The sequence below is a fragment of the Bos javanicus genome, chromosome 17 (assembly GCF_032452875.1).
Source record: "Bos javanicus breed banteng chromosome 17, ARS-OSU_banteng_1.0, whole genome shotgun sequence".
Lineage (NCBI taxonomy): Eukaryota > Metazoa > Chordata > Mammalia > Artiodactyla > Bovidae > Bos > Bos javanicus.
Genome location: NC_083884.1, coordinates 17,885,951 through 19,031,683, shown reverse-complemented (window position 1 = coordinate 19,031,683; position 1,145,733 = coordinate 17,885,951). Strand labels below are relative to the sequence as shown.

At 42.4% G+C, this 1,145,733-nt stretch overlaps 8 protein-coding genes, 4 long non-coding RNA genes and 2 pseudogenes across 24 annotated transcripts; 5 read left to right on the top strand and 9 right to left on the bottom strand.

The window, feature by feature from the left end:
• Window positions 1-53,881: 53,881 nt before the first annotated feature.
• Window positions 53,882-69,568, bottom strand: MGARP (mitochondria localized glutamic acid rich protein). Its single transcript, XM_061384175.1, has 4 exons — window positions 65,164-69,568; window positions 61,186-61,289; window positions 56,148-56,241; window positions 53,882-54,734 (listed from the first exon to the last, which is right to left on the bottom strand). The coding sequence occupies exons 1-4, from the start codon at window positions 65,594-65,596 to the stop codon at window positions 54,292-54,294; spliced, it is 1,074 nt and encodes a 357-aa protein (XP_061240159.1). The 5' UTR covers window positions 65,597-69,568; the 3' UTR covers window positions 53,882-54,291.
• A 2,965-nt stretch (window positions 69,569-72,533) lies between these two features.
• On the bottom strand, window positions 72,534-86,863 carry NDUFC1 (NADH:ubiquinone oxidoreductase subunit C1). Its single transcript, XM_061384176.1, has 5 exons — window positions 86,783-86,863; window positions 76,428-76,709; window positions 75,817-75,920; window positions 73,656-73,735; window positions 72,534-72,753 (listed from the first exon to the last, which is right to left on the bottom strand). Exons 2-4 carry the CDS (start codon window positions 76,612-76,614, stop codon window positions 73,676-73,678), a joined length of 351 nt encoding a protein of 116 aa, XP_061240160.1. The 5' UTR covers window positions 76,615-76,709; window positions 86,783-86,863; the 3' UTR covers window positions 72,534-72,753; window positions 73,656-73,675.
• A 663-nt stretch (window positions 86,864-87,526) lies between these two features.
• Window positions 87,527-160,056, top strand: NAA15 (N-alpha-acetyltransferase 15, NatA auxiliary subunit). 3 transcript variants are annotated; one of them, XM_061384157.1, is made up of 20 exons: window positions 87,527-87,894; window positions 116,142-116,226; window positions 118,305-118,409; window positions 121,840-121,997; window positions 123,397-123,531; window positions 124,751-124,904; window positions 128,243-128,362; window positions 129,687-129,782; window positions 129,942-130,048; window positions 132,039-132,111; window positions 134,672-134,841; window positions 135,987-136,139; window positions 136,869-136,997; window positions 138,207-138,420; window positions 143,118-143,311; window positions 148,299-148,407; window positions 150,323-150,421; window positions 155,112-155,255; window positions 156,163-156,260; window positions 157,279-160,056. In XM_061384157.1, the coding sequence occupies exons 1-20, from the start codon at window positions 87,841-87,843 to the stop codon at window positions 157,477-157,479; spliced, it is 2,598 nt and encodes an 865-aa protein (XP_061240141.1). In that variant the 5' UTR covers window positions 87,527-87,840; the 3' UTR covers window positions 157,480-160,056. The 3 variants fall into 3 exon arrangements, 2 of the variants coding, with proteins under 2 accessions (XP_061240141.1, XP_061240140.1); XM_061384156.1 differs by having other exon boundaries at window positions 155,109-155,255; XR_009730276.1 differs by lacking the exons at window positions 136,869-136,997; window positions 138,207-138,420; window positions 143,118-143,311; ... (3 more) ...; window positions 156,163-156,260; window positions 157,279-160,056 and adding an exon at window positions 133,770-133,864 and having other exon boundaries at window positions 87,561-87,894; window positions 135,987-136,075.
• A 22,355-nt stretch (window positions 160,057-182,411) lies between these two features.
• On the bottom strand, window positions 182,412-192,640 carry LOC133228592 (uncharacterized). The gene is made up of 2 exons (XR_009730279.1): window positions 183,480-192,640; window positions 182,412-182,603 (listed from the first exon to the last, which is right to left on the bottom strand). It is a non-coding gene; the product is annotated as an uncharacterized LOC133228592 (long non-coding RNA).
• A 2,293-nt stretch (window positions 192,641-194,933) lies between these two features.
• On the bottom strand, window positions 194,934-198,373 carry LOC133228590 (uncharacterized). Its single transcript, XR_009730278.1, has 3 exons — window positions 198,283-198,373; window positions 198,055-198,187; window positions 194,934-197,503 (listed from the first exon to the last, which is right to left on the bottom strand). It is a non-coding gene; the product is annotated as an uncharacterized LOC133228590 (long non-coding RNA).
• A 644-nt stretch (window positions 198,374-199,017) lies between these two features.
• Window positions 199,018-219,597, top strand: RAB33B (RAB33B, member RAS oncogene family). Its single transcript, XM_061384174.1, has 3 exons — window positions 199,018-199,712; window positions 199,845-200,112; window positions 216,815-219,597. The coding sequence occupies exons 1-3, from the start codon at window positions 199,018-199,020 to the stop codon at window positions 217,253-217,255; spliced, it is 1,404 nt and encodes a 467-aa protein (XP_061240158.1). The 3' UTR covers window positions 217,256-219,597.
• LOC133228588 (large ribosomal subunit protein eL33-like) lies at window positions 200,119-215,338 on the top strand (annotated as a pseudogene).
• A 32,286-nt stretch (window positions 219,598-251,883) lies between the features above and the next one.
• On the bottom strand, window positions 251,884-309,579 carry SETD7 (SET domain containing 7, histone lysine methyltransferase). The gene is made up of 9 exons (XM_061384154.1): window positions 308,989-309,579; window positions 308,151-308,283; window positions 298,710-298,839; window positions 279,555-279,756; window positions 274,512-274,701; window positions 268,255-268,336; window positions 265,481-265,598; window positions 263,840-263,997; window positions 251,884-257,514 (listed from the first exon to the last, which is right to left on the bottom strand). The coding sequence occupies exons 1-9, from the start codon at window positions 309,016-309,018 to the stop codon at window positions 257,334-257,336; spliced, it is 1,224 nt and encodes a 407-aa protein (XP_061240138.1). The 5' UTR covers window positions 309,019-309,579; the 3' UTR covers window positions 251,884-257,333.
• Window positions 309,580-407,969: 98,390 nt separating this feature from the next.
• MGST2 (microsomal glutathione S-transferase 2) lies at window positions 407,970-445,420 on the top strand. 3 transcript variants are annotated; one of them, XR_009730274.1, is made up of 6 exons: window positions 407,981-408,179; window positions 413,904-414,003; window positions 439,607-439,677; window positions 443,413-443,494; window positions 443,970-444,151; window positions 444,470-445,420. XR_009730274.1 is itself a non-coding variant. In XM_061384152.1 (5 exons), exons 1-5 carry the CDS (start codon window positions 408,122-408,124, stop codon window positions 444,097-444,099), a joined length of 441 nt encoding a protein of 146 aa, XP_061240136.1. In that variant the 5' UTR covers window positions 407,970-408,121; the 3' UTR covers window positions 444,100-445,420. The 3 variants fall into 3 exon arrangements, 2 of the variants coding, with proteins under 2 accessions (XP_061240136.1, XP_061240137.1); XM_061384152.1 differs by having other exon boundaries at window positions 407,970-408,179; window positions 443,970-445,420; XM_061384153.1 differs by lacking the exons at window positions 439,607-439,677; window positions 443,970-444,151; window positions 444,470-445,420 and having other exon boundaries at window positions 407,974-408,179; window positions 443,413-443,488.
• Window positions 412,046-413,510, bottom strand: LOC133229245 (ribosomal biogenesis factor-like; annotated as a pseudogene).
• Window positions 445,421-448,946: 3,526 nt separating the features above from the next.
• MAML3 (mastermind like transcriptional coactivator 3) lies at window positions 448,947-908,758 on the bottom strand. 5 transcript variants are annotated; one of them, XM_061384148.1, is made up of 5 exons: window positions 906,579-908,758; window positions 629,379-630,908; window positions 462,490-462,747; window positions 457,719-457,803; window positions 448,947-452,438 (listed from the first exon to the last, which is right to left on the bottom strand). In XM_061384148.1, the coding sequence occupies exons 1-5, from the start codon at window positions 907,047-907,049 to the stop codon at window positions 451,447-451,449; spliced, it is 3,336 nt and encodes a 1,111-aa protein (XP_061240132.1). In that variant the 5' UTR covers window positions 907,050-908,758; the 3' UTR covers window positions 448,947-451,446. The 5 variants fall into 5 exon arrangements, with proteins under 5 accessions (XP_061240132.1, XP_061240131.1, XP_061240134.1 ...); XM_061384147.1 differs by having other exon boundaries at window positions 457,719-457,806; window positions 906,579-908,756; XM_061384150.1 differs by lacking the exon at window positions 906,579-908,758 and adding an exon at window positions 868,173-906,514 and having other exon boundaries at window positions 457,719-457,806.
• On the bottom strand, window positions 814,565-838,436 carry LOC133228580 (uncharacterized). Its single transcript, XR_009730275.1, has 2 exons — window positions 836,495-838,436; window positions 814,565-835,723 (listed from the first exon to the last, which is right to left on the bottom strand). It is a non-coding gene; the product is annotated as an uncharacterized LOC133228580 (long non-coding RNA).
• An 86,835-nt stretch (window positions 908,759-995,593) lies between the features above and the next one.
• On the bottom strand, window positions 995,594-1,132,871 carry LOC133228577 (uncharacterized). Of its 2 annotated transcripts, none has more exons than XR_009730272.1 (6): window positions 1,132,793-1,132,871; window positions 1,124,806-1,124,846; window positions 1,047,319-1,047,378; window positions 1,045,548-1,045,757; window positions 1,016,665-1,016,804; window positions 995,594-996,131 (listed from the first exon to the last, which is right to left on the bottom strand). It is a non-coding gene; the product is annotated as an uncharacterized LOC133228577 (long non-coding RNA). The 2 variants fall into 2 exon arrangements; XR_009730273.1 differs by lacking the exon at window positions 1,132,793-1,132,871 and adding an exon at window positions 1,132,684-1,132,785.
• Window positions 1,105,364-1,145,126, top strand: SCOC (short coiled-coil protein). 4 transcript variants are annotated; one of them, XM_061384144.1, is made up of 4 exons: window positions 1,105,364-1,105,488; window positions 1,141,317-1,141,388; window positions 1,141,754-1,141,837; window positions 1,143,555-1,145,126. In XM_061384144.1, exons 1-4 carry the CDS (start codon window positions 1,105,413-1,105,415, stop codon window positions 1,143,695-1,143,697), a joined length of 375 nt encoding a protein of 124 aa, XP_061240128.1. In that variant the 5' UTR covers window positions 1,105,364-1,105,412; the 3' UTR covers window positions 1,143,698-1,145,126. The 4 variants fall into 4 exon arrangements, with proteins under 4 accessions (XP_061240128.1, XP_061240127.1, XP_061240125.1 ...); XM_061384143.1 differs by lacking the exon at window positions 1,105,364-1,105,488 and adding an exon at window positions 1,132,929-1,133,124 and having other exon boundaries at window positions 1,141,757-1,141,837; XM_061384141.1 differs by lacking the exon at window positions 1,105,364-1,105,488 and adding an exon at window positions 1,132,929-1,133,124.
• Window positions 1,145,127-1,145,733: the final 607 nt, after the last annotated feature.

The following is a 1,145,733-nucleotide window of genomic DNA, read 5'->3' as shown; positions in this document are numbered from 1 at the left end:
TTTCTGTTAGCCTTATAACTTATTATTGATAATATATACATTTTAGGAAAGTTTTCAATTTGCAGGAATTTCTATCATATTTCTTTCATATAGAAGTAAGATTTTAGTTTATTCCAGTTTTCTTACGCTGTTACTAATCTTAGATATTCTTTGACTTTGAAAACAGTAGTAGAAAGCTGGTATGTTAAGGATGGATAAACAGAAAGGTCTTACTGTATAGCACAAGAAACTATATTCAATATCCTGTATTCATAATGGAAAAGAATATGAAAAATAATATATATGTGTACAAGTTAGTCACTTTGCTGTACAGCAGAAATTAGTTCAACATTTTAAATCAAATATAGTTAAGTAAAATTTTTTTTAAATGCCTCTTAGACAGAAAAAAATTCGTTGCTATTTGATGTTCAGAGAGTAGTGATGATAAACCGTGTTATCTCTATGGATGTCACTTTTTAATGTCAAATCAGCCATGTACTTACATATTTTACCAATTTATTCCTATGAGTCATTCCTGTCAACTCTGGTATGATCCAAAACTTCCTCATTACTTATTTTCAAATTTATCTTTTCCTTTGAATGTTTGCTTTGATATGTTTTGAAATTATGATCTCGAATTTCTATTTTTGATGTAACCGTCATCTTTATCACTTTCTTCTCATAGTCCTTTAATTTTTATCTAAATAAATATATTTATCTAAAATAGACAAATTCAATAATTTTCAAATTTAAATTTTAAAATGATAAGAAGGTACTCTTCATATCTATTCAAATCAGGAATCTAGTTCTTATTTATTCTCTTGAAATATTTCAAAATGCCTTTTCAAATTATAGTAAAATGCACATTCAAACCTTATTAATCTTTTGAATAAATGTTTTACCACTCGTTTGTATATGAGTTTCTCTTCTGAATCTTCATAATACATATTTTTAGAATCCTCAGCTTATCATTGTACCTATGTTGCAAGGCTTGAACAGTTTGACAGTGGAGAAAGTATCCTATTATATGGAGAGTCTAAAGTGAAATAAGTTGGCATGTGTGTTTAAATGTTCCATCTAAGGATTAGTGATGGTTCATCTGACACATGAACCTGAAAAAAGAACATATAACTGTAGCAAAATACCGAAGTAGTCCGCAGCTTCAGGTAAGGTGTGGAGGCAGATTTCCAATGCTCTCCCAAGAGAAAAAACAGCCAGAAATGGCTGGCGCAGACTACAGGAATGAGTGAGTAGAGAAGGAAGACAGATCTGAACCAACTTTGGTTGAAAAGTCTTACTTTAACAAATTTTACAAAACACTCGACCATGTGAGATGTTGGTGGGACTCATTCCAGGTTCTCCTTAGGAGTCAATTAAGAAGCACTGAACTTAAAGTTTATTAACCTTGGGCCCAGCTGTCCACCTGCCCCAAAGTTCTCCAAAAGTGCCAGTTCCCTTATAACACTCTCCTTTTCAGCTTAGGCTACATCAAGTTGGTTTCCATTTTTGCAAACCAAAATATTTCCTACAAGACTCTATTCTGTTTTTCCCAGATTATTGCATTAAACCTGTAACTAGTATGCTTAGTACTATTCCCAATTCCAATTGATTTTATACATCCCTGCCAGATAAATCTCCCTATAGCATAGTCCTGATGATGTCGTTGCTCAGAACCTCTGAGTACAAACTCCTCAACTTGGCATTGAGGGTGGTGAGGTTCAGAACACACTGTCCCAAAATATGGCACCTTGGTGTACTGAATATTTTAAACTGAAGGAGTTTGATTAAATAGGAGAAGCAAGGTCACTCTGACTCTTCTTCCCCCACCCCTTCTTTCCTGAAACAGACCCTAAAACTCTCCTGTGAAATGTGGCCTCTCTGTCCCCAGGAAGGGAGCATCCTTATCTCCAAAGACAAAGGGACGCCAAGAGGAATGGTAACCAGAGGCCTTGCTAACTTCCCCCTAGTTTCTCACAGTCACCTCCCACTCCTTAACTGAACATACTCCTCAACTGTCCACTCTTCATCCGAAAGTGAAAGTGTTAGTCACTCAGTCCTGTCCAGTTCTTTGTGACCCCATGAATTGCAGCCTGCCAGGCTCCTCTGTCCATGGGATTTCCCAGGCAAGAATACTGGAGTGGGTAGCTCTTCCCTTCTCTGGGGGATCTTCCCAACCCAGGGATCAAACCCAAGTCCCCTGCCTTGCAGGTAGTTTTTTTACTGTCTGAGCCACCAGGGAACATAGCCTAAAAGGCCACTGGTCTGTTTCTTTGGGTCTTCATTTCTGTATGAAAACTCTCATGTCCTGTAAAATTTATATTAAATAAGTGTGTATGATTTTCCCCTGTCAATCTTGCTTTGTCGGTTTACTTCTCAGACCCAGCCAGGTACCCTAAGAGGGTAGAGGAAAACTTCCCTCCCCTACAGGGGCCTCTGTATAAGAACCTATGGCATGTCTCCAGGCCAACTTCCCACCACCTCCCTTGGTGGAGGCATGGCCCAGGCAGCATCAGGCCGCTCAGGAACCCACCCTGAACTTTCCCACCCCTCTGCCTTCACTCAGGATCCTCCTCTACACTTTACTTCTCTCCTGCTCTGGCTGCCAGAGCTACAGATCCTTCAGGGTCTGCCTCAAATATCCTCTCAATTTATGAAGTTTTTCATGAGTTCACAACAAATCTCTATTCCCCTAGGTAAATAGGATTTTTGCCCCACTTTGACTCACTGTAGCTTTTGTCGGTTCTTAACTCCTCAATTATGCAGTATTTGTCCTTAGTTTATTGTCACTGTATACAGCAGTCTTACATCTTGTATGCATGCTCAGCCACTTCAGTACTGTCCGACTCTGTGACTCTATGGATGGCAGCCCACCAGGATCCTCTGTCCATGGGGGGATTCTCCAGGCAAGAATACTGAAGTGGGTTGCCATACCCTCCTCCAGGGGATCTTCCAGACCTAGAGACTGAGCTTGGGTCTCCTGCATTGCAGGCAGATTCTTTATCTCTGAGCCACTGAGGAAGCCCACCTTACATCTTACTCAGGAGAGTTAGGCTCCAAAGTCAGTGAGCAAGGACAAAAAAAGTTAGAGTGCCAAAAATCTCTCAAAATTTCCTAAGAAGGTGATAATTTAAGATTAATAACTATTCTCCTGAGATCAACAGCACTCTCTTTCAGCATAATTGAAAGACATCCACGGCTGCACCCCAGCCGAGATGAGTTGCCCTGAAAGGAAGAACCCTGCTACACGCGCTGTGGGTGTTAGTCACTCAGTCGTGTCCAACTCTTTGCGACCCCATGAACTGTAGCCCGTCAGGCTTCTCTGTCCATGGGATTCTCCAGGCAAGAATACTGGAGTGGGTAGCCATTCTCTTCTCAGGGTATCTTCCTGACCCAGGGATGGAACCTGGGGCTTCTGCACTGCAGACAGATTCTGTCTGAGCCACCAGGGATCACCTTTGGCTTGGCGAAATGTCCATGCTGTGAGAGTCACAGAAGCCCAGCAGGACAATTCTTCATCTTCCATAACGCACTCCCTCCAAAGCGAGTGACAACTGAGTAGAAGAAGAGAGACTACCCTTCCCATTTAAATTCCGTTAGCCTCAGTTGCTATGGTTGAATTCATGTAAATTTAATGCACCCGTGATAGATTTTGATTCCTGGCTCCACCCCTTTCTAATATGTAACTGTTGTAGGAAAGGGGACCCCTTCCAGGGCCCGAAACTGGACTCTTGTCTAACACTCGGAAATGAATTGTCCGAGGAGACACATGTGCTGATAAAGCAAGAGATTTTATTGGGAAAGGGCACCCGAGTGGAGAGCAGGAGGGTAAGGGAACCCAGGAGAACTGCTCTGTCACATGGCTTGCAGTCTCAGGTTTTATGGTGATGGGATTAGTTCCCCGGTTGTCCTTAGCCAATCATTCTGACTCAAGTCCTTCCTGGTGGTGCACGCCTTGTTCATCCAAGATGGATGCCAGAGAGAAGGATTCTGGGAGGTGGTCGGACAGGTGGTGTCTCCTTTTGACCTTTCCCGAACTCTTCTGGTTGGTGGAGGCGTATTAGTTCCCTGTTCCTTACCAGGACCTCCTATTGTAAAACAACTCATGCAAATGGTAACTGTGGTGCCTGGCCAGGGTGAGTGGTTTCAATCAGTGTGCTTCCCCTAACATAACCATGGCCATGTTATTTAATCACTTTCTCTACACCTCTGTTTACACCTGCAAAAAGGGACAGTATTAAGGCCTAATTAAATTAATGAACTTGTAATGGTTAAATTAGTTAACTTGTAAAATAATACTATTTACCTTCTAGGCTGTAAATGAAAATTAGATGAGCTAATATATGTAAAGCACTTAGGAAAGTCTTGGCATGTGTTAGTGCTCAATAAATATTACCTATTTTTAAAATTTTTTAAAAATTTTACTGAATGTTGGCTTAGGATGTTGTGTTTAATTTCTGCTGTACAACAGAGTGACTCAGTTATACATATATATTCTTTTTCATATTCTTTCCCAATATGGTTCATCAGAGGTCACTGCCTATAGTTCCCTGTGCTATACAGTAGGACCTTGGTGCTTATCCATCCTATATATACTAGTTTGCATCTGCTAATCCCTATCTCCCCATCCTCCTCTCCTCTCCTCACCTCCCCCTGGCAACCACAAGTCTATTCTCTGAAATATTACCTATTATTATTATTTATCTCTCTTTCTTTTCCTACTTGTAAAAGTTTTAGATGAGAAGCACTTAGAAGGGTGCCTATGATAGAACAAATACTCCATAAAGATTAGCTATTATTATTATTATCATTTCACTACTATGGCCTCCCTATTGAAAGTTTCCTAGGAACAGGAACATTATCTTACACAACTTTATGTCCTTGCAGTGACTCAAAATAGTGCCTGGTACTTATGAGTCACTCAAAAAATAGTTGAAAATCAGATAATGTTGCCCCCTTCCAAATTACTGAGTTAACATTGATTTGATTTTTACAGGTTCATAAAGAAATAAAATAAATGTATATTCATGAATGCCCGAATAACTTTTCTACACTCTTAAACTGTCTTTACCATTTTCGGCAAAGTTCTTCATTGTAAGAACTCCCCCAGGTGGCGCTGAATAACTTCCTGAATAAGGAGTTATTCAAGTACCAGAGTTGGAATGTGAATTACTTGGGGGTAAATGTTGACTTTGGCTTCTCTGAGTTTTACTAAGGACATTTGTACTGTAAAAGCTGATCTTTAAAGCTCATAATTCACCATCTGTGGTTTGAAACCACCTTGGAAATGATGCCAGGACATCAAGAAATATATAATCATGTGTTTGTAACTGATTACAAATCTTTTTGTATCTTAGATCTCCTGTCTTTTAAATAAAGATAATAATATCAACTGACTTCAAAAACGTGACAAATAATAAACATGAAATTTGGAAGTTAACATTATTAGAAGACTTAGTTAAAAGACGTCATAGTCTATTAGTTAAAAGTCTCCATTGTCGATATACGTATGTGTATAACTGATTCACTTTGCTGTACAGCAGAAACTAACACAACATTGTAAATCAACTAAATTCCAATAAAAATTAATTTTAAAAATAAAATACTCCACTGTCAGTGATACATTTTTCTACACATGTACTTGTTTAGGAAGGTTTTCACTTTTTACAGCTCACATCTTTCAGAGCGACCACATGGAGAGAAAGAATGGGAGACTGTCAGACAGCAGCATCTTGAAATAACCTTTCCCATCAATGAGATGCAGAGGTGTCAGCCAGATAGAGCTCTGTTGACCCAGGTAGGTGTCAAATACTCCTCTTAGTTTAACAAATGGGAAAATGTTCTTTTCCTAGCAACTGGTGTGATCTTTTACTGAATGAGACTCTCCTCTGTTGGGAAAATTCCACGGTTAGCCTGCTTGGAAGCTGAGACCTCGGTGCGAGGAATCACTGCCCAGCCTAGAACAAGGAAGGGAAAGGGATTGCACTGGAGAGGGAGGGGGAGGAGGGGGGAGGTGGAGCTGTTGAGGGAAGATGGAAAGCTAGCCCTGCCCTCTGAGATTCATCCTTCCAGCAGTCTCACAAATCCTGGGGAAAGTTATTAACATCACAAAATACTTGTCAGATAAGGAACTGAGTGGAAACTAATGGCCATCTTTGCCTAAGGAAACCCAAGGAACCCTGAGGAAGCAAGAGCTTCCTGGGATTCACAGGACTCTCAAGGCAGGATCTAGACTCTCACAGTCTATAAATTACGAGGGTACTAGCACCAGGGTGGGGAGGCCCCAATCCCACTTGGTTTACATTAGTAGCAGTAGTAAGATAAAGGTAGCTTATTTACAAAATTAACAATCTTTAAACAAAATTTTAAGCAAAGGGAAAATAAGAGCTAAACATTTTCAAGTACTTTTAAGTAAAACAGTAGAGCATTTTGCCTACAAAATCAGGCAGACCACCTTCACTATGAGAGCCGAAATAAATGATAAGGGAACTTCCTTTCTGTTAACAATTTTGAGCAAAATCTGGGAAAATACTTTAAAATGGAGATTGCTTTACTGTAACGCTTATCCAGAAGTTAGGGGTCCTCAAACAAATACTGATTTTATCCTTTCTTATCTGAAGATTTAATTTTTTAGAACAAAGTTAACCGTTTTTCTTATTATAAAAATAACACATGACCATTTTAAAAATTTTAAAACACTAAGAGGATAAATCCATGCCTTTTAAAACTATAAAGTAAATTGACTTCTGCTGCTGCTGCTGCTAAGTCACTTCAGCCGTGTTCGACTGTGTGACCCCATAGACGGCAGCCCACCAGGCTCCCCGTCCCTGGGATTCTCCAGGCAAGAACACTGGAGTGGGTTGCCATTTCCTTCTCCAATGCATGAAAGTGAAAAGGGAAAGTGAAGTTGCTCAGTTGTGTCCGACCTTCAGTGACCCCATGGACTGCAGCCTCCATGAAATGTGAAGATCATTCTCAATATGGTATGAATAGCCTGTGCTGAGAGTGAAGTAGAGGTGAAGGTTGTAGAACTATCATTGTAACTTTGGGAAAAAAAGATAAAAGAAGAAAGAATTTTTCATTTCACCCATTGAATTAGCTAGGCTCCCAGTGACACATGACAGAAACTAACTTGAACCAGCTTAGCCAAATATGGCAATGAATTTATTGGCTCACATATCCTAACCGTAGGACAGGGAAGGACAACAGGAACAAAACCTCTCACTTTCAGGATGCTCCCTCTCCATCTTTCTTCTCTACTTCTCTTGTCTGGGTTTATTCTCTCAAGTCATCTGCTACATGAGAAATACTATGGGCTTCAGGCTCACATCCTCACATATCCATGGGCCTCATAGATAGAAAGTGGACCAATGAATAACTTGAGTGCTATTTCCAGAAGAATAAAAAAAAGTTGAAAGAAAAAAATTGTTCGCTATATTCTTTGACTGTTGCCTCTCCCACCGCTAATACACATAGTCTTCTTCCCATACATACAATTCCAAAAATGCCCTTGTCTAGCCACTAATAATCAACCAGGATCTTCATTGGAAGGACTGTTGCAGAAGCTGAAGCCCCAGTACTTTGGCCACCCGAAGTGAAGAGTTGACACATTGGAAAAGACTCTGATGCTTGCTGGGAAATACTGAAGACAAAAGGAGAAGGGGCAGCAGAGGATGAGATGGTTAGATAGCATCACCGACTCAATGGACATGAGTTTGAGCAAACTCTGGGAGATAGTGGAGGACAGGGAAACCTGGTGTGGTGCAGTCCATGGGGTTGTAGAGAGTTGGACACGACTTAATGACTGAACAGCAAAGCACTATGTAGCTGCCCATATCCTTGTCCCAGCTCCAGGATCTTTATGTCAATTCATGATCAGGATGGATGAGGGTGCCTTGTTACCTTATGACTTAAACAATAAATCTAAATATCCTCAATGCACCTAAATATACAATGGTGGAGTAAAAATAAGGTAAACATCCATTCAAAAGGAATGTTCAAAAGAAGAAAAACAGAGAAAGCAACACTCAGAGCATACACTACTTCTTCCTAGAGAGAGAGGCAAGTTTGAAGACTCAGATCATTGACTCTTGGAGGGCACAGCAAGGCTATGTGTGTATACAAATATGCTAGTTGAATGGGCAGAATTGTAAATGTATAGATAGGTTATAACTGCTGCTGTTTCCTTGTGGTAACTTTTTGAGCCCAAACTTTTGCCAGGGCTGCTTGGATATTATTGGATCCAGTGGCATTTAGCTTGAATGGAGACTAGAAAAAGAAAGATGCACTGTATCAGTTCAGTTCAGTTCAGTTGCTCAGTCGTGTCCGACTCTTTGCGACCCCATGAATCACAGCACGTCAGGCCTTTCTGTCCATCACGAACTCCCAGAATTCACTCAAACTCATGTCCATTGAGTCGGTGATGCCATCCAGCCATCTCATCCTGTGTTGTCCCCTTCTCCTCCTGCCCTCAATCCCTCCCAGCATCAGGGTCTTTTCCAATGGTCTAGTTGCCACCTATGCGATCTAATTTCCTGACCAGAGATGGAATCTGGGCCCCCTGGGCCTGGAATCTTAGCCACTGGACCACCAGGGAAGTCCCTAACATTGTATAATTTTAAGATGTACTAAATAACTATTTGATATATGTATACATGGTTATTTAGTACATCTTAAAATTATACAATGTTAGGGACTTCCCTGGTGGTCCAGTGGCTAAGATTCCAGGCCCAGGGGGCCCAGATTCCATCTCTGGTCAGGAAACTAGATCGCATAGGTGGCAACTAGAAATTCGGGGTGCCACAATGAGGACTGAAGATCCTGCATGCCACAACAAAGACCCAGCACAGCCAAATAGATACATACATAAATAAATAAAATTATACAGGATTATATGTGTGCTGCAGTCAGTGGGGTCCCCAAGAGTTGGACACGACTGGGCAACTGAACAGCAACAATATATGTCAATGATATTTCAGTAAAACTGGGAAAAAATAAAGAACAAATTTTTAAAAAGAAAAGGGAGGGAGGGAGGGAGGGAGGGAAGAAAGACCTGCAAAAGGAAAAGAAGCATTTGCTATCTTTTGTGATAGACATTTACACCTTATTGTTTCACTGAATGTGGGATTTAAGCAAATAGATCTGAGTGGAAGGTAAAGAAACTCCTAAAGGGAGAGTAGGATGTCCTTCTTTTTTTTTTTTTTGAGGGGAATTTTTAGCGAAAATAAAAAATCTTTAACTCTGTGAAGTAACAAATGTAAGAATGAATAGTGAGAAAGAAAGTAAATCCATGAACTAGCCAGTATCTAAAGAACATCCTTTTTTTTAAAAAAAAAAAAAAGGAGCCATGTTAAAATGGCAGCAAAGACAAACAGATGAACATTTGGTTTTTTAGTTAACCTTTTTGGTATTTAGATGCTGGTTATTTTAAGCCAACTGAGACAGTAGGAGACCATATTTAACCCAGGGATCCCACCTGTGGAATAACTATGGGAGAAGAATCTGATGCTGACCTGAGTTTGTATCCAAAATAAAGGATTGGGGTTGGGGTGGAGGAAGCAGTTACCAAAGTGTCCTCAGTAAACAAGCATGCTAAATAATTTCTTATTTTACTTCACTATTATAAGTTCTGCTGTCTATGGGGTCGCACAGAGTCGGACACGACTGAAGTGACTTAGCATTATAAGTTCAAAGAATTCATTAAAAACATAGTCATCTGCACAGAGCAACATGAGGCAGCAAAAATTATTCCATATGCCACAGAGCAGCTAAGCCCATGCACCACAACTATAGAGAGGGTTCAGACATATTAAAGTTTTAGAAAAGTTAAGTTAAAAAGTTTTTCCAATCAGAATCAATACCACATTCATATACAATTCTGAATGTAAAATTGTAGATGAAATGAAAAATAGAATTTAAAAGATATGTATTTCCTGGATTGTTTGAGTTATTTTATTGTGAATATCCTTTCCATTTGTATTTCATTACTTAAGAATAATAGAGGAAACCATCTCAATGAAAGAAAATTTGCAGCATTCTGTTGATCTTTATGGAGAAATGTAAGATCCATAATAACATCATCAATATAATGAAAATATTATTATAATATTTACAAAACTAATATAAATTGCTTATAAATTTTCCCCTTGACTTCTGTGTTTAGGCTACAAAGCAGCTACTGTTCCTCACATGCCAGTCTCTTAGACTTTGCCTTTAGTGTTTTTGAGTTTTGTGTCTATGAGATTCTTAGCTGGTGGAGAAATGGCTCCTCAAGTTTGTGTTTCAAAATTGGTTTCAGGGACTTCCCTGGTGGTCCAGTGGCTAAGACTCCATGCTCCCAATGCAGAAGACCTGGGTTACATTCCTGGTCAGGGAACTAGATCCCACATGCTACAACTAAAGATCCTGCATGCCAAGACTGAGACTCAGCACAGCCAAACAAATAAAAATAAATAAGACTTCCCTGGTGGTACAATGGATAAGAATTTGCTTGCCAATGCAGAGGACACAGGTTCTATCCCTGGTCTGGGAATATCCCACGTGCTGTGGAGCTGCTAAGCCTGTGTGCCGCTACTGAGCCCATGCTCTGGAGTCCAGGAGCTGCAGCTACTGAGGCCAGTAAGCCCTAGAGCTTTTGCTCCATAACAAGAGACCCCACTATAGTGAGAAACCTGTGCACTGCAAGGAAGAGCAGCCCCTGCTTGCAGCAACTGGCGAAAGCCCGCAGCCACAAGGGAAACCCAGCTCAGCCAAAAATTAATTAATTAATTAAAAATAATAAATATATTTTAAGTAGTTTAATAATTTTGTTGAAAATGAAAAAAAAGATGACTTTCACAGTGAAACTTTCCTTTCTTGTTCTTAATACCCACAGGAGGGGAAACATTATGTAAACATTCTGAGTGAAAAGGATATTTGGTATTTTAAAACTGTTCAAATTATTTTAATAGTTAAGTGGTACATTTAAAAAACATTAAATTTTAAATTATGTTTAAAATTATAGATGGCAGTGTATCTTTTAGATACATTATTAGAATTGCCACTTCACTGATCCGTAGCTTTTTTTTTCATGACCAAAAAATAATATGTTCCAGATCTGCACTATTCGGTCTAGTAGCCACTAGCCACATGAGGCCTTTGAGCACTTTCGTTGTGGCTTGTCAAAATTGACACATGCTGTAAGTGTAAACCACTCTGGATTTCAAAGACATACCAAAAAAGTAAAATAGCTCAATAATAGGTTTTTTAATTGACAACATATTGACTTGATAATATTTTGGATATATTGAGTGAAATATACTAAGACAGTTTCACCTGTTTCTTTTTTGCTTTTTTCCCATGGCTTCTGAGACACTGAAAATTGTACTCATAACTGGCATGTGTTTTTGATGGACAGTGCTGCTCTGAACAGATTTTCTTACAGCAGGTGGAGCTTGGTTAACCCTTGTCTGCACATCCTGGAAAGAGGGAGGGGAGGGACAGTGTGGGCAGTTCTCCCAGGAAGGGAAAGCTTCCAACCTAAAAAATAAGAAATTATTCTTATGATGGGATACCGGAATATTTGTCTTGAACTGTATTACTCCCAAATCTGTTCCAAAGCCATCATTTTATGAAGTTTTTCTTTTTAGGTTCAACCAGAAGGCAATGGCACCCCACTCCAGTACTCTTGCCTGGAAAATCCCATGGACCAAGGAGCCTGGTGGGCTGCAGTCCATGGGGTCGCGAAGAGTCGGACACAACTGAGCGACTTCCCTTTCACTCTTTACTTTCATGCATTGGAGAAGGAAATGGAGACCCACTCCAGTGTTCTTGCCTGGAGAATCCCAGGGACGGTGGAGCCTGGTGGGCTGCCGCCTGTGGGGTCCTGCAGAGTCGGACACCACTGAAGCGACTTAGCAGCAGCAGCAGCAGAGAAGTGAAATCCTTCCGTCAATAATTTACCCAAAATATTTGAAAAGGAATGTTCCAGTGTGGACAAAAAAACAGTATAGTACTTTTCCTTCTAGGATAGAACTTAATAAAATTTACAGAAATACCTCCTTGTTAATTTTTTTTTTTTAAATACTGGCAGTAAGACCAAAACTATGTGTTTCATCATCACCTGGCCTTTTTCCATGTAAACACAGGGAATACACAGACAGAATCTTTTCGATGACTTATTTCCTTTGTTCACACACAGCATTTAGATGGAGCACACTAACTCTTCTCAGTCCTCTCAAGCCACACTCTTCTCTTCAGAGTGCTACACACAAAATCTCAAGCTGCATGCCTTGCACCAAATCCCAGTTGCTTCCCAGCATGAGAGAGAAATCACATGAATATTTACTTCCTTCCTGACTTGCAGTTGCAATTGGGTTTGATTCTGCATCCTCATTAGTCCATCGTGCCTCTCTTCTTCTGCTTCAATTTTCTCCTCCTCCCTCCTCCACGTGTTTGCCTCTGGCCAGTGCTGCCCTCTCCTCCCTCTCGCTCTCTCTTTCTCTCACATTTCTGGTGAGCGTGGTGTTGGAAGCTGTCTGACTTGGTGCCCTCTTCTGTTTAAAACTTTCAGTGCGCATCCAGACAGTTTACCTCAGTCTCAAACAAAACCAGTCCTGAAAGAACTTGAAATTATTGGGAGCAAAACTAGCAGGTTTGTGGGGCAGGTTGAAAATTTGTAGGCAGGTTGTAAATGGAAGCTTCTGAGAAATGTGGAAGTCAACAAACAAATTCAAAAGGACTTTGTTTTCATTACCTCAACAGCAGTGAGTCTGAAAATTAGTTTTGTCTCACTTTCTTTATCCAAAACTATGCCTAATAACTTTTAAATTCCCATGTTTCTGATTCAGAGAACATCAACAGCTTTAAAAGTCACACAAAACGAAGGTTGCTTGCTTTCTCATTAGACAGGGTATATCTATCTCGCTACATTAATGCTGACATTTTTAATACTGTTTTAACAGAAGGGAATGTATGTTTAAAGCATCACCATAATGATGACTGTTCCATTGCCATCTTCTTTACCTGCTGAAGGGGCAGAGAAGGACAGAGGATGACATTCTCTATTCTAATCAGTTTACAACTGGTGGGAGTGGGGAAAATGCTAGTTCAGAAGCATTTGGGTGAATTTAGAGATCATTATACAAAGAGAAGTAACTCAGATTGAGAAGGACAAATATCATCTGACATCACTCCTATGTGAAATCTAATTGGAAAAAATGACACAAATGAACTTGTTTACAAAACAGAAACAGACTTATAGTTATCAAAACAAATGTATGGTTACCAAAGGGAAATGGGGTGGGGGTGGGAGGGAGGGATAAACCAGGAGCTTGGGATTAATACACACACACTACTGTATATAAGGTGAATTATCTACAAGGACCTACAGAGCACAGGGAACCCTACTCAGTCTTCTGTGATAACTTATATGAGAAAAGAATCTGAAAATGAATATATGTATAACAGAATCACTTTGCTGTACTCCTAAAACTAACACAACATTGTAAATCAACTATAATAAATTAAAAAAAAAAAAAAAGCATTTGAGATAAAGACACTCAGCATAGAGAATGAGGGTAGCATCAAGCCCACACTGTGGATGGCCACTCAGGTTTCTTTCCCCATCAGGACCTTCAATTTCACTCCTGTCCGCTGCGACCCAGACTCAAAAGGACAAAGCCCAGATCCAGACTCCCAGATCTGACCTTCTATACTGTGAGCAGTGAAGATAAATTAGCCATCACTTTACTAAAGTTTGTTTGTGAAGTGTCCTTGACCTTGACCAGATTAAATTATACTGCTACCAGTGGAATCCAGTGTTTTGGTTATTTCTCATGGTCCCCAAACTGATAATTCCAAGAGACGTGATTCTCATGGTTAAGAGATAAATTTGCTTCCTCGTGAAATTGTGATTTTCACCAAAATATAAACTTTGAAGTTGCTAAAATGAATGTGAAATGGTGCCTACTATATTCATTACTTTCACAGCATAGAGCTCTCTTCTGGGAGTTTGGGGATCTAGGTTACCATTCTCGTATTTGCTAACTGGATTTCTGACTCATGACAAGTCATGTATACTCTCTAAGCCTCAATTTTCTCATCTGTGAAATGAAAATAGCAAATCTACCTCATCTTCCCCAAAGTTTGTTGTTATGAGGATCAAATGAGATAACATGTAAAAATGATTTTAAACTATAAACCCAAAGATGTCACTAACAAAATATAAAATTAAACAGTCTCTTTTGTGTTTGAAAATGAAACCAATTTGGAACCCAATTTGATGTGTAGAAGAGTTCTGTTTTATATAAAAGTTTAGCAGCAGTGTAACTGATAAAACAGGCTTCCCAGCTGGCCATAGTAGTAAAGAACCTGTCTGCCAATGCAGGAGACATAAGGGTTAAAAGCCCTGGGTTGGGAAGATCTCCTGGAGAAGGGAATGGCTACCCACTCCAGTAGTCTTGCCTGGAGAATTCCATGGACAGAGGAGCCTAGTGGGCTACAGTCTGTGGGGTTGCAAAGAATCAGACATGAGTGAAGCGACTTAGCGCGCGCGCACACACACACACACACAACTGCTAAAACTGTCTCCAAGGACTTAGAGACAGACACCTTATAAACCATCATGATCACGATGTGTAAGGAGAAAAGTTTCAGCTGCAGTGGAATCCAATGGTCCCCAAATCTGAATGGCCTATGAAGATTTTTCAATAATGTTTAAAGTTTTAAATTGTGGTAATAAACACGTAATATACAATTTACCATCTTAACTGTTTTTAAGTGCACAGTCCAGTAGTGTTAAGTTTATTCACATTGTTATACACAGATGTCCAGAACTTTTTCAACAAGTAAAACTGAAATTCTATACTCATTCAACACCTTCGCAGTTCCCCTCATCTAGTCAAATGGCACCCCGATCCAGTACTCTTGCCTGGAAAATCCCAAGGATGGAGGAGCCTCGTGGGCTGCAGTCCATGGGGTTACTAAGAGTTGGGCACGACTGAGCGACTTCATTTTCACTTTTCACTTTCATGCATTGGAGAAGGAAATGGCAACCCACTCCAGTGTTCTTGCCTGGAGATTCCCAGGGATGGGGGAGCCTGGTGGGCTGCTGTCTATGCGGTGGCACAGAGTTGGACACAACTGAAGTGACTTAGCAGCAGCAGCAGCAGCATCTCACTTGGCATAATGTTTTCATGGTTCATCTGTGTTGTAGCATGTGACAAAGTTTCCTTCATTTTTAATGATATTCCACTCTATGTATATACAAATTTAGTTTTTCCTAAATGTTTATCCAGCTGGTGAACCAACTAATGGACATTTGGTTGCTTCCAACTGGTCTAGGTAAAATCATTGTTATAATAGTAGTGTCGTGCTCATGGTTAGTCTGCTCAGTCGTGTCTGACTCTTTGCAACCAAATGGACTGTAGCCCACCAGGTTCCTCTGTCCATGGGATTTCCCAGGCAAGAATACTGAAGTGGGTTGCCATTTCCTTCTCCAGGAGATTTTCCCAACCCAGGGATCGAACAAGGCTCTTCTGCATTGGCAGACAGGTTCTTTACTGCTGAGTTACCAGGGAAGCCATTATTTAGATATAAGAATACTGAAATAGAGAGCAGAAAGGAGTCTGGAGGGTTTTTTCAGTCTCACACTTTTGCATTATTTAAGCTGTTTACAGTGAGCATATATATTGCTTTTAAATCATTTTTGTAAAGATATTTCTCTGGGGTGGGGGGAGGAGGCAGGGAAGGGAACAAATACATGAGAAACAAGCATGACAGGAGTGAGGAAGAGCCTGAAGTCGCAGCTCTCAGGCTGCCTGACTGGCCTTGTTGAGCGCTGAGATATGTTTCCTTATTACGAGCACAGAGTTCAGCAGTATGCTCTGAAAATATCCTGGAACCCTGTGTATAGAATGGACCTGACTGGTTACCTGGTCTAATTTCCACCTGGATACCCAACTTTCTACATCTCCTTTATCTCAACCCTTACTCAACAGCTTCCCACCTATCCTATTGCTATAGGCTGATTGTTAGAAAGTTCTTTCTTATAGTTAATACAAAAACTGCCTCCCTATAAGCAATAATGATTCACTCTAGTTCTTCTCTCAAGGGCACAATAGAAAACAAAATCAGTTCTGTCTTTCATACGCTAGCCCTCTGTTGTCAGCTTCCATGTCTATCCTTCTTCTTAACTTTTATGAGCCCAATAAGCCTCCTCATTTGACCTCCATGTGAGCCTACATTGTCTCAGTTATTTTCCTATGAACTCAGTTTATCTGTTTTTAAATGTGGCATTCTTTTTATTTAAATGTGGTAGTATTACGTTTTGCATGCGTGTGTGCTAATTCGCTTCAGGGTGTCCAACTCTGTGTGACCCTATGGACTGTAGCCCGCCAGGCTCCTTTGTCCACAGGATTCTGCAGGCAAGAATACTGGAGTGGGTTGCTGTGCCCTCCTTCAGGGGATCTTCCAGATCCAGGGATCGAACCCACATCTCCTGCATCTCCTGCATTGCAGTTGGAGTCTTTACCGCTGAGCCATCGGTGAAGCCCTAGTGTGGGCTAAACAAATTATCATAAGCTGTACTTCTGCTATGCAACCTAATATTATATTAACTTTTTTAGCAGTCATATTGTACTGTTGGCTCTAGGTGAGTTTATCATCACCTGAAACCCAAGGATTGATATTCATAGTTTGTTTCCTTACTGAAAAATTACAGTTTGACTCTGAATGCACGCCTATTTTTCCAGCTGGATGTTTTGGTCTGTCAAGCTCATAACTATAAGAAGGTAACAAACTTTGTAGTGTTTTTTTCTTATTCCAAAAATTATTAACACATATTCACTGTGATTTTTTAAAAAAAACTTGTATATAAACAAAAAAAGAAACTAAAAATTGCTAGTTAATCCATCATCCTGACGTTATTATTCTCAATGTTTTGGTATAAAAATAAATATTAAAAAAAATAAGTGTTTATATAAGTAAATCCATCCCCACTTCTTTCTTTTTAAATAAATTATTCATAAACTTGCATTTACATACAAATCTTTTAAAAAATATTTATGTGTTTATTATTTATTTGGCTGTGCTGGGTCTTAGTTGGAGCAAGCAGGATCCTTAATTGCAGCTGGTGGTATCTAGTTCCCTGACCAGGGATTGCACCCAGGCCCCTTGCTTTCGGAGTTGAGTCTTAGTCACTGGACCACCGGGAAAGTCCCCCCACTTCTTTCTGTGCAGAACAATATTTTTTCCTAATAAATAGACTGTATTCACTATTTCATAACCTTGTTTTTTCACCTAATAATATGTTTATGACTCCTTTCCCATGTTAACTATCCTTCCACAGCATATTAAAAGACAGAATTTCATCGTTTATTTACTTGTTCAGTCTACCTTTATTCAGGGCTTCCCAGGTGGTGTAGTGGTAAAGAACCCTCCTGCCAATGCAGAAACTGCAGGAGACCTGGATCGGGAAGATCCCCTGGAGGAGGGCATGGCAACCCACTCCAGTATTCTGCCCTGGAGAATCCCAGGGACAGAGGAGCCTGGTGGGCTACAGTCTATAGGGTGACAAAGGGTCAGACACGACTGAAGCAACTGAGCATACACTCACCTTTATTCAATCATATGGACCTAGATATTTGTTTCTAATTTTTTTCATATTATTAATAAGACTGCAAAAACTGCCTTTGAACTTACATTTTTGTGTAAATTCATGATGATTTCTTTAGAGATTATTCCTAGAGTAGAGCTGTGTAAAACGTTAAGCATTGTTTAAAGTTTTGGTATCTGTATTAGTTTTCTCAGGCTACCATAACGAAATACCACTGACTGAATGGTTTAAGCAACAGAAGATTCTGGAGGTTAGAGGCCCAGCAAATAACTTTCTGATGAGGGCTCCTTCTGGCCTGTAGATGCTACTTTCTCCCTGTGTCTCCACAGGGCCTTTTGCTGTGCACGTGCAGAGACACAAAGAGAGTTCTGGTGTCTCATCCTCTTCATATAGAGACACCAGTTGCATTGGATTAGGGCCCCACCCTTAAGACCTCCTTTTTACAGGGGGCAGTGATCAAAACCATCCCCAAGGAAAAGAAACGCAAAGAGGCAAAATGGTTGTCTGAGGAGGCCTTACAAATAGCTGAGAAAAGAAGAGAAGAGAAAAGCAAAGGAGAAAGGAAAGATATGCCCATCTGAAAGATACACTCATCTGGCATCACTGAGTTGATGGACATGAGTTTGAGCAAGCTCCGGGAGTTGGTGATGGACAGAGAAGCCTGGCATGCTGCAGCCCATGGGGTCACAAAGAGTCAGACACGACTGAGAGACTGAACTGACCTTATGACCTCATTTAACCTGAATTACTTCCCTACAGGGCCTATCCCCAAATACAGGCACATTGTTGGGGCAGGGTTAGTGCTTCAGTGTACAAATCTGGGGGGACATAGTTTAGTCCATAGCAAAAAAATGTATACTCCCACCGGTAGTGCTCGAGAGTGCCTACCCTGCACTCCCACCAGGAGTTGAACATTTAGAAACCTATAGTACTTTGAAAATAGACTTTGCAGGCTCAGATGATAAAGGATCCACATGCACTGCGGGAGACCAGAGTTCGATCCCTGGTTTGGAAAAATCCCCTGGAGAAGGGAATGGCAACCCACTCCAGTATTCTTGCCTGGAGAATCCCACGGACGGAGGAACCTGATGAGCTACAGTCCATAGGGTCACAAAAAATCGGACACGACTGAGTGACTAACACTTAAAAGCTGGACAGATGTTCATAACTGTACAAACAGGAGGCTCAGCGAAGGCACTGAGGTCAGGAGACATGGTCTGATATTAAATGCTTTTTAAATTCTCGGATACATTTCTTTTTCTGTGATGCTAATAGTTACAAACCTGGGTGCACCTTTGGTCCCCAAGAGGCACCCAGATCGGAAAAAAGCTTGCTGGTGCACCGGCATACTGTGTTAAATCCCTGATGGAAGCAGTGCCTTACTGCAAAGTTTAGAAAAGACAGGAATGAATTGCTGAGAAGGAACTGGAAAGTATTCTGGTAGATGAATTAGGTGGACTATTGAAAGAATGTGAAGGGAGGGGTCATCTTGAATGCTGGAATGGAAAAGGATTCTTTGATATTGAGTTCCTTAGCCTTAGGGCACTTACTTGATCACAGCTGCTTTTCTAATCCCTGGTGGCAGCTGAGCCTTGAGCAACCCTGTTTTCACTGGCCTGGGGAAACGATGACCCCTTTCTCTGCACGGATGTCCTAGCCAGACAGGAATGGGCCATGTATTCCTGACTTTCAGATAAGAAGAATACAATACTCACTGTTATGAAAGTTGAAGTCCTATTGCAAAGTGCACACTCAACTGCTTACAAAAGAGGAGCTGTGCTCTAGTCTCTGCTTTCTCTTCATTTCTATGTGCAATGGTTTCAGACAACTTTGCTAACAGAGCCCAGGTGGAAATGAAAGAGCAGAAAGTACTTGGAATTTTTTTAATAATTAAATTCATCTATTTTTAATAGAAGGATAATTGCTTTACAATATTGTGTTGGTTTCTGCCAAACATCTACATGAATCAGCCATAGGTATACATATGTCCCCTCCCTCTTGAATTTCCCTCCCGCCTCCCTCCCCATCCCACCTCTCTAGGTTGTTATAGAGCCCCAGTTTGAGTTCCCTGAGTCATGAAGCAAATTCCCATTGGCTTTCTATTTTACATATAATAATGTACATGTTTCCACATTGAGCAGAATGTACTTGTAATTTCTTTTATCATTTACCTTTAAGAACATCTTTACTTTTTTTATTTCTTTATGCACATTTTAACAAATTCAAATGCAGAAGTGTAATGCACAAAGTCAAACCATCTAGTCACTTGTCATGAGACAACTATTGTCATAATCATAGATGTATAAAAGCAATTTTATGTAAATGTGTTGCTGCATGTATTCTGTGACCTATTTTGCTCAGTCGTAAGCCTGAAATCTTTTCAAGTCAATACATATGGGCGATCGTCATTATTATTTATGATTGCACAGTATTACCCTAAAGTAGGCTGTTTACAATTTGTGAAGCTACTGTAAGCAATGTTGCGATAAATGTCATTGTGCATATTTTTCACTGCTTTTAGAAATATTTAAATGAGGCTGTGTAATATCTTTGGGATTAATACACATTAAAAATTAATATACATTAATATATACAAAAAATATACCTATCAGAAATGGGAAAATACATATAGCTTCTTTTTTCTCTAGTTACAAAAGTTATCTCTACTTTCCTGTAGAACACAAGGACCTTGAAATGCTATAATTTTGATCACCCCTTCCCCCCAACGTCTCTCCTGCTTCACCTGATATTCTGTTAATTTGGGGCCTATCTTGTTTGTATTGTGTTACTTTATTTTAATCTGAAAAATTTCAAGCACATAGAAGAGTAAAAAAAATAATAATAATAATTCAAAGAATACCCATACACACCCATAATTTTATCAGTTATTAGTATCTTCTCTCTCTTTCTGTCTCTCCCTCTCTCTCTTTCTCTTGGAGATATCTCTCAGCTATGCATTGAAAGGAATATTTATAATGTTTTTATCTACAATTTCTAGATATTATATGGCAAGGATTTTTCCAGTTGTCTGGTTGCCTGAACTGCTAGAAATGAAAGTCTTATATTTATCAATTTGTATTTCACTTTTTTCAAAGGACACTGCATAATTTTTTCATGGTTCCACAGAAATAATTGGCTGTGAATATATTCTTTATAGTGATCTGAAAGATAATTTTAAAATAATGAATAAATAATTTCTTAAAAACAACATTGTATTCAAATTTTTGTACAAGTGACTTGGGTGGTAATATTGTCCTTCAATATCTTACATGTCTATTTATACTTTTATTTTTATAAAAAATGTTGCCCTCTGATCTACATTTTGTTTAATTTTAAAAAAGAAATTTGGAGTATGTTCAATAGGGAGAAAAGAAACTCCAGCCGCTTCATGCTGTATTTCTCAGACATGGAAAGAATGCCAGAAACATCCCAGACAGAGAAACCTGCACATGTAAAAGCCCAGTGAAAGAAAGAAGCAAAGCACGTTTCTTAGGATTAGAAAGATGGCTACTGTATTAGCGCATAGCCAATGAAGGGTATGAGATTAGGCTGAAGAGGTAGTTGGCAGCAACCCTTAGGACTTTGAAAAAGATGATAGGAATTTAATGTGTGTTTTAAGAGAAATGCCAAGCTACCAGGGGTTTTAATTAGACTTAGATTTGAAAAGATGGCTCTGAATGCAGTGGGAAGAACAGAATGGAGGGTGCAACAGCGGGCATAGGAAGACCAGTAGAGACAACTACAATAGTTCTAGCAAGAAATAAAGGCTCAAAGTGGAGCCTGGCAGTAGTGATGGAAAGAAGTAAATGAGAAAGAGAATAGTTAGGACATGGATCTTGCTAAAGTGATGAGCAAGACACTTTGTAAAGTTTCACTTGGTCCTCTCCCTGATGGAAAGTCAGCTGACAGAAATTTCCCTGCTGTGAAAGCCAAGGAGTGTCCATGTTTGGATCTCTTTTCAGGGAAGAACTTGCTGTTCAGCTGCAAGGAATTATCCATCTTGGCTTTCAGGCTGCTCCTCCAGGGCAACCCCAGCCAATGACTGTGCACAGCGAGGTTACTAGGTCTGGTCATTTCTACCCAAATAGAAATCTGCTCTAACAGGCAATCTGCTCCGGACAGTTGGCTGAGCCTTTATCAGATCTATGTTTGCCCGAGGTTCTCTCTGCCCCGTCCTACTTGCTCCTCCATGTCAGATCTACATCAAGATCTGAAGGCTATCTTTGGCCCATCCTGTATCCTTTCCCTTTATCTTTCATAGCCTTAATTCCAATAAATCTCCTAACTCTGTCTCATTATCTGCTTTCCTTAGGCCCTACTGACACATATGAAAACTAATGAGGTTGGAGATAGCTGATGAAGGGTATCTGATCAACTGTGACATTATCTTCACAAAGCCTGTAACTGCTAGGCAGTAATTCACTGTCTGCTAAAGTTTTTTAGAGTGTTAGGCAACCAGACTTGCCCATGCTTTCAATGAGTCCTGCATTGTTTTGGAGTAGCTGTTTGGAGGGGCAGAATTCAGAGAGGAAACATAAAGGAGAAATGTACAGGCTTAGTCTTCTCTTCAGGCAGAAGGAAAGGCTCTGGGCTTGATATTTTTGTTGTTGATCAGTCGTGTCCAACTCTTTGTAACGCCATGTGCTGCAGCACACCAGACCTCCTTATCCTTCGCCCTCTGCCAGAGTTTGCTCAAATTCATGTCTATTGAGTCTGGATGCTATCTAACCATCTCATCCTCTGCTGCCCTCCTATCCTTTTGCCTGGAATCTTTCCCAGAATCAGGGTCTTTTCCAATGAGCTCTTAGCATCAGGTGGCCAAAGGATTGGAGCTTCAGCATCAGTCCTAGTGAATATTCAGGGTTGTTTTCCCTTAGGATTGAGATGAAAGGTTGTTGCTGAACCATGCAAAGATGCCAGGATTCTTGGCCTCCTGAGGAGAAGAATTCAATCCGGGGCCAGAGACTGATCACTTAGAGCTTTTGTGTAATAAAGTTTTATTAAAGTATAAAGGAGATAGAGAAAGCTTCTGACATGGACATCAGAAAGGGGTAAAAAGAGTTCCCCCTTGCTAGTGTTAGCAATGGAGTTATATACTCTCCAGTGAATCCAAAGAATGTCTGGAAGTTGCAAAGACCTCACCAGACCTACTCCCATAATTTACATTTTAAGATAACAGAATTATCCAGAAGGTTTAATCCAAAGACTGTCTGCAGGCAGGATACATTGTTTATAATCCTTGTAAAGACCAGACCTACTCCCATAATTTACATTTTAAGATAACAGGATTAGCCAGAAGGTTTAATCCAGAGACTGACCTCAGGGAGGATACATTATTGTTATATAATCCTAAGGAATGTAGAGGGAAAACATGTTTGTCCTTTCTTCCTCCTTGAGAATTCCAGATCCCTCTCTCCTTGGGGACCCCTAGACTTCTTATCAACCTGCCTAGGAAATGACTCTCTCAGACTGGTTTAATCTCCTTGCAATCCAAACGACTCTTAAAAGTATTCTCCAGCACCACAGTTCAAAAATATTAATTCTTCAGGGCTCAGCCTTGTTTGTGGTCCAACTCTCACATCATACATGACTACTGGAAAAACCAAGTTCAGTTCAGTCACTCAGTCGTGTCCAACTCTCTGTGACCCCATGAATTGCAGCACGCCAGGCCTCCCTGTCCATCACCAACTCCCGGAGTTTACTCAAACTCATGTCCATCGAGTCGGTGATGCCATCCAGGCATCTCATCCTCTGTTGTCCTCTTCTCCTCCTTCCCCCAATCCCTCCCAGCACCAGAGTCTTTTCCAATGAGTCAACTCTTCGAATGAGGTGGCCAAAGTACTGGAGTTTCAGCTTTAGCATCAGTCCTTCCAAGAACATCCAGGACTGATCTCCTTTAGAATGGACTGGTTGGATCTCCTTGCAGTCCAAGGGACTCTCAAGAGTCTTCTCCAGCACCACAGTTCAAAACCATCAATTCTTCAGCGCTCAGCCTTCTTCACAGTCCAACTCTCACATCTATACGTGACCACTGGAAAAACCATAGCCTTGACTAGACGGACCTTTGTTGGCAAAGTAATGTCTCTGCTTTTGAATATGCTATCTAGGTTGGTCATAACTTTCCTTCCAAGGAGTAAGCGTCTTTTAATTTCATGGCTGCAATCACCATCTGCAGTGATTTTGGAGCCCAAAAAAGAAAGTCTGACACTGTTTCCCCATCTATTTCCCCTGAAACGATGGGACCAGATGTCATGATCTTCGTTTTCTGAATGTTGAGCTTTAAGCCAACTTTTTCACTCTCCTCTTTCACTTTCATCAAGAGGCTTTTTAGTTCCTCTTCACTTTCTGCCATAAGGGTGGTGTCATCTGCATATCTGAGGTTACTGATATTTCTCCAGGCAATCTTGATTCCAGCTTGTGCTTCTTCCAACCCAGCATTTCTCATGATGTACTCTGCACATAAGTTAAATAAGCAGGGTGACAGTATACAGCCTTGACGTATTCCTTTCCTGATTTGGAACCAGTCTGTTCATGTCCAGTTCTAACTGTTGTTTCCTGACCTGCATATAAGTTTCTCAAGAGGCAGGTCAGGTGGTCTGGTATTCCCATCTCTTTCAGAATTTTCCACAGTTTATTGTGATCCACACAGTCAAAGGCTTTGGCATAGTCAATAAAGCTTTGACTATATATGGAACTTTGTAGGCAAAGTGATATCTCTGGCTTTTAATACACTGTCTAGGTTTATCACAGCTTTCCTTTCAAATAGCAAACGTCTTTAAAATTTTTATGGCTGCAGTCACTGCCCACAATGATTTTGGAGCCCAAGCAGATAAAATCTGTCACTAGTTTCACTTTTCCCCGTTCTGTTTGCCATGAAGTGATGGGACCAGATGCCATGATCTTAGGGCTTGATATAGCTCACTGTGAATTGTGTAACCGATTGGTTTACGGCTACCCATAATACTACTTAACACTATATAACTAAAACTTTGGAAAATATACTTTTGAACTGCTCTGTAAGAACCAGAGGGCCAAAATTCACACCTATTTGTGGAGGTGACCTTTTCTCTGACAAACTATGTTCCCATTATTGCTCAACTTGAGGAAAAGTTGGTTCAGGCACAGAAGAAGCTGAGGACTTAAGAAAAGTGGACTGTGACTCGGGACAGAAGTCTTCCTATTCTCTGAGACTCTGCAGGGACTGGGTGGTTGTGGTGTCTGGCTTCTGAGACGGAAGGGCAAGATTAGAGTAATGAACCAGATATTTAGGTGAAAGAGCAAGCTCTCTGAGATCAATAACAATAGTGCCTGAGCCAAGCAGGGCACTAACTTGGACCAAGACTCCAGGATAGATTTAGGATTGAGCTGTAGTTTTAAGTTATTTTCTGTGTTGAAATCCTGCTTGATAAAACAATGGTTTAAATTGTGTTATGGAGAATTAGCTAAAAGTTGGGCCACACTGGTGAGTTCCCTGGTGGCCTAGTGGTAAGGATTCCAGGCTTTCACTGCCATGGCTCAGTTTCAATCTCTGGTCAGGGAACTCTGATTCTGAAAAAAAAAAAAAAAAAAAACAACCCACGTTTGGGCAAATCAATGAAAGAAGCACAATGTCCAGGCTATGTGCTCATGTGAACCTCATCCACCACGTGTGTTAGAGTTGATAGGACCCAATGGATGATAGCTCTGTTTCCTGCCGAAACATGGAACGTACTGAGAGAGAAATGAAAGAGTAAAGCAGCAAGAGAGCAAGAATACTACCTTTGTTACCATTAAAAGTATTGAAGGATGTAGATTAGGTAGGTTAGCCCATTTATTGTGTCATCTCTAAACTGAACTTACCTACCTCCTCATAGGCAGTGCTGGATAATCATCTGGAAAAGCAGAGAAGACTGTGCACCCCGAGGGCAGACAAAACTCAAAGGAAAAAGGAGAATGAACTCGATAATTTCAGTTTCATCTCTCAAACTTTCCATTCAAATACATCACTCCTCCCCTAGGGACCAGACCGTGAATGGCGCAGAGAAAGGCCAGGAATGTTAGATGTGAAGCCAGAGCAAAGGAGGTTTGCCATTCCCCAAAATAGTACTGAAACAGCACGTGTCAAGGCCAATCATTGTAAAAATCTTGATTATAACATCATAATTAATGATTTGCTAAGATGATGACCAGAAAAATACATAAAAATTTATGAATTATGATTACCTTTATTTTATTCTCATCAATAGAATGCCCAGACATGCAGTAATAATTAAAACCATTCATCTTGAATATTTTGCCAATTTTTTGGTCATATTAAAAGACATAGCTTTAACACATATTTCAATTTTATTACTTTGAAGATATATTTCTCAAGGTTGGAGGATGGAATAGATTTTTTTGAATAAGTTGTCCATTTGACTGATGATCTATACATATGTAGACATTTAATATGTGGGCTTCCATGTGAATTCTTGTCCTACTTTCTAGGGGCTTCCCTTGTGGCTCAGCTGATAAAGAATCTGCCTGCAGTGCAGGAGACCTGGGTTCGTTCCCTGGGTTGGGAAGATCCCCCGAAGAAGGGAAAGGCTACTCACTCCAGCTTAGCCTCAATAACTTGTAGTCCTGTTGCAGCAAGAAATGGAGGGAGGGAGCCTGTCCTGGTGAATTTATCATATGGGAGTGCTTTGGGAATTACAGGGCTAAGAGAGGAGCAGACCTATTCCCTACTCTTGGGGCAAAATAAACATAAGGTGCTATATGGAACTTGGCCAATCGCATATGTTAGAACTGAGGGAAAATAGGCATCCCCACAGGCTTATCCCCTCGTGGCTCAGACGTTAAAGAATCTGCCTGCACTGCAGGAAACCCAGGTTCGATCTCAGGGTCTGGAAGATCTTCTGGAAGAGGGCGTGGAAACCCACTCCAGTATTCTTGCCTGGAGAATCCCATGGACAGAGGAGCCTGATGGGCTATTGTCCATGGGGACTATGGTCCATGGGGTTGTAAGGAATCAGAGGCAAGGTGACTGAGTGACTGACATTTTCACTTTCACTTTTCAAGCATCCCCACACCTCATGATATCCAAGGAGTTGTCATCTAGCAGGCAGGACATGTCAACAGGCTCTCCTAGGGAAGGATGTTATTCAGAGTGAGGTGAATGGCAGTGTTGGGTGGTACACCTAGCCTCCAAGCAAGACCTTAACCCCTTGGAAAGAAAAATGACAAAGCCTAAGCATTTTACAAGCCCAGTGTTTGTAGTCAGGAAAGATTCTATTTCCCACAAATGGTCCTGGGGTCTAAAGCAGACATACCCTAAGCAAACACAACAGGTGTTTGGGGAGGGTGTGCAGCTTACAGGATAGTAGTGTTAGGGTACCCTGGCTCACCCCACGAGTTTGTAGGGCTAATACCAGTAAGATTAATCTCAGACACCATCTGTGGGTGAAAATGGGCTCTCTATATATTGCTTGCCTTTGTCAGGACTGTCTCCAAAACTGAGAAGTCCATGGTTACAGTGCCGGACCCAGAAAACAGAAAAGCAAGGACTTTCAGGCATCGGGAGTTGGCCCTGGAGGAGCTATTTTTGACAAGAAACCCTTTCAGCATCCATCACACACAACATGCCAATTACTCAGCCCCACAAAACATTAATTCTGAGCAGAAGAAAGTAAATTTTGTTTTTGTTTTTGTTTTTTTGAAAGTAAATTTTTGTTAATATTTTTTAAATACTCAGGGTGTTGAGTGGCAGCACACTGTAGGGATAGAAGCAGGGGACTGATCACAAGACTGCAGGGATCGTCTTTGGCATGAACTGGTGATGGAAGGAAGCAGGATGATCAGGTGAAGAGGAGGAAATCACAGAACGGAAAAAGATAAGAAAATTACCAGAGCAAAGTCACTGGGAAGAAGGGTGGGGATAATAGGAGAGCACAGGGAAGGGCTGGCATGGGCATTTACTGTAGCAGGAATGAAGGCAGAAAAAATGGAACCCAGGACGCTCTGCTGTGCTGTGCTTCGTTGCTCAGCCATGTCCAACTCTTAGCAACCCCATAGACTGTAGCCCGCCAGGCTCCTCTGTCCAGGGGATTTTCCAGGCAAGAATACTGGCGTGGGCAGCCTACCCTTCTCCAGGAGATCTTCCCAATCCAAGAATCAAACAGAGGTCTCCTGCATCACAGATAGATTATTTATCAGCTGAGCTACCAGGGAAGCCCGGAATGAAGGATATGTACGATTTATTCAACTCCCACCATGTGCCAGGACATTTTAAGGAGTTACACACATTTTAATCCATTGGGTCCTCACAATAACACCATGAGGTAGGTATTACTATATCCTCATTTTACAGAGGAAACTCAGCCACTAACTTGCAGGTAACTCTCCCCAGGTCCCATAACTAGGAAGTGGCAGAGCTGAAATTTGAACTTGGGAAATTGGATACCACATTTTGAGTTCTTAATACTAGTACTAAATCCCTCCACATGGGGAGGCTAGTAAATTTGATGGTGGGAAGAACTGCAGAGAATGACAAATTATGCCTCTCAGGAAACCTGCTTTATAAAAGGCCTCTAATAAACAAAAAGGAAATCTCTCTTACATGAAATTCCCAAATGTAATGTCTATCATCCAGGAGCATTTGAAGACTCTAGAATGTGTTTGGACTAGCAACGAACACAATATGCTTTTTTCATCTTGGCCACTAGAGGGAAGAGTGGAATGTCAAAAAATTTGGATATCTTGCACTGGATCTCAACAGCTGAAAATTACTGTTAGTTCTTGCCTTAACATTGACAGTAATAAAACTTCTTTGTATTTACCTGTGAGAGATAATTTTCAAATAAAACTTATTAAGTATTCATAAACATTTTTCTCCACTTTCTGAAAATGTATTATGCTAAGTGAAAGAATGTAGGTACAAGAAACTACATTTTGTATGATTCCATTTATATAAAATGCCCAGAAAATGCAAAGCTATAAACAGAAAGTTAGTATATGCCTGGGCTGAGGTTCAGATGAACAGAGGTTGACAGTAAATGTGTGTGAAGAATCTTGAGTGATGGAAGTATTTTAAAACATGGGAATATATGGGGATAGTTGCACATGTAAAACAGTAAAATAATTGTATTAAAAATCAGAGGGAATTCCCTCATGGTCCAGTGGTTAGGACTTCATGTTCTCATCATGGAAGGCCCAGGATCAATCCCTGGTTGGGGAACTAAGACCTCACAAGCCACATGGTGTGGCCAAAAAAAAAAAAAATCACTGAATTCCACACTTGAGTGAAATACGTGATACGTAAAATATGCCGCAACATAATTACTGAAAAAAAAAGAAAGATAACGTTTTGTAAACCAGCCTCCCCCCAAAACCCTATGTTTTCAAAAAGACTGAAATTATGTTTAAGTACACATAGGAATTTCTAGGAGGACAGCCACAACTTAGTGGTTAAACAATGCTATTGGGGGGAAAACTGGGAACTTTTTAATACACTATGTTTTTCTATATGGGGGACCATAATTTATTTAAAAATTATTTTAAAATATTTTTGCGAGATAGGAATATATAAAATGTAATGGAATTATAAGTATCATTTCCTTTGGTTAGTAAAACATTGCTTATATTCTTGTCTCTCTACATTTTTTTTAATTAAAAATGATTATAGATTATTTTTACAATAAAAATTGGGAAGAGCTTACTTTTAGTATATGTGCTCCTGAAGCAAGCACATGGGAATAACTTAATTTAAAATAAAAAACCAGGAAATATTCAAATAGCTTTTTAAAAAGTCACCTTTAGTAGAAATGTTTATTATATATGTGTGTGTGTATATATATATATTATACTTAAATCCTAAAGGAAATCAACCTTGAATATTCATTGGAAGGACTGATTCTGAAGCTGAAGCTCCAATCCTTTAGCCACCTGATGCAAAGAGTAGACTCATTGGAAAAGATCCTGATGCTGGGAAACATTGAGAACAGAAGAAGGGGGCGACAGAAGATGAGATTGCTGGATGGTATTATTGATTCAATGGACATGAGTTTGAGCAAACTCCAGGAAACTGTTAAGGACAGGGAAGCCTGGCATGCTGCAATCCATGGGGTCACAAAGAGTTGGACACAACTGAGCAAATGAACAACAGAAATATTTCATATATAATGGGAGATTATTTTAGCTTAACAAAGGAGCTTAGACACTTAGATAAAAAGAGGCAACAACAATTGGACTTTGAGCTTGGATGCTGTCCAGTGAAGCTGGAAAGTATTCTATTCTCATTTTTATTTACATCTACAAAATTACATAGAGGTGGGAGGAAAAAAAAGCACAAACCTTTGTGAGATTAGAGTTTTGGATGTGGATCTTCCCTTCTAAGATCACATTTGTAGCACATGTCTGATGGCAAAGAAGGCTGTGTGAAGCCTGATAAGAGTTGTACAGTTAAAGTGACGGTGGGAGATACGGGCCATATACAGAGAAAAACATAATTCAAAAAGACACACGCAAAAAAAAAAAAAAAGACACATGCACCTCAGGGGTCATTGCAGCATTATTTACAACAGCCGGGGCATGGAAGCAACTTAAATGTTCATCAACAGAGGAAAGGAGGAAGAAGATGTGGTACATATATTTAGTGGGATATTCCTCAGCTATAAGAAGAAACAAAACTGGGTCATTTATAGAGATGTGGACGGACCTAGAGACTATCATACAGAGTGAAATGCATCTGAAAGAGAAAATCAAGTATTGTGTATTAACACATATATGTGAAATCTAGAAAAAATGAGACAAAAAAACTTATTTGCAAAGCGGAAATAAGGACACAGACATACAGAACAAACATATGAATACCAATGGGGAAAAGAGCGGGTGGGAGGGATTGGGAGATTGGGATTGACATATATACACTTTTGATACTATATATAAAATAGATAATTAATGAGAATGTACTGTATAGCACAGGGAACTCTACTCAATACTCTTTGGTGACCTAAATGGGAAATAAATCCAAAACAGAAAAGATAAGCATATGCTATATATATATGAATCATTTTGCTGTACAGTGACTAACACAACATTGTAAAGCAATTATCCTCCAATTTAAAAAATTACCCCTTACTACACAATCGGAGAAGGCAATGGCAAGCCACTCCAGTACTCTTGCCTAGAATATCCCATGGATGGAGGAGCCTGGTGAGCTACAGTCCTTGGGGTTGCTACGAGTCGGTCACGACTGAGCGACTTCACTTTCACTTTTCACTTTCACGCAATGGAGAAGGAAATGGCAACCCACTCCAGTGTTCTTGCCTGGAGTATCCCAGGGATGGCAGAGCCTGGTGGGCTGCTGTCTATGGGGTTGCACAGAGTCAGACACGACTGAAGCAACTTAGCAGCAGTAGCAACGCAATATTGTTGCTACTTTAGTCACTAAGTTGTGTCTGACTCTTTAGTGACCCCATGGACTTTAGCCCACCAGGCTTCTCTGTCCATGGGATTTCCCAGGCAAGAATACTAGAGTGGTAGCCATTTACTTATCCAGGGGATCTTTCTGACCAGAGGACTGAAACCATGTCTCCTGTTTGGCAGGTAGATTCTTTACCACTGAGCCATCTGTGAAGCCCAAAGCAGCTATACTCCAATAAAAATTAATTTTTATTAATTTTTATTTTTTTAAATTAATTTTTAAAAAGTGGCAGTGGGAGAGGAAAATCCTTGGGGAAAATTTACTGTAGGGAAGGGACAATGTAGCTGATGATCCAGACCTTTCCAAAGTACTTGAATCATTGGAGGTACATTGAATCATTGTACATTGGAGTACATTGAATCATTGGCTGGGGCACAGTGTAAGCTGAGGCATGAATTTCTCCCTCCCTAAATACTATGAAATGCCTTGCAGAGGGGAAAGTGTCTGCAAGTAATCAATCAGAAGCACCACATTGAGAAGATCACTTCTAAAAGTTCAGTTCAGTTCAGTCATTCAGTCGTGTCTGACTCTTTGTGACCCCCTGAACTGCAGCACACCAGGCTTCCCTGTCCATTACCAACATACTGAGCTTGCTCAAACTCGTGTCCATTGAGTCGGTGATGGCATCCAACCATCTCATCCTCTGTCGCCCTCTTCTCCTCCTACCTTCAATCTTTCCCAGCATCAGAGTCAGCTGGTGAGTCAGCTCTTCGCATCAGGTGGCCAAAGTATTGGAGCTTAGCCTCAGCATCGGTCATTCCAATGAATATTCAGAACTGATTTCCTTTAGGATGGACAGGTTGGATCTCCTTGCTGCCCAAGGAACTCTCAAGAGTCTTCTCCAATACCATGGTTCAAAGCATCAATTCTTCAGTGCTCAGTTTCTTTATGGTCCAATTCTCACATCCATATTTAACTACTGGAAAAACGATAGCTTTGATTAGACGGACCTTTATCAGCAAAGTAATGTCTCTGCTTTTTAATATGCTATCTAGGTTTGTCATAGCTTTTCTTTCAAGGAAAAAGCATTTTTTAATTTCATGGCTGCAGTCACCATCTGCTGTGATTTTGAAACCCAAGAAAACAAAGTCTGTCACTGTTTCCATTGTTTCCCCATCTATTTGCCATGAAGTGATGGGACCGGATGCCATGGTCTTAGTTTTTTGAATGTTTTGTTTTAAGTCAACTTTTTCTATCTCTTCTTTCACTTTCATCAAGAGGCTCTTCAGTTCCTCTTCACTTTCTCCCGTAAGGGTGTTGTCATCTGCATATCTGAGGTTATTGATATTTCTCCCAGCAATCTTGATTCCAGCTTGTGGTTCATCCAGCTCAGCATTTCACATAACGTAATACTATGCATATAAGTTAAATAAGCAGGGTGACAATATACAGCCTTGGCGTACTCCTTTCCCAATTTGGAATCAGTCTGTTGTTCCACATCCGGTTCTAACTGTTGCTTCTTGACTTGCAAACAGATGTCTCAGAAGGCAGGTAAGGTGGTCTGGTATTCCCATCTCTTTAAGAATTTTCCAGTTTGTTGGGATCCACACAGTCAAAGGTTTTGGTATAGTCAATAAGGCAGATGTTTTTCTGGAACTCTTTTGCTTTTTCTGTGATCTAGCAGATGTTGGCAATTTGATCTCTGGTTCCTCTGCCTTTTCTAAATCCAGCTTGAACATCTGGAAGTTCATGGTTCATGTATTTTGAAGCCTGGCTTGGAGAGTTTTGAGCATTACTTTGCTAGTGTGTAGCAAAGTGCCTGGAAGAAACACCAAACCCCAGCCATACTTGCAGACACCTATATCGGTAGTCATGGAAACGGAAAGCAGGGCACCAGAGCTAATAGAAACGTACCTTTGAATAGAAGTCTGTTGATTTTTGTCTGTTTTGATGTCTGTTTAGAACACTTCCTGCCATGCAGCAGGTACTCAACAATGACTTATGTAAAGATGACTGAATGAAAGAAGGAATGTATGAGTGAGCACCCAGCCAGGCCCTTGACTTGTGATTCTATCTGAGTTTCAGCACAATAGCTGTCCTGGCAGGGAGGCAAGGACCCTGGAGGCCAGTGAAGGGCAGGCAAGTTCTGGAATCAGCGATCTTTGAGAGAAGCATGATTTCATCTAAAGGAAAGCTTTTTACTAGCTCATTCTAGCAAGTCAAGAGTGAGGGTGCCTTGTCATCCCACTGGTGCTCAGGAGTGGTTTAACTCCCTCCTTGCTCCTATGTGCCCTCCAAAAACCTTGACTCTTTCCCAAGAGAGGGACTTTTGACTTGGTTCTAGACAGAAGTAACCAGATTTAAGAAACAGAAATCATCTTTTGCATGGTCCAGTTGTAACCTTGCTTAGGGTTTTGGGGTTTTTTAACAGGGGAGTGGGGAGAGATGGAAAGAATATTAGAAAATACCTTTCAAATAATGATATCTCTTAAATGGGTCATAAGTTCAGCTCAGTTTAGTCCTTCAGTCCTGTCCGACTCTTTGCGACCCCATGAATTGCAGCACGCCAGGCCCCCTGTCCATCACCAACTCCCGGAGTCTACTCAAACTCATGGCCATCAAGTCGGTGATGCCATTCAGCCATCTCATCCTCTGTCGTCCCCTTCTCCTCCTGCCCCCAATCCCTCCCAGCATCAGAGTCTTTTCCAATGAGTCAACTCTCTGAATGAGGTGGCCAAAGTACTGGAGTTTCAGCTTTAGCATCATTCCTTCCAAAGAAATCCCAGGGCTGATCTCCTTCAGAATGGACTGGTTGGATCTCCTTGCAGTCCAAGGGACTCTCAACAGTCTTCTCCAAAACCACAGTTCAAAAGCATCAATTCTTCGTCGCTCAGCTTTCTTCATAGTCCAACTATCACATTCATACATGATTACTAGAAAAACCATAGCCTTGACTAGACAGACCTTTGTTGGCAAAGTATGTCTCTGCTTTTGAATATGCTATCTAGGTTAGTCATAACTTTCCTTCCAAGGAGTAAGCGTCTTTTAATTTCATAGCTGCAGTCACCATCTACAGTGATTTTGGAGCCCAGAAAAATAAAGTCTGACACTATTTCCACTGTTTCCCCATCTATTTCCCATGAAGTGATGGGACCAGATGCCATGACCTTCGTTTTCTGAATGTTGAGCTTTAAGCCAACTTTTTCACTCTCCACTTTCACTTTCATCAAAAGGCTTTTTAGTTCCTCTTCACTTTCTGCCATAAGAGTGGTGTCATCTGTATATCTGAGGTTATTGATATTTCTCCCGGCAATCTTGATTCCAGCTTGTGCTTCTTCCAGCCCAGCGTTTCTCATGATGTGCTCTGTACATAAGTTAAATAAGCAGGGTGACAATATACAGCCTTGATGTACTCCTTTTCCTATTTGGAACCAGTCTACAATTTAATGGTTAGGCTGTAGATGTATGTATTATTCTCCTTGAAAAATTAAAATTAAATTCAAATCATCTAATAAAATGCCTTATTTTGTATTTCTCACTTCTGAACAAGGAAATGCCCAAGAATATCATAATTGTCTTATGTTCTATTGCCTTAAAATAAAGTGAAACTTTATGTGGTTGAAAAATAGTACAAAGCAGTCCAGATGGGTTAACTGAGACAAATAAAATATTTGAATTGTGGCAAAAAGCATTGCCTGTAGGTACTAGTGTTCTGATTATGTAATTCCTACGTTAATTTTTTCTTTTTTTTTTTTTGGTTCATGTGAAAGCATGGGAATGCTTTAGTCCTGAAGACAGCATTAACTGTGGAAAAAGACCAGAAAAGCAATGGTCCTGTCCAAATAAGTCCCTGCTCTGTGATGTCTAAGGTATATAACCTTATATCCACCTGGTTAGCACTCTAGGTAGCACTGAAACTCATCTAGCCTACTGGGGCATACACCCTAATTAGAACAGTAGCAGTGCCCCCTACAGGAATAACCTGCATATCCCAAACATTTTATTTAATTAATTAAATAAAATTTATATACATATATGTAAATATATATATATATATAGGACTTCCCAGACGGTAGAATAGTAAAGAATCTGCCTGCCAAATGCAGGAGATGCAGGAGACTCAAACCCTGGGTTGAGATTGAATCCCTGGGATTCAATCCCTGGGTCGGGAAGATCCCCTGCTGAAGGAAACCCATGGACAGAGGAGACTGGTGGTCTATATTGTCCATGGGGTCGCCAAGAGTTGGACACGACTTAGCAAACTAAACAACTGCTCTGGACAATCTGGACCATTTCTTTCTCTTCCAAGCTCAGGATGGCCCATTCCCAATTTCCTGTTTACAACAAAAAATGAGAATCTAGCCTTTAATCTGCAACACCTATGGCTAAAGAGAAAAACTGTTCTTAAATTTCCAGTTGAGAGATTATGCAGAGGGGCATAATCACAGGTCTTTGATCACTCAGCAAATCACAGAACCTGTAACAGATTTCAGAAAGGAATCATAAGAAAGCACTCAGTCCTATAACTTGGGCAGGCTCAAAATGAAACTGGAATCATTTTCCATATTTATTATAGGGCAAACAAGTAACAGACTTTTTTTTTTAACTTTTTCAACCAATTATGAAAGATGGTAAGCATGCAGTTTTCTTGGGATACTTTGGATAAGGCCTTAAATAAGCATGATTTGTTCTAAAGTCAGGTAGATCATTTGTTATCCCCATTCCACATTTTACATTTTTTAAAAAATAAAGCAGGAAATTGCTTCAATAAAATGCCTGGAAGAAAATCAAATATTTTCAAACCATTTCGAGGAAAGGAATTTTTGTAAAATTAAAACTTGCCAAGGGAGAAAAAAGCAAGTAATAGGTAATCCTTAAAATCTCAAAGAGGAAAACAAACAAAAAAAAACCCCGCTATAATGCCTTTATCCATACCATCATGCACCATGATTCAACTCTCCTTCCACTGGGTCATTTATCATTCGTACCTGGACCCACACCAGGATTCTCTCTCACCTCCTACATGACAGGAATCCAAAGGAGGAGAGAAGACAACCTCTTGTCCGCCTCCTTTGGCTGAGGAGAGCATTTTGGCTGTCACTTGCAGCTCTGCTTCCAAGCCAAAAGGGACTGGGGAAGTGCCTAACTGGTTTTATCTTTTTAAAAAAAAAATTTATTGTTATTTTTTGGCTATGCAGGGTGGCATGTGGGATCTTAGTTTCCTAACCAAGGATCAAACTTGTTCCCACCCCTCCACCTGGCATGGGAAGCATGGAGTCCTAGACACTGAAGTCCCTGGTTTTATCTTATCTGAGAGTGCAGAATGTGATAGGGAAATGCAATTTATTCAGTTTTCTGTGTCTCCTACAGAGTTCCCTGGGACTCGTGTAGGGAGGCAGAAAAGGATTCCCTCTGTGACTTTTCCTAAGTTCTAAGATGTTTTAAGTAGGTGTCAATTACATTATAATTGAACGAATTCTCATTACTATACTTCTTTACCCTGTTAAAGAAATATAATATTCATTCTCCTTTAAAATGACAGCTGACTGAAGTCATTGTAGTGAATGATTAACTTTGAGTGGATGGTTTAAAATACTAGAAGGGTTTATATTCAATAAACTTACTGATAAATCTGTAAATATTCCCTCTTTCTTCTATCTGCTTCTACTTTCTTTGTATTAATTCTCACATCTTCCCTGATGGCACAGTGGTAAAGATTCCACCTGTCAATGCAGGAGACATGGGTTAGATCCCTGGGTGGGAAAGATTCCCTGGAGAAGGAAATGGCAACCCACTGCAGTATTCTTGCCTGGGAAATCCCATGGGCAGAGAAGCCTTGCGGGGGGCTATAGTCCATGGGGTTGCAAAGAGTCAGACACAACTAAGGAACTTAAACAACAATTATACATTACAGACAACTTGCATTTTCCATTCAACATTGTATTTTTGAGATTTATCCATGTTGATACATGTCATTTTATTTCTTTCACTTTCATTGCTATATTCTATTCACATTCTTCCCACCCACCTCAGTGCTTTTCTGCTTATACAAATGTATAATTCTCCATTTTTAAAATTCATTATTGATTAGAAGTTGAAATAATAGATCATAAATTTCAATGGCACTTAGTAGAAAATATTAAGAAGCCAGTGAAAGGAGATTTTGAGAACTTCAAGAACCACATTACAATGTATTCTTTCTTTGGAAAGAAATGTAAGGATTAATACTGTATTTGCATCAGATCAGATCAGTGGCTTAGTCATGTCCGACTCTTTGCAACCCCATGAATTGCAGCACACCAGGCCTCCCTGTCCATCACCAACTCCCAGAGTTCACTCAGACTCACGTCCATCAAGTCAGTGATGCCATCCAGCCATCTCATCCTCTGTCGTCCCCTTCTCCTCTTGCCCCCAATCCCTCCCAGCATCAGACTCTTTTCCAATGAGTCATCTCTTTGCATGAGGTGGCCAAAGTACTGGAGTTTCAGCTTTAGCATCATTCCTTCCAAAGAAATCCCAGGGCTGATCTTCTTCAGAATGGACTAGTTGGATCTCCTTGCAGTCCAAGGCACTCTGAAGAGTCTTCCCCAACACCAGAGTTCAAAAGCATCAATTCTTCGGCGCTCAGCCTTCTTCACAGTCCAACCCTCACATCCATACATGACCACAGGAAAAACCATAGCCTTGACTAGACGAACCTTTGTTGGCAAAGTAATGTCTCTGCTTTTGAATATGCTACCTAGGTTGGTCATAACTTTCCTTCCAAGGAGTAAGCGTCTTTTAATTTCATGGCTACAGTCACCATCTACAGTGATTTTGGAGCCCTCAAAAATAAAGTCTGACACTGTTTCCACTGTTTCCCCATCTATTTCCCATGAAGTGATGGGACCAGATGCCATGATCTTCGTTTTCTGAATGTTGAGCTTTAAGCCAACTTTTTCACTCTCCACTTTCACTTTCATCAAGAGGCTTTTTAGTTCCTCTTCACTTTCTGCCATAAGGGTGGTGTCATCTCCATATCTGAAGTTATTGATATTTCTCCCGGCAATCTTGATTCCAGCTTGTGTTCCTTCCAGTCCAGCGTTTCTCATACTAGTTACCAAAAATTTAAGTGAAATCTATATGCATATTTTTTTCTATCCTATCAACAGAAAATAGCTTTTCTAAGTTTGTTTACTAAAAATGGCCAAAAAAATTGTTAAAGGTTTACTTGAGTAAGTAATTGTGTTTGCTAAAATGTTTGCTGTAGAAAATTGTTTACTTTATAAATTAGGTTTGCATAGGAGGTTGATTTTGCTCAATAACTTTTTCATATTTAATCATTGTCACCTCACTGCTAATGTAAAACACTGAACTTTTTTTTCCCTGCTAAGCCACATGGCTTGTGGGATCTCAGTTCCCCAACCAAGGACTGAACCTGGGCTACCACGGTGAAATCCTAACCACTGGGCAACCAGGGAACTCCCTAAACTTTTTCTTATTAATGTGGGATATATAATTGATTATAAAGTATAATTAATAGATAAGGGTATTCCTCCTTGTAACCAAGTAAAAAAAAATGAATAAAGAGCTCAAACAGATTGAAATCCACCCAAAATCTCAATTTTCCAGAAAACAATTATACCAATGAACAAAATCATTTTTCCATTTTCTATTAAGATTAATTTAGGCTATTTTTATTTTATTCACTATTACAGTGTTTCTCTGACCATTCTAGTACATATTACCAAGAGCACATGTGAGAGTTTCCATTTCTAGAATATATTCCTAAAAATGGAATTGTTGGGTCACAGGGTATCTTCATCTTTACTAGAATTTGCCAAATTCCTTTTCAAATTGGATCTACCAATAAACATTGAATATTTAAACACATCCCTTGGTACCCAGATAATCACAATGGTGTGATCACTCACCTAGAGCCAGACATCCTGGAATGCGAAGTCAAGTGCACCTTAGGAAGCATCACTACGAACAAAGCTAGTGGAGGTGATGGAATTCCAGTTGAGCTATTTCAAATCGTAAAAGATGATGCTGTGAAAGTGCTGCTCTCAACATGCCAGCAAATTTGGAAAACTCAGCAATGGCCACAGGACTGGAAAAGGTCAGTTTTCATTCCAATCCCAAAGAAAGGCAATGCCAAAGAATGCTCAAACTACCACATTATTGCACTCATCTCACACGCTAGCAAAGTAATGCTCAAAATTCTCCAAGCCAGGCTTCAACAGTACATGAACTGTGAACTTCCAGAAGTTCAAACTGGATTTAGAAAAGGCAGAGGAACCAGAGATCAAATTGCCAACATTTGCTGGATCATTGAAAAAGCAATAGAGTTCCATAAAAACATATATTTCTGCTATAATGACTATGCCAAAGCCTTTGACTGTGTGGATCACAACAAACTGTGGAAAATTCTGAAAGAGATGGGAATACCAGACCACCTGACCTGCCTCTTGAGAAACCTATATGCAGATCAGGAAGCAACAGTTAGAACTGGCCATGGAACAACAGACTGGTTCCAAATAGGAAAAGGAGTACGTCAAGGCTGTATATTGTCACCCTGCCTATTTAACTTATATGCAGAGTACATTATGAGAAATGCGGGACTGGATGAAGCATAAGCTGAAATCAAGATTGCCGGGAGAAATATCAATAACTTCAGATATGCAGATGACATCACCTTTATAGCAGAAAGCAAAGAAGAACTAAAAAGCCTCTTGATGAAAGTGAAAGAGAAGAGTGAAAATGTTGGCTTAAAATTCAGCATTCAGAAATTTAAGATCATGGCATCTGGTCTCATCACTTCATGGCAAATAGATGGGGAAACAGTAGCTGACTTTATTTTTTGGGGCTCCAAAATCACTGCAGATGGTGACTGCAGCCATGAAATTAAAAGATGCTTGCTCCTTGGAAGAAAAGTTATGACCAACCTAGACAGCTTATTTAAAAACAGAGACATTACTTTGCCAACAAAGGTCTTTCTAATCAAAGCTATGATTTTCCCAGTGGTCATGTATGCATGTGAGAGTTGGACTAGAAAGAAAGCTGAGCGCTGAAGAATTGATGCTTTTGAACTGTGGTGCTGGAGAAGACTCTTGAGAGTCCCTTGGACTGCAAGGAGATCCAACCAGTCCATCCTAAAGGAAATCAGTCCTGAATATTCATTGGAAGGACTGATGCTGAAGCTGAAACTCCAATACTTTGGCCACCTGATGCAAAGAACTGACTCACTGGAAAGGACCCTGACACTGGGAAAGATTTAAGGTGGGAGGAGAAAGGGGACGACAGAGGATGAGATGGTTGGATGGCATCACCAACTCAATGGATATGAGTTTGAGTAAACTCCAGGAGTTGGTGATGGACAGGGAGGCCTGGCATGCTGCAGTCCATGGGGTCACAAAGAGTCAGACATGACTGAGTGACTGAACTTAACTGAACTGAACTGGTACTATTAGATTTTTGAAGTTTTTACCAATTTGATAGTATGCATTTTTTGCATATTATTGTTTTTGTTTGCTTTTTTATTGGTTACCACTAAAGCTGAGAATCTTTTCGTATATATATTAGCCATTTACCTTCTTTCATCTGTGAATTCTTATTCTTTGTGAATTGCTGCTAAGGATGTTTCTCTTTTTCTATTTATTGGTAGAAATTCTTGAAATAGCCTAGATTCTTATATCTCTGAAGGTTTCATATCTTGTGTCTTATCTTTTCACTCTCATCATGGTTATTTTTATTGTATAGAGGTTTTATATTAATGTAATCAAATGTATCAGTCTTTTTCTTCTGCTTTGCAATTTTGTGTCTTGAGGGATCCTTCTCTTTCCTGAAGTCAAAGAAATATTTTCTTCCAAAAATTTTAGAATTTTTCTTCTCACTTTTAAATTGTTAATCCATCTGGACTTTTGTGTGTGTGTGTTGTGAGATAAGAAACTAGTTTTATTTTATTTTTCCATATGGATACTCAGTAGTCCCTGTATCACTTACTAAAGAGTTTATCATTTCTTCAGTGATTTCAAACCAATCATAATATTCCTATTCAGATATGTGTAGGCTTGTTTGTCAGCTGCTTGTTTTTTTCCACTGCTGTTTGTTCATCTCTTTAGCTATTGCTTAGTCGCTCAGTCATACGGGAGAGGATTGTCATTTCCTTCTCCACTATTCAGCTATACCAACTACAGCAATTAATACTTTAATTGCTATAGCTTTATAAGTTTTTATATCTAGTATAGTTAACAATCACACAACTCCCTTCATTTTTCACCATACATTTTTAGCCATATATTTATATTACACTGAAAGCTATGGAAACTTGACTAGACAGAACTCATCCATACAAAGATAATCCACACAGTCCAGATGATGGCCAGTTGCGTGCACTAAGAGTATGAGAAGTTCTGCTTCCAATTAATGCTGAGTTATGAGGAAATTGACTCTCAGGGAGAAGCAGAAAATACTACAGTAACCAAAATAGCCAATAGGTAAAAAAGAGTCAGATGAACTCTGCTTCACTACTACTGTTTTCATGGATAAATCTTTTGAAGTGAGTTTTTGTTGGACGAGAAATGTTTTTACAAAAACTTGTATAAGCTCCCAGATCAGCTTTATTATACTGACCTGATTTTTGAATGAATTTTGAGGAATAATCTGAAGATATTGGGTATTTCTGTTCAACTTTCCCCCTTCAGGACAGAGACAGTCATTATTGTGGAGTTGTGTTGAAATACTTGGGAAACAATCTCTTCAGGAACAGTGAAGCTGAAGTAATGTGAGGTGGCACATGTGATTGCACTGGAATCTGCCCACAGCTACAGTTCTCATGTAAATTGATCAACATGGTGATGCTTGTTCCAAAGCTGAAAAGTCTTCCCAGAACACTATCGAACCAAAAGCCTGTGCTTGACCTCTCTAGACTGTCAACAAAGGCAGGAAGGAAAAGGTCTGGATGGAAACCTTAGCAAGATATCTATGAAGTAATGTTTTCTTAAAAAAAAAAAAAAAGTGCAAATGGGATGAAAATTCAATTCAAAATGACAAGTGGGCTTGGTACTAAGAGAAGAAAAATATAGGCTGATTTCTTTACCAAAAAAAAAAAAAATATATATATATATATATATATATGTATCTACAATTGGGGATTTCATCAGTTGATTTTCCAAATAATCTGAGAAAATTCTGTGTTTACAATCAAAATTATAAATATTTTAACAACATTGGCAATCTGAACGTTTCTCAAGATTTACCTCCTGGAATATATTTAGGTTGAATTTTATAAAAATGCCATTTTGGTAGGTCAAGAATGGCCGAATATCAGCAGTTCCATAGAAGCAACTCTACAAAACAGGCCAAACTCTGTGAGCATCATGATTTCATTCACCAAACACTTATTGAGGGCCTTAACATGGTCTTTCATTGCAGGCAACTTCCAGTCTCTTCAGAGGTTCCAAAATATAAAAAAATGACTGAAAAACAAAATTGATAAGTGCAATAATAGAGTGACGTGTGTACATGCGTGCTATGGAGCTTCAGTTGTGTCTGACTCTTTGCCACCCTATGGACCATAGTCCACCAGGCTCTTCTCTCCATGGCATTCTCCAGGCAAGAATACTGGAGTGAGTTGCCATACCCTCCTCAGGGGATCTTTCCTGTATTGGCAGGTGGGTTCTTTACCACCAGCACCACCTGGTAAGCCCTTGAGTGAGATATGCTGCTGCTGCTGCTGCTAAGTCGCTTCAGTCATGTCTGACTCTGTGCGACCCCATAGACGGCAGCCCACCAGGCTCCCCCATCCCTGGGATTCTCCAGGCAAGAACACTGGAGTGGGTTGCCATTTCCTTCTCCAATGCATGAAAATGAAAAGTGAAAGTGAAGTCACTCGGTCATGTCTGACTCTTAGCGACCCCATGGACTGCAGCCTACCAGGCTCCTCCATCCATGGGATTTTCCAGGCAAGAGTACCGGAGTGGGATGCCATTGCAGAGTGAGGTATAGACTGACACAAAAGAAGATGTGGTGGCTTCAGCTCAGTCAGGTGAGGAAAAGTGTTGCAGAGCAGACAATGTTTGAACTGAGTAATTAGAAAAAAGTTGAGCCAGCTGAGGGATTGGGAGAGTCTTTCCATTTGGAGTGAACCATGTATACAAGTTCTTTGAGGCAAAATACAGGATAGGAAGTTCAAGTAACGATGCTGCTAAGTCATCGAGGCTGTTTGGGTCATGGGAGAGGGGAGGTGGCTGGAAGCTGTAGGAAAATAGGAGTAAAGACAAAAAAAATTAAGATTGAAGAGATATTGGGCAGTTGTGGTTTGTGGAGGGCCCTAAGTATCATACCATAAAGTAAGAATTTTGACTGCAAAGTAGTCACAAATTCAAATGTCCTCAATCAGATATTGGTGGGTTAATGAAGAATTTAAACTGAGAGATAACATGGTCAACTAACCATTCTAGAAAAATAACAGTGAACTGACTAATATGGAGACTTGCTAAGAGGCTGCAGGTATGAGGAATTGAACTAAGGTGACAATTTCGAGACAGTTTGGAGATGAAATGGACTGGGAGGAGTTAGAGATATGATGGTGATAAATTTGTAAAAAAGCTTAATTTCAGAATATTTTGCTACTATTTGAGTTCTCATAAAATATATTATTTTCCTATTGAAAGTTTCATATAAAAATCACTTCAGTATTAATTCGATCAATTATCATCTAAATATGAGTTTTAATAATCAGTTTAATTGGTCATCCTATTTATTTTTGTTATTGTTGTTGTTCACACTGCCTGTCTTGTGGTATCTTAATTCTGCAACCAGGGACTGAATAGTCACCCTCAGCAGTGAAAGCTCAGAGTCCTAACCACTAGACCACTAGCGAATTCCTTCTAAATGTTAATTTTCTCTTTATTCTCATCCTACAACCCAGAAATCACTCCATATGACTTAATCTCAGAAAATAAAGGTTAAGTTTTTCAGGTTAAGTTTAATCACTAATAGGAGCAATGAATATTTAAAATTATATATCCATGTGAAAAAGTCAAATAATAATGCTGAACTTTCTAAATTCCTCCAGCTTATTCACTAAAAACTTACCCCCAAAGTTAAAATAAATACATTTTTTTTCTAGAAATTTCTTTAGAGGGATTTTTAACTGAGGGAAAACATTGTATGATGTGCTTTATTATAAAGGACAGTGTTGCCTCTGGTCACCAGATGCTATCTGACAGGACTAATGCTTGGCACAGAAACTACTAACACATCCAGAAGCTAATCTTCTTTGAATTCAGCTTCAACTCTCAAAAGCTGGCTGTGGAATACACTGTACTTTGTAATAGAAAACTCACATTTTGAAAAACTGGACAGAGTAGTTACCTCAGATCCACTGTTCAAGACTGCTCCATACATTTCTTTCCACAGTTGAATTAATATTTAAATTTCATGAGCATGTCACTAATTAGAATGTGTGTTACATTTTCCTAAACTTACTCTTCCTTTATATCTCTGTCTTCATCAAAGAGAAGTAACTTGGTTGTCTGATTCTGATGCCAATTTTTATCTTTTGCAATGGGTTTTCCATCTTAGGCCCCACACTCTGTATTTCTCCCACTTTGACTTTTTCTTTAAATGCATCTTTTTGTTCTATTAAAATCAGTCAGTGGTCTGATCGTTAAAATGCTGCTTATAGAATACCATTGTTCATTACACTGGTTATTAAAGTTAAAAAAGTTAATAAAATATAGGTTGCTGTTAGACTTGAAAAGATTATTTTCAATCAATATTGAGTTTTAAAAGAAAAAAAAAATCCTCTGTGTACAGTCAGTCACACTTGGCATTTAGTAGTTCTAAAAAAAAAATTTCAGAAAAGGCAACAACTGGCCAGGAGGTTAAGCCAGATCAATTCTGTATCTGCTGGGCACAGCTAGTTCTTTCTTTATCCCAGTTAAGGAATGTGAAATGCAACATATGAAAGCTGGGCTGCACCAAATTGAAAATTTTATTTCCTAATATCTTAGCTACACCTCTGCTTAAACTGCTCCAGATTCATGGCTTAACACATAACCATCTTTTTTGCTCACAATTTTGAGGACCAGCAATTTGGTCTGTTCAGCTGGGTGGTTCTTATCTGGTCTTGCCTGGGTCACTCACAATTGCAGCAATCAGGCATGCTGATCTAGGGGGATCTCACTCACAGATCCGGGGCTGGCGCCAGTGATAGATGGGGCCTCTCTCTCCACATGGTCTCTCATTCTCATGGACTAGTCCAGGCTTTTCCAATCAGTGGTCCCAGAGATCCAAGAGAGGGAGAACTCTCATGAGGTCACTTCCTCAGCATTCTACCAAGCAAAGTACAAGGCAAGCCTAAATTCAAGGAGCTAAAAAAATAGTGCCCATCTCTTGACAGGAAGAGATGTAAAGTCACACATAGGAGTGTGCACACAAGGGAAGAGTGTGTAGCTACTTTTTTTTCCCAATCTGCTACACTAATCATAGCTCAAAATTCAGAAACAATACAGAAAAAGATTAATCAATTTGATTACATAAAACCTAAAAATCTCTTATATTACAAAAACATTGTAAGCAAATGAAGAAGATTGACAAGCTTGAAAAAATATTTATATTTTCGTCTACATCATAGACAAAAGTTTACTCTCTGTTACATAAAGGACTTCTAAAAATAAAAAAAGGATTGACAACACTATAGAAAATATACTAGAGATATGAACAAATAGTTTGCATGAAAGAAATGTACATGATTGTTAAACAAATGAAAAAATGTTCAACCTTACTGTTAGTAAAGGAAATGCAAATTAAACCCAAACTTTAATATTTTGTTATCCACCATGTGAGCAAAAATCTGAACATTTGACAGTATATCTCATGGCAAACAAGTATTCACATAGAGTGCTGTTTGGGGGAATGTGAAATGACATGACTATGTCTACTTAAAGGCCTAGATACAATGACCAACCCAGTAGCAAAGGACATCCCTTAGTCACCTAGATTGTAGTTTCAATACTTAAATCCTTAAATACTACAATCACATTAAAAAAAGAAGCAAGGCTTCTTAAAAAAAAAAAAAAAAAAGCAAGGCTTCTTAAAGAAATAGCTGATTCTAGGTTTCGGATACGATTTTTTTTTTTTTATTAAAAAAAAAATAAAGTTATACATGTGTTCCCCATCCTGAACCCTCCTCCCTCCTCCCTCCCCATACCATCCCTCTGGGTCGTCCCAGTGCACCAGCCCCAAGCATCCAGCATCGTGCATTGAACCTGGACTGGCATCTCGTTTCATACATGACATTTCACATGTTTCAATGCCATTCTCCCAAATCTTCCCACCCTCTCCCTCTCCCACAGAGTCCATAAGCCTGTTCTATACATCAGTGTCTCTTTTGCTGTCTCGTATACAGGGTTATCGTTACCATCTTTCTAAATTCCATATATATGCATTAGTATACTGTATTGGTGTTTGTCCTTCTGGCTTACTTCACTCTGTATAATAGGCTCCAGTTTCATCCACCTCATTAGAACTGATTCAAATGTATTCTTTTTAATGGCTGAGTAATACTCCATTGTGTATATGTACCACTGCTTTCTTATCCATTCATCTGCTGATGGACATCTAGGTTGTTTCCATGTCCTGGCTATTATAAACAGTGCTGCAATGAACATTGGGGTACACGTGTCTCTTTCCCTTCTGGTTTCCTCAGTGTGTATGCCCAGCAGTGGGATTGCTAGATCATAAGGCAGTTCTATTTCCAGTTTTTTAAGGAATCTCCACACTGTTCTCCATAGTGGCTGTACTAGTTTGCATTCCCACCAACAGTGTAAGAGGGTTCCCTTTTCTCCACACCCTCTCCAGCATTTATTATTTGTAGACTTTTGGATCGCAGCCATTCTGACTGGTGTGAAATGGTATCTCATAGTGGTTTTGATTTGCATTTCTCTGATAATGAGTGATGTTGAGCATCTTTTCATGTGTTTGTTAGCCATCTGTATGTCTTCTTTGGAGAAATGTCTATTTAGATCTTTGGCCCATTTTTTGATTGGGTCATTTATTTTTCTAGAGTTGAGCTGTAGGAGTTGCTTGTATATTTTTGAGATTAGTTGTTTGTCGGTTGCTTCATTTGCTATTATTTTCTCCCATTCTGAAGGCTGTCTTTTCACCTTGCTAATAGTTTCATTTGATGTGCAGAAGCTTTTAAGTTTAATTAGGTCCCATTTGTTTATTTTTGCTTTTATTTCCAATATTCTGGGAGGTGGGTCATAGAGGATCCTGCTGTGATGTATGTCAGAGAGTGTTTTGCCTATGTTCTCCTCTAGGAGTTTTATAGTTTCTGGTCTTACGTTGAGATCTTTAATCCATTTTGAGTTTATTTTTGTGTATGGTGTTAGAAAGTGGTCCAGTTTCATTCTTTTACAAGTGGTTGACCAGATTTCCCAGCACCACTTGTTAAAGAGATTGTCTTTAATCCATTGTATATTCTTGCCTCCTTTGTCAAAGATAAGGTGTCCATATGTGCGTGGATTTATCTCTGGGCTTTCTATTTTGTTCCATTGATCTATATTTCTGTCTTTGTGCCAGTACCATACTGTCTTGATAACTGTGGCTTTGTAGTAGAGCCTGAAGTCAGGTAGGTTGATTCCTCCAGTTCCATTTTTCTTTCTCAAGATCGCTTTGGCTATTCGAGGTTTTTTGTATTTCCATACAAATTGTGAAATTATTTGTTCTAGCTCTGTGAAGAATACTGTTGGTAGCTTAATAGGGATTGCATTGAATCTATAAATTGCTTTGGGTAGTATACTCATTTTCACTATATTGATTCTTCCAATCCATGAACATGATATATTTCTCCATCTATTAGTGTCCTCTTTGATTTCTTTCACCAGTGTTTTATAGTTTTCTATATATAGGTCTTTAGTTTCTTTAGGTAGATATATTCCTAAGTATTTTATTCTTTCCGTTGCAATGGTGAATGGAATTGTTTCCTTAATTTCTCTTTCTGTTTTCTCATTATTAGTGTATAGGAATGCAAGTGATTTCTGTGTGTTGATTTTATATCCTGCAACTTTACTATAATCATTGATTAGTTCTAGTAATTTTCTGGTGGAGTCTTTAGGGTTTTCTATGTAGAGGATCATGTCGTCTGCAAATAGTGAGAGTTTTACTTCTTCTTTTCCAATTTGGATTCCTTTTATTTCTTTTTCTGCTCTGATTGCTGTGGCCAAAACTTCCAAAACTATGTTGAATAGTAATGGTGAAAGTGGGCACCCTTGTCTTGTTCCTGACTTTAGAGGAAATGCTTTCAATTTTTCACCATTGAGGATAATGTTTGCTGTGGGTTTGTCATATATAGCTTTTATTATGTTGAGGTATGTTCCTTCTATTCCTGCTTTCTGGAGAGTTTTTATCATAAATGGGTGTTGAATTTTGTCAAAGGCTTTCTCTGCATCTATTGAGATAATCATATGGTTTTTGTTTTTCAATTTGTTAATGTGGTGTATTACATTGATTGATTTGCGGATATTGAAGAATCCTTGCATCCCTGGGATAAAGCCCACTTGGTCATGGTGTATGATCTTTTTAATGTGTTGTTGGATTCTGATTGCTAGAATTTTGTTTAGGATTTTTGCATCTATGTTCATCAGTGATATTGGCCTGTAGTTTTCTTTTTTTGTGGGATCTTTGTCAGGTTTTGGTATTAGGGTGATGGTGGCCTCATAGAATGAGTTTGGAAGTTTACCTTCCTCTGCAATTTTCTGGAAGAGTTTGAGCAGGATAGGTGTTAGCTCTTCTCTAAATTTTTGGTAGAATTCAGCTGTGAAGCCGTCTGGACCTGGGCTTTTGTTTGCTGGAAGATTTTTGATTACAGTTTCAATTTCCGTGCTTGTGATGGGTCTGTTAAGGTTTTCTATTTCTTCCTGGTCGAGTTTTGGAAAGTTGTACTTTTCTAAGAATTTGTCCATTTCTTCCTCATTGTCCATTTTATTGGCATATAATTATTGATAATAGTCTTTATGATCCTTTGTATTTCTGTGTTGTCTGTTGTGATCTCTCCATTTTCGTTTCTAATTTTATTGATTTGATTTTTCTCCCTTTGTTTCTTGATGAGTCTGGCTAATGGTTTATCAATTTTATTTATCCTTTCAAAGAACCAGCTTTTGGCTTTGTTGATTTTTGCTATGGTCTCTTTTGTTTCTTTTGCATTTATTTCTGCTCTAATTTTTAAGATTTCTTTCCTTCTACTAACCCTGGGGTTCTTCATTTCTTCCTTTTCTAGTTGCTTTAGGTGTAGAGTTAGGTTATTTATTTGACTTTTTTCTTGTTTCTTGAGGTGTGCCTGTATTGCTATGAACTCTCCCCTTAGGACTGCTTTTACTGTGTCCCACAGGTTTTGGGTTGTTGTGTTTTCATTTTCATTCGTTTCTATGCAAATTTTGATTTCTTTTTTGATTTCTTCTGTGATTTGTTGGTTATTCAGCAGGGTGTTGTTCATCCTCCATATGTTGGAATTTTTAATAGTTTTTCTCCTGTAATTGAGATCTAATCTTACTGCATTGTGGTCAGAAAAGATGCTTGGAATGATTTCTATTTTTTTGAATTTACCAAGGCTAGCTTTATGGCCCAGGATGTGATCTATCCTGGAGAAGGTTCCATGTGCGCTTGAGAAAAAGGTGAAGTTCATTGTTTTGGGATGAAATGTCCTATAGATATCAATTAGGTCTAACTGGTCTATTGTATCGTTTAAAGTTTGTGTTTCCTTGTTAATTTTCTGTTTAGTTGATCTATCCATAGGTGTGAGTGGGGTATTAAAGTCTCCCACTATTATTGTGTTATTGTTAATTTCTCCTTTCATACTTGTTAGCATTTGTCTTACATACTGCGGTGCTCCTGTGTTGGGTGCATATATATTTATAATTGTTATATCTTCTTCTTGGATTGATCCTTTGATCATTATGTAGTGACCTTCTTTGTCTCTTTTCACAGCCTTTGTTTTAAAGTCTATTTTATCTGATATGAGTATTGCTACTCCTGCTTTCTTTTGGTCCCTATTTGCATGGAAAATCTTTTTCCAGCCCTTCACTTTCAGTCTGTATGTGTCCCCTGTTTTGAGGTGGGTCTCCTGTAGACTCGGATACGATTTTTATAGCCTATATACAGAAAGCAAAGAAGCTATCCAAGACTACTAGTTTTGAGTCAAAAAAAGTCAGGAAGAGCATTTAAGAATCTCCCATTTGTCAAGGATGGGAAATCTGAGTATTGATAAGGATAATAACTGCAATTGATTAAACCATATAATTTATGTTTAAATTGCTGAGTTCATAATGATCATAAAAAATAATGTATTGGGCACTTATGGAGCATGCTGGAGAGCCATCATGTTTTGAAACTTGGAAATAAAAAGAAAGATCCAGGACTTCCCTGGTGGTCCAGTGGTTAAAACTTGGGCTTCCAATGAAGGTGATGCTGGCTCAAGATCCATGGTTAGGTAGCTAAGAGCCCACAATTTCTGGGGCCAAAAAACCCCCCAAAACATGAGAGAAGCAATACTGTAACAAACTGAATAAAAACTTTAAAACTAGTCCACACCAAAAAAAAGAAAAAAAAAGAAAGACCCAAGTATTTAATCTATCTTTCCTATATGAAATCTACCTCAGTATAATCAAAGAGTTGGTGAATGAAGTTCTCCATTATAGAAGTAGTCCTGCTCATATGTAATGATAAAATTACAATATCACCATTTTATAACTGCTAGTGAAATAATGGGTGATTCCAATAATGGATGGATGACTTCATCAAAAAGAAAAAAACAATTATACATTGTAAGCCCTGATAGTATTATACGGGAATACTATGAAGTATTCCTGTCCAAACAATAGGCCTAAATCTGATCAAACCTCTAGATCTAAACACCAACGTATAGGCAGTACAAGAGAAAAGAACATGTGAAAATAAAACCAAAAAAATACATGTAGTGGCAATAAGCAAAACCCAGACTGTGAATCATCCGGTCATTCTACAAATTAAAGGACTCAGTTTATTAAAAAAAAAATTACAAAGAGAAACAAAAGGGAGATGAAGGGGGAACCTATAGAAAAAAGACTTAAGGATATATTAACCAATTGCAATTTGTGGACTTCAGATTCTGAGCCAAAAAACAAACTGAAGGTACGGAGAAAATCCTTTATGAGGCAGTTGAGGAAATTTGCTTTCTGATTAGATAATTAGTCATTATTATTGTTATTATTATTTAATAACAATAATAATAATTATTATTTTACATACAGACGGTGGTAGTGGTAGAAGATTAAGTGGGTGAGACTACGAACACAAGATTACTAAGAGTTGATAGCTGGTAAATCTGAGTGAGAGCACATGAAGATTTCTTATACTGCTCTTTCTACGTTTTTTGGGTCTGAAAATTTCCACAATAGAACATTAAAAAGAAAAAATATATATACATATTTTTTTTAAGATGAGGAAATTCTTATTTTTGAAAGACTCTGAGTGGACATTACTGTGGCTGAATAAAATACCTAGAATTACGGTGATTTATCCCGTGATTATGAGGAAAGCTGACCAAGGATAAATCCAAAACATTCTTGGTAGTAGAGCAGAATAATAGAAATAACCTGGTTCTTGACAACTGAGACACAGAATAAATCAACCTGGCAGCTGCCTGACCTCTGGAGAGCTGGTTAAATAGTTAACTATCTCTGTTGTTTACTTTTTTAGTTTTGAGTTGGTTTCTGTTGTTTGCAGCAGAAACCGTCCTAACCAAAACAGTGGAGAAGAATGCATTTTTGTGTGTATTTTGAGGTTGTAAGAGTGGTACTGGGTAGTATTTCTGCTCCATTTTACAGAACGTTGAGTGAAAGAGCATCCCTTCATTGTGCGTAGACTGTAGACTTACAAATCTAATGCAGAATTGCCATTGAGGCAAATTCAAAACAAATCCCAGCTACAGTCTGTACTTCAGAGTGAAATGTTGCTCTGCAACGATCAAGTCCTAGTTATTATTTCTTGGTACCTCTCAAATTCCAAAGGGATTAAACCAGCCAGTATACCACCTTCCACCTACAGTCTACCCTACTTGACCTTAAGTGAACATCTTAGCAACCACACTGTTACAGAGGGCCAGGGACTAGCGGTCCTCCACCCACAGCCAGTGATGGGGTCCTTATTGCGATCTAGCTGGCGAGTAATACAATTCCAGAGCCCTATTCTTAGGGTCTGCTTCCTAAGACATTTAGTACAATTATCTTAGGTGGATTTCCTGGCAACAGCTTGAAATAGGAATTTGGAGGCAGGTGATTTATTAAGGGAGCAGAGAACAGGAGGAAGGCAAGCAAAATGTAACAGGAGAAATAGCCAAGCAATGATGTAATCTCAGCTGGAAACCAGCTTCAACCTGACCCCCTGGGGAGCTCTGAGTTGTCCCACGGTGTCAGCACCACCTTTTGTACCAGCACGGTAGTCAGTCATCACTGTGAGCCACTGGGGGTGAGGTTAGAGCAGGGTGTGTGTAACACTCACAGCAGCAGGGAGTGAATGTACTGGCCCAGTTAAGGGGATCTAGTCAGAGCGTCAACAGCAGCCACTGCAACTTCCCCTTACTTGGGCAGCTGTACTAAAACTGTACTAGATTCTGAGTTATCTAGCCCACCCCTGCATAATCATTCTTTCTCTCTGAAATCATCTTCACTACTCTCTCTTTTTTATTCCACCTTAGCCACACATTCGGAGAAGGCAGTGGCACCCCACTCCAGTATTCTTGCCTGGAAAATCCCATGGACGGAGGAGCCTGGTAGGCTGCAGTCCATGGGGTCGCTACGAGTCGGACACGACTGAGCGACTTCACTTTCACTTTCACTTTTCACTTTTATGCGTTGGAGAAGGACATGGCAACCCACTCCAGTGTTCTTGCCTGGAGAACCCCAGGGACGGGCAAGCCTGGTGGGCTGCTGTCTCTGGGGTCGTACAGAGTCAGACACGACTGAAGCGACTTAGCAGCAGCAGCAGCCACACATTGGCCACCGTGCAATTCCTCAAATTCTTTAACACATTCATGCTTCAGATCCTTTCAGTCTTCTTATCTGGAATATTTTTCTGCTGCTCTCTACCCTCCCATGTTCTCATGACAAGGTCCCTTCTACATCCTTCAGGTTTTTACTCACAAGACAGCTTCTCAATAAGGTCTTCTCTGGCTGCACTTCCTAAACCTACAACCCCCCTGCCTAAACCAACACATACGATTCCTTTACTTTCATTACTTTTTTCCAAATACTTATCAGTATCTAACAGACTATATTTATTTTATTTATTATTTATATCTGTTTAGAGCTTTCTTATTTATCTTGCTTACTATTTATTATCTGTTGACCTGGGCTTGATCCCTGGGCTGGGAAGATCCCCTGGAGGAGGGCATGGCAAACCCACTTCAGTATTTTTCCCTAGAGAATCCCCACGGACAGAGGAGCCTGGTGGGCTACAATCCATGATGTCACAAAGAGAGGAGCATGACTGAGTGACTAAGCACAGCACAGAGTATTTATTAATATATATACCCTAGAACATGAGCTGGGAAGGGCAGGAATTTTTGCTTTTTTTTTTTTTTTTAATCTCAGCACTTAAACAGTGCCTGGTAAATTATACGTGCTCAGTTAATACTTGCTGAATATAGGAATGAATGAATGATCCCTAGCACGAAGTGTAAGTCCTCAATAAACATTGCTCAAAGAGAACTAAGCTGATATGGAAAATATCGGAACAGTCCCCATGTAACATAGATGGGAGAAAGGATAGACGTATTGCCGTACACAGAGTTTTCCATAGATTATGTTTTCTTTGATAACACTGCAATGTTCATGTGATGTTATATGTGTGCATGTTAATATATACTATTCATACATATAGATGTGAGTGAATAATAATAGAAGCACTAAAGATTTTCCAAATTTATTTAGAGTTCAAATTAAAACTCAAGAACCTAGATTTACATACATTAAAGAAAGGTAGAATTATAACAAAATTAATGTGAATGCAGGTTGTAAAGATAGCTCAATCTCTGTCACATAAAATTTAAATTCACAGATGAAATTCTTTAAGCTCTTTTCTGCTATGTCATACTCTGATCCCAGAGAGCAGAAAACTATTCAGACATGTAAAATCTCAAATCTCTCCATTCTGAAATCGATCAGAAGATAACAAAAACAAAAATCCTCAAGGCACAATACCATTTTCCAGAAAAGAAGCTTTTTTTTTTTTTTTCAATCTAAGGTTACTAAAACTACAAAAACACCTATCAGCCCCTCTACGGCATTTTTTTGCTGAGGTGTCAATCAGCATGAGATTAGCCTTGGGCTGAGGCGGCTTCAGAACCTGCACAGGCTTCTTCCTGTAAATCCTCCCCGGCAGAGGATTCTGACTCAACTGGAGAATTTTCTTCCAGTTCAGCACATTCACCAGGGCTTTCGTTCTCCGTTGTACCTTCAGCACTATCCACGGCAGCAGCTTCCTCCGGACCTGCGCTCGTGACCTCTGAGGTCGTCTCAGTGCTGACCTCTGTTGTCTCCACTGTCGCCGCGTCTGTCATCTCTGGCTTAGGTTCTGCACCGACCACCACGGTCTCCGCAGGAGCAGCCTCGGCGTCATCTGGACAGGGGGGAGCCTCTTTAACGACCACAGCTGGAGCATCGGGAATATCTTCAGTAACCACCGGAGAGGCTTCCGTTGAAGATACTTCAGGGGCTTCTAAACTGGCTTCCTCAGCACCCACAAGGTTCTCTTTTTCACCTTTAAAATTTAGTCCATTAAAAAAAGTGTTAAAAGAGCACAGGAATACAGTGGACACTCTACAGTCATCTTAAAAGCTGAGTCAGGGAATTCCCTGGCACCCCAAAGGTTAGGGCTCTGTATTTCCTACTACCAAGGGTGAGGGTTCCATCCCTGGTCAGGGAAGTAAGGTACCGCGTGTTATGCCCTTGCCACCAAAAAACAAAATTTTTTAATAAATATATAAAAATTAAAAACTGAGACAAATCAATAAGTACTGATACGAAATGGTCTTCAAGGCAGTCTGTTAAGTGGATAAGAGCAGTGTACACGTATGGTACTATTTGTGATAGGACGAAAGAAGGGTAAGATTAAATAAACCTAAACAGTTATATTTGTAAAGACTCTCCAGGAGGACACAAAGAAACTGGTGTTACTGGTTGCCTCTGGAGAGGAAAAATGGGGGATCTGCTATTTTGCAAACCCTTTGGAACTCTTGAACTTTAAAAAATAATAATTTACATGTATTATTTATTCAAATACAGGTCATGAAAATAAACAGGCCATGTGTCATGTGCGGTAGCATGGGAAAATAACCAACTTACTGATGACTTTGAAGAGTCATTAATCTTCCCTCAACCTCAGTTTTGTCTCCTGTAAAATGGGTATATTAATAATATCTACCTAACAAAGTTATTGGGAGGATTGACTAAAATAATATATATGAAAACGGAAATGCTATGGAAATGCTGTATTTTAGTATTATTATAGTCAACCATCTCATGATTATATTCAATATGTTTATTAATGATATTCTCTTTTTGTTCTCATGACAAAAAGGTTAAAACTGGTGCAAAGAAGGTATTTTCCTTTTCCCTTAACAGTGATCATAGTATTTGATAATAATGACGTGATAGCTGAAATGGAAGAAACTATGATATAATGCAAGCACTTTAAGGCAAAAAGTATACATTAGGGTGAAAATATGAAGTTTCTCTTCTTACTAATTGCCATTTTATCAATCATCTGAACTGAGGGACTCAGTAGAGATGACTGACTCTACTAATGTCACTGCACACAGATGGTCTTAGCCAAAATTGAAACAAAATGAGTTTCATAACTTAAAAAAATGAGAGAAATGAAAGGTCAAGCTCAGAGGCATGAATGGAAGCCTGAGTAGGGGAAAAGTAATGTCATCACACAAAGAAGTCAAAGATGCTGGTCAGCAGTTTAAATGTACAGTGTTTTCATTTACCAAGCGCACTCATCCAAAATGTCTTTAGGCTTTGGTTGAACTTTTCCTTTTTGAATGAACTCCTACCCACAGCCATTCTGGACTAAGTAAAGAAGCCAAAATCAAATAGTGTTCATCACTAGACTATGATGATGAAAATCAGTGCCTCAAGGAAAAGGAAAATAGTGAATTCACTTTACCTTGAGGTGGTTGTAACTCCACTTTGGTTTTTTCTTTCAAATCTGTTACATGATCGCTGCGTTTGGCCTTCCCTGATGTGACTCTCTTGTAAGTCTGAAAGTGAATGTGTGCTTAAATTTATTTCTTGAGCAAGAAGGTTCACCATGCCAAGTTTAAAGGTATTTACAGTTCAAATAGGAAAAACCAATACACACTATCTATTCTTCTATTTCCCCTTTGGAAATCTTTTTCATTAAGTAGAATGCTTTCTAAAAATAAAGAGGGATTTCCCAGGTTGTCCAGTGGGTTAAGGCTCCACCCTTCCAATGCAGGGGCTGTACATTCTATCCCTGCTGGGGGAGCAAACAATCCATGTGCCTCACAGCCAAATTAAAATTAAAAAAGAAAAGAAAGAAATGCTCTGAGAGAGGTCAAAGGTAACTGTAAACACACAAAGTAGATAAAGACAAAGAAGAAAATAATAAATTATGCTAGAGTAAAAATATTCTGATAGGCATTTAAAAATATCCCCTGGCATTCATCTCAGAGAAGCAGAAATTTATGTGCACACAAAAACCGGAACACACACATTCATGGTAGCTTTAATTGTAATAGCCAAAAAATTGGAAGCAGTCCAGAAGTCCTACACAGGCTGGTTGGTTACAGAGGCTGTGGTGTGCCCATGACATGGGATACTGCTTTGCCATAAAAGGGATGAACTATAGATAAAAGGAGTGAACTATAGGTACAGGAAACCATTCGGATGAATCTCCAGGTAAATCATGCTGAGTGAAAAAAGCCGGTCTCAAAAGGTTACATACCTTCAGACTCCATCTACTTAATGTTATTTGAGGGGTGGGTAACATTTTTGAAACAATAAGAAACATAGAAATAGAGGCTAGATTAGTGGTTGCCAGGAAGTAGGAGGAAGGGAGAAGAGAGCAGAAGGGAAGGAAGCACAATTACAAAAGACAACACTGGAGATCCTTGTGATGAAAGAATAGTTTTGTCTCTTGACTGTGGTGGTAAACACATGAATCTACACACGTGATAAAATTGCTTAGCACTAAATACATGCAGTTAAGTGTTCACACACACACATATGCAAACACATGCACAAGTGCATGTAAAGCTGGTGGAATCTGAATAAGGTCTGCAGATCGTACCAGTGTCAGTCTCCTGACTGTGATATTGTATTATAGTTAGGAGAGATGTTGGCACAGGGGAAATGAGGTGAAAGGTATATAAGCTGTCTTGGTATTAGTTATTATAACTGCATATGAAACTCAATTCTCTCACAATAAGGAGTTTTCAAAAAACCTTCTAAAATGACAGACTTGTAGACCCCAGTGAAGATTTCTAGGGTTAGTCATTAAAAGCAGAACTATGACCTGCCATAGGTTACTTGCAAAACAGAATTGGGAATAAAGCTATCTTAACCTTAGATACACTGTACAGGCATCTTTTCATTTCCAATTCAAGCAGTAATCTCTGGCCTGTATTCATATTAGACAATGATATTTTAAAAATGAAACTCTCACTAGTTAGATAATATTGTTTGTATTATCTCAGCTTAAAAAATGTTAGTAGAGATTTCTCTTTTAGTGGTAGGATGATAAATTTTAAAAATTGTATATTTATATGTGGGGCTTCCCAGGTGGCTCAGTGGTAAAGAATCTGCCTGCAGTGCAGGAGACATGGGTTTGATTCCTGGATTGGGAAGATTGTCTGGAAAAGGAAATGGCAAGCCACTTCAGTATTCTTCCCTGGAAAATCCCATGAACGGGGGGAGCCTGGAGGGTTGGAAAAGAGTCTGAGCAACTAAACAAAAAAAAACAAATTTATATGTAGCATTTTCTAAATTTCTAATAATCATAATCATTAATCTCATTAGAAGTTTTCCTATGCAAGTTACAAACCATTCTTGGCATGTTAAAATTAGACTATGAAAATGGAAAATGTATAAGCTCATGGTGAAAATGATGCAAAAGTGGCCCTTAAGCAACCCTTAGGGTTTGGTGAATTCTGATGTGAACCATCTGGCTTTGAAATACACAGAGCAAACATGATCAGCCAGAAAGAGAGTCAACATTTTTGTATAAAAGCAAGGAGTATTTTCCCAGTGGGGTGGGAGATCCTGACGGCTTACAGGACTAGTCTGCTGAGTCAGTTCTCAGTATTGTAAAGCTGAACCCGTGTCCAAGTTCATGGCCTGAAATGGCCATCCCAGCAGCAACATCCCAAGGACGTTAGTCTTATTGTTCAAGGGGCTGAAACACAATTGAGTTGTCAAAGTAGAATCAAAGAGATGTAAGAATAGCTCACACTCATGTGTAACCGAGAGCATCTAGCTTTTTATTTATTTATTTTTTCATCTAGCTTTTAAAAATCTAACATAATCAAGCAGAGCAGAAGAAAGATCGATTAAAAGAGAGGGTCTCAGAGTTAGACTTTGGAAATAATTTCCAAATGACATTATACATTTATTAAATGTGAGCATTTAAAATCTACCACAGCTTTTAAAACTCAGTCTGGCATTTCGTTTTTCAAGATACCCAGACCTTGGACTTCCCTGGTGGCCCAGTAGCTAAGATGCTGACTTCCAATGCAGGGAGTGCAGATTCCATCTTTGGTTGAGGAACTAAGATTCCGTATGCCACTTGGGTGGCCAGAAGTAAATAAATAATTTTTTAAAAACATAGCTAGACTCTCAAAAAATTGAAGTGACCTGGGCCTTTCTCAGATTTTAAGAGGCTCTCATAGTAGAAGATTTTACTTGGAAATGAAAAAGTGTTCTTGGCTACAGAACATCTGTAGATTCAATTTAGATTAAATCTAATACAGAATTTATTATTCTATATTAGAATAATATTATTCTAGTATAATAGAATAATATTATAAGAATACATGTTCTTGGAGTGCCTCACATTCTGTATTTCCTCCTGAAAGTAGCCTAAGATTCTTGGGAATTAAGGCTTCCATCATTCAAAATTAAAACTATATAATCTTAGAGGTGGAAAGGGACTTAGAGGTCATCGCCTTGTCCAATTTCCACTCCCACGGTCAGAAAACAAGCTCAGAAAGAGTTCTCACGAGTAGCCAGTTTCTAACCGTCCAGTTTACTCCTGCTTTTGTGAAGAAAGATTTAGCGGACTGGAGAGGTTTATGTCTGGCACTAGTACGCATAATTAGGGATGTGGCGATGTCCAGATGAAATTCAGTCTTCCAGCTTCCCACATAATCACATGACCTAGTTTAATCTGTTTTATCCAGTGGCCTAGATATATCTGACTAGAGTAGCCGTGGGCAGTGAATTCAATATTAAGCAGTGGAAAGATGGTAAAAGCAAAGGAATCTACGTAAGAGTGAAAGCCGATTAGAGGACGACAATAATAAAAATGACATCTTTGAACTTTACTAGATTCTTGAGGCTTTCAAATTCCTGAAGATTAGAATATGCGTTTTGGATTCATTGTCTTCATAGTCCTACAAACTGCTTGTAATTAAGACTAAAAATCCCTTTATGTATATTTCTGTAGTGTCAAACCAAAATGTGATTTGTGTAGTCTTATGGTTTCTGAAGAATAATACTTATTCTACTTTTATTCATAATAAAGATTTGATTTCAATTTAGAAAGTTTATGACAAAATGAGGAATGATTCAATTTAATAGAATTATTATTATTATTTTGGCCATACTGCACAGTTTTCGGGATCTTAGTTCCCTGACCAAGGATTGAACTGTGCCCACAACTCTGAAAGTGCTGAGTCCTAACCACTGGACTGCTAGGAAATTCCCTGTTTCAGTTTCTTTTTTTTAGCTTCAAAATCATACTATTAAAAGCACTGTTTTATAGTGATTATGGGCAGGGAATGAATAAGGGAAACCAGGCAGGAAAACATTCTTTTGATGTTATATATGTGGGTATTTTGAATTTTTTTTAAAATATGGATAAATATTATTTTTAACAAAAAAATATAAAGCTAATAAAAACTATGGAGACAATAAAAAGATTGTGGGGAAAGAAGGAAGAATGACTACTGGGAGCACAGAGGATTTTTTAGGGCAGGGTGACTGTATGCTACTGAAATGGTGAATGTGCATGTGTGCATGCTAAGTCGCTTCAGTCGTGTCCGACTCTTTGTGACCCCATGGACTGTAGCCCACCAGGCTCCTCTGTCCATGGGGATTCTCCAGGCAAGAATACTGGGGTGGGTTGCCATGCTCTGCTCCAGGGCATCTTCCCGACCCAGGGATCGAGTCTGCCTCTCCTGAGACTTCTGCATTGCAAGCAGATTCTTTACTGCTGAGCCACCAGGGAAGGCGTTATGGTGAATACATGTCATTACATCTTTGTCAAAATCCATATAATGTGCAACACTAAGAGTGCACTCTCACATAAATTGCTGCTAAGTCACTTCAGTCGTGTCCGACTCTGTGCGACCCCATAGGTGGCAGCCCACCAGGGCTCCCCTGTCCCTGGGATTCTCCAGGCAAGAACACTGGAGTGGGTTGCCATTTCCTTCTCCAATATAAATTGCAGACTTTAGTTAATAACAATGTATCAGTATTGACTCATCAGTTGTAAGAAACAGTAGCTCACTAACGGGAGGTTGTTGATAAGGAAAAGAGGGTCAGACCGTTAAGGGGGGAATACGGGAATTCTCTGCACTTCCTGCTTATTTTTCTGTAAACCTTAAATTCGTCTTTAAAGTAAAGTCTATTAATTTTTTTAAAAGTTTCTCTCTCAAAACAGTTCTTGGTGAATGTTATTAATAGTACTTACCTTAAAGAATTGTTGTAATTATTAAATGAGTCATGAGTCTGAAATATGGTCTCAAATGTCAGCCATTAGTACTACTAGTATTTATAATAACATTGTTTTTTACTGGAAGTCATCCATACTTTGTGGTATTAAACATTTTATACTCAAATTCCTTTTTCATAATCTTGTATATTCAATCACTCCTAGGTCCTGATGTTGACATTGTTTTGAGTTTTACCACAGGTTGTAAAATATATGAATTCTTGAACACCAAGGTTATTTAATCACTTACATAATATCCACCAGCACTGACTGTGACACCTACAACCAGATAATAGATCATATTTGATCCAGATGATCCAGGGAATTTGTTAGATGATATCCAGCGAAGAGATGCTAAGAAAACAAGTTTAAACACAGTTAGCTCCACCATGGGCAAAACTATTTTAAATGATTACATAAAAAATTTTTTTTCCCTCAGTGAGCATAGACTATATTAACATCAACTGATTTTAGCTTAAAGGAATACAGTATTACAAGGCAGGGCAATAATTCCACTTGACATTTTTCTCAATCTGATTTGATAATTACTTATGAAACCTGTCGTCTTGATGCTCAGCATCATGCTTTTCTTAGGAGGAATGCAGGCGTGAGTAAGGAGAAATGACAAAAGCACTAAACAATTTTAACAGTCAAATGAAATACAGGTTAGCAAAAGAAATCCATTTATTATATATACTATACCACAGCATTCAATGGAAAAGGTTATTTTTTTAAATGAATTAAATAATTTGTGCTTAAAATTTTTGTGTTAAATAAAAATTTATGTTGAAATACAACATGTTTCTATAAATTTATAACACAAATGTAGACATAGAAAGAAACTTTTAATTCTTCTAATATAAAAGCTTTAAAGGTGGGCAGATATAAACTTTTTAAAGACAAATGTTGCCAATAAGTTCATATCTAAAATAGAAGGGCAATTTTGTACAAACTAATAGAAATAGATAAGGTACTATATTACTCTACTTAAACATATTAACTGTGTAGTGCTAGAATTTGTATATACCATATGCTGTGGAATTGAAATTTTTTATAATAAACTCAAAGCTAGAAGAAGCTGAAAGCCCAAATTCTCTATTTTAGAGATAAAAAAGTAGAGACATTTATTACTTATTTGACAAACACAGTTGGACAGTTATTATGTGTTTGTTAGAAGCATTAAGAGTGTAACTGAAGGGACCTCTCTGGCAGTCCAGTGGTTAAGACTCTGCACTTGCAACGCATAAAGTGTGGGTTCAGTCCCTGGTTGGGGAACTAGGATCCCACATGCCTTGAGGCACAACCAAAAATAAATAAATTAATTAAATAATCTTCACAAACATATGACTGTAAGCACAACACACGAGGTCCCTAGCCTCAAAGGAGAAGGAAAAGATGTAGAGACAAGAAATTGTAGGCAAATAACTGCAATGCAGTATGACAAGTGATGTAATAGATGAAATATGAAAGCCGAAGCAACAACAGCATGAAAATGCAGTGAAAAATGCAGTGAAAGAACTCAGCTAGCCGGCTCAATGTAACTGTCACAGTTGAAGAGACATGACCTAGCTTTGAGGGAAAGGAGGAGTTTGTCAGATAAATAAGGGGAGGGAAAATGGCGCTGGAGGCAGAAGGCAGAGCGTGTGCCAAAGCATGAGACCTGAGTGATGAGGAAAATGCAAAGTATTTTGATGTGACCTGACACAGAGAATAAGGGTGTGGGGACCAGGAAGAAGCTCTGATTTGCAGAAAGCAAATCTTAAGACATCTTCACAAACTACAAATCTCTGTAGTAGCAGAACTGGAAAGATTTTGTATATATGTTCTTAGTTTGGATATAAATGATCATTGCTTAGAAAAAACCATTTTTTTCCACAAATGTGCCCAGAGAGGCTATGGTAAGAAGTTATGTCTTTGACATATAGTGGAGCTTTTGTTAGTTTAAAAATACATCTTTTATTAAATAGGGAATATGTAGCTTTCATAGTCAGCAACCAGGCATAAATATCATAAAGGTTTTTTTAATAGGGAGAAATAGAGAAAATTACAAACGTTTAAGTAAAGACAAATACAAATACAATTATGACAAAGATATTCAAGTGAGCAGTAAAATTGGAAATAAATATTCAGCAAGGATTAGATAAATTTTAGCATATTCATAATGTGAAACATAAATATTTTATTTTTTGCAGAAGATGATATGAGAAAATATTTACAATATATTAAGTGAAAAGTTACAGCAAAGTAATCTTTATAGGACTATTCCAGATTTGTGGAAGCAATGTACAAAAGAAAAAAATGCAGGGAGAAAAAAAGGTGTGGAACACTGTGTATACTAAAATACAAATTAACAGTGGTATTCACTTAGTGATAGGATTTATCAGCGACTTCTATTTTGCCTTTCTGAGTTTTTCCAGTGATTTACTATAAACCTAATTTATTTACTCATTAAAATTTTACATTTTTTAAAGCAAAAACCAGAGAACAAAATTTGATGAGGCACAGTAAAAATTTTATCCTTCAATAAACTGAATCAACTACATTTTTCATCAAAGTTGAAAGAACCAATAAAAGGTTAATGCTCACGACCAAAGCCAAATTTTCAGTCAATAACAGTTCTGAAAATACTGAAATAAATAAAAAAAGTAATTAGGTGAAAATGAGATAAAGTACTGGTCTTTTTTTGTAGTACTGCTACAACCAGTATTGCTAACCTATTTAGAATTTTTAAATTGCTTTTCTTTTGCCCCAAGTAATTATCTGAAATATGTGTAGCTACCAAAAAAAAAAAAAAAAGATATATATGCTTGTCCGTGTGAGATAACGCGAAAGGCCACGGTCAGGGGGCTCAAAAGATATATATGCTTGTCCGTGTGAGATAACGCGAAAGGCCACGGTCAGGGGGCTCATGTGTCTCCCCCGTTATCTTCAGAAATTTCAAATGAATGGTTTCCTCTTATTTCACCAGCGAAAAACCTGCTCTATATTACTCGGCATAAAGATCAAGGAAAACGAAGTCTCCTTATTTCTGTTAATGGAGGCAATTTCTTCCCAGGAGCATTTTAAGAGGAAAAATAATGCTAGTTAGGCAGACCTTGCTTCCCTCCCACTATCACTAACCACCACCACAGGCTTAATCAAAGTGAGGGGAGGGTGTGTGGAAATGGGCCACGGAATTTTCCGCCGGAGTCTTTCTCTTTCCCCTCTCCCCGACTCCAACGCACGAATAATGCTAAAGCCTTAGGAGAGGGGCAAAGTGAAGGGAGAACTAAGAATTTTCCATGAGGTTGTCTAAGAGCCGGAGCCCCAATCAGGGACAGAAACGACAGGGGAGACGGATGGGGACTAGGAATGAGCCGGCCGGGGCAGAAGTTCTCCGGCAGCGAGGACCTGGGCCCAGGGTCGCCGGCTGCCCGGGAAAGATGCTTTCAGTGCTCACACTTAAGCATCTGCGATGTCCCAGGCCCTATGCTAGGCGCTTTCGTACGTGTCAATTTTTCTTTAATAAGCTTCCAACTCTCACTGCCACTTCACTTCTAGGAAATATGTCCCTTTCCCCATGTTTTAGAAAATCTACTGGTGACAGGTCCAGGGGCGCCGCAGTCGAACAGCCAGAAGGTGCGACGAAGCCGCTTCCTCAGCGGGGATGCCGCGGCCCGCGCGGGCCGAATCCTGGCCAAATCTGGAGTTTATTTCTCAAGAGCACTTACCCAATTTCTACTGGACCGACACTGCCTCCCGCAACCCGCCTGGCCCGCAGATTTGTGACCATCTGCCCACCATACCTCTGCTTCCTCGTATAGATGGAGAACGCCTTGGTCCCTATATCGATACCAGTGGGAAGCTATGCCTACGTTAGCCAGGCAGTTTTCTAAGCGCTTCTAACTACATAATAATCCATTAAAACTCACAACAATTGTTGTCCATTTACCAGTTGAGAAAACTGAAGTTAAATCACTTGCCCAAGATCAAGATTCGAACTCAGGAAATCTAGTCCGGATTCAGAAGCCCGCGCTGGAAAGGTTCCCTACTTCCAAGATCTCCAATAATTTCCCGGCCATTCTCCCCTCTCTCTCCCGCATCAACCTCAGGCTTCTGCTGCCCGGGGATGGATTTGACCCATCAAGGGCAGACGGGTACTGGGGGCGCCCGCGCAATCTGTGCGCGAGGCACCTGTCCTCAGGCTTGGACGCCGGGAGAGGATCCCCGGTCGTCACCTGGGACTCACCGTCTTTCCGGAGCGGCGCGGGGCCTGGGGGCGCCCTCAGTGGGAGCGCCAGGGTCTTGGAGACCGCCCGGCGGAGGTACATCGCGCCAGCTGCTAGCAGCGAAGCAGCCTCTCTAGCCCTAAGCCGGCTGCGGGGCTGCGAGCCCCGCCCCGGGGAGGGGCGCCGACCCCTGCCCGCCCCGCCCGGGCGGTCTCTGGGGATGGGCATAGGGGTTGGTCTTCTGCACCTTCCTCCCTCAACCCAATCTCCAGACTCTGTTGCTTTTTCCTGGGCCTGAGAACTCAGCTGACGGCGGCACCTCAGAATCGGGATAGGGAAACGTGAAGTCGCTGTCATCTGCCTGCCCACTGCTTTATCTTCCACTCGGAGTGGACTGGAAATGTTTCGGACCTCGCATCTGGAATAAGACAGACATGACTGATCATGCCCCATGAAATCGGAACCCACTTTATCTCATGTACTCCACTAGCTTTCCTAGGAGTGGAAAGGGTAGCTGCAAGCTCCCAGGAGACGAATCAAAGAGATAGCCTCAGCATTCCACTGGTGCTCTGGGTGATGTTCAGAATCCTAAGAAAATTCTCGAGTAATGGCTGAATCTCTAGGCAATTCATTATTACAATGACTTTTAAATATAATCTCCAAAAGTGCTGCATATTCCTCTATGGGATGTGAAACTGCTGCTGCTGCTGCTAAGTCGCTTCAGTCGTGTCCGACTCTGTGCGACCCCATGGACAGCAAGCAGCCCGCCAGGCTCCTCTGTCCACGGGATTCTCCAGGCAAGAATTCTGGAGTGGTTGCCATTTCCTTCTCCGGGATGTCAAACTAGTATTTCCAAATCAATTAAAAACACTAATTAGACTTTTCCTCCAAATTTCAATTACTTCCCTCATTGTGTCTGCAAGCATCTGTCATAACATGAATACTGAAACTAGTAATTTATGCTTGTAACGTTTCTTAAATGATTAATCTCTGGGACTTCCCTGAAATGATCAACCTTTGAAAGGGACCATTTCCTACTGTAATAACCCCTTATGTATGTTTGGCATTTGACAGTTTACAAAGCACTTTCACATAATTTTCTCCTTTAATTTTCATTTCGCCCCTCTGAGGAAGGTGGCAATTATTCCATTTAGCAAACAACCCGGTGGTGACTTTTTAAGGACATGAACATGGTCCTTCTAGTTTCAAGTTCTCTGGGCGTATTACAGGCAAAATATTTGCTCATTTGCTATGCAAATAACTAAACATTCCTCAGAGGTTCTAGTTTTAACCCAATTGTAATAATATTTAATATACTCTCATTTAACGAGTACAAGCCAATGATCAGAACTGGTTTTTTTATTTTTGATGCTCAGAATAATGAGCTATTCCTAGCGACTAAATTTTTTTTTTTTTTAAATCCATGGGATTTTCCAGGCAATAGTACTGGAGTGGATAGCCATTTCCTTCTCCACGACTAAATCTTAAGAGCAATTAGGCAAGCTGTTAATGAAAGGTCTAATTTAGACTTCCAAGCCTGGAAGATGGGGCTAGACCCAGACCATCCACCAAGAAGTTAGGTAGTCCTGAACTATAACAAAATGCAGATTAGTACACTTGCTACCTTTGGCCAGCATCAAGCACACATCCTGGAATGAACCGCCAGCAGAGAGAACAGACTGACAAATAGAATCAAATCAGTGGGGAGAGTTCCTGACCATTTCCAATTTGGTGCTTCTGGATTAAAAAAAAAAAAAAAATCTGTCTCATTCTTTCTTTGGCCTACGTAGGTCTGAATTTTCAAAGTTTCCAGGGAGAGGAAATAGTCAAAGGCAGTAAATGCATTTAAATAAATTAATGTGGGGGTGGGGGGGAGAATACCAGGCAATTCCCTGGCAGTCCAGTGGTTAGGACTAGGCTCTTTCACTGTCTGGGGGCCTGGGTTCAATCCAGGGTCAGGGAACTAAGATATTTCAAGAGGGGTGACACAGTCAAAAAAAGAAAAAGAACTAGTGTATACATTATACTGGTATTTAGTGTACTGGCAGCTCCCCTAAAACAGGATTCTCTCTGAGTAAACACCTGTAAATGGTAATGGCTCCCAGAACGCTGTTCTAGACCTCTCCCTTCGGAATTCCAATGTAGACTCAGGGTCTCAGTATAGGCTGAGCTTCTCTGGATCATCCCCAGGTTCCACAGCAGCCACCTGCTATCAGTCACTCACACTGTCTATCAGGATCTATCAGAATGCCTACAACATACGTGTTCTAGATGCTGAGGACTGCTTATAATCTATTTAACAAATATTTACCAAGTATCTTATCACTGGTGTTCCGGGGCGTTCTTCAACGAACAAGATATGATTTCTGGTACCGCTCACAGTTTCAGGTTACAGAGACATGGAAGCAACATTTTTTCTCAGCAGTGGCTGCCAAGCCTCCCATTAATGGGGGTCAATGATCACAAAGATCTCTCTGCCCAGATATCAATAATAAATGTAAAAGAAGAGCGCTGGTTAGAGCCAAACTTGTTTAAACAATGCAAACCAACTAATTCGAACAATACAAAAATAACTCACATGTATGTGCTGTGTTTTGCTCAGTCGCTCAGTCGTGTCTCTTTGCAACCCAATGGACTGTAGCTTGCCAGGCTCCACTGTCCATGGGAATTCTCCAGGCAAGAATACTGGAGTGGATTGCTATGCTCTCCTCCAGTGTATCTTCCCAACCCAGGGATGAAACCAGGTGTCCTACATTGCAGGCAGATTCTTTTAACCTCTGAGCCACCAGGGAAGCCCAAGAATACTGGAGTGAGTCATCTATCCTGTCTTCAGGGGAACTTCCCCACCTAGGAATCAAACCAGGGTCTCCTGCATTGCAGGCGGATTCTTTACCAGCTGAGCTACTAGGGAAGCCCAACTCACATGTATATCGGGCTTTAAAATTTTTCCCAACATGTTGTCACATCTGTACTTTGTCCTCTACACAAGCCTAAGGAGTAGGTGGAGGAATGTTGATTATCCTTGTATTACACATGAAAAAAATCAAGGTAGTATAACACTGTCATTAATAGTCTGAGTTTGGGAGTCACATACCTGTTCTAATTTACTGGTCTGAGTAAAATGTGGGTAATTCCTTTACTCATAGGGTTTTGGGAAGCACAAAAGCATATTAGGTATAAAACGTGCTCAGCCAGTTGGGGGAGGCAGTGCTAGCTTCTGACTTCCAGCCTAAACTGAAGCTCAAGTTTCCCTTACAATGTTCTGAAGCCGCTCAGTGTGCATATGACAGGATCCATTATATTCCACCATCTCATCATATGGTAAAGTCCAGTGGGGAGTTTATTGTGTCCTCTATGTTGGATGTGGCCATTCTAGCTGAGAGGCAAGAACTGTGATAAACAGTGCCACTTCTCCAGATCCCTTTTCATCTTAGCTTTAAGCTTGTGCCTCTTGGATCAAAGGGAATTTGCTATCTACTCTACTGCTCTTGATGCTGGGAGGGATTGGGGGCAGGAGGAGAAGGGGACAACAGATGAGATGGCTGGACGGCGTCACCGACTCAACGGACATACGTTCGGGTAAACTCTGGGAGTTGGTGATGGACAGGGAGGCCTGGCGTGCTGCGATTCATGGGGTCGCAGAGTTGGACACAACTGAGCAACTGAACTACTGCTCTTGTAGGATATGTGGCTTTCCATTTTGATGCCAGCCTCTTTCCACATCTTGATGAAATACTTCCCAAGAGAGGACATGCCTGTGGGTTGTCAAATTCACTCTATATAGCAAGCTGTTTCTCCAGAACCCCAAGAGAATTTTAACAGTAAGTCTTTGCCACAGATGACTCTGTAAGGCTCAGACAAGTTTCCCAGCTGTTAGTCACATTGTTTATAATGCTGCCCTTGAGCACATCCTTGACATTTTTTCTTGGTCTTGTTGGGAAAACAAGAATCTAGGGATGGAGTTAAATTGGTTTGTCTAATGATTTCCGCCTAATTGTGATTGTTGACAAAGATGATATTAACTTTGAAAACATACTGTACAAATCATCTACTGACAATATTAATACTTATTCAAGGCTTAAGTTCCATATAATTAATGGCAATTTTCAAAGACTGACTTTCTAGACTCCATAGAAAGCTAGAAACAGCTTTGTTTTTCTTAATATTAAATCCCTAGGCTATAACTTGTACTTTCAACAGATCAATATGGATATAAGGTGAAACAATTTAGAATATAGGGGGACTTCCCTGGTGGTGGACTTCCGTGCTCCCAAAGCAGGGGGTGGGGGGTGGGTTCAATCCCTGGTCAGGGAACTAGATCCCACCTGCTGCAATTAAAGATGCTGCATGCCACAGCTAAGACTCCTGTGCAGCCAAATAAATACTTAAAAAAAAAGTATCTAAGGTGACAAATTGGCAAGCAATTGAGAAGGTGCTGATTAGCACCCTTTTAATGGCCTAAAATATTTCAATAAAATGGAGAAAGGGTAATCAAGATGGCAATTTTTCTTGGAGGTTCCTCAGCATTCCTCTCATCTATTCACTTTCTCTTCTGTAGTAAAAGAAAGAAGACATTCCCTACTATTTCCATATTATTTTCCTAAGGCTACCAAAACGAACTGCTACAAAGTTGGATGGTTTAAAACAACAAAATTTATTCTCTCACTGTTCTGGAGGTTAGGAGTCTGAAATCAAGGCACGAAACCTGTAGGCAAGAATCCTCTCTTGCCTCTTCCAGCTCCTGATGTTTACCAGTCATCCTTGCTTTGCAGACGCATCACTCCAATCTCTGCCTCCCTCATTTAAGGTTATCTTCTCTGCCTCTTTTCTTCTTAGAAATATTATCAGTCATATTGGATTAAGGATCCATTTTACAAAGGGCTTCCCTGATGGCTCAGTGGATAAAGGATCCTCCTGCAACGCAGGAGACACAGGAAACGTAGGTTCAATTCCTGGGTAGGCAAAGTCCTGCAGAGAAGGAAATGGCAACCCACTCCAGTATTCTTGCCTGAAAAATCCATGGACAGAGGAGCCTGGTGGATACAACTAAGCACAAAGGCTACTCCAGTACACTCATCTGCACATCTCTATGTCCAAACAAGGTAGCATTCTGAGATACTGGGGGTCAGGACTTCACTTAGCTTTTTGCGGCCAAAACATAACCCACAACGTCTTAAAACTAAGCTCATAAAGCTTTTTTTCTATTGCAACTTAAGAAAATAATTTAAATGACTATCTCACAGATACTAAATCTGGAAAAAAAAAAAAAAAGGTCTGATTCTGACCCTAAAAACTTGACAGCATTGGACATATGATTTTGCCTGCATCTTCTTTTTTATGGAAGCTCTTTTATGTTATTGCTAAAGGAACTGTCATTTGGCCAAGTTTCTCTTAGGTATTTAGTATCAAAACGATTCTTGTTCAGTTCAGCTTCTCTCTTAAACTGAGGTGTAAACCCAGGGGCTACTGACTGTGGCCTTCTCTTTAGAATGTGAATTGGGGAAGAGACGGTCTGTGTGCAAAGGCAATAAAGCAGATATACAGAGAGCAGAGCCAACACCAAAAGTCTGGACGACATTTGAGTTCCAGGCCTCAATTATTCCTGGGCACAGGTGCATGCCTGTTAAGGGGGTCTTAGAGTCATTCTGTAGCCTCTTAACTATGTGGCACAACTCTAGGACACGTTACTCAGAATCCACACCTCTACCGTCCAATACTCCAGCCACCAGCCCCGTGTGGCTATTTAAAAGAATTAAAATGAAATAAACACTCAGTATCACATGGAAGTAGGGGCTACTGCACTGGGTAGCACAGACAGAACACTTCCATCGCTGCAGAAGCTTCTTTTGGACAGCCGCAGTCTCCATGATGACTCTCCATGTGGTTACACTGGCACAATCAAGATCAAAGCCCACACAGGGTAGCAATATTTTCAAGGCCTGACATATAGTAGATTCTGCTTATTACAGCTGTATTTTATTTTCAACTGAGGCCATCAGCTTCCAGAATTTAAAGTGTCAGAGTTTTGTTTCCTTTAGGGATATGAATTTTAAGTGTTTCTTTTAAAGTTCTTTGAATTGGGAGTTGGTACCGACTTCTTGGTCCAATACTGTGTGACAATAATAGTTTCCTACTGCTGCTGTTAACAAGCTTAGTGGTTTAAAACAACAAAAATGTATCATCTTCTATTTCTGTAGGTGAGAAATCCAACATGGGTCTCACTAGGCTAAAATCAAGGTGTTAGCAAGGCTGAGTTCCTTTCTGGAGGCTCCAGGGGAGTTCTTTGCCTTCTCCATTCCTTGGCTCTCTTCCCTTTTCAAAGCTAGCCACAGCTGACTGAATCCTTCTCCAATCACATTACTCTGACACACTCTGGTGCCTCCCTCTTCCACTTATAAGGACCCTTGTGATTACATCGGGTCCAGCCAGATAATCCAGGATAATCTATCTGTATGTCTGATTAGCAAATTTAATTCCATATGCCACTTTAATTCCCTTTTGCCATATAACCTAACATATTCACAAACTCCAGGGAATAGTACATGGTCATCTTTAAGGATCCATTATTCTACTTTTCATTAATGCTGGGCAAATGACTTTTTGCCTCTGGTTTTTGCACATGTAAAATTATGAAATTGGTCTATATGACCCCTAAGGTCCTTTCCACTGCTACCAGCTAAAACTCTGAACTGACAAATAGTTACTATTATATTTGGTCTTTCCCTGAACTTGGATTAAATACTTTTTCTGAAATACTTTAACTGTGAATTTATGTTTGGAAGTAACTTCCAAAGACATTGAGCCACCAATCTCCCAGAATAAGTGCTGGCCAGAGCCCCAAACACACACAAAGCCAATGAAACTTTCTATTTAACATCAGAATGGAGTGAAATGGCATATAAAGAAGTTTTAACTGATTCATAAGAAAGGGCTCTGATGAGGGATAAATGAGGTGTTTGTTAATTTGTGTCTATTAACTTCCATCAACCCTGCTCCCTCACTTTTTGAATTAGTCTGCTATTCACTGGATGAAATTCATGTTAGCAAAAAGAGGCCACAAACTCTGTGTGGCCATATAGGTGTAAAAACTGTTACCCAAACAAAAATCATCCAAATTCAAGGAAACGGAGTCAGAAGAAACTCTTTTTGAGAGGATTCACCTTCACTTTCTCCTCTAGAAGAAAACAATATTTGGGTTCTTTTGTATTTTAGACAATAGAATAGGAATGGCTCTACCACCCTAATCACTAAAGAATAAATGCTTTGATTAGAAATTAAAAGTTGATATAAGGAGTAAATCCTCCAGCAGTGACTTTTTTAAAATCTATATCCTTAAGTTTTCTTACCAATGTGTCCTTAATTATCATTGACCCTATTATCAGATGGCATGTTCGACATTAAAATACTTTTAATAATTTACCTTAGAATTGACATTCTATACATTGTCACAATATACATAATCTGAAGAATACAGAAGTATTTTTAATTTAATCATGTAAAACACAAATGCTGACTTGACATATATTCACACGTAATTCTTTCTCTCACGTTTACAACTCAACAGATTCGTGAATCCAGAGGAACTGCTATAATCACTTTACGGAACACACCTATAATGAAAAAAAGAAAAGAAAGCTATAGCATTAACCAGCAGAAATAATATTAAAATTAGACCATTTTGAATAATTCATCTTATAGCAGCAGGGGAAGTTTAAAAACCAAATCCACAAAAAATATCAACTCCTCATTTTTATCTAAGTTTTAGCAAAAAACTTTTTTTTCATCCCAACTACAGGAGTAGCAAAAGCATCTGGTTTCAATTTAAATACCTATTTCATATTTATCTTGACTGGTTGACTGAAGCAGTGAAATAGCAAGGTGATAAATACATTAGTGATTACTATTTTATTATCCAGCAGATCTAAGTTATCTAGTTTAATCAACCTAATCCATGAAAGCTGAGATTTAGAAGAGTGCCTTTTCCTTTTACAAAAGGCTCAATACAGGATTTCTTTAAAAAGCTTTTTAGAAATATGGCATCCATATACATAGCTAGGTTTTATTACGAATTGTCCAACTAGGTATTAGCTGTAGTGACAATCATAAAGAAATCATCATGCAGTTGAAATTTAACAATCGAATGCCCTGTTTTCATCAAATTTTATACTCAAGTGTGGTATATGACAAAGACATAGTAAGAAAGTCGTATACAAGCAATGGTAACTTGTCCTAAGTGCTAGAAAGGCACTGTGTACAGCACTATTAGATTTAAGAAAATATGATTTCGGTTTTACTCTTAAGCACAACTTCCTTTGAATGCAGTCAAAGCAAAATGGTTAAAAATGACTATGTTAAGAGATATCTGAATCAGGTACTAAAAATTTATAAATTTTTCAAAGACAGGAATATAGGTGCTGAAAAGTATAAACCTGATAAAATAACAAGCAAAACACATTTAAAGAGGTCAAATTATCTTGCATCATCTGTTCATCCTATAAAATTGTATACTTACTGTTTTAGTATTTCAAAAGTTTATTCCAACCCATTTCTTCTTTTATACTCTAAAACATCTTCGTTATGTTGTTTGATGAGCTAAAAGTAGGTAACAGTTAAAATCAGAAATGTAATTTTCCTGGCAACTTAAAAGAAGGAAACCAACAGTTGATATTTATATTTCACAAGAGAAATGAGGACACATTAAAAGAATTACAACTATTCTAGTTAAAAATAAAAGGTTAAGGGATAAAAAAGTCCCAAAACAATGAATGATATATACTTGTTCACCACAATCTGACATACTAATTTGAGAAGGCAACCCTCCAAAGTTTAAATCCAACTTCTGCAAAAAAATTACTTCATTCAGTGGGTAATTAATGGACTGGAATGCCTTACCACAGCGGGGCCACACCAACATGACAAAGCAGAACTCGGTTATTAAATGAGGCTGGTGGATGTGTATTATACTTCTAACCTTAGAAGTTTCATACTGTGAGTGAGTGACCAACCTGCACTCCCCAATTATATACGTGTTAGTTAGATGTCATGGAGGGCAGCCACTTTCTCAGAATAACTGTCTGACGGATTATGCAACTGGAACAATGCCTTGATACAGGGTGATGTTTGTTGCAACGATTCATTACCAATCAGCGCTCTCAGCAACATGTTTCTTTTTTAGGAAAACTTTAAGAAGATACAAAATTACATTATAGTAAACATTATTTAAAAAGGATTGTTGTTGTTTAGTCACTAAGTCTTGTCTGACCCCATGGTCTGTAGCCCAGCCAGGCTCCTCTGTTCATGGCATTTCCTAGGCAAGAAAACTGGAGTGGGTTGCCATTTCCTTCTCCATTAAAAAAGGATTAGTTACTATTATTAAATTGTAAGTGACTTTCAGTATCTTTTACTCCTTTCTATGTCAAAGAGCTGAATCACTTTAATGAAAAAAATCCCAAATACAGGTCTAGGAGTTGAAGGTGGGCAGCAGTGGAGAAAATTTCAAAACCATTAGCCACAAAACAAAAAATTTAAATCTAACGGAGCATCAATACTTTAAGTCAACTATTAAAAAACTTATCTATAGAGAGACACAATTTCACAGTGGTCTACTGTGTAGCTCTGTAGTTAGAGAGAACTGGGTTCAGCAAATTAATTTCTCCAAGTGTTTTCTTCATCCATAAAAGGTCAATAATAATAGTGCTACCACATAGTGTTGTCTTTGGAAAAGATTATTAAGTTTTCATAGGTAAATCATTTGGCATACTGTAAACAAAAAGTACTTCCCTTGTGGCTCAGACAGTAAAGCGTCTGCCTACAATGCAGGAGCCCCAGGTTCAATCCCTGGGTCGGGAAGGTCCTCTAGAGAAGGAAATGGCAATCCACTCCAAAAACTCTTGCCTGGAAAATCCCATGGATGGAGGAGCATGGTAGGCTACAGTCCGTGGGGTCGCAAAGAGTCGGACACAACTGAGCGACTTCACTTCAAACAAAAAGGTATATTTCCAACAATGTATTTACACTGTTAAAATCTTATGTCTAACAAATTTAATGGGATTTAATTTGTATTAGTTGTTCAGTTGCTAGGTCGTGTCTGACTCTTTGTGAACCCACGGACTGCAGCATGCCAGTCTCCCCTGTCCTTCACTATCTTCCAGAGTTTGCTCAAATTCAAATCCATTAAGTTGGTGGTGCCACACAATCATCTCATCTTCTGTTGCCCCCTTCTTCTTCACTTACAATCCGACCCTATGGCATCTGAAAAAAGTGCCTTCATAAAACCTCAACCTGTCTCCATCTTCATTAAGAAATAAAGGATAAATAATTTGTAGTAAAACTGCCATTCACAAAACCATGCAAAGGAACAATGACATGTTTCATCCTGGTTACACTTAAAAATTTTTTTGTTTTATATTTGATTAACAATGATGTGTTACAGGTGTACAGCAAAGTGATTCAGTTATGCAAGTATCTATTCTTTTTCAAATTCTTTTCCTATTTATGTTATTATAGAATACTGAGCCGAGTTCTCCGTGCTATAGGGTAGGTTCTTGCTGCTTACCTATTTTAAATATAGTAGTGTGTACCTGCCTCTGAAATCGTAACATTTTTTAGTCCTTAGGATTTCCCTCATGGAGAAATAGGTTGGATTGGCACAATTGAAGGGAGTAAGTACTTACATAGATCCACAAAAAAACGGAGGTGCCCAAGGTCAAGCCAACTTTCAGCCAGTTGGGACTGCCATGTGGCGGTTCCTGAATGTAGAACTTTGACCGAGATGAAGCTGAAAGGGGACAGAAAGGCTCTCCAAATCTGTAACTTATCGCCTTGTACGAATAAACCTGCCATTTAAATGCGTATAATCGCATTTCATTCCCCCTTCTACTTTCTCATTTAAACAGCCACGGAGAGGTTCAGAGAGGTCGAGTGACTCTCCCTGGGCCTCCGGCTGGGCCAGACCGTGGCCTCTGTCGTCCAGGACGCCTTCAAACCCTCTATATTGGCTTTTGCGAACCCTCAGACGACTCGGAAGCGCCCACGGAAGGGTTCCCCTTTCCCCCGTCTGCAGGAGGAGGGACTCTAAGTCCATTCGCACAGACCCAGTAAGGTCGGGGACACTGGGAGCCGAGAATCGCGGGTGGAGGCAGGGGTGGGCTCCGGGACGAGGGTCGGCGAAGGTCACTGCAGGACAAGCCCGGGCGCAGTCCCCTCCTGCCCTCGCACGGCTGGGCTCACCCTGGGAGCCGCAGGCTGAAAGCTCGGGCGGGCCTGCTCGAGGAAGGACACTTACAGACACTCGGGAACCTAGCCGGGGCCAGCAGCTTCCAGAATGGCCGCAACAACGCGGACGGCGCCATCTTGCCTGGCTTCCTGGGCTCCGCCTCCTCCAGCCGCGCAGCTCCCGGGGCCGACGTTGGGCCGAGCGCCCCCTGGCGGGTGGAGGCGAGAAACTGTGTGGCTCGGAGGCCACGCTGCATGGGCGCCTAACCCTGAGAATTGCAGATAAGGCCAGGTACCTTTAGACCCTTGTCCTCAGTTCTCATTCTGTGAAGTGGGGTTAGGAAGAGGATGACTGCAAGGCAGGAGGGGATAGGGGAGAAGGTAGTTTAGCCAGTTCTCTGTCCTCTGAGAGTTTATTTCAGACCCCCACCCTAGGGATTTACCAAAACCTTCCTACGTGAGCTTCCCTGGTAGCTCAGATGGTAAAGCGTCTGCCTACAATGCAGGAGACCTGGGTTTGATCCCTGGGTCGGGAAGATCTCCTGGAGAAGGCAATGGCAACCCACTCCAGTCTCTTGCCTGGAAAATCCCATGGATGGAGGAGTATAGTCCATGGGGTCGCAAAGAGTCGGACATGACTGAGCAACTTCACTGCACTTCCTATGTGAACCAGATAACTGAAAATGAAGGTGTGTTGAATCAGTTTGATTGATTTTGGTGTTCCAGGAACTGTGCATTAATCCATCATATGATTTATAGGCATCATGAACAGTATGAAAAGGCAAAATGATAGGATACTGACAGAAAAACTCCCCAGGTCAGTAGGTGCCCAATATGCTACTGGAGATCAGTGGAGAAATAACTCCAGAAAGAATGAAGGGATGGAGCCAAAGCAAAAAGAACACCCAGCTGTGGGTGTGACTGGTGATAGAAGCAAGGTCCAATGATGTAAAGAGCAATATTGCATAGGAACCTGGAATGTCAGGTCCATGAATCAAGGCAAATTGGAAGTGGTCAAACAAGAGATGGCAAGAGTGAATGTCGACATTCTAGGAATCAGCGAACTGAAATGGACTGGAATGGGTGAATTTAACTCAGATGACCATTATATCTACTACTGCAGGCAGAAATCCCTCAGAAGAAATGGAGTGGCCATCATGGTCAACAAAAGAGTCCAAAATGCAGTACTTGGATGCAATCTCAAAAATGACAGAATGATCTCTGTTCGTTTCCAAGGCAACCCATTCAATATCACAGTAATCCAAGTCTATGCCCCAACCAGTAACGCTGAAGAAGCTGAAGCTGAACGGTTCTATGAAGACCTACAAGACCTTTTAGAACTAACACCCAAAAAAGATGTTTTCATTATAGGGAACTGGAATGCAAAAGTAGGAAGTCAAGAAACACCTGGAGTAACAGGCAAATTTGGCCTTGGAATACGGAATGAAGCAGGGCAAAGACTAACAGAGTTTTGCCAAGAAAATGCAGTGGTCATAACAAACACCCTCTTCCAACAACACAAGAAAAGACTCTATACATGGACATCACCAAATGGTCAACACCGAAATCAGATTGATTATATATATTCTTTGCAGCCAAAGATGGAGAAGCTCTATACAGTCAGCAAAAACAAGACCAGGAGCTGACTGTGGCTCAGACCATGAACTCCTTATTGCCAAATTCAGATTGAAATTGAAGAAAGTAGGGAAAACCACTAGACCATTCAGGTATGTGGCACCCCACTCCAGTACTCTTGCCTGGAAAATCCCATGGATGGAGGAGCCTGGAATGCAGTCCATGGGGTCGCTGAGGGTCGAACATGACTGAGCGACTTCACTTTCACTTTTCACTTTCGTGCATTGGAGAAGGAAATGGCAACCCACTCCAGTGTTCTTGCCGGGAGAATCCCAGGGATGGGGAAGCCTGGTGGGCTGCCGTCTATGAGATCACACAGAGTCGGACACGACTGAAGTGACTTAGCAATAGCAATAGCAATTCAGGTATGACCTAAATCAAATCCCTTATGATTATACAGTGGAAGTGAGAAATAGATTTAAGGGCCTAGATCTGATAGATAGAGTGCCTGATGAACTATGGAATGAGGTCTGTGACATTGTACAGGAGACAGGGATCAAGACCATCCCCATGGAAAAAAAATGCAAAAAAGCAAAATGGCTGTCTGGGGAGGCCTTACAAATAGCTGTGAAAAGAAGAGAAGCGAAAAGCAAAGGAGAAAAGGAAAGATATAAACATCTGAATGCAGAGTTTCAAAGAATAGCAAGATGAGATAAGAAAGCCTTCTTCAGCGATCAATGCAAAGATATAGAGGAAAACAACAGAATGGAAAAGACTAGAGATCTCTTCAAGAAAATCAGAGATATCAAGGGAACATTTCATGCAAAGATGGGCTCAATAAAGGACAGAAATGGTATGGCCCTAACAGAAGCAGAAGATATTAAGAAGAGATGGCAAGAATACACAGAAGAACTGTACAAAAAAGAGCTTCACAACCCAGATAATTACGATGGTGTGATCACTGACCTAGAGCCAGACATCCTGGAATGTGAAGTCAAGTGGGCCTTAGAAAGCATCACTACGAACAAAGCTAGTGGAGGTGATGGAATTCCAGTGGAGCTATTCCAAATCCTGAAAGATGATGCTGTGAAAGTGCTGCACTCAATATACCAGCAAATTTGGAAAACTCGGCAGTGGCCACAGGACTGGAAAAGGTCAGTTTTCATTCCAATCCCAAAGAAAGGCAATGCCAAAGAATGCTCAAACTACCGCACAATTGCACTCATCTCACACGCTAGGAAAGTAATGCTCAAAATTCTCCAAGCCAGGCTTCAGCAATATGTGAACCGTGAACTTCCTGACGTGCAAGCTGGATTTAGAAAAGGCAGAGGAACCAGAGATCAAATTGCCAACATCTGCTGGATCATGGAAAAAGCAAGAGAGCTCCAGAAAAACATCTATTTCTGCTTTATTGACTATGCCAAAGCCTTTGACTGTGTGGATCACAATAAACTGTGGAAAATTCTGAAAGAGATGGGAATACCAGACCACCTGACCTGCCTCTTGAGAAACCTATGTGCAGGTCAGGAAGCAACAGTTAGAACTGGACATGGAACAACAGACTGGTTCCAAATAGGAAAAGGAGTACATCAAGGCTGTATATTGTCACCCTGTTTATTTAACTTATATGCAAAGTACATCATGAGAAACGCTGGACTGGAAGAAACACAAGCTGGAATCAAGATTGCTGGGAGAAATATCAATAACCTCAGATATGCAGATGACACCACCCTTATGACAGAAAGTGAAGAGGAACTAAAGGGCCTCTTGATGAAAGTGAAAGTGGAGAGTGAAAAAGTTGGCTTAAAGCTCAACATTCAGAAAATGAAGATCATGGCATCCGGTCCCATCACTTCATGGGAAATAGATGGGGAAACAGTGTCAGACTTTTATTTTTCTGGGCTCCAAGATCACTACAGATGGTGACTGCAGCCATGAAATTAAAAGACGCTTACTCCTTGGAAGGAAAGTTATGACTAACCTAGATAGCATATTCAAAAGCAGAGACATTGCCAACAAAGATTCGTCTAGTCAAGGCTATGGTTTTTCCTGTGGTCATGTATGGATGTGAGAGTTGGACTGTGAAGAAGGCTGAGCGCCGAAGAATTGATGCTTTTGAACTGTGGTGCTGGAGAAGACTGTTGACAGTTCCTTGGACTGCAAGGAGATCCAACCAGTACATTCTGAAGGAGATCAGCCCTGGGATTTCTTTGGAAGGAATGATGCTAAAGCTGAAACTCCAATACTTTGACCACCTCATGCAAAGAGTTGACTCATTGGAAAAGACTCTGATGCTGGGAGGGATTGGGGGCAGGAGGAAAAGGGGACGACAGAGGATGAGATGGCTGGATGGCGTCACTGACTCGATGGACGTGAGTCTGAGTGAACTCTGGGAGTTGGTGATGGACAGGGAGGCCTGGCGTGCTGCGATTCATGGGGTCGCAAAGAGTCAGACACGACTGAGCGACTGATCTGATCTGATCTGATGTGATCATATACATGGTGTCATTTCACCTTCACAGCAGTCACATAACACACTGTGGTTATTCTCAATTTATAGATGAAGCTCAAAGAAGACAAGCTATTTATCCAAGGTGACCTATTATGGACTGCAGCCTCCCAGGCTCCTCCGTCCATGGGATTTTCCAGGCAAGGGTACTGGAGTGGGTAGCCTATCCCTTCTCCAGGGGATCTTCCCGATCAGGGATTGAACCTGGGTCTCCCTCATTGCAGGCAGACGCTTTACCCTCTAAGCCACCATGGAAGCCCTGACCTATTATTATACCTTACATTTGAGAGGACCTCTTACAGTTCCCAGAGTTTGTTTATACGCAGTAGCATAGTAAATCCTCACAACCCTGTGAGGAAAAGAGAATCCTAATAGTTTAGAAGTGCCCTGATCAGTTCAAGATCATACTTTCGGGGAAACAGGGACTCTTAGACTGAGGTTTTTAGGCTCCAGATCTATCCTCCTCACCCTACCTAACAGGTTTAAACAGTCCCCTGAGGCCAAGAGCTGCAGAGCAGGCTCAAAGAGCCAAGTTCAAAGAGTCATTCTAAATGATTTTGAAGCAGATTAAACTCTATGCCTCAGTTTTATATCTGTAACAGAACACCTACGCTATAGGTCCCTGGGAAGCTTACAACATACCTGGGAGTTGTAAACAACTTGCTTTTGCTGATCTCTTATGGCGACCCACTCCAGTATTCTTGTCTGGAAAATCCTATGGATGGAGGAGCCTGGAAGGCCTACAGTCCATGGGGTTGCAAAGAGTCAGACACAACTGAGTGACTTCATTTTCTTTGATACCTAGTATACTGACCAATAGGTTTTGTCTTTTACATTTGAACCAAAATTTTTAATGCATTTAGTTCTCAATTCAAACTGATGTTTGAAGACCATGTAAAAATATGTACAGGTAAAAGAAATAATTTAGAAAAGGCAGAAGAAGAGTTAGAAAAGGCAGAGAAACCAGAGATTAAATTGCTAACATCCATTGGATCATAGAAAAACCAAGAGTTCCAGAGAAACATCTACTTCTGCTTTATTGACTATGCCAAAGCCTTTGACTGTGTAGATCACAACAAACTGTGGAAAATTTAACTGATCTGCAGAGTACATATGCAGAGAAATGCCGGGCTGAATGAAGCACAAGCAGGAATCACGATTTCCCGGAGAAATACCAACAACGGCAGATATGCAGATGACACCACCCTTATGGCGGAAAGCGAAGAGAAACTGAAGAGCCTCTTGAGAGTGAAAGAGGAGAGTGAAAAAGCTGGCTAAAAGTCAACATTCAAAAAACTAAGATCAGGGCATCCGGTCCCATCACTTCATGGCAAATAGATGGGGAAACAATGGAAAGAATGACAGACTTTATTTTCTTCGGCTCCAGAATCACTGCAGATGGTGACTGCAGCCATGAATTTAAAAGACGCTTACTCCTGGGACAAAAAGCTATGACAAATCTAGACAGTATATTAAAAAGCAGAGACGTTACTTTGTCAACAAAGGTCCGGCTAGTCAAAACTATGGTTTTTCCTGTGGTCATGTATGGATGTGAGAGTTGGACTATACAGAGGGCTGAGCGCCGAAGAATCGATGGTTTTGAACTGTGGTGTTGGAGAAGACTTGAGAGTCCCTTGGACAGTAAGGAGATCCAACCAGTCAATCCTAAAGGAAATCAGTCCTGAATATTTATTGGAGGGACTGATGCTGAAGCTGAAGCTTCAATCCTTTAGCCACCTGATGTGAAGAACTGACTCATTGGAAAAGACCCTGATGCTGGGAAAGATTGAAGGCGGGAGGAGAAGGGGACGACAGAGGATGAGAAGGTTGTATGGCATCACTGTCTTAATGGACATGAGTTTGAGCAAGCTCTGGGAGTTGGTGATGGACAGGGAAGCCTGGCATGCTGCAGTCCATGGGGCTGCAAAGAGTCGGACACAACTGAGTGACCGAACTAACTAAATAAATAATAAATTTTAATACTTTAATCTTTTAAACATAATGTCATGTAGGTTCATGTTAAAGACAAAATAAATGTTAGCAAATTTCTTTTTCCTTTCTATGTATTTTTTAGCAATGTTATTGAAAAATTTTTTAACCAAAAATTATTGACTGAAGAGTAAAATAGTTGTTTGATGTTTGGTTCATTTTTACATTTAACTGGTGGCTACAGAGATCGCTACACTGCAGGTCACTTTATAGTTTGTACCCTAGTTTGAGCCTCCTGGGCTCATGCTCAAGTAAGCAAAGCACCCGACTAACATGCTGAGTCAGTTGTTGGTTCTCAACTTGTTGGCTTCTTGTCCACTCAGCAACCTGTCAGTTGTATATCCTTTCTACACCATCCCTTGGAAGCTTCTCCTGACACAGCTTTTGCTAGACTCCAACAAGTTGGAACAGAAGCCACATTTAGTCAGAGCTTAAAGAGCCATGACTGAGCGACTTAGCGCGCGCGCACATGCGCGCGCACACACACACACACACACACACACACCCCCATTAGGCAAATTACTAAATTTCACTACTGCTATTGGAAAAAGGCCGTTTTCTTCTTTTGCCCCCGTATCCTTTTACTAGTGTATATTTTGGGAAAGTGATGAAGTATAAGCACATTTCTCTCAGTGTGTTAGAGCTGATGGAACCCTACACTTGGAGTAGGCAGCTGTAGGTGAAACTCCATCTTGAAAAGAATCCTGATGAAGCAATTCCATCCAGGAGCTAATAGCTATATTTTGGTAGAAGCTGCTACATGACATTCATTTAAGCATCTCCAGAATTTGAATGCTAACACCTTATTTATGACCCAGGCAAAGGATTAGAGTTAGCAGCTAAAAAAAAAAAAAAAAAAAAATCATGATTTTGTTTTGTTTTTACATATATATGTATCTATTGTTTATCAAATTCTTTTCCCATTTGGGTTGTTACAGAATATTTAGCAGTTTCCTGTGCTATAAAGTAGGCCCTTGTTGGTTATCTATTTTAAATATAGTAATATGCATATGTCAGTCCCAGACTGCCAGTCTATCCCTTCCCCTCTCACTTCCCCCTTGTAATCGTAATTTCGTTCTCTAAGTCTGTGAGTCTGTTTTGTAAATAAATTCATTAGTATTTTTTTCTTTTTAGATTATGTATATCAGATCAGATCAGTCGCTCAGTCGTGTCCGACTCTTTGACTGATCTGATTCTGTATATAAGCAATATCATATATTAGTCTTTCTCTGTCTGACTTATTTCACTTAGTCTGATAATCTCCAGGTCTATCTGTGTTGCTGGAAAACCAAATTTTTAGTCCCATATTTTTCACTCAACTCACATCTTCTGGGAGGGTTAAAGTAAAGCAAGAACTGAAAACAGTATAGAAAAATAAAATTACTTCCTACATGTTTACTGACAAGTACAACAAGGCTGTATATATATTGTCACTCTGTTTATTTAACTTTGCAGAATACATCGTGCGAAATGCTGGGCTGGATGAAGCTCAAGCTGGAATCAAGATTGCAGGGAGAAATATTAATAACCTCATATATGAAGATGACACTATCCTTATACCAGAAAGTAAAGAGGAGCTAAAGAGCCTCTTGATGAAGGTGAAAGAGGAGAGTGAAAAAGTTGGCTTAAAACTCAGCATTCAGCAAACTAAAATCATGGCATCTGGTCCCATCACTTCATGGCAAATAGATGGGGAGACAATGGAGACAGTGACAGACTTTATTTTTTTGGGCTCCAAAATCACTGCAGATGGTGATTGCAGCTATGAAATTAAAAGACACACACAAAAAAGAAAAGACGCCTGCTCTTTGGAAGAAAAGTTATGACCAACCTAGAGAGCATGTTAAAAAGCAGAGACGTTACTTTGCCAACAAAGGTTTGTCTAGTCAAAGCTAAGGTTTTTCCAGTAGTCATGTACGTGAGAGTTGGACTACGATGAAAGCAGAGCACCGAAGAATTGATGCTTTTGAACTGTGGTGTTGGAGGAGACTCTTGAGAGTCCCTTTGACTGCAAGGAGATCCAACCAGTCAATCCTAAAGGAAATCAGTCCTGAATATTTATTGGAGGGACTGATGCTGAAGCTTCAATCCTTTAGCCACCTGATGCGAAGAACTGACTCATTGGAAAAGACTCTGATGCTGGGAAAGATTAAAGGCAGGAGGAGAAGATGACAGAGGATGAGATGGTTGGATGGCATCACCAACTCAACGGACATGCATTTGAGTGAACTCCGGGAGTTGGTGATGGACAGGGAGGCCTAGAGTGCTGTAATCCATGGGGTCGCAAAGAGTTGGACATGACTGAACTGAACTGGACAGCAAGGAGATCAAACCAGTCAATCCTAAAGGAAATCAACCCTGAGCAGTCATCATTGGAAGGACTGATCCTGAAGCTGGAGCTCCAATACTTTGGCCCCTGATGTGAAAGAAAAGACTCTGATCCTGGGAAAGATGGAAGGCAAAAGGAGAAAGGGGCGACAGAGGATGAGATGGTTAGATAGCATCACTGACTCTACGGACATAAATTTGACCAACTCTGGGAGACAGTGAAGAACAGGGAACCCTGGCGTGCTGTAGTCCATGGGGTTGTAAAGAGTCAGACATGACTTAGTGACCGAACAACTGTTTATTGATTTATGAAGCATGAGAGTACTATACACCAAATTCAGAATCTAGACAGGGATGGAAGTATCTGAAAGCTTTTATTTAAAAGAAAGAAGCAATCACAGAATGTTAATATTTTGTAAACGTTGAGTGGCAAATACATCGATTTCTTTTGTTTCCTTCTATAAAATTTAAATATGTAAAGATCTAAAAGTGTCAATAGAGAACATCTTACATATATGAAGACAGAGGAATTTCACTCTACATTTCCCTTTTGTAGAATTAAGGTTTGCAAAGTTATATATTTATGGTTGTTGTTTAGTCGCTAAGTTGTGTCCGACTCTTTTGCAACCCTATGGACAGGAGCCCAACAGACTCCTCTCTCCATGGGATTTCCCAGGCAAAAATACTGGAGTGGGCTGCCATTTCCTTTTCCTGGGGATCTTCCCTACCCGAGATCAAACCTGCAGCTCTGGCATTGCAGGTAGATTCTTTACCGCTGAGCCATCTGGTTCTGGTTGATTTATCACAAAAGTGATATGCAAATACATGGGGTAAGATGAATGAACTAACCATTATCATCATCGTCACCACCTCACATCTAGCCTTGGATGTGTTAACTCCCTACATAGCTGTCATGCAGAGTATAACCTGTTAAATGGGATTTCTATTTGTCAAATAGCGGTGATCTATCAGAGTAGACATTTTCTTGAGTTCAGGCTATCAAATCACGAACTGTGTGGTCCAACTATCAGTAGGTGCATTTGAACTAGGATGTAACTCACATAAATGTTGAATCAGAGTAGTATTCACTGAGTCTTAAATATTGTTATTTGTCATCAGCCAAAAGGAACATATTTGCCAAACTATATTGCTGGCTCATCTATTCAGTTACTCAGCTTCTGGTGGAAACTACTGTTTGTTTCAAAGATCAGAAATTTTCTTCCCCCATGGTGAAAACAGAGTATTATTTACAGGAGAAATTTAGAAAAATATAGCAAATAATATTGCTAAAAGTACTTTCAGATATGAAGCTAGAGATTTGGAAACTCAAGTGAGAAGCTAAGCTAAAATTATCACCTTGAGTTACACAATTTTTCTACTTTTTAATAGTTCAGATAGTTGAAAAACCTGTGGAGGAGGGGTGTGAAGTTTGAAGGTTATCACTAAATAACAACTGTATTTTATGAATTTTAAATTAGTTCTTAGTTTTTTTTTTTTCTTTTAAAATTAAAGTTAAAAAACTGGTCATATTTCAAAACCCAAACACTGTTTCTTATACCCAGATTTTCTTAATGGAACTTTTAAAGAGATCACAGAATTGGAAGTAATTCTGGGATTTGACTGCAACGATCTTACTGGTGACCCAGGCAAAAGGAGAGGGCATTCAAGATAACAGCCAGAAAACCCAAGTATTAGTCCCAGATTTTTCCACAGGAAAACATCTTACTCAACTCACACCTTCCATGGTGCATTAAAGAGCAAGCCAAAACCAGCAAAATATCTGTGTAACTATGATTAAAAGATCAAAGCTACTGGAAGTATTATTTAACGACTCGATGTAAAAAATGCTACTACTGATGGAATTCAGGATCTGGAGAGAGATAATCAAGAGCAATCAAGGATATAAATTGTTCACATGATGTGAAAATTTGTAGTCATTGATAGAATGCCACTTTTAAAATAGCTTCACTGTCGATTTTTAGTGAAATGACTTCGAAGAGGTTCTATTCGGTATCCAGTCTGACCTTGCTTACTGCAGCAGTTCTCTAGTATCCTTGCCAGATACTTTTCGTCTTCCTAAGATTTAAGGATTTCTAGTGACGGGCAGTCAGAGTATTAAGCACTTGCTTGAAGCCAGCTCCAAGGGATTCAGTGACCTTGAATTCTTCACTACCCCAAGGTGACCCAACACTGCATTGCATGAACTCGCTGATAAAATGAAACACACAGTTTAACCTTCAGACGTTTCTTTGGCAGTGCAAATATGATCTGGCTGACTACCTTTCCAGGGTCCTCTTAAAGTAACAAAGTAGATCCTGGATATCCCAGCCAGGCCCATTTAATTGGTTTACTTTTTCACGCTTTTCAGACTCCATTAAGCTCCATCCTCTCTGTATCAGTTTACAAGTCTCCACCTCTGCTGCTCAACCAGGCACTTTGTCCACGATCAAACACAGCGCTTCTTGAACACCCGCATTTTAGCACTTCAGGCTCAAACTCTGATTATACACATTGGGAGAGCCTACCCAATGAATGAAAGGCCAATCTAGCCATTAGCAGTGGAGACGCGATGCTGAGGCGGTCGGAACCGCAGCCGGTCACTTTCCCCATGCTTCCCCAGCGCCTCCAGGACAAGAAACCGAAAGGATGGGCGGGGCCTGTCGATACCCTTAAGGCCTCCGCGGGCCGACGGCCTCCAGGTTTCCCAGCAAGCTCCGGGACAGAGGAGGTGGGGAAAGGAGGTCATCGCGCCTGCGCGCTAGTAGGTGTGACCCGGGTGGGAAAGCCCTCGGCGTCCGCCATTTTGGCTGCCTCTGTCGGTCTGTTCAGTTACCACGTGAACCGCCGACGGAGACCCGTTGGGGGGGGGGAGGCGGCGGCAGTGTTAAGTGAGAAAGGAAAAAAAGACTACGAGGGGAAGGGGGTGTCGGGGTTGGGCGACGCGGTGACACCTGAAGCCTGGTGGCGGCGGTGGATCCGGGCAATCAAGGCTGAAGCAGCCAGGACGACGGCGGCGGCGGCGGCCGGACAAACAGGCTGACCGAGCCGGGCGGTGGCGGGAGCAGCGGGAGGAGCCGGAACGATGCCGGCCGTGAGCCTCCCGCCCAAGGAGAACGCTCTCTTCAAGCGGATCCTGGTAAGTGTGAGGCTCCGGGCAGGCAGCGAGGAGGATTTAGCCGGTACACGGGCCTGTCACCCCTAACCTCGGCCCACCGGGCACCGGGCCACCCCCGCCCGGGACCCCGCCTTCGTACTCCTAGTCAGGCTGAATGCACTCCTTCGTCCCTTCCTTGAGGTTCCCTCTACGGCCCGCGCGCCCGGGACCACAGGTTTCCTCCTCCCTGTCCCCACGCTCCGAAGGCCGTGGTTCCGGAGTAGGCCCCTTGCTCCCAGCTTCTAGACGACCGGTTCTCATTCGTCCCGAGCGAAGGGAGGAGAGGCCTGCTTTCAGCAGGGAGCCGGGCGACAGGGGCAGGAGCGGCGGCCCGGCTGGTGTGGGAACGCTGCCGGCAGGCCAGGGTGGCACCCTTGGAAGGAACAGGTGGTGCGGATGCCGCACCGCTCATTCATTGCCCAAGCGCGGCTCTCCCTCCATGGTCCGTCCCTCCCTCTTACTCTCCTCTTGGGATTCACCTGTCCCCGCCCGACTCGGGGTCACTGATTGACCTGGGAGGAGGGAAGGAAGAAAGGCGTTCAGAAGGGGAGAGGAAGCTTTCTAAACGACTACCCTGGTAGTCAGTAGGGATGCTTGCGTCTCCAGCTTCTTAGCCTCTCTCGTTCCCTCATTCTGGAGTAGGGAAGAGACATTTATTTCTTAGTTTCCGAGCGGGAAACAGCCCCACCTCATCACCCTCCTTGGAGGTGGGGCCCATTGCGAGGGGGCGGTCCAGTAGGAAGTGAAAAGTTGAGAGCTTTTAGTTGAGAAGTTCTAGACAAGGGTTTCTTATAGACTGAAGTGTGTTAACTTCACTTAAGCTTTTAGTTGAGAAGTTCTAGACAAGGGTTTCTTATAGACTGAAGTGTGTTAACTTCACGGATGCAAGAAATTAGCAGAGAAAAGAGAATATAAGAACTTTTGAAATGGATCTTTTTGACGGTAGCTTAGGCTCGATAATTTCCTGCATTTCAGATATGTGCAGTTTGCATTGTTTTTTTTTTTTAATACATTAATAAGATGATGTTTGGAGCGACTGTTTACGTTGTAGAATGTCTTGTAGCTTAAGTGCTATAATTAACACTCTGTAGCACGCTTTTGTTTGGCTGAGTGGGTTGCCGCTTTCATGCAGACATTTCTTTGAAAGAATTAACTACGTTTACCAAACTGCCAAACTGCAGCCTGTCAGGCTGAAATCCATGGGGTCGCAAATAGTCGGACACGACTTAGAGACTGAGCAACAACAACCAAACTTAAGTCTTAAAATTTGGAGTATGTGTTGCTAAAGTGTTAGTGTTTTCCTTTTGCAATTTAAGTGTATTTCGTTTGTTTGAAAAGTATAACGACTCCAAGGACCCGGGTTTTCTAGACCCATGTTGAACTAACTTTGGTTTTACAGAAACATCCATTTGCCTATAGATTTAGTCATTAAGTATGGAAACGCATGTAAGAAAGTTACATCCAATACGGTGTAACTCTTAGTTACCTTATGCCAATTTTTTTGTTTTTAGACTAATGGAGTGTATGTAGGACTGTATCACTATTTCACCAGAAGTTTATTTTTATATATTTTAAAGGAGTAATTGGTGTGTAGGTTCGACTGTGACATAGTTTTAGGATAGTAGTTTGTCGTTAATCTTCCTCCCCAATTCTACTTTTAAAAAATTCAAGTTGAAAAGTTGAGAGGAGTACAAGGAGCCCTTGTAAATTCTGTAAACATTTAACATTTTGCCAGATTTGCTTTTTCTCTGTCCTCACACATATACAAGAGTTAAAAGGAAATTGCTGGTCTGATCTTCATCCCTACATGCTTCAGCAAAGCATCCTCTTAGAGTAAGGATATCATTTTGTATAACCATAATAATATTAATAATCACTCCCTGATATTGTCTAATATCCAGTTTATTAAATTTTCCTAATTGTTAGGGCAGCACTTAAAAAAAAAACTTAGTTTGAGCTTGACTGTAGAGTTGCACATAATTTAAAAAAATAATAGATTACCTTGTACCCTTTATCCAGTTTCCCCACTGCTAATGCTTTGCAAAGCCATAGTTCAATATCATAACGTTGATACAATCTGCCAGTCTTATTCAGGTTTCTCCATTTTACTTGTACTAATTTGTGTGTATATTTAGTTCTTTGCAGTGTTGCCACACGTGTAGATTACATAACCATCATTACAGTCAACATACAGAACAGTTCCACGAGCACAAGGATCCCTCTGTTGCCGTTTCAGAACTGCACTCTCTCCTGTTCCTCCCATCTCCTCTAACCTGAGACTGGCAACCACCACTAATCTGTTCTCTGTTTTTATAATTTGGTCATTTGAAGAATGTTTACTGAAAAGAGTCATACTGTACATGACTTTTTAGGATTAGCCTTTTGTGTGTGTGTAAGTAACCAGATTCCCTTGAGATTCATCCAGATTGTTGAGTGTATCAATAGTTTGTTCTTTTTAATTGCTGAGTAGAATTCTACGATGTGGATGTACCACAGTTTTCTTTACAGTTCATAGCATAACAGTTTTTGATTAAACATCTTAAACTTAAAAAGAAAATTATTTGGTGATAGTGGAGGAAGTCCCTTAAATTCATTGCTAAAATCAAGGTGCTAAAGGGCTTCTTGTTATAAAGTGTATGCAGAGGAAGTGTAAAAATCATTAAATGAAACGGAATATAATTTCCTTATTGTTTTCTTACATTAAAAATGAAAATATCACTAACCGAAGTGTGGTTAGTATTTGCTCTTACTAAGTTGTTTCTGCTTCTTCAGTACTTGTAGTAGTTACTGCTTTTGATTTCAACGCCTGCCCCCCTCCCCCCAAAAGTTTGCATACCTTGTAATCAAGTGTTGCAGGGTTAGTAACTGTTAAATCCTTCCATTAGCATTCAGTTTCTCAGCTAGTGCTTTGTTGTATCCTGCTTATTCGTAGTAAAGTTGTATAAGAATGAAATTAGTTTGTATTTTTTAAAAATTTGAAACACTGATTTCAAAATAATGAAGTATGTTTTGACTTAATTTTTCAAAAGAAACCTGGTTTACACGTTGGTGTGTAAAAAAATTTCAGAATTTCTGTAGTGGATTTTCCTGGCTTGTTCTAGTCTAGTTGGTATCTGAAATTCAATTTTGTTGCATATTTGGTCCATCTTTTCCCCCCATTTTACTCTGCTGTGTTCTGAAATGCTAAAGCCCTGCCATGAGTTGGTCAAAATGTCTGCAAAATATGTCTTAATTTGTCTACAGAAGAAACAGGTGATGAATTTAACGTGATATTATGTGGGAGTTTAAAGAATAGTTATTTGTGTTTGCCAGAGGTGTTTTGTTGTTGTTGTAATTACATACCATTTTAACACTTTGGAAAACTGAGTTATTAGCAAATGTGTATTTGCCTACTCATGATGCTATTTGTTTATCTAAATAGTTTGAGGGGCATTACCAGATCTTTACACGACTTTCTTGGGATATAGCTTAAGCGTAGGAATAATGAGATTGCCAGGGTAGAGTGAAATCCACACCTTTTTAGATTTTAGCCCACTTGGAAAAGTCGTTGGACATACCCTAATACCTTGCAGTGAAGCTAGTTTGTTGACTGTTAGTGCCTTTGCTTTATTTTCTCTTCTCTTTAGATGTTAGTGTGAACTGTAAGAAAAAAAAAATCTTAAGTTCGAAGTACTTAAAATATGTACAGCATTAATCTATTTTTGGACTATAGCCTGAATGATTTATGTCTTTAGTTAAAAGTCTAATGGATAAAATTTTTCTTTCCTAGAAAAGTGGTAAGAGAAGTTAGCATAGCATGGTGATAATATTTGCAATTTATTGGAAGCTTACTCTTTGTATTGGGCACTGGAACTTCCCTGTGATGATAGAAATGTTCTGTATCTGTTCTATCCATTATCATAGCCATTAACCATTTGTGGCTGTTGTACACTTGAAATATGGCTAGTGTGGTTGAGGAACTGAGTTATTAATTTTAATTAATTTAAATTCACATAGCCACAGTGAACAGTGAGTGCACTTGTAGAATCCTTCTCTAGTCTCAAAGCATTTCAAGATAGGGACATGTTTATTAAGGAACACACTAAGATTAAAGTTAACAGCTAGTGTAAGGAATGAAACTTTTTTCAGGGCACTTATACTACACCCATCTAGTTCTTTATTAGTTAAAAGGAGTTTTAATAATTGTTGGTGGCTACACATGTTGTGGGTACCTAAAATATTGTAGGTAAATTATTTCATTTTAGTTATTGCTTTTGGAAAAAGTGCTGTTTCTACAGTTAATGATATGTAGGTTGGATTGAGTTGCACATGAACTAAATTAAAATTAGGAATTGTTAACAAGGAGATTTCCATATGCACATGGGAAGGTCAACTGACTTTAATTTCTGTGTGACAATAATAGTTTGGCAACTGAGTGTGGATAGTAACCTTGAAATTTGCTTTAATATACTTTGCCTGTACTGTATATGTTTAGAATATAATGAAAACAAAAAATTAATACAAAGTTTTAGCTGTTCTGAAGTCCCCTTTCTTCTGTATACAGTAGGTAATCAAACGTTTGAACTAGAATGAATTTGTTTAAAGGTGAATTAGGAAATGAAATGCAGTTTTGCATAACTATATTCTTAATAAACACTATATTCTTAACAGGCACAACATACTTTTAAAGTTTTTTGGTTTTTTTTAATGCTTTTAATAAAAAGTCTAAAAAGTCTTATGAGAAGAAAAAACTGATAATGTTGTAAATTCACTAATTTGTTTTCTTTTAACTATCCTAAATTCTTACTGGAATGGGTGTAGGGTGAACACACACATAAGTATATGTCTTTATGTGAATTGACAAAGCATATATATTTTTAAATGCTTTATTGTTTTAGAAACATGAAATATTTAAGAAATGATGCTTTTGGGTTAAGAGAGTAGATTATAATACTTGTTTGTGCAGATATTTGGGGAATAGAGTATTCGGGTTTTAAAAAAAATGAATGACTACATTTTAGTTTTCGATTGTAATAGACAACACTATATGTGTAGAAAAGCAGACAAAAGCTAATAGGAACCTGAATTTAATGTTCGATTCTGTGAGTATTTCAAAGCCTTGCAGTCTTGAACCTTTACTGGGGATTATACAAACTAAGTTATTTGATGATAAAGAGTTGCCATTCCAACTGTTAACTTTGAAGACTGGTTAAAAGCAGTTTCCACAGAGGCAGACATGGGTGCTCTGTTTGATTGATGGACAGGAAAGCTATTGGCCAACTGGCTTTAACAGAAGGGATCTCTTTGTTTAGTGTGCATTCTTGTTTCCTTGAATATTTCTGCTTCTGATAATGCATTTCTTAGAAAGCATTGATTCAAATTTATTTTCTTTGTTCATAAAAGTGCTTTTGGACATAAAAAGCTAGGTTATAGAAGGGATCATATACAGAGGCTGTTTGTTCAGAATTTTGTCCTCCAGATACCTGCATGGCTCATTTCTTCTCTTATTTCTTTTATTGATAGAATTCTGCTCAGATATTCTCTAAATGTTATATTGCGGCCTTCCTTGACCAAAAGCCCTCTTCAACTCATCTGTGTATTTTCTTCCTTGCTGTATTTTTCTCCTTATCATTATTTGACATATCTGATATGTGTGTGTGTGTGTGTGTGTATACACACATATATATATATACAAGAAATTTATCACATGTCTTCTATAATTAAGATGTAGGTTTTATGAGAATAGGGACTTTGTTAATCAGTACATATTTTTGCATGAAGTGAGCGTGAAGACAGTGACTACAGGGCAAGAGAGAGAAATCTTTATCTTTGGATTTTGTGCTTGCGTAAAGGTTTTTGGAGAAGGGAGTTAACCTGGGCCTTGGCATTGTAGAATAGAGTATTATATGAGGTAATTGTAGGACATCAGGCAGAACCTGTATTACTTGGTAAAGCCTTGGAAGTTGTATTTATGAATGAATCATAGTATTAGGTTTGTTTACATGGCCTTTCTCCCATCACAAAAGCACAAGAGAAAATTTTTATTGTTTCTTTTTTGGTTACGTTAGCATTGGAGGGAAAATGGTACCTGGATTAAATGAGGATGTTTATCATGTGGACCCTGTTGGGTGAGTCATCTGTAGTTTCATAAAGCTCTAAAACTGATTCTGATAAAGTCAGGGTTGAGGACCAGTGTATATGATATTATGAGACAGGAATATAAAATGTTAGAAGGGAGAACATTTGTAATGTAGAGTTGCTTTGTAGGTGTTTTTTAGAAAACTTAAAAATCAAATTGAATTCTTGGAGTTTGAGAAAGGCTTGCTGGCAAGCTGGTGTGGCAGAGCAAGCCGTTTAATCAGTGAGCCTAGCCAACTGTCAGCATTCACATCTAAATGTTAATACAACTCTGCTGTCTGTTAGTAGGCAATAGCCCTACTGAAAAGAGAAAAACTTAAGATTTTTAGTGAAAAATGATCTCAGAAATAATGTCAGTTGCTGGTGTTGATGGTAAGAAGAACAAGTGGAGATTCAAAAGTGATGGTCCTTAGTGTATATAGTAGAATATGGAGGGAAGGAAAACCTTATTCTTGACTTCAGGGAATTTCCTTGGAATGTCAGCAGTGCATTTACATTTAAGCTGTTTTAAGATGCATGCTGTACAAACTTGTATTAAAGTTGTAACTTAAAAAACAAAACAAAACTAGTTTGATGTGTTGTATGTGATTCCCCCACCCCTGTCCGTGGGTAAGGTATGAATTGTATTTTTACTACTTAATTTGAAACTAAAATAATTCCATTATTATAGAATTAATCCATTATAGATTAATAAAAGCAATTTTTTTGGCTATTTAAAAGTAAAATATAAATTGAAATATAGAAATAACTGATGGTGATGTTAGTGTTTTTGTTACCTTATATGCTGTATTCCACTGAGATTTTCTTTCATAAGTAAAATAATATGAACACATTTTCAGTTGAGATCCTTTGAAATTTCACCTAAAACCTCCTGAGACAATTACAATCTTGTTTGATAATTTTAATCTTAAAGATTTTTTTTTTATAGAGGAGATAGTTGAACTTTCTGTGTGTAATCTGTAAGAGGTGTTTTATCTGATAGTGTGTGAAAGGAGAAATGAAAGTTTACTTTTAAGAATATAGACCTGGGGGAAAAAAGTCCCTGGAGTTGGTTGTGTGCTTCCATACATGGTGGTGGTTCTGATTTAAGAAAAAAAATTTTCTCCTATGTTAATGGCTTTCAGTTAATATGGTATCCTGTTTTTCACCTTTGGTTATCAGTGCTTTGGAACTAAGAATCTTTAAGAAAGGGAAAATGTAGTAACTTGGCATTTATTGCTCATCTATTTTGAGCTAGATTCTGCGCTAGGCTTCCCCCCAACCCCATATTAGCTGATCTAAACCTTGTTTTACTCTTTTGAGGAAATTGTAATAAGTATAAACAATACTTACGATTGTGTTATTTAAAGTATATTTCTAATTGCTTTATATATAGCCAGTTGTGCTATATCAGGACATAAGTTCTTGAAAGTCAGTGCATTATGCAATTGCTGACTAAAATCAGGTAATAACCCACAGAGCTTGTGGGAAAAATAGAATTGGGCCACAACAATTAAAAAATTCATTGATAACAAATTAGAAACCAAGATAAGAACCTAATAAAACTGAGAGCACAGTTTTACATATGTAAAATGGCTAACAATGTAAATACTGTAATACAAATACTGCCTTTTGGAAGTTTACTTGTAGAAGTGGGTGTCAAGTATTGCAGCTGGTGAATTACTGTGAAGTGATGGAAGGAAAGTTACCTTAAATCTCAGAGAAAGTTGTAACACCAGAGGTGGATGGCTGTGACTGGTAACCCACGAGATGAATTGAGGGGGCTTAGATGTCTGAGGTGTGTGTCAGTGCTGTGCATGCCTATTTGGCTCATTTCAGCTAAGTGCAGTTTTCTGATTCAACTACTATTTCTGGTAGACAAATCCTACAGATCAGATCAGATCAGATCAGTCGCTCAGTCCTGTCCGACTCTTTGCGACCCCATGAATCGAAGCACACCAGGCCTCCCTGTCCTTCCCCCAATCCCTCCCACCATCAGAGTCTTTTCTAATGAGTCAACTCTTCACATGAGGTGGAGAGTTTCAGCTGGAGTTTCAGCTTCAGCATCATTCCTTCCAAAGAAATCCCAGGGCTGATCACCTTCAGAATGGACTGGTTGGATCTCCTTGCAGTCCAAGGGACTCTCAACAGTCTTCTCCAACACCACAGTCCAAGCATCAATTCTTCGGCGCTCAGCCTTCTTCACAGTCCAACTCTCACATCCATACACGACCACAGGAAAAACCACAGCCTTGACTAGACGAACCTTTGTTGGCAAAGTAATGTCTCTGCTTTTGAATATGCTATCTAGGTTGGTCATAACTTTCCTTCCAAGGAGTAAGCGTCTTTTAATTTCATGGCTACAGTCACCATCTGTAGTGATTTTGGAGCCCAGAAAAATAAAGTCTGACATTGTTTCCACTGTTTCCCCATCTATTTCCCATGAAGTGATGGGACCGGATGCCATGATCTTCATTTTCTGAATGTTGAGCTTTAAGCCAACTTTTTCACTCTCCACTTTCACTTTCATCAAGAGGCTTTTTAGTGCCTCTTCACTTTCTGCCATAAGGGTGGTGTCATCTGCATATCTGAGGTTATTAATATTTTTCCTCGGCAATCTTGATTCCAGCTTGTGTTTCTTCCAGTCCAGCGTTTCTCATGATGTACTCTGCATATAAGTTAAATAAACAGGGTGACAATATACAGCCTTGATGTACTCCTTTTCCTATTTGGAACCAGTCTGTTGTTCCATGTCCAGTTCTAACTGTTGCTTCCTGACCTGCATACAGATTTCTCAAGAGGTAGATCATGTGGTCTGGTATTCCCATCTCTTTCAGAATTTTCCACAGTTTATTGTGATCCACACAGTCAAAGGCTTTGGCATAGTCAAGAAAGCAGAAATAGATGTTTTTCTGGAGCTCTCTTGCTTTTTCCATGATCCAGCAGATGTTGGCAATTTGATCTCTGGTTCCTCTGCCTTTTCTAAATCCAGCTTGCACATCAGGAAGTTCACGGTTCACATATTGCTGAAGCCTGGCTTGGAGAATTTTGAGCATTACTTTCCTAGCGTGTGAGATGAGTACAATTGTGCGGTAGTTTGAGCATTCTTTGGCATTGCCTTTCTTTGGGATTGGAATGAAAACTGACCTTTTCCAGTCCTGTGGCCACTGCTGAGTTTTCCAAATTTGCTGGCATATTGAGTGCAGCACTTTCACAGCATCATCTTTCAGGATTTGGAATAGCTCCACTGGAATTCCATCACCTCCACTAGCTTTGTTCGTAGTGATGCTTTCTAAGGCCCACTTGACTTCCCATTCCAGGATGTCTGGCTCTAGGTCAGTGATCACACCATCGTGATTATCTGGGTCGTGAAGCTCTTTTTTGTACAGTTCTGTGTATTCTTGCCATCTCTAATTTAGTGTGCTCAAAATGCCTGTAAGTATCAATCGTGTTGGAGCAAATATGTATTTTCAAAACTAGTATTCTGGAAGTGGCCGAACGTGAACTTAGAGATCACACAGCCTGGGTCTGAGTAGCTCTTCCTTCACTATGCTGTTCGTCATTTACTAAACCAGAACATCTTGCATCTAGTACCTGAGATCGGAGAAGGCAACGGCACCCCACTCCAGTACTCTTGCCTGGAGAATCCCAGGGACGGCGGAGCCTGGTAGGCTGCAGTCCATGGGGTTGCGAACAGTCAGAGACGACTGAGCGACTTCCCTTTGACTTTTCACTTTTGTGCATTGGAGAAGGAAATGGCAACCCACTCCAGTGTTCTTGCCTGGAGAATCCCAGGAACGGCGGAGCCTGGTGGGTTGCCGTCTATGGGGTCGCACACAGTCGGAGACGACTGAAGCGACTTAGCAGCAAACCAGAACTTCTTGCATCAAGTACCTGAGATAGTGTCACATTTGTTGCCAACTTAGTTGCCATTGCCATTAAATAGACTTAAACTTCTTCAGACATTTTCTTTGTTCGAAGAAGCTTTGTACCCAGAATATCAAAAGTTTCAGGCTAATTCCTTCTAAAGATTTTTGAAAACGGGTGGCTAAGTAACACTTTTAAAGCAGGAAATAAAATATTACATGTTTCTTCAATTTGTGTTTTAAGATGATGGGTTTTAATCCTGACTGCTTTACTTTATCTTTTATGCTTTTTAAGCGTTAGTTTGTAAATCTGAGTAAAAAGAGAAAAACAGTATTTTTCTGTCCTACTTTACTGGTCAGGTAGTGAGATATGTATAAAAGTCTTTGGTAAGTGCTAAAGCGTATGTGTTAGTAAATGTATAATATAGGTATAGTCTGAAAGATGTTACCTTTTCCACTGAATTGACCTTATCTTGGTTTTATGTTACTTATTTTGTAATTTTTTAAAATATTTTTATTTTGTTTTGTATACTTTTTGGTTTTTAAGGCGGTTTATATTTTTGTTTTAGTGAGTTACTTTTATATTTATACTTTTAAAAATTCCTGGGAATTTCCCTGGCAGTCCAGCTGACTCTGGACTCCAGTCCTTGGCAGTTCAGAGTCAACTCTTTTACGCTCTGGGCCCAGGTTTGATCCCTCAAGCTGCAGGTGTGGCCAAAAAAAAAAAAAAATTCTTTTAGTTCTCTTTTTTCTTATGTAGGCGTGTGGAGGGGAGGGAATTTTATGCTGTGATTATTAACGTGTGAATGAACTTCCTTTACTCAATTTTTTTTCTAGTCTCTTTTCCTTTGACTTTATTACTTGTGAGAACATGCCATTTTATGTATATTCTACTCTCATCAATACCTTTGTTTTAGATTTAATTCTATAAATAGAGTTAATATTAAGTGACTGACCTTTTTCTGAAGTTTTATTGTCTCTTGGCTGGATGAAACTTACTGTTTAGTAGAGATTCCTCAACCCCGCTTGTGGAAACCTTTTAAGGGCTTAGATGTTAAAAGTGCTTTCCTGCCGTCTTGATGTTTGAAGGATAGCTTGACTCTCATATTCTTAGATTTCTTAAAAATGACTGCCCTGCCATTGTCTTGTTTATATGTTGCTGATGCCAACCTGGTTTTCTTTTCTTTGTTGATGATGTGGTCTTTTTTGAAGATGTGAATTTTTCTTTATCTGTAAAATTGAATTATTTTACTTAGTTATGTCTCTGTGTTGACTATTCTAGATAAATTTTCCCTGGTATGTGTTTTCAGATTGTAGATTGATGTTTTCTTTGAGTCAGTAATTATAGTTTTGAATATTAGTTCAAATATTAGTTCAGCTGTTTCATTCTTCAGTGACCTTTGCTTATTGGATCTTTGCATCTCTTTTATATTGTTTCCTTCAGTTCTTTTATATTGTATATCTTATAATTTAGTCTTCATTTCTGAGATGGTTTTGTGGTTTTTTTTTTTTTTTCTATTTTAAATTCACTTTTTTCATGTTATTTAAACTTTTTATTCACTCTATTTAAAATTTTGAGTATTTGATTTGAGATGTTCTTTTATGTCTGCATCTGTTTTTTTAGTTATTTCTTATTTGTGATGGAGTGTTACATCTTTCCTTATAGCAATAGAACTATAAAATATAGTTTTATTGCTATAGTTTTCGATGTGTTTTCATCTGCCCAAATTTTTCACTTTTAAAAATTCTGTGTAAGTAATTTGGTATGGATGCTGAGTTCTTTTTTTCTCTTCAGGTTATTTGTGATGGGTTTTGCTGTACCAGCAATACAGACAGTTTTATTTTGGGGTGAGGTTGGGTGGTTTCTTCAGTCTCTTAGTTCAGGAATACCCTCTTTGTTGCTGTAGTCAAATGCAGTTTTTAAAATAAGTCCTCTCGGGACTTCCCCTGGTGATCCAGTGGTAAAGAATTTGCCCTCCAGTGCAGTGGGCTTGGGTTGATACCTGGTTGGGGAACTAAGATCCCACATGCCACAGGGCAACTAAACCCATTTGCCACAACTAAAGAAATGTGCTGCAATGAAGACCAACCACGGCCTAAATAGCAGAAACTATCAAACTATTAAAAAAATAATAAATAAAAATGAACTGAGTCCCCCTCCCCCGTGTCCTGTGCTGACTTAGCAGGGCCTCTGTCTTTAGTGCTCTCTCGCCATCCAGCTTTCACGCGACAGTCCCTCCTTTCGAGGTGGCTCCTGCTCCAAAGCTGTGCCCTACTGAACCTGTCACCTTTGCTCCTACAGACTTTTTGAGCCTCTGCATTTTGACTCCCCAGTAGTCATTGCCCTCATCCATCATGTCTGTCAGTACTTCCTTTGGACTTCTTACTTGGGTGAATCCTAGTTAATATAACCCATATTCAGTGGCCACTAGGACCCTGCTATATTCTTTTGGACATCTCCTTTTGAAACTTGGAGCTCTGGTCGTGAATGTTTATGCACTTATATGTAAGTTAGCAGAGTTCCAAAGAATAGCAAGAAGAGATTAGAAAGCCTTCTTCAGCGATCAATGCAAAGATAGAGAGGAAAACAACAGAATGGGAAAGACTAGAGATCTCTTCAAGAAAATCAGAGATACCAAAGGAACATTTCATGCAAAGATGGGCTCGATAAAGGACAGAAATGGTATGGACCTAACAGAAGCAGAAGATATTAAGAAGAGATGGCAAGAATACACAGAAGAACTGTACAAAAAAGAGCTTCACGACCCAGATAATCACGATGGTGTGATCACTGACCTAGAGCCAGACATCCTGGAATGGGAAGTCAAGTGGGCCTTAGAAAGCATCACTACGAACAAAGCTAGTGGAGGTGATGGAATTCCAGTGGAGCTATTCCAAATCCTGAAAGATGATGCTGTGAAAGTGCTGCACTCAATATGCCAGCAAATTTGGAAAACTCAGCAGTGGCCACAGGACTGGAAAAGGTCAGTTTTCATTCCAATCCCAAAGAAAGGCAATGCCAAAGAATGCTCAAACTACCGCACAATTGTACTCATCTCACACGCTAGGAAAGTAATGCTCAAAATTCTCCAAGCCAGGCTTCAGCAATATGTGAACCGTGAACTTCCTGATGTGCAAGCTGGATTTAGAAAAGGCAGAGGAACCAGAGATCAAATTGCCAACATCTGCTGGATCATGGAAAAAGCAAGAGAGCTCCAGAAAAACATCTATTTCTGCTTTCTTGACTATGCCAAAGCCTTTGACTGTGTGGATCACAATAAACTGTGGAAAATTCTGAAAGAGATGGGAATACCAGACCACCTGATCTGCCTCTTGAGAAATCTGTATGCAGGTCAGGAAGCAACAGTTAGAACTGGACATGGAACAACAGACTGGTTCCAAATAGGAAAAGGAGTACATCAAGGCTGTATATTGTCACCCTGTTTATTTAACTTATATGCAGAGTACATCATGAGAAACACTGGACTGGAAGAAACACAAGCTTGAATCAAGATTGCTGGGAGAAATATCAATAACCTCAGATATGCAGATGACACCACCCTTATGACAGAAAGTGAAGAGGAACTAAAGGGCCTCTTGATGAAAGTGAAAGTGGAGAGTGAAAAAGTTGGCTTAAAGCTCAACATTCAGAAAATGAAGATCATGGCATCCGGTCCCATCACTTCATGGGAAATAGATGGGGAAACAGTGGAAACAATGTCAGACTTTATTTTTCTGGGCTCCAAAATCACTACAGATGGTGACTGTAGCCATGAAATTAAAAGACGCTTACTCCTTGGAAGGAAGGTTATGACTAACCTAGATAGCATATTCAAAAGCAGAGACATTACTTTGCCAACAAAGGTTCGTCTAGTCAAGGCTGTGGTTTTTCCTGTGGTCGTGTATGGATGTGAGAGTTGGACTGTGAAGAAGGCTGAGCGCCGAAGAATTGATGCTTGGACTGTGGTGTTGGAGAAGACTGTTGAGAGTCCCTTGGACTGCAAGGAGATCCAACCAGTCCATTCTGAAGGTGATCAGCCCTGGGATTTCTTTGGAAGGAGTGATGCTGAAGCTGAAACTCCAGCTGAAACTCTCCACCTCATGTGAAAAGTTGACTCACTGGAAAAGACTCTGCTGCTGGGAGGGATTGGGGGCAGGAGGAAAAGGGGACGACAGAGGATGAGATGGCTGGATGGCATCACCGACTCAATGGACGTGAGTCTGAGTGAACTCCGGGAGTTGGTGATGGACAGGGAGGCCTGGCATGCTGCGATTCATGGGATTACAAAGAGTCGGGACACGACTGAGCGACTGATCTGATCTGATCTGATGTAAGTTAGCTTTTAGTTGTCTCATCTTGTAATGCTCTGGGTGATTTTATTTGCTTTCTTCCTTGTCCTGTATGTTTTTTATGAGGACTTTTGTAATGTTTAGAAATTAGGGGCCAGTCATTACCCTATAAATAACTCATTTCTGTTTTTATGTGTTATGCTGGAAAATAATAATGTTTGCTTTAAAATACTTTATAATTTACGTTTGTATAATTGAGTAATCACTTGTACTTCTCTTTTTGTGTCCCCATGACTACTCGATTGTTTTCCTTAAGCTTGTTGGGATTATTTTTCATTGAAATAATTAGATTCTATTAAATAGCTATGTTTTTTTCAGTAGTAGTGTATGGATGTGAGAGTTGGACTGTAAAGAAGTCTTAGTGCTGATTGATGCGTTTGAATTGTGCTGGAGAAGACTCTTGAGAGTCCCTTGGACAGCAAGATCAAACCAGTGAATCCTGAAGGAAATCAACCCTGAATACTCACTGGAAGGACTAATGCTGAAGCTGAAGCTCCAGTGCTTTTGGCCACCTGATGTGAAGAGCCTACTCACTGGAAAAGACCCTGATGCTGGGAAAGAGTGAGGGAAAGGGGAGGAGGCAACAGAGGATGAGAAGGTTGGATGGCATCATTGACTCAATGGATATGAGTTTGAGCAAGCTCCAGGAGATACTGAAGGACAGAGAAACCTGGTGTGCTGCAGTTCATGGGATCGCAAAGAGTCGGACACAACTTAGCAACTGAACGATTAAATAGCTGGCTCTTAATCATATGTATATACCTGGAGTTATTATTGAATTTTGTCCTGTCCCTAAACACTCACATTCATAGCAGAGTTCTACTCATATTAAGCAGGAATTCTAAAATTTTGTTCAATTTTCTTTTCTCAAGTGACATAATTTAATGCTGATGGGGAAAAAAAGAAAGGTAAGGGAAGTCTGGCATGTTTCACAATGCATTAACAGGATTATAGTATCTAGTGAGCAGGTGCTGATGGTCACATTCAGTTCTGCTGCTAGTAAGACCTTATCATTAATTTTAATTTCTAGACCCAAAACTTGGAGTGATGCAGACCAATGATGACTCCCTAATGCTGACACACTACAAAAATGCTGGTGTAAAGTTCTCACAGACCTTTTAATTCTATTCTGAGACTGTGTACTTGGTACTTTGGATTTTTGAAATGCTTTCTGTTTTGTGAAATACTGATTGTGAAATAAAAAAGTTTTTTTTTTTTAATTAAGCTACCCCATTTAAATTAATTTTTAAAAAAATTTTACTGGTTTTAATAAAATATACAAGTTTGGGAACAATATTGTATCCACCTCAGAGAATGGCACAAAATGTCAAAGGACTTAAAACTTGCATGTGAGAAACAGCGAAAAGAACAAAGATGTTTAGCTTGAATGAGAGAAAACTGAACTCTTACGGGCTAGAATCAGTAAACAGAAGCTAGAGGGATATAGAGTTTGGCTCAATACAACTAAAAACATTTCAGTTGAGTGAGCTGGTACCAACAAGAGTTCTGTGACCATTTGCATTAGATGACATTTATTACAGAAGTAGGACAAGATTCTGAAGGGGCTCAGCCCTGGGATTTCTTTGGAAGGACTGATGCTGAGGCTGAAACTCCAGTACTTTGGCCACCTCATGTGAAGAGTTAACTCATTGGAAAAGACTCTGATGCTGGGAGGGATTGGGGGCAGGAGGAGAAGGGGATGACAGGGGATGAGATGGCTGGATGGCATCATGGACTTGATGGACGTGAGTCTGAGTGAACTCTGGGAGTTGGTGATGGACAGGGAGGCCTGGCGTGCTGCGATTCATGGGGTCACAAAGAGTCGGACGCGACTGAGCAACTGAACTGACTGAACTGAGGACAAGATTATTTTTTAAAATAGTATAAAACCAGGAGGGGAAGAAATCATCCTTAAGTTTGTTTTCATGATTGTAATAGTCTGACAGAAACTGTAGGATATGAAAAGGATAGCATATTGTCTGTGAATGGAAGCTCCAACTAAAAGAATTAAAGGAAAGGGAGAATAAGGCAGTTTTTCAGAGATTAAAAACATTAAAAAAGTTAAAGTATACTTACTTACAGTGAGTCTGCCTGCAGTTCAGGAGGCCCAGGTTCGATTCCTATGTTGGGAAGATCCCCTGAGGAGGGAATGGCAGCGTACTCCAGTATTCTTGTCCAGAGAATTTCATGGACAGGGGAGCCTGGCAGGCTACAGTCCATGGGGTCACAAAGAGTTGGACACGGCTGAGCGACTAACACACACTGTTACCTACATACAGTGAAATGCACAGGATTTTAAGTGTATTGTTCTATTAGTTGTCTTTTTTTTTGTTTGTTTTGACACATCACAAACCATTGCAGCCTATGCCCGTTTTAAGATGTGTTGATAGAGCATTAACGTCACCTCAGAATAGAGACCTTGTTCCTCTTGATTGTGTATTTTAATTCAGTTTCTGCTTTCACATTTCTCTGTAATCAAGCTTTGTTGGGTCTAAGTATTTATTGTAAGCTAGAACTGACATTGTACTTTATCAACATTTTATTGAGTGCTTACTCGGATTCTTTATATGCATTTGTATTTCTCACCTTAACCCTGCAGGGTTGTTAATGTCCACATTTTGCAGGTGACACTGTTGAAGCGCTAATGAATTTAATTCAGCCAGTGATACGCAACTGTTAAGTGCTAAGAATTGAACTCTAGACTGTAGAGCAGTGTTGTCCAATAGAATTTTTTGTGATGGAAATGTTCTATATCTGAATTACTACTACGTTAGCCATTAGTCACATGTGGCTATTTGAACACCTGAGATGTGGTTAGCGTAGCTGAGGAGCTTTGCTGAAAATTACAAAATTTTTTTTAATACTAACTGATTAAGATGTTCAATAGCCATAGCTCTTGAGCGTATAGACTGCAGGTGCCCTTTCTGCACACTTTCCTGCTGTACAAAAGCAGGACTCCTAAGGTAGCTACAGGACACTGGCCCTGCCACGTGCCAGCCAGGCTCACATTAAGTTAATAAATAAATGTTTCTTGAATTGCTTTTAGCATATCTAAGGTTTGTTTTCTTTTTAACTTTTTAATTGTGAAAATTTCAAGCATATGAAAACAATGATTCTGTTTATTCTTTTTCATCTGTGACCCCTACCACCTGGATCATTTTGTCAAATCCCTGGCATCATTTCAAAATGGCTGACTTTTAAAGCTAAATTTTGCTTTTATTATTTAGCTTAACTTGAGGCTGAATTCCTTTTAAACAATTTTGAAAAAAATTGCACTGAAGAAAACAATGAAAAGGTATATTTAATACTAAAGAAGATTAATGTTAACATAATGTAATGCTTTCCTTGTGGCTCAGCTGGTAAAGAATCAGCCTGAAATGCTGGAGACCTGGGTTCAATCCCAGAGTAGGGAAGAGTCCCTGCAGAAGGGAAAGGCTACTCATTCCAGTATTCTGGCCTGGAGAATTCCATGCTTTGTGTAGTCCATGGGGTCCCAAAGAGTCGGACCCAACTGAGCGACTTGCACTTGCACTGTGTAATGTTAATGTCAAATCTAAATGGTATATATTTGTGTTACATATAATCTTAAGTCTTCTATTTTAAATCACCTAAATCATTATTTTCTTTTAACACAAATAGCCTAGATTCTTTTACTTGCCATGTCACATTCCCACATCTTTAGTCAGTTCAGTTCAGTTCAGTCGCTCAGTTGTGTCCGACTCTTTGGGACCCCATGAATCACAGCATGCCAGGCCTCTCTGTCCATCACCAACTCCCGGAGTTTACCCAAACTCATGTCTATCGAGTTGGTGATGCCATCCAGCCATCTCATCCTCTGTCATCCCCTTCTCCTCCTGCCCCCAGTCCCTCCCAGCATCATGGTCTTTTCCAGTGAGTCAACTCTTTGCATGAGGCGGCCCAAGTATTGGAGTTTCAGCTTTAGCATCAGTCCTTCCAATGAACACCCAGGACTGATCTCCTTTAGGATGGACTGGTTGGATCTCCTTACAGTCCAAGGAACTCTCAAGAGTCTTCTCCAACACCACAGTTCAAAAGCATCAATTCTTCGGCAGGGAACCTTTTTTTCCTGTAACAAGGGTTTGGAAAAAAAGGATGAACTTCCTGTTAGCAATAGGTCTGAACTTTTCACAGCTTATCCAACTATTTTATGTATATAAGTAGCCAACTGTTGTGGAGATTTCTTACCCTCCATATTCTTATTAGCAAAATTAGAAATGAGTTTTTAAAAGGGTTAGTGAAATAATTTTCTTGTTGTTGTTCAGTCACTCAGTCACATCCGGCTCTTTGTGACCCCTTGGACTGTAGCACACCAGGCTTCCCTGTCCTTCACCATCTCCTGAAGCTTGCTCAAATTCATGTCCATCGAGTCAGTGATGCCGTCCAACCATCTCATCCTCTGCCGTCCCCTTCTCCTCCTGCCTTCAATCTTTCCCAGCATCAGGGTCTTTTCTAATGAGTCAGTTCTTCGCATCAGGTGGCCAAAGTATTGGACCTTCAGCTTCAGCATCAGTCCTTCCAATGAATATTCAGGACTGATTTCTTTTAGGATTTGACTGGTTTGATCTCCTTGCAGTCCAAGGGACTCTCAAGAGTCTTCTCCAGCACCATAGTTCGAAAGCATCATTTCTTCAGTGCTCAGTCTTCTTTATGCTCCAGCTCTCACATCCATACATGACTACTAGAAAACCATAGCTTTGACTATATGGACCTTTGCCAGCAACATAATGTCTCTGCATTTTAATGTGCTGTCTAGGTTTGCTATAGCTTTTCTTCCAAGAAGCAAGCATCTTTTAATTTCATGGCTGCAGTCACCATCTGCAGTGATTTTGGAGCCCAAGAAAATAAAGTCTGTCAGTTTCCATTGTATTCCTGTTTATTTGCCATGAAGTGATGGGACTGGATGCCATGATCGTAGTTTTTTGAATGTTGAGCCAGCTTTTTCACTCTCTCTCCCCTTTCACCTTCATCAAGAGGCTCTTTAGTTCCTCTTTACTTTCTGCCATAAGGGTGGTGTCATCTTCATATCTGAGGTTATTCATATTTCTCCCAGCAATCTTGATTCCAGCATGAGCTTCATCCAGCCTGGCATTTTGTATGATGTACTCTGCGTATAAGTTAAATATACAACCTTGATGTACTCCTTTCTCAGCCTTGACATACTTTCCATATTATGACAAAAAAGTCTTAAAGTTGTGACTTTCAGATGCTATGATCTATTGGTATCAGTGCCTCAGCTGAGCTAAGGTGCTGATGGACAGAGCCAGAACACCTAGAGGGTTCCCTTCTGGGCAGGTTCTGCTCTTCCCTGGTGGCTCAGTGGTAAAGAATCTGCTTGCAATGCAGGAGACCGCCTGCAATCCAGGAGAAGCAGGTTTGGATCCCTGAGTTGGGAAGATCCCCTGGAGAAAGGCAGGGCAACCCACTCCCTGTATTCTTAACTGGGACGTTCCATGGACAGAGGAGCCTGGTGGGCTATAGTCCATGGAGTCGCAAGAGTTGAACACAACTGAGTGGCTAAATAACCACCAGTTTTTTTTTTTTAAACTTTACAATATTGTATTGGTTTTGCCATACATCAACATGAATCTGCCACAGGTATACACATGGACCCCATCCTGAACCCCCCTCCCTCCTCCCTCCCCATACCGTCCCTTTGGGTTGTCCCAGTGCACCAGTCCCAAGCATCCAGTATCATGCATTGAACCTGGACTGGCGACTCATTTCATATATGATATTATACGTGTTTCAATGCCATTCTCCCAAATCATCCCACCCTCTCCCTCTCTCACAGAGTCCAAAAGACTGTTCTATACATCAGTGTCTCTTTTGCTGTCTCGTATACAGGGTTATTGTTACCATCTTTCTAAATTCCATATATATGCGTTAGTATACTGTATTGGTGTTTTTCTTTCTGGCTTACTTCACTCTGTATGATAGGCTCCAGTTTCATCCACCTCATTAGAACTGATTCAAATGTATTCTTTTTAATGGCTGAGTAATACTCCATTGTGTATATGTACCACAGCTTTCTTACCCATTCATCTGCTGATGGACATCTAGGTTGCTTCCATGTCCTGGCTATTATAAACAGTGCTGCGATGAACATTGGGGTACACGTGTCTCTTTCCCTTCTGGTTTCCTCAGTGTGTATGCCCAGCAGTGGGATTGCTGGGTCATAAGGCAGTTCTGTTTCCAGTTTTTTAAGGAATCTCCACACTGTTCTCCATAGTGGCTATACTAGTTTGCATTCCCACCAACAGTGTAAGAGGGTTCCCTTTTCTCCACACCCTCTCCAGCATTTATTGCTTGTAGACTTTTGGATCACAGCCATTCTGACTGGTGTGAAATGGTACCTCATAGTGGTTTTTGATTTGCATTTCTCTGATAATGAGTGATGTTGAGCATCTTTTCATGTGTTTGTTAGCCATCTGTATGTCTTCTTTGGAGAAATGTCTGTTTAGTTCTTTGGCCCATTTTTTGATTGGGTCATCACCACCAGTTTTTAAAACTCTTTTCTGTTATCCAGATTAGATACATTTTATTGGTCTGTTTTTCCTGTACAATGATTCTTTCCAGTTATCTCCTTTCTAGTTTTGGGTCTATACAGTGAGTTCTGTCCTCATCTCCTCTAAGATGTTGCAAAGGGTTCACTAGTTAACTAGTTAACTTCTTCCAACATTTTCATAATAGCTAATTTAAAGTATTGAATAGAAGTCTCTGTATTTGTCTGGTTGATTTTTTTTTTTTTTCTATGCAAGTTGAGATTTTCCTGTTTCTTCAAATGCCACATAATCTTGGATTTTATCCTGGATGTTCTGAATATTAGTATCAGACTTTGGGTCTTGTTTTAAATCCTTTGGAGAATGTTAATTTTGTTTTAGCAAATCTGGTTAGATTCAGGCTGTAAGCCCCAACTATTTCTATGGACTGTAGTTCTTACATCAGTTCAGTTTTTAAAATCTTTGTGGTTCTATTGGCTCTGTCCTGCTTATGTGCCATCCAGTAGCTGGTCTGAGGCCTGCATGATCTATCTATTGTTTCAGTTCTCAAAGTCTTGTGTGTTGTGATCAGATCCATGCGTGTTTATGAACCCTGGAATCCGTAAACATCTTTATGAGATTGCTTTCCCCAGTTCCACCTCCTTTGAGATGTTTCTGATATTTTGTTTCCTTGGCTCCTTATCTCACCCTCTGACTAGAAAGCTGGGGTTCTCCTTATTTTGCTCTTCTGCATACTTTTGTGATCATGCCCATGTTTGGCTAGAAGTTTATCGATTTTATTGATCTTCTCAAAGAACCAGCATTTGGTTTCACTGATTTCCATTTTGTTTTTTCCTGTTTCATTATTTCTGTTCTTTTTACTTTTGTTTTTTCTGCTTGCTTTGAGTTTAATTTGCTCTTATGTTTCTAATTTCTTAAGGTAGAAGCTAAGATGATAATTGGAGATCTTTTAGAATACAGGTTTTTTCCCTGACTGCTTTCATAATTTTCTCTTTTGTCCTTATTTTTTAGCATTAGGATTGTGATGCGCCCCTTTTTTCTGCTTGCTTTTTGTTTTGTTTTGTTCTTTTCTTTCTTTCTTTTTTTTTTTTTTTAGTTCATCCTGCTTGGAGTTTGTTGAGATGATTTGTGGGTTTTTTGGGTTTAGAGTTTTTATCAAATTTGCAGTTTTTGATACTTTTCCCACTTTAGTTTTCTGTCCTCTTTTCTGACTTGTTACATGTATGTGCTAGGCCATTAGACCACTTGATATTGTGCCATCGGTAGGAGTTCTGTGTTCTGTCTCTCATTTTACTATTTCATCGTCCGTGTTGGATTGTTTCTGTTACATGTTTTCCAGTTCACGCAGCCACTGAAGTTCTCTGTCATGGTTTTGTTCACTGCACAAGTTTCAGGTTCACTACAGTGTTTAATATTTTAAGCCCATATCATTAACTTTTCATTTTCGATGCTATATTTTTTATTGTACAATCTCCATTCCTTAATAATTCCATTTCTCTATTGAGATTTCCTGTTTGTTTTCTGATTATGTTCATGGTTTTCCTTTCAATCCTTTAAGAGTACATAACAGAAACTTTTAAAGTCTGCCTGCTACTTCTGCCATTATTTCTGAATCTGTTTCTGTTTGATTTTTTTTTTTTCTGTAGGTCAGGGTCACAATTTCCTGTTTCTTCACTTTTCTAATGATTCCTCTTTTTTCATAATGTAAATTATGGACGCTAGGATATTAAGTGTCTGTATCTTGTTCTTTTGTAATAAAGTTTTGTTTTGGGAAGTGATTAATTTGCTTGTGCATCAGCTTGTTCTTATTTTTAAGTTTTAATAAAAATGAGGCTGCTGCTGCTGCTGCTAATTCACCTCATTCGTGTCTGACTCTGTGTGACCCCATAGACGGCAGCCCACCAGGCTCCTCCGTCCATGGGATCTTCCAGGCAAGAGTACTGGAGTGGGGTGCCATTGCCTTCTCCAAAATGAGTCTAGATTATCCTTATTCCTAAGGTTTTGAGTATTTAATGTGGCCTAACTGTTTGGCACTCAAATGTCTCCCAGCCATATATAAGCAGCAGTAGCTGTTTAGCTCATACTACTTGGTAGTATTTCTTTGCCAACTTGAGTAGAAATCTGCAGTGTACCTGACCAATTTAATATTTGACCAAGACTCGTGCAGATTTCTAAAACTTCATAACTGTACAGTTCATTTTGATGATACCTTGCTCTATAAATTTCATCTTTTCAGACAGTTTCTAACTCTGATACCTGCTTAGATCAGTAAGACTACTATGTTTTGCTTTTGTTCTTCCTCTCTATTCTACAGTCTGGAAAATGCCTCTGGGCAAAAAAAAAAAAAAGATTTTCTTGAGATTTACCTTGTTTCTCTTCTGAAAGTCCACAATCCTGTGTTGGCCCTTGTTCAGTGGCTGAAAATAGTTATTTATTTACTTAACCAGTTTCATGCTTGGCAGGAACATCAACTGTATCAGTTATTCCTATACATTTAGAAGCCGTAGTCTCAGTGTATGTTGTCAGCATGTAGCACATGGAATTTGAACAGTTCATTCTGTTTTAATTATGTCCTGTTTAGCTTTACTGTTTATGTAGCAGTGTTGATATTTTAAAATTTAGTTGCTTAATGAAAACTTAACAGTCTATAATGTTCTAATATCTTGATACTATTATGATTAATTTTGAATTAATAACAAGGCAGGTGAAGAATAGAATAATATGGCATTCATTGCATGCTAAGGGAGACCCTTATTCATAATTCTGAAATTTCAGGAACTCTCCATATACAAGAATTTCAGAGGCAGAATTGTGGACATGTATTTTTATTTAGTTTGATAATTTTACTGTGAAGACTTAATACGTCTGCCTGCTATGTCATTTTACAAAGCTTGTTTTAAATGAATTGATGTGAAATCTTTGCTCACAATATACTATGTAGTATTTCCATCTCTTTTTCCCTAAATAAATTCTCTAAAAAATTTAATTTAAGTGTACAAGTTTGGTTAAAACAATATTAAGAACCTTATAATTAAAAAAAAGAAAGAATCTTATTGTGGTAAATTTATTTCCATGGTTCTGTAGAATGAACTTTAGTGATAGTGTTACATGGGAGTTGCAAAAACAAGCAAATTGCTATTTTTTTTATTCATTTACATCTTTTAAATGGTTCAGAAAAGGACACCTTATGATTATATCTTCTATTATATTTTAAGACTGCTTTTATAAGATTGGATTTTGATTAGATAGACACTTAAAGCTGAATTATGCATATATCTGGTCTTATGTTTGGAGGAAAGAAGTTATTGAATGAAATATGATGCACTCTTTGCTATTTTTCTTGTAAACCCTGTATGCCATTAGAGTTTATCCTTGGGCAAAAGCAGAATTTTTTAGGAATTTTTATGGGATAAAGTAAGTTGAATATCTATTGTTATTTTTTCCAGTAAACTGTGAGACTACTACTCTCATTTGTAATGAGTGACCTGTTGTAGGAGTAGTGCTTTTTAGAAAGAAAAATAGATTGAAGTCTGTTTCCTTAAATGCACACACTGAAGGTTATGCCATCTTTAATTATTTTTACAGGTCACATTGACAGAGCTAATTGGGTTAGTGGCATTGAGTATAATTTCAATATGGAAGACTACCAAATTTCATTAATTGGGAACATAATCATTAGGAACTGAAACATAATTACTGTTCTGAAGTGTGATAAAGTAAAAAGCTAAGTACTATAGCATCTCATATTCAAATAGAGTGGTTTTTAATTTTCATTTGGCAGACTCAGTTATTTGGGGGAATTTTCTAGTTGGTTAATTGTTTTATGTGTGTTCATTTTTGTCACCTTATTTTTGGCATTTTTATTGCCTATTTGGCTTCCCTGGTGGCTCAGTTGGCCTGCAGTGCAGGAGACACAGGTTCAGTTCCTGGGTCGGGAAGATCTCCTGGATCTTCCAGGATGGCTGCCCACTCCAGTGTTCTGGGAAATCCCATGGACAGAGGAGCCTGGCAGGCTATAGTCCATAGCTGCTGCTGCTGCTGCTAAGTCACTTCAGTCGTGTCGGACTCTGTGCGACCCCATAGACGGCAGCCCACCAGGCTCCCCCGTCCCTGGGATTCTCCAGGCAAGAACACTGGAGTGGGTTGCCATTTCCTTCTCCAATGCATGAAAGTGAAAAGGGAAAGTGAAGTCACTCAGTCGTGTCCGACTCTTATTGACCTCATGGACTGGAGCCTACCAGGCTCCTCCGTCCATGGGATTTTCCAGGCAAGAGTACTGGAGTGGGGTGCCATTGCCTTCTCCAATAGTCCATAGGGTCACACAGAATTCGACACGACCAAATTGACTTAGCACGCAGGTACGCACGCACTCATGCATGCACTGAATAAGCAAAGAAGCAAAAGGTGAGATAAAAGTTGAATTTGTTGATTGGAAGATCTGTTAGAAGATGACAGCTCTGGGCTTTAATAATACTTAAAATGTTAATAAAATTTCTGTATGTGGTGCAGAGAGCTCTCAACCGGGACTGACTCAGAGAGGGCCTCAACTGATAAGCCCTCCAGCACTTCTGTAGGTATTTTGCCCCTGACTTGGTTTTTAATTTCTGGCAGGAGATGCATGAAGGATCCCATGCAGATTTTGGGATGTCTTTTTTTCTTAATAGTTCCATCATTTTCAGTACTCTGTCCTACAGAATAGCTCAGCCTCTCTGAACTTCAGTCTTTGTCTCTTCATCTCTGTGGACTGTCGTGTGCTGTTTCAGACCCTTCTTCCTGTGCTGTGATCTGTAGAGCAGTGACATTACCCAGTGTATCGTGTGCCTCCCCCGCCTCCATGGTTCACAGCCCGTGCTGCCTCTTGTCCAGTGTCTGACAACAGTTATTTTATGCATTTTGTCTCATTTTGTTGTTTAAGATAAAAGGACACATTTCTCCTCACTTCACTGTGGCCAAAAGTGGAACTTCCCTTACTGCACTTTACAGAAATAAAATTGTAGAAAGCTAATTAAATGTTTTAAGAACAATGTACTTAAATTGTTCTTTGTATGTATGTTCTTGTTGTTGTTTAGTCTGTATGTCTTTTCCGACTCTTTTGTGACCCCATGGGCTGTTGGCCCACGAGCCTCCTCTGACCATGGGATTTCACTGGCAAGAATACTGGAGTAGGTTGCCCTTTTCTTCTTCAGGGGACCCTCCCAACCCAGGAATGGAACCCTTGTCTCCTGCATTGACAGGAGGATTCTTTCCCACTGAGCTACCAGGGAAGCCCTTGATGTAGTTCCTGGAAAACAGTGAGAAGTCATGAGTATTGCTTTTAATTAGCATCCTGTAATGACTTTTACTTTTATTATAAGAAAAAGGTTGCTTTAGCCTTTCTGCTGAGTGAATAGGAACACTAAATTTAGTTGCTTAGTCTTATGTTTCTTTGGCTGTGTATGGTTAAGTTACTGTTTCTGCTCTCCCCTCCCTTGTATCCCTCAGATCACCTTGCCTGTTGATTGTGGGAGAAGCAGAGAGTTAGGAAGCTATTGCAGAGAAACTAGGACTGATGAATCTATTAGAGGATGGAAGTCTCAGGGATGAAAGCACAGAGGATAATTAGGTTTCTTGTTTTGTCATCTGAATGAGGTTGAATTGAAGGAAATGCATCTCTTGAGATGGTAAAGACGATGAAGAATAGATTCTCGGGAGGGAAAATCAGTTGTGTTTTGGACTGTATATTAGGTTTGAGATGTGAACAATAAAATAGAGATGGTGAGTACATAGTTGATTGTAGAACAGCTCTATGGTTGGCTTTTGCATTGAGCTTTAGCCAGTTGATTTCTTGGTGCTGAATGTAAAATTTTACATTTTTGTTTCTACACATTTTTCTCCTATGATTTTATTATCATTTGCATTAACTATCTCAGCCAGATTTTGAGTGTTATTGTTTCAAAAATTAAGACTAAAATTTGTTTAAACTTAGGACAGTAAATTCTGACATAAATTATCATATCTTTAAGGTGCAGAGGTTTTCTGTAATGAATATAGCTTTAAAAATTATTGTTATGAAAGCACATGTTGATACATTTATAGAAAAAGAGAACTTGGAACTTCATTACCACATTTGCTCACTTGTCTTTTCCTCATTCTGTCATTGTGCTTATATCACAGTATTTTGATAAATCAGAACTAAATATTTACATTTCTATAATTATATGTATATTATTTATTATTAAGCCAAATATTACACTGAGACCATAATTTCTTATATAAGCCTTTATTTTCCCTGGAGTTAAAATCTGTCTTACTTATTCACTTGGTTTTCTGTAGACTCATTGGTCATTTTCCCCAAATGTGCCTGTATTCTGTCATGTGCTTATAAATAATATTTTCCATATTATGAAGTACACAGGTTCCATTTTTGACTTTGCTAGAAACCTATTCCATGGTGGCCTCTGGAATCCTGTTTCATTTTGGAGTGGTTGTTCTTTTTTCTACATTAGATTACTTATTTACTAAGTTCCACGTTGTCTTTTTTGTTTGTTTGTTTGTTTTGATTTCTTTCAATAACTTCCTAAGGAAGAGTGCAAAGATAAAATTTTAACTTTCTAAGAAGCCTTAAAATGTCCTTTTACTTACATACTTGATTGACAATTTAGCTGGGTAAGGAATTCTGAATTTTGAAGACTCTGTGTAGATATTTTATAACTTTCAGCAGTATACCGTTTTTACTTTAGAGTAAACCTTCAGTGCTGTTCTGATTACATATCCTTTTTATGTGACTTGTTTTTTTTCTCTCTGGAAGTTTTTAAGGACCTTTATTTCTTGGCTTAGAATTTTCATTATGACGTGTGTGTCTTTTCCCCCCTTCTTTAATTTGCATGCACTTGTTTGTCTCTTGTGGCTTCAGAGACTTCTTTCCTTCAGTTAAAAAGAAAATGTTATTTTAAAGTATAATTTCTACACCCTCCACCCCAATTTTCACATTATATTAACACTTGTTGGACCTTTTGAAGTCCGCTAATGCTTGTCTTATTTTTTCTAATGTGTGTTTTGTCCCTTTGTCTACCTTTTACTTTCTGTATTTGAACTGTCTATATGAAAAAAAAAATTTGGTTGCTCAGTATGACTGTTTTTTTTTTTCTTTTCAATTTTGAATGTGGAATGTGACTTGTAGGATCTCAGTTCCCCAACCAGGGATTAAACCCAGGCTACTGCAGTGAAAGTGCCAAATCCAAATTACTAGGCCACCAGGGAGTTCCGTGTGTGTGCGTAATTGGCATTTTTGTGGAATTTAGAATATGGCAGTAACATGAGATCATTTTGTTGTGTTTAACAGAATCAAAAGTGCAGCACCAAATTTAAAGTTTACATTTTTTACTAAACTTAAATTTTTTCTTTTTTCTTTTGACAGAGGTGTTATGAACATAAACAGTACAGAAATGGATTGAAATTCTGTAAACAAATCCTCTCTAATCCCAAATTTGCTGAGCATGGAGGTAAGTGTAAATGTAGTAGACTGGCTTGTAAGCGTAAGTAGGGAAGGTTCTGCTTACTTATCTGATTTCACTTATTTGGGCTCTGTTACTCCCAGATGCCAAGACTATTTTCCAGAGAGAATGGACCTTATCCTTATGTCTGTGGGAAGATACTTAGTATTGAGTTTATTGTTGAGAAAAGGATAACATGATCTTCTTGAGTTCTGATTTATTTCTGCTTTAAATATTAGCATCATAGGAAGGGCAAAAGAACCTAGTAAAACAAATATACTAATTTAAGTTTAATAAGTAAGTTTATTTAAAATGGTTACAAGAAAATTTTGCTTGACAACTTTGGTTGAGCAGAAGAAATTTTATTCCTTACAATAAACTTATTCAGAAAGTGTCCATTTGGGCCTTTGCTCATGAACCAGCATCTTCTTATTTAGAGCATTGTATCTTAGCTTTTCAAGACAGTCATGTTTAAGACATAATTTATACATATTGTGAAAGTTATGTAGCTTTGGCCTGTGTGAGGGTAGAAGACTGGACAGTGAGACGTTTGTAGGGTAAAGGCAGAGCTTGTAGCTCAACTTCGGAAGAGACAAAGGAGCAGTGAACTCTCACAGGTCTCATTCGTTAGTTAGGAAACATGGTTCTTTGTTAATTTGATAGTGATCTCTTAGTATTGAAGAGAGAGAGTAATAGTTCTCTGTTAGCTTTCTTTACTCTTGCATACTTTCATTATAATAACATTGTTTAAAGACAGAAAGCAGTGGGTATTAAGTGTGTAAAATTTCTCCATTTCCTTCTGAAAAAATAGTTTTGCTTGGGACTTCCTTGAACATCCAGTGGTTGACTCCGTGCTTTCATTGCAGGGGGCACAGGTTCAGTCCCTTATCAGGGAACTGAGATCCTGTGTGCCATGCTGCATGGTGTATATATATATGCTAGCCAGCTGTATATTAGGTTGTTTTATATTCTTTCCGAAAGTATGTGTAACAGTAATGTAACTTAGTGGTATAGACACCATAGAGTTTGAGTACAGCATAGAACCAGCTTTCATTGTTTCTAAAGTGTACTTTCCCCTCATATTGGAACACATCTGAAATCAGGTTGCATATGAAGTGTCATAATTTAATTGCAATAGTGTTTAACAGCAATAAGTTATGATTTATTCTAAACTTAGAGACAAGCTACATTTTCATGAAAACACTTGAAGGAGTTTCTTACAAGAATAGATTTTTACCTGTTTAACAACAAAGTGTTACTTTCTACGGTACCTTGCTAATTTGGCTAATTGCCAAATATATTTTGTTTGTTTGCTTCTTTTTTCCTTGAATTTATACAGATTTATGATGATTAGTACATACTTTTTTCTTTTTTTTGCTTCCATTTCTTTATCTGTACTTTACTATAAATATTGATTCTTCCTTTCTATCTTTAATCCTTATCTTTTATACCTAACTAATTTTTCTATAAATTTTAATTTGTAGTCCTAAAAGTTAGGCAGAGTAACCGTAATGAATATTTTATACTCATTTGTGTTTCATAGAATATACATTGTAAAAGTAGTATTGCCTTTTCTCTTTCTGAAAATTAGTATTTTCCTCAGCTCTTTGGATTGTGAATGGTGGATGTCTGACATCTTTAGTTTGTATTTTTAATATAATCACAAAGAATCATTTTAAAATTGTAAAAATCAGAAATGTAGATAATTGATGCATATATTTTAATCATTGAACAGTGAATTTAATTTCTGTGTAACTTGGGTTCACAGAGATAAAGGATTGGTTTAATTAGATCATCCCATGGAAAATAATTTTGTCTTGTTACCATATACATTACCAGATATTCATGCATTTTTGTATCTTTTTATCTAAAAAACAGTTCTAGGGAGGCCTATATTATAGAAATGTGTAGTTACTTCATTTGTCAATTAAGAAATTTTTTTAATTCTGTAAAAGCCTGGACATTTTCCCAATAATCTCCTTGAAGTTTTAAATACTTAAGATAATGTAACATTTGTTTTTGAGATTATAGTACCTTTTTTGTTGTTGTTGGTTATCTTTAAGTTCCTTTCTTTTTTTTTTAAATAGAAACTCTGGCTATGAAAGGATTAACATTGAACTGTTTGGGGAAAAAGGAAGAAGCTTATGAATTGGTTCGTAGAGGTTTGAGAAATGACTTGAAGAGTCATGTGTGTATCCTTTTTGAGATATATTTAAGGGTTGAATTGGGATGGCTTGAGTTTAGGCAGCAATTTGAGAGTCAGAAGTTTTAGATCTCTCGTACTGTGTAACTCAAGAAGAGATGATTCTTTCTTCAGTTGAGTACCATCAGTTGCCTTCATTCAGGAAACATTTTTGTATACCTACCATGGCCTAACATTATAACTATTTACAGATAAACGGGACTTGCCTATTTTAATATCTGTGAAAGCTCTTCCCACACTTAAAGAAGAAGCACCCTGCCAGTTTCATCATAGCATGAATTTAGAGAAGGATATATGATAAGGCATGTTAGAAGTCAAGTATAGTGTACTGATTAAGCCCAGGGTTTGGAGTATGCTTCACTTAGGCTTGAATCTCAGCTCAGCTTCTTTTTAACTGTGATCTTAGAGCATAGACCTCAAGTGTAAGATGAGAATAATCATACCCACTTCACTGTGGTCTTGTAAAGATTTAATGATGCTTAATATAGTCCCTGATAATGCTAAGTACTGTATGAGATAAATTTCATTTCATTAAGGGAAGTGTGAGAGTCAGAACAAGTACAAATGTCTAAGGGAAGATAGAGACAAAATTGTGGGTTGCTATTTTTTAAATAGTTTTAAACAAATATTTCTTTACCTGTTTTGTTGGCTAACAGTTTTAAGTGCTGAAACAACAAATTTTTAAGTGTTAACTTACATGCAGAGTACATGATGAGAAATGCTGGGCTGGAAGAAGCACAAGCGGGAATCAAGATTGCCGGGAGAAATAGCAATAACCTCAGATATGCAGATGACACCACCCTTATGGCAGAAAGTGAAGAGGAACTAAAAAGCCTCTTGATGAAAGTGAAAGAGGAGAGTGAAAAAGTTGGCTTAAAGCTCAACATTCAGAAAACTAAGATCATGGCATCTGGTCCCATCACCTCATGGGAAATAGATGGGGAAACAGTGGAAACAGTGTCAGACTTTATTTTTTTGGACTCGAAAATCACTGCAGATGGTGATTGCAGCCATGAAATTAAAAGACACTTACTTCTTGGAGGGAAAGTTATGACCAACCTAGACAACGTATTAAAAAGCAGAGACATTACTTTGCCAACAGAGGTCTATCTAGTCAAGGCTATGGTTTTTCCAGTAGTCATGTATGGATGTGAGAGTTGGACTGTGAAGAAAGGTGAGCGCCGAAGAATCGATGCTTTTGAAGTGTGGTGTTGGAGAAGACTCTTGAAAGTCCCTTGGACTGCGAGAAGATCCAACCAGTCCATTCTAAAAGGGATCAGTCCTGGGTGTTCTTTGGAAGGAATGATGCTAAAGCTGAAACTCCAGTACTTTGGCCACCTCATGCGAAGAGTTGATTCATTGGAAAAGACTCTGATGCTGGGAGGGATGGGGGGCAGGAGGAGAAGGGGATGACAGAGGATGAGATGGCTGGATGCCATCACCGACTCGATGGATGTGAGTTTGAGTGAATTCCGGGAGATGGTAATGGACAGGGAGGCCTGGCGTGCTACAATTCATGGGAAAGAGTCAGACATGACTTAAGCGACTGAACTGAACTGAACTGAACCACTGGAATAATATAAAGTAAGAAAAGAAATGGATTTTGCTCTCAAGGATCTTAGGAGCCTAGTGCAGGAAGATATTTGATAGAAGCTTAACACTTCTAAGTATTACATAAAATGTTAAAGCTTGTTCAAAAATTATCACTAATCCAGTAAGGCAGAAGTGAGTTAGGAGTAACCAGAAACTATAAAGGTAAGCAAAGGGTTAGTTAATAAGGCTGTTGTAGATATTTTTCCATCATTTTTAATATTGGTGTAGTGTTCTCTATTGACTTACCATGCTTTATATAATTCTGTTCCTCTTGATGAACATAAATTTCTTTAAATTTTTAGCAGTGTTAAACATTTTGAGGATAGATTTTTAGAAGGTGATGATTTATGTGTGCTTGTGTGTTCAGTCGTGTCCAACTCTTTGCGACCCTGTGGCCTGTAGCCTACCAGGCTTCGGTGTCTATGGGATTTGCCAGGCGAGAATGCTGGAATGGATTGCCATTTCTTCCTCTTGGGCATCTTTCCACATCTCCCGTATCTCCTGCCTTGGCAGGCAGATTCTTTACCACTGAGCCACCGGTGAAGATTAGAGGCAGTTAAAAGGCATTTCAATGCTCAAGAGAGTTGAACAAGTCCTCAAACAATAGGGTATTGTTAAAATGGGGTGGGCTGAATGAGAAAATAGGTTATGGGGGCCAGATTTTGAAGGGTAGTATATCTCAGGCTTTTAAAGCCACGTTCCAACTGAGAAGATTTGCATTATAAAACCAAAGATCATTTTTCAAATAAAATTTATAACATTATATATATTTTTTTAGTTATACATGTCACCCTAGACATTCTGCATGTCCTGACTCCATTAAGGGTTCTTGTTATAAAAGTTGTCAGATTGGAAAGTTTGAACCTGATCTGAGAGAAATATTAACTTTCTGGAAAGGGAAATAGACTTTTTTCTTTTGATTGTGTTTATTTTAGAAAGATTACTCTGGCAAGTGAGAGTGAAAGCAGAGAAACTGCAGGAGGTTGGGTGATTTGCAATAATCAAAATCTAAAGTGAAAAAAGACCTGTATTAGGAGAGTGGGATTCTGTACATCCTTTCCCCTTTGTAGTACAGTTGTATGACCTACTGTAATTTTACTTACCTGTATTTCTTACTAGACTTAGGAAATTTTGATGTATGTCATGCTATGTTGTGGATACCTGTTCTCTTTCAAAAATAGATAATTCTTAATATCTGTTGAGCCATTTATTTGGGTCAGCCACTGAACACTTTATACATGTTATTCTATTTTGTCACCATACTGCTATGCTTTGCTGTATGGACTTTCTCTTTATTTACATTTTATAATTAAGGAAACATAGTAAGATTAAATTAACTTATTTAAAATAAGGCAGGCTAGACCTGTTTTCTTTGTCTTGAGAAGCTGTATTGTTTTCCGTTGTTATCAAGCTACTACTATTTTATTCTTTCTCTTTTTTGCTACTGCTAAGTCACTTCAGTTGTGTCCGACTCTGTGCGACCCCATAGACGGCAGCCTACCAGGCTCCCCCATCCGTGGGATTCTCCAGGCAAGAACACTGGAGTGGGTTGGCATTTCCTTCTCCAATGCATGAAAGGGAAAAGTGAAAGGGAAGTCGCTCAGTCGTGTCCGACTCTTCGCGACCCCATGGACTGCAGCCTACCAGGCTCCTCCGTCCATGGGATTTTCCAGGCAAGAGTACAGAAATGGGGTGCCATCGCCTTCTCCATCTCTTTTTTAAGCTTGTAATTTTATAAACAGCTGAAACTTTCTGAGTTTCCTGGAGAACATTATTGGAATATTATTTCTTGACTTGTAGGTTGTATCCTTAACTAAATCCTTTAGGTTGGCATGTTTATGGCCTTCTCCAGAGGTCAGACAAGAAATATGATGAAGCCATTAAGTGTTACAGAAATGCGCTAAAATGGGATAAAGACAATCTTCAAATCTTAAGGGACCTTTCTTTATTACAAATTCAAATGCGAGATCTTGAGGGTTACAGGGTAAGTAGAGAATTTTTTTATTCTAATGAGGAAATATTGTTAACGTATTTAAAACTTTTTTGAGTACTTTTTGATAAAAAATTTTCCATTAAAAAAAATTAATTGAATTTGTCTCCTTCCTCCAGTAGTGGTTGTGTTTGTAACTGGAGTAAGCAGATTTAAAAGTTACTTTACTGTGAAGCACAGTTGGATTACTGTACAAGATTGAGTTAATTTAGTAAAAAATTAACACACACACACACATTTCTTCTTTTTACCTCCATAGAGACTAACATTCTGTTTTTGTAGCTACATTGGTGAGGGGAGATTTTTTTCCTTCCAGGTTTACTCAAATACAATTAATGTACAGTATTGCATACATTTTAGGTGTACATCATAATGATTTGATTTACATCATGAAATGTTACCACAAGTTTAGTGAACATGCATCATGTTATATAGATATAAAATAATACAAAAAGAAAAAAAATTATATTTTTTCCTGATGATGAGAACTCCTAAGGTTTACTTTCATAACAGTTTTTACATATAGCCTACAGAAATGTTAATTATACTAATCATTTTGTACATTGCATCCCTAGAACTTAATTTTGTCTTGGAATTGGATGTGTGTACCTTTTTATCACCTTCATGCAGTACACCATCCTGCCCCCTTCCCACCTCTGGTAACCACAAATCTGATTTCTTCTTCTGTGAGTTTCGTTAGTTGGTTATTTGGCTTTTATTTTTTTGAAGTTTAACTGCCCTTAACTGCCATATTAGTTCTTGGTGCACAACATAGTGTTTTGATATTTTTATACATTGCAAAATGATCACCACTATAGCTATATTGTAACCCTTAAAAATCAGCCTATTAAGGGACTTCCCTGGTGGTCCAGTGGTTATGAAACCACACTTCCACTGTAGAGGTCATGGGTTCAATCCTTGGCATGGGAACTAAGATCTCTGCCTGCCACATGGCCCAGCCAAAAAATAGGAAAAAAAAAAAATCAGTCTATTAAATCAGATTTATTTAGTTCCTCTTTTTTTTTCTTCCATGAAGTGCCTACTGAGTTGCTTTCTGAAGATCTTAACTCAGTAGTTGGGCACTGCATTTATAAAAAACTTTTTACCTTTGGACTATCTTTTCCATTCTTTCTTCTCAGAGTAAGTAGATGAGTAAGTAATAAAGGGTACCATGTCTTAACTTTTAGAAAAATTATTTCTAAGATTATCTTGGAAGCTTCACTGTGCTTATTAAATACTTTTATGCTTCCATAAAGCTACACAATATGGATGTTTAGAACTATTTTTTATTATCATTTCCATCATTGTGTTACTGTTGTGAGTTAATATGATCTTCAAGGAGCATTTACTTTTTTTGTAAACCTAAGAAAAAGTGTTCTTTTTTCCTTTAAAGGAAACGAGGTATCAGTTACTTCAACTTCGACCTGCACAGAGAGCATCATGGATTGGTTATGCTATTGCTTACCATTTATTAGAAGATTATGAAATGGCAGCAAAGATTTTAGAAGAATTTAGGAAAACACAGCAGGTAACAACCAGAAGTTAGACCTAGTAAACTAGGTCTGATTCTTAGTATAACTAAAACAGAGACGTGTATACAGATTTACTGACTTTTTATTTGAAATAGTTTCAAACTTATAGAACAGTTGCAAGAGTAGAACAAAGAACATAATAGAAGTTCACTCACATTAAGTAATTGTTAATATTTGATACATTTAGTTTATAGTCTCTGTATGTACTTAGCTATTTTTTCCTAAAACATTCAAGAGTAATTGTAGACACCATGCTCTTTTACTCCTAAAATGCTTTTGTGTGGTATTTCCTAAGAATCGCTATAGTTGTTAACTCTTATAGATAGTATTGTATAAATTATCAAAAAATTAGGAAATTTAACATTGATAGACTGTTACTATCTAATCCACAACTGATATTCAATATTCACTAACTGGCCTATTTATATCCTTTCTAGGATTTTTTCTTTTTTTTTTTCATTTCCATGATTCAATTTAGAATCATACCTCACATTTAATTATCATTTTCCTATAGTCCCTTTTAATCTGGAAGTTTCGAAGGCTTTCTTTTATTTCATGACATTGGTGTTTTGAAGAGTCATGGAAGTGCTTTTGTAGGATATTCATCAGTTTGGACTTCTTTGATGTTTCCTCAGTATTGACACTGTTATGTATTTTTGGCAGAAGACTGCAGAAGTGATGTTGAGCCCTTCTCCGCTCACCACATTAAAAGCCATGTGGTGTCTGATCCGTTTGGTTTCTTGGTTAAGGTGGTGACTGTCAGGTTTCTTCACTATAAACCAGTTATTTTTTGTATTTAATAAATAATGTGAGGCTTTATGAGTAGTCTCTTCCTCATCAGACTTTCACCACTAGTTTTAGCGAAATTCCTTGATTATGATTCGTCCTTGGATAAGCCATTCCTATGATAGTGGCAAAATGGTGATTTTTCTTATTCCTTCTAGATTTATTTGACATTCTACTTTTAGTAAGCTTTCCTTTCTCCCCTATTTATTTATTATATGTAAGGACTTATGGATTCTTATTTTATTCAGTGGGTTTTAAGTTAATATTGTCAGTTTTAGTTGCTTCCTAGAGAGATATTTAGGAATTTTTAAAAATGAGTTTTATCAACCGTATATTATCCTTTGACTGCTTGTATGTATTTAAGTGTGAAAAGTTTTGTAATATGAAAATAAAATTCTCACTGTTAGTATTCCTTGTATCCATATGTAGACATCCCCTGATAAAGTGGATTATGAATATAGTGAACTCCTTTTATATCAGAATCAAGTTCTTCGTGAAGCAGGTCTCTATAGAGAAGCTCTGGAACATCTTTGTACCTATGAAAAGCAGATTTGTGATAAACTTGCTGTAGAAGAAACCAAAGGTATTTTTTTTTTAAGAGTGCAATTTATTCTGATATTTAACTATGACAAAAAACAAGCCTGAAAAATCATTGCATATAATATAGCTCTTTGATGACAAAATCTATTTCTTATTCATGCACTTCAGATAATTTGTAATGTAGGAAAAACATTTAAACAGTAGATGTTGTTATAGGAAAAAATAATGGTGAACAATAAATTGTTGAATGAAGTAACTCAGTGCAGTATTGTTTATTTAAGTGTCTGATCTGAAAATATTACAGTTTGATTAAAATATAGGAGGCAGTTTGCTCAATTTTGAAAGACAAGATTAAGTTTCTAAGAAACTGCTTATTAGCAAAACTGAATGTGTACAACAGACTTCTTTATTGTCAGTAATATATATTGATAAATCAGACTTCACTGAAGTGCTTATGGGTATGCAGTATACTTATGGCTTCTTTATGGTTTACCTGAATATCTTTCTGAATACAGAAGACATGAACTAGAAACTCAGGTTTGTATGTGTGGATTATGATAGGAGGATGGGTAGATCCTTAAATAAAGATCTCCAGTGTTACCATTTATTAGAGGGCTGTGAAAAAGGAGTCTTTGTAGTTTTAAAAGTTCAGGAACTGATTATGGAAAACAAAAGAAAAACAACAAGTAATTGAGTACTTTCTAAGACTTGCCTTCTGAAATGTTGCTTTGCCTTTGTTAGACCAGGCAGCTGAAGTTTGTTGGTTTCAAATTTCTCACTGCCTTTGAAGTTGAACACTGGAGAAGTGTGGTGTCTGTGTGCAGAGTGGACTTAGCCATTATTCTTCTGTGATGAACTTTTCAGCAGAGAATAATGCTACTGGCAAGAAAAAAAATGGAAGTCCAAGGCGCCTGGAACTCATTTGTGAACTCTAGATCCAAGACAGCCACTTTCACATGATTTGATCATTCCTGAGCAGTCTATTAGTTATAAAGGAGTAGATTTCTGACTAATTGGAAAGATGATGAGATTAAAAAACCAGTTTCAGTTCCTTCATTGTCTACCAGCCAGCTATATGATGAGGGGCAAGATTGGGCTTCAGTTTCTTTGTGGAAATACATGACATTGTTCCAAATACTCTTAAGTACATTGTTTTATTTTACTCTTTTGATAACTTTTATTAGTGAGGAAGAATGACAGATCAAGCTGAGGACTCAGAATTGACCTATGGATTTAGCAATTTGGAAGTTACTGATGACCTTACCAAAAGGACTTTCTGAACATTTGGAAGGAGGGTAGTAAAACCCCAAACAGGTCAAGTAGATTTCAATGAGATTTTAGTAGAGGAGTTGAGGGATAGCTTGCATAAATGACTCAACCAAGTAGTTTTGCTGTATAGGAAGCACATCCAGGGTAGTGATGGGTGGAAGGGTTGCAGAATCAAAAGATTTTTGCAGATTGTATTTATTGTGCTCACCGGATAATGAGATGGAATATTTGATACAGTAGAGGGGATGTGATCTAGTGGATAAATTGAAGGATTAGCCTTAGATAACAACATGAATAGTTCATCCACAGTAATTAGAGATGATGGAGTGTATGGGCAAGTAGGTGTGTCAGTGTGGTGGATAATTTGGAAGTTTATCTTGCTTTCATTTTCCCAGTGAAATAGGAAACAGCTATCAGTTCATTCCACAAAATATGTTTTGAATATCTATGGTGAATCAGGTGGTGGGGACAGGGAATATAAAGAGAATAGAAGGGAACAACTAAAAGTAGAATCATCAATCATTGGGCATTCCAGTAACAAAGGCATTGATGTTAGTGATAGGTGGTCAGGATAATTTAGGAATTTCCTGGAGTGAGTGGTTGGCATAGTTAGGCAGAAAATTTCATTGTTAATTGTTATGCAATCAGTTCCTTCTACAAGGAAAAGGTGGGTAAAGATTATGAGAAGGAAATATGATGGGTGTGGCATATGGGAGAAAGGTTACAGGATATTATTTATGTTTTTAGTAAAGCAGTCTTTTCGTCAGTGTAGAGCAGACTGTTAACTTTGGTGTTGTTGACACTTTGGGACTGAGATGTTGGAGATTGAAGTCTCCTGTATGTTGCATAATATTTAGCAGTATCGGTAGCTTATATCAGATACCGTAGCACCCGCTTCCCTGTTGTGACACTGAAAATGCCTCTGGTATTGCTAAATGTCTCCTGGATGACAAAAATGCACCTGGTAAGAACCACTCAGGATAGAGACATTAAGAATATGGGTTACTTTAGCCAAATTGCTTGGGTTCAAATCCTGACTCTTTAACAGTTGACTTTGTCTGAGAGACCCTTGGAGCATTTACTGATTTTCTTTGTTTTAAAATGACACAGATAATAGTAGCCTATCTCATGGAGCTTTGAGAATTGAATTAGTTAATGCATGTGAAACATTTGAAAAGTCATTTTCACACTCAATAAGTGTTCATTTTTATTACCTGATAATAAAAAGGGGTGCAAGAATGCATTCTTGGCTTGAAAATAATACCTTTGGTGAATGGGAGCTCATTAAAGTAGGGAAAAGGATTCTTGAGCAGTGTTTGAGGCTTAGGTGAGTTTGGAGCTAATATGCTTCTAGTGAAACCAGTGCCCCAGTGCCTTCATCTGGCAGCTTCTTTTATGAGAAGGTATGCAGCAAGCGAATAGTTGGGATCATACAGACCTTAAAACTGGTAAACCAGGGAGCCTAGGTTTTGAGATTAGTTACCATATTTGCGGCTGCTAATGTCATTCACGGATGAGATTGGTCATACAGCCCAGGGAAGACAAGCAGTGTCTTTTTAAAGGTTGCTGAAAGGCCTGAAGAAACAGGAACAGTTTTTCTCTAAGATTGAAGGGTAGGATTGGTGAGACAGGAAGAAAGTCAAGATGGTTAAGCTTAAAGCAGGATACGTATTTGGTAGATGAAAAAGAGAGTATACTCATTAGTTGGAAGAGAGACAATGTGGCCATGATTTGGGCTGCTAGAGCAGAATCTTTTCGTAGCTGGTTAAAACATCACAAGGTTAGGGTAATGGACTGGCCATTAATTTAGATTTTCAAATTGTCTGTATGTTGTCAGGAGTAACTGAGTAGATGATGGCTTAGTGACTGTGTTCAGTCAATTTGAGAAAGTAGCCTGGAATTAGACATATACCTGAATAAATTGAGGATGTGAAGAGGATAACATTTCTACGTATGAACTTTTTAAAAAAGGAGAGACAATACTGTAACACTGTAAATAGTCTTATTGAAGGGAGTTGAGAACCCACTTCCCAATATTGAAGAGGTTTTAAGAGAAAGTCTAAGGAAAAGTTAAACATACTTAGTTAACTCAATTTTTTTTTTTTAAATCAGGGGAACTTCTGTTGCAATTATGTCGTTTGGAAGATGCAGCTGATGTTTACAGAGGATTGCAAGAGAGAAATCCTGAAAACTGGGCCTATTACAAAGGCTTGGAAAAGGCACTTAAGCCAGGTAACACTGATTAAAATTTACTTTATAAGCTTTAATTGCTTCTTTTGTTAACATACATTGTGTTAATTCATTGAAAATGCTGACTAGAAAAACTGGTTAAGAATTGGTTCAAAATCTGAATACAAAAGTACATTTGTGAACTTCCATTTAATATGGCAGGCGAGGTGTTTTCTGAAACCTCTCTTCTACTACAAATTCATAGAAATAGTTGTAAAAAGAGTTTTGGAAACAAGTTTTAAAAATTCACAAATGAATAGCAGTGTCAGAAATATGAAAGGAAAATGCTAACTTATAGAAATGGAACTGTTTCCCTAAAGGAAAGAAGGAAGCGTAACTCTGTGGTAACCTGTGGCTATAGCAGAGTGTGGCCTGCTAGGGCAAGTGAATGTCGCCAAGCTGAAAGGGAAGCACTGTTTCCTATGTAAGAAGAAGAACGCAAATAAACTTGGTCCAGAGACTCTTCCCCCAACCATTCTCTCGCATGAATGGGACCCACTTGTGAGGACAAGTCCCAGAAACATGCTATCTACAAAAAGGCAAGAGTCTTATCCAGGATGATAGAATTTGAAGCAAAATTTCCTACACAACTGATAGTGAACTATTCCTGGTACATTGATAAATGTGAGAGAAACCTTGTAACAGTGGCCATTCTCTGTAGTAACACTAGCATGGAAATAAGAGTGCGGGTGAAAGGCAGAGTAGAGAGCACAGAAGAGTGCATGATGAAGAGAGGTGGGGAAATACGGACAGTTATGAGAAAGGACCTAATGGAATCTGGGAGATGACAAAACCTACTTACTGATGGGACTTAAAGTTTTTATAGATTAAATATGAGAGGCCATACCTGAGGAAAATTCGTGAAGTAGAAGACTGATTGAACAAGGAAAGTTCTCACCTGAAAGTAAAAGAAAATATAAAAGAAATATGAAAAAATCAAGATAGAGGATAGATAATAAATCAAAGTTCCAAAATGAAAGATGTTAGAGAAGAGGCTGAAGAGAACATTAGAAAAGCCATTATGGAAACATAATAACCGAGCCTTTCTTAGAACTAAGTAGAGGAATCAGAATTTGAAAGGCCACCTAAAGCAGAACAGGATAAGGAAAATCATGTATTTTATGTAATTGTGGGTTAAAATGTGGAAATTTTAGAAGGAATTATTCTAAAATGATGGTTGGTATATTTAGGTGGTTACATTATGATAATTTTTCCCCATGTTCAAATTTTCTGTTTAAATATGGTAATTTTTATATATTTTCAGAAATTTGTAATTTTCTAGCAAAATGTATAATTACATAAGGAAAAAATTTTTTTTGGTCTGCAGCTAATATGTTAGAACGACTAAAAATTTATGAGGAGGCCTGGACTAAATATCCCAGGGGATTAGTGCCAAGAAGACTGCCATTAAACTTTTTATCTGGTAAGTGAGAATAATTGCAAAGGAATGGAAATTATATTATGGTATACAATATCTGCCCTTGGTTTTAAATATATGAGTATGCATATTAAGATTTTAAGGTACGCCGTGTTAGAGTTGTCTGGGTAAATGTTTAAGTCAACAAGATTTTTTTCTTCCAAGGTGAGAAGTTTAAAGAATGTTTGGATAAGTTCCTAAGGATGAACTTCAGCAAGGGTTGTCCACCAGTCTTCAATACTTTGAGGTCGTTATACAAAGATAAAGAAAAGGTAAAGCAAAATACATTGGTTGTTTTATTTTTTGACTATGATTTCTTTGCTTGGTGTTTGGATAATTGGTTTTTGATTACCCATGCAGGTAGTACACACTTTGTGAATCTGCTAACAGTCTTCCTAGCCCTTAGATTTTAAATGCTTTCTGTTTATTTCCTTTTCATTGTCTTCTCTCTTTAGCTGAATAATTTACCACCTGTTTGTTTTCTATCTTTTGTTTCTGGTCTGTACTTTTTAATAAATCAGTGCAGGTATGAAAAGTTGGTACAGTAGTGATTTCTTCAATATTGTCTCTATTCCCTCCTCAGGGTGAAAGCCAGAAGTAATTTTTTGTTTTTAAACTAAACTAAGTTTTAGCTTAGTAATCTTTATCCTTTTTAGTTGGTAGAAAAAAAATTCTGTCAGAAGAATTTGTTTAATGTCCCAGTAAGTCAGTTTGTTCTTTCAGCTATGAATACAGTATTCAAATGCTTGTTTAAGTGTGTTTTAATCTTAATTTAGATTATTTTAAGTGCAGTGACAACAAGACATGTTGGCTGGATTAAAAAAACAAAAACAAAAACACTTCAAAGATGGAACAGATTAAACATACTAAACACTTAAAGCACAGTCTAAGTCATAAGTGAAAGTCAGCCGGTCAGTGGTGTCCGACTGCCACCCCATGGGCTATACAGTCCATGGAATTCTCCGGGCCAGAATACTGGAGTGGGCAGCCTTCCCTTCTCCAGGGGATCTTCTCAACCCAGGGATCAAACCCAGGTCTCCTGCATTGCAGATGGATTCTTTACCAACTGAGCTACCGGGGAAGCCAGTGCACAGAAAGGGTGCTTATTTGCCAGTCTTTTCTTGAGAGGTCTAGGATATGGGCTTTATTGACAACTGTTTCACTTTTCTTTTTTTTTCCTTGCTTAAATCACATTAATAAAATGTTTTTCTTCTAGTTTGGGCAGAGTGAGAACGTGATGCTTGTGAAGCAGTCTTGATTGTAGAATCATATATATTATTATGACTTCTCCCTTTATGGTTGTCTTATTTAAACCTAGATTGGTGAAAAGAAAACAACCTAATTTATCTTTTGAGTCTTTCCACACACAGTATTCATTCAACTTACAGAAACAGTTCTTTCTTTTGTTCTCATTTCTTAAGTTTATGTAATATTGGATTAAACTCTGCAGTGATGATAATGAATGCAACTAATTCAAACAGGCTTGGGAAAACAAAACTCTTCGTAAACATGTAGCTCACTTTATGGGAGCAGAAGAACATGAATGTTTCAGAATAGCCTAGCTGTGACCACAGTTTTTTGAGATAATGGAGAGAGCTGGTATTAATATGTTGAGTCAGTTAAGTTGAGGTCATTTAAGAGAGCTTCTATAGTAATAAATTCATTATAGATGGATTAAGCAAAGAAGGGGATTATAAATTAAAAGTATTCATAGATCTCTTACAAAGCCATGAGTCAGTAGTATAGTCATGACTCAAGAGAAACCAGAACTGGGACAGCCACTCACTCTCCTAGATCTCAGAAACCCACCTACTATTCCATGCTTCTGTTTTATTGATGGTTTCCCCTGGATGATGAAATTGAGACTTGATGCTGTCATCTATTGGTGGAATTTCTCTTTTCACATAGTATTTAATTCTTGATTTCTAAAGTGCAGATATTAACTGTGGGTATTATTTATGTAAATTAAGATAAAAATGAACCAAGATTAAAAAAATAATCCATAACATTACCTCTTTTTGTCCATCCTGTAAGTTTTGCCTTAAAACACACCTTCAAAAGTGTATAGTCTTAAATTTTTATCCATAGGTTAAAAGGTATGTATGTGAGAGACCGGGGGTGGAATCAGAAGAGAGAGGGAATTGGAATATTTATTTAGCCCTCTAATAGTAAATAACATGCTTTACACAAGCATAGTAACTATATAATAATTTTTCTTTTTTCTTTTTTTTACTAAAGTGTGCTTGTGTGTTTGTACTGTAGGTGGCAATCATAGAAGAATTAGTAGTAGGTTATGAAACCTCTCTAAAAAGCTGCCGGTTATTTAACCCCAATGGTAAGTGCTCAAGTTTTATGTTTTAAAAAAGTCTTAAAAATCTTACTATATTATGAAATTCTTGATCAGAAGGTCAGTATTGTTCATTATTTGGTCAATAAGCTTAGTATATTTAAACATTTTTCCCTTTAAGATGCATTAATATGTATATTATGTGAAAATATTTGATAAGAAGATGATAACAGTAGCTTATTGAAAATTTTATGTTGAACTTAAAACATCTCCAAAACTACATGTAATAATATAATGACCCTCCATTTACCCACCACTCAACTTCAGTAATTTTTACCTCATGGGCAACCTTATTTCATCTATATTTCTTACTGGTATTCCTCTACTCCCTTGTTATTAGAAAACAAATCCCCCAAATCACATCATTTCATCCATGTATATTTCAGTATTCTAAAGATCACAACCATAATAGCATCACCATACTTGAACATTAATGCTTCCTTAATATCAAAGGGAAATGTCCATGCTTACATTTCCAGGTACCTTAAAAATATTTTTTCTCTTTGTTTCTGAAGTTTATTTGAATGAAGAGCCAGATGAAATCTTTACTTTGAGTTTTGTTGATATGTCTCTTTAACTTTATTTTATAAATCTGTAAGTTTCCCCTCTGTTTTTTCTTTTTTCCTGCAATTTATTTATTAGTTGTGTGTGTGTGTGTGTGTATGTGTTTAGTTTTTCTGTAGTCTAATTTTTGCTGAATATACCCATATGGTGTTGCTTAACAAGTTGTTTCTCTGTCCTCTGGATTTATTATACATTGTAAGTTAAATATAGAGCTATGTAGTCTAGTATGGTAGCCATTAGTCACATGGGGCTATTAAATTTTTTTTAATTAAGTAAATTTAATTAGTCACAGTAGTCACATTCACGTGCTGCTCAATAGCTTTGTAAATCTAATGCCTACCATATTGGACAGGGCAAATCTACAACATTTCCATCATTGCAGAAACTTCACATGGACAGATCTGACTGTCTACAGGTTTGATGAAATTTTATTTTTTTCCCTCATTTTGTTTTAAAGACAAAGAGATGAGCAAGATTATTCCACAAGTGGTGGTGTGTCCTTTGATCAGAAGGCATGAAGTGTTTATTTCATGTGTTACATGAACTGTTACAAATTACAAACTAGTAATATTAATATCTGCTAATGTAGCATTTCAGGTTATACAGAAAAAGCAAGATAAATGCTTTTTCACCTTTGCCTGTCCTACTTTTTTGTTCTTCACCAGTTTGAACTAATGAATTTCAAAATAGTGAATTGACTATTAGTAGCATCCTTCAAAGGTGTTATAAAGGTATTATTTTGAATTCATGGCTTTAAACATATTTGATGTTTTAAATCATTGCAGTTTCAAATGGTTCCAGCCTTCACATACTAGGGTAGTAGTTGATAGCTTCCTTGCAGTTTTGTATAAAGAAATATTCTAGTTCATCTTGTATACTTGCCCATAGCAGACCTGTAATCGGTTGTTTTTCCCAAGGAGCCCTGTTTCCTACAGTGGGAAAACCCAATATGGGACCTGGGGTGCTTATTGCTATTGAGTTGATCACTGTTTCTAGGTCTCAGGTGAATTTTAATAGTACTTTTTAGAAGGCGTTACCATGGTTTCATTGGTTAATCATCATGATGTTCCTTTGATTATCAGCATTTTCCTACATATTTTACAAATGTGGAAGAGGTTCAATGACATGCCCAAGAATATGCAGCACTTTAGTTGCAGATCTATCAGATCGGGAGTTGGTGAGTTCCACTCCTATTGTTTGTCCACTGAGCCATCCTACTTCTACTAGGATAAAAATAAGCAATCTGTTGCTTTCTTTGAAAGCAAATAACAGTTCTTTAGATTTTAGAAATTTGTATTAAAAAGCATTTTTTAATGTGTGGGTTGTATATTTAACTTACACATTTTCTTGTGAGTATATAAAAATAAAACTGAACTAAAATACAGAATAAGTATTTTTACTTATCTCATTTTTTGGTATAATTTTTAGTTTAACCCAAAGTATGCATTTTTGCATATTCAAAATAAAGATATATTAAGAATCTTATCAGCAGAATTCAAAATAACCACATCACAATTATATTTCTGTATAGTTTGGTACATTAGCTAGAAACCCAGTTAAGCAGTCATGCCTTTCTTTTTTTCTTTTTTTTTTTTTTAACCCTACATTAATGGAAATTTTCTCTTTATTCTTATTTTCCCCCCTCATACATAACATCCTGACCATAGTTCTAGTACAATTTGTTGTCTCTATCCCCCACCCCCCAGTTTTCTTTTTGGGTAATTTGTTACAGCTTTGATCTCATTTATCTGCCATGTTTATGATAAGCATGGCATTGTGCTAGGAGCTGTAATGATACAGAGCAGAAAGTGTGGTGCTGTCCAAAGATCTTATACATTTAGAGCTAGTTTCATAACTAGATGCATAAATAACACGATTTGACCTACTTTCCTTATTAATAAAGATAGAGCCACTTTGAGGTGGCTAGTCTCTTTAATATAGATAATGACTAATTTTTCTCTACCTCCTCCCCCACTCTTTAAAGATGATGGAAAAGAGGAACCACCAACCACGTTACTTTGGGTCCAGTACTACTTGGCACAACATTATGATAAAATTGGTCAGCCATCTATTGCTCTGGAATACATAAATACCGCTATTGAAAGTACACCCACGTTGATAGAACTCTTTCTTGTGAAAGCTAAAATCTATAAGGTAAAAATCTTTTCTGCTTTTTTTCTTATGAGGTAATGAGACATAAATTTTTAAGAACATATGTTACATTCTAAATGCTCTAAGGAAAATGATGTATTGGATAGCTCAGCACACATGGAATAACAAATGTTTTTCTCAGTCTGACTGCTTTTTAGACTTTTCATGGTCATGCTGATTTGCTCAATTATTTGCATCTATATATACATCAACACGTGTATACAAATATACACAATGGTTATTCATATATATGATTGTTCATAATATATGTTCTCATGCATTCACACATATCTGATTATTTTCTTGATTTTAACTAGCAAAGATAATCAAAAGTAATTAAATTTGCTGTGAAATGTTTGTTTCTCTTAACATCTGAATATGATCATGTATCAGTATCTGGTAATCTTAATAAAATGAAACAGGAGATTTCTACTGTGAATTCTACATGTTATCTCTGCTTCTTCAATTCCTGTGTCTTGCTTGAGAATCTCTAGTCATATGTTCTAGTATCATTTTAAAAGTTTTAATATAAATTAAATAATAGAAGCTCTTGGCGAAGAAGTTCTAAACCAATAATTTATGTACCAAAAAATAATGAAATTAAGTAACATTTTAAAGCAGTTTTTAAATGCCAGGGTAATGCTCATTTGTTTTGTGGCTTTGCCAGATGGACTAGTTAGATGAATTAAGAATGAGGATCGTCATGGAATGCCCATTAGTGGTCCGAATTGTAATGTTTCCACGATAGCTTAGAGTAGAAATTTGGCCATCCTTTTGCCTGTTATGACCTTTACATTGAATTATGTTGTTCCCACTTAAAAGGTTTTGATTCTTTGATTCAGCCATTATTTTTCAGTATTCCCTGTATGCCAGGCACTGTTGTAGTGTGTAGCCAATGAGGTTATAACAGTAGACAAAATTTTTAAAACAAATCTTTACTGTCAGAGAGCTCATAGTCTACATTGCCAGAAAGGTATCAGAACTTATAGTAGATGGTATGCATCTGTGTTGATTAGGGTTGTAAGAGATAGAAGGTTACCTTTGGAAGCATTTGTGTCTTAGTTATTTATGAACAGGAAAGAAATTACCTGCGTAGTAAAATTAGCATACTGACAGGTTTATTTTGTTTTTGTGTCCTCTTACTTTAGCATGCTGGGAATATTAAAGAAGCTGCAAGGTGGATGGATGAGGCCCAGGCCTTGGACACAGCAGACAGGTTTATCAACTCCAAGTGTGCAAAGTACATGCTAAAAGCCAATTTGATAAAAGAGGCTGAAGAAATGTGCTCCAAGTTTACAAGGGTTTGTACAGCTAGTTTGTTTGTTTATGAATAAAAAGTTCATACTTGTATAACTTGTTTATTTTTCAAAGTTTACTTCTGATATTTTTCATATCAAGATAAGATTTTAATTAAATTGCCTTGACAAAAAAAATTGAAATCAGTATTACTATAAAACATTTCTCAGGTGGCACTAGTGGTAAAGAATGTGCCTGCCAGTGCAGGAGATGGAAGAGACCAGGCTTCGATCTCTGGGTTGGGAAGATCCCCTGGAGTAGGAAATAGCAACCCACTCTAGTATCCTTGCCTGGAAAATGCTGTGGACAGAGGAGCTGGTGGGCTACAGTCCATGGTGTTACAAAAGAGGTGGAGATGACTGAGCACACACACACACATCATTTTTCAAATAAGGTTTATAATGGGTTTTTAAACCCACTGAGTTTTTAAACTCTGATTTATATTGAGATATGTTCAGTTGAAATTTTTAGGGGTGAATATACTCATATTAATTGAGTATGTGCTACTGTCCCATCCCAAATTATGTAGATCTTTTTGATTAATCATTTATGAGGGTTTTTTAGTGGTTAGAAATATAATTCTAATTTCTTTCACATATTAACTGTTCCCTCTTACTCTGAGAATGGTTTTAAAAAAATAGAAAATTGTTCTGAAAATTCAGTCAATTAAATCCCATGGTGTAATAATGTATTTGGTAAGAAATCGTCTTTGATTATGTCTGCTTTTCATATAGGAAGGAACATCAGCAGTCGAGAACTTAAATGAAATGCAGTGCATGTGGTTCCAGACAGAATGTGCCCAAGCTTATAAGGCAATGAATAAATTTGGTGAAGCACTTAAGAAATGTCATGAGATTGAGAGAGTAAGTAATATATACATAAACGTTTCTCATTTTATTCTGTTACCCATTGACAGTTTTGGGGAAATCCTCTTAATTTTTCTTTTCTCTCACTTTCTAATGCATAACAAGTAATTGCTAAAAATCACTATTCACATTTTTCAAAGTTTATAATAAAAATAATATAGATTACATATTCAGCAGACTTCTCCATTGTCTACTCTTCCCATCAGAATTCATGTGAAAAACTTAATGGAAAGTTTGTATCTTGACTATGTTTTCATTGATTTTTGGATGTTTCTTTCAAATTGATGCTGCTTCTTCATTAATACATACAAAGCTCATTAAGCTATGCTAGAAATCTCATGGTTGTGAGTTTGATTGGTGGTGCCATATGCCCTTGATAAATATTAGATACAAGCTTTGAAGCCTTTTCACAGTACTTCTGTAACCTATATAATTTCTCATTTTCTGATGTTTATTCTTTTCTTAGTCCTTTCACTTTTTAGTCATTTCTATCACTAGTAGTTGGCTTTCACTTTTTTGAATGTTTTTAATATATATATAAATAATTTATATAAATTCATGCTTCTTTTGTTACTACAAGTTGAGAATCCCAGAGGTTAGTTGAAATGTGTTAATTTCTGGTTACTTGACTTACTTCCTAACTAATTTCTCTCCCACATACCAACATTTCATTGCATAGGATTCAGATTTGTATTCTCAGAAAAATTGCCAAATACTACATATTAAAATCCTTTGCAGATTGTTCTAAATATAAAAGCTGAATGTTTAACATGTAAATCTACTGTACTGCACCATTATGTATGCTAATAAATTCTGTTGGATTTATGATGGTAGCTTTATTTAAATATGATTAAGGAAGGAATAATATATTTTAAAGCATCATTGTGAAAAAAAGATATTTATTGATATTCTAAAATGTGAATTCATCAAATAAACATAAAATAACTAGAAAAATAAAGCATTGTGTTTCCTTTCATTCAGCAAATAATTCAGTCACTAATGTATGCCACAAACTATGCTAGGTAATGGCCTATTGTATTTGCTTAATTGATATGTAAAGCATTCAAATCCAATTATTGTAATTTTTAATATTTTAAAATTTTACTGATTTTTATTTTCATGCCCTGGAAACAAGTAATTCCAAGGCTTTCATTTTTGTAGCTTCTTTGCTGTACTTCACTATAATAAAAAAGATAATTTTGTTAGCATTTTATAGAAATCACTGATGACCAGTTTGACTTTCATACATACTGTATGAGGAAGATTACCCTTAGATCATATGTGGACTTACTGAAGCTAGAAGATGTACTTCGACAGCATCCATTTTACTTCAAGGCCGCAAGAATTGCTATAGAGATCTATTTGAAGCTTCATGACAGCCCTCTTACAGATGAGAATAAAGAACATGAAGCTGATACAGGTATAGTATTCAAAGAGTTATTCTTTTCTGTGGTGTTTATATGTATATTTATGTTTTTGTGTAACATAGATTTTTCCTGAGCTTTTTTTTTTTTTTTGAAAGATGGTTTTTTTAAAAAATAAATTTATTTTCGGCTGTGCTGGGTCTTCAGTGCTGCAGGGGCTTTTCTCTAGTTACGCAGAGGAGGGGCCACTCTCTCTAGTTGCTTTGCATGGACTTCTTGTTGGGGCTTCTCTTGTGGAGCAGGGCTCTGGGGCTCGTAGGCTTCAGTAGTTACAGCATGTAGGCTGTAGAGCACAAGCCCAGTAATTGTGCTGCACAGGCCTGGCCTCCTCACGGCATGTGGAATCATCCCAGATCAGGGATCGAACCTGTGTCTCCTGCATTGGCAGGCAGATTCTTTACCACTGAGCCACCAGGGAAGCCTTTTTCCTGAGCTTTCTGTTTGCACATTGTGGGACAATGTTATCCATGCTTTAGAAAACGGCGATGGCTGTTTTGTGAATTTCTCTGAGCAACAAAAGAAAAATACTATTGACTATAGTCTTTAAAAGTTAAGCAAGAATTTGTAACTGATCATTAGCTTTTTAAAATATTAATTTATTTTTTAATGGAAGGATAATTGCTTTACAGAATTTTGTTATCAGCCAAATATCAACATGAATCAGCCATAGATCATTAGCTTTTAAGGAGTTGAATTTCATCAACTTTAACTTAATATGGTGGCTCCGTGGTAAAGAATCTGCCTGCCAATGCAGGAGACAGGGGTTTGATCCCTGGGTTGAGAAGATCCCCTGGAAGAGGAAATGGCAACCCAGGTTAAAACAATTAAAACAATCCAGTATTCTTGGTGGGAAAATCCCATAGACAGAGGAGCTTGGTGGGCTACAGTTCGAGGGATCGCAAATACAGTGAGGCACGACTGAGCACAAACCATGACATACTAAAAGATGGATATTGCTTGAACGTTAATACCCAGGTTAGAATTAAAATTAAGCCAGTAACATTGCTGAGTGATTTATCACTTGACCATTTTTAACATGCCATTTTAATAGCAAGATGTCAGGATGTGTAGGAAGAAGTCTTCCTTAAAATAATTATTTGGGAAAGGATCTCAGAATAAAAGTGACCTATGCATGTAAAAAGATAAAAAATTAATTGTCCAAAAATTTTGTGACTTTATTCAGGGCAAAAATGTTAGGGGAGTTGGGGTATAAAAACTGTGTCAGAATTTTTTTCCTCAGTCCTGAGTTTCTCCTCTTCTGAGGTTATGGTTGGTTACTTTTTATATTCTTCCTCCTGCTAAAGACCTTTGGATCCTTTTGTTAATTTGTTATTATACAATATTTAAGAGGCAGTGGCAACCCATTCTAGTACTCTTGCCTGGAAAATCCCATGGACGGAGGAGCCTGGTAGGCTGCAGTCCGTGGGGTCGCTAGGAGTCAGACATGACTGAGCGACTTCACTTTCACTTTTCACTTTCATGCATTGGAGAAGGAAATGGCAACCCACTCCAGAGTTCTTGCCTGGAGAATCCCAGGGACGGGCGAGCCTGGTGGGCTGCCATCTATGGGGGTCGCATAGAGTCGGACACGACTGAAGTAACTTAGCAGCAGCAGCAAGAACAATTTAGATTCTAGGTCACATATTGAAACCCTTGTACAGATTTCACTTAAATCTCTGTTATTGCTTCAGCTGGAAAGAAAATGCTAGTGAGAATCTGTAGGACAATTTATAATTGAAGATGATAGCAGTGATCCTCTGGCTTTGCTTATTTACTTTCCTATTTACTCTTCCTGCCTTCCACATCTTCTTCGAATTCTGCAAATAACATACAGTTAACTTTTTTTTTTTTCCACGCATGTGGCATGCAAGATCTTAGTTCCCAAACCAGGAATTGAACCCGTCCCCCCTGCAGTGGTAGTGTGTAGTACTAACCACTGGACCACCTGGGAAGTCCCCATACACAATTAACTCTGGAATATACAAAGTTAAAGCAACTCAGAAAAACACCTAGCATATGTGAAAATCCGTCTTCACTTTTCTCCCTCCTGAAGGTTTTCTCCTTTCAAAGGGCTATCCCTATTAAATGTTCAGTTTCTTTTGTGCACAATTACCATTTTCAGTTTCATATGCACATATGTTTCAGGGTGGTTCTTTTGTTCGTTTTATTTTTTAACCCATAAATGGGATGATATCATTCACAATGTTCTAAAGTTTACAACATTTTAAATTTTGTTAATGGGAACGAGGGTTCCCTCTTCCCCATCACAGTGCTGAAGTAAATGTCCTGTAAGTCATCATTGTGCACATATTTGTTTAGCAGGGATTGTTAGAAGAGGAAATTACTAGGTCAAAGATGATGAGAATTGCATAGCCTTCCATAAAAGTTTTTGTTGCCACCAACAGTGTATTGAGATTGTCTTTTATTTTATTGCTAACACTGAAAATTGTTCATCCTTTACATTTTTGTTACTTAGGGGAAAACATCTAATTTATAATCATTTATTTATTTGGTTGCTTTGGGTCTTAGTTGTAACACACAGGATCTTCATTGCATAGTGTGGGTCTTTTGTTGCAGCGCACGGATTGAGTAGTTGTGGCACAGAGCTCAGTAGTTGTGGCTTGCAGGCTTAGTTGCTCTGAGGCATGTGGGATCTTAGTTCCCTGTATCCTGAGTCCCTTGCAAGGGGGAAGAATTGCAAGGCAGATTCTTAATCACTGGACCACCAGGGAAGTCCTGCTTTTGGGTTTCTTACATGAATTGCCTGTTCATATCTTTTACCTATTTTATTTTGAAACTTCTTGGTTTGTAGGAGATCTCTCTGTATGTGTTCAGGACCTTAATCCTTATTTATGTGTTGCAAATGTTTTCTTCCTGTTGCTTGGGTCTTAGGTTTCTTTATGATGGGTATCTTTCATTATGTAAAAGTTTTAATTTTTCTAAGACAAAACTATTTTAGTCCTTTATGGCCTCTGGGTCTTGGCTTAGAAAGGCTTTTCTCCTTCAAAATGTATAACACATTTATAAATATCTTCTTTGTTTTCTCGTAATGTATGCTTTGTTATTTTTACATTTGGCTGTGTGATCATCTGGAGATAACTTTTATATATGATGGGAGGTGAAGGGTGGCTTTTTTATCTCCAAATAAAACACTGCTGACTTCGAAATAGTTCTTATTTGAATAGGTTATCCATAAGTTTAAAATGTCACTTTTATCATAATCTAAGCTCTGAAAAAATATTTTGGTGGATTGTGGCCATGGTGTCTTGTTCTCACATATATTAAAATTTATTATTGTTGTTGTTGTTTAGTTGTTAACTCGTGTCTGACTCTTTGTAACCCCATGCGCTGTAGCCTGCCAAGCTCCTCTGTCCCTGGGATTTTCTAGGCAAAAATACTGGAGTGGGTTGCCATTTTCTTCTCCAGGGTATCTTCCCATCCCAGAAATTGAACCCGCATCTCCTGCTTTGGCAGGTGGACTCTTTACTCCTGAGCCCCCAGGGAAGCCCAAAGCTTATTATAAAGTCATACTGAAAACTATGTTGTATGGATGTTGGTACACAGGTTTCTATTACCCATTTTTCTCTTCCTAATGTCAAGATATCAGCCAAGGCATCAAAGGATTGGCCTGGGTTGGAGAATTTACTTCAGGATGGCTTACTCATGGCCAGAGTTCTGTTCTTGGCCACATGGGTGTTTGCGTGAGGTGGTTTGGGTTTCTTCACAACATGACAGCTGGTTTCCTCTGAGTGATCCAAGGGAAAGCAAAGAGGAATCCACAGTGCTTGTATTTCCTAATCTTGGATGTCATAAATATTCACTTCTAGTACATTCTATTAGTTAGAATCGAGTCACTAAGTATAGCTCACATTCAAGGGAAGGGGAAATAGGCTTTACTTTTTGAAGGAAAGAATTTGTGGGCATATTTAAAAATCACCATAGTGGTAGAGTATTTTAGAATGACTTTTTTCATTTCATTATCAAGTGTTTTTCAAATACCTATTGAACATGTGGCTTTCAGATTTATTGCTTTAAGTCTACACAATACAGTGTTACCACTGTATTATAGCATGTTTATCAGAGATTTCTAGACTTTCTTTAAGACATTTTGTGGCTGTTACCTCAGAATAATTGTTAATTTTTAATGTCACATTTTAAATTTACTATACAGTTATTCATTCTTCCTTCAACAGATATTTGAGTGTTTTCTGTGTGTTTTGGTATGCTGCTAGGCCTTGACAGCAGAAAGATTTTGAGTAAAACAAGGTTTCTTCCACCAAGAAGCTCACAGTCTAGAAGAGAAACAGATGTATAAAGTATCATGACAAGCAGAATAAGGCATGGTGGCAGCACTGTTTGACAGGATTAGAGAAGGCCTAACTAAAGCATAATACAGTGCCATAGGGATCTGAAACTGCTTGTTACATTCTTAGAACTGCAGGTAGTTTAATTTTGCTGGAGGAACTCATGCTTTTGTGCTTTGCTGTGCTTGTCACAGGAGGTCTCCTCTTGGTTTCACAAATTTTTTGAAGATGTTTATGTTCTTTAACAAATGCAGCCTTATTAAAGGCACATGAACATGTGTAATATGAGATATTTTTAATGGGAGTTGGGAATATTATTAATATATAGTAGTAATTGATCATTATAAATCTGATTAACACGTTGATGGTTTTCTTAACACTGCTTACAGCAAACATGTCTGATAAAGAGCTAAAGAAGCTACGTAATAAACAAAGAAGAGCTCAAAAGAAAGCCCAGATAGAGGAAGAGAAAAAAAATGCAGAAAAAGAAAAGCAGCAGAGAAATCAGAAAAAGAAGAAGGATGATGATGATGAGGAAATTGGAGGCCCAAAAGAAGAGCTTATTCCGGAGAAACTGGCCAAGGTACTTAAAAATAGTACTTAGCACAACTGAGTGAAATCTCATGACCAGCTCTTGTTTTTATAGTCTTTTTTAGCCAATTTGATGATAGATTTTAGAGTAAGAGATTTATTTTTCGTTTTCCTTCTTTCCTCTGTCTCTTCTGTCTTCTCTCTTTTCTGATTGTATGTCACATTTAAAACTTGAAATAATGATTCTGAGTACTGTGTATGGTATATTGGAAAGTTTTGGCTTTTGAGTCATTCTGATCTGGGACCACATAGTTAGCTCTTAGATGTCACTGTGTATCTTAGACACTCTGTCTAACTTCTCTGATGGTTTTCTCAATTATAAAATGTGACTAGGAAAAATCATTACTAGACAAGATGTTAGGACTAGAGAAAATATATGTGTAAAGAATGTAGTCTGTTATAAGCGGTTCAGTTCAGTCGCTCAGTCGTGTCCGACTCTTCGCGACCCCATGAATCGCAGCATGCCAGGCCTCCCTGTCCATCACCACCTCCTGGAGTTCACTCAGACTCACGTCCACCGAGTCAGTGATGCCATCCAGCCATCTCATCCTCTGTCGTCCCCTTCTCCTCCTGCCCCCAGTCCCTCCCAGCATCAGAGTTATAAGTGGTAGGTAGCATTTAAGTTTTTATATAGTCTAAATTGAGCGTCTTAAAAAGTGAATTCTATATGTTTCTCACTCGTGTTGTCAACTTACAGGATATTGTACTTAACTATTTGTACCTAATGTCTTTAAAGTCCTCAAATATTTCCCCAAGCCAAAAATCTTATCTGCCATTTTTAACTGTTAGACTGAAACCAAGGCATTCATTGTCATGTAAATCATTTTGATCAGTAACATACCTATGCACTTTTCTTCTGGCCCTTGTCACCTTCCTACTCCATGTGTGAGTAACTGCATGCTTTATTATGTTAAAGCAATATAATAAATAATAACCCTAGAGTTGAGCTTTAGCCTTATTAGTAACTAAAAATTCAAAGTCATTGATTGCTTTATAACTAAGGGAAGTTGTAACACCTAACAAATAAAGTTCGAAAATACTTTTAGAATTATATCCTAGCAGATGGACAGTAATATCTCATAGCATTATTGCTATTTAAGAACCATTGATAAATGTAGGTTGGATTTCACAAAGCTGTATTGACAAATAATTTTGTGCTTTTTAGAAACAAAGATACTGCCTTTTTATTGTTGTTGGGAGTTTATTGAAAGACTATTACACAGGGATGTGAAGAAGCACGGAAAATTGACCTTTCAGGCCCCATGGAGAACTGCAGAGTTCCTTTGGGATAATACCAACTTTACGGGCCTTCCATCTTTATGCCTCCGCTTTTTTCTTACTACCACTTTTACCACCATCACTGACTGCCTGCCGCTCTCATTCTTTACGTTTTCTCTCTGTCTCATGACTCAATGACTTTTTTTTCCTGTAACTCTTTATGTCTTTCTTTATAGTTTAAAGAAGGGCTCTGTTTGTCTGTAGTTGCTGTCTGATAAGGAGTGCCCTGCATAGCAGATTTTTCACACTTTGTCTCCTTACACGCTGTTCCATTTTCTTTGCTTAGCCTATGATAGCTGCTTTGGGGCCAGATGTCAAGTTATAGTCTAGTCATTTGTAGCTAGAGGGTTGTAAAGTCTCACAGCAAAAGCACTATAGAAAGTATTTTTGACTCCTTTATTTGGAAGGAGCCTAGTGGAGGGCACCCGGTTTCATGGACTCCTCTTCAGTATATACTGTTCTTACCTGTTAGGCACGTAACACCTTTCTCCTTCTAGGATGCCTGCATCCAAGATGCCTGCATCTCATAGAGTCCACACTCACCCACACCCCATGTGGGGCAAGGCCAGACTTCACACCACTGCCACAATCAGGAGGGGTGTCGCAGGCTGTTTTAAAAACTGCCTGCCAATTATGGGTCTCTAATCTATAGTTGCTTTTTTTGTTTGTTTCTTTTTGTTTTGTTGATCTTATATTTCATCATTCTTCCAGGTAGTAAATGATAAATTTAGTTCACCAGATCAATGGCACCCCACTCCAGTACTCTTGCCTGGAAAATCCCATGGATGGAGTAGCCTGGTGGGCTGCAGTCCATGGGGTCGCGAAGAGTCGGACACGACTGAGCGACTTCACTTTCACGCATTGGAGAAGGAAATGGCAACCCACTCCAGTGTTCTTGCCTGGAGAATCCCAAGGACGGGGGAGCCTGGTGGGCTGCCATCTCTGGGGTCGCACAGGGTCGGACATGACTGAAGCGACTTAGCAGCAGCAGCAGATCAAGATAATTTAAATAAAAGCATTGTTAAATTAGCAGCTATTCTAGTTAAGAAAGAGAGAAGGAAAATAAGAGGTTTATTAGCTTAATGTTGAATTAACTGAATGTAAATCTGAAAGCTTGATGGAATGTATTGCTTATCCAACTACCATGAGACAGTAGTTTTTAGTTGGTATTTTTAAAGATTTTTTTTTTGGATGTGGACCATTTTTTAAAGTCTTTATTGAATTTGTTACAGTATTGCTTCTGTTTTATGTTTTGGGCTTTTGGCTGCAAGGCTTGTGGGATGTTAACTCTGATCTTGAATCTGCACCCCCTGCATTTTTGAGAGAGAGGCAGAAAAGAGTGTACATAATGCCGGCAGTTCCACCCAGTGCTTACCTCAGTGAGCGTCAGAACCCCACCTGAGTTTGAGATGTGGGAGGTTTGACGGCCATCTCAGTTCTTATATGCCTGTCATAGTGTGACTGTCTTACTACAGTGATTGCGATTTTGATACTTAAATATATGATTTTCATACATACAACACAAACTAGTGATATTGTATATTCATAGCTATATCTGTGTGTCTTAACTTCAGGGATTTTCAAGGGTAGTTTATCCTAAAGCACTGGTTATAGAACATCATCCCTATTTATATGCTTTTGTTTATATCACTCTCTACTGCATCATATATATGTAGCTGTAGAATGTAGTTAGCTTTGTCTTGGTTATGTACATAATATTTTATCATTTAAATTTAACTTGACAAAGTCTTACCTCTGAGAGGCCCACAGAAGCATGTGGGGACAAGAAATCCACATCTCCTTTGAGGGCATATGTTTTCATTTATTAGAGTTTCAGACAGAATTAATTTCTCTCTTTTCTCTTTTTAAATTAAAATACTCAATTTCAGTCACAGTAGTGCTTGTAATGGGCTTCCTTTTTGGCTTAGCTGGTAAGGAATCCACCTGCAATGTGGGAGACCTGGGTTCGATCCCTGGGTTGGGAAGATCCCCTGGAGAAGAGAAAGGCTACCCACTCCAGTATTCTGGCCTGGGGAATTCCATGGAGTGTATAGTCCATGGGGTCTCAAAGAGTCAGACATGACTGAGTGGCTTTCATCACCACTACCAATGCTTGTAATGATTCAACTTCACAATATCCTTTTTTGTTTCTATTTTATAATGATAGCAGCCATGTCTCTCTCCAGTAAATTATCCTGGTCAATGTAGTGACCTTCACTTCAGTCTATACTTCTTAAGGAATTGAAAAGCTTGCTATAGCTGGGTGGTAATTTCAGTTTCCAGTTCTCTACTTTTCCCTGGTAACCATTTCTCCCCTGTATACCACAAATTCTAACTCATTAAAGCATAGAGTTATTGAGGTTTGACAGAAAACAGCAAAATTCTGTAAAGCAATTATTCTTCAATAAAAAATAAATTAATTAAAAAAAGAGTCATGGGAATAAGAAGCAGAATATTCACCAGTGTGAGAAAGGTATACTTATGGGGGCCCCTATTTTCTCCTCTGTCTCTTCATATCTACAACTGTTACAGTAGTGATACTGCCACATACTGATTTCTGGTTTAGAGCTTATATCCTTGAATAATGACTAGGTGTTTACATGCTGCTGCTGCTGCTAAGTCGCTCCAGTCATGTCCGACTCTGTGCGACCCCATAGACGGCAGCCCACCAGGCTCCTCCGTCCCTGGGATTCTCCAGGCAAGAACACTGGAGTGGGTTGCCATTTCCTTCTCCAGTGCATGAAAGGGAAAAGTGAAAGTGAAGTCGCTCAGTCGTGTCCGACTCTTTGCGACCCATGGACCACAGCCCACCAGGCTCCTCTGTCCATGGGATTTTCCAGGCAAGAGTACTGGAGTGGGGTGCCATTGCCTTCTCTGGTTTTACATACTAGTATAGGGTAAATCCTATAGATACCACTTACTGTTTAACTTGATTTTGTTTTTAATGCTGTTAAATAATTGCCTTGGCCTAAATCTGTGTTGGTGAAACCACAAATTACTGTATGGGCAGAGTCACGTTGGAAAGATACGGCACATCTGAATTCCACTGAGGGTACATTGTTATTGCCTCAGTGGTAAGAGAGGGCAAGTATAAGGACCCAGTGCTGAGTGCGAATATAGTGTTGTGCCCTAGCCCGGCCCCAGTCTACAGAGACTAGGCCTGTCTCAGTACTCACAGGGTGGTAGAGACAGCATTCTGTAAATGTAAAACTTTTCAAATGACACCGCACCTGTAGTATGGCATTTGAATAAATATGGATTTCTGTAGAATTCGGAGTGGAACAAAGCAACACAGAATGGATATTGTACTATTTTTTAATGGCTTGATTATACTCAACCCCACTCATTCTTTAATGTTCTCTACAGTTCTTAGCCCTTGTCATCCTGTCATCCTGTTCCACATCCTTGGCTATCTTACGTGTTTCTCTTACTGTCTTTCGTTTCCTGGTTCTCATTCTATTTTATCTTTTTCTTTACTTGTTGGATAGTTTCTATCCACAGATAATGTATAATCTCAGTGAATGAGGAGTTCAGAATCCCCTACCTTTAGATTGTGGGAGGGTAAAATATGGCAGTGTATTTCTGGGTGACTGGTAAGTGGTTTTTACCGAAAAAGTATTTTTAATAAATAGAAAGAGTAAGTGACATCCCCTCCCCAAATCTTGCTTCTATTTGTATATAATATATCTTATTTTTGTTAGGTTGAAACTCCATTGGAAGAAGCTATTAAATTTTTAACGCCATTGAAGAACTTGGTGAAGAACAAGATAGAAACTCATCTTTTTGCCTTTGAGATTTACTTTAGGAAAGGTAGGCAATTAGGGAATAGTGGCTCTGATAAAATTGATCACTTTATTTCTCAGAATATAGTTGCCAATTCTGATGGCCTCACCACTGTAGGATATTTTGGCAAATGCAAGTGCTGCTTCCTTACAAAGAAATGCCTGCTTTTTACAACATGTTATATGGAAGTACAGTGATGTGATTCTGTCTCCTAGGGCATTAAAATAAAAAATAGATTTACAATATGTAACTAAAATTAAGGTGAAATATAGTGATTATCATGCTCATATGTGGATAAAATTTAGTAACTAAATAATACACATAGATCTTAGAATAGTATCTGGTACACAATAAGCAGTAAATAATGTCAACCATTAGCCATTGTTACAAGATAGAAGATGCGATGTTTGAGGTGTATCTCGAAGAACAGACCATACTTCTAAAAGAAAAGATGCATAGAAGGGAAGAATATCTGTTAAGAGAAAACAAGTGTGTATAAATAATGTTGAGGTTGCCTTTGTTACCTGCTTAAGCCAGGTAAAGGTTAGATGGAGGATTTTGGTTGCTAGATTTAGAATTCTTATAAGCTAAATGTAGTAGATATACTAAGAAGATTTTATGGTATTGAATTGATGTAATCCAAATGGTTCATTGAAAAAAAAATTTTATCACTAGGGTGATATGTATTCAAGGAAAGAGAAACTGGTTAGTAACATCTGACAAAATACTGCTCCAAACAGTAACTGTCCTGCTAAAAGACATAGAATAAAATGATACCTCTGTAGAGTATCCATTAAAAAATCATGATGATCAAATTCTGGGGAAAGGTTACAGTATAACATTGTTTCAAAATAAGATTCAGAACTAACTATAGTTTATTTTAATCTTTATTAAGATACTTATATGAGTATGTAAAATAGAATACTAGCTAAGAAGAAAAAAGATCAAAACATAAGAGATTGTCTCTTGATGGAGTTTGAGTGATTAAAATACTTTTTTCTATATTTTCTATTTTCCACAGTGCTCCTGTCGTAATTGGGAAAATTATTTTAATAAATAGTCCAGTAATTTTAAAGTTTTGTTAATAGTTAACATAGCTCTCTTTTAAGCAAATATTTTTTAAACAAATATTTTTGCATGGAACCCCAAAATGTAAAATACAAAAGCTATTCTGCTTTAAGTAGTGAAAAGCAGTCTGAATCCTACTGAGTTGGCTTCTTTGCTATGTACTACCTCTCAGTCACTCTCCAGCATTTGGAGTCCATTGCTACAGCATGAAAAGGGCAATAATAAAGGACATAGCCGTATTTTTAGCTTTCTGAGTGTAGCGGTTAGGGGAAAAGGAATTGTCAGAGGAGCCTAGGGTTTCAAATTTTGATATTTGGAGAGTTGTACCCTATTAGAGAAGCCTTAACAAAGACGGCTGTGGATGAGACTAGGAATTGTGGTGAGTATTTGGGTGCACTTTTCCATCCAACAGGTGGAGACACTACTAAAGCTTGGAAAACATGAGGGATGGGGTGGGAAGAGATAGCATTGGGAAAGATTAGAAAGTGATTAAAAACATAACCTTGGTCAATACTCTACCTTTGATGAGGAAGAGAAGCCAGGGATTGACCGGAGAGGAACAGTGAGGTGGAAGGGAAATGATTTCACATGTCGCAAAACACAAGAAAGGTGTAAACAATGTTGCTTTCAAGTGTAAACAATGAAGTTTTCTATCTAAATTTTTTATACTTAATAAAACCATTTTTCTTAATGTTGTGTGGAAAATACTAGCTAATGTTGCTAACCTGAGGAAGTCAATTGCTTCAGTCATATGTTGCTGTCCAGATGTGATTGACTCTAAATGAGTTTTTCTATTTGTAAGATACTATTAGTCCTCTAAAGGAGGGTATCTCTTTTTATTAAATGATCAAAATATATCTTTTTCTTTTTATAGAAAAGTTTCTTTTGATGCTACAATCAGTAAAGAGAGCATTTGCTATTGATTCTAGTCATCCCTGGCTTCATGAATGTATGATTCGACTCTTTAGTACTGGTATGTTTTAATTTTCTGTTACTTAAGTATTTGACTACAGTAGCTGATAGTGACTGAATAAGTGATTTATACAAGTTTGTTATAAACTCAAATCATTTTAAATTAAATTAGCCTGTGGAAAAAACAAGTCTTTTCTTTGTGGCGAAGGTCTTTATTTTAAGGCTAGAAATGTTGCCTGATTTTTACACAGACTCATTCAGTCCAGATATTTGAGAATCATCTTTATTTCTGTTTCTTAAAGGTTAATAAGTTGAAATTTTGAATCGTATTTCATTATGTGATGTAGTTAATTGTTGTAAAATTAAAAAATCTCTTTGAAATTGACAAATTATCTCATTTACCTGTCTCTAGTATAATAATTTGAATCATAAAATTTTTGTCAGTAAATGTAGGGTAAAAGTAACTTTAAAACAAATTGTTGTCCTTTTCAAGTGTTTAGTCAGTAAGATCCATATGTAAGTTTTAATGTCAAGTAAAGCTACAGAATTTTAGAAACAAAAGGCGGAATATTATGCCAATTGTCTCTCATAGTTGAGAAATCTAGGACGCTAAAACACTAAATTACTTATTTACAGTAACACCAATAATTAGTAAAGAAACAGGAATGAGACCCAGATCTTCATATTGTTCTTTCTACTACCAGAGCTTTAAATTTAGAATAAAGTACTTCTGTAGTCAAGTAATGTTTTTTTGTTTTGGTTTTTAAGTAACTGGATAAGGAGAAATTCAATGTTTAGTAGAACAGTCTGCAGAATTTGAAACTACTGTTAGCTGTCTCATTGCTAAATACTTAACCCCATGTGAATCCATGCATTATATAAAAATAATGAGATTAAACCAGGTTTCCCAATCATTCTTTTGAAAATGCTAAACTGTCCCAGTTAACATTATTTTGACTTATAAGAAAAGGTAAAGCCTTATTTAGATCATATTTATGCTTGTCAAAAAAGTGATTTCCTGTTATAGAGGCTAAATCATAGAAAATTTCCCCCCAATTTTAAAAAATTCTGAAAGTAAGAATGTAGTCATATTATAGAAAGTAGAACTAATTGCTGTATTTAGTGAAAATAAGGAAGTTTCTTTTTAGTCTTTTTTTTTTGATATTAAAGAAAAAAAAATTTTGAAATCATGAATCAAAACGTTAAGGCTGGAAATAACAGCATAAATCATTTTTAGTTAGGATGAAATGCATTCAAGTTATTTTCAGTATATACACACTTCATTTTTATACAGTCCTTTCCTGAAAGATAATAAAATAATACATATAAAGTTTATGGAGTTAGAGTTATATTCATTTGAAGTATAAATTGGAAGTGACAAACATATAGTTCTAATGAGTGTGTGGCTTGATGAACATATAACCATTTTCTTGGAACAGTTGTTTCAGAAAATGAAAATGTTTATGAACTTTAGAAGAACAAAGAATGATCCAACATTAAAAGTTAGAATTAATTGAGTGGAGTTAATGTTACCTATTGTCATTGCTTCAGGTATTATCTGACATCATTGTCAGGGAGAGATTTACAAAGTAATCCTTATTTTGACTGCATTTAGGCATCTTTGTTACTGCAAACCCCCTGAGTTCCTTTTACTAATTAATATATTTGGTTCTTGAGAAAAATACTTGATTTTGAAGTAACTTCTCAGGAACACATTTGTCATGTTAAGTTATATTGTAGTAATTTCTTTACAAAGAAACCCTCACAATAACACCTTTCCAGAAATTATGGAGGAAAAAGAAAAAACAATGGCTCCACACTTACTTTATTAGTTGTAGAAGCATCTCTAAGTGAATGTTCACTGTAGCGTAGTTATGAGCGTCTTCCAAATCTCCAGAACATTACATTACCAGTGTAAGTAGTAATCACCCCCGAAGTCATTTACTGTATAGGATGTCCCCTTCCCCCTTTAATTATGAGAATGATAGTATCTCTTCCAAGTTTTTCACTTTTGTTTTAAGTTGTAGAACTTAAGGCAATTTTTATTATATTTCTGGTCAGTTCTAAGTAGAAATAGGACCTTAGGTATTCATTTGTTTTGATACCTGCTTACATGTTTATGTTCCCTTAAATGTTTTTAAAATTAGTAGGTTTTGGTCACCTTAATCTATAATGAATCTTATATTATTTTCCTCTCTCATTTGTACAAACTCATTTTTTCCTTTTCTCTGCAGATTATTTCTCATCTGTACTTATGTATTTCCTCCAAAAAAAACCTCGCTTAATTAATATGGTCATTTATTTATTTTGCTGTATTAAGTAGTAATCACTTAGTAGCTTGTACTTAATCAGTAGTGAGTAATAATTATCTCACACAAAATATCCTTTTCTACCGAAATTTTAACCAAAAAATGCTGACTAGTGTGGGAACCCAGGGAAACTCTTTTTGCTAAGAATCAGCCCCCTCTTTAATGTGACTTTTAACTGTTGGTGATAACTAAACTTATTCAGTCTGATAATAACATGAACCAAATGTTGTTTTAATTTTAGGGTATCTCAGGACTCAACTCATAGGCCCCTTGGAAAAGGTTTAATATAGCATGGGAGACAATTAGATAGTCTGAGATTTTTTACTTTCTTGAGATGTCAGTAATTTTTGGTTAGTTTTTTATCAGTGTCACAAAATATTTAGATTGACTCCCTGTGCTTCCATTAGTCTTCACCCATAAAAGATTATTTAATAAATCTGGGACATTTGAGGCTACTCCTTCCATAGGACATTCTAAATTTTGCTACAGTAGAATTGATTGGTTAGTTGATTGTAATATTTTCCTGGAAATTGCAGTTCCAGTTTACATGATTAGTGATTAGAGGAGAAAACTGAGTTAGTTGACCAAAAACAATTTGTGAACCAGTAAGGAAGTATTTTTGGAAACATTCTTTTTTAAATCTATTAAATAAATGAATGATTTATTAATATAAACTATTAATACAAAAAAAGGGGAAATAGCTATTAGTCGATGTTGGTAGTTATTTAAATATTCCCTCTTTGACACATCCTAAACACAAGACGTATGTATTTATGTATTTTCAACTGTATGGGCTTTTTTTTAATTACTTTTCTGAGATTTTTTTAATCTGAGGAAAACAAGTTAATAAAAGTGATGAAAAACATGAAACGTATGGTTTCCAGCTATGAACCATAAAATTACTTTCCTGTCTGCATATATAAAGTGTCCTGAAAGCATTTCAGGCAAACCACTGAGGCCCACAGAAGTAATAAATTTTATAGATACCTGTTTGTTGACATAATGTTCATTGTAATTGGCTATAACCTATTTGAACAGATTTTCTCCTTCTAGTTCACTCTGTACTCCTAAGCCCATTCCCCACCCCCAAGACAAATATTGATAAAATTGCCAAATCCAAGTTGAAAATACAGGCATAATGGAGATTAAGCTAAATCCTTTAATTAGTAGCTCATTTATTTGAGTTAACCAATTCTATAGAATGATAGAAGAAATGCTGTTCAACCAGCAAAGGGAACATATCAATCAATTATTTAGTTACTGACTACATGTAGAATATTTCATTTGAAAGTTTGCTATTCAAAAGTTCAGTGTTTTTTAAACTTAGGGTAGTGATCTATTAGTGAGAAAATGAAAGAAGTTGAGTGGGTCATTATCGTTTGAAAGCATTTGAAAACTTAAAATAGAAATAAATTAGAGTATAAGATACAAGAATGTGCTGCACAGTGTAAGGGTCAGTGTTCTGTGAAATTTTTGCTTCCCATAATAAGTTATGTCTATAGGAAACATGCTTATCAGAGTACAGATACTTGGTTGTAGTCAAGAGTTTGAAAGCCACAATAGTTTCTAATCATAAGGAAAATCTATTTATGTTTTCTTCAGTCTGTGACAAAAATAGTGCCTACAGTATATGGAATATCTATTATGTCATTAGCTATTTTATTTGTGGGGCTTCCCAGATGACTCAGCTCTAAGAATCCACCTGCCAACGCAGGAGGCATGGGCTTGATATAGTTTGATCCCTTTGTCAGGACCATCCCCTGGAGCAGGAAATGGCTATACACTCCAGTATTCTTGCCTGGAAAATTCCATGGAGAGAGGAGCCTGGCTAGCCAGCCATGACTTAGCGACTAAACAGTAACATTTTATTTGTAGCTTTTTCTTACTGTGGTCTTCTGGGTTAGATATCACCTCAATTTTATAGATCAAGGAATAGGGTCAGAGAGCTTATGATTTGTCCACACTCAAATCATGCTCAGGTCTGTCTGGCTTAAAGCTCCAGACTATCTCTCTATACCAAACTAGGATTCAGCCCAGAGAGATTGGGAGTCAGTTTTTCCATCTCCGAATGCCAAAGCATATGATGACAACAGTGTATTCCTTACAGGAAAATGCTTTGGTGGTCGTTTGGAAATTATTATGTAGTGATAGCTTAGTTCACATAATCATTGAATATAAAGATCCATGGCTTTTTTAAACTGATAAATTTGTAATGGTTTACTTGGATATAGAAGAAGATGGGATAGGGTGAGGAAAACTCTTTTGATCTTCTGCACTATATTTGGTAGCCTTTAGAAAATTGTTGGATTATTAGTAAGTTTATTCAGTCTTTGTATATATAATTGCTTTGCTTTGTTGACCTCAATAAATTAATTTCTTAATTCTATAAATTGTATCAGTATCTAACTGCTAATAAGAGTTTGTTTTTAATTTGTTCAGCAGTGTGTGAAAGTAAAGATTTACCCGATGCAGTTAGAACAGTATTAAAACAAGAAATGAATCGTCTTTTTGGAGCAACGAATCCAAAGAACTTTAATGAAACTTTTCTGAAAAGGAATTCTGATTCATTGCCACACAGATTATCAGGTAATCAGTTTATTTTGTCCTTATCTCAGCCTCTAAAACAGCTTCAGTTTTTACTATAGTGGGTCATTGACAGGTTACACACTTTTTGTATGACAGAGGCAAATGTGTATATATCACATTTTAATCCTATGAAACAGGCAGCTTAACCTCCTATACATTTTTTAGTGTTTTAGATAAAATCATTACTATGAATCAAGGTTAGTAGTTTCTCCTGGTTCTGCATAGGCATTATAAAGAAGCAAGTGTAACTGAATTTAGCTAGCTATTACATACACTGAAGGAGGATCTTCTTATTTTTTTCTCTCATTAGCATGCTCTTAAAATTCATGTAGATGCAACCATCGTCTTTAATTTCTCATGCTTATATAAGCTGTGAGACTTGGCAGTGCTGGACACCTAAAACCATCTCCCAAGCAGGGATCATCTGGCAAGAGTCTGTGCTAATGAGCCAAGGTCTGGACTTGATGGGACCCCTGGGTAGTGCTTTAGCAGTGTACTCATACCTGTCAGGGTTGGGTATCTCCCACACCCCTCTCCGTCACACCAGACACACACACACACCCCCCTACCTGTCAAAACACACACACAAGTATTCTCCTTGATCCCGAATTACCTTCATTTTAGAAAGAAGAAAGCTATCCATGGTCCCACCACACAAAGACAAATATTATTAGAAATATTGGTGTTTTTTCATAGTCTCTCTCACCTTAATCATTCTCTTGGTTTGGACAGTTAGACTTTCTGGTCTACTGTCTCAGGTTTTTGTTTTTTCAAATGGCTGTTTGCACTTTTCTAGTAAAGTGCCACACTGTGTGCACATCGATCCTGCTTTTATATTTGAATGGATAGTAGGTAAAAACGCTGGGTTTACCTTGAAATAAACATTTGCGTTTTCCCTCTCATTTAGCTGCCAAAATGGTATATTATTTAGACCCTTCTAGTCAGAAGCGAGCTATAGAGTTGGCAACAACACTTGATGAATCCCTCACTAACAGAAACCTCCAGGTAAAGAGTTTTTCATTATTTCTCTGTAAGAGTTACTTGAGTCTTTGTTTCTGTTTTTACCAGGATAATTTTCACCAATTAATTTTTTTTTGTTATTTATGCATACTCTTTTCCAAACTATTATGACTCCATCTCAGAAACTTAGTTTATCTTAAATTTATTTAAGATTGTATATGTGTGCACACATATACAGCAAGATGCCCTGGAGAAGGGAATGGCTACTGTCCACTCCAGTATTATTGCCTGGAAGATTCCACGGACAGAGAAGCCTGATTGGCTACAGTCCATGGGATCTCATAGGACAGAGCAACTAACACTTCCACTTTCAGTTAGATTAGAACCTTGTAAAGAGTCAAAATTTGTGGGGTACTAAATATCTGGAAACTTCATAGTGTTTTCCAAGTGAAAAGGTGAAGAAAGAAAACATGAAAATGCAAGTCACCATGATTCATTTAAAAATATAAACAGACTTAAGGGTTTGGTTGAAAGAATTACTAGTATTCATGAAAATTTTTCCTTGGATGTATATGCTTTGTATTTCTGAGACTCTCTTTCCTTCTTCATCAGTGGACATACCATAAAGGTTCTCTTTAATTTGAATAGAAGGTTAAAAAATAATGTTTGATTTTGCCATCTGGCTCTGAGCCTCCAAAAAAATTAAAGACTTGGGTATAGTCATTGACAGTGGCATGTAAATTCCAACAGTTAACGCACAGGGCCAGGTAGGTTCAGGCTGCATTCCAGAGGTTACCTGCTGAGCGCTGAGTGTCTTTGGATGTAGCACCTTGCTTGTGTCACCTTAATCCTGACCCTGTTTATATATCCATCCTTTTGTGTAAACCTTGCAGTTCTGAAGAACATAATTCTAATGGAATGCATAGTGGGAGTAAATACTTTCCTATATATGTACATTTTGCCTCTCATTTTGAAAACCTTTTGGGAATGAAATGTCCAATAAATTCACAGTAAATTTTTTCCTTTTAAGCAAATTATAATGTGACCTTTTTTCTTTCTCCAGACATGTATGGAGGTATTAGAAGCCTTGTGTGATGGTAGCCTAGGAGACTGTAAAGAAGCTGCTGAAGTTTATAGAGCAAATTGTCATAAGCTTTTCCCTTACGCTTTGGCTTTCATGCCTCCTGGATATGAAGAGGATATGAAGATCACAGTTAATGGAGATAGTTCTGCAGAAACTGAAGAACTGGCCAATGAAATTTGAACATCATCAAACAAGCAAACGGAATGACTTTGGACCATATCTAGTGTATAATATTTTTGTCACGCACCTGCTGCATTGCTCTAACTTACACAGAATGAGAAGAGTAAATGTTCTTGCCTTCAAATAGTGTTTTACGTTTTTTATCCTGCTGAAAAAGTATATATAAAATATCTAACATATTACAGGATATAGGTTCAGTTTCTTAAAAAATTAAAAGCTGCTAAAATTGAGGGGTTAAAAAAAGATACCTTATCCTATTCCTACCTACCCACCCATGTTTTTAAACTAATTTATATAAAATCTGGAGGCTGTTACAGCTAACAAAGCAGGTGTGTGGCAGAAATATTACTTTAAATTTGTCTTGTGAGATTTTACTATATCTCAGACAGCGTAAATGCTGTTTTAGCACTGGATTCTTTCACTGAGCACAAAGAGTTGTTGGGGCTTTAGCATCTAACTGATTTTGTTACGGGGTTGATTATGACCATAGGAAGTATGCAATGTGAATCACTATTTACAGAGAAACCTACAACAGATGCTTGATGTTGTAGAAGCTGGGACATATAGATACCAAGCAGAATTATAAGAAAACCTAGAGGGTGTTCAATACGCTTGTTGTGTTTCCAAAATTCACTGTACATGATCAGTTTGGTGTTCTTGTACCACAGTTTTTAACTGAAGGAACCAGTTGGAACAATCTCAATTCTAACTAAAACTTGAAGAACTAAAATAACAATGCAAACCTTTCAGCATTGTTTTGGCCAAACTTGTTAAAACTGTAATGCAAGAACCAAATGCACTGTGATGTGGCACCAACTAATTAGCAAGCATGAACTTTTCACCCAAGAGTGAAAAAAGAAAATCTACCATGGCTTGAAGTTAAAGAGCAGAACTCCTGACTACCATTCTATGACTGATCAAGAGACTAATAGTTAAAAACCTCAGCAGGCCTTGTTCACGATATGCAGAAAAAAATGTGCTGCAGTTTAGATACCTCTGGAATTTTTCCACAGTGTCACAGGTTTGTAATACTTGAAGCCCTACATTTCTAAGAATATATTTCTTGCTCAGTTGTTTCAGGCAAGCCCAAGACTTTGTAATTTTTAAAGGGCCCAAGATTTCTTTCTTTCTTTCTTTTTTTTTTTTTCAATAACAGACCAGCTTCTTTTTCCTGCAGTTACAGATGTAATTTCCTTTTTGTTGTCAAACATAAGGTACCAAATATGATGCAATAAATTGTTTTGAAAAACAGTTGTGTGAATATTTCAACTAATATGTGTTGGGCTTCTGTGAAAATACACAGGTGGAAACAGAGGTGCAAGCCAGAGGCAGTGTAGTGTGCTGTAAGGCTAGTTCAGATGGGAACTTTTTGGAATGGACTTAGTGTTGGTGTCAGGGAAATTCCATTAAGCAAGCATAGTGCTGTTCCTGCATTAAGATTTCCTTGAGGGCTAGGATGGCAGCAGGTACTATGAATATATTAGTAATTTGAAAGGAAAAGTGAGAACTGCTATTTTGTTTGAGAAAGTGAGCCTTAAAATTTTAAACCCAAACACTGAGAACTAGCCAGAGGCTCTGTATTCTCATTGCATTTTCAGGATCTCAACAAATAAGGATATTAAGTAAAATGAATCGATTGTATATAATTGACCTTTTTGTGGTACTTTTAGTTTATAGAAAGTATATTCTAAAGGGAATTTTCAGGAGACCTGATCCTTTTACTGATTGAACAGTTGTGCTAAACTCAGCATTTCATAGTACATGACCTGCATTCCACATCCCAGTCTAGTAATTTAGTGGTGTAAAGACAAGTACAGACGGGACTCTAGAGCTTTGTTATGTTTATTAACTGGCCCTGACTCAGGAACATCTTAACAGATGGCAAAAAAACAAAACTTTTTTCAACTTCTCCTATGAGTGGCAACTGAAGTTCTTATTGTTGGTAGAGAACACTTAGTGCTACCTCTGCCACTAGTGAGGTGTTTGGAGGAGGCACCAGCCATAAAACAGGGGGTGTATGTGTGAATTATGTTTAAACTCTACTGTATATTGAAACAAAATTCTTATATTTGTCTTGACAATGTTCAAATGATGTAGATTGTCTTAGAATGAATATTCATAAGTACTAAGAACTCTTGATGCAGAGGCCACCCATGAGGAGCGAAATTCCTAACATGTATATTGTATTCCAAACCAATTTTACTGGAACTATTAAATAAATATTTTATTTTCTTTCAGGTTTACTTGATAGTGGATACATTGTCTGGTCTCAGAGGATATTGACAGAGGTTCATTTAATGTCCAGACATCACCCCTAAAACATTGTACTGTGCTATCTTACCCTGGATAGTATGAACTGAATCATCTCACATTTGCCTCATTCACTCTATTCCAAATGATGCTGTGGGGGAAAACAGGGTTAGGAAAAAAGTGGGGGGAAAAATGCAGTGATGTTGTAATCTAAACAAGTGCCTTATGTTTATTGCTAAGAACTGGTGTTATCAACCCTTTTGAAAAGAAAGGGTTCCTTGACCTGTATTAACATAGGAGAAGTAAAGTTCTTTTTGTTTTTCTTTATATTTACTACTCTTGTCATTTCTCATTTAAAAACTAAAATCTGACTATCAGATTAGTTTTCCTCAGCTTTAATTCGATAGTTGAGTCTTTAGCATTTTCAACATTTTTCTGTACCTATTTATTATGCACAAGAATAAAGATGATCTGATAGCATGACTAAAAGTAGTCCCGATACTAGTGAACAGCTTTCCTGTGGGTTTTATCACTCCCTTGTTTTTCACAGTGTTGTTTGTACTCCACGATATATTGCTGTTAGAGCTGTGAAATGAAAGCTGTGACTGTAAGAAGAGGCCAGAAAAATGTGGTCTAGATCAGGTAGGTCTAGATCATTTATCATTTGTGATAAATGCAGGGAAGTCTCTTGTACACCATTTCTAGGAATATTTCAGCTACCACATGTAGCATCTGTTCGGGAAAAAGTTTGAAAGTGAAGTGGATTTTCTTACAAGATATGTATGTATTTGTCTTAATAATTACCAGCCTTAAACTTTGAAATGACTAAGAATTCAAAGAAAAACTGACCTTTCCGATGGGAGGTAGTTTTGTTCTGCCTTGTGTTCCACCTCTTAAGTTACAGGCAAGGTTTCTTGATACCATCCTGCTGACATCTGAACTTTGCTAAACCCACTGCCAGATCTACATGAAAAACTCCCATGAAGTGGCCATGCTGCCCCATAGGGGGTGAACCTATCAAGTTTTGTTCCAGTTTTGATGGTTGGAAATCTCACAACTTGTAGCAATAAAACATTTTTGGAAAAGGTTATTCTTTGTTGAATTGCACTTTCAGTATGCTCCTACTAGAGGGATGTTGGTAGTGTGCAGGAGGTTCTGGAGAAAAGAATGCTCTCACTTTGATGAAGCAGATTATTGGGTACATACTTTAGGTTACACAGCCTATTTAACACTGCTGCGTCCATCAGGACATACCCTCCCTCATGGTGATGGAAAAATGGGCAGAAGGAAAGGGAAGCAGTAAGGAAAGCAGTGTGTTGTAGGAGAGACTTTTCCCAGCCTCTTGGTTTTCCCAGTTGGCCTTTGAAGTGATGCCATCTTGGGATTATAGCCAAAGAAAGAAAAATTGGTACTATTTAAATTAGAACTTACTGAACTGTCAACTATAGATAAACTTGGAATTTTAATCCTCAGTGCTATTTGTAAGGGTTCTGTGTGCAAGAAATAGAATACACTTTGTTTCAAGGCTTCTTGTAACAAAAGTAATCCTTGGCAATCTAATAAGATTGTAATATAGTTCTTAACATTTTTTAATACACATTTTTTTGGTGTCTAAAAAGTCTATTTTATTTCATACAACTGGTATAGTTCTCTTTAACTGAAAAAAAAAATTGATGATGGGAAATTTCCTATCTGTGTTATAAAGAATTCTGCTGTTGCTTAAATCCTCAACTTGGCCTCAATAAGTATAAAGTTTCAGAAACAACATAGGAGTGAAGAGATTTTTTGAATATATTCTGGATCCCATGGCCTGCTTTCAGCTAATAATTAAATTTGCCTTCTATATTTAGTTACCTGTGAATTGTCTGAGTCTCCATACCATTTTTTTGGCTGTCTTTCCAGTCTACCGTAGTTTTCTAGCATTGAGCTTTGATAAACCTGCTGTTTGTTTACTTTGATCTGCAGGTTTATCAAGTCCATTGTCTAGTGCCTGATGCCTTATCACAACTGGTCTAGGTACTGGGTTTTCTAAAGTATTCTTCTAAAACTCCTGGTGTTTCTTAATAGTGAATAACTAACCACCTCTCATCTTTCTTTTGAACTATTAATATTTGCCTTTGAATAGTCCTACTATTGGCTGACGCATTCCATTTCTCATAGTATTTTTCAGTGACCTGCTAGGATGCTTGTTTCTTAGAGAAATACCTAATTACAGTGTCAAATGATTAATACTTTGGTATTAATTAACAAACTCATGAAAAGCCATTTTTAATGTGATGTATGAAATCTTAAGAATTTACACAGGGTACATTTCAGGGTAGTGACTAAGTACATAGTTGATATTCAAATCTTTGTGAAATTTGCTATGAATATTGGCCTACAGATGGTAGAAAATAGCAATAAAGCACTATTAATTTTCAGGTCATTTGGTGCAAAGGCTTAAAGAGTTTTTTTAATCTATTGATTTAGAATATTCCCATTTTTCTTCCCTTTGTCCCTGTCTCTTGGGCTTCAGAGATTTCCTCAGAATACCACAGATCCATTTTATTTTATTTTTATGTTGAATGAACTTCTCACATCTAATTTTTGGTTTTCTTCCTATAGTTTGTCAGAGGAGTGGTTGTGACTGGCCTTGTAGGAAGCAGATGACTGAAGGACCATCCTCTTTCTCAGTTGCCTGTTCATTGTGGCATTAGTTGGCAGTGAATCTTCTCATCCTTCATGTCTTTAGCAACCAACCAGCCAGGTAACAATCACGTCCAGTGGAATTAAGTTACTTCAAAGATTGTCACTCAGTAGTTTTTCTTTCTTTCAAACAGTATAGGGAGACTGGTAACACAAACCACTTAACCTTTATTAAGGCTCTGTTTTCTGCGGTTAGTTCAGTTTCTAGGTCATGTCTGACTCTGCGGCCCCATGGATCGTAGTATCTCCACTTTTAATCATTACAAGTAAGGAGAGACACTAGGTGGAGGTCTGTAGTAGTTACTTCTAAACACTTGACCTATAGATAGCCAGTGTTCATCACAACTGGAATTGTGGTCTAGTTGATCTTATCTACTTAGGGCTGGCAATTGGACCTTTTAAAACTTAATCCTAGTTATATATTAGAGTCCCAGGGGGATTATTTAAAAGCCACAAACCCCAGTGCCCAGACCCACCTGCAAAGTTCTGATTTAAATTATCTGGAGCCAGGCCTGGAAATTGGTCCTTTATTTTCTTTCTTTAAAGACTACCCCAGTGATTCTTAAGGTAGACTGTTTTGATTTTTTTTTTTTTTTTTGAGGAAGTTCAAATATTTTAAAGAGATACAAGCAAAAAGATGAATTTTCCCCTATCTTACATTAAGGGGAAGAATTTGTATTTTGCTTTTTCCCCTCATTCTGCTGCTCTACTACCTGAGATGTGTGTGTACACTTGGTCACTCAGTAGTGTCTGACTGTTTGAGACCCTATGGACTGTGTAGCCCACCAGGCTCCTGTGTCCATGGGATTTTCCAGTCAAGAATACTGCATTGGGTTGCCATTTCCTACTCCAGGAGATTTTCCTGTTCTGAGATGCTGGTATTCAAAGAGGAAAATAAATCACTTCTACATAGTTTTGTTACATGTCCTGGTAGCTTGGCTTCATTTAAGCAATAATTCTTGTAGATGCATGATTGAGTTTTCTAATGGATGAATACCAAAGCAAAGCACAAAGTCTTTTAAATAAGGATTGGTGGTGAGAATTCATACACTCCTAATATGCATACCTAAACCTCCAATCAAATATGTAGGGTTTGTTTTTTTTTTTTTCCTCCATAAAGGACTACATTTTCCTTCTTTCTTTTAATTGAAAGTTAACTTTAAAAATTTTTAATTTTAAATTTTGGCTGCACCGCGTCTTTGTTGTGGCAGCGGGCTTTCTCTAGTCGCGGCATGCAGGCTCCTCTTGAGGAGCATGGGCTCCAGAGTGCACCGGCTCAGTGGTTGCGGTGTGTGGGCTCTCTAGTCGTGGCGTGCAGTCTTAGTTGCCCTGCAGTATGTGGGATCTTAGTTCCCTGACCAGGGATCAAGATTCTGTCCTCTGCATTGAAAGGTAGATTCTTAACCCCTGGACCACCGGGCAAGTCCCTGCATTTCTATAAGTGAATGAATTTCTATTACAAATCTCAGGTATGAGAGGAACCCTGATTCTGTGACAGACAGAATTAAAATATGGCTTGTTGGTATAGAACCTGATAAGGAGGTTTATGTGCTACAGAATCATATATCAAATTAAAAACTAGTTTATGAGAGCTGTTGAAATAATATTCTGAATAGTTCTCCCAAATTTATCCAACCTAGTAGTTTTCTGTAATGAAATAGGAATTGTTTTATAGACCAGCCCTTATGTGTATCTACTTTATTCCTGATTGGTTAAAGATTTTGATGAATGAGACAAGCTAATACTGTTCATTGCCATTTTTGTGTTTATAGACATGGATGGTTTTCCTTTACCTTAAGTTTTTAGATCAGACAGAACCAAGTTTAAATCCTGGCTCAGGTATCTTAGGCAAGATACCAGGAATTCCTAGTTCATACAGTTGTTGGAAGGATTAAGTAACATATTGTATATAAGTGGTTATCAGAAAGCCTGACATATAAGGATTCATTATAAATATTCATAGGCATTATTTATAAGCATTCATTTAAATATTAGTATTTGCAAAAGGATGTTCTCTTCTGTTTACTTGTCAGCGTTCTATTTGATTATCTCTGTTTATCTCCTGTAGTACACTGGACCAGTATACTCAGGAAATAGTTTATAATCTTTTTGTAGATATTAACAGCTCAAATTATGCTTTTTTTCCCCCTAGTGTTTTACTTTACATGTTCTAGCACTTTGGATTATTTTGCCTTTTCATACAATAGAGAAAACCAACAGTAAAACCTCTGTCCTCCCATCATTCTGACATTCATGGAAACTTACTAGTGTTAGTGAACTTGGCAGATTTCCTGATGTTGCTTTTATAGTTATTTAGAAGATACAAAATAAGACCAGTCCCAGTGTCTTTCCTTTCATCCATTCAGTAGTTAGTAAATGCCTACCACCTCCAGAAACTATGCTTCATACTGGGGATATATGACATCGCTGTTGCTCTCACAGTTTTCACAGGCTAGTGAAGGAGACGGGCAAATCAAGAAATGATTGCAGCAGCAATATATAAACCCCTAGGAATCAGTACTCATTTCTGTTTGGATGAACTGGGAGAAGCTTAACAGAGTATGTTCCTTAAGCTTGGAGAGAGAAAGATGAATTTCATATACAGACAAAAGATAGCATGTGCCTAAAGGTTCAGATACATGAAACAAGGTCATGTATTCAGGGACTGTAAAATAGTATGAACAGAATCTGGGAAATAAGGCTGGAGCTCAAATTAGCAATACTTAGATGGCCTACTAAAAGACTAGATTTGGCTCTGTGGGGTCACACAGAGTCGGACACAACTGAAGTGACTTAGCAGCAGCAGAAGCAAAGGTCAGTTATTGAAGAATTAGGGAAAGATGATAAGTATTTGAGAAAATTCCACTAGCAGTGTGATGGTGAGAATAGGGAGTGAGATTGGAGGCACCAAGGCTAATCAGAAGACTCAAGCTGAGTAATACTCCTGAGTTCCTACTTGTGCCAGGCAATGTAGTAAGCATTTTGTACTGGTTAGCTCACTTAAACCTTAAAAAAAATAGGAGGCAGGTATTGTTCCTGTTTAACAGCTTGAGAATCATAATTTTCCTCTGGTCACATAGCTTGTGAGTGAGAAAAATAGGCATTCAGGCCCAGGTATGTCTAACAAAGTGCTTGCTTCAGATCAGTATAACAACTGGAAAGAAGTGAGGACAGTGAGGACAGCAGCAGTTAAGTATTAACATGAAGAAGAGAGCCAAGGATACAAGAAATGTTAGGCAGATAGCACCTCCATCAACAAGACATGAAATTTAGCAGTGATGTGCAGGGTTTTGGCAAAAAAAAACTACCTTTAACATTATCATTAAACAGGGTCAAGAATTGAGAGGGGGAAATTGAGGGAAAAAGAAAGAGGTCTTTTCAGTCATGAATTTTAGGCATATAACATAACGTGTAGTGGGCAGCTAGGTATGAGTCTAAAACTTACAAGAAAAGTGACTTGAAGAGTGAGCCATGAGTGGTATGACTTGACAAGACTGTTCAAAGAGAATAAGAAAAGGGGGTAGAGGAAGAGAAGCTAGTGAAAGAACCTAGTAGTCAAGAAGCTAGACTTTGAAAATAATAGTTTTGAGGAATCAAGGGGTTTCAAGGATTGGGGTCAATAAGTTCAAAATCAAGACGCGATAATTCACATCAATCTAGTTGTTAACATTTTGGAATAAGTCTGGATATCAAATGTTGGCTAAGATGTTGAAAAACAACAGAGGAACTCTCAGGTATCCTGTCTTTGAGTGTATAGATTGGTATAATCATTATGAGGGCAACATTCATTTACTAAAATGAAATGTGCATAAACCAGCTATTCTGATAGGATACCTGTATCTATAGATCTAACTCTTGATATAGATCTCTGTGTCTGTAGATATATAGAGATATGCCCTGTAAACATTCCCACACATTTGCCAGATACGTGCAAGGATGTTCATTGCAGTATTGTTTATAATAATGAAACTTGGAAATAAAATGTAACATAAATGAGTAAATTGTGGTATATTCATTTAATGAAATGCTCTACAGTTAAATAAGCTAGGATTAAGTGAATCAAGAATTGTGCTCCAAAACAGTAATGATCCACAAGCAAAGAGGAAGTTAAATGGCATTATATTTCTTATACGTAGAAATTAAAAATTTTCTTCTAAATTTTTTAAGCCAGATAATACTAAGTATGGTTTATGTGAATATTCACATAAAGTAAAAGTTTAAAAACAGGTTTGGGAATTTTAAACTGTCCAGAATTCGGGACAGTGGTTCTCTATAAACAAGGGAGAATCATGTTGGGAACGTGAGGGTCCTATAGTTTTTATTTCTTAAAAAACATGTTTGAGATAGATATGGCAAAATGTTAACATTAGGTGTTTTTGTTCATTTGGGGTGGGGTACTTTTTTAGAAAGTTAAAAAAAATTTTTTTAATTCCCTACTGGATAAAAGTGGGTGGACAAAAATATACTAAGATAATACTAACTCAGAAAGTAGAGAAAAAAATCTATAGTCAAAACAAATGCTTCTTTGGTTTCCCAGGAGGTTAAGGATACTTTTACTGATGTATTAAGCTTGATGAGAGGGCTTCCCTGGTGGCTCAGTGGTAAAGAATCCACCTGCCAATGCAGGAGACATGGTTTCAGCCCCTAGTCTGGGAAGATCTCACATACTGTGCAGCGCCTAAGTCATGCTCTACAACTATTGACCCATCCGTGCTCTGCAGCCTGGGAACCACAACGACAAGCCTACGAGCCCTAGAGCTCGTGCTCCGCAACAAGAAAACCTACCACAATGAAAAGCGCGTGCTTGCCACAACTAGAGGAAAGCCCAAACAGCAAGGGAGACCCAGTCGAAGGATGTGTAACAATTTTTCCAGAAGAAAAGAGACTCAAATAATGTATAAAACATTGCCCTTTGTAATTTCCAAAGTACTCATTTATTATTTAGTTGCTAAGTCATGTCCAACTCTTTGCCACTCCATGGACTGCAATGTGCCAGACTTCCTTGTGCTTCACTATATCCCAGAGTTTGCTCAAACTCATGTCCATTGAGTTGGTGATGCTGTCTAACCATCTCAGCCTCTGTTGCCCACTTCTCCTGCCCTCAGTCTTTCCCAGCATCAGGGTCTTTTCCAGTGAGTCAGCTCTTTGCATCAGGTGGCCAAAGGATTGGAGCTTCAGCATTAGTCCTTCCAATGAATATTCAGTGTTGATTTCCTTTAGGGTGGACTGGTTTGATCTCCTTGCAGTCCACGGGACTCTCAGAAGTCTCCAGCACCACAATTCGAAAGCATCAATTCTTTGCTGCTCAGCCTTTATGGTCCAACTCTCACATCCATACATGACTACTGAAAAAACCATAGCTTTGAATATACAGACCTTTGTTGGCAAAAAGATGTCTTTGATACAGTGTCTAGGTTTGTCATAGCTTTCCTTGAGAGGAGCAGACATCTTTTCCTTTAATGTCTGCAGTCACCAGTGATTTTGGAGCCCAAAGAAATAAAATCTGTCACTGTTCTCACTTTTTCTCCATTTGCCATGAAGTGATGGGACCAGCTGCCATGATCTTAGTTTTCTGAATGTTCTAAGCCAGCTTTCTCACTGTCTCTCTCACCTTTATCAAGAGGCTCTTTAGTTCGTTGCTTTCTGCCATTAGAGTGGTATCATCTGTGTTTCTGAGGTGGTTGATATTTCTCCTGGCAGTCTTGATTCCAGCTTCTGCTTCATCCAGCTTGGCATTTCACATGATATACTCTTCATAGAAGTTAAATAAGCAGGGGGACAATATATAGCCTTGATGTATTCCTTTTCCAATTTTGAACCAGTCAGATGTTCCATGTCCAATTCTAACTGTTGCTTCTTGACCTGCCTCCAGGTTTCTCAGGAGACAGGTAAGGTGGGCTGGTATTCTCTCTCTAAGAACTTTCAGGTTGTTGTGACCACACAGTCAAAGGCTTTCACATAGTCAGTGAAGCAGAAATAGATGTTTTTCTGGAATTCCCTTGCTTTCTCTGATCCAACCAGTGTTGGCAATTTGATCTCTGGTTCGTCTGCCTTATTTCTAAACCCAGAAGTTCTCGGTTCACATAATGCTGAAGCCTTGCTTGAAGGATTTTCAGCGTGACCTTGTTAGCATGTGAAATGAATCCCATTGTTATGGTAGTTTGAACATTCTTGGGCATTGTCATCTGGGATTGAAGTGAAAACTGGCCTTTTTCCCATCCTTTTCATCATAGGGTATTGAAATGCAAAAGTCAAGAGATAACTGGAGTAATAGGCAAGTTTGGCCTTGGAGAACAAAGTGCTCATGTGTAGGTATTATTTTCCTTCCTTTATGGATGAAGAGATGTGTCTCAGAAACATTACATGACTGGCTAAAGAGTATGCAGCTAGGAGTAGAAAGCTGGTTCAATGGACCTGTGAGCATCTTTCCTTGTGTTCCTTCTACCATTATAAACTAGGTGTTGAAGTCCATGAAACTAGATGTTAGAACAGAACTTGAGCCCAGGTTTTCCTTTCAAGGCAAACTGTAAACTACACAGTATTCCTGGATCACACTATTTTGCTTAAAGAGCTAAAAGTGAAAGTGAAGTCCCTCAGTCGTGTCTGACTCTTTGTGACCCTATGAACTGTAGCCCACCAGGCTCCTCTGTCCATGGGATTGTCCAGGCAAGAATACTGGAGTGGGTTGCCATTTCCTTCTCCAGGGAATCTGGAGACCCAGGGATTGAACCCAGGTCTCCCGCATTGCAGGTGGACGCTTTAACCTCTGAGCCACCAGGGAAGCCCTTTAAAGAGCTATTACTGAGGTTAAATGCCTTGGCTATTTAGAAGTGTCTTAGAAGAAAGTTGCTGCCATTTTAAAAAATGGATATTTTCTAAACTATGCATTTTTGTACAGTAATGGCTCAGAGGTTAAAGTGTCTGCCTGGAATGCGGGAGACCTGGGTTCGATCCCTGGGTCGGAAAGATCCCCTGGAGAAGGAAATGGCAACCCACTCCAGTATTCTTGCCTGGAGAATCCCATGGACGGAGGAGCCCGGTGGGCTACAGTCCACAGGGTCGCAAAGAGTTGGACACAACTGAGCGACTTCACTTTCACTTTGACTTTGCTATATACAACGTGTTTTATGTTGACACTGCTTTGTTTCAAACTTAACCTTTTTTTCCCTATAACCCCTTTTTATGTTTGGATTTCCACTCAGTGGGAAGTGAATTTTTAACATAGTGAAGATCTATGTTTAAGATCATTTACCAGTTCCTCCTTTATCCCTTAAGATCCCTTAAGATCATTTACCAATTCACCCTTTATTCCTTAATTTACATGCAGTGAAAGAAACAACTGCAGTTGCTAAGCTACGCATAGTAACCTGGCCAAGAGCTGTAAGTCATAGATGTATTGATTATTAGAGATTGTCAGGCTGTCTTGCTAAAGTATTATGATTAAAAACTGAGATAATTGAGTATTTCGTCCTTTCACACCAACTACAATATTATACTTCAAACCAAAGAGTGACTCTTCCTGAGTAAAATGAGAGAAAACATTACCACTAGTGAAAAGTAGCATAAACTCACAATTCTAATGTTTGTTACATTTTGTAGTTAGGAAGTCCTTCACAAACTTTGCAAAATCAGTTTCCACAGAGTAGTGGGAAGTGAAGCCAGGGAGGGGTTTGAAAAGAAGATGGAGATGGTTTGGAATAAGCACCTGACTAAAGACAAAAACATTAATGAACAGTGTTAACCACTGAATTGATTTTGGAAATCACGAAAGTATAGTGATTTTCTGATTGTTTCTAGTACCTCAGCTGAATGGCTCATAGAACCAGGCATGTTACAGGACTGACTGAGAACTGTGAGTTGGATGAGATAAAGAGAAGACGGGATAGGTGAGGATGAAGGGAAGCGGGTTGAGGGCACTCGTGCCCAGCAGGATACAGCGATGTTCTATAAATGTGTGTTGGAAGAGAGCAGGGAAGGGAACATATGGAGGGGGATTAGAAGCACCAAATAAGAGCCAGTTATGGAAGGAAATGGAATGAAGAATAACCTGGAAGCAAAGGCAGTATTATAGGAATGAAGGTCTTGATGAGCTTGTGGATCAGGCATACTGAGGGCACTTTGGATGGAAGGATAAGGGTACTGAAATCACTCCGAGCTACTCCATAGCAAAGCAGAGACTGCGGCCCACAGAATGAGGTTGAAGTAGCCCTTGATCTGTGATGTTTGGCTGTTCAACAGACCATCCACACAAATATGGAAATAGGAAATGTTTCATGCAGTGAATTAAAGAAATAAAATGATCCAGGTATAATGTTATTCTGGAGAATGACCTGGAGATTAAGATGTGAAGGACAAAAGCAAGGCAAAGAATAGCAAAATTGGATGGAGTAAACTTCAAAAGAATGCAAGTTTTTATAGAAAAGTGAAATGCTTTAGAAGGGACTATGGGACAAAAAAGGGCAATACCAGTTCTGAGCTTTGTGGAACATACAGCTTGGGGAAACTGCCAAGGAGACAGTATCTTTGAGAAAGAAGTCGAGGAATTAAGAGTCTTCAAAAAAGGCTGTAAAGATATAGGTGAGTTTACTTATTGCAGAATAGGTTGCCATGGCCCACACCAAGGGCCAAGGGATGGTTTTGTGGGGACGGTGGAGATGAGGGGTCAAGAGGGCAGGCTATCAGGCACGCAGCAGTCAGGAGATGAGAAATGACAGGAAGCTGATGGATGGGTGAGGAGGCTGCCTTTTGAGCAGTGACCAGGAATGAAAAGTTGGGATGGAACTATGGTTTCTCAGCTTTTTATCCAGTTGTTTTGGACACAACTGGTTAACTGAGGGTCCCAGGGAGTGTTTAGCCTTATCTTTGTAGGAGTGTGGTGTGGTGGTAATTGCTGCTGCTTTGCAGGGATTGCTCTGCAGAAAGTTAAGTATGGAAGTATTTGGCCTAGTCTCTGCTGGACTTCCTTGTGATTTAAAACAAGCCGCCATGGATTTGCCACACTCTGGCTGGTGTGCAGCACCCCATCTTCTAGAGAACAGGACCCCTGGACTTTTTCTATAGGACTGCACCCTCTTGAGTGTAAGGATCAGTATCTGTGCTTTACATGATATGCAATTCCCTTTTTTCCTGCTTTTGAAAAAGATTTCATTCGCCAGTCTTTGGGAGAGAGTATGATACAGTAGTGCCAACATCCGTTGGATCACAGAGAAAGCAGGAGCTCCAGAAAAACATCTGTTTCTGCTTCATTGTCTACGCCAAAGCCTTTGACTTTGTGGATCACAACAAACTGGAAAATTCTTAAAGAAATGGGAATACCAGACCATCATCTTACCTGTCTCCTGAGAAGCCTGTAGGCAGGTCAAGAAACAACAGTTAGAACCGGACATGGAGCAACAGACTGGTTCCAAATTGGGAAAGGAGTGCATCAAGGCTCTATATTGTTACCTTGTTTATTTAACTTATGTACAGAGTACATCATGCAAAATGCCAGGCTGGGTGAAGCACAAACTGGAATCAAGATTGCTGGGAGAAATATGAATAACCTCAGATATGAAGATGACACCCCCACTATGGCAGAAAGTGAAGAGGAACTAAAGAGCCTCTTGATGAAAGTGAAAGAGGAGAGTGAAAGAGCTGTCTTAAAACTCAACATTCAAAAAACTAAGATCATAGCATCCAGTCCCATTACTTCATGGCAAATAATTGGGGGAAACAATGGACCCAGTGACAGACTTTATTTTCTTGGGCTCCAAAATCACTACAGATAGTGACTGCAGCCATGAATTTGAAAGATGCTTGCTTCTTGGAAGAAAAGGTATGACCAACCTAGATAGCATATTAAAAAACAGAGACTTTGCCAACAAAGCTCTGTCTAGTCAAATCTATGGTTTTTCCAGTAATCATGTATGGATGTGAGAGTTGAACATAAAGTAAGCTGAGAGCCAAAGAAATGATGCTTTTCAATTGTGGTGTTGGAGAAGACTCTTGAGTCCCTTGGACTACAAGGAAATCAAACCAGTCAGTCCTAAAGGAAATCAGTCCTGAATATTCATTGGAAGGACTGGTGCTGAAGCTGAAGGTCCAATAGATTGGCCACCTGATGCAAAGAACAGACTCATTGGAAAATACCCTGATACTTGGAAAGATTGAAGGCGGGAGGAGAAGGGGACGACAGAGGATAAGTTGGTTAGATGGCATCACTGACTCAATGGACATGAGTTTGGGTAAACCTGGTCATGGGCAGGGAAGCCTGGCATGCTGCAGACCATGGGGTTGCAAAGAGTTGGCACACTACTGAATGAACTGAACTGAACTGATGGTATAGTGGAAAAAGCATGGACTCACACACACTTGGGTCTGAATCCTAAAAGCTTCTTAGCCAGTTTACTTAACATTTCTGAGTTATATGTACATCTTGGAGATAATGGAACCTTGTATGTCAAGTGCCTTAAACACAAAAGGTACTTAATAAAATTTTCCCCAGGAGAGCCTTGAGCATGAGGTGGTCAGAGGAGACACAGTCACCTACCCGCCTTCTCCGTAGTGGAGCAGCCTAAGCCACACTGGTAGTCACATTCACACCCTTTGGAAGGAAATATAATTGGTTGGGGCCTTCTGTATGTTTCTTAAGTAGCTGTATGAAAGAGAAATTGAACACTGTCAAGAATGTTTCAACAATATACTCAGTATTCAACAGCTAGATGGCAATGTTGTCTTTGCGTCTTAAGTGAAGAAGTTGATCAAATTTTCTGTCAGTGAATGGCCTGGTTTTACATTATTGCATGAGGTAATAGTAACAGGACAGTTTATTCCATTATCTTCTTATATTCTGAATTTAAATATTCCCTAGCATTAATTCCCTAATAAAGTTGAGCAGTTTCAGTCTATAGAAATAAATGTTGTAGACCATTGTACCTTATGCAAGGTATTTAATTATTTAATAGTACCTAATCATTTAAGTGCCTTTGTCCTTTTCCTCATGATTATCTTATCTGGTCTGGAAATTAAAACACACACATACATAGATCTTATTAAAACATTACACTAATCATTTACTCAGATTTGACGTAGAATGGTATAAAAGATGAAGTTGATGGTCCTCAAAGGGAGGTATATTTTTAAAAACAGTTTTATTGAAGTATAGTTTACATATGGTAAACTCATATTTAAAATGTACCACTGACACATGTGCACAGCCATGAATCATCACCACAATGAACATACCCATTCCCCCAGAAAGTTTCCTCGGGCCCGTCTGTAATCCTTCCTTTCCATCCATCCCAGCCCCCAGCCTCAACTTTCTATGTCTGCAGGTTAGTCTGCACTTTCTACAGTTTTATGTAAAAGATCATCATACAGTATTTATTTTTTAAAATCGGGTTTCCTCCACTCATCATAATTATTTTGAGAATCATCTGTGTTGTTGCATGTGCTGCTGCTGCTGCTGCTAAGTCACTTCAGTCGTGTCCGACTCTGTGCGACCCCGTAGACGGCAGCCCACCAGGCTCCCCCATCCCTGGGATTCTCCAGGCAGGAACACTGGAGTGGGTTGCCATTTCCTCCTCCAATATATGAAAGTGAAAAGTGAAAGTGAAGTCGATTAGTCGTGTCTGACTCTTAGCGACCCTATGGGCTGCAGCCTACCAGGTTCCTCCATCCATGGGATTTTCCAGGCAAGAGGACTGGAGTGGGGTGCCATTGCCTTCTCCGGTTGTTGCATGTATCAGTGGCTAATTCCTTTTTAGTGTTGAGTAATAACCCCCTACACGTGCTCTAGAAAAAACAATTTTGAGCTGTTAGATGAAGAAATTACCATGAAGCACTGGGACCTGTGTTTTTCAGACATTTAAATGAATCTTTCTGATCAAAATGGTCTGATACTAATCTATATATTTTTGATTAATTTATTTTAATTGGAGGATAATTACTTTACATATTGTGGTTTTGCCTTCCATCGACATGAATCAACTGTGGGTGCGCATCAGCAACTATAAGCCAATAAAATGATATTAGTCTATATTAATGTTGTGCTTCATGTGCTCTTTCATCGTTGCTCATCAAAGTCTCAGGTTTAGCTTTACTCACCATGTGGTCAAGAGGACCACACTGGAGTCTTGTTAAAAATACTAACTTTGAAAGTTGAAAGAACAGGCCACTTCCATTGTTGTAGTGTCTTACCCAAGTGGAAATCAGCACATCATATTTAAAAAACTAGAAACCTGCTTTCTTTTAATCTATGAACAGATAAGTCACTGGATTATTCACAGTTCTGCAAGCACTCCCTGTGCTTTCCCATGTCAAGTCTTTTCAAACTTCTCACTCTTGCTGAAATGTTCTTTCCTCAGTTACCAATTGAGCAAATTCTGCCCATTTTTTTCTCAGCCAAGTAGAATTTCTTCTCTAATCTTTCTTAGCACATATCATCTTTCTTTTACTCATCTTTATATGTAGTGTTAACTTAAACTTTTTTGACTGTGCATCTTATTTTTATACTATTGTAAGCTCTTTAAGGGCAGAAATCACATTTATTCATCTTTAAATCCCCCAAAGTGTATATTAGATGCCTGGTTGGTACTCAGTATATTGCAATAAACAGGAAAGTCATAATTAGTTCCATTATCAGCCTTCTTGAGGATTGTGCTAGGATTCCAAGGGGAGCATCCATTGGACACTTAAATACATTTGGAGCCCCGTGAGCTTTTAACCATGTCCTTCACCGACATTAGAAACAGAGTGTTGTTGCCATGCTACTGTTATTCCGCCACGTCCCAGGCTTGTGGTCTTAGCATCAGAATGGGTACTTTTGATATGACAGGGACATTTAAGATGAAATATGTATTATATATATATAAGCGGAATTTTGACAGTTGCATACAACATCTGTCATTGGCAGCGAGCATAGTCTCACTTCCTCTTACCTTTGCAATCTGATTTCCCACAACTCTCCTAGTCACAACTCCCTTCCAGCCAGACTAACTCACACCAACCTTTAAAGCTGGAGCTTTTGCCCATTCCATTCTTCTGGCATGGAATTCACCGTGCCATTCCCATTCCTTTCCGAGTACAGCATATGTCCTTTCTCTGTGATGTGTCCCTGACCATGTTAACCCACAGATGCTCCCCTCCTAGAAATTCAGCTTTACTGTCCTTTCTGCTCACATCAGAATATCTGATGTTTGCGTCAGCTCAAACTGTTATTTAGTTCTTGATTATTTGATGTTTTTATTTATAAAGATTTTTTATTCCAGCCTTTTGTTTGACAGGTACTGAGTGTGATAGGGAAGTGAGGATTAACTGCCCTCAAGAGTCTAGGAAACTCCTATGAAAAGAGTGTTTCAGAACTGGCCCGAGCAAAGGCCTAGGAGGCACAGATTCTGAAGAAAGACATTTGGCAACTAGGTCTAGGAGTGCATTTTTTCCTACCCTATGTCAGTAGCGACATAAGATAAAGCCTTTATTCAAGCCTCTGATTTACTCAGATATGTTGATTGAACATCTCCTGTGTTCCAGGCACTGTGCTAGATTCTGGGTTTGGGGTTACAATGGCAAGAGATTGAACAGCCTCTTTGCACAGGAAACATATAGTCTAAGCCATAGGCCTGTTGAATGGTCTGAATGTCTGTGTTCCTCCAAAATGCATATGTTGAGATCCTGGCCCAAATCCGTACCAAGGTGATGGTATGAGGAAGTGAGACATTTGGGAGATGACCGGGTCATGAATGGGATTGGTGCCCTTTTTATAAAAGAGGCCCCAGAAAGAGTTTACTTACCCCTCCCATCATGTGAGGATGCAGTGAGAAGTCTGCAGCCCGCAAGGGGGTCCTCGCCTGACCATGCTGGCACCCTGATCCCAGACTTTCAGCCTGCAGAACTGCTAGACATACATTTTTGTTGTTTATAAGTTGCCCAGTCTGTGATGTTTTGTTATAGCAGCCTAAACAGGCTAAGACACCAGTAAATAGACAATTGTAATACTTTATATTACAATAGGGCAAGTAGAGGGTATGACAGGAATATGGACAATGGAGGTGGGACAGGTAACCCAGATTTAGGAAGATCAAGGACTGCTTCATGGAGGAAGTGCTGAGTAAGCTGAGACCTTACATATGGGTGTGAATTATGAGGAGAGGGGACAAAGAGCAAGAGAAGAGAAAGGGAGAGTATTGTAGGCAGAGAACAGCATGCTCAGAGTCCCAAAGGCAGAGTGAGGAAGACAGAGACATTGAAAGAAGCCTGCTTCTTACCTTGTAGGGCTGTTGTGAGGTTTGGCTCTTAGAACAGTGTCTGTCACAGAGTATTCCATAAATATAAAAAATTATTACTGGGCCTGGAGCATAGAATTAAGGGTGAGGGTGAAAAGAGGTGAGCATTAAGGCTACACAAGTAAGCAGAAAACTATAGATTCTGTACCAGGCATTTAGACTTAATCCAGAAGTCACTGGCAAACTCACTCACAGATTGTCAATAGTGGAGTAAAATTCCTGTATTTTAGAAAGATGGGCTGGGACTAGTAGCATGGAGACAAGATTGTTGTAATCACAGTCTGAACTAGATGTGGATAATGATAATGGGGAAATGTAGGTGGATTTCAAGATATTTGGAAGGTGGATGTGTCAGTTTCCTGGGACTACCATAACAAATGACTATAAACTTGGGGAATAAAACAACAGAAATTCATTCTTTCACAGCCAGAAGTCTGAAAGCAAGGTGTCAGTCGCAGAGTTGGTAATCCTTGTTCCCTGGCTTGTAGCCTTATAACTCTGGTAACTCTCTCCATCTTCACTGGCCTTCTCCCCATGCCTGCATCTCACATCTCCTCTTCATCCTCCTCTCCTTTCTCACATAAGGAGCCCGGTCATTGGATTTAGGGCCCATCCAAAATCCAGGATGCTGTCATCTCGAGACAGTTTTGATCATACCTGCAAAGAGCCTGTTTCCAAATAAAGTCACATTCAAAGCACCGGGAGTTTAGGACATGGATATATGTTTTGGGGAGAGGGGGACACAATTTGACCCAACATAGTAGAATTAATGGAACCCTACTGATTGGCTGAATGGGGGTGAGGGGTTTGGAGGGGAAGGGGAAACCAGGGGTAACATCCATCAACAACTGGGTGGCGGATGGTACCATTTACTAAGTAACAGTGGAGGAGAAACAGGTTTGGAGGAAGAAAATGACATCTTTATTTTGAGGTGCTTGTGGAAATCCAAGTGGGGTCAGGTAGCAGTTGGTCATGTAAATTGTGAGTCCAGTTGATGGAGAGGAGGGCTGGGCATACAGTTTTGGGTGATAACTGAAACTATGGATATGGGTAGGATTGCCAAGGGAGAATCTGTAGAATAAGAAGAACCCTGATCAGAATTCAGACACACAAGAGTTTTGGGGAGGGACAAGAAGAGTAGCAGTCAGGAAAGTGGTAGAAAACATTAAGAGAGGAAAGTCTCGGAAAAGGTCAGGGAAGAAAATGATGACAGCAGGAGTGAGCTGTTTCTAAGGAGTTTAAGAGAAACCAGAATGAAAGAGAGGTGAGACAATGCAACGAGCATAAAGAAATACTGCAAAAAGTGTGGCTGTTAGGAGCAGGTGAGATTGGCAGGTGATAGGAGATGCAGACAGAAGAGTTTTTTCCTTTTAATTTTTACTCAAGATGGGGTAGACTTGTGCCTGCTAGCAAGAAAATTCTGTAGGTCGGAGTGTTGAATGTAAAGGCCAAGTCAAAGTCATTGAGGAGGCAGGACATAGATGAGACATTAACCGCAGATAAGAAGGAAAACAAGGAATTCTTTGACTGTCCAGTGGTTAGGACACTTCCACTATAGGGGGGCCTGGGTTTGATCCCTGGTTTGGGAACCAAGATCCACATGCCCTGAGGCATGGTCAAAAAAAACAGGGAAGCAAACAAACAAAGGAAAACATCTCTTCTGCTTAGTGGAGGAAGAGGGGGAAAAGGATGCCTATAGAAGGGGGTAAGTTTGCTGATCTGATGGCAGGTGGCTACATTTTTCATTTATTCATTCAACAAATATTTTTGAGTGCCTGGCACATGCCAGGCACTGTTCTAGATGCTAGCGATACAAAGAGAATAAAACAAGGTCTCCATCTCCATAGAACTTACATATCAGGCAAGTGGATAGAGAAATATGTATGTATATATTTTTCAAAGCCCCAGTAGTTGGTCAGCGCTACGAGAAAACAAGAAAACGTAAAGAAGCTTAGGGAGGGAGACTTGAAAGGGTATCTGTTTAAATAGGGTGTCTAGGATCAGCCTCTTTGAGGTGGGAAATGAAAAGGCAAGGCATTAAAGATCTAGAAGGATTATTCCAGGCAGAGGAAACAACAGATATACAGGCTCTGAGGCAGGAGTATATTCGGCAGCATCAAAGAGTAATAGTAAGGAAGCTGTCTGAAACTAAGATTATAAATCAGTTATACTTCAATTAAAAAAAACAGTAAGGAGGCCAGCACAGCTGCAGCAGAGGAAGGCAGGAGAGAGGGATGAGAACGGTAGGCAAGGTTCTGGGCACAGAGGTCTAGTAGGCTGTGGTGGGGACTTTAGACCTTTAGTCTGAACGTGATGAGGACTCTTGGAAGGTTTTGAACAGAGAAGTGACCGGATACAATCTGTGAACAAATAATCAGGCTCCGGTGCAGAATAGACGGTAGAGAACAAGAGCGAAAGCAGGGAGTTCAGTTAGGAAGTTACTACACCGTCAGATGAGAGGCGGTGATGGCTTGCACCCGCGTGGTAGTTGTGAAACGGTAAAAAATTAGTCCAATTGGGAATCGATTCTGAAAGTGATGCCCACAGGTCTTACTGAGAGACTGAAGATGGGATGTGAAATAAAGGAAGTTAAGAGCCTCAAACACCTCAGAACACTGGCTAACACAGAATTGATTCCTTCAAAGAAACCCTAGCCCAGGTATATGAAGAGAGATGAGATAAGTAGATTACACAGGGAAAATGGAAGGAAATGTATTGGATATATTTGCTAGATGCCTATACTGTGTGATTTTTATGTGTCAACTTGTTGAATCCTCCCCACCACATATGGTAATGTTATTATTCTTGATTTTAGAGATAAAAATTGTAATTTTGGTTAGATTTAATAGTTTATTCAAGTCATCTTGTGAATTTTAATTTGATTAACAACTAAGCTCTTGTCACTAACTTAGAAAATAACACTTTTATAGCACTAGTATTAAGTTTAATCAAATTAAAATATTTAATCTATTTTGAAGCAAACTGGTACTTAAGAAAAGTCAGCTCTAATTAGATGATGATTCAAAGGTATGTATCATTTTGGGAGCAGTTCTGAAAGACTGTTTAGGTTTTCAAGGCTCTCAGAAGCTGATGGCACTAGTTATTCCTCATTTCTAATCTCACTTTCTGAAGAATCATCCCTAGTACAATTTTTGCACTTATTGGGACATATGCCTTTTTTTTTTTTTTTTTTTTGATGCACAAAGATAGATCCAGAGCTAGAGACCATTTCTCCTAAGAATTTGGGCAAGAGCTAGGAGAGGGGAGGAAGTTCATGAACACGTGCCTGTTGTGATGCTAACTCTTCAGCTCTGGGGAATGAAAACTTAAGTGGGGGAACATACGCTGGAGAAAGCTGGAGCAGGGGAACCCAGGGAAGCCTATCTATACTCCCAAGATTCCTTAGCATCTGGACACCGGAACAATGCAGAGTAAGTCTGTTTCTATCTGGACAGGATTCTTACAAGCAGCTGGGGCAGGGCTACTTTGTTTCTTTATATTGCTCTCCCTTAATGTTTATACTCTTTTTAACCTGGAGGAATTTAACCCTGGACATATTTAAGAGTTCTCACCAAAGTCACTGAAGGAAGAGGCAGTGGGATATAGTGGAAAGGTCAAGGGCAATTCAGAGACTAAGATGGCACCTTAGCGGAAGTGCGGGAGAGGAATGTGGACCTCAGAATGCCTGCGCTGCCCCAAATGGGCAACCTCAAGTAGGTCACTTTCTCTGAGCCTTAGGATCCTCATTTGTTAAATAGGGATAAATGAGAGTAAAAATAGGAACTACCTCATAGGTTCCTATGAGACTAAAATGAGTCAGTCTATGAAGTACTTAGCCAAAGGGCTCCACAGGAGAGTGTTACTATTAATAAGTTTCACTATCAGTGTGACTCTAGACAGACAACTTAAACTTTTTTGACTTTTATTTCCTCAGCTGTACAATGATCGATAGAACTAAGTGATACTGCAGATTTCTTTACAACTTTATAGTTATGACGTTTGTTATGTATGTTGTTTCTTAGGGTGATAGGAAAAAAGTAAGAAATCTTCCCATGGTAGCCACCAGGTGGCGTTAGTGAGTCTTATGGACGTCCCACTTTGGGGGGGAACTTCCTAATTTTTTCAGTAAACAACAAAAAAAGTTTAATTACTCATAAACTCTATTCCCAAGGAAATACCAATAAAATCTTGATGTATAACCTTCCATCCAAGTTATTTCTTCACATATGCATGTAAATTATAATTTTTCCATTTTATGAGAAATGGGATACCATATATTGTTTTGTAATCAGTTTTTTTTTTTAAACACAAAAGTATATGGTGAACATTTTCCATAGCAATTGACGTAGTTCTAAATCATCATTCTTAAAAGTTCCATGGTATTTTCCACAGGTATGTGTTTAAACCATGATTTGTTTGAACTATCATCTACTTAGCAAACACTGATTGGAAAAATTTCCAGAAGTGAAATGCCTGGGCTGTGCACCCCTTTTCTCTGTTTTTTGTTTTTGCATCTGGTAGAGTAAGGTCCCTTATTAGAGCCTTCCTTCAGAATTTAATTGACTATCTAAAGCCTTCAGTCTTCTTGATGAAATTTTAAATCTTTTAATAAAATTCTGACCCGCTGTCTCCCCTAAAAATGTCACTGGGATTTTGATTGATACTGTGTTAAATTTACAGATTAATTTGGGGGGGTGGAATCTGCATCATTCCAATATTTTGTCTTTCCATCCAGCAGTATGGTATACTTCTCTAGTCACTCAATTCTGTCAGAAAAATGTCCATGTTATTTAGTTTTCATTTAGCTTACTTCAGGATATTTTTGTTGTTGCTGCTGTTAATAAACACTGTCTGTAAAAATGTTTTCTAATGGCTTTTGCTGGCATGTTGAAACACTGTTAATTTCAGGGTTATTGATTCTGTAGTTGGCCTTGTTACTGAACTCACTTATCGGGTCTAATACTCTTGTCCATCCTTTCACTCATTTTGTAAACACTCACTTAGTGCTTACAGTGTGCAATGCACTATTCTAGGCCTTGGAAATAAGTAGTTAAAAAAAAAAATCTGTTCTCAAGATCTTTATATTCTACTGAAAGAAAATACTAAACAAATAAATATATGACAGGTGGTGCTAAGTGCTAAGAAGGTGGGAAAGCATAGTAAGAGGAGGGAAACTGACCACAAAAAACTCTATTTTGGATAATGTGTTTAAATAAGCCCCCTCTGATACGTTGAACTTTGAGGAGAGACCTAAAATGATGTTGTTTTTCTTGGGTTTTCCCAGTAGATATTTATATCATCATATGTGCCCCCATCCCACCCCACAGCAGGGTCTCCATGCTCCTGGAAGACTGTCCAGTGGCAGTGACACCAAAGATTTAGTTTGTAAAGGAGGCTTCTAGGGTTTTCAGTGACAGTGTTGAAACACTGTCAGTGTTCAAAGATTTAAATAATGGCTCTGGAAGTCTTTGCAGCCGCAACCCCAAGTGGATTTTAGAGGTTCACAGAGTTCAGCGTGCTGCTGTTCAGACTACTTTTCCCTTCCCCTCCCAAATCACGGGATCTACCTGCTTCACCAGTATAAACTGCCTAAGGGGACAATCCCAAGAGACCATTAGTATAGGCTACAAGCTGTTTGAAAGAACAATCCCAACTGGCTATAATTTCCTTTTTAAAAAAATTAGAAATAATTCCATCATTACTCATTGCCTTTTTTAACAGGTCAAGTTCATCACATCGAGTTTTGAAGTAGTACTTTAATGTATTTGTTGGCTGTGCTGGGACTCGGTTGCGTGTGGGCTTTTCTCTAGTTGAGGTGAGCAGTGGCTGCTCTCCAGTTGTGGTGTGAGGGCTTCTCACTGCGGTGGCTTCTCTTGTGGAGCACAGGCTCTGGGGTCTGTAGGCTTCAGTAGTTGAGGCTCCCAGGCTCTAGAAAACAGGCTCAATAGTTGTGGCACTCAGGCTTTAGTTGCTCCAAAGCATGCGAGATCTTCCCGAATGAGGGATCAAACCCATGTCTCCTGCCTTGGCAGGTGGATTCTTTATCACTGAGCCACCAGTGAAGCCCTGACATATAGATCCGTAACCCCATAACGCTTTGTTTTAATCTAGCCTAACTTCCCACTTTTCTTAATCTGTTTTGATTCTTTCATTGTGCTGTTATCAGTCAAATCCCCTATTATCCTTAACAGCTTTTCTAAACATTCCCTTTACTCTAACCCCAAACCTAGTCGTCTGCTGTAATATTGTTTCCTTGCAATACTCTCAAGTTGTAGCTGTTTTGTTCTGCTTTAAATCCTTCAGGTCCTGCTTGCTCCCAATTCCAAACGTTTCCCCTTCCTTGGAAAATCCTAGTTCCTTTGAGGCGCATACCATTACACTACAGCCTGAATCTACCCAGGTTGTGTCTGTGTGTTCACTTTAGTCGTCTCCGACTATTTGCGACCCCATGGACTGTAGCCCGCCAGGCTCCTCCATCTATGGGATTCTCCGGGGAAGAATATTGGAGTGGGTTGCCATTCCCTTCCCCAGGGGATTTTCCTGCCCAGGGATCGATCCCATTTCTCTTAGGTCTCCTGCATTGGCAGGTGGGTTCTTTACCACTAGCAATACCTGGGAAGCCTGCTAAAACAAAAATGTAAACATTCTCAATAGAATGTAAGCAATACACAGAGGTTCAGAACAGAAGAATCAAAATGTCCAGGATACAATCTAAAATTACTAAGCATACAAATACCCAGGAAAATCTCAATTCGCATGGGAAAAAAAGATGTCGGTGCTGAGAGAACACAGAAGTGGACTTACCTGACAAAGGCTCTGAAGCAGTCATTTGTGGGAAGACAGCTCTCCATTGATCTCTTGTATTTCTGCATGTCTTCTAGGCAAGGGCATTAACAGCTTTTTCCTGATTTTTTCAGGGATGTCTGTGTAGCAAACATCCTTAGAAGACAGAGATAATGTCTTCCTCTGGGCCCAAGGGGAGATCTGTTTGCTGTCTAGAATAAAAAAGATGAGTTTCTTTCCATTACTCAGTTGGATAGGTTTGCGAGTCCTTTATTACAAACTGGAGTTTCCCCATAAAGTTCCTCTCCTATCAGGAAACTCACTGCATACACAGGTATTACCTGGTCCTCCTGGCATTACTTGGTAGGAACTGGGACTCAGGAGACTGTCAGAAATCCTGATATTCTACTTCCCACTACTGCAGTGAGTGATAAATTGTCCTTTGTCTCTGATTCCGGAGACTCACAACTTCACCACTATGCATTAAACTGCAACAGCCTAACTTGTTAACTTCTAAGTAAAGTAAAATGCCAGACCTTTCAAAATTCCGAATTCTGTTATAAAAATTCTCTTAACAAGCAATAAAAAAAAGCACTTTTGAAGCCAATGGAAAAATATAAAGTATCAGCAAAGAACAGAAAATATAAAGGAACAAATGTTTAGTTTAAAATTGAAAAGTGTAATAGCCAAAATTAATTATAAAAATTCTCCATATGGTCTCAGTAGGAGAGGAAATGACAGAGGAAAGTGTCAGTGAAATTTAAAACATCAATACAAATTATCCAATCTGAACAACAGAGTGGGGGAAAATTGGATAAATAATGAATAGAATCTCAGGGACCTGTGGGATAATAGCAAAAGGTGTTGAAAAGTTTTTGAATATATAATGAATGAAAAGTCTCAAGTTTGGCAAAAGATACAAGCCTATTGATTCAAGAAGCTCAACAAAGCCCAAACATAATAAACATAAATCCGTGTCCAGACACATCTTCATCAAAATGCTGAAAAAGACAAAAAAAAAAAATCTTGAAAGCAGCCAGAGAAATGCAACATATTACTACAGGGTAACATCAGTTTGAATTACTATAGATTTCTCATCAGGAACCATGCAGTCCAGAAGGAAGTAACACATTTTTAAAGTGCTGCAGTAGAAGAATGGTCAACACATAATAATATATGCAGTAAAAATATGTTTCAGAAACTAAGGTGAAATAAAGGCCTCCTTCTCAGATGAAGGAAAACTAAAAGAACTCATTGCCAGTTGGTCTGTTCTAAAAGAATTGCTAGAAGAAGTTCTTCAGACAGAAGAGAAATGATACAGGAGAGAACCTGGAACATCAGGAATGAAGAAAGAGCACGAGAAATGGTAAATATTTGTATAAATATGGTAGATTATTCTCAAGTTTATAAAACGTATTTGATGTTAAAAGCAAAAATTACACTTTTGTCTGAAGGGTTTTTTTGACATGCGTGCTAAGTCGCTTCAGTTGTGTTTGACTCTGCTACCCTATGGACCCTAGCCCACCAGGCTCCTCTGTCCATGGTATTCTTTAGGCAAGAATACTGGAGTGGGTTGCCATGCCCTCCTCCAGGGGATCTTCCTGACCCTGGGATTCAACCTGTGTCTCTTACGTCTCCTGCATTGGCAGATGGCTTCTTTACCACTAGTGCCACCTGGGACATATGTAGATGTAATTGATGCCAACTAGAACACACAGGGGAGAAGACCAATGGGCCTATGTGGTGGTAAGGGTTCTGTATTTCACTTGAAAAAAAAAAAAAAACATTGATTCTATACAAATTTTAAAAGTTTTAATATTTGCCTTCCTTGAACTTTGTTTTTGCTTCAAGGGCTTTGCAGCTGTTTTTTCCTATGTCTGAAAAACCATTTCCTTATATATACCGTCAGCCCTCCCTATCTGAGGGCTCTACATTGGCGGAGTCAACCAACCTCAGATCGAAAATCTTTGGAAAAAAATTTTCAGAAAGTTCCAAAGAGCAAAACTTGAATTTGCCACGTGCTAACAACTACTTACAAAGCATTAACATTCTATTAGATATTATATGTAATCTGGAGATGATTTAAAGTATATGGGAGAATGTATGTATTAGGTTAAATACAAGTACAACTCCATTTTATATATGGGCACTGAGCATTTATGGATTTTGGTATCCTCAGGGGATCCTGGAAACAGTTCCCTGAAATTGAGAGTGTTTTTTATGTGGCATATAGCTAGATTTTTTAAAAGTTTCAGTTTCTATCTTTGGTAATTTTAATTGTTGTTGTTGAGTCACTAAGTTATGTCCGACTCTTTGCAACCCCATGGACTGTAGCATGCCAGGCTTCTCTGTCCTCTACTATCTCCCAGAGTTTGCTCAGATGCACTTCCACTGAGTCAGTGATGCTATCTAAACCATCTCATCCTCGGTTGCCCCCTTCTCCTTTTGCCTTCAGTCTTTCCCAGTATCAGGGTCTTTTCCAGTGAGTCGGCTCTTCGAATCAGATAGCTAAAGTACTGGAGCTTCAGCTTTAGCAACAGTTCTTCCAGTGAATATTCAGGGTTGATTTCCTTTAGGATTGACTGGTTTAATTTCCTTGCAGTCCAAGGGACTCTCAAGAGTCTTCTCCAACACCACAGTTCAAAAGCATCAATTCTTTGGTGCTCAGCCTTCTTTATGGTCCATCACATCCATACATACTATTGGAAAAACCATAGCTTTGACTATATGGACTTTTGTAGCAAAGTGATACCTCTAATTTGAATACATTGTCTAGGTGTGTCATAACTTTCCTTCCAAGGAGCAAGAGTCTTTTAATTTCATTGTTGCAGTTACTCACTGTCCACAGTGATTTTGGAGCCAAGAAATGAAATCTGTCACTGCTTCCAATTTTTCTTCTTCTATTTGCCATTAAGTGATGGGACCGGATGCCATGTTCTTAGTTTTTTGAATGTTGAGTTTCAAGCCAGCTTTTTCACTCTCCTCTTTCACCTTCATCAAGAGGCTCTTTAGTTCCTCTTTACTTTCTGCCATAAGAGTGTTATCATCTGTGTATCTGAAGTTGTTGGTATTTTCCCAGCAATCTTGATTGCAGCTTGTAATTCTCACTCAGCCTGGCATTTTGCATGACGTATTCTGCATAGATGTTAAATAAGCATGGTGACAATATACAGCCTTGTCATATTCCTTTCCCAATTTTGATCCAGTCCGTTGTTCCATGTCTGGTTCTGTTGGCTCTTGACCCATAACACAGCTTTCTCAGAAGATGGGTAAAGTGGTCTGGTATTCCCATCTCTTTAAGAATTTCCCACAGTTTGTTGGAATCCACGTAGTCAAAGGCTTTAGTGTAGTCAATGAAGCAGAAATAGTTGTTTTTCTGAAACTCCCTTGCTTTTCCATGATCCAATGAATGTTGGCAATTTGATCTCTGGTTCTTCTGTCTTTTCTAAATTCAGCTTGTATGTCTGGAAGTTTTTGGTTTACATACTGCTGAAACCAGCTGAGCATAACCTTGCTGGCATGTGAAATGAGTGCAGTTGTACAGTAGTTTGAACATTCTCTGGTATTGCCTTTCTTTGGGATTGGAATGAAAGCAATTTTAATACATATACATTTATTTTGATTCTTGATGTATTTGAATTTATTTCTACATCCTTTATGTTTACCTTACTTTTTCTGAGCTGGTTTTTTTTTTTTGCCCTTTTATGGGGGGATTTTTTTTTAATTAACTTTTGTTCAGAGTTTTAAAATCCCATTTTTATCTCTTTATTTAGAATTGGTACACTCTATATTTGTTCTTTTTAGATGTTTTCTTGTACCTCTAATTTAACAAAATGTAAACAGTATATTAACCCTTCTAAACAAAACAATGATCTTAGAATCATTTTAACTCTACTGACTACTCTTCCTCCCAACACCTACATGCTATTATTATTTATTCAAGATACTAATTCTGTCCATTTTTTTTTTTTAATTCTGTCCATTTTTTAAACCTCACAGATTACACATTTTTTAGACAGTGTTTAAGCCTGATATGCTGCAGTCCATGGGGTCGCAAAGAGTTGGACACAACTGAGCAACTGAACTGAGCTACATTGACAAGTTTGTTTACCTTTGATTCACTCTCAGTTCTGTCTTGCATCTCAGACTATTCTAGGATAATTCCCTTGTAAATTTTTTTTAAAGTTCTCACTTTATGCCAGGCTTTGTTCTAATTGCTAGTTTCTACTAACTCATTCAATTCTCATAGCAAGTCCATGAGATATATACTGTTACTGTCAACATTTTACAAATGAGAAAACTGAAGCACAGAGATGTTAACTCACTTGCCTAATGTCCCACAACTAGCAAATGTCTGAACAGGGATTCACACCAGTCAGTCTCCAAAGTAAATACTCTTAACCTGTTTGAAACACTGATTCCCTTGTATCATCTAGGAGTTCCTTTAATGCAGGTCTCTGAGGTAAACTCTCATTTCTCATTTATCTTAAGTATTTCTTTTTTACTCTTGTTCTTGAACAATAGCTTGAGGAAGTACACAATTCTAGCTGACCTATTTTCTTTCAGCACTTGAGAGCTATTATTCCATTAATTTTTGGCTTCCATTGATGCTGAGAAATCCATTGTCATTTTAATTGTTCTTCTGCTAGTGGTCTGTCCTTTGGCTGCTTTTAAAGTCTTAAGAGTTCTTCATTCATTTACTATGTGTCATTATGCATTTCTTTTTATTTATCCTGCTTTGGTTATGTTGTGATTCTTAAAACAGCAAGTACCTGTTTTCATCCTTTCTGCAAAAGATAAATATGTATATATTTATTCAAATGTCATATATTATAATATTTTATATTACATGATATTTTATATAAATAATTTAATAAATATTAAATATTTACTAAGCATTAAAATTTTAATCTCATTAGGATACTAGTAACCAGTGAAGATAGAGGGCAGGGGTTGACTGACAGGAGGCCTGAGGGAACTTTCTGGGGTGACAAATATGTTCTGTTTTTTGATACGATTTTGTGTTATAGCTGTGTGTGTTTGTGTGTTAGTCGCTCAGTTGTGTCTGACTCTTTGCGACCCCATGGACTGTAGCCCTCCAGGCAAGAATACTGGAGTGGGTTGCCATTTCATATTCCAGGGGATCTTCCTGACCCAGGGATCAAACTGGTGTCTCTTGCATCTCTTGCATTGGCAGGCAGATTCTTTAAATGATATAGCAAATGTAACAAAATATTAATTAGAATTTAGGTGGTATATATGAGTGTTCACTCCACAATTCTTTTAACTTTTCTGTGTATTTGAAAAGTTTTGTAAAATGTTAGGGGAGACTACTGCCTCTTCTTTATTCTACTCTATTCTTCTGAGACTACTGTTAGTTAAACGACTGACCCTCTCATCCTAGCCTCCATCTCTTAATTATCTCTTTCATATTTTTATTTATTTTTATATTTTAATATTTTATATTTTAGTTAAGTTTCATATTTTGGTTATTTTTAGTTGGGCAAGTATCCCTTAGAAGAATAGAGTAGCCATCATAGTCAACAAAAGAGTCCAAAATGCAGTACTTGGATGCTATCTCAAAAATGACAGAATGATCTCTGTTCATTTCCAAGGCAAACCATTCAGTATTACAGTAATCCAAGTCTATGCCCCGACCAGTAATGCTGAAGAAGCTGAAGTTAAACGGTTCTATCAAGACCTACAAGACCTTCTAGAACTAACACCTCCAAAATTTGTCCTTTTCATTATATACGACTGGAATGCTAAAGTAGGAAGTCAAGACATACCTGGAGTATCAGGCAAATTTGGCTTTGGAGTACAGAATGAAGCAGGGCAAAGGCTAGTAGAGTTCTGCCAAGAGAATGCACTGGTCGTAGCAAATACCCTCTTCCAACAACACAAGAGAAGACTCCACACATGGATATCACCAGATGGTCAATACCGAAGTCAGATTATGTCCTTTAAAAAAAAAATAGTTGGCAGATAATTGCTTTACAATGTTGTGTTGGTTTCAGCAGTACAGCAACATGAAGATCCCTCACTTTTTTAAACATTTGGAACATAGATATTCTATACTTTATCAGTTCTACTACTATGGCCTTTGGAGTTATATGTCTATTGAATATTATTTCTGCATATACTCATAAAATGTTGGCTTCTTGGTGCTTGTAGTTCTTTGATTGTAAACTCTTTTTTTTTTTTTTCCCGGCCATGCCACTTGGCTTTAGGATCTTAGTTCCTCAACCAGGGATAGGACCTGGGGACTTGGCAGTGAAAGAGTGGAATCTTAAACCACTGGACTACCAGAAAACTCCCTTCACCTCATTTCTTGACCTTAATTTTGGGAGTCCTCTTAACCTAAACTGGGGATGTTTACTTTCAGAAAGTTTTGCTTCTTTTTCTGCTCATAGCCAGGGAGCAATACAGACTTGAAATGAATTCAGCTCCCTTAGAGAATCTTGTTTCAGTAGGGACTCTCATGCTTGGCTTTCCACCTGGCAACTGGGCCAGGGCAGTGTATCAGCATCGCAGCTGATATCAGCATAGGTCCTCATATCTGCTTGCTTATTAGCCTGGGCTAAGCATATGCAGTGGTAGAAGAGATTCCTTAGGACTTTCTTAATCTCTTGAGAATAATAGAGCATGTCTTAGGCAGATTATACCCATTCTATAGGAAGAGGGCCCCTCTAAGGACCTTACCAGCCATGCTTCTAGAAGAAAATATTTGACTTTATTAGTAAAGGATGTATTCAACTCCTAATTTATCAAAGATTTTTAAATTAAAAATGGGTGTTAAATTTTAATATCAAATGCCTTTTCAGCATCTGTTGAGAAGGCAGATAAGATTTTTCTTCTTTAACCAGTAGTATTAAGAACTGTTTTATCTCCTAGATTCATTGCCTGTTCTAAAACTGGAACTATGCTCTTTAAATATTTCTCCTTTGCCAGTTGGTACAGTGTTAAGCTATGTCAGTAGAGAGTGCTGGAAAGAATTTTCCTTCTTAATTCTTGCTTGCTTTGTTGCTTGGCACTTGGACCACACATAGCTTCTCTTGCACCCCTCATCTTGCAGTGCCTGCAGCTTTCCCTTTGCCTGGCTCCTGCAGTCTCGGTGGCTTCCTAGCGCCTGACTCCTGCAGTACAAGCGTGTCCCCCAGCACCAGGCTCCTGCAGTATGGGCAATTTCTCCAGCACTCAGCAGCTCCCCTAGATCCCCTACCTTCAGACTATTTTGGAGCAGAGTGGCTCCCACAAGACTCCTACCCATGAACAACTTTCTCTGCACCCAAGAGGGTACATTTTCAACAAATTCCAGAAGATGGATTTCCAGCATGCCTCACTGGTACAGAAGCAAAGCAAATTGCTTGTCAGTCGGCAAGCCATGGCCTTGTCCTCTATGGGCTTCCCCGGTGGCTCAGCGGTGAAGAGTCTGCTTCTAATGCAGGAGATACGGGTTTGATCCCTGGGTCAGGCGGATCCCCTGGAGAAGGAAATGGCAGCCCACTCCAGGATCTTTACCTGGGAAATCCCACGGACAGAGGAGACTGGCGGGCTACAGTCCATGCAGTCGCAGAAGAGTTGGACACAACTTAGCAACTAAACAACAACACAACAACTTGTCTTCTTGCAAAGTCTGGATCTCAGCCTGGAGTTGGGGCATGGCCCAGGAGCACCATGGGGACTCTATCTTAGCCCTAGGGGTAGTAATTAATTCTTTTATCTGATATTCCTATAATATTTAGAGTTCTCTTTACTTTCTATTAGCAAACCCGTTGTTATCCCAGTCTCATCGTAGTTATAATTCTCTATATTAAACTACATGGTCAAATTACTGGTTTCTGTTTCCTGATTGGACCTTGACTAGTACTTTCAGTCATTTCTAAATTTACTGAAAATTAGAAAAAATATCTTCCAGTTTATGGTGTATCTTGGTGGAATGTTCCATATACATTTCGAAATAAACGTGTACTCTGCCATTGTTTGATGTAGAATTCTATAAATATTAATTAGGTCAAATTGGTTGATGAAATTGTTCGAGTCTTCCATATCATTGCTGATTTTTTAAATCAACTTATCTATCAAAAACTGAGGTGAACGTTGAAATCTGTTATAGTTGTGGATTTGTCTGTTTCTCTTTTATGTTGCCAGTTTTTAATTCATGTAATTTGAAGCTTTGTTACTATACCTTCTTGATGAATTGACCATTTTATTATTATGAAACATCCCTGTTTATCCATGATCTTGAGGATAGGCCAAATTCTTTTTCCTAAAGTCTATTTTGTCTGACAATAATATAGGTATTCCAGCTTTATTGTATTTGCACATCTTTTATCATTTTACTTTGAACTTACCTGTGTCTTTATGTTGATGATGACTTTTTTGTAAGAAGTACATCATATTTTGTAAACAATACATAATTGAACCTTGCTTTTTTATTTGGAGAGGTTTGTCTTTTTAATTGCATGGTTTAAACTACTTACAATGAATTATTGATATAGTTGATATTTATTTTCTATTTGTCCAATCTACATTTAAAATTTTTTTCTCTTGTCTTCCTTTTTGAGTAATATGTAGAATATTCCATTTAATTACTCTATTGACTGCCTTAGCTATGCTTCTTTCATCATTTCTGTTGTTCTAAGTTTTACAACGTGCATCTTGAACTCATCATAGTCTATTTTTATTAATCATACTATAATACATAGTATAATATATATATGTTTACTTCTGTTTTTCCCTCTCATTCTTTGTATATTATGGGCATATATTTTCTTTCTATATGTTATAATCCCCGTAGTATACTGCTATTATTTTTGCTTTAAACAGTCAACTCTGAAAGAAATTTTAAAATGAGAAAGGAGTCTTTTAAAATTTATCCAGATATTTACCATTTCTGGTGCTTTTCATCCCTTTGTGTAGTTATGCATTTCCACCTGATATCATTTTCCTTCAATCTCAAGAACTTCCTTTAATATTTTACATAGCATAGGTCTGTTGTGACACATTGTCTTGGGTTTTATTTGAAAATGTCCTTATTTTGCCTTAAGTTTTGAAAGGAAAGTTTGCTCCATAAAAAAATTCTAGATTGACTTTTTTTCTTTCAGCACTTTAGAGATACTGTCTTTTCGTTTCTGATATATAGTGACAGTTCTTTGTTCTTATGTATTTATTGTTTTTTTTTTTTTCTGGCTGCTTTTAAGAGTTTCTCTTCTCACTGGTTTTCAGCAACTGATATAAAGTGCTTTGATGTTTTCTTTTTGTTTATCCTACTTGGGGTTCATGGAGCTCCTTAGATCTATGACAGTATAGTTTTCATCAAATTTGGAAATATTTGCAGCATTGTTTTTTCAAATACTGCCCTCTCTCAGGGGTATTCCAATTACCTCTATATTGAAGTGAAAGTGAACGTTGCTCAGTCATGTCTAACTCTGTGACCCCATGGACTATACAGCATGGAATTCTTCAGGCAAGAATATTGGAGTGGGTAGCCTTTCCCTTCTGCAGGGGATCTTCCTAACCCAGGGATCGAACCCAGGTCTCCCACATTGTGGGCATATTCTTTACCAGCTGAGCCACAAGGGAAGCCCAAGAGTACTGGAGTGGGTAGCCTTTCCCTTTTCCAAGGATCTTCCCAACCCAGGAATCAAACTGGGGTGTCCTGCATTGCAGGCAGATTCTTTACCAATTGAGCTATCAGGGAAGCCCTGCATATTGGAGCACGTCATATTGTTCCCCATGAAACTGAAACTCTTGCCTTTGTAACTATGTGTTATAGTTTTTTTTTAATTGTGCTATAGTTTGAATAGCTTCTACTGCTTGCTGTTAAGGTTCTACAGTGATTTAAAAATTTTTTCATATATTGTATTTTTCATCTCCAGAAGTTGAATTTCATTCTTCTACATATCTGCCATTTTTATCATAATGTTCATATTTAATTATAAATTCTTCATTATATTCATATAGCTTTTTAAATGTCTTAGTGCTAATTCTGTGATCTCTGTCATCTCTGGTTCTGTCAACTGACTTTTGTCTTGGTTATGGGTCAAATTTTGCTGAAGCTTCACGTATCTAGTAATTTTTTGTAGACTAGTCATTGTAAACATTATATTGCTGATTGTCTTGTGTGTGTGTGTGTGTGTAAGTATTGAGTCTTGTTTTGGGAGGAAATTAAGTTACTTGTGGATCAGCTTGATCCTTTCAAGATGTTACTAGGTTACATCTAGAGTAGCTTTTAATCTAGGGCTAATGTAGCCCTACTACTAACGTATAAGCCTTCAGGTGTCTGTACTTAATTGCTCAGTGTTCAGTGAGGTATTTACTCCAGCTGGTAACTCTGAAGTCATCCAGTCCATTATGAGCTCTGGGAATTTTTCCATTTATAGCTCCCTGGTAATTGTTCTTTTCTTGGTGGTTGATCTTTGCTTGGCCTTGCACAGTATTACTCTACACATGCTCAGATTTAGCATGTGTAGTCACAAGCAGTCAGCCAAAGACTCAAGATTTCTGTAAATTTTCTCGGAGTAAAGAAGATTCCTTTTTCTCCAGTATTCTGTCAAGCAAATTCCACAAATTGCATCTTTTTGGTAACCACAATATCCTTGCTACTGCTAAGTCACTTCAGTCGTGTCCAACTCTGTGTGACCCCATAGATGGCAGCCCACCAGGCTCCCCCATCCCTGGGATTCTCCAGGCAAGAACACTGGAGTGGGTTGCCATTTCCTTCTCCAATGCAGGAAAGTGAAAACTGAAAGGGAAGTCGCTCAGTCGTGTCCGACCCTCAGCGACCCCATGGACTGCAGCCTTCCAGGCTCCTCCGTCCATGGGATTTTCCAGGCAAGAGTACTGGAGTGGGGTGCCATTGCCTTCTCCACGATATCCTTAGCCACATGTATAGGGCCGGCATGTTATGTGGTAGGTGCTCAACAAAATATTTTTATGAATACATGGGCTTGTATTCTTTCATATTTAAAGTTTCCATTATCAGAGTCTATCTCCTTTTTCATTTATTCTTCTTGACTGCTCTGGGTCTTCACTGTGGTGCACAGGCTTCTCTAGTTGTGGCATGTGGGCTTAGTTGACCTGCAGCATGTGAGATCTTAGTTTCCCGACCAGGAATTGAAACTGAGTCTCCTGCACTGGAAGGTCGATTCTCAACCACCGGACTATCAGGGAAGTCCCTCCTTTTTCATTTCTAACATCTTCTCTCCTGTTTTAAAATCTTTGCTTTTATTTTGCCATATTTATTTTGTTGAACATATCAAATAACCAGCTCTTTCCTGTTATGATCTGTTCTGTATTTCTGGATTCTAATTCACTGCGGTCTACTACTATTATTTTGCCTGCTGTGCCTTAAAACTTTGTGTTTTTCTCATTTAAGATAAGAGGCAGTGTAATGTAGTGGTCAAAGAACTGGGTTTGGTTATTGACTTTATCACTTATTAGCTGAGTGAACTTCAGGAAAACAGTAAACTCTCCGAGCCTCAGATTCTTTATTGATAAAAAAGGGAGAATGTTACTTGCTTCATATGAGTTAATTTTTATAGAACACAACAGTGTCTGACACATTAAGTACTATATAAGTGATAGGTAAACCATATTTTTACTATGATTTTTACTAATATTTACTAATATGATTTACTAATATTTTTCTATATTGGTTAGTATTAAAAAATTGATCTGTGATTTTCCTTTATGTACTACTTCAGCTGAGTCCTTATCTTGTTTTATTGTTCTCATTGTTATTACTTTCTAAATAGTTTGTAAATCAGTGATTGTGATTTTTCTCCTGAACCAGAATTAGAGATTTTCCTCTTAGCTTCCATACTGTATAGTAGATAAATTTTCTTTTTTCCTTCTACTTAAAGAAAAAAGAAAAAGAATAGCTTGTTTTTATCGCTTTGGTATCAGACAGTATAACTTAAAATTGAGATTTTTCTGTGTTATTTAGAAATAAATGTTTATAAATATGGACATTAAAAAAGTACATCATCTTCAAGGTGGAAAGTTTAATTTTAAATCTCCTAGTTACTTAGATCATCTTCAGAATTATCAGTTGCCTTTGTTATATCAAATACAGGGAATGCTATATAATCAAACATTCTAAAGGTGAGGAGGGAGAAAGGGAATGAAATAAAGGAAACAGCAAAGACCACCATGACTGCATTTTGCACATATCAAATATTTGTAAGTCTTGCTTACTCATAATTTGAGTTTATTATAGAGAAGAATGGCACTACCACAGGCACACTCACCTTTAACTTATTGTCCACTACAAGAAGGCCTTCCATCCTAGCTCCTTGACCGCCTCCACACTTGAACACATCTAGAATTTCTACAGTCTTTGCCCCTGCCCCAACCACAAGAACAGTGGAGATATACAGAATAGTTAAATTTCATAAATCCTCAATGATCCAGCTTATAAAGATGTAACTTGAAGAATTCTGAAATGTAGAATTCTGAAATTTACCTATAAAACGTTGATGGTAATTTGCTACTTAGATGCTAAAACTAAAGCCCTTGTTATTTATAATGTAGTATCTCATAAAATATTTGGGGTTACTATTAACCAGTGATTTGGTAATCTGGTGGAGGCCAATAAGACCAAAGCTATACTTCTCTGGGGAACTGGAATTCTGTCTTTAAGGGAGAGATGATTCCTGCTGTCAAATGGGATGGACAGGAAACCAGAATTAGCAGAAAATCCCTTATATAGGCCAGTAATTCTCAGTGAAAGTGAGAAAGGGACATAACACCCCTCAGGGGCATTTGGCCATGTCTAGAGTTGATTTAGGTTGTTCCAAGTAGGGGTGAGGTACTCCTGGCAGGTAGTAGGTAGAAGCCACGTATGCCGCTAAACGTCTTATAATGCACAGGACAGCTGCCCACAACAAGGAATTGTCTGGCTTACTGACAAATACTGCTTGATATCACTTACATGTGGAATCTAACAAATAATACAACTGACTGTATATCCAAAACAGAAACAGACTCACAGATATAGGAAACAAACCTGTGGTCACCAAAAGATAGAGGGACAAGTTAGGGACAAACTACTATGTTCATAAAATAAACAGTAAGGATATACTGTACAGCACAGTGAATTATAGCCATTATCTTGTAATAACCTATAATGGAGTTTAATCTGCCAAAGTACTGAATCACTATGCTGTATACTTGAAACTAACATAATAAGTCAACCATACTTCAGATATTTACAAAAAAAGAATTATCTGGTGCAAAATGTCAGTAGTGCCAATAAAGGCAAGCAGGTAAACTCTATTTTGTCCTTTGTACTCAGGCCTGAACTTAAACAGTGAAGTTTTCTAGGGGCTACTCCTTGGTTAAGACCAGTTAAAAAATGGCTTCTGCCACAGGGTGGTGGCATCTCTTAATAAATAAAAGTTGACCATAAGTAGTTGTATTTTGTACATAAGAGTACCCTTATTTTGTTAATATCCAGTTTCTATCTCCTATTAGAAAAATACTTTTTTTTTTTAAATTTCTAAACATTTTTATTTCAAATCTCTTTTCACCCCTTCCGCAAAAAGACATGGGTCAGTACAGCAATCATAAAAAGGAGATACAAACACAAGAGTCAAATGTCTCCCGCACTGACACTTTACAAAAAACCGGGAATTGTACATGAGTTTTCCAAACAGGACCTGCAGCAGCTACTAATGTCCCTTTACAAGAGTCAACATGCCTATTAATACAGTATATACAGACACCCCATTCTGGAACTAATCTACAGGGACATCCCAACACCCCCCATCTTAGAAAAATACTTTTAAATAAGCCATCTTACTCTAAACTATGTAACATTCCAGTTGTACCGCTAAAGGATCCAAATTCAGTCTCTTCTCAGCTGTGCAGTAAAATATGAAGGAAAGGAAGGGTTACATGCTTGTCCTTTGAGGCCAAGTGGTAGTGGCGGCAAGCAGTGAAAAACTCCAAGAACAAATGAATTCTCAGAAAACAGGGCTGCATAATCCATCCACTCTTCCCAACAGTAGCATCTTCTTTAAGAGTCAAACCTGGAGGTTCTGGGATTATTCAATAAAAAAAGAGTAACATACACTTTACTCACATTAGGAATCTCTCAAACTGCAGACTGAAAATACAAAACTCTTCGTAACAATGTCAGGGTCTTTTCCATCTACGCGGTGCTGAACTGTGTATAACTGGTAAAGGGTGCAACCTGACAATGCTTACACAAGAAATTTCTCACTAAACTCACTTATTCATCATTTGTTGAGTAACAATGAGCTCTCCGTCAGTAGTCAAGAGCTGACATTCTAGTTGGAAGGCACAAGACATAACCATGAAACAAACAGCGAAGACAGTACTGCTGAGACCAAAGAGCTATACCCCAAAAGTGTACTAGATTTAGAATAAGTCAAGAACATTTTGAGCTGAAGTAATCAGGAGTAGCTTCTCAGAGATGAGACTTTTGAACAAGGATATGAAATGTGAATAGGATCTAAATAAACAGACAAGAAAAAGACTAAACCAAAAAAGAAAAAAATACAAAAAATAGAGCAAGGGTTTTGTGGTGTAGAGACAATGATGCTTTTTCACGATCCTTTAAAATTACCTGATTATCCAGCTTTGAATTCTTCAACTGTTTTTTGTTATTAAATCTTCAGATGCTATCCTTTAAATGGGATAAGTAGAGTAGATTAGAGGAATATTTCCAAGGCTCTCTAAAAGTCTCTGGGATGATTTATCTTTATGGAAATAAAATCACAGGTAAACCATTAGGATTTTCCAGGCCATGTTCTGGTTTCTATAACAGGAAACTGACTAAATGTATTTTACTCACCTGGAACACACATTCAACCAGGTGCGTAACCTTCTTTCCCCTGGCTAACATAACTTGGTATATCAGTAACTGTATAAAGTTTTTCTACCGCAACAGAAATGATTGTCTATTAAAGGCTTTTGCAAATTGCTGCAGCTCGGCATACTCAGCTTTTACTACTAATTTGCTCTGACCACATTTTCATTTTATGGACTGAAATGAGCAGTTTATTTCCTTTCCTAGGGCTTTTGGTTCTCTGTTGTTCCCCTCATACTATTTAAGGCATGCCATGTCTTCCTCGCCATAGTCCTTGAATTTGCAAACTATGCGCTCAAACAGAAAACAAAACACCCCCAAACTCCAGTCTTGTTATCCGAAAACAAAACTCCTCACAAAAAGCAGTATTTTTGGACATTTTGGAACCATTCTATGACTCAGTGTATGGTAGGTTTCCTCGGAAAACTCTCAGTGATCCGGAGAATCCTCTTTAAGGCTGGGTGATCTCGTCTATTAATATTTTCCTGAGATATATGGCTAAAGACAACTCTGTGTGCTCCGTAATATTCAACGGCTACATCATCGTCACCCAGACACGAGGACGTAACTTGGGCACAGTAGGTTATATACTCTCATGAGAGAGGCCATCTAGTACCAGCTCCTGGGTTCAACGCCACCAGGCGGCCCTCCTGTGATCTTCTGGACGCGGGCCTTGGGCACCTGAGTCCCGCGGATATCGGAACATTGCTTCGGCGCCTAATGAAATTCTCCGCGCGAAGGCGGCAGGCGGCTTCGAACTCCCGCCTGCTCACTGACAGCCCTGCTCCTGCCAAGACCCAAGTTCCGCGCGGCCGGAGCTCGCCTCTAAGAGTTTGCCGCGCCCAAGGCGCGGGCTTCTGGCGGCGCCTAGCGCCCCTCAGCCCCGGTCGCTGTCTCATCTCCCGCGATCCCGAGAGTCCAGAGGGAGCAGGGAACGCGGAATCGGCCCCCAGCTGCAAGCCGAGGGGACCCGCCTCCACTTCCAAGTCCAGGGAGCCCAAACGGGAAGCCAAGGGCAGCGCCGGACGTTCCGGAGACCTCACACGTCCCCGTCGGGCCCACGCCAGCGTCGAAGCGGCTCTCCCGCCCTCTCGCGAGAGAGTGCCTGGTGGTACCTCCTTCCTTTCAGCTTTCTCTCCCCGCCCCCAGAGTGCTCGCGCGGCTTCCTCCCGGGGGCGGGAGCCTTGGACGTGGCGGGGCCGGGACAGCCAGGGTGCCGGGCCCGAGGCGGTCTGCTCGGCTTCTCAGCAGCCGGCCTTCCGCGCCACCGACAAGCCCCTGACAGGCCCAGTGCCTTCGCAGGTAGACGGGCCCCGGCCTGACGGACGCTGCGGTGGAGCCGTAGGCCGGGCGGAAGGGTCAGCGAGCCTGGGCTGGTGGGCACCACACCTGCGCGGGCGGAGGCCGGCAGGAAGGTGCGCACGCGCGCTGCCTGCGGGAGGGCGGTGGCTCCGGGGACGCCGAGCAGCGAAACCCACGGGCTGGGCGCGCTGGGTGGCGGTGGCGTAATCTCGCAGCCTCTTAGCGTCTCCTTCCCTCCGCCTCAGTTTGGGGCGGGTCAGGAGAATGGCTTCGGACATAGAGTCGTCGCTCGAGGCGAGCTTCTCATCCAGCGGTGCAGTGTCAGGGGGCTCAGGGTTTCTGCCACCGGCTCGCTCCCGCATCTTCAAGATAATCGTGATTGGCGACTCCAATGTGGGCAAGACGTGCCTGACCTACCGCTTCTGCGCCGGCCGCTTCCCCGACCGCACCGAGGCTACGATCGGGGTGGATTTCCGAGAACGAGCGGTGGAGATTGATGGGGAACGAATCAAGGTGAGCGGATGGGAGACTGTCGGGAGGAAGGTTATCCCGGGATGACACGTGTGCCAACCCCTTCGTGGGTTAATTGCTGGGGCCCGGTATAGGGCGTGCGCTTCATCTTTTCTCACGCTGATGTGAAGATGGGAGTTGGAGATTGGAAGGATTTGTATATAGCAAACTTCTAAGGCAATGTTTCTCAAACTTTATTGTGCATGAGATTTACCTGGGTTTGTTTGTTTGTTTTTCCCCAAGTAAAGATTCTGATTTGGTCAGGTCTCCGGTGTTGCACATCAGCTAGTCAGTGGAGCACACACCGAGTAGCAAGCGTGTAGGACTGACTTATGGGCCGGGTTCTCACGTGTTGGGAGTTAGTGAAGTAAGGCCAGAGGAAATATAGTGAAATTTCTCAGGCATGGGAATTTCATTTAGTAAATATTATTTGTTAAACATTCATTTGAACACTGCCCTAGGTTTTGTGGAAGTAAAACCCCCGTTGTCTTTGAGGAAGTACCTAGGTATTCTCTTGCATGCAGTTTTGTTACAGTAGTTTCCAGATGACACTGAGTTGTTTAGAAAATTATGTTTTCTTGTTGAAACATTCTGTAGCTTGTACTTGGTTCCTCAGTGGGTTGCCACATTCTTGGTGCCACCCTCTTTTGAGTCTTAAGTCTTACTGGCGGCTCCTGAGACTGGAGAACACAGTAAAAGTGGAGAAGGTAGTAAGCTCAGAGCCACGCCTGGGATTCTCAGGGATTGAAATGGAAACATTGGAGAATAAGGCATCAGTGACCAGACTGAGGCACCTTAGACACACTTCTTCACTCTGACTGATGTTCAGCCACCTGCTGATACAATCCCTTAAAACAGGTGGACTCGAGGAACTACTCTGCCTTCCTTATACTGTGTTTTTTTATTTATTTATTTTTTGCTTTAAATTAGGATGTTCATCTTTACCTCAGTCCACTGTGGGGGGAAAAATAGGCTCACTTCATTCCCACACCCACATTCTTCAGACATGAACAATTTAGTTTTTGGTTCTCCAATCTAGGGGCTTCCCTGGTGGTGCTAGTGGTAAAGAACCCACCTGCTAATGAAGGAGACATAATGAGAGTTGGGATCAATCCCTGTGTCAGGAAGAGCCCCTAGAGAAGGACATGGCAACCGACTCCAGTATTCATGCCTAGAGAATCCCATGGACTGAGCAGCCTGGTGGGCTACAGTCCATGGGGTCACAAAGAGTCTGACACGACTGAAGCGGTGTAGCATAGCATAGCAGAATCTCTGGCCCATCTCCCCACCCCCAAAGGGGTTTTACTGCCAATGATAGTAAAGGAGAAATAGGGCTGAAAAGGCATCAGTCCTCTGTAGGCCCTTTTGCCGTTTAATCTTAGCTTTAATTTTTCATTGTCCCATTCAAGCTGGGAATGGTGGTCTTTTGGATGCACTGTATTAGGGAGTTAAGAAAGATCTGCATACATTGCAAAGAAAAGGGTAGAATAAAAGGCTGACTATTTTCCATCAGAATTAAGTTAGGCCCAGGAACCTCTGGGGGAGGAAAATAATAGGATTTCTGAGGTTAGAGGGGGAGTTTGTTTGGCAGAAGGAGTTCTGAGAGAAATTGCCTGGGTTTTGAAGCCCAGCTGGCCTGGCTCAAATCTGAACCTATGAAAGGGCTACGTGTCCTTCGTAGGGAGATCAGCATTACCTAGTTTTCAGTATAAAGTCTCACATCCCAGGAACCGTCTCAGTCTTAGGCGAATTGGTGTGGTTGGCTAGTCTGGTGGTTAGGCAGTTTCTTTAATCTTTCAGAGTCCGTTTTTCTCATCTGAAAAATTGGGACCATAGTACCCCATCAGGCTCACATGAGGGTTAGATGAGAACAGATAGAAGGTACTTGGCTCAGAGTCAGTGATCTTGAGAAGATTCTTCTCCCCTGGTGGTTTAACATCATGATTTCTCTTTGGCACCATCAATTCTATGATTGCACAACCAGAGTGAAGCAGAGATCAAGTAGGGCATAGGCAGACAGCTGAAGGGAAGGTGAAAGTGAAAGAAAGTGAAAATGAAGTCACTCAGTTGTGTCTGACTCTTTGCAATCCGTGGACTGTAGCCAACCAGGCTCCTCCATCCATGGGATTCTCCAGGCAAGAATATTGGAGTGGGTTGCCATTTCCTTCTCCAGGGGATCTTCCCAACCCAGGGATTGAACCCAGGTCTCCCACATTGCAGGCAGACGCTTTAACCTCTGAGCCACCAGGGAAGCCCAATGGAAACAGGATAGTAACAAAGTAGAGGGACTGGAGGCAGGCGAGGAGTTGGGGTTCAGTGACCCTTTACCTGCCTCCAGGTTGCCATTTACACTTTAGATCACAGATGAATCAGGTGCAAATTTAAGAGAGACTTATAGCATATTAAACATATGAACTATGTCCAGTGTGTGACATCGAAGGCTTAGCTTTCAAGATTGGTGCTGGCGGTGATAAGTGAAGCAGAACCTCAGATGGGATGAATCTGGGAGCACAGAGTTGATCCTTCTGGTTGAGAGGAGCAAGGAGAAAACACTTTTCTCTGTGATTGTCCTTCCTGAGCTTTAGCCTGACCTCATATGTTGATAGGGCCCCTGAGTTGGTATCCTAGTTGGTAGAGAGGCTGGATTTCTTTTTCTTCTCTCTAAGGCCTTATCTGTTGACTTGTACTTCCAACTGTAAGACTTGAGAGGTTTTTATTGTGGTCAAAAAGATTACAGAGATTTCTGTAATAGAAAAAGATATGAGTATTTTGGTGGGGGAAAAGTTTAAGGTGTTTTTTTGGTGTCTTAAAAAAAATGAAGTGATATAGAATAGCTTTATTCCATATATTGCTGCTACTTTTTTGTTAACCTATATTATGTTTTAAGTGCTGCTGAGATGTTCATATTATCTCTTTGGAGCATTGTAAGCCTAACCTGAAACGACATTTCTTCTAACTTTTCATCTTGAAGTGAAAGCTGGAAAGCTCTGTTACTTTATTATTTATTAGTAAGTAGACATTATTTTTACGTGTTTGGTAAAAGTGAGAGGTTGTGTTAAATGTTTTGTGGACTGTAAATTTTTCAGAAAGCGTATCTTATAGCAGTGCTGTTTCAGAATCACTTAAAATGTTTTATAAAATGTGATAAAGTCTGTTTGCTATTCTGTTCCTGAGTACTATATATGTATAATGGAAAGTGTAAAATCTTGTTTGGAGAATTTGGAAAGTTGGATAAAATTATATAGTTAATTCCTTAAATAAAAATACATTTGGTATTTAAATCAAGGTATTTAATCCTTATGCTCCTTCTGTCTCTGTGTATCCTCACCATGGAAGCTATTTTCCTTTCATATCAGCACGTGACAATGTCAGACACCAACAGAATCATTCTCTGTCTCTCACTAGGGATCCTCAGTTCCTATTTGAATATTGGGATAGCTTACCTGTCATTTGTAGTGAATGAGATTTTACATGTTAAATGCAAGATGTTAATATTAACTAGATAAAAATAATCAGGGCCTCTCTCTCCATAGGTAAAGCAAACATTTAATGAGTAAACGTTTAATGGAAAGAAGACATTTTGTTAGACAAAAATAATTATGATACAGTGCAGGAATCAGCAAACCATGCTTGAGGGCTAACTATGGCCTGCTGCCTGGTTTTTTAATTCATTTTTCTGTTTTTTTTTTTTTTAAGTGAAATATGGTTGATATACAATATTATGTTAGTTTCAAGGGTCCTACATTGTCATTTGCTATTTGCATACATTATGAAATGATCGCCACTGTAAGTCCAGAAACCGTCTGTGCCCTGCTGTCTGTTTCTCTGTGGCCTGCAAGCTGAGTTTTACATTTGCAGATGACTGGGGAAAAAAGAACCACAAGAATAAGATTTCATGACAAGTGAAAGTTACATGAAATTTAAATTTCAGTGTCCATAAATAATAAAGTTGTATTGAAACACAACCTGGCTCATTTGTTTATATATTGTGCTTGCTTTTGCACCACAGTGGCTGAGTTGAGTAGTTGTGACAGAGACCGTTAGGACTGTGAAGCCTTAGATACTTAGTACTCTGACCCTTTACAGGAAAAGTTTGCTGACCCCGATACACTGCATAGATGATTTGCTGTCCTACACAGGAATAAAATTTATATACCTAAAAAGATGATTGAGGGCAGGAGGAGAAGGGGGCAACAGAGGATGAGATGATTGGATAGCATCATTGACTCACTGGACATGAGCAAACTCTGGGAGATAGCAAAGGACAGGGAAGCCTAGTGTGCTGCAGTCCATGGGGTCCCAAAGAGTTGGACACGACTGAGCGACTGAACAACAACCACAACAGAAAGATGACTAGCAAAACCAGGCAGTAGGTGACTGCCAAGTTATTTTTGGATGTTAGTGGAGGGCTCATTCTCACTGGAGGGATATTTTGATGAGTAACATTAGCAGGATGCTCCAGCAGGATTAAAGTTTCCTGTGGAAAAGTGGCAAGTGAGAAGAATTGCATAGGTGTTGGTAGCAACATTTCTGAAGAGTTTCTGAACAGCTAGAATCTAAATTTCATTTTGTATGTGTGCTAAAAAGTCCAAGTGTTTTAGGAAGATAAATGGGGCAGCGATTGAGGATGAATCCTGAGTGAGCCTGATTCTTCCCCTTGATGAACTGGTTTTCTGTCTGCATTCTCTCCTTTAGTAGACTCTTGACTTTGGGTATCACTTCTATGAAGGTAACTTCCAAAGCTTTGTTTGGCCCAGCCCTCACTCCTCATCTGTCCCTCTGTGTTCCCTATTGTTTTGTCTGCTAAGTCTGCTAGGTCGCTTCAGTCGTGTCAGACTCTGTGTGACCGGATAGACGGCAGCCTACCTGGGACTCTCCAGGCAAGAACACTGGAGTGGGTTGCCATTTCCTTCTCCAATGCATGAAAGTGAAAAGTCAAAGTGAAGTTGCTCAGTCGTGTCTGACCCTCAGCGACCCCATGGACTGCAGCCTTCCAGGCTCCTCCATCCATGGGATTTTCCAGGCAAGAGTACTGGAGTGGGGTGCCATCGCCTTCTCCGCTATTGTTTTGTAGACATGGCTATTTGGATAAGCCCTCCCTCACCTCAAAATTCTGGGGTGGGTTCGTCTTTCCTCTCAAATCTGCCTCTTCTGTTGCTCCTCTACGTGACCTACATGGTCCAGATGTTGTCCTCCTCCTTCTGGAGGCCTCACCATTCTTTGCTCCCTAAATCCAGTTAGTTTTCTACATGGATGATTTCTCTCATCCATTCTTCTTTCAAAATCTTAGTTCATTTTTTTCACTCCCTATACAATGGAATACTCCTCAGCCATAAAAAGGAACAAAATTGTGCCATTTGCTGAGATGTGGATGGACCTGAAGACTCTCATACAGTATGAAGTAAGTCAGAAAGAGAAAAACCAATAACATAAATTAACACATATATGTGGAATCCAGAAAAATGGTACAGATGAACCTATGTGCAAAGCAGATGGGGATTTATTATGCTCTGCTCTATTGTAGCAGTTCAGCTCATCTCCCAACCCCAGCTGTCAATTAATTTGTTGTATACATTGTTGCCAAAATGCCAGATTAATGTTGCTCTTTAGGGAGAGTAATCTCCCCTGCCTCAGATGCCCAGAGTAGTTCTCCATTGTATTGTAAAAAGTTCCAACTTTTAAAATTAACATAAGACCTTCCTTCTCTTGCTCCAGACTGCTTTTCTAACTTAACTCCCCCCACCATTAATTCCCTTTGAGTACTCTATAGTCCAGCCAATTATTTGCTTATCCCTGTTTTCCTGTTGCATTTCCCACTCTTTGCCTGGAATAACCTCCCTTTCCATATTTCACCACGTGTAATTCTTCCTGATTCACCTCAGTGTGTCTCTGTCAGGAATCTCCCTACCTCTCATTCTCCTTTCTATTTCTTCTTTCTCTCAGCTTCCTTTAGCACCTTACCTGAGTCTTTAAATCTCTGCTGTTTGTACTATATGTGTGTCTGCCTCCTTTATTAGGTCTTACTCAGTTTTATTCAGGACAGAGTCCATGTCTGATAATTCCATAGACATCTTCCGGAGTCCAGCTCAGTTCTAAACTATATAGGGCTCAGATAAGTGTTGCATATATTGGAAACGGGAGATCAGTTGGTAGCCTGCTCTGGAAATCCAGATTTGGGGTGATGAGGGAAGCTAATGGAAGGAAACAGATGACATGAGATATTTTGATGATAAAGCCAAAAGGCTTCAGTAACTGGCTTTTTGTGAAGAGGAGGAGGACTCAGATGGCTGAGGTTGTGGATCTGATTGACTGAAGGTAGATCGCACAGAGTCGGACACGACTGACTCGACTTAGCAGCAGCAGCAGCAGGTAGTATCTTTAGTAGGGATAAGGAGTATAGACTTCCCTGGTGGGCTCAGATGGTAAAGCGTCTGCCTACAGTGCGGGAGACCTGGGTTCAATCCCTGGGTCAGGAAGATCTCCTGGGGAAGGAAATGGCAACCCTCTCCAGTATTCTTGCCTGGAAAACCCCATGGACGGAGGAGCCTGATAGGCTACAGTCCACGGGGTCACAAAGAGTCGGACATGACTGAGTGACTTCACTTTCATGGAAGATTGATTTTTGAGAGGCTCTGTAAAAAAAATTTTGTGTTAATCATTTCTTTGTTGAGATGGTGTTATATTCAAATGGAAATGTTGGATTGGCAGCTAGAAGTGTGGAACTGGAGGAAATAATCATGACTATGACGGTGAAGTTGGGGAGCATAGGTAGATAAAGACAAAATGCCCAGTGTAGTTAACATGCTTAGAGAGTGGACTAGAACTTGGCTTCAGAGTGTAATGAAGAGGATATACCATGAATGCTGAACCCAAATAGAAATCAGATTATTTACCCTTCTCCATTGTTTTGTCTTAATCTTTATTAAAAGTAATCCAGTGTTTATAAGTCAAAGAGTATTTTATTTTATAAGACATCTTACACCTTACCTAACTAGAATTAAATTGAGAATTCATCTTAGAAGTGGTGATGGTGCAGTATTGTAATTAGCCTCCAATTAAAATTTAAAACAATTAAAAAAGTGGTGATGGTGGTTAGCAAGATACCAAATTGGTCCTCTTGATTTGATTTGCACTGGAATTCAGTGAATGGGAGTATTGACAGTTGGGGTACCCTAAAAAGGAATCTTAATCTATGACTCCTTAGCTCAGAAAACTGGGATATTTGAGTCTGGAGTGGTTTGGTCTTGAGTCCTGTATGGTATAAGCAGTCTCCATTTTCACAGACCCAAGCCATTCCACTATCTGAAGGATCCCTGGAACCAGGCCAGAGCTCCCATTGTTCTTCCAGCCTGATCAGAAGCCTGTGATTCTTATAGCTCTTCTTTGAAAAGTAGCAACATTGGTGTTTGTACTCAGATGTGAGATGTGATGGAATTACTAATTTTCCAGGGATCTTTCATCAGTAGTTAAGATCTTTTGTTTTAGAGTCTGTGTCAGATTTCTGTACTTAAATTAGCTTAAGCAAAATGAGATTTTTTTTCCCCCACATAGCTGAAAACTCAGAAGAAAGTACTTTTTTTTCTGTCAGTTCTAACACCAGTACTAAAATGGAGACTCAGAGATTCTGCTTGGGGACTGTGACATATGCCCATCCCCAAACTGTGGTGGTGACATAGGTGTAGGGATGGGTCACGTGCCTGGCTGGGGGTTCACGTGAGTTGAAGGCAAGGGAGGGGTGGTTCCCCAAGGAAAATGAGGTGCTATTAACAGTACCCGGTGAAGAGCCAACTCACTGGAAAAGACCCTGATGGTGGGAAAGGTTGAGGGCAGGAGGAGAAGAAGGCGAAGCAGGATGAGGTGGTTGGATGGCATCACTGACTCAACAGACATGAGTTTGAGTAAAGATGGTGAAGAACAGGGAAGCCTGGTGTACTACAGTCTACGGGTCGCAGAGAGTTGGACATAAAGACTGAAAAGCAAACAACAATAAACAGAATTGGGGTTGTATGCTAGACTGGGAAAACCAACACTCATCTGTAATAGAGTCACTCAGCCCAGATTTAAATCCTGGCTGTAAGACCGTGGTAGTACAGCTCTTTCAACCATCTTGGAACCTGTGGAGGCCTGCTGGGAACAGGACTTCTAGCACAGCTCTTAATAATATGTCTGGAAGACTATGATCCAAAGCCAGATTTGCCGGCTGTAAGCAGGGTCTCCGGACCCAGAGGGATCATACAGCCCTTTGTAAAATTGAAGATGTTTGTGCTCAAGATGAAACTGAAGTCTGTCTAGGCAAGAGATGTACTTATGTGTATAAAGCAAAAACAACATAACTTCTGGTGGAAAACCTAAGAAAAGCAGAGTTATATGGGGAAAGGTAAGTGGCTCTTGTGGAAACAATGGTGTGGCTTGTATCAAATTCTGAAGCAACCTTCCTGTTAAGGTCATTGGATGCAGAATCCCTGTGATGCCATCAAGGATTTAAATTTATCGAACAGAAAGTAAAAGTGTGGATTTGTTTAAAAACAAAAAAAAAGGCTTTGTAGCATAACCGAATCACTGTGGTGTACACCTGAAACTAACACAATTTTGTAAACCAATTAAACTGTAAACTGTACTTCAATTAAAAAAAAAGGCTTCATAGTCTCTTTGTGTCCTCAGGTGAGTTACACAGCCTTAGTAAACCTCAAATTGCTCATCTGCAAGGTTGAGTAATTGTTACATTCAGTTCAGTTCAGTTGCTCAGTCGTGTCCGACTCTTTGCGACCCCATGAATCGAAGCACGCCAGGCCTCCCTGTCCATCACCATCTCCCGGAGTTCACTCAGACTCATGTCCATCGAGTCAGTGATGCCATCCAGCCATCTCATCCTCTGTCGTCCCCTTCTCCTCCTGCCCCCAATCCCTCCCAGCATCAGACTCTTTTCCAATGAGTCAACTCTTTGCATGAGGTGGCCAAAGTACTGGAGTTTCAGCTTCAGGATCATTCCCTCCAAAGAAATCCCAGACTGATCTCCTTCAGAATGGACTGGTTGACTCTCCTTGCAGTCCAAGGGACTCTCAAGAGTCTTCTTCAACAACAATTCAAAAGCATCAATTCTTCGGTGCTCAGCTTTCTTCACAGTACAACTCTTACATCCATACATGACCACAGGAAAAACCATAGCCTTGACTAGACGGACCTTTGTTGGCAAAGTAATGTCTCTGCTTGATTAAATAAGATAGTGCTTGTAAAGGACTTAGCATAGTACCTGGAACATGCTTGGGCTGTGCAAACCTCAAGTAAATATGAGTAGTTTAAGTTCAGTTCAGCTGCTCAGTCGTGTCTGACTCTTTGCAACCTCATGGACTCCAGCACGCCAGGCTTCCCTGTCAATCACCAACTGACGGCGCTTGCTCAGAATCATGTCTATTGAGTTGGTGATGCCATCCAACCATCCCATCCTCTGTTGTTCCCTTCTTCTCCTGCCTTCAGTCTTTCGCAGCATCAGGGTCTTTTCCAGTGAGTCAGTTCTTCGCATCAGGTGGCTAAAGTATTGGAGCTTCAGCTTCAGCATCAGTCCTTCCAGTGAATATTCAGGACTGATTTCCTTTAGGATTGACTGGTTTAATCTCATTGCGGTCCAAGGGACTCCCAAGAGTCTTCTCCAACACCACAGTTCAAAAGCATCAATTCTTTGAGTGAACACTAATACCTTCGGGAGAGATGGTAATAATGGAAAATGCATAAATAAGCAGAGAAAGAATAGGGAGGGAAGACAGCTAAGATTGCTGTTTCCAAATTATGTGTATTCTTTACTCTTAAGACCACAGCTAATGAAAAGAAAAGAAGATGAGCTCATTATGTTATGTAAATTAGCCCTGATTTTAAGGTTAAAGCAGGCTTTTGAAAAGGTGAATGACTGGATCAAGGTCCCACAAATTGGTGGCTGGGCTGGAATTTACAGCCCAGCTCTTGCTTCCTTTCTCTCCTAAGTCAGCAGACTTCCTATCTCTTGCATTATGCTATAATTAAATTCTTCCTTTAAAGTATTTCTAGTCACACAAAATGTGTCACTTCTCCTTGTTAGGGAAGCTAAAATTTATTTTTAAAATTTGCCATGTGGATCTATATGTCAGATGTACATATTACTACTCTGTACAGTGTGCTAAAAGGAAAAAGAGTTCTGTTACAGTGTTACTAATACTAGTTATGATGTTGATTTACATCATCAAGCTATTAATAGAAGCTTTTATGTAATCATCAGATGATCTCTCATATAGGCTGCTTAGAAGCAAAAATAATAAAAATGTGTTCTTTGAAAGAACAGTGCCATGCTTAGTCACTCAGTTGTGTCCTACTCTTTGCGACCCCATGGACTGTATAGCCTGCCAGGCTCCACTGTCCTTGGGGATTCTCCAGGCAAGAATACTGGAGAGGGTTGCCATGCCCTCCTCTGGGGGAATCTTCCTGCATTGCAGGCAGATTCTTTATCATCTGAGCCAAGACTGGGTAGCCTATCCTTTCTGCAGGGGATCTTCCTGACCCAGGAATCAAACCGGGGTCTCTTGCATTGCAGGCAGATTCTTTACTAGCTGAAAGTGAAAGTCACTCGGTCGTGTCCGATTTTGCGACCCCATGGACTATATAGTGCATGGAATCCCCCAGGCTAGAATACGGGAGCGGGTAGCCTTTCCCTTCTCCAGGGGATCTTCCCAACCCAGGTATCGAACCCAGGTCTCCCGCATTGTGGGCAGATTCTTTACCAGTTGAGCCCCAAGGGAAGCCCAAGAATACTGGAGTGGATAGCCTATCCCTTCTCCAGCAGATCTTCCCAAGTCAGGAATCAAACTGGGGTCTCTTGCATTGCAGGCGGATTCTTTACCAACCGAGCTGTTACCAGCTGAGCTACAATAAAAATGTGGTCTTTGAAAGAATAGGGGAAGAGGAAATTTGATAGCTGATCAAAGAAAGAAAGATCATTTGGGCTAATACTGTATCTTCTTTAGTCAAGCAAAAAAGTATTAAATCAGTTTGCCAGATCATTTCTCATTTTGGTAATAAAACTACTAAAAAGAGCTTTCACGAATAGTAAGAAACTTTTCTTAAGATTTAGCAAACAGATTTGTATTGGAACTTGATACTTAGATTTAAAGTAGGGATTCATGAAATATTTTTAAAGTATATTTTATGTTGTCTTTATAGTGTCTCAAACGGGAGAATATCGTGTAAAAGCACCTTTGAGCCATTCTCTTTCCTAAGATATTAAGTATTAAATTGGGAAAAATTGCTCTGAAAACACTTCCTAACTTAACATCTGCCAGACAAAAGCATGTCACTTGCTTAGTTTCCAAAATGTCATTTTCTCTTCTTTTCTAAGCATTGTGAACCACTGCACTCAGAGCTAAACCTAGAGATTTTTCTAGGTTATCATAGGTTTGTTCCCCATTGGCCCACTGGGGAGCTGTATCTGCCTCTCTTTCAGAGATAGTTCTCTCTACCTTCGTGGCTGACGGTTTTTATCAGTTGTGCTGTCCTCTCTTTGCTGAGGCTCTTGGCCCTCACCTCAGTGCAGACCTGAGAGGCAGCAGACAGCGTAACAGTGTGTCCTAGGCTTTCACTTGTTCTAGTAATTCAGTGAGTGAAATTTTGAAGCTTCCTTTTAAATTCAGTTCACTCTCTGTATCTATGGGAGAATATTTGGGGAAAAAAAATTTCCCAAAGCAAAACTTGAATTTGCCCACTGCTGGCAACTGTTTACATAGCATTTACATTGCATTAGGTATTGTAAGTAATTTAGCGATGACTTAAAGTATACAGATGTAAGTTAAATGCAAATACGATGCCATTTTATATAAAGGACTTGAGCATCCGTGGATTTTGGTGTTAGATTTTGGTGGGGGTTCCTGGAACCAGTCCCCCATGGATACTGAGAAACAGCGGTATTTCTTTGTAAGTGACTCACGAACATAGTATATACTTTTAAGGCTCTCCGGTAAAGTGTGAGATGTTATCCCATACTTCTTGTTTCCTGGAAGTCTTGATATGATCAGAATGTTTTGAGTAAGATTGATGGGAGGAGGCTTATTGTTGAGTCAATCCTAGCTTAAACAAACAGTTTTCTTAAGGCTGAATATCCTCATCATCACCACTTGCATTTATTGAGGATTTTCACAGTTCTTTGAGACAGGTCTAAATTCTGCATGATTTTTTTTTTTACTTTAGTTTGTTAAAACAAATGTATGTTTGTTACAGAAAACAGAAAAGTAGAAATAAAGGGGGAAATTTGCCTTAAATGCAACCATTTAAAAAATTACTTTTAATTGGAGGATAATTGTTTTACAGTATTGTGTTTTTTTCTGCCTTTTATCAGTATGAAACAGCCATAGGTAATATATATGCCCCCTTCCTCTTGAACCTCCCTCCCACCACCCACCCCATCCCCCTCTCTAGGTTGTCACAGTGTACTGGGCTGAGCTCCCTGCGCTGTACAGCGACTTCCCACCAGCTCTCTGTCTCACAGGTGGTAATGTGTATATTTCAGTATATTTCAGTCCTGCTGTCTCCATTCGTCCCACCCTGTCCTTCCCCTGCATGGTCTATTCTCTATGAAAGACAACCATTGTTCCTGTTTTGGTCTGTTACCTTCTTGTGTACTTTTAATTTTTTTAACTTAAATATGTCCTCTGCTTAAAACGTTATAAATCATTATTCTTCATCGATGAAATGAATTTTGAATACTTGAGCTGGGAAAACGTTATTAAAAGAGGAAGACGTCAGTTCCAGTTCTTTGGACGGCTTTTATGTAGACCATCCAAATTATTCCCAAAATATCTTTCTGAATGTTAAAGATACAGTTTGAAGTGGGATTTTTTTTTCATTCTAAAAAACTGAGATATTTAAGATTTGTGCTTTGAAAATAAACCATTCAGTGGTTTTTAGTGTATTCACAAGCCTATATCACATCATCACTTATGAATTCCAGAACATCTCACCAGAAAGAAACCACTTATCTATTATCAGTCACTCCTCATTCTTCCCGTTCCCTCGGACCCTGGCAACCACGAATCTGTTTACTCTCTCTGGAGACCTGCCTTATAGTGGACGTTTCATACACATGGAATCTTATGACGTGTGGTCTTTTGTGTCTGGCTTCTTCATCCATGTTGTAGCATGTGTCAATATTTCACTCCTTTTTATGGCTGAATAATGTTCCATTATATGGATATATATTTTATTTACCCATTCATAAGTTGGTGGGTATTTGGATTGCTTCCACCTTTTGAAAGTTCAACATGTTGGTCGCTCAGTTGTGTCCGACTCTTAGCAACCCCATGGACTGAAACCTGCCAGGTTTCTCTGTCCATGGAATTCTCTAGGCAGGAATACTGGAGCAGGTTGCCATTCCCTTCTCCAGGGGATTTTTCCAACCCAGGGATTGAGCCAGGATCTCCTGCATTGCAGGTGGATTCTTTACCAGTATAGTGTAAACATAACTTTTATACGTGTAGGAATAAAAAATTCAGTAGGAAACCAAAAAATTAATGTGACTTGCTTTATTGTGATATTTGCTTTATTGCAGTGGTCTGGAACTGAATCTGCAATATCTCCAGGATATGCCTTATATTATATTTCTACCTTGAACAAACTTAGACTTAGGAAGAAAGGGAGACTATTTCAAAAATGGATACATTTGGACTAAGAAGAGCTACCATAAAAAAAAAAAAAGATGAAAAAAAATCAGAACTGAAAAATTAAGATAGCCTGGGAGTGGTGATCAATATTTCCATCTCTAACTACATGTTTAAAGTGTATTCATTAATTCATTACATTTTAGTTAAGCAGTTACTGCCATGTTTCAGCACTTCCTCTTTTATATACTACTTACTTTGGGGGCCATCTACAGTATCCCCTCAGTTTTCCTCTCCTTTGGTATTGCTTTCAGTTCACTCACTCAATCATGTCTGACTCTTTGCCATTCCATGGACTGCAGAATGCTGGGCTTCCCTATCTATCACCAACTCCTGGAGCTTTCTCAAACTCATATCCATTGAGTCGGTGATGCCATCCAACCAGCTCATCCTCTGTCGTCCCCTTCTCCTTCTGCCCTCAATCTTTCCCAACATCAGGGTCTTTTCTAATGAGTCGGTTCTTTGCATCAGGTAGCCAAAGTATTGGAGTTTCAGCTTCAACATCAGTCCTTCCAATGAATATTCAGGACTGATTTCCTTTAGGATGGACTGGTTGGATCTCCTTGCAGTCCAAGGGACTCTCAAGAGTCTTCTCCGACACCACAGTTCAAAAGCATCAATTCTTCGGCGCTCAGCTTTCTTCACAGTCCAACTCTCACATCCATAGATGACCACTGGAAAAACCATAGCTTTGATTAGATGGAGCTTTGTTAATCTGCTTTTTAATCTGCTGTCTAGGTTGATCATACCTTTTCTTCTAAGGAGCAAGCGTCTTTTAATTTCATGACTGCAGTCCCCATCTGCAGTGATTTTGGAGCCCGAGAAAATAAAGTCTGCCCATTTCCATTGTTTTCCCATCTATTTCCCATGAAGTGATGGGACCAGATGCCATGATCTTAGTTTTTTGAATGTTGAGTTTTAAGCCAGCTTTTTCACTCTTTTCTTTCACTTTCATCAAGAGGCTCTTTAGTTCCGCTTTGCTTTCTGCCCTGAGGGTGGTGTCATCTGCATATCTGAGGTTATTGATATTCTCTACAGAAGTCATCTATTTAGGCTTCCATACTCGGAGTATCTATAAATAATACAAGTCTTTCAGTTAAAAATTATCTAGGGGACTTCTCTGGTGGCAGAGTGGATAAGAATCGTCCAGCCGATGCTGGAGACACAGGTTCGATCCCTGGTGCTGGAAGATCCTATGTGGGTCAGAGCAGCTAAGCCCATGTGCCACAATTACTGAAGCCCGCTTACCTAGAGCCCATGCTCCGCAACAAGAAGCCCCCACTTGCTGAAACTAGAGAAAGCCCATGTGTAATGATAACCCAGCACAACCAAAAATTAAAAAAAAAAAAAAGCTATCTGAGCATCTCTGTCCCTGGTCTTTTCCATTGTGATTAGTACTCTCATCATTTAATGTTTCTCAGGAACTAAGCAGGGACACAATAAATTCCATGTTTTAAGAGAATCATAACACATGACTTGTATTTAGCTTTAGATATCATTCCCCCCCGCCACCCCGTATTTCCATTGGGAGGTATTGGAATATTTTTATTGGTAGAGATGTTTAGGTAGATGGTAGAGATGTTTAGAATAGATAAGTGATTTCCTAGTCATTTAAATTTTTTTAAAGGGGCCTGGATTTTGTCAGATGTATATATATGTTAGACAAGGCTGTGGTCCTAGTGTGATCAGATTGGCTAGTTTTCTGTGATTATGGTTTCAGTGTGTCTGCCCTCTGATGCCCTCTTGCAACACCTACCGTCTTACTTGGGTTTCTCTTACCTTGGACGTGGAGTATCTCTTCACGGCTGCTCCAGCAAAGTGCAGCCGCTGCTCCTTACCTTGGACGAGGGGTATCTCCTCACCGCCACCCCTTCTGACCTTGAATGTGGAATAGCTCCTCTAGGCCCTTCTGCGCCCGCGCAGCCACTGCTCCTCGGGCGGGGGTAGCTCCTCTCGGCTGCTCCTGCGCTGTTGAAGCCTGGTACTCTCGGCTGCTGACCCTGACCTCGCACGTGGGGTAACTCCTCTTGACCGCCGCCCCTCGGGCATGGGGTCCTCCCGGCTTCTGCCCCTGACCTCGGACATGGGGCAGCTCCTCTAGGCTGGGCTGTGTGCGCTGTCGCAGCCACCCACGCTATGTCTAGTCAAGGCTATGGTTTTTCCTGTGGTCATGTATGGATGTGAGAGTTGGACTGTGAAGAAAGCTGAGCACCGAAGAATTGATGCTTTTGAACTGTGGTGTTGGAGATGACTCTTGAGAGTCCCTTGGACTGCAAGGAGATCCCACCAGTCCATTTTGAAGTTCAGCCCTGGGATTTCTTTGGAAGGAATGATGCTAAAGCTGAAACTCCAGTACTTTGGCCACCTCATACGAAGAGTTGACTCATTGGAAAAGACTCTGATGCTGGGAGGGATTGGGGGCAGGAGGAGAAGGGGACGACAGAGGATGAGATGGCTGGATGCCATCACCGACTCGATGGATGTGAGTCTGAGTGAACTCCGGGAGCTGGTGATGGACAGGGAGGCCTGGCGTGCTACGATTCATAGGGTCGCAAAGAGTCAGACACGACTGAGCGACTGAACTGCACTGAACTGATATATATGTTCATGTGGGGGCTAGACCTCATGACTTTTCACATCTATCCTAATTCTACTATTTTAAATTACATGAATGAAAGGCAGGGAAGGGCATATTGAATTTGTGGAAATTAGACACAACATGTTTTTAAAATCTGATATCTGTTTCTTTTAGCATTTAAAATCAATTTTTGAGGTATAATTTTTCCAAACAAACTTGACTTACTGAATTAAAGTGCTAAATTGAAGTACTTGTTCTGCCACTTGTGTTAATCATGAACTGACTGGACTAGTATCATGACATTTAAATCACATAAATAACACCAAAAGGGCACTTTAGAAGGGAGCAAAGTAGTATAAGTGAAGCAGCACAAAGGGCCGTGCGAAGGTAGTGAAATTTTTCTGTGTGTGTAACTGGATGAAATTGTCAGTTTTTCTCTTCTTTTTCCCACTTCCAGATCCAGTTATGGGACACGGCGGGACAAGAGCGATTCAGAAAAAGCATGATCCAGCACTATTACAGAAACGTGCACGCCGTGGTCTTCGTGTATGACATGACCAACATGGCGAGCTTTCACAGCCTGCCGTCTTGGATAGAAGAATGCAAACAGCATTTGCTAGCCACCGATATACCACGGATTCTTGTTGGAAATAAATGTGACTTGAGAAGTGCCATTCAGGTACCCACAGACTTGGCACAAAAATTTGCTGACACACACAGTATGCCTTTGTTTGAAACCTCTGCTAAAAACCCCAATGATAATGACCATGTGGAAGCTATATTCATGACCTTGGCTCATAAGCTTAAGAGCCACAAACCCTTAATGCTTAGTCAACCCCCCGATAACGGAATTACCCTGAAGCCTGAACCAAAGCCTGCAATGACATGCTGGTGCTAAATCACAGTCTTTATTACAGTATCTAATATTGACTAAAGAAATACTTCTGAAGTATGACAGTGATAAGTCATAGAATTTAATCTCAGATACAATGGATCATCCTGACACGTTGCTGTTTATCATTGTTATGCTTATTTTTGTATTTTGTGTCTACTTAATCAAGTTTGTCGCTGTGACACCACAAGGAAAAAGTTTTCAGGTGAGGTTGAAATGAAGCAATATTAGGATGAATCAGAACATCTTTGCGTTGAGAGCTCAAGGAGGAGGCTTCATATGAGAGCATAATGGGATTTTTAAGAGTCAGTGGTTGTTTGATCCTGTGTTCCTGAAATTGAAAAAAATATATTAAGGGTTTAGGACACTTACTGGTATGTCCTTTGAATAGGAAGTATTCTCAATAGGATAAAAACTGGTATTTGCCTCTCCATAGAGTTCTTTCTTTGTATTGTTAGTATATTAACTGCATTATTATTGGTACATTTTAAGAGCCAAGACTTCAGATCTGGTGGCAGAAGACCTAGAATGTTTTCTGGTTCTCAGCCCAGAAAGAATGACTTTCCCAACAGTCCTAGATGTTTGATCTTTATAATCAGTGTCAGTCAGGCCTATAAAAATATCATTATTATTTTTAAAAAGAGTAATTCTAGAAAATATGCAGAAGTAAATCAGATTATAATGCAAATGAAATGACATCATAAGGTGCTTTATACTTTACTTTGATATATTTAAATAGTAAAAACTAACTGAAAGATTTGAGATGTTATAGTTTAGGGGAAGTAAGTGGACATGGCTCCTGGCTGCCACCAGAGACCTTCCAATCCCTGGCTGTCAGTCATTTCAAGCTGTGTGTCTGACATAGGATCTCATGCTCCCCCCATCCCCAGTCAACTCAATGCCTAAATGCAGTCATCCTCTCTTCCATTTGGATTGTAACTCTGAGGGCATACCTATAATTGCTGTGAGTCTACATTTATTTCTGTAATAGAATTGTGTCATAATCTATAATCTTTAAATTTTATGGTCACAACAAACTACTCCTCCTCAGTATGAAAAATAAATTAGGTATTAAAAAATATCTAGCCAATCCCTCAGTGATGGAAGGAATATTTTAGAAAGTATTTTACCCTAAATACTTTTGTTTTGAATGTAAGACTTTGCACATAGGAAATAATAAGCTTGCATATGAAGCTATTATATGAATGGAATGTAAGCCATGAACTCTAACTGAAGTGTGCACATTCACTAATTCTGAAAGATTGCTGAATTTACCATTTTAGAGGAAATTAAGCTGAAAGGTGATTATACTTAAAATATTTTCAGAATGTGGGAAACCAATGAAATATGTGATCTAATCTAGAGTTTTTTCCTTAATCATCATGGTGGTCCTGGCTGAGTAATTTAGTTATAAAAACAAGATAATTCTATTACATAAACTAACTGAAGATAATAATTAGAGGAAATAGTTACTCTATTTTAAACACGAGACCTTAAGGAAAGAGAAATTGTCTTTGTTTTTAATGAGATTAATCCATTTTTCTTATCATGCTAGAATTAAAAGTGGTTTGACTTTATCTAAATTGATATTAATTTGTAACTATTTTTATAGCAAAACAATGACAGCTGTTACAATTGTTGTGGGTGTTAACAGTTTTTTAAAGAAGGGAATCTGTTTATTGCTTATCAAAACATTTTCTAAAGTGGGGGAAGAAAGTTTACAGACTTTCCAAGCACATTTATGTTTTTTCAGTGCTGTTTATTAATAATTTTTTAAAAAGTAATTTAACTTTATTTCTTTTTGTAAGGAGTTAGTAGTAAGTATCCTTTAAAGTTCTCTAAAAGGACTTATTTTTTCCACTTTAATATTTATTAATTTAAAAATATTTGTATCCCATTTGTGGTGATTTGTTGTTTTAATTTTCTCGATACATGTTTTCATTTTTAAAAAGAACATACTTACCAGTTGAATGGGGATGAAGCTTTTAGATATTTTCCAAAATATTTATAAAACACCAACTATTGACAAATCACTTCCAAAATGGTGGCTGTTATTAATTTTTAAAGCACAAGTCACAAGTTTTATAACTTCTGTGCGAGTTTATTTTAACTGTGTCCTTTAGTTGAAAACCTCAGATATGTTTTGGAAAAGTCATAGTTTGGGAGAACACCAAAGGAAGCTAATCCAGGCTGTAATATAGTTCTTAATGACAGTGCTTTATTGACAGTATGTTGCTAATACATTTCTTCATGAAATCTAAACCAGAGTTAAATAATTTTGTTGTGAAATAGCGTCACTGTAATTTTGCCCTCATGAAGTTCAATAAACCAGCTTTGACATAAGGAAATTGTAGCTTATTTTCTTTCTTTGGCTGAGTAGAAAATGAAACCAAAAAAAAAGTTTCTTTTTTTCCCTTGGCTTCTAGGTAATGTGTAATATACTAAACAAACAAAAACACTCATTTGAAAATTTATTTGGAAATACATTCGAGGTTAAAGAAGGTTTCAGGTAAAAACCCTAAATTTTAAAATGAGCTGATAGGGTAGCTTTTTTATTTGTGAGGTTGAGTAGTCCCCCTTGTTTAAGAACAAACACTTCAGTGCAATTGGCAGATACCACAAGAGTGATTGACATTTCTATTCTAGATTTAGAGGTCAAAGGATTTAGAAAAATGAATAACTAAAATGTGTGAGAAAGAAGATGTGGCAAATGTAAAATTATAGTCTCTGTATTCAGATGACTGGTTTAGGAGAATGTGGACTGGGGCCTGGGGCCTCTGAAGTTCATACTGCTTTCCAGTTTATCTCGTATACGTTCCTCTTCTGTTCAAACACAAAATTGTGTTATTCATGAAAGACGGCTTTTTTAGTTGAATAATAAGACAATAGGTTGATCTTTTGGGGACAAACTTACTAGAGCCTGTGTATGTGCATGTCAGTCGCTCAGTCGTGTCCGACTCTTTGCGACCCTCTGGACTGTAGCCTGCCAAGCACCTCTGTCCATGGAATTTTCCAGGCAAGAATACTGGAGTGGGGTGCCATTTCCTCTTCTAGGGGATCAGTCTTCCTGACCAGGGATCAAACCTGAGTCTCCTGCCTCTCCTGCATTTCCAAGCGGATTCTTTACCACTGCACCACTGGGGAAGCCTCTGTGGCAAACGCTAATTCACTGCATTTGCTGAAATAACCTGATTTATCAAACATTTGTCAAGTACCTGCTATGCATTTTCCAGTTGTGTTGGGCGGTGAGCTGCATAGATGAACAAGATTGTCCTTGAAGAACTTAGAAAATAGTACATAAACCAGTAGGAATTCTACAATGTCATGTGGTAGATGTAATTAAAGAGGCAGATACAAAGGACGATGAGCACACAAATGGCATGACCTTGTGGCTCTGATGCAGAGGAGTGAGTGTGTGGTGAAATGAAGGGGTGGTCAGAACACTGGGAAATGAAACCAGCAAGGCAGGGTGTGGTTGAACCTCCAGGTTGCCATATGTAGTGGAATTAGGACTGACTTGGTTTAGGTATCAGAAGCTCAGTTCACGTCAGCCTACAAGGGGGCATTTATTGCCAGAGTCTGACTTGTCTGACTTTGGATCAAGCTGCATCCTTGTCCTGGAGTCTAAAGAAGAGCTGGGATGGAGCAGTTTCCTACCTGTGGGCTCAACTCACTGCACACCTTCATTTTCTTTCTCTACACCTTCATTCATTCTCCTTTATTACTGGATTTCTCCACTTTTCTGGTTCACTTGGCAGAAAACATGGCCACTGACCGCTTCTGAGCATTTTTGCATGCTGCAGAAATCCAAAGAGAAACTGTCAGTCCCAGGTCAAAATGTCTAGGATGACTTGGCTAGATTAAGGTGCCCAGCGTAAGACCAATAGCTAAGAAAAGATTAGTTACCAAATATCCATGTTTGGGGAAGAAGGAATTTTGGGGAATGGAAGGGAAAAAGCCACACAAAATCATTTGAGCTTTACTATTTAGACAATGGGTTGTTCAGTTGCTAAGTCGTGTCTGACTCCTTGTGACCCCATGGACTGTAGCATGCCAGGCTTCCCTGTCCTTCACTATCTCCCAGAGTTTGCTCAAACTCACGTCCATTGAGTTGGCAATGCTATGGCTAGAAAAAGCGTTTAAACATGAAATGCTTAAGAAAGCGTGCAAACATTTTAGCAAGGAAGTAAGTAAAACAATCAGACTTATGCCTAAAGTTCCATTGGCAAGGGGAAGGTTGAGAATGGAGACATGGGGGCCAGTTTACTGTAATAGCCTAGAAGAAAGAACTTCCAACTGAGGTGTTGACAGAACAATATGCCATACAGCACTTGTCTTCCTCTGGCTGGCTTATCTCACTTAGCACGAGGCCCTCCAGATTTATCCATGTTGTCTCAAATGTCGGGATTTCCATCTTTCTAAGACAATAATATTCCTGTGTGTGGGGTGTTTCCATACCTTGGCTATTGTGAATTAAGGATCCAATGAGTATGGTAGTACAGATCCTTTTGAGATAGTGGTTTTTTTGCTTTGTATACCCAGAAGTGGGATTGTTGGATCATATGGTAGGTCCATGTTTAATTTCTTGAGATAGCTCCATACTGTTGTCCATAGTAGCTGTACCAGTTTACATTCCCAGCAGCAGTACACAAAGGCTCTCTTTTCTCCACATCCTTCTTTTTGATGAGAGTCATCCTAAGAGATGTGAGGTGATATCTCATTGTGGCTTTGGTTTGCATTTCCCTGATGATTAGCGATATTGAGCACCTTCTCAGGTACCTGCCAGCCTCTGGTATTTCTTCTTGGAAGCATGTTCAGGCTCTTCTACTTTTACACTATTTACTTACTTTTGCTATTGAGTTGCATGAGGTTCTTGTGTATTTTGGATATTAACTCCTTATGGGATATGTGATGTGTCAAGTTTCTGCCATTCCACAGGTTATCTTTTAATTTGTTGATGGTTTCCTTTGCTGTACAGAAGCTGTTTAGTTTCACGGAGTCCCACTTGCTTATTTTTGCTTTTGTTGTCATGTAGTCATTTTGTTAAAGAAAAGGTCGACCAAAGTAAAATCCACCAAAAAGAAATCAGGTCTCCCCAAACCCGGATACTCATCTGAAGTGGTGTCTTCACTCTGCAGGGTGCTTGAGAACACACGAGTGGTTCATCAGTGTCCTGGCGTTTATGTCTGCCAGTCCCTGTGCCTTCACCCGTGCTCTAGGCTTGGCTTACTGCCAGAGAGCCTCCAGTTGCTCAGGCCCGCAATTCACAAACTTCTTAAGCAAATAGAAAATTAGTAAATGGTATCTGCTTTGTGGAGTCTATTAGTTTGTTGTATATCCACCGACGCTGTATAGCACACATTTAAATGTTCTGAAAACTCTGGGAAATTAATCCCAGAAGGTCATGTGTATCATAAACTGGACAAGGAGGCACTCCCTAAGCCTTTGTCCTTCTTCCACTTCTCTTCTAGCTGAACACCCTTTCCCTTTATGAGCTCATCTTCAGAAGGCTCTTGATTCCCCAACCCACTTCCAGGGCCTTGACTTGGCCCCTGAATTCCTGTGGGCCATCTTCCTTTTAGGGTACCAGTGACACACACAACTAGATATGTCAAAATCCAAACTTATAATTCTCTGCCCTAAACTTTTCCCCCCCCTATGTTTCCTCAAAATCCCTAGGCTCTGTTTGAGGCTTCCCTTCCTGCACCTCCCATATCTGGTCTCCCTTCAGGATCCATTGCTTCCACTGCTTCTGATCCTTGCATCTGTCCTCTTTCTGAGAGGCCGTGGACACTGCACATAGTCTCTGAGGTCTAGCTACAGGCGGACCGAATCTAACGCTAAAATCTCTCAGGGCTTCAATATCCTCTCATTTTGTTAAAGTCTTTATTGAATTTGTTATAGTATTGCTTCCATTTTATATTTTAGTTTTTTGACTGGGAGGCATGTGGGATCTTAGTTCCCTGATCCTGCTTTGGAAGGTGAAGTCTCAACCACTGGACCGCCGGGGACCTCTCATTTTTAAAGGGGACTGACAATAATTCATAGGGTTATTGTGAGAATTAAATGAGTTAATATGCATGTTCTCCAGTGTTGCATAACAAATATTTCCACAACTTAATAGATAAAACCACACTCGTGTGTTACCTCTCACTGTTGCAGTGAGTTAGGAGTTGGGGAGCTGTCCAGCAAGGCAGTTGTGGCTTGGGTCTCTCATGAGGCTGTAGTCATCTAACAGCTGAGGCTGGAACAGCTGGCACTCCCCAGGCATCTCCTTCTGTCTGGTATCCCCACATGGTGGCCTCGAGGTAGCCAGACTTCTGCTAGGATGGCTGGAGGTACCCTGAGCAACAGCCGCAGATACACCTGCAGATGCCCCAGGGTCTTTCCTCACTTAGCTCAGAAGTCCTGCTCTATTGTCTTGATCGAGGAAAACCTGCTGGGGAAAGAAGATCTAAAGAAAGAGAAAGAATGAAGATGGATTAGAATAAGCGCTGACTCATTGGAAGGGACCTTGATGCCAGGAAAGATTGAGGGCAAGAGGATGAGATGGCTGGATGGCATCACTGACTCCGTGAACATGAGTTTGAGCAAACTCCGGGAGACAGTGAAGGACAGGGAAGCCTGGCGTGCTGCAGTCCATGGGGTCACAAAGAGTTGGACACGACTTAGTAACTGAACAACAACAAAGAGAATAAAAGGGGGGGCTGGGAAGGGAATAATAGGAATCCTAAAGGACAAATATAGAGGATAAAATGATGAATCAAAGAAACAAAAACCCCACATAAAACCTGCCAGGATTGAAAGTGGGGAAACATAAACTCTGCATGGAGGCCTGTCAGAACACTTGTGGACCTTTCTTAAAGCCATCACAGAGAGTGACCATGAGAATGTTTTGTACCAGTCAGCTGACTCACAGCTTATCTCACAGCGGTTTTATTGAAAGACTGGAACTAAGATGTGCTGCACGTTTTTCTTTCACAAAAAGATATGATTCAAATTACTGGCCATTTGTATAGTGATGAGTGTCTGGAGTGTGTTTCATACTAAAGAATATGCTACCTTGATAGTTATTTTTAGAAAAGCACTATTGCTTCCTGGTGGGCGTCTTAAAATGTTTTTATCTGACATGTTTTTATTTCTAAAGTCTGTGTCACCTATAAAAATTCTATCTGAGCATTCTGAAAGTTAGAATTTTCCATTCTGTTTAAAGTTCTTCCAAACTAAGACTTAACACTAGACTTTGGATCTGTTTGTTAAAATGAAACAATTAGTTTGCAAGAATGAATTGGGGAGATGGAGCTCTAGCAAATGGTTTCCAGTAAAAACCTTTGCATATCTGGTAGGTGGAATTGAGAACTCAGCATCAAGGTTTAATTAGGCCTGTGAATGATGTTCTTCTATTTGGACCTAAGGATCTTTTTATTTTTTTCTTAACTTTGGTAGTAATTAAATGCTAGTATCAATGTAAACAGTTTATAAATAGACTTTTGCCATGCTTTATGTTGAAGTATTAAAGATTTTCAAAATAATGAAGCATATTTAATCCTACCACTTTCACTGAAAATTAGTTTCAGCTAAATAGGGCTGTGTGAGAGAGAGAATAAAAAGGCTCTTTAAGACTATGTGAAAAATATAATAATTATTTAAAACTATACTTCATCTCATCTCTTAAATTTCTATTTTGTGTATGTTTCTTAATCTACTTAAGGTTGTCAGTACAGATTGTAGTTATAGTTTTTTTTATTAAATAGTTGCAAATTCCTTTTTTAAAATTTTTAACATTTTTATTTATTCATTTATTATTTTTTGACCATGTGGTGTGAAGGATCTTTGTTCCCTGACCAGGAATTGAACCTGTACCCACAGCAGTGGGAGCAGGGAGTTGTAACCGGCTGGACTGCCAAGGAAGTCTCTTGATCGTGGCTGTAGTTTTAGATGAACCAATGGATAGTCACTGGAAGTGTTACCAAACCAATCTTGGGTCTGCTTGCCCAAGTGCACAGTAAAGCCAATTTATCAATACAAGGCTGTGGTGAAGAAAATGCAGTGTTTAGTGCAGGGCGCCAAGCGTGGAGTTCAGGGCAGCTAGTATTTGAAAGACTCAAACTCCCCAAAGGCTTTCAAGATTTTTAAAGACAGAGTGAGAGGGGATTGTGGGGTTTTGATCAACTTATGGACATCCTTCTGATTGGTGGTGAGAGAGACAATGTCATCAACCTTCTGGTTCCAACTGGTCTGGGATCTGTGTTCTTTTTCTGGGCTCAGTTGACTTCTTCCCCCTGGTGGGGGTTTCAGTATCTGCAAAACACCCCAAAGGACATGACTCAGAATATTGTTTATAACCCTTGAGGAGGAACTAAAAGTCCTTTGGCTTGGCTTAATGGCTAAAAAAATTTTTTTTTGCCTTCCTTGACTGTTTTCCTTTTTTTCCCCCTGCATTCTCTTACTTCTCTGATGAAGTTTTCCTTTGACTAAAGTTTTTTTATACAGACAGAAGGTCAGCGGAGGACATGGGGGGGAATCTATTTTGGGAAGACCTATTTTCAGAGGGTCCTGCTTAGTTACAGAAGTGCTGGTCACACACTTTTTCTGATAAGAGTGTCTGGTCTGAAGAGTTTGAAGACCACTGAGGTGCACACTTCCATCAATGTCTGTGAAACACCCTGAGCTGTTGGCATGCATGTCCTCCTGCACTTTGTGGATTTGGGCTGTGTCTCTACGAAAGAAAGCTGAACACCGAGGAATTGAGGTTTTTGAATTGTGATGTGGAGAAAACTCTTGAAAGTCCCTTGGACAGCCAGGAGATCAAACCAGTCAATCCTAAAGGAAATCAACGCTGAATATTCATTGGATGGACTGATGCTGAAGCTCCGATCCTTTTTGGCCACCTGATGCAAAGAGATAATCATTGGGAAAAACCCTAATGCTGGGAAAGATCAGAGAAAGCAATGGCACCCCACTCCAGTACTCTTGCCTGGAAAATCCCATGGACGGAGGAGCCTGGTAGGCTGCTGTCTATGGGGTCACACAGAGTCAGACACGACTGAAGCAACTTAGCAACAGCAGCAGCTGGGAAAGATTGAGGGCAGGGAGAGAAGGGGGCAACAGAGGATGAGATGTTTGGATGGCATCACGACTCAATGGACAAGAATTTGAGCAAACTCTGGAAGATAGTGGAGGACAGAGAAGCCTGGTGTGCTGCAGTTCATGGAGTCACAGAGTTGGACATGACTTAGTGACTGAACAACAGAAACTCTTAATGACGTGGGAAGAGGCAGGAGCCACTGCTTGGGGATTTGTGCTAGACATACTCCCCTTAATTGATCCCTCCCTAGGATATCACGGGGGAACGAGAAGGAACCACTTGCCTTAATTCTGCTGATGGTAGCCTTGATTATCTATAATAATCTCCATATTTTCACAGTCAGCATCTAGTCTTTGAATGTCATTTGTTTCCTCCACAGTCACCCACTTTCCCAAAGTGTTTGCCATTTGAAAATCACTCGTATTTAAGCAATTCTTCTTGATTCGTTAATGATTTGACTCCAAGGGCTTTCAAAAGGAAAAAATATTCCTGATATGGTAGTTGAGTCATGCTTGGTGAAATGAGCAGTTCAAGCCCTTCATGATGCTAGAGCAATACTGCATTCAGATTTTGGCGAGAACGTGTGTCTTCTGGGAATTCTGTTACATGAAAGTAAAAATGAAGTCACTCTGCTTTTAACTCCTTTGCCAAGCTTAAAAAAAATAAAATAAAATCAAAGCAGGCTTTCTTAATATTAATAAACTTAAAACACTGAGGTCCTCATGTTTTTCTCTTGTATCGTGATGGCAAGTGAGATCAGGTTCTGCCAGCTGAACCTGGGCAAGACCCTACAAGCCGTGTTACATGTCCCTCAGCCTCAGTTTCCCCATCTGTAAAATGGGGCCAGTAACAGTCTGTAATAATACCTGCTCCCTTTTATGCCTTAACATAGTTATTATTAAATCAATTTATGCTAATGAAATCCTCTTAGAAGCGTAAGACTTCTTTCTTCTGCTGTTGACAAAGTTGTTTCTAATACAAACTTCTCTGCTTTGTATTGTATTTTGTCTGGTGGGAGCCATTGTCCCCACATTTCCTACAGCCAGAGTCTCTTTTAGCCTTATGAATTGAATTTAGATCAGATCCTCTTGATTTCTGCAATGGATATCCTCCACTGCAGAAATGAAATGAAACAAACAAAAAGCCATCAGACTCTTCCAAACTGGTTATGCCAGTCTGGAGTTCCAGACTAGCACAGAGCCTTGCTCAGATTATGTCTGGTTACTGTTTTTTGTTTTTGTTTTTAGTGTATATGGCATTTATTTTTTAATTAAAAAATTATTTATTTTTATTGGAGTATAATTGCTTTACAATATTGTGTTGGTTTCTGCCACACATCATCATGAATCAGCCATAGATAATATATATGTCCCTTCCCTCTTAAACCTCCCTGCCACTTCCCACCCATCCCATCCCTCTAGGTTGTCACAGAGCACCAGATTTGAGCTTCCTGTGGCATACAGCAAACCACCACTGAAACACACATTACCACATGTGAAACTAGATAGCCAATGGGAATTTGCTCTATGGCTACTGTCTTAAAGGCTGTTTTCCTCGGAGGTGGCCTGTTAACACTGGACTGCATAGGCAGGAATCTCTCACCCTTGCTGCCCTTGGAAACTCAGGACTTCTTACTTCAGCCCAAGTTTTGGAACTTGTGCAATGGCAGCTGTCTCAGAAAGAGGGACTTCCCAGGGAGGCTTAAATGGATCTCTGTTTTGGAGGCCCTTCACTGAGTCACCCATTTCTAACTCCTGCCTCCTCAGGCTCTTTACTCTTTAGGCAGCCACTAAATGGAGCCTAGGACAAAGAGCTTTCTGAAGACCGATGACAATTTTTGAGACCTAGAAAAAATAGGAATTTACCCCAAAATATGAAAATAAGACACAACTAAGAATCATTTAATTAAATGTCTACAAACTAATAATTAGGCTATTATTAGCAAAATGTTAATATTTAAAAACCATAATAATTTTTTAAAAAAGGAGGTTAAATTATTCCCCTTCAAAAGGATCATGTACCATGCTTGCTGAGAAATTGATTGCAAATGAAATGGCTAACTTGTAGCTAAATTGTTAAAACTTTTTTATTTCAGGAAAACAGTACTGTAGGTGCATTTTAATATATTTGATATGATGTAGAGGGCTTGGGAATTTGAATGAAGACTGTATATATATATACTAGATGGCATTACAGAATGATTGTTAATTTTCTTAGTTGTGATAATGATATTGAGATTAAGTGGAAGAATCTGAGGAGCTACTTATGGAAGTATATTTAGGGGTAAAGTACCTTGATCTTAGCAACTTGTCATCAAAGTGTACTGAAAAATAATAACTATATGATGGAAAGAAGGAAGCACTAATTCCATTTCTTCTGCTTATGTCATTTGTTTCCTACACAGTCATCCTTTTCTCTTAAGTGTTTGTCATTTGAAAATTACTCAGCATGTCAGCCACCCGCTTTCAAAAGTTTCTGCAAATGATAATAGCAAGTATATGTGTGTTCATATACACACACATGTACAGGATAAATGCGGTGAAATGTTAACAAGTGTTCTGAAGACTAGTAAAGCAGGTTAGAGGAGTAAGAATGATGGAAGCCAAGGGGCATTGTTTGGATAGCATAATCAGGAAGCCTTTGGGAGGAGTAACATCTGAACTGGATCTGAGTCAGATATGAATGAGCAAGATATACGAAGATTTGAAGGAAGTATTTGTTGCTGCTGCTGCTGCTGCTAAGTCACTTCAGTCATGTCCAACTCTGTGCGACCCCACAGACGGCAGCCCACCAGGCTCCTCCGTCCCTGGGATTCTCCAGGCAAGAACACTGGAGTGGGTTGCCATTTCCTTCTCCAATGCATGCAAGTGAAAAGTCAAAGTGAAGTTGCTCAGTCGTGTCTGACTCTTAGCAACCTCATGGACTGCAGCCTACCAGGCTCCTCCGTCCATGGGATTTCCCAGGCAAGAGTACTGGAGTGGGGTGCCATTGCCTCCTCCAGAAGTATTTGTTAGGCATATGCAAAGGCCCTGAGGCAGGACTTCAAAACACCTGATACTGTCCAACAAATTTTTTGCTGTTGTTAATCTAATGACAGTAAAACAGACTTTAATTATTTTAAATTTGTATTTCCCTGTTTACTAATATGAAATTTTTAGTATATTTATTTTTTATGTGTGCTTCATTTTTTGTGAAATTCTTATCTTTGTTTATTGTTCTATTGGCTTGTCTTTTTTTTATTGATCTATAGTCCTTATATTCTGGATAATGACTCCTTTGCCCATTATATGTTTGGCAATTATCTTCTTCCTATTTATGGATCCTCTTTTCTGTCTTTTTAGGGTGTCTTTCAAGGAATAGGTGCTATTAATTTTAATTCCATTGAGTTTATCAGTCATTTTATTTATGGTGTGCATTTTTGTGTCTTAAGACCATTTTTCTTACCCTGAAGTGAAAAAAGATGTCCCATTAAGCTACTCTAAATGTTTTATGATTGTTTTTCACACTGATGTCTTTAATCCGCCTAAAATTGATTTTTATGCAGTACAAGGTGAGAACCCACTTTTGTATTTTTTTTGAGATATATTGAGTATCTACTTTTTCTGGCACCATGTATCAAGTAGCCACTCTCTCCCTAATGATCTGTAGTGGTCACTCTTTGTCAATAAGGGCTCCATATATTCTTGGATCTGTTTCTGGGCTAATTTTATTCCATTCATCTATTTGGCTGTTACTGGACCAATACTTGGAGAAGGAAATGGAAACCCACTCCTGTGTTCTTGCCTGGAGAATCCCAGGGACGGGGGAGCCTGGTGGGCTGCCGTCTATGGGGTTGCACAGAGTCAGACACGACTGAAGCGACTTAGCAGCAGCAGCAGCAGGACCAATACTACCTGTCTTAATTTCTAGAGCTTTATGTCTTGATATTTGGTGAGGCAAGTCCCTCGCCTTTATGCAGAGTCTTGGTTATTTTTTGACCTTTGTTCTTCTACCTAAAATTTCCGTTCAACTTGCCAAGTTCTATGAAAAGCTCCGTTTGGGATTTTGATTGGAATGCTCTGAACTCAAGGGAATTGACATCTTAACAGTGTTGAGTCTTCAGTATGGTACATCTTTCTATTTATTTAGGGTTTTTTTATTTTTTTAAAATTTATTGACTTATTTGGCTGCATTGAATCTGTGGTTGCTGCGTGGGGGCCCTTCCTTGCAGCTGGCAGGCTTCTCTCCAAGTTGTGGCCTGTGGGCTTAGTGTTGTGGCACACTGGCATAGCTGCCCCAAGGCACGTGGGGTCTTAGTTCCCCGACCAGGGATTGAACTTGTGCCCCCTGCATTAGAAGGCAGATTCTTAACCACTGAACCACCAGGGAAGTCCCCAGGTTTTTCTTTAGTCTTTCAATAATTTATAATTTTTTTCTTAAAGGACTTGACAGTTCTAAGAACTTCATATTTTTGTTCTTTTTTGAAGGTTATCTTTACACAGCTTCTAATTGTTTTTTGCTATTGTATGAAAACACAACTTATATCTGTGTATTGATTTTATCTAGGAACCAGGTAAAACAATAATTCTAATTATTGTAGATTCTTTTTGGTGTTTTACATAAATAATAACTTGCAAATGAGAACAATCTTTATCATTATTTCCAATTCTTATACATGTTTTGGAGAAGGCAATGGCACCCCACTCCAGTGTTCTTGCCTGGAGAATCCCAGGGACGGGAGAGCCTGGTGGGCTGCCGTCTATGGGGTCGCACAGAGTCGGACACGACTGAAGCAACTTAGCAGTAGCAGCAGCATACATGTTTTACCTTTATCTTTTTTTATTGCACTGACCAAGATGTCCAACACAATATTAAAGAGGGAGGTGACAGCTGACATATATGTCTTATTCCTGATCTGAAAGAAAACGCTTCAGGCATTTCACAGAATATGAGGTCTGCTGTAGGTTTTTCACGGAAACCTTTTCTAACGTGTGTTTTCCAACACCACCAAGCAATTCTCCAATTCTCAGCAGATACTGACAAGTTGTCCTACAAATTTAACTAGATTCTGACAGTCTCAACCTGGAGATAGGTCTCACAGGTTAGGAGCTCAGTCTCTGAAGACAGCCCCACTTCACATGCCAATCAGAAACAAGTCCAAGTTGTTATCTGTGCTTCTGACCAACTGGCGATAAGCTGGACGTCCCCGTGACCCTCCTCAGCTTCAATTAATTTGCTAGAGACACTCATAGAACTCAGGAAAACCATTTTACTTTCTAGATTACTTTCTAGTTTATGACAGGATCTTAAAGGAATGAAGAGATACATGGGGTGAGGTCTGGAGTGTTCTTGAACACAGGAGCTTCTGTCCTGCGGAGTTTGAGATGGGCCACCCTCTGGTCACATGGATCCATTCTGATTCGCCAACCCTGAAGCTCCCTGAACCCCATAGTTTAGGAAATTTTATGAAGGCCTAATTACATAAGCACGATTGATTAAATCGTGGACCATGGGTGATTGATGATGGATCACCCTGTCTCCTCCCTGGAGGTGAGGGAATGGGCCCGAAAGTTCCAACCCTCTAATCACCTGGCTGTTTCCACTGGGAACCAGCCTCCATCCTTAGATGACCTCCAGGTATCCAGAAGTCACCTTGCATTGATGTAAATATACACGTGGTTAAGAGACTTGTTATTAATAACAAGACACCAACTTTACCTTTGTTGTTTAGGAACTGAGGGCAAAAGATCAAATATTATAACAAAAGATGCTCCCTCTGTTTTTATCACTTAGGAAATCCCAAGAGTTTGGGGATCTGTGAGCCAGGAACTGGGAATGAAGACCGGATATACATTTCTTGTTATAAGTCAAACATCACACGTTTTCCCCCTTCTTTTCCTCATTAAATTGCCTCCAAACTCACCTGTTTGTTTTCAGTTTATAACTTTATTACTCTGGTCCATCGTGGGCCAGGTGCTTTAAGTATTATTTCTTTCAATCTTGACAATAACCCTTATGAGGTAGGCATTATTGCTTCTCTTAGAGAAGTAACTTTCCTAAAACTATATGCTACAAGGGGATTGATCGAAGCTTGTCTAACTTTGCAGGCTCTTTTCGTCCCAGAAATCTTTGCTACCTTATTCTTGGGTTGAAATTTATTCAGTACAGGGAATCCTAAGGAGATGAATCAGAGCAGTTGGTTTGAACAAAGGAGGCCTATTAGGAGGGGAAGTAAAGAGGAATGGAAATTTAAACAGACAGTGAAAGACACCTCACAGGCATGTGATGCTGAGTTTGCCAGAAGCAGGCATTTCATTTTGACTGGCTGGGTCACCTTCACTTCCAAATGTCTCCTCCCAAGAACCCCTGCGGTGCTCAGAGCTGTGGCAATCCACACAGCTATTGGGCAACACTGTAAATCATCCATACTTCAATTTTTTACAAAAGTGAAAAACCAAAATCAAACAGCAATCAAAAAGCCCAAGCAGCTACTGGGCAATGAGAGTAACACAGTGTTTTTTTTTTACTACATTCCATTCTTGGCCAATCACAGTTGTTCCCTTACAGTTTTGGGGTTTTTTGCTACCAAATTGGCTTCCCTGATTATCCGTTCCTGGAGTTCATCCAGTGGTTATACATGTTCTGTGTTAGGCACTTGTTATTCCCACTACGAATTGTTAATCCCACGACTCAATGGACATGAGTTTGAGCAAACACTGGAAGACAGTGAAAGTTAGGGAAGCCTGGCGTGCTGCAGTCCATGGGGTCACAAAGAGTCAGACACGACTTAGTGACTGAACACCAACAACAAATGAACAGAAGATGGAGATGTGTAGGCAAAACCCATTCACTTATTCAGCAAGTACTGAAGGAGTGTTTGCTATATTTCATGTATCAGGCAAGGAGCTAAAGACACAGCAATAAATGAGACAAAAGGCTGTACCTCAGGAATGCCTTTATTTTAGTGATAGAAGACAGACAACTAACTTAAGCAAAGAAACAACATAACTGGGTTGGGATACTAGTTAACAATGAAACAAATTGGGTCCAGAGATAGAGACGGTGAGTCGGGAGATAGGCTGAGTGGAGGACGGTCAGGAAGGCATCTCAAAGGCAGACTCATGAGTGAAGGGCTGACAGGTGACACCAGCCGCACAGAGACCTGGAGCAGAGCAACGGGCAGAGGAATCAGCAGGTGTCAAGGCCTCGAGCCAGGGCTACACTTGGCAAGTCTGAAGGACAGAAGGTCCGACTGGAGGATGGGGGCGGGGAATGGGCTGACTGATACTGGGGATGCAGAGGGAGCCAGGCCAGTGTGCATAGTTCAGATTTTATTCTAAATGCAATGGAAAGGGATTCAATAAGGCAATGGAATGACCCACATCACTACGTGAAAAGCTCGTCTCTGGTTGCTGGGTGAAAAGTGGAGAATGTTGGGATTCCCTGGTGGCTCAGAGGGTAAAGAGTCTGCCTGCAATGTTGGAGGGCTGAGTTCAATCCCTGGGTCAGGATGATCCCCTGGAGAAGAAAATGGCAACCCACTCCAGTACTCTTGGCTGGAAAATCCCATGGACGGAGGAGCCTGGAGGGCTACAGTCCATGGGGTTGCAAAGAGTCAGACACAGTGAGCGACTTCACTTTCACCTTAAGGAGATGAAGGCAGCATGCCTGCTGGAGTCTCTCTCTTTCATATAGTTTCCCAGAGGCTTGACTCACTGACTCACCACTCGCTGCCAGCATCTCTTGGGCCAGAACTGGGTCTTCTGGCCAGCCCTAGCTTCGAGGGATTCTTTTTTTTTTTTTTTAATTTATTTTAATTGAAATGTAGTTGATTTACAATACTGTGTTGGTTTCTGGTGTGCAGCAAAGTGAATGGTATATATATCTACTGTATTCTAAGTATTGTTTAGTCACTAAGTCGTATCCAACTCTCTTGTGATCCCATGGGCTACAGCCCTCCAGGCTCCTCTGTTCATGGGATTTCCCAGGCAAGAATACTGGAGTGGGTTGCCATTCCCTTCTCCAGGGGATCTTCCTGACCCTGGGATCCAACCTGCGTCTCCTGCATTAGCCCGTGGATTCTTTACCACTGAGCCACCTGGGAAACCCATATACATATCTATCTATCTATGTATTTTGTATTATTTTCCTTCATGGTTTATTAGAGAATATTGAATACAGGTCCCTGTGCTATATAATAGGACCTTGTTGCTTTTCCATTTTATATATAATAGCTTGCATCTGCTAATTCCAAACTCCCATTCCATTCCTCCCCGTTAGCAACCGTAAATCTGTTCTCTATGTCTTTGAAGGATTATTTCCTTTTTTCTTTTGGAATTGCCATAATAGAGCATTCTAATTTTTTAATTTTTGTTTTATTAAGGTATAGTTGATGTACAATATTATATGTTTCAAGTGTACAGCATAATAATGTTTAAAGGTTATGATAGCTTATGGTGAAAGGTGTCGGATTTGTGATCTCCAAAGAAGAAGATTTAGCTTCGGGACCAGGGACCAGTCTTGATCACTCAAGAGCTTTTGTGTAGCAGAGTTTTATCAAAGTATGAAAAGAGACAGAGAAAACTTCTGACACCGACATCAGAAGGAGGACAGAGAGTGCCCCCCTTGCTGGTCTTAGAAAGGGAGCTATATACTTTTTCAATTGGTTATTACAGTAAATCAAAAGAATGCCTCAAGGTTGTAAAGGTCTTACCACACCCACTCCCACAATTTACATTTTAAGGTAATGGGATTAAAAATAACAATAGAAAGATCTTGGGCTTCCCTGGTGGCTCAGATGGTAAAGTATCTGCTGGCAATGTGGGAGACCTGGGTTTGATTCCTGGGTAGGGAAGATCCCCTGGAGAAGGAAATGGCAATCCACTCCATTACTCTTGCCTGGAAAATCCCACGGACAGAGGAACCTGATAGGCTACAGCCTATGGGGTTGCAAAGAGTCGGACACGACTGAGCGACTTCACTTTCACTTTCACCAGACCCACTCACATAATATACATTTTAAGATGACAGGATTAGTCAGAAAGTTCTCAAGAAGGAGAAACATGTCCTCAAGCAGGATACATTGTTGTTATATAATCATTGGTACAGAGTTTAAGGAAAAACATATCTTTGAGCAAGATGAGTTGTTTTGTTGTGCAATCGTCAGCTCTGGGCTTTAAAAAAAAAAAAAAAAAGTTTGTCCTTTTCTCCTCCTTGAGAACTCCAGACCCCTGTGCTCCCCTTGAAAGCCCCAGACGACTTTCTCCTCTTTGGGGACCCCAGACTTCTTATCAATCTACCTAAGAATTGACTCAGTTACAAACATTTGAAGGTTATATTCCAACAAAATATTGGCTGTATTTTCTGTGCTGCATTGTATATCCTTATTATTTATTTTATACACAAGAGTCCCTACCTCTTAGGCCTCCTACCCCTGTTTTACCCCTCCCTCCTTCCTTCTCCCCACTGGTAACCACCTTTGTTCTCTATATCTGTAAGTCTGTGTCTGTATTGTTATGATTGAGTGTTTTACTTTTAAGGTTCCAAATATAATTGATATTATACAGTATTTGTTTTTCTCTGCTTATTTCACTTAGCATAATACCCTCCAAGTTCATCCATGTTGTTGCAAATGGCAAACTTTCATTCTCTTTTTATGACTGAGTTGTATCCCATTGTTTATACATATACTACAAGTTCTTTATCCATTCATTGGCTTATGGACATTTAGCTTGCTTCCACATCTTGGCAATTGTAAATAGGGCTACTGTAAACATTAAGGTGCAAAGGAATTCTTAAAATATGAATATTTTAGGCACAGGAAGGCAAGGAGGGAAATGGCTTGTAAATTACTTTTTTGGTAGCCATTCTAGTCTGTCACTAGGGTCATCTGTATTATTCCTAAAAAGAGCCTGAGAAATAGGTGGGGCAAATTTTTTTTTAATAAATGTGGTAGACATTCTTTCTTTATTTATCACACCACACCACACTCGGGATCTTATTTCCCCAACCAGGGGCGGAACCTGTGTCTTCTGCTTCAAGAATCTTAGCCCCTGGGCCACCAGGGAAGTCTCTGCTGCTGCTGCTAAGTCGCTTCAGTCGTGTCCGACTCTGTGCGACCCCACAGATGGCAGCCCACCAGGCTCCCCGTCCCTGGGATTCTCCAGGCAAGAACACTGGAGTGGGTTGCCATTTCCTTCTCCAATGCATGAAAGTGAAAAGTGAAAGTGAAGTCGCTCAGCCGTGTCCGACTCTTAGCGACCCCATGGACTGCAGCCTACCAGGCTCCTCCGTCCATGGGATTTTCCAGGCAAGAGTACTGGAGTGGGGTGCCATCGCCTTCTCTGAAGGAAGTCCCTAGGTAGGCCAATTTTTATTGGACTCATTTATAAAGGAAGACAGCATTAAAAAGCACAAAGTTCAAAAGGCTTGGATTTCGATCTTTTGACCTCAAATTGAATGTGTTGTTTTCACTACTTTTCATTTTTCTCATCCCCATAAATGACTGAACCTAGTCACCACATGTCCTGTTGCATCTCAATGTCCATTGTCCCTGAGCAATTATCATAGCTGAATGGACACTGGAGGGAGATCAGTTCAGCAAAACAAATTTTTGAAATGGAAAGAAGCCTTCTAAAAAAGAAGAAAGAAAAATAAAATAATAAATAATGTCTTCTGTTATATTAGGAAAAATTGTCCCACCAAACAGAATGATCAGGTGGAAAGAGCACACACCCCGGGAGATGTGGGAGACAGTCCCCTGGAGTGTGGGACGGACACTGAGAATTTTGTGTTTGCATGGATGTAGACGATACAGCTATAGACATGGAAGCTCAGCATTGCTAATGTTTGTTTATTTTTATCAGGCTGCACTGGCTCTTAGTTGCAGCATGTGGCTCTAGCTCAGGGATTGAACCTGGGCCCCCTGCATTGGGAGCACAGAGTCTTAACCACTGGACTACCAGGGAAGTCCCAGCATCGCTAACATTTAATACATGGATTGACACTGGGTATCACACAGGCACATGCCCTACATATGTGGGATTCAAATCATATCCTTATCCTACAGTCTATACCATGGTGAGGTTAACAGCAGTACTCTCACTGTTTATTTATTCCCTCTCAATGGATTGTGGCAATAGGGGTTGCCAAGTGCCTGATTATGTGGATTTCCTAGTAATGTTATCTTAAATGGTAAACTCTTATAATTTTTTTATAATGAGATGGAGAGTTTCAGTGAAATTATACTTAGAAGAACAATACTTAACAATCATTACATATATATACATATATATATATAGTCATATATATATATATATAGTCACATATAGCCAAACAATCATTATGGATTATATGCAGTAAGAATTCAACATAGGTATGTTATATACATAGATATGAATGTAATTACATACCACAGTGTTTTCTACTATGAAAATTAAGACAGCTAACAGAAAGCACCTAGTACAATGCCTGCTGTATGTATTTTCGTAAACATTCAATTAATCAAGAAAAACAATCACAAACTGGCTAGAGTGTTATTCACCTGGCTGGCCTCTGAGTGGTTACATCAGAAGATATTCCTTGGGAAGTTTTCCTTGGCTTAATGCTTTTCTTGGGTTCAGACCCTGGATATTTTGTCAGCACATTATTAATAGCTTCACCTTTCAGGACAGATTCATTAATCAAACTTACAAGACCAGAATCAAACCCAGAATCTGAGTTTGCTTACATGCTCAGTCGCTAAGTCATGTCCAACTTTTTGCAACCCCATGAACTGTAGCCCGCCAGGCTCCTCTGTCCATGGGATTCTCGAGGCAAGAATACTGGAGTGGTTTGCTATGACCTCCTCCAGGGGATCTCCCTGACCCAGGGATCGAACCTTGTGTTTCTTGCATCTCTTGAATCCGAGTTTAGTGATGGATAATATGACTGTCATACGGTTTGTGAAGTGATGCTAGCATGATCAGAATATGTTCTCCCTGAAGGTGGACTGGCAATCAGACAGTGCTTGGTGAAGAACAAGGGGAGCTTTCACTTATACACATGTCCTGTTTAATGCCCTCTGATAGATCCGTTTCACAATAGGGATTAATTTGCCAATACACTCAGGAAATTCAAGGCAGGCAATTCCTTGGACAGAATCAGGGCAGGTAATGTGTTTGCCTCTGTGGCACTTGATTTTGAAATTGTAGGAGAACAGGACATGCCACCCCCAAACGTGTCTCTTTGGTATATTCATTATATTAAATTGGTTATTTTCTAGGAAACATCAGACATAGGAAAAACTCTGAAAACCAAGTAGAAGTTACCCTTTGGTAAGAAACACTCTGATTTATAAGAGAAACCTCCATGTGTAAGGGTGTCTCCCTGGCTGTACCAGGAAGAGAATGACCAGATCTCTAGACACTTTGATGAATGGAGAAAACAACGACTTAAATCTGTGTAAGAACCTTACACTCGCTTACTGTGCTTTTCCAGTTAACTCTCCATAACCGACTCTTTCCACCCTCTAGTCTTTAGCAAGGATGATATTTAAGGTGAGGGGTTCAGCCACTTCTTTTGGTAAGTCACTCAGTCCCCCTGGGTCTCTCCCAAGTACATGCCTGCTCAGTCATTCAGTTGTGTCTGACTCTTTGTGATCCCCTGAACTGTAGCCCACCAGGCACCTCTGCCCATGGAATTCTCCAGACAAGAATACTGGAGTGGGTTGCCATGCCCTCCTCCAGGGGATCTTCCAGAGCCAGGGACGGAACCTGTGTCTCTTAACTCTCCTGCATTGGCAGGAGACACCTGGGAAGTCCCTGTGTATACATGCTATTAAACTTGTTTGATTGATTTTTCTCCTGTTACTGTCTCATGTCAATTTTATTCTTTAGACCAGCCAGAAGAACCTAGAAGGATAGAGGAAGATTTCTTCCTCCTTGACAATTTGTTTATGATTAATAACATTCTCTTTTTCCGTTCCTTTTTTCTCCTTTAACTCTTTATTATGGAGATTCTGAAACATACACAGTGTAAGTTAATGAGCCCCATGTACCCACCACCTGACTATAATCCCCATTCACACATGCTCAGTCAGTCTGGTTTTATTTACGTCCTCACCCACATCTCCTACCCTTCTGTATTGGAATTTGAAGAAAATTCTAAACACCCTGATTAGTTTTAAAGATATGTTATTGAATCAAGTCCTGCTGGTTTGAGCACCATTTTTATTTTTTTTCTTTTTCTGGTGACTTTAGCTATCTCTGCTCTGATCTTAAAGTGCTTCCCAGAGAGTGAGTGTTTAGTTCTCAAGGGAAGCCTATGGTTCTGAAAACAATTACCATTATCATTAGGCAGGGTACATTCCACTTACTTTTATCTTTCCTTAATTACCCAGGGATATCACTCTGAGCATCATCTTTTAGGATCTGAAATAGCTCAACTGGAATTCCATCACCTCCACTAGCTTTGTTCCTTGTGATGCTTCCTAAGGCCCACTTGGCTTTGCACTCCAAGATGTCTGGCTCATGAAATTAAAAGACGCTTACTCCTTGGGAGGAAAGTAATGACCAACCTGGATAGCATATTGAAAAGCAGAGACATTACTTTGCCAGCAAAGGTCCGTCTAGTCAAGGCTATGGTTTTTCCTGTGGTCATGTATGGATGTGAGAGTTGGACTGTGAAGAAGGCTGAGCACTGAAGAATTGATGCTTTTGAACTGTGGTGTTGGAGAAGACTCTTGAGAGTCCCTTGGACTGCAAGGAGATCCAACCAGTCCATTCTAAAGGAGATCAGTCCTGGGTGTTCTTTGGAAGGAATGATGCTAAAGCTGAAACTCCAGTACTTTGGCCACCTCATGCGAAGAGTTGACTCATTGGAAAAGACTCTGATGCTGGGAGGGATTGGGGGCAGGAGGAGAAGGGGGACAACAGAAGATGAGATGGCTGGATGGCATCACTGACTCGATGGACGTGAGTCTGAGTGAACTCTGGGAGTTGGTGATGGACAGGGAGGCCTTGGCGTGCTGCAATTCATGGGGTTGCAAAGAGTTGGACACGACTGAGCGACTGAACTGAAATGAACTGAACTGATGTCTGGCTCTAGGTGAGTGATCACACCATTGTGGTTATCTGGGTCATGAAGCTCTTTTTTATACAGTTCTTCTGTGTATTCTTGCCACCTCTTCTTAATATCTTCTGCTTCTGTTAGGTCCATACCATTTCTATCCTTTATTGTGCCCTTCTTTGCATGAAATGTTCCCGTGGTATCTCTAACTTTCTTGAAGCGATCCCTAGTCTTTCCCATTCTATTGTTTTCCTCTATTTCTTTGCATTGATCACTTAGGAATGCTTTCTTATCTCTCCTTGCTATTCTTTGGAATTCTGCATTCAAATGGATTTATCTTTCCTTTTCTCCTTTGCCATTATCTTCTCTTCTTTTCTCAGCTATTTGTAAGGCCTTCTCAGACAACCATTCACCTTTTTGCATTTCTTTTTCTTAGGGATGGTCTTGATCACTGCCTCCTGTACAATGTCACGAACCTCTGTCCATAGTTCTTCAGGCACTGTCTATCAGATCTAATCCCTTGAATCTATTTGTCACTTCCACTGTATAATCATAAGGGGTTTGATTTATATATACCTGAATGGCCTAGTGGTTTTCCCTACTTTCTTCAATTTAAGTCTGAATTTTGCAATAAGGAGTTCATGATCTGAACCACAGTCAGCTCCCGGTCCTGTTTTTGCTGATTGTATAGAGCTTCTCCATCTTTGGCTGGAAAGAATATAATCAATCTGATTTCAGCATTGACCATCTGGTGATGTCCATGTGTAGAGTCGTCTCTTGTGTAGTTGGAAGAGGGTGTTGATGTTTGCTATGACTAGTACGTTCTCTTGGCAAAACTCTGTTAACCTTTTCCCTGCTTCATTTTGTACTCCAAGGCCAAACTTGCCTGTTACTCCAGCTAGCTCTTGACTTCTTACTTTTGCATTCCAGTCCCCTATGATGAAAAGTGCATCTTTTCTTGGTATTAGTTCTAGAAGGTCTTGTAGGTCATCACAGAACTGTTCAACTTCAGCTTCTTTGGCATTAGTGGTTGGGGCATAGACTAGGATTACTGTGACATGGAATGGTTTGCCTTGGCAATGAACAGAGATCATTCTGTCGTTTTTGAGATTGCACCCAAGTACTGCGTTTCAGACTCTTTTGTTGATTCTGAGGGCTACTCCATGTCTTCTAAAGGGTTCTTGCCCACAGTAGTAGATGTAATGGTCATCTGATTTAAATTTCCCCATTCTGGTCCATTTTAGTTCACTGATTCCTAAAATGTCTATGTTCACTCTTGCCGTCTCCTGTTTGACCATTTCCAATTTACCTTGATTCATGGACCTAACATTCCAGGATCTTATGCAAATCCTAAAAGATGATGCTGTTAAAGTGCTGCTTTCAACATGCCAGCAAATCTGGAAAACTCAGCAGTGGCCACAGGACTGGAAAAGGTAAATTTTCATTCCAATCCCAAAGAAAGGCAATGCCAAAGAATGTTCAAACTATCTCACAATTGTACTCGTCTCACGCGCTAGCAAAGTAATGCTCAAAATTCTCCAAGCTGGGCTTCAACAGTACGTGAACCATGAACTTCCAGATGTTCAAGCTGGATTTAGAAAAGGCAGAGGTACCAGAGATCAAATTGCCAACATCTACTGGATTATAGAAAAAGCAAGACAGTTCCAGAAAAATGTCTACTTCTGCTTTATCGACTACACCGAAGTCTTTGACTGTGTGGATCACAACAAGCTGTGGAAAATTCTTAAAGAGAAGGAAAAACCAGACCACTTTACCTGCCTCTTGAGAAATCTGTATGCAGGTCAAGAAGCAACAGTTAGAACCGGACATGGAAAAATGGACCGGTTCCAAATTGGGAAAGGAGTATGACAAGGCTGTATATTGTCACCCTGCTTATTTAACTTATATGCAGAGTACATTAGGTGAAATGCCGGGCTGGATGAAGCACAAGATGGAATCAAGATTTCAGGGAGAAATATCAATAACCTTAGATATGCACATGACAACACCCTTATGGCAGAAAGTGAAGAAGAAGTAAAGAGTCTCTTGATGAAAATGAAAGAGGTGAGTGAAAAAACTGGCTTAAAACTCAGCATTCAAAAAACTAAGATCATGGTGCCTGATCCCATCACTTTGTGGCAAATAGATGGGGAAACAATGGAAACAGTGACAGATTTTATTTTCTTGGGTTTCAAGATCACTGCAGATGGTGACTGCAGCCATGAAATTAAATGATGCTTGCTCCTTGGAAGAAAAGCTATGACCAACCTAGATAGCACATATTAAACCTTTGCCGACAAAGGTCCATTTAGTCAAAGCTATTGTTTTTTCCAGTAGTCATGTATGGATGTGAGAATTGGACCATAAAGAAAGCTGAAAGCAGAAGAATTGATGCTTTTGAACTGCGGTGCTGGAGAAGACTCTTGAGAGTTCCTTCAGTTGCAAGGAGATCAAACCAGTCAATCCTAAAGGAAATCAGTCCTAAATATTCATTGAAAGGACTGATGCTGAAGCCGAAGCTCTGATCCTTTGGCCACCTGATGCAAAGAACTGACTCGTTGGAAAGATTTCCCAGACCCTGATGCTGGGAAAGATTAAAGGCAGAGGAGAAGGGGATGACAGAGGATGAGGTGGTTGGATGGCATCACCGACTCAATGGACATGAATTTGAGCAAGCTCTGGGAGTTGGTGATGGACAGGGAGGCCTGGCCTGCTGCAGTCCATGGGGTCACAAAGAGTTGGACATGACTGAGTGACTGAAGTGAACTGAACTGATCACTCCGAGCATCACTTACTGGACTGCATGGCAAAGCAGACATGCCAGACGTCTGTGCTCTGCCCAGGGGGACTTGATCCACATGCAGGGTCTCCGAGAGCTGGGTCCAAGAAATTGCATCAGTAACGAATTCCCAGGTGACTCTGCCCCTGAGGTTGGAGAATGTTGTCAGAGTTTGCTAGGGTTTCAAAGTACTTAGGTTTCCAGCCATGGTGCTGAAAAACTGAAAGAGACTTTTAGAAAACCAGCTGCACTTTTCTGGTGCTTCCTTCTTCCGTTTCACACCTCTTGGGTCAGAGGCCCTGAGGCTGGAACCTATTCCTTGGTGGCTGTGCCAAGGTAGTTCTGCAGAGCAAAGTTCATGAACTTCGAAATAGCGATTGGCTGCTTAGAAGTCCCTTGATTTCAAGTTCCTGGCTGTGTCCTACATAGCTGTGGGTGCTGTAGGTCTTACCTAGGTAAATGGTGTTATTATGGGCTTCACAGGTGGCAGTGGTGGTAAAGTATTGCCTGCCAATGCAAGAGACCCGGGTTCGATTCCTGGATTGGGAAGATCTCGTGGAGGAGAAGCCCGTGGACAGAGGAACCTGGCACTCTACAGTCCATGGGGTTGCAAAGAGTCGGACATGACTGAGCAACTGAATACACACACAAACACACACAGGCTGAGTACTAGATTTGCTTTTAAAAAAAATTGAAGTATTGTTGATTTAAAATGTTGAGTTAGTTTCAGGTGTACAGCAAAGTGATTCAGCTATATTCTTTTCCCTTTATTTTCCATTATAGTTTGCTATAAGACATTGAAAGACACATATCTATCTCCCTGTGCTATAGGTCCTTGTCGTTTATCTATTTTATATTTAGTAGTGTGTATCAGCTAATCCCACACTCCTAATTTATCTCTCCCTTCAGCCCCTCACCTTTCCCCTTTGATAATCCTAGGTTTGTTTTCTATGTCTGTGAGGCTGTTTGCATTTTGTAAATAAGTTCACGTGTATCATTTCTTAAGATCCCACCTAGAAGTGATATCATATGATATTTGCCTGTCTCTGTCTGATGTGCCTCACTGAGTATGAGAATCTCTAGCTCTATCCATGTTGCTGCAAGTGGAATCATCTTATTCTTTCTTATGGCTAAGTAACATTCTACTATACATGTACCACATCTTCTTATCCATTCCTCTGTCAATGGACATCTTGGCTATTGTAAATAGTGTCACTATGAACATGGGGGTGCATGTATCTTTTCAAATTCGAGTCTTGCCCAGGAGTGGGATTTCTGGATCTTATGCTACTAGAGCATTATATTTTGAATGGTTCTCCTATATAGCACCATTTGGAGAAATTTCTTTAATATCTCAGCTCTCCTGGGATAAATTTTCCTTTGAGTGACCAGGTTCAGTAGCATGGGATGAACACTCATACTCCCCGCAGTGTTCATCCCAGTCCTGACTCTGTTTTTTATTTCAAGCTGCTTAAGATTTCCTTGTTTTGGAGAAAATATATTCCTCTGAGGACTCCCTGGTGGCTCAGTGGTAAAGAATCTGCCTGAGTTGGAAAGATCCCCTTGAGGAGGAAATGACAACCCACTTCAGTAATCTTACCTGGGAAATCACATGGACAGAGGAGCCTGGTGGGCTACAGTCCATGGGATCTCAAAAAGAGTGTAGTTTGTGCATATGGATGGCTGGGAGATAACTCCCCTTGCTGATCCATGACCCTCTCGTGACACCATGGGGTGACTCATTAAAAAAAATAAAGAGATATGTCAGGGAAGTACAAGATAAGATTGGTTTAGGACTAGAACTCACAACCCATATTTTGCAGAAAACGGTGCTTTTAAAGAGCTACCTGACCTTAAAATGCTTTTTAGATTTTGTTTTAGTTTGAAAGGAAAACAAGCTTTGTTCAACATAGTTTATTGCAAGTTCCAAAAGTGCTCTTCTGTGCTTAGTCCCTCAGTCACGTCCGACTCTTTGTGACCCCAAGGACTGTAGCTCGCCAGGCTCCTCTGTCCATGCGGATTTTCCAGGCAAGAATACTGGAGTGGGTTTCCATGATCAAACCCAAGACTCCAGCATTGCAGGCAGATTCTTTACCATCTGAGCCACCAGGGAAGCCCTTTTTTTGTAATTTGGGTGTATTTAAAAAATTAAAAAAGCCCTGGAAATTGTGTCTTCATTTGTCTGTTCAAAGTTCAACCTGATAATGGGAATAAGTATCAGCTCAGTTTTCATGTTTGTTTTCAAAACGTATTAAATCATCTTCTTGCTTAAGTTCTTTCTGTTCTACAGCCTCATGTCAGAAACAGTATGAAAATAAATCCTTACCACAAGAGGGAGCTGGATCACGAAGAAACTAACTGGTTGTTTTGGAAATAGAAATAAAAACTGGGAGGGTGCTGGTGTTTCACCGCAAGACCGTCAGCGTCAGCAGTGGTGACAGAAGCGATTTTCACAAGCGATTCTTTCTTTCTTGTAGTGGTTCAGACCAAGAGCAGAGTTGTCCTTGATTCCTTACTTCCCAAAGAGTTAAGCGTGTCTTTCTCTTCTGATGCGTTGACGTCTGAGGCCTTGCTGAGCTGGGCCACCAATTTCTTTAGCAAACGATTTGTCCTTTCATATGCAAACCAACCCGTCCAGAGCCCATCCTGCAACCCGCTTCTTTGTCTTCTTTTTTAATCCATAAAGATGCTCATTGCAGTGTTATTTATGATTCCATAGTGCTAAGCAACTTGAATATTCAATAGGGGATAGGTTAAAGAAATCATGGTACTGTCATATAATATAGTACAGTGTAGCTTGTAAAAATTATGCCTGCGTGCTAAGCCACTTCAGTCGTATCTGACTCTTTGTGATCCCATGGATTGTAGCCCACCAGGCTCCTCTATCCATGGGATTCTCCAGGCAAGAATACTGGAGTGGGTAGCCATGCCCTCCTCCAGGGGTTCTTCCCCACCCAGGGATCAAACCTGGGTCTCTTAAGTTTCTTGCACTGGGAGGTGTGTTGTTTAACTAGCACCATCTGGGAAGCCTAGAACCCAAATTTTTCAATGGAAATATATTTATGGTATATGTTATTTAAAAAATTTATTTAAATTAGTTTTTATTGGAGTATAGTTGCTTTACAAACCAGCTTTCTTTTTGGCTCTTACACTCCAGGCCTCCATCACCCCAGGGCCGGGTACTGAATAACTAAAAGCACCCCCTACACTCCAGAGCCTGTTGAAATTATTCAGACTTGTTTAGTTGCTAAGTTGTGTCTGACTGTTTGTGACCCCATGGACTGTGGCCCGCCAGGCTCCTCTGTCTGTGGGATTCTCCAGGCAAGAATACTGGAATGGGTTGCCATTTCCTTCTCCAGGGGATCTTCCTGACCCAAGGATCGAACCCGGGTGTCCTGCATTGCAGGCAGATTCTTTATCAACTGAACCACCAGGGAAGCCCCGTTTATGGAATACTCTGTGACAGACACTATTCTAAGAGCTAAATCTCACAACCGTGTAAGATAGGAAGCAGCCTTTTTTCAATGTCTCCACCTTTCTTACTCTGCTTCTCAGACTTTGAATATGCCATTCCCTGTCTAAAATACTCTTCTCTTGCTTTTTGTCCCCTCTCCCCATAATTCACTCTTATATGTAAAGTCTCAGCTTATTCAGCACTTCCTCCACGAAGCAGTCCTTGATCTTCTTAAATCTGGGTTACTTGTCCCACCCTATGTGTCTCTCGCATTGGCAGGCAGATTCTTTACTGCTGAGCCACACCCCAGAGCCCACTGAAATTATTCAAAATAATTAATTCTAAACCTTCCGTGCCTGTTCCTTCCCCCAGAAACCACAGTCCAGCCTCTAGTCTCCGTTTTCCTGGTCCTCTCTGCCTCCTGACCCACCCTGGGTCCCCCAGCCACACACACACACCATGGCTTGGTACCCCTCCCCTTGGGAACTGTGAGTAATGAACTGCCTGGTTGACAGCACTGATCTGTTGGCCTTATCCCCTGAGTGATAATAAAACCAACACCTTAAAATCTCGAACCCACATCTCAGCAAGACCTACTGTCGCTGCCTTTACGGCATACCCCCGGATCAACCCCTCCTCATCGCCAGCACCCCTTCTGTGTCTTGTTCTTCCAGCTTCCACCTGGGTTCCCCGCCCCAGTCTGTTCCCCACCCTGTGTGCCGTCAAGGTGAACCTGTTACACAGGTAAGGCCAGTCTTATCACTCTTCTCTTCGGAGCCCTCCAACTGAAGGGCTAACAGCAATTACAGTTTCAACAGCATTTTTGGAACTGTCAGCTACAAATGGGTGCTTGCCAAGATTGTTGCCAGAGGCTGAACAGCAACAAGGGCACTTCCATCTGCCTCTGCAGAGACTGAGTCCTGTGCTGCTTCGCCTGCTGACCTTTGACCCCCCGGGGGATTCAGGGCGGAGAGCAAGGCACTCTGTGCTCGGGAAACGGATAGTTAGATACTTTCGGGAACTGATTTCATGATCCCAATCCTTGCATCTCCTCATATCTAGAAAATCAACGAAATCCCTTCTTGGTGACATCAGCTCCTTGTGACTAGCAGAAAACCTTTTGTAAAGTAAGCACTTGACTGCTTTGAACTCCTCTTTCTCAAAAACCTTATATATTGACCTTCCCCCACTGCCTCTTTGGAGCAGTCTCTCAGAGTCATCTGAGGTGCTGTCTCCCAGGCTGCAGTCCTCATCTTGCCCGGAGGAAAACTTAACTTGCAACTCTCAAGTTGCAAATTCTTTAACTGATAGAACATTCAGAAAACTAAGATTGGATAAAGCTGCTTTGTTTTTCTTAAAAAAACACACAGAAGTAGTTTATGTCATTGGTTGACTTTTCATGCAGAGTTAAAAACCAAGTCCTTAAAATGGCTTTGGGGGCCCCTATAGAACTGGAAGACAGTGAGGGTGGCTGGAGAGGAAGCAAGAGGGTCAGAGAAAGAAGAGGGCTTGCAAAGGTTCAGTCTTCACAGCCCCCGAGCAACCCTGTGCCACAGGTGTTATCCACTTTTGCTAGACAGCAATCTAAAGTCCACTGTCCTACGGGCAGAGCTGATACAAACCAGTCTGACTCCAGAGCCAGGTCCCCCCCAACCTCATAACTCTCCCCGGTGCCAACACAGAGATGTGGGAATAGTGAAATATCCCTAAGGGAGCTTCAGGAGTGAAGGTGAGGAATGAGAAATAGGCTGGGGTGGAGAAGCTACGACTGGAATCCAGGCAGAGGATGTGGAAGTTCTGGATCAGGGCAGAAGGTGATGTGTGCAAAACTATGGGAAGTTGGTCCGGGTATTGATGCCAAAACTCAGCTTCTCTGCACACCAGTGCTGAATCAAATCAGTGACAAGAGTTTTAGGTGAAGCAAAAAAAGGATAGTTTTATTGCTTTGCCAGGTGAAGGGGGATACAGTGGATTCCTGTCTTTGAAAATCACGTGTCCCAATCCAGGATGATATGTTGAGGAGTTTTACAGCAATAGTTCAAGGGTGGGGTTGCTGACAAGATTAGGGTGTGTGCAGGGTCTCAGGTGGTTGGTCTCCTAGTCTTGATGAGCTTCTCAGAGTCCTTTAATCTCTCCTCAAGTGGCAGCTTCTTCCTTGATTAGTAATGGTTCGAATCTGCCCTTTGGAACACAGGGGAGGTCATGGAGGCTGGAGTACTGCCTAAAAAAAAAGGCCACCATGCCTGGGAGCCCCATAGGGCCCCAACTTGGTTTCACTATTACATGAATTGGACCAAGTAGGGCCTGGGGCCTGGGACATCAGTTCATCGGTGGGCTAAGTAAGTGATCAAGGGGATAGAAGCTGGCTTTACCCTGTGGAGAGCATGAAGTGAAGGCAGATGGAGAGAGGAGCTCCCGTAAGTATGGTCTGGAAAGCAGCCTGGAGCCCAGCCCTCTGGCTTCATGCTTTGCCTCTGCTTCTTTCTTGTTAGTTCTGTGACTGGTTACTTAACTGCAGTTAAGTAATATCTCTTAACATAGAGATGTTAAGGTAACATCTCTTAACATAGAGATGTTAAGGTAACATCTCTTAACATAGAGATGTTAAGGTAACATCTCTATGCCTTGGTCTTTCCTTCTCTAAAATGGGGTGATGGCAGTACCTATACACATGGCTGTGTGAGAAATAAATGAATAACCTAAACATTAAAATGCCTTATAAGCTTGACCTACATGTATCTTTGTAGAACCTCTCCAACACCAGTCACTGGAAAATTCTGAGTTGATTAGATTAATTAGAAAATCCATTTGGGGATTTCCCTACTGGTCCAGTGGCTAAGAAAACATGCTCCTAATGCAGGCAGCTCGGGTTTGATTTCTGGTCAGAGAACTAGTTCCCACATTCAAGTAAAGATCCCATGTGCTGCAACTAAGACCAGGTGCAGCCAAATAATTTAAAAAAAAAAAAAAAAAGCAAAGAAAACCCATTTATTTATTTGAAGAGACTAACCTCTTTTCTTTTCAGAAGAAAATAAGACAAAATCTATGTTGCAAAAGACACAGACACTGTGGGTGGTCAGCCCAACCCTTATTTCTCTTTCCTTCCTTGCTGGGAGAATCTCAGCTTTGTTCAGGCCCTGCTATCCTTCCCCTCACAGCTATATGCTTCCCTCAGATACTAATGGTGCTCCCAGGGTCCTCCCATGGAGGACCAAGGTTTCCTCCGTGGTAGAGACCGTACAAGAGACTTACCTTTTCACCCACTGTATATTGCAAAATCTGGCTGTGATGTCTGGAACTGTGACAGCCACTTTGTGACTGTGGGGTGAACTGGCCCCTAAAGGCAAACCTGACCTGCTAAGAATTGCAAAGCAGAAAGATAGAAAGAAATTTTGTTAGAATTAACCAACTCCAGGGTCACTCAACACTTCTTGTTATGTGAAAGAGTAAATCTTAGTTGCTTCAGCTATATTGAGGCAGGTTTTTATGTTTCTTGAAGCTAGAAACATTCTGATATTTGCAAAAGGAAAAATTTGGGAGCAATGTAGATGGAGCCATTCATCCTTTTGTATGTATAGTGTAAGAAGTGAAGCTCTAAATAAAAAGTCATGGCTTTGGGTTTCACACCAATACGCCGCAGGGGAGTTTGCATCATCTTTTTATATGGAAGGCAACTGTTGCTTTCTAAAACACTTGGGGCAAAACTTTCTAGTTGAACAACCCCAACCCCCAATCTTCTGAATGACTATTATCTAATTCTAATTCTAGAGATGACCCCTGAAATCATTTCAAATTGAGTATGAATTATCAGCCTAAGTGATCTGGAACATTAAAGCCCAAAGGCAGATATTTTATAAGCAGTATATGTGGGGCGATTACTGAGCATAAAACAATTTGGTCTCGATCTTCCTCACAATCCCATATTCTACAACCCTTTAGCCCACTCCATCTTAACCCACAAAAAATTGCCTGATCCTTCACTTTTGAGAGTTTAGCTTCTTAGATTTATTCCAGTTTTATTCATTTTAATCTCATACTCCTCTTCCTCACAAGCAGGAAGAATACTGTGCGTTGGTGAGTGAAACTCTGCCTTAAGGATCCAGGGTATGGATGTGTCTTCATCCGAGTGATAAAGCTGGTCCAGGGCTGGTTTGGACTGAGTCATCTCACCTGCTTCAATGGAAGGAAGTGTGATAAGAGCTAGGAATGGGCAGCCAAGGGGGCTAAGAGAAAGCAGGCGTGCTCATGGATTGCTCTAGTTTGACACCCAGCTGACTCACAGCTTGGCCCAACTCCCTGGAATTCACTGCTTCGGGACCCTGGGCAGATGGTGCAGTCGATAGCGAAGTACTATTTTTATCCCCTTTGTCACTGGCTTTTGTGCTTTGGAAATGTTGTAAGGGAGAATTTGGGGAAGTTGATTGTGATTAGGCAAAAATAAGGGGTTCCAACTGAGTGAAATAAGTCAGAGAGAAGGAGAACTATTGTATGACATCCCTCATATGCAGAATCTGAAAAGATATGATACAAATTTACAATATGTTCCTTATTTACAAACAGGAACAGATTCACAGATGCAGAAAATGATTTATGGTTGTTTCGGGGGGTGGGCAGGGAGAACAGGTAGGGAGCCTGAGACGGACATGTATACACTACATTTAAAATGGACAACCAGCAAGGGCCTGTGGTATAGCACAGGGAACTCTGCTCAATGTTACGTGGCAGCCTGGATGGGAGGGGAGTTTCGATACATGTATATGTGTGGCTGAATCCCTTTGCTGGTCACATGAAATTATCACAACAACCTTGTTAATTGGCTATACTCCAATTTAAAATAAAACTTCTTCTTTTTTTTTTTTAAAGCAATAAGGGGCTCCTGGCTTCCTTGGCTCAAAGCTATCCTAAGATCACCAATATCTATCATGACATCTAACAACGTTCCTGTATCTTAACCATGAGTTTCCCATTTTTCTTACCTTTTCCCTGATTTTTCTCTTTTCCGTTCAATACTCTTAACATTTATGGAGTCGATCAGATATATTTGGCTGATGTTGCTAATTTTTCTGGATTCATGGGTGTATGTGGTATTATGTCAAATATACAGGATGCTTCTAATCTTTCCATAGCCCTCTCTCAGTTCTTACTATAATGCTTTGAAAATGGTAAAAGGTGAATACCATTTTGAAACTAGTTCAAATGTAAAGTTTGCATAGTAATTTAAATATATAGATAGACATGGCATGAGAAATGTTACTGCTTTTCTGCAACCAAAGGAAGACAATGACAGGTGATTGTATATTTTGTTTAATACTTGCATTGTTTCTATAGCGCAATTATAGCAATCTTTAAATTGACTTCTCATTACAAATATTTGTCAAGTTTTGTTTCAGAAACATTTTTCCTACTCTCTTGCACATGCACCCAGACACACTACAAAAAACTCATTCATAACACAGTAAGGGCGAACATTATTCATGTAAACATCTTTCATTAATTTCCCATAATTTAAAAAAACCATAGAATTATAGATATTGAATAAGGCTCATAGATTTAGTTCAAATTCCACAAAAGACCAATCAAAGATGCTCATTAACTGTGATGAGGTTAACTTTTGGTTGCAATAAATGCTGAAAGCATTCCCTTGGCTTCCAATCCTTAAACATACCTCACAACCTAATTGATTTGTTTCAGGATAAAAAGAGAACACAGAAAACGCAGGAGAAAAAACTCTTGAAGTAGGGAGCTCGGAACCATGAACCCAACTCTCTTCTATGATAAGCAGACACGACGTAGTCCCTGTAGCTTCCCAATGCATGAATCGAGATGAGTGACAGTCATCCAAAATGTAACCAAGTCGTATATTAAGATACATCAGTACGTGTGTACATATTGCTAGTATACACAGTGAAAATCTGTCATATTTATCATTTCATTTCATCCAGGACCAAAGTGGAAAAAAACAAAACCCACTCAAGTTGACTATCATTATAAAGGAGTGTTCTATTAAGAGTCAGGGCAGTTGGGAGGTATGTCCTAGGGAGGTGACTGGTCTTGATGTTAAAACGACTTCTAACAACGGTGTGTCAAGTCACAGACAGAGGAAGCAATGATCTGCGTTATCCAAGGATGTCTCTCTCTGGTGGAAAGTTCGGTGCTTGGGTGCATAGTTGCCCAGAGCTGAGACAGGAAGTGGACTGTGCTGAGAAATGGGCCCTGCCTTGCCAGCAGGACCCTCCTCCATCCTCTCTCGAGGTGAAGGCCCGGAGGCAGGGACTGCTGGCAAAACCGAAGAAGCCCCACCCGGGGGATCTGAACCCCAACTCCACTCAGGGCAGCCTCCCTGACGTGTGTGACTAGGCAGTAAGGGTGACGGTGGATGGCGGCCAGAAAACCCGTTCCAAGGTTCCCACGGCCACGTCTGGCTTCTGATTCTGCTGCCCTGCAAAGAAATTGTGCTCCAGATAACTGCACCGGTGTCTCTAATGCCTCTGAGTCACTCCCGGCCCCTGAAGGCCTGGAGTGATGTCACTGAAGGGTGGACACAACTCCACGAGCACCTAACTTCCACCAGGAAGCGGCTGAGGCACTGGGAAGCCTACAAGCTGTCTCCACGTCGGGGGCAACAACGCGGGGAAGTTGCCACGCGGCAGAGTTATTTGTAGGCTTTTGATTCTTTAAAAATCAAAATTGATCTGCATTATATCTCAATAGACTCAGAGAATTCTCACCAAAAATTTTTGCAATTTGTTTAAATAGCACTGGAATAATTCAACTTCATTTAAATATATTCATTCTACCATGAAAATAGTTCATACAAACGTCTATTTACATACAAACACATTAAAATTTGTGAAAAGGGTTTCCATCCCTGTGGTTGTATGGCTTGAAATAGTTTTCATTGCTTTGAATATGTCTGCACACATTTGGCAAAATAAAACCTTAAAAATTTAGTATTTTTTAAATAAAAATAGACACCGAAGTTCCAAATTCCTGAAAAAACAGAAAAAAAAAAAAAAAAAAAAACTATCAAGGTACCTCAAGTAGATGTAAAAATTTCATATATTTTGTGAACCTTTGATCTGCGGCAAATAAACATTACCACTATCAGTCTTGCAACATAGTTTTGCTTGTTTTTCTAAAACAGAAGATGTCTGGATTCTAAATCACTACTCTTAAGACAGAAACTTGAGGCAATTGTTTTAAAACAAAGCACAACAGAAAAACGATACCTTCCTGGAAGATCTTAAATGCAGTTTGCAGTGAGTGATTTAGAATTTCATAGATTAAAGGAAAGTTACTAAAGTGCCACATACGACTCACGGAGAAGACAACCCTTGAACTCACTGTTCACAGTTACTGCAATTTTATGGTTACAACTAAATATCGTCAATGGTTACACTTGGCCTTCACGCTGGCCTTTTTCAGGTTGTTGGTGATGAGGAAACTGTTTTTCAAGTGTGAAGAACCCCCAGAGGGCAGATAAGTTTACAGACAGCCTCAGACAGGTTCAAAGGGCTCTTCAACAACAAATTTTCTTCTCAGTGTCTCAGGCAGACCAGGGATGAAGCAGGTTAAAATAAGAATAGGTACTGCAAAACTCAAGTCTTCCATGCCAGTTGCTTTTTAATCTCATCATTCCTTTTTCAGAAATTCAATCCTTACGTTTGTTTTTTTCTAAGTCCATTCAAATGCCCGTTTGGGGACATACTCCTACAGATTAGTTCCTATTCCTAACTCTAACACAAGATAATATTTTGTCATAGAAAAGCTGCTAAGGAAAAATCTAGTCATGCAGGAGTTGGACTGAGATGGCTCTGACTGAATCTCCTGGGGACCATGGCATCACATACCCATCTCAGCACTGGCCTTTTCTGGGGAGCCAGAAAGTTACTCCTGTATCCCCACTACACGGATTCTTCCACATTTCTGTGCTGTTGCTCATGAAACTACCTGCTTCCTGACACAGCTCCTTCCACAGCGGATATCAAGACTCAGTAGAAAAATACATCCCTCAGCTTTGGCTCAAACAGGGAAAAAACACCCTTATTCCCTCAGCAGTTCATTCCTCAGGGGACCCCGACCCCCTTGGCGGTTTTGTCTACCTACAGAACACAGTGAATCTTAAGGTGCCCTCTAACCCCACCCTGTGATGAAGTCTTACATTTAGGAGTGTCAGGGGAGCGCAGGGGATAGGAGGAGCGGTAGATTCAGACATGGATGCAGAGTGATGGAGAGAGGTACTCCCGGAGGGAAAGACAGACAGGGCCCCAGGGGAGCACACAGAGGGAGCGGGAGCGGGGGATCAGCTGGTGGGAGGGGGGGATCAGCTGGTGGGAGGCGGGATCAGCTGGTAGGTTGCTATGTAGGCACACTGGGGCATTCTCACAGATGACAGAGAGAAGAAAGCGGAGGGCATGAGAAAGAAGAGCCCGGAGATGCAGAGAGGCTCGGGTTGCAGGCACTGCCTCCTCTGATGTGTCTGACTGTCACAGACACACTGCCGGGCTCTGAACTCAAAGTGTTGTCATTCACGATGTCATCTGAAAAATGGATTTGTGCTGGTTAATCACTACTATTTAATTCACTTCGATCGCTTTTATCAAAAGAAAAGAGAAATTCCATTTGAACGGGGTAGCCCATTGGTATAGAAATGACACCCCAGGGCAGCCTGAAGTCCTTGCTGTGGGGTTCTGTGCCAGTCTTCCCCCTGACCTCACTCCCAACGCCACCGACCAGGGTTAGTTTAAGCCATCTTTCTCTGGAGACAGTCACTCACTTTGGGACATGTTTGAAGGAAAGCACCTGTCGGAATACAAGTCCCAAGACTCCGTCGTCTGTCACAGTTCACTGAACGGTCTCTTTCTACAGAATAGAAGCGATCCTATCCTGGTGCCTTTTAATCTGAAAACTTCTCAGTTCCCTTCCTGGAAGATCTTTCTGGCAGCCCTCAGAACTTCTCACAAGCGAACCAGCAGCATATCTCCCTGAAACCAAGGCCACTTAGCCGCTCTGCCGGGGGGACACAGGGGCTCTGGGAAAGTCTAACCAAGGGAAAGGCTGAATCCTGTGCCTGGAGCCAATTGCCAGAACTGAAAGCTGTGAGCAGCCCTGGATCAAGCACTTCTGTGAAGTTCTTCCCACAGCACGTGTAACTGACACAAAATAGCCAACTTCCCCCTGCCTGTTTCTTTTCTCCTTTCTGAGCCTCCCCTAGTTACAGGAGCTACAGTGTGGAAGGCTTCAGCTTTCAAGACCAGACTGACTTGGTGACAGGTGCTCTGCTGACAGCTGCGACTTGGAACAAATGTTAATCTCTAGATGCCCAGCTCCAAGCGAGGCATCTAGGGAAGGCGTAGCTGTGGCATGTGGCAAGGGCACTTGCCATGACCCCCAAACTCTCAGAATTCATTCAGAGCAATCCCAGTTAAATTACATACCTAATTAGCTAAACTAAAAAACAGGGGGGTTTCTCTTTATTTCTGCAGTTGTGATTACACATGGCTAGCAAAATGACTGAAATGCTATCGATACGGTTGCTTTTAAACTATACAGGTGTTAATCTTAATTCACAAGGCTTTGAAGCAGGTAAATGATCTGAAATTACAATGATGAAGAGTTAGTTTTAGCAGTTAAGGTTTGATTTGTACCTAGTGATCAGTACATCTCTCTTAATAGTAGCGATTTAAAAAGAAACAAAACAAAGGACTTTCAAATTCTGGATTAGAATTCAAGTTTGCTATTTGACTTTTGAATTCAATGTACTGCGCCACAAGCCAGACTGCTCTATGTTATGTACATTTAATGTGTATCTAAGGAGAAAAAAAATGACTAGCACTATTGAAGATACTGCAAAATTGCCACAGTTACTGCTTAGAAATACTAATTTCCCTCTCTTCTTTCTTAAAGTATATATTACAACTCTTCCATAACTTAATGCAAACAAAGTAAATTCATCTCTTCTCACATCTTAAAGCAAAGATATCTTTGTTTACATGCGAGAATAATAATTCTATAATAATAGCCTGGCACTAGGAGCCAGGTCTTTATATTAGGACATAATAATGAAACAATGACAGATCGATAGAAAGAGCCAGAGAGACCTACACGCTGGCGAGGACACGAAATCTGTTTGGAAGTTTTCTCTTGTGAAAGATACCTAAGAGAGAGAAGAGGACTAAGGGGTGAACTGACTCAAAAAGTGGGGTTCTGTTCGCTAGGGGGCAAAAAACAAAGCCATTCTATTGCAAGAGACAGATCAAAGGTTAAAAGGCAAATTATACTACATTTACAGAATAAAAATGTAGTAATTCTCCCCTTCGTATGGCGCATATGCAAGTGTGACACCACAATTTGCATTGGCCATAGAAATAAATCTCATGGAAAAACCACTGACTAAAAATGACTGAAAAACCCCCTTATTTTCCCTTTTTTCAGTCTAATCATTTGGCATCTCTGAAGCGGTACAGATTTAGACTTGAACCACCCAAGAACATCATGCTGTCTTCTGTCAAGTGCTCGACAGTACCTCTCAGGAGGGCGTTGTTGCGAGGCTAGCTAATTTTAAATCTGGTATGAGTAATACAGTCAGACCTAGTTAGTATTCGAGAAAGTCGTAGCGAACGCAGAGAGGGTGTGATGTCACAGCATGAGCAGTCCCTGGTTGTCCCGTTGTCGGATAAATGTAGTGCATAGATCCAAGTTTCTATTCCAGGTCCCCTGAAGCCCGGAGCCAGGCCTTTCACTTCTGCTGGGTGGCCTGGAAGGCCTTCAGCTCCACCTGGTACCACTCGGGGGCTTCTGGCCCGCTCTTCCCTGGGGGGCTGTGGTCGTAGCCATAGGCAACGGTGAGTTCCTCGTTGGCCTCCACGGCTCGGAGGGTGCGGATGCATTTGATGGGCCCGAACCGGGGGTGGACAAACCTAGACATCAAGAGGCACACAGTCATTCCCAGGTGGACCAGAAGGTCAGATGCAAAGGCTAGAAGGGCTGAGACAGGGATCACCCACATGCTGTGGCCTAGACACCAGGGGCAGGTCCTCAGGGTGACGGTCACAGAGGAGCCAGCATCAGTGTTCCCTGGGAGCCTGGTGCTCACGGTGACACTTAGGCTACCCCACCCAGACGTGGCAGTAGAGTCTGCATTTGAACACCACTTCCCCTCCCCCAGGGGACTCATGTGTGCACGCTCAGTCGCTCAGTCATGTCTGACTCTCTGTGGCCCCATGAACCGTAGCCCGCCAGTGTCCTCTGTCCTTGGGCTTCTCCAGGCAAGAATACTGGAGTGGGTTGACATTTCTTCCTCCAGGGGATCTTCCTGATCCAGGGATCGAACCCTCATCTCCTGCCTCCTGCACTGCAGGCAGATTCTTTACCACTGCATTGCGGCTTAAAAAGCATGGCCCTGGGACTTCCCTGGTGGTCCAGTTGTTAAGAATCTCTGCTTCCAATGCAAGAGGCTGGATTGGACCCCTGGTTCCAACTAAGAGCCCACCTGCCATTTGGGATGGCCAAAATAAGTAAGTAAGTAAATAAAAAGTATGGCCCTATCTTTCTTTTTGAGCATATTTGGCCCTCTGTATTTATAAATCAATAGCCAGATCTACCCCAAAAATCTGTCTTTAATGAGAAATCAGATTCAGTGTAGTCTGTCAGCATTTCAGCTCATCCGGCCTGTAGCATCAGATTACCTGACTGTGTCTCAGGGCAAGGGCACTTCTGGAGTTTTAAGAGAGAGCCCTGTGGATTTTCAAAAGCAAAAAATGCTGTATTCCATCCTGTACTTCTTGAGGAAGTGTTATTTTCTAGTTTTGAAAGTAAATGAAGATTTCTTTGCAAGAGGGAAGCCCTGCCACCCTGCTTCTTTCAGATTTCCCGCTGACCCACGCTGTGAAAGGAGAGGCTGGGCTCATGCTAGGATTGTGCTCATCTACTGAAGGCTCCTAGCCCGGCTCACCTGCACAGCTCCCTGCAGGAGAGCAGGGGCTAAATCAGTATTAATAGATTTGTCTCCTCTAACAAGGGATTCCCAAGTGGTGCTAGTGGTAAAGAACCTGCCTGCCAATGCAGGAGATGTAAGAGACCTGGGTTTGATTCCTGTGTTGGGAAGATCCCCTGGAGGAGGGCATGGCAGTCCAGTCCAGTATTCTTGCCTGGAGAATCCCATGGACAGAGGAGCCTGGAGGGCTGCAGATACGTGGAAGGCATGGCCAGAGAAAATCTTATATTTTTGTATGCATATGATTGAATCTGTCTGGTTCATTTACATTTTGAATCTGTCTGGTTCATTTACATTTTGAACAGAGGGCACTGAAACATTACAGAAGGTCCTAGATCCTAAGTTAGACGGCACATGATGCCTGATGGCAAGCACTTGGGGGGAGAGGTGTGTCTGCGGCGTACGGACATACTTTGTGTGGGATGAAGAGGAACAGCCGCATCCTCACGTCAAGGGGCCTCAGTGTCTGCCCGTCCTGGGTGTCCTGCGCCCTGGCAAGCACACTTAATTTGGGGTTGAAGACTCTGGTGTGAGTCCTGGTTCCGCACGTTGTTACTGCCTCCTTCTGGAAACTCACCTGTGCAGCTCTGAATCTCACTTTCCTCCTCTGCAATCATGAGACTAGTGATTTTTATCCTCCAAGAGTTCCTGCGGTGACAAAGTGCTGTGCTGTGCTCAGTCACTTCAGTCATAGCTGTCTCTTTGCGACCCTATGTAACCCGCCAGGCTCCTCTGTCCATGGGATTCTCCAGGCAAGAACACTGGAGTGGGTTGCCATTTCCTTCTCCAGGGGATCTCCCTGACCCAGGGATTGAGCCTGCATCTCTTGTGTCTCTTGCACTGGCAGGCAGGTAGGTTCCTTACCACCACCGTGTCCCTGGCTCAACTGAAGACTCTCATCAGTGACTAAGCATGTAAGCAAGCCTGTGGGTGTGTGAGATTGTGCACATGCACAGAATTCTCAAATGCGCTCTGGCACAAAAGATATTCCTGGACCAGGGATTTGGGAATTACTTATGAAAATCACAACTCGTGGTCTCTAAAATATTTCACTAAAAAACTATACTCCTTACAGTAGAATATTACTCAGCCATAAAAAAGGAAGAAATATTGCCATTTGCAGCATGTAGACAGACCTAGAGATTATCATACTAAGTGAAGTAAGTCAGACAAAGATAAATATCATATGATATCGCTTATACATAGAATTGAAAAAAATGATACAAATGAACTTAATTTACAAAACACAGACTCACAGACATAAGAAAAACAAACGGCTGCCAAAGGGAAAGGTGGGGAGGGAGGAGGGATAAATTAGGAGTATGGGATTAGTATTAATAGATACACAATACTATGTAGAAAATAAACAATAAGAACCTACTGTACACTACAGGGAACTATATTTAATATCTTATAACAACCTACAAAAGAAAAGCATCTGAAAAAGAAGACATATATATATATATCTGAATCATTTTGTTGTACACCTGAATCTAACACAATATTATAAATCAGATACTTCAAAAAAAAAAATACTCTTGAAATGGAGCTCTAGTTAACCTTGTGGTACACCAAAAAAAAACAAAAAAAAAAATCCCACAAGAAGCCTAAGATTTCTCTTATTATCCTCTTGCATTTTCATTTTCCTACTCATTTTCATTATTTTCAGAGTAGAAAACAGACAGACTGAAAAGAAAGAACTCAGTCTCAGGTGCCGATTCTTCAAGGCAGCCCTAAAGCACAGAGGTTTAGAGCACTTCACTTTGACAAGAGCCCTATGTTTCCTGTCCCTGATCTGGGATACTGGTAATAATTACCAGTAATACTGGTGGCCCCACGAAGTTACTGGGAAGATTGAATGACATCGTGCACAGAAGCCTGTACCACAGTACCGGCCTGGAGAAAGCGCTCAGGAAACACTGGGCAAGATCAGCCCTCAGACCACACCTCTGAGCACGCAGTTCGGCTCCTTGTTGATGAGTAGCCTATATCTATAGCAAGGGAAGCAGTTCCTGTCTGTCATTTGGCACACTGTACTGGACTACAGTTAAAACAGCTTGCAGACGTTGTTGTTCTGTGTTAAAGTGTGCATAACAGTACCAATGATTTTAGAAACAAATGAATCTCATGGAATGGTATCTGAATGTTCTATCTGATTATTATTCAGATAGTCTCTCCTGGGGCTTCTCTGGTGCTTGTGGTAAAGAACCCATCTGCTAAGGCAGGAGACATAAGAGATGTGGGTTTGATCCCTGGGTCAGATCCCCTGCAGGAGGGCATGGCAACCCACTCCAGTGTTCTTGCCTGGAGAAGCCCATGGACAGAGGAGCCTGGCGGGCTACAGTCCATAGGGTCGCAGAGTTGGACACACCTGAAGTGACTTGGCACAGTCTCTCCATGACCCCAAGTAATTAATCATTCACATTGGGCTTGAAAAAAAAATTTCTGAGGAGGGACTTGATTTTGCACAAATGGTTTCTTCTCTTTTTTCCTGTGCTCTCTTACTTTTGATGAGAAAAATCATATCCTTGCCATTAAATCACAAAACTCATTCGTTTTAAGGGGCAGCCTAAGTAGCATTTATCGGAGAAGGCAATGGCAACCCACTCCAGTACTCTTGCCTGGAAAATCCCATGGACGGAGGAGCCTGGTGGGCTGAAGTCCATGGGGTCGTGAAGAATCGGACACGACTGAGTGACTTCACTTTCACTTTTCACTTTCATGCATTGGAGAAGGAAATGGCAACACACTCCAGTATTCTTGCCTGGAGAATCCCAGGGACTGGGGAGCCTGGTGGGCTGCCATCTATGGGGTCGCACAGACTCGGACATGACTGAAGCGACTTAGCAGCAGCAGCAGCAGCAAGTAGCATTTATAATCCTTTACCATGGGTTTAAATGGTTGTTGTTCAGCTGTGTGCAGCCTGGAACGATGCTTTGGCCTAATTTACATTGGCCACAAAAGCCTTGGAGTTAATAACAGTGTCAGTTTCATTTCACATGACACATGTCCTCTGCCATTTCTGCTCGCCCTTTAAACAGAAGTTGTAGCTTCAGTACTTGGTACTGGCTGCCAAGGAGAACAAGCGACTGCCAGAACAATTTTAAAGCCATCTCAGGGATGCAAGAAGGGACACGCGAATCCTGGCACTTCTCCTACAGATTAAACGCACACGATCTGATCCCGCTTATGTTCACAAGCAAGAGAACCAAGCAACAGCAAACTACAGCTGAGCAGAAAAGACTGCACCCGGCTCCTGGCTGCTAGGAGGAACTGTCATCCTCAGGCTGAGCTAAGGACAGCAGTGACATGGAATCTCAGCTATCCCTTTAAGGAACAGTCAGAGATGCTTGACTTTGGGAAGACAGTTTGGGAGTGCATGAAAACTACTATGATAGTGTAGGACTACTATGTGGAAGAGAGATTGACGTTGTACACAAGAAGAAAAGGGATAATTAGGGCCAAGGGCTGGAGAGTACAGGGAAACCTACTGGGGCTCAATAGAAAGAACTTTCTAGTCACCAGAGCCCAACAGCCAACTCCGTAGTATGTATTTGTTTGTCCAGACAGCTGCCTTTGTGGATAATGGTAAGGTTCTCATCCATGGATGTTTCCAAGAGGTTCAGTGTGCCATTGGAAGGGGAGGCTCAAACTGAAAGGGATTATTTGATTTTTTAAAACTAATGACTGTGCTGCTGCTGCTAAGTCACTTCAGTTGTGTCTGACTCTGTGCAACCCCATAGACGGCAGCCCACCAGGCTCCCCCGTCCCTGGGATTCTCCAGGCAAGAACACTGGAGTGGGTTGCCATTTCTTTCTCCAATGCATGAAACTGAAAAGTGAAAGTGAAGTCACTCAGCCGTGTCTGACTCCCAGCGACCCCATGGACTGTAGCCCACCAGGCTCCTCCATCCATGGGATCCTCCAGGCAAGAGTACTGGAGTGGGGTGCCACTGTCCTCTCCCAATGACTGGTGAGATGTAATTCAGGCTTCATAAAATGCACCCATTTAATGTGTACAATTCAGTGGTTTTCAGTTGTGCAACCACAGCCACTAACTTTGGAAGCCTCAAAAGGAACTTCCCACAACCTAAATATCTATCAACAGAGGGATGAATAAAGAAGATGCGGTACATATATACAATGGGCTGTTGAAAAAGAATGAAATAAGGTCATTTGTAGCAACATGGGTGGCCTAGAGATTGTCATAGTGAGTGAAGTAAGTCAGAGGAAGAGGAATATAATATGATATCACTTACACATGAAATCTAAACAGGTGATACAAATGAAAACTTATTTACAAAACAGAAATGGACTCCCAGACTTAGAGAATGAACTTACGGTTACCAGAGGGGAAAGGTGAGGGGAAGGGATAGTTAGGGAGGTGGAGATGGCCATGTACACACTGCTGTATTTTAAGTGGATAACCAACAAGGACCTGCTGTATAGCACATGGAACTCTGCTCAAGGTTATGTGGCAGCCTGGATGGAGGGGACTTTGGGGGAGAATGGATACATGTGTATGTATGGCTGAGTCCCTTTGCTGCCCAATTGAAACTACCGCAACCTGTTAATCAGCGATACTCCAATATAAAATTATAAAAAGGAACTCCCACGCTCATTAGCCATCAACTTTCGCTCCCCCAAGCCCGGCCCCCAGCTCTAGGCAAGCACTGATGGGCATTCTGTGTCTGGGGCGATAGAGGACTGTTCATAGAAATGGAATCACACACCACACGGTCTTTAGTGACTGGCTCCTTGAGTGTTTTCACAGGCTCATCCGTGTTGTTGCCTGTGTCAGCATTTCGTTCCTCTTGGCTGTCAAATGATAGGGACTCTGACTTTATAGGTTGGTTTTTTTCTAATACCCAGACCTCACGCCCTAGGTGTAGGATTTTACAGTCCTCCTTCCTTTCACATCATAAAAGGATTCCCTAATCTCTGCAGTGCAGTTTCAATTTGTACTATTACTTCCAATGACACTAGCCTTAATTTTCCAGAATGAAAGTGCTGAAGAACAGAAAAAGCCACAATAAAACAGCAACCACAAAGCATAGTATTTCCACAGCATGTCTACTCTTTGAAGCCCTTTTCTATTTCTGAGTTTCAAGTAATAAGCATGAGTAGTCCCCTGGCAGAGGACCCTCTGATATTCTAAGGGAGCCACCTTCCTGGGGGCAGGATATGCCTCTGAGGTGCCCTCCTCATTCCCGGGGCCCCGCGGCTCTGGCAGCTTGGTGTCCTACTCACATGTCATAGACACAGTTTGGAGTGAAGGAGTGATTTGCCTTGTGTCCCAAGGAGGCACAGTACTTGGATACATGGTTGTAGGGCTCAGGCACGTCAATGACCGTTTCCTCGTCAAGGGAGAGGGTGTTCCCATTGAGAGCCCAGTCCCTGCTGTCAACCTGCAGAAAACAAGAAAGTGAGTGTTGGAAACGAGCTTCCTCCCAGGAACTCAAAGGACACTGAAGATATTAACTCATTTATCCCTAACCTCATGGTTTGAGTGTCACATATACGGCAAAAGCCTAAGGCAGCGGTCCCCAACCTTTCTGGCAATGGGGACCAGTTTTGTGGAAGACAATCCTTCCATGGGTCACAGTGGGGGATGGTTTCAGGATGATTCAAGTGTATTGTGCACTTTATTTCTGTCATTGTTACATCAGCTCCACCGCAGATCATCAGGCAATAGACCCTGGAAGTTGGGGACTCCTGGCCTAAGGCATCCCTTGCACTTTGATGGTGCATACTCCACACACTGATGGTGGGAAGGGCATACATGAGCAGTGCAGGGCAGCTCAACTTACTATTTATTTTTCAAGTAATGTAATTGATTGATTGATTGATTGATTTTTGGCTGTGCTGGGTCTTTGTTGCTGCGTGGGCTTTTCTCTAGCTGCAGTGAGCAGGGGCTACTCTCCAGCTGTGGTGTGCAGGCTTCTCATTGCGGTGGCTCCTCTTTTTGCTGAGCATAGGCTCTAAGGCAAGCGGACTTCAGCAGGTAGGCATATGGGCTGAGTAGTTGCGGCTCCTGCACTCTGGAGCACAGGCTCAGTGGTCGTGGCACCCAGGCTTAGTTATTCTGTGGCAAGTGGGATCCTCCCAGATCAGGGATAAAACTTATGTCTCCTGCATTTGCAGGTGGGTTCTTTACCCCTGAGCCACCAGAAAGTGAAAAGTGAAAGTGTTAGTTTCTCAGTCGTGTCTGACTCTTTGTGACTCCATGCACTGTAGCCCACCAGGCTCCTCTGTCCATGTGAATTTCCCAGGCCAGAATGCTGGAATGGGTTGCCAATCCCTTCTCCAGGGGATCTTCCCCACCCAGGGATCAAACCTGGATCTCCTGCATTGCAGGCAGATTCTTTACCATCTGAGCTACAGGGAAGCCCACGAGCCATCAGAGAAGCCTTCAACTTACTAATTAACTTTCTTCTACCTTATATAAAAAAAGAATTTGAAAGGTGTTTAGGCCATGGGGGCAGGTAGAGCCCTTATGAATAAGACCAGAGTTCTTATAAGAGACCCCTGAGACTCCCTCATCCCTCCTGCATTGTGTAGTTACAGCAAAAAAAGGGACATGAGTGAAGCAGGAAGCAGGCTCTCACCAGACACTGAATCTGTTGGCACCTTGATCTTTGACTTCCTGGCTTCTAGAACTGTGAGAAAGAAGTTTCTGTTGTTCATAAGCTATCTAATCTATATCTTTACTATAGCAGTCTGAGGTTGGCTGTAGAACGATATCTGAGCAATTCTGTAAAAAAGCCTAGTCTTTTGTTTCTTTCTATTCTTAGTGAGCATTAAAGTAAAAGGACCAATGAGAAAATCAAGGGTGTCTGAAACAAAGCCCTTTCACCAATCAAACTGAGTTCCCACTTCTGCCCCACTCACCTCTTGATGTGTAATTCGGACTCCGTTGTAAAAAGACATAACAGTGTCGGGTCCCGCAGCTACCTTTGAAAACAGCCCTTCTCCAGCACTGGAAATGAGAGATTCAGCAACATAAACCCTAAAAAGAAAAAAAAAGGCAAATGCTCTGTTTTAGTTTGATATATCATCCCTTACTAACCACCCAAATACCGTCATAGCTACAGAATCCAAAATGTGAGTTCATAGTAATCCAATGACGAAGAAAGAAAAAGTGAAATACAGATTTTGGTCTTGAAAACTGGAGAACAGTGTATACTTACGATTCTCACTGCTCTCTAATGAAGAGACTATTAGTATATATTCACAAAGTAATTCAGTGCTTGATATAAGGTTTTTAAAAATGTGTATGTTTTAATTAATGACAATTTCCACTGTCTTCTTGGACTAGACAAACACTTCCCAAAGCTAATTAAAGCTATACCCAAGGTTCTCAACCCTGAGATGAATCTTCTACATAAAAGAGTGACAAATAATTAATAAAAGATACTCAATAAGTACTTCCCAACAAAGGAGTTTATAACAAATTAGCTAACTCTGGCCCAAGGATCAAATCTGGTTGTTGTCTGTTTTTGTAAATAAAGTTTTATTGGGACACACACACACCTATTTGTTCAGTATTATCTATGACTGCTTTGGGGTTACAAAGGCTGACTTGAGTAGCTGCTGTAGAAACTCACAAAGCCTAAAATATTGACCACGTAGTCCTTTACAGAACAAGTTTGCCAAGTGCTGGTTTTAAGAAGATAGAACTCATGATTATAGAACAAGATTTATTAAGAGAGTGAGGGCGTGCACGTTAAGTCGCTCAGTTGTGTTTGACTCTTCATGACCCCAAGGACTGTAGCCTGCCAGGCTCCCCTGTCCACAGGATTTCCCAGGTAAGAATAGTGGACTGGGTTGCCATTTCCTTCTGTAGGGGATCTTCCCGATCCAGGAATCGAACTCACATCTCCTATGGCTCCTGCACTGGCAGGCAGATTCTCTACCCCTGTACTACCTGAAGTAAAGTGAAGTGAAGTGAAGTGGCTCAGTCGTGTCCAAATCTTTGCGACCCCATGGACTGTAGCCTACAGGCTCCTCCGTCCATGGGATTTTCCAAGCAAGAATACTGCAGTGGGTTGCCATTTCCTTCTCTAGGACATCTTCCCAACCCAAGGATTGAACCTGGGTCTCCCGCATTGTAGGCAGATGCTTTACCATCTGAGCCACCAGGGAAGTCCCTATTAGGAGAGTACATGCCCCAATCACATAATTTCAGTTATTCCAGCCCCTGTGGTGGATAAAAAGTCTGGTGGAAATGGTCATTTGGGATTTCTATTATGTAGATCTTCTGCTTATTTGATGGGCTGGAAGGCTGAATTACTGCTTCCACCTCCTGACTCTCTCCCTGGGACAGAGTCATTCTGATTCTTGGTCATGTGACTGCCCTTCAGCTTGCATGGAGGATAACGTCCCTGCCCAACTGACTTGGTCCTGGCTGTGTGATCTGCTTTGCCACTAGGCAGAAGTGACTGCACAGCTAGGTTTCGGGTGTTAAGAAGCATGGCAAGTTTCTTTCAGCTTCCTTGAACTTCTATTCATCTCCACAAGGAGAATATGCCCCAGGGGGCTGTTGTTTGCTTAGCCTGAGTCTTGGAATGAAGGCATGTGAGACAGACCGGAACCCAACTTGAAACCTGGAGCACAGCCTAGTCCAGCTGGGCCGAGTGGAACCCAGTTGAAAGTGGCTGAGCCTCAGCCAATCTACAGACGTATGAGTGCAAAAGAAAATATTTGCTTTCATAAATCGCTGGTAGTCTGAGGCTACTGTTATGTGGCATTATCACAATGACAGTAACAAAAAAAAAGATACATATGGTTAGGGGACTGTTGTGTTTGCGGGGCTAACAAAGACCAAATTTTTCTCTCTGCAAACAGGCCAAAGCCTCATCTCAAGAAAGGGGCCATTCGTTCATTGTGACATTGTAGTGTCAGCCCTGTCGGTTAAACCAGGGAAGAGGCCTTTTCTCAGATGCAGACAGAAAAGAAATGGAAGCCATGATTATAGAGTGAGGCCAAGAGAAAGTCAACTGCAGATGGCACTCTTACCCACAAACAGGCCAGTCGCTGGGGGATACGAACCCCAGTCAAGAGACCAGAGAAAGCCATTCCAGGAATCCAGAGCTAGAGTTTAGATAGCATGTCAAATGGAATGGGGCTTGACACTCTGGGATGGAGCTTATAGAATCAGGAAACTGTAATTTGTAAGCTGGAATGTTTTTATGCTTCTTACATTTTATTTACTTCTGTCTTCCCTTAGTGAATAAAGAAATTATCTTGTGCTCCAGACCCTCTCAGCTGGGCTAAGTAAAGCAGCAGACATCTGGTCCTGCCTCGACTAGAGGTTTCAAGAGTGTGAAATGCTCCCAAGGGGCTAATAGAGGCTGCCAGGACAAGAGCCCCAAGAAAGCGGACACCTGGGCAGGGCATAACGGGCTGCCGGACCCAACTGCTGTCCCTTTGTAGAAGCTTCACTCTGGGACCGACACACAGGCTATTCTGTGCTTTATGGGCGGAGAAACTCTCTTACAGGGACAGATGTATGACCATAAAAACGCTCTTTCTCAGAATATACATTTTTTTTCTGCTAGGGAACTCAGCCTGAGTAGAGGGCCACCAAGGAGCAATAATTCCCACCACAAGAGTTATTTAATCTTACATAAATGATGTCATTAAAACCACAAGGGAACAATTACCTCTCTGATTCATATGGGTCTGGAAGAAGAGCATTGGTAGAAATGCAAGATGAAGTTGACTTATCAAAGTGGTACACCGAACCTAAAAAGCAAACAAAAATTTCAGTACAGGCCCAGAGTTAGGGAAGTGCATCAAGAACATTTCTCTCATCAATGGGACAAGCATAAGTTAAATAATGCAAAATGTTACTCAAGTTAGACCAACTAGAATGAAATTCTTCAGTATAAATGGAGAGCTTTTTTTAATAATACTTTTTCATGATAAGAAAGTTTACTTATTCTGAGTGTGCAAACACAATAAAATTTTTAGCTTCATTCTCCATCATATTCATTATGCGTCTCTTGGTGACTATAATAACATTCATTATTTTTAAGAGAATTTATTAGTGAATACATAAATCCCAACCCATTTTGTCACCTAGTAAAAGATACATATATGGGGTTTCTTTCTTTTGCTGAATATCCAAGTGGAAAAAATACAGAGAGACACTTAAGAAAAAGTTAATCTAAAGTAACAATTTTTTATTACTCCTGAGATGCTTTCACTATGTTCAGGAATATAATAATGAAGTTGGATATCATGTTGCAAAGCATAATTTACTTTCACTCTTTCATTCTTTAAATATCTGGAATTACATGAGTGACCTACATCTAAGCATCATCCAACCCATTGGTAGAACTCACGTTATACTTCTAAGATCATTCCTGATTTGAGAATCGTTAAGTATAACAAATATTGTCATAACATCAAATATTCTTATACTAGGGGATTAAAATCTGATGGTTCATTTGTTGAACTTTGTGATGCTGAATTGAGTTGCTAAAAGATATTTTTAGGTTATTATTGAATACAGCAATTGGGTGCTTAGTAGAGGGCATGGGTACCAGGTGATATTGTTAATTTAATTAAACTACGTGATAGGATGAAATAGTTGCTGGTTGGCTAGATAACATGCTTCTTACAAGCAGGTTTACACCGGTAATTACAGACTGCTGTGCAAAATATAAATGGTTAGTTTTCCGATTTGCTCTGGAGTTTTGTTATCAGGTCTTCACAGCCATCAGGAATATCTCCTAAAATTCCATTTTTGCTTTTGATTCACATTTTTCTTTACTCACATGATTTAAAAGCTGCTTGTGTAACTAAAAATTTTAATCGAGAAAAGGCTTTGTCATGAAAACTTGAGATCTCTCTCTGGTTGGATAAGACTGGATAATAGTTTTACATTTTCCTTGTGGTTTTTTTTCACACTAGACACAGTCTGTAGAATCCAACCACCCACCCTTGGCAATTGTCTCCTTCACTAAAAATAAACATTCAGCCTCACTAGAATTAAGGAGAACAGACTGCTTTTGATAAAGCATTAACAAAGTCATCTTATTTCTATTAAAGTGGTTCAGAAACCAGTTAGTAATTTATTTCAGAAATGAAGGCACACAGCCACTCTAGAATTAACATTGCTGCTAAGCTGCTAAGTTGCTTCAGTCGCGTCCGACTCTGTGCGACCCCATAGACGGCAGCCCACCAGGCTCCCCCGTCCCTGGGATTCTCCAGGCAAGAACACTGGAGTGGGTTGCCATTTCCTTCTCCAATGTATGAAAGTGAAAAGGGAAAGTGAAGTCGCTCAGTTGTGTCTGACCCTTAGCGACCCCATGGACTGCAGCCTACCAGGCTCCTCCGTCCATGGGATTTTCCAGGCAAGAGTACTGGAGTGGGGTCCCATTGCCTTCTTTGAGAATTAACATTACTTCTCTGCAAAAAATTAGCCTCCAAGAACCCTCACAGAGCAGGAGGAAGACATAAGGTGTTCCAAAGGCTAATAAGTAAAGAAACAAGTTTACTCCTGAAAAGTCAACATTTTAGGCACTAAGGCATCATAAATTATCCATTAAGCAGTTCCTAAGCAGTTACCAATGGTTACCAGGTCCTCTTTCTTTCTTTCTTTTTAATACAATCAAAACCCAAATTAATATTTCAGACTAAAAGTCTGAGATCAGTCCATGTCACAGGCCATTTGAGTATTTTCAAGAGAGAGAATTTAATACAGGGAATTGGTTACACAGAAGACAGAAGAACTGAGAAGCCAAAGGCGGAAATGAAGAGCCCAGAAACTGTCAAGAGCAGAAAGCCATAACCCTGAGTCATAGGAGCAGTGTTAGTCACTCAGTCATGTTCGACACTTTGTGACCCCAGGGACTGTAGCCTGGCAGGCTCCTCTGTCCATGGAATTCTCCAGGCAAGAATACTGGAGTGGGTTGCCATGTCCTTCTTCAGGGGATCTTCCCCACCCAGGGATCGAACCCAGGTCTCCTGCATTGGCAGGCAGATTCTTCACCGTCTGAGCCACAGAGACATTCCTGGACCTCTGGAGCTGGGGGAGCCCAGGGAAGCTGGATCTGAGGGGAAGTGACCTGCTAGATAATGGAATCGGGAGACAAGCCCCTGCTGGGGACTCTACGGGACACACCGAGGGCTTCTCCCTGCTCCTGTCCCTGGTCTGTGGCCAAACGCAGAAAGAAGCTGGAGGCACGGAGTCTGGGAAATGTAGGCAAGGGGCAGACACCCCCACCTGCAGTAAAGCAGGGCAGGGAAGGCTGAGAACCAGCTCACAAGCAATTAAAGGAAGTTCAAATAAGAAAAAAAAAACAAACCCCAGAAACCCCACATTCCCAAACCAAACATTTCTGTGGAATAGACATCCTATTGTGCACAAATTCTCCTAAGAGCTCCCATCTCCTTTCCTTAGACTAAAACTTTCCTCACAAATGTACTAAGTGCCAACTACACATAAAACATCACGTTGGGGACTGTGCAGATACAAGCAGGAGTCATGTCATATCTCTTCCTGCTTTCAAGGAGTCAATGTGTCTTCTCCAACACTGACCGTCCCTCCCTCCGCTCCCTTAGACAGGCTGAAGGCACCCTCTCCTCCCTCTATTCCTCTGTCATTGGTACTATGACCTGGGACTGCAATTCATCCATTCAGTTGACAAATGTTACTTCTAAGAGGAGAGCCAAGCCATAAGGATGTAACAGGCAAGGATTTCCCTTGCAGTCCAGTGGCTGGGACTCTGCACTTCCACTGCCGAGGGCCCAGGTTCAACCCCTGGTTGGGGATCTAAGATCCTGCAAGCTGCATGGCACGGCCAAAAAAATACTAATAAGGACCTATTGCATATCGCAGGGAACTCTACTCAATACTCGAATGGCCTATATGGCAAAACCATCTAAAAACGTGTGGATATGTGTGTGGGCATAACTGATTCGCTTTATCGTACACCTGAAACTAACACAACATTGTAAATCAACTATACTTTGATAAACATTTAAAGAATTAAATTTAAAAAATGCAACTTCAATCTAATTGAAGGGGGCCTGATAACCTGCATTTCTAGGAAACATTCAAGTGATGCTGATAATTGCACTAAAAAAGAGACGGAATAGGCATTAGCTGGGAATGGAATTGCTATGTAAAGAGGCGAAGAAGAAATGAGGAGAGAAGAAATTCCAGGCAGAGGCACAAGGAAACTCCGCAAGAAGCGTTTGTTGATCCAAGAGCACAGAAGTCAGGAGAAGGCAGTCAGGAGGGTTTTAGGTGAGACCCGTGCGTTCTGTTTGCTCCTCCCCCAACCATTGGGCCAGAAGCCACATGACCCCGAAAGCCCTCACCTCTCAGCCAGTCAGTGGCTCGGTACTTGTAAATGGAAGAGGAAGGAGACAGAAACAAGAGGGGCGGAACACAGAGCAAAGACTGGGCCTGGTTCCTCCCACCCACCCAGAGCAACTATGCCTTCTGACCCCTTTGAGACCCAAATTGTTCAACCCAGCCTTAAAAGAACTGAGGCCTGCTGGAATCTTGCCAATAAACCCACCCCTCCTTTTCTGGTCTGAAGTGAGTCTGAAGAGGGTGCTTGCTATTTGCATCCAGGAGTTCTAAGAAAAACCATAATTCCCCTGAGACTGATTACTCTCACTTTCCAAAATGCGTTTCATACTTATACCAAGAAGAGTGTAATAACCACAGTAACTTCCCTGATGGGGCTTTATGGTAGGTGCCAATATCTGTATTTTATAAGGAAGAAACAGGTTCTAAAAGGATAAGTAACCTGCCCCAAGCCACAATACAGTAAATGCTGGAGCCAAGACTCCAACGAGGTGACTCTCAAGTTCAAGACTCTTGCCACTAGAAGTGTTGCCACTTCTGAAGTTTTAAAATCTGCATCACCAACTGGGATCTCCCCCTGGCTGGAGTCTCCTCGTTTCTAAACATTGTAACACTGTCTGCTATTGAAATGGACATGAAGAGTGCAGATATTAGAGTTTAAAGTTCAAAGATTACCTTTACACTTAAAAAAAAAATAAACACTTCATTGTGGAATGACTTTAAATTTACAGAAAAGTTGCAAACACGGTACAGAGAGCTCCTGATGCCCCTCACTGTTCTCCTGTTAATTTCTTATGTTACATGGTACATTTATCCAAATTAAGAAACCAACATAGCGTTACTATTGAGTGAACTCCAGACTTTATTCAGACTTCACCAGTTTTTCCACGAATGTCCTTTTTCTGTTCCAGGATCCAATCCAGATTCCCATACTGCATTTAAAATGCCTCAGTTTTTAACTTAAAAAAACAAAAACGGAGACATTTATAACAACCCAAGTTGGAGCTAAATGTAAAGCGCTAGGTTTCCTATTTTTGGACAACCACCCTTTGGAGAATCTCCTTCCAATCCACAGAGCTAAATATTATCTAGGCCTAGCAGTGCCTAGATGCACTATCTTTTCTACTTTATTCTTCTTATACCTTAACTTAGATTAGAAATACATATATGTCGGGAAGATCCCCTGGAGAAGGAAATAGCAACCCACTCCAGTATTCTTGCCTGGAAAACCCCATGGACAGAGGAGTCCGGTGGGCTACAGTCCATGGGGTCGCAGAGAATCAGACACGACTGAGCACTTGACTTTCACGTTCATACATTGTTTTCTCAGGAATCAGACCAATTTAGCTTTCTTAATATTGTGCCACTCAGAATATAAAACCTTGATTTTTTCTTTGTATGTTTTCCAGATTTTCTACAGTAAATAATTTCGTAATAAGAAAAAAAGTTTGGTGCCATCCTGTACTTCTAAAAGGAAACAGGACTTTTTCTAACATGGAGACCAACAGGCTCATTTGTGCGTGGAGTATGTCTTCCAAGAAGATGCTAGATTTTCCCCTCCCACCACTTGCATAGTTCAGCATGTGAGATCTTAGCCAATCAGGGGCTGAACCCATGCTCGCTGCAGTGGAGGCACAGCATCTTAACCACAGATCACCGGGAAAGTCTCAATGTTAGACTGTGAAGAGAGCCCAGGTGCCAACGTGCATTTATCTTCCCCAATCGGAACTCAGGTTGAGTCAGCGTTACAACTTGGAGATCTACCTAATTTGATTCTTTATCAATTAAATCATTAAACTGTAGGGTTTTTTTTTCCCCCTGAGATATATTTTAAACTGATTAAATTACTGCTGTCATTTCTTCACTCCTATGCATTAAAATTATACAGCTATGCCCTTGCCAGGTGATTTTCAGTATCTGCTACTAAAGTGCCTTTGCTTGGCCTGGCCGTGTGACTTGCTTTGACCAATGACAAGTGGGTGAAAGGGGCTTTGTGTCAGTTACACACCGAGGCTTCAAGAGGCATCACAGGTGTCTGCTCATGCTCTGGCTTCCTGTGGTCACCTGAGAAAACCAACCGACAGGGCCCAGAATTAAGACACAGCACAGGCTCTGAGCTGACCAGGGCTTCCCTAGCGTTAGAGAACGGTGGTTCCGTGTTAAAGAGTCTGCCTGCCAATCAGTAGGAGACGCTGGTTTGATCCCTGGGTTGGGAAGATCCCCTGGAGAAGGGAATGGCTACTGACTCCAGTATTCTTGCCTGGGAAATCCCATGGACAGAAGGGCCTGGTTGGACTTCAGTCCATGGGGTCGCAAAGAGTCGGACATGCCTTAGCGACTAAACCACCATCGCCACCACCGAACTGACTAGAAGCCTCGAGTCCCACCTGGCCTGGCCATGCCCCACCCGGACCAGTGAATACAGCTGCTTATCAGACCTGTGTTTGCTGTTGTAAACCACTGAAGTGCTGAGGTGTCTCATAAGTGGCCAAGCTGATACACCAGACAAGACAAGGAAATTAACTTCTCCCCAATAAGCCCTGACAACCTGTTTGGAATTAAAGCAACCCATCCGAAGCAGATTCAACTTACTTCCAGGCATCAGTTCAAAGTGAGGCCTGCCTTCTTCAGTGGACAGAAGAGTAGCCAGCTTCCCTTCTATCATCTCTCCATCGATGAATTTTCCATACAGGGCCGTCCTTTCATCAGGGTACACGTAGGCTATCTTCTCTCCTGTCATCTCCCCATCTTCATTTACTTCTCCTACAAGGCTGCCTCCATCCTGATGGGAGAAACCCAAAACCAGAAAATATTATATTATAGTATTTATCTATATGACACGACCAGTATTCTTGGGCTTCCCTGGAGGCTTAGCTGGTAAAGAATCTGCCTGCAATGCGGGAGACCTGAGTTTGATCCCTGGGTTAGGAAGGTCCCCTGGAGAGCGGCTACCCACTCCAGTATTCTGGCCTGGAGAATCCCACGGACTGTATAAGCCATGGGGTCCCAAAGAGTCAGACACGACTGAGCGGCTCTTACTCACTCACTCATATGACACGAGTTCAAGGTATTTCTCTTGTGCACGCCCACTGTTACTAGCACTAATATGGATCATAACAGTTTAAGAACTCAGCTTTTCACATGAGCATGAACAGCATGAGGCATATCATCCCTCCCCACCCAGTCTCCTATAGGCTATATGCACAGGGAGCGTATAAGCCTGATTTACAGAGTCAGAGATGGAGCTGTACTTTATAATCCTGGACAAGTTACTGATTCTAACTTGGTTTCTTACCTAAGAAACAAACATGCTGTATTTGTGTGAGCACGTGTATTCAGTCCCTTCAGTCGTGTCTGACTCTTTGCGACCCCATGGACTGTCACCCACCAGGCTCCTCTGTCCCTGGGATTCTCCAGGCAAGAATACTGGACTGGGTTGCCATGCCCTCCTCCAGCTCTTTCCTGCCCAGGGACGGAACCTATGTCTCCTGCGTTGCAGGAGGATTCTTTACTCACTGAGCCACCCATTTGTAACATGTCATAAACACTGAAAGGAAATGTAACAAGGGTTACTATGGGCCAATATCAAATGTGATGAGGATCTGTAGCAAAACAGTCTTACTCACTATGCTTAGAAATTCGTTTTTCAAATATTGAATTCTGAATTTCTGGTCTATTAAGAAAATCTTTAGTCCAAAGATACTTAAGAATTAGTTCAGTGTACATGAGTAGAGAGTTGTGTTTTCTAAGGAATAAACAAAAGAACTTTGAGATACTGTCTTTCTGAGAGTCCTATACCATGGCTTTTTATTTTTTTGAGCTAGAATGCAAAGTGAAAAAAGAACAACTAAATTCTGCTCCTTTGCCCATCACTTCCCTCTTCCCACTCTTCTTTATTTACTGCTCCCTTCTGCCTCCTTCCAGGAGAGGAGCCAGCTGTGCTTCCTGTTTTACTGTCACTTGCTTCATTCCCAAGGGTCCTTAAATGCTTTAGGGCAGAGGCTATCGTAGAATTCTCTATCCTGGTACCAGTGCTAGGGACCCAGAAGGTGATATAAATACTTTGTAAATTGCATTGGGACACTAAAAATAAACCAGTAGTTAATTATTATTAAATATTATTAAATTATATAAATAAATATTATTATATATTATTAAATAAAAAGAATTAATTAAAAAAATCGAATCTAGGGTATAAGATATGTTTCCTTTTTTTCCTTCCCATCTAGGAGGTCCTCATGGTATAAATAGAAATCTAGGACCTTTGAGGGTTTGACCTAAGACTAGTAAGGCCATGACATCTTCTAAAAGCTTGACTATTTCCTCAACTGAAAGGTTCTAGAAGTAGCTACTCAGAGTCAGTGATGTGGGACGACTTCTGAGTGATTTCAAATGCTGTTTACTGAGAGAGAGCAGGAAGAAATAACCACCAGGTATAGGATCTCCACAGTTCACTGTAGTCTAATTGCTCTTTGGAGAAAAAAGAAGTTATAAATTTAAAAATGAATCACAGAACTTCCATAGAAAGCAAAATACTTGGAAGCATTTTTCCCAGATAGAGAGGACATTGCTACTGCTGCTAAGTCGCTTCAGTCACGTCCGACTCTGTGTGACCCCATAGACAGCAGCCCAACCAGGCTCCTCCGTCCATGGGATTTTCCAGGCAAGAGTACTGGAGTGGGGTGCCGTTGCCTTCTCCGAGAGAGGACATTAGGGATGTATTACTGCTCTTCCTCCTCCCTGAGTTAATTCTTAATAACCCAGCCTGAACAGAGATGTATTTTCTGCAAGATCTGCCTTCAGACTTGCAGTGATGAAGACAGCTGAGTGGTGTTAGAGCACATGAGCTCCTCACACACTGTAACTAATTAAGCCATCAAGATTACTATTTATTCAGCATTCTGTCTTTCTAGGGTCTCAGGTTTTCTCCCCGCTTACGTGCTTTAAACTTCGTTTTGGGGGCAAGTGATTTTATTTGTCCAGAACAATAAAGCAGAGATTCTTTTATTTCAGAAAGGAGTTGGTGGTTTTAGTTGCTAAGTCATGTCCGACTTCATGACCCCATGGACTGTAGTCCTCCAGGCTCCTCTGTCCATGGGATTCTCCAGGCAAGAATACTGGAGTGGAATGCCATTTCCTTCTCCAGGGGATCTTCCTCACCCATGGATTGAACTCGGGTCTCCTGCATTGCTGCAGGCAGATTCTTTACCGACTGAGCTACCAGGGAAAGAAAAATGAGTTTTTAATGAAAACTCTCCATCACTGTACCAAGGTAAACTTTCGAAAGAAATAAACTACCCTTGGCAGCAGCAGCAGCACCCTTAGAATGAGCTTACAAATCCTGTATGGAGGATCATTATTTTTTGCCTTGCTTTGCTCCTACTTTGACCTCAAGTCACAAAACACTTCCTTGTTGGCTGGGCCGGGGGAGCAGAGGGAAAGCTGCTCCCCTCTCGCCTCTGCTCAGTGGCTCCCCCTATGGGAAGAGGAATCCTTCACTTGATCGGTGAGAAGGCAGGATCTGACACCCATCTCTACCAGGTTGGGGTTAACAGGATAAAGACTGCTGTCACATGTTCTGCATTTTTGCTCACCTGTTCTGAGAACTGGCAGCACCCATGGGCTGCACCTGCTCTCCTCTCACCCTCTCTTCTCCTTGGGGAAGCTCCCCCAGGCAGCCCTACTCCCCAAGGGAAACCTGCAGCTTTCTAGCTGCTCTGTGGGCACCTGGCCCATCTGTTTAGTTCAGAGGGGCAGAAGTAGAAACCCATGACACCTCTGCATTCTAACTCTGCCATAATGAAGTCCTGATCCCTGACACCTATGTCCATTTCTTAATTGCTCAGTTGAGTCTGACTCTTTGTGACCTTATGGACTGTAGCCCTTTGGGCTCCTCTGTCCATGGAATTCTCCAGGTAAGAATATTGCAGTGGGTTGCCATACCCAGGGACCGAATCCAGATCTCCTGCATTGCAGGCAGACCCTTTACTGTCTGACCCATCAGGGAAGCCCACTTCTTAATTGATTCTCAACCTGGAGATCAGAGCAGTGGGATGTGATCACCAGCCTCACGCCTGGCCCCAATGCCAACAGATACTATACACAAAATGTCATCAACCAAGTTAATTTTGACAGCTTGTAACTCCCCAGTGCTTCTTCCTTTCTAAGGTGGAGTCCTCTCTTGGTGTTTAAAAGGACACTAATTCAAGCTGAAAGCTAAAATGCAGCTGCGCATTTTAGGTTTCAAACTGCAACTACATTGAGTGAGTCAGGTCCATTCACCTCAGTGCATCTTTGATCTCCTCTAGGGACTTAAATTGATCATAGTTACAAGTAAAATTACAAGTAGTGGGAGAATCTTGTAATCAATTGCATTTCCCTCATTTCAACCCCCAGGAGGAATGCCACTTTCCCTGACTTCAAGATTCACTGTGCTATGGGCAGCTCCCTAGCACGGGGCAGTAGGAAGCTTATTCTGCCTAGTGACGAACCAACAGAAGTTTCAGGCTTCCTAATCTGGTAAGTACCTCCACCTCTTCTCCCTCTGTAACAGAAACTTCTGAGCTACTGCAGATCCTACCAAGAGAATGTATAAATGCTTTAATAATTATTAAAAAGAATGTTTCACAATTTTTTTCTTTGGCTAGAGTATAACTTATTTTTAAGCAACAATAATGTGTAAGTAGATTTTCCTGGTATTACTTTTCCTGTTATACATATAATAGAGACTTTGTTTTTATTGATACTTTTAAATCATAAAAGGAAAGGATTAAGACTAAGAAAAAACATATTTTGACTTAAGCTCCGGACAAAATAAAATATTAGATAAAATATTTTTGCAGGTCTATTTTCTGAAACATTTTCTGGAAACTCACTAAGAACAGATGGGGTATTTGAAATGCAAACAAAAATTACAGCATTAATTCCCAGCCATGGGTTTTTGCTGCATCTTTCTGCTCTAGTCAACTCCAGAAAGATCATAAAATGTTATCAAATATTCAAAGGCTAGTTAATTTTAATCACCTTGATTTAAGCAATATAAACCAAAAAATGGGGAGGGGGATTGGAAAGCCAAGTAACAATAGTGTAATAAGTCCAAAAAGATGTGAAATTGTTGGAATCATTCTTACATATGAGAGAGAATAAAATTAATTACAACAATGAAACATTCCAACATTCTTTCTATATCCCAAAGAAATATTTTTTAAAATCAATGTATTTTTGTTTTTATTGGTGGTATAATCAAGCCAGTTTGTCTCAGTTAGGTTTTCTTTTAATTTTTTAAAAGATATTTACCGTAGGATCAAACCCAGGCCCCCTGAATTGGGAGCATGGAGTCTTGGCCACTTGACCACCAGGGAAGTCTCCTCCATTTTGTTTTAATTGTGACTAATCATTTCTTTCCAAAGCCACCCTGAAGAGGAATTTACAGCAGATCGGAGGACAATTTAAGTCAACTGTTTCACAGTGAGAGGACAACCCCCCTAAGTTGTTGGCTTCAGCTACTGGCTCTCAAGTTTTCACAGTCTCACGTTTTCTAACACAGAGAATACATTTTATTCTTCATTGGGAAGACTCAAAGCCTTGTCTTAAAACATGCTATTTTTCAGCAAAATGAGCAGTGACAAGACTTACTGGGTAGTATATCCAGCACACTCCATGCCGAATGTTATCTTTGTATTGTCCCTTGAAGATCAGCCTCCCATCTGTGTCATACTCCTGGGCAGGTCCATTCAGCTCTCCGTCTACATATGTGCCCTGGAGAACTCCTCCATCCTCGTAAGTGTAAACTCCCTGGCCCTGCAGGGCATCGTCCACATAATATCCCTCCAGGGTGCTGTGAGACAAGGGAGAACAAAAGAGGAGAGTGAGACCTCGACTCAACTCTCCTAAAAGAAAGGACCGTATCATGCCCACCTCTGTTCCAATGACCACCTGTACTCAGTACATCCTCCTGAGTTCTCTGAGACTGCTAGGGAAAAATACTCCAGAGATATGGGTAGGATTAGAAACAGAGGAAGATCTAATTCCTAATCTCCTAGCTCCGATTAAATCCAGTTTCTCTACTGAAAGAAGTACAAGAGAAAGAAACCACAAGTGGAAATAGAATAAGCCTCATCTAAGTTATGTTTCCTGGGGCTTCCCTGGGGGCTCAGATGGTAAAGAATCTGCCTGCAATGCAGGAGACATGGGTTTGATCCCTGGATTGGGAAGATCCGCTGGAGGAATGCATGGCAACCCACTCCAGTATTCTTGCCTGGAGAATCCCCTTGGACAGAGGAGCCTGGTGAGCTACAGTCCATGGGGTCACAAAGAATTGGATACAACTGAATGACTAAGCACACTAAGTTTCCAAGGCTAGATGCTGACCAACACCAGGCAACAGAAATGCTGGTGTTACCCTTTCCACACATAAACCACTCCTGCTTAACTTCCCTCATGAGTGGTCCAGAACTCACTGGGAGTTCTCAAGGGTCTTTAAATGGCTTGTATAGAGTGGTCTCCAGTAATACAAACATGGTTTAGAACATGTAGATGTCTACCTATCTGTCTTACACTATTAATGCATTATTTATTGGTGACAACCACAGTTAGTATCCATTCAAAAGTATCCCCTTCCATCTCTTTGGAAGATATCTGGGGAGGTACTTGTGTGTGTGTCTATGTGTGACGTGTGTGTAATCATGGGCAATGGGGGTAAAGTATGGAAGACGGCAGGCTAACCCTGACTAACACCAATTGCTGTTGTTTAGTCACTTTAGTCATGTCCAGCTCTTTTGTGACCCCGTAGACTGTAGTTGCCAGGCTCCTCGGTCCTTGGGAGTCTCAAAGCAAGAATACTGGAGTGGGTTGACGTTTCGTTCTCCAGGGGATCTTCCTAATCCAGAGATCAAATCCAGTTATTTGAGTCTCCTGCACTGTAGGTGGATTCATTAGTAGCCTGATAGAAAGTTTGAGACCCATAGTCCCAAAACTAAAGAAAGCTCACAGGGGTGTTTATGGTGATTTTATAAGAACCTTTTTTTCTCTCCTCATAAAGCACTTTTTGGATTTCATAACATATTTTGAGTGTCAGCCTTGCAAAGGCCATTATGCAACAAAGCTAACTTTATCCAAAAATTCCTTCATGAACTGAAATTTGGAATAAAGGGAAAGACCAACTCAAATTATTATTTTTTTTACAATTAAAACATAAGATGCTTAGCAACAAACAGTTTGATTATTTTAACATGCACAGATAACACTCATTCATTAATTCAACTAACATATTTATAGGATGGCTTCAAGTAGTGAGTACAGTTGTATGAGGATCTAGGAAGCATTATGAACAAGACAGCCATAAAACCAGGAGACAGGTACTGGGGACAGGAGGGAGCCATGGGGACAGATGTGGCTGCACCTGACTCTGCCTGGAACAGTCTTATCTTGCTGTTAATGAATGACAGAACGATCTGTAATTATTAAAAGAAAAGCACAGTTGAAATAACGATACCCTCTGATTACAATGTAATTAGACTATCTGTAGTCTCCCAAAGAGATCAATCATTCTCTTTCAGTTTTGTTTGTATGATCGATGATAAATAGGCCTAGTAAATTCATGTAGAGATGAAGGTGTACTTCAGCAAAGCCCTTGCATCAATAATCAAAAGTCTAAATTAGGGAGGTTGGAATTAATGAGATTACACTGTCATTAGATTTCAACCACGAAAAAAAAAAAGAAAAGAACAATCTTGGTGAAGGGTAACCAATCAACCGATATAATGATACAACAGACAGGACAAAAAACTATTTAATTATCCATTTTGACTTGGGGAATTACCAGATAAAATACAGGATGCTCAGTGGAGTTTCAGATAAATAACAAATAACTTTTTTAGCATAATTATGTCCCAAATATTGAACAGGACATAGTTATACTAAAACATTTTTTGTTGCTTATCTGTGTGTGTGTGTGTGTGTGTGTGTGCGCGCGCTCAGTCATGTCTGACTCTTTGCGACCCCATGGACTGTAGCCTGCCAGGCTCCTCTGTCCATGGAATTTTCCAGGCAAGAATTTTGGGATGGGTCACCACTTCCTATTCCAAGGGGATCTTCCCAACCCAGAGGATTGAACCCAGGTCTCCTGTCTTGCAGGCAGATTCTTTACCAGTGAGCCACTTGGAATACCATTTTAACTGGGTGGCCTGGATTTTTATTTGTTAAACCTAGCAACCCTATTGACTGAATTCTCAGTGGCATTCAAAATGTTACTGTGTGTGTTTGGGCAGAATTATCCCCTGACAGACTAGACTGCCAATATTTCTTAGGTTTATGATGAAATCTACAAGGCATGGGTCTCAAGAATCAGTTAAACGATCATGTGTATTTGCACATATTTCCCCCTGGTCATGTCCAGTAGCTTGTCTCCCCCTCCCTTCCAGCAGAGCCCGCCCTTATTAGTATCATAATCCTAAGAACAAACTGCTATTTCCTATAGCTCAATAAACCTAAGATTCCCAAATGCAAAGTCATAAGACTTTGGAGAGCAAAACTTACTGCATTGTTTTCCAGCCCCTGCCTGAGGAAACAGCTTAGCTTCCTTGGTAAATTGTTTTGGTAACTTGGGTGGAATCTGATAACAAAAAAGGGACATGTTATCATAGGAACTGTGATCTCCAAGGCAATAAAAAATGATAAGGCTCTGAAATCTTCTGTCACTTAGGAAATAAAATAAAAAAACCTTCTTAGTCTGATGTTAAAGGCACCACTTCTTTCTCTAACTTTTTCCTCCCGAAGAGGCTGGCAAACCATAGCTGGCTGCCTGTTTTTGTAAATACAGTTTTACTGGAACACGGCCACGAACATTCCTTTCCGTATCCTCTGTGGCTGCTTTCATATCACAACAGCAGAGTTGAATAATTGCAACAGAGGCCATACGTGGCCCCCAAAGCCTAAAATATTTATTATCTCCCCCTGGGCAGAAAAGGTTTGTCCGACTTCTGCTCTAGAAGCCCCTGCTTACATTATTCACTGGCCTCAAGCACACCTTTATGTATCTTAGCTTCTATACTCTGTTTTCCCTGCTTCTTCCCTTAAAACATGTGTAACTAAACTTTTTAAATTCCTGAGGATGCCTTCAGGAAAAAAAAAAAAAGTTATGGGTTACATTTGCCTTTTTATCATTCAAAACAAAAATAACTTTGGGAAAAGAATGAATATTCTCCAACCTCTGGTCTTTTTCTATTTAAAAAAGAAATCAACTATGAGAAAATGGCATTATGTTGCACTCAATTGTTAGTATCCAGTCATATTTGAGAAGTAGCTATGGAGGGAAAACTTTCTAATCTTTTTCTTGCTGAAATGGCACAGGGAGTTATGCTATAAAGGGTGCTCATCATCGGCCTCCCTGGAGCCTACCCTTCCCCCACATGGAGCCCTGCTTCCAAAGGAGGCTACCTTGACCTCTGTAACCACAGTCGCTGGAGACTAGTCATGGACGGGTACAGGAAGTGCCACGTCTTTATCCATGATCAGCTTATGGGCCCCGTTTCTCTAAATAGATTGTAAGCCCTTTACAGGAACAAATCAGGCATTATGTATTTCTCCCCTCACATATAAACACAGCATATCTTCAAGCGCTATTTCCTAAATGAAAGAGTGAAACTGGGATAATCTTGCTCTGAGAAGAGGCAATTGAGAGGGAACATGAGCATGTTAAGAGTATTTCTCAAGCGCAGGGAGAATTTTTTATATGAAGTGTATGTGCATTTAAAAAAGAAATCAACTGTGAGAAAATGGCATTATCTTGTAGCCACTCAATTGCAAGTGAGGAAAGTTTCTTAAACTCTGTGCTTTATTTCTCCATTTGTGAACGGCAGCTACTAATGAGGCTATTCAGGATTACAAGGTTTAATACACAGCAAGTGCTCAGAAGATGTGAGGACATAACGACGGCTCGAATAACAACTGTTATTATTATTTATTTATTTATTTTTTGCTTTTTATGCTGGAATGGAAAATTTTATTTTATTTTATTTTTTTTAATTTTTTTTTTTTAAACTTTACATATTTGTATTAGTTTTGCCAAATATCAAAATGAATCCGCCACAGGTATACATGTGTTCCCCATCCCAAACCCTCCTCCCTCCTCCCTCCCCATACCATCCCTCTGGGCCGTCCTAGTGTTATTATTAAAATAGCACGCACTTTCATGTATATGACGGTGAGCTTTTTACTGAGAAACTTAGCTTAAAACAGCAGCACTAGGGAACTGGTTATGAGACCCTGGAGTAGACAAAGAAATGAACAACACTGCTCTAGATTTACTTTTAAAAAACCCAGCTAGAAAGATTCCTCTCTGAGGGAAGGATGAAATAAATGCTTAAGTGAAAAAAGTAAAACATATTCATTGTAAAACGAACAAACAAACATAAAGCAAATCAAACACTACAAAGATGTGGAAAGCAGAAACCCCTGTACACTCTTACTCAGTTTGGCATATACCATTTAAGACTTTTTTTTTCCATTAATACATTATGCATTTTCAAACCTTGCGTGGTGGCTGTTTTAACAAAAATGGGATCATACCACACCCAATGTTCTTGACTTGTATTTTCTTAAAATTTCTTTCAACACTTGGCAGATATTTTAGTATGTTAAGAAGCTACAAAAAATGGTTTGATTTTTCCAGTACCAGCACTTGAATCAAATAACTTGAAAACATGGAGAAAATTTAAAAATCAGTTTTAATTAGATTTCCTTCTTCCCATATACACACAGACCATTTTTATCTGTTTTATCAAAGCTCTTGTACTTAATCTTCCAGTATTAAGTTAAATGAGAAAACCTAACTTAAAAAGAAATGAAAAAATTTTATAGTTGTTTACCTAGGCAGATACATCTGCAATCTATTCAACTATTTTCACTGAAGAATTCTCTTTAATATCTGAATACACAAAAGTGTTCTTAGGAGACTAAACAGCTTTGGCTTTTCCTTCACATTTTGGGCTCTAGAAGGTTTGGGGCTTTCCAGCTCCTGAGGCATAAGCTGTGCTCCCTCCAGCACCGTGTTCCCTTCCTTCTGTCTGGTACAGAACCTAGAGGGAAATTTTATTTAAAAATTATTTATTTATTTATTGGTCATGCTAGGTCCTAGTTGCAGCACATGGGCTCTTCAGTTGCAGAATGTGGGATCCAGTTCCCTGACTCGGGACCAAATCTAGGACCCCTGCATTGGGCAACCACTGCACACCCAGGGAAGATGAAAGATATTTTAAATGAAGGGTAATTCTACTTTAAACTCCTATCTCTAGCCAAATTAACTTTTGACTAAGTTTAAAACATTGTTCAGTTCACTTCAGTCACTCAGTCGTGTCCGACTCTTTGTGACCCCATGAATTGCAGCACGCCAGGCCTCCCTGTTCATCACCATCTCCCGGAGTTCACTCAGACTCATGTCCATCGAGTCGGTGATGCCATCCAGCCATCTCATCCTCTGTCCTCCCCTTCTCCTCCTGCCCCCAATCCCTCCCAGCATCAGAGTCTTTTCCAATGAGACAACTCTTCGCATGAGGTGGCCAAAGTACAGGAGTTTCAGCTTTAGCATCATTCCTTCCAAAGAACACCCAGGACTGATCTCCTTTAGGTTGGATTGGTTGGATTTCCTTGCAGTCCAAGGGACTCTCAAGAGTCTTCTCCAACACCACAGTTCAAAAGCATCAATTCTTCAGTGCTCAGCCTTCTTCACAGTCCAACTCTCGCATCCATACATGACCACAGGAAAAACCATAGCCTTGACTAGATGGACCTTTGTTGGCAAAGTAATGTCTCTGCTTTTCAGTATGCTATCTAGGTTGGTCATAACTTTCCTTCCAAGGAGTAAGCATCTTTTAATTTCATGGCTGCAATCACCATCTGCAGTGATTTTCGAGTCAAAAAAAAAAAAGTCTGACACTGTTTCCACTGTTTCCCCATCTATTTCCCATGAAGTGATGGGACCAGATGCCATGATCTTCATTTTCTGAATGTTGAGCTTTAAGCCAACTTTTTCACTCTCCTCTTTCACTTTCATCAAAAGGCTTTTTAGTTCCTCTTCACTTTCTGCCATAAGGGTGGTGTCTTCTGCATATTTGAGGTTATTGCTATTTCTCCCGGCAATCTTGATTCCAGCTTGTGCTTCGTCCAGCCCAGCGTTTCTCATGATGTACTCTGCATAGAAGTTAAATAAGCAGGGTGACAATATACAGCCTTGATGTACTCCTTTTCCTATTTGGAATCAGTCTGTTGTTCCATGTCCAGTTCTAACTGTTGCTTCCTGACCTGCATACAAATTTCTCAAGAGGCAGATCAGGTGGTCTGGTATTCCCATCTCTTTCAGAATTTTCCACAGTTTATTGTGATCCACACAGTCAAAGGCTTTGGCTTAGTCAATAAAGCAGAAATAGATGTTTTTCTGGAACTCTCTTGCTTTTTCAACGATCTGGTGGATGTTGGCAATTTGATCTCTGGTTCCTCTGCCTTTTCTAAAACCAGCTTGAACATCAGGAAGTTCCCAGTTCACGTACTACTGAAGCCTGGCTTGTGGAATTTTGAGCATTCCTTTACTAGCGTGTGAGATGAGTGCAATTGTGCAGTAGTTTGAGCATTCTTTGGCATTGCCTTTCTTTGGGATTGGAATAAAAACTGACCTTTTCTAGTGCTGTGGCCACTGCTGAGTTTTCCAAATTTGCTGGCATATTGAATGCAGCACTTTCACAGCATCATCTTTCAGGATTTGGAATAGCTCCACTGGAATTCCATCACCTCCACTAGCTTTGTTCATAGTGATGCTTTCTAAGGCCCACTTGACTTCACATTCCAGGATGTCTGGCTCTAGGTCAGTGATCACACCATCGTGATTATCTTGGTCGTGAAGATCTTTTTTGTACAGTTCTTCTGTGTATTCTTGCCATCTCTTCTTAATATCTTCTGCTTCTGTTAGGTCCATACCATTTCTGTCCTTTATCAATCGAGCCCATCTTTGCATGAAATGTTCCCTTGGTATCTCTAATTTTCTTGAAGAGATCACTAGTCTTTCCCATTCTGTTGTTTTCCTCTATTTGTTTGCATTGATTGCTGAGGAAGGCTTTCTTCTCTCTCCTTGCTATTCTTTGGAACTCTGCAGTCAGATGCTTATATCTTTCCTTTTCTCCTTTGCTTTTCGCTTCTCTTTTTTTCACCCCTATTTTAAGGCCTCCCCAGACAGCCATTTTGCTTTTTTGCATTTCTTTTCCATGGGGATGGTCTTGATCCCTGTCTCCTGTACAATGTCACGAACCTCATGCCATAGCTCATCAGGCACTCTATCTATCAGATCTAGTCCCTTAAATCTATTTCTCACTTCCACTGTATAATCATAGGGGATTTGATTTAGGTCATACCTGAATGGTCTAGTGGTTTTCCCTACTTTCTTCAATTTAAGTCTGAATTTGGCAATAAGGAGTTCATGATCTGAGCCACAGTCAACTCCTGGTCTTGTTTTTGCTGACTGTATAGAGCTTCTCCATCTTTGGCTGCAAAGAATATAATCAATCTGATTTCAGTGTTGACCATCTGGTGATGTCCATGCGTAGAGTCTTCTCTTGTGTTGTTGTAAGAGGGTGTTTGCTATGACCAGTGTGTTCTCTTGGCAAAACTCTCTCAGCCTTTGCCCTGCTTCATTCTATATTCCAAGGCCAAATTTGCTACATGACAATATATATTTTTTAAATGCTCTTTTTTAAAAAATTGAGATATCACCAGCATACAACAGTATATTACATATTATATCTTAAAATATTGAGAACTAAGTAAAGAAGAACAGCAATAAAAAACCCAAGTCATCTGCTAGGGCTCTATCCAACCAGAAATGCCAACTTCCTCCAGGATGTGACAAGCAAACTGAATGGAGCTCTGTCATGCAACCATGTAATCCTGTGTTCTATCTTCAAAATTTCTTACCTTTTAATAGAAGATCTATGAGTCTGTAGCTTCTGATTGTTATAAAGTTTCAAGATAACAGCAGGATATGTGAAGAGCAATCAGTGAAATTGAGTTTTGCTCTGTAAAAATAAGCCCTGGGAAAACCCTGCTGGCCACTGTTAACTGATAATAGTAATATCAGTAATAAAATATAATAGTAAAAAATCATAACAATAATAATCCATCCTTGCTCTTGTGGGCATTGTGTTAAGTCAAGTAAGTCAGACAAAGACAAATACTCTATGTCCCCACTCATATGTGGAACCTAAAAAAGCTTAACTTGGGATTTCCCTAGCAGTCCAGGGGTTACAACCCCTCACTTCCAAGGCAGGGGGTGAGGGTTCAATCCCTGGTTGGGGAGTTAGGATTCCACATGCCTTTTGGCATGGCCAAAAAATTTGAAATAAAAAATAAATAAAAACAGAAAAGTCTAACTCCTCGAAACAGACTAGTAAAGAGTAGTGGACGCCAAGGGCTGGAGGGTGGGGAAATGCGGATATGTTGGTCAAAGGGTACAAACTTCCAGTTATAAGATGAGTAAGTTCTGAGGATATACAGCATCCTATTAGATCAGATCAGTCACTCAGTCGTGTCCGACTCTTTTCGACCCCATGAATCGCAGCACGCCAGGCCTCCCTGTCCATCACCAACTCCTGGAGTTCACTGACTCACGCCCATTGAGTCAGTGATGCCATCCAGCCATCTCATCCTCCGTCATCCCCTTCTCCTGCCCCCAATCCCTCCCAGCATCAGGGTCTTTTCCAATGAATCAACTCTTCGCATGAGGTGGCCAAAGTACTGGAGTTTCAGCTTTAGCATCATTCCTTCCAAAGAAATCCCAGGGCTGATCTCCTTCAGAACGGACTGGTGGGATCTCCTTGCAGTCCAAGGGACTCTCAAGAGTCTTCTCCAACACCACAGTTCAAAAGCATCAATTCTTTGGCGCTCAGCCTTCTTCACAGTCCAACTCTCATATCCATACATGACCACAGGAAAAACCTTAGCCTTGACTAGACGAACCTTTGTTGGCAAAGTAATGTCTCTGCTGTTCAGTATGCTATCTAGGTTGGTCATAACTTTCCTTCCAAGGAGTAAGCGTCTTTTAATTTCATGGCTGCAGTCACCATCTGTAGTGATTTTGGAGCCCAGAAAAATAAAGTCTGACACTGTTTCACTGTTTCCCCATCCATTTCCCATGAAGTGGTGGGACCGGATGCCATGATCTTCATTTTCTGAATGTTGAGCTTTAAGCCAACTTTTTCACTCTCCACTTTCACTTTCATCAAGAGGCTTTTTAGTTCCTCTTCACTTTCTGCCATAAGGGTGGTGTCATCTGCATATCTGAGGTTATTGCTATTTCTCCCGGCAATCTTGATTCCAGCTTGTGTTTCTTCCAGCCCAGCGTTTCTCATGATGTACTCTGCATTTAAGTTAAATAAGCAGGGTGACAATATACAGCCTTGACGAACTGCTTTTCCTATTTGGAACCAGTCTGTTGTTCCATGTCCAGTTCTAACTGTTGCTTCCTGACCTGCATACAAATTTCTCAAGAGGCAGATCAGGTGGTCTGGTATACCCATCTCTTTCAGAATTTTCCACAGTTTATTGTGATCCACACAGTCAAAGGCTTTGGCATAGTCAATAAAGCAGAAATAGATGTTTTTCTGGAACTCTCTTGCTTTTTCAACGATCTGGTGGATGTTGGCAATTTGATCTCTGGTTCCTCTGCCTTTTCTAAAACCAGCTTGAACATCAGGAAGTTCACGGTTCACATATTGCTGAAGCCTGGCTTGGAGAATTTTGAGCATTACTTTACTAGCGTGTGAGATGACTGCAATTGTGTGGTAGTTTGAGCATTCTTTGGCATTGCCTTTCTTTGGGATTGGAATGAAAACTGACCTTTTCCAGTCCTGTGGCCACTGCTGAGTTTTCCAAATTTGCTGGCATATTGAATGCAGCACTTTCACAGCATCATCTTTCAGGATTTGGAATAGCTCAACTGGAATTCCATCACCTCCACTAGCTTTGTTCGTAGTGATGCTTTCTAAGGCCCTATACAGCATAGTGACTATAATTCACAATACTTTTATACTCGAAAGTTGCTAAGAGAGTCGATCTTTTTTCTTCCCTATTCCACATAGCTGTGGGATCTCAGTTCCCTGACCAGGGATTGAACCTGGGTCTTGACAGTGAAAGTCTGAAATCTTAACCACTAGGCCACCAGGGAACTCCCAAGAGAGTTAGATCTTAAGTATCATCACCACACACACATACACAAAAGGCAATGATGTGGGGAAATGGAGGTGTTATCTGATTGTGTGGGAAAAAGTGCAGACAGAGTAATAGGAAAAAAGTAGGGAGCTTCTGGGTTGGTGAACTTGTGAAGACGCTGGGGGAGTGATGCCCTTGGAGGGGGTCTGGGAGCTGCATGCTCCTTCCTCTTACTTTGCTCAGTGCATCTCTTCCATCTGGCTGCTCCTGAGTTTGATTGCTAATTCGTGTCTGACTCTTCGTGACCCCATGGACTGTTGCCCGCCAGGCTCGTCTGTCCATGGAATTTTCCAGGCAAGAATATTGGAGTGGATTGCCATTTCCTGCTCCAGGGGATCTTCCCGACCCAGGGACTGAACCCAGATCTCCTGCATTGCTGGTGGATTCTTTACCGACTGAGCCACCAGGGAAACCCATTATAAAGGGTTATATCCTAAACTGAGTTATATCCTTTTTTAAATGGACTGGTGATCTAGTTTTTAAAAAATTACTAGTAGAGCTCCTTCTAGGTACCCTCCACTCTAAGGTCTTTACAGGCTTTTTCACTCAGTCTTGACAACTAGGAGAAGTTGATAATAATTATCCCCATTTTTCAAATGAGGAAACAAGTTTAGGGAGGCCAACTTGCTAGGGCAGGGCTCTTCTGAACTGATTCCTCTGGAAAATCTCCCGTCAATGTGCCAAGCTCCCAAGTTGTTTAAGCTCCTACAAGACAGTAACTGAATTCACCCCAGGACGCCTTTGAATTTTCCACAATTAAAGCTAATGAGTAACCTCAAGTAAAATGAAGGCATGAAACAGAAGGTCAGGATCAGAGCTTTTTTTTTTTTTTCCCTTGGCATGTGGGATCTTAGTTCCCTGACCAGGGATTGAACCTGGGCTCCCTGCAGTGGAAGTGCGAAGCCTTAATCACTGGACTGCCAGGGAAGTTTGGAGCTATATCCTTGCTTCCTGTGAGAGGAAGGGAGCAGATTCAGGGAGAAGAGGGGTGGCTTTGGAATTGAACTCACCTTGGCTTGACTCTCAGCTCCAGCTTCTACCGGTGAGGTCATGTGGGGCAGGTCACTTCACCTCTCTGTGCCTTAGTTTCTTCACAAGTAAAAAAGGACTATGAAACCCACTTCACAGATTGCTGTGAAGGCTGTATGCCCAGTGCTGAACAAATGGTGGGTATTCAAAGTTCTCCATCTCATTTCCTCTCCCTTTCTTCTCATCCATCACAAAACTCTGCCTCAGCCAGAACTGTTCCTTAGGATACAGATGAACGTATTTGTTGAGCCTGGTTCCAACAAAACCAACATAGAAGGGACTTTTGCCTTGCGTGGGAGGTTGGGATACATGACTTCAGAAGTCTGTTCCAACTCCAGTTTTCTGAAATGCAACCAAGTGCTTTTTAAAAACCCAACAAAAGAACTCCTCTGTGGACCTGTCACCTGGAAAATATCACCCTTCTCTGTGGTTCATCAGATGGGCAGCTTCTCTTAAGTTATCTGGTCAGTGATTAACTACAAGGAGCCCTCTTAACCAGATTCATTAGGAACAAATCAACATCAGAAAATGTCTTGGGCAGAGGAGGATGAAGTCATGGAGTAACAAATAATACTTTGAAATCTAATTGGCAGGTCAGGAGGAAGCATCAATAACATTAAAAAAACAAAACAAAACTGAATGAATTCACTTATCTCTATTTCATAATCAGGCTAAAAACCACATGATGCCCTAATATCACACAGCCCAAAGCCACTCTACATTGAAATATCTTTTTCTTGTTACCGTTCTAAGATTTTGAGAAGTCCTGCTAAATTGTCTTTACATCCACAAATCTTGGCTGAGATGAGAACAATTGGGACAATTAACATGTCCCAGAATCTGGGATTATTACTGTATAAAAATCAGAGATGTGTATATTGAAGCATTTTGCATGCTAAACATTTTTTAATCCCCTACAGTACTCCAGAGGATTACTGGTGCCAGAGAGACTCCAGAACCACACCAACAAAGCCTCAAGATTCCTCTCTCCTCACCACATAAATACCATTATATCAGGACCAGAGCAGATGTTAGGGAGTCCCAATTACCTAATCTTAGGACAATCCTCTTCTTTGCATTAGAAAGGGGGAAAATGGAGAACTGCTTGGTAGCCCAGTGGTTAGGACTTGGCGCTTTCACGGCAGGGCTTAAATTTAATCCCTGGTCAGGGAAGTAAATCCCTGCAAGGAGCATGATGTGGCCAAAAAAAAAAAAAAAAGGCTGGGGTGGGGGTGGGTGCGGGAGGGGCAGACTGGAAAACAACAGCTGCTTGAAAAGACAATTTAAAAAATCAGGTCAATTTTCTCATTCATTCCTCATTTGTGGGATAAACTATCTGGTTGGTCAGACTTTACGTTTCTGACATAATAAGCCAGATTTAACTTATGAAAAGACAGGTCAACTGTTAAGATCTCAAAACTGGCGACAATTCTGAAGCCTCTGAAGCTAAGACAGCAGTAAAAACGTACATGTTGGCTATTTATACTGATTTAGAAACAGATAACTAGTTCCTAATGGCTCAGACGGTAAAGAATCTGCCTGCAATGTGGTAGACCTGGGTTCAATCCCTGAGTTGGGAAGATTCCCTGGAGAAGGGAATGGCAACCCACTCCAGTATTCCTGCCTGGGAATTCCCATGGGCAGAGGAGCCTGGCAGGCTACAGTCCATAGGGTCAGCATGACTGAAGCACTGAGCATATTCACTTTTTACATTTCTGTATTTCTTGAAATTTTTTTTTCTACCAAGTATTTGCTACCTATGTAATTTAAAATCAAAATAAAATATTCTGCTTCTATTTTTCCAGGCCATCTTGCCTGGCGATCTACATATTTAAAATTCTTATTCAGATTTATCATATTCTGCGCACAGAGTCGGACACGACTGAAGCGACTTAGCAGCAGCAGCAGCAGCAATGTAAGGGAAAAACTGATTCCGGACCTTTCTTGATATAAGTTTTTATTTGTTTGAAACCTTCTCATAAATCACACACCCAGTCTATGGCACAGATTGTGGTGATGGTTTCATGGATGCAGACTACGCCAAATTCAAGTTGTGTACGTTAAACATGTACAGATTTTTGTATATGAATCATGCCTCAAGTTAAAAAAAAATCATACACTCAGGTTCAGGTTTTATATAAGATTAAAAATGCATCAAGCCAAGTCTTCTGTCACTACCCTGGAATTTTCCAAACACAGACTCCTGTAACTGCAAACAAAGCCTTTGATGGCAACATAAGCTAGTGCTACAGGTTTGCACAACTTTAAAAAACTTTATCAGAAACCTTTTGTTTCCTCAATGGTTATTTCAAAACCTTAATTTCACCCTTTTTGGAGGAATTTTTCCAGACTAAAGCCTCCTGACTGCTAGTAAAAAACCGTGAATGCCCACTTTATTTTACTCAATACATTAGACCCCCCCAAAATTGGAAGCAGTAATAGGGAGAAAAATTAATAAAGCAATGTAAACTAAGGTGCTGCTTCATGTAGAAACTGACTTCTCTATGACCACTTCCTGCACCTCCCGGTTAGATCTAACAGATTACACAGCATTTTATTTCAGTCATAAGAGTCACTAATTTTTCCACAAATTCTTTTTTTTTAATTTTACTTTTAACTCTATTAGTACAATTTTGGGATGGTATCCGCCACCTCCCGGTTAGATCTAACAGATTACACAGCATTTTATTTCAGTCATAAGAGTCACTAATTTTTCCACAAATTCTTTTTTTTTAATTTTACTTTTAACTCTATTAGTACAATTTTGGGATGGTATCCGCCACCTCCCCGTTAGATCTAACAGATTACATAGCATTTTATTTCAGTCATAAGAGTCACTAATTTTTCCACAAATTCTTTTTTTTAAATTTTGCTTTTTACTCTATTAGTACAATATTGGGATGGTATCCACCATACATTAACATGAATCAGTCATAGGATACATACGCCCCTCCAGCCCGTCTCCTAAAGCACCCTCCCACCTCTCTCCCCATCGCCCGCTCCAAGTCATCAGCTTTCAGTTCCCTGGATCATACAGCAAATTCCCACTGACTGTCCACTTCACATATGGTAATGTATGTTGCAGGACTACTCTCTCAAGTCATCCCACCCTTTCCCTCCCCGACCATGACCATAAATCTACTCTTTCACAAATCCTTCTAATAGATGTCTCACAACATGATCGTTATTGGGCTTAAGAGAGAAGGTGATCGCGACCTTTTGAGAACCTGTCACCACACGACTTCATCCCATGTCACAAAAGCAGTGAGACTGATCTTTTCCCCTCAAGGGATTACCTGCCATGCGCACAAGGCTAACAAGGGTGAGCTTTTCAGGTCCCTGCTAATTCCATCATTCCTTGAGGCTCCCACTGGACCTAAGTCTCTTCAGGTGTCTGAGTGGTAGGTATAAAAACCAGTGAATTTGTGCCCCCGAAAGAAAAAAAGTGAATTTCTTTCTATTCCTGAGATAGTTACTGACCTAATGCTTCAGCCTTACCTGGTGCTCCAGTCTGCGCTGGTCTTGACCCGTAGGCAGATCGCTGCATTAGTAAGGCACACTGGAGGAACTGGATGAAGCTGGTCAGAGCTGGACGTGACTAGCTTGGCAGAAGGAGGGATGCATTTGGAAGTCTCAAGGTCCCACTCAGCACCCCAGGCCTCATTCCTGGCACACTGGTTGGGAAGCTTAGCCCAACTCTTGAGTACAGAGGAAGCCCATATGCTCAGTCACTCTGTCATGTCAGACTCTTTGTGACCCCATGGACTGTAGCCCATCAAGCTCTTCTGTCTGTGGAATTCTCCAGGCAAAAATACTGAAGCAGGGTGCCATTGTCAAGAAGATCCCCTGGATCCCCAGGGATCAAAGCCAAGTCTCCTGTGTTGGCAGGTGGATTCTTTACCACTGAGCCACCTGGGAAGCCCAAAGCAAGCCCACAACCAACACTAAATTCAACCAAACCTGCTGGACTGCTTTCCCAGAGTCAATCAATTAATTAGGTATGACCTTCAAAGTAAGAGATGTAGGGTGCTCTTTAAATACTTGTGTGTGTGTGTCTATGTGTGTGAGAATTCTACCCTCTTTTTCATCTCCTATCCTCATTCAGCAAGAACTTTTTTTTTAGTACCAAATTAAGAGAAAGTGCTATTAAGCATAGAAGATGAAACAGACACAGATTTTGCCCTCAAGGAAAGCTCACTTCTGTAGGGGAAATAAGACTCATTTTTGGCTGCACTTGTTGCTTGTGGGATCTCAGTCCCCAACCAGGGACTGAATCTGCACGCCGTGCATTGGAAGTGAGGAGTCTCAACCCCTGGACTGCCAGGGAAGCCCTTGGAAATAAGACATTCCTATAAATATATATTTGTTGAATGAGTAAAAGAATAACTGCATGAGGTAAATAGTGACACTTTCCAAAAAAGAGTTATAAACTCTTTTATTTATATTTATTTTATTTTTAAATAAACGAGGCAGGAAAAATCTCCCTCTGGATGGCTTAAAGGGGTTGTGAGAGAGAAAAGCGCTGGTATCAAATCCAGTAGGAGGCCACTACAGGCCTTGGGTATCCACCGGGGCAGAAAAAAGGAAGTAGAATACTGATGAACATGAATAGTTTGGAAGCCAGTTTCTGCTAAAATGAGGTTGAGTGTGGGCTTGGGGACAATGGGAAAGAGAAGGTTGGAGTTAAAAGTTTACAAAAGTTCTCTGAGGCTTTTATTGCTTTCCTCACCCCTCTTATTTCAGATAATTGAGGGCCTGAAGACGTATTAATATTTTTTTTTAAAAGCAACTCACTCCACCTACAGAAAAAGGGATGGGATGCTGGGTCACAAGCCAGTGTCTATGGTCACCCTTCAGCTATCAGCTTAGACAATCTCTCTCCTGAAGAAATTTCAAGGTTTGTGGAAGCTTCAGTTTATTACCAGTGTCAAGAATTTAGCAAGTGGTGCTATGCCTGATACTGAGCAGGACCCTGTGGAGCTCCTGGGCAGAAGGCCTTTCTGTGCTCCCATTTCTTTGATTATAGGCGACAAACTTCATTCAGTCTCCATGACCTCTCCTGAGTTTCAAGGGGCAGATTCAAGCAGTTGTTAATTAGGGAAGGGAGGAGATGCAAGACCAGGGAGAAACAGTCCAGAGCAGCCTTGGGGCAAACTCCTATTTTCCCATCAACAGATACAGGTGACAGACAATATCTTTGAGCCATTCTGCAGAGACTGAAACCCCCTCCAGGTGGGAGAAGTTAGTGAATAATGACAGTATGCTGCCCACAAGCAATGTAGACCCCAGACCAGTTGGACCTGAAGGTTGACCATATGGACTCCTACTTATCTCACTGCCAAGCCATGAATATTCATGAGTTGGTCACGCCCTATGTGAACAATTACTATAAAACTTATCACTGTCTTTCCCAAGATGGGACACTTGGTTTTGAGGGCATTAGCCTGCTGTGTTCCCCTCTGCCTGGCAAAGCAATAAAGCTACTCTTTTCTAGTTCACCCAAAACTATGTCTCCAAGATTTGATTCAGCACTGGTGTACAGAAAAGCTGAGCTTTCAGCATCTTGTCCCACAGAATTCTATAATCTGCTTTTAGCTAAATCCATTTCTGGGGTCTTCCCTGGAAGTCCAGTGGTTAGGACTCTGTGCTTCCACTCAGGGGGACGTGGGTTGGATCCCTGTTCAGGGAACTAAGGTCGTACATACAGCCCAAAAAAATCCATTTCTGTATTACTCAGTCAAGTGGTATGAAAAGAACCGGTTCTTCTGTGCCTCTGAATTCCTCTAATTGCTGGAGAAATTCACCCAGCCACTCCTCATTTCTGAAGACGACATGGCTTAAAAGTCACTACTGGCAAGCTGGGCCTGTGTAACCCATCTCTTTTGAAAGAGACTAGTCCTAGCTATCGGAGAAGGCAATGGCACCCCACTCCAGTACTCTTGCCTGGAAAATCCCATGGATGGAGGGGGTGGGCTGCAGTCCATGGGGTCGCTAGGAGTCGGACACGACTGAGCGACTGCATTTTCACTTTTCACTTTCATGCATTGGAGAAGGAAATGCAACCTACTCCAGTGTTCTTGCCTGGAGAATCCCAGGGACAGGTGCCTGATGGGCTGCCATCTATGGGGTCGCACAGAGTTGGACACGACTGAAGTGACTTAGCAGCAGCAGCAGCAGTCCTAGCTATTCCCACCTATCTCAAGAGGGTGAAGAACTTCTGCCTTATGGTGTTCTCATAAAGGAGGTGAAAGCAAAGTAAAAGAATCCTGCTGTGAAAAATATTTTAACTAGAGGGAGAACATAGGAAACACTATTACAGCATCAGCACTGAGGTATCACATGCAGTGTCTGGTCACCCCAAAGACAAGCGTTTACAACACTGGGCCTGGAGCTGGCCCCGCCTATGTTCACCCGTCTTACTGCGTGAATCGTGATGACGGGCTTGGAGGACCTCTGCTAAATATTCTCTTGGCTAATCTCAGGAGGAGAGAGAATACGCTGAGAAAATGATGAAGCTGCAGGAACAATGGGGTGGCTGAAGCTTCTTTCAGGAAATCAAGAAACTGGACCATGATGTCTGAGAATGGGCTGAATGCAATGGAGTAAGTGCGCATTACACTCAAAAAAGAGCGTGGATCAGTCACTACTGGGATTGCACACACTGGTCCCTGACGAAGAACGATCCCCACTTGTGTAACTTTATGGAGACGCATTACCTGAACAAGCAGGTGAAATCCATCAAAGACCCACCAACTTGTGCAAGATGAGGGCCCCTGAATCTGGCACGGCAGAGGGTGTCTTTGACAAGTACACCCTCAGAGGTGATGATGGCAGAGCTGAGTCTCAGGCCATAGCCATGGTGGTGGGGGGTAACCGAGCAGGACCCTATGGGATCTTCCCAGGACAGACCCCTCCCCCATATCTTCTGCGGTAGCTCCCCTCTGAAGTACCTAGATAACAGTACTGATGCACATTTCCCAAGTTGACTTACAGATGCTAAATCCCTCGCCAAATGGAAGAAATTGACCCCTTGACGACCATGAGCGAGTAGCCCCCAGACTTACTGGCGCCTCTGGGTTGGTAAAGCTAACCCCCATGACACCGCCCTGTTACCTCACCGTCAATCAGAGAATTGTACACAAGCTCATTACATATCCTGGGATGCCTCGCCCTTACGTTGTCTTTAAAAATGCTTTCTTGAAACCCGTGCAGGAGTGTAACAGGCAGCACTGGGTGCCCTGGATTCCTTGCTTGGGGCTCTGCACTGAACACTTTCCCTCCCCACCACCTGGTGTCAGCAGACTGGCTTCCCTGTGTGCGGGCCACTTGAGTTCTGTAACAGGGGCCGAATTCCCTGGGTCCCAAAGCAGTACATGCATGTTGGGCTTACCCTGACCTTTTCTATACATTGTATTAAAATACTGAAATTCTCTCATTCATATCATTCTTCCAAATAGTTTGGTACCTACCTCCTACCCCCAGAACGAAACAAAACCAAACCATGAGTGCTACCTGCCATCAAAGAAGAAGAACTTGCCCCGTCCATTCTTTTCTCCGTGAATGAAGTTGCCCTCGAATCTGTCCGTGGAGGAGTAGGTGACTGTGCAGAAGCCGTGCGGCAATCCATCATCGTCCAGGTGCCCTGGGGAAAGGGAAACACAAGGCAAACCTTAACATTTTCCACGCTCCCCCACCCTCAGATCGGTGCTTAGATGCTGCCAGCAAGTGCCCTGAGCAGCCTGGGGGTCCCTTCCTTGCTCAGGGAAGGGCGAATGCCAAGCTTTTTCTGCCTGCATCAGCACCATCAGTTCCACTCAGATACGCTTTCAAAAGGACGGGTCCACGATAGAGCACCTTAGACACATGTAAGAACAGGAACCCAAGCCACAATCATATTTTGCTAGGGACTGAAAGTTATTCTCAATAATAACATCTGCAGTGTGAGTTTCAATTGACTTAGTACCAAACCACATGGTAGTCCTCAGGTTTGGAATTAATGCTCCTGAAAGGTCACGCTTAACCTAAATGTGGTTGAGATGGCACACTGTCTTGGCAATATGTGATGTGGTTGTAGAACCAAGCACAATACAATTTTATACATCATTATATGGCTATGGTTTTTCCAGTGGTCATGTATGGATGTGACAGTTGGACCATAAAGAAAGCTGAGTGCTGAAGAATTGATGCTTTTGAACTGTGGTGTTGGAGAAGACTCTTGAGAGTCCCTTGGACTGCAAGGAGATCAAACCAGTCCATCCTAAAGGAGATCAGGCCTGGGTGTTCATTGGAAGGACTGATGTTGAAGCTGAAACTCTAATGCTTTGGCCACCTGATGCAAAGAGTTGATTCACTGGAAAAGACTCTGATGCTGGGAGGGATTAGGGGCAGGAGGAGAAGGGGACGACAGAGGATGAGATGGTTGGATGGCATCACCGACTCAGTGGACATGGGTTTGGGTGGACTCCGGGAATTGGTGATGGACAGGGAGGCCTGGCGTGCTGCAGTTCATGGGGTTGCAAAGAGTCAGACACGACTGAGCGACTGAACTGAACTGATACGGTCTGATGTGGAGCTCTGCTGGCCAGGCACCCTCTGAAAACCCTCCTGCTCTTTGTTACCTTCTGACAACAAGAGCTCGAGCCACCCCTCTACAACTGCCCTAACGTCTGCACCTCATTGTACAAACACACAAACTCAGAGTCCTTCTAAGCTTGAACTTAAGCTTGAACTTACTGCTTTACTTTACAAAAACCTTTCAGCTTTCAATGTTCAGTAATAACCTTGTCATATACCTTCTGCCCATTGGGTTCAGAGGGTTTGTGCTTTAAATGTAGCCAGAAGTATCCATATGATCATTTAAGCAGTGATTTTGAACATCAGTAGCCATGATTACACTGTGATCTTTAAATTGCTGGTTCTTCTCGCATCACCAACTGGTATATTTTAATATTTATGTTTCCAGTCAACATTTAGGTTTCTTATTATTATCCACATATTTCACAAAACCCAGGAGTCGCCTCCTTGGTGTCTCCCCAGTCATTTTGCTGAGCTAATTTTGCAGAGGTGGGTTGAAAATAAAGGCAGCAGTTAATCTGCTGACTTTTTCCTGGGTTAATGACCTGAGTCATGGATGAAAAGGTATAAAATAATTAAATACTGTGCAATGCAGGGACATTAAACACTTAAATATGGCTTCCAGATGGCTCACAGACATAAAAAAAAAAAGGAACACAGACCATAACACCACAATGAATGCTTTACTCTCCTAAAATAATTTCTTCTAAAGTGGTAAAACAGTATCATCCCTTAGAAGGGATAGTAAGCAAGCACTCTTATGAAGAGCAAAAAACCTGTTTATTTGTATTATTGATTACATAAACATAAAATACAAACAAACAAAGACTGTTTTATTGCTATATCGCATTCTGTATAGAATGAATTACCTAGAATATATCACAAGAAAACATGGCTACTTAAATAAATCACAGTCAATAAGGATCCTTTTCTCTTAACACAATTTTTTTTTCACCAAGGGCCAGGAAGTTAATGGTTAGGAGGGAACTAGACCACATTTGCTTCCTTGCTCTAAAACCAACTGTATGTGACATGATTCAATGACACTTGAATCATATGAAATAATTTGGACAATTATTTTCTAAATATCTACTGATGACATTTTTCTCATTGAAATAAATTAAGTCTTTTTCTTTTTTCATAAAAAACCCACTCAGTGTATAGTTAAAAGCTTTTTCTAATGAAATGTTGCTCAGATCAAATTAAATTTAGCTGTTAGCATTCCTATGAATGTAGCATCCCACTTTTGATTCAGGTATAACTATCAGGATAACCATTTTAGCCTTATATTGAAGTACTTACTAATCTGTTGAAAATGCTTTCTCCATAGAAAACAGTTCACATATTTCAGACTTTATAAAACTAATATTTGATGAAATTAGTGATTTTGCCTCATTTTTTTTTAATATATTTAAAAATTTTATTTGGCCATGCGGGGTCTTAGCTGTAGCATGTGGGATCTAGTAATAGTTCCCTGACCAAGGATCAAATCTGGGCCCCTGTATTGGGAGCACAGAGTCACCGGACCACTGGGGAAGTCCCTATTCTACTTTGGATCAAGAGAAGTATTATGATAAATATGAACCCTAAGGGGAAAAAAACCCAATGTAAATTCATTTCCACCTTTCCTCAGTTGCAATGGTCCTGTCCTATTTCTGAGCAAAACAGGTGCACCCTCAGCAGCGGCATTTAGATACTGCAGAAAATTGGAAGCATCACAGAACACAATAAAAACACTTGAGGGACAGTCCTGAATCCTACCGAGATGAGAGCGGTAATACCAACCCCGCTCCATGAAGGATGCGGCCTCTGTACCGGCCAGTGGGGAGAAGTCCCAGCACCGTCTTAGTCTCCAGGGAGAAAGGAACAGAGGGGCTGCTGAATGTTGGCCGTTTTTCTGGTGACACCACGTGTCTAGGAAGAAGGCTGGGACGGGTGACCCTTTACTGCCTGTCCACAGGTGTTCAGGTTGTATGCTGCGAGAAATCTCTGAAATCGCCTTCTATCAGATCACAGCAGGGTCCTCTGGTTGGCTTGTCTGTTCTCTTCTCATCCTTCCAAAAGCAGGATGATGTGATCAATGACCAGGATGTGATCAATGACCAGGATCAATGAAAAGGAGCTAAAAGTTAATACGGCTTATGATCACTCAAGACTTCCATCCTGAATATTTAATAGCCTGGGGTGGTGTTTCTGGCAGCAGAACTTTATATTTAAAACAACACCCACAACCAAAACAATAACAGCTAAGAGACTTTCCAAGAAAAGAAATGTCAGGAAGAGAAGAGACTGGGTTGCTATGACCTCACATCTCCTACCAACTAGTGCTGTAGGAGCTTCTGGTACAACTCTTGTTCCAAAGCCATTTGGACAATAAGATCATGTAATATTTATTTTGCCAGTAAGTGAATTTAATGGAGAGGGAGACTGAACCACAGAGAAGAAAAAAACATCTGTCTACCTACTATGCATCAGGCACTGAGTTATGTAATTTCCTATTATCTAAATTAAACCTCACAACCATCCCTCAAATTCCAGTCTTACAGCTGAGAAAGTCATCCCTATTGCCCAAGAAACACATTAACAGCTACCCTGAATGAGCTAATGGATGTTAAGAACACCTTCCCCGACTCTTTCAATCCTGGGATAAGAGCGAACTGGCAGGGTATCCTTTCCTGCCGATGGCAGGAGAAGTGACCTCTAAAGAGAGGTGATCTCAGGTCCCAGACAGAGAAATGGAAGAGGCCTTCAGAGTTAAGAGAGTTCTCACAGCACCAGCATATCCTGACGGCAAATGCCTGCCTCTTCCACGTGTTACCAACGCAAAGAGCAACACTAGTCCTGCCTGCTCGGATTGAGGTCAGCCTGTGCAATGTGCCAAGTCAGCCAACAGCCTTCCAGGCCAGTTCCCACTCCACAGAGGTTGAGGGCCAGACCCAAACAAGGAAAACCCACTAGAATGACGGTCGTGTGTTGGGAGAGCTGCCCCGGCTCTTGTGTCGTACATCTGTCTGTAGCACGGCGTTCAAATATTGACAGAAGTTAGAGAAAGGGGAAAAAAAAGAACCGTCTCACAAATCTACTTTTTCACTTTGCTCTCAAGATCATTATCTACTGAACAGACAGAAGTTCAATTTTTTTTCCCCTCGGGTTCCCTCAGAGTTTTTTTCATGAACCTGATGAGAGCGAGGGCTGTATTTTGTGCAGTGATGGTTCCTCTCAGCACAGGAAATTCCCTCTGGATCAGACACTCTGCTGCGTACAGCCTCAGGCTTACTCACAGGAGATCTGAGTGTGTGTGTGTGTGTGTGTCTGAGAGAGTGTGTGTGTGTTCCTCTCAGAACCAGAGACCCTTACATGCATTGTTGGTTTTGTAGAACAGAATTATTTTTAAAAAGGTAATAATCATAAAAAAGGCAAACTTATTCTGTTTAGTGCAAGAATGTGCCTTCATGATGAAGCACTGATGCTTGTGGTTAAAAACACAATTTGATTTTTGAAAGTCATCCTTTGCAAGAGCTCAGTTATTAGTTGTGAGGGTCATAGTTTTAACGTGAGGCCCACATACAAAGCGTGTTACCAGACACCTCGCCTGTATTCTTCCTAAGTTCAGAGCATCAGCAGTCTTATTAGAGACAGGTAGGATAAGTGATTAGGAGGACAGTTAAAAATACTCTTACTATTTGAGAGAGAGCAGCATGGAAGCATGGGGCTTCCCATGGTGGCTCAGACGGTAAAGAATCCACCAGTAATGTGGAAGACCTGGGTTCAATCCCTGGATTGGGAAGATCCCCTGAAAGAGGGCATGGCAACCCACTGCAATATTCTTGCCTGGAGAATTCCATGGACAGAGGAGCCTGGCGGGCTACAAGTCCATGACACGACCGAGTGACTAAGCACACACACAGCATGGAAGCATATACATTAACATATGTAAGATAGACAGCAAATAGAAATTCGCTGTATGACTCGGGGAATTCAAACCTGGGCTCTGTCAGGACTTAGACGGGTGCGAAAGGGTGAGAGGTGGGAGGGAGGTTTAAGATGGAAGGGATATGTGTACACCTATGGCTAATTCATTTTGATGTATGGCATAAATCAAACCAATATTGTAAGGCAATGATCAATCAATTAAAAATAAATAAATATATTTTAAGGGGAAAAAAAAATCCTCTTACTATTTGAGGGGACTGGGGCAGTGAAACACAGAGATTCTTATTTTCATTCTGGCTTCTTTGTTCTAGTGATGCTGCTCTTTCCCCTTTTTTTCTTCCTCCATGTGGCCTTTATGTTTCCAGGCCTGTCTGATTTTTCCTGCCCTCATAACTGCTACTTCAAAGAGCCTTCTAGATGATCGCTTCACCTGCTCCCCACTGCCTGTTCATTCTCCCAGAGCAGAGCCCCCATCCTTCCACTCTGAACTCTAAAGAGCCTCTAGGACACTTCACGGTCTGGGCCTGTGACAAGACTCCGTTCCCTGTGTTACCCTCCACTTTTCTCCTCCTCGACCCTCTGTTATAGTAGAAGCCAGCAGTTCGTCTCTGAATGTGCCTGCAATAATTCCACTCTCCCCCTCTTTTTCCTTTTCCTTTTTTATGTTTTGATGTACCTGGGTTAACCTTTGATTAGCTGAAATTCCTTGATGATACTAATGAATCATATGTAAGAATGTCCCCTTCTTTGCAGGATGATATTAGTCTTATTGAATTTTGCCAACCTAATTAGAGAAAACCTTTATCTCAGCATTTGCATTTGTATTTATTTAGTGAAGTTGTTTCTTTTCAAATGCTTATTGGTCATTTGTTTTCTTTTTTCCTGTGAATTGTTGTTTCATTCCACACCTCTCTTTTCTCGCAAAGTGCCTCTCTCAACTGGACTCAATTCCACGCCAACTCTTCCAGGAATTCCTTCCCCAACTACTTCCACAGGCTGTATGCAATTTCCACTTCCTCTCAACCACCATCACTCATCTGATTAGATATGATATATTTATTTCAAATTACATTAGGGAAAACCTTGTATTCATCTTTGTGTCTACTGATAGGCAAAGAAATAGATGTAATAAAAACTTCTATTCCCAAAGTTAAACATCACCCTTCCCCGAACCAATGAGCCTCAAAGAAAAAAAACCACAGCAAGGGGACTTCCTTGGCCATCCAGTGGTTGAGACTCTGTGCTTCCAATGCCAAGGGCATGGATTATCCCTTGTAGGAACTAAGATTCCCATATGCTGTGCAGGGCAGCCAAGAAAACCTTTAAAATAATAATAATATAAAAGAATAAAAACCACAGCAGGAGCTCAGGTGATGTTTGCAGGCCCGCTGAGCCCCAGGGCTGCCCTCCCAAGGAAGCCCAGCCAACATCATAAACAGAAACTCCCTCCCCTCCACCCACCTGCCCTCAGGGATTCCTCCACCAGAGCTTAGAACACCAACCAAGCTGCAGTTCCACCCTAACAGAGAGGTAACCAAAAGATACATGATGTGACAATCAACACTCAGACTTAAGTCCTGAAGAGACCAGTTTCTTCCCCAGAGTAAATTTCTAAGGAGGAAGAAAAAGGATGTCGGTAGCAGAGGCTATAAGTTAAATTCTCTTTCCCCAAATATATTTTTTTCTGAGAGTCACTGAACTCTTTCAGAACCAGCCTCTAAAGAGTGACACTGATAAAGAATGACACCGACACAACATTTAACGGTTGCTTTCAAACTCAGCTACCAACTGTTTCCTATATGTGACTGGCTCATTAAGAAATAAAAAATAAGAAGGGTGTAGGGAGACTACTAGAGAAGCGAATGGCAATCCACTCCAGTGTTCTTGCCTGGAGAACTCCACGGACAGAGGAGCCTGGCAGGCTACAGTTGGGGGGTTGCCAAGAGTCAGACATGATTGAGCAATTCACACACACACACAGGGAGACGATGTCGTATGGTGGAGCTGGGTTCTGGGGTCCAAGCCTGTCCCCTGCATGGCTGAGGGTCCTTGGGTCAGTTCTTAACTTCTCTAAGCCTCGGCTTCCTCCTCTGTAAAATTAGGATAATAGGAGTACTCACATCATGAGTGTGTGTGTGAAATACTTAGCACAGAGCCTGCACATAGTAAGAACTAAATAATTACAGCAATAATGATAGCTAAGACAATGAAACTGCAGAGAACACACGCTCTGTATATGGACAGAAGTAGGTTAGCCGGTACTTCCACACCAAGATGCTCAGACTAGCCTTTTACCAGTCCCCCATGCGTGTGTTAGATCTTGACACTATTACAGACAGCACTTTAAGAGGCCAAGAATGGCTGGGAAAAAGCCTGCTTTTACACATGCGTGCTCTAGACACTGTGTGAGTCTACGCCTTGTGTGCCTCTAAGGACTTAAAGGCTCTGCGTTACTTTGTTTACTGTTGGTATTACTGAGTAACCATGTGTCCTGGATTCCTCCAGACATTCAAGGTTTAAGCCAGTTGTGCCAGCATAAGAATTAAATAGTGACCCTTCTCAAGTACATTCTGACTTTGGGTAATAATGTATATGAACATACCCTCACACTCTATATAACAGAAACTTCCTTGCTTATATAAAGAAGTTTCTCTGCTTCCACCCATTAAGCAATCTCAAAAGCATCGATGTATTTCTAAAGCTGCTTGTTCACATTCTGCAAGGAGCCTGGGACTGTGGACAACTGAGCCTTAGGTTTCCAAACAGCTTCAAAGGGTAAGGTAGTTTAACCTTGGGAGCACTGCCTGGGATCAAGGGTTTGCATTATTTTTACAAGTCTAAGTAAATTTTGAAGAATGAGAGCAAGTCCTAACAATCTGAGAGTAGCATTTTTCAACTATCTTTCATAACATGAAGGCACACGTAGTCAATAATTTAAGTTTAAAGAAGATTACCAATCACCGTCTTTGGGCCCCAGGAAGTCCCAGCATTGGCTTTACTTAGAGAGAAATAGTTCAGGGCATTGTGAATTTAAAACAAAACCAACACTCCTTGAAGCACGATAAAGAAATAAGTTTCAACAGTTACATGAAGACAGATTTTAGAGAATTAAAAAATATTATTCAACTTAATCTCTCCCTAAGACCTTGGGAGCATCGCAAACGGAGTCAATTATGTTGATATAAAAATTGATTTTTTTTCCTCCCAAAGTAGCAGTAACTGCATTCTCATGCATCTGTAAGCCTTGTCACTTTGTCTTTCTTTACCATTTCTAAGAACTTGTTAATACAAATTAGATAGAAAGCAGATTCAACCAAAAGCTAAAAAATGTTTACTTAGCTGTTTGGTTAAAATATTCTGGAATAATACCACGAAGCACTGCAAAACATCACGACGTACCGTCCAGGGTAGAATCATAGAAATAAATAACGCTAACGTGTATTTTCCAGTATTCACTGTTACAAAATCATAACGTCTCATGATACAAACAACTAGATTGTATAACGTCCCCACCTCGTTTTTTTAGAACTAGCCAAAAAAAAAAAAAAGAGGTGGAGAAACTCAGCAAAACAAAGTGGCGAGAAAAGTCGGGGGAGGGGCGCTGGAAGCGAAGGGGCGGAGAAACACGACACAGAGGCGGTGATATCACCCACAGCCAACTGCATGGAATTCAGAAAGTTAAGTGTCACCCAGCAATTTGGGTCCGGGCTTGCCGGGCGCCTGCACAGCGTGGCGGCGGCGGCACCCGCCGGGGAAGCAGGAAGGGGGAGGGGCGGTTTGGCCAATGCGCTCCGGGGCAGCGGAGGCCAGGTCGGCGTGCGTTCAAGCCCCGGGTTGGGAGCCTTATCCCCGGCCCTGCAATGATTTCATCTTTTCGGAGGAGCGACCGCGCGAGCCGCGGCTGCCACGTGCCTGGTCCAGCCCTGTGCGCTGCGCCGGGGGACCGACCCGGACGCGACCGCGGTCACCGCGGGTCGCAGCGGCAAGCCGAACGAAAGGGCTGGCGCCGGGAGAGGAGCTCGGGATTGCTCCGCCGAGATCGCCAGTGGCGGCGGGGGAGGGGGGGCGGGGGGGTGGTCTATCCTCCTGCGCACCTCCATCTCCCATCCCCGAAAAGGGGAAGGCCGGAGTGCGGGGCAGGTTTTGCAACTCCGAAGGCGGATGCAGGCGGTGGCCGGGCAGGATGGAGCAGCCGTGCCCCTCTCCTGACCCCCCGGGGACCCCGACCCAGCTGAGCCCCGTTCCCGGCCTGCGCCCTGCCGCGCACTGCGCGCTCCCAGTGGCGTGGCCGTGGCCGTCCGGCCCCTGCGCGAACCCGGCCACCCGCCTAGGGGACAGTGGCGGCCGCTGGGGGCCCGGAGCCGCGCCGGTCGCAGCCCGCCACTCCTTCCGCGTCCCGTGCCCCCTCCGGCGCCTCCTCCCAGGGCCCCACAGAGATGCTTGTACCTTCCACCGCCTCCTCCACCATCTCATCGTCGCTATCCATGGCGGCTGGAGACCCTGCCCAGCTCGGGGCCGCGCGGCTGCCTCGCGTCCCTCCGGGTGCTCGCGGCGGCTGAGCGAGCGCTGGGGCTGAACCCTGCGAGTTTGGAGGAGGAGGAAGAGGAGGAGCAGTCGGGGCTGGCTCACACTGCCTCCCCCTACAGCCCTTTCAATTCCTTGGCCTTAAGCTGCTCCGTCGGCAGCCGTCCCTCCTCCCTTCGCCCACTTGCCCCCTTGCCTCCCAGGCTCCGGGGTGCTGCCGTGGCCGCCGCCGCCGCCGCTGCAACTTTCTCCTGTAATACCCCCTCTTTGTTATCGAGCAGCTGATCCGCTGACATCACCCAGCGCCGGTGCGCTCCCTCCCTCGCTGATTGACAGTTCCCTGTCCCTTCCCAGAAGTAAGGCTCCTTAAAACGAAAGGCGCTCCCGGTCCGCGCTGGCTCTGCGCCCCACCCTGCCAGTCCCCCGGCCCATCACGGGTTTAGCTTTTGCTTCTGCGAGGCTGGGTGCGCTCCGAGAGCGCTCCTCGCGGCACTTGGGACCTCCGGGTAGTCACCCTTGGGGGTGGGGAGGGCTCAGAACGCTCGACCTCCAACTATGCCAGGGACCCCTTGGAAGTCCGCGTTCAGTGTTCGCCAGCCGCAGCAGCCCTCCCCTCCCCGCCCCGGCTCCTCCGGACAGCCTCCAAAGAGCCGGGCAAGCTAAGGCAGCGTTCCTGATACTCCAGCGCCTCAACTTCCTCTCGCCCTCGCCCCCACTTCATCCCGTTTGCCACCCGGAGCTGCACGAGTGCGGCACGCACGGGAGCGCAGGTGTCCCCGCGTTGCCGCATCACATCCGCGAGCAGGTTTCCCAGGCGCCAGGGGGTGACATCCAGCCCGGATGCCGCCGGACTGCGGCTCCCACCCTAGCGCGCTGCGTCCCCACCCTCCTCGGGACCATCAGGCGTCTCGTCTCGAGTGATTCAGAGCTTCAGCAAATCCAAATGGCAGCGGGCTCTTTATCAGGCAGGAAATAAGCCGCGCGGAAGGCCCGGCAGGTCCCTCCTCGCGGTGGTGGTAACGGAAAAGGAGCCAACGACTGGAGCTCCCGAGGAAGGACCCTCCGTCTGGCGCGCCTCCTCCTGTCGCCTCCCGCCCAGTACGTGTGATGTCCCCAGCCGTCTCCTGGTTTCTCCAAGTGCCAGCCCTTCACAAATTCCTGCTCTTGAAGTGTAGAACATCACGGGGCCCCCGCTTCCCGGCCCCGCCACTTAGTGTCATTACGGCGTTGCCTCTTACAGGTGGCGGTAAAGGGCGGCTGCAAATAGCTGGTTAAATGGATGCAAATGTACACAATGTACCGTGGAATTACCGGGTGCCGCTTTGGGCATCTGCCAAGAACAGCTACTGCACGGAGCGAGCGGGTGAGGGCGGGGAGAGGAGAGGAGGGAGCAGAGAAAGTTGTTCTATTCTGTTTTCTGAACCACGAATGAGACTTTGCGGATTTCGGAGTACTTCAAGTACCCGGGAGACCACGCCTTGTTTTGGGGCTTTGTGCTTAAATGCCAGGTATTTTTTTTTTTTAATCGAGTACTGTGTTTCTTCTTAAACTCAGTTTTTATTCTGTGAAAAAGAGCACAATGTTAGGGACATGTGTCTCAGCACTGCCAGAAATTTCAGTCCGTTTTGACTGAGAAAGAGCGGGAAGGCCCCTGAGCCAGGGGTTAAGAAGGTTGTGTCCTGGTGATGCTCACCTGCAGAAGGGCCTGGGCAGGCCACCTTTTCACAGCTTGAATTCCTCCCCTAGGAGATAAGAGGCTTAGGCTACACTGGTATCAGTTCTGCCAGCTCAGGCTAGACTGCTCAGAGGTCCTCCAGCCTAGTCTATACTTTTCCAAAGTCTTCTGGCTTAAATATAACCTCCTTAAAGTCCTCCAGGGCAGACACCTGGGCTCCAAAGCTACAAAAAGAACCAGTTCCTGCAGTGGAAGATGAAAGAGCCACTTTGGATTACACCATTTTCAGACATGAACTGCAGAAATAGAATTTTATTTCAGATATTAAAAAAATAAAACCATCAGATACTGAGCTTGGTCAAGCACTAAGTTTTAAGTTGTATGATATTTTTTTCTTATTTCCCCTTTTAAAACATATCATCTCCTCTCTTACATATTAAACACTGATGCACAAAAACACACAGATACTCATCTTCTTCAGTTTCCAGTTTATTTTACAGGGCAAAAAAAAAAAAAAGATGCTGAAAGCTAAACGAAACACAAATAATTTATTTCTTTACTCAAAGGGGGTTGAAACAGGGGCATAGTAGGTTAAATCTTCCCTCAAAACACACATGGGGAGTCAACTGAGACCCAAGTTCGAAGTGGGTGGGGGTGTGTGTGAGGGGAGGGAAAGGAATCATGTCACAAGTGTCCACAACTTGAGGCTTATAAGGAGGATGTCTAACTGCCCCTTGGTGCTGGGAGGTTTTCCCAGCTCCCATAACTTCAGCAGACCTCCTCTGGATGTAACAGGGGTGGGGGTGCGGGGGGAAGCAACCAGGGTCTTCCTGCTAGAACCTTCCTCAGGTTTGCACAGGAGGCAGGCAGCACCCAGGGCGCAGTCCCAGGCCCTCCCTGCCCCACTCCTGCCTGCTGGCTCTGGGCCCAAAGTTTAGGCAAAATGTTTTGATGACTCCCTTAAGAGCCATTTGCATTTTTAACACCTCATTCCATGTGTTTTCAATCCCCTTCTCTAGACTGACTGATTCTTCTTTCTAGCCTCAGAACCCAGCACAGTGCCCAGTACAGAAGGGAGGTTAAGCCTTGTTCGTGATGGTTGTGCAGAGAGGAATAGTCTATTTTATATAAACAGCGCTGAGCCTTTCTCACATACCAGATCCTTCCTGTGTTTGGCAAAATGCTGTGTTTTTAGTTCGAGTTTGAAGAGCATTTTTGAGTTGTTCTGCTTTCCCACATCTACTAGCCCCAGATCTGCTCCCATCGCATTCTTTCCCACAGTTTTCTTCATTGAGAGCTCATTTCATAAACCCTCTTTCCACTTGGCTTCCCGCCAGCCTCCTCTGCCATACTCTGTCCCCACCAATGTGGTCATGGGCTAGAAAATCAATCATTGAGCTCTTAATCACAGTGCTGGGCGGCAGCGGCAGCAGCCAGGCTCAGTGCCTCACTCAGCAGATCCCAACGGGCCGGAATAAGCCCGACCCGGGAGGAATGGCTGGCTGGGAACGACCATCAGCCAGGCCTGGGGGTTGGGGTGGGGACTTGCCCCCATGCTCACACCAAGGAGTGACTTTTCTACGCTATTCCGCCTTGTTCCTAGGCATCCAAGGATAAATCCCTCTCTTCCCACTCAGCTTGAGAAACAGAAGTCCCTCTTCCACTGCAGCAAACAGTCAAAATACTAAGTTATTTTATTCATTTTCCCACCCATGCCTTTTCCCAGAGAAGGCTGGTGCTTTCTTACAAGACTGATATAACTTTTGCAATAAATATATTTTCACAGGCATCATGTATTTTATGCATCTTCCTACACTGAGGGGGAAATTTTCTGTCAATTTACCACTGTGTGTGCTGGCTAATAGTGAAAAGCCTAGTGGATGTGGGACTTGAGCGGAGTTCATTAGCCTGGCTGTCTCTGAACCCTCCTCTTGTCCCGCTGATCTGGGCTGGAGGGGCCCAGGCCGTCTTCAGGGTCTCCAAGCTCCTAGGAGGCGGAGCCTCCCCAGGTGTCCTGGTGGATCTATGACTGGTATGCATGCTCTGCTTTGATCTTTTGCTTACACTGCTGGCAGGGAGACAAGAGCAGAATGAGTGAAGGAACTCTTAGGTAATCATCAAGTCTGGTCTTGGCACTGCTCACCCCTTAATAAGATTTTTTTTCCGCACCAAATCTGCCACTGTTCTTGAGTTTTCATCCCATATGTTTTGGTTCCTCCAAGGGTTAGCCATGCAGCTGCTCAGTTAAACTCTCTGGACCTTGGTTTTCCCATCTGTAAACGAGGAGGTTGGTCGTCCATCGAAATCCTAAACTTAAACCTTCTCTGTCCACCTTTCCTGGGGAAAAGTTAAATAGAGCATGAAGAGCTCCAGGGACACACACAGAAGAAGAAAAGGGAAGAATTAGGGGGTGGGGGCTAAACTTGGCAAATGGAATATTCAAGGTCCCCGGACTTCTATACTGAATGGTACAGAGGGTGATGGACTTGATCTGACTCTGAAAAGAGAAGCAGGGGCCTTTGCGGAGGGCTAAGGTTCTTGGCTTCTGAATCACTGAGTTGCTAATCAAGTGGCTATCTGTGTTAGTGACAACTGCAGAAGCTGGAGGGAGGGGCAGAGAGCAGCGCTGGGGGAAGGGTGTGGGGGAGGAGATGTGGATGAAAGGGAAGCATTTACAGCGTGTGGAGCTCAGCGAAGAGCAACTGGGAACATCAAGGGCACCAAAATAAAGGTCTGGGAGCAAAGGAAGAGATGGAGAAAATTCATTCTGCTGGAAATAGACATGACTGCAGTCGTGAGGAGGACTCACAGATTCAGGGTGACCTGATTTGATCACTGCAACAGGAAGTGCAGGGGAGAGAAGGTAGGATAACCTGACCCGAGGAAGTGAATTAAATAATGGAGAAGACATCATTGTTGCCATGGCATTTAAATATCTCACACCACATTATGCTTCTTCTTCTCTCTTTGGCTTGATTCTTGTTCTTGCAACATGTTAATGTCATTGCAGTAGATACAGTAAACTAAATTTAGACCTTTTGGAGCATGGAGGAAGGGAAGATGAAGCCCAGGTCTCCCTGTCTGGGTCCACTCTGAACACATGTTCTTCCTATGCCGTGTGCCTGGTTCTTTTGGCCTTTGCATTATGGGTTATGAAAACCCTTGTCAGTCTTGGGTTCTGTGAAGCTGCTGAATGACATAATTTAAAAAAAAAATTGGAAACGATTTCAAAGAGGTGACTGCTTTAGAAAATAGAAAAATCAATAAGGTGCAGGAATTTGAAAAATAACGACCATCAAAACCAAATGTGTTTTCTTAAGTATCATGTTATTGTGTTGCTTTTTAAAAAATATTTTAGTGGGCTGCAGTTAAGGTTATTGGGTCCTGTAATCAGTCATGTACAAATGCTAACATTGCAGGGGGTGGGTACCTTGTGTATCTTTTGACATTACTGTCCACAGAGTGAATGGAACGGCATTTCCAGTTGTCTTATTTACCACAAATGTAACAACATTCATCAAGGCCCAGATTCTGAAATTCCTCAAATAAGACCCCCAGAGACTGATGTACAGACCTGAATTATGATCAACGGACCAGAATACTCATGCTGCCATGGCAAGCACAGTTTCTATAAATAAAGGTACTTGAGAACACAAATTTTATCCAGATGTTTGCTTAAACTGGATTTAGAATAAATGAAATTAGTTGTATGGTCCATAGAGAAATACCCCTGACACAAGTCCCTGAAAGCCTGAGGCAGCCCACACACCCCACCCATACTTGCTTAGATGGGCCTGCCACCTTCTGAGAGTTTCATCTTCCTTTCCATATCCACGTGTCTCTTCAAACCAGTTTCTCCCACACAAGGTCCTATTTGGCCAACTAGGCGGAGTTACACTTTTAAAGTCATAATCACATTCCGTGTCTCAGTTCAGTTCAGTTCAGTCACTCAGTTGTGTCCGACTCTTTGCGACCCCATGAATCGCAGCACGCCAGGCCTCCATGTCCATCACCAACTCCCAGAGTTCACTCAGACTCATGTCCATCGAGTTGGTGATGCCATCCAGCCATCTCATCCTCTGTCATCCCCTTCTCCTCCTGCCCTCAATCCCTCCCAGCATCAGAGTCTTTTCCAATGAGTCAACTCTTCGCATGAGGTGGTCAAAGTATTGGAGTTTCAGCTTCAGCATCATTCCTTCCAAAGAAATCCCAGGGCTGATCTCCTTCAGAATGGACTGGTGGGATCTCCTTGCAGTCCAAGGGACTCTCAAGAGTCTTCTCCAACACCACAGTTCAAAAGCATCAATTATTTGATGCTCAGCTTTCTTCACAGTCCAACTCTCACATCCATATGTGACCACTGGAAAAACCATAGCCTTGACTAGACAGACGTTTGTTAGCAAAGTAATGTCTCTGCTTTTCAATATGCTATCTAGGTTGGTCATAACTTTCCTTCCAAGGAGTAAGCATCTTTTACTTTCATGGCTGTAGTCACCATCTGCAGTGATTTTGGAGCCCAGAAAAATAAAGTCTGACACTGTTTCCACTGTTTCCCCATCTATTTCCCATGAAGTGATGGGACCAGATGCCATGATCTTCGTTTTCTGAATGTTGAGCTTTAAGCCAACTTTTTCACTCTCCTCTTTCACTTTCATCAAAAGGCTTTTTAGTTCCTCTTCACTTTCTGCCATAAGGGTGTCATCTGCATATCTGAGGTGATGGATATTTCTCCCAGCAATCTTGATTCCAGCTTGTGCTTCTTCCAGCCCAGTGTTTCTCATGATGTACTCTGCATAGAAGTTAAATAAGCAGGCTGACAATATATAGCCTTGACGTACTCCTTTTCCTATTTGGAACCAGTCTGTTGTTCCATGTCCAGTTCTAACTGTTGCTTCCTAACCTGCATATAGGTTTCTCAAGAAGCAGGTCAGGTGGTCTGATATTCCCATCTCTTTCAGAATTTTCCACAGTTTCTTGTGATCCACAGTCAAAGGCTTTGGCATAGTCAATAAAGCAGAAATAGATGTTTTTCTGGAACTCTCTTGCTTTTTCGATGATCCAGCAGATGTTGGCAATTTGATCTCTGGTTCCTCTGCCTTTTTTAAAACCAGCTTGAACATCTGGAAGTTCACAGTTCATGTATTGCTGAAGCCTGGCTTGGAGAATTTTGAGCATTCCTTTACTAGCATGTGAGATGAGTGCAATTGTGCGGTAGTTTGAGCATTCTTTGACATTGTCTTTCTTTGGGATTGGAATGAAAACTGACATTCTCCAGTCCTTTGGCCACTGCTGAGTTTTCCAACTATGCTGGCGTATTGAGTGCAGCACTTTCACAGTATCATCTTTCAGGATTTGAAATAGCTCCACTGGAATTCCATCACCTCCACTAGCTTTGTTCACAATGATGCTTTCTAAGGCCCACTTGACTTCACATTCCAGGATGTCTGTCTAGGTCAGTGATCACACCATCGTGATTATCTGGGTTGTGAAGCTTTTTTTGTACAGTTCTTCTGTGTATTCCTGCCATCTCTTCTTAATATCTTCTGCTTCTATTAGGTCCATACCATTTCTGTCCTTTATCGAGCCCATCTTTGCATGAAATGTTCCCTTGGTATCTCTAATTTTCTTGGAGAGATCTCTAGTCTTTCCCATTCTGTTGTTTCCCTCTATTTCTTTGTACTGATCATTGAGGAAGGCTTTCTTCTTTCTCCTTGCTATTCTTTGGAACTCTGCATTCAGATGCTTATATCTTTCCTTTTCTCCTTTGGTTTTCACTTCTCTTCTTTTGACAGCTATTTGTAAGGCCTCCCCAGACAGCCATTTTGCTTTTTTGCATTTCTTTTCCATGGGGATGGTCTTGATCCCTGTCTCCTGTACAATGTCACGAACCTCCGTCCATAGTTCATCAGGCACTCTATCTATCAGATTTAGTCCCTTAAATTTATTTCTACTTCCACTGTATAATCATAGGGGATTTGATTTAGGTCATACCTGAATGGTCTAGTGGTTTTCCCTACTTTCTTCAGTTTAAGTCTGAATTTGGCAATAGCGAGTTCATGATCTGAGCCACAGTCAGCTCCCAGTCTTGTTTTCACTGACTGTATAGAGCTTCTCCATCTTTGGCTGCAAAGAATATAATCAATCTGATTTCAGTGTTGACCATCTGTGATGTCCATGTGTAGAGTCTTCTCTTGTGTTGTTGGAAGAGGGTGTTTGCTATGACCAGTGAGTTCTCTTGGCAAAACTCTGTTAGCTTTTGCCCTGCTTCATTCCGTATTCCAAAGCCAAATTTGCCTGTTACCCCAGGTGTTTCTTGACTTCCTACTTTTGCATTCCAGTCCCCTATAATGAAAAAGATATCTTTTTTGGGTGTTAGTTCTAAAAGGTCTTGTAGGTCTTCAGAGAACCGTTTAACTTCAGCTTCTTAGGCATTACTGGTTGGGGCATAGGCTTGGATTACTGTGATACTGAATGGTTTGCCTTGGAAACGAAGAGATCATTCTGTCGTTTTTGAGATTGCATCCAAGTACTGCATTTTGGACTCTTTTGTCTAGGAATCAGCAACTGAAATGGAGTGGAATGGGTGGATTTAACTCAGATGACCATTCCGTGTCTACCTTCCTGATATTACGGTCAAGTCACTTCGATGGGAATTTGGGCCACAAATTCTTCAGTCACAAATTCAGTCAGTGTCTTGGTTTACTCTGGCTTAATTCTCGTCAAATCCACCATATATGTAGATTTTGCTAGTCTGACTTTCTGAGGGTGACCTGGTTTACAAGTTCTTGGAGAAGCAGCTCATTTTTGCTTCATGGGGTACTGACAGTGACCTAACCTTCTTTTGGTTAACTTTCAATAAAGGTATCAGGCTTATTAAGGTCCAGAGGTCCTGGGATGTGATAGAGTTGTCCATCTTGGAACAACAGACTGGTTCCAAATAGGAAAATGAGTATGTCAAGGCTGTATATTGTCAGCCTGCTTATTTAACTTCTATGCAGAGTACATCCTGAGAAACGCTGGACTGGAAGAAACACAAGCTGGAATCAAGATTGCCAGGAGAAATAGCAATAACCTCAGATATGCAGATAACACCACCCTTATGGCAGAAAGTGAAGAGGAACTAAAAAGCCTCTTGATGAAAGTGAAAGAGGAGAGTGAAAAAGTTGGCTTAAAGCTCAACATTCAGAAAACGAAGATCATGGCATCCAGTCCCATCACTTCATGGGAAATAGATGGGGAAACAGTGGAAACAGTGTCAGACTTTATTTTTCTGGGCTCCAAAATCACTACAGATGGTGACTGCAGCCATGAAATTAAAAGATGCTTACTCCTTGGAAGGAAAGTTATGACCAACCTAGATAGCATATTCAAAAGCAGAGACATTACTTTGCCAACAAAGGTCTGTCTAGTCAAGGCTAAGGTTTTTCCAGTGGTCACATATGGATGTGAGAGTTGGACTGTGAAGAAAGCTGAGCATCAAATAATTGATGCTTTTGAACTGTGGTGTTGGAGAAGACTCTTGAGAGTCCCTTGGACTGCAAGGAGATCCCACCAGTCCATTCTGAAGGAGATCAGCCCTGGGATTTCTTTGGAAGGAATGATGCTAAAGCTGAAACTCCAGTATTTTGGCCACCTCATGCGAAGAGTTGACTCATTGGAAAAGACTCTGATGCTGGGAGGGATTGAGGGCAGGAGGAGAAGGGGATGACAGAGAATGAGATGGCTAGATGGCATCACTGACTCGATGGACGTGAGTCTGAGTGAACTCTGGGAGTTGGTGATGGACATGGAGGCCTGGCGTGCTGCGATTCATGGGGTCGCAAAGAGTCGGACACGACTGAGCGACTGATCTGATCTGATATGATCCTGGGCACCCAAATGAAGGCTATTTTTCCTCGTCTGTGTGGGAGTGGAGAGACTAGCCTTTTCCATGATGACTTAGGCTGCAGAATTCCACCTTGAGGGTGCAGGTTTTATCTACTCTAGCATAGATGGAGAGCAAACAGGACTCTGATTCTTGAGCTCGGTATTCAGAGATGAAAATATTCACGTGGCCTCACTAACTGAAGTTACAAACAAGGGCAGATTGACAAAGTGTTTCTGAAATCTGGCATTGAAATGACATCCTTGACCCATAAGTGTCCACCCAGAGGAGCTAGATGCTAAGCCATCCATTGTTGAGATGGACTCTACTGCTACCTGCCTTGCAGTCCTTTTGAATGTAGAGTGTCCCTTCAGGTCACTTAAGGTCCTGTTGATCCTCCTTGCTGAGCCCATAAATCAAGTCCCAGGAAAAGATGCTGTGGCCAAATTTTGAAATATCTTTTGGTCCAACTTAAAGAGCCCAGCTCAAATACTCTTGTGCTCAAGATAGAGGAACACAGAGGAGAAGCCCAGTGGCAGGCCCTTTACTGTCCCTTTGGAGAGCAATGCTAGCTGAGCAGCTGTGTGGTGGGGGCCGGTCTTCCATAAGCCCTGAACATCTTTTCCCAACCTGGCATCTGGGTGGTGCCTCACGCCTGGGCTGGGCATCAGTTCACTGTGGAGGTGGGCTGTCTAGTTATTATTGCTCAGCTAGGAAGCCAGGGACGGAGAAGGCAATGGCACCCCACTCCAGTACCCTTGCCTGGAAAATCCCATGGACGGAGGAGCCTGGTAGGCTGCAGTCCATGGGGTTGCTAAGAGTTGGACACAACTGAGCGACTTCACTTTCACTTTTCACTTTCATGCATTGGAGAAGGAAATGGCAACCCACTCCAGTGTTCTTGCCTGGAGAATCCCAGGGACGGGGGAGCCTGGTGGGCTGCCGTCTATGGGGTCACACAGCTGCTTTCTGCAGCAGCAGCAGGAAGCCAGGGCATGTCCTCCACATTGCCTATGCTCCCAATCTCTGGACTGGCTTCTCCTGGGCTTCTCTACCCATTCAGGAGTGATAAAAGATTGTGATATAAAGCAGGCTAGTTTCTTTGTAAGTTGTATATAAGAGAGATGGGGAAGTCAATTTTCTTTTCCCTCCCACCAATCCTATATAATTTGGGCATTTTGTAATTAACTTTCCTATTTCAAAAGAATCCTTCTGAAAATACTTACTGAAAAATTTGGGGTTATAAAATGGATGTATCTCATTTATAGATTTGTTTTTCTTTTTTTCTTTTTCTTTTTTTAAATTTTATTTTATTTTTAAACTTTACAATATTGTATTAGTTTTGCCAAATATCGAAATGAATCCGCCACAGGTATACCTGTGTTCCCCATCCTGAACCCTCCTCCCTCCTCCCTCCCCATACCCTCCCTCTGGGTCGTCCCAGTGCACTAGCCCCAAGCATCCAGTATCGTGCATCGAACCTGGACTGGTGACTCGTTTCATACATGATATTATACATGTTTCAATGCCATTCTCCCAAATCTCCCCACCCTCTCCCTCTCCCACAGAATCCACAAGACTGATCTATACATCAGTGTCTCTTTTGCTGTCTCGTACACAGGGTTATTGTTACCATCTTTCTAAATTCCATATAGATTCGTTTTTCTAAGGGCCTATCTCTCTTGTTACCATGTTGTTGTCGTTGCTTAATCAATAAGTTGTGACTGACTCGTTGCGACCCCGTGGATTATGGCCCACCAGGCTCCTCAGTCCATGGGATTTCCCAGGCAAGAATACTGGAGTGTGTTGCCATTTCCTCCTCCAGGGGATCTTCCCAACCCAGGGACTGAACCCACATCTCCTGTGTCTTCTGCTTGGCAGGCGGATTCTTTACCACTGAGTCACCTGGGAAGCCCTTTTGTTACCATACTCTTCTAGTATATGGAGAATTTTATGTTGAATAGAAAGCAATTTGTTATCTATGATCTCATTAGTATCTCAAAGAAAGAAAATGAAACTTGCTCAGTCATGTCTGACTCTTTATGACCCCATGGACTATACAGTCCATGGAATTCTCCAGGCCAATTCCATTCTCCAGGGAATCTTCCCAACCCAAGGATCAAACCCAGGTCTCCGGCATAGTAGGCAGATTCTTTACCAACTGAGCCATCAGGGAAGCCCGGTATCTCAAAGCAATCCTCAAGACCATGATGATAAAGACTTGCCCAGGATCCCACAACAAAAGCATGGCTTAATGGAGCTCAAATCAAGGTCCATTGGGCCTTCAATCATGCCACACATCTCATGCTGAGTGGTGAGACCCTTCAGAGGACAGGCATAGGAGGGCAGGAGATGGGTGAGAAGAGAACAGTCCTTAGAGACAGTCTGCTATGTCCCAGGACCTTGACCCATGTAACTTCATTTAATCCTGAAACGACCTTATGGAATATTATCTCCATATAGAGATGAGGAAACCCGAAACTCTAAATAACTTGTGTACAGTCATATCTGTAGCGGTTTGGGGGCTGAAGTCCAAGATATCCAAACCGTGAAGAGCCACAAACAGAGGAAAGGGAAGTGACAGGATAGGGGTGGAGAAACAATTCTAGAAGCTGATTGAGTAAAGGAAAAGTACATCAGTTTTCAGGGTGTCTTGCAAGGTGGATTTATGGGAATAAAGCCACAGGAGTATATACATGGTTGACCTTGGATAGCAGAGGAAAGCTTTCACTTTATCTCTGAAGGCATGTGCACCCTTCCGAGTTTTATTGAGACATAACTGATGTACATCACTGTATAAGTTTAAAGTGTACAGCATAGTGGTTTGACTTAGATATATTATGAAATGATTACCATAGTATGGCTAGTTAGTGTCTGTCATCTCATATAGATACAATAAAAAAAAGCAAAAAGAGTTTTTCTTGTGGCGATGACTCTTAGGTTTTACTCTCTTAACAATATTCCTGTATGTCATACAGCAGTGTTAACCGGAGTCATCATGTCCATGGCATCTTTAGTCCTTACTTACCTTATAACTGAGGGTTTGTACCTTTCCACCACCATTGGAGGTATGCTTTTATGGAGGTGGCCGAGGTGACCTTCATCTATTTGAGATGGCCTGCTACTTGGGCCCACATTACTCAGTTTGTCTTTCTGGTGATGGTGGCTGAGATGAATGGCAGAAATGATGTCTGCTGCTGCTGCTGCGCTAGGCTGCGTGGTGCCTCATACAGTTCGGACATGTAGGCGTTGCGATGTGTGCTTGTTGCCCGGAGGTGCTCTCTGCCATTGAGGGACCAATTCTAACAAGCCCACCAAGAGCCTGTTGCTGGGAATGGCCATCTTGGGAGCAACTTACATCGGACAGATGACTTTTGAGCCAGGGATGTGGCAGAAGACTGAAAAATGTTTTTTGGAGAACTTCATCAAGTTAAAAACCATCTAGTCTGTCTTTTTTTGGCTGTGTCATGTGGGATCTTAGTTCCCCGACCAGGAATCAAACCTGGGGCTCCAGCAATGAGAGTGCCAAGTCCTAACCACTGGACAGCCAGGGAATTCCCAAAGATAAACCAATCTTAATCTATAATTTTAGATCACTATTTACTTTATTACTTTTAGAAGCAAAACACTCATTGTAGAGATATTAGAAAAGTAAAATATCAAAAAGAAGAAAGTGAAACTCACTTGAAATCCTAACAACCAATAAAAAAACTCACTTGAAATTCTAACAACCAATAACAAACAATAAGTAACTTGTAAAAAAACAGTGTGGTATATGGAGGCTCAAACAGTAAAGAATCTGCCTGCAGTGTGGGAGACCTGGGTTCCATCCCTGAGTTGGGAAGATCCTCTGGAGGAGGAAATGGCAACTTACTCCAGTATTCTTGCCTGGAGAATCTCATGGACAGAGGAGCCTGGAGGGCTACAGTCCAGGAGGTTGCAAAGAGTCAGACACGACTGAGTGACTAAACACGTATACTCTTTCAGACACTTTCTAAAAATATAGAAGCACAGTTGGCTTCCCCAGTGGCTCAGCAGTAAAGAATCCACCTGTAACGCAGGAGATGCAGGAGACTTAGGTTCGAGACTTGGGATCTTCCCAAACCAAGGAAGATCCCCTGGAGGCGGATCTTCTTGTATTGTTGCCCAGAGAATCCTGTGGACCGAGCCTGGTGAGCTACAGTCCATGGGGCTGCCAAGAGTCATATGCGATTGAGCTACTGAGCAGGTCATAGTTAATTTACAATGTTATTTTAGTTTCAGCTGTAGAGCAAAGTGACTCAGTTACACATATACATACATACATTTACATATATACTTTTTCAAATTCTTTTCTGTTACAGGTTATTATAAGATATTGAATATAGTTCACTGTGATATACATACGTCTTTGTTATCTATTTTATATATAGTAGCGTGTACATGTTAATCCCAAACTCTTAACATATCCTTCCCCCAATTAACACTATTCTTAATTAATATTTCATAATAGTTGACTATCCAATAGTATACTTGATTCTGTTTATTATAATTTCACATTTTTTCATACTGTCATTCAAAATGGATTTGTGGACAGTAATCTTAAAAGTAGTAATAAAAATGTTTTAAGGCAGCAGACGTTGACCGGGCGCGGGGAGTGGAGGGTGTTGGAGGGGGCCCTGATCGCCATTCTGGAAACTGCCGGGCGCTGTCTCCGTAGCGTAGCCGCTGGCTGAAAAAAAAAAAAAAAAAAAATGTTTTAAAAAAACTCTGTAATCTAGGAATTATGTCCTGTATAGAAGTAAGCAGTTTTATGCTTTTGAGAGCAGCAGACAATGTGTTTGGGGCTTCCCTGGTGGTTCAGTGGTAAAGAATCTGCTTGCCAAACAGGAGACATGAGTGTGATCCCTAGGTGGGGGAGATCCGCTAGAGGAAGGCATGGCAACCCACTCCAGTATTCTTGCCTGGGAAAATCCCATGGACAGAGGAGCCCAGTAGGCTACAATCCATGGGACCACAAAGACCTGACGGAGAAGGCAATGGCACCCCACTCCAGTACTCTTGCCTGGAAAATCCCATGGACGGAGGAGCCTGGTAGGCTGCAGTCCATGGGGTTGCTACGAGTCGGACACAACTGAGCGACTTCACTTTCACTTTTCACTTTCATGCATTGGAGAAGGAAATGGCAACCCACTCCAGTGTTCTTGCCTGGAGAATCCCAGGGGCGGGGAAGCCTGGTGGGCTGCTGTATATGGGGTCGCACAGAGTCGGACAGGACTGAAGCGACTTAGCAGCAGCAAAGAGCTGGACGTGATTTCAACTAAACCACTACCACCACCACCAGACAATGTATTTGCACAGCACAACGGCTGGAAAAACATAAGCTAAAATGTTAACAGCAGTTATCTCAGGGCTATGTGTCTCAAGTGTTTTAGTTTTTTTTCTTTTTGCTGACTTAAAATAATTTCCTTGTAGTGACTATTATTAACTTATATAATTATAAAAGGAGGGTATTAAAAAAAAAACTACTAGCTGGAGGCAAGTTTCTTTACTTTTTTAGGCTTTATGTATCATATGGAAATTCTAATAATTTCTAATAATTTCCGTTCCACAGAGTGGATTCATCAAAGTAATGCAGGTAAAGCACTTGTAAAGAGTCCAGGCACGTGGTGAGTACACTGTACCTGTTGGCCACGACCGTCCCGACTGTCACTGTATGAGTTGAAGCTTCAGCTTCTTCTACTCTTGTCTTCTCATGGAGTAGGAGGGAGACCCTTCAAGTCAGTTCACATTCACCATCGCCCTGCTTACAGCCTCCCAGTGTTGCCTGTGTACTTGAGATCAGATCTAAACAGCTTACCCTGGTTGCAAGGCCCTGCAGGATGTGGTTCCTGATCAGATCTGCAAACAACTCCCACATCCTTCTTCCTTCCCTGACTCTCTTGTTCCTGGGATAAAAATCAAGTTCCCTCCTGCCTCAGGGCCTTTGCACTCACTGTTCCCTTTACTTGGAATTCTCTTCCCTATAGCCTCTCACAGCTGGTTTTCATTTTTTTTTTTTTAATTGGAGTAAAATTGCTTTACAATATTGTGTTAATTTCTGCTGTACCACGAAGTGAATCAGCTACATGTATACATATATCCCCTCTCTCTTGGATCTCCCTCCCAACCCCGCTTCCCATTGTACTCCTCTAGGTCATCGCAGAACACCAAGCTGATTTCCCTGTGATATACAGCAGGTTCCCACTAGCTATCTATTTTACACATGGTAGAATATATAGGTCAATTCTCATTTGTAGCTGGGTTTTGGTGTTAGTATAATAGTCCCTCTTCAGGGACGCCTTCCTGGCCACTCAACCAAAAGGAGCTGCCTGGGCACACCTCTCCTGTTTAATTCTTCCTCTGTTTCCTTTTCCTCTTAGCATTTGCAACAACATGTTCTTGCTTATTTGTGTTACTCAGTTCAGTTCAGTCGCTCAGTGGTGTCCGACTCTTTGCGACCCCATTACTCTGTTACACTATTACTCCTAGTGTAGGTCTACCCATAGATGTTCTTCTTTATGTCAGAATTTCCTCTAGAACACCTACCACAGTGTCCACTCAATATATAGTTGCTGGATGATTTAATTAACTATGTAAATTATCCTTGTTAAGTGAAAATTATCTTTGAGCAGTTCAATCACGTCCCAACCACCTTCTCTTCAGATGGCTGGTGTTTTCCTAAAGAGGAAGAAGGCAGTGGCAGACATATCACTTTATTTTTTTTTTCGTATTTGTTTTGGCTAAGTCACATGGCACAGAGACTGAGCCTGCGCCCCCTGCTTTGAAAGCATGGAGTCTCAACCACTGGATCACCAGGGAAGTGATCCATTTTATTTCTAACCCCATTTTATTTCTAACCCCTTCTCCCAGTTAGAAAACAGATGATACAAACATCAAAACCGTTTATTTTTTAGGGTCTCCCACATGTGGCTAGATTCATGCTTTCCAACCTAGAGTGAGATTTAAAAAAAAAAAAAAAGAGCTGTCCAGGTTTGAAAAGAGAACCCCTTAGAGGCTTTTGCTCTAATGCATGAGACCGGACAGGCAGCCCCCACTCTACAAAAGAGGTCGTGTTCCCAACATTTCTCTGTGTATGTTGTTTGTTTCCAACACAGAATGCATTTTTCACTGAAAACAATGTTCCCAGACTAGCCCACAAAAGCCTATTTAACCTACCATGCTCAGTAGGGGAAAAAAAAATACGTTTAAAATCTAGGAAACAAAGCAAGGGAAATGAATAAGAAATACAGTTTAGACGTTTCTCTTGAGTACTAGAGCCTGCAGAGGAGCCGCGTCCAGCAAAGCAGAATCGGCTGTAAGTGAAGGTTGTAGAGGACTCGGATGCCACAGTCCTGGGTCTGATGGACCCAGGATGTTGACAAAAGCCACGTCTCCTAGGAGCGGACAGGTCCGAGCCTGTCTGAGGGAACATTCCTGCAGGCCTGGGTGCCAACAGAGGGCTGGCGAGGCTGACACCTACTCTGTCTTCCACACACTGAATTCTAGAGGCTAAAGTCAACATGTGAGAGTTCTCCCATAAGACCAAATTCCCATAAAGCTGTTGTTTTGGTGGTCCATGAGCTTTCTCAGAAAATTTCTGCCTGAGTTACATGACAATACAGCTTAAAAAAGAGTAAGTTCAGTGTTGGTTTCATCACCGAAGATCACCATTTCATCATTGAAAGTACCACGAGGTAATTTCAAGCATGCTTTTCCCTGTATCTGATCTTTGTGCTGCCACTTAAGGCCAAAGCTTTTATTGCCTGAAAATTAAGCCCCAGAAAGCAGGGGGGCTCCTTTGATGGCAGTTCTTCTGAAACGTTGTGTATTATTTTGCATAAGAAAGTGTTCCATTTGGGGAAGACCTATTAAGCTGAAACAACTTCAATCAACTCTAATTCTGAAAGTTTGTAGACAGAGCCTCTCAGAGATCAAAGCTTCACTCTCTGAAGTAGCTGTTTCATTGACTACAAAATAAAAACAGTCACACTTCTTACATCACTGTTTTTTGTCCCTTTTCTTATAAATATGTAGATTTAATCATTGATTAATTTATACTAATAGAAGCAGGATCTTTATCCCTGTTTATTTGATTTAAATTTCGGATGATTTAATTTAAAGCCATTTTCAGTTCAGTTCAGTTCAGTCACTCAGTCGTGTCTGACTCTTTGTGACCCCATAGACCGCAGCACGCCAGGATTCCCTGTCCATCACCAACTCCTGGAGTTTACCCAAACTCATGTCCATTGAGTCGGTAATTCCATCCAACCATCTCATCCTCTGTTGTCCCCTTCTCCTGCCTTCAATCTTTCCTATCATCAGGGTCTTTTCAAATGAGTCAGCTCTTCACATGAGATGGCCAAAGTATTGGAGTTTCAGCTTCAACATCAGTCCTTCCAATGAACACGCAGGACTTTTACTTAATGTGCTTTGGTATTTACCTAATTGTAGGTATCTGGCCTGGCATTTTACTTTAAACAAAACAATGACACTAGATCCTGAATATTAGCATCGGTAGTTGAGGAACTGCTTAAGCTTTCTTTTCTAGGTTTAGCCCTTCCACAGAGGCTACTGAAGGGTCAGCAGCAGTATAATGTGGAAGGCTTTGGGGTCAGATAGTCTGAGATCAAGTTCAAGTCCCATTCTTTTATAGAGCCATCTGATCTTCAGCAAAATTCTTAATCTTACTTGGTCACACCTGTCCTTTATTTTTTTAAAATGGAGATGAGAATAAAATAAAAGTAGGGATGAATCTGGGCTTCCCAGGTGGTGCTAGTGGTAAAGAACCTGCCTGTCAATGCAGGTTAGACATTAGAGACTTGTGTTCGATCCCTGGGTTGGGAAGATCCCCTGGAGGAGGGCATGGCGACACACTCCAGTATTCTTGCCTGGAGAATCCCATGGACAGAAGAGCCTAGTGGGCTACAGTCCATGGGGTGGCAAAGAGTCGGACATGACTGAAGTGACTTAGCACGCAGGCAGGGATGAATCTACTTCATTGGTTATTGAGAGGATTAAATGAGATCATGAATGTAAAACCCAGCAATAGATGGTGGCCATTATTGTTATGTTATTATTATTTTAAAATATAGGCTGGTAATTGTATTAATCTTCAAGGGTTGCTGTAACAAAGCACCATACACTGAGTGGCTTAAAATAACAGAAATATATTGTCTCACAATTCTCGAGACTTAGAAGTTTGAAATCAGGTTGTCAGCAGGGGCCTGCTCCCTCTGAAACGAGTAGGAGAATCCTTTATCTCTTCCTGGCTTCTAGTGCTTTGGCTTCTACGTATATCACTCCAGGCATGAGGCATTTTCTCCATATGTGCTTTACATGGCCTTCCCAGAACGCATGTCTATCTCTGTGTGTAAATTTCTCCCTTTTGTAAGGACCCTGGCCCACATTCATGACCTCATTTTAATGTGACTTCTGCAAAGATCTTGTTTCTAAATGATGTTACATTCTGAGGTCCTGGAATTCAGACTTCAGCATATCTTTTTCTTTGGTGGAGGTCGGAGAGGTGGAGACATAATTCAACTCATAACAGTAATGTAAGTTAAAAAAAAAAAATTCTCCAGAGTAAGAAGTAATGTCTCACATGTCTAAAATCTTTCCTCACAAGATTTTATTATCACTGAGATTTTGCTCATCAGGGAGGTTTAGATATAAAGACATAAACTCTTAAGTTGGTTCTCTTGGTCAATCAGTTTGAAAGTAAGGAATTTGCTTTGTTTAAAGAGGGAGGTATTCTTTCCTGCAGAATTCTGTTTAGTACACGTCACTAGTACCCTATTTACTGCCTTCCATCCAGACAGGCAAGAACCCAAGCCCATTCTCTCTTGGCTGGTCGCCAAGCCCCTCCCTAGGTCTTGATTTCAAATGGTCATCCAAATCCATCCTCGCAGACTCTGGTCTGCAACAGAGACCGGTGTCCCTGTTTCGTGTGACATTTGGAACGTACTTGGCAGTGCCAGGACTGTGGGTGTGTTATCAAGTTGCCCTTGGTGGAGTAAGGGAAACTATCATAAGTTCTTAGAGTTGGAAGATGTCTCAGAGATCATCTTGTTTAGTTGTTCCCAAATCTGGCTGGGTGAGAGTTGGACTCTAAAGAAAGCTGAGTGCAGAAGAATTGATGCTTTTGAACAATGGTGTTGGAGAAGACTCTTGAGAGTCCCTTGGACTGCAAGGAGATCAAACCAGTCCATCTAAAGGAAATCAGTCCTGGGTGTTCATTGGAAGGACTGATGTTGAAGCTGAAACTCCAATATTTTGGCCACCTGATGCAAAGAGCTGACTCATTGGAAAAGACCCTGATGCTGGGAAAGATTGAGGGCAGGAGGAGATGGGGACGATAGAGGATGAGATGGTTGGATGGCATCACCCACTCAATGGACATGAATTTGGGTAAACTCCAGGAGTTGGTGATGGACAGGGAGGCCTGGTGTGCTGTGGTTCATGGGGTCGCAAAGAGTCAGACATGACTGAGCGACTGAACTGAACTGAACTGAAGGGTCACTCGGGGAAATTTAAAAATATGGCAGTTCCAAGGCCTCATCTGAGAGATATTCAATCAGAATGGTAGGGGAGAGAGGAACCTTAAAAAAGCTCTCCAAATGAGGCCCAAAGAGGCTGCATGACTCCTCATGCTTGGTTGTCATTAAATAGTTGACTGACTCCTAGTTAAGGGCTGGTTCCATGCTCCAACTTTCTTCTCCTATGATGCCAGGACCTTTTTTTTTTTTTTTTTTTCTTCCCTGGCTGTGCATGTGAGATCTTAGTTCCCCAACCAAGTATTGAACCCTCAGCCCCTGCACTGGAAGCTCAGAGTCTCAGCCACTGGACTGCCAGGGAAGTTCCAGAGCCAGGGCTTTAATTCTGGTGATGTTTGCAAGGTGAACACAAAGATTCTCTCACTGCTGCTTGTTCCAGAGAGTATTTCCCGGGCACAGAAGGTCTTGGAGCATTTGTGATTTTTTTTTATATGTAAAATAGCTTTGCAACAGGTTGTACAGGCTGGTAGGTCTCCTTCTGAAGGTCCTGTCTTTTATGTTATTTGTTCCAACATAATTTTTTACACCACTGAGCCATGTTTTCTCATTTTAAGATATGAATGTGTGTGGTTTTTTAAAGGAGAACTTAAAGGATAGTTATAAAGAGTTTTCAATACCTTTTCATCAGAAACCACCCATGAACGGTAGAGAGCTTAAAGGGAGTGGGGGCAGGGTGGAGAGAAAAACTGCAGGGAATCCGCTTCCCCTAGGGGTGAGAGTTTGGGATGCAGACAAGGAGGACAAGAGAAGCATGACCCAGCTCTGCATGTTAGGACACTGTCTGGCTATCAGTGCAGCTTGGTATGAGTCAGCCGTCTCAGGGTCAAGCTGAATGTGGAAGAACATAGAAATCAGGAAGCCAAGCTTTTAAGTCAAGCAGACCTGGGTTCAGATTCAAGCTCTCTCACCACTGATCCATTTACTAATGTCTCTGAGCCTTAGTTTTCACATCTGTAACACTGAGGTAGTAGCACCTCATAGGGTCGGGGTGAGATTTGGGATGTCTGATACCTGGTAGAGAGTGTTCAAATGTAGATGCTATGATCATTGAAGAGTTACACTTGGGGGACTTGCAGGGACATGTTTCTGTTCCTTGTTGAGGCCTTCTGCATATATTTTTCCAAAGGAAAACATGCCACTTTAGCAAAGTACATGGGGCATGATTTGAATGTGGCCCCACCTTTCGATCAGAGGAAGGAGGCGCTGTCTCTGGCAGTCTGTCCACTTTCTGGTCTACTGTTGCTGGATCTGAACTAGCAATCTTTTACTTAGCAAAAATGAGTCCATGAAGAAGAAGCAAGTTTTCTCTGGGAGTGGAGACCACAGGAAAGACCTTGTGTAGAAAAATGTAGTTGGTTCTGGAGAGGACGTGGACTCAGGCAAGAGAGGGTAAACCCCAGACACTAGGGTGTTGGGCAGGCTTGAGGCTGAGGAGACAACATCTACAAAGAAAGTAAGACAACAAGAGGGAGCATAGAGAGGGGAGATGACAAAGATGGGACAGGCTTCTGAATCTTAGGATTCCACCCAGGCTCACCATCCTGGGTGGACTTTATTTTAAGCTTTGAATTCCTCCCCTGATTGTGACTAGTCCACCTGGGCAGGATGCTTGTCTCCATGCCCCAACTTTTTCATCTCTAAGATGGACAAAACCCAAGGCCTCCCTCATGCATTGATTAGAATGTAAGGAGAGATCAGAACAGCTTAAAAAGTCTTGATTATATTCCTTAAGGGATACATTTAAAGAGACCCTTGAGGGAACCCCTCCTACACTGTTAGTGGGAATGTAAATTGGTGCAGCCGCTATGAAAAACGGTGTGGAGTTTCCTTAAAAAACTAAAACTAAAATTGACATATGATCCAACAAGCCTACTCTTGGGTATATATCCAGAGAAAACTCTCATCTGAAAGATATGTGCGCCCTCAAGTTCATAGCAGCACCACTTACAATAGCCAAGACATGGAAGCAACCCCAGTATTCATCAACAGATGAACGGATAAAGATGTTTTACACACACATGATGGAGTACTACTTGGCCATGAAAAAGAATGAAATAATGCCATCTGAAGCAACATGGACGGACCTAGAGATTATTATCCTGAGTGAAGTCAAAGACAAATACCAGACGATATTACTTGTATGTGGAATCTAAAATATAACACAAATGAGTTTGTCAACAAAACAGAAACCAATTCAGAGACACAGAGAACAAACTTATGGTTACCAAAGAGGGAAGGAGATGAGGGAGGGATACGTTAGGAGTTTGGGATTAGCAGATGCAAACTACTATATATAGAGTAAACAACAAGGACCTGCTGTATAATAGGGAATTATATTCAATGTATTATAATAAACCATAGTGAAGAGAATATGAACGAGAATTTGTATATAGTATATCTATCTGAATTACTTTGTTGTACATCTGAAACTAACACAACACTGTAAATCAGCTGTATTTCAATTAAAAAAAAAGAGAGAGACTCTTTAGGGCACCTTTCTTCTCCGCTAGGACTTTGGAAAGGGCAGTCTCTAACCCTTGAAGGGATTCAGACAAATTTGTATGAGCCAAAAGGCATCGACTCTATTTTCCAGACTGCAGGGGCAGAGGTTGTCCAGGTGGTGATAGGGGCTATAATCTTGACCTTCTGATTTAGGAAATCCCACCTGATTTCCCATAGGTTCCCTTCATTTGTGAGGCATGTACCCCTATTTGGGGCTCAAAATATTTGATCAGGGTAGCCATGGGGTAAGAGAGAATTATGAAAAAGCACCCTCCACAAATGTCATCTGATAGCACTTATATATGGAATTTAAAAAGAATGATACAAATGAACTTACAAAACAGAAATAGACTCACAGACACAGAAAATAAATTGATGGTTACCAAAGGGGAAAGAGTGGGGGAGGGATAAATTATAATTTTGGGATTAACATATATACACATTACTATATATAAAACAGACAACAAGGACCTACTGAATAGCTCAGGGAACCATATTCAATATCTTGTAGTAAACCATAGTGGAAAAGAATCTGAAAAAAGAATATATTCATGTATATATACATATCTATCTGTCTATCTACCTGATAAACAAAACATTGTAAATCAATGTAAATCACTGTACTTCAGTGAAAGAAAAAGGCACCCTGGCAGCCCGTGCTCAGTAGTCTGTGGGTCAGCACAGCACAAAAAGATACACACATCCTTGCTAAGGACTTCCCACCCCTGAAGTCTGCCTTTTACCTGGATGGAAGAGAAGATCTGCAGATATTTTACTGAACAAACCACCTACTTACTTCTACCCCTTGAGAGAAATCCCTGATTAATTTGTATCCCCTCCCCAGTGCCAAGGGCCAGGAACTGGGCATCCACACCAAGATCAGCATATAGCAGACTTCAGTATGGAGGAAGCGGAAGACATCTCTGTGGATAATTTCCCAGCCATTTTCACCTTGGTCAAAGTCACCACCAGAACCTCCAGACGCTGCCTCTTCAGTCAAGTTGTACGGAGGCAGGTCATTTTGAAGCACACGTGTGAGAATGACAGCTATGAAACCCACCAGAAAGAGCACAAGCACCATGGGATTGATGATGGACAACCAGTGGATTTCCCGTAACCCGGGAAAGCAACAGCCATCATCACCATGGCGCCTGTCCCTCTAAGGCACAACTGAAGTCTCAGACGAGCGCACACTGTAGGTGAGGGTGAGGTCGAGGAACTCATGGGGTTGTAACTCATTTAAATTGTGGCGCTTGACACCCCCAACCAAGACTTGGGCAAATATAATCCAGTCTCCATGGAATTCTAGGTGGAAGTGCAAATGGATCCAGAGCCCTATCTTGTGGCCATGAGGCAGGAAGTCACTCTCCTCCCTGCAAAGCCACAGATTGGCAAGTTGTCCACACAAACTCAAAGTAGTAAAGTTCCTCAGTGGCCTGGCGCAGCTGTTCCATCTACAAAGAGCAAGTCAGGGGACTTCCCTAGCGCTCCAGCGGTTAAGGCTCCGAGCTTCCACTGCGGGGGGCACAGGCTTGATCCCTGGTTGGAGAATGAAGACCCCACGTGCAACATGGCATAGTCAAAAATAAAATAATAATAAAAAATAAAACAAAATATTAAAAAAACAAAAATAAGCAAGCAAACAGAACACCCTCTACCTCTCCCCACCCTCTTCAGCAGAGGGACAAGCCAAGGTTCTGAAGTGGTCCAGTCCGCCTGGTTGGGGGTGTTGGTGCTGAGTTAGAAGCTCAGGGTATTCCTGTGCATGAGCTAGGGGATCTTTAAAATCCTAGTTCTTCCCCATCACTCCCTGCATTTGGGAGGAGGTGGGTGAGATGGGACTGTGGTACCTTAGGATCAACTCTGCCTATGGTTCTTTTCTCTTAAAAACGTCTTTTCTAGATGTTGGAAGGAATCTCCCCATCAGTCTGTGATGGGGTATTGAGGGGTTATTATCTCTCATATTTCACAGACAGGAATAGTAAAGAGTGAAATGCGCAAGTCATGCTCCCAAGGTCATGTGGTGAGTTAGTAACCGAGACAGGGAAAGGATTCGGGTTTCTGGTTCTTCCAGTTTTATTGCCTCAGCATTAGACCTCGATGTCTCTTTATATTTCACACGTAGTTGGGATTAGGGTCTGTAGCTGTGTATTCATTGTTGTTTTAGTTGCTAAGTCGTGTCTGACTCTTTTGCCACCCGATGGACTGTAGCCCGTCAGTCTGCTCTGTCCGTGGCATTCGCCAGGTGAGAACACTGGAGTGGGAAGCCATTCTCTTCTCCAGGGGCTCTTCCCAGCTCAGAGACTGAACCTGTGTCTCCTGAAATGACAGGCAAATTATTTCCCACTGAGCCACGAGGGAAGCTATCAGTTCCGCCTTAACCTTGTTCATTAAAAAAGAAAAAGTGGGGCAACTCTTGCTTTCCAGGCCTCAAAACTGCGTTGTGACTTTATTGGGCAAGACCTAAAAAGACAGTCGAATTTCCCCCAGCACGGCTGAGTATCCTTGTGCTTTTGGCTACTGGCATTCTGCAGCAGCTGTCTGAAGGAGATGGAGAGCTCCAACAGGGATGGGCCGGAACTCCAGCTGCTGGTGAGCAAGTGTTCCCTATTTATAGCAATAGAGGGGCTGCGAAGGAATGGAATTTTTTTTCCTTTGGAGTCATTTGTGACGCAACCAACAGGAAGTGGGCTCTAATAGATGCTAAATTGGATGACATGAATGAGATCTACTACAGCGCTTCTCCAGCCTGACGATGCATCAGAATCACCCAGAGGGCTTGTTGGAACCCGGGTTTGTTGGGCACCACCCCTAGAGTCTGTGACTCAGTAGCTTCTGGGGTGGGGCTCCAGAAAGTACATTTCTAACATATTCTCTGAACGGTGCTGATGCTGGGGGTTGGTGCAGCAAGTGGGGCTGCTCTTCCTTGCGGTGCTGGGCTTCTCATCACGATGGCTTCTTTTGCTGCGGAGCACAGGCTCTAAGCCCAGTTGCGACATATAGGCTTTAGTTGCTCCACAGCATGCGGAAGCTTCATGGACCAGGGATTGAACCCGTGTCCCCTGCGCTGGCAGGTAGATTCTTAACCCCTCTACCACCAGGGAAGTACCATATTTATTCTTAAGCTTAAAAGGTTTTAAGATTATGACTTTTCCTCTGAATAAATTTTTGACTACATCTCATAGATGTTAATAAGCAGTGTTCTCTTGATCATTATTTGCTAAATTATCTAACTTCTCTTTCTTTGAATAAAATGAAGCAAACATCTTTGGCTCTGCTGCTGTCAGTGTACTCGGGGAGCTGCTGTCTTTTCCTAAACCTTTGTAGATTAAAGCCATAAAACCGTTTTTAATGACATCTCTGTGACTTGTGTGATAAACAAGGTTACATTGTACTTTATTGCAATTTAAGAGGAAATGGGATTTGGAAGATGAAAATCCAAGCCTGACTCTGCCACTTTGTACTGGTAACCCAATAAATGCCCATTTTGAATCTCACTTTTGTCTGCCAGTGTTGGATTGAATTACATTATCTCTCCTGTCCTCTTCAATTTATGACTCTAAGAGATTTGGAATTAGTTTCAATTAAACTGGTTGGATGATTTCTAGGCTGACTTGTTAGCAGACGTAACACGGCCAAGTGGAAAGATCCCTGGCCTTGGAAACTGGAAAAGCTGAGTTCAACCCTTGCCATGGGCAGCAAAATGCTTGTTTCCTCGCATGTTTTCTTGTGTGACACTCTCAGAGGAAAGAAAATCTCATGGCCCTCACAGCTTATTTCCTCCCCTTTTGTGGCAAAAAGCCAGCCTGGTCAGAGTTAGCTCAGAGAGGAAGAGTCTGATCCTGGAGGATGAGCCCGGGAACCTCCTCACACTAGCAAGGCTGGCTGGTGACTCAGGAAGCTCCATGACTACGAAATTACCTAGATGTTCCCGTGCATCTTTCTCTAACTGTGTATAGAGCACTGAAGACACAGCCCTCCTCTCTTGGGATCTTTCTGTGATGTTCTTATCTCCTATGCTGAGTCCCACACACCTTTCTAGGTTATAATGGGACCTCAGAATCTCATGACCACACGTTATTTCTATGCTTGTAAGTTTCCCCCTGATAAATCCTATTTTTAATTTGCATCATGTGTGTTATTAATGTGTGCTCCTGTCCTTTTTGTACAACCCACACTATTTGATGAGCATCATAATAAGTGCTTTACACACAGCATTTTATTTAATTCCTATGAGGAGTTTGTGAGGTATATTACCCCCATTTTACAAATGGGGGAAACCCAGTGCCCAGAAAAGTTCAGCAATTTTCTGGAAGAGGCAGAGCTAGAGTTTGAATCCAAATAGTTTGTTTTTCAGGCCTGGCTTTTAACTCTAAAAGGATGCCATTCACATCCTAGACATCACAGGCAATTTTCCTGCAGCTGGTGAGAAATGGTCTTATTTTTTAAAAAATCAGTATGTTAAGCCAATTTAGTTTTAAAATGTTTATTTTGCTGTGGCACATGGGATCTTTAGTTGTGGCTTGTGAACTCTTAGTCCCAGTGTGTGGGGTCTAGTTCCCTCACCAGGGATCAAACCTGGGCCCCCTGCACTGGAACCACGGAGTCTCAGCCATTGGACCACCAGGGAACTTCCCAGACGATTTTAAAAAATAGATTAAGATAAAGTGTAAATGTCCAAAAGCATTTCTAATTTGTCCAAATTTCTAATTTGTCTAAATTTCTAATTTGTCCAAAAGCACCATGTGGACAAGCAGCAGCTGTGATGTAACCTGACTATGTCCTAGGAGGGAACATGGGAATGAATTTTTTTTTTTTTAAAGAAAGGTTCAATTCAAGATGCATTCAGCATTCCTGAGAATGCAAAGCCCAGTCTCAGAGAGAGGAGAGAGGGAGGGCAAGGCCAGAAGTGGTGTTTCAGGAAACCCAATACATTGACCTCTGTGGTCCTGAGGCCAGACATTCAGGGTCACAGCCCCTGCTTTCCTTTTGCTGCTCTGTTGATGATTTTGAAGATCTTATAGTAAAATTACTCAACGCTCTAGTGGTTATGACAGTTCCAAGGCACTGCTGCTTAAAAAACCTAATTTGTTGTCCTACTGGTGACATGAAAGACTGTATCTAGGAACATTCGTTTTATAAAGGCAGATGGGGGGAAACGTTCATTTTTAGGAAATTAACTTTATTATGTTTCATGAGCTAGAAGTGACCCTTTGAATCCACAGTCCTGCAGACCCCCGTGGTTCTGTGTAGATCCCCCACCTTCCTAACAGCATTTTGTTATAGAATATCCTTTAATTCTTTTCCATGAGGCTCAAATGTCCTACTTCCACGTGCTATTTTCAGTTTTTGTGAGCAAAATCCTCTTCTGAGACTTGCCAGCGCTCATGTTAACTCATTCCCTTCTCTTCTTCGTGGTTCAGCGAATGACAGCTTCTCTGGGGTCCAAGCAGGGCCCAGTCTTCTAGATTCTCCCTTGACTCACCTGTCATTTGGTTTAAGCAGAGCCAGCAGTCTTCAAATGCCCCTTAGGGACTTCTGATAGCAAATATGTGTCTACCCTCTCAATACCCAGATATACACGTGTATGCTTCCTTTCTGGGTGATGTGCTGAAACTGTGAGGGGAATGGTCTCACTGGGCTTGTGAAGTAAAGCACAAGACTTTGCTGTTACACCTGAATGGAGGTGCACAGACAGTCACACAGAAACACTGCACTTATCCATACAGACAGAGGTACACTACCCGGAGAGAGCAGATGGATGCATGGAGGACTTCCTGTAAGAGGTATATGTTGGGAAGGAAGAAATTTTCCTCTACTCTGCTAGGTTCTTCTGGCTGGTCTAAGAATTAAATTGATGTGAGACAGATGAGGTGGCTCTAGTGGTAAAGAACCCACCTGCCAATGCAGGAGATGTAAGAGACTCGGGTTCGATCCCTGGGTGGGGAAGATCCCCTGGAGGAGGGTGTGGCAACCCACTCCAGGATTCTTGCCTGGAAAATCCCATGGACAGAGAAGCCTGGTGGGCTACAGTCCACAGGGTCACAAAGAATTGGACATGACTGAAGTGACTTTGCACACTTACATGAGACAGATGAACAGAAGAAAATCAAACAAAAGTTTGTTAACATGCATACACAGGGAGAGACCCAGAAGTGAGTAACTCTCCAAAACGGCGAAAACCCTCATGTTAAAGACCATCTTCAAAGACAAAAGAGGATGTTGGGAGAAGTGGTTTGGAATGTTAAGGGGGAGGAAACAATTGACATGGAGATAGAAAAGCAAATGTTTGGTGAACAAATGTTTGCTGGGCCACGCAGAGACAGTGTGATGAGAGGAATTTAAACAAACTTTGCTAGGTTTCTTCTTGTCTACACGCCTAGTTCATTCTAGAGTTACCTGCAATGAAACGCCTTTCCTGGAACTGTCCTCTGTCTACAATCTTTAGGCAGATAGACGGAAGGTCAAAGGTTCTTCACGAGTCTTTGAGGCTTTGATTGTTTTCAGTTTGATGTAATCCACATACTAAAGAGACATTTTGCGGGTGGTGAATTTGCTCCTCTACACAAGCAAGTACCTTCATAGACCCTTGATTTTAAAGGATGCCAAGAACTAGGAGATGGCACCCCACTCCAGTACTCTTGCCTGGAAAATCCCATGGATGGAGGAGCCCGGTGGGCTGCAGTCCATGGGGTCGCTGAGGGTCGGACACGACTGAGTGACTTCACTTTCTCTTTTCACTTTCATGCATTGGAGAAGGAAATGGCAACCCACTATAGTGTTCTTGCCTGGAGAATCCCAGGGACGGGGGAGCCTGTTGGGCTGCCGTCTATGGGGTTACACAGAGTCGGACACGACTGAAGCGACTTAGCAGCAGCAGGAACTAGGAGGAAGGTCACACTGGCGTAAGCTCGAGAAGACAGCTGCCTTGATGAGACTAGGTTCACCGACGACTCCAAGCAGAAGAACGGGCCCTGGAATTTCATATCAGTCTGGGTCCTAGCTTGAAATCTAGGAAAACGAGTAATTCTAACAATGTGATTTGCTATGATTCCTAAGCACCACCAAGAAAGGAAGAATGTGATGTACACAGGAGTGTTCCTGGTAGGAAAGTGGTTTTATGTAAGTTGTATGGGTGATTTGAGTGAATGTCCCTTAAATCTGGGTGGTTTCCATTTTACTGATTCCAGGTCCTTCTATATTAGTTTTCTGATAATTAATGTGGCTCCCCTGGAGGTCTCTAACTACTGCTTAACACAGCAGAATTGTAGTAAAACCAAAGACAGTTCCCTTTGGAGTTTTTTGGGTGCTTCCTAGGGAAATACTAAATCAGATATGTCTCCCACTACAAAAATAATAAGTATATTCTAGTGCATAAATTAGCCTCTTGAGAATTGGGTTAATACAAATTCATTCAGTAGAAATCGAACTAAGAAAATGGAGTTTATCTTTAACACCAGCCAAAATAGCATTTCCTATAAGGATTTACACTAGCCCTTCAAGAGGTAATCTCATAGATCTCATTCATTCATGCACTCATTCATTCAACAAGTATTTACTTAGCACTTGATCTGTGCCAGGCCACCTTCTAGGTGATAGAGATCCATCAGAGAACAAAGTATGCAAAACCCTCATGGAGCTTATATTCTGGTGAAATTCACCCTTGGAGTCTCCTTTTATGGAGCTTCACACAACGTGTTGTTATTCATTTGTGTGACCATTTGATTTGGTTTTTTCCTCTTCTGCAAGGTCCATGAGGACTGGGTCAATTTGGCTAAGCATTGCACATCTAGGATTCACACAGTGCTGACTCATAAAAGGCACTCGATACATATTTGTTGAATGAATAGATTAGTAACTTCTCAAGGCTTCATAGCTGGTCTCTGGGCCTCAAGCAATTGCTCCTAAACCCTCAGAACCATCCATAGGTTTGCATGTTTGGAAATTACTAATGGGCATTGCTTTCTTGATAGGAAGTTACAGAGCCAGGATTCAAACTCAGTCTCTCTAACTCAAAAGTCAATGTTTTATTCACTACACCAGTAGTCTCAAACTGGGAAACCCATCCTGAAGGTATTCAGAGACATTTCAAAGGGAATGTAGGTTCAGGTGCTTTTAAGGGTATGACTGATTTTATTTTTCAAGATTAGCTGAAACAATATTTCCCATCCATATTTTCTGGAACCTTGCCACACCCTCACCAGAAGGAGGAGTCTGTGTATCTTCCCTTTGAACCTGGGTGGGCTTTTATGAATATCTCAACTCACAGAGTGGGCAGAAGTGATGCTATGTGACTTCTGAGGTGAGGTCCACCTGGTGCATTCTCTCAGGTCACTTGATTTGGGACCCAGCTGCCAGGCTGTGAGGAAGCCCAGACCTCATGGAGCACCTCACATGAAGAGGAGCTGTGGGGAGCGCCCAAGACCATCCCCAGGTTTGATGATTCACTGTGAGGTCTCACAGGACTCAGCATATGCTTGTACCCCCAGCTAAGATTTATTATCATATGCAAGGGTACAATGCAAAATCACAAAGGGAAAAGGTGCGTGGGGCAAAGTCAGGAGAGACAGGCACAAGCCTCTGGAGTCCTCGCCTTTGGGAGTCACACAGGATGCGCTGAATTCCTCCTGAAACTTGTGTGACCACACGTGTGACCATGCGTGTGAAATGACATCTACCAAGAAGGGCTTATGGCCTTCTCTGGTGGCTCAGACAGTAAAGGAGCTGCCTGCGATGTGGCAAACCTGGATTCAATCCCTGGGTAGGGATGATCCTCTGGAAAAGGGAATGGCTACCCACTTCAATTTTCTTACCTGGAGAATCCCATGGACAGTGGAGCCTGGAGGGTCCATGAGGTTACAAAGAGTTGAACACGACTGAGCAGCTAACATTTATTGTCATTGTCAAGAAGGGCTAAGAGACAAACTGCCCAAGGCTTTTATGGTGGGCTGGGCTTGTAGGCACTCTGCCTAGTATGTCCCAAGATTCTAGAACCTCAGAAAGAAACTGGTATTTAGCATAAAGTACATTGCTTGTATAAACAATTTAAGCGCAGAGAGCCACTCTCACCAGTTAGGGAGGTGAGACCCTCTCCCCACATCCAAATACCCAAATACTAGTCGAGGACCAGCCTGCACAGGAAGCCCCTGGCTTCCATCCTCTGAGCTCCCAGGTGACAGCTGTGGATGACTTGACATCCATGTGAGAGGTCATCTAGGAAACATATCTCCCAGCCCTTAGCTAAGTCCCATGAAGCAACAGGCGAGCTTTCCCCTCCCAGTCCCACTCAAGGTACAGATTCGAGAGCAAATTAAATGACTGTTCTCAGTTTAAGCTACCAAGTTTGGGGTATTGGTTATGCAGCAATACACAGGGAATCGTTTGCCAATTTGAATGTTCCATACGTCCTCTGTGAAAATTGATCATCCTAGTTCCTTCGCTGTTCTATCTGAAACTGTCACAACATTGTTAGTTGGCTATACCCCAATACAAAATAAAAAGTTCAATAAAAAAAATAAAAAGAATCATCTTGAGAATCCAGCATCATGACAGACCCTTTCACCATGGCCCGTCTTCACTGCACAAATTAAGGTGTGGCGTCATCCTCCTGACTTCAGCAGGAAGTTGCTTTGTCCTAGATTAGGATTCAGAAAACTTTACCTGAAAAGGGTCAGATGGTAGATATTTCAGAAAATGTGGGCCACATACCATCTCTGAATGTTCTTTTTTGTGTGTGTGTTACAATCTTTTAAAAATGTAAAAACCATGCTTAGCTTGAGGGCTGTACAGAAACAGGATGGCAGAATTTGGCCAGCATCAGCTGGCCATCGTTTGCCAACCCCTGTCCTAGATAATTAAAAAAGCAAAACTCGGCAAACAAAACAAAACCTCCAGTGCGGCAAAGGAAGGGATAGTTTGAAATAATGGTGTCAGTACTGAAAAAAGAGAATGACTCAAATATTTGGTAATAAACCCTTTTGCAAAGCAGGTGGTTTCTAATTCTTTGCTTTCAACTGTACAAAGGAGACATAATCACATTTTTAGCTGGTAGATCATAAAAAAAATAATTCTAGGTGTTAGATCACTGTGAGATTGTTCGTCCATAACTTGGAAGGCATTCAGAGAATTAAGTAAAATTGCAGTTATGTAATTTACTCCATTTTCAACATCAACAATATTCTTTGGTGCTGTGTCTATAAAAAATAAAAATAGGAATAGAATTTATATAGAAGCCTGTATCATTCTAGAATTAAGTAATATATTAATTAAAAGTACAAGAACTAATTTAAAAAATAGTCCCATCTTATTATGGTACATTTCCAATAAAATTCCATTTTTCATCTTTAACGAATATATATGTTGTTTTGTTCAATTATATATTACTACCAACTATAATATTGTTAGTATAACAACAAAACTATAATATTTAATCCAAAATAAAAATCTTAAATACTGAGCCTAATAATTATAGGAAATTTAAGTACATTTCAATTTCATCTTCTAACATGCATTTATGACAGATACGTGAAAAAGTGATCAATAAAATACTTTTAAGAATAAAACATATTACATTAGCATAAAATTCAATGGAGGAAATAGGATGGAAATAAAAGCTCAAAGGGAAAAAAGAGCAATATAAAATTTCCAGTTGTCAAGAGGAGCTTATTCTTGTATTTTTAAAAGTTAGATGATTCACATTTAGATTCCATTGAATATATTTAAGGGAGTGATGTGACGATTTTACTTAAAATGTCAATATTTACAGTACATCAGAATAGCAGTTCTCAGAGTGTAGTTCCAGAGCCCTCACCCCTGGGATCACCTGGAAACTTTACAGAAATGCAAATTCCCAGACCCTTCCTGAGACCCACTGAGTCAGAACCTCTTGAGGACAGGCCCTGGTATTCTGTGTTTTCACCTGCCCTCCAGGTGATTCTGATGCCTGCTCAAGTGTGAGACCCACTGTACCATCTGTTACTGCTTTTGCGGGTACTTGAAGTTATAATAGAAACTTTTAAAATGTCAATTTAAAATGTGTGAAGGGACACATGGTCTTATAAAAAATTATTTGAGGCAAACACAAGCAAAAGTGTTTGAAGACCACTGCACGAGACCCTGTGGGGTTCCCGGGGGGCTCAGATGGTGAAGAATCTGCCTGCAATGCAGGAGACTAGGGTTGGACCCCTGGGTGGGGAAGATCCCCTGGAGGAGGAAATGGCAATCCAGTGCAGTATTCTTGTCTGGGAAATCCCATGGACAGAGGAGCCTGGTGGGCTACAGTCCATGGGGTCACAAAGAGTCAGACACAACTGAGTGACTGACACACACACACACACATGCACACACACACACCAGACCCTGTACCTCTTGTATGTTTAAGCTAAAGAGAGGTTTCTTCTGAAGAGGAATTACTGGGTCGGGACACGTGTTGAGGATGGTTTCACATAGAAACAGGAAAGGATTTGGACAGGCATGAGACAGGAGAACACGGCAAAGTAAATTTATTTATTTATTTCCAGTAAATCTGGAAAGACAAGACTGCAGTGATGCCAGGACTTCATTTTGAGCAGGAGAAAGATGTGGTCAGAGATGTGCTTTTATGGAAAGAGTCTGGCAGAGATCAGGTGGGAGAGGCTGGCAGCAATGAAACCCAGGAGGGTCACCACCGTCTCTTAGCTGGAGTGGTCCTTGTCCACCTTCACTGAAAAGTACAGGTGCTGCCCACTGGTGTATCAGAAGTATATTTGGACTTTCTCCCTGGTTCCTGGCACAGAACTCCTCAATCTCTTGGGATTCCCGGAGTGACAGAGTGTCTTTTGTTTTTCATAAGAAGCCCCCTTTGAGCCCACCTGAGTTCATGCTAATGAGGTGACTTAATGTGGGGCTCCTAGGTTCCCTCAGATGGGACTGGTCACCTGAAAGGCCAAGGGGTTAGAAGGCTGGAACTTTCAGCTCCACACACCAACCCCTGGGAGGGGATGGAACACTGCAGATGAGCTGTATCAAACCTCACAGACAATTTGATGAGCTTCGGATTGGTGAATGCATCCAGGTGCCAGGAAGGTGGTACTCCCGAGTCCCCGGGGACAGAAGCTCCTGTAGTCAGAACCTTTCCAGACTCACCCTATGCACCTCTTCAACTGGCTGTATCTTTTATAAATATCCCCTACAATAACTGACAAATGTTAAGTGTTTTCTGAATTCTGTGAGCTGCTCTAGCAAACTACTGAACCTAGGGAGTGGGTTGTGGGAACTTCCTATTTACAGCCAGTTGGTCAGAAGCCCAGGTGACAACCTAGACTTGTGATTGGTGTCTGAAATGGGGACCATGGGACTTCAGTCCTGAGCCAGTGAAATCTGAGTGTCAGAACTGAGTTAAATTTGTAGGATACCTAGTCAGTATCTGCTGAGAATCAGAGAACTGCTTGGTGGTGTTGGAAAACATTCCAGACCACCCAACCCAGGACATTGTCCACCCAATCCAGGGAGGCTAGCAAACCCTAGGGATAGAGAGAGTCATGTTTGGAGGCAGCTATGTCCATCTGTTGCGTCGGGCTTCTTTGAAGTCTTGGCCATTCCTTAAGTCTGGAGCCCACCTCCTGAGATCAGTGAGAAGCCTGCAAATGCCAGGAGTTGTTCAGGCGGAAGGAATTCACCAACTCCTGGAGCACCTTATTGTTATCTTTGTTTCCATTTAACCAATGGCTCTCCAGGGAGAAAAGGCATTGCATCATTGAAGCACGCTCTTATTGGCTGTCCATTCCCCACGGGGCGGGTTTTCTTTCCAGTCGCTTAGTTCTCCTAAGTATTATGTGCAGAGCAGAGTCATGTCCTGTCACTTCAGTTTCCAGATGCAATGCCTCTGATGTCATAGGTTATGGCAAGAGACTGAGAGAACACAGTGATGGTAAATTTTAGTTGACAGTGTGATGCACCTTGGAGAAGGCTGTTCTGAGCCTCCAGTTTTCCCCTTTAAGGTCACTTTCCACTTTGCATCGCTACATTAATTCATAATGCAATATGCATGAGGGACAGGGATAAGGAAATTGTGACACTAGCTCTTCTATTTAGTGTCTTACAAAATGGGATGCAAATGAATTGGTTCTGTGGGAGCATTTTATCACAAAGCTTCCACCTACAATTCCTACAAGGATTGCTGTCCACGTGCAGATGAGTTTCAGGTGCCATCTCAGCTTTCATTTGCAGGTTAATAATTGAACTGATTTTTTTAAAAGTCTTATATAATTATGTTGAAGAAAAGGGAGCAATGGTCACAATTTCTTTTCTCCAGACTTGAATTTGATATTCCTTTTGGATGCGAGGAGTTAAAATGAATGTCTCAGTTTTGGGAGCAGTTGAAAAGCAACATAATTCTAAAGTGAAATTTCACTTAATCTATCCAACAGTCCCAATCAGTCTATAAAAAAATGTCAAGAATAAAATTTCAAAGGAATTGGATTTAAAAATAACCACTAGGCACGTATTGTAATAAAACTTTTAATAGCTGTTTTATTTTTCATTTCTGTGCTTGTCTTTAGTGCAATTGCTTGGAGGTGAATAGAGCCAGAGTGATGGCCTCGGAGACAAAAGTCCTTTGTTTCTGAAATAACAGCAAGTAGCATCCTTTGGTGATGTAGACTGTTTCTCGGGAACTTAAAGCTGCCTCTAACTAGGCTTGCCCCATCCCAGGCACATTCAGTCCCTCTGGGCTGACGAGGCTGGAGGGGCTGGAGGTTCTCCTGGTCTTTCAGATGTGTGGGTGAGGAGGCCCTGGAATGGGCCATAACTTGTACCTTTCCAAGTGAAACTGAGGCCTGAGGGCTCCTGGACAGAGCCCTTGCATGCATATGTAGCTCTTCCAGATTTACTCACCCCATGACTTCATGGTTTCAGAGATGGAGTATCAGACGGAGGAGATGCTGTTTTTTCTCCCTTTCTCACTTACCCTAGTTTTTCTGGAACATGTATCAAATTCACTGCAGTGATGTCCAAAGGAAACCTTCAATAAAAGGGTGTTTTGCAAAGGGTTTTTCTGATTTCAGAGAGGGTTTGGGATGGTTTATATCTGAATATTAAGAATTAAAGCAGTCATCATTGTCTTGTGTGCATGCTCAGTCATGTCTGACTCTGTGACTCCATGGACTGTAGCCCACCAGGTTCCTCTGTCCATGGGATTCCCCAGGCAAGAATACTGGTGTGGGTCACCATGTCCTCCTCCAAGGGATCTTCCTGACCCAAGGATCAAATGCAGGTATCTTATGTCTCCTGCATTGGCAGCTGGGTTCTCTACCACTTGAACCATCAGAGAAGCCCCAATTAATGCAATATTTTAATTCAAATATCAGGCTTAAGAGTTATGCTGGGTTGGGCTCCTGGATTCAACACATTCATTCGCTATGTGGCCTTGTAAATGGAAACTTTCTGAGCCTCAGTTTACTTTTCTGTAAAACTGGGATACAAAATCTACATCATAAACTTGATGTGTGGATTAAATAAGATTAAATGCATGTATACATATATAATACTTTATAATATACAAATTTATGTATACAGTGCTTAGCACAATACCCAGCACATGTAAACACTCAAAGTAATTTGATTTCTTCTTACCAACTTTACTTTTATAAGTCTGATCCTTTGTTCAAGAGTTCCAGATCGCTGAATTCTTTTCCCTCTGTAAGATAAACTGACAGTGTGACTCTGGTGAGCTAGGGTAGAGAAAGAAGTACTTCTGGTCTCCCTGTAAAGTGTCCCTTTCTTTCCTTGGTTCTGGGAGGCTCCAGGGTGGGTCGGTTTCCCTGGTGTCTCCAGCGCCACCCTGAGCAAGCTGAGACTTTCTGTCGGGTACAAGGATATGGAGGTCTGCAGAGGAGCCACGGGCTGGATCCCTCTTCCACAGGGCTCTGCTGCTGCTGCTGCTGCTGCTGCTGCTAAGTCGTTTCAGTCGTGTCCGACTCTGTGCGACCCCATAGACGGCAGCCCACTAGGCTCCTCTGTCCCTGGGATTCTCCAGGCAAGAACACTGGAGTGGGTTGCCATTTCCTTCTCCAGTGCATGAAAGTGAAAAGTGAAAGTGAAGTTGCTTAGTCGTGCCTGACTCTTAGCGACCCCATAGACGGCAGCCCACTAGGCTCCTCCGTCCATGGGATTTTCCAGGCAAGAGTACTGGAGTGGGTTGCCATGGCCTTCTCCGCCAAAGGACTCTAACTGTTCCTGATAATTTCTGTCTTTTGCTGGAATTGGGAACAGTCTACTGTGTTTTAGAGGACAGAACATTTCCAATCCTTAAAAAAATCTTTCTAAAGAAGTCTCTTGGCACAGAGCAGAGACTCAGATGATCCTGGTGATGATGGTCTTTTCTCCTATCAGTCTGTTCACAACCACGGACTCCCCAGGGCTGAGGAGCCTCCCGGGAACGCAGGTTCCTACCAACCTTGAGGACGACTTACTGTCAAGGGCTGAAGGAGGACTATTTCCTGAACTGCCTCCCACCCAGGCAGCATGACTTCATCCCCCGCGGAGAGAAAAGGGCTTCGTGCCTGAAAGGGCTTGTGACTAAGTCTTGTGACATTCTGAGGTTCAAGGACCCGTGTGTTGTCAACCCTGTAACCGAGTGTAGCCGGGAATGTTCTGACTTCATGAGAGAGAGCAGTCTTGTTGCCTGCAGAGTTTCAGAGATGTACCAGCCCTGCGGGCACCCAGGGAGGCAACCTCCAGCTTGGAGGGGCTCTTCTGGGGTCAGGGTGGAGGTGCTCTCTCAGCCAAGCTTGCAAGGATAGGGATACTATAAATACACACCCTGGGGATTCCCAAGTACGCTCAAGAGAGGGGAATTTGGATGTCAAGCTGGTGGAGGCTGTGAGTCATGGAGATCTGGATATTAATATTGATGAAATCCCATTTGTGGTCACAGGCCAGTGAGGCCTCAGATATTTTGGCTACAGAGACACTGAAGCAATTTCCACAAGATGTATTTTTTAGGATTTAGCCCTCGATTCTCTAATTTAACCATTTATTACCATATTCATGAAAAACCCAGAAAATGGCTCAAGATTGAAGCTGTGTCTTTGGGATGCCCATTTGGTGGAAAATCCAATCCATCACCTCACTCTGCTTTCCCCTGCGAATGACAAACAACTTGCTTAACTGCACTGATTGATTTGACCAGATGTTTGGCATCATGTAGCAGGTTTCAGTCAAGACGGTGGGCTGTTTTCACTTGTCTGATTGCTGTCTTGGTGCCTGAGGTGACTACACAATTTTCTAGACATAGTTTAGAACCTTTTAAAACAGTTTCTCTCAGTGATTTCCCTCACAGTTCTATTAAGGATCACAAGGCCTTTCCCTCAGGAGCTGAAAGTGAGGGAAATGGTGTGATCCCAGGCAGCAATCCCTCTTGATGGTTTCTCCCACCTCATGTGGGGTTAAGATAGATGACTTTCTTTCCCTTCTGAGTCAAATGCACTAGACACTGACCCACTGAGAAGGCTTTGCTGATCAGAATAACTCAATACCTTAAAAACATACTTCACTCTAAGTCACTTCAGGATATTCATGATTTCAATCAAGATGTCCCTGGCTTTTCAACATCATAAAAGAAGAGTTACATGAAAATTGCGCCATCTCGTTATAGGAAACAGCAGAGGAAACGTCAGCTTTTACCTGAAACCCTAGGCCTGAGAATTTGCAACAGTGACACAGCCAGAAGGTGGAGCTGATCGCTCCTTCCCACTTCAGGCAATTCTTCCATTCAGCTTCTAGGCCTTGACACTCTCCTGTTTCTCCTCCTGCCCGCCTGGCTGCTCCTCTCAGCTCTCCGCTGGGTCCAGCGAAGGCTGGCATGGCTTCCCTCTCCTGTCTCCTTCCCTCCCCTGGTTATATCACCGGTCTTGTACCTTGCTGTACTGCCTGTATCTGTACTGCCGAACTTATTTCTCAAGCCCTGCACTGTGCCCTGAGCCCCAGTCTTATTCACCCAGATGCCAGCTTGACATCTCTACTAAATGTCAAATAAGCCTCTCAGACCCAACATGTCCAGCACTGAGGTCCTAGACTCCTCTCCCAACTCTGTTCAACCCACATCTTCACCATCTCAATGAATGGCAATTACATCCTCCCAGTTGCTTGTGTTAGAACTTGGAGTCACTGCAGTGAATTGAAATGATGTCTCCCCAAAAGATATGGCATCCTAACCCCCATTATGTGAATGTGACCTTAATTGGGGGGAAGTTGTTGGCAGTTATAACTAAGCTTCTTTAGGTGAGATCATGCTGAATTATCTGGGCAGGTCCTAAATCCAAGGACAAGTGTCCTTATGAGAGATAAGAGATGACACAGACACAGAGGAGAAGTCCATGTGAGGACGGAGGCAGAGACTGGAGTCAGGTAGCCTCAACCTAAGGAATGCCCAGATCCCCCAGAAACTGGAAAAGGCAAGAAAGAATATCCCCTAGAGCTTCTGGGGACAGGCACCTCTGACAACTCCTTTATTTCAGCCTTCTGGCCTCCAGAATTGTGACAGAATAATTTTCTGTCACTTTAAGCTGCCAAGTTTGTGGCTCTGTGTTTCAGCAGCCACAGAAAACTAATGGAGTGTTTAACCGTTCCCTTCGTTTTTTTTTCTTGAGCCAACCTCGCAGTAAATCCTGTTGGCCCTTTCTCCAAAATAGGCCCAGAACCTGACCACTTCTTACCAGCTCCATTGTTATCCACCTGGTTTGAGCTCTTACATCTCTTACATGGAATATTGCAATCCCATCTTCCTGGTTCTGCCCTTGCACCCCCACCCCCACCCCCACCCCACCCCACGCCAAATCCTTTCAACATGAGGTCAGATCATGTTACTTCTCTAGCTCCACCTCACAGTAAGAGCCAAAGTCTTGCTAACAAGGGGCTGCCATGGCTTTCATAATCTGGGCCGGCTTCTCTGAGTCTCTAATTCACCTTAGACTGCGTCTCCCTTGCTCACTCTGCTCCAGCCACTGTAGCCCCTCTGCTTTTCCTTGTATGTATCGATCATGTGTCTGCCTCAGGGCCTTTGCACTGACCTTTCCTTCTGCCTGCAACACTCTTCTCCCAGATATCACCATGGCTAAATCCCTTGTCTTATTCAAGTCTTATATATTTCCTCAGTGAAGTCTTCTCTGACAATTCTATTTAAAATAACAACCCTAATATATGCTCCATCAACCCTCTCCATGCTCGAGCATGCGTGTGTGCTCAGTCGCTTTAGTCATGTCTGACTCTTTGAGACCCCACCAGGCTCCTCTGTCCATGGGATTCTCCAGGCAATAATACTGGAGTGTGTTGCCATGCCCTCCTCCAGGGGATCTTCCTGACCCAGGGATTAAACCCATGTCTCCTGCATTGCAGGCAAATTCTTTACCACCGAGCCACCAGGGAAGATCCTCCATACTCATATTATGATATAAATACTGTATATCTTACTTGTTTATTTTATTTGTTGTTTTTCTCCATCTGCTCGAAGGTGAGATCCCTATGGATATATTTATGTATTTTTTTACATATTTAAAAATATATATTTAACCCATTTTTCTCTAGAAAAAACAAGCTATAAAATCTCACTAACTGAAGAATCATCTTCCAAACAGTTGCATCTTCCAGAAAGCATTTGCATCATATTGCTTATTTCTGGCTCTTTGTAAGAAGTACCTTGGGGACAGTAGCGTCTCATGGGTTTATACAGATATACAGTGCTTTGAAAAAATGGGAAAGTGAGACTAGGAATATTCAAAACAAAGTCAGAGTGTGGTTGTTTACATTACCGAAGGACTCTTAATTTAGAAAGGAAACCAGTGTTGAGTGCCTATAAATAGCAGCTCCCTCTGCAAGTAAGTGCTTGTTTATTTGACTAAATGCTTGAGGTCAGGAACACTTCAAACTCATATGTTACCAGGTCAGCAAGATCCTTTGAAAATCATTGGAAATGATGGTAAGTTAGACCTAACATGATGGTGTAATTGGTGAGAAAAAAAGTGTATTTACTCCATCCACCCAAATCATCTTCAAATGACACTTTGGAAACACATTGTTGACATGAAGCTAAGCTCAGTCATACTTGCATTTGCCATGTGGAACTGTCTGGCATTGCAACTCACACAGAATTCAAATTGGAAGACTGTAGCTGTCAGCAGTTTTACAAGATCAGGGGATAAAAAGTAAGTCTGTTTACAGAGAGGCAGCCAGACCCATAACTTCTCATTTACAAGCAGCACACACACGATTGTTTTATGTGTGTGGTTTGTTAAAAAAAAAAATAGCAACTTGATTTTCAAACTCAATAAAGGTTTAAGGGCCTTGGAAAGCACTGTAAGTCATAGTCATCATAAGCAGCCACATACACTAGAGCGTTAGTTTTCCAAATGATAATCGAATTCAACCATTTAAAACCATGGCTATTTCAAGAGGAAGTGTTGTAGTAAACGCAATCTGAAAATGTCATGTTTCATGAGGAAATCTTAATATTCAAAACTGAACACTCAAAGCGACCTCTGCAAAGGCTTTGAAAGTTATGTGGTTTATGTAACTTTTGTCGATTTCATGGTTAAATACACCTTTCCAGTTGATTTCTTTTAACAGTAAGGAGAAAATTCAATTTCTTCATGAGAAAATCCCACCCAACGGCAGGAACTAGATGTGTGTCAGTCTTGACAGAGTAACAACAAGAGACAATTTACTTCTGTCACCAGAGGGCACCAAAGCCCAAGCTGCCAGGAAAACTGCAACCCACAAGGACACAGCGGTCGGACTAGAAAACCCCTGATGTACTGGACAAGACCTTACCTAGTTATTTCAAAGGACTGCCAGTGTCTCCAATAAGGAACAACTTCCCTAGCTTGTTGTCATAGAGCAGTCTATTATTCATAAACTCTCCCAGCCAAGAAATTCTCTACATCAGCTCATTTACTCATCCATCTCATATATATTTACTGAGTCCGTACTATGTACCACACCCTGGGGAGCAGTTGTGGACAAGAAAGGCCATTTCTGCCTTCGTAAACCTGGCGGCCTACAGTCCATAGGGTCGCAAAAGCTAGAAGGGAAGACTGCCTCTAACCCACTCTTACAGTTCAGTGTGGTGGGGGTGATAAAGAGGGCAGAGAGGGGCTGTGGGGGCAGCGAGATGCCCTCCTCACTTATCTTCGAGGTCACCAAAGTGTGGTCATTTCTGTAACAAATGATCACACATGGAGTGGCTGAGAACAACACAAAGTCATTCTCTTGCAGTTCGGGAAGCCAGAAGCAGAAACTCTGTTCTGGGAGGGCCGTACTCCCTCTCAGAGCTCCCAGTGTCTGTCCATCCGTGTTCTAGGGGCTCCAGGCATCTCGGGTTTGTGGCTGAATTTCCCCAACCTCTGTCTCTAGGGTTACATTCCTGTCTCCTCTGTGTGTCTGCACTATAAGGACACGTGATTGCATCTGGGCTTCCCAGGTGGCGCTAGTGGTAAAGAACCCGACAGCCAATGCAGGAGACATAAGAGACACAGGTTTCATCCCTGGGTTGGGAAGATCCCCTGGAGGAGGGCATGGCAACCCATTCCGGTGTTCTTGCCTGGAGAATCCCCATGGACAGAGGAGCCTGCGGGCTACAGTCCACAGGGTCGCAAAGAACTGGACATGACTGAAGTGACTTAGCATGCACACATGTGGTTGATTGCATTTAGGCCTGTTGTGGATTGAACTACCTGTGCCCCTCAAATCCATATTCTGAAGCCCTACTCCCAACATGACTATATTTGGAGACAGAACCTATTTGAGAATAGGGTTAAATGAGGTCATAAAGGTGAACCCGCTTCAATAGGACTGACTGGCTGCCTTAAAAGAAAGTGAGACTTTTCTAGAAGACCAGTGTTAAGATCCTGAACTTCTACTGCAGGGGGCTCGGGTTTGATCCTTGGTTGGGGAACGAAGATTCTTTATGCCGTGCAGCATGGCCAAAAAATTAAATGACAACAACAAACAAAAAGAAGGGAAGGAGACATCGGAACCCTCTCTCCAAGGAAAGACCATGTGATGAGAATGAGAATTCAGCCATCTGCAGGCCAGGTAGAGAGGTCTTACCAGAAACCAACCCTGCCAGCATCTTGATCTTGGACTTCTAGCCTCCAGGACTATGAGAAAATAAATTCCTGTTGTTTATGCTACCCAGTCTGGGGAATTTTGTATGGCAGCCCAGTGCTCCCCCACCCCCTGCCCTGAACAATCCAGGAAATCTGGAGATGCCTAGCTTAATCACATCTTTTGCCATGTAGGGTAATAGTTACAGGTTCCAGGAAGTAGGATGGGGATAGCCTTTTTTGGATAGGGGCACTACTCAACTCATCATGGAAAGCCTCCTTCCCTCCTGAGAAAGTGACATTTAAGCTGAGACCGGAAGACTAGTTGCAGGAAGGAGAGGTGTGTTGCAGGACTGTCTGAGTGAGCTGCGGGGAGCAAGGGGGAGAGGCAGAGAAGTGAGAGCCTTGGAGGCATGTCAGAGAGTCTGTGTTTTATCTCATGGCCTATGAGAAATCTAATAGGAATAATGAGGAAGGGGAGGAGATACAGGATACAATCTGATGAACATCTTCGATCAGTCAAAGCTGTTAGCAAGGATGAAGACAGGAACCAGGGGGACCGGCCCAGAGGGTTTTGCTGAACTCCATAAGCAGAGGCTGGTGCCTGGACAAGAAATGGCAGTGAGGATGGAAAGACGGAGCTAGATGGATAGATTTTTAGGTTGGACAATTGGAAGACTTGACTATTAACTTGATGTGAGGAGTTGAGAGAGGGAAGTTTCAAGAATAAAGTCTGAGTTCCTGGCAGTAGCACCAGGGTAAAGAGTGGGAGCATTCCTGTGAGCAGGGGAACCTGCCGGAGTCATGAGATGGGAGGAAGAAAGGAGAGTCATGAGACAAGTTTGGGACATAATGAACTTGAGGGGTTCATAAGAGATAGATTCAACGGGAGGTGTCCAGGGGTTGTGCAGCCACCTGGAGCTCAGATGAAAGATCTAGACAAGATGAAAAAGGCTTGAGCATCATTAGACTTTAGATAGTAAATGACATCTTGAGAGTAAGCGAGCTCGTCCAGGGGGAATTTTAAGAGTAGAAAGAGAAAAGGGCTTTGAACAGAGACTTAAGGGCAAGTACAGAACAAGACACGCCCTTTGTGGATGGTCTTGAAAGGATACTGGAAAGGAGGGGAGAGAGAGAGGGAAGAAAGGAGACCAGGCTGCGGTCTGAGGGGCAAATGGTGCCTGGAGGTCAAGAAAAGCAGAACCAAAGCTTAGGGGCAGAAAGCTTTCTCTGGGTCAGAAGGGGTGAAAGCTATTTTGGTGCAATGGGAGCCAGAGGTCAGCCGGAGTGGGATGAGTGAAGGATGTGGATGCAGAGGTCATTCACGGAGAGGAAAGAGACAGGTTAGAGATGCTGACTGAGGGTGAGCTTTGATTTTACTTACTTATTTTCATATTTATTTATTTATTTGACCGTGCTGGTCTTAGGAGTGGCACGTGGGACCTTTGATCTTCACTGTGGCACGCGGGATCATTAGTTGTGGCATGTGGGATCTAGTTCCCTGACCAAAGATCGAACCCAGGCCCTCTGCAGTGGGAGCATGGAGTCTGAGCCACTGGACCACCAGGGAAGTCCCTGATTTTATTTTTTAAGACAAGAGAAAATGAGGATATTTAAATGCGAAGGGGAAGAGTCCGCAGAAGAGACTGGGAAAGAGACTGAAGATGAAAAGAAGCTAATTCGTCCCTGAGAAGGTGGTTGAGGAGGAGTTCAGGGTCCAGGAGAACAGGAGGCCCAAGGGTGACCTGTCCACCGTACCCAGAGGGAGGGGACAGTGGAAGGAGGCAGGGGTGGTGTTTTGGTGGCACGTGTTACAGGTGCTCTTTTCTGGAAGCATCTACTTTCAGAACCGTGAAGTGAAGAGCTCTGTTCATCGTGGTGGATCTTGAGGTCACCTAAGATGTTGACAGTTCTCAGAATGGAGAGAAGAGCTTAAAACCAGAGCCAGAATCTTCGCTGGAAGAGAGGAGCCTGTGTGGAGCAGGGCTTTGAAGATGAGGAGTCCTGGAGCCAGGACTTTAAAAGTAGTGGTCCTCTGGCTGATGAAGATCTACAGACCAGTCTAAGGGTGGCTTGGTTTTTTTTTTCCAAACTGTTGTTCTTCAGTCGCTAAGTCCTGCCTGACTCTTTGTGACCCCATGGACTGCAGCAGGGGATCGCAGAGTTTCAAACTGTGGTGAAAGCCAGTTAGAATGTCCTAGCAGAAAAAATTGCCAGATCAACCAACTGGTCCAGTCGATTGTGCAATGAATGAATGCAGCAGGAGAAAAAAAGTCTGCAAAGCAGTTAATAGTGGTCTTAATAAAGACATTCCCTTAATACGTGTCAATGACTTCAAAGCCAAACAGTTTTTTTCCATTATAAACTGGTTTGCATTATCCGTTCCTGGATTCCTTTTGCTAAGTGTGTTTAATCCAGAGTTCGCTAAATCTGTACTTTAAATGCCACAGTTAAGCCTCATAATTCATTTCTGTCTTAGTGGCAATGGGACGGAGCTGACCACTATACTCATCATAATAGCTTTTAATATCCTTATTGAAGACAGCTATTAATTTCACACACTCTTGCCTTCCTTTTTTCCAGGCTAAATCCTGTGCCTGGTGTCTCTTTCACAGTGCATATTTCTTTACCCTTTAATAATTTTATATTTAAGTCTAAAAATCCTCCTTTAAAAAATGCAACAGATTTGATAGGACCATGTACTTTTATTAAGTGTATCCAAAGACAAGTCAGTACATGGATACTAGAGATATGATGTCTAAAAAAATTTCTACTGTTAACAATAAATTATTATTATTTTTTTGCCTATATAATTTTTGCATCCTATGGGTCAGCCAGGGTCTCTTCTCTGATCTTCAGCAGAACAAAACCTATCCTGGAGGAGTTTCTTTTTACAAATGTCTCTACTGTTAGGACTTCCCTGGTGGCTCAGTGGGTAAAGAATCTGCCTGCAATGAGGGACACGCAGGCAGATGTGAGTTCGATCTTCTGGTCAGGAAGAACCCCTCCAGTATTCTTGCCTGGAGAATCCCATGGACAGAGAATCTGGCAGGCTACTCTGTCCAGGAGTCGGACTGAATTGGACATGACTGAAGTGACTTAGTCTTTCTTTCTTTTTTTTTCTTTTTGGCCACTCGATTTGTGAGATTTCAGTTCCCCGAAGAGAGATTGAACCCTGGCCATAGCAGTGAAAACCCAGAATCCTAACCATGGGGAACTCCCAAGAATCCCAAAACCCAGAATCCTAACCAATACACCACATTTAAACATCACAAAGCCCCTGAGAGGTTAATATTTGTATTATTTCCCTTTTATGGATAAGGAAACAAGCTTAGAGTTCAGGTATATGCCTGAGGGGGCACAAATCAATAAAAAGCAAAACCTGAATTCAAAGATCAGTTTAAATCTAAAATCCATGTGATTAATGAACTTCTGCTGCTGTGATGAGAATGCAGGATGAATGTGCATGCCTGTGAGTGTGTGTGTGTATGAGAAAGAGAGAGAGTGAGAGGGAGAGAGAGAGGTTGCTGGTGGCAAAGATGTTGGGGGAGGGGCAGGGACTGGCCTATATGGAGAGAATAGAGTGTGGCAATAAATAAAAAAATATATATATATAAAGAGAAACATCAGAACTAAGAAAAAAATGTAATGTGTTTTTTAATGTCAAAACTCCAAAATCAGGTGTGGGAAACCTTTGTTCCTTTAAGAATATGCTTTTTCACTCTTTTATTCTACAGAAATCTGTAATAAGAACAGCCTAGAGTAAATTTTCTTCATGTTTTTTTTGCCACACTGCTGGCTTGCAGTCATTGCAATTCCCCAGTCATTGATCGAACCCAGGCCCTCGGCAGTAAAAATGCGGAGCCCTAACCACTGGACTTCCCTGGTAGCTCAGCTGGTAAAGAATCTGCTTGCAATGCAGAAGAACTTGGTTCAATTCCTGGGTCAGAAAGATCCCCTGGAGAAGGGATAGGCTACCCATTCTAGTATTCTTGAGCTTCCCTGGTGGCTCAGATGGTAAAGAATCTGCCTGCAGGAGACCTGGGTTCAATCCCTGGGTGGGGAAGATCCCCTGGAGGAGGGCATGGCAACCCACTCTGGTTTTCTTACCTGGAGAATCCCATGGACAGAGGAGCCTGGCAGGCTACAGACCATAGGGTCACGTAGAATTGGACACGATTGAAGTGACTTAGCATGCACATGCATGCAACCACTGAACCACCAGGGAATTCCCTAGAATACATTTCTTAACACTCTTCTAGTTTTCTTATCTGGGATCGTCTCTTCTTCTTAGGTGGGAGGACTGTAATCGGTAGCTCTGCCTTCTTTCAGCCTGGGAGCAGACAAGTGGCTCCAGTTTAGATGTTCTGACTCCAGTCAGACGCTTGTCTCATTTTGGGATTTGACTCAGTTGTGCTGTCTCATCCCTGGGGTAGGTCCTCATCAGAATTCTCTGTCACAGTGTTGCTATTTAGTCTTGGAGTTTAAATGCACTCTTGGGACTTCTTGGTTGTCCAGTGGCTAAGGCTCCATGCTTCCAATGCAGGGGGCCCAGGGTTCAATCCCTGGTCAAGGAAATAGATTCCACATGCTGCAACTAAGACCCTGCCTAGTCAAATAAATAAATAAAAATAAATATTATTTTGAAAAAAATTGCACTCTTGGTTCTGTTTCCTTGACCTATATGTTTTCCCTTATTCCAGTACTATAGCCTTGATTGTTGTTGCTTTGGAATAAGCTTTAAAACTGAGAACTCTGACTCCTCCTACTTGGCTCTTATTTTCCAAGATTTCTTTTGTTCTTCTGGGACCCTTGCCTTTCCATATGAATTTTAGGACCTACTTATTCATGCATTTTTGTACAAGAAGGCAGCTAAAATTTTGATAAAAAATTGTATTGAGTCTGTAGATCAGTTTGGGGATTGTTGCCACCTTAACATTATCTTCCAATCCATGAATTCAGGAAGCTTTTCCACTTACTTAGGTCTTTCAATATCTCTTTCAGTGATCCTGTGTAGTCTGCAGTGTCCGTGTCTTGACACAGAGCAGGACCCTATGGTCCTTGCCTGTACCTCATGTGCTCTGCCTGCCTTTTGTCTGTGGAAATCTTTAGTCAAAGAGTAAGTTTAATCAGAGAAGTGAAAACATGCAAAAACAAAGGAAAACAGTCAAAGAAGACCAAATAATAATAAGGTACTCACTTAGCGTAGTCAAGGAGCTTTATTCCTTTCTCAAGGGCTATAGATAATATTCTGAGTCATATCCTGTGAGTTGCTTTGCAGACACCAAAAGCCCCACCCACCAGGTGAAATTAACTACATGATGACCAGACTGTAGCCACGGCATAAGCTGCCACAGTTCTGAGAACTAGCCTCAAAGAAATGGAAACAGACTCCGGAACTGAAAATTAACTGTACCTAAAACAACCAAGATGCTGGTCAGACCTCCAATGACCAATTTGAAGATGACTGTCAGAGCTGACTGTGCTGTTTCTTCATGTAGCTCCCCCCTTCTTCCTAAAAAAGCTCTTGCCCCACTGGTTGCCAACGGGTGGTGGGGGGGTGGCGGTCCGCCTTTGGATAGATGTCCATTCTCCCCCACCAGTTGCTGGCATCTGAAATAAAGCAAACTTTCCTTTCCACCAACTTAGCCTGTTTATTGGCTTTTGTGTGGTGAGCAGTCAGACCCCAAACCTTTCAGTAAGTCTTACATTTCTTTTGTAAAATTTATTCCTCAATATTTATTCTTTTTAATGCTATTGTAAATGAAATTGCTCTCTTAATTTTACTTCTGGATTGTTCATTGTTCGTATATAGAAATACAACTGATTTTTGTATATTGATATTGTATCCTGCCATCTTACTGAATTTGTTTATTAATTCTATTATTTTTTTCATGGATTAATCAGGATTTACTATAAAAAGATTTTGTCATATACAAGTAGAGATAGTTTTACTTCTTCTTTTCCAACATTTATCCCATTTTCCTAAAGGAAATCAGTCCTGAATATTCACTGGAAGGACTGATGCTGAAGCTGAAACTCCAAAACTTTGGCTTTGATTCGAAGAACTGACTCACTGGAGAAGCCACTGATGCTCGGAAAGATTGAAGGGAGGAGGAGAAGGGGACGACAGAGGATGAGACGGTTGGATGGCATCACTGACTTGATGGCCATGAGTTTGAGCAAGCTCTGGGAGATGGTGATGGGCAGGTAAGCCTGGAGTGCTGCAGCCCGTGGGGTCGCAAAGAGTCAGACATGACTGAACTGAAATGAACTGATCCCATTTTCTTGCCTACTTGCCTTGGCTAGAACCTACAGTACAAATGTTGTATAGAAGTGGTGAGAACAGACATCCTTGTCTTGTTCCTGATCTCAGAGGGAAAGCATTCAGGTTTTCACCACTAAGTATAATGCTAGCTGTGGGTTTTCCATGAAAATGAAAAGTGAAAATGTTAATCATGTCCAGCTCTTTGTGACCCCATGGACTGTATAGACCACCAGGCTCCTCTGTTCATGGAATTCTCCAGGCAAGAATACTGGAATGGGTTGCCATTTCCTTCTCCAGGGAATCTTTCTGACCCAGGAATCAAACCTGAGTCTCCTGTATTGCAGGTGGATTCTTTACCATCTGAACTACCCAGGAAGCCCTCTAGAAGCTAGAAAAGACAAGGAAACAGATTATCCCCTAGGGCCTCCAGAAGGAATGGAGTCTTGCTGATACCTTGATTTTTAGGATTTCTGACTTCCAGAACTGTAAGAAAATAAATTTGTATGACTTAAGTCACTCATTTATGGTCATTTGTTACAGCAGCAACATACAGAAAATGAAATATCAGTTTCTGTCGTAACTCCTGGACTTTGCTGTTGTAGTAAAAGCTGTCGTAGATAATATATATATATGAGCAGATGTGTCTGTGTTCCAATAAAACTTTATTTACAAAAACAGACAGGCTGGATTTGGTCCATGGACAATAGCTTTCTGACCTCTGTAATAGCCTTGTATGCATACCTCTATTCTATATAATCTCCAGTTTGGAGTTGTAAGTTTGTCTCCATTTTTAAATTACAATAAATAATGTTCCAGTGAACATTCTTGTGGGCAGTTCATTGGGCATATCTCAGATGACACGTCCAGAACAAATCCTAGAAATGTGGTTCTTGGGTAAAAAAGTGTGTGTATTTTTCCCTAGGCTGACCTTTTGCAAAGCCACAATAATTCACATTCCCAGGGGAGCACAGCACAGTCTACCACATGCTCAGAATAGCCAATTCTTCATACGTAGATACACAGGGACTGGGGTAAAACACCCGGGTAACAGCTCTCATTCATATTTTACACGCAAATTTTAAAATACTGGAACAGATTATTTTTCTGGTTATCCTGAGTTTCGACTGTTTAATGTGAAGTTTTAAATGTGGGCAATAGAAAAGAAAGTATAAAGTCTAATACCTAAGCATGCTAATAAATGATTATAATCTTTACATTTTATTGGGCTGTGCAACTCAGTAGGTTGCTAGTTGGTAACAATACTTGGATTTTGGCCTCTGTGTGTTAGCCCACTGAGATTGGAAACTGGCTGGCTAGATGCATGTGACTTTCTCATCAACTGTCTAAACAGAGACTTTCAAGGCCAGTATTTCTGGAATGTGCTCTTGATCAATTTATTTTTGTATAAGAAAAATTTTCCTTGTATTCACAATCTTATTTCTCTTGGTCTCTGTAGGAATTTGGAACCCCTGATTTGGGGTGGTAGCATAAAGGGAAAATGATTAGTTGATTCATTCCTTGCTTTTTGGAGGAATGAAAAATCAATACCTCTTTTTTTTCCAGCAAAATGCACCATGTTTCTAAGACTGTTCTTTGACTCTTGGCTTTAGCAAGGATCTTCCAATCAGGGGTTATATTCAGATTGGCCAAGAGTGTTTTTATGATTCTTAGGGAAACTTCACAGGTACAGTGTCAGTGTCCTGTATCTGAATGATATACATGGACTTACCTGGTCCGGTGGCAGAGACTCCAAGCTCCCAATGCAGGGGGCCAGTATTCAATCACTGGCCAAGAAATTAGATCCTACATGCCACAACTAAGAGTTCACATGTCGAAATTAAAAATCCCATATGCCGTAACTAAGACCTGGCACAGACAAATAAATCAATTTTTAAAAAATGAAATACACTGTGTGAAGATGCCAGGTGTGCACTAATATAACTAACATTTGTTGAGGATTTAGCATGTTCTGGATGGGAAAATTTTTCCTAATTAGTTCTGACACTGTATTTGAAAGCTAGGCATGACTATTACTGTTGAGGAAACGAGGGAGAATAAATAACTTGCCCTATGCTAGGAGCTAATAAAGAGTTTCTGAGAGTGGAACACAGACAATTCTATTCCAAAGCCCATACTTTGCATTATGGATTACAATAGGTAATCAATGGATGCATTCTTCCTTTAATTTATTAATCCAGTCAGTCAGTCAGTAGGTGTTTGTTCATTGATTGGGCTTCCTTGTAGTTTAGTCGAGAAGTTGTGTTTGACTCTTGAGACTCCACGGACTGTAGCTGGCCAGGCTCCTCTGTACATGGGATTTCCAGGCAATTACTGGAGTGGGCTGCCATTTCCTTCTCCAGGGAATCTTCCCGACCCAGGGATTGAACCGGGATCTCCTGTATTTCAGGCAGATTCTTTACCAACTGGGCTATGAGGGAAGCCCTTTTATTGGGCTTCAGTTCAGTTCAGTTCAGTTGTTCAGTCGTGTCCGACTCTTTGCGACCCCATGAATCACAGCACGCCAGGCCTCCCTGTCCGTCACCAACTCCCGGAGTTCACTCAAACTCAAGTCTATCGAGTCAGTGATGCCATCCAGCCATCTCATCCTCTGTCTTCCCCTTCTCCTCCTGCCCCCAATCCCTCCCAGCATCAGAGTCTTTTCCAATGAGTCAACTCTTCGCATGAGGTGGCCAAAGTACTGGAGTTTCAGCTTTAGCATCATTCCTTCCAAAGAAATCCCAGGGCTGATCTCCTTTAGAATGGACTGGTGGGATCTCCTTGCAGTCCAAGGGACTCTCAAGAGTTTTCTCCAACACCACACTTCAAAAGCATCAATCCTTCGGCACTCAGCTTTCTTCACAGTCCAACTCTCACATCCATACATGATCACTGGAAAAACCATAGCCTTGACTAGATGGACCTTTGTTGGCAAAGTAATGTCTCTGCTTTTGAATATGCCATCTAGGTTGGTCATAACTTTTCTTCCAAGGAGTAAGCGTCTTTTAATTTCATGGCTGCAGTCACCATCTGCAGTGATTTTGGAGCCCTCCAAAATAAAATCTGACAGAGTTTCCACTGTTTTCCCATCTATTTCTCATGAAGTGATGGGACCAGATGCCATGATCTTCATTTTCTGAATGTTGAGCTTTAAGCCAACTTTTTCACTCTCCACTTTCACTTTCATCAAGAGGCTTTTTAGTTCCTCTTCACTTTCTGCCATAAGTGGCATATTGAGCTTAGTATATATCAATAAACAAAACAGGAAAACTTTCTGTCCTATATTAGAGGTTTTCCTTCCAGTGAGGGCCATGATAATAAACAACCAACAATTAATATACCAAACATAGTAAACAAGTCGGTGGTAAAGTGTGTTGGAAGGTATTAAATACAATGAAAGAAAGAAATAGAGCAAAGGGAGTGGGGGTAGGGAGTGGGTGTATGTGGATGGGCTTCATTGAGAGGGTGGTGTTGAGCATGGATTCAAGGAGAAGAGGGAGTTCTTAGGATTCCTATCCAATCATCTTCTACATTTGTAAATCTTTCTCAGTGAAATTTAAACCAGAATAATATCTGCACTTCCTATCTAGATGGTAACATTGTATTTGAAATACCACCTATAGACTCCTTGGAATTCTCATCAAGCAGGGGACTCAAACTTAGATTATCAAGTTACTGAAAAGTGTAACTAATAATATATATAATATATATATTATATATATATATATGTGTATATATATATATATTTATATATATATATGTATATATATATATATATATATATATATAGCTTGGGCTACCTTGGTGGCTCAGTGGTAAAGAATCTACCTGCCAAGCAGAATACCTGGGTTTGATCCCTGGGTTGGGAAGACCCCCTGGAGGAGGGCACGGCAACCCACTCTGGTATCCTTGCCTGGAGAATCCCATGGACAGAGGAGCCTGGCTGGCTACAGTCCATGGGGTCACAAAGAGTTGGACACAACTTAGTGTCTAAACAACAACAGCCTCGATTATTTGGACATTAGATGAAAACAGAGATCCCCCTACACCAGTATATCTGATTCATGTACATATATTGACTTTACTACAAGGACATCTATAAAATTCAGGGGCAAGATAAACATCACAGGGAACTGACAGAGAACCAGAAGAAAAGCTACTGAAAAGTAAGACCAAACACCTGTTTCCTCTCTGGCTTTCGTTGTCAGGCAAACATTTTTCCAGGGAAAATGGCATAAGACATGAGAAGTACTGAGGATTTGTTTTTGTTTTCATTTTAGATGCCTGCCTGGTGTCTCGACATAAAATATTTATTGAACTGCATTTGAGAAATATTTTTGTACGTCACATTCCAAAAACAAAAAGGAATTAAATTGGCATTGATATATACATGTCTCGGTTGAGTATGAAGTTTGTTTCAATCTTTATGAAATTGTAAGTTTCATGGGGAAACAGTGGAAACAGTGTCAGACTTTTATTTTTTTGGGCTCCAAAATCACTGCAGATGGTGACTGCAGCCGTGAAATTAAAAGACGCTTACTCCTTGGAAGAAAAGTTATGACTAACCTAGATAGCATATTCAAAAGCAGAGACATTACTTTGCCAACAAAGGTCCATCTAGTCAAGGCTATGGTTTTTCCAGTGATCATGTATGGATACGAGAGTTGGACTGTGAAGAAAGCTGAGTGCCGAAGAACTGATGCTTTTGAACTGTGATATTGGAGACGACTCTTGAGAGTCCCTTGGACTGCAAGAAGATCCAACCAGTCCATTCTGAAGGAGATCAGCCCTGGGATTTCTTTGGAGGGAATGATGCTAAGGCTGAAACTCCAGTACTTTGGCCACCTCATGCAAAGAGTTGACTCATTGGAAAAGACTCTGATGCTGGGAGGGATTGGGGGCAGGAGGAGAAGGGGACGACAGAGGATGAGATGGCTGGATGGCATCACTGACTCGATGGACATGAGTTTAAGTGAACTCTGGGAGTTTGTGATGGACAGGGAGGCCCAGCGTGTTGTGATTCATGGGGTCGCAAAGAGTCAGACACGACTGAGTGACTGAACTGAACTGAACTGAAGTTTCATGAGGTGGAAGTATGTGTCTGTCTTGGTGATGCTCAATAGTTGTTTGTTGAATTAAAGGATGAGGGAAAGAAAGAAGGATGTAAAGGAAGAAAAAAGACAAGAAATAAAGGACGGAAGAAAGGAAGAAAAGAAACCGAGAGAAGAAAAGAAAGTAGACTCTCTTTATTCAGGAGCAGAAGTTGAATAGAGGATAATAATGTAAGATTAGGCTTCCCAGATGGCTGAGAGGTAAAGAATCTGCCTGCAACGCAGGAGACACAGGAGACTTAGGTTCCATCCCTGGGTCGGGAAGAGCCCATGGAGGAAGAAATGGCAACCCACTCTAGTATTTTTGTCTGAAGAATTCCATGGACAGAGGAGCCTGGTGGGTTATAGTCCACAGGGTCGCAAAGAGTCAGACAGGTTTGAGCAACTGAGCACACTCGTGCACACAGTCTCCAGGGACAAATCGTTTCACTTTTGTGTTCTATGTGTGTGCACTAATGGTTTTTCGACTATGACAATTGTGAAAGAGGCATTTGTGCTTGCAAAGAGCGACATGAATTCACTCCTCGTTTTGGGGGAGGTGCACACGATGGCAGTGGCAAGAAGTTTCATGAAGATTTCTTTTCTGGACATCCATGTCAATATTTGACCCTATGCAGATTGGGGCTGAGAACAGAGCCTTATATTAGTGATTTCCAAATTGCAGAAATCAACCTAATTTTTTGTGACCAGCAATTAAAAAAAAAGAAAAGTGCCACAGAACAGGGAAGAATCAAACACATCAGAGTGCCCTGTGTGCTATGAGGGTGAGCGTTGCACCATATACGTGTTTACTGGATGAAGAGGCAAAATGCATTTCCAATTGTGGAACCGTTTTGTTTTGGCCACACCAAGTAGCATGTGGGATCTTAATTCCGTAACCAGGGCTTGAACCCCTGCTCCCTGCATTGGAGTCGTAACTTTTGGACTGCCACGGAAGTCCCTGAAAAGTTTAAGTTTAAACTTTGAGTGAATGAAGCGATTGGATTGGTATGTGCATGATCCCCATGTCATGAATAAGCCACCGAAATCCCTCTGAAGCTCAAATCCTTCTGAGTTTAGCAGAGAAGCTTTGAGGGAACGTCTTTCTTGGTTCAAATCCAGCCTCTACCACTTCCTAACAGCTTGACTCTGGGCCTTTCTTTCCTTACGTATAAGATGGAGTAATAGTAGTATCCACTCTAGAAAGTTGTTCCGAGTATTAAAAATGAACTACTGTATGTAAAGTGCTTAGAAGAGTGCCAGGCACATAGTAAAGACTACATGAGTATCCTGATTATTATTGTTACTGTTGTTGCTGTTGTTACATGATGAGCCCTGAGGGGGGAAATACATAGACATTGTCTTGTTTAACCTAAGACCAAGAGTTTCAGCACATGCAATACTTTACACCTTATTTGAAGTAGAGTCTGCCTATCTGACTTCTGTTGGCAGGAACACCCAACGGCTTAAAAACCAACCATCTCCCTAGATGTTCTTCTACATAAGATCATACACAGTAACTGGGGGCACTCTTTATCTGGGCATGCAGTGTTTTTTTGTTTGTTTCTGTTTTTTTTTTTTTTAACTTTTAAAATTTGAACTCCCCAAGTAGCTTCTCGTGGCAGAGACCAAATTTGCTTTAATATATTAAATATATACATACACACTTGTGAAATACATGTACTTTGAGGGGATCTGTTTATTTTCCATTGGGAGTCATTCTTTACTATCAGAAATCTCACCTGCTGCTTTATATATTTGGTCAGATTCCTAACATGTTTTGTTTCCTCTGTTTAGTAAAGATGTTCTTCCTAGAATGCATTAAACCTGCCTTTTGATTTAATATACTGAAAAAGAAATTGAAAGGTTAAGATTAATTTTAGGAATGCCTTGGGTTGTGTATTAAATAGCCATTCATTCTGGAACACAAGGATAGGATTGCAATAAAAGGAGATGGAACAGTTAAAAAAAAAATTACCTCAGTCCTTATCACTTCCTACTGGCTAAAGTCATCTGACAATTTATGTTAACTTGTCTGATCCCTCAATGCATTTGCCTTTTAAATCCCTTCTCAAGATTGAAGTGCCTAAAACTTCCTTACTCTGCACTTAGCTGCTTTTCAGCTTCAGATCTTTAAACTGAATTAACACGTTATTACCTAACGGGGCTGTCCCCTGTCTTCCACGTCTCCTGGCATTTCACCCAAGAGGCACAGGGCAGGTCGCTCTGCTGTAAGCATCTCACCAAGCTACCTTGTGCTTGGTGGAGCCACTCTGAAATGGAAAGAAAACTTCTGTGAAGCACATATGTTGTCAGGCACAAAGCCACGCACATCCATCTAGGGACCTCACGAGACTCCTGGACTGAATTCCAGAACTTCTGCGATGGCAGGTAGAGGAGCTATGGGAATATTCTGTGTTCATATTGCAGCCTAGAGTACAATAAAATATACGTAAGTTGGTGTATTATGGGCTTTAGCTCATTTTTAACAAGATCTTAAATTTGTATGGCACCATTCTCTAAAAAGCTAGCAATCTTGCACATACTGGATATAATTCATCACCACACTGATTCCTTTAGAGAAGATAGGTGGGTGGCATAGATTAGGGGAAAATGTAGCTACCAAATGGCTGCTCACATTAAAAATATCTAAGGTTGGGACTTCCCTGGTGGTCCAGTGGTCAAGACTCCGTGCTTTCAATGCAGGGGGTTGATCCCTGGTTGGGGAACTGAGATCCTACATGCTGTGCAGCCAAAAATCAAGACAAATATCTAAGGTTGTATAGCTGAAAAAGCCATAGGTTTCAACTATTCTGTGAAAAGAGCACAAGAGGACTGAATTTTCTGGTTAATCTGATAGATGTAGGTAGCTCAGGGCTGTACCATCTGGTCGTCCCTATGGAAAACATGTGCCATTTCACATAGGGCTGTGTAAAGACTCCTGAGGTCTATAGTTCCCTTATTGGCCATTAGAGTCACTGAGAAGAAAAAAAAAAAGTCTTCAGAAAACACAGCGTGAATAATGGCAGCAAGAGAAGTTCTTGGTTATAGCCCACTCACATATTTTTGAAATGTAGGTCAGATCTAGAGGAAGTGAAAGAAACTTCCTGTTGGATTTTCATTTATAGCATGTGTCTGAAAATCTCTAAATGTAATCTCTTGGTGCAAAATAAACTGCAGAAATCTGGGATGTGTCAGTCTGCTTTATGTTTATTGAAGCCATTCTATTTGAAGCTGAAATGTTGTAAAATTATATAGTGGAGTGAACAGCTACAATTAGTTTAACAGACATGACCATATTTTTCAATTGAAAAGCTGTCAAGACCTCAACAATCAGATACAAAAAAAGATCCAAGAATCCTATAAAATCCTGTCTCCTAGGAAAGATTACATTTCCCTTTGGTTGCTACACATCCTTTTGAATATTTTACTATCTTCTACTCTTTTGTTTTTTTAGATTTTAATTTTTTAAAAATTGAAGTATGGTTGATTTAAAACACACTGCTAGTTTCAGATGAATAGCAAAATGATTCAGTTATACATATATAAATATATATATATGTTCTTTTTTAGGTCTCTTTCCATCATAGGTTATACAAGGTATTTAATATAGTTCCCTGTTATACTGTAGGTCCTGGTTGTTCTACCATCTCTTTTTGTGGTTTAAAAAAGGCACCTCCTAAAGATAAAAAGATAAGTTTTTTCCCTCCCCCACAAATAATGTTTAAAAAAATTCGAACTGGCTAGAACAACTTAGATATTTTCATGATCCCAACCATGCTCTTAAAATAAAAAATGTTTGGGCAAAACTAAAAATCTCATTACCATAGCATGGTAGATGCCCGCATTTAATTTATCTGTAGTCTACTTCGATTTTGAATTTTCGTTCTGAACTGAGATGAGGATTCTATTAGTTGTAAAAGTAATGCTACTTGATGACCCTTGGTGTCACCTTCAGCAAACATTGTTGATGGCCTACGCAACAACAGCAGAAGCTCTGATTCTGCGGTTGTATCAGCCCTAATGTGTTCTGTGAAGGTCACCCTGCTTCCTACCTGGGGGGATAAATCACCATCTTGTTGAACCAGTCATGATCATCCCATTTTCCTTGACAGTGAGAGCAGAGAGATGGAGTGAATCTGGACCCTTCATGGTATCATGAAACCATCAAACTCTGAAACAACCTACACTGAGGTTTTAAAAATGTGAGTTTTTTTTTTTTTTTTAATGTGTAAGCCAAATTCAGTCAGGACTTTCCGTTACTTGGCTCCTCAACTCAGACACCCTATTGCAACAAAGAAAATATTTCTATGCCCTCAGTCTTTCTCAGCATCAGGGTCTTTTCCAATGAGTCGGCTCTTCAAATCAGGTGGCCAAAGTATTAGAGCTTCAGCTTCAGCATCAGTCCTTCCAATGAATATTCAGGGTTGATTTTCTTTAGGATGGACTGGTTTGATCTCCTTGATATCCAAGGGATTCTCAAGAGTCTTCTCCAGGACCACAGTTCGAAGCCATCAATTCTTCAGTGCTCAGCCTTTTTTACTGTCCAGCTCTCATATCCATACATGACTACTGGAAATACCATAACTTTGACTCTATGACCTTTGTAGGCAGTTTCTCTGGTTTTTAAAATATGCTGCCTAGGTTTGTCATTGCTTTTCTTCCAAGGAGCAAGCGTCTTTTAATTTCATGCCTACAGTCACTGTCCACAGTGATTTCGGAGCCCAAGAAAATGGGCTAATTATGAAGGTTAAATGAAACAACGTGTTTGAAAGGCCATCGGATGGAGTACCCTTGAGAGCACGTATTGTGTTGTGCTCATCTTTGTAATTTCTATCACACAATGGCCAGCATATAGCAGCAAATACTTACATATCATCTACTTTGTGTCTGTGTTTTTCACATACTAAATATTTTTCATGTATTTTAAAACTCATTTAATTGTACTCACTCATTTAATTGTCACAACAACCCTATTGTATTTTTCTACTTTATGGTTGAAGAAAGAGGCTTAGAGATATTAAAAAGTATATCCAAGGTCATCCCAGTAGGAAGTAGTAGAGACAGGATTTGAATCTATGCAGTGTTCAAAGTCTAGCGTCTCAACTACACAATATTCTACATAGTGGGGGCTTAGTATTTATTTGATGGGTCAATGCTACCTGATACAAGTTTAATGAATGTGTATTGATCAAGTGGGATGTAGCAGTTGAATAACAATTACTTTTACTTAAGAAAGAATGTTATACTTTGGTATTTTTTCTGTTGGGGAAAAAGTAGTTCTTCCAAGCTTAATGAGGTTCTGTGACCATAGGTCGTTTCAGGGGACATTTTTTCCATGTTAATAAGTGTGGCCCCCAAAACAGCTACCAATAGGATCAGGCTTGAATACAAGGATTATTCAGCATCCTTTAAACCAGCCTTCTAAATCATCTGCTCCAATTTATTAAATCAGCCCCGTTAAATATCTTGGCCTCCATTGAATCAGTCATCTGTCTTAAATCTCCTGACACCCATTATACCAATCAAATCCCTTAGGTTTCCTGACAATACCCTCAAAACCAATCTGTCTTCTTAACTCTCTAGATATCCATTAATTAAGTCATTCTGCCTTTTTAATTCTCCTGAACCCCAATTAAATCAATCACCCCTCTTAATCTCCTGACAGCCCTTAAAACAATAAGCCCTCTTAAATCAGGTGATTGCCTTTGATTCTATCAGTCCCCGTAAATCACTGGGCTGCCAATGATTCAATCAGGCCCCTCTATCTTGTGACTCTGTTGATCTGATCAGGCCCCTAAATCACATGGCAACTATTGATTAAATCAACCCTGCTTAAATCTCCTGATGTCCATTAAACCAACACCTTAGGTTTCTTAATCCTGATTAAATTAATCAACCCCTAGGTTTCCTGACCCCCATTAAATCAATCTGCCTTCTTAAGTCTTCTGATACCCATTAAAAAGGATGATTCATTTAATTAGGGTGAGCTGTCCCCCATGGGGCATGGCTTGGCAACCCCTCTGCGGTCCAGCCAGGGAGTGGTGCTATATTTCACTGGACGGTCTCTGAAATGTAGAATACCCTTAGTTTTGTCTATCATCTCTTCTCCCAAATGGTTTGTTAGAGCACATACTAGGACAATTCTGGCTACTAGAACATCCTGGTCACACACCCATGATTATTTATAGCTAAAGGTTGGTTAGCTAGGTTGATTATTGGTACCTAAAGGCAGGAGGAGAAGGGAACAACAGAGGATGAGATTGTCGGATGACATCACTGACTCCATGAGTTTGAGCAAGCTCTGGGAGTTGGTGATGGACAGGGAAGCCTGACGAGCTTCTGTCCATGAGATCACAAAGAGTTGGACACAACTGAGTGACTGAACTGAAAGTCTGGTCAGGAAAGTGAGTGTCTCATTTCTGTGCTGTGTCACCGTTCCCTATGGGCACTCCCATGCCTCTGTCCCATCCTCAGCCCCAGTGGTGCTCTGCTCACCATTCTTCTACCTGCCTGCTCTCCATTAAAACCTGTGGTCAACAAACTGTCCTGAAGGAAAGAATTCTAACCATGAAATCAAATGCATAATGACAAAAATCATGAATTGCACACCAAGTTATGTAACTGGCTTCTCAGGTGGCTCAGTGGTAAAGAATTTGCCTGCCAGTACAGGAGATGCTGGAGATGTGGGTTTGATCCTGGTTCTGGGGGATCCCCTCCCTGGAGTAGGAAATGGCAACCCACTCCAATATTCTTGCCTGGAAAATCCCATGGACAGAAGAGCCTAGGAGGCTACAGTCCATGGGGTTGCAAAGAGTTGGATATGACTGAGAATGCACACACATCATGTAATTGACTCATAGTTTAATCAATGTGTTCTTCCTTTGAGGACAGTGGACAGAAGCATGCTTCTCAACTCTAAGAGGTCAAGCTGACAGGCCAGCATGAAAGAGTTCATTTGGAAAGGAAGCCTTCCTTCCCAAAGGAAGGGAAGATATAAGGCCTGGAGAAGAAAGAAGGAAGGCCAAATACTTCAGAGGTGATAGGGTCACTGAGATGACTAAGTGTTAGAAGTACAAGTAGGTGACCTCATGCTAAGATGTCACCACCTCTTCAACTTCCTTCCCTCTTCCTTCCCCCTCCCCCAGAATCTTAAAATCAAAACAAGTTCTTTTGGTCATATCTTTCTTCTGGTCAAATCTTACTATCTAGACAAATTATTAAATATTTTGATTTTTCTATGTTCTCTCATATATCTTCCCAGGGAAGCCACAATTTCCATTATGTACCTAAAGTCTGGTATAGAATGTAGAAAACCACGGAACTAGTCTTTGTGAAACTATTGCTTCCAAATACTCTCTATTCCAGACTTCATACACCTTATAAATATAAACAGAACAAGAAATTTCACAACTTCATAGAAAAAGGACCTAATAAACTTTAACTCTAAACAGCACTGTCTGGTAAAAATATAATATGAGCCACATATGTAATTTAAAAGTTTCTGGTAACCACAGTAAGTAAGTAGAAAGTAACAAGTGGAATTAATTTTAATAATATATTTATTTAACCCAACATATTAAAAATAGTCATTTCAACAGGTAATCAACATAAATTTTTTGATGAGATATTTTATATGTTTCTTTATATTAAGTCTTTGAATCCAATTTTATGCTTATCACATGTCAATTTTCCAGTACTCACTAGTAATATGTGGCTATTGGCTACCACACTGGACTGTGCAGCTCTATACTATTCACATCTTTTCATATATTCTTCTAATTTTTCTGAACAGTTATATGCATTTTTTTCATGTATCTAACCAGTTACTCGAACTCTTGCATTCTTTTCCCCTGAATTACTGTGTACAAATGCATGTCACATATGCACCATGCATATTGAGATATATAATATATATTTATCCATATGACTGGTATGATCCATATAAATGGCCTACCATTTTCAAAATCAATCTAATAATCTTCTGTTGTGTTATTATACTGACTTTTGGGCATTCATCTATTGGACATCTGAGTAATTTACCATTTTTCTCTGTTACTGTTATGAGTGACTTTTTTTTAGAGTGGAATTTTCCCCCCTTTCTTTCTCTTTTTCCCCCTGTTCTATGTCTTTTTCAGGATTAAAGAAAGTGAGATTGAGAGACCGTCCTTCCTCAGCTGGTCCAGGATCAACCACTTCTCCACTCTACAAGCACTACCTAGGGGCATCTATGTCTTCAGCGATAAAGTTGGTTACCAACTTAATGGGCCCAATTAATTCATGAATGTGTAAAGAAGAAACAAAGATGGTAGGGTCAGAGGCTTGAAGGGTATAAAACAAACAGCTTCTTTCATAAAGGCTCTTGCAGGAGAAAAGCAAAACCCCCTTCATTCTGAAGTGTCAGGAGAGGATGTAGTAGCAAAACAGAAAACACAGGCGTGAATATGGATGCAGTTTTCCACCCAGCCCCGCTGACTTGAAGACAACAATGAAAAGGCTATTACGGCTCCTATTACAAAGGTGATGGGCTGGATGTAATTAAGGATTAAACTGAAATTCCCAGTACATATCCAGTGTTTCCGGAACTTGACAAGCTGCCATCTCTCCAAGATCCCTGGGAGGAGCAAAGCAGCTGGCTTAATAGAGGAGAGGGCATGAGGGGGGCCTGCCCATAGCAAGCCACTTACGGCAGTGCTAATGAAGGGGGAGGCCTTCTAAGAGGGGAACCGGAGCAGTGGTGTCACTTTCCTGTTGTCGTGTGCACATCAGCTGGCTTCTCCTTAGGGGCAGTGACTTGTCAGAAAGGAGACAAGTTGCTAGGTAACCAGGGAGTATGAGGGAAGCCCCTCCCCCATCCCCAGGGAAGCAGAGAGACAAGGGGGCTCCAAGAAGGATATGTCAGTTAAAAAACAGACAAAACAACTATAGCCTCAAACATGGAAAGATTAACTGCTACCCTACGAAGTAGCAGGATACTTTTTTTTTTTTCCAGAAGGGGGAGGCTAATCAGAAGAGAATACTGTGACCTGGGCGTCCAAGGAGAGGGAAGAAAAGGGAGGGAAAAGGCCAGAGAGTAAAGGGAGAGCAAGCTGTGTGTTTGGTTTCGGGTTTCTTTCAGCTGTGCCGCACAGCATGTGGGATTTAGTTCCCTGACCAGGGATCAAACCCATGCCCTCTGCATTGGAAATGTGAGTCTTACCCACTGGACCACCAGGGAAGTCTCACGGGGGAGCAAGAGAGGGAGGGAGAAGATTGTGGGAAAGAAAGCATCTCCATCAACTCGGGAAATGACCCTATCATAAGACAATGTATTGGGGCCATCATGAACTCCAGGGCCTTCAGAAGGTTAAGACACTCTATGCAAAAAAAAAAAAAAAAAAAAAAACAGGTTAAAAAGTATGATCTTTGGACCAGCCAAATCTAGAAACTAGCTGGAACACATCAAGCCCAGATTCAGGCCCACTGCTCCAGTAACTGTGTTCTAATAAACCCTTCAGGTGATTCAGAAGCACACCAGTTTGAGAGTCACTGCTGCAATGAAACAAGATTTTGGAGAGTGGGGCAGGGGCCTGTCAAAGATGGCACTGTGCAAAGTCAAACAGGCAAGGAAAATGTCATTCAAGGCTATTGCAATAATGGAGAGAGGCCAGTGCTCAGACTTAACTCCCCTGCATCAGAGGGCAGAAGGATTTTATTTTTTAATTTGCTTTTCATTTTAAATTCTTATTTGGCTGCTCCAGGTCTTAGTTGTGGCTTGTGAGATCTAGTTCCCTACCAGGGCTGGAACCCCAGGCCTCCTGCAATGGGAACTGAGTCCCAGTCACTGGACCACCAGGGAGGTCCCCAGAAGGGTTTTTAAGTTTTGGGGTGAGCTAGCAGAAAACTATTGGACAGTGTTAGGGTGATGTCAAATGCCATCTGTGTTTGTTCATAAGCTTCTCCTGTCTTTATGGCAGAAGGTAGCTTTACAATCAGAAGCAAGGTGTTCTCTACTGTTAGGCCAGAGGCTGAGATAGAGAAGCTGTCTCTTCTGATGATTACCTTTCCAAAGGTCCCCAGGTCCTAGAGAAGGACATTCTTAGAGCCATATTGAAGATGACAGGGATGAAAGGCAGGTCTCCAGAAGGAGACCCCTTCAGGGTGACGGAGGGAGGGAGAAGGATGGAGTGACGGAGGGAGATGGGGAGGGACAAAAGCAGACGGTGCAGAGTGTCTTCTGTTGTCGCTGCTGGTTTCATTTCTTTCATGGGAAACCAGACAAAGGGCACACAGGCAGGGAGGGCAGCTTGGGCTTGATTTGCCAGATTCTCTCAAAAGGTTTTCTGAAGAACTGATAATATTCACCTGGAGCCAATTGTCTGTGGTTAAGATAACAAGCCCACAGCTGTCCTTCCCAACTTCAGCTAGGTCTTACTGCTGCACCAGTGATTGTAACTCCCCATAGACCTACCTCTGAGGGACACAGACAAGATGAATTGCCTTCCATGATAGATTTACTGGAAGACTCTGCACCTCTAACCATGGGATTCCTGGGAGGTATGACTACTCTCGTCTTTGAGCATTAGAAGTTCTGCCAGAAGAGTTGGCTTGCTTCCCACCGCATTGTCTGCCGTGGCTACGCTTCTTCCATATCGCTGGTGACTGAGCACGCAGGACTGATCAGGGTTGAACTGCTCCAAAGGGCAAAAAGGCTGTCACTAGTGACCTTTTAGATAAACTGGCCCATGCCTCCCTCCTTTTTTTGTTTTCTTTTGCTCAGAAAGGTAAGGAGGCAGATGTTCCTGGAAGTCAAACCAAGGCCAGGCATGAAAGTTTGACTAGTGTTTTGTGGGGCGCTGTGTAGCCCCTCACAGCACCAGGCTCAGCGGACCTGCCTCCTGCACAGAACAGAGGGTGAAGCCACAGGGCCAAGGCCTCTGGGGCCTAATGTTGGCTCAGCTCAAAGACATATGCACCCCCATGTTCATAGCAGCATTATTTACAGTAGCCAAGACATGAAAGCAACCTAAGTGTCCATCCACAGAGGAATGGATATATATATTATATATATATATATATAATGGATATGTATATATATAGTCCACATATATACCATGGTGGACTATTACTCAGTCATAAAAAAGAGTGAAAGAGTGCCCTTTGTAGCAACATGGATTGACCTGGAGATTATCACCCTAAGTAAGTCTGAAAGAGAAAGATGAATACCGTATGACATCACTTCTCTGTGCAATCTAAAGTATGACACAAATGGATTTTCTGACGAACCAGAAACAGACCTACAGAGAGAGAGAAGAGGCTATGGTGGCCAAGCGGAGGGTGGGTGGGGGAAGCATAGCCTGGGAGGTTAAAATCAGCAGATGCAAACTATTACACGCACAGTGGGTGAACAACAAGGTCCTGCTGCATAGCACAGGGAACTAGATTCAGTATTCTGTAAACAATGTAATGGAAAAGAAAACAGTAGGTTCGGCTGCATAGTAATGTCTGCCACAGTCCATCCATGAATACGATGCTCCTGGGACAACCAAATGGTGATATTTAAGAAATAAAAATGCTGGGAATTCCCTGGTAGTCCAGTGATTAGGACTCTGGGCTTTCATTGCTGAAGGCTGGGGTTTAATCCCCAGTCAGGGAACTGAGATCTTCCCAGACACATGGCATGGCCAAAACATTTTATATATATAAATGAAATAAATAAATAAATAAGCTATGAAAGCGTTCATCATTATCACTTTACCCTGTACTCACTGGCTTATTTGTATCACTAGACTGTGGGCTTCTCAAGCCAGGGCTAACCAACCCTCAGTGAATGCCTGTGTTGATATGTGAGTAAAAGGATAAATGGGAGGCCCCAGGACTCCCTTTGTCGACTCTGTGGTTGCCCATTTCCTTCTATTTTTCTGGGTTTTTTTAAAATTATTTTTTTATTGAGGTATAGTTGATTACAGGCATACAACACAGTGATTCACAATTTTAAAAGTTTTATTTATAGTTACAACAAAATATTGGCTATATCTCCTGTGTTGTACAATGTATCCTTGTAGCTTCTTTATTTCATACATGGTAGTTTAATCCTCTTAATCCCTTATCCCTATGTTGTCCTTCCCCTCCCTGTCCTCACTGATAACCGTTAGTTTGTTCTCTATGTCTGTGGGTCTGTTTGTTGCTTGTTATATTCACTAGTTTTCTTTTTTAGATTCCATATATAAGTGATATATGGTATTTGTCTTTCTCCGTCTGACTTACTTCACTTAGTATGGTAATCTCTAGGCTCATCCATATTGCTATGAATGGCATTAATTCATCCTTTTTATGGCTGAGAAGTATTCCATTATATATCTATACCAAATCCTCTTTATCTATTCATCTGTTGTTGGACACTTAGGTTGCTTCCATGTCTTGGCTATTGTAAACAGTGCTGCCAGTCTCTTACCATCTTTTATTTCACCCATAAAAATGTTTTTGAGAGACAAAACAAAACTGTGTTTACCTCACCATTCTTAAGAGTTTGAAAATTGCTGCCAGAAGAACTATAAGTAGATCGGCAATCTTGGTAATACTGGGTATTAATTAAAAAAAAAAAAAAAACTAAGTTAACCTGAGAAGAATATCATCTAGCAAATGTTAACACTTTTTGACTGAACTGCTGAAGACCCAGTGAATGCAGGGGAAATGCCTGTTTGTGGAAATGACTTACAAAAATAGCCAAACCAACATTTGAGAGTGTGGATTAGTCTAAGACAAAAGATTAATGCAACCACACCATAAATAATTCATCAAGGAAGTTATTTAGTGAATATTTATCGTGTGCACAACAGGTACCTCACCAGCCACAGAAATGCTAAGACCACATTTACCTCCTGCAGGTTTCTGTAAGCAAGGTGCCCTGATGGCCAAGAAAGAACCTCATGGAGCCTGAAATTGTGCACCTAAAAATAACGTTTCTGGGACTTCCCTGGCTGTCCAATGGTTAAGACTCCAAGCTCCCAAGGCAAGGAGCATGGGTTAGATCCATGGTTGGGGAGCTAAGATATTTCATGCCATGGGGTGCAACCAAAATTAAAATTAAAAATTAACAGAACAAAACATTTCCAAAGCAGATGGTTTTAAAAGACACTATTCTAAATAAATTTAAAACAACAACATTGAAGAGTTCCTGGGAATTCTCTGGCTGCCCAATGGTTAAGACTTGGCGCTTTCATTGTGGTGGGCTCAGATTTGATCCCTGGTAAGGGAACTAGCAATGGCACCCTACTCCAGTACTTTTGCCTAGAGAATCCCATGGACGGAGGAGCCTGGTAGGCTGCAGTCCATGGGGTCCCTAGAGTTGGACACGACTGAGAGACTTCACTTTCACTTTCATGCATTGGATAAGGAAATGGTAATCCTCTCCAGTGTTCTTGCCTGGAGAATCCCAGGGACGGGAAGCATGGTGGGCTGCTGTCTATGGGGTCGCACAGAGTCGGACACGACTGAAGTGACTTAGCAGCAGCAGCAGCAGCAGCAGCAGCAAGGGAACTAGAAAGTAGAGGTGATGGAATTCCAGTTGAGCTATTTCAAATCCTGAAAGATGATGCTGTCTGTGAAAGTGCTGCACTCAATATGCCAGCAAATTTGGAAAACTCAGCAGTGGCCACAGGACTGGAAAAGGTCAGTTTTCATTCCAATCCCGAAGAAAGGCAATGCCAAAGAATGCTCAAACTACCGCACAATTGCACTCATCTCACACGCTAGAAAAGTAATGCTCAAAATTTCCCAAGCCAGGCTTCAGCAGTACGTGAACCGTGAATTTCCAGATGTTCAAGCTGGTTTTAGAAAAGGCAGAGGAACCAGAGATCAAATTGCCAACATCCACTGGATCATGGAAAAAGCAAGAGAGTTCCAGAAAAACATCTATTTCTGCTTTATTGACTATGCCAAAGCCATTGACTGTGTGGATCACAAAAAAATGGAAAATTCTGAAAGAGATGGGAATACCAGACCACCTGACCTGCCTCTTGAGAAATCTGTATGCAGGTCAGGAAGCAACAGTTAGAACTGGACATGGAACAACAGACTGGTTCCAAATAGGAAAAGCAGTTCGTCAAGGCTGTATATTGTCACCCTGCTTATTTAACTTCTATGCAGAGTACATCATGAGAAACGCTGGGCTGGAAGAAACACAAGCTGGAATCAAGATTGCCGGGAGAAATACCAATAATCTCAGATATGCAGATGACACCACCCTTATGGCAGAAAGTGAAGAGGAACTCAAAAGCCTCTTGATGAAAGTGAAAGTGGAGAGTGAAAAAGTTGGCTTAAAGCTCAGCATTCAGAAAACGAAGATCATGGCATCTGGTCCCATCACTTCATGGGAAATAGATAGGGAAACAGTGGAAACAGTGTCAGACTTTATTTTTTTGGGCTCCAAAATCACTGCAGATGGTGACTGCAGCCATAAAATTAAAAGACCCTTACTCCTTGGAAGAAAAGTTATGACCAACCTAGATAGCATATTCAAAAGCAGAGACATTACTTTGCCAACAAAGGTCTGTCTAGTCAAGGCTATGGTTTTTCCTGTGGTCATGTATGGAAGTGAGAGTTGGACTGTGAAGAAAGCTGAGGACCGAAGAATTAATGCTTTTGAACTATGGTGTTGGAGAAAACTCTTGAGAGTCCCTTGGACTGCAAGGAGATCCAACCAGTCCATTCTAAAGGAGATCAGCCCTGGGTGTTCATTGGAAGGACTGATGCTAAAGCTGAAACTCCAGTACTTTGGCCACCTCATGCAAAAAGTTGACTCATTGGAAAAGACCCTGATGCTGGGAGGGATTGGGGGCAGGAAGAGAAGGGGACAACAGAGGATGAGATGGTTGGATGGCATCACCGACTTGATGCACATGGGTTTGGGTGGACTCCGGGAGTTGGTGATGGACAGGGAGGCCTGGCGTGCTGCGGTTCATGGGGTCACAAAGAGGTGGACACGACGAGTGACTGAACTGAACTGAACTGAACTGAAGGGAACTAGGATCCCAGAAGGGAAGGTGTGGCCAAAAAAACCCCACAACAGACAAACCAACTAAAACAACAAAAAACATTAAATGGTTTCCATTTTAAACCTGTGGTATTGAAGAACAAAGTAATTTTCCTTATGAAAAATTCTCAACAGTGCAAAACTAAAGGACGATTCGGAGAAACTGGTTTTAGCCAGAAGAGGAAAAGTTTGGAAACGCACCAAGCCATATCCCTTCCAAGTGTCTTTATTTCATCTAATTTTAAGGAGCAAGCCGGCATGCTCTTGTAAGCATTTGCATGCAAAATAGGCTGGAAAGTGGCCTTGTTTAAATAAGAGGTCCTAGCAAGGGCATCCACCGTCACCCACCCTTGGCAGCAGGAACCTACCTGAGATGAAAGAGGTGGCCACGTGAGAGTTGAAGCTGAAAAGAAGGCTTTGAGTCGCTCAGCTGTTTAATAAATGCGGTCTTCCCGCTAAGGTTAGAAATCAAGCAAGTGGGGAATGCATTTGTGAGCGATCCACCACTCTGGGTCCTTTCTGTGCTTGCAGCGAGAGAGGCGAGGTGTCCTCGCCGTGGGCAGCTTTTCAAGCTTCTGGCGGAACCCTCCCTTATCCCCAGCGGTCCCTCCATCACAGCGAGGCCTTTGGCTGCAGCGGGGCTCTCAATGGGTTGATAACCACAGGAAAGACGCTAAAGCTGCTTTTGATCCTGGCATAAATCAGAAGAAAAAAAAAAAAAATCCACGCCTCCGACCACAGAACTTTAGTTATCTAAACTGGGATATTTAAAAACTCAGCAACCCTTTGAGAGGACTGTGAAGTGACCCAAGATGAAGGCAGAGGGCTCCCAACTCAAACAATTGCTTTTGTTGGAGGCAGAGGATTTTCCTCAGTCTGACAGCCGGCTCCAGAAATCCAGAGAATGGAGGACGATGAATGGGCCTGGGGGAGGATGTGGGGAGGTGGGTGGGCTGGTCACGTGAGAGTCAATGTCTCCTTGTGTGACAAATCCACATTTGTCACCTGCCTCCCCCCTCCCTCTGCATTTATGCCACTTGAGCCAGACCTTTGCAACATCGTGAAGAGAAATCTAGACATCTAGTCATGAAGAAACATCCTAGACAAACCTCCCTGCTTTATTACTATTTACTTATTCCTATTAATATTTTCTTGTGCTAGTCTGCTTGGGCTGCCATAACCATGTAGCCACAGGCTTGGTGACTTAAACAACTGAGATTAATTTTCTCATGGGTCTGGAGGCTTGATTCAAGATCAAGGCGCTGGCAGGGCTCGTTTCTGGTGAAGCCTTCCTTCCTGGCTTGCAGACAGTCACCTTCTCTTGTGTGTTCACATGGCCTTTCCTCTGCCTGTCAGCTCCTCCATTCTCTTTCTCTTCTTAGGAGGAGGTGAGTCCTATTGAATTAGGGGCCCACCCTGATGACCTCCTTTACCTTAATTGCCTACTTACAGGCCCTAGCTCCAGGTTTAGTCGCAGTGAGGGGTCAGTGCTTCAACATATGGATTTAAGGGACATAGAATTCAGTTTGTAGTACATCTCCTCCCTCCTTCTTGATAAAACGCAAGCCTGTCCTTTTTACTTCTGTCCCCAAACTCTTAGCAAAATATTCACTCCAGAAAGGGCATAGTTGGCACTGCCCTAGGAATATAGGGGTTGGGGGTGGGATGGACAGTTGGATGGTTGGGAGGTGCCTCAAGATACCAAGAGTGTCAAACAACTAGACTGCAGAGTATGGACTGGGACATGGAGTGCTGGAACTAAGTGGTTACTACACTGTCTTTCTCCTTTTCGTATTTAGCTTCTAGAAAAAGAGTCACACTTATTTTATTCATTATTCCACTTTATTTCCAATCTAGCTTGTCTTCCACCACAATTCTGAAATGTTCTTTATTGAGATGGCAAAAAAGTGCTTCCCTGGTGGCTCAGATGTTAAAGAGTCTGCCTGCAATGCAGGAGAGCCAGGTTCGATCCCTGGGCCGGAAAGATCCCCTGGAGAAGGATGGCACCCCACTCCAGTATTCTTGCCTGGAGAATTCCATGGACAGAGGGGCCTGGTGGGATATAGTCCATGGGGTCCCAAAGAATCAGACACAACTGAGTGACTAACACTTTCACTTTCAAAAAGTGACTGCTAACCATCTCCTTGCATCACACTGTAAAGGGAACAACTTGCCCCTGTTGTTCTCTAATTTCACATTTCTGACACAAGATGTGGGTTTATTCCCACACTAGCCAATTCAGCAACACTAGCTGGGTGTCTTGCAGTTCAGTTTGGTTCTGACACTCCCTACTTAGAACTAGCATCAGAGCCCTCGGTCCCTCAAGGCTTTCCCCACCCCTAGATGCCAATTGCAAGTTCCTTATGCTTTTGACCTACCAGTTGTAAGTCAGAGATTCCCATGACCTCCTGCTCCAGTTTAATTAACTTGCTGGCGCAGCTGACAGAACTAAGGAAAACAGTTGCCTTACTAGGTTACCGATTTATTAGAAGAAGGTATGTCAGAAGCAGCCAGATGGAAAAGGTGCATAGGGCAAAGTATGTAGGAAGGGGTATGGAGCCATTCTCCCTGCACGGCCATATGTTCACCAACCCACAAGCTCCCTGACCCCATCCTTTGAATTTTAAAAAACTTTATTTATTTTTGGCTGCACTGGGTCTTCATTGCTGCACACAGACTTTCTCTAGTTGCCAAGATCGGGGGCTACTTTTCCTTGCAGTGCTTGGGCCTCTCCTTGTGTGGCTTCTCTTGTAGCAGAGCACGGGCTCAAGAGAGTGCTCGGGCTTCGGTAGCTGTGGTACATGGGCTTAGTTGCCCCAAGGCATGTGGTATCTTCATTGAATTGGTGTCCTCTGCATTGCAAGGCAGATCCTTAACCACTGGACCACCAGGGAAGCCCCCATCCTTTGAGTTGTTAGGTAGGCTTTATGACATAGGCATGGCTGATTAAATCATGGGCCACTGGCAACTGACTCTCATCTCCCCAGAGGTCGAAGAACTGGGGAGGGCTGAAAGTTCCAACTCTCTGATCACGTGGTGGGTTCTCCTGGCAACCAGCTCCCATCCTTCAGTTCAGTTCAGTTCAGTTCAGTCGCTCAGTTGTATCCGACTATTTTCGACCCCATGGACTGCAGCTCACCAGGCTTCCCTGTCCATCATCAACTCCCAGAGCTTGCTCAAACTCATGTCTATAGAGTCTGTGATGCCATCCAACCGTCTCATTCTCTATCACCCCCTTCTCCCACCTTCAATCTTTCCCAGCATCAGGGTCTTTTCCAGTGCGTCAGTTCTTTGCCTCAGGTGGCCCAAGTATTGGAGTTTCAGCTCCAGCATCAGTCCTTCCAATGATTATTCAGGACTGATTTCCTTTAGGATTGACTGCTTGGATCTCTTTGCAGTCCAAGGGACTCTCAAGTCTTCTCCAACATCACAGTTCAAAAGCATCAATTCTTCGGCGCTCAGCTTTCTTTATAGTCCAACTCTCATATCCATACCTGACTACTTGAAAAACCATAGCTTTGACTAGACAGACCTTTGTTGGCAAAGTAATGTCTCTGCTTTTTAATCTGCTGTTTAGGTTGGTCATAGCTTTTCTTCCAAGGAGCAAGCGTCTTTTAATTTCATGGCTGCAGTCACCATCTGCAGTGATTTTGGAGCCCCCCAAAATAAAGTCTCTCACTGTTCCCACTGTTTTCCCATCTATTTGCCATGAAGTGATGGGACTGGATGCCATAATCTTAGTTTTCTGAATGTTGAGTTTTAAGCCAACTTTTTCACTCTCCTCTTTCACTTTCATCAAGAGGCTCTTTACTTCTTCACTTTCTGCCATAAATGTGGTGTCATCTGCGTATCTGAGATTACGATATTTTTCCTGGCATTCTTGATTCCAGCTTGTGCTTCATCCAGCCTGGCATTTGGCATGATGTACTCTGTATATAAGTTAAATAAACAGGGTGACAATACACAGCCTTGACGTACTCCTTTCTCATCCTTAGAGGCTTTCCAAAAGCCACCTTATTAACATAAATTCCAGTGCAGTTGAAAAGGATTTGATATGAATAATGAGACCCTCTATGGCACCCCACTCCAGTACTCTTGCCTGGAAAATCCCATGGATGGAGGAGCCTGGTAGGCTGCAGTCCATGGGGTTGCTGAGGGTCGGACACGACTGAGTGACTTCACTTTCACTTTTCACTTTCCTGCATTGGAGAAGGAAATGGCAACCCACTCCAGTGTTCTTGCCTGGAGAATCCCAGGGACGGGGGAGCCTGGTGGGCTGTCGTCTATGGGGTCGCACAGAGTCGGACACAACTGAAGCAACTTAGCAGCAGCAGCAGCAGCTTTCACTTTTATGGCTCTGGAGCTATTTCAGGATCCAAGGCCAAAAGGCAAATTTTATAACAAAAGATGCTCCCATTCTCTTATCACTTTGGAAATTCCAAAGGTTTTAGGAGCTCTCTACTGGAAGACCAAATGTATACAAGCAGTCGCTTCAGTCATGTCTGACTCTTTGTGACTCTATGAACAGTAGCCTGCCAGGCTCCTCTGTCCATGGGATTCTCCAGGAAAGAATACTGGAGTGGGTTGCCATGCCCTCCTCCAGGGGATCTTCCAGGCCCAGGGACTGAACCTGTGTCTCTTGTGTATCCTGCACTGGCACGAAGGTTCTTTACCACTACTACCACCTGGGAAGCCCGACCAAATATATATTTGTTATTATAAGTCATGATCTTATATATACCTATGTTGCTGCTGCTGCTGCTGCTAAGTTGCTTCAGTCTTGTCCGACTCTGTGCGACTCCATGGACTGCAGCCCACCAGGCTTCTCCATCCATGGGATTCTCCAGGCAAGAACACTGGAGTGGGTTGCCATTTCCTTCTCCAAGGCATGAAAGTGGAAAGTGAAAGTGAAGTCGCTCAGTCGTGTCCGACTCTGTGCGACCCCATGGACTGCAGCCTACCAGGCTCCTCCATCCATGGGATTTTCCAGGCAACAGTACTGGAGTGGGGTGCCATTGCCTTCTCCGATATACACCTATGTACACTTCATTAACTTAAGCATGCATTCAACTGAATACTGCATTTGGTCCCAACCCAAGTTTGTCCTGAGTTTGCGTATGTGGGGCCTTGTGGACAAATGGAGTTTTGGTTCTTGATCCTCTCCTTATTAGACTAAGTTATGAGGTTGTACATAATATTCCTCTCCTCTTATATTTGAGTTAGAAAAGTGCTTTTCAGATTTTAAACACTGTGGTGTGCATGATGTCATTTTAACTTGAGTAATGGAAAAGTGAAAAAGTTGCTTTATTAGAATAATTCCATGCCTGTTGCAATTTTGTATTTTGGGGAAGGAGCAGAATTCCTCTTAGAGGTTCATGGCTTTTTTTCTTTAGGAAAACACTGACAGGCCTTATGGAAATAAAAGGTGGGACACCCATGGTGACAAGGGTTGTGAAAGAACTGCATCATTGCATGTACTCTCCCTGTATACGAATTTAAGAGCATTATCATGGAGGCTTGCAATATAGGGAGGTTAGGGGACCAGACCTAAAGAGGATGCAAAGTGGCGAAGGGTCTCTATAGAGAGAGATGACATGAGCAAAACTGCCAGAGTTAGCACCCAGTGGGAAAACTGGTCCTTGAGAAATTCCGATTGAGGACTTGAAGGTATTGACCAAGAATTAGTCAATCTAAAATTGGAAAATTTTACTTGAGCCAAATTCAAGGATTGTAACCTGGGAACAGCATCCCAGAAAGCCCTGAGAACTGTTCCACATCGAAATCAAGATACAGTTTATTTTCTTTTTAAGACAGAGGGCTGTATATTGACATATTATTGAGTTTACATAATGCAGATTTAAGTGCCACCATGGCACATCGTGTGACCTTTACAAGATCAAGAAGGTTGCTTGTCTGCTCGTGACACTGTTCATTTAGAGGATCTTAGATCTTAGTTCCCAGATCAGGGATTGAACTCAGGCCTCAGCTGTGAAAGTGCAGAGTCCCCTCACTGGACCACCAGGGAATTCCAGGAATGTTAGAACAGTTGATTAGAACAGTTTGGGTGGGGCTTCCCTGGTGGCTCAGTGGTAAAGAATCCACCTGCCAATGCAGGAGACACAGGTACAATCCCTGGGTCAGGAAGACTCCCTGGAGAAGGAAGTGGCAAACCACTCCAGTATTCTTGCCTGGGAAATCTCATAGACAGAGGAGCCTGGTGGACTGCAGCCCAGGGGGTCGCAAAAGAGTCAGATACCACTTAGCAACTAGACAACAACTTGATGCTAGGAGAATGTTGCTGTTTATGGTTGAGCAGGTATTCCTGCTGATGGGGAGGGTGGCTGGTGCATACTGCAGGTACACAATGCAGAGTGGGTGATGAGGGGAGGCCAAAGGTCAGGGAAGAATTTTTATGTTTAAATTTTTCTTGTCTTGTCATAAATAAGAATTTTATTTCACAAAGACTTCATAGGTGATGTTCAGTTTTCTTTCTAGCCATATGCTGTGCTGTGGTCTCCTCTTTTATCCAGGAATAGTTGGTAAATGTCTATCACATGTAACAGCTTCGTGCTGGTGGGGCTTGAGGAAGGAAAGAGTAACCGTGGCCACGTGTGGAGGGTCATGGTGAGGGAGAAGGCAGAGGAGAGAGAAGAGAGAATAAGCTGATTCCCCCTCCCCAAGGTTTAAGCAAGAGAGGAGAGACCCAGATCCTTTAGAAATCCTAGAGTGATTCTTAATATCCACATAGATAATCCACTCAACACTATGACCTCTAGTTCCTTTATCTCCTCATTTCCATTGATCTTGTCCTCCAGCCTGTCACTCACTCTCATGGTCTTATCAGTTGCTGCATCTCTTCCAAAATTTTGATTTCAAGCATCCTAATCCCTGATCATCCTTACATACCCTTTCTGCTCCTCCCTATGGCACCTCTGCTCTAAAAATGATCAGCCACACTTGGATTTTTAACCCACTGACTTTCCCATCTTTGCATTTCTGTCCACCCTTTCATCACATTACTTATTTCTTAACCCAGCTGAGAGTCTTTGGGTCATCCTGAAAATCACCATCAGCTCCTCCTTCCATCACTTTTTCCTGCAAGCTACCGACTCCTGAAAAGCGGAAGGCTACTTGGAACAGTCACATGCTGTTTGGATTGGTCTCGTTTTTAAAACGTTTTATTTTGTTTTTTATTATTTTGGCCACACTGTGCCACATGTGACAGTTTCCTGACCAGGGACTGAACCCATGCCCTTGGCAGTGAAAGTGTGGAGTCCGAACCACTGGACTGCCAGGGAATTCCCTGGTCTCACTTTAAATTTATGAACTCAAACTTCAAATGGGCTGCTATCAGTCTGGGTCCAACCAGGCAAAAAGAAACTAAGTGTTTAAAACAGTGGGAATCCGATATAGGGAATTGGTTCTGTAAGTGATGGTTGATCTAAGAAATCAAGGTCACCAGAGAGCTTAGCAGTAGCATGGAGCTCTACCAGCCTGAGGTTTGAGACAAAGATGGAGACTATGGCCAGGGCCCAGGACCAAAGTCACCGAGTGAGAGGTGAAAGCACCGTGAGCATGGCCAGAGAGGGCCAAGACGAGATGACACCACCCAAGTGGGTCAGTACTCTGCAGTGCAGGGCGGAGCAGGGAGAGGGCAAGGAAGAGATTAAGGAGAAACAGGCTGGTAAAGTTCTTCCCTCTGTTACTCAGAATCAGAGAAGCAGAAACACACATACTCTCACACATACATATATATACACACATATATAGTTCTTAGTTCAGACTACTATTAATATAACAGAATATCTTATGAGTACATCATAAACAAAAGAAATTTGTTTCTCATAGCTCTTCATCTGTGAAATCCAAGATCAGTGGACTGGCAGATTTGGTGTTCAGTGAGGGCTCGCTTCTTGGTTCATAGATGGCCCTTTTTTTAAATGTCCTCACATGGAGGAAAGAGGGAGGAAGCCCTCTGGGGCCTCTTTTAAAAGGGCACTGATGCTATTCAAGTGGGCTCCATCCTCATGACTTAATCACCCCCCACTCCCCACAAAGCTCTACCTCTTAATACCATCACACTCGGGCTTAGGATCTCAGGACATAAACTGGGCTGGGGGGTGGGACACAAACATTCAGTCATTGGCAGCACACAAACATTTTAAGGGATTTTTATAGGAGTTTGACTTGTGCAGCTGTGGGAGCTGGTTATGCCTTCCGTAGGTGGTTGTTGCTTTGGTCTCCGGAGCCTGAGGTCAGTAGGGCAGGCAGTTAGGGGGCACAGGTGGATGTGAAGGGAGGTAGCAGGTGCATATTAGAACCTCCAAGGATGGGCTGGAGCTGAGGGGAAGGACTAAAACGCACGTTAGTCTCTTGTCTCTTCCCATCTCCCACGTTGGTGAGGCCCATGATCTACAGTAGAATATGGTGCTCTTGGTCACAGAGTGAATAGACACCTGGGCCGGAGTCCAAGGCACTGAGGGAGCAGGTTCAAGGGAGCAGGTCTGTGGCTGCCTCACACCAGTGCCCAAAGCCAGCACATGGGCCTGGGTGACCACAGCACCGTGTGTTCAGTGCTGACCGTCTAGTATAAAAAGAAGACCACTGCTTCACTTCTGTCTTCCAAGTCCTACACAAAATGACTCTTGCGGCCTCCATGAGCACAGAACTTCTTAGGAAGGGGATGTATTTCTAGTTTAGCTAAGTTGACACATACAAATCCACCAGAGCCCACACTGAGATGGAGTCTGTATCCTTTTAATGATACTTAGATTTTGTTTAGCCTGGTAGGCTGCAGTCCATGGGGTTGCTAAGGGTTGGACACAACTGAGCGACTTCACTTTCACTTTTCACTTTCATGCATTGGAGACGGAAATGGCAACCCACTCCAGTGTTCTTGCCTGGAGAATCCCAGGGACGGGGGAGCCTGGTGGGCTGCCGTCTATGGGGTCGCACAGAGTCGGACATGACTGAAGCAACTTAGCAGTAGCAGCAGATTTTGTTTGAGGAAACTCTGGGAAACAATGAAGGACAGGGAAGCCTGGCATGCTGCAGTCCATGGGGGTGCAAAGAGTCAGGCATGACTTAGTGGCTGAACGACAATAATATTTACCTCCAAATTGAGAAAATAGTAAAATAATGCTTCCACTTACACAATGGAACTGTCCCTCATACAACTGAAAATATACTGTTCCTCCAAAAGAGGACCCAAATCCTTTCCCCCTCTTTGGGTGATGATTATTTGTCTTCTTAGGGCCCCAGTGTCTCTGTGAGATAGAAAGTTAAATGCTATGAGTACACATATGTTAGATGGTAGGTGAATGAAAGAGGGTAAAAGAGAAAAAAGTTAATATAGAAATAAATTCATATCAAAATAAGAAAGAAAGACTCATGATGATTATGGTTTTTGTTTTTCCACGTGATCACATGGTCTTAGCTGGTATTTGTGACTGTTTCCTTCCATTGCTGGTGGCTCAGATGGTAAAGAATCTGCTGCAATGCAGGAGACCCAGGTTCAACCCCTTGGTCAGGAAGATCCCCTGGAGAAGGGATGGACAACCCACTCCAGTATTCTTGCCTGGAGAATTCCCTGGACAGTGGAGTTTCACGGGCCACAGTCCTTGGGGTCGTGAAGAGTCGGACACGACTGAGCGACTAAGGCTTTCACACTTTCTTCCCGTACGTACCTCATACTTCCTTTGCCCTTAGCAAATTTGACTGGACAAGGTAGTGGATGCCCCAAACCTTCATTCCCGAAAGATCTGGGTGATCGTCAGTCCTGATACTATAGCTTTCCACAGACTCCAATCCAGGGGTGAGGGGACTAAGAGATGCCCTGGGTGTCCCCCTCCATTCAAGATACACTCCTCCAGATCCCGAGTTTCCCCTGATGGCCTATCACTTCAGCTAGTACATCACTGCCTTCTTTGTCTGTTGACTTCCCTGGCCTGAGGATCCCAAAGTGACCAGATGGCAGTCTAAACTTCCAGTTTCACGGCACCATTGCTGTATCCACTGATGGAACTAAAATGTCTAGCTTAACAGAGCCTCACGTTGCAGGGATAGGAAGCGAAACTTCCCCAGAGAATGTCATCCCTCTCCAAGTCATCAGCTGGTTTTCTGGCTGTTGGTTAGTAGCTAAGTCGTGTACAACTCTGTGTGACCAAGGCACTGTAGCCCGCCAGGCTCCTCTGTCCATGGGATTCTCTAGGCCGGAATACTAGAGTTGGTTGGCATTTCCTCTTCCAGGGGAAATCTTCCTAAGCTCAGGAATCGAACTTGAGTCTCCTGCATTGCTAGGCAGGTTCTTTACTGCGGAGCCACCTGGGAAGCCCAGTCTCGTGAAAGCAGGTTGATTATAAGATAGCTACACTAATGGAAGGGGGAAGAGTTGGTTCTCACTAAAATAGACACTTTTCTGGATACAGATTTGCCTTCTCTGCCCGAGATACATCTACACAAACCACAGCTGGACTACGAGGCTGGGCTCACAACTACCACATATACTCATGGCTCCTGCATCCTATAACTCCCTGGACCATGAGGCAACACACCAATACAGAAGTCTGACATCTTGAAGAAGACAAGGTGCCCTTGAGAAGACTGCATCGGGGCTGGGTTGAGAAGGACTTAGGTTATCAAACCAGGGCTAGTTTTCTCCCTAAGGGAACAGTGGAGCAGCCTGAAAAAAAAGGTGCTGGAGATCCAGAGGCATCGAATGACCACTCGATCATTTCCCCAGCAGAGGGCAACCCGGTCCCCAGCCACCAACCATGATCTCCAATAGGAGCTGCCTTCTGTACTCTCCAGCTAGGTATTTCTCTTGTCTCTCCTCTACAATTTTCCCTCCATAAAGGGACAACTGAAAAGACGCTTACTCCTTGGAAGGAAAGTTATGACCAACCTAGATAGCATATTCAAAAGCAGAGACATTACTTTGCCAACAAAGGTACGTCTAGTCAAGGCTATGGTTTTTCCTGTGGTCATGTATGGATGTGAGAGTTGGACTGTGAAGAAAGCTGAGCGCCAAAGAATTGATGCTTTTGAACTGTGGTGTTGGAGAAGACTCTTGAGAGTCCCTTGGACTGCAAAGAGATCCAACTAGTCTATTCTGAAGGAGATCAGCCCTGGGTGTTCTTTGGAAGGAATGATGCTAAAGCTGAAACTTCAGTACTTTGGCCACCTCATGTGAAGACTTGACTCATTGGAAAAGACTCTGATGCTAGGAGGGATTGGGGGCAGGAGGAGAAGGGGACGACAGAGGATGAGATGGCTGGATGGCATCACTGACTTGATGGACGTGAGTCTGAGTGAACTCTGGGAGTTGGTGATGGACAGGGAGGCCTGGCGAGCTGCGATTCATGGGGTCGCAAAGAGTCGGACACGACTGAGCAACTGAACTAAACCAAAAGGGACGACTTCTTTGGAATTTCTTACTTCTCTATGAATTTCTTCTAAATGGGTCTCCATGGAGCCTGGCCTGGGTGCATTCCCAGATTGAACAGACCCTCTGGCCTAATCTTGCAACCTGGGACAGCCCTGCCAACCCTCCAGCCACTCAGGGTGAGGCAGGCACATCCAGGCTGCCACCCAAGAGCTGGCTTCCATGGAGGCAGGCCCCAGAGAACGAGGGAGCTCTGTGATCTCCAGGAGCATGCTGCAGTCGGGGCCTTCGAAGGAGAGAGATGAGGGGAAGCTGATTTTCACAGGGAATTAACAGTTACTGATGTTCTAATCAGTTCATCAGTTAGAGATCCCAAACCAGATCCATCAGGGCTACCACATGAGCCCCAGAATGGACTGTTTTTTTTTTTTTTTTTTTTTACAATTACTTGGATTCTTTCCGCTATGTTTATCCTTAACATCACACAACTGAACTTCATGAGCACGTTGTGACCACGGCTTTTCCTGTGACCTCTTGGGGCTAAAATTAGGCACAAAATGCTGCCCTCTGCCCCTATCCATTAGTGACTGGATCCTGTTATGGACTGACTTGTGTCCCCACCCCTCCGAATTCGTATATTGAAGCCCTAAGCCCCAGAAGCCCAGAAGGTGACTGTATTTGGAAAGAGGAACTTTAAAGAGGCAATTAAAATAAAATGAGGTTGACTGTGGAAAACAGCATGGAAGTGCCTCAGGAAACAAACAAAAAAATATCCATATGGTCCAGCAACCCCACTCCTGAGTGGGAAGTAGATGAAAACTCTAATTTGAAAAGATACATGCACCTCAGCATTCAGAGCAGCACTATTTACAATAGCCAAGACGTGGAAGCAGCGTGCCCCGCCCCCCCACTCCCCAATAGAGTACTATTCAGCCGTAAAAAAGAACGAAATAATACCATTTGCAGCAACATGAATGGACCTGGAGATTATCATACTGAGTGAAGTAAGTCAGACAGAGAAAGACAAATATTACATGACATCACTCACATGAAAAATCCAAAAAATCATATAAATGAATCAACATACAAAACAGATATAGACTCACAGACAGAAAACAAACTTGTGGTTACAAAAGAAGAAAGTGGGGGGGTGTAAATTAGGAGTATGAGGTCGACTGATATAAACTATTATACATCAAATAGATAAATAACAGGATTTACTGTATAGCACAGGGTATTATATTCAGTATCTTGTAATAATCTGTAATGGAAAGGAATTGGAAAAAAGTGTAACCCAATCACTTTGTTGAAACACTTGCCACGAATACAATATTGTAGTCAACTAGGCAATGGCACCCCACTCCAGTCCTCTTGCCTGGAAAACCCCATGGATGGAGGAGCCTGGTGGGCTGCAGTCCATGGGGTCGCTAAAAGTCAGACATGACTGAGCAACTTCACTTTCACTTTTCACTTTCATGCATTGGAGAAGGAAATGGCAACCCACTCCAGTGTTCTTGCCTGGAGAATCCCAGGGATGGGGGAGCTTGGTGGGCTGCCGTCTATGGGGTCGCACAGAGTCGGACACAACTGAAGCGACTTAGCAGCAGCAGCATACTTAAAAAAAGAATAGTAACACACCTACAAATAAAATAAAAATAAAAGGAGGCTGTTTGTGTGGCCCTCATCCAGTCTGACTGGTGTCCTTATAAGAAGCGAGGGTAGGACACGCAGAGAGACCAGGGATGTGCACACAGGGAAATGGTCGCGTGAGGACACAGTGAGCCTGGAGAGAAGCCTCAGAAGTAAACAAACTGTCTTCACCTTGATCTTGGACCGCCAGCCCTCAGAACTCTGATCCTTTGTTAGGGCCGCCAGCAGACGAAGACAGGTCCTTTAGATCGGGGGCACGTGTGGGTCCTGGCAGTGCTGTGATGTACTAGCAGGTTGGGCCAGTGGGCGGGAAGGGTCTGTGGGAAACGACCCACCAGTCGCTATGGGGACCGGCTGCAGACCTGGACTCTGCGCAGCACCCCGCCTGCCTGCTGTCCTCACTCTTCAGGACACACTATTCCCTGATGTGGGTGGGACTCCTGCCCTGGTGTCAGGGGTGGAGAGAAAATAGAATCAGAGATGTGGGTTAGCAGTAGGACGGGAAAGGAAGAAAAAAAGCAAATTCATTTATAGTCTGTAAAGAGCCAAGCAAGGATCCCAGTGGGAAACGGGGCCAGGCAGAAGGCTCCGCGTTCCTAAATAGAGCTCTGTTTTGACACTCTCCCTGCAGCTGCTCTCCCCCACGCTTGTCTGTCTCGCCAAGTGAACCGATAGAAGCAGCAGGACTTGCGCCTCTCACGGCGCCACCTAGTGGCGCTCAGGGAGCGGTACAGTGGTTCTTGCTCACAGACTTCTCCCCAAAACTTGGGAGAAACGCCTTCTATTGTTCAAGAGTAATAAATAGAAGGGTTGGATACAGACACTCTGGGGAAGAAAGCAATAGTGCAAACAGCACTGGACTGGAGTTAAAAGTGGACTCTAGCTTTGCATCTTATTCGTTGCATCATCTTGGGCAAATTAATGAACCTCTTTGTGCCTCAGTTTCTTCATATAACAAATATGAATGACTGATACCAACAAGATCTTGTAAAGGATTCATTGCAATAAAGACCCCCAGATCAGGAAAGCCTCAGCAAATGCTTCATCCCTTCTTTTCTTCAGTCTTCCCTGTATTTTCCCTCCTCTACATGATTTTGTGAATAATCAAATGTTTTTGTTGCTGTAGGCACTGCCTTTTAAATTTTAACGGTGGAGGTGGGGAAAGGGGGTTTGGAAGGACCTGAAACTATGAGTTGGGAGAGCAGGAGGGAGTGGGTCCAGCGAGTCCCAGGTGCGACTTGGAGACCCCCAGGTTCTGCCTTTGCAGAAGTCAGACCTGGTGTCCTTAGACCTAATCTTGACTTTTCATTTCAGAAGAGGACCCTGCCTACCAATGATCAGGGACAGGAGGTGGCAGGCTCCCATCACCTCAGGCCTAGAAATATTATAAGTACATGAACTAAAGCACCATTGACAAGAAATCAGTCAAACGCACCAATGATCTAAACACACGATGCAAAAGAGACTAGCATTATGCATACATGGAGCATTTGCAATTTAGGTTAAGAGTGATAGGGAGAAGAAAGAGGAGCGTTGCATGCTGAAAAAGGATTCCAACATATCTGAAGGTAGCTAAAATATTTTCCCCACACATTCAAAAAAATAAGTAAATCTGACGGTATCTCTGCTGCTGGCACTGGGCTAGTGGGCATGTGTTTATATATGGGGGCTCCTGCAGATGGCAGGTTCTCTCCCAGGGGCTCCTTCTGATTTCTCTAACTCATTAGCCTTGGGACCCTTGGACAAAGATCCCAAGCAAATACCTGGAAAATATTCTTTGCACAGGAAAGAAGATTCAGGAACAGGCTTTCAAGCCCTCTGGGGGCTCTGGATCAATGACCTTGACCATCTTTCGTATCCTGAGTTCGTGTGTGTGTGTGTGTGTGTGTGTGTGTGTGTGTGTGAATCACTCAGTCATATCCCATTCTTTGTGACCCCATGGACAGTAGCCTGCCAAGCTCCTTTGTCCATGGGATTCTCCAGGCAAGAATACAGGAGTGGATAGCCATTCCTTTCTCCAGGGGATCTTCCTGACCCAGGGATTGAACTCGGGTTTCCTGCATTGCAAGCAGATTCTCTACTGTCTGAGCCACCAGGGAAGACTGTTTTGGGCTCCTACTTCTTGCCATATCTGACAAACACACGCACTTCAAACTGAGCCCTCTCCTTTTATCCAGCTCCTTTCTTAGTAAATTGCACTAATGATTTAAATTAAAAGCATTACTCTACCTGGTTGCTTAGGTCTAAACAGAAGTGTGAGAATCCTTACCTCCCGCCTGTCCCCACCTCCCCTCTGTATCAGACATATTAGTGCACCACGCCCAATGCCCTTTGACCTCGTGTCTCTCCTGAGCCCTCAGCCCTGTGATCTACTAGCTGCTGCTGTGGCTGACTGACTCCCTGCAGGGTACCTGTAATCTGCCATCTGGGGCCCCTCAGTCATACTCCTGGTGTCCCTGGCTCCTGTCTGAAGTGCCACATTGCAGGGTATAGGGTGGTATCAGAATGCCAAGTGATGCAACCTGGAAGGCTGAGTCATGAACTTGTAACAAGTGTGTCCAGTGGCTTTGGGTATGACAAATTACCCTGAAGTTCGGGAGCTTAAAACAATCCTTTACTTAGGCTCGTGGATTATGTGGGTCAGTAGGGCGCAGAAGGACTGGCTTGTCCCTGCTTTTCTGTCTGAGGCCAGAGCTGGGAGACTCATGACTGCGAGCGACTCTATGCTCGTGCGCTAGAATCATCTGGAAGTACCTTCACTCTGAGGGTGGGCAGTTCGAACTGGCTGTTGGTTGGGTCTGTGATTGGAGCTGGTGAGTGGAGCCCTTCCCGCTACCCCCAGGCTCTCTGTGTGGCTTGGACTTCATTCCAGCACAGTGGCCTTACAGTCGGTCCTAACGCCAAGGGCTCCAAGCACACACAGCTGCTCCAGTGCGCAAGGCAGAAGTTGTGTCTTTTTATGACCTAGCTTCAGTTCAGTTCAGTTCAGTCGCTCAGTCGTGTCCGACTCTTTGCAACCCCATGAATCGCAGCACGCCAGGCCTCCCTGTCCATCACCAACTCCCGGAGTTCACTGAGACTCATGTCCATCGAGTCGGTGATGCCATCCAGCCATCTCATCCTCTGTCGTCCCCTTCTCCTACTGCCCCCAATCCCTCCCAGCATCAGAGTCTTTTCCAATGAGTCAACTCTTCGCATGAGGTGGCCAAAGTACTGGAGTTTCAGCTTTAGCTTAGGAAGTCCTATAGCATCACTTCTGCTGTGTTCTCTTGGCTGTGAGTGAGTTATTAAGGCCCAGATTCATGATAAAGGATGTAGTTTCCACCCTTGAGGGGAGAAATTTGCAGATATGTTTCAATGGGAGAATTTGCAGGTATGTTTCAAAACGGCTACGGAGAAACTGACCACTGAGAGATGGGAGATAGATGATGCATTCTCTTCTCTCCCTCCAGCGGACTGTTTTGAGATGTAGTTACTCCAGCAGCCCATCCAGTGTTATCCTGGGTGGCTGGCTGGGTGCCGGTTCAATGACTAGCTGTGTCTCATCACTGCTTATCTGAAGTGATAAGATAAGGGGTTCAGGTGGAAACACTGCTTCCCATCGTTCTGCCTTACTTCCCTTTCCTTCACTCTTCCTGCCCTAGTACTGTGAGGCCCAAAAGAAGCATCTTCATTTAAGACTTGCCTCGGGCTCTGTTGATTTAGAGAGCACGGGCTAAGATGCTCGTCGCAGCCAATCTGTCACCCAGTCCCACTGATTTATTCTTTTAAGCATCTTTCTCATCCATTCACTTTTCTCCATCCACACCGACATTCCCCAAGGCTGGGCCACACGTCTTGCCCAGATCATAATAGATCTTCCCAACAGATCCCTTTTAGATCTCCACTAGTGATTCTCCCTCACCAGTACACACTGAAATCAGAGTGATCTTTTTGAAAGAAATCTCATCACAAAACCTCCCAGCCTAAAACCCTTGGGTGGCTCCTGATCCTCCTTATAAAACAGGGCTTCTCCATCTCAGCATTGTTGACATCTTGAGTGGGGGAATCTTCATTGTGAGGCCACTCTGTGCCACACAGTATATTTAGCAACATCCCTGGGCTCTACCTGGGGCTTCCTAGGTAGCACTAGCGGTAAAGAACCTGCCTGCCAATGCAGGAGATGTAAGAGATGAGGGTTCGATCCCTGGGTCAGGAAGATGCAGGAGAAGGTCATGGCAACCCACTCCAATATTCTTGCAGGGAGAATCCCGTGGACAGAGGAGCCTGGCAGGCTGCAGTTGCACAGAGTCAGACATGACTGAAGTGACTTAGCATGCATGCACTGGTCTCTACTCACCAAATGCCAGTAGCAGCCTATTCCCTAGTTATGACAAGTAAAAATGTCTCTGGAGATTGCCAAATGTCCCTGGAGGGCAGGGAGGCAAAGTCTTCCCGGCCGAGAACTTCCGGTCTCAAGCAAGCATCCTTGCATGGCCCTGCCTGGCCCGGCCCTGGCTCACCAGCTGCACCCGCTCTCCAGGTCTTTGTGTAACAGCCATGCTAGACTTTTCTCAGCATCCTTGACCATGCCATGGCCTCTCCCTCTTCAGGCCTTTTTACTGCTGTTCCTCAGCATGGAACATTCCCTTTTCTCCTGCCTGTCCATTCTCGTCACACACACCTGCACACCACTCACCTAGCTAACATTTTATTATCAGTCCTCAGCTAAAACATCACTTTTGTGAAGGCTCTTTTGGCCTCCCAGACTAGGTGAGTACCCTGATACCTGCTTACACGGCATCAGCGACTTCTCACAGTATTCAACACAGTGACGGTGAATTAATTAGCCTTGGGAAGCCCTGTTAATGCTTGTCCTGAAGCCTCTGTGAACCACTAGAGTGGGATGCTGTTATCTTGCCCAGCCCTGCATCCATCCCAGTACTCAGCTCAGAGCTTGGCGAGCGCGAGGTGCTCAGTGCATTTAGGAATGAATGAACAGACAAATACTATTTTACCTGTATTCTTTGGAAGGACTGAGGCCGAAGCGAAAGCTCCAATACTTTGACTACCTGATGTGAAGAGCCGACTCATTGGGAAAGACCCTGTTGCTGGGAAAGATTGAGGGCAAGAGGAGAAGCGGGCAACAGAGGACAAATGGTTGGATGGCATCACCGTGTCATTGGACATGAATCTGAGCAAACTCTGGGAGACAGCGAAGGGCAGGGAAGCCTGGTGTGCTGCAGTCCATGGGGTTGCAAATAGTCAGACACGACTAAGTGACTGAACAACAACAATAACCCTTATTCTTGAGAATCTTCAGATTCCTTCCTTTTCTTGCTTCAGATTTTTCTCTGTCACTCTGAAGTGGGACCCTCACTGCATGTGTGGGCAAAGGCCTCATTCTCTGTTTTTTTTTTTTTTAATATTGATTTATTTGGCTGCAGCAGGTCTCAGTTGCAGCATGTGGGATCTAGTTCCCTCACCAGGGATCGAACCCAGGCCCCCTGAACTGGGGCCCTGGGGTTCTAGCCACTGGACCACCAGGGAAGTTGCCCCATCCTCTGATGTTTTATCAACCAAACTGTATGTCTGATCCTGAGACTCTTTCCAGACTCTGCCCAGCTCTTTGACCTTCTCCTTTAGAAAGAATTTATGTAAAGTATTTTGTGAAGTACTTTTTAATTTTACTAAACTACTCTAGAAGCCAGAGGTACAATCAAGGATCCAATTGAAGTTCAAGATATGGAATTTGAGCCCTCAAAATATTTACCAATAGATGGAATCTCCTCTCTTGTGTCCTGCTGTGTCCCCTAAATGGGACTTCTTGTATCTTTTCTCACCTCTCACTGCTGACTGCCTCCTGCAGGGCTGCCCAGTTTGAATGTCATGTCCTTTTTGAACCCAAATGGCAACCCACTCCAGTACTCTTGCCTGGAAAATCCCACGGACAGAGGAGCCTGGTAGGCTACAGTCCAGAGGGTCGCAAAGAGTCGGACACGACTGAGCAACTTCACATTCATTCATTCATTCATTCAATGGAACGTAAGCCTTTAGGGCAGAGTCTGTGTTTGGCTTGTGTCTAGATTTGAGTGGGTCAGGATGAAGGGTTAAATCCTGGTCATTTTACGTCTAAGCATTGAGGAGTTTTGCTATCACAAGTTTCTTGCTGGAAATGGTCAATATTGATTTCTGAAAACCTGACATTTTTTAGGATATTGTTTGGGAATGATTCTGGCAAACAGTGTCTGTTAACTGACTCGTTCTTGTTCCACTGATGTGCATGCTCACAGTGTCTGGAAGGCTGGAGGAGAAAGCTGTAACTGGGCCTGGAGACTGGCCTGTCCCTGAAGCGCCAACGTCCTTCCCGAGTTGTTGCAGCCCTGATTTCTGGTAACCCTGGGATTTACTCCCTCTAGTGGCTTGATGAAATATAACATCTCCTGATGGACAAAGATTAAGCTACAGCTCCCTGGTCTGAATGTATGCCTGTTCAGAATCTTCAGATTGCAAATTAGGGGTGAAAAGAGGTAATAAGCTGGTGGGTCCTCTGAGAAGAGGATGTGAAACGGGCTCATGGACCTGGAGGGCACCATGAACACGAGGGCAGATGAAGCTCTTTTGTCTGGAATTCTGGTCCCAGAAAAACTGAGACTGAAATCCCGAGGATGTTTTGCTGATGGAGTTCCAGAAACATACTTGAGAACCAAACATTGTCTAAGGGGAAGCAAGAGAGAGAAATGAGAAGAAAGAAAGGAAAAGAAAAGGAAAGAGAAAACCAGGCATCAGTCTTTGAAATTCCTTATCCTCTTGCTAAGGTAGTGGAACAAAACAGTCACAGAATTTCCTGCCTAGGTTCGTGTCACATAGAGTTTTCCTGTTTGGGGACAATCCTGAAGTGGCTGTCCACTAGCACGTGGAACCTTGTGGCAGCTGACTATCATGAGAGATGTCTCTCTCTCCCCCATTATACTGGTGTTAGGCTGTTAACCTCCGTGTTTCTTTCCAGTTTAAAAGTAGCAGCTCCTTGCTCGCTGACTGCATGGGAACGGCTGGTGAATACAGCCAAACACAAGGCCTGGATCATCTACAAATTGGAAACATACCCTGGGTCCAATCCACCATCCCTAAGCAATGATAGACACAGGCTTTAGAGATATTAACTCAGGGACTGGCTTGCAAATTAGGTGTGGCCAGTTACCCAGAAGGGTTTGGTTGGGACCTGTGGCAACGGCAAAATAATCAGAGGACACTTGAGTTTTCCAGCTGTGGGAGGGGGCAGAGTAATGATCTAGTGGGATGGAGAAACAGCTCCTGGCCGTGTACAAGGAGTTACGACAGATGGAGGTGGAGTTGAGGCTTGCTCTCCCATCTCTACATTTGGCCGCTTTGCAGATGAATCCTCTTTGCTGCCAGCCTCGGTGTGTTGGCCTTTTGGCTTGTCCTGCATCTGGTAAAATGAACCTGGTTCCGTAACAGTTTTGGAGGGCTAACTAGGAGGGACCGGGTTCAGGCAAAAAGGGAACAGTGGAGAAACAAGGGGTTACTTGTCAGTGGCTGCCTTTACAGTAGAAAAGCCAGGACAAACTGAGGACCCCCGCGAGGGGCTCAGCAAAAGCACTTTGTATATATATATATATACACACATATATATACACACACACACACACATATATGTATATTAAATTTATAGTTGATTTACAATATTGTGTTAGTTTCTAGTGTATAGCAAAATGATTCATATCTCTGTATTTTTCAGATGCTTTTCCATTGTAGATTTTTCCAAGGTGTTGAATATAGTTTCCTGTGCTACACAGTAGATGCTTGTTGTTTATTTTATATATAGTAGTGTGTCTGTTGGAGAAGGCAATGGCAACCCACTCCAGTACTCTTGCCTGGAAAATCCCATGGACAGAGGAGCCTGGTGGGCTACAGTCCATGGGGTCACGAAGAGTCGGACATGACTGAGCAGCTTCACTTTCACTTTTCACTTTCATGCATTGGAGAAGGAAATGGCAACCCACTCCAGTGTTCTTGCCTGGAGAATCCCAGGGACAGGGGAGCCTGGTGGGCTGCTGTCTATGGGGTCGCACAGAGTCAGACACAACTGACGTGACTTAGCAGCAGCAGCAGCAGCAGCAGTCTGTCTGTTAATCCGAAGCTCTTAATTTATCTTGCTATGTCTCTTCTTCTGCAGGACCTGACTGAGTCCGTGACCTGATGAGTGGGTGCTTTGTGAGTCAGGTTGGCCCAGGCTGGGCTGTGGGGCAATGGCTGTGGTTTGGTGTGCCAGCCCTATTGTGAGTTCAGCGTACATTTCAAAGTCTGAGCTGCTTTTAACTGTTTGTTCTTAAGCTGCAACCTTTCTCCTCAAGAGGGTGAAGAGTTGCCCATTCCTTTGGCCTTAACAAGCCCCAGAGAGACAGAAAGGGAAGCCACGGATCCCCTCTGCCTTACGTAGCCCAACACCCTGCATCTTCTGTGCTGGGCTTCTGTCCTGCTTGCCCTGGACGCCTAGTGAAGCAACTGGGCAACACACGAGAGATAGACTGACATTTACACCTCAGGGACAAGCTAAAGAGAAATGCCGAATGTTTTTAGTTCAGAAGAGGTGCATCTTCCTCTCTTCGTGTGTAGAAATCTCAGTAATTTCTTGGAGGCAGTAGCTGGCCACGCTGGTGTCGCAGTGTCTGAGAGATTTCTCAGTCACATTTGTGTCTATTTCAAAAGTGCCCTTGGTGGTTCTGAGGTGAGAACTGCCAAGTCTCTGAACATCAAAACCAGTTAGCTGGCAAATACTGGTGGACCTGTGATGGCTCAGTGATAAAGAGCTCGCCTGCCAATGCGGGAGACATGGGTTCAATCCCTGGGTCTGGAAGATCCCCTGGAGGCAGAAATGGGAACCCACTCCAGTATTCTTGCCTGCAGAATCCCATGGACAGAAGAGCGCAGTGGGCTACAGTCCATGAGGGAGGTGAAAAAGAGTTGGACATGAGTTAGTGACTAAACAACAAAGCCGATGGACGTGGTGAGGAATTTGCTGAGACACAGGCTCCGGCCAGGCCTTGATTTTTCTCCTGTGTCTGTCTTTCCTCCTTCCTCCACCCAGGCACCCCAGAAGTTCCTCTGGTGGAAATCTCCCTCCGTTTCTCCTGGGCTACACCCTGAGGACCCCCGGATCCTGTTCTCCTATTCTCACCTCTTCCCTCCTGCCAATCCAGATCCTTCCAGTTCCTCTTCCTTCCTGGGCTCCAAGGACACTCACTTTGGCTTCCCCCAGCTTGTTCACTCCCCCAGACCCACGCCAAGAGGCGATGTGATCATTCCTCCCTAGAGGGCAGTGAGATGGGGCGATTAGACCAGTTCTCAAAGCTCTCTGGGCGTCAGTGTCCTTATCTGTGAACTGAGAATAATCTACAACTTCGTAGCAGTATTGTGTAAAGCATATGAGGCCATGCCTGCTTAACCAACATGAAATCCTTGCTCAATAATGGATCCTGGGAGAGGCCTAGAAATCTGCATGTTCATATCAGCTCAGGAGATGGTAGTGGGTGGCAAGGACCATAGTGTTTGAGACCATGGTTCTCCATCTTGGCTGTGCATTGGAATCATCTGGGGAGCTTTTGAAAAGTTCAGGCACAGGACTTCCCTGGTGGTCCATTGGCTAAGACTCCTGCTTCCAGTGCAGGGGGATCTGGGTTCAATCCCTGGTCTGGGAGCTAGATCCCATATGCTGCAACTAACATGCCCCTGGGCATGTGGGGGCTAGATCCCACATGCCCAACTGAAAGATCCTGCATGCTGCAATGAAGATTGAAGATCCCGAGTGCCACAGCTAAGACCCAGTGCAGCCAAATAAATAAATTATATAGTAAAATATATATAGATATAAAGTTCAGGTGCCCAGGGCAAACCAGAGACCAGTGAAATCAGAATCGCTGTGTGAGGGGAGAGCTAAGGGCCAGTATTTTTAATGACCCCCAGGTGATTCCAGTGTGCAGCCAAAGTGAAATGCAAAGGCTTTGGGAGCAACAGGGCTGGGTTGTACTGAGCCTGGGCAAGTTACTCACCCCTGAGCCTCAGTTTCTCCATCTGAAAAAATGGCAACAAGACATGTGCTTTGTTGCTGATTAAGCAGAGTAAGTTAAGAGTAATTAAGACACAGTTCTACACGGGGCCAGGCACCTGCTCAAAACTTCCTTTCTGTTGAGTGGAACTGGGATCTGGGACGGAGGACATCAGAGCCCCCATCACACCGAGGCCCACACCAGCCGTCTGGGCCCAGGGCCCCCCTACCTCTTGCTGCTCTGATCCCAGCAAGTTGATGAGCCCAGCTCTGAGCCCACAGGGAGCCTGACTTCTCTCCACGGGGTGGGGCAGGGAGTTTATGCCAACAGCCCTTTTTTAACGTACTTCATTTCAAATACTATTTAGGTTTTTAAGAATTAATAACTACTAAACAAAAGAGGCAAATGAACAATGTTAGTTCCTTCTGTGGCTGTTGTTCAATTGCCAGTATGCAGCACGGATTAAAATTTGGGGTTATAGGTTAAAATTTTCACTTATGGGTTAAAATTTTCTTTAACTTGCGGCCACTTGAGAATAACGCCACTTGCTGTTTTTGCGAGCATGTGTGCCCTTGGGTCCAAACATTCAGTTTACAAATCCCCTTTGGGGACATGAGGGTAGAATGTGCCTCTGTGTTAATATGCATGGGTATATATGAGTCTTCGATTATATGTGTGTGTTAGTGTGTATTTATGAGTATGTGGGTGTGTAGGAGCATGAGTGTGTGTGTGTGTGTGTGTGCGCGCATGAGAAGGGCTGCCTGTGCTGGGGAATGTCTGTGGGAATTTCCAATTCCCCTCCCCAATCTCTAGATTCTGCGTTACTTTATCCTTTCCCAAGCTTTATGTAAACTTAGGACAACTCAGGTTCAGACCTCCTGTTACTGTCAAAGCTATTTTTGAAGCAATTCAAGTGCTGTTTCCATTCTTCTGGGAAATTATAACAGTATTCTGTGATCATCGCTGCTTTAAACCCAAGCCTTCCTGACAAATAGATCTTGTCTCTTGTGAGTCTACCAGGCCTGAGGGTGTGGAGGGGGTGCCAGAGAGACCTCATGGGCACCCTACCACGTGCCAGGTTCTAAGCTATTTGCTTCCTGCACATTATTTCGTTAAGCGGTCTGAGGGACCTGTGTGGTTGGGCCCATTGTTTCCCTTTGAGAAAACAGGCTGGGGAACCGTTAGCAACTCACCACCATACAGGGACGTGAGCCTAGATCACTAGCTCAAAGTTTGTGTTCTTTTCACTGTACTACCCTGGAGACTTCCCTAATGGCTCAGAGGGTAAAGCGTCTGTTTGCAAAGCAGGAGACCCTGGTTCGATCCCTGGGTCGGGAAGATCCCCTGGAGAAGGCAATGGCAGCCCACTCCAGTACTCTTGCCTGGAGAATCCCATGGGCGGAGGAGCTACAGTCCACGGGGTCACAAAGAGTCGGACATGACTGAGTGACTTCACTTTCACTTTCACCCTGGAGACTGGTCTTTAGTTTCCTCTCCTTTCTGCTCCCCTTTTGTCTCTGTCGTTGAGCCTGGATGGGATATCCAGGTGCTGGATATCTGGCAGTTTCTGCCCCAGGCTTGATGTAAGTGATTGTAACCCTCTGCCCGCGCCCTGCCCATCCCAGGGCAAAGGTCCACCCTCTGTAGTTTAGTTTCCACATCCAAGGCCACAGAGCAGAGTCTCCAGCTTCTGAAGCTGGAGAAAATGTTTTGCAGGACAGCCTACAGTTCCCTAGATGTTTGCAAAGTATAGGTTGGGGCATAACTTCTCAAGTGTGGTTTATCTGAGCTTTGAAGAATTGCTGAGTTGTTACGAATGTTTTCAATCAGTCAGGACTTTCAGCAAGAGAATGTAATAAACACCAAGCATGTAGAAATCCTTACCTGGGCTGGTTTTCCGTCAGGAGTATTACGGTCCTTGATAATTGTGATCGTTCTGTTTCTGGGCATCCGTGCGATGCTGGTATGTTTTCTGTCTCTGCCGCGGGCTTGTTGGTAGCAGAGAAGGCCAGCTCTAATGCCGGCAGGAGCCTACCATGTGCTGTTTTTAAGTACTTTATGAGTGAGTGAGTGAGTGAGTGAAGTCGCTCAGTCGTGTCCGACTCCTAGTGACCCCACAGACTGTAGTCTACCAGGCTCCTCCGTCCATGGGATTTTCCAGGCAAGAGTACTGGAGTGGGTGCCATTTCCTTCTCCAAGTACTTTATAAATGTTACCTATTAATAAATCAATCCTTAAAGCAGCCCTATCTCATTTAAATTTCCCTTCAGACCTCATTAGCTCATCTTATCGAAATGAGTTTCAACTCCTGACCAAGGGTGTGTCATCCCTAAGTGTCTGGGCTGGGAGCCCGGGTGTTGGCTTCTGTGGGGCTGAGACACACCAGCTTTCCCACGGGCACCGGGCTCCCTCTAACTGAGCTGAAGCAGGGGACAAGGAAGGGGCCTCATCTTTGTTTCATGGGAAGATGAATCTTATTTTTTTTTTTTTTTTTACTGTTTTTACTTTTAATTGCTTCACAATGTTGTGTTGGTTTCTGGCACACAACATGAATCAGTCATAAGTGTACATATATCCCCTCCCTCTTATTCCTCTCTCCCACCCCCTCCACCCCATCCTATCCCTCTAGGTTGTTAAAGAGCACTGGGTTGAGCTCCCTGTGTTACGCAGCAACTTCCCGCTAGCTGTCTATTTTATACATGGTAATGTACATGTTTTGGCTTCTCTGGTAGCGCTAGATGGTAAAGAATCTGCCTGCCATTCAGGAGACCCAGGTTCAATCCCTGGGTCAGGGAGATCCCCTAGAGGAGGAAATGGCAACCCACTCCAGTTTCCTTGCCTGGAGAATGCCATGGACAGAGGAGCCCGGTGGGCTACAGTCCATGGGGTGGCAGAGAGCAGGACACCACTGAGCAACTGGCATTAACATTATTAATGTGTAGGTTTCAGTGCTACTCCCTCGATTTGTCCCACCCTCTTCCTTCTCCACTGTGTCCAGCAGTCTGTTTCTCTGTGTCTGTGTCTCTCTTCCTACCTTGCAAGTAGGTTTATCAGTACCATCTTTCAAGATTCCATATATATGCATTAATATCCGATACTTATTTTTCTCTTTCTGACTTACTTCACTCTGTGTAAAAAGCTCTAGGTTCATCCACCTCACTACAACTAACTCAAATGTGTTCCTTTTTATGGCCGCCTAATAGGGAAGCTGAATCTTTAAAGGGCAAAACAAGGGACTTCCCTGGCGGTCCAGTGGCTAAGACTCCATACTCCCAATGCAAGGGGCCTGGGTTCGATCCTTGGTCAACAAACTAGATGGCATATACTGCGACTAAGAGTCCATATGTGGCAACTTAATGTCCTGCATGCCACAACTAAGACCCTGCTGCTGCTAAGTCGCTTCAGCCTTGTCCGACTCTATGCGACCCCATAGATGGCAGCCCACCAGGCTCTGCCGTCCCTGGGATTCTCCAGGCAAGAACACTGGAGTGGGTTGCCATTGCCTTCTCCATTGCGTGAAAGTGAAAAGTGAAAGTGAAGTCGCTCAGTCGCGTCCGACTCGTAGCGACCCCATGGGCTGCAGCCCACCAGGCTCCTCCACCCATGGGATTTTCTAGGCAAGAGTACTGGAGTGGCTTGCCATTGCCTTCTCCGACAACTAAGACCCAGTGCAGCCAAATAAATAATAAATTAATATTTACAACATATTTATAAGAAGAGAATAAAGTAATTGTGTTGACAGACAGGAGGAGCTGTGGTGACTAGGTTCTGCAGAAGAAGCCACCGGTTGTGGAAGGACAGCTCTAGCGGGTGGTGTGGGGTGTTGCTCCGGCGATGGAGAGGCCCTGGATTGGTGTGGAGACCGCGTGTGCTGTGTTTACTATATAAAAATATTGACCTACTTTTCCCCTCAAGGGCCCTTTTCCTTCTCAGATTGTATATCCTAGTGGTACAAACTTCCAGTTATAAATAAGTCCTGGGGGATGTAATGGACAGAATGATGACTATAGGTAATAATTCTGTACTGTATATTTGAAAGTTGCTAAGAAAGTAGACTATAAAAGTTCTCAGCACAAGAAAAAACTGTAATTATCTGAGGTTGAAGCAGGAGGGAAGGGGGCAGGGAATAATCTTTAGAAAAACAACAGAGCCGTTGGATACGCAGAAACTGATTAGAACCCACGAGGCCCAACGTGGCAGATTTGACTTCCAGTACAGTAAGTCCCCTGCATGTGAACGAGTTGCATTCTGAGAGTGCATTCATAAGTGTAATTTGTTTGTAAGTCCCACAAAGTTGGTCTAGGTACCTAACACAATCAGTTATATGATCAGATCAGATCAGATCAGTCGCTCAGTCCTGTCCAACTCTTTGCGACCCCATGAATCGCAGCACGCCAGGCCTCCCTGTCCATCACCAACCCCCGGAGTTCACTGAGACTCATGTCCATCGAGTCAGTGATGCCATCCAGCCATCTCATCCGCTGTCATCCCCTTCTCCTCCTGCCCCCAATCCCTCCCAGCATCAGGGTCTTTTCCAATGAATCAACTCTTCGCATGAGGTGGCCAAAGTACTGGAGTTTCAGCTTTAGCATCATTCCTTCCAAAGAAATCCCAGGGCTGATCTCCTTATTGTCATAGGTTTATAATCCTTTTCATACAAATAATACATTAAACACACAAAAAATAAAGAAAATATTTTAAATCTTACAGTACAAACTCAAAAAGTACAATAGTGCAGGACAACAGCTGGCATACAGGGGCTGGCATCGAGTGAACAGGCAAGAAGAGTTACTGACTGGAGGAGGGAGAGGAGGTGGGAGATGGTAGAGCTGAAGGGTCATCAGTAATAGGAGATGGAGGGCAAGTGGCAATTTCATTCACACCTGATGTTGATGGCACAGGCCCTGGTTCCTTGCTGGGTTCAACGGTATCTACTCTCTTGGGAAAATGCTCCAGTGACGTCTGGGTAGTAGCTCTTTTCTCTCATCACAGATGACACAGTAGCAGCAGATTGCTTGCTGAACAGCTGCTGAAACCTTCGTGGTCTGCTCTACAGTCAGGTCTTGTGCCTCAGAAATGAACAATACCTCCTCAAATAAAAAAATTCTCCTTGCCCTTCCCTGCACCATGAATCTCTTGGGTTCTTCTGCTCCTTCTTCTTCCTCTTGTCTCTCTTCTCTCGGCCTCCAATTCCACTGGGTCTTTATTAGTAAGCTCCGTGTTCTCATGTTTGAAAGTTCACAACTTGAAGGTTTATATGTAGGGGACTCATTATAGTCGTTGAGCCTTAATTATATGCTTATTTGTAGTGCATTAGCATATGCTAAATGACACACCCCCAGTGCCATGACAGGTCCGAGGCCAACCATGAAAGGCCAAAAATGGGTTCTGACCCAGTTCCTTCAAAATAGTTGGAATAATCCTCTCACTCATTAGCCTATGAAATTACCAGCCCATGAAAACTAATCACTGTGTGTTTCAGGGCCTCTTGTCTTCTGAGATGGCCCACACTTTCACTATGGAGTGTGTTTCTCCCAAAGCCGTTCTCACCTTCTGAAATGGACTGCATACTGACCATGAGATGTCTAAATAAATCCACTTCTTACCTATCATTTTATCTCTCACTGAATTCTTTCTGCAATAAGACACAAAGAACCTGAGCTTCATTGAGTCCTCGGACCAGGTGTGTGAGCCCAGTGAAAAGACGGGATTCAAGTCCCCATCTGAGTTGTGCAGTTTCAACATAATGGATGCTAACCTCTGAAACTCCAATACTTTGGCCACCTGATGTGAAGGATGGACTCATTTGAAAAGACCCTGATGCTGGGAAGAGTGAAGGCGGGAAGAGAAGGGGATGACAGAGGATGAGATGGTTGGATGGTATCACTGACTCTATGGACATGAGTTTGAGCAAGCTCCGGGAGTAGGTGGTGGACAGGGAAGCCTGGCGTGCTGCAGTCCATGGGGTCGCAAAGAGTCGGACACGACTGAGCAGCTGAACTGAACATAAAATTTATTATGGAGATAATTTTGCAGTAGACACATGTATCAAATCTATGTCCTACATCAGAAACTAATAATGCTATATGTCAATTATAACTCAATTAAAAAGTTTTAAGGTCAGCATGATCACGGGAGAGTTAGGTGACAGTGGGAGGCAGCCTGGTTCAGGGCTTAGGCCACCTTTGGAAACTGCGCGTGAGTTCAAATCCTGGATCTGTTGTTTACTAGGGAATAAAGTTACAACCAGTTTAAATTACTGTGTAAATTTCAATGGGATTAAATAAAATCTCACACCTCCTCTCTTTTTCCATAGGAGGTGTGAACGATCTTAGGAAGGCCTTGGAGCCAGGGAGGGGACCAAGGGGCCCAGAGGTTGAAAGAGAGGGACTGGGAATTGTTTTTGAATTGGCCGAGAAGGTGGTTTGACTCAAGGTACTGCTGCTGCTGCTTGAGGGCTAAAGGCAGAGGTCTGAGCTCAGGGGACGAGAAACAGGTTTGGGAAGCCGCGCCGGATCCAGGTGAAGATCTTTGCTCTTTGATTGACAGCCTGGACCCGCCTGCCTTCCTAATTCCTCTTCCAGAGCAAAGGTCACGCAGCCAGTTTGAACCTCCGTTTTTTTCCCCCCCTCTTCCTTTCTCAGCTCAGATGAACCTATAAGGCAGGTCAGCGTTGCCAAATCAAAAGTCGCTCTTCCCCTAACAGGAACTATTCTGCAAATAGTTCTGTGAACCAGAACATTCCCTGGGAAAGATGGCAGGGAATTCGATATTGCTGGCTGCACTCTCTGTCCTCTCAGCCTGTCAGCAAAGTAAGCGTTCTGAAGTGGGCTGGTGTGTGTGTGTGTGTTACAGGGAGCCGGAGGGTTTGGGTTTGTAAGTGTCCTGGTGTGTGTGTGTGTTACAGTGAAGGGGAGGGTTTGGGTTTGTAAGCGTCCTGGTGTGTGTGTGTGTGTATGTGTGTTACAGGGAGGGGGGAGGGTTTGGGTTTGTAAGTGTCCTGGGGTGTGTGTGTGTGTGTGTTACAGGGAGTGGGGAGGGTTTGGGTTTGTAAGTGTCCTGGGGTGTGTGTGTGTGTGTGTGTGTATGTGTGTTACAGGGAGGGGGGAGGGTTTGGGTTTGTAAGTGTCCTGGTGTGTGTGTGTTACAGGGAGGGGGGGGGGTTTGGGTTTGTAAGTGTCCTGGGGTGTGTGTGTGTGTGTGTGTGTTACAGTGAGGGGGGAGGGTTTGGGTTTGAAAGCTTCCTAGTGTGTGTTTGTGTGTATGTGTGTGCGCTACAGGGAGGGGAGAAGGTTTGGGGTTTGTAAGTGTCCTGGTGTGCATGTGTGTGTGTGTGTGTGTTTGTGTATGTATGTTACAGGGAGCGGGGAGGGTTTGGGTTTGTAAGCGTCCTGGTGTGTGTGTGTGTATGTTGTGTGTTACAGGGAGAGGGGAGGGTTTGGGTTTGTAAGTGTCCTGGGGTGTGGGTGTGTGTGTGTGTGTATGTGTGTTACAGGGAGTGGGGAGGGTTTGGGTTTGTAAGCGTCCTGGCGTGTGTGTGTGTGTGTGTGTTACAGGGAGTGGGGAGGGTTTGGGTTTGTAAGCTTCCTAGTGTGTGTTTGTGTGTATGTGTGTGCACTACAGGGAGGGGAGAGGGTTTGGGGTTTGTAAGTGTCCTGGTGTGCATGTATGTGTGTGTGTGTGTGTTAGAGGGAGTGGGGAGGGTTTGGGTTTGTAAGCGTCCTGGTGTGTGTGTGTGTGTGTGTGTGTGTGTGTGTGTGTGTTACAGGGAGAGGGGAGGGTTTGGGTTTGTAAGCTTCCTAGTGTGTGTTTGTGTGTATGTGTGTGCGCTACAGGGAGGGGAGAGGGTTTGGGGTTTTTAAGTGTCCTGGTGTGCATGTGTGTGTGTGTGTGTGTTAGAGGGAGTGGGGAGGGTTTGCGGTTTGTACTCACTTCCTGATGGCCTGTGGGCTCTGCAGAGCACTCAGGGTCATCAGGAGACAGGCAGAGATTTAGAACATTCTAGGGGTTAGTTCTCCCTAAGTTCTCCCTCTGGGGCCATGGTGGGCCCTCCAAGCCCAGAGAGTCTGCATCATCTGTGGTTACAACCCACAGCCCTCTTTGACTGAACCTGGGCCAAATGGGCTCTAAATATTAATTAGGAGTGTTCCAAAGGGAACATTGTACCTTGCTTGCAAATCATGGCTGTGATTTCTTGAACCCTGTGTTTCCTAAATAAGCTGCCTAGGGCAGGTATGATTATCAGGTACAAAAAAAAAAAAAAGTTCCTGCAAAAATATGAGCTTCAGATTAAGCAATTCATTCTAAATTTTAAAGCGCCTTCCCATTAGGATTATTCAGTATCCTGATCGCCTGGTTGAATAGAGGCTTTTTCTCCTCTGGGGTCACTTTTGCTCAATTCCTATTATTTTAGGCGCGTGCTTCCTTGGCATGCAAATTGGGGGAAAGTGTCTGAGCCTTGGCCGAGCAAGACTTTTTTATCAAGTGCACGTTTGTTAATTTCCCCCAGTGTGCTTGTACCAGGAAATGGGGCGGAGCTGTGGGCTGCTCCGCCCTGGGCACCAGAGGCACACTGGTTTAGGACACAGTCCAGCCTGCACGCACACTCAACGGGAAAACTTGCCAGCAAGTCTGTTTTTGTGAATTTACGAAAACATTATACCTAAGACACACAGTTTGTGGTTTGATTAACCTCTTTTCTGCAGTAAAGTAGAATGCTCATTGCCAACTAAGTATCACTTAGGTCTGAAGCTCCCTGTGCTGACCCTCTGGTTCACATAGAGCCACCCACACGTAGGCACTGTCCACCCCGCGCGTGCCCAGGTCCCAGCCCTGAAGGGGGCACAGGGGCAGGTCCACAGGTGTCCCCAGGCTGACTCAGCCTCTGCCTTCCCCACAGAGGGGCTCCGTTTGCTGGTGGGTGCCAGGGACAGTGTGAATTGCAGTGTGAAGTTCAGGCTGGCTGGGAAGAGGAGACTGGGCCAGTGGTAGTTGGTGGTGGACTGGGAATGTTTAATGACGGTGGACAAGTGAGGGGTGGGAGAGAGAAAAAGGAGGAAGGGAGAGAGGGAGTTGGCATGAAGAACCAGAACTCGTTGCTTAGCAGAAGTCTGGTGTTTATGGAGATGGGACACCGTTGTGCTGTAGTAGAAGCAGCGGAAGGCTTGAAAACAGGCAGACTCACATCCTCTGGTCCAGCCACTTACAAGCTGGGTGCCCTTGGCCAGGAAATCCTGTCCTTCAGTGTCTTCAGCAAAGAGGGCTAGACAGGACACTGGTAGGGAGTGCCCACCAGGGTGCTTGGCCCAGAGTTGGCACTCAGCGTGGTCGTTTCCTTGGCTGCTTCCCCACAGAGAGGAGTTTCTGCTGGATTGAGAGGCAGCAGAAGGAGTCCAGCTGTGGCCGGCAGCGCAGGACAGGAGGTCTTGATTCACTTTCCCCAGCACACATGCGGCCCCCTGGAGAGAGCGAGGGAAGGGAAAAGACAGTCAAAGCCAAAGGAGCTCATTTTCAGTAGCTTTTAATCAACTCATGGGAAGGGGAAGAAACGGAGGTGCTCCAGAAAAAGGGGTGAAATAGCCTTTTCACCCTTGTCATGTTGCTCAGTGACAGCCATGGTCTCTCTGAAGGCCCTGACATGAGACCCCCTGGGACTGGAGCTGGTGCAACGGGGTCCTCCTTCCTGAGGGCAGGCGGGGTTTTTCAACCCCATGGACTGTAACCCGCCAGGCTCCTCTGTCCATGGCATTCTCCTGGCAAGAATACTGGAGTGGGTTGCCATGCTCTCCTCCAGGGGATCTTCCCAACCTAGGGATTGACTTCAGGTCTCCCATATTGCAGGCAGATTCTTTACCTTCTGAGCCATAGGGAAGCGGTTGCTGATAGATAAATCTAGGAGCACACTTCTTTCCTTGTTTCCATTTTACACGTGGAAACAAAGAGCCTTGACTCCTATTTTCTCTGAGGTTTTGGACTGAGTTAAAAGCACCAGTAATAAGGTCCAGGATGGCCAAGTCTCAGTTTTCTCCTCCATAGATAGATTTCCAGCTGATGCCATGAGCCTTGGTCTCTCCAGATTTATGATAGCTTCACAAGGCTTAGCTCAGAGTCGGACACCATTAATGCCCAACCCCACTCTTATTTTTACTCTGCTCTCCTAGACTTCAATGATACGACTACAGTTTGAATGAGAAAGATGCCAGTCCTAAGTGTCGACACACTTAGATGTTCAGCTATAGCTTTAAAATCCTGATCAACCCTTTATTTGAAGGGTTGTCAGGACTTAGAAGCTATAGGGTTATTCTGAGGGGAATGAAGGGGAAGGGGAGTGGCCAGCTGTGAGAGCCTTACTTGACCAGGTCCAATACTTACTGACTTCTTGTTGGAGAGGAGATAGTACCATGTGTCAGGAGGAAACACATGGTCCCTAAGACTGTCACACAGTGAGACACTGAAGCTGCACACTTAGTGTGGAAAAGGAAATTATTTTTAAAACATTAGCAGGTAGGAAAGGGATATTGAGGTACTGAAGTAAGGGAGGCCAGTATAGTGTTGGAGAAAACTAATGAGAAACTGAAATAATCTGGAGGAAATAATCTGAAGAGAAAAAAAGACCCCAGAAGTCAGTTCAGGGGTAAAAAGAGAGAGAGAGAGAGGACAAGAGGTGAGAGCTGTCGACAAGGAGGAAGTGTAGGTCTAAAGGAAAGAGGGTCACAGAACTGATCATCAGAGGCAGGTGATTCCAGGCATCAGGGCTTAATAATCTAATGCATTTTCCATGCAGCAAATGAAGGGTGAGAAAATCAATTATTTCATAATGGGGAAACTGAGTCATTTAGGGAACCATTGTCCCTGTTTTCTTGACCCCCCTCACCTTCCGCCCTCCTCATCTCCAGGCAATTACTGATCTGCTTTATGTCACTGCAAATTCATTTGCATTCCTGAGAATTTTATACAAATAACCTTATACAGTAGTACCTTTTTTGAGGGGGCAGGGTCTTGCCTCTTTCATTCAGCATAATTTTTTTGCTATGAAACATTTAAACATTCATTTGGGGGAATTTGATGCATTACCAGCGTATTACACTTGCGCCATCAAACTTGTAGCTTCATCGACATTAACTGGCTTGTTTTCATGACCTTGCTGAGGAATCAGCTGTTTCTGCAGAGGTTCAAGAGAAAGGCCCTTGGAGACGTGTGTGCAACTTCCTTTTGTATATCCACAAAAGCTTTATTCACTCTGTTAACTTTTTCATCATTCACAGTGTTTATCTCCTTAAGATCTTGGTAACTAGTTTTGCTTTATCTTTACCCTGAAAGCTTTTTGGCTGACTGTGTGGAATACATGCCTGGACTCCTGCTCTCTTAGTTTGTCCTTGACCACTCTCAGATTCTTGTGCAGCTGCTCAAGTTCCAGGTGATGCCGTCTGCACGCGCCTCATTCTGCGTACCTGTTCTGAGATTCACCCATGTTGTTTTGTTTATTACTAGTTCATTACTTTTTATTGTTGAGTGGTATCTTATTGTATGGATATACCACAAATTGTTTATCCACTCACTTGTTGATAGACATTTATGTTAGGGTTCTCCAGAGAAACAGAACCAATAGGGTACACATACACACTCTCACACATCTGTTTTAAAAGATTGGCTCTTATAAGAGTTGGGGCTAGAAAGTCTGAAATTTGCAGGGTCTGTTGCAAGACGGGATATTGCAACAAGAATTGGTGGGGCTAGAAAGTCTGAAATTTGCAGGGTCTGTTGCAAGATGGGATATTGCAACAAGAATTGGTGTTGCTGGGACTTCCTTTGTGATCCAGTAGTTAAGAATCCGTGCTCCAATGCAGGGGACATGGGTTTGATCCCTGGTCGAGGAATTAAGATCCCACATACCGCATGGTGTGGCAGAAAGAAAAAAGGAACTGATATTGCAGTCTTGGTCCAAAGGAAGGCAAAATTCTCTTCCACTGTGGGGGACCTCAAGCTTTTTCCTTAGGGCCTTCAACTGAATGGGTAAGGCCCATGCACAGTAGGCAGGAAAATTTGCTTTATTCAAAGTCTACGGATATAAATGTTCATCACCTCTGAAAAATTATCTTCACAGCAGTATCTGAACTGGTGTTGACCAAACAACTGGGCACCATGGTTAGCCTTGTTGACATATAAAGTTAATTGTCAGCAAGTTGTTCCTGATTTTTAGCTATTACAAATAAAGCTATTGTGAACATTTGTGTACAGGTGTTTCTATGATTTCATTTCTCTTGGGAAAATGTCGAGTCATGGACTGACTGAATCATATGGTCAATATATGTCTAACTAAAAAATTCCAAATGGTTTTCCAAGGTGGTTGTACCATTTTACATTCCTGCCAGTGATGTATGAGAATTTCAGTTGCTTTTGCATCCTCAGCTGTCTGTCTTTTTCAGTTGGTACGATCTGACTTTTTAAATTTTAGACATTTTAATAGGTATGTAGTGCATTTTACTAATAAATGATGATGTGCCACATTTTTAACGTTCATTCCTTTTTACTTGCAGGTTATTTTGCTATGCAGGTAGGAAAGGCGAGATCAAAATACAAAGTTACGCCCCCATCAGTCTCTGGGTCGCCAGATTTTGAGAGAATATTTCGTGCACAGTGAGTAATGTTTTTCCCTTCTGGAATATGGACCTGCCACATACACACAATTCCTAATTAGGGGAAAGATGCGCAGAGAAGATACGCCATTATAACAAGCTACTCTTTACGGCCAAGACCCTTCTCAGGATCCTTGAGGCTTGAAGTAATCAGTGCATGGAGTTTCCACCCACCCATAGTACAAATTCAGAGGATCCATTCATAGAAAAGGCTGGAATCTTGGAGGAGGGACTGCTGTATGTCTCTAAACATGGCACTTTGGTCCAAGAGCCTGGAGGGGTCCCCCTGAGAGTTCAGTAGCCTCATGTTGGATTAGTTATGCTGTCCATTTTCCATCTAAAATCTTTATTTCTTCTTATCCACTTTGAAGCAGAGGCAAGTCAGTATTATCCTCTGCCAACGGACCATTTCCTGAACCCAGAAACCTGTAGTAATAAGGAAGCTATTTCATTGTATTCATAGTGTTTTTTTAAAATCATCTTGCGCTCCTTGTGTTTTCAGATCCACACAGAATGTTCCACCATGACTCTGCCTGATGCAAGATGCCAGGTCTCCCTTTATATTTAATTCCCCCAACCAAGTGCTTTTAAAACTGTTGCATATGTCACCATTTATGCACTGAGTGGCTCTTTTGTTAATACTTCGGGAATTTTCATCTTTGTTCATAACTGAGGTTGGACTATAATTTTTCTTTTTTTTGTATGGTCCTTGCTTATTTTCATATCAAGATTATACTAGTTTCACAGAATGAATGAGAGAATTATTTTCTCAAAGAATTTGAATAAGATTGGAAGAGTGTATTCCTTCAAAGTTGTTAGAATTTGCCTATAAAGTGATCTAGACCTGATTTTTTGTGTGTGTGAAAAAAATTTAAACTATGAGATTTGATTTGTATAATGATAATGGAATTATTCTGGAGAAGGCAATGGCACCCCACTCTAGTACTGTTGCCTGGAAAATCCCATGGATGGAGGAGCCTGGCGGGCTACAGTTCATGGGGCCGCTAAGAGTCGGACACGACTGAGCGACTTCACTTTCACTTTTCACTTTCATGCGTTGGAGAAGAAAATGGCAACCCACTCCAGTGTTCTTGCCTGGAGAATCCCAGGGATGGGGGATTCTCATCTCATAGACGGCAGCACACGACTGAAGCAACTTAGCAGTAGCAGTAATGGAATTATTCAGGCTTTTTATTGCGTCTTGAATCAGTTTGGGTCAGACTAGGCCCTTGAGCTGACAACATTGGTCTCTTGTCCATCAAATTGCTCCAACGAGGATGGTACACACTATTCCCTAGGCTTAAAAATATGATGAATACCACTGGTAGTATAAGAGGTGCACAGACATGCTTACATTTTTTTTTAATCTGGTAATAATGTGTAACATGAGCTCTACCCTGTTAGCAAAACGTTGAGTATATCATACATTACTGTTGACTAAAGGTACAATGGTGTACAACTCTAGATTTCTACTGCTGCTGCTGCTGCTAAGTCGCTTCAGTCGTGTCCGACTCTGTGCGACCCTAGACGGCAGCCCACCAGGCTCCACTGTCCCTGGGATTCTCCAGGCAAGAACACTGGAGTGGGTTGCCATTTCCTTCTCCAATGCATGAAAGGGAAAAGTGAAAGTGAAGTCGCTCAGTTGTGTCCGACCCTCAGCGACCCCATAGACTGCAGCCCACCAGGCTCCTCCGTCCATAGGATTTTCCAGGCAAGAGGACTGGAGTGGGGTGCCATTGCCTTCTCCACTAGAGTTAGTTATTAATCTAACATGGCTGAAATTTTATACCCAAAGTATGATTTTAAATAACATTGAACCACATGATAAGGAAGTCATTTCCATTACCTTTGAATCTTTATATCAAGTGGAGAGTACGGATTTGGTGCTGATATGTCCCACATCCCAAAAGTAATATTTATTTTTTTTAGCAAGGTAATACATGTTTGTAGTCTGAAGATAAAATGAGGTTACAAACCTTATAACAAGAAATAATTCTTCTTACCCCCAATCCATGCACAGACAGCCATTAGCACTCTTTTCTTTTCTTTTTTTTTTTACTACTTTTGGTATTTATTTCCATATTTCTGAATACTATGTGTTCACTGCTATTTATTGACTCAGAAATTTTCAGTTCAGATCAGTCGCTCAGTTGTGTCCAACCCCATGAATCACAGCACGCCAGGCTTCCCTGTCCATCACCAACTCCCGGAGTTCACTCAGACTCACGTCCATCGAGTCAATAATGCCATCCAGCCATCTCATCCTCTGTCGTCCCCTTCTCTTGCCCCCAATCCCTCCCAGCATCATAGTCTTTTCCAATGAGTCAACTCTTCGCATGAGGTGGCCAAAGTATTGGAGTTCCAGCTTTAGCATCATTCCTTCTAAAGAAATCCCAGGAGATCTGAAGATCTCCTTCAGAATGGACTGGTTGGATCTCCTTGCAGTCCAAGGGACTCTCAGGAATCTTCTCCAACACCACAGTTCAAAAGCATCAATTCTTCGGCGCTCAGCTTTCTTCACAGTCCAACTCTCACATCCATACATGACCACAGGAAAAACCATTGCCTTGACTAGACGAACCTTTGTTGGCAAAGTAATGTCTCTGCTTTTGAATATGCTATCTAGGTTGGTCATAACTTTCCTTCCAAGGAGTAAGCATCTTTTAATTTCATGGCTGCAGTCACCATCTTTAGTGATTTTGGAGCCCAGAAAAATAAAGTCTGACACTGTTTCCACTGTTTCCCCATCTATTTCCCATGAAGTGATGGGACCGATGCCATGGTCTTTGTTTTCTGAATGTTGAGCTTTAAGCCAACTTTTTCACTCTCCACTTTCACTTTTATCAAGAGGCTTTTGAGTTCCTCTTCACTTTCTGCCATAAGAGTGGTGTCATCTGCGTATCTGAGGTTACTGATATTTCTCCCGGCAATCTTGATTCCAGCTTGTGTTTCTTCCAGTCCAGTGTTTCTCATGATGTACTCTGCATATAAGTTAAATAAGCAAGGTGACAATATACAGCCTTGACGTACTCCTTTTCCTATTTGGAACCAGTCTGTTGTTCCATGTCCAGTTCTAACTGTTGCTTCCTGACCTGCATACAAATTTCTCAAGAGGCAGATCAGGTGGTCTGGTATTCCCATCTCTTTCAGAATTTCCCACAGTTTATTGTGATCCACACAGTCAAAGGCTTTGGCTTAGTCAATAAAGCAGAAATAGATGTTTTTCTGGTACTCTCTTGCTTTTTCAACGATCTGGTGGATGTTGGCAATTTGATCTCTGGTTCCTTTGCCTTTTCTAAATCCAGCTTGAACATCAGGAAGTTCCCAGTTCACGTACTACTGAAGCCTGGCTTGGAGAATTTTGAGCATTACTTTACTAGCATGTGAGATGAGTGTAATTGTGCGGTAGTTTGAGCATTCTTTGGCATTGCCTTTCTTTGGGATTGGAATGAAAACGGACCTTTTCTAGTGCTGTGGCCACTGCTGAGTTTTCCAAATTTGCTGGCATATTGAATGCAGCACTTTCACAGCATCATCTTTCAGGATTTGAAATAGCTCAACTGGAATTCCATCACCTCCACTAGCTTTGTTCATAGTGATGTTTTCTAAGGCCCACTTGACTTCACATTCCAGGATGTCTGGCTCTAGGTCAATGATCACACCATCGTGATTATCTGGGTCGTGAAGATCTTTTTTGTACAGTTCTTCTGTGTATTCTTGCCACCTCTTCTTAATATCTTCTGCTTCTGTTAGGTCCATACCATTTCTGTCCTTTATCGAGCCCATCTTTGCATGAAATGTTCCCTTGGTATCTCTAATTTTCTTGAAGAGATCTCTAGTCTTTCCCATTCTGTTGTTTTCCTCTATTTCCTTGCATTGATCGCTGAGGAAGGCTTTCTTCTCTCTCCTTGCTATTCTTTGGAACTCTGCATTCAGATGCTTATATCTTTCCTTTTCTCCTTTGCTTTTTGCTTCTCTTCTTTTCACCCCTATTTTAAGGCCTCCCCAGACAGCCATTTTGCTTTTTTGCATTTCTTTTCCATGGGGATGGTCTTGATCCCTGTCTCCTGTACAATGTCACGAACCTCGTTCCATAGCTCATCAGGCACTCTATCTATCAGATCTAGTCCCTTAAATCTATTTCTCACTTCCACTGTATAATTATAGGGGATTTGATTTAGGTCATACCTGAATGGTCTAGTGGTTTTCCCTACTTTCTTCAATTTAAGTCTGAATTTGGCAATAAGGAGTTCATGGTCTGAGCCACAGTCAGCTCCTGGTCTTGTTTTTGCTGACTGTATAGAGCTTCTCCATCGCTGGCTGCAAAGAATATAATCAGTCTGATTTTGATGTTGACCATCTGGTGATGTCCATGTATAGAGTCTTCTCTTGTGTTGTTGGAAGAGGGTGTTTGTCATGACCAGTACATTTTCTTGGCAAAACTCTATTAGTCTTTGCCCTGCTTCATTGCATATTCCAAGGCCAACTTTGCCTGTTACTTCAGGTGTTTCCTGACTTCCTACTTTTGCATTCCAGTCCCCTATAATGAAAAGGACATCTATTTGGGGTGTTAGTTCTAAAAGGTCTTGTAGGTCTTCATAGAACTATTCAACTTCAGCTTCTTCAGTGTTACTGGTTGGGGCATAGACTTGGATTACTGTGATATTGAATGGTTTGCCTTGGAAACGAACAGAGATCATTCTGTCGTTTTTGTCAGAAATTTTAGATATTATCAATTGACTTCCTTTTATGGAAGAAAAAATTCCATGCTCCTCTGATTCTTCTTTTCCTCACCTCATCCTTTCTGTAAAGTTATATCACTTCATCGAGTTAAATCCATAGTCAATGTTTATGTTATTGTGATTAAGTAGATAATGTTCAAAGCTGAATCAAGTAGTTTACTATGATTACCTTTCCTTCTTGTGTAGTTTTTTGTTTATGTGGGGTTAATATTTGCCTCTTTATTTGCTTGCTTAGTTTCATCTTCATATCTTTAGCAGAGCTGAAAATCCTCTAATACATTTAAATACATCAAGTAAGCTAGTAATACCTTGGAGTGGTTGGGTTTTTTTTTTGTTTTTGTTTTTTTTTTTGAGTCATTTGTGCTTGAATCTGTGCTTGGAGTCATTTCTGCTTGAATCTTCCATTTTTCTGCTCCAATCTGGAGGTTACACTTTAGGTCTGTTACGTAGCTGTCACCCCAGGATTTCCTGTCATTGTCCTAGGAACTTCCCTTGTACTCTACTGATTTGGGGGCTTCCCAGGTGGCACTAGTGGTAAAGAACCCGCCTGCCAATGCAAGAGACGTTAGAGACACTGGTTCTGTCCCTGGGTTGGGAAAATCCCCTGGAGGAGGGCATGGCAACCCACTCTAGTGTTCTTGCCTAGAGAATCCCACGGACACAGGAGCCTGGCGGGCTACAGTCCGTAGACTCGCAAAGAGTCAGACACGACTAAAGTGACTTAGCATGCACACTACTGATTTGGATCCCCCGTTTCCTGGATTTCCTATTAGGCTATTTATCTTTTATTTCTCATTTTGGTGGAGTATACCCTTTAGGCACTTTCTGAGAGAAGGGAAATGGTAGGTCTTGACATTTCTGAATATGCTTTTATTCTGCCTCATAGTTGATTGATGACTTTGTTAGGCATATATTTCTATGTTAAAAATCCTTACCTTAAAAAAAAAAATCCTTACCCTCAGAATTTCAAAAACCTTGTTTCACTGTTATCTGATTTCCATGGCTGTTGTTGAGGTGCTCTGTGCTGTTCTGATCCTTTGTTTGGAAACTGTAGAAGCTTGAAGGTCTTGGCCTGATCCCTGTCCTGAGAGGTTATGGTGCTGTGCTGACTCAGCCAGAGGTATTTTTCTTCACAGTTGGTTGCTCAGTCATGTCTGACTCTTTGTGACCCCATGGACTGTAGCCCTTAAGGCTCCTCTGTCCATGGAATTCTCTAGGCAAGAATACTGAAGTGGGTTGCCATTCCCTTCTCCAGAGGATCTTCCTGAACCAGGGATCGAACCCCAGTCTCCCATGTTGCAGGCAGATAATTTACCAACTGAGCCACTAGGAAAGCCCTTATACTGAACCCTAGAGGAGACTCTTCGTAGCCTGAAAACTCATGCCCTTCTGTTCTTGAATATTCTTTAATATTATTTACCCCTAAATTTTGTCATCTTTTCCCATTCTTTCATTCTTAAAATATATATAAGTTGTAAGTTGACCTCCTGGACTGTTCCTTTAGTTTTCTTTTATCTTGAGGTTGTCATCTTCTTGTGCTTTTATTCTTTCTGGGAATTTCTCGAACTTCCAACTCTTATTTGATTTCAAAAAAAATTCAGATATGAATTTAATTCTTAAGGATTAATTTTTATCCTTTGACCTTTAGTTCTTGTTGTTATTGCAGTTACATCATTCCTTTCTTGTTTCATAGATGCAGTTTATTCTCTTATATCTGAGGATTTTAATGATATTGTTTAAAAAAGTTTTCCTTTATCATTACTGTTTCTTCCAAGTTCCTTCTTATTTGTCTATTTTGGCTGTTGTCTTTAATTTTTATTTGTTATTCACTCATTAAGTATCTTTCAAGCACCTCTATGTATTAGGTACTGTTTTAGTAGCTTGGGATATGATACTTAGACAAAGATCCTTGCCCTTCTGAAGTTTACCTTATAGCCAAGGAAGACAGAAAATAAACAATTAAGAGATAGTAACTTAAGAAAAGAATATATTGTGCAAGAGAGTGGTAAGTGTTAAGAAATACAAGAAAAAGCATCGCATGGACACATGGGTGTGGGTTGCTGGGGTGGGTTGCAATTTGAATAGGGTGGACAGTGTAGACCCGACTGATAAGGTGGCACTTGAGCAAAGACTTAAGCACATGAAGGAGTTAGCCATGTTAACATGTAGGGAAGATGCTTTTGAGACAGAAGAAATAGCCAATGCAAAGCCTCTAAGTGGGAATGTGTCTGGTGGGTTAGCAAGGAAGTTAGTGCGGCTGAGAGAGGGAGGCAGCAGAGAGTGGTCAGAGGGAAAGCCAGAGAGGTGATGGATGGCCAGGCCAGGCATCCACTGAAGGCCAGTGCTAGGACTTTGGCTTTTTTAAGTGAAGTGGAAAGTCACTACAGGGTTTTAAGCAGAAGACTAACTTATATTTTAAAAGGATCTCTTTGTTTTGCCAAGACTATCTCAGGCATTGGTAGATGCAGGAAATTCAGTTAGGAAGCTACTGCAAAGATTCAGGCAAAGGGTGACAGTGACTTGAATCAGGAAGATAGAGTAGAGATGATGAGATATGACAGATGCTGGGTATATTTTGAGGGTAGAGCCAATAGGATTTCCTGAAATGACAAATATGGAGTGTGAGAAGAGTCAAGAGCAGCTTTCAGAGTTTTGGCCTGAGCATCCTAAAGGATGGACTTGTGATGAACTAAGAGAGAGAGGGCTGCAGGAGGAGCTGTTTTGGGGGAAACACCAGATGAGACTTAACGAGGCAGCCGTAGAGAGGCGTTAGACGTAATGCTCTACTAAGCTGTATGGGTCATTTGTTATTGCGTCATCAACTGGCTAATACACTGTTGCTTACACATCCAAGCAGACATAGAGAGTAGATAGTTGGACATACCAATCTGCATTGTAGCATATAAATTCAGGAGTCATTGGCACATGAAGATGATTTCAAATCAGGACACTGGATGACATCTTTAAGGGAGTGGGTGTAGATAATGAAGAGGAGAGGACCAAGGACTGAACCTGGTGTGCTCTGGCCTGATGAGGCCAAGAAAACAAGGGTCCAGCCAAGTGATCCAAGCAAAAGAGATCCTAGAGGCCTTACTCAAATGTCAGGTCACTCTTGACTGGCTGTCAATGCAATTCAGTTCACTTGGGAGTGAGCTGGAGGCTCTGTGTGCATGGGCAGGGCTTACTGAGTGTGCAGCTTCACTAAAGGGTGACGGGTCACGAGGCAGCTTTCTTCTTGGGGGGAACCCCAGATGTCAGTATCTGTAGGTCATCTTTATGGGACCATTTATTTTCTCTTAGGAAGAAAACCCTTAACCTTCCTTAGGGGTAGGAGGGACTACGGGGTGACAGGGGAGGGTGGGTATAATCGGCTTGCCTGCTAGCAGTCTGACAGTGTGGCTGGTGAAGGAAGGACACTTCTTCCATGGTACAGTATATGAATTTGCATCATGATCAACACAGAGCTTCATCCCCACCTTCCGCTGTTCCTGGGAATGCCCGGAGAATCCCTGGTTCAGTTTCTCCAGGCAATAATCTTCCCAAATCCTGCAAAAGATTAAGGGCAAGAGGAGAAGGGGACAACAGAGGATCAGATGGTTGGATGGCATCAGTGACTCAATGGACGTGAGTTTGAGCAAACTCCGGGAGATGGTGGAGGACAGGGAAGCCTGTTGTGCTGCAGTCCATGCGGTCACAAAGAGTCAGATGCAACTTAGCGACTGAACAACAACTCCTGTGATGGAGCAGTGGGGGTGGGTCTCAGGTGGAGGGGAACCGAAGCCCACCTTCTACAGTCTTTCAGCCAGTTCTTCTGTTTTGGCCTTTGACCTCCAAGGGACGTGGGCCCCACTTCCTGAGCCTCTGGGATCCTGGGACAAAGATTATCTCAGTCCTCATTGGTTCTTTCTCCTGCAGGCTCTTAGTTCACTTTCTACACCAGCCCACTCAGCTGCTCTTCCCTTCATGCTGGTTTTCCTTCAGAAATGTGCTACCATCTTTCTTCCACTGCTGTGTTTGCTCCCATGCTCCCTATTCTTGAAGATTTTATATCTGTTTTTTGATTCCTTAATTGGCATGTTAGTGAGGTTTCAGGAGGGAGAAGAAATAAACATGGGTTCAGTCTGCCATTTTAGCAGGAAGTCCTCATGACGTGTTCCTGACCCCTTCTGGACAGCCATTTCCCCCACTCAGCAGAAAAAGGGTCTTATGCTCAGTCAGTCAGTTCAGTCACTCGGTCGTGTCCAACTCTTTGTGACCCCATGGACTGCAGCACGCCAGGCTTCCCTGTCCATCACCAACTCCCAGAACCTACTCAAACTCACGTCAATCATGTTGGTGATGCCATCCAACCATCTCATCCTCTGTCATCCCCTTCTCCTCCCGCCTTCAATCTTTCCCAGCATAGGGTCTTTTCCAGTGAGTTGGTTTTTCGCATCAGGTGGCCAAATTATTGGAGTTTCAGCTTTAGCTTCCAATGAATATTCAGGACTTCCAATGAATATTCAGGACTGAGTTCCTTTAGGATTGACTGGCCGGATCTCCTTGCTGTCTAAGGGACTCTCAAGGGTCTTCTCCAACACCACAGTTCAAAAGCATCAATTCTTCAGCGCTCAGCTTTCTTTATAGTCCAACTCTCACGTCCATACATGACTACTGGAAAGACCACAGCTTTGACTAGATGGACCTTTGTTGGCAAAGCAATGTCTCTGCTTCTTAATCTGCTGCCTAGGTTGGTCATAGCTTTTCTTCCAAGGAGCAAGCGTCTTTTAATTTCATGGCTGCAGTCACCATCTGCAGTGATTTTGGAGCCCAAAAAACAAAGTCTGCCACTGTTTCCACTGTTTCCCCATCTATTTGCCATGAAGTGATGGGCTCAGGTGCCATGATCTTTGTTTTCTGAATGTTGAGCTTTAAGCCAACTTTTTCACTCTCCTCTTTTACTTTCATCAAGAGGCTCTTTAGTTCTTCGCTTTCTGCCATAAGGGTCGTATCATCTGAATATCTGAGGTTATTGATATTTTTCCTGGTGATCTTGATTCCAGGTTGTGCTTCATCCAGCCTGGCATTTCGCATGATGTACTCTGCATATAAGTTAAATACGCAGGGTGACAATATACAGCCTTGATGTACTGCTTTCTCTATTTGGAATCAGTCCGTTGTTCCACGTCCAGTTCTAACTGTTGCTTCTTGACCTGCGTACAGATTTCTCAGGAGGCAGGTCAGGTGGTCTGGTATTCCCATCTCTTTCAGAATTTCCCGCAGTTTGTTATGATCCACCCAGTCAAAGGCTTTGGCATAGTCAATAAAGCAGAAATAGATGTTTTTCTGGAACTCTCTTGCTTTTTCGATGATCCAACGGATGTTGGCAATTTGATCTCTGGTTCCTTTGCCTTTTCTAAATCCAGCTTGAGCATCTGGAAGTTCACAGTTCACGTATTGTTGAAACCTGGCTTGGAGAATTTTGAGCATGCTTTGCTAGCATGTGAGATGAGTGCAATTATGCAGTAGTCTGAACATTCTTTGGCATTGCCTTTCTTTGGGATTGGAATGAAAACTGACCTTTTCCAGTCCTGTGGCCACTGCTGAGTTTTCCAGATTTGCTGGCCTATTGACTGCAGCAGTTTCACAGCATCATCTTTCAGGATTTGGTATAGCTCAACTGGAATTCCATCACCTCCACTAGCTTTGTTTGTAGTGATGCTTCCTAAGGCCCACTTGACTTTGCATTCCAGGATGTCTGGCTCTAGGTGAGTGATCACACCACTGTGGTTATCTGGGTCATGAAGATCTTTTTTGTACACTTCTTCTGTGTATTTTGGCAATCCACTCCAGCACTCTTGCCAGGAAAATCCCAAGGACGGAGGAGCCTGGTAGGCTGCAGTCCATGGGGTCGCAAAGAGTCGGACACGACTGAGCGACTTCACTTTCACTTTCACTTTCTGTGTATTCTTGCCACCTCTTCTTAGTATCTTCTGCTTCTGTTAGGTCCATACCATTTCCATCCTTTATTGTGCTTATCTTTGCATGAAATGTTCCCTTGGTATCTCTCAGTTTCTTGAAGAGATCTCCAGTCTTTCCCATTCTATTGTTTTCCTCTGTTTCTTTGCATTGATTACTGAGGAAGGCTTTCTTATCTCTCCTTGCAATTCTTTGGAACTCTGCATTCAGATGCTTATATCTTTCCTTTTCTCCTTTGCCTTTAGCTTCTCTTCTTTTCTCGGCTATTTGTAAGGTCTCGTCAGACAACTGTTTTGCCTTTTTGCATTTCTTTTTCTTGGGGATGGTCTTGATCACTGCCTCCTGTACAGTGTTACAAACCTCCATCCATAGTTCATCAGGCACTCTGTCTATCAGACCTAATCCCTTGAATCTATTTCTCACTTCCACTGTATAATCGTAAGGGGTTTGATTTAGGTCATACCTGAATGGTCTAGTGGTTTTCCCTACTTTCTTCAATTTGTCTGAATTTTGCAATAAGGAGTTCATGATCTGAGCCACAGTGAGCTCGTGGCCTTGTTTTTGCTGACTGTATAGAGCTTCTCCATCTTTGGTTGCAAAGAATGTAATCAATCTGATTTGGGGATTGACCATCGGTGATGTCCATGTGTAGAGTCTTCTCTTGTGTTGTGTCTTCTCTTGTGTGAAGAGGATGTTTGCTATGACCAGTGCATTCTCTTGGCAAAACTCTGTTAGCCTCTGACCTGCTTCATTTTGTACTCCAAGACCAAATTTTCCTGTTACTCCAGGAAGCTCTTGACTTCCTACTTTTGCATTCCAGTCCCCTATAATGAAGTGGATATCTTTTTTGGGTGTTAGTTCTAGAAGGCCTTGTAGGTCTTCATAGACCTACCTTCATAGACCTTCATAGCTGAACATAGGTGTTCAGCTTCAGCTTCTTCGTCATTACTTGTCGCGGCCTAGACTTGGTTTACTGTGATATTGAATGGTTTGCCCTGGACATGGATAGAGATCATCCTGTCATTTTTGAGACTGCATCCAAGTACTGTATTTTGGACTCTTTTGTTGACTATGATGGCTACTCCATTTCTTCGAAGGGATTCTTGCCTACTACTACAGTAGTAGATATAATGGTCATCTGAGTCAAATTCACCCATTCCAGTCCATTTTAGTTCACTGATTCCTAAAATGTCAATGTTCACTCGTGCCATCTCCTGCTTGACTACTTCCAATTTGCCTTGATTCATGGACCCAGTATTGCTCTTTATAGCATCAGACTTTACTTTCATCACTTGTCACATCCACAACTGGGTGTTGTTTTTGCTTTGGTTCTGTCTCTTCATTCTTTCTGGAGTTATTTTTCCACTCTTCTCCAGTAGCATATTGGGTACCTACCAACCTGGGGAGTTCATCTTTCAGTGTCATATCTTTTTGCCTTTTCATACTGTTCATGGGGTTCTCAAGCAGTTAACAGCATCTAGTGAGAATCCGACAACTTTTAATTTTCATACAATTACTTATTATTTCATACTTAATTTGTTTTTATACTTATCTTTTATTTATAAAGTGGTGTTCTTACATCACTATCACAAATGGGAACGATTTAATTTTTTCCTCATTTGTTTGAGTAAAAATGTTGAGAAGTATGGCAGAAACCAACATATTGTAAAGCAGTTTTCCTTCAATTAAAAATAAATAAATTTTTAAAAGTTGATTCATAGAAAAATAGTGAGTATAGTAGTAGTGGTTTAGTCGCTAAGTCGTGTCCAGTTCTTGCAACCCCATGGACTGTAGCCCACCAGGCTCCTCTCTCCATGGGATTCTCCAGGCAAGAATACTGCAGTGGGTTGCCATTTCCTTCTCCGGGGGATCTTCCCAACCCAGGGATTAAACCCAGGTCTCCTGCATTGCAGCCAGTCTCTTGCATTACAGGTGGGTTCTTTACCAACTGAGCCACCAGGGAAGCTGGTAAGAGAATATGGATAGGCTAAATTTTTGACAGTAATATATTAATGTTTGAATTTTGGGAGATACTATTTATAAAATGATCAAGGGAGGAAATTCTGCATCTTCCCACTTTGTCTTTCATGATCTGAGAACTTCCTGTTGGTGTTGGATTTTCAGCAGGTTAAATTCTTGGGCCAATTCTGGTTCTATGTTTGTTCACACAGTTTTCACAAATTTGATTTTCTCCCTTGAAGGTCTCATGGCCTCGTCAGTAACAGAAATGCTGCCTTTCTCCCACTCTTCCTCTTGCTGCTTTGCCCTAAGTGTAGCCAAGAAGAATTATGACTAAGTCTTTCTTTGAGTGGACCTTGACAACATCTCATAGCAACTACTCTGACTGCCCCTGAAGTGCCTGTTTCCTGTCCGAGGGTCACCTCAGATTGAATATTTGTCAAGTAGAGATGATTATTATGGAGCCAGTTTACCCGAGTCGCTCGACCAGTTACTAACCCCTTCTCTAGAGACCCCCTTCATTTCCTCTTCCCTTCCTCTAGGGAGGGCCTTCGGGGTGACTCTAGAATCTTGCAGCCTTTTGCCAGAATACATTCTTTGAAATTGTGAAAATAGCAACTATAATTTCACCAAGGGCCATTTCTTCATGTTATTGCTAAGCTTAGAAAAGTCTTTCTAGTCTAATTTGAGCACCTTGATCCCTTTAGATTAAAGGCTTTTCTAAATCTAAAAAGTAGATCCAAATAATAAATTAATCTTGTAATTTAAATATATTTCCTCTGATTCTATCCTCACTGGAAGAGAAGAACAGCTGCTGATGACCTCATTCTTTTTCATACACTCAAGGATCATTATTAAATGTCTTTCATCTTCTATATTTTGAAGCTAGGTAGCACAAATTCAGCTTTTTTTCAATCATTAAAAAATTTGGTTGTTCTCTTTAGACTGAAAAAATTTCCATATTGTTTCTAAACCTGGAGCCTAGGAACGTATGTAGTATTCCAGCAATGATTCCATCAGTTCAGCATAAGGTGGAAGAATTACCTCTTACTTCCATCTTATATATACCACTATTTGCTTAAATGCTGAATTATTCAGTTCCTATTCCCAGATTAACTGGCCATAAGACAAGAGTAAACCCAATCATCATGAACCTGAGAATTCTTTAGAAATATTATTCTTTTTATACTCTGTTACAGTTCTGTCTTTTTTTTTTTTTTGCCATTTTATTAACTTCTTGTAGTCACTTTGAATTCTAATCCTGAAATTTAGAAACTAAAATTATTGACTGTAATGCTTGTCTAAAAACCATGGGAAAAAGGAAAATCACAAAATAGTAATTTTTCAAATATTCTATAACAATAAGATTTTAGTAATGAGTCAGCTCTTTGGTAGGAATGACAAAAATGATACATAATAGGCAATAAACACACTTCCATCCTCCTTAGAAGTGTACTGATCTTAGACATTAGCTGAAAGCACAAGCTGTACTTATCCACTGAGTTAGAAAGGGCTCGAGATCTCCGAGATTAGAGAATGACTACATGAGGAGCTTTTCAAACTCCATCCTCCTCTAAAGCCTACCTGTATTTGTCACCAGGGGCCATGGTAAAACAAAATGCCACAGCCTGGGTGGCTTCAGTAACAAGTATTTAGTTTTTACAGTGATGGAGGCTGCACGTCTAAGATTGAGGGTCTGGCTGCTTCTGTTTCTGCTGAGAGCTTTCTTCTTTTGGCTTGATGTGTCCTCACATGGCCTTTCTTTATTAGAGAGAGCGAGTGAGAGGGAGAGAGTCTGCTGGTGTCAGAGAGCTCTCTGGTGTTTCTTCTTATAAGGACAGCAATCCCATTGAATCAGGATGCCCCCTTTTGGACCTCATTTAACTTTAATTACTTTCTTACTTCAAATACAGCACCCTAGGGGTTTAGAGCTTCAGCATGTAATCTTTGGAAAGACACAAACATTTAGTCCATACTACCAGCAGACAAACAGCTTCTGTCCCACAAGCTGGGTGATTCTCAGGCAGTCAGAGGAAGAGAAAGTGAAAGCTGCTCAGTCATGTCCGACTCTTTGTGACCCCATGGATTATACAGTCCATGGAATTTTCCAGGCCAGAATACTGTGGGTAGCCTTTCCCTTCTCCAGGGGATCTTCCCAACCCAAGGATCAAACCCTTGTCTCCCTCATAGCAGGCCGATTCTTTACCAGCTGAGCCACAAGGGAAGCCCCAAGGGATAAGCGGCAGCTAGAGTTTGGTTGAAATGCAAGCCTCACCTCCGCATCTCCCCATGCTGTTCCTTGGCAGCAGCAGCACTGAAGGGATGGTAGGATTCATGCCCTGCTTCCATCAGCAACAGTCTCCCTCTGGGGTCCCCGTATCAACAGTTACTTGACAAGGGACAATTTAGATAGTTATAGGTCTAGATAAAAAGATATCTCTGACAACCTCTCATTCCCAAATCTTTTCTGAGCATATGGACCTGTTGCTGTGGTCAAAAGCCAGCAGATCAAGGCTGCTACTGCTGCTGCTGCTCAGTCGCTTCAGTCGTGTCTGACTCTGTGCAACCCCATAGACGGCAGCCCACCAGGCTCCCCTGTCCCTGGGATTCTCCAGGTAAGAACACTGGAGTGGGTTGCCATTTCCTTCTCCAATGCATGAAAGTGAAAAGTGAAAGTGAAGTCATTCAGTCATATCCGACTCTTAGCGACCCCACGGACTGTACAAGAGTACTGGGGTGGGGTGCCATTGCCAGGCTGGATCATCTATTAATAGTGCAAGTAGCTTATGGCAGTGTGCAACCTACTGAAGTTTCAGAACAAGTCATCAAAACGAAAGAAGGATAAAGAGGAGCAGCAAAAATCTTGAAGGAGGGAAGCTGCCTTTAAGTTGCCTTGTCTGCCTTTTATTTTTTAAAATAAAAATACTTTAAGCATAAGGGCTTCCCTTGTGACTCAGATGGTAAAGAATCTGCCCACAATGTGGGGGACCTGGGTTTGCTCCCTGAGTTGGGAAGATCCCCTAGAGAAGGGCATGGCAACCCACTCCAGTATGCTTGTCTGGACAATCCCACGGATAGAGGAGCCTGGTGGGCTACAGTCCACAGGGTTGCAGAGTCAGGCACGACTGAGTGACTAAGACACACACATTGTAAGCACGGAATTAGCAATGTTCTCTTGACTGTTCAAGTTTTCCCCTTTGCAAATGGTTCAGATTTTTCTAGGAACAAGTTTGTCATAGGCAAAGATTCACATTGAGTGTTCATGAGAAATCTCTCAAACAGTAGAAATATTCAGAAGTGTTTGAGGCCAGAGATTTCCCAAGTGATGTATATACACTGAGGGGGCGCAGTAAGGGATCTGCTGTGGGAGTGAGGAAAATATTGGAGCTCCTATTTGTATTTGCTCTTAAAATACCATCTTTTAATTTCTATGTGTTTTATAATGTGTGTGATACTCTTTTCCAGTCGAATGTATTAGCTGTGCTGGTGGATCAGTCCCATATTCCCAGTGGTTTAATGTAATGGAACTTTATGTCTTGCTCACTGTCAAAGCCTCCATGGGTGTTCCTGGTTGGGTGGCTTTGCACATGGTCATTTAGGCGCCAAGGCTTCTTCCATCCAAGGGTTTTGTCTCTGTCCAGGTGCTCAAGAGTTCTCTCCCTTCAACCAGTGTGTGGGGCAAGGGGGCTTGGCATACCATCTACTTGGCCATCTGGCTCAGGAGTGATATATTTTATTTTAATTTCTTTCCATTGGCAAGAAGTGGCCCCATCAAAATCCCAGGAAGCTGGAAAGTGTATCCTTGACCAGGCAGCTACCACATAGCACCAACGTTGTACCATCCTTGTTGTCAGCCAGCGCTCTCTGCTCTTGCAGGACATGTGGATATTTTTATTTGATCAGGGTTGTGCAGTTTGAAAAAGTCAGAGACTGGGGTTTTAGGCACTGTGCCAGAACCAAATATGTGGTGAGCTTTGTAGTAACTACACATGATGATGGAGACAGGGCCCAAACAGTCCTTACTTCAGATCTATGTTCATTGTTCCCAGCCCTTGGGTCCAGGCAGCGATCTGCAGTGGTCATGTGTCCTGAGGTCCCAGGTCCAGAACCCCTTGGAGCTGGGGATGGAGCATGAGAACTTTCAGTGGCTTTGACCATTCAGTCTCCACAGACTCCCTCAGCCCATCCTCTAGGGTGACCAACTCTTTCAGTTTGCCCGGGACTTCCCCAATTTTAGCACTCCTGTTTCTGTGTCCCAGGAAATCCCTTAGTTCAGGCAAACCAGGACAATTTAGCTGGGATTGTCCTGGTTTTTAAATCAAAGACCTGTGTTCTGAAAACTTCTTCGATGGGGGCGCACCAGGATGGCTGGTCACCCTACTGTCCTTCTAGCAAAGACTCTTTCTGTTATTACCCCAGGTGGGATCTGAGGCTCAGGGTGACATCTGCCTGGAACCTCGTCCCTCATCTTTCTGTAGGATGCTTAAATATCAAGCTCAACATTCAGAAAACTAAAATCATGGCATCTGGTCCCATCACTTCATGGCAAGTAGATGGGGAAACAGTGGAAACAGTGGCTGACTTTATTTTTCTGGGTTCCAAAATCACTGCAGATGGTGATTGCAGCCATGAAATTAAAAGATGCTTAGTCCTTGGAAGGAAAGTTATGACCAACCTAGACAGCATATTCAAAAGCAGAGACATTACTTTGCCAACAAAGGTCCATCTAGTCAAGGCTATGGTTTTTCCTGTGGTCATGTATGGATGTGAGAATTGGACTATAAAGAAAGCTGAGCGCTGAAGAATTGATGCTTTTGAACTGTGGTGTTGGAGAAGACTCTTGAGAGTCCCTTGGACTGCAAGGAGATCCAACCAGTCCATCCTAAAGGAGATCAGTCCTGGGTGTTCATTGGAGGGACTGATGTTGAAGCTGAAACTCCAGTACTTTGGCCACCTGATGTGGAGAGCTGACTCATTGGAAAAGACCCTGATGCTGGGAAAGGCTGAGGGCCAGAGGAGAAGGGGACAACAGAGGATGAGATGGTTGGATGGCATCACCAACACAGTGGACATGGGTTTGGGTGAACTCTGGAAGTTGGTGATGGACAGGGAAGCCTGGCATGCTGTGGTTCATGGGGTCGCAAAGACTGAGCAACTGAACTGAACTAAATATCAAAGCACACAGGATTATAGTGCAAAAAGGACTCTCAGCAGGGAATATAGTGGACACATGTGTCTTCCCGTAGAGTGGACGTGCAGGAAGCGGGGCAGCCCGGGAGCGGTCAGAACCACTCTGCTCCCGTGCAAAGGGAAACTGACACAGCTGCTGCCAGCCGATTTCTGCCCCATTTCTGTCCATAAGGAGTTTTTCCTGAGAATCTCCTGTAATAATAGATCTGGCTTCATGTCCAAAAAGAGACCATCAATTATTTTCATTTTGGTTTTCCTGTCAATGTGACTGTAATTAGTCACCGATAGGATTGCGAAGAACACATTTTCAGAGCTTGGTCCCCCTGAGTTAAACAACGTCTGTGGATGGCTCACTGTGAATGAGCTGTCCCGGCACACATCCAGGCACGGACCACTTAACCTAGCTGTGGGGTCTGCGGAGGCCCGCACGTCCTGGTGGTCAAGGATGTGGTCACATGGTGAAGGGGATGCGAGAAGTCAGACCGAGCAGCTAGAATGGGATTCCAGTTATTTTAGGGCCAAGCAGTACTTGGTGTCTCCAGCAGGCAGCAACTGTTAGAAATAGCGGGCTCCCAGGCTGGCTATCAAACGTGGCGCTAGTGGTCAAGAATCTGCCTGCCAATGCAGGAGACACAGGGGAGTCGAGCTGGATCCGTGGGTCAGGAAGATCCCCTGGAGAAGGAAATGGCAACCTACTCCAGTATTCTTGCCTGGGGAATCCCATGGACAGAGGAGCCTGGAGGGCTACAGTCCATGGGGTCGCACAGAGTCGGATATGACTGCGTGCACACAGCTCAGGCTGGCTGGCAGAAAGTTCTTTTCAATCTGAAAGGTGATAGTGGACGTGGACAAAGCCTCGGGGCTTAGGGCAGGTCAGAAAGGAGGGACCAGGAGAAAAGTACAATGAGCGCACCTGGGACACGGGTCAGGGCGAGCCCAGCAGTGATTCACTGCCGAGTCTCATTCTTTAGGAGAGGAGGGTGCAGGGATAAGGTGCCCCAGCGCTCCAGGCTCTGCCCTCCGGGAGCACTGACGCAGTGACTCTCACATCCCTGCCCGTTGCCCCTGCTCCTCTGGGCCTCAGCACCCCTTTCCCCATCTTCTCGGTCGCTCCCTGGAGCTCCAGGGCTGTGGGCGGGGACAGCCCTGCTGGCTGGTGTTTGACGGGAGGGGCCGTGCCACTGCCGTGTCCCAGGCCCCCCGTCCTGTGAGGGCGGGACCCCTCCCAGGCTCTAGAGCCTTCCGTGACTGCTCTTGGGTGCTCTGTGGTCTGGGGCGGGGAGGGTGGGGGCGGCGGCTCTCCCCGGCTCTTTGCCGCTTCTGTCATCTGCGGCACAGCACTGCCCGCACCTGGAATCTCAGCCGTCCTTCATGAAGACCGTCCTTCAGCTTTCAGCCTGGTCTCCACTCAGGGGTGAAAGTGGTTCCCTGGCTTGGGTGGGTGTGCGGGAGACCCTTGAACATATGTTCGTTTTCCTCTTTGCTCATCCCTTCTTGCTCAGAGGCCCTCTTCCTCTTGTAGATGAGATATGAAAGTGCTGGTACATCTCAGTACGTCTGGAAGGATGCCCACAGGGGCCACAGACCCGAGAGGATCCGTCTCTACAGAGTAGCCTGGGCTTGGCTGGGATGCTTTTACATAACACCATCGCTCTACCTCACGTGCCCATCCAGGACCACCAGTGCAGCGGGAAAAAAAAACCCTTCTAAATAGTTGAGATTTTTATGAAGAATAAGATGGACTGCTTTCAAGGGTGATTTAAAAAAAAAAAATTTCACTGCGGCTAATTCTGAGTTGTGTTGTGGAAAAACTTAACCATTAAATTTGGAATATTGTAAGGTGTTTTACTCCCTTGGAGGAGGGCATGGCAACCCACTCCAGTATTCTTGCCTGGAGAATCCTATGGACAGAGAAGCCTGGCAGGCTATAGTCCATGGGGCCACAGAGAGTTGGACACTACTGAGCGACTCAGCACAGCACAGCAAGGTGTTTTACAAGACTAGATAGAAGAACTATAAAAGCACTGTAACCCACCAGGCTCTTCTGTCCATAGGATTTTCCATGCAGGAATGCTGGACTGGGTTGCCATTTCCTTCTCCAGGGGATCTTCCCAACCCAGGGATTGAACTTGGATCTGTATTGCAGGTAGATTCTTTACCGACTGAGCCACCAGGGAAGGTTCTAGATAAAAGGACCATTGTGTTTTGTTTCCAAAAAGGATCACAGAAACATCCAATGAGCGTGGAAAATAGAGCAATCTTCTACTATTATTCTCTTCTGCTTCACGGAGACAGGTCCATGCATTTAGCTGAGGAAAAGGAAGTGACTTTTAACATAGTTGTAATTATTCTGACCATTCACATTTATAAAGTGTCTTCTTGTTTAAACTACTGCAGCGACCTACATTAGTGAAAAAGCAATCATCACAAGCAAAATAGTGCCAGGGAGGGGAAAGGGCATAAAGGCAAATCTCTGTTTTTCCCCGAGTGTGAGAAAGTTGTGGCAATGATTTGTGAGGGTGTCAGTGTCAGAGTCTGGACGAGACATTCCTTAGGTCATTCTACTGGTCTTTCGAGACTTTAAAGGCAGCAGTAGACAATGAAGAGGAAAGCTTTTGACATTTGTATTCTGCATTTCTGATGTGCCAGGGGTCTGATGATTGCTCCCCTGGCTTTGAGAGTTGAGTGGGTGACTTCACTGTTGTCATTGCCGGTGAGGGGTTAGAAAGGTTCACTCATGCTTCTGACTCTGCACCAGCCATGGGCTTTATATGAGCACTGAGTTATGCAGTTAATTATGCAGCTTTCTTACCCAGCTTTAAGAGATGGTTGAATGATTATCAGGGAGTTTTTTCTCATGTAGTTGAGTCAAAAACTAATAAGGTTGAGTTGACCCATCTGCAATTTCCTGTAGATTTCATGGAGAATGAGGAAAGAATTACACTTTATAATTATGCTTTGTTCTTTGTTTTGTTAGAGGTTTTCTTTTCAGATTTATTGAGGTATAACTGACAAATTAAAATTCTACGATATTTAAAGTACACAACGTGATGATTTGACACACACATAATTTGTGAAAGAATTTCCCCCATTGAGTTAATTAACACATCTCTTACCCTTTACATATTTACTCTTTTTGTGAAAACACTGAAATTTTACTTTCTTTCGTGGTTGTTCAGTCACTCAGTCGTGTCCGACTCTTTGCGACCCCATGGACTGCAGCACACCAGGCTTCCCTGTCCTTCACCATCTTCTGGAGCTTGCTCAAACTCATGTGCATTGAGTCAGTGATGCCATCCCACCATCTCCTCCTCTGTGGTCCCCTTCTCCTCCTGCCTTCAATCTTTCCCAGCATCAGGGTCTTTTCTAGTGAGTTGGCTGTTTGCATCAGGTGGCCAAAGTTTTACTTTCTTAGCAGACTTCAATGATACAATAAAATGTTATCAGCTAGAGTCACCGTGTTACATATTAGATCCTCAGTTCAGTTCAGTTCAATTCAGTCGCTCAGTCATGTCCGACTCTTTGCGACCCCATGAATCGCAGCACGCCAGGCCTCCCTTTCATCATCAACTCCTGGAGTTCACTCAGACTCACGTCCATCGAGTCAGTGATGCCATCCAGCCATCTCATCCTCTGTCGTCCCCTTCTCCTCCTGCCCCCAATCCCTCCCAGCTTCAGAGTCTTTTCCAATGAGTCAACTCTTCGCATGAGGTGGCCAAAGTACTGGAGTTCCAGCTTTAGCATCATTCCTTCCAAAGAAATCCCAGGGCTGATCTCCTTCAGAATGGACTGGTTGGATCTCCTTGCAGTCCAAGGGACTCTCAAGAGTCTTCTCCAACACCACAGTTCAAAAGCATCAATTCTTCGGCGCTCAGCTTTCTTCACAGTCCAACTCTCACATCCATGTATGACCACTGGAAAAACCATAGCCTTGACTAGACGGATCTTTGTTGGCAAAGTAATGTCTCTGCTTTTGAATATGCTATCTAGGTTAGTCATAACTTTCCTTCCAAGGAGTAAGCATCTTTTAATTTCATGGCTGCAGTCACCATCTGCAGTGATTTTGGAGCCCCCCAAAAATAAAGTCTGACACTGTTTCCATTGTTTCCCCATCTATTTGCCATGAAGTGATGGGACCAGATGCCATGATCTTAATTTTCTGAATGTTGAGTTTTAAGCCAACTTTTTCAGTCTCCTCTTTCACTCTGACCTTAATAACTGAAAGTTTGTACCCTTTTATTAGACTCTCCCTATTTTGCCCACCCTCAGGCCTTGGCACTCACCATTCTGTTTCTGTGAGATCACCTTTTTTTTTTTTTTTAAGATTCCACATGTAAGTGGTACCGGGGACTATTTGTCTTTCTCTGTCTGGGTTATTGCACTTAGCATAATGCCCTGCTGGTTTGCCTAGGTTGTGGCAAATGGCAGGATTTCCTTCTTTTTAAAGCTTGAATAATATTCCATTGTGTGTAAATATATCATATTTCTTTGTCCATTCATCCACTGGTGGACACTTAGATTGTTTCCATATTGGCTACTGTGAGTAACACTGTAATCAAGATGAGAATACTGATATCTTTTCAAGATAGTGATTTCATTTCCTTTGGATATTTGCCTGGCAGTGGGATTGCTGGATCATATGGCAGTTCTAGTTTTAATTTTTTGAGGAATCTCCATGCTGTTTTCCATAGTGGTCGCATCAATTTACGTTCTCACTAACAGTGTATAAGGGTTCTCTTTCCTCCGAGTTCTTGCCAGCACTTGTTCCTTGTCTTTCTGATAATAGCCATTTAAAGAAGTGTGAGGTGATATCTCATTATGGTTTTGATTTGCATTTTGCTGATGATTAGCAATGTTGAGTACTTTTTCATGTACCTTTTGGTCATTTATGTCTTTGGACAAATGTCGGTTCAGGTTCTCTGCCCATTTTTAAATTGGGTTGTTTGGTTTTCTCTGCTATTGAGTTGTATGTGTTCTTTCTTTATTTTGGGTTGTAACCCCTTATCGAATTTGTGGTTTGCATGTATTTTTTTCCCATTCTACAGCTTGCCTTTTCATTTTGTTGGTGACATCCTTGCTGTGAAGAAGCTTTTTAGTTTGATTTAGTCCCACTTGTTTATTTTTGTTGCCTTTGCTTCTAGTGCCAAATCCAAAAAAATAATTACCAAGGCTAATGTCAAGGATATTTCCCCCTAAGTCTTCTTATATGAGTTCTATGGTTTTTGTTGTTGTTGTTATATTCACTGGTTTGTTGTACTTTTTTAGATTCCACCCATAAGTGATATCATATAGTATTTGTTTTTTTTCTGAAGACCTCCCTTTAAGATCTCTTACATGTCTAGTGGTGATGAACTCCCTCAGATTTTGTTTCTAAAATTCTTTATCTCTGCCTCAATTTTGAAGAACATCTTTGCAGGGTAGAGTTTTCTTAGTTGGCAGTTATTTTTTCCCAACACTTTGAATATATCTTCCCACCCGCTTCTGGCCCACCAAGTTTAAAACTGTTTCATTGCTTGTGATGGTCCTGTAGGACCTGTGAATGCAAGCCTCATTGGCTGTCAGAGCTGAGTAGTTTGGGGGCCTGTCCCTTAGGGAGCAACAGCAAAAGCTGGGGTGCCAGATGTGTGTGCAAACTCCTTCTGGACAGATGCTGGCAATCTCGTTTTATCAATGGAGTGAATTGAAGGCAGTAGGTAAGGCAAGTGCCCATCGGCTTCCATGGGCACCAGGGAGGATCTCATCTAGCCCTTGGATACGTGCTAAACTAGAAGCAGGGTCTCCAGGCATCAGCTTGTAAGTCTGGAGGCAGACCCTCTCTAGAGGAAGACTGGAGACAGGACTTTTTGCCTGCTTCCTCTGCACTGAGCCCCAGATAGTTAGCTGTACTGAGTGTTCATGCACTCTGTTAAGAAATGCTTCTTTGCTTGCTACAGTCCTGTGGGTCTCATGGATGCAAACCCTGTGGGGTTGCATTTTGAGGAAACCAGCCCTCAGGCGGAAGTCTTTAAACTTGGAGTGCGAGATGTGCAGTCTAACCCCTTTGCTCCTCAGGGAGAAGCTTGGGGTTGAGGATTTCCTCCTGAATCTATGATGCTGTGATAGGGGTGAGGAGAGTGTGTCTCAGCTTCTCTTGCTTGTTTCAGTGTGGCCTTTTTTTGGCCACACCAAAACTGAGATCCTGCAAGATCAGCTTGCAGGATCTCAGTTCCCTGATGAGGCCCTGAACCTGGGCCACAGCAGTGAAAGCCTGGAATCCTAACCACTAGGCCACCAGGGAACTCCCACTATGGCTGCTTTCATATTTGCCTGATGTGTAGGAGTCATTCAGCTGGTTTCAGGATTTCTCGCAGAGGGAGTTGCTCTGTGTGTGTCTACACATTCATTGCACCTGCAGAAGGAGGGAAGTTTAAGAGCCTCCCATGTTAGCATCTTGGTCACAAAAGAAAACAAACCAAAACAAAACACTTCCCCCCCTCCCCCCCCACCCACATTGAGGAAAGAAGAGGGAAAAAAGAGAGAGAGAAAAGAATCATTCAAGGTGACCTGGGTTAGAAGACTCAGCCTTTAAGAACAAGGATCAACTGTTTCTTGGTTGTTTGCCTCGTAACCTTACATATTCAAGCTTTAAGGCTTAAGGATCCTACATCCATCCTTAAAGGAAGGATGTAGGATCATTTCTAATCCTGTAGACTAAGACTCTTCCACCAGGATCAACTCAAGACCTTATTACACATTACATTAAAGTTTTCTTTTACTCGTTGTGATAATGTCAGCAGAGAGCGCAGCCAACCTAACCAAGATCACTTGGGGGCATAGCACAGGAAGGAAGATGAATATAATTCATCTTTTTTCCTTTTGCTAGGTGCAGACGAATTAATTATAGTTCCCAGATAATGATTCCCTTTTGCTTAAAATAGTATCAAAATTTCCACCCAAGTCTTCTATGAATAGAAGCAATTTGACTTGACATTAGGACAGAGCTTTGGGGTCTGGAGATGACACAGACTTCCTCTGATTCTCTGGGAGGCATCGTCAGCTTGGGTTCTCAGTCTTTAGTTTTTTCCTCCATAAAATGGGAATGAAATGTGCTTCATTCGTTTCAGGAGGTTTTAGGGGATTTCTTTGAAAACCATTTAATACGATGAACAACTCAAATGGAAGGCACTGGATGTAAGAGAATTCTGGGCAAGAAATCCATTTAATATGAATGAGCTATTTACTGGGTTCTTTAGACAAGATACAGAATGATCTTTAGGCTCAGAATTGGAACCATCTGTAGGCCTGTCTTTTGGAAAAGAGCTATAATTCTACTGCTGGCAACTTACATGTAGAAGAGTGATTCTTGGCCCCGCTCTGAGGTTTGAAAAATGTTTGAGTCTCACCTTGAAACACTAGAGGTGCAGATGATAAAGAATCTGCTGGTAATGCAGGAGAGCTGGGTTTGATCCCTGGGTCAGGAAGATATCCTGGAGAAGGGAATGGCTACCCACTCCAGTATTCTTCTCTGGAGAATTCCATGGACAGAGGAGGCTGGCGGGCTACAGTCCATGGATTCCAAAGAATCGGATATGATTAAGTGACTCACTCATTCACTTGAAAGACTAATTTTACCTATAAGGACACTTATGCTCTTTAGGTTAATTCTTGTATTATTTTTGTAAGAAGAGGCTGGACATTTACCTCTAGGTGAAAACTCACTGCTTTGGTGTATAGTTTTCTCATAGAATAACCTACATCTTTATTTTTTTCCTGCAGGCAAAACTGTGTGGAGTTTTACCCAATATTCATAATCACATTGTGGATGGCTGGATGGTATTTCAACCAAGGTAAGTTTAAAAGACAACTCTGTTCTTATGATGCCTGTGGTCCTTACAGCCATTAAGTAGCAAATATTCACCTACACATCTACGGATCCTGGAAATTGTTTTAAGCAAAAGAAGCACTGTCTGTTTGCATCAAAGAGCAGTGTGCTACAGATAGGCTAACTTTGGCTTCATTCAATTTAATTCAGTGATTTTTTTTTTTTTAATAAAAACTTGGAACAAACCAGATGTGGGGGACTCCAGAATGAAGATGACATGTGATTTTGGCTTCAAGTCTAATACTCTATAAATTCTAATTTATCTGCAGGAACAGAACACAGAATTAACAGTTCACCCTAGTTATTATTGGAGAAGGCAATGGCACCCCACTCCAGTAATCTTGCCTGGAAAATCCCATGGACAGAGGAGTCTGGTAGGCTGCAGTCCATGGGGTCGCTAGGAGTCGGACACGACTGAGGGACTTCACTTTGACTTTTCACTTTCATGCATTGGAGAAGGAAATGGCAACCCACTCCAGTGTTCTTGCCTGGAGAATCCCAAAGGCAGGGTAGCCTGGTGGGCTGCCGTCTGTGGGGTCGCACAGAGTCGGACACAACTGAAGCGACTTAGCAGTAGCTAAGCAGCTAGTTATTATAGCTAATATTTATTGAGTACTTACTTCATGCCAGGTACTTTTTTTTTAATTAATTGGCTACTCGGGGTCTCCGTTGTGGTGTGTGGGAGCTTCTCTCCAGTTGTGGCACGTGGGCTTCTCTTGTTGTGGAGCACAGGCTCTTGAGTAGTCGCAGGCTTGAGTAGTTGCGGCATGCAGGCTCAGAAGCCTTGATGTAATGTGGAATCTTAGTTCCCCAGGAATCAAACCCATGTCCCCTGCATGGAAGGCACATTTTTAACCACTGAACCACCAAGGAAGTCCCTGCCAAGCTTTGTTTTTAGATGTCACACATTTATTATCTCTTATGTAGCACTTATAGGATTAAAAACCTCTTATGAGGTAGGTTCCATAATTTCTGCTTTATAGGTGAGGAAACTGAAGTACAGAGTGGTTAAGTGTTTTGTCCACCTTAGCTTTCACCAGTATAGGAGAAAATTAGCTTTCAAGTTCAGAGCAGGGTTTATAGGTATTTGACCAACGACCCATGTGCTTTTTCTTAGGAGTTTCCAAGAATGTGGTCTACTGGATGTAGAAACTTTGTAAATATCCGTTTTCTATTTGAATGGGGGATCCTTGGGGAGCTGAGGGCTTTACTGAAACTCTGCCTAGCCCTTTCACAGGTCAGATTAGCACCAACTACCTTTTTGGAGAAATTCAATCTCTTTTTTGTCTGATAACTCTCATGGCCTTATTTGCATTTGACATTTGATTGTTAAGATTTAAGTCAACCAAAATTCAACTGCTTTTCAAAGGCAAGGTAAAGTCGCTCAGTTGTGTCCGACTCTTTGCGACCTCGTGGACTGCAGCCCACCAGGCTCCTCCGTCCGTGGGATTCTTCAGGCAAGAATACTGGAATGGGTTGCCATTTCCTTCTCCAGGGGATCTTCCCGACCCAGGGATCAAACCCAGGTCTCCCGCATTGCAGGCAGACATTTTAACCTCTGAGCCACCAACCCTGTCACAATTTTTTTTTACTGTCAACTGAGAAATTTCAGATAAAATATCCTGCAGAGAAAGACTTAACTCTATTCCAATTCACCTTTTTTTTTTAAAACCCCTGAAAGGCAAGAAGGGTCGTTTCCTGTCAGGTGAGACCGCATTCACAACTAATGAGAAAAGAGCCTTTGGCGGTGGCACTCGGCCTGTGACATTTGACCCTTTGGATTTCACTGCCATGGGCTGAATGAGGCTGCCTGCCTGTCAGGGGAGGGTTTCTTGGGTATCTCGTTGTAATTTTCATTCTTTCTCATCCAGAGTTAGGTGGCCTATTACTGCCTTGACCAGTTCTCATTGACTTTGTGGGAGCAGTTGCTTAGAAAGGGAGTTTCAAGAACCACGGTGCGCTCAGGATCTCCCCTTCCTCACAGGCCAGGTGGCCCTGCCAGCCCTTCTCCTCCAGCTCTTTGCTGGACCCTGTCCTTCTCATCCTTCAGGGCCCAGCACAAACAGCACCCCTCAGAGGGGCCCTCCCTGACCCCTTCCTAAAGGTGAGCCCCCAGTTCCCCCTGGCCCACCCCCCTTTGTTTCCTTCACAGCATATTCAAGTCTGTACTTCTCTTCTCTTCAGCATATTCCAGTCTGTACTTCTCCCTTTGTCTTTGCTGATAAACCCATAAGGGCAGGGAGCTTATGTCTTTTTTACTGCAAACCTCAAACCTTACAATAAGGATACTTGGTACAGTATGTAGTAGAAACAAACAAAAAAAGTTTGTGACCTAATAAAATTATGAATTTAATTTTATCCATCATACCAGAGTCCCACAAACAGACTTCTAGTGTTTTCAAGAGGGCTCTGGCAATTTGCATCTGTGACTTGCTGAGGAAAAGAGAGGGTCCCTAGTACAAGAAAGATACCAAGATTGTTTTTTATTGGACAAGATGGCGGAACATCACCCTGCATTCCACATTTCTTTTAGGTAAAATGTGTATTTGGTTAAACGCACAAATCTCAAGGGTACCATTTAATGAGTTTTGACAAATGTGTAAACCTGTCTCACTCAGATCCCTATCAAGATGTGGAACGTGACTACCACTCAGAGAGTTTCCTCAGGTTCTTCCCCATCCCTTTCAGAGGCAAACAGTGCTCTGATGCTTTTCGTCATAGTTTAGTTTTGCCCATTTTAGAACTGTCCATAATTGGAATCATATAGTATGTACTCTTATATAATGCTTCATTCACTCAGCAAAACGGTTTTTGGATTCTCCATGCTGTTGCAAGTTGTCCATTTCTTTTCATCGACAGTGGGGTTCCATATTGTACGCTTATCACGGTTCGGCTATCCATTCTCCTGTGTATGGATTCCCAGCTGTTTCCAGTGTTTGGCTGTGATGAATAAAGCTGCACTGAATATTCTGAACAGGTCTTTTATGGATATGTGCTTTCATTTCTCTTGGGTAAATACACAGGAAAGGAAGGACTTGCTGGGTCAAAAAGTAATGTTTGGTGTTTTAAGAAACTACCAGATCTCTTCCCAGAGCGGCTGTACTGTTTTGCTTTCCTACCAATAATGTACGAGGATTCTAACATCCCCAACATTTTGTGCTGTCCGTCTTCTGAAACTTTTGCCACCCTGGTAGGTGTGCAGTGGTATCATCTCCTTATGGCTTTATTTTTAAATGAGAGGGAACATTTTTTTAAGTTTTTTTTTTTTTTTTTTTTGGCTGCTCTGGGTCTTAGTTGCAGCATGCAGGATCTAGTTCTTGAGCAGGGATCGAACACTGGACCCTTGTATTGGGAGCATGGAGTCTTAGCCGGTTACTGGATCACCAGAGAAGTCCCCTCATTGTGGTTTTAAATTGCAGTTTTGCTGATATCAAATGATGTTGAATAATGTTGAAACATTTTTCATGTGCTTATTGGTACACTTGCTTATATTGCTATGTGAATTTTCTATTCAAGTATTTTACCCATTAAAAAATGGTTTTTCTTTCATTATTGAATTGTCTGAGTTCTCTATACATTCCACACACAAGCCTTTGTCAGATACATGTTTCGTGAGTGTTGCCTCAGTTTTCACACCACACTTTGAGAGTCTGCCATCATGTTCTGTGTCTTTGCCTTTTTTTTTTTTTTCTCTCTCTAGTTTTTGCTACTTGTCTGGGTCTGGTGTACATCTATTCCCGTCATCAGTATTTCTGGGGATACGCAGAAGCTGCTAAAAAAAGGTAAGGAGCACCCAAGGATTGTGTATTTGGACAGAAGGTAGCAGGATGGTCTGTGTTAGCTTCCTGTTCCTGTAGTGTAGCACCGATGGCTGTGATGACAAAAATGACGCATGCTGCCGGCCCACGGCCAAGTCTCACCAGGCCTCCACACTTAGGTGTGAGGCAGAAAACTGAAGGGATAAAACTGTGCTCTAAGTGTGCACCCTTTGACCACTGCACTTTCAATCCTTGCAAACATTTTGCCCTATCTCCCAAAAGTTGCCAAGGAAATAATCCTGCCCAGCCTTGATGATTCTTTGAATGTTCAAAGGAGCTAGGCATCTTCTCTAATTTATTTGATGAATCAAAATGTTCAAGTGCAACAGCACACAAGTTCTGGGCAGTGTTCATAGGAGAGGTCTGCTCCAGGCTCCCCGGCTTCCTCCCTGTAACCCCGTTTATTAATCACCTTTGTCTCTCTCATATCTGCCCACAGGGTCACTGGTTTCCGGCTGAGTCTGGGGGTTTTGGCCTTATTGACTGTCCTAGGTGCCGTGGGGATTTTGAACAGCTTTCTGGATGAATACCTGGACATCGATATTGCCAAGAAACTGAGGCACTTCTAACATTTCACCTTCCTTTGTGCAGATGCTTATAGGAGATGTTTCCACTCTCAAGGTTAGATGGTGCCACTTGTTCCATTAAAAGAAATAAAATTCTCTCTTTTTTGAAATGGCTTTATAGAAACATACCTTTTAGATTTCCTGAAATTTGCTCTGAGGGCAAGTGTCCTAACACCAGTGGATGTGTGCTGAGCCCTGGTTTTAGAAGCACATTCTGAAGTCATGACTCCTCATGTGGGTAGAAAGCAACCTGACCTGTGTCTGGGGCTTTCCATCTACCACCTCCATCACTTGCCTCTAAGATTGCTTCTCTCGTGATGGGGAGTTCCAGACAGGTGCTGAAAAGGCTCTGAGCCCATTTCATTGGTTGCAGGAATGCCACAGATGGTGGAGGAAGTCAGCAAACACATAAAGTAGCCAGAGAAGAGAGTCATCAACTAATTGCACAAGACACAGCTGGCTGTGAAAATGGACTTACAAAGTAAAAAGAAAAAAAATCTGTCATTTTCAAGAAACCACCCAGAGATGAGTGCCTGGGGAATACCTTGCCCCTGGATAGGGGAGAGAGAGGTCGTGGTCATGACTGGAGAGCCTAGGCTGGGTTCCAGTGCACACCCGCTGTCCTGCGGGCTGGGGGCCTGCTGCTGCTGGACCCTGACGTACAGTCACGGTCTAGCCCAAGGCTGATGACCTTCACTTTCTTCATCTGGAAAATGGGCATGAGTCTTCAGGAACCTTAGGGAAATGGAATTGTGAGCATATATAACACTGTTTTAGTATCAGGAGAAGGACTCTCTGTAATTTTTCTAAAGAAAGTGACAGCCTGAATCTTCAAGCAGCTTTTTATTGGGACTTTTTTGGTGTGTGGGTACAAAGGCAGTTACAGAGACCATGAGTAATAGAGAAAAATAAAGGTATTAAAACACTAGTGTTTCCAGAATAGAAGGGGAGAAGACACGAGCACCTCTCGCATCCCAGAGGGCAGTGTGAATAGCCCAGAGCACGTTGAGAACCATCAGCCTGGGATCCCTAGCTCTCTGACTCTGGCTAAGGCAGCTTGCAGTGGAGGTCGTGTAGCAAAGAATTGAAGAAACCAGAGCCAGTCAATGCTAATCCTGTTCCACCACTCGCTGGCTATCCTGCCGCAGCCCTGGTAGCTCTCTGCCTCAGTTTTTTTCCTCGGGTATAATGGGATTGATATCTTACAATGCCGTGATTCTATGGTCTTTTTACTTTTTAGTATTCTGATCATTTATAGTGACTCGTATTGTGACATTTTAATTGTTTGGTGCATTGAAGACAATAAAGGAAGAGAGTGCAAAAATTTTTGACCTGAAAGCACAATTTCTGCAGACTCATATCCTTTGGAAGTGAGAAAAAACCCACAACTTTTCCACATCTTACTCTCCAGGCTTTGTAAACCCTTTGAATTTTGCATTTAAATTGGAACTGTTTAAATATGTAAACTGAAAACATACACACACAGACACACACACACAGTTTGGTTAAACCACACGTGTAGAAAATGAAGATGGGCCCACCAGCATATCAAAACTTTGTATCTCTACAGTATCTGAACTAGAACTTATTCCCTTTGTTCTAATTCTGTTGTCACCAAGGCAACCACTTGATGATTTTAATTCATATAAATTTGGCTACAGGGAGTAAATGTGCTGGCCAGAGAGATGTAAGTTTCTGAGATGTTTGACATACGTATTTTTTGTGTATTAGTAAGTTGACTGGTTTTATTTCCCTTTGTTTTGGCCATGTGGTGTATGTGGGATCTTAGTTCCCTAACCAGGGATCGAACCTGTGCCCTCTGCGTTGGAAGTGCAGAACCTTAACCACTGGACCGCCACGGAAGTCCCTGTTTTGTTTTGTTTTTTGATTTTATTTTTAGCAATCAGATTCCTTGTCTCAAAAAGTCAATGTTATAAACAAAGGGAGAAGAAATTTTCTCTATTAATAGAGCCTTCAAAAGCATAAAACCCAACTGGTAATGTGGGGTCCTTGATCAAAGCCTAGTTAGGAAAAAAAAAAAGCTATGGGAGACATTTGGCAGAATTTGAATACGGAATAAGAATTCAGTATTAGGGAATTGTGTGTTCAGGGCAATAATGTTGTTGTGGCTAGGGAAGAAAATGCCCTAATTCTTTGGCGTTGTACGCTGGGAGGTTGTGGGGTGAAGTAACCAGCTGTGTATAGCTTTGAAATAGTCCCACAGAATATATATGTGAAGCATATATGGTGAGGTGTAATAAGCTTCAAATTGAGTTGGTAAGGGTATAGCTCTTCATTGCATTATTCTATTTTTCTGACTGTTGGAAAAGGTTAATAACAGAAAAGTTAAAAAATCTGAAGCAAGGTTAAAAGCTAAAGGAAGGTTCTTTGTAGCTCTGTAGATTTTTTTTTTTTATGTTGAGAGCTGTATGCTTGACTTGGGATCAGTGTTAGGAATAGAGCCATAGCATAAGTTGTAGCTCGGCAGCTGTCCTGGACATGGCTCAAGTGTGTGAGTGCTGTGGGCTAAGTCACTTCATTCGTGTCTGATTCTGTGGGACCCTGTGGACTGTAGCCTGCCAGGCTCCTCTGTCCATGGGATTCTCCAGGGAATAATACCAGAGTGGGTTGCCATGCTCTCCTCCAGGGGATCTTCCCAACCCAGGGATCAAACCCGTGTCTGTTTCCTGCATTGGCAGGTGGGTTCTTGACCACGAGCACCACCTGGGAAGCCCCAAGAGTGTGAATGATGCCCTAATTACCTCTGCTTGTTATGCAATGAGACACGTGTCTGTGGTACCTTGTCCAGAGGACAGCAGCATGAAATCTAATGTCCTCACAACTTAAAAAGAAGTTAGATAAAGGACTAGTTCCACGAACAAGTAGCCCTGCTCTCTTCCAAGGTATTTTTCCTCCCCTTCTTTTCTTTGCAGGCTTGGTGGAAGATGAGGTGTGGCTAAAATGTCATTATAAGGAAAAACATCAAGTCTTTGTTTTCTTTAACCCCATTTCTCTAGATATTAATAGAACCTTCCTTGAAAAGATGGATTAAAGGCAGAAATAGCTCCTTTAATGCTTCTGAATGTTCCTTAACTTTCAGCAATAAAATACCTCCTCACGGGGCCAGATGCCCAGTGACTTCTTGGAAAAATGTTTATTCTCTCCCTCCTTCTTTCCCTGTTACACACTTGCTGTACTGAGATTTTACAAAGGTCAACATGAGTACAAATAAGGAATCATTTTAAAGGAGAAAGGTATTCCATCCATCCAGGGCAGTAAGTAAAAACATGTGGTTTTAACTAATCCAGACCAGGAGAAGTACTCAACCCTTCTCAGGCTTCATGATTTATTTGGTTGTCAGCCTTCCCATCCCCACCCCCAAATCAGTTGAATTTTGACCTCATGTCACTAAGCCTGTATCACTGGGACGAGGCCCAGTGTCACACTGCTTTTTTCTCCATGCTCTTATTTGTCAGCTGGTCTGGAACCACAGCCCACCACGGGTAGGGTTCAGTCCCTACCCATGGAAGGGACTCTTCTTCCATAGTCAAGTTCATTCTTTCTCTTGGTTTGTATGTATTAAAATGCACCTTTGGTTTGGATCTATTTTTGATGATGATCTTACTCTGTTCTTGTGGCCTCTTCTGCTTCATCCAGACAGTTTTGACACACGATCCTTTACTATGCCTTTTAAAGTCTGATGGAAAGCCTTAGGTCAGGTCTTCTAGAAGTGGAGTGGATTCACATGTGAGTGATTTGTTAACGAAGGGCTCCCAGGAGGGGGAAGCTGAGGGAGTTGGGGAGGGGGGGAACAGGGCAGAAAAAGGCAGGAAGCCTAGCAAGGGAGTACCTTCTGGCAAAGTCCCAACCTCTGCCAGCTCCTGCAGGGGAGCTCGGGATAGAAATGCTGTCTCAGGGTTTGTCCAGGCAAGTTAACTGGGTTTTCACGCTCCTGCACCAGCAGGCCATTGGCTCAGTGAGTCTGGAGGGATGTAAATGTCTAAGCACGTTCAACTCTGTGGGTGCTGTTGGCTGAGCCGGGCTCTGGCGGGAGACTGCCCTCCAAAGAGACGCAGCTGGAGGTAAGGCACCCATGGTGTGTGTGTGTGTGTGTGCCTGAGTCTGGAGGGATGTAAACATCCAAGCACGTTCAACTCTGTGGGTGCTGTTGGCTGAGCTGGGCTCTGGCGAGAGACCGCCCTCCAAAGAGACACAGCTCTTTGGTAAGGCACCCATGGTGTGTGTGTGTGCATGCGCGTACCTACAGTGTCCATTAAAGTGGGGCGAGGCCTACTGTTACTCTCCCACCTAATATATTCCTTGAGTTTTCTTCCTTCTCAAATGAAACGTGTACTATCAGTTTTCCAAGTTCCCTGAGTGAACCAGGTAGAAGCTGAGCTGTCTTGGTTCTGAATCCCGGATGGATCCAGTATACTCCTTTCATAGATGACTCTCTTACTTTTGCCACATTCCCCCGGAGAGCAAATTTGGAATGTTTTAACAGTGTGGTGGAATTAAAAAGGCTGGGAATGATTGATTGATCTCCACTGTTACTTAAATGTTTAAATAGTGATATCAAAATTTCCAGACAAGAACTACAGTTAATCAATTAAAACCCAGGCATAAAACGTTTATCTGCTTAATTAGGGCCGGAGCGCCTGTGACAGTCCTAAAAGAGACTTTTTTTTTTAAAGTAATGTTTCTTTTTGTTTTCCTTTGGCCATGCTGTGAGGCTTGTGGAATCTTAGTTCCCCGACCAGGGACTGAACCCTGTGCCTCTTGGCAGTCAAAGTGTGGAGTCCTAACCACTGGACTGCCAGGGAATTCCCTAAAATAAACTAAACTTTGGATTGGTTCAGATAACGATCTTTTATTATTATTTTTTCTTTAAAAGTGGTATGCCAACATCACTTCATTTCTACATTTCTGAGTTCTGTACATTTCTCAAAAGGAAAGAAGCAATGCTCAATGTACAAAGGAAAACCAGAAAACTAGAAAAATCTGAATCAAATGGAGGAAGTTGCCATAGATCATACAGTACAAATTAGTAATTCGATATCGTCTGAAGTGCAATACCACTGCTGGGATGATGAGTTAAGGAATGAAATAAAAATACTCTATTTTAAACAAACAGTATATATATATTTATATGTATATTTTTTTTACAGATAGTAGACCCAGTGATATCTGTAGTATTGTAAAAACTTATTTACAAATAACTTTTTTTTTAGACATTACATATACATCAGCACCGTAGTAAAAACAAAAAACAAAACGAAGCCACCTTATTAAAATCTACCTCTCTATGTAGTTGGTCCCAGTATTGAGCATTTGGAGGAAGCGTTTAAGAGAGAACAGAGGCCCCCTCTCCCCCTCCATCAGCCACCTCCAGTTCCTCATCATTGCTTATATATTTATTTCCTGTACCTTTCAGAAAAAGGTAATTATATATTTCTGTGTCTTCTCGTTTCTTCACTTTCCCTTGTTTTTGGTTTTCATCTGCTTCCATTCGAGAGCTCCCCTGGCGGTGGCCCTCCCCACGCAGGGAGTTCATGGTCAGCCTGCCACCACCTCTTCCCCCAGGGACCACAGCCCCGACCTGGGTCCTCACCCACGTGGCCCCCTCTGGTCTCCAGCCTGCACCTTGCCAAGGAGAGCTATGACCTTGGTACTTGGCGAGCAGGCCCCGGGCAGTGCTTGCCTGCCTGCTGCCTCTCTACATCCTCTGTCCCAGCTCTTCATTTTTACCCGCTTCAGTCCCAGGACCTGCCCCCAGTGTGACTCCCCAGGCTGGGCCGGGGCTCTGGTGTGGCAAGTGACATGTGAGTGCACAGAAGCAAGCCTGCCTTTTGGACATGGAGGGAAGGGATGGCAGGAGAAAAGCTTATGCCACGCTCACTCACTCAGGACAAGAGCTATGTCCCGTGGCCTCCGAAACAGGCCAGTGGGAGGGGAGGGGAGGGGAGGGGAGGGCAGATGAGACCAGCCCTCCAGCAGCAGAGAGTGTGGATCCCTTCCAACAGACTTCACTTAGGACAGATCTGCGTGAATTACACAAAGAACAACTGTACAGAACTTCAAGAGGGTATCGCTTTGCCCAAGGAAAGGAACCATACCTTCCCTCTTTTCATTAGCAAAACGGCTGAAGTGGAGCAATGGGTTTTTCAGTTCCTCAGCTTTCAGGGCTTGAGAGTTGTCTTTCCGGGGAGCAGGGATGAAGGGTCAGGCTGCTTTAAGAGCATCACTCCTGGGATTTTCCCAAAGGGAACCAGAGCCAGTGATGTCCAGGCTGCTCCTCCCTAGTGTCCCAGAAACATCAGATGCAGCTCATGGAAACCCACCACCAAGCAGCAGAACAACCCGCTCGGTTCCAGGAAGAGAAAGAAAAACTCCACTGTGGCCTTTGCATTTCAGGCACTGTCTAAGTTCTTCTTGCTCTTATTTTCCCTCTGCGCAGGCTCCCTAAAGACAAAAGCTTCATTTCTTCTTGGATAGTCTGCAAGGACCAGCACAGGCAGGCTGGGGCGGAGGTGAGGAGGAACGGGGTCAGGGACCAGTTGAGGGGAAGGTGGCCGCACTGACAGACACACAGAGTCCACCCCGGGCCTCCCCATCCTTGGCCTCCTGGAGTAGATGGGACCGGCTGAGATGTATCAGGTCGTACCGGGCCCCCAGGAAGCGCCAGGCCAACTCCCCGGAGTAAAAGCCACCACGGTCATCAGCAGAGGGCTGCCCGCCCAGGACTGCCAGGACCCTTCTCCAAGCTCTGAAATTCCTGCAGGTCATCGTGAGCAGGATACAGGCCTGTAGGGTCTCCTGTCTTCCTGTGACATCTCTCTGCAGCCAGAGTTCAGCACGTATCTGACCTGTGCTCCTGGCCTGCACCACCACCCAGCAGCCTCCGTGGGACTCTCAGCCCCAGGCTCTCTCCCCTCTGGGTCTCCAAAGCTGTAGATCCGGGCCAAGGCCAGGAAGCACTGACGGCCACCTCACGTTGGGCAGCAGTCTGTCTTGGCCAGAGTGGCTCTTGTTGGGCCGGGTGATCACAGGGAGGGCCAAGCTGAGGGCTCTGGAATCATCTTCTCTGCCCACCTCTGGTGTGTCCCCCTCTCTTGCAGCAGGATCCGCAGGGCGTCTGTCTCCATTGCTGTGTGAAAATCAGGTGAAACAGGGCCCAGCGGGGCTGTGGATTGGTGCCTGGATCTTCCACAGTCAGCTGGCTGCAGCTTTGCTCAGATCACGTGGGTCAAAAAAACAACACAAAAAAACAAGGATGCAGTGACATCCTGTTTCTTTTTCATGGTTGGAGCTTTAAACCACTGGAGTTGTGGTGGCCTGGGCCGCTCCTGACTAGGGGTTTCCAAACAATTCATCGAGCTCCTGCATCCACTCGTCCCCAGGTCCACCTTTGATGATGGAGTCCACAAGGTCGGCACCGTCCGAGAGGCCGGGGAAGGACGCCCCAGCCGTCTCACCACTGTAATTGTACGACATGTCCTGAGGGGGGTTCCGCTCGTAGCCTTGGCTCTGGCTGCTGGAGGCAAAGCTGGCACTGGGCATCGGCTGCTGTGCTGGGGGCTGGCTGAAGGCTGGCATGCTGGGAACGCCCTGGTTCAGGCCCGACATGACCATGGGCCTGGCCTGGCTGGTGCCTTGCTGCCCCGGGAGCGGCGGCATCATCTGCCGACCCATGGCGGCCGGGTTGAGTGTTCTCACCCCGCCAGTGTTCGCATCCACCACCTGGCTCAGTCCCTGGGGGAAGTGCTGCTTGGTCAGCCTTGGTTGGCTGGCTTGCAGCGGGTAGCTGGCGCCATTGTTGAATGATGCTAACTCTCCACTAGTCCTCCCAGGCATCCCCTGTAAGCCCCTCTGCTGCCAGCTCTGGCTTCCCTGCGGGACCGTTCCCATGATGCTTTGCAGCCTCGGTGGGCCCTGGGGCCTGGGCAAGGACTGGCCTACCTTCATCTGCTGGCGCTGCTGGGTCATGGGCGAGTTCACCAGCATGCTCTGACCAAACCCACTCACCATCCCAACCCCTTGCCCCGAGGTGGGCTGCCTCGGCCCCTGGGCTTGGTTGTGTGTGATACTCATACTGCTTTGGTTTGGGTGCTGCAACACTTGGGTCATTCCTGTGCTCATGTTGTACATTCCCGGTTGGCTGGTAGGTGTGTTGCTGTAAGGGGCCAGTCCCATCTCTGACTGGGTGGCTGCTGTGGCCATTGTCCCTGGGTTCTGGGAGGGTCCCATTCCCATCATGCCTGCGTTCTGTGCCATCAGCCGTGAAGTTCGCATGCTCTGGAGGGCGGCCTGGCTCCTCACAGCTGCTATATCCTGGGGAGACCCTGCAGAGAAAAAAGGACACACCTCTTCACTCATCTCCATAAGCAGTGCACAGTGACACGTAGCTGGACTTTTCTTTGGGAATGACAAAAATGCTTTGATTAATAGATGAAAGGATCTACTCTGATAATAAATCCTTTAAAGAAAGAGAGATGATTATTTTTCTGACTATAACATACACTGATTGTGAAAAATTTGGAAAATAGGGAAAGCACAAAAATGAAAATGAAAGTCACCCAAATTCCCACCATCCAGAGATGACCACTGCTAACTTACCTTAATATATAAAAATACACATGAAAATTGGGATCACACAGTAGTTGACTTTTCTATTTGATATACCATGATATTATTTTTGCTCCTATTACAGAAGCAATTGTTTCTTTCCCTCCCTCATGGCTCAATCGGTAGAGAACCTGCCTGCAATGTAGGAGACCTGGGTTCCATTCCTGGGTCGGGAAGATCTCCTGGAGAAGGACATGGCAACCTACTCCAGTATTTTTGCCTGGAGAATCCCATAGACAGAGGAGCCTGGTGAGCTACAGTACATGAGGTTGAAAGAGTCGGACACGACTCAGCGACCAAACCACCACTTCTTCATATGATCTTCAACCAATAAGATAGCATCTTTTTGGAGGTGAGAGGAAATTCACCTCCTGAGCTAAATTAAGAAATGGTGGCTCACTTTGCACATCCTGTTTGTGACATGGAATATGGCTCAGTAGAGAATACTATCAATAAAGACCATTAGACTAATTTCCCTGAAGATTTGAGCTGGATTTGAGAGGTTAAAGGCCTCTGCTTCTGCTAAGAACCTATTTTGGCAGATGGGACATTGTTTGGATCCCCTCTGTAGATTTCCACATGCTCCGGATTCTCTGAATCATAACATGTCAGTGCCAACCTGCCAGCTTCCTGAATTAGAGAAAGAAGACATCCTCCTACTTGCTACCTGGCAATGAACTTGATGCACTGATGCAAAGGCCACACCTTCAAATCAGCAATGACCACTAAGGCAGTTTCAATGATGCTACTTAAAAGCTGACCAGAGTACCAACGCCCAGTCATTCAACTCTATTTGACGTTTGAGTGAGTACTTCTTTACATGTTTCCAGGAAATTTCTAAACCAGCCAAGAGAGTAAAAATGTCACCCCTAGAATCCCAGTCAACAGTCAAGGGCTAGGAGGTGCACAAAAATGGATTTTTCTGTCTCTCTGCTGATGATGAAGTTTATGAAAAAAGAAAAATAGTTTTTTCCTGGACATTTAAAATAGGTGCAGCATGGGAGCCAATCAATATTATAAGCAAATTTGATCATTCCTGGGAGTGGGATGAGAAATCAGATGAGAATAGTACATAACCTTGTTAATCCTGGCACCTTGGCAGATAAGAGAAGTGTGTTTTTGTCTTTCTGATAGGGTTATTGATTTCTGGGCAGCAACCACGTCTCTATACTTTCTTTCAAGAAATAAAATTATGGGAATTTTGGTTATGACTTAAGTTTTTGTGGCTTGAGGTCAGTATCAGGCTGCATTGAAAAATGAAACGGTTACCGTGAGGAAACCAGAAAGATCCGGGGGAGATCCCTAGAAGCATTTCAATCTTTTGTTTTGAGCTTAATGATAGCTAAGTGGATTTAGATATAATAAAGATATTAAAAAGTTCCTAATTAAACACTGGTCGGTAGTATATCTTGCAGCTGGTGATCTTGTTATGAAGTTTTGTGACCTTAATGACTAAATTTGCATTGACTGCACAGCCAGCCTGATAAACTGGGGTGAAATGGGTGTTTGGGTTGCTTATAAAAAATTTAAGGGAAAAATATTGCTGACTCAGATTGATTGAACAGACCCAAATTACATAAACAGGCTGCTGGAAATGGATGAAAGGACTTTCATATTCTGAATATTTTTGTTGTCTCTTTAGAATTAATATGTTGAAGGATTAGGTTTTGTCTGCAATAATTTTGTGAGTCAGATTACTGCATGTGTTAAACAACAGGCTTTCTTCAAATTTTTGTCTAAAATAGGTGTTACCGTGAGACATTATAGTCAAATTAATTTTCTTGTCTATCGGTTAACATCACAATGTCAAAGAAAAATTTCCATATTCAAAAAGAGACAGTAACATGCAATTTTTCCCCTAAAAGGATCTATATTCTGTTTTCACTCATAGGAAGTCTCTAGTTACGAAAAATAAGCACTTCCCCATAGGCATGTAACACTGTCCAGAGGCACAGAATTCAATAAGTGAAAGATCATCTTTAAAACCTTTGAAAAGTAAAGTGGCGGGCAGACCTGTAACTCTCAGACAAGTTAATCCAAACAGAACCTCTGTCCAGGGACAAACTTTCTTATCTATCAATTTGCTATTTTCTCAGGTACATAACATTATGATATCTAGGATGTTAGTCAAATATGTGAAAATACTGAAGAGAGTTAAAAAAAAATTGTATCAATCAGCTCAGGAACCCTCAAATGTAACTGGTTGTACAGCCTAAGTGTATAGAATTTTTAGGTTGACTGCCTGTAATTTGGGGCTTTAGAAAAGTTCAGAGGAGAACTTTTAAATAGGAGCCAAACCATCTAGAATAACTCAGAGAGGAGTTATTAAATTTTGGTGGGTCTTTTTAGTCTAAAAAATAATGAGTTATGAATCTAGAAAACTCAAAGGGCATGGTGCTGGGTTTATCAGATTTAATGGTTTAAGTTAGTTCATAATATAAAGCACCAGTTCCCAAAGTGTGGCCCCTGGGTCAGCAGCAGCAGCAGCAGCATCTCTGGGGACCTTGTTACAGATGTAAATACAGATGCAAATACAGATCCAGCTCCAGATCTCCTGAATCAGAGACTGTGGGAATGAGAGCGGGCTGTCTATTTTTTGAACCAGTTCAGCTGGTGACCCGAGGCAGGCTCAAGTCTGAGAACCCAGAGGGAGGGTATGGGGAGGGAGGAGGGAGGAGGGTTCAGGATGGGGAGCACGGATATACCTGTGGCGGATTCATTTTGATGTTTGGCAAAACTAACACAATATTGTAAAGTTTAAAAATAAAATAAAATTTAAAAAAAAAAAAAAAAAAGGAGGGCTCGGTGTCTGCAACAAAAACCACGCCTGTAACAGTAACTATTTCCCACTCTTCTACACCTATGGCCAAGTGAGAAAGAGAATTCCTCAAAGAATACTGGCACAAATTTACTACACAGCACTTCCACGGACAGCCCAATTCCCTTTGTCCTTCCCTGTGTGGGGCCCCAAAGGATCTGAAGTGATATAACTGTCCCACAGATTTAAGGGTGGTAGCTGCTCAAGCTCCAGGGGTCCATAGGCTATCCTCAGGAAGATCTGGCCATGAACACCAACCACTTTCAGACTCTGAACCACAACTCACAGTACACACACACGTGGGCTCAGGACAGAAACAAAAGCTGCCCTAATTATGATACACTCCGATCATTTTTTTCCTATTATTTCATTTTAAAAATGCTGGTTGTGGCCCACTAAATTATCTTCGATGGGCTTTCCTGTTGGCTCAGACAGTAAAGAATCCACCTGCAGTGTGGGAGACCTGGGTTTGATCCCTGGCTTGGGAAGATTCCTTAGAGGAGCACATGACAACCCACTCCAGGATTCTTGCCTGGAGAATCCCCATGGACAGAGAAGCCTGGGTGGGCTACAGTCCACGGGGTCACAATGAGCTGGACACAAACTACTTGGGTGTTGCAACCTGAAGAATGAAAAATGCTACCCCAGATCATAAATTTTTCACCCACAGTCTATGGAAAAGGGTAACTCTTGTGAAATGATCCATAAAGTTTATATTTATTTATTATATATGCATACTTCTGTGCAAGGGACTTCCTGGATTCTGGCAGATTGTCAAAGTGAGAGGTAACATTTGAGAAGTGAGGATGCATTGATCTAGGTCCTCCAAGAGGATAGAGGACAGGAACTAGGATTTCTGCTGCTTCATGACTCCTGTGGCCCCCCAAAAACTCCTGTGGATGAGATTGGGGAGGGTCCTCAGACTCATCTTCCACCATCATATAAGACCCATAGGGGTTCCCTCTATTGGAGATTGAAGGGATTGTTATTTGAGGGGATCAATCTGTGGTGCTGGAGAAGATGCTTAAGAGTCCCTTGGACTGCAAGGAGATCAAATTAGTCCATTCTAAAGGAAATCAACCCTAGATATTCATTGGAAAGACTCATGCTGAAGCTGAAGCTCCGATACTATGGCCACCTGTTGCAAAGAACTAACAACTCATTAGAAAAGATTCTGATGCTGGGAAAGATTGAAGGCAGGAGGAGAAGGAGGTAACAGAGGATGAGAAGATTACATATTGTCACTGACTCTATGGATATGAGTTTGATCAAACTTCAGTAGAGAGTGAAGGACGGGGAAGCCTGGCATGCTGCAGTCCATGGGGTCGCAAAGAGTCAGACATGACTGAGCGACTGAACAACAACCATCTACAGAGGAATGGCAACCCTGGACAGTGCAGCCATTCCTCCTGGGGCCATGATTCAGGATTTGTGCAAAGGGCAACAGGATCAAGACAGTCCAATCAAGCTCAAGTCCCTATTTGTCTTCTATGTTCAGCAGAGATTAGTGGTTGCTAAAAGCTAGATTCTTCCACTGCAGTTGCTGAAAGTTAAGGCTTTGGTCAGCAGACCTGCTAGGATTAGTAAGAAAAATGTGACACAGGATTTTCCCCACTGTCATCACTGAGATGTGATCTAGATACCAACAAGGCTGATATTGGGTCAACAGGAACCTGTACGTCTTTGGAAAGTGGGAATGTTTGTCTCTCAGTTGTGTCCAACACTTTGCAACCCCATGGTCTGTAGCCCACCAGGCTCCTCTGTCCATGGGATTCTCCCTGGAGTGGGCTGCCATTTCATACTCCAAGGGATCTTCCCAATCCAGGAATTGAACCTGAGTCTCTTGCATTGCAGGCAGATTCTTTACCATCTGAGCCACCAGGGAAGCCCTGGTTGTTAAAATATTGAAATACTTCTGTACTTTTGGTAAAGAATAGCTGCTCCGGTCCTACCCCCAAAGTCACCATGACCCCACCCTGGGCCCACCAGGACCTCTCTGGGGCCCAGTGGCTGAAAGGTTAATGCCTGGTATTCTGACTGGTTGGTATCATCAGGTCTTAAATATTTTCCCTATTACTTGGACACCAAACACAGCACCCACGGCACTGTCACCGGGTGACATTCACTTTAACGCCCCCCCTGGAAGGAATACAATGGCGGAGGTGTGCACCCGCCTCACCTTGAAACTGGGCGACCTGCTGCACTGGGTATGGATTCCGCTGCTGCTGCTGCAGGTGCTGCCGGGGCAAGTGTGGCTGCTGCAGCTGCTGAAACGACAGAGGACAAGGAGGGCCAGGAGGTGAGATGGGAGAGAACGTGCAATTAAATATCCCAGCTGTTCTGAGGAAGGCGGGTTTTACAAACTAAACTTTGTATTGAAGAATAGCACACACATAGGTAAGCACCCAGGCGTGCAGCACCTGTACAGTGTGAGGGATACTCCCAAATGGACACACTTTTGGGAACCAGCCTCTCGATCAAGATGCAGAATGTTGCCAGGAGCCCCTCCTGTCCCTTCCCCATCACTACCCTTTCCCTGACCCCTGGGGAGCACCCCCAACCCAACTACATATTAGTTATGTCAGCTTCTGTACTTCATAGACGTGGGTTTTAGGCATCGTATTTGAGTCTGGCTTTTGTGTCTGTCTTCTTGCACTTGTTGCATTTTTGAGCTTCATCCAGGTCGATGCCTGCAGTGTGGACCGTTCATCCTCACTGCTGAGTAGTATTCCCCCCAAAGAACATACCTCCGTGTCTTTATCTGTGCTGCAAGGGATGGTTATTTAGGGTGTTTCCGGTTTTTGGCCATCAGAGCCACTTCTACCACCGACATCCTTGGTGAACCTCTGTGGCATGTCTGCTGTGTGGTCTTGCTGGCTTAAAAGGGATGTGTAGTCACCCAGGCAGTTTTTTTAAAAAATAATTTTACTTATTTTTGGTGGTGCTTGGTTGTTGTTGCTGCACTGGCTTCTCTCTAGTTTTGGTGAGCGGGCTCCTCATGGCAGCAGTTTCTCTTGTTGTAGAGCACAGGCTCTTGGGCAAGAGGGCTTCAGTAGCTGCAGCACCTGGGCACAGTAGTTGCGGTTCCTGGGCTCTAGGGCACAGGTTCAATAGTTGCAACGCACGGGCTTAGTTGCTCCATGATCAAACCCATGTCTCCTGCATCGGCAGGCAGATTCTTTACCACTGAGCCACCAAGGGAGCCCAGGAAGGCAGTTCTGACTTTGCTTTTTCAGTATCAGCTGCATGACTTTCTCAGCATCGTGGGGACTGAGCTCAAACAGACAAGCAACTAATTTTTAATGACCTAAAATAGATGCTTCGGGTATAGGAAGATGGGATTCTCAGGGACTATTTTAAAAAAAGCCTCATTTTAGTCCCAGGGTGTCACACTGCCTGCAAAATACATCTCCATGAGTCAAAAATACAGCATCTAATGCCTTGAGGGAACCGTGTGGGATTCCGCATACACCAGGAACCACGAGGCCTGTTTTAGTTTTTCTTCTTGCAGTCAGGGGGCTTCTGTACTGCCAGTGCTGTTACCAATATACTGGGGGAGGCTACTGTGTATCATTATCATGCTGAATGTGAAAAGGGAGAGAAAATAAGAATGAGGTGGAAAGAGCAAAGAAAGGGGTTTTCGTTCTGGGTCTAATGTCAAGTAGCTGGGTGACCTTCGGGGTGTCATTTAACCTCCTCTGCAGCCGTGGAATATTCATTAAGCACCTTTCATCTGCAAGGGCTAGAAAAACAAACAGCCAGGGCTCTGCTCTTTAGAGTGTTCATTATAAAAATAACACACGTTGACCACTTCTTAACACATGTGTTTATTTCTATTTTTTTTCTCTTGTTTTTTGTTCCTGGGCAGCTCTATAACTTTCTTTTTCTTTCTTTTCTTTTTTTCTTTTTGTTGACAAGGCCAGCCAGCACTCGGGCAACTGAAGAAAAGAACAGCCTCTGTTCACCCTGTCCTGTAGTGCCTACCATGGTGTTGTGCTGTTGAAATGAATTAATGGTGTAGACACAGCATAGACAAGAAACCATGCTAATCTTTTAGGCAGCAATCTAAGAACATTATTGAAAGTAAGCTGAGCATTTAAAAGCTTCTCTGAAGCCAAACTTCCCATATTATGTAAGAATTTTAGTGTCTCATCTACAAATGGGTATAAGCCCTGAAGTAGCCTGGGGTGGTGGATTGTGGGTCAGGAATCAGGGGACCCAAGGTGCCAGTCCAGTCTCTGGCTCTCTCTAGCTCTGCGATTTCTAAAAAAAAATCATGTAAGCTTCCCCTGCCTCACTTTTCCTCATGTGTAAAATAAAGAGACTTAATGATTAACATTTCTTTCAGATCTACAATTCCAGGTTCCACTGAACCTTAGTGAACGGATGGCAGCTGACATGCTCTGTGCTCTGAGAAAAATGCATTAAATGTTAATTCACGCCTGGTTTCTACTTGCTGTGTTCTGATTTCTAAGTCCACTGAGAACCATCCGAATGTTCCCAAAGATATGCAAGATCCCCAATCTTTCTGTTTTCCCTCCCATGTCCTTTCGGGGAAACCCATGTGTTCCCAGTATGCTACTGGCAAAGTTGAAAATGTTAGGATACTTTCTCAGAGAAGGCGATGGCACCCTACTCCAGTACTCCTGCCTGGAAAATCCCATGGACGGAGGAGCCTGGTAGGCTGCAGTCCATGGGGTCGCTAAGAGTCGGACACGACTGAGCGACTTCACTTTCACTTTTCACTTTCATGCATTGGAGAAGGAAATGGCAACCCACTCCAGTGTTCCTGCCTGGAGAATCCCAGGGATGGGGAAGCCTGGTGGGCTGCCATCTATGGGGTCCCACAGAGTCGGACACGGCTGAAGTGACTTAGCAGCAGCAGCAGGATACTTTCTCTGCTGCTGTAGGGACCAAGAAAATCAGCTTGGTGTTGATATGGCCTCATCCATCCTCGAGAGTGTAGACCCCCAGGAAGGTGCATCAATAAGCACTGTCCCCAGGCGCAGGCGGCATGCTCCATCCCTCTGCCTCAGTTCTGGCCAGTCCCACAGGACGGCTGGCTCCTGTGGCTGCAGCTCTTACGTCACATTCCGTGACACCAGAGTCATGTGACAGAGCCCCACCTTGTGCTGTTTCCTAAGGATTTTATACACATGACTCATGAGAACATCGGGAAGAAGGCTGGGAAATAGGGAAATCTATTTGGCAGATGAGAGAGGTGAAGTGGTTTTTTTTGCCAGAATCATACCACAAGCAAAAGATGTGGCCCAGCGTAAACTGTTCTTTTGGTCGCTCTTCAGCTCTTGGTACACACAGTCATTACGGAATTACACACACACTCTCTCTCTTTTTCTTGCAATTTCTCATTTCCCAGCTTTTCTGAGGAGCCCTGTGTCTGTTTTCTGTATCCTGGGTTCTGAAGGGTCCCGCACTCTCTCGCCCAGTGGTCTGTGGGCACCATCCTCGGTGGCTCTTCTTCCTTCCACCTCCTTCCTCATCCTGGGCTTGGCTGGTCTCACAGAGCAGGGACACCCCTGGCCTGGCACAGCCAAGTTTGGCCTGGTTACCCCGACTCCCCTTTGTGCCATGGTCACAGCACACCCATCAAAGACAGTCACTTAAAGGATCAGGCACATCTGAAATTGCCTAGGCTTGGCTGAGGGGAGGATTTGCAAAGCCCAGCTTCCCCTCGTTCCCCTCGGTAGCCCCATTTATCACTGTCTGAGAGACATGAGTGTGGTTCCTTGTCACACACTTTCCGCAGGGTGAGAGGGACAGAGGTTTGTTTGTACAAGAGCTGCCAGGTGGCTGACTGACCTTGGTAAAAAGGGAGATAATTACACAGCTGTTCAAGAACAAAAGTGAAAAAGGGAAGCTAAGTGAACTGTGCTCAACAGAACAATTTTTCTGTTTGGGGGGATGACTGGTTACTTTGAATGCTGCTCTTGGTCACTAAGGACCTCAACGTGCCTCTGGTCCTACACAGCATCTTGTATAGATATGGTGTGGTGGAGATGCTTGATAAATGTCCAAAATTCTGATCCTATTAGGAACATTCTAGAAGGGTAATTGGACCTTGAGCCGTAGACGATAACCTCATGGCTCCTATAACAGAAGGGCAAGATGCATGGGTCAGACCCCCCATTGGAGCCATCTAGGGACGGCCTAGATGGAAGACCTTCAGCCTCTCTCAGGATAACACGAAATAAGGCAAGGGCCTCTTGAAAAACAAAACATACTGAAACTCAGAGGAGCAGCCCACAGCAAGGCTTCCTTTCAAAGCTGGAGGAATTATGTGTCAACGGTGGTCAAAGACGCCTCAGGTAAAGCTTTCTCTGTGTTAGGCCTTTAACTCAAAGATTTCCTGAGCTGTTTTCAAAGCTGCTGGGAATTTTTCTCAAGTTTGCACCCTTTCTGTGACCCGGAGTTCAGGTTTCCAAGTAGTTCTGTGGGCCCTATTATTCTGCAATTGTTCCCGTTCCATTGTTCATGACCAACGCTGTGAGAATTCTTCTCAATCCCCCCTTCTGACTCTTTCCTCCAAGAAACAAAGTTCTCTGAATTAATTTCTTTTTTCTTCCCGCTGGGAATATCAGAATTTACGAAGAATATAAGCCAGCTCCCTTCTACCCTCGCCACCCCCATGCTGATTCCACAGACCCCGGTACCAGAAGCAAGAAGCAAAAAGCCAGACTTGAAGACAGGTCTCTGGCAAGGGGGTCTTCAAATGCATGGCTGAAGCCTGTCTTTTCAGAACAAACCAATTCATTCTAAGAAAAAAACCTAACTAATGGAAAGGTCTACATTCTGCAGGCTCTTCTGTAGTCTCGGGAAGTGCTGGCCAGTGACTTTCTTGCTGGAGGACGAGACCTGAGACTCGTTCACAGACACCAGGCCCTGAAGAACTGTTTTCGAATCGCACGAAGCCCACCATAGGCGTGAGTTACCTGCTCTGTGAGAATCTGCTGCTGCTGTTGCTGTTGCTGCTGCTGCTGCCTCTGCTCCCGCAGGAACTGTTGTTTCTGCTGCTCCATCAGCTGGGCCCGCTGGTCAATGAGCATCTGCTTCATGAGGACTGTCTGGGGCTGGCTGCCCAGGAAGCCTGGCCCCGAGGGCCCCGGTCCAGAGACCATGCCCCCTGAGCCCGGGGGCACAGAGGACTGCATGGGGCCCGTGCTCCGGGGAAGCCCCACTGGGTGCTGCTCCTGGGAGGACAGGGAGAGAAGGGAAGAGAAGAGAGAAGAGAAGTGAATGTGGTGACTTCACATCTGAACGAAAGCACAGGGGATGGGGCATGGGGTATTCCCTCCCTACGGGATCCCTAGTGGCACATATTACATTTCCATAAAGAGAACACAGCAGTCCTCCAATCTTTTAACACAGTGGGGCTGGAGAGGCTAAAGGGGGCCAGTAATGGCTCTGCGGAATCTGAGGCCAGGCCCAGTCTGTTTCTGATGTTGCTGCTTAGTCACTAAGTCGAGTTAACTGTTTACGACCCCAGGGACTGTAGCCACCCAGGCTCTTCTGTCCATGGGATTTTTTTCAGGCAAGAATACTGGAGTGGGTTGCCATTTCCTGCTCCAGGGGGATCTTCCCAACTGGGGAATGGCACCCATGTTTCTTAAATCTCTTCCATTGCAGGCAGATTCTTTACCACTGAGCCACCTGGGAAGCCCCTGTTTCTGATAGGATTGGCTAAAGAATAAGAATTGCATTTTCAGCTAACCATCGGTGTTCCTCCAAAGGAAAGGGAATAAGCCCTCAGGTGGGGCTCATTTTCAGTCTAATAGGAGGCAGCCTGACCACCTCTTCATCCTTACTGCCTGCCTGGCCAAAATGGGCTACTTAGTTAGTAGGAGAGACATTTATAGAATGCTGCTGGAATTGATTAATCAGCAGAACTGCTATTTGATGAAATTCTAATTAATTGTGACATTTGAAAGCTCTGACATATAAAAAAAAAAAATCCTGCTAGTGAGAATTGTTGATGGGGAGAATTAGGAATGTGTCACACTGACCAAAGATATGGAATCTCCTAATATCTTTAAAGCAATGGCACCCCACCCCAGTACTCTTGCCTGGAAAATCCCACGGATGGAGGAGCCTGGTAGGCTGCAGTCCATGGGGTCGCTAAGAGTCGGACACGACTGAGCGACTTCACTTTCACTTTTCACTTTCATGCATTGGAGAAGGAAATGGCAACCCACTCCAGTGTTCTTGCCTGGAGAATCCCAGGGACGGGGGAGTCTGGTGGGCTGCCGTCTATGGGGTGGCACAGAGTCAGACACTACTGAAGTGACTTAGCCACAGCAGCAACATCTGTAAAAACAGAATTGAGTCTCAGGTGTCTGAGATAATTTAAATGTTGGGGGTTGAACTGGGTCTCTAGATTCAATAATTATGTCAGTCAAAGGATGTCAACTTTTAAGGACCAGTCTTTAAGGAACAGGAGATAGGGAACCCCTCATACACAGCCCAGGTGACTCCTCCGAGACTGTGCTCAAGGGGAAGTAACAACCCAATGGTGTAGACCACGGGGAAAAGACAGCTGATGGGAAAAGTAGGCGTGTGGCCATAAGATGTAGTTTATTGATGCTTCCTTTCCTGTTCATTCTACCAAGCACACCTCGTAATGGCAAAGTATTATCTGATCATTCTGCAGAAAAGTGTGAAGTGAAGTGAAGTCGCTGAATCGTGTCCAAGTATTTGTGACCCCATGGACTGTAGCCCATCAGGCTCCTCCATCCAAGGGATTCTCCAGGCAACAATACTGGAGTGGGTTGCCATTTCCTTCTCCAGGGAATCTTCCCAACCCAGGGTTCGAACCCCAGTCTCTCGCATTGCAGGCAGATGCTTTACCCTCTGAGCCACCAGGGAAGCCCATTCTGCAGAAAGATTCCCTTTAATTCATTCAAGTTTCAAGTAATTAATCTGAACAAACAGAAGCTGCTGTCTGAGAAGTATACAAATTAAATGGATACACGTATAAGGACATACACAGTCATTTTGTGAGGGACAGTTATGAGACTTAGATCAGGAGAGACAAATGTGAATAAATCTACATCAAACATTTTTTAGGCAGTTAGACTGGATTTTTAAGAAAGACTTCCTCATTGTAAAATCTAGATACTCAGTTTTTCACGCTGGTTATTAGTCCCAGTTATACGTGGTGAAGGAAATTAAGGTTATAAAGATGTATACACAAAAGTGACTACCTTAAATGGATGCTTAGTAGTTATCAAATTTTATATATTACTTCTATTTGCCATGGTATTTCCATCACTATTAATGCATTCCTTTATTAATGCATTCAACAAGCCTGCTTTGTGAACAACATGAATTTTATCTGCCTCCTATGAGCCATCCTAAATGGAAAACTGCAAACTGGATTTTAATGTTTGTTCTCTTTTCACTTTTCTTCCTCTTCAGTGTCAATAGAGTCAACCCTGAGGGGAGTTTCCTCTCAAAATATAGAATTGTGTTGGATCTTCTTCCCTCCCTCCAGTATCCAAACAAAACAAAACAAGCACCAAGAAGCCAAACAAAAACCTACTCCTCCTCTCACCCAGGTAACAACAGCTCAAGAAGGTTGAGTTAGAAGCGCTAAACTAACAATAGAGTTGCCATATGATCAAATAGGAAAAGGAGTACGTTAAGGCTGTATATTGTCACCCTGCTTATTTAACTTCTATGCAGAGTACATCATGAGAAACGCTGGACTGGAAGAAGCACAAGCTGGAATCAAGATTGCCGGGAGAAATATCAATAACCTCAGATATGCAGATGACACCACCCTTATGGCAGAAAGTGAAGAGGAACTCAAAAGCCTCTTGATGAAAGTGAAAGTGGAGAGTGAAAAAGTTGGCCTAAAGCTCAACATTCAGAAAACAAAGGTCATGGCATCCAGTCCCATCACTTCATGGGAAATAGATGGGGAAACAGTGGAAACAGTGTCAGACTTTATTTTTCTGGGCTCCAAAATCACTAAAGATGGTGACTACAGCCATGAAATTAAAAGACCCTTACTCCTTGGAAGGAAAGTTATGACCAACCTAGATAGCATATTCAAAAGCAGAGACATTACTTTGCCAACTAAGGTCCGTCTAGTCAAGGCTATGGTTTTTCCTGTGGTCATGTATGGATGTGAGAGTGGGACTGTGAAGAAGGCTGAGTGCCGAAGAATTGATGCTTTTGAAGTGTGGTGTTGGAGAAGACTCCTGAGAGTCCCTTGGACTGCAAGGAGATCCAACCAGTCCATTCTGAAGGAGATCAGCCCTGGGATTTCTTTGGAAGAAATGATGCTAAAGCTGAAACTCCAGTACTTTGGCCACCTCATGCGAAGAGTTGACTCATTGGAAAAGACTCTGAAGCTGGGAGGGATTGGGGGCAGGAGGAGAAGGGGACGACAGAGGATGAGATGGCTGGATGGCATCACTGAGTCGATGGACGTGAGTCTGAGTGAACTCCGGGGAGTTGGTGATGGACAGGGAGGCCTGGCATGCTGTGATTCATGGGGTCGAAAAGAGTCGGACACGACTGAGGGACTGAACTGAACTGATGATCAAGCAATCCCACTCCTGGACATATACCCAGATAAAACTGTAATTCGAAAAGATACATGCAACCCTGTGATCATAGCAGCACTATTCACAACCGCCCGGACGTGGAAGCAACCCAAATCTAAACAACCTAAATCTACAGATGAATGGATAAAGATGAGGCACATATATACGATAGAATGCTGCTGCTGCTGCTAAGTCACTTCAGTCATGTCCGACTCTGTGTGACCCCAGAGACGGCAGCCCACCAGGCTCCCCCACCCCTGGGATTCTCCAGACAAGAACACTGGAGTGGGCTGCCATTTCCTTCAGTGACAAAAAGGACTGAAATATTGCCCCTGCAGCAACATGGATGGACCAAGAGATTATCATACTAAGTCAGTCAGGCAGAGAAAGACAAATAACATCACATCACTTATATGTGGGATCTAAACTGTGGCATAAATAAATATATTTATGAAACAAAAACAGATTTACAGATACAGAGAGCAGACTTGTGGTTGCCAAGGGGAGACTGGTTGAGGAGGCAGAGACTGGGAGTTTGGGATTAGCAGATGCAATCTATTATATATAGGATGGATAAGCATATATATACATAAAGTCCTACTGTATAGCACAGGGAACTATGGAAAAGAATGGAAAAGAATATGAAAAGAATGTGTGTGTGAATATATATGAGTCACTTTGCTATACAGCAGAAATGAAATACAACAATGTAAATCAATTATACTTCTATAAAATTAAAAAAAAATTTTTTTTTAAAAAGCTCTGGTTAGTGTGGTGGCCCAGGCCACACAGTTAGTAAAGGGAAGAATCAGCACTCACAGAACTGAAACATTGATTCTGAGACTAAATTCAGTATTCTTTTCATAAGTACAGGTTTTTCCTGGACGATGGGTCCATGGTGCCAAGACTGCACCTAAGAATTGCTTGTAAACTAAATATACAGTATCTGTCCCACAAATACACTGTGTTCTAGTTTTCAAACGTAAGTGTGATATTGCTGAAGTTAAAACTTATTGTCCTTGTGTATTTTCTCTGTATATAGATAATGAAAAGGTAGAGAGTTATGAAATATTTATGTTAATAAAAATACGGCATATTCAAAATGCCTGAAACTTTACACTCCCCAAAAGTTTACTTTAAGACTAATCCCTGCAGAGATCGAGATATTTTACTCTTTTCTTTTCCCCCTAAACTTGCTGCCTGTTTCCCAAACCCTTTCTTCCAGTGGGATAAAGCTGTTTCTTGCCACCTTTGGAGACAAATGGCCAACTGACTTAACACTTTAACAAAGGAATTCACACAACAGACAGTTAAGCAATCAGCGAAAATACAGATATACAGGTTTTTTTTCTTCTTCTGAGTATTTAAGCATATTTGAAATCTCCAGTTTTGATAAGGAGGAGACAGTGGGAAAAGAAAATGAGACCCAGGGGGAGATCCAGTTTTCTTCAGCTTGATTTTATGAGAGGTCTGGTGTGGGCTGGCCCCATTGTCTTTGTGCACTTTGAGATACTCTTGTCCTATAAGATCAGCCCACAAGTACCTGGTGAGATTGCCCAGAAGTGGTAAGTAGTGATGAGTTGCTTTCCCAGCCTTCTCTCCACCCAGAAAGAAAAGGAGAGGCGAATGAGGTGGGGACCTAGATTCATCTCAGCACTTCTAGTCCCTGTCTTCCTGGACCAAAAATAAATATAGGTATCACCCACTTTTCAAAAGTTCACTTTATGCCACTTAGCTTTTACAGAAGACCTACACTAGTATCTGGTTTTGCTAACCAGGAGACATCTGAAGAGGATTTTAGAGTTTATAGAAAAAGGTGAAAATCTAAAATATCATCAGAGTTCGTTTTGCGGAGAGTCATTATAGAGACAGCAGGCACGCCCATCTGTGAGAGTGGCGCCACCAAGCTCCTCCCCCAGGAACTACACTCAGCATCTCAGCATCAAGTCGCCACAGCTTTGAACTCTGTGAGCATCTGTGTTTTATCTCTATTTATTCTGCACACTCTTGGCAAGAGGTGTCCTAAGGTGTTTGCTTACTCACTGCAGGCCATTTCGGCTTAGGAAAGATTTCATTGGAATGCTGTACTTTCAGATGGGGCTGGGGGTGGTGCTGTACTTCAAAAGCACAGTGGGAAAAACCCTCCCCAAATGGAAAGTTTGGTTATTACCTCCCAGGATTATGTATTTCCCCAAATGATTCCCTCTCAAAGATTCTGCCTTCAGGTTTCTCACTGAAGACCTGAAGACCGATTTCCCTGCAGCGACTTGAATGGAACCCCGAGAGGCAGGAGGGCTGTGTGCATTTTTAAAGGACTCCCTTCCATTGGAAACATCTGTGAGCCTAGGTGGATACACCTCTCCCAACCAGTTCTGCTGCATTCAACAGTGGGTAAGTGACGCTAGGGCCCCAGCCTTAGGTGTGTAAGCCAAGTGTGAAGCTGTGCCAAGTGACTCACCTTACAAATTGAGCTGGCTGAGGCCATTAGCTGTTTCACATGACATGGTGGCTTTTAACCTCCAGCCTAAGAGTTCTTAATGAGCAATAGTCTGTCGAATTTCAGGATTTCAAGCCACAGCTCTTGTTTCTAAGGAGGACACACACTGTGTGTGCAATTAGAGAAAACCAGGCTGAGCTTTCGTCACCAGAAATGTAATGCCTTGAAGCCAAATGAAGCAGTATTTTTAGTTTTAATTACTAGCTTGTTCTCCACTCCATCCCCTGCCCAACGACCTCCCTTGCCTTCCACCCAGAATCTTAATTCCATCTCTTCCTCTCAGAAATCCAATTGACTACATAGATCTTCATTATTTCCCAAAGCTCTCACTCTTCAGTAAAATACAGGAAGGGGGGGCATCAAAACCAATGAATCTATTTTACGTATCTTCTCCTCCAGGAAAAAAAATCTTAGCAATTTTCTATGGGCTGGAGAGAAAGATAGAAGTTATAAAAAACACCCTACCTCCCCCCCTAAGAGGCCGTTTTCTACTTCAAAAAACAGCTGTGGTAAAAATATCTCTTAAGAGCAGCCAGCTGTTTCTTTATAAATCTATGCACAGGGAAGCTTTATGTCTCTGATGTGTTTTCAAGAAATGCATACTGTTCGGGTGAGAAGGGCTGTGGTTGCTGGCAGTGAACGAAAGACTGCCGGCTCCTTGGAAGGGAGGCTGCGGGTGGTGATGGAGACTGGGGCGGGGGGTGCTCAGTGGAGAACTGGCTGGAGGGTGCTCAGGGCTTCAGCCTTTTTTCAGGTGTTCAGGTGGGGCGGGGAGGGGAACAAGGAACAGCTGCTGTTCTGCCTCTGCCCCAGCAGATGGTGGTGTCAGCCCGGTCCTCGCTGCCTGCCAGCCCGCCCGCTCCGCCCGCGCGGCGTGTCCCCCCGCCCCCAGCCTGCAGATGGCTTAATCATGACTCGCCTTTCTCCCCCACCGGTCCCCCCGCCCGGCGCGTCTGGGCTAACGCTGCGAGCGTGGAGCCAGGCAGTCAAGTGTTACTGCGTACAGCAGGTAGCCTGGCAACTGAGAGCATAATACCGAGCAGATGGTGTTCGCACGGCGTGATGGACATCACACACGACAGCCCGAGACAATCCAGGAATTCCCTGGTGACTCGAGGCCCTCTTTACACAAAACGAGTTCTCTCTCCATTGCCGTGTATCTCTGGGGTTATCTCCCCCCTCTATCCGACTGACACTGAACTGGTTTCTTATTACCGACTTTGCTTCCAGCCCGAGGGGAGGGAGATTTCAAGTGGGGGGTGGGGGAGGCTATGCAAGGAAACGGAAGGACCGGGAGCTGGGGGAGGTGATGGGGGCGGTGGCGACCCGAGAGGGTAAGGACAGTGGCGTACTCCAGACCCAGGGGCGGGCCATCTGAGAGGGACAGGGTTCCCCCGTAACCCAGTCTGCAAGAAGCCGGCGTGGGGAGGGAAGCGCTGGGGGCGGGCGAGCCTGGGCTTAGTGGCTTCGCCATCGAAAGGCTTACGAAGAACCTAAATGAAATTTAGGATTTTACTTAAGAAGCCCCCTGGGGCGTAATTTAGCCTCTCGACTCGAGCCTCTGTGCTTACAAGCCCTTAGGGGACTGAGAAGTCAGGAGTGGAACCCGTGCGCCCCTGAAGGGCCGAAGATGCCTCTCTGCGCAGGCGTTCTTAACAAAGAAACCGACCGGGAGGTCCGGGCGCGGGCAGGGGTAGCGCGGAGGGCAGAGGGGACCGGGAGAGCCGCCCAGGGGCCCCCAGGTCCTCCGCCTGAGAGCCGCTACGCAGCGGTGAGATCGCTACGCGCTCCGGGGCGCATTTCGCCACCCTCTCCTAGCCGAGCGTCATTGGGAAGGAAGTGGGTGCCGGAGGGAATGGGGGGAGACAGGAGGATTGTTCACGGTAGGGAAAAGTAAAATTAATATAGAAACAAAAAGCATGTCTCAGAAAACAAATCTGTGCTTTTCACACACACACTTAAGCGGGTCAAGTAATTAAAAAAAAAATACAGCCCAAATGGAATTTTGTCTAGATTTTATATGTCACGCCGCTTCTATGTCCAACCTATCACCACTCTCGGGGTGCTTTCTCCTGCAAAGGTACTGGTCAAGTTTTAAGTTTCAGAAAGAGGGAGTCTTTTCAAAGGTCGAAGCTGACGTTTCACGCAGAACACCACACTTGCTGGGAAGGAGTTCAGCAGTTTCGTGTCAGAATCCGACACCCACTGCGGAGCTGGGTGGACTCCCTGGGGCTCAGGGTGGTGAGTTGGCATTCTCAGGCTCAGGAGGCCACCTGACTGCTTGGTCTCTACCCCCACCTCCTCAAATGGAAATCATATCCAGTAGGACTCCTCCCTTGACAAAGGAAACTCTGGGGATGAATGAGCTATAGAGAGAAAATGGCTAAGAAGGTGCTAAAACCTCCTCCACTTTCAGTGTGGGGTGGGCTTTTGGGGAACCATGATGGGCTAAACCAGGGGTTCTCAAAGTGTGGTTCTAGGACCAGCATTATTAGCATAACCTGGGAGCTTGTTAGAAATGCAAATTTTCAGACTCTACTCCAGGTCTCCAGAACAAGAGTCTCTGGGTGCAATTTAACATGCCCCAGGATAACCACAGGGCTTCCCTGGTGGCCCAGATGTTAAAGAATCCACCTGCAATGCAGGAGACCTGAGTTTGATCCCTGGGTCAGGAAGATCCCCTAGAGAAGGGAATGACTACCCACTCCTACATTCTTGCCTAGAGAATCCCATGGACAGAGGAGCCTGGCCAGCTACAGTCCACGGGGTCGCAAAGAGTCAGACACAACTGAGTGACTGACCACACACACCAATCACCACAGTGCCCCATATTTTGAGACTCACTGGGCAAATAATCCTGGTGTAGGAGCACTGACTGCAACCTGGGGTATCAGCACTGTCTGTGCCCTGATTAGATGACAAACCCTGCACTTTCCAAAGCAAGTCAGAGTGCCCAGCTACTTAGCTTTCTATTGCAAATTCTTCTGCAGTTGGAACAGATCTAATTTTTAGAGGGCTGTGCAGGCAGTATAGGCTTAAGAATTCTGGAAAAAGCCTATGCTGTGATTCTTCCAGAAAGGTCAGTGTTCCTGCAGCTCTGCTGTGAAGGCTGAGGAGCAGCCAAGATCCAGGAATGGGTGAGGCCAGTTCAACTCCTTTGCTCAGGGAGAAAGCATCAAACACCACTTGGCTTCCTGTCTCCTGGTCTGATATACAGTAGGAAAGCTAAGATTTAAGGAAAGTTCCCTCTTCAGACATGAAAAAGGCCCAAAGCAACAACAGAAGACAACTAGCATGTATGTTTTCATCTGTGTAATCAAACTCATTTTGTTGATTAAAACAAAAAATCTGAGTCTCTGAGAGGTTAAGTAACTTGCCTGATGTCCCACAGTCTTTGGGATTCTGACTTTTCCACTGACCAGAATGTGCATCTGGTCTAAATTGAGCAGACCACCCAAGAGGGCTCTGGAGTAAAGAGAAATGGGAAGGAGGGGGGGGTGGGGGAAAGGGATGGGAATAGAAGAAAAAGGTAGACACTCTATTGGGATCAAAGGATGAAGCTGAAAGAGCACAAAAATATACATCATGTTTTATATGTTGCCTGATACCCAAAATTAGGATGCCTTTGTGGTATCAACTTTGACATTTAAAGAAAGGGCATAAGATTAGCCCATTCAACCAGAAATGGAAGGAAGAAACAAAATAAAATAAAACCTTAGAATTCTCTTTGAAGTTGATCAAGTGTCAGGGCAGAAACTTGGTTTCAGGATGGTGGCTTCTTTTAAAGACTTTCTTAGTCCTTGTCCAGAATAATTTTTCACTGTGGGTTTGGAGAGTTGCTTGTAATAAATTCATAGCGGTGCCCCAATAGACCCACCCCATATAAACATCTCTGTTTCAGCAGATTACTGAGGAAGTTTGGATAAAAAAGTTTGTTTTGTGATGCGGCTGTGTCACCAAGATGACTGAGTTTTGAGGTAGTTTACCAATTTAGCAAGCTTATCACGCGCAGGACAGTAACTTGGGGGTGCAATGCTAAGTCTGTTTAAGTGGGTGCAGGAAAGTTCTTTGTTCCGCTTTTAAGAAGGAGCAGTGGAGGAACCCAATAGGCTTGGGTAGAAACTCGAGGGTCCAGTGATGGGCATGTCCTGACCACACAACACATAGCTTGTTATCACTATTATCGCTATGACTTCTTGATCATGCAGCTTTAGAAAGTCAGGGTGAAGGAAGTGCTGTGTCTCTGGCTCTAGCTTAATTCCTAGGATAATGAGGTCTAAGACTTTAAACTTGATTTTCTTTCTAGGTTCTCAGTGAGCAGGATGGCATTCCTACTCAGACTTTTGACTCTTTAACAAATATATGTTTTGCAGATTTTCATCCTCCCCACAATCATTGGGAAAATTTAAAAATAATGTCTGAAAGGGGACTTCCCTGGTGGTCCAGTGGCTAAAACTCCATTGTCTCGATGCAGGGGGCCCGGGTTCCATCCCTGGACAGGGAACTAGATCCCACGTGCCACGACTAACAGTTCACATGCTGCAGCTAAGATCCTGCCTGCTGCAACAAAGAGCTGGTGCAGCCAGAAAAATAAGTATTAAAAAATGTATTGTCTAAAAGTATTTTTAAAAGGCAACTTTCATTTTTAACACTCACAGGCAACCATGTTTTGATGTGTTTCTATGTTTCTTCCCAGCTTCCAGCCCAGTACAATAATATATTTTCCATGCTCACGATCATGGTATATATACATGATTGTACCACTATTTTTTACTAAGTAACTGGTGGAGAGGTAGGAAGTTCCAACTTTCCACATGCTTTGTTGTTGTTGCTAAGTTGTGTCTGACTCTTTGTGACTTCCATGAACGATAGCCTGCCGGGCTCTTCTGTCCACAGGATTTCCCCAGGCAAGAATATTGGAGTGGGTTGCCATTTCCTTCTGCAGGGGATCTTCTCGACCCAGAGATGGAACTCACATATCCTGGGTCTCCTGCACCGGGAGGCAGATTCTGTACTGCGGAACCACTGCTGCTGCTGCTGCTGCTGCTGCTAAGTCGCTTCAGTCGTGTCCGACTCTGTGCGACCCCATAGACGGCAGCCCACCAGGCTCCTCCATCCATGGGATTCTCCAGGCAAGAGTACTGGAGTGAGGTGCCATTGCCTTCTCCGGCTGAACCACTAGGGAAGCCCTTTTAAATGCTTATAAGCGGGAATTTTCTGGTAGGATATTACCTTATGGCAACACTCCTTCAAGGTCTACAGATTTCATTATGGGTCTCCCAGCACTGGGGCTTCCCCGGTGGCTTAGCAGTAAAGAATCTGCTTGCAATGCAGGAGACCAGGATTCAATCTCTGGGTCAGGAAGATCCCCTGAAGGAGGGCATGGCAACCCACTCCAGTATACTTGCCTGGAGAATCCCATGGATTAAGGTGCCTGGTGGGCTAAAGTCCATAGGATCACAAAGAGTTGGACATGACTGAAGTGTCTGAGCACGCACGCACACACGTTTCCAGCATCAGCACAGAGCTAGATCCACAGCTGCAACAGAGTATTTGCTAAACTGATTGTGTGAGTTGTATGTGATCAAGGTCACATATGACTAGAGAGGAGGGAAAAAGATAACCCTGTCACACACTGCTTCTCCAGGCTACCGGACCTTCCGCTGAAGATGAAAGAAAGGGTTAGAGTTGGCGATCCAGAGCAAAATGGGAGAGTGCCATCAGCCATAAGAAGGTCAGACTTTCAAGGACTTACTTGGAGGTAAAAACAACAAAAATACCGTTTGTCCTTATCGGTACTTTGAACATAGTTACCATAGATTCCTCCAGTGGAAACACAACTTTGAGAGTTATGCTTTTCCTCTGCCTTTGATGTAAATTATAGAGTCCTTTTGATCCCTGTGTTGTAATTAATTCCACCACCAAAGCAACTCTAAATTGGTTAAATGTTCATTAGTGTGCAACAATAGGAGCTTGATTAAATAAATTATGGTACATCCATACCATGAATACTAGGCAGCCAATAAAAATCATGCATTCTCAGGCTATCTAATCACATAATACAAACTCTTACAATATATACTGAAAAGGGGAAGAAAAAGCAGTTACTAAAACTAGCCACAGAACGATCATGTTATATGGGGATTATAAGTGATTTTTGTTTTTAAACTCTTTCAAATTTTCTATTATGAACATATTGCTTCAAATAAATATTAAAAAGCCTCATGCTGTAAAGAAATAAAGTATTTAAATTGACCTAAAAGAGCAAAGAAAAAAAGGGTCTCTTTGCTTGTTTTCAAGCAGTCCACAATTCTGGTGGGGAGGGAGGAGCCCTTAGTTTCTGAGCCACTCATGACATCTTTGAAGAGGAGGTGGCATAAGCCACAATTCTGGGCCTTTCACCAGGGAACACCCGACTGCCTGGGAGGGGACTGAAGACTTCCTGGAGGAAGCGATGTCTCGGCAGGCCTCAGCTAGCCAACAGGGGAATGGGTTACAGAGTGGAGGGACAGGGTGATCAAAGACTTGAGTATATCAGATTCATAAATTCCATTTCAAAGGACTCATTTCCTGGAAATATTCATAGCTTTGTGCAAAGATTTATCTTAAATAGCACACATGGTTTTGAGTAGCAAAAAAGAAAAAGGAACAACATAAATGGCCAATATTTAGAGGATTCATTAAACTATACTATACCTTCCTTGCCTCCCCAAAAATAACTAAACCTCATTAAGACTATTTAGGCTATGTTATACTGGAGAAGGCAATGGCAACCCACTCCAGTGTTCTTGCCTGGAGAATCCCAGGGACGGCAGAGCCTGGTGGGCTGCCGTTTATGGGTCGCACAGAGTCGGACATGACTGAAGTGACTTAGCAGCAGGCTATGTTATACAGGGTGAAGGGGCTTCTTCGGTGGCTCAGTGGTAAAAAATCTGTCTGCAATGCAGGAGAGGCAGGAGACACAGGTTCAATCCCTGGGTCGGGAGGATCCCCTGGAGGAGGGCACAGCAACCCACTCCAGTATTCTTGCCTGGAGAATCCCATGGACAGAGGAGCCTGGAGGACTATAGTCCACACTGTTACAAAGAGCTGGATACGACTGAAGCGGCTGAGCATGCATGCACGCATGCACATACAGAGTGAAGTAAGTCAGAAAGAAGCAAATATTGTATATTAACACATACATATGGAATCTAGAAAAATATACTGATGAACCTGTTTGCAGGGCAGGAATAGAGACAGATTTATGGACACAACAGAGGAAAGAGAGGGTGGGACGAGTTGAGAGAGTAGCATTGAAATATATACATTACCATGTGTAAAACAGATAGCTAATGGGAAGTTGCTGAATAGTGCAGGGAGCTCAGCCTGGTGCTCTGTGATGACCCAGAGCGGTGGGACCGGATGGGAGGTGGGAGGGAGGCTTACGAGGGAGGGGACACGCATAGCTGATTCATGTTGATGTATGGCAGAAACCAGTGCAACACTGTAAAGGAGTTATCCTCCAATTAAAAAAAAAAAAAAGATTATTTAGGCTAAACAGACCAGGAGTATAGTGAGTTTGAGAGGGGCTCTAGTGTCTATTTCCACCAGAGCCCACCTCACACTCTGGGGTGTGCAACAGACACTGTTAACGGGCAGGTCTCCTGTCTAGACCTGGACGCGGCATGAACATGGGCAGACTGGCTTTGGCTACAGGTTCAGCACGTAAGCCAGGTTTTCGTTGCTTCAACAAAGAGCCTTCAAGTCCCAGAGAAGGCTCCAAGGGGACTGACATCTTGCAAGAATTCTCTGATGCACCTGGATAAACTTTCCTTTGGGGCACCACCCTGCTTTTGGGGTTTGTTTTTTTTTTTCCCATTCTAGGCTCAAGACCACAGAGCATGGCCAGAACCAGCCTAGCCTTTAGAATTTAAGAACTCAGAGAGATGAGTGAACGTCACTGTCGACCTCTACAGGCTATCTCCTCCTCGGGGCTGTCAGAAAACCCAGCCCAGGGGCTTGAGACCTGCTCCACAGCAGGGGACACCGCCTGTATCCAAGGGGCTGCATGGACTGCAAGTGGTTTGTCAGTGGCTCCAGGAAGAAGGTTTTTTACCCATTTGTCTGCTGCCTTTGTTTCCTTGATTTAAAAATCGAGAGGGGAGGAAAAAGAAGTCTCCCTTGTCTTCAGATGAGCTCCTGGGAAAATTTTCCTCCCAAGCTACTGTTCCCCCATCCTGTACCTTTCTCTTTCATTGCCCCCACCCTCTTCTGATGAAGTCATCAGAGCTCAGATTGCATAACTGCTGCAGAGACCTATCTTGTGTTATACTGGGAGTCAGGCCAGTGTTTCCATTTATAGACAGCAGTACCACCACGCTGCCAAATGGCGCTCTCTGCGGCAGCCACTACAAGACAGGAAGAAGGGAAGGAAGGCTTGGAGCTGGAGGGCTCACCATGCAGAGGAGGCTTGGTCACGTCTCTGTCTTCCCTGTCCTCCCCGCAGTCATGGGAGGGGGCACTTGGGGCTGCTAGATGAGGATGCCTGGGAAGAGCCACTTCTATGAAGCTGTCCCCTGGTCTCTCCCCTCCCCAGGACGGGAGGAAAGGTCTGTGTCAGCCCGCTCTGCTGGGTTTCTCACGGTCCAACCTGTCTCTGGGCAAACCAGGTGTGATCACAGCGAGGCTCTGGGGAGGATGGCCCTTGCCACACTCCTGAGAGCAGAGCCAGGCCAGCTGCCACGGTGGGGTTATGGGAGGCCATGGGAAAGGAGAAGAAAGAGGAGGCACATTAGAAATCTGGGGTTGTTACTTTACACACTTAGAGATTCAGGCTGAGAACCAGGTTCTTAGAAGAAGCAAGTCTAGGAGGGGGCTCATGCAGGGTCAGGGAGGGCAATGGGCAGGTGGGCATGGGGGCCATTGGGCCCTGGGTCTTACATCCACCGTGATCCTTGAGTTTAGAGCCTTAGATATAGTTTTTCTTTTTTTTTTTTTCTGGCTACTCTGTGAGGCATGTGGAATGTTGGTTCCCTTACCAGGGATTGAACCTGTGCCCCTGTAGTGGAAGTGTGGAGTCTAAACCACTGAACCACCAGGGAAGTGCCCAAGAGCCTGAGATACAGTCTTCATACAAGGTTTTACAGGGGGGCACTGAGAAACCCTGATATGATTGAAAGATGCCTCGTATTTTATGGCTGAAGTTGTATCCTGTAACTAGATCACACTGCACTAAGTCCATTATGAATTAATAGTCTTCATCAGTCCTGTGTTTATCTTGTGAATGGTATAATTACACTGTCCAGAATTTTAAACAAACAAACAAACATTAGTTTCTTTTTTAAAAGAAAAAACCTTATTGGTGTTTCTTCAGTTTGTAAATGTAACTGATGACTCCAAAAATTAAAAGTGGTCCAGGTCTTCTGTTAACTTTGAGAAGAGTTGGGGACAGACTGGGATAAAAATAGTCTTAGAAGAAATATGGGCCTCAAAGGGAGTTTCGTCCATCACAGTGAATGCAGCCCCTGACTCGACACACACACACAGACACACACACACAGTAACCTGGATAAAGGAATCTGGAAGCAATTAGAATTCATCCTTTCCACAGTTCTTAAACTTTTACCCATTTCACCAAAACTTCTCCAGGCAGCATGATTCAACAGTTCTCGGCAAAGCAAGTGCTGATAAATTTCTGCCATCATTATCATCAATATGAGTAACAGTGAGGCGCCTATATGTTCAGCTCATATTTTGTTCTTTCTTAATGGTCAGATCAGTTCCCCAGCCTTACAGAGGGAAGAAATCCCTGTTCACAATGGCTACCTTTCGCTTAGGATAAAAATTAAGTTGACAACTAAATATGGAAGCAGAAACTAGCATGAGGTTGAAGTTTATGTGAAACTTTCATTTTAGTGAGGAGTAAATCCATTTGAATTGGCAACAGCTACAGAAGCCTTCTAAGATGGGGGTCATGGGCTGCACATCCCCTGTAAAAGCCTAAGTATTTTTGCTTCAACATCTGGTATGTATCACCAGTTTCCTACTCTTTCTCGCGTGTGTGTCTGTTAAGTTGCTTCAGTTATATCCAACTCTTTGCGATCCTATGGACTGTAACCCACCAGGCTCATCTCATGGCATTGTTCAGGCAAGAATACTGGAGTGGGTTGCCATGCCCTCCTCCAGGGGATCTTTCTGACTCAGGATCAAACCCACGTTTCTTATGTCTCCTGCATTGGCAAGCAGGTTCTTTACCACTAGGGCCACCTGGGAAGCCCTTACTCTTTCCTACCAGAAGCTAAAGTCTGGTCTGAGCCCCTTACCTTACTATCATCCCAATTGCCCATCCCCTTCCCACTTTCCCCCAAAGTGTCTTGTGCTAATTATTCCTCTAGCTTAGCTGACTTAATATCCCCTTCACCTACCCTTCCCAGATCCGGGTCAGTTCCTTTAAAACATACATGTGATTCTTGCACACACGTCACCTAAACCCGCATGGCTCTTTTAAGAGCTTTCACAACTGCGTCTTCTGTCCAAGTTGTCTGCTTGTAAGAGGTTAAAATCAGAGCAGGAGGATCAGGCTGATGGATGCTCAAGTAGGAGAGGGTGATCTAACCTGCTGCTCAGGGTATTTATCAGCCTGGAAACTAAGAAGCCTATTTCTGGACTTACCTTACCTTTTGATCATTTCTGTAATATACAAGCTTAGTTTCTTTTACATTGGTCCAACTAATTATTTTACTTCTTCCTCTTTATCCCCCGTCTGTCTTCATAAAGAATTTCTCAGACTTCCCTGGTGGTCCAGCGGTTGAGAATCTGCCTTCCAATACAGGGAACATGCGTTCAATCCCTGGTGGGGCAACTAAACCTGAGTGTTCCATCTCCCGAGGCCTGCATGCCCTAAAGCCAGTGGTCTGCAACAAGAGAAGCTACTGCAATGGGGAGGAGCCTGTGTACCGCCACTAGAGAGGAGCCCCTGCTCGCCGCAACTAGAGAAAGCCCATGTGCAGTAATGGAGGCCCAGCACAGCCAAAAAGAAATACATAATAAAATAAAACCCCACATCTTGGTTCAACATTAAAAAAAAAAAACAAAAAAACTAACAGTATTTCTCAATCAGAAATGATGAAATCCTTCCCAAGCCAACCAAATGTTTTCTGGAAGCTGAGATGAAGTATGAATGGTTGGAAACCTTTATATATAGTGGGGAGGTAGGGGTGGAAAACCTCTGAATTCAACTTTCCGTCTGTCTGATGTCCCCATTATGTGACACACAGGAAAAGCCAGTAAGACGGAGATTCCCTTATTTGTCTTAGGTTCTTAGGGCTTAATTTTTTTTTTTTAACTGAAGATTACTTTTTATGTAAGGCCCAGGGAACACTACCTCTTAATTCATATTTAGAAGCTTGTAAAAAAGGCTGAGGCCAATCTTTCAATCCTTTTTGGATGCAGTTGCAGAAAATTTCCAAGCACAGAAGAAGCCCCTGAGTCCCCATTAGTCAGTCAACATAAGCCCTCAAGAGTAGAAGTCCATGCACCCAGTCATCCCTGGGTATTCGGGGGGTGCCAGGATCCCCTGCGGATACCCAAATCCATGAATGCTCAAGTCCTTACATAAAATGGTGCAGTAGCTGCATATAACCTGTATTTTAAATCCTCCCCTATACTTTAAATCATCTCTAGATGACTTACAATACCGAACACAATGTAAATGCTATGTAAACAGTTGCAAAGACAACGTAAGCACTGTGTCAAAAATTTCCAGGCACAGTAAATTCAGGTTTTGCTTTTTGGAATTTCCTGGATTTTTTTCTCCAAAGATTTCTGATCTGTGGTTGGTTGAGTCTCTGGATTCCGAACCTGTGGATTCAGAGGCCTGACTATAAGGGATGGTGAGAGATACTCACAACATGGGGGTGGGGGATGCCATCCCCTGCCTCTGGGCCCAGCCACATCACCGTGGAAGCATCAGGGGCAGTTGCCAGGTGCCCCTCCCTCTCAGCACATCCCAGAGGCTCGCTGGGGACAGAGTCCGAATATATCCTACAGTTAGACACACACACACACCCTGGGTAGGAAGCAAGAGAGCTCTGGACCGCTCTGATTCACTTTCTGCTAACGGACTCGGATAAGGAAGGGTGATGAGGTCAGTAAGACATATGGCCAAGGCTGCTAACCTAAGGGAAGTTCAAGGATCTGGTTCAAGAACGTGGAGCCTTACGCCTGTCACTAGACAATACCGCACAACCCTGAAGGGCATGTTCAGGTCAATTCCCAGTCTCAGATTTCAGTATTCCTAGAGTATCCAGGTAAAACCAACCAACCAACCAACAGAACAAAAGAGCCAACAACTGACTTCTTAATCAAATACCCCCAATACATGGTATAGGTTGTGTTTACAACTGCGCTTTGATGGTATGCACACTAAGACACTACTGCTCCATGACCAAAATGGAAACCCACTCAGAAAGCAAGCATGTGCCACAGACCCTCCACCCGCAGCCCAAGTGCTAGAACATCATGTGCGGAATGCATAGTTTGCCATTAAAGTTTTCTTTCAATTCAGATATGACATCTCACTTTTAAAATAGCTTTGAATGCTCCAGGAGTCCCCAAGGGCCCCAGCTAATGGCAGGTGTTGTGGGTGGAATCTCAGAGAAAGGCAGCCATGGCCTCGCTCCTGGAGTGCTACTAAAGTCCCAGTGGATGGACAAAGCTCCCTTCACTGAAAACCTCCAGGACGATCCCAGCCTGTCGAGGGTGAAACTGTGGCGGGTGCCCTGGTTCTGCAGGATTTCCATAAAGCCCATCTGGCCACACCTGGGATGGTCAGTTACAAGGTAGAAAGGGGCAGGGACAGTGGGCAGGGGATGCATGGGTTTCTCGGGATCGTCTGACTCAGGACAAGTCACTGAACATCTCTAAGCTTCATGTTTTCCTTTATAAAATGAGGGCACCTGCCCAGGTGATCTCCCAGGACCCACCTGCCCTAAAATTCTCGGAGAAGAACTTCATGGATAAAGTGAGGACTTGACTTGGAGCTTCGATGCTGGTGTAGACTTGGATTTGAGGGGCAGAGAAGGAGAAGAAAGGAGCAGTCAGGCACGAGGAGGGAGGTGTGTGTTGGGGCATAAGGGAGAAGAGCCACGTGGGGCAGGGTGGGTCTGACCACCAATGGGTATGACAGCGGCACAGACAGCTGACTCAGTCAACAGCCAGGGAGACACAGGAGGCTCTCAGAAGGACTAAAACGATAGAAGGATTACTCTAATATGATTAAGCTGGTGTCAGGTAGAGTGGAGATCAGAATGGCGATGGATCAGAAGGAGAGAAGTGGGGAGGCAGGGTTGGGGGGAATCCATCCAGGACCTGAAGGGGAGGTGGTGGCCAAGACTCCATTATGGATAGTGGGAATGAGAGTAAAGAGCCAAAGGACTTCCCTGGAGGTCCAGTGGTTAAGGATCTGCCTTGCAATGCAGGGGATGCCGGTCTGATCCCTGAGCGGGGAACTAAGATCCCAAATGTCACGGGGCAACTAAGCCCGGGTGCCGTAGCTACTAAGCCTGCACGCAGCAGGGAGATCCTGTGAGCTGCAACAAAGACCTCACACAGCCAAATGAACACATACATACTTTTAAAAAGAGTAAAGAGTCCAATTTAACAGCAAGGTTCATGTTGCCAAGAATAAGAATGCACACGTTCTTTGCCGTGGGCAGAAGTGTGGGTTACTCCCTGGTCCACTGGTTCCCAGCCCCTCCCGTTCACCCCCAGACCTCTTTCTCCCTTTGCCCTCACATGGCTCTGGAAGTCTGGCAGAGACGTTGATCCCTGCTTAAAATTTGAGTGTAAATCATTCCAGTTTCCTTTGTCCTCCCTACTTTTTAAAAACTGAATTTATTTACATCTGAATTTAGTAGAGGGTATTTTAAACATGCCACCTGTTTAAGCGGGAGGAGGATGGTAGGTGTATAGCTTGAATATTTTTGAAGCTCTGACAATATATCCTGGGGATGAAGATGCCAAACAATAACAGGAAATACGCCCCAAACTACTCTGAGAAGAAGAAACCTTTTCATTTTTGTATTTCCTTCTCTGGTTCCCCCAACTTTATACTTCCTGCTACATGTTTCATTTAACTTTTTTCAAGCAGATCTGACAAAGAATAAGGAAAGTTAGTGTGCTAAGTCACTTCAGTCGTGTCTGACTCTTGGCAACCCTATGGACTGGTAAGCCGGCAGGGCTCCTCTGTCCATGGGATTCTCCAGGCAGGAATACTGGAGTGGGTTGCCATGTCCTCCTCCAGGGGATCTTCCCAACCCAGGGATGGAACCTGTGTCTCTTATGTCTCCTGCTCTGGCAGGCAGGTTCTTTACCTGGGAAGCCCAAGGAAAGTTAGATGGTAACACAATTAAAGGATTTTAATGACAAGTAGAATTCATAACAAACATGATTAAGCATTTCCACCACGGCTGTTCGTGGGCTTATGCTCTCTAATGGACTTTTTAAAAAGTCAGAAAAATCATTCTCAGCTTTCGTGCCAAACCTTGTCTACAACAGAAGTGGTGCCACATCGTTTCACAAGATAGTTAATATTACACTTATTCCACCAATCTTTTAAATCTCCACTAGAGACGGCAGTTAAAAAAATTTTTTTTAACCTTTTGTATAAAAAATTAATTTTTATTGGAGTATAGTTGCTTTGCAATGTTGTGTTAGTTTCTCCTGTAAAGCAATGTGAACCAGCTATACATATATCCCCTCTTTTTTGGATATCCTTCCCATTTGGGTCACCAGAGAGCATTTAGTGGGCTTCCCTGGTAGCTCAGCTGGTGAAGAATCTGCCTGCAAGGCAGGAGGCCCCGGTTTGATTCCTGGGTTGGGAAGATCCCCTGGAGAAGGGATAGGCTACCCACTCCAGTATTCTTGGGCTTCCTTGCTGGCTCAGAAGGTAAAGAATCCGCCTACAGTGTGGGAGACCTGGGTTTGATCCCTGGGTTGGGAAGATCCCCTGGACGAGGGCATGGCAACCATTCCAGTATTCTTGCCTGGAGAATCCCAGGGACAGAGGAGCCTGGTGGGCTACAGTCCACGGGGCTGCAAAGAGTCGGACACGACTGAGCGACCAAGCACAGTACAGCCCAGAGCATTGAGTAGATTTTCTGCGCTATACAGTGGAATTTCTAAGAAAATAGTTAGTCTCTAAAAAACCAGTCAGGCCTTTGCAAATTCATGATTGAAGAATACGTTGGTGGTCCCAGGTAAAAAACGTGCTTTATTTACCAGCAGCTGGGAAATTAGGTGACTCCTTTGAACAAATGAAAAAATCTCTTCTTCGGGAAAAAAATCTTCCTATCCCTTATAGAGACAACGCTGAGGCCCTTTGTCTGGTCTACAGCACTCAGAACTCTCCATGGGGCTTTGGAAAATGACGGCTTCTACCTATTTGTTCTGTCTTCTCATCTGAGGTGGGGGCGCCCATCTCCCCATCTGTCTCCTTCGCTCGCTCGCCCACTGGGCCCCTCGTTGCCATGGTCCTTCCCACAGGGTCTGAAGGAACAAGATTCCTCTGACGTCTGACACTGGATCTCCACAAGCAGCCAATTTGTTTTCCTTTCGAGGGCCCCTGCCCCTCCGCTCTCCCTTTCGAATGCAGGAGATTCTTCCTGTGCACCCACCAAGAGTAATGCGTCAGACTACGATTAGGTTCTCTTTTATTTAAACAAATAGACGAGAGACAGATTGCTTTCCTTCATTTGACCAAATAAAGGTAATCCAAGGCCCAGGGAAAGCAGAGTGGGAGAGGGAGCAGCTGGGGGTCTGCTGTCCTGGGCTAGTCCAGCTCTTGTTGGGGGTTCATCTGAAGGAATTCTGGGTGACTCCCGATTTTACTAAGGGGCCAGAGGTCGGCCACAGCAGTCTCTCATGGTATCTGCATCCTGACAGCTGAGTCTCTGCAGCATGCAGCCCTTTTGGCCTGTGTTCTGGGGGAAGGGAAGGGGATGAAAAGAGAGGGAGGCCCTGCCCTCCAGATGGGCAGGGAAGTCAGCACTTAAATATCATGTCTGTAGAATGGGCTGCTTTTGATGGAAGTTAGGGGACTTCCCCGGTGGTCCAGTGGCTAAGACTCCATGCTCCTAATGCAGGGGCCAGGGTTTCACCACTGGTTGGGCAACTAGATCCCACAACTAAGACCCAGTGTGGACAAATAAATTAATTAATTAAAAAATAATAAAGGAAGTTGGTAGGTGGGGAGAAAAATCCATCGAAACCCTTAAAAAAATCCACTGAAACCCTTAAAAAAATTCATTGAAACCCTTAAAACTTCCTACCAAATCCATACTATCTGCACTGCTAAGAAACAAAATATAAAACCTGGGGACTTTGTATATTGAGGGGAGGGATGCAGAGCATGGGGAAGTTTTGAAACTGAGGGAACAGGATGCAGCTGGAGAAGAATCAGGGTGAGACCCTGGCTGGCAGACACCTCCATCCCTGTTCCCAAAAGCAGGATGAGGTTTGTCTTGGAGGACTTCTTATCCAAAGATGTGCTTTCTGTTGCCTATACCTTTTGGGGGTAAAGCGCTGTTGGGGTAACAGTGCTTATTTTTCTTTTACTCCCAGTGGAAGTATCTTTGGAGAACTGAGCAATTTCAGGTGAGTGCTTCTGAGGCTCTGGATGGTGGAAGGGCAGGAAGAGGAGCAGGAAGGTCCCAGTCTGACCAGACACTCTGCGGGCAGCCATCTGCCAGGTCTGTGTGCCCACCCTTGCTTTGTGTGCCGGCCTCAGACGACAGCCTGTCTTGGGGGCCTCCCTTTGTGTGAGCGACACTCAGAAGATCGTGTGGCACTGGTCAACAGAGTGGCCACGGTTTGTGACTGCTGAAGCCCTTGAACCCCAGAGGGCACCTTCTTCTTCCCATCTAGGCCCTCCAGACTGTGAACAAACACAACCCAACAGTTCTAAACAGAGCTCAAAGGGAATAATCTCTTCTTCAGGAAACATTAGGAATTTCTTCATATTGGGGAAAAATAAAGAATGTCTCATAAATGTATAGTTATTGTATTTATAATGATACGCTATGCCCTGATTACATCAAATAAAAGCAAAGTTTATGGTTGACCTGACCCTTTTGCTTTTCTGGTATCTTTGCCTTCATGCCAATTTTTAAGATATGAAACATACATTTGTGCTAAAATACTAAAGATGTTTCCACTAAGAAAAATGGCTACTCAGGCACCATGGGGCCAGGGTATATAACTTTGGTGGCCTTCACATAGATACTTGCATGTATTCCATTCCTAATCTGTTTTTCTCATAGATCTGAGTGAAAATTTGATTTTTGTTTAGGTTTTTTTTTTTTTTTTTTTTTTTGAGGCAGAAGCCCAGCTGCAGGAGCAACTCGTAAACCTCACCACAGACATAGTCCTCATGGCAACAGGAGCTGTTTTCTTTGGCTTCTGAGCTCTGGTAACTGTCAAGGGGCGGGGGGACCAATCAGAGAAATCTGGAAAGACACAAGTCTGTCAGAACACGTGAAAGGACTTGACACAGAGGCCACGTTCATGTTGCACAATTTGCATGAACACTTCTGGACAAATTCTGTTTTCACATGCAGTTCACAGGCCCGCAGCGGCAGTGCTAATTGGTGAGGTTGCCACTCAAGTGTGGTACTGAACAGGGGCTCTCGCTACATGGATGAATAATACAGAGTTTTGAGCAACGTGGTAATTATTTTACAGTTATTTTGCATCACCGGCATTCCATTATCTCTTTGTCCTATCACCCCCACCACAGTGGTGGAACTGAATCAGAAAATCCTCACCCATCCCCCACCCCCCTCCCCCACCAAAAGTGAGATTCATGTTATTTGAAATACGTTTAAGAATAGGAAAAGACATGGCAAGGAACAGCCATCATTTCATTAATATGGATGGATTATTCATGTCACTAGAGTGACAGTGAATCTGATTTTGCCCTTAAGTGTCAATAGGATGCCAAATGCAGCCGTGAAAAAAACACAAGAAACTCTGGATGGTATCATGCTTTGGAATTCATCTGCAAGAATCCCAGGTCTCCTAGTTAAGGCACCTCAGGGCCCACGTGGTATGCGTTATTGCTAAGTGGGAACGAAGAGAGAGTTAAGATTCCTTGGGTGCCCCCCATATCAGAAAGAGAAGGGAAAGTGACAATTCTCTAGCCCCTTCCTAGGTGGCATTAGAAGCTTGAGAAACTTAACCTGAGCCGGGTGCTCTCCTGTGGGCTACTCTCCATCATCAATGAAATCGATGGATTCAGAGGGAAGGAGAGGCCGTCTGGGTGGAGGGCCACTGGGTTCTGCTTCTGCAGACCATCCAGCATTTGCTGCATCTGCACTAAATACAAGTCAGGCTGCCTCTAGAAATAGCCTTTGGTGCGGCTGTGGGTTTTCTCCCCCTTTGTTCCTTGGAGATACTAAGCCTTAAATCCTCTTTGACTGTGAGTTACCAATGGGGCTGTGTCTGAACCATATCACGTCACGTGGTGAAATCTGACACCCTGGGTTCCCTCCTCCATTGTTCACTCTGTCTGACCTCAGTGCAGACCTACACTGGTGAGGCTGAGAAAAACAGACATTTAAAGAAGGAGTTAGGTTCTCTTTAGGCTCCATTCACTTCTTTTTCTGCTTCACCTAACAATGGTCTGAGACTACTGTGTTTTCAATTTCAAAAGTCAGAGATACATTTTCATCCCAGCATTTCTCATAGAAAAATCTCATTACCCCAGTCATTTTTTTTTTTTAATGGAAGTGAGAGGAGAAGAAGTGTTTTTGTTTTGTTTTGTTTTCACATTTCTGACTTCAGCCTTCAACTTTCACTTGAAAGTGATTATCCATTTATGAGCAGTAGGGGCGGAAGTGTCTTCTGGTTGGGACACCCAGCAGTTGTCTCCTGTGATCCAGTCACTTCTTTTGCCATATTAAAGACTTGTAGACCTGAAAATCAGCCTGAGTCTTCAGGCTTTCACTCTGGATCTGGCAAGCAGTGTAGGCAAAGGATGAGTCTTAAGTGGGGTGGGGTGACCTCAGAGGGGGCAACCCAGAGATCGGGGCTTCCCTGGTGGCTCAGATGGTAAAGAAACTGCCCGCAATACAGGAGACCCAGATTTGATCCCTGGGTTGGGAAGATTCCCTGGAGAAGAGAATGGCAACCCACTCCAGTATCCTTGGCCTGGAGAATCCCATGGACAGAGGAGCCTGGTGGGCTACAGTCCATGGGGTGGCAAAGAGTTGGACACGACTGAAATGTCAGCACCCACGCAGGACCGAGTAGGCCCAGAGTGGTGGCTACTCTTCTGCCCACAAGTGGCGTCCACCCTGGACCCAGCTATGCTCTCTCTGTGCTCATGGCCCCACCTCTGAAAACGGGGTGAGTGAGGACCTCCCATCCCCATCCTCTTCTGGGGAACAATGAGGTGATGGCTGGGGAAAGTGACGACGGGGCACCGGAGCTTTGGAAGCCAGTGTTTCCCTCTCATGGCTTCATTCAGAGCAAGACCTGGCACAAACACCTTCTGTGTTTTTCTAAATGATAGTTAAAAACAAATCTTTACCACACAGCACTGCAAATATTTCTTCTAAGATAGCATGTGTACAGATAAGATGTAGCAGGACCACTCAAATAAACCCGGGGCCAGCACTGAAATAACTTTAGTTTGATTCTAGAAGAGAAAAGGCTAGGAGCAGGCAATAATTTTAAAGGAAAAAAATGAGCCCCTACATTTATAACCATAGTTCTTCCGGCTGCTAATGCTTATGGTCATCAGCGGCTTCCTTGTGGTGACACTGGGAAGAGCTAAGAGGAAGAAAGAAAATGGGGCAGAAAAGGTTTTGCAGGCTGGGGTGATTTTTTTTGGACCTATCTGCCAGGTCAAGATAATAGGATACAATACAAACCTGAGGAATTTATTCTTCCTGTCTTCGAAAAGACTTACTGCAGTCTTGAATCTTATTCGGGAAAGGGCTCAACTAATAAAAAACAGATTTATAGAAGGAGTGGGTGCCACACGACTCAATTTCTATTTTCCTTCCTTCCTTCCCTCTTTTCTTCATCTTTTATTTCCTTCTTTATTAATCATCTTCCTTTCCTTCTTTTATTAATTGTGGTAAAATGTATACAGCATTTATAATTTTAAAATGTGGGCTTGCCTGGTGGCTTAGACAGTAAAGAATTCACCTGCAATGCGGGTGAGCCAGGTTCGATCCCTGGGTTGGGAAGATCCCCTGGAGAAGGGAATGGTAACCCATTTCAGTAATCTTGCCTGGAGAAGCCCATGGACAGAGAAACCTGATGGGCTATGGTCCATCAGTCCACGGGGTTGCAAAGAGTTGGACTCAACAGACTGACTAACCGTTTCACTCTCACTTTTAAAAATGTACAACTTGGACCACCTTGGTGGTCCAGTGGTGAAGATTCTGCCCTTCCAATGGGGGCGGGGTAGGGGGTGGAGGTGAGTTCGATCCCTGGTCAGGGAACTAAGATCCCCGATGCCTCATGGCCAAACAAACAGGACAATGCAGTGGCCTTAATTACAGTCACAACACTGTGTACTCATCACACTATTGCCAGAATTTGTTCATCATCCCAGGAAGAATCGCTCTACTCATTAAACAGCCTTCTTTGTTCTTTTCTGGTTATTCTGTCTTTTTTGCTACGAGCATTTTAACTGCTGTTATGGGTATCGATACAAATTTGGAAAGGAATGTGACAAAGGCAACACGGGAAAAGTCCTGAACAACAAGTTGAAGATGAGTTTTCGAAGCTGGTAAGAGAACTTTTATAAACAGGCCTGTATAACCCAGGGTCTAAAACTTATTGTGAAAATAAATTACGATTTTATAAAATGACTAAAGGGAAAAATCTGTATTAGGGCATTTGCAGGCCCTTTAGGCTACTGACCTACACAATTCCCTGAGCCCAGGTCAGAATGAGTAGGTTTGCATGGCTCCTTGAGCCAAACAGATATGACATCATCAAATCCTAAACCTGTTCACTTCTGTCTCTCTGCTGGTCCATCTCTCCCTCATTTCACCTGTCCACCTTTAGTGAGCAGCTTGATGCACACAGGTAGGCCGAGTTAGGCCCCTTGGCTCTGAAGATGCATAGATAATAGCCTGCCCCCAAGTAACTCCTGCATCACGAGGGAGACAAATACAGAAACAAAGAATTATGCAATGAGTAAAACACAGATAAGGGAATGAATAATTCAGTCCTAGGACTGGGGTGGCAATGGCACCCCACTCTAGTACTCTTGCCTGGAAAATCCCATGGATGGAGGAGCCTGGTAGGCTGCAGTCCATGGGGTCGCTAAGAGTCATGCACGACTAAGCGACTTCACTTTGACTTTTCACTTTCATGCATTGGAGAAGGAAATGGCAACCCACTCCAGTGCTCTTGCCTGGAGAATCCCAGGGACGGGGAGCCTGGTGGGCTGCGGTCTATGGGGTTGCACAGAGTCGGACATGACTGAAGTGACTTAGCAGCAGCAGGACTGGTTGGGGGCAGGAGGTGGGAATGAAAACCCTTTCCACTCACGGGAGACTTAATCTACTTCCTGTGTGATTATACATTAATATTTTATAATGTCATAAAGTTATGGATTTATATACTATGTATAATATGGAACTATAATGTTAGTTGAAAAGCAGACTATAAAATGACTGCTACTGTGTTAAAACTTTGTGTACATGTGAAAAATAAAAATATGTTGTGTTAGGTTGATGAATTTGCTGTTTTTTAAATTTAGAAATGTAAACATGTGCTTATAATATTATAGTATATACATTATTAATAATATATATTATTATAGTATATATATATATGAGTATATACTATTATATAGTATTAATAATGGGCTTCCCTGGTGTCTCAGGGGTAAAGAATCTGCCTGCATGGCAGGAGACCCAGGTTCAATCCCTGGGTTGGGAAGATCCCCTGGAGAAGGGAATGGCAACCCACTCCAGTATTCTTGCCTGAAGAATCCCATGGACAGAGGAGCCTGGTGGGCTATGGTCCATCGGATCACAAAAGAGATGGAAGTGATTTAGCAACTAAACAACAACAAATTATAAATAACATATCAATATTATTAATAATATTCTATTATAATAATAAAACATGTTATTAATAATATATTCTACAATAATATGCTATATTATATTAATATATGATATTATAATATTAATTTCTTTAAATTGCTTTTCTTTTTGATTATAAATTTACTTACCACCGAAAAATTAGAAAACACAGAAAAATATAAAACAAGAAAGCAAAAGCACTGGAAATCATTATAAAAAAATGGTAATCACTTGGTAAATTTCCTTCCAAATTCAAATAAAACAAGGATTATATTATTCCATTGTGTTATCATTTATTTAACCAACTGTCTATTGTTGGTCATGTGAACCATTTTCAGTTTTTCACCATTTTAATTCATGTTGAAATTAACACTTTTGTCCATAAATGATTATGCATATTCCTGATTATTTTCTTAGGATGACTTCCTAGAAGTACAAGTTCTGTGACAAAGAGCATGAACATTTTTAAGGCTCCTGTTTTGGCACATATTGCCAAATAGCCTTCCAGAAAGATTTAACATACTTGCACACACATCAGGAACACACAAGGGTCTCTCTATATTACACGTTATGCTCAGTTTTTAAAACGACCAACTGCCCCAGTGCAAATATGATTCTGCATGTTTCCTTCCTAAGGAATACAACGGAAGACACGCCAAATAAGACGAATTGATAAGGTAGTCATGTCAGCTTTTCCCTCAGTTCCTCTTCCTCCACCCAAGCCTGGGGAGTAGGCCTGGTGAGGCTGTGCTTTCCTTCACCAGCATGCTGGCAGCTGGTGTCTCCTGCCTCTTCAAGGTGGTAAATACCTGGGTGCCACAAACACTATTCCCTTGGGCCTGTCACCTGCGATTCCTCAGCTCTCTGATCAGAGGCAAGGTCCCCCGGTATTAGTGTGAAAAGGCACGTCTTTATTCCTGGAGTTGGCATGACCAGCTGGCCAGTACCAATTCTTATGAATGATAGCTGGTTCACTGTTCCATATTTCAACAGCCCTGAGCCAGGATAACACCTGTAGGCTCTGGGAATGGAAAGTGCCTGGAATGACACAGGAGACAGGATGCTTTTGTTATCTGGCTTGGACCTCACGCCACTTTAGCATCTTGGATCCAAGATAACTAAGCCAGTAATGAGGGCAACCAATCAAGTTAGAGTCTACTGCTCGGTTACAACCGCAGTTGACTTGATTCAGGGTTTCAAATGACTTTTTTGGTTCCCCATACTAAGTTTACAACAATCGTGAAAAAAAAAAAGGAGAGTAAGCTTTTGCATGTTATTATTAGATAAACATCAATGCACATAACAAAGAGACTCTGGGTACGTCTGCTGATGAAACTATTAATACTACAGGATAGGAGGTTCTACCGAAATTTCTGTTTGTCTGAAGTTTACGCAGTGCGTCAGGATATGACAATAATTATAGTAGGAAAAAAAAACCCTAAAAACTCTAACTCTGTAATTTATCAGTCAATATGTCTAATGGGCACTGTGGGGTCCAAAGCTGGTTAAGAACAGTTTTTGCAAATTTAAAATTAAATTTCTACTCTTTAGAACTCATTCTGGGATAACTTCAGTGGTCTGAGAATAAAACTAAGTGTGAGAGAGGGAAATGGAAAGTTGCCTAAAAGTTATTTGAGGGACTTCGCTGGACGTCCAGTGGCTAAGGATCTGTACTTCCACTGCAGGGAGCATGGGTTTGATCCCTGTTTGGGGAACTAAGACCCTGCATGTCACTCAAGGTGTGGCCAAAAAAAAATATCCCCACCAAAAAAAAGTTATTCAGTCATCTACATAATTCATTAGAAAAGCTGCATGTAATAGAAGGGAAGAAAAGCAGCGTTTTGCAGACAGTTGAAGCAAGTGGGTTCTCTGCAGAAGAATGTTCTTTGAATTTCTAATCCCAATGTATTAGCTATTTTAGTATGTTTTAAAAGTAATACTCCTCCGTCATAAAAAAGTTGATGATTTTGAAAACTATGTGTGTTGATAAAGGGTTATTCACCTTAAAGTCTACCATGGTGTTGAATGAAATGATTCTCTAATTTTGATAAGTTTTTTTTTTTAATATCCCTCAATACAAACTTCCCTGGTGGCTCAGATGGTAAAGCATCTGCTTACAATGCGGGAGACCTGGGTTCAATCCCTGGGTCGGGAAGATCTCCTGGAGAAGAAAACGGCAACCCACTCCAGTTTTCTTGCCTGGAAAATCCCATGGACGGAGGAGCCTGGTGGGCTACAAGTCCAAGGGGTTGCAAAGAGTCAGTCACGACTTCACTTTCACTTTCAATACAAACTTAAAGACCCGCCTGCCAATGTAGGAGACATAAGAGATGCGGGTTTGATCCCTGGGTTGGGAAGATCCCTTGGAGAAGGAAATGGCAAACCATTCCAGTATTCTTGCCTGGAGAATCCCATGGACACAGGAGCCTGATGGGCTATGGTCCATGGGGTCGCAAAGAGTTGGACACGACTGAAGCATCTTAGCACAATACAAACTAAAGCCAGAAGTATGTGAGTTTATGTAACAGAGTCACATTTGGCTGAAGAGAGAAAAATGGCCTTAAAACATCATCCCTCAACATTCTCGTAGAAGAGCCCAAAACCATACCTGGGAGAAAAACACTAGAAGCTGCAAGACCTTAAATGAACCCAGAGGCATCAGGTAACTTTGACCTCATAAGGAAGCTGCCATGAACCCAGAGGCATCAGGTAACTTTGACCTCATAAGGAAGCTGCGTCTGAGAAGGCAGTGTGCAAATTCAGGCTGCTGGTAATAAAATATTCTTGGAAATGGCTTGGATGCATCTTAGCAGTTCGGCTGTGCTAAGGTGGTTTACGTTCCACCAGCATGGTCCAGCTCTTTGCTCACTGCACACGCCTCCCCTACCTGCCCCCACCCCACCTACAGTTTTCCTCTGGACTCAGTCAGTATCTGACAGCTTGGCACCCGTGAAACAGTTGTGACTAGGAATATCAGCACACAGTATTCTTGAGAATCAAAGTAATTTTGAGAACCAGGTAATTTAGAACTAAATTGTTCCCTAAGGAAACATCTGTTGTTGTTTTTTTTTTCTTTTTTTTTGCAAAGCCCAAACCCCCTGCCCTTTTCCCTAAGATATATATTTTTTTCCCCAGGGGTAGGCTCTCCAGGTTTGCAGGACATAATATGAATGTGTGACTAACTCTCCTGCCTATACAGCTCTCCCATCGACAGCTTGGAAGCAAATTCTCACAGTAAACAGATACAGTGGGACCAGAATGAAATCCACCTGATGTTCCCCTGCCCCCTCCACTCCAACCTTAGACTCTGAATACGGTGCTGCCATCTTGCTAGCATGATGTCTGGGCCTGGGAGTCATTCTAGACTCTTCCCTACCCCTCTTGTTCTCTGGGTCTAGTCCATTCTAGAATCTAGCAGCTTCTATCTCCTATTATTTCATTGGTCCAGGTTGTCAGCACTTCCCTTGGGTCACTCTGCTAGTCCTCACTGGTTTCCATTTTCCTCTCTTGTTGCCCTCCAACATCCTCCAGCCACCTAGACATGAGGCTGAGGTCTCTGATGATGTTTCTACTCTTCATCCCAGCCAGGCTCTTAACCACACACAGGGTAGAAATCATATTCCTTAGCCAGCATGCTTCATGTCCAAGCTCTCCAGCCCCATTGGAGTTCCACCCCCGTGATAACTCTGGCCCTACCAAATTACTTCCATTTCATTAAATGTGTCTTGTGCTCCCTATCTATTTTCTCTCCCTCCAACCCCTCTACTTTCATTCTTCACCTGGCAAACTCCATCTACTTATCCTTGAACGCTGAACTCCTATATCACACACAGGAAGCATTCCTTTGTCATCAGCTTGGCTGGTTGCTGAAAAAGCACCCTTTGCTTTTTCTCCATTGGCCTCCTCATTGTCTGGATCCCAGCCATGTGCTTACCCGTCCATCTCCGCTGTTAGCCTGTGAGTCCCTCACCAGCCAGCCTTCTATCTTTGTACTCATCTGCTTCTTGCAGTACCCGTCACACGGTAGGGACTCAATGAATGAATGAACGACAGAAAATAGGTCCGTGATTAGCTGCTTCATATAACCTTCTAAATTCCTTCATGCCTCCTCCTCAGGTCAACTCATCTTGAGTTTTTCGTCTTGGGAGAGAGCCATCTGCTCTTCCTGAGCTCCTATCTAAACTACAGTTCTTAGTGTGTATGGAAGAGATGGTGTGTTTTCCTACTTGGCAGATGTAGTCTGTGTACATATCACTATATAAAAGAAAAGAAGTGAGGCGGCACTGTAGGGCCTGAATACATCTTCTAATTTTTTTTTCTTTGACAATATTTTAAGATGTGGCTACTACAACTGATGGTTATCCATCTGTGTGTTCAGAAGTGGCCAGAAAGACTGACGTTTGCCCAACTGTTCATTTGATACCAGACACATAATTTGACCTGTGTTTGAAACCTCTATTTGTATGACCTACTGCTGCCTTTTGGGGTGAAGTTCTTGACATAATGGTTATAGTAATTTTCCTTTATCCTCTCCTGCCACGCAGGGTTGGGTTGGGGTGTTTGCAAACACTTGTTTCGGTCCTCTCTTGTTTTCCCCCTTTATTTCCATCAGCATCTTTCCCAGAACGGGCTTTTCCACATTCTTACCTAGGCCATCTGATGACTAGCTTGTCTCTTCCCCAAACTCCTCCATACGACTCATATTTCCTCGAGGTTTTCCCTAGACTGTACTGAATTTTCATGAAGATCACCAGCCACTGACAAATATACCAAGTGATATCCCTGTTTCCAAAATATCAATCACACATTCAAAGAATCACTGAGCTGGAAGGGACCTCTGGGCAACGCTGCACCTGAACTTCTCATGATGAGAATCTACAAGACATTTTGTTAGATGTTTGTCCATCCATCCATCTGTGAAAAATCACAGTGATTGACTGCGAGATTGGTTCTAAACTGAACCTAATGTATTTGGAGACAGATGTCCAACATGGAACAGTCACCAGAGGGAACCTTCTCGCCCGTACGATTCCTCTTCTAATCTTCTAATCTCAAATGTTCACACTGACATTTGAGGGGAAGAGAGAAACGTGTCCAGATGAAACTCTCAAGCTGTGTCATAGGGAGCACTATAGTTATGACAGAATGAGAAGATCCACAGCCGGAGAGCAGTCAAGTAATTCCTCCGGGAAACAACATCAAGAGGTTTGGGGACGTCCATGTGCTGCCTTGAACATCAGCAGCAACAGAACATGCTTGGCTGCACAGGGAGATACCCTGGGGCTCACACGATGGGGAGACCCCTGCCTCCCATCACTCCATCATCCGTCTCATTCCACGTGGGGGTCCAGCCTTCCTCCTCACTTTGAACCAGCAGCATGTCTCTCTCACTCATTTTCTTGCAGCTCTGAGGCTATAGTTCCTGCACTAGACATGGGAAATCAGGCCTAGGTCTTGCCACAAATTATGTTAGCACATAGGCAAATGGCCTTCTAGATTTTAGAAAGAAGGAGTAGATGTCAGAGTTTATCTCTAAGATTGCTGGACCATATTATTTTGAGTTTTCTTTACCTATATTTATACTGCCCATATTTTCACAAGAAGTATGCATTATTTTATATTTGGGGAAAAGGAAAATGATGAAAGATAAAATGCTTTTTTGCTCTGTGGTGGTAGAAACACTACTAATGTTGAAATGAATGGATGAATAATGTAAGATGAGAGTGGATAATGAAGCCTACAGTCAAGGCAACAGCTCACTTTCTCACAGGAGGTAAAGGTGAACATGATATTGATTTCTGGCAAAATTTTTATAGTGAAAATATATACAACAAAGGAGACACCTTCTGCATTATTCCTTAGCTTGTTAGTTGTTAATTTGCTACAGTGAAGACATGCTTCGTACATAACACGTCTCAAACCAATGTAATCTCTAACAGTTTGTCTCATGATGACTTTTGGACACATGGGGAAAGGGGCAGAGAATTCAAAGGTAGGTTGCTTGAAAGCTGATGGAAATCCTGGGCCCTACTGGCCCCAGGTGATGTCAACCCAGAAAGGGTTTTCTGACAGGGAGCCGTGGGCACTGCTGTTGATCTGGAATACTGTAGCAGAGATGACGACAGAAATCTGAAAAGATGATCTCAAAACTCTGTGTGTGTAGTTTCTGAGATGCTGGAAACTTGAGTAGAAACTCAGATCCAACTTAGAGCTAAATCTGGCATTTAGAGGGAGAATAATCAGCTGCACAAGTTTACGATGGGAGGCAGGGCAGTGGGCTTTGGAGTCAGACAGTCTGCTGAGTTCAAATCCCAATACTTTGGGTAAATTACTGAACCTCACTCAACCTCAGGGAAGATGGGAGAATGCTGGGAGGTAGTAATCGTACAACAGTCGGAATGGTGCCTGGCTCCTGGGCATAGGACATGCTCGATAACTGCAGCTGCTATTAACATAATTATTAAACGTGGTCTGAGGAGTTTGTCCCACATAGAACATGAGGTGTTTCACTGCCTACAAGAGCAGTAAGAACTGACAAAGTGACGAGGCTGTAAAACAAAGGCATTTGAAATTGTATCCCTGTAGCCCACACGGACCAGAAGCCCTCTGGAATACACTGTTCAGCTCAGGACACCATGTCTGAAGAGGGACATCAAGAGGCTGGAGGGTGTCCTGCTGTGTGACACAACAGTGAAAAATAGCGGAAGGCCCTAGGGTTATTTCACAAGGAAAAACCAAATCTAACGTGCCACGCTAACGCTCTTCTGATACCTGAAGTGTTCTTCCACAGAAGAGAGAATTGAGTTACTCTGCTGTTCCAGAGGACAAGGTTCTGAAAGTCTTCAGCAGAATTTGCTCAACGAAAGGGAGAGCTTTTCGACAGATGTGACAGGGGAACGGATTGCTTGATGAAGCAGCAAGTTCTCGGTCACTGCAACTGTTCAGAGAGGGTCTGGGTGGGCATCCCTTAAGGGAGATGGGGAGGGTTTCATCACTGCTCCCCTTCCTTCCCTGCTGACTCCTGCAGTAACCAACTTGACCGCTCCCCTCACCAGGCTCCCTTCTGTCCCATCAATCACTACCAGGTAAATGAAGAGTCTAGGGCTTCCCAGGTAGCTGAGTGGTAAAGAATCCACCTGCAACGCAGGAGATGCGAGTTTGATCCCTGGGTCAGGAAGAGCCCCCGGAGAAGCTAATGGCAACCCACTCCAGTATTTTGCCTGGGAAATCTCAGGGACAGAGGAACCTGGTGGGCTACAGTCCATGGGGTCCCAAAGATTCAGGCAAGACTTAGCAACTAAACAACAACAAAATTAAGAGCCTCCTGACCCCCATCCTTTCCCACTAGGTCAGAGAAGGGACATTCTCATGGACAGGTGCATATGCATCCCACAAGTGTTCATCGGTAGCCGTCTACAGGTCAGGACCTGTGCTACTTGACAGAGGCAACAAAGATGGAGCCAGTGTGTGCCCAGGGAGAACCCAGGCTCATTAGAAAACAGACCAGATGTTGGGAAAGTGGTGAGGCTAAAGGAAGGGATAATCAGCGCAATGGGCCCAGGAGGCACAAAGGGAGTTCCACTAACCCAGATGGACTGGGGGAGGAGGGTCAAGGAGAATCTTTCAGGGGAGTAGACTCTGGAAGCTGTGTAGAGACTGGCCAAGGAAAGAGACAGAGGCAGCAGGAACATGAGGAGCAAAAACATGGAGATAAGGCACTTTGCAGGTGGTCCAGTGGCTAAGAGTCTGCACTCCCAATGCAGGGAGCCCAGAATTGATTCCTATCCCACATGCTGCAACTAGGAGTTTACATGCCACAGCTAAAGATCCTGCATGCCACATCCTGGCATGGCCAAATAAATAAATATTTAAAAAAGAGAGAGAGAGAGATGGAGGTAAGATGCAACATTTCATGTATTGCTGGACTGGGAAGTGCAGAGCATGGTTCAGGAGGAAACTGGGCTGGCGAGCTGAGCCCAGACAGCCCCCTTGTGGGTTTCCAAGGGTTCACAGGCCACATGCACACACTTGCACCATGCAGGACTCTTCCTTAAGCTGCAGGGTCCCAATTGGTCCCTACCCTCTAGAAATTATAGTACAATTATTTGTTTCATTACCATATGTCTGCTCAGCTCCCTGATGGCAGAAACCTTGTTTATCTCCTTCACTGTTACATTCCCAGTGTTTAGCCCAGCACCCCACACACAGTAGGTGCCCAATAAATACTGTACATTTTCACTGAAATATTGGGGAAAGAAAGGATGCAACCTCAGAAGACTGTTGAGTTTCTCTATATTACTATATATATCTTGCTTTGAGCAGCACCTAGCCCTAGTAAGCACTAATAAAGGAGAGTTATTACTATTAATTAGTGTTTCTTGTTCTCCTGTCTGGTTGGTTTTGCAAGCCCACTGCTTTTGTGGCCACCCTTGCTTAATACATTTTGATGAGTAATGGTGTTTTTCAAACAATAACAGCCTGAAAAGAAATCTTCAAAGCACAGAGAGTTATGGAAGTATTCAGCATCATAACCAGAAGATGACATTCGAAGGAGACGGCTGAGAGACTGTTTCCTCTGTGGGAACCTCAAGTCTGTCTCTGCATCTCTTGAAGAGAAGTTGCATGGGTCAGAGACGGCTCCGTTGTCAGACTAATGGCCAAAATGTGTGCCCCCAGTGACCACTGGATAAGAGGCAGATGGGACATTGCGGGAACAGATGGGCACCTGGAGACCCCATGTAACTCTAGCAACCTTTTGAAGGGAGTCTGAGCAACATTTTGAAGGGAGTCTGATCTGGTAGGGTGAGGGCAGGCATCACCCCATAGCCTCCATAAGGAGGGTAGGAGTTGGGGGTGTGTGTGCTTGGTGGTCCAAAGCCCAAATCCAGCCTTTCTCACATTCCTCTGGCTTCTCAGGGTGTAGTGTCTTCCCGGCCTGGGATTGGCTGATCTTGATTACAGGGAAGCTGACCAGGGCTGTTTGATGTATGAAACTGCTTCTGAAGATTCAGAAGAAACGTCACTTTCCCTGAGAATCCAGTCTTAGCCAGGAACAACACTTTAACTTTTTAGGGTCTGATAAAAACGTCAGTGCTGGAGAAGGAAACAGCAATTGTCTCCAGTATTCCTGCCTGGGAAATCCCATGGACAGAGGAGCCTGGCGGGCTACAGTCCGCAGAGTCGCAAAGAGTCGGACGCCACTGGGCATACACACAAAAGGTCAGTGCATCCCTTGTGGACAAGAAGTTAACTCCAGAGAGGGGATTTTTCCTACCACAGGGCTCCTATGAGACCCGGGAGGAATTTAACATCCTTTCTCAAGTCTCAAAGGATACATTCCTTAAAGCAAATCCTGGCGTCTCTTTATTCCCCCTGATGACTTAGGCCCCAGGCAAGGTTGTAGAAGAGTCTGGATTCTGTGAGAACCTATATGATGCTGCTGAGTTGGCTGCTGCAGGGCCATCTGTTTAACCAAGTTCTGGGCTAAGAGGTGCACAGAAGTGAAACACAGCTGGGGTAGGTCCCTGTTTGTGGACTTCTGCTCGGATCTTGAATCAGGAGGGAAAATGGGGACTTCCTTGGTGGCCCAGTGGCTAAGACTCCGTGCTCCCAATGCGGGGGGTGCCAGTTCAATCCTGGCTCAGAGAACTAGATTCCACATGCCACAACTAAGAGTTCACATGCCACAGAGAAGATCGAAGAACCAGAGTGCTGCGACTAAGCCCTGGCACAGCCAAATGAATAAATATTTCAAAAAGTCCCTGCCCTAAAAAAAACAGTCCTCGCCCTCTAAAAAAAAGAGAGAGAAAATGAATCTTAGATGTTCAAAGTTCAGGGGTAGGTGAAATGACTTCACTTGCCCAAATCAACGAAATTACTTAATTGATCTGACTGAAAGAACCTGTTCAGCACTGGATTAAGAAAAGTCCTGTTAATCCAGCCCCTGTTTATCTGGCTGAGTGCTGGGCGGAGAGGTATATTTAGGCTCAGTGTGTTCACAGGACCGCATCTCGCAGCTCAACGGGAAAAGTCCAGTCACCGCTCAAGATACCTCTGCATGTTCAGAAATTGACGAGCAGTCGTAACAGAGGGGCTATGGTGGTCAGGGGGCTGGAATAGCCTTCTTTTAACTGAGAGAGGCTGCAGAATTAAACACTCTAATATACCAAGTTCATGGTAGGCAGAGTGCACACAACAGGCAAAAAAAAGCCAAAGTGGCAGTGCTTCTGTTGCTAAAATAATACTGAACGGATATTCTTTTCTCCTTTTCTAAGCCTACAGAGAAATAGGTGAAGACACAGATATAAAGAACAGTCTTATGGACACTGTGGGGGTGGGGAGAGGAAGGAGAGAGTGGAATGTATGGAGAGAGTGACATGGAAACATACATTATCATATGTAAAATAGATGGCTAATGGGAATTTGCTGTATGGCTCAGGGAACTCAAACTGGGGCTCTGTGACAACCTAGAGGGGTGAGATGGAGACAGAGAAGGGAGGGAGGTTCAAGAGGGAGGGGACACATGTATATCTATGTCTGATTCATGTTGATGTTCGACAGAAACCAACACAATATTGTAAAGCAATAAGAAATAAAAAAGAAATGGGTGAGGGGGGAGAGGGTAGGCTCTGAGATTTCCCCCAAAGAGGATGAGAAACCATGCCAAAGTGAAGGAGATAATTTCCTACCTTTGCCCCTTTTCAAGAATAAATGGCTTCCCTAAGTAATCGACATGTTATTTTTTGGTAACTGAAGACAGAAATGGTAGCACCAAAAAGACCTGGATCTGTGGTCCTGCTGACAAGCCATCTGGCTGACAAGCAAACCTTTTCCATCTTGGTCAGAAACTGTTTATTTTTAAACATCATTTTGCTGGACTCCCTTTTCAGCAACCCCGTGCCTTTGCTCACTAATGCCCAACTGGAAAGGTCCCTACTTACTTGTGTCACATGCCTGGCAAAGCCACTTGCTTGAGAACAGACAAGGGTGAGTGTGTGTGATGGGATGTAGGCAGACAGAGCAGGCTCCCACTCCTTCCAGAATGGTCAGTGGACCCAAGCTCAAGTTCACTTTCATTCTTTGAAGACCTTCATTCCTAGGACACGGCCTCCATCTTCCCAGACCTCAATTTCTTTTCTTTTGCTTTTTCAAAACTGATCTTTATGAGTACGGTTGTTTTACAATGCATTAGCTTCTGCTGTACAGCAAGGTGAATCAGCTATATGTATACATATCTTCCCTCTCTTTTGGGATTTCCTTCCCTAAAGCACTGAGTAGGGTTCCCTGTGCTAATCAGTAGGTTCTGGAGTCTCAATTTCCCTTTCCTGGAATGTGGAGCTAATAAAGCGCATCCTGAAGACCTTCTAAGGGTGTCGTGGGGAAAGAACAGGCTTACGTGGGCAAGAGCGTTTTGTGACTCTGGACAGCTGGAGCCTGTGGAGGCTGTTGTGGTCGCTGTTGTGAAAATGGCGGGGAAGGAATGGCATCTCAGGGGATTAGAAAGCGCTGGGCACATACACCATAGTCTGTGTTCTCTTGTGGGATCAGCAGTATCTCAGGCAGCTAAAAGCCATGTCCACATCCCAGCTCAGAGCAGCAGAGGGTACAGGCCTGTTCTCACTCTCAGCTTGGTTCCTGGTCATAACAGCTGTCTCTACTCTGTTGCAGTAGCCGCTCCTCTTCGGGGAAGCTGGCAAAGCGGGGCTGGGCCTCAAGTCGTTGGGAAGTAGGGACCGAGGCAGAGGTGGGCCTGGCCTTGTGAGTGGAGTCAGGATATCCCCAGGGCCTCCCTTGGGACTGGTCCCCAGGCTGGTGAGCTCCAGCTGGGAGGTGTAGAGACGCCCATCTTCTCTTAGGCAGCCCCTCTAACAGTTGCTGTTTGGCCATCACTTAACTGAGGTGATTATAAACATGCACTTGTGTTGTCTAAATCCAGAAGGGAATATTAAAAAGTGGAATTATCTGTTGTGTGAGGATGGTGGGCTTATGAATGCTTCCCTTGCCTCTTTTCCACACTGTTTTTTTTTTTTGATTGCACCACGCAGCACATGGGGTCTTAAATCCTCAACCAGGTATCAAACCCATGCTCTCTGAAGTGGAAGCTGGGAGTCTTAACCACTGAAGCACCGGGGAAGCTCCTTTCCTACAGTATCTTAATGTTGTTAAAAAGTCTTTAAAATAAAGAAGGAAAGGAACTATAATTGGAGTGTAATAATTTATAAAATGGCAGCTGGTTGTCCTGGTTTTGCCTTTACGGGACCTGAAAGTGCAAAGTTGAAGAAATGCCACAGAGACGAGAAGTATTTCAATGTAATAATTATATTTTCAGCCTCCAAAATATTTTAACAGTGGCTTCCTTCATTTCACGGTATTTTTTGGAGTATGCGTAAATGGCGAAGAGAGTGAGGGGTTTACAAATTGGAAATCATATCATAGCTTTTTAACTAGGAAAATGCTTCAACATCTACAATCTTTCAATTAATGAAGGAGAAAGTATTTCTCGAGCACCTCCTACGGGCTGAACACTGGGCCAAGTGTTGTGTATTTCCTCTTTGTTCCTCTTCTCCCCTATTCTACCATGAAGGGATCATTACTGGTTGTTTTGCAAGGCACTCAGTGGTCATCTTGCTTCATGTGTGATTTTTTTTTTAACTTGTAGGTGCCAAGATAATGGCAGTGAGGGAGCGTCTTAATAACTTGGGGTTCATTTAATCAACAACCATAAACCAGGATAAAATAAGTTCTGGCACCTGGGCAGACCTTAGCTGTTTTTTCAGGGGAAAATAGAAAGGGCGACTGCTCAGCCTCTCTGATTTTTCTCCGGATGACTTCAAGCTCACCGTTTCCTCAACCTTGAGTTTGGAAATCATTCACTCTGTTTGACAAGGAGGTGCATGGAGATAAGACGAGGTGACGGTTCTGGCTTCAGGGCCCCCTGCAGATGAGGAGCAGAATGGAGCAAAGAACCAAGGTTTGCTGTTAGAGACAACCAACGCTGTCTCCCTGAACCCTGGCTCTGTAACCAATGGAGCTGGTGAGCTTCACAAGATTTTATGTGTGACGTTGAGCTAGTTACTTACGCTCCATATTTCAGTACAGTAAGCCCCCTACATAGAAAACTTCAAGTTGTGAACTTTCAAAGATGTGAATGTGCATTCAGGCACGAGTGAAATTACAGCTTGCCCTCCATCTCCTATTGCGGACAGTCCTTCAGCTCCGTCACTTCCCACCTCCTCTCCCTCCTCCAGTCTTGTCTGTTCACTTGATGCCAGCCCCTGTATGCCAGCTGTTGTACTTTACCACTGTACTTTTCAAGACACTGTACTGTAAGTTTTAAGATTGTTTATCGTTTGTGTTTGTCATGTATTATTTGTATGCAAAATATTATAAACCTATTATGTACAGTACTACGTAGCCTATGGTGAAGAAGGGAGGAACGTGTTCATTACTTCCAGTGTTTCCTGTATGTAAGTCCCCTTCATATGAACAAGTTCTGTTCTGAGACTGTGTTCATAAGTCCAGTTTGTTCGTAAGTCCAACATAGTTAGCCTAGGTATGCAACTAACACAATTGGCTATAGAGTACTGTAATAGGTACAAGAGGCTGCAAGACTTAATAGTATAAGCCCCAGGAAAATTCACATGTGGATACGATGCTTATCAACTAGTGAGAAGATCTGAATGATGAGAAGGCCTTCCATGCCAACGCTCCTTTTTTCAGAATCATAGACATCCTGAAAAATATTTTCATTCTCTCTGAATATGAATAATGTAAATAATAGCACTGGAAAAAAAAACCTTTGGACCCTTCTGGTTTAAACAGGCTTAGAGTGGAAGCTCTTAGAGTCTAGCAGTTATTCCCAAGGGTGAGGAAGGGAAAGAGAGCCCTCATTTTAGTGTAGTACAGAACTTCCTAGGGATAATCTGTTTGTGTCCCTGGTAACAAGCCTCTCCCGGGCTCCTAAGGGAGCTGGTAGAGAGGGTGGAGGAGGAGAGGTTGGTCATGGTTGGGTTGAAGCAGGACAGGATAGGGTCCTGATGTCAGAGGGCCAGGCAGGCACTCAGTTGGAAAATCACTCTTTGTTCCTAAAAATAAAATGTCTGAGCCTCCCTTTTTGGATTCTTCCCTGGGATGAAGACAGCCAACTGCTGGCCCCTTTTTAGGCTTAGCTCAATAGCCCTCAGCCCAAAGGTGAACTCCAAAGACCCTTAAGATATTCTGGCTCCTCCTAAAATGCTCCACAATAAAGTACATGATGTCAGTTTCTCTTGAAAGGATATGGCTGCAGTGTATAGTTGCAAAGCAAAATAGGCTCAGCCAAAAAAAAAAAAAAAGGCTCAGCAGAAAGGGTGAGTGGGCAGGACTAGGAAGAGAAAACTGGGTCGGAAAGGCTGCCCAGAGAAGGTGAAAGAGACTAATGACTGGATGAGCAGTGTGCTTTAGAAAATTCTCTATGGGGACTTTCCTGGTGGTGCAGTGGTTAAGACTCTGAACTGTCATTGCAGGGGGCCTTTGATCCCTGGTCGGGGAACTGAGATCCTGCATGAGACATGGGAAAGACAGATTATCCCCCAATAGCACCAAGATTTCGAATGCCACATGGCACGGTCGGAAAAAGAGAGAGATGTCGGGGAAATAGATTACACCAAGTAGAAAATTCTCAAGGAGTGCTGGTGGCAAGGATGCCTCATAAAAAGGCCTCCAATGAAGAATCCATACCCCACTTTCCTTCTAGAGAGTTCTCCATTCATGAAGTCTTCACCCAAAGTTAGAGCTTTGATGAATGAAGGACAGTGGTGTATGATGCTGCATATCTAGCAAATAGAAGGACCACAACCCCTCTCCTCTGAAGAAGCTCTATTTGGGGAAGGTTTGGGGCATCCATTGTCTAGACCGACTACACACGGTGATGGGTCCAAGAATTGAAGCCATTTCTCTGAGCTCTTCCAAGATTCAATCTCATGTGATGGGCTGATAGTCCTGGGTACAAAGAGCTTTCCCAGCCCAAAGGGATGGACTTGCCTGGTGGTCCAGTGGTTAAGACCCTGCACTTTCACAGCAGGGGGCACAGCTTTGAGCCCTAGTTTTGTCCCACATATGGCAAGATATGACTGAAAACAAACAAAAAAACAAACCAAAACCCGAAGGGGCCCTTTTTGCAGTGTCTGCCCTAACCATCCCATTGTCAGCCACTTTAAGACTAAATGCATAAATAGAATGTCAGATAGTGAAGAAGACCTTCCCTATCTTCCTCTTTTCTTCTTCCCTGGAAGAGGAAAAAGATTCTGTGAGCATGGGCACTCATGCTCCAGAACATTTTGCCCTTCAGGAAGCACCGGGAAGAAGGGTCACTCAAACCTCAATCATTACTTCCTATATAAGTGGCTGGGGCTATAGGGTGTAAAATAATGAGCAAACCCACTAGTTAATTTACATACTATGCCTCCAGAGTGCAGCTGTTGGAAATAATTTTCTGGTTGAGGAAATAGAAGATGTAAAAGATTTCTCAGGGACTCTTTAGTTCATCAGAGTCCAAATTTTCTAACCTAGGTTAGAGTTTCTTCATTAGGTGGTCCAGAGTGACCACTCATACCTGCATCAGCTGTAGGTGCTTCAGAGGTTCCAGGGGCCCATCCCAGACTTGGATCTCAGAAATGGGGCCTGAGAATCTTCGTTTTGAGCAAGCTCACCTGGTGATTCTTTGGCACACTGAAGTTTAGGAGTCACTGCTATGTCTTTACCCTCCTCCTACTCTTTAAAACAAGCAAACAAAAAAGGACATAACCATTCTTCAGGTATAGTTCTGGCTCACTCAATTCACAGACATTTTAAAGAAGTTATAATAACATTATTGCTGCTGCTGCTGCTAAGTCGCTTCAGTTGTGTCCAACTCTGTGCGACCCCATAGATGGGAACCCCCCAGGGCTCCCCCATCCCTGGGATTCTCCAGGCAAGAACACTGGAATGGGTGGCCATTGCCTTCTCCAACGCATGAAAGTGAAAAACTGAAAGTGAAGTCGCTCAGTCATGTCCGACTCTTCACAACCCCATGGACTGCAGCCCACCAGGCTCCTCCGTCCATGGGATTTTCCAGGCAAGAATACTGGAGTGAGTTGCCATTGCCTTCTCCAATAACATTATTGGCCCTCCATTAACTTTTACATGTATTATGGCAAGACTTAAAGAATGAGCTGTCCGATAATGGAATGATTAGTGAATTTTCCATCACTGGAGGTATTCAAATGGAGACTGAAAACCACTTAGCAAGGATACCATAGAAAGGATTCAAGTGTCAGGAGAGGGTCCCAACCCTCTACTAAGGTAGGACATTTCTCCAGTTCTATGATCCTATGATAATATTACAACAAAATCAGCTTTAATATATCAAGTACTACATTTTCAGAAATCTGAGCGTACACTCAGAAATTTTATTATTATTAAAAGCTTGTAAAAGCAGCGAGAAAACCAGTCTATAAATCTGAAGTCCAGAAGCTGAGGACAGACCCAACAATGAACTTGGGGATTCTTAGCTTTAATTCCAGCTCTGAAACTTATTGGCTGGCCGTACGCTCATGGCGACAAGCAGATAAAGGGCAAAGAGTGTGTCGTCTTCACAGTGGCTCCACACCTCAAGCATCCTGCTATCGGATGGCACGGAAATGACTGTTTAGACTTTTTGCCCTTCAGTTTGGTGTTCATCAGATCATAGACCTTAAAATCCCTTCCAGGGCTTTAGGTTCTTCAACCCCAAAGGAGGCTATCACTAAAGGACCAGGGAATCACAGTCCTCAAAAGGATAAATGCCTGCCAGTGCCGGTTGGTGTGGCTGTTTTCTACCACCCTAGAGTTTAGTCTTCACTGGTCAAGAATGTGTGTGTGTGCATGGATCATTACCACTGAAGAAAAGGAATTCCAGCAGAGATGGGAGTAAGGGTAGAATTGCACTTAGCATATTATTAAAAGGCTCAGTGCTAAAAGGAACAGAAGATGGGTTTGTGCCAAACAACAGAAAATGGGGATCCTGTAGTTCCTCAATTATTAAATATCATCAATTCAGATTGAGTGCAGAGTGCATTTGGGGAGCCTGAATTATCTGGTAAAACCGTTTACAAGTATCATATTGATAAAATGATTGCCAAATCACCCACCCTTGGGTTTGTGTTGTATGGATTTGCAAACACCTTGACAGATCTGGACCTCAGACTTGAAAAGAGCACTTTGAGGTGATGGTTGAGAAAAGAAATGTTCAATTTGATGAGAAATGACAATGACTGTTAAGTCACATATGTGGATTCTTTCCAATGGTGTGCTTTACTTCTGAAACAGTTTTCAAGTTTTGGAACCTAAAGCTACACCTAAACCAAGCACATTATGTGATTGGTGCATAATAAGAGTTCAATCCACAGCTGTCAAAAGGATGAAAGAACAAGTGAGTGAATAAATAAGTGAATGAGTGAATGGAGAGATAAGAATAGATTCCCGAAGTATTAGGGCTCAATCCTTTAGTCCACTTTTGCGAATGACAGAATGTTCGAAGACCCTGGCAGCTTAGATTCACAGATCACTGTAAATTTGTGAGGTATGAATAGGGTTTCAATTCTGCTTTGCTCCATGAATGATCAAGGCAGAGAGACTCCTAAGAAGTGAAAAGAGGTGAGGGAGGGGAGGACAGCAGGAGGAAAATTATGCTTAAGAGCTAATTGATGATTTATACTCATAATTTTTAAATCTCAGACATAAATCATCTAAACCATGATAACTGAATTTAGTGTAAATGGTGGCTGTAGGATGGCTTGAGCGGTTACATGATATTTTATTGAATCTTCACACTGCAAAATTGGTGGAAATTAAGCTGTTTGTAAATGACTTTGGAGGAAAGAGAAATAAATGTGCATGTAGATGTTAATCAGGTCGATGACCTGTCTTTTGGTGCAATTTGATAGCTCCACCTGGGATATGAGCCACCATCTCTTTGGGGGGAAGACTTAATTTTAGAATACTGGCAATCTCTAAATCCATAGTGGTGAATTACACGGGTCTGAAAATAAAATGAAAAGTCACCATGACTAGAATGAAAGGATAATGCAGGGGGACTTGGGCTTCTCCTAGCAGCACGGTAGATGATTCTCTGGCTTTATACTGGTCCTTCCTCAGCCCTGAGAACTCTTAATCCTATTTTCATTGCCCTAGGTAAACTGGGAAATATTTTCTCCTCCTAGACTGCAGTTACTCACACAATAAACAGGTAATAAACATTTTACTGCCCTAAGCAGCCCTCTGCTAGGCAGGCAGCGGGAAGAGAAAAGCCTGTGCAGAGAGTAAGCCCGCACAGGATAAACTGCAGGGGACAAAGGATGTGAGTAACCCTTTTAATGGCCTGCACCCTCTCTGGGCTCTGCCAGCGTGCATTAACTGGCTTTCGTGGTCTGGTTTTCTCTCTGCTTGATGCTAGTAGGGAAGATTTGATTTCACCAAAAGGTAATTTACTTGCCATTTCGAAGCTCTGTCTAGCTAAATTAAGGATGAGGAATGAACTGGAGTTAGCAATCTCCCAGGTGAAACCGTGGGCTGTGAGTCTGGAAAACCAAAGAAGGGACAGTCCATAGCCAACCAAAGTGCTTCCGAGGATACAATGATTCCTATTCAATTTCTGTTTGATTTCCAGTTTGCATGCTATTTTCCAACACATCCTGGTTTCACTGTGACAGTTTACATCCTCCCCTGATATCAAATCAAACAGTTGTTATCATCTGTTGACTCTGTGAAAGGTACAGTGAACATTCTGTTTTCCACTGTACTCAGGGTTCCCTCAAAAGTCCGTTACCTTCAGCTTAGTAGAAAACATTGTTTTATGGTTCCAACTGCTCAGGAAATATTTTGGTTTTCTTTCATGCTGAAGGTACAACTCGCAGCTGTTGGAAGACCTTCCCTCATCTCAGGGAAAGAAGGGCAGAGCCAAAGAGAATACGAGAAGCTCTGTTTCTATCTCTGCCATTTAACTTATTTATGGGAGATGAAAATCTTATATAAATATTTCCCACCAAATAGCATGCCAAATATGAAAGTATTAACCCTGGGCAAAATGATAAATGTATCTGCATAAACAATTTTCCAATTCATCTAGGTTGAAAAAATGATTATTTTATAAATCAACAGTTCTTTGATATCAATTGCAGTTAATTTATGGTATTTTGCTCTCGTTTTATTATTTTGGAATACTAATTTGTGCTGTATTTTGTGGCAGAAGTGTTGCAATTTGTCTTGCAAGAACTAAAACATTCTGACATGTTTAAAGAGATCTACTTGAGGTCTGATCACATCCAAGGCCATATCTGATCACAGATCAAGCCCACTGTCTTGACACAGGACCCTAAAACCCCACACGCTCTTCTGTGTTTTGAACCTTTCTTGAGAGGGCCGAGGAAGTGACAATGCAGATAACACATTAGAAAGCAGTTTGAAGATGGACACTGATAAATGAAAGAAAAATAATGAAGGTATTGGCCGCTATTGGAAAAACACACAAGGTGGAGCCGGGCTACAAGACATTCGGTAGAGATTCTCAAGTAGAGTCTTTCCCTTAACTGTGTTTGGATGACTCCTACAAAAGCAGCATAGAAGTATGCCTGAAGCAGCTATCTGCAAAGCGGGCCCTTAAATCCCCAAACAAAAGATACAAACAGTGGATAACAAAGCACAGGCAAAGACTGAAGCGAAGGGGCAGAGTTCACAGGTGGACCAAGGAACCAAGTCAAGGGATTTGGGAAAACAGGCGTGGGGTGGCTAAAGAAAGTGACTTACAAAGGGCAAGAAAGAATCCTTGTGCTTGACCAGTATTAGACTGATATTCTGTATCCTATACTTTGGCTGTGGTATTTACAAAATGACCACGGAGAAAAGCGGTGGTGACCCAGAGCCCAGCAATGGCCATGATTAAAAGGGTAGAAGAAGGCTCTCAAAGTGAGATGAAAGGAACTGGAGTACAAAAGGTTAAGGGGTGACAGCGACTGTATTCAAATACAGGAAGGGTTTTGGAGGGGCACTGACCAGTTCCTTCACGTGCAGGGAGACCGATGAGAAGAAACAAGAGCCTTAAATAGAAAACTGGAGCAAGTTCAGGTGCTGAAGGAAGGACTCAGGGGAAGGAAGGACAATAAAAACTATATTCAGGTCAATACGAATCTTGGACTTAATATGTTTAGAACAGAATTTCTGGTTCCTTTTTCCCCTTGACCCTGACATTCATGAAGTCTTCTCTATTTCAGTAAACAATGCCAATATCCACTCTGCTGGCCAAGGAAAAAGTCCCAGGAATCATTCACGTGTCCTTCCTTTCCCTACCTACCCCAATCCTGTCCTTCAGCAGATCTTGTCAGCTCGACCTTCAGAGCAAAGTCTGAACTGGATCACTTTTTAATCTGCACTACCACCTTCCCCATCCAAGCCCATAGCTTCATTGCTTGGATCCGAGCCAGGAGGATACAATCCATTCTCCACAGGGCTGCTTTTTAGAGCGTAAATCAGACCATGTTGCTCCCCTGCTCAACTTCCAAAGACTTTCCATCACAATTAGAATACAATTCACGCTCTTTACCACAGTCTTCAGGGCCCGGCATCATTAGCCTCCTGCCCACTGCTGGGTCTTCCTCACCTTCTCCCTCACTCCCTCTGCTCACTTTAGCCACACTGACTTCCTGGATGTGCCCGAACAGGTCAGCCTTGTTCCATCTTTGGACCTTCTGCCTCCTTGGCCTGGTACGCTCTTGTCTGACCTCTTCATTCGGCTGGCGCCTTCTCCTCAATCGGGGTCTCAGCTCAAGGGTCATCTCTGCAGGCCTCCTCCAGCCACAGGAGGGGACCGTACGTGAACAATCTGAGAGTGGTGACTTTATCTTTTTACCAATGGTATCCTCAAGCCTCAAACAGGTACCTGATGCACTACAGGTAATGCAATAAATACTGGTTGAATAAAGAATAGGATGACTGTAAAAGAAGGTTGTTATATCCCAAGAGAGCTGGAGATGAGAAAGAGAAACTGCTGTGAATGGACTAGGTGATCCTTTGGGCAGAGATTCACAGGGCTGTGTACTTTTGATGTGGGGAGGGGGTCAAGCTTACTCCATTGAAGTTCTAGAGCACAGTAAAACCCACTGGCGCATCATCCTGGCTAGAGTCAGGGAATTTGGGGAGTGTTTCCTTGAGCAAGCATCTGCCTGCAATGCAGGAGACCTGGGTTCGATCCCTGGGTTGGGAAGATGCCCTGGAGAAGGAAATGGCAACCCACTCCAGTATTCTTGCCTGGAGAATCCCATGGACAGAGGAGCCTGGTGGGCTACAGTCCAGGGGGTCGCAAAGAGTCGGACATGACTGAGTGACTTCACTCTACTTGAGCAAAGGAAAAAGCACTGAGGGCTGTCCTTGGGTTTAGAGGATAGTCACAGTGGAAGGAGAGAAGGAAGGAGATATAAGATCCACTATGCTACTCAAAAACCATTGAGCTGAATCATCTGTTAGGATGAACTGAGGTGTCTATTGTCTATTTTATAAAGAGACATGAGAGGCTGGGCTGCTCTCTTACTCTTCCTGAAAGTTGCTCCATAGCTCTGCTTCCAGAACATTTATAAGGCCCTCATGGTTTTACAGTCCCCTAGGAAAGGTTGAGTCACCCTAAACTTGGGTCACAGTGCCTACTTTAAAAAAATTTTTATTGGAGTATAGTTGATTTACAGTGTTGTGTTAGTTTCAGGTGTACAGCAAAGTGAGTACATATGCATATACATACATATACACACATATCCACTTATTGCCATTGCTAAGTCGCTTCAGTCGTGTCTGACTCTGTGTGACCCGATAGACGGCAGCCCACCAGGCTTCCCCGTCCCTGGGATTCTCCAGGCAAGAACACTGGAGTGGGTTGCCATTTCCTTCTCCAATGCATGAAAGTGAAAAATGAAAGTGAAGTCGCTCAGTCGTGTCCGACCCTCAGCGACCCCATGGACTGCAGCCTTCCAGGCTCCTCCATCCATGGGATTTTCCAGGCAAGAGTACTGGAGTGGGGTGCCATTGCCTTCTCCGATATCCACTTATATATAGATCCATATATAACTGATATATGTATATGTATCTATCAGTCATATATATACACATACCCACTCTTTTTTAGATTCTTTTTCCATATAGGTCATTACAGAGTATTGAGTAGAGTTCCCTGTGCTCTATGGTAGACCCTTCTTATCTGTTGTATATATAGTAGTGGGTGTATGTCAGCCCCAATCTCCCAATTTATCTTTTCACAGAGTCTACTTTTTAAAACCTTCTGTTGGAGTATAGTTGATTTACAATGTCAGTTTCAGGTGTACAGCAAAGCTCATCAGTTATACACATACTTACATCCACTTTTTTTTTAGACTCTTTGCCCATATAGGGTAGTACAAAGTATTGAGTAGGGTCTTCTGTGCTATGTGGCAGGTTCTTATCACTTATCTATTTTATATATAGAGGTGTGTATATGTCAATTCCAATTCCTCAATTTATCTCTCTACATCACCTACTTTGATTCAGAACTGGACTAAGGAGGGATGAGAAGGACCATTGGAAGACAAGGCTGCAAGATTCCTATAGGCCTTGTATGCAATGACTTTTCATCACCCCAACCAGTTAGCCAAGGCTTTGAGATCAGGGTCACTAGCTTCTATTTTATTTTTGCCCTTAATTTCCCCAAAGAGCCAAGGGCAGCCTTTGACAGGGTGGGGGGCAAGGGAGTGGAGGCTCCATAAATGTTAATGATTGATTGACTCATAGATTTCACAGAATGCAGACTCTAGCGGGTTTCTTGTAGGCTTTGCTGCCCTTCAGTTCAAAATCTCAAAGTGTTATCGGGTGGCTGATAATAAGTGAAGATAATTGAAATAAATCTAGAAACTTAATTTAAAAAATATTTTATGATTCTCCCCTGCCCCCCGCCAGAAAAAACCCAAGTGGTCACAATTTGAATTTTGTTTTTTAAGGTTTATGGCCCCGATTGGTTATATTAAACATTGTTTCTAAAATGTTTAAGAAAGGCCAGGAAATCTCCTTAAACTTAGAAATACAAGTTAATATCTGCTGTCTATTTCAAGAAGTATTTCTTGGGCTCTGTTTGTATCCCAGGATTTGCCATGATACATATAAGCCCAGGATATGATGACAGACGGGAACATGAGCTGGATCCTTTATAAATCAATAACTAGAGGAGGGACGAGGGACTGTCCGCTTTGGTGATTTCATTTTCAGCCACAGCTGGCCAGATTGCTTATTGGAAAATAAAAGTCATGGCAAATTGAGCTTGACAATAACCAGGCCTGACTATACAGGCCCCTTCTCCACTCTCTGCAATTAGAATGAGTGGAGGAGGGGAGGCTGACAAGGAAAGACATTCCCCCTCCTCTGTCACAGATCAGTCTTAGTTTATTTTGGAGGGCACAAACCATATGTCGCCCGTGTAGAGTGCGTTTTCTGTCACCTGGACTCTGCTGTTCTTGTGCCTCCAGAAGCAGGTGCTGCTGCTTCTGACTTCCAGGCTCCTTAAGATCTGGAGCCTGGCTGTCCAGCGCAGTACCACTATTCACATTTAAATTAAATTTTAAAAAATTCAGTTTCTCAGTGGCACTGGCCACTTTGCAAGTGTTCATAGCCACATGTGGCTAGTGGTGACTGCATGGGTCAGTGCAGATAAATGACATCTTTGACAATCCCAGAAAGATGGATGGGAAGGCCCTCATCCTGAAAACTCACTTGGTGCCAAGAGGCCCTTCCTTTCTCTGTTCACAGCTTCTGAGATCATCACACCTTTGTGGGGATGAAGGGAATTGGGTCTCTTAGTATTGGAGAATTTTCTGGGTGCCGAGCATCCACGTAAAATGTGGGTACCACAAATCTGTGACACAGCTCAAGGGATCTCAAACCTGAGAGAACCTCAGATTTCTCAGTGGAAGCCCACCCTGGGCTTTTATCCTACCAAGCTGCGAAAGGCACATGGAACGTGCCCCCCTGTACTTGCTGCCTTTACACTGCACCTTAACTGTGTTGCCTGGCAGAGCTGCAGCTCTTCCTTTATGGGACGCTGCGTGTGTCTCTCATTTCTGACGACAAAGAATTACAGAGACTCTGAAAATTTATCTTTGCTTCTAGGGCAGTCACTGAAATCATAATTTCAATGCTCAACAATCGCTACGACTGATTCAACTAACTTCTTACCCACAATGCCGTAGTCTCTGGATGCTGCTTGCATTACATACATATTATCAATTCCAAGTTCTTCTTCTTTTCACCCTTATTTTTTCACCATGTCGCTTGGCGTGTGGGATCTCAGTTTCCTGACCCGGGATTGAACTTGTACTCCCTGCAGTCGAAGTGTGGCACCTCAACCACTGAACTACCAGGGAAGTCTCATGAATCTTAAGTTCTTAATTCATTTACTGCCCTCAAGATAAGTTGTATATCATTAGTGAAGAATAAAATTTCAGGAGGAAACCTAGAAACACACCAAAACATGAAGCAGTATAACCTACCCTTTCCAATGTGGATCAGAACTTATGCTGTACAACTCAGTTGCTGAACTTTTGGGGTGTGAACAAGAAACGGGAAAGCCCTTTATACTTACAAGTGGAAATAAAACTGGAGAGTGCTACGGTTTGAAAGGTTGGGGTGTGGTGATTAAATTTGGTAAACTTCAGGGTCTTGACGTTTGATAAACTTCAAAGTCCCAATTCTACTATTAGGTTGGATTTATGGAAAGAGCTTGATTCTAATGATTTTGAAGCACTCATCCATATAAGCGGTACTGCACATCCATTATGGCTATTTTCTCTGCACTAACCTCATTTGTTTTCCTGCATTAAGCAGGATTAGCTATTATTATTCTAATGTCACAGGTGGGCAAAACAGAGGTAAAGACTAACTATAAACAAGATGAAAAGACAACTTTTAGAATGGGAGAAAATAGTTACAAATGAAGCAATAGACCAATGATTAATCTCTAAAACAAACCAACAGCTCATGGAGCTCAATATATATTAAAAAAAAACAACAGTAAGCAATCCAATCAAAAAACGGACAGAAGACCCAAATAGATATCTCTCCAATGAAAACATACAGATGGCCAAGAGGCACATGAAAAGATGCTCAACATCACTAATTATTAGAGAAATGCAAATCAAAGCTACAATGAGATATCACTTCATACTGGCAGAATGGTCATCATCAAAAAATCTACAAATAATAAATGCTGGAGAGAGTGTGGAGAAAAGGGAGCTCTCTTACACTGTTGGTGGGAATGGAAATTGACAAAATGGCACCCCACTCCAGTACTCTTGCCTGGAAAATCCCATGGATGGAGGAACCTGGTAGGCTACAGTCCATGGGGTCACAAAGAGTCGGACACAACTGAGCGACTTCACTTCACTTCACTACTGAGAACAGTATGGAGGTTCCTTAAAAAACTAAACAGAACTACCACATGACCCAGAAATCCCACTACTGGGCCATATGGCTTTGAGAAAGCCATAACTCAAAAAGACACATGTACCCCAATGATCATTGCAGCATTATTTACAAGAGCTAGGACATGGAAGCAACCTAGATGCCCATCGACAGATGAATGGATAAAAAGGATATAGTACATATATACAATGGGATATTACTTAGTCATAAAAAGGAACTAAATTGAGTCAGTTGTAATGATGTGGTGAGCCTAGAGCCTGTCACACAGCTGAAATAAGTCAGAAAGAGGAAACAAACATTGTATATTCATGCATATATATAGAATCTAGAAAAATGGTACCGATAAACCTATTTTCAGGGCAGGAAAATAGGCGGAGATGTAGAGAACAGACTTGTCGACACAGAAGGCGGAGGGATAGGGTGGGATGAATTGAGAGAGCAGCCCTGACATATATAAAACTGCCATGTGTAAAATAAATAGCCAGTGGGAAGCTGCTGTATGGCACAGCGAGCTTAGCTTGGTGCTCTGTAATGACCTAGAGAGGTGGGATGGAGAGGGTGGGAGGCAGGCTCAAGAGGGAGGGGATGTAAGTGCACATATATGGCTGATTCATGTTGTTGTACAGCACACACTAACACAACCTTGTCAAGCGATTATATTTCAATTAAAAAAAAGACTAACGCCTCCCATAGGCAGTGAAGTGTGGTTTTACCTCCAGGACCACAGCCAAGCTTATTTCACATCTAGACCACGGGGGCACTGGTTTCGTCACTTAATACTCCATGCGTGGTGATACTACTTCTTTTCTACAAAACTTGGGAAAACATCTGGTATCCTAAAGTCAAGCCAACTGAGTAAAATGAATAGCGTAAAATGGTAAGGATGTCAAAAATCCCTTTACAACATTTCCCCCCATGGGCAAGCACCCTGATTATGTCATTTGATTAGATCATACATTTGATTGTCTGTTTGGTCCCTGGGTTTGGAAGATCCCCTGGAGAAGGGAAAGGCTCTCCACTCCAGTATTCTGGCCTAGAGAATTCCATGGACTGTATAGTCCCTGGGGTTGCAAAGAGTTGGACATGACTGAGCAACTTTCACTTCACTTCACTTCACTTGGTCCAACAAAAGATGAATCTGATGGGATGGAGAGGGATACTGGGTACCGGGGAGAACTGCATGAGCATCGAGACAACATGTGGGATGTGGAAGGGAGAGGAAAGGATGATGTTCCAAATTAAGGGAGAGGAAAGGATGATGTTCCAAATTAAGGGAGAGGAAAGGATAATGTTTCAAATTAAGGGAGAGGAAAGGATGATGTTCCAAATTAAGGCTAAATCTATATGCCCAACTCATAAATCATATTTAGTCAAATCGGCTTTAAAAAATCAGCCAAAGTATTTTTTAAAGAATTTAAATGACTTGTGGGCCCACCAAGGACAGTGAAACTTAAGAGGACTGTGCCTCATGTGTTCATGTGGACACAGAGACAAATGTTGGCTCGCACACCTCTGTAGAAAGGACTTGGACAGCCCTCCCCCTGTTAACATCTCAGGAAGGACACACACTCAGTGCAGGAGAGCTTCCTTTGCATCTCTTTCTGTCGGTCTATACAGAATGGAAAAGCCCAGCCCTGGAGCATCCGTGGGCTGAAATGGCCGGGAGCCTGGGGTGTGTGTGCTTGGAACCCACAGCATCTGGGGGTGAGGCTTCACTTTAAACAGAGTCTCTGCTGTCAACCCCCAGCTCTGGGTGTCTGGAACATGTATGTGGCTCAATTTTGATTCACTCCTCCCCTAAAAGCAGCCTTCTCCTCCATCTTTCAGATAAGGATTTGCATCATCTCAAGGAGGGCCTTCCAGTTTTATTTGCTGCTCTTTCCTAGGCTCCAAATTTAGCTGTAGGCTGCCTATTTTCAGTGTCTGGGAACCCCCAGAAGGGAGCAACGCATAAAAACCTTCAGCTAATATGAATCTTTTCCCAGGGCTTGGCATTTAGCTGCAGTTCCATCACGCATTTAGAATTGAACAATAAAAAGGCACACGCAGCCTCCCGCAGTCCAGGGGCCTTAAAGACAATGTGGTCCTTGCAAGCCCTTTTGTGCTCCATCTAGCTGTGGTACAGGACGATGGATATGGACATGTGTAGCCTGTCGTCCCTATACCAATGCTGCCTTGAGGATGCAGTCTTTACCGGGCAGATGGCTAATTTCTCCACTCTAACCTCATTTCTCCAGTGTTTCTGTGTTTGTGTGATGTCCTGCCCCTGGAGTCAGATCCTAATGGCTGTCAAATGTTCTGAGAGGGAAGTGGCATCCATGCATCATTCCTGTGAGGGCTGCTACTGGCTGGGAGCTGTGGGGGCGGCTGCAGCGGCTGAGACCCAGGCTGCATGCGTGGTGGGCAGTACCTGCCAGGGCCCAGCTGCTCAGAGCCTGCTTTTCTGCTTCTAAGTGTCAAGTGGAACACTGCCCTTTGTTAGCGCCTGCAGCCCCTGGGCCCCGGCGTGCTCAAAGCCCCGTGTCTTTCTGTTGGGATCAATAGCCACCTCCTAACTGCTCCTTGCTTGCTCATAGTCTCTTGGCATCCTTTTGACCATGCAGATTTGGGCAGGGCCGGGAGAGGGCTCGGCACAGGCTGGGGGGTGGCGGTGTGAAAGCGTGGCCCCTCGGAAGCCGGCTGCTGCAAGCAGACAGGTAAACCTCTGAGCCTGGGACCCTGGCCGTCAGCGACTGGCCGTCTCATTGGATGCACATTCGTCTTCAAATTATGTTGTGTGACAGCCTGGGCTGCTGAACACCGTTTTAACATGCAGATTGACTCCTCTGAGGCTCTTCATTATGCATTTAGCGGTCTGTTTTCAGACTAACCAGCATGTCAGAGAGGCCCGCCATCCTTTTTCCACCTGGGTGGAGGAACTAGCTCACTGACGGTGAGGGAGCTGCCGATATTAAAATGCATATGTTTACTTTCCTGAGCATCCGCTCACAACCGCTTTCCCTGATGCAAGAGCGAGCAGCGAGGGAAGAAGAGACAAGACCTTGGTCCTGCCATTCCTGCGAAACGGTCACGCAAAACAAGAAGCCTTTGTTGCAGAAAGCAGCCAGCTAGGCCAGGCCAGTCTGATGCCAGCCTGGCTGCCCACTAGCCCTCCTGGGTGCCTCCACACAAGCCCTTCTCTTATCGACACACAGACCCCCCTCTTTCTCTGTCACACATGCAGTCTGAAGCATTTTAAGCAGCACACTTCTATTTCCTGTTTCTAAAACTGTCCTGCATCTCCAACGGCATTCGACGACCCTGGTGGGTGTCAGGACAAGTTGACCCAGGGTGTGAGAGCACTGGGTCTGGTTAGGTGGCTCTGGGGTTACCCAGGAGGCTCGGGGCCCCCTTGTCACCCCTCCCCTCTACTCTTTCTAGTGCGATTTACTTCCACTTGTTAAGAATATTTCTCTGTGGCCCTAGGCTGCTACGGCATGAACACTGCTGTTTTCCTGCGTGCATGAGTACGTGCATATGTGCATTTGTATATATGCAGGTGTGTGTATGCCCTTTTTCAAGGATCTCTCTCCCTTCCTTAAAAGGAATGTTTGCACTGCTTCTTATTTTTTTTTATTTTTTTTTATTTTTTATTTTTTATTTTTTTGCACTGCTTCTTAAAATCCCACCTGTTCCTATTTAGTCTCTCAGTGTGGTATTTCCTCCATTTTTCTAGGGCCTTCTACCTTCACCCCGGGTATGCCTTGGCCAAGGCAGCAGTACCCGTCTTTCACCTCCGATCAGTAGGGGCTGCCAAAATCAGGGCTTGAGGGGCTCTCCTGCTTCATTTCTTTGTTGCCACCAGAGGGAGAGAGATCCTGGACAGGGTAGAAGGCTAGATGGGACACAAAAGCTTACACGCCCAAGACTGACAGCTGCCTTCCTAAACCACAGTCACCCTGCCACACGCCTTCCCGGGGGCCCATTGTCCGAGCACCAGTCTGCCCCCTCAGCTTCTGAGTCTTGCCAGGCATTGCCGCATCCTGATCTCAAGAGCGTGTTTGAAGGTTTGCTGTTTACATGTTTAAAGTATGAACCAGCAGAGTTCATTTTAGTAGGGCTCCGGCCAGAAAATAAAACTGACAGCAGAACTGTATTCCTAATTCCCCAGGAAAGGCTGTGAGTGGGAATAAAATGGTTACTGATGCCTGCGCTGGACCAGAAAGCTCCTGATGAGTGCATTGGGCAGTAAACGCGGCTTTTTATTTTTGTACGGACTATGGTGATTCCCCACTGACAAGAACAGGTTGCATGTGGTTGCTGGGCTGTTGCTCAGCTGGTGTCACTCTGTAGAGCATTGTTTGGAAAGATATCACCCAGCAAGAACAATATGGCTACCCAGCGCCTGAGGCGGTGTGTGGAGAACTCTGCTGCCTCATTCACATGCTGCCTCACTCTTTTTTTTTTTTTTTTCCGGGGATAAAACAAATGGATTTCCATATTTTAAAACACTACTGAGGGTTTTGGTCCTGGAACTACTCTGGGTTTTAAGGAAGCTCCTTGAGGGACTTCCTGGTGGTCCGGTGGTTAAGACTTCGTCTTCCAGTGTAGGAGGTGTGGGTTCAATCCCTGGTGGGGAACTAAGATCCCACATGCCTTAGTGACCAAAACAAAAAGCAGAAGCAAAATTGGAACAAACTCAAACATTTGTTACAAAAGGAAAAGAAAGCAAGCTCCTTGATTGACAAATGAGCAGGGGCCAACTTGGGGTTTGCAAGCTTCTCAGACCTGTGAAAAGAGGGCTGTGGGTTTCGGTTCCCATAGTTAACTTGCCATATGGGGCAGGGAGTCACTAAATCTTGAATTTTAAGTTGGTGGTGGTAAAATGGGCTGCACTGTGTCCCCCACCACAGTCAGACCACAGAAGTCCTAACCCCTAGGACCTCAGAATGCGACTGTATTTGACATAGGATTTTTTAAAAGAGGTAATTAAGGTTATAGGAGACCATTAGTGTGGGTCCTAATCCAATATGACTGGTATCCTTGTAAGCAAACGAGTTAGGACACACACACAGGGAAGACCTTACGAAGACAGTGGAAGAAGACGGCCGTCTGCAATCCAGGAGAATGCCTCTCAGAAGAAAGGAACTCTGCCAACACCTTGAGCTTGGACTCCCAGCCTCCAGAACCACGAGGAAATAAATCCTGGACCACTCAGTCTGTGGTCCATTGTCACAGCATCCCATACAAATGAACACTTGGAGCCACGAGTACTAAGGTACCTCCAGGAGATGAGAAACAATGGAAGGAGGAAAGGAGAGTTTCAGAGTATTTTGGGGATCTCAAGCATCATTTAGCTGATCTATTTTAAGAAGACCCTAAGTCTCGACCTAGATGCTAATTTCACAGAGATCAGGTGGAAATCGGGCTGTTTTCCGTCAGCAGGATACCTGCAAGAGAGTGGCTGCATTTCGGCTTCCTGTTCTTAAGGCAGAACTGACATCTTGAACTGAGAAAATGCTGTGAAGGACCTCACCGGCCCTTCAAATAAATCTCGAGATTTTTGTGTGAACCAATCAATCGGTTCTCCAACATGTCAGCTGGTAACAGACATATCTGTCAATACGACAGTCCTGCAGTCCCCGGGCAGGTTGTGTTCCCGGCAGGAAGCACGGCTCAGCAGTTACTTATATTTGGAAAATGGATAACCCAGGATTATGTGTTTCAGGAGGTGAGGTTAAAGTGGGGTCAAGGGCCAGGTTAATGCTAGCACAGTTTCCACTGGAGAAAGAGAACACCATATATTGATTTCAGGGAAATGATATGTGTTCCCAGCCTTGCTTTCCAGTCCTGCTTCTCATCCGTCCAGGGCCGTCCTTCAGCAGAGTCTGAACACCCTCTGCCTTCCGGAAGCGTCTCTGCCAATTGTTGCTGCAGGAAGTGCTGAATCATGAGAGCACAGTCAGAGGGAAAATATGTCTTCTATGTCTAAGAGGAACAGGGACATGATTTAATTGGGTTTGGCTGCCAAGTCTCTTAGCTGAGTTTTGTCTCTCAGGCTGAGCCCTCCCCATTCTGCAGCCCCACTCTGGCCGGTACCCTGCAGGGAATTTCCTTACACTTCACTTACTCATTCTCAGTCGAACAGACACAAATGTTAATGTAATTCTGTGCCCCTTAATCAAATACAAGTCCCCTCCTGGAACAGGAAGACCTACAGCTTAAAGGAACACTGGTTAAAGAACATCGGATATCTTTGTTTAATATTCTTTTTCGTTGAATTCACTGAGTGTTGCCTTTTCATAAGGTAAGACACCACAACCAAGGAAGAAGCATCATTTCTAAACTGTTCTTCCTCTTCTCTGTATTACACCTCCTCTTCTTTCTTCCAAAATGCCATTCTCCAAGTCAGTAAGCTTATACATACCCCAAGTCACACTACTTTTCTAAACTATTTTCAAGTCCCTTTTCTGGGAGTTAATATCTCCTATGATAACCAAAACTGGGCACAGAATAGCACTAATGTTTTCTATGCTATTTTAAATTCTCTATATTATTTATTTTTCCTTTTACCATCCCCCAAAGCATCCTATTGGCTTTTTAAATTGCTGTTGGATACCAGACAGATATTTTCCCCAAGTTATCAGTCATGACTCTTCAATTATTTTACTATGAGTTCAGAGCCTATCAGAGATTATGAGAAGTTTAGATTATTTTTCCCAAAGTGCATTATGTTACACTTAACCAAATTAAATTTCATCTGCTTTCATGCTACCCAATCCCCTAGTTTGCTTAGCTTTGCCTGAAGTGTCTCCTAGCAATCCTTAATTTTTTAACTGTGCCAATTCAAAGCTTTCTACTTAACTTCCTGCTTTAGAGTTTTTGCCCTCCACTCCCTTCACACTTTGGGAAATCGGTGAATTTTAAGAGGTGAGATGTGAAGCAGTATTTCAGAAGATGCTATGCTAGGGGATCCAGAAAAGAGCCCAACAAATGAATGACAACACACTTGAAGGCGAGGCTCCAGAGCCAAGTTCAACTCTAAGAAGCACTTTCATTCCTGTGCTGAGAAGAAATGATCCTAAAATGCTCCCCCTTCTCTGGGATATTACATGAAAAACTCAGATGGGAATCCAAGCAGGTGGCTGATTTTCCTGTAGAGTTAGCCCCTATATTCTGGCTTTCTTTGTGGGGCAGCAGGGAGCCTGCCAAACTCTTGTCTTCCTGGCCCTCTTCTTCATGGTGGTATTTCTTTCAATTGAATGGAAACAAGGACCAGTGAGTTCACTAGGTGCTCGTCCATGGTTCTTTCTTTTCTTAGATATTAAGAGAAAGATGAACATGTTGCATCTTAGCACCAACTTTTTGCTCCAAGTTGTCTCCAATTATTTTCCCCTACACAGGCGGAAGAGGAAACGACAAAGGGAAATTCTCCACCTCTAAAATTACTGTTCAGAATGCTGCTCATACAGTAAAAACCAGAGCGTCCATCAATGGATAAATGGATAAAGATGTTGTGGTATATGGAATATGGTTCAACCACGAGAAGGAAGGAAATTTGGCTATTTGCAGCAATGCAGACGAGCCTGGAGGGCATTATGCTAAGTGAAATAAGTCAGACAGAGAAAGACAAATACTGTATTATCTCACTTATAAGTGAAATCTAAAAAAGCTCAACTTGAACAGAGTAGAAGGGTGGGCAGTGAGGCAATAAGGAATTACTGACCAAAGGATACACACTTCTAGTTATTTAACATAAGATTAATAAGTTCTGTGGATCTAATGGACAGCTTGGTGATTATAGGTAATAATGTTATATTATATACTTGAAAGTTGCTAAGAGAGTAATCTTCAATGTCCTTACCACAAAAGAGAAATGGTAATTACCTGAGGTGATAGAGGTGTTAGCTAATGCTATGGTGATGACTGTTGGGCAGTATATAAATTGATCAAACCAACATGTTGTACACCTTCATCTTACACATGTTCTCTGTCAACTTTATCTCAATAAAGCTGGAAAAAGAAGAAAGCAGCTGAGACTATTAATTGCCTATCAAGTTCCCATTTCTCCCATTTTTAACTGGGCCCACTGCTATCCAGCTGAAAGGTTATAACCCCCAACATTTCCTACTGATAAAGGTGGTCAAGAAACTAAGTGATGTAAGTAAGTAGGATATAGGTGGAAGTTTGGGTATATCTTCTTGGAGATTTCCGTCAAAGAAGGCATGCTTTCTCCTGTTCCTGGAAAGAGTTTCTGCCTGGAACTCTCATGAGATGACTGGGGCTCTGGAAGCAATCATGGACCATGAGGCCCACCACTTAGGAAAGGCAGAGTAGAGAGCTGGAAGAAGGCTGAGTTTTTGAGGACTTTGTGGAGCTGCCACAATAGCCCTGATCTGCATACTCCTGTACTTCCTGTATAAGAAAGAAAAATAAACTATGGTGTTTTTAAAGTCACTATCTTGGGAGTGGGACGGTGAGGGTGGGAGTGGGGAACCTCTGTTTTTGCAACTGTGTCTAATTTTTACCAATTCAGAAAGAGCTGGTTTAGGTTCATTTAACCAAGACCTTTTAACACTAGAGAGTGGCCTTAGAGATCATCAAGTACAATCCTTTTAAATACAGTCCAATTTACTTCATCTGTTGAGTCCACTTAATGTTAAAGTACACTAAACGCCATAGAGGAGGCAAAATGCAGTGAAATACGGCTTTTCCCTTAAGGGAGGGTTGAACACAACTGAAAATAACATAAGGCAGAATATGTCAGACCTCGTAGGGGAGGAACGCCGAGCGTGCCGCCAAAACACCGGGAGGGTTACAAGTGATGAGGGGGCAGCGTGAGGGGCTCTGAACCAGGGATGGCTTCACGAAAGGTGTTTGCACTGTGCCTTCAAGAGGGGTAGGATGTCATAGCGAGGGCAGAGAGAGAGAGAAACACAGTCTAGACAGAGGGAGCCTTGTGAGCAAAGAAAGGTGAAGAGCAGGTGAACCCAGTTAGGGTGAGGATCGGTATTCCAGAGTGAGCAGATGCAGTGGAGTGTAAGGATGTAGCCGGGGTAAGGCCTAGATGGGAGCCTGGAATCTGAGTCTTGAATGTCATGTAAGAAGTTTGCTTTCAATATTTATTTAAAAATTTTTTTATTTGTTAATTTGGCTGAACAAGGTCTTAATTAAGGCATTCAGGATTTTTGATATCATGTCTGGGATCTTTTTCAGTTGTAGCATGCGGGATCTAGTTCCCTGATCAGGGATTGAACCCAGAGCCCTGCAATGAGAGTGTGGAGTCTTAATCACTGGACCACCAGGGAATTCCTAAGAAGTTTTTATTTTAATCTGTAAGTACTGGGAAGCCATTAAAAGTTTTCTGACCAGAGAAGTGATATATAATCAGTTTTTTAAGGTAGTCTTGGAAACAGGAAAGTATTGGCAGTCAGAGACAAGGTTACTCCAGAGATATTTCACAACCTCGGTGAGGGCAATGTTGTTCAAAAAGGAAGAGGGTGATGGAAAGGGCATGGCAGGATCTGGACCTGGGGGTTGAGGCTGACTGAATGTGGGTGACTGAAAGGCTTTGATGCTATTAACTAGACTTTGGAATATTATGAGATTGAGGTGCTGGAATGATATTCTCAGAAGTCCAGCTGACTGTGGGAATAAGGTTAGGCACATGGGACATTCAGACCTTGTTTGGAAGGTCAAGTAATTATTCAGACTCTCTCAGCTAACATCCCTGAGGATGCTGGAGGCTGGCAGGGAGCAGTGAGGGATAAAGGGGCCACCCACCTCATCTGAACGATTAGTTGACTCAACTCTAGTGACCAATAAAGAAGAGAACGTCCAGATCTGGAATGAAGCAGAGAGCTCGGGGGACAGAAGAAACCTGGATGGCACGGTCCCCAAGTGACGACTGAACACATATGTCAGCAGGTGATGCAGCAGCTGAATGGTGGGAAGAAAAGGAAACAGCAGGCAGGCCTTTGGCAAACTCACCATTTCACATATGCTTTAAGAAGTAGGTCCAGCAAGAAGAGATCAATGAGGAAGACCAAGAACAAGTGGCTGGAGTGGCAGGAAGAGAATGAGGAACGTGGTGGAAGATGACTTCCCCATGGAAACTGTGCTGGCTGTTAGACAGGGTCTGGACCACAGACTCAGGAGTTTCACCGTTTTGTGCCTGGGTGTCCTCAGGAAATTTAAGTGAACTCTGCAGATGTCAGTTTTGCTTTTTTCTTTTAAATCTTTAAAAATTATTTTATTTTTTATTTATGGCTGTGCTGGGTCTTCGTTGCTATGTGAGGGCTTTCTATGGTTGCGGTGAGCAGGGGACTACTCTGGGTTGCAGTGCATGGGCTTCTCACTGGTGTGGCCTCTCTTGTGGAGCACAGGCTCTGTACACAGGCTTCAGTAGTTGGCCTCTTGGGCTCAGTAGCTGTGGCTCGCTGGCTCAGTGGTTGTGAAGCATGGGCTTAATTGTCCCTCTGCGTGTGGTATCCTCCTGGATCAGGGATCAAACCTGTGTTCCCTGCACTGGCAGGCGGACTCTTAACCACTAACCATCAGGGAAGCCCAAACGTACATTTTTCAAAGGGGGTAATCAATAGTATTTAATATTCTCCTGTATTGTCCTAACTCCATGGATGTAACATCGTCTCAAATTAAGGCTCCTTTACTATCAAAAAAATAACAGTATTTGATTTAATTTCACTTGAATTTCATAGAAGAAAATAACTTTGATTTCATAGAAAACAAAACTGAAGTGGAAAGAACTGCTAAAACTCCAATAACTTTTTTCTTCTCTCAAGAAATATTAGTTCCTAAACAATCTCTTGAAGATTGAGAAGAAAGGGTGGGATGAATTGGGACTGACGTATATACACTACTATGTATAAACTAGGTAACCAGTGAGAACCTACTGTGCAGCACAGGGAACTCTCCTCAGTGCTCTGTGGGGACCTAAATGGGGAGGAGATCTAAGAAAGAGGGGATATATGTGTACATATGACGGATTAACTTTGCTGGACAGCAAGAAACGAACATTACATTGTAAAGCCACTATACTCCAATAAAGATTAAAGAAAAAAAAAAGATCGAGAAGAGATTTTGGAAGTCACTAAGCGTATTTAGGTGTTTCAATTTCATTGTGTATAAAATTGTGACTCTATAAATACTAATTTCAGGGTGTGGTGAGAACTGTAAAAAGCTTAGTAGAAGAATTATGGTAACAAGGAATGCAAGTATGGTAACAAAGAAAACAAACTAATAAAATAATGATAACTTCAACAATATATTATTCTCCACTTTTTAAAAAAATTACCATAATAATAATTTTTCGCTTGATGTGGAGATAAAACCACTTTTCTAAATTGTGAAAAACATACATAACAAAATTCATGATTTGAACCACTTCTAAGTGTACAGATCAGTAGCAATGACATGCATCCATCACCAGTATACATTTCTAGAACCTTTTCATCATCCCAAATAGAAATTTGGTACTCATTAAACTTCTGCTCATTCTCTGTAGTCACTGGGAACCACTATTTGACTTTCTGGCTCATAAATTTGCCTATTCTGGTACCTCATATGCATGGAATTGTACAATACTTGTTCCTTTGTCTCTGACTTATTTCATATAGTACCATGTTTTCAAAGTTTTCATCCATGTGGTAGCATGTACAATAAGGGGAATCATTCCTTCTTAAGGCTGAATAATAACTCCATCATATACCATTTGAATTATCCACGCATCTGCTGATGGACATTTGGGTTGTTACCATCTTTTGGCTGTTTTAAGAGTAATGCTGTACCCGAGTAATCTTACATTAAAATCTCAACCAACCAGCTTTTGACTAAGTCCCCACAGCAACAGGGTGAAACCTGAAAATTTTATAGTGTCCCCTCTTTTTTGTTCTGGAAGTTTACCAGAGGAGATTATGTCATTTTAAATGACCATATTGAAAAACATTAAACAGAATTTTTGAATAGAAAACTAAGCTGATTTCATGATATTAAGTCAAGCTTAAAGACAATCCTGCTAGAAATTTCACTTAAGTTTCTTTTAACTCTTAACATGTACTGAATTTCAAAAGCTTTATAATGGAACCTTATTGTTACAAAAATCTTTAAAGTTTATAAAGCATATTATTCTCCATTATCCTTGAAGATAAAGGTACCTTTTATCCAAACAGACCATGTCATTGACTTACAAAGTTATAGATGAATTTTCTCTGAAGTTTCATAATAAAAGTATTCCCGTCAGTGCATTTACTTATGTTTTAACACTCTTAATTTCAAGATGAGAGCCAAGGCAGCTTGCTCATAGTACTGGGAAACGCACCTCCTGAAGGTTACATGGAGCTGTTTGGCCACAAGGCATATTATTCCAAACTAATAATATTCCCAAACCTTGAGCACATTTTACAGTGTTCCCAGTGCCCTGTACTCTAGCCTCATGTTCTGTATTGCTTCCTCACCAACCTAAGGTACTGTTAACAGCCAGCTTGCTGGACTGTTATAGAAGGTGTTCCTTCCCAAAGCAGCCACTGATGATGGATGGACACAGCGATTCCATAGGCTCTGTCTGCTAGGAAGTGCTGAATACACTGGCATCTCTGAACTCAGAGTTTTGCAGTATTGGGGCCAATGCATGCTGTAGGCTAGAGAAGCCTTAATACAAACAGTGTTGCTTTAAACAAATGAATTCAGTTCAGTCATTTATTGAGCACTTGCTAAGTTTCAGGCATGGTGACCAAGGCAATTCTGCTCCTGGAACTAAGTTTTCCAAAGTACTTCCTATTGGAAAAATGCTAGCCCTCTCTGCTCCCAGTTCAGTGGCAGAAATGTGGCTTGGGGGAGCACCTCTGGATTCTATGCTGGAGGAACACATCTCTATTCCACACTAACTGCTGGTACTGCCAATAGCCTTTGCTCCTCTGTGGAGCCGGCCAAGATTATTCCTGTCTTCACGCCGCTTAATAGACCGGGGGTCAGGTGCCAAGAGGTTGCCTGCCCTGAAGGCTTCTTTCCTGCAGGAAGCTAAGACTTGGTGGCAGTGACGTCTGGAAACTCCCAAAGAGCTGAGGTTTTAGAGGGAAACAATCATTGCCTCGCCAATAAAGTTATCTCTCTTAAAAAGTGACTGAGACTGAAGGTATTTGGCTTCTTCCCCAGGGCTCAGAAAGGGCTACTCCACAAAGTTAGGCGAGACGGCACCGGGGAAGTGATGGAAGACTGGCATCACACCTGTCACATATGTCAAGAATCCATCCTGAAATTCAGGAAAGCCAGGAAACTGTCTAACTTGAAATTTCGTTAATGGTAGTAATAATAATATAAAAAAGACTAGCCCCAAACAACCCTAACATTGTGCTGAATTTCATAGACATTTTATTGAGGAGGAAAACAAGCAAGTAAATGGGTATGCCCCTTAAAATGTGGACTTCTGGCTCTCATTTTTTTAAAACAAATAAACAAGGATGTCAATTGCATCTGAATTCAGTGAAACGGGTCATGCTTTGTGTGTCATGCATCTTATACATGAAATGTCTTTGAATGCATTTTAGTAAGTGTTAAGGGTGAAATTAGAAAGGCTTAAAAATCGGAGGCAATTTCCTGTTAAATTGTCAAAGCTAATTTGTCCTAGGAGCTTCTGGGGAGTGTTTAAGTCATCGAAGTTCTTGTGTTCTTTTCTATAAGAAAGTGAAAAAAAGTTGAAGAGAAATTCAGAGTTTCCAGGAAGGAACGGACTCTGTTCTTTTTCTCCATAACACAGACTTCTAGTCATCAGGTTGACAAATCTCCCTACCACAGAGATGCACTGTCTTGAAAGCTGCAGGTCGGGGAAGGAGCTTCTGTCTTTTCAGAGGACCCTCTTGAATGAAGTTTCAAGCTGATTCCACTTATGACTTGTGGTGGTACTTCTGTTGGGATGTAAATACTTTAGGAGGTTCCTGAGTTACTTTAGGAGAGACTGGTCCACTGCATTCCCACGCTTGTATGTGTGCAGAAGTGGCCCCACAAATCCATCTCCCCTTCTGCCTTTCACAGGTAGACACGCCCCCTCTATGCACTTACCTACCTGCTCCTATCAGTATGAGTATTTCCTGGGCATAGGTGTATACAACACTGGCATTTGGTAGGGTAAGTTTTAGGTACCACATGGAAATTTCTTCTCTGAGGTTGGAAACTAGTTTCTGTTGGGCAGGCAGTTTGAGGTAAGAGTTCATCAGACGTTGAAATGTAGGGGCTTTATTTTCTTTTAATTCTAGAAAGCATTTTCTATCATTTTTTTTATCAACAAAGGATAAGATCTGTCTCTGACATTCAATCAGATTCGTTACGCATTATAATCCTTGGCTTACAGACATGACGGGCTATTATGAGGCTTTAGGAAGTGCTGATATCTGCTAGGGCTTTAGAGAGAGGAAAAACTTTGAAAAAAGAAGATATTTTACGCTTCATGTGTCTGACAAGGGTGTGTGGGGCCAATTTACAGCAGGGGCTTAATATATTTTTGATGAAAATTGCTGCAATGTGGCACACAGATTAAAGAAAAAACAGCTATTTTGTAATGACAGCAGTAGATTCTGAAATGAAGCCCAGCTGGTACAAAGATCCTACATGGACTTTTAAGGAACACTACCTTCCTCCCAGGGTTTCCCAGTGGCTCAGTGGTAAAGAATCTGCCTGTAATGTAGGAAATGTGGGTTTGAACCCTGGGTTGGGAAGATCTCCTGGAGAAGGAATGGCAACCCAGTCCAGTATTCTTGCCTGGAGAATCCCATGGACAAAGAATCCCATGGCAAAGAATCCCATCTTTGCCATCCACGGGGTGGCAAAGAGTCGAACATGACTCAGTGACTAAACAACAACAAAACCTTCTTCCCAGGCTTTTCAGAGGCAGTTAAAAGTCCTCCAGGCTAGAGGACTCTATCAGAGTTCTGTGGGTGTGAACTCTGTGGCTCAACGCTCAGCCTCTAGAGGAATTAGTCCATTATGCTGGGAAATCTGGTTATATGACTGTGTTAAAAAACAGACCATCATGGATTTACAAGTCATGGTTTAGCTCACCCTTCCAGAAACTATAGCAAATACTTAATAGAATAATGAGACTTAAGGCAGAGGCTAGTTCTATAATTCTCTATAGCAATTATAAAAAGGTTACAATGTATATGCTTTAAAGCGATACAAATCAAAAGAGGGGGATAAATTAGGAGCCTGGGATTAACATATACTCACTACTATATATAAAATAGATAAGCAACAAGGACCTACTATATAACACAGGGAACTATATTCAATACTTTATAATAACCTATAATGAAAAATAATCTAAAAAACGTAATCACTTATCTATATACCTGAAACTAACACACTACTATAAATCAACTATATCTCAATAAAAAAGAGATTAAAACATTAAAAAGAATCAAAAGAGGAAGGATATTAACCAAAGTCAAGCTTAATGCCTGGGGCAGAGCAAGGATGAATGTATAAATCTAAATGAATGACTGAATGAATGGTGATTAGCACAAAGACTCAGGAGTTAGGTTTCCCAGATCTTACTTTACACCTGAGCACTGGACTTGGATTGAAAAAAAACCTTAGGTAGATTATCTAATTTCTCTTACACTCAATTTCCTCATCCGTAATGAGAGGCTGACAATTCACGGGGTTGTTGTGATGCCTCAAAGTGTAAGGTCCAAGGGCCTGGCTCAGTGCAGGCGCTCTAGGCGAGACTGCTTCTGAAACTGCAGCTTTCAATCTGTTCTTGCAAGTGAAGAAAATAATACCTATATCTTGTGAATCTCTACCGTTTTATAGTTTACTCCAACTAAGTTAACATTAAAGTCATAAAAACCACAACAGATACGTGCGCGCAGACACACATGCTGATGTTTCTAATTAGAGACCAGTGAAGAGGTGGTCCTGGTCCTCTGACAGACTATCCCTAATCCTAGACACAGTGAAATTCTACATGCAGCTCAGTACCCAAAGGTGTTGGACATTCCAGGGATGGGCCAAAAAGTTAGATATTTGTTAACCACCTTCAAGAACTGCTTCTATTATAACTGTATTGCAGTGGTTGGTACTAAAACACATGGGCCCAACCAGACAAATTCTGGAACAAAGCTTCAGAATTTTCCTTAGTTCTGTTATGTGGAAAGTGTGTATCTGCCTCTGTGCACAGAGGCTAAGTTGCTTCAGATGTGTCAGACTCTTTGTGACCCCATGAACTGTAGCCCACCAGGCTCCTCTGTCCATGGGATTCTCCAGGCAAGAATACTGGAGTGGGTTGCCATTCCCTTCTCCAAGGTATCTTCCCCGGCCAGGGATCGAACCAGTGTCTCTTAAGTCTCCTGCATTGGCAGGTGAGTTCTTTACCACCAAGAACCTCCATATCTACCTTAAAATGGGGATAGCAATGCTACTTTGTTCATAAAGTAGTTTAAACCATCAGTTCAGTTCAGTTCAGTCTCTCAGTTGTGTCCGACTCTTTGCGACCCCATGAAGCACAGCACGCCAGGCCTCCCTGTCCATCACCAACTCCCAGAGTTCACCCAGACTCACGTCCATCGAGTCAGTGATGCCATCCAGCCATCTCATCCTCTGTCCTTCTCCTCTGTCCTCATCCCTTCTCCTCCTGCCCCCAATCCCTCCCAGCATCAGAGTCTTTTCCAATGAGTCAGCTCTTTGCATGAGGTGGCCAAAGTACTAGAGTTTCAGCTTTAGCATCATTCCTTCCAAAGAAATCCCAGGGCTAATCTCCTTCAGAATGGACTGGTTGGATCTCCTTGCAGTCCAAGGGACTCTCAAGAGTCTTCTCCAACACCACAGTTCAAAAGCATCAATTCTTTGGCACTCAGCCTTCTTCACAGTCCAACTCTCATATCCATACATGACCACAGGAAAAACCATAGCCTTGACTAGACGGACCTTTGTTGGCAAAGTAATGTCTCTGCTTTTGAATATACTATCTAGGTTGGTCATAACTTTCCTTCCAAGGAGTAAGCGTCTTTTAATTTCATGGCTGCAGTCACCATCTGCAGTGATTTTGGAGCCCCCCAAAATAAAGTCTGACACTGTTTCCACTGTTTCCCCATCTATTTCCCATGAAGTGATGGGACCGGATGCCATGATCTTCGTTTTCTGAATGTTGAGCTTTAAGCCAACTTTTTCACTCTCCTCTTTCACTTTCATCAAGAGGGTTTTTAGTTCCTCTTCACTTTCTGCCATAAGGGTGATGTCATCTGCATATCTGAGGTTATTGATATTTCTCCCAGCAATCTTGATTCCAGCTTGTGTTTCTTCCAGACCAGCGTTTCTCATGATGTACTCTGCATATAAGTTAAATAAGCAGGGTGACAATATACAGCCTTGACGTACTCCTTTTCCTATCTGGAACCAGTCTGTTGTTCCGTGTCCAAAAGCAATTTTTAACCGACCCTTTTAAAAAATTCACTATGGTTTAAACATGGAACAACAGTTTAAACCATAGTGAATTTTTTAAAAGGGTCGGTTCAAAATTGCTTTTTAAAACCTCTCAGAAATACTAAACACAGGGTATGAAAGATAAATAAAAAGCAAAAATCTCCTAGCCTTTTGTAGCCCACATCTTCCTTATCATAAAGTGTAAGGGAAAGACAAAATCAGCCCAAAACCCATAGCTTTGACCTGCCTTGGCTTTTTATGGTCAAGCCCACTACCCACTGGTCATGAAGAACGTTCCTGATGTTATTTATCCCGGGTATTGCCCTAGTAGCAGTAGCGCATTGCTCATCGTCTGTGAGGTAAGACAGATGAGGGCCAGTCCCACCAAAATACTGCTTCGTCCAAGCACAGAAAGTAGAAGCTTCCAGAGACTGACATTCTGCCAATTTCCAAATTCAGTCTAGGTCTCACCTCCAAAATTAAAGAAAATAAACTACTTTGGGTAATGTACTTTAAAATAGGGAAAGCTACCCAGTTTAACTAGGATGTAGAACCATTTACTTTTAAATTCCGATCCTCCAGCTGGCAGGCCCATTTGTAACTTTCATTTATTACATTTTGTGATTTTTAATACCTAATATGTTTATCTCTTTATCAAAACGGGGCATATTAAAAGCAGCTGAATCTCTTGGCCTGTGTGTTAGTGAGTTAGTCGCTCAGTTGTGTTTGACTATGCGATCCCATGGACTGTAGCCCACCAGGCTCCTCTGTCCACGGAATTCTCCAGGCAATAATAGTGGAGGGGTTACCATTCCCTTCTCTAGGGGATCTTCCCGACCCAGGGGTCAAACCCCAGTCTCCTGAATTGCAGGCAGATTCTTTACCGTCTGAACCACCAGGGAAGCCTATAAGTATTGATAATTAGCTTGGGCAGTTAACGTAGCCTAAACTATGGGTAAGGTTTTGAGTTTGTTTTCAGAGCTTTCTTCTCTTTACTATGGCTAATAAGAGCATTCCAACTCCAGCCAGCCTTCTATAATCCCTGCTCCCTTAGGTTTAAAGATCAGGCGAGAACATTCAAAAGCCTGACCTTTACTGTCTGTAGGTGAGTAGGGCCATTTTTGTGTGTGAAGTAACAATTAAATGTCCATCCTCTTCTAAAGTGAATCACCTTCATGAGTGATAACCATTTCTGTGTGTTTGGGATCAACAATTCTTCAAGTGAGTCTTGCAAGGAAACCCCCACAGATGCTACTACATCAAGCTAATGTTACAAATTGTCTAATGATAAAGGTGGCCATTCTACTTTCAAGGTGAAAGCAACCAAACTCAGAGAGTGACTAGACAAATGTTCACAGATAAATGTGTGTGTTTGTGTGTGTGTGTTAAGGAAACAGATGGTTGATTTAAACCCTGGACAGTGGGAGGGAAACTCAAAACTCCAAGAAAGGCACAGAACTAAACTCTTTTTGTCCTCATACGACACGGTACTATTAGGTTCATGTAAAGAAACGAAATGAAGCTTATAAACTAGAAGCAGGATGAGACTGGGGTGGGGGAAGGGAAGGACGACAGGAAGGAGCCTGGGTCTCCTCTTTTTTCCAGGCTGAAGTCATTCATGGCTTCCGTTCTCTAAAGACTGGACTTCTGAATCAGGCCGTCCCCTGCTACATCAAGGGAGGACTGAGCATGCTGACAGCTGATTTCAACTGTGGTACTTTACAATTATTTTTCCAGAGGGAGGGCTCCTGGTAAGTCCCATGACTCATATATAAACAGAAGCAAATGCACTTTAATATTTACCATCTCAAGTTTCAGGAGAAGTAAGGGAAATAGGAGAAAAGGGGGAATATGAGACCAAATATTTATACTATCAAGGAAAAAGTGTAAATCTTTGTACAAAACTTAACTGCACTGTAAAAGGTTGTATTCCTGCTTCCACCATACTAAAGAAACTATATTATTACAGTATGAAATCGATGCCAAACATTATTTTCATTTTGAAAAAGAATAGCCAGGCTATTTCTTTTAGATTCTAACAGCTTGTACTTTTTAAAATGTTACTTGCACCACCCTTGGGCTTCCCTGCTGGCTCAGATGGTAAAGAATCCACCTGCAATGCAGGAGACCTGGGTTTGATCTCTGGGTGGGGAAGATCCCCTGGAGAAGGGAAGGGCAACCCACTCCAGTATTCCTGCCTGGAGAATTCCGTGGACAGAGAAGCCTGGTGGGCTATAGTCCATGGAGTTGCAGAGTTGGACACAACTGAACGACCAACACTAACTGTACCACCCACATATTCTTCAATGTTTCCCGTGCAAGTTGATGAGTGCAAGGTTTTAGGAGTCATTAGAAATGGAGGATGGAGAAGGCAATGGCACCCCACTCTAGTACTCTTGCCTGGAAAACCCCACAGACAGAGGAGCCTGGTAGGCTGTAGTCCATGGGGTTGCTGGGAGTCAGACACGACTGAGCGACTTCACTTTCACTTTTCACTTTCATGCATTGGAGAAGGAAATGGCAACCCACTCCAGTGTTCTTGCCTGGAGAATCCCGGGGACGGCAGAGCCTGGTAGGCTGCAGTCTATGGGGTCGCACAGAGTCGGACACGACTGAAGCGACTTAGCAGCAGCAGCAGCAGCAGAAATGGAGGGAGGTCTTTCCTCATAGCTCAGTTGGTAAAGAATCCGCCTACAATGCAGGAGACCCTGGTTCAATTCCTGGGTTGGGAAGATCTACTGGAGAAGGGATAGGCTACCCACTCCAGTATTCTTGGGCTTTCCTTGTGGCTCAGCTGGTAAAGAATCTGCCTGCGATGCAGGAGACCTGGGTTTGATCCCTGGGTTGGGAAGATCCCCTGGAGAAGAGAAATGGAGGAAGGCCCCTTCTATGCCTTGATTTACTTAATGATAACTGTGCCATCTTCCTTGGAAAGGCAGAGTCCCCGAGCTCCCAGAAGGAGTCGCACAGAAGCCTGTGTGTGTGTGATCCTGGCAAAAGCAGATTTATAAAGATGGGAACACGTAGGTATTTAGTATTTGATTTGACGATGTAAGAATAAATAAAGATGAAAAAGAATGGGAAATACATAGCTCACTGAAAATTATAAAGCTTCTGTTTGAAACTTTTATGGTTCAGAGCGGGATTTAAAGAAGAGAAAAAAAGAAAGTGCCACACCTCTTTAGCTGGACCTTAGTAACCAAGCAGGCTTCCTTCTCTGATGACTCTGCACACATAAGACAAAACAGAAAGAATCCCACAGGCCTCTAATTTGTTTTCATTTGAAAACTCAAAGTCAGCTTTACTTTTTGAAAGGGATGGGAGATAATGACTCAAAATGTGGCAGACTAGTTTTACAAACAGCCATTTGCCCAAAATGAATAATAATTTTGGATGATGAATTGTAAATAGCACTGATTTCATTTATTTTGCAACCAGTGATGCAGTTGAGGAGAGACAGGGCTGGCAAATTGTGTGAATTATCTGCAGTGTTTTTGGCCTTTATTTGGAAAGTTAGAGGAAATCCTGGCTCTGAGAAAAATAAAATGACATTTCGATGCTTGTAAAGAGCTGCATCCAGGTGGGAAGGTTTTTTTTTTCAGGGATCTGGTTTGGTGCTTATGGGGCTTCAGATGTGCCTAGGCCTGACCAACAGATCAAGTGGAATCTGCTTAGTTCTTAGAAATAAGCAGGCTTCCAAGGAACCTAGGAGCCCACTATGCCATAGGAGCCCACTGTGCCATAGGCCAGTTTCCATGGCAAAGGCCACCTTTAGTGCAAGGTTCTGTCCATCACCAGGCCTCTCCCTGGGGTGGCACTGAGCACCCTCCTGAGGAGAGTTGCCAGGTCAAATACTGTTGTTTTTCAGTTGCTCAGTCATGTCCGACTCTTTGCACCCCCATGGACTGTAGCCCCCCGGGCTCCTCTGTCCATGGGATTTCCCAGGCAAGAATACTGGAGTGGGTTGTCATTTCCTTCTCCAGGGGATCTTCTCGACCCAGGGACTGAACCCATGTCTCCTGCTTGGCAGGCGGATTCACTACCGCTGAGCCATCTGTGATGCCCCAACAGTAAGGTGTTATTACCTAAATGACAAAAATGTCTTATGCCTCATTGTACTCTATAGCAAGTACTGTTAAATGAATTTATATTACAAAGTTTACAACTACTCCTCTGTGGCTTTTCCAAGATGCCTCACACTATGAACTAGTGAACACTCCATGGAGTTTGAATTTAAAATGCAGTGCTACCAGGCAGTTTCCCAAAAAACAGTTTCAAAAACTTTTTTTTAAAGCTGTAATTTACTACCATCCTTTATATATTATACAGCTTACCATCTTTTTTTGGGGGGGGGTTGGAAATAAAGATTTCATAAAGCAAAACAAAATAAAAACAGGACCCCTATTATGAAGTTCTAAGAGTTATATGTTCTTTTTCCTAGGCATATCATCATAAAGAGAATTTCTGTCAGCAGGTGCTTGGGAGATGTGTTAATGACCATGTTTCACTATCAAAGCAGTAGAGAGGGCTAATTAGCACTGAAAGGTCGGCTCTGGTGGAGTCTGAGAGGTTTGGTGCATACAAGGTGGCAGCTGAACATTACCAAAGCTGCCATGAGCCTCCACTGTTTCCACTCCCCCTCACTACAGTTCCCCCAGAACCATGATGAAAATAACGAACACTCCCAAGTCCTTTATAGGTTATAGAGTACCTGGATATAGATGTGCACACACACAGCATCCCATTATATCCTCTCTAAGCTCGGTGAGCAGGTCTTATTCCTCACAATTTCATAGAAGAGGAAACAGGCCAGCACAGAACACCTTACTGAACATCCAAAGTCCATCAGCTACTTCTGTCTCCTTGGTGCACAATTAGATATGCATTATAGAAAACACGCAAACCTAGGATTCAGATACTGGCTTCCTTTTCTATTTGAAAGTTAATTTTTAAAAAGAGGACACATTATAAGTGAGCAGCTTGAAGAATTCTCAAGGTGAAAGCATAAATGGATACATGAGAAATAGAAGAGAAGCCTCCTATAAGCCCCCTCTGGTGTGTCCAGATCCAAATCTCCATTTGAGGCCTGGACTCCAACTTCCACACTGGTTCCACTGCACGCAGGTCACGTGACATGCGTACAAGTGGTGTGGGGGGATCTGATAGAATCTCCATACGGTGTGAGGAAAGGTGTCGCAGAGAAAGCTGGGGGTCAGGAGGCCTGACTTCCTGGCTTTTTTCACTTATTTTATTGGAAATTTATTCTTCAATATTAAATATTATTTATAAAACATGATTTTTAATTCCTGCATAATTTCCCCTGGAATGACTATACCAAAAATTATTTGAAATTTAATCTCTCTCCAATTGTTGAACATTTTATTTGTTTACCTTTTCTTGTTTACGAATCTTCTTGTAAATAAACCTTCAGTGGCCCAGAAGAGCTGTGTGCCCACGGGTGTGTCATCTCAAACGTGTGGGTCTTTGCTTTCTCACCTGATGAATGAGAGGCTTAGACTAGAATGAGAGGCTCAGGATCATTGTCAACGGTTTCTGGAGTCTTGGAGAGTTGGTAAGCACATGAGATCCAGCTATAGACTCTTCTTTCAGAAAAATGCACACGCACACACACATCTCATTAACAATTTCAGGAAATTCATGGATCCTAGGGAGTAGCTGGCCTTTGGCTAGTTGATTTTTAGGGTCTGTTTGTGCTCTAGAATTCTGTAGCACATCCTCTTTCTACAAACAGTAGTTTAATATATGCACATAGTCTCATCTGTGTGTGAGAACTGAAGTATTACTATACTTACAAGTTTACTTCCATCCTGGAAAAACGCATCCTCTTGGAAATCAAAAGTTTTACTAAGGGAATGCCTGAGATTTGACTTAGGAAGAAGTGTTATTTTAGAAGCAGGGAATAATGGGTCTAGAACATTGCCATTTAGTAAAGACAAACAGCAGACTTCCCAAGTGGCCCTAGTGGTAAAGAACCTGCTTGCCAATGCAACAGACATAAGAGACGGAGATGCGGGTTCTATCCCTGGGTTGGGAAGATCCCCTGGAGGAGGGTATGGCAAGCCATTCCAGTATTCTTGCCTGGAGAATCCCATAGACAGAGGAGCCTGGAGGGCTACAGTCCAGGGGGTCAAAAAGAGTTGGACATGACCGAAGGAATTTAGCAGCTGGTGGTTCAGATGGTAAAGAATCCACCTGCAATGCAGGGGACCCAGGTCCAATCCCTGGGTTGGGAAGATCCTCTGGAGAAGGAAATGGCTACCCACTTCAGTATTCTTGCCTGGAAAATTCCCTGACAGAGGAGCCTGGTGGGCTACACCAGTGTCACAAAGAGTCGGACATGATTGAGCAACTAACACACACAATGACAAATAGCAATGTGTTTAAAAATGAATTTATTATAGGTGTGAAGTTCAGTTATTTCTCAATTACCCATTGACTAAGAGTGGTGTGCTATTAGGTATAGTCACTGATGATAATATAAGAATAGTAGTCCGACACTTCTTATCTGAGAAACGATGCCTTAAAATGGGTTAATTTAATCCAATTAGTTTTCAGATGAAAATTATTTAATTACTAATGACTTTTAGCTTGTCAAGTTCTGTTGGGTGTTCTTATAGTGTAACCCCAATTTAGCTAATCAGGACCCTCCTTTTAAAAATGTCACTTTGCAGTGATTTCAGAAACAGAAATAATTAAACACTTGAGTTACCTAGGAATAACCTGAATAAGAAATGAATAAAAACTCTATGAAGAAAATTAGAGACTTGTTAAGACTTGAATGAATGGAGATAAATTTCATATTCCTGAATGGAAAGACTGTATATTGTGAAGATGTCAATTCTTCCCAAATTATTCTACAGAATGAATGTAATTCAAATCAACATTCCAGAGGAATTAATTTATGAATCTAATGAAATTTTTTTAATAGTTATTCTGGAAAAACAAACTAGGAGGGAGAGCTAAGGCAGCTAAAGATAAGCAATGTGAGATATTAAAACCTGGTATAAAGCCAGAGTAATTGAGAATTGTGCTATTGAGGTAGGAATGATGGATCAATGGAAGAGAAATGATAGTCCAAAAGCAGATCTTAAGAACTTACATGTTGAAATATAGGGAAAGAAAGTTTATTAAATAAATAGGTAAGAGTTAACAAAAATTTGAAGCTAGGTCTGGACCTCACAATTACACCAAAATACATTTTCTGGGAAGCATATAATTGACTGTAAAAACTAAACTCCAAAAAACGTCTTAAAAGTCAATATTTAATGATTTTGGCATTAAGTCTAAGTATAAAAATAACTAGAAGTTACAAAAGAAGAGGTTAACAGTTTTCCTCACATAAAAATTTTAAAACTGCACATAGAAAAACCTTAAAAATTAAGAGACGAAGTAAAAACTGGGATAAAATATTTGCAAAAAATGCAAACTGCAGTATGTACGTTTTTAAAAAGAAATATCTCATTCTAAAAATGAGGAACAGACATGAATAGAAGAGAGTTTATGAATGAAAACTACAATTTAGTCAGTAATTCTTAATAGAGATGTTTAATCTCTGATGCTGGGAAAGACTGAGGGCAAAAGGAGAAGGGAGTGGCGGAGGATAAGATGGTTAGATAGCATCACTGATTTGATGGACAGGAGTTTGAGCAAACTCCGGGAGACAAAAACAGGGAAGCCTAGTGTGCTGCAGTTCACGTGGTGGCAAAGAGCTGGGCGTGACTTAGTGACTGAACAACAAAAACAATGATCATATAAATGCAAACTGAAATATCGAAATATATTTTCACTATTATATTGCCAAAATATTTTTAAATCCCTAATTTGTAAAACAGGAAAGAGTATGAAGAGAGAGCTCACTCAAATGGCTGGTATAAATTGATAATATCTTTCTGAAAACCGATTATGCAGCACATGACAAGATCCTAAAAAGTTGTTAATAACTTCCAACCCAGCAAATCTTCTAGGAATCTATACTATAAATATAATCACAAATCCACTGAAGGTTTATTTACAAGAAGGTTCGTAAACAAGAAAAGGTAAACAAATAAAATGTTCAACAATTGGAGAGAGATTAAATTTTAAATAATTTTTGGTATAGTCATTCCAGGGGAAATTATGCAGGAATTAAAAATCATGTTTTATAAATAATATTTAATTTTGAAGAATAAATTTCCAATAAAATAAGTGAAAAAAGTAAGATATAAAACCAAATGCTGCTTGACATAAGGCTGAATATATCAAAGCCTTATATTAGTCTTACATGCATAGAAATGACTAGTATGAATTGCTTCAAATGATGCTGGAGCGACCATCTTGGCTGGTACAATTATGCATGATTTGTAAAACATACCATGTATATTAAAAAAATTCTAAAATAAACATCTTTTTTAGTATTAAAATATGATGTAAAAATAATTTGCTAAAATTTTCCACAATAATTTAGAGAGACAATATATGCTTAATGGCAATGAAAATGTTTTTCATCAGCTGCCTTCCAAACCTGTTTCCTCCATTTATTTGCTCCATGACCCTAAATAAGTTCCTTATCTCTCTTTAAGCTTTGGTTTCTTCAGCTTACAAATAGCTACCAACAAGATCTGCCATAGGGAAAGCTGCCTTGCAAACTATAAACCATTGCACACACAGAGGCTATTATTATTAGTTGTGTGTGTGTGTGTGACTGAATTTAAAGCTCCAATCTAAATGGACCTTGCAGATTAAAACAAAAATGTGCTAGCCTATATCTGAGAAGCCTCCGTCGTGAAAAATCTCAAAGTGAAATGTACATACTTGTTGCCTCATAAACAGGAGTGATCTTTTGTTCCATGTACAAGCTGATTTGTATCTACTGGCTTTGCAGCTGGCAAAGAAATGACTGATCACTTCAAGGGTTATGGGTGGAGAAGATAAGAGAAAGATCCAACCTAGGAAAGGCTGAGCTCAGACTCCACAGGATACATCACCCTAAAACACCCCTCGGCTTCATGACTGAAGTGACTTGGGGTGGAGCACACCTGGTGCTTAGTGTGGAGTCCAGCAGGTGGAATGCAGTTCTCAGCCCACATTTAGTTCTCCTTTCAAAGTGAGAAAGTTAGTATCCAATAAACTGAGAAATAAATACAGAAGGTTGATGATTAGCCTGATGAAGGTGAAATGGACTCTGGGCATAAAGGATGCATTCCAAGTTTGATACTTTTTCTTACCAAATTAAACAATGACGGTGAGTTCTAGCTTAGCAGGTTCCAACGTTCATGGTGAGGTTAGACTGCTCTGATTTACAACTTGGGCTAGGGGGCGGTCAGGATTGAAGGGCGACTGGGGGCAAGGTACCCTTCTCCACTCACGTCCAGCAATTCCTTTCCCTCACTTTCTCCTCTGTCCACGGGTGTACGGCTGAGGATCGCTTCAATGTATAGTACATGGCAAGGGACAAGGCCTCCATCTGTCACAGAGGCCCTGCAGTTTTCCTGGCTTTTTAGCTTTTCAAGCTGTTCCTAACAGGACACTGAACTCCACTCATCCATCACTCATTCATCCATCTATCCATTCATTTATTTATTCATTCCATCCATTCATTCTTCAAACAGCTGTGTGTGCCTGCAGCCCCTCCTGCAATCTCTGGTGGCTTCAATAGTTTCAATGAACGTACATCAGGGTACAAAGGAAGGGTGTATATCACCGGCCTGTGGCCAACCGCTGCAGGCACCACACCACTTCTGAGCCCTGTTATTTGATTATCACCATCTTTATTGGCCACAGAGGGGAAGGGATATTATAGCTTTGTGGCTTTTGAGAGTAAGGTCCTTAGTGAACTGCCAAGCCTCAGCAGCAGCTCCCAGATCACACTGTGGGGGATTTTTATGACCACATCTCAGTTCTCACCAGAAAAGGCAGAAAGGAGGAAGCAGATGACACATCACAGAATACACAGCAACGGAGAAGCCCAACAAAGCCAAATCCTAACCATCCCCCTCTTACCTTTGTGTCTGGTCCCTCCCACTTTCCCTGTCAACCCTCCTGAAACCCCCTCCTGAAACCCCCTCCCAAACCATACTCCAGAAGAATTTAAATTGGCTCAAGCTCAAAGAGGAGGAAACATAAAACTGACTATTCATTATATTCTATGCCATGCTTTTTTTTTTTTTAAATATGGATCGCTGAGCCCACCCTGGTGTGAGCAACTCCTGGACAGAGGGGGCGTCCATCTGGGTGCAAGTGCTTGCGTGGTGGATGAGCCAGAGGCAATGGCACAGTGTGCGTGTGTGCACGTGTGTGTGCATGCATGTGTGCATGTCTGTGCGTGTGTGTGTGTGAGAGAGACAGAGGGAGAGAAATAGAATGTCAGTGTGTGATTTCCCCCCTCTTTCTAACTGCGGAGCCTGAGAGGCACTCCCTTCTCAGAGCAATTACTACAAATGATTTATGTGGCCAGTCAAGAGGGCCTGCCAGGGTTCTTATTTCATCTCCAGAAAAAGGAACTCTGCTGGAATGTTATCAGGGAGCTTGGGATTAAACTGACAGCTGCCTTTTGTTTTCCCCGTGAAAGAGCTTCTCCTTTGGACTGTGGTGCTTGGTTTCTACACAGACAGCCGGAGCTCAATGAGGGCGAAGACCAGCTAGGAAAGGGCCTCGAGGGAAGGGAAACGTTTTTCAACAGGAGAGGCTTTGCCCTCCCTTCTGTATTTATCTTGAGAGGATGTGTTTGTCGCTGCTGATTTTAGGAGGCAGTCTGGCTCGTGTGGCTTGGAATATTCTTTCTTTTTTTTCGCTGTATAGAAATACCCATAGCACCAAGCCGCTCTCCGTTTCCGGTGCTCATTTAGCTGGAGCGAGGAAAATAAAGGTCCCTTCCAACGGAGGTTATTAAACGTCACCCCGGTCACTGTCCTCTGCTCGGGCAGAGCATGGTGACAGGGCCTGGGGTGTGACAGGTGATAGATCTGCGGTGTAAAGCAAGACAGAACACAAAGCACTCAACGGACAAGCGGGCAGGAAAAATTCCCTAAACGAAAAACGACAGAAGCCGTGTATGTTCTCCCCCTCTGGCTCCCGAACTAACAGACCACTGCAGTTTTCATAAATCCTCAGTTGTGGCTTGGCTGGCCACAGCCCTCCCCTCACATTAACTTCCCCACCTCCTCGACCCAACCTGGTTTATAAGGGCTTCCCACCGCTTTGCTGGGTGAAGGGAGCAAAGGTGTAGTCGGTCATGGGGACGGATAAAGAAACACACAGAGAATGGTGGTCCAATGACTGCGTAATAAAGCTTTGTAGATAAATAAGAGTAAATACAAATTAAGGAACCTCCCAAGAGACCAACGGAAGAGTATGGTGAAAAGATGGTGATGGGCGGTGGGGAGAGCTGTAAAAGGAAGGGACATAAAGGAAGATTAAGGATTATAATAAAAGACATGGGCTGTAAAATCATCTTTATAGTCTTGTGTTCTCTGTATCTTCTATGCAGACAACCTGTGCTAAAAATATACTTTTTTTTGACTTGTGACCCCCAAATCTCATTCTTACTAAATGCCCTGCCAACAGGTACTATGTAAGGATCAAAGCAAACAATTTTTATCAAGTAGCATACATCCGTATAGGTCTTGGCAGCATATGCTAACAGTGTGCTGTGTTCAGAGATCAGACTGATACTAGGGATCACAGGGAAGGAACTAACATTTATGAAGGGCAGATTACGTGTCTGGCACGGTGCTCTCTGTGTTCTAAATATTTTCTCCTTTATTTATCCCTGGAACTCTGTGAGGTAAGTATTTTCATTCTCACTTCACAAATAAAGCTATTGATGCCAAGGGAGGTGAAATAACTTGCTCAAGAAGGTACACCCAGTGTGGCAGACACTGTTGGCTGCTCTGCTAATATTCTTTTTACTTTCTTCATTAAAATCCTGATTGTGTTTGAGGGGGACTTCCCAGCTTCCCTTGCAGTTGGGCGTGGTTATGTAATATACTGCTGGACAATGAGATGCACAGAAAGCATGCTGGGAATTTGTGTTTGGCCCCGCCCCCCTCCTTGTCCCTTTCTTTTTTTCCTCAGCCCTAGAGTACAGGTATTGGAGAAGGAAATGGCGACCTATTCCAGTGTTCTTGCCTGGAGAACCCCAGGGACGGGGGCGCTGGTGGGCTGCCGTCTATGGGGTCGCACAGAGTCGGACACGACTGAAGCGACTTAGCAGCAGCAGCAGCAGAGTGCAGGTGTCCGGCTGGTGGTGAAGATACCATCCTGTGATGTGAAATACCAACTATGAGGATGAAAGCCACAGACCGGGGTAGAAAAGAGCAACATGCGTGCTTAGTCCTCTTGTGTCCGACTCTTTTCTACCCTTTGGACTATAACCCACCAGGCTCTTCGGTCCATGGGATTTTTTCAGGCAAGAATCCTGTAGCAGGTTGCCATTTCCTCCTCCAGAGGATCTTCCCAACCCAGGGATGGAACTTCTGTCTCCTGCAATGCAGGCAGATTCTTTACCCACTGAGCCATCAGGGAAGCTCAAAAAGAGTGAAGGAAGTGGGAAATATCTGACATCTGACATCCTGAATCAGGATTGCATTTGATCTCACCTAGCTTATTACATAAGGAAAATGAAACATCTAGTGCTTCTTGAATACAGACAAATGTGATCCACACCAACACCCTACTAAGGGGCAGGGCTAGAGCTGGAACCCAAATAGAGCCTCCCTAAGGACACTGGTTGTACAACACTAGTACTATGATACACTGCTTCCAGAGTGCTTACTCCCAGGTGGCGCTAGTGGTCAACAGTCTGCCTGCCAATGCAGGAGATAGACACGGTTTGATCCCTGGATTGGGAAGATACATCGGGGGAAGGCATGGCAACCCACTCCAGTATTCTGGCCTGGAGAATCCCATGGACAGAGGAGCCTGGCAGGCTACAGCCCATGGGTAGCAAAGAGTCAGACATGACTGAAGCGATTTAGCACATTCGCACAGTTTAGAAAAGTCTGGACAAGGGGATGGCTGAATTTTGTCAGTTCATAAGGGGACTTATAGCTTAGGGACTTCCAGTTCTTCAGGCTACTCTGCTCTGGAGTATGCTCTAATCTTCTGTGGGAAATCACACTTCTACTACCCTGGAAAGTTCTAGATCTCAGTGCGTTTCTTAGGATATTCTGATGCACACTCACATCACTACTGTAGCCTGAAGTGGAAAGAGTCCAGGATGTGGGACTTGCTAAGTGACTCAGACAGTTTTATTTTGATGCATAGGGAAACAGCGTATCCCTTAGAAACAAAGGGTCGACTCATGAATTGCCCTTAAGCATGGCAGACTGAATACACGTTTATCTCCACTCCTTTTCTACCTTGCCTCCTTACACTCCACAAAAATGACAAAAGAGATTGTTTTAAAAGAACAAGACTCTACATAGAGCAGATAGGAAAGGAGCCAAAAGCAGATATGAGATGTCGACATGATTTCAGATACTGGAAAGCAGATGAATGAGTGGTAACCAATTTAGCAGAGCAGAAAAAGCTGAAATCTAAACTTTCACTGGGGGAAAGCTAAAGAGAAGAAAGCCAGTACATGTTAAGCACCTTAAAAAGCTCAGGAATTGGAGGAACCAGATACTTCTGATGATGGGGTGCACACGGGGCTAAACACAGGAGGGATGGTCAAAAATCTGTATAAAGAAGCATTAGGTTCTGAGACCCTTTTCCCACTGCACACGGCCATGCAACTACTTCTTCTCCAGCCTGAAAGGGTTGGTGGTTTCCTCTCTGAAGAAGCAGAAGCAGATGGATCTAGCATGTGGACACAAAGTTTAAGTTGAAAGTGGGGTTGCTGTACTGGAAACAAGGGAAATGAGTGGAAATCTCCAAGTCACTGGTGAGACAACCTTACCCAACTCCAAACCTTTCCTCCATTTGCCTTCAAGAACCCTGGCAGCATCATTGAAAAGTCTATAGATAACAATAACAAATGCTGGAGAGGGTGGGGGAGAAAAGGGAACCTTCCTACACTGTCGGTGGGAATGTAAAGTGGTACAGCCATAGTGGAGAACACTATGGAGGTCCCTCAGAAAACTGAAAACAGAATAACCATATGATCCAGCAATCCCACTCCTGGGCATATACCCAGACAAAGCTATCATTCACAAAGACACATGCATCCCTACCTTTGTGGCACCACTATTCACAATAGGCAAAGCACGGAAACCACTTACATGTGCACCAACAGACGCATGGGTAAAGGAGATACAGAAAATGGAATACTCATGCTCATGCTCAACTGCGTCCGACTCTTTGTGATGCCATGGACAGCAGCCTGCCAAGATCCTCTGTCCATGAGATTTCCCAGGCAAGAATACTGGAGTTGGGTGCCATTTCCTTCTCCAAAATGGAATACTATTCAGTCATAAAAAAGAACAAAATAGGGCCATTTGCAGCAACATGGATGCAACTAGAAATTATCATCCTAAGTAAGTCAGAAAGAGAAAGTCAAATAGCATACGATATCACTTACATGCAGAATATAAAACACGACACAAACGAACGTATCTACATGGCTCACAAAGAACAGACCGGTGGTTGCCAAGGGGGAGGAAGCAGAGGGACGGACTGTGAGTTTGGGCTTGGTCGATAAAAACTATTACATTTGGAATGGATAAACGACAAGGTCCTAATGTCTAGTACAGGGAACTATATTCAATATCCTCTGATAAACCATAATGGAAATGAAGATAAAAAAGAATGTATATATGTATATGAGTCACTTTGCTGTACAGCAGAGATTGGCACAACATTTTAAATCAACTACATGTCAATTAAAAAAATAAATATGATTAAAGAAAAGAACCATGGCAGCCAGTCTTAACATCTTCTAGACAGAAGGTCAGCAGACTCCTCTAGGGAAATTAACCAGACCAAGAGAAATGACTAGCTCCTGGATGCCCCATGGCTGGGTTCCAGGCCCATCACCACCACTTGAAAGTTTTCACATATAAACACTGGACTCCCAGTTAGACTGTTAACTCTTTCTGACAATGAATATACAGACAAGAAAACCCACACATTTGAGGAAAGCCCCTAACACAAAATCCAGAGTCCAAATAAACAACTGAAAAAGAGAAAACAGAGGCAAAAAGGAGAATACTTTAAAATTGTTTATATATTCTTGGGAAAAAAATGCACCGAACCCATGAATTAAGAACAGAATAGTGTAAGAATGGACATTTAGAAAATTAAAACAGAATTTTATAAATTGAAAAATATAGTAGCAGATATAATATTAAAGTAAAGAGTGGAGAGGTAAAGTTAAGGAATCCTTTGAAAAGTAAAACAAAAGTCAGATGGAAAACAGGAGAAAAAAGATAAGAAAATCGGGGATCCATCTAGAGGGTACAACATCTAAATAAGTCCAGAAGAAAAGAAGAAAACAGAGTGAAGGAAATTATCAATGAAATCATACAAGAAAATTTCTCAGAACTGGACATGCGTTCCATATTAAAAGAGCCTAGAAAATTCCCTGAACAATGAATACAAAGATAGCCATAGTAGGGCACATCACTATGAAATTTAAGAAAGTCAAGAATTTTTAAGAACGCTATAAGTGTCCTAAGATTGGGAAATTAGAATGGTTATGGACATTTTGACAGTGATCTTCGAAGCTAGAAAAAAAATGCATTCAGTGCTTCAGAATTCTTTCTGAGAGTAATTTATAGTCTAGGACCTTATATCCAATCAGATATGAGAGAAGAACAAAGCTGTCTTCATACATACAAGACCTCAAAAATGTATCTCTCATGTAAATTCATGAATCCTTAGGCAGTAATTACAGGATTGTTGTTTTTCAGTCACTAAGTGGTGTCTGACTTTTTGCAGCCCCACGGACTGCAGCACGCCAGGCCTCCCTGTTCCCATCTCCTGGAGTTTGCCCAAGTTCATGTCCATGTCGAGCTGTCTCACTGGAAGAGACCCTGATGCTGGAAAGACTGAAGGCAAAAGAAGAAGAGGGTGGCTGAGAATGAGATGGTTGGATGGCATCCCCAGCTCAGTGGACAAGCAGGGGCCACACTCCAGTAAAAAGAAGACAAATCAAGCGAGAGAAGACTTGGGATCCTTGAACCGAGAATCCAACATGGGAGTGAGGTGAAACGCAGGTGAAGGCAAGAGAAGCCAGCTCTGCAGCAGTCTCAGCACCAACTCAGGTGGCGGCAGAAGGGTGCAGAACTCCAGGAGGAGTGACTCCACGAAGTGGACGGACTCCCTGGTGTCTGTAAATGCATCAAAAGGAGATCTACACTGCTGATGAAGATTCTGTGAATGACTTAACGGACAGGAACAGAAAACACTGAGCAAGCAAATAAAGCAACAGAGCCAGTAACTGCAGGAAGAGCAAGAGTGCGTGAGATAAAAATGTGATCAGAGTCCACCATTTGGCCCGGTTGTGAACATTTTTTGAGCCATAATACACACACACACACACACACACACACACACACACACACAATACTGATTTTACCAAAAGTTGTGACAGAAGGGTAACTGGGAAGAGGGAGAAAAACCAAGCATGTTTAAGAAGTGGAAGGAGAAAGTGCTCTACATTCACATTTTTCATTGGAACGTGTCAACGGGTAAATATCTAAAAAGCGATAGTTAAGAGGTAACTGTAGAGGGACTCCCCTGCTGGTCCAGGGGTTGACCCCACCTTCCAATGCAGGGGATGCTGGTTTGACCCCTGGTCAGGAACTAAGATCCCACATGCCTTGGGACAACTAAGCTCATGCCCGAAACTACAGAAACAAAGACTGAGCACAGCAAAAAAAAATTAAAAAAAAAAAAGAGAGAGAGAGAGAGATAACTGTAGAAATGTGTTATTTAGAAGCAGAGATTCAAAGCGGCAAAAACAGCCAGAATATGTTAAAACTTTGGGGAACAGCCATAAGGAAGGGAAGAAGGGTAGGGCATGGGGGGTTATTTGCCATCATATCAGTGGTAGAGAGCTATGTGGCCCCTCAAATTATGAACCCAAATACTGTGATAAAGGTACTATTGAAACACAAAGAACTGACTAGTTATTACTGAGCACTTATACAGATTGAAGATGACTGCTGCTGCTGCTGCTGCTGCTAAGTCGCTTCAGTCGTGTCCGACTCTGTGCGACCCTACAGACGCCAGGCTCCCCTGTCCCTGGGATTCTCCAGGCAAGAACACTGGAGTGGGTTGCCATTTCCTTCTCCAATGCATGAAAGTGAAAAGTGAAAGTGAAGTTGCTCAGTCGTGCCCGACTCTTAGCGACCCCATGGACTGCAGCCTACCAGGCTCCTCCATCCATGGGATTTTCCAGGCAAGAGTACTGGAGTGGGCTGCCATTGCCTTCTCGGGGTCATAATCTGTGGCTATTGTGTAGATATGACCTCATTGCAATGAACTCTGCTTCAGATAATTTTTGTTATAGCTCTGAAAGCTTAAAGGTATGTGAGGTAGCCCCCTTAGTGAAAGTGAAAGTTGCTCAGTCATGTTTGACTTTTTGTGACCCCATGGACTATATAGTCCATGGAATTCTCTAGGCCAGAATACTGGAGAGGGTAGCCTTGCCTTTCTCCAGGGGATCTTCCCAACCCAGGGATCAAACCCAGGTCTCCCACATTGCAGGTGGGTTCTTTACCAACTGAGCTATCAGGGAAGCAGTCCCCTTAGATTTGGCAGATTTATATACTGTGCTTGCTGAAAGAGAACTCTTTTAAGAACTCAACCATTTCTCTTAAAAAAGGTAAATATAGCCTGTAGAGTAATAATAGGCAACATTTATTGAGACTTTTTGGGCTTTCCTGGTGGCTCAGTTGGTAAAGAATATGCCTGCAATGTGAGAGACCTTGGTTCAATCCCTGGGTCGGGAAGATCACCTGGAGAAGAAAACGGCTACCCACTCCAGTATTCTGGCCTGAAGAATTCCATGAACTGTACAGTCCATGGGGTCGCAAAGAGTCAGACATGACTGAGCACCTTTCACTTCACATTGAGACTTTATAATGTGCTAGACTCTGTTTTAGGGCTTCCCAGGCGGCAGTAGTGGTAAAGAACCTGCCTGCCAATGCAGGAGACGTAAGAGACGTGGGCTCCATCCCTGGGTTGGGAAGATCCCTTGGAGGAGGGCATGGCAACCCACTCTGGTATTCTTGCCTGGAGAATCCCATGGACAGAGGAGCCTGGCAGGCTATGTACAGTCCATAGGGTCATAAAGTGTTGGACATGACTGAAGCGACTTGGCATGCATGCATGCAAACTCTGTTTTAAATATAGGCGTACTTAATTCTCAAAACTCTTCTGTGAGATGTGTACACGATGTATGTTTGAGAGGTAAAAAGTCCCCATTTTATATGAATAGAAAGGAAAATTAAGATACAAAGGAATTAAATAACTACCACAAGACTACAGGTAGTGAGTGGCAGAGTGGAATTCAAATGGAGATTCCAAAAACCCAGGCTCTTAATTTGTATCAAGTCTATAAATGGTAACATTGAATGATAAGTGCATGATAAAACAAATAATAAAATGACAATTAGATGACTAGGTAGGAAAAGAGATTTTGCATTAAGAGTAAATTCTTTACAGGTAATCTTTTTTACAGGTCATATTCTCTTTATATGTATGGATTCCAGCTCAGGTTTCCAGAATTCAACTGGGATAAAGTAAAAAGTTTCAGTTCAAAACTGAACTTTTCTCTTAAGATGAGTTTCAGAAATCAGATCTGGGCTCTCTCCCTTGTCTACAATTCATCTTAGACCTCCAGAGATAAACAGTAGCTGGAGCAGCAAGATGGCAACAATAAGTAGGACATAATAAATACTTATAACGTTTGAACCCTTGTGTCACCAGAAGGAAAAAAATAATCTTATCACATGGTAGAAATATCACATCTGCGCATATATTCGCCTCAGCCCCAATATAATTCTTCTAAGACTGCCAAGCTCTAAGACCTAGACATGGTGAGTCAATCCAGAGGGGAGAAAAGGGTGAGGGGAGCAAAGATGAAAATAGAGATGTTGATTGCATTGTTACTAATTCCATTTAGCTCCAACAGCCCAGCCTGGTGAGTCAACGGCAGCGACAAGAAGACTCGAGAAAGAAATAAGCATGATGCTCTGTGGGGCCGAGCGGACGGGATGCAGGCGGATGCAAGCAGCCACATCAGTTAACTTCACGCCAGGAGGAGACCAACAGCATTGAGGCTGTGGTGTGACTTCAAAAACAAACAAGTGGGAAGTGCCAGGGGATAAAGTGGGCTCAAATCGATGATCGGCAGTGCAGCTGACCCTCTGGTAAAATGCTGCCTTTTGTCAGAAGCCCCTGGTTGTGGGGGATGGGGCCTGCAGACTGGGAGCCTCAGAGGCCAACTGACAGTGCTCAAACAGAGTATTGTTTCCTCTGCGGTGTAAGGCTTACTGTGATTCCAGACATGTCGCCATGGCAGCGGTGGGGAAGGGAGAGACGGATGGAGGAACAGATGGGGGTCACCAAGGTCCTAATTCTCATGCAAGGGCCCCACGCTCTCCCCTTTGCCCTTGAGGGGTCCAGTGGGGAGCTGCGTCTTCTCTCACTGCTCCCTGCGGGCCAGTCCAGTTCCATTTAAGAGCTCTTTTTAAGTGCCTACTACCTGTAGGTCTTTCACTTCTGATTAACATTAACTTCCATGAAAAACATCTTACCTCTGCTTGGTTATGGAAAATGGAACCAAGAAAAAGACCTAGTATCCACACTCTCAAAGTTTCTCTTTTCCTATTCCCAAACCTATAATGGAGAGGTAGGTTAAAGATACCTAGTCACATCCATGGAACATAATGAATGAATGTATAAGAATTTGACTGTGGTCCCCAAATGCTAGTTTTATATGTCAATCCGGAAGAGTGAGGCAGTGCTGCAGCACCCTTAGAATTATGTGATGGCTTTCCTCTAGTTTCTTGCCTGTATGTAACACTGCTAGGTTCAGCTTCCCCAGACATACCTACCTATGTGATGTAACCCTGCCTACCCTCCATGGTGGCCCAGAATTATTGGCTCAGAATTCAAGATCTGTCCTAGATGGTCCCCATCCTACCTACTAATCTTCCTCTACCTCAAAGGTTTCCATGCTCCTGAAAGGGCATAAGAGGTAGAATGAATAAATAAGTGGATAAATACATATGGGCTGGTATTTCAGTTAGTCTTGGCAATCTGGGTCTTTTAGGACTAGTCTAACTTCCAATATTCTGTCCCAAGGTCACACTGCTTGATATTTTTGGTCCAGAAAACATGGTTGCACATATCTTGATATTCATATACTATTTTGTGTTTGCCTGATTTCAGCAAATATGTATTAAGTGACTACTGTATGAGGTCATCTGGCTTGGCATCCATCAGAGGCATTTACAGATGAGTAACAATCTGATGGAGAAGAGAATCATAAATCACTGGCTAAAATGTAAGGCAGAAGGAAATAAACATGAGATGAAGGCACCTATAAAAGTACACATGTATAGAAAGGAAGGTCAGATCATTTCTGACTGAGGTAGTATCTGATTGGACCTGGAAAGTAGAGAATGGTCCTGGTGAGCAATGAAGGAGGGCATTTCAGGCCATTTGGGGCCAAGGGAACATCACTGGCTGAGGGTCCGACTCCTTGAAGTGTGTGGCTCACTCATGGGAAAGAGAAAAGAATACTGTGCCTGCAGAGATGAGAGACATGGTGAGGGGAGAGAAAGCTGGAAAGATATTTGAGGTCAGATTATATATGACACAGTGAAAGTTGCTCAGCCATGTCCGACTCTTTGTGACCCCATGGACTACACAGTCCATGGAGTTCTCCAGGCCAGAATACTGGAGTGGGTAGCCTTTCCCTTCTCCAAGGGATCTTCCCAACCCAGGGATCAAACCCAGGTCTCCCACACTGCAGGCAGATTCCTTACCAACTGAGCTATCAGGAAAGTCCAGATTATATATAATCTTTTTAAAATTTTTATTGAAATATAGCTGATTTACTGTGTTGGATTAATTTCTGCTGTACAGCAAAGTGATTCATATATATATATATACACACACAAACACACACACATACACACACATACTATGCTTAGTCCCTCAGTCATGTCCAACTCTTTGCAACCCCATGGACTGTAGCCCATCAGGCTCCTCTGTCCATGGGGATTCTCCAGGCAAGAATATTGGAGTGGGTTGCCATGCCCTCCTCCAGAGGATCTTCCTAACCCAGGGGTCGAACCCAGGTCTCCCATGTTGTAGGCAGACTATTTACCATCTGAGCCATCAGGGAAGCCCAAGAATACTAGAGTGGGTAGCCTATCCCCTCTCCACGGGAACTTCCCAACCCATGAATCGAACTGGGGTCTCCTGCATTACAGGCGGATTCTTTACCAGCTGAATTACCAGGGAAGCCTATATATATATATATACACACACATATATATACATACATACGTACATACATACATATATATACATACATACACATATATACGCATATATATATGTATACACACATATATATATATATTATTTTTCATATTCTTTTCCATTATGGCTCATCACAGGATATTGAATATAGTCCCCTGTCACATTATATATAATCTTGCAATCTTGAAAGCAAGGCTAAGGAGCTAGTATTTTGTTCCATGGGTAATATGGTTCCAACTGCCTCCTCTATGCTGCCTTCATGAGATACATTTTTTCTCTGGTTTGGCTTAGGGTAAACAGGTGTGTTGTCTATAGTCCTTTGGATAGATATGCAAGGCTAATCCTCCATTTGCCTTTTGGAGTATTTAGGGTATTTTTTTTTTCAGAGAAGGCGATGGTACCCCACTCCAGTACTCTTGCCCGGAAAATCTCATGGATGGAGGAGCCTGGTGGGCTGCAGTCCATGGGGTCGCTAAGAGTCGGACACAACTGAGTGACTTCACTTTCACTTTTCACTTTCATGCATTGGAGAAGGAAATGGCAACCCACTCCAGTGTTCTTGCCTGGAGAATCCCAGGGACAGGGGAGCCTGGTGGGCTGCCGTCTATGGGGTCGCACAGAGTCGGACACGACTGAAGCGACTTAGCAGCAGCAGCAGCAGGGTATTTTTTTCCCAATTGGGCTACATTGCCAACAGGTTAGGGATCACAGGTAGTAATCATAACTTTATTTTCTCAACACCTAAGGGTTCTCAGAGATATGATTAATTGTGAAAGCCAGATGAGCCCAAATATCTAGATATAACTGGGTAGTTTTTTTTACAAATTTTGACTCGGATTTTTCTCCATGCTAACCCTACCAAGATGCAAAGACTTTCTTCACTTAGTTCTGAATGGTTGGTTTACATTTGGTCAAAACTGGGAGATACACAGAGTCCTCCTCTATAGCTGTTTTCTCACGTGTTGAAGAACCTGTTCATTTTCTTCCGCTCTGACACGTCTAGTGAGATAGGATTTTGATAACTTGGGCTTTCTCATTTGGTAAGTGGTGCTGTGCTCAGCACTCCAATACTCAAACTTTCTCTCTCTCTTTCACCTCTAGGATAATGGAGAAACTGCCCTCTTTCCACCCAAACGACTGCCACATGAGAAGGCGGCGGGCACGACTCATGCCTCTATGCGTTCGCTGTAGATCTCCACCTGCCATTTTTCAGATCAGGAAACAGTTTGTCAGCCACTTCACCGACTTATCTGAAGAACCTGGCGATGAAGCAACTGTTATACCCATGGCACAGAGATCTCCACTTCTTTGAAAGAGGCTGCTTTTGAAGGAATGCAAAATTGCAAAAAGCATTAGCTTTGATCAAATGTAACTTCATAAAATGCTGTCTAGGTTTCTCATAGCTTTTCTTCCAAGGAGCAAGTGTCTTTTAATTTCATGGCTGCAGTCACCATCTGCAGTGATTTTGGAGCCCAATAAAATAGAGTCTGTCATTGTTTTCATTGTTTCCCCATCTATTTGCCATGAAGTGATGGGACCGGATGCCATGATCTTAGTTTTCTGAATGTTGAGTGTTAAGCCAGCTTTTAAGCCAGTTTTATATTCTACCTTATTTCATTTATTATATTATGGCCACTTCTTCATGTTATTAAACATTCTTCTAAAACAACAGCTTTGAAATACTCTTTCAGTTGAATGTATCATATTTTTTTAAACTAGTCCTCTACTTTTGGTCATACCATGATTTTCCTCCAATTTTCATCACTATAAATAATGCTGCAGTGAACCTCATTATATATAGAAGTAGAATTGCTGGTTCAGGGGACAGGAGTGCCACTCACTCCAGTATTCTTGCCTGGAGAATTCCATGGATGGAGAAGACTGGTGGGCCACAGTCCATGGGGTCACGACCGAGCGACTAACACTTCACGACATACTGCTAATGGGCTTCCCAGGTGGCACTAGTGGTAAGGAATCCACTTGCCAATGCAGAAGACCCAAGAGACTCAGGTTCCATCTCTGGGCTGGGATGATCTCCTGGAGTAGAAATGGCACCCCATTCCAGTATTCTTGCCTGGAAAATTCCATGAGCAGAGGAGCCTGGTGGGCTAAGTCCATGGGGTCGCAAAGTCAGACATGACTGAGAGACTGAGCACGTACGCACTGCACACTGTGAGAGTGTTCCATGCCCATTTCCCACGTGTCAGATATTTGGTGACACTGCTTGAAGAGTCCAGTGAGAAAACCCATGGTCAAACTGCCTGGAAGCAGCACCCTCTGATCTGAGTACATCTACTGTTATCATTATAGGAATGCATTATTTTGTTTGCTTAACTGTAGCTGATCACTGAGTTTCAGATTCATTAATTAGATGAACTGTCTGTTGCAAAGGTTTTCAGACACATGTATTAGGCAATAAGATAATCTAAGTAAGCAGGGCCCAGCTGCAGGGCATGTCTTTCTACCACACACCAATCAGGAGAACAGAAGGGTCAGAGAACTTGGCCTTGGCTGTTAGAACCCTTTCTAAGTTAGAACCCACCTTTCTGAGTTCAGAGCCTGACTCTGTACTCGGTAGCTGGATACCTGAGTCAGGCTCATTTTCCTCATCTCTGTAAGGTGGATAACAGTGCCTAAATTCAAAAGCTTCATGATGATTAAGTGGGATAAGATACTTAGCCCAGTACCAGCTGAATTGCAAGCATCTAGGAAATACTTATTTTTCAAAATTATTACTTCTGTGTTCACAACTACCTATGCAACTATCTATTTGGAAATAGAACCAGAAATAAACTATCTATCTGGGACCCAAAGTTTCTAAAGTTCACACAGCTTCCTTTCTTTTTTAAAAGTTGTATTTGCTTATTTTTTGGCTGTGTTGGGTCTTTACTGCTGCGCAGGCCTTTCACTAGTTGTGGCAAGCGGGGGCTACTCTGTAGTTGCGGTGCTCCGGCTTCTCATTGTGGGGCTTCTCTTGTTGTGGAGCAGAGCTTCTGGGGCACACAGGCTTCAGTAGTTGCGGTTCCTGGGTTCTAGGGCACAGGCTCAGTAGTTGTGGCATATGGGCTTAGTTGCTCCGCAGCATGTGGGATCTTTCTGGTTCAGGGATCAAACCGTGTCTCCTTCATTGGCAGGTGGATTCTCCACCACTGAGCCACCAGGGAAGGCCCCCACAGCTCTCTTTGTCCTTTGTAAGGCAGTTAAAAGTCAGACCGTCATCATCAGCATCATCATTGAGGAGCCAAAGGGAGTGGGGGCCTTACAGACAGCTGAAAGGGCTGCAGCTGGGCTGTGTCTCCCACTAGGTGCCCACTACTGAGTTTCTAGTGTGAGTTCTGGTCCTCGGGCCTCCTGCCAGCCCCACTCTGCTTCTCTGGGCAACAGGTTTGCTGCAGGAGGAATCAGGCCTCATGCTTTTCAGTCTCAGGAGTCCCATTATGGGCCCTAGACATATGGGCAGGGCATTTCTGCCAGGGTGAGTGTTTTCCCACCCTTAAGCACAGCATCTGCTCCATCAGAGGTGGGGCTTCCTGTGAAACCATTCCTTCCTTGTGTTGGCCCCAAACACAAAAAAGCCAGCCACGGACAGACATCAGGATGATGGCCAGTGCTGGGGAATGTGGACCCACTTCAGTGACCTGCTCCAATTCTCAGCTAAAGTCAGCCTTCCATCCCAAAGAGAGGGTCTGAACCATTTTGCCTATCTTCTAACTGTACATCGCAAGCCTTAATCAGGCAGGAGGCCAGGAGTCCTAATTTCAGTCCCAGAGAAGGAATAGTAAAGAATAGATCAGAATTCTATCTGCTTTGCTTTTCAACTATCGATGCCATCACGTCATCTTCACAGTGATGCAGGAAGCACAGCACTGACTCTGAAGAACAGAAGAAATGATCATCTATACCTCTCCCTGAAATCAGGCAGGGTGAGGTTTGTGGGCCTATTTGCCTTGACCTTTCCTATTTAGTTGCGAGTAGAGAACACATGCTGAAGCTGAAGCTCCAATACTTTGGCCACCTGATGTGAAGAACTGACTCATTGGAAAAGACCCTGATGCTGGGACAGACTGAAGGCAGGAGGAGAAGGGGACGATAGGGGGTGAGATGGTTGGATGGCCTCACTGACTTGATGGACAGGAGTTTGAGCAAGCTTTGGGAGTTGGTGATAGACAGGGAAGCCTGGCCTGCTGCAGTCCATGGGGTCACAGAGTTGCACACGACTGAGCAACTAGGTTTTCCCAGTGGTCATGTATGGATGTAAGAGTTGGACTGTGAAGAAAGCTGAGCGCCAAAGAATTGATGCTTTTGAACTATGGTGTTGGAGAAGACTTTTGAGAGTCCCTTGGACTGCAAGGTGATCCAACCAGTCTATTCTAAAGGAGATCAGCCCTGGGTGTTCTTTGGAAGGAATGATGCTAAAGCTGAAACTCCAGTACTTTGGCCACCTCATGCGAAGAATTAACTGATTGGAAAAGACTCTGATGCTGGGAGGGATTGGGGGCAGGAGGAGAAGGGGACGACAGAGGATGAGATGGCTGGATCGCATCACTGACTCGATGGATGTGAGTTTGAGTGAACTCCAGGAGATGGTGATGGACAGGGAGGCCTGGCGTGCTGTGATTCATGGGGTCGCAAAGAGTCGGACACAACTGAGCGACTGAACTGAACTGAGAGACAAAACTGACAGAGAACACAAGCAGGGAACGGAAAAAAACCATAGTTTTTAAATGAATAAAATGGACCAAACATAGGGACACTTGGATGTTTTGTAGTTTTATCTTTGGGTGTTGAGGAACTCAAAATGCTGACTTAGTCCTTCTTAGAACATCAATAAATAACTTCTCATCAGCCAGGTCAGCCACATTTTAGTATTTTTAACCGTACACTTGTGATTCTATGAACATGCCCATTGTCAGGAAAAGAAGTTTTATGCTGCAGGTTATGTGATGAAACACTGATGAAAAGGAACCCAAAACTCTATCTGGGAATCCTGAGCCAAGCCAGGACTGCTACAGCCAGCCTTCCACCCCAACGGCAAAGTCTGGATCATTTCCCCCATCTTCTAACCCTGAACTCTTTCATAGACACCCATGCACAGGGTACCACTGTCAATGGTAGCCCCAGCTCGTGCAACTAAGGTACCCAACTACAGCCGCTGTTGCCTATGTCACGTGGGTCTGAAGATTCATGTGTGTGAGTGTTGGCCTCCCCTGTCCTTGGTGTTTGGTGTGGGCCTGCTCTGGTAGGCTGCCGTCATACAGGGGTGGGATTTATGGCTTCACCAGCTGATATACCCATCGTCCAGGCAGAACCTTCACTCTACCTGTGGTTGAATTAATTATACAAAGAGACCATTAAATTGAGGTGTTCTGATGCCTTAGTAGCCTTTGCAAAGCAACCTGAAACCTAAGCTTGTGATGCCTCAAGGTTAAGAATTCAAAACCTAAGCACAACCAATCACAGCCAACTAGGATTTCCCAAATAAACAAACACGCAGGCTCTAGCCAGTCAAATAATTTCCTTGTTTTGTCTCTGCCTTTTCTGTATAAAGGCCTTCCCTGGTGGTTTAGACGGTAAAGAATCCTCCTGCAGTGCAGGAGACCTGGGTTCTGTCCCTGGGTTGGGAAGATGCTCTGGAGATGGGAATGGCTATCTACTACAGTATTCTTGCCTGGAATTCCACGGACAGAAGAGCCTGGTGTGCTACAGTCCATAGGGTCACAAAGAGCCGGACACTGACTGAGCTACGAACACACACACAGAATCGAATTAGAATTCAGATTCTAGTTAAACATTTACTAACTCCACAGTCTAAGACCTGTTTGTTTATATGAAATATTTACCTCTACCCCCGACCCCTCAGGCTCAAAACTACTTCTGGTATCCACAGAGCGGTGAGCTCTGACACCACCAAACAATCTCTGTCACTTGGCAAAACTGAGGAGGAAGTAAAATATTTACTGAAGCATAAAACTTGGTGGGGTGAGGGGGTGGTCAGCAGTCTGGGTTTTCACTTACCTAATGATGCCTATTGACTTCCCACTCCCCAACTTGGTATTTATTTTAGAAGTAAACAAGCCAGTGTAGGATTTTGGTCTGTGATTCAAGAATATTCTAGATTTCTGTTAAATCTGCAAACTGCTTACTTTGCTACTAACTCAAATGAGAAAAGATCCTTGCTAAATGGCTTTCCATCCTCGGAAGGTCTCACGCCTTTGTTTTCAGTAAATGTTTGAGCATGATCTTAAAAGTATGCAACAGAACAGAGAATAAAAAATAAAGATCATACTGAAGCTGGGTATCTTTCAAGTTTTCCCAGTTGCTGAGAGGTATAATTAGGGTAAATAAATAATTTTTTTGCTCAAACCAGGATTGAGTGGCATGACCTGGATTTCTTGGGCAGATTCTACTTATGATTATTTTAGGTATAATTGGCTTCTGTCACTTTAGAATATGGGAAAGGGTCAGCAAAGATGAGTGCATCTGAAACATCAAAAGCATAGTGGTTTGCGTCCCAGTCCATTTGAATTCAAGGGTCACAGATGTTGATACAAATATTCATATTGCCAATTCACACTAATTTCACTAGTTTGTAAGTATCAGGCAAGACTGTTCAATAAATGACCTAGCGAATTAATCTCTTTCCCCCCATTAGTTTCTGACTCTTGAGCATGACAATATCAGACACTCTGCTAAAGCACAGGCTGTGTAACAGCGTTTTGATTTCCTCCTCCCAGGCCTGTCTGTCTTACCACCCCTCCAGCATGAAGCCCCCTCCTCTGCTCCACCCAGGCTCCTAGTTCTCAGTTCTTCCAGCACAATCAGAATAAGTGAAAGAGGACCCTGATTTTCCAGAGGGACCAGGCAGTCTGAAAATGTACGTCTTCAACATCATTAGCAGTTCATCTTCTAAAACCTCGGGGCAGCCCCTAGGCAGCCCCTCTACAATCCCCCTCCCCCAGCTCTCTGCCACCCCTTGCTTTTGGTGTCGGCTTATCAAATTAATGAAGCCTATCTAGACGGGAGGAAGTTGGGGTAGAAGACAGTGGCTTCAGAACAATTCAATGCAAGCCCCTCCCTCCCTTAAAAAAAATAATGGGGGGGGAAAAATCAGAACATCGTTCTCTTAGGATGGGAAGAGGAAGTGGGAATGGTGTTGGGGGTGGGGCAGGGGGCTGGCCACGACTGTCTCTGAGTTCCCTGAAGCAGGAGATGTCTATTTACTTTCCACGACTGAACATTTGCATGTTAAAAAGGTGCAGTTCCTTTGTGGATTTATCTGGGATGCATTTCCTACTTGACACAGAGCAGGCTGTAGGGTGAGGATGCCCCGTGAAGCATAAAGCGACTTCCCTGGCCCTTTCCTCTCACCTTTTTATAAGACACTCCCCTCTGTCAGGGGAGACCAGGGCAAGACTTCTGCGACCCTGGGCAGAAGGAGGGCAGAGAGCTCAGGCTGCTTGCCGGCGGCTCAGGCGGGCTGGGCCGCCTATGCCTCCGCTGTGCTCAGGCCTGGGGAGGCATTTTTCAGCTCGAGGTACCAAACACATCAACATCCCTCATCACGTCACTGACCTAAATATAGACAATGACTTCAAGAGGGAAAAAAAAGTTGCACATTCTTTTATACCTGCAAACGCTGCAGAGCTCTTCAAACAAGCACTGGCAATGAAGAACAATAGATAACCAGTCAGATGTGAAGAGAGAAGGGGAGAGAAGGGTGTTCTAGAATGATTGCTGTGATAAGTCCATTACAGTTGCTCAGCTTAACATCAATCCTCATTTGTAACCTGGGGTCTCAGTATCGCTCTGGGACTGGTTTTGTGTCCCTGGTAGCTTTCCCCTCTCCCCCGACCCCCAGCAGCCCTGCCAGGGGAAGGGGGCATGTACCATGGGTCTGCCTGGCTAAGCAAGGCTGTTCTTTTCATGTGTAGGGCAGGGCTCTGATTCAAAGAACAGGGCCGTTGGACTGAGAAGCATTTCCTCGCCGTCTGAGAAGGGCATGTGGTGTCAGTTTCTTTGTTGTTCTTAAGCACCTTTCCCAGGAAGCCACTTTAAGACCCTCCGATCCCAGCTCTCCACTTGAGTATCCCAAGTCAGTGCCCTCTTTCTTTCTTTCAAAGCCTTTATTGAATCTGTTACAACATTGCTTTCATTTTATGTTTCGTTTCTTCGGCTGCTAGGCATGTGGGATCTTAATTCCACGACTAGGGATTGAACCTGCACCCTCTGCTTTGGAAGGTAGATTTTTAACCACTGGGCCACCAAGGAAGTTCCAATGCCCTCTTTCACGTCATTTTTTTTTTTTTAAGTTTATTTATTTATTCTTGGCCACACTTCCCAGCATGTGGAACTTACCCCACCTGGGATGGAACCTCTGCCCTCTCTGCATTGGAAACAGAGAATTCCAACCACTGGACAACTAGGGAAGTCCTTCCACATGATTTTAGGCAAGATTTGTGGGCTAGCTCGCTTGTTTACATCACAAGGGATGTCAGGAAAGGTTACCTTTTCCCTCACAGCAGGAACATCCATTGGGCAGAGTCTTTAAATGCTGTCTTCATAGGAGTGCTTACCTTTTTATTAACTTGGGGATTATTCGACTGCTGGGTGAACAGAAGGGCCATATTAGAAGCTTTTATGAACATGAATCCCATAACTAGGGACCTTGGGAAAGATATCTGAACAAAACATTAAGTATGAATAAAGCAGTGTCCTCAGCAATTAGGACACAGTTGTGGGCAATCAATCGCTAAGCAGAAATCACGTGTTTCTCACATATTTCCACCGCTCTTCCTGTTCCCTCAGACAACTATCTGCATAAGAACAGCCTGCGTGAGGCTCCCCGAGTATAATATAATTGCCTGCTGTTAGGGAACCAGCAAGCTACTTCAGGCTTAAGCCATCCACAACTTCCGTATTTGGGCTGAAACATAAACTCCTGCCCTTGTGTGTTAGCAAAGCATCCATACGTGCAGCCATCAGATTGTTTTTTCAGCGAATGCATCCATGTCTTTGTAGGAATATATTACACCATCACAAAAAGACTCCTATCCCTTGGAAAAATAATAATGGGAAATAAGAAAACACATCTCCTATGAGATAATAAAAGGATGCTAAAGATGCCATCTACAAAATAAAAAGGAAATAAAAACAGTGGAAGAATCCCAATAAGAGCTGAGGACAAAAAAGAAAGCAAAACAGAAGCTCTAACGAAAAACAACAACAGTGAAGAAAAGGTTTTGGCAACAGCAGACCTGTATTTGTCCAAGATTAGTACAGTCGTGGGCTTCCCTGGTGGCTCAGCGGTAAAGAACCTGCCTGCAATGCAGGAGTCTCAAGAGACGCAGGTTTGATCCCTGGGTCGGGAAGATTCCTTGCAGGAGGACATGGCAACCCACTCTACTATTCGTGCCAAGAAAATCCCATGGACAGAGGAGCCTGGTGGGCTACAGTGCATGGGGTCCCAAAGCGTTAGACACAACTGAAGCGACTGAGCGCGCGTGCACAGTACAATTTCTGTGCCTGACAGTGTGGTATCAACAACTCCATGGTTTCCCTAACATGGTGAATCTGCTGATGCTCGCAGCTCTTCTAAAAACTGAGGCTGAATGAGAGCACGGAAAAGAGGGAGTTTCATGTTCTCAGAATAAGAGACACCCGGGGGGTGATGGAAAAAAATGGCTCTGGGTTTCAAAAACCAGTTTAAGGTTACCACAATCAGAACAGAAATCGAGTTGCTCTATGATTTGTAAAAGATTCCCATCAATGCCCTTCAGGAACAAACACTGACTGATGATGGTTTCTAAAAAGGAACTGGGAGTGGAGTTCAGGTGAAGGGACTGAGAGATGCTGACACAGGAACTTCGAAGTCTTCAGAAAATCTGCTTCTGCTGGGTTTTGGCTTCTCTACACAGACCCTTGGAGATATTCTCTCTGGGATAGGTGCATGCAATTAAAAATGACCAAGGACTAGAGGGGAAAAAAAAAATAGACAATAATTTGGTCAAGAAGAAATATGCCCAGAGTCATTTTTTTCCAATCCAGTATCTTTCTTAATTAAGCATTTCCCAACCTCTGCTGAGAATACTAATAGTCATCTCATACTATACTACTCATTACTAATAAAACATATTTATGAAATGGAAATATAATGTGCCTATTTCCAAAATGTGGTTATAAATGACTTACTCTAAGCCACAATTTAAAATGGTTTGAGAAATGAGTCTTTAATAAAGAATTGATGAGGATGATGACTGCTGATAATAATTCTATTTGGTGAGATTACGTGGTTTGCTATGGCAATTTGAGCTGAGGTGATTGCCTCAAAAATTACTGCAAGTAACTAATATAGGGAAATTTAATTGATGATAAATATAGTGGTGGTATGTCAACTCCTGAAAAAGTGAGCATGTAATTGAAGAATCCAGCATCATCTTGTCTGCTGATTACACTGTCATTACAAGTGCTGTCAGAATGTTAGTCGTCTGACATACCTGCACATAGTAGGGATAGAAAAGGTGACAGTGAGTAAGTACCTATAATTATTCCTCAATGTGGGATCCTATATGCAATTATAGTTAATCATAAACCCATTAACATTTAGAAAAAAAACAATTATAGTATGGTTCAGGATAGAACCATAATGGTGTTTGTAATCATCAGTTAAGTGGATGTTCAGCATGGTGAGAAAGTCTTCACACTGGGGGCAGAGGATCTAGCCTGAGCCTTTTATAAGGAGGGAAGAAAACAAACCACTGAAGCTCACTTCATTAATGATATTACTCCACCAACAGGTCAGAGTGTCTTGATTTGAACAAAGCATTGGATGTAACTTCTTTCACTGTCCTCTGAACAAAGACAGCTAAGTACACCAGCAGACCTGCAGAATATCATATTCACATACAGTCTTATGAAACACCGGGCATTGCCCGAGGCGGTGGAAAGCCACAGAAAAAACAGAACCCTGTCCATCAAGGGGTAGAAAGTGTAGAGGGGTGAAAACATGAACAGGCAGTTAAATGAAAGATAATCAGTGATACATGTTGCAGTGATTATGCGAAGCGGGTGCTTCAGGAAGATGAAAGCTGAAAGTGGGCCAGAGAAGGCTTTGCAGCAAAGGCAATTCTCTTTTTTTTAAAGTTTATTTTAATTGCCGATAAATTGTGGTCTTTATTTATAATGTTGAAGTAAAACAAAACAGAAATAGACACGGGATGCTGGCTTCAAGGTTAGCTTTGGTGTGTCTCCCCTTCAGGATTCTGACTGAGCTTAAGAGGTGATTCTTCTTTCCACCAGAAATACTTTTATTTTTGTTTTTATTCTTAAGTCTGTTTATTTGTGCACACATTTTTTCTTTTCTTTTTTCCTCCAGTTTCATTGAGATATAACTTGTGTACCCACTGTATGGGATTATTACAATATATAGCATAATGATTTAACTTTCATATATTGTGGAAACTACTATTATAAAAAATTTAGTTAATATCTGTCATCTCATATGGACACAAAAAAGAAAACAGTTTTTTTCCTTGTAATGAGAACTCTTGGGATCTATGCTCTTACCTTTCACATTATCATACAGCTATGTTGATTATAGTCTTCATAATAATGCCACATGGATGGACCTAAAGCTTGTGATACCAAGTGAAGTCAGTCAGACCAAGAAAGACAGCTATCACATGATATCGCTTAGAGGTAGAACTTAAAAAAACTGTACAAATCAATCTATTTACAAAACAGAAATAGAGTCGCAGATGTAGAAAAGAAACATGGTTACCGAGGGGGAAAGGAAGGAGGAGGGATAAATTGAGAGACTGGGATTGACATATACACACTGCTATGTATATAAAATAGATAACTAATAAGAACCAACCGTATAGCACAGGAAGTGCTATTCAACAGTCTTTAATGATCTATATGGGAATAGAATCCAAAAGAGAGTAGGTATGTGTATAACTGATTCACTTTGCTGTACAGAAGAAATTAACGCAACATTATAAATCAACTCTAATAAAATCAATTTAAGAAATGCAAAGTAAATTAAAAAGTCCTTCTTAAATAAGAAGCATAGCCATCATGTTCTCAATCACATTCCTAGTACTTACATATCTATAATTGGAAGTTTGTACCTTTGACCACCTTCGTGCAATCCCCAGCCCACCCCTGAGATCTCATATCCACCTCTGGTAACCACAAGTCTGGTCTAAGAGGTGATTCTTGAGTTAAGTTTCAAAAGGATGAGTAGAATTTTGTGAGTCAGGGAAAATGCGGCCAAAGCCTTCTAGGCAGAGAAATAGCCTGTGTGAAGACAGGAAGGACAAGTGTGTTTGAGAAACTGCGGCAGTGGGTCCCAGGGAATGTATGATGATGGAGTGGGGAGGCGATGAGGCTGCCAAGGTTGACAGAGGGCAGGTGATGGAGTTGGATGATGTGAGGGGTCTGGATTCTTCTGTGTGGTGATGGACAACCCCTGAAGGAATTTTACTCTCTGTTTACATTAGTGATTTGTATACTGGCCTAGTAGTAAGCAGGAAGAATGATAACGACAAGGAAAAAAGAATACATCTTACCGGACCACAAAAGGTTAGGTATTAATACTTGAAAATACAGATTCACAAACACTAATTTCTCTTGTCCTGCACTAGGATAATCTTGTCTAAATGTGGTTTAAGTGACAAGATTTAAAAGTTAGAATTGATGCAAGCACCTTTAGGCTGCAAACAAGATGTGATGATTTTTATTGATCCCTGTGTTGGTCAAATGACATCTGGGTTTTGTGCACAGATCTGGGAATTTCATTTTTAAAAAGAAAGCATGTCAGAAAGAGGACAGTCTTGGCGACAAAGGGTCAGATCATCATGCTATATAAGGAAGAGTGAAAGGGACTGGGAATATCCAAGTTGGGAAAGAGAATATAGAAAAATATGAAAACTTTTTGTTAGTTTTTTAAAGTTAGTTGTATATGAAAAGAAGCGTAGGTTTAATGGCAGTTTTATGGAGACAGATTTCAGCTGAATGCAAGGAAGGACTTCCAAATCATTCCATATCCAAAAAATGAAAATGATGACAAGCTGGGACTCGACGGTTATCCTGACAAAGAAGGGTTTCAGAGGAGATTCCTGCTCTTGGCCAGAGTCTGAGCTGGATCAATTTGACAGTCCTTTCTCTCCACAGATTCTATAAAACTTGGCAATATATCCTGGCTCTATGATATCTGTAATTTCAAAATAACCAAAGATCCCACACAGTTTACATCTCTGAAAATTAAGTTCGTGTTAAAATAATTACCAACTGTTTCTGTACCAGGAGAATAAAACAATAAGGCATGATCCTATCACCTCTCCTGTCCTCGGGGCACAGAGCATGATTCTATGTACAAACAATGACCTTTTATGAAACTGATCCCTTCTTACCATTAGTCTGGAAGTAGAAATCATTTAGAAATAGTCTTATTAACAATGGCGCTTAATGCACTGTGAGGATATGAAGGGTTCCTTTGAGTCATAAAGTGAAAGTTAGTTGTTTAGTCATGTCTGACTCTCTGTGGGCCCATGCACTAAAGCCCATCAGGCTCCTCTGTCCATGGGATTTCCCAGCCAAGAATATTGGAGTGCGTAGCCATTTCCTTCTCCGGGGGATCTTGCCCACCCAGGGACTGAACTCGGATCTCCTGCATTGCAGGCAGATTTTTACCACTGAGTTACAAAACTGGAACAATAAAAGTGATATTGAAAGAGTGGATCAGGACTCCACATTCTGGCTGCTATGCTATTAATATAAGGAGATGATCAAACAGTTGAGAAGCTTTCTTTTCCAAATTTGTAGCAATGACACAATCGTGATCATCAAAATCCCTCAGAGAATGGGAAGGTTTCAACTTCCATAAGCAAGGGACCATCAGTGAGGTCATGGTGAGGAGGTTTCCAATTACTTGTTGCTAAACCAGTAGAAGTATCAATTTCATACACCAGAGATCCATTTCCACCTATTATTTATTATAAACTCCTCAGGGTAAAAATTAACTTTAGATTCTTGTTTTCAATTTTTTAATGATTTTTTTTAAAAGCCCAAATGAAGGTCTTTGATTCTGCTGGGGGAAAAATAATCAACATTTAAAATCTTAAAATGAAAAATCTGAGTTTGCCAAACATTTTAAGATTAATGACACCAAGTTCCAAACCTAAACCTAAGGTCCTGACTAGAGCCTTTAGAATTATTCACTCCCATTTCACTGTGGTCAATTTTCCCATATGATAAATACACCATTCCCTGCTTATTAATTACATAGCATGTTACAGATGGGCTTCCCCAGTGGCTCAGGTGGTAAAGAATGGATGCCTGCAATGCGGGAGACCTGGGTTCGATCCCTGGGTTGGGACGATCCCCTGGAGAAGGGAATGGCAACCCACTCCAGGATTCTTGCCTGGAGAATCCCATGTCCAGAGGAGCCTGGCAGGCTACAGTCCATGGGTTGCAAAGAGCTGGACACGACTGAGTGACTAAGCACATGCTACAGGTATGTTATATAGTAACTTCTATCACCGACCAAGAGGCTGTGGCCTTTCTGATCCCAGGGACCAAGGTGACAGTCAGAAGAGCATTTCTCACCCGACAAAGGTACCAAATACATGTACACACTGGAAAATAGCCTCAGACTCAAGTCCAGGATCACCTTTTCCTGAGGATGGCCAAAGCCAAGATTCTGAGCATGTGTGTGGCCAGGAGACAAAAAAAATCAATCAAACCGAATACGATATTCTGAGGAACAAAGGCCAGCACCATCCCAGGGAGTTGATGTCCCCACATATTTTAATCAGAATTGTTTTTCTCCAAATGTGCAGGAGGTTTGAGGGAGGAGTTGGTGTAGTTACTCTCTGTACCTTTAACCTCCCCATGGAAAGAGAAGAGACAGTAAATACAGCAGGAATTTTGCCTGGCACATTTTTATGAAACTTACAGCCTCAAAAGGAAGGATGTGCAAAAGTTATTACTAAAAAATATGTATTTTTTTTAAAGGAGAAGACCTTCAGATTAAAGTGAAACCCATAGAAAAGCAGAGGCCCATGTGATCAAAGTCTGTGTAAATAAATGGTCTTCGAGGTTACGAGGCAGTAAGCTTAAGTGTCTGATATTTGGATGTATCATCCTTGTGTGACCAGCATGGGTTCTTCCTCTTAAATTTTAAATAATAACCTCAGAAGAGAGGAGACGCATCTCCTTTATTTTTAGTTAAGAAAAAACAACAGGCCAGAGAGTGTAACAGTCATTTATGATTTTGCTGGTGTATTATCATCCAGTAATAAGTGCAACTTGAAACTGCCAATTATCTCATAAGAGGGGTATCACCTTTTCCCTTCTCAATGACTCCATCAATAAATGTAGGTTCAGCGTACTCACTCTTCTTCATGTCACCAGCAGCTTTTCAGCCACAGAAATACGCCAGGACCGCACAGAGGGGAAAACCAACAACAACAACAACAGTTAAGACACAAACAGTCAAGTCTGCCCAGCCTCTGGCTCAGGAAGCCACAGAGGGGCTGGAGGAAGGCAGAGAAGGCCAGGGGGAGGGGAGCCGCGAGGAATCGCCTGGAGCAGTCGGTAGGTCACACACACACACACACGCGGCGCTCGGCAGCAAACTCAGTTTACAAAGAGACATCTGTTCCATTACTCCAATGCATTGTGGCTAATTACATCCTGGCCCGTCTGTGAAATGACAGCCACTTATTCTCCAGTGAACCGTAAAATCTGTACATGTTCGATTTGGGGAATGGAGAGCAGGGCGTGGAGGCTGGAGTGGGAGGCAAGGGGAGCAGGCAAGGGGAAAGAGAAAAGATGGGAGAAAGCCCAAGAAATAAGGTTTTCTGGCAAGACGATCATGGTGGAAAGACGACGAGGAGAAATAGAGTGTTCTGATGCCACAAGTTTGAGGGAAGAATCTGTTTATGCAGCTGTTGCTATTCCTTCCTGTTCAAGAACCACAGTGCCCGGGGCTGGTGGGGACGGTCCTCTGTCACCATCACCTTGGGATTCGGCATGGGGACAAACCGACTTGCCCATTTGCTTGAGTCCCCAGGGGCTTGTAAAGAGGCGCAGCTGGTTGGAAGCAGGGTAAAGCTGTTGATGGAGTGGGGGCTGGGAGTTCTCCTGGAAGCTTTTTAGAAAAGTGAATAGCTGTATCCTTGCTCACTCAGGGACGCCGCCTGAGAGTGCAGCCTCTTTGACAGACTGAGTGTGGGGCGGGTTTCCTGAAGAGTGGGAAGAAAGCTACAGCAAGGATTTTTAAGAGGAAAAAAATCAGTTTAAGAAGCTGGGGGGAAAAAAATAAAAGATGGTCCCTCATGCTTTCGGTTGACATAAAAACTATCCTAGCAAAGATCCAAAATCACTTGGGTAACTTGGTGACAGGCACAGGGAAACAGAAATGGAAAATATAGCACACTACCATTTTGGAATTAGACTTCAACCCACTGTGGGTTTTCATGGGAAACTTACCTTCATTCCCACACAGAAGTTTTCTGTAGAGGATTTACACACTTCTGGGGGAATCTATATTTAGGGCTATCTAGTGTGGTTAAACATTGATCTTTCTTCCCTTTGGAAGAAAGATCACCAGCTTGAAAGAGCTGGTAGTTCTCTGCAGGGAGGGTTACCCCATAGCCTCTGCTTGCCGCTACCACTAGAAGTAGCAGCCTTGAAAATCCTAACTGCAACCCCTCTACAAGGCCTGGGGTTTCCTGCGTGCCATCTGTAATTAAAACAGTGCTTTTCAAGCTTGGACGTGCACAGCAGTCACTGAAACTGTCGTAAACTGCAGTTCATTCAGTAGGTCCTGAACTCCTGCATTTCTAACACGGTCCAAAGTGAAGTGGATGTTGCTAGCTTTCTGGAGAGCAGCAGAGCTCTAAAATTACCGACCCCCCCACACCACACCCCCCACCCCTACGTCTGTGCAGTAATAGTTGGGCTAGTGTCAGGGAGAAGGCAATGGCACCCCACTCCAGTACTCTTGCCTGGAAAATCCCATGGACGGAGGAGCCTGGTGGGCTGCAGTCCATGGGGTTGCTAGGAATTGGACATGACTGAGCAACTTCACTTTCACTTTTCACTTTCATGCATTGGAGAAGGAAGTGGCAACCCACTCCAGTGTTCTTGCCTGGAGAATCCCAGGGACAGGGAAGCCTGGTGGGCTGCTGTCTCTGGGGTCGCACAGAGTCGGACACGACTGAAGTGACTTAGCAGCAGCAGCAGCAGTGTCAGGGAAAGGTAGAATAAAGGAGAATTTCTTGAACATGAAGCACTGCATAGAACTGCTCTGGGAATTTTACTAATTTTGAGTCAAAGTAATCTCAACTCTGATTGACTACAGAGATCGTGAAAGGGTGACCACCCCTTCCTGGGGCTAAGGGGAGGGGAGTTAAGACTAGGTAGAGAGTGGGTGCAAAACATGAAACACGCCCTGATTTTATGCGAACCCCAAGAAGTGAATAATGTTCAGTTCTCAAGGGAAAAGTCATCTTAAAGGAGTCCTGGCCTCTTACTCACTTTCCACCAATATGTTTCCATATGAAGAAGCAATGAAGAAGCAATGAAGAAGAAGAAGCAGTGAAGAAGATGAAGAAGCAATCAGCTCTAGCAAAAATCCCAGTTATAGGGACCGGGGATAAGACAAGGGTATCTCCCTTCTGCTACGTGTTCTCACATAGTGATTTGGATTTACCCAAGTTAAACTAAAGTAAATGTTTTCATAATGAGCGGACGCTAAGGGAGAGGGGTCACCCCTTTGTCCCAGATGACAGATGGCCTGTGTGTCCAGTGTGCACAGCACCCTTGGCTGTGGCCACGGGCATAGCTCTGTCCTGTGCTGACAGTGAATGAGTTTTGGCTCGTGCCCCAGGACACCTGATACTACGCTGCAAATTCAAAGTGTTTGGTAAACATTGCTGACCACTTAAGATGTGTGAGTTGAACTTTCATTTATCATTTGAGGTGTCCTAACACTGACTTCATTTTAGTTCTTGCCATATTCTTTGCAGGCTCTGAGCCCATAGGTTTTCATGAACCAGAAACCCCGTGGTTGGGTTTATAAGTCCATCCAGCACTGGCTATTAACATATAGATACCCAGAATAATATTATTTAATAAATGTTCAGACTGGAAAATAATTTAAAGGCTGAACTGAGGCTAGAAGTGATCTAATTCGACCTCCCCATTTTAGCAGTGGGAACTCTCCCCATTTTCACTCAATGACCTGCAGTCGCTAAGGGAAAATGAGTGACTGAGTCATGTCAGCTCCTGGACTTGAATCCAACCCTCTTAATTCTCAGTGGAAGCTTTGTCTATCACATCTTGATGCCTTTCACCCAAATTTTAAGATATCTTTTCCAAAGAAGTCCTTCATTCCCTTTATACAATAACAGAAGAGTCCAATATTATTTCCACGAAGAGGGATGGAACTTATTGTGATTCAAAAGAAGCAAATCTAGATGCAAAGTCAGAAGTGAAATTCCACTTACGTAATAGAAGAGAATAACTTTGTAATTCAGGGAACTGATATTCAGGAGTATGTTTTTATGCTCATCCTTAACGGTAAGGGAGCCACAGGTAAGGGTGTCTGGGGCTGCACCAGAGGGAGCAGATGAACCTTATCAGGGAAGACCGTGAAGGTGCTGACCCATGCGACCCTGCGCTCCCTAGGCCCGAAATGTGTAAGAAGGTGTAAGACTCATCCTTCTGGCTCTGTACTTCCATAGTCATTTCTACACAGAGATTGCGTTATAAAATGCACCAAAATAGTACACATATAAACAGATACATACAAATAGGAGGAGGAAAGTGTTACAGAGACCAAACATCTACATTTTAGCCACTCAATCAACCTGTCTGCTTTACATACCTACCGTCTGCCAACTCATCAGTACAAGAGAAGAATCTAGAAAGGGCAGTTGAGAAAAATCAAGCAATACAATAAAAATCACAGACCTCTACAGGAGAAGATTCCATGAGCAGGAGTTCGGTTGGTGATAGGAAGTACCCTCGGAGGGCTGTTATGAGAACTACTTCCAATGCAAAACAACAAGGATGATCAAGTTCATTCAGTTATCAGCTTCTGCTGTCTTACTGCCAGGTTTAGAGGTGGTCAGATTATAAATTAGAAATGGAATACCACAGTTCCTCAGGGGGTTAGCAAAGTGACGGAGCACTCCTTTGATAGCATGGCAAAAGGCCCTTCTCAGCTGCAAAGACTAAGGAATGCCGAAGAACATTGGCGACTGTATTCTTGGCTGAATACGTCATTATTCCCACTTATAAAACAATACTGTTTTATTATGATTCAACTATTTTTCCAAGAAGGTATGGCATGCCTACAGACCACCTTTAATTTGCTAGAGTTACCCACCCCAATACCAACATCAATACCATCTCTTTTCCCACAAGATCCAGTTCAGGTCTCTCAAATAGGGTAAGAGAAGCTACTTTTCCCACCATTTTTTAATAATAATTATTTTATAGAATAGTTACATATATTATGCTATTGCTGATGCTAAGTCACTTGAGTTGTGTCTGACTCTTTGCAACCCTATGTACCATAGCCCGCCAGGTTCCTCTGTCCAGGGGATTCTCCAGGCAAGAATACTGGAGCGGGTTGCCATGCCCTCCTCCAGGGGATCTTCCCGACCCAGGGACTGAACCTGTCTTCTACGTCTCCTGCATTGGCACGCAGGTTCTTTACCACTACTGCCACTTGGGAAGCCCCAATATGTATTACATTAATTACATATACTCCAACAATTATTTCATTTCATTGTAAGGATAGTAAAAACTATGCTGACTGAATGAATAAAATCATGCTGTACCGTGTGCATGAGATGAAAAGGATGGAAGATAAGCTGGTGGAGAGATCTGCCATGCTAGATTATACTCCCAGTAAGGGAATGTCTGGATCAGCAGAGACTAGTTGGAATGCATTTTCCTAGGCTGTAATTACTGGGCTCATGCAAGGTGTTGGATGGAGGCTGCCCTATACATGCCATCCTACCCAACTCCCTCTGTTAATAAAGGATATCTTCTTTTGGTTCCAAGGCTACTCTTTACAGTAATATTAGCATGTATATGACTCTTCTATTAATTTTCAACCAGGCACTAGATTTTAAACTTTCTTTTTGGGAATTATTCCTGAAAAAAAAAAAAAAACAACAACTGCATTTCAGCAATATTTCCTTACCTTACAGATATTTACCTACCCTATAGATACTTCCTCCTGTCTAGTATCATCTGAAGTCTAATTTGGGGGAGGATACAGTATCATTTAAATATTGTCTAATTTCATCTTTTTCTTCACCCCTGAGCACTCCTGCTTTGTCCACTGAACTAGATTGGGGAAGTCAAGATGTCATTCTTAAAAAAAGGAACTGTAAGCTTAGTAAAATGCATTTTTAAGAAAAGGAAGCTCTGAAAATATTGCTGTTGAGGTCCCTGAATCAAAATTTTTTACTCTTGGTTCTTTACTCATTTGCTTTTTCCATTCCTTCTCTTGTAAAATGGGTGAATTGTGGAAATTTACTGTAGGAAAATGGTATTACGTTATGCTTAGGATAAGACAAGGTTTTGCACATTCCAGGCTTTTTCACCCTGGAACAGAAAACCCATTATTATTATTATCCACTAACTGCCACTTTTAAAGCATCTTTGTAGAATCAAGACATGGTATGCACTTCTCTTCCTTGGCTGTAATGGTGAGGTTAATGATGGTGCAGGGGCCTGTCTGGCACTCAGCACAGTGTCAGTGACGAAGCTCTCAACAGATTTCTGACGTCTTCGTTCCTGACCCACGGCTGAGGTCACGTGAAAACACTCACCCGAAAACATTCAGGTGGGATAAGTGCAAGCCTGAGCCACTTTCTCAATAGATTGCAAAAAAGTTTGCAGGAAAAAAGATTTCTGGAAGCCAGGTGGCTTGCACATCTGCAAGTCTGGCTTGAGATACCATTTGCCATGAAGAACCTGCTGGCATCGCTCCTCATCAGAGCAACCTGCAATCCCCACACACACCCCTCCCCACTCCTTCCCGGGGACCTAGGCATCTGATGCTCAGTCGGCATCCAAAGTTCATCGCTGTCCACTGTCACAGAAATCAAGGGGTCAAGGGCTTCAGCACTCCCGGGACACTGGCTTTACTAGGATGGAAACCAAGAATCAATTGCTTTTGACACATTGCCCACATTTTTTCAAATATAAACCAGGATGAACTAGCTCATCTTCTGCTACCTGGTATCCCATCCTGGCCAACAGCTCTTATCCTTTTTTTAAAAAGGAGGGTACTTCTGTTGACATGCCTTTTACACCTCCCTCAAGAGGAACAGCGTTGGGGAGCAGAGATGCAGTGGGTGTGTACACCCAGCATGCGTTTCCTCATTCCCACCCTACATTGTTTGTTGAAATAAATATGGAAATAAGGCTGAGCAAGACAGCCAAGCCAGCCAAACTGAAATAAATTCATCACTCATGGCCTCTCAAGGGAAGGAAACCGTGCATTTTTTTCTAAATGATTATTTCTGAAGCACTGAAGGAATGGCTATATCGCTAATGAGGCCTGTACACCATGACTGCTGATTATAAATGACCCGCAAAGAGACAGGAGACGGTGGAGAGGAAGGGGAGGGGCCGGGGGAGCTGCGGGTGGGGGCTGCTGCCCTTGGGGGCAGGGGGTGGACATGGCACCCAAAGTCAACTCCCCCTGCTTTTGTGACCCAACACCAAGTCCCCCAGCAGAGCGCAGGACTTACTCTGAGTCGATACAGGTGAACAGGAAGGTATCAAAAGGCATCTTGTGTAAAAGTTCTTATGCCACCATGAACACCTCTCTCCTCCTGTGCATGCAAGTCCTTGGCAGTATCCCAGGACCTGAGATGCAAATGGTAATGATGTGCAAACCATGCTAAGCCACTAAATGGCGCCCAGACCCCTGGGATCCTGCCTCAGTGACTGTGTACTAGGCATATGGGAAAAGAAGGTGCAGAAATAAATACAGTTCATGGGATGGGATCACTCCCCAGGGCAGCTGGTGAATTCTGAACGGATTGACAATGGACTTGCAGACTGGATATCAGGATGCTTAAACAGAGAAAGCCATGACACATCCTGGTACCACCCCTCAGAACCTCAGGACTCAGGGGCATTAGGACATCATATGACACACTTTAGGAAAATGCCCAAATATCTCCTGGCAAGACCTAAGAATCATTCAGACAGAAGAATTCACTGTGCAGTGTTAGCAGCAGCAGCTAGAAGAAAAGACCTGGCAAGGAATATTCTTGACAAATGTGGTGATCCAGCCTCTGAGGGCCAGGGCAGAATGGTAAGGGCAGTTGCTTTTTTAAATGGGTGTATTATTTAACCCCAGGAAATGCATTAATTATCCTTACATCCTTCCGGAAAGGTGGAGGTAGAAAGGCACTTCTGCTGCCTGTCAAACAAAGAAGCTGTGACAGGGCATTAGATCTGTTCGCTCCGTGCAGTAACGCCAGAGGTCCCTGAACTCACAGAGGGCAGTTGCTCTGGTCTGCCTGCCCTTTGCAGGCAGCACGGTCTCACGCAACACTCTGACGGCGCTGCGAAGTGGTGTCTCGTCGGTGACGCGCATCCTCCTGCGCATGACCTGGATGAGAGTTATGTGGGGCGAGAGCGAAGGCCTGCTCTTCAGCTCGTGATGCAACGGGCACTCTAGCTATTTCAGGTCATCAGCAACTTGTCTGCTCACAGGGATTGCAAAATAAACCAAGGATTCCAGAATACACCTCCCCATTTCCTATATGTTCAAAGCAATAACAAGACTAGGCGCAAAAAAAATTGGTGGCTTCAGGCATTACAAAGGCAGTCTGGTCCCCAAATTTGTCCAGAGGATGTTCATAAAACTGAGAGGAAAAAGGAGGGGACAGAGGATGAAGGATAAAGTTCCGCTCCATTTACCACCGCTTTTCAGCCTTGTTTGTTGTGGCAAGAAAGACACGTGCATCTTACTCCCTCTCTGCAGTTCTCCTGGGCAACAAAAAGCCGCGCGGTTAGCAAAGAGAAAACCAACACCGGGCAGGTCCCAGCGTCCCTTTCCTTCATCACTGGGGGGTGGATGCCAGTCCCAGACCTTTCTTTCTCTCTCCTCTTCTCTGTGGCTGCTTGGAGAATAAACAGGGGTTCTCGAACAGTCAGAACAAAGAATGAAAAGCCACCCATTCCAAGACATAGTCTCCAGGCTTTCCTGCTCCCTACGGAGGAGCAAAGACAGTCCTTACTGCACGCTGCCTCCCTATGGGCACTGACGCTCGCTAATGAATCTGACCCCCGGCTGCAGCTCTAAAAGGGTGCGGCAGTGTGTCAATGTAAACAGCTAAACCTAGTGTCATGTCAAGTGGTAACAAGGCCACCGCGGGTTTTTTACAAGTGCTGTGCACTTAGCAGATAAAAATGAGCATGCTATCGCCGGCCTCCACAAGTCACACTTATCAACGGTGAGAAGAAACAATGCTTTGTTTGATAGCGGTTGCTTGGTGCCAGGAATAGGAAGTCAAATTTCTTGCGGGGACCCATTAGCATGATGAAAGAGCAAGTAACAGCTGCATTCACAGACTCTTTTTGCATGTGTCCACAGTAAGCAGTCCGGGGCTCCTGATGTTCCCTTCAATAAAGAGAACTAATTACCCTCCACAATGCCACCTGGGCTTGAGACAACCAATGTCAGGAAAGGGCTCTGACAAACACATTTATTTGTCCAGGACTAAGTCCAGGGCCAGCAACCTCCATTCTTCCTGGTATCACAGTGGAGCCAGAGGAACACAAGATCAATAAAAGGTCCGGGGTTCACTGCAGGCTGGGGGCAGTACCTGCAGACAAGGAGTCCCCAGGGAGGCTGGGGGAATTCCAACCTCGGCGGCCAGGATGCACGCATGCTCAGCAGGTGTAGCCCGGCCCGTGTGCTGGGTCCGGATTCGGGGCAAAGTTCTCCTTTAAGAACACATGTACAACCATGGCGGATGCATGTTGATGTATGGCAAAACCAATACAATATTGTACAGTAAAATAAATAAATAAATAAAAAGAAAGTGCAAAAGCTGAAATGTTAGAAGCTAATCCAAACTTAGTAAAGAGTATGATATTCGCCAAGGCATAGAAAGGATACTCACTCTGTATCTTAAGTTATAATAATAAAGCAAAGACTATTTAAACTCCTTTTGATAAGTTTTGCATTAAAAAAAAAAGAAAGCTGAGAGGTTTGAAAGATGTCAAATACGGAAGGGGAGCTGAAAAGAAGAGAGGGCTCATTTCCCGATGGTAGTGGCTTTACAATAGAAGAGCTGTAAACAGATAAACATATGTTGACATGATCATCCCTCACTTCATATACAAGGAAACTAAAGGACAGATGAGGTCCGAAAAAAGGAAGAGAACTGGCGTTTACTGAGCACCCACTATGTGTCAGTTATTTTCAGATATATTTTCTAGTTGAGTCACTTCCACCATCCTAGGCGGCGGGACTTCGAGACACACTCACACAGGGACATGCAGACACTCCCCCCGCCCGGAGGAAACTGAGGCTGAAGGAGATGAATCAACTTGCTCAAAGTCACTTGCCTAGTCTTGAGAGTCCCTTGGACAGCAAGGAGATCAAAACCAGTCCATCCTAAAGGAAATCAACCCTGATATTCATTGGAAGGACTGATGCTGAAGTTGAAGCTCCAATATTTTGGCCACCTAATGTGAAGAACCAACTCACTGGAAAAGAACCAGCTACTAGGAAAAGCTGAAGGCAGGAGGAGAACGGGACGACGGAGGATGAGATGGTTGGATGGCATCACTGACTCATTGGACAAGAGTTTGAGCAGGCTCCAGGAGATGCTGAAGGACAGGGAAGCCTGGTGTGCTGCAGTCCATGGGGTCACCAACAGTCAGACATGACTGAGCGACTGAACAACCAAAAGGGCTGATTCACAATTTGATCCATCCGACTTTGCAGTGAGACGAGTCTCATCTCACTCCAAGCTCCTCAAGGTCATTTTGGCCCCTGAACCCGTGTGCAAGAGGCCAGGTGATCTGATTTGGGGAGTTATTCAAATACTTTTGAAAGCCACAGAGGCCTTTAGGAAGCTTCCTGTGTGTCTGTGGCCCTGTCCCACCAACAAAGCTTTAAGACAGTAACAAGGAAAACAAGCATGGCTCCTTTTGTTAGCTGAAGATGTGTTTTTCAACTCCTTCCCCGTCTAAAGAAAAGGGAAGAGTAAAATTATAACTTATGAATCCCATGGACAGAGGAGGCTGGCAGGCTACAGTCCATGGGGTTGCAAAGAGCTGGACATGCCTGAAGTGACTTAGCATGCATGCACACAATTATATACAGCTTGGGTTTTTCTAGAAGTTACTTCTGAAGTACCTTGATTTATTTGTATTTTCTAATGAAATGGCTACTATACCCAGTTTAAGAGACAGAACTATCCTGCTTGGTCTGGTCCTGTCCTAGTCCTAATCTCAACTGTTCATGGTAGGAATTTCCCCCATTTCTGGAGACCTCATTCAAAGGCCTGATGATGCCTACCCACAGTGGCATCATGCCAAGGGTGAAAACCCCACCCATCCAGGGAAAAGCTGGACCCACAGGGCCCCTGGGAGGAGCCATTTTCGTCTTCTATTGCACGGCACTGACATTTTTAAATTATAATGTCTCCATATCCCAAATGAGTCCTAAGAACATTCTGAATCAGCTAATTAATAAATCAATTGCTCTTCAGAATGGCATTTATCAAATTCGCAAGTAATATGTGAGGTGGGGTAAGAGTGGGAGTCTGCAGCTGCTATACTGCTGGCTCTAGGAGGAACCACTTACGTAGGACCCAGCTTGTTCCAAAACCTTCTGCTGCTCCCTGACTGTAAGCTAACAACCATCTTCAAGCATCTGTGCGTACCATTTGAATCCATTGGGGCACAATTTCATCAACCGAGACAACAATGTACGGAATAATGAGTGGTTGCTTGAAAGAATGAAGAACAGGCCATCCTTACTCATCAGACACTTAGTGTCCCATATGTGATAGTAATTGAAACATCCTTCCAGTCACACTGTTGAACTAAGATTAAAATCAATTAGTTGCCACCGTTTAGATGTTAGGGGCATTCTGATGTCTTTATCTTGTTCATTAGGCACAGATATGATGTGGGACACACAATATCAGGCTGGGCACAGCCCTTGGCAAAGAGAGTAGATCATTAGTAAACTCTTCAATCTCTTAAGACTAGCTACTTTTTCTAGCAGGTTTCAGAATCACTGCCAACACATTTGAAATTGGTCGTGACAATTAGGCTATCAGAGCAGCTTCTTGTTGTTTAGTTGCTAAGTCGTGTCCAACTCTTTGCAACCCCAAAGACTGTGGCCCGCCAGGAGCGGGTTGCCATTTCCTTCTTCAGGGGATGTTCCTGACCCAGGGATTGAACCCGCATCTCTTGCAATGGTAGGCAGATTCTTTATCGCTGAGCCACACCCCAGAGCCCAGAGCCTTTGTACTGCTCTTAAGCATCTCCTTGGTGCCTTGTGGAATTGCCATTTCTCCATTATAGACAGTACCCCCCTACCCATCATCCAGCCACTGCTTTGCTTCACATGTTGTTGAGGGGCTGGCATTGGCAGTGTGCGTGTGAAAGAGGAACTATGAGAAAACAGCCCAAGTGTGCAGGACACCAGTAGTGGAATGACATAGAGTCAGGCTAGAAAGCAAGGCAGCACAGACTGGGGACCTGGTGAGCGGAGACGTGGAGAACTGTTCAGAGGTCAAAGCCTATCAGTGGTTTAGGGGGAATTTGGCTCACGCTATTTACCCTCCTTTCCTTTTTTTATAGAGTCAGTGTGGTTTTTGCAAGCTTTTTCTCCTGGAGGGGTCTCTTTTTCTTTTTAAGAAGAGATAATGGGTGTCGATTTTTCAGTCAAATAGTCACTAAATGCCTAATGGCTCTCAGAATTGAATCCTGAGGTCAGATATCAAGGAGAGAGAATGTCGGGAGGAATCAGAAGTGGTACAATGCCCAACGGAGAGGACACACCAAAGAAGAAGATGGAAGGAATATCTTTTTTGACCCACCTCCTAGAATAATGAAAATAAAAACAAAAATAATCAAATGGGACCTAGTTAAACTTAAAAGCTTCTGCACAGCAAAGGAAACCATCACGAAAATGAAAAGACAAGCCACGGGAACGGGAGACAATATTTGCAAATGAAGAAACAGACAAGGGATTAATCTCCAAAATATACAAACAGCTTGTGTAGCTTTAAAAAAAGTTTGTGTTTGTTAAAAAAAAAACAAACAACCCAATCAAAAAAGTGGGCAGAAAATCTAAGTAGACATTTTCCCAAAGAGGACATATAGATGACCAAAAAGCACACGAAAAGATGTTCAGCACTGATTAGCAGAGGAATGCAAATCAAAACTAAAATGAGGTATCATGTCACACAGATCAGAATGGCCATCACTAAAAAATCTACATAGAGTAAATGCTGGAGAGGGTGTGGAAAGAAGGGAACTCTTCTCCACTGCTGGTAGAATGTAAACTGGTATAACCACTATAGAGAACAGTATGGAGGTTCCTTTAAAAACTTAAAATAGAACTACAATATGATCCAGCAATCTCAGTCCTGGGCCTACATCTGGAGAAAACCATAATCCAAAAGGATACATGCATCCCAGTGTTCACTGCAGCACTATTTACAATAGCTAAAACATGGAAGCAACCTAAATGTCCACTGACAAAGGCATGGGAAAAGAAGATATGGTGTGTATACACATATGATGGGATACTACTCAGCCATAAAGAAGAATGAAATACTGCCATTTATAGCAGCATAGATGGATCCAGAGATGATCATACTAAGTGCAGTAAGTCAGACAAAGACAAATATCATATGATATCACTTATACGTGGAATATAATTTTTAAAAGATACAAACTTTTACAAAACAGAGACAGACTTACAGATATTGAAAACCAACTTACGGTTACCAAAAGGGAAAGACGGCAGTGGGGGAGAGGGATACATCGGAAGCTTGGGATGAACTTACACACACCACAATATATAAGACATAAAACCAACAAGGACCTGCTGTATAGCACAGGGAATTCTACTCAATATTCTGTGATGACCTATATGAGAAAAGAATTTTAAAAAGTGAATATATTTATATGTGTAATTGAATCACTTTGCTGTACACTTGAAACTAACACAACTGTAAATCAGCTATATTCCAATAAAATGAAAAGTAAAAAAGAGGAGAAGATGGAAAGAGAGAAGCAGGGAGGGTGAGAGAAAGTTAGTAGGAATTGTACATATGTCTGTATGAGACAGAGAATGTGGAGAGGGTGTGCCAACACAGAAATGGGAAAAGACATAAATTAAGAATGAGTGTCTTTTTTTTGACGTATACTTGATTTACAGTGTTGTGTTAGCTTCACATGTATAGCAGAGTGATTCAGATATATCAGGTTTTTTCCCTTATAGGTTATTATAAAATATTGAGTATAGTTCCCTGTGCTATAAAGTAGGTCTGCACTGTTAATCTATTTTATATGTAGCAGTGTGTCTATGTTAATCTCAAACTCCTAATTTTATCCCTCTCCCCAAGGTTGAATGTCTTTATCCAAGGTCAAGGTGTCTGAATGAGATCAAATTGGCAGAAATACAGAGGTAGGAACTGAAGTTAGAAAAACGAAGTAAGAACAAATAAATCACATTTTTGTTGCATGGCAAGTCCATTTCTGAACACAGAGATGTCAGAAAATTTCAGTTCATGTCCATACCCTCTTCATGACTATGCCAAGATCTCACACAGTAAGTGATACCAGGAATTAGACTGGCTTGAGACCAAAACAAAGCAAGAAGCTACTTTGAATGTAATTTTACTTAACTCAGTGTGTTTGGATTTGAAACAGATGCTTATCTGAATGAAGGCCTTTGTGATTTCTTATGTTCTCCTTTGTAGGCCCATTTATAAATCTACAGCCAGCAGTATATAATGGTTTCATTGGCACCACCATCTCCTATGCCCACCATTATAATTCTAAAATACAAACTGGATAAATACATAGGTAGGTCATTTTCAAAGTGATTTTTATTTGCTCAACAGATTGAATCTGGGCAGTAGTAAAATTACAGTTGGTTAAGTAAATCTTGAGTCAGAGTAAGGTGTATCAGGGTAATGTTGATCTTTAGTCCTTAGGTCCTAGAATATATTTTTAGGAGTAGGAGGAAATCCTAACATCCATATAAACAGAGAATTCAGAGTGTGAAATGACCCAAGCAGACTTTCTTAAAGTTATTGGTGACAGCTTGACAGGGATAAAAACATCAGGTTCTAGAATGCTTTCTCCCCAGCTTTGTGGCTCAATTTTTATGCAGTCTTCCTCAGATTATTTTGTGCCTTAATTTCCCTTCTTGCAGACTGCCAGGAGCCTTGTTGACTAAGCTACAGATTATAACCAGCTAGCACTGCACCTTATTTTTATTTGACTCGTCAGATTCCCTCACCAAACTAAGCATTTCTGTCTATGAGGGGAAGAGTTTAAGAAGTAAATGATCTTTGAATAATAGCTTAAGTATTATTTTATATTCCAAGATGTATTTTAAAAGTTACTAGTTGATGACTGTTGGTGGCAGACAGAGCCTTTCTCTATAGAGTCACAGTCCTTAAAGCAGCTCCATTTTTAAACATTTTTGCTTCTCCCCTGTACTTAAAAATACCTTTCGTGTAGCTTTCTCAGGATATCCTATAATTTAGAAAGTCAAGGTGATTCATTTTGATATTTTGCTGAAAAATTGTGTGGTTTCCCTGAGAAGCTACCGATCCATGTCACAGCTCTGGAAAGGCAGTGGGGCAGGAGGACCCAAAACATCATGAGACTGGATGGATCTGCTTTTTCTCACATCATTCAACGAGATTTCACAGTTCACACTCAGGATTTTCTGAATCTAGGCAAGCCAGCTAAAGGGTAATGGAACTTCCCTCTCCCTTCCCTTTCTGAGTCTTTCTCCATTATTCAGGTTGTGTAAAATTACAACATTAAAAAAAAAAAAACACCACACATACTGTCCTTTCCTGCTGGGTTAGTACAGACCACGGTTGGTCTAGGTGAGTGTGTTAAATTGGGGGCTGAGGCCAGCGTGGAAAGAACAAGATCACTCACTGATTCAGTCTATGGAGCAAATCATAAAAACCTTTTTAAGTGGTTGTTGCCAGCGCGCATGCATGCGTGCTCAGTCGTGTCTGACTCTGAGACCCCATGACCTGTAGCCCGCAAGGCTCCTCTGTCCATGGGATTCTCCAGGCAAGAATACTGTAGTGTGTTGCCATTTCCTTCTCCAGGGTATTTTCCCAACCCAGGGATCTAACCCATGTCTCCCGCACTGGCAAGTGGATTTTTTTTTTTTTTTTTACCACTGAGCCACCTGGAAGCCCGGTTGCCACCAGAGTCATCAGGAATTACAGAATGCTTGTTTTAAACGTGTTTCCACGCATCCCTGATCCTGTCATTCTCTCTCAAGGACTTCTGACAGCTCAGGTTATCAGGAAGTGATAGGGAAGCGGGAACATCTTTTCTGTGCCTCTCTACAAAGCCTCCTAAATCTGATTTACAGAGTTGAGAATGATTAAGAAACAAGCAAAAAAAGTGCTGTAGCTAGCGCTAGCAAGTGGAGGATAGTGGCAAACTGTTCAAATTAAGCATAAAACATAGAAGCTTCAAAAATACTTTCCAACCATGCCTCGCTGCTGATCGCCAAGCTCCCAATAATGACAGAGAACAGACTTCACCTGATGACTGTGACGACAGAATACACGGCTGCTTCCATTGTTGTGAAAGGCTCGCTTGAAAAGGAAAGTTAATCTGGGGCAAATGAATGAGCAGGGTGCCAAACGTAGGTCACCAAACCCAGGGCCCCCGTAAGCAGCAAACTCTGTCTGCTTGGGACCCAGGAAGAAACAGAATTGGGAATATTTGTTTGTTTATTTGGTAGTACGTTTGATTTGGGCAGGACACTGTTTTAGGAATCTCCAATTTCATCCGTTTGATCTAGTTTGCTCCTGAGCATGTGTGCTTAGTGAATTGTACATTGTTAGCGACCCTGGGGTGTGCAATCCCATCTCTTTTAATACACTTTTCCATTCTGACAAGAAGCTTCAGTGGCTTGGAATAATCCCCTTCAGTTGACAAAAGCAGCCCCCAATTTCTAAGTTTTTAAACCATTAGTGGCTGATCAGTTGCAACAAATATGCCGCCACTGCCGCCGCTGCTGCACCTAATGATTGAATTTTAAATATTCATGATGGATGGATGTCTGTGTGTGCGCACAGAAATGACACATCGACGGCTGCTTCTCACCAGGGCACCGTTAAAGCTGAGCAGAAGCTGCATATGTCAGATATTTTCTGGTTAAATATTCCTGTCATTAAAAAAATTATTCTATAGATCCAGCAGCATTAATGTAGGAGATACACATGTCTGAAAATATACACTGTGGAAACAGGTAGAATGCTTCCCTCAAAAACAGCCCTTTAATCATTTAAAAAAAAAATCCCCATTAAACACACCAGCAATTTTGATAGTGGTGATTTGGGGTCATTTTGATTTTTCAGTGATTTTAATTTTTCTTATTTTTGCTTATCTTATTTTTCAAAAACATTTTCTATAATAAATGCAAATTATTTTTGCAATTAGATAAAAGATAACTTAAAAATCCCATGCTAAGAAAAATGACAGTGTTACAATAAAATTTTGATTAATTAAAAAAGTTCCTCATGGAGAACTAAAAGCAGTTATAGGTTATAAAAATACAGACAGAAGAAGAGATGAGAATAAGTTTTGTCTAAGTTTTAACTATGAACAGAGTGGGAAATAGGACCTAATTCTCCTCTATGAATAGGGAAAATGCAAGTCAATTTTCAAAGGAAATTCAATAGAAGGGATATAGTGATCTGAAAAGGGATACATTTTTTTTGAGATGAAATTACACCAAATGTATTCTTTGACCACTTTTGTGGCTGAGACTGAGAACAACTAAGAATAATTAGCTGAACTGAAAAATGCCGGTGTTTTCAATCTGCTAGGATGAATCCCTGTTTTTTCCTTAATATCTGTGATCCCTTCTTACTGTTCCTTTCTGGAAATCTTCCTCATACACATAAACACCATTAAATCTCATTGTTCCTTGCACTGTTACATTCAGACCATCTTCTTCCAAATGGACACCTATTTAATAGCATATATGACTACCTGGATCACAGGAAAAGGGAAAAATAATGAACAAACACAGGTATCAGACAGAGAAAGCCAGACACACTTGACCGCTCCATGTGGGCGAGCAAACACTCAGGCTTGTCATTCTGTAATAGGATTCCATTAGTTCTCCAGACCAGTGACTAAGTGGTTAAAAGGAAAACTATATCAACCGCTTGGCTCTGATTGGTCCCTAGAAACTTCCTGTAGAAAAGAATTAGAGCAAATGCCTTGAAAGCAGGGTCTAGATTCTGTGTCTACAAGAAACACAGGGGGAAAAAAATAAGAAGAGGTCTGACCTTGTGGCTGATATGCAGGTTAAACTGTACAACTGTGTCTGGCTCCCCGTTAAGAGGTTACACCAGGAGTCTAAGCAGAAGGAGGAGGACCGGCAGGGATGAAAACCCGTGAAGGCAAAAGCAGCCTCATTGGAAAGAACAGCTTAAAATCTTGAGTCTGAAAATCACTTGCGTCCTGAAAATACTGAGCTTGGTGGCCATAACATCATCACGTACAGATTAGTTACCAATCCAAATGAGACCCACTGTAAGTTAACCATTCGGCTTTTAATGTGTCACGCGTGCTCCATCCTATCAAAATATCCCTTTACAGTTCATTTGCGGTGCAGTTCATTTCTTTGAAATTTTACATAAAATTCTGAAAAGTTCTTTTTCTGTAATTGTTTGCATTTTAAATAGTATTTGTTATTTAGAGAAGTTATAGAGAGAACCATCTTAAAGGAAAACATGGTTAGGATACTTACTAGAAACAAAATGACACAGACATTTTCACTATATTAAAAAACCTCATGTTCCATGACTTCTATGAGGTTTACAGATGAACAGAACTCCTGGTTTTCTGGACCTTATCTTTTCAGTTCACTTAAAATTCTCGATTGCCTAAAATCCAATTTATTTAGATTCAGTGTTTTTTGTTTGTTTGTTTGTGTTTTTCTTCTAGACCCTGTAGTATATGTAGCTAGTTGATCTTTAGCTTGTATCAGAACAAAAGAAACAAGAAAAGAGCAAGTAGTATTTTATGAAATTTGAGCTTCAAGGTGGTTCTGCATAAAAGAGATTAAACATTTAAACAACGGCAAGACAAAATCCTAAAAGATCAAGTCATTATTACTACCTTAGCCCTCTCTGCTCATTCAATTAACCTCACTAGGCAAAATTATGATGATGATATTTCCTGATCTGCTCAGAACATCTCTGGCTTACAGCATTGTCCTGGTGACCCGTTTGGCTAGTGTCCCATTTCACTTTCAAAAGTGTCCTGGTTTGGATGAAAAATTCGATGGAATTGTCCAAGGTTTTCTACAAGTCCACAGGATAAGCTAAGTTGTGTTGTCAACATCTAGCACTGTGCAAACCTCAAAGTCAAACATTTTCTTTGCTTCCAAAAGGATGTTTGAGAATAAAGCTTTTGCTGTACACAGACACTTATGATTAGAGAGACAGGACTATTTGCAAGATGAAAGGAAGTAAAGAGAACATTTTACCAAATATGTTTAGAATATAGTCAGCCCTAGAAGATTACTCATATTTTAAGAGCCTTTTTCCAGAAAAGTGGGAAATTATAGCAGTTTTAGATGAAATTTCTTTGTTTTTTTAAACATTCACTCTTTGGGTGTCTTACATTCCAGAACTTTGTCTAATTCCATTTCAGATACTGTCCCATAGGTGACTTTTTTATGAAGGTATTAATGGCTCTATAATCTTGCAGACTCCCCTTTGGGGCTCTGACAGCTAACCAGAACCAGAAAGTCAACCTCTTCTCAGATACAGAGAGTCACAGTTATGGCAATCCAGCTTTTTGGGGTGCTGTTTATCTATGGCCTAGGTCTGCTATTGGCTGGCATGTGTATCACAGACTTAATATGCCACTTGGATGCCTTCATTCTTCTCCAGGGTATTCTGAGACTCCTCAAAGGAAGGACAGCTTCCCTTCACACTGAAAATCTGATTTATATTGCCAGTGCCCAAGGCTGTAAATGCTTGAGGAGAAATATGGAAGAAAAAGAGCAAGAAAGGGCAACCAAATTGTTTTTAGAATATATAATGTCTTCAGGATTTTTCTCTTCTCAAATGCTGACAGCCAACATATAAATAGTTCATTATTCCCTTTTTCCATACAGAGGAACCATGTTGATTCTGGGCAATGTGAAGCTGATAGAAACAATGAGCGAACTAAGCTGAGTGGGCAGACTGGCCTAGGCCCTCATGCAGAAAGCGGATTTGGGGTACATGACTTCAGGACTCCTCTTGAGATTGCAAAAGAAATAGGAAAGTATGGTCAGGTTTGCAGATTGTAATCATGTTGGCTTGTACACAGATGTTCTCATATTAAAACAATGGCTACTTGTGAACGGCTGATCATCCAAGGAGGGTGAAGTGTTGTCTCTGTATGAAACTGACCTTTCAACTCCTTGAGTGGAATGGCTAGGGGTCACTAATAGGGAAGTAGAGAAGCGAAAGCCGCCTTTCTAATTCTGTACCTGGTCTCTAACAAATAAAAGGGTTCTTAAGAGCCTGACGACCTCGGGACTTGAATTTTGAGTTGGGGCTGGCAACATAGCAATCTCCACCCTGGTTCTACCAGCTACGTCACAGGCTATACTAACCACTCTAAGAGATTCATAGATTCACCACCTATAGGAATCAGGTTCAAAGGAGGTACAAATTTTGGAATTACTACTTTTTAAATTTTATTTTATTAATTTGTCTGTGCTGGGTCACAGTTGTGGTGTGTGGGCTCTTCGATCTTCCCTGTGGCATGTGGGATCTTTAGCTGGGTGTGCAAACTCTTAGTTGCAGCATCTGGGATCTAGCTCTCTGACCAGGGATCGAATCTGAGCCCCCTGCATTGGGAACAAGGACCCTTAGCCACTGGACCACCAGGGAAGTCCTCAGATTTTGGAATTATTGAAAACACATTTTGGGACACTTGTTCTATACTGCTAAAGATAATTTAATCAAGTGTATCATCCCTATGTCATTGAACAAAGCCTGAAGGAAACTTTGCAAAGCATAATAGTTTTAGGGAGAAGCTTCATATTTTTTAAACTTCTCTGTAAATCAACTTATGTCCATGTCACAGTCACAGAGTAAATTGTAAAAGATCTAGAAATCACCCCAGGTCTATAGATGTGTAAAACCATCATCAATAGCTTAATTTTGTTTCTAGTATTCACAAAGATTCAGACAAGCTGTATATCTTTAGTTAGGGCTTCCTTAGAGAAGGGAATGGCTACCCAGTCCAGTATTCTTGCCTGGAGAATTTCATGGACAGAGGAGCCTGGTGGGCTACAGAAGTCACATGAGTCAGACACAACTGAGTGACTAACACACATACACACACACACACACACACATCTTTTGTTGTATGGCACTTTTCCCAGTTCTGGACTGGTAGTGATCAATTTCTAGAACTTTACCTTTCTCAAAGTGCATGAGAAGCATTCTGGATCACTGTCTCTGCCTTTCTTATAGACTCAGCATCTGGTCCCATCACTTCATAGCAAATAGATGGGGAAACAATAGAAACAGTGAGAGATTTTTATCTTTTGGGGCTCCAAAATCACTGCAGATGGTGATTGTAGCCATGAAATTAAAAGACACTTAAAAAGCAGAGACATTACTTTGCCGACAAAGTCAAAGCTATGGTTTTTCCAGTAGTCCTGTATGGATGTGACAGTTGGACCATCAAGAAAGCTGAGCTCTGAAGAATTGATGCTTTTGAACTGTGGTGTTGGAGAGGACTCTTCAGAGTCCCATGGACTGCAAGGAGATCCAACCAGTCCATCCTAAAGGAAATCAGTCCTGAATATTGAAAGGACTAGAAGGACTGATGCTGAAGCTGAAACTCCAATACTTTGGCCACCTGATGCAAAGAATGGACTCATTGGAAAAGACCCTGATGCTGGGAAAGATTGAAGGCAGGAGAAGAAGGGGACGACAGAGGATGAGATGATTGGATGGCATCACCAACTTGATGGACATGAGTTTGAGCAAGCCCTGGGAGTTGGTGATGGACAGGGAAGCCTGGCATGTTACAGTCCATGGGGTCGCAAAGAGTCGGACATGACTGCGTGACTGAACTGAACTGACTGTGAAATAGAGCACGTGACGCTTGCCTCCTGGCTCTGCCCTTTATGAGTTGATGATCTTGGCCAAGTCTCGAACACTCTACGGGCCTCAGTTTCCTTACTTATGAAATACTTGCCCTTGCAGGTGCTGAGTAAGAGATGTACACATGAACATTTTACAGGCAAAAATAACCTGTAAACGGGGATGCACAGCACACATGCTATCCTGCCCTCTCATGTTACAGATGAAGAATTGACACCAAAAAACTAAGACAATGAACTGACCAGAAGCATGCGGCGAGTCCATCACGAGCCCCACATTCAGCCAGCACCCACACACCCAGGGCACTGCTTCCATCCACACACACAGACGAAGGATGGGCTGCTAATCCACTGAAGTGAAGTGCAAGACACTCAGTTGTGTCCAACTCTTTGCAACCTCTAGGCCAGAATACTGGCGTGGGTAGCCTTTCCCTTCTCAGGGGATCTCCCCAACCCAGGGATCGAACCCGGGTCTCCTGCATTACAGGCAGATCCTTTACCAGCTGAGCCACAAGGGAAGCCCAAGAGTACTGGACTGGGTAGCCTATCCCTTCTCCAGCAGATCTTCCCGACCCAGGAATCAAACCGGGGTCTCCCGCATTGCAGGCGGATTCTTTATCAACTGAGGAAGCTATCAGGGAAGCCCGCTAATCCACTAATCAGTTTCAAATGGTACCATCGACATAGTTGCTTCTTTCTTTATAATAACAGTGCACTTTGAAAATGATAAAGAACAAGCCCGCTAATCTTGCTGAGGGTACCCATATATTCTAGATCCAGAATATATAGTCTTTGTATTATCAAATACACAGAGTCAAAAAGGAGCAAGCTGGGGGCCTGCAGGTATGTTTGCTGAGTGTGATGAGGGAGTGAGGCTGGAAGGATGCTTTGAGGATTATGGATATGGTCTGGGGGTCTCCAGGGGGCAGAGTTTTAAAAGCTGGGTGACAGGAACACAAAAGGCTCTTCAGGAGGTAAATGATGTCTGGAGAGCAGCAGCGAAGCTGGTAATAACTCCTGTTTATTCCCTCACCAATAAAGTCTTTAGACACCCCAGTCAGAAAATCGGAGGATGGAAGAGACCTCAGTATCCCCAAGCTTAAAGGAGCAGGATGCAGTTCAAATACCACCTCTGCCTGTTAGCAGCTGAGACTCTGGGTAAGTTTCTTATCCCTTCTGTGTCCTCACCTGAAAACAAGAGAAAAATAACCTCATAGATTCTTTGAGAATTAAATCTGATGTCTATGAAGCATTCACCTCAGTGCCGGGTATATAGTAGTTCTAGAAACGTCAGCTGTTTTTGCTATGAATTTAGCTTCTTAAGTTCCTTGTGAGAAAACTGAGGGCCAGAGGGTATTGGTGGCTCGCCCAAATCCACAAGGTTCAGATTGATGGCAAAATATGGACTACACACCAAATCTTTCTGCCAACATTCCAGTACATTCTCCTCCACATTCCATGTTGATGCCCATTGTGCCCCAGGGTTGGTCATCTAGGTCTATAGAATCAGTGACGTTAAATGACAGACTAGCGCACACAACCATTTCTCAACGTTCGGTGTGAATGGTAAGGAATACGTTCATGAAGGACCCCAGGCTGCAGATGATCCACTCGGGGCTGACGTGGGTTTGGTGGCGACAGCAGAGAGCAAAGCCATGGTTTGCAGTGCAGGGCATCTGTGTCCTGAGGGTGACTAGCTCTCAGAGCTGAGTGCAGTTTAAGGATTAAGGCGGCCCTTTCCCGCAGGGCATGGTGTCAGGCACTCTGGTCATCCAGAGCTGTCTTTAGCAGCATGACAGCCATCAGGCCACTTTCACTGGAGCCCATGACCTCCTCTGTGACGGTCCCAGCCTGGTTGTAGAATCTGAGCCTTAGATTCCCCTCTTAAGGCTCACTCTGATCCTTCTTAATGCCCCATTCAGCTTCTCTCTACTTTCTTTTTAAAATTTAATTTTATCATTGGACTATAATTGCTTTACAATGTTGCATTAGCTTCCGCTATACAATGAAGTGAACCAGCTATATGTATACCTATGTCTCTTCCCTCTTGAGCCTCCCCCCAATTCTCTTCTAGGTCATCACAAAGCACCGAGCTGAGTTCTCTGGGCTATACGGCAGCTCCCCACTAGCTACCTATTTTACACGTGGTAGCGTACATATGTGGAGAAGGCAATGGCACCCCACTCCAGTACTCTTGCCTGGAAAATCCCATGGATGGAGGAGCCTGGTAGGCTGCAGTCCACGGGGTCGTGAAGAGTCGGACAGGACTGAGCGTCTTCACTTTCACTTTTCACTTTCATGCATTGGAGAAGGAAATGGTACCCTACTCCAGTGTTCTTGCCTGGAGAATCCCAGGGACGGCGGAGCCTGGTGGGCTGCCGTCTATGGGGCTGCACAGAGTCAGACACGACTGAAGCGACTTGCAGCAGCAGCAGCAGCAGTGTACATGTGTCAGTGTTACTTTCCCAATTCATCCCGCCCTCCCCTTTTCTCTTGGCATCCACACATCTGTTGTGTATGTCTGTGTCTCTATTCCTGTCCTGCAAATAGGCCCATCAATACCATTTTTCTAGACTTCCATAATTATTGTGTAATTATATGATATGTGTTTTTCTCTTTCTGACTTACTTCAGTCTGTATGACAGACTCTAGGTCCATCCACATCCCTACAAATGACTCAATACCATCCCTCTGTTTTCTAAATCATCTATGCGCTCTCATCCTGGAGAAAGGGAAACCAAGCTTGTTTAATCATCAACCTCTGTCTACTTTCAACTCCTAGTCAACAGACTTGTTCCTAGGGTTGCTCTGTGTCTTAAAATCTGTCTTTTATCCCCAGAGCTGGATCTGTTTGGATGTCTGAGGTTTCTAGAAGACTCACCAGAGGATGAATGGGGTGTCGTAGGAGCAGGTGTCAGATGGTAAGCAATCCTGTTCTCGCCTTATTTGAATGTGAACTTCATCCTCTGCTACATGCTGGTGAATCATAAATCTCGGGGTCTGACACCTTTGGAGGTCTGAGGGAATGAAGCTGCTGCCAGATAAAAAGTGTTTCATGCAAAGAGATGAACCAATGTCAGAATAAAAAGTTTATCAAGGTGTATGTTAGAGGAAAAAAAAAAAAAACTGTCCAAATCAAACGGCTTTGGGGATGTGTACAGTTAAAGCAATTTTAAAAAGCACCAAGCCTCTCTCGCTCCCTGGTTTTCAACACATGTACAAGATTTATCACCCTAGTGGCATATCTATATGCATTGCAGAGTGTTCTTTGCTTCCTAGTTCCAAAGGATTTCCGTTCTTCAGATTTAAAATCACCAGGGAACTTAGAAGGAGTGAAAAATATTCCCAAAAGGTGATTTGATAAACCTAAACAGAAAGCCTTACATTGTACAGCTCCCTTTACTTCATGAAATGCTTTTCTGTACGTTTTCTCGTCTTTCTCTCGGGCACTGAAGGTTTGATACCATGCAGAGAGCAGGAGATTGGTTCAGGTCTGTATGGGGCTGCTTTACAAACCCCTTCTTTCTAAGTTTTAATTTTCACATGACAACCAAGAGTTTCATGAGTCTACAGGAGAACAAAATAGATGCATGATGAGGAAACCACTACAGGTTTCCTCATCAAATTCTTCAGGAAAATTGTCCTGTTCCAAATGTTGGTTCTGCAAAACGCCCACTCACCCTGGGAACCGTGAAGGTCTCGCTCCTTTCAGGGCAGCCACTGACCCCTTGGTCTTCCCCTGGATGCGCACTTTTCCTTCAACTCCACATGCTCCCGCCTCTGCTAGTATCCTGGACCATTCACGCTACACTCCCCTTCTATGGACCACAGGCTCCCTGACGGCAATGCCAATGTCTTGGTTTTTTAGGCTTTTTTTCGGACATGGATCATTTTTAAAGCCTTTATTGAGTTTGCTACAATATTGTTTTGGTTTTATGTTTTGGCTTTTTGACCACGAGGCATGTGGGATCTTAGCTGCCCGACCAGGGATTGAACCCACACCCCCTGCATGGGAAGGCGAAGTCTTAACCACTGGACCACCAGTCCCCAATATCTTGTTTTTTATCTTTCCTGTTCATACAGGGCGAGGCGCTGCGAGGGATTCAGTATATATGGAATGAAGGGTCAGAAAAGTCCATGGCCAACAGGTACCTTAAAGAGAGTGTGAGCATGAGCTGGTGGAGTCAAAGAATCTTCTGAAGCACTAAGCTGAATACAGCTTTTATCACTTATGAAGTCAAATTCAAATACGACACAGGAGAAGGCTCACGAAAAAGACTCCCCTGTTAGAGAAAGGACAATTACAAGGACTTATAGCATATAGGGAACCTGGAAGGACACAGCAGTGACTGACGTTAATGCTCCTCTTCTAGCTTCCAGAAGTTGTCAGGATAGAAAGACAATGGGGCAAAGAGAATGAGCCAGCAGTGCTCAGAGTCAAATGCTAAGTCAGCCAGTGTCAGTCGCTCAGTTGTGTCTGAGTCTTTGCGACCCCATGGACTGTAGCCCTGCCACAGTCCTCTGTCCGTGGGGATTCTCCAGGTAGGAATACTGGAGTGGACTGCCATTCCCTTCTCCCAGTATAGAGGAGCCTTTAAATTTAAACTACCATAGCCCGAGGTTAACTACAGGTATCAGAAAGCAAATGAACGGCTTCCTCCTGATGCCTTATACCCAGGCAGTTAAGGCTAGAGTAAAGCCTCTTGTCTAAATTCCATGAAGTGCTGGAGTCTGAACTAAGGTTACACAGAAGCTGGGAGGAGTTTGTGCTTTTAAGAAAGATGGCCATCTTTCACCTCTCAACTTTGTGATTCCCAGAAGAGTACAGGGGAGCTCTGCTGGCCCAACCCTCTCACCAAAAGAGAGTAAATAAACGATTATAATCTTTGCTATCATTGAAGAGCATTACTTGTAACTCTCAGGAGACAGCAATAAATAAATTGTACCTACACGCTATTTTGTAACATTAACAGATTTTCAAGACAATAATATATATACACCAAGGGGAGGCAAAACTGTGTATGAGTATCCTTACGTGCCTGCTAAGTTGCCTCTGTTGTATTTGACTCTTTGCAATGCTATGAACTATACAGCCCACGAGGTTCCTCTGTCCATGGAATCCTCCAGGCAAGAAAACTAGAGTGGGTTGCCATTCCCTCCTCCTGGGAATCTTCTCGACCCAGGGATTGAACCCAGGTCTCCTGCATTGCAGGCATATTCTTTACCCCTGAGCCACTGGGGAAGCCCATATGAGCATCCATGAGGTTTCAAAATTTAAAATTTAGTAGTGGAAAAATGAAGGAATATCCAAATAAGAAAGAAACGAAAACACAACATAAAAGAAGATAATTAATTAGCATAGGCGTAAGGAAGTTTTGTAATTTTGAACCACAAAGAGAACCCAAAGCAAACAGGAAACACAAATATCAGTGACATTAAACACCAAAAAGCAAGAGGAGTGGGAGTCAGCTTAACCTCTGCAAGGGGTTTACTGCTGGCTGCGGCAGGAAGAGGTTTAAAGGAGATTAAGAAAGATAAACAATAAGCAGTCTGTCGAGCTACTCTTTATTTGGCTGCATGCATCCAGCCAAGTGGAAGGTCTGTGTTTGAGCTAGTGAGCTCACATACAGCCAAGGAAGCCAGGAGGACAGAGGATGGGGGAGCACTTGCCCTAGAATGGAAGTTCCAGACCCCACCGCTCCCACCTCACCCCCACCCAGTGAGCATGAAGGAAAACTGCCACCCTCAGACTCCTATCTGATCATTCCTGGATCTTCTTTAGTGCATTAAAAAAAAAAAAAACAAACCCCAACATATCAATAATAATTTTTCTGGCCTATTGTCCTAATTAAAATATCCCTGTTTATTCTCAAAATGACCGAACCTCGGAGGTTGGACGTTAAAGGTCACTGAGTCCACCCATCAAGTGGCCATCTGGTCTATCATCACGTCTAGTGACAAGGACCTCATTTCTTCCTGAAGCAGTTGTTACCATCCTCGAGCAGTTCTGATGATCAGCAAATTCTTCCTTAGATGGAGCTAAAATTTGTCTTTCTGAAATATCCACCTTTGGTCCCTGGTCTACGCCGTCTACAATATGGGAACCTTTCAAACATTAGAAAACATTAATATGTACTAGTCCAGTCTTTTCTACTACAGGCTAAATATACTTTGTTCTTTTAACCTTTCATCGTATGATTTTAAGCTTTCTCACTATTGTGGCTACTTTTCTCTGAACTCAGTCCAGTTTGTTTTCTATCTCTCAACATACTCACTGGACATATGTCACATGCTGTGGTTTGGCAAGCACCAGTCACCGTGAACCATCCCCATGTTTTTCGAGATTGTTGTTGTTCATTGTTCAGTGGCTTAGTCGTGTCTGACTCTCTGCGACCCCACGAACTGCAGCACGCCAGGCTTCCCCTGTCCTTCACTGTCTCCCAGAGCTTGCTCAGACTCATGTCCATTGAGTCGGTGATGCCATCCAACCATCTCATCCTCTATTGCCCCCTTCTCCTTCTGCCTTCAATCTTTCCCAGCATCAGGGTCTTTTCCAAAAAGTCGGCTCTTCACATCAGGTGGCCAAAGTATCGAAGTATCTTGGGATTACTATACGGTTTGATCAGGCAGCTGCAGGCTGGAAGGAGTACTGGTCACATGTACTGAGCGAACACCTATGATGGCGTGGGCACAGGAGCACTTTACATACACTGAGTTAAGGTCTGAGAACTAGCCTGTGTGTCAGGGCTGCCACACTTCCTGTTTCACACCGAAGGGCCCACAGACACAGAGAGGTTAATTAACTTGTTTAAAGTCACAGAGTAACTGGCAAGCCATCCACTGAGTCCTGATACACTATATTTTGATTGACGCTGTCCAACATTCCGAAGTGTGGTGCTCTCTTTAGACCTCCATTCCTTCTTTCAGTGTACTGTATTCATCATTCCTCCCAGCCCCATGCAATGTCCAACTCAATAAACGTGCCCTTTATAACTTCATCCAAGTCATTCATAAAATTTTGACCGGGACAGAACAATGGCTTGGTTGCCTAATGACTCTTGGCTCCTTTTTTTTTTTTTTGCAATGACAGTGGAAATTATTCCATTCGACCAAATTATGAGACTTTATTTTAAAAATGAATTCATTGTAAGTTCCTTGAATGCTTGTCACATATTTCTTTGCATCCCACACAGCTAGTTAATACTCGGTAAAAATCGTTGAAAGAAGTACAGTGTTCTGAAATATGAAGCCCGAGGGAGGGCTCAAGGGGGGTGGCTCACACACTGCCTGCAGCTCCAGAGTTAACAGGCCAACAGTTTCTCCACTACTGGCTGTTTGGTCATCCTCCCAGCCTCGCCCTGTGGCTCTTTCGTGCTTTCCACAAGCCATAAGAGCAGTGAAGAGATCTGGGATGTAATGCCTTACGACAGGAGACCTAAAAGGACAGTGAGAATTTTAGAATATGAACCATGTTTACGACTGAATTTATTAAAACTGGCTCAGAAGTCAGGTCATCTGTAATAAAGTCATGATGAGAAGTTATCTGTCCACCACGACAAAACAAAAAATCTAGAAGCTAAAGTAGAAGTAAAGAGACGTTGGAGGCATACCTGTCACCTCTGAGGATGCCATGATGCATTATTCCTACTCCAGTTCTCAGAACATAATAACCCCACAATACCAGAGGGCAGCCCTGGTCTGAGAACCACCATCCATCTCCACATGCTAATGTGGAAGGTCAAAGCCTGTCCCCAGATCTGCAGTCACAGGAGGAACAGCTCTGATTTTATCTTGAAAAATCTTGTCTTTTGACACCAATGTTATCAAAGTCTCTCTTCTAGTTTACATGAAATACCTTGAAGTACACTGGATTAAAGAATTGTGAATATAATGTTAACTTCAAAAATGATAACAAGCAATGGGTACTTCATAAGGGTCAGGAACAATGTTAACTGACTAACACACATTGTCTCCTTTAATGGTCACAACAACTTTATGAAAAATATACTAAAATTATTCCCAATTTACAGATAAGTAAACGGAGGCAGGGAGAGGTTAATTACCTTCCTTGTAATTAGCAGAATGCTGAAGCTTGACTCCAGCACTGTTGAACACTTACCCTTTTAAATACAGTAGGTGTTAGTCCAGTTCTTCCAAGAAATAGACACCAAGATGGTATTAAAGGTGTCAAGAATTTTTTTAAAGGGAAAACACTTGCATGGGAGAGGATGGGGAGAGAGGGGTCAGATGGCAATGCCAGGTGCCCCCAGGTGAAGATTAGAGGTCAGTGGGAGGGTCTTAACCTCACCATCTGGGGAGCCCCTGAGTCCTGTCAGCCGTCAGAGGAGTCCTGTGATGGGGGGAGCTGGGGGGGCCGGGGAAGGTCAGTCCATGTTTGGGTGGAAGTGGCCTCTGCAGTAAAGCAATGGTGGAGCCCAAACAGCAGGACCTTGAACTCCAGTTCAAGGTCAGCCAGACACAGGCTCTCATGCTGCCTCCAGGAGGCCTCAGGAGAGAGGCCCTCAGTCTGCTCTTAAGTGTAAAATGGAAGTCTCATCAGAAGGGTTGTCGTTTGTCAGTGAAGACGTCTCAACACCCACAGCCTGAGCGGCTGGAATCACGAACTCTCAGGCCGCGGAAGCAGAGGGACGTGACCCGTGGGAGTCTTAGCGGGACCCTGGGTCCTGGGAAAAGAGGATGGACTTTGTTTCCTCCCAGCATCTGGAACAGACTCCCTTCAGGCTAATCTCTTGCTTCCAAAGTATGTTCTTCTGCAGATGATTTCCCGAATTCTCTGTAAAGCATTTGGGAGAGGGGGTTTCTCATGGCCATATTCTAGAAAGTTCCCAGAGAGGATTTGCTACGCGTGGATATCATGGAAATAAGTGGGAGAGTCCCAGGGATGGCTTCTGGTTGAGCAGACGCTGCTAACACACAGCCCTTTAATCTTCTCTTTCTCATATTTTTCTCTTGTTCCATCAAGCCAACCATTGCTCTCCCACAAAATAAAGTGTGAAGATCCACTGTCGGCGTTTTGTTGGAACCCGAGGAGAGTTGGGCTCACCTGCTCACTCTGGCCGCTGCCCTGCACCCACCCTGTCAGGCCTTGGTCAGGCACCACTTCCTCCTGCATCTCCTGAGCTCTGGCTCCAGCCCAGCCCGTGTGCACAGGTCACACACACCCAGGGACGCTTCGTTGTCTACCTGCATGTATATATCCCTGAACACACAGAAATGTACACAATATACACATATGCATACAAACCAGCCGGAACTTAAGCGGAAGCCCTCCCTTTTCCCTGGCAGACCCGAGGCCATCATGCAAGTCATCTCTCATTTTCCAGCCCTTGATCTCCTGACCTCTCTGTGGTGTTGCTGGCCACCCTTGGACCTCAGGATGTCATTCCTAGCTGTCTTCAGACCCCCTGGAATCCCAGCTTCTTCATTCTCTTTTCCTCTTTACGTGCCTAATCCTTAAATATTGGTGCTCCCAAAGGCTTAACCTTGGCTGGTTCTCCTCTCCGCATGTACTTTCTCATCATGGGATTTCATCCACTCTCCCCACCAGAAACTGCAGGCAGCCTTGGCTCCTCCTTATAGTTTTTCCTCTTGTCCCCTGCGACATTGTCCTACCATCAAAACTCCAACCAACCTATCATAAAGTCGCCTCCCCATCACTATTTCACTGGGTTAAGCTTACTAATATGTGTGAATATCTGTCCAATGCCACACAATCGGTCAGGTGTTTTATGTATATTATTTCACAAGCCTTACAGCAATCAAGTAAAAAAGATCCTATAAATTCCTATTCAGATAGGGAAACTGAACTCACAGAGATTTAGCTCAGAGCCTAGAATTTAAATTTGGTCAAGAAGGGTCTTTACTTTGAATCGAGGTCTCAAGCTCCAAAGAGAAGGCTCCCCAGCAGCTCACCATTAGCCCCCCCAACCCTGAACCCCACCCCTGAAACACTTGGTTCTTCTGCCCAGCGAGGGCCTCCAGACACTCCCTGCTTGGGGCACCATGGGCGTGGACAGAATTACCTTTTCCAGAAATGAGTATGACCATGTCTCTTCTTTTCTAGAAGCCTCTGTTGATTATACTCCACAATTAAGTCCTTACTAGCTGGTTTGGCCAGTGGTTACCAGGCTTGTTTGAACATTGGAATCACCTGGGGAGTTTTGAAAACCACTGATGCCCGCTTCCCACCCCCAGAGGATGTGGATTCATTGGTCTGGAAAGTGGCCGGGTTTTGACGTTTGTTTCATAAAATCCCAGGTCATTCTAATGGACAAGCAAGTTCGGAAACCACTGAGTTAGGAACCAATGGCCCTTCTGTTTTGACTCTTTCCTAACTCTTCAGCGACTATGGATGTCCTCAGCTTCAAACCCTGCTGTGGATTTAACCATCCAGCTGTCTGTCCTGAGGTCCTTTCTCTCTTTGACCAACTTCTACATCCTTTGACATTCAGCTCAAACGTGCCTTTGAGCGTCTCTGCCCTGACCACCATTCTGCGCTTTGCTTCTGTCACCAGCCACGCACACTCCCCTGTAATCTAGTTGTTTACCCAGCAGTTTCCCCAGACGTGTGCAGGCAAGGGTGGATACTCCTTCTCACCTCTTTGTATCTCCTTCCAGAACACAGTGCCCAGGAGGTGCTCTGTGCATGAACGGATGGATGAGCAAGTCAGTAAATACCTATACAGGAAGTGGAAAGGGTCATTTGTAGAGATGTGGATGGACCTAGAGGCTGTCATACAGAGTAAGCCAGAAAGAGAAAAACAAATGTCGTATATTAACGCATATCTGTGGAATCTAGAAAAATGGTACAGATGAACCTATTTGCAAAGTAGAGACAGAGACATAGTCACAGGGAGCACACGTAAGAACACCAAGGAGCGATGGGAGGGCGGGATGAATTGGGAGATTGGGATTGACATATATACACTATTGATACTATATGTGAAATAAATAACTAATGAGAGCCTCCTGTAGCACTCAGGGAACCCTACTCAGGAGTCTGTGGTCACCTAAGTGGGAAGAACACCCAAGGAGGAGGGGATATATACTAAGTACCCAGGTGGCACTAGTGGTAAAGAACCCACCTGCCGATGCAGGAGACGTAAGAGATGCAGGCTCAATCCCAGGGTCGGGAAGATCCCCTGGAGGACAATGTGGCAGCCCACTCCAGTACTCTCGTCTGGAGAATCCCATGGACAGAGGAGTCTGACGGGCTACAGTCCATAGGATCACAAAAAATTGGACACGACTGAGGCGACTTAGCATGCATGCACATAGCTGATTCACTTTGCTGTACAGGGGAAGCTAATACAACATTGTAAGGCAACTATACTCCAATAAAGTTAATTAAAAAAAAAAAAGAAATCATACTTCTGGACTGCATTACTCTGGAGACCAAAATCTAGGTTGCAACATGGAATGAAAAAGCTTGGGTGTGGAGCAGTATAGACATGAATTTGAACACAGGCTCTAGATACAAATTATGTGATTCTTAGGCTGTTGAAATACATGGAATTTCAGTTTCCTCTATAGCAAAATGAAAATAACAATAGTTATACCTTCATTATTGGGAAGGGGAAGGTAGACACTGGTATTTGTGAAATGCTCAGCATAATGTCTCCCCCTCAAGTATTAAAAAATGTTAGCTTTATCATTACCTCACTAACCTTGGTTTGTTCATTTGTGTGCTGTGAGATTTTTGGAATATTACATACTTTTTCTGTGTCTCTTTCTCATCTATGAAATGTGCATGGTAATATTTCTCTCTCAAAAGGAAGGTGAAAGTCTTCACTGAAAGAGTTACAATTGTTTCACAAGTGTACCATGTTCGTATTTACTTCCTAATTTCTGTTCTTTCTTCTACCTTCTGTGATAATACCAGAGAAAGCATTTTTCTTGTACCACAAACTCTTGACATGCAAGGGGAATATATCCAGAAACATCCATACACCCAAATTTGCAAATACTACCAGAACAGACACGTTTCCCCAGAAAATTCAACCAACTATGACAAAATATTTCATAAGGGTCACACCTTCAGATCCATAATGATTTGACCAAAACAGGACCAAAGAACTTTTTTACAACTCTTAAAATAATACCTGCCACAAAAATAATTTCCTAACACAGATATCAGTGACATCACTATTATAGTAACATCAGACATGAACTCAACCAGATTTGTAAAAGCTAAACAGTAGTGATGGATGATAACATTCTCATCTCACGAGCATTACTTTGAGGTAGATTACAAACAGGAACACAGAGGTGGGAAGAAGATTCAGACTTGGGCCATTCTGGGCTCATTCACTAACTCTCATTTGCTTGTTCCTCATAGTGGCTTCAAATTCATACTCCAGGGACTTCCCTGGAGGTCCAGAATGAAGGTGGGTCCTTCATTCTGCATGCCCAATGAAGGGGCCTGGGTTTGATCCTTGGTCAGGGAACTAGATCCTGTATGCTGCAATAAGAGATGGCACAGCCAAATAAATTTTCAAAAGACGGTCTAAAAAAATTCATACACCAGCATAATTATTATTAATACTGATACTATAGTTCTTTGGCTTTATTGTGATGAGTAAAAATCCTGAATAATATTCCTAATACTGGAAGTCAACTATGTTCATTCACTCTTGCCCTACAGTGGTCATCAACATGTTTCCAGGCCAAGGGACAATGCTAGGTGGGGCTAAAGGACTCAAGGTCCCTCCAATTCCCTGCTTACTAACTTGATCAGGAATAGAGCTAAGTATGGATAAAAATACTTTAGTATTTTGGACAATAGTAATACAAAGTTGCATCTTAATTTTGTTGTTTTTTTTTTTTTGCTGTAAAGATAACTTATTATTCATTTTCTTCCCTCTTAAATCACTCAAATATTTTATTCAGAAACAGAAAAAGGATTTGTGAAATAGAGACAAATGATAAATATCATTAGCATTTTCTTCAATTCTACAAACTATATTTCTGTGAAATTCAAAATATGTTTTCATATTTAATTCTGAAAATATAGCAACTGTCCTCTCTTGGTCTAGCTAAATCTTCAATATTTATACTGAATCATCTACGTAAGTTATTTCTCAATATTCAATATTCTAAAAAGTAATTTTTTTCCTTCTTGGGGAATCAGAATTAACCTCTAATTTTATTCTCTTCTGAGGAGCACAATGGACTGCTTCATTCTGCAAGGGTTCAGATGCCAGTATACAGCAGGCAGTTGCCACAAGGTACAGAATTGAGATGCGGCCAGGTGACCTTGAGGAGAAATCATTTCTAGTCCTTGCTTTTAGCTCCAAAACCATCATTCTTTTGCCTTTCATATCTCTTGTCACTGAATTATAGAGCCCTTTGGCTTCTGGAAAAGCAGTTTTTTCCTCAATTCTCTAACTAAACACAATAATAAATTGAGTCCCTATCTTTGTTAGAGGTCTGGCCTTTTCCCATCTTTTCATCAACCCCTCTTGCATCTTTTTGGCTTCTCCCAACACCCCCTTCTGCCAAGTGAAATGAGCAAGATTAATAACAGTGACTTAAACTCACTCCTCCCTGAGTCCACCTCCTCTTCACTTATGCCCTTAGACACACACATTAGGGGCTCCAGCCATGATTCCCAGCTTTACAGGCCCGCTGGGGTCTTCCTTTGGTCACCCTTACCTACCAGGGCAGGTATTTGGCAGGGCCAAGGTGAGAAGAGCCCATGTCTTCCCTTCCAGACTGTGTTCAGGATACCTGGAACCCTTATCTTCCCTCCCCAGAGAGTCTCAGTCTGCTTTCCCAGGTCTTTGCTCTGGAAGGTGGACACACACCTGTGTGCACCTTCAGGCCCAAACAGTGGACAAGCGTGCATGAAGGTGGGGCCGGAAAGTTCCCTAAGTGTGGGAGGCCACTCTGATATAGCACGGAGCCAAGGACGGGGAGAGAAGAGGGTAGTCCAGGGAACCCACACTGCAGAACCAACTGCATTTAAACCTGACTGTCCCAGTCGCTAGGAAGTTACAGTTGTCAAAGCCAGAGGATGGACCGTATTTTACTTAACAGCTAGTTAGAACAAATAAATACGAAACATACATTGGAAAATACCCCAGTGCTGGGAAAGATTGAGGGCAGAAGGAGAAGGGGGTGACAGAGGATGAGATGGTTGGATGGCATCACCAACTCAATCAATGGACATGAGTTTGAGTAAACTCTGGGAGCTAGTGAAGGACAGGGAGCCTGGCATGCTGCAGTCCATGGGGTCACAAAGAGTCTGATACGACTCAGCAACTGAACAATAATAAACAACAATAATATGGTATGTAGGTCCACCGCTATGCTCTTGTCCTGGGCCCATAAATGTTAGGGGCAGGCCTCTTTCTCCTCACCTAACAGTCCTCCTGCAGATCTCCTGCCAACGCCCGTGCCATCTCTGCTATGATGACTACACAGAGTCTGGAACTTTCATGTTTTTATTTCCTGTCCTGCCAACCAGGCCTCCTTCTTCACACTATGAAAGTGAAAGTGAAGTCGCTCAGTTGTATCTGACTCTTTGCAACCCCATGGACTGTAGCCTACCAGGCTCCTCCATCCATGGAATTTTCCAGGCAAGAGTACTGGACTAGGTTGCCATTTCTTTCTCCAGGGGATCTTCCTGACCCACGGATCGAACCTGGGTCTCTCCCGCTTTGCAGGCAGACACTTTACCGTCTGAAGCCCCTTCACACCATTCCTCTCCCTATTCAGATTCAGTTCCTGACAGAAGGCCCTGGAGTTAATTCATAAACAGGGAAGAGAAGCTGCAGTATGCCCCACTGGGAGGTTTTTGTGACGCCTGGGTCCTCCTGGGTCAGCCCCTTTCCAACCTGGAACCTGTGTGCAGTGATAATCACAGACAGACAGGTGACCCCTTTTTTCTTTATGGATTTTCCTCCCTCCTCACTGTGTTATTTCATTCCCCTCATTTCTAAAATGTGTTTCAGACGCAGAGGGAGCGGCTGTGATGGAAGTCGGCCAAGCAAGGATAGAGGGTGGGGGAGCAGTGGGCAACTCCAGTTTGACGCTAATGATTTGTGTACAATTCAAGGTCAGAGAATGATATGTGAGGCTTGTGCGCCCACCCACACAAGCACACACAATTTAGTGCTTGATTATATCAGCATATAACACTAATACATCTCAGGCTGCCGTGTTCACTTGCCTCTCCAATTAGAAGAGAACTCGGAGGGCAGGGACCACATGTTAAGCTGCCTTTGTTCCCCAGAACACCCACCACCTTATTAGGCACATAACAGGCATTTGATAAATATGTTTTGTTAAAAGAGGCTTGTCTCCATTAATGAAATAAATGTGTTCTTCAAGTGTTCTGAATCAAGTGAGTTTTTGGTAAAGAGAATTCCATTTTAATGCTGCTACATTTGCAATGGGAATACAATGATAAATTCTTTTACAAAGCAGATCATCATTCCATTTGGGTTGTCATATATTTGTAAATTCTTGAGCCTAAACCAGGGAATCTTACACTGGGGGTGGGGGAGGTGAGTGCCTATGAATTCCCTGTAATTGTATCCACATTTGTTTTGGGAATGTGTATTTTTCTGGTGATATTGTTGGAGCTTTCACTGTATTCTCAGAGGGATGTGCTACTTAAAAAGAAAAAAAAAACGTTAAAATCTGAGCTTGGAAGGTATTAAGGAAGTTGGTCTAAGCTTCTGGGAAAATAATTCAGCAGCTTTGGTATGCAGAAAATACTAACTAGAGCTAACATCTGTTGAGCCTCTGTTCCACACCAAACATTTGATATTCACCATAGTTCATCTTCCTTGCAAGGTAGGCATTATCAGCTCATTTTATAGATGAAGAAACTGAAGAGACCTGTCCAGGCACACAGTTGTTAAACATCCAAAGTGAGATTTGAAACAGGATCTGTTGAATTCCAAAATAGGAAAATTTTCATAAACTGTTTCTGTCTCACTCTGCTGCCCTACCTAAAATATTAATCATGATGATAATAAATACATTAACTTTGGATAGATTACTGTTGTCCCCACTTCACAGATGGGAAATCTGAAGTTACGAAATACATATGAGAACCGACATGTGGACAAAGAGCGGGGAAGGGGAGGGTGGGATGAATTGGGAGAGTAGCACTGACATATAGGGGAAGGCAATGGCATCCAACTCCAGTACTCTTGCCTGGAAAATCCCATGGACGGAGGAGCCTGGTGGGCTGCCGTCTATGGAGTCTCACAGAGTCGGACACGACTGAAGCGACTTAGCAGCAGCAGCAGGAGGCTGCTATATAGCACAGGGAGCTCAGCTTGATAACCTAGAGGGCTGGGATGGGGTCAGAGGGAGGGAGGCCCGAAAGTGAAGAAGTGAAAGTGAAGTCGCTCAGTCGTGTCCGACTCTTTGCGACCCCATGGACTGTAGCCCACCAGGCTCCTCCGTCCATGGGATTTTCCAGGTAAGAATACCTGGAAAGAGTGGGGTGCCATTTCCTTTTCCAGGGGATCTTCCTGACCCAGGGATCGAACCTGGGTCTCCTGCATTGTAGGCAGATGCTTTACCATCTGCGCCACCAGGGAAGTCTAAAGTGAAGGGTATATGTATATATATAACCGATTCACTTCACTGCACAGTAGAAACTAACGCAATTATACTGCAATAAAAAATCAAATTCAAATTAAAAAATACATATAAAATTCAAATACAGATGATAACTTGCTGATAAGGAAAAGGGGCTAGTGTTCACACTAAGGTCCATCCACGTCCTGGGCCCACTGCTCCTCACTGCCTTTCATAGCCCCCTGTTGGAACAGCCTGGCCTCCTCATGCCTCTTAACACAGAAATCATGTATGAGAGTCCCTGTGACTATCTCACGAAAAAATGGTGCCCAGTTTCAGTATACTATAATACTTTTTAACTGGAATTCTAGATGCTATTTCTGATATATGACTGTACTTAGGACTGTTTAGGAAAATAGCAACTGGGCCCTCAGATGTAACAGTCCTTCTTCAAATCTCAAGGAATACTAGTATACATTTAGCAGGAACTCAGAGACAGTACGAGCAACTTCACTTTCACTTTTCACTTTCATGCACTGGAGAAGGAAATGGCAACCCACTCCAGTGTTCTTGCCTGGAGAATCCTAGGGACGGGGGAGCCTGGTGGGCTGCCGTCTATGGGATCGTGCAGAGTCCGACACGACTGAAGGGACTCACCAGCAGCAGCAGCAGCAGCAGCAACAGAGACAGTACTGTTGATACCGGGTACATATGGAAGGTTGGCCACAGGACCATCCACGATTCATTTGATATTATGAATTCATTCCACTTAGCTACTCAGCTTGATACAATGAAAGCAGATTAATACATGAAAGCACTGTTAGCTCTTTGAGAGAAAATAATATTGAAATTCAGGTTTAATGTGTAACCTGGAAGGCAGTTTTGCACAGTAATCAAAGCCTGGGCCCTGAATTCAGAGAGATCTGAGTTCAAATCTCTACCCTCCCACTGACCAGCTATGTGCCCTCAGGAAAAAAAAAATCTCTTGACCTTTCCAAGCCTCAGCCTTCTCACATATAAAGGGAAATAATTATACAGTATGACAAGCTTTGTGAAGATTAAATGAAGACGTGTAGCTAGGTTACGGAGAACAATGTTTGAAATATTGTATTCACTTTTAAAAGAGGTAGCATTTTGGTTTTTTGACTTCATGTCTAAAGAAATAGGATAAGGAATTTGTAGAATTTCTCCCTCAAAACCAAAACAGGATAAAGGATACAAATAAATTCTTCTCTTCCAGCGATAGCACTGGTATTAAAAAGAAACTCAATCCTGACCAAAAAAAAGTTCACAGGAAAAGATTCTAAAATAAGTCTTTTCCTGTGCATAGGTTTAACCAAATTTCCTTCCTAATTATGTTTATTACTGTTGACATTTTATTACTTAAAATAATCTTGTGTGATCCAGAAAGACCCACAGAGATGGGTGGGGCACGCTAAAATGTGTTATGGTCTTTCAGTAAAAGTCAACGTTGGAACTAATTACAGTGTATCTGAGGGCTGGTTCCACATTTGCGGATTCAACCAACTGAGGATCAAAAATATTTGAAAAAAAAAAATTCCATAAAGTTCCCCAAAGCAAAAGCATTTGCCTTGCAGCAACTATTTACATAGCATATACATTGCAGAGGTATTATAAGGAGTTCCCTGGTCGTGGCTCAGGCAGAAAAGAATCTGCCTACAGTGCAGGAGACTCAAGTTTGATCCCTGGGTCAGGAAGATCCCCTGGAGAAGGAAATGGCTACCCCCTCCAGTATTCTTGCCTGGAAAATTCCATGGACAGAGGAGCCTGGCTAGCTACAGCCCATGGGGTTGCAAAGAGTCTGACATGACTTCACAACAGGTATCATAAGTAACGTAGAGTTGATTTAAAATATCGGGGAGGATGTACACAGGTCACAGACAAATACGATGCTATTTTATAGAAGGAACTTGAGTATCCTCGGATTTTGGCATCCATAGGGAACACTGGAAACAGTCCCCTTGGATTCCAAGGGATGACTCTATTTCTATCCCATGCTGGTATGGGAAACAAGGCAAAAGGAATAGAGATTGAAGAGCCTTATTGGGTCTTCCTAATTCTTGTTTGTATAGTAATTCAGTATATGTAAGACAAAAGTTCCTAAAAAACCTAATTTTCAGTCAGAAAAGAAGTGGTGATTACTGGCAGCAGAGTGGAGCTATATGAGTGCACACAACAGTGGGAACTCTTCTCTTCTGTCCCAGCCGACAGGCAAGCCAATTAGATCCACCGAGTTGGTGATCTATGTTTTCAAGGACCCAAAGAAGGCAGCTTTTTACAAGTGATGCAATTTTTGTTTTTCATATGCCGTGTCCTTCGGTGAAAGTGACAAGGGGTTTGAGGTATCTGTAGACTTCTGGAGATCAGAATTCTTTATCCAGAGATAAAGACGAAGAGACCCAGGAAGCTGGGTGAGAATAATACAAAAAGGTCTGCTTGCACACTGCTGCAGTGTGCTTAAATGATGCTACAAAGTAGGAATTGTCAAGTTATTTTCAGATTCTTGCTCCATGACCCAAAGGCCGGCAGACCAGAAATACAGCAGTTTCACAACCAACCGAACCGAAACCACAACCAACCAAAACCACCTCCCACTCTCAGCTCCAACAAAAGGCACACAACACTCACACAAAAGAAACACCTCTCTGGAAAACGGGGTAGGGGAGGGGTGGAGGGAAAGAGACACAGGAAAGAGTTTCAATCTGTTTTACCAGTTAGTGCATTCCAGGGGAATAAAAGCGGTTCTAAGCCACTGCTTTGGCAATGGCAGGACAAAATGAGACCAGGCTGTCAGACACGCTCTTCAGATGGCTTTTTTGTTCCCATTTCACTCTGTGAATGTTAATGTGGAGGCCAGACTCCATAACACTTAAGAGCTCAGGTTTGGGTTCGTACAGCCTTAATTTTAGTTCCTGGTTCCAATGCCTACTGTGTGAGCTTGAATAGGCTACTTAACTTTACATGTCTGAGTTTTCAGGTCATTTGAAGATGACATGAAATGATTCATGTGAAGGGCTTAGCACTGTACAGATCTCGGCACACAAGGCATTCCATGGATGGTAGATATATCAACCCTTAGATCAGAGCTTCTCAACCGCAGCATTATTGACATCTTGAACGGGAGAATTCTTCATCGTGGGAGGCTGTTCTGTGCATTATAGGATATTTAACAGCATCCTTGCTCTCCACCTACCAGATGCCAGGAGTAGCCCTCCCCTGCCCTAGTTGTGACAACCAAAAATGTCTCCTGTTATTGCCAACTGTCCACTGGGGGACACGGAAACAAAATTATTCCTAGTTGAGAACCACTGCTTTGGGTCAATTCAGGTTCTAGAAGATGAGGATAACTCAGTTCTCCTCCTAAACATGCACATATTTAAGTCCCAGCTTTAAAAAATTCATACTCTTATTTTGAAAGCCAGTCATGAATCACTCAATGATTGCGGGGGGGGGGGGGTCTTACTTTTCTCATCCTAAGACCATCATTTCAAGATTCCCTTTTATTCTGACCTTGAAAATTGTATTCCTGTCTTTTTCATTTCACCAAGGACTTAAAAATGAGGAAACTTATGTAAAGAAACTTATATAAGTGCTACATCTTCAACTGGAAAAACCAGGAAATAAAGATAAGGGAAAAAGAAAGAAGGGAGGAAAAAAAACAAATACCATTTATAATTCCAGCAGTTAGAACTAACTAGGGTTAACATTAGGATGAATGGGTTTTTACATATTTTTCAACTAAATATATATGTGTGTGTATATACACAAACACACATGTACATGTACATTCATACAACACACACACATACACAGGTATTTCTTACATGCTTGTCATACTTTCCAGTTTCTATTTCTAGCTGTCCATTTCTATAATGTCCAGACCTAGCACCAGACGTTATATATTTCTTCTCCTGTACAACTTCCCTCAAGAAGTGGTTAGTCACTTCATACTTTCAAGTAGCACCTGGATGTAAAGAAATCTAAAACTCACAGCTTTAGTCCTGTACACTTCCACTGAAAGACATCTTTAACTGAATGTCCAACTGACACCTATACTAAATAGTATCAAACTATCCCCGTTGGACGACTCTCTCTCTCAGTAACAGATGGCTCTCCTCTATTTTTTAAGTTAGAGACTTGGATGTGAAATTTGATTTCCGCATTCCTTATTTGTTCCAAGTCATGCCCGTGGTCATTTCCACTCATCTCATACCTTTTCTTTGACTCTGTTCCTTGGGTCTTATCAGTCAGGTCCTAATTATTTTGTTCCAGGTATGCTGTTTCATAGCATCAGTCCTGCCAATCACTTGGATCAAGATAGCACTCTCCTCTTTTCAGAAACCTACAATGACTACCCATTGCTTCTTGTATCACAGGTTAGATCTTAATAACGGACTCCAAGGGGCTTCATCATTGCCTCGGTCCTTCCCAAGGCCTCATCTTTTCCTGCTTCTCAGCTTACACATTTTACTCCTTATCAAGTCTTCACAGCCCACAGTTCCCTGACTCCCTTTCCTGAGCAACAGTCCATTAAAAGTAAAGTGTATCAAAGCACAGGGCTGATGTCTTTCAAAACAGAAGAAAAACGAGAATGTTAATAAGTCATCCTATGCTTCTATTTCAGTTACCAGTTGTAGGTAATTATTTATTACATTAATAGATGTATCTTTTTTACAGGTTGTTCATATATGCTTGCTTGCTTTCTTTTAGTTTCAAAAACACATTTCACCAGTTTCGGTGGAATGTATTTATAATCCTAGGAAGTCAACCCATTAAATGATTTTCTTGTAGCGGTATTTCTCATCAAGGCACATGCATTTATTTAATCCAAAAGACAGCTAGTTTTCTCTATTAAAAGGTATGCAAAAGAATAACCTTTGAATTTCATCATTGTAACCTGGACAACATGTCACTCTGTTAAATATAAATAGGAATATGTATGCTGTTATTGAGAGGGCAATGGCATCCCACTCCAGTACTCTTGCCTGGAGGGTCCCATGGACAGAGGAGCCTGGTAGGCTTCAGTCCATGGGGTCGATAAGAGTCGGACACGACTGAGCGACTTCACTTTCACTTTTCACTTCCATGTATTGGAGAAGGAAATGGCAACCCACTCCAGTGTTCTTGCCTGGAGAATCCCAGGGATGGGGGAGCCTGGTGGGCTGCCGTCTATGGGGTCTCACAGAGTCGGACACAACTGATGCGACTTAGCAGCAGCATGCTGTTATTACTTAAACGTTTTTTTAAAAAATCTAGCTTTTACTAGAGGATGAACTTCTTAAGGGCAGGGACCATGCCTTTTACATCCTTTGTGATGCTCACAGTAATGGAACTACAGCTTCATTCTTTTGCAATTGGTCCTCAGTAAATTTTGTTAGGTGATTCATACTTAAAGGGGAGATGGAAAGAAAAGCCTGAAGGACTTAAAGGATTTGCGTGCATGCATCTTGCTGTGAATAATCAAATGTGGAGACAGATGACTAAGTGGACAGCATGGGGCATGGAGGGTTTCCACCCCTGAAATATGCAATAATAGGAAGTTACAGTGTGACTGATGGCAGCACCCAGATCGTGATAGGGAAGACGAAGGAACCAAAGGATGTGCTGGAGGAAATCTAAGATGCCCTGGAATTGCAGCATCAGTAGGCACTGCCTTTCAGGTGCAAATACTTCAAGGAGGAAACCCAGCACAGGGCACTAAGGGAAGGACAGAAGCCATGGAATAAAAACAATAAACGCTTTCAAGTGAAAAGATGAGGGAAAGAATTTTTAAAGCAGAAGTGACCAAATCACTTAACTAACAAGGTTGGGTTTAGTGTCAATGAGATAACAGCTCAGACTCTAGGTCTTCTAAAATTGTATTTCCTGCTTTAAATAAAAGCAGAGGCTTCTTCGCATGAGACTACAGAATTCTACATTCATTCTCTGTCACTAGGGATATTTGACATTAGATCTGGGACTGCAAAGTAAAAAAGAAACAAATTCCTGGTGCGTTGGAGTCTATGATTTCCTGCCTCCTCACTCCCCTCCCCTCCTGACTCTGGCACACCATGCCAACCCACATATGCCCTAGATGAGTCTGCTCATCTTTGCCAGCTCTGTTTCCCCAACCTAAGCATCTCTGTGCCAACGCCACTGAAGCACTTTATGAAATGTCAAAAGCCTTTCATGGTAATTATGGTGCCCACAAATATGCCCAAAATTTGTGACGCTCCACTCAGAGGGTAGAATTCCCTTCCCCTAGGGTGTGACTGGACTTAATGATTTGCCTCAAAGGCACAGCATAATGAAGAGGTGTAGGCGTATGACTTCCATACTGTGTCATAAAAGGTACTGTGACTTCCTCCTTGCTTCTTCCTGAATCACTCACTCTGGGGAAGCCCAGCTGTGAGAACACTCAAGCAGCCCTTTGGAGAGATCTATGTGGTGAGGGGCTGAGGCCTCTAGCCAGCTGCCATGTGAGGGAGTCCTGGGGAGCAGATTCTCTGGCCCTGGTCCAGCCTTCAGATGACCGCAGTCCAGGGCCACAACACGGCTGCAACCTTATGAGAGATCCTGAGTCAGACCCACCCAGCTAAGCGGCTCCTGGATTTCCTCAGAACTGCTTGCTGTTTTAAGCTGCAAAATTTCGGGTGTAATATGTTACACACTGATAGATAAACTCATATTGTAAAATGTCCAATAGTGCTTTTATTTATTTTGGAGTGAAGTTTTAAAAGTTTTACTAAAATGCCTGTTTTAATAACTCCCCAGAGAGAGAGAGAGAGGCTTTAAAGTAATCATAGCTTTCATTATTTTGGGAATACTTGTTTACTTGCTCCTAAGACACGAGAAGGTTAGCTGTTCTGTGTTTCATTTGAATTAAATCTCAGCTCCTTTTAAGCTTCTGAATTTTACAAAGACAAATGATTTTTCTCATATCCTAAGATTTCAGAAATAATCAGGCCTCAAATAGTCTAAGAGATCTTTTTAAGTTAAGGGATGGGGAAATAGATTTTCTCTTGAGGTGTTTTTGCTCATTTTATAGAAATGAACAAAAAGTATACATATTCATGTGTTAAAATATGACAAGTAATTCTAGTTTTAAACAGGGGTAATTGCAGGAGGAACAATCTTGTCATGGCCAGGATGAAGGAAAATTCTTTTTATCAGCACTTAAAACTTGCTAACAGTGGGCTTTTAAAAGAGAATATTAATACACTTTTGCCATTTTGTTTGCAGTCTCTGTCCACATAATTTTCATATATATGATAATGTTTCTCCCAGACTCTTTCCATCTTTGTATGCCCAGAACCTAAGTATTTCAGGTATATAATAAATGTCTATTGAATGAAGGAATGAATGAAGTTAGCTTAGAAGAAAACTGAAAGACAGTTATACTCTCCTAGAGGATTAAAAAGGTGTGAATAGCTTATGATATGATTAATATTTTAAATTAAAAAATGCAGATAGTACATACTGTGGATCTGATACTATTCTAATGCTTCACATAAATTAAGACACGGAATCATCATAACAATCCTATTATTACAGTCCCCATTTTCTAGGTGAAAAAACTAGAGCTCAGAGAGAGCTTACGCAACCTGTCCAAGGAGCTCAGAGTTTATGTAACCTGCCCAAGATCCACAGATAACGAAACGATGAAGGCAGGGTCTGAGTATCTGTCCTAGCTCCACAGTCTGCTCTTGACTTCACACCAGTTCACACCAGCCAGTTCTCAACTCTGGAGAAGGTGGAGGTGGTGGGCCAGGCAACGGTGCCTGCTCTGTGGCGTTTGGGGGAATTGTGTTTATTCACGAGTTTCTCTCCCTAGACCGCTGATTTAACACTCTGCCAACTGTCCAATTATTCACATTCACGTGGCGCTAAGTGGGTTCTTCTCCAGCTGCACACCTTTTTCTCTCAACATAATTAATGAAGCTCATCAAAACCCTAGAAAACAAGCCCAGAGCACCAGCCACTCTCATTGACATGTTAATAAGGGGTCAGGGGCTCCTGACCCGCTGCAGGATGTTTATATGGCCCCAAGGCTGCTGCTCACAAATGTTATACATTGATGATGGGGTTTGGATGAATAAGCGAAGTCCCCATGTTACACACACACACACACACACAGCAGGTGAATTCTAATGACGAGGACACAGAGCCTGCTGCGTGTGGATGGCTGGATGGCTGGAGGGCAACAGGGGGCACTAGTCTCTTCTGTCCAGTTTAGGGTCACAGAGCTGTTAAGAGGTGACAAAAAGAATCAGCGTCTCTGAAACAGCCAAAACATATTCCTCCTGCTTCACCGCTTTCATACTGCCAGTCACCTTTCTGATCACTGAGCAGACTTGTGCTGTTGTTATTTTAGACCTGTCCATCCCATACCGTGGCCACTAGGCACGTGTGGCTATAAAGACGTGGCCTGCGCAAATTGAGCTGTGCTGTAAATATAATAGACACATCTGATTTCAAAGACTTGGTCTAAAAAAACAATGTCAAATGTCTCACTAATAATTTTTATATTGATTACACATCAATATAACCTCATATTTTCATATATTGAAAAAATAAGAATGTATTAAATAACATATACTAGTAAATAAAATTATATTAAAATTATATAATAATATATATGATATGTATTATTTAACTTTATATTTTATGTTGGAGTATAGCCAATTAACAATGTTGTGATAAAACATTAAAATGTAAATATATTAAAATTAAAATATTTTATAAAACTATTTTATTAAAAATAAAAAATATATATTTAACTTAATTTTGTTTCTTTGGGCCTTTCATGATGTGATGAATAGGAATTTTAAAATTCCATGGCTTGTATTTGTGATTTGGACACTATTTCAATGGGTGGTGCTGCTCTAGAGTTTGGTACATCCAAACCTGTCACAGCTCTAAGAGACTGATTTTCTCTGGCCTTTTCTGCCACAGCAATCTCAGAAGTGATATTGAAATTAGCTATGAAAATCCAACTATTGAAACGAACTATGAATATCTTAGAGGTGATATTTGAAACTAGCATTATCTGCCATGAAGGCTTCTCTACAGTTGGACATGACCCACCCTGCATCCCAAAGCCTTTGGTCACCCTTCAGCCTGATAGTGTCACACTCCAGGCCCCGCCAGGCCACAGCACAGTCTGGCACTGGGCGACACATGGAACTCTTGATTCTTATTGCACGGGCCTGAGAAGCTGACTCTCTGCTCTGTGCCTCATGGCTTTTCAGGAATGAGAAGGTGTGTCAGAGCCCTCATCTGTGGTTACAGAATTCATTAATAGTGCAACGGCGTCCAGTGGAGTGTGCAAGGGGGCTGCCATCACACCTGGGGTGCCCGGGAGGCTGCAGCTTCAGTCCATCTGCTCAGAGGGACTGACCACTTCCTGACCACTTCCCAGGCACCCCAGAGATGACCTTTTCCTTTGAAACACTGTCTAACTTCAGTTTGGTACTGCAAGCATTGGTGGCCTGACAAGCTCGTTAATGTCCTTTGTATGAACTGGCTGAAGCTCAGTGCAGAAAAAAAGCCCAGATAAACTTTCAAACATCTCAGATGCAAAAGCAATTAGGGAATACAGGTATGTTGGTAAAACCTCTTCTAGAAAATCATAATATTAATAAATGAGAGTTATCAGTTTGGATACTACATGGGGTCGATACTTACTCTTTAGTAAATGAAAATGTATACGTACGCTGCATAATCTCATGAATCATATTAACTAATCATGACAATGTATTAGCAACGTAATTAACTCATGAAAGGTATTTTGATTCTTTATGCACTGGGTCAGATGCAAACCATTTGGTGTGTAAAAAAGATTAATTCCACAGAAACTTGCTCAGGAACCAAGATATTATAGAATATCTTTGTACAGGAAAAAAGTGTTGTTTTTTTTTTTCCCCCAAATAAAAGTCCAGAGTTGCCATAACTAGTTAATGAATGATGATGTATTATGTGTGAAAGCTTGGAACTCTGTTCATCTGGTATTCTTGCATAATGACTATTTTATAGAGTACTTTCTTCAAGTCACAGATGTGACCAAGTAAATCCTTATGATAAAAATATTAAGCAAAAGGAACATATGATAGTCTGCTGCTGCTGCTGCTGCTAAGTTGCTTCAGTCATGTCCGACTCTGTGCGACCCCATAGACAGCAGCCCACCAGGCTCCGCCACCCCTGGGATTCTCCAGGCAAGAACACTGGAGTGGGTTGCCATTTCCTTCTCCAATATGATAGTCTAACACTATTCTAAATAATGAAAAGAACCATTTTCACAATAATATGAATTTATTGACAATTAAATGCTTGTTAAAACAAAAAACCCAACTCTAAAACACAGGAGGAGCTATTTGTGGCTCAGTTTAACACAAACTTTTTAAAAGGTGCTATGAGCTTCCTTTACATCTTTTACTGAGTGTGGAACCTGTACCTTAGCAAACAAGAAATACAAGCCAGCAGAATAAGATAAATAATAACAACTGTTTGAGTTGCTTTGTATACAAATAAGTTTTGATGTTTAGATGTATATATAAGAAGTCTGTCATCTTTCAGAAACTATTATACCACCTAATATTTAACTTTATGGTCATAAATATATGATTCATTTCCCTTTCCTCTTATCATATATTCACTCACCAAGTTCTATTATTCCTTTCCTCTAAATGCACTGTTTTTCCTTAAAATTTAAATGCCACATCCTGATGGATATTCTTACTGTCTCCTACTTCAAAGAGTGGAAAGTACCCTAGCTGTTATCCCATGCATTTCACCTCACTATTCTCCAACAGCCTGGCCATCATCTGTATCATCTCTTAAGGAAAAATTCCTTACCTGCCCCAGAATGTCTTTCCACCCACCCTCTACCCATCTGACTCCTAACTCAAGCTTACCTCCCCCTTGAAGGCTTCTCCTTTCTACTCCTTGCACTCCTGACCCTTGCCCTCTCTCTGCCTGTAAGCCTTAATGAAGAACCTAGTAAGATGGCACTTAACCAATGAATACATATGCAAAAAATAGAAACAAACTCAGATTTAGGGGTTTCACTGGTGGCTCACTGATAAAGAACCTGCCTGCCAATGCAGGAGATGTGTGTTCGATTCCTGGGTAAGGATGATCCCCTGGAGGAGGAAATGGCAACCCACTTCAGTATTCTTGCCTGGAGAATCCCACGGACAGGAGAGCCTGGCAGGCTAGAGTCCATGGGGTCTCAAAGAAATAGTCCGACACGACTTAGCAACTACACAGATTGACTTGCATCATAAGCATTCTCATCTCCCCAACCAGACTACATACTGCCAGACACTGTAGGTGACTTTATTTTGGTATCTCTTCTTCGTCTAAATTTGGAATTCTAAGAATTTCAGAAGTGAATACACTCGGGGAGAGTATGCCTGGTCAGGTTTCACAATTTTATATACTTGTGATAGACCTTCAGGCTAGTAGGCTCCTGTCAGCGTAAAAATAAAGCCAGATCTACTCTCTTACATGTGAATGCAGTGAACATCACTGGGCTGGGGCTTGCTGCTGCTGTTGCTGTTAAGTCGCTTCAGTCGTGTCCGACTCTGTGCGACCCCATAGACAGCAGCCCACCAGGCTCCACCATCCCTGGGATTCTCCAGGCAAGAACACTGGAGTGGGTTGCCATTTCCTTCTCCAATGCACGAAAAGTGAAAAGTGAAAGTGAAGTCACTCAGTCGTGTCCAACTCTTAGCGACTCCATGGACTGCAGCCTACCAGGCTCCTCCGTCCATGGGATTTTCCAGGCAAGAGTACTGGAGTGGGGTGCCACTGCCTTCTCCAGGGCTGGGGCTTAGGATTTAGTGAATGGTCTTGCAAGGAAGGAAATCTATGACTCTAGTGCTATGCCATGGTTCAGTCATATCTGACTCTTTGCGACACTGTGGACAACAGCTTGCTAGGCTCCTCTGTCCATGGGGTTCTCCATGCAAGAATACTGGAGTGGGTTGCCATTTCCTTCTCCAGAGGATCTTCCCAACCCAGGGATCGAACCTGTGTCTCTTACATCTCCTGCATTAGCAGGCAGGTTCTTTACCACCAGCGCCACCTGGGAAGCTGTGACTCTGGAAGTAGAATGAAATTGAGCATCTGGCTAAGTCAACACCTCTCTCAGAGCCCTGGAACATCTGGGAAAGGTGCTTGGATGCTGTTCTTGATGTAACGGTGTCAAAACACAGAACCCCAAATTGCGGTCCTACTGACATGTCTGCCAGCAGTCTTGTCCTGAGGAGGATGTCCCCAAAGAGGTCCTCAGTAAGCCTTGTGTTTCCGCTAATCTGCACACTTTCCATGTCATGGTAGTCTCTCTTCCCACAGATCTTGAAAAATGCTACTTGACACACAAGGCAGGGGCCTCGTTATGCCTATTAATAAAACAGAGGACTGGATAACCAGCCCTCTCTCTGGGAAACAAGGGGAAATTCCACTCTTCACCTTGGTTGGGGGCAGCATGGAGAATGAACTGTTTTGTCTTATTAAGAGAATCAATAGGAGCAGTTCCATAATTTAAAAAAAACATAGCCAGGATCCACAAGATTTCATCTCTTAAAAAAACTCTCTTATCCTATAACTAACGAGAACCTGTTGCATAGCGCAAGGCACTCTGTTCAGTGCTCTGTGGTGACCTAAATGGGAAAGAAATCCAAAACGGAGGGGATATAAGTATACGAATGGCTGATTCACTTTGCTATCCTGCAGAAAATAATACAACATTGTAAAGCAACTGTACTCCAAAAAAAAAGAAATGCTTTAAAAACTTGCTATATCCTAAAAAATAAATCTGGTAAGCAGAGTAGCGTAATTTTTCCATCTTACTTTAAATGATACAAGTCTGAGACCTTGCAGAACTTATAGTTCCACAGACAATAATTTAAGCATATGCAAATATCAGGCAATGAAATAAACACAGTTTGCTTTACTTGCAGTTCAGAGTTATCTTATGCACCACTTCTCCATTAGAAAATGGTGGTGGATGGCTTTAAAATGCACCTTTCCAAGCCTCATCCCAGACCTACTGATTCCGAGTCCTTAGCAGTGGAATCTGATTCCCTATATCTTGAACAATTTCCCTAGGTGATCCTCAGGAGCCCCCCTACCCCAGTTTCATAACGACTGTTTGACGGGGTATAAGCTCTCTCAGTAAACAAGAATATTCTCATTCCACAAAACCTTTACAGAGTATTCTCATAGGGGGCTAATTAAAACCTTTTTCTTCCACAATACTCTTAGAAAATGAATTCCTTTCCTAAAAGTTCTCTTCTTCGGCTGTTTACTCTTAGCCTCATATTTCTAAGACTCTGACAGAATATCAATCAGGATTTTCAAAATATGCCAGTATGTGGATGGAAATGGCCTATCATACCCATCAGTTGGAACGTTTTATTTACTGTACGGAGTTTGGTAGCGCTTCTGCCCGTAGGTTTCCCCTGCGTGGGAGGCCCTGCATTCAATCTGTGACGAGGGTTCTGTCAATATTGTGCCTTGCATCTGACTTGCCAGACTCTATTGGCTTAGTCAGGGTCATGGAACTTAAATTGTTTTTCTAGTCCTTGAAGCCAGTCGATATTTTTGAGATCCTAAAAGCTACCCAACGGTTATAATCACCAGCTTTTATTCTAAAATAGCATGATGATCATGTGACTCTTCCCTGTCCTTCTGAACGTATGTATTTGACATGTAAATTTCATGTCAAGAGAGTACTTTAGCATTCCTGAAACCAGCACTGTTAAAAGTCCAATATGTTAGAAGTAATAATGTGAAATACGTTGTAACACATACATTTCAATACTGGACAATATTCAATATTTAGAAAGTCACCGAGCAAGCCTCTGGTAAATGGACCATCCTCATTCATCTTGGATTTCTCCAACTCCCTGGCATAGTGACAATAAAGGAATAAAAATGATATAAGCATCCAAAAACAAAAGAGCATGGGAGATGGGAATAGCCATCAAGGGTGTCAACGAAATTTTGGAAGCTGAAAATCAGATGGCTGAGTGGTGATAACTGAGTTCTTTAGAGAAAGCTAACCCTTACTCTTGGTAGCTGCTGCTGCTGCTGCTGGTAGAGGAAGCCAAAAATCAACAAGATGGGTCAGGGTAAGGGATGTTGTAAAGTCTCAGGTGGCAGAAGCACTTCTGAATGCCAGAGCGCACACAAAAGGAACATGGGCTACATTTGTGTTTTGTGAAGCGGTGGACCAGCTACACAACTCCAGAAGAAGGAGTCTGGAGAGGTGAAGCCACAAGACTCCGGAATCCTACGTCCCAGTTCTGGCTGAGAGTGAACTGAGAAGCCGTACAAAACTGGGAGATAAATTGAAAGCCTACAGAAAAGTTAGTGAAATACGCTTTGCCACCACCACCACCTGCCAATTCCCTTCGTCTGCTTAGTTCCAGAAAGCCAGCCTCGAGATTCACAACTCTCTGTGATGAGGTTGAGAGAGTCTTTTCTGACTGGCCACTGCGGTAAAAATCTGCAGACACTGACCCAGTGACATGGCTGGGTTTCTAGCTCAATCCCTCTACAGTGAAGCCCCACATTTGACAAGCCTTGTCGAAGTGCACAGAGCAATGAATTAGCTTTATTGAGCCTCACTCTTTAAATAAACAAAGAGAAAAGCTTCTAACATGAAAGAAAGAAAAATAAAATGAGCATGTGGAAAAAGGGTGCTTAGGAGAAACAAAGGCAAAGCAGGGAGTACAAGGAAAATTAATTTTTAAATGAGAATTAATATGCTTAGGTTGAAAGGGATAAGTCAGAGAACAAAGAAGAGCTTATGAAAATTTAAAACGGATTCTTTACCAGCTGAGCCACCAGGGAAGCCCAAGAATATTGGAGTGGGTAGCCTATCCCCTTCTCCAGGGGATATTCCCGACCCAGGAATTGAACTGGTGTCTCCTGCATTGCAGGCGGATTCTTTACCAACTGAGCTATCAGGGAAGCACAAAATGTGATAAATAAAATGGTTAATTTTAGAGTTGGAATGTAAAGTTAAGAAAATCTCACAGAACACATTTTGTGAAAGGGCAAAGATATGGAAAACTGAAAACATACAAAAATTAGAGAACAATCAGGAGGTCTGCTACATGATGAATAAACTTCCAGAAAGTTAGAAAGAAAGAGAGAAAAGACAAGGAAGAAACAATCAAAGAAATCATATAAGAACATATCTTAAAGACACATTTCCAAAAAAAGAAAAAGGTCACAGTACCAGACATAGTGGATGAAAAATAGCTACATTAAGGCATATTGTCATGAAATTTCAGGGATAAAGTAAGATTTTAAAAGTTCTCAGAGTGAAAAAACAGATTATACACATAGAGTGGGAAATCCAAATGTCACTGGACTTCTCACCAGTATGAAAGCCACAGGACGATGAAAAAATGCCTTTTCAGTTCTGATGGAATATGTTTTCTTCACTATAATTCTACATCTGGCAAACTCTGAATCAAATCAAATGAGGATAAAGACATTCTCAAAAATCATTTTCATAAAAACAATCTCCCTGAATTGGGAGATGGGATTTGACGTATATACATTACTATGCGTAAAATAGATAACTAACGAGAACCTACTCTATAGCACTCTACTCAGTGCTCTGTGGTGACCTAAATGGGAAGGAAATCTTAAAAAGAGGGGATCTATGCATACGTATAACTGAGTCACTTTGCTGTACAGCAGAAACTAATACAACATTGTAAAGCAACTGTACTCCAATAAAAATTAATAAAAATTATCATCATTGCTACATTGAACAATGAAATAAACCACTGCTTCTCACCTGTAATGAGCTTTAAGAGAACAGTAAGACTAAAAATGAATAAAGAATTTTTGAAATAAAAGCCAATGTCCTGTACACCCTTTCTTAAGCACTGAGAACGTGCTCTACCAATTTGCAGGGCTAAGCCAAGAAAGAAGAGGAGGGATCAAGAAAACAGCACAGCACAGGAGGGGAGGAAATAGTTCAAGAATGATAGCGAAGGGTGAAGGCCAGCTGCATGACTTCAGTTAAGCAGCCGGCCAAGAAACGTGTAGGACAGAAAACTGGAATGAAAGTCTGTAAGTCTTCAGGAGAGACACTGAAGAAGAGAAAGAAACAGAGGGAGACAGAAGGAGAAAGAGATTGAGAGAGAGTGGCAAGTAGGAGGTGGGAGGAGGAGGAGGGAAGGAGAGAAAGAGGGAGAGAGAGAAAAAAACGAAAGAAAATAATAATCAAGATCATTTGAAGTGCTTGATCCTATTAAAGCTTTTACAGGGTCAGAAAAGTTGAGGACACATTGAAAGTAGGAGCAGAGACAAAAAAAAAAAAAAAGTGTTGGTCGCTCAGTCGTGTCTGACTCTTTGTGACCACATGGGCTACAGCCCACCAGGCTCCTCCGTCCCTGGAATTCTCCAGACAAGAATACTGGAGTGAGCTGCCATTCCCTTCTCCAGCTGATGTTTCAGACTCAGGGATCAAACCTCTGTCTCCTGCATTGCAGGCAGATTCTTTATCATCTGAGCCACCAGAGAAGCCCAGGGAGCAGAAATAACACCAATTAAAAACAGAGACAGTTATAAATTCCAGGGAAAACAAAAAGTTACATAAGAACGGAAATATAACCATAGCACACTGCATAGCTAAACTCTGAGGCACTATGCAGAAATCAGTCATGTAAATATAGAATAGTTTCAAAGTCATAGTTTGTGATCTATTTAGTTCTACTGAGAGTATGGGAAGAGAAAAAGAGATAGTGTGAGGCGGGGGTTGTTTGTGAGGAGGTCTTGCAACTGCATTAAATCCTTGTATTGAGAGTCGAATAACTGAAATGCTAAGGAACAGCAGTTTATGGAGATAAATAAGAGAAAATAACTGAATGAGTTGAAGCAACCACCTTTGGGAAGCAGAAATTAGAATGGAGGGGTAATACAAGGGACTGCTCTTTCTTATCCTAAGCCTTACAGTATGCTTGACTTTCTGAACTAGGTCATGTATCATTTGGAAAAAATCAATAATATATATATTTACAGAAACTAAACAAAGGGGCACCAAGTTTTTGAAGTTAAGAAAAAATGTGTCTTCAAAGAGACTTCCATGATGTCTGTGAATATCAGAGCTCTGTTCCTTGTGTGCAGATTCGATGGCTACAAAGCTTATAATATTAATGATATACCTCACAAGGGGCCCAATAGATTTCAGTAAAATCACATTGAAAAGGGAAAACATTCTGTAAAATATACTCATATATGGACTCATTAGGATAGACACAAACACACATATGAAGAATACAGTAGCCAAGTGCTTATGATTCATCTAGTCCTATAATTGCAACGAGTAAAAATTAACATCCCATTTTGGAAATTATTCACTTTCCGCTCTTCCCTGTAAGAATTATTCTGGGGCTCTGACTATCGCTGTCCCCCTCCTAGACCAGCCAAGTAGCCACTGGCTTTTGCTTTTACTTCGGCCATAGCTGCTCTGTTGTTTTTCTGCTTGTCACACACAGAGACAGAGTTTGCTGTCTTAGCAATCTCGTTGTTCTATAGGTTCAAGATAACCACCCTAGCCAAGGATTCTTTTTTGACTTGCCTTTCCAGGTCTTCTGTTGGATCTCAATAGCCGCTCTGTGTTATTTGTGCTAACCCTCTCCCTGTTGGAGCCGATCATCAACTGAAAATACATTTTTGGCCCAAACATTGATCATTGCCATCAAATGACTTATGAAACATCCCTATGTTTAAGACATAGTGTTAGGTGCTATGCAAAAACTAGCAAAAAAAAAAAAAAAGAGCATGATGAGAGATCCTGTCCTTGAAAAACAAGATCAGGAAAAGATAATTAGACATGACCAAAGTAAGTTCTGGTTATTCCATCACAGAAACGCATATTTTAAAAATTAGAAAGCAAAACAGAAGTTTTGATGAAGAGAAGTTTGGAAAAGGAGAAAAAGGAAGGGAGAGATGATCAAAGAAATAAGTTGTGCAAGAGCTTAACTTGGAGAAGAGTTGAAGGATTATACTAGTGGAAATTTTATTAATACTCTCATTGTCACTGTTTTAGCTGATGAATTAAGATTGTAAGGAGTGAAAGGGGATGTGAGGAGAGAAAGGAAAAGAGAGTGAAGGGTGGGGAGAAGGGTTCTGAACTACCCCTATAAGCAGGGATTCACAACTCATATACATAAACGACTAGAAAGTAATAATATCACCTCAGTTCTACTGGCAAATTGGATAAGGAGTCTTTGAATAAGTAAAGTGTAAACTTCTAAAATACAGAATATTTTCTTCCCTTAAAAAAGTTTTTTTTTTTCCTAATGATAGAATATATACATACATATATACATGTATGATGGAACATTTTAAAAAACCGAGTCAAGTATAAAGAGGAAAACAATAAGTGCTCAAATTTTACCATCAGAAATATCATTCTTTATGTTTTAGTTATTCAGTGTTTTTCTATACATATTAAAAAACACAATTTGGATTGTGACATACAAACTGTAATCTCATCTGCTTATTTCGCTTGAACTATGAGCATTGCCATGTGATCAATCATTCATTAATAGCACGATTTCCAGGCATACTATTTATTTTTCCAAAATGCTTATTATGGTCCTAATTTTCACAATCCCAAGTAACACCAAGAGCATAACCTTTGTATACAAATCGTTGCTCAATTTTTGCATTGCAAGGAATAATATGAAAATTCTGAGAACTGGAGCTGTCAGGTAAAACATATTCAAAATTTTGGAATAAATTATTTTTTGTTTTTCTCAATTTTTGGTTCCCTCCTTCTTGAAACCTTCAGGAACAAAGTGGATTTCTATTTGTTCCTAGGAGAAATGGCATTTGCTGCTAATGTCCCAAATAAGTAAACATCTGTACAAGAAAACTATCTCAAAATATATGTTCTAGTGTTCTAGTGTTATTGGCTTTGGTGCTCAAGTTACTCATTAAAACTAAGTGTTCATCGCGGTCCTTGTGGCCAACAAAGAATAAAATGAATTTTCACTAGCAACAGCAGAAAACAAATTTGAACTACACCTATGTATAACTATACTTTATATCTTACCTGTAATTCATGCTCATATTTGTGCAGAGTACTCGCATAGAGTGTAATTAACTACTCTGAGAGCTGTGTCAATACTTCTCCACAATCAGATAAAAGCACGAAATAAATGGTATGTTTGCAGAAAGATATTCCCATGTTTATATATGTATGTTGAAGCTTGTTTCAGTGGTGAGTTGATATTTCATTAAAAAGCATGATTTTGCTTGATGGTTCTTTATGAGGTTAAGAAACGATTATTTTAATGAGGAAGATTCTGTCCATCCTAAAAGTACCTCATGAGATGGAAGGAGGAGAGGAAAGCCCATAGATTTAATCCAGAAAACCATCACTTTTGTTTCTTCATCACTTGACAGAGTCCTTTCTAAACATGACCTCTGTGGTCCAAGGCTTCAGTTACTCACAGCTAGGCAAGCATAAGGACCTGAAATAGCACCTTTAAGATTCACGTTCCAGCAAAGACAGGAGCTTCATCCCAAGCTAGCAAATTTCAAAAGACATTCAGTGAGGGTGGGGAGGGAGGTTGGCTCATATTGTACCCACACATGTGCAGAGCTGGAATTAATCACCTTTGGTCTGGCTTGGAGGAAGGAGAAAAAAAAAACAAAAACAGTGGAGGGGGAAGCACAATTTGTATTTGTCATCAGCAGCAGATGACCATGCTGACAGCCTGCCATCTCAGAAACCTCTGAACTACAGCAAACACCTCTGTGTATCACCTATATTTCTGCATGCTTCAGAACTTAACACTGAAATGTATCAAATGCTGCATTTTCCAATAGTATAGTTTTAATGAAACCAGGATAAAACAAAAAAGTTCCCATTTCAATGATGTTTTTCTACCAGACACTGATGGCAGTTTATGTCAACCAAGCTATATTTTTATTTCTCCAGACAGAATTTCTTTAGAGCTGGTTGGCATGTGCAGACAAGAAACCACTGTGGGGCTTTGGGTTGGAAGTGCTGTGAAGGACAAGCATCAAGCCACAGAGCTCAGGCCTGTCTCTGCAGGCCGGCACCACCCTCAGCCCTGCAGTCTCCATCAAGCTTGGGGAGGTGGGGTGGGGGTGGGGTGGGCATACCAGGAGAGGCAGACACAAACAGCACCCAGTGATGCAAGATCTGCCCACCTTAATTCCCGGTGTTTCTAAAGCATCCCACTGTGGATGCGTATCCAAGTGCTAGTTAAGACCTGTTTGCACACGAGGGCCCCTAAAACAAAGACTTTTCTGCAAAATCTCCAACTGCCATCAAGTGTGGGCATCCAGAGAGGACCAGAGAACAGAACTGTGCCTCCACAATTCACATCAACTGGCAATAAAATGATGGCTTATGAAGTCACCCGTGTAGGGGTAAGGTCAGTAGGATGGTGCTTTTTCCCACTTCTTCTCCCCTTTGAGGCAGATAAAGTGTTAAATTAAAGGAGTGTTGGCTGCTGGCCACATTGATCAGGGTGAGGAGACAGTTGATGCTTGTCAGTGAGTATTCATTCACTCCCCAGTGGTTGGCACTCACTCTTACCATGGATCCCTACACCTGATAACCATGATACCATGAAGAAAGACAGCAGGAAAGAGGAGACTTGGACACAGCACTAAGAGACAGTCATCATCAAATTCTCCTGAATTATAGCTGATGAATCCGAGATGGTTTTAGTGCACTCTCAAGTCACAAGGTGGAAACAGCTGCTCAGTGCATTTGTATAGCAACAAGTATTGACACGCTGCATGGTCCTACAAAAATCTATCCTCCACTTCACTTTGAAAACACAGAAAATGTTCCCACCTTTGACTATCCGGAATCCAAATTTCCATAACTCAATACAGGGAAGACAGGCTGAGCATGTTCCGGACCTCATAAGATGGCTGTAGAGATCCCGAATGGCTCCAACCTTCCCGCCTCCCCAGTCTTGGACCACAGACAACCTGGGAGAGAAGCTACAGGAGAAGCAACATGCTGTGTCACGTGACCTCTACAGCCTCCCATGGAGTGAGCATCTTACGCCATTTTTGGTTTCTTATCTGCTGTCCAGAATAAAAGAAGTTCGATCCCCAAGCATTCAAACACAGGAAAGTATACTCTGCCACCTTGTCCCATGTCTTAGAAAGAAGAGAAAAAAACTCTCAACAAACCTAGTAACAACACAAGGATGTGTAGGAAGGATGTCTGAAGGTAATTAACCCCCTTATGGCCCAAGCAAGCAGAGCATCGCATGTCGACAGTCTGAAACGCACCCGAGAGCATCTCCAAGTGCCTCACTTTCACACTTACCTGACCGTGGGATGGCAGCGCCGGGTAAGCCATGGGCTGACTCATCACTCCTTTCTGCTTGATGAGGAGCACACGTTTCTGGTCCTCACTCAGGTGTGCCCTGGGGGCCTGGAGCTGAGGTGGGGGCTGCTGCGGGGGCTGCGGCTGTGGGGGCTGCTGCTGGATGTAGGGCGTGAGGGGGGTTTTGTTGGGATTGGCCATCGGGGGCGTCATCCTCTGACTCAAGTCGGCATTAAAGTGGGTCAGAGGCTTAGTGTTGCCATAAGTCAGAATATTGTGCTGTTTGTTTAAGGAGTTTGTACCCATGTTATTTGGCTGCTGATTGATCATATTCAGGTGATTCTGAGGGAGGTAGTTATTCATTGTCGTCTTCTGCAGGTTGTTGGCCATGGGAGGCACTATAGGATTTTGGTTGTTAAAGGCTTGGGGGTACATCATGGGGCTATTTGGTTTTTCCGCCGTGAAAGCTGCTCCGTAGGGACTGGATGGGGGCCCTAAGGGAGACCAACTGGAAGTCTGATTTGAGTGCTGCTGCTGCTGCTGCTTCTGCTGCATGAGTTTGGCCCTTTGCTGCTGCTGCGCGGCCATCTGCTTGAGCTGCTCGGCGGGGGACAGGTCAGAGCCGGGCATGGCCCCAGGGCCCGAGCCCGCAGCAGCCACCGGCACGGATGCAGGATTAAGGAGATAACCATTTCCGGGCCGAGACGGAGCCTGGCCCGGCGTGTGAGAAGGGTTCGGAGTTTGAGGGGATTGGACCGCACAGTTCGCTGGGGAGCTGGCAGGGTTGGGCGCCACGGGAGTGGTGGCCACAGAAGGTAAGTTGGTGGCCGCGGAGACGGTGGAGAAGGGAGGACCCGAAGAAGAAGGCCTGGCCTGGGGGGAGCCCAGAGAGACGTGAGCGAAAGGAGAGTGAGACGGGTCGCTCTTCACGCTGGCGCTCTCCTGGGATAGCGGGGTCTCTGTGGCCGGTTGCGAGAATTCCGGCTCCTTCTTCTCTTCAAAGTCTTCATTGAACAGGTCCTGTATGTCGTCTTCAGGAACGGTGTTGGCCAGTTCGTCTATTAACTCCTGCCACTCCTGATCGTTCAGGTTAATGTCCGAGAACAGCTTGTTCTGATTGGAAAGAGAGGTTTCTGATGTGTCTATGCAAGTAGGGTCGTCGAGAGGTTCTTGTTTGAGATCTTTGCTCTGCAAGATGGTGAAGCTGTCCTCCAGGTCACTACAACCATTCACAGGAAGTTTAAGTTCTGGGAGTCTCCCATTCTTACTCAGGTCTTCCAGAAGCCCAGGAGTGTGAGCCCCGCTATTCTGCAAGGGCAAAGAAGGCTTCAGGTCAAGTTGGTGAAGTGGAGAAGCTGAAGGCAGTGGCATGTTGTTGGGTAAATTGTTGATGGCTTCCATCCCCGTGGGAATGTCCTTTCGTATCCGCTTGCTAGTTGGAGAAAAGCTTCCATCGCAAGCCCCATTCTGCTGGTCTCCATTAAGTGGTGATCGGGCTCCTTCCAACTTCCTTTTCACAGTCTCTTGGAGCTGCAAAAGAAACAGGAAAGAGAATGACTAAATCTCCAAGTCACAGTTGACTCTTCAAGCATGGCAGTATGCATTGCTATGAACGAATTGTTAAATTATTTAGAACATATCAGAAAGATGTTATATATCTAATTTCAAAACTGCCCAGCCTTCGATTCAAATTCTTTGCGAAGAGCTTTTATCCAAAAGCAGAGTCCACAGGACTAAGAGATTGTAAGCAAACCAAAGACTGAAGGGTGGAACAAAAGAAAAGAAACAGTTAAGGCAATCAACGCTTGTCTTACTGGGAAGAATCATCTAGGAATATTTTTCAAATGAATGCTACATGTGAGACTGGGGCCAAAACGTGCCATACTCAAGAAAGGTGTTGATACCTATCTTAAATTCTTGTCACAGCTTAACTGAGAACATCAAGGAATTAACAATACTACAAAGCACACTGAAAATCCTTGAAGAATATGGCATTTAACGCATTTACTGAGTAGCACAGAAATGAAGATTAATGGTTAATATAACCCAAAACTTCTTTTTGGTTCTTATTGTACTTGACCTCCCAGCATCTCGTAACATAGTAGCCTGCTCTGTTCTAAAAGCAGGCATGCAAGGGTCCCCTGATATCACACTTCCTGGATTTCCTTCTTTCTTTCCCTTGTTCTCTTTTGTACTCTTTGGTTCTCCTAAATGATGGCATTCTTCGTTGTTTGGTCTTAAGCTTCCTTTTGCCTCCAGGGCGCTGTACCGGTTGTTTTCTTCTCTTGGAAAACACTCCTCCCCCTCTCTCGCCCCTTCCCTGGTAATAGCTACTCATCTTCCTGGTTGGATCTTAGATTTCACTTCCTCCAGGAAATCTCTCACATCCCCTCCCCACCCCAACTACAACAGGCACCTCTTTACCCCCACCTGTACTGGGATGGAAATTCTGGAATAAGTTTTTCCAAGCCACCTCTCCTTCCCCATCATAGGTTTTCCTGTACACTGGGACGGTTGCTTAAGTGTCTGTTTAGCAAGCTCCAAGAAGGTCAGGGCTACGGCTGACTTGCTTACTATGCATGTGTGGGGCTGCACATAGTGTTCAGTTCAGGTTCACAGCAGTGGTGAACAGGTGACAGCAAAGATGAGTGATTCTATTTCTAATTCACAGGTGCTGAAGGAGGTGAGTTTGGATCAGAGCAGGAGGCAACCCCACTGACATGAAGGAATGCTTGACTTTGAACTTCTACATTCCTGGTAATGGGATATCTAACCCTGGAGAGTGCTGTGTCTGTTTAACTGGACTTATCTGCAAAGTCCAGTTAAGAAAAGTCTTGCTAACTGTGGATTTAGTAAGTATAAACCTAATTCACCTGTCTGTCCCTTTCCTTTCTGCAAGGGCCAGTTCATAGGGCTCTAGTGAAGGAGGCTGACACAGAGGAGGTCGTGGGGAAACATGTGCTGGATGATGACAAAAGGAAGACTAGGCTGGGTTAGAAGGAGGCTCTAGTAACTTTGCAGAGTTGAAGGCACAAGGCAGAGAGACCTGGGGAGGGAGTGGGAAGCAGAGCAGCCCCGATCTGGGCCCTCTCCAACTCTTGGCAGAGCATCCCAGGATCGAGGCAAGAGAGGGACAGTCTTCCCTCTGGCCCCACATACACACAGGGAGGCACACGTGTAATAAAACCAACCTGGAGGTGACATGAGGGGTTCTAAGAAGTGCCACTTTATTGCTATCATCTCATAAGTAGAGAATTCCATTTTAAAAGGAAACAGAAGAGGTCTTTAAGTAAAAATCCAGTCTAACCTTTGCTCCTACACTTTCCTTTTTGAATCACAACACCAAACATTCTGTAGTTGCTTGGTAGACACTCCTGAATTGCTTGAAATCAGGCCGTAACTAAGACACACTGGAATTTGACTTCAAAGAAGATACTGGCTTCATCTATCGTACAAGGCAGAAACTTTGAGAAAACGAAGCTATTTATTGAACAAACCGGGAAACTGTGGTTCTGATCTTAGGTATGGCAGGCACTTGAATGTAGCTGCACAACACAGCGGCAAGGTCAGAAATGACGGGTGCAGAATCTAAAGTAAAACTTGGGGCCTCGGGACGTCTTGAAGGGATGTCAACCTTAAAAAAGGAAGCACTTGTCTTAAGATGAGGGCTTCCCAGGGGGCTCAGTGGTAAAGGAGCTGTCTGCCAATGGAGGAGAGCAGGTTCAATCCCTGGGTTGGGAAGATAACTTGGAGAAAGAAATGGTAACCCACTCCAGTATTCTTGCTTGGAAAATCCCATGGACAGAGGAGCCGGTGGGATAACAGTTCATGGGGTCACAAGGACTTGGACACAACTTAGTGACTGAACAACAATACAACTTAAAAGTGAACCTGACTTTGTATTTAAAGGTACAGATCCAGGATTCTGTTCTAGGCCATGAAATGGACAGGGCAAGATGGAGAAATGAAGACAAATGCTTTATTTACTCCTCTGGGAATAGTGGCGACTGAGACCATGGAGACAGACAAGTCTGGCTGGGAACCCCAAGGCTCACCTCTTACCAGCAGAGCAGGCCTGGCGGGGGGTGCGGAGGCGGGGGTGGTGGGTGAGGCAGAACATGGCAAAAACATAGAAATAGCCTTGTTGGCCTTGGAATCAGAATGCCTGGCTTCAACCCCAAGAACCCCCTCTAGGAGTTAATATGTATAAATGTTATCTGGTACTCAATAAATATTAGCTATGATTGCCCTCTGAGCATCCTTGGTGGCTCAGATGGTAAAGAATCTGCCTGCAATGCAGGAGACTGGGTTCTATCCCTGAGTTGGGAAGATCCCCTGGAAGAGGGCATGGCAACCGCTCCAGGAGTCTTGCCTGGAAAATCCCCGTGGACAGAGAAGCCTGGCAAGCTACAGTCCGTGGGGTCACAAATATTAGGACACAACCGAGCGACTAAGCACACACAAGATACCCTCCATTGGAAAATGAGTCAGAGGGACTTCCTGGTGGTCCAGTGGTTAAGAATCCACCCACCAATGCAGGGGGCACAGCTGTGATCCCTGGCGGGAAGATCCCACATGCTGAGAGGCAACCAAGTCCATCCACCAAGCTACTGAGCCCGCGCTCTGGAGCTTGCAAGTCACGAGAGAAGCCACTGCAACGAGAAGCCTGTGCGCTGCAAGAAGAGCGGACCCCACGCACCACAACTAGAGAAAGCCTGTGCACAGCAGTGAAGACCCAGTGCAGCCATAAATAAATAATTAAAAAACAAACCAAAACAGAGAGTTACATGAAGGTAGGGATTTTTCTGCTTTTTTCCACTACTGGACACCCAGGGGCTCACAGTACATACTCAGTAAATACATGTCAAATGAATGAATCCTGGAAAACTTAAACTCTCCTAAACTTTGGTTTCTTCATCTGCAAAATGGGTCAATAATATCTAGATCATACAGTTACTGTGAGGATGAACTTAAATGAAATAAAATGGAAAGCACTTAGTTTCATGCCTGGTATCCTGTAAGCACCCACTAAGCCTTAGCTATTATTATCTTAAAAAATGTGATTAAAAAGTTTTAAAAAAAATGCAGTGATACCCACTGAAACAACTGCAACTTAGTTTCTGAATCTCTAAATACATATAGGTACGATGATATATTTTTGTTCTCTAGCTTGCAATAACCTAATGTTTTCCAAGCATCCTGTATAACTTTTTAAATATAAACAACAAAAATCAAATTTGCAATTCAAGCCTGAGTCCAAGTGCTAATGCATTCGTGTCCTAGATTGTAGAACAGCACTGCATGGTTGGGGCTCAAATCAAATACATTTCCAGGATGTGACCCGAATGAAGCTGCTGAGTATTTCCTTTTCCTTGAGGGCCTAGAGTTCCCCACCACTGGCCCCTTTAAGCCAAATCTTGACATATATTTCCTGTACCAGAATTGGGAATGGAAGAAAGGTATTATAGAAGAAACATGTTACATTTTTTCTTTTTTTGTTGTTCAGTCACTCAGTTGTGTCTGACTCTTTGTGACCCCATGGACTACAGATGCCAGGCTTCCCTGTCCTTCACTATCTCCTGGAACTTGCTTAAATGCATGTCCATTGACTTGATGACGCTGTCTAACCACTGGTCCTCTACTGCCCTCTTCTCCTTTCATCTTCAATCTTTCCCAGTATCAGGGTTTTAGTTGTGTCCAGAACAGCAGAGCCATCTCAGCATCCCTCCTGTGTCCCATCTTTGCTAGACAGCAGGATGGTCTGAGAGTCTGACTCCCTCCTTATGTCCCTCTTAGGGGATGGAAGGAGAGTGGGCAGGAGGAGACAGGACCTGCAGGCTAAGGAACTCACAAGCAGTAACTCTCACGCTCACAACTGCCTACACATGAAAATGTCCTGGGGACTCCCCACGCCCCAAGGACTCAGGTCAGGGTCTCCTCCCTAATAACTTTATTTCAGGAAATCCCTGGGGAAACCATGGGAACAGTGAGAGCCTTTATTTTCTTGGGTTCCAAAATCACTGCAGATGGTGACTGCAGCCATGAAATTAAAAGATGCTTGCTCCTTGGAAGAAAAGCTACGATCAACCTAGACAGCATATTACAAAGCAGAGACATTACTTTGCCGACAAAGATCCGTCTAGTCAAAGCTATGGTTTTTCCAGTAGTCATGTATGGATGTGAGAGTTGGACCATGAGAAAGCTGAGCACTGAAGAATTGATGCTTTTGAACTGTGGTGTTGGAGAAGGCTCTTGAGAGTCCCCTGGACTTCAAGGAGATCAAACCAGTCCATCCTAAAGGAAATATTCATTGAAAGGACTGATGCCTAAGCTGAAGTTCCACTACTTTGGCCACCTGATGTAAATAACCGACTCATTGGAAAAGACCCCGATACTGGGAAAGACTGAAGGTAGGAGGAGAAGGGGACGACAGAGGATGAGATGGTTGGATGGCATCACTGACTCAATGGACATGAGTTTGAGCAAGTTCCAGGAGTTGGTGATGGACAGGGAAGCCTGGTGTGCTTCAGTCCATGGGGTCGCAAAGAGTTGGACATGACTGAGTGACTGAACTAAACTGAACAGGAAGTCCCTGGCCCTTCTGCTTCCCAAAGATGGAAGCCTCTAAGTATGATTTGTGCCCTTCTGGAAGAATCACAGGAACTCTTCGCCGAGTGTCGGCTTCCTTGTTCCGCTGTTCTCGCTTTATTACATGTGCACGTTTTCTCCCATTTAGGGACGCTGCGGGGCCCGGAGCTGAAGTCATCCACTGCCTGTGACAATGGGGGTCTGTCTTGTGTGTCAGTTACTCTGAAGGAAACAAATCCTCCTCCACAGTGGGTTCAGCGTAGGTCTCTCACCTACAGTGTGGCCTGATGGCTGTGTTTCTGTGAAACTCTGTGTGTGTGTGTGTGTGTGTGTGTGTGTATGTGTGTGTGTTGATAGAGAGAGTTGAAACAGGGAGAGACAGAATGGTTTGGGATCAGTGGTATGACATCCAAACCAGTAGTAATAAGAACAGCGAAGCCTTTGGGGTTATAAAGCACTTTTATGCAGGATCATATATTATCCACATAGCAAACCTCTGGGGAAGGTTACGTGTGTGCTGGTCTGATGGCTCTACAGGAGGTGAAATGGAAAGGGTGGATAATACCCAGAACAAGGAGGAACATGGCTGAGATGACTGGACCTCTATTGACATTTCCAGCAGGTTCTAAACGGTCCATGAGAAAGATATTCTTTCTTCCTGTAGACTTTTAGCAGTGCCAGTATGCTTAAACAAAGCAAAACAAAACAAAACTCAACTCTTATGGACTGTCTCTGACTTTGCATGAAATTGGGGAGGATCTGGGAGCCTGGAATAAAAATGATGATCCTGCTATTAAGATGATGAAGATTTTAAGATGGAAGACATTGGGGGGTAACCATCAGATTCCTGTCTCCTCCTCCTACAGAGTCTAAAAGGTGGGAAGGATTCACTTGAACCACCTTACAGAGGAGGAGATTAGGCATAGTGAGGTTAGCACTGTGTCCCAGAGCCTGGGGTGGGGGGCAAGGTGGGGCACTCAACCTGGATTCAAATTCAGACTCAGGTGACTGCATAAGCACTTCCCCTCATGCAGGTGGTGAAGCACAGCCATGCCTTCATCAGTGACCCTGGGATCCAATGCTAAGCATGATGAAGTGTTTTCAGACATTTTCAGGACTCATCCTTATTCCACCTTCTCCCCACCACCTAAAGCCAACTGCACCTCAAGGACATCTGTTCTTATCACTGGCGATTTTTATCTTAATAAAAGATTTTCATCTCATCTTCCACTCCCAAAGCCACTCCCTTAGTTCAGATCACCAACACTGCTCTCATGATTTCGGCAGCAGCTCCTGACTAGCCTCTCTGCTCCAGTCTTGCCTCTTCTCCACCGATTCTTTCTGTTGTCTCTCTGTTGGGGCTGTGATTTTTCCTTATAAAATGTGAACCCATTCTCCACTTGCAGCTCCTCTGGAGCTGTCTGCTGTCATCAGCATCATCTAAGCCTCCCACAACAGCCCTCCACAACTTGATCTTTATCACTGCTCACCTCTCCAGTCTCAGCTATCACCTTGACCCTTCTTCCCCTCCACTGGCCCTCCAACTCCAAGCAAATCTAAACCTTCAGCTCTACTTAATTATTTGCCATTCTCAGGACGCATGGTGTTTGTTCTCTGTCTCTCTGAGTCTTTGCATGTGTTATACTCTCACCCATCTTCTTCACCTGACTAATTCTGTTTGTCCATCACCATACAGTTCAGATTCTATACAGTCTCTCATGACAGCTCCTCTGCACACATCCTGATCTTGGAGACCCTTGATGTGCTTCCATAGCACCTAATACACATCATACCGTAACAGCTCGCCTTTTCCTTCATAAGATTGTAGGAATGAATGAAAACTAGAAAGATTTCTCAAATAACCATACTCAGTTTGTGTAACTGATCCCTAAAGCAGGCAGTTGAAAATGTTGGCCTGTAAGGTGTTTTAATGACAAGTAAGTAAATGTATTTTTTTGGGGCTCCAAAATCACTGCAGATGGTGATTGCAGCCATGAAATTAAAAGACGCTTACTCCTTGGAAGGAAAGTTATGACCAACCTAGATAGCATATTCAAAAGCAGAGACATTACTTTGCCAACAAAGGTTCGTCTAGTCAAGGCTATGGTTTTTCCTGTGGTCATGTATGGATGTGAGAGTTGGACTGTGAAGAAAGCTGAGCGCCAAAGAATTGATGCTTTTGAACTGTGGTGTTGGAGAAGACTCTTGAGAGTCCCTTGGACTGCAAGGAAATCCAACCAGTCCATTCTGAAGGAGATCAGCCCTGGGTGTTCTTTGGAAGGAATGATGCTAAAGCTGAAACTCCAGTACTTCGGCCATCTCATGCGAAGAGTTGACTCATTGGAAAAGACGGATGCTGGGAGGGATTGGGGGCAGGAGGAAAAGGGGACGACAGAGGATGAGATGGCTGGATGGCATCACTGACTCAATGGACATGAGTTTGGGTGAACTCCAGGAGTTGGCGATCGACAGGGAGGCCTGGCGTGCTGCGATTCATGAGGTTGCAAAGAGTCAGACATGACTGAGCAACTGAACTGAAGTAAATGTATTATTTATTTTGGTTATTTTAAAAGTCTGGAAATGGCCCACAGACTGTCCCTTCCTTAAGATGTTGGAGAACTCTATGGGTCCAGGAAACCTATGTTGAGAACAACTTGAGAGCATATGAACAGCATCATGGTGAGGAAGAGTGAATTTGAAACCCAGAGACTTTACATAACATTACCAGGTTCATAGGTTTTGACATGTTTGTGAACTCAAAATGCTGGATATTTTCATAGTTGAAAATTTTAAATTTCCTTACACAGGTTTTGAGTGGTTTTCACCCACCAACGTGCCCTTTCCAACCAAAAGTGTGGGTGAACTTCCTTCACCAAATAGTAGAGATATAAGTATACAAGAATTAAAGGTGAATTGCAGGTGCTATAAGTAATTTAGAGGCTCCAAGAGAATATTCTGGTTATTCTAATCTGCTCTGGTCAAACCAGAAGATGATTCACAGAATCAGTTTTCATATGGTTATTTTCTTCTCATTCTATCAGTAGATAATAAGCTATGAACATATGGATAAATCTGACTTGCTTATTTAATATATTTGATGAATGACCCAGAATATTCATGTGTTAGATATATTAATTAGTAGAATACAGATAGAGTAGAAAACATTTCCAGAACTGTCTTCTAGATTCAAGTATCCTTAGAAAGGATCTTTTGAGGTTTATTTAGAGGATCAGTTTTCTAGATCAGTGACTTTACAGTGACTTGGGAAGCTTTTAAAAATGCAGGTTTCTTGGTCCCACGTCCTCAGTTTGATTTTATCCCCCAAGGTGGGGCCCAGATTGGGACACAGACTGGTGCCACAGGCATCTAAAGAAATGTAATAAAAACCTCAAATTTCTCTGAGTTCGTCCAACATTCCCAGTTTTTAGAAATTCCTATCTATACTAACAATTCTGTCAGAGTCCTGAAATTCTGAAGTTGTCCGTTTGAGTAAAAATGTATACGCACACAAAGCTAATGAATGTCAGTATCAGATGTTCCTGGGAATCCCCTGGTATCCTGTGGTTGGGACTCAGTGCTCTCACTGCTGTGGGCCTGGGTTTGGTCCCTGGTCAGGGAACAAAGATCCCACAAGACACAGAGTGGCAAACAAAACAAAACAAAACAATAAACAAAAAAACCCCAGTAAAATATCATATGTTCCCGAGTTGACTGGAGATGCTCTGGGACAGCTCATACACAAGATCAAGAAACAAAGCTCTAGATGGAGATATTTCCAAGCGTAGGGGAGCTTGAGTCCTGTAGGAGCTTGCTGAATTTCTAAAAGACTTTACATGAAAATGTTTCTTTTTTACATTTGAGGTTTCTCTGAGTAGGATAATATCCTAGATCATTTTCTCCCTCCATATGATACATACTTACCTTCATTTTCATTCCTCATGAACTGAGGGTGTGTTGTATGCCTGATGGGTGGGTTCATCCCCAGAACAAAGACCACGTCAGAAAGTGAATGTATGTCAGATGTATGTTGAGAAAAGTCAAATATGTTTGTTTTAAGGGAATCTACGTGACGAGTCGACATGTCCAGATAGCATCACCAATTCAGTGGACATGAACTTGAGCAAACTCCAGGAGACAGTGTAGGATGGGGAAGCAGGGCGTGCTGCAGTCCATGTGGCTGCAAAGAGTCGGACGTCACTTAGCGACTGAACAGCAACAACTTGAAGGGTAGAGCAACCCAGATGAAAAAGATAAATCTTATCATAACATCTGAAATCTGCTTTGTCAGCCTTTACACTCCTAACATTATGTTAGAGAGAAAACAACTTTATTACCTAACAAAATTCATATGAGTTTAAATACAGACACACAGAAAATTTGCCTGAGAGCCAAGAGTTTAAAACCTCTACCTGTGACCATTCCAGGATACAGCTTCTTTGGACCTAATCAAGAGGAAATTTGGGTCTTTGGAGAGGATGTCAGTTAAAAACCTGACATATCCTCTGGTCCCAGTCCAGTTGTTGGGAGTCAGTGCTTTCAATGTTGTGGCCCAGGGTTCAATCCCTGGTCTAGGAACTAAGATCCCACAAGGGCAGCACAGCCAAAAAAGAAAAGAAAAGAAAATCTGTGTTCTGAAATGCTCTGTGAAGAAATGGATCATCTTCAAAGTGGCCTCGCCCTCCCAGAAAGCATCTGAAACCTCAACTACATAGGCCCAAGGGGACGCTGGGGCATTGCTGAGCCCCCAGCCCAAAGGAAGAGGACCAGGTAGAACATTCTGGGAGACTTTGAGTTTAGCTTTAGAAATGACCATGATCTTTTACCTTTTTGCTATTATATATTGTATTGCTCAGTCACCCAGTCATATCCGATTCTTTTTAACCCCATGGACTGTAGCCCACCAGGCTCCTCTGTCCCTGGAATTCTCCAGGCAGGAATACTGGGTGGGCAGCCATTGCCTTCTCCAGGGGATCTACGTGATCCAGGGATCGAACTCGCATCTCCTGCGTCGGCAGGTGGATTCTTTATCACTAGTGCCATCTGGGAAGCAAACTCTATTCCCAAGGCATCTTAGATATGTACACACAAGAGCGGTGGTGCCTCTTTTCAGTGTCCGGAATGTGGATGTCCGCCCAATTCCAGCTGCAAGCTGCTAAGTTAAGACATTCTTTAAAAGCATTTAAAATCTTTTGTGTGTGGCTGAATTTTTAGGTACCCTTTTATCCTTCAGGTATGCCTAACCTGCACCACCTGAGTCGACAGCAACACATTGAGAATGGATCATAAAACACCAGGAGCAGTGGTGGTCAAGGCCCTTAACCCTGAGAAATGCCATCTCACGATGTCCTCAAATCTCCATATTGCCAAATACATGAATGTTGGTAGAGGCTCTTGGCTTTCTCTCGATTAAACAAATAACATATTTTCATCGCAAGTCAGGTGAATTATGTGTATTCTTTATATCTGAAGTAGTGAAGTTTTTCACAAGCTCCATATATGTAGTTCAAATTGGTATTTCAGTGAATTTATTAACTGTGTGTTGAAACGGAGACTATCTCTGCAAATGCCAACTTTCAAATCTCCTCACAGACCTAACTAGTAAGTTTTTATTAGAAAATCTGATTCACTGAAGATTTTATTGTCATTTAATCTTCTAATTGGCTGAGACCTTGCAATGTACCAGGCATCATGCCACATGCTTTATGTATATTGCTGGTGATGGTGGTTTAGTCGCTAAGTTGTATCTGACTTTTTGTGATCCCATGGACTGTGTAGCCCACCAGGCTCCTCTGTCCATGGAATTCTCCAGGCAAGAATACTGGAGTGGGTTGCCATTTCCTTCTCCAGGGGTCTTCCCCAGCCAGGGATTGAACCTGGGTCTCCTGCATTGCAGACAGATTCTTTTATCAATGGAGCCACCAGGGAAGCCTGATCGTTAATCCTCACAATACCCCTATGAGGATGAGGAGTGGGCTCAGAGACTGTGGTCATTTGTCCCAGGACACACGGCAGAGCCTTACTGAGTTGCATCTGCCTCTCAAATCTGCATTTTCACTTACTGCACTGTTCTGCATATGATGACTCCTGTCCTGATCAAACACGAGCAAACCTGGCTCAGAAATTCTGGGAAAATGTTTTCGACACTGGTGTCGTGACGAGCTAAGGAGGATGTGTTCACGTGTTTTGAGTCAGAGCTCCCTGATTCACAGAAAAGCATTGTGCTCCTCTACGAGGAAAGATGTTACTCTGCAAATTTAGCATGTGTTTGAGAAGTGATGATAGCTGTAGCCTTGAAAACTTCAGGAGGGAGCAGATGTGTGCATCCCTTGGCAGCTTCCTTTGCTCAGTAGCTTTCTGTAGGAAAAGCTCCGCTGAGATCTGCAGTTGCCATCAGAATTCTACAGTCTGAACGCCGCACAGCTCTGTCTTTTCAGATACACACACACACGTACACACACACATACACGACACTACATCTAAGGACAAGAAACAATTTCCTTAGGAATATCTCCTCCTAGAACGTCTTGCATACATTAGCTACTCAAACACGCCGGTGTGCATGACCTTGTATTACAATCTGAAATTCCTAACGGGATTTTATTTAGAGCTGTAAAGAAATGACAGCAAAGGAGGTCGGGGAAGAAGAAGGGAAAACCATAGGGAGGAAGAGGGCAAATGGAAAGATCAGATCTTATCTTCGTCCTTCACAGCTGGAGACTTACACCAACAGCACAGACCAAAGAACAGGCATGTTGGAACGAAGCATGAGGTTTCAATCTGTTTATTTTCTGGGAGGAGAGAGGCAGCAGGAGAAATACTTCAGGGAGGCTGAGTACTTTTCTCTCCCTTGGGTAGGAATCAAGAATATTTTTATTTCACTGTTTACTCAACATGTCCCTTCTTTTTAATGAGAAATTCTCCTTTTTGTTTATAGCCCCTTCCAGGAGTGCCTCCATCGTACTGACGTCCTGTCCCACAGCTCATGGGATGCAAACAGCCCCCAGCGCCTGGTCCTGACACCGCTTTTGAATAAAAATCCAAGCACGTGTTTATCTCCCTTTGGAAAACAAAAGTATTGAAATAAGATCTCTGAGTCTATTAAAAGCCTCTTGTTTCCCTCAACGAGGTCAGACATTGCTCTTCCTTGTAAGTTGGGAGTTTACAGATAGCAAAGGAAGAGAATTCTTCATTTCTCTTTCTCTTTCTCTCTCTCTCTCTCACACACACACACTGTACACAACACACACACACACCCCCCATCTCAGTGAGCACACAGGACGTTATTCTTATTCCTGGATGGCGTCTGACTCTCACACCTCCCTTTCTTAGCAGGTTTTTGCCCCAAAGCTGAAAGCTAAGGGCTCTCCTTCAGTTGCCAGCAAAGAGATCACCATTATTTATGTCTTCAGGGTAACTTTGTCCACAAATAGGAGACAAGGCAGGAAGAAGGAAAGGGTTTTTCTCTCCAGGATGAATCTCCCGGGGGTGGCGAGGTCCATGTGTAGACAGGTGCTTTCTCACTTTCAGGCAAACATGGGTATGATTTAACCAGCTCTGAGGATGCTCCAGTGGGCAGAGGCAGGCAGGGCACCACGCACTCAGCCCATAAACAGCAGAGCTCCGGAGGCTGTCATCTGTGGGGAGAAGCTGCTCAGCTTCATCCCACCGGCTGAAATTCATTTTTCAAAAGAAATTAGACCAAGGTACTGTTGTTATAGCAACAGTCAGAGTCACTTACACAGCCTCTTTCCCACAACCTCACTCTGACTTCCTGGGCAGCGATTTTAGTTATGCACAGGGAGTGACCACGGCTGAGCCGGGGTGGACCCTTTCTTTGCCCTTTAAGGAGTGCAAGCCTAAATCCTCTATTCCAATCCTCTAAAGCTAAAAGACCAGACCCTCATGTTTCACAGAGCTCTCCCAGTCCTGAGAGTCAACAAACAGGGAAGATCAGAGAAAAGCCTTCGCATCTGATGTTTTCATCTCTTGGGTAGGAACTGGGCACGCGACCACTGAATTTTCTGGGGTTCCCCAAGTACTAGCTGTTTCACAATGAGAATTTCCAGTGAGTCTGGTAACGTTGGCCATCACCACCACATTCTGAACTGCTTTATTACTTTCATCCTCTGGGATTTTATTCTTGGGGGTGTGGAACTCCCAATATGATAGCCTAGTCCTAGCCCCTGGAAACAACCATCAGCTCCAAAATGCCACTTTCTTAATGAAAATGTACATCTCTTACCAAACCTTTATAGCAAATAGCCTATTCAGGAAGACAGCAACATAAGAGTGGTAAAAATCTATGAAGCCAGTGCTCATGATGACCGTGAACTGTGTCCCTCCCCAAATTCATATGTTGAAGTTCTAACCCACAACAGCTTAGGATGTGAGGGTATCCGGACAGGGGGTCTTTAATGAGGTCCTATGGGCATGCCCTCATCCAGTCTGACTGGTGTCCGACAAGAAGAAAAAATTAGGACACAGATAACTCACAGAAGGAAGACCACGTAAAGACACAGGGAGAAGATGGCCAGGGACGAGCCAAGGAGAACGACCTCAGGAAAAAGCAATCCTGCTGACACCTTGAGTTTACGCTTCCAGTACCTGTAAGGAATGCATTCCCGAAGTTGAAGTCACCCAGGGTGTGTGCTTTGTTATGGCAGCCCAAGTAGACTAATGTAACCAACAATCTGATTTAGATGTATCTCTATTCTCTCAGTTAGGCACTCAATAACTATTTTAGAGGAAAATCCTGCAAGACGTGTTCACACATTGATTCAATGAATGGAAACCCTACAGCGTGCCGAGTTCTAGAGCGGGCACCAGGGACTCCACAGTGAATAAGATTCAGTCTCTGATCTCCGGAGTCTTCAGAGTGGAGGGGAAAGAAGCAATGAACAAGGACAAGATAACTTGATGTAGATGCCTGTGCCGTGGAAGCACAGCGTGCTCCATGCTCGGTTGCTCAGTTGTGTCTGACTCTTTGTAACCCCCTGGACTACAGCCCGCCAGTCCAGCTGAGGTAAAGCTTCCCTGGGGGACTGTAATGTAAGCAGAGATGTGAAGGAATCATAGTGAGGAGAAGACCAGAGGAGAAGAAAGCATGGCTTCTAAGGGATACTCAAGTGGGGGCGCCTGGCTTGAGCCAGAGTGTGAGGGGGGTAGCACTGAGAAACGAGGCTGGAGCATGGAGAGCTGTACAGATTGTGGAGGGTTTGTCTGCCATGTTAAGAAGTTTGGACTTTGGAGAAGGCAATGGCACCCCACTCCAGTACTCTTGCCTGGAAAATCCCATGGATGGAGGAGCCTGGTAGGCTGCAGTTATGGGATCACCAAGAGTCTGACATGACTGAGCGACTTCACTTTCACTTTTCACTTTCATGAACTGGAGAAGGAAATGGCAACCCACTCCAGTGTTCTTGCCTGGAGAATCCCAGGGACAGCCGAGCCTGGTGGGCGGCCGTCTATGGGGTCGCACAGAGTCGGACACGACTGAAGTGACTTAGCAGCAACCTAGAAACGTATTAGAAACCCTTCCTGGAAAAGGCATGGAATTAGTGTATATCATGCTTGCTAAGTGCTTCCTAGGCTTTGTTTGGTAAGCCGTAAAAGTCACAAATCTCTCATCATTATATCAAAAAATGAATATCTTTCTCTGTACTTTTGATGTGTATTTAATCATGGATCATACCGTGGGTTGTAAAAGGTTTTATTTCAACTATGTGTGAAATCAATACATGGTTATTAATTAAAAAAAAAAAAAGTTTGGACTTTATCCAGAGGCTTTGAGAGGCACTGGAGGAGAAGGGGTCCTTTGGAATGCTAACTTCTGATTCTACACTGATAAAAATTGGTTGCAAACGTCAGATATTTGAAGTGATTGGTATTGTGAAGTGAAGATGCTATGGCTGCCATAACACAACACCACAGACTGGGAGGCTTAAACAGCAGAAATGTATTGTCTCACAGTTCTGGAAGTCCAATGAAGGAACTGGCAGGCTGGGTTTCTCCCAAGGCCTCTCTCCTTGGCTTGCAGGTGGCTACCTTCTACGTCCTCACATGGCCTTTCCTCCTGTTTGTGTGCATCCCTGGTGTCTTTCTGTGTGTCCAGATTTTCTCTTCTTAGAAGGACACCTTCATTAGATTGGATGAAGGTCTATCCTAACAGCCTCATTTGAACTTCAATGGCAGCCCACTCCAGTACTCTCACCTGGAAAATCCCATGGATGGAGGAGCCTGGTAGGCTGAGGTCCATGGGATCACTAAGAGTCAGACACGACTGGGTGACTTGACTTTCACTTTTCACTTTCATGCATTGGAGAAGGAAATGGCGACCCACTCCAGTGTTCTTGCCTGGAGAATCCCAGGGACGGGGGAGCCTGGTGGGCTGCCGTCTATGGGGTCGCACAGAGTCGGACACGACTGAAGTGATTTAGCAGCATAAGGCCCTATCTCCAAATACAGTCCCATCCCAAGGCTTCAACATATGAAGTTTGAGAGAAGACACCATTGCAGCCCATAACAGGATCCAATATTATTCCCTGCATGTCTGACTATGCCAATGGCTAAAGTCACCCTTAACTTACACACCTATAGAGCACACACTTGGTCTTGAAGCAAGAACCTCAACAATTCTATTTGGTACAGAGCTGAACACTCTGTTTTTTCAAAAAGTGTTTGTCTCCCAATTTTAATCTCAAATTCAAAAGAGACTTCATATTAGTCCCTGAACCATTAGCAAAGGAGCATAGTCAGAGATGACTGTGCTGTGCTTAGTCATTCAGTCGTCTCCGACTCTTTGCAACCCCATGGGCTGTAGCCCACCAGGTTCCTCTGTCCATGGGATTCTCCAGGCAAGAATACTGGAGTAGGTTGTCATGCCCCCCTCCAGGGGATCTTCCCAACCCAGGGATTGAACCCAGATCTCCAGTACTGCAGGCATATTCTTTACCATCTGAGCCACCACGGAAGCCCAAGAAAACTGGAGTGGGTAGCCTATTCCTTCTCCAGGGGATCTTCTCGATCCAGGAATCGAACCAGGGTCTTCCTGCATTGCAGGCTGATTTTTTACCAGCTGAGCTACCAAGGAAGCCCTCAGAAATGACTGACTCCAAGCAAAGCCTCGGAAGTAGCCTGTCATGATTTAGAAGCCTCTGAATAATGACCAGCTGTTCCCTGAAGCTTAGTAAATGTTACATTACATTGATAATTTATCTCACTTCATAGAGACATCCGGAGGGAAAATGGAGGCACCAAGAGACAAGGGCCACAACCTATTCAAAGAAAGCACAAGGAATGATAGTCAGAATTCCCGATCCAGCCCTGTGCTATAAATTACTTTGCCTGTAACAAATTCAGAGTTTGTCAACTTTCTGTTCAAATTGTGGTGCGTTGTAAATGTACTGTAACAGTGCACAGTCAAAAGTATGTATTTCAATGGTTTTATCTTTCTTACCTAGCCATCCAGATATTATTGATGCAGTTTTCATTATTGATGCAGTTTCCATGATAATGCCACAGTGAAGTTTGCATAATATTTTCTGTTACCATGTACTTGTGCATGGTTATGGCTCTCTAAAACTCCCCTGGGACAGCATTTTTTTTCACCTCAGTTTCAGTTCCAAAGTACATTTTTTTGGTAACGACAGATGATGACTTTGGGGCTATTTTGAAGTTATGTGGATGTAAAAGAAAGGAGAATTTTTTTTTCCTGCAATGAATATTTTGTTACCTTTTGTCTAATCAAACACCACAAATCAAAAAGAGCTAAACATAAACGGATCAAACAAGGTGGAGTAATAGATTTCACTGAAGACTGCCCACATTGCCAGATTTCACTAAATGAGATTTGCATTCACATGATTATCAGTATTTTAGAAATACCCTGAGTGCACACAACTGAAAATGTCAGGAAGTTGAAAAGCCAAACTATGCACATGGCGTTTTCCAGATTGCCCTAAATCACAGCAAATAAACAAACTTAATTATGTGATCAGGCCACAGTGACTTAACCTCTCCGGACCTCCGTTTCCTCAATTATAAAAGGAGAGGGCTGGACTACCTGATCACCAAGGCTTGTCCCAGCTCTGTTTGGACTCTGGATTCAAATCAATGACTCACTTTCAAAATCACCCTGGAGGCTCTGTTAGCTCAGAAGGGTAGCTGTATTTGGCAGGTAGTTACTGAGTAACTAAGAGCTTCATTTTAAGTCAGAGAGCAGGAAGGCACTACACCCTTCCCCAGCTTTAGTAAATCGGAAAGAAAAATTAAACTAAATCCTAATCACCAAGATCTTTTTTAAAAAAAAAAAACTAGAAACCCAAGGGTGTAAATCACATGGGTCATTTAAAAGAATTTCTCACTTTCTGATGGTCTGCTTGGTGTCAGGTGCTGAGCTCTGGGTAGAAGACAGGAAAGGTGCAGAAATTCAGAGCTTGTGCACATTTTCCTTTCGCTCTTAGTATCTAATGGATACTTTGGGAGAGTGTTCCTGTTATGCTTGGTTAGCATCTGTCTGATGCTAACAACAGTGATGTTTCCATCTGGTGACCATATCTTGGCTAACTTCGCTAATTTATAGAGTGGTGCATAGTTGTCTCTTTACCTCCACCATGAGTGGTTTTGAGTAATGACCTTAAATTACATGAAGAGTCTAAATGTGCCTGCTGGTTAACTGGATACCCCACCAGGTTACAGGTAGGAGCTGTCCAGCTTTGCTGTGTGTGGATCATTGCGTGTGTCACCTAGAAGATGCAGATGGGTGTGAGTCTAATAATCCCAAGGTTAGAGTCACAGGCACTGGGTGCTAGAATTACTTCTCTCATGACCAGGCTGTGTGTTCTATGGAGGTCAGGTATCTATTCTCATCCTCCCTTTTCTCCTGGACAAAATAATCTCCAAATCCGTTGCAGATCCAACAGCCTAGAATTTTAAAATCTCTAGGTCAGCTTGGATATAGTTGAATGATGAACCAACTGGCATTTTAGGTTTCCTCTCAACCTTGCGGTTCTTTTCTAAAATATGCAACTAATTCCTAAATTTGAAAGAATGAAAAAGTCTGCATCAATCACAGTTTCTACACTGTGTAGTAAAACTTGATGAATTTAATTCCTGCTAACTTTGCCTTTACCTGTAAATTGGCTAAGGGCCAACCTGATGTTTATCCTGATGTAAAAAAAAAGCCCACTATGTAAAAAAGTAGGTATAATAATGATTTTAAGGGGAAATGCTTAACTTACTTAAGACAGAAATGGGTTTCACGGTACAGGTGCTATGATTCCTTCCCATATACTAATTAAGGTAGTTCCTGAAGATGTTTATTTATTAACCCGTTGATGGTCTAGTTTGGATTGCAGTTGTTACTTTCAAATATCTCAGGTAGTATATATTTACTGCTATACTTCAATTCAGATTTTTCTCAATTTGGGCAGCAGTTTGCCCAAATTAGTTTAAATTAGGGAGAGTCTATTGTGCCCATCAACGGCTCATCTATACGGCAGAAATGATGACTATAAAATCTGTCTTAGCTTTGTTGGAACTCTGCAGCTTACCATTTAGTCTGAGCCTCGTAAAGAATGAACATGGAATGATTAATGGCCATTACTGATTTCTTACAGCTGTAACTTATCAGAATATGTATACTCTAATACTGTACCCATGGTAATTATCTCATTACTATGAAGTGTCACAGAAATGCATTATGTGAAGTACACGTTGAATCAAACTTAGCAATTTCTTTTTATGTTCAAAACCCTGAGGCTTAGTGTTCTCTAATAGTTGGAGCTTTGCATGGAAGTTGGGGCTTTGCAAAAAGAGTTGGGGGCTTTGCGGGGGAATAGGGGGCTTGGCATGGGAGTCATGCACATGAGCTGCAGTTCCTGGGCAGAGGCATCACCAGCTTTGTGCCTCTGGACTCTCTTTGAAACTCTTCTGCACCTTAATTTCTAATTTGAAAATGGGCATATTCGTGCATGACCCCTGCTATACCTCATAGAAAGGATTAAGCAGATTAGGTCTATAAAACAGTTGGTCACCAGGAGGAAAGGCATTAAGGAAATTACTCAGCACACAACAGTGGTGACTTCTCCAACTTCATGAATATTTAATGACCAGGTACACATAATACTTGACATTTCTATGGAGCTTTTCATGCAAGCATTTTTACATCACTTAAAGAAATGCATGGCAACAATTATCAGAGACCGCAGAAGATTAGCTCACGGGCCAGAGAGGGTAGAGATACAGAAGCTTTGTTTCTAATATCAGGGTGTTCCAGAGGAATTAAACATCCAGATCCAGGTATCCTACAAACCTGAAGATATGGCCTTAGAAATAAGGGGATGTTTATTCGCGAGTCAGCCACCCATACATCTGAGATGGCCTACACGTGAGAGCAAAAATTCCCAAAGGAGGTGAGCACATGATTGGAGACGGGTTCTCTTAATTAGATGACAGAAGCCAGCAAAGAGACAAACAGTATCAGTGAGAGACTAAAATAAAACATCATCATGAAAGTAGGACAACGCAAAGAAGAACAATTTGTGGTCAGATTTGGCATGCCCGTTGCGGCTCTGAAATGAGAAGTAAGAGTCCACTAAAGTAGTTCAGTGGGAATCTAGTCCACTAAAGTAGTTCAGTGGGAATCTAAGAGAGGGTTCCTCTAGGACACCCAACAGCATCAATATCACCAGGGAACTCGGACATGCAAACTCTCGGTCAGGTCTCCAGACTTCTGAACCAGAAACTAGAAAGGTGGGTCCCAGATCTGTGTTATAACCAGTCTGTCCCTCTCCCCGAAACAAGTGATTCTCCTGATTTGAGAATCCGTATTCAAGAACAGTGCTGTCTGGGACTTCCCTGGTGGTCCAGTGGTTAAGACTTAGCCTTCCACTACAGGGGGTGCAGGTTCAATCCCTGGTCGGGGAACTAAGATCCCACATGCCTGGTGATCAAAAAATGAAAACATAAAACAGAACCAATACTGTAACACATTCAATAATGACTTTTAAAAAACTGGTCCACATCAAGAACAGTGCTGTCTGTTCAACAGAACTTACTGAGGTGATGAAGATCTTCTGTATCTACATTTTCCAATACATTAGCCTCAGGCTGTATGTGGCTATTCAGTACTGGAAATGTGGCTAGCCCTACTAAGGAACCAATTTTTACATTTCATTCATTTTAGTTAAATTTAAAATCGCTGCATGCAACTAGCAGCAATTCTGTTGGATAGCAAAGTTCTAGAATTCTGCTGTGAACGGATATGAGGTTTTGGGTCAGTAAGAGAAGCAAATGGTGAAGAATGGAGATGCTGGCATGGACTCTTCTATAGATAAAATATCATTTGGAAAAGCAGGAGAGAAAAGGCATCATGGCTTCTAGGCCAGGAGGTGAAGTCAAGGTTTTTCAGGGAAAGGAAGGCCTGGATGGTTTCAGAGGTGAAGGAAGTCAGAGAGCAGGAGAGGTGGACATTAAGAGGGAGGGACAACCTGTGGCTGATTCATGTCAACGTACGGCAAAAGCCACCACAACATCACAAAGTAACTAGCCTCCAATTAAAATAAATAGATTAATTTTTTTAAAAAAGATAGGAGGGACATGTGAAAAATTGTGTAGGAAATGTCTAACTGTGGTAAAATATCCATAATAGAAAGTTTACCATTTCAACCATTTTTAAGTGTACAGCTCAGTGGTATTAAGTATGTTCATGTTGTTGTACAATCATCTTCACCATCCATCTCCAGAACTCTTTTCATCCTGCAAAACTGAAACTCGATACCCATTAAACTATAACCTCTTATTATCCCACCTCCTCAGACCCTGGCAAGCACCATTCTTCTTTCTGTCTCTACTAATTTATTCTAAATACCTCACATAAGTAGAATCATAGTGTATTCGGTTTTTTGTGTGTGACTGGACTATTTCATTTAGTATAATACTTTCAAAGTTCATCCACACTATAGCATGTGTCAGAATTTCCTTCCTTTTTCAAGCTGAATAATATATATATATATATATATATATATCTCACTCATCTGTCCAAGGGCGTTTGGGTTGCTTCCATCTTTTGGCTACTGTGAATAGTACTGCTATGAAGACGGGTTCATAAATGTATCAAGACTTTACTTTCAGTTCCTTTGGGTAAATACCCAGAAATGGAATTGCTGGATCATACCGTAGTCCTATTTTTAATTTTTTGAGGAACTACCATACTGTTTCACATAGAGCTATACTATTTCACATTCCCATTGAGATATGTGCTTTTGAACCAACGAAGAATGGCACATCAGAGCCACTGAAAGATGATTCTAAAGGCAAATATGGGGAAGAGGTATGTTGAGATGGATGTGTGTGTGTGTGTGTGTGTGTGTATGGGGTGGGGGCAGGTGGACAAGGCTGCTTGAAGAAAAGCCTATATACACACACACACACACACACACACACACTTCTCTGGTGACTCAGTGATAAAGAATCCACCTGCAATGCAGGAGCTGCAGGAGACATGGGTTTGATCCCTGGGTTAGGAAGATCTCCTGGAGGAGGGCATGGCAACCCACTCCAGTATTCTTGCTTGGAGAATCCCATGGACAGAGGAGCCTGGTGGGCCACAGTCCATAGGGTTGCAAAGAATCAGACATGACTGAAGCGACTCAGCACACACACACACACACACACACACACACACACACACACACAATGGAACACTACTCAGTCATAAAGGAGAATAAAATAACATCATTTGCAGCAACATATGTGGATCTAGAGATTGTCATACTAAGTGAAGTAAACCAGACATAAAAAGAAATATCATACAATATTGTTTATATGTGGAATCTAAGAATCAGTACAAATTACCTGACTTACAAAACAGCAATAGACTCATAGATGTAGAAAATAAAGTGATGATTATCAAAGGTGAAGGGAGGAAGTAGGGATAAATTAGGATAATTTGGGAGATATACATTATTATATATAAAACAAGGAAGCAACAAAGATGTACTACATTGCAAAGGTAAATATATTCAATATCTTGTAATAACCTATAATGGAAAATAATCTAAAAAAGAATATATATATAACTCAATAATTTTGCTGTACACCTGAAACTCTGTAAACCAACTATCAGTCGGTTCGGTTCAGTCGCTCAGTTGTGTCCGACTCTTTGCGACCCCATGAATCGCAGCACGCCAGGCCTCCCTGTCCATCACCAACTCCCGGAGTTCACTCAGACTCATGTCCATTGAGTCAGTGATGCCATCCAGCCATCTCATCCTCTGGCGTCCCCTTGTCCTCCTGCCCCCAATCCCTCCCAGCATCAGAGTCTTTTCCAATGAGTCAACTCTTTGCATGAGGTGGCCAAAGTACTGGAATTTCAGCTTTAGCATCATTCCTTCCAAAGAAATCCCAGGGCTGATCTCCTTCAGAATGGACTGGTTGGATCTCCTTGCAGTCCAAGGGACTCTCAAGAGTCTTCTCCAACACCACAGTTCAAAAGCATCAATTCTTCGGCACTCAGCGTTCTTCACAGTCCAACTCTCACATCCATACATGACCACTGGAAAAACCATAGCCTTGACTAGACGGATCTTTGTTGGCAAAGTAATGTCTCTGCTTTTGAATATGCTATCTAAGTTGGTCATAACTTTCCTTCCAAGGAGTAAGTGTCTTTTAATTTCATGGCTGCAGTCACTATCTGCAGTGATTTTGGAGCCCAGAAAAATAAAGTCTGACACTGTTTCCACTGTTTCCCCATCTATTTACCATGAAGTGAATGCCAAAGAATGCTCAAACTACCACACAATTGCACTCATCTCACATGCTAGTAAAGTAATGCTCAAAATTCTCCAAGCCAGGCTTCAGCAATACGTGAACCGTGAACTTCCTGATGTTCAAGCTGGTTTTAGAAAAGGCAGAGGAACCAGAGATCAAATTGCCAACATCTGCTGGATCATGGAAAAAGCAAGAGAGTTCCAGAAAAACATCTATTTCTGCTTTATTGACTATGCCAAATCCTTTGACTGTGTGGATTACAATAAACTGTGGAAAATTCTGAAAGAGATGGGAATACCAGACCACCTGATCTGCCTCTTGAGAACTCTGTATGCAGGTCAGGAAGCAACAGTTAGAACTGGACATGGAACAACAGACTGGTTCCAAATAGGAAAAGGAGTACGTCAAGGCTGTATATTGTCACCCTGGCTATTTAACTTATATGCAGAGTACATCATGAGAAATGCTAGACTGGAAGAAACACAAGCTGGAATCAAGATTGCCGGGAGAAATATCAATCACCTCAGATATGCAGACGACACCACCCTTATGGCAGAAAGTGAAGAGGAACTAAAAAGCCTCTTGATGAAAGTGAAAGTGGAGAGTGAAAAAGTTGGCTTAAAGCTCAACATTCAGAAAACTAAGATCATGGCATCCGGTACCATCACTTCATGGGAAACCAACTATACTTTACTAAAAAATTTAAATAAATAAGAGAAAAACAGGGAACATTCCCAGATCTCTGGGGCAGAAGTACAGCCAGGACTGTTACAGGACATAATTGTGCTTCCCCATAAAAGTGTGCTGAAGTCCTACCCACAGGACCTTAGAATGTGACTCTATTTGGAAAGCGAGTTATAGATATAATTCATTACAATGAAGTCACGCTGGAATAGACTGGGCTCCTAATCCAACATGCGTGGTGTCATTCTTACAAGAAGACGCAGATGTGATGGCATGGAGATGCACAGAGAGAGTGCCAGGTGATGGCAGAGGCAAAGAATGGAGCTATGTAGCTGCAAGTCAGGGAGTGCCGAAGAATGCTAGCAAACCATGAGAGGCTAGGACATGGCAAGGCAAGATTCCAAGCAGAGTCTCAGAGGGAGCAGGGCTCTGCTGACACCTGGATTTTGGACTTCCAGCCTCTGGGGGCTGTGAGACAATAAATCTCTGGTGTTTTAAGCCACCTGGTCTGTGGTGCTTCATTATGGCAGCCCTAGGACCTAATAGAGCTGCAGAGTATGAATCTGCAATAGGCCACGGTCATCCCATGCCAAGGCCAAAATAAGTATTTACAAATTACTGTGCATCCAACATACCAGCAGTATGCTTCCTGATACACTGTGATAAGACAAGTTATCAGTCAATGTAACCTATATTTTGAATCATCGTACTTGCTAAAAGATTTTCTTCCTGTCTTTCACAAGAACAAATAGCACACACGCATAAACTGCAGGCTTCTAAGAACCAAGGGAGGAAAGAAATCTCAGAGCAGAAGCATGTGGACTAGGGTACAGACAATACTTGTGACTGTCATTACCTGGACATTGTTCTGAGTTTAATTCACTTACATCTGACTCCTGAATTCTTTTCTGGGTTATTAGTCTGAGTCTGGAGCTTGCTTCACCTGTAAAAATCCACTTTCTCAAATTCTTAAGTTTGTCTGCTTTTGCTGACTTTGGACTTCAAGTGTCCATGATTTCAGGGAATGATTTCAGTGATTTTGGGGAACTAGTAATACAGTTATATTCCTACTTTTACACTTGAGTTTTATGGAAAAAGTCAGCATTAAGGTGATGAAAGTCTAGAAATTAAGTCATTTAAGAAAAAGCTGCCTGATATGTATAGGTGGATAAATTCAGACTTTATTTTCTTCGGCTCCAAAATTACTGCAGATGGTGTCTGAAGCCATGAAGTTAAAAGACGCTTGATCCTTGGAAGAAAAGCTATGACCAACTTAGACAGCAGATTAAAAAGCAGATACATTACTTTGCCACCAAAGTTCCATCTAGTCAAAGTTATGATTTTTCCAGTAGTCATGTATGGTTGTGAGAGTTGGACCATAGAGAAAGCTGAACACCAAAGGACTGATGCTTTTGAACAGTGGTGTTGGAGAAGACTCTTGAGAGTCCCTTGGACTGCAAGGAGATCAAACCAGTCGATCCTAAAGGAAATCAGTCTTGAATATTCATTAGAAGGACAGATGCTGAAGCTGAAGCTCCAATTCTTTGGCTACCTAATGCAAAGAACTGACTCACTGGAAAATACCCTGATGCTGGGAAAGACTGAAGGCAGGAGAAGGGGATGACAGAGGACGAGATGGTTGAATGGCATCACTGACTCGATGGACATAAGTTTGAGCAAGCTCTGGGCATTGGTGATGGATGGACAGGGAAGGCTGGCATGCTGCAGTCCATGGGGTTGCAAAGAGTCAGACACGACTGAGTGACTGAACCGACATCCAGGTGGTAAGTGGTAAAGAATCTGCCTGCCAGTGCAAGAGACACAAGAGACATAGTTTGATCCCTGGATTGGGAAGATCCCCTGGAGTAGGAAATGGCAACCCACTCCAGTTTCCTTGCCTGGAAAATTCCATGGACAGAGGAGCCTGTGGGCTACAGTCCATGGGATCAGAAAGAGTCAGACACAACTGAGCACACACATATCCAGACAAAACTATAATTCAAAAAGATACACACACTCCTATGTTCAAAATAGCTAAGACATGGAAACAACCCAAATATCCATGGACAGATCAATGGATAAAGAAGATGTGGTACATATATACACAATGGAATACTACTTGGCCATAAAAAAGAGTGAAATAATGTCATTTGCAGCAACATGGTTGCAACTAGAGATGATCATACTTAGTGAAGTAAGTCAGGAAAAGAAAGACAAATACTATATGATATCACTTATATGTGGAATCTAAAATAAGACACAAATGAATGTACCTACAAAACAGAAACAGACTCATGGACATAAGAGAGCAGACTTTTGGTTGCCAAGGGGGAGGGATGGTGTGGGAGGTTGGGGTTAGCAGATACAGTTCAGTGCAGTCACTCAGTTGTGTCCTCCCCATGGACTGCAGCACGCAAGGCTTCCCTGTCCATCACCAGCCCCAGAGCTTGCTCAAACTCACGTCCATTGAGTCAGTGATGCCATCCAACCATCTCACCCTCTGTCATCTCCTTCTCCTCCTGCCTTCGATCTTTCCCAGCATCAGGGTCTTTTTAAATGAGTCAGTTCTTCACCTCAGGTAGCCAAAATATTGGAGTTTCAGCTTCAGCATCAGCCCTTCCAATGAATTTTCAGGACTGATCTCCTTTAGGACTGACTGGTTTGATTTCATTGCTGTCCAAGGGACTCTCAAGAGTATTCTCCAACACCACAGTTCAAATGCATCAATTCTTTGGTGCTCAGCTTTCCTTATGGTCTAACTCTTATATCCATACATGACTCCTGGAAAAACCACAGCTTTAACTAGATGGACCTTTGTCAGCATAGTAATGTCTCTGCTTTTTAATATGCTGTCTAGGTTGGTCATAACTTTTTTTTCCAAGAAGCAAGTGTTTTTTAATTTCATGGCTGCAGATAACATCTACAGTGATTTCAGAGCCCAAGAAAATACAGCCTGTCACTGTTTCCATTGTTTCCCCATCTTTTTGCCATGACGTGATGGAACCAGATGCCATGACCTTAGTTTTCTGAATGTTGAGTTTTAAGCCAGCTTTTTCACTCTCCTCTTTCACTGTCATCAAGAGGCTCTTTAGATCCTCTTCACTTTCTGCCATAAGGGTGGTGTCATCTGGGTATCTGAGGTTATTGATATTTCTCCCAGCAATCTTGATTCCACCATCAGATACACATACAAACTATTTTATATATGGAAGAGTGAACAACAAGCTCCTACTGTATAGCATAGGGAACTATATTCAGTATCTTATGATAAACCATAATGAAAAAAATATATAAAAAGGGAATATATATGTATATGTATAACTGAATATGAATAACTGTATAGCAGAAATTAACACAACATCGTAAATCAAGTATATTTCAATTTAAGAAAAAGAAAGGCTGCTTGGTTATGAATCTTGGGTGAGTCTCTGCCGGAGTCGGATGTATAGTGGTTGTGAGAGTTGAGGTGATCACCTCTGCCATTTTCTGCAGAGGTTGTGAGAGTTGAGGCAGATCACCACTGCCATTTTCTGCAGTACAAGACAAGAGTCGAGATCCCTCAAATGTCCTAAGAGAAGAGTTGTGCTGTTGCACCCTGGAAGGGGAGCTCAGCGATGGCTGATGTGGAAGCAATGTGGATTACTTGGTTGAGCTGGATAATCTTGAGTGTTTGCCAAGTCAAGACATAGGTCATAAAAATAAAGTCTTTCCCCTGCTGCCTGCTTGTCCTTTTCCCTTGAAAACATACCTCTCGCTTTTGTTAAAAATTCACTACATCCCAGTAAAAAAGGAAGAAAAGAGCTGCAAACTGTAGTTACAAAGAAAAAAATCCAGAGAGAACTCAGTATTTAAATTTCTTGACAAGCAACGTATCCAGTTAACAAACTCTTTCCCTCCTCTCTCCCTCCCTTCTATGGCCCCTTGCATTAAAAAAAAAAAAAAAAAAGGCAATTATATGCTTTGGCTTTTCATGAAAAGCCCACAGTAAAAGTATCACTGTTCCAAAATTCCAAAGCAATTTCACAATCCTAATGAAATGAGGGAGGAAATGGTTCTTGTTGAAGTCTTGAAAACAATCACCCCATGTTGCTATACGAAATATCTTTATAAATTGAAAAGGCATTTGCAAAAATTAGTTTGTTCCTTCAACACACACTCACTGAGCATCATTTATGCACTGGGCCCTACATGAGAAGCTGGGGATACAGAGATGAATAGGCCATGATTGGTCTGGAAGAGCTCACAGCACAGAGAGACGGTCATTATTATTCATCACAATGTGGCCAGGCTTCCCATGCCCTGTTCCTACCTCCAGCTCCAGCTTCAGGAACCTTGATTTTAATTCACAAAGAACCATATTGTGGGGAGAGGGGAAAAAAAAGAAAATGACCACAGTAAATCCTGTGAAGGTGGCAGGTCTCTCTAGAAATATAGCTACTCTGTGAGCTTAGACCTCCTTTGAACAAAGGGGAGGGAGAGGAAAGAACACAGTTGAAGACCTAGGCAAACTGTACCAGACCCAACCACGACAAGCGCCTGGAACTAAATGAGAGAAATTCAAAAGTAATGGGGAAAGAAAATCATTCACAGTGTAAAAATGAGCTAAAAAGGAAAACAAAACAAACTGGCAGAGACTCAAAAGCATCTTTCTCTCCTTGTCCTTTGCAGAATTGCCCCCAGAATTACATCCGAAGAAAGACATTACCTTCAGCTCCACTGGAAGCGTGAGGTTTCACAGACAAATTCACCCAAGTCTGGAATTGATAACCCAGCTTCTACATATTTTGGTTTTAACTCAGATGAGCCCACGTGAACATCCGAACTCAGATTTTTCTCATGTGGCTTTATGCCTGCTTAGATTCAGAGGCTGCAGAGAAAAGTATATACACAATAAATCTAAAATCATTCAATTACCTTAAATCAATTGGGAGGCTTATATTTACTGAGAATAGGCATTTGACTCCCATATTACATAGACAAGCAAATGACTCCCATGTAGCAAAATCATTCTGGATGGTTTATTACTCTGTGCTCAGTTGTTCAAGGAACAAGGAGAAAGGCTTGAGAGCTTGATCAGGAAAATACTACATTTGTCAATTGGCAGCAACAGCATGCCAACACAGCCTCTTGAATTGACTGCTGTATGTGCATCAGCTCCCAGCAAAGGGAAGAATTCAGCCCCCTCTCTGGAAACAGAGACATGCTGCAAAATTAAGTTAATCTCCTTCAGTTAATTACATCGGTTTCCTTATTAGCAAAGGGAGATGACCAGTCTAGCCCACATCTAATGACTCACAGAATGATGAGGTTGGCTAGCCCCATCTCTATATGTAAACTTGACTTTTAGACTGAGTCTCCTAACACTCGTATAGGCAGGATTAGCCCTGCCCAGTATTTAGTTCTGCTTTTGTGACTGTGGAACCAAGGATTCTCACAGAAATGTCCATGTGAACTACCTCTGAGGTCTGCTAACTGCTAAATTCACATACTGTTTTATCTCTCTGATGTGCGTGTGTCTGCACCCAAAGCACCATGATATATACCCTTGTGAGTTTGGGGACTAAGTAGTACTGGGGAATCCTCTGAATCCCCGTCACATGTCACCTCTCATGCAGGATAAGCTTATGGTGGATACACGCTGACTTCCTCTTTATCTTAAGCAAAATTTTGGTGATGATGAGGGGTGTGGACAGGGACAGGAATTCTGCTAGAATGGCCCAGGGATCCAGGTCCAAACCAGGATAAACCTGATGGTATTGCTGAGCCAACTGTTACTCAGACAGTCCCAACAACTGAAACTCTCCTTGAAGTTACCAGCAAATAGCCACCGTTCACCATGTATGCCCTCCTATGCCAAGCAAATCCAAAATCTCTTCATTCCCACACCAACTCTGCAAGATGATACATATCATTTCTACAAATGAGGAAACTAGGGCTCAGGGAGATTAAATAGATTGCCCAAGGTCACACAGCTAATGGGAGGGAGTCGAGGTTTGAATTCTAAAGTCTGTGCTTTTCCATTCCATGTTTCTCCACTTGTGAATGGAATGTGTTTCTCATTTCCAAATTATTCTGCAATGAGCGTGGCTCTGAAAGAGACAGGAAGAGAGGGGAGGCATCTTCGGAACCACTCTCTCTCTCTGCAGTGGTTGCCTGGCACATAAGGACATACTATCTGAAACAGGATTTCCAAAAAGGGCTGTTTCAGATGTTCTTAGAACAGCTCTTCAGCTGTCTGAGCTGCACAGGTATAAATACATACCAGCCACTAACCCAAAGCTGTCTGATCCTAGAAAAGAATAGTGTCAGCAACGGCTGGCACACCACCCACATGGGTCACAGGAATGGCCAACCACATTGATGACCACTCTCCAGGAACATCACTAAAAAGGCACCAACACAAGAACACGTTTCCCAGGAAACCAAACCCGCTCATCAACCACGGTTCATCACTGGAGCAGTAAAAACTCACACGACACTGGCACTGCCTTCACTTGGATCTCTGTAATTTTCTTTATTTTTCTTTATGACTGTCCTTCCCTTCAGTTTCACTGTCCTCATAAGACAGGGTTAATGTTCTCTAGTTCAGAAGATGACTATATATGCCAAATGAGGCAATGTATTCAACAAGGCCACTTGAAGACTTCTTGTAACTTTCCTCTTCCATTAACGACTTCATAGTAACCTGGTGGGGATTTCCAAGCGAATGTCCCTTAACACCCTGTTAATGCTGTTATCAAGTGTAAGGATAACACAAATATACAGTTTTAGATGACAGAAGCAAGGTTCCACGATATGAATACTGCCAATTTTTAAAACTTGAGGTTTATATCTATGAACAGTATGAAAAGGCAAAAAGATATGACACTAAAAGAGGAACTCCCCAGGTCAGTATGTTCCCAATATGCTACTGGAGATCAGGGGAGAAATAATTCCAGAAAGATTGAAGAGACAGAACCAAAGCAAAAATAGCACCCAGTTGTGGATGTGACTGGTGATAGAAGTAAAGTCCGATGCAGTAAAGAACAATATTGCATAGGAACCTGGAATGGTAGGTCCATGAATCAAGGCAAATTGGAAGTGGTCAAACAGGAGATGTCAAGAGTGAACATTGACATTCTAGGAATCAGAGAACTAAGATGGACCGGAATGGGTGAATTTAACTCAGATGACCATTATATTTACTACTGTGGGCAGGAATCCCTTAGAAGAAATGGGGAAGCCATCATAGTCAACAAGAGAGTCCGAAATGCAGTACTTGGATGCAATCTCAAAAACAACAGAATGATCTCTGTTTGTTTCCAAGGCAAACCATTCAATATTACGGTAATCCAAGCCTACGCCATGGCCAGTAACTCTGAAGAAGCTGAAGTTGAACGGTTCTATGAGGACCTACAAGACCTTCTAGAACTAACACCCAAAAAAGATGTCCTTATTATAGGGGACTGGAATGCAAAAGTAGGAAGTCAAGAGATACCTGGAGTAACAGGCAAATTTGGCCTTGGAGTAAAAACGAAGCAGAGCAAAGGCTAATAGAGTCTTCCCAAGAGAATGCACTGGTCCTAGCAAACACACTTTTCCAACAACAAAAGAGAAGTCTATACATGGACATCATGAGATGGTCAATATTGAAATCAGATTGATTATATTCTTTGCAGCCAGAGATGGAGACGCTCTTTATACAGTCAGCAAAAACAAGACTGGGAGCTGACTGTGGCTCAGATCATGAACTCCTTATTGCCAAATTCAGACTGAAATTGAAGAAAGTAGGGAAAACCACTAGACCATTTAGGTATGACCTAAATCAAATCCCTTACTTATACAGTGGAAGTGATCAATAGATTCAAGGGATTAGATCTGATAGACAGAGTGCTTGAAGAACTATGGATGGAGGTTCGTGACACTGTACAGGAGGCAGGGATCAAGACCATCCCCAAGAAAAAGAAATGCAAAAAGGCAAAATGGTTGTCTGAGGAGGCCTTACAAATAGCTATGATGAGAAGCAAAAGGCAAAGGACAAAAGGAAAGATACATGCATTTGAATGCAGAGTTCCAAAGAATAGTGAGGAGAAATAAGAAAGCCTTCCTCAGGGATCAATGCAAGAAAATAGAGGAAAACAATAGAATGGGAAAGATTAGAGATCTCTTCAAGAAAATGAGAGATACCAAGGGAATATTTCATGCAAAGATGGGCACAATAAAGGACAGAAATGGTATGCACCTAACAGAAGCAGAAGATATTAAGAAGAGGTGGCAAGAATACACAGAAGAACTATACAAAAAAGATCTTCACAACCCAGATAATCACATGGTGTGATCACTCACCTAGAGCCAGACATCCTGGAATGCAAAGTCAAGTGGGCCTCAGGAAGCATCACTATGAACAAAGCTAGTGGAGGTGGTAGAATTCCAGTTGAACTACTTCAAACCCTAAAAGATGATGCTGTGAAAGTGCTGCACTCAATATGCCAGCAAATTTGGAAAACTCAGCAGTGGCCACAGGACTGGGAAAGGTCAGTTTTCATTCCAATCCCAAAGAAAGGCAATGCCAAAGAATGCTCAAACTACTGCACAACTGCACTCATCTCACACGCTAGCAAATAGCAAAGTAATGGTCAAAATTCCCCAAGCCAGGATTTAACAGTACTGAACCGTGGAGCTGGATTTAGAAAAGGCAGAGGAACCAGAGATCAAATTGCCAACATCCACTGGATCATCAAAAAAGCAAGAGAGTTCCAGAAAAACATCTGCTTTATTGACTATACCAAAGCCTTTGACTGTGTGGATCACAGCAAACTGTGGAAAATTCTGAAAGAGATGGGAATACCAGACCAGGTGACCTGCCTCCTGAGAAATGTGTTTGCAGGTCAGGAAGCAACAGTTAGAACTGGACATGGAACACTGGATTGGTTCCAAATCGGGAAAGGGGTATGTCAAGGCTACTAATTGTAACTCTGCTTATTTAACTTATATGCAGAGTATATCATGAGAAATGCTGGACTGGATAAAGCACAAGCTGGAATCAATACTGCCAGGAGAAATATCAATAACTTCAGATATGCAGATGACACCACCCTTATGGCAGAAAGTGAAGACGAACTAAAGAGGCTCTTGATGAAAGTGAAAGAGAAGAGTGAAAAAATTGACTTAAAATTCAACATTCAGAAAAATATGATCATGGCATCTGGTCCCATCACTTCATGGCAACTAGATGGAGAAACAGTGGAAACAGTGTCAGACTTAATTTTTCTGGGCTCCAAAATCACTGCAGATGGTGACTGCAGCCATGAAATTAAATGACACTTGCTCCTTGGAAGAAAAGTTATGACCAACCTAGTCAGCATATTAAAAAGCAGAGACATTACTTTGCCAACAAAGGCCCGTCTAGTCAAGGCTACGGTTTTTCCAGTAGTCAGGTATGGATGTGAGAGTTGGACTATAAAGAAAGCTGAGCACTGAAGAATTGATGCTTTTGAACTGTGGTGTTGGAGAAGACTCTTGAGAGTCCCTTGGACAGCAAGGAGATCCAAGCAGTCAGTCCTAAAGGAAATCAGTCCTGAATATTCATTGGAAGGACTGATGCTGAATCTGAAGCTCCAAAACTTTGGCCACCTGAGGGGAAGAACTGACTCACTGGAAAAGACTCTGATGCTGGGAAGGATTGAAGGCGGGAGGAGAAGGGGATGACAGAAGATGAGACAGTTGGATGGCATCATCAACTCAATGGACATAAGTCTGAGTAAACTCTGGGAGTTAGTGATGGACAGGGAGGCCTGGTGTGTTGCAGTCCATGAGGTTGTAAAGAGTTGGACCTGACTGAGAGACTGAACTGAACTGAACTTACATAAAAGTGCATTTTAGGATTTCTGACAACCCCCCAAAATTATATGCAGAATCCTGTGGTTATATGCCTTTATTTCAGGAGAGAGGATTTAAAACTTTCATTACATTCTCAGTGTGGTTTAAGATCCTCCAAAAGTGTACAGTAACAGATAAGGTCAAGGAGAGCCTGTCTTGTAAGCAACTTCGATTTCTTCAAAGTTCAAACCACGTGTTTTTGCATTTCCAGGTTGCATTAATGAATGCATGTTCTCCAGATCCAGGGAGGCTGTGCTTATTCTACACTCATGGCAGCTGGAAGACTGGGCTTGGTTCCAGAGTCCTCATTCTCATTGGGCAGCAAGAGGACATGACCAGGGCAGAGAAGGTCCCAGAAACCATATCATGTGAGAAACAGATGACGGAACCAAGTAATTTTTGCCAGAGAAGGAGAACTGGGGAGTAGGAATGCCAGAGCTCCTCTTTAAATAAGTGACCATTGCTATGTAGGAAATGGATTAGTTTAATCTATGTAACTCCAGAATATGGCACTAAGGTCAAGCACTGGAAATTACTGGGAAAAAGAAATCGGCTTCTCTGTAAGGAAGAACTTTTAAAAATGATTAGAGAAATTGAAAATAGAAAGGGCTTCCCTGTGAGGCTACGGAGAAGGCAATGGCACCCCACTCCAGTACTCTTGCCTGGAAAATCCCATGGATGGAGGAGCCTGGTAGGCTGTAGTCCATGGGGTCGCTAAGAGTCGGACACGATTGAGTGACTTTCTTTTCACTTTTCACTTTCATGCATTGGAGAAGGAAATGGCAACCCACTCCAGTGTTCTTGCCTGGAGAATCCCAGGGGCGGGGGAGCCCGGTGGGCTTCCGTCTATGGGGTCGCACAGAGTTGGACACGACTGAAGCGACTTAGCAGAAGCAGCAGCAGTGAGGCTAAGATCCTCCTGTCCCTTCAGTTTTCATACCACGTTGCATGTTCATCTGCCAGGGATTTGTAAAAGGGATTCTTTATTGGGTGGAAGGTAGGAGAAAATGACCTCTACGAGTCCTTCTAATTCCATGATCTATTAAGATTTTATATCTCTTATTAAAATTTATAGTCAAAGATGCATACACATGTTCCCTTCCTTCATATAACAGATCTTTATGGTGAATCATTTTATAAGGAGGATAATCAGTCTTTTTTAAAACTTTAAATTTCTATGTATTTTGTTGCCTTAAAATGGGGTAAACCTGTGCCCAGAATGCTGTGTCTGTTTTTTCAGCAAAACCTCGCCCATCTACCTCCTTGTCTGAGTCTGCTCTACCCCCCACCAGCCTTCTCCCTGGGACTCTTGGGCTCTCTGCCTAACTGTAACCTTGCTTCCCACCTATGGTCTTTCCAGTGTATTCGCCACGAGTAACTAGAGGAATAGTTTAAAACTACTCATCAGAGGATGTCTTGCTGTCTCAGTTCAGTTCAGTTACTCAGTCGTGTCAGACTCTTTACAACCCCATGAACCGCAGCACACCAGGCCTCCCTGTCCATCACCAACTCCCCGAGTTTACCCAAACTCGTGTCCATCGAGTCAGTGATGCCATCTCATCTCTGTCATCCCCTTCTCCTCCTGCTCCCAATCTGTCCCAGCATCAGGGTCTTTTCCAATGAGTCAGCTCTTCGCATCAGGTGGCCAAAGTACTGGAGTTTCAGCTTCAGTCCTTCCAATGAACACCCAGGACTGATTTCCTTAGGATGGACTGGTTGGATCTCCTTGCAGTCCAAGGGACTCAAGAGTCTTCTCCAACACCACAGTTCAAAAGCATCAATTCTTCGGCACTCAGCTTTCTTTACAGTCCAACTCTCACATCCATACATGACTACTGGAAAAACCATAGTGTTGACTAGACAGATCTTTGTTGACAAAGTAATGTCTCTGCTTTTTAATATGCTGTCTAGGTTGGTCTTGCTGTCTAAAGTCCTTCTATAGATTCCCATTCTCTTAAAGTCACGCTGAGTCATGACCCGGAAGGTGTTAGATGACCTGGTGCCTCCACGCTCATGTTAGGCCAGCCTCCCTTCTCTACCTGAGCTCTGGCCACATGGGCCTCTCCTCCTGCTCTTCTCCTCTGCATCTGTACCTGCCTCCTCTCCACCTTGAAGCTGCTCCTCTCAGATCTTGGTCGTCCTTCAGAGCCCAGCGCAAGTATCAACTCAGAAAGGCTGTCCCTGGCCACGGTGTCTCAGTTAGCCGCAGCCCGCCTACACTTGAGCATACCACTGTTTTACTTCCTTTGTACTTCTTATCACAACTTATCACCATCCTTCTTCTTACTTTTGGCTTGGTATTCTTCCCCCATCTTCGTGTAGCTCACTGAGCATACCCAGTCTCTGTTGTTGACTGATGTGTTTGTGCCCAGTGTCTAGCACAGGGACTGGGCCATGGTTGAGGTCAGTAAGTGGTTTCAGAATCAAAGAATGAATGCACGGGTGAGTGACTGTAGGAACAAGTCTGATCAGTACAGATGGTCGGCTCTGAGGCTGTGTGTGACCTTGTTGTATTAGACTAAAACAAATATGCTTCCTTGTTGTTCATCCTCTTACCTAGGACAGGGTTGTGTAAACAGCAGGTCCTTAAAGAATTTTCCATGCCCCACCCAAGAAGCTCACAAATATAAAGTCAAAGATTAGAAAAAATCACCTTTTTTTTTTTTACTGAAGACAGACATTATCCATGCCATGGAGTGTCCACTGAGGGGTACAATCCTAGAGAGAAACAACCCAAGTCCCTAAACCTAGGATAGCATGTTTTTTCTTCCTCCTTGGGCTCTCAGGAAAAACTATTCTGGCTGAGAGGAGCAAGAAATGCTGGAATGGGTTACTGAGGAGGTGGTAGAATCTCCTTTTCTGGAGATCTTTAAAAATAGAACAGCCATCTGGGATGATTTAGATATGGTCTCTATTGAAGAAGGGGGATGGAAAGGAAAGATCTCTCTAAGTTCCATCTCATCCTTGATTTTCTGATATTTCACTTTAAGCTTTTATTCATGGCAAAAGCCTGAAAGGAGCTAGGAATTCACTTTTTCTTGTTAACAGAAAGTGAAATCCCATTTTCCTTTGAGCTGCAATTCTGCTGTATCATTCTCCTTTTCTCCTCAAATGGGCAATTTGGGTGTCATAATTTTTTGGTTAGGTAGAAAGTTTAGATGACACTTAACTTCCATTCTCTTTCTTCCTGAAAGGGAAGCAAAGGAATCTGAAATAGAGGAGTTTAGATGTTGAGAAATGAGAGTGTGAAGAGCACAGATCCGCGTGGGTCTTGCTATCACCAGTGAAAACAATACAGGGGGAGAAGTAGCCAGGGACCCGCCATGCTTACCCACAGACGTTAAGTCGAGAAGCCTCATCTGCTGTTCGTAACAATTCATTTTTTGTCCTGTTTTATTTTTTTTAATGGAATCAAGTTTGGGGAAGTCAACATGTAAACAGCATAAAACATATTTTTTTCTTACATTTGGCTATGAAATTTATAGCAGTTGAACTGTTTCTGAGCTCTATTCTTATGACTCTTTCTTGGTTTGTCAAAGCTGTGTAGTCGAAAGAATAATAGATTTTAATACACAAGAGTCTGAATTTGACTATTTTTACTACAGAGGCCACACCATAAAAAGCCTTGCTTAATGTTCCTCAGCAACATTTGTAGCCATAACTGTATTTCTAACCTAAATAAACCTGGTTGTGATGATCAAATACATTTATTTTTAAATATTCATTACAGGCACCATAGTACATAACAAACTAATGGCCAACAGGACTGTGGTTTTGTTTTTTCTTTCTCCAAAAGGAACACAAACAGCTTTCAGTGATGAAATTAACTCTTTCACCTTTAAGTTAGTGGATAATCCATACTTTTATGGAATATTGTGTTAAGCCAGAATGAAGTGCGACCATAAAGGTCTTCCTAAACCATACTTGAAAGCCGGCCCTGTCACTTCACAGGACATCCATCAAGGTCATGTGCTTCTTCATCTGCTCACTGTTTCCAGAATGTCTACGTGGGAGACATCCCTGTGGACCTCTGGGTGTGCCTGTGCCCACTTATACTAGAAACAGAACCTGAATGGCAGATGTTTGCAGAAAGAAACTTCTAAGGTAGAAATAAGAGGAAAGCAAAACAAAAAGGCAGAAATGGGATATTCTCAAAGGACAGGAACATGAATTACTTTGGGCGGCCCCAGTGATACAAAACCCACACATGGTTATTTTGGCCCATTCTGTTGTGTAAGTCTTTGCTAGAGGGGCGGTCACCACCTTTCACTTCTGGACAGAGGACACATATGGGTTCAGGGCTGAGAGAAACACCTGATCCTTTAACAGAATAAGGATTAAATAGATTTAACAGAATAGGAAAGTTGTAGTTTCTGCAGAACGTGGCTCCAACTTGTCCTCGCATGAGGCAGCTGTCTGGCTGCTGGAGCCCCTGCGGTTACTGCAGAGGGGCAGGGTCCAGTTTGGGCCAGGGTTACAGAGCCTAGCATACCAGGATTTAATCCCTGGGTTGAAGCCTGGATGGGTTTAGGCCCAGCGAGGTCAGATCCGAACAAAGAAAGCCTCCCCGCTCCAATCTTCTTTCTATCTGCTTTGTCACCTACTCTTTGCTCCACCCATACCAAAAGGAGCAGATGGCTGCCACTGAGAATGATGGTGGTACTTTAGAGGCTAGGTCTTGTGACCCCATGGACTGCAGCCCACCAGAATCCTTGATCCATGGGATTTCCCAGACAAGAATACTGGAGTGGGTTGTCATTTCTTCCTTCAGCAGCTGAGAATGCAGCCTCCCAAATCCCACAGGCTGAATCCCCCTGCCCCATTTTCTTCTCTTTATTCCTCCTCTGTCTCCTCTCTCCTGTCTTATGCTGTCCTAGTTGATCCCAGGGAGCACTGGGCACGGGGGGCAAGTGCCACCTTCTCTGGGAGGGTCTCAATCTGGAGCTCGTCTATCTACCATTTCTCACACCTAGGCTCTGGGACAGCTCCTACTGAAGACCCAGGGCTTCCTTTCCAGGCTTCCGGTCAACGCCCCTCCCTTTCCATCACCGGCCCCGCAGCGCCTTGGAAGGCGGGTCACTTTGTTATTTACAAACTATCCAGTTCTCCCTCTCACTTCACTCTACTGCATCATCGTTCTCTATCACCCCTTTGGGGTTTGCTCACAGCCTTCCCTCACAAATTCAACACCACCACTCCCTCAGTGCAAAACAAGCGTGGAGAGCTTGCTGGGGCTTGCAAAAAAGGCGGAGGTGGGGGGCGGTTAGCTGCTTTCCCAAAGCCCTTCCTCTGGCACTGCACATGTTAACGCCTATCTGCGGGGAGATTGCAATTCTAACATAATGAGATATTAATGAGTTTTGCACATGTCCCCAGCTACAACATTTCTCTCCCCCTCCCCCCACCCCGCACCCCCTCTTCCGCGCAGAATCTGCTGTTTTTCTGACATTGCGATTTGTCCCCCTTCTCCTCTCCCACCCGGACACCCCCGCCACACCGCGCACCTCAAGCTGCCAGCGCTACAGAGCACCAAATGGGTTGGCACCGCCTTGTTTCCTGGCCTAATGGATGCTTGTTTAAACACTGGGGCTGTTTGCATTGCTGCGGCTCACTGCATGTTAAACACAGTCCTCTGAAACCCTATGCCAATCCAATAAAGGTATCAGCAGTTCAGTGCGGGGAGGCAATTAGGAGATGTTCCCAAGTGTGCCTTCGAAGCTCTAGGAAGGAAAATTTGATCGAACAACTAAAAGGAAAATCTGATTCGGCTCAGCATCACGTGGAGGACACAAGGCTTAACGGCAGCCAGGTCTGTGGAGGGCAGAGGGAAATCAATGAGGGGCCGAAGGGAGCACGTGCGCCACGTTAAGGCGCCCTGAGCCAGCTTGTTAGGAACCCCGGCTCCTGCCTCTGCGGAGACACCCGCCTGTCCTGCCACTTTGGCTCCCTTTATCTTCCTTCTTTTCTTTTTTTTTATTCCAAGGGGTATACTTATTTATTTTTTAATGACAAACTGCCATCCTTCTTAACACCCTGCACCTCTCGTTCACCTTTAATTCCGTAAGCACTCATATTAAAAAAAAAAAAAGGCTTTTCTTGTGCTAGATCATTACCATATCAAAGGCGATAGAGACAGAGCACAGGCAAAAATCTTAGAGGGATAATATACCAGCAGAGAGAAGGCTGGGCTTCAGAGAGGTCGGTGGGTCCCTAACCTCTGGCTAATGATATCAGTCGATAAGGCAATGGATTGGTTTTCTGCCTTAGCTAAGTCGGAGAGAGTAAGGGAAGGGAACACAAGATGTAAAGCAAAAGTTTTGGAAAGCCCTCTATTAAGTTCTGGACTTCGGTTTCTCTTTACTTTTCTCTGCTTTTCATTTAAAATCTGCCCCGCAATGGCCCTTGTTTCCGGGAGAAGGCAGTAGCGGATGTGCCCTGCAATGCTAAGAAACGCTACACACAGAGCTCACTGGGGTGCCGTCCATTTGCCAGGAGTTTTGCCAAATCCCTGTCTGTTCCCCGAGGTTCCTGGCACAAGGGATACAGCCAAGATGGAGCTGAGCTGCTGTCAGCCTCAGGCGGCAGCAGCCCAATGCAATGCGCGGAAGGATAACGCTGTCCTTTCAAGGCTGATGGGGCCAGAGTGCTAAAGGGAGTCTGTGGTCTAAGTGAGCTCTAATCACCACAGGGTTCCAGACAGGTAATTATGGATAACACAGTGAAAAGTAGTTCATCCACAAGAGTCTTTACGCAGCCTCCAGACCAGCACACACTTAGTTCCCGGAACAACAGAGGCCCCGGCCTTGCACCCCTGACTTGCCTCTTTGTTACCCACTGCACTTGCTATAGAAAAAACTCTAACTGCTACACCCCCGGGCTCCAGGTGGCAGGGAACCAGGTACTAAAGGTCCAGAAGGCCAGCAGCGTGGCTGCCCGGCCCGACTGCAGGGCAGGACGCAGCCCTGAACTCCTCTCTGCCATTGACCGGGAACAGTCATGGCAACTCAGGAAGACAGTAGCCTTCAATGTCCGTAACTGTTGACGCCAGGTCAACTGCTACTGATTTTACATCAGCCACAGCTGGTGTATTTGGTGCTTGCCTTCTCTTTGGCTTTCTGACTTAACATTCACGGAACTGCCGCCTTATCTCAGGCCTGAAAATATGGGTGAGAGCACTATGGTAAAACCCTTCCAAAAATTACAGAAAATGCCTTGCTTATCTTGCACTTCGGGGAATGAAGTGTTCCACTTAAGATACACACACACACACACACACACACACACACACACACAGACGCTACATCCTTTAATTGCCAAAGTAATTTTTAAAGATTTTAAAACTTTGTGATGAAAAACTTTCTAGAAATATTTAGGTGCTTCCCTAGTTTATTAAAAGGTAGATATTAATAACTTTTAATGGAAAACTGTAATATGTTCTTTTCTATTTTATATTGGTGTATAGTTGATTAACAATGTTGTGTTAGTTTTAAATGTTACAGCAAAGTGATTTAGTTATACATACACACATTCTTTTTCATCTTTTCCATTATGGTTTATCACAGCATACTGAATATAGTTACTTCCCTGTGCTATAAGATAGGTCCTTGTTGGTTATCCATGTTATGCAATACTGTGAACTTCCAGATGTTCAAGCTGGTTTTAGAAAAGGCAGAGGAACCAGAGATCAAACTGCCAACATCTGTTGGCATCGAAAAAGCAAGAGAGATCCAGAAAAACATTTATTTTCGCTTTATTGACTATGCCAAAGCTTTTGACTGTGTGGATCACAATAAACTGTGGAAAATTCTGAAAGAGATGGGAATATCAGACCAGCTGACCTGCCTCTTGAGAAATCTATATGCAGGTCAGGAAGCAACAGTTAGAAGTGGACATGAACAAATGACTGGTTCTAAATAGGAAAAGGAGTACGTCAAGGCTGTATATTGTCACCATGCTTATTTAACTTATATGCAAAGTACATCATGAGAAACGCTGGGTTGGATGAAGCACAAGCTGGGATCAAGACTGCCGGTTAGAATATCAATAACCTCAGATATGCAGATGACACCACCCTTATGGCAGAAAGTGAAGAAGAACTAAAGAGCCTCTTGATGAAAGTGAAAGAGGAGAGTGAAAAAGTTGGCTTAAAGCTCAACATTCAGAAAACTAAGATCATGGCATCTGGTCCCATCACTTCATGGCAAACAGATGGAGAAACAGTGGCTGAGTTTATTTTCTGGGGCTCCAAAATCACTGCAGATGGTGACTGCAGCCATGAAATTAAAAGACACTTACTCCTTGGAAGGAAAGTTATGACCAACCTAGTCAGCATATTAAAAAGCAGAGACATTACTTTGCCAACAAAGGTCCATCTAGTCAAGGCTATGGTTTTTCCAGTAGTCACGTATGGATCTGAGAGTTGGGACTGTAAAGAAAGCTGAGTGCTGAAGAATTGATGCTTTTGAACTGTGGTGTTGGAGAAGACTCTTCAGAGTCCCTTGGACTGCAAGGAGATCCAACCAGTCCATCCTAAAGAAGATCAGTCCTGAGTGTTCACCGGAAGGACTGATGTTGAAGCTGAAACTTCAATCCTTTGGCCACCTGATGTGAAGAACTGACTCATTGGAAAAGACCCTGATGCTGGGAACGACTGAAGGTGGAGGAGAAGGGGACAACAGAGGATGAGATGGTTGGATGGCATCACTGACTCAGTGGATTTGGGTAAACTCCGGGAGTTGGTGATGGACAGGGAGGCCTGGTGTGCTGCAGTCCATGGGGTTGCAAAGAGTTGGATATGACTGAGTGACTGAACCGAACAGTGTATTTGTCAATCATGAACTCCCTAACCATCTCTCTACCCCTCCTTATCCCCTCCCCAACCATGAGTTTGTTCTCTAGGTCTGTGATTTTGTTTCTTCTTAGTAAATAAATTCATTGAGTAGATAATTTTTTTGATAACTCATTGTGTCCTACGTTACCAACCTTGTTATTGGTTATCAGTTGGCTGCTTAATTTCTTTGGTTAGGGAAAAAAAAAGGTAATTAGTTGATTATCACAGTTTATTAGGAGAGAAGAGAATCTTGCAAAAGATAATAGGCCAATACATTTAGGAGGCTCACTTATGATCTGTCTTGAGATATCACCTTGCTGTATTTCCAGAGTCTAAGGTCTGTAGGAATGCTAGACTTGTTTCTCAACAAGACATGAACTATCCCCATTCAGCAGAAACATTACGTTTTCTTTTTTCTTTTTAGTGTTTGAATATCATCATGAAATTTTTAAAAAGTGATACTGACCCCAAACATTTTCAACCTGCTCTTTTATTCTCTCCCCAGACACAGAAACTCACAAAATCTCTGGGCTCCCATAGTGTCACTCTCATCCAGAGACAGCAGCTGAAGTGTATTAAAATCACAGAAAGAAAGTCTGCTGCAAAGAAGGAGAAGTATGGTAAAAGAGAACATCCTGTTGGTAGCGACTCTGAGATGATCAAAGTAGAGACAATAGTTATAGGTGGACATAAGGATTTTCCTCTTCTTTTGATTGCTTCTTTGTGTGTACATCGAGGCTGTTTTAACTTAAATATATAAAGAATAATCTCTGAAATCTCTACCTTTCCTACTATTTACATAACAATATTTTCTCTTTTTTCCCTAATTTGTAACACATGAAATTTTCTCTCCATGCAAACATCTTGAATTTTGTTATCCCAACCCAAGACATGGTATTCCTTCTCAACACCATGAAATAAAGCTCATATCCTACTGTAAAACTGTTAGACGATTATGAAAACCATTGAAGTCAGTTATCCCAAAGTGTACTTTCATCATCTGGCAGGCTTCACTCCCAAATACTACTTTTCTCAAAGAGGTGTAGCTTTCACCCTTTGATATCATACTTGGATACAGATGTAAAAATCTCTTCTACTCAGGAAAGGAGCATCTTATTTATCTCATTTCAGTATCCATTTATATCATCACTTTCTGATTACCAAAAATTGCCGGAATGCTTTGTTCAGAATAAAACCCAAGATTCTTTTTTTTTTTTAATTTTACAATATTGTATTGGTTTTGCCATATATCAACATGAATCCGCCACAGGTATACACGTGTTCCCCATCCTGAACCCTCCTCCCTCCTCCCTCCCCGTACCATCCCTCTGGGTCGTCCCAAAACCCAAGATTCTTAAACCCGAGTTATTGATGATGGAAAAACTCAGATTAACAACTGGAAGAGCCCTGGTCGCATGACCTTTCATTACCCTTTTTCCTTCAGTGTTTAATAACACAATCAGCAAAACACGATTTTAGTTTCTGTTAGAAGAATTAAACTTTTAGACCAACAAGTGACTTTGAGATTAGAGTAAAAGCATAAATTAAATTTGGGCCCCTAAGCAAATATCTGGGCTTCCCAGGTGGTGCCAGTGGTAAAGAACCTGCTTGCCAAGAGAAGAGACATGAGATGGGGGTTGATACCTCGGTGGGGAAGATACCATAGAGAAGGGCATGGCAACCCACTCTAGTATTTTAGCCTGGAAAATCCCGTGAACAGAGGGGTCTGGTGGGCTATAGTCCATGGGGTCACAAAGAATTGGACATGACTGAAGTGGATGTGAAGAGTTGGACTGTGAAGAAAGCTTAGCGCTGAAGAATTGATGCTTTTGAACTGTGGTGTTGGAGAAGACTCTTGAGAGTCCCTTGGACTGCAAGGAGATCGAACCAGTCCATTCTAAAGATCAGTCCTGGGTGTTCATCGGAAGGACTGATGCTGAAGCTGAAACTCCAATACTTTGGCCACCTCATGCAAAGAGCTGACGCATTGGAAAAGACCCTGATGCTGGGAGGGGTTGGGGGCAGGAGGAGAAGGGGATGACAGAGGATGATATGGCTGGATGGCATCACCGACTCAATGGACATGAGTTTGAGTTGGTGATGGACAGGGAGGCCTGGCGTGCTGTGATTCATGGGGTCGCAAAGAGTCGGACACGACTGAGCGACTGAACTGAACTGAACCGAACCGAAGCGACTTAGCACACATGCACGCAAGCAGATAGTTAGAGATCCCTCTTTTATTAGCCTCCACAGAAATGACCTCAACCTTCACTGTGTAAAAAGGTGAGAGAGAGAATTTTTGTGAGTCCCTGCACTGGAGCAGTTGCTTCTACTGTTAAGATAAAGTGGCCAAGATACAAGGCACAGTCTCAAAACCAAGAGTGTAAAAATAAGTATGAACAAAGTGTAAGAACTGGAGCCCGTGCGGTCACCTTCATCCTCACCATGCAGAAGAGAGACCATTGATGACACCCTTGGAAACAGTACCTGTCTGGTGAAGAACAAGTTGACAAAGCTTTTATTATATTCTATTTCTTCCCTATGTTTGAATGTATCCAAAATAAAATGTTTTGAAAAAAGTATGTCGATTGGTTCACTGGAAAAGAAGAATGCACAGACGGCAAAGGAAGTGAGTACTGTATCAGTTCCGTCATCTTCGGATGGAGATCTTGTGCTCTCTGCCAAGCCATAATGCAAGAAGAAACAGGAGGATGCAGAAAGCACAGGAGCACAGAGGGCAGCCTCTTTCTTGCTCAGAGAACTCCCCAGGGTGATGGGAAGGTCCAGGCAGTGGAGAAAAGGCTGCTGTTCACATCATGTTGTCAGAAGAGATTTCAGACAGAGCCTCAGTCAACTCAAAAACCCAAGCATCCACATACAGAGATGGCATATGTTCTACAGTGTCTGACCGGAAGCAAATAGCTTTTTGCACAGGCTGCTAGACCTACATATCCAAAAAAAAAAAAAAAGTGGAAACGAGATGTAAGACAAAGCAAAGAATGACAATTAGAAAGGCTACAAAGGATGTTTGACTGCTTAACTTTGATTAAAGGCAGTTTGGATCATCTTTGATTAAAAATTGTTTACAATATTAATTACTAATAGCCACCCTTTAAAAAGTTTCTTTAATTTTAAACTATTTTTGACCTACAGAAATGTGGCAAAAATAGTACAAAGCCCTTCTTATCCTTTACATTGCTTTCCTTAATGTTCATGTCTTACTTAACCATAGTACAATTATCAGGAATAGGAAATTAATATCCATGCTATATTATTAATTAAACTATAGACTTCATTTGAATTTCACCATTTTTTACACTAATATCCTTTTCCTCTTGCAGGATCCCATCCAGAATGATCCCACAATGCAATGACTTGTTATCTTTCCTTAGTCTTCTCCTTCTTCCCATGTCTTTCTTGGCCTTGACACTTTTGAAGAGTACTGAACAGTCATTCTGTTGAAGGTCCCTCATTTTGGGCTTGTCTAACCAACCTAGATAGCATATTCAAAAGCAGAGACATTACTTTGCCAACAAAGGTCCATCTAGTCAAGGCTATGGTTTTTCCTGTGGTCATATATGGATGTTAGAGTTGGACTGTGAAGAAAGCTGAGCACCAAAGAATTGATGCTTTTGAACTGTGGTGTTGGAGAAGACTCTTGAGAGTCCCTTGGACTGCAAGGAGATCCAACCAGTCTATTCTAAAGGAGATCAGTCCTGGGTGTTCTTTGAAAGGAATGATATTGAGGCTGAAACTCCAGTACTTTGGCCACCTCATGCGAAGAGTTGACTCATTGGAAAAGACCCTGATGCTGGGAGGGATTGGGGGCAGAAGGAGAAGGGGACGACAAAGGATGAGATGGCTGGATGGCATCACTGACTCGATGGACATGAGTTTGAGTGAACCCTAGGAGTTGGTGATGGACAGGGAGGCCTGGCGTGCTGAGATTCATGGGGTTGCAAAGAGTCAGACAGGACTGAGCGACTGAACTGAACATTTTTTTCATGACTGGAATGAACTTATGCCTCTTTAGCAAGAATACTACAAAAATGACGTTGTGTAATTCTTGGCGTATCATATCAAGGGGTTCATGATGTCAATATGGCTTATCACTGGTGCTGTTTCCCATGATCACTTGGTTAAAATGGTGTCTTTTTTTTCCAGTGTAAAGTTTCACTGTCTTTCCCTTTATGGTGAAAAAGTGTCTTGAAGGAGATATGCTGCCACTATACAAATCCCATTTCTCCTTAGATGTTACCCACTAATTGTAGCATACATCTGTGGATCTTGCCTTAAACAATCATTACTGTGGTGTTTGCCTAATGGTGATTCTCTTTTCCAGTTTCCTTCCACATTTATTATCTGGAATTCTACTTAAAGAAGAGTTGTCACTTGTCCATGTTTTTTATAGTCAGTATGGAATCCTTGATATTTATTTCATTCTACAGGTTAAAATTCAGTACTATCTTTATCTTTCTGCCCAACTTGTACCAGCTTTGGTCACTAGGAACACGTTTACATCGACTCCTGTGTTCTTTTGACGAGCTCTTTTCTTTTGGAAGGAATGTTTCCTTATTTCTTGGCACTAGAAGATGTTCCAGGTTTGTTTTATGTTTTCCCTGCCTGAGCCCTGAAACACAAGTGCTTCTCCAAGGAGGCCTGGTTCCCTTTATTGGAGAATAGAGTTTAGAAACAAGATATGGATGCTGAGTGAGCTTCTTGCTTCTAGCCTTCTCAGCAGATGGAGCTAGGTATTAGTAATATATGCATGCATACTAACCCATTTATATACAGATATGTATATTTTTGTATCTCTGTGTGTGTGTGGATAGTAGTTTATATTACTACTCTGATCCTAATCCAATAGGGTTCTTTTTAGCCTTCCTGTCTCTGTCTCTTTATTGAGGAGCTTCCCTGGTGGCTCAGTCAGTAAAGAATCTGCCTGCAATGAGGGAGACCAGGGTTTGATCCCTGGGTCAGGAAGATCCCCCGGAGGAGGAAATGGCAACCTTCTCCAGTATTCTTGTCTGGAGAATTCCAGGGACAGAGGAGCCTGGTGGGCTACATAGAGTCCATGAGGTCACAGTCAGTCAGACACAACTGAGTGAATACCACTTTCACTTTTCTCTTTATTGATACCTTTTTCTCCGTCACTGTGATGCCCATAATAGCTTTCTTTTAACTTAAAACCATTAAATTTAATCAACTCCAAAGCCATTCATAGACTGGAAATGGAGTTATTAATTTAGCAAATATGAATTGGCAAGTATTGTGTTTGTTTAAGGCCCCGAATAAAGAACTCTGGGTGGAATGGAGATAATCACAGACCCTACCTCCAGGTCGTTTATGGGCTACCAGGAAATATATAAAAATAATACAGAAAGTAAGGAGTGTCCAGAGAAACAAATAAATGGTGATGGGCGTGCAGAGGAAGGAGAAATGCATTCCTATTGGAGAAGCAGGGAAGGCTCCTGAAGAAGCTATGGATCTTAAGAGCAGGCAGGATGGGATCTGTGATGATTAGGGGAAAGCACTCCAGAGATGACTGGATGGTATCACCGAGTCAATGTACATGAATTTGGGCAAACTCCGGGAGATAGTGAGGGACAGGGAAGCCTGGCCTGCTGCAGTTCATGGGGTTTCGAAGAGTCGGATACGACTTGGTGACTGAACGACAACAGTGGCTTCAGAAAAAGGAAACAGCTCAAACAAAAGCACTGGAAGAAGATTGTGGAGGCAAGGCATGGAAAAAGAGTACCTGTGTCTGGCTGGAGTCCAGGACTATGAAGGGAGCATGGTGGCTGGAGCTGGATCACAGAGCACCACAGACAGGTGGCTATGGTGGAATCTGCGCTCTGTTCATGGGCCATGGAGAGCTCCCGAGGTTTTGTGAGCAAGACAGGACCAGACAGGATGTAGTGGGACTCAGAGTGGAGGGGGAATCCGTGAACCAGGGAAGATTTATGCAGGACAGAAATCAGTCTAGAAGCTACTGACACAGGTTATGGAAGCAGAGATGGTCGGAACTCCGGCAAGAACAACAGGTATGGTGAGGAGGTATTATTTATGAGGAGCAAAGTTGAGCATAGTCAATAACAATTGACAATAGCTTAGATGAGGAAAGTCAGGAAGGAGTCAAAGGTAACTTCTGGATTTTAAGGAGATATATTAAAAAGCTATTAGAGTTAGAAACTAGGATATAAGCAACATAGTGGGAAACTGTCCAACAGCCATCAAAATGCAGAGTTGAGGTAGATCACTTCCCATGTGATCATCCTGGTGCTTGGTTATGAGTGGACAGGAAAGGAGAGAAAAATCACACATTATATCAAGCAGTGATGTTACTTCCTAGCAGCAATGCTAAATGTCATATAGTAAAAAAGAAAAAAAAAACCCACACTGAAAAGGAAAATGAAATTTCAAGATGATAATGAAATTTCATTTGTCCATGATGCTGCTTAACTACTAGCATTGATAATCACCACAAAGGACTATTTTCTTTGAAGTTAGATAGTTAGCACTCTCTAAACTAGAAATTGCCAACATTTTATCCATAATGACTTGGAGACTAGTAAAACAGAGCCATATAACTCCAGTCACCAGGGAGTTTTAGAACACTGAAGTTAGAATGAAACTATAATAGCTCCTCTATTAATGATGTATCACTATTCAAATGTGATGGTTTACCTCAGGGAACAGCTGAAACTCAAATATACTAGCATCTATACAACCATGGCGCTTCCCAGGTGGTGTTAGTGGTAAAGAACCTGTCTTTCAATGAAGGTTTGCTCCCTGAGTTGGGAAGATCCCTTGGAGGAGGGCATGGAAACCCATTTGAGTATTCTTGCCTGGAGAATCCTATGAATAGGAGCCTGGAGGGCTACAGACCGTAGGGTCACAAAGAGTTGGACAGGACTGACACGACCTAGCACGGCACAGCACAGACAACCACGAGAGCACTCATTAATCAGTACATAATGAATAGAAATAGGCTGTGTTTGCTGGAGAATATTTGACTTTCAGGTTCGAGAAGCAACTACAAGTCAATTATTGTTATGTCACAGTCTTTGTTGACTGTGTTCTTTTAGAGGAATAAAGGAATGAACTAAGTTTGCTCATTTGTTTTGCAAGATGCTAGACACTTAGTCGTGCTATAGGGCAACAGAGAAGACAAGTGGAGGAAAAGAGCACACACTTTCCTTCTGCTAGACTGTGGTGAAGAAGGGACTGCAGACCTATTGGCTGTAAGGAAGTCTGGCATGGATGCTCAGCCTGGCCCCAGCCAGGCGACCACGTCTGGATGGGCCAGTACCCACTATCCACAATGGCTTGCTCATCCTCCCCCAGGTCATGGAGATGAAAGGCCTTCAGGTCGAAGGCTTTCACCTTCTTAGACAAGGTGTCTCTGTTACCCTAATGGCTCTCACAGGATGAAGCTGCTAGAATGATTTAGAAAACAGACATTCTTCCAGTAGAGATGGAGAGCCTTCTAATCAAGTGGAACAGAGGCTATTATTCAGTGGAATCAAAGCAGTCACACTGGAGAGAGTCTATGTTATCACCTGTTAAAAAAGCTCTGTGACCACAAGAGTTGTCCATCACCAACCAGCACACACTTCTAGGCAGGGTCTGTGCACCCAGATTCATACCCTGAGTTGACAGGGGGCGTGAGGACAGCCTTGCACTGGACCTTCACTAGTACAAAGATAGGTTGAGGCTTCCCCAGTGGCTCAAATGGTAAAGAATCTGCTTGCAATGCGCGAGACCCCGGTTCAAGCCCTGGGCCAGAAAGATCCCCTGGAGAAAGGAATGCCAACCCACTCCAGTATTCTTGTCTGGAGAATTCCACAGACAGAGGAGCCTAGTGGGCTACATACAGTCCATGAGGTCGCAAGGAGTTGGACAAGGCTGAGAGACTAATACACAGACACACAGGAGGTCAAAGAGGGCATTCCCACCATTAGGGAGACAGCAGCTTTGAAGATATGAAACAACCACTGTAATGGAGATCGAGCTCCCGGCCTTATGAAACTGCCATGTTAAAAGACTTCTTTATCAGGTAAGGCAAGCAAGGTTGGCAGAACTGAATACCTCAGCGAGAAAGAATTAAAGGCAAAAACTGTGAAGTGATGAAGACACCTGTCATTGTGCACTGTCCCCCTCCCCGCAATATCCCCTCTCCCCTTCATGCCACTTTCCCTCTTCTCTGTCCTTCCAAGTCCCTTTCTGTGTGTTTAAATATGGAGTAATGGCACACTAGACCTTTAAACTATTTATTGATTTATGACACTTTACTATGTTGGTTGCTTAGGTTATTATGTTACTAATTGAGTCCATGACTTTTAAAATTTTGGTTTATAATTATGAAATTGAAGGCTTTGTCACTGCTATAGGAATTTCAGGCCTTGGCCAGTTGTGGGCTGTATGAATTGAGCACTCAGAAGGGCCATATGATCCCATTTTTAGTTCTCTAAAGAAGTGAGGTGGCAGCATTGGAAGAAATATGGAGTCCGTGTTTCCTTTGTTATCCTGGAACCACTTAGGTTATGGTTCTTGTGTTCCAAGATGCTGTAAAGGAAACACTGCCAGTGAGACTGACTCTACAACTTGTAGGACCCAGTGTGAAATGAAAATGCAGGACTCCTTAATCCAAAATAAACATTCTCAGATGGCGACAGCAGAGCACTAACCCATGCTCAAGTTCCAGAAGCCACAAAATCCTGCTGTTCTGCCTTCAAGCTCCTCTTTTCTGAGCAAGTCTGTCATTCTTGACACTAAAACTCACCAAAATGCTAAGACACTATTTGATCATAACCAGGTTTCATCTGCCCTTTCTTCTTTGGACCTTGTACCACCTAGAACTGCAGAAACATATTAAAATGATTTCCTGTTTCCCTGTGGCTCAGTGGTAAAGACTCTGCCTGGCCAATGCAGGAGACATGTGTTCGATCCCTGGTCTGGGAAGATCCCACATACCGCGGAGCAGCTAAGGCCATGAGCCACAACTACTGAGGCTGTGCTCTAGAGCCCGAGAGTCACAGCTACTGAAGCCACGTGCCCTAGAGCCCATCCTCCTCAACGAGAAGCCACTGCAATGAGAAGTCTGCTCACCGCAACTGGAGAAAGACCACGCAGCAGTGAAGATCCAGCACAGCCAAAATTGAATAAATAAATAAAATTATTAAAAAAACATTTTCCACTTTCTATTTTGTTATTTTATTCAATAGTTCATTTTGTATTCACTTTTGAATAACAAGAAAGTTAAAGTCACTCAGTCGTGTCTGACTCTTTGCGACCCCATGGACAGTGTAGTCCATGAAATTCTCTAGGCCAGAATACCGGAGTGGGTAGCCTTTCCCTTCTCTAGGGGATCTTCCCAACCCAGAGAGCAAACCCAGGTCTCCCGCATTGCAGGCAGATTCTTTACAGTCTGAGCCGCAAGGGAAGCCTAAGAATACTGGAGTGGTAGCCTATCCCTTCTCCAGGGGATCTTCCTGACCCAGGAATTGAACCGGGGCCTCCTGCATTGCAGGCAGATTCTTTACCAACTGAGCTATGAGGGAAGCCTGTTTGAATAACATATTCTGGAGCATATCCCCATGCCTGCTCTAATTTCTTCCTACCAAACTGCAGTTCTGGATGTTTGTATAGGTCAGTGGAAGGCATTCTTCCTGCCATCTAAACATCTTCACAATGTCAGCAACCCTCCTGTATGGTCTTCTTTAGTAATCTCTGTTTTTTGGAATCACTTTCTGAAGAGTGAAAAGAACTTAAAAAGTACTTGAGAAATAATATCCTGATTTGCTTTGTTCATTGAATAGTGCTGTTTTGACTGCCTTCCTTTGACCAAACTTTAGAAAAATATGATGTAAATAAAAGGTATTCTCTTCTTGTTTCTCATATCAGGGCATTAATTTTCTATTATGCTTGCATTTTTTTGTTTGATCTTCTTTAACAAAGTGTTACAATTTTATTATTTTTTTTTTTTGGAGCAGTTTAAGGTTCAGAGCAAAATTGAAGGGGAAGGTGCAGAGATTTCCCACAAACTTTCTGTCCCTGTGATGAGATTTTTATTGCTTAATTTATACAGTCATCCTTGATATTCACAGAGGATTGGTTCAGAACACCTGTAGATACCAAAATGCTCAAGTCCCTTAAATAAAATGGTGTAGTATTTGCATAAAACCTATGCACATCCTCCTGTATGCGTTGTCATCTCTAGATTACTTATAATACTTAATAAGTAAGTGCTACGTAAATACAGTTGACCCTTGAACAATGGATTTGAGCTGCTGAACTACAGGGGTCTGCTTCTGTGTGGATTTTTTTCAGTAAGTGTCACAGGACCCCATGATCCATTGTTGATAAATCTACAGATGCTGAACCACAGAAAATGGAGAAATGTCATTGTGGGGGAAGAATAAATTATAAAATGTTTTAAAGGAGTTTCATTGATCTCAGGATTGTGCAACACCTCAAGCTAACTAAGGGTAACAAAGTGTTGCTTAGTTAACAGTGATGGGTGTCAGTTAAGGCTTTAATTAGTAGTTAAGGCTTTATTTGTAATTAGCATATTGATTATTTACACATAAACCAGTTGCTTCTAAAGTGCTTGAGGGGATCAACAGAACAGCTTGTGAAGCATTCCAAATCCCCCCTCCCCCCACACATCATTTATTTCAGTACTAATAGACACTATTTTCCAAGCAGGTCTCTGCTAGGCCAAGGAAATATTGGCTAAACCACAAATTCCAAATAAGTACTGTCAACTAATAATCTTCATTTCTAGAAAAATGTTATCTGAAGTCCTTTTAAAGTAGGTTTGCATAGGTGAAAAACCACTGGAAAAGAAATAGTGATGTAGACCTAATCAAGGCTCACACTCGTCCACCAGCAGTGTCGATCTCCTGTGTCTGCATTTTAAGGGAACTGACCAAACTCTACAAGATTTGTTCATGAGGCCATCTGCCTTCGGTCACAGCTGATGGAGCCAGGGAGGAGCCCCTGATCCAGGGAAAACCTGCTCTCTGTAGACACAGGCTGGCTTGAAAGATGAAATTCCTCCATCAGCTTCTAACTCTGGGAAACGTGTTGGGGAACACAAGAGAAAGAGATGCAGCTAGCGGTGGCCCCAGAACTAGAAGGATGGCAGTTAAGAGAGGAGGCCAGGAGCAGGGGTGAGCCATGTGCAAAGGTTGAGTTGCCAAAGTTGAGTGGTTTGAGGAAAGAGATGTTGAGGGAGGTAGGGAGGGACGAAGGGAAGGAGGGGGAAGGAAGGAGGAGGGAGAGATGGAGGGAAGGAGGGAGGAAGAGAGGGAGAGATGGAACAGGGAGAGAGGGAACAGGGAGAAAGGAAGGGAAGGAATAAAAGGAAAGCCATACACACACAGACAAGACAGGTGACAGATGGACCACGTGACCCTTGAGAGGGCGTGGTTTGCGCCCGGAGATTTCCTCATTGACTTTTCCACTCAGGCCCGGCCCATAAGCATCCTTAGAGTGAACCTCTTTATCTTCTGAAATAAATCGAATGTGTTGCTGTTCCTTATTCTGTAGCTTACTGCCAGAGATGAACTAAAATGCCCCCAAACATGGGAGAAGGCAATGGCACCCCACTCCAGCACTCTTGCCTGGAAAATCCCATGGAGGGAGGAGCCTGGTGGGCTGTGGTCCATGGGGTCGCTAAGAGTCGGACACGACTGAGCAACTTCACTTTCACTTTTCACTTTCATGCATTGGAGAAGGAAATGGCAACCCACTCCAGTGTCCTTGCCTGGAGAATCCCGGGGACGGCGGAGCCTGGTGGGCTGCCATCTATGGGGTCGCACAGAGTCGGACACAACTGAAGCGACTTAGCAGCAGCAGCAGCAGCCCCCAAACATCTTCGTAATAGGAGCAAAGTCAGGGGCCTGAGGAGGGGTGGTGTATGTGGCTATGGGACAAAACAGACAGACATCCAACACAGAATACATTTTACACTGGAAGCGCCTTCCTTCCTATAGATGTGAATTTTTTAAAATCTTATTTTATATTGGAGCATAGTTAATTAACAGTGTTGGTCTCTTTCAGGTGTATAGCAAAGAGATTCAGCTATAATGTACATGTACCTATCCTCTTTCAAATTCTCTTCCCAGTTAGGTTATTACCCGTACGTATGTCTTCGCAGGTACACAATCACAAAAAGGTCTTTTTCGAGGATGGTTAAGGCCTGGGTCCTGCTTGTAAAAGCCATCAGTGGCCGCTGCTCTGTCAGGCCTGATACCAGGGCGGGTCATGGGGTCTGTCACACTGCTTTGATGTTCCCAGGCAGGACAGCTTCTGCCTGCTAAATATTCATTTAATCCAATTTGGCCAATCAAACTTCAGGTCTAATAAATGATTACAGTAACAGGCAGCTCTTAACCCACAGTCCCTTCTGTCTCCTGGTCAGCCTGGGGTTTTGTTTGAAAAGCAGTATCTAGCAAAGCAGCAAGGGGGAACCCAGAGAGAAAAGGTAAGAGAGAGACTGTGTTGTGAACATGTTGGTGTGTGAGTGCGAGTGTGTATGTGTGTGTGAGTGTTTGTAGAGGGGGCAGGGAGAAGGAAGGGAAGAAATGGAGAGAAAAACAAGCCAAAAAAAAAAAAAAGAAATGGAAGGCTATGTGAAAAGGCACATGGAAATCCTCCTCTCTCAACTGGAAATACAGATTCAAATGTGAATCTGCCTTCCAGGCAGCCCTGATGTCACTCTCCCTTCATCAGAAGGCAGATGCCCCTTGCCTTCATGCTTGCCCATCATTCTCTTGGAAAGGGGTGGGGGAGTTGGCAGGGACTCTTCAGTGCTCCTATTTCTTCTCAAAGACAAATACGAACCACGTGGTTCTCCGCACGCCTCACTTCAGAGCATGCAGAGAGAACGACCTCATCTTCCAAAGGGCTTGGGGCAAACACCCAACTCAACTCGACGTGTTCTCTCTGTGTCCGGGAAAACTGGTGAGTTGCCGCTCTTGTTTCTCTAAACATCCTTGGCCTAACACCATGTTGGAACACAGAGACAAGATTCTTTATCTACCGAGAGAAAACAGACCCTGAAGCCTATAGCAATTTTCTGCTTGTTGAATCTTGTGCCTGGTTTGTTTCAACAAAACCCCGTTTCCTTAGCATCACCTGGCTTATTCTATAAAACAGGCACTTAAATGTGGGTGTAACCAGGTTTAGCCAAAGCTCTCCGCTTTGCCAGACATTGTCCTGGGCAATGAACTGCTGCCAATATCCACTCAATTAGCAGGTATTCATCATCCATTTTACCATTCTCCCTACTGCTCACCACCCCCACCCCCAGCTCAGCAAGACATGGGCCCAGCAGTCTTCAGTTTTCCTGGCAGACGCAGTTACACGGCAACCATGAAGACACTCCTTTTTTTTTTCCAGACAGATATTCTAAGAATCCTTGCAAGTTTATTGGTTCTGACTCATAACAATCCATCAGCCATAAGTGCAATAAATGATGCTTGTAAATTAATACCCACATTTCTGCAGAGGAGGTTTTACATATTAAATTATCTTTAAAGTTATAAATAAATAATCTACATGAAATAGATTTAAGCAATAAACATATACTCCACAAACAATACTCAGGAAGCTTTCTGTTCATCAAGCACAGGCGATTTTGGCAGTATCTTGTTAATAGACCCCTCCACCCCACCCCAACATTCCCCGTCCTTCCTTTCTGGTAAGACCATAAATCCACTGCACGCAATATTGGGGTCATTCCTTTCTTAGCAAAAACCATGTGCTTCCTTTTTCTAACACTCATTCAATGCTTCAGCTGCCTTGTTGTTTTAAAAGAGTAATTTAGAGATCTTCCAAGATATATTTGCTCCCACTGCCTCCTCTTTACCTGGTCCCCCAACTCCTCCAACAATGCCATTTGAATAGCCTTTCCAAATATTATTTTATTTTTATATAACAGTTTTATTACACATGTATGTTGTTGTTCAGTCGCTAAGTCATGTCTGACTCTTTGCAACCCCACGAACAGCAGTGTGCCAAGCTTCCCTGTCCTTCGCTATCTCCCAGAGTCTGCTCAAACACATTCAGATATATACAAAACACAGTGTTCAGTTTTTTTCTATCCTTTACAAGCAATGTGTTGCAGGTAAGTAATAGCACATCAAATTTTACCCTTGCTAAGTAATGAAGATATAGCATTTGTGGTAATGAAGTATTGAGTTATGGAACACAGTTTTATTCAATGAATTGTTTTGTATAAACATTTAGGTTCTTTTATTGAACCTTACGTTTTAGATATGATCTGATAAGACTATACCAGAAGGGTCCTTAGGACCTCATTCCCTATCAAAAAGTCTCCTTCAAGAAACTGTTTCAGGATTTAGATTGGGCTTTACCACTGACCTAATGAAGAACACTGACCTGTTCCTCTATCCAAAGAACAGACATACCCTGAACTTGAAAGTATCTTGTCTCTTTATTTATCTATGAAGTTTTGCTTATTTTTTTATAATTTATCAAAGGAGGATAAATGGTCTTTAGGGAGTTTTATTTCCCACTCTATGCTGCTGCTGCTGCTGCTAAGTCGCTTCAGTCATGTCTGACTCTGTGCGACCCCATAGACAGCAGCCCACCAGGCTCCGCCGTCCCTGGGATTCTCCAGGCAAGAACACTGGAGTGGGTTGCCATTTCCTTCTCCAATGCATGAAAGTGAAAAGTGAAAGGGAAGTCGCTCAGTCGTATCTGACTCTAGCGACCCCATGGACTGCAGCCTACCAGGCTCCTCCGTCCATGGGACTTTCTAGGCAAAAGTATTGGAGTGGGGTGCCATTGCCACTCTATACTGTATGCCTAAGATTGAATAACTTAAAAAGTGACCCCTCTAAAGGAAGTTCTGTTGAAATCATGGTTTCAGTTGAGTTTTTCAAGAGCCCAAAACATTAGAAACTCATCTTGTTCGTAAAAGCCAAGAGGCTAGTCAGGAGCCAGCAGTCTGTTCTAATATTTGATGAAAATAAGTTGGGGCTTACACGAAAGTGGGGCTTCTCAAGTGGCGCTAGTGATAAACAGCCATCTGCCAAAGCATGAGACGTAGGGATCTAGGCTAGACTAGACTTTAGGGATCAATCATGGGTTCGATCCCTGGGTTGGGGAGATCGCCTGGAGCAGCACATGGCAACCCACTCCAGTACTCTTGCCTGGAGAATCCCATGGACAGAGGAGCCTGGCGGGCTACATAGTCCATGGGGTTGCAAAGACTTGGATGTGACTGAAGCAACTCAGCACGCACACACACACACAAGGGAAAGTCAAGTTCCTACCAGCTGTCAAACAACTGTATCACAGCGTCTTCTAAAAATAAGTCAGAAACCATTTGTTTATTTTTATTTTTGTTTTTAAACAAGGGGAATGAGAGGGAAAGAGGCTAAAATGCTACCCTCCAACTTTTATTTCTAATTAGCTATAATTTCTAAAAATACAATATTGTAAATTAAAAAAAAAAGAAACACTCAGTAAAATGCTTTGTAGAGATACTTTTCTTTAAGTACTGAATTAAAATCTGCATAATTTCATCAAGTATCGCCCTTCCTGGAAATGTAATGATTACTGCACTCTTGTTTCTTAGAACTAAATACTTTACTCTTAATCTCAGTCATAGATTGAACCTGCTATCACAAACCCCGACAGCATTCATGTCAGTGACAACTTACAGCGAATTAAGGGTTAACAGCAAAAGTCTAGTCTAGACAATGCTATGTCAAGGGACATTTTTATTACTTAACCTCAAAGGCAACAATAACAGAACTCAACTTTATGTCGGCCACTCCTATAGCTTCGTTGGCCCCTTTTTTTCTTTGCTTTTCTGCACACAGATGTGCATTTGGCTGATGAATTTAGGAGAAGTGCCTCCATCAATTATATTACACCTTTCCTGCCTTCATGCAATTTTGCCAGACTTCAAAATTTCAGGAGCCAGACAGATTAAGACACACAGACTTCAACTTGATATCCCTGCTGGATTCTGAGGCTAGACAGACAAATGCTGATCTTGTGGTTGTCTGCTAGGTAAAAGCACCTCTTTGATGCCACACGCACAGCACTGCCCGTTTTTCCTGTCTCCTATGCCAGTGTGGACACTCTCACATCCCTCAGAGTCTGATCCCAAGGGCTTTGTGTGGTTTCCAAGGCCAAGAGATTCTTTCTCCAACTTTATTGAGGTATAATTGACAAGTAAAATTGTATATATTTACAGTGTACAATGTAATATTTTGACATACGTATACACTGTGAAATGATTATCACAATAAAGGTAAGTTAGACTCAAAAAGAATGTATATATACCTATATGTATATATATGTGTGTGTTCTAAGTCGCTTCAGTGGTGTCTGACTCTGTGTGACCCCATGGACTGTAGCCCGCTAGGCTTCTCTGTTCATGGGTTTCTCCAGGCAAGAACACTGGAGTAGGTTGCCATGCCCTTCTCTAGGGGATCTTCCCAACCCAGGGATCAAACCCGTGTCTCTTACACCCCCATGTCTCTTATGTCTGCTGCATTGGCAGGCAGGTTCTTTGCACTAGCACCACCTGGGCAGCCTCTCTCTCTCTCATTCTCACATATATATGTGTGTGTGTAAACTGAATCCCTTTGCTGTACAGCAGAAATTAACACAACATTGTAGATCAATTACACTTTAATAAATGTTTTCAAAAAAGACAAAACTCTAAATTAAAACAAAAATATTTCATTCAAGTCAACAAAGGCTATTTTTTCCTTGATAAAGGTGGCTTAAAGATATATATATATATATATATATATTTTTTTTTTTTTTCCTGAGTTCCCTCACTTGGAAGCCATTACTTATGTCTCCTCCCATGTATAACACAACGCCGGCCATATGTCGCCTTTCAGTTTAAGAGCACAGTAGAGCTCAGTCTCCATTTCCGCTGTGTCCCAGTGCACAGAGATATAGTACCAGGGAACTGCTGCTCATTAAGATTTACTTACATAGCTTAGGAGTTGGCTCAATTCTCAGACTTCGTTATTAATGATATTGTCCTATAATCTATGTTAAATATAGATCATGAGGGATGCTGATGAATGAGTTGAATGTCACATTTGTGTTAGTTCAATTACAATCATATATTAAAATGTTCTCTACCCCTACTATGTAGATTTGGTGTAGGGTTCCATTATGATGACATAATATTCCTTTCATTTTCATAAAGACATGCTGGCTTTTTTATTTTGCTTTCTATTTCTAGACTGAGCTGTACATTATTGGCAACACATGCTGCCCACATTACAGAATTTGGTAATAACTTATACTATCTTTGAAAATTCTTTTCAGGGTGTAAGATTTTCTAGTCTAAGTTGCTATATGTGTCGAAACTTTGGTTTTCCTACATATTGTAGATTCTGCAAAATAATCCATGGAGTCATGAATTTATCACTGTAAGTCTGAAACAAAGCCATCAATATACAGAGGTGGGTTGATGAATTAGGTATAAAACTTTCAACTTGTATTCTGTCTGTTAAGAAGTTTTCTCCTCAAGTATCAGGTTGTAGCCTCCTTCTAGTGCATGAAACTAGAGTAATCCTAATTTGCCATTGTTTCTGGTGGTGGTATTGCAGTCTTTTTTTTGTTTGTTTTTTGAGGGTTGCAAAGAATTCTGGAGGCAGAAGGAACAGTAATAATGACCAGACATTAACAAGGCATGTGCATTTATGTGTGATCTGTGTACATATGAGTGTCAGCATGTTGTGTGCATGTGTGCATGTATAAAGAGTTGCTGCTACTGCTAAGTCGCTTCAGTCGTGTCCGACTCTGTGCGACCCCATAGACGGCAGCCCACCAGGCTCCCCCGTCCCTGGGATTCTCCAGGCAAGAACACTGGAGTGGGTTGCCATTGCCTTCTCCAATGCATGAAAGTGAAAAGTGAAAGGGAAGTCGCTCAGTCGTGTCCGACTCTTAGCGACCCCATGGACTGCAGCCCACCAGGCTCCTCCGTCCATGGGATTTTCCAGGCAAGAGGACTGGAGTAGGGTGAGATACATGCTAAACCTCACTAGCGGCAAGACATAGACACATGGTCTGCCCCTGGGCCCTTTGATCTAATATGCCTTCATAGTTCAGTATGAACATACAACTGAGTGAATTACTCAGTCCTCTCTTACTTCCCATTAGAAACTTTTAATACCAAAGAGGCTTAACATCAAGGAGGACACAACCCAGAGGATTTCATTACCTTCTTTAATGGCCAAGCTAAGAGACTCAGGAGTCCATGCCCGCTTAACGGTGGGCTGCTGAGCACAAACAAAGCATTGCAGTTTGCTCTTTCCTTTCCTCTGCCCCACTACAAACATGTTGGAACCGCTGTGCGATTACTGAAGCCAGTTCTCTGCGATCAATCTGGACTCGACACTGACCACAAGAATGCAGTCAGGTATCTCATCTGAGAGACACCACTTTATAATTATGACATGAGGCCCCTGGGTCCCCTCTGTCTTACGTTGTATCTTACTTAAATCACTCAGAAAGATGACTTAAATCAAACTTTAAGAAAGTACGGTTTCATGACTCTTTTTTTTTTTCTTACCAAGGTATGCCCCCTGTTGTACATATTGCCACTGTTAATGAGAAAAAAAAACTCAGACTTCTGGTTCTCCTATGTAAAAACAGTATACATTATATATGTAAACTACATAGAAACCATGTTGGAGCAGTTACATTAGAAAACTGAATTGTGATTTGGTTAGTTTATTCCTCAAAGCTAAATAAAGCAGGTTTCTGTGAAGTTACAGTGAGACAAAGCATTTTCAAATTGACAGGTTAATTTGGGCAACATTCTTTTGCTCTGCTGTATTAGAATAACAACCATCATAGCTCAGAAAACTGATATTAAGTTTGTGCCAATGTAAAATGTTTATATAAATGTGTTTGTATTCTAATCTTTTTCCTCAATAAAACATAGTTTTTTTTAACAAAAGTGTAAAATCAGAACTTATCTTACTGATACCTGTGAAATGGGGTGCTGGTAAAAATAAAAAAGAATGTTTCACTTTTATTTAAAAGAATTCTTCCAAAATAGAACACTTAAAATAGAGGATTGTTTTGAATAGCATTGTGCCCCTCCAATCATATAACATCAAAAGAAGGGAAAGCTTCTTCTATTAGAGAAAAAAATGTTTATAATCTTTACAGCCTATGGAGGTAAAAGAAGATATTGGAGAAGCCAGGTATGATTGACAGGAAAAGAATAAAGAGGACCCACAATTGAAGGGGCCTGGAGAGGGCTCTAGAGAGGTCAGAAACTGCCAGGGGCTGGGAAAGGAAAGTGTCCCTGCTTTGAAAATAGAGAAAAGAAGTAGGAAAGAAACAAACTGAACCTTAGGGAAGAAGAAAAGGAAGTCAGCGGAACTAGAGCCCTGGGGTGGCAGGTGGGGGTGGAGGAGGGACACAGGAGGATGTCTGGGGTTTATTTAAGGAGATAAGCTCGCTGCAGCAAACCTGGAATTCCAGGAAATGACCAGCTCTGGGTCCAAGTAATTACGCAGCATATGAGCTCTGTCGCTCAGTCGTGTCTGACTCTTTGTGACCCCATGGACTGTAGCCCACCAGGCTCCTCTGTCCATGGAGGTTTCCAGGCAAGAATACTGGGAGGGGTTGCCATTTCCTACTCTAGGGGATCTTCCCAACCCAGCAATCGACACGAGTCTCTTGCACCTCCTGCATTGGCAGGTGGATTCTTTACCACTGGTGCTACCTGGGAAGCCCATGCAGCATATTATTTGGGCTAAAATGCAAATAGAAAGAACCAGAACTAAACATGGATGTGGATCAAGGTGTATTTAATACCTACACTGAACGTATGTAATTTACTTGTTTAGAAAATGTTCAGTGGAGGTGTTCTTGCAATAGAATGCAATAGGTTTTATATGCTAAATAGCTCCCTTCTGTTGATTATCTACAATCTGTTGATTACTCACTACAAAAATTTGAAACACAACAGGGTACTAAAGGATAGGTTGCAACCTAAAAGCAAAAGTTTAAAAGACGGAAGATTCCCTTTCCTCAAGCCCTTCTGCTGCTGCTGCGTCGCGTCAGTCGTGTCCGACTCTGTGCAACCCCATAGATGGAAGCCCACCAGGCTCCGCTGTCCGTGAGATTCTCCAGGCAAGAACACTGGAGTGGGTTGCCATTTCCTTCTCCAATGCACGAAAGTGAAAAGTGAAAGTGAAGTCGCTCAGTCGTGTCCGACTCTTAGCGACCCCATGGACTGCAGCCTACCAGGCTCCTCCATCCGTGGGATTTTCCAGGCAAGAGTGCTGGAGTGGCTTGCCATTGCCTTCTCCGCCTCAAGCCCTAGGCAAGGATAAAGGCGATTTCCAAGAAGTTCTGATTTGAGGTCAGCTCTGAGCAGTTCCATTCACTCTCACAGGCTTCCCCTTTTCCTCCTTATTTTCTTGGGCAATTAAGGAGAGCTTTGCTTCTCTGCTAGTTAAATTTTAGTTTCTCAATTAAAACTGAATTATTCCAAGGCAAGTAACTCTTCCTGTAGGGCACAGCATGGCGACTAAAGTTAATAATATTTAACTGCATATCTGAAAGTTGCTATGAGAGTAAATCTTAAAATACTCTCATCCCCAGAAAAAGAAATTCTGTAAGGCATGGTGATGGATGTTAACTAGACTTAACATGGAGATCATTTCACAGCATATACAAATATCGAATATTATGTTGCACATCTGAAATTAATATAATGTATATCAATGATACCTCAATGAAAGCATCTTTAATACTTACGTATCAAATCCTGAATTTATCAAAATAATTTTTAAAGTAAAAAATTATTTAATGTTAAATTTGAATTTAAAATATCAGTCTAAATCCATGACAGTTTTTCTTTAAACACACATACACATTTCCTAGCTCTGTCAACTGAAAGGCCTAACAAGACAGTCCTGTAACAATGAGTGTCCTTATGGCCCAGTCTGTGGCCTCCAAAAACTACTTTCTGCTAAAATGAAGAAAGGCTCCTGGGAAGAATGGCTGATTCCAGATTTTTTTTTTTAAAAAAAGACTAAACTATTCCAAAACAAAGAACTCTTTCTATTCCTGCAAATTATCTATTTTATTTACTTCTAATTAATTCAGAGGTTTAAACAACTTCCAGCAATACACTGAAGTGACTATTGTCTAAAACCTTGTAAAGAAACATTTTTAAAAAGATGTATCCTTAAGCCCCAAAGTTTCATACCCAGTAGTATGGATTGATTGCTGGATGTTAATTCCTTTTTTTATTCTCAAATATTTATACTTAATATGAAAACTAAACATACGCAAGACAGCATTGTCTACAATACTCTTTTAGACACAATTTAAAGTCAAAGTTTTAACTGCATAGAGCTATTTAAAAGTTAACAAATTATCATTTAACTTTAGCTTCACCAACTTGATTTCATTTAGACAGCCTGATACTAGATAGATATTTCATAAATGTTTGTCCTAGGCAGATTTTTCCCCTACATTTAACAAAACTAAATCAAAGTTTTATTTCAATCGTTAAAATGTTTTAATTTCTCTAGGTCATCAGCACAGGTTCCTCTACCTACCCAGGTACTGCATACCAAAAGTGTTTAATCAGGCAGTGGTTTTTAATAAGCCATTGTATGAAACAAACGAAGAAAGGGGGAAGGTGTTGCCTGGGAACTAACAGCCATAATAAGGAGCCAGCGGATTGCTTCCTATTAAGTGTATGCACCGCACATCTCCTCTGTCCTGATTAACTACATTCTATTTTAGCACCAGACATCTTCTAATGAGAAAATGCTAAGTTTCCCCAAATGATATGATGGTAGAAACAGAATGGAAAATACCAATAAAATCTTGTGAACACTATACCCCCCAAAATGTGGGCTAGTTTCATCTTGATGTCTTTTGAATTCATCATTCAATATACACAATAGGGAAAACTTAGAGTGTGCTAAGTGAGGCAAAATCTTATGTTCAGAAGCTAAAGATAATATATGCATCAGATTCATATTAAAGTCTTTAAAGGCAAAGTGGAATTTATTATTTTTCTAGGTAAACCATCAAGGCTGATTCTTTCAGACTCAGGGAATGTGCATTGGAGCAAATTTTCATGGTTGATATGAAGGACTGGTGGCCAGAATCAAGTACTTTTTAGTCTGGGTAATGAGCCTGTTAATGTGAATAATAATCTCAATGCAGTAAAAAAAATTTTGATGCTAAACACACAGTGGGGAAAGTAATTCTTAAATAGTCAAAAGATAACTAAACCAAACACATAACTGCTAATGTGGGGGATAATATGATAAATAATTAGAGATTTTTTTAATGTAAGTTTTCATGCTGGAAAAAATTTATTTCCAGTAGAAAAATTAGTACTTAAGTAAAAATCAAATTGAAAGCCTTCCAAACACCCTAAGTTGACACTCTTGGTTTTATTCAAGTAAACAAATATTATTAAGCAGTATAGTAAGAGCCACAACAGAGGAAAAACCATGCTTCCTGCCCTCAGGGAGCTTATCAATTCACTGAGGGTCAAGAAATAGCATATTTCTTAAACTATCATACTTGACTCCTACTGATGCTTCAAAAGGAAAACAAAAATAGCACCTGAACTTCTCGAGACATACATGTGTGCGCGTGTGTGAGCACAGACACACACAGGTGCTTTACAAAGGGAAAGTTTGCAACATGCTATAATTAAGCTCACATCCTGACAATAAAAGGCGCAAAGTTTTATTCTAAATTTAGAGGAAGAACTCTTCACATGGCACAACCTCTCTAATGGTTGCTGTAAAACTTGTCATGGATATGTCAGCATCTCTGTTGCAAAAAAGAATCATTCTTTCTGAAAATACACACACAGTAGATGTAAGAGCTGTACCACATTTATTTTTTATTTGCACTGGAGATTTTGTTAACATCTCTGGTAAATTTCTTTCCTTCTTTGCCCCTCTTCTAGCTCTAAACCGCTATTTAAATGGCATTTTCCTTCTCGCTCTCAGAAGGCAGTGAAGGGCTGTTTGCTAACTGGACACGAACGCTGGCCAGACTTGGAGAAGGCAAAGGCACCCCACTCCAGTACTCTTGCCTGGAAAATCCATGGACAGAAGAGACAGGTAGGCTGCAGTTCATAGGGTCACTAAGAGTCAAACATGACTGAGCGACTTCACTTTCACTTTTCACTTTCATGCATTGGAGAAGGAAGTGGCAACCCACTCCAGTGTTCTTGCCTGGAGAATCCCAGGGACCGGGAAGCCTGGTGGGCTGCCATCTATGGGGTCGCACAGAGTCGGACACGACTGAAGCGACTTAGCAGCAGCAGCAGCAGCAGCAGCTGGCCACACTCAAGTCCTAGGTCTCAGTGTTTTGTGAACACTGTTTCCAGGTCTCCTCCATAAATGAAACTTGTCCTCAGCGGAGAACCTACACACACAGAGCAGCTGTCAAGCACCCAGGCTAAGCCCTGCTCAGTGAAACGCACCGACAATACTGGCATGAAAACACCAACTTCCCAACATACCAGACCGGACTCAGTACTGTCTCATAAAAAGAATTCCAGACACAAGAGCAGTTCAAAGCACACTTTGTAAAATACCTCCAAGCCCCTAGCAGGGGGTAGGGCTGATTTAAGTTGATGAAACTTAAAGAACATTAGAGGGTTGTGGTTAAGTGTTTGGGCTTTCCTATTCTTGCCACTTGGAATTCAGCTACCTCTGATGAACCTGGAGCAAGCTCACCCCCTAAGCCTCGTGTGTGCAAAGTTGCTTCAGTCATGTCCGACTCTTTGGAACCTTATGGACAGTAGCCCACCAGGCTTCTCTGTCTGTGAGATTCTCCAGGCAAGAATACTGGAGTGAGTTGCCATGCCCTTCTCCAGGGGATCTTCCCAAACCAGGAATCAAACCTGCCTCTCCTGCACCTCCTGCATTGGCAGGCAGATTCTTTACCACTGCACGACCTGGGAAGTCCTCAGTTTTTTCAAATGGAAAACAGTGATAATCATAGTAACTTCATTATATTATTGTGAAGACGATGTATGCTGATACATATAAAACCTTCACGATGGTGCTTGACAACAAAAGGTAACTAGTATTATTTTTCATTAGAATTTGTAGGACAATGAAAGCTACCACTCTACACCAAAAAGTCAAACATGGAAGTATATAAACCAAAAACCTATGTAGAAAACTCTACAATTTACAGAGATACATTAGATGTATAGAAAGGAAACACACTCTGAAGCCCCCCTACTCTGCACTACACTTCATCTCGCTAAGAACAACTGAAAGGCCTTTGGTGGCAAATACTTCAACTTTCAAATATCTTCTTAGAAAAGCACTAAAAGCTATATTTTATTGCCTCTCAGGCAATTAGACCATGGTTATTGCCACATCTGCTATTTGCTCATCAGGAAACTGCTTCCAACACATTTAACATTCATAGGTGTATTAGCTCATTATTAATACCCTGGAAGTTCTCCATGACAATATTAACTACAGCACAGAATTGGATACAAGGAGTCTCCATCTTGGTGTCAATTCATCTAACGGGATTACGAACAGAATTCCCTAAAGGACAACACTGGAAAGTAGTCTCAAACATGCACAGAATCAGAGCAAAGTTCTCATATATAATCTATTTCTAAAACCTTTTCTTCAACCACCTCCATCCTCTACTCATACTTTCTCTCTTCATATTCCCAGGGAGTAATCATAACAGCAAACATTTATGTGGCATTACCTATGTGCAGATGCTTACATATGTTAATACATTTAATTGTCCTAAAACCCTATGGAGACTTCCCTGGTGGCTCAGACGGTAAAGCGTCTGTCTACAATGCGGGAGACCTGGGTTCGATCCCTGGGTCGGGAAGATTCCCTGGAGGAGGAATTGGCAACCCACTCCAGTACTCTTGGCTAGAAAAATCCCATGGATGGGAGGAGCCTGGTAGGCTACAGTCCATGGGGTTGCAAAGAGTCGGACAGGACTGAGCGATTTCACTTCGCTTCAAAACCCTATGAGGTAGAAACTAGTGGTATTGTCCTCCTCGTACCTATGAGGAAACTGAGGCTCAGGTGGGTTAATCAACATGGCAGAGCTGGGAGCTGAACCTGGGCAGTTTCATCTCACTGTTCAAACTCTCCCCTCTGGCGATGGAGCCTCTGCACCTTATTGACACACTTCTAAAAATACAGAAGTGGTGTAGAAATTAATTACTCTCAGGTTCTTATTATAGGGGCTTCCCAGGTGGTGCTAGTGGTAAAGAACGAGCCTGCCAACGCAGGAGACCTAAGAGACACGAGTTCGATCCCTGAGTCGGGAAGATCCCCTGAAAGAAGGCACAGAAACCCACTCCAGTATTCTTGCCTGGAGAATCCCATGGACAGAGGAGCCTGGCAGGAGAGTCGATGGGGTCGCACAGAGTCAGACACGACTGAAGGGACCAAGCAGGCTCTTAGACAGAGGCAGGATCAGGAAATGAACACTGCTCTTTTCAGAGATCTGCACTAGCCCATGTGCTACTCCTCTGACATCAAGGTAAAAGGAACTATCTCCAATGAATGCCCATTAGATCAGAGATTATACCAAGCACAATCTGTCACAAGAAAACCAGAAAGCATATCACCGAGACAGCCTGGCTCATACCATGTTTTACTCTAAAGAAATTTCTATCATTTGATGTATGGGCATCTGAATAAAATGCTCCACTTTCAGTGTAGAAATTCCCCATGTGATGTTGAATTTTATGTGTCAACTTGACTAGGCCACGGTGCCCAGTTCTTTGGTTAAACTCCAGTCTATATGTGGCTGTGAAGGTTATTTCTTTAGATGTGATTAACATTTAAATCAGTAGACTTTGAGTAAAGCAGATTACCCTTCTTAATGTGAGTGGGTCTCATCCAAACACCGGAAGGCCTTGAAAGCAAAGACGGAGGTTTCTGAATAAGCAATTCTGCCTTTAGACTGCAACACAGAAACCCTGTCTGGGTTTCCAGCCTGCAGATTGAGGACTCAAGACTGTAGCATCAACTCTTACCTGAATCTCCAGGCTGCCAGCCTGCTCTACAGATTGTGGGCTTGCCAGTACCCACAATCACATGAGCCAACTTCTTAAAATAAATCTCTCTCTCGACATATATACACACACTCATATATACATATTATATATATCACATATATCCTATATATCTCCATATATATTCTGTCTACAATATGTGTATACATATACATTTTACATATATGTTATATAAAATACACATCCCCATATATGTATATATATACACACACACTCACACACACATATTGTAGACATATAGAATATATAAGAGATAATACAGGATATATATGATATATATAATATGCATATATATGTCTGCCTCATATATAAGAGAAATATATATATCCTATTAACATATATATACACACCACACATATATACACATTCACATCTTCTGGCATATATATCCTGTTGGATATATAGATAAATATATCTCTATATATCATCATATACATACCATGGACTTCCCAGGTGGCTCAGTGGTAGAGAATCCACCTGCCAACGAAGGAGACACAGGAGACGCCGGGTTCAGTCCCTGGGTGGGGAAGATGCCCTGGAGGAGGAAATAGCCCACTCCAGTACTGGTGCCTGGGAAATCCCACAGACAGACGAGCCTGGCGGGCTACAGTGCATGGGGGCAGCAAAGGAGTCAGAGATGACTTAGCCACCGAAACAAATAACATACACAGCATAGACATATATATATATATATATATATATATATATATATATATATATATATCCTCCTGGTTCTTTTTCTCTGAAGCATTGACTCGTCCACCCCAGAACCCAACCTCAATCACTTTTACATAGAAGGCTCTCAACACAGAGTCATGAATGGTTCTAGGTAAAGCCTCCTTCCTGGTTCCCCATTCTAGTTCTAAGAAGAGAAGATGGAGCTGGCTGTTTTAAGCACAAGAACTCAGACTAACACACTTTCTGGAGCTGGGTCACACACTCTTCCTGGTTGGACCACGAAAGCGTCTGATCCACAAGCCTCTGAGAATGGTTGTGGTTTGACAGGCTACAGGGACACACACCCGGGTCTGTGGAAGTCCCCACACAGGGCCCCAGAGACCCGCTGCCTGCCAGGCTCAGAGTCCAGCCAAGTCCCGCCCTGTGGGAAGGACACCGCCCACCATCGCGGCGCTGGGTGCCCCTCTGGGCCAGCCCCAGAGACCTGAGGAGGCTACTTGGTTTACAACTGTGTTTTGTAACCATTTCCTCCCAAGATCACCGCGAACTCCCTCATGATCCTCATGGTTCCCAGTTTCCATCTGCACGTGGGGTCGGCCGTTATCCTCTCCTGTTGCTACCTGGCAACCCTCCCATTCCAGACGTCCGAATTCCTCTCCTATGGCAGCTCCCAAAGAAAGGACCAGAAGAAAACCAGTATCTATTTCCTTAAGAAGAGACCTCCAAAGGCCGATGTCCTTCTTTCCCCCGCTTCTTTCTCCCCCATCCCACCCACACCACAGAGCCCTGGACTCGATAAAGGACCACAGCTGGGAGCTGGTCCCACTGAGAACATCCAGAGTTGCCCAGAGCTGTTTTCCTTGTGGCTTCTTCGGGAGCAGGCACGCTGCCTTCAGTGTTTACAGTCAGCAATTTCAAATGTGCTGACATGGAGAACAGTGACCACAGAGTCCGCACAAACCAGCAAGGAAGAGAAACCCCAGGCGGAAGGGCTCAGCGGGACGTGAGGCGTCGCTCCTCCCCAGGATGGCCGAGGTCCGCCCGTGAGGCCCCCGGCTCACAGATGCCGGATGCATGGTGGGGAGAGAAGGCGCTCACCTCATTCTGCTTTTTCCTTCCATCACAGCTTCATCCCAAGGTTTCTATTCTGGGGGCTGACGCAGGCAGAGCCCTGCAGGAGGGCGCCATCTCATCCCATGAACAGGACAGGGGACGGGGGTCAGGCTGTGAGGTTTGAGCAGCTTCAGGACTTCTCCCTTTCCAGCACCTAACTTACAAAAGTTCTTTATATTGCTGATGTGTTTTTGTTCATTTTTTCCCCTCTAGGGACAAAGAAAATTTTGTAAGCAAAAAGGGTGTCGGAAAATCGCTGTGTAACAAGTCTAGCGTGAGAGGAGGGGGTGGGGAAGGACCGCTAAATTAAAGCTTGGAAAGGACAATTAGAATATTGCTAGAATGTTTTATAGCCACATTGGGAATTCCAGAATCCCTCTATTCTTGGCTCTGTCTGGGTTAGATAAGACAAAAACCATTTACTTTGAGCAGGTCCAATAGAGTGTTCAGGTAGGCAATGGATTTCCCTGTTCACAGACAGATGCCATGGGGGCATTTCTGGAACCCGGGCTCATCTACTAGCAGGGGCAAAAGCTGAACTTGACCTTTGGCCCCCTGGATAAAGCAGTGGTTCCCAAACTCTCACAGGTCACATCTGTGGTATGAAAATCTCTTACCAACTTCCCTACTGTACTCCCACACGCTGAGGGTCAAAAACCCCACTCCCTGTAATTACAAGAAAACCATGTACATTTGGGGATAAAAGCATAGCCAGAAAGAATGACCAGCTGTCCACCAAAGATGTGTGCAGCCCTTGGCCTGTCTGAATCGGATACCGATGATTGGTTGCCCAGTAAAGAACTACATTTCCCAGGTCTCCTCGCAGCTAGATGGGGATATTTGACTTAGTTCTTGCCAAAAGATTGTGGGTAGAAATGATGTCGCCATTTCTAGGGATAACCCATAAAAACCTCCAGCAAGATTCTCCATCTTCTAGGCTCTCTTTTTTCCCCACCAGCTGGAAGCAGTAGGTTCTAAATCCCATGGACAAACTTCAAGATGGAAGGAGCTGGTTGCCTGTCCACTGAATTCCCACACTGGACTATTGCACAAGAGAGAAATGAACTTTTTGTTATTGGTAAGCCACTGGGGATTTTAGTGTTCTCTATCACAAAAGCCCTGGTGGCTCAGATGGTAAAGCGTCTACCTGCAATGCGGGAGACTTGGGTTCAATCCCTGGGTCAGGGAGACCCCCTGGAAAAGGCAATAGCAACCCACTCCAGTACTCTTGCCTGGAAAATCCCATGGATGGAGGAGCCTGGTAGGCTACAGTCCATGGGGTCGCAAAGAGTCAGACACGACTGAGCGACTTCACATCACAAAAGCAATGACACAATATCAGTGTGATACCAGAAAAAAAGTATCAATTTAATTAGACACAAGGACATAGATGTTAAACATGGATACCATTTGGGTTAAAAAATAAATATTCGCTCACATACACTTCTATATGCTTGGGTTGTCTGTCACTAGAAGGAAACATAAGAAAATGGTAATGATGGTTGCTTTTAAGAAAAGGAACTGGGCAATGGGAAAAGGGGGGTGGAAAAGAGATTTATCGTCTACCATATACTGTTTTTAACCTTTTGAATTCTGTACTTTGTGCATTTATTACCCAGTCAAATGTTACATTTAAAAAACACAAATTCTGAAAGCATCCTATTTTCCAAGCACCCAGAGAATGCTTACAGACATGGCTATTCGTCCCTAGGGTCTTTTCTGAAAAGCAGTGGTACGAAGTGTTGACATTTAAAAATCCATAAAACTGTACTTTTCTTGGAAACTCCAGGGATGGGCAGACGTAGCTGCTATTCCCACAGTGTACCTGAATTCTGGGGGTTAACTTTCTCATCCTCTCAAAGACTTTCCTTTCCTTGCGGTGGTGACAGGAGGCTGAAATGAGAGAGGAGTTGTCCGTTCTGCTGGATCGGGTTACTGCTAACTGCCTCACACAAGTCATTCGTAGTGCTTGGTAAAAAGAAGGATTCCTGGGCCCCTTTCCTGAAAATTCTGAGTCAGTAGTTCTAAGGAGCAACCTGGGATCCACGTTGTTAACAAATGTCAGTGGACTCCCATGCCTGGGAGTCCTGGGAGACCCCACCCTCGTCTGTCCAGATGTCCTACTTGCTATCCTGGATAAGCTGCTTCACTTTCACATTTTATCTCCCTGGAATACAAAGGATAAAATTTATGATCTCTGAAACAAATGTCTGCTGAGATGAAGGTGATGCCCATGAAAACAGCTAAACTCCTTACATCATGAGATTTATATACAAGCCCCAGTGATGACAATTAATTACTGTTAGCATGTGTGCTCTGGATTGCTATTTTATGTTTTAAAATTGACTTTATAAAAACAAAAACAAACCCACTTCATTTTAAAAGGGGAGGGTGGGGGTGAAAAGCAAGTTCTATGTTTCCGTGGAAAGTTTTTCTAAGAATTTCTGCTGTGCTGATGGGTGTTTAGCAGGGAGCTCACACTGAGCTGACCCTCCACCCATGACAAGTATTGCTGCTTCCAGAAAGCAGAGAGCAGGGCAGGAGCCATAGGGAAGCTCCACAGGTGAGTCCACTAGCTAGAGGTGAGGGCAACTTAAACACAAGGATATTCAGGCAGCAACTGGGTCTGTGGTAGATTACCATATGGAACGGGGATGGATGCAAGAGATTCACTTTGCATGAGAACTATCTTATGCAGTCTAGCTGGCTCTGCACCATTTTGTTTTCTGTTCAGCTCACAGGTCCCATCCTGCTCTCTGAATATTCTAAAATGTTTCACACCAAAATGCCAACTACAGCCAAGCCCTCTATGTAACTCAAGAGTCAAACTGCTGCTTGTCCCTGATTGCAATTTTCCTGTATATCCATTATCCAAACACATAGAGTATTTCCCTCTATATCCATAATCAAACAAAGACAGGGCAAACCATGGAGAGGCTTATTTCCTGGGAAATAATCTGAGTAGTTAAGAAAACTTGTTTGAATGATATCACGAGTTTTCTAAAATATCTTAGAAGTAAATCTTGATATTTTCTAAGGAATAATTTGAAGAATTCTTTTAATCTGAAAGTTTCTCTATAAAATAGAGGGGAGTGGAGGGAGACCAATACATTTAGATCACAAGTTTTCTGCTTACTTTCTGGAGAACATTCTAATTTTTAAAATATCAGGCCCCAAAAGGGAAAGCATATTCACCAAAAAGAGAGATGAAAATGTAAAGGGATGGATGTTAATTAACTAGATGAGTGGAATCCTTTCACTATCTATGTGCTGCACTTAGCTCAGTTGTGTCTGACTCTTTGCGACCCCATGGACTATAGCCCACCAGGTTCCTCTGTCCACGGGGATTCTCCAGGCAAGAATATTGGTGTGGGTTGCTATGCCCTCCTCCAGGGCATCTTCCCAACCCAGGGATCTAACCCAGGTCTCCCACATTGCAGGTGGATTCTTAACCGTCTGAGCCATCAGGGAAGCCCAAGAATACTGGAGTGGGTAGACTATCCTTTCTCCAGGGGATCTTCCCAACCCAGGAATCGAACCAGGGTTTCCCACATTGCAGGCAGATTCTTTACCAGCTGAGCTACCAGGAAAGCCCTTCACAATGTATATATATATGTATATCATATCACCACGATATACACTTTAAATACCTTATAATTTTATTTGTTAATTGTACCTCAATAAAGCTAAAATTTAAAACAAAGAGAAATGTTAGCATAACCTTTTGTGACTACAAATTATTTCATTTTTCTTTTTGGCAACTGCCTCATACATCAGATGCTGTTTAAATTTGCCTTATCTCTTTCCATCCTTCCCAAAGAAATGAAATGCCCAGGTTACAGTATTTAGCTTGCCAGGCTCCTTTGGAGAATTCCATTAATTCTCCAGACAAGAATACTGGAGTGGGTTGCCATTTCCTTCTCCAGAGGATCTTCCTGACCCAGGGATCAAACTGGGGTCTCCTGCATTGCAGGCATATTCTTTACCATCTGAGCCACCAGGGAAGATGCATTTATTAGAAAGCATCATTAATTCAAAATGGGGCCCTTGCACTGCACAGTCTTTAAATGGACTGACCACCTAAAAGCCTGTAGTGGAGATTTCTGGGGCTCTGCTGTCTTTCTAAGTGTATGGGAGGATTTCCCGGGCTCCCATGTAGTTAATTTGAGACCATGCAGCTAATCCGACCAATGAGCTACAAGCAGAGAAAAGCTGCTATGAATTCTGCACCTTTTCTTCCCTTGCTGCAGCAAACCTTGAGGTCACATGTGGAGATGGCAGTGTCGGAAGCTGGTGGAGCCTCTGTCAGCCTGGATCCGTGAGTGACCAGGGGGAGCAGAGCCTCTACATGCACACCCGCTCCCACAAACCTCAAGCTGGAAGTGTGGCAGGAGCAACATTTGTTGTGTTAGGCCAGTGGGGCCAACGGGTGATAGGGGGCAGTTACAACCGGATACTGTAAGTTAATCTTGCCTTTTCTGATTCATCAAAGCTACTGGCTGAAAATCTCTGGGTTCTAATCAGGACACTGGACTTCATATTGATGTCATTAGTAGACAAGTCACCTAATCTTTTGAAGCTTCTGGCTTTTTGTTTGTTTGGTTTATTTTGTTTTTTAACTGTAAAATGGGGATAACATATTCCGCCGGCATGTTTACCGGTCAGGGATATTTGAGGATCAGATGAGTTTTTCTGAAAGTCTTCTGAAATCTGTAAATCACAAGCCCAGATGTAAAGTGCCAGCCTTGCTGCTGTGGGTCTGTCTGGACAGCTTAAGAGGCTAAATCTGACTGCTTATTTGGGGGGTCAGCTATTTGTATTCGCAGCTTTGTCATCCTTAAAGAGCCAAGCAATACATTCCACCGATAGATCTGGATCATGAAAAGTCAGATTCTGATACCACTTGGAGAATAATTCATTATCTTAAAAATGTCAGGGTTCGCTGAATGGTTTCAGAAGCCTTCCTTCCAGCAAGCAAACTCAACTAGTTGCCTCTGGCATAAAAAGAAAGGAAAAATAGAGGCCCCAAGTGAAAGGCTTGGCACAAAGCCCTTGATTCCTCGCACAGCCTGTCAGGGGAGGAGCGGGGGAGCACAGGGGAGGAACGCAGAGCTTGGGCATTCCACACTCCAGCCCTGCACAGAGACAGGGAGCGCCGTGCACACTCAGGAGGGTAGCACAAACCTGTTCTTGTGTTCCTCTCACAAAGAAGACAGATTTCTCCCCAGAGGAGAGGGGAAATGGAGGAGATGGCCTCCACACAGAGAAGATCTAGAAGCAGGGCCCGTGTCTGTGCGCCCCGCCGTCCCTGACAAAGGGCTGAGGCACCCTGCTTTTAACGCAGGAGAAGGGCTTCCTGACCCTGACAGTGGATGACACCGATCCAAAGACGGATTCGCAGAGGGCTGTTTTCACCCAGCTGCTCAGACTGTCAGATAGTAACAGCTGCCTTTTTGTGAGCACTCACTAAATGCCAAGCGCTGACATTTGAGATACCCAGAAACTCAGGCACAGCAAGGCTAAGTCACTGGTCTGAGGTCACAGAACAGGGATACAGCAGAACTGGGGAGTTCAACCCCGACAGTCTACCTCCAGATGCCGTAGTCTTAACCACTGCATTACTCAGGGTGGGAGGGCAAACAGGAAGGAAAACAGGGGCAATCCTGTTGCCTCCTACGTGCCTCGCAATGGGCTCCAGACACTTTGACTCACTTCATTGTCCTATTTCTTCATTTTTTATATATTGCAGAAAGGGTTCAGAGTTAGGTGTCCTTAACTTTTAAAAATACATATTTATTTTTAATTGAAGGATAATTGCTTTACAATATTATGCTGCTTGGGCTTTCCTGGTGACTCAGATGGTAAAGAATCTGCTTGCAATGGCAAAGACCTAGGTTCTATCCCTGGGGCAGGAAGATCCCCGGGAGAAGGGCATGGCAACCCACTCCAGTATTCTTGCCTAGAGAATCCCATGGACAGAAGAGCCTGGAGGGCTATAGTCCATGGGGTCCCAAAGAGTTGGACATGACTGAGCAACTAACCCTTTCACTTTTCATTGTGCTGGTTTCTGCCATACATCATCTTATCCTTTCTAACAATTAGTATTCTTACCTCATTTCCAAGTGACGAAACAGAGGCTCAGAGAGGTCAATTAACTCACCTAAAGTTGGAGAAGACTCTTGGGAGTCCCTTGGACTGCAAGGAGATCCAACCAGTCCATACTAAAGGAGATCAGTCCTGGGTGTTCATTGGAAGGACTGATGCTGAAGCTGAAACTCCAATACTTTGGCCACTTCATGCGAAGAGTTGACTCATTGGAAAAGACCCTGATGCTGGGAGGGATTGGGGGCAGGAGGAGAAGGGGACGACAGAGGATGAGATGGCTGGATGGCATCACTGACTCGATGGACGTGAGTCTCAGTGAACTCCAGGGATTGGTGATGGACAGGGAGGCCTGGCGTGCTGTGATTCGTGGGGTCGCAAAGAGTCGGACACGACTGAGCGACTGAACTGAACTGAACTGAAAGTCACAGAGCCAAAAAATGAAGTTAGGCACCAAGTCCAACCTGATTCTGTTGGATTAAAGTAGGAAGGTTTGTGGCTGAAAAATATGCCAGAGTTTGGGGAAGAAACCAAATACAATAATAAGGCAGACAAAAGAAACACTATGGAAGGGAGGCAGAAGCTGGCACTTCTGGGTCCTGAGAAATAGAACAGAGCTAAATATAGGATAACACCTATGGACGGAGTTCCCTTTATCACAAAGGCTTTTTGTCCTCAGAGTAAGAAAGATGGTCAGTTGACCGGACCAAAGAAAGACAGTCCCGCACATCAAGCAAACCTTTTCTTAATTCAGCAAATGGAGAGTTACTATGAAAATAGCCAATATCTTTTTTTGGCTGTCTTTACATCGTCTCATACTAAATTGTTATGATCATATACTTCCACATTCCCTAAACTTACGAATCACTGAGTAATTGTTAGTTGTTTTGTTGCTGTTATTTTGCATCATTTGCTAACCCACAGAGAAAATGTTCTTCCAACCTCAAGCTAGAGAGGAGCAATGTAATTATGACACAGGAGCAAAAGAAGTTCATTAACATACCCATGACTGACACGGAAGATCATTAATTAGGCATTCTGAGCATAAGTATATATGTATAAATTAGCATCTATTCACCATTTAAACTGTAAGAGGTTTTTTTTCATATCTGAATATTAACTATGTTGGAAAATTACTAAGTTTTCCTGAGCAAATTCCACAAACAATACCCAACCCTGATCACAAAAATAACATGAAGAGAAAAGCTTCTGTGAGAAGAACTGGACACAGTGGAAGGAGTCAAATGATGTTACAACCCTTCATCTGTCAGTATCTTCATCTGTGTCTCTCCCCTCGTGTGTATTTCTGAATCCACCTATTGGGAGCTGTGTGTGTGGACCCTTTTCTGTCAGCAAAGCTTTAGATACGTCGCTACCACAGCTGATTCTAGAGATGCTTTACCTACGTCTGTATTCTGTCATTGTTCATCCCTTTATTCTTTCACTACAGGTTTATTGGGTGTGATTTCTGTACTGAAGACAACGTGGAGAATATGTACATGCACACGGCAGCATTTCTACTCTCAGGGACTTTACAGTCGAGCATGAAAGATGAGACATAAAATAGACACATAGGGACTTCCCCAGTGGGCCAGTGGTTGGGAGTCTGCCTTCCAGCGCAGGGGACGTGGGTTCGATCCCTGGTCAAGGAACGAGGATCCCACATGCCACAGGGAAGCCAAGACTGTGCACTCTAGAGCCTGCACACCACAAGTAGAGAAGTCCGTGCGTCGCAACTAAGACCTGACCCAGCTGAATAAATAAATACAAAAAAAACTAAGTGTACACATAAAAGTAACATGTTAAGGTAGAGAATTACACTGTCAGAGAGTATCAATCTGACTCAAAAGAAGAGCAGACTCCTTCAGGCAGGGGGAGGATCGGTGAACGCTTCATGGAGACAGTGGCATGTAAGCAGGACGAACGGAAGATGTAGAAGAAGCGGATCTGACAAAGTCTGGTCAAGAGAGTCACTTGATGGCGAAACTAGAGGTGAATCGATGTCTGTCGTCACACTCAGGTCTTGCATCTTGCTAGTTCTGTAGCCGATAGGGCCACTCCTCCGTTTTCCCAATGTGACTAAAGTACCTATTGCTTTGGGGCCCTGGAAAACCTCCAGTATCAGGAGCACGATAACAGTAACACTCTGTTGTCCTTCACACAGATGACAATGATCCTAATTACTTCATAGGGCTGGGCTTGCATTGTTTTTCTTGCAGCAGTGCTGGATCCATGCCAGCATATCCATCGTCCTCTATTGACTTCTCTTGGGACCAGTGGCACACTTTTGTAAGATGGCTATCCTGCTCGAGAGCTGGAATTCACAGTTCTTAGACCATTTTCTTCCCCAGGATGGAGCTAACAAGTCTCTGTGAGGACTGAAAGGAAGAGCTTGGCCTTTTGGGGATCAGACTATTACCATCTGAGTACAGCAACCACACATGTATTTTTCACTGGTGGTCTTTTTCAGCAGAACGAGAGAATTTTAACAACATCACCTATATAAAGAAAGGCGGTCAACTGCGTAACTTGCGAATAAGGTGAAATCTCAGAGTCTCCAGTTTTTGACATCTACCTGTAGAAACCATATAGCCCATAGATCGATGCCCAAAGCATGGGCCTTTCATAGCTTTCTTGAGGCTGCGTCCATGGGGATTCAGTTTGTGGGGCTGCCTTCAGGCTGAAATCCTTATTCTGAGGCCTCCATAGCAAAATAGGATTCAAGATATCTCCCTGGGAGGGAGTTTCAAGAGGGAGGGGACATATGTGTACCTATAGCTGATTCATGTTGACGTGTGGCAGAAACCAACACAACATTGTAAAACAACCATCCTCCAATTAAATTACGAATCTTTTTTTTTTTTTAAAACATGAAAAAAAGACATCTCCTTCATATTGGGTACCATTCCATGGCAGAAAGGAAGGCAACCCTCAAGATCAGAGCTCAGGTGTGCTCATAGAATTAGAAAACTAAGTGGCCAGCTGTAGTTTTCATGACTGTCGGAGTCTCTTGGGCCTCAGCCATTGGCAGGTATTGAAGTTTCTGAGGCAGTCTGGGTCCTGAAGGAAATGAACAAGTTACTTGTATTGGACTAATCTGGAAAAACATTGACTGTTATTGGAGAAAAAGTAGGATAATGACTGCTGATTTCTTCCATGTTCCTTGGTAAACAGAAATCTATCTTCTATTTGTAAGGCAGATTTATGTAGAGGAAGTATAAATATTCCATCTTTGTAATGGGAGAACTTTTTAAGGCCATTAGTACCCATGATTAAACTGCTAAGAAAATTCCTGACTCTTATATCATTACAGTGGATAATAATTACTTAACTGAAGCATCATTCACTAAGATTGTGTTATAAATCTCAACCCACTCCTGGTTGGCAGGTATGTGCTCAGTTGGGTCTGACTCTTTGCGGCCCCATGGACTATAGCCCGCCTGGCTCCTTTGTCCATGGGATTTCCCAGGCAAGAATACTGGAGTGGGTTGCCATTTCCTCCTCCAGGGGGATGAAGCCACATCTCTTATGTCTCCTGCATTGTTAGTGCCACCTGGGAAGCCCCTGGCAGGTAATGGACACATACAAAATGGAAAGAGAGCATCATTTATTTGGAGATAGCTGCAGAGATCCAAGTTATGCTTGTTCTGGAAATTCAGAGGAAAGGAGAGCTCACAGTGGTCCGAGGTCACTCCAAGAGGCCCACATAGTGGAAAGAAGATAAGGAGTTGAGTTCCACAGAAAATGAGAGCTACATAATCTTCATGGGCAAAGTCACAGCTCAAACCTTGGAAGTACTTGTGCAAAGAATCTGGGTCAGATAATCTCAGTAAAAATTTTCTCAAATTTCCTCCTGCCAAAGAAGGAATACAATCATGTTGTTCTGTGGGCATCTGCTGAAATGTGTCTATTTTAAGAGATGACCGGCAGTAGCCAATGGGTGTATTAACCCCTCTTCCCCCACGACCTCCTAGAACTGGACAAAGCTCTTCCCAAGGTGGTCTTCTGACAAAGACTGAATCCTGGCTTTTGATGCTGAAATTCCTTTGCTGTATCAAGGGTAATTTGTTAAACCTTCACTGAAAGAGATGCTCTGAGCCCAACCTACGGAGACATGTTCCAATTTAGGCTGTGGAATGAAAATTACAGGGCAGTCACAGAGGCAAGTTTAAAATTAGGACAGACTTCACTTTGGGCCTCTTCGGCCTCAAAGAGTTAGTAGATGAGGCAAAGGAAAATGGAAAAAAAAAGTAACAGTAGGAACTTGAAAAGCCAAACCCTCAGACTTTGCCCCTTCCTACGGCCCTCCCTCCCAACACGCCAGGCTCTTTGCACATGTGAGCATGAACCACAAGAAGCTTTCTTAGTCCCTTAGCAGCTTCACACAGGAGCCACAGCCTCTCAGGGCCTGTGAGGAAATGCCAGAGGCAGAGAGATCAGAAGAGCCTAGCTGAGAAAGAAGGAAGAGGAGAAGAAACGGGGGGGATTCCTCCCCAGCCCAAGTCTTTTTATTCAAGTCCTATGGCTCAGTCTACTAGTTACCCAGGAGTCACCCAGCAGACAGGTCTGTTGTAGGCATGCAACCTTCTTAGAGGGCAGTTGTCACTAACGCAAGCCCAGAACCGAGGTTGCAGGGTGACAGAGGCTGTCACCTCTCCACTGACCCATCCCCTAACAACAACCACCCTCCTGAAAAAGAATGTCTCTGGGAAAGTGACTGGGTTTGCTTGTTGCCTCTGCAATTTCATCTCTGTTTCTAGAGGTTAAGAAAACACTACCTAGGGACTTCCCTGGTGGTCCAGTGGCTAAGACTCTGCACGTCCAGTGTGTGTGTGTGTGTGTGTGTGTGTGTGTGTGTGTGCACGCACGTGCACGCGTGCGTGTGTCCTGAGGCGGGGGTTGGGTGGGGTCTGAGTTCCATCCCTGGTTGAGAGCTAGATCCCACATGCCACAACGAAAGATCCCACACGTGGCAATGAAGATCGAAGACCCTGCATGCTGCAATGAAGACCCCGTACAGCCAAATAAATAAAATAGATTAAAAAAATAAAATAAAATAGATTAAAAAAAAAAGAAAACACCACCCACCTTTACCTTTTTCTGAGACCATTTTTGGCTGGGTGCTTTTTGGTAAAAAGTTTCAATTCCTCCGAGGAATTCAATTCCTAAATAGGAGAGGAATTATTCTTACTATTACACAAAAGGGGTTCTTTTCACTTGAACATCTTATTTTCAGAAAGCTCAAGGGTGCACATATTTAGCCACTAACAGATAACCCTCCACTGGATTATCCTGAAGCAGGTACTAAGTATCTGAACAGGGTAGGGAGGAACCCATCAGATGCGATTGACTCTGCAAGTTCTCCAGATGGACCCAGTCTGGGACTCCCTTTTTCAAAATCATGTGTTAGATTCACTTCCTGGTCTGGCTTCCTGGAAGTAGACTACCTTACAGGAGTCTTAATTTCTGGTTCTACATTTCTAAGAACCAGAAAGTAGAAGTCAATAAAATGTGGAAGAACGGTTACTTTCATGTATGACTCTTACTGATGGTCTGAAGTGTAGTAACCAAGTCTGTTAAAAGAGTTGCCCACTTTTGCTATGTCTTGTTAGAAAATAGTTCTCAATAAATGGGAAATTTCATGAACCTCCAAAGTAAAAATGTTAGTCCCTCAGTCATGTCTGACTCTTTGGAACCTCACAGACTGTAGCTCCTCTGTCCATGGGGTTTCCCTGGCAAGAATACAGAAGTGGGTAGCCATTCCCTTCTCCAAGAGATCTTCCCAACCCAGGGATGGAACCTGGCTCTCCTGCATTGCAGGCAGACTCTTTACCGACTGATCCACCAGGGAAGCCCTCATGAAGTGTAAATACACTCCTGATCGAATTCATCCTGCAAACTAAGAAGTCAAACGTGCTGGAGAGTTATTGCTCATCTCAGGCAGCCCTCTGAAACCTACAACTTTCTTAATCCAGAGAGTGTTAATAACAGATCATCAGAACATAGGGCCTCTCCCAACAGCTGTTGCCTTTTAGGCTACAAAGCTCACTTTGTCAGAGCAATTTCTGCTTGAGTTAGAGCACAACTAGTTATACAACTTGATCTCATGGAAATATTTGGTGCCTGCTGATATGTTCAAACAAATTCACCAGATCTTGATTATGTTCTGGCAATTAAAGCTATTAAGTCAGTAGATAGACAGCAGGTTATTTCATTGCTGGTTGAAAAAGCCAGCTTTCTTTTCTCCCCTTTGTATGTGACAGCACTGTAATTAGCCTTAATCAAATACTATTTGTGTTAGGTGCTGTAACTTTGCTTCCTTAGCCAGGAAACTCTGCCAATCAGGGAGAAGCAGAAATACAACTCTGGTCAAAGATCCAGAGAGATGGATGGGCATGAGGTAACTGGGAACTCTGTGCTATCTTTGTAACTTTTCTGTAAATCTGAAACTGTTCCAAAATAAAGACTTTAATTTTAAAAATCAAGAAACAGGGAAGAAGAAGAAATGAGAACGAGAAGTGCTACTTAATGTAAATCTGCCATCTTAGCAGGATAGCAGGTAAAATCAAGCTTTAGAAATTGTCAAATAGTCCAAAAAATATGGTTCCCTCTGGAAATTCCGGGTTATTCTCTCTCTATGCTGGGGTACTGCTGTGCTCTTTTCTTTTTAATCTCTGCGAGTAAGTTTGTGATGCGAGACTAGAACCAGGTGAAGGGAATAAAATTGATCCTTCCACCATTTATCCAAACTTCTAGTTTGTTTCTCTGTGTGTCTTAAATCCACCATGAGTTTCAAAAAGTCTTCAAAGAGCTCTTCAGATAGTGAACAGTGTTCCCTAAATAGGGAGGCAGTGTTCCCTAAACTTTAATGGTCACACAAATCACCTGGGGATCTTGTGAATCACACTCTGACTCGGTAGATCTAGAATGGTCCCCAAGATTCTTTATTTGTAGCAAGCTACTGGTTGGTGCCAAAACTGCTGGTCTATAGATCGTACTCTGAGTAGCAAGGGTATACGGACTAGTGATTGGGAGAGTGATTGCACTTGGCCAAAAGCAAGAACCACAATACCTTGGCTACATGACTGACAACGAGAAGTCTGCAGGAAGCAATTGTCAACAAAACAGATATACATTTTCTATTTTCCTTGGCCAATAATCCCTTGTGTAAAGAACCTGAAATATATTAGTAGAATGGCATTATACCAGGAGTCAGATTGTCCATTAGCTCAAAGAATCCCAATAATAGAAGTAACTATTCTCCTTCAAAGTGCCTCAGCCATGATAGGGGGGCATCAGGGAAAATAGGTAAGTGGTGGTCGGGGTGCATGTGTGTGTGTGTGTGTGTGTGTGTGCAGTGATCTAATTTTTATTATTTTGACTCTATATGTCTCCTCATACTTCAAATTCTATATTTATAAAATATTAGCTATTATAACTAGTAATATTTTGAGGTTAGGGAAAAAATGTCATGTAACTGTTAGAGCCTCTTCAGAGGCACCATCTAATACGGAGCTAGATCTTAGCTCCTGTTATAGAATGGAGGTCTCCTGCCCTGTGGCTGATAGTCACTTGATGAAGATATAGTTCACGTAACTCCATCCCAAATGGTAAAACCCACATTTGGGGAGATGTGGCAAGACCTAGAGACTGCAATACAGAGCGAAGTAAATCAGAAAGAGAAATACATAAAATATCATATATTAATGAATATATGTAGCATCTAGAAAATGGCAGTGATGAACCTCTTTCCAAAGTAGAAATAAGAGACACAGATGCAGACAACAAATGTATAGACACCAAGGCAGGGATGTGGGTGGGATGGACTGGGAGATTGGGATTGACATCTATATACTACTGCGTGGAGCTTCCCAGGTGGGGCAGTTGTAAAGAATCCACCTGCCAATGCAGGAGACACAGGTTCAATCCTGGGTTGGGAAGATCCCCTGAAGATCCACTGGAATGGCAACCCATTCCAGGATTCTTGCCTGGGAAATCCCATGGACAGAGGAGCCTCGCAGGCTACAGTCCATGGGGTCACAGAGAGTCAGACACAACTGAGCGACTGAACACACACTCACACGCACACACACACATAAAAGAAATAATTAAAGAGAACCCGCTGTATAACACGGAATTCTACTCGATGTGCAGTGGTGGCCGAAATAGGAAGGATACCCAGGAAGGAGGGGATATATATACACAAAGAGCCGATTCACTTTGCTGTACAGCAGAAACTAATGTAACATTGTAAAGCAACTATACTCTAATTTTTTTTTTTTAAAAAGCGAAGACCAGGCCATCAGCTACTTTGAATAGCAAAAAAACATATTTCTTACAACTGGTGGAAAGTATTGTGGTAACTGCCCCAAACGCCACATTTCTGGTTCTATTCCACTAAGTTTGTTACCCCTTTAAGACATTTTTTGAATTTCAAACTTTGATTCTGTGATTCTACTGATTTTGGATTTCTTCCATATCTTGACTAATGCAACTCAATTAGGCTTTATATCCAGTGATATGCTGGTAAATATTTAATAACCAGCTCTCCAGGAAAAAAAAAATCCCAGGTATGTAGCTTTTGCCAACGTTTATGGTGTAAATACAACCACTATGGCCGATTTCAAGAACCAACCTGACTTTACTGAAGAAAAATACTAGAAAGAAATGTGCGTAATCACAAACCTATGAGTCAGCTTTGGTACACAATAACAAGTGACCCTGAAGACAGAAATCACTGTTGTTTTCATAATTAAATTATAAAAATCTAGGAGGGCTGAAAGTATTCTATCATTCCAAAAAAGCTTGTTTCTTAAAATGTTTTTACAGTTTTACAGAAGAAGGCCATAAGCCCTTGTGTCTTTATACACCAAAAATAACTCCCTGCTAGTTTTTGTTTTTTTTTTTTTTTAATGACAGTCTCGCAATCTGTATAATCACCACAAAATCTTATAAAGCAAGCCATTTGGATTTTAATGACACAAACATGCTGAAAGTTCAGAATTCTTCTATATGACCTTGAGAGTTGAACTCTCCCGTTTTTGGCTCATTCCACGCGCTTCCTTTCATGGACTATAAGACACACAGCTCAGTCGGCCTCTGTGGCCAATGCATCTGCAGAAAAGGCTGAACTCACCATCCTCATGGTTTTGATTGTCCCCTACCACTATTTACTTCTGATTGGCTTCCCCGGTGGCGCTAGAGGCAAAGACGCCGCCTGCCAATGAAGGAGAGATAAGAGATGCAGGTTTGATCCCTGGGGCGGGAAGACCCACTGGAGAAGGAAATGGCAGCCCACTCCAGTATTCTTTCCTGGAGAATCCCATGGACAGAGGAGCCTGGTGGGCTACAGTTCTTGGGGTTGCAGAGTTGGACTCAACTGACGCGACTTAGCACAGCATCACTACTTCTGAGACCGACAACAACTTCATGTTTTATTTCCTCCCCTATATCCAAAATTATTTTCTTCAAATTTAAAGACTATTTTAGGGACTTCCCTGGTAGTCCAGTGGTTAAGACTTTGCCTTCCAATGCAGGGCGTGCAGGTTCAATCCCTGGTCAGGGAGCTAAGATTCAACATGTCTTGTAGCCAAAAACTCAAAACATAAAACAGAAGCAATATTATATCAAATTCAATAAAGAGTTAAAAAAACTATTCTATATTAAAAAGGACACTAGAATGAGAAAACTGCATTTTTAAACAAAAATTTGTAACATAGATGTGTTTTTTGCACATTTAATGTACACAACTCTTTCTAATATATCATTCCTTCCTTCTGCTTTTAGTCCACCTGAGATTCTTTACATAACTGCTTCGTATTTTTACCCACATTCACCTGCTTATTGCCAATGAGCTTCTTATAAGAAAACAAAAGCAGAGAAGGCTACAGCTCACAGGATGAGGGGAGGGAGGAATTGGTGAAAAATATCTAACCAAGTAATGTAATTAACTTGAAGAAAAACATTTGCATCAGGACTACACTCATGTCTTTTTCCATCAGCGGAAGCCAAAACCAAGCAAACAAAAAGCCACCACCACTTGCCCACCACCCTGAGCGCAAATGACTTTGGCAGAGCAGCCGACATGAAAAAATACTGCTTGAAACAAATCAGGGGAAAGACACTGCTTCTAATCGAGTGTTCCTGCTTGCCTCCATCCTGCTCACTTTGTGTCTTTTGAATTGTGTACCCTGGGCACCTATTAAGTCTTCAAAAATATAGGTTGCCAAGCCATCCTAGGTTTGGAACTTTTAAAATTATCTTTTTAGGGAGAACCCCGTTTAGGAGGAACACATTAGGTTATAACACATGCAGAACGCAGTACAGTATGCCCCCTGCCATTTGCCAGATGTTAGCAACTAGAAACATGCAAGGATTTTTCATGTTAGAAAAATGGTGGAAGTCAGCTCATCAAAGGTAAAACAGCAGAATCTGTCCATGCCTTTCCTTTTCCTAAAATGCATTTAAATGCACCAGGCTCATCTCTAGTTTGACAGGATTATTAATGGGATGGGCTTACCACTCCTGTGGATGAATCTGTTAGCCAGCGAAAGCCTTTTACTATCTTGGATGTTTCTTACCAGTGTCTGATGACTGCCAGCTAAGCTTCGCATTAACTAGAGATTTCTGGCCGATGATCACTGTGTAACAGAGTCAGACGGGCAAACTTAATACCACTAAATTAGACCTAGGTGTTTTGTTTTTTTTTTTTAACAGAAATTTTTACATTAATCAGAAGACTGGCTAACACACTTTCACAGTGACAAAAATGTTCATCATGAAAGAAAAAGTATTCCCTATATCTGGTATTCTTGAATGATTAGGACAGAGACTTCTCAACTCGCCACTCATCAAGTACAGTAGCCATGCTTCATGAAGACACGAAACAAGAGACGTGAAGAATACAAGTTCTATGGGATGACTATATGCGGAGTGACCATGGACACAGAAATAGATGGGACAGAGATCTATCTGGTAAACGAATGACTGTCCATGCCATTTTACACAATTGGGAATAAATTCAATTCTGTTTCATTTAAGAGCAAAATCCTTAGATTCTCTGTCGGAGAAAAAAAACCCAAATAGACAAAAATATAGCAGCAATGGCAAAGAACTCCGTGAGGGAAGCTTCACTGATATTTGGGGATTCTTCGCTGCTGAGTAAGTGGAGAAGGAGAGGAGATGGAAGGGAGACACTTAGAGACATTCAGTGAAAGGATCACCCCTGTTCAATGTCCAGTTCTTTCCCTGAGGTCACCTATCTGCCTCTGCATTTGTGCCCTTCCTGTTGGTAGCATCTGGGAAACACTAGAAGGAAGAGGGATCGAGACGTAAGCTGGCATTAGAATACAGTACAATCTTACTCTATACTCCTGCACAGCCCGGAGCCCATGCCTCTTTAAATGTAATGGACACACACACAATTCTTTATCCCCAGCAGTTTCTCAAATGAAACCTGATGTTCTGAGGCTGCATGCGGAAGGCGATGAGAGAGAGGTTCTCTCTGCCAGGTCTGAAAGGTTCTGGAGGGCATCTAAAAGTGAAAGCTTTTAGCAAAACACCAATGCAAGCAAATTGCAAAATCACAGTGTGTGCGGGACTGGATTCCGGTTGGCAAAGGTGTGGCGATGATTTTTTCAAACACCTGGGCAAAGGGGAATGGAGCCTCCCTGCCTCGTGGCCGGCCTTGAACTGCATTCAGGGTTCATTGCTCTATTTGCTTCCTTGCTATGCTCTCATCTAAATTCAACTGCTCTTTCCCAACAGACACCCCAGCAGACACACCGCTCCCTGAGCTCCCTCTGATTTTAGGTTCACATTAATGTGTCTGTGTTTCCTCAAGAATACACAGAGGCTGGGCAGAGGCCCAAGCTGAGTTTATATGCATTTTAAGTCAGGCGATACAAACTTAATCTGACTTCCATAACCTGGCTACTTTTTCTCAGCGCCTCAGTTTCTCCTCCAGTCAAGAAGGCTGCTGATCCCTCTTAACAAGTTCATTCTAACTAGCATAAACTGAATTCTTGAGCAGCAGGCAAAGCCATTCTTACAGCAACCATAGCTTGATACTTTTATAGAGCTTATCAGACACTCTTATTAGACATTCTTCTAAGTGCTATACCTACATTGACTTGCTTAATCCTCAAAAATTCCCTATGAAGTGGGTTTTATTACCCCCCATTTCACAGATGGAGACATTAAGACTCAAAAAGACCTGCTGAGGTTGGCCTTAACTACTCCCTCATTTTCAAATATTTAGTGGTTGTGGGGATTACAGAAAGCAAACCCCTCCTGCTGAAGAGTGGAGAACAAGGAAGCTGCCCATGCTTTCATCTACTAGCATTTTCCTATTCTGGGAAAGCAAGCCGACCAGTGTGTGGCCCAAGACTTGTCCAGAAGTGTTCAGACACGTGACTCTAAACCAGACCAGACAGCCAACTCGGGCAAGAGAAACAGGTAAAGGATGTTGGGTGGCCCGAGCCCAGGTGAGGAGGAGGTGGAGGGAGAAGGGCCAGCTGGTCAGTAAAAGGGAATCCTCAGGTGAAAGCTCCGTGAACCCACAGCACAGATCATGATAACATGCTAATGACTGGGATCTTTCCCTGACCTGCAGAGTGTAAGGGGGGATGGCTGCAACCCCCTTCCTGCTTCCAGACCCCCCAGTACGATGATGATAATGGACTGACTTGTGCACAGTTCTCATAACACAGTTCAGATAGATAGATGAGAGGTGGATGCAGTCACTCCTGACTTCACCTCTGCTTCCTTTTGCTGCCCCACATTCTTGCATCAGAAAATTATACTTGGAAAAATGAACCACACACACAGTATCTCCTTTCAGCACATTCTTTAGTCAAGGACCTTTATAAGGATGAAGAATTTCCACATTTCATAATTTATAACAAACTTTTCATTTGGGTATGAAAATGTAGACATCTGAAAAGCTCCCTGACACCACTTCTCCCTACAATGGTAACATATTTATGTAAAAGAATTCACAATACAGATTTTATGTTAATATTCCTTAATCTTTACTTCTTGCATTTCAACTTAACTGCCCTCACAGGAAACAGCTTCCAGACTCTCCTTCAAATATTCATAGGGTGTACTGTAGACAGGGAAATTACACTCAACAGAAACACATCCATCCTGACTACCCCGCAACCTGACTGCCCCTGGAAATGTCGGGAGCCATGACAACACAGGCAATTTTGCACCTCGGAGTCACAAAGAAGTTTCTGCAGGATGAAGCCACTGATGGACTGGATATATGCTAGGTAAATGTCTTGGAGTTCCTAAAATCTTGATATAGATCAGAAGAACCAGGTTTTTAGAATGGATCTTCTGCTAACATCTGACTATGGGCAATAGTTAGCAGTGATGGGTGAAGGTTTATTTAACTCTGGGCTCTGAGGTAAATGGATAATGAGGGATGCAATCCCAGCCTAAGTCTTTCAGGGATTTCGAATTTAGGGAAAGAGCTAGAACTATAAACACTAAGCATAATCAAAGCAGAATGCAACTATTGTCACAGGAGCGGTCTGCAAATGGGCACTGTGGAGATGCAAGGAATCAATAACTGAACTGGGAGAATCAGAGCAGGCTTGGGGGACCAGGTAGCATTTGAGCTGAGTTTTGAAGGCATTCATTGATTTTGACAGGTGGAAAGAAACTGGGCAAGAAGGAACATGAGGAAAAGCTGGAAGCAGGAAATGCTGGCCACACGAAGCGAAGGCTGGAGAGAGGGCAGGGTACTGAACCCTAGTTTGTGGAGGAATGCGGCAGGAGGAAAGGAGACAGTGGCTCTGAGATACGGGAGGGACTTTGGACTCACTCTATAGGCAATAAGGTTCCCCTCAGAGTTCAAAGAGGGAAACAGAGCAATGGTTTTAAGAATGGATGAGACAATCAAGAGATTAGGAAGCAGAGGGAGGTTAGGAAGATGCCCAAGGAGTTTAGATGACAGATGACTAGGAAAGTCATTTAATTGCTCAGGGTCTTAGTATCATTTTTTTCTCCAAATGCAGGGAAAAAGGTCTATCATGGTATAGGTAATGTTAAGTATCTTGAGACAGTCTTTTTTTCCCTTTTACTTTAAGTCAGGCTTATTGAGGTATAATTCACACAGAGTAAGTCCTGAATATTCATTGGAAGGACTGATGCCGGAGCTGAAAACTCCAACAATTTGGCTACCTAATGTGAAGAACTGACTCATTGGAAAAGACCCTGATGCTGGGAAAGATCGAAGGCGGGAGGAGAAGGGGATGACAGAGGATGAGATAGTTGGATGGCATCACTGACACAATGGACATGAGTTTGGGTAAGCTCTGGGAGTTGGTGATGGACAGGGAAGTCTGGCGTGCTGCGGTCCATGGGGTTGCAAAGAGTCAGACATGACTGAGTGACTGAACTGAACACTCTCCTTATCTGGAGTTTGCTATAGTCATATCCAGCCTTGTTATTCCACCAATATCAAGATACAGAACATTTCTATCACACCAGAAGGATGTCACAGCTCCAGACAACCACTGATTTGGTTTCTATCCCAATAGTTCTGCCTTTTCCAGAGCTTCATGGAAAAGGTATCCTTTTGGTTTTAGAGTAACTTGTTCTGTTTATGGAGTAACTTTTTAAAAGTCTGCATACTCTTCACAGAACAGAATAAAAACTGAGACAGTCTTATGGACTGGTTCTCCTGGGTTCTAATTGTGCCTGGTACCTGTCTTCTTTACAGCAACTTGCATGGAATTCTTGCGGTTCACTTTCATGACTGTCTTCTCACCATCACAACTGCCTTATGAGCAGAACCTGTGCCTTTTCATTCTATTTCTAGAGGCCTAGAAGGGGACTACGCGTACAGTAGGCAGTTGAACATCTAAATTACTCTGCAATTTCCAGTTTCCAGATAAAGACACGGAATGTCCCATGATTACTGAGAAAATAAGAATCTCTATCTTGGGTTTATATTAGTCATTAGAAACTGTCATACTGATGCTAAGGCAGCCTTAGAATCTACATCTATGTTTTAAGGACCTTGGGGTTAGTTTGCATCTCTTCAAATCTGTTTTCCTCTCTAGTCCTCAGAAGGACTGCCACTAGCCTCCACTCCCTTTGAATGAACGTTCCCAGTTATGAACACTCCCCACCACACCCTCTGGGTGAATTAAATGGCACTGTAGATCCGACTCGACACCAGCCTACTGGGTCTCTGTTGATCAACTGCCAATCCAATGACTGTATTGATACATTAATCCACCAAAAGTACCCAAAGGACTCTCTTCATCCCTAGGGCAACAGATTATATTTCAAATGTCAACTCACCCCCTATTCTTGGACACACGAGATACAACCATGATAAATGATGCTGATGGGTTGCCCTGGTGGCTCAGTAGTAAAGAACATGCCTGCCAATGTAGAAAGGCTCGGATTCAACCCCTGGACCCAGAAAATCCCCTAGGGAAGGAAACAACAACCCACTTCAGTATTTTTCCCTGGGAAATCCCATGGACGAGAAGCCGGGTAGGCTATAGTCCACGGGGCCACAAAAGAGTCAGACGTGAGTTAGTGACTAAACAACAATGACAATGATGCTGGTATCTAAACTACACAACAGAGCCTACAGAAGTAACACTCAATCTTCACAAATCCCAAAACTCAGAAATACAATAGCATATCATTTGCCTTGTGCTTCACGGTAATATAAACATGACCAAAAACGTAAGGGATCTCTTCAATCCCTATTGAATTGTTTCTCTTTTAAGGAGTTATTTTTTGCATTAGCCCAATTGTTCTCTGAGACTATTAAAATTTTTTTACTTCCATATAATAAATTCATTAATGGCCATCCACGCTTCCATTTTACTGGTTAAGAAAAATTACTTTCTTAGCCCTCTCCATTTCCATGTCCAGTATTCCATTTAACTTTCTTTGGGGAGTCATTTCTCATAAAGACACCCTGTTTCTATCACTCTAGGAAAATTACCTCCTTCAAACTCAGAAGACATCCTTACAATGGTCAGTTTTGCGCAACAGGGGTGATTTGCAGTGGGCTCACTCACGAGGGAACCCACTTACTCTTGTACCCATCCAGCTCAGAGAGTTGAGACTCAAACCTGTGCCTTGCAGAGTTACAAATTTCTTCCTCTCTCAGATCTTTTAGGTTCTTTAAAATACACAATATGTTCAGTCTGTAAATACCAGGGGTCTATTAAGGAACCAAACAAGCGTTATCCTTTATAGCAGCAGCTACACTGGGAGACATCAGCGTTTATGACAAGATAGATGTAATCCATTGCTCAAAATGGTTTTGGAATTCATCTCTGAAGTGACTGTCAGAACCAGTTTACAAGCCTCGTCAGAAAGCAGATGCCATGACGCTATAGTCACATCTTGTTTCTGACTCAAAGTCAAATCACTCCATGTGATCTCCTAACTCTCAGCCACTGGATATAGCTCCTTACACTTTTCAGTTCCTACAAAAGTCTAATCCACTAAAGTAGTGCCACCAAAAATAATAATAATAATAATAGTCACAAAGGTACTAAAATGAGAGAACTTCGGGGAAAGATGGAAATGTTCTATATCATCATTGTGGAGGTAGTTACACAAATACATGCATTATCTAAATTCATAGAAATGTACCCTAAAAAGTCATGAATTTTATTTTATGTAAATGATATCTCAATTTAAAAAAGGGAAACAAATATAAACTCTGAAGAAAATTTCCGAAGAGGAATTGTCTATATCCTAAGGATAAAGATAAATGTATGAAGCTTTTGACAATCCTAAAGGAACAACATTCAATTACAGTATTTTTGAGTATAGTTGAGTATAGTATCTCAATAGGGAGAAGGAAATGGCAACCCACTCCAGTTTTCTTGCCTGGAGAATCCCGTGGACAGAGGAGCCTGGTGGGCTGCCATCTATGGGGTTGCACAGAGTCAGACACGACTGAAGTGACTTAGCAGCAGCAGCAAACAATAGATACAGATATATAAACATACAGGGCAAGACCACAAAGAATATTTTCCCTAGAATATGCACAAAATGTCAGGAATTTCATTTCATCTCTTATATGAATATATTGAGTTGGCCAAAATGTTTGGATTTTCCATAAGATGTTATGGAAACCCCAAACAAACTTTTTGGCCAACCCAATATATCTGGATTCTCCTCCAGCGAGACTGTGAGACACTTTCCATACTTCTGTCATTTGTTTTTATCATGCCATTTATATTTTATCTTGGATTTTTGACCACTGATATTCATTATTAGATGACTAGTTAAGAGTCTAGCCATAAATCAAGCTACTTGGTTCAATCAAGAATTTCCTCCTTCTTAGCATTACTGTCATCATGATATGGTCAGCTAAGTTAACTGACCGAGTCATAACGTTGGACCATGGGTCACTAATACTAGAATACTAGGCTTTAAAAGAGTTCTCCAAAACCAGAAGGATTTCTCCACAAGTTATTTCAAACCTCAGGAGCTTTGCTTTGGCTGCTGCACATGAATAGCAACTGAATTCACCTTCCATACTTCTGTCTTTTGTTTTGATCATACGTACGTCAAACTCAAAACAGTGCTAAACATATTGGCAAAGGCTGTAACACTGGAAAATCATTATTGATTTGTTTGGGTGGGTGTGTAAGGTTAAGTGTAACCAGTCTATGTTTTGGACAACAGACTCCTGGAAACCACTTCATTTGGTTGTGCACTTATTACTGAAACAGGGTTTAAGCATTGCCCTCACATGGAGGCATATTTTCAAGAAAACTCTGTGCTTCACAAAGACACCTCTGGGTGACAGGATGAACTAGGTCTCCTGAAATTGCCCTAACAGATCAACATCTATACACATTGAAAGTTCATGTCTGCTATCAAAACCAATAATTATCCAAAGAAATAGCTCAGTGGATGGGACTCAGCCATGATTAGTCTTTCCCTTTTGGATAAAGAATGACTTTTTAAAAATTATTTTTAATCTCAATTGCTTTGATAAATCTTATTCAAATATTGAAAATAGCTGTATCATGTAGGGATGATACCATTTCATCAGAATAAATACCTACAAGAAAGGCAACATTTTTCATTCTTTCATCTAACTACATTCACAAGCAAATCCTTAAAATCCACAGCTGAAAATACACAAGCATTTTACATGGCTTTCTGCATCAGAATGTCTGTGAGTTCAAGATGTGGTTGAGGAATTAGGGGGCTATATTGGTCCTTTAAAAACAAAGAAACAAAAAATCAATTTACTTTTATATTGACTTGAACTTAATAAGCATCTGTTATATAAGTACTATATTAGCTACTATTATAGGGAACTTTGGAGAAGTGCATGGCATGGTGTCATTCACTAATGAGTGTATAATGCCATTACAAAAGGCTGTTTCCTACACATTAACCATCAGTTAAGTGAATCTGAGAAATGTCCTAAACTCTGCTGAGCCTCAGTTTCCTCATTTGCAAGATGAAGGGGTCAGAACAGAGGATTCCTAAGGCCCTTCTAGGTCTTCAGTTCCTTAGATCTTTTGGTATAATACCTATGAGACCTGCTTTGAAAATAAGGCAAGACAGTAAACGATCAAGTTCAGACACACACAAATGATCAAGTACCACAGGAAGACAGAGCAGAGAGAGATCAATTTTGGGGTGCAAAGGTTTTCTGGGAAAGCAGAAACTTCAGCTTGGACTTGAAGGACAAGTAGAATTTGAAGAAGGTGGGGATCATTCTTTTTACTGAGAGTGCAGAGGGCTTTTGCAGGATGAGTGGGACAATTTGTGAGTAGGGGCCAAGAGATTGAGGAGTTTGTGGATAATGGGATTATATGCTGTCAAGTGCTGGGTTTAAGCAGGGCAAGTACTGACTTGATGACATGATGCTACTAACCTGTAAGTCAGAGCACACTGTCTCCTGGTCCAGGGGGCGCTAGTGGTAAAGAAACTGCCTGCAAATGCAGGAGATGCAAGAGACAGAGTTTGATCCCTGGGTCTGGAGGATCCCCTGGAGGAAGAAATAGCAACAAATGGCAACCCACTCCAGTATTCTTGCCTGCAGAATTCCATGGACAGAAGAGCCTGGCAGGCTACAGTTCACGGGATCGCAAGAGTCGGACACAACTTGGCACCATCTTTCTTTCTTTCCAGTGTTCTTTCCTGGGAAATCCCATGGACAGAGGGGCCTGGTGGGCTACAGTCCATGGGGTCGCAAAGAGTCAGAGACAACCGAGCGACTAACACACACACACACACACAGAGAACACACTATACTTCTCAGATTATCCAGCAACCCGTCTCGCTAGATAAAGGCTGAAGTCCCTGCAGTCCTTGCATCATCTGTTTTTCCCAACACCGTGAACTCTCTCACCATACCTCCTACTTCTCCCCCACACCAGCCTTCTCAGACCTTTCCTCAAACACCTAACATGCTTTGAGCTCTTACACATGCCTTCCTTCTGCCTGGAAAGCTCTTTCCCTGGGTATCTACATGTTGGGCTACCTGTTTGTGTATTTGCCTAAAAGTCATTTTTCTCAGTGAAGCCTTTCCTATCACCTTTTTTTAAAATTGTTTTAATTTTTGAAAGATTTTTTTAATGTGGATCACTTTTAAAGTCTTTATTGAACTTGTGACAATATTGTTTCTGTTTTATGTTTTGGGTTTTTCACCATGAGGCATGTGGGATCTTAGCTCTCCAACCAGGGATTAGACTGCCACCCCCTTCATTGGAAGGCAAAGTCTTAACCACTGGACCACCAGAGAAGTCCCTCACATTTTAAACCAGGCCCACTCTTTCCATGTACAGAAACACACACACACTCACTTTCACACATGCACACAGACACACACTCCCTATTACCCTTCCCACTTTGTTTTTCCATAGCATCTATCATATTCTATCACATGCTATCATTTATTCATTTTATAAATGTCTGTCTCCATATGCAACCCTCCCTGCTTGCCCTGAGTGGAATGTAAACTCCATGAGGGCAGGGATTTTTGTCTGCTTTACTCATGGCTGCATTTCCAGAGTCTAGAACAATGTCTGGCCCCAAATGGGACCTGCATGGATAAATGCACAAATACAAGGGAAAAGTGTGAGGCCAATGAATCTCACAGGTTGAACTGCAAGGTCGGGGTGGGGGGAGTAGGTTTTATGAGGTTATTATCATTGTGGGAGGGTGAAGTTATGAAAATGGGAACTAAAGAAGAGCCATGGGGGACTTTCCTGGTGGTAGAGTAGATAAGAATTCATCTGCTAATGCAAGGGACGCTAGTTCGATCCCTGGTCCGGGAAGATTCCACATGCCATGGAGCAACTAAATCTGAGAGCCACAGCTACTGAAGCCCGCACGCCTGGAGCCTGTGCTTTACAACAGGAGATGCCACCACAATGAGAAGCCTGTGCCCTGCAACTAGAGAGTAGCCCGTGCAAAGCAACAAACAAGACCCAGTGCAGCCAAAACTAACTAATAAAATAATTACTTCCTTTAAAAAAAAAAAAAGAAGGGCCATGGGAAGAGTGAAAGGGCTGACTTTGAGGGATCAGATCATAACCCAAAGGGACTGTTCATGAATTCAACATGCAGGCATGGATTAAAGGAAAGATATTCACCATGGGAGTTTGGAGAAGGTTCAAGGGCAAAAGAGGAACTGGAAACGCACTGAAAATAAAATGGTGCATAGTTGTACAAACAAATATCAGCTGGATTTGACTTCAGTTGTTTCTCAACATAATTGATGGCAATTTTCTCCCTGCTTACATTCTCTCTTAATTCTGAGAATGACCGAAAGGAAAGTAAAAGAGAAGGAAGGAAGAAATATATACAGCATGCCACATTTTCCTTTTAAGGTAACTTCAGCCTGAATGACAAGGCAAACCTCACCCCGCATTTCACAATTTCTTCCTCATCAGCTCTCAGGAACACAAAATACAATGCAGGAAAGACAGAGCCGGTTCTTCTGGGGTTTTCCTTTTCTTTTTATTGTGTTTTCTCCTCCCATAAAATAGTAATCGATGCGGATGATAATAAATCTTTCAAACATCGGCTTTGGTGTAATTAAACATACTGGAACTGGCAAAAGCAAGAGGGTTTGTGACATAGCCATTACCAGTTTGTGCAGGTGGGAGGATCTGACTAGACTCACAGCAAGAAAACACTATCTATGTGAAGCTGATGTCTTATTCATATCTTCTTTAAGAAATTATTAAACCATGGTATAGTAACATTCAGTCATCTAATATTATTTGGAATCACATGCGATATCTTCAGAAGAGAAAAAAGTTGGATGGTTCTCTTTCTTGAAATGATTTCTCAAGTGCAGTTGAGAAGGTATATCCAGACGGTGTATATATGTAGGAAAGGAGCTGTACACGAAAGCCCCACACTTCTGCTAACTCAGATTTTACTATTACCTCTTTAGAAATTCAGTATTTTTTCCCAGAGGTATTTGCATAATTAAGTTTGTTTCTATATTTATTTTTCTGCCTTTTAAACACACACCACAAATCAGCTCTCAATCAGTGGTTCTCATCTGGGGGTGATTTTGTCTCCCCACGTCCCCCCCTCGCCTGGCCGCATTTGGCAACGTTTAAAGACATGTTAGTTGTTGCAACTGTGGGATGCTGGGGGGAGCTACTTGCATCCAGAAGACAAGAGTCCAAAGACGCTACAAATACACAGGAGAGCCCCCACAGCTAAGAGTTATCTGACCCCCAAATGTCAACAGTGTTGAAGGTGAAAACCTCTGTCCTAAATCTAGGGGCTTCCCGTGTGGCTCAGTGGTAAAGAATCTGCCTGCCAGTGCAGGAAATGCAGGAGATACATCTCTTTGATCCCTGGATTGGGAAGATCCCTTGGAGAAGGAAATGGCAACCCACCCAGTACTCTTGCCTGGAGAATCCCATAGACAGAGGAGCCTGGTGGGCTACAGTCCTTGGGGTCTCAAAGAGTTGGACACAATTTAGCAACTAAACAACAAGAACAACAACAAATCATCTCTGACAGAGATCACCAAATTATGAAAGAGTAATAGCTTTTTTAGTCTAAGTGTATCTTTCACATAAGATTAAGCAGAAAAGCCAAAACCCTTGACTTGCATTATTTAAAAATGCAGTCCAGCTCTGCTTTGGAACATTCAGTTCCTATTGGTAATGCTAATTAGGAACATTTAGATTAAATCTCCAGATAAGCATTAAAAGGATATTCTGTGCTCTCTTCTGTTCTTAAACAGAAATTCAGAGAAATGTATCATCACGGAATCGGGAAACAGACAAAGTGAAGAGCCCTTAGAGTTTATCAAGCGAACTCTCTCATCCTATCCATGCGGGTGGGAGATGGCAACGGGGGCGATGCCCAGTGAAGCTCGGGGCACTTGCTTCCAGGCTCATGGTTTACTGTCGGGACTGGAATTCACCTCATCCCGCAGGTCTGTGCTCCTCCTACTTACCTGAGAAGCAGATGGGAACAGTGGCGCCCCAGGAGGTTATAAGAAAATCCTAGGGCCAAAGTCCACCTCTGACGCCAGCCTCAAAGGCAATGAGCTCCCGCGTGCATGCTAAGTCGCTTCAGTTGTGTCTGACTCTTTGTGACCCTATAGACCATAGCCCACCAGGCTCCTCTGTCCATGGGATTCTCCAGGCAAGAATACCAGAGTAGATTGCCATGTCTTTCTCCAGGGGATCTTCCCAACTCAGGAATCGAACCCACATCTCTTACGTTTCCTGCAGTCGCAGGCGGGTTCTTTACCACTAGTGCCAGCTGGGAAGCCCAAGCCTCAAGGCATGCCAGGCTCTCCACCCCCAGGAGCGGTGAGCCATCCAAGCAGAGGAGGATTGGCATCGCTCTGACTGCGGACCTCTCCCCAGGCCTGGCCAGCATCAGCTAGGACGTCTCGAGGGGGCTTGTTAACTTGAACACAGAAAAAACCCAACAGATGTAAAGGGCAGCCTCTCAAGCACCACTTGTCTCTGAAGGGAAAGTTCTACCAAAACATGAAGGTCTGGAAACACTTTGAAACCCAGCAGCCTAGGATGGTGGGCTCTCTGCTCTGATTCTTCCTGGATCAGGGGCAACTGGCCCTCGCCACCCCCTCCAGATGCTTGCCATGACTGCCCGGACCAGCCACATCCTAAGACAGGAAAGACCACACAAGCACCCTGAGCGCCTCCAACACTCTCGCCCTCCCAGGTCTCCCACCTCGGCCCTGGGGGGGCTGTCTAAGAACCAGGGTCCTCCCTGCCTCTCCACGCCCCTCTCTCCCTGGTGGCTCCGGTGCCTTCACACACGACCTCCGCCCAAGCCCTGGCGGGTCCGCCTGCCCCTCTCCAGCAGCCACCACCTGGCCTTCACCCACAGAGCGGTAGAATAGGAAGCAGGCCAGTGACTTCTCCATCTCCAGATGACACTGAAACAAAGACACATTCCCCTTTCACTTTCCAAGGGCTTCATGACTAGTTACTTTTAGACAAACTGACAGGAACAAAAGCCACGACCCTTCCTGTGTGCTATCAGTCAAACATCACATCGGCCCCTGTTTATCAGGCATCTTGTATGTGTCTGGCCCCATGCTAGAGTTACTCCTGTAGCTGCCCCAAACCTTTCAACAACCCTGGAACATGGGTATTTTTACTCTCATTTTAAAGGTGGAGGAATTAAGGATCAGGATGATGGTGAGATCACAGAGCCAGTAAATAAAATCTTAAAACATTTTAGCCTAAGTTGGCTTTCACTTCAATGTGCTATAAATGAGTGTAGCCTTGTCTGGCTCGTTAAAGCGTTTTCCTTGTGTTCACTTCCGAGGTGGCGCTAGTGGTAAAGAACCCATCTGCCAATGCAAGAGACATGAAAGTTGCAAGTTCCATCCCTGGGTTGGGAAGATCCCCTGGAGGAGGGCACAGCAACCTACTCCAGTAGTCTTGCTTGGAGAATCCCAAGGACAGAGGAGCCTGGTGGGCTACAGTCCATGGGGTCGCAAAGAGTGTGACACAACTGAGCGACTTAGCACGCACACACGCACTGAGACTCGGCTTCTGACATTTTGTGCCTGAAGACTGAACTCAACCATCCTCTGCTCTGTGCAGACCAGCTTCTCCACCATCCCGTCTGCCGCATCTGCTGGGTCCCTTCCACATAACACGCAACGGTCTTCTCCATCTGTTGTCTCAGCTCTGGCCAGGTCCAGCTGCCAACAGCTGGACTAGGCATCATTAACACATGGGGTCTGGAGTACCACCCTTTATACACGGGACCTGAGACTATCCATTCGCACACAGGAGTCTAGGTGGGTGTGGACAGAGTCCCAGGGCCTGACTGAGCCTTGAGCTTGGTTTCCCTGGACCATCTTGCTACCTGCTTGGCTGGCCTGACACAGAGCTTCTGGCAGATGGTTCCCCACCCATTCAGTTTCCCTCAGGACCCAGCTTTGGGCTGAGGGCCCTAGTTCCTGCCAGTCTTTTTATGTCAGAAGCCCTCATCTTGAAGGGCTTCTCTGCCTTTCAACACGTCTGCACATCGCTGATAAAGAGCAGGCCTGACCTTAGCATTAGATGTCCCCTCCATTCTGCTCCCTTTGAGACTCCCTCTTCCCTGCCCACATATGCACCTCCCTTGGCTGTTACCAGTGCCTTATTTTGACTTGATTTTGTCCCAGTCTCTGAGGGCTGATGAGGGACTCCGGTCCAGTCAGCATCCCTTGCCCTCCATTCCTTGTTCAGATTCAGGCTGCTTCTCAGACAGGAGAATATATCAAAAGTCAAACACCTTGGGTTTATACTCTGCTCACCTTCTAGATCCCAGAAACTTAGAAAGATGTTTAGAGGTGCTTTTAGTCTAGTTGAAGTGAATCAGTAGTTCTCATCAAGAGTGCCCCCACTCCAGGGGGATTCATTATCCCCTCAACAAATAGTTACTGAGTGTCTACTATGTAGCCAGCACTGGTCCTGGGGTTTCTGTGCAGAGGATTCAACTATGCAAGACACAGCAGAGGTTCCTCTTCTCAAGGCCCTCGTATTCTATTGCAGGAAGACTGGCAATAAATGAATAAACAAATGAGAAAAATAGCCGTTGGTGGTAAGCCCCATGCAAGGAAGTAAAATAGGGTAATGCAATGGTGTGGTCAGAGTAGGCTCCTCTGTGGGTGACCTTGAGCTGAGATCTGAATGAACATGAAAATAATCCAGGCAAAAGGCCTGGGTTGGGAACAGAAAGAATGCCAGTATCATCTTAAAAGCAGCCTTTTACTTTAGAATAGTGTATTATTAATAGTTTGCTGGGGCTGCTCTTACAGAATACCACAGCCTGGTGGCTTGAACAACAGAAATGTACCTCTTCTCAATTCTAGAGGCTGAAGGTTCAAGATTAAGGTGCCAGCAGTTGGGTTCTTCCAAAGCTCTTTCCTCTGGCAGGCAGGAGGCCACTGTCTTACAGTGATGTTTTCATACAGCCATCGTTTTGGGCATGTGTACTGCCGGTGGTTCTTCCTTTTCTTAGAACAGTGGTCCCCAAACTTTTTGGCACCAGGAACTGGTTTTGTGGAAGATACTTTTTCCATGGACCAGGTCACGGGTATGGTTTGGGGATGATTTGTGACATTAAAAGACACTTGCTCCTTGGAAGAAAAGTTATGACAAACCTAGAGAGCGTATTAAAAAAAAGAGACATCATTTTGCCAACAAAGGTCCATCTAGTCAAAGCTTTGGTTTTTCTAGTAGTCATGTACGGATGTGAGAGATGGACCATAAGGAAGGCTAAGTGCCAAAGAACTGTGGTGTGCAGAAGGCTCTTCAGAGTCCCTTGGAGACCAAGGAGATCGAACCAGTCCATCCTAAAGGAAATCAACCCTGAATATTCATTGGAAAGACTGATGCTGAAGGTGAAGCTCCAATACTTCGGTCACCTGATGCGAAGAACTGACTCATTGGAAAAGATCTGGATGCTGGGAAAGATTGAGGGCAGGAGGATAAGGGGGCGACAGAGGATGAGATGGTGGGATGGCATCACAGACTCAATGGACATGAGTTTGAGCAAACTCAGGGAGATAGTGAAGAACAGGGAAGTCTGGTGTGCTGTAGTCTCCGAGGTCACAAAGAGTTGGACACAACTTATTGACTGAACAACAACAAGAAGCAAATTATATCTGTTATGCCACTGCTGATCTGAGTGGAGGTGGAGCTCAGGGGGTAATACTAGTGATGAAGAACGGCTACAAACACAGAAGCAGCTTTGCTTGCTCCCCTCCATTCACCTCCTCCTGTGCAGCCCAGTTCATAACAGGGCATGGACCAGTACCAGTCTATACCCCAGGGGTTGGGGATTCCTACCTTAGAAGGACACCAGTCATACTGGATTAAGGGCCCACTCTAATGGCCTGATTTTCATTCAATCCCTTCTTTAAAGAACCAAATGCGGTTCTATTCTGATGTGCTCAGGGTTTGGGGAGGGACACAATTCATCTCATAAGAAAGAGTTTTAAATCTATAGGAAAGTTGCAAAGATAGTACAGAGAATTCCCATCTGCTTTGTCCTCTATTATTAACATATTAGTATGGTACATTGTCACAACTAGTGAAGCCATATTAATTCATTAGCATTAACTAAACTTCATACTTTTTACAGATTTCCTGAATTTTCATCTAATTTTTGATTCCAGGATGCCATCCAGGATACCACATTCCATTCATCCGTGATGTCGCCTCAGGTTCCTCTCGGCTCTGACTGTTTCCCAGACTTCTTTCGTTTTTTACGACTGGCTTGGAGAGGACTGATCCACTATTTGGGGTTTGCGTGATGCTTTGCTCATGGCTACCCTGGCATGATAGGTCTTCAGGAGGAAGTCCACAGAGGTGAGGTGCCATCTTCATCACATCTCACTGAGAGTGCGTGGTACCAGCCTGACGCATCTCTGCTGACGTGAGTCGGCATCGTCTGGCTGAGGCAGTGTTTGCCAGACTTCCTCACTGTAGAGTCGCTCTTTCTTCCCTCTTTCTCCTCAGGGAGAGCTCACTGTGTGACTCGGTGAACACAGCTACAGAGTCAGAGGTTATGTTCCACTTCCTTGTCAGTGGAGTGTTTCCATAAATGATTTGGAATTCCTCTGTGCAGGAGATCTGTCTTTCTCCCCATTTATTTATTTATTCAATCATTTATTTATATCGTATGAACTCGTGAATGTTTATTTTATACTTTGGGTTATAATCCAATGCTATTTTATTTATTTTGTTGCTCAGATTGTTCCAGCGTTGGCCATTTGGAGCTCTTTTGGTTGGCTCCTGTGTCCCTCTGGCGTATCCCCACTATTGTGGTTATTTTTATTTTTATTTTTTTTTTTAACACTTTCTTACTTCTTGACATTACAAAAATTTCCAGGCTCATCTTCTATACTTTCTGCTCCAGCCCTAGAATCAGCCATATCTTCAAGAAGCCCTGGTTCCTCTGACTGGAGACTGGTATTAGAAACCAAGATCGGAGCACCAGATGTGCTCATTGTTAACTAGGGTGTCATTTCTAGGCCCTCTCAATGGATACAGCAAAGGACTTTAAGTTAGTATAGTAAGGTGTATATATAGATATATATTTTTTTAAGTTGCTCAGTCATGTCCGACTCTTTGCGACCCCATGGACTGTCCATGGAATTCTCCAGGCCAGAATACTGGAATGGGTAGCCTTTCCCTTCTCCAGGGGATCTTCCCAACCCAGGGATTGAACCCAGGTCTCCAGCATTGCAGGCGGATTCTTTACCAGCTGAGCCACAAGGGAAGCCCAAGGTGTATATACACACATCTATAAATGTTTCTATTTGTATGCAAATGTATCTATGGTAAGCCCAACATGAATTCATACAAATGTCCATCTCTATTATCATATGGATCATTCTAGCCTTCTCTCACTTCACTATAACCCTCCACTTCAACAGTGAGAACTCTGCCTCCCACAATCCACCATTCACTTACTTAACTGTTCAACGATAGTTGTTTCAGATCGTTAATCTAGGGGAAAACTATCAGACTACAGTGCTTACATGTAGCGCCTTGAGTGTTGCATTCTTCACTCATTTATAAAGCTACTTGCTCAGCACCTTATCCTCCACTCCCTTCAGTGAAGTTATTTCATATATTTGACACATTCTTTTGCCACAATCTGCATTCTATCCTTGGATCCTGTGACTCCCTAAATACATATATGTGTATATAATTTGTATACATTAAGCTTCACTCTTTGTGCTGAAAAGTTCAACAGGTTGTCACAAATTCAGTGTCAAGTACCCATCATTCCCGCGTCAGAGAAAGAATAGCTCACCACCCTAAAAAATCCCCTATGTCACACCTATTCAATCTCTCTTCCCCTCAAATACTTGGCAACCACTATTCTGTTTTATAGTTTCGCTTTTTACAGGCTGTCATAGAATCATGCAGTATGTAACCTTTTCAAACCAGTTCAAACACCAATGCTTTTATAGAGAGGGGCTAGTTAACAGTGTTCATTGCTGCAGAGTGGTAAATAAGTACAGAAGAGTGACGGGTATTAGCAGAGCACAGGCTTGATCTAGAAGTTTCCAGCAATAGAGCTGAAGTTACTGATTGCTATTTTGGTTCTCAATGTCAAATGACTCAAGAGTGAGAAGAAGGACTGTATCACTAGACTCCAGGAAAGGGAAATCTTGTCATGGAACACAGCTCTGGAGAAAGAAAGATCAAGTCTCAAAGATCCTCAAATCATCGACAACCTCACACGTTGGATAATAAGGAGAAGGATGAGCCCGTACTTTGCAATGATTCAAGTCTTGCAGCACACACTAAAATGTCAGTGCATTTACATGTGTTTCATCTATTTGTTTGAGCTAAAATGAATTGTGATCAACAGTGAAACATGCCTGTCTAACTTGGGAATCACTTAAACCAGCTGGCCATGTCATTCAGCTAAGAGGACCCAAATGAGGAATGAATATGTACCAGGACCAGGATTCCATGCTCTCTGGAAATGACCATGTGTTGGGAGGTGGGTCCTAAAAAACCTCATTCGGGAGCACAGCACACATGCACATATTTGCCCTAGCTTGTGGGGAATCAGCATGACTTCCCCAAGAAGTGTTGAAACAAACAAACAAACAAAAAACACCCCCAAAGGCAACAAATATCTACGTGGAGATCCTTACAACAATTTCTGTGAATCTCAGAATGCAAGCTCTTGCAGGGTTGCTATAGAAATAGACTGGATCTCTGTGCTGTCTCGAAGGTGACACTTCATGCTCTTTGCAGTCTCACCTCTGTTGGCTTCCCAAGCTCACTCTTGGACCTAGTAGCACCTGTCATGTCGTTCCTTCCAGCTTGACTGAAAGCAGCATCAGGATGAGCCAGAAGAGCAGACCAACATGCGCTTTCTACCCTCCCTGGCTCTCATTTATTTGCCTAGAGACTGCTGAGTAGAAACTGTGCTTTCTCTGATTTTGGTCACAGGCAGCATTATCACTTGTCATCAGAGTCCTGTCACACGTGACAGTCATTTCTTTATTCTTCTCCTCCCAGCTGAACTCCTACCCCTCCTATCATTGTCCCCTTGGCTTGAGTATCAAAGTTCCTTAGTACATATCACGAACAGGCATATTTGCCAAGATCCAAGGATAAAGCACCTTGGAAAGAAGCCGAGAAAATGGTGCAGCCACTGAATTCCTACCTCTTTCTATAACTACTTTTCGTCATTATCACTGGATTAAACACACGCGCACGCACACACGCACAAAACTGATTAGTTCTGGTTGTTATTCATTATTCTCCACTTCTTGTTTCTAAAAAATCTGCATTACAAACAACCCTCCGGGATCTTTCTCTAATCAACCTATCTCCAGTTTTACAATTAATATTCCTAATACAACCACTACGCCATTCGACTCTTTTTTTTTTTTTTTAAAGCAACAAAACCAAGGCCAATGAATCACAAAGCTCCATGGAAAGGAGGCCAAAGAGGTTAACCAGACAGTGAACTTGACACTGCCAAGTGAGAACCACCCCCTGTATTTCCCTGTTCACTAAAGCTCGTGGTTTTGGTTAACACAGGAAACACAGTGAATACAGTCAATTGCACACACAAAGCAGTCTTCGGCAATTTGCCTGGTGGGGTCGAATAGCACAGGGCTGGTAGGTCTCAGGAGATGAGGAACAAACAGCCGTGATGGATTAAGTGATTGCTATTGGCTGTGTGCTTGCCCAGCATATTTCACCATGGACAGTAATCAATTACTAGGGACCAGTAATGATACCAATCAAACGCACTTAGCACTTCTGCACTATCAACCCGAGGGCTGCCGACCTGCCAGTTTGAAAAGGCTGAGAAGTGATATGTGAGGCAGACACTGTGGAGTCTTCGGGCGGCGGCGGGGACGGGGGGATAGGCTTCTTTCCCTTCATGTTAAAAGATAAATGGATAAATTAGCCACTTGTCTGCTCTACATTAAGGTTTCTTTTAAAACAAGCACTATTTTCCCTTTCTCTCTCGCTCCCAAGGGGATGGCCGTTCATAAACACGTGGGCATAATTTGAGGTATCCTGGTCAGCAGTTTCATATGAGCCAACGACCTCAAAGAACATGACTGGACGGGAGCTGTGGTCAAGCAGGAAAAACAGTCAGCCTGTTGCCTCTGGATCCCGTCAGTCACCACGGAGCTCTGCTGCTATGATGTCACTCCTGTTTGTTCTGTGATGGAAATGCCACGCATCACCTCTGTATGCCCAGAAGGCTCTTTCTGTTCTTTATGTTGTCCACAAGAAGCTGAAAAAGAAATCAGCCTGTGTTCCTAGCATGTCAAAATTATGAGTCAGTTCCTCTCCTCTCCGGCTTGGGAATCATTTTGCCTCCCTTCATGGTCATCTTCATTTGCAACATGGAAGTTCTCAGGAAGAAACACAGAGTCATAAGTTGATGGAGTCTTCTCCAACCCTCACCGGGCTTCTGGCGCCTTCTCTTCTGTGGGCTCTTGGCTCAAAGGCAGTCTTCTGTGAAATGGTGGGCTGTCCCACAGTTACTACATTGATAGACCTTTTGGCTTGACAAAAATGGCAGCTAATTAAAAGGCCAGTGTGGAGGGTGGGGAGCAGGGAGCCTTCGAAGAGTTGTCCCACACTTAATTCTTAAGGTTTATTTTTGCTGTGTTTTAACAGTTTTTGCCAGACAAGTATAAATTCCCTTTTCATGAGCTGGAGTGAATAGCAAAGTCTGAGTCCATTAAAGGCTTCTATTAAACTGCTGTTTACAAATCACTTCAATTCTTTAGCTGTCCTGGCTTAAATTTACACAAAACAAGGACAGGAAGAGGCAAGAAAGAGCATTTTGAGATAGTGGAAATAGTATATATTGTGGGTAGTGTAAGTGGCTACATGAGTGTATGCATTTGTCAAAGCTCAAACTGGACACTTAAAATTGGTAGATTGCTTGTATGTAATTTTTATCTCAAGAAAACTGAGTTAAGAACTCTTGACTGGCAAGCCATTCCCAACTAAGGAGCCAGATTCTTGGATGGGGAAGTGAGATAAACATGTCCTTGTCTTACCCTCTATTAAACCGAGGGTGATCATTTTCAAAGCCTGTGCATTCCTTGGAGAACCACCCAGCTCTGCTCTGCTCTCAGCAGTGGTGCTCACTGAGCCTGCTGCTGTGCTGACTGCCTCCTGGATGCGGCTGCTGGGTACAGACTTACTAAGCTGCAAGTCGCCTCCGTAGGCAGAACTGCCTCCTCCCTGGGATTTATGAACTCTGTCCATCCAAGAGCACAGCCCAGAGGAGGGCTCTGGAGGGGAAAGAACCAAGAATCTTGGCCAAGGACACAAATCTCCCAGGACCACCAAAGACGCTGCCCTCCAACAAAAGAACGTTGGGGATGGATTCATTAACGTCCCATTACCAAGATTGTTCCTAATAGTATACGCCACCTTCCTATGCACAAGGGCGTTGTGAGAATTAATGAAATAATGAGCCCTCTAGAGTACTTTCCCAGAGAGAATGCGAGGCAAATCGGAACCATCAGCTTCCCTTGAGCCGGCATTTAAGGACAAAATACTTCGATGGCTTTAATTGCAATGACTTTAACTGCCTTTTCCCTGTTCTCCATCCCTATTATGGTAATTCTATTATGCAAACCTGCACGAAGATTCTGTTGAACTTGTCACTGAATGTATATAACTTTTCAGCTGAACTTTCTACAGTTTGGGATGTTATTATATGTCCATGAGTCACGGAGCCCACTGCTGCTAAGTTACTTCAGTCGTGTCAGACTCTGTGCGACCCCATAGATGGCAGCCCACCAGGCTCCCCCATCCCTGGGATTCTCCAGGCAAGAACACTGGAGTGGGTTGCCATTTCCTTACTCCCATGCATAAAAGTGAAAGTGAAGTCGCTGAGTCGTGTCCAACTCTTCACGACCCCATGGACTGCAGCCTACCAGGCTCCTCCATCCATGGGATTTTCCAGGCAAGAGTACTGGAGTGGGGTGCCATTGCCTTTTCCAACAGAGCCCACAGGACCCATTAAGAAACTGAGAGACTCTACCTACTTCCTATCCCACCAGTCTCACTAAGTGATTTGTGCCAAGCTTCCTCCTGCTATTATACAAAGGACATATAATCTGACTGGCTTTCCATCCAGATGCTACAGGCATGCGCAGGTACTCATTTTCTCTGAAAATTAACTGTCCAAGGCCTTTAGGGAGCTAAATCACAGCAGACAACACATGAACATGTTAATGCTATAACTCTGAATCTGGTATTTTAATAATTTTATCTCACTCCTGCACTCAGCATCACTACTTCCTGCCTACACACACACACAAAGTATTTACTTCAAGGATAATTTAACTGCCCAAAGCAATCTATAAATTCAAAACAAACTCTATCAAAATTCCAATGGCATCTCTTAGGGATATAGAATCCTAAAACTCCTATGGAACCACAACAGACCCTGAATAGCCATATCAATCTTGAGAAAGAAGAACAAAGCTGGAGGCATCTTACTTCCTCATTTCAAAATATCTTACAAAGCTACAATAATAAAACCAGTATGGTACTGGCATAAGACATACATATAGACCAATGGAATAAAGAGCCTAGAAATAAATTCATACATATAAAGTCAACAACTGGTATTCAAGAAGGGTGCCAAGAATACCCAATGGGGGAAGAGATAGTCTATTCCAACAAATGGCATTGAGAAAACTGGACATCCATATGAAAAGAATGATATTGGACCTTTCTCTTATATGCAAAAAAAAACAACTCAAAATGGATTAAAGACTTAAATACTTGAAACTATAAACCTTCTAGAAGAAAATATAGGGGAAAATCTTCATGACATTAGTCTTGGTAGTGATTTCATGGATCTGACACTAAACGAACAGGTGACAAAATCAAACATAGACAAGTGGGATGACATGAAATTAAAAAGCTTCCGCACAGCATAAAAAACAATCAAAAGAGTGAAAAGGCAACCTGCGGGATATGAGAATATATCTGCAAACCACATATCAGATAAGGGGTTAATTTGTAAAATATATAGGGAACTCCTACAACTCGACAGAAAAAATACTAATAACTCAGTTTTAAAATGAGCTAAACACATGAATAGACATTTCTCCTTAGAAAACCTGCAAATAGCCAACAGACACCTAAAAAAGACACTCAATATACTCATCTGAACAACACAAATTCAAACCACAGTGAGATATCACCTGACACCTGTGAGGATGCCTCTTATCAAAAAAATAAAAGACAAGTGTTGACAATGATATGGGGAAACTGGAACGTTTTCACACTGTTGGCGGGATTAAAAATTGTGCAGATGCTATGGAAAACAGTATGGAAGTTCCCCCAGATATAAAAATACACACTTTCATACGATCAGCAATCCCACCTCTGGACATTTATCCAAAAGAACTGAAATTAGGCTTTGGAGATCTATTAGCATTTTCACGTTCATTGCAGTATTTTCACAATAGCCAAGATGTGGAAGCAACCTAAAGGTCCATCAGTGGATAAATGTATAAAGGAAATGTGGTGTATAATACCATGGAGTATTATTCGGCCTCTAAAAAGAAGGACATTCTGCAACATGTGACATTATGAATAAGCCTGGAGACCCTTACAAGTGGAATAAGCCAGGCATAAAAGGAAAAATACTTCATAATTTCACTTATATGAGGTATCTAAAAGAGACAGATTTTTAGAATAATGAATGGAATGGTGGTGGTTAGGAACTGGGAGTGGGGAGGAATATGGGGAGTTGCTATTCAAAGAGGGCAAAGCTTCAATTAAACAAGATGAATAAATTCTATAGATCTGGTATACAACAATGTGCTTATGGTTAACAATACTGCATGGTACATTAAAAATTTTGTTAAGAGGTGGATGTCATATTAAGCATTCTATTCACAGTAAAATAAAAAAATGTTTTAAAGTTTTGATGGTGGTTATTTTGGGGGGGATGTAGTAAGTACTGGAAAAGGGGCCTAAGTAGAACTTCTGGGTTTCCGGTAATACTCTATTTCTGAATCTTGGTGTGGGTGACAATGCTGTGTTCATTACGTGAAAATTCATTAAGTTATAAATTAAGATCATGCACTTTTCTGAATGTATACTTCAATGAAATGTTAAAAAAGAATAATTTAAATATTTTAAATGCTAATATTTTAAGAAAATTGGCAGGTAAAAGAAAAGAAAATCAGGACTGTTAGAAAATAAACAGGACAGAATTAGAAGGTATTAATTATTTTGCTCTCTGTTCAGTTCAGTTCAGTCACTCAGTCATGTCCGACTCTTTTCGACTCCATGAATCGCAGCACGCCAGGCCTCCCTGTCCATCGCCAACTCCTGGAGTTCACTCAAACTCATGTCCATCGAGTCGGTAATGCCATCCAGCCATCTCATCCTCTGTCGTCCCCTTCTCCTCCTGCCCCCAATCCCTCCCAGCATCAGGGTCTTTTCCAATGAGTCAACTCTTTGCGTGAGGTGGCCAAAGTACTGGAGTTTCAGCTTTAGCATCATTCCTTCCAAAGAACACCCAGGACTGATTTTGCTCTAACATGAAGTAATTAAATTTTTTTTTTCCATTTTGTTTCATACTTTTCACAGTCTGAAGTTCTATTAACTACAAGTTTTATAGTTATATAACTAACTAACCCCACAGCCCAGAAATCTTAGTATTTACTTACCTGGACAGACCTAAAAATCACATATAATAAATAATAAAATCTGGTCATTTTTAATGATTATGACTCACATGTGCTAAAAGATGTATGTATAGTAAGAATGACATTCACTAGCTTTAAATGGTAATATTAATATCAATTACTATATTGACAACATAAATCTTGTCCTTGAAAATAGTATTACTGGAAGTTTGGAATGTAAGAATTTATTTCTGGATTCTCAGTTCTGTTCCATATACCTATTATTACACCAATAACACATCTTCTTGAATATTCTGACTTTATAGTACATTTTGAAATACTGTATGGAATAGAGGAAGTCGTCCAGCTTTGTTCATCTTTTTCAAAACAGTTTTAGCTATCATAGGTCCATTACATTTCCCTATAAATTTGAGAGTCAGCTTGTCAATTTCTACAAAAAAAATCTAGCTGGGATTTTCATATAGGGATTGCACTGAATTTATGGATCAATTTGGGAGAACTGCCATCTTGACAATATTTAGTCTCCTAGTGTATGAACTGGAATGCTCTCCATTTATGAAGGTCTTTAATTTCTTTCAGTCATATTTTATAGTTTTCAGTGCACAAGTCTTAAACTTCTATTAGCTGTATTTCTAAGACTTTTCATTTTTTATACTATTGGGAATAGTATCAATTTAATTTTAAAACTATTTGCTGCTTATAAGAGAAATTGAAAGTTTTTTATATATTAATGCTGTACTCTGCAACCTCATTGAACTCTTTTATAAATTCTAATTTTTTTGTGTGGATTCCATGGATTTTTGTAGATTTTCTACTTACAGGATCAAGTAATCTGCAAATAAATTCTCCATTTTTATGCTTTTATTTTTGCCTTGCTGCATCACCTACAACTTACTGAATAATTGTTGATTAGAATATTCAATAATATTGATATTCAATATTCAATACCAAATAGAAGTGGCAAGAGCAAACATCTTTGCCTTGTCTCTATGTTAGTGGGAAAGCATCTCATCTTTCACTCTTCTGTATGAGGTTATTAGCTGCAGGTTTTTTGTGGGTGCTTTTTATCGGGTGAAGAAGTTCTCTTTCATTCCTAGTTTGTTGACAGTCCTTATCAAGGCTGGGTCCTGGGTTTTGTCAAATGCGTTTTCTACATGTTCTTGTTGTTCAGTCACTCAGTCGTGTCTGACTCTTTGTGATTCCATGGACTGCAGCACGCCAGGCTTCCTTGTCCTTCACTATCTCCTGGAATTTGCTCAAACTCATGTTCATCGAGTCAGTGATGCCATCCAACCATCTCATCTTCTGTTGCCCCCTTCTCCTTTTGCCCTCAATCTTTCCCAGCATCAGAGTCTTTTCTAATGAGTTGGCTTTTTGCATCAAGTGGCCAAAGTTTTTTGTCTACATTTATTGAGATGAAAATGTTTTATTTTTTTCTATTAATGTAGTATATTACATCAATTAATTTCAACTTTACTATAATTGGGACACTTTTGATGAACTGCTTTTACTCTTGAGTATAGGTCACACTTTCTTCTTTCTTTGCATTTCCCACAATATTTTGTTGAAAATGAACATCAAAGATGGATTTATTGTAGCAATTCTGGATTGTTATATTTTCCCCCTGAACATTTTTTTGTTTGTTTCTGTTTATTTCTTGTTTAATAATTTTCCTGGATTAATTCTGTGAAATCTACCATCTCTGTAGGGTGAAGTCAATGATGTCTCCTTTCTGTTTTGTTTTCTTTTTTAATTCTTGCTTTTATTTTTAATCTTGACTTCCTAGTTGTTCACCCTTGTGTCTGCACAGCTTAATGACTGGCCAATGATTTGACCGATACTGTGATCAAACAGCCCAACCCAGTAAGACTTCCATTCTCTGATGATGGATCTGTCTGTGCATAGAGGTAGATTGTGGCCTGTCTGTGGACTAGAGTACCCTCAAAGTCCAGGCCACCTTCAAGAGGATCTCAGCTTTGGCTCTCCACCTGCCCCTCACTTCCTCTATGCATGTGCTCAGCCTCAGGATTGGCCAGGAGTGCAGAGTTAGCTTGGCTCTCGGTTGTCTGCTGCATATGTGGGCAGTCTCATCTAGAAATATGCCTATCCCAACCATGACTGCAACCTCAAGAAAACAGAGTCACTGGCCCTCCCCAGTCGCCAGCCACCAAAATCATTATGCCCACCACTGGTCATGAGTGTTGCCCACCATTCCAAATCAAGTGAGTTCTCTTTGACCACAGCAGCATTCTGCCAGTCTTTTATGGATGACAGTCTTCCCACCCCCAGAAGCTCCACGACAACTGGGGCAAGGAATGGGTGCAGAGCCCCAGGCAAGCATTCCACAAACGCCTACTATTCTTAATAGAAGTTCAGCAGTTGTTCTAGTATAAACATTTCTCAGATTGTTTTATGCATTTATTCAATTTCTAGTGCACTGGACATGAAATGATTGTTTTTGTTCATTCTGTTCAATTTTATGCTTGCTTTTTTAAAGACAGGGTTTGCTGACCTCCTTACTTGGCCATAGCCAGAAGTCCTGCCCCAGGATTTATTTTTGAATGCTGTGGATACTACACAAAACTTGGTACTCCAAATTATTTATAACCCATCCATTGTGATTTTTACAATGTCATATGTTACATAGTTCTCCGTAGGTCTGATAAAACATTTATCTTTTCAAGTGAAAAAGGTCTAACTGGAAATTGTGGAATAAAAACACCCACCCTTGATAAATTAAAGATTTAAGTCAAACCATTTCAGGTTCCAATTTTGGATATATAGTAGAAACTCAGTAAATGACCCCTTGGTTCATAGATGTGGATTACCACGTATATTTTGAGGAGAAATGTGCTTATTTCCCCCTATTTTTACATTATTTCTGCCTACAGTGTTTCATCAAGCATTTATAACAAATGCTATACGAAGTATATAATTAAGGATTAAAAATACCTTCCCTAAAAACATCCAAGAATAGCTACATTTTACTTTTTCACATGATCTTCCTGTTGAAAGTCATAGTGGGTTTTTCCATTTAATCTCAAGGAAGCATCTGATTGAGATGTGGTTAAAACAGCAATATCATTTGATTAATACATTGAAACTGTCGGGGTCATCTTCATTTACCTCAATAAAGACTGTTCATTACTTTCAGCGGTGCTTTACTGTTCTGTGTCTGAAATTATGAGACAGAGCCAGAAAAGCAGGAGGAGATTCAGAACCTCTAGTTCCTGTCTCTGAAATAAAACAACAACACAGCACTTCCTATAGTGTGTGTCAACCTGGGAACACAGAGTGTTTTGCCAACATCAACTAAAACTCACCACAGCTAGTGAAGTTCAAATCAATACCAGCCCCTTAAAGGAACATAAATGCATCTGCCTAAGATCATGTAACAAACTGGTACAACAGCCAGAAAAGTAGACCAGAATGCTTGTCCTTTAATCACCACAACCTGGTCTCCCTCTATTTACATCAAAACCAAACTAAAGGCCAGCTACCCAAATCTTTATCTCAGCACCCCTTCTGCTTGAGAGTTTTCCTAAAAATGAAGGATGTGGCCATCAGTCCCTTCAAATGAACTGCAAGTATGATCTCAGAGGCATGCTCAAAGGCATGTTAGTCACTGAGTCGTGTCTGACTCTTTGCAACCCCATGGACTGTAGCCCACCAGGCTCCTCTGTCCTCGAATCTTCCAGGCAAGTACACTGGAGTGGGTAGCCATTCCCTTCTCCAGGGGATCTTCCCGACCCAGGGTTCAAATCCAGGTCTCCCACATTGCAGGCAGATTCTTTATCATCTGAGCCACCAGGGAAGTATGATCACAAAACCGGATCTCAAATAAACTAACAAAGCACAGATTGATTTTGCTGTTTCAGTCCAGAATGGAATAGATGTCTGCAACATTTGCAACATCCTTCTCCAATTTTCCCCATGAGCAGTTGCAGTTTTAGCCGCCATCAGTTCTTACCATGTTAAAACACATTTTCAGTGCTTCTTCTCTACAATGAAACCACTTCGAAGGTTCCAAATTGCTTTCTCATGGGGGATGTTACCCTATATATCCTGATAACTGTTCTAATACTCATTTAAGAAAGGTAGGGAGCAGGTATTATAATACCAGCGAAAGGAAAGCCAAGTGCTTAAAGAATGCCCCCAAGAGGTCTCAGAGTTCATAAACAGCAAAGTGACAAGCCAAAGTCACTGAAGCTGGTACAGAGCTGTGTCTAAAAAAGTAAGCTGACCCCTATCCTGAGTCCTCATAGGAAATGAGTCAAAATTACAGGCGAATACAAGAGCTAGATGAATACTCTCACCTGTTTGCACATCCATTCATATGAACACCTTCATTCATGCATCAAAGGTATTATTTTGTGTATTAATTAACCCAACAATGTTTCCCAGTTTATCCAGATGATTGTACAAAAAACAGAATGAGCCTTTCCCCATATACTCAAACTTATTTGGATAATGAAATCTATATTTGCCTCATTATTTATTCACAGCCTTGGCTTAACAGATACTATCCATCTACACTGGGAGACATTTTCCTTCTCAAAATACCCCCAACAAAACTAGATTCACACCTGGACTACCATGCTTTTTTGACAGCAACATAGAAAGATGAAAACCAAACCATTCATACGAACACTATCGCTTTTTCTCTACTTGATATCTGTTCTGTTGAACTTCTGATTACATTTAGAATAAATATAAAAATTTGAAAAGATATTCAAGTTGAGGTCTGAAGTGGGAAAACTTACACAGAAGTAGAAGCAGAAAATTCATGATTTTTAATGTCACAATAGGAAAGAGTAAGATTAGTCAACTCTCTATCAAATTCATTTTCATGATACATTCACAAATATTCAGAAGACAATAATGACTTCAGATTCCATCAGACTGAGGTTCGAAGTACTAGACTTAAAATCAGAATACCCAGGACTTACTGTTACTATCACTAATTACTTAGAGACTTCCCAGGTGGCTCAGTGGTAAAGAATCCGCCTGCCAAACAGGAGATTTGAATTCGATCCCTGGGTCGGGAAGATCCCTGGAGAAGGAAATGGCAACCCGCTCCAGCATTCTTGCCTGGGAAATCCCAGGGTAAGAGGAGCCTGGCGGACTACGGTCCATGAGGTTGCAAAGAGTCAGACACGACTTAGCAACTAAACAAGAACAAGCCACAGACCCCTAACACTGTGTCATTACATGGCTTGCCTGTAAGGAGCTTACATTCTGGAACAGAATCAGAATGTTCACACAACACAGAAAAAAAAATTACATGAACACAGTTACCCCCATTCCTTGATTTGTTTACTGCTGCTGCTGCTGCTGCTGCTGCTAAGTCGCTTCAGTCGTGTCCGACTCTGTGCGACCCCATAGATGGCAGCCCACCAGACTCCCCCGTCCCTGGGATTCTCCAGGCAAGAACACTGGAGTGGGTTGGAGTGGGTTGTCATTTCCTTCTCCAATGCATGAAAGTGAAAAGTGAAAGTGAAGTCGCTCAGTCGTGTCTAACTCCTAGCGACCCCATGGACTGCAGCCCACCAGGCCCCTCCATCCATGGGATTTTCTAGGCAAGAGTACTGGAGCGGGGTGCCATCGCCTTCTCCGTGATTTGTTTACGAGATATACCCAAACCATCTTGGCAGAAAAGGAGCTTTTTTGCATGAGAATTCTTTTCCAATTACACAGCATCCCTTGTCCTTGTCCTTCACCAGCAGCACCGGTCCCTCTAGTGAGAGCTGGCAGAGCCAGGTGGAGACGTGCCCACGGAGGCAGCAGGAGAGCAGTGCTGGGACAAGGCACTCAGCTCCAACCTGGGACTAAAGATCTGGGCTCCAGAAGCCTGAGCTTTTAATAACACAGTTTGACTGGGTTGATGCTTCAGTTGACCAATTCTTTCTCAAAATCCCTCTCTGTAAATGTATTGGGTTGGCCAAACAGTTTGTTTGGGTTTTTCTGTAATATGTTAGGGAAAAGCCCAAACGAATTTTTGGCCAACCCAGTATAAGAGGATTTAGAATTCTAGAGCTGGAGGGACCTTTGCAGGGGAGTCCACAGGGAGTTAACACACGTTCCTGAACTGCTGCCAGCCAGGACTTGATCTCCAGCCCCTGAGACTGTCCTGTGTTGACCCTGCTGTGCTAGGCTGGGGCCCATTTGGAAATGATACTAGCATTGCTTCCTGGGGCAGGCCTGGGTTACCTAAGAGAAAATTTCAGGAGGAGCTCTTGGACAGAATTCCAAATATACTGAGAGGGAAACACCAAGTGTAAGAAAAATACAGGACACACGTTGGGTATAAAGAGAAAAGACGCTAACTGGTGTTGAGCGGTAAAGAATACGTCAGGGGGCACTGCAGGGAAGAGAGGCAGAAACAATAGCTCTGAGATGGCCGGAGTCAAGGGCCTGATGCTTGTAAGGACAATATGGTTAATTTCAGACAGCTCAGGAAGGTAGAGAGAAACACAGGGTCTGATCGCACTGGCTTTGGCATGGAGGGTTACCACCAGGAAATGCTCTTTCTGTGTCTGGGGATAATGACATTTTCCCAGTGACATCCTTCAAAGAGGACCAAAACATGAGCCTGTGCCCCTGAAAATCTTGAAAGTGCACCAGATTCAAGCCCTGGTGTGGTCCCATACAGGCTCTGTGTCCTAGGAACCGACCTGCAGCATCCTCTAAGCTCAGTTTCTGTGTCTCTAACCATCAGGATCTGACTCTTTGAATTAAGTGTGTCCCAGGTATAAGATTTCTATATGTGGAGTGCTTGAAGTTCCTGCAAGGCAAGTTTTTTTGTCAATTACAAATGGCTTTAAGAGCCTTGTCAACTCCGTCTTTCTCCCATCCCTGTTCTCCTCAGCACAAGCAAAAGCATCACTTAAAAAGCATTGTTAGCTACAGGTAACAGGCAGAAGGGAAGAGAGAGACTGTAAATGAGCTCTTTAGAGTCAAGCCCCACCAAGCCATTATGAATGCCTTACACTAGCCAGAATGGGGAGGCATGTGTTTCCTTCAGAAGCCATTCTGAACATGTACCTGGCCATTTAAATTCAAAAGGCATTTGTTGTCACATTTCGTTCCTTATTAACAATGGCCCAGAAGCCAGGGCATACTGGCAGGTCTCTCCATACCCCTAGAATACTGGGTGAGGTGTATTAGCAGCAATGCCCTTTACTTACTATTGTTATGCTACTTAAGGACAAGCCCTACCCTCTCATTCAGCTCCCTCCCTCCTCCTCCCGCCCCCTGTATTTTTCACTAGAAACTATTACATCCAAGAACATGTAACTCTCAACTCCACACGGCACACTGTCCATTTTAAAGGCATCATATCTTATGTCTTCACTTCTTGGAAGCTCATTAGAAGCTGGATCTTTAGAGCATCTACTTCACTAAAATCTTCTCCAATCACTTGAAGCATAAAACCAGTAGAGGACAGGGAGGGTGGGAGGGTAGGGAGTAGTGGGAAAAGAAAGAAAGAAAATGGGATGAACAGAGGCTGAGAGAGGCTGGCTACGGAGTGGAGTGTGTGACACCGCAGACAAAGAACCCCAGGCGCCGGAAGGGAGACAATGACGGCTCAGAGCAAACGCAGAGTGGGCTGGGGCTGCCAGGGAAGGGGCTCCCCAGATCCGAAATCCAAGCTAGCTTGGTGCCAGCTGACCGGCTCCTAGCAGCTGCTCCACTGCAGAGAGCCTCATACAGTCATTTCCTGGCTGAAAGGATTTTTACTGTTTTAATTACGTCTGCTTTTTTTTTTTAAGATAAGAAATAACACCTCTTCATCCCCACATTCCCCAGACACAGCTGTATTTTCAACTATCCAAAGAACAAACAACAATTTGGGTTTCTGGAAGGGTTGAGAATTGCTCGTGAAATAAATAATTAAGGGGGGAAAAAGAAGTTCAACAAAGTAGTTCACATCTGTGCTGGTTTGAAAACCACGGGTAGAAAAATTGGGGTCCTAAGTGGAATGGGGTTTGGGAGACCGGGGCTGTTAATGCCAGGAAATGAATCTGATGCTATCAGCGCCCTTTGTCCTGTTCAGCTGTAGACAATGCAGAGGAGTCCAGTTTTTCAAATTTCAACTCTCCTCTTTCCCCAGAAAGATCTAGAACAGGTTAATTCACTCCAGAGCCCTAGTCATCCTTGACAGAAAAAGAATTGGGGATTTCACAAGTAATATGTGTAAAATCTTCCATAACCTAGAAAACATTAGGAAAAAAAAAATCAATGCAGAACTGAGATCTAAAACGAAAACTTGGAGGAGAGGAAATCCAACAACTGCAGCTCCTATAGTCTAGGATGCTTAAAAGATGATCACTGCACAGCTCGATCTTTTAAAAACCACTATCTGTTTACAAACAAAGCACTTACTAAATAATACCCCAGGTAGTACATGATGACAGGAATAGGGTTTGCTCTTTTAAATAACAACAGATTGGGAAAAAATATTTCAATACCATCAAACAACAAATTAAGAGGAAACATCTCTTCTAACTGGAAGAATGCAGATCTAGCTGGGAAAATAGACTCACACCCACCCTCCACTCTCCTGAAAGGAGATTAGAAGGAGAAAACAGAAAAACATACGTCCTGGAGATGAATTTTGGTAATGAGCGCTATAAACATTCATAGGAAGACAGGTTCGTATTTCACAGATCTTGGAAAAAAATGTTTTAATATGCACATGTGAGTCAAACACTTCTGTAAAATCCATTTAATGTTTAATTGTTTTTATACACTGCCAGAGGGAGTTAGTCTTGTCACTCATCTGATGAAGCCTGATCTCTCTAAAATCATCTCACCTTACGGTGCTAAAGATGTTACTGCTGTGACATAATTCAACCTCAAGATATCTTGTGGGAAACACAGGTCAGTCTTAAAGCACCAGGTGGGCGAACAGTCCTTATTTAATCGCCTGACCTTGAATTTCAGGGGTTGTATACTCATCTGTTGCTTAGAGGCTGCCACTTGAGATCATGTGCTAGGTACGGGTTTTCCAAATTTAAGTGGGCTTGATAAAATAAGCTGACTCTTCTTTGTCAGAACAAATGAGGCATCAACAGAACAAAGATTCTCCTCTCCTGTCCTTAATTCTAATAAGGGAGAGAGGGAGAAAGAGAATGGAAGCAGAGAGAGACCTTTAGCCCTCCCCTCCTCAACTGGTTTTAGAGTGAACAAGTTAGGAAACATTTCAAAACCCCTGATTAAAATGGAGAAAAAGGTGGCTGGCATGTTTTCTCATTCAGCCGAAGTTGTTCTGTTGACCTCTCACGAGTGAACAATTTCTGGGCCAACTTTGCATCCAACCACAGGTGGCGATGGATTGAAATTGATATTCTATATTCTTCTATCAAATTAAAACAGTAAAACAGGTAGTTATACTAATAGCAAATATTGAATATATCTTACCCTATGTCAGACACTGTTCTAAGTACTTGCATGTATTATTAACTCCTTTGAGACTCCCAACAACCCCCGAGGTAGGTACTGTATACACAGGAACATAAACTTGGTTACACATGAGAAACAAAAGAGCTTCACAGTGGTGGTGGTGTAATGAGATAGAGGTGGGTAATAGTTTTCAAAAGGAATCTCTGAATTCCACGCATCCTATAACATAGGACGTTGCCCTGTATACTGCTGGGGCCAAATGTTACACAAAGAAAACACAAAGCTATCTTTCAGCTACATTTCGTTTAAATAGCCTAGCTCAGAAGCTTCCACGGAAGAGAAAACTAATCTCTACTAGAAAAGTAAGATTTTAAAAAGATTAGAAAAAAAAGATATGTAATGAAGGGTGAAAAGACTTCACAGAAGCTACAAATCTGCCATCAACTTGAGGAAAATTGTCTACACTCACTTAAAGGGCCAAAGAAAATCTCCAGAGAAAACTGGGTGGGTCTTCTTAGAAATCATAATCAGCTTCCACTTCCTCAGATGCGTCCTAATGCCAATTCCTAGTAGCTAAAATAAAGATACAGAAAAGGAAGCAAAGGAGGATAGGAAATGTTTATGAATTCTATTACATTTGGGGGCAGGGCAAGGAAGCCTGGGCGATCTAGAAAGAAAGAAGAAAAATAAATAACAATTGAAAAGGTGTTCCTGTATCAATTACTATTGCCTTCTCAACCGTTTTCAATCCATTTAAAATCTTTGGAACAGAAGATTATGTATGGGTTGTATTCCAAAGTCACTGGCCCAGAAAAGCCTTGGAAGACCAGGCTGATCACTCTCTTCCATCAATAGCTAACTGAGAAAGTTGGGGGGAAATACTAGTCTTGCTGCTGTGTCACTTTAGTCGTGTCCGACTATGTGCAACCCCATAGATGGCAGCCCACCAGGCTTCCCGTCCCTGGGATTCTCCAGGCAAGAACACTGGAGTGGGTTGCCATTTCCTTCTCCATTGCATTAAAGTGAAAAGTGAAAGTGAAGTTGCTCAGTCGTGTCCACTCTATTGACCCCATGGACTGCAGCCTACCAGGCTCCTCCTTCCATGGGATTTTCTAGGCAAAAGTACTGGAGTGGGTGCCATTGCCTTCTCTGAATACTAGTCTTACCAGATTCCAATTCTTGACCCTCCGCCTTTCCCATCCCACCCTAGAGAAGCCACTGGCTTCCACCCACCAACCAACACTGCTTCTCTGCTCTTTGACTAACATCTCCGCAAAGCCTGCCTCTTTAGGGACATGGTCCTTTCGGCCACATTAATTCAAAAACTCACAGTCATTCATTTGGCCCTACTATCAAAGAGAATTTTTCATCAGTAAGAAATGGCATTGTTGGGTGTTGTTAAGTCAATTTGGACTGCTGAGAAAAGAGATTCCAATGTCTAGGATTAATATTTGTGATATTTACTCTAGAGTTAGAATATTTTTTTAAATGTTTTCACATGGTGTTTACAGGTTCCTGACCTTTTAAAATCATATCACATGGTGAGGACTAAACATTTTCTGACCAAATATTTTCTCAAATAAAGGAGGTTTATTAGAAATAGTTTACCACCTATTATTCCCTTATGGCCATGGAGCCTAAAGGAACTCCAAAGAGAAACTTTGGGCAGACAAGAGATGAAAAGGCAAATGACAAATCTTATTTTTTTTTCTCACAAGTTAAAAGCCTGCCTTTATATTGATTTTCAGATACTGAATATACGTAGTTCATCTTCCAGATAATCTCAACGTGTCTTACTCTAATAAGCAAATAAAATTTATGAGAATGGAAAAAAGAGATGGATCCATATCTGTAAACAACCTTTACACACACACACACACACACACACACGCACACATATGCACACACACACATTCATTAACCTGATTTACAACTGATCTGGCTACAGAACAGATTTTCCTGTCTGCCCCAAACTGTGCCCCCTCTTCACAGGGATATAGACCCACTGTATGCTTCTCCATGCCACAGGCTCCTTACCAGTGGATTTGACAGAAGGGGACACTGAAACTGCTCATAAATTATAATTTGTATATTTATTTGGCTTAAGCTGGAGTTCTCTGAACATCTAAAACATTCAGTTTTCCTTAAAATTGTAATGCCTTCCAAACCTTGACTCGATGGTAGTTCCTCCTGTGAATTTGAGTTCTTAGTATAACATCCTGACTGATACCCAAAACACAGTCTGTGTAACACCACCGTACATCTGTAGGCATCTATCTGCTCAAGTCCAACAACAGCGAATATTGGGCTAGAACATGAGCCTGTGTTTGTTGTTAACATGTGATGAGCGTCTCAGTCCCTAGAATTTGGGTTTACCGACTGGGAATTGCCAGAAGACACAGAGCGGGGTCAAAGTCAGGAATCAACAAGCCCACAGTTGCCAGACTGTCTCACTTTTTTAGAGTAAGATTTCCCACAGCCGTCTCATCACAAATGTTGCCAATCCCGACCGACTTTCCTAGTCTGTGCCACAGTTCAGCTTAGATAATGTGTGTGTGTGTGTGTGTGCATTAATCGCTCAGTGGTGTCCAACTCTTTGTGATCCCATAAACTGTAACCTGCCAGACTCCTCTTCCCATGGACTTCTTCAGCCAAGAATACTGGTGTGGGTTGACATTCTCTTCTCTAGAGCATCTCCCCACCTCGGGATTGAACCTGGTTCTCCTGCATTGCAGGAGAATTCTTTACCGTCTGAGCCACCAGTGAAGCCAAAATAGAATGTGTTCCCCCAGCAAATTCCTAGGTCTCTTATTCTGGTTAGCAAGACATCTTTTCCTATAAGGTGTTCTGTCCTCAATCAACTATGCTGATCAATGTTTAATGTCTTTACATGAGTGAATTCTCTCACTCAACAGTAACGTATTATGCGTGCTGTGTGTGTGCGCATGCTCAGTCACTCAGTCGTGTCCGACTCTTTGGGACCCCATGGACTGTAGCCCACCAGGCTCCTTGCATGGGATTTCCCAGGCAAGATTACTGCAGTAGATTGCCATTTCCTCCTCCAACATGTATAATAATAATATATCTGAAATATCACTTTACTAAAAAGTTCTTAAATCAAAGAAACCAATCTCAGTAATCCAGGCCCAAGAGTTGGTTATTTATTTCACTCAACAAAAATGTCCTGAGTAACAAAGGAAGGTCTAAAATCAAGGAATTTTATCACTTGAAGCTAAACTCATTTGAGACAAAATGTACGTCTCTTTGCGACCCCATGGACTATACGGTCCATGGAATTCTCCAGGCCAGAATACTGGAGTGGGTAGCCTTTCCCTTCTCAAGGGGATCTTCCTAACCCAGGGACTGAAATCAGGTCTCCCGCATTGCAGGCAGATTCTTTACCAGCTGAGCCATAAGGGAAGCCTTATTAGCATAATACTATTATTTAAACATCCTAAGGCTGGGCTTACCATTTGTTGAGCGGATGGCTGGATGCTATAGACAGTGAATGAACTTCTGGCTATTTAGACAAATTGCTTTCAACTAAGATGGTGTGGAAATAGGCACTGCTTTCGTTGGCTTCCTCCACATTCTAAAAATTTTGTTTCCCAGCGAAAAAGGTAGCTTTACCCTCCCATGCATGAAAATGGCACAGAATATGCTAACTAAAGTGAAGAAGCATCAGAAAAACTTCATCCTTTATTTTTCACCATGCCCCACTTAAAAAAAAAAAAAAAAGCATTCATGTTAGCTACAAATACTAGGGCCCTGTTTAGAAGTTAGTTCTGCTGCTGCTGCTGCTGCTTCTGCTGCTAAGTCGCTTCAGTCGTGTCCGACTCTGTGCAACCCCATATACGGCAGCCCACCAGGCCCCGCCGTCCCTGGGATTCTCCAGGCAAGAACACTGGAGTGGGTTGCCATTTCCTCCTTCAATGCATGAAAGTGAAAAGTGAAAGTGAAGTCGCTCAGTTGTGTCTGACTCTTAGCGACCCCATGGATTGCAGCCTACCAGGCTCCTCCATCCATGGGATTTTCCAGGCAAGAGTACTGGAGTGGGCTGCCATTGCCTTCTCCTAGACCTTTCTTAAAAAGGCTCATTTCACTTGATTCCAAACTGCATATATGGCATTCAGCATGAGGAACAAATTTAAATCAGATGTTTTGACTGGGGTGATTGGAAATTTGTACCACTGATAAGTACACCTGTATATATACACACACACATCTATGTTTGTGCCATATGGCAGAAGTGTTTTCTAAATGTTAGCATTCATTCAAACTGAATATGTAAATATATACTTATTTGCTAGTAAAGTCATATTTGCTCTTTAATTTATTCTCTTTGTAGGGGGAAGATAAGTCTGCACCATTCAAAAATTAGAATTAGGAATTTTTCATTCAAAGAAATGCTATTTGTTTTCAAGCCCATAACTAACTAGAACTAAATCAATAAAGCATAACTATTGCCAAGGGTAGTAAGTCCTTAAGGTACCTCCTTGAATGCATTTTGTTGAGTATATTCACATATCCACAGCAGTTTCATTAAGATCGACTCATGTTAGAAAAATCCTTTAGGATCAATCAAAAGGAAGTAAATGTCAAAATATTTTGAACAGGGCCTGTGTGCGTGCTAAGTCGCTTCAGTTCTCTCTGTTTGCGACTCTATGGACCATAGCCTACTAGGCTCCTCTGTCCCTGGGATTCTCAGGCAAGAATACTGGAGTGGGCTGCCATTTCCTTCTCCAGAGGATCTTCCCATCCCAGGGATAGAACCCTCATATCTTACGTCTCCTGCATTGGCAGGCAGGTTCTTTACCACTAGAACCACACAATAAAAAACATGAAGCTATTTCTAATTTGAAATAAGGGAAACTAATGAAGTAATGAGCCAAACAACAATATATGAGGCATACAGGCCCTACATATTATACTTTGATGATTTTGAAAAGTAGAGAAAGGCCATTCATTTAGTTATACTCCAAAGAGGGGTGTTTTTTTTTCCCCCTTTTTGGGTCATGTACACTGAGAGTCCTAATGATTTTTCTTAGTGCTTAATGTTTGGCTATATACTTCTAACTTCTCTGTCCATCTGTAGCTTGGCAAGTTTCTATATGTAGAGAAGAGATGCTTTTATTAGCTCTTAATCATTTTCCCAAAGTGCTAGAAACAATTTATTCTCTTATTCAACCCATCTTAAACATTCTATCTCTGAAAAATAAGGGGAAAGGGAAGAAAACCTTTTTCATGGAGAATCACAAGGAAAATTTCTACTTGTCTGAATTATAAAAGTTTCTGAATTAGTAAGTCTAAATTAATTTTACATATATTAGAGAAGTAATATAAACCGCAAAAAAAGGTCTATAGGGGTTTTCACTTACTTATTATGTAATACCTCTTCCATCAGACAAATTTTCTCGTGAGAAAGGAACCTTAAAATGGAAAGTTTTGAGAAACAGAATTTTTGCAAGTTTGGCAACCAAAAAACTTTTACTTTGGAGCTAATTCAATGAGGAAAAGGAGATAAAAGGGATGCTGTTTAGATTCAAAGACGAGTTTTGCTTCTGAAATCTAAGCTTCAGTCCCCCTGATGTACGACAATCTATCACTCTGTATTTGCCAGAGGACATAAATTGTGAGTGTTATAGGCTGTGGTGACAGACATGCCTGGAAGGTCGATGTGACTTAAGGTCTCCACTGTCCCCGCTCACTCCCTCCCCCAGCCTCCTCTCTGTCATCAGCCATCCAGCCCATCCGCTCTTCTTCCATCCTGCCCCAGCTCTCAGTTTCCTTCCAGATGCTGTCCTGCCATCCAAAGGCAGCATTTATGACCTCAGACCTACATTTCTGAAGTTACCACCAAGGGAGCTTTCCACCTTCAGTCACCGACACCCTTCACCACCAAAAAAAAAATGTTCCTATATTCCATGTGGGCACTTGTTTAGCAGTCTTCCAAGAGACCTCTTGGATTAACAAATAAAATCCCTACCTTTTAAACCAGTGAGTCAAGTTTCCTGAGAATCTGGCTCTAGTCTATCTTTCCAGCTCTGGGTTCTATTTCCATCCTTCATCTTCATTCTCCAATGATGCGGACACCTAATGAGATCCCATAGGGGGCACCGAAACATTACTAATAAATGAGAAATACAGAGCCAGTTAACTCAGGTTTCTACCCTCAAATTCCTTACTCACTAGTGAAATGTAAACCAGACCAACTAACATCAAAGGAAAAAATGTCCCGTGCAAAGAAACCACGTGACTGTATCCTCCAAGATTACCTTTGTCTGTGGTGAGGACAACCAACCGTATCCAGTTGTGAGTGATTAAAGAAGACTGTAGTATGCAATGCAAGTCCAAGTAAGTTACAATATCATGTTGCATTCAGAGCATGTAATAGACATCTTCTTTTGAACATAAAGAAACAAGGAGAAAGGTATGCATGTGTGCTACGTCACTTCAGTTGTGTCTGACTTTTTGTGACCCTATGGACTGTAGCCCACCAAGCTCCTCTGTCCATGGGGCTCTCCAGGCAAGAAACTGGAGTGGCTTGCCATGCCTTCCTCCAGGGGATTTTCCCCAGCCAGGGATCAAACTCATGTCTCCTGCCTTGCAGGTGGAGTCTTTACTGCTGAGCCACAGGAGAAGCCCTGGAGAAAGGTATACTAATCTTATTAATAGAAAATCATTTCCCCCTTACTATCCCACTAGGAAATGTTCAACAAATATTCAGGAGCCAGATGCTTAGCTTGCCAGGGACACCCGCATAGTTCAGTTTATCTCCACCCTTTCACCTGGGCACAGACACACCGTACCATTCTTCCTCTTTCCTGGGCTCATGTCATCTCTTTATCTGGAGCACCTCCCTTACATTTTTTCTCAGCCACCTGCAATTCCAACTGTCTTTTAAGATTCTACATTTTCTGTGGCATCTTCCTTAATCTCACTGACAGTGACAATGAAACTCGCTCAGTCATTCCCGACTCTTTGAGACCCCATGGACTGTAGCCCAGCAGGCTCCTCTGTCCATGGAATTCTCCAGGCCAGAATACAGGAGTGGGTAGCTGTTCGCTTTTCCAGGGGATCTTCCTAACCCAGGGATCGAACCCAGGTCTCCTGTATTGCAGGCGGATTCTTTACCATCTGAGTCACCAAGGAAGCCTGAGAAAACTTGAGTGGGTAGCCTATCCCTTCTCCAGGGGATCTTCCCAACCCAGGAATCAAACTGGGGTCTCCTACATTGCAGGCAGATTCTTTACCAACTGAGTTACCAGGGAAGCCCTTTTAATCTAGCCATAAGCAATCCTTCTGTTGTCTGAAATTCTATATTATCTCTGACACAACGCTGTATTGTCTTCTGTTCCAATTGAGAAAAAATTTATACCCACTTCATGCTAAGTCCTGTTCCAAGACTCTTATATGCATTTTTTCTATTTATTTTTCAAAATAACCTTGAATGGTATCTTTATTCTATTTTACACATGAGTAAACTGAGGTTTGTTGAACTTAGATAACTTTCTCACAGTCATATACCCAGGAATGGGCATGGTTTAAATTAGATTACCTAATTCTGGAGGCTGCGCTCTTATCACAGAACTTCAGTCTGACCTCCCCAGTTTAAGTTACTTGACGGCAAGCATCATATTTTTGGTATCTCTGTACCTCTCTACAGTCCCCCAAAGAGACCCCTTCTTGACCATCAGGCGTCGTCAATAAATGTATGTCAGCAAATAGTGTTAGGGCTCCTTGCCTCTTCTGAGAGGAATGATGTGTATACTCCACGACATCTTTAACTTTCCAGCATATGAGGGGGCTTCCTTTGTTTGTATAGGCAAAGCCAATCTCTACAGGACCAGCACCACAGAAGCTACACAACTTGGAACCACCTTTCCATCATCTTCTGCTCAATCAGTCTTTTAGCCACAGGTTTTTAATCTTTCCAGGCCAACCTCTTTCTCAGTTCAAGAACTCACAGTTCAACACTGTTCCGACTTCCCAACTGTAGAACAATGAAGTAATGCCATATCCTCATCTGTTAAGCAGCTTGACATGAGTATCCAACCAACCAGAGAGTGGAGTCATCAAAATGACCAGACTTTGGATGGATGTCCAAAAGTCTAATGCAGATCTAACTTAATTTGAAATGAGATGGCTCATCAAAGCAGGAGGGAGTACAAAGATTTAGTTTTATATTTATCATTTTCACCCAAATTGGGAACAGCCTAAATGTCCAACATAGAGGAACAGCTTAAATAAACAATGGTGAATCACAGCCATTAGAAATTATTCAGTCATTCAAGAAATACAAACGAGTGCCTCACTGTATGAGATAAACAGGAAAGAAATGACAATATCCCTCGCGGTGCTTAGAGTCTATATGACAATATAGAAGAATATGTAAGGGAAAAATTTTTATGTTGTTGAGTGACTCAGTAGGTTGCAATGGAATATAATTTATACAAGTTAAACATTTTGTATTGCAGTTTTTCATAATTTGAAGATATACTTGTTCTATGTTCATAGCCTGCCTTGAAGAAATAGACCTTTTCATGAGTAGGTCTGGCGATATTTAATGTTATAGGATAAAGTAAAACTGCATATTCTCAACAAAACTTTGAGTGAAAACAAGGCAAGCACAAATCAAATAAAGATTAATTTGACTCTCAACTGAAATTAATTTTAGGATACTTAAAAAAAATATTTTATATGTTCATTATAAATATATATTAAAGTGTAAATTAAAAGGCTTCTATTAGTCAATTATGTTGTAAATGTATCATCTATTGATGTGTTAAAAAAAACAGAAAGAGAAAGGAATCAAAGTCAAATACAAAAAGCAAAAAGAAATGAAATTTTAAATAGCTTATGAAATGGCAATTAAAAAAATCTGCCTCTCTGGGTTGTCTGGTTTTGCATAAGTCTTAAAGGTATATATACCAAGAAGATAAACTCCATAAGTGTATCTTAAGCTAAACAATAATAATCTACATAAGATTTTTAATATTCAAACCTCTTTACTCTTGAAAATTCTTAATTTTCAGGAACAGAGGGAAACTTCTTCAAGTTAATAAAGAGCATCTATCAAATATTATATCCTAAATGCTGAAAGACTGAATACTTTCTCTCTAAAATCAGGAACAAATTAAGAATGTCTGCTCTCACCACTGCTATTCAATAAAGTACAGTATTAGAAGTGTTGGCCAGGGCTATAAGACAGGAAGAGGAAATAGCAGATATAGAGACGAGAAAGGATCTGTTTCTATTTGCAGAGGACATGACTGTCTACGTAGAAAACAGTAAGGAAGCTACAAAAAAGTTCCTCCAACTTTAAGTAAGACCAGCAAGGTAGCCAGATACCAGATTAACATTCAAAATACAGTTATATGTTTATACACCAGCAAATAATGTGGGCACCATAATTAAAACTACAATGCCATTTACGATCACTGAAAAAAGACGTAAGCTAACAAAACATGTAAGGACTTATATGCTGAAAACTAAAAATACTGATAAATGAAATCAATGAAGTTCTAAATAAAATGGAGACACTTGCTGAATTCATGGACTGAAATATTCAACATAGTTTTCAATAAAAATGTCAATTTCCTCAAATTGATATAAAAGTTTAATACAATTTCTATCAAAATCTCAGCAAGTTCTTTTTTTAAAGACAAGAACATCCCAAACTTTGTATAAAAATATAAAGAAACCAAAACAGCCAAAATTATTTTTTAAAAGAAGAATGACATGAAAGGAATCAATTACCTAATGCCAAGACTTGACAGGAATCAAGACCGCAGTAGTAGTAGAGAAATAAACAGTATTTCAACGAAACTGCTGCTGCTGCTAAGTCACTTCAGTCGTGTCCGACTCTGTGCGACCCCATAGATGGCAGCCCACCAGGCTCCCCCGTCCCTGGGATTCTCCAGGCAAGAACATTGGAGTGGGTTGCCATTTCCTTCTCCAATGCATGAAAGTGAACAGTGAAAGTGAAGTCGCTCAGTCGTGTCCGACCCTTAGCATGGACTGCAGCCTACCAGGCTCCTCCGTCCATGGGATTTTCCAGGCAAGAGTACTGGAGTGGGGTGCCATTGCCTTCTCCGTTCAATGGAATAGATGTATCCAAAATACATCTACACAACATCAGTCAGTCAGTCAGTCAGTCAGTTCAGTCGCTCAGTCGTGTCCGACTCTTTGCAACCCCATGAATCGCAGCACGCCAGGCCTCCCTGTCCATCACCAACAACCAGAGTTCACTCAAACTCACGTCCATTGAGTCAGTGATGCCATCCAGCCATCTCATAACTTTCCTTCCAAGGAGTAAGCATCTTTTAATTTCATGGCTGCAGTCACCATCTGCAGTGATACATACCATAAATATGTTCAAATGATTTTTCACAAAGGTTCAAAACAATTTCATGTAGGAAGGATAACTTTTTCAACAAATGGGCTGGAGCAACTGAACTTGCATAGGTAAGGGATAAAAAAGAACTTTGACCCAAACCTCACACCTTATATAAAAATTAACTCAAAATGAGTCACAGACTTATATATAAAATGTCAAAGTAAATCTTAGAAAAAAGATTTTTCTTTCTTTCAGGAAAGAGAAAAATCTTTGAGATCTAGAGCTAGGCAAAATATTTGTAAACTTCATACCAGAAGCAGAATAAGTAAAAGAAAAATTAATAAGCTAGACTTCACCAAACTAAAAGCTTCTGCTTTGTGAAAGACTCTTAAAAGAGAGGGGAAAAAAGACAAATTATAGGCCGGGAGAAAATAACTGCAAACCACCTATTTGACAAAAGAATTTTATCTAAAATATGTAAAGAATTCTCAAAACATATACTCCGTTGTGTCTAACTCTCTGTGAGCCTATGACTGTGGCCGCCAGGCTCCTGTGTCCATGGGACTTTCCAGGCAAGAATACTGGAACGGGCTGCCATTTCCTACTCCAGGGGATGTTCAAGACCCAGGGATTGAACAAGCATCTCCTGTGTCTCCTGCATTGGCAGGCAGATTCTTTACTACTATGCCACCTGGAAAACCCCTCTCAAAACACAGCAGTTAGGAATTCTCAAAACACAGCTAACAAAGATACAGGGAATATAGATCATTCACACATTGCCAGTGGAATGGTAAAGCAATACAGCTGCCATGGAAAACAGTTTGGCAGTTTCTTTAAAAAAAAAAAACTAAACATGTGACTATCATACCGTCAAGCAATTGTAATCTTGCCATTTATCCCAGAGAAATGAAAATTATGACCACAGAAAAACCTGTGCATGGCTGTTCACAGTAGCTTTATTCACAGTGTGGAAAGAACTTAAATGCCCTTCAAAAAATAAGTGGTTAAAATTATGTGGTCTATCCTTAGCATGGAATACTACTTAGCAATAAAAAGGAATGAATTATTGATGGATACATACAAATTTGACAAATCCTCAGAGATTTAAGCTGAGTGAAAATAGCCAGTCCCCAAAGGCTACAAGGTTACAGAGTATGTAAGTTCAATTATATAACACTCTTGAAATGACAATATTATAGAAATGGAGAATAGACTAATGCTTGCCAGTATTAAAAAAGGTGTGGCTATAAAAAGATATGAGGGGTTCTGATGGTGATGGAAATGTTCCTTCTCTTGACTGTATCGATGTCAATATTTTGGTTATGATATTATAATACAGGGCTAAGAATACATGGGATCCCTCTGTATCATGTCTTACAGCTACATGTGAATCTACAATCATCTTAAAACTTTAATTTGAAAAATCAAAACAGAAATGCAGATCAGAGTTAGAGTCAGCTAACTTCCTACCAAATTTAAGAGGATGTCTACAGACAAGTTCTAGGGTATAGATATCTCAAGTTCAAGTAAAATTTTAATTTAAGAACTAATCCTGATTCTAATTTAAAACCTCTAGCTTTCCCTTTCTCCCATGCAGTCAATGCTGCTGATATATGTACTGAATGCAAACCAAAAAAATCTATCAGTTCAGTTCAGTCGCTCAGTCGTGTCCGACTCTGCGACCCCATGAATCGCAGCACGCCAGGCCTCCCTGTCCATCACCATCTCCCGGAGTTCACTCAGACTCACATCCATCGAGTCGGTGATGACATCCAGCCATCTCATCCTCTGTTGTCCCCTTCTCCTCCTGCCCGCAATCCGTCCCAGCATCAGAGTCTTTTCCAATGAGTCAACTCTTCGCATGAGGTGGCCAAAGTACTGGAGTTTCAGCTTTAGCATCATTCCTTCCAAAGAACACCCAGGGCTGATCTCCTTTAGATGGACTGGTTGGATCTCCTTGCAGTCAAAGGGACTCTCAAGAGTCTTCTCCAACACCATAGTTCAAAAGCATCAATAATGTATAAGACACCATAAAAAAATCAAAAGTCTTCATACAAAAGTACTAAAGTGGAAAGTGAGTGAATTCCACATATCTCCTTACGATATATGATAAATAAGTCAAACAAAAGTACACTTCAATATTTTTATAGCAGTGATAAATTTCTAAATGAAGGAAACAATCTTGTTTCTCTTTTTGTGTTTTGTCTTGTTTATCTTTAACTAATTTTTTTCGGCGTATAGAAGTCTTACATTGTTGCGTTAGTTTCTGCTGTATGGCACAGTGAATCAGTTATATGGATACATATATCCCCTCTTTTTTAGATTTCCTTCCAATGTAGGTCACCCACAGAGCACTGAATAGAGTTCTCTGTGCTATCCAGTAGGTTCTCATTACTTATCTATTTAATTCATAGTAGCATATATATGTCAATCCCAATCTTCTAATTCATCCCACCCACCCTGTCCCACTGATAACCATAAATTTGTTTTCTGTATCTGTGACTCTATTTCTGCTTTGAAAATAAGTTCATCTTGATCATTTTTCTAGATGCCACATATAGGTGATATTATAGGATATTTACCTTTCTCCTTCTAACTTCTTTCACTCTGTGATGGTCTCTAGGTCCAACTATGTCACTGCAAATGGCATCGTTCATTCCTTTCTAAATCTAATTTCACTAAATTATACTAATTTCACATTGGGCATTTATTTGGCCCTAGACTACTAATTTCAACTATGATATTAATCAAAATAGTTTTGTCCAACTTCATGCAATTCATTCTCTGTGGTTAATTTTTTTGTGAAATGAAATATCCGACAGTCTCTGTGGCCACACTTAATCTTCCCCATCCATCCGTTAATGTGTCCACAAGCATTTTTGATAGTCTGTTATCAAGTACTGCTTGGTACTGAAGGAGGCAGGAAGATGAATTAGAAATGGTCTCTGCTACTCATGTTTCTTTAAATGTTTATTTATTTGCCTGCAGCGGGCCTTAGCTGCGGCACACAGGATCCTCGTTGCATCACAAGGGATCTTTCACTGCAGCACACAGCTCTCTAGTTGTGGCATGCAAGTTCAGTCGTTGCGATGCACAGGCTTAGTTGCTCTGTGGCATGTAAGATCTTAGTTCCCCAACCAAGGATCGAACCCATATCCTCAGCATTACAAGTCAGATTCTTAACCACTGGACCACCAGGGAAGTCCTACTCATGTCTTAATAACTTTAAAAAAATGGGTTGAAAAAACTGAATCATTCCTCAATGCCTTTTTATAATTTTTTTTCATACTGTAAAGTGTGTTTTAGCTTGCTACCAATTAATGTAATTAATCCTTTAATGTTGGGCATCTATATGTTTTCTCAACTTTTATGATTGTAATAAACAAACAGTCATAACTGACAATAAATAAAAAAGTTTAAAAGACCAAAAACTAAAAGATAAAAATTTACTTAAAGAAACATGAAATCTTCACCTCTCAACTTAAATTGTTAATATGAAAAGTTAGTCACTGGAGGGTGACTTTTTTTTCTCTTCTAAATTGTTATTTAAACCTCAACTTCTTAATCAACTCGAGTTCCAAGTGGTTTCTGTTGACTCATTTTAAGTTACCCTTGAACTCTACCCTGCAGCCATGCTGAAATATTTTCAATTCCCCGAATTGCCTGTGTTCTTTTCCACGGATCTGGTGTATTTTCTCAGTCTAGAAAACTTCCCCACTCAACATTTTGACCGTGAGTGTGTGCTAAGTCACTTCAGTCGTGTCAAACTCTTCACGACCCTATGGACTGTTGCCTACTAGGCTTCCCTGTCCATGGGATTCTCCAGGCAAGAATACCAGAGTGGATTACCATGCTTCCTCCAGGGGATCTTCCTAACCCAGGGATGGAATCTGAATTTCTTATATTTTCTTCATTGACAGGAGGGTTCTTCCCACTAGCGCCACCTGGGAAGCCCTTTGACTAACTATCTCCTACTAAATCAATGGGTTTCTAAGACATTTTTTTTTGTGAAATCTTCCCAGATCCCTTAGAAGTCTAGGTGAAGCATATCTCGTGTGTCTTGTAACTGTTTCACCATACAGTAATTAGCCCTTTACTTGTCTGTCTGCCCAAAGATCTAAAGCTCTTTGAGGCAGGGATGATATTTTGTTCACTATTTCATTGCCAGCACTAAGGAAAATGGCCTGATCCATAGCAGATGCTCAGGGAATATCCAAGAGTGATGAAAGAATGAGAACAAATGAATGAACAAAAAGATTCTTAAATCTCTCGCATAGGAAGATGGGCAACTCCTTGGTCACCCAGATGATCGGTTCCCGCTTATGAAGACGATCAACAGGATAAGCAAGCTTCTTGGAGATGCCCTGAATCTATCTTAGAGCTTCATCATTCTACTGCACACAAACTGGACCCTTCAGCATCTTTTCAGAAAACCCGACCTAATCTAACAGGTGTTTCCCATGAGTTACTCTTGGAAGTACCAAAGTCCTTTACGGCAAATATTTCAAGGTCCTCTAAAAGACACATCACACAGCTTCAGCATGCAATGGGCAGCTAGGAGTGTCCCCAGTGAAGGTGGCATAAAAGGCTGCCTGCAATATAATACTGAGGTAGCTTAATCTGACTGCTTCATTTTCTTGGAGAAATATTAAAAGTCTGTGTACTTTAAAGAGAGGGTTTCCTGGTACTACAGAGTCTGCCGCTAAGTTCCCATCTTTCTCAGTACTGAGACTGCAAATCCTTAAACAGCAGCTCTTCGAGAGCTCGGCAGTGCTCCCAGGGACAAAGGCCGTAAGACACAGGATGTATGCCAGCCCCTTTTTTTTTCACGTCTCATTTCAGAAAGTTCTTCCCCCTGCAAAAAAAAAAAGCAGTGCCATTTTTTTTCCTTCCTGATCTTTGTCAACTGTGTTGCTGTAGTGCATTGGGAAGTATTCACAGTGGTCATTACCTGCCCTGTTTATTCAATGTTAAGTATTAACAAGGCCTGTGCTGTCTCAGCTGCTGCCATATTTCTCCAGGAAAGACGTGCCTATGTAAATGCCCTCGTGTAAACAGGAGCCTTATCTTTTGCTAAGTGGGGGTGGGGAGAAGACTTGGAGACAACTGAAAGGATAGAAGGAAATAGGAGCTGTTAAAAACGTCATTTCCAGGTACACATAAAATAACTGCACAATGAAATCTTGTTCGTGGCTGTTTTTTTGTCTGTGTGTTTGGCCACTTAATATTTTTGCTAAAGTGGAGCTAGTGGTAAAGAAATCACCTGCTAATAATGCAGGAGACATAAGAGACGCAAGTTTGATGCCTGGGTGGGGAAGATCCCCTGGAGGAGGAAATGGCAACGACTCCACTACGCTTGTCTGGAGTATCCCATGGACAGAAGAGCCCGGTGGGCTACAGTCCATGGAGTCGCAAAGAGTCGGACAGGACTGAAGCGACCTAGCTCGCACACAGGGGTTATAAAGCACCTATTTCTGGGTTTGTTTACAATGGCTTCAGTTTTCTATTGAGTAAATGGTGTGTAAATATTTCACAGAATAAAGAGAAAAGAAACAAGCCTTGGCATTGGAGTCTTTGCTTAGGTTTGTGTGTTTGGTTTCCGGTATGGAGCAGCTATGCTGAAGTGGGTAGGGGCCTGTTTCTGAGGCGATGAAGAAAGCTGACCAGATTTACTCGAGCACAAAGAAGGGCGAAGGCTCTGATTAAAACTCCTACCAGATACTGCTTGTTGGACAGTGAAACTGCAAAACTTGCACAGAGGAGGGCCAAACACCACTCAGAGGAGATCAAATACAAATAAAAAACTGACTGGGGGGACAGACGTTTCACTAGAGTCAGCTTTCCTGTAAAAACTGGCTCACTCTCATTAATTTCCCTAAGTTTAGGCTTGGGTCAGATGACAAGGCAAAATTCCATCCTTGGAGCAACTGCAGGGAACACACTGCCGTGAAACAAACTGAAGCCAGATACACGAGGTTTCCTGGACAAGATGTGATGCACGGAAAGCAAAGGTGTGGGTCACCTTTTCATTTTTTTTCAGTACCCAAGCAGTTACATAGAGATCAAAACAAACAAGGTGAGGAGAACAGAGGTCTGTTTCTTTTCTGTGCCAGGAGTCTTAAGAAATGAAACAGTGATACTGTGTCCATCGGGATTAACAAAGTTGTGTGCTGTTTAGAGCAAGGGCTTTAGAGCTACACTTGCAAGCTTTAAATTCCAATTTAACCATTTTGTAGCTGTGCGATCTGGGACAAATGACTTAACTGTTTTTAATTTTCTATTTTTCAAAAGTGACTATGGATTACTGATATAAAAGAGACGAACTAGGGCTGAAAAAAAAAACAAAACAGTGATTTTGCCAGAAGTACCTTACAAGATAACTTTTACATAAGAATAGGTCTTGTAGTCCCATGGGACTAAACTTTATATAGCTCTGCAAGGTTAACACTATTATTTTCAGTTTATAAAATAAGAAAACTCAAATTTAAAGTAGCTAAGAAATGGCAATCCACTCCAGTACTGTTGCCTGGAAAATCCCATGGACAGAGGAGCCTGGTGGGCTACAGGCCATGGGGTCGCAAAGAGTCAGACCCGACTCAGCGACTTCATTTCACTTCACTTCACGTCAAGGACTTAGACTTGGTCTCAAAACTGAAAAATAGCAAAGTCATTTACCTAAATCATTTTTTAAAAATGACCCATGAATTTCCTTCCCTCTCTAAGTCCTTTTTCTTTTTTTTTTGTTTTTTTTTTTTTTTTAATTCAGCACGGCCACTATGAGAGGGGTCTTCCCGTCTTTGTCCTTCACATTCACGTCTGCGCCTGCGTCAATCAGCAGAGAGGCAACCTCCTGGTTCCCCGAGACTGCAGAGACTCTCATGAGTGGAGTCCACCTGGAACCAGCATCCATCTCACAGCCGTCCCCTATCATCCACTCAATCACGTTGCAGTGGCCTCCATCTGCAGCCCAGTGCAGAGCCGTACAGCCTCCCAGGTCTCTGGTGTCCCAGGAAGCACCGTGTCTTCGGAGATATTTCACAACATCCAGGTGTCCCGCATAGCATGCAAGCATCAGACTGTCCTTGCCACTTCCATTCTGCAAATTCACATCTGTGCCGTGAGAAATGAGGATTTTCACAAGCCTGGTGTATCCTCTCTGGGCAGCTCTAAGTCCTTTTTTCCTAATGCTACTGCAGGTCACAACTACACTGACAGTCTTTCTTCTTTCCCTTTGTTGGCCAGTTTAACTCTCCTAACATTACATGCTTACTTTCTGGAACCACTGATCCCAGGACTTTTACCTAATTTAGTTTGGCTGGAGCGCTGTCCTCAACCCCACTGCTCCTATTAGATCCATCTCCACCATCTGCATCACCATCACAATGAGAGCAGACACTTATTTAGCACTTTTCTAAGTACTGGACACCTTGTGAGATAGTTACAATCATTATCCCCATTTTAGAGGTGTGGAAACTGGGTCATTGAAGAGCTAAGTAGCCTACCTACCAGGAGCCCAGAGTAGGGGTCAGAGATAGAGTACCAACCTCAGCAGTCTGGCTCCAAAGTTCTTCATCTAATCCTACACTACCCTGCTTCCATAGCCCTGGGGTAACCCAAAGTGTATCCCTGATTCCATCAAGCAAGTCTGAGCAGGAGAGAGGGGTACCTGTTTAAAACCTGGGTAAATACATTTTATGATGTTTGAAATAAAATTGCTTCCTTTTTGCTACAAAAGTGCATTTAAAAAAAATCACTATGGATGGACTTCCCTGGTGGTCCAGCGGTTAAGAATCTGCCTGCTAATGCAGGGGACACGGATTTAGTCTCTGGTCTGGGAAGATTTCATATGCTGCAGGGCAACTAAGACTACGAGCCGCCACCACTCGTAGCCGCTCCGAAGCCCAGCACCCTAAAGCCCGTGCTCTGCAACAGGAGAAGCCACCACAGTGAGAAGCCTGCATGCAACTAGCGAGTGGCCCCCACTCGCCACAACTAGAACAAGCCCACATCCAATAATGAAGACTCAGTGCAACCAAAAATAAACAAATAATTAAATAATTTTAAAAAATCACTATGGATAAAATTATTTTGTAGTGGGCTAGCCTAGGAACATTGTTTTTATGGGAAGAGAAGTACTGAGATTTAAAAAAAAAAAAAAAAGCACTATTGGATCAGCCTATTCATAATTGTAGATTTCCTTCATTTCCATTTAGGATAAAATTCCTAGGAAAAGAGGAAAAAGAAGGGAAAGAGGAGAAAGGAGACACTTCAGGTCCCTAGTAGCCACAATTCAGAATGCAATCTGGATAATACATCCCAGCTTTCTAAGTGCACTAAAAATAAACATAAATGGTTTGTTAGAGCTAATCTGGCAGCCAAAAGTGAATATTAATAACACAGAAGATCAATAAGATGCCTAGCAAAAGACAATGGATTAACTTGGTTCTAGAAATAGCAAAATTCATGTAGGCCAGGAAGGAAGCCATGAGACAAGAGGCGCAGTCAGAGGAGAAATTCATCTCTTCCTTGTATGATTCAAGGAATTGAGAACAGACAATAAAACATGCTCATCTCTTTCTGGCTCTACCTACTAAATAAGCACTTTAATCAATTTCTACCTTTCCCTCCCTGTCTTCATCTGCCACTGCTGGCTCAATAGGAGAATGTATGACCCTAGTTCAAACACAGGTCAGGATGACTAGTATAAATATTCCGAGCTTATGTTATCACCTTCTCCCTCTGTTCTTGTGTGGTATACTCTATTTAAGTAAAGGACTGAACAGGGGAGTTTTTAGCCAAAGCATATTCAATAAAAAAGGAGTTCCATGTTCAAATAAATCTGAGAAATGTTGCATGATAACCCCCTTTTAAGATATTGAGGGGGACTTCCCTAGTGGTCCAGTGGCTAAGACTCTGAGCTCCCAATGCACAGGGCCCGGGTTCTATCCCTGGTCAGGGAACTAGCTTCAGCATCTAAGAGAGAAGATCCTGTTTGCTGCAACCAGGACTCAGTGCAGTCAAATAAATAAATACATTTTAAAAGATATTGAGGGCTCAGAGTCTTTCAGGAAAGACAGCTGCTTCACAGAGGTAACCCAGTGTCTCCCAAGCCCTATGCAATGTCATCCTTTTCTCTTACTCCCTATTAATATGTTGGTGCAGAAGTCTAGACCAGGAGGAGGGTAAACTGAGTTCCCCTCTTTGCTTTCCGTGAGACCTGAGTCACTTAACTTCCCAGGGACTTCAGTCTGTCCAGTCACAAGGTTCTAAGAGTTTCTTCAACGCAGCTTCCTAAGTGGCCTTGCTCAGCAGCATGGCGTCTGGGCTCTGGGGAGGCCGCTATGGACCAGCCAGCTCCTCCAGCTGGGCCCACACCTCCGGGGCCCTCACGTCACCCAGGAGCAGCCTAGACAATGGGCTCTTTTACACACTTCACATTTGGCCCTTTATGCTCAGGCTAACATTGCAAAAGCTGCTTTGGGGGGATAAGTGGGGAGCGGGGGGGTGAAATTTGTAGGGAATTGTTAAAACAAGCTTACAGTTGTTCTTTGAAACATTTGCTGGCATTCAGAAGTGGCTGTTAAAATAGTTTCTTGTGCTTTTTCATTTAAATATGCAAGTTTAATAAACATTATTCATCCAAAAGAGAGAAATGAGGCAAACTCTTACAACTGATTCTTCAGGCCTATGTTCTTAGGCGCTATTCTCAGCTGATTTCACTTGAAATGCTCTTAACCTGACATTTCAACTTCTCTGGGGGAAAAAATGATCAGGATCCAGAGAATGGTTCCTAATACTGAAAATATAACTTTTATATAGTTTCACAAATTATTCGCCTTTTCTTTTTATTTACATGTCTTTCCCCTTTAAAACAGACTAAAGAAAACTAAAGGTTAACTGTCTGCAAGTTGAGGTTTGACTGACTTTCTTGTTTTATGACAAGGCTATACTAATGCTATTGGAGAAGGAAATGGCAACCCACTCCAGTGTTCTTGCCTAGAGAATCCTAGGGACGGGGGAGCCTGATGGGCTACCATCTATGGGGTCGCACAGAGTCAGACATGACTGAAGTGACTTAGCAGCAGCAGCAGCATACTAATGCTATAACAGGAATAACTAATACTTCTGTGAGTGTCCAGTATGTGACAGTCTTCATTCTAAGCAACGTGTGCATGTGGGGCATTAATTTTAGCAACAATCCTATAAGGTAGGTACTATTGTTATCCCAATTTTACAGAAGTGGAAACTGAGGTGTCAAGAGGATAAGTGACTTTCCAAGCTCATGTACTGCTAGGAAGTGGCAGAGATGAGATTTGAATCCAGTAATCTGCGGGTTTTTTCCATTGGAGAATAACTGCTTTGCAATGTCATGTTAGTTTCTGCTGTACAACAAAGTGAATCAGCTATATGTATACGTATATCCCCTCCCTCTTGGCAAATCTGTGTTCTTAATCACTACGCTATAGGACCTCTTGCTTAAATGCATAAAACAATAGAACCACTGCCATAAAATATTTATAAATCACTGGGGGACATAATCTGGGGTTAGCATGGCAACCCATTCCAGTATTCTTGCCTGGAGAATCCCATGGACAGAGGAGCCTGGCGGGCTACAGTCCATAGTGTCACAGAGGCAGACATGCCTGAGCGACTAACAGAACACAACAACATGAACTCCACGATAGCAACTAAAGAAGGGTACTGGTTAGAAATACAAAAACATGCTCTGCCTTCTCAGTGATATGAGACTGGCTTACCTAAGGAGGCTGGGAAACCTCCCTCTCAAGTGCTTAACAATAAAAGTGAGAGAAGCATCTGAAATATTCTGGCAGAATTTTCACAGAAACTGAAACGGGCCCAGTTACTTTAGCACTGGCCAGATGCACATCTAGGTATATACTTCAGGTCTTGTAAGACTAAGGCCACAAATGAGAATGAAAGGGAAGAGCATGGGGTGACTACAGAATAAAGAGACGGGAATAAAGAAGAGTAGCTCCATTGTTTCCGGGAGATTTTAGAGGACTAGCCTGCCAGCTCTAGTTTTACCGGTTCTTCTTAAGACTTTCTCTGGAAATGGGCTTCTCACCCAGTACTATCAATTCAGTTCAGTTCAGTTCAGTCTCTCAGTCGTGTCCAACTCCTTGTGACCCCATGAACTGTAGCACACCAGACTTCCCTGTCCATCACCAACTCTTGGAGCCTACTCAAACTCATGTCCATCGTGTCGGTGATGCCATCCAACCATCTCATCCTCTGTTGTCCCCTTCTCCTCCCGCCTTTAATCTTTCCCAGCATCAGGGCCTTTTCAAATGAGTTGGTTCTTCACATCAGATGGCCAAAGTATTGGAGCTTCAGCTTTAACATCAATCCTTCCAATGAATATTCAGCACTGATTTCCCTTAGGATGGACTGGTTGGAGCTCCTTGCAGTCCAAAGGACTCTCAGGAGTCTTCTCCAACACCACAGTTCAAAAGCATCCATTCTTCGGTGCTCAGGTTTCTATGGTCCAACTCTCACATCCATACATGACTACTGGAAAAACCATAGCTCTGACTACATGGACATTTGTTGGTAAAGTAATGTCTGCTTTTTAATATGCTACTTAGAATAATATTGAATAAAATGAGCCTGGTTTCCCTGTTCACCTTGAGTGTCTGGTGTTTATAATCTCATCCACTGACTGGCCCTCAGTTCTTAAGAGTAACTGGCTTAATCATTGAGAGGGTGTGTGTGTATGGTGTGTGTGTGTGTGGTGTGTGTGTGTGTGTGTGTGTGTGTGATGACCTATCCTTTATCATGGTGGTGATAATACACATCCTTGTCTTTCACCCATTGGGTTTCATCTTTATTATGAGATGAAGAGCCATGTCTCCATTTGGCATTCCAGGTGTACTTACTGAACATCCATCTTCAGGAAAGCTAATACCCTCTCAATAACTAGGAAATAGGGTTTTTTTCCCCAAAGAAAAACCACACAGCTAAAATCACTGTACTGTCCTTAAGTACCTTTACTGGAGGCTCATCAAAACATATTAAAATACAAATAAAAACCTTCAGAGACAGGAATAAACACTCTGAACAAATTAGTTGGTCAGACTCAACAAATACTACATTTTCTAGCATCCTCCTCCCCCTCGACAAAGACAAGCACTGATATATTTTATTTCTAAGGATACACTAGCTTGTTGCTTTTAATTAAACTCAAGGTAAATTTTGCACCCTAGTTTCTCACTTAACATTAAAAGACTAACATTTTTCTGTTCTAACTCTTAAAAATACCCATGAGTGGCTGGAGAATATCCCATCAAGTGAAGATGGGAAACTTAAATTTTTTCCCAACTATGCGACATCAGGGTGTTGCCACTGGTTCAATTTATAAATAATACTCTAATGAACATCTTTATGTGCAATACTTTCTTGCGTAATTATATGTATTTCTATAGAATTGATCCTCAGAGCATAATACAAAATGAAATTAAGAATAATATCTAGTAATTTCCCTTAACACAAGAAAAAAAATAATAATTTTTAAAAGATCCCACTGAGAGGTGAGTTTGTACTCGACAAGCCCTAACATCCTGACTCCATTAACTGGTAGCCTGTACTGTGTGCTTGGAGAAATATGTCCCTCTGTCCCAGCGGTTCCTTGTTGCTCACTGTGTTAATCTTGCCCGGACACTGGCCACTTCCCCCAAATGCCTCTTGCCCCCTTGTTTTTCTTACAACGTAACCACCTGAGTCTGCAGTCCTGGCTGCTCTGTCCAGAGTTTCATCATCCTTCTTGGCTCCCACAGCCGTTTGCTGCGCCTGCAACGCTGCACTTCCTTCATTCTCCCTCACTCTGTAGTCAGTTGCTTGCATCATCTGTCTGCTGAGTCTTTTAATTCTTTCTGCTGTTTAGTCACTAAATCATGTCTGACTCTTTTGTGACCCAATGGACTGTAGCCCGCCAGGCTCCTCTGCCCATGGAATTCTGGAGTGGGTAGTCAGTCCCTTCTCCAGGGGATCTTCCAGACCCAGGGTTCGAACCTAGGTCTCCTGCATTGCAGGCAGATTCTTAACCGCTTGAGCCACCAGGGAAGCTGGGTCATTAGCTGATTTCAAACCGATTATTAGCATCATTCTATTCCTGAGCAGGTTGGCTCCCTTTGTATTATCTGCAGCCCTACCCAGTGCTTAAAATGCCTCTCTATTTCCCTTCTTCTATACATTTAATGAATGTGCTGTTTACATCTTTTCCCAGATAATTAATGAAGATGCTCAGTAAGACCTTGCTGAACAGACTCCCCCCCTCCCCTAGACTCAATGCATTGCCGTTTATCATTATGCTTGCAGTCCTCCAGGCAATTTTCAATCAATTTGACACATTCGAGTCAATTTGAACTCATTTTCCGAACTAGATTTTATGGGACCTGGTATCAATTCTTCCATTCACATCTGGATGTATTTAGAAATAATAATATATCCAGTGCATTCTTTTTCTCCACTTGTTCGCAGATTTTCCCCCAAAATCAATTAAGTTGGTCTAACATAAAAAGCTTGATAAATCTATACTGTTTGTGGCTCATGGCTCTAATATCCCCTAGATATTCATAGATTTACTCATTCAAATACTCTATTTGTTAGCAACGTGGTTTTCCTAATTCATTTACTTATTCCACAACTGTCTATGGAACACATTGATCATTGAGCAACACAGGCTTGGACTGTATGGGTCCACTTACACAAGGTGGATTTTTTCAATAAATACTACAGAACTATAGGATATGTGGTTGTGGAACTGCAGGTATGAGGGCCAACCATGGGACTGAAGCATCCTCAGATTCTGGTCTCCCTGCTGGGTCCTGGAACTAATACCTCATGGATGCTGAGGGATCACTGTATTTACCATCGGTAGGCACTGCGCCTAGAACAGGTTTAAAACTAATCCTATTTAGAAATCAGAGAAGGCAATGGCACCCCACTCCAGTACTCTTGCCTGGAAAATCCCATGGACGGCGGAGCCTGGAAGGCTGCAGTCCATGGGGTCGCTGAGGGTAGGACACGACTGAGCGACTTCACTTTCACTTTTCACTTTCATGCATTGGAGAAGGAAATGGCAACCCACTCCAGTGTTCTTGCCTGGAGAATCCCAGGGATGGGGGAGCCTGATGGGCTGCCGTCTATGGGGTCGCACAGAGTCAGACACGACTGAAGTGACTTAGTAGTAGTAGTAGTAGTAGTAGTAGCTATTTAGAAATAAATTATTAAGGATCTCTTGTTCTGTGAAACATGTAGGACAACACTCTCTTAAACTGTTATAGATGGGACGGAAAGAAGACAGAAATCTGAGTTTGAAGTCTTACTGGAAGGTATGATAAATAGGTTCCTGGTGTAAGAATTCTGGGAAAAAAAAGCTGAAATAAGATATTAGAATGAATCTGTGCTTTATCTATGCTATCTCTGCCAACAATTGGATATACATTCTTGGACACTGAATAATCACGCAGCATTAGCTCCTCTTTTTTTTTTTCTCTCTCTCTCTGTCTCCCTCATTATTCTTCATGATTTCCAAAGGACAGCATCCATATTTTGATGAATTCATTACTACTTCCATTAACACGGGTTAACACATCCTCCAAGACCTTGCCTATTTATTTGTTTTCTTCTTTTTTTAATGAAACAAGTCTTCATTACTGTTTAATTATCCTTATTTATCTTCTTAAAGGCCAGTTTTAAAAAGCAGTTGAGAAGCTTGGCCATTTTGCCATCAATAGCTCAGTCATTTGAGCATAATCATTAAGCCTATCTCCCTATTCATTTAAATCGAGGCCTCCTTTATCTCTGGCGTGCCTTCCTTTCTCTTCTTTATTATGTTTGTATGATCACCCTTTGCACCACTGATCACCATAAATATTTCTTGGTTGTAACTCGGGAACCTCTCTGATGATTCATGCTCTCCTGTGAGAGTCCTACAGATGAACTTTATCAATTCACAGGTTTCTCTCCCCTCCCACCCCGCCCCGTTTTTGCACACACTTGTCATTGTCATTTGGATATTGCTTCTGGTTTTCCCAACGACCTCTGGCCTTTGTGGTGAAACCACTGACCCCAGTTGAAGCCCTTGCCCCAATTTTACAAGGTGACAAGTGCTGCAGAACCACAGGGAGGAGCTCAGGGGTCAGAGATGCTTAGACACACAAGCTCCTGCCCCCAGGGGCCAGATTCCATCTTCTGGGTAAAACCAAACTCTCCCAGCACAGTGGAGCTGATTCAACTGGGGAAAAGGGACACATCTCTATTTGTGAGTGTCCCCGTCAAAACAGCAGACTGAGCCACTTCCAGCCACAGTCCCTTCTCTTCAAAACTGGCATTGTCACCAGGACAATTTAATTATCTCCCTTATTTATCAATTATGTCTCAAAGACCACAAACCAAGAGAAACACTAAATTATTCTTTCCTTTCTGGATAATATCCATGCTTATATTTGACTTTAGATATTCACTCTCTTTTTTTTATTTCTTATTTGGGTGCTATCGCAATTTGTGGCTATTCATTGCTAGGCTATTTAATTACCATCTCGTTTTCACCTTGTATTATAGCACGAAATATGTTTCTTAAAAAATAGGGAAATTTTAAGAAAAAGATTCATTTTAAAGAGTCTAACAAGAAAGAAATCACAAACTAAAGAAAAAAGAAGGCTTATAACCATATTAGTAAGTATAATTCTATTTGCAAACATTTCCCTTCAATTATATGATTTTTAAAATACTGAAATAAGACACGCATAATTATTATATAAATGCCATTTTTTATATCAACTTAGCAAAGGTGTGCATTTTTGTTTCAAAACCAAAAAAAGTCAAGGTGTCAATCTATGATGTTCTTTAAAATTCACACCAAATTAACCACTCTAAATTTCTGAGTCCCAAATCTGTATGTTTGACTACAGTTATTATGGATAATTTAAAGAGGACTTTTTGCTCAGTTTGGCAAAAGAAGGTGATAGAGACAAAATAAGTTGACTTCTTTCCCTCCTCTATCTGAGCAAGAGCTACTCACATATTTACCCTTTTTTAAATTTGGGCATGGATATAGCATTTCTATAAGAAGAAAAGAAGAAATGCGCAAACTCCGGGAGACAGTGAAGGACAGGGAAGCCTGGTGTGTTGCAGTCCATGGGCTCACAAAGGACATGACTGAGCGATAATAAGAACAAATGAATAAAGTGAAGCGTGGATCTTTTTTCCCCACCACATCTTTCTCTTTGCCCATCCTGGTTTCTCTGTGTCCTTATGGCCCCCGACTTACAACCCCCACGATTCTTTTTTTCTTGTCAGCGCCCTGAACCTGTTCACAGGTCACTCCACCCCTCCCCTCCCAATTTTAGGATAATTGCATTCTGCACCTTTAAATGTCACACCAATCACACAGCAGTAACTTCATGGCAACTTCTTTGGAGATAGCAGGTCAAATTTTCATATTACAACTATTTATTGATAAACTAATGCACAGGACATGACACGACAAAGAGCAGCTATGGCAGGGGCCCATCCGCAGCTGTCCAGATCACATACGAAGGGAAAGACCGCTTCCCAGCGGCCAGACGGGCGCGGTGGAGACTTGACATAGGAAGACAAAATCAGCTTTTACTGGATGGCAATGGCACCCCACTCCAGTACTCTTGCCTGGAAAATCCCATGGATGGAGGAGCCTGTTAGGCTGCAGTCCATGGGGTCGCTAAGAGTCGGACACAACTGAGCAACTTCACTTTGACTTTTCACTTTCCTTCATTGGAGAAGGAAATGGCAACCCAGTCCAGTGTTCTTGCCTGGAGAATCCCAGGGATGGGGGAGCCTGGTGGGCTGCCGTCTATGGGGTTGCACAGAGTCGGAGACGACTGAAGTGACTTAGTAGTAGTAGTAGTAAGGGGTAAGAATCTGCCTGTCAAGCAGGAGACTTGTGTTCGATCTCTGCGTAGGGAAGATCCCCTGGAAAAGGAAATCGCTAACCCACTCCAGTATTCTCGCCTGGGAAAATCCCATGGACAAAGGAGCCTGGTGGGCTGCAGACCCTGGGGTTGCAAAGAGTCAGACATGATTTAGCGACTAGACAACAATAACAACAACAACAAAAACAAGGGCAGGCTTGAAACAGTTCATTTCAAGCTTGTCACCCTTATCCTTTCCACTTCCACCATTTTCTTGTCTCCTAATGGTTTTTTCCTTTCCCATCCTTTTTCGCTTCTCTATTTCCTTAAAGCCACAGGTTCTTTACATTATCGCAGCTTCTTTTCCTCCTAATCTCAGGCATTTAATCCCCACCCCCATCCTTTTCTGGCTCTCCATCCTGGACTCCCAGCTTGATGAGATACAAAGGCGGGCTTCCAATGCTGACAGCTAAGAGCTTAGGGAGGAGAGAGTGCTGAGGTTACCCCCTGCCACCGGGCCAGCCTCATAACAGAGAAGACAGTTTAAACCCCAGGGATGGTAAAAATCATCATCATTATTACCTCTCCAGGCGCTGCAGCATTAGGCAGAGATTAAGGCTGCCACCTTTGATAAAGAGAAACTCAGAAATTACATAGGTTAGTAATACAGCATCAGCATATAATACCATCTGAGTTATAATGCCATATTGAGTTATAATACCATAACTCAAGCTCTGGTTATCTCACGATAACAACGACAGCAGAGATGAAAACCCAACCAGAAACAGCGGCAGAATCTAGCGATACTGAGCTTCTGCACTAAATCAGCCCCTCCTTCAATATTGCCACTAGTTGGGATTATTCTTGCTAGTCTACTACATTAGAAAATTTTTAAATTGGGCATTAAAAAAAAGCACAGAGAATAAATGTATGCATACCAAGGGGGAAAAGGGGTGGGTGGGGTGGGGAGAAGAAAGAAAAAGAAAATGGGCATTTAAAAGACATTGGAGCACAAATAGATGAACAAAAGAGAACAGTTGTCCATTATCCTTCCAACGTTTACTCATTCTATGATTTAAATATTTATTCCTCATATATGGCCAGTGAGTGTCTGAGAGAAATGTCAGAACACCAGATCTTTAACTCTCCTCTGACAGGCAACGCTGAGATTGTGTGTATATAATATTATTATAGAAAGAATAAATATTTAAAAGTGAACTAAGTTATTTTTTTCTTATAGACTCCCACAGAGAACAAAAAGTTTCACACTAGTTCAAACTCTGAGAAAGTCTGTAGCTGTATGTGAGGGGACTAAAAATTTATTAGGGGATAGACAACAAACCCAACAAGCCTGACACAGTACTTTTGCTGAAATTTTGTGATATTAAATTTTGATTCAAATAAGTAACCCATTGGCAAAGGCTTCGCAATATTGGTTATACAAAGATTTTCAGTGAATGACAGTGTCGAAGTGGAATTTAAATAAAGTTTATAATAATCCCGTAGTAGTGGCATGGAAACTTTTCTTCATAAATTTTCATCTTTCATAGGGTTAGTCATCATGATATTTTGGAAATGACAAGTTTCCTCAAAACTGCCTTCCACCATCTTCACTTGCCAAGACACATCTGAAAAGTTTCTTCTTTCACAAAGATTTGCCTTCTCTCCCAATTAGGTGATCTCTCCACCCTCTGAACTGAGCTCAAATTCTCTTCGGGGTCTATTTCCAGCTCTACTTTATCCCCACTCCCATGCCTTTCTGGAAGCAATCGTATCAGCAACTAGAACTAACTTTGCAACCCCTGCTCTGGCTGACTGGCCAAGCGCCTTCTGCAGTGGCAAGTACTAAATAAATAAAAACTGTCCAGTGGAAATGTGGAATTTTGGATCCTAACTCTAGCTCTGTTTCAGATTCGCCTTAGCTTTGAACTAGATCTCACTTCCCCCACCCTACAAACAGTGCTGTCATAACTCCAGGGGTTTCCGTCAATGGAGATGGTTCTAGGTATTTCATTCAACACACTCACTTTCAAAGACAAGACAAGGGAAGCTTGAAGAGGTTAAGTGTTCCTTCTATCAGAGTTGGTGGTAAATTCAGACAAAACTGCAAGGAGCTGCTCGACATTATTTTTGCAGCAGAAGACCTGGTCTTGGAATTGCTTAGACTTCTTCCCAGGTGGCTCCAGTGGTGAAGAACCCACCTGTCAATGCAGGGGACATAAGAGATGCAGGTTTGATCCCAGGGTCAGGAAGATCCCCTGGAGGAGGGCATGGCAACCCACACCAGTATTCTTGCCTAGAGAATCCCATGGACAGAGGAGCTTGGTGGCTACAGTCCACAGGGTTGCAAACAATCAGACACGACTGAAGCGACTTAGCACACATGCACCCTAGCACTGAATGCAGAATGAGCTTAATCTGAATGAAAATTTCAGACATGAAATTATTCTGTTCTCAGGGAGACTAAAATTGTCAACTAGTTACAGTTAGAGCAGAGATTTTAAAATCATACTTCAGGACTTACTTCAGGACTTCCCTGGTGGTCTAGCAGTTAAGAATTCACCTTCCAATGCAGCGGACATGAGTTCGACCCCCTGTTGGGGAACTAAGATCCCACATGCCACAGAGCAATTAAACCTGCGCAATGGCAACCAGAGAACCCATGAGTTCTAGAAACCCGTGCACCACAAGAAGAGAAGCCTGTGTGTCACAACTAGAGAAAGCCCGCATGCTGTAATGATGATCCAGTGAAGTCAAAATCTAAATAAAATAAAATCATCTCACTTCTCCATTCAGTTCCTCACCAAGCCTCAGCAAGCTCAAAGTCTTTTGACTATAAAAGCTGTTAGTCATCTGAGAATAATGTCTATTGCACATTACACAAAAATAAGAGTACTAGACACACACACGGTAAATGGGTATAATCTTACTGAAACACATTTAGCCAAATTTTATAAAAGACTTTGAACATGTGAATCCTCTTCAACCTGTCAAATTTGCTTCTAAAAATTTATTTTAAGGAAAATTCACTAGAGATCTAGAAATATGATCCATTTTTATGCTTCTTTTACACTTGGGGAGACGTTCCAAGATTTCTTACAATGAATTTATGTCATTTCTGTCGTTGAAGAAAAAAAAAAAAACTCTCATAAAGAATGAAGTGATGGAACTGGTTGCTGACCCTCCAAGGTCACTTTTAGCTCTCTCAGGCTGTGCTTGAGGATTTCTTCCTGGTCAAAATGTTATAGAAAGCGAAAAACTGTGTTTTCTGGAAGAGGTCACCAACTTGTAACTGTGAACAGGTGTTTGGAACACTAGTTGGGGTCTGAATTTTTGAAAAGCTACAGAAGAACAAGGATCCAGCTGAAACCCTTCTTCTCACATGGATTTCACACAATCAATGGACCTAAGAATACTCATTGAACACAACCTGTGACCAGCATGGCACTGCGAGCACTGTAGAAACACACCTCATGAGCATTTCCTTGCTCTTCATGACTCTATCTCTGCCTTGAAGCAATGATATGTTGTTAGTTGCTCAGTCGTGTCCAATTCTTTGCGACCCCATGAACTGTAGCCCCCCGGGCTCCTCTGTCCATGGAGTACTACAGACAAGAATATACAGGAGTGGGTTGCCATGCCCTTCTCCAGGGGATCTTCCTGAACCAGGGATTGAACGTGGGTCTCCTGCACAGCAGGCAGATTCTTTGCTGTCTGAGCCACCAGGGAATCCCCAAACAATGACATAAACCCATGAAAAGATGACCGTGAGTGAGAGGCACAATAAATTTCCCAATGCAAAATGGAGGAATTTAGAAAAGGGAGACACTCAGGCAGGGAACTATCATTTGGATTTTTCCATAAGATGTTATAGAAAACCTGGACAAACTTTTTGGTCAAACCAATACATGATGCAGACAGGCTTTGCAGAACAGGAAGGATTTAAGCCTCGAAAAAGAGATGGAGGCAATGTCTGGGAAAGGGCCGACCTAGGAGGTGCAGTGAAATAAATAAAGGTGTTCAGGAAAGAGACATAAGGACACCAGAGGGGAGAGGGAGGGAAGGAGAAACAAATTAGGAATATGAAATTAACAGATGCAAACTACTATACACAAAATAGACAGGCAACGAGGATTTACCATCTAGGACAGGGAGCGATATTCAATATCTTCTAATACCTATAATGGAATATAGTCTGAAAATACATATATAACCAAATTACTTTGCTGTACACCTGAAACTAACGTGTTAATGTAAATCAATTATACTTAAAATTTCAAAAAGATATACAGCACCTCGAGTTCATGAGACATTTCAGAAGTTTCACCTACAGGATGAAGTTAAAGCCCAGTGGCACAGGGAGCCCTTGCCAATCTCAACCAAACCTCTAGCTTCAGTGCTCCCTGCTGAACTGAATTTCCTTCCAGTTTTGGTTCCTTGTCTTGCCATATGCTGTTCCCTCTGTTTTCCTTATTTCTTTTCCTGTAAATTCCTACATATTTTAAAGTCCAGTCCAAATATTAGCTGCCCCATGAAGCCTTCCCCTCGTTGTTCACACTGTTCGTGACACCATCATGCTTTTATTATTGCTTCTTTCAATAATGACCATAATGACTCTGTTTAGGATTCTGCCACCCACTTTTGACAATGAAGTCCACTGGCACAAGGGACGATGTAGTACTTCATTTCCCAGACTTTGTATTATTAGTCTTGAGGAGAATGTCAAAAGCATTTTTGCCAAAAGAGTAAGTGAAAGAATGAGTAAATATAAGTAACAGTGAAGAGTGGAGGACAGGGCGAAAAAGCTTTTACTGGTTTTTAGGGGTAGACTATGAGTCAGAGGGAAAGGCTGGCTGGGTCCAGCCTGCAGAGTACCTTGAGTCTCTAATGGCATTTGACCATCAGTGAGCAAACACTCACCAGGGGTCTATTTTGTGCAAGATGCTACATGAGGCATGCCGCACACTGCTGAAGAGCGCTGAGGACCCAGACTGAAAGCAGCTCTGATGGCTCCTGGCTCTGTGATCCTGGATAAGTCACTAATCTCTCGAGGTGTCAACTTCCAGGCATGTGAAATGGGTAGGGTGAGAGTGCCCCATCGCCCAGGGTCGTGAGGAGGAGTCAATCATTTATGGCTGAGAAGGGGTAAGTGGGGTGCATTGGCCAGGGACTGAGCATAAAATGGAACAGAGTCTGACTGTGTTACGCAGAGACAGAAGACTTCAAAAACTTTCTTCACTTCTTATTTTTAAACCTTCATGAGATAGATGAAATGATTTACCTGCTTTTGAAAACACAGCTGCCTGAATATAAATTGGTTTTTTGATCACTAATCATCTTATAATGGGTCTCTCAGAGTCATCCCTATATACAGCTCTTCCCACAGTGTGTGTGTGTGTGTGTGTGTGTGTGTGTGCGCGTGTGCACGCTCAGTCAGGATTGTAGCCCACCAGGCTCCTCTGTTCATGGAACTCTCCAGGCAAGAATACTGGAGTGGGTTGCCATTCTCTTCTCCAAGGCATCTTCCTGATCCAGCAATTGAACCTGCATCACGGGCATTGGCAGGTGAATCTTTACCACTGCAACACCTGGAAAGCCCTTCTTCTCACAGTGCAAACAACAACAGCTTTGTATAGCACCCAAATGTTCATGAGATACCTTTCTCAAGAATCCTGTGAGGTAAGCCAGCCAAGTGTCATGAAAGAGGTCAGGCTAGGACCCAGAGTTTCCATGTACTTGCCAGGGCTCCTACTGCTTACCCAGTGGCCTCATGGAAGAGAAGGGACTGAATACAACCTGGTCTCAAGCCACAAACTAGAAGTTCATTCCTTATAAAAGAACATCTGATGTGTGATAATACGGTTGTGATTTGACTTTGACAGAAACTTTTGACCAAAAAAAGTCAACCTTTACAAATTTGTTGAGGTTTTATTGTCCAATGTTCAAACATCTATGAATTCAACTACTCAGTAACTGAACAAAGTTCTGTTTTGCTTTGGATTTAAAGGTCTGTATAGTCAAAGCTATGGTTTTTCCAGCGAGTTGGACCATAAAGAAAGCTGAGCCCCAAAGAATTGATGCTTTTAAATTGTGGTGCTGGAGAAGACTCTTGAAAGGCCCTTGGACAGCAAGGAGATCAAACCAGTCAATCCTAAAGGAAATGAATCCTGAATCACCCTGATTTTAATAATAAAATCAACTGTGAATCAGCCCTGAATTGGAAGGACTGATGCTGAAGCTGAAGCTCCAATACTTTGGCCACCTTATGTGAAGAGAAGATTCACTGGAAAAGACCTTGATGCTGGGAAAGATTGAAGGCGGGAGGAGAAGGGGACAACAGAGGATGAGACAGTTGGATGGCATCACCAATTCAATGGACATGAGTTTGAGCAGGCTCTGGGAGATAGCAAAGGACAAGAAAGCCTGGAGTGCTGCCATCCATGGGCCTTCAAAGAGTGAGACACAACTTAGCGACTGAAGAAAAACATTAAAAAAGGGATTGCTATTAATATTATTTGGTTGTAGGTGACGCCCTCCTTGTCTGATTTCAAGAAATTTCACTTAATGATATACAACCAAATCAAAGCAAGAAATGGTGGGGGTTCTTTATGGGTAGAAGGCAGGGAAGTGTTCACAAACCCCACTGGAAGGCAATGATCAGACACAAGTCAAAATGTGTTTAGCTGTTCAACAATATGAGTCCAGGAAGATATAAAGTTAAAGCCTCAGAGATGAAGGGTCCATGCTCCAAATGACTGAGATCAATACAGTCATTTTCTGAGCTGAAGTTTGAACTCAAGACCAGGTTTTCTTTCCCGTTTTTATCCAACAGCACCACTAATGAAATCATCACTTAATACAATATAGTTTTTAAGAGATAAACTGTGTCTTTACCTCTAGGGAATGTATGAAGTCTTTCCCTTAAAATGCTAATAGAACAATAAAGTGAAAGAGTTAGTCACTCAGTCGTGTGCAACTCTTTGCAATCCCATAGACTGCAGCCCACCCATTCCATGGCTTCTCTGGCCGTAGAATTCTCCAGGCACGAATACTGGAGTGAGTTGCCATTCCCTTCTCCAGCAGATCTTCTCGACCCAGGGATTGAACCCAGGTCTCCTGAATTGTAGACAGATTCTTTACCATCTGAGCCACCAGGGAAGCCCAATAGAACAACAAAGTTTAACACCAAATTGTTCCATTTAAGGTTGAGGGATAAAACTTTAGTTTATTTCTTTTCAGAACTTGCCGTTTACTTTCTTTCCCCCATTCTCACCACCGTTATTTTTTATTTAATTTTTAATTTTTTAAATTGAAGTGTAGTTGATCTACAATGCTGTGTTTGTTTCAGGTGTACAGCAGAGTGATTCAGATATATGTTTCTGAAAAAATATATATTTTAAATATATATCTGCTATACATGTGCTCTTTTTCAGATTCGTTTTCATTATAGGTTGTCATGGGATCTTGAGTACAGTCCCTGTGCTATACGGTAGGTCCATATTGTGTATCTGTTCATCTCAAACTCCTAATTTATCTCCTCGTTCCCCTTTGGTAACCGTAAGTTTGTTTTCTTTTTTTAATATCAGCAATGTTTTATTTTAGTTATTTAATTGTTGGCAAAAATAATCTAATAGACCATTATAAACATTTATAGTCATGTAAGTTTATTTTCTATGCATAGCTGTTCATTTTTTTGCTAGAGGTTTTCCCTACTGTCTTTCTCATTGAGGAGCTCACAGATCTAACAGCAGAGCTGGGAATGGAGGAAGATGAACTATAACCAGAAACAAAGCATGCCTCCAACAGGAAATGGCAAAGGAAAGTACAGATCAGGACATATTTCTTTTCTAAATGACTTGTTATACCACAGCCTTATGCTGTTCATAGTGTTTCTGCTTACATACCCTGCTGGTCAAGGTTTTCATTAAATACCAAGCGTGTATGTTTTTCTAATGCATTTGAGGCCCACTCTGCCACAGCATGTGCTAATGTGAGGCAAGAGGAGAAGCTACCAATTGCCCAGGTTCCAGCCTGCAGTATAGGTGGATATACAGCAATCAGGGAGCGGGCTGCAGAGACCTCAGCCACCCAGCGTGCAGGAATGTGCGTATTTATCGACTGCATCTGCATTGTCAGGGAATACTACATGGAGAATGAAAGAGCTACAGCAATTCCAAACCTGCTGCTGCTGCTGCTAAGTCGCTTCAATCGTGTCTGACTCTTAGCGACCCCATGGACTGCAGCCTACCAGGCTCCTCCGTCCATGGGAGTTTCCAGGCAAGAGTACTGGAGTGGGTTGCCAATGCCCTCTCCGAATTCCAAACCTACCCCTCTTGAAATGGCTATGCTGCTGCTGTGCCACACAATGACCCTTTCAAGTTGGCACCTTGGTCTCAGCCCCTTCCGCTGCTCAGTGCAGACTGCATGGCACACCCCTGATCCCAGGACAGCCACAGTAGCAGGATCTCCTTGGGCAGAAGGAATAGAGATGCTGAGAAGGAATGGGTCCCATTTCCTGCCTCAAACACACTTTCAGCCCTCCTCTTCCCACTCCAAGGGAAATACCCTTCCTTCCTCTCCCTATTTAATAGTCACACAAGGATAATTTACTGAAAAGTTGTTAGGTTACAAAAATAATCATGCTCCCCTCTTTCATTTCTTTTCCCGGCAGTTGGTCCCCTAGAGCTGATCTTGAGAGTCAAACCCTTGGTGTGTATCTTAAAGCATCTAAGAATGGGGAGGGGGATGTGGAAGGGGCTAGTCTAAGGCTACAAAGCTTCAACATGCAAGCTGAATTAATTCTGAAGATGAACTGCACAAGGGGCCTAGAATGAACAATGCTGAATTGCATACCTATTTGCAAGAGGGTAGATCTTATGTCATGTTCGTACCTTGGAGGGAAAAAAGTTAATCTTTTAAAAAATAAAGGGGGCAGGAGGAAAATTTTGGAGGGGATGGGTAAGTCGAAGGTCTTGATTGTGGTGATGATCTCATAGGTGTATTTGTACCTCCAAACTCAGCAAGTTGCATACATTAAATGCGGAAATTTTTTAGGCTGTCAGTCAGACCTCAATAAAGTGGCTTTAAAGGGAAAAAAACAGCAAAGAAGAGCCCTGGAAGGCAACAAGGCTCAAGAGTACAGCATGCCAGTGCTAGTGTTAGACCCTCAGTCGTGTCCAACTCTTTGCAGCCCCATGGACAGTAGCCCGCCAGGCTCCTCTGTCCATGGAATTCTCCAGGCAAGAGTACTGGACTGGGTTGCCATTCCTTTCTCCTGGGCAGCTTCCTGACCTAAGGATTGAACCCAGGTCTCTTGCACTGCGGGGAGATTCTTTATCGTCTGAGCCAGCAGGGAAGCCCGTACAATGTGCTTCACGCTGCAATTACAGCCCTTCTGGGCTCCTCCATCTTCCTTCCCAACATGGACTGACCCTGGCTTTAACCACAAAGCTTTATATCATACCAATATCGGCATAAGTTGGTCCCAAGCAGAAGCTGACATCATAGTGGCCCTACCTGGGGGGAGACCGAAATAGAAGACATTGTATTATTTCACTGGTATCCCTTACTCTGCTGCTGATTGGGTAACACAATTCAGTACATTACCTGGAAAATGAGGCACTAAGAACCACGATTCTTCTTTCCCTGAAACATCTTAAAAATCAAGGCTGTTTACCATGAAGTACTAGAAATGCTTTGACCCTCTGCTTTTTTTTTTTTTTTTACAAAAAATAAATAGAACTAAGACGTGAGGAAGAAGTTTCCTGACTTAGTTTGCACGTGAATCCTTACCACATGAGGATCACTCCGTTCTGAAACCAGAGTTGGCGCTTTAACCAGAGATTTCGATAAGCTAAAAAGAAATGGCCTCCATTGAAATGACTAAGCAAGTGACCTGAATATTATTTTCTCTCAACAGCCTGAGCAACATAAAAAGAAAACGAATCTGAAAAGGAAATCTGAGTAATGCTGGTGTCTACAAGACTGTGTCTGAGTAAGCACGCCTCTCCCTGTGGCATGACTCTTGAGAGGCCTGAAGCTTCAGTTCTGAACCGCCGCTCTGTTTCCCTCCGCACAAAGCAAAGCAGCAATAGCTTCGTGCTAACCAGACAGCCCAGCTCTCCAGGTTTGAAACACACCCAGAAACTCACCCTTCTTCAGTAAGACAAGGCCCGGGGAGCTTAGGGGTGACCCAAGGCACATGGATTCCAGGGCACGTCAAACTACTTTTCAGAAAACCATTTCGTTTAACAAACTCTAGTCAGGCACCCTGACTTGACATCACCTGTAAGGGCCTTTTGTCTCAGGGCGGTGCCGCTCTGCCGGATGGGGCTCTCTTTGAGGGGATAATTGGTTTGGCTGTCCATTCCACCCATCAGGTGATAGAAAACTATCAATCAGGCTAAATGCAATGTGAGAGAATTCTCTTTAGCCAATTAGTCAGTAATGAGAACATTAGCCGCGGTATCTTCTGCAAAGGGCACCTTAGCCATTCCACTGGAGTCTGAGAAGATGACAGTCTCTGTGTGATTAATAAAGATCACAGGATGCTTCAGAAATTCTATGCGGTGAAGAAGAAAATCAGAGGGCAATGCACGCGGAGGCGCTCGACGTCTTCTGTGCCGCCAGTGCTCTACGTGAAAACACGGGAAACACAGAACCAAAAGACTTCAGAGCTGGAAGCGACCTTGGACATAATTTGATCCAACTCCCTGGTTTTACAGATAAGGCAGGGAACAAAATGACTCATCCAAGGTCACACAGCTGACTGGCAGAGGTGTACCCCTCAGTGCCCTAAATAAAAAATTGAAGGATGTTGAAAACAAGTAAATCAAAGACAACACAACCTACACAAGGCTTACGATTTTTTTTTTTTTTTTTTGTAATTTTAGCCGACCCTCCCCCAGGTCATACAGAGGTGAGGCGGAGGCGAGTCCTCCGCGCTGTCCTCCCATTCTATGTGGTGACCCAGGCAGAGCGCACCTAAGGTAGAGATACACTCACTCCACCACCAACACACATCCTCCCAGAAATGCAAGATGCCCTACCCCTGACAACACTGATATTTTGATACCCATCTTTTGTCTCTGCTGGGGGCAAGGATCTTGCATTTTACGTTCTGGACTCCCTAGGGCTAAGCACAGTGACTTCACATGGTATCTTGAGGAAGCATCCTATGTATTCAGAGCAATGACTTCTAAGCCATACTGTCTGAGTCCATTAACACCGGTTCAGCCACCGACTAGATGTGTGGCCTTGGGCAAGCACTGCACACCTTGTACCTCAGTTTCCCCATCTATAAAACGGGGGATAATACTACTACCTACCCTTCAGGATTGTTATCAGGAGTAAAGGAATGAGTCTACACAAAAGACAAAGAACTGATGCGTGCAAGCTCCGCTGTTATTCAGGAAGGTGCTCCTGGGATGACAGCTGCGGTAACCTCTGTGTATACAGGAATAACGTTGTGGTAAATTAGACCAAAGTAAATTCCATAACCTTCTTTAGGACGATGGCTGAGGGCATGATGGGAAGAAGAGTTACATTCCAAAGGCAGAGCCAAGGTGGGGCTGGTGCGATTGAGACAGCTACCTGTCAAAGCATCACTGAAGCTTTGGATGATGATGCCGTAACATGTGACCTGCCTGGGGGGAATGTGTGTATCCACTCACTCCTGCAGCCCAGTAGCCAAGGGGCCCTGTTCCGGGCGATCTTTCATGATGAGCTTGACTCTTGAGTACTGAAGAGGTCTGAGAGTCCCACATTGGTCAGAAACATTCCCCTACGTAGAGTCTCCAGGGCCTGACCTTGGAGGTGACGTCACCTCTTCCATGAGGCTTCTTCCTTCACCTGCTCCTCTGACTGGCCCCCTGCCGTGCACTCATCACACTGCACTGTCACTGTGGGCTGACTGTCATGACTTCCCAACTCTTTCCATTTCTGATTTTCCTACTCCCCAGGAGTGCTTCCTGAACTCAAGAACTTGACAAAAGGGGCCCCTTCACTGGATTGGCCCAGTGTCACCGACACCCAGCAACAAGAGCTACTCTGATCTGGAGTGCTAACGCACCGGCAGAAAATTCATCTGAGACTTTTCTCTTTTATCTTTTCACAGCAAAGCAACTCTACTATCGCACCTACCAACACTGCCCCCCCCCAAAAAAAGACAAAGAAGACACAGGAGAGCAAAGGCAAACTCTTCTGCCACTGCTGGGGTACGGAGAGAAACCACAAACACACCCAGACGCTCACAGAAGCTAAACAGGAGAAGCAGGGAGAGGGAGCACACGGAGACACAGGTGGATGCATAAGAGACCACCACGCACGTGCGGAATGAACATTTAGGACAGGAAGGGGAAAGGGAGGGACGCCCCCTGACTTCTGACTCTCTCCCTTTATAGAGTATGAATGTTGTTTAGTTGCCAAGTTGTGTTCGTTTTCTTTTGCAACCCCATGGTCTGTACCCCACCAGGCTCCTCTGTCCATGGGGATTTCCCAGGTAAGAATACTAGAGTGGGTTGCCATTTCCTCCTCCAGGGGATCTTCCTGACCCAGGGATTGAACCGTCATCTCCTGCAATGCAGGTGGATTCTTTACCACTGAGCCACCAGGGAAGCCTATAGAGTATGAATATGAAGTCTCACATGAGAAAAATCAAGGGAGAGGGAGAGGGAGGGAGTGGGGAGGGAGAAATGGCTGCCTTCTCATTCTCATTTCTAGTCCATCATAATGTTGAGGAAATCTGCAATCATCTGAATGAATGAGCTGACATTTGGATAGGAGTCAAAGAAATGTATCTTGAACTTGGGAGAAATTTCAAAACTCCCAAGAGCAAGGTATGCTTCGTGTGGTTCCCAACCACTACATAGAATTCACAGAAGGAATTCATCTCTAGGCAGAAGAGATGGCACTTCATCTCAGGTGGCCCTTCCACATGAATGTGCACAATTCATGAGCCCCATTCTCTCCCATACATCTACTAATCTACTGTTGACATCTACTAATGTGTCCAGCCCTCCTTCCTCTAACCCCTGGGTGCCATATGACATCTAATATGATGATCAACAGGAATTAGAAACTCCAATGCCCACCCCCTCAAAAAAAAAAAAAAAAAAACAACCAACCATACACAGGGTAAAGTGCTTAACAAAAGGACAACATAATTTGGTGAAAAATGCACATGTTAAACTACACACAGAGTAATTGCCATGTTTATGTCTTTCATGCTGACCTCATCTTGCCAGAGTATGGGAATCAGTGTCAGGAATGAACCCTTCACTGATTCAAATAGGATTCAAATATATATATTACACATAATAACAGTCTTCTTCCACTATTACACAAACATAAAATATTACCCTCCTTCCATTCTGGAGACGTTATGACAATCTGAGCTAATACATTTAATTCAACTCAAGTCCCCGAGAGAACAGAACTACAATTACTATTTAGCAAGTGTTGGATCTGTTCTGCTTGCCTCCGAATACATTCCACGAAACTTTCATGGAATCACTGTTGTATGACACACTGTGAATGTTTTTTAAGCTTTTATACGTCTGATGTTTAAAATTAAGACTTTATTTTCTTTAGGTAGGAGTTATTTAATGTCCAATAATATGCAAGCATTTCTATATAGATGCATATTGAGTTACCTTAATTTTAGAGAGGCAAACTACACTGTTTGGGGAGAAAGTCTTGAAGCGCCAACTATGAATGAACGGGGTTATACACCTACTACTTGGAACTACACCTTTAGGTTCCATGGAGTGGGGCAGAGGTAGGAATGATGATAAAAAAGAGGCAGGAAGAAGGAGAACAGAAAAAACAGAAGAGAAGAAGAGGAAGCAAGGTAGGTGCATAACTATTCAAAACTGGAGAAATGGAATTAAATCCATCACTCTTCCCTCAAACAATCAAAGGTGTGATCTCACCTCTAGCACTGTTGAAAATGGGAGAACATTTTAAAACATGATTCAGACAATGAGATAAGTAAAGAAAAACCAAACTAGGATATAAAGGGAATGTTGCAATTCCATCATCCAGGGAGGGTATTTCAGGAGAGACCTCTAACTAGAGGATATCTCAGTGAGACTAGGTGGGTAGACATCTCTCATTCATGAGATAAATGAATACGACAGCTAACCTTGACCAAGGTCTTACTAAGTGAAAGGTGCTGATTGGAGATCATATTAACTCACTGAATCCTCAGAAAGCTCCAGGGAAGTGGAGCTTCCCATTATTATATTAATATAATAATAACTATTATTATTCACATTTTACTAGTAACAAGTAAGGAGCACACCCAAATCACACAGCCAGGAAATGGCAGAGCTGGGATTCAAACCCAGTGGTCTAACTACAGATCCAGCGCTATTAACCATTTCGTGAGGGAGGGAGGGAATGAATGAATGAATGCAAAAGTCATGCCGATGGTTCCTAACTTGTGGCTTTAATGGCTGCTGGCAGGGCTTGTTGGTACCACAAACAGTTGCCTTCTAAACATGGGTCACTGAAACCGTGCTTCACACACACCCCCACTGCATACCCATCCCGACCTGGTGCTCCTTTTTCAAAGGGGCAAAGTCGGAAGGAAGGTTGATGTCTCCCTTGTGTGACCCTGTACGTGAGGAACATGCGAGAAGGCAGAGCCTCACTCAAGAGTGACTGGGGGGCTTCCTGTGGGCTCCATGGCACTTCCTGCTGGAGAACAGAGCTGGGTCCTTGTGCTCTGGCAACATCCCAAGCGGGCACACAACTTCACACAAAGTCTGAAGTTTCGGTTAGTGGCAGGGTCTCCACTTCCTGTTCCACGCTGTTGAGTAACAATCGTGTACCTCACGGCCCTGAGGTGTCTCCACTTGCATGGTGAAGACCTTGAGAGGCTCATAAACAGGTCTCCCTCGACATGGGGACGAAGAGATAAAAGCTTCAAATTCTGGACTGTCCCAATCTGCATCAGAACACTAGGCATATGACGATTTGAACACAACACGTGTGTCTTAATGCATTTTTCCCTTTCCCTCTGCTTTTCACCCCTCTTCTCTTTATTTCTCGAGTCTCCATTTATGGAGGCCAACAGGAGACATTTCTAGACTGATTTACCTTTAGCTCTGCTCAACTTTCAGATCCCATGCAGCATTCTTTTCCTTCCTCAGCTTCAACTTCATTTCTTTTGAGAATGTGCTGCTTCAAAAGTCCTGATTTGGGGGACTTCCCTGGTGGCTCAGTGGTAAAGAATCCGCCAGCCAATGCAAAAGACATGGGTTCAATCCCTGTTCCAGGAAGATCTCACCTGCTGCGGAGCAATTAAGCCCACGTGCCACAACTATTGAGCCCACGTGCCACAACTATGGAAGCCCTCGCACCCTAGAGCCTGTATTTCGCTACAAGGGAAGCCACGGCAATAAGCCAGAGTGCCAAAACTAGAGAGTAGCCCCCACTTGCCACAACTAGAGAAAAAGCCTGTGCAATAGTGAAGACCCAGCACAGCCAAAAATAAATAAATAATTTTTTGAAATAGATAAATAAAAGACAGGTTTGAAAAAAAGAAAAAAGAAAGTCCTGATTTTTAGCTTATAAGAATGCTGAGGAAGAGGCCCCCAGAAGGCAATACTGTAACATTTTCCAGTCATCTGGGGGATTTGTGACCTTACAAAAATTTCTGGTGGTTTTTGACATCCAACTTCCTTCCTTCTGCGAACTCTCTCCCTCTCCCCACCTTCTGTCACATGTTTGGGGGCAAGTATTTGGATGAGTGAAGAATCAAAAACAGAAAAGTGAAAACATCCAACGGTCACAGCAAATTTTTTTTTCTCTTAAAATTGCGCCAGTGTAGCTGGAACAGCTTCACAGGTATGCATCGTACATTTTAATCATATCAACTGTGCCCACCTAGATTTAGCTCTTGGGAAAATTCTAACAAAGACAAGACTCTCAATCAGTTTAAAATAGTCTATTGTGACAGGAAAGTACCTTGAAAATTGGTGAAGACTCATACATAGAACCAAGTTCCCCTCTAGGGAAAATCAGAGAATATAAATTCATTAGGGTAGTTAATTCCACCATGTAAGCAGTTCCTGACATCACTGTTAATACTTGGAAAAATAAGCAACCTTTTCTAATGAACACACTGTAGACCCTGAAGTGAATACGGCTGAGTTCTAATTGTGCTCCCTTATAAACTGGGAAGCATAATATATGTTCTTTTTCCAAGGGAATGTCTTAAGGATAAGTAAGACAAAGGGGTGAAAAATACTTTTAGTTCTTCTAGGCAAGGCACTACCTAATCCCAAATCCCAAGATAGTTCTATAAGGATTAAAAAAAAAAAAAGACTGGTGTGTTCTCTGACGTTTCAATGAGGGCTATGGGGCCCAAAATGTTTTAAAAGCAGAAAACCGTTAACACTGGAGATACTGTCAAAATACATTTCCTTCTGGTTAAGAAAAGGAGAGAGGGAGGGCTGAAAGAGTGGAATGGGAAGGAGTTGTCTTCAAAGCATTGTTAATATGAACTGAATTATATTACAATGGCAATACTTCAACATGGGGAGTGACAATTGTTCCGTTATTATTGTGGATTGACAATATGACAATCCTTCACTGAGAGCGGATGACAGCTGTAGCATTAGAGCACAGTGAACAACACAAGATGAATGAGTGTTACAAGTGTTCTTCCAGCATGGGTGCCTGTTCCGCGGGAGTTTGTATCAACCCCAAATAAACACATGCCAGTTTTTCACTATCTCAGCAAATTTAGCATCCCTTGACAAAACCATGTGCTACCAGTGGCCTCAAAGTGCCAGTGGCACGTCCCTGCTTAGTGGATTTGCAGCAGCTGTGAAATGTCAAGTCAAAATGCCACGAAAGATCTATATGGCGCCTCGGCAGAAGAAAGGGCAAGAAACGGTAACATGCCGATGCCCGGACAAGTGTGAGCTGACGTCAAGCTGTCTCCTGATCCGCACTGTTTCTGAACCTCCGTCTTGGCACCAGCCTCCTTCCACTGAGGGCTTCTCATTCTGCTGAAAGACCTAACACCATGTATGTCACTTGACATTAACACACGTCAGAGGGCAGAGTTATTTACATTATCTCCTTATATGCTAGAAAAGTCATTCTTGCTTACTTAAAACAAGAAGGCAAGGGAAGACGCACAGAAACCACTCAAGAGTATTACCACAAAAAGATGAGCCCTGGTCACACTCACAGCATGGTATTTCTCTTTTCAGGGACAATGCCTTTTAAAAAAGCAGAATCTGCCCTTTGTTCTGTTCGAATGCCTGCTTTTTTAAAACTCAGAAATCAATATATTGTGAACATCTTCCCAATCTCATTAAATATTCCTCTAAAATATAATTTGAATGGCGACACATAGTTCATTTTCTACATACACCGTGATTTCACAGAGCTAATCTACTACTGTTGGATATTTAGGCTGCTTCCAACTTTTTACTATGAAGCACAACACAGCTATTATGTAAAATGTGTATACTCTCCAATTTCTTGGAATAGATTTATAAAAACATGTACCGATTCTCCATGATCCTGACTGACAACACTCAACGGGAACCTGGGGGAAGTCCTTGGAAAGGTGTCTAGAGCATAATTTACCCATCATAAGAGCCTCTGAAGCACTGATGAGAGTAGCTGAAGAGGTTTAAACAATGGGCAAGGTGTTCATTTTATACATCGAGACAACAGAACCACTTATCCCTTAATAGCTGTGCCCAAGCCTTCTAGAGTTAAGCAAAGCAATCTGTCTTGGCAGGTGAGGGAAAGAAGACTGTACGTGAAGGGAGAGGAATTACGTGAATATTCTACATGCTTCCAAGCTCAACATTAAATAGAAAGGTCCTTTAAAAAGCCTTTGCTGTGTTCAGTCACTAAGCTGTGTCCAACTCTTTTGCGACCCCATGGACTATAGCCTGCCAGGCTCCTCTGCCAATGGGATTTCCCAGGCAAGAATACTGGAGTGGGTAGCCATTTCCTTCTCCAGGGGATCTTTCCCATCCAGGAATCGAACCCAAGTCTCCTACACCGGCAGGCAGATTCTTTTCCACTGAGCCACAAAAATCTTTGAGTGACTAATAATACAATGTGGAAGTTATTTTACGCTGTTTTCCAAGTATGTCTAACTTGCTATTTTTCAGGCACACAGCAGAACTGCACTTCCTGGCCCTCCTCTGGTTAGATGGGATCATGTGAGTAGTTCTGACCAATAAACTGAGAGCAGAGTGCCAGGTACCATTGCTGCGCTGGAACACTAAATTGCTGATGTTAAACCCTCTGGAAAACTCTCTTTCCTTTGGCACAACCACTGGTGTGAGATAGCAAGTAGTTTCATCAAGTATGAGTCCCTGAATGACGATGATAAACAGAGTCTCTCTTCCCCCACACCCCTCCCCCAATAAAAAACATGAGCAAGAATTAAAGTTTTGTTGCTTCAAAGCCTAAGATTTGGGGGCCATTTGTTACTACATCACCACCCACCCTCTCTTGATAAATAAATAGAATGACTGTTTTGCCTAATTTCACTGTCTCATGATCTGATTTAAAATAATCACATGAAATTCCATTCTTTTCTACACATATAATTTGAAAACCTGGAGAGTCACAGACCTAATCTCTAAGGTTTCCTAGGCTTTATGATGTGATCATTCAAGGTTGGTATTTCTAGTGCCTTTTGGGTGCCAGGCACTTACGTTACATGCTTTGGGAAAGTTGAAGACACAGCTGCAGCCCTGAGAAGCTTAAAATAAAGAGGGAAGGATACAGTTTCAGAATTTCTATAAAGGAGGAATTTAGGGTTAGCAATTGGGATGCAAAGGGCACTTGGGAGACTAGCTTGAAGCTGTGTTTGCATAGCCAACACAGTCAGTGTGTAATTATATATTTATTTGAAGTGGCTTTGCAGGGAGGCTGAGGAGCAATATTGTAAAGTATCTAATGTCCTTCTCTGAGCTGACCTTGGCACCATCAAGGATACAGCAAGGACAACTCAAAGCAGATTGTGGAGAGCTTCTAAAGAAAGAGACTGTGATGCTCAGAGGACTGGAAGACACAGTCTGAGTGGGAGACACGAGAGAAAACGTTCACTGAGAACACCGTATTTGAGATGAGCTTTGGACCCTGGATTTCCACAGGGAGAGACTGGAGGCAGAGAAGCCAGGCAGAAGGAAAGCCTAGCATAAGCAGAGGCACAGGGGAGAGGAAACAGAAGACATATCTAGAAAGTCATCCAGGGCAGAGAGAAGTCATAACTAAGGTCTAGGAAGTTCGTTAGATATGTGCAGATTTGGGGAGTGACCACTGAGTGGCTGACCCGAATTTGTGCTCCAACGGCTCAGTCAGGGAATTCCGGGCAGGAGGTGGGCGGGGACCCAGGGATGTGAAGAGCAGGATCAAAGAGGAGGGAAGCAGGAAGCGGGAGCGCTGGTCCCTGGCAGGTTGACATGGCTGAAGCATGCCGCCTGTGTCTGAACAATGAAGGCGCTAAAGCCAAGGCGGCTGTAACCCAGAGCGGGAGGCACTGAGATGGACCTGGCAGGTGCTGTGTTTCCAGCTCAAAACTCTCAGCACAGGACTGAACATAAAACAGGCAAGCAGTAACTGAATAGCAGCTAACAATATTAACTCACTGACCAAATGAGGGGCAAGGCAGTTCTACAGGACAGAAGGCCTGTTCCCCCACCCCCTTTTAACACCTCTGGCCACTTTTGAAGCTTTGTCACTGTGTCTCCCTTCCAAAACTGGGCACAAAGATGAAGGTTTCACTCAGATCTGAGCCTTGGGCTACCTGTAAATAGTTCTAATTTAACCTGGTGTGTGTGTTAGTCGCTTAGTCGTGTCCAACTCTTTGCGACCCCATGGGCTGTAGTGTGCCATGGAACTCTCCAGGTAAGAATACCGGAGTGGGTTACCATTTCTTTCTCCAGAGGGATCTTCCCGACGAAGGGATCAAACCCAGGTCTTCTGGATTGCAGGCAGATGCTTTACCTTCTGCGATACTGCTGCTGAGTCACTTCAGTCGTGTCTGATTCTGTGCGACCCCATAGACGGCAGCCCACCAGGGTGCCCGGTCCCTGGGATTCTCCAGGCAAGAATACTGGAGTGGGTTGCCATTTCCATCTCCAATGCATGAAAGTGAAAAGTGAAAAGTGAAGTCGCTCAGTCGTGTCCGACCCTCAGCGACCCCATGGACTGCAGCCTTCCAGACTCCTCCATCCATGGGATTTTCCAGGCAAGAGTACTGGAGTGGGGTGCCATTGCCTTCTCCTGCTACTAGGAAAGCCTGAAGGAGACTGAAAGTGAGTGAAATGATGTCTGCAGATTATCTAGGAATTGTAGCTTTAAATAGGATATGTGGGAATGTATAGACTGTTTTTTTACCTCATGATAATAAGAAAAAGGTGAACTCTTAAAAAGAAAAAAACATTGCAATTACTTGGCATTCATGAAGGTTTTTCACTGATAATTCCCTTTCGGTTAATCTGATCTCCCATGCTGCCCTGTATGAAACCATTTTAGCATTGTTTCAAAGAAAAAAAAAGACACAAAGACAAAAATTAGTAGAAAGGCTGGAAAAAAGCAGGTGGAGTGGGAGGATAATGATCACTTTTCTGTATGATACTGAATAAGGAGACTGGATTTCTGGCCCAGAAAGTATTTCAAGTATGAAAGGACCATTTCTTGAGGGAAATGGGCAGTTTTAACCACGAGTATCGTCCTTTTGATATCCCCCTAAAACACAAGCAGATCCAAGAATAGCTTACAGGAAACCACAACACTCTTGACTGAGAAATAAACACAGGTTATTTTTTCCAAAGGCACATGAGCACCCAAATAATAAGCCACCTCCAAAAGGTCGGGAGAAATTAGAACCTATCAGACAAAAGAACCAAAGGAAGTTCCCCCTGTATCTGGACTTCACCTGGTTGCAAAAGCAATGGATGCCTTTGCCATTCTTATCACCAAAGACAGCAAAAATTTCCACGGAGAACTTCACTGGAATCTGTTTGGTTCTGAGGTCAGATCTACACAGCCATAATTACCCAGGTAACTTGGGTCTGATGCTACCCAAAATATCTAGGTAATTATAGGAGAAAGGTCATTTCCTCTCTATACTGGCAACTATACCTCTGGGTGTCTCCACTGGCAGTTATCCAGTGAAGAGCAGCCTTTCATTTCACTTTGTGCTTGCACAGACCTTGCCAAAGACGATGACATTCTTAACGGGGCGGGCGGATTTTCATTTTAATTGCCTTTATAAATATTCCTTCTCTCTTGCTTGTTCCCTAGGACGATCTGATAAAATATCCTCTGCTCACTTGTACATTGAGGGAAAGGCATTCTGGACTGGGAGAATCCTGGGAGACAGGAAATGGAGAGGTGAAGAGGAAGAATAAACAGAGGGTGCCAAGATCTGCAAAACTGTCGGGATTAAAAGATTCACAGTGATGGAGAGAGGGGGAGAGACAGAGGAGGAAGCGGGGCAGATACTCAGTTCGACGGACGTCTTATTCAGAGTTTGAGCTTTGACAACACAGGCAGTTTGGGGGCAGAAAGCCGCATAACTGCCCGTCTGTGATTGCTCAAGAGAAGCGCCCGTTCCTTTTCTCCACAAAGAAAAAAATGGCATTTATCTCAAGTACAGCGAGGCATAGGAGGCTTCACCTCCCCCATCTTCTTTCTTCCCTCTTCCTCCTGCCGGCTCGGCTCCCTCACCGCCTCCCCTTCCTGTTGGAAAAGAAAAGGTGGGAGGGGAGTGGGAGGGGGAGGAGGACCCGCCGGCCACCGACAACACGGTGGGAGTCTCTTTTCTTCGGCTTTTACCAGCCTATGGGGGTCAGGATGCTATTGGTTCAGCTTTACGTGTGATCTGGTGCCTCTCACTTAGCAACAGCGAGCAGGGGAGGCAGGAAGCGACGCCACCTGGCTCCTGCGAGCGTGCGGATGGTTTAAAACAAGCCACTAGCTCAGAGGGAGACAGAAAAGGGGGGAGGGGGGTGGAGAGAAAGAGAGCAGTCTGAGCTTAACATATTGCACCATTAGGAACAAGGCTTAATCGGGGTGTTAACTACAACCAACCGGCAGGCACGGGGCGGGGAGAGCGGAGACTGGACAGGAGTTATTTTTAATGAATATCTGGATATAAATCATATACAGAAAGCCTTCATGTATTTTTTTAAAAGGACAAACGACACTGTGCTGCCTGGGTGGTGGGTGGGGAAATAGATGGGGTTCTCTAGGCAAAAAAAAATAAAAGGAGATAAGAGGAATCTAAAACTGTCCAGTGGGTTTCCTCGGTTTTATTTTGTTTTCACACCAGGGTGCTACTAGAAAAGGAAAAGGAAAATTGGGTGTACTTGAAAAAGCAATTGGCTATGTAATCCCAGGAATTTTTTTTTTAATTAGTCAACAGTAGCTCCTTCTAAATCCTAAATTCCATTTTAGCATTTGAGAATTAACTTTCTGGAGTGGTAAGTGGCAAAAGAGAAGTACATCTCTGCTAGAGAGAGATTTTTTTTTTTTTTTTTTTGCTTTGCTTCCTTTGTGGTAAAAGGGAAATTTCTGAGAAGGATGCCCATAGAAGTTCTGAAAGCTCACACTGCCTGGATATAACAGGGCCCAGGGCCAATAACAACAAGGAAATGTATTCCGCTGTCCCTTCTTTCATTTCTCTTAATAGAATTTTCCCTTCCCCTCCATCCCAGGTCCCCCACCAGACTTTAGAAGGATTATCTCACCTCCTTACCCATGTAAACTCAACCCACCCCATCATATCAAACAGCCTCGAAACTACAGATGGGAGAGTGTCTTTCTTTCCTTCTTAGAGAAAAATGGTGCCTTTCAGCATGGACTGGAGCCTTTCACTGGTGTCCACCCAGGCCCCTAGAGACAAGGACACGCAGCCCAGAGGACACAGATGGACCTCTATCCACCCAAATAAACCAGACCCAATTAACCCCTTGAGCTCTGAGCAGTAAAAGCCACTGACTAGAGTGACACCTACTGCTCGGGGTGCAGCTGTACAATCTCCTGTCAACGACCAGGTTCTCAAAATCTGCTCCACTGGCGCGGGCTCCTCTGAACACAACTCTGTCTCCTAATAGCTGCATGAGGACATTTTCAGCTTCTCCTTCTTGGGCTGACCTGAGTGTCTGTAACTCAGGACTCCTCAGGGTCTAGGGATCCTCAGCCCTGGGTTACAAAAGCTCACAGGTATAAACGGACTCCATCTAGCAGTGATTCTACACACGAGGGAGAGAAAGCATAGTTTGATTAAGAGCCCACAACTCATTCAGAATCACTGCTAAGGTAAAATCGCCTTTATTAACAATCCTCTTTGACACTTGATTACATTATCCCGGGGAAAACGAAACTTTTATCCAGTATCCACGGAATTTTACTCTACACGGGAAAAACCTGACGGTGAAGGACTAGTGTGGTGTGTGTGCTGTGCTTGGTCGTTAAGTTGGGTCTGACTCTTTGTGACTCCATGGACTGCAGCCCGCCAGCTTCTCTATCCATGGGATTTCCCAGGCAAGAACACTGGACTGGCTTGCCATTCCTTTTCCAAGGGATCTTCCCGACTCAGGGATCGAACCTGCATCTCCTGTGTCTCCCACATTGCAGGCAGATTCTTTACTGAGCCACCTGGTATAGAATAGCATTTTACCAATCCACATTTCTTTTACTCTGGGTGTTCAGTCAGATCCCAGAAATTCCCTTTCATTGGGAAAAAAAAAGTCCATACAATTAATGAAAGTTAAAGTTATACTTTTCTGAAAGCATAGCAAAAATGCTATGTTAATGACGAAAATATCTATGTTATTATCCTTTTCTACAGTAAGGCCAAGAAACAATGTCACTAACAAAATCCATGATTTCTCCCCAAATAGGCACTAAGTTACAAACCATATTAAAGGTGCCAGGATGATTATAAAAGCAATGGGTCAGGAGGTATAGCTTGATTCATTTTAGGCAAAAAATATCTAGTGAGTCTTCACCAAGTCTTCACACATTGAACAGAACACTGCTGCTGTTGCTGCTAAGTCGCTTCAGTCGTGTCCGACTCTGTGTGACCCCATAGACGGCAGCCCACCGGGCTCCACCGCCCCTGGGATTCTCCAGGCAAGAACACTGGAGTGGGTTGCCATTTCCTTCTCCAATGCATGAAAGTGAAAGTGAAGTCGCTCAGTTGTGTCCAACTCTTTGCAACCCCAAGGACTGCAGCCTACCAGGCTCCTCCGTCCATGGGATTTTCCAGGCAAGAGTACTGGAGTGGGGTGCCATTGCCTTCTCCAAACAGAACACTAGTAATGCTGAAAATTCAAACACTGCTCATCTTCAAGGATGCTCAAAAGTGTTTTCCAAATAGTCTGCTTTTTATTCCCAAACTACCCACTTGGAATGTTAAATTGTGATATTCTTATTCCAGAACTGGGGAACAGTGGAGTCTCCCAGCTTACACAAGGTCACAGAGCAAGCCAGTGGACGTGATGAAATGAGAACCAGGCTTCCTAATTTCAAGTCCAGGGCTTCCCCATTGGGCCTCTAGAACCAAGCAATTCTCTGAGTAACAGTGAGGTCTCCCTCATATATTTATGGATGCCTCATCCTTGTGTGTTAATTTCTGCTACTGTCTCAGAGTTGAAATGTCATTCTACTGACATTCCTCTTACTTTGTGATCCCTTTATCTGGTGTTTTTCACCAAATGGGTTAAGGGAAAAAATTAGTATTGGGAGGCAGGAGTAAAACCCATCAAAAAAAAAAAAAAAAAAAAAACCAGAAATGGTTCAAACTTACATCAAATGAAAGCCTAAATATACCCACCTCTAACTTCCTGTCTAGCATTTTGACACAGAAATGAGTATTAGCTGAGGATACTCTGAAAAGTAGTTGTAGGGACTCACCACCAAGATACAATCCACAAGGTGGAGCTGCTATGGGGCATCCGGCTACTACTCTCGTTAGAGCACAGCAGGGAGACTTTGCCTCTTTTCCCAGAAGCTCACACTGACAGAACACACCTGTGTTGTGCGTGGGCACTAAAGCTCTACCCACAACTCTGCCATGAATCACCCTACCCTGTGTGCGAAAATCTCGTCAGTGGGGCAGGGGTGCTAGAAGTGACGTCTACAAGCGTCCCTTGAAAATCTCACACACTTTTTTTTTTTATAATGAGAGGCTCCTTCCCTCAAAATATTCTTAAACCTACAACTATTTCCCCATCATAGAGAAGAAACTGATGATCAATCTGTCCCAATTCTTTTCCAGTCGATGTTTTAACATGAACCCAAATATCCAGGATCAACTTAATGGACATCATCTGTGAGTTGTATACAGACAGCTACACAGAGGCAATTAGAACACCCCTCACTCAAAATGTGAAAGTTTTATCTTACCACGTCAATTGTGCAAGACGCAAATGCCCAGTGAGGGAGAACACATGCTTCAGACAGCAACATGGGCTGTCGGCACCAACCGCCAGCGCTCCTGGTTGTTAGAGTCGGATGGAGCGCCCCGAAGTCAGCAAGTCTGACCCTCAGCTTTGCAAAAAGTCCTTTTCAACATCCTTCACGTGTTCCACGGCCCCAACCTAGAAGTGGGGGCACCTCTGACTGCTCCCCACCTTGCTTCCTTCAGTTGACCTGCCCCCTGGACTGTTCTTCTGGCTCCATCTGGCTTCCATCCCCGACTGAATTCAGGTAGTCCAGGCTGGGAGCACATCACTTTCCCCCTGTATCAATGAAGGGACCACACTCCCGGATCCTTGGGTTCTCCTCTTGGCCGTGTAGCTTCAAGACTCTGTCTGCCATTGGCCCTCACCACCAACAGTGTTTCTTATTTATTTACTTGTTTCATATCTAAGATTTGCCATAAATGGCTCCTGCGAGCCTACTTTTCTAAACAAAACAGAGCACCATAAACTACATTTATAAACTTTTTTGAAAGTATAGACCAGGACCAGCAAAAGGGCATTTAGTTAATAGTCTAGGTTTGGGGGACCAAAAAGAAAGAGCAAGGCTCTTCTGTAGAAACTTATACAATGAGAGAGAAAATTTTCCAGAAACTTCTTATTGACAAAATTCAGCACTTTATTTGTGGACACTAACATATGAATTTCAGACAGTTTTCACTTCTCAGAAAATACCATTCTTCTTTGGAATTCTTTTCAACCTCTTAAATATGTAAAAATAATTCTTAGCCTATGTGCCACGCCAAAACAGATGGTGGGGCCATTTTAGCTCATGGTTCATGGTTTGCAAGTCCTGGAATACACACCAAGCAGTGAAAACTGTGGCTAGGTTGAGGGAAAGGGCAGGAGAGTAGAAAGATAAGTCCTTCCCCCCCGCCACCACCACCATGTTTTAATTAAGACATTTCTGTGTTATTTTCCTTTTCATTACAGGCGTGTTATTGCTTTTATGATTTGAAAAAGTCGTGGAAGATGTGATGTGATTAATTAGAAGTCTAGACTCCTTTAGAGCTTTCAAGAGCTTTTTAGAGCTTTCAAGTTCCACCATAACCTTCTTATTTAACTTAATTTCCATTATTATCCTCTGTATCTCTTTTTTCGTCTAAACTTCTATGCCTCTCTCCTGTTTTCATGCCTTTGCTGCCTGGGAACCTCATACTTGTATTTCAAGGCTTACTTGCTAGTCTTAACTTCTTTCCTTAAGACGTCCATACCCAAGACAGTAAAGGGAAAACTTCAGTTCTCTGATGATCCCTTGTCAGTTACTTTAGTATGTGTTTGTCTTGGGTTCCCCCCAGGCAGGGACCACCTGGGAACCTTCAGGGTCCTTGCAGCACCAACCAGTAAGGGGTATCCACTTAGGTGTTCAACAAATACTTGACAGTTTTTTAGTCAACCCAAGCTAAAATACAACAGTATAATATCAAATAAATATTTTAGGATCAGTGGATAGAAGTTAGAAGGATAGAAATGTTGGCTTGATGTGTGAAAACATTATTTTCTAACTTTTAAACCTGTCCAACAATGAAATACACTGCCTCTTAAAATAACACATTTCCTGACACTAAAAAGTATTCAAAACACAAGTGGATGACCATCTGTCAGGGATTCTGTGGAAGGAATTCCTGTATTATTTAGGTCAGACCACATGGGCTCTAAAGTCCCTTCTCACTCAAGAATTTGTTATTGACATTCTGTCCTTACCGCCCCCCCACCCCCCGCCACATACCTCATTTATTCGTTAAAATTAAGTGATTTAAAATAAGAGGGGTGGCACGTTCACAACTCAGATCATCAAAAATGCTGTAATTCGGTGGGTATATTAGGATGATATTAATTGGCTTGTTCTAGGCAGGCTTCGGAGAAGGCAATGGCACCCCACTCCAGTACTCTTGCCTGGAAAATCCCATGGACGGAGGAGCCTGGTAGGCTGCAGTCCATGGGGTCGCTAAGAGTCAGACACGACTGAGCGACTTCCCTTTCACTTTTCACTTTCATGCATTGGAGAAGGAAATGGCAACCCACTCCAGTGTTCTTGCCTGGAGAATCCCAGGGACGGGGGAGCCTGGTGGGCTTCCGTCTATGGGTTCGCACAGAGTTGGACATGACTGAAGCGACTTAGCAGCAGCAGGCAGGCTTAGTATATTTTTGATAAACCATCAATACTAATGTGAGAGATCCCAGAGTCGTGAGAATGTTTGTCTCTTACTTAGATAGCCCCCTGGGGATGGTTTTCTTATTGTTTTGTTTACCCATTTGTTTGTTTATTCTTTTTTTTTAAGGTTGTTGGGTTTTGGTCACTGATCAGCTGTCTGAATGACAACCTGTAAATCAGAACACCACCTATATTTTGCTTATCCTGCATCCCAGCTTTCTAGATCCTTTAGAATTCTGGGAAAATCTCAGATTCAAAAGGAACTTATGACACACATATCCCACCACCTCCTTGGAGGGAAAAAAAAAAAATTATAACCTCTGAGCCTTCCATGACATGTAAACAAAGTTCCACAATTACATGTCATGGGCTCTTTCATCAAGCTGCTGCTGAACACCCACCCTGGGCCAGGCAGGACACTAAGTACCAGGGACAAGCCCTAGCCCAAGGCCTTTTACTGTCACCCAGAGGCCCAGTTAGCTGTAGAATAGAAAGAAATCCATTGACTGGCTTCCAGGGTCTATCAGAGACCAACCCTTTTATTGAAAAGCCTAGGAACTGAGAGCTGGTGAAAGACAGCAGAGGAGACAGGAAAGAGAGCAGAGGAGACAGAAAGGGACAAGGCAGGGAGAAAAGGAGAATCAGAATCAGTTGCAGCAGCAGGTCCACGTGGCATTAGAAGTGAGGAGATGATGGAACTTCCATGGTCGTCCAGCGGCCGAGACTCCAAGCTTCCATTGCAGGGGATGCAGGTTCCAGCCCTGGTGGGCGAACTAAAATCCCATATACTACTCATCACCACACCCACCCCTCCCAAAAAAAAGTAAGGAGACTCTGACAGAAAAGAAAGGGGACCCAAGACGCTATTTGAAGGGTAATACGGAAACTTCTGGAAATCACTGGGGCATCTACTCCAGGTGTCCACAGCTTCCAGTGCTACATGATGCCTTCACTTCAGCAAACAAACTGTGCTCATAATCAGAGATCACTTCTCTAAACCTGCGTTTCCCAAGAACTCTCTGAGTGTCCTGACCCAAGTCCTAGAAAGCCTGGCACACCCAGTACACCTTCAGCTAATGTTGGTTTTCTTTTCAAAGTCTTCTTGGGTCATTAAGAAAAAATTCAATCATGTTGTGGCCATAGAAACAAACCAGGGAGTAATATTGGTGGTGGTAGTGGTGGTGGTTTAGTGGCTAATTCATGTCTGACTCTTTGCGACCCCATGGACTGTAGCTCATCAGACTCCTCTGTCCATGGGATTTCTCAGGCAAAAATCCTAGAGTGGGTTTCCACTTCAGAGTACTAGTAAGAGCTTCTGATTATTGCGAGCTGACTATGTGTGGACACTAAAGCTAAGCACTTTGAATGGATTACCGGCTTCCCTAGTGGTTCACTGGCTAAGAGCCTGCACTCCCAATGCAGGAGGCCTGGGCTTGATTCCTGGTCAGGGAACTAGATCCCACATGCCACAACTAAAGATGCCGCATGCCGCAACTAAGACCTGGCTCGGCCAAATAAATAAATAAACATAAATATTTTAAAAATAAAAAGTTTTTTTTAAAAATAAATGGATTATCCCAACAGCCCTATTACATAAGGCCTGTTTTTTGGATGTAGAAACTAGCGATTAGAGAAATTAGAAACTTACCCTAGGATCCTAAGGCTAGTAAGTAACAGATCCAGGATTTAAACCCAAGAGATCTGGCTCAAAATTCAGGGCTCTTCAACACAGAGTTAGGATGTGGTAAAATATCTAGAATATCTCCTTGACTTGCTTTTTCAACATCAGCGGCCTTCTCACCTTCAGGCCATGTAGGAGCTATTTAATATTCAAACATCAGAGCATGAGATGGTAAAACTACATGTTAATAAAAGTCCAATTGAAAAGTTCTTCTCTTGAAAAAAGAAATCACAATGAATAAAAACCATGTCCTAGAAAACCAAAACAAAATGTGCCCCCAGAAGACTGATGCAGATTCCAGGGACAATTGCCAGAAGCTTTTTCTCCCTGAAATTATAGGAAGAGGAAAAATCAGTGAATTTATTGGCATTAAGACAAGAAGTCTAAGGAACATCCTCTTGGTCAGCAAAAGATTGTTCTAAGGTAATGGTTAAGATAACACTGTGTGTGTGTGTGTTTGTGGGTGCGTGCTCAGTTGTATCCAACTCTTTGCAACTCCATGGACTATAACCTGCCAGGCTCCTCTTCCCATGGGATTTTATCTTGCTTTTAAAATATATGGTATCCACATAGTTGAATTATCAGAGAGTGAAGCTGAGTCATTGAAGTAAAAGCTGTTTTGATGGAAATCTTTCTAAAGCATGACATACTTACATTTACATATTCTTAAACAGAAAATATCATTTCCTTGATGTTTCTTTTATAGGATACTCATTATGGCAACCCACTCCAGTATTCTTGCCCGGAGAATCCCAGGGACAGAGGAGCCTAGTGGGCTGCCATCTATGGGGTTGCACAGAGTCGGACACGACTGAAGTGACTTAGCAGCATGAATATTATTAGTAATAAAAGGTTGCTATTCAATTACCTTTGAGGGGAGTATTAAACTCACTTGCGCTCTCTGCCCCTGCATTAGGTGACTCCACAATTAAATGACTTCCCATGAGATGACTCCAAACTGCCACACCTCCAGGTCCTTTTATATTTCTTCTTTTCCTCCTTTCTGCACTTCCTGCTTTCACGCTGTTTCCAGTTTGCTTTCTTATTTTCCACTTGGTTGGTTTGCTGAGGATCTCAGGGTGGCTTTATACCATCTCCAGGGTTAATTGTAAAGGGTTTCCCCCTACTACTACTCCCTGAGTTTATTTGCAATGTTTATTTTTGGTTTTTTTTTAAACTCTCTTCCCAGTTCCAGATGGTTGAGGTTGATGGAAGCCTAACCTCCAATTAAAGGTAAAGTTACTCTAATTTTTTTTTTTTAATATCTTTCTTAAAAACCAGAGTATGGATTTCTGGAGAAGCTTTATTTTATTCATCTGAGAAATCAGAACCGTACCTTTTAAAATTAAATATCAACATACAGTGGAAAAGAAAAGGGAAAAAGTATGATTCTTTTAAAAAGTAAAATAGACTTTTGTTTTCCCTAAAACACTTCATGTGTTGGAAGTGATACTTCAACTTTAGGGTATTTTTTTTACTGATTTAAGTTACTTTGGTAAGAAAAATAATCTAATATTTAATGTAATTCTTTCATTATTTCTGCTTGATTTTGGTCAATGAATGGGTAGATAGATATTAGACATGAAATGGATTATATATAATATATACAAATACATACATACACATACATACGGCATTGTTGATAATATATATATTCACGGAATTTGTATTCTGCCTGTCAATTTTATGTTATTTCATGTTTCCCTGTTTCAGCATAGTACCCAATCTACCATGTCATAGCTTTCTGGAATTCTGTTATTTTAGTTTTCCTATTCCCCTATTATTGAGCATTTTATTTGCTTTACAATTTTGTTGTGGTTTAAAAAAAAAAGACAGTGGATATTTTCATAAAAACGACTTGTTCTTCTAAATTAATCCTTTGTGTTTAAACATGGATCTTCGTGTTATTGACTCAATTAAAAAAAAAATCCAAGTACAGTTAGGAAAGACAAACAGAAGAAAAAATGAGAACAGGTTTGAGAGAAATGAAAGAAGAGTCTGGGGATGTGCTTTGTCTGGAGAAGGCTGCCTCTTGTATGTAAAACGCTGGTTATATCACCCGTTCTACTTCAAATGCTGAACGACACTATGGTCCAGGTGAAGATTACTCTCCTCACTGTGATTTGACTTATTGCATAGAAATTCTAACGGGAGAGCAGAATCAGGATTCAGTGCTTTCTAGAACAACTGCCATTATTTCTGTGCGTGCATGCTAAGTTGCTTCAGTCGTGTCCGACTCTTTGTGACCCTATGGCCTATAGCCCACCAGGCTCCTCTGTGCATGGAGCTCTCCAGGCAAGAATACTGGAGTGGGTTGCCATTCTCTTCTCCAGGGCATCTTCCTGATCAGCAATTGTACCTGCATCATCTGCTATGGGGTCCCACAGAGTCGGACACGACTGAAGCGACTTAGCAGCAGCCGCAGCAGCACCTGCATTGGTAGGCAGGTTCTTTATCACTAGCACCACCTGGGAAGCCCACATTTTCATTGTTTAAATTTGTCTAAAAGGAGTTGGACAAGGAGACAGGGATACCTGGGAGTGCTGCAGTCCATGGGGTCGCAAAGAGTTGGATACGACTGAGCAACTGAACGACAAAAAAGGAGTTGGCGACTACAAAGAAATAGTTATCATTATTTTATAAAAAAGCTTTAAGGGTGATTTTAAGCTTGCAAATAAAGAAAAACAACTTTCTGAATTGCTGTAGTACCCCTTGCACATTCACAGGAACATAGTAGGTAGCAGATAAGCACAGTCATGGGAATAGAGTCAGGAACGCAGTCAACACTTTCTGAAGGAATGGTGGGTGGCAGAGTTGTATTCCTCTCCCTGAAGGAAATTACTTTGCCCTACTCCATAGCATGCTTATGGATGGAAAAGTCTTTAAAATCTGATAATGCATAGTTCCAAAACAATGCATAGTTTCTGAACATTTGCCAACAGGGATGGGATGCAGATCAAAGGAGAAAAGAAATGCCCTGACATTCTCAGGATCTGATTATTAAGGAAATAATATAAATCCGTATTATAAAATAAAAGCATAAAGAATGGATGAATAATAAATACAGGGAATACTACATCTGAACCAGAAGACCGTCTGATACAGGTTCAATTTTATAAATTTGTATTAGTATATTGCTCACGAAAGGAGTCAACCTTTATAAGGAAGGGTGGAGTAAAAGTGGACCTTGGTGATCTTATATGTGTCTGTAAGAATTAAAGATCTGCTAAAGAGAAAAGAAAAAAAAAGGATTTGTTTGTTTTGCAGAAATTGTCATGGTTTCTGTGGCACTGCAATGGCAAAATCAAATATACACCTCTTCAAACTGAAAGGTAAGAAGCATTTAAAACGTAGATAAAAGCATTTTTCTCCAACAACATATTTACTATATTTAGAACTCAAATTTTTGATACATGATGTGATCTATGAAGCAATATCAATTTTTATGTATATTAAGTCTGGAAGAGTCTAGCTTGGATTTGCAAGGGCTTCAAAGAAAAGGGACAGAAAAGCCATTAGAAGTCACAGACATCATTAGCACAAGACTAAAATCAAAGTAAAAACTGTGAACCAAAATGGGCTAACTTAACACTCAGACCCTGCCTCTGATACAGCTCAGTAACACAGATCCTAGAAAACATTATGAAGATTTCTTTGGGCAGACATTAGATCAGTGCTGACATGGCCAGTCACAGTAAATGCAAAGAAAGCCATTTCAAAGCCAGATACTAAATTAAAAGGAAAATGAAAGTCTTACTTATTTTATGGATTTCTGCTACAGAGAGGGTCTGATCCTATGTTATGCTATGAAACAATTCTGAATAGCCACTGCCTAACTATCACTGTTACAAATGATATTCTGACATTCTTAAATATATAGAATCTATTTAAATGCAGATAATGAATATTTTGTGCTATTCATAATGGAAGCAAAAGGTCTGACCTATTCCTAATTACAGTATTAATGCAATGATCTGTGTGATCACGTGTAAATAGAAATCTAACTCCACATGGCACTGGATTTCAGCCAGAAGGTTCAGGTTCTAGCTGAAATTCAATGATATCAGCAGAGAATAATCTGCTCAGCTAAACAAGTAAGGAGAATAAGCAACTGTGGTCCCAGAAAATTTTGTCTTTATTCCAAGTTATCATCAAGGAAGATGACAGCTCAGATTTTGTGTCCTCAATAGTAACAATATGGCATGCACATCTGAAGGGGATACCTACGTGGCACTCACATGCAGAGAGAATTTTCAGAGCTCTACTCATCTCCCCGCCTTTTTCCCCCTACTCCTTCAACCATCAGCACCAAACTCTAGAGCTATATTTCATTTCTCAGTGAACACCCTGGGAACAGTCATCACCTTCCCCCAGAACAGGACCCAAAAGAAAACACCGTCCCTAAGTAAGTTAAACAGCTCAGTGCACCAGGGAGATTTATCATAAGAGAGATCTGCCTAATGAGAGTAATCCCCTGACCACGACACGGAAGACTGCATTCTCTCTCTAGTTAAAAAACACACTGCCCCGACATAGGAAGAAGTCAGCACTCAGACACCTCTAAGATCAGCAAGAAAACAAACTGCTGCTCTCAAAGGTCTGCTATGAGAGAATTCCAAACAAGGGCTGTAATCGAAACGTGATCAACGTGCACCACCTCGTAAGAGTTCCAAAATGTCAGTGCAAAGAAAGTAACAAGACTCAGGCACTGAAATGCAACCGTGGCCAGTAATAACCTTTGCCAACAAAGACTTCTCTTCCTCCTATTTAATGAAAAATTTAAAAATCTGATGTTCAGAATGCACATGGGACTCAAGAGAAAGGCCGTTGCCTCTTTCACAGTCACCTTAGTCCACGACTTACTTGTTCCTTAGACTTTATTTGGTGTTGGCAGAAAGTGCCACTAACTGGCAAGAGGAGCTGAAAAGAGCAGGACAATATGGTGCCTGTATATTGCAACTGCCACAGAGCCCAGTGTTTTGACACTGTTACTGAAACACGCTCAACTATTTATGAGAGCTAAGTTGAATCAAACAGTTGGTGTGGCAGAAAAAACATCTGTGAAGTCTTTTTGTCTAGAAAGTCACTAAGAAGAGGAGGAGGAAGCAGAGCAATCACACAAACACAGATACCTCCCCAAAATCATAAATAGCACTGTCAAGTGGGAACAGATACCTTCCCCCACTCCCACTGTAACAACACCAAGCAGGTGGGGCTATCCCAGAGTCTCGGGCAATGCATCACTGTGGACAGCCAGCTCTTCTGGAGAGTTGAATGTCCCCTCTTTACAGACAAAAACGAGTTTTTTTTTTAATTCATTATTTCGAATATAATATCTTTCTAACTTAGACACTCCTGGGGAAAGGCCAAGCAATCTGTGTTTTAACAGGGTGCGTTGAAACACGCTAGGGTTTAAGGATCACTGCCATCCACTACATAGCTCTGAATTTCTGCGCTCTTAAGAGTTTTCTGCCTGCTTTCAATGGGCTTCCCTTTTACGGAAAGTTACTGAGTCTGCCTAACATGGATCTGCCTCTACTGGTTCTTTTCCCTTCCAGTTTGCTCCTTTCCAGTTTGTATCTAATCTGCCACAGGCTTAGAAATCAGTTGTCACAGTTCTTAAAAATCATGTGTAAAGTATAGATACATAGGATCAAACAAGACAAGAAGTGCATAAAAACTGGGAAAGCACCCCTGTGAAGGGAATGCATAGTTCTAGGACATAAATTTCTGAGTAGACATTGGTCATTTAGAGGCTTTTTTGCTTACTTCCTCAATTGTACAATATTTACTTGTTTTTATTCCTGATCAGTAGGAGAGGTTGCTAAATAACTTGAGTTCCAGAAAATGAAATGCTTCTGTGGTTTACTAGTGAGTCACTGGAACATTCATCTTAGTATTTTTACCATAACTGTAATAACTGTCATTCATTAAACTTTTGCTATGTGGCAGGCACTGTGCTATCTGCATTTTACATACATTATTTAATTAGATCCTCAGGCCTTGAAGTAGGTATTATTAACCTCATTCTAGATGAGAAAACCGGAGAAGGCAATGGCAACCCACTCCAGTACTCTTGCCTTGGAGAATCCCAGGGACGGCGGAGCCTGGTGGGCTGCCGTCTCTGGGGTCGCACAGAGTCGGGCACAACTGACGCGACTTAGCAGCAGCAGCAGCAGACGAGAAAACAAGAAGCACAGAGGTATTCAGAAACCTGCCTAAGATCACAGGACTATTAAGAAACATAACCGGAATTCAGGTTAGCTGCATTCCAAATCCACCTATTTTCTTTTTCCTCGTCTTCTCCTTCTTTTTTTTATTAAAAACAACAACAACAACAACAACAATCATTGGGCTATGTAGCACAGAGGCAGCCAGGTGTGAACCCAAAGCTTAGAAAAAGGGGGTGGAGTGGGGTTGCGGATAAAACTCAAAAGCAGGACAGGACTGTGATAAATGGTTCATATTCAGTAAAGGAATAGAAATGCCCTTCCTAGGAAGGAATCAAGGAAGGCAAAAGATTCAAGTCATGCCATCCTATCTGGAAAGTCAAAACCTATCACTGTCTACTGTAAGAAAGTCTCCTGATCTGTTTTCCACAAGGATCCAGATTCCCTTTTATATTCTACTTTGGGGTCCTTACAGTTATTATTTAAGCTTGTTTAAAGCATATATCATCTTTATATTCATAAACATCATGAGGTCAGAATCTTCTGATCCAGGGCCGAGAGACTGTAATTGATAATAACTGACCACCCCACTCCAGTACTTTTGTCTAGAAAATCCCATGGATGGAGGAGCCGGTAGGCTGCAGTCCATGCGGTCGCTAGAGTCAGACACGACTAAGTGACTTCACTTTCACTTTTCACTTTCATGCATTGGAGAAGGAAATGGCAACCCACTCCAGTGTTCTTGCCTAGAGAATCCCAGGGACGGAGGAGCCTGGTGGGCTGCCGTCTATGGGGTCGCACAGAGTCGGACACGACTGAAGTGACTTAGCAGCAGCAGACCATCCAGAATGATAAAAATCAAAAGGTCCTGTTGACTTCTATGTTTACTTACTCACTTTCCTTAAAAAGTAAAAGGAAAGGGAAAGGAAAAGGAAAATTCTCTTTCTCTTAGCCTACAATTCTGCTAAACATAGAGCAGCACTGTGATCTTTCCAGTGCTCTCTGAAATATTTAATGTGCAAACAGATGCTGTGAGTGGATACCGGTGGAATAAGACACACTGGGCATGTTGAAAGGAGAGCTCATGTAAGAACGTGTGTCATGACCAGTCAGAATGGCCATCATTTAGGGACTTCTCTGGTGGTGCAGCAGGTAAGAATCCTCCTGCCAATGCAGGGGACAGAGGTTCAATCCCTCGTCTGGGAAGATTTCACAAACCAAGGAACAACTAAGGCCACAAGCCACAGCTACTGAAGCCTGAGCACCCCAGAGCTTGCACTCCACAAGAGAAGCACCACAATGGGAAGCCAGAGCAACACAACAAAGAGTAGCCCCTGCTCACCACAACTAGGGAAAGCCTGAGCAAAGCAACACTGACCAGATGCAGCCAAAAAAAAATTTTTAAACTAAACAAAAAAATTTTTTTTAAAGAATGACAATTACTTGAAAATTCACAACAATAAATCCTGGAGAGGGCATGGAGAAAAGGGAAGCTTCTGACACGGTCAATGGGAATGTAAATTGGTACAGTCACTATGGAGAACAGGATGGAGGTTCCTTACAAAACTAAAAACAGAGCGACCATATGATCCAACAACCTCACTCCTGGGCATATATCTGGGCAAAACGATCATTCAAAAGCTACACGCACCCCGGTGTTCACAACAGCACTATTCACAGTAGCCAAGACCTGGAAGCAACCAAAGCAATCAACAGATGAATGGATAAGGAAGACGCAAGGTGTGTGTATATACACACACAACGGAGTATTAGCCATAAAAAGAATGAAATAATGACATTTGCAGCAACGCGGATGCACCTAGAGATGATCATACTAAGGAAAGTAAGTCAGAGAAAGACAAATATATGATATCACTTACATGTGGAATCTAAAACACAACACAAATGAACTTATTTACAAAACAGAAACCAACTCACAGACATAGGAAACAAACTTACGGTTACCAAAGGGGAAAGGTGGGGGTGGGGGGGAAATTAGGAGTTTGGGATTAGCAGATACAAACTACTATTATCAAATAGATAGGTAACCAGGTCCCTTCCATCTGCATAGAGGTTGTCTTTATCTTTCATTGACACGTAAAGATTGATAGGTTGGAACTCCTGATCTGTGAAGGCATCACCACCATTAAATGCCAAGACCTCATAAGGAAACAGAAGTAAGACTTGCTTTACAATAGAGGGTTTTACCAGCAAAATCCAAAAGCCATTTTGTGACGGGTACATATACAGAAGTGAAAGTACAAATTGACATTCAATTCTCAGTTGTGTTTGGAACTATGATTTGCTTTGACTTTCCTTTGTTAAAATTTCATTATTTTAGAATCCCATGTCTCTTTTTAATTTTTTTTTTCTGATTCACATTGCTAATGTATATTTTACTGAAGCAGAAGGAAAATAATGTAACTGTTCATATCAGTTTGCCCTACTGACTGTACTGTTTCTCATATAAAATGCAGCTGACTCCCTTCTACCTTTGGAAATCAGAAGCTGCCTTTCACCCACAGAGCTGTAACTTTTCAAAATCAATGTCTCTTGGCCTTCCCATCTTCAAGACCTTCTGGATTAAACTCAGTCCAGACAGTCTCTGCTGACCTTCACAAATCATCAGCCTTGAACAGCTTAACAACGTTTGGTGTTGAGAATTTGGGCCTTGACTTATCCATTTTAAGATTTTTGAAACCTTGGCAGAGCCCTGCCTGAAAGGTCTCTCCTAGACTACACAGCCATTGTAGGTTTCACTCCCTCTTTAAAAAGTAATCTAACCTGTGAAAATCCAAAACGATCGATCAACTGGATCCCTGTGAGATTATTCTCATCATAAAGAGCATTCTTCTGTGCCCAGTTCCCTCGCCACCACATTCTTGGCACTTCCACCAGATAGAATCTCCAGGTGGAAGCATGCCAAAGCTGAGATCCTGGCATGAAGAAGCAGCTCTATCAGTGAATGGCATCCTAACTTCACAGAAGGATTTAATCAAGATCTTCCTCATTGTAAGAGTGTAAAAGTCAGCCCTCTTAGTGCACACTGTTAGCAATGATTGATTTACCCACATTTTTCCAGGACATGCCCATGTGTCTCATGCACCAAGCAGTCCAAAAGTGATCGGCAAAGATACATATAACAGACATACGAAGCATCCCTGATTAGACCTTTGGTTTTCAAGACTGGAGTGTCAGAATCAGAATCCGGACAAGGCATAGATTTTTACAACTTATTTCTTTATTTGACTGTGGCAGGTGTTAGTTGCAGCGTGTGGGATCTAGTTCCTGGACCAGGGTCGAGCCCCAGCCCCCTTCACTGGGAGCGTGAAATCTCAGCCACTGGACCACCAGGGAAATTCAAGGGCATGGATTTGAGCAGCAAACACACCTGAGCTTGAATCACAACTTTGTTATTGGGCAGGACTGTGACTACTCTAACAGTGGAAGTGGGGCTACTATCCTTTGAAGTTGCTGTGAGGAGTAAATGAACTATGAAGTAGGTAACAATAAAGACATGCAAGAAAGGCCACCTCGTAATATGCACTGGTTCCCTAAGTAATGTCTGCATCTTCGCTTGCTATCCAGAACAGAGGTTTTACAAAGTATCATCCTGACACTTGCAGAGTTCTCTCTCAAATACACACTTCTCAGACCACACAGATCGGTGGTTTGCCCAATTTGACATGTGTGTGGATAGGTGTGTCCTGGGAATTAATCTAAGAGTTAGGAGTTCCACATTAAGGCAGGGTACAAGTATATCCATAAGAATAGGAGAAAGGGGAAAAAATCATATTGCTGAAAATGACCAATGTGAAGTTTGGTGACTCAAAGCTGGATAATTCCAAAATAATAAACGGTGGTAAGTGAATCCCACCATGGAAGATGGAAGATCCCCTGGAAGAGGGCACAGCAACCCACTGCAGTATTCCTGCCTGGAGAATTCCATGGCCAGAGGAGCCTGGTGGACTACAGTCCATGGGGTCGCAAACAGTTGGACACGACTGGTGACTTACCACACTAAGTGCTAAGCACAAATCCCATTTGCATTTCCCTCAAGGTCACCAGAGGCAGGGACTATGGATGACACTGGAGGCTTATATAGGAGCTACTATAGAAAGCTACAGCCTGACCTGGTCTGGAATGGCTGAGCACTTGGCCGGCAGGGTCAGAACTGCCCCAGATTCTCCAATCCTCCCAGCTGCCGCTTCCTTTCTGGATGATCCCATCCAATTTAAGTCTTGATTAGTATCACTTTGAACTTAATGTCTTTAGATCAGTATTGAGAGGTGAACCACAAATCTTTTTTATCAATCCATTATTCAGACACGAAAGGGAATTTTATACCAGACAGGTTATTTTTTAATCTCAGAGACATCCAATCTTTTATGTAATTGGGTTAGCACCAGCATCCCTTCCATAAGCCACCGCAACAACAATATTCACCTATGAATCCCTGAGTGATGCATTTGGCGTGCTTCTTCTCCAATCTCAAGGCTTTCTGGAATATTTTCACTAGTTTGGAAGCTGGGAGAGGGACTTGGGATAGTAATGAAGGAAATCATAGACTATTACAGTCTCAGTGGCTCACGGGAAGTGAGTGCATGGGAGAGACAGAGAGGACAGAATACGAAAAAGGAGAAAATAAGAAGAAAGGGAACAGAGGAAAAGAGACTCAAGTCTCTCAGAAACGGTTCAGTTCCTTCTTCTGGTCAGGTAGATCACTTAAGCCCAGTCATCAAAGTGGCCAAAAGTTTGCAAATCTGTCACACAGATCCTTAGAGATGTGCCAGGGACAGCCACAACGTTGGGGGAGGGAGACAGCATGAGTGGTATTTACCATAAAACTTGCTAATGGTTCCTTCCCGGGTGACTCAGTGGTAAAGAATCTACCGGCCAATGCAGGAGACTGGCATTCAATCAGGAAGATCCCCTGGAGGAGGAAATGGCAACCCACTCCAGTATTCTTGCCTGGAGAATCCCATGGACAGAGGAGCCTGGCAGGCTACACTCCATGGGGTCACAAGAGTTGGAGACGACTGAGTGACTGAGCACACAGCATGCACACACTACCCATATTAACTGTTTAATTACAATGTCCTAGAATATAAAAGTCATTCAAGGAGAGAGGGTGCAGTTCAAAGTATTAAATTCCTAAAACAACACAGTTTTCTGTCTTGTCTCTACTATTCTACTCAGCTGCCAAGACCAGGTGCTATTCTATTTGTAATAATAAATATAATACAATACTGAAGTTTTCATTGTATTTAGTTTTCAAACAGTTAAAATGTACACTTTCGGGTAATATACACATGTCAACGATTTTATCCACTTTTGGTGAACAGGAAAGGAAGAATAAGTTGAAGAATAAAGATCATAAAATAACAGTATGATATTAATACTGTAATAATAATTACAGTCAGAGTGTTCAAAAACATGGCATGTATCTGCCTGTTTAACCAAGGGTCTCTGTAGGTAGAGGCTAACTGGGCCTGTTCTAAAATTTGTAAGGGAATGCAAACAAGCATCTTCAGCAAAAAGAACTCAACCAAGAACTCACTCCATTAGCTCTCAAGTTAGAAAAGTGTGGAGCAGAATATTGACCCTAACATTTACAAACCAGACTTTAAAATGCATGACTTCACCCCCTCTAAAACCTTTCTCTGATTTTTAAACCAATAAGAAAAAATTCTCTCTTATAGTACTGGTGTGAGAATTAAATGTGTAAATCTCTACAGAAGTCCAAGAACAGGACCAGACACATAGTTGGCACTCAATAAATATGTGTGGTTTTTTCAATCATTACTTGTTATTCAAAAATTCTTAGACCACTCCATAGTACATGGCAAGCACTCTATAAATGTTAACTTTTAATATAATGATAACCCCTCTAACCCTCATCTTGTCCAGTTTCTATCCCCACTCTATCTTCCCCCTTATACCCAAGCATTTGGGAGAAGCAGACAAAATTCATAATTTGATGGATTAGACTTTCAGAACTTCCTGTCTTCCTCCTTTATGTTCTGAAAAATGTCAGAAAGAACAACGAAATGCCCACAGATGCGTAACTTTAAGAAAGATCAGGCTGATCGTCTTGGATTTGATCTAAGAGAACAATTTTCCCCTTGAATATCACAACTTCAGAATGTTATCATCCTGCAGAAGGCAAAGCATGGAGTCCTTTCCTTTTGACAAGGTTCCACTGTAGCATGGTTGTCTCTTTCTTAGTGGAGGAGAGAGGCTCACGCTAAGTTGTGTCCAACGCTTTGTGACCCCATGGACTGTAGTCCGCCAGGCTCCTCCATCCATGGGATTCTCCAGGCAAGAATACTGGAGTGAGTTGCCATTTCCTTCTCCAGGGTTATGTCATTTTATGGGGTTTTTCGTTTTGTAAATAAGTTCATTCGATCTTTTTTTTTTTTTAGATTCCACGTGTAAGAGATATCATATGACGTTTGTCTTTGTTTGACTTACTTCACTCAGTATGATAATGTCTAAGTCCGTCCACGTTGCTACAAATGGCATTATATAGTTCTTTTTGTGGCCAAATAATATTCCGTTGTATGTACGCACGACATCCTCTTCATCCACTCAACTGCTGAAGGACATTTAAGTTGCTCCCATTGTATGTACGCACCACATCCTCTTCATCCACTCAACTGCTGACGGACATTTAAGTTGCTCCCATGTCTTGGCTATTGCGATAGTGCTGCTAGTTGCTCGTTTTTTCTTTAATACCAAACTAAAGACAAGCCAGGCGCTGAAGTTCTGTGACATCTGTCCAGTTCACTGCTGCATTGCTGAAACTCACTTCAATACCTGGCACGAAGCAAAGGCCTCAGAAGTATTTGCTGAATGAGTTGCACACATTTATGTTAATAAAACAAATGCCTGTGAAAGGAGCCCTCTAAATGTTTCAACTTAGGTAAGTACTTCCACTTTGAGCCTACAGAGCATCTTGTTTTAATCTGCTATAATCTTGGTTTTCCATTATGAAAACGTTTCTCCCTTTTGAAAGGGAGCTTACTTTTTCAGTTCACTGATGAAGATAATCAGAATAAAGTGGAACACAGTGTGGACGGGAGAAAAAGGCAAGCCTCAAAAGTAAAGACCGCACCCCCAAAACAAGCAAACAAACTGCCCAGCAGCTCTTCAGTGGACACCCAAGCATCAAAAGGAAATTGACCTTTGCCTAGCAAAGCCAAGGGCTTCCCTGGTGGCTCAGTTGGTAAAAGAATCTGCCTGTAATATAGGAGACCTGGGTTCAATCTCTGGGGTAGGAAAGATCCCCTGGAGAAGGGAATGGCAACCCACTCCAGTATTCTTGCCTGGAGAATTCAATGGACAGAGGAGCCCGGTGGGCTACTGTCCATGGAATCACAAAGAGTCAGATATAACTGAGCAAGTTACACTAGCAAAGCCTAAAGTAGAATCTTGAAAAACAAATCCTTGAAATAAAAAGGGTACCTCTGCGATGATGAACAATCTTTAAAGCCTCAACACAGAGGGAGCAAAGGCCTTCCACTGAGCCCCTTGGTGGCCGAGGGAGCGGAGGGCACCTCCCAAAGGCAACTTCAGGCTTTGGCTCATGATTATCTGCATTTCAACTCAGCCTTGTTGGCCCACACAGATGATTTCCCCCCCTGCATCTGGTCAACATAGTCACCATTTAAAAATCACTGGGAAGTAAAAAAGCCCTTCCCTCTCCCTGGGGGAAAGTCCTTCATGCTAATAACCTCACAGCAGAGTCTGGCCTGCCTGCCTCCTGGCCAGCCCAGGGTCCCGGAGAGAACTGCCAAACTTCCCACAACAGACTACATCGTGCCACAGAAATCGGAGGGTGGCATCCTTCTGCCCCCAGCTCCAGCTTCCGGGATCGCCTGCCTAAGTCTCCTTTCCTGCAGCCTCCTTTGTCTCTCAGTTCCTGGGGATCCGCACCAGGCCTTGTCATTGTTGGGCAGGACAAATACAACCGACAGTCTCTCAACAGCTGTCTGCAAGAGCTGCCGCAGAAGACGCGTGCGCACAGCCGCACGCACACTCCCCTCCCTCCCTTCGGAACACCATCCGCACAGGCTGCAGGCTGCGCTGAAGCCGCTCCATTCAGCTTACCTGCCACCCTTTTCCTGGACGCACATTCCTGAGCCTCCAGGAGACCAGGTGGGAACCAACACTTGTTGGGCTTTCTAAGTTTACAGCTTTTACACGGAGGTGAGACCCCCCCCACCCCGACATTCCCATCGCCCCTGTGAACTTTAAATATTAACAACAGAGTGATATGAATGCCCAGTTTTTGAACACTGAGAAATTCAAAGTGGCAGAGAATAAATATCAATACACACTAACTCAGGACTTCATAAAAAAAAAAATTGCTTCATTTCTTAGGCCCACAGCTCCACAGTAATCATTTAAAAAAAAAATGAAAATGGATTAGCAGACATACTCTTTCAGATCCAATGACAGAAATTTTTACATTTATAGTTTTATAAGGATGGGGATTTAAAAAAAAAAAAAAAAGACCAGCATCTGCCTTATGGTCTCTGTGACCAGCTGGACAGATGGTCAAGAATATCATTAGTTAAGAAAGCTCTCATTCATTATCTAAAAGTCCCTCGGGCAGGCTGGTGTAAGGGGCAAGAATGTCCCAGAATGTGATATCTGAAGAATGTGTGTGTGTCTGAGATACGAGGCCAGCGCTGGAGACAGACGTGGGGGAGGAAAGGGAGGAACACACGGCCCGTTGTGATCCGAACAGCGACCACGAACACCTCAGTGGCAGTTGGTTACCCAGACACTTCCGGCTTCCATTCCCCGCCACCCGCTCCCCGGACAGTATTAATAGTGAAGAAAACCATTTAGAGGTCCCCGTAGCTGCCAACAATCCCTCCTTCTCTAGACGTAAGTACCTCTCCATCGGAAAAGCATGGAGAGACACAGAGGAAGACGTGCTGGCTGAAACTGTCTCTTCTTTGCCATCTCTTCTGGGTTCATCCGGAAGATGTCAGAAGAAAAAGAGGGTCTGATGTGTTCATCTCGACCACAGGGATTCCAGGGTAAAATATCTCTAAATTTAAGTCACCACTCCGCCTGGGTAACAGAAAGAGTGTGTGTGTGTGTGTGTGTGTGTGTGTGTGTGTGTGTGTCACTGGAGCAAGGGGAAGCAGAAGATGACAACAAGAGACCAGAAATCAACAGATCTGCGACTGTCTGGCTTTCTGTACCGATTTTTTTTTTTCTGTACTGATTTTTATCTACCATTTCAGCTTTATCTTTTACGAACTTCCGTCAGAGGGACTCTGGTACTGACAGGATAGGGGAGTTCCTTGGCCCTTTGGCTCTGTCTTCCCCCCAGGCATTAACACCTACTGGGGATGAGGTGCTCTGCTAGGAATACACCAGGAGCACAAGAGAAGGGGGGTCCCCAGCCTGCCGTTTTGGGGACTGCCATTTGGAGGGGGGCAGAGTGGACAGCAATCAATATTCATAGCTTCTGAAGCTGAAAAAACTAGTCTTCAAAATCCCTCATATATTTCTTTCTGCCAACGAGTCACACTGGTACTTTGATTGGACAGATCTAGGATATCAGTGAGAAAAACTTGAGGGTCCCAGCCAAACAGAAAGCCAGGTTCAAAGCAGGAAGCAAAGAAGTCAGAAAAAGAAGGATGGGGAGAGGGTCACTATTCACCCCCAGCTGGCCCCTGCTTCTCTCCCTTTTCCTGCTGTCTACCAGCTTTCCTTGGCTCTTAGAAAGCACCTGGGGCAGAATCCTCAGGTGCCACTGCAATGCCCCCTAAGGGGGAGAAAACTAGTAGCAACGACAATAACCGTAACTGTTTCCCACGATGAGTGCTTACTGTAGACTCGGCATCTGTTCAGTGCCTGAGGATCTATCACCACATTTAATGCTCGCAACATCTCTCTGAGGTTGCTATCACTGCCAGTGTACAGATGAGAAAACTGAGGCTTGAAGAGGTTAAATGACTTGCTCAAGGTCACATGACTAGCAGGGGACAGTGGCAGGAACCAGATCCAGGTAGGTTTTGCCTTCTAGTCAGGGCTCCTAACCACTTCACTATAAGGTCTTTCCATGTCTTGGCTGAGATTTTTCCAAAATGAAACTTACTGAAGAATTAAGAAAAAAATAAATAAACTATCAATTCAAAGAAAAAATGTTAAAATACAAGTTTCTTTCTTGTGCTCTTAAACGTCAAAATCTAAATGTCTGTCAATGAATAAGTTTGCCAGCCAATTTTCCTCCAAGGGTGTTAGGAAGGACATATAATACATGTGCATAAGTCTGGGTGAACTCCGAGAGTTGGTGATGGACAGGGAGGCCTGGCGTGCTGCGATTCATGGGGTCGCAAAGAGTCGGACATGACTGAGTGACTGAACTGAAGCTTTACATATTTTCAACACAATAGCAAACCTGCTGCTGCTGCTAAGTCACTTCAGTCGTGTCCGACTCTGTGCGACCCCATAGACAGCAGCCCACCAGGCTCCCCCATCCCTGGGATTCTCCAGGCAAGAACACTGGAGTGGGTTGCCAGCTATTTATTCTCTCAAGGAATACTCTCGCTCTATCCCCCAACCCAAGGTCTCTGTGGATCACATGAGATATTATGACTGAGGATTCCACTTTAGATTGTTTTTTGGTGCAAGTCTAAAGAAAAAGGATATTTAACTTTTAAACTTTGTATCTTCAAAATGAAAATACAGGTCAATTGCTTTTACAAAACAAACAACAGAAATAAGACGAACTCATCTCCTTGGTGGGTGGAGATCTTAGAATGAAGGGCACACATGAAAATGAGATTTGTGGTCAGATACAGAAAAGTCTCCTGTCACTCGGCCCTGGCTTCGTGGTTCTCTTCTCTGCCTCCTCAAGGCCTCAGGCTCTGTGCTCCGGGCAGTCTTCCTTCACCTGCGCCCCACTTCTCTTGGTGGCCTTCGGCTTCTCTGACTTTGTTGAGGCTTTCTAACCTTCCCCAAAGCTCCTTCTCTTTGTCGTTCATTCTGACCTAGCGTTTCCACACCCGTGGCCTCTGCACTGGGGTCGTCTTGCCCCCAAAGCCTGGCGTTATCTTTTCTGTCCCCCTTCCAACGTCCACTGCAGAGTCTGTTCTTCCTTAAGCTGGGCTGTCCTGACTGGGCCACGACTCCCGCTGTCATGAAGGCAGAGATCACGTCCTCATCCTCAACAACTTGGGCAAGTTCGTTCACTGGAAACACCCCAAAGTGTCTTCTCTTTGTCTCTCCCCTTCTAGAGCGGATACCTCATTGATACATTTTGTAACACAGATGTCTCCACTTCATAGGAAACTTCCCAGGTCAGCACTTCCATGAAAGGCCTTACAGACTCTGCTCCCTCCACACCCAACAAGCTCCAGAGGCCTCACGTCAAAGGCAGCCCTGAAGCACCCCTCCATTGCGGAGGTCACGTTTTTAACCCACCGTATCTTCCCATACGCTCCTGAGTTGTGGAGTCAGACGGATTTGAATTCGAATTCCAAACCTAATACAAAGCTCTGTGACATCAGGCAGGTCATTAAAATGCTCCAAACCTCAGTGTACGAGTCCTCAAAGTGGGGCTGATGATAACAGCTATCTTATGGTTCCCATGATATTTACAAGGGATGATGTGTATCAGATCCTTGCACAGCCGACTAGCAGTATTTAACACAGTAGCTACTATCTCCTGAGCAAAGCAGAGATAAAAACAAGCCCCATCTTCGGTCCCTGTATACTTTTGCAATTGAATCAGTTGCAATCAACAGTCCTCACTAGAATTCAGGGCTGTCCCTCCCTCCATTCTTTCCAAGAGGCTTGAAAACAACAGGGATAAAGAAGTGAAGCAAAAGACAAGAAGGAACCATAGGCACCACTCCAGCACCAAGGAACAGAAATAAAATATTGGGGTTTTAAAAAATATATATCACCCACTCCCACACCAATCATTTGCAGCTTGATCAGACTGTCAAGCATTAGCCTTACGAACCCTGTTTAGTTTAGAAATGGCAGAAGAACCCTAGAGAAAAGGAGGACTCTTTTAATCATTACAGTTTTTATTACACCGCTGTGCCTCCCACACAGTGAAAACAAGAGCTCAGGGCTGGTAATGGGACACCAGCTCTGCCGAAGGGATGGGGAGGCCACTTGAAACTTTACTTTTAGAAGCAGCCCAGTCCTGAAACCTCCCCAGACTCGATGAGCCATTTGTGTCTTTAGAAGAAAGTTTTAAAGGGGGAAAATGAAAGATTCAAGGAAAGGAGAGAGTCGAGCAAGAAGAGATGAGCAGGGCATAAAAGTGGAAAGGCAGCTAGAGTCGAGTACGTTCAGCTCTGACTCCAGCATCCACTGCCTGATGCCAGGAGCTGCTTCATGCTCAGCACAAGGGTAGACAATTTCCTAACTCAGGACAGTTCACCAGGGCTGGTCCTGCTGGAGACTATCGCTATCACTGGAAGAAAGACAGGCAGGAGAGATAAAAGCCTGGGTGGGCGCTGTTACCAAACTATGTCCATGAAAGACCCAGAGGACTCTGCTCATTCGGACATGGAGACTCTGACTTCTGAATCCCATTCTGGGGTCCTGATGAAAACCAGGAAAATAGGGACTAGGAGTTTAGTGCCTTCTCTCTTCTGGGGTTTGCCACTGGCCAGGAAACCCCTACATCACTCTCCAAAGAGGAAGCCAACCTCAGCAAAATGGACTTTTTTTTTTTTTTTTTTTGCCACATTGTGCGGCTTGTGGGATCTTAGTCCCCGGATCAGGGATTGAACTTGGGTCGTTGGCAGTGAGAGCCCCAAGCCCTGCCCTAACTACTGGACCTCCAGGGAACTCCCAGGATAGGCTTTTAAAATGGAAGAAACTGGGGGAAACGGAATTTATGAATGAATGCAGTTCATGTAAGAAGCAAATGATAGATCTATATATCTGTACTTGTACTCTTTTCATTGGGAAACTAAAGAATAAACAACTCCTATCTCCAAAATAAAGTTTCCTCTGAATCCTAAAAAAATGTTTAGTTGAGGTTAAGCCATACATAAAAGTAGCTGAAATTTCCCAGATGTCCCCTCATCAAATCCAGACTCCGCATTACCAATCCCCAGACCCTCTTACTGACCGTCCTGTTTATAGGCATTCAAAGCTAAAAGACAGGAAGTCATCAGAATATTCATTTTTTAATTGTTATGGAAAAGTCTCAGACTGACCCTTAAAATGTCCGGCATTCCAGAAGGTGTAATTCATTCCGAAATCCATGTTTACAAAATACAAGACAGTTGTTTGGATTTATTTCAAAAGTATTCAAAAAAAAAAAAAGATACACAGTACTCCCTTGCACAAAGAAAAGCAGAGCCTGTGGTAGTTGATTTGGGGAAAAAGAAGCGCATGTAATCATGTAACTTTTTTGAAGTAAAGGTTAATCTGCAGGAAGCAGGAAGTTAAGATATGTGTAATTAACCCCAAGGTACACAATGTAAAGAACGGAAAGTAAAAGACTAAGGAAGGAGCCAGAATGAGCCAGCACAGAAGTACAAGCAGAACCGACACATGGCTGAAATACTGCTTCTTCAGCTCGTTTCCTCCTTTAACTGTCACAGACGGGCATTTGCTTGACCATCACCGATCTGCCCTTTGCTTCTTACACGAACACTCTGGTCATGGGTCAGCGTAACCCAAGACAGTGTTATTCAAAGTATAGTCTCCGGACCCAGTGCTAGTCCCCAAACTGATAACGTTCAACGCTCCCAGGATAAGTTCCAGCTTTGCGAGTGCACAGTTAGCAATTTGTAACTGAAGGAACATCCAAACAGGTGATCACTTTCCTAGGGATTCATTTTTACTGTGTTTTGTCAGTGTATTGGTCCACCATGGATTGGAAATGGAAGGAGAAGAAGAAATCGATCTTTCACCAGAGGCAGTTTGCAGAACCTGCTAAAAACCTAAAACCTAAAATTGCAGATGGGAAGCTCTCAACACTGAGTTAAGAAAACACATGAAAATTTTCCATCGTTCAGTTTCTACCTGTGATTTGTTTCCCTGATGCAGAAGGCTGCCGGGTTGGTGCAGATAATGATGACAGAAGTGAGATGCGAAGGCTACTTCAGCTGGAGACACTGATTCCTCTCACACCCAGCCCTGGTTTCCAACTGTTTATCTATTCCACATAAGGCAAAACCCCATATAATCTTTTTGTTTGTCTGTATGCAAAAAGGACTTCTGAACTGAACAGTCTACTCCAGAGGAAAAGGAATTAAGAGTTTTAATGATTAAGCAGAGCCAAATATTTATACATCATTAAACACAAAATACATGAACAGATAGGTGGGTTCATTTCTCCCCCACGTCTTACTGTAAAGGAATGTGTTACAGTATCTGGACTGTTTTACATTCCCGACCTCTTCTTTTTGTTTTACCCTCTGTGGTTATAGCAATATCATTTTTATCTTCTAAAAATATTTGAGGTTTCTTCTGCTTAGATATTTTTTCCCCTAGAATCCTGTTTATGAGGAGGTGTGGGCATAAAAGATGTCCCTGTCATAACATTAAACACATCAAAGAAACCATAATATACATACACATTTGTACATGAGCGCGAGTGCAAAACCAGATCTACAACCCACTCCTGAAGTCCCAGCAGCAAAAATCCTTCCTGAGTCACTGTCTCATCACTGAGAAGAAAAACAGTATGTCCAGGGACCTTTATTTATCAACACTAAGGGATTACCGAAAATAAAACTTTTTAGCTATTGCCTCCATGATATTTAGCAAGTCAGGTTCAAGTTCTGTACGTAAACACAAAATGGCACTAAATACACAGGCACTGGTTGACTGAACAAGAGAGGGACCCTGTGACTGGGTGAGTCGAGGGAGAAATAGATGGAGAGGTGGAAACAAGTCAACAGGGACTCAATCTGAGAAGCCCTGTTAGTGAACACTGAAGTCTCCCTGGCATGATCTTACTCATAGCTTTACTGTCCAGCCATTCCTGCGCACAGGGGTCATCTACCAGGAAGGTAAGAAACAGACTTCGTGCCCAACACCACTAAGGATGGGAACGGTGCAGGCCTTCCCCCAGAACTTCATACCCAGGCCCTTTTCCCATCAAAGGCCTTCGCGGAATGGAGCTGGAGTTGTTTATCCTGCTTTCTTTTTCTATGAGGTTTACTTTCCCGAGATTAAACTCCGTCAACTTTACTGCCCAGAAACCTGTCTTCAGAATAGGACTTTCTGCTTTGAAGACTCCTCTTAAGAAATGTCAAGGGGCAGTAAACATAAAATAGGATCCATAGCCCCACCAATGACAACAAAAACAGGGCCCAAGCTGATCAGCCTCCTCCATAAAATACAGGCACGCTCTCTCTCTCTCTCACACAGTAGCAGCCCAATAAGATCTGTTGAGTGAATGTAAGCAACAGAGTGGGAAGCAGCTGAAGAGAAAGAATTCCTGCTGTGTCCTCCCCTTGTGCCTCCTTCCCAGTCAAAGGGGTTCAAGAAAAGAATGTTTTATGGCATGCTGCTGTTCACCACTTGGAGAGCAAGTTTATTCTGCCCGGGGGCCCAAGTGGGACGAGTTTGGTCATCTCCATATGTTCTGAAAGCAAAATTCTTCCCTTGCTTTCCTTTCATTTTGCAGCCCTGGTCTAATTTAAAACAAACCACACAGAGACAGTACAGGGTAAAGCATTGATGCTCACGCTAAGAAGGAAGGTGGGCCTGCAGGACGGAATCGCCCCAACAGAATATGAAGAAGGGTTTCCTTCCATTCACATCCCACTGTCCTTCCCCCTCACCTGTAGCCTCCTGGGCCTAGCATGGGGCTCTGCCTACAGTCGGTACGGTTACCATGGCCACTAGCCCACATCAATGCAAGGCCTCAGAGTCCCCTGCATGCGGCATGCAGCCTCACAGGCCAAGTTCGTCTCAGTGATGGATGTCTGGATATTCAAGTTCAAATGCGAAGCACCCACCGGGCTTTCCCCAGATCAGAACTAAACCACTTAGGGATTTTACAAAAGAAACTGAATTGAGGACTTGTTAAAACTACTACAAATATCCCCTAAAGTCAGAGAACAGAGTGAGACTCTTGAGCCCCACTGGGACTCACTTTGTACCAATAGCCCTAAAATCCAACAGAATCAGACCCACTACAAGCCATTTCAATATACCTTCCTCCTTCCTGCCCTGGGCCCGATTTAGGGACATCCATGTAGGTGGCTCAGTGGTAAAGAATCTGCCTGCCGATGCAGGAGATACAGATTTGATCCCTGGGTCAGGAAGATCCCCTGGAGGAGGAAATGGCAACCTACTTCAGTATCCCTGCCTGGAAAATTGACAGAGGAGTCCATGAGTAGCAGAAAGTTGGACACAACTGAGCAACTGAGCATGTACATGCACGTGGGTTGCATATGGAATCCTAACAGAAAAACAAGAGGAAATACAGATGAATATGATCCTTGTCTGCACATACAGGTCATCTGGGCTCCTCAGACCCAACACGTAAGACTTGCCTGAATCAAGTTCTTTTCCTCAAATGCAGATCAGCCTGGAAAAGTTACACCATCCACCTCTGGAATCTCCAGTTATTCTTTAGTTTTACCTCTCAGTTCTACCAGAAGGTTTTGCAAAGTCTTCTCTGTTTTAACTAAGCCAAATGATGTTTTGTTAATGGCAGGGTTTAGGGATTTGGCTTTGTTTTAAAATCAACTTGCCATTCCCTGCCTGTCCCAGGCTGTTAACTGGGCATTTGGTCCCTTCCACGCCTCCTCCAGGCCCAAGTTCTCTCCCACACACTGGCTCCTACAGGCTACAAAGGAGCCCAGTGGCAAAATAAACACTATATTTTTTAAAAAACCAACCTGCTGATAGTGGAACTCAGCCCCAGGAAGGCCAGGTGCAACCATTAACTTTGCTGCCAGCAGAGAACAGCTAAACTGACCTCCCCAATTCTGTAGCTATATCACCATCACTCAGCACTCAGTAAGACTGAATGAATGACTACGATTATCCTGTAATATCTGCTTAAGAAAAATTTTTCCAAGCTCTTACTGAAAATATAAATTGCTGGACAAGCTAAGGGTTAATGACCACTCAGATATTTACCCGTTAGTCGTAGACACAACTTTAAAGTCCTGTTTGTCTTGTTACAACCATTTCAATGTTTTACTTGTTTACAAAACTTTTCTCAGCTATTTTTGATAATTTGCTGTCATATGAGCAATACAATATGTCAATATGTGTATATACACCAGTAAAGTGTGTAATGCTGGCACACTCTAGCTCTAAAGATCAGATTCTTCAAAGAAAATTGAAATGTCATTGATTTCATTATACATTTTTACTAGTAGATCAACCATTTTGATGTTTATTTCTTCCTAAATCCTCCAGATTCCTGTTCCTGAGTGTTTATGTCTCAGATTTCCCCCATCACCTCCTTTCCCATCAGTTTATTCCTAATATTCTGCTTTTCACTTCAAGTTATTATGAAGCATGACCCCAAACCAGCATTTATTTCCTGACCTCCAAAATGCAAAAGACTCACAAACAAGAAAAAAAGAGGAAGTTTTTAGCGACTATTTTTGGACCCCATAAACAAGGCTTAGCTTTCCAGAGAGAGAGAATCCTTTAACCTACTTTGAGGACTAAAACATGCCTTGAACACATTAGGTTCAAGGTTTTACCATAAGATGGGGAAAAGACAAAGGTCTAATGTTTAACATGCTATGATTTTTTTTCCCCTACATTAATAACCACCTCGTCCAATAGTAACCTCAGAAAATATTATTTTTAAAAGGACAGTTCACACAGTGTGGTGTTGTGGGACTGCTACTGTTTTGGGGGCTGCAGTTGCTAAGTGACCATTTGGAAATGCTTCCCCTCAAAATCCCTTCTAAAGTTCTCTGCAGCTAAGGAGCTGCTCCCAGGACCACAGTGAAGCTGTCAGCAGGCTGTGAACAACTTCACAAAGTCAAGGATTTTTCATTCCAGCCACAGCATAGAGAAGCCAAAAGATCTAACTAGTGTGGTCTAACCTGTTCCTGCCTTTGCTTATTTCTTCCCAAGCTCTCAACAAACAGGTAATGGGGAATTAAACATTTGGGACGAGTTACTCAGCTTGTTTTGCAGTCACAGGGCTGGTCCTGGCAGAGCAGCCAGTAACTTCAAAGGACACCCCTAGTCTGGATCAGTTTCACAAGGGACAGAGCCCATGCCCGGGAAGGAGGGGGGGGGCTCATAAAACTCAGAACCGTGAGTTTATTCCTTGCCCCTAGCTACCTGAGGCACACGGCACCCAGGCAACAGTTACCACTCCCCGCTCATGAGCCAAAAGGGTTCCCTGCTTGGCCCTGTTAGACTCTCTGGAAAAGGTAAAGAGAAACTGGGTGCCTGCCATGATTCCCCGCCACCACTTCTTACTGTCCTCCGCTCTCTGTGCCTGGACACAGCTATTGATACTTAGAGAAGTCATGTTTTCAGAGCTGTTTGGCCAAAGCAGGTGACACATTGTATCAAGTGAGCAATTCTGAAAATACTTTCGATTTCTTGTCTTGTCTTTTCACACAAAAGTATGCTTAGCCAACAGGTACCTTGCAGTTTTAATTTACAATACAGTTGCAAAACTAAAAATGAGGCTCCCAGGTTGTTTAGAAACACGCAAAATCCTAGTGGCTGGTAGAGCTGCTGCCTTCATTAACAGTCACATTTTCCCAGAAACTCTAGCTCCAGGTGTACTGAAAGCCATCATTTTAGGTTATTTTACATTTGTGGCCATTTGTCTGACAGACGGCTTCTTAGGCCTCTAACATTCTTGTCAAAATTTATGCTTTCTCCTTTAACTACTACCGGTCTAAATTTACTTTACTAAAGGAAATTCTGGCCCTAATGAAACTCATATAAACTTTCCATTTCACCAGGATGCTCTTCGGGGATTCAGCATAAGTCTTTTCTGAATCTAAGTTACGGCTATTAAAGGCCCTCCACACATGTTCGTTTTCCAAAGTAAGAGCATCTTTCTACACATACATAAAACATTAAGAGCTTCATGGAGGTGTCCAAAGTTACTCTAAGCTGAGACTAGCTGATCTTGGCAGAGATTCTAATGTCCCCCACGTGGACTCTGCCTCACCAGGATGGCCCTAAGACCTTTGTCCCCTGCGATTTTTCCTTCTTTAATTCCTCTTTGGTAAACACACATTGTTGGACTCCAACTCTTGCCAGTTCAGCTCCAGTATACATTTCTTTTATCTTACAAAAGAGTTAAACAATATTCTGTCAAAATTGCTTCAAGTGCTTTTACCTGTTTTATTTCAATGGTCGTCTACATCAATGTGAGACAGAGAAGACCAGGAAATTTAAAATATCAAAAACTACGTGACTGGCTCCAGATCGCACAAGTTAGATGGAATCAGAACGAAATCACCAGCTTTCAGACTCTTGCCGACAGGGTTAATTTGTCATAGGCCTCGGTCTTGTGAATATATAGTAAATATAAATGGAATTTAAAACACTTAAAAGAGGGGAAGGGGAGGGAGAGAGAGAGAAAAGGGGGGAGACGAAGTAATGAACAGTAAACTACTTCACTAGAAATCTTCTTCCTGTTTTTGACTATGCCCCATTTAACTCAGAGGGGGAAAAAATGAAAACACAAAATGGACACTTCCACCAATCCCTTCCCTGTATTACAAATTTCCATTTGCTGTGTGACTCTGGATTCTTTCAGCAATCACGTTCTCCGCTTGTCAGCAGAGGGTCCATCTATCATGTACATCTTGCCACTGAATATTATTTTAGACACTTGTGTCTGTCATAGCAACCCATTCTAAGCCAAATAAAATATCCCGTTAAGCAGTCTCTGCCTCGACATCCTGTTATTTGGAGATCTGTACTGTTCTTAGCCCCTCACCATTGTAAATAATGCTGCCACGAGAAACTCCATTCTTTACAAGTACTGGGGGTTTCCTATTAGGCTAGGGAAAGTCATGTTTCAGCTCTTTTTGCTTCATGCCAGATTCTTTACAGGGATGGTATCCTTTTACAGAAACATGAACAAAACGTAAGTGGAGATGGTTTCCCACATTTTGATCAACACTAGGTTTAAAACTTTTACTTACGTCTTTAGTCTTCAAGGTATGCAACTGCACTCAAGTTGTCTTGATACATGTTCCTTTAACTCCTGACTAAGGTGTGCCCTTTTCAGAGTAATAAATTATGGTCTCTTTCCACCCTATGTAAACTGTCTCCTTTACTACTCAGGCTGCCTCTTTTTAAGCAATGAATCATGCCATAGGTGGGAAAAGGAGTCAAAAGTCATTGTCTAGTCGTAACTAACCATGCCATCAACTGCTGAGGACAAAAAAGAAACACAGTTCTTAAGGAATTAAGGAAAATGGGAAATATTTAGCCTTCTAGAAACGAGTAACAATCAATCAAAAATATTTAACAGTTCCCACGTATGCAAAAACAGTTCCCGCAAAATTCTGTTCCCACACAATTCATCAGGTCAAAGGGAGAAAGTCTTTCCCCCACTTCTTACTATTCTCCACCATCCACTTACCACCTGCCCCTTTTCCCAGACATACCCCAACATCTCCATCATGCCAGGACAATGCCTCCAGTCACCCAGGGCACAATCTCGTAATCTGCTTTGACTACTCTTTCTTTCAATCAGTTCTTCTTCCCTCAAAACACCTTTTTATTTCCATTCTCAGTGCCCCTTTGGTTGGCTTTCCTCACTTTTCCCCAGACCAATGCATTTCCCAGCAAACCTGCTCTCCAGCTCTCAGGCTCTGCTCCTCCATCCATCCTATGTGCTGCTACCAGTGAAACCTCCTATAGCACAGAACTGACTTGTCCATCCCTGATTTCTGGGGGATTTTATGAATCACTAGAATATATCCCAGCTGGTTCCCAGGCAAGACCCTACATTTCCAATAGCACTCTCTTTGGAATTTGTTAAATTTCTTGAGAAAAGAGTGTGCATCATCATCTTTGTATCTTCATGTGTGTGTGTGCATGTGTGTGTGTGTGTGTGTGTGTATGCTCAGTCATGTCCAACTCTTTGCAACTCCATGCACTGTAGCCCACCAGGCTCCTCTGTCCATGGAATTTTCCAGGCAAGAATACTGGAGTGGGTTGCCATTTCCTACTCCAAGGGATCTTCCTGACCCAGGGATCAAACCCCTGTCTCCTGCATTTCCTGCACTGGCAGGCAGATTCTTCACCGCTAGCGCCACCTGGGAAGTCCCTCATATCTTCATAGTGCTTCACAAGATTTTCAGTTCAGTTCAGTTCAGTAGCTTAGTCGTGTCTGACTCTTTGCGACCCCATGGACCACAGCATGCCAGGCTTCCCTGTCCATCACCAATTCTCAGAGCTTACTCAAACTCATGTGCATCCAGCAGGTGATGCCATCCAACCATCTCATCCTCTGTCATCCCCTTCTCCTCCCACCTTCAATCCTTTCCAGCATCAGGGTCTTTTCTAATGAGTCAGTTCTTCACATCAGGTGGCCAAAGTATTAGAGCTTCAGCTTCAACATCAGTCCTTCCAATGAATATTCAGGACTGATTTCCTTTGGAATTGACTGGTTTGATCTCCTTGTAGTCCAAGAGACTCTCAAGAGTCTTCTCCAACACCACAGTTCAAAAGCATCAATTCTTTGGTGCTCAGCTTTCTTTACAGTCCAACTCCCACACCCATACATGACTACTGGGAAAACCATAGCTTTGACTAGACGGGCCTTTGTCAGCAAAGTAATGTCTCTGCTTTTCAATATGCTATCTAGGTCTGTCCATCCTAGAGGAAATCAGTCCTAAATATTCATTGGAAGGACTGATGCTGAAGTTCAAACTCCAATACTTTGGCCCCTTCATGAGAAGAACTGACTCACTGGAAAAGACCCTGATGCTGGAAAAGATTGAAGGTGGGAGGAGAAGGAGACGACAGAGGATGAGATGGCTGGATGGCATCACCAACTCGGTGGACATGAGTTTGAGTAAGCTCCGGGAGTTGGTGATGGACAGGGAAGCCTGGCGTGCTGTGGTCCACAGGATCACAAAGAGTCAGATGCGACTGAACTACACTGGGGTTTGTCATAGCTTTTCTTCCAAGAAGCAAGTGTCTTTTAATTTCATGGCTGCAATCACCATCTGCAGTGATTTTGGAGCCCCAGAAAAATAAAGTCTGTCACTGTTTCCATTGTTTCCCCATCCATTTGCGATGAAATGAGGGGACCAGATGCCATGATCTTAGTTTTCTATGTGTTGAGTTTTAAGCCAACTTTTTCACTCTCCTCTTTCACTTTCATCAAGAGACTCTTTAGTTCTTCTTCACTTTCTGCCATGTACACAGAAGAACTAATTTGAATTACAGTTTCTCCTGTAACCCAGTTCTTAGTACCGAGTCAAATGTAAACTTCTTAAAAACAGTGTCTTTTTATCGCCCGTGGTCCAGTGCTTCTCCATAGTAGAATTTACACAAATAATGGTTTAATAAATGAATTAAGGCATTTCTAGCTCTTAATTCCAGAGAAGGCGATGGCACCCCACTCCAGTACTCTTGCCTGGGAAATCCCATGGATGGAGGAGCCTGGTAGGCTGCAGTCTATGGGGTTGCCGAGAGTTGGGCACAACTGAGCGACTTCACTTTCACTTTTCACTTTCATGCATTGGAGAAGGAAATGGCAGCCCACTCCAGTGTTTTTGCCTGGAGAATCCCAGGGACGGGGGTGCCTCGTGGGCTGCCGTCTATGGGGTTGCACAGAGTCGGACACGACTGAAGCAACTTAGCAGCAGCAGCCGCAGCAGCTCTTAATTCCAACCTGGATCCACTAGCTGTGTGCTCTAGAAAAAGCCACCTAGAAATACATTGGTATTTAAGAGGTCCACTGAAAGGAAAATAGTAATATTCAGAATACTCCTGTAAATTAGACATCGAAAAGAACACATTGTAAACATTAAAAAAAATAATAATAATGGGCCTTCAGGCTAAGTTCCATTACCAGATCATAATTAATATATAGATGTGCTATGGAAAGAAACGTGTTACCAAGACTAATACATATACTTTCCAAAGAAATGACACCACTTAGAATGCACTCCTTCCAAAACTGTTAGTTTCATAAGGCTCAGTTTCTTGATCAGATTCTGACCAAAAATAAGAAGAATGGAATTCCCCCTTGACATCAGCTACTTTTCTTAATCCCAGCATGATTTAACAGATGCTGCCTGGACTAATAGTAGAGAATTCCAATTTGTGCTCTTTCTTTAATTAGCTTCATGACCTTGGGCAAGTCACTTCACCCCAGGGGTCTCTGTTTTTTCACCTGGGAAATAAGACTGTCTGGCTCTGGTCATTAGGATTGCATCCAGCTCTAGAGTTCAATTCAATGATCTGTGAGTTAAAAATAAGCTGTTCACTGATACACACAGCAGCATGAATGAATCTCTAATGCATTGTGCCAAAGGGTTACATATTCTAGGATTACCTTCACATGACATTCTGGAAAAGGCAAAACTAGGAGTCACGAGATCAGTGGCTCCCAGAGATTAAAGGTAAGGGGGAGGGTTTGACTACAAAAGGGTAGTATGAAGAAATTTTCTTTGGATATAAAAGAATTGTTCTGTGTCTTAACTGTCATGGTTATAGGACTCTCTCTGCATTTGCCAAAATTTACAGAACAGTACATCAAAAAGAGAGAATTTTGCTGTACGTGAATCACATAATTTAAGACATGAAAAAAACACATTTCAGGCTTCCCTGGTGGCTCAGTGGTTAAAGAATCCATCTACTGATGCAGGAGACACAGGTTCAGCCCCTGGGTTGGGAAGATCCCACATGCTGGGGAGCAACAAAGCCTGTGTGCCGCAACCAGAGCCTGTGCTCTAGAGCCCAGGAACCGCAGCTACTGAGCCACATGCCTCAACTACTGAAACCCAGCCACCCCAGAGCCCACGCTCCGCACTGAGAAGCCCACACATTGCAACTAGGGAGTAGCCCCTGCTCTTCTCAACCACAGAAAGCCCACACAGCGCAACTAGGGAGTAGCCCCTGCTCTTCTCAACCACAGAAAGCCCACACAGCAACGAAGACTCAGCACAGCCAAAAATATACAAATCAATAAAACTAAAAATATATATATTCCTCTAATCCAATGCAATTTTTGACATTGTGAACAGTTTCCCCTAAGAAGTTAATATGGACTTTCAGTATCTGCTAATAACATTTTGTCCCAAGACTGATGAGCTAAGTCTGTATCCAAATAATCCACTGCTTCTTTCTGTGGCGTTATTGTTGCTTTTAACCTTTAGACAAACAGTCTACCGAATCCTTTCTCATGGAAGAAAAGATTTTTCTTTCATTTTCCAGTGAGCTTTTGACAATGAAAAAGTCAAATGAACCCAAGCAGGAACGATTCTTGGGCTGCCCAGGCCCCACAATGGCGTTCAGAGAATGTCAGAATGTTGTTATTACTCTTGTGATTCATACCAAAGATATGAGGGACAGCACATGCCTAATAATAACAACACAGCAGCAACAACAGCAGCTGACATTTAATGAGCACTTACTATGTTCCAGGCCCTTCTTGCAGTGCTCACACACAGCCTTACTAAGTGCTATAGTAACTCCTCTACTTCTCAGAATCATCCTGAAATAGGCCCAGCAAAACCGAGAGATTCAACAACTTCTCAAGGTCAAATGGCTAGGCCGGTAGCAGAGTCAGAGGTCCAACCTAGACGGCCTAAGTCTTACCACCACACTAAGATCCTGTGTAGAAAAGTTTATGTAAAGGAGCAATTCACTCATCTCCTTGCACAGTCTATCAGTTCAGTTTAGTTGCTCAGTCATGTCTGACTCTTTGTGACCCCATGGACTTCAGCACACCAAGCCTCCCTGTCCATCACCAATTACTCAAACTCATGCCCATTGAGTCAGTGATGACATCCAACAATCTCATCCCGTCATCCCCTTCTCTTCCTGCCTTCAATCTTTCCCAGCATCAGGGTCTTTTCAAATGAGTCAGCTCTTCGTATCAGGTGGCCAAAGTATTGGAGCTTCAGCTTCAACTTCAGTCCTTCCAATGAACATTCAGGACTGATTTCCTTTAGGAGTGACTGGTTGGATCGCCTTGCGATCCAAGGGACTCTCAAGAGTCTTCTCCAACACCACAGTTCAAAAGCATCAATTCTTCGGCACTCAGCTTTCTTCACAGTCCAACTCTCACATCCATACATGACTACTGGAAAAACCATAGCCTTGACTAGATGGACCTTTGCTGGCAAAGTAATGTCTCTGCTTTTGAATATGCTATCTAGGTTGGTCATAACTTTCCTTCCAAGGAGTAAGCGTCTTTTAATTTCATGGCTGCAGTCACCATCTGCAGTGATTTTGGAGCCCCCAAAAATAAAGACTGACACTGTTTCCCCATCTATTTCCCATGTAGTGATAGGCCCAGATACCAAGATCTTAGTTTTCTGAATGTTGAGCTTTAAGCCAACTTTTTCACTCTTCTCTTTCATTAAGAGGCTCTTTAGTTCTTCTTCTTCACTTTCTGCCATAAGCGTGGTGTCATCTGCATATCTCAGGTTATTGATATTTCTCCCAGCAATCTTGATTCCAGCTTGTGCTTCATCCAGCCCAGCGTTTCTCATGATGTACTCTGCATATAAGTTAAATAAGCAAGGTAACAATATATAGCCTTGACATACTCCTTTTCCTATTTGGAACCAGTCTGCTTCTACTATACGATTCCACCAATTCTTAACCAGGCTTTCTTCAGAAATTGAACAGAAGGCCTTTTCTAATTAGACAAGTCAATATGTTCGCCTCCACCGGGTGAGTTCACAAAGAAGTGGGCAGAGCAAAAACCCAGCTGCCTCTTTCTAGTCCACCCTCAGGGCCTGCAACAAATTTGACCTCTGCCGAGAGGCAAGCTTTTCTTGAGACCTTCCAAGACTAGGCAAAAGAAGGTTGTGCTTCTCCCTGCCATTAGACAGGATCTACTTTTCCTTTCATCATTTTGCTGGTTTTTGTAGATTGGGCCTTCATGTAGAAATAATCCCAAAAGCAGACATGTGCCTATTCCTGAAGCAGTTCTCTGTGCAAGGCAAAAGCAGCCTTCAGTCAGAGGGGAGGGCTGGGAAAATTTAGCCCAGGCTGAAGGAAACCAACCCACCCCAAACAAGTCCATTAGACAGTACTTGTAAGGTACTTAGACCCTGAGAATAGAGTAGAAACGCAGATCATACTGAGAAAGGACTCTTAACTAGTTCCTGCGTTTGTTTAGTCTGCTTACTTACAGTCCAAGCCAATCATCCTAATGGTTGTTTATGACCAGAAGAGGGTTAAAATGGCCTTTCAAAGAAAGCAGGGCAGGCCACGCCCAGTCTCCACTAGAAAGAAATTTCTCTTTTCCCCACCCCCTCCCAACTCCTGCAGGACCCCAAACTTCTTATTAAGGATCTCCACTCAGAGCAAGTAGAATAGCAGACCATAGTTTTTTTCACAACTTATCCTCTTCAAACAAGACTATAAGCTCCAAAAAGGCTGGGCCTTCTTTGTCTTTCATTGCTATATCTAGCCAATTGATCACTTTTGCAATAAAACTTAAAAAAAAAAAAAAAATCAGAGGGGAAATGGGACTTCTCGGAGGGAAAGAGGGCAATTTGGACGGATTTTAAGGCCCTATTTTCCCACTCCAGTACTCTTGGCTGGAGAATCCCATAGACAGAGGAGCCTGGTGAGCTACAGTCCACGGGGTAGTAAAGAGTCCGACAGGACTGAGCGACACTGACACTTTCCTTGCTGTAGACACCAGAATCTTGTGACGGAGAGAAAACCTGCCCCTCCCAGCAAGTAATCTTCAAATTAAACCAACTATCGGTTTACTGGAATCAACGACATACATTTCCAAAATTCTCATCTGCTAGGAGGTGGGGGCGGGGAGGGGGCAGGTTTGGGAGGGGCAGTCAACGCAGCCATCCTTCCCCAGGCCACCTACTACCCCTCCTCCAAAGAGAATCAGAGGAGAACCGGGGTGAGGCCACGGTAACCGGGACGCCCTCCTCCAATTAATGTTATTACTCCTTTAAAACCGAGAACAAACGGGCCGGCCGGCAGCTCGTGATCCCGGAGGCTGCAGTGCGGTAATTGTCACTTAGCTACTTAACTCCCCGCTGCACTGCTCGCTAGCTCGTCCTGGTTTATCTCTCAGCCAATTACTGCTGTCATTTGCGTTTCAATGTGTCTGGGGCCCGGCCCAGGCGCAGGAACAGGAAACCCCGGGACTGGACGCTGGCTTCCCTGTGGGAGCTGCAGAGATGTTCAGCAAAGACGCCCACAAAACCGCTCCAGGGGGACCCCAGTCTCCTCCGCCACTCTGGTTTTGTTCTCAGCCTGGTCTACACCGAGGCCACCAGCAAGAGGGATGTCTGATCCTCAAGAATCCAAAGTCAATAACAGCGATGGTGATATTAAACATCACTAGAGCAGTAGCTGTGTGACAGCAGAGAAGCATGGTAAGTATGACTGCAATAGATTATTATGGAATCAAGGCCCGCACAGTCGCCAAACGTGAAGACAGCAAGATCTTAATTCCGTGCTCACTGCTGTTTTTTTGCACTCAGATTTCCACCCAAGGAGGTTATCCGTCTATAACTTGGCCCTAAAGTGTAGGGAACATGAATTCTCTGAGGCAACAGTGAGTTGAAACACCTCAAAATTCTCGTTGTAGCCTACCGTCCTATTATAGGTTTGTGATAGATTTGTACTTTGTCACAAAATTTGATTAAAAAAAAAACAAAAAAACAAGATTTCTCAAAGGCACAACCAGATGTGAATTTTTATAATTAAATCAGGGAAAAGAAAAAAGGCTTTGCCAGGTGATGTGTCCAGATTTTCAATTTCTGAAAGAAAAAAAAAAAGTCCTTTCTGGTTGCTCAGTGGGTCCTAACCACAGAAGTAAAGCCTTATCTTTTCAAATATTTATTTACTCAGTCTTCCTGGATCAAATCTACACCACTGTTCACTGCATTAAAGCTTTTATCCCGGAAGGTTTAAACCTCCCGCTTGCAGAGGAAGCATCTTAGCTGAAATGTATTAACCTAGCTTGAGACACCCTTTGGAATGCACTTGATCCACTTACGATATAAAAGCACATGTTTTAAATCTTGACTCCAGGAAGCAAGGGGGACAGGATGAGAGGTTGAGAAACAGCCCAAGTCTTTTACCACTGGCTGCTGCCCGATACACAAAGGATGGTGGCAACGAGGAAGGCAGCCAGCGTGTGCCAATGTGGAGGGCAGCGCACCGGCGAGCTGGGTGGTAACCCATCTCTGGGCTGTCAGGATCTTCCTTCTCCCAGCTGAGTAGCAGTGAGCTTGTCCTGCTCACCCTGCAGTTAGCAGCAAGCCGCCTCTGACATTCCATCTTCTGAAGCCCCAGCAACCACGGGAGGGGAGGAGGGCGGGCAGCTTAGGCTGGAAGAGACCTGCTCTAGCTGGATCAAGGGGGCCCAGTCTCTGGGTCTAAAATAAGACTCTTAACTTCTCCGCCAATGAGCTTCGCGCAGCCTAATGACGTCAGAGGCGCCGGCAGTTCTATTTGCAGGCAAGGTCCGTGTATACCAGGATTTCATCCAGGTAAGGAGGAATTTGGGAGGAGGAAGGGGGGCGGGCGCGGGAGGATGAACCTGTCCTCCTGCTGTGCGTATAGAGAGGGGCTGAAAGGGCTGGTGAGCTGCCAAAGTAATTGTATGTCTCATCTTGGGCTGTGCAAAGAAGAGATGGCCTAGCTCTAGCTAATTGCCATCCTCAGGCTACGTGCTCCCCACTGAATACCAGAGAAGGGAATCTGTTCAGTGCATAACAAAGAAAAATCACAAGTCACAGAAAGCTAACCAGGGAACTCCCTGACCGCCCCCCACCCTCAACAGTGCTGACCATGGCCAGCCACACTGGGGGAGACTCGGATGGCCCTCACTCACCTTCTCTCTGCTCTTCTAATTAGGAAAACCTTAAACAAGGAGCCAATTTGCACCTTTCTTGCTCCTTTTCAGTCATCACCCTGACCCATCTCAGACAAGCGAGAAAGCACTTCAAAAGATAAAGAGCTTGGTTCCTAAGAGAGCTGCCGGCCAGAGTGTGAACTTCCTAATGAAGGATCCGCACAAAAGTAACTTTCTCTTCCTTACAGCTGTATTTCAAGCTGAACAGACTATTCAGATCTATTCCCCCTCTCTCCCTCCCTCTTTCCCCTGTTTCTCTCAGCTGATCCATAGCTTCTCTCTGGGTTATGAAGTATGCAATAAACTGCTCTTTCTTTTTTGGTCTCAAAGCCAGAAGTCACTTTACAGAGAAACAAGTTCCTCTTCTCCGGCCCTACCCTGGTGAGTGGCAGCCCTGGAGACGTATGGAAGCCTCCCACTTATTGCCCAGAACAAAACCCAGACCTATCTCCTGAGCCGGTCTGGAGAGTAACTGCCTGGCCAGAGCCTGGTCTGCTGCCACCCACCATCCCCAGAGCCGCCCCTGGGCTTGGGGAGGTGGGGCTAAGCCAGGAGCCCCGCCTTTCTCAAAGGGTCACAGAGTCCCCTGCAGTTGGGATGCAACATACATACCCTTCTTTTGTCAGGCTTGACTTTGAATGAGAAGAACCTTTGCCCCTACCTTATCTATTCCCAGCAATGGCAGCTGCTGTCTCCAGCTTTCACAGAGCAAATCCGTGGGACCCCCCCCAACTTCCCGCCCCCACCAACCCCAGATTCCCTGAGCTCATAGTGAGACCTCAGCCTGGGCCATCAGTGCTTCCCCGGCCATCTTCACAAAGCTGAATCCATTATCTTCTCCTCCACTGTGACCCTTCCATTTGTACCGCCGCCTGCCCTCAGGACTAGGGCTCATGCTTTACTGCACCCTCTCCTCACCGCTGACATCCATCAGCCTGCTTTTTGAATTTTATATTCACAGACATTTCTCAAATCCAACTCCCAGTATCAAGAAATGAGGCCACAGCTCTTGTTCAGGCACAAATCCATCCTGCTCATAACCCCCACCTCCCCGGGAAGGACCTATCCAAAACACCATTGTCCAGTGCTCCTCAGCTCTGTCCACCAAGGGCCCCAGAATGACATGTAGAACCTGGCTTCCACGCTGCTCTCACTGCAGTCATCCTGCAACAGGACCTGCCCCCGCAGGGTGCTTCCTGCCTCCCCTCTTGCCCAGGCTCCCTTGAGAACGGCCCCTTCTCGCTTCACCCAGATAATAACTATGACTTTGCCCAGGCTTCATCTTTCTTTGGCTTCTCCGCCTCCCGAGTAGGTTACATATTGCTCCTCTGGGCCCCCATCACGTTCACGCACATTTCTGTCACTGCATCCAGTTCCTTAGGAGTAGCTTGGGGCGGGGAGGGCGTGTGGAACATTTCTGCTTGTGGTCTCATCATCCAGTTCACACAGTAGACACCTGCTGCACACAGCAGGTCCTCAGCAATTGGTGTTTTCAGATGGCTGGTGAAGGTCATCCATTACCCCAGGGCAATCAATACCTTGGTCCAAATTAGATCCATTTTCGTGTTATCTATTTAAAGAAGACAGACACCGAGACACCAAGGATGGTGTCTATGTAACATGTTTAGTCTGGCAACTTATCTACTGTGGGGACTTAATAATGTGATGGACCTGAAGGTGATGACGATGGCAGTGACGTCAGCCATGGCAGGAAACTGGAGATGATTAGACAGCCTTTTATCCTTGGAGGCCGGGTCGTTGCTTAAAACAGTACACGATGAGTCACAAGATGACAGCTCACTTGTCTTGAAACCTTAACGAACCAGAATACGGGCTGGAACCCCAGTGAGACACACTCTGGAGAAGCCAAAATATCAGAGAGTTCACCCAGCAGAGCTTAAAGAGAGAACTTTCTAGAAGGTGTTTGGTCTGCACTCATGGCCTATTTGTTCCCCATTTAACTTCCCCCTCCAACAATCTGTGGGATCTCATTCCCCAGGCAGGGCTAGTTAGATGCAAAATATGAGGGGGTGTAGGGGTGGAAAGGGGTTCCCAGGGGCTGACATCGTGGTAGGAGTACAACCAGGTCCAAAAGAGAAGACAGACTTTAAAAGACGGAGAGGGACATCCTTGGCAGTCCAGTGGTTGGGGCTGTGCCTTCCAATGCGGGGGGTGTGGGTTCAATCCCTGGTCCAGGAGCCAAGATCCCACGTGTCTCATGGCCAAAAATCCAAAACATAAAACGGAAGCAATATGGTAACAAATTTAATAAAGACTTAAGAACAAAAACTGTATTGAAAAAAAATTTTTTGTTTTTTAATTTTAGAAAATGAACAGAGAACAGAGCAGTCTGGGGACATTTCATGTTTAGGGACAATGAGTCCCACTGGTATGAACAGACTCTGATGATACGATCTCACAACACAAAGACAATATTTACCTTCATGATGATGACCAATACAGCAAAAGAGACTCCAATTCTGTCCAGTTTTCTCAACTTTCAGGGAGAAGGAAATGTGAAATATTTTAAGAACGATTTCTATCAGTGTGTGGTGGGGGCTTTTTTTTGTTTTTGTTTTCTTGTTTCAAGTTTCAGCACTTACTGGGGTCGATTTTATCTGTAAGGTTAACACTGAGATACCCAAGAAGTGAACAATTACTTACCTTCACCTGGTTGGAACTGTTAAGCAGCCACGTCACAGGCCTTGCCCACCCAGAGTATAGGACCTAAAACAACTTAGCACCCTAGAGAATTCATCTGCACAGGCAGCTTTATTTTAAAACACAATGAAACAGGAAACCCTATCTGCCAAAAAAACTACCAAATATAGTAGGTCCCACACCTCCCCTTCCATGCAAAACACTCATGGACTAAGATTTAAATTCAGGTCAAGAGCACAAAGATGGAACTATTTCAAGGCAGGTCTCATTTCCGAAACAATTTTCTTTAGGTCACGATAACGCTCTTTCCTCTGTCACTCTCCTCTCTGGTGATCATGGCATGTCCCCCGCAGATAAATATCTCTCCCTTCCTCTCCTCTCTGCCATGGCCTTTCCCCACCTTTTCTCAGACCTTCAGACATACAGGAGCAGCTCAGATGAGGGAAAAGGTGAAGACTAGGTTCTGTTTGCTTCAGGCCAGTCACATGGTCATCGTTTCTTCAGTTGGTTCAGCTGGTATGACCCAGGTAAATCCACAAAAGGGGAGGGCTTGGGGATACCTGGTTCTTTTTCCACAAAAGACAAGTTTGAAATGGGATTAAAAGAAAAGGCTGTTGGATTAGAAAATATGAAAGGAGGGGCTCTTTCAGAAACAGGATGTTGCAAGAAGGAATGTGTTGAGGGGAAAGAAAGGGTGGAGGGTGACCAGAAGGAGTAATGGGTTAATCCCAAGAACAATATCAAAGAGTTAAGTAAAGAGAATAATGGGAAAGAAGGTGACGTTTGGCCACTCATCTGACCATTCCTGAAAAACCAGAAATTTCACAACTGCATCTCCCAGCTCACTGTTTCTTCCCTTCCGGGTAACAAGAGAGAGGTGATCACTCTTAACAAGGTGGGAGAAATTACTACAATAGTCCCAGTATTGGGTTTCTACCAAATGTTGACAAGGGGGCATAGGAAAGAAGGTATTAACCAGCTATCTCCGATTGGTTTGGCATTTTCTCAAATCCCCTATGTTAGGAAACTTATCTTTAAAATTACATTTTGAAGGCTGAAAACCTTCCAGTCTTCCATATTTTTCTCCACAACAGTAAATGACAAAGTCGTAGACTAGAGAGAAATAAACACTAGTCATGCGTTGGGTCAACATTCATGCAGCAGTTACTGTGTGCTTGATCCAGTGAGTTAGAGTTCTCAAATTTCCAAACTGGGCTGACTTCTACTTTGCTGCATGAAGTGTGTTGACTGACACCCAAACAATATTCTGATAAAGAATATAATAATACAGGGACTTCCCTGGTGGCCCAATGGTTAAGAATCTGCCTGCCAATCAGGGGATTAGGGTTCGATCCCTGGTCAGGGAATTAAGATCCTACTTGCCTCAGGGCAACTAAGCCTGTGCATCACAACTAGAGAAAAAAAAAAGCCGTGCTCACTGCAATAAATACACAATGCTGCACCGTCCCCCCCAAAATAGTAAGAATAGAGCATACACAAAAGGCAGAGGTTGAAAGGCTACACAAATGCAGGCTTGAATTCCAGCTCTGTTGCACGCAAGGTGCTTGTCCTTGGCTATGGTAACTTAACTCCTCTAGGCGCCCATCTCTTCATCTGTTTAAAGGAGGGCCAGGTTTCCTTGTTTGGGGGAAATTAAATGAAACATGGGACGTCAAGCACCTAGCAGAACATGGCACCTGGCATTAAGCAGGCATTCATTCAGTGAATATTCATCACTACATGCAGGCTCTGATCCAGCCACTCAGTCCCAGCAACAAAAAAGAGAAGTGAGATCCCTCTTTTCCCCTCACCTTCTACATGTCGTCACTAGGACGTAACAGGACCCTGAAAACCTGTGACCGTGAAACCAAGAGGATGCCATACCAATATTCCAGATGTCATGACTTTCGATGTCCCATTTTGATCTGTGCCAAGAATTGCATTTTTAGGTGAGACTCCACTTGCAGCCCTGAGTCCTGAGCACTCAGACACAAAGGCTCTGTGGTTCCTGGTCCATGTGAGGCCATTCACCGGGGAACCCAACCACAAAGGGCTGGGGCACCCCATCCCTGGCCTTCAGAGTTTAGGCAGAAATGGAACTTCAGAGACAGATTGTTGTCCCCCTTGTTTTAAAATGAGCAAGGTGACTTATGGGGGGCGGCAGGTTTATACAGAGGAAGTTCCCCAATGAACTGCAACATTGTCTCTCACACTCTCTGACTCATTTTTACTTTTCCTTCCCAGCTCTGTCTGTGGCAACAATGCATTCTTTGTGTACAAGATTCTAATATGCAATAAAATCTGTTAATAAGCCCAGAATCATTTAGGCACACACACAAAAAAGAGAGTATCAGGTAAACTGACATGAATTGTGCACTTTATTTTCTTATTGATAACATTCAAGTCGATAAAACCGATAAAGACACTAGCTGAAAACTTTAAACATTTAAAACTATATTCAAGGACATATGTGCTTGATACAAATACAGGGACATACAGATCTACAACTCAGGGGAAGACATATTTATAAAAGCCTTTAAGGAAATCGGTGTGCTCTATTTTTGTTACTGGCACAACCAATCACCTAGTAAGAAAGTTTCAGTTATTTTCAACGGGTGAGACAATGAGGTTTTGTGGGAAGTCAGAGATAATTGGCTTTGAAACTCAACCCTCTTCATTTCTAGCTATTTCATGTCAAAGAGGTTCTAAAATGTTTCTAAGTTTCAGTGCCCTATCTGAAAAATCGATTTTTGAGAGAAATAAATTAGGTAAGGGATATAAGCCAGTAGTCATGTATGGATGTGAGAGTTGGACCATAAAGAAGGCTGAGTGCCAAAGAATCAAGGCTTTCCAACTGTGGTGTTGGAGAAGACGCTTGAGAGTCCCTTGGACTGCGAGGAGATCAAACCAGTAAATCCTAAAGGAAATCAACCCTGAATATGCATTGGAAGGACTGATGTTGAAGCTGAAGCTCCAGTACTCTGGCCACCTGATGTGAAGAGCCAACTCACTAGAAAAGACCCTGATGCTGGGAAACATTGAAGGCAGGAGAAGGAGGCAAAAGAGGATGAGATGGTTGGATGGCATCACTGACTCAATGGACATGAGTTTGAGCAAACTCTGGAAGATGGTGAAGGACAGGGAAGCCTGGCGTGCTGCAGTCCATGGGGTCAGAAGCCTGGCATGCTGCAGTCCATGGGGTCGCAAAGAGTTCAACACGACAGCGAATGACAACAACAACAAGGGATATAAGTAAAAAAAAAAGTTGTTCTACTACCTTGCTCCCCAACACATCACTCTCAAAACCTGTTTCTTCCATTTCATTGCTCAGTGAATACTCTCCTGGATTACCTGCCCTCTTGCTTCATGGCCTCCTGTCTGCAATTCCTCCAATCCATCCTGAAACTGCTGTTAGAAATAGCATTTAGAATCAGAAATCAGATCATGGCATGCCTCTGCCATAAATCCCTGCATGACCATTACCTGCAGAACAACTCGGTGATCAGAGCCGAGTCCTCATGCCCCCCGCCACATCTGCTCAGCCTCACCCTCCATGCCATCCCACCTCTGCTCGTTCCAGGGTCCCACCATCTGCTCTGTGGGCTGTCCTCCCTGCCCCTCCTCCAAGATGCAATCTCCACTCCACCCCTCCCATCTGTAGAGACCACCACCCTCCACAAGGCTCTGCTCAAATGCCACTTCACTCTGAAACCCTCCCTGATATCCTGGGTGCCTTGGCTTTCTTAATTTTTATTAAGTTTTATGTTCTAAATTTACCCGCATCCATGAGTCCTTCTCCACTAGATTGTTAGTTCTTCTGTGCTAGAGACCATATTTGATACATTTTAAAAAAGAATCCTCAAGTTTTATCATTCCTCACAGGAAGAAGATAGAACCAAAAAATAAAAACGGGGCAAGACATTCCCACGGTGCTTCAAATTCTGGCAAAAAACAACAAACCTACAAACCCTGAAATACATTGGAAATGAAATCTTAGGTGTATTCAGGAAAAAAGAAAACGATTTTTTTAAAACCCCAGCAAACCACAAAGGTGTATGCCATCTTTGCACCCCCCTGGCGGTCCCGTGGCTAAGACTCTGAGCTCCCAGTGCAGGGAGCCTGGGTTTGATCCCAAGTCAGGGAACTAGATCCCACACGATGCAAATAAAGAGGTTTTGCATGCCAAAACTAAGACCTGGTGCAGCCAAATAAATAAATATTCAAAGGGAAAAAAGATGGTCACAAGTTCTTTGCTCCTTCCTCCACCAACAGGTGAGTCTGTTTCCCTGCCATTGAGTAGGAACTGCCTTTAACCCAGTTTGAGCAATATAATGACATTATGACATTTCCAAGTCTAGCATTTCCTGTGACTAATAGCTTTGGCCTTGGTCTCTGGGAACCCTGAGCATCACTTTGAGAAATCTGATTACCCTAAAGGAGAAACTTCATGGAGAGGCCCTGAGTCTACATGGAGAGGTAAGGGATCCAGGGGAGATCAGCCTTCTGGGAACCCTTGCTGTGGTGCCAGGCAGTGAGTGACATCATTTTGGACCCTCCAACCAGACCAACCAGGAACTGAATACCACTGAGTGACCTGTGATACACTTCAGGGAACAGAAGGGTTACCTGGCTGATGCCTGCCAGAATTCATGATCAATAAAATCACAGATCTCATTAAAATGGTGGTTGTTTAAAGCCACCAAGTGTTGATGTGGTTTTCTAGCAGCAAGATGTAGCTGAAACACCATCTTCATCAATTTTGTCTCCAGCATCCCAGCCTAACCATTGGAATACATTTCCTCCAGAGGGAATACTTATATATTAATAAATATAATAGTTGGGGGAAACTGAATGTATCTTTAAGAAATGTGCATTACACATTACATTTGTCTATTATAAGCCCAGCTATCCTCCAAAATTCATTGCAACACTATGTACAACAGCCAAGACGCGGGAACAACATAAATGTCCAACAAGAGATGAATGGATCGAGAAGATGCATATACAATGGAATATTACTCAGCCATAAAAGGGACAAAAGTGGGTCATTTGTAGAGATGTGGATGGGCCTAGAATCTGTCATATGGATTGAAATAGTAAGAAAGAGAAAATACTGTATATTAACGCATGACCAAATACTGTATATTATCACACGTATGTGGAATCTAGATAAATGGTACAAAGAAACCTATTTCCAGGCAGGAATAGACAAGCAGGTATACAGAACAGATAGGTGGACACAGGGGAGAATGGGAGGGTGGGACAAAGTGAGAGAGCAGCACTAACACACACACACTACCGTTCGCAGAGCAGCCAGCCAGCGGGAACAGGCTGTGTAACACACACACATACACTACCGTGCACAGAGCAGCCAGCCAGTGGGAACAGGCTGTGTAACACACAGAGCTCAGCCTGGTGCTCTGTGATGACCTAGAGGGGTGGGATGGCGGGAGGTGCGTGAAGTCAAAGTGAAAAGAGATATATGTATATATAAAGCTGATTCACTTCTTTGTGCAGCAGAAACTAACGCAACACTGTAAAGCAATTATACACCGATAAAAACAAACAAGCCCAACTGTCTTGGAGCTCGTTAGAGCTTTCATCTCTTCAATGAGATAATCAGCAACTCGAGGGCAGCACCCATATCTTACATGACATCTTGATTCCACAGGATGAAGGTACACAGTGTACTAAGTCGCATCAGAGGTGTCCAGCTCTTTGTGACCCTATGGATGCCCACTAGTCTCCTCTATCCATAGGATTCTCCAGGCTAGAATGCTGGAGTGGGTTGCCATGCCCTCCTCCAGGGGATCTTCCCCACCCAGGGATCAAACCCGAATCTCTTACATCTCCTGAATTGGCAAGCTGGTTCTTTACCACTAGTGCCATACTCAGCAGGTATTCAATACTAACTGAATCTGATTTATTGACTGCCAGCTTGGTAAGTCAGTTCAGTTCAGTTCAGTCTCTCAGTCGTGTCCGACTCTTTGCGACCCCATGAATTGCAGCACGCCAGGCCTCCCTGTCCATCACCAACTCCCGGAGTTCACCCAGATTCACATCCATCGAGTCAGTGATGCCATCCAGCCATCTCATCCTCTGTCGTGCCCTTCTCCTCCTGCCCCCAATCCCTCCCAGCATCAGGGTCTTTTCCAATGAGTCAACTCTTCGCATGAGGTGGCCAAAGTACTGAAGTTTCAGCTTTAGCTTGATAAAGAGCATTGTATGAGAAGCCCTGGAGGTACAGCACCTAATCTCTGTACTTTGCTGTGAAAAGGGAAAAGACAAACGTGCTCACCCATATTTGAAAAGGTGCAGTTAATAGAGAACTTTAGGAACAACTCAGTGGAACATGGTAGAGGGAGCTAGGAGACACCCCCATCCACTTCTTAACCAGCCCAAGCTCTTATGCTCCTGAGGAAGAAACCTCTGTGCCTTCATCTGTCTAATTATCTGATGGCAGAACCATATCTGATATCTCTCAGATCACTGTAACTTAGAAATGACCAGGTTCCCATGGTCGGAGGAGCCTGGCAGGCTACAGTCCATGGAGTCACAAAGAGCTGGATACGACTGAGTGACTAACACTACCACTACTACTGCTAAGGACTGAAAACACCTTCAGTTCCTTGACCAAACAATGATGGGTAAACTCAACTTACTATCATCACTCTGCACATACACGTGATTCTGGTATATCAAACAGCCTGAATCAGTAGACACAATTCCATGTGCTGGGTCAGCAGAGCATTTCTTTCACATTTACTGGATTTCCCCTTTATTGTCTTTAAAGTATAGTAAATAAAGCAACATTCAAATGTACAGGGAGGATTCAACTAACTTTTGAAGGAGATACAACATGCGTCGGAAGCAAAAAGAATCATTCGTGCCCTAAGTCTGGGTCTTCTATAAGACATCAGCCAGGCAAACTGTGGCAGGAAACTTCAAACTGACGTGAGTAATGATTTGTGTTGTCTGCCGCAATGCTAGGTATTCAAGAAAAAGCCTAGGCCACGAGGAAACGAACACCAGCCTGTTCTTGTGGGCCTCATCCCCTCCGCATATGAGACAGTATCCACGAGGCACTATACGGATTGCACGATATCATTTATTCTCATACCAAAACCCTACAGTGTAAGAATGATTTCCAGCTCCACCTCTAATGTAGACGGGGAAATGAAAGCCTAGAGATTTTGTAACTCTAAATTCGTAGATTCGTTTATATTGCTGCCATAACTAAATACCACAGACTGAGTGGCTTAAATGACAAAAATTAATTTTCTCCTAGCTCTGGAGGCTGAGGGTCCAAGATCAAGGGGCCGGCAGGTCTGGTGTCTCCAGAGGCCTCTCTCCTAGGCTTGCAGGCAGCTGCCCTCTCACTACGTCCTCACGTGGCCCTTTCCCTGTATACAGTCACTCCTGGCGTCTAACTGACTCCTTACAAGGACTCCACTCATTCTGAATTAGGGGCCCCACCCTTTAACCTCATTTAACTTTAATTATCTCCCTAAAGGAACTATCTCCAAATACAATCATACTGGAGGTTGGGGCTTCAACCTATGAATCTGGGGGACATAGTGAGTCTATAACATCCCCCACATCACAAAGCCAGTCACTGGTGGAGCTGGGGTGTGCCTCTTGACTCCCTCCCCATGATCCACTCAACTGCTCTCTTTGTCACTTTACTGTCCACCACCTCCTCGTTCTGTGTACACAGAAAATGGCCCATGATACAAAAGCTAAGGACATGAAGGCTATGGGGAGGCTATAAAGGAGAGAAAGGAAGCTGAAATGCAGAAAATGCAGAGAAAGTGACTCTTTGCAAAACAGGAAAGACAGCTTACGCCCAAACTTATTCTTCCATGGCCAAGAGTCTCCTCCCGCCCCCATGACCCTGGTTTTGCTTTAACAGTAGGAAATTCTCTCATCCTCTCAGATGGTAAGGAAGGTCTTGGGGACCAGTGTTTGCTCTCCTACTAAAAGCCTCTAGACTGAAATGACCCAATAACATGCTCTTTCCAAAATTACATGATAATATATGGTTTAACTTTTTTCATCATATTTTTGTAACCAAAAAAAACCCAACCAAACAAAGACCCTCTTCCAGTGCTATAGAGTTCAGAAATGTAATTAATAAAGATTTTCTGATTAGCTAGAACATGTTAAATCCAAAAAAGCTAAACATGCTTTTCTCCTTCTGTCAGATAATGCAAGGAAGCATCTTATATTCAAAAAAGCACATGCTTTCAACTATATTGGATTTTCCTTTAAAAAAAACAATAATTTAAAGTGGCTGCTAGCAGAGAATTAGGTGCATTTAAATGGGTATTTGTGTTCTGAAAATCTTAATTGAAACTCTTTCATTGTTGTTGTTTATGTATGTGTTTGTTTTGCTTCTGAGGGAAAGCTGAGGTTCTTTTGTGCATTAAGAAGCCTTTCATCTGAAATTCCAGTTTCATACCAAATTAAACCGGCCTATCGGAGATACAGCTTTATACAAAGCATTAAGACATGCTGAAAATATTGTTTTAAAAAGATATGAAGAATCAAAATGGTTTTCCTGTGTGAATCATTCTATAACAAACATGAGACACAGCAAGGCTGATGTAATTTGAAATGAAACGACATCTGTGTTGCCCATTACCTGTCCTCATAAGACCACTTTACTGGGCTTTGCAAGACAACCTAGCCTTACCAGCTTACCCAAGAATGGTTACTAAGGTACAAGTTCCACCTCATCCTCAGTCTCACGGGCTACTAACTAGCACATCAACATCAAATCCGCATTGTCAGCTTCACCATGGCAGAGATCAAATTTTGGTTTAGAGAGCAACCTATCCCATTGGTCCAGGAAATGACTCTAACAATGATATTTCTTCACTATGTCCCCCCCAGGAAATACACAGTATGTACAGTTGCACACATCATATAAGTAACCTCTGTTCTCGAATACAGTTGCTCATTTGGTACTGCTGCTGCTGTTGTTGCTACGTCACTTCAGTCGTATCCGACTCTGTGCAACCCCATAGACGGCAGCCCACCAGGCTCCCTGTCCCCGGGATTCTCCAGGCAAGAACACGGGAGTGGGTTGCCATTTCTTTCTCCAATGCATGAAAGTGAAAAGTGAAAGTGAAGTCGCTCAGTCGTTTCCGACTCCTAGCAACCCCATGGACTGCAGCCTACCAGGCTCCTCGGTCCATGGGATTTTCCAAACAAGAGTACTGGAGTGGGGCGTCATCACTAGAAACCAACAATGCCTATGTACTCAGTCACTCTGTCATGTCCAACTCTGTGAGCCCAAGGACTGTAGCCTGCCAGGCTCCTCTGTTCATGGGACTTTCCAGGCAAGAATATTGGAGCGAGTTGCCATTTCCTTTTGCAGGTGATCCTCCCAACCCAGTAATCAAACGTGCACCTCCTGCTTTGGCAGGCAGATTCTTTACTACTGAACCAGCTGGGAAGCCCCCAAACCAATAAAACCACATCTTAAATAAAAGAATTAAGGCATCTCTATAAAGGCGAGGGGGGTTGGGAATTAGAGTCTGGAATTAGCAGAGGCAAACTAGTATATATAGGATGGATAAACAAGATCCTACTGTATAGTACTGGGATCTACATTAATATCCTGCAATAAATCATAATGGAAAAAATATGAAAATATATACACATAAATGAATCATTTTGTTGCACACCTGAAACTAACACAACATTATAAATCAACTATACGTCAATAAAAATTTTTTTAAAGAATTAAGGCATCATGATAAAATGCTTTTTACTAGCCAAAAGGATTTTAAATTATATATATATATTTAATGTGTATATTTTAACACTATAATAGCAACATTGTCATCTGAGATATTAATTCAATGCCTCCTCAGCTTTTTCTCTAAACTTTCTGAATGGGTATGGAGGGTCCAGAGTGCTTATGTAAGGAATAAAAGATAATCCTAGCATTTCTACCTGGATCCTCTGCTTAGTAAGATCCTCATGTTGAAGCTCTCCGAGCACAGAAAATCTTCCACTCTCTTCAAAGCCATCACCACAAGCATGGAACTTCCGTATGCCTTGTGTCCTATCACACACACACAAAAAGATGTTGTGTGGGAATTCCCTGGAGGTCCAGTGGCTAAGAATTCTGCTTTCACTGCTGGAGGTCTTGGTTCAAACCATGGTCAGGGAACTAAGATCCTACAAGCCATGCAGCCAAAAAAAAAAAAAAAAGATGAGTAAAATAAAGTCCTTTTTTTTGGGTACTTCGCATTTTCAGGTAAAGCATTTTATTCATAACTAGAAAAAAAGCACTTTAAAATGGTGATCAAAATAATCATGAAAGTGAAAGTCACTCAGTCGTGTCCAACTCTTTGCGACCCCATGGACTGTATAGTCCATGGAATTCTCCAGGCCAGAATACTAGAGTAGGTAGCCTTTCTCTTCTCCAGGGGATCTTCCCAACCCAGGGATCAAACCCAGGTCTCCCGCATTGCAGGTGGATTCTTTACCAGCTGAGCCACAAGGGAAGCCCAAGAATACTGGACTGGGTAGACTATCCCTTCTCCAGGGGACCTTCCTGACCCAGGAATCGAACCGGGGTCTCCTGCATTGCAGGCAGATTCTTTACCAACTGAGCTATCAAATAATCATAACACTATGTTTAATGAGGGTGGACCCAGAGGTTTCATATGGAACTAGATTATCATGCTCTTAGCCTGACACTCCTTTTTCAAGTTCTCATCACATCTACATCTCCTGTTCTATTTATTCAGAGCTAACCAAAGTGCAGTTACTTAGTGTCAAGGATCCCTACAGAACCTCTTACTACTTTGTGGAATGAAAAACAGGAATGAAACATGCAAAGACCCAAGAGGTCAGCCCAGCCTCTGTCTCACAAAACAGGATTATTCCCTGTAGTGCCTCTTCAAGTTTGATCACATCCATTTTTCTTATTTACAAAGCAAAGTGTTGATAAAGTATAACAAACAGTTACCTGTTTAAATAGCTGAAATGACAAATTAATAAGTCAGCATGTAACTCTAAGAAGTTGTTTGTGAGGAACATGGAGGGGGAAAAAATGATACCCTCTTCCACAGTCTGGTCAATATATCCATGAATACCAGTAGAGGGATGGGCATACTAAACCACCAGTGATGAAATCCTGAGATCCTGGTGTGCAAACACCCAAAGGAATAACTAGGGAAACATTTCTGTCCTTGAAGAAATTATAACCGAATATGATTCCAAATTCAATAAAGATCTGAAATGAGCTAGCATGGTTTTTCCACCTCAATGCTCCTAATCCCATTTTTAAGACTCTTTACGAATCCCATAACTCTGCAGTATGCTGTACCACTAGGGACAGTCATTCTAAAGTGAACGAATAATTTGGCATCAATAGTTCAGGATATTTCTTTGTAAAAACTGACTTTTCTTGGAAAAAAAAGAAGAAGCACTCTAGAGACATGTAAAAAGATTGAGGGAGAGGAGGCTTAAATTAATTTACCATTTCCTGTTGTTTCCAAAACTCCCCTCTTTGATTAGACACTCCCTGCTTGGAGCCAAGGGTGGACTGACTAATCCATCTATCCAGCCCTGGGTTTCACAGAAACACTCTTCCCTCCAATTGCTCCCAACTGTCAAAAGCCTTGCAAGAATACTGGAGTGGGTTGCCATTTCCTTCTCCAAGGGATCTTTCCGACCCAGGGATCGAACCTGAGTCTCCTACATTGACAGATGGATACTTTACCATTGAGCCACCTAGGAAGCCCATCAAAAGCCTCAGCTCTGGTCAATGGATTTATAGCTCTATGAGTAAATATCCTTACATAATACACTATTAAACTGCTATAGTTTTCAGCATATCAATCCAACAGAAGTAAACATTTGTGTGTGTGCATCCACAGACAAGCAAGCTGTAAAAGTCAAGAAGACTCTTCCTCATGCGACTAAGACCTTAGACTCTGGTTTCTTTGAACAAATCAAACTGATAGTTCCAAATACCTCTAAAATACCAGAATTTGAAATCTTATATTAATAAACTAGTTTAGTGTGGCATGGATACCGATATATACCAGCACTCAAATTTCATCACTTTTTATGGCTTAAATATTCATCTTTTTCCTTAATCACTGGTATCATAATTGTCTGGATGACCTGTAAGTTACTGACAATCAGAACCTGAGAAAAAGTCATTATTTTTCTTCTTTGATCTAAAATAGACAAAGCTTTGTGAATTTCCCTGGTGGTCCAGTGGTTAGGACTCTACGCTTTCACTACCGAGGGCATGGGTTCAATTCCTGGCCAGGGAACTAACATCCCACAAGCTACACATATACAAATTTAAAACTTTTTTAAAAAGATGAAAAAATTAAAAATAACAACAAAAAAAAGACAAGGCTTAACAAAATCCTGAGATTAATTTCAGAATAAAATCTTATTAACTAAGAAGTTAGGTTTAAAAGGAGCAGAAACTTTATGAAAACAAGAAAACAAAAGGCAGAGAACTTATGAACATTACTGAATGGAGGACTAAAATCTCCATTATGTATATAAACTATGTGATGAAAATACATAGGTCAATAGTTAGTACAGAGACTAAATCTGAATTTGGTTTTCAATCACCTGCTTGGGACTTAAAGCTGAAGAACTATCACCATTGAATCCTTTGAATGTACAAATTTTCCTCATCTTAATTATTTACATCATTTGTCTACCCCTTCTGCCTATTGCTGCTGCTGCTAAGTCGCTTCAGTCGTGTCCAACTCTGTGCGACCCCATAGACGGCAGCCCACCAGGCTCCTCCATCCCTGGGATTCTCCAGGCAAGAGTACTGGAGTGGGTCACCATTGCCTTCTCCAATGCATGAAAGTGAAAAGTGAAAGTGAAGTCGCTCAATCGTGCCGACTCTTAGCGACCCCATGGACTGCAGCCTACTAGCTCCGTCTATTTAGGTTTCTTTAGAGAAAGAAGCCGGAGAAGGCAATGGCACCCCACTCTAGTACTCTTGCCTGGAAAATCCCATGGATGGAGGAGCCTAGTAGGCTGTAGTCCATGGGGTCGCTAAGAGTCGGACACGACTGAGCGACTTCCTTTTCACTTTTCACTTTCATGCATTGGAGAAGGCAATGGCAACCCACTCCAGTGTTCTTCCCTGGAGAATCCCAGGGGCAGGGGAGCCTGGTGGGCTTCCGTCTATGCAGTCGCACAGAGTCGGACACGACTGAAGCGACTTAGCAGCAGCAGCAGAGAAAGAATCGAACCCTCAACCAGAATGATGGAAGAAAAAGTGGGGTTGGCAAACAATACTCTCAGAAAAGAGAAGGCACAGAGGGAAAAAATAGAAATTAAACAAGCTGGTCTTGTACATCTCTTGAAACCACATGATAGAAATAAATCCATGGAGTCTACAATCAGACTCTTCAGAGTGTTGATTTTACGAAATCAAGAAAACAAAACTCAGAGACTTGATTTTGCCAAGGCTCTTATCTACAAAATGATGATACATCTACTTTTTAAGAACACTGTGAGAAGTAAATAATTTAATTACTTTGCACATAGTACACCTTCAACAAATGTTAGCGCTACTTCCTTCTGAAGATCAACACAAGCAAAATAACTATGATTTGCTACCCGTCCAGTACAGGCATGTGGGTTAAACTGAATCTCTGTTACTCTGACTGGTCAGTTATATGCCAATGGCATACAAAGGTCATTTCATCTACTATTGTTAACTTAGATTTCAATACCGAAGAATATACCAAAGAAGATATTCCAAAGAAAAAGTCAGAAGCTGGGGCCACACTGCCTAACTCAGGGGCCCACCAGGAACGACCTGCTGCCCCATCTATTATGCCTGACTCACCAACAAACTGTGCTGGCCAGGAATACTTTTTTTTTTAAACTTACACAGAACCTCTTTTCCCTCAAATATAACATGGAAATGGAAACATAGGTGATTTTCTTCTTCCTACTTACCAAGATAAGTATGATTAAATGAGAACTATAAAGCTAGTTTCAACTTCTTAAGTCAAGGCACCACACTTACACACACACACACAATATTCATTGCTGCTTGGCCCTTGAGTATTTCAGTTCAAGACAGTTATAAATATTTAAGGTAAGACAGAAAATACTAAGAAAAGAGGAGACAAGGAGAGAAGAAGAAAGAAAGAGGAAAAATAGATGTGGTAACAGCATTTGCCAAAGAGGACTCTCCCCACATTTAAATGTATCCCTCTAGATTCAAACAGACTTAGTCTAATACGCATAACTGTGTCTACCTCTACAGACTACTTAAAGCGCTATATTAGAATTCTGCAACAATGACTTATTTACTACTTGTTACTAACAAAAATTCAGTGAGGCTCTCTGGAAAAAGAAACAAGCAAGCTCTTGCAACGTGCACAACTGGCTCCCTAGCCCCCCAGCAAAGCTTCTAGACCACACAGTGCCTCCTTGCCTCTTCGGAAGCCACTACATTATCGCATTAGCTCAAGAGGGAAGCAGAAACTCATTGTGCTAATTATGTGTACGCAGACAGCAGTGCAACATCCAGGAAGCAATTTTTTTCCTTTTAATAGTCCGATTTCCTTTTATTAATAAAAAGTAAAAACTCCGATTTCTTCAGAACCATCTAGAGCTTTTAATGGAAATCTTTTCTCAACTAGGCTCGCTTTTCTCCAGCTGATCCTATAAACACTGCTGGCAATTTTTTTCCCCCAATGCCTCTAACATATTTTCACTTAGCACCAGTTTGATGTATAAGATCTGACAGCCCGGCAGTTATAGGCCACCTGCATCACTGTCGCCATGACAACAGTGAAAGACAATCCATGATCCCAGGCCCTGGTCACACGTTTCAATACAGCTTATCTGTCCAAAGCCACTGAGTCTAATGGAAGAGAGTAATTACCATCTTCCACTCATTGTCAAAATTCCCACCATATAATGCTCTTCAAAATTATTTTATTCCTTTCACATGACTGCTTAGCAAAAACTAAAAGAAAACCTTAAGTGGGAAAGGCGGGTGGGTGGGAGAAAGAGACGGCTGTGACTGGTACAAACGGAGCTGACTGTGTGAACTGTCCCTTTACCGCGAAAGAATGCACCAGCCAGCAAGCGGTACACAGAAGCAGGTGAGTTCACCGGATACTATCTTAAGATTTTTAAAACACAGAGTAAGGAAGTTGGTAAAAATTCCCAATGTTGGCCTGTTCTAAAGGCATTTGATTGCTACCACTGCAGCTGTTAGGCAGGTATGACGATCCCCATACAGTTCATGGGAGTCAGGGTGAACGGAACAGCTCCCAAGGGTGGAGATGAGAAGCAGCAGAGGCCCTCGGTCTGGATGCTTCTGTATAGCCATATTCCCCCGTACTCTCCAACCCCTCTCCTTCACACTCCAGGAATAAAAATGAGAGAGTGACTGTCCGATTTCTGGATTCAGTGCTGTACATTCTCAGGGGCGGGTACAACACCATCTTGGAGAAAAGTCTCATTCTTACAGTATTAAAAAGTGAACTCTGACCAGCAAACACTTTTGTGGAAAAATCTTGTGGAGGAAAGCACTTACGGGAAAGTCATTAAATGGAAAGACAAGGTCAAAAGTCACGTGACTTGAAAAGCAAACTACTGAGAACAGAAAATGGACAAAAGGGAACAGAGAAGCCTAACCGTTTGGGGGCAAGGCACTCAGCTCTTGGTAAGACCACGCCACCTTCCTTAACTTCCATCGTTTTCACAGAAATAAAATCATGCCCATCAAGTACTCATTAACTCCTCCCAAAATGGGGAGTGGTGCCCCACCACCATATATGAAGTGATGCCTAGCCTCATGGTCAACAAAAAATACTCCCATTAAGAGATAATAAGCATTTTCAAATGATGGAACAAATACCAATCCACAAAAGAATGAAAGTAATGTGATGTTTATGTATAAAAGAGTTAATTCTGAGGTTAGTATTTGTACACCTGTCAGAATGAACCTGAAATGTTTTATTTAGGCTAAATCCTAAAAACCACAGCCATGAAACATTTAGCCAGCTGTAAAAACATTATAGTTATGAACCAACATAAACTATACTGTGTATTAAACATGGGATTATATACATTTTACAACAAACATGGAAAGCCTGGCTAGCCAAAGGCTTCTGTAATTATAGCCACTGTAATTATTTGGTGGTTGGTAGACAGGCCTTCTAAGCTTCCCTTGAAAACTAATTCCCAAAGAATTTTGGCCACAGGACACTATTCATTATCAGTCCTCATTGAAGACCAAAAAAAGATGGTCTGAGAGAAAACTGAGGCTGAGCCATCTAATGGAAAAATTCAATAGTTTGTATAATTTTCCATAGGACATCATAGATACAGATGCCAGCACACACTGGGGTTTCCAGTAAATCTCTAATCAAAACAATCAACCCATGACCAGAACACTCCAATCAATTCAGACAACATGAAACACTTGGATGGAACTTTTTTGAGGGGAGGCAGCGAGATCAAGCCATTTTGTTGAGGAGCTTCTTAGGGCTGGGAGGACCACGAGACCCAACGTCCTTTTCCCAGCTGAAATCTCCCCAGCTTCACCATCGCTGAAAGGATGAAATACTTTTACATAATTGTTTGTGGATTTCACTTAGTCATCCTAGCTTTGTCCCCTCCCCCTTATGGTGGAATTTGGAAAACATCATTTAGATAACAAGAACCAGATAAATATAAAGGTCTGGACAGACTAGAGCCTGTAAACTCAAGTTGCCATCAGCAAAAAATTTCCTGTCTGTCACCGCCAACCACACCACCCTTCACTCCCCCCACTCCCCGGCTGTGGGAGGAGATCCAACTTGTAAGAGCCTTCTCTGAAGTCTTTTGTAACCTTCACTTAAAGGATCCTCTCTCCTACACCACCTTATCTGAAGAAGGAACTCTGAAAACTGGTTTGGAAACCTGCTCTTGAGGAAGTCAGAAACTCTCATCACCAACCCAAAGACTGGAAGTGTCTATCTTCCTCTTTCCAACCTGTCCATTCCTGTGGTTTCTGCCCTTGCCTAGCCCTCCTCAGCAGTTCTCTGTCTTCTTGATCATGATGTTTCTGAAGATTACAGGCCCATTCATTCCTGTACAGAATGATCCTTAGTGTGGGTATGTCGGATGTTTCCTCATGATTAGATTCGGGCGAGTCTTTCTTTAGAATAACACTGTGTGTTCTCCATGCCTCATAATAGGAAGCACATGATGTTGGTTTGTCTCTCTACTGGCAATATTAACTTAGATCATCTGGTTAGAGGGATATTCCCTAGGTTTCTCAAATATAAAGTTACTATTTGCCTTTGTAATTAACAAGCAATGTGTGGGGAGATACTCTGAGACTACCCAAATTTACAGTTCCCCATCACACTTTCACCAGTTACTGCTTTTACAATACACTGGTGATTTTGCAACTCCATCCGTCCTTTTGTATTTAGTGGTTGGCATTCTAAATTCGAGTTGTGCTTTCCCTTCCCCGACTCATCTGTTTATTGACTCAATTCCTGTATCAGTATGGACTTACGGATTCTCATTTTACTCAGTTAGTTATAACCCACTGCCATGCTTATTTTGATGTTCAGCTTCTCCCAATTTAGCCAGTGGGAGCCCATCAAGCAGATCCTTTGACTCTTGATTATCTGACCATTGGCCCCTTCTTTCTGGCTCAAGGACTTTTTTTGTGTTCTTCACTGCCAGAACATCGGAACTGGCTACACACAGCGGGGCTATGAGAATCATGGGGCAGCTCTAGGGCAGAGAGGAGAAAAGTGGCAACACAGATCAGAGTTCCAAAGCAATAGTGAAGGACGGTGAAGACAAGGCACGGCATGCCAGCCACTCTGCCCTGCTGCTGCTGCTGCTAAGTCACTTCAGTCGTGTCCGACTCTGTGTGACCCCATAGACGGCAGCCCACCAGGCTCCCCCGTCCCTGGGATTCTCCAGGCAAGAACACTGGAGTGGGTTGCCATTGCCTTCTCCAATGCATGAAAGTGAAAGTGAAAGTGAAGTCGCTCAGTCGTGCCCAATTCTTAGCGACCCCTGGGCAGGGCCAAATTCCATGAAGATTCTCTGACGGACCAGGAGCACTTACCCAGGAAACCTACGAGGAGGAGGCTCTTCCTGTTTCCTTAGCACCAAATTACTTATCACATTTCACTCCCTCAGAAAATAGCTTCTGGCTCCATTTTACATACAATAGCTTAGCAATCTCTGACCGATTTGTGAGGGGGAAGATCCTATGATCTGTTCTCTTCAGAAAAGAAAAAATAAAGCAGAGACCCTTTTACCAGATGCTCAGGAACAAGAGCAATTTCAGGTTTGTGGAGCCTGAAGCCTGTAACATTTAACTCTTTAATAGTGAAATTACTAATATCAAATAAAGCATGCCTATATGAAAATTTCTCAGGCCCTTCCCAGAACTCTGAAAAGGGCTGTGCAAGGGAGGGGACCAGATACATAAGTTTCATTTGCTTCATTGTAAAAATTCACCTCTGCTCAAAAGTGATTTCAGCTTCTTGCTTCAGACCCTAAGGTCTAGCAGTAGGGGAATAATCGTGCAGCGTGGCCAGTCAGACAGCCCTCCAATGGTGTGAGAGTCAGAGCCTCCAGGCTCTACTCCAGGAGACAGAACCAAGGACAAACCTATGAGATGGGCTTCAAATCCACCAGTATTGTCCAGTGTTAAACAGGAAAGTAAGCAGAAGTCCCATGAAAGCCTGAGAGCCGAATCTTTGGCAGAGGAGTGAAGGGTCTTGTTGGCTGTCTGTTAGCCAACTTCATCTGTCCACAGATGCCAGTCTGTCCCCACCCCCCAAGTAAAGTGACAAACACAGCTAGGCACCTAGAACCCCTCAGTCAAGCTTAGGTGACAAGTCCTACCTAAAGTCATAGGTATAGCTTGAAACTGGACCTGGAAATTCAGCCCAACAGATCTAAGAGAGACTAAGGGATGCAGCTCTTAGGCCGTGGGGAGAACTCACAGTGTGGGTCAGATTTTCCTGCTCTTGTGTCTGCCTCCTCCTCCACCGTGCTCACCCCATTTTATCTGGCACTTCATGTTCCCTGAGCCTATTACCATTGGGTAAATTCATTCTCACAGCTCCCTGCTATTGATTGTGCTGCTTTCTATGCTTGCAAAAGCTTTCCCATCTTCTCTGCCTGGAAAAACCCTGCTCATTCTCCTTAAGGCCCAGATCAGAGGCCAGCTCCTCGCACTGTCTCCCCTGATATGCTTCTTACCTGGTCTCCTTGACCTACAAAAGGCAGAATTAAATCATCCCAACCTTTGTGTTCCTATAATAGTTTTTTTTTTTTAATAAGTCTATTAGAGCCCTGATCACATTATACTGGGGAATGACATGTAAAATTCTTAACAGCTACATTAGTACAATATCCGTGTTGTTCTTTGAATTTCCAACAATCTCTACTGTACCTAATACAGTGGGGCTTTAAAAAAATGTTTGCTGAATTAAAGACTGTTGCCAAAACTGCAAGTGTTCTTTTATTTTTAAAGGCTGATCTTAACTGAAATAAAACTACAATATTATTGGGCTTTAAAATCATGTAAGCTGTATGTAGTTGTATATAATTGCAACATAATCAAAGCACTGATATTTTTAGGCATCTCTTTCCCTTGAAACCCTCCTTAGTTACCTTTGACAAAATATCAATGTATTTCAACCGTATAAGTTCTGTGCATGTATGTGTTTTTTTCCCTTTTAAAAACTTTTATCATCAAAAATTTCAAACATACAAAGGCACTCAGAAGGTCATGAATTCCCAGTGCTTAGCTTCAACCCTTGGCCTGTCCTGTTTCAACTATTCCTCATACCCGATACTCTGGTCTGAATGCTTGTGTTCTTCCCCCTCAAAATTTATATTTTAAAATCCTAACTCCCAGAAGTGATGGTATTAATTACCAGTAGGACCTCTGGGAGATGCTTATGTCACATGGGTGAAGTCCTCATGAATGGGGTCAGTGCCTTATCAAAGAGGATCCAGAGAAATCCCTAGCCCTTTTGACCAGAAGTCAGCAACCAAGGAGAAGACCCTCACCAAGACCATGCTGGCACCCTGATTTCAAACTTCCAGGTTCCGAAACTTTGAGCAATAAGTTTCTTATAATAAGCTGCTTATAAGCCACCTGGTCTGTGGCAATTTGCTAAAGCAACTCAAACAGACTATCACACCCACTTTTTCTTCCTATATCTTAAAGCAAATCCAAGCCATCATATATTGGTAAATATTTCAGAATGTACTTTTAAATGTTATTGTCTCTTTTTACAAAAGCATAGCCATAATACCTTTATCACATCTAAAACGTACTTAAGAATGATCCCTTAATTTTATCAAACTACTTCCCCAGGTGGCTCAGTAATAAAGAATCCGCCTGCCAATAGAAGACGCAGGTTCAATCCTTGGGTTGGGAAGATCCCCTGGAGAAGGAAATGGCAACCTACTCCATTATTCTTCCCTGGGGAATCCCATAGACAGAGGAGCCTGGCAGGCTACAGTCCATGGGGTCACAAAAGAGTCAAACACGACTTAGTGACAAAATGACAACAAAAATGTTTGAAATTTTTGATTTCATCAATTTCATCAAATATTCAGTTACTGTTAAAATTTCCAATTGTCTCAATCCTTTCTACTAGATTTTTAACAGGGAAAATATGCTGCTACTTCACACAACTCATAAACAAATTGTACTACTGAAATAAAAAAGTCCCAAACTCATGTCCTACAGAGCCATAACACGCCACAAGACTCATGAAGCCTCACTTCATTGTAATGTATTAATTATGCTGTGAAATTTTGTTAAACATTTGTCCTATAATAGATACGGAAAATAATTTGTTTTCAGTTCATTACCTTCTTACTCAAAGATTTTATTCCACAAGGATTTCCACTTGAGTTAGCACTACTTTTGAGTTATTTAGGGACCATGACAATACATTTTATTTTTTAAATCTTAAAGCCTAAGTTTTTCCTCTTCCTGAAACTCAAGTATTCGCTCTTAATTAACACACGTGCTTTCACACTAAACTTTCACTTTTAAAATAAAACCATGGTTAAAAAAAAAAATGCCCTCAAGAACAATTCAAAGGTAAAGAATGCAAACCTATAAACTATCTCATAGAAGTTTCACGTGGGCATGCGCACTAATACAAAATGTTTACATCCACAATAACAAGAAGTCAGTGAGTACGGAAGACCAAGACCAGGAAAAATCTGGGAGGTAATCGGTGTCTTCAGGCAGAACCTAAGACTACAGGGGTATTCAGAAGCAAGCGGAAGATTTAAGAACAGTTCCCTAAATTCATGTCTCGATGACCCTGGACACATAGTGTATATTTCTCGATTTGTGATCGGAAGCTGATGCACGAAAAGCACAAAGTACGTGCACTTAATTTATGCAACTGAAATGAAAGACTGAATGCAAATAACCAAACATTTACCTGCAAACAATCTTGCCGTTAAGTGAACACTAAGGCAGAGACTTCGAGATATTAAGATTCTTTTCTATAATGCAAACATCATCCTTTTTAAATTTAGGTTTTAATACAGGAGGCTTCCCACCAAAACCACAAAGTCACTAGAAATGCAGTTAAACACGAAAATACTTAGTACTTCACATTAACTGATGATAAGCTGATATGGACTAGCAAAAAGTTAGGAATTATTCTGAAATAGATACAATTTTATAGCCTACAAATATTTGCTAAACACATGTCCTTTTAGATCCTCATTGTGGTGATTTTATTTGTAATTACTGTTTTCCCTGTTTAAAAAAAAATAAATGACTCTAAATAAAAGCAGTTTATTTTATTTAACGGGTTAAATATCCTCCCCTATTTCTGTGTTACTCAGTTAACTTGTTTACTGATACTCATTTATATATGGTAAAAAGTCATATTACCATTAATACAAATTCTGAACATCCAGGTTCAAGTTAATCAAGTCATACTGCATTACTATATTCTGAATTTTTCCTTTTTTTCATGTGTAGCAAACCTGATCCTGTATCCAGGGTCCCCAGAGAATGGGCCCTTTTGTACTTTATGATTCAGGGAGCTCCTTACCCATCGCTGGCCCTTAAGTGTTGCTCATGAGTCTCCTGGGGAAGACATTTACACACAGAACATCGCATCGGTGTGTTCAGAGCTATTGCCAGCCGTCAGAAATCAAGAGGGTGTCTGTTCTACTTCAGTACAAGGACATGGAGGCTGACAAAGAAACTCAAAAGAAAACACAAGTCACGTGGCACCAACTGCCTTTTGGATGTCCGGAAGGATTCAGTTCCTTCAGAAAGTCACTTAGAAACTGCCACTCTCACTCCAGGGGCCAACCCCCTGCTTCCAAAGTCGCATTCCCTCCACCCTCCGGGGCTTTGGCCATTTCCAGAGCCAACCAAGAGAGCTGCTTAATACCCCACGGGGCAGGAAGGGATCACGCTTTACTCAACTGAAAGTGCAGCAGGTTTTCAGAAGGCTCAACACAGCCAGCCAAATTGAATCAGTGACACTTATCTTGTAAAGCAGTGTCATGGGATTGTTATTGATGACAAAGGATTAGCACTTTGGATTTACATCTCCCCTGGCAGATGAGACTTTAAAAAGCAGGGGCATTTCACCCACACACACAGAGCCCAGCTCCTAAGACCACCTCTTCAGTATCAGCGCTCAGACTGCTTTCGTTAACAACCCAGGCACCTCAGTGATGGAATCTCTACTTGCAGAGCAAGCCTAGTGCCTGTCTGGACCGTCTTGCCTCTTCCTCAGCAGAATAAAAAACTTCTACTTTTTGTTCTCAAAATACAGGTTTATCTGTCTCCTCTTTTTTAAAAAAATTATAGTTGATTTATAAAGCTGGTATACAGCAATGTGATACAGTTATATGAATGATTCAATGTGATTCAGACCCGGGTTCGATCCCTAGATTGGGAAGATCCCCTGGAGAAAGGAATGGCAACCCACTCCAGTATTCTTGCCTGGAGAATCCCACCGACAGAGGAGTCTGGCGGGCTACAGTCCCTGGGGTTGCAAAGAGTCGGACATGACTGAGCGACTAACACTTATGTATAAATACATTCTTTTTCATATTCTTTTCCATTATGATTTATTACAGGATATCGAATCTAGTCCCCTGTGCTAAATAATAGGACCTTGCTGTTGTCTCCTCTTTTATCTTTAGTGTGATTTGTGGTGATTTTTAGAGTCTTAATACAAATAAAATCTTAATTATAGGAAAGGCCATTATCGTATCTTTTTCACTATAATCTCAAAGTGAATATTTGGGGCTCCTAATTAGATTGATTCAAATACTTTGCTCATATTTCCTTAACCACATATTCATTATCAAGTCAGACTTTTTAAAAGTGTTTCCAATAAAGGGGACTTCCCTATAGTTCAGATGGTACGGAATCTGCCTGCAATGAAATGAAGAGAATTTCTATATTTACTTTTAACTTAGGGCTGGTGGCCACTTAAAAATCAAATCTCTAAAAATAAAGTTAAATTTGAATGCAACGTTATGTTTTTAAGCATATCCTAAACATAAAACTTAAAAGGTATGATTTATAGAATACTTATTTCTTTAAAAAAATATTCAAATGATCCACCAGTGACAAAGCAAGGTATACTGCAAATCAGAAATCCTTTGTAAGATACACAGTTTTTATTTTTTAATCATGAAATACATTAAGAAAATAAGTAGAGAATAGAGACATTAGTCTAATCAGATGCCACCCTCCCAGGTTTCATTAAAATACAAATTAAAAGTTTCTAAATAATGGTTATATTTTTCATAAAGTTACAAAAGCCTGAGATTATCCAAGGAGAAAAACATGTTCTCTAAGAATATCAGACATGGGAGATGTCCACAGCTCAGATTAAAGAGGCTAATTTTGTCTAGTAACTCTCTGGGCATTTTGTGTGTTCATGTTTTGAAGGCTTCTCTGAGATAAACATACCCAGTAATATGCAAATATACAAAAGAAGCCAAACCCTAAAAGAGCACACTAAATTCAATTTTTTAAATGATCTAAAGTAAGAATCACGATATCCACAGAAAGTGTTTCTTCAGCGTCTGCAGCTAAACATTTGCCACAAAACATTTTCTCTCTGATACCACCTACAAATTAAAGAAGGGTTTTTCCTGTAAGAAAAAAAAAAACATATATATATATATGTTCAGTTTTTAAAAAAATAATAGTCATGAGCACAGACTCTGGGAGCCACCTGCCTGAGTTCACATCACAGCTCTACCCTTAGCTATCTGACCTTGGTTAAGGCACTTAGTCACTTACAGCTTCTTCATCTGTAAATATCCCTACTTCATTGGTTACTCTGAAGATTAAATGAGCTAATAAGTGTAAAATGCTTAGTGTCTGGTAAATAGTTAAGTGCCATACAAGTATTATTAGTTAATAATAATTATATGTATGTGTGTGTGTATAAAATATATTTGTATAAGGAAGCTGAAACTTCACTACTTTGGCCACCTTATGTGAAGAGCCAACTTACTGGAAAAGACCCTGATGCTGGAAAAGATTGAGGGCAGGTGGAGAAGTGGGAGACAGAGGATTGAGACAGTTGGATGGCATCACCGACTCAAAGGACATGCGTTTGAGCAAGCTCCAGAGTTGGTGAAGGACAGGGAAGCCTGGTGTGCTGCAGTCCGTGGGGTTGCAGAGTCAGATCCACTGAGTGACTGAACAGCAAAGGATCTGGTAGTGAAACCACAACCTTAACATTGACTATCTTTGAAGGGCTTCTACACTCAAGTGTGGGGGCGAAAAATGAGTTCCTAAGACAGAAGTATGTAACACTGAAAATATTTTGCACAGCCCTGATTTGTTCATCTGGTCAATACTTATATCCCAGCCCATTGGAACTGAACAAGCTGTAGCAGGGGAAGAGAGCAGAACACTCCTGCTGCAAAAATAACACACACAAGAGCCACTTCCGACCGACCCGTCCGGGTGGACTAGATTCTCTCCCTCCCGTCCAGGCCTCTGATGGCACAGGGGAAGGGCACGGGGGCCTGCGTTCGAAACGCGGTCATCCAAACCAACCGAATTACTGTTTGACAAGAGATTGGGAAGTGAATGTAGGCCTGTTGCTACAGGCATAGGAGCTAATAGCAGCTCTTATAGGACAGCATGTCCCACAGGATCCAAGACAGAAGTTTGGGGTGGTGTACGGGGGCTTTCAAAATCCACCCTGACCAAAAGGTCAGCCACAAGGTCCTCGGCTCCAACGTCCTACTCCATCCTAGAGACCATTTGAAAAGATGTTACTGTAAAATGAACAATGTTTAACAGATATGCTTGAGATGGAATTGTAAACATCTGTCTCCTCATTTCAGATGACATGAAAAGAACCTAGATTCGGCCACTGAAGTCTTATATTACAGTCTACAAAAATCAATTTAACTAATTCGATGGATATGCTTTTCGCACCTTCCTCACGCCCCACAATCCACACTTGGGTATGAACTGGTGGTTCATTTGGGGCATAGCCATTACAGACTTCCTTAACAGTTTTCCCTAAAGGGACTTGGAGAGTATTTACACATTTCAAGACAGGCTCCCTTCTGTGGTCAAACACCTTTTAATCTCACCATTTAGTCCACTACTAGTAGCTATTCCAGAGAAGCAAATTAATAACTATTGTGGGCTTGAAAAAAAACCTTCTAGTCACAATCAAGTTTGCCTTCTAAGGTTAAAAGCTAACCAAAGTGTGACGCCTACCACGTGAATCTAAGCGCCTCTCCTAATGAGTAAGGAGCAGCCGGAAATTACAGGTTACCACCGATACCTTATACAAAAAGCCGCACATCCAAGCTAGATGGTGTCTTACAAAACTAGTCATTAACCAAAGACTAATTAACAAAACCTTTGGCTCAACTGATATTCTTGTTTCTCTATTTGCTTATTGATAACACGGAACTTTGTGACTCTGTCTAATGTAGATTAATATTTTAAAGGTATCTAATCCTTAGGCTTCATGCTTCCACATTAATCTTTTGCATTTTGTTGCATATAATCCTTTTCCCACAGTTCTAATTTTAGATATAGTTAGTCCACTCGAATTAATCTTTTCCCATAGAAAGACTGGTCATAGCTAAGATCTAATAGTTTCTCCTTAATCTTTTTTTTCCCCTGCTCATGGAGAAACATATGGATTATGTTATTAACTGTTTCTTTGACTCTCACTTTTTATTTTGAAATTACCCACTGACATGGAGGGAAAGGTGTCTCTCACCTCTTGTTCCCAGAGGAAAAGAATCAGTAATATTCAGTTTGCACCTCAACAGCATCCTTAGGAATGGGTCACATTATGATGATCTTTATTACTTTAAAAAAAAGGCGGGGGGGGGGGTGTAGTTTTAGAGAAAATGTACTTCCTGTATCAAAGCAAATCTTTGGGGCTAAAAACTCTGAATCCAGACTAAGGAACAGACTTAACATTAAGCTTTTAAAGTAGTCTGCATTTTTTTCTAAGTTTACAGAAGAGCTATTTTATGGAAAATCCCACCATTGGATACGCTGTGGAGAGAAACATCAAAAGGCAAAGTCATTTTCACTCGGGCACATAAACTGTGATGAGGTCAGACTCAATTTCTTGGCTTCTTAAAGCTTTTGTTTGTTTTATTTTTGCACAGTGGTCTCTGAAGCCAAGAAAGTTGTCTGTTTATAGCTGTGCCAAGGAGGCTCAAATAGTAATGTCTCACTGGGACTTACCAGGGCCCAGGTACAATTTAAAATGTTAAAGACTCCTTATGTTCACAGAAATAATCCAACCTTCGTGCCTTAGAAACCTGTCTTGGCCACTTTACAACACAACATGTTTTTCCCTTGATTCTAATGGTAAATAAGTTCCAATGCTCTCCTGAAACCAATCAGAAATATTCTTCAGCTGGCAATCATGACTAGTTTGCCACTTTGAAAGGGAATAGGAGGTGACAGGCCACGTAGTCTCTGGAGGTGAAGGGAAAGCCTCTATTTTTATGTATTAGCCCATGATTTACTTGTGTTGATAGAGTCTCAATATGGCAAAGCAAAAAATAGAGTTTTCCAGATAGACTTTATTCAATGAATAGACTTTGTTCCTTCAAGGTGGCATCTAGTCGTTTTAATAAACCAAAACAAAATTTAGAAAATATACCAGAAGTATTTGTACTTAAAAGGTGCCGAGGCAAAAGATGTATCTCAAGAAAAACACTTCAGTGACAGGAATAATCAACCTTGAATCCACTAAGGAAAACCATTTTGTAAAACTGAAAGTATCGTTTCTTAAAACACAGCAACATTTAGCTAACTATCAAGTAAATACCTGCAAAGTGCTTCAAGTGCTTAAGAGTTTTGATCGTACTGATAAGGTGTGAACTTTTCTGAAATACTTCTCTTACTGTCTCATCCTTGCACATACTTTCATATTTTCTCAAATATCACTTTTGCTTGATCTCTGTTTCCTGTTTCCTAAATCTGATGGGTTCAGAGGAATCCCCTCTTTGGCCCTGGAAAAAAGAAAAAAAGACACAGCACACGCAGTCCACCCCATCAAAAGAATCATGTTTGATGTCTGTTATTACTCCTTACAACTTAGATCTGAGTGAGATGAAGCATCAAACGAGTAAAAAACATTTAAATTCAATTTTGTGGTGCAACATTGTTAAAGGATGATTGATTTCTTTCTGCGCAGTGAGGTTCTGCATAGACCCTCTGAATAATGAAGATGAGGAGGTGACAGAAAACTCATTTATAAATTTTAAAAGGGGGAAAGGGACAGGGGGGAAATCTTTGTAAGGTCTTTGGGCTACACCAAGGTAAGGTCTTTTTTTAATCAGCTTCAAGACAAGTCAACACTCATTTGTCACTTTTCACTGCAAACCCCGAAGTGAATAGGGTTTGAGATGCAAATCCCTAAGGTTTACTCCAGTTTTTAGGAAAAATCCCATCCGATTTCCCCCCAAAATTTCCAAGTGGTTACCAGTAACCACTTAACTCATTTTCTCTCTTCTTCTAACCTAAGCAGTCAAAATGCTTTTCCTTCCAACAAGCCTCCTTCCACCCCTTTCTCTGAGGTTTTAGACCATCACTTTTTCTGTTTTTTCTCTCCAAAGTTTCTATGAGACTTCCTGTACATCTAATCTTCATCCACCACCTTGCACACTGCCAGGTACATGGCAGCATCTTGACCAGAAGGCTAAAAATGATGACTCATCTGAAACAAGACCCAAGATCCGACCTTCCTGATCAGCCCCTAAATGCCAAGCCCAAGCCCACGCTGATTTCTTTTTGCAGCTCCTAGCAGGTGCCAAGGACACTGCTCTGTCCCTGGTGTAATGATGCAGTCTCCTTCAACTCTCTTACTAAGTCTGGAGGGAAAGTCTCTAGGAGAGAAAAACACTCAGGCATTTCCAAGTCACTCTTAATTTGGAGAGAAATAAGAATCTTCAGGAAGTGCTCTCTCAAGGGCCTTGGGGACCCTGCACAAGTTATCCCTGAAAAGCACAATAAAATCTAGATGAAACAACAGAAGCTGACAGCCGTGGCCCAGGTTCAATCCTGGTCAGGGAACTGAGATCCTGCAAGCTTCGAGGCATGGCCGAAAAAAAAAAGCAGAATAACCAGGGAAGGTGGATTTAGTTTTTAGACTTTCAAGGCTACCAGGTCTACTTCCAGCTCTTATTAGTCTTGAATTGGACCTTTCTTCACAGTCTTCTAGCTTGTAAACTGCTAAGAGTACAAGAATTACACCATGTCCTTACTACAGACAAGCCCGTGATGCAAGCAACAGAGCCCCAAGCACCTTCAATTCTAGGATTAGAATCATGAACAGAGTAACTTTTGTCCAGCGTCGGAAAATCCCACAAAAGAGGCTGATATCCAGTCTACAAATGCCCTATGTCCAATACAAACAGTCACGTCTATAATGCAGAAGAGGCAAATTCTTCCAAAAGAAATGATTCATAGAAATTAATTGTTCTCTAATGTTCTTTAATTAAAGAAGCTGGACGACGACTTTGGTTTTTTAATTAAGCCCAACTTTTGCTTAATTTTTCAATATCCTGAGGTTTTGACGTTCAATTCGTATAGATTCTATTAAAAGACACTCCAACTCATATCAGAACAGAAATTAGTATTAATGTATATAAACTGATACATACTCAATAAAAGGAACATTTTTCTGCAAGATAAAAGCCATTAAATGTGTATATTTAGAAACAATTAAGAATTCACCACAAAAAAATGTATTGGTAATCACATGGCTTTATTTCCTATTTGTCCTTCACAAGAATCCAATTTATATTATACACATATGCTTACTCATACACAAGGCAAACCCACTGATCATATCACTCCTATGTAGAGGAAAATGTATAGGTTTTACAGAGGCAACACCATAATTCAATTTCATAGACTCTTTAAAAAATAGTAATAATAATTACTATTATTATTAGACCATACTATGAATTGTAAGGAGAAGGAAATGGCAAGCCACTCCAGTATTCTTGCCTGGGAAATCCCATGGACAGAGGAGCCTAGTGGGCTACAGTCCATGGGGTCGCAAACAGTCGGACATAATGACAGCACACTGAGCGCATACATTGTAAGAACAACGATAGCTACTACAGAACTACAAGCACTAAAGAAACCCTAATCTCCACTAGACTTACCAGCTATGTAAAGGGGCCCCTCTCTTGAATGTGAGACCTCCCGGCCACCTTCCTACTTTCCCATGTATGCTGTTTTTTCCTGTCCAGCCAGCCTCTCCTCTTCCACCATCTCACTCACTACCTCTACGCATACCATCCCCCTGTAACAACTTTGACAAAAAGCCAGGGACTTCCAGTTGCCGAATCTCAGGGTACTGTTCAGTCCTTATCTTGCTACATGTGATACTACACTCTCCTTAGTTTACACACCACTCTTCACCAACTGCACTATTTCTTTTTCATCTCCTTTTGAGGATGTCCCCCTCTAAGTGAAAACTGCTCTGTCATGTCTGACTCTTTGCAACTCCATGGACTATACAGTCCATGGAACTCTCTAGGCCAGAATACTGCAGTGTGTAGCTGTTCTCTTCTCCGGGGGATCTTCCCAACCCAGGGATCGAACCCAGGTCTCTCGCACTGCAGGTGGATTCTTTACCAGCTAAGCCACCAGGGAAGCCCTGGAATACTGGAGTGGGTAGGCTGTCCCTCCTCCAGGGGATCTTCCTGACCCAGGAATCGAACCGGGGTCTCCTGCATGGCAGGCGGATTCTTTACCAGCTGAGCTGCCAGGGAAGCCCAAATGAGGGGACGCTGTGGCTGCATGGCCTTCTAAAAATACACTGAATGTTGTTTTCTCAGGTTCCTGACCTCATTCTCTTTTCTTAATGCTGTATACCCTCACCCAATCTCATCCACTCTGATGTTTTAGCCATCTTCAATGTCTCCACCTACATTCAGACCTCTGGGCTCCACTCTAGGGCCTACATTTCCAAATGACTGCTGGACATCCTTGCAGGATGGACCATAGCCTCTTTAAACTTTGCAAATACAAAGATGAACTGATCATCTTCCCTCCAAAACCTAAGGCATCTCCTAAATTGGGTAATGATACCATCAGTCACAGCTTCCCAGGTGGCTCGGTGGTAAAGAATCTGCTTGCCAATACAGGAGACGTGGGTTCAATTCCTGGACTGGGAAGATCCCCTGGAGGAGGAAATGGCAACCCACTCTAGTATTCTTGCCTGGGAAGTCTCACGGACAAAGGAGCCTGGCAGGCTACAATCCATGGGGTCACAAAGAGTCAAACATCCCTTAGTGATTGAACAACAACAACCAGCCAAGCCAGAAATCTAGACGTTATCTCTGATTGTTCTCAATAATCCCTGTCTCTCAATGAATTCTTGCCTGGAGAATCCCCGTGGACAGAGGAACCTGGTGGGCTACAGTCCTTGGGGTCACAAAGAGTGGGACACGACTGAGTGACTAAGCACAGCACAGCACTCAATGAATTACTTCCTCAATATTTTTCAAAAATAGTCTCATGTCTCCATCTTTACCTGCCACTCTCCTACTTCAAGCTCTTCAACATCTCCTGCCAGAATATTCCGTAATCTCCTAACTGACTTCCCTGCCTCCAGCCCTTGTCTCAAACCCGTCCTTCACACAGTGGCCACGATGCTTTATCTAAAGTTGGCTGGCCATATCACTCCCTTGTTCGCAACCCTTTCTCTCCACCTGTATCACTGGATTTAAGCTCTTCACCTATATCACTGGTTTCTCTTCACCTGTGTCATTGGATTTAAGCTCTTGAGCATGGCGTATAATGCCCTCTGCTTCCTCATACCTGCCTAACTTACCAGCCTCTTCTCCCACCATTTTCTACCCTGAAACTTCCATCTCAACAACACTAAGTAACTTGTGATTTTATGCCAATGCCGTTTTTCACACCTCCGTCCTTAATCCGCCCCAGTCTTCTTCAAGCTCCTCCAGGGCAGGGGCGGTAGTCCAACTGGGCTGTTGTTTCATTGCTTAACCCAGCATTTGGCTCATTAAAGGTGCCATATGAATGGTCAGGAATAAATAACAGAAGACATAGGAGAGTAGGTCCAAAATGAATGACACCGGTAGAAAGTGTTAAAGGAATTCAAACTCATGTTGAAAGTCATTGCGATGGGGTCTACATGGACTTAATACTTGCCACACAAGAGGTGCAAGAGAGCTTGTAGGAGCTCAACTCCTCCTCAACACCCACCTCACACCTGGAGTCATGCTCTAATATTTTTTAGAGAAAACATGTTGGCTACCCACTGAGCCTACCATCACGAGGCACAAGAGTGGGCACCTTGGTGACGTGCCAATAACAACCACTGACAATTATAGAACGTTTATGGTGTTATCTCTAACTTCTCTGAAAATTCTACATGAATTACACCTCTCAGTCTTCACATCAGCACTGTGAAGATGGAACTATTGTTTCCCTGCTTGACAGGTAGGGAAACTGAGGCCTACATGTTAAGTAACTTCACTCACGGCACAGAGGTTGACTATTAAGGCACTCAGGACTAGTTGCTCAGTCGTGTCCGACTCTTGCAACCCCATGGACTGTGGCCCACCAGGCTCCTCTGTTCATGGAATTCTCCAGGCAAGAATACTAGAGTAGGTAGCCATTCCCTTCTCCAGGGGATCTTCCTGACCCAGGTCACCCCCATTGCAGACAGATTTCTCTACCATCTAAGCCACCAGAGAAACCATTAAGGCACTCAAGGCATTTATTCATTGACTGTTCATTAACTATCAATATTGACTATTCTACTGTTGAGTGGAATGCAAGCCAAGCCTCCATATACATTTCACTTAGTTTCCAAAACTACGTGTGTATCAAGAACTGACCCTGAATGAAAGGATGAAAGAATGTGTCATCTACCCTATGAGCCACTGCTCCCACCAAATAGTCACTTTGCTAATTGACAGAATCATGCCTTCACCCAGAGCCTCACAGACAATGTCATCAGCACATCAAGACCTCAGTGACAAGACAGCTTCCTCTCCTCCAGAGTGAGGCCCCTTCCCCTGTTCCCTGGCTCTCTTTTGCCCCCTCGTCTGTCCATACTCTTCTCTGCTTTGCTCCCAACTTCTCCTCCCACCTTTGATTACTCAGGGGGCTTTAGAACATACAGGAGGCAAGATCTCTCCTTCATAAAATCAGAATGCTCGTCGCCTCAGGAGGTACAGATGCCAAAAATATTCACAAAGAAGGATTTATATAAATTTACAGATGAGAAAACTAGTGGTTTATAAAAAGGGAAGGATGGAACAGGAAGTTTGAAACCCAGAGAGGAATCCTTGGCCCAGGGGACAGCCGAACTTGGCTACGAGATTAAGTCCATAGGTGTGGACGGAGCACTTACTCTGTCCAAAGCACTATTCTGGGCCCAGAAGACAAGGAACACAAGAGACGAAAAGCCCTGCCTTTTCGAGCCTCAAGCTCTGACCACTAGCTGTTTCTGTCAGGTAGACTGGTCTGTGGAGCAGACGCTGCCACCTAACCTTGAGGCTCTTGGAAAACACTCTCTGTGTATACTGTCAAAAAAAGGCACGATTTAGGGCTTCCCTGATGGCTCATTGGTAAAGAATCTGCCTGCCAATGCAGGAGGCATGGGTTTGATCCCAGATCCAGGAAGATCCCACATGCTGAGGAGCAACTAAGTCTATGCACCACATAACCACTGAGCCTGTGCTCTAGAGCCCGGGAGCCGCGACTACGGAGCCCACAGGGAGCGACGAGAGAAAAGCCCACACAGCAGCGAAGACGCAGCACAGCCAAGAAATTAAAACAAAAAATTAAAGAGGCACATTTTATACCTAATGGTTTAAGCCACAATATTTCAGCAATAATAATTATAATAAGGTGCACACACACACAGGCTCTCATCAGAGAGAGTTCCAAAGGCAGCTATGCGGGTCCTTTAAATTTGTGCCAGAGCCCAAACAAGATTTTTGAGTTTGGCAATCTGGGAGAGAAGCAAGTTAATAAAAGTACACAGTACATTGTGAGAACAGCCATGGTTACCAGGCTAAACACAGGGGCCAAGCAACCCAGAGCAGGCCCCTAGTAACCAGAACCCAGGTCAGGGCAGAGTGGAGAAAGCCAATCAGGGAAAAAATGGTGAAGAACAACAACTGGGTGTGGACCCTCAAGATTTCCCTTCAACCATGGTCCACAGCACAAGCAACTATTAAGAGCGTTCCACAGTCCTAAACCCATCATTCTCCTCCTAGGACCAACATGGAGAAGTCATTACACACATTCATTAGTCACATATACTCTGGAGCAACATGCTCTGGATTTGAATCCCTGTCCTACCACTCATTAACCTTGGCAAGTAGTCAAAACTTTGGGACTCAGTCACTTCGTCTCTTAAATGGAAACAATAATTACAACAACCTCATAGGATGGTTGTGAACATGAAAAGAGATGATTATATATAATATGTAAAGCATTTAAAAGTGTCTGGCACTCAGGAAATGTGAGCTGTTACTATTATTACTTTTTCCATCAATAGGATCACAGAGACCCCCTTCCAAGCCATGGCAAATCCTGGAAGCCACACAGTTCATGACATAAATGAATAGCTTAGAAGCACGAGCTGTCCCATTCTGAAGTAAAACAAAAATTCAACCAAATTTCTAAACACACACACAAACACACAATTCTTATGCATGCCTTCTTTCTCTAAGATATTTTTTTAAATCAAATTAAGTCAAAACTGATTTTGACTGCAGTACCTGTTTTCAAAAGGTGAAGACCAAACTAAGGGTAGATTTTTTTCCTTCTTTAGTAACTGCCCCTGAAATGGTATAGATAAACTTATTTGCAAAGCAGAAATAGAGTCACAGATGTAGAGAACAAACTTAGAGTTACCAAGGACAGAAGAGGAGATTGGGATGAATTGGGAGATTGGGACTGACAGATATACACTATTAATACTATGCATAAAATAGATAGCTAATGAGAACCTCTGGTACAGCACAGGGAACTCTCCTCAAAGCTCTGTGGTGACCTAAATGGAAAGGAAATCCAAAAACGAGAAGATGTATGTATACATGTCCGGCTGATTCACTTTTCTGTATAGCAAAAAGTAACACAACATTGTAAAGCAACCACACTCCAATAAAAACTAATTGAAAAGAATAATAATTGCCCCTGGCTCTCTGAAGGACAGACGGACAGTTGAAACAAAAAAGAAAATGGAAACAAGAGGAGTTTCCAAGCTGATGGCCAATCAGTGTTGCTACTAAAAGAGCCAAAGTGTAGGCGGTCATGTACAATCAAAACACTCTATGATTTGTGACTATTCTAATATCTGCAGTGGTGGAAAGGGTCTCAATAAGTCTAAGCAGGTATTAGCTAAAGCAGAGACACAAGAGATAGAGGAGAAAAAGTTAAGTTGAAAAAAAAAGCCTATCTGCAAACTTAAAACCAAGTAGGTACGGTTTTTGGTTTGTTTTACAGATTTTTTGTTTTGCTTGTTTTGTTCTCATTTTCAGTTTAGCCTTTTTTTTTTTTTTTTTTTTTTTGCTATACTGCATATCATGTGGGATCTTAGTTTCCCAACCAGAGATTGAACCTGTACCCGCTGCGTTGGAAGTACAGAGTCTTAACCACTAACCCGCTAGGGAAGCCCATTTGTTTTCTTTCTTTCTTTTCTTTTTTTTTTTAATTTTATTTTATTTTTAAACTTTACATAATTGTATTAGTTTTGCCAAATATCAAAATGAATCCGCCACAGGTATACATGTGTTCCCCATCCTGAACCCTACTCCTTCCTCCCTCCCCATACCATCCCTCTGGGTCGTCCCAGTGCACTAGCCCCAAGCATCCAGTATCGTGCATCAAACTTGGACTGGCATCTCGTTTCATACATGATATTTTACATGTGGCATGGGACAAGACGTTTATCAGTGCGTCATAGCAACTGAATCACCTGTGTAAATCCCAAGTCTAAAATAAACATTAGACTCAACCAAGTTCATCTCTTGCCCTTTAATCTGATTGGAGTGACTTTTATCTTTCACCTTGGAATGATAAAAGAATACGAGTTGTTAGCAAAACAATCTGAATGTGACTTAATTCTGGGGCCTTCTCCTGTTTTTTCATATGCTTGTCAAAACTATTCAGACAGAAACCAAAGAGAAAATGTGCTTGCCCAAAAGGGAGGATGCAGAGGACAGAAAAATGGCTTTGGACCCAAGAATCTGCCTGATAGTGTGTACTCCACCTGGAAAGTTTTTGTTATTTTTCTTGCTCTATTGAGACCATCCAAGCAGTCTAATTTATGAAATTCTTTACTTATAAAATATGCTGGCAAACCTACTACAAAGCAAACTTCTTTGGAACTGAAGAAACAAGATCTCTGTTTACAGATTGTGTCCTCATTATTTGCACAGATTGTCTCATAAATCGACCCACTGCTCATCCTCCGAATTCATGTTTCTAAAGGAAATTCAGCTAAAATACTGTAAAAATACTGTATTACACTGTTCAAGATAGTCTACCAGTAAGAAATTGAGAGTCTAAAAGAATCGCTCTGAAGGTCAACTATACAAATGTGCTACAAAAGCCTATAAACTGAAATTTTATACACTGATTTTCAGAAACTGACTAAGATCCTCGGGATATTATTTGGGCTTATCAAAAGAAGGTTAAAATCAGTGGTAAAGAATCCACCTGCCAGTGCAGGAGACACAAGAGACACCAGTTCAATCCCTGGGTGAGGAAGATGCCCTGGAGAAGGAAATGGCAACCCACTCCAGTATTCTTGCCTGAAGAATCCCATGGACAGGGGAGCCTGGTGGGCTACAGTCCATGGGGTTGCAAAGAGTTGGACATGACTGAGCATGCACACAATGATTTGTAAATTTACAAATCATTAAGAAGTGGTACAAAAAAGGCACCCTGGTTTCACTATTAGATGGCAGATGGCTGATTCAAAGAGAAGAGGAACATGGTTTCAACCAACTAGAAAAACAAAGTTGAGTTTTCTAGCCACATTTGAAGATTCCAGCCCTGAAGTTTAGGACCCACGCCATAAATAATAAGGATGGGATGAAATACCTCAGCCAACATCATAGTTCAGGTCCATCCAAGAGATATCTCTGGAGTTCCTCCTCTACATCAGGCCCAATCTCTCTTTTAAAGAGGCTCACCACACAGTCTGGAAGCTACACAAGATAAGGACCACTGATGTATACGGCGCTAGGAGAACATGATGAGAAAAAGGAGGGGCCAAGGGTTCTAAACGGAGAGCACCGACAGAATTAGAAAACACTCCTTCACGTTCTGCAGACTTAATAAATTTTACACACCCTATTTCCAAGCAGGGCACATGTCCATGTGCATTAAATCTATAAACTATATTTATGGGCTTCCCTGGTGGCTCAGAGGGTAAAGCGTCTGCCTGCAATGCAGGAGACCCTGGTTCGATCCCTGAGTGAGGAAGATCCCCTGGAGAAGGAAATGGCACCCCACTCCAGTACTCTTGCCTGGAAAATCCCATGGACAGAGGAGCCTGGTAGGCTACAGTCCATAGGGTCACAAAGAGTCGGACACGACTGAGCAACTTCACTTTACTTACTTATGATCCGTTAGACAAAACCCTCCCATCATTCCAGTGAAGGCTGAGCTCTCTTTTGCTGCTATGGTGGTGGCGGCCTCTCAGTAACCAGATATAAGGATGCAGATATTCCTAGGATTTAAGTCAGTACCAGCATGGCTACACAAAGTGGACTAAACGCTAGCATCATAGAAATATTTCCTTCCTACTGGGAAGTGTCCTTACAAATCCACTAAATGAAACCATGAGTTTTGTGGTCCTAAGATATTCAGTGATTCACTCAAGGTCACACAATTTGTTGGGGGGAAAGCTTGAACTAGACCAGATTTCCTGGCTCTCAACATAATATTCTTTGAGTTAGACCAAATGCACCCCAATGAAGGGGATGAGAGACAGAGGATGCTGGGAGCATTTGTTGTATTTGATTATCAGGAATTCTGTCTGTATTATACACAGAATAGAGATTTTACAGACACCCAGAGGAACTTACTGGCTTGGTGCTGACTTAGCCGACAGAATGTGTGTGCTTAGTCACTCAGCTGAGTCTGACTCTTGGCCCGACTTTGTAGCCTACCAGGCTCCTCTGTCCAGGGGGATTCTCCAGGCAAGAATACTGGAGTGGGTTACCATGACCTCCTCCATGGGATCTTCCTGACCCAGGGATCAAATCCAGGTCTCCCACATTGCAGGTGGATTCTTCAGGTCTGAGCCACCAGGGAAGTCCTAGGCCAGGAGAAAAACCCCTAAAAGCAGCAGACATCAGCTGCTGAGGGAGCATTCCTTTGTTCTCAGCACCCAGCACCCACAGAGCACAGGGCAGAGCCCTCATCAGGGGAAGGAGGGGACACCCTGGGTAAGGGGCTAGAGGGAGGAGACCCTTTCAAGAGGTGACCTCACTTGTATCCTCCAAACCACAAGCTGCTCTGCTTGAGGACTCAGAGGCAGAAGGCGCCTGGGAATTTGTGTAGATCGAAAACGATGCATCAGTAGGGAACAAGCCAGGAAGGACAGTCAGAACAGGGCTTTCACCAGACGTTCCACGTGTCTCCAAACACCTGCACAGACTTTCTGTCTATTGCACAAAGCAGCTCTAGGTCACGACGGGTCCGCACCCACACATCTCTAGCGGTCCTTGCCCTCTCTGCCTCATTTCCACTTCCTTCTTCTCTCCAGCTCTTGTCCCCTGGCCCATTCTCCTTCACGTCCACTGATGGTGACCACAGGCCAGAGCATGTGCAGTCGCCCACTGGCCCAGGGCCAGAGGCTGGAAAGTAGCAAAGGGGAAGTTTCTTTGGATCTCTGCCTCCAGTCTCCTCTTAGGACAAGAACTGCTGGGTGTTCCCCACCCTCCTAAAATCAGGAATACTCTGTCTGATTTCTAGAACATCAGAGATGTCACCAAGTCCATATGCTTCTCTTAATAAGAAAGGACTGGAACTTCCCTGGTGGTCAAGCTTCCACTGCAGGGGACACAGGTTTGATCCCTGGTCGGGGAAGTAAGATACTGCAAGCTGTGCAGTGTGGCCAAACAAACAAATCAAGTTTAAAAAAAAAAAAAAAAGGACCATCCTTCTAAAGGCACAGTGGTCATGAAATTGATGAGATGGTTTAACGGCTGGGCAAACAGGTTTCGTTTTATTTCCGGTAAGCAGGGGCCACGGGGGTCCTGTACCAGTGTAACCATCAGCTCTGTTCTTGTCCACACTCTTGTCCACACTCTGCAGCGTGTCCCTGATCTCTCAGCGTCATTTATGCGTCACTAATAATAAGCTTAGGAGAGCGAAAAAGAGGAGAGCCACATACTCCATGAATGCCTGTGTTCCCTAGTCCTCTCCCAGAAGAACAGAGTTCTTTCACTGAGCAAGAGACTCAGTTAAAAAAAACAAAACTGGAGAAAGAGATAGTCTTATTAATGTATTGACACTCGCCACAAAGTCTGGCCTATCTCAATAAAGCCACTTTCTGTTTGCATCCACCTGCTCCCCTCCTAGGACTAAAAAAAAAAAAAAAAAGGAAAAACAAAGATGACTTCCAGATAACTATGCTCCTCCCAGCTGTGCAGTCAAGAGGAGGAAAAACACCTTTTCTAACTTCCTCTGACGCTCACTGAGAACTCTGGACTTCAGGGAGGCTATTAGAAAAAGGTTAAATATGAGACTCTATAATGACATACCAAGGGACTCGTGTCAGGGCTGTTTGAACACTACTCAGAAGCAATTGCTGTCGAGAGCTGGCGACCACTTTAAAGAGCTCTGGCGAGGTCTGCACGTAGATGACTCCATGGTGCCCTGGGAGGAGCAGTCTGAAGCCTCCTTATTCTGCAGAAACATCCTTGAACATATTCATGCTCCATTTTTTAATTCCAAGATTACTAGATACTCATATCCAGTAATTCTTTCCTCCACGTGGCATATTTTCTTATAGTGTTCTTTGTTTAATTTTCATTTTACAAAGACACAGCTTTATGTACACAACCGTATCCTCTCCTTTCTCTTGCTGCTATAGGGTTTTTGGTCTACATCTTTAGACTCTGTGTTTCATTTACTCGCAACAAAATTGTCAATTGTTTAATATCACCAGCAAGTTTTTACTTCAAAAGTTCTGTTGGTATAACTTAAAAATGAGTATGTAACCCTTTTCTGCCCCTACAGCTAGATCATTCCCCCTTATAAAACGTGTGGTTATGCCCAGAGCACCTTGCACTATCCACGGCAGGGTTATGAACAACCATTCCCTGGTGCTTTATAATGATAACTAGAAAGTACAGAGTTACACAGTGCCCAGAAGATACTTATAATCGAATCACAGGGCATTCTGTGAATGTTTGGAATGGCGATCAGAAGACCACAAAGTGATACTGTTTCTAACTCTTGCCAGCTAGAATGTAAATGAAGCACCCTGAAATTCAATTATAAGAGTCCTTTAGGTATTAAATAATTATAATACAAATCACATTGGGGGGGGGGGCCAAGTGTTTTTTTAATTGAACTGTCCCCATAGCCCCTGCAGATTTCTATTTCTTAATAGTTCGGAAAAACAACACAGCTGGAATTTCAGATTCACGGTTCTTCATCCAACTGGAAAAGCTGTACCAAACGCAGAATGTCAATAGGCTGTTTCTACTTTTGCTTTGCCTCCTCCTCACTGAGTGACCTGATAAGTGAGCTGAGTCTCACTGTAGCTCTGCTTATCCCATAAATGTGCTGCATAACAGAATGTCTAATATTATTGTGCAAATATAAAATGGCCAAAGAGAATCCACAAGTTTAATTCAGTGGAACCAAGGATCCTTTGTCTATCTAAATATTCACTACTCTTAATACCCCAAAACGTCTTATTTCTTACCCTCACCTTCTTCCTCTTGTCTCCCGCGTTTCTTTCAGCTCTTTCTTCCTCCCCTATTCATCCCTTCCAACTTCTCCACTAGCGCTCCCTGGGGGAGGCTGTGAGAGTTGTAGTAAAACCTCCCCAGTGGCTGTGGGTGGCTCCACGGTGCTCAGGACAAGGAAGACGAAGAGTTAAGTGTGGGTCTTTTTTAGTCATTTTCTTGCTTCCATCTTTTAAAAGGAGAGAAGGTAAAGATTGTTCCCCTAACTCAGGAAACTCAGGAAAGTAAAAGCTGAAATATCTCTCCCAGAACATGACTTGTGAAAATACACCATTAAGGCAAGGTTGAAAGCATGTTCCCAGCATCAAGGAGCTTCTAGAACCAACCCAGCTAGTACATAGCAAACAGGAACCCCTCAATCTTCAGGATGCTCTCTCATCTGGGGCACAGACATGGACCCTCCCGGCCCCCCAGGGCTACAGCAAGGGCCTCATTACTCACACCAGATTTATAGAAGAGATCTATTTTCCTTCAAATAGAAACATTTTCTTCAAGGCCAGTGATCACAAATGTAAAACTAAAGGCCTGAAAAAGTATCAGTTCCCGCAGAGCGTTCCAATGTAATCTCTGATTAGTCATTAGTAGAACATCACAGAAATAAATAAATATACATACACATACATATGTATATTTTTTTCCCAGCAGATTTGGCCTTGGAATGACATTTGTTCAGGAGAAAAAGAAATTCACTCATTCCAACACCAAAACGAAAGCTTTATGGGTGTTCTGCCAAAAAAAAAAAAAAAATAAGTTCTCTAGACTTCAAGAATGGGCTTCCCAAGCGCCACTAGTGGTAAAGAATCCACCTGCCAATGCAGGAGACAGGAGACCGGGGTTTGATCCCTGGGTCAGGAAGAACCCCTGGAGGAAGACATGGCAACCCACTCCAGTATTCTTGCCTGGAGAATCCCAAGGTCAGAGAGGCCTGGAGAGCTATCGTCCATAAGGTTGCAAAGAGACACGACTGAATTGACTTAGCACACATGCACAAAGAGATCAAGAATATGGTGACATTTGGTGCTCCTCAATCAGGGTATCAATGCCACCCGTCTTCTCCTTTCAGCTCCTGAAATAAAAATATTCTCCGGCACGCAGCACAATAGCACAGGCTACCGCTCTTCCTCATGGAGTGTGATTCTCTCTGAAACTCGCCTTCAGCTACGTTTGCAGGAGCCACTCTCCCAGGACCATGTGGCCTTTCTGGGCCTTTCCTTGCACTCTGGAGTCAAGAAGAAAGGAACCAGAATGAGTGACCCTGACTCCACAGAAGCTGAGGTCGTAAAGGATTCAGGATGCTGGTACAACTCTGGCTGGTGTGGGGCATGGTCACGGCGCAGCCGAGGAGAACCCTCTGAGCAAAGTAGAGTTAATTAGTCTTTTTATGCACACACACATGCCAGCCTCACACATCTAAAAAATACACCCATGCTAAGCAAAGGGCCTATTTTAGCAGTGTCTTGTAAAAACTAGATAGACGGGTATACACGCTCCCTTGGAGCAGGAACCCTGGCCCTAAGACACTAGCTGGCTTTAGCTATCCTAGTCTTAAGAATCAAGAGGGAACATGCAAAGCACATCTGAAAAGTACTAAACACAAAACAAAGCCTTGGTCACTCTGACCAGAAGTGAGCCCCGGTGAATTAATGTGTCTCTAATAACTCACTGGCATTCCTGCAGAAAATTTCCCTTTGGTTATGGAGCCACTGGGCTGCGATGGAAAAAAAAGATCCTAGTTTCTCCTTTTGGAACAAATGATCTGATTAGTGACCAAAGGAAGGAGGCGTGAACGCTGCCCAAGTCTGAGTCAGCCACAGTACAGCCCGGCTGGCCTGGAGCCAAGAGCCCTCCTGCCAAGGAGACTAGAAGTTTCTGAAGAGCCACCACAGGCCCGATGCCTCGAGTCACTCGGACAAAAGCTGGTGACCGAGTCCAGCAACTGGGTTGCCAGGCACCATATGCTTGGCAATATTGTCCTCCTGCAGCACGGGGGCCTGTGCGCCGGGCTCCTGTGTGCTGCACAGCTGTCAGCCCAGGCGCTGTTTTATCATTATTTTCACTGTTTTATTACTTTTCTGGGAATTCAAATCAGTGTAACCGCGCTTGATGCGCCGGGTGAAAAATGGTGTCTCCCTCCCCCCTCCTCCTTCAACCTAATGAATTGCCTTTTTTCATATCAAAGAGTAATGAGCACCAAACCACATAATATTTATTCATGGAACAAAAGACAGAGGGATGGAGGGGGTTGGGGGAAGCAGAAGCCGTTCCTGGGTGTGGAGAGGAGAAAAGCTGGACGTTTTAAAGGAGCTCTTCCTGCTGATCTCCAGTGACACGGGGTTCTGTGTGCAGGAAAAGCCAAACCTTTCCAAGCTCCCACCTTCAAGCTAGTCCTAAGTCAATGCTTAGAGACCCTGTGGCTAAGAGCTCACAGTGACTGAAAGTAACTCATGGCATAGAGTTGACAGTGACCTGGATCAACACTTTCTTTCCCAGTGAAACTCCTCTGCACAGCCTTCTCTCCTCTCTTGTGAGCACTAACCAGGTATATCTCAGAACATTCTAGAGAGACCCCTTTTTTTCCGTATCACATGACCTCCACTGTGGATGAGGGCTTGATCCGGCCCAGGGAGGAAAAGCCGTAGGAATAATGGTGACACAGGAACCTTATTTGCTCATTTCTTTTATTAGATGCTGTGAATTTTACCCACCTCCCCTCCCTTTTTGCCCAAGTCAAGCTCACACTCTGTTCCACGTTTTCTTTCCAATCCAAAAGAAAGAAAATAAGAACAATAGTAGGAATAATTTAAGCCAACCCATGGCTAACCTCCTTCCCTATAGACACTGAGACAGGTCTCCTATGCAAAGCATCCCCAAACTGGGAGGGACTGCCAACTCAAGTTAATATGCCAAATGAACCATGTTTCTTAAAGGCCACATCCCCCAATGGGCAAGTCACCAAAGTGAGAGGAACTCTTTCCTTTAATGTAAGAGGGCTATTAAACAAAGGTCTCTCAAAAAACGACACAGGTTCATGTTCAGAGAGAGATTAAGAGGCACTGAGAACATTAGGAATTTTTAACACCAGTGGCCGAGTTGCTGTTTCTTCCTCCCATTTCACTGCTCAGTATCTTGAATCTCTCCACCTAAAAATCCTACACTGTTATACACACTATTATATATAAAACATCTAAACAACAAGGACCTACTAGATAGCACAGGGAACTATATTCAGTATCTTTTGTAATAACCTATAATGGAAAGGTATCTAAAAAGGAATATATATATCTGAATCACTTTACATCTAAAACTAACACAACATGGAAAATTAACTACACTTCAATTAAAAATGGTTTAAAAAAATCTATATTGGGAATAAAAAATATTTTTTAAACTATGAAAAATATTTAAATTCTTAAAAAATCACACCATAATCCACTTCTTCCTATGTCCCGGGCCACCCAGACAGCTGATGAATTTATCTGGATAATTTCACTCAAACCCAGTCATGGAATCCTTTGCTAAAGCAACCCTCTTGCTCCCTCCTCTTACAGTATCAGTTCTGTAAGGCTGTCAAAGCTAATTATCTCTCTTCTCTAATTTATTGCTCTTCAGTGTATCATAAACACATAGATTACAAAAAGTTGAAGAAAACAAGTGAAGTGTGCATTACACTGTGAAGGAAAAGACAGACAAATAATTATTCAGAGTATCCACTCTCTGTTAATAGAGTAATAAAATGGCATTAGGAAGAATGGATGAGAATGCCGAAGCCAGCCAATCCCCCTTCCCTCTTCCATATATGGCTGTCCCCACCCCCATGAGCCAGTACCAGAAACTCGCACACCATCACTTTAGGGTAAAGAGGGAAGCAAAATTCTTAGGTTGGCAGTCCTTTGACATTCCAGACCACAGATCAACACGGAGCCTACCAAACCAGTAACACAGACAACCAGCACCTCAGCAGAGGGAACAGACACACAGCCTGCCCTGCACACACCGTCATTAAGCTCCCTTCCTTAAAGCTACTGTTACATATTTCCAAGTGTTCCAACTCCAATCTCAGACCACAAACTTCAAGTTAAAAGAAAATGCCCCTGAATGATTCATATCAGTTCTTTCAATCTAAGAACAGAATCAAAGGTAGAAAAAAAAAAAAAAAAGGCAAGTCTATTTGAATTTCAATAGCCAAGAAGAGAGCTATCCCAGACCTACAAAGCACCAGTATACGTACTGCTCTGCCACCCTCCCAGTTACCGTGGCATGGACCAAGTTCATCAGGGTCTCCAGACCTAGTCCATACCTGACAAAAAATTTTTTTTCCAGTATAGTTATTCAATGTCGTGACAAATAGCTTTTCCCAACAGTCCTTCAACAGGTTCTAAGAAGTAAGCTGCGTGAAATCCAAAATCTAAAGGCGTCGTTTCTGTGCTGCAGTGACGAAAAACGAACGTGTCTTCAAAAAATCCAATAGCAGCTGCAAACCATTTAGGAATTCCCAGGTACACAGAAAAAGACGTTTTCAACCTTTCAGCTGTAACAGCTCCTAAACTGAGAAAGTTGCTTCTTTATATAAACCACCTCTGTTTGCTCAACTTCAGAGGCTCTCCCGGGAAAGGGCTACTGCAGGATGTGAATAGTAAGGGAATGCTACAACCGGAGAGGTGCTGAGCTGCAGACCTCACTGTAAGGAAATACCCGAAGTGATTAAAGACAGATACCACCTGCAGATTCTGTGAAGCGGGCCACTGCTACAGCCACACGTGTTCTCATGGCGGCCAGGAGAAAGGGTGGGCTGAAGTCCCACAGTGGGTTAGAACTGGGGGCGAAAGGTGCCAAAACAGAATATGCCAGCAGGTACCTGGTGGCTCAGACAGTCAAGAATCTGCCTGTGATTCGGGAGACCAGGGTTCGATCCCCGGGTTGGGAAGATCCCCTGGAGAAGGAAATGGCAGCTCACTCCAGTATTCTTGCCTGGAAAATTTCATGGACAGAAGAGCCTGGCGGGCTACAGTCCACAGGGTCACAAAGAGTTGGACACAACTTAGCGACTAAACATCATAGGGGATATATGTTTTACCCCCTAGGGGAATTCTGGAATTATTATCACGTAGCCATTCTGAAGCCAAACCTCAAGGTCGAACCATTAAAACAGTTGTATTTCTTTTACGTACTCTCCAGGAAATTTTGTCAAGCTTGGACATATGTCCGATTTCTTTGCATAAATGTTAATGTTAACCTCCAGGTATTCCTCTGCAGGAATTATATCCATAGTAATTTGACTTTCTTAAAAAAAAATGTCTAAAACATACTTTTGATAAGGTATGTTTTTTAAAAAACTCCATAATGAGATAAGACTTGATTCTGAGCATTTCTTATCTATCAAAAATCATCTCTGGACTCTTTCAAAAGGAAATAAGAAAATGCTTTTTAAAGGAACTAGAAATTAAAAGTTTATTGCAGCACTGCTATAATATTACCAGCCTTTAGAAAGTAGTTTTTAACCTAACAGCTATAGTCAGATATCTATGAAATAACTAATATTCAAAACAGAGAACCATTTATACTGTCTGCCATCAGTGTAAAGGTTCAATGTTATACTTGGGGCAAAATGCAAGGCAGCTGTCCACCTTTTACATTCATCGAAGTCATCCTTCAAAGAAGACATCTGGGTGCTAGAAATGAAAGAAACAGATCCAGGAAAAATCAGAAACAAACACAGAGAAAGTCAGATGACACTCCTCAGAGGGAGAGTAGACTAGCAAAAACGAAACCCGACTGTTTAAACTTGACGGTCAGCAGAAGAGTCAGAGGTTGAAGTTGGCATTGCATGATCCGACCAGCAACTTGAAGGATGTCTTCGTGGATCGTCCTGGCTGGCCTAGTTTCAGGATCAGGAGCAAGGTCCTTACTTCATGTGCCTAACCAGCTCTTGCTATGTAAGCTACTGGGGCAGAAGATATCTAGCTGTCTTTAGACTGAAGCCCCTCCCCTAAAGTCTGCACTGTGCACACAGCTGCATTAGCTTAGCTGGCCAAAGGGGCTTTTCTCACCAAGATGCTGTGTGGTGCGGCTAAAGGAAATAGAAGCACAGAAAATGGCTGTCACTAGTTAGTATCTAGATCAACAACCGAAGCAGAACATCTGGTTTATTGGAATCACTGGGGAGAGCATGACCTCTAAAGTGAAGGCCAGTCACCTACAGCTCCACCTTTGGTTTACTTCTGTGGTTCAAATCACCGCCACCGACATTCTGTACAAGTCTCCAGGCCCCACTGCCACTGTGACAGAGGTAAAACATGAGTTGGTGGTAAAGGAGATGAGGAGAGAGGGTCACCAAGGCCAGAGGTATGTGGGGCCAGGAGACAGCAAAGAGGAGACAGCAAAGACTTGGCCTTCCGATGAGGGTGCTACCAGGGATTCAATCCCTGGTTGGGGAGCTGAGGTCCCTCATGCCTGAAGGCCAAACACCCAAAACATAAAACAGAAGGAATATGGTAACCAATTCAACAAGTGAGTGCTCAGTTGTGTCCGACTCTTTACAGCCCCATGAACTGCAGCCCACCAGGCTTCCCTGTCCATGGGATTCTCCAGGCAAGAATCCTGGAGTTGCTTGTCATTTCCTATTACAAGGGGATCTCCCCAACCCAGGAATCCAACCCGCATCTCCTGGACCTCCTACATTGGCAGACGGATTCTTTACCACCGAAACTTTTTAAATGGTCCACATCAAAAAAATAAAAATCTTATAAAAATAAAACAGCAGAGCTAACCAAGGACCAACACGTCCAGGGATGTTCATGCTGGGCTCCTGTTCAAACAGATCTGAAAACCTAAAGGCAGGTGAGGACTGCTTCTGCGGAGAGCATGGTTCTTTTGAAAAGGCAGCCGTTCACACCATCTTTTCAAGACAGAACTCTTCAGTCTGGCAAAGGCAGAACAACACTGTAGCCAAGAGTATAGATTTTGGAGCCAAACTGCTCCGGCTCTTATAAAAATACAGACTATAGTTCTGAGAATCTTACTGGAGGGCAGCTGCCATGCCAAAGGTAAATGAAAATGGCAAAGAAGGGTAGTCTTGAGACCACCTCACCTGTATGCTGAAAAGTGATAGGATTTCTCCTGTCTAAACAAACACTGGAGAGCAACTGTCGAGGCAAGTCCATTTTGATGCATTTTCTTCAGTTGGCCAGGTCAGCAGGTTGTTATTACCATGTTACACAGATGACTGGATTAGTCAGGGTAATTGAGCCTGGATGAAGTGGCAACTCACAGACCTGTGATTTTTATGACCACTCAAACCTGCACGCGTGGCCACCCCAGGTACCGTGCCACCCACAGAAAGATATTTTACACATAAAGCCATGCAGGCCTGGAGAACACCAAGCTCAAGAAAGGTACAGAGAACTACAGAAGTTGTTCAAGACAGTGAATGTCCCATGTTCACAGCCTGAACCAGCGCTGGTTAACTAGACTCCTACTCACTTCGCCACTGGGACCAGATGAAAAGAAAGAAAGTCATTTCTGTAAGATGTATGACCAGATATACAGCCTTTAAAAATTAACAGTGTTGACGCAGAGTGCAGTGACACACACCAAGCGCTAGAGCTGATACTTTTTTTTTAAAGCCATATTTTTCAGGAGACACAATTATCACTTGCCCTAAAATGGATTGTAATAAATAAGATCCAGGATCCATGTTAAACAATATTAGATTAAGAGATTTGGCTTCTTCAGAAGAAACAGACTTCTTCTGTTTATACATATTACATATATGGAAGAAAGTCCAAATTTGTGTTACAGAAATCTCACACATGTACAAGGATAAATGGATAAGGATGTCCATTGCAATTAAGTAAGGCTTAATTGGCAAAAAATGAGAAACTATCGGTCTCTCAAAGTATGGGATCACTCAATCAGTTTTGTGATATTTTATTCTGGAATGGGGGGCTTCCCAGGTGCCACAATGCTAAAGAATCCACCTGCCAATACAGAAGATTCTGGAGATGCGAGTTCAATCCCTGGGTCAGGAAGATCCCTTGGAGGAGGATGGCAACCCACTCCAGTATTCTTGCCTGGAGAATCCCATGGACAGAGGAGCCTGCGGGGCCATAGTCCATGGGGTCACGAAGTCAGACACAACTTTTTTTTTTTTTTTTGGTGGCTGCATCAAGTGGCTTGTGCGATCTTAGCTCCGTGACCTGGGATCAAACCCAGATCGCTGGCAGTGAAAGTATAGAGTTTTAGCCACTGAACCGCCAGGGAATTCCCAGGTAGTTCTTTTTCTATCATGAGGATATGAAGAGGAAGAAAGAGACAAAGGCCCTATCCTCTAATAACTGGTATTTTATTTTCATATTGTTTAATAAAAGTTTTATCATTAAAAAAAGAAGGATGTTGTCATCACCAACATTTCAGCTAACTGAACAACTTCTGCTGGAACATTCTGGCTCATCAACACAGCCCATTTCATCTGTGAACAGTTTCTATTTTCATATAATTGTTTTTTTAATATATTAAACCAAACTTTGCTTCAAATAATCGCCAGCCACTGATCCTAACTTTATCCCCTGGAGGCCACAAAGAGTGCATCTAATCCTTTCTTCACATGACAGCCCTTCAAATATTTTAAGAAAGCAATCATATCATCCCCCAAATCAGACTAAACACCTCCAGGTCTTCCAACTGCTCTTCATGTGACATGGTTTCAAGTCCCTGTGCCTTCCTGCTTGTTCCTTTCCAAATACTCTCTCTCTCTCTAATTTCTTCTAAAAGCTTGACGTCAAGCCGTGGTTATGGTGCCAATGTGTGTGTGCGTGTGCTTAGTCATTCAGTTATGCCTGACTCTTTGCAACCCCAAGGACTGTAGCCCGCCAGGGGCATCTACTCCAAAAAAAAAAAAAGAAAGAAAACTGATCTTTCTTGTTTTTAAAGCCTTGTTTTTAACAATCACCCTTTAATCTTATTCTCCACCACACCAACTAATCCTCTCCCCTCCACAAAGTGATTTTATTTGAAAAACAGTGAAATAAATGTTGCTACAGAAAGCAGTGCCAGAAACTATAAAAAACTTGTAAGAGGATACAAAGCATCTAGTATCCTTAGGATTTCCTTAAATGTTAGCTTATGGCCTGTGCATTCTCAGTTGCTCAGTCATGTCTGACTCTTTGCAACCCCACATTCTGTAGCCTGCCAGGCTCCTCTGTCCAGGCAAGAATACTGGAGTGGGTTGCCATTTCCTTCTCCAAGGGATCCTCCTGCCCCAGGGATTGAACCCAGGTCTCCTGCATTGCAAGTGGATTCTTTACCGTCTGAGTCACCAAGGAAGCCCAAGAATATTGGAGTGGGTTGCCATTTCCTCCTCCAGGGGATCTTCCTGACCCAGGGATGGAACCCACATTTCTCAGCAGGCAGATTCTTTACTGCTGAGCCACTTGGGAATCCCTGTTAGCTTGTTAACGATTTCCATTAACATGTTCTCATCAAACCACAAAGACTATTTTACCCAGCTCATCTGAAACATAAATGATGCTCTGCTGTGAGTCCAATGACAGTAAGGACCTGGGTTCATTACTGAATCCCCCGCACCTAGAAATAGTATCCAATATGTAGCAGTTGTTCAGGACCTTGCCATGACACCTCGGCTTCCCCATGAGTGAAATAAGCCTCAGATCACTCTAAGTCTGCACTTACTGCTACTACTGCTAAGTCACCAGTCGTGTCGGACTCTGTGCGACCCCATAGATGGCAGCCCACCAGGCTCCCCTGTCCCTGGGATTCTCCAGGCAAGAACACTGGAGTGGGTTGCCATTTCCTTCTCCAATGCATGAAAGTGAAAAGTGAAAGTGAAGTTGCTCAGTTGTGTCCGACCCTCAGTGACCCCATGGACTGCAGCCTACCAGGCTCCTCCATCCATGGGATTTTCCAGGCAAGAGTACTGGAGTGGGGTGCCATTGCCTTCAGTAGGAGGCAAAAAGTGATAGGAAAGTAATTCATAAAAACAAGCCCAGCATTTACGTAGCACCATAAAATCTTTGGAAGTCTTACGTATATTAATTCATTTGAGCCAAACAACCGCTCCGGCAGGGAGATGGGAAAATGCTCAGAGATGCTAGGCAACTCATCCAGATAGGAGCCGGCCAGGCACAGGCCAAGGCTTTTTAGTGTTTGTTCTACTTAAGAAATCTTGGCTGTAAAGAAGCTGATGGAGGAAACCAGCATGACCGGGTCAAGGTTCCCTTCTTCCCAGGGACTGGCTGTCTATCTCATGGCAACACCGCTCCCCTCTCCACCCTGCAAGTAGTAAGAGTGTTTTTGAAAAGCTGTAAAGAAAGCCTCACTGTATTTTCAGCATTCTAAGGGAGCTCCTTGTTTAAGGCATGGTTTCTCAGTAGCAGCAACACTGATCCTTTGGACACGGTGATTCTTTGCTGCGGTTGTGTTTAGGAGGTTTAACAGCGTCTCTGGCTTCTACCGACTAGACACCAGTAGCACCCTCCAACTGTGACAACTGAAAATGTCTCCCAACACTGCCAAATGTTCAGGCTGGGGGCAAAATCTCCACTAAAGGAGACTCTCTGATTTCAAAGAATCCTGTGGTAAACCCACTTAAATGGCAGAGGTAGTCATTTAAAGAAGCAGGGAAATATTTCAGGAATTTTTTTTTTTTCAGATACAAATGATTTTAACATTAGCTCGGAAAAATATATATTTGAGTTTTAGCAATGTCTGCAGGTTCAGAATAGACTACTAAAATCATATGTTACTGCCTTAAACTCCCAAGGCACCAGGATACTCTTTACCCCAAATGAGCAAAACCTCTCTTGCCATCCATTTCAGGAGATGCCTCCAAAATCCTCACCCACCTCTTGCCTCTCTCTCTTACCACTAGAGTTTCTTAAAGTCTTTTACTGGGAACCAGTCCCTTTAGATTCACTCTCAATCATCGAGTTACTTTCAGCATCTAACAAACAATCAAAGAAGGAAAAATAACCCACCACTGTGAGAAGGAAGGGCACTAGCAGAGCTTGTCTTTAGAGCTGTGCAATCCTTTTGAGTCACAGTTACAACCCAGGTTGAATCTGCACAAATAGACTCAACATTTCAGCCTTTTCTTTTGAAGGAAAAGAAGCCCCTGTCCTGACATGTGTTTTCTGGAGGTGGAGAGAGATACTGTTAGAGAGATAGGGTAATGGTTCTAACGTCTTCACAAGCACAAGTGACTGTGTTAAGGATCAGAGAGTCCGTAATATGAAACATTACAAAACTAGATTCTACCCAATAGAATGGGGACTTAAGGAGTTAAGACATTCTGGAGGCTGTTAAATATTTCATTCAAGTTGTCTATGGTTGTTAAGCCACTGCTGAAGGAAGATGAGTGTTAGTTACTCTTACTTTAAAAGATTCTACTTCAGCATCTGATGCAAAGAGCCGACTCATTGGAAAAGACCCTGATGCTGGAAAAGATTGAAGGCAAAAGGAGAAAGCAGCAGCAGAGGATAAAATGTTTAGACAGCATCACTGACTCAATGGACATGAACAGTATCTGGGAGATAGTTAGTAGAGGGGAGAAGGAAACAGCAACCCACTCCAGTATTCTTGCCTGGAGAATCCTGTGGACAGAGGAGCCTGGTGGGCTGCTGTCCATGGGGTTGCACAGAGTCAAACACGACTGAAGCGACTTAGCATGCTTGTGTGCATTGGAGACGGAATTGGCAACCCACTCCAGTATTCTTGCCTGGAGAATCCCAGAGACAGAGGAGCCTGGTGGGCTGCTGTCTATGGGGTGGCAAAAAGTCAGATACTACTTTGTGACTAAACAACTTCAGCATAAAAGTCATTCTAACTAATGGAAGGTCCAAATAATTAAAGAGAGGTATCTAAATTATTCTTAAGAAATCACCTTCCTTATGTCAGAGGAAGTACTGCAGGTCTTTTGAGATTTTTATTAAATTCCCCCAAGAATAGTAGGCACAGCTTGCCCTTAAAAAAAAAACCCTGAACCATAGTAGTAATGGCTTTTTCTATGCACATATGTATGGTGGCCCTAAAGGAACACTGTGCTTCTTTCCCAAATGGAGTTGCTTATCCATAGCTAAAAAGTCCCTCAACTGTTTAACAGATGGAATAGCCAGGTATATTTAAAAACAACAAAACTGTGCATCTTCTCCGATCCACGGGATGGACCACTATGATCTTTAAGTATTCATTATATGGCAGGCCCTCAACTCCATCTTCTGAGTAAGTTTATCCAGTATTATTCCTTTAGTTCTTTAAGCTTTGCTCAGATCAGATCAGTCGCTCAGTCGTGTCCGACTCTTTGCGACCCCATGAATCGCAGCACACCAGGCCTCCCTGTCCATCACCAACTCCCAGAGTTCACTCAGACTCACATCCATCGAGTCAGTGATGCCATCCAGCCAGCTCATCCTCTGTCTTCCCCTTCTCCTCCTGCCCCCAATCCCTCCCAGCATCAGAGTCTTTTCCAATGAGTCAACTCTTCTCATGAGGTGGCCAAAGTACTGCAGTTTCAGCTTCAGCATCATTCCTTCCAAAGAAATCCCAGGGCTGATCTCCTTCAGAATGGACTGGTTGGATCTCCTTGCAGTCCAAGGGACTCTCAAGCGTCTTCTCCAACACCACAGTTCGAAAGCATCAATTCTTCGGCGCTCAGCCTTCTTCACAGTCCAACTCTCACATTCATACATGACCACAGGAAAAACCATAGCCTTGACTAGACAGACCTTTGTTGGCAAAGTAATGCCTCTGCTTTTGAATATGCTATCTAGGTTGGTCATAACTTTCCTTCCAAGGAGTAAGCATCTTTTAATTTCATGGCTGCAGTCACCATCTGCAGTGATTTTGGAGCCCAGAAAAATAAAGTCTGACACTGTTTCCACTGTTGCCCCATCTATTTGCCATGAAGTGATGGGTCGGATGCCATGATCTTCGTTTTCTGAATGTTGAGCTTTAAGCCAACTTTTTCACTCTCCACTTTCACTTTCATCAAGAGGCTTTTGAGTTCCTCTTCACTTTCTGCCATAAGGGTGGTGTCATCTGCATATCTGAGGTTACTGATATATCTCCCAGCAATCTTGATTCCAGTTGTGTTTCTTCCAGTCCAGCATTTCTCATGATGTACTCTGCATATAAGTTAAATAAACAGGGTGACAATATACAGTCTTGAAGAACTCCTTTTCCTATTTGGAACCAGTCTGTTGTTCCATGCCCAGTTCTAACTGTTGCTTCCTGACCTGCATACAAATTTCTCAAGAGGCAGATCAGGTGGTCTGGTATTCCCATGTCTTTCAGAATTTTCCACAGTTTATTGTGATCCACACAGTCAAAGGCTTTGGCATAGTCAATAAAGCAGAAATAGATGTTTTTCTGGAACTCTCTTGCTTTTTCCTTGATCCAGCGGATGTTGGCAATTTGATCTCTGGTTCCTCTGCCTTTTACAAAACCAGTTTGAACATCAGGAAGTTCACCGTTCACATATTGCTGAAGCCTGGCTTGGAGAATTTTAAGCATTACTTTACTAGCGTGTGAGATGAGTGCAATTGTGTGGTAGTTTGAGCATTCTTTGGCATTGCCTTTCTTTGGGATTGGAATGAAAGCTTTGCTAAACAACAACAAAAAAGTGTTTTGTTTTTCTAAGTTTAGGAAAATTAATTAGTCAGTTTCCCAAAAGTTCCGTTTCCATCTCACAAACATGAATCAATGAATTTTTGGAATGTGTTTGTCTGAAAAGAATGTGTTTGTATTTTTTAATGAAAATTTAATTTGGGGGATCCAATAACTCCAGCATGGTCATCTGTAAATCAACTTTTTTTGTAGTGTCAAATTAGTTTGAAACAACAGGCAAATAAGCATATTATTTTACTTAAAATGTCATGCAAAAGGGGAATGACAGCCTGAAACTGTTATGAAGTCACTAGCATCAAGGCTAATGGTGACTAAATAACAAAGACCTGTTATTCCCTTAAATAATACTGAAAATCTACCAAAAAAATACTACATTGTCAAAGTCTTGGATGCAAGAGTGTGATTTAGCATTTTCACTTCTATGAAGCACTATGAACTGGGTACCAGTACCGTAAAATGTATGAATGACATTTAAAAATTCAGTCTATTCTCTATGATTTGCACTAATGAAGAATAAATGGTATACTAAACTAAACCCATAATTAGTCCAAAATAATTGATATCTTATCCAATTCATTACTTAGGAGGAAGCACTAAAATTGTCTTCTTCTTGCTTCTTCCCAACCTTTGGTAAAAGTGCGAAAGATCAGTGAAAAGACCAAAAGGTTGGCAGCAGGCAGAGAAAAGAAAAACAAAGCAAACAGCTGGATCCGAAAACTCAGTAATCAGCCTCTGAAAATGCAAAGCTATTTGGGAGAATTAAAACGCAAATATTATGAAAACCTTGGGACTGAGTTTTAAATATGTCCCTTTTTATAAGATTTTGATGTCTGATTGATGTCACAGTTCTCTATGATGGGTAATGTGGAAAGAGATGACAGAAGTTAGCCATCTTAAGCTCAGGAATGTAGCACAGAAGTGTTAATTAACACACAAGGAGCACTGATCACAAGTAAAACTCCATGACATTAAATAAAACATAAGTACTAGAGATGTCTTCAAAAATTACTGTGTAGTGTACAGAATGGTTTATTATACTGGATTCCTTCTCCGGTAGCAGCACTAATGAGAGAGAGAGAAAGAGTCCTGCATTCATATCTCAACCGAATGGGAAAACCCAATCAGGAAACCTTTTTCACAACAGTTGGCTATCAGTCTCAGAGAGATATGTAGGAAACAACTCTGTACAGCTCCATTTCACTGTTTAAACTTCTCATCCTGCTTTCGGAAATGTCAGTACACCATATCCATGGACTGTTTATTTTCTTCGTATCAGGTGGCAGAACACCTCCAAAGATTCTAACGACGCAGGATAGAAAGCATCAAACATGCTATCCCCCTGAAAACTCAGCTTCCCCTGATAAGAAACTCAGCCTGAAGAGCATTTTAGATTATGATAAATGACTAACTATGCTTTTACTTTTCTGATCATTGGCTACCCATTACTAAATAAAATGTACCACAACTAAAGAACATACATAACACAATTAAGTATGTATTGGTGCTTCTTGGCCTTCTTCTTTTTTAATGCTTCTTGAGAATTAAAAGACAAACACTTGTGAAGAGAAATGAAATTTCAAAAAGTTTTTCACAAACTTAAGGCACACCCTGTGTGGGCTATGGCAAGTTTTTCAAGAGATACTGTCAAATCCTACCACCCAGAAGAGCAGTAGAAGGATAAGCCAGAGAAAGGTTCATAAGAAAGATTCAGAAATGGTTTGACATAACAGGCTTGCAAAAACACTTGACTACAAAGCCAACAATTTACCTTCAACAGGATAAGCAAAGGCAAACCAGCTTCATTTATAAAGAGGTTTAGCCCTGGACTAGTATATTGATATTTCCTGTATCTCTTCCAGGAGGTGATGAGAAAGAACACTTTGGATCAGTTCAGTTGCTCAGTCGTGTCCGACTCTTTGCAACCCCATGGGCTGCAGCGCTACAGACCTCTCTGTCCATCACCAACTCCCAGAGCTTGCTCAAACTCATGTCTATCGATGCCATACAACCGTATCATCCTCTGTTGTCCCATTCTCCCCCTGCCCTCAATCTTTCCCAGCATCAGGGTCTTTTCCAAAGAAAAGACTAGAAATCCAAACACTTTGGATAGACTGTAGTTTTCTCTAAAACTCAGCATTTAATCTGCTTATTATCAAATAAACAACGTGATAAACTCTTAAGAGCAGGAATCACATAGATTTATGCAGTCTCTAAGCTGTGTATAAATGAAGCACACTGTTAAAGTTATGATAGTGCTGATAAGTAGAAAGGTCATGAAAACAGAATATATCCAGGTCAAGTAAACTACCACCATTTGAGATTCTGAAGGCTGCATCCTCATGCAGCATTTGGTATGCCTGAATGAGAATGAACTTGTCAATTGGAATTTATCTTAAAATTTTATCCAGGGGATCAGTTTCAAGTATAGAAAATGAACAACGTCTCATTCTGCTACAACAAGCAAAACTACTTCAGGAAAACCCATCTTTTCAACTGCACTGTTCTTACCAGCAACTCTTGGGGGTGGGGGCGTGGGGGTGAGACCCTTCTGAATAAATAGTGTGTAGAGAAAGTCATTTAACTACATGTCTAGAAACTATCTTTCACCTGAGGGAATGCAGCTTCAAACCCAGGCCTGGGCCATCTACTCTCTAACAGGCTATGATGTGTGTACTCAGTCATGTCCTGCTGTTTGCAACCCCATGGACTGTAGACCGCCAGGCTCCTCTGTCCATGGCATTTCCCAAGCAAGAACACTGGAGTGGGTTGCCATTTCCTTCTCCAGGGGATCTTCCCAACCCAGGGGTCAAACCCACATCTCCTGCCTCTCTTGCAGGTGGATTCTTTACCACTATGCCACCTGGGAAGCCCAGGCTATTATGGACCCATACAAAAACCTAAGCCCTTTCCAGGAGCCTGGAGCCAAGGAAGATTTCTGTCTCCTCACCCACCCTGCTTCTGGATTGCTTGCTTGTTTTTCATGTCTATGCTTGTAAATGTGAAAGGTAAGAAAACAAATCAAAAGAGGTAAGCCTTGATTATTAGACTGCCTTCTGAACCCAAATCAAGCAGAAAGAGAACTAATCGATATTTAGTACTTTAGACATATTGGCCCTAAGAAGGTAAACAATAGCAATAAAACAGAAAAAAAAATCCTATTCATCTTTATTTTTATCATCACCATTATTATTATCTGACTCTGGTTGACTGTTGCTTTTCTTTAAGGCCTTCCAAATAGCTCAATCTAAGAACAAAATATAATTGCTCTGTGCCCCCTCTCCCAGAGCCCAACTAAAATCCAGCTGCTAATTCAAGATCAACATTTTCTTTGCAACCTGTTCTCTCAAGATTTTTACCTCTTAAACAGGTCAAGTTGAAATACTCTTTCATTTCAGGGATCTATGTAAAATTTTGAACTAATTATCTTTAAAGCAAAAATAACTTGTAGAGGAGGATGTTAATTTGTTCCCCTTTATTTTATATGGTACATAGAATTTACATGCAACTCGGCTTAAGATTGGAGGCTGTTGATTTTCATTACACTCATCACACAAACTTGTGCCACGTATCAATGGGAGATGCACGTATGAAATACACTTGAAGCTAAAATATACTCCTGTACATCAGTCTCATCAATAAGCTAAATTATTGTCATAAAACTGACAGAAAAATGTTATTTTCAGGCAATCATTTTTCAAGTTTAGTTGTTAACTTGCTCAACTGGGATTCGCCATGAAATGTACAGCTTACGACTCGTCTATTCAAGTAAGCTCTATCTTTTCATTTTCAAAAGCAAGCTCTGGTTTGGGCTTGCTGCGTCCTTCCAGATAACATCAGGACCCTGTACTGTCTCCCACCTGCGGGTGTATCGTAACCCAGGCGCGCGCACCAGGAGTCCCCCCTCCTCTCTACCCCTCCCAGGGCCCATATGGCCCCCACGAGGGAACACAACCCAAACGCTAAAACTTTCTGGCTGCAAACTCTACTGCTCTCGCCTGCGATCAAAAGCGACCGGGCACCGGCTTTTGTTCCCGCGTTGCCCAGCTGGCGCGGTAGTCCTCCAATCCCGAAAGGTCGGCAGAGAGGCGGTGGGACTAAGATTTTGGAACCTCCCAAAAGAAGCCCATTCCTACGCAATCCGAGCGCGTGGAGCTTACAAAAAAAAAAAAAAACAGGAAAAGAGGGCGTGTAGCAGGCAAGGGTGACATTCCCAGTGCCTTTCAAATGCTACTTGAGTCTTAGGTACAAAAGTGAGTCTCCTCGTCCGTGGAAGGGCCTAAAGGGGGCGGGGAGTGACAGACGGCGCGGACCCGGAGACAAATGGGTACCACCAGGGCACGCGAGATACAGTCGAGATGCAGGTCCGCCCCACCTCCGGGTACAATCAGAAAAGCTAGGGTGTCAGTGGTTTTCGGCTTCCTGTTTGTAAAGCGAGAACCTCCCTCCTTGACTCTGTGACCGTCGTTCTTCCTCCCCACCGTGTCCGCCTCTTCGCGCACGGGCGCGGGGGGAGCGCGGGTCCCCAGGGGAGGGGCAGGGCCGCCAGGCGCAGCGCCCCTCCCAGCCGGGCGGCCTCCCGAGCCGAGCCCGGCCGCGAAGCGGACAAAGCGCCTCCCGCTCCCTCCCCCACGGCCGCGTTCCAGAAGGGAGGGGGAAGGCGGGCTCGAGGAAGGTGGGAGGAGGAAAAGAAGGGGGGCGGGGGGGGGGAGGCGAAGGAAAAGGAGGAGGGAAGGTGCTGCCGGCGGGACTGGGCAGGATCGCGCCGAGGAGGGAGGGGAGGGAGGAGGGGCTGGGCGGCCTCGCAGAACCCGGAGGAGGGAAGGATTCTTGAAGCCCAAGATAAACAAATTGTTCCTCTTCACGTGCGGGGTGGGGGGAGGTGGGGAGTGAGCGCAGTGGCCTCTCCTCTTCCCCTCCCCCCAGCCGGCTCTTTGTCACGGAACGCCCGGTGAAAGCCCGCGCCAGCACCCGCACCACCCCGGGCGCCTACGACCCTCAGACCGGGGACGTGCGCTATTGATACGCCGCACACCGACAGGGCCTCCCGCACCGCCGATCGAGGTGCGGTCTGCGGGGTAAACGGGCGAAGGCGCACGGCCCCGCTGCGCTCCTGGGTTCCCACCGCCCGCCCCACCCCGCACACGCGCGCAACCCAAACCAGGGCGGCGCGGCGGGGGAGGGGGCTGCAGACACCTTTCCCAAACTTCCGGCTCCCAACCCCCCCGCCCCAACCCCGAAAGGAAAGCCAAAGAACCGGAGAGTGGAGATAGGAGAAAGGATTCTACCCTCAGGGTTAGGGGGTGGGAACTGCCCCTTCCTCCCGAGAAGTTAAGCCATTGGCTGCTCCTCCTACCTCGAACCCACCCACCCAGCCATTTAAGCCTCTTTCACCTCCCCACTACCTTCCACTCCTCCAGGCTTATCAGACAGGCCCGGAAAGTTGGTGGGGAACGGGGCGGGAGACAGAAGCGGAGAAAGCTCTGTGCAAGCAAGTTTAAAAGGAGGAAGGGAGAGAATCCCCTGCGAAGTTGCGTGGCGGGGACTCTCGGCGCAAGCCCAGGGAGTCTCTCTCCCCTCCCGCCCCGGCGAGCCGCTCCTGCCTCGACCCTCGGGGCCGCTCCACCTGCCGGGCCAGCTGGGGGTCTCGAACCGCGAGGGAGCGCACCCGCGCCCCGCATCCGCGCGCGCCCTCACCGACGCGCGCGCGGGCGCGCGTCCACCCTCGCTTGTTTCTCACCCACTTCAAAGTTCATTCACAAAACTCTTAGACTTTCTCAGCCCAAAGTGGGTGAGCCGGGAAGAGGAGGCGAGAGCATCTCCGTCCCTCCTCCTCCCCACGGGGTTCGAGAGCCTGGTGCCCGCCCAGAATCTGCGACAGCATCAATTCCTCCCTACACCCAGCGGATGTGCTGAGCGGGGTGGGCGAAGGGGGACGGGTCTGGGGAGCCCAGGAGGCGAGGTGAGGGATGGGGTAGGGAGCGGTGAGGAGGAGGAGCGAGGTTTCAACTCGGTACACTCTTTCACATCGGTATCTAAGAAAGGGAGAGGGGGGTAAAACTTTTCCAGTGCCTTACTCCGACGCTCCTCTAGGCTCCCTCCGCCCCTTGCAGTCGTGACTGGCTTCCCCCCTTCTCGCCCCCTCTTCCCCAAATCTGACAACCCTGACAGATTAACAGGTAGCGGCGACGGCAGCTTTTACCTCAAAAAAGTTGACGTTAACCCTTCGGCTTCAGCCCACCTCGCCCGCCGTGCAAATCAGATCCCCGCGCCCCCTTGTTAAGAAGCTCCACGCGCCCCCCCCCCTTCATGCGCGCGCCCCGTGCCCGCGGCCAGCGCGCCCTCACCATGATCAGCGTGTGGTTCCTCTGCTCCGCCGAGGCAGCCTCCGCATCTTGCTGGGGTTTGCTCTGGTGCTGTTGCTTGCCGGTGCCGGCGCCCGATTTCTTGGCCCTCTGTTCCAAGGTCCGCTGGTATAGGTTCACGGTGTCCCGGCGCTCCAGCTCCAGCTGCTCCACCTGAGCCTGCTGGTACCTGTTCTCGCAGTTGACGTGGTGCCGCCGGCAGCCCTCGATGCGCTGGCGGAGCCGCTCCACCACCGTGCTGTGCTTGGGGACGGCCGCCGATCCGCCGCCCGGGCCCCCGGAGCCGCCGGTGCCGCAGCCGGCAGCCGGGTGATTGCTACACGGAGCAGCGGGAGTACTATTGGGAGTATTATTCACACCGATCCCGGCCCCGCCGAGGCTGCTGTTCAGGCTACTGTTGATGCAAATACTACTGCCATTCGCGGCAGCAGCGGGGGCTGCGAAATCCCCCATCCTGCTCCCCGGGCACACTATTTTGGAAGAACTTTTTTTATCCACCCCCTATCAGCCTCCTCCTTGGGTCCAAGGATTAAAATAGTTTAAGTGGAACGCGGGGGAGACGCAAGCACATGGATGGAAACAGCGATCCCGACCGGGCGAAAAAAAAAAGGGGGGGGGGAGATTTTGGGGTGGTTTTTTTGTTTCCTTTTTTTAAACTGTAAAGCTCGAGGGGAAAAAAGGGGGGTTGTTATCAGAATACCATCAGACACCTATCAACAAAAAGAATCACAACAAACTGAGCCAGCAGCAAATCGGGTTGCAACTCAAGGGAAGATCCGCTCTTCGCCTGCCTTCTTTTCATAATCCATTATTTTCTAATAAATTCCAAGAGATTTCCGGTGGTTGGCAAGCATTTTCTCCCTACGTACCGAAAAACACAACCCATGTACACACACAAGCATATGCCTCCAGTGCGGACACGCGCGACACACACTCACTCCACACCGCATCGGAAAACGGCAAGCTTGCTTATTGCATTTTCCTTCCACAAAAAAGTTTTGGTGTTTATGCCGCCCCGTGTTCTCAAAGTACTTTGGCTGCTCAGTTGCATTTCACAGGAACCTAGATATCGAATCCTCGGGCTGGGGGAAGTAAACACATGGACAGTCCGAGGCGACTGCAAAAGTAGATCGGTGAAGTCCTTTGCAAAACGCCGCGCGGAGAGCAGCCCCTAACGCTCGGCTGGGCTGCCGCTGCCGCCGCTGCTCCTGCCACCATCACAATGATCAACTGCTCGCCGCCGCCGCCGCCGCCGCCGCCGCCTCCTCCTCCTCCTCCTCTCGCTCCTCCACCTCCTCCTCCTCCTCCATGCCAGCGGAGTGATATCAGGACGCGCGAGCTCAGTAAACACGGCAGCGGCGGCGGCTGGAGGCCGTGAGACAAGCCCGGGGACACGGCGCAAAACCCGGCCCGGACTCTCACCCGGCAGGAGCGGGCGCGGCGCGCACCGGCGCCCGGCACCCAGCTCCCGCCTCCCTCTGCTCTTCCTCCCCGCCCCTCGCACGCCCCTAACTTCACTGCCACCCGGCCTGGGAAGTCGGCGCTGGCAGAAAAGAGAAAAAGATTCTGGGGGATCTCGGGAATTAATCAACTTTTGACCTGTGCGTGTGTGTGTGTGTGTTTCTGTGTGTGGTGCGCGCGCGTGCGCGCGCCTGGGTGTATGTGTGCGTGTGTGCACGCGCAGACGGCCGCGTGGACGCGCCTGGCTGGATTTCCTTATTCTGAGCGAGGTATCAAGCGATCCCAAGTTGTTGATATACATTTATGCATATTTTGCAGAACTGTGCATGACCAGGCAGAAACATTAAAGCTTCGCAGCAGTTGTCTGTCATCCTTATCCATATGGAAAGAAAAAGGCAAATACTGGCTTGTTTTTAAAACCCCAGTAATAAGTCCTCGGTAGTAGTAACCCTACTTATGGACACTTTTTCAAACTCCAGGCCAATCTTAACACAGAAAAGCGGAATTCTGAAGAAAAAGAAATAGGCAACAAAAAACTTGGAATGTTATTTGATTCGCTGTGCATGATTGTTGTTATTAGGGCAATTATTGTTTTACTTACCCTTGGAAAAAAATTGAAATAAAGCAAGCAGGGACTTAGAGGTGAGACTAACAGTACATTTTAACAGACTGTTTTGAACACTAGGTGCTAATGACAGCAGTAATTAAGGGTCCTTCCTAAATGAAGTGGAAAGATTGCAGATTTCATGGACTAAAACTATAGGAAAAACACAGCATTTCACAGTTTGTCATAAAACAAAAACAAGCAAAAATAACAGGCACACTTTATTGCTAGATATATTTCTTTCTGTTCAAATGAACTTACAAAAAAGTACAATTAAAATGGAATAGCACCCACAGAAAGTAACCCGGACTTAACCCGTTGCGTATATACATAATTTTGAAACAATTAAAATTGAGGAACAGTTTCTGTGATCATCAGTAGGACAAGATCTTGATTGTGAGCTGTTTGTAATAAGGCATTTTGTATTATCTCAATAAATCTTATGGAATTAGTTTTTTGGGTAAAAATACACCCCAGTTTTCTAAAATAGCCAGGAATAAAAGAACTTTGGATCTCATGCATTAATCATGAGATCTGATTTAAACCATCTTCATTTCTTGGCATTGCAGATTAGCATAGGATGCTATTTCTAACCTCATAATGTCAGCAATAAGAACCGATATTTTTCTTCAATTAATCAGATCTATATGGTGAACTTTATCTTTACCATCCTTTGGATTATACGGTAAAATGGGCAGCAAGATACTGATTAGCATGTTGTGAGGTTCCCTCTAAGTAGGGAAACCAATGTAAAAGAGTAGCTTTCACTGAAGTTGCCATACTTTTTCAGAGGGCTAGTTATTTAACATATAATCTTCTGTATCATAACTAACTGCCCCTCCTTCACATCTGTTAGGAAATTAAACTTAAGTTCTGTAGCAAAAAAGTCAGTCCTGATTCTAAAAACATAGAAAAAATTGTAAGAAATTGTAAGAAAATGACATCACAAAGTGGCCTTTGTCTATTTTACATGTGCAGTAAATAGTATCTCTATTAATTCAGGAAACATATGGCTTCATTGGGGAGAGGAAGCTATGACTCCGCATTCATTCACTCTGTGCTCTCTGCACGGGTGTCTCATTCTTACCCCTCCTCCTACCCCACCCATACAAGACTACAATTTGATTAACAGAGGCAGTGAGTTTGAGAGTCTTGAGCATTGAGGCTTCTGTCTGGAGACTTGGATTCTAATTCTAGCTTTTTTTCCTATGCCTCGGAATTTAACTTTTCATTGAGAGTTTGTCATTCTGAAAAAAAAAAAAAAATCCCAACAACAGCAGCAAGATGCATTCCCATCAAGTTGTTCATGTGTCCTGTGATGAAAGGAACCCAAAAAATACACAAGAATTTGCATCCTTCCCTTTGGGGCATCAGCTGGTGGAGGAGGAGCGCTTTGTGGCTTTATCCCAGAGGCCCTCCAAGGCCGGGAGAGCTACTCTTGCACAACCACAGTATAGTCTGTTGCCTGGGTTTAGTGCATGAGTGGACTACAACACAAAAAAATGGCTGGCTGGCTGTTCGCGAGTATATGTACACACACACACACATACACATACTGCACCCATCTTTCTTCTCATCAAGATAGTGGGAGTGGCTGCCAGAAGCTCTAAGACCAATGTGTGGGGAAAGAAGGACTGTGAAACTGTGTGATGGCCAATGTGGGGAGAGCCTTTAAGGAAACTGACGTGTGCAGTAAGTCCTCTGCTGTGGCACACGTGAGGTCAGAAACCCCATCCTCACTGCGGGACGATTAGGAGAAAGAAGCAGGAAGTGAACAAGATGTGAGTCTTCAACAACCTAGGCACACCCTGAATTACAGGTGTCCCTCTACTCCAGTGACTTTAGAAGAAGCAAAGCCTTCTTTACCATCCACCCCGAGGTTTGCATGATATCTTCCTACCAGACTGCCAGCTTTTCTGGTCACCATCCTGAAGATCTGCTCAGAAGTCATAGAGAAGTCCAAGTTCTGGGGAAGTGATTTTAGTCCCTTCCTAAAGGACTACCGCACACTCTGATGGTGTGACCAGATTTATCTATTATGTAAGCCTGCTACATAAAAAAAAGATCTTCACAACCAAGATAATCACGATGGTGTGATCACTGACCTACAGCCAGACATCCTGGAATGTGAAGTCAAGTGGGCCTTAGAAAGCATCACTACGAACAAAGCTAGTGGAGGTGATGGAATTCCAGTTGAGCTCTTTCAAATCCTGAAAGATGATGCTGTGAAAGTGCTGCACCCAATCTGCCAGCAAATTTGGAAAACTCAGCAGTGGCCACAGGGCTGGAAAAGGTCAGTTTTCATTCCAATCCGAAAGAAAACCAATACAATATTGTAAAGTAAAAAATAAAAAAATAATTAAAAAATTAAAAAAAAAAGAAAGCAATGCCAAAGAATGCTCAAACTACTGCACGATTGCACTCATCTCACATGCTAGTAAAGTAATGCTCAAAATTCTCCAAGCCAGGCTTCAGCAATACGTGAACCGCAAACTTCCAGATGTTCAAGCTGGTTTTAGAAAAGGCAGAGGAACGAGAGATCAAATTGCCAACATCCGCTGGATCATGGGAAAAGCAAGAGAGTTCCAGAAAAACATCTATTTCTGCTTTATTGACTATGCCAAAGCCTTTGACTGTGTGGATCATAATAAACTGTGGAAACTTCTGAAAGACATGGGAATATCAGACCACCTGATCTGCCTCTTGAGAAATTTGTATGCAGGTCAGGAAGCAACGGTTAGAACTGGGCATGGAACAACAGACTGGTTCCAAATAGGAAAAGGAGTTCGTCAAGGCTGCTTACTTAACTTCTATGCAGAGTACACCATGAGAAATGCTGGGCTGGAAGAAGCACAAGCTGGAATCAAGATTGCCAGGAGAAATATCAATAACCTCAGATATGCAGATGACAACACCCTTATGGCAGAAAGTGAAGAGGAACTAAAAAGCCTCTTAATGAAAGTGAAAGTGGAGAGTGAAAAAGTTGGCTTAAAGCTCAACATTCAATAAATGAAGATCATGGCATCTGGTCCCATCACTTCATGGCAAATAGATGGGGAAAAGTGGAAACAGTGTCAGACTTTATTTTTGGGGGCTCCAAAATCACTGAAGATGGTGACTGCAGCCATGAAATTCAAAGATGCTTACTCCTTGGAAGGAAAGTTATGACCAACCTAGATAGCATACTGAAAAGCAGAGACATTACTTTGCCAACAAAGGTCCATCTAGTCAAGGCTATGGTTTTTCCTGTGGTCATGTATGGATGCGAGAGTTGGACTGTGAAGAACGCTGAGCACTGAAGAATTGATGCTTTTGAACTGTGGTGTTGGAGAAGACTCTTGAGAGTCCCTTGGACTGCAAGGAGATCCAACCACTCCATTCTGAAGGAGATCAGCCCTGGGATTTCTTTGGAAGGAATGATGCTGAAGCTGAAACTCCAGTATTTTGGTCACCTCATGCGAAGAGTTGACTCATTGGAAAAGTCTCTGATGCTGGGAGAGATTGGGGGCAGGAGGAGAAGGGAATGACAGAGGATGAGCTGGCTGGATGGCATCACTGACTCGATGGATGTGAGTCTGAGTGAACTCTGGGAGTTGGTGATGGACAGGGAGGCCTGGCGTGCTGCGATTCATGGGGTTGCAAAGAGTCGGACACGACTGAGCACTGAACTGAACTGAAGCCTGCTACAAAGCCAAACTTCTGGATGGGAGCTATGGACACATCATCAGTGCTGTTGCTCTAGAATGGCAAAGAAATCTGAGACGTTATAGCAGTGACGAGAAAGAAATTACATGGTGTATCCCGATATGTTGATGCTATTTCCCAGGATGCCAAAGAGAAGAAGGGCTCGATGAAGAAGGACCTGTGCCAGGCTGTCCTGAGGCTATGGCACTGAGCCAAAACTGGCTCTAAGGTGTTGAACCAGATTCCCTTTTCTTTAGGTCATCTCTGCATCATGCTCCCACATCCATCTGATAGGGTGCAGTGTCTCAGAGTCAAGAAAGAGGGCTTTGTGTAGAAACTCCAGTATATGCACTTCTGCATCCCTATTAATGTAGATCAATAGGTCATAATTTATCATAGATCAATAGCTTCATAATTGTCCCCAAGAGAATACTTGGTGACCAGGGTAAAGCAGGGATACTCCACTGCCTACCTATAGGAAAGTCAACCTTTTTATGTGTCCACAGAGTGGGCCCAGGCAGTCCCAAAGTACTAACCACACGGGGTTGCCCTCAACCATCTCACAAGAACTATCACTTCAGTAATTCTACAAATTATGGCCTGCCGTGTGTCAGTCACCGGAGTAGTAGGCCCTGGGAATAGAGCATGGACAGTGTATAGAACACAGTCCCTAAGGTCCTGGAGGTCAGTGTAGTAAGGAAAGTAAATCAGACAAAGACAAATATCATATGATACCACGTATATGTGGAACTTCAAAAATAGTACACAAATGAACTTATTTACAAAACAGAAATAGACTCAAGGACAGAAAACAAACTTATGGTAGAAAACAAACATGGTTACCAAAGAGGCAGGAGGGGAAAGGGAAAAACTGGGAGTATGAGATTAACAGATACACACGACCATATATAAAACAAATGAGCAACAGGAACCTACTATATTGCACAAGACCTATATTCAATACCTTGTAATAAACGATGGTGAAAAGAATAAAACAAAATACAGACACACACACATATAACCGAACCACTTTGCTATACACTTGAAACTTACACAATATTGTAAATCAACTATACCTCAGTAAAGAGAAATAAAAGAACACAGTCCAACTTCAGTGATGGGCAACTAGGAACTTCCCTGGTGAGTAGTTCAATGGCCAACACTCACGGCAGAGGGCTGGGGTTCAATCCCTGGTCAGGGAGCTGGTTCTCACTTGCCACAACTACGAGTGATCCAGCTGAAGACCCCATGTGAGTGCTCAGTCCCTTCAGTCGTGTCCTGCTCTCTGCGATCCCTCGGACTGTATCCTCCAGGCTACATGGGATTCTCCAGGCAAGAATACTGGAGTGGGTTGCCATTCCCTTCTCCAGGGAATCTTCCCAACCCAGTGGTCGAACTCACATCTCTTATGTCTCCTGCATTGGCAGGCACGTTCTTTATCACTAGTGCCACCTGGGAAGCCCCAAAGATGCCACGTGCCACAACAAAAATGGAATGTCCCACATACCAGAACTAACCCAGTGCAGCCAGATAATAGATCAGATCAGATCAGATCAGTCACTCAGTTGTGTCCGACTCTTTGCAACCCCATGAATCGCAGCACGCCAGGCCTCCCTGTCCATCACCAACTCCCAGAGTTCACTCAGACTCACATCCATCGAGTCAGTGATGCCATCCAGCCAGCTCATCCTCTGTCGTCCCCTTCTCCTCCTGCCCCCAATCCCTCCCAGCATCAGAGTCTTTTCCAATGAGTCAACTCTTCGCGTGAGGTGGCCAAAGTACTGGAGTTTCAGCTTTAGCATCATTCCTTCCAAAGAAATCCCAGGGCTGATCTCCTTCAGAATGGACTGGTTGGATCTCCTTGCAGTCCAAGGGACTCTCAAGAGTCTTCTCCAACACCACAGTTCAAAAGCATCAATTCTTTGGCGCTCAGCCTTCTTCACAGTCCAACTCTCACATCCATACATGACCACAGGAAAAACCATAGCCTTGACTAGACAGACCTTTGTTGGCAAAGTAATGCCTCTGCTTTTGAATATGCTATCTAGGTTGGTCATAACTTTCCTTCCAAGGAGTAAGCGTCTTTGAATTTCATGGCTGCAGTCACCATCTGCAGTGATTTTGGAGCCCAGAAAAATAAAGTCTGACACTGTTTTCACTGTTTCCCATTCTATTTCCCATGCAGTGATGGGACCAGATGCCATGATCTTCGTTTTCTGAATGTTGAGCTTTAAGCCAACTTTTTCACTCTCCACTTTCACTTTCATTAAGAGGCTTTTTAGTTCCTCTTCACTTTCTGCCATAAGGGTGTTGTCATCTGCATATCTGAGGTTATTGATATTTCTCCTGGCAATCTTGATTCCAGCTTGTGCTTCTTCCAGCCCAGCATTTCTCATGGTGTACTCTGCATAGAAGTTAAATAAACAGGGTGACAATATACAGCCTTAACGAACTCCTTTTCCTATTTGGAACCAGTCTGTTGTTCCATGTCCAGTTCTAACCATTGCTTCCTGACCTGCATACAAATTTCTCAAGAGCCAGATCAGGTGGTCTGGTATTCCCATCTCTTTCAGAATTTTCCACAGTTTATTATGATCCACACAGTCAAAGGCTTTGGCATAGTCAATAAAGCAGAAATAGATGTTTTTCTGGAACTCTCTTGCTTTTCCCATGATCCAGCGGATGTTGGCAATTTGATCTCTGGTTCCTCTGCCTTTTGCAAAACCAGTTTGAACATCAGGAAGTTCATGGTTCACATATTGCTGAAGCCTGGCTTGGAGAATTTTGAGCATTACTTTACTAGTGTGTGAGATGAGTGCAATTGTGTGGTAGTTTGAGCATTCTTTGGCATTGCCTTTCTTTGGGATTGGAATGAAAACTGACCTTTTCCAGTCCTGTGGCCACTGCTGAGTTTTCCAAATTTGCTGGCAGATTGAGTGCAGCACTTTCACAGCATCATCTTTCAGGATTTGGAATAGCTCAACTGGAATTCCATCACCTCCACTAGCTTTGTTCGTAGTGATGCTTTCTAAGGCCCACTTGACTTCACATTCCAGGATGTCTGGCTGTAGGTCAGTGATCACACCATCGTGATTATCTGGGTTGTGAAGATCTTTTTGTACAGTTCTTCTGTGTATTCTTGCCATCTCTTCTTAATATCTTCTGCTTCTGTTAGGTCCATACCATTTCTGTCCTTTATTGAGCCCATCTTTGCATGAAATGTTCCTTTGATATCTCTGATTTTCTTGAAGAGATCCCTAGTCTTTCCCATTCTGTTGTTTTCCTCTATTTCTTTGCATTGATCGCTGAAGAAGGCTTTCTTATCTCTTCTTGCTATTCTTTGGAACTCTGCATTCAGATGTTTATATCTTTCCTTTTCTCCTTTGCTTTTCACTTCTCTTCTTTTCACAGCTATTTGTAAGCCTCCCCAGACAGCCATTTTGCTTTTTTGCATTTCTTTTCCATGGGGATGGTCTTGATCCCTGTCCCCTGTCACGAACCTCATTCCATAGTTCATCAGGCACTCTATCTATCAGATCTAGGCCCCTAGACTCAGGACAGTGGATGCAGGGATGGGACTAGCATGAACTGAGTGTGAGAACGCATAAAAGAGGCCTCAAGTGCATGCTTGGGAGTCTAAGCAGGCTTCTCCAGAACTCACTTTCATAACTGGGCAGAAGTGAGCTGAGCTAAGGCTGGCAGGCAGGTGGTAGGGGGGTGTGTTTTGGGGGTACGAAGTGGGGAACCAGGAGAAAGTGGAGCCAGGCTCTGAGGCCCATTGTTCCAGCAAATCCACAGTCGTTCCCTCTCACAGGAGCATGGACATGAGAGGGCATGATGAGAAAAGAGGCGGAAGTTGAAGGAAAAGCACGAGCCAGGTCGTGCAAGGCCATCCAGCAGTCTAGACTATATCCTTGGCATCAGGCTGCCATGAGAAGGATTCAAACTGATTTATACATTTTACTTTGGTGATGCAATGCATGTATTATTATACTGTTTTCTAGAGCGTGTTCTGAAGAACCCGGTCCTATGTTTCAACAGAAAGTCTCCTGAGTCAAGTAAGCTTAGGAGATGATCTGTACTGCATCTCTGTCTAGAAAATTCATCACCATGGTGAAGGCCACAAGAAATCTTGCCACAAAGCATGTTTAACTTTGTTTAACCTAGTGTTGCCAAGATCCTGTTATGTTCCACAGACTGAAACACAGTCTAGAAAGCTCTGTGTAGGAGAGAGTACAAATCGAAAGCAGTTGTAAATCTATTTAAGTTCACAATTGCCTGGGCAGGTCGTTTGTGACAAAGACCCTCCTCTTACTATCTGCTTTGTCAGAATCACCGGTACCCAGGGATCAAAATCCTTGCAGATGGTTTAGTCTCTCAGTCGTGTCCGATTTTTTGTGACCCCATGGGCTGTAGCCCGCCAGGCTCCTCTGTTCATGGGGTTTCTCAGGCAAGAATACTGCAGTGGGTTGCCATTTCCTTCTCCAGGGGATCTTCCTGACCCAGGGATTGAATTGGGATCTCCTGCATTGCCGGTGGATTCTTTACCAACTGAGCCACCAGGGAAGACCCTCAAAATCCTCCTCTAACTTTAACTGGATATGTTGAATTCTGACCTTGAAGCAGTAGGGAGCAGCAATACAAAGGTGAAAATCCCAGAATGCTGAATTTGACTTGCCTTTTTCAGCATTTGTACTTGGAGTATGTCATGTTAATGTCCATCTCTGTATAATGAAACCTCCTTATTAGGGGAAAGGTCAGTCATATTTAACTGAATATCTTAATTATGTAATACCTTTAAAGATTTAGAGTTTCATAACTTCTTAAGCAGGGCTTCCCAAGTGGCGCAAGTAGTAGGGAACCAGCCTGCCAATGCAGGAGACATAAAAGACACATGTTTGATCCCTGGATCAGTAAGATCCCTTGGAGGAGGGCATGGCAACCCACTCCAGTATTCTTGCCTGGAGAAACCCATGGACAGAAGAGCCTGATGGGCTACAGTCCATGGGGTCACAAAGAGTTGGCACGACTGAAGTGACTTAGCACTCACGCACATAACTTCTGAAGCATGTGCTCTGTCTAGTCTAACACTTCCTGGACTCTTGGAGCTATTTAGATGAGCTCCTTCTACCTAGTAAACCAACTATATGTAGGTTACATCCCCATGGACAAGGGGTGTTTCAAAGGTTTGTTTCCGCAAGTATTTAAATATTCCTCGCAAGAGCCTGGGAGAAGGAAATGGCAATCCACTCCAGTATTTTTGCCTAGAGAATCTCGTGGACAGAGGAGCCTGGTGGGCTGCTGTCTATTGGGTAGCACAGAGTTCGACATGACTGAAGCGACTTAGCAGCAGTAGCAAGAGCCTATTTACATGACTTCCACTTTTTATAAGAAGGAGTTAACTTAGCTCTCAACCATGTCATAAATTTTGAGAGGAATATGAATTAATGGGGTTTATTTTCTTATTCATGTATTTTAATAGGTATATAATAGTTTTATGGTTATTAGGAAAAAGGTTATCTAAAGTCCAAGGCAGACAGATTTTTTTAAAGCCCTTCATTCTGTTTCACATATATCTCCATTCCCAGTGCTAAGTAATTTGAAATAATAAGGCATCTGCCTTGAACAAGGTTGGGCTTCCATGTAAGATGTCGAAGATCTCTGAAATTTGGGGAAGACATTTGTAAAATGTCTTATTCCTTGAGGCCTATCAGCAGCCAAACTGTTAACTTCATAAATAACTATTTAACAAAGAATTGAAGAACTGAAAAACTGTGCTTTCTTTGCTGTAAACATTTACTGGTAATCAGCAATCACCTAGGATTTAATTTTCATGGTCAACGTTCAGGATAAAGTTCCTCTATTCTAGATTCTATTATTAGCCTCCACTGCACTGGTGAAGAAACCAAGGCACAGAAAGTTTAAGTCACTTTCCCAAACCAGAGATGAACAGGCGTTTGAGGGGATCTATAAATTGGCTTGGAGAAGTGCATGGGGTGAAGGAGAGGCAGCTTCTCAGAGCATCAGCTGCCTGTCAGCAAGGGGAAGGACTCACATTTATTGTAGACCCAGGGCCATGGTCAGATTTCAGGCAGGAGTTTTCCCTGTGTTAACCAACTTAATAATGCCCACAACACCAGGAGGTATACAAACCAGAGTTGGCCGAAATGTGCCTTTAACATGAATTCAACTACATGCTCTCAGCTTTATGTGTGTGTGTGTGTGTGTGTGTGTGTGTGTGTGTGTGTTCATCTACTTCATCTGTGCTCAAAAATAAACAAGGGAGGGAGCTAAGGGGACTCTTTTGAAGTTGCTCGGAGTCAGTAGAAAGTGAAAGTCTCTCAGTCATGTCTGACTGTTTGCGACCCCATGGACTGTACAGTCCATGGAATTCTCCAGGCCAGAATACTGGAGTGGGTAGCCCTTCCCTTCTCCAGGGGATCCTCCCAACCCAGGGATCAAACCCAGGTTTCCTAAACTGCAGGCGGTTTCTTTACCAGCTAAGCCACAAAGGAAGCAGAGGAAGGTACCACATCATGTAAATTTATTTCACTTCATGGATGATATAAAGGTTTTAAGGTGATTACAACTGTTAATACTACACTCCTGAGAAAGCTGTAACTCCATCATATTATTACTCCCATTTTTCAGACGAGAAAATGAAGATTTAAGAGTTTCCATAACTTGCATCCAAATCAACTCCAAAGCCTCTGCCTTATGCACCTGCCTGGATTCCCCTCTGTGTTTGGTTGTTGTTCTGTTGTCACTGGGGCCTTGGAGCCACTCTGTTGCTGCTATCGTCACCCATTCAGCAAATATTTATTGACTATTGACAAGTCCTGAGTTAGCTGCAAGGGATGCATGCTTGAACAGAAAGAGTTTCCTCCCCAAAGGAGCTTAATAATCTAGTGGGGAGAAGGAAAGATAATAACAGAGGTCTAACAGAAGCGAACTGCAGTCAGCTCTTGAATGACCAGAGTTTGAGGCCGCAGAGAAATGGGTTTGTCACAATTAAAAGCAGTGAGAAAGGGATTGGAAAAAACAATTAACATAAGCTTAGTGAAGGGAAGGTTTACCATTCTATACGTGTCATTCAAAAGGTAAAAAAATAATAAGATAACAATCATTTAAGTAAACAAAACATCGCTCTCATTGTCTGATGAAAAATCGCCCAAAGGTATCTGTTTAATGGTTTGATACTGTCTATTCCTTAGCCGAGCCCTCCCTTTTTAACACTGGAACAAAGCCGAAGCAACATCAGTTTGTCTCTGAGCAAACTGCATTCTTCACTGTTACTCTGTTAGACAGTCTAAGTCAGCGGTTTTCAAGCCACACAGAGCCCTAAAAATTCCCTGGGAGGGGACTCAGGGGCTGTGCCTGGTGGGGAAAAGGATTGGTTGGGTCTTGGCTGCTCTTCAACTCAACTCATACTGGAGTAAGATTGCCTTTGAAGAAAGGGTTCCACAGCTAAAACGTATTCAAAAATAGTTCTATGTTTCGTCTTGTTTTTCCTGGCAAACTCTCTGTCTCTCCCCCACACAGTCTTCTCCCTCCATCACACATGTATCATTTCATTCTTCTTGATGTCACTAAGCTCTGGTTCACACCGGCTCAGAACTGGGACTTTGGCCCCCGCATTTAGTGATCCACTTGTTAGTATCAGCTTCCTCAGATTTCTCTTCTTTGATCTGGGCAGGTATAAGGATGACCCAACTAAGTATGTGATGAAAAGAAAACCACATTGTCTAGAAATCCGCTGGGGAGGACTGTGCTTGTTTAGAAAGTATGCTAGCATCATCTGCCTGGTGTAGTGGTGGGCTAGGGTTTGCAAGACCCTAGAATCATGCAAGGAGAAGGCAATGGCACCCCACTCCAGTACTCTTGCCTGGAAAATCCCATGGATGGAGGAGCCTGGTAGGCTGTAGTCCATGGGGTCGCTAAGAGTTGGACACGACTGAGCGACTTCACTTTCACTTTTCACTTTCATGCACTGGAGAAGAAACTGGCAACCTGCTCCAGTATTCTTGCCTGGAGAATCCCAGGGATGGGGGAGCCTGGTGGGCTGCCATCTATGGGGTCGCACAGAGTCGGACACGACTGAAGTGACTTAGCAGCAGCAGCAGCAGAATCATGCAAAGGTGGAAATTCTGCCTGCTCACAGGGGAATGTCTTGGTACTACAGGGGTTTTGTCTTGCTGGGTGGGACAGGTTTGGGACTATAGACCGGGAACAGCTATTACAGATGGAGCCCCTTCTCCTACCCTCAATTTCTCCTTTGATTAAATGCCAAACAGAGTGATTTCAAGGTCTCCAAACAATAAACGTATCCAGGCATCCACACGCCTTGGTCCAGTCATGCTTCCGTGTTGGTTTTGGGGGCGGCCAGAAAATCATCAGACGTGAAATGCGACCATTTTAGGATCAGTGTAGTAGTCAACACCCATAAGATTTAAAATAAAGGCCTCAAGACTTCCCTGGTGGCTCATCGGTAAAGAAACTGCCTGCCAATGCAGGAGACATGGGTTTGATCCCAGACCTGGGAAGATCCCACCTGCCTCAGAGCAACTGAGACTGCGAGCCACAACTATCGAGTCTGTGATCTAGAGCCCAGCTGCCACACTACTGACCCCACGTGCTGCAAATCCTGAAGCCCCCATGCTCTAGAGCCTGCGCTCCGCAACAAGAGAAACTGCCAGACTTGAGAAGCCCTGGAGCTGTAACAAAGAATAGCTTTTGCTCTCTGTAGCTAGAGAAAAGCCCATGCAGCAACAAAGACCCAGCACAGCCAAAAATAAATAAAATAAATGAAACAAAGGTCTCAGTTTTGGCGGCCACACTTTTCATTTCTTCTGCATCCTCTTCTGCCAATTCTCTGTTAAAGAAAACCTTCAGCATGGAAGAAGGAAGAAGTCTGTGATACCTCAGGTGCCATAAACAATAGACCAAGCATAGGGATGAAGTGATGGCTGTCCAGGACAGAGGAGGTTTACTGATCCAATCCTGCTCACCTTCTGTGGATTAGTAACTGAGAGAGATGCTGCAAAACAGACAAGAAGAAGGGACCTTCCCGGTGGTCCCATGGTTAAGAATCCACCTTGCAATGCAGGGGATACTGGTTCAATCCCTGGTCCAGGAACTAAGATCCCATATGCCACGAGGCAACCAAGGCCCCATGCCATAACTACTGAGCCCATGTGCTCCAAAGCCCATAGTCCACAATAAGAGAAACCTCTGCTATGAGAAGCCCGAACACCACGACTACAGAGTAGTCCCCACTCGCAGCAACAAAGACCCTGTGTGCCACGATGAAGTCCCAATGCAGCCAAAAAATATAAAGAATAGGATAAATCTTTAAAAATTAATACTTAAAAAAAAAGACAAGAAGGAAAAGGCTGATTGGCACAGGGCAGGGATCACCCAACCTGTGCAGAAGCGACATGGCATCTGTTGGTTAAAATGAAGTTCCAGCCATGGACATTATACAGATTTGTAGTCACTGAAAAGTGTTTTTTTTGGCACAAGCATTGGTGTTTTTTTTTAAAGCTACATTAATCCCCCTTAAGTATTGTTGCTTTTGGCTTCTCGATTACCATGGCCATGTTATACAGTAACAGAACACCTGGACAGCCTTTCAGAACTCTCCTGCGCGCATTCCCAGGCCATGCAGCTTGTAGCAGGGCAGGCACTGAACGTGCCCTGGTTCCAGGGGCGTGGCACCCACCCAGATCACCTTCCTCTTGACCACGGTAACTGATACAAAGACGGACATGTGACTCGGACAGGTCCAGTTAAAGCTCTCTCTGGGAATTTTGCTGGAAATACCAGAAAAGGAACATCTTCCCCTCCAGGAATCATGGAAGTTAACGACCATAAGAGCCCAAAGCTGCCTGGGGCCAGCTTTGATTTAACAAGGACAAAGCCTGTTTGAAAACAAAGCCAACTCAGAGGAAAACAGCCAAGAAATGGAGACAGTCCTGGTGACACCATTTCTGCTCTGGATCCAGGTGGGCCTAAAGCCAAGATGCCCTAGAAGGCTCAATTATATAAGCCAATAATTCTCCCTTTTCTTACATTTTCCTCTCTCATTCTGTCTCTCCCTACCTCTCTTCCTTCCTTCCATTCTTTCAACCGTGTGTGTGTGTGTGTGTGTGTGTGTGTGTGTGTGTGTACGCTGTGCTTAGTTGCTTAGTCACTCAGTCGTGTCCAACTCTTTGCAACCCCATGGATTGTAGCCCACCAGGGTCTTCTGTCCTTGGGGATTCTCCAGGCAAGAATACTGGGGTGGGTTGCTTTGCCCTCCTCCAGGGGATCTTCCCAACCCAGGGATGGAACCCAGGTCTCCCACATTGCAGGTGGATTCTTTACAGTCTGAGCCATCAGGGAAGCCCATGCGTGTATGGTTAAATAAATTATATTATATCCAAACAATGAATTATATGCAATTAAAGGACTTGTGTATGAATTATTGACACATGATGACACATGAATTATTGCATTACTTATCATAGCAAAAACAGTGAAAACAACTCAAAACCACTACTAGGGGATGGGAAAAGTATATTATACCCACATATTCAAGTAAGCAACTATTAAAAATGAGTCATATTCAGCTATATTGATTGATGTTAACAGATCTTTATGACATATTATTGATTTTAAAAAGCAGTTTATAAAACAAGTTATAAAAATGCTCTTGTTGTTGATCACTCAGTCATGTACAACTCTTTGTGACTCCATGGACTGCAGCATGCCAGGCTTCCCTGTCCTGCATTATCTCATGGAGTTTGCTCGAACTCATGTCCATTGAATTGGTGATGCCATCTAACCATCTCATCCTCTGTTGCCCCCTTCTCCTCTTGCCCTCAATCTTTCCCAGCATCAGGATCTTTTCTAATGAGTTGGCTGTTTGCATCAGGTGGCCAGAGTATTGGAGCTTCAGCATCAGTCCTTGCAATGAATATTTAAGGTTGATTTCCTTTAGGATTGACTGGTTTGATCTCCTTGCTCTCCAAGGGACTCTCAAGAATCATGTCCAGCACCATGGTTCATAGGCATAAATTCTTCTGCACTCAGCCTTCTTTATGGTCCAACTCTCACATTCATACATGACTACTGGAAAAACCATAGCTTTGATTATACGGACATTTGTACACAAAGTAATGTCTCTGCTTTTTAATACGCTGTCTAGTTTGATCATAATTTTTCTTCCAAGGAGCAAGCATCTTTAAATTTCATGGCTGTAGTCACTATCCACAGTGAAAGTAAGAGCATTTTATAAAAATGCTCTCATTTTATAAAATTATGTAATTTTGTGTATATAAATCTAGCAAACTCTAGAAAGCTCTTCATTATTATTTGGAGATGTTTGGTAATTTCTTTTCTTTATTGCTTTAATTGTGTGTGTTTATATAATAAGGAGATAACATGAAAACTTTCTATTTTCTAGAAAGAAAGAGAATTAGAGAAAGGAACGGAAGGAGGATCTGAAGAGAAGGAAGAATGGGAATGTCTGTAGCCTGAGGTTTGCCTAAGTGATTTAGGAAAATATTCAAAGCAGAGGTGATACCTTCTCATGAATCTTCAAAAGGTATTTTCCAGATGGAGAGATGAAGAAGAGGACATCCAAAAAGAAGAAACAGCAAAGGTGAAGGAGTTCAGAGAAGTAAGAAGCCATGATACGTTAAGAAATAAATTTTCTGATTCAGCTAAATCAGTATTAGTAAACTAGCATTTAACCCTAAAAACTAGGGCAGGATCAATTAAAGTCAATGTTAATACAAGGAAATTCATGTTGGAATTGCATACGAAAGATACAAGGGATGAGAAAAATACTATATCTCAAGAACACTGGTCTCTGCACCCAGCAGCTTAAGCACATCTCTCCTTTGAGATCTAATAATATCTCCAACAGGGACTTCTCACGTGGCTCAGTTGTAAAAAATCCACCTGCCAAGCAGGAGACACAGGTTCAATCCCTGGGTCAAGAAGATCCCCTGGAGTAGGGAATGGCAACCCATTCCAGTATTCTTGCTTGGAAAACCCAATGGAGACAGGAGCCTGGCGGGTTACAGTCCACAGGGTCTCAAAGAGTCAGACATGACTTAGCATCTAAGCCATCAACACCATAGATGTGTATATGTATGTATATATACATACATATGTGTGTGTGTGTGTATGCATACATACATGCTATCGGTTCTGTTTCTCTGGAGAGTCTTAGCTAATATTTCTTCCTTTCCAGTGTCCCAGTAACAGAAAAAAAAAAAAAAAGGCTAAATCAATCTACCAAGGCCTTGGTGTAAAGACCTTGGGGTCATCCTTGCCTATCCTCTTTCTTCCACACCTAAGATTCAACGCAAAGCAAATCATGTCAGGTCTACATTTCAAGTATATCCAGAACCTGACTGAAACTTATTTTGCCTCTTGCCACCAGCATGGGCTGAACTTCTGTCTCCCCTCACCTGGGCAAATGCAGTGGTGTCTTAACTAGTCTCCCTGCTTCCACCCCTGCTCCTTTATAGCCAACTATCTTCACAGCAACCAGACGATTCCTTCTCAAACGTGTCAGTGAAATATTCTCATTTGGGGTGAAATCCAAAGTCTTCACCATGGCTTGCCAGTCCCTGCAGGGTCTGGCTGCTCCTTCTTCACTGGCTCTGTCTCCCAGCACTCCTTGTTCACTCTGCTTTCTGGCCTCCTTGCCTTTCTTCTTCTTCTTCATTTTAACAGGCCAGAAATTGCCTCTCTGAAATGTCCTATTCTCAAGTACCCATACCTGCCTGCATGCTAAGTCACTTCTGTTGTGTCCGACTCTTTGCAACCCTATGGGCAGTAACCAGCCAGGCTCCTCTGTCCATGGGGATTCTCCAGGCAAGAATACTGGAATGGGTTGCCATGCCCTCCTCCAGGGGATCTTCGTGACCCAGGGATGGAACTTGTGTGTCTTATGTCTCCTGCATTGTTTACCAGTAGCAGCCCCCCGGGAAGCCCCAATTATTCATAGGGTCTTCCTAAATTCCCTCAGGCACGTCCCTCAGAGACTTCCCCTGTGTGAAACAATTCTCCCCCAGCATCTGATCTTTTTTTTGAGCCATATTTCACCACCAGGCATACAGTATGTCTTATTTATCTTCCAAGTCCCCCTCTGGCACGTGAGACCCATGAAAGTAGATTGTTTCCTTGTTTCTCTGAGTTCTGAATGTGGAGCAGAGGTTGGCACCTGGGGGGGCACTCAATACCTGTTTGTTGATGAATGAATGAGGTTTCTTTCTGTACACTGAAGTAAACAAGATACTTCTGATATAATAACAGCTAACATTTATAGAGCACATGGGCTTCCCTGGTGGCTCAGATGGTAGAGAATCTACTTGCAGTGCAGGAGACCTGGGTTTGATCCCTGGTCAGGAAGATCCCTGGAGAAGGGAATGGCAACTCAATCCAGTATTCTTGCCTGGGGAATCCCATGGACAGAGGAGACTGGTGGGCTACAGCACATGGGTTGCAAACAGCTGGACATGACTACGCACACACAGCACACTCACAGAGCACAGTCTATGTGGCGCTAGGCCATGTTTCTGATGTGGGGATGCTATAAATGAACTCATTTCATTGCCACAACCCTAGCATTTTCTGAATGAGTAAACTGAGGCAGAGGTAATTCTGCCAATATCACACAGCTGATAAAGAATGCAGCCTGACTTCCAGCCCAGGCCAATTCCAGTTCCACAATATGTGTGTGTGCTTAGTCCCTCAGTTGGGAGGGGGTAGCCATTTCCTTCTCCAGGGTATCTTCCTAACTCAAGAATCGAACCTGTGTCTCTTGCATCAGCAGGTGGGTTTTTACCACTGAGCCACCAGGGAAGCCATTGCAACATGTAACCTTTCCTCTGTCCATGGTGATTCTCCAGGCAAGAATACTGGAGTGGGTTGCCATGCTCTCTCCTCCAGGGGATCTTCCCAACCCAGGGATCGAACCCAGGTTTCCCACATTGCAGGTGGATTCCTTAACATCTGGGCCACCAGGGAAGCCCAAGAATACTGGAGTGGATAGCCTACCTCTTATCCAGGGTAACTTCCCAACCCAGGAATCAAACAAGGGTCTCCTGCATTGCAGGCAGATTCTTTACCAGCTGAGCTACCTGGGAAGCCCTGTTCCACAATATCTTTCTTATAAATTCATTAAGAGGTACTGAAGAATAGCAAGGATTGAAAAAAGGCTTATTCCCTAAATTTATTTTCCAGGCATAAAAATACTTCCTTCTACATAGTATCTGTACCAGCTTACATACAGCTAAACAGCTCAGCAGAGAGTAAGCAGACAGTGGAAAGCTCCTGGGACTCCCTTGCAGTTTACACTGTGACATCGTTGAAGCAATTTGGCAGAGATTAACAGAGTAACAGGAAAGACTTGTTTGAAACCCTTTCTTGGGTCACACATACCTTGTAGCTTTACAAACCTATATGAAGATGCTGGCAGTCCTCACCCTTGTGAATTGATTCCTTTGTGGATCCAATCAACCCCACTCCAGTACTCTTGCCTGGAAAATCCCATGGATGGAGGAGCCTGGTAGGCTGCAGTGCACGGGGTCGCTAAGAGTCGGACACGACTGAGCGACTTCACTTTCACTTTTCACTTTCACGCATTGGAGAAGGAAATGGCAACCCACTCCAGTGTTCTTGCCTGGAGAATCCCAGGGATGGTGGAGCCTGATGGGCTGCCATCTATGGGGTCGCACAGAATCGGACACGACTGAAGCGACTTAGCAGCAGCAGCAGCATTAGGTGTCAGGCGCAGTTCTAGGCACGGGGTGGGGGTGGTATGGAAATACTTTCTCCCATGAACTCTCATTTCCACGTGTAACAAAACGGAGCTTAGAGTGATTTGGAGCTAAACTCTGCAGTCAGAGAGACTTGGGTACAAATCCTAGCTTTGCTGTTACTGGCTGCATGACTTCTGGCAAGTCAAATAACTTATCTAAATCTCTGTTTCTTTGTTTACAAAATGGAGGCTCTATCTATTCTAAGATCTACCACACCGGCTTACTCAGTGAATTAAATAAAATGGCTTGATACACACTAAGCATTCAGAACTACACTACCTATAAAGACGGTTTCTGTGATTTTGAGTATGGTTCTGCACAAACGATGAACTTAGAGTTTTGGTGGTGTCTCTTCATTTAAGGGACAAGAGTTTGTCGGACTTTTAGTGGCTTGAAAGAATGCAGGTTTGGTGCTTAAACGTGACTCAGTGGTAAAGAATCCAACGCAGGAGACACAGATTCGATCCCTGATTCGGAAGATCCCACATGCCGCAAAGCCACTAAGCCTGTGTGCCACAACAATTGGTCTTATGCTCTAGAGCCCCGGGAGCACAACTCCTGAGCCCGTGTGCCACAACAACCGATGCCCAAGGGCCCTAGAGCCCTGCTCCACAGCAGGAGAAACCACTACAGTGAGAAGCCCACGCACCACAACCAGAGAGCAGCCACCACTCGCTTCAACTAGGGAAAAGTCCAAGTGCAGCAACGAAGACCCAGCACAGCCAACAATGAAACAAATAAAAGTATATGTTAAAAAAAACAAAAAGAATTCAGGCTTTCTCCAGATTTTCAACCAGAGTGCTAAACTTTGTGCTTAAGTCATGGGGTCTTACGCCCACAATTAGACAGCCTAATAGATCTATTAAAAGAACTCTGATTCACTAATTTGTTCATTCTTTTTTCCTTCTGGGTTTATCTGGGAACACTGCCCATTTGCAGAGAGCTCCTTTGGCCATCTTCCTTTGCGTTTCAAAGCCCTCGGAAAAAAGTTCTTAAGTACTTTGTAATGAGTCCAGGAGACTGTTGATTTTGTTTGTAACATGTCAGAAGTAACAATTTTTATACTACTAATAGACTCACTATGAGGTAGAAGGGATATCTCAGGTGGTTTCTGAATGGACCACAAATTTATATTTATTTATAGACCCTTCTATCTTCCTGGGCATTAGACCAGGAGTCAGGAACCATAAATGCTAATTCTAGACCTGATACTAGTGACCTGTTTGATCCTGACTTTTCTGGTGCTTTGTTACCTTATGTATCTGTATCAGAAGGTTAATGTCTACATCATCTTCCAAATCTAAAATTCTACAATCATCCTTAAATAAAACTCATCTGCCAGAAATCTGTCCTACTTGATACTTGGAACTGAATATGAGAATAGAAGGACTTATAAAGGAACAGAGAAGCTCCTGTTCTCTGCAAGGGCTCTTGCATTTCACGTTGTAAACCCCGCTACAGCCATACAGTAGGATAGTGATAAAAGGCAAAGCAATAATATACATTTTTTAAAAAAACATAAAGATATGTAATGGTTACATTCACTTCCTTGAAAAAAAATCAAACATTAAAAACTTATTTGAGGGACTTCCCTGAGGTCCAGTGGTTAAGAATCCACCTTCCAATGCAGGGGAAGCAGATTTGATACTTGTTTGGGGAACGAAGATTCCACACGCCTGGGAGCAACTAAACCCGTTCACTACAACTGCTGATCCTGCAAGCTCTGGAGCCTTCGCACCACAACAGAGAATATCCCACCTGCCGCAACCAAAACCTGATGCAGCCAAAAAAATTTTAAACTTATTTGAAAATGCAAATGTTGACACAGCTAATACCATGCATAAAAAGTTGAAAACTAAAACTTTCTTCATCCATCGTGCACTGATCGTAGCCAACTCCATGGAATGTTTTTGTCATTGTTGTTTAGTTGTTAAGTCCCATCCAACTCTTTGAGACCCGCTGTAGCCTGCCAGGCTCCTCTGCCCATGGGGTTTCCCAGGCAAGAATACTGGAGTGGGTTGCCATTTCCTTGTGCAGGGGATCTTCCCGACCCAGGGATTGAACCTGGGTCTCCTGCATAAGTAGGCAGATTCTTTACCACTGAGCCACCTGGGAAACCCTTCTACATGCTTAGTTAGAGTCAGTATTAGATTTGAGGTTCAGTCCAGACTAGCTCTTTAGAGGAGGCTGCTCTTCACATTAGGAGTTATTATGTAACTTTTTGAGGACTTTAGAGTACTTTGAGATAAAAATACACTTTCAGGCTGAACTCCTGAAGAAACAGAATTAATGTCCTTACCTTTGGGAAAGAGTAAAGCTCATCCAGGACAACTGGGTGTATTTTGCAGATTGAAAGGGACCATTGAGTAAATGCTTTGGTGGTGCTAACATCATGTTAGCAATGTTCCTTAACATTCCTCTGATTCTAGTTGGACGTCTTTGCATAGAGGAACGAGTCTTGGGAGACTTTGGGAGGTCACAGACAGGTTTTCAGAATAGTGGCTGAGCTAGTAATGTTCTGAATCCATGGGGCTACTAATTGCTGCCCTCTATGAGCCAGGCAAATTAGCCTTGGCCCATTGCACTGCCTGAGAAGAAATAAGGAAGCGGTTGAAAGCGGGGGCGGGGGCAGGGGCAGGGAGGCCATGATACTGTATTTTTACATGCTTGTTACCCCTCAGTTTGATTTTCCTGGCAATGTGTGTGCAGTGTGAGTAGTTTTGATGCGTCTAGACACATTTTTGATTCCCTGAACTCGGATGGCACTAGTGGTAAATAGCCCGCCTGCCAATGCAGGAGACGTAAGAGACAGAGGTTCAATCCCTGGGTCAGGAAGATCCCCTGGAGGAGGGCAAGGCAACGCACTCCAGTACTCTTGCCTGGAGAATCCCATGACAGAGGAGCCTGGCGGGCTACAGTCCATAGGGTCGCAAAGAGGCAGACACAACTGAGGTGACTTAGCATACAAACACAAGTAGAAAATAAGATGTTTTAAGAATCCTTGTCATGGCAGTGGAGTAATTATTACATAAAATCAGCATTTGATTCATGAAAAATTATAACTAAATAATATAGAATGAATTTAAAGCATTCACCCTGCTGAAAATTTAGCTGGTCAAGGTCATGAATTTTCCTTACTTCATTGCATGACTGTGGATATTTCCACAGTTGAGTAGTTATTTATAGAAACTACAACCGCCCACAAAAATGAACATCCTCAAGAACAAGCAGATATGAAAAAGAACTGATTAGGAATTTTGGAGAAAGGCACTCTTTGAAATTAAAAATCTCAATAGACGGAATAAAGTCTAGATTGAAATCAGCCAAAGACAGAGTTGGAAAATAATGCTGAGGAATTCACACAGAACACAGCACCTGAAGACAAAAACTACTTAAGAGAAGTTAAGAGTCATGAATAATAGATGGAGATGCTCCAAAGCAAATATTCAGGAGCTCCGGGGGAAAATAGATGAAAGAGAAAGACAGAGGAACAACATTTGAAAAGAGGAGGCTAAGAAATGTCCAGGACTGAAGACAAGTCCTCCAACTAAAATTTCACAACATAAACAAAAATATATCCATATTGTAGGCAAACTGCAAAAACATCAAGGGCAAATAGGATTTCCCTGGTGGCTCAGACAGTAAAGAATCTGCCTGCAATGCCAGAGACCGGGGTTCGATCCCTGGGTGGGGAAGATCCCCTGGAGAAGGAAATGGCAACCCACTCCAGTACTCTTGCCTGGAAAACTCCATGAACAGAGGAGCCTGGTGGGCTACAGTCCATGGGGCTGCAAAGAGTCAGACACAACTGAGCGACTAATACTTTCATTTTCACTGACAGAAGAGTAACAGTTGGGCTGGCAGCTCACTTCTCATCAGCACTGGTAGATGAAATAATTACCCCGACTGCTGAAGGAAAATAATTTCCCATCTAGCTAGATTCTCCTGCCAAAACTAAACTAGCATTCAAAAAAGAGACAAAATAGAGACATTTCACCCATGAGAAGTTTACCCCTCATAGATCCGTTAAAGGATTGATTTGAATATAAAGAAAAGAGCCTCATAACAATGATAACAATAGCTAACGCTTTACATACCTCAATTACTTTTAATCCTCACAATAATACTATGGGGTAGATACATTTTTTTCTGTGTGCTCACTTGTGTCTGACTCTTTGCAAACCTATGGACTATAGCCCGCCAGGCTCCTCTGTCCATGGGATTCTCCAGGCAAGAATACTGAAGTGGGTTGCCATGCCCTCCTCCAGGGGATCTTTCTGACCCAGGTATGGAACCCACAGCTCCTGTGTTTCCTGCATTGGCCAGGGGATTCTTTACCACTATGCCAACTGGGAAGCCATATTTTAAACCTAATTTTAAAAGGAAGAAACTGAGGAACAGAAATGGTAAGACCTCCCAGCTTCTAAGAATGAGGATTTGAACTAGGTGGTCTGGGAAGATATTGGATGCAAGAAATAGTAATAAGCAAAGAAACTGACAAAATAAGTGGATATATTTTAATTAATTACTGACAGTATTAACTTTTTACTTTAAAAAGGAGGAAAACTAACTCTATGTAATAACACTATCAAATTCCATAAGTGGCTAAATCACGTCAAGACTCTCAGCTTGTTTAGGAGAATGGTAGTAAAGAATAACTTAAAACTGTCAATGAAAATTTATAGTCACATAGTTAAAAATATAGGGGTAACCCCAGCAAGGATAGAAATGTAATTTACAGTTTCAAAATTAGCAGAAGAAAATTTAATGGAATAAAGGCATTTATCAATTCAGCAGAAAACAAGAAGAAAAATTATAAAAAGGGAAAGGAAGGTAAAAAGAAAATAGACCGTAGTAAAGATACATTCAATTATATCACTAATCACAATAAATAATGGTGAAATGAAATTTAATTATTAAAAGAATTTACAGATCTACTGTATTTTTAATTAGCTAAGAAATTTTATTATCTGTGTTTTATATCTGCCTCCTACAGATTAGTATCATTTTAATAGATGATATATTGAGAACATTCAAGAGAAGTATCTTGCATTTCTTATTTAACAACCCATATTTAAAAACTGAGACGTGTATTTATGTAACTATGATGATAAGGGAAATTATAACCCAAACAGATGGATATTTATAAAAACTGGTATTTCAAGAAAGGCCTTGAACTAAGTCCTTTCCAACACCTTCTTTAACTGGAGAACAATTGTTTCAGAACTACATTTTTTCCTAATTGTAATCCAGAGTAAGTCAAAAGGAAAACATTTAGCAATCTTTAATCTTTCACCTTCTAACACTTTAGAAGGATAGCTATCAGAATGATTTTCCAATCAATATTACAGGAAATCTTCTAATTAATAGAAGGCTAAATATCTACATACTTCTTAAAAGTTGAATGATTTTTAATGTATCCAGATGGTCTCTAGCATTTAACATATTGAACCAGACGAGATAATTTTTATTGTCCATTGTGTGTGTGTGGCTGCTGCTGCTGCTGCTGCTAAGTCACTTCAGTCATGTCCGACTCTGTGCGACCCCATAGACGCCAGCCCACCAGGCTCCCCCGTCCCTGGGATTCTCCAGGCAAGAACACTGGAGTGGGTTGCCATTGCCTTCTCCAATGCATGAAAGGGAAAAGTGAAAGTGAAGTCGCTCAGTCGTGTCTGACTCTTAGCGACCCCATGGATTGCAGCCTACCAGGCTCCTCCATCCATGGGATTTTCCAGGCAAGAGTACTGGAGTGGGGTGCCATTGCCTTCTCTGGTGTATATGGCATTAAACTGTTATTCTCCTTGATCAATACTGTAGATTTCATGTCATGATTAATTCCAAGTAAACTAATTTCTGCATCTTCCATGGAAACTAGTTATCAATTGTCACAACATTCTCAAAAAGTTTTCAGGTTACCAGCATCTTTCCTTTTTGATTGCAAAGCGCAAAAGATTCCTGAACTAATAAAGTGCGTATAGAGAGCCTCCTATATGCCTCTGTCACAGTCAAGACAGAAAACTACCATCAGCATAAGGCGCATTCTGCTGCCCCTTTAAAATAGAGCAACCTCCTCTCCCTCCCCCACCTTAACCCCTGGCAATCACTTGTATTTTCTCTATATCTATAATTTTGTTACTTCAAGAGGGTTGTATACAGACAGTCATTCAGTATGTGAGCTTTTTTTTTTTCCACTTATCATTATTCCCTCGAGTTTCATCCAAGTTGTTTCATTTATCAATATTTCATTCTTTCTATTGCTGAGTACTTTCTTTGGCATGGATATACCACAGTTTGCTTATCCATTCACCCATCAAAGGAAAATTGGATAATTTCCAGGTTTTGGCTATTACGAATAGAACTGTTTTGAACATTCAGGTACAAGCTTCTGCATGAACATAAGTTTTCATTTCTCTGTGGTTAATGCTCAGGAGTACAATTGCTGAATCATATGGTAAATACACATTTACTTTTAAAAGCAACTGCCAAACTATTTTCCAGAGTGGCTGTACCATTTAACATTCCTACCAGCATTGTATGAGTGAACCAGTTTTTCTGCATTCTTGCCAGCATTTGCTGTAGTCACTGTTTTTAATTTTAGCCATACTGATAGGTGTAAATGATAACTCAATCGTGGTTTTAATTTCCATTTCCTAGATGGCTAATGAAGTTGAATATCACTTAATGGATTTATTTGCCATTTGTACATTCTCTGTGAGCATGGGTTCATGTCTTTGGCCCACTTTTCTAATTTGACTGCTTATTTGCTAATTATAGTTTGAAAATTCATTGTATTTTCTAGAAACAAATCATTTGGCCAGTATGCATTTTGCAAATATTTTTCTTCCAAGTTGTACTTTTTCTTTTCATCCTTTTAAAAGAGTCTTCCCCAGAAATAAAGTTTTTACTTGTGATGAAGTCCAATTTATTAGCCTTTCCTTTTAGGGATTTGTGCTTTTGGTATCAAATTTAAGAATTCTGCCTAACCCTAGGTCCCAGAGATTTTTCTCTTATGTTTTTCCCTAAATTTTTATAGTTTTGCATTTTACATTTAAGTCTTTGATTCACTTTGAGTCCATTTAGTTAATTAAAAAATATATATATATATGTTTTGGCTGCCATGGGTCTTGGTTGCTTTCCAGGGCTTTCTCTAGTTGCTGCAAGCAGAGCTACACTCGCACAGGCTCTAGGTGCGTGAGCTTCAGTGGTTGTGGCTCACAGGCTTAGTAGTTGACTTGCACGGGCTTAGCTGCTCCCAGGCATGTGGATCAAACCCCTGTCCCCTGCATTGGCAGGCGGATTCCTATCCACTGTGCCACCAGGGAAGTCCCCATTTAGTTAATTTTTGTATACAGTGTTAGGTTGGGGTGGGGTTTGCTTTCTGGCTTGCTTTTTGCCTATGGATATGAAAGGCTGTCCTTCCTTCTGTTTTTGTACCTCTGTCAAAAATAAGTTGAGCATATTTGTGTGGGTCCCTCTCCGGGTTCTCTGTCTGTTCCACTGATCTATCAGTCTGTCCTTCAGGGCTATATAGTCTCAATTACTGTAGCTACGTGTCTCGAGATCAGGTACACTGACTCCGCCTATTTTATTCTTTTTCAACACTGCTTTACCTATTCTAGTTTTTTTGCTATTTCACATAAATTTTAGAATAATCTTAACTATGTCTACAAAAAATCTTACAAATATTTTCCTAGGAATTAAACTAAACTTATCAATTAGGAAAATTGACATCTTTATTGAGTCTTCCAATCCATGAACACAGTACGTCTCTTCACTTAATCAGATCACCTTAGATTTCTTTCATCTTGTAGTTTTCATCATATAGATTCTATACATTTTTGTTAGATTTATACTTAAATGCTTAATATTCTTTGGAGCAACTGTAAATGGTATTGCATTTTTTAAAATGTTGTTGTCCACTTGTTTGTTGTTAGTATGTAGAAATGCAATTGATTTTAGCTTTTGATCTTATGTCTGTGAACCTGCTGAACTCACTTGTGATTTCTAGGACAAGTTTTGTTGGTGGTATTATTAGAGTCCTTCAAATTTTCTAGTTAAACATCATGTTACTTGAAAATAGAGAGTTTTATCTTTTTCATTCATCATTTTGTATTTTCAAAAGTTATTTGTTCCTTCAAGATATATAGCTTTAAAAGATTCTTAAAATTTTAAAACAAAGAATGGAATAAGATACACCAGGCAAACACACACACACACACACACACACACACACACACACAACAGATTGTAAAGACTTAGTAATATCAGAGAGATTAGAATATAAGCCTCAGTAAGATAAAAAATTCTTGCCTGGAGAATCTCAGGGACGGGGGAGCCTGGTGGGCTGCCGTCTATGGGGTCGCACAGAGTCAGACACGACTGAAGTGACTTAGCAGCAGCAGCAGCAAGATAAAAATGAGACACTGCATAATAAAAGTATCAATCTACCAAGAATACATAATTCTCTACGCAACTAACAACATGGTATTGATATTAGTAAAGCAAAAACTGACAATTATAAAGACAATTTTGCAAAATATGGTGAGTAATTTGACACACATTAAAAACTAATTGATCACCCAGAAAAAAACCATAAGAAAATAAAAATATAAAAAATCAAGTTTGAGTTAGTATTTGTGCATGCACATACATTTTATATCCAACCAGGAGAAATATCAATAACCTCAGATATGCAGATGACACCAACCTTATGGCAGAAAGTGAAGAGGAACTAAAAAGCCTCTTGAAAGTGGAAGTGGAGAGTGAAAAAGTTGGCTTAAAGCTCAACATTCAGAAAACGAAGATCATGGCATCTGGTCCCATCATTTCATGGGAAATAGATGGGGAAACAGTGGAAACAGTGTCAGACTTTATTTTGGGGGGCTCCAAAATCACTGCAGATGGTGACTGCAGCCATGAAATTCAAAGATGCTTATTCCTTGGAAGGAAAGTTATGACCAACCTAGATAGCATATTCAAAAGCAGAGGCATTACTTTGCCAACAAAGGTCCATCTAGTCAAGGCTATGGTTTTTCCAGTGGTCATGTATGGATGTGAGAGTTGGACTGTGAAGAAGGCTGAGTGCCGAAGATGCTTTTGAACTGTGGTGTTGGAGAAGATGCTTGAGAGTCCCTTGGACTGCAAGGAAATCCATCCAGTCCATTCTGAAGGAGATCAGCCCTGGGATTTCTTTGGAAGGAATGATGCTGAAGCTGAAACTCCAGTACTTTGGCCACCTCATTCGAAGAGTTGACTTATTGGAAAAGACTCTGATGCTGGGAGGGATTGGGGGCAGGAGGAGAAGGGGAAGACAGAGGATGAGATGGCTGGATGGCATCACTGACTCGATGGATGTGAGTCTGAGTGAACTCCGGGAGCTGGCGATGGACAGGGAGGCCTGGCGTGCTTCGATTCATGGGGTCACAAAGAGTCGGACACAACTGAATGACTGGACTGAACTGAACTGAATATAATATATCCTTTAATTTCAAGTACTAGTGGAAATTGTAAAAAACGAACCATCCAAATGAGGTTACAAATATCAAGATAAAGTTGCCATATAGACCAAATCTTTTATGGTCCATTTAAATTAGAAGCCAACAATAAAAAGGAAAACAAAAAGACACATATATTTGGAATATTAAAGATACACTTAAGTAATCCAATGAGTAAGTAGGAAATCACAACGGAAATAATAAAATATTTAGAAATAAACAGTATGAAATTACTACCTGTCAAAACTGAGATAGGCTAAAATGGTATTTTAAAGATAAATTGTAGCCTTAAATTTGTTTATTGAAAAGACATGAAAACTGAAAATAAGAGACCTAGAAGAACAGAGTAAACCTGAATAAAATAAAAGTAGAAAATAATAATAATGATGTAGAAATTGATAAAATAGAAATGAAGAAGGCAAGCAAATCGAAAACCTGCTTTTTAAAACTATTTTAAACCTAATTCTTTGATTAGATAAATCATCCATATGGATCAAAATTTTAAATGTATGACTAGTATGCAATTAAAAGCTTTCTTTATTTTTTTTTAACCTAGCCATCAAATTTTCTTCCCACAGACAACCAGTATTATTTTCTTTCTCATCTTTTCAGTGATAACTTTTATACACGAAGCCAGTGTAATAGATAGCAGACATTTCCTTTTTCTTTTTTTAGCAAATGGTAAAAAAGATCTGGATAAACAGATCTTTAACAAGACTGACATAAGAGACAGGGAGAGAGAGAAGACACAATAATGGGAATTAAAAAAAAGGACATAACTATGGATATGGTAAAGATTTTAAGCATCCTAGTTAAATATTATGCCACTCATTTTTCATATGTATGCCAATAAACTAGAAAACTCAAAGGAGGTAGATAATTTATCAGAAAAATATAAGCTATCTGGGTTAATCAGTGTTCAGTCATGAAAAGAGAGCCTCTCCAGGTAGTCCAATAACAGGGATTTAATGCAAGAGATTGACTTCAAAGGGAAAACTTTAATGTGAAGAAGCAGGTGGTAAGCCAACACTGAAACTTGCACCATCAGGAAGCTGTTACCAGCGCCAGGACTTGGAGGGATCATGGTGGGGAACTGGTATTACTGAGGGGTAAGACCCAGAATCACCAGTGGTACCTGGATTTGTGACAAGGGGCTGAAAGGGAGTTGGAGCAAAGCTTTGTAGTGGGAGCTAGAACCCCAGAAGAGACAGTCACTGCTGGAGTCAGAGGACAGGGGAAAATGGCTTGGCTTCACCCCGACTCCTGCCCCACAGTTCTCTGCTGGTTCTCACCATTGACCAACTGGCTAATTGAACTTTGCAGCAGGAAGGCAGAGAAATCATCTGAGAGCAAATAGAAAAGAAATGGCATTCTTAAAATAGACTCAAGAAGGAAAAAAAAAAAAGAACCAACAATGATAAACCTGCAACCATACACAAACAAAATGTTCTCAGTACTCTCCCTAACCTCCTAACCGCCAAAGACCTTGGACCCAGACAGTTTGACTGGAGTTAAAACAGATAATCCTAATATTATATAAATATCTTAGAAAAGTAGAAAAACTACCCAACTTATTTTTTGAGGCTAGTATAAGTTTGCAATTAAAACTAGAAAGAGATAGCATAAGAAAAGGTGTAAAACAATTGTATCTCATTTATGAACATAGGAATATCCTACATAAAAAAGAACAAAAATTGAATATATATATAATATATATAATACACCATATATATATATATGTGTGTGTGTGTGTGTGTGTACATATAATATATATCAGTTCATTTCAGTTCAGTTGCTCAGTCGTGTCCCACTCTTTGCCACCCCATGGTCTGTAACACACCAGGCTTTCCTGTCCATCAACAACTCCCGGAGCTTACTCAAACTCATGTTCATCCTGTCAGTGATGCCATCCAACCATCTCATCCTCTGTCGTCCCCTTCTCCTCCCTTCTTCAATCTTTCCCAGCATCAGGGTCTTTTCCAGTGAGTCGGTTGTTCCCATTAGGTGGCCAAGTATTGGAGTTTCAGCTTCAAATCAGTCCTTCCAATGAATATTCAGGACCAATTTCCTTTAGGATGGACTGGTTGGATCTCCTTACAGTCCAAGGGACTCTCAAGAGTCTTCTCCAATACCACAGTTCAAAAGCATCAATTCTTCACTTTTCAGCTTTCTTTATACTCCAAATCTCACATCCATACATGACTACTGGAAAAACCATAGCTTTGACTAGACGGACCTTTGTTGGCAAACTAATGTCTCTGCTTTTTAATATGCTGTCTAGGTTAGTCATAACTTTTCTTCCAATAAGCAAGTCTCTTTGAATTTCATGGCTGCAGTCACCATCTGCAGTGATTTTGGAGCCCCAAAAAATAAAGTCTGTCACTGTTTCCGTTGTTTCCCTATCTATTTGCCTTGAAGTGATGGGACCAGATGCCATGATCTTCGTTTTCTGAATGTTGAGCTTTAAGCCAACTTTTTCACTCTCCTCTTTCACTTTCATCAAGAGGCTCTTTAGTTCTTCTTTGCTTTCTTCCATAAGGGTGGTGTCATCTGTGTGTCTGAGGTTATTGATATTTCTCCCAGCAGTCTTGCTTCCAGCTTGTGCTTCATCCAGCCCAGCATTTCGCATGATGTACTCTGCATATAAGTTAAATAAGCAGGGTGACAGTATACAGCCTTGACGTACTCCTTTCCTGATTTGTAACCAGTCTGTTGTTCCCTATCCAGTTTTAACTATTGCTTCTTGACCTGCATACAGATTTCTCAAGAGGCAGGTCAGGTGGTCTGGTATTCCCATCTCTTTAAGAATTTTCCACAGTTTGTTGTGATCCACACAATCAAAAGCTTTGGCATAGTCAATAAAGCAAAAGCAGATGTTTTTCTGGAAGTCTCTTGCTTTTTTGATGATTCAACTGATGTTGGCAATTTGATCTCTGGTTCCTCTGCCTTTTCTAAATCCAGCTTGAACATCTGGAAGTTCATGGTTCACATACTGTTGAAGCCTGGCTTGGGGAATTTTGAGCATTACTTTACTAGTGTGTGAGATTAGCGCAATTGTGCAGTAGTTTGAACATTCTTTGGCATTGCCTTTCTTTGGGATTGGAAGTGAAAAGTGACCTTTTCCAGTCCTGTGGCCACAGCTGAGTTTTCCAGATTTGCTGGCATATTGAGTGCAGTACTTTCACAGCATCAACTTTTAGGGTTTGAAATAGCTCAACTGGAATTCCATCACCTCCACTAGCTTTGTTTATAGTGATGCTTCCTAAGGCTCACTTGACTTTGCATTCCAGGATATCTGGCTCTAGGTGAGTGATCACACCATCATGATTATCTAGGTCATGAGGATATTTTTTTCTACAGTTCTTCTGTGTATTCTTGCCACCTCTCCTTAATATCTTCTGCTTCTGTTAGGTCCATACCACTTCTGTCTTTTATTGTGCCCATCTTTGCATGAAATGTTCCCTTGGTATCTCTAATTTTCTTGAAGACATCTCCAGTCTTTCCCATTCTGTTGTTTCCCTCTATTTCAAATGGGTATATCTTTCCTTTTTTCCTTTGCCTTTCACTTCTCTTCTTTTCATAGCTATTTGTAAGGCCTCTTCAGACAACCATTTTGCCTTTTTGCATTTCTTTTTCTTGGGGATGGTCTTTTTTTTTTTGTTGGTAACTTTTATTTATTTATTTATTTTTTTAATTTTATTTTATTTTTAAACTTTACAATATTGTATTAGTTTTGCCAAATATCGAAATGAATCCGCCACAGGTATACCTGTGTTCCCCATCCTGAACCCTCCTCCCTCCTCCCTCCCCATTCCCTCCCTCTGGGTCGTCCCAGTGCACCAGCCCCAAGCTTCTCTTCTTTTCATAGCTATTTGTAAGGCCTCCTAGACAACCATTTTGCCTTTTTGCATTTCTTTTTCTTGGGGATGGTCTTGATCCCTGCCTCCTGTACAATGTCACGAACCTCTGTTCATAGTTCTTCAGGCACTGTGTCTATCAGATCTATTCCCTTGGATCTGTCACTTCCACTGTATAATTGTAAGGGATTTGATTTAGGTTATACCTTAATGGTCTAGTGGTTTTCTCTACTTTCTCTCAATTTAAGTCTGAATTTGGCAATAGGAGTTCATGATCTGAGCCACAGTCAGCTCCCAGTCTTGTTTTTGCTGACTGTATAGAGTTTCTCCATCTTTGGCTGCAAAGAATATAATCAATCTGATTTCAATATTGACCATCTCGTGACGTCCATGCTTAGAGTCTTCTCGTGTGTTGTTGGAAGAGGGTGTTTGCTATGACCAGTGCATTCTTCTGGCAAAACTCTGTTAGCCTTTGAACTACTTCATTTTGTACTCCAAGGCCAAATTTGCTTGTTACTCCAGGTAGCTTTTGACTTCCTACTTTTGCATTCCAGTCCCCTATAATGACTTCCCTGGTGGCTCAGAGGGTAAAGCATCTGCCTACAATGCGGGATACCCGGGTTCATTCCCTAGGCTGGGAAGATCACCTGGAGATGGAAATGGCAACCCACTCCAGTATTCTTGCCTGGAAAATCCCATGGATGGAGGAACCTAGTAGGCTGTAGTTCATGGGGTCGCCAAGAGTCAGACACGACTGAGTGACTTCACTTTTGCTTTCTTTCTTCCTCCTATAACGAAGAGTACATTTTTTCAGGGTGTTTTAGAATTTATATACATTGTAATTAAATGGAATTTCCCCATCATGCAAAGATGTTTCAACATCATAAAATATTGGTATATGAATGTAATTAGCATGGTCAGTGAAAGAGAAAAGTCATCCTCAACAGATGCAAAAAACTGTTGGGATAAAATTAAATAGTTAAGATTTTTAAAAATCTTGGTAAATTTCTAATAGAACAGATTTCCCTTAATCTTATTTCTAGATTCACTGTTTCCACTCTATCACCTAATATTTTCTCCTGAGCCCAACTAAATCAGGCTATAACCATCACCATTTCACTACCAAGTTTAATGGAAAATTATTATTGTGTTCTCTGCAGCTTTTTAAATATTAATTTAGTTTTTGTTGAAGGATAATTGCTTTACAGAATTTTGCTGTTTTCTGTCCAACCTCACCATGAATCAGCCATAGGTATACATATATACTGGAGAAGGCAATGGCACCCCACTCCAGTACTCTTGCCTGGAGAATGCCATGGACGGAGGAGCCTAGTGGGCTGCAGTCCATGGGGTCGCTAAGAGTTGGACACGACTGAGTGACTTCACTTTTACTTCTCACTTTCATGCATTGGAGAAGGAAATGGCAACCCACTCCAGTGTTCTTGCCTGAAGAATCCCAGGGACGGGGGAGCCTGGTGGGCTGCTATCTATGGGGTCGCACAGAGTCGGACACGACTGAATCGACTTAGCAGCAGCAGCATACATATATACCCTCCCTTTTGAAACTCCCTCCCATCTCCCTCCCCATTCCACCCCTCTAGGTTGAAACAGAGCCCCTGTTTGACTTTCCTGAGATATACAGCAAGCAGCTTTTGACACCCCAAATCTTTCCCTCCTTCTTGCAATACTCTCCTTCCTTGGCTACTATGACCCTCTGCTCTCCCGATTTCCCTCCTGGATCAATGGTCATCCATTCTCACTCTTATTCACTGGCGCCCCTGTAGCTTTGTAGTATGTAAACACCAAAGTTCTCTGAAGTTCAGCCCTTCACCCTCTTTGTTTTTCCCTCCTCTCTATTAAAAAAATATTTATTTATTTGGCTGCATCAGGTATAGTTGCAGTGAGGGGATTTTTGGTTGGGGCATGTGAATTCTTAGGTGTGGCCTGTGGGATCTAGTTTCCTGGCCAGGGATTGAACCCAGACCCCCTCCACTGGGAGTACAGCATCTTAGCACTGGACCATCAGGGAAGTCCCTACCCTCCTCTGTTTATATTTGCCATCCTAATGATCTTATTCATTCCTGTGACTTTAAATACCAGTGCCCACTGATAACACCCACAGGCATATCTAGCTCCGACCCTCCAGTTGACATTCACTGAATGTAACACAAATGTCTCAAACCTAACTTGTCCAAAGTAAAACTCTTGGCTTCCCTTTTTCTTTTGCCAGCACACAACCTTTTCCCTTCCAGGACCTTCTTAAGTCTGTAAAGGCAACTTCATTTACTGTTGCTCAGGCTGTATACATAGGGTCATCCTTGACTGCTAGCCTTTCATCTACTATGTATCGAAGCCACCATTATACCTTGTTGATTTCATCTTCAAATATGTCCTTAATGTGAGCCGATCTTACTTCCTTCACAGCTACCAACACAGTACAAGCCAGCATAACCTCTTACACAGTTGACTGCAGTTACCTCCCAACTGGTCTCTCAGCTCCCACTCTTGTTCCCTACAGGCGATTCTCCCAACAGCAGCTAGAGAGAACTTCTTCTTTTTTTTTTTTCAAGTTTGTATTTTATATTGGAATATAGCCGATTAACGATGTTGTGATAGCTTTGGGTCTGCAACAAAGGGACTCAGACACACATATATGTGTACCCATTCTCTTCCAAACTACCTTCCCATCCAGACTGCCACATAACATTGAGCAGAGTTCTCTGTGCCATACAGTAGATCAGAGAGAATTTCTTAAACTGTAATCCATTCAGATTGTGTCCCTCCTCATGACTCCTCAAAGCCTTCTGTTGGTACTCAGAGTAAATTCCAAGCTTCTTGCCATCACCTACATGGCCTGACAGTGCTACCTCAGTGACTCAGCTCCCACTCCTGTTCTCCCTGTTTGCTTCCTTCTGGTTGCACCGCTCTTCATCTGCTTCTTAGACTTACTAGCTGTTTGTGTGCTGTGCTTAGTCACTCAGTCATGTCCAACCCCTGGTGACCCAATGGATTGTAGCCCACCAGGCTCCTCTGTCCATGGACATGGGATTCTCCAGGCAAGAACACTGGAGTGGGTAGCCATGCCCCACTCCAGGGGATCTTCCCAACCCAGGGGTCAACCCCAGGTCTCCTGAACTGTGGGCGGATTCTTTATTGTCTGAGTCACCAGGGAAGCCCAAGAATACTGGAATGGATAGCCTATCCCTTCTCCAGGGGATCTTCCCCACCCAGGAATAGAACCAGGGTCTCCTGCATTGCAGGCAGAGTCTTTACCTATGAGCTACCAGAGAAGCCCAAGACATCCTAGGCTGACACCTAACTCAGGTACAACTTTCATAGCCCCCTTGCATGGACTGCTTTTTTTCCAGATCATCATATGGCTTCTGATGCTCTACAGATCCCCTTTAGCGGTCTCATTGCCTCACCTAGAATCTCAGGGGACAGCCTGAATGGATGGCTTTTTCCACCCTCACTGAAGAAAGCCACCTTGTTCACAGTTATGCTACTTCCTGGGGTAGCTGCATCTAACGTCTGATCCCTGCAAGAGTGTAAAGGTGAAGTTTCCTTGCCGAAGCTCCACGTCTTCCTCTGCCCACACTTCTCACCTCCTTTCTCCTTTCCTAATGCACACCTGCATGCTGAATTCCACCTCAGAGCCTGCAGCACATGACCCACCTCAATTATTCAGTTCTCTGCTACATGTTAATCTCTCAGAGAGGCCTTTTTGTGAAGACAGTATCTACAATAAGCATTCCCCTGTCACTCTTTATTTTTCTTTGTGTGTGTGTTAGTTGCTCATTTGTGTGCGACTCTTAGCAACCCTGTGGGTAGCCTACCAGGCCCCTGTGTCCACGAGATTCTCCAAACAGAACTGGAGTGGATTGCCATTTCCTTCTCCAGGGGATCTTCCCAACCCAGGGATCAAACCTCATCTTCTGAGTCTCCTGCATTGCAGGTGGGTTCTTTACCACTAGCGCCACCTGGAAATTCTTTTTTTTTTTTCCTTTATATCATGTATCAATTTCTGAATATGTGCGTGTGTTTTCCTTTTTATCTTGTGAGCTCAATGAAGAACTTTTTCATATTCACTACTCTGTCCCCTTAGAAAAGGTCCCGACACAGAGTAAGCTCTGAGTAAAAATGCACTAAGGGAAAGGCTCAATAAACTTGAAGATGGACATCAACTATTAAAAACAATAGACACCATTCTCTCTGTGCAGTTTTAGAACTTTAAGGAGAAGAACAAGGATATCTGATACTATCCCACTGTTCAACAATGTGATAAGATGAAAATAATGATCAGAGGGATAAGAACTGGAAAGAAGAGACAAGATTATCTTTATATGTAAGCTATAGGATTGTTTCCCCACCCCCAAAAAATGTGTTCAGATAATTGGTTAGTAAAATTAAGAAAATTTGGTTTATGCCAAATAAGATGAAAGTTCGGGCTTCCCGGTGGCTCAGATGGTAGAGTCCACCTACAGTGCAGGAGACCCAGATTTGATCCCTGGGTCAGGAAGATTCCCCTGGAGAAGGGAATAACAACCCACTCCAGTATTCTTGTCTGGAAAATTCCATGGACAGAGGAGCCTGCCGGGCTGCAGTCGATGGGGTCTCATAGAGTCAGACACGACTGAGCGACTAACACATGCACACACACCCACATACTCTAGAGCTCTGTAACATCCCTGTGTATCAGTAATAATTAATCTGAAAACATACTAAATGAAAGATAATTTATAAGTGTAATAAAACTATTAAGTACTTAAGAATTAGTCTAACAAAAATTCATAAGAGTTTTTGAAAGTTTTCAAAAACATATTGATGAAGACGACTTGAAAAAATGAAATGTAATGCTATGATCATTGATAAAAAGACTTCATAGATTAAGAAGCCTGTTGACTCCAAATTAATCTTAAAAGTAAATACAACTCCATTGTGTGAAAACCACAATGGAATTTTTCACAGAACTTGACAAAGCTAATCCTAAAATTAATCTTTTGTAAAGGGCAAAAATTAGCCAAAAATTTCTGAAACAGAAAAAACTAATATAGTCCTGACTCTATCACAGGGGAATATTTAAGGCAGTGTGACTTCAGGGAAAGGAGAAACAAACCAATGAGGCAAACACAAAAACTCAGAAACTGGACTATAAACTTAGTATAAGACAGAGGTCACAGCACAAACCAATATCAATATTGATAAGTCATGCTAAAAAAATTTATATGAAAAAGAAATGAGTCATACCTCACATCACACCAAAAAAATTCAGATGGATTACAGAATCAAATGTGAAGAACAAAACTTTTAAAAGAAAATACAATTTTAATCATAACAAATCAGTGTAGGGAAGAATGTATTAGGTAAGATATGAGATCCCAAACCACAAAGAAATGTTGACAAATGTGATGACATCTTAATCTTAGAATTCAACATTAAGAATTCAACATTCAACCATATGACAAAAAAAAAACAAACCCTCAAAGATGTAAAATGACAAGCTACAGACTAGAAGACATTCACTATGTGTTGAACTAACAAAGGATTCGTAAAACGGACAATTAATAGACCAATGAAGAAAAAATATGAACAGGCAATTTATAGAAGAAAAATGAATGGTCAGAAAGCATATGTTAAGATGGTCAACCTTACTAACAATCAGGGAAGTAAAAATAAAAATGAGTTGCTATTTCATATCTATTGGATTGTAAATAATAAAAAGCCTGACTTTAGTAAACAGGGACTTTGATGTGCTACCATCGGGGATATAAATTGGTAGAACAAGTTGGGAGGACAATTGAAATAGCAAAATTAAGATCCTTATACTTTTTACCACCCAGTGATTTCACTTCTAGGAAACAGTCTCTGCTGCTGCTACTGCTGCTGCTAAGTCTCTTTAGTCTTGTCCGACTCTGTGCGAACCCATAGACTGCAGCCCACCAGGCTCCCCTGTCCCTGGGATTCTCCAGGCAAGAACACTGGAATGGCTTGCCATTTCCTTCTCCAATGCATGAAAATGAGAAATGAAAGTGAAGTCACTCAGTCGTGTCTGACTCTTCGAGACCCCATTGACTGCAGCCTACCGGGCTCCTCTGTCCATGGGATTTTCCAGGCAAGAGTACTGGAGTGGGGTGCCATCGCCTTCTCCAAGGAAATAGTCTCTACTCAAGATAAACTCTTACACAAAGAACAATATTCACAGCTGTGTAATTTGTAGTAGCAAAATATTGGAAATGACCTAAATGCACTTCAATATACAGGAATATATTGTCAAATACAGTCATATAGCAAAATACTGTGCAGCTGTGAAAATGAATGACCTAAAGCTACATGTTTGCATGTGGATAAAGCTTAAAAAAATATAATGCCGGAAAAAGTAAGTTGGAGGATATATAGAGTACAACGTGTTTTGTGTGTTTTAGTCAATAAGTCGTGAGATTCTTTTGTGACCACATGGACTGTAGCCCGCCAGACTCCGCTGTCCATGGGATTTCCCAGGCAAGAATACTGCAGTGTGTTGCTGTTCCCTTCTCCAGGGGATCTTCTCAACACAGGGATAGAACCTGGGTCTCCTGCATTGGCAGGTGGATTCTTTACCACTGAGCCACCAGGGAAGCCCTATAGAGTATGATAATATTTATTTAAAGTTTAAGAACAAAAATGCAATGCTATCTGCTGTTTATGGATATATTATACACTTACAGATATAATCCATATAAAACCATTCATGGAAATGTTATGTAGCAACTTCCCTTTAGGGAAGGAGTGGAGCAGATATGACTGGAAAGGGCTACACAGGAGGCTTTAATGATATGTTGTTTTTTCTTTAAAAAATTTTGATTTAACTATGACAAATTGCTGGGATTTGTTAAAACTCTGCTAGACATAGAAGTGTTTATTATATTATTATTTACATTGCATATATGTTTGAAGCATTTTATCCAAAACATTTAAAATTTAAGATATTTTATTTTAAAATCAAGAAAAAGGAAAATTATCAAAATGTCCAGTTTCTTCAAAATCACCTAAATACCCATGAATAGGGAACTAGTTAATGTTAGTACTTTAGTTAGTACAAACGTTAGTACATAATGAATTACCATGCAAACACTTAAAATGATGCTTTATACAATATGGGACAATATCTAAATATTTTATGGGACGAAAAAAGTTACAAAATATTATGTCCATATTTATATCAGAAATGTTAAATAAAAAATTCTAAATGATTTTTCTCTGGTTATATTTAGATAGTAGATATTCTTTGCTATTTTCTCTATTTCTTAATGATCACGTGTACTTTTATAAACATAATAAAACTACTCATACAGTTCTTCAGAAGTCACCTACCATAGAAATATAAATTAAAATGGAAAAGAATGGCAGGGCAGAGGCAGGATCTAGTTGGGAAAAGATTTGGGAGCCAGCAGACTTAGCTTCTAGGTCCACCTCCGCCCAGAGAAGTTCCTCTTCCTCTCTGGTGTCAGGGGCTCTGTCAATAAACTAAGGAGGCCAAAATGAAAGAGAAACAACAGTTTTCAGTAGTTTAAATTTTCACCTTTTTTTTTTTTTAATTTACATTGAGTGCTGGCCAGGCCACAGTTAAGTTCTACCCTTAATCATAGATGTTAGCTGTGTGAATCAGTATCACATTATCTAAAAAGTAATCTGGCAGAATGGAACAAGAGCACACTTATAACAGGTAATTATCCCAAGGAGAGAATCAAACATGCACACAAAAATGTACAGGCAAGGACGTTTTTGTTACAACATTATTCAGAGCATTAGAGAAGTGGAAACAGCCTAGATGTCCCACAACAGGGGATGGCTCAATAGATGAAAGTACATACAAGGAAATATTATGTTGCCAATAAAAAGTATATCTTTGAGGAATACCTAGTAAGATCAAATATGCTCACAAATAAAAGATACACTTCAAATTTTTGTCATATATATATTTTTAAACAACCAGGAAACAACACATCAAAATTTAACACTGATCACCTCTAAGAAGTTAAATGACCAGTGATTTTTACTTTTTAATTGATTTCTGTATTTTCTAAATCATATAGTAAATAGAAATTTTCTGATCTGAAAATAGCCCTCATCTCTTCCCCCTTTATTGTCTCAGTACAGCATCTCCCTCTCCAGTCCAGTTGGTATTAGACTACAAGGCACACAGACCTCCCGGGTTATAATCCACTGCAGGGAATTACGAGCCACTATGATAAATCGCCCCCCTTGTCCAGACTCTGTTTGCAAAAATGAAAACGCCTGTGCAGGTCAACAAACGAGAAAAGTTAGTGAAAGATCAACATTTTATACCCCAATCTTGCCCAAGTATATAAATATTCCTTATTATCCTTTGCTCCTGGGTTAATAGCCATTCCATCGCCCTGAACTTGTTTGTGACATGAATGGATAGCATTTGTTGCCCCAGGGGAATGGTTAAACTATGAGAAAAGGATTAAACAAGGAAGAAAAACTACCTGTATGTCATAAAACACGCATGCTATTTCTAATTTATTCCTGTTCAGTTGGAGCGACATACCTAATGTGTTACTAACATTTCTGGCAATACAGTATCATTGTTCCCTTTAGTAATGTGGAAGTGTCTGTAACTCTGATTTGGACTTGGTGAGTGACTGTTTCATTCAATGAGGGAGAAAAAGATAAACTGTACTTGATTTGTATTTATTAATTTCTATGAATTTGCTATATGACATTTATGAAAGCTTAGGCACGTAATTTTTCTCTTCTTTAATTTACAGCTGGGGAACTGTTTAAATATAATTTTAAATGATACATAAAATGCTTCCTGACGTATTTGTTTTCTGAATTTCTAACTTGCATATTTGGCATTTCTATATGATGAACAAATCCTGTCTCAAATTGTGAAGAAAGAAAAATATTACCTGTTTAGAATTCCTTTATTAAATCTGAGCTCTTGTATTTTGAGTTTTCTGGAGGTTGATAAGATGAGTTGCAATTGCGATCTGTTTCGTGCTTAACTCAATTTGATAGGTGAGGCTTTGCAGGTGTAGCAATCATCAATTTGGTGCAAAACCTCAGAACAAAATCTAAAAATAGATATTACTCTGATAGTCTTTTGAGGGGCTAGAAGAAGTTAAGTAATAGACGAAGTACATTCCTTAAAGAAAATTGTTATTTCTCTGATGATTTCCTAAGCATAATATAGCTTTTCCAGCAAAATAGGAATTTTTCTTCATATTTAATTTATTTAAAATGATTCTTGTTTTCCTATTATGTATTTCGATCATATTAATTTTTCTAAGTTTTCTAAAAACCTATATAGGTATTGTTCATATAGGGTTCACATTTCTGAAATTTCAATTTTTGAATTTTCAAATAAAAGGAAACTTTACACAGTATTTTTTTCCCTTCAGAATAAGAGTCAAGTATTTATTTGGCCTTATTTTTTAATCAGAACGTACTTGAAAAAAATCACTGACTCCTTTATGAGCAATTAGTGAATACAAAAATGAAAAGGCTTAAAGTACTGCCATTCTACTGACTTCTGTCATTAAAACAGATGTTCTCTATAACCTTGACCAAACCATTCCATCCTCTAATCAGAAAGGAGCAGACTTGTTTGTGGATTTATGATATATGTCTGTGTCAGACCTGGGAAGACTGTCTAGGACTGTGGGCTCTTCACAGACTTGTTTTCATGCTGGAATCTGTCTTGTAATTCTTAACTTTAATTTGTCTTATATATTTTCACCCAAACATGGTTTGCTTTATTTAAAAAAAAAAAAAAAGATCTTCTTATTCATCAGATAGTTCAGATGTATTCATTGCAATTATGAGTCGCTATGGCTTTAAATATATGAATGACTTGCTGATGTCAGCAGCTAAAAACTAATGCTGCTGATATCAGCTGACAGGACACTAATTACTAGTTATGGGGCTGTTGCCTGCTCAAGGAGCTATTCAGTGAGTTATGATTTAGAAAAGCTGGAGAGCACAGGGCTGATTTGTGAAGAGATATCTAATAGGAAAATACCACCGAAGTTCTCAGATGGATCCTCACGACAGAGATCCGTCTAATTAGGAAGTGCCTATTTTAATACGAAACCACAGAAAAAGCCCAGCTGGAAAAGAAGAATTTATAGGAAGACACAGAACTGTCACTGGTTCGGCTGACGGCATGTGCAACCTAAGCATGTTTCTCAGCGTTTAATCAATAGTGGCCCTAGGACAATTATTCCCTCACAGACCATCCATCTCAACATCCTGAGAGGGAGGGTCTTTACAGGTGATCAGGATGGACAGCCCCGGTTCAACCCTGCTTGTCTTACCTGCAGAATGGAGGACTGTCCGCAAGCTAGACTCTCACAAAGGATCCCTGAGAAAGTAACAGAACTGACAATGTTCTGTCCTGGGGTGACTGAGCATGTCGCTCCTAGCCCTGAGATCCAGGTGTCCGGGTGAGGCATGACAACAGAGAGAGCGGGGACTTCTAGTTCCATGGAAGGATTAGGTTGGTCAATTCTGCTGTGAGACCCTAATGTTTTTCAGGACAAGAGCTTGTTGCTAAATTTATATTCTGTGTATGCTCAGGAAAGACTGATGGTCTGACTCTAGAGAGATCTTTGAGCAAAAAGAAAAAAAAAAAAAACAACTGTAGTTTTCCTCTGAGGCTAAAACACAACAAAAACAAAATCTGGCCACTTATTTGCCAAATATGAGAAGACACCAAATCTCTCTTTGTGGAGTTATTCAGGCGTTGTCCACATAAAGCCTAGGAACACGTTTGCAGGAATGAAGCCAGGCACAGAGATGTAAAGAGATGGCGTCTTTACACCGCAGCCAGTTTCGTCTTCTCTCAGCTCCGTGGTTGTGTCATCAGTTGTCTGCGAAGAGTATTACAAAGCAGTCCGCCAAGCAGGCTGTTTGTGAGTCACGCCTGCTCCCTGCCTTCACTTTGGCACAGCCTCAGTCTCCACGGAGGGAGACACAGCAGAGGAGGAAAAGGTGTTTTGAAAACACTTGCTTAGGTTGCCACATGTTTTATCGCTGCTAATCTATCCACGGAATAGGTAATAGGATGACAAATCATCAGAGGTTATTCCAGAAAGATCAACAGATTGATTCCATGTATTCTTGAGTCTTTAATCTGGAATATGGAACACTGACCTGGGCCCACAGGGTAGGGTGGAACCAGGATGGCCATGGGGCCAAAGAGAACAGTGAGTGCTCAGCATCCAGCTTATCTGCTGAGCAGCGACGTGACCATAAGCAAGTTATACCTCCTCCTGCGCTTCAGATTGTCCTCTGTAAGATAACCCCTTATAGCCTATGGCTGTGGAGAGGATGAAATAAGATCATGCCTATAACAATCTTGACATGATGCAGGAAACTGTAGCCGTTCTGTCATCGTTCCTTGCCTTCACCCTTTGTCTTACTTGAGGTTCCCGCCACAGCAGGGGCTTCCTTGGTGGCTCAGACGGTAAAGAATCCACCTGCAATATGGGAGACCTGGGTTTGATCCCTGGGTCAGGAAGATCCTCCTGGCAAAAGGAATGGCAACCCACTCCAATATTCTTCCTGGAGAATTCCATGGACAGAGAAGCCTGGTGGGCTACAGTCCACGGGGTTGCAAGAGTCAGACATGACTGAGTGACCCTCTCTGTCTCACACACACACACACACACCCCTCAGCAGACCCTGAGAGAAAGTTTCTGGGGCATGGATGCTCCCAGAGGAGTGGAGAAGTGAGACAGGGATTGGGAAGCAGTCAGTAGGATGTGTTATTTAAGATGCACACCTGTGTGGATGACTGAAACTTAATCCCACAGGTAAACAGTGCAACACAGAACTTCAGCATTATCCCACCTGAGGGAGGAGAGAGCTGGGGTATTTATACACCTCGTTCTAAGACTCATTGGTTAAAGACTACTGGGAGAGGAATAGATTGTGTGCCAGGCAATTTCCGTTTGCTGTGTGCCTTCTGTTGTTCTGGGGGAAAGTTCTCAGCACAGACATGCAATTCTGGCAGCTGGAAGTCAGCTGAAGCGATCTGACGTATCTTGAGGAAGCAGGCAGGGCAATGACAGACCCAGTAGGGGAATAACTAGACATCTAAATCACGATAGTTTCCATCGTGAAACCACCAATCAAATAAGGAAGATAGGCAGGTCGAAACTTCAAAGGAAAAGGTTTGTGATGCCATGATGTCTGAAGACTCCAGGCAAAATCAGCACCTGGATCTCCCCAGGGCAGTGCTCTGTGCATCCGGGCTCTGGCTCCCAGCCCGGCACCTGATCCATCAGCACCCATGGCGCGGATTCAGAGGAGCTGCCAGACAAAACCAATACAATATTGTAAAGTTAAAAAAAAAAAAGAAAGACCCACAGTGCGTGCTCCGTCACTTCAGTCATGTCCAACCCTGCGATCTCATGGACTGTAACCCTCCAGGCTCCTCTGTCCATGGGATTCTCTAGGCAAGAACACTGGAGTGGGTTGCCATGTCCTCCTCCAGGGAATCTTCGTGACTCAGGGATTGAACCCGTGTCTCCTGCATTTCCTGCATTGCAGGTGGCTTTTTTACCCACTAAGCCACCTGGGGAGCCACAGAGTCTGAGCAAAAAACTCAAATTCCATGTGTTGATTTGCATTTTCTCTCTGTAGCCTGAGCTCCAGGAAAGCTTACATTATAATCTTAAAGTGGATTTTAAAATGGAGATTCAGAGATATGGATGCTGTTCGAAATGGCTCCTTAACAGACACAGTTTGAGGACCTCTTACCCACTGAAGGGATGACCTCGTGAGTATGGTTAGAGAGGAGCAGTTTGACTTCAAGTCCCCAGCTGGCTTTGCCAAGAATGGATGTTAGCTCTCCTATTTGTGACTTCTAAAAATGTACCACGGTTGAGTGAAGACCCCCAGAGTCAGGACCTGATTCTAATCATCCTCCCACTGTACTAGCTGTGCGGCCTTGGCAGCTATTTAATCTCTCTGGGCCTCAGATTTCTCTTCCAAACAGAACCTGTTTTATACAGTTGTAAGGTTTAAATGTAATACATCTAATATAATACACAGAAAGAACCCCGACTAGTTTTGGGTATGAAAGTGTTAGCTATCACGATAGCTGTTGTTCAGGCTGCCCTCCCCACATTTAAACTGTCCCAGTCTTCCTTAGGTATGGCAGTAGCTGTCAAGAAGTTTGACTCTGTTCCTGAAACCAGTTTATCTCATGAAGGTGTCCTTGCTTATTGTCCTAAAAGGTCTGTCATTTGCGTGCGGGGGAGAAGGATGGCCTTATTTTCCTCCCATTGTCCTCACTATCCGTATAAAGACAGGGACAGCTCAGTGGCAGAACAACGTGGGCAGAGCTCAGGAGACTTTCAGAAAGTGCTCGGAGGTTCAGAGGCCAGAGGACTGACTGAGGAATGGAACTGGAGCGATCGCATGGGACTGGTAACTGAACAAGCAGTGAGTCTAAGGTTTTAGGTTAGGATGGTGTTTTCAAATGTTGCACAATCGAGAACATCTTTAAGTATTTGGCCCTGGAATGCTCTCTGGGGTTCTGCCAAGAGTGTCTCTCTTACAACTTGGGGGCAAAGCTACAAATCAAAGCTGCTGTCAGATTTATCACTGATAAGTGAAGTCATGTTCTTTGATGGAACCAAAGATTCCAAACCCTCCAGGAGGACAGCAGGACTCCTCAAACAGGGAATGAAAGGCCTCAATAAAGAATGCACGCAGGTAAAGTAAGCCAGACAGAGACAAAGAGCATGTGAGATTGCTTATTTGTGGAATCTAAAAAAATGATGCAGATGAACTTATTTATAAAACAGAAATAGATTCATAGACATAGTAAACAAACTCATGGTTACCAAAGGGGATAGCAAGAGTGGTGGGGAGAGATAAATTAAGAGTTTGGGATTAACATATACATACTACTGCTGTGTCTGCTAAGTCACTTCAGTTATGTCCGACTGTGTGACCCCATAGATGGCAGCCCGCCAGGCTCCCTCATCCCTGGGATTCTCCAGGCAAGAACACTGGCTACTTTGTATAAAATAGATAAACAACAAGGATCTACTGTACAGCACAGGGAACTCTACCCAATATTCTATAATAACCTATATGAAAAAAGTATCTAAAAAAGAAGGAATATATGTGTATGTATAACTGAATCACTTTGCCGCACACCTGAAACTAACACAATATTGCAAATCAACTATAGTACAATAAAATTAAAATATTTTTTAAAAACCTATGATGGAAAAGAATCTGGAATATATACATATATATGCGTGTATAATTGAATCACTTTGCTGTATACCTGAAACGAACACAACATTGTAAATTAATTGTACTTAAATTTTATAAAAGAATGCCCACACTGAAATACTGTTAGAAAACCTATCATCTCCAAGTGTGTTTGGGAAAGATGCTGGACATACAGACCCTGCACAGACCAGGAGAATAAAAGGATTCCTCACAAAGTAAATTGAAAGCATCACTGCAGAATGTGGACATCGAAAGAACCATAAGGAAGCAGAGAAACAGTAAGTGTGTAGAGAGGATGTTGGACTCTTGACTGAGAAGTTAAGGTCCTATTTCAAATGAATCACTAACTGGCCATGAGACTTTGGGAAGGTCATTCAGCCTCTCTGGACTAATGAAGTTTTTGGTTAGGTGTTCTGTAAGGCACATTCCAAATCTAACACTATTCTGCGATTCAGATATGGAGATAGAAGAGAGGACGCTCAGTTTCAGCTGGAAAACAAAAAGTACAGGGTTCCCTCAGACTTTCCCCCCATCAACCCACAGTCCCTGGCAAGAACCCCAACTGTACCAAAATGAAACCAATTAACATTCCTTACTACTGCTCGGTCATCAATCATCGTTAACTCAGAGAAGGCAGGTGGGCGAGTAGCTATAAGACATACTTTTGTCTATTGGTTCCTTCATATCCCACACATTGAATTTCATCAAACCAGAACTCGTCCATTCTTTAGGAGCACTGTGTGCTGTGGACCCTGCAGGCACACACAGAGAGAAAAGGTGCTGAGAGAGCCATCAGATGAGGTCCATGCACTGCATGATGGAGCTGAGCCATATGAAGTCCTTGGTGATTTGAGCAGTTTTGGTGGAGTGGTGGTGAAGTCTTGACTGGTGTGGGTTTCAGGGAGAAGAGAGATTGCAAACGGTGGGAACAGACAGTTTGGAAGTTCTGCTGTCAAGAGAAAGGGATAAATGGGATTCAGTGGAGTCAAGAGGGACTTTTTTCTAATGGGAAAATAACAACATGCTTGACGGTCATGAGATTTATCCAATAGAGAAGGAGCACTTGATGATACTGGAGGAGAAAGGAGATACTTGCTGCAGCAACATCCTTGAGTAGGTCAGAGAGGATGGGACCCAAAGGTAGAGTAAATGGGCACAGGGAGGTAGTGGTTGGTTGTGGCTATTGGGAGCATCACTTCTGTTTTCTCAGTGAAATAGGAAGCAACACCATCAGCTGAGAACAAAAATGGTGGAAGAGATGCTGGAGGTTTGAAGAGACAGCAGGCATGATCTGGCTGCCTAGGAACATGGCAAAGTGATGGAATCAGGGTGAATTCCAGGCAATATCCAGGACCACCCGAGGATAGTGACCGTAAATCTAAAGTGAAATCACTCAGCAAGTTTGGGTGTTTGTCTGGCCATGCTCGGAGGGTATGATGTGTGCTGGTCCAGGAGGCAGAGTCGAAATTTCATGAGAGTCTTGGTTTGGTGAAGCCAGTACAAGGGAGAGAGGGGCAAGAGAATCGAGTCTGTATGCAAAGGGATGATTAGTTGTGGAATTTAAATTGGGCAGGAAAGAGACAGTATCAGGGGGTGAAACAAGGAGAAGGTGAGGGGAGCATTGGATTAAAGTCCTGGTACAGAAGAATTGTCCATGTTGAGATACAAGTTTGAAAGATAATAGACAGTGGTAAGAGAGTAGGATATTTGAAATTAAGATTTTAGAAATGTTGAATTTCTTAAGAATGAAAAGCTCAAAGATATGGTCATCAAGTGAGCAGCAGAGAGGATGAGGCCATTGGAAAAAGGAGACGAAAGACTGGAAGATCAGGGCATTGGAAAGAATATCTGGCTATTGAAATTACATGAATAATAATCACACTGATTTTGAAAACAGTGATATTGTATTGGTTGCTAAAAATTTCAAGGAGTGAAGGGTAGTGGCTGAGGGATCAGTTGTTGTTCGGTCACTCAGTCGTGTCCAACTTTTTGGGACCCCGTGGACTGCAGCAGTAGGGATCAGTAGGGAGCTGAAATTGGGGATGGAATCATCTGATGCGTGAGATTCAAAGCAGAGTATTGTTAGGAAGGAGGGAAGGAGGGCAGTCTCAGCACAGTAAAACATGGAAAATACCTGCTCCACCCTGGCTCTGCTGTATGAAGAGGAAATAAGTAGCAGACCATCTGAGAGGGTTACAAAAAGTCATGTCCTCTGAGGGAGCCAGATGTCAGCCAGGGGAAGGTCAAGAAACATTCTTCTTTGAGGAGGCTGAGAATATAGTGCAGGTGTCAGCAAACTACAGCCATGGGTCCCCTGTTTTAGTAACAGTCCTGCAGAGAGGTGTGGCAGGCAGCAAGTGAGCAAGGAGGACTCTCCCTTGACTCGTGCTGCTGTTCATGTGCAGGGTGAGGCTAACTCCGGCTATCCACTCTTTCTCTTCATCTGAACTGACAAGTCTCCAGGCCAGCAGAGGGGCCTGATGACCCTGGTTGGAACACATCAATACCCGATGTAGCCTTAGCCTTGCATTCATTCTCTTCTTTGATTGGGCTTTGCTTATCAGCTACTTCAACACAAAATGCATTCATTTCAATTTAATATCGATGTGTCCCTAAACCAGAGGACTTTCAGCCTGACCTTCAGAAAGATTAGCTTGATTCTGCTTTACGACAAATGGAACTAAGCACCATTGGTGCGTAATAACATTAAAGATTTGAGTGAGGTATTTGAAGCAGATGACTTGGAGTACACTTGGCTTGCTTTTTCATATTCCTGCCACACACACCAAAACTAGTGATCCAGCTTGGACACTGCACAAGTGATGAGACCAGAGAAGAAACTGTGACACATAGATTTGCTTTCTTTCTTGTTTTTTTTTTTTTTTAGTTTTATTTATTTATTTTTGGCTATGCTGGGTCTTTGTTGCTGCGTGCGGGCTTTTCTGAAGCTTCAGTGCGAGGGCTTCTCTTGTTGCGGAGCGCGGGCTCTAGGGTGCTCGGCCTTCGGTAGTTGCAGCACATGGGCTCAGCAGTTGCAGCTCCCAAGCTCTAGGGCACAGGCTCAATAGCTGTGGTGCATGGGTTTACTTGTTCCTTGGCCTTTGAGATCTTCCCAGACCAGGGATTAAACCTGTGTCTCCTGCATTGGCAGGCAGATTCTTCACCACTGAGCCACCAGGGAAACCCCACTTTCTTGTTTTATTGACAAAGAAATAAAAGTTCTAACAGTTGCAAACTGGAATTGAAGTCACATGTCTACAAACTTTTCTCAGTCTGAGTCATGTCTTGATCAAAGGACCTAGAATTGAGAATTTCCATGTTGACCAGGAAGTGCTTTGCCCTGATGGCAGGGGCTCGCTCATTGGTCGGCTTCTCTGTGAATTCCTTCCAACGCAGTCAACACTTTCCAGCTGCCCCCACATCATACCCAGAAGCAGCATAGAACAGAGGGGATCTGTTGGTATGCATTTCCTAACATCACCTGTTTATTTAGACAGTTTCATTTAAGCTGTCTAGAAGGTTTGAAAGTCTCTCAGTCATGTCCAACTCTTTGTGACCACATGGACTGTATAGTCCATGGAATTCTCCAGGTCAGAATACTAGAGTGGGTAGCCTTTCCCTTCTCCAGAGGATCTTCCCAACCCAGGGATTGAACCCAGGTCTCCTGCATTGCAGGCAGATTCTTTATCAACTGAGGTATCAGGGAGCTGGATAATAAATAATTAGTTTTTTCCCCATTTGTTGATATGTCCATTCACTCATGAAACATTTATTAAGCAACTACTTTTTATTTTTCAGCATATGGCTCAGCAAAGAAGAAACCAAGGCAAGTTAAGTCATGGTCCCTGTCCTCTTTTTCAAAAGGGATTAGGGCAAGGCGAGAATGGAGACTGGAAGTCAGGAGGCTTACTGACAGTTTCCGACAAAATTTTGGAAAAGATTATGGAGCAGATGTTTTGTGACCAAAAGGCAGTGATGACTGGGAGTTAGTATGCATCCGCTAGGCATGCGGCACACCTAACATAACTTTCTCTTTCGAGAAGGTATGAGACTAATGGATCCAGGAGGTAATATCAACCAGGTGGCATAAGCAGCGTCTCAGAGTGACTTGCTCCTTGTGGGCTTACAGGAAGATGAATATTAAAACAGAGAGTGGATTTAATTCATTCTTTTATTTACTCACTCATTCAGCAAATGTTTATGGTGCTAAATAAACAATGGGTAAGGTACTTGTTAGGTGAGAAGATATATAGATGATTCTTGGTTTTATGGAACTTATCATCTATGGCAGAAACAGACAATTACCAGGCAGAATACACACACTGAAACAGGTAATCCACAGGGAGAGTCACCAAGAATATTGACTAGTGGATTAGTATAAGCCCAAAAGGAACCTTCTAGTGCTTTGGGCGGCAGACTTTGCTCTGGACTTTCCCAAAGTTTTCTCGGTAAATCAGACGATAAGGCAATATACTATACATAATATACAGTATAGATAATATATGTGTAATATTTGGGAGGAGAATTAATGTAGGCGCATATGTTAAAGAACACACAAAATCATTCTCAAATAAATTAAAAGTGCTATAGAATTCAAAATTACATGAAAGTCTGGTAGAAAATAGACTAAAATGCATGTAGATCTGTAGAGAAATGGCAATATTCTCAGCTCTAAAGAAACATAAACAATATCAACAGAAAAGACTGACAAATGACAGGTTTGAATAAGCAGACTTTTAAGACATCCATACAATGTAGATTACTAATATTAAAAGGAAAAAAATCAGGCTGTCAAAAAGATCTGCATCAATTATGACAGAATAACATCTATAATACTAAAAAAACTGGATTTAAATTTATAAGAAAAAAAGATGATGAATAAAAATAATAATTCACCAAAGAGGAAATACATAACATATTCAAAAGACACATTCACAGGATGAAAGTTCATACTTTGCAGAGCAGTGAGGTCTCAGAGAGTTTCTTGGTATCTCTATCCAACTGAAGGTCTGTCAAATTCTTTATTTTTATTTTTTAGCTGCACTGCTTGGCACGTGGGATTAAACTCATGCAGCCTGCCCTGGAAGCATGAAGTCTTAACCACTGGACCACCAGGGAAGTCTCTGAAGGTCTTTCTTAATAACGGATGCAGGACTCTCAACAGAGAATCCCCACCAACAAAAGAAGGTGAAGTCAGGTGATGTCACTCTCTGACATCCTTGTGCTCCTATGGTTTCCTTTGTGTATTTCTCTTGGCATGCTTGTTACTTTCTGTTCTAAATACCACATGCTCACGTGCTAGATCGCCTCCTCTTGAGTGAAGGAAACATAGCAAGTATCTTTGTATTCCCAGCACCATGATAGTGACCAGTATTTGGTACTTACGAAGTAAGTTAGCATCCACATTCCTGACAGAGAGACAATGTGTCATGGAAAGACATGGGGTAACTGAACACAGAAAATTACAGAGTGGGTAACAATATGAACAGGCCCCCGCACCTCCATGCTGTGAGTCTAAGAGCAACCCTTGGATCTCCTGTTTTCAGGAAAACACTGCCCCTCCCCAATATATCCTCATTGTTAGAAAGTTAAGAGATGGCACAAGAACTTTGCCCGCTCCTGGCAAGACCCTCACCCTTCTTTCTAACCACTTCCGAACACTGGTAGCCTCAGTATTTGCCTTGAGACAGTCTGGAACAACCCCATCACGGCCTCTATTCCTGTCTGCTTCAGTCATCACAGGATGCTCAGAACACACTTCATCCCCAGCAGTCTTATTCACATGTGCAGTAATGCACCGCTTTGTCTCCACCTCCCGCCTCCATAAACAGGCTCTTTGACTCTATGGCTTCTGATTGGATTCAATCAATGGATGCCGGGGCAGGATGCCGGGGCAGGAGGAGAGTGAGCTTAGGTGTGTATTCCCCTGATGCCCTCATCATTGAGTTACCATGGATTGCCGCATCCTTCTTCCAAAGGTCCTAGATTCTACCGGGCAGCCCTCTCTATCTATCTATCTATCTCTGAGTTTCTGTAACCACTCTCTTCTTGTCCATTTAGGTGGACATTACTCCTGTTTGTTGCAAGCCCCTAAGCACTCCATCAGCCTTTGTTGGCTTCCTCAACTCCTGCTTATATTTGCAAATAATCCCTTTATTAAACTCTTTTCAGTTGCCCAGTTTGAGTGTGCCATCTGTTTCCTGCTGGGATTTTGACGAATACACTGCTGAATAATTAGTAGTTGGATGTATGAATGGCTTTGACTCTCTGTTGTAAGACTAAACAAGACCAAAAAAAAAAAAAAAGAAAACTGAGCTCACCAGGAAGCACTCTTTGCAGCAAAGGTAAGTGTCTGGGCAGATGGTGGGAACTGTCTGCACTTCGGCAGCCTGACCTTGGAGGCACAGAAGGGAGGAGTGGCTATTAGTCAACAAGGCCGAGGACGGAGGAAGAGGGGGCAGTCAGTGGACGGGGAGGAAGGCACGAAGACCCAGGCCCTGAGATGTGGAGCCAGACTGGAAGCAGCCATCAGCCACAGCAAAGGAGATGCTTTTGGTGGGGCTCTCCAGGGGTTCCAGGGAAGGGGCAGGTATATCAGGCTTCGGTTTCACAATCCCAGACATGGAGACTGGGCCAGAAAAGTAATGACTCCCCCCTCACTTCTTTCTACTGCCCCACCCACGGCTTCCCTGTGGGTTCAATGAGCACTGGTGGCAGTTATCAAAGACAAGAAAATGAGAAAAACCTGGGTCATATTACCACTGCAGAGTCAGCAGTTTTATTACTGGAGAACCTCATATACTCATGGACTTCAGTAACATTATAAGCCAATGCAACTCTTTCAGAAAGCTCTATGGCAATACGTATTGCATTTTAAATAAATGTATCTTGTGACTCTGTAATTCCATTCCTAAATGTGCACCCTTCAGAAAATTCACAAAGACAAATTGGCAACAGAGCCTTCTCCCTAGTGTCGAACAATGTGTAATATACAATATTCAGTAAAAAGAATAAAATGTAAAAGTATGTGAGACAAGAATATACAATGGAGAAAGCAGTCTCTTCAGCAAATGGTGTTGGGAAAGTTGGAGTGCTGCATATAAATCAATGAAATTAGAACACACCCTCACACCATACACACAAGTATACTCAAAATGGCTTAAAGACAAATATAAGGCATGACACTATACAGGACTTCCCTGGTGGTCCAGTGATTAAGGCTCTGTGCTACTAAGGTTAGGGAGCCAAGATCCTACATGCTGCGGGCCTGGCCAAAAAAAGAAGACATGACACCATAAAACTCCTAGAAGAGAACATAAGCAACACACTCTCTGACATAAATCATACCAATGTTTTCTCAGGTCAGTCTCCCAAGGCAATAGAAATAAAAGCAAAACTAAGCAAATGGGATCTAATCAAACTTACAAGCTTTTGTACAACAAAGGAAACCATAAAGAAAACAAAAAGACAACTTACAGGCTGGAAGAAAATATTTGCAAATGATGTAACTGGCAAGGGCTTCATTTTGAAAATATACAAACAGCTCATCCAACTCAACAACAAAAAGCAAACAACCCAATAGAAAAATGGGCAGAAGAACTAATAGACGTTTATCCAAAGAAGACATACAGACGGCCAACAGGCACATGAAAAGAGGCTCAACATCACTAATTATTAGAGAAACGCACATCAAAACTATAATAAGACACCACTTCACACCAGTCAGAATGGCTATCATTAAAAAGTCTACAAATAATAAATGTTAGAGAGGATGTGGAGAAAAGGGATCTCTCCTATGTGGTTGGTGGGAATGTAAGTTGGTACAGCCACTATGGAAAACAGTATGGAGGTTCCTAAAAAAACTAAAAATAGAGTTGCCATATGATCCAGCAATCTCACTTCTGGGCATATATCTGGACATAACTATAATTTTGAAAGATACACGTACCCCTATGTTCATAGCAGCAATGTTCACAATAGCAAGGATATGGAAACAACCTAAATGTCTGTGAACAGATGGATGGATACAGAAGCTGTGGCACATATATATAAGGGAATACTGCTCAGCCATAAAAAAGCACGAAATAATGCCATGTGCAGCACCCTGGACGGACCTAGAGATTATCATACTAAATGAAGTAAGCCAGAGAAAGACAAATACCATACGATATCACTTATAAAGAAAGAAAGTGAAATCACTCAGCCATGTCCAATTCTTTGTGACCCCATGGACTGTAGACTACCAGACTCCTCTGTCCATGGAATTTTCCAGGCAAAGATACTAGAGTGGGTTGCCATTTCCTTCTCCAGGGGATTTTCCTGACCCAGGGATCGAACCTGCATCTCCCACACTGCAGGCAGCCTCTTTACCATCTGAGCCACCAGGGAAGTCTATATCACTTATACATGGAATCTAAAATATGACACGAATGAATTTATCTACAAAACAGACTCATAGACAAAGAGAACAGACTTGCACTTGCAGGAGGAGGTGGATGCGGGAGGGACGGATAGATTGAGAGTTTGGGATTAGCAGATGCAAGCTATTAGACACAGGGTGGATAAATGATAAGGTCCTACTGCATAGCACAGGGAACTCTATTCAGTATCCTATGATAAACCATAATGGAAAAGAATAAAAAAATATATATATATATAAAACGGAATCACTGCTGTACAGCAGAAATAAACATAACATTGTAAATCAGTTATTCTTCAATTTTAAAAAGGTTAGTAAAAGTTAAAAGTAAAAAAATGTATATACATATGGATAGAGATATAAAAATTGGTATACATACAGGCAAAATTTGAAGAAAATAAGGCAGCAATGAAAACAGTATCAATAGAATGAAATCTTAAATTATTTTTTCTAAAATTCTTCCATGTTGCCATAACATTTTTACAGAAAAGAAAATAAAGGTGCTCAGTTGTGTCTGACTCTATAAGACCCATGGACTGTAACCTTCCAGGCTCCTCTGTCCATGGAATTCTCCAAGCAAGCCAAAACTTGGAAACAAACCACTTGCCATCAACAGATGGATGGATACATAAAAAGTGCTATATTGGACTTCCCTGGTGGTCCAGTGGTTGAGAATCTGTCTGCTAATGTAGGGGACATGGGTTCAATCCCAGGTCCAGGAACATTCCACATGCCACAGGATAATTAAGCCCACGCAACACACCTGCTGAGCCCACGCTCTAGAGCCTGTGTCCTGAAATAAGAGAAGCCACCACAACGAGAAGCCTATGTACTGCAACTAGAGTAGCCCCTGCTCGCTGCAACTGGAGAAAGCCCATGCACAGCAATGAAGACCCAGTGCAGCCAAAACATTAATTAATTTTTTTAAAGTGCTATATACATATGATGGAATACAATTCAGCAGTAAAAAGAACAAAATACTGATACATCCAATACCATCTCTGAATCTCAAAATAATTATCCTGAATGAAAGAAGTCAGACCAAAAAATACAAGCATTTCATTCCATCTGTGTAAAATTCTATACGAGGCAAACTGACCTGTGATGACAGAAAGCAAATCAGTGGTTTCCAAGGGATGGGATACACCAAGGGCCATGAATAAACTTTAAGGAATGATGAACATGTTCATTATTTTGATTGTGAACATTTTACAGATTTCTATGCATGCAAAGGCTAATAAAATTTACAACTAAAAATGTGTAATGCATTGTACACTAATTATACCTCAACAGAACCATTTTAAAAAGGAAAGAAATAGAGCATGCAAAGCAAGTTATTTGATAGCGTCATGGTACCCCTCACCTGGAATCCTCACCCACTTCTGCTGGAGATGCACGTGTGCTTTAGTGTAGACAACAGGAAAGCGGACTCATATGTAGATGACTGAAAATCAGCTAGACTGGGGACTTCCCTGGTGGTCCAGTGGTTAAGACTCCACTTTCCAAAGCAGGGACTGTGGATTCAATCCCTCGTGGGGGAATGAAGATCTCACATGCCCCAGGGTGCGGCCAAAAGTTTAAAAAAATAAATAAGTTTTAAAAAGAAAATCAGCCAGACTCATTCAAGAGTGATTCCTGCAAAAATGTCAACTAAGTATTTGTTGAATGAATGGATGGATGGATAAATGAAGGTGTTCCTTCACTGAAGCCTATAGGTTTCAAATTTGTGCCTTCAGAAAACAATTGGTCACACAAAACTTCACACAAATGAAACTTCACGCAGATTCTTAAAACTGCAAATTTTAAATTCTCATAGGCCAAGGTCCTACTGCAGTCTATTTTGGGGCCCATAATTTAAGAGGTTGATGTCTTACAAGAGATAAGAAACGGGTGAAAAGTCTAATGTTTAGTGGGTAGACGTTTTAAGAGACCTGAAAATTAAACACATTTTGTAAAAGTAAAACCCCCCAGTTTTAGCTGATGGCTGGAAGATGGATTTTATTTTATTATTGTTATTTTTTGGTCACACCACATAGCTTGGGGCATCTTAATTCCCTGACCAGGGATTGAACCCGGGTCCCTGGCAGTGGAAGCACACAGGCCTAACCACTGAACTGCCAGGATATTTCCTGGGAGGTGGACTTCAATCTACAGTGAACTCTGAAGCTGGGCGAAGTGCATCTCCTATCCTCCCTTCCACACTTCTGTAACACTGTGTACCTGGGCTGCTTTAACACTCCTACACTCTCTTGTGATTATTTGTTTTAAAAACTGTTTCCCCGGCTAAACTGTGCACTTTTTGGTTTTACATAGCAAGACAAAATATGATAAAGATGTTCAGTTCAGTTCAGTCACTCAGTCATGTCCGATCCTTTGCAACCCCATGGACTGCAGCATACTAGGCCTCCCTGTCCATCACCAACTCCCAGAGTTTACTCAGACTCATGTCCATTGTGTCAGTGATATCATCCCCTTCTCCTCCTGCCTTCAGTCTTTCCCAGCTCAGGGTCTTTTCCAGTGAGTCAGTTCTTCACATCAGGTGGCCAAAGTATTGGAGTTTCAGCTTCAGCATCAGTCCTTCCAAAGAATATTCAGAACTGATTTCCTTTAGGATGGACTGGTTGGATCTCCTTGCAGTCCAAGGGACTCTCAAGAGTCTTCTCCAACACCACAGTTCAAAAGCATCAATTCTTCAGCACTCGGCTTTCTTTATAGTCCAACTCTCACATCCATACAAGACTACTGGAAAAACCACAGCTTTGACTAGACAGACCTTTGTTGGCAAACTAATGTCTCTGCTTTTTAATATGCTATCTAGGTTGGTCACAACTTTTCCTCCAAGGAGCAAGTGTCTTTGAATTTCATGGCTGCAGTCACCATCTGCAGTGATTTTGGAGCTCCCCCCAAAATAAAGTCTGTCACTGTTTCCACTGTTTCCCCATCTATTTGCCAGGAAGTGATGGGACCAGATACCATGATCTTAGTTTTCTGAATGTTGAGCTTTAAGCCAACTTTTCACTCTCCTCTTTCACTTTCATCAAGAGGCTCTTTAGTTCTTTGCTTTCTGCCATGAAGGTAGTGTTATCTGCATATTTGAGGTTATTGATATCTCTCCTGGCAATCTTGATTCCACCTTATGTTTCACCCAGCCCAGCATTTCTCATGATGTACTCTTCATATAAGTTAAATAAGCAGGGTGACAATATACAGCCCTGATGTACTCTTTTCCTGATTTGTAACCAGTCTGTTGTTCCCCGTCCAGTTTTAACTGTTACTTCCTGACCTGCATACAGATTTCTCAGGAGGCAGGTCAGGTGGTCTGCTATTCCCATCTCTTGAAGAATTTTCCACAGTTTGTTGTGATCCACACAGTCAAAGACTTTGGCATAGTCAATAAAGCAGAAGTAGACGTTTTTCTGGAACTCTTGCTTATTTGATGATCCAATGGATATTGGCAATTCAATCTCTGGTTCCTCTTCCTTTTCTAAATCCAGCTTGAACATCTGGAAGTTGACGGTTAACGTACTGTTGAAGCCTGGCTTGGAGAATTTTGAGCATTACTTTATTAGCGTGTGAGATGAGTACAATTGTGCGGTAGTTTGAGCATTTTTTGGCATTGCCTTTCTTAGGGATTAGAAATGAAAACTGACCTTTTCCAGTCCTGTGGCCACTGCTGAGTTTTCCAAATTTGCTGGCATATTGAGTGCAGCACTTTCACAGCATCATCTTCCAGGATTTGAAATAGCTCCACTGGAATTCCATCACCTCCACCAGCTTTGTTCGTAGTGATGCTTTCTAAGGCCCACTTGACTTCAGATTCCAGAATGTCTGGCTCTAGGTGAGTGATCACACCATCGTGATTATCTGGGTCATGAAGATCTTTTTTGTATAGTTCTGTGTATTCTTGCACCTCTTCTTAATATCTTCTGCTTCTGTTAGGTCCATACCATTTCTGTCCTTTATCAAACCCATCTTTGCATGAAATATTCCCTTGATATCTCTAATTTTCTTGAAGAGATCTCTAGTCTTGCCCATTCTATTGTTTTCCTCTATTTCTTTGCATTGATCACTGAGGAAGGCTTTCTTATCTCTCCTCACTATTCTTTGAAATCGGCATATCTTTCCTTTTTCCTTTGCTTTTCTCTTCTCTTCTTTCAACGGCTATTTGTAAGGCCTCCTCAGAGAGCCATTTTGCCTTTTTGCATTTATTTTTCTTGGGGATGGTCTTGATCCCTGCCTCCTGTACAATGTCACGAACCTCCGTCCATAGTTCCTCAGGCACTGTATCAGATCTAATCCCTTGAATCTATTCATCACTTCCACTGTATAATCATAAGGGATTTGATTTAGGTCATACCTGAATGGTCTATTGGTTTTCTCTACTTTCTTCGATTTAAGTCTGAATTTGGCAATAAGGAGTTCATAGCTGAGCCACAGTCAGCTCCCAGTCTTGTTTTTGCTAACTGTATAGAGCTTCTCCATCTTTAGCTGCAAAGAATATAATCAATCTGATTATGATATTGACCATCTCGTGATGTCCATGTGTAGAGTCTTCTCTTGTGTTGTAGGAAGAGGGTGTTTGCTATGACCAGTGTGTTCTCTTGGCAAAAGTCTGTTAGCCTTTGCCCTGCTTCATTCTGTACTCCAAGGCCAAATTTGCCTGTTACTCCAGGTATCTCTTTATTTCCTACTTTTGCATTCCAGTCCCCTGTAATGAAAAGGATATCTTTTTTGGGTGTTAGTTCTAGAAGGTCTTGTAGATCTTCATAGAACCATTCAACTTCAGCTTCTTTAGCATTACTGGTAAGGGCATAGACTTGGATTACATGGCGTTGAATGGTTTGCCTTGGAAATGAACAGAGATTATTCTTTCATTTTTGAGATTGCATCCAAGTACTGCATTTCAGACTCTTTTGTTGACTATGATGGCTACTCCATTTCTTCTAAAGGATTCTTGCCCACAGTAGTAGATATAATGGTCATCTGAGTTAAATTCACCCATTCCAGTCCATTTTAGTTCACTGATTCCTAAAATGTCTATGTTCATTCTTGCCATCTCCTGTCACTTGCCTGGAGAATCCCATGGGCAGGGGAGCCTGGCGAGTTACAGTTTATGAGATCACAAAGAGTCAGATATGATTAAGTGACTAATGCACACATGCACACTCCTAGTTACAACTATTCATAGTCCAAGAAATGTTTCAAGAAACATGCAATAAGTCTCTTATCCTTCTCCATCAGAGGGCAGACAGACTGAAAATCACAATCACAGAAAACTAACCAAACTGATCACATGGACCACAGCCTTGTCTATCTCAATGAAACTATGAGCCATGCCATGTAGAGCCACCCAAGATGAACAGGTCATGGTGGAGAGTTCTGACAAAATGGGGTTCACTGGAGAAGGGAATGGTAAACCACTTCAGTATTCTTGCCTTGAGAACCCCATGAACAGTATGAAAAGGCAAAAAGATAGGACACTGAAAGATGAACTCCCCAGGTTGGTAGGTGCCCAGTATGCTACTGGAGATCAGTGAAGAAGTTACAAGAACACCCCGAATTCTTTCACAATAACCTGACCTTAGGTTCAGAGAAAAAGGTTGTTATAATCTGGAAAGCACTAACTGAATCAATTGCATTATGATCTGATGGAAGAAAGAATGTGCTGATGGACCTAAGAGTATGATCTGTATGGAAACTACAAAAGGATATATTAGGAGAAATGAGAGAGGGTTTGATCTGTTGGGAGATACATGCTGATAAAACAACCCTGGGGTTAAATCTTAACTCTCTGGATAGATTTTGCCACATAGCAAGAGTATTACTCAAAAGCAGGAGGAGAAGGGGATGACAGAGGATGAGATGGTTGGTTGGCATCACCGATTCAATGGATGTGAGTTTGAGCAAATTCTGGGAGGTGGTGAAGGACAGGGAAGCTTGGCATGCTGCAGTCCACAGGGTCGCAAAGAGTCAGACATGACTGAGTGACTGAACAACAACAACAAGTTCTACTCCAACTAACCACCACGTTGGCCTTTACATGGCATGTAAGGCCTTTACATCCTCGTATAGACATCAACCTCTCAAGTTTGGTTTGTGTAAGGGTCTTTAATGGTCTGATCTCATCCAGGCAGACAGAAGACAGTTTTTGGATCAAGAAGCTGAGGTCCGGACCCTAGAACCCCAGAACTTTACCATCCCCTGCAAATGAGCTTTTGTGCTCTAGCTCTGATGTGAATGAAGGGGAAGCAGTTTTCTGTTTTGGAGAATTAAAACTTCAACATGAATGAATAAGTGGATGGATGAATGAATACATTAGTTCTAGGAGGAGCTGCCATCCAGAACTATAAACTCTGCATCACTGTGTTATTTTCATACATGAGATTGCTCCTCCCTTGTATCTAGCTGACCATCTGATCCAGATGATCAACAGACCCCAGAGCTGATCGGTGTCAACCTCTTCATCTTCTTCTTGCCACCTTCCCGCACCCACTACACTCCAGCCTTCCTGGTCTTCCCCATGCCAGAAACCAAAGCCCCTGGCTCTCTGCCTGGTTCTTGTCTTCTTTTTACTTTACATCCCAACTCAGCAGTCACTTGCTTAGAACCTGAGACCAGTCTCTGCAGAGCCTCTTCTGCTTGCTCTTCGTAGAGTCATCACCTTCCCACCCTCATCACCACCATGTTATTTTCCACCACAGCATTCAGCATTCTATATGTTTTATGGACTATTTTAGTTCTTATCTGCCGAGAAGCAGATGCATAGATGGGATTAAACATGCAAGAGATTTACTGGGAGAATTGGCTGGGATGGATAAAGGGAGGAGGGAGCAAGAGGAAGTGAGGAGAGCCACCAGCTGCAGGTCTGACAGCCCTGAAAGGGAGCGTGAAGGAAGGAGAGTTGGAGAGGAAGAGTCGTGAAGTGCAGCACAGTTCAGGGAAAGTTTTAGCCAGGCCTATGGGAAATCTTCCAACCAAAGTCCCCTACTGGAGGAATCCTAGCTATTGAAGGCACAGACTTTCATTAGCACCCCTCCCATGCGTGGTTATAGGTTGGGAGCCCACAGGTTTGACCTTGGTGCAAACCCAACGGGAGGTCTAGAAGGGCAGAAGCTGGGAGCACCTGTCACGTTCACTTCCCACAGTTAATCATCTGAGCAGTGCATTTTCATGGTTATCAGATGCAATGAACTGGATATTTGCATCCCTCCCAAGCGTTAGTTGCTCAGTCATGTCCAATTCTTTTGCAACCCCATGGGCTGTAGCCTGCCAGGCTCCTCTGTCCATGGGATTCTGCAGGCAAGACCTGACCCAGGGATTGAACCTGGGTCTCCTGCATTACAGGCAGATTCTTTACCACTGAGCCACCAGAGAAGCCCAAACTCATATGTTAAAATCCTCACCCCCATTATGATGAAATTCAGAGGTAGGACCCTTGGGGGGATATTAGGTTTAGATGATATCTTGAGAGTAGAGCTCCATGATGGGATTAACTCATATAAGAAGAGGAAGAGACCAGAGCACTCACTGTCTCCCTCCCTTTTTCCCTCTGTCTCTCCTTCTCTCCATCATGTAAGGATACAGCAAGAAGTTTACCCTCTGGATGCCAAGAAGTGGGCTCTCACAAGACCCTGAACCTCCTGCTATCTTGATATTGGACTTCCCAGCCTCCAGAACTGTGAGCAATAAATGTTTGTTGAAGCCACCCAGGCTCTTCTAGGATAAAAGGGTCCCCATGTGGCTGACATGCCACCAAGTGGACAGACGTTCTCCTCAAGGAATAGTTCCATATTGGGGCTCAGCACTAGCCTCTATTGCTGACAGGTTGGACATTCACAGGCAACAATAACTAGCTTGATCTTTTAAACAGTGAGTCCTCTGGACCCTCCAACCCAACATAATCTTCTGATGAATTTTCTGACCTCACACAATATATCCATCCATTCCGTCATGCCCACTTCCTTCAGTCTTCTTAATCCTTCCTCAACCATCAGCCAGGGTATCTCAGGCACTGCACTTTGCTCTGCATTATCCAGCCATGTCTCCAGGCTTCTAAGAACCACTATGCTTCCCAGGGCCCTTGCTAGGGTTTTAAACCAGTGTCCTGATAAAATACCTCTAAAACAATAAAATCTTATTTATCATTCCTTACATTTGACCCTATTGATCAAGCACCCTCAAAATTTCAATTCCAGGGGTACTTCCCTTGCTTCTGCTGGTACATTCAGGCTAATTCTTATAACACCTTTAGTGAATAATCTCTTTCTTCCCTTGTCAGGCACAGCACATTCCTAGCCAGGTCTACTAGGAAGGTAACCCTAGTTATGAGTTTGTCAACCAGAGAGGAGGCAGGGCAGCTTCTGAGAGTGAGGCTCTAGGACAGATAGAGGGGGATAGAAAGAGATTCTAACCAGGTGAGAAAGAGGATAGAAAATGATGTATTTATTTAATCATTCATTTTTTTCTAGCAAGAATCCATGCCAAGTACTCTGCAAGTACTGAGGACACAATGGTGAACAAGATCAGCAGATTCTTTGCCTTCACAGAGTTACCTTTCTTGTGGCTCTCTTTGGATACAGCACAGCTCATCACTGCTATTTCTCCATGGTTAGGGAAGGGCTGAGTTCATTAGCACTCAGCTGGGTACACAGATCTTTCCCCCAACTGCTGATGCTATCTTTAGAAAAGCAGTGAGTGGGAGTGAGGGTGTGATGAGGAGACCCTGTAACATACAGAAGGCTCAATCATAGGGAGACTAGCAAGAGAAAGGAAGAGAACTACCTTTATGCTGGGATCAGGCCCACTGTGGTGGAAATGGCAAGCTGATCACTGAAATTCACACTTCCCTCTACGCAGAGAAACAGCGGCTCAACCAGAGACTCTAGATCCCTTTGCATCTAAGCGTGGCCACTGGAATGGTTGCCACGGGAATAGGAAGACCAGTGATGGATGTTACTTCTAGGCCAGGACTTTTTAAAAAATCATAGACTCAACTTTTATATTTTAACATTCTACATGCTCTTATTTGACAATACCCAGCTATATGACACCGAATTCATTCTACTATTGTTTATATGGTGATGTAACAAAAATTTCAAATAATTTTCTACTTTTACTATACTAGTAAATTTTACTATGAAATATAGCATATGTGTATATTTAAAAATCACTACTAATAACTTTCAAAAAGAATGTGTATATACTCATTCCTTGACCAACAAAGATGCATGGGATTCCAATGACAACCATCAAACCGTATTTTCCACTGATCACAAATTCACCACAAAATTTACAGATCACACAAAGGCAGCAATCTGCTGTGAAGAGAGACAGCAGGAACATTAAACAGGGACATGAGCTAATGCAACATTCTGAATTAATAAATTAGCTACATTTAAAATTATGAAAGAGATAAGATATGGAATAAAAACTCACAGGGGAAAAAAATCTCTGGGGGAAAAATTCCACAAAGAATTTGTGGAAGGGGAGACATTGAGAGAGGAGGGGACAATTTTAGTTAAGAAATTAATTAACTCTAAAAGGTTTATAAATAATGTTATGTACAGATAGAAAAGTGAACAAGATCTAAGAAGACAGGAAGAATCAAAAAGGAAAGAGGGTGAAGGGATGAGGAAGATAGGAGGAGAAAACGTAGCACCTAAGTTTCCTAGCAGCGAAGACAAAGTGAGGAACCCACTGTGCTTATGGCCCCAAAGTCAACGAATATAACCTACAAAGGCGAAACGTTTCTAGCCCTGAGCTCTAAGAAAAGTATATTCTGAAAGCATAAAATGAACTGAGTACCATTGTGAACTCTATCCTAAACAATAGATTTACCCAAAATACAGAGATTTCACACATGGCTTTTGATTGGTCAGCCCTTAATAAAAGGGGAGGACACAATTTAAATCATAAAAGACATTCTCCAGAAAGAGAATGATGATGGTTTAGAATCTGGGGTAACAAAACTTACTAGAAGAAAAAAAAGGAAAACCTAAGCACAATGACATTATGAAATATCATACATACAGGTTTATCATATTCTGGTAATTCTCAACATACTTGAAACTTTTTCATCATTATTATATTTGTTCTGTTGACCTGTGATCAACAATCTTTGATGTTACTACTATGACTCACTGAAGACTTCAACGATGGTTAGCATCTTTTAGCACTAAAGTATTTTTAATTAAGGTATTTTTCGCTGTTTGTTTTAGTCACTAAGTAATGTCCAACCCTTCTGCGACCCCATGGACTGTAGCCCACCAGACTCCTCTGTCCATGGGATGTCCCAGGCAAGAATACTGGAGTGGGTTGCCATTTCCTTCTCCAAATTAAGGCAGTGGGTTAGCCAAAAAGTTCATTTGGATTTTTCTGTCATATCTTATGGAAAAACTCAAAAGACCTTTTTGGCCAACCCCGTATAAACATTGGGTTTTAGACATAATGCTATTATTGTACACTTAATATACTATAGTATAGCATAAATATAATTTTTATACGCAATGAGAAACCAAAATACTTGTGTCACTCACTTTATTGCGATATTCATTGTATTGTGGTGGTCTGGAACTGAGCCCATAATATCTCTGAGCTATGCCTGAATTATAAAAATGTCATGAAATTTTAGAACAAGAGAGAAAATACCACTCTAATCCTAGGTTCTCAACACTGGCACTATTGACATTTTGTACTGGACAGTGATTTGTCATGGAGAGCCGCACTAAGCACTATAGGAGGATTAGCAGTATCTCTGACCTCTGCCCAGTAAATGCAGAAGCAACCCCAACCCCAAACCCCGCACACTCCTTCTGGCCAGTTGCAGCAATCAAAAATATCTCTAAATATTGCCAAAGGGGGTTTCCCAGGTGGCTCAGTGGTAAAGGACCCACCTGCCAATGTAGGAGCTGCAGGAGATGCAGGTTCGATTTGTGGGTTGGGAAGATCTCCTGGAGGAGGAAATAGCAACCCATTCCAATATTCTTGCCTGGAGAATTCCATGAACAGCAGAGCCTGGCAGGCTATATAGTTCATGTGGTTGCAAAAGTCAGACACAACTTAGTGACTAAACAACAACAACAAAATATTGCCAAAAGCCCCCAGGGAGCAAGAAGCAACCCTAGCTGGGAACCACTGTTCTAACCATACGAAGTAAATACCATTTCTTTCATATTTGAAACTTTTTCATAGGTCCTATCAAATTGCCAATATCCATCGGATCATCAAAAAAGCAAGAGAATTCCAGAAAAACATCTACTTATGTTTTATTGACTATGCCAAAGCCTTTGACTGTGTGGATCACAACAAACTATGGAAAATTCTTCAAGAGGTGGGAATACCAGACCACCTTACTTGCTTCCTGATAAATCTGTATGCAGGTCAAGAAGCAACAGTTAGAACTGGACATGGAACAACAGAATTTTCCAAATTGGGAAAGGAGTATGTCAAGGCTGTATATTATCACCCTGTTTATTTAACTTATATGCAGAGTACATAATGCAAAATGCCAGGCTAGATGAAGCACAAGCTGGAATCAAGATTGTCAGGAAAGATATCAATAACCTCAGATATGCAGATGACACCACCCTTAAGGCAGAAAGCGAAGAAGAACAAAAGAGCCTCTTGATGAAAGAGAAAGAGGAGAGTGAAAAAGTTGGCTTAAAACTCAACATTCAGAAAACTAAGATCATGGCATCTGGTCCCATCACTTCATGGGAAATAGATGGGGAAACAGTGACTTTATTTTGGGGGGTTCCAAAATCACTGCAGATGGTGACTGCAGCCATGAAATTCAAAGATGCTTGCTCCTTGGAAGAAAAGCTATTACCAACCTAGACAGCATATTAAAAAGCAGAGACATTACTTTGCCAACAAAGATCCATCTAGTCAAAGCTATGGTTTTTCCAGTAGTCATGTATGGATGTGAGAGTTGGACAATAGAGAAAGCTGAGCACCAAAGACTTGATGCTTTTGAACTGTGGTGTTGGAGAAGACTCTTGAGAGTCCCTTGGACTGCAAGGAGATCCAACCAGTCCATCCTAAAGGAAATCAGTCCTGAATATTCATTGGAAGGACTGATGCTGAAGCTGAAACTCCAATACTTTGGCCACCTGATGCAAAGAACTGACTTACTGGAAAAAACCCTGGTGCTGGGAAAGATTGAAAGCAGGAGGAGAAGGAGAAGGGGATGATGGAGGATGAGATTATTGGATGACATCACTGGCTTGATGGACATGAGTTTGAACAGGCTCCGAGAGTTGGTGATAGACGGGGAAGCCTGGAGTGCTGCAGTCCATGGGGTGGCAAAGAGTTGGAGATGACTGAGCGACTGAACTACAACAACATATATGTATACATATGTGGAATGTTTCATTCAAGGAATGTTACAGATGACTAGAGAAGACTCCTGGCATTTAAGAAGGATACCCCAGACCTTTGTATATCCTCAAATTGGCAAATACCACTTTAGTGCATAACTTCTCCCATAATTGAGCTTGAGAATGGAGAGAGAAGAGTGAAGCTGCTCCCAAACTCAGATCACGAGCAGTTGATCACGTTCATTCAGTAGCTAAAGTATCTGGGTGTCCACTCTCCAACCTTGCAGTTCACTTTAATCGAATTTGTCTCACCTCAACTACAAATCAGTACAGGTCAAGGTTCTCCTGGGGTTCTCTGGAGTGATTCAAACAGTCAATCTAGGCTCTTTAAATGCCAAGGGACTATGTGGACTGCAGGGCGTGGGTGCAGGTGTGACAGTCCTTGGAGCAGAATGGAGGGCCAGGAGCTATTCCAGGGTTAAAGCCTAATTAGGCATTCATTTATGCAAGATAAGACCATATGTGCCTGTGTGATTGGTCATATGCTACTCTTTTTGTGGCCCACCAGGCTCCTCTTTCCATGAGATTTCCCAGACAAGAATACTGGAGTGGGTTTCTCCAGGGGATCTTCCCAACCCATGGATTGAACCTAAATCTCCTGTGGCTCCCTCATTGGCAGGCAGACTCTTTACCACTGAGCCAACAGGGAAGCCCCAGAAAAGACCATAAGACCTATGTATTTTTAAAGTGGTTTAAAACTAACATAACATTATTAATCAACTATACCCCAATATAAAATAAAAACTTTTTTAAAGTGGTTTGTTTTATAGATAAACATATTTCAGCTAATGGGGTAGAATGGTGTGATTAAAAAAAATACAGTTGCAAATTTAGAGGTTGGTATGCAAGTTACACACCAATACCTGATGTTTCACATCAGCTCCAAGGCTCGGAAAGCTTGTCCTGTGGTGACCCAGCCCTGGACTACAAAACCAGCCTGGAAATCTCACCCTCAGCACAGAAACTATGGCAAATAGTTTCTGCTCAAGGCTGAGCTCAGCGGTCCACTTAGATTCAGGCCCTCAGAGACGCTCTGAAGATGACCCCAGGCAGTGCCACAGCTGAAAGTACTCTTGGGTGTAGACAGAGCACGTGAGAGAAAACTGGATCAGGAGTGACAAGATCTTGCTCCTGATCACTTCATCTCCCTGAACAATCATTCAACTCCTGACAAGCGCAAGTGTGCCTGCGGAACCAATACCATCTGTGAGGGATACTGGGTTATGAGAAATTAATGAAAATAAGCTTTGAAAGCTTTAGAATGCAAGGTATTTGTGGCAAATTTGTCTCATCACTAAATCACTGCAATGTACTCCAAATTTATACACAGTGTTGCTGCTGCTAAGTTGCTCCAGTCGTGTCCGACTCTGTGCGACCCCATGGACTGCAGCCTACCAGGCTCCTCTGTCCATGGGATTTTCCAGGCAAGAACACTGGAGTGGGTTACCATTTCCTTCTCCAACGCATGAAAGTGAAAAGTGAAAGTGAAGTCGCTCAGTCGTGTCCGACTCCTAGCAACCCCATAGACTGTAGCCTACCAGGCTCCTCTGTCCTTGGGATTTTCCAGGCAAGAGTGTAGAGAGTAGGTATTGAATGTAGCTTTCCTTGAGATCAATACTTGATCAGTGTAGGTTGTGATGTTGCTTTTCTCTAAAATCTTACAAGTCTAGAAGCAAGGGTAAGTTTAAGACTTGGGATTCAATCAGAATGGGTTTGTCTTTGACTCACACCCAGAGGTTAAAATGAGATAAACTATTAGGAAAAATTGTTCATGGAGTTTCCCAATCATTCAAGCCTTTAGGATCACCCTGTTCCCAGTTTGGCAGGAACAGAGGCAGGCCTAAAGGCTTGAATGGCCCAGTTTGGCAACGAAGAAGAGAGAGGAAAACACTGGATTTTGTACTTCTCTGCCACCTAAAGGGACACCTCACCAAGTCACCTAATCTCTCTAGACCTCAATTCCCTCACTTGTCAAACTGGAAATTTGGGGCATGCGTACCTCCTACCATTGTGGTAAGGATTAAATGTGACTATATGCTTGCATGGCATAAAGTACAGAGCTTTTTGAAAATATCAGGTAGCATCCAGTAAATATATTGCTCATTATTGGCTTCACTGCTACTTAATGAAGATGGGTGAGGAAGGCCAGAGATAACTAATGAATAAAAAGAAATCTGAGAATTGCCTATAGATTTGCAAAATGCATACTTCTTTGCCTCTCATCATGAAGTTTAGCTCCAAATTGAAGTTCTCTTCTATTGCCAGGAAAAGGAAATGTTTATACATCAACATAAATGACTCTCAACATGTCTTGTGCAAGAAAGAAAGTCTCAGAAAAATACATAGAATATAATTGCATTTATATAAAATTCAGGGAAATACACACACCAATATGGTGTTTTGTGATATGCACTTATGTGGTAAAATTATAAACAAATGTGAAGGAGAGGGAGTGTGTTGGAGAGGGTAAAAAGTGTGTCTTAAAAGTTACAGAGATATAGGACTTCTCTAGTGGTCCAGTGGATAGGACCCAGTTTCCTGGCTGGAGAACTAAGATCCCACAAGCTGCATGGTATGGCAAAAAAAAAAAAAAAAACACGTTATAGAGAGGCATTCCTTAATCTGGGTGGTGGATACAAATATGATCATTTTATTATTTTCACTTAAACTATAGTTTAATAGTCATAGTTTGAGAATAGCTCAATAAGAATATAGTCATCAAAACTGTATGTGTCAGTACTTATATGTATACACACCATACAGTATATATACATATCTTATAGACATACATATACTCAGTATATATTATATACATAATAAAATATTATTTAAGATTCAAAGCATCTGCCTGCAATACAGGAGACCCAGGTTTGATCCCTGGGTTGGGAAGATCCCCTGGAGAAGAAAATGGCAGCCCACTCCAGTATTCTTGCCTGGAGAATCCCATGGACAGAGAAGCCTGGTGGGCTACCGTCCTTGGGGTTGCAAAGAGTTGGACAGGACTGAGCGACTTCACTTACTTACTTACGCCTCTAGAATCATGTTCAAATAAAATCTTATTGACTTTATTTTTTTCTTAGTTTTGTTCAGGGTCAGTGTGGACCATTAGTAGCCTTCTCTTACACCAGTTTCCCCTCCCTGTCCGCGTTTCATCCATGATGGACATCGTAATTTCTCGTGGTCGCCCTGCACTTCTTGCCTGCCTCAGACACTTTGCACCTGCTGTTCCTCTGCCAAAGGGGCTCCATCCCCAGTCTTTCATCCTTTAGGTCTCTGGTGAAGCATCATTTCTTTCAGGAAGTCTTTCTGTCTCCTCTGAAGAGGTTAGGTTCTTCTGTGACATGCTTTCTACAGTATCCTGTGTATGTCCTTCCCAATATTCATCACACTTGTAAATACTTAATTTCTATCTCCGCAATAGACAATAATTCCTAGAAAAGAAACACCATCTGTTTGGCTTACTACTGAATCACTAGTGCCTAGCTTGAGCATCCAGTGAGCATGCCACAGTATGTGTTGAATGAGTGGTGAATGAATGGGGACTTCCCTGATGGTCCAGTGGTTAAGAATTCACCGGTCAATGCAGGGGGCGCAAGTTTGATCCCTGGGCCAGGAAGATTCCACATGCCTCTGGGCAACTAAGCCCATATGCCACAACTACTGAGCCTGTGCTTTAGAGCTGGTGGTCTTCAGCAAGAGAAATCTCTGCAGTGAGAGGCCCGCACATCACAATGAACAGTAGCCTTGGCTCGCTGCAATTAGAAAGGCCTGAGTGCAGTAATGCAGATCCAGCACATCCAAAAATAAATAAATAAATAAAATATTTTAAAATAGTGAATGAATGGATGATGAATGGAGGGTCTGATGGATGGATGGATTGATGGATGAATGGACAGATGAAGGAATAAATGGCAAAGCCAGTGGATTCCCTGGCAGATATGAATATGAGATTATAAAATAAATATTATCAGCTACATTTTGGGCATGGCTTCATCTACTCTTTTGTAAGAGCTTGATGAACAATTAGCACCAGCTCTAAACAGCTGAAAGAGTTGTCACGGAGATTTACCTTTACTATATTTAATCTAGCACAGCAATTGCTTCTCACTGACTGTAAGGAGGGGGAATTGGCATGGTGATGTCACTTTAAATGCCTTGACGGGGTCTTTCTTTCACTGCTCTGGGAAAAAAGAGCAGGTTCCTCTCCAAGACAGGCTCGGGATAATGCATTATCTGAGTTATCACTGTTCAATCAAAAAGTGCACGAAGGAGCCACATAATTCATCTAGACAGCAATCACCATGGAGTTATGCAGGTCTCCCCTGTAGGTGATGAAATAGCCAAATTCCCTGACAGTGGTGAATTCCTCCTTGTGTTACTAATGGTGATGCCAAAAGAGGTGTCAAGGCCACAGGCAGGCGGAATAGGGGGCTCTTCAAAGTGCACGAGGAGAACTTTGATATGTTTTATTGCTTTCTTTTCATCTTGATCATTGAGATTTTAAAATGAAATTACAGGGATGCTAAGCCTGGCCAATGGGCAGAGTGATTCATTTCTACTTTGCAGTGGTGTGAGTATGGCAGCTTCTGTCCGGGCCAGGCCTCCCTGCCCTTCACCTCCCCTGTGGCTCAAGCCGGCACATCAAACCCTAAAGAAGGGTCCATGGCATATGGGATTTTTTTCTTTTTCATCTGTACACAAACATTTCAGCAAATATATATCTCTTTTTTTTTTCTTGTGGTTAAAATATTGACCTGATGTAATAAAATTCTGATTTTTAAAAGCCTTGTAGTATGAGAGACAAGCTAACATATGAATTTGAAATCTGGTGATTAGGAACTATTTTGAATGGGCTTGAGAACTGCAGGTAAAACATTAAGTTATACTAATATTCTTGTTTAATGAAACTTTTTAATATTTTTAAAAGCCCTTCATAATATTATGGATAAGTAAATTCTTGGGCCCGATTTCAATTTGAGTCAAATTCCAACAATAATGTGACACCCATAAACCTTCTCCTTAACAGCCCATAACATTAAACTGAAAACAGAATTCTTAAAGCACCCTCTTATGCTGCCTATCCATGGAATAAACATTACAGACCTTCACCAGATGTCTTTAATAGACATTACTATTGAAAAGAATATTACATAAAATAAATTCAGACTGTTAATCTAGCACTAAGGGAATACTGCTGCCTGTTCAGGTAATCACATCTATACTTAATTTAGGGGGGCAAACCTATGGCCATGATGATCTTTTGGTGGTGGCCATGTACTCATTTATCCATCCAGCTCATTATCCCAGATTAGGACTTGTTAATGCCTTCTTCATATCATAAGCCCCGATTTTCAGAACATTAAAAGTTGGTCAGAAAAAAAAAAAGAGCTGCAGTTAACAAACATCCGCCTAAGAGCAAATCCCTTATAAAAAAATATTAGGGAAAAAGAAAATTCAGCTCTTTTTCAGTTATGAGTGCCAGAAAAAAAAATAAGTTTTCTGGTTTCAGGCACTTTTAAGTTTTATAATTTAAAAGTAAGTTAGACTTTAAGCAGGAAAAAGAAAGCTCCAAGTCCATAATATGGATTAATGCCTGTGGTATGTTTTGAAGACAATACAAAGCTAGAAAGAACAACTGAACTATTTGTTGGGAAATATGTTGTGCCTGAATATTTCAAAAAACACCACTGCTCATGTCGACATTGAATTTTGCTGTCTGCCTTTGGGGCTGCAATATAAAAAAATATTATCCACTATTGTCAATTAGGTTATAACTGGCATAACAGCTGACATCTTGCATTCTAGGATATTGGACAAAGTAAGCAAAGAAAGGCCCACTTTTCTGGTCAATGGGGTGTCCTTCTGATGACAGCCCTGATGGCAAGAAATCTGGTGCTAATAGCCATTAAGACAGCCCTGATATTGTCATTTCCTGTTAACAGAGAAAGAATGTGAAGGAGGGTCTTAACCAAGATGACTCAGCAAATCAAAGCTGAAGTTCATGTCTTTCCCAGATGAGGCTATATTTGCATTGTGTTAGACTGTGGTTTCATCCTCTTTATTTAGATACTGTGCATTTGGGCAGGTCTGGGAGAACAAGATGGATTAGCGTTTATTACTGGGGCAGTTGTACCGGGGATATTAGCCTGCACCAAAGAGCAGGGACCAGTGCGGGTTTTGGATCAGACAAATCTCGATTTGAGCCTTGTTCTGTAACTTACTGGTTAAGTGACTTTGGAGAGTTCTCTGAGACTCTGTCTATTCTCTGTAAAATTAGGCTAAAAAAAAAATAAGACATATCTTTTGGGTAGTTTTAGGGCTTGTATAAGGAAGAGAGTTTGGCAAGTACTAATAATAAGCGTCGGAGAAGGCAATGGCACCCCACTCCAGTACTCTTGGCTGGAAAATCCCATGGACGGAGGAGCCTGGTGGGCTGCAGTCCATGGGGTTGCTAATAGTCGGACGTGACTGAGCAACTTCACTTTCACTTTTCACTTTCATGCATTGGAGAAGGAAATGGCAACCCACTCCAGTGTTCTTGCCTGGAGAATCCGAGGGACGGGGGAGCCTCTCCCCTGTCCCAGAGTCGGACACGACTGAAGCAACTTAGCAGCAGCAATAATAAGTGTTAGGCCTTCCCTGGCAACTCCTGCAATGCAGAAGACATGGGTTTGATCCCTGAGGGGGCAAGATCCGCTGGAGAAGGAAATGGCAACCCACTCCAGTATTCTTGCCTGGGAAATGCCATGGACAGGGGAGCCTGGCAGGATACAGTCCATGGGGTCACAAAGAGTTGGACACAACTTAGCACCTAAACAACAGCAACAAATGTTAGCTTTAGTATTCTTTTCAAATGCCAAACCTTGCTTCCCAGTTACCAGTAAGTTAAATTTTGTAGGTGTATCTAATCGGATAGATCTTATTTAGATCTTGTCTACTTGACATACATAGGAAATAGCAGGCTATGATCATTTCCTTTTATACATATTTTTGAAATCTGACCATGCAGTTAAAGAAGCAGTAAAGAGGGCTGATGCAGGATTCAGAACACCTGGTTTGTGACCCGGCTCCACAATTCACCACTTAAGCAAATTACTAAGCCTCTCTGAGCTTCACTTGTTTTGTTTGTTGTTTTTCCAACCTGTAAAACTGAAAGATAAATCTTACCTACCTCATCCAGTTCCTGTGAGGGCTGAATAGGAAGATAGATGTGAAAGCGTTTTGAAAACTATAAAGCACTTATTTGAAATAAATTAGGATACTTTTTTTTCACTGTTTTTTTTTTTTTTTTTTTTAGGCTCCAAGTCACGACGATAAATTTCTTTCTCCATAACTTTTTTTCCTTGAAAGTATATTCTGATTGGGAACAATTGTTATTCATGACTCATTTATTAATAGGCATAAAAATAGTTTTGATGACAGCCTTTTGCTAACAATAAACCAAAAATGGATTCACAGTTTCATAGTGCTGTTCAGCTTTTCTCCTTTTTTTGAAGAGTGAAGTCTTCATAATTTGTTGCAGCAAAGAGAAGGGCTGTATTGCTTAATAACTGTTCTTCTAAAGTTCATCAAATTGTACCTGATGTTCTGACATTTATTGCTTACACAGAATGTGAGTTCTCTACCTGGTCTTATTAAGCACATACACACACGCAAAACTTTCTTGGACCAATGTAGCCCTACTAGTATGGTGAGAATAACTAGAGAAATTCAGTTTGTCTAAAACTTCAGGGTTTTAGAGCTAATCTCAAGCAACAGCATTAGTGAGAAATTTTGACCAAGAGAAGAATCTTACCTTAGGAAAAAGGCCGACATTTTGTATAAACACACTTGCTCCGTCCTCTGGCAAGGCTGTGTATGCTTAGTCATCAGGAAAGTTTCAGCTGAACTTTGATCAACATGACTCAGTAATTACTAAGACATTGACTACCTACAGCCTAGAGAGAAATGGGAAACCCTGACCTACTTGTAGCCTGGATACCTGAAAGAATAACTCGAGTTAACAAAATGATTTATGCCATCCCTTTATTTGACGGTCACACCTGGTAAAGTCTGCCTGATACCGGGTCTGCTCTGCCCAAGGAAGTAGGAACTGTGAAATAGGAGCTCCTGAGGCTTGTTCAACACCACCCAAACTTCCATGTCTTTGGTCCATTTACTGTCTGCTCATCTTTAAGCAAGGAAACACCGCACACTCAAGTGACGACCTCCAGGTTAGGCAGTCTTTGTCCCTCTGCTCCACACCCACCCTTTCATATGCTTAGTCACTCAGTCGTGTCCAGCTCTTCGCGATCCCATGAACTGTAGCCCACCAGGCTTCTCTGTCCATGGGATTCCCCAAGCGAAAATACTGGAGTGGGTTGCCTCCAGATCCCCCCAGGGGATCTTCCCACCCGGGAATCAAACCCAGGTCTCCCGCATTGCAAGCAGATTCTTTCCCGTCTGAGCCACCAGGGAAGCCCATGAGTACTGGAGTGAGTAGCCTATCCCTTCTCCAGGGGATCTTCCCGACCCAGGAATTGAACTGGGGTCTCTTCCACTGCAGACGGATTCTTTACCAGGTGAGCCACCAGGGAAGCCCCACCTTTGCACACCTGGCTTTATGAGGCTGGATATGGAGTCTACAAACCATGTTTCTTCTTTGCCTACAGCTCTACATTAGGTTCTGAGAATTGTGGGGATGAGAGGAAGCCTGCAAAACTGGAGGAGGAGAAGGGACTGACTCCTTCCCACGTGCTCCCTACTGGCTTCGGGTCTGTTTGCCACGCCCTGGAGCAGCTCCTCAGTCACCCTTCTCCACTTCGCAGAAGCAGTTCTTTCCCATGGCAGCCAGTACAACCAGCGTTCAGGGGGTCTGACCCTGCAGAACCAGACACGTGTACATCCCTAGCAACCAGCGCCAGCCAAGCACACCCCATCCTCAGGGGTCTGAGTTTTAGCTCTATATGGCATCTCCAAGCTTCTAGATTTTTATAATTCCATCTTCTTTCCTTTCACCACCCACCCCCCGCAACCCTAGGATCTTAATATCCTCTTTTTACACTTAGTTATCTTGTATCTAGTTATAAATTCCTTATATTAAATTCTCTCTGTTAAAATAAGTAGGGGAGTTTCTGTCTCCTGACTGATACACAGCTGGACGCACGTGTTAACACTCCCACAATATCTTCTGTTCTATAGTAGCTTGCAGTCAGCATCTATTGCATTTGTCTGCTCAGAAACCATCTTTTATCTTGGCAAGCCTCCCCAAATTCATTCTCTGTCCCTGTAGTTTAGGTAGGACAATCTCTACCCCTTGCTCCAGGAGAAGGCTGTGACCCAAGTCTAACCAAAGCAAATTTTGGTGCCCCAGCCAGAGTGATGGGCTTAGCAGGTGGACATCGCAGATGGCAGCAGTGGTAAAAAACCTGCCTGCTCATGCAGGAGACAAAGCGACATGGCTGCAATCCCTGGGTCAGGAAAATCCCCTGGCATAGGAAAGGATATGGCAGCCCACTCCAGTGTTCTTGCCTGGAGAATCCATGGACAGAGGAGCCTGACGGGCTATAGTCCATAGTGTCGCAAAGAGTCAGACCCTACTGAAATGACTTAGTATAAACACATGTGCTCCAGATGGACACGGGATCAATGTCACCTTTTTAAATTCCCAGTTTAAAAGGTCCGACCCTTTGCAACCCCATGGGCTGTAGCCCTCCAGGCTCCTCTGTCCATGGGATTTTTCAGCAAGAATACTGGAGTGGGTTGCCATTTCCTCCTCCAAAGGATCTTCCCAACCCAGGGATCGAACCCACGTCTCTTACCTTTCCTGCTTTGGCAGGTCGGTTCTTCACCACCTGGAAGCCACTTAAGTAGAAATTTGGTGGATGTGTGTGGGTGGGTGGCAGATAGTTCTCCATAGTCTTCAAACATAGTCCACAATGGAGTTGGTTGTGACAGGTATGTGTACACCTCACATGGTCCTCCTCCAACAGGAAGCCTCACTGGTACTCTTGTTGCCCACGTCCCCACAGGGCTGACTCCATGTGACCAGGGGTGGTAAGTAGAGAAGAGGCTTAGGGCAATGGCTTAGGGCTGGGCATCCACAATGTGAGATGAATGTAACTTTTTAGAAGTACATTCTAATTAATGACTTAACTTGATTACCTTACCCAGTGATGGGGACAGGACAGAAATACTTCCTCCTATAATCTTCTAAATATGACTTATCTGATACTGTTGTCTAAGCTAAGATCCAAATAGGAGGAGAACTGGCACTTATCGAATATCCTTTTTGATAGAGATTGGGCTAAGCATTTTCATTTCACAACCAACCTAGGAAATATATCTCATCATCCAGTTTTTAAAGCTGAGAAAAGTGAGACTTGGAAAGGTTAAGCAGCTTGTTCAAGGTCACAAACTAATAGATTCAAATCCAGTTCCCTTTGACATTGAAATCCACTCTCTCTCACCACGTAAGATGATGGCTTCCCTGAGGAAGTCAGCGGATAGTTCAAAGAGAAAAGATGATCACTAAAAACATCTTGTCTCTTACTTTTCTCCTTGGTTTCCACCTCTAAAGCCCCAAAGCAGAAACGTGGCTGGAAATCTGTCCTAAAGGCAGGGATTTATCCTGTGTGTGTGGGGGAAGCAAATTCAGAAGCAATAGTACTTGGAATGTTAGAAAAAGAAAACTCTTTTTTCTTAAATACATACAAATAGAAAATTTTAATGGGTATTCTTTTATGTGTCTACCTATGAAGTCTTTTTTTCCACTTATTTTTTTTTCTGGAGTATAATTGATTTACAATGTTATGTTAGTTCTTGCTGTACAACTAAGTGAATCAGCTATCTGTATACATAGATCTCCTCCCTCTTGAGCCTCCCTCCCTCCCCCTCCCATCCCCCTCCTCTAGGTCATCACAGAGCACCGAGCTGAGCTCCCTATGCTGTACAGCAGCTCCCCACTAGCTATCTATTTCACACATGGTAGTGTGTGTGTGTGTGTGTGTGCGCGCGCGTGTGCACGTGCACGCACTTAGCTGTGTCAGGCTCTTTGCAACCCGTCTGGCTCCACGAAATTGTCCAGGCAAGAATACTGGAGTGGGTTGCCGTTTCCTCCTCCAGGGGATCTTCCTGACCCTGGGATCTCACCCGAGTCTCCTGCATCCCCTGCTTTGGCAGGTGGATTCTTTACTACTAGAGCAAACTGGGGAGCCCTTCGTAGTGTATATGTGTCAGTTCTATTCTCCCAATTTGTCCGACCCTCTCCTTCCTCCCCTGTGCCCACATGTCTGTTCTCTATTCCTGCTCTGAAAATAAAAAATCTCTTAGGCTGTTTCTAGTCTAGCCACAAATAAACAGAGGTTTATATGTGTAGAGTGATTTACTATCATTCATTAGTGTATTTTATATTTCGCTAAACTTAGGCAAATTATATAAACACTTTATATATAAGCCCAACATGTCAGATGTCAGGACTCAAAATATGTGTTTAATTAAAAAGATACATCTCTTAAAACCAAAGCCCTAAATACATATTAAATGGTACCGTAATCTGAAGGTAAACGAGACATGCCACCTAACAGATATTGTGACCTACATTCAGTACAGTTTCCATTAAGGAGGCACATGTTAGTGTCAGAAACGTCATTATCCAGTGAGACAATGACACGGACGTCATAAGGACCCATAAAGGAGGACAGAGACGTGGTGATAGTGTAAAACTATTCAGTATGAACCAGAGGAATACAAACAGGTGGCCTGAAAACAAGACTCTGGCAGCTCTAAAACAGAGGCTATAAAGAGGGAGAAGGACCCTCAGGGCCAATCTCTGCTGCTCCAGAGAAGTGGGGGAGAGGTCTGGAGGAAAAACCTGGGGCGGGGGAGGAGGGGAGGAAGCCTGGGTGATAGCAGAAAGGATTCCACTGACTTGGTCACTCCAGCAGTCCCAGATCAGGCCTGGAGGGGCTGGAACTGAGCCTGACCAGACAAGTCTCTGAAAGGACACAGCTATCTACAACAGAGAGACAGCATCCCTGATGCCCCAGGGGCCCCCAAATCCACCAAGGGTAAGCTCATCATTGGGGTTACATGACTGCATTGCATCCATGTCATCCCATTCACCCGCAAGTCCTCTCACAAAGGGACACGTCTGCCATGTTTCCATTAGAATGAAAAGACCAAGTACATTTACCTGGGTTCTATATTAAAACTCTCTTAAAGTGCTGACCAGGACTTCCCAGGTGGTGTAGGGATAAAGAATCCGCCTGCCAATTCAAGATACATGGGTTCGATCCCTGGGTTGGGAAGATACCAGAAGGAAATGGCAACCTACTCCAGGAGCGTTGCCTGGAAAATGGACCGAGGAGCCTGGCGGGCTGCTGTCCATGGGGTGGCAGAGTTGAATACTACTGAGCGACTGAGCATACATGCACCCAAGCGTTGCTCATTGATAAATCAGACAATCAGTCTGATCAGAGCCTTCTCTTTCCTGCCAAAAGCAAGGAAGTGGGGATGTGGGTTGACACAGACCAGCAGAAGGGACAGAGAAGCCAGCCAAGGGACTGTGAGACTCAGAGGCTGGGGAACCCCTGCGTTTTTGCTGATTTTGTATTTATACCATAAACCATGCAGGACAAACAAGCTCTATTCACCGAGGTATTTTTGTCCTGTGCAGCTGTGTGGCTTAGCAGGAGCTTTGCTGCCGAGCCATATGACTCATGCCAACACTGGTGCATATGATTTATGGAGACCTAAAGAAAAAGAAAACAGCCAGCTTCATTATGAAGGAGCTTCACTTTCAGGGGATTTGTTCATCCAAGATCAAGGCACCATTTCTTGTTCTCTGAGTGACATAGTGGGGCTGCCTTCACCAGCAAGGAGCTCAAGGACAGCTTCCAGCTCTCCCCTCCCGCCACCCCTGCCCCATCTCCAGCTTAAATGAGGATGTCTGCAGTGTAAGAAGGGCTTCCCTGGTGGCTCAGACGGTAAAGAACCTGACTGCAATGCCGGAGACCTGGGTGTGATCCCTGGGTCAGGAAGATCTCCTGCAGAAAGGAATGGCTACCCCCTCCAGTATTTTTGCCTGAAGAATCCCATGGATAGAGGAGTCTGGCAGGCTTCATGGGGTTGCAAAGAGTTGGACAGAATTGAGCAGTTAACACTTCCACTTTGCACTTTTCTATGTAAGAAGAGGTCAGAGTTGTAGCCCCAAGAACAAGGGTCTTCAGCTGCCACAGGAGGTTCAGTGACTCTGAAAGGGGCCAGAGCATCCTATCAGAGGTGTTACTTAGACCTGGAATTGCTTCTCTCCAGACAATGTCTGCAGCTCAGGACACGCGAGAAGGTTGAAGAGGGACCAAGTTTTATTTGTACCCAGGCTGGCAGCTTCTGTTGGACTGTCTCCCAGCATCCCTGTTCAGGAGAGAGAACCTTAACAGAACTCCTTTCCCCAGTCCCATCCATACTCCCCCAACATGGTGGGTCAGAAAAAGAAGGGCTGGGATCTCTTGTGTGTGTGTTAGTCACTCAGTCATGTCCAACTCTTTGGAATCCTATGGAATGTAGCGATAGGCATTGTAGAGAGTCCATGGGATTCTCCAGGCAAGAATACTGGAGTAGGTAGCCATTCCCTTCTCCAGGGGATCTTTCCGACCCAGGGATCAAACCCAGGTCTCCTGCATTGCAGACAGATTCTTCATTGTCTGAGCCACCAGGGAAGCCACAGGATCTCTTACTCTAAGACATTTCTAACCACTACCCTCTGGAACTTTCCAACTGGAAAGTCGCCGAGCCTTGGCTCTTTTCACTCTCCCTCCCTGATTCAGCTTTCACTTTCGATCAAGGCCATGTCCACATTTACTCCTTGAAAAATGGGAAACATCGGGCCTTTGGTAGCCCAGGTTTGTAACTGTAACAGCTCACAGGTGCTTTGTGACAAAGCAGCTTGGACTCAGAAAGCGACTTTGGTAATATCCTGTTAATCTGCTTCCAGGAATGTGCTTCACCCATCCATACCCTCACCACAATGGAGCAGAAGAAAAGTTCATAAGAATTTGTGAATAATATGGTCAGGAAGCCTGCGCTATGAACGCCTCCATCTTAAATTAAATTGAGAGGGGCTCAGGATAAAGCCTGTATTCATGCTGTCTAACTTGTTCATCAGATGCAAAGGGTGTCCTTTCTATGAAAGATGAGAAGGAAAAGGATTGGGAAATTTTGCAAAAAAGAACTGATAACGGATATTTAGATATTGAAAGGATTTACTAGTTGCCACCAAGGTTCTATTCTAAGGCAGCAAATAAAACAAATAACAGTTGGGGTGGAATTTTTAATTTTCCAGCAAGAGCATTCAATTACATATTCTATCGTTTCCTCTGGCTGTTTTTATTTTGGGGACAGTGCTTCAAGCTGAGCTTTCTTTCGGTTTATTTGTTTACTTTTTGTGTGGTCCAGTCCCTGCCCCCACCAACACACACACAAAGGACCTGAACAATCCTTACAGGTAGTTGCTATAATCTCTCCCCTTAGAGGCTTTGAAGGTGCTTCCAGCTGCATCAAACTGCTTCACTGCCCCCTGCATCTCCCGCCCAACTTCAAAGCCCCACCGCCAGGAACTCGTTCTGTGGTCTACCTTGTAGTTCTAAAGGAGCTATTACTCCCTATTTATTGTGCAAATTTTTATGGAGATGCCCTGGTATCTTTCTTGACTCACAGCTTAGCCTGTAGTAGCTTCTTAGATTGAGGGCAGGAGGACAAGGGGGTGACAGAGGATGAGATGGTTGGACGGCATCACTGACTGAATGGACATGAGTTTGAGCAAGCTCTGGGAGATGGTGAAGGACAGGGAAGCCTGGCGTGCTGCAGTCCATGGGGTCACATAGAGCTGGACACCACTTAGCGACTAAACAAAAACTATCTTCTTCTACCTAGAATTAGGACTGCTTAGGAAAATTATCTACAGGAATAGGCAAAGGTCAGGACTGCCTGAGACTAATCCTGTTGACCTGAGGTCCTTTCCAGTGTCTACTATGCCACATCCTGCTCAACTATTTGAAAAGGCTCTATCAATCAGTACAGTAGCTGGGGAACTTTCTCTTAGGAACCTAAAGGGAGTTCATTAGTTTTGAGTTAAGTTGTCATTAGTTTTGAGTTAAGTTGTTGTTAAAGAAAAAAAAAAGTTTCACTTTGTAAAAATTATTGGTAGAGGACTCTGAAAGGCATAGGAATGCTTAAGATACAAGAGGAAACAGATGCTCTAGGAAAGGTTGTTTGATAGACCTTTCTGCAATGATGGAAGCTTTCCAGGTGGCTAGCCTGGAGAATCCCAGGGACAACGGGGCCTGGTGGGCTGCCGTCTATGGGGTCCCACAGAGTCGGACACGACTGAAGCGACTTAGCAGCAGCAGCAGCAGAGATAGAGAACCTGCCTGCTAATACAGGAGATGCAGAAGACCTGGTTTCAATCCCTGGGTCCAGAAGATCCTCTGGAGGAGAGCATGGCAACCCACTCCAGTATTCTTGCCTGGAGAATCCCCACGGACAGAGGAGCCTGGCAGGCTGCTGTCCATGGGGTCGCACAGAATCAGACACAACCGAAACGACTTGGCACGCATGCATGTTCTGTAACTCAGTGTTGTCCAATATAGTAGCCTCCAGCCCATGTGGCTGCAGAGCATTCAAAATATTCCTAGAATGACTGAAGAACTAAATTTTCAATTTTCTTTCATTTTAATTAATTTAAATTGTCATCAATGGCTAATGGCTACTGAACTGACCGGCTTGGCTCTAGGAATCAACAGTGTGTGTGTTCACAAAATGTTGAACCTCATGTGAAAGAAAGAGAAGGAAAAGGAAGAAAAAATATGGCTTACTTGGATTCTACTAGAAAAATTCTTCCCACCGTTGCTATACGATCTCCACCCAGGCAATAAGGAGTTCCTAGCAATCAGGCCGAAAGAGAACAGTGTCATCATGAGGTTCCATTAATCACTTGGGAGCAAGGCTGCCATGCCCACACACAGGCTGGCACTGCTCTGCCTTCATGCCTCCTGATTGATAGCACTGCCAGCCATCGTGAGCAAGGCAGTGGACAAGGGGGAAAGGTATCAGAATGCCCTTGTCATTCACCAGCCCAAGCCAATCATGGGTTATTGCGTGGAGCTGTGGCTTTTACACATCAAGGGTGTCCAAGAACAGGTAGGACATCCCCCACCCCTTTTAAAGTGACATAAGTCAGGAGCTGTGAGTGGAGAGGGGTGATCCAGAGGCCACAGGGATCTCAAGTGTGTCTGCTGGTCTGCTGTGGGCCTTGGAGTTGTTCCCTGAGCTGGCAAAAACAGAGGATGCTGAGTAGCCGTGCAGATGATGCGGGCAACCTCCTGACGGGACTCAAGGAAGGAAACACAACAGATATGGATGGGAGTGTCTGCGCGTGGGAGGGCAGATCCCTGCTGGTGGAGGCTGGGGACTCCAGACAAAGCACCAGGAAGACAGACCCCCACCCCTGTTTACCACCCTCTCCCCTGTGTTCGTTTTCCAGCTACATTTTAATTAGGAAACGCTGAAGAAATCTTGGAAAGTATAAAGAACCAGACATTAATACGTTTCTCATTTCTCTCCATCCGGGGTGGGGGAGAAAACCCTAACTTGTTAATTAACGCACATTTCACTTCTGTAAAGTTCATTTTTTCCTTCCCTCCCAATGTCCACATCTGAACAGCAGTGTGTAGCATGCTATGAAATGTTTAGCTGCTGCTGTGGCTGCCTCGAGTCAGGAGAGAAGTGCCTTTTTCATCAAGAATTCTTTTGTTTTTCTCTGTGGCCAGCTGCTACAAAGATGCAGTCAATTTAGATTAAACAGGCTGAGGAGTGCTATTCGATATGTCAGCCAGGCACACTTCTTGAAATCCGGTGTTCAGCAGGTACAGCTTTTGAAAAAGAAAAAAGAGTCAGGAAGCTGCTCCCAGAGGGGCGCAGACTTGGGTTGTGAGTCTGGGAATGAGAGCCGGGGGTCCTCGGAGTGCAGACCTGGGTTTCTCCGGATTCAGCCCTGGGAGCGGTGGGAACAGCTCCCGCCCTTTCTCTCTGCCCGTCTTCACCCTCGTCCTGCTCCTCCTCCCCTTCCCCTGCTGCCGCGAGTTTCTATCTCCATTGTTCCCTGAAGCCCAGCAGCCAGTGTGCAGCCGGGCCCAGCATTGGATCCGCAGCCAGCAACTTCCTCTGAAGCTGCGATGCATAATTACAACCAGCTGCTCCTGCTCCGGGCGGCTGGCCGGCCGGCTCTGCAAACAAGCGTCCTGATACCCGGAGTTCCCCGGGGGCCACAGCCGGCTCCTGGCAGCAGCAAATCCTCCGAAGGCCGTGCCCACGCCCTCGGAAGACGAGCGAGCAGCCCGCGTCCCTCTCGTGGCTCCCAGAGGCCAGCTGCCTCCTCTCTTCTCCATTGAGTCAGAGAGGGTCGTTTCTACTGCTCAGGGGAAGGTGTCTGCTCCGTCGGTCACCCGCTGCTGCCCTCACCCTACCCGTCTGGTGTCACCTCGAAGCAGGATGGTGTGGGACTGGCTGTCCAGGGGTTAAGACTCCTCCCTACTTCCACTGCAGGCGGTGGGGGTTTGATCCCTGGTGGGGGAACTAAGATTCCACAGGCCACATGTGCCCAAAAAATGTTTATTTTTTTTAATTTTAATAAAGCAGGTGGTGTGTCCTAGGTCTGACTCAGGAAGCAGCAGCACCAGGGATCCCGGCTTTCGGTCAGCATCTCAGCTAAGGCGAACACGGAGAGATGGAGGTGGGAAATTTGCCCTGCTCTCAGGTAGCAGGAGGCAAAGAGACAATTGAGGTTGCTTTAAAAGGATGCCAGTGAAAATCCAAACAAGCCTGACTTAGTCTCTGGAACTAAGGAGAGCAGCAAGTGAGCATGTGAGAGCTGAGGAATCGCCCCGGACCCACCTCAGAGCTGTGGGTTCATTCGGGGACCAGTGATTTTTCAGGCCTGACTACAAGTATGACTCTGATCCAAAATTAGGCTTTGGATGTGTAACGCCAGGCTCCCTGCCCCACCCACCGCCTCTCTCTGCCCTCTGCCGTTTCTTCAGAGCCTGGCTTCCGGCCAGAGCTGGCCCTTCTGGCTCCTGGGGGAAGGGCTGGCCTGGGTGTTCTGTCTTGTTCTGTTTCCAGGCAGGGTTTTAGGATGGGTGAAGGTGCGTGGGCTATTCAGGAAGTAGAAGGGAAATTGATACGCTTGGGAAGGGCATCCAAACCTCAAATCACTCACTTCATCCAGCCAAAGGTGGAGGAGACGGTGCAGGTAGGAGCATGGCGGTGCTACCCTGGACTGCTCGTGAGGCTTCTGCCCACTGTGCCTGCCAGCCTGGGCTCCCGCCAGGTCTTCAGCAGTGAGAGCCGAGCCGGGCTGGGCCTGCTGCTCTGTCATGTCCAACGGCAGCCATGGAGGTAAGGAGCAGCTGGGAGTGTGCTGTTGAACAGGAGCTGCTCATTTTACAGGCCGATTTCCCAGGGTTGCTGGCCCTGGCAGGAGTGGTGCAGACGGCTGCATCTTCGAGACCGCTTGTCCTCTCTGACCTTCAGCAGCCAGACCACAGGCAGCAGCGGGGCTGTCGTGTTGGGGTTCACCTTCGCAGCCTTCTTTGTCTCATTGTTTTAAAACCTTAGTAGAACTTTGTTTGCAGAGTGGTACCAGGCAGGGAGTACTTCCTTGGAAGGAATTTTAAAGCAGCCTGGGTTGGCAAAGGGCATGCGAAGAACCAATCACGCTTGAACGTGTGTGCACAGTGGGGTAAGTGCCTCGCCAACTGTGACTTTTCCGTGTGTCTTCAACAGTCTCTGCTAACCTTTGCAATTTAATTCCCCACAGGAAGAAAACAATACCACTTAAAGTGTTCTTTCGATGTTCAACCCAACTTTCCCTTCGGATTCTTGAGCCTGGATACCCTTTAGAAGCACATACAAAGCAAACTCCAGTCTTTGAGAGCATCACGACTCGGCTCTTTCAGCCCGGATGACTGATGCGGCTTGACAGGCTCCTCCACCTAGAGCAGCTGGGAAGTCCCAGGGACTGAGTAATGTGATTTGGGGCAGGTTTTTCTTCGGTGCCTTGCGATGAGGAACCAGCTTAACAAGCAGTCATGTCTGAGTTCTCACTTCACCGCAAACCTTGCTTGAGGACTTCAGAGCTTTAAAGGGCTCTGTTCCCAGAGGAGAAGCAGGAGAAGGCACCTAGAGCCCTGTTCTATCAGTAAGTGGAGAACAAAAGATGTACAAGAACAGGAAGGGAAAATAGTCCTCAGAATGATCAAAGTGAGGTTGAGAGGGACAAGCGCCAGATTTTGAAGACAGGAGACTTATTTTTCTTACTCGGCCCCTAATTATCCATGTGGACTTGACGATCTATTTACTTCTCCTGGCTTAAGTTTTCTCATCTATAAAATAGGGGTGGTGCTACCATCTCACTGCGAATCTATCGTGTGTGTGTGGTGAGAACAAGCACACTAAGAATGTTAAAAGTAGTAGAAATGCATTTTGTAGTAGTGTGTGTGCTAAGTCGCTTCAGTCGTGTTGGACTCTTTGCAACCCCATAGGCTGTAGCCTGCCAGGTTCCTCTGTCCATGGGATTCTCTGAGCAAAAATACTGGAGTGAGTGTGTTGCCATGCCCTCCTCCAGGGGATCTTCACCCAGGAATCGAACCTATCTCTTATGTCTCCTGCACTGGTAGGCAGGTTCCTTACCACTAGAACCGCCAGTAAACTAGTATAAGTATTAGCAGCCAGGGACTTTCCTGATAGTCCAGTGGTTAAGACTCCACTCTCCCAACGCAGGGGGCCTGAGTTTGATCCCTGGTCAGGCAACTAAATCCTGCATCCCATAACTATCACCCATCATAGTCAAATATATATAAATAAATAAAATTTTAAATTAACAGATTATCTGAACACTGGGAAAAATACTGATAGTATCTGACAGGTATACTGGAATTTATGTAAAAAAGAAAATAAACTCATAAGTTCACAGAAAATTAAAAACATTAGATCTTAGCAGCCATATGTGTATCTTGCATATGCTGAGGCTTATTTGTTTATTATTTAAATGAATATTTAGGTCCTGCCATTGCAGTGGGTTTCATGGGACAACATCCACTGATAAATAAAGAAATACAAGTACTTTTTCAGGTACAAAAACCTCTTTCAATTAAAAAGATATATGGGGTCTGTAACTTTTTGCCCATCGATGGAGTTTCATTTGACCACATAAAGAGAAGCAGTCTCTCAGGCCCCTTCGAGCATCTCCTGGTACTTTACAAAGATGTTCCTGACACTCTGAGAGCCAGGTATCATGTGTCACTCTTTCCACCAACAGATGGAGAAACTGAAGCATGAAGAGGTAAAGCGAGGTCACCAAGGGAGCAGGTGATGGACTGGCTTCTGGTCTCTTTCTCTATGCCCTGCTCTACTTTGTCTCTCTCATGAACAGCTATTGATAATTTCATCTCCAGGCCAAACACTGCCAACCAGGACCCACAGTGTGCAAACGGGATCTCCAGCGTCCTGAGCAAAGCCAAGATCTGAGCAGAAAGGGAAGAGAGACAAGGGTTACCACCGGAGGCAGACAGACCACTCACACTGATGCCCCTGGAACAGGGAAGTGATGGGTGGAAAGCTGCACGTGATCGGCCCATTTGTACTAACAAAGATCATATAAACCTAATGGCAAGACCTCCTAAACATTTATTTAACCACCTATTTTTGACACTATACTTAGAGATTTTTCTTCCTTGGTATCAGAACTGTGCAGAGAAATAGACTAATGACAAAATAATTGAAATTTCATGTGCATGTTCATATGTTGTGATAATGCATGTCATTACATATAAGTCAACCAAATGTTTGACTGAATATTTCTACTTAAGCTTTAAGGTTGTGACCCATTTTCCATTTACATACTGTGTACTCAAATACATACCATATCTCTCTAGGTTTTCTGCCTGGCTCCACCACTCACAAGCTTTGTGACCTTAGGCAAAAGCTCTGAGCCTCAAATTTCTCCTCTGTAAATGGGTAATCAGGCCTATCTCTGATTTTATTTTTTTGCTAATACTAATTGATTTCAGGTTAGTAAAGGTATTGAACACAAGCCCTGGTACAGAAAGAGTGCTTAGTGAATGATATTTCCTTCCTCCCTGTCTTCTAATCTCTTCCTTAAGGTGCTTTAATTGTTGGAAGTACTTTCATGTTTATTCCATACATACAATTCAGTAAGGCAGCTCTGCTGCTGCTGCTGCTAAGTCGCTTCAGTCGTGTCTGACTCTGTGCGACCCCATAGATGGCAGCCCACCAGGCTCCCCCGTCCCTGGGATTCTCCAGGCAAGAACACTGAAGTGGGTTGCCATTGCCTTCTCCAATGCATGAAAGTGAAAAGTGAAAGTGAAGTCACTCAGTCGTGTCTGACTCTAGCGACCCCACGGACTGTAGCCAGGCAAGAGTACTGGAGTGGGGTGCCATTGCCTTCTCAGAAGGCAGCTCAGAGGTATATAATTATCCTTGCCAAATATATGAGAAAACTCTGTCTCAGAGAAGTTAAGTAATGTGCTCAGAGCCACACAGCAAATTGGCACAAAACTGGAAGCCTGCCACTAGTCCTGTGATTCCTCAGACCTGAGATCTTTCCAGAAGCTTCCATCCATGGCGACCATTGCCTCTACCCAACAGAAGCCCCTCATCTGTCATCTACCCCAAACCAATTTCTATTCTCAGGGGGTAACTCATTGGCGCCCCTTCCCGGGTCTCCCCTGCACTGTAGGCCCCAGCTTCAATCCCATCCTGTCCCTCAGGAATTTCCCTCTGCCTCCACCTGGGGTTGGATATTCAGGGACTCACCCATGCAGCATATAAGTCAGAACGAGTTGGGAGGGAATGTTCTTTTAAATGAAAGAAGTTGCATTTGATACTACCACACACATTATGTTGTTAAATATCTACAGCATGATAAAATCATTCCAAATGTCACCAATCCCTGGGGGACTTATTAATAATTAAGCATTTTTAGTTCACTTAGGAATGCAGATTCCATTTAACAGGAAAATACACACTAAATCTGTCCATTATACTGCAGCTTTCAACAGAATGTGTTCGAGATCTCAGCTGGGTTTCCCCAGGACAGATGACAAAGTTAATGCAGGTCTTTCCTAAAGCAGCACCCTGAATTTGTGTTTATTAGGAGTGTTTATTAGAGTGACTAATAATGGAAGGAAGACGACTTGACAAGTGTTGGGGAGAGCCGAGAGGAGCCTAGAGGAGACTGGATGATCCTGAAGAATGTAGGGCGGAACAGAGACTCAGGGTGTGAGGTAGAGTAAATTATTTGTCCCTGCAGTGATTTTTAAGGTGTTTAAAGGCTGAAATAGGGAAAGAAGGCCTTGTTCTATATGTTTCACTTAATGAGAAGGCCGCTTACATTTTTATTTAGCTAACTCCAAAAAGATATATGGCCCTGGACACACACACACATACACACTTTTCTTTTAAAAGCAGTTTTCTTTATTTGCTTTGTTTTGTTCAAAATGATATGTGACGCTCTTTTCTTCATCTCTGTTTCCTGGGCAAAGTCAGAATACTGAATATTTTGAAAGAAAGAAAGGGATGCCAGCAGACAGATTGCCAATCTCCTCCATGTCTTTCAGACATGTACTGTTTTCTTCTAGGCCCACCGAAGAAGATTCCTTTTGAAGATGATCAAGGAGACAAAGGGAGAGAGAGGTGAGCCCTGGGGAAATCCATGATCTTTGGGTCCTGTTATTTAACCTCTCTCTCTGTAGGCCCCCTCTCCTACCAATAGAAGTTTTCATGATCTCAAAATCCCTTCTAGCCATGAGGTACCAGAAATCTAGGCTTGAAGCAGGGAGAAGGTTTCTTCTCAATGGTGGCTGAAGAATTTTGCAAGCTTTTAGCAGAAAATGACCGTGGATAAAGTCTTCCACTTCCCTGTTTCCTGAACTGAAACTCTATGCAAATCAGGCCACTTCTTCCCTCCCTCACTTAAAGCACCTGCCAACCTCATAAAAGAGCCATAAATTTGGTCACAAGGGTCCCAACAAAGGCCAAGGATCCTCTCCTAACAAGGGAGGTCAGTGGGACAGGCTATCGCCAGGAAGCAGAAACTGCAGGGAAGACTGTTCTGGTGTCCTGTAATCAGCCTGGATGCAGAGGAGTCTGCAAAGCTGCCAAGCAGCAGGACTTAACGTGGAAAGCGGACTTGGTTGGCTTTATAGTCTCTTCGCTTTCATCCTGATGTTATTAGAGGTCAAGGTCCAGCTAGTACGGCCTCCAGGGGACTTCTGGTCTGAGAAAGTTGTTTGTGTGTGTGGAAGAATCGCTCTGAGTGGCTCTAAAACCAGTACTTCCTGTTGTTAGACACAGGTTCCAGGCAAGTGGACCGGTGGGGCAGAGATTCCCACCCTCCTCTCAGGAAAGAATCGACGTGGCTAGAGAGGAATGTGAGAAGAAATGGGGGGAGGGGAGAGCAACGAAAGCTATTTATCTCGCAGCAGCCTTGGGAGAGGAGTAGAGGAGGAGGGGCCGAGTTTCAAAACAACTTGCGGACTTAAGAGACTATAACAATGGCGGAGGCAAGATGATTTAAAGTCAGATAGATTAATAATAAACTTGATTATCCTGAATGGTTTTCTTTAGCCGCTGGTTTTCCTATTCAGAACTTCAGTGTTTTTTCTTGCTAATAACTAGCTGGTTCCAGCTGACCACTGTGTGTATTCTATATTTCGCCATTTTTAGAAGCAGGGGGTGAGGTTTCTCACTTTCCTTCACACACAGACACACACACACACACACACCATCATCCTGCTCTGAAATGAGTTCTCTCTCTTTTGGCCACATTGTTTTGGTCACACCTCGAGGCATGTTGAACTTCCCCAACCAGGGATGGAACCCATACCCCGCTGTATTGGAAGTACATAATCTTAACCACTGGATGACCAGAGAAGTCCAACCACCATGAGCCCGATACTCTGAGGAATTACTGTGCTCTGTCTCTTTAAAAAAAAATCTAGAAAATTCTTTGGGAACTGTCAAGGCTCATCAGTCAGAATTATGCTTATAACCAAGTGGGATCCTATCACCTATGGTTCACAAGTAATTGCTTCAGATAGACACTGAGAAATCATATCCAATAAGGCATGGCCTTGATCTTTAGCAGATTAAAAATTATGTTTCTCTGTGTGTGTGTGTGTTGGGGGAAGAGGTTGTTTTCTTCTTTAGCTGCTGTTATTTCTTATACTTTGGGCTCCTGGTAAAGAAAAGCATCTTGGAAATTTCTAGGGTTCTAACCGTGATTATAGATTTTCCAACCTTGTAGGAGTAGAGTCCAACCAATTCACTGCACAGATGATTAAACTATGGACCAGAGAAGTAAACCAGAATAAGTGTGGTCACCCAGCTGGTTAACCACAGAGCCAGAGAAGGAACTTGGGCTTCTAGGCTCCTTGTTCCGTGCTCTTTCTACTCAGGTGGATTCTAGGAGATCTGTTTTGCAGAACTTCCTTTCCACTTTGTACTCAGCCGGAGACAAGAAATCATATTATGGGTGTATGTACCCAAAGTCCTTATCAGTCAAACATTCCCCAGCACTTCACTTTCACCCCCACTGCTGGAAGGCATATATCTGCATAAGGATATAGCAGGAACACATACAGGCACACAACAACTGTTCTTTTTCACAACCTTTTTCTTTGCTCCAAGGTTAATTTCTCTTTGTCCTCAATTTCCTTTTTACCCCTGTCTATTCACTTATATTAGTTCGTATGCTAACACTTAAATACACCACCTTTAAATCTGGGAGACACTAAACACAGCTAACTACAGTCCGTAGCCCCAAGAAAGTAATCTAAGTTTGTGTGCTATTTCTTACTTTTGCCCTGTGGTGATCATGTGATGGGTGGGAGCTTTAAAGTCATGCCAGTATCAACTCTCCTTCTGAATATGAGCTTAAGTGACTTGCCCAAGAATAGCAGGCAGAGTTGGAAGGGGACTGTCCCCACAGACCCACTGACTGTTCTTTTTTCTATGATGCCACACCACCAACCTGCCGACATTAGGTTTTATATCCTTGTCCAAGCCTGGGAGAGATAGATACTAATGGAAACAAGATGGACATGACATGAGCCCAGACAGGGTATGGAAGGACATGATGAGGACTGAAGAACCCAGCCTGTGCTGCTCAATACACTAGTCACCAGCCTTGTGTGGAATGTTAATGCAAATTAATTACAAGTAAATAGAATTAGAAGTTTAGTTCTTTACGTCTTCACCTTTCAAACAATAGCCACAAGTGGCTTGTGGCTATGACATTGGGCATACTGGGATATGGAGCATTGCTCTCATCATGGAAACCTCTATGGCACAGCTCTGCTCGGCCAGACGCTAGGCATCAGGGTTTAATAGGAGTAACTATCATTTGCTGAGCCCCAGCAGCATACAGGGGCTTCCCTGGTGGCTCAGATGGTAAAGAATCCACCTGCAATGCAGGAGACCTGGGCTCGATCCCTGGGTCAGGAAGATCCCTTGGAGAAGGGAATGGCAAACCACTCCGGTATTCTTGCCTGGAGAATCCCTTGGACAGAGGAGCCTGGGGGGCTATAGCCCAGAGGATTGCAGAGAGTCGGACATGACTGAGCGACTAAGCACACACGCAGCACACCCAGCAGCATACAGACCTTATTGTTGGTGTTTTATGACTATTCTCATTCATCATCATATAACCTAATGAATTAGTATTATTTGCATTGACAGAGGAAGGAACTGATATTAAAATTTTTAATAATTTGACCTTTAGGTTTACTCATAAATGGCAGAAACATGAACACAGACTTGTTAATAACAGACTATAATGTGAGCTCTAGTTTCCTGGGAGGAGCCATAAAGACTGATAATAAAACTAACATTTACTAAGCACAGACTATATGCCAGGCACTGTTCTAACAGTTAACACATACAATTTCATTGAATCCTCTATAAGGTAGGCATGCTCATTATTCCCATAAAGAAATGAATTTAGAGAGGTTAAGAAACTGTCCTAATGGCAAGCAGCTAGTAAATGATGAACAGGGAATTTAAACTCAAGAAGTCTGAGTCGAGAAGCTGGGTGCCAAATCACCACACCATACTGATAAGCAAGTGGCTGCTGCTTCTGTGTCATATAGAAGGCAAGGACCAAGCTGCAGCTTACAAGTCCAGTCCTGGTTCACAGGGCTGGTGGCTCTTTCCAGATGGGCTATGATGAAGCCAGCTGTCATCTGCCTCTGCTCAGAAGGCTTGGCTCCCCTTCTTACTTCTGGCCCGCAAGCTTCTATGCCAAGCTGCCACGGCTAGAAGTCATCACGAAAGTCATGCTCAAGCAAGTCTTGAAAACAGGCCTTTGTCCTCCTCCTTGGAGGTGTCCCACCTCAGCTCAATATGGGGCAATTTCAAAAACATCCTGTTGACATTCCTGTTTGATATTTGGTTGGCCCCAATGACATCCTTTCAGTCTTGGCATACTGGCTGAACTTCCGACATGGTGGTGAATCTGTCTTACCCTTTAAATTAAAGTTCTACCAGATGATCTCAACGATCCTCAGGGTTCAGGACATCAACCCTGAATCTGTCTTACCCTTTAAATTAAAGTTCTACCAGATGATCTCGACGATCCTCAGGGTTCAGGACATCAACCCTGAATACTCACTGGAAGGACTAATGCTGGAGCTGAAGCTCCAATACTTTGACCACCTGCTGTGAAGAGCCAACTCACTGGAAAAGACCCTGATGCTGGGAAAGATTGAAGGCAAGAGGAGAAGGGGACGACAGAGAATGTGATGCTTGGTTACATCATTGACTCCGTGGACATGAGTTTGACTGAACTCTGGGAGATGGCGAAGGACAGGGAAGCCTGGCATTCTGTGGTCCATGGGGTCGCAAAGAGTCAGACACGACTTAGCAGCTGAACAAGAGACGATCCTCATGAGCTGACTCAAGAAGTTGGCTGTGATATTTATGGTACTCGTCTGTAGATTTTTATTTACTCTGGTCTAGAACCAGGAGATGTACTTGTACATATGAGTACAAGTACAAACTCCATCTACCAGCCTCATCAAGATATCCTAATTGATTTTTGCTTAATTTTCCTATTGCCTTGATACTTTCAGAGCATTACCACTGAGAAGAAAAATTCAATGGAGGGTGTTTCTTTTGTATTTCAGAGGTGAACTTCCTTTGACTACTAACAGGATTCTCATTGCATGGGTTAGCATTCAATCGTGGTCAACTTTTTGACTTCTCACACCCTTAACAGTGTTATAACTTGCAAGATGGTCCAAACTCTTTTGGAGGCTGTTTCAAGTAGCATGGCTTCAGTCACTCAGTTGCTCAGCTGCATCCAACTCTTTGAGACCCCATGCATTGTAGCCCGCCAGGCTCCTCTGTCCATGGAATTTCCCAGGCAAGAATATTGGAGTGGGTTGCTATTTCCTACTCCAGTGGCTCTTCCCTACCCAGGGATGGAATCCGTATCTCTTGTGTCTCCTGCATTGGCAGGCAGGTTCTTTATCAGTAGAGCCACCAGGGAAGCCCCAGTGTGGCTTAGCAGTCACCAGATGCTGTGCTATGCTTAGTTGCTCAGCCGTATCTGACTCTTTGCAACCCCATGGACTGTAGCCTGCCAGGCTGCTCTGTCCATGGGACTCTCCAGGCAAAAATACTGGAGTGGGTTGCCATGCCCTCCTCCAGGGGATCTTCCCAACCCAGGGATCAAACCCAGGTCTCCCACATTTCAGGTGGGTTCTTTACCATCTGTGCCACCAGGGAAACCCAAGAACACTGGGGTGGGTAGCTGATCCCTTCTCCAGGGGAACTTCCTGACCCAGAAATAGAACCAGGGTCTCTTGCATTGCAGGCAGATTCTTTACCAACTGAGCTACCAGGGAAGCCCAGTTACCATATAACAGCTCATAAATGGCTTTAACAGAGAATGGCCTGTGGGTTGTGAAGTTGGAAGTGCCTCCCTGAGACTTTGAAACGTAGGTTTCTTAATGTACTTTGGAACAAATAAATTCTCAAGCCAGTCTCACACTGTCAGTGGTGTGAAGTGGCTATGGGGAATACCAGTACATAAATGGTGGAATCTTCAGGGAATCCCACTGAGATTTTTTAGTCAAGTCAATAACAGATCTTGTGTAAGTCAACTCCTATTATCAAAGACTTTTGTAAAACTGGTGGATACACTGCACTTCCTCTACGTGATATGCCACAAATACCACAGGAAAGTCACTCCCACCTCACGCTGAAGCCCAAACTCATGGTTGTCTTTCAAGAGTACAGCTGACCTTATTGTGCAACCACTGGTTTGCAAGGATATTGACATGAATTGTGCTGCAATAGAAAACTGTTGGAAGTTTGTGAGAGCTGTCTTAACATTCTCATAGATTTTTCTTCTCAAAAAGGGTAATGAACCTAGAGTCCTGCTGTGTGTTCTCGGCACTCTACATAACAAAGATAAGTAAATACAGCTATCTAAGTAACTTCTTCTATTTCTCTTTTTTCCCCCCCGCTAAGATTAGCCCCCAACACAATACCCTTTGTGCTCTCAGGGTCCTGAGCTATCTCTCTGGCTGCACTTGTCTTTAATTTACTGCATGCAGGATCTAGTTCCCTGACTAGGGATCGAACCCTGGTCCCCCGACACTGGAAACACGGAGTCAACCCTTGGACCACCAGGGAAGTCCCACGTCTTCTGTTTCAACCCAAAATTTTCTTCAGGTGCAGACCCATGATCATAATTCATGACTCCAGCTTCCTGGAGCTGGAATCCAGGGAACAAATTCATATTTTTAACCTAATCTGGCATGGATGCTTCAAGAGGTAGAACATTCCTTCTCGTGGGGACACTCAAGCACAGGACGACTGGCTATTGAGACTATTGTGAAGGGGGTTTAAGAACTGGCCCAGTGGCCACACTAAATTACCCAGTCAAACCCAGACAAGTTAGGCTTTAGCATGTTCTCTAATCTACAAAGTTCTGTATTCACAATGTTCCTCTCTTTGAACACATCACACTTTCTTCTTCTTAGGGTCATTGCCCACCTGGTATTTTTTCCCTGGAATGTCAACACATGGCTGTTGACACAAAGTTGACCATTTTCTTTTTTTTATTGTTAACATGTTGATATACATACTTTCTTCTTAGGCCATTTCTAATACCTCTATCTATGGAGGTAGACTATGTTATTCTTATTTCTGAATCCATTTAATTTTCTACCCAAATGTATGCAGCATGTGGGCCTATCTACAGTTGTTTGTGGGTTGGTTGTCTGTAGACTGTAAGAGGAAATACACTTCTGGTTTAGTCATTAATGTTACAACTGTACACAGCACATAACAGGCATTTATATAACTGTCGAATGAATGAATGAATAGTAAAAGCAGATTAAAGTCATTTACAGAATCTAAGCTGCAGAACTTTTGAGCTGGAAGACATGTTCAGAGACTATCTATGCCATTGTTTACCACTAAAGTATAAATAGCCTCAATTTCTTGTTTTCTGCAAGGTTGATGCTATGAAAATTCCCAAGCACTCTAGTTATCTTTGATTGGGTTGCACACTGGAACTTGTGTCCTGTACCATCAGAAATCCAGCAAAAGAAAAAACAAAGTTTTCTGTTTTGCTTGTTTGTTAAGCAATACCCTGGGTTTGCATACATCTGGATAGTCTATTGGTTTCTTTAAAGATGGTTTGGAATCGCCTGATCATCCTTCACTGTCTTTCTTGTCTCCAGCTAGTCTGAATGCAGAGGGTGTATCCTGGAGGTCTTTCTCTGGCTCCGTGGGTGGACAGTGACCCAGCTGCTCTGATTCGTGGTGTCCATGGCAAACTCTCCAGGTGGGGGCTGGTCACACTAAGTTTCATAGGACCAAGGCACCAATGACCAGATGCATTAGGAACAGAGAGGCAGGGAAGCAGGGTCCTGAAAATAGAAATCACGTCAAAAAACAGATGACGAGTTGATAATGCCTTGAGGCCTTTGTTCAGGAACACTCTGGTACTATAAAGGGAAAGACGACAGTGCCATATTCTTCTGTGAAGTGCGCGTCGGTTTTTCTTCAAGAGTTTTTCCCAAAGAAGGCCTTGTGGGTTGTGGCTAACTCCATTTTCCCTTTTTATCTAGATTTGTGTTTCAACGCAAAATGTTATTCTTCTGCCAAGGATTGCTGTATCATCACATTAACAATAAGATAAACAAACGACAAAAATTCACTGAGAACAATAAGCGGTGGTAATTGCATATTCTTGTCCCAGGTATTTCCTTTTTGTTCTCAATTAAAAAGCAGTCCCAGCAGTTGTGTATGCTGTATCATTTGTTCACCTTAAATAAATACTTTTGAATCTAAAAATATAAGCAGAAATAAAACTTTCTGAAAAAAATAAAAAAGCTGATACTCAGAATCACATCAAAAATGAGAAATGGATTTTTAGGGGATCAGGATGGTTTTCAAGCCGCTGAGGTTTCCTGACAAGCCAGCTCTGTTTACAGTTCTAGATCCATGAAGATCTCAGCCCTAGACATATAGCTGAATGGTGCAGACGCCCAGGAGAATATTTGAGATCTGCTTAGACTTCACAGAACTATGGGTTGACTACACTCATTGGCAGATATTTTAGGAAAGAACAGGATTTGAATTAGCATTCGGTCAGCTCACAACTCTGGTATACTAGTGCATTTTAATTCACCCTGCTTGAATTTAACACATGATTCTTAACTGTGACTAGCAGTGCACACATCTGAGACCCCTACTAGAGGTGGTGCACACGTGTGAATTCGCCATGTTTAGGGGCATGGGCTCAGCCACATACTTCTCTCTCTCTCTCTCTACCAATGGAAATGACCAGGGAAACTTCAGGAAGAGGCAAAGTGGCTGACCACTTTAGCTTCCACACCTGATCCATGCAGCAGCTGGGCTCTGAGCCCTTCAGGACAGGGTAACCTGTCTCCTCCCACCTGACCTATGGGCTTTTAAGCAGCCGGCTCTAGCAAGGAGAGAGAAAGCTCTCACACGGCCTCCTTTGCTGTGCTCACACTTCCCACACGACATGCTGAAACCAGCGTGTCAGGACAGACACACTCATAATAAGACCAGAAAGCAGTGACAGTGCCGGCAATTTTATACCTGGGCCAAGTGCCAGAACTGGCTCTGGGGCGGAGGTGGGTGGACGGCAGGAATGCCCTGCTCGCAACCCTTTGCAAAAACAAAGGTTAGGGCTACTATTAACTTAGTGCTGCTGGCAGACTCTGGCTTAAGGTGTTTTTTTTCCCCCAGTACCTTTGGAGATGGGGCCTCAACTAAGATCAACAAGGGGGCTTTTAGACCCCAGACATGTATACGGACCCAGCACACCCAGCCAGGTGAAGGGGCAGGACCTCATTCCCAGCCCCGCTTTGGCCCATGGAAGCCCCGTCTTTTCAGTGTTGCTAAATTAGTCATCTATGCAGCCTCTGGACACTTAAAACCATCTGAGTTTTTAAAAAATCTGACAGCATTTCTGTGTCTACAGTTCATGGGGTTACAAAGAGTCAGACAAGACTGAAAAGACAGCACGCACGCATTTCTGAGTCAGGAATTTGCGGATGGCTTAAGGGTGTGTTTTGGGTTCAGGGTCTCTCAAGAGGTTAAGACATCAGCCTGGGCTGCAGTCACCTAAAGTTCTGACTGGGGTAAGAGGACCCATTTCATCCAAGATGCTCACTCACATCACTTTCCCTGGGAAGTCAGTGCTGGCTGACAGTAGAAGGCCTCAGTTCCTTGACATGTGGACCATGTCCACTCACATCGTCGCTTGAGTGTTCTCACGACACTGGTGGCCGGCTTTCCCCATGGTGAGTGATACAGGGGACAGCAAAGTGGAAGTCACAATGTCTCTTATGTACTGGCCTTGGAAGTCACACACACGGTTACACAAGTCACCCTGCTTAACAGGGAGGGGACTACACCAGGACATGAGTACTGGGAGGCAGGGGTCCTTGGGGGCCATCTTGGAGGCTGGCTACCTTGGCTGCCTCGTGGCTCTACTGCTGCCCACGGGAAATGATCTTCTCTCAAGAGCTGTACAAATACCAGGGCTGGGACTTCCCTCACAGTCCAGTGGCTAAGATTCTGTGCTCCCAATTCAGGGGTCCAGGTTCAGTTCCCGGTCAGGGGACTAGATCCATCATGCTGCAACTAAGACTTGGTACAGCCAAAAACAAACAAACAAACAAACCCCCAAACAAAACAAATACCTGAGCTCTTCCCAAGAGCCATACAAATCTGATGCTGATGGAAATGTCCAAATGTCTTTCTAGAAAACAGTTAACAGTTCCTGACTTCCTGTCTGCCTCAAGTAGGGGGTGGTTCAGTGTCCCACCCCAGCCACCACATCTCTGCTGTGTAGCAGCAAGTACATTTGTGACAAATGCTGACAGTAACCCAGTCGCTGACTATCCAGCCACACACCAGGGCTTAGATGCAGCTTGAAAGCAAGGCCCACCCCCAGAGAAACTTCTAGATGGAGTATTGCTCTAAAATGCGCCTTTGGTGACCCCAAAGACTGAGTAAGCCTATCTAAGTGTCTGAGTTATGCTTGTGAGGCTCTGGGGAGAAGAGAATGTGGCCTCACTGGATTTCTGCTCTCTTCCTGGAGGGCAAATAAAGCTTGCTGACTCAGAAGGGAGACGAGACGCTCAATGGTAGTAGTTCTGGGGTTCAACTTTGGTGGCTGTCTGCAGAAACTCCAGTGATCTGCAAGATAATCTGACCTAATTTCAACTGTAAACTTAAAAATCGACTGAACAGATAGTATATACCTGGCTGTTTAGTATATACCTATCTGTTTAGAAACAGATAGTATATACCTGGCTTTAATCTTCAGAGGAACCCTTAGGTACGAATCATGACCACCATTTCATAAAGCTGCAAACTGAAGCTCAGGGAGGTTAAATGACACACCCAATGTCCCAGCTAGGAGACGTGGGCTCAGAATTTTCCAATCTGAGTGTGTCTGACCCCAGAGCCCTATACACTCTCTGAGACCTTTCCAACTGAGAAGAGAAACATATACCCAGGAAAGAGGAAGGAGAGGACAGGGGCCCCACACTGCCGCAGCCCAGCATCAGGGGCAGGAAGATGGATGGAGGCAGAGGGCTGAAGAGGGACAAACTGATGGCATCTGCTGTTAGGAGTGACCAGTGTAAGGATGTTCTTCGGCTCATCTCTTGGCCCCCTGCTCCTCAGTCTAGGAGACAAAGATGCCAGATGGGTCTCAGGGGGCAACAAATTGTGCATCATCCTCCAGCTCCAAGAAGAGTCCGGTTGTTAATAAATTACTCTAGGCTGGCCTCCTGCTAAGTTAAGCATCACTTTTTAAAAATCCTCACATCATTATTGTAAGGTAAGTATTACTGCCACTTTTATTTTATTTTTTACTGCCACTTTTAATAGTTGGGGAGAAGGAGGATTGGGGGGTTTAGGGACATCCCCAAGATCAAAAGACCCCAGGTGTCAAGGCTCACATTTCAACCCAGGCGTCTGACTTTAGGGCCATCAAGCATGTAACACCATGTTCTACTAGACAGAGGTTGGGGGTCGTGGACGACCGCGTGGCCCTTTCAGCGCGGGCTGACCCGGGAGGGGCAGGGTCGCCAGTCCTCCTGAGGGACGCATGCGGATGGCGCCAGCCGGGCTCAGGCAGCCACATGGGAGCCTGCTACTCCGGGGCCCACCGGACCCTGTTGCTTGGGGGCCGTGCCCGCAGCGGGTCCTGGCCTTGGCCTTGCCCGAGTCGGAAGGCAGCCCCATGCTCGGCTGAACAGCAACTGGGGCGCTCTGGATAGGTGAGCTAGAGAGGGAGGTATCCAGGCTTAGGCGTGCGCCAAGGACCCGGGCGTGGGGCTCTAAACCCAGATCACACCCCCCGACCCCTCTCCCCGGCAATCCCCACCCCGCACCACCCGCCTCCCACCACCAGTGGTCTGTCTGCCCGTCTGGCCGGAGCCCCGGCCGGGTGCGGCCGGGCGGTGCTGGGTGATGGGGGGAAGGGAGGGGACGCCCTGCTCCTCGGCCGCCGACCCCGGAGGCTTTGTGTATTCGGAACCCGATTCCCCACCTCCCTCCCCCACCTCCCATTCCCGCTTTCTTTCCCCTTAACCCAAGTCCCAGTAGAGTATTCAGCAATTAGCACGTGAGGAGGGGGTGGAAGGCGGCGGCGGGCGGGCGTGGGGTGGTGAGATTCCCCCGCACCCCACCGCCCCCGCCGGGATGGGTCCCGAGCTCCCGCCTGCGCTGCCTTCGTGCGCCACCTACCGGCTGCTCGCGGCAGCTTCGAGCCCGCCAGCGCGGTTCCTAGGCAGATCTTGATCTCCGTGGACAATAGACAATGGGATTTTTTTTAAACAATGATTTATTTTGGGGGGTGGGGATAAGAGGAAAGGAGGGAGGGAGGAAGCAGCAGTGTGTTTGTCATCGCTTTAGAAAAAAAATGTCTGTTCTATCATTGTTTCTGCATATCCATTATATTGAGGACAAAAAAATCCCCTTCTGGAACAACAAAGCCAAGGGAAATGTTTTCTGTGGCTGACATTTAATTGTGTGCTCAAGGTGCTACATTATCACGGGGAGAGACTGTAAGGAAGCTAGGGCACAGCTTAGGTTCAGAAGCTTGATTTTCTGCGTTAAGATGTGGGCTTTCTTACCTGAGCCCCGTTTTACATGGCCTCATGTGTCTCCACTGGTGTTATGCAGAACACACAATTCTGTGTTTCTGTATAGATGCCTAACCCATCACAAGGATTCCTTGTGGATTGTTTTCGCACTGCCTTCAAGGGCCTATTCTTTTACAGCCAACAGGGATAATCATGCTTCATTTTACAACCTCCCTACACTCACTTTACCAAAAAGACACTAATTTTAAGGAGCTGTTAGGAGCCTTGGAGAACACTTAGACCAAGCCCCTCAGTTGTACACAGGAAGCGGGCAGAATGCCTTGTCCAAAGTCATGAAAATGATTAGAGATGCAGTCGGGACCAGAAAGCTTGTATCCTGAGCCCTGGTTTCTAGTATGATCTGCTGTTTAATGTCCTGATGCCCAGCACCCCCTGACTCTCACCCTGTCCTTTCTACCTGGACAGCCCCCCAGGCAGTGAGTTGTGTGCACTCAGGCCGGAGAGGGGTGGGTTAAGTGTAAACTTCCTTGACTGGCGGCAGCCCTTTTATTCTCTTCTCACCCGTTTCCCTCTGTAGAACGAAGGAGGGGTTGAGGGGTGAAATATGGACATTATTTTCATTCCTTAATTTTGTTATTTTTGCTGTGATAAGTTACTATGTAAAACCTATACAATTATCCACAATTCACTAGAAGATGCTTTTTCTGAGATGCAAGGCTTAAGCAGCCCTCCATTCTACCCCCAGTGCTAACCCAGATGCTGGGAACACAGAAGGAGTGTCTTCCATCTTTAGAAATTGTTCTCAGTGGTCTCTTGACAAAGATGGTTTACCCTTGGGAACTTGACTAAGATTTCCTTCTTAGGCTCATGAAAAATCCCTGGGGAGATGCAGATAGCTGATCATATTGTAACAGAGACATTTTTCTTCTGCCATCTTGCAAAACACGCTACAACAGACAGCACTCCCCTTTCAACTCTTAACTGTGACACGCTAACTGAGACAGGATTGTCGAGTCTCAGGTGAGAAGCTCAGTAAACATCTTTGCACATCCAAAATAAGTCAACCCATCATAGAAATCTGCTTATTTGAAAGGTTGTTCGATCTGTTTAAAGCAAATAGACTAATCTCACAATCTGTAGACAAATAGGCAACAAGCCGAAGAGGTTTCAAAACAAAAGCCCAGAGCATTCTCTGTGTTCTAAAAGCATAGAGAAGACAAAAACACACTGGGATTGTAAGCAGTTCTTAAACCTTTCTGCTGAGTTGTGGCACTTGAACCACTTTGGTTCATACTGAGGCTGTGTGACATGTTAACAGGGAGTTTAGATTCTCTCCATCTCTTAGTTATCACCTGGTTTTGTTTTTTTTTTTTTTTTTGTACCCAGTAGTGATTCATCCTGTCTCTACAGAAAGACCCCCAGTTCAACCATATTTTGTTATGATAACCATCCACCTACAAACACCTTGCCTCAAGGATGTTGTGAGAATCAAATGTGATCAAATGAGATGATGCAGGTAAAAGTGCTTTTAAAAGCCTAAAGCACTCTTCCGATGTGAAGACTTATTCCCATGTGTTTGAAGTTTTGAAAGTATCGAAATCATTCATGGGAGCTGTACCATAGCTCTTCTGTAAAGTTGTGACTGGCCCGTTTTTCAGATGGGAGGTTAAGGTTACACATCAGGGGCAAGGTTAATGTAAATTTTAGAATATGCAAATCTGATCTTAAAGAATTCCCTCACATCATGTTGGTATCTGGTAAATGCTAGAATGCTGGTGACTCACTGCTTCCCTAATATCCTTATTTGGTTGCATACAAATAAAAATGATTATTTTCAGATTTAGGTTTTCTCAAATCGTGGTGTGAGCAGTTATTTTTGCTTTCACTTTAGTCACCGTTCTCTGTAGTAGAGAGTGTATTTAGAGTTGTAAAATCTGTTTTTTTTTTTTTTCATTTGCAGCTTAAATTTAGATATGGAATACAGCAACTAAAGTACTGTCTTGGTCAGATATAGAAGTTGTCATATTCAGTCCCGTCTCTCTGGCACGTGGTCCTCATTTGTACACACGGAAGGACTCACAAGTACGTGCTTCACAAGACTGTCTACACAGCATGCCTGTTCACATAGCGTCTCTCATTGGGACATCTCAAGTGACCAGCAGATATTATTTCTAATGAATGTTTGTTTATTTCTGGCTGTGTCAGGTCTCAGTTGTGGCATGCGGGCTTCTCCCTGGTTGCGGCGTGGGCTCAGGAGTTGCTGAGCCGGGGCTGAGTTACCCTGCAGCATGTGGGATCTTAGTTCCCCAGCCAGGGAGCAAACCTGCATCCCCTGCATTGGAACGAAGATTCTCAACCACTGGACCACAAGGAAGTCCCGACCGGCAGATGTTCTGTAACTGTTTCCCTCACTATCTGTATTGGCGTGATAGGGATCCACTGGGATGAGACCCAGTTTGTGGAAAGGGAACCCTCATCCCCATTGGTTGGCTTCTGTATGACAGGCCCATGAAGTGCAGAGGTCTCTACTAGGTGCTCAGGAAGAAATGAGTGATGTTACCAAAGAATGAACAAAGTCTCGGAACCCCAATTTCCCCAATAGTTGTTCTAGCTTACTAAGACCAAAACTGCTCTCAAGTTTCTCCAGAGGTCAATGCCTAAAGTTACTTCCTGCCCAGGAGGTTGGCTGCTAGCTCCTCAGACTTTTGAACCCATTACCTGCTGTAACCCCAGGTCTTGATACAGCCTGCATCCTGAACCTGACTCAGCAAACCCAGCCGTGATTAACTTCCTGTGACTGGACCTTCAGATGTGAATGCTGACGAAGTCCCTTCCAGTCTAGACTGGTCAGCTGCAAGAACATTTCCCAAGTGGTTTCAGTTAAACCACACTCCGCCGTCTCGTCCCCTTCTCTTTTAGAAAACTTCTCATGGTTCCCTGGGGCCGAGTTGGTGGCTCTAACATCTTGGAAGCTTCTGTTTATGGAGCTTTGTAGTTATAAGGCAGGCAGATGAGTGTCAGCTGGTTCTCCCTGTGTCTCCTTGACTGTCTTGTCCATTCAGGTTCCAGATTTTTTGGTGGATCCGAATCTGACACCAAATCCTGATGAAACATGGGACAGTGTAATGGCCACCAAAGCTGTTGAAGAGCAGGTGGGTGGACCAGGAAATAAAGAGGATTCAGGCAGGTGTGGCGCCTTAGGGGACTGTGTACGCTCTCAATGCCTCAAGCCACCTGCTCCGTAGCTGCCTCAGACCAGGGCTTGGTCACTGTGACGTCTCTCTACCCATCCCCCGTCTCTGCCATCTGTACTGCGGACTTCTGTCCCCATAAATTCCTGCAGTGTAGGGAATGCCCAGTGGAAATGCAAAAATAATCATGTCATCCTTCACACGTTTATGGTATTTTGGCAATGTTTCTAATAGCCACTAAGGGACAAGAGTTTATCTTTCTATCTTATATCTCATAAATCTTTTCCTTTTTTTTTTCATCACCAGTGTAAATTGTGCTTAGTCCAATAACAAGGTTAAAATTATAGTGCTCTTCATCATTACAGAGATGCTCTTGTCTCTGATCGGGATGATGCCTACATCGGAAGCTTAGCAAATTTATTCCCCCCCCCCCACTCTTTGCCCGCATCAGGGAGTCGTCTGGAAGATAAGCAGAGGCATTGTTCAAGGCCTCTGAGTGTAAACATTTACAGGAGAGTGCTGTGGCGGGGACGGTCAGTTAATCTGTGCCTCTGCGGTTCCTCTGAGTTTGCTTTTCAGACAGATAAAGAGAGAGCCGTCTGAGGTCTCTTGCAGTGCTGAGGAACCCAGATTGTGTAAATACAGATGAGTTAATTTGTCTGTGCCTCAGTTTCCTCATTTGGGTGTAATAACAGGGCCCCATCAGTTCACTGGGAGGGTTTAGAGCCACAGAAGGTGTAGAGCACTTAGTACAGCACCTCGCACATAATGTTGTTTAGTCCCTCCGTCGAGTCCATCTCTTTTGTGACCCTATGGACTTTGGTCAGCTGGCTCCTCTGTCCATGGGATTTCCCAGGCAAGAATACTGGAGTGGGTTGCCATTTCCTTCTCCAGGGGATCTTCCCAACCCAGGGATGGAGCCCGAGTCTCCTGCTTCGAAGGGGGATTTTTTGCCACTGAGCCACCTGGGAAGCCCTCCTAGTACACTCAGTATCTGCCTGCATTATCATCCTTCCTATTTCCATCCTCTTTCCAACTGAGAGCCTTCTGCCTGGCAGGTCCCTGGAGCTGCCGAAAGTGGTGCTGGGACTGCCCATATAGCCTGTGCTCCGTGGGCTGCGCACATGCCCAGGCAGAAGTGGTGATAAGCTAAGCGGGGTCCGGGGATCCCACCGCCTCTCCTTTCTACTGCTGCTGCTCCTCTCGCAGGGGTCACGTGGCTCTCGGCTGCCAGACTCGTGCCGTTGAGGGGCTCTCACCCAGGCAGCCTGCAGGAGATGCCTTTTCTCTGCCCTCTGGGGCAATTTCCTCATCTGGGCCTTCCGTGGCTTCTCTCCTGCCTGCACAGCTCTGGAAGGCCCCAGATGTGGAAATTACCCCCATTTTCTGGCTGTGATGTTTATTAAGTTCCCTCCAGTTTTTACTCATATCTGCAGTCTCAACTTCTCACTTTTTCCAGAAGTGCACCCTCACTGACCGCTTTCTGTGGTCTCCCGTGCCCCTCCTTGAGGCCATCATTTGGAAACCTTCTGTTTCCAGACACCTCCACCTGCATCGCCATCAAACCTTTAGTTTTTGATTGAGGGTTAGGTTAGGACAGTGTCTCCCTCTCGCTGGATAAGACAATCCGTATGATCAGACTGTCCTTCCCGGAGGTGTGGGCCTTTCTCTCCGGAATAGCAGGCCAGTGCCATGCACACCTCTCTGTCATTTACTCTCATTATTTTAAGTTCCTTATTTACCGACTGGGTCAGACACTCATTCACTGTAGAAGCGGAAGATCCCCTTTTGATGGTTTGTGAGTTGGAGCCCGGCTCTCCCTCAGGGGATTCAGGGTCTGCTTTCTCTTCTCTTTCTGAGCTGTTGAGTAAGCCCCAAGAATAGCTTGCACTTTCCTCTCTCAGGAAGCAAACACAGTGTGGAAACTAGGTTCAGGTTCAGTGTTCTTGAAATGATGGCACATCATAAGGACTGAGCATTTCCTCCTAATCATAATTCTTGTATCTATCTGTCTATCTCTCTATCTAACATCGTCTATGGTTTTTTTGTTAGTTACTTCCTTTTATCTGACCCACCATACTCTCACTGAACAGCAGATATGCTCAGATATGACTGATCACTGATACAGTGGCCTGGTTTTTGTCAGACTCTCCATTTGCCCTCAACAAGTAGAATTGGTAGCAGCTCACATTAGAATGCAATAGAGAAATGCCTGGAAAGGCACACAGACAGGATTATTACTAAAGCTAATGAAAGTCAATGGAAAAATGCATTGGCAAAGCATTTCCACCTATGGAAACATCTTCAGGTGTGAAAGGTTGACCAGCAATCAATACTCATCCAGTGGGAGCTCCCTGGTGGTCCAGTTAGCTAAGACTCCACACTCCCAATGCTGGAGGCCTGGGTTCCATCCCTGGCCACAACTAAGACCTGGCACAGCCAAATAATAAATGTTTTAAACAACAACAACTTATCCAGTGACAAAGGCTGCTCAGTTTGTTTCCCCTCTCTCCTCTGCAGCCCCATCTCCCATTGATCACTGAGTTCCGTTATCCTTTCTTACTTCACAATATCTCTTGAAATCATTTTTTTTTTCATTCCTCCTATACTCTCATCTTGGCTAAAGTCATCTGACCATGTGTCTGGCCCATTATAATAGCATTCTAACTGGTCTATTCTACTTCACATCTTTTCTCTTTAAACATCATCTTCAAGCTGCCATCTGATGAATCTTGTTAAAATACTAGTTGAAAAAAACTGCATGACCCCTTCCCTCCCCTAATTTACCTAAAGGAAAATGTCCAAAATTCTGATGAAATGGCTTCAGAAACCCTCCCCACCCCCACACACAAAGCCACTCTCCAAATTACTCATCTATTTCCTATCTTTATTAAACGTCCAGTCATATCAAATAATTTTACCCCTTCTCATCCAATATATGCTCATGTCATTCCAGTTCCTGTATACACCCTTCCCTTTTCCTTCCTGCCTTTCCAAATCTTCTCCCATTTGTAAAGATTGGGCTCAAAAACAGTCCCAGGTTGAAATGATTGCTCGCCTCAGAACCCTCTGGGGTGCTATCATTTGTAAGATTAATTTTCCATACTCAACAAGCACTGTCTCATGACCTTCTTCTTGCATTTTGAGTCGCTCCCTAACATTCAAATGCTTACCTCTTCTCTTGTGTCCTGCATTGTGAGTTCCTTACAGATTGTTGATTCATATTCTAAGTTTCTTCTGAAGTATCTTGCCCAGACCTTGCACTAAGTAGTCATTGAAGAACACTGGATTGAATTAGCAGACAGAAAAGCAACTGAAAAATAAAACAAACCAGTTGAGCCATTTTCATCCCCAACACAGAATGACAGGTCCAAGTTTTGTTCCTGTGTATGTTAAATTCGGGGCAGGGGGAGGGATGGCGGAAGATAGAGAATGTATTTTTCATAGTGTTACATATCCAGGAAGGATCTTATGTGGCCATCTTTTCCAGTTTCCTAGCTCTAGGGTGTCTAAAACAAAATGAGATCAGTCACATGCTTAAAGAACTCAGAAACAGAGTTCCTTGGATCTTTGGGATAACTGAGTTTGAGCTGCATCAACTTTTCCCCTGACACCCGTGACTGTTCTGTCACTGGTCACTCTAGGCCAATGTACTGAATTTTAACTTACCTTGACAACTCTACAGTGTGTGTTTTTGTTTTCTACTTTTTGGCTGTGCCCTGCAGCATGTGGGATCCTAGTTTGCCAACAAGGCATCAAAGCTGCGCCCCCCGGCTTCAGAAGCTAGGAGTCTTAACCACTGACTTAGCCACCAGGAAGTCTAGTCTCTGCATGTTTCAAATGTAAGTTCCCAGGCTCACCCCAAGAGATTACATTCAGTCATTCTGGGCTGTGGGCACATGAATTGAACTATACATATAATGTATATGTGCAGATATGTACATTTATCACAGGTAATGCTTACGCAAGTTGTCTGGAGAACTCACTGTTAGAGTAAAAACTACTCTGATTTAGTATTTTAAAAAATTCTAATTCAGGCATATAGATTCTAGGGCCATTTTGTGAATATTAACAAACAGCTGATTAATAATTTTTCTTAGTAATCATGAGCATTTTTAGTGAGCATTTCTTAGTAAACATGAGCATTTTTCAGTTCAGTTCAGTTCAGTCACTCAGTTGTGTCTGACTTTTTGCGACCCCACGGACTGCAGCACACCAGGCCTCCCTGTCCATCACCAACTCCTGGAGTTGACTCAAACTCATGTCCATTGAGTTGGTAATGCCATTCAACCATCTCATCCTCTGTCATCCCCTTCTCCTCCTGAATTCAATCTTTCCCAGCATCAGGGTCTTTTCCAATGAGTCAGTTCTTCACATCAGGTGGCCAAATCAGGAGTTTCAGCTTCAGCATCAGTCCTTCCAATGAATATTCAGGACTGATGTCCTTTAGGGTGGACTGGTTGGATCTCCTTGCAGTCTAAGGGACTGTCAAGAGTCTTCTCCAACACCATAGTTCAAAAGCATCAATTCTTTGGCGCTCAACTTACTTTACAGTCCAACTCTCACATCCATACATGACTAATGGAAAAACCATAGCTTTGACTAGATGGACTTTTGTTGGCAAAGTAACGTCTCTGCTTTTTAATATCTGTCTAGGTTGGTCATAACTTTTCTTCCAAGAAACAAGTGTCTTTTAATTTCCTGGCTGCTGTCACCATCTGCATTGATTTTGGAGCCCCGAGAAATAAAGTCTGTCACTGTTTCCACATCTATTTCCCATGAAGTGATGGGACCAGATGCCATGATCTGTTTTCTGAATGTGGAGTTTTAAGCCAACTTTTTCACTCTCCTCTTTCACTTTCATCAAGAGGTTCTTTAGTTCTTCACTTTCTGCCATAAAGGTGGTATCATCTACATATCTGAGGTAATTGATATTTCTCCTGGCAATCTTGATTCCAGCTTGTGCTTCATCCAGTCCAGCATTTCTCATAATGTACTCTGTATATAAGTTAAATAAGCCGGGTGACAATATACAGCCTTGATGTATTCCTTTCCTGATTTGGAACCAGTCTGTTTTTCCATGTCCAGTTCTAACTGTTTTAACCCATCCTTATTAACCCATCTTTATTTTTAACCCATCTTTATTAAGCTCTAAGGACCATTTGGTCTTCCACACATATTTATTGAGCACCAATGTGCCAGGCATCAGCATTATGAAGATTAATGAATTAAATATTAAGGTAGATAGATCCTCATTCTTAGGAACCTCATAGCAGAGCAGGAAAATGAAAAAGTATGATGATGATGGTGTTGACCTATCACCTTTCACTCAACGTCTGTAGACATTACATAAATTTGTGGCAGTCTGGGGTGGGGGGGAGGCAGGGACTTGGGGTCCATGCCTCATGACCCTAGGTAGAAAGTGGGTATAATATGTCCCCTTGCTCTGGCTCCTAACTTTGTGCCGCTAGAGATAATAAAAAGAAAATGCATCACCCCACCACTCCAACAGCTTTGCAGAAGACAGGAGCATAGTCACTCCGTCACTAAATCATGCCTTATCAAACATTTGGAATGACTAGGGCTCAGTAAGCAAAGTAGGAAATGACAACCTACCCCAGTATTCTTGCCTGAAAAATTCCATGGACAGAGCAGCCTGATGGGCTACAGTCCATGGGGCCGCAAAGAGTAAGACACAACTGAGTGACTGAGCATACAAATACACAGGACTCTGTAAGGCATTTGGAGAGACCAATGCCCCCGTCCTCCCTGCCTTAGACTTTCCACAACAGCGTTACAGCCCTTCCCCATTCCTCTGGGTCCCTTTGATTTCACTGCAACCTATGTTAAGTCTGAATACCCTTTTCATGCATGAAATAAATATTTGATAGTTAGTGAGTATTCCAATGTGCAAGGCACTTGCTAAATGATGCGATGAATATAAAGATGAATCAGGTACAGGTTCTACTCTTAAGGAACTTACGTCTAGTACAGAGATACATCATAATACCTTGCCACAAAGTCAAATATAAGCAAATATACTATAGGGTGACTTCCAGCCAGGTTTGGGGGCCAGACGGCTGGAAGGATGGGAGGGGTGAGGACTGAGAGGGTTGTGCCTTTGGGAAGGACGTTCAGGTTTGGTGACCGTTCAGGGTCAGCTGTGTCAAGGTGCAGATGTTGAGGGACATTCTGGTGAAGACGGCCAGTGAGCAGTTAGAAAATGTGTGGCCAGAGCTTGTAGAGAGGTAAAGGGAGGAGACACCAATGGCATATGAAGCTACAAGACTAGGTTTTATTGCCAAAAGATCTAGCTGGTAGGAAAAGGGAAATGACACCCGAGGGAGATGACTCGAACATACAAGATTTTCTCTGGCAGCGCTGTAATCACTGGGAGATGGAACTTGTAAAGTCTGAAAGGTGAGTTAAAATATTTTATTTACTAATATAACTAATAAAATACATTTTATTTATTCCCTTTGCTTTTCTTAGGCAATGAGCTTAAATGTTTTCCATGTAGCCTGACCAATGTCTCTGCTAGACCTGTCTCGAGAGAAGGGTTTTAGAATCAGATGACTTCCTCTGTGTTTGTTTTATTCAGGAGGAAGTGGAAGGAGAGACAGAAGAAAAGAAAGAAGAGAGAACAGAATCTCTTTTTTGTAGCACCTATATTTGTCGACACTGAGGAGAATACATATTCTGATTGTGACTTGATTGGGATGATATGGTCTTTTTAGAAGGCTGGACTTATTGCTAGGGTCGGTTGAAGACTCTCCTCTCTTTAGCCTTTTGGGTTAAATCCATAATCTCCAAAATTGCCCTACAGTCCTCATGTGCTTTGCTTTCTCTCTCTTCGTATCTTCTTTTTGGTCATATTTTATTTATTTATTTGGCTGTGCCGGATTTTAGCACCAGGGATCAAAACCAGGCCCCCTGCATTGGGAATGCTGAGTCTCAGCCACTGGGTAACCAGGAAAGTCCCTCTTCTTTTTTTATTATGTCTTCCTCTCTCCTTGTTCTGATAGAGAATGCTGCGTTCAATGATTTGGGCTGTTTGCATAGAAGTGGACAATGGCAGGAAGAAGAAATAGCCATAAGAGAATACAATCAAATGTTGATTTGAAAATCCCCTTAGAGTAACTGTTAGAGGCATGCGCAAGTTAAAATCATGGGCATCATCCTGTTCCAGTGTGTGTGTGTCTCTCGTAAATATCACACACAGCTGGACGCTGTCCTTGGGGAGGTCCTTGTGGAGATTCTTGCCAGAGTGACTACAGTTGACCCTTGAACATGGGGGTTAGGGGTGCTGATACCTGCACCATCGAAAATCCTTGTATAACTTTTGACTCCCCTAAAATGTAACTAATAATAGCCTACAGTTGACTGGTAGCCTTACTGATAACATAAATAGTTGAGTGACATGTGTTTTGTGTTTATGCATTATATACTGTAAACAAGCTAAAAAAAAGAAAATGTGATTAAGAAAATTATTAAAAAATACATTTATAGTATATATTCTGTATATCTATATCTATCTATCTAATCCACATATACGTGGACCCACACAGTTCAAACTTGTGTTGTTCAAAGGTCAAGTGAAATAGATTTTCAAAGACCTGGTGACATGTTTACTTGTGTGTGCATGCTCAGTCGCTTCAGCTGTGTCCAACTCTTTGCAAGCCCATGGACTGTAGCCCGCCAGGCTTTCCGTCCATGGGCTTCTCCAGGCAAGACTACTGGAGTGGGTTGCCACGCCCTCCTCCAGGGCAGCTTCCCGACCCAGGGCTGGAACCCTTGTCTCTTATGTCTCCTGTGTTGGCAGACGGGTTCTTTACCACTAGGGCCACCTAGGAAGCCCACTAGGTGTACTTACTCGACACCAAGTTCCCTGGAGAAAGATGAGACCTGGTCTTCCACAACTTAATTTCGGACTATCAGTGTTGCAGAACCTACAAGCCACCTGCACAGGAGGCCAGTGAGAACGTGCTAACGCAGAACTATGGAGGGGAGCAGGCCCTGGCCTCCTAGAGGTGCTCTCAGAAGCTCTCGCTGAGCTGCCCTGGGTGAAAGGTGAGCTAATTGCCTCTGAAACACCCCATGTGGGAAGCCGCCTTTCTTTGAGTGTCTTTGGGAGTGAGAGCAGGTTATCACTGCTATACCCAGTGGTCTGACAGAGCAAACAGAAGAGCTTCGTGAGGTAAGGAGAGGTAAGGAGAAAATTAGTGAGGCTCAAAGGGGATCATCGAGAAAGCAGAGGGAAGGCAGGAAATTATGCCTCTTTCACTTGGGTTGGTTTATTAAATTGTCAGAACAGATGAAATGGGTCATGACCCAAGGCTGAAAAGCAAGATCAGATGGGGTCCAGGGGGTGAGCTAGGGACTGAGGCACTTCCAAGGGCCAGCCGAGATGCTGCTACTGGAGGCTCAGGCTTAGAAAGAGAAACAGGAAAGAGTAAATACACACTTCCCTCGGGTGGTCTGGAGGTCTTCCCCATGTTATCAGAGCCTAGACCTCTCAGTAGGGAAGAGGCTGGGGGGAAAAAGTCTCATAACTGGAGATGCAAATCAAGAAAGGAAGTGGTGGGACTTCCCTGGGAGTGATTAAGGCTCCAAGCTGCAGGGGCACAGTTCCATCCCCAATCAGGGAACTAAGAGTTTAATGTCTGACTTCTGCCCTGACCGCCTACTTGTTCTGTGAGCTAGGGAAGATACTTAGCCTTTGAGCCTCTGTTTCTTCATGTGTGATAGGAAATAATAATAGTACTATTAATTTCTTACATACAAAACTCTTAGAACTGTTGCTAGTACTTAGAAAACAGTCAGAAGGGCTAGCTGATTAACACTTTACAACATAATATTTTTTTTGATGCCTTTTCAATTTCTTTGTCGTTTGCAGTGGCATTTAATAGCATTTACTCATAGGAGAACCTCTTACACAATTGGAGTCAATCCTTTCAAACCCTGATAGCTTTAGTAACTAAGCTTATGTATCATAGTATTTTAAATCTTTTGCTGTCATCTCTTCACAGCATCTTCACAGCATCTCCACCTGGAGTAGATTCCACCCCAAGAAACCAGTTCCTCATCTGTTAAAATTTTGTCACAAGATTGCAGTGATTCAGGCATCTGCAGGCTCCATTTCTAATTCTAGTTTTCTTGCTATTTCCACTACATCTGCAGTTATTTCCTCTGTTGACATCTTGAACCTTTCAAAGTCATCCCTGAGGGTTGGAATCAACTTCTTCTAAAGTCCTGTTACTACTGATATTTTGACCTCTTCTCATGAATTACAAAAGTTCTTAATGGTATCTAGAATGGTGAATTCTTTTCATTAGTTTTTCAATTTACTCTGTCCAGATCCATCAGAGGAATCACTATCTATGACAGCTATAGCCTTACAAAAATGTATTTCTTAAATAATAAGACTTGGAAGTAGAAACGACTCCTTGATCCATGGGCTGCAGAATGTTAGCAGGCATGAAAACAACATTAATCTTGTTGTCTATCTTCAAGCGTGCTCTTAGGTGACCAGATGCACCATCAGTGAGCATTAATATTTTGAAAGGGCAGTAGGTCTCAACAGTGGGCTTAAAATATTCAGTAAACCATGCTGTCAACACATGTGCTATCATCCAGGCTTTACTGTTCCATTTATAGAGCACAAGCATATTTCTGAAGAGTCCTAGGATTTTCAAAATGGTAAATGAGTATTGGCTTCAACTTAAAGTCATCAGCTGCATTCGCCCCTAACAAGAGAGTCAGTCTGTGCTTTGAAGCACTGAAGCCAGGCACTGACTTCTCCTCTCTAGCTATGAAAGTCCTAGATGGCATCTTCTTCTAATGAATGACTGTTTTGTCAACACTGAAAATCTGTTGTTTATGCAGCCACCTTCTTTAATTGTCTCAGTAAGATCTTCTGGGGAACCTGCTAGAGGCTCCACATCAGCACTTGCTGCTTCACTTGCTGCTTCACCTGCTGCTTCTTTATTGTTTTGGAGATGGCTTCTTTCCTTACTCCTCATAAATCAACCTCTACTGGCCTCAAACTTGTTTTCTGCAGCTTCCTCACCACTCTGACCTTGAAAAGAGTTAAGACCTTGTTCTGGATTAGGCTTTAGCTTCAGGGGACGTTGTGTTTGGTTTGGTCTTCTATCCGGACCTCTAAACCTTATGGCAGAAAGTGAAGAGGAACTAAAAAGCCTCTTATGGAAAGTGAAAGTGGAGAGTGAAAAAGTTGACTTAAAGCTCAACATTCAGAAAACGAAGATCATGGCATCCGGTCCCATCACTTCATGGGAAATAGATGGGGAAACAGTGGAAACAGTGTCAGACTTTATTTTGGGGGGCTCCAAAATCACTGCAGATGGTGATTGCAGACATGAAATTAAAAGACGCTTACTCCTTGGAAGGAAAGTTTTGACCAACCTAGATAGCATATTGAAAAGCAGAGACATTACTTTGCCAACAAAGGTCCGTCTAGTCAAGGCTATTGTTTTTCCAGTGGTCATGTATGGATGTGAGAGTTGGACTGTGAAGAAGGCTGAGCGCCAAAGAATTGATGCTTTTGAACTGTGGTGTTGGAGAAGACTCTTGAGAGTCCCTTGGACTGCAAGGAAATCCATCCAGTCCATTCTGAAGGAGATCAGCCCTGGGATTTCTTTGGAAGGAACGATGCTGGGGCTGAAACTCCAGTACTTTGGCCACCTCATGCAAAGAGTTGACTCATTGGAAAAGACCCTGATGCTGAGGGATTGGGGGCAGGAGGAGAAGGGGACGACAGAGGATGAGCTGGCTGGAAGGCATCACTGGCTCGATGGACGTGAGTCTGAGTGAACTCCCGGAGTTGGTGATGGACAGGGAGGCCTGGCGTGCTGCGATTCATGGGGTCACAAAGAGTCGGACACGACTGAGCGACTGAACTGAACTGAACTGAAACCTTCTCCATTTTAGCAATAAGTTTGTTTCACCTTCTTATCACTTGTGTGTTCAGTGGAGGAGCACTTTTAATTCCCTTAAAGAACTTATACTTTGCATTCAAAATCTGGTTTCTTATCTGGAGCAAGAGGCCTAGCTTTCAGTCTATCTCAGGTTTACACACAACATGTTTAATCATTTCTAGCTTTTGATTTAAAGTGAGAGATGTGTGATGCTTCCTTTCACTTGAACACTTGGAGGACATTGTAGGGTTATTAATTGGCCTAATTTCAATACTATTGTGTCTCAGGGAATAGGGCTGCCCAAAGAGAAGGAGACTGGGGAATAGCCAGTTAATGGAATAGTCAACAGTCAGAAGACGCACATTTATTGATTTGGCTCCTTGTCTTTAAGTGGGCACAATTCATGGAGCCCTCAAGACAACCACAACAGTAACACCTAGGATCGCTTGTCACAAATCACCATAACAAAGATGATAATGATGAAAAAGTTTGAAACACAGTGAGAATGGCCAAAATGCGGCTCAGGGACAGGAAGTGAGCAAATGTTGGCAAAATGATAGACTTTCTTGACCCAGGGTTGCCACAGCTTCAATTTGTAAAACAAAATGTAATATTTGCAGAGCGCAATAAAACAGAGTATCCTATACCAGTCAGGGAAAGTGAAAGTTGCTCATACTGAGCAACGTTTATAGTCCGTGTGACTATAAAATACTTTTGGTCACTTTTATAGTCCATGCGACCCCATGGACTATGCAGTCCATGGAGTTTTCCAGCCAGAATACTGGAGTGGGTAGCCTTTCCCTTCTCCAAGGGATCTTCCCAATCCAGGGAATCGAACCCAGGTCTCCCACATTGCAGGCGGATTCTTTACCAGCTGAGTTACAAGGGAAACCCTTGTAGCAGTCAAGAGTCATTCAGCATTTCAGCAAATCACCTCGCAGATGGCAAAACAACCATCCGTATAGGCTGCGGTGCTGTGACTATTATGCTCCTGAGGCCTCTCCACAGGGGTGAAGCCCCAGGACTTGACTGTGACTTATGGGCTCACGGTGCACAGTGCTTGAGCATTTATATATAGCAATGCCCACTATTTTATTATCAATAATATGTCTTTCTTTTATATCAGTTAAGGTATGATGTTGATTTCTTTTGGAAGTGTCTGAACATGTTCATTAATTTTATTCAGGAGATTAAAGGGGCATTGCAAAACACTTGCCATAACAGAGATGTTAGTGTTAGCTCTCATAGGTCTGAAAACCACAGGTTTTTAGAGCCAAACTCAGTGCAGTTGTGGTTTCCAGACATTGCCCCTGAGACAAAGGAGTCAGGATGCCAAGAGCAGGCGTTTCACTCAGTCTAAATCAGCCTCTGCCCTCTCTTTGGTATTTAAATGCTCCAGTGGGCAGAGCATTTTGGTGTGTAGCCTGCACCTGTCCTCAAGGGTCTTGATATCTACATCATGATTAAGATAGCGTGATTTGACAAGTTTCTATAGAATACTTAACTTCTAGAGGAAAGACCATCTGTTCTTATCCACATGTCAACGCCTCTCTCTCTTCCTGTAAAAGCTAGATCACTCCAGGAAAACCTCTTTCTGGGCTTTCTGTTCTCCTTCTCTGTGAAAAGACCAAGGCAAGCAGGCAGGAAAGACTGGAGGACCCCCTTTCATCGTGGTGCCTGCTGCCAGGTTGAGGGCTATCTCCCCAACCAGAACCATAGTCCAGAGGTTCTACCTGTGGGGTAGACATGACAGAATTAATCTGAGGCCCCATCTCCAGCCTGATCGCTATTAAGTCCTTTCATAAGGGGATCTGTTTACCCCCCTGATGTGGGTAAAGAGAAAAAAGGAACAGCTGCAGAAAAATGCTGTGGTTGAGAAGGTCCTATATACCTAGAAGATGGTTTTGTCATAGGACAGTAGTGGGGAAGTTAGCAAGTACAGTCAATTTTCTGGGGGTAGGTCCTGATTTCAGTTTCTTTCTATTAATTAGTATATTAGAATAAGTTAACCGTGAAGATGTTAAGAGTCTGCTCTGGCAATATCAAGAAACAGGAAAGAGCCATTAAATCTTAATCTGTGATTAAGCTGTATGCAGAGATGTACTATTTCGCACAGATTGTCTTCCTGTCTCTAGGAAGAATAAGAAAATGAAAAGGAAGAGAGGGAGAGACAGAGGGAGGGAGAAAATCTTTGAGAAAAATGATTAATTAATATGAGGAGATCTATAAAGGTTCAGCTGGGGCTCATTATATTTTCAAAGTTAGTTACCATAATATTTCCTATCCCACAAGCTCTTCTGCAAAGGAGTGGGGTCCCATCCCCTTCCCCTTGAATTAGACCCAGTATGAGAACAAAATATCAATACCACCTTCTGTTGGAGAAGAGAAAATGTGAATATATTTCTAGAGTGTTAGCTGCTCAGTTGTGTCCAACTCTTTGCGACCCAATGGACCATAGCCCGCCAGGCTCCTCTGTCCATGGGATTCTCCAGGCAAGAATACTGGAGTGGGTAGCCATTCCCTTCTCCAGGGGATCTTCTCAACCCAGGGATCAAACCTGAGTCTTCTGCACTACAGGCAGATTCGTTACCATCTGAGTCACCAAAGAGGATTATTTGGTACCAAACCCAGGCTGTACCCACTGGAACTGGGTTTTGCAAAAATGGGTCAGTGGTAAAGACAACTAGGTAAAGTGCTGGTGAGTCAGTGAGGGTCGGTGGGCTAGAAAGCATTGGAGAAGAGGCAGGAAGAAGAGACCCCGCTGGGAGGCAGGAGGGGCAGGTTGACCAGAGCTGGAGCTGGAAAGGCGACTAGGTTGGAACCTTAACAAGAAAGGCTGTTATTGACCAGATTATATTGGTGTACCCACTCTAGTGTTCTTGCCTGGAGAATCCCAGGGACGGAGGAGCCTGGTGGGCTGCTGTCTATGGGGTCGCACAGAGTTGGGCACAACTGAAGCGACTTAGCAGCAGCAGCAGCAGTCAGAATAAATGTCATTGGCTGAGACCTTTGAGCAGCTGACAGTGACCTTGGGCTGGAGGGTAGAGAACGGCTCTGCTGACTCACTGCAGTGCACTCCCTGGCTCCTTCCCCGGATCTGTGCCTTGCCCTTTCTTTTGTTGTTGTTGTATAGTTGCTAAGTCATGTCCAACTCTGTGAACCCCTGGACTGTAGCTCGTCAGGCTCCTCTGTCCATGGGATTTTCCATGCAAGAATACTGGAGTGGGTTGCCATTTCCTTCTCCAGGGGATCTTCCCCTCCCAGGGATCAAGCCCGTGTCTCCAGCATGGCAGGCAGATTCTTTACTGCTGAGTCACCAGGGAAGCCCGCCCTTTCTCGGCCTTGTTCTGAATCAGAGTCTGCCCCTTGTTGGTGGTCTTTCCAAGACTGGAGGATAGGAGGCATTGATAGGTGGATGGAAGGCAAGATAGGGAGGGAGAAGCTGCTACTTCTTTCTCTCCTTCTCAGCAGCTCTGAAACCTTCCTGGCTGCAGGGGTTGCCCCGTGAGTCAGTCCACTGTGGTTCCAGCCTGCACCTGGTGACAAGGCACCCCCATCCAGCCCCGGGACCCCCTCCCATCTGTCCTCTGCCCCGCGGCAGTGTCAGCTTTCCACACTGCAGTCTCTGGATGCCTCAGTGACCCCTGCCCCTGGCTGGACTCGGGCTATTATACCCCCTGTGTAATCCATCCCTGTAGCCAAGACCTCTGTTTCAAATTAGCTGGTGGTTTCCTGTTTCCTGGTTAGATGCTGACTGATGCCCTGCACTGGTCTCAGGAGTGGGTGAGTTCTGAGGCAGGGGGAAAGCTTCTAAGGACCAGCACGGGGACACTTTGCTGGAAGAGATTTCTTGGAGAGCACAAGGTCTTCGGAACAAGTGGGTGTGTGCTGGCCTGTCTATTCCCATCTTCTCCAGAACCACAACAGCTGTTGCCTTAAGGAAGGTACTTTAAAGAGAAATAAGGAAAGGAGGGGGCTTCCCCACTGGCTCAGCCAGTAAAGAATCGGCCTGCAATGCAGGAGGCTTGGGTTCAACCCCTGGGTTGGGAAGATCCCCTGGAGAAGAGAATGGCAACCCACTCCAGTATTCTTGCCTGGAGAATCCCCATGGTCAGAGAAGCCTGGCAGGCTACAGTCCATAGGGTTGCAAAGAGTCGGAGATGACTGAAGTGATTGACAAAGAGAGGAGGACACGAGTTAAAGAATTCACTAAAACAATGCCACCAAGGACCCCAGAGACAGGACACAGCTTATGTCAAGTCAGTTTGGAAATAACCAAAAGTGCTCTGGTGGGGGTTGATGAATCACTGAATTATCACAGCATTCTTGGTCCCATGTAATATTTGTACCCTGTGTCTGGTTTCAAACAGATCAGAGAATAATGTTGAGTGTCTCTAATTTAATATTCTGATAATATTTCTACCACATCACATTCCCACTAGGACACATGTATACAAATGAATCATTATTATTTTTCCCTGTACCCCAGCCAAGCCACTTGAGCCTCTGCTAAGAAATGTTGATAAAAGTGATGAAAACAAAACAAAGCGTACATTATAATGTCATTTTTAAAAAATAAAAGGTTTCCAGGAGGTCCTTTGTTGCATTGGAAGAGCACAAGCTGCATGCTTAAACAACTTTTCGCTTTCCCTTTTGGATAATCACAGAGAGTGATGCAACTGAAATAATCCTTGGCCTGCCGCTGAGGTTATCACTGAGCTCCTGCTGATGTGTGGTATCAGTCAGAGAGCCCAGGATTTCAGAGGCGGCATGGCCCTGGAGATATGAGACGGGGCATTGCTCAGGTCTCCTGTGCATCCATTCAGAGAAAACGTGAGCATCCCGTCTGAATGGGCTGAACCAGGACCTCATCACCTCCCTGGGGACGGCAGCAGTCGTATACCTGTCTCAGGGGCACCACAGTGGGAGAGAGAAATACCATCTGGGATTGTGTCCTTGGGGGATGCGATTTTTCACGCTGGGTAATGAACCTGCAACACGGAAGGGCATTGCACTGTGGGTTTTACTGCACCAGGCGATTCTGACAGGTATATGGACACTTATTCCCACTCCGTCATAAGATGAAGATGGCAGTGAGGAAGCCGCTTGGCTTGCAATGATGTATTTGGGGAGAGGACTTCACAGCAGACTTCAGAACAGAGGCTAACAGAGTCAAATTAGAAAGTCAGAGGGTTGTTTGCTTATTTGTTCCATTCCCTCACTAGAAACAAGGCCTGCAACCAAATGTGGCAGTTTAAAAACACAGCCGACAGACCCTGAATTGAGCTGTCTCTGAAGGGCAAATTACACCCTGAACTGTGAAGGTCTAATATGATAAAAAGAACATAAATCTTATAACTTTCACAGTGATCATATTTGGATATATTGGGTTAATTAAAATCCACTACTAAAATTAAAAACAAAACACAGCCAACAAGCTTGCTGACACGTTTTCCATTAAGACATGGGACCCTTATCTCTTACCCCTCAGGTGGGAGAGGCGCTTGTAAGTGCTTTGACCAACAGAGTACAGCAGAAGTGGCAAAATGGGACTTCTGAGGCTGGGTCATAAAAGACGTGTAGCTTTCACCCTGTCAACTGGAACACACTTTCTTAGAACCTTAAGCTGCCATGTAAACAGGCGTCTGTCTACCCCCAAGCAGCTACATGGAGAGATCACTTAGAGGCATTCTCGTGGACAGTTTCAGTGGCACCTAGCCTTCGAACCAAGGTACCAGACAAATGAAGGAATCAGCCTAACAGCCAGGTAAAAATCTTTGGGTGGCTTCCATCAACACCCCATGAAGCAGATCAACCAGCCAAGAAAATAAATTGTTCATCGGTCAGTCGTGTCTGACTCTTTGTGACCCCATGGACTAAGCCTTTGTCCATGGGATTCTCCAGGCAAGAATACTGGAATTGGTAGCCATTCTCTTCTCCAGAGGATCTTCCCCACCCAGGGTTCAAACTTGGGTTTCCTGCATTGTGGGCAGATTCTTTACCATCTGAGCCACCAGGGATTGTTATTTTAATCCACTATATTTGGTGGTAATTTTTCATACAGCAATAGCTAAGTAGAAGATATTCCTAACTAGACAAATCTTTAAGACAAATCTTTAAATCTACTCCCAAGTGTATCTTAGTAAGTAGAGCTTGCCACATACTAAGTGTTTCAATGCCAAACAGCCATCAGAACCTTTTATTGAGTGCCTCTTGCAAATCCCAGTGCTGTGTGGAATATGAGGCATACAGTTTAGTCTCTGACCTACAGGATCTGATAAAATAATAATTATGGGATATCATTTATTAAATGATGGCTTTGAATTAGGCTAATGACTCAAAGTTGCTGCTGAAACAGCAGTGTCAGCTTCACCTTGCAGTGTGTTAGAAATGCAAGTTTTCATGCTACTTATGGAATTAGAAACTCAGGGGGTAGGCCCAGTAACATGTATTTTAATAAGACAAGGAGGTAATTCTAATGCACGCTATAGTCTGAGGACTGCAAGCGCTGTATTTAATCTTCCCGATTCCTCACTGTAACCCTGGGCATCTTGATTGGCATTCTGGGTGAGATAACTCTTGCTGCGGGTGGCTGTTCTGTGCACTGCAGGATGTTTGGCAACATCTCTGGTCTCTGCTTGCGGGATGCCAGCAGCGCCACTTTCCCCAGCTCTAACAACTAAGGATGTCACCAGACATTGCCACATGTCTCCTGGGAGTTACAAGTCATCTCCTGTTGAGAACCACGACCTTAGCCCTATGTGGTAGTGTTTTAAAATATACCCAGGATTAGTTTTAGTCAGCTATGGAAAGACATGCAGATATAGAAATGACTGTCATAGAGGAAGAAGATTTTACTCACAGTTCCCTAGAAACAGTAGTTGGCATGCCAAGGGGAGGCCATTTGGGGAAGCACCGGGGTCAGTCAGAAGACAGTGGGAATGGGGGAAATCATGGGCAAGCACATTTATTATGGCTTCTGTGGGAAGAAAGGGGTGAAGCAGGGAAAGCAGGCATAGACTTGGATGGTTTGAATAATCTTAGTGGGTTCTGGGGCCTGGGGCCTGTGTCTAGTTGCCCTGGGGCAGTTAGGGCAGGGTACTCGTGGTCCAAACAAATGTGAGAGTCCATAAGGGAGGTGGTCGGCGGTATGGAATCTGGGTTGGCTGGTTTGTATAGGAAAGGTGTGTCTGCCAGCCAGCCCCTTGCCAATTCTAGGAATTGAACTCCGGGAGTTGGTGATGGACAGGGAGGCCTGGCGTGCTGCGATTCATGGGGTCGCAAAGAGTCGGACACGACTGAGCGACTGAACTGAACTGAACTGGGAGGGACAGTTTCTCCAGAGTCAAAGGCCTCAGATGTCAAAGCATCAAAATCAAATAAAAACATGCTTAATGCAAATAGACACAATTACCTAGTTACAGATGGCAAAGCTGAAGTCCAAAGAGCTGAAGTCCAAACCTGCCATAGATCATGTCTCGCCAAGGGGAGAACCCAGATTGAAACCTAGGTCTACAGGACCCCTCCATCCATGCTCTGACCCCCATGCTATACTGCTGCTCATCTAGCTAATTAAGTATGGGGATATCTACAACTATACAAAAAGATAATTGACAAAGGAGGAGGAGGATTTCTATATAAAATAATTACACTAAGCCATGAGAAGAAGAGATCAATTGTAATGGTCAAACAAGACTCTGTGGGGGAAAAAAAATGTCATTTGGATGGCTAATACCCCCATTCATTGATGACAAGGTCATCAGGCTTGCTGGGTGGGTCTTGGAAGTTGGAGAGAATGTGGCTAGGCAAAATGGAGGAGGGAGACTATTCTGAAAAGACAGGAAATGATGCGATCGCAAAGCTCAAAGGCAGTAACGTGCCAGGTCTGATGAAAACCCCAAGTGTTAACAGGCTGCCTTGGTTACTTGAAAGTCAATTAGAAGGAAAGGGAAAAGGGAGCTGCAGCTGGGTGCCACCCACTTTAATAAGCTAAATCCATCAGAAGCAGTGCCTGCATGTACAAAACATTCAGTGTGATGGGCTGGACAGCAACGAAATATCTCCCACCTAGGAACAGCGCCATCATTTAAATGCCTGGGCAAGACGAAAGGCAGCGTCAGAATCAAGCTGGAAATTTACACTTCAACATCTTGCAAGATAATCAGCTAGGCTGGGAATCTGTGACCAAAGGGGAGAACATAGACAAAGAAAGTTCGGACTGAACAGAGTGTCAAAGGTTCTGGCAGGTGGAATTGACAGCCATTCGTTCATGTGGATGTTTCTGGGCGAGGTGATGGGGAATTAGAAATCATTAGCCATGTTCATGAAAGTGGATCTCTGCCATTAAGGGACCTGGTAAAGCAGTGAGCTCCCAGTCTCTGCAGCACCAGAGAGAGTAGAGGAGGCTTCGGTCCGGCCCAGCCTTGGAAAGCTGTGATGAATGGGCACCTGTCTGTGTGCTGAAATTTCAAGAGGCACCACAGAGATGCTGGCAGCATGTCTTCCTCTATCTCTGGGGGCAGTCTCCCCTGGCGTCATCACAGATGGGTCCACATTACTGAGGGCTGGTGGGGCTGACAAGGCACACGATCACTGGGTCCCGCCCCCGAAGATGCTGACTCCCTGGGTGATAAGGAAACACTACCTTAAACCCTTGATAAGGCTATCAATCCCTTTCTTAACAGTTAACATTTCAGCAGCTGGAATTTGGCAAGAATGTAACTAGAAAGTAAGCTGGAAAAGGGTAGAGGTGTTTGTCTGTTTTGTTCACTGCTATATCCACACTGTCCAGCCCATATTCTATTACTAGGTCTTTCTTGAATGAAGAAATTGGACACATAGGCATGTCCCTGGATCCTACCGGGGTACAGGCATGGCAGAGGTAGGGGAAGGGAAGAAGTTATATCAAGAAAAAACAAAAAGTGGGACTTCCCTGGCTGTCCAATGGTTAAGACTCCACACTTCCATTGCAGGGAGTGCCAGTTCGATGCCTGGTTAAGGAACTAAGATCCCACATGTCTCGAACTGTGGCCAAAAGTGAAAAAAAACAAACAAAAAACAACAACAGCAAGAAGAAAGGGGAACTCTGAATAAGGGAGGTGGAAAGATGTTAAGTGTGAACCTGGCTTTTAGCAAAGTTCTGCTGGCGTCGGGGAGAAAACCACAGGTCTTCACTCTGCTGAACTAGAATTCCAAGTTAAATTCCAAGTTGAGCCATAGTTCTAAGAAACACTGTGCTTAGGGAACAATGACCATTCAGTACTTTTCCAACCTGATAAAGGCTCCTCTATCTTTCTTCTTCTAATCCTCAGCCCAGGCCTTCTTCAGAAACCACAAATGCCAACATTTCCAAGCTACAGGAATTCTCTCTCAAGGCCCCACCTGCTCATACAGTTCAATGTGAATTCAGGTCCTGCACGGGCCCAGAAGTGCACTCCCTTTTCCCACCTCCCTCCAGGGGGAGGAAGGGCATGCCTGCCTGAAAGAGCAGTATGACAGGAGAAGGTCTTGGAAAGGATGGAGAGAAAAATCAGGACGTCTCACCGAGTTAGGCAAACACCCCATCAAACACCTGGACTGAAGGACTGTGTTTAGGGTTTCATAAAATCTTTTCAATGGGAAATGCTGTTTTACTCAATGTCTATCAGGCGTGAGGTTTTCAACCCAGCTTTCCCCCCCTTAAATCCTTATGTCCTTGAAAGAATCCTCAGTTCTGGTTTCAAATCTAATTCACTCTTCTATTTACACATCTTCTTGGGAAAGATACTTTTTTCTTATCCATTTTCCCACTTTTATTACACTTCTCACTCATCATTTCTGTCTACTGGGCCTAGTTCTCCTTTTGATTCGGGCCAGCCATGGGTGGGCCTCCAGAGGTAGGCAGGAAAGTAGCTGGTGTTTTAATAGAACCAGGCAGATCACAAAATGTCTGTCAAATGAATATGTCTGCCTCAAGCTTCCCACTCTGATGGGGCTCAGTGCTAAGCTCTGATTTGCTCTAGTTAAAAAAAAAAAAAAATCCCCTAATTTCACTGTCAAGATTTTGAGAAGCATTCTCATGGTTTTAAAGAGATTATTGCATAATTTGTTCATGTTTAAAGAATTATATTGTTAAATAAATTTAGCTCTCCAGATTCTAAATGACAAAAACAAGTGAAGTTACATCATTTGAATTATGAAGTGATAATGTCTTCCAATTCTGCCCCAATCAAAAGTGTAACAGTTTAAAGCTTATAATAATCATGTTCAAACATATTCAGATTATAATTACTTTTCTTCTGATAATGATAGCCCGTCTGATTGGATGATTACCTATTTGACTTTGATAAGTCTCAGAGGTCAAAAAAGGGATAATTGCAGACATCTGTTTTCTATGGAAAATATAATCTCAGAAAATAGTGTTTAAAGTGACATCTGCAAATATGTGTTTTAGAAAGAAACTCACTGCACATTTAAAATCATTGGGAAAAGAAGCAATTCCTAAGCTACTCTGTATCACTCTGTCTTTGTAAACAGAAGAACAAGTTTAACTTACTAGTATTCATGTATGCATAAGTAATTAAAAGCAGCATGATTATATTTTGTACAGGTAGAATTAGAAATGGAAATAGACTGTGAGAAAGGAATTTGAAGGAGTCTATGTTAGAAAACGATACAGAGGCTCTTTCTCTTTACTTTGGCTTAATTCAGTCTAGATAGACATAGGTGTCACCATTTTCCTGGTTGGTTTTTATTTTCAAATTGGAGCTGGAAGATTCTTTGCCCCTGATTTCTCCCTGTAGGTAACCATCTCTACTTGTGAGATTACTGTTAGTGGAGGAAGAGCTCATTCCTGGCAGCCATGATTCTTTCTGTACAGGAGGACCAATTCCTCTCTCTGTAGGTGCATCAACATCCCAACCCTCTTAAGAAGATGCCAAGAACCACTCCCTCCCTCCAGCCAGCAGCTGCATTCTACAGTAAAAATGGAGAACTCTTAAAAACATTCCTTTCCATGCACAGTATAACTCCCTTGGTTTTTTTTTTAAATTGAATTGTTATTTTATATTGGAGTATAGTTGATTTACAATGTTGTGTTTGTTTTAGGTGTTTTGCAACTTGATTCATTCATACATACATATATATATATTCTCTTTCAGATTCTGCTCCCATATATGTTATTACAGACTGTTTTGAATAGTTCCCTGTGCTATTCAGTAGCACAGGGATTGTTGATTATCTATTTTATATACACACATATTAGTGTGTTATATGTTAATCCCAACCTCCTAACTTATCCCTCCCTTCATTTCCCCTTTGGTAACTATAAGTTTGTTTTCTAAGTCTGTGAATCTGTCTCTGTTTTGTAAATTAGTTTGCGTGTACCCAGTTTATTTGTGCCAAGTTTTAGACTCCACCTATAAGTGATATCATATGGTATTTGTCTTTCTCTGTCTGATTCACTTAACTGGTATAATCAGCTCCAGCTCCATCTATGTTGCTGCAAATGGCATCATTTCACTCTTCTTTGGAGAGTAATATTTCATTGTATATATGTACCACATCTTCTTTATCCATTCATCTGTTGATTGACATTTTGGTTGCTTCCATGTCTTAGTTATAGTAAATAGCACTGCAATGAATGCTGGGGTGCATGTGTTTTCACAAATTATGGTTTTCTGTGAATATACGCCCAGGAGTGGGATTGCCAGATTATATAGCAATGTGTAGTTTTCTAAGGAATGTATGCAGGTCAGGAAGCAAGTTAGAACTGGACATGGAAAAATAGACTAGTTCCAAATCAGGAAAGGAGTATGTCAAGGCTGTATATTGTCATCCTCCTTATTTAACTTATATGTATGGGATCGCACAGAGTTGGACACGACTGAAGCGACTTAGCAGCAGCAGCAGCAGAGTACATCATGAGAAATGCTGGGCTGGATGAAGTACAAGCTGGAATCAAGATTGCCAGGAGAAATATCAATAACCTCAGACACCATGCTTGTGGCAGAAAGCGAAGAAGAACTAAAGAGCTTCTTGATGAAAGTAAAAGAGAAAAGTGAAAAAGTTGGCTTAAAACTCAACATTCAGAAAACTAAGATCATGGCATCCTATCCCATCAGTTCAGTTCAGTTCAGTTCAGTTGCTCAGTCATGTCCGACTCTGTGACCTCATGAACCACAGCACGCCAGGCCTTCCTGTCCATCACCAACTCCCAGAGCCTACCCAAACTCATGTCCATTGAGTCGGTGATGCCATCCAACCATCTCATCCTCTGTTGTCCCCTCTTCTCCTGCCCTCAGTCTTTCCCAGCATCAGGGTCTTTTCCAATGAGTCAGCTCTTTGCATCAGGTGGCCAAAGTATTGGAGTTTCAGCTTCAACATCAGTCCTTCCAATGAACACCCAGGACTGATCTCCTTTAGGATGGCCCATAACTTCATGGCAAATAGATGGGGAAATAGTGGAAACAGAAACAGACTTTATTTTCTTGGGCTCCAAAATCACTGCAGATGGTGACTGCAGCCATGAAATTCAAAGATGCTTGCTCCTTGGAAGAAAAGTTATAGCCAACCTAGACAGTGTATTAAAAAGCAGAGACATTACCTTGCCAACAAAGGTTCATCTAGTCAAAGCTATGGTTTTTCCAGTAGTCATGTATGGATGTGAGAGTTGGACTATAAAGAAAGCTGAGCGCTGAAGAATTGATGCTTTTGAACTGTGGTGTTGGGGGAGATTATTGAGAGTCCCTTGGACTGCAATCCAATTTAATCCCTTGGACTGCAATCCAATTTAGTCCCTTGGACTAGATCCAACCAGTCCATCCTAAAGGAAATCAGTCCTGAATATTCATTAGAAGGACTGATGCTGAAGCTGAAACTCCAATACTTTGGCCACCTGATGTGAAGAACTGACTCATTGGAAAAGACCCTGATGCTGGGAAAGATTGAAGGCGGGAGGAGAAGGGGATGACAGAGGATGAGATGGTTGGATGGCATCACTGACTCAATGGACATGAGTTTGAGTAAGCTCCGGGCATTGGTGATGGACAGGGAGGCCTGGCGTGCTGCAGTCCATGGGGTCGCAAAGAGTCAGACACAACTGAGTGACTGAACTGATCTGATGTGTAATTTTTGAGGGAACCTCCATACTGTTCTCCATAGTGCCTGTTATAAAAAACTTCCTTGGTTTTAATTCATTAACTCAGAGTCTTTTTTAATTCATGCAAGACCTGGGTTATTACTTTTGCCAGAGTAAGCTTCTAAAAATGTAACTTTCACCAAACACTTTCCTTTCCAAAGCCTTCATGGCTTTCCAGCATCTACAGAAGGTATTCCAAACTTCTCAGAAATTCATGATCTTTCATCATCTGACCCTAATCTATGTTTTAAAAGACTTTTATACTGTGCCTGGTGTGCTGCGATTCATGGGGTCGCAAAGAGTCGGACGTGACTGAGCGACTGAACTGAACTGAAAGGTTATTTTCCATTTATAGGTATTACAAAACATTGGCTATATTCCCTGTGTTATACAATAAATATCTGAGCCTTACTTACACCTATGGTTTGTAACTCCCACTCTCCTGTCCCTGTATTCCCCCTGCCACTGGTAGGCACTAGTTTGTTCTCTATCTGTGAGTCTGCTTCTTAAATGTTATATTCAGTAGTTTCTTGTATTTTTTAGATTCCACATGTAAGCAATATCACTATTTATCTTCTTCTGACTGACTTATTTCACTTAGCACAACACCCTCCAAGTCCATCCATGTTGCTGCAAATGCCAAAACGTCATCCTTTTTCATGGCAGAGTAGTATTCCATCGCACATATACCTATGTATGTATCTATCTATCTGCCATGTCCCTTTCATACATCTGTTGATGGACACTTACATTGTTTCCATGTCTTCTAACCTATTGTTCTTAGTCCTTGTTTTCCGCATCAGGAGTCCCCAGCCCCCAGGCCACAGACTGGAATTGGTCCATGGCCTGTTCGGAACCAGGCTGCACAGGAGGAAGTGAGTGGTGGGCAAGTGAGTGAAGAATCATCTGTGTTTACAGCCACTACTCATTGTTCGCATTACCACTGAGCTCCATCTCCTGTCAGATCATAGGTTCTCATAGGAACACAAACCCTAAATGTAATGCACTTGAGTCATCCCCAAACCATCCCCCACCCTGGTCCACGGAAAAATTGTCCTCAACAAAACTGGTCCCCAGTGCCAAAAATACTGGGGATCCCCAACAAACTCACCTCCTTTGTTAAATTTGTTTAACAAGGGATAGTAATCTTTCTTTCCTCTAGTCTAAACCTTTAGTGATACCGTTACACTTACCTAGGATTTTCTCTACGTCATCTCTGCCTGTTAATCTTTCTTCCTGGTTGCTGCTTAGTTTTAGCACCTCAGGTGCACAAAACTGGATAAGTCACCATCTTCTTTTATAACACACTAGCATGACTGGTCCATTCAAGAGCCTCTTTTATATTTATTCATACTTACATGAATATGAGGAATTGTACATATTACAATGTATAAGTACAATACATAGAAGTACATATTAAAATTTGACCCAGTCAGGTCAGTTCAGTTCAGTTCAGTCGCTCAGTCATGTCCAACTCTTTGTGACACCATGAATCTCAGCATGCCAGGCCTCCCTGTCCATCACCAACTCCTGGAGTTCACTCAGACTCACGTCCATCAAGTCAGTGATGCCATCCAGCCTCTGTCGTCCCCTTCTCCTCCTGCCCCCAATCCCTCCCAGCATCTGAGTCTTTTCCAATGAGTCAACTCTTCGCATGAGGTGGCCAAAGTACTGGAGTTTCAGCCCCAGCATCATTCCTTCCAAAGAAATCCCAGGGCTGATCTCCTTCAGAATGGACTGGTTGGATCTCCTTGCAGTCCAAGGGACTCTCAAGAGTCTTCTCCAACACCACAGTTCAAAAGCATTAATTCTTCGGTGCTCAGCTTTCTTCACAGTCCAACACTCACATCCATACATGACCACAGGAAAAACCATAGCGTTGACTAGACGGACCTTTGTTGGCAAAGGAATGTCTCTGCTTTTCAGTATACTATCTAGGTTGGTCATAACTTTCCTTCCAATGAGTAAGCGTCTTTTAATTTCATGGCTGCAGTCACCATCTGCAGTGATTTTGGAGCCCAGAAAAATAAAGTCTGACACTGTTTCCACTGTTTCCCCATCTACCCAAGTTTACCTTAAATCCTGTCTTTTCATAGGCGTGATGACCCCACTAAGGGGGCTCTTTCTCTCCTTTGAATTATTACAGTATTTATTAGCTTGAGTCCAGACCGCTGCTTGCACGAAACATAACTCATGCCGCTCAGTGCCACGGTTGTATGTGCACACAGCCACAGCCACAGTCAGCTGGTCCTGCTATGGAGTGCATGCCTGGGCCTTTGTTCCAGCTCTACAACAGCCCTTACCTAACTGTTGTATCTTACCGTGTTTTGTGTTCCTCAAAAAAGAGTAAGTGCCTCGTGGCCAGACTCAGTTTCTCATTCATCTTTGTATTCCAAGGGCCAACCACAGTGCCTGACAAATAATGTTTGGCAAGCAATCACTGAGTTGTTTTTAGCTTCCCAGGTGGCGCTAGTGGTAAAGAAACTGCTTGCCAATGCAGTTAGATGTAAGAGACGCTGGTTTGATCCCTGGGTCAGGAAGATCCCCTGGGGGAGGGCACGGCAACCCACCCCAGTATACTTGCCTGGAGAACCCATGGACGGAGGAGCCTGGCAGGCTGCAGTCCATAGGGTTGCACAGAGTTGGACATGACTGAAGTGACTTAGCCCACATTGAGTGTTTTAGGGAAATTAGATTATAAACTCCTGGGAAGCAGGGAAGGAGCTACAAAATTTCAGGCAAGAGATATACCCCTGACTTATTTTCTCACAATGCCTAGCAAAGTACTGAGCAGTACTCAATAAATATATACTGATTGACTGATGCTTAAACTTTTTCAGAAAATGAATAAACTATATATATTAGGGAGGGTGACCAACTTATATCAGTCTTCTCCTAGCCATCCCAGTTTTAAAACAAAGAGTTCTGTGTCCAGGAGAACTCACTGGACTGCGTGCATGCTAAGTCACTTCAGTCATGTTTGACTCTTTATGACCCAATGGACTGTAACCTGTCAGGCTCTTCTGTCCCTAGGACTCTCCAGGAAAGAATACTGGAGTGGGATGCCATGCCCTTTTCCAGGGTATATTCCCGATCCAGGGATCCAACCCTTGTCTCCTAAGGTCTCCCGTATTGGCAGGTGGATTCTTTACCATTAGCACCCCTTGGAAAGCTGTGGAGTTACCCTGGGTCCCAGGCAAACCAAGATGGCTGGTCTGCATAGAGTTCTCATGTACATACCAACAACATAAACGTTATTATTTTTCTCCCTCCTAGTTAAAGGGTTTTAAGGACCACTCTTGCAATCTTCATTTGAGTTTCTGTATTTCAGAAAGCGACTTTTGAAAATATTTCTTGGAAAACCTTATTTCAAGGAAAAAAGCCTAAAATCCAGGCTCTTTAGAATTAAATTTTAAAAATGTATTGTTTTTATCCAGCTCAACACAGACTCCAGCAGTAATTGATGTTCCTTCACCTTCCAGTGGAGGCCACACCCCTCGAGGCTTCAAGCCCCTCCTACTGAGGGGAGGTGCCTGCTCTAAGTTGCCAAGTCCCTTCTGTTTAAGATCAGCCTCCTTGGATCCCTTTGGAAATCTTTTATTAAATCTAAGGGAGTGGGTTGCCGTTTCCTACTCCAGGCAATCTGCCCAACTCAGGGATTGAACCCATGTCTCTTGTGTCTCCTGCACTGGCAGGTGGATTCTTTACTACTAGCACCACCTGGGAAGCCCATCACCAACTTACGGGCATGAAAGCAAGGCCCTTGTTTTTGCTGGATTTTCCATCCTCAGTGCTCAACAAAGTGGCACATAGCAGCCGCTGGTCAACTGCTTAGACTTTCTTGGAAGAATTTGCTTTAAGGGCTATCCTTGTATATGAGATACACTAAGTAAAGCAAGTATTAGACTTAGAAACATCTGAGGAAAATTCTAGCTCTGATTCTATTCTTCTGGCTTGCTAGACTATATAATTGATTTGCCTTGTTTTCATGTCTCTAACACCGGAACAAAAATTCCTGCTGCTCCTGGACTCATCATATCAAATGCACCATTCTCCAGAGTCAGCATCTCTGCAGATTGCATTAACTCAAACTTTAAATGTTAGTTTAGCTGCTGTTAACAAAGAGTCCTAAAATTATAGTGCTTAAACGAGATGGAATTCTATTTCTCTTCCATAGAAAAACCCAGGTAAGCATTCCAGGGCTGGTGTGTTTGCACAATGGTGTCAGCCACCAGGCTTCTTCTTTTATTTCTGGCAGCACCACGCATGGCTTGAGGCTTCCCAAGTGGTTCAGTTGGTAAAGAATCGGCCTGTGATGCCAGAGATACAGGAGATGTGGGTTTGATTCCTGGGTTGGGAAGAGCTCCTGGAGAAGAAAATGGCAACCCTTTCCAGTATTATCTTCTGGGAAATCCCATGGTTGGAGGAGCCTGGTGGGCTACAGTACATGGGGTCTCAAAGAGTCAGGCATGACTTAGCAAATGAGTATGTATATATACATGCATGGCTTGTGGGATCTTAATTCTCTGACCAGGGGCTGAACCCAGGCCACAGCAGTGACGGTGCTGAGCCCTAAACACTGGACCAGCTGGGAATTCCTCTCCGCCCTCTTCCAGGTTTCTTAACATCTTCTTGCTCTGTCATCTCACTCTATAGCTTTCATCTTGAGGTAGAGGATGGATGTTCCAGCTTTCCCCATTACAGCCACATTCTAGCTATTGGAAAGGGAGAAAATGGAAGGGGAGGTTTTGGTTCTTCCTTGTAGGGACATGAACTGAAGGTTGTACATACCACTTCCATTTCACTCCCTTGACAACAGCTGAATGATGTGGCCACACCAAATGCAAGGTACACTGTATTGTGAAATTTTGCTATTGTATATTTTCCACTAGACTTTGGGTTTTTTGAGGCCATGAATATTATCTTGTCCTTCTTTGTGTCCCTCCTTAGTGCCTAAATGAGAGCCTTCCATGTAACAGTCCCTCAGTGATTGCTTATTTAATTAGTGAAATAAGTCAAACTTGAAGTGGGTTCAGAATAGCTGAATGTTGGTAGGCAGGTGTTTGTCAAATGCCAGTGCTTTCATAAACTCCTAGAAGAAGTTTAATCAATCTTTCTAGCTTGCTGTATACACCAACTTTTATAATTCATCATGAAAATTAACTAGGGGTGTTTCAAGTGATGTTTAAGCCCATATATTGGCTTCAGAGAACTCATTTTTCTGGAGAGAGGGTCTACATGAGATTTTTTTAAGCTGGATGTAACTGGAGAATGTTTGAGAGCCCCTGGTGTGAATGTGGGGTTTGAGGGGTCCCAGCACCTCTGCTGGAATTCAGAACAAATTGAAAAATAAGGCAAAAGACTAAGGTAGATGGAGGCTAATTTTTTTTTATCTATATTACTATAAAAGTTGGTATTCAAGAGTGTGGCATAACTATTTACAATAGTCAAGGTATGGAAGAAACCTCAATGTCCATCAACAGATGAAAGGATAAAGAAGATGTGAGATACACACACACACACACACACACACACACACACATACGCACGATAGAATATTACTCAGCCATAAAAAACGAAATAATGCCATTTGCAGCAGCATGGATGGGCCTAGAGATGATCACACTAAGTGAAGTGAGTCAGACAAAGTCAAATGCTATCATATGACATAGGATACCATATGATATCACTTATATCTGAAACCTAAAAAAATGATACAAATGAACTTATTTACAAAACAGAAACAGACTCATAGACATAAAAAAAAAATCATCATTACCAAAGGGGAACTGGAAGGGGAGGGAAGGATGAATTAGGAGTTTGGGATTAACAGATACACACTACTATATATAAAGTAGGTAAACAAAAAGGTCCTACTGAATAGCACAGGGAACTATATTCAATATCTTATAATAACCTACAATGGAAAAGAATCTGAAAAAAAAAATATATATATATATATAATTAATTTACTGTGCCTCAAACTAGCACCTAGCACAGCAATGTGAATCAACTCTACTTCAATTTAAAAAAAAGAATGTGACATATATGTTTTGGAAGACAAGTGGTCTTCCAAATGCTGAACGGCAGATTTAGTCAGACTTTTTCTACAGCCTTGTACCTGAGCAGACCATCTTGTCCCCTCCCTACCAGGTGAGCACCTTCCCTGACAGAGGCAAGCAGAAAAGGCTTCTCGTGGACAACTCATTCCCAGGAAAGACAGAGGAGGAAGAGGCCAGGGGAACAATCTCTTCTTCCAAACCAAGTGTTAGTAGCTCAGTCGTGTCTGACTCTTTACAACCCCGTGGACTGTAGCCCGCCAGACTCCTCTGTCCATGGGATTCTCCAGGCAAGAAAACTGGAGTGGGTTGCCATTCCCTTCTCTAGGGGATCTTCCTGACCCAGGGATCAAAGCTGGGTCTCTGGCATTGCTGGCAGATTCTTTACTGTCTGAGCCACCAGGAAAGCCCTCGTCTTCCAAAACTCCCCAGCATATTAAGTCACTCTTTCTTCCCTGGAGTAACGAGTAGGAGGACGGCACAGGTTTCATGCTAAGGAGTCTGTTCCCATGGGTGCTGGGAAGAAGGATTCTCCCCTAACAACAAAGGCTGAAAAAATATTTTTGGTCGTAAGTCCCTCTCTCTTCACTGGTTCAATGAACAGCTGAGCCTATGTAGGCTTCAAAGCCTTTCCCAGCCCCGAAATGTGTGAAACAATTCCAACTATAATATTCATGGCTTAAATTTTGGGTGAATTGGGTTATGTGGGAAGCTTCCAAAGGCAGTGTTATATTTCCTGCTTTTTAGCCCCAGTCTTTGTCACTTGAGTCTCAGAGAACTTGACTCCACCTTGCAGGTCCTTTATCCAGTCCATTCAGGGCTGGGGAGCAGGTGGCCTCTCTGTATCTCCAGTATAGGACTATTTTAGACACAGAGGGGCTTCCTAGGTAGCACAGTGGTAGAGAATCCATATGCCTCTGAAGGAGATGAGGGTTCAATCCCTGGATCAAGACGATCCCCTGGAGTAGGAAATGGCACCCCACTCCAGTATTCTTGCCTTGGGTAATCCCATGGACAGAGGAGCCTGGTGGGGCTATAGTCCATGGGATCAAAAAAGAGACAGGACTTAGCGACTAAATAATAAAGGCACAAGGAATCTGGGGAGCTTCCTTTGAACACTCTCCCTGCCCCCCTAATCAGCTTACATAGGCAAAGCAGAAGCTATGGGAACTGGAAGAGTTGGAAATGAAGCCCCTTGAGTCACTGGAGAGTCTTGGAAATTGGGAGTCTGGGTATCTTGGTCTCTGACCTTGGTTATCTCAGTTTAATGCTGAACAATGCATTTTCCTGTTTCAGGCAGTCTCTAGAATGTATCCCTTGCAAATGGTAAGGAAATTGAGTGTTCTATATGCATATAAATAGCATCCTTAATCATCATCAACCAATGCTACACTTTCCTCGTAAAGCTTCAAGAAAGCGACCGAAAGCGACCCGGGCGTTCCCATGGCCTTTTAGAGGGATTTTCCTTGATTCCATAAAGCCTTGAGCAACATTGAAGCTCTGTAATAATACCAAGCTACTTTTGCATTTATTCTAGTCTTAGATTTGAACATTATAATATTAGTTGTTTAAATTTTCATAGATTCCAAGGTCAGAAGAGTTCTGGGGAAGTCATTTAGATTCATCCTCCTGTGGGTCTCTAGGCAGGGCTGCAACTTGGCTAACAAAGACAAATGGTTTTCCGTCTGATTTGGAAAGGTCTCCAGGGGAAGGTTCTGTAACCGACCACAGTAATCACAAGTTACTCCGTGAATGCGCCCCCACTTTGAGAAAGCCTAGCTCCAGTGAGTCTAAGGTGGCAGGATAATTTATTAAGATGCTAATCTGTGCTTTGTTCTCTGTAATTTGTCTCCCCTACCTCTGCTCATCCCCCCCACCATTCCTTACCCAAGAAGGCGGTCGGTCAGTCCTTTTTCCCTTCTCTGGGAGGTGATGGAACTTACTTGTGCCATGTTCTTACTGCTGTAGTAGACAGAGGCACAGAGACGCGGATGCACGTGCCCACATGCTAACTTTAAAGTCAGAATCCAGTCTCGCGGAGAAGCGGTAGAAGGCAGGCTCCTTAGAGGGTGCAGCTCTGCCCTGGGAGATAAGAGCAGGAGCTATGTGTTCTTAGACAATGGTTTTTCTCTCTTTGACCTCTGTTTGATCATCTGTAAAATGAAAGGTTGATTTAGTGACATTTAGGTACCACCCTGCTTTTGATTCTGGGAGATTATCAGTCTCTTTAGCTCTGACTGCCCAGGACAGCTGCAGAGCATTTGTTTAAAGGCTTTTGGGGTAGGGTGGGCAGCTTGAGCAAAGGAAAACCAATATGTAATACTAGGGAAAAATTTCAAGTAAAAAATTATTTGTTGTTTATCTGAAGTTCATATTTAACTGAGCATCCCGATTTTATCTGATACTCTTATTTGGGGGCACCTGTGTTTTGGGAGACAAGAGGCTGAGGGTGGAAGAAGCCCGCTTCTGTTCAGGCTCCTTGAGACTGCCCTGGGCACTTCCCCTAACTCCCCCACCGACCCATCCTTCCCCACCCCATCCCCCTGTGTTCAGGAAGCAGACTGGTCTATTTCTTTTTCTGGTGAGTATGTCTATTTTATTTTTAAGTTTAGAGAATGGGCATCTTGGAATGAAAACTATGCCAGCACACTTTTCTTAACATCTTCAAAATAAATATTTAACAGGAAAAATAAAAATGGAGTCCACCCACTTTACTCAAGGTCAAAAATTCTAAGCTTTATAGAAATTAGAGACCAGATCAATGAATCCTACAGCAAGGAGAAAGTGAAACAGAGCAGGACCCTCTGGCCCTTACCCCTCTGTGTCCTCTGCCTGCCTTTTTTCTGTGGGAAAAACCAAGGAATAAGTTTAATCAGAGAAGTGACAAAATGCAGAAACAAAGGAAAACAGTCAAAGGAGACCAAACAATAATAGTGAGTGCAGTCACTAAAAAAGTCAAGGACCTTTGGTTTCTTCTCGAGGGCCACAGATAATATTCTGAGTCATATCCTGTGAGCTGCCATATAGACACTAAAACCCCCACCAGGTAGAAGGACTTAACTATATGATGACCAGACTGGAGGCATGACATAAGCTGTACAGTTCTGGGAACTGGCCTCAAGAAATGGAAACAAACCGACCCTGGAACTGAAGATTACTGTACACAAGGCAATGCTGGTCAGACCGCTGATGACCAATTTCAAGATGACTGTCAGAACTGACCGTGCTGTGTCTTCACGTAGCCCCTTCCCTCAGCCTACAAAAGCTCTTGCTCACTGACTGTCAGGGTTGGGGGTGGTGGGGAGTCAGCCTCTGGACAGGCGTCCACTTCCCCTCCTCCCACTGGCTAGCCGGCATCAAGATAAAGCAAGCTTTCTTTTCCACCAACTTGGCCTCTTTAATGGCTTTTGAGCAAAGAGCAGCCAGATCCCACTTTTGGTTACAAAATCAGCTGTTAAACTGATCGAAATGATACAAGTTCTTCTGTATCTGCTCTCCCAGGAAGGATATGACAGGTGTTCCCAGCAGGAGTTATATTTTTCTCCTGTCCTCAAAGCTTCTATGACAAAGGAAAGCAAATGGAGTCAAGGTTTGCATTTTCTATAACATTATAGGCTTTTTAAACAAACGTCCCTTGGAACCTGACATTCCTTTTCGGAACTGCATTCAATATCACTGTGTGATTTAAGGAGATCATCAGCAAATCAAGCCAACCTGATGACATGAGTTGGGTTCCCTGTGGCTTCTTGACATAAAACAGGTCAGGATCTAAAACTGAAAGTTGAAAGAAAGATTATTTATATTTTGTCCAATGAGTGCATACATGACCTTCATGTAAAGGGAATGCCATGGCCTTGGGTGAAAGGACTCTCATTGATCTGTCACATTTTCAATCCAAGTAAGGTACCAACGCATGTAGGATACAGTAACTCATGGGCTCAAGGTTGAACACTGTTAACATTGGCAACAAATTTAGTGTCAAATATGTCTTCACCCATAACGAGGAGGTCACTTTGTCAGTGAGTAGGTCTAGGTCCCAGATTGGAAGTCCATTGTTCAATTTTAATACTTTAGCCGAATCTAGAGCTTTGTGAATACGAATGACTGACTCAATGCTGTCCGTGAATCCTTTTGAATTGAGAGTAACCTAAGGATGATGTACAGGAAATAGGTACCTTTAAGGATGTGGGTGTGAGGGACAGAGTCTGAAAGACTGAGTGAAAACAATTCATTTATCAACATTCAATTTTCCTCAGTGTTAAACTAGTCACTCTCTTTTCATATTTTACCATCTAGAAATAGGTTTGCCTTGAGTCACAGTAAGTGCCAAAACCCCTTCCATTGCTCTGAATTTGTTGTGCCAAGAGATTTTACCTGCCTTGCATTCATAGGAAGGGTAGGTGGAAGGCATTTAGGGGTCATGAGAGAATGCCAGGGCAACTCAGCTGAGAAATACAGGGAGGGGTGTGGTTTGGACCCTGCTTCATTTCAGAAGCATTTCAAACAACTTAACGTGCTCAAGTATTTTCTGAGGGGCAGGACCATCCTGCAGAACAGATAAAATGCTCCAACTTCAAGTAGGCAGACAACTGTTTCAAAGAAAAAAATTGAGGTGCTTAGCCTTGGCAGTGTTCTGATGCTAAGCAGGGGTGGAGAGTCCAGGGCGAGGCTGGGCCTGGGAAGCAGGAGTTGGACCGAAGGTGGGGAGAACTTGCATCAGATTTGATGTTGCTTAATCAAGGTTAAAGCTTTAGCTTGTTACCAGGGTAAGGACAAGCCAGTGAATCCGACAGCAAAATTGCTATTTATCTCTCAGAAAAAAAGGGAAAGTAGGGAGGAAGAAAGGAGGCATGAGCTTGGACTCTCTGTAGGTTATTTCTGAATAATGGAAATATTTTAAATTCCGGTTGTAATTAATCAAATCTATGTTCTTTCAGAGTTGAAAACTAAATGGATGCATCATTAATGGCTTACTGTAAAAGTACAATCATGCAAATTTCACCTAGTCTCCTATTCATTCCAACTGAAAACTCTAATGATAACTGTGAACGTCCTGAACTTTTCCTGGGGGGCAGATACCATGCTCTGGAGAAGGCACTGGCGACCCACTCCAGTACTCTTGCCTGGAAACTCCCATGGACACAGGAGCCTGGTGGGCTGCAGTCCGTGGGGTCACGAAGAGTCGGACACGACGGAGCGACTTCACTTTCACTTTTCACTTTCATGCATTGGAGAAGGAAATGGCAACCCACTCCAGTGTTCTTGCCTGGAGAATCCCAGGGACGGGGGAGCCTGGTGGGCTGCTGTCTATGGGGTCGCACAGAGTCGGACATGACTGACATGACTTAGCAGCAGCAGCAGCAGCAGCAGCAGATACCATGCTCAGAGCTTTGAGTATTATATTCTTACACCACAGATGAGGAAACTGAGGCTTAGAGGACTGAAGCAAATTAACACATCTCAGAGTTTCTTTTAAGTATAAAACAAGATACAGGGATATGTTGTACAACATGAGGAATATAGCCAATATTTTATAAGAACTATAAATGGAATATAACGTTTAAAATTTGTGAATTGCTATACTGTACACCTATAACTTACATAATACTGTAAATGAACAATGGGCGTTAGTGGTAAAAATTCTGCCTGCCAGTGCAGGAGATATACAGACATGGGTTCCATCCCTGGGTCAGGAAGATCCCCTGGAGGAGGGCATGGTGACCCACTACAGTATTCTTGCCTGGAGAATCCCATGGACAGAGGAGCCTGGAGGGCTACAGTCCATAGTGTCGAATGAGTTAGACAAGACTGAAGCAACTTAGCACGCATGATACACATCAACTATACTTCAATAAAAAATCAATTTAAAATTAAAAATAAATAAGTAAATACATAATTAAAAAAAGAAGGTAGGCCATAGGAATTTAGCAATAAGTGGACCTTAACAAGAGTTGTTTTAGTTATGGGAGCTGAAATAATATTGCATTGATTTGAAGTTTATTTTTCACTGTCCAGATCTCCTGCTCCATTGCTTTTATTTTTTAACTTTTTATTTTATATTGGAGTGCAGCTGATTAACAGTGTTGTGATAGTTTCGGGTGGACAGCAAAGGGACTCAGCCATACAAATACATGTATCCATTCTTCCCCAAACTCCCCTCCCATCTGCCACATAACATGGAGCAGAGTTCCAGCTACATCTCAGAGTTTATATGCGGTGTAAACAGGACTTGAATCTCTGAGGTCTAACTCTAAAGCACCACTCATAGCCATCACATTATATTTCTTCTCCTGCCAACATGCAACAGATGCATCCTTGCAATCAGGAACAGGTTTTTCTTAAGGAGCCAGAGGTGAGAAGAGCCAGTTTAGATGATAGGAGGAAAACTGTGGCAGAGCACACCCCTGTCACAAATAGGTCTTTGAAGGCCCCACGTGGCTGAACGGAGTAAACGGAGAGAGTGGGCTTATTTGCTGCGGGGCCTGGTTTACTGGCCTAGCGGATCAGCAATGGGCCAGGGGCCAGTCCTTCCAAGGCACAGACTGAGAACAGGGCTGGCAGAAAGGAGCTCTTGGTCACTGCTCTCTTATCTGGAGTCATGAGAAGCTGGGGCACTTGTAGGTGTCTCTAGATTTTAATTTTTGGTGGACTGGGGATGTCAAGAGAAAGAATATGAAACTAGGGCTTTTCCAAATTTTTGGAGACATTTAGATGAGAGCGCAGCATTTCCCTTGTAACAAAGGTGAGGTAGGGAAGAACCCTCTCCCCCTTTCTGGTGGACTCAGACAATGCTGGCCCTTGTGGGTGGGAAGGGCCACACAGGCCTGGCCTCCCAATCCTGCTCCTCCAAGCAGGCAGGCTCCTAAGCCCACAGACTCAATTTCCTTTTAGTACCGTGGGCTGAAAATGCTGACCTTACTGGGTTGTCATGAAGATCAGAAATGGCATAAGATTGTACCTGCACAGAGTAGGTACTTGATAAATGGTAGTTATTACAGGTGCATAGTTTTTAGTGGGTGGATGGGAGACGGCTAAACTAAGAGAGAGAGACAGACATTTTAAAGGCTGGAAAAAGAAAAAGAGGGAGGGTGGGAACCGTGGCATCCGGCTGGTGAGCCCCACTCCGTCCCCTCTCTAACTCTGCCCTTTTAACAAGCCACGTGCAGCTTGCAGTGGATGAGACCTGGTGTCTGCAAAGACAAACCCCGGCCAAGAGGCCAGGTGACACGAAATTACAGCCCACTTCTCCCTCTAATGAGCCTAGCCTGCTTGTTAAGTACGCAGTACTGTCGGGGGCCCAGTTGGGGTGGAGTCTGCTGCACCCCTCATATGCACGTGGGTGGTTGGAGCACACGAGCGTGACTGCCAATATCACGGCTGATTAGTTCCACCGCAGCACAGGGCTGGGCAGGGTGATGTATGTGGGAGGCGGTTGTCAAGGACGACCACCCGAGTCACGCAGCCCTCATGCTACCTGGGAAATGGACTCTGGCCAGCCAAGGAAGCTCTTGAGAGCTCAGTGAGTGGAGGTGCTCTGGGGGTGAGAGCAGCTGGTCCCCCAAAGGGCTTCCTGCTCAGCTGGAAGACCACACAGGTACACACACACACAGGCACTCTGCACACACCCCACACATGTGCGTGCCACAGGCAGACCACATATAAACACACATCATGCATCACACCCATGTACACATATGCACACCACACACATCTGATGCATGCACCCTCTCTATATATCACAAACATGTACATGCATGGCACACATACCTACCATAGGCAAGCCACAGATACATGTACACGCGTAGCACACAAATTTATATGTGCCATGTGGACCACACATCACACATATGTTTATATTCCACATGCTCCAGACTCATGCACACACTACACTACACATAGCACACACATGCCTAACCTATGCAACACACACATATATCCACACATGTCACACATATACACACATCAACCCCACACTATCCTCAGGCGTGCATACTGCACTGATACCACACATACACACAAATGGCCCCAGATCATACCCCCAGCATACACACCTGTGCTCCTTCCCACAGTTCCATACATACTACATACATGTAGACATACACACTGCATCAATACTTACCACACATACACACAAGCATATATGTACCTCCTGGGGCTTCCCAGTGGCTCAGTGGTAAAGAATCCACCCGCCAAGCAGCAGATGTGGGTTCGATCTCTGGGTCAGGAAGATCCGTTGGAGAAGGAAATGGCAATTCACTCCAGTATTTTTTTACCTAGAAAAAGATGTTCTTACCTGGAAAATTCCATGGACAGAGGAGCCTAGAAGGCTACAATCCATGGGGTTACAAAAGTTGGACAAAACTGAGCAGCTGAACAACAACAATATACTTCATATCACACAAATATACACATCACACTCACAGTACAGACCTATATACACAAAATACACACCACACAAAATGCACAGATGTACTCAACACCACTCACATGAAAACACACTTCCACACACTACACATACACCCACACCCCACATACATCACACATACTCACATACAGCACATATACATCATCCAATTCACCCACACACCACACACACACACCCCACACATGTGCACACATACGTAATACATCTACCACACACAGCACACACATACATTCACACATCCAAACACCTCCACTCTACATGCATACATACACAGCCCCATGAATGCCACACAAAATACATGCCACACACCACACGCCTGACCACACACAGCACATGTACAGCACACATGCTGAAACTTCTCACGTGTCCACACACATAACACACACATGCACTACCACACAAACATGCGTAACCTCACACACATCCCAGCACCACACACAACGAGCACACACAGAATGTGCCTTGCTAGTGCCCCACAGGGATGAGCACACTGAATTTGCAGAGCTCAGAGCTGTGGGGACAGGAAATGGGAGTGATGTGATGGGGTCACCACTGCTCCTGTCCCTGAATTCCCAGACCCATAAAGTTTTCAATTTAGGGGACACGGCGTCATAGAGGGACTTCTGACTTAATGCACATACCATCCTAAAGAACGGCATCTGATCTGCAGATTATTTCCGCTGTGCTTTTAGGAGGTGGTTCCAGAATTCCGGGGCTGCAGACTTTGGATGGTGTGTTGCGTGACACGACAAGTGCTCCCATGAGGTTACCCCCACTGGGAAGTGGGTCCCTGTTGGATGCTATGTTAGGGATTCTGAGATAGTGGTCACACATTCTGTGAACCCCTGGAGAGTGGTGCTGGCTGAGGCCCCATGGATGGAAAGTATCAATTCATATTGAGATAAGAGACATGACTACTGGGCGGATCTACAGACCACCCGGAGGACACACAGTCAGCCAGGGCTTAGCCAGGACTTTAGCCAGCTCCAGCTCTAAAAGGGGCTGTGATGGGGATTTGCTGTGTAACTCAGGGAACTCAAACCAGGGCTCAGTAACAACCTTAGAGAGGTGGGGTGGGGAGGGAGGTGGGAGGGATGTTCAGCTGGGAGGGAACATGGGTAAACCTATGGCTGATTCATGTTGATATTTGGTAGAAGCCAACACAATACTGTAAAGCAATTACCCTTCAACTAAAAATAAAAAATTTTTTAAAAATTAACAGAAAAAAGTATGTTAAAAAAATTTTTTAAAGGGACTGTGACCACACTTCAGGTCTCCTGGTATCAATGAATATCAACAGATCTGTGCCTGACAGCCTTAAAATGTCTGGGTATTTTCCTTTCCCAGTGTATGAGGGCTCTTTGGGAAAGAATCGGGGAATCACTGTGGTGTGTACTTGCCACGGCATTGCAGTGTCATTCTGCCTGGGGATCTGACTGTCTCTAGTCAACGGGATCCAGACTTGAAAATCTTCTCAGGTCCAGAAAACAAAGCAAATGGTGATGACTTTTTCCTGGAGTGACCACTCTCTGCTCCTGCTCCTCTGTTCATGCCTTCTCCAGTCTGTAGGTATTAATCAGCACTCTCACTGGCTGACCATCTCTTTTTCCTCCAGTCTTAAGTTCAACCATCTTGACCAAGCATGTTAAAAATTTAATCCAGGGGTACTCCCATGGCTCCTGCTGGTTCATGATAGCTAATGCTTACAGCCCCTTTACGATGTAGGCTTCTTTACTCATCAAACCCAATACATCTCTGGATTATGCTAGAGGCTGTCAATCAGCTATGCTCCCTGTAGCAGGACCCCTTAAAAGGAGATCTGAGTGATGCACATCCATGGCCACCATAATGGGAGAACAGCCCTGCTCACAGGATTGATGGAGCCAGCCTCTGGGTGCTTCTCAGAAAGGAAGTTTTCCAGGTGGTAGAAAAATTCAGGTGAGAAGAAGAGAAGAGGGCAGCAGAGGGTGATATAGTTAGATAGCATCATCAACTCAATGGACATGAATTTGAGCGAACTCTGGGAGACAGTGGAGTACAGAAAAGCCTGGCGTGCTGCAGTCCATGGAGTCACAAAGAGTTGTACATGACTTAGTGAATGAACAACAACAACCCCAGAAACCAACTCTTAACTTAGATTTCTCTTATTTAGTCTTAACTGTCTACCACTTTCGGAGAAGGCAATGGCACCCCACTCCAGTACTCTTGCCTGGAAAATCCCACGGACGGAGGAGCCTGGTGGGCAGCAGTCCATGGGGTCGCTAAGAGTCAGACACGACTGGGCGACTTCACTTTCACTTTTCAGTTTCATGCATTGGAGAAGGAAATGGCAACCCACTCCAGTGTTCTTGCCTGGAGAATCCGGGGACAGGGGAGCCTGGTGGGCTGCTGTCTATGGGGTTGCACAGAGTCGGACACGACTGAAGCGACTTAGCAGCAGCAGCAGCAGTTTACCACTTTGGTTAAGTTGGGAAGAAGCTAAAGACCCTTAAAGATCCAAAGAACCTAAAAATAGAGACACCTGTACTAGAGCCTAAAACCCACACTGGCAGGTGTGATAACCACCACAGGTTCCAAAGCACCAAGTAATGCTGAGGCTGGCCGTGTCAGACATGCATTCCATGTGTGTCAGGCCAGGTCATCCCACTTGGAATGCCCACCTCTTTCCAACTTCCAAGTGACTCCATTTATGAATAGGAAAATAAAGCAATGTCAATATCAAGGAAAGGTACTGGGGAGGGGCATTGACCCATCAAACAATTCTCAGTTTTCCTCCCATGGAAGCACTTCTTGCCAACATGAAGACCAAGTGATCCCCAATTTAAGATATTATTGGTTCAGAGTGTGCTTAAAAGTTTCCTGCCCCTTGGTGAATGCAATTCTCTGCTTAATATCTAATTACCCAGTCCATTGCCAGGAAGGAACTTGGACCCTGGAGAGTTCATCTGGGTGCGTGTTAATTTGCTGACCAACTGACTGAAGTCTTGTTCAAAAACTTGGAAGAAATGAGTCCGAATTCTAACAGCAGGAAATCTTAGTGGCTAAGGTTTGTTTCTTGGGCTAGTAGAGACTTTATCAAGAGTGATTCTCATTTCTAGAACCATATCTGACCACTAAGTTCATGGAATTTCAAGGTTAGAAAGGACCATACAAGGACCATACGAACCATTCCATGCAACTCCTCATGACCTGAAATGTTGGCGAGACTGTCAAGCCTGGTGATGTCATCCATGTCAACTCTGCTGTCACATTTACCTCCCTTTATGCTGCTCTGGACACAGTTAAAAGTAGCTCCTGGCACACGTTCTGGTTCTTACAACTGTTTGCTGTCCAAGGTTTTCTGTGTCCAAAGGTCTGGGCTGTGATTTGAGAGCTTACATACTGTGCAAAAGTATAGCGATCCTAATAAATCTGAAGTCACATTCTATACACACTTCCCCCAGCCACCCCACATACTCCCACCTCACCATGCAATCAGCTGGCATATGGCCTAGGAAATACACCAGCAAAAACAAGGCACAGTTAGGAGGCATAGCTGCTCCCAAGAAGCCATGCAATTAATTTCAAAGTAAAAAAATAATTGGATTATCTGTGCCATGGCTTTCTTCATTAATGCTGATAATTGGGAGATTTTAGCAGTCTATTTCCTTCCTTCTTGAAGAAAGTGCTTATAATGTAATGATGGGGATCCCTGCCCTTGACATTTACCCTGGGTGGGAGTTTGTAGGAACTTGTGTCTGGTACCTTTAACTGGCAGATAAGGAGGAAAGTACTAGAAAAAGGTAACCTTGGGGACTTCCTTGGTGGTACAGCGGATGGGAATCTGCCTGCCACTGCAGGGCACACGGGTTCAATCCCTAATCCAAGAAGGTTCTACATGCCACAGGGCAATGAAGCCCATACACTACAACTACTGAGCCTGTGCTCCAGAGCCTAGGAGCCTCATCTACTGAAGCCTGTGCGCCCTAGAGCCTTCATCCACAACTACTGAGCCCAGTGCTGTGACTACTGAAGCCCATGTGCCTAGGGCCCATGCTCTGCAACGAGACGCCACCTCAGTGAGAAGCCAGCACACCGCGACTAGAGAGTAGCCCTCGCTCTCTGCAACTAGAGAAAAGCTCACGCACAGCAATGAAGACCCAGCACAGCCAAAAACAATGAAGAGATAATAAATTACAAAAAAGAAGAGTACAGTTAAAAAAACAATAAGCTTGGTGGCCTGGACCATGAAAATTAAAAAATCACTGAAGCTCTAACTACCATGGCTAACCACAACCCCACGCGAACATGACATCTGCCACTCACAACCAAGCTGGGGTTGAAGTCACACAGACGCTCACTCTCCAGGAAGTCAGTGGTCAGAGCTGGGCTGGCCGAGCGTGCTCTGGCAATGGAGTTAACAGAATCAGGCCAAGCAGGAAGGGACTCAAGGACAAGGGCTGAGAGGCAGCAAGAACAGCAGGGAGGGGAAGTGATACCCAAGATGGAAAAAGACACTCTCCTGTCCTCCAAGTTGTCCTGCCTGCTGGCTGGGCTTGGCTCAAACTGGGGTCACGAGTCCACCCACAGGGAAATCACCTGAGGAGCTTACAAAGATGCAGGTTCCTGGGTCCTTGCCATGGACCTGTTTAATCAGCATCTTTGGGATCCCAGGAATATGTGCGTGTGTTTTCATAAGTTCTCTGGGTGATTCTTAAACAATGAGAATGCCAGACTCACTGCTCTGGGCACACTGTGCAGGCTCCAACGGGGGACTTCCACCTGCCTAGGCATGAATCCGTATCTGATTGTGGCAGGCTCATCACGGTGGGGGTGGGCATGTCTTCACAACCCCCACTGGCCCTGATATTCACCAGGATCAAATCCAAAATGGGATTTAACAAGCTTGTTCTTCTTGAGAAATGCCGGTTTGAAATCCTAAGCCAGCAATTGGCAATCTCTTAAGGCAGAAAGGCCGAAAACTAAGCAACAATTTATTTCCTTGGAACTGGTAAGGGTTTAGCGGCTGTCTTCTCTCGCTGGATGTGCTGAATTAGAACCATGCAAAACAAATACAGCTCCCCTGGGGCCCTGTGCATGATTTATTTCCGGATTTAATGAATGACCACGTGCCTGGGTGAGTGGAAAATAACCCGCAGACCCGCTCATCCCTGAAGTGCAGTGGAAAAGCCTCTCTTGCAGAGAGGCCGCTCAAGGATGCTGACCCATTTCCACATCCTAATCTCCCCGTAAAGCAGGTGACGCAGCAGTGGACCAGGTACCAAGGCTGCTGCCTTTGCCTCTGAGAACACAGTTTCTCAACATCCTATGAGATGTCTATTGATCGGAGAGCCTAGCTGATGTCAACACTGATTGTCTGAAGGGAGGCTATTCAATATCACAAGGTCACAATGAGGAAAAGCCCTCATAATTCACTATCCTGGTCCACCAAACACCCCGCATTGTTTTCTTTTTTCATAGTATCTTTCCATGGTTGCCCAGCGACTCTCTCCCTGCCACTGGACTTACTGTGGGATTTAGATCTTACATTTGCTGTTATTTACCTGTTTCTCCCCTGGCTTAACTTTTCAGATTCATGTCACAGCCAACACCTGCTTTATATGCTCTGGCCCTGCTGCAGCCTCATCACACAAAAGGCTGGTTTAACTCCTCAACAGAAAGCTGTTATTTTACTGGCCCTGGGACTTTCATGAATCATACTTTCTGCCTGGTCCGAGCACCATCTCTATACTGAAATAATGTTTATCAGTGCTTAATTGATTGAATAGGCACCTGCCTCGCAGATGTCCTGTTGGGCTGAATGAATTCATTAGTTTGTTAAGGTTTTGTGAGACTCGCAGAGGGAATCAGGTCTGGTAACTAGATAGGGATGTCGCTGCTGTAGCCTACCCAGAACTTAGCCATGAATCACAAAAAGCACCTTACCCCCCTCCTCCCCCTACAATCCCCATCCCCCACCTTGAGAAGGGCAGCCACCTTGATGAGAAGCAGGGCAGTTTTAAATTACAGAATCATCTCCAACCACATGGTTGCTCCTACCCCCAAATTATGGCTCAGGCAAAATTCATATCCAGAGGTACCACTTTCATGATTTTTTGCACATATTCGCCCCTTGATTCATTCATTCTCTCCTGCCCCCTCTCCATGCTCCTCCTTTCTCTCCATCCCACATCCTCTGGCTCCCTCCTTCTCTAGAGATCATTCCTTGCTTGCACCCTGCTGTCAGAAACACATCGGATAAACGAATTCCCTTTAAGGAGTAAGCAATTAACAAGGTTAACATCCCCCAATAGTATGGGTATTTGAAGAGGAAAATCTTAAATCCAAGGGCAGAACAAATGGCAATGGTGGAAATTCACTGAGGTCAGGGAAAGTGGGCTTTTCACTGTTCTGAAGTCACAATATCTAGTTAACATCCCTCAGCCTTTTCATGAAGGTTAATAGAAACTCCTGTTTCTTGGATCACACCTAACAGGAATCAGTTTCATTCCACAGGAGTGTCAGAGATGCAGTTCTTTGCTTTCCTTTTTTCCTCCTAAGCCTCCATTCCTCTGGGGGTTGCAGAAATTGAATTTCAATTAATTTGGCTTCTCCCCTCCACATGCTCCCTGGGTTGCATCTACATTCTGGAGGCTTCCATTGTGCCAGGTTTGGGGAGGGGACATCTGGTCCTCGGATCACTCTCCGTCCATGCCAGCCTCCCCCGAGGTGTCTACCTCACCACCTGGTCTGCAGTTACTGGAGCAGCAGGGGGCTGCTGAGTCATCCTCGTTCCTGAACTTGGGACTCTTCACATCCAGCTCTCTCTCAGCTCCTTCCAGGACCACCTGGGCATGTAGGTGTTAACTGTTTGTGTCACCCTAGTCTGGGCCTCAGAAATCTTCAAGAGGCTGTCTAAAACCTTGCCAAATTTCTTTGCCACTCATGTGAATCTATGTAGGGGCATGAGAATAGCATTATCTTTTGGGATCACATTGATTCTGGGCTTTTGGGGGCTTTGGTGGAACTTAGTGGAGGAGAAAATGGCCACCCACTCCACTGTTGTTGCTGGAGAATCCCCATGGACAGAGGAGCCTGGCGGGCTACAGTCTATAGGGTTGCAGAGAATCAGACACGACTGAGCATGTGTTTGCATGCCCCTGGAAATCTGAATGCAGGTCCCTTCCTTCTCTAGGTAGAACCAGCCAAGCTGTGTTAGGAGGGCATTTGTCTTTCTTCCTCACTCCTGCATCAGGCTCAACCTCCGGAAGAAGGCACAGGGATGTTTCTCAGGGACCCACCAGCCTCTAAGCCCTACGAACTTTCTTCTGACTCCCTTCCTCCCCATGGCTAATTAGTTTCTCCTCTTTTCTCTAATTTCTGCTGTGTCATTCTTTTCCTGAGGTCAAACATACAAAATGACTGAATAGAGGAATGATCCAAAGGATGCAAGTAAAAGGTGGCCAAAGAAGAATTTTATTATAAAATATCCAGGAAACTATAAAATGCTTTGCTAGGCACTGGGAGGGGGTATAAAGTATTGCAAATCATACATAGGTCTTACACCTACACCTATAAAGGTAATGCTAAACACAAATTCAGGAGTTAAATGACATGATAAGGAAAAAAGAAGTCAGTTCATAATTGCCTCCCCTGGAGGAGGGCATGGCAACCCATTCCAGTATTCTTGCCTGGAGAATCCCATGGACAGAGGAGTCTGGTAGATTTACAGTCCATGCGGTCGCAAAGGGCTGGACGTGACTGAGTGACTTTCATTTCACTTTTCCTTTTTTTCATTTTTCCCTTTTAAGGAATTAGGACTCTTCAACAGGCAGTGGCAATTTCTTAAAGTTAGAAGCCAAACAGAATACTGGTCAGACTCTGTATCAACAAATATGACTATGGCTCAAATCTGTGATTAAACTAGAAATAACAAAGCTTTACCCTGGAATTTACTTACTTTGAGCAGTACCAGATACAAATGAATTCGAAGACTAAAGGATTTGTACACCCCCTTTAGAATTGTAATGTCATTTGCCTCTTTAAAGATCTATGTATTTGGAGCCTTTATTACTAATATTAAAAATTTAGAGCAGTAGCCACACAGTTTGGGGACTATGGTGAAAGGAGATGGCTGTATTAGTCAGAGTAGGTAAGTCTAGCTCCTGTAACAACTACCCCAAAATCTCCATGCCTGAGCACAAAAAGGTTAATTTTCACCCACTTCACGGTCCACTGTTTGCCAGACTCATCTGGGGATCCAGCCTCTGCCTTTAATGCATGGTTCCCAAGTTCACCCTGAGTGTCAACATTGAGCCCACAAATGGGGTAGACACAGCACACAGGGTCACGCTGGATGTCTGATGGCCTGCCTCAGAGGTAATGACGTCACTTCTGCTCATCTTTCACTGGCCACAACTGTCACATGGCTCCATCTAGTCAAAGGGAGCTGGGGGATATCATCTAGCTGTGGGCCCAGGAGAAAAAGGCAACAGGTCTGGTGAGCACATTGCAGATTCTCCGCCATATTTGTGAGCAAAGTTATCTGACGGCACGAGGCTCCCCGCGTCTAAAACCTCATTAGCAAAGAATCAGAACTGTTTCATTCATGAAGTCCAGACAGCCTAGATCTCTTCAGACTGTATTAAAACAGAGGATAGAAGAGTTCACATAGTCCTTGGACAAAACTTGAAGTAAATCTCTTTTCCACATCGGTGTAAAAAAAGAAGAGAGAACTGGAATGTCAGAGAGGCATGATGCTTCTGGGTGACCTCACTTCCTTCTTCCCAGTCCCCCTTCAGTCTGCCCTCCATGGGAGGACGGATTAGCAAAGCTAGAGTCTGCATCTTTACACACGCTTGTGCCTTACAGGTTTCTTTAGAAAGCAGAGGTGCACGCGGTCAGAGCCCCTCCAGGTGCTCCGCAGCACCCGACCCCAGATCAGAAAGCTTAGATATGAATCAGCAGCACTAGTGAATGTTGGTCTCATCCCTGGATGTTGGCAGGAGCTCAGAAGAGCACTGGAGAGAAAGCTGGGTAGCTATTCCAGACGAGAGGGGTGGGGAAGGACCTCAGACCTACTGAGCATGTGGATGGAAGCCAGTCTGTACCAGGAGGGCACTCCTGGGAGGTATTTTGGTCTTCCTTGTGCTATTCAAGCCAAACTCAGAGCCTGTAAAGCACTCACTTCGTTGATTGAAAGGGAATCGTTCTGAGGCGGAAAATGTCAACAGCGCTAGTGGGAATTCTGCTTTTGCTCTTTAGCATCTAAGTGGCTTTAAGGAAATGGATTAACTTGGTGTTTTCAGATGAAGTAGTCTTCACTTCCTGCCCTCCAACACTACAGGTGAGGCAGCCTTCTTTTGGAACAAGCCACCACCTCGGGACAGAGGGCTGGCACCTCCTTAATGGCAGTGACATTTTTATCAATGGATCAAGCTTGAGGAGCTGGCTAGATTAGGCAGCCATCTTCTTACATTACACATGCCTCAAAACACCGGAGCCTGAGGAAGGGACGTTTGCCACAATGAGCTAAGCTTACAAAAAAGCAGAGGCGAAATTTAGGTCACAGTCCAGGGACAGGGAGAAAGGCAGTCATCACTCTAGAGTGGAAATTGCAGATGGAAAATGATGGGGAACAAATCTGGGCTCTTCTCCCAGCTTCACGATGGGGGCATATTCAAAGTTGTAGGTGAGAAGCATGAATATATCTGAGGGGGAGTTTATAGCAGAAAGAACTCTGTTGTTCTTTCCTTGGTACTTCTAGTAAGTTCTTAAACAGTAGGTTTTTGCATGCTCTTTTCTAGGCCCTTTTAGCTTAAAAAAAATTATCTTCAATTCATTTCTGTAGAATCGGTGGGGGTGTGTGTGAAATATACAAAATTTGAAAGTGTCCGCTCTCTGATGTTTCTTTACTCATGGCTTCACATAGTCAGTTTAACCAGTTCTTTGTTGCTACATACGATTTCATAATCCTTTTTAGTTAATGAGGACCATTTTAAGTCCTTATTGAATTTGTTACAATATTGTTTCTGCCCTATTTCTTTCTTTCTTTTTTTTTTTTCTTTTACTGCTGCAAGACATGTAGGATCTTAACTCCCTGACCAGGGATCGAACCCACCACCCACTGCGTTGGAAGGCGAAGTCTTAACCACTGGCCCACATGCCCCTTTTATTTACCACCAAGAGGCAAGCTCTTCATCACAGCTTTCCTCAGAGATGGCAGTTGCACTGGATGTGGGCTCCACAGAGATTCATGCTAAGTGTCTCCCAGAACTCTGTCACCAACATCATCTCCTACTGGAGTGAGGCCAGGGTCACGAGAGGTTTTTTTCTGGTAGGATTGATCCTTGCTCAATTCTATCTAGCTAAGAAAATAAAATGAGAGCCTGGGTCTCGGCTGTGAAGTTACAGTTACAATTGCCCATGGCAAAGTACACATTTTCCCATAACCACCGACCTGTCATGGAACTACATTATCACTCTTTTCCTGCAAATGTACGTTTCTGAAAGGAAGCCTAACTGCCAAAAGCACATGCAACACGCTTTTGATTTCTCTAGTCATGGTTTGGATCGTGGCTGGGTTTTTGTTTTTCAGGCCACAGAACTAGAGGCAAGGCGCTGTGTCCACAGAAGGTCAAGGGGTCTTTGTCCTTTTATTTATTTCATGTTTTCTGTCCTGTTCTCATCAGTCATTACTGTTAGAGGTAAGTGACACAGGAGAAAGGGAAGTGAAAGTCACTCAGTCGTGTCCCACTCTTTGCAGCTCCATGGACTATACAGTCCACGGAATTCTCCAGGCCAGGATACTGGAGTGGGTAGCCTATCCTTTCTCCAGGGGATCTTCCCAACCAAGGAATCGAACTGGGGTCTCCTGCATTGTAGTGGATTTTTTTTTTTTTTTTTACCAGCAGAACTACCAGGGAATCCCTACACAGGAGAGGAGAACCTAATTGACAAAAGGTATTAAAGAGATATGCTGCTTTGAGATTCTTGCCTTTAAAGAATTAGAGGATTTGAAGGAATAATCAGGAATCATGGATTTGATTTTTGGCATGGGCACTGAACCAATCAATGTAAGACTGTGTAGGGTTAGTTACCTGTCTAAAGGTTTTCATTTCATTCCATTTTTCATATTCATATGAAAAATCCTTAGATAAAATGCACTAAAAATAAGCCAGATAGTGTAAAGTCATCCTAAATGGTATCTCTAGAATGGATATGATCCTCAATGGTAATCAGGTGATTTGATGAGATTAGAAGGGAAAATAAATCAGCTAAGTAATGCTTATGTCATTCACAAGAGGCCAAAGTGAATATCAAGAGACATTCTCAGGGTAGGTGTTCCTATCCATCTATAGTGCTGGAAGCCAGTAATGAAAGTAGATGCAGTCACCCAGCTGAATATTTAAATATGTCCTTATTTGACTCTGCAATCACACAGCCAAATATATTCAAGGGCGGTTTCCTTTATGAGGAAAAAAAAAGTAAATGAAATGCTCAAAGATGACATTAGCTCAGTTTTATGTTTGAAAACTTAATTGCACCCAAGTGAGAAAATACAAAATTAAAGTTCTCACTGCAGCCATTGAGTCTCACGGCGCCTGGTAACAAGGAGAGGTTTCACCCCACGTGTTGGAACTCACTGTGACGTGGGTACTAAAATCAGGACTGGGAAACTGCCTGCAAATCCAGTACTGCCTTGTCCTAGAGCTGGAAGGAAAGTTTTCTTTAGAGATTATGCCAAGAGCCTCTTTCTTGAGAGTTACATTCAAGAGTGCATCTTGGGTTGCACCAGTTGAAGGAGGGGAGAGAAAGAAATGACCACTTACTGAGTGTCCTACTCCTGGCAGGGCGTTTGTATGAATCTTATCTAAAAATAATTTTGTCTTTCTTTGTCCCCTACACCTTGTCTACCAGATGACCCCATCGACTCAGAAAGATGAGACAAAGCCTGCATGAGTGTGTAGAAGTGAAGCCTCAGGTTGTCTGGTCCTGCCACCAACCTTGCTTGCTTATCGGAGCCCATGAAGTACTAGAAAGGCCACGGCATGGTCCAGTGCCATGATTGGGGTTCTCATCTGGTTCTTTCCTTCACAGCCTTTCCAGAGTCTTGAGGATGTCTGGGATAGCTTCTCCACACTCAAGCCAGCCCAGAAGAACCCAGGTTCCTCGCCCCCTTCTCTAGGATTATCTCCTGAGCTCCTCAATTCAGCTCGGGACCAACATCTTGGACTTGTGTCTTCGTGAAACACCTACAAGCAGCTGGGGAAAGGGAAGCGGAACTCAATCAAATTGAAAGTGCTCTGGGACTTTTCACCTAGAATTCCTCTTAATCCTTCTGCCCCTCATCTAGGGCACTTTTTAGGGGTAGAGATGATAAAGAAAACAGCATTGCCTATGCCACCTCCACTAGGCAGATGCTTGTAGATCATTCACTCATTTCTTCAGCAAATGCTAACTGAAAGTCTGCTATTGTATTGGGCTAATCTCTTTGGGACATCCAAAGATGATCAGATATGGTCCATGCCCTAAACTCATTGTGTAGTTTGAAAGGTGACACATGTACCAATATCCATAACATCAGCATGAACGTGCTAAGTGCTGTGGGAGAAACCCAGCACCACGAGGGCTCAGACTCAAGCAAGGCCTTCAGGGAGGGAGACATATATGAGCTGGGCCTTGAAAGGGAAGAGTGTGAGGTTCTGGCATGGCAAACCACAAGATGTCAGTGCACTGATAGGATGAAAGTAGGTAAAGAGGGAAAACAGGGATTTATTTTGGCCGGAGGTGATGGACGATGAGGTAGCAGGTAGGAGATGGGGAAAGACAGAGCTAATGCGACTGACTCTGGACATGCTGAGTTTGAAATCCCTTTGGGGGGCTTCCTTGGCAGTGTGGTGGTTAAGACTCTGTGCTTCCACTGCAGTGGGCAGGGGTTCAATCCCTGGTTTGGGAACTAAGATCCCACGTGCCTCAAGGTCAAAAAAAGAAAGAAATTCCACTTGGACATCCCAGCGGAGCTTTCCAGCAGACAGAAAGAGCAGAGTTTTGAGAAAGTTCAGACTTGGGATCACATGTGCACACAGAGGCCTGTTGAGACAGTGGATGTTGCCTAGAAACTGGAGCTAAGCAATACAGTGAAGCAATTAACACTCCAAGCAACAGATACTAATGTCTTCATTACTTGCAGGCAGGTCCTCTACCAACACAGAGGGAGAAACTCAGCTTTCCCTCTGCAGAGCTTTTGGAAGAGCTTAGAAGCACGCGGAGGCTCTTTGCTAGATCAGTGCAGTAAGGCTGGTCTTGGTAACTGGGTACCGTTGGGGGCATTTTGGTGCAGTGATCCCTGTGACTAAAACCTGATTTGTCTCTTTAAATGAAAAAACACTGTGTACTTTCCTCCTCATCTAGAGCTGTTCTGAGGTTGACGTCATGAGTACCATTTTTCCCCTCTTGCTATCTGATTCACCCATCATTCTCAGAATGATGTAGACATGCGTTCGAGCCCTTCTGTGATTTGTCCAGTGCTGTACTATTATAAGCTTTATTGATCACACAATCCATTAGGGCACCATTCACCATAAATAATTTATATCTGCAGGCATGAGCTTGTCTCTGTCACAGATGCCATCAGCAAGAATCCCCTTCAGGAGGTTTGTGCTGGGGGGGTGGGAAACAAACAAAAAAACAACTGTGCTGCAAATGTAGTGTGAACACACAAGACCCAGGGAGGAATAAAAATAATGATCGAGTAAACCTCATGCCCAGAGCCCACATTCTACCAAGGGTGGTCTGTCAAACAGAGAACAGATCTGAGGTTTTTCAGACCACAGAAAGCATGCTGTCCTGACAAATAGATATAAGCCTATCTTCCTAGCGGAGGGAATCTGTTTAGGCAGCATATCAATATTTGTTGAACACACTAGAGCAGTGCTAGATGTTATAATTGCCGGGGCTGGAGGGAGGGGTGGGAGCAGGGAGAAAAAGAAATAGTAGACATGCTTGCATCGCTGTACAGACCTTAGAATTCTGTTGGTCAAATAGGAAAATACATATGACTAAAACTCTACGATCTCTGGCAAAAACAAACAGAAGAGGGCAAGAGCACGGGGGCTCATATGCGTCTATAACTTTCTGAAGGCCACACAACCGTAACAGAGTGCTTAGATTCTAGGCTTTAAGCAGGGTTGCCAAGCAGGAGGAGTCACACAGATAGAGAGGTGAGTAGGAGTGATGCGGCTGTAGGGGTGGAGGATGGGTGTGCAAAAGTCTGCAGTTGGGAGCTCACAAATCATGGGAGCCAGCAAACAGATGTCAGCAGGGGCAGAGATCCCACGGTGTAAAGCCAGAGAGTGACAAGTCACGATGCTGGAAGGGGGCTGCTGGGTTACGGCCTTCCCACACAACACTGGAGTTGGAGGGGCCTGTTGGAGGGTAGACAAGACCTGGGCGGGGAGGAGGGGCAGAAATCTTCATCATTTTTCCCTTTGGGTCCTTCTTTCTTGAGCTTCCCAAGCCTTCCCTACTACGGTAGGCCTTGCTGAGAAAAAATTATCATTAAGCTTACTGAATAAGCCAGGGTTGAGATAAGAAAACAACCTGGGTCCCTTAGTTCAATAAAGGGAATTAAGAGGGGATCTAGCTACAGATAGATGGAACAGCTGAACAGCCAGGAGATGCTGAGGCAGAGATTAGTAACAGCTAGGGCTGGAGGTACCAATGGTGAAGAGCCTGGACTGTCCAGAAGATACCAGGGCCATGGCTGAGTGGCCTGGTGGGAGCTGGGGCCACAAGGAAACATGGACGCCATGGGAGAGGCTGCCCAAGACAGAAAGAGAGGGCTGGAAATAGCCCATACCTTCTCCCCTTCCTGCTAGGACCTCCCTTTGGCCTAATTTGTAGGCATCAGCTGGGAAGGGATGGGAAATGACTGGCATTTCCTTGTTCAGTATCTGCAGATGACTCTTGAAGAAAAGCAATGCCTGTCTCTTGCAAATGGTGGAATGAGGCATCAAGTGAGGCAGTATTCGGGGGCAAGATGTTCTTAATGACTCTACAATTAACATGACTCAGTCCACTGCCTGTCCTAAGGCAGAGTAACTGAAATCAGAACCATTGGGAAGGTCTCTCCCAAGAGATCTGAGATTCCTTCCACCGTGACTGCCCTAAGGTTTGCTCTGGAGTGTCTGACCCAGGAATGAAAGGGCTGCAGGCTCAGTGAAAGCAGAGTGGGAACTGATTAAAGTCTGTGGTTTCTGCCTTCTCTGACTCAATCTCAGGTCCAGAAGTGTCTGCAGTCTCCCTTTCCTCAAAAAGTTCCTCTGCTATAATACCATTTCTGAATCTCTCTTGTTTCTCAGAGACTTCACACATCACAGAGGAGCACTCCTGGCCTGTATGGGTCTCTTAGGCCAGATTTGAATGACAGATTAAACCAGACACAAGTTCTGCCAAGAATTCCAAGGCCCTGTGGACACTCCTGAACACTGGGTCTCCCATAGAAATCCTGTCCCCAAGGAGATGCTACTTAGTAACTTCTAGGGGTTGTATGCCTTTACATGAAATAGTTCAAAATTATTTCAAGTGATGGTCATCACTAGGGATGCCAATAAGAGGACAAAGAAGCCCTGCTGTGTTTTATCTCGAGAAGTTAATGTAGATGCACATCACATTGATTTAATATATTGAATAGTTCACTTACTGTGGATTGATCAACCACAGGGCAGATGGCCCTATATAGACATGGTCTCTGCCCTTATGTCAGTTTAGTCAGGGCCAGGAAGAGGGTGTCAGGTACTTGCTGGTAGCAGGAGCTGCTACAAGGCCAGGACTGTAGACAGAGCATTGATTTTCCAGAGAAGGATATGATCACTGCGCTGTTCATCTGTTTGGTGCTAACGCTGCAATTCGCTGGTTCTTAAACAGAGCTTGACAAAACACGCTTGTTGTGAAGCCAGGCTGCTAATTGTGCTGGTAATTAAAAATTGGCAGTGCCGAGTTTGGCCCACTTCCCCTCCCTTGAAACCTTCCAAATCAGCGTTTGCCTTTCACCACAAGAAAAAAACACCTGCTCTGTTTTCCCTACTCATTTCCTGGGACTTTCAAATGCCTCTTAGCTGCTGCTTTCACAGAGCCTGGAAGGATTTCTGGTATTTCATTCAGAAAGCTCGCGTGTGCACTGCAGTCAGCAGGGCTATGTATAGGCAAGGCCGAGCAGAGGGCAACCTCGGAGAACGCTCAGAGGTGCCAAGGGCAGGACCGCCTGCGGCCTCATCTCACCCTCCTGCCAGACTGCTTTGATGAGGCCACATTCCGTTCAGATTTTTCTGGCTCTGGGAGCTCGAGTGTCGATTCCTGGAGGTTGGGGGCCACGTGGCAGTCTGCAGCTCCCGGACTTGTTAGCACAGGCACACGCACTCGGAGTGATGCGTCATCCGCCTATATTTATCCAGTTGCTGTTTCAGTGGCTCTGAGAAGTGTCTGGAAAACAACAAAGCTGCCTCCTCCTGCTATGCAAGCTGTCTGAACTCCACAGACAGGCACTAATGGCTTCTGTGTGTGTGTGTGTGTGTGTGTGTGTGTGTGTGTCTGCATGCACACGTCTGCACGCACAGACAGGGGCCCTGGTTCCTGGATCTCCTGGGTCAATGAGAGACACCCTCCTCCTCCCCTAGCCAGCCTGGTATTTATCATTCAGAAGGCTGCTGCTTTCTTGCTCTAACTAGGGCCCCCATCTGAGCTCACTCTCAAGTAGGTCCAGTCGTGAAGGGCACCATTTGCATAGTGGGGAAGGGGAGCTGGGAGGCCCGGGGCAGGACCATTGGCAGCAATAGCTGCAGTAAGGACAGAGACCCTGGGAAGGTGTTGGTGAATGTTAGCGCTGAAAGGCATCCTGGATGTGATCTTCCCAAGACTGTTGTTTTGTAGGTGAGGAAGCTGAAGCTAAGTAGGTCAAAAGTAATCCAGCACCGGCACGGATCTCGAAGGCCTATATTACTGAATCCCACAGCAGTGACTTTCTACCACCCCGTGCCCAGCAGCTGGGACCTCACTTCCCCAGCAAACATCCTTCAGAATGTCAGGCTCCAAGACAACATGCTAAATTCACAAGTGTTAGGGAAGCCCGCTGATCGGTGACCAGAAGTGTATTGGTGATAAGTGCGTGGAGAGGTGATTGTATTATCTCAGAACTCTGGCTTCCACTGAGGGCCACCATCTAATGTACCCCGTCACCGCTCTGTGCTTGAGCCATTGTCACATCCTGCTGGCCACCTCCCAGACACACACTTTTACAGTCACTACTTTATAGTGTGTGGACAACTTCAGTGCCAGTACCCACAGGGTGACTCACTGTTGTTAGTCACTAAATCGTGTCTGACTCTTTGTGACCATATGGAGTGTAGCCTGCCAGGCTCCTCCATCCATGGGATTCTCCAGGCAAGAATACTGGAGTGGGTTGCCATTCCCTTCTCCAGGGGATCTTCCTAATCCAGGGATCGAACCCGGGTCTCCTGCATCACAGGCAGATTCTTTACCATCTGAGCACCAGGAAGATCCAAACAGATAGATGCAAATAGATCTGGGCTTCTTTGTCATTTCTTAAAGCCCATCCCCTCATGATAATTTATCCAAGAGAAATACAAATCCCATTCCTAAATCTTGAGGAGTAGATGATCTTCACTCAAGCTTTCCTTGATAGAGAGAGAAGTGGCTCAGAAATGCCCACGACAAATGTGCCGCAAATCCCCTTCTCATCCCTTTCTCCCCCAAATCCCATTGTGCACCATAGTTACTCAAATTTCTCTCTTCCTAAATTCCCAGCCCAGGCTGCCTCTCCTGTCACTTTCATTTTCCCCTCTCTCTTGCTATCCTTCTTGGATCCTGAATGTTTTATGGTTTTAACTTTTGCTTCCTTTGGTGATTCTAAGACTTTTCATGTGTAGATCAAACTGCTTCACTTCCTCCAAATTCTCCTTTCTACCCATTTTCTTGACCAACACACCAGAGACATAGGAACTGAGTAACTGAGACAACAGTTTGTCCTTAAAATGTGGGGAGAGGAATGGTTGTAAATTCTTTTACATGGCTTTTTTTCCTTTTTGCCACATGAAAATTCAAGTCAAATTGACCTTCAACTAACTGTCCTTGGTTGGGTTGCCCCATTATTGAATTCCTAAAGTGCTGGAAGTAATACAGTATTAATTCAAGGCTCCCTAAACCTGGTGCTTTGTTACTTCAAATAGTCTGCTGCTGCCTCTCAGTCACAAATAGCCAACTTCTCCTCTTGACAGCCATGTTCTTAGGATGGTGGATGTGTTCCCAGCTACCTAACTACTGCCAGCTGGACTCATGTCTCCTTTTCCATAGATTTTGGTCAAACCTTATTTAAATTGAAAAGAACAATAGACCTTTCAGTTACTATCACTCTATGTGCAACGGATCTGTGTCCCTGTTTTATATGGAGTAAGAACTCATTGCAGGAGCAGCGACCAGCGTGCTCAGAGCAACTGACACAAGCCCTGGCACTTGAGGGGTTCTTTCGATTCATGGGGTCACAAAGAGTCAGACACGACTGAGCGACTGAACTGAACTGAACTTCCTCTTCCTCACTGGGTTCTGGTCTTGGACTCTATCACAGGAGCTGTCTCCCTTTTGAAGCATTGGGAAGTAGCTTCACCCCTTTCTCACTCTGTTTGCTCTTCCCTGGGGGCCAAGTCATACCTTATCTGCTTGGTGACTTTGGAAAGACTGAGCATGAGAAACTCAGCCCTTTCTTCCTCTTTCTTCTTAAACCTCCCAATCTGAGGATGGGGTGTGTTTTGCTCACCTCCTGCCTCCTGGATGGCAGTCATGAGGGGTGCAGGGCCATCCACTGCTATGGCCAGGTCTGAAGACATGGCTTTCACTTTGACTCGATGGAGGGACACAGGAGAGGCAGCATATGCAGCTATCTTGTCCTGTGTGTATGTTCTGCAGAGCCAACCCTTCTTTGAGTGAGATTAACCAAGTTTTAGACTTGGGGAAAGGCATTAAGGATTTTGACTATGGCCACAACGAAGCCTTAGTCTTCAATCCAGCTTTATCATTAATAAAATATATTTTTAAAATCATCTGTCTTATTTCTGCAATTGTTTTTCAGTATCACGTGGGAAACCATAATATCTGAATTCAGTTCAATTAAACTATTAATTCTATAAATACTCTGAGGGAGGGAGCACAATAATTCATACCTTACAATGCATGCGTGTGGGCGTGCTCAGTTGTTCAGTCGTGTCTGACTCTTTACAACCCCATGGACTGTAGCCCACCAGGATCTTCTGTCCATGGGATTTTCCAGGTAAGAACACTGGAGCTGGTTGCCATTTCCTCCTCCAGGGACCTTCCTGACCCAGGGATTGAACCCAGGTCTCATTGCAGCTGGATTCTTTACCACTGAGCCACCTGGGAAGCCCACTCTTAAACTGAATGAATCTATATCATACAATTAACACTTTACAACTGTCCACCAGGAGTGAGGCTAAGGAGAAGAGAAAGGGCAGGGCCATCTTGGATTCAGTTCCTAGAACGATATCAAGGGTGAGGGTATCAAGCCCACGATCCAGTGTCCAGTGGATTTTCATCTCGATGTCTGGTAGACTATGAAACTGTCCTCCTCCTCCTGGTGAGCCCGGGATGCTTTGGTAGCAGCACAGTAACATGGTTAAAGGGGACCCCAGGACCAGTTCTTGAGTTCATCCCTTCTCCACCCCAACAATAAAACCTTGGGCTGGTCACTTAAACTCTTTTTCCTTTAGATTATTTACTTAGGAAATTGGGACAATATCTCTTAGGATCATTGTGAAGAACAAAATAAGAGAATTATATAAAGATCTTAGAACAATACCTGGCAGATAGTAAGCCTTCAATAAATGTTAGTGATTATTAGTTGCAACAGTAAAATATTTTTTCTGTCACCAAAAATATCCCAGGAGGATGCATCTTTAGGATATGTCACTGGGAAAATGTGCTTTGCTTTTAAAATAATTTTGTTTTGCAAATATTTCAGGAGGAACACTGAAAGTGAGAAACAGCTATATAGCTTTCTAACAAATACAAAAGGGATACTTGTTAAAAAATAGAAATCCCATTTTTATTGCTTTCTCCACCCACACCATCTCAAGGATCATTTCTTAACTGCTTTTCCTCTGAAGACACATATCAGACCTAAGATCCAGTGACAACTGCCTCCTGAAAGTCTTGACGTGGAGCCCTACGTGGGGCATTTCTAATTTTGAAATGAGCTATGTGGTTCAAAAGCGCCACGCTTTCCAACAAGTAGATGATTGATAAGACTTTCTCGTTCACTGATCAAGCTTGGTGAAGAAGGAAAAACAGGAACTAAAAATACCCTTTGTGTTTGAACTAGGGGCACTGAAAGTAAAAAGAAGACCCAAATTTACATATGTGATTACATAATTATATATTTAATTTGTAGTTTGTGTGCTAAAGTCACTTTAGTCATGTCCCACTCTTTGTGACCCTGTGGACCACAACCCGCCAGGCTCCTGTGTCCACAGGATTCTCCAGGCAAGAATGCTGGAGTGGGTTACCATGCCCTCCTCGAGGGGGGTCTTCCAAACCCAGGGGATTCAATTCACGTCTCCTGCATCTCCTGCATTGGCAGGCAGGTTCTTTACCACCAATGCCACCTGGGAAGCCCCAGTTTGTAGTTTAGAGTACAATTATCTTTTTGATCTAGGGATTTCTGTTGTCTCATCTCGTAGACATGGAGTTGTTACTGCAACAGAGCAGAATGCCTCTTTGCTGACTTTTTAAGCATCAAATTTATTTATTTTTATTTAAAAAAATATTTGGCCACAGGGCATGGTGTGTGGGATCTTAGTTCCCCAACCAGGGATGGAACCTGTGCCCCCTACTGTGGGAGCACAGAGTGTTAACCACTGGACCATTAGGGAAGTCCCATCTCTTTTGTCAATTTTTAACACAAATTCAAAGTGCTATTCACTTTATCAGCTAGGAATTTTGCAACCTATAGAATTACCAAGAAAGAAACTCATTTGAAGTTCATTTCCATCTTCACCTGAGTTTTCTAGAAAATTGGGATGACATTTTACAAGTTAACTAAATAAAGATGACATAATAAATGATGGTTGATTAAGTTCCATTCCTGTCCTCGAGTTGGAATGTCCAGGTGAGAGGCTCTTCAGATTACCTCTCACTGAGTCAATGCTCCATCTTTTCATGGCAGTGATCCTCAGGTCATCTGATGGCACTGTCATAAATTGTACTTCTACTTGGACAAATAAACCCAACAGTCACTAACCTGAAGTTTTCTACAAACAAAAAATATCAAACTGGAAAAGTGGATTTTAAACAGAGCATGTGAGCTAGTGTGGTGACTAATAAGAACAAAATATTTCTCTCTTTTATTGTAAGTCTTCCAGCTGCACCTAAGAGACAAGAGTTTCAGATCCAAGAGCCTCAGCTAGCATCCTGGAGGAAAGTGAAAATTAAAGTTGTTCAGTCGTATTCGATTCTTTGCGACCCCATGGGCTATACAGTCCAAGGAATTCTCCAGGCCAGAATACTGGAGTTACCCACTCCAGTAAGGGAAGTATTCTTTCCCTTCTCTGCGGGATCTTCCCAACCCAGGGATCAAACCCAGGTCTCCCGCAATGCAGGTGGATTCTTTACCAGCTGAGCCACCAGGAAAGCCCATCCTGGAGGAGGTGGACATTTAATTCAAGACTCTCTTGCTAATTTATAAAGTCAAGAGAGGGTATAGGCAGGAAGCCATTATCTCCTGAAAAAAATGGGGTCCTGTTCTTTATGTCCTTCTGGGATTTCAGTGCTTCCTATGAATGACAACTCAGCACCATACCAGGATTCTTACACACCAGAGGATAACAAAATATTCCAGGCCAGTTCTTTCTCTTGCATATGAATCTCAAGGAGACAAGGAAGCAAGAACCACAGATGCAGAAGTTGGCAGAGAAGCTGGCTAGGAGTTTGGTGGCCACACTAGTCTTAGGAGCAATGAGAAGTTGGTCCCCGAGGACAAAGAGATAACCAGAGCCAGAGGAGCCACTGAACCTGAGACTGTGTATAGCCATGAACACCCCTTCAATTCTCCAGGAGTCATGGCTATGTGGTTGGTTGTTGATAGTTCCCTGCCTTTTTTCTTTTTAAACTTTCCTATCTACTCTTACAATAACCTCCTACCTCCAAATGGGTCTGAGTCCCTTGAACCCAAAAGAATCACATGCTGGGTTATATTTTCTATTAAGAACCTGAGGGCTAGGTGCCAAGTCAGTGACCCCCCATTGACTCCTACTCCATAATATGTTGGGATTCCTACATAAAGAACCTGGTTATCTGACCCCAACAAATCCCCTGAACAGAGTATAGTATTCTCTCTTCACAGTCAATGAAATAATAAAAATGCAAAATGTCTATTCCTCCCCTGGATGTCAACAGACATTCCTTTCCCAGGGGGATGTGACCTTTGAGTAATGATATGAAGTAGTAGACTGGAGCTTAAATATTTTAAAAGGGAACAATGTGGCTAATGGTACCTAACATTTATTGTGTAGCTCTCTAGGCTCAGTACTGCGTGCCTTGACCTCACCCTCACAACAGCCCTGTCAGATGGGTGTTAGCTTGTCCCCGTTTTATATTTTAGTGACTAACCTGAGGCTACACATCTAGCAAGTGGTAGAACTGGGATTCAAACTCTCTTTAAAAACTGGAGTATAGTTGATTTACAATGCTGTGTTAGTTTCAGGTGTACAGCAGTGATTCATATATATATATATATATATATCAGTTCAGTTCAGTTCAATCGCTAAGTCATGTCCAACTCTTTGCAACCCCATGAATCACAGCACGCCAGGCCTCCCTGTCCATCACCAACTCCCGGAGTTCACCCAAACTCATGTCCATCGAGTTGGTGGTGCTATCCAGCCATCTCATCCTCTGTCGTCCCCTTCTCCTCCTGCCCCCAATCCCTCCTGGCATCAGAGTCTTTTCCAATGAGTCAGTTCTTCTCATCAGGTGGCCAAAGTATTGGAGTTTCAGCTTCAGCATCAGTCTTTCCAATGAACACTCAGGACTGATCTCCTTTAGTATGGACTGGTTGGATCTCCTTGCAGTCCAAGGGACTCTCAAGAGTCTTCTCCAACACCACAGTTCAAAAGCAACAATTCTTTGGTGCTCAGCTTTCTTCACAGTCCAACTCTCACATCCATACATGACCACTGGAAAAACAATAGACTTGACTAGATGGACCTTAGTTGGCAAAGTAATGTCTCTGCTTTTTAATATGCTATCTAGGTTGGTCATAACTTTCCTTCCAAGGAGTAAGTGTCTTTTAATTTCATGTCTGCAATCACCATCTGCAGTGATTTTGGAGCCCAGAAAAATAAAGTCTGACACTGTTTCCACTGTTTCCCCATCTATTTCCCATGAAGTGATGGCACCGGATGCCATGATCTTCATTTTCTGAATGTTGAGCTTTAAGCCAACTTTTTCACTCTCCACTTTCACTTTCATCAAGAGGCTTTTGAGTTCCTCTTCACTTTCTGCCATAAGGGTGGTGTCATCTGCATATCTGAGGTAATTGATATTTCTCCTGGCAATCTTAATTCCAGCTTGTGCTTCTTCCAGCCCAGTGTTTCTCATGATGTACTCTGCATATAAGTTAAATAAGCAGAGTGACAATATACAGCCTTGACGTACTCCTTTTCCTATTTGGAACCAGTCTGTTGTTCCATGTCCAGTTCTAACTGTTGCTTCCTGACCTGCATATAGGTTTCTCAAGAGGCAGGTTAGGTGGCCTGGTATTCCCAACTCTTTCAGAATTTTCCACAGTTTATTGTGAATTTTATACATAGTAGTGTGTTATGTGTTAATTTCAAACTCTTAATCTACCCTTCCCCACCTTTCCCCTTAAACTCACTTTTAACTTCAGAGCCTGAGCTCCTAACCAGTGTCCTGTCATAGGAGCAAACTCTCAAAAACCCATTACATCCAGTCTCTGGATGGGCATTTTCTGTTCCCGGGAAGTGTTCCATTAAGCAGGTCTGGTAAAGCCCACACCTCACCTCTCTGGACAGCAAGCAGGTTCCCTTAGATGTCTTCAGTGATGCCCACACTGTCTGGTGGAATCAAAGGAACACTGTCTAGTGGAATCTTCCTCTCTCATCAGGCTTTTGAAACCTTTAACCTAGATTTTTAAAAGCCTCTACTTTACCTGGTTCTTGTCTTTCTCCCACCAACGCTTGGAGGAGAGGAGGGCTACAATACAAGTTTATTAGATCAAAGAGATAAACTCAACTGGTACAGCAGCTGAAAGAAATCAGGCTGCTGCGGTCTTTTGTGACGGTGTAAATTTCCAAAAGGTAGAAAGTAAGTCCCACAGCCAGGTTCCCTAAATGTGTTTTTCCACAACGGCATTGGACAGAAGCTCTGGAAAATACAATACAGTGTTCCCATTGGCAGACACAGTAGCGGAACATACACCTCTCTGCTGTGGTCACATCCAGAAGCCCTCACTGATGCCCAGAGCCAGGGGACCAAATTTGCCAAGAGAACCAAATGGGAGAAGCGTGGTAATTTCCTCACTTGTGCACTTCGGGGACATCTTCATTCAGAGGCTTCTGTGTACTTTACAGGATACTTCTTACAACCTTGGTGGGAGACTGGGTCACAAGGAGGACAGTTTCCCAAGTCAACAACCACTTCCCAAGAAGGAAATCCAGGGGCTTTTTTCTCTTCTGGCCACAGAGTCATACTTTTTCTTCAGTTGTTTGTAATGCAAATAAGGGTCATCATTTCAACTTACGTATATAGCAGTACATATTTTCACAGAAATATGTTTGCTTTACTTAACACCTTTATAAGAACACACCTCCTGCTCGCAAGAGTCCAACTGTAGCTTAGTTTCAGGGTCCTAAGTGGAGGGCAGCACACAGACTCAGACAGAAGAGGGATTCTCGGGGAGGGGACGGGCAAGGAATGGGTTTCAGAAGCACCTGGGGATTCTTTCAAAGTGCCTTCTCCTGCTGTCTCCACCACCCCACCCAGTGCACCCCAGGAAGCATCCTTACAGTCGAGGGCATGTTGAACCCCTCAGATGTGTCTAAGTGAAAAGAAATCTCAGGTCACTAGAATCCAAAACATTTTCAACAGAAGGGTAACTGGAGTCCTTTAAGTGACAAGTATGACTCTCAGTCCACAAATTAAGGTGTTCAAGCAATATTAAATCCATAGTTCTAGAAATCAGCCAAATTTGGGACTTCCCTGATGGTCCAGTGACTAAGACTCCGATTTCCCAGTGCCAGGGACCTGGGTTCAATCCTGGTCAGGGAAACAGATCCCACATGCCCCAACTAAGAGTTCCAATGCCACAACTAAAGATTCCAAGTGCCACAACTCAGACCTAGCACAGTCAAATAAATAAATATTTAAAAATCAGCTAAATTTAAATTTGAGCCCAGATGTCTCTAGGCTCATGAGAAAGTATAATCTCAGTCACTCCAATGACCTACCACCCCTCCCTCCCCTCCTTCAAGGTCACATCAGGTGTCCAGCACACTCTGAGGTGTGAAGGTATTTGAGAAGGTGAAGTACTCTGGTATTTTCCATCTGTCTCACAGGTTCCCATGGAGACGTCACTGTCTTTGGTTCCAAGGGCTTTTTAGGACTGGTGGCACTTTGACACTTTTGTTCACCTAAACCAAACAGTCTGCCAGATATTTCTCCAGCAATGATGGGTTTATTTGGGATCAACAGAGAATGCCAATTTGGAGTCTGCAACAATAAGTCCCCAGCCAGAATAGAGAGGACCCTTTTATGTAGAGGAAAAGGAAGTACGGAGGGCTATAGTAAGCAAAGAGTCTTGGCTTTTCACTGGCTGAGTCCTTGCCAGGAAAGAAGAGGAGTCTTTTGTCTTCCTGTTGGGCTCTGCTATGGTCACAGCGCATGAGAGTTCCCCCTTCTGGTCTCCTGACTATTTTAATTGAGTATCTCCTCAATTATCTTTTTTATACTTTCCTAAGTATTTTTTTAAATATATACCTAAGACAGGAGACTCTCTTAGTGGCTTGGGGGTTCCCAACTGCCTGGATAGCTCATGCAGTGCCTCCTATGTGAGTTCCTACAGCCTCCTCCTGCTCTATTCCAAGGCCTCCATTGATCTCTAGCCCTGGTCTTTCTTCTAGTCTGGAAAAGTCTCCTTTCCCTGTGCTATCTATCTCTTTACCTCTTCTCACAAAACCCTATTTGCTCTTTCTCAGCAAACCTTCTAAGTTATTCTTCAGGCTCAGGCTTCAGAAACAAAACACAGAAATTCTTGGAAGTTACTTCTTTCTATCCTAACATATACCTCCCTTGAGGCATAGAATCAACTCCAAGTCTGAGTGAGAGAAACAGAAAAGAAAAATCTATAGAACTTAGTGGCACCAAATCTTATTTCATTATATTTTGTATATACTCTTCATGGGTGACTCCCAGTTCTAGCTTTCTAATATATACCTTGAGAGATATTTTGGGGGCTGTTTGCAAAAATCCTCCTAAACTTTCAAAAATCACATTAATGCTGGTGAAATTTAAATTTAAAAATATAAATAAAGGTTCTGGTTAAAGCTTAGAGATTTAAGAGCTGGAAAAAGCATTTTTGCCATCCTTGCAATAAGAAAAAAGCTGGATAAACGTAAAACTAACAACTTTCCTTGAACCTATCAGAAAACCTATATTGCAGGCAAACAACTAACTTAAAACCAAGAGAAAGACAAAGGACTGCAGGGAGAAACAGGATTCAAGTGTTTGCTCACCTGAGACAGATGCTGCCAAATGTGTAAAAGCTGGTAAGAAGATTAAACTAGAAATGTTTAAAGAATTGCTAAAGGCCAAGTGTGGGCCAGCAGGAGGCTGTGAAGTCCCAGGGAGCTGTAGATGCAGGAGGGTTCACACCCTCTTTAGGTTTTTCTTCCAGGAACAGCATGTACTCCCGAAGAAGATGGGGAGAACCCTAACAAAATGTCCTCTGAGGCACTGGTACCCAACCTTTTTGGCACTAGGGACCGGTTCTGAAGAAATTTTTCCATGGACAGAGTAAGGGGAGGGGGGTGGTTTGTGATGATTCAAGTGAATTACATTTATTGTGCACTTTATTTCTATTATTTCTATTCTTATTATTTCTATTCTTATTACATCAGTTCCACCGCAGATCATCAGGCCTCAGATCCCAGAGGTTGGGGACCCCGGATGTAAGGTGCTAGCTGGGTATGGAGAAGAGTAGCCACTGCCCAAACCCTATTCTGATACATCTGCTTCATCTCCCTTGTGAATTACAGCAGACTTCTTGCACGTGTGTGCATGCCAAGTCACTTCAGTCGTGTCCAACTCTTTGCAACCTATGGACTGTAGCCCACCAGGCTCCTCCGTCCATGGGATTCTCCAGGCCAGAAAACTGGAGTGGGTTGCCATTTCCTCCTCCAATGTATCTTCCTGACCCAGGGATCAAACCCTGGTTTCTTATGTCTCCTGCATTATTGGCAGGCAGGTTCTCTACCACTAGAACCACCTGTGAGAAACTGTAAAATAGACTGGTATCTTCAATATACTGAAAGAGGGGAAAATGTTGATCCAGAGTTCTACATCCGGAAAAAACGTCCTTCTAAAGTATAGAAACAATAAAGACTTTCTCAGACAAACAAAAATGCAGGGACCTATCTACTTGCTGTAGACCTAGCTTATAAGAAAAGTTAAAGGAAGTTTTTCAAGGTAGATACATGTCAGAGCATTGGACCTGCACTAAGAAATAATGTCACAAATGGAACAAATAAAAGGCTTTTAAAATCATTTTTGTCTTATTTTAATTGCTCTAAAAATAACTGACTTTAAAGCAACAAAATTAACAATATATTATGTGCTTATAGCATATATAAAAGTGAGATATGTGAGACCAATGACACATCAGAGGGAGCAAGAAATTAGGAATATATTGTTAGAAGATTCTGGAACTAAAGGTAGATTCAGATTTTTTTAATGTATATTATAAACCTTAAGGCAACCAATAAAAATATTTTTTAAATGTTGAAAAGGAAGGAAAGACAGAGAAGGAGGTTAAAAGAAATAAATAGACAAAAGAATAGAAAGTAGCTAGTAAGATGATAGAAGTTAATCCAACTATACCAAAAACCACTTTTAATGTGAATAATGTAAACATATCAGTTAAATGTGTGTTTATACATTTGACAGGAATGATCAGACACAGTTAAGAAAGTACAAGGTAGTCTGGGAAAAAAATTTTTACAAATCATTTATCTCACAAAAACTTGTATCCAGAATTGGTTAAAACTGAATAAGAAAAGAAACAATCCAATTTTTAAAATGGACAAAAGACCTGAAAAGATATTTCACCAAAGAAAATATCAATGACAAATAAGCACATGAAAGATGCTCAACAGCATTTGTTACCAGAAAAATGCAAATGAAAACCATAATGTGATGGCACTAAATACTTAGTGTTGTTGTTCAGTCACTAAGTCGTGTCTGACTCTTTTCCAACCCCCATGGACTGTAACCCACCAGGCTCCTCTGTCCATGGGATTACTGGAGTGGGTTGCCATTTCCTTCTCCAAGAGACCTTCCCAACCCAGGGATGGAACCAGGGTCTCCTGCATTGGCTTCCCTCATAGCTCAATCAGTAAAGAGTCTGCCTGGAATGCAGGAAACCTGGGTTCAATTCCTGGGTCGGGAAGATCCCCTGGAGAAGGAAATGGCAGCCCACCCCAGTACTCTTGCCTGGAAAATCGCATGGAGAGAGGAGCCTGACAGGCTACAGTCTGTGGGGTCGAAAGAGTTGGACTCGACTGAGCGACTAAGCACCCACGCACACTCCTGCATTGGCGGTGGATTCTTTACCACTGAGCCACCAAGGAGGCCACAAACTTATTACAATTGCTAAAATTAAAAAACAAAAAACTGGACAGTACCAAATTCTGGCAAAGATTTGGAGCAACAGGAATTTTCACTACTCATGACCGAGCATACAAAATAGCACAACTGTATTGGAAGACAGTTTGGTCATTTATTATAAAGTTAAATATATGCTCATAAAACAATCTAGAAATCTCAACTCCAAATGAGTTTAAAAATTTATGTTCACAAAAAAAGTTATATAAGAATGTTTATAATAATGTTATTCAAAGTCGCCCAAACTGAAACAGCCAAGACGTCCTTCAACCAGGTAATGGACAAACGTATAGTCCACACAATGGACTGTGACTCAGTCATAAAAATGAATGCACTTTGGATTCACACACAATGATGATGAATTTTAAATGCATCCTTTAAGTGAAAAAAGTCAGACTCAAAAGGCTACATGTTGGATGATTACATCTTTATGAAAATTATTGAAAAGGCACTTTTATAGGGACAGAAAATAGGTCAGTGGTTGCCAGGGGATGAGGCGAAAGGGAGGGGTATTCTACAAAGGGGCTGTACCTGGTATTTCTCAGGGTGATAGGATGCTCTGTGTGGTACAGGGGTGGTGGAAAATGGCTCTGCATGTGTCCAACTCCACACGGCTGTGCACTACAAAGTATGAGCTTTACTACGTGCATATGGAAAAAAGAAAAAATCAAGCAGGGTGTCAAGGAGATCCCTATTGGGAGAAGGAATGCAGAAAAATACTATGGGCTGAGTGGCAACTATCAAGTATGTTGAAGAACAGAAAAAACGAAGAGCAGTAAATATAGTGTCACGACCTCAAAATCATTGGTGCACAACCTCTTCACTTTCGCCCACTGTGAGCAATGGATGAATGCTGTGTTAATGGAAGCTCCTAGGAGCAAGGCCTGTGTTTGTCTCCCTCTAGAGGCAGGCGGGTTACAGAACAGTGTCCCGCCAACTTGAGTAATCTACACTCACTCCTTTTAAAACTTCTTATGTGTGGTCAACCCATAATGTTGATGTCTTTTATCATCTTGTTTTAAGAATATGTATAAACATATAAATATACCCATTTCTGCTTACAATTATATATACAGTATGAACTAACAAAATTATAAATCAGATACAAAGAAAACTGTAATCCCAGTAAAGCCCAATCTAATAACCTTAAATTGGTGAAACCAAATCACGGCTCACAGTGTTGTTGGGTCTTCTGAGGTAAGCATTCCTGACGACTTTAGGACTACTCAATGTTGCTGCTGTTACTCTGTTTACAAACGATGATCACAAACCTCCTTTTTTACAGCCCACCTGACATCATGTAAGATGGCTTGAAGAGGGTGAACCTGAAATCACTTCCCACATGAACATCATCACAACCACTCCTAGACTCTGTTAAGATTATTCTATTTCCATCTGCACCTAACCTGTGATCAGTGACATGCAATTCGGGTTAAACTTGGTCCTTGTCCTCTGAGGAGCCTAAGTGTGAAGATATCATGAGGACTCACACGGGCGTGGTTTGTGTTTGAGGAGAAAAGACTGCTGGCGATTATGGCTCTGCTCTCTTTGTTCTGAGTCTCTGCCTGCTTCAGAAGATCCTGACAAGAGGAAGGTGCAAAAGCCACCCTCAGGTGGGATTTTAACATCTTGCACCACCACACTGATCTGTTTTGAATGACTTGGAACTCAAGGTTACAGTAATGCTTTCAAGGTCGAAAAGTAAATCATTTATAAGTGGGCAGCACTCATAACTCATCAATTTGAATAGAATTTTTTTTTAATTGTTTGACACCTGATTCTGTTGATTAACCTGTGATTTGGAGAAATTTGTGCCGTAACAGTGAATAGTCATGTGTTAATTCTGGAGCATTTTTTGCTATATGTCATACAAGAATAAAGCACGCCTTTGAATTTTTGCAATGGGGCAGCCAGTTTTTAACTGAATTTGCCGGAAAGCAAGTTAGGGGCTGGACCAGGGCTGCATCAGAGAAAGACGCTGACAGGATTTTTTTTAGTAGCACTGAATGCAGCTCCTGGTTGTGTAGCTCCAGTGACAAAAGTGTCAGTGGTCTCCCTGCTCCCTTCCTGCCCTGCACGTGTTCCCAACACCACGCTTGAGAAACAGCTGCAGGAAAGTGGACACATGTGTGGGTGATGGAGCCAGAGCCTGGCAACCACACACACCAGCCGTATTTTGGGGAGGAAGGGCAAATCATCAGCTTCTCTGTGCTCTATTCACTCATCAGGAAAGTAATGTCATTCGTTGTCGTTGTCCATTCACTAAGTTGTGTTCGACTCTGCAACCCCATGGACTGCAGCACGCCACGCTTCCCTGTCCTTCAACACCTGAGAGTTTGCTCAAATTCATGTCCATTGAGTCAGTGATGCTATCTAACCATCTCATCCTCTGTCGCCCCCTTCTCCTGCCTTCAATCTTTCTCAGCATCAGACTGTTTTCCGAAGAGCCAGCTCTTAGGATCAGGTAGCCAAAGTATTGGAGCTTCAGCTTCAGCATCAGTCCTTTCAATGAATATTCAGGGTTGATTTCCTTTAGGATTGACTGTTTTGATGGCCATAGTGATATGGTTGAAATGGGGAGATGCACATAATATCCTGAGAGAAAAGCTTGATACTGGGACATAATCTATAAATGTTAGCTGTTACTATTGTCACACTTAACGTGTTGGGTTGGAATCACCCATTTCCCCTTTTTGCTTTAAACTCAACTGGTCTATGAGTTCTGGAAGGATAGGGACCATAACTTCTTGCCTCTGTTCCCACGGTCCCAAGCACACAACACTCAATCAAGGTGTTTTGAACTGAAGAGAGAGAATAGAATTGGAAAATTGTTTGAGAGAGCAAAGAGATTGCAACCAAGTAAGGGACATAAACGAGTCATTTTCACTCCGGAGTGGAGGATAGTAATGGCTGTGTGCCCCGCTAGAGTCAATCTCTGTACCAACATAATTTCATCTCAATGCATTTAATGGAAATTTTCTCACAATGCCTTCTGGTAGACTACTGGAGAGGAGCCTGTAACTAAAGGTTGTTTTCTCTGCTGCAAAATAGACCTGAATGCTAACCAATTTTAAAAAAAGTCTCATTCTAAGGTACTGGAAATGGTTGCGATTTGGGTGTTGGATATACTTTATCAATACATACCTATAATCTTAAAATTTGCACAATTTACTGCATGTGTTATACCTCCAAACAAAATCTTAAAAGGCCCTTCGCCTGTCCGTAGCAATTCTGTCTGACACATGTTTAAAAGACCACCATTGCTACCCCCACTGTCCTTTCCTTGGTACCTCCCAAAGGCATCCTGTGTACACACGGTATATAAAATTACATGAAATTTACAGCTTACCATGAATAGGAAAAGCCTCAAGGCTTCAAAACATGAAAGCTCTTTGCTAAAGAGCATCTGAAATTAACGTTCACATAATCTATCCACCAGAGGGCGCCAACACAGCCCTAATCATAAGAACACACTGACCTAGCAAGCCAACTTATCAACCTTTCTAGACAAGAACTGCAGTTTCCATACACAAGCAGTTATCAATTTCTAGGTTCCTAGGAAGGCAGATGAAATTTTATTAAAGTCAGATTTAATTCATGGGTTTATTTTTTCTCCTCAACATTAGACATGCTGTAATAATAAGAGGCATCTTGATGTCATAAACACTAATAAATGCCTAATAAGGAGATGGACACAGAAATAAGGATAGTTTACCTTTGTATTACCTCTAATGCTTTACAGGTTAGGCAGAGAAGTGAGTTCTGGCATTTGTTCTCCTTAATATGTGAATATAATTTATAAATATGGTGTGTGGTGCCCATTAGAGATGAAAAAATAGTTTCCACTGGATCCATGGATGACCACAGCTAACAAACAAACATGCAAATTAGAAAAAGGCACATCGGTGAAGTCTGGGGCAAAGCTTGGTGAGCAGAAATAAGGGATGGATTTCAAGTCCCACTTTCTCCTACCAGGCAGCTCTGCACAGGACTAACTGAAAAGGCATGCTTGAGGGTAGTTTTTAATTCTCTTTCTGCCCAATTATTAGATAAGAACAATAATTTTTATCTCTTGTAAAATGCAGTTCCAAGACAAGTTGCCCACCTGCCCCCTTCCAATCAGAACACTAACCTTAAGTACTTCCTTAAAGAAACATTCTGGATCCCCCACTAAGCTTTGGAAATGAAACCTTTCCCATCCTGTTCTCTGCTTTCAGTCTATCCTACTAGAAAGGTTTTGCTGTTATTTGCCAAGTAGCCTTTTTCTTTATAATCTCCATTTCCTGATCACTCCCTAGCCCCTCATTTTCGTAACTGACTTTTTCTCATGGGTTGAAATTTATTGTAGGAGGAACCTGAAAGTAGGCATGTGTTTCAACATCGTGCAGTTGACCGTGTCTCAGTTCATACCGTAATTGACCTCACAACAGCTCTTAACCCCGAGGATCACTCTGTCTCTGGAAAGTTTCTTCATTTGGCTTCTAGGACACAGCTCTTTGGATTCTCCTTCTCCTATATGGCTGCTCCTTCTCAGTCTCCTGAATTGATTCGTCCTCATATTCCTGATTTCTAGGTGTTGACATCCATGAACCATCCTCTCTCCTGCTCCGTCTACACCCTTGCCTTGGGGATCTCACCTGGCCTGTGGGTTTACACACCATCTATCCACAACAACTCCCACATTTATATCTCCTTCGGTCTCTGCCCTGAACTCCAGATTCATATTCAACTGCCTTCTCAACATCTCCATTCAGATGTTTAAAGGCAGCTCAGACTAGACATGCCCAAAGCAAACCCTTTCTCTGCCTGCCATGCATACCTCCCACAGCCTTTCACCTGGGCAAATGGTACTCCCCCTTTTTTTAGTTGCTCATATGGAAAACCTTGGCAGCATCTTTGGCTCATCTCCTCCTCTCACTCTCCACATCAGCAACATCAGTTGGCTCCAGATTTGAATATGTCCAGAAATGGGCTACTTCACACCACCAGCTGCCACTCAGGTGGAAGTCAACATCACCTCTTGGCCGGGTTTTTTCTTTAGCATTTATTTATTTGGCTGCACTGGGTCTGAGCTCTGGTACACGGGATCTTCACTGTGGCTCATGGGTTTCTCCCTAGTGGTGGTGCAGGTTCAAGTGTCCCACAGCATGTGGGATCCAGTTTCCTGAGTGGGGACCAAACCCACGTCTCCCACATTGGAAGGTAGACTCTTAACCCCTGGACCCCAGGGAAGTCCCTTGGCCTGGATTATTGCAACAGTCTTCTAATTCATTTCTGTGACTCTGCCCTTCCTCCCCTCTCCACTCTCCAACCAGAGTCAAATTTCTTTGCCACAGTTGGGGGATCCTAAGTGAAGTTAAGTGAGATCATGTCTCTCTTCTGGATAACGTGTTCCACCTCCCACAGTGAAACCAAGGAGCTTGAAAGTGCCTTTTAAGGCTCTACATGGGCAGCTGTGTTTTGGAGGAGGAAATGGCAACCCACTCCACAGAGGAGCCTAAAGGGCTACAGTCCACAGGGTCAGGCACGACTGAAGAGGCTGAGCACACACGCGCATTGTGTGTGTGTGTGTGTGTGTGTAGATGTGTGTGTTTGATCACTGTCTTCCCCACCAAGGAAGTAACCTCTCTGATAGAAAGCATTTTGTTCCATTCATTGTTACAGCTCCAGTACCTAGAAAAATGCCTAGCACACAGCAGATGTTCAATACATATTCGTGGAATGAATGTTGAATGAATCTAGCCAGTTTATACACTGACTAAAAGTTACTTGCAATATATAAAATAAAATGTATTAAAGTTTAGCTTAAAGTTTTCCAGAATTGGGTATCTTAAAAGGCATAGAAAGAAATAAGGTGTTTACTCTTGAAGTACATTGACACCATATAATGTTTGATGAACTGAAGCACTGACTTCATGAACTGAACTGGACTGAAATATTTGTGTTCTGTGAGTAGATTGCCTCAAGATAATTGGGTCGAACAGAGCTACTAGCTGACATTACTTAACCCCTTGTTGGCCTTGTGTTGAATTACAAAACGTTAAATTTACTATATGTTTGTTCATTTTTACCAATTAGTATTAAATTATATCATTAAATACATGTTATATAACTAAATGAATATATTATGAATATAATGGTTCACTACTGCAAATGCTGAAGAACCAGGCTGATGCACTATAAGGAAATATCCATCAGAGAAGTCAGGAATTGTGTTCTATTTCTCATCCTACTGGGGCTGAGATGGTAAAGAATCTGCCTGCAATGCAGGAGATTCGGGTTCAATCCCTGGGTCGGGAAGATCCGCTGGAGAAGGGCATGGCAACCCACTCCAGTATTCTTGCCTGGAGAATTCCGTGGACAGAGGAGCCTGGCAGGCTGCAGTCCATATGGTCACAAAGAGTCAGACACGATTGAGTGACTAACATTTTCACTATCATCCTATTGTCAAATCTAATTGTGTACGTTAAAGATTTCTTGATGAGAGCTGTTAGTATATTAAAATATATTCACTGAAATTCAATACATGATTCAAATGACATATAATTTTAAAATACTTGTGAAAACCACATGATAAATTCATTTAAAACAGGGTGTAACTAAGGGACAAATTTTACTTAAAATACTATATTAATAGCTAACCTAATTCAATAGTAGACTAGTTGCTGTTGTTGTTCAGTTGCTCAGTCATTTCTGACTCTTTTCGACCTTATGGACTGCAGGCTCCTATGTCCTCCACTATCTCCCAGAGTTTGCTCAAATTCATATCCATTGAGTCAGTGATGCTATCTGACCATCTCTTCCTCTGCCACCCCCTTCTCCTTCTGCCTTCAATCTTTCCCAGCATCAGAGTCTTTTCCAATGAGTCAGCTCTTCATATCAGGTGGCCAAAGTACTAGAGCTTCAGCAACAGTCCTTCCAAACAATATTCAGGGTTATTTTCTCTAGGATTGATAGGTTTGAACTCCCTGAAATCCAAGGGACTCTCAAGAGTGTTCTCCAGCACCACAATCCGAAAGCATCAATTCCTCAGTGCTCAGCCTTTTTTATGGTCCAGCTCTCACATCTGTACATCACTACAGGAAAAACCAGAACTTTGACTACACGGACGGACCTTTGTCAGCAAAGTGATGTCTCTGCTTTTTAATATGCTGTCTAGGTTTGTCATAGCTTTCCTTCCAAGAAGCAAGCATGTTTTAATATGGCTGCAGTCATCATCCGCAGTAATTTTGGATCCCAAGAAAATAAAATCTGTCACTACTTTCACTTTTGCCCCCTTCTATTTGCCATGAAGTGATGGAACCAGATACCATGATCTTACTTTTTTTTTTTTAATCTCAGTTTTATTTATTTATTTTACTTTACAATATTGTATTGGTTTTGCCATACATTGACATGAATCCACCATGGGTGTACATGTGTTCCCCATCCTGAACCCCCCTCCCACCTTCCTCCACATCCCATCCCTCTGGGTCATCCCAGTGCACCAGCCCCAAGCACCCTGTATCATGCATCAAACCTGGACTAGTGATTCATTTCACATGTGATAATTTACATGTTTCAATGCCATTCTCCCATATCATCCCACCCTCTCCCTCCCCCGCAGAGTCCAAAAGACTGTTCTATACATCTGGGTCTCTTTTGCTGTCTCACATACAGGGTTATCATTACCATCTTTCTAAATTCCATATATATGCATTAGTATACTGTATTGGTGTTTCTCTTTCTGGCTTACTTCACTCTGTATAATAGGCTCCAGTTTCATCCACCTCATTAAAACTGATTCAAATGTATTCTTTTTAATGGCTGAGTAATATTCCATTGTGTATATGTACCACAGCTTTCTTATCCATTTGTCTGCTGATGGACATCTAGGTTGCTTCCATGTCCTGGCTATTATAAACAGTGCTGCGATAAACACTGGGGTACACGTGTCTCTTTCAATTCTGGTTTCCTTGGTGTGTATGCCCAGGAGTGGGATTGCTGGGTCATACGGCAGTTCTATTTCCAGTTTTTTAAGGACTCTCCACACTGTTCTCCATAGTGGCTGTACTAGTTTGCATTCCCACCAACAGTGTAAGAGGGTTCCCTTTTCTCCACACCCTCTCCAGCATTTATTGCTTGTAGACATTTGGATAGAAGCCATTCTGCCTGGCATGAAATGGTACCTCATAGTGGTTTTGATTTACATTTCTCTGATAATGAGTGATGTTGAGCATCTTTTCATATGTTTGTTAGCCATCTGTGTGTCTTCTTGGAGAAATGTCTGTTTAGTTCTTTGGCCCACTTTTTGATTGGGTCGTGTATTTTTCTGGAATTGAGCTGCAGGAATTGCTTGTATATTTTTGAGATTAATTCTTTGTCCGTTGCTTCATTTGCTATTATTTTCTCCCATTCTGAAGGCTGTCTTTTCACCTTGCTTATAGTTTCCTTTGTTGTGCAGAAGCTTTTAATTTTACTTAGGTCCCATGTGTTTATTTTTGCTTTTATTTCCAATATTCTGGGAGGTGGGTCATAGAGGATCCTGCTGTGATTTATGTTGGAAAGTGTTTTGCCTATGTTTTCCTCTAGGAATTTTATAGTTTCTGGTCTTACGTTTAGATCTTTAATCCATTTTGAGTTTATTTTTGTGTATGGTGTTAGAAAGTGTTCTAGTTTCATTCTTTTACAAGTGGTTGACCAGTTTTCCCAGCACCACTTGTTAAAGAGATTGTCTTTTCTCCATTGTATATTGTTGCCTCCTTTGTCAAAGATAAGGTGTCCATAGGTGTGTGGATTTATCTCTGGGCTTTCCATTTTGTTCCATTGATCTATATTTCTGTCTTTGTGCCAGTACCATACTGTCTTGATGTCTGTGGCTTTGCAGTAGAGCCTGAAGTCAGGCAGGTTGATTCCTCCAGTTCCATTCTTCTTTCTCAAGATTGCTTTGGCTTCAAGGTTTTTTGTATTTCCATACAAATTGTGAAATTATTTGTTCTAGTTCTCTGAAAAATACCGTTGGTAGCTTGATAGGGATTGCATTGAATCTATAGATTGCTTTGGGTAGTATACTCATTTTCACTATATTGATTCTTCCGATCCATGAACACAGTATATTTCTCCATCTATTTGTGTCCTCTTTGATTTCTTTCACCAGTGTTTTATAGTTTTCTATATATAGGTCTTTTGTTTCTTTAGGTAGATATATTCCTAAGTATTTTATTCTTTTCGTTGCAATGGTGAATGGAATTGTTTCCTTAATTTCTCTTTCTGTTTTCTCATTGTTAGTGTATAGGAATGCAAGAGATTTCTGTGTGTTGATTTTATATCCTGCAACTTTACTATATTCATTGATTAGCTCTAGTAATTTTCTGGTGGAGTCTTTAGGGTTTTCTGTGCAGAGGATCATGTCATCTGCAGTGAGAGTTTTACTTCTTCTTTTCCAATCTAGATTACTTTTATTTCTTTTTCTGCTTTGATTGCTGTGGCCAAAACTTCCAAAACTATGTTTAATAGTAGTGGTGAGAGTGGTCACCCTTGTCTTGTTCCTGACTTTAGGGGAAATGCTTTCAATTTTTCACCATTGAGGATAATGTTTGCTGTGGGTTTGTCATATACAGATTTTATTATGTTGAGGTATGTTCCTTCTATTCCTACTTTCCGGAGGGTTTTTTTTTTTTTTTTAATCATAAATGGATGTTGAATTTTGTCAAAGGCTTTCTCTGCATCTATTGAGATAATCATATGGTTTTTATTTTTCAATTTGTTAATGTGGTGTATTACATTGATTGATTTGTGGATATTGATGAATCCTTGCATCCCTGGGATAAAGCCCACTTGGTCATGATGTATAATCTTTTTAATGTGTTGTTGGATTCTGATTGCTAGAATTTTGTTAAGGATTTTTGCATCTATGTTCATCAGTGATATTGGCCTGTAGTTTTCTTTTTTTGTGGCATCTTTGTCAGGTTTTGGTATTAGGGTGATGGTGGCCTCATAGAATAAGTTTGAAGTTTACCTTCCTCTGCAATTTTCTGGAAGAGTTTGAGTAGGATAGGTGTTATCTCTTCTCTAAATTTTTGGTAGAATTCAGCTGTGAAGCCGTCTGGACCTGGGCTTTTGTTTGCTGGAAGATTTCTGATTACAGTATCAATTTCTGTGCTTGTGATGGGTCTGTTAAGATTTTCTATTTCTTCCTGGTTCAGTTTTGGAAAGTGTACTTTTCTAAGAATTTGTCCATTTCTTCCACGTTGTCCATTTCTTCCATTTTATTTGCATATAGTTGCTGATCATAGTCTCTTATGATCCTTTGTATTTCTTGTTGTCTGTTGTGATCTCTCCATTTTCATTTCTAATTTTGTTGATTTGATTTTTCTCCCTTTGTTTCTTGATGAGTCTGGCTAATGGTTTGTCAATTTTATTTATCCTTTCAAAGAACCAGCTTTTGGCTTTGTTGATTTTTGCTATGGTCTCTTTTGTTTTTGGTTTTTTTTTTTTTTTTGCATTTATTTCTGCCTTAATTTTTAAGATTTCTTTTCTTCTACTAACCCTGGGGTTCTTCATTTCTTCCTTTTCTAGTTGCTTTAGGTGTAGAGTTAGGTTATTTATTTGACTTTTTTCTTGTTTCTTGAGGTATGCCTGTATTGCTATGAACCTTCCCCTTAGCACTGCTTTTACAGTGTCCCATAGGTTTTGGGTTGTTGTGTTTTCATTTGCTATGCACATACATATGCATTTCTATGCATATTTTAATTTTTTTTGATTTCTTCTGTGATTTGTTGGTTATTCAGCAGCATGTTGTTCAGCCTCCATATGTTGGAATTTTTAATAGTTTTTTTCTCCTGTAATTGACATCTAATCTTACTGCACTGTGGCCAGAAAAGATGCTTGGAATTTCAATTTTTTTGAATTTACCAAGGCTAGATTTATGGCCAGGATGTGATCTATCCTGGAGAAGGCCCATGTGCACTTCATAAAAAGGTGAAATTCATTGTTTTGGGGTGAAATGTCCTATAGATATCAATTAGGTTTAACTGGTCTATTGTGTCATTTAAAGTTTGTGTTTCCTTGTTAATTTTCTGTTTAGTTGATCTATCCATAAGTGTGAGTGGGGTATTAAAGTCTCCCACTATTATTGTGTTATTGTTGACTTCCCCTTTCATACTTGTTAGCATTTGTCTTATATATTGTGGTGCTCCTATGTTGGGTGTATATATATTTATAACTATATCTTCTTCTTGGATTGATCCTTTGATCATTATGTAGTGTCCTTCTTTGTCTCTTTTCACAGCCTTTGTTTTAAAGTCCATTTTATCTGATATGAGTACTGCTACTCCTGCTTTCTTTTGGTCTCTGTTTGCATGGAATATCTTTTTCCAGCCCTTTACTTTCAGTCTATATGTGTCCGTTGTTTTGAGGTGGGTCTCTTGTAGACAACATATATAGCGGTCTTGTTTTTGTATCCATTCAGCCAGTCTTTGTCTTTTGGTTGGGGCATTCAACCCATATACATTTAAGGTAATTATTGATAAGTATGATCCCATTGCCATTTACTTTATTGTTTTGGGTTCAAGTTTATACACCCTTTCTCTGTTTCCTGTCTAGAGAAGATCCTTTAGCATTTGTTGGAGAGCTGGTTTGGTGGTGCTGAATTCTCTCAGCTTTTGCTTGACTGTAAAGTTTTTGATTTCTCCTTCATATTTGAATGAGATCCTTGCTGGGTACAGTAATCTGGGCTGTAGGTTATTTTCTTTCATCATTTTAAGTATGTCTTGCCATTCCCTTCTGGCCTGAAGAGTTTCTATTGAAAGATCAGCTGTTATCCTTATGGGAATCCCCTTGTGTGTTATTTGTTGTTTTCCCCTTGCTGCTTTTAATATTTGTTCTTTGTGTTTGATCTTTGTTAATTTGATTAATATGTGTCTTGGGGTGTTTTGCCTTGGGTTTATCCTGTTTGGGACTTTCTGGGTTTCTTGCACTTGGGTGATTATTTCCTTCCCCATTTTAGGGAAGTTTTCAACTATTAACTCCTCAAGTATTTTCTCATGGTTTTTCTTTTTGTCTTCTTCTTCTGGGACTCCTATGATTCGAACGTTGGGGCGTTTAACATTGTCCTAGAGGTCTCTGAGGTTGTCCTCATTTCTTTTCATTCTTTTTTCCTCTCTGTTTCATTTATTTCTACCATTCTATCTTCTACCTCACTTATCCTATCTTCTGCCTCTATTATTCTACTGTTGGTTCCCTCCAGAGTGTTTTTGATTTATTACATTATTCATTATATATTGACTCTTTTTTATTTCTTCTAAGTCCTTGTTAAACCTTTCTTGCATCTTCTCAATCCTTGTCTCCAGGCTATTTATCTGTAACTCCAATTTGTTTTCAAGGTTTTGGATCATTTTCACTATCATTATTCGAAATTCTTTATCAGGCAGATTCCCTATCTCTTCCTCTTTTGTTTGGTTTGATGGGCATTTATTCTGTTCCTTTACCTGCTGGGTATTTCTCTGCCTGTTCATCTTGTTTATATTGCTGTGTTTGGGGTGGCCTTTCTGTATTCTGGCAGTTTGTGGTTCCTCTTTATTGTGGAGGTTCCTTGCTGTGGGTGGGGTTGGACAGGTGGCTTGTCAAGGTTTCCTGGTTAGGGAAGCTTGTGTCGGTGTTCTGGTGGGTGGAGCTGGATTTCTTCTCTCTGGAGTGCAATGAAGTGTCCAGCAATGAGTTTTGAGATGTCAGTGGGTTTGGTGTGACTTTGGGCAGCCTGTATATTTAAGTTCAGGGCTATGTTCCTGTATTGCTGGAGAATTTGCATGGTATGTCTTGCTCTGGAACTTGTTGGCCCTTGGGTGGTGCTTGGTTTCAGTGTAGGTATGGAGGCGTTTGATGAGCTCCTATCGATTAAAGTCCCCTGGATTCAGGAGTTCTCAGGATTTGGACTTAAGCCTCCTGTCTCTGGTTTTCAGTCTTATTCTTACAGTAGCCTCAAGACTTCTCCATCTATACAGCACCGATGATAAAACATCTAGGTTAATGATGAAAAGTTTCTCCACAGTGAGGGAAACCCGGAGAGGTACACAGAGTTACATCGAGAAGAGAAGAGGGAGGAGGGAGCTAGAGGTGACCAGGAGGAGAGGAGGGGGAATCAAAAGGGTAGAGAGCAAGCTAGCCAGTAATCACTTCCCTATGTGCTCTCTACAGTCTGGAACCCTCAGAGATGTCCACAGAGGTACACAGAGAAGAGAAGAGGGAGGAAGGAGACAGAGGTAGCCAGGAGGATAAAAGGGGGAATCAAAAGGAGAGAGACAGATCCAGCCAGTAATCAGATCCCTAGTGTTCTCCACAACCCGGAACACACAAAGAGATTCACAGAGTTGGGTAGAGAAGCAAAGGGGGAGAGGGGAGATAGAGGCGATTTGGTGGAGAAAAAGGAGAGTCAAAAGGGGGAGACAGCAATCAGGCCAGTGATCTTGCTCTCAAGTAAAAATGGGTACTGAAGATTGTGTTCTTAAAGGTACAAAGTTGATAACAAATATCAAAAAGCAAAGATTAAAAATCTATAGTAGAGGTTAGATTCTCAAAAATACAATATATTTTTTTAAAGTCACAAAAATTATAAAATATATATATTAAAGTTTGCTTTGAAATAGGGTCTTTTTTTTTGCAAGGTAACAGTAGGTTATAAAAATGAAAATTAAAGGAGTAATAGGGGACTTAAAATGAAAAAAATTTTTTTTTAATTAAAAAATGATAATAGTAAAAATATATCTAGGACTTTCTCTGGAGCTGTTGCAGACAGTGTGGGGTCAGTTCATTTTCAGACAGTTCCTTGGTCCAGCTTGTACTTCTCAAGGTCTATAGGCCCCTTCCTATGTAGTCGGTGCTAACTACAGGGTTTTAATCTATTGCACCTGTCACTTCCAAAGCAGTTCCCTCTGTTTATTTTAGCTTCTTCTGTTTGCTGTTTGTTCTGTTTGTTCCCTCTGTTTACTGGTCTCTTCAGTGTCTAATTTCCTCCCTGACACAAGGCAGGCGGTGGTAGTCACTTTTTTTAGGCTCATTTGTTCAGTCGTGTTGTGGGGAGGGAGGAACACTGCAAACAAATATCACTGGCGTGTGCTCACAGTGATTCAGCCACACTGGGCTTGCCCCCACTCACGGCATGTGTGCTTTCCCAGTCTACACTGCTCAGACTCTAGTTTGCTCTGCCGGCCTGATGCTGTCTGATGCTGGCCCTGGGTTGCATGCACTCCCCAGGTCTAAACCACTCAGGTTCAGGTTCTCGAGTACTCCACAAAGGTGCAGACTTGGTTGGGCCTGCGTTTTGTGCCCATCCCAGGTCTGAGCAGCTCAGGTGACCAGGTGCTTGGTGAGTACAGTCGCCTCCAGTTGAAGGCTGTGACTTATTGCCTCCCCCATCCCAGCCGCTCAGTTTTCTGGGTGTACAACGGGCGTGCCGTCTCAGGTGTGCCGTGTGTCTCTTCTGGGGAGCTGATCTCTGTCTGTGACCCTCCTGGTGGATGTCGACCATCCAGAATCCCAAGAAGTCTTGGTTAGCAACAAAGTCTGCTTGCAGTTTGGTATAGGATGCCTCTCTGGGGCCGCGAATGCCCCCTTCCGGCTCTGGCTGCCCTCGCCTGCCTGTCTGGTGGGGGATGGGCCAGTCCTCAGCCCACTAGCTCTGCTCAGTCCTTTGTTCTGTGAGTGGGCCTGGTGGTGTCTTAGGTTAGGGCTTTTCGCGGGATAGCTATCCCACAGTCTGGGTTGCTATCTCAAGCTAGTTCCCTCAGGTTGCCCTCAGGGCATTCAGGCCCGGTCCTTGCCCTAAGCAATGCAGCCCACACCTCCCTGTCCAGCCCCCGCCTCCCTGTCCAGCCCCCGCCTGCTAGTGGGAGATGGGAGCGTCTGGGCTGCTGCTCCGCTGGGAGTTGCTGTTAGGCCCGTAATCTGTGGGTTTTAATTATTTATTTATTTTTCCTCCTGGTTATTTTGCTCTCTGAGATTCCAAGGCTCACCACAGACCCACCAGAGAGAGTGTTTCCTGGCGTTTGAAAACTTCTCTCTTTTTAAGACTCCCTTCCTGGGACGGATCTCGTCCCTACATCTTTTGTCTCTCTTTTTATCTTTTATCTTTTGTCCTACCTCCTTTTGAAGACAATGGGCTGCCTTTCTGGGTGCCTGATGTCCTCTGCCAGCATTCAGAAGTTGTTTTGTGGAATTTGCTCGGTGTTCAAATGTTCTTTTGATGAATTTGTGGGGGAGAAAGTGGTCTCTCCGTCCTATTCCTCTGCCATCTTAGGACCGCCTCCATGATCTTACTTTTTTGAATGTTGAGTTTCAAGCCAGATTTTTCACTCACCTCTTTCACTTTCTTTTTTTTTTAACTTCAATAATAGAACTATTTTATTAAACATATGAACGTACTGATTTTGTACAACACACATTTCTTTCTCTCCTCTGCCCCAGGAAGCCAGCGCTCTAGAACCCCATGTTTATAAAAACACACTTTGGCAGCTACTATGACAAGGTGAAAAAAGTGCAATTCTGAAAGTGACAACACACAACCAAAGTGGGGAACAGAAAAGGCAGAGCTGAGTGGGCCCAGGGCTGCTCATCTTCTCTCAAGAGGAAACAATTTAAGAATAGAAACTCTTGAGCATTATTTAAGCAGTACTGCCCAACTCTCTTGGTAGCATCTCTGTTTCAATTCCATTTATCTTGATGTTGTAACTAACTAATCTGTTACTTCTTTAAGAAATTCTGCCCTGGTTTATATCCTTTTCAGTGACCCATATCCCTTTGAGCTTCAAAAACACAGAAGTCGCTCAGTCGTGTCTGATTCTTTGCGACCCCATGGATGGTAGCCCACCAGGCTCCTCGGTCCATGGGATTTTCCAGGCATGAATACTGGAGTGGGTTGCCATTTCCTTCTCCTCACCTCTTTCACTTTCATCAAGAGGCTCTTTAGTTCTTCACTTTCTGCCATAAGGGTAGGATCATCTGCATATCTGAAGTTACTGATATTTCTCTTGACAATCTTGATTCCAGCTTGTAATTCATCCAGTACAGTATTTCACATGATATACTCTGCATATAAGTTAAATAAGCAAGGTGCCAATATACAGCCTTGATGTACTTCTTTCTCAATTTGTAACCAGTCAATTGTTCCATGTCCAGTTCCAACTGCTGCTTCCTGACCCACATACAGGTTTCTCAGGAGACAGGTAAGGTGGTCTGGTATTCCCATCTCTTGAAGAATTTTCCACAGTTTGTTGTGGTCCACACAATCAAAGTCTTTAGCATAGACAATGAATCTGAAGTAGATGTTTTTCCTGGACTCACTTGGTTTCATCATGATCCAACGAATGTTGGCAATTTGATCTCTGGTTTGTCTGCCTCTTTGAAATCCAGCTTGTACCTCTGGAAGTTCTCAGTTCATGTACTACTGAAGCCTAGCTTGAAGGATTTTGAGCATACCCTTGTTAGCATGTGAAATGAGCACAATTGTATGATAATTTGAATATTATTTGGCATTGCCTTTGTGATTGGAATGAAAACTGACCTTTTCCAGTCCTGTGGCCACTGCTGTGTTTTCCAAATTTGCTGACATATTGAGTGCAGCACTAACAGCATCATTTTTTTTTTTAAAGGATTTAAATAGCTCAGCTGGAATGTCATCACCTCTACTAGCTTTGTTTGTAGTAATGCTTCCTAAGGCCCACTTGACTTCACATTCCAGGATTTCTGCTTCTAGGTGAGTAACCACATCATCATGGTTATCCAGGTCATTAAGACTTTTCTTGTTTGGTTTGGTGTATTCTTACCACCCTCTTCTTAATCTCTTCTGCTTCTGGTAGTGCCTTACCATTTCTGTTCTTTATTGTGCCCATCCTTACATTACATTTTCTCTTGAGATCTCCAATATTCTGGAAGAGATCTCTAGACTTTCCCATTCTATTGTTTTCTTCTATTTCTTTGCATTGTTAACTTAAGAAAGTTTTCTTCTCTGCTTGCTCTTCTCTGGAACTTTGCATTCAGTTGGGCATATCTTTCCTTTTCTCCCTTGCCTTTTGCTCCTCTTCTTTCCTCAGCTATTTGTAAAGCTTCCTCAAACCACTTTGTCTTCTTGCCTAGAGAAGAGTATAAATTTAAAATTTCCTATTTCCTTTCTTACATATTTTAGTATTTGATCTTTATCTTTAAAATCAATGCATAGAAATACAAATCCAATATTAATCAGATTGTGTATTTTAATACCTGTGATTATAGAGGTCATGCACCAGGGTGGTTGGAATGTGGGTTTTAGACCTTTATTACCTTGATATGAATTTGCTCTGCCACTTCTTGGTTGTGAGTCTTGGGCAAACTATCTCGTCCAAGTGTGTCCATTTTCTGATAGGGTTGTTGTAAGCAATAATGAGGCTGGTTACAGGTAAACACTTAGAATAGTGATAAGCATAGTGATAAGCATTTTCAACAAATAAATCTATTATTATTAGCTACATACCCTGAGAATAAAGTTCTGCCATCACATTAGCCCCCTTTGTAGCTACTGGGTTGAATTAATCCAATTTGCACTAATTTGTCAAAAATATCCAAATAGTCTTGTGAAATCACTCCTAAAGAAAGAAAACTTTTAATACAGCAGAGGAATGCTTAGCACCTCCTTCGGAGATGCCAGTTTCTCTCCAGGAATCTTCTGATTACATATACTCCAGATGTCATAATTGGTACTCAGAGCCCTTAGAGATGTGTCCTGAGTCATTGCTTAGAAAAAGCTCTGAGAAAGCCCACAATAAACACTAGCTTCCAATGTGCTTCATTATTGATGTTTAATCTTGAGATAATAACAAAGAGTGTGAAAATCCTGGTTAGTTTACTAATTCTTTTAAGTTTAGATTTTCTTCAGCTCTGTTATCCCAACACCCATTAACATGCAGATATGCACATACCTACTCATACACACACAATTATGTCCCACACACCCCCATTTAAAATGAGTGAAAATGATTTGTTATATAACTATTTTGACCCTAATGTTCATGCTTTTGAATCCTGTTTTAGGGAAGATTTGTATTTTAATAAAGTTCTACATCCTTACCTTAACCTCCTTCCTAGCCTTATTAATTGTATGAGACATGGTAGAGAGGATACAAGGTCCATCCTAGCTTTATTAATTCTATGATATGTGGTAGACTAGCCTTATGTTGAATTTGAAATTGTAGAGTATGTTATGATTTAAGGAAATAATTCAATTCATTCTTTTTTATTATGGAGAGAAAGTGTTAGTTGCTCAGTCATGTTTGACTCTGTGACACCATGGATTGTAGCCCCCAGACTCCTCTGTCTAGGCAAGAATACTGGAGTGAGTTGCCATGCCCTGCTCCAGGGGATCTTCCCAAACCAGGGATCAAACCCAGGTCTCCCACATTGCAGGCAGATTCTTTACCATCTGAACCTTCAGTTCAGTTCAGTTCAGTCGCTCAGTCTTGTCCGACTCTTTGCGATCCCATGAATCGCAGTACACCAGGCCTCCCTGTCCATCACCAACTCCCAGAGTTCACCCAAACCCATGTCCATCGAGTCGGTGATGCCATCCAACCATCTCATCCTCTGTCATCCCCTTCTTCTGCCCTCAATCCTTCCCAGCATCAGGGTCTTCTCAAATGAGTCAGCTCTTCACATCAGGTGGCCAACTTAGAACCTTTAGGGAAGTCCAATTATGGAGAGACAGGCAAACCATAGACTTTTTTTTTTCCTGATTGGATTTTCTTAATCTTTTTTTTAAAAAATGAGGTGAAATTGACATGACAAGCAATGAAGCATAATAAAGAATACAAATCAGGGACATTTAGTGCATTCCCAATGTGATCAGCCACCACCCCTCTCTAGTTTCAAACTTTTTAATCAACCAGAATAATATCCCACACACGTTGGGTAATCACTCCACATTCCCTCCTTCCTTTATGCCCTGTTTTACACCTCTGTAAACTTGCCTATTGTGGTTATACCATATAAAAAGGATCATATAATATGTGACTTTTTCTGTTTAGCTTCTTTTACTTAACATAATGTTTTCAAGGTCCATCTATGTTGTATCGTGTGTCAGAACTTTGTTTCTGTTTATTATTGAACAAAATCCCATTGTATTCATATATCACAATCTATTTTTCCATTCATCCATTGATGGGCATTTGGGATGCTGCTATGAATATTTATAATACAAATTTCTGTGTGGATAAATGCTTTAATTTCTCATAGGTAAATACCTAGGAGAGGAATTGCTGGGTCATATGGCAACTCTATGTTCAGCTTTTGGAGGAACTGCCAAAATTTTTACCGTGGTGACTGCATTATTGTACATTCCCACCAGCAATGTACAAAGATACTTATCCCTTCATATCCTTGCCAATACTTACTTTCCATTTTTTTTTGTTGTTTTTATTAATGCTATTCTGAAGATCAGCCCTGGGATTTCTTTGGAGGGAATGATGCTGAAGCTGAAACTCCAGTACTTTGGCCACCTCATGAGAAGAGTTGACTCATTGGAAAAGACTCTGATGCTGGGAGGGATTGAGGGCAGGAGGAGAAGGGGACGACAGAGGATGAGATGGCTGGATGGCATCACTGACTCGATGGACGTGAGTTTGGGTGAACTCCGGGAGTTGGTGATGGACAGGGGGGCCTGGCGTGCTGCGATTCATGGAGTCGCGAGGAGTCAGACATGACTGAGCGACTGAACTGAACTGAATACTAGGGGGTATGAAGTGATATCTCACTGTGGTTTTGATTTGCTTTTTCTAATTATTTTTTAATACTGAATATCTTCTCATGTGCTTATTGACCATCTGTATATCTTTTTGGAGAAATGTCTGTTCATGCTCTTTGCCCATTTTAAAAACTGGGTTGTTTGTCTCTTTGGTTGAGTTGTTAACAGTTCTTTATATACTCTGGACATTAAATCTTTATCAGCTATGCAATTTGCAAATATTTTCTTCCATTCTATAGGTTGCTTTTTCAGTTTTGATAATGTTTTTAATTAGATAAATATTTTCACTTTTTATGAGATCCAACTTATTTTTTGTTGCTCATAATTTTTGTGTCAAATCTAAGAATTCATTGCCAAATTCATACAATCTTCAAATTCATATGGAACTGCAAGGAACCCAAATAGTCAAAACATTATTTAAAGAAGAAAAAGGTATAGTACTCATACTTCCTGATTTCAAGACTTATCACAAAGCTACAGTAATCAAAACAGTGTGGTACTGGCATAAGTACCAATGGAATAAAACTGAGATCCCAGAAATTAAACCCAAACATTATGGCCAATTGATTTTTGACAAGGATATCAAGCCCATTCAATAAAGAAAAGAATATTCTCTTCAACAAATAGTGTTGGGACAACTGGATATCCAAGTGCAAAAGAATGAAGCTGCATCCCTACCTCACTCTATGTACAAAAATTAACTCAAAATGGATCAACAACCTAAACTTAAGAGCTAAAACAATAAAATTAGTAGAAGAAAACATAGGAGTAAATATCTGCCACAGATACTTCTCCACCCTAGTTAACGGTGAATATCTTTCCCATCATAACTTTGCCCAAAGACTATGGGAATGGTAGCAAAGCTGACAGACTTGAATTTTTATCTCTGTCACTCCTCTGTCCACGAAGATAGACACTTCATGAGAAATGTCACTGAAAGTAATCAGAAAGAAGGCAAAAACAAGCAAACAAAAACAATAACCACAACAAAAACAAGTGCCTAAGCTAATCCTAACAAAAAGTATAATTGGCTACGAGTTATAAAACCCAAATACACAAGTTAAACCAAACACATCTTTTGGTTTCTAAATTCTTTGCCAGGAATAAGGATAATAGTGATTAAGAGCACAGACCCTGGATCCAGAGGGCCTGGATTACAATCCTAGCCTTACTTAGTTGCTTATTATTTTACTTAATCTCTCCATGCCTCAGCTCACTCACCTTTAAAATAGGCACAAATAATATTAGTGCCAACTTCATGGGATTGTTGCCTAGCACATAGTAACTACTTCAGTGTGTGCTACTATTTCTAGGACTGACAGAGGATGGATAGGCAAAAGAGGTATTTCTATGCTTCCATGATTATGTATACAGTTGCTTGAAAAAGCAGCTTATATTGTGGCCATTAGCATATGCCTTGTAGACCTTCAACTTTGCTGTAACTGAGGAAGGGCTCCAGCTGCTGTGCTCTGAAATCCAACACCGTATTTGCATAAGGTCTCACTTCCCATCAGCTGCTCCTAGCCAGTAACTAAGTGCCTGTAGAAATGCTAAGGGAGGTCATTCCTGGGAGGCAAAGGACTCCTCTTATGGTCAACTTTGGCTCAAGTACTCTTTGACAACCTTGTTGAAATTTCCTTGCTCTGAAGGACAAGCTAGACTTCCTATTCTGCTTTGTCTTCACTCTGGGTCAGTTCTGCATCATGGTCTGATGGCTCTTGCAGCCTTTCCTGTTTCCTTCCCTTTAAATCTCACCTTAGTGTCAGATTCTTAGAGGACTTGGACTAACACAGTTTGGCATTCAAGCTCTCTAAGCTTTGAACTTAACCTCTATGCTGCAGTCTTATCTCCTACCTTTTTTTTTTTTTTTATCTCCTATCTCTTGTGGTTGTTCAGTCACTTAAGTCATGTCTGACTCTTTACAACCCCATGGGCTGTAGCACACCAGGCTCCTCTGTCCTCCACTATCTTCCAGAATTTGCTCAAATTCATGTTCATTGAGTTGGTGATGCTTTCTAACTATCTCAGCCTCTGTGTTCCCCTTCTCCTTTCGCCTTCAATCTTTCCCAGCATCAGGGTCTTTTCCAGTGAATCGGCTCTTCACATCAGGTGGCCAAAGTATCGGAGCCTAGCAACAGTTCTTGTAATGAATATTCAGGGTTGATTTCCTTTAGGACTGACTGGTTTGATCTCCTACCTCTTAGCTGCTTGTATCTTCCACTCTTGGTTTCCAAATGTGCCTTGTGCTTCTGCATTTCTGAGCCTTTGCCCATGCCCCTTCACCAAGAAAGCACTCACCATCTGGCCATTTTTTGCCTTTTGGATGACACTTGTCACCAGTCATGCATCTCAAATGTCATCTTCTCTAAGCCTTTCAAGATCTTTACCTTCTCTAAACCTCAAGGACTCTTGCTTTCGAGCTTTTTACTAAGCTTATTAACAGCAATAATTATTTCTTACTTTAAGCCTTCCAAAGTCCCCCAGGTGTATCAAATAGGCAATCACAAATATGTGTAGGATAGAATTGGAAAATTAGGGGGAATTCTATTCTAGTGAATTTAACTTTCAGTATTCAGGATTTCCAACAGCTTACATCCATTTTGCCTGATAAAGCAACAATGAACTCAGATGAATTAAAAAAAAAAAATCCCATGTATCAAAGCACTTAGGGCAAAATGTGGCCTGCAGTAATTCAGTTTTAATATCTGCTTGAAATTCTTCATCAGTTTGTCTGATTTCCACCCCTCAAACAGTGATGATGTAAAATTCTGAAGTGAAGTCGCTCAGTCATGTCCAACTCTTTGCAACCCCATGGACTGTGTAGCCTATCAGGCTCCTCTGTCCATGGGATTTTCCAGGCAAGAGTGCTGGAGTGGATTGCCATTTCCTTCTCCAACGTATATGAACGGGGATTAAGAGACAAAGAAAAGTAGCTATTAAAAAAGGCTTCCTCCTCTAGCAAAGGGCCCTAGGCTTCAGGGCTGGCCCTTCCAGAAATAGAGAAAGGAGATCCTGACATTTTAACAAGCTTTCATGGAGTGAGGTACATATACAGTAATATGAAAGGGCATTGATGGGCTTAATATGTATAGACTCTTAGTCCCTCACATATCGTTTAGGGTCATTATTATAGTTGACACGTATCAAATGCTTTTTATTTATGTTTAATCCTTACATAAGACATCCTGGTAAAGGACAGGAAATTGAGGCTCTGTGAATACCAGACCACCTGACCTGCCTCTTAAGAAATTTGTATGCAGGTCAGGAAGCAACAGTTAGAACTGGACATGGAACAACAGACTGGTTCCAAATAGGAAAAGGAGTACGTCAAGCTGTATATTGTCACCCTGCTTATTTAACTTATATGCAGAGTACATCATGAGAAACACTGGGCTGGAAGAAGCACATGCTGGACTCAAGATTGACAGGAGAAATATCAATAACCTCAGATATGCAGATGACACCACCCTTATGGCAGAAAGTGAAGAGGAACTCAAAAGCCTCTTGATGAAAGTGAAAGAGGAGAGTGAAAAAGTTGGCTTAAAGCTCAACATTCAGAAAACGAAGATCATGGCATCTGGTGCCATCACTTCATGGGAAATAGATGGGGAAACAGTGGAAACACTGTCAGACTTTATTTTTTTGGTCTCCAAAGTCACTGCAGATGGTGACTGCAGCCATGAAATTAAAAGACACTTACTCCTTGGAAGGAAAGTTATGACCAACCTAGATAGCATATTCAAAAGCAGAGACATTACTTTGCCAACTAAGGTCCATCTAGTCAAGGCTATGGTTTTTCCAGTGGTCATGTATGGATGTGAGAGTTGGACTGTGAAGAAGGCTGAGCGCCGAAGAATTGATGCTTTTGAACTGTGGTGTTGGAGAAGACTCTTGAGAGTCCCTTGGACTGCAAGGAGATCCAACCAGTCCATTCTGAAGGAGATCAGCCCTGGGATTTCTTTGGAAGGAATGATGCTAAAGCTGAAACTCCAGTACTTTGGCCACCTCATGCGAGGAGTTGACTCATTGGAAAAGACTCTGATGCTGGGAGGGATTGGGGGCAGGAGGAGAAGGGGACGACAGAGGATGAGATGGCTGGATGGCATCACTGACTCGATGGACGTGAGTCTGAGTGAACTGCGGGAGCTGGTGATGGACAGGGAGGCCTGGCGTGCTGCAATTCATGGGGTCTCAAAGAGTCGGACACAACTGAGCGACTGAACTGAACTGAACCAAGTCATGCTAATAGGTCACTGACCCAAATCCCTAAGAAGTTTATGTAGGCGTCTAAAAGATGTATTGATCACATAAAATACATTTCCCCCTCCCCAACCTCACTGTAGGGCTTCTGGGGCAATGTTCTCGGGCAATTCAGTCTAAGGAAGCTGACACTGGATTTGGCACCCAGCCAGAGTACAGCAGGAGTGCCAGTTCAACAGCTTCAAGTAAAGGGTTGTAACTCTTTAACCTGCAGACCTAACCTCTCACCATTTCCGGTTAGGTCTGCAATACTCAGTAAGAACTCCTTAGGTGGCAAACAGGAAGAGGGTGGCTCTTACAAGTATCAGATAGCACCTGCGTGGGCGCTCGTGTATTAATGATTTAACCAGGGTGACCACATAAGGGAACAGCCATTGTCCTCTGCCCTCATACTTGTCACTAACAGGCCTGAAAGTGAGCAAGATGGATGGGTCCAGCAAAGAGGAAGAGGAAGAGGAGGACCGTGCCTTCACCAACATTTCTCTTGCAGATGACACAGGTAAGGAAGAAACTGATGACTTCCGAAACATAAAATTCAGCAAATGCTCAGCAGCTTTGTAAAACAATAATTGTTATTGTTTTTATTATGATGGTAAAACATAGTCATTGTAGAAAAAATATAGCTACAAATATAAAACAAAAAAAATGTTTAAGAGCTATTTTTCTTTTTCCTTTAAAATTCAGTGATTATTTTATAAGCTCCTGTGGTTGAATTACATGTACTTTAAAAATCAATCAACAAATAAAAATATAAAATGTTTATTTCCTGGAGGCTCAGGAAACATGATCTTAAAGTTGTTACTAAAGCAACCTATGATATTATTACCTGAATTTGTTCAATTATAGTCCATTTCTTCTCTGTTCTGTGAAATTTCATCATTTCTGGTAAATGAATTAGGATACTCTGCAATTTGCTTTAAAATCTGTCACAGAATATGTCTGGTTTTTAAGCAAGGACAAAGTTTGCTGAATTCCACATGAAAGAAGGAAAAAGAAGGGAGTGGTGTTTCTAATATGCTGATGGAAGGGATAACTGCAGCTCATTCAACACTGGTGAGAAAACAGGCACTGTCTGACTTGGGAGTGCGTGCTCAGTCGCTCAGTCCTGTCTGACTCTTTGTGACCCCATGAACTGTAACTGGCCAGGTTCCTCTGTCCATGAATTTTACAGGCAAGAATTGCTGGAGTGGGTTGCTATTTCCTCCTCCAGGGGTCTTCCACATCCAGGGTTGAACCCGCATCTCCTGCGCCTTGCACAATGTTAACTGGAAAGACTTCACACCTATAAGCACCCACGCATTGTGTGTGTGCATGTGTATTAGTGGCACTGTTTTGTATCCAAGTTCCCTCAGCAAAATCATAGTTATTAATAGAAGCCAGCAAGACTCAGCTAAGCAATGGGGGTTACTGATTTTGATTAACTGAGAGCAGAGCATGAATATTTAACATCAATTGCTCTTTCATACAGCCACGCTTCTCCACTTTCTCCCTAAATGCTCAGATTCAAAAAGCCTCTTTCTAAAGTGCGGCCAGACAATTAGCACGAACTGCCAGCCAGCTTCCCCTCCTGGCACCGCATAAACATGCTGAGGGCTTTGAAAAATCAAAGAGGAGCATTTTCGGCCTTTACGACGGGAGGAAAGGTACAACAAGGTCTGGGGTTTGTCGAAGAAGAGGGATACCGCTGGCCTTCACATGTTCCCATCAGGGCGTTTTAGAAAAATGACAGGGCTGGAGAAGGCAGTGAAGGGAACAAAGACCAGGGAAACTTGCTCCTTAGCTTCTAGAAGGCACGATGAGCGCTGGGCATGTGCTTGGGAGTCCTATATGCCATGGGCGGGTGCAGCTCCTTCAGACTGCTGGCTTGCTCCAAATTCGCCCCCCATCCCGGGACAGGATTCTTTCTCACCTGTAACGTGGGCTGGGCCTGAAAGCGATGGTCAGCAAGGTGGAGAAGGAGTCTTTGTGAAACCGAGGTCTTTCATCCAGCCTAGGGCACAGCCTCAACTCTGCCGCCTGTGTCTCAGCCCCTGCCACCCTCACACTTCCCGGCTGGACTGAAAGAGACGAGGGCGGGGATTTGAACTCAGGTGTCCAATTCACGGCTGCCAATGGAGAGGGTCTCCATCGAAGTTGCTTGCTAACCGAGTCTGAGGCCAGGGGCATAGACTCAGAATAAACTGATAAACCGGGACGAAGTAAGCAGGATACCCCTGTTAGTGTGAGAGGTGGCAGTGGAGGGAGGGCTTTGAGGGCTCCTGGATCTGACTCAAAGCCTCCTCATTCCTGGTTGTAGATGTCACAGAATCTCAGGGCATCAGGGGCCTTCAGGGGTGGTCCAGCGTGGGAACCAGCAGTGGACTTGAGGCACTAGCTCTAATTCTGCTGTTTCAACATTCCAACATGGAAAATGGAAGTTGCTCCTGTACTTGTAGCAGGAAAGAACTGAAACCCCATGTTCTCTGGCTTTTGGAGATAAGTGTATCAATTTGATGTGTGGATACTGGTTCACTATTGTTAATAAGAGGTTCTTGGTGCTTGATAAATAAAAACAGGAAGACAAATTATTATGAAACAAATGCAGCTTGTTCACAATTTCACATTAGACTGAACTGCATTTCTTTCAATAACATCTCTTTCCATGCTGGCTTTCCTGCTGTTGGTGTGATAAAAAGCAAGTTCTGTGCAAAAATCCATGTAGAACAGGTAATAAGGGTGTCAGTTTGAGCAGGCTGGCAAAGTTGTGAAGTGCCCAGAAGGCCCACACATCCCATTAGGTAAGTTGTTACTGAAGAATGAAATTTTAAAGAAACTGAAATGTCTTTCAGCTTAGATGCAGTATTTTTTTTTTTAATGATTACTAAGTTTTAAGGACATAAACACTTATTAAGGTATTTGGACGTGAATACTTAATTTCTGGAACTGTTTGGTATCTCTCTTGGCCTTGGAGCCCTGAAAAAACTACTTAAAATGAAGGGCATGGTGAACCAAGGTAGTTTGGGAATCTCTGGTCTAAGTGGTACTATTTAAGTCTTTCCCCAAGATTCCGCTCTTGGCCTGCTTTTCCTCTCTCTCTTGTTCCATTCTTACTGTCCATGCTATATACCAGTGACCCTAAAACAGAGCTTGTAAAATAAACTCCTTTATGGCCAAGCAGTGTATCTGTAGGAAAGAGGCAATGGCCTGTCATTGTTTATTTCACGCAGTTTCCTAAACAAACTATTGAAATTTCTATACTTATTTCAGTTTATTAGGTTTTCCCATTATGTATCTTTTTGTTTTTAAACTTCTTACTTTTAACGTGGTAAGAAGATTTAACATGAGATCTACTTCCTTAACAGGTTTTTAAAAATACTCCTTTAAGAAATTGTTTATTTATTTTTGGCCGCGCTGGGTCTTCTTTGCTGTGCGTGGGCTTTCTCTAGTTGCAGTGAGCAGGGGCTACTCTCCGGCTGTAGGCTTCTCACTCTGGCGATTTCTCTAGTTGCAGAGCACAGGCTCTAGGTGCCCGGGCTTCAGTAGTTGCAGCTCTTGGGCTTAGCTGCCCTGCAGCATGTAGGATCATTCCCAGACTAGGGATTGAACCTGTGTCCCCTGCAGGTGGATTCTTAATCACTGGACCACCAGAGAAGTCCTCCCTAACACATTTTTAAGTTAACAATACAGTAGCATTAACCACAGACACAGTGCTATTCATGAAATCTCTAGAATAGTCTTACATTCCTGAAATGTTATACTGTTGACGAGCAATTGCCTCTTTCCTCTCGCCCCAGCCCCTGCAGTCATCATTCTGTTTTGTGCTTCTGAGTCTATTTTAGGTACCTCATATGAGTGGAATCATACAGCATTTGTCCTTCTGTGGCTGGCTTATTTTACCTAGTATAACGTCCACAGGGTTGATCCAACTGTGACATATTGCAGGACTTCTTTCTTTTTTAAGGCTGAATAATATTCCATTGTATACATATATCACATTTTTGTTTATCCAGTCATCTGTTGATTGATGTTTGGGTTGTTTCCACATCTAAGCTATTGTGACTAGTACAGCAGTGAATATGAGAGTGCTAATATCTCTTCAAGATCCTGATTTCAATTATTTTGAGTAAATATCCAGAAGTGGGATTACCAATCATACGGTAGTTCCATTTTTAAGTTTCTGAGGAATCTCAATACTGTTTTCCATAGTGGCTGCATCATGTTACATTCCCTTCAGTAGTGTAAAGTGTTTTACTTTCTCCATATTCTTACCAACACTTGTAGTCTTTGGGGGCTTTTTATTTTGATTGCCATCATAACAGGTGTTGGGTAAGATCTCATTATGATTTTGATTTGCATTTCACTGATGATTAGTCATATTGAGCATCTTCTCACTTACCTGTTGGCCATGTTTATGTCTTCTCTAAGGAAATGTCTGTCGAAGTCTTTTGCCCATTTTTAACTGGGTTATCAATGTTTTTGAAATTGAGGAACTCCTTACAAATTTTAGTATAAATTAGCCTTTTAAATGACCAGCCTTTAAATGACCAGTTATACCATTTGCAAATATTTCCCCCCATTCTGCGGGTTTCTTTTATATCCCAGTGATTGCTTCCTTCTTGTGAAGGAGTGTTTTCATTGATGTGGTCTTCCTTGTCTATTTGTGCATCGCCACCTCTGCTTTTGGTGTCATATCTGTGAAATTATTGCCAAGACCAGTGTCACAAAGCTTTTCCTCTACAGTTTCTTCTAGGAGTTTTATAGCTTTTGGTCTTACATTTAAGTCTTTAATCCACTTTAAGTTGACTTTTGTGTATGGCGTAAGATAAAGGTCTTCACTTTTCTGTGTGTGAACAGTTTTCCTAACACTAGTTATTAAAGAGATTATTCTTTCCCCATTGCATGTTCTTGGCACCCTGTTGAAGATTAGTTGACCTACACGTATGGATGTATTTCTGGACTCTGTATTCTATAGGGTGGTGTGTATGTCTTTATGTCAGTACCATAAGTTTTTTTTTTTTTTACTATTTTAATTTCTATGCCTTTGTAATATATATTTTATTACACTGAAATCAGGAAGTGTGATACTTCTAGCTTTGTTCTTTTTTTTCTCTCAAGATTTTTGGGGCTATTTGGGGTCTTTTGTGGTCTCATATTAATTTCAGAATTGTTTTTTCTACTTCTGTAAAAAATACCTTTGAGATTTTGATAAAAACTGCATTGAGTATGTAGATTGCTTTGGGTGGTATGGACATTTTAACAATATTAAAGACTTATACCCTGAAATTTACAAAACAGTGATGAAAGAAATTAAAGGAGATACAAACACATTTTGTCATTACACATCTTTTAAATAGAGCAGACAGTAATATTAACATGGTTTATTTCACAGTGATATCTCAAGTTTAATTCTTTCAACAAGGATATGCATTGTTTGCACATCAAATATATGGGAACATTATTCATTTCTCAACACCTTTTTTCTTGAAACACCGTCCTCTTGGACTATATTTAATTTTCTACATTTAACTAGGATAAGAGAACAAGAAAAGTTTACTTTTCTCTTAACTCTACTGTAAGAAAGGCAACAGCGATAGTGATGATGAGATAGCAAACAATGCTGCGCCCTGAGCCAGGGGCCCAGCCAGGTGAGGACAGAGGTTCTGCAGAGCATGTGGCCTCCTCAGAGAGCCCCGCTTCTTCCTGCTTCTAGCTGACTATTGTCATGAAAGAACAGAAATGCAAAAAAAGCAGAATTTTCAAGAGACACCCAAAATACAGATTCTGTTTTGGGGGGGATGGGCAACTTCCTGATTCTTCCATGTTTTCCACCTAATCCTGATTTTAAAAACAATATCATGGAAGTCCAAACAAAACACATCTTCAGAACAGAAGTGACTGCAGAAGAATCTATTTTCAGACTTCTCAAATCTTCATGATTTATCTCTCTTTTGAGCTTCTGATTCATAATCCAACTGCTTGTTAAATACCTAGCTATGTCCCAGTTGTCAAATGATCTCATCTTATCCCATGGGCATCCCCTAATCTGTTCCCACTCCTGATTCATAATTTTAATGAATGGTCCCATCATCCACCTGGTTCCTTAAGCGAGAAATTCACATGCCATTGTCCCATTCTTATTTCTCACAACCCAGTCAAATTGCTTATTCCTGTTGACTTGACCTTGAAAATGTTTCTCAAATCAATCTGGCCTTCTCTACCCCTATCACCACTTCCCTGATTAGGCCCCATTATCTCCCACATAAACCACAGCATCAACTGCCCAACTGTTCTTCCTATTTCAGTTCTTATCCCTTCAAATCTCTCCTCCACACTGACCATATCACTCCCTCTCCCTGCAAAGACCGATCGATGCCTTGCATCCCCTGCTGGATGAAGTTCAAAACACTTAACGTGGCATTTAAAGTCTCCCTCTTCCTGGCTCTGCCTATCTCTTCAGTGTCATTTCCTGCCACATGGCTTCAGCTCAGTAGGAAACTCTTAATGTCCTATGGACACGTTGTCTATTTCATGCCTCTGGACTTTGCTCGCACTGCTCTTTGCCTGGAATAATACCACTCACCCTTTCTTACCTGGCTAATTCCTGTTTATTCTTTAAGAACCCACCCAGGCATCACTTTCTCCAGGAAACCTTCCTTGACCTTCCCATACTGATTAAGGTTTCCTTTCTCCTTCCTGAAAACTCCAAGCTTACATTTTTCATAGCATATTTTATGAGCTTGTATGTATATGAGCCCCTCTACCCTCTGCCAAGAGACTGTGAGCTGCTAAAAGATGGAATCTGGGTTTTAAACTGTGTATTTCTGGCACCTAACCCAATGTCTGGTACCTAATAGATGCTCAAATTATTTTTGAGCTCAAATTATTTTTGCCAAATAATTTTGATTGAGTTTCTGTGTACACTGGGATGAAGGCCCCTAGCCAAGAATCGACTCCTAGGGTCAACTTTCTTAAATCATTTCTTTCCTATCTCCACTTCCAGGCCAGTTTAGTTCTGCTTTCAGAAAACATTTTTTGACCACTACCATCACATACCAGATAGTAGACAGGACCTGGCTATTTGGAGAATCAGCTCAGATCAGAGTAGCATGGCAGAAAGGGCTTGAACTTGGGAGTCAGAAATGCCTGGGTTTGAGTCCGTTGGACTTTGAGCGAGTTATTTAACATCCCTGAGCCTCAGTTTCCTCAGCTGTGAAATGATCCTAACAATATGTCTCAGAATTGTTTTGAAGATTAAATGAAATAATAAAGGAAGTTTCCTGAAACAGTCTGGTTTACAGTAAGTGCTCAGTATTTTTTAGTTCCTCCTTTGCCCACTTCAAGGAGATCACCCACAAGTTTCTTGAAAGGCTCCAAGATTTGTTCACATCGGTTGTCATGGTAACAGCAGCATCCTGTGGCCACTGCTCTATAAGCCAGGACTGACTGTTGACGTCCTCCTGATAAAGAGGCTTGTGGTAGAAGGGGGAAGTGTGGATGAACAAACTCTTTTAACAAGAGCATGATTCTTTTCTGATACAAATAAGACAGCTCTTCTTTTTCGTCTTCATCCTGGCCCTCACCTTTTCCCTGCCAATGTTCTTCTCAATGCCGTCCTCTTTTATGGCTCAGCCTCCTTCCTGACTCTGCTCGCTAAAACTCTCCTGGATGATATTCAAAGCTGCTTCTGTGTCTGCTTTTGGCATCAGCCAATTAGCCTTCATTGTAAAGTGGTAATAAGCTTCCCAGAGAAGTGGCACAATTGTTGTGTGCTTTTATTTGGTGCTGCTTTCTACCGCCGTACAGAAAATGTAACAATACCTGCCTCATGCCCTGCTGAAAGGAGGGTGGGTTTGAAAAGCTTTCTGAAGGCCATCTGCCATCCCCTCAGCCATGCAGCAGATCAGACATGAGGCCCTGCATTAGTTAGCACTCCAAGTAAAAGGTATCAAGGGCCTGTATTCCTTTTCATCTCACCCTCCATTATAATGCAGGCTAAAGATGGAAACAGACTGGTGGCTACTCAGCTGGGAGACACACTGAGCCATAGCAGGAGTCTTGCCTGAGACAAGGGAGCAGGCCTTTTTCTGATGGTGAATGGAGCCAGTGTTTGCAGCCAGCAGTTTTCCAAGGTCCCCTACCCTGCTGGTAATGGCTCGACTGGGTTACATTGGACCTCACGGGAGGCTTTGGTGCTGGTGAGAGTCTCAGAGTGGAGGCATCCTTATGTAAGCACACAAGGATGAGGAGAGGGTTGGTTACTTGTGCTGGTCCGGATATGCTCCCCACGTCACCTCAGTTTACACCATCCACCAATTTGGCCATGAATATTAACTTAAAAGATTATTCAGACATCCTTAGAGATGTCAAGAGAGATCATCTCTAGTACAGTAGAAATGTTTCTTGTGGATTTGAACGAGGGTATTCATTGCACCAACGATGGCAGAAAGTTTCAGCAAATCTTAATTGGCATTTGGGATCCGTATGAGTAGAGATAATGACATTGGCTGAGTGAAGTCTAATTTCCTGCAAGCTGAGTATAATATAGATAGTGACATTAAAAATACCTCTCTGGCCCAGTAAAATGCCCTAGAGACTCAGCAGAAGAGATTTAATAAGCAAAAGGAGATTAATTTTGCTTCTCAGTAGTTTCTGAGAATGCTATGACTCTGGGATCACTAATGTATTGCTAGAAATTGTAAGTGCTCTTTCTGTGAAAAAAATCTCCCATCAGAGGAAATCTACTTAACTGTAATAATCTAGCATAATGCAAAACCTAGTTTTAATAAACAAGCTTAAGAAATGGAATATTAGGACAGTATCTAAATATTTTCAGTAATCTAGAGTATTTTCTAATTTTCTTACCAAAACACAAGTAGTATTTTGACTATTACTTTAAAAGACAAAACCACCCATCAACTGCCCTGCATCAGCAATGTGTTTTTTCTTAGATTAGATTGCAGTGATTTAGTCACTAAGTTATGTCTGACTCTTGCGACCCCATGGACTGTAGCCTGCCAGGCCCTTCTGTCCATGGAATTCTCCAGGCAACAATACTGGAGTGGGTTGCCATTCCCTTCTCCAGGGATCTTCCTGACCCAGGGATCGAACTCAAATCTTCTGCATTGGCAGGTGGCTTCTTTACTGCTGAGCCACCAGGGAAGCCCCTTTATTAGATTAACAACAAAAATGGGGGAAAGAATGTTAATTTTATATGAAATCCTTCATAATTGTGCTAATTTCTATTTCCTACAGAAAAATCCAGATGAGATTCAAAAGATCAAGGATGAATTTTATTTACCTGAGTTCATGAGTTAAAGAGATGCTGCCCTTCCCTAGGTCCTTTTCCTGCTGAGAAGGGGGCCTATGTGGCTATTTTCCTTATGTGGACATTCATATCACAAAGGCCCCAGTTAGACTGGATGAGCTTTGGACCACTTTGCCTCACAGGCCTCCAGCCTGCCTGATCTGTTCAGAATTTGAGGGTCAGAGCCTGGTTTCCTTAGAGGCCCTTGGAGTTCCTCTGAGAGATCCTGAGAAAAGAGAATCTGGAGTGCAGAGAGAAGGAGGCTAACTCTAAAAGAACAGGGCAGACTGGAGGGACCAGCGTTAGCTGTGTTCATCAACACTTGCAATAGAATTTTTGAATGATCCCAAAGCTCTCAGTGACCCTACAGGAAATAGTATTTACTCCAATCACAGAATCAGTTACTGGAAAAGCTGTTTCAGAAAGACATGTTGTGTTTTCACGGATAGGCTTCAGCCTTCTTTCTCATCCTTGGACTTGACACTGGAAACAGAAGGGACTCAGTGGCAGCCCACATGAATGGTCCAGGAGAACAGAGAGCCTCCCTCACTGCCTTTCTGTAAGAACGACCTGGGTCTTCTGTCCACCAGCCTCCCAGGGATGCTCATGGCAAAGAGTAGCCTCTTTTTAGCCCTTACTGGCTTGCTTCCCCATTTAATCATTGTTTCCCTGTTTTTTCACACATGTATTTCATTGTCAGCTTAATGATTTTGGCTGTGCACATGCGTGGTTTTCTCCTTGCTGGTACCATGACACTCTAAAAACTGTTGGGAAAAGCTTGCATTTTAAGACATATTCGTCCTTTCTTATCCATTCTGAGATTCTTCACTCCCTTTTCCCAACAGACAAAAGACAACTCTGACTTGCCCATCTGTGTGAATACTAAGCCTTCATTTGCATTGCTGCTGGCAAGGTTAGTGCGTTTTTCCAAGGTTATAATAACTATTCAGAAAGATTTGTTTATAGAAGTATTTAGGAGATTTTTTTCAACAATGTTCCTTACCTTTTTTATTTTATTTTATTTTTTTTTACCTTTTTTAATTTTAGTATTTTAAATGGCCTGAGCTTTGTGCCAGGACAGTGTTCCTCAATGTACAGTGGACTCCTGGTCCTTCTGCTTTAAAATACTGTAAGAACAGAATTTCTATGTTTATGTTAAATAAAACATAGTTGATGTATAATTTGAGCAACTGAACAGTTGGCAGTTATAATTAAGGCAGACTGAATTTCTCAGCCAGTGCCTTTCTGTGAAATACTCAGTGATCATCAAATATACAATTACCTATATTTCAAGGAATTTCCCAAAGTATATATTTTGTAGAATTTTTCTGCTAAGAAAGCAGTAACTCTTTTATTGGTTCATTTTGTTAAGTTGAGACATTATCCTTTTTCCATAGTATGTAAGCATTTGACATAAAATAAATTAGGCAAATTCACAGCGAACTAGTTATCTTTAGAAAGCAAACTGTGTGCAATACTTCTGTCATTCTCCATTTTTAAGGGCTTTTTAAAAACTTTTTTTGAGGGGTACTATGCAGACTGTGGAAAATTCTGAAAGAGATGGGAATACCAGACCACCTGACCTGCCTCTTGAGAAACCTGTATGCAGGTCAGGAAGCAACAGTTAGAACTGGACATGGAACAACAGACTGGTTCCAAATAGGAAAAGGAGTAGGTCAAGGCTGTATATTGTCACCCTGCTTATTTAACTTCTATGCAGAGTACATCATGAGAAACGCTGGGCTGGAAGAAGCACAAGCTGGAATCAAGATTGCCGGGAGAAATATCAATAACCTCAGATATGCAGATGACACCACCCTTATGGCAGAAAGTGAAGAGGAACTCAAAAGCCTCTTGATGAAAGTGAAAGAGGAGAGTGAAAAAGTTGGCTTAAAGCTCAACATTCAGAAAACGAAGATTATGGCATCTGGTGCCATCACTTCATGGGAAATAGATGGGGAAACAGTGGAAACACTGTCAGACTTTATCTTTTGGGGCTCCAAAATCACTGCAGGTGGTGATTGCAGCCATGAAATTAAAAGACACTTATTCCTTGGAAGAAAAGTTATGACTAACCTAGATAGCATATTGAAAAGCAGAGACATTACTTTGCCAACAAAGGTCTGTCTAGTCAAGGCTATGGTTTTTTCAGTGGTCATGTATGGATGTGAGAGTTGGACTGTGAAGAAAGCTGAGCACTGAAGAATTGATGCTTTTGAACTGTGGTATTGGAGAAGACTCTTGAGAGTCCGTTGGACTGCAAGGAGATCCAACCAGTCCATTCTAAAGGAGATCAGCCCTGAGTGTTCTTTGGAAGGAATGATGCTAAAGCTGAAACTCCAGTACTTTGGCCACCTCATACGAAGAGCTGATTCATTGGAAAAGACTCTGATGCTGGGAGGGATTGGGGGCAGGAGGAAAAGGGGACGACAGAGGATGAGATGGCTGGATGGCATCACCGACTCGATGGATGCGAGTTTGAGTGAACTCTGGGAGATGGTGATGGACAGGGAGGCCTGGTGTGCTGTGATTCATGGGGTTGCAAAGAGTCGGACACAACTGAGCGACTAAACTGAACTGAACTGATGCAGAAAAACTAAAGCAGACATTGGAGAAAGATCATCAGTCAGTTGTCGCTTTAATTTTCCCATAGGTTCTCAATTCTGGAGAAACTGAGAAAATCAGTTGGTTTCTTTAGAAATACTAGTGAACTTTTGGATATGTGATGTCATCTAAAAAATAACTCACCATCCATCACAATTAAACTAGGAGAGTCACAAAATTAAGTATTTGGAGTAGGCCCACATTTTGTCATGTATCCTTCAATAAATGATAATAAAATTTATTGAGACTTTAACACATTCCAGGCACTGTGCTAAGAATTTCACATTCACTGTCTTATTTCATTCTCACAAATAGTGTAACAGATATTATTATATTAATGGATATTATATTAATAGATATTATTACGTCTGTTTTTTTAGATTGAAGACTCAGACTCAAAAAGGTTTAGGAATTTGTGTTGGGTTGGCCAAAAAGTTCGTTCAGGTTTTTCTGAACCATCTTACGGGGAAATTGAACCAACTGTTTTGGCCAACTTAATATGAAACAGAACTGGGTGAGCAGTCAGGTCTGAGTGACTTCAAAGCCTTCATTAAATGACAACGCATCAGGACACAGATTACCAGATAGCATAACTGCACTATCCTGATAAGATGGAAACAGTAAGGAGTTCACGTGCTGGACAATGAAATATGGCCCCCTTAGTTATGTTATGAGGTCAGTGTTTCAAAATGTAATCATGGAATTAGAGGGCAAGAAGCACCCCTGAAGCTTGCTAATAATACTGCAGTATGCTCAGGCAAGAGATAGAGAGTATAAAATTGCACCCAAGTTGTGATCATAACCATGTGAAAGTAATTTATGTATATGGACTGGGATGGAAGAGAAACTCGGGAAAATGTATTTAGTAGTGTGAAGAGACTATGAGCATTACATTTTCATGTTCTATTTATGCAATATTTTTTTCTTAATGATAAAATTAAAAGGTTTTTCTGATATATGGAAATAAAACACAAATCCTAACAGGAGTGCTGATTTTGAGAAGTATGTGAAAGCACCAGTGCTCGGACTGTCGCTGTTCAGTTGCTCAGTTGTGTCCGACTCTTTGTGACCCCATGGGCTGTAGCACACCAGGCTTCCCTCGTCCTTCACTATCTCCTGGAGTTTGCTCAGATTCTAGGATTAAGGGCACCTATCAAAATATCACTACTGCCTTCTGCCTTTTTAGTGATGCATGCAATCAGTTGCCTTAGTAAAATACAATGTAGCAAGTGGTAGATTTGGCTATAGGACACGCTAGGCACAGAGGGTGGGGAGCAGGGGAGATAAGGCCTAAATTGTAAACGCTACCCTTCCGCACTTGTTATTTAGTTGCTCAGTCGTGTCTGACTCTTTGCGACCCCATGGACTCCCGCCAGGCGCCTCTGTCCATGGGATTTCCCAGGAAAGAATACTGGAGTGGGTTGCCATTTCCTTTTTCAGAGGAATCTTCCTGACCCAGGGATTAAACCCACATCTCCTGCACTGGGAGGTGGATTCTTTACCATTGAGCCACCAGGGAAGCCCACCCTTCAGCACAGTCATATCTTATTTAAGTTTTACTTTTATTATGAAATAATCTCAAGTACCAAAATTTGAAAGTCCATGGAGAAGGATCCTTTCTCCTGAACTATTTGAGAGTAAGCTGACAATCTAATGCCCCATCCTCCCCGGATACTTTACTATGCATTTCCCACAAACAAGGACCCTCAAGGCCTCTCTCCTTCATAATCACAGTACAACCAACAAAGTCAGGGGAATGACATTTGCACATTACTATCACCTCATCTTCAAAGTGCATTTAAGTCTTGCCAGTTCTCTTGATTATATTTATGACAGTAAAAGCATCCAGTTAGAATCATACACTGCATTTAGTTGTCATGTCGCTTTAGCCTCCTTCAGCCTGGGACAATTCCTCAATCTTTACTTGACTTTTGTAACCCTGATGCGTTGAAAGATTATAGGGCAGTTATTTTGTAAAGGGGTCCTCAACATTGATACACTTGGCAATAGTGGAATTGATACCGTGTTTTGCTCATTGCACCAGGTGGTACATACTCTCTATTTATCCCTTTACCAGTGAGGTTCACTTTGATCCCTTGCTTACAGTGGTGTCTTCCTCCTTCTTTTACTAATTAGCAAGTATTTAGAGGGGATATTTTGAAACCAATTAATATTGGTTTGATGTATCTTACAACTAGATTATAAATTCTTTGAGAGACTTCTATATTTCAAGTGACCAACACATTAGCAGTTCAAAGTATACTTTTGATTGAGATTCACTTATTTATTTTTATAGGGTACAGAACACATATGTCTTCTTTTGGGCTCATGGTTTTAACACGTACATATCTTTAAAATGTGCAGTCTAATGGAGGAAGGAGAACTTATTTCTGTCAATTAGAATATGTATTCATTTGTTCTGAGAGCTCTTTGATTTTTTTATAGCTGATATTTAATAGAAGATTAATTCATACTTGACAAGTGTTCATTATTTTGTATTTTTCATTCAGTATTTTTTATAACTCAGAAATTTCTAAATAAATTCTTTGTTTTGATTATTATTGCTGTACAACATATCCGAAAACTTAATGTTGTAAGGCAACAGTCATTTTGTTTGTTCACTATTTTGTGACTGAGAGATTCAGGGGGCAGGGGGTTGGATGGGCAGTTTGCCCTTGAAAACCCCTGAGGCTGCTGCAGGAGGATGTCAGCTGGGCTGCAGTCCTCTGAAGTCTGGAAAGAGCCTTAGACTAAGTAGACTTTTAGATCCACCCCTGAGGGGAGACTTCAGGCAAGTCATTTTATTTTTCTAGGTTTCATTTTCCACAGATAATGAAATAAAACAGGCAACTTCTTCTGAGAACTCTTCCAGCTCAAAAGTTGAGTTTATGAAATGAAAAAATAATGTTTGGCTATGAGCAGCTACACATAAATCATTGTGCATATCTAAGGTCATCCTACAAGTAGAAAATGCTACTAAATGAGAGGAGAACAGGAGGATTGAAATAAACATTTTTTGTGGTGAAATAGAACTGATCTTGAATCAATTTTACCACTAGAGGTCACCAGTGTACCATCTCAAAGAGAATAAATGGCATCAAGTCACTAACATTTCCCTCTCTATGGCCCCAAATGCTGGTCATGTTGTCTTTTAGTGTATTCTGATCTCCCGACAGCTGCCAGAGACATAAGTTATGATAAGGTGACCCCAGTTGTCGCTATAGGTGATGGTTCATATGTGCCTAATGTTCTGTAAGTGTGAAGAGCCACGACTCGGACCATAAAGAAAATGACTGGCTTTTTTCCCTTCCCACTGGGATGTGTTAAGAGGCAGTGAGGTAATTTGGTAGAAAGTCATGTGAGCTCTGAAGTGAAAAGACACTGTGGAAATACTGTGTCATCGTCTATCGCAGCACAGACACATCTGCTTTTCATGAGATAGAAAAAGGAAGGACCCAGAACAGAAGGTTCATTCAATTGCTTATTCAACCAATATTTACAGACATGTATGAGGCACTGTGCTGGCAATTGGGTTATGTGAATTAAGAAAATCAGCTGGTTCTTCCTCAAGGAATTTAAGGAATCAGGTATAGAAGGCTTTCTGTTCAGATACTCTTGGTACCCACAGGCCACCAAGCACTTGAATTCCCACGTCTGCAGGTGGTCACTTACAGCACGGCCAAGTCAGTGGCTTTTTAAAGTTGATGACATTTTGCTGAGGTGACGTTAAGAGTAGATTATGTACCTTTTACATAAAATCCAAAACTAAACCGCAGAGACACGTGCCAGAAATGTTAAAATGCTGAGTTGGATTGTGACCAGTGATGCTTGTTAGAAAACATATGAAAACTTATTTTGAAATAAAACTCTTTAAGTGAGAGAAACAATGCCCTAAGTGAAATGAACGCCCTGAAACAGAAAGATCCATAGCACTTGCCTCTGAAGAAACTCCTGTGAGAAGAACTCCAAGATGCCTTTGAAGGGCATATCAATTTTCTCCCCAAATGAAATTTACATCCTATTTTCTCATAACCTTGCTTCATGTAGTACACACAAAAAACCTACTTCAGATTCCAGAACTCACAATTCTACCATTAAGGATGAGTAGAAAGGAATTTTGGGGTTCTGTCAAGTTATTCAGCTCTTTCGATAACTTGAGGAGTTATTTCTTCTACAGCTTTAAGGCCATATCTGAGGAGGACGGGCAAAGCGCCTGTCCCTTAGCAGCAAGTCATTCTCTTGTTTTCTTCCCTCATTAGAGAAGAAAAAGAAAGGGGGTTGGCCAAATCTCTGCTTCAAGTTGAGGAACCCTTGATCTGCTTTTGCTGTGATAAGTGTTACTAATTACCCTGGCAATTAATAATTTTAACCATTTGTTTTCAAAACAAACTACAGACAGGGTTGTTCTGCTTTCTGATTGTTGCAAAGTTTGATGACATAGCAAAAAAGAGAGGGTGGGAGGAGCTACAAAATATAATGATGTATTTAAAAACGTGTTTACTATGACTATGCCATTGTCGTCTATTCACGTTTCTTCAATGCCAGCTAGTGTAGTTTGCTTCCTTTTTGACTGATAGGCATCGCACCATCGTCTTATGAGACATTTGGTCCTCTCTGTCCCGTTTGTTTCCCTCGAAATAACTGTATAAAGAAGGAGGAAGGAAATTAGGAATTTGTCATGCACTAAAGAGGTTAGAGGTTTGAGGCAGTCTGCCATGGGGCCTGAGTGTCACTGCCCATTCTTGATGGTCTGCCAAGAGCACACGGCCCTGCCTGGCCATTACCCAGGCTGTTTCAGAAGGTGTGGTTGCAGAGAACAACTCTAAGTGACAAGGTCATGCCTTCATAAAGACTGAAGAGTGAGCTTGCTTCCACTTGCCTTAAAAGCAAGAACTTCTGTGAGCTAAGCATTCCTCCCACATAACAGCCCTCTGTGTGTGCAGGTGCCAGTCTGGGCTGGGGGTGGGAGGGGGGCGGTGCTGGGGGCGGGGATGGGAAGTGGAAGCAAATCAGCATGAAGCTCACGCGCTGTGAGCCATGAGGAACAGTCCTTGGACTTGGACATACACATCTCGCATCTTCTCCCAGCCTTCACGAAATCAAAGCGAGCTACGCTTGTAAATTGTGTAGAATCCCAGTTCCTGACACAGTCTGGGAGAGGAACTCTCCCAAGTGGATTATTTAGTGTAAATGATTTCCAGGGAAACAGAAAACTATAAGGATTATGTCTGTGTATCTAAAGTAAGAAAACCTATCAGCAGCCCAGCATTTTAGAGCCTTGCTAGCAACTCACATGCTTTCTTTTATAAAATGTTAATTTCCTTGCCACCCTGACTCCTCTGCCCTTCAAAGAATCACTCTGTCTTATTAAACTGAATCCCTTTTATGCTCCAAGAGCCTGATGATTAGTCTTGGTTTTATAAAAATTAAGTGGAATAGGTACTCAGCTATGAAATGATTGATAATGGTAGATTCATGTGTAGAGAATCACAGAAACCCCGAATCATAAAAGCTCAAATGGAGTGGCTCAAAGATAACTAGCCCAGGAAAGCTTTCAGATCTTATGGCAGCACGGAGCTAAGGAATGGACTGTCAGACACAACCAAAGCATCAAAAGCTGACTCTTAGACATGGGGAACCAACTGCTAAAAGGGTTACTTGAAAAATTCCTCAACGTTAGTTTATACCATACTAGAGAAGCAGAATTAACTTTATCTCAGTCTCTCATCTGAGGAAGCAGAGGTGTATGGTAAAGTGACCTATAGCCTTACGGTCAATTTCAAATATTTGGATACTTTACAGCATCTGGGCTTCCCAGATGGCTCAGCGGTGAAGAATCCATCTGCTAATGCAGGAGACTCGGGTTCGATTCCTGGGTCGGGAATATCCCTTGAAGAAAAAAATGGTAACTGATTCCAGTATTCTTGCCTGGAAAATCCCATGGACAGAGGAGCCTGGCAAGCTACAGTCCGTGGGGTCACAAAAGAGTCAGAAACGACTGAGCAACTACACAACAACTACAGCATCTAGTGCTAATGAACATCAAACTTTTAAACTAGTGACCATATGAAGAATTGAATGAACACATACAGCTTGAGTCAGATTTGAATCCGGGTTTTCTCTTCTTCAAACCAGTGCTTGTTGCCCTGTTGATAGACCTGATGTTCCAAACCAGTCATTTGCATACCAATGTTGCAATTTTTGCCATGTTAAGATTGCCGGGAGAAATATCAATTACCTCAGATATGCAGATGACACCACCCTTATGGCAGAAAGTGAAAAGGAACTAAAAAGCCTCTTGATGAAAGTGAATGAGGAGAGTGGCAAAGCTTAAAGCTCAACATTCAGAAAACGAAGATCATGGCATCTGGTCCCATCACTTCATGGGAAATAGATGGGGAAACAGTGGAAACAGTGTCAGACTTTATTTTTTGGGGCTCCAAAATCACTGCAGATGGTGACTGCAGCCATGAAATTAAAAGACGCTTACTTCTTGGAAGGAAAGTTATGACCAACCTAGATAGCATATTCAAAAGCAGAGATATTACTTTGCCAACAAAGGTCCATCTGGTCAAGGCTATGGTTTTTCCAGTGGTCATGTATGAATGTGAGACTTGGACTGTGAAGAAAGCTGAGCACTTTCTTTTGAACTGTGGTGTTGGAAAAGACTCTTGAGAGTCTGTTGGACTGCAAGGAGATCCAACCAGTCCATCCTAAAAGAGACCAGTCCTGGGTGTTCATTGGAAGGATTGATGCTGAGGCTGAAACTCCAATACTTTGGCCACCTCATGCGAAGAGCTGACTCATTGGAAAAGACTCTGATGCTGGGAGGGATTGGGGGCAGGAGGAGAAGGGGACGACAGAGGATGAGATGGCTGGATGGCATCACTGACTCGATGGACATGAGTTTGGGTGAACTCCGGGAGTTGGTGATCGACAGGGAGGCCTGGCGTGCTGCGATTCATGGGGTCGCAAAGAGTCAGACATGACTTAGCGACTGACCTGACCTGAACTGAACTGAACTGAACTGAATCTAACCATTCAATTAACATCACTTTCAAACTTAGCTTTGTTCAAAACAATATCTGCAAATTGAGGATTGTGTTATTCATATTTTTCTATTATTACAAAATGTGTGTGTGTGTGTGTGTGTGTGTGTGTGTGTGTTCAGCCGCTCAATCATGTCTGACTCTTTGCAACCCCTTGGATTATAGCCCACCAAGCTCCTCTGTCCATAGGATTTTTCAAGCAAGAATACTAACGTGGATTGCCATTTCCTTCTCAAGAGGATCTTCCCAACTCACAAAACCACGTCCTGCATTGACAGACAGATTCTTAACCACCGCAACACCTGGGAAGCCCCAACAAAATACAAAACTATTTAAAAAGCTCATTGTTTTCAACCAGAGCTATAAGCAACAATCTTTGGGAAACACTGATTAAACAGTCTAGAGAAAAATAAGCATCAAAACTGCATAGACTCATTCCTTACTATTTTTAGTTTTTAAATATAAATTTATTTATTTTAATTAGAGGTTAATTACTTTACAATATTGTATTGGTTTTGCCATACATCAACATGAATCTGCCACGGGTGTACACGTGCTCCCCATGCTGAACCCCTCTCTCCTCCCTCCCCGTACCATCCCTCTGGGTCATTTTCATTTTTGTTGATAAGTTCAAATCTTGATTCCATGGAGACCCTAAAATTCTGAACTTTCATTTGAGAAACACTAAAAACACACATTTTTTGCTATTGAACAAATGAATGAAATGATTCTCTTCAAATTAGCCAACTATTGGTTATTATTAGGAAATTATAATCTTCAGAAAAGTATATGAAAACAATTTACCAAACACCACTATAGCATACTATTAAGTCTAGTCTTGAAATCAAGTTTCAACAAGCAGAATATATTCTTTACTCACCAAATTGAGGACAACACTCATTCTCCAATGAATTCAATAACCTTTCAAGGGAAAAAAAAATAAGTAAAAAGGAAAATGTGAGTTCTTTTTTAGGAATGAGATCAAACGCATTTTGCAAATTAATGAGTGTAAAGTATGAGGAACACACCTGGTTACACTTGAAAGTTATCAAAATGTTCCATTTAGCATATTTCACTTTAAAATATCCACAGTATGTTTAGAACCCTCTAATTACTAAAAACAAGTTCAGAGTTTTTATGAGCTTGATGAGAGTATGTCAGACCAGGACATCAAAATGAACTTGGAAGTTTTTCTATTTTATTATTTATCATTTCTCCTCACACAATACTTTGCCTTGTAATGATAAATGATAGTTTCCAATTTGGGAGTTCCCCATTCTCTATGAAGAATATTTTAATTTATGCTTTTATTTATATAGTTTATAATATATGCAGATTATGATTCCAGATCACATGAATGGTCATCTTATGATCAGTTATTTCTATGCAATTTCAGTGGTCCCTATTGAATGTTTTCCTCATTCAGAAGGGAATTTTGTGGCTATTTTTAAACGATTTTTTAACTGAAAAATGTAATGCAAATGAAACAATATAACAAAAGTTCACTTCATATAAATTTTGCCAAGGTTTCTATACCCTTTTTATATTCACTTGGAGGTACTGTTCCTTTTGGTCACTTTTTCCATTTCAAGATTTTTTTCCTGTTCTTTCAAGGACACATCTTAGTTATCAGCAACATTGTTTTAGCCAGTTTGCAGTCTTTTGTGAATGACATGTTGCTTGTGACATTATGGTTACCTTTTTGTACGTTATCTTCTTCAGATAATTTGTCTAAAGATTTCCTCTAAGTTCAAATTCTCTAGCAAGATACATGCTTGATACTGAAATTTTAAAAAAGGTGAATGTTCTAGAATTACCATATCCTACTTATTAGTAATCATTTTCCTTCATTTTAAAAATAGTTTTATCTTCCAAGGGTGTATCCAAAATAAACCATAGGGGCTTTTTTTTTTTTTTTGGTCTGTTTTTTAAAAGGTAGTTTAAAAATGATCAAATTCTAAAAAAAAAAAAAAGTAGTTTAAGTGTCTTCTTATCTACAAGTCTTTCCATTCTTTTTTCTTCCAATGCAATTTATTTGCTAAACAAAAGGACTTTTTTTTTTCATGTTATTTGTTCTTGACTTGTTGCTGTTTTGTTCCATTATCAGATTTTGATGTTTATCCAGACAGTAGATTTAACACATTTCTCTGTTCTCTGTATTTCCTGTTAAATGCTAGTTTATGGGCTTGATCAGGTCAGGCTGCATTAAAAAAAAAATTTTTTTTGCAAGACTATTTCATTGGTGGTGCAGTCTTCTTACACCACGGAAGTAAATGCTATCTGCCAGGTTCTCTATGTATTGTTAATGATATTGGTGCCCAGTGACAAGATCAGTGTTTCTCAACAGTCTTTTTCACTGTGCCCCACCCCCAAAGCCTTACTGACATTATTTTCCTAATCATCCCCTCCCCCTGGGAAACTGTCTTTTGCCGAACTTGGAAAGCCAGTATGTCTTCAGATATTTTTTAGCCCCACACTCTTTTTCCTTTCCTTCTATGATTCTGATGACACAAATGCCAGGTCTTTTTTGTCATCCTTGTGTTCTGAGTTTGTTATTTTTTCTTCAACCATTTTTCTCCCTGTTTGAAGGCCGGATAATTTCTACTGAGGTACCCTCCAGTTCATTCTTCTCTCTTTCATCTCCATCCTGCCACTGGATCTTTGGAGACAGTTTTACATTTCGGTTATTTTATTTTTCAGTTATACAGTTTCCATTTGGGTCTTCTTTATAGCTTTTATTATGTTGTTTATACTTTAGATTATAACTTTTGTTTCAGGAGTTTTCATAATTGCTTGTTCAAGTATTTTTAAATAGCTGCTTAAAATCTTTTCAAGACAACTTCAACATTTGTGCCATCTCAGAGTTGCTGTGTTATTTTCACACAAAGTGAGATTTTCATGGTTCTTAATAAGCTGAATAACTGCAGATTGGATCCTGGACATTTTGTCTATAACATTATGAGCCCCTGGGTCTTGTCTAAGTACCAAGGAGAATACTGATATTTTTGTTTTGGTAGGAATTTCAGTTGGTTAGGTTGAAGATGTAAGTTCCAAACCACATTCTTTGGGCTGTGGTTCCAATGTCACTTCAATCTGGAAAGTCTTGGCAGTGCTTTATTTTTACTTAGTTCTAGCAATCTTAATAATTCAATAGAGTACATATTATGATACTCATTTTCCAGGTAAAAAGATAGGTTTTAATTCAGTCTATTACTAGCTGTGTGATATTGGACAAGACACTCTTTGAGCCTTGATTTCCTCATCTGTAAAATGGGGTTGATAATCCCTAGATCACTGGATTGAGGACTGAGTAAAATAGCACATGTAGCATACCAAGCATACTGCAAACCTTAAAGAAACCTGGCTAGTATTCTCATTAAAGACAGAAATCAGCTTTGGTGAGGAAAAGTAATATATAATCAAATATATACATTTTAAATTACAGAAGATACCTTTTGGGAATTGTATACACTGTGTAACCACCACCCCAATCAAGATATTATAGAACATTTCCATTACAGCAGAAAGCTCCCACCAACCCCTTCTCAGTCAACCCTCTACCCATTATCAATCCGAGGCAACCACTGATCTGATTTCTACACAGTAGATAAGTTTTGTCTCTTCTAGAACTCTATAGTAACAAAATCATGCAGTCTATACATTTTCCATCAGGCTATTTTCACTCAGCACAGTATAGTTCAGGTTCATCCATATTAACAGTTTGTTCCTTTTTATTGTTGACTAGTATTCCACTGGGCTACCCTAGTGGCTCAGTAGTAAAGAATCTGCCTGCAATACAGCTTCCCAGGTGACTCAGACGGTAAAGAATCTTCTTGCAATGCAAGAGACCCAGGTTTGATCCCTGGGTTGGGAAGATCCCCTGGAGAAGGGAATGGAAACCCATTCCTGTATTCTTGCCTAGAGAATTCCGTGGACAAAGGAGCCTGGTGGGCTACAGTCCATGGGGTTGCAAAGAGTCGAACACAACTGAGCAACTAACACACACATGCAAGTATTCCATTATTTCATTGGGAGTTTTTCTATTATTGATTTAAAAGGTTCTTAGAAATTCCAAATTCAAGACCTTTGTTAGATAATGTATTGTGATTATCTTTTCATTTTCTAAATGATATCTTTCAAAGAACATGGAGTTTTAATTCTTATAAAGTTCAATTAATCTTTTCTCTTTTATTATTGTTTTTGTGACCTTTCTCAAAAAATTTGCTAACACCTAGGAGACAAAGATTTTCTTCTCTGTCTTCTTCTAGAAGTTGTATATCTCTATGTTTCCGTCTATGATCCATTTTGAATTTACAGTTTTGTGTATGATGTAAGTAGGGGTTGAGATTCTTTATCTTCCTATACTGATATCTGTTTTTTGGGGGGCACCATTTGTTGAAAAAAGAACTATCCTTTCTCATGGAATTATCTTGGTATCATAGTGAAAATCAACTGACCATATATAATATGTATAGGTTTATCCTTAGATGCTATTGTTTCATTTATCTATGTGTCTATCTCCATAGCAACACTCCATTTATTTTATTGCTTTAGCTTTATAATAAAGCTTGAAATAAGGTAGCATAAGTCCTCTAACTTTGTTCTTACAGAACTGTTTTGGCCATTGTAGATTCTTTGTATTTCCATATGAATTTTAGAATCAGCTTTAGAACATGATTACTGAGAGAAATGAAACTCATGGGGCCAGCATCACAATTGCCCAGGCTCCCTGTCTAGGGACAACTGATGGATTTGATTTCCTAGTCATTTGTTGAGGACTCCACGTCTATGTTCAGTTTTATATTTTTTGATGTCTTCATCTACTTTTGGTATCAGAGTAATGCTGTTCTTATAAAATGTGTTGGGAAGTGTTCTGTCCTATTTTATTTTCTGGAAGAGTTTATGGTGAACTGATAAAATTCTGACAATAATTAGAAGAATTTACCAGCGACATCATTTGAATATATAGTATCTTTTGTGGGAAGATTAACCTGGTAATGACACTTGAGAATGCAGATAAATTTTAAAATATAGACAGAGAACTATTCACATCATCTGTTCTTGTTGAGTGAGCTTTAATTTTTTTTTTTCTTTCAGGGATTTGTCCATTTTATCTAAATTATCAAACTTATTGGCATAGGTTGTTCTTAATAGTCTCTCATTAGCCTTTTAATGTCTATAGAATCTATAATGATGCCCCCTCTTTTATTCTTGATATCTGTAATTTATAGTGTCTTCTCTTTTTTCCTAGATAAATTTGCCTAGAGCTTTTAATTTTATTGTTCCTTTAAAAGAACCATCTTTTGATTTCATTGATTTTTTCCTACTGTTTTAAAGTTTTTCAACATGATTAGTTTTTACTCTATATTCTTTCCAACTGCTTGTTTTGAGTTTAATTTGTCCTACTTTTCCTAATTTTTTCAAGTGAACACTTAGATTCTTATTTTGAGACCTCCCTTGTTTTCTCATATAAGCATTTAATGGTAAGGAAATATCTCAAAGCACTGCTTTCATTGCATCTCATAAATTTGACATGTTTACATTTTAATTAAAAATATTTTCTAATTTCTCTTGTGACTTCTCTTGTGACTCACATTTTGTTTAGAAGCATGTAGTTTAATTTCCAATTACTTGGGTTTTTTAAAAATATCTTTTTGTTATTGATTTCTAGTTTAATTTCTTTGGGGGCAGAGAAAATATTTTGTCATGACTTTAATCATTTAAACTTTGTTGAGGTTGTTTTATGGTCCATTTTGGTGAATATTCCATGTGCACTTAAAAAGACATGTGTCCTAGTTATTGGGTGGAATGTTCTAGAAATGTCAAATAGGTTAAATATATTGATAGAATTTTCATTCAGGTCTTCTATATCAATAGATCCCACTCTGTTGAAACCACCTTTGTAAATTCCAAAAGTATTAATGCCAGTATCCCACCTTAAAGACTAAAATTTTAATAAGGGTGGGATGTATCATTTGATAACTCTTGCTCTTTGAAGTCATTAGGAGATTTCCACGTGACTCTAATGTGAAGGTAAGCTTCAGACCTGGATCTGTATCCTTATAGATTTTCTGTACATGTGTTTTACAAATTACAGAGAGCGAAGCCATGAACTTTCCAACTACTGTTGTGGGCTAGTTTCTTATTTCAGTTCTATCCGTTTTTCCTTCAGTGCCATTTTGTAGCTGTTAGGATTTGTATCTTTTTAATGAACTGATCCCTTTATCTTGTTTTAATATCAATCTCCCTGGTACTAGTGAAGGTAAACATTAAAAAAAAAATCTTTCTGACCACTAAGTTTTCCTCTTCTGTGAGTTGCCTGTTTATGTTATTTGAATATATTTTTTATCTTTGTTGAGATTCTTTATATTTTCAGAACTTTATTCTTTCAGTCTGTGGCTTGTTTTTAACTTTATTTAAAATGTCTTCTTGTCTGTGTATAAAACAATCAAAATTTAAAATCTTTCCTAATGAATGGTACTGTTTTGTCTGGTTTAACAAATTCCTCCTTACAGTGATGTCATAAAGATACCTGTTTTTTCCTAAAAGTTCAGAATACATATTTACTTCACACTGCATATTTATTTCATTTGTAATTCAATTTTATTTGTGGTGTGAAATCAGGATCTAACCTCATATTTTTATATGAATAGCCAGTTTAACTAAAACCACCATAATCTGTCTTTTCTATAGGATATTAACAAAGTTATTGTGCCAATTTTACTATGAAGAAGAGGAAACAATAGTTTTTCCCACAACTTCACTAACATTTCTTCCTTACCAAACACCTTTATTGGATACCAACTTCCAGCTACAGGCACTTGCCTTTCTAACTTTCTTTATGTCTGTCCTTGTGTTAATACTGCACTTTAAAAAGTTGCTTTTAAAACAGAATTTCAATATGATCTAGCAAGTCCACTTGTTATATACTCAAGAGAACTGAAAGTAGAGTATCAAAGAGATATTTGCATATATTGCATTCAAAGCAGCATTCATAATAGCTAAAAGTTATAAACAACTCAAGTGTCCACTGAAGGATGAATGGATAAAATGTGGTATACACATACAGTGAACTAATATTCAATCTTAAAGAAGAAATTCTAATACAACATGGATAAACTTTGAGGATGTTATGCTAAGCAAAATAGGTTAGTCACAAAAGACAAATACTGTATGATTCCACTTAAATAAGGTGCCTAAAATAGTCAATTGATAGAGACAGAAAGAGTGATGCTAGGGGCTAGCAGTAGAGGTGAAGTGGGGAGTTGTTGTTTAATGGGCACAGAGTCTCAGTTTTGAAAGATGAACAAAGTTCTGGGAATTGGTTGCACAATGAGAATATACTTAGCACTACTGAACTGTACACTTTAAAACAGTTATTTACATGGTAAATCTTTTATGTATGTTTTACCCTATTTAAAACCAAAAGAAAAAACACCCCCCAAACCTGTTCATCTAGGGGGGTAAAAATCTGCTTTTAATAGTTCTCTTAGTCTTCGGTGTTCTGCAGTTTCACCATGATGTATCCAGGTATGGAATTCCTGCTCAAGAATAAGTGTTCTTGAATCTAACTCAACTACTCCATAACCCGGAAAAATTCTTAGTTATTATTCTTTGAATGCTGCCCACACCCATCCTCTCTAGCCTCTCATTTTGACACTATTAGACTTACGTTGAACCTTTCTTATTTCCCATTTACTTAGTTCCTGCACTGAAGTCTAGTAAATTTTCCTCATGGTGTCCATCTTAGTTCCAGTGGAAGGTATAGTTCTCCAACACTGAATGGAAAAATTTTTTTATATATTCCTTAAAGGAAATAAGGCTCAAGGTCAGCAAACTGTGCTAGAAGTAAAAAGTTAAGAAACCAAGTAGATGTAAGGCTCACCTCTACAACTCAGGAGAAAGTGTCAACGACAAAACAATAACAAATGTTAAAAACAAGCAGGATATGGTTTTTAGTCTATGGGAACTCAAACAGAATTTGTATCCTACTGTTGTGTGAAAATTGTATAAATCATTATGTTTAATTGGTTCATAGTGCTTCTCAGGCCTACTATATCCTTCTATTTTTCTGTCTATTCATTGTTAACTTTTGAGAGTTTGATATTGAAACTCCAACCAAAAATTTTAATTCATCTACTTAAAAAATCATTGTAATATATAGTGGAACTATATATTACTTTGTTCTGTATTTTCCCAGTGTCCTGTAAATGTGTTATCATACTTTCATTCATAACTTAAGAAAAATAAAAAATTAAACAAACACATTTGAATTGGAAAAACAATAACGACAAAACAGGATGCTGCTTTGTGTCAGGTGCTGGGTATGTGTGATTGGTATCAAGTCGGTAACATTACATCCCAAAGGCTCGCACACAGCATTTCATACTTTGTCTATGACCTTGAGCAGGACATTAGTTTACTCTTAAGCTTCTTTCTGTGGGTTGCTGGGAGGATCAAATATTATAAAGTGAGCAAAAGTGCTCTATACCAAAGTAGTATTAAGGTGTTTTCTCAATTCTAAAATATTATTAAGTGGTCGGGCGCACTAATGGATTTTAAATGGGGGAAGATACGAAGATGACTTATCCATTAGAGTTACACTTAAAGAGCTTTCAGATTTGGAAAATTAAAAATATGGCAAAGTTTGCTTTTAGAATTGAAAACCACCGTACTTTCTCTGCTATTATGTCCAGACATGCCCTTGTCTTAAATTTGAAGGATTTCTCTCTCTGGCGCAGAGTTCAGTTGTACCGACCTCATTCCTGACAGCTGTCAGAATTTACCACAGATTTCTTGACCCCATTTTCAGGGACCTGCTGAGACTTGAGAAGCTACCTCTATCGGACAGGCTTTCACACGCTTACCTTAGCTAATGTACTGTCATTGGCTGTTGCTCTTCCCGGACCCGCCTACAACGATCTCAACTCTGATTGGATACCACTGTCCTGTCCTTTTGTTATGGCAAAAGGTGGATCTGAGGCTTTGGGATAGGACGATTGGGGCGTCGGGAAGCTAATGCGCAGGCGTGTTTTCTTGAGTGGTGATTGGCTGGCAACAGGGCAGGCAGGGGCGGGACTCCTGGCTCGGCGCACGCTCTGTGGGCGGAAAGGGTGGGGCTGCCGGTGCCAGTTGGTCCAAGTGTTCAGGCCTGAGGCGTCTTACCGAGCCCTCCCCCTGCCGGCGCCTCAGAAGGCAGGTGAGGGTTGTCGTGGACCTCGAAGGGCCCGGCTTCGGCGGCTGGAATTGCGGCCTCTATACTGCTGAGGGCCTGGAGGGCGGGGTGGGCTGGACGCTGGCCGGCGCATCGGGGACCGGGGAAGAGCGCCTAGGCATTTGATGGGCGGCTGAGGCCTGGCTCCCCGGAGAACTCCTGCGCAACCTCTCTTTCTCATCCTCTCAGTACTGGGCCCAGAGGTTCCTTTGTGGAGGGTCGCCGGCGGTCCTTCGCGCGGGCTTGCTGTCGCCTTGTCCCCGCCGCTCCGGAGTCTAAGGACTCTGTCCAGCCCTGAAATGGGACTGTGGGAGGGAGTGTTCGGGTGGGATGGGACCTGGCTCGCCTGGACCTGCTGAGAACTCGGAGATGGGGGGAAAGGACGCCCAGGCGGGGAGGGAGGCAAGAGAGCGGTAAAACCAGGATTGGCGGCATCTTGTTAGGCTCTGAAAGTAGCTCTCGGTTTAGTTTCTCAATGACCATCTTTCTCAAGGTCTTCATGGACACATCTAGGGGAGTTAGGATTGGAGGAGAAACAAGGGACATCCCTGAAAGACAGGGTTTTGTTGTTTAATGTATCGATTCTGGTACTATGACGTAATAATATTAAGGACAGATGCTGTGTTTCCAACGCTGAATCTGTACCTGAGATAAAGCTATGCTTTTATATTCTGTGCCTGTACTCATTCACTGATTAAAGCCAGCATAGCTAGCCACTCTGGGGATCCCGTTTATGAGCAAATCCTTGTTTGGGCAATCAATCCCTTAATTTTGAAGAATTTAAAATTGGATTTATTTAACCAGAACAAGTCAGAATTTGAAGGTACCTGAAAAAACTTTGATAGTCGATGCAACTTGAAGGGTATGGAACTTACATTTAGGTTTTTAGATAGCAGAAATAGCAAGAAAATTTGACATTAAGGGTTGTAAAATGTTTTGCAGATTTAGATTAAGGCCATGTTAAAGTGCCTTCTGTTGTGTAATACAGGGATTTTATAGTTAGATCTGAGTTCAAATTCTTGATACAGACTTTGGCTGTAAAATCTAAGAAAAATACGTAGCCTTTCTGAGATTGTGTCCACATTTATAAATTGCCATGTCCTGTTGATTTGATGAACTAATAATATGTGTAAAACATTTAGTATATTAAAGCACAGTGACTTTTAGTAGTCTTGCTGCTGCTGCTGCTAAGTCACTTCAGTCGTGTTTGACTTTGTGCGACCCCGTAGACGGCAGCCCACTAGGCTCCCCCATCCCTGGGATTCTTCAGGCAAGAACACTGGAGTAGGTTGCCATTTCCTTCTCCAATGCATGAAAGTGAAAAGTGAAAGTGAAGTCGCTCAGTCGTGTCTGACTCTTAGCGACCCCATGGACTGCAGCCCACCAGGCTCCTCCGTCCATGGGATTTTCCAGGCAAGAGTACTGGAGTGGGTTGCCACTGCCTTTTCCATTTCATAGTCTTACTAGCTCATTAATAAATGGATCATAGATGATGACAATCAGTTTTAGATGTAGAAAAGTGAGTGGTTGTGGATATCAGAGAAAAGTCTCAAAAGCTCAGGTCTCAGATGCGAGCATACCAGTGGTGATGTGGGAAAAACTAGACTGGGACGTTGACTATATGTAGTCTTGGCTCTGTGTAACTACTACTATGATCGTGGGTACGCCATTATCATCTTGGCCCTGGCTTATTTGTGAAAATCAGATTTAGATTGTAGATTTTTTTTCTAAAATTCTTTTTGTGACTTGTATTAGAGCTAAAAGGCAGAGCCGATACAGTTCAGTTCAGTCGCTCAGTCGCGTCCGACTCTTTGTGACCCCATGGACTGCAGCACGTCAGGCCTCCCTGTCCCATCCCCAGCTCCCAGAGCTTGCTCAAACTCATGTCCATCAAGTCGGTGATGCCATCCAACTGTCTCATCCTCTGTTGCCCCCTTCTCCTCCTGCCTTCAATCTTTCCCAACATCAGGGTCTTTTCAAATGAGTCAGTTCTTCACATCAAGTGGCCAAGTATTGGAGTTTCAGCTTCAGCATCAGTCCTTCCAATGAACATTCAGGACTGATTTCCTTTAGGATGGACTGGTGGATCTCCTTGCAGTCCAAGGGACTCTCAAGAGTCTTCTTCAACACCACAGTTCAAAAGCATCAATTCTTTGGCGCTCAGCTTTAGCGTCTGCCTGCAATGTGGGAGACCCAGGTTCGACTCCTGGGTTGGGAAGATCCCCTGGAGAAGGAAATGGCAATCCACTCCAGCACTCTTGCCTGGAAAATCCCATGGACGGAGGAGCCTGATAGGCTGCAGTCCATGGGGTCGCAAAGAGTCGGACACGACTGAGTGACTTCACTTTGACTTTTCGCTTTGTTTATAGTCCAACTCTCACATCCATACATGACCACTGGAAAAACCATAGCTTTGACTAGACGAACCTTTGTTGGCAATGTCTCTGCTTTTAATAGCTGTCTAGGTTGGTCATAACTTTTCTTCCAAGAAGTAAGCATCCTTTAATTTCATGGCTGCAGTCACCATCTGCAATGATTTTTGGAGCCAAAATAAAGTCTGTCACTGTTTCCCCATCTATTTGCCATGAAGTGATAGAACTGGATGCCATGATCTTAGTTTTCTGAATGTTGAGTTTTAAGCCAACTTTTTCAGTCTCCTCTTTCACTTTCATCAAGAGGCTCTTTAGTTCTTCACTTTCTGTCATAAGAGTGGTGTCATCTGCATATCTGAGGTTATTGATATTTCTCCTGGCAATCTTGATTCCAGCTTGTGCTTCATCCAGCCCAGGGTTTCTCATGATGTATTCTGCATATAAGTTAAATAAGCAGGGTGACAATATACAGCCTTGAGGTACTCCTTTCCCTATTTGGAACCAGTCTGTTGTTCCCTGTCCAGTGCTGTTGCTTCCTGACTTGCATACGGATTTCTCAAGAGGCAGGTCAGGTGGTCTGGTATTCCCATCTCTTTAAGAATTTCCCAGAGTTTGTTGTGGTCCACACAGTTAAAGGCTTTGGCATAGTCAATAAAGCAGATGTAGATGTTTTTCTGGAACTCTCTTGCTTTTTCCATGATCCAGCAGATATTGGCAATTTGATCTCTGGTTCCTCTGCCTTTTCTAAATCCAGCTTGACCATCTGGAAGTTCATGGTTCACATACTGTTGAAGCCTGGCTTGGAGAATTTTGAGCATTACTTTACTAGTGTGTGAGATGAGTGCAATTGTGCAATAGTTTGAATATTCTTTGGCATTGCCTTTCTTTGGGATTGGAATGAAAACTGACCTTTTCCAGTTCTGTGGCCACTGCTGAGTTTCCCAAATTTGCTGACATATTCAGTGCAGCACTTTTGCAGCATCATCTTTTAGGATTTGAAATAGCTCAACTGGAATTCCATCACCTCCACTATCTTTGTTCATAGTGATGCTTCCTAAGGCCTACTTGACTTCACATTCCAGGATGTCTGGCTCTAGGTGATTGATCATACTATCGTGATTATCTGGGTCGTGAAGATCTTTTTTGTACAGGTCTTCTGTGTATTCTTGCCACCTCTTCTTAATATCTTCTGCTTCTGTTAGGTCCCTGCCATTTCTGTCCTTTATTGTGCCCATCTTTGCATTAAGTGTTCCCTTGGTATCTCTCATTTTTTTGAAGAGATCTCTGCTGCTACTGCTGCTGCTAAGTCGCTTCAGTCGTGTCTGACTCTGTGCGACCCCATAGACGGCAGCCCATCAGGCTCCCCTGTCCCTGGGATTCTCCAGGCAAGAACACTGGAGTGGGTTGCCATTTCCTTCTCCAAAGAGATCTCTGGACTTTCCCATTCTATTGTTTTCCTCTACTTCTTTGCATTGATGGCTGAGGAAGGCTTTCTTATCTCTCCTTACTGTTCTTTGGAACTCTGCATTCAAATGGATATGTCTTTCCTTTTCTCCTTTGCCTTTCACTTCTATTCACAGCCATTTGTAAGGCTTCCTTAGACAACCATTTTGCATTCCTTTTCCTTGGGGATGGTCTTGCTCCCTGCCTCCTGTACAATATCACGAACCTCCGTCCATAGTTCTCCAGGCACTCTATCAGATCGAATCCCTGGAATCTATTTATCACTTCTGCTGTATAATCGTAAGGGATTTGATTTAGGTCATACCTGAATGTCTAGTGGTTTTCCATACTTTCTTCAGTTTAAGTCTGAATTTGGCAATAAGGAGTTCATGATCTGAGCCACAGTCAGCTCCCAGTCTTGTTTTTGCTGACTATATGGAGCTTCTCCATCTTTGGCTGCAAAGGAATATAATCAGTCTGATTTTGATATTGACCATCTCGTGATGTCCATGTATAGAGTCTTCTCTTGTGTTGTTGGAAGAGGGTGTTTGCTATGACCAGTGCGTGCTCTTGGCAAAACTCTGTTGGTCTTTGCCTTGCTTCATTCTGTCCTCCAAGGCCAAATTTGCCTGTTATTCCAGGTATTTCTTGACTTCCTACTTTTGCATTCCAGTCCCCTATAATGAAAAGGACAATAGCTAACATTAATGAGTATTGTTGCAGTTACATTATATATTGGGCTCCCCAGGTGGCTCCAAATATAATGTGACTGCAACAATACTCACATTAAATATATCAACTCATGAAATTCTCAACAACAAAACTGTGAGGTACATACTGTTTTTACCCTCGTTTTACAGATGAAGAACCTGAGACTGAGATGTTTACCTAAGGTTCCAGATCTTATAAGTAGGAGAGGTGGGAATTGAATCCAAATGTGGGCTTCCCTGGTGGCTCAGAGGTTAAAGCATCTTCCTCCAATGCAGGAGACCCGGGTTCGATCCCTGGGTTGGGAAGAGCCCCTGGAAAAGGAAATGGTAACCCACCCCAGTATTCTAGCCTGGAGAATCCCATGGATGGAGAAGCCTGGTAGGCTACAGTCCACGGGGTCACAAAGAGCTGGACACGACTGAGCAACTTCACTATCACTATAATCTAAATCCAGCAGGGACTTATAGGGCAGAAGGAGAAGAGGGCATTAGAGGATGAGATGGCTGGATGGCATCACCAATGCAATGGCCATGAACTTGGGCACACTTGGGGAGATGGTGAGGAACAGGGAGGCCTGGCATGCTGTAGTCCATGGGGTCACAGAGTCTGTAACACTACTGGGTGACTGAACAACAGTAACTGTCTAAGTCCATGCTCTTAATCACTGTGCTAACTGCCTCTTTAGCTTACCAGGTGGCACTAGTGGTAAAGAACCCATGTGCCAATGCAGAAGGCACAAGAGATGTGTGTTTGATCCATGGGTCAGATCCCCTGGAGGAGGGCTTGGCAGTCCACTCCCATATTCTTGCCTGGAGAATCCCGTGGACAGAGGAGCCTGGTGGGCTATAGTCCATAGGGTTGCAGAGTCAGATACGACTGAAGGGACTTAGCACTCACGCAAATTGCTTCTTATGAAGAGGATGTTATGGTCCTGTTGGCCGTGCCAGAAAAGAAAGTAGAGGTGTATTTGGTAAGATGATAGCCTTTGGTCACAGCTGACTGTGTGGGTATGGAAAATGGCTCTATACTAATATTTGCCACGTTTCTAGACCCTCGTTCTCTCCATACTTCTGCTCCCTGGACTTAATTATCAAAATAATTCTAGATTCTCTTCTACTGACCAAGGTTGATAGGCACCAAAATTTACTGTGACTTTTGAAAAAGTTTTATGAGATCTGACCTCAGCTTAGGTCAGAATTGAGGAATCCCAGACAATTGTATCCATTGTGGAGAGCTAAGGTACATTTTCGATGAACAGACCAGCCTTAGCACCTCATGTTTATTTCGGTGTTCCCACACTAGAGATACTTTGGTGTGGAGTCTCTTTTCATGTCAGATTTGGATTTATGTTTACGAGCAGGAGTTGAAAATGAACTATTTTAAGAGCACACTTGACATAGAATTGGATTGATATGATAGTAACTATCAGATCAGATCAGTCGCTCAGTTGTCTCCGACTCTTTGCGACCCCATGAATCGCAGCACGCCAGGCCTCCCTGTAATTTTATGGTTGAAAAGGTCAGTTTTGTGTCGAGTGCATATTATGACATACTACTGTGCTAATTTAGGCATTGCAAAGTTTGAGGATTGGTCCTATTTCGAAGGAAATAAAATCCATGGCTGAAATACTTTGCTATGAAGAGCTCAACAAATCTTTTGATCCCATATATACGGTAAATCTGTTTATTACTCTAAATTTCATGATAGACTTGGAATATATACTAGTAGTGTTTTGAGACCCATCTATTTGATCACATCACAGTAAAAAAATGGGCTACTTGTCTTTTTGTTGTTGTCATGTAGAGACAGCTGGTAGTGCTCTGGTCGGCTTTATTAAAGGGGAATGCTGTTTTGCACAGGGATGCTATGTATAGTTGGGCAGGTTTTGCATTGTTCAGCCCTCAGGGCAGTCTTACATGGACTGTGCTGTGAGTAGTGCTCTCCTGGGTTATGTGATACATTCTGTAGCACTGTCCTCATGCCCTGATTTTGTGCTCTTCTTCCTCCCCAATCTTGATGTGCTTTTCTGAGAATAATTTTTCCTTTAATAAATCCCCTCCACCCCATTTTATGCCTTATTAAATTTTTTCAAAGTCAAGCTGTTGATGAGCCATGCATAGATTTTTCGATTGTTTGGGTTATATGTGGCCAGAATTTCAGAAACGGGCTTCTTTTCCTTACCTACTACATTAATCGGTCTGGAACACTTTGCTTTTATGGAAGACTTTTTTGGTTTTAGTATTAGATGAAAACAGAGGCAAAAGAAGTATAACCCATCCCTATACTAGATCTGACTTTAAAATCGAGTGCATTGATTTTGTGTTTATCTGTTGCTTTGACTTGTGTATTATCTCTTTTCAGCTGTCATGAAAATCCTATTTCAGGTGTATTTTTAAAAAGACTGAATATTAGGTATTTGGAGCATTTAATATACAGGTTTCTCCCTACTCTCTGAAAGGAGACCATTCCTACCTCTTCGAAGCTGAAATGGCATAAAGTGATGAAGCAGTTGTCTTAGGACACACCTTGCTAACAGATGCACAAAAGAGGGAGAAAGGATAGATGCTCACACAGTTCAGAGCTACGGCAGCTTGATGCTGAGATGCTGAGTGTAGTTCTCGGGGCAGGGGCGCTCACAGTGAGCGCTGTTTCTAACACCCTGTTGCTAAACACGGAAGGCTTTTTTTGCTTTTTGCCTTTTTTCATGAAAGCGAAAACTCTCGCAGATTTTTTTTGTTTAGCAAAACCAGGTCCTAATGTAGGTCTTTTATACAAGTGCACTGGCATTAAGTAAAACTTAAAACCTGGAGATACCTGTATTATGTAACAGGGGAAATAGCCAAGTTGATGGCTGTTGTTGCTGAGTAGTCCCAAAGTCACTTACTTTTGCTTTTGACTGTTAGCTCTGTCGTCCCTCCCAGACAAGTAGTTGAAGTGGTATGAAAGTGCTCTTCTCTTGGGCAAGGGCCGAATCAAGTTTTCACTGCTAACACCCTTCCTCTTCAATTATGAAGACACTTTGATTAAATGGAGAGGAGTAATTTGTATGGTCTTCAAATACTATAAAGGATTGAATAACTTACAGAATTTTTGAGAAAAATTTTTGTGATCAGTCTATTTGGATATATGTATCAGCAGACGTGTGTGTGTGTGTGTACACACATTTTTATTCAGTTGACCCTTCAACAACAAGGGGATCAGGGGTGCTGACCCTCTGCACAATTGAAAATCCACATACAACTTTATAGTCAACCCTTCGTATATCCAATTCCACATCTGCAGATTGAATCAACTGCAGGTCGAGTAGTTCTGTAATAGTGTTTATTGAAAAAAATCTGAGTGTAAGTGGACCTGCATGGTTCAAAACCTTGGTGAAGGGTCATCTGCGTGTGTGTGCGCGTCTATACCCATCTACATGTCTTACCTAAAACTTTCTCTGAAGTACAGAGAACCAGAGAATTAAAACCATGTTTACACATGTGCGGGAGAACAGCCCTAATGCTGGCTACGTGGGAAGACTTGGGGTAGTTTTATCAAACATTATTTTTATTCCATTTGTATTTAGTTAATTCTTTAATAATGCTATGTGTAAAGGAGGTTTAATATCTTTTTTGGACTGAGTGATATCTATGTTTCTTTTTCTTATTGCAGACCATTCATCAAGAATTTTGTATCCAAGGCACAGAAGTTTGTTACCGAAGATGATGAATGCTGACATGGATGGTATGTTCTTCGTTTTCCTTTTTATATGTTTTGTGGCAGACACATTGCTTTATTAAGCAATGGAAAGAGCAGAGAAGCAGTATTTAGAAGGAAGGCTTGATCTTAGCCAGTTGTACTTATTTATAATCCTATCTAGTTCTAGAAAGAATTTAAGGCAGCTTCCATTCTTTAACTGTAAGATGTTGGTAAAGCACTTTACCTTCACTTTGGTGTTGTCATCTGTGATGTAGGATCCATCTTTTATTTTACAGGGCTTTTGTGTAAGTCAAGGAAGATAATAAATGTAAAACATTTTGCAGATCTTTTATGTGCTATACTACACAAATGGTAGTTAATAATAGTAAATCTGAACCTTTTCATTACAGCAGTTGATGCTGAAAATCAGGTGGAACTGGAGGAAAAAACACGACTTATTAATCAAGTATTGGAACTCCAACACACACTTGAAGGTTAGCTTGCATTTTGCAGTTTTCTTGACTAACATCCAGGTATTGAAATTGTAAGCATTTATGTTGCTAAATTTTGTTACTGTGCCCAGTTTTAAAATGTATAAACTTCAAAGTTTACTTCAGTGGTTTGTTTCTCCTGCCTCTAGCTTTGACTGGTGATTTTTAAAACACAGTTCTGTCTCAATAAGGAAGTCAAAGAGTGTTCTTGTGCTTCCCTCTTTAAGGTCTAACATAATAGGAGCACCCCTTTTAAGTCCCTGAATGGTCCACTTTAATAAAGTTTAAATGAAAGTAAAAACAGTGTATTAGCCACAGAGATTATAAGGGAACTTACCTGAGTCTTTTCATTTTCTAAATGTCTTGAAATTGTAAGCATTTATGTTGCTAAATTTTGTTACTGTGCCCAGTTTTAAAATGTATAAACTTCAAAGTTTACTTCAGTGGTTTGTTTCTCCTGCCTCTAGCTTTGACTGGTGATTTTTAAAACACAGTTCTGTCTCAATAAGGAAGTCAAATAGTGTTCTTGTGCTTCCCTCTTTAAGGTCTAACATAATAGGAGCACCCCTTTTAAGTCCCTGAATGGTCCACTTTAATAAAGTTTAAATGAAAGTAAAAACAGTGTATTAGCCACAGAAATTATAAGGGAACTTAACCTGAGTCTTTTCATTTTCTAAATGTCTTCTATAAAGTCAATTGCACCACCAAAATATCTTTTGGTTTTGGATGAATTTACGAGGTGGTGGTTTTTTAAAATCAGGTTGAGCAGATCATGTCACTCCAGTGGCTTCCCTTCTCATGGGTAATGAAAACCAAGTCCCTTTCTGGAAGTCTCTTATTTCCCTTTTACCTCTCAGAGTCCTGTGGCACTCTTGACTCAATCATCCTACCTTAGACACTCCAGCCTCCTCGCTTCTCCTCAGGGTCTTAGCAGGTGCTGTTTCCCTGTGTTTGACTCACCCTTAGTCATTTGCATATCTGTGTGACTTGTTCCCTCACTTCCTTTAGGTCTCTGGTGAAATTTCCTTAATCAGAACAGCTGTCCTTGGCTACACTATAGAAGGACCACTTCCCTTTGCTTCCTGTGATCCTTATCCTTCTTGCTTTTTCTCCCGAGCCCCCTAAATGCACCTGTGCTCACATGCACACCACAGTGTCAACTCTGTAAGGGCAGGGCCTTTTTGTTACTATCGCTACTGGAAGGCGCTGAGTAACTTAGCTGCTGAGTGACTGAACAGACGTAGTATCTCTTCATTGTCAAGGCCTGCTCTTTTGAATTCTTGCTAATGCAAAAATACAAAATGATGAATTGCTTGGAAACTGACGGCCTATATCCAGTATGTAAATTTAGTTACGTTCACCTACTACATTTTTTTAAACACTTCTACTTAAGAATTACAGTTGTATGATGCTAAGATATGAACCAAACTTCACATTTTAAAAACAGTATTTTTAAAAAATAGCCATTTTAAGAATTAACTACTTAACAAAAATGCTGTTTGCAAAGTATAACATTTAACCTAATGTGAAATCTCTTTTTAGGAATTTGGCTCTTGATTCGTATTCAGCTTACTTTGTTTACATAACTTCTAAAGTAGTCTTAATTTAAAAACAAAATTCAAGGACTGTGGTATTTAAGAGTAAATCTTAATAAGCAGTATGTAATATGGAGTCATTGTCATCACTTTATTGATAATTCACTTTTTAATTTTTGATATAGATCTGTCTGCAAGAGTAGATGCAGTTAAGGAAGAAAATCTGAAGCTAAAATCAGAAAACCAAGTTCTCGGACAATATATAGAAAACCTCATGTCAGCTTCTAGTGTTTTTCAAACAACTGACACAAAAAGCAAAAGAAAATAAGGGATTGATATCTCTTACGTCTTACGGAATTGCTGCTGATCTTTTTTTTTCTTTAAAACTTGGATAGATTCCAAAAGTTACAGTACTTTTGTTTGTGGCTTCACTGAGTATTTATGAAGATAATGTCAGATCTAGGCAAAATTAAGAGCATAACAGAAGACTTCCATGAGTTTGTGTATGATGTTAGTCTATGAAAATGTGCAAATGTAGAGACTTTATAATTAGAAATGCATATATTTATGAAACTTGAAAATGAATGTTTTATCAAGTTTGTTTTGCTTTATAGGGTTAGCATTGTCTTATATTATAGGCATAGAGATACAAGCAAGTAACTACCGTGTTGTGAAAAAGTAACCAAAATCATGTACTAAATGCACAGCTTTATTTACCCTGTCTACCATCGTGTGCCTCTCTTCCATTTGCTTTCTTCCTGTTTTTCCTTCCCCTAGGGAAAAAATTGGTTTCACGTTTGTAAAAAGTAATTTCAGTAGCTAATCATCTAGGAGAGTAGCCTGAACTCTAACTGTTGAAACTTAACCAAAATAAGATACTTTCTCAGTTAGGGCTTATTTATTATGTTTAGTAGTAGTAAGGATAGTAGGTTTCTCTTACATTAATTGAAAATGGAGGCTATAAAAATGAAGATTTTTCTTTGAATTATGGTATGGGGAAGATTTGTTATTAAAAACTTCCTTTGCACAAAATAACCCACTTGGTATCTGAAAAGATGAGTTCTGGTTGTGTGTGTGTGTTTGAAATAGAAAATTTTGAGGAAAAATAGAAATAGGGTGGGAAAAGTACTTCGTAAGTACCTGTAACCAACTCCACATGTTTCTACTCCAGATTTATGTTCTCTCTGGCACAGATTGGATTTTGGAAGGAACATTTTAAAAAATGGATTAAGTTTGGCTAACCTTACGTAAACCACACCTGGAAGAGAATAGAGTTTGGTCTCAGGTTTATTTGTAGTACCAGCAGATCAATTTTGCAAAGTCCATTAAGAGTGGATTAGTATCAGAGTCATGAATAAGATGGGAGAGTTTTACATGTAAACTAATTGATGCTTTCTCAGTATTTTATCACTTCTCCCAGAAGTTTCTGCAAACCCAACTACTGGTTTGCAGAATTTTAGTTACTTAACCGTTTTTTAAAATTTAGTTTAGTAGGTTCCATTTGGTAAGGAAATCAGTAGTTAATTAAAATGTTAAATAGGAAAAGAAATCCACTAATATAGTTTATAGTTATTAAATTTAGGCTAATCATGGAATAATCTTATGTTTGTATTGGTGTAAGATTTGATGACTTTAGCTGTATGAATATATAATAGTCATACTGCAAACATTTTGCATCTCTTTGTGACCTAATTTTCAAACATATAAAATTGTGTTGCAGTTACGCTTTGCTGTTTAATAAAAAGCTGTTTCAAAAACTGCGTGTGTTTTGATAATAGTTGCCTAAGTAACTGAGATACATATAGTGGTGCGGTGTGGTATATTCAGGGTTGTTCCAAGCCACAGTAAGTTTACTTACTGGATGTTTAAGGGAATACTATATTTAAAAAATGATATTATACATTAATTTAAAAAATAAAAGCAAAGAATTCAAAGAGAAGGATCCAAGATTGCCAGGAGAAAGGTGGTTGTCATTTTTTAGATTAGGTTAGGCTAACCTCTTTTAACAAGAGACACAGTAGTGATTAAATATATGGAAGTTTTCTCTTCTAGCTAATGGTTCTGAGGTGAGCATTATAAACTAGAAGGCTTTATGAGCTGGGGATTTCTCTGCCATTTTCAGCCATGGCTTCCAAGTCACATTTGTTTTCTCTATTCAGATTTGCAGCAGAAAGTGCCTGGTGAACACATGCAGGGTTTTATAGGCTGGGCCTGCCTGGAAATGGCTCATGTCTTATCACATTCCCAAGGGTGTAGGGTGTGGGAATTTACTTAAACCTAGTTGCTGAGAAATGTAACCCCTGGCTGGAAGCCGTATTCCAGCTACAACTTTATTATGGAAGCAGTCGGAGGATAAGGTGGTAG

What these genes read in the sequence shown, in the direction of transcription:
- NDUFC1 (XM_061384176.1), bottom strand. Translation starts at nt 76,614, where the DNA reads ATGCAGCGTGGCCTCCGAGCCACACAGTTTCTCGCCTCCACCCGCCAG. An exon ending in GGCTAGGTTCCCGAGTGTCT is followed by an intron (nt 75,921 to 76,427) that starts GTAAGTGTCCTT and finishes GTCCCCTTTCAG; the next exon opens with CTTCATCTCGGTCAAAGTTC. An exon ending in CCGTTTTTTTGTGGATCTAT is followed by an intron (nt 73,736 to 75,816) that starts GTAAGTACTTAC and finishes ACCTACTTTTAG; the next exon opens with CTCATCAAACAACATAACGA.
- SETD7 (XM_061384154.1), bottom strand. Translation starts at nt 309,018, where the DNA reads ATGCGGCAACGCGGGGACACCTGCGCTCCC. An exon ending in GGTGGAGGAGGCGGTGGAAG is followed by an intron (nt 298,840 to 308,150) that starts GTACAAGCATCT and finishes CCCTTTCCCCAG; the next exon opens with GGCACCTGGACGATGATGGA. An exon ending in CCAAACTGTGTCTATGACAT is followed by an intron (nt 257,515 to 263,839) that starts GTGAGTAGGACA and finishes CTTGATGTCTAG; the next exon opens with GTTTGTCCACCCCCGGTTCG.
- NAA15 (XM_061384156.1), top strand. Translation starts at nt 87,841, where the DNA reads ATGCCGGCCGTGAGCCTCCCGCCCAAGGAGAACGCTCTCTTCAAGCGG. An exon ending in TGAAAGCTAAAATCTATAAG is followed by an intron (nt 134,842 to 135,986) that starts GTAAAAATCTTT and finishes CTCTTACTTTAG; the next exon opens with CATGCTGGGAATATTAAAGA. An exon ending in AGAACATGAAGCTGATACAG is followed by an intron (nt 138,421 to 143,117) that starts GTATAGTATTCA and finishes CACTGCTTACAG; the next exon opens with CAAACATGTCTGATAAAGAG.
- MGST2 (XM_061384152.1), top strand. Translation starts at nt 408,122, where the DNA reads ATGGCAGGGAATTCGATATTGCTGGCTGCACTCTCTGTCCTCTCAGCC. An exon ending in GAGAGAATATTTCGTGCACA is followed by an intron (nt 414,004 to 439,606) that starts GTGAGTAATGTT and finishes TTTTTCCTGCAG; the next exon opens with GCAAAACTGTGTGGAGTTTT. An exon ending in TGGATGGTATTTCAACCAAG is followed by an intron (nt 439,678 to 443,412) that starts GTAAGTTTAAAA and finishes TTCTCTCTCTAG; the next exon opens with TTTTTGCTACTTGTCTGGGT.
- MGARP (XM_061384175.1), bottom strand. Translation starts at nt 65,596, where the DNA reads ATGGGGCATGATCAGTCATGTCTGTCTTATTCCAGATGCGAGGTCCGA. An exon ending in CGCGCCGCTCCGGAAAGACG is followed by an intron (nt 61,290 to 65,163) that starts GTGAGTCCCAGG and finishes TTGTTTTCTTAG; the next exon opens with CATCTCTTCGCTGGATATCA. An exon ending in GGAGTTACAACCACCTCAAG is followed by an intron (nt 54,735 to 56,147) that starts GTAAAGTGAATT and finishes TAAATTTTAAAG; the next exon opens with GTGAAAAAGAGAACCTTGTG.
- SCOC (XM_061384141.1), top strand. Translation starts at nt 1,132,944, where the DNA reads ATGCGCAGGCGTGTTTTCTTGAGTGGTGATTGGCTGGCAACAGGGCAG. An exon ending in GCCGGCGCCTCAGAAGGCAG is followed by an intron (nt 1,133,125 to 1,141,316) that starts GTGAGGGTTGTC and finishes TTCTTATTGCAG; the next exon opens with ACCATTCATCAAGAATTTTG. An exon ending in ACTCCAACACACACTTGAAG is followed by an intron (nt 1,141,838 to 1,143,554) that starts GTTAGCTTGCAT and finishes TTTTTGATATAG; the next exon opens with ATCTGTCTGCAAGAGTAGAT.
- RAB33B (XM_061384174.1), top strand. Translation starts at nt 199,018, where the DNA reads ATGAAATTCTCCGCGCGAAGGCGGCAGGCGGCTTCGAACTCCCGCCTG. An exon ending in GGGCGGAGGCCGGCAGGAAG is followed by an intron (nt 199,713 to 199,844) that starts GTGCGCACGCGC and finishes CCTCCGCCTCAG; the next exon opens with TTTGGGGCGGGTCAGGAGAA. An exon ending in TTGATGGGGAACGAATCAAG is followed by an intron (nt 200,113 to 216,814) that starts GTGAGCGGATGG and finishes TCCCACTTCCAG; the next exon opens with ATCCAGTTATGGGACACGGC.
- MAML3 (XM_061384147.1), bottom strand. Translation starts at nt 907,049, where the DNA reads ATGGGGGATTTCGCAGCCCCCGCTGCTGCCGCGAATGGCAGTAGTATT. An exon ending in GGAACCACACGCTGATCATG is followed by an intron (nt 630,909 to 906,578) that starts GTGAGGGCGCGC and finishes TTTCTTTTGCAG; the next exon opens with CTCCAAGAGACTGTGAAAAG. An exon ending in CGCTGCCATCCCACGGTCAG is followed by an intron (nt 462,748 to 629,378) that starts GTAAGTGTGAAA and finishes CTGTCCTCCCAG; the next exon opens with GAGCAGCACCCAGTGGGGCT.